Source organism: Lissotriton helveticus, chromosome 3_1, assembly GCF_964261635.1.
Source record: "Lissotriton helveticus chromosome 3_1, aLisHel1.1, whole genome shotgun sequence".
Taxonomy (NCBI): Eukaryota; Metazoa; Chordata; class Amphibia; order Caudata; family Salamandridae; genus Lissotriton; species Lissotriton helveticus.
The window spans coordinates 1,404,306,713-1,405,460,145 of NC_136061.1; the positions used below are offsets into that span (position 1 = coordinate 1,404,306,713).

General features: G+C 45.7%; 1 protein-coding gene across 1 annotated transcript; it reads right to left on the reverse strand.

Moving 5' to 3' along the window:
• Window positions 1-151,220: 151,220 nt before the first annotated feature.
• Window positions 151,221-926,151, reverse strand: MUC13 (mucin 13, cell surface associated). The gene is made up of 15 exons (XM_078682060.1): window positions 925,866-926,151; window positions 870,861-871,262; window positions 780,535-780,579; window positions 771,839-771,883; window positions 677,503-677,547; window positions 657,932-658,057; window positions 617,420-617,526; window positions 482,564-482,622; window positions 413,840-413,997; window positions 264,617-264,751; window positions 210,500-210,629; window positions 202,631-202,668; window positions 195,113-195,200; window positions 170,620-170,833; window positions 151,221-153,858 (listed from the first exon to the last, which is right to left on the reverse strand). The coding sequence occupies exons 1-15, from the start codon at window positions 925,921-925,923 to the stop codon at window positions 153,799-153,801; spliced, it is 1,710 nt and encodes a 569-aa protein (XP_078538186.1). The 5' UTR covers window positions 925,924-926,151; the 3' UTR covers window positions 151,221-153,798.
• Window positions 926,152-1,153,433: the final 227,282 nt, after the last annotated feature.

The following is a 1,153,433-nucleotide window of genomic DNA, read 5'->3' on the forward strand; positions in this document are numbered from 1 at the left end:
CATCCTTGCTTCATCATTGACCCAGCCATGCACCATACCATATTCTTTCCTTCCCAGCCACCTCGGGAGCCAAGCAAACACATATCGTTCTTCTTTGCCAGCCATCATACAATTTCGCGTCCCACTTACTTACACCCTTCTTTCGCTTTTCGTTCATCCCATCCATCACGTTCGTCTAAGAACTTATTGGGATTCTTCTCACCAAAAACTTCACAGCTAAGTCGAAGTACATTTCGAGGAGGCTACTACCCCGTTGATTTGTAATACACCCGTGCAGAAAGCACACTATGCAGTCTTCAATCTCAATAAGTAAGGAATATATAGCTTACCTGTTCCCGCCACCACCGTGCGAACCCCCACAGGACCGTCCGCCGGCTCTTGCACCGCCTCCTCCCCAGAGTCCTCCGAGTCCTCGCCCAACACCGCCACCTCCGCGCTGGCCCCGTCACCAGATGTTACACCTACAAAGTACATTTAAGAATGTTAGAATACACCACTCACTACTATATAATATTTGGTCTAGGAGAAATGTTAAAAAAACAGAATACAATGTAATAATTTGTGACTGTCTACTCTAAAGTAAAAATGTCCCTTTTTCCAGGGAAGGCTGTTGTCTTGCTGCACTTTTATGCACAACTGATGAATGCTTGCTTTTTATTTTTAACACGCACCACTTTTTCTCCTAACAGACAGAAGCTTGACTCCTAAGAACACGACCAGGATCAAGTTCAAACCAGGTGAGAGCTCGGCTCGACCACAAGAAATGTGTCCAATTAATCGTCAGCACTAAGCACTTTTCCGTTTTCAGTTAAATAGTTTTATGACAAAGTAGATTTTAATAAATGTGTTTACTTTTAATAAAGCTTTTAAACTTAAATAGACTCTGTGGTTTTTGGTCCTCCAGACTAGAGTGGATGAGCTAAAGGTTTTGGAATTTTTGCAAGCATGAGTGCCTCTGACACTTCTTGACTGTGCTGTGACTCCGTACTCTCTTGTCCTGCGTACGATAATCTAGAGATCATTGGGGATCAATCATCGGTGACTTCGGGACTCGGGAGCTGAATGACTCTGCCACACTATCTAGTCAGTAAGGAGACAGTGCATAGAGCTATTGCTGAATAGAATGGGAGTCCAATGGAATTGCCAAATGTCCAATCTTAGTTAGCTACACAGACAGACTAATAAGAATAATCTACTAATACCACAGGGAGTCATATTCGAGCCAGGATAAGAAGTTATATCCAGTCTACAAGAAGATCAAAGACGATTTAGAAAAAATCGAATGAGGAACGCTAGGAAAAAATAGGTACTCTTTATTACAATTAAAACTTACTGGGGCCAGCAAAGGAGCCCTCGCCTGCCCGATCCTGGCCTGCATCCTGAACAGCACCCTCCTCCTCCTGTGTCCTCTTGCCCTTGGGGGGAGCTGATGTACAACATGAAAGAAAGAAAGACCAGAAAACATGGATGAGATTTGTCAACCAAATCAACCATTTCAAAAGAACAATAACAACATTTTTTGGAGAAATAGCAAATAGATAGACAACTATTCCACGGGATCTATCTCATGTGGTATACTACGTTATTTGTATTGCCTGATTTGTGGACCGTTGACTTAGAAAGTTCCTATGTAACTCAATAAACAGACTACTAAAGAGGTTTGCCTAGGCCTGGCACTGCAGGCAGCAGTCCGCAGCACGCGAAGTGACAGACAAAGTCCATCCTGCTTGCAGATCAGTGAATACTCAAACTATCAATCCACCCACCACCACCACTATTTCTTCTTATAGCCATGTGTCTAAAGGAAGGACTGGACTTCAGTCTGTTGGGGCTGATTTAGAAGTCCCTTGCGGCTCATTTTCCTCCATTGTTGCGTGACTTTTGTGACGCAGCGGCAGAACAAAAGACTCGCCATGGTGTTGGTGCGGCGTATATATTAAAAAAAAATATATGGGCGATGCATCACGTTGTAAAGCCCTGCGCCATCAGGGGGCGTTCCGGCGCAAGGGAGGGCGTACCTGCGCAGGAACGAATCCTAAAAGTGGCTGAGGGAAATCTACAAGATGTCAATCAGTCACTTTTAAGACAATGATGCATGAGTCAAACCCTGCGAGCTTGAAGCCGACGTACGGCTTGATGCAGCATTGGGGAGATAGGGTACCCCAGAGCATTGCTGGAGCTGCGCCATCGTTGGCACGCAACTCCAGCAATGCGCCGCCTTTACGGCACAGATGCGTAAGGCTTCTGTGACATTTTGGGCCAATGGGTGGTGGTGGCATGGCACACAATTACTGCCGCATCCCTACTACTTTGCAGGGATGCGCCGGTAATTGAAAATATGACCCTTAGTGTCTAGCATTACGCAGTTCTTATCTTTACACTACACTCATACATAATTTCTCAGGCCAATGAAATGAACACAATTTACAAAACAAATAAGCATAGTAGCAAGCAAGGCTACTGAGAAGGAGAGCAGTGCACCTGAAATGCATAGAAGATTTTGAAATATAATTTACCTACAATGTAATCGGCAGCATTATTGCTCTTGGTAAAGAACAAAGATTTGCAAATAACAGAGCCGGATAAAACAGAGTAGTGATGAATAGCTACTACTACTCACCAAGCCCGGGGACCTCTACGCCGAGCGCATCCAGCAAGTCCCGTTCCCGGTCCATGACATCGGTCCAGCGGTGGGTGGCCTGGTTATATGTGCGCCGGACCCCAGAGAGCTTATACATGGCCCGGCACACCTTCTCCCACCGCTTCCGGCGCTCCCGGATGCCATAGCCAGTTGCGATCTTGCCGCCTCCCAGGATCGTCTTGGGGAGGCGGCGCTGGACGTGGAAGATGAGCGCGGCCACCTCCTCCGCGCTGAAGATCTCCCGTGGCACCACTTGCTCCCCCCTCAAACGCCCGCACGGGAGCCGGGCACGGGGTGCGGGACCCTTCCCCTTCTCAGGGTGCTTCCCGGCTCCCTTTACCTTGGTCTGGGCAGAAATAAACTTAAATGATAAAGAAGAAATAGAATAGTGAAGAAGAAAAGAAAAGAGTTTAAAAAAGTAGTTTAAAAGTAACTAAAAGTAGCAGAAAACACAAAAATATACAGCTAGAAAAATAGAGGGATAGATAATAAGTAAAATAGATTAAATAAACTTCAAACAAGCAAAGGATGGCAGAGATTCAGAGAGGATACAGAAAGCATGCCCAGAACCATAGCAATGAATGAGAAACAAGATGGCCGCGCCCGTTCACAACCGCGTGGGTAAGTTCGCGCGAGATTTTCCTCGCGAGCACGCGCGAAATTGTACTAGCGAGCAGCACAGTTTGCGAGATTACACATAGCGGCCGGAAACGGAATTACGTCACGCAAACAAGATGGCCGCGCCCGTGTACGACCGCTAGGGTAACTTGGCAAATGTATAGCTACAAGCGCCTCGCAAACACGCGCAAAAGCACGCGAACATACACGTCGCAAAAAAAAATTTGTGTATTCGCAAGCATTCGCGGCTTCCGAAATCGATCTCGCACGGATTCGCGCCCCAAAAACCGCGCGAAATTGCAGAAAAAACGATTTTTGCTAAACTGAAAGCAATGAGCAGGTGCAAAAGTTCAAACTTAACATTTGTAACATTCACTGTGTCGCTTCCTGAGGGGCCCCTCCAGAGTTTGCAACTATTCTATGACCCTGCTATGACCCAAACAGCAGGCTCATAGAATAGCTACAAGTAGACCATAAAGGTCCTGTGAAAAAAATTTGCACTGCAACAGAAAGCAATTTAGAGATAAGGAAGGAAGCAGGTGCCAGCCAGACTGGAACTTGCTAAATAACTGACACATTAATCAACCCCAAATTAATTCATGGCAGTTGAAGTAGGGGAGGTGTGCTTGCTTTTTTCACCCCCCATAAACTACAGTGATAAACAAACCTAATGGGTGGCAGTGAGGATGTACCAGAGGGTGGCATGGGTGTCCCAGAGGGTGGCAGTGGTGAAACAGAGGGTGCTGTGAACCTGTGAGATAAACCAGACGTAGAAACAACATAGTCGCGGCCGTTGCGTGCAGAAAAGTAAGTTCGCAATTGCGAAATTGTCCCAAAATCGGCGCGAACGCTCGCCAACACAAAAAACGGGAAAATCCGCAAATCCGCAAGAGTTCGCGTATCTTCGCGGATTGCGAATCCGTAAATCCGCAATTTCGCGTACGCGAGATCCGCTAGATCCGCCCATGCTTAATGCCTTATGTCTGCAAGTAAGAGGCCTGGTTCATCGTGGGATGCTTTCCTCCCACTATCTTTAAGGTTTACTAGGAACAACCACCTTGCACTTTTCAAAATATTACAGGAAATGTCCTTGCCAAGGAGTCAACAGACACTGTTGATGAAACTGTCCTTTGCCCATTTGTTAGGTTGGATTATTGTACCACAACTAAAAGACCAGACGGCATCTCATAAAATCTTATATCGCAAACTAACAGACTTTCTCCCTGCCTGAGGAATTGAATCAGTTATTTTATTGTATTGGGCGTTGTCAACAGTGATGGTTGGTGGCAGTGCAGGATGTCTGATATCATGTTAATTACGTCAGTGACCTCTAACATTGTCAAGCATGTGACCATGCTGGAATGTCTTGAACCGGTAGAAATTATAGGCAGGGGATGGGTAAAGTTTTAAGTTTTATCGTTTGGGTGGCATTGCCCAGCTTCAAGTAGTTTTCAAAGTTTACCAATTTTGCCTCAAGGAGAAATTTCTCACAAAAAAATCTCTTGCAGAGTTTTTCATCCCTAAACCTAGCTTTAACAGCAGTTATCTTGCACTTTATTTATAACCTCCTGTAATTATGGAGAAGCGTGGCACAGTGGTTAGAGGCGGCAGACCCGGAAGCTGAGATCGGCCGTGGACCAGGGTTCGATTCCCCGCCTCGGCGGGTCTCGGGCTCAAAAATTCCACGGACTCGACAATTCTCGCTCCGGTGCCTACTCGACTCACGGGGTCACACTCTGCGACTCTGGGCAATAGCTTGCTTAATCTCCACTACGGCCCCTGGCGGCGGGATGCCTGGCTTTCACCTTGTGGATACCCTGCCGGGGTATCTCACAGGGGAATACCAGGACGGGTTCCCTAAGCAAGCGCTTAGATACTGTGTGAAATCAGTGATTTGCGCTATATAAATACATGCACATTTACATTTACATTATAAAGAAAAAACGTTTCAACATCAAAACTTTTTTTCCACTCGGTCATGGTTTGTTTGAAAAGGCCATTACCAATCCCACGATAAAACAGTCTGTGGGCACTGATACACTAAACACTGCTCTTGTGTTCACTTATAATATCATATGTTGTACGTTAGAGTTATAGCTTTTAATTTTATGTTCATATGGCACGTGGATCCTTTGTGGGCTAAGCCAATATACAGACTTGAACCCAACCAACTTGGAAACGTGTCCACATGAGATCAGTTATCAGAACAACCTGAAGCTCGCTTGAGAACATTCTGAAGCATTAGTTAGAAGGACAAGGAAGACCTCTGGACATGGGAAAACTGGTCTACCCTGCCAGGTGGTTACCCAGATACAAGGTCGAACATCTGGCAACTATAATAAGTTCAAATCTTAGATACCACTGATTGAAGCAGTGAAAACGAGGCTATTTCACTGACAACTTCAAATAATTATTCAGTTCCTGGCCTATCTCCACAGGGTATCTGTACTTGAGTAACTGATAAAGTAATAGCATTTGATTAGCACAGTATCTCTACATGCTAAACTGCTAAGTTTCCTATTGCATGCTGGGCTGAAGCTGACCAAAGTTTGGGTTCAAATACAAAGTTTTGAGAAGGTTATAAACAATGTACATTGCAAAGGTTAAAGATGTATTCAATTTCTCTCAAAACTATGCCTGTAAGTGAAAATTCGTCAAAACATTCTTTTGGGAGGTAACAACGTTTCCCACAGCACCTTGTTTGCAAGAGACTTCTCAGATAAAAATTATGTTTCAACAGAATGTACCTGTGCATGACTTTTCCCGTGAGATTAGTGTTCTGGACTTTTTAAACTTGAAAGGTTTGGGGAAAAAATATTGCAAACTCAGCAGTGAAGAAACTTTGCATATTTGCAAACCTTTAGTGCTAGCCACAGGAAGAGGAAATATCGCTAAATTCATACACATCCTACCATAATTTAACTTAAATACAGCCAGATTCATCAATGTCCCGATTTGCGAGTCCTTAATAGCGATTATTAAGGAATCGCTATTAATGACTCGCAAAACGGGATTCATGTAGAAATCGCAATATTATTTGCGATTTCTACAGCTTCCTTATTTGCGATTAGCAAATTGCTAATCGCAAATAAGGAATGAATGGGGAGTCTTTCCTTATTTGCGATTAGCAATTTGCTAATCGCAAATAAGGATGCGAATTCAAGGGTGCCAGGGGTGTCCAAAGGACACCCTGTAGCACCCCTGAAATGTAAATGTAGACTGATGTTGCGCACACACATGTCCAAAGGACATGTGTGTGTGTAACATACAATTTTTCTAAGTTTTCGCTATTTACCACGAAGTCAGACTTCGCGGTAAATAGCGGCCAAAAATAGCGATTTCGCAATTCAAAAATGGTTCATGAATTGCATTTAAGGAATCTCAAATAGAGATTCCTTAAATGCAATTCCTCGCAATTTAGCGATTTCGCAATTTGCGATTTTTGCATTTGGGGTGATGAATCCCAAATGCAAAAATTGCGCTCGCAAAGGGCCAGATTCTCAGAATCTGGCCCTTTGCGAGCCGATTTTACAATGATGAATCTGGCTGAAAGTTCTTTAGGCAGCCACACTGCATGCTGAAGAGTGCGGGTCCTGTTTACAAAAGGAAAATTGCAACAACAGGTCAGAGAATCCAAAGTACTCTTGGCTAAAAGGCAGGATTTGGCATACGATGACGATCGTGAGACCTGACCAGTTGGCAGCTATCTATAAACGTAAAAGTTGCCAAAAATCGCTGAGCACTGACTGTTATTCCCACTTGGTGATGTGCACGACATATAACAGGTGGAAAGCTGTCATTACAATTTACTATTTCCCATTTGATGTTTATTTTGTACAAATTCACTTCCCTTTGAATGCGCGCTTCCATTCTTCCAACTAATTATGCTAAACTTCTTTCTTTCACTTACTTGTGAAATTGTCTTTGGTAGGTGGGTCCCAACTGTTTTTTACAGTAGCTATATTTTTGGGGTACGGCGAAGTTCCAAAAGCATAATAAATTCAACCAGCCAGAGTTGAGCAATCAGTAAAGTTTCTACTTTTAGGCGAAATAATTACTATATGATACAAATGAGTCTACAATAGGCAAAGAAAATCTGAATCTAATTGTCTTTTGATTAAAACGAGGCCGCAATCTCCCTGTCCAAACCTGTCAATTATTGTCTTCTTACAAGTGCATTCTCTTATTAGAATGTGCTTAGCATAATTAAAAATCTCACTAGTCACATTTATTAATTCATGACAAGTGAGCAGTGACACCATAGTGCCAGCCCACCTCCTGGTGCTGCGCAGCATTGGAAGAACACTTCACTCCGACAACCTCATTCCTCTCACCAGCTTCCAAGGTTGCATAGCAGAACCGAGAGGGTTGGGAAGAAGGCCCAGTTAGGCCTGTTAGCAGCTGCAACAAGACACCACTCATTTCTCTCCCCAGGCCTATAACCCTCGAACTCCCCCATACCGTGGGAAGTATTTACCCCAAGACATGTACCCCTGTCATCCCAATATACTTAGCCAACAAGGTCGTATTTGTTGTGGTGGTTGTTGGCCGCAGTTTTATTGGGATCATAAATCACATCTGGGTCATATACACGACAATACCATAGCCAATACATCATATCCGGGTCATAAACATGACATCCTCATAATCATAAATCATATCTGGGTCATAAATCATACATGCCATCGCCATCGCCATAGATCATATCTGGGTCATAAACATGTCATCATCATGTTCATAAATCATATCTGGGTCATACATCATGCATGTCCTAACCCTAGTCATAAATCATATCTGGGTCATAAACATGTCATCATCATCGTCATAAATCATATCTGGGTCATAAACATGTCATCATCATCGTCATAAATCATATCTGGGTCATAAAAATGTCAATCATCATATTGTGCAGATCATATCGTGGTACATTCAGTTCGTAGATGGCACGCCTACCAAAACAGTTCTTTTGTTATTCCTTGGTCGTCCTCTTTGTCGTGTTACCTCTGGGACCACAATTTGGGTGGTCACCCACGCCCTTTGCGTGTAGGGAGGGGTAGCTTCTCCAAGGAGTTAGGCCCAACTCGCTACCTTTTTGTGCCCTGCCGTCCGGCCGGGTCTGGGCCGCGAGCGTCGTCTCCGTTTGCTACTCCCATCCTTAGCCCGGCCACATCACCCTGCCGTGCGGCATCCCAAAATGAGTGGCCTACTTCTACACACCGCCCTGTTGGTGTGTCTCCTTAGCCATCCGTTGTAACAATTTCCGCCCATGCTTGTGTTGCTGTCCAGCACTGTGACAACTGCTGGTTCCTAGGTGTGGGTGGGTCAAAATTCAGGTGCGCCGCTTCCCCCGCTCCACGAAGTTAGGAGCTATCTGGGGGAGCGGCGGCTTATATCCCCCCTTTTGCTCGTCCACTACGCGTAGCTGCCCCCCCATTGGGGGGTTCGTACCAAGCGGTCCCCCCCTATTGGCTAGGGGGTTCCTTGGTGCCAACCGGATGTTCCCTTGGGAGGTGTTGATCCTTCCTGCCGCTTCTGGGCGCCCAGAACCGGTTCTTCCACTGGGGCTCGACGTGGGTTATGGCGCCGGCCCTTGAGCCTCCCCCCCCCTTCGGGGGGGGGGTGCGGCGGCCTCTGCAATAACCCTCGAACTCCCCCATACCGTGGGAAGTATTTACCCCAAGACATGTACCCCTGTCATCCCAATATACTTAGCCAACAAGGTCGTATTTGTTGTGGTGGTTGTTGGCCGCAGTTTTATTGGGATCATAAATCACATCTGGGTCATATACACGACAATACCATAGCCAATACATCATATCCGGGTCATAAACATGACAACCTCATAATCATAAATCATATCTGGGTCATAAATCATACATGCCATCGCCATCGTCATAGATCATATCTGGGTCATAAACATGTCATCATCACGTTCATAAATCATATCTGGGTCATAAATCATGCATGTCCTAACCCTAGTCATAAATCATATCTGGGTCATAAACATGTCATCATCATCATCATAAATCATATCTGGGTCATAAACATGTCATCATCATCGTCATAAATCATATCTGGGTCATAAACATGTCAATCATCATATTGTGCAGATCATATCGTGGTACATTCAGTTCGTAGATGGCACGCCTACCAAAACAGTTCTTTTGTTATTCCTTGGTCGTCCTCTTTGTCGTGTTACCTCTGGGACCACAATTTGGGTGGTCACCCACGCCCTTTGCGTGTAGGGAGGGGTAGCTTCTCCATGGAGTTAGGCCCAACTCGCTACCTTTTTGTGCCCTGCCGTCCGGCCGGGTCTGGGCCGCGAGCGCCGTCTCCGTTTGCTACTCCCATCCTTAGCCCGGCCACATCACCCTGCCGTGCGGCATCCCAAAATGAGTGGCCTACTTCTACACACCGCCCTGTTGGTGTGTCTCCTTAGCCATCCGTTGTAACAATTTCCGCCACGCCGCAGGGAGGCGCACGTCTTCCTGCGGCTCCCCCCAGCTCTCGTGATTATTGTGGCTTATATGCGCAATTGCGGCACGGGAAAGCACTTCACTGGCTCTCATCCTCCCTTCAGCCAGCTAAACTCGGTCGTGGCCGAATGGCTCTAGGCGACCAGGGCAAACCCAAGGTGAACACCGCCATACATATTCTGAGTCGGCCTTGTGCACTTGTGTGCGGCTGTTCTTTTTCCTTTTTTTTTTTTTTTTGTGAGGCCGGCCCCCGTACCCACACCGGGGTGGGCGCAGGATCTGCGCTCGGGGCCACTCGCCCCCATCGCAACAGTCATTCCCTTTGGCCCGGGAAACTAAGCGATTTGCCCAAAATCACCGGATGTTTGAGCCTCCTTGTCGAGGCTGGACTGTGGTTAATGGTATGCTCAACCTGCCCACTGTCTGGATTCCTTCCTCTGGCCTTATTAGGCCGCGCCATGTCGTATCCATTTCTATTTTTTTTTTTTTTTTTTTAAATTTGCCTTTTAATATTGCCGGCATTCTGAAAATAACCACTGAAGCGCATGTGGTGCCGTACGAAAGTGTGCTATCATTTTGGTGTTCTTTGCCATGGCCTAGGTTAACGGTGGTCTGTAGCGGTGACAGTGATTGAGTGGTTCTAACCCCACGGCGCTCCCTGTCCATTGGCCGCCTATTCGGCGCCACTGTGCATTCTCCTTCTATTGGCGAGGAGGCGCGAATCGCAGATCTCCCCTTGGTTTCTGGCCGCTTCAAAGCGCCCCGGAACAGTATCCCACTGGGGTGGGGGGGCACAGCGCGGGCTATGGCGCCGGCCCCTGAGGCTCACCCTCCTTCGGGGGGTGCGGCGGCCTTGAATTATTTCTAAGCGTTACTGCTTTGTAACCTCGCCACTTTGTCAGTAGTTAAATCGTGTCTAGCCTCTTTGTGCTTATCAGGTTGACATTGTTATCTACGATATTAGAATATTCAACTGTGCCTATCCTGGCTTACCTTAACAGTTTCTACAATGCAGGCTTTGCCCAAGTGATTGGAGCACTGTCTTGTTGCAAGAGTATGGATATCCTTCTAAATTATGCAGCAGCTCCGTCATCATCGGTCACGTCATTAGTCTATCCAACTTTATATCTGGTCGCACTCCCTAAGACACGCCTATTGCATCCCTCGCCAAGCTCAGCACCCTGCACTATATCGATCGGTGACACTTTTGTACGCCTTGTTTATATTCAGATTCAACGGTTTTAAATGTAACTCTTGACTTGCTTTATTTATGTTGTGGTGCTACCTATGATCGGCACTGCTCTTTCCATTTCCCTCTTCCGTTGCGGGTAACAGGTCGGCGTGTTGTTTTACTGCCCTTGTTCACTTCTGTTCTCTTAAAATGTAATTAATGCATCTTTTCACATCTTTATCGTGGTGACGGTTTTTGATCTAGCTCTTCATTGGCAATGTGATTCTAGTGGCACAATGCGGTCCTCGCATTCACAGCTTCATACTTTTGAATTTAAAAACAGTGCATTTTTTTTTCATTTTTTTTTAAAGAATGCTCTGTCTGGACCATAAGCTACACATCTTTCGGCTTTGCTTGGGACCCCACTCCCTCAGTTGTTCATGTTACCTGACGGAATTCCCCGCCTGCCGTGCATGCGCATCATCAGTTAGGCTTTTTCCTTGCATGTTTGCAACCAGTATTGGCACAACGCTACCCGGGGTACTTTCCTCAATGCATGTGCTGCCCGCGAACAGTCTTAAGCACAACGCTCTTTCCTCATTACATGTGCCGGTCTCCCCCGAGCCGTCCGGGGCACATTCTACATTCGCTACGCTGCTCGCAGCCAGTTTTTGCACCACTCTGCCTGGGGGGCACCTTCTTCGTTACATGTGTCACTCTCCCCAGCATTACCAGGGGCCCTTTCCTTCCTGTGCTGGTCGCAACAAGTTGTTTGCACCACTCCGCCCGGGGGGCACTTTCGCCCGTGCACCATTCACCCGATCTCCTTTTTATTCACCCAGCATTCGGCTTTTTCCATGCTGCTATGTGCTGTGCAAACACCGTTTGCTACCGGCCGGGCGCCTGGGGGGTGGAGCGGTTTATTTTAAATTCAACCTGCGCTGCTCGCCTGCTGCTTGAACCCCTTCGCGGTGGAGATCTCCTAATCTCCCCTTACGTGATGGGTCCTTTTATTTCGTTTATTCTGGGTGGGGTTGGGGGTCTAACACGGGGGGGGGGGGGGGGGGGGGGGGTGGCAGGAAGCTGTAACTGGCACTCCCGAAAATTCAAGCTGAGAGGTCAGCCCGGGACTATACTATGACATAACTATTTCGGCGCGCTGGTAGTTTAGGGGGTTCGGTGCCGGCACCTATTCATTAACACCGGCACTTTTCATAACACCGGTTATGGACACATTCATTTATGGGGCGATTCAGTGATTTCAGCCCACGTCGAGTCTCGAACCTGTTGCCCTATTCCAAAGTTGGGAGCTCTGGCCATTATGCCACTTCCACTCCGCCCTGTGCCACATCTGCTCCAAGCACTTGCGCTCGTGGCTTCGGAGGGGGGAAATTGCCTAGCAGGCAAGCGGGGCGTTCGTTAACGTCCATATTCCCACCTTGTTGCCGTGACTTCTCGCCCCCTCCGGGATTGATCTAAGAACGGGATTGATCTAAGAACCCTCCAATCTGTGGTGTTGGGCCCTAGGCCCGCATTACGGCGCTCATGGATACACGGACACAGGGTAGTGGGTTACTAAACTGGCCACGAGCACGTGCACCCGGGCCCTTTTATTAGCGGGGTCACGTGACTCGTCACACCCGTGATGGATGGGTGAGGGGGTGTAGTGTGCCCAGCCCTCGAGGGAGTGGCTGGCTTACAGGAAATGGAAAAACACTAGAACGTGTCCTGCAGGACACTACATTCCTCCCCAATTTTATTGAGGAACAAATACATTGCTAGTCCAAACCTGTGGGAATAAAGAGGAAACAGTGAACTAGTTACCACGGGGTCCATCAGTCTCTAGAGCAGAGGTCTTCAATCTGTGGGGCGCGACCCCCAGGGGGGTCGTGGAGGCCTGGGAAGGGGGTCGCAGATTCTGCCAGAGTGCAGTTCCTGGCGTCGGGCTGATCGAGGGTGCTCAAGGCGGAGGCCGCCTAATTCACACCGAGGTGTGAAAAACATCAAAGCCTCATTAACAAGTAAAGGTCTTTTAAAGACCTGTGATAGTACTCTGGTGTGCCTTTGTGTGTGTCCAAGCTGTTTCAGCCAGGCTGATATACAGGAGCTGGGGGGGGGGGGGAGGAGGCTGTAGCCCTTTGAGTTCAATGGACTTAGCTGTAGGTTTATTTTTACTTTTAACGTTTTATATAGCGCTAGTTTAACAGAGCGCTTTACAAATACACAGTAAACAGCAGAAGGACAGCAGAAGGACATTACAATCATATCATTGGTTCAAGTCCCACGAGCCCTCATACCTGGCGCCTGTGCAGGAGAAATGTGGCTGAGAGTCTGTTCTTCATGGTGAGATGTTTTCGCAGCCGGCTGCCACCCCCCCCCCCAAGCAAGGAGGCACAGAGATGCCCTCCCATGAGAGAGGAAGACGAAGCAGAGAGATACTGACCCCCCATGAGAGAGGCACAGACAAGGTGGGTGAATGAATGATGGGTGGATGGATGGATGAAGGGGTGGACGGATGAAGGATGTATGGATGGATGGATGAAATGGGGGATGGCTGTATGGCTGTATGGATGGACGGATGGAAGGATGAAAGGGTGGACGGATGTGTGAAAAGGTGGGTGGATGAATGATGAGTGGATGGATGTAAAGATGAAAGGGTGGATGGATGGATGAAGGATGGATGGATGTGTGAAAAGGTGGGTGGATGGAGGATGGATGGATGAAAGGGTGGATGGAAGGATGAAAGGGTAGATGGATGAGGGATGGATGTATGGATGGATAAAAGGTTGCATGGATGAATGATGGATGGATTTGTGAAAAGGAGGGTGGATGAGTGATGGGTGAATGGATGGATGTAAGGGTGGATGGATGAAGGATGGATGGATGGAAGGATGGAAGGATGAAAGTGTGGATGGATGAATTATGGATGTATGGATGGATAAAAGGTTGCATGGATGAATGATGGATGCATGGATGGATGTGTGAAAAGGTGGGGGATGAATGATGGATGAGTGGGTGGGTGGGTGGATGAAGGATGGATGTATAGATGAAAGGGTGGATGGATATATGGATGGAATAATGAAAGGGTGGATGGATGAAGGATGGATGGATGGATGTGTGAAAAGGTGGGGGATGAATGATGGATGGGTGGATGGATGGATGAAAGGGTGGGTGGATGAAGGATGGATGTATGGATGAAAGGGTGGATGGATATATGGATGGAATAATGAAAGGGTGGATGGATGAAGGATGGATGTATGGATGAAAGGGTGGATGGATGAAGGATGGATATATGGATGGATGGATGGATGGATAAAAGGTTGCATGGATGAATGCTGGATGGATGTGTGAAAAGGTGGGTGGAAGAATGATGGGTGGATGGATGGACGGGTGGATAGGTAAAGGATGGATGTATGGATGGGAGGATGAAAGGGTGGATGGATGATGGATGTATGGATGGATAAAAGGTTGCATGGATGAATGATGGATGGATGTGTGAAAAGGTGGGGGATGAATGATGGATGGGTGGATGAAAGGGTGGGTGGATGAAGGATGGATGTATGGATGAAAGGGTGGATGGATATATGGATGGAATAATGAAAGGGAGGATGGATGAAGGATGGATGTATGGATGGAAGGATGAAAGGGTGGATGGATGAAGGATGGATGTATGGGTGGATGGATAAAAGGTTGCATGGATGAATGATGGATGGATGGATGGATGTGTGAAAAGGTGGGTGTGTGGATGGACGGGTGGATAGGTAAAGGATGGATGTATGGATGGAAGGATGAAAGGGTGGATGGATGTGTGGAAGTGTGGGTGGATGAATGATGGATGTGATGAGGTCTAACAGGCGCATTTATGGTTGTCGATAGTTGTTTATGGTGAGGAGTACCAGTTTTTAGAATCTTTTGTCGGAAGGGGGTCCTTACGCCTAAAAAGGTTTTACAAGGGGGTCTCGGCATCAAAAAGTTTGAAGACCTCTGCTCTAGAGTCAGGTGGCAGGACAACAGCAGACCTGGATTGGTGACTTGGCTTGCGGAGGAACCTTCTTGGCGGGCACCCATAGTTTAACCTGAGGGCCTCAGGACACGACTGCTGGCTGGGAGATGTCCTCGGCATGCCGACAGATCGTTGATGGCGATATGTCTTGCTGCTTTGCCTGGTTTCCACTTTGCTGACATCCGTGATGGTTCGTGGTGGGTTCTAACAGTTAAGTATAGTGGGCTGCGTCACGAAAATGGATGGAGTCCTACAGGAGAGTTCACAGAGGTGTGGCAGAGCCGACGGTCCTTGTTGAACGGCTGGGCTGTGACCGGATACCTGTCGGTGGGGCAGAGTCTCTGCTCGCTCTCCCGCCTGGGGAGGCCCGTTGTCTGGGTTGCTGCGGGACTGTAGGAGGGCTGCGCTGAGGGCTGCTTGTGTGCCAGCTGGTGGCAGCTGCCGGGCCGCGGAGGAGCCGTTGCTTGGTCGACCGCCCAACACTCACGGGTGCATGAGTCGTGGAATAGACTTGCCTTTGCTGCTTCGGTTCCAGTGTATTCCAGGTTCACAGGGGGGCCTCTGGTTTCTTTTGTCTGCTGGTGTGGTGACGGTGCAGGACTCCTGTCCGCCGATCTTCTGGGAGTGGAAATGTTTGACGCAGGTGATGACGGCTGACGTGATGGCAGTTGCCAGCCATGTGGTGACTTGGGATGACAGGTGGTGGTGACTTGCTGGGAGTGTTGGATGTCCAGATGGACTTGGCAGCCATGTGCCTCCGCCTTGCTGAGATGGAGTGTCTGTGGCGGCTTGACACGTAGAGTGTGGGGATCCTCCTTTGCCTGGCTTGGGGCCACTGGCGACTCCCTCTTGAGGCGGTGGGAGGACGGACACTCTGTGCTGATCTTCACCCTTTGTACCTGAGGACAGGAGCATGGATGCTGGTTGACTCAGACTGCCGACGCTCGGGGATGGACGGTCGCCTGGGAAAGCGTTGGGATGAGACGTGGACTGCGCTTGCTGCGGCTTATGTTTGGTCTATCCGTGGCGCTGCATCCTGGGACGTCGGTCCGCTTTGGAGGCTGTCTGGCGTGTCAGGGTGTGCTCCTTGGCTGGCTGTGAGTCCTCGGTCTTCTCCCTTTGTGGTCTTGTTCAACCCACCTGTGCTGGTCCGGCCTTCGGGGTGACAGAGCTGTCACTCTTCTTCTTTTCTTCGAGGGCGTTGCGTTTGGACCTCGAGGCGGTGCTGTTGTGGCACCGGCTTCTGCCTTTGCTCTGGCGTGCTTGTATGGATTTGTCACTTGGTGACGTGTTTCCTGCTTGCTGGGCGACGTGACGTCCGGTCTTGTGTCGCTGTTTGTTGAAGCACATGGTGCTATGGCGGCCTGCCACGTGGGGTGTGCGACTCCCCTCTTGCCTGTCGTGGGTCACTGCCGACTCCATCTGGAGGCAGTGCGAGGGAGGCCACTGTTGGTGGTCTTTGGCCCGCCGTAGGGTTTCGCTGTGGCGGTGGAGATGTGTGCTCTCCCCACCTGCGTGCAGCAGTGCTTCTTTGTGGCGAGGTCTCCGGGTGTTTGCCCGTGTTGTCGGGTTTCCTGGTGCGGTCTTCTGCGTGCTTCAGACTACGTGCACACCGTCTCCTCCTTGGGCGATCTCTTCTGGCACTGGTGTGCCTGTGTTGTAGCTGGCGGTTGTGTCTGTCCAGCAGTGTTTCCGTGTGGAGAGATTTCCTGGGTGCTGACTGCGCAGTCAGGTTCACAGGCGCGACCTCCTGCGCGCTTCTGGCTTTGCGTGCTCAGTTTTCTCCTTGGATGCTTTCCTGGCACGTGGGGTGTCAGTGCTCCAGGACGAGCGGGTGACGCGATATCAGCGCTGTTGGTGGTGGCGTTGAGTGGCGACCGGTGGTGGTGTTCTTCACCAGTCTTTTCTTGCGCTGTCTCTGGGGTAGTTCCCTTGAGGAACTGCAGTCTTGGCTGGTTATCCACTCTTGCTTGTGGGGTTTTCCATGTGCATCTCTGAGTTTTCTGTGGCTCCTTGCGGGGTTTGTCAAACTCTCCCTGGGCCTTGCAGAGGTGGCAGGCGGTGCTTTTGTGGATGGCCGTTCACTGGTGATGGTGGGGCTTGTGTTGCAGTGTCTTTGTGGGAGGTATGGTCAGACAGCTACCGGCGTGGTGCGCTTGGCACCGGTTTCCTGTGTTTTCAAGGTGAGGTAGTTTTCCTCCTTCCGTCGGAGGGGCAGCTCGTTGGGGCTGTGTAGTGCAAACAGCAGTTTGTGGGGAGATTGCTGGAGCTACTTGGTTGCAGCCTAACTGGACAGTGTCAGTTTAAAGTTTCCGACTTCTCCGTGACTGTGTGTCAGAGTTGATACCTGTATTGATGGGTGTGGATGACTCTTGGCTTTCCTCACTGTAGGCTATGGGCAAGATGAGGCTGCCTGCTGGTGCCTGGGAGTGAGCACCTCGTGGCTCAGCAGGTGTCTGATCGTGTCATCTCTTTGGGGTGGCAGCGCGCTAGCGTGGCACCGGGCACTTGCTTGCAGGTGTGTGGCAGTGTTGCCAAAAGTGGACATCACACTGGGGTGGTGATGCAACTGGAAGGCGGGTGTAGGGTGCTGACACATCCCTGGTCTTTCTTGCTGTTCTTCTGGGTTATGTGTGTCTCCCCACACCTTACTGTAGTCCGTGGTGCAGCACGGAAACATCCCTGCAATTTATATCTCATTGCGTGCATCTCCTGGTAATGTGTTGTGTTGGTTTGGGTGCGGTATATCTGAAAACCACTAGATGGCAGTGCTGCGTCTCAGCTCACAGGTCTCAGCAGTCTGTCTGGGGAAACTGCGGGCCTGTGCCATAATGAAGAGGCAGGCATTAGGCTGTGTGGTGTTCTGCTATGCTGCCGGCTTGGTGTTGGAGTCCGGACACGCAGTGGGTCGCCCAGCGGGGTGGCGGCCCTTGCGTTTCGGCAGGTGAGCATTAACAATGAGGTTCCTGTGCATGGGGGGCTGTGTAGCGTACTTCTGGGCGGCGCTGGCCTCGCACTTGAGTTTGGGGGGCACGGGCACCAGAGTTCCAGACTCTGCGATTGGGCACCGCTGTGTGCATTGATGTCTGGCAGCTCTCACCACGCTGCAGGCTTATTCAGTCTGCCACCGCAGCAGCCTGTGTCACACGTTGTGCGGCGGGGGCAGGGGTTGCTGCTGGCAGGCCGTGGGTAGGCTCCGCTGGTCTTGTCTTCATCGGGGGTGTAGCAGCCGGCGCCCGTGACCTCTCGCGCTGTTGGGGGCAAAGCTCCTATTATCAGCGGGTAGGCTCCACTTCCTCGGCGGCACCACCCCATTTGCATTTCTTCGCCCTCCCTGCCTGCGTGCAACCTCACAAAATCCTCGCGCTGGCAGGGGGAGGGCTGGGGGTCATGCTTGTACGTGTGGAATAGGCACCCTCCTTACTGACTGTGTCGCGCTTCACTGCGGGTGGGCTCCGCTTCGATGTACGATCATTAGGGGGTCGCTTCAGGCTTGCGCGGCCCCCCAAGCATTTTCTAGCCCCCGGGCTCACCTCCGGCCTACGGGCCACCCATGACACGCGGGTGGGCTCCGCGAGGGCTTCGCCATGGTGGGGCTCAGTTGCGGCCGGCGCGGGTGCGCTCCGGTCGGTCCGCTGTTTCTCCTGCGCTGGGGTCTTGGGTGCAGGCTGGGCTCCTGCAGGGCCGCTCTGTCGTCCTGCTGTCGCGACCGATGCGGGTGGGCTCCGCTCGGCGCGCTCAGTCCCTCGGGGCACTTTACAGGGCAAGGCGGCACATGGCAGGCCCGAGAGGTGCGGAGTAGACTCACGGTCACCGTCTAGTCGGCAGGCAGGCCGGTGCCAGTCCCGGGGGTGCGTTCCAGAGAGGCAGCTCTCTCCCCCTTTTCTCGATGTCTGAGTTTGCTGTGGCACGCGTGGCACTGCTCCCGCCTCGTCGCCAATGTGGTGTTGGGCCCTAGGCCCGCATTACGGCGCTCATGGATACACGGACACAGGGTAGTGGGTTACTAAACTGGCCACGAGCACGTGCACCCGGGCCCTTTTATTAGCGGGGTCACGTGACTCGTCACACCCGTGATGGATGGGTGTAGAGTGCTGCTCAGCCTGTGCGCGTGTGTATGAATGTTGATTGCATGAATGTTCGAATGGTGTGTTGAATGTCAGTTGAAGTTCGGGCTGAGCAGATGTCATACCGCTCCTGGTGGGGTTCTCCAATTTATATTCTAAACTCGGGGTTCTCCAATTTATATTCTAAACTCGGGGTTCTCCAATTTATATTCTAAACTAAAATAAAGATCAACTTACAACTAATGACCTCGGCTTCCTGGATTATCTCTTCTTTACATTTGGCGACGCTTCAGAAACGGACCTCCGTGCAAATTTAAAAGACAATAAAAAAAAAAAAAAAAAAAGGAAACGGAACGAAAAGTGAAACCTTAAGAAAAGGATCCAAACTGAAAAGGAAACCTCCAACAAAGTACTGGCACCCAGAACCCCACCAGTGACCTCTCACCGGTCGCCCTAGAAGTAAGTGCCAGTTATTTTCATAGCAGCTTTTATCTGAACTTTAAAGCTGTAAAAGTTTGAAACAAAACTCTTATTGCCGATAAAGAGTTTCTCGAGGGCAGTGAAGTGTATTTTTGAAAGCGGCTAAAATTAAACTTTAAGGGGCGCACTACTAGTTTCTCGGCATACCAATTCCTTCGAGACCGATCACCTGCAACTATAAAGCGCCAGCTGCTTGTCAACACCGTCCTGCCACCTTGTGAGTGCTCTGGTGCAACAACCCTTTCACTGACCGGCATGATGACAAGAAAACTGAATGAACGAGTGACTCTGAACAGGAGTACAACTGTTTATTTTCTGCTTTCTCCTGACCTGCTCTTTTTAGTGAAGAAAAGAGTGTTCCTTTTACTTCAGCAGCAGGCGGAAGGGAGTTTTACATTTTCTTCAGCAGCAGTGTGTCAAGTGTTTAACGTGAGCATTTTCTTAATTATACTTTACTAATATGTTTAAAGTTAAGAGCACATAGATATTGCTCGCGCTCTTACCGTTGATGTTTGCCTCTTTCGAACTCAGCGCGAGGCATCTCCACGCATCAAACCTTACTTACACTGTGACGACTTCTCTTGCACGTCATCACGTAATCCTGTGCGTGCCTCCATCTTTCAGGAAGTGTTCAGGCATTGTTAAACTGTTGCCCAGCAACGCGCAATTTATGAACATGAAATACGATTAACTTTATCGCATACAGTTTGAAGTTCACGAGCTCAAGGAAATACTTGCTCTGCAAATGTCCTTCAGTTTTCAAAGTCTCCGAGAGCAATTAAGCTCAGCACTCCTGAACATAGATAACACCAGTGACACTTCATCAATCATTGGATTCTCTTCACGCTTGAGAACACTTCTTCAAGGAAATACACGAGCTGCAATTCATTCATTTTTATTAAACAGAACTTTAAGCCTCATACAATAAACAAAGTGCAGAATATATTCGAGACCATCAAACCTTCTTTTCACTTGGTTTCCGTCATTACTCTGACATTACTTTCTCCAGTCTTTCCACGGATTCCCGGCATGCTTTCTATCCATTGTTTTTCCACAAGTACTGGAGTCGTTTTCTCTGGAAACTCATCACCTCGATCTGCTGTTTATCAAAGTACAATACTTTTATTTGTCACAACACTGCCACCTAATGGTTATTTTCCATCGTTGCACTTTGATGATGATGTGTATTAGAGATTGATAATGCAGACGTCGAAAGTTCCGTAAAGTGTTATCTCTGTTTCCTTTAGCAAGAAGTTTTATTTTATGCAGATGATATCACCTTTCTCTTCTATATTTCTACAGTTACTTTATCCTTATAGTTACATTAATCTTAAGTATTTAATTATTTGAATTTTTGCAGTGATTTCGGAATGAGTATTTTAGTATAAGCGTTACATGATTTGTATTCGGGCATGTCTAAAAATGAAATGATTTTACAGTCATACTTAGTTTCATGCTTCATCAAATATGTTTGATGTTTTAAAGTAGGCTAATACACTCTACTGTTTTTTAAAAAAAAAAAGAGAGCTATGGTGCAAATGCAGTCTCTTTTGAGGAAGAATATATATTTTAAAAATTTTCTAATGTTTTGAAAGGAAGAATGCAAATGCATTCCACCACACCAACTTTTTAAGTTATTTATATAGGTCTTATTTAAAGACGTGTGGTTCCTTCTTCTGTACTCTGTAAACCACACTAAGCTTTTAAGCTATATGTATATGGGTCTTACTTTAAGACGTGTGGTCTCTTTAAAAATGCAAATGCATTCTTCAGTACTATTATCCACACTAAGCTTTTTAGCTATATATTTATTTGGGTCTTTTTATAAGACGTGTGGGTCTCTTTTTAAAAAAAACAAGCATTTACAATGCAATGGTTTTGCCTTTGTTAAAGTTAGAGCTATTGGCATTGCTCTTGACACTCTGAAGCTCCACTCTGAAGCTCCACTCTGCACTCTGAAGCTCCACTCTGCACTCTGAAGCTCCACTCTGCACTCTGAAGCTCCACTCTGCACTCTGAAGCTGCACTCTGAAGCTCCACTCTGCACTCTGAAGCTGCACTCTGAAGCTGCACTCTGAAGCTCCACTCTGAAGCTCCACTCTGAAGCTCCACTCTGAAGCTCCACTCTGAAGCTCCACTCTGAAGCTCCACTCTGAAGCTCCACTCTGAAGCTCCACTCTGAAGCTCCACTCTGAAGCTCCACTCTGCACTCTGAAGCTCCACTCTGCACTCTGAAGCTCCACTCTGCACTCTGAAGCTCCACTCTGCACTCTGAAGCTCCACTCTGCACTCTGAAGCTCCACTCTGCACTCTGAAGCTCCACTCTGAATCTGCACTCTGAAGCTCCACTCTGCACTCTGAAGCTCCACTCTGCACTCTGAAGCTCCACTCTGAATCTGCACTCTGAAGCTCCACTCTGCACTCTGAAGCTCCACTCTGAATCTGCACTCTGAAGCTCCACTCTGCACTCTGAAGCTCCACTCTGCACTCTGAAGCTCCACTCTGCACTCTGAAGCTCCACTCTGAAGCTCCACTCTGAAGCTCCACTCTGAAGCTCCACTCTGAAGCTCCACTCTGAAGCTCCACTCTGAAGCTCCACTCTGAAGCTCCACTCTGAAGCTCCACTCTGAAGCTCCACTCTGAAGCTCCACTCTGCACTCTGAAGCTCCACTCTGAAGCTCCACTCTGCACTCTGAAGCTCCACTCTGAAGCTCCACTCTGCACTCTGAAGCTCCACTCTGAAGCTCCACTCTGAAGCTGCACTCTGAAGCTCCACTCTGAAGCTCCACTCTGAAGCTCCACTCTGAAGCTCCACTCTGAAGCTCCACTCTGAAGCTCCACTCTGAAGCTCCACTCTGAAGCTCCACTCTGAAGCTCCACTCTGCACTCTGAAGCTCCACTCTGAAGCTCCACTCTGCACTCTGAAGCTCCACTCTGAAGCTCCACTCTGCACTCTGAAGCTCCACTCTGAAGCTCCACTCTGCACTCTGAAGCTCCACTCTGAATCTGCACTCTGAAGCTCCACTCTGCACTCTGAAGCTCCACTCTGAAGCTGCACTCTGAAGCTCCACTCTGAAGCTCCACTCTGAAGCTCCACTCTGAAGCTCCACTCTGAAGCTCCACTCTGAAGCTCCACTCTGAAGCTCCACTCTGAAGCTCCACTCTGAAGCTCCACTCTGCACTCTGAAGCTCCACTCTGAAGCTCCACTCTGCACTCTGAAGCTCCACTCTGAATCTGCACTCTGAAGCTCCACTCTGCACTCTGAAGCTCCACTCTGAAGCTCCACTCTGAAGCTCCACTCTGAAGCTCCACTCTGCACTCTGAAGCTCCACTCTGAAGCTCCACTCTGAAGCTCCACTCTGCACTCTGAAGCTCCACTCTGAAGCTCCACTCTGCACTCTGAAGCTCCACTCTGAAGCTCCACTCTGCACTCTGAAGCTCCACTCTGAAGCTCCACTCTGCACGCTGAAGCTCCACTCTGCACTCTGAAGCTCCACTCTGAAGCTCCACTCTGCACTCTGAAGCTCCACTCTGAATCTGCACTCTGAAGCTCCACTCTGCACTCTGCAGCTCCACTCTGAAGCTCCACTCTGCACTCTGCAGCTCCACTCTGAAGCTCCACTCTGAAGCTCCACTCTGAAGCTCCACTCTGAAGCTCCACTCTGAAGCTCCACTCTGCACTCTGAAGCTCCACTCTGCACTCTGAAGCTCCACTCTGCACTCTGAAGCTGCACTCTGAAGCTCCACTCTGCACTCTGAAGCTGCACTCTGAAGCTCCACTCTGAAGCTCCACTCTGAAGCTCCACTCTGAAGCTCCACTCTGAAGCTCCACTCTGAAGCTCCACTCTGAAGCTCCACTCTGAAGCTCCACTCTGAAGCTCCACTCTGAAGCTCCACTCTGCACTCTGAAGCTCCACTCTGCACTCTGAAGCTCCACTCTGCACTCTGAAGCTCCACTCTGCACTCTGAAGCTCCACTCTGCACTCTGAAGCTCCACTCTGCACTCTGAAGCTCCACTCTGAATCTGCACTCTGAAGCTCCACTCTGAATCTGCACTCTGAAGCTCCACTCTGCACTCTGAAGCTCCACTCTGCACTCTGAAGCTCCACTCTAAATCTGCACTCTGAAGCTCCACTCTGCACTCTGAAGCTCCACTCTGAATCTGCACTCTGAAGCTCCACTCTGCACTCTGAAGCTCCACTCTGCACTCTGAAGCTCCACTCTGCACTCTGAAGCTCCACTCTGAAGCTCCACTCTGAAGCTCCACTCTGAAGCTCCACTCTGAAGCTCCACTCTGAAGCTCCACTCTGAAGCTCCACTCTGAAGCTCCACTCTGAAGCTCCACTCTGAAGCTCCACTCTGATGCTCCACTCTGAAGCTCCACTCTGATGCTCCACTCTGAAGCTCCACTCTGAAGCTCCACTCTGAAGCTCCACTCTGAAGCTCCACTCTGAAGCTCCACTCTGAAGCTCCACTCTGAAGCTCCACTCTGAAGCTCCACTCTGAAGCTCCACTCTGAAGCTCCACTCTGAAGCTCCACTCTGCACTCTGAAGCTCCACTCTGAAGCTCCACTCTGCACTCTGAAGCTCCACTCTGAAGCTCCACTCTGAAGCTCCACTCTGAAGCTCCACTCTGAAGCTCCACTCTGAAGCTCCACTCTGAAGCTCCACTCTGAAGCTCCACTCTGAAGCTCCACTCTGAAGCTCCACTCTGCACTCTGAAGCTCCACTCTGAAGCTCCACTCTGCACTCTGAAGCTCCACTCTGAAGCTCCACTCTGCACTCTGAAGCTCCACTCTGAAGCTCCACTCTGCACTCTGAAGCTCCACTCTGAATCTGCACTCTGAAGCTCCACTCTGCACTCTGAAGCTCCACTCTGAAGCTGCACTCTGAAGCTCCACTCTGAAGCTCCACTCTGAAGCTCCACTCTGAAGCTCCACTCTGAAGCTCCACTCTGAAGCTCCACTCTGAAGCTCCACTCTGAAGCTCCACTCTGAAGCTCCACTCTGAAGCTCCACTCTGCACTCTGAAGCTCCACTCTGAATCTGCACTCTGAAGCTCCACTCTGCACTCTGAAGCTCCACTCTGCACTCTGAAGCTCCACTCTGAAGCTCCACTCTGAAGCTCCACTCTGAAGCTCCACTCTGAAGCTCCACTCTGCACTCTGAAGCTCCACTCTGAAGCTCCACTCTGAAGCTCCACTCTGAAGCTCCACTCTGAAGCTCCACTCTGAAGCTCCACTCTGAAGCTCCACTCTGAAGCTCCACTCTGAAGCTCCACTCTGAAGCTCCACTCTGCACTCTGAAGCTCCACTCTGAAGCTCCACTCTGCACTCTGAAGCTCCACTCTGAAGCTCCACTCTGCACTCTGAAGCTCCACTCTGAAGCTCCACTCTGCACTCTGAAGCTCCACTCTGAATCTGCACTCTGAAGCTCCACTCTGCACTCTGAAGCTCCACTCTGAATCTGCACTCTGAAGCTCCACTCTGCACTCTGAAGCTCCACTCTGAATCTGCACTCTGAAGCTCCACTCTGCACTCTGAAGCTCCACTCTGCACTCTGAAGCTCCACTCTGAAGCTCCACTCTGCACTCTGAAGCTCCACTCTGAAGCTGCACTCTGAAGCTCCACTCTGAAGCTCCACTCTGAAGCTCCACTCTGAAGCTCCACTCTGAAGCTCCACTCTGAAGCTCCACTCTGAAGCTCCACTCTGAAGCTCCACTCTGAAGCTCCACTCTGAAGCTCCACTCTGAAGCTCCACTCTGCACTCTGAAGCTCCACTCTGCACTCTGAAGCTCCACTCTGCACTCTGAAGCTCCACTCTGAAGCTCCACTCTGCACTCTGAAGCTCCACTCTGCACTCTGAAGCTCCACTCTGAAGCTCCACTCTGAAGCTCCACTCTGAAGCTCCACTCTGAAGCTCCACTCCGAAGCTCCACTCTGAAGCTCCACTCTGAAGCTCCACTCTGAAGCTCCACTCTGAAGCTCCACTCTGAAGCTCCACTCTGAAGCTCCACTCTGAAGCTCCACTCTGAAGCTCCACTCTGAAGCTCCACTCTGAAGCTCCACTCTGAATCTGCACTCTGAAGCTCCACTCTGAATCTGCACTCTGAATCTGCACTCTGAAGCTCCACTCTGAAGCTCCACTCTGCACTCTGAAGCTCCACTCTGAATCTGCACTCTGAAGCTCCACTCTGAAGCTCCACTCTGAAGCTCCACTCTGAAGCTCCACTCTGAAGCTCCACTCTGAAGCTCCACTCTGAAGCTCCACTCTGCACTCTGAATCTGCACTCTGAAGCTCCACTCTGCACTCTGAATCTGCACTCTGAAGCTCCACTCTGCACTCTGAAGCTCCACTCTGCACTCTGAAGCTCCACTCTGAATCTGCACTCTGAAGCTCCACTCTGCACTCTGAAGCTCCACTCTGCACTCTGAAGCTCCACTCTGAATCTGCACTCTGAAGCTCCACTCTGCACTCTGAAGCTCCACTCTGCACTCTGATGCTCCACTCTGAAGCTCCACTCTGAAGCTCCACTCTGAAGCTCCACTCTGAAGCTCCACTCTGAAGCTCCACTCTGAAGCTCCACTCTGAAGCTCCACTCTGAAGCTCCACTCTGATGCTCCACTCTGATGCTCCACTCTGAAGCTCCACTCTGAAGCTCCACTCTGAAGCTCCACTCTGAAGCTCCACTCTGCACTCTGAAGCTCCACTCTGCACTCTGAAGCTCCACTCTGCACTCTGAAGCTCCACTCTGAAGCTCCACTCTGCACTCTGAAGCTCCACTCTGCACTCTGAAGCTCCACTCTGAAGCTCCACTCTGCACTCTGAAGCTCCACTCTGAATCTGCACTCTGAAGCTCCACTCTGCACTCTGAAGCTCCACTCTGAATCTGCACTCTGAAGCTCCACTCTGCACTCTGAAGCTCCACTCTGAATCTGCACTCTGATGCTCCACTCTGAATCTGCACTCTGAAGCTCCACTCTGCACTCTGAATCTCCACTCTGAAGCTCCACTCTGAATCTGCAGCTCCACTCTGCACTCTGAAGCTCCACTCTGAAGCTCCACTCTGAAGCTCCACTCTGAAGCTCCACTCTGAAGCTCCACTCTGAAGCTCCACTCTGAAGCTCCACTCTGCACTCTGAAGCTCCACTCTGCACTCTGAAGCTCCACTCTGCACTCTGAATCTGCACTCTGAAGCTCCACTCTGAAGCTCCACTCTGAAGCTCCACTCTGAAGCTCCACTCTGAAGCTCCACTCTGAAGCTCCACTCTGAAGCTCCACTCTGCACTCTGAAGCTCCACTCTGAAGCTCCACTCTGCACTCTGAAGCTCCACTCTGAAGCTCCACTCTGCACTCTGAAGCTCCACTCTGAAGCTCCACTCTGCACTCTGAAGCTCCACTCTGAAGCTCCACTCTGCACTCTGAAGCTCCACTCTGAATCTGCACTCTGAAGCTCCACTCTGCACTCTGAAGCTCCACTCTGAAGCTGCACTCTGAAGCTCCACTCTGAAGCTCCACTCTGAAGCTCCACTCTGAAGCTCCACTCTGAAGCTCCACTCTGAATCTGCACTCTGAAGCTCCACTCTGCACTCTGAAGCTCCACTCTGCACTCTGAAGCTCCACTCTGAAGCTCCACTCTGAAGCTCCACTCTGAAGCTCCACTCTGAAGCTCCACTCTGAAGCTCCACTCTGAAGCTCCACTCTGAAGCTCCACTCTGCACTCTGAAGCTCCACTCTGAAGCTCCACTCTGCACTCTGAAGCTCCACTCTGAATCTGCACTCTGAAGCTCCACTCTGCACTCTGAAGCTCCACTCTGAAGCTCCACTCTGAAGCTCCACTCTGCACTCTGAAGCTCCACTCTGAAGCTCCACTCTGAAGCTCCACTCTGCACTCTGAAGCTCCACTCTGAAGCTCCACTCTGCACTCTGAAGCTCCACTCTGAAGCTCCACTCTGAAGCTCCACTCTGCACTCTGAAGCTCCACTCTGAAGCTCCACTCTGCACTCTGAAGCTCCACTCTGAAGCTCCACTCTGCACTCTGAAGCTCCACTCTGAAGCTCCACTCTGAAGCTCCACTCTGCACTCTGAAGCTCCACTCTGAAGCTCCACTCTGCACTCTGAAGCTCCACTCTGAATCTGCACTCTGAAGCTCCACTCTGCACTCTGCAGCTCCACTCTGAAGCTCCACTCTGAAGCTCCACTCTGCACTCTGCAGCTCCACTCTGAAGCTCCACTCTGAAGCTCCACTCTGAAGCTCCACTCTGAAGCTCCACTCTGAAGCTCCACTCTGCACTCTGAAGCTCCACTCTGAAGCTCCACTCTGCACTCTGAAGCTCCACTCTGAAGCTCCACTCTGAAGCTCCACTCTGAAGCTCCACTCTGAAGCTCCACTCTGAAGCTCCACTCTGCACTCTGAAGCTCCACTCTGAAGCTCCACTCTGCACTCTGAAGCTCCACTCTGAAGCTCCACTCTGCACTCTGAAGCTCCACTCTGAAGCTCCACTCTGCACTCTGAAGCTCCACTCTGAATCTGCACTCTGAAGCTCCACTCTGCACTCTGAAGCTCCACTCTGAATCTGCACTCTGAAGCTCCACTCTGAAGCTCCACTCTGAAGCTCCACTCTGAAGCTCCACTCTGAAGCTCCACTCTGAAGCTCCACTCTGCACTCTGAAGCTCCACTCTGAAGCTCCACTCTGAAGCTCCACTCTGAAGCTCCACTCTGAAGCTCCACTCTGAAGCTCCACTCTGAAGCTCCACTCTGCACTCTGAAGCTCCACTCTGAATCTGCACTCTGAAGCTCCACTCTGCACTCTGAAGCTCCACTCTGCACTCTGAAGCTCCACTCTGAAGCTCCACTCTGCACTCTGAAGCTCCACTCTGCACTCTGAAGCTCCACTCTGAAGCTCCACTCTGAAGCTCCACTCTGAAGCTCCACTCTGAAGCTCCACTCTGCACTCTGAAGCTCCACTCTGAATCTGCACTCTGAAGCTCCACTCTGCACTCTGAAGCTCCACTCTGCACTCTGAAGCTCCACTCTGAATCTGCACTCTGAAGCTCCACTCTGCACTCTGAAGCTCCACTCTGCACTCTGAAGCTCCACTCTGAAGCTCCACTCTGAAGCTCCACTCTGAAGCTCCACTCTGAAGCTCCACTCTGAAGCTCCACTCTGAAGCTCCACTCTGCACTCTGAAGCTCCACTCTGCACTCTGAAGCTCCACTCTGAAGCTCCACTCTGAAGCTCCACTCTGAAGCTCCACTCTGAAGCTCCACTCTGAAGCTCCACTCTGAAGCTCCACTCTGAAGCTCCACTCTGCACTCTGAAGCTCCACTCTGAAGCTCCACTCTGCACTCTGAAGCTCCACTCTGAAGCTCCACTCTCCACTCTGAAGCTCCACTCTGAAGCTCCACTCTGCACTCTGAAGCTCCACTCTGAATCTGCACTCTGAAGCTCCACTCTGCACTCTGAAGCTCCACTCTGAAGCTCCACTCTGAAGCTCCACTCTGAAGCTCCACTCTGAAGCTCCACTCTGAAGCTCCACTCTGAAGCTCCACTCTGCACTCTGAAGCTCCACTCTGCACTCTGAAGCTCCACTCTGCACTCTGAAGCTCCACTCTGAAGCTCCACTCTGCACTCTGAAGCTCCACTCTGCACTCTGAAGCTCCACTCTGAAGCTCCACTCTGAAGCTCCACTCTGAAGCTCCACTCTGAAGCTCCACTCTGAAGCTCCACTCTGAAGCTCCACTCTGAAGCTCCACTCTGAAGCTCCACTCTGAAGCTCCACTCTGAAGCTCCACTCTGAAGCTCCACTCTGAAGCTCCACTCTGCACTCTGAAGCTCCACTCTGAAGCTCCACTCTGCACTCTGAAGCTCCACTCTGAAGCTCCACTCTGCACTCTGAAGCTCCACTCTGCACTCTGAAGCTCCACTCTGAAGCTCCACTCTGCACTCTGAAGCTCCACTCTGAAGCTCCACTCTGCACTCTGAAGCTCCACTCTGAATCTGCACTCTGAAGCTCCACTCTGCACTCTGAAGCTCCACTCTGAATCTGCACTCTGAAGCTCCACTCTGAATCTGCACTCTGAAGCTCCACTCTGCACTCTGAAGCTCCACTCTGAATCTGCACTCTGAAGCTCCACTCTGCACTCTGAAGCTCCACTCTGCACTCTGAAGCTCCACTCTGAATCTGCACTCTGAAGCTCCACTCTGCACTCTGAAGCTCCACTCTGCACTCTGAAGCTCCACTCTGAAGCTCCACTCTGAAGCTCCACTCTGAAGCTCCACTCTGAAGCTCCACTCTGAAGCTCCACTCTGAAGCTCCACTCTGCACTCTGAAGCTCCACTCTGCACTCTGAAGCTCCACTCTGAAGCTCCACTCTGCACTCTGAAGCTCCACTCTGCACTCTGAAGCTCCACTCTGAAGCTCCACTCTGAAGCTCCACTCTGAAGCTCCACTCTGAAGCTCCACTCTGAAGCTCCACTCTGCACTCTGAAGCTCCACTCTGAAGCTCCACTCTGCACTCTGAAGCTCCACTCTGAAGCTCCACTCTGCACTTTGAAGCTCCACTCTGAAGCTCCACTCTGCACTCTGAAGCTCCACTCTGCACTCTGAAGCTCCACTCTGAAGCTCCACTCTGCACTCTGAAGCTCCACTCTGCACTCTGAAGCTCCACTCTGAAGCTCCACTCTGCACTCTGAAGCTCCACTCTGCACTCTGAAGCTCCACTCTGAAGCTCCACTCTGCACTCTGAAGCTCCACTCTGAATCTGCACTCTGAAGCTCCACTCTGCACTCTGAAGCTCCACTCTGAATCTGCACTCTGAAGCTCCACTCTGCACTCTGAAGCTCCACTCTGCACTCTGAAGCTCCACTCTGAATCTGCACTCTGAAGCTCCACTCTGCACTCTGAAGCTCCACTCTGCACTCTGAAGCTCCACTCTGAAGCTCCACTCTGAAGCTCCACTCTGAAGCTCCACTCTGAAGCTCCACTCTGAAGCTCCACTCTGAAGCTCCACTCTGAAGCTCCACTCTGCACTCTGAAGCTCCACTCTGAAGCTCCACTCTGCACTCTGAAGCTCCACTCTGCACTCTGAAGCTCCACTCTGAAGCTCCACTCTGAAGCTCCACTCTGAAGCTCCACTCTGAAGCTCCACTCTGAAGCTCCACTCTGAAGCTCCACTCTGCACTCTGAAGCTCCACTCTGAAGCTCCACTCTGCACTCTGAAGCTCCACTCTGAAGCTCCACTCTGCACTCTGAAGCTCCACTCTGAAGCTCCACTCTGCACTCTGAAGCTCCACTCTGCACTCTGAAGCTCCACTCTGAAGCTCCACTCTGCACTCTGAAGCTCCACTCTGCACTCTGAAGCTCCACTCTGCACTCTGAAGCTCCACTCTGAAGCTCCACTCTGCACTCTGAAGCTCCACTCTGAATCTGCACTCTGAAGCTCCACTCTGCACTCTGAAGCTCCACTCTGAATCTGCACTCTGAAGCTCCACTCTGCACTCTGAAGCTCCACTCTGAAGCTGCACTCTGAAGCTCCACTCTGAAGCTCCACTCTGAAGCTCCACTCTGAAGCTCCACTCTGAAGCTCCACTCTGAAGCTCCACTCTGAAGCTCCACTCTGCACTCTGAAGCTCCACTGAAGCTACACACCGCGCAGGGCAGCTCTGGATGCTGATGCGAGAGGCCAGCTGGGAGGCGCGCTGCTCGTCTTCCTGCTCGTGCTGACTCGGAGAGAAAACTTGTTTTCATTGGGAGAGCGGCCTTCAAAGACCCGGTCACTGCGCCTCTCCGAGTGTTTAGCTTGGGATAAAATGGGCGCAGTGTTGTGGTGATGACAGTAGAGCAAGGGAGGTGCCGGCAATGCCGGAACAGACTCGGGGGCGTTCCCGGCGTCGCGTGACGTCGGCAAAAGGGAAAGAATGTCAGGAACGCCCCCGTGTCTGGTCCGGCATTGACGGACAGGCCCCTCGTCCAATGGCAAGGCTCCGTTTACGGAGCCAGCCAATCAATGACGAGGGCCGACCCAAAGCACCCTACAGTTCTCAACAGGATTTCGCCTGCGCGAAAAGCTGCGCAGAGCGCAGCTTTCGCTAGGCAAAACCTAAAAAGGGGGTCAAGTTCCTTTTTAAGTGCGTCATTATCCACACTAAGCTTTCTCTAGCTATATATATATGGGTCTTATTTAAAGACGTGTGGAGACTTGATGCCTTTCTCTTCATGTTTTACTTTTACTTGTGTTTCTTCCACATTTTTTGGTGTATGTTTCACTTTACATTTTAACCACTCTACTAAGTCTTGTTTCCTCTATCCTGCACTTGTTTTTCTTTTTCAACATTCAAGCTTCCTTCGCTCTGGTCTGGCCAATCAGTGTGTCTTGGTGGTTCTTGCTGTGTTAACTTTTTCTCTGCTGTGTCTTTGTGCCTTCTTTGCTGCACACATTTTTCACTCTTCTTCTCATCTTTTTCTCTTCTAGTGATCTTTGCACCATTTGCTTTCATTTTTCTTCTCATTTCTTTGTATCTCTTCCTTCTGCGTACTCCCCTTTTAGCTCACTTATTGTCTCCTTAAAAGGGGGAAGAGGGGTTGTGTTGTTTCAACGTCCTTTTTGCATGTTCTGAAAATGGTTTTACCGTATTTTACAGTTTAAGGATTTCACTCCACCTCTTCACTTGATTTTAATTCTATTGAATATATAAATGTTATTAATTATATTTTTATATTTGCTTAATACTTTGTATAGTAACATCTTATAATTATATTGTGAAGAGTCATCTTTTCTTTGTTAACAAGGGAGAAGATGTAGAGTGCTGCTCAGCCTGTGCGCGTGTGTATGAATGTTGATTGCATGAATGTTCGAATGGTGTGTTGAATGTCAGTTGAAGTTCGGGCTGAGCAGATGTCATACCGCTCCTGGTGGGGTTCTCCAATTTATATTCTAAACTCGGGGTTCTCCAATTTATATTCTAAACTCGGGGTTCTCCAATTTATATTCTAAACTAAAATAAAGATCAACTTACAACTAATGTCCTCGGCTTCCTGGATTATCTCTTCTTTACAATGGGTGAGGGGGTGTAGTGTGCCCAGCCCTCGAGGGAGTGGCTGGCTTACAGGAAATGGAAAAACACTAGAACGTGTCCTGCAGGACACTACACAATCCTCCGTCTAACGTCTCGCCACTTGAGCTATTTAAGCCAAAGGAACTGGCGGCGCTGGCCCCTACAGCATGCCTCAGGAGAGACATGGGCCTCAAACCAGTATTTTTTTTTATTTTTTTTATTTTTTTTTTGACCGCCAGGCCACTTTCTTTTCGACATTGCCTCGTCTCCCATAATGTGGTATGGAGTCTGAAGTGATAACTACTCAGTTACTATTCTCCCCCATCCCGCTTCGAAGTGGTCCGATTGTATGGGGGCAAGTTATGATGGCGTTTGTCACCTATTGGACGATGCCTCTCACAGTGTAAAAAGACGCCAATACTTTTCAGTTTAAGGCGACCCTCCCAACGGGTATACCACCCATGTTAGAGACACACATTCGTTATGTTAGGCACGGGAGGCTTGAGGACAAAAGGTGCAGGTTTGAGTTACCTTTTGTTTAGCGTGCGCCGGCCGCCGCCGGTACCCTTCACCCCAAACGAAACCCCATATAATGCCTCTTTTGATCTCCCGTGTGCTCCTTTCTTTGATCCCTTACCTTGGCGGTCCGTGCCTTGTCTTGACCGGAGCTTCCTCTTCCCCTTTGCGTGGGGGGCTGGTATGGGGGTCTTTAAAAAATGCGTCCCTTGCTCCCGACCACTTTTTCACCTGCATTTCTCCGCTCCAGCGGCGGTGGGTTAGGCTAGCCGGTTCGCTGAGCCAGTTTGAGGCGTGGGGAAACGCGGGCATTCTGCGCCACTCCCGTGGGAAAACGCGGGCAGTCTGCGCCACACTCCGTTCTACTGCCCTACGCCCCCGCCCATAACCTGCTTTGCTGCGAGGTTCGAGGGTTCTTCCATTGTTGAAAGGCAGGAGGAGATTACGAAAGGCTCTGGCTGGAAAACCTTGAGCGGGCTGTAAGCGGGCGCACCTCCGTTGCTTCCGTCGTGTCCCCGGCAGCCAGGCTTCCACAAATTCGGGCTTGTCTTCGGTCGTCCCCCGCAGAGCTTCGCCTCATGATGATGATTTCACTGTCTTCAAAATTCAGGTGCGCCGCTTCCCCCGCTCCACGAAGTTAGGAGCTATCTGGGGGAGCGGCGGCTTATATCCCCCCTTTTGCTCGTCCACTACGCGTAGCTGCCCCCCCCATTGGGGGGTTCGTACCAAGCGGTCCCCCCCTATTGGCTAGGGGGTTCCTTGGTGCCAACCGGATGTTCCCTTGGGAGGTGTTGATCCTTCCTGCCGCTTCTGGGCGCCCAGAACCGGTTCTTCCACTGGGGCTCGACGTGGGTTATGGCGCCGGCCCTTGAGCCTCCCCCCCCCCCTTCGGGGGGGTGCGGCGGCCTCTGCAAGAATGCCATGGTACACTGAATGTGTGGGTCTATCAGCCCAGAAATCAGTCCTTTGTGTTTCCATCGATGAGCTGCTCAAGACTGAATGTGTGGGTCTATCAGCTCAGAAATCAGTCTTTTGTGTTTCCATCGATGAGCTGCTCAAGAAATTCCATTCATATTTCGTTATAGGTACCCGCTGGGAAAAAAGGCACATGTAATTAATAACTGGCATGCAAGAAGCTTTATGCCATGATTGGTGCATTTAAGCTGTCCAGGGGCAGTATTACATAAGTGCCCTGGGGGCACAACGGGCATTTGCGCCCAATTTATGCGTCCCTGTTGCTCTTTGGTAATACAGAAGGGGCTGCAGATGCTTGTGAGTCCTCTTCTGTAATACCGATAGCACTGGCGCACATAAAGTTCGAGCGCTATCTTCAGGAGGTATTCCCTCATTTGTATGAGGGCGTACCCCATGCAAATGAGGGAACCCCTTTGTCTCTGCGCCGGCACCTTAGTATTGACGCAGGCACAGAGGCAAAGAAGCCCTCAGTAAGCGCACTGACGGTACGCCATCTAAAAGGTGGCACACTGTCAGTGCGCACCCTAAAGGCAGCCCTCTGGACGGGGTCACATGGATCCCCCAAATATTCCCTTGCAGGCGGGTGCAGTCAATGACTGCACCCACCTGCAAGGGGATCTCTGATCCCTTTTTAAAAGAGCAGACGGTTTGCCGCCTGCACTGTGAAAACACCTGAGGGCAGCCCATACATTGTAATAGGGCGCATTGTCATTGTTTGTGCCCGGTGCACCTTTTAAAAGGTGTGCCCGGAGCAAACAATGACAATACCTAATGTGGCCCCAGGAGTCTAATCCAACATCTTTTCTGCTCTATGACTTGCAGTTTTAAAGTTTCCATTACCACCAGGAGTGTCCTACTCTGTGAATTCAAAGTTTTGTTCTCCAAATAGTCAAGACTGGTAGAACTTGTCACATAAAACAAAATAACTATTTTGTCAACCATGAATATCATGTATTCTAAGGAATAAAATACCTCCAAATGTACAATAACACGCATATTGCTAGTTATCTTAATGTATCATATTGTTATAACAGCACTTGACCTGTGGTCTTTTGCCTTTATGTGCTATAACTTTATCACATGGCCTTTATCCCATATAATTCAATCTAGCTTTAAAATCACTGTTCACCTGTAATATTAAAATTACATCACTCTACTACTGTAAAAATGTATCATAACGCGGATGTCACATCACAATGCCAACCACTAGTGTCAGTAGATACTGAAAAACAACTACATGATCAGAAGGTCAAACCGTCTCTTAAACAGGTAAAAGTAAGACTCGTTTTCATCCACTTTTCTATTTCCACAGCATTACAATCCATAATTATTTGAAATGTTTATTTATTGCACGCTGAGGTTCAGTGCAAGTTATCTAAGGGTACATGCATTGTACCATACATTTGGAACTACAGAACTAACCTAGGTGGTCACAAATACAATGCCTAAAAAGTCTTTGAATCAAATTTTAATTAGTTTTTTTATGTGTTTATTAGTAGTTTTTGTGACCATGGAAAGGATAACATCCTTCCGACATGTTGCTCTATCTGGTCCCAGAACGTGTCAATGACTTGCAATATGCCTATGACGCAAGGTTTGGGGTACTTTATTCCACATGTGCAATTACTTTGCTGCTTAAGAAGAATTTCAATCACCATGGACCACTTTGTGTGCTTGTTGTCACACAAGGTTTGACGATGTCTTCATGGCAAGAGGTTATCACCCCAACACAGTCACCACCACAGGTCTTTGCCCAAACCATTCCACCTCAAACCTCTTTGTAATGTTCCCTCCCCCCTTCTCTCCCATCGTGCCATTAGAACATGTGCGAAGCAAACATCACCATAATTCCCAAGGAGGGGAAAGACCCACAATATCCCCAGAACTACAGACCAATATCACTAATAAACGTCGACTGCAAGATCTACGCAAAGGTCTTAGCCAACAGACTAAACAGGGTCCTGCCAAACATCATCCACACCTCACAAGTGGGATACATAAAAAACAGACTATCGCAAGACAATACAAGACTATTGTGCCACCTGATCAACCACACAGCAAGCAGCAACGAACAGGCGGTCATGATAGCGCTGGATGCGGAGAAAGCTTTCGACAGAGTCTCATGGCCTTTCCTGAGGAACTGCATGGGAGCCTTTGGCCTAGGCGGGAAGTACACAGAAATGGTCATGGCCCTCTACAACAAACCGAAAGCAAAGATAGTCGTGAACGGGAGCGCATCCGAAACGCTCACGCTGGGAAGAGGCACCAGACAAGGATGCCCCCTCTCCCCCGGACTTTTCCTGCTCGCCCTAGAACCCCTGCTAGCCAGAATCAGGGACAACACAGAGATAACAGGCGTCAAGCTCAAGAAGAAGACCGTAAAACTAGCGGCATACGCCGACGACATCCTCATTACAACAACAAACCCCTCCACGTCAATAAAAGCACTGATGGCCACAATAGGTGAATACGCTGAAGCCTCAGGCTACAAACTCAATAAGGAGAAATCGGAGTGCAAGCCAATGAATGTCCACACCACAAGAGAGGTCCTGGGCGAATCCGGCCTGGCATGGCAGACGAAGCCACTGAAATATCTAGGGCTCCACTTTGGGAGAGACCTCACATCAACGCTACAACACAACGAGGATCTCACGCTGAAAAAGATAAAAGAGAGGCTGGAGTTATGGTCACCAAAGTACATCAGCTGGTGGGGGCGAATTGAAACCATCAAAATGATGATAACACCGGCAATAAACTACACACTAACAATGCTACCTCTCCCGATGACAGAGATGTTCCACAAAAAACTGGACCAACTTATAAACATCTTTCTATGGAAGAACAAAAAGCCAAGGATAAGCCTACAAAAACTAAGACTGTCAAGAGACCTCGGAGGCCTCAATCTGGCGAACTTCAAGACATACCAAACGGCATGTCTGGTGAGACAGGGTATCGCCTGGATAGATGCCACACAAACGTACGTACCAGTATGGCTAGAGGTCGAACAAGACATCCTGGGAGGGCTCAAGCCGATAGCACTCCTGACAGCGAACCGGCATCCACTAAAAGCCAACGCCATACTAAAACACACTAGAGAGGCCCTGCTGAAAGTGGACAGGCACATGGCGCAGAAGATGAAAGGCACAGCATGGGAATCGATCTGGTTCAACACTAAAGTGACCTACCAGGGCGCGACGTTGCAGAATGACATTTGGATCGGGGAAGGCATCAGCACCCCCAACCAAACAGAGACCAGGCAAAGACCACTGACGTTTCAGAACCTACAGCTGCTGCACGCCCTCCCGAACCGAGAGTTCTATAACTTCCTAAAGATCAGGACAGCAATAACAAAAGCCAACCTTTGCGGAGGAGAGCCGGGAATCATCAAATACCTGCAGCTCCTCAACTCAGCAGGTCACCAAACGGCGAAGATCTATAAACTCCTTAGCCCATCCAAGCTGGCGCAGAACAAAAAAGCCACTAATACATGGGAGACGCTCCTGGGCAGGCAACTGAGCGAAACAGAACGAGCAAAAATGTGGAGCTCAGCAACGAAAAATAAAATCACACCACAGCTAGCGCAAACAAAATTTTGGCTACTTCATAAGGCCTACTGGACGCCATCCAAACTCCACAAGGTCGGCATCGCAGACTCGGACAGATGCTGGAACTGCCTGAAAGAAGAAGGCACTCTCGAGCACCTCATCTTCACCTGCGTGAAAGTCAAGAGGTTCTGGGCACAAATCAATACTTTCTTGAACGACATGCTCAAAACAGATCTGAAAATCAGCTTCGTGAGCCTGGCGACTGAACACCTAACAGCTAATCTAAAAAATAGAGAAGAGAGAGAGCTCCTCGACCTACTCCTCACAGCAGCCCTTAAAATAATCCTAACGAACTGGAAAAACACAGCCAAAGCAAACTTCAAAACATGGGTCAACTGGGTCACCTTCCTGAGGGGTGCTGACAACATCACAGGCACCGTCTCAAAGGAACATAAAGCCAAGCTACACATGTGGGACCCGCTGGACGAGCTCCTGAGGAAGACCCAGTAAAAGACAACAACGAGCGTGCCCACTCACTCGACCCCCCCCCCCTCTTTCTTTTCTCTCCTCTCTCTTTCCTCTCCCAGTGGAGGGAGAACGAACTCACGAATGGACTGTTCATAGACAAGACCGCCATCATTGTACGCACATCTGTATATATATATTTTTGTACAGCCTTCTTTTGTATGTCAATAAAAAAAAAAAAATTCTAAATAAAAAAAAAGAACGATGCATCTGAAATGCTTAGAGCAGTAAAATTGGCGTAAAGGGGAAGGTAGGGCAAATGTTTAAAACAGGATTGGGTTGGAAGACTGGATTATTCTAATGAAGCAAAAGTAAGCATATTTGATCCAAATGTGTTATAATTATGGTTGTCAAGACAGCATCCTAATAATCCAGAAGAGGGCGACATTTTACATGTTTTGAAAGCCTCGTATATGCCACAATAAGAAAGTAGCCCACTTTAAATGTTTCAGCGTGAAGAATCGTTATGCTGACAGTAGCAGCTTGTTGCAAGTGACGAGAAAAGAGTCAAAATGGTGAGACTGTTTAATGTATTTTTCATACTAGTTTAAAAAAATGCGCAGTGTTGAAATATACCAAATTTCTGTTTTTAACGGCAAAATAAATACACCATGTGCAATATTTGCAGGCCATGCCAGTGCCCCCACACAAACTGCCACTAATTATTAGTACAGCGAGCAGATATATCTTCTGTGACCTCACTCACTGACACCACAAGTCTGGTGTACATTAAACCTAAAAGCGGTGTAAAAAGGGATGACAGACTAAAAACCACGCAGTCACGCCTGTTATTTCATACCTCGCAATATTTGCTTTTGGGAGTGCCCATGTGTACAGCATACGCGAGGGCGAGTCCCAGACTCTCCCCAGTCTATATCATTGAATTGGTTCAGCCCGCGCAGCGTGGGCCGGAGTTAATAAATAGTTGTGCGCATGTGTACGGCGTCAGAGCTGATACACACAAGCTCTACCAAACATCACACTATGTGTGTGCCTGATTCATTGCGGCCAGCGCCATGCGACATGCGCGTTCATTGTGGCATTGATAGCACGGCACGTTCAGCCATTTTGGTGCTGCCCCATTGGTGCAAGTCTTAGTGCCAAACACCCAAGGCACGGACATAACATTGGTGACGAGGGTGTTACCGTTACGCAGGACATTTGGCGAGGTGTGCGCGGTGCTTGTGCTACAAGTGAACGTTGTCCAGGCCACGTGCTGCCCATGGATGTAGAGTCATCTCAGACCGGCGCTGAGGTAACAGTGTTGGTGGGTTACCTGTTGTGAGGCTCCTGCTGCTGAGGTGGAGCCACGGAGAGGCCACATGTCCAGGTGCACTTGGCCATATGTGAGTAGCGCTAGAGTGGTGCACAATAAGCCACTGTAGTCCTGGGGAAAAAACAGCTCATCAAGCATCACTCCCTGTGCAAGGCTAATAAAACACTGCAAAACACACCATGGCACAGGTTCCTGCCATCCACCCATTTGTGCTGGAAGGGGCACAGTCTGCCAGGCTGCCCCTGACCACCGAAGGGGGCCACCAAAGAGGGCGGCCACCCTTGGTGCCACATGATGGCACAGCCCCCAGGAAGTGTTCTAGTGTCTGGGACCTGGAGGGTCCCCAGTGATGTCACTTCCGGCAGGGGAAGGGCGGGGCCGAGGGTATATGGGCTGGGGCTCGCGGGCCTGACGCCCTCTTTGATCCCTGGTCGGCCCCGTGGACAGATCCTCCCCCCTTGACCCCGATGAACGAGCGGTGCTGCACGGACGCTGTTTTTTGGTGAGTTGTTTTCCCTCCTGCCCCCCCCCCCCCCTTCCCCTCTCCCTGCTCCTGGGTTTCCCGTGGGTCCCTGTTGGTCGGGCGCGGCCTTTGCGGTGGGGGAAGGGGTGGGGTGCCTGGGCATGATTCTGTGGGGGGTGAGGGGTGCATGCGGGGTCTTGGCTTCGGTAGGGGCCGGGCTTTGCATTCCTGGAGGCCTGGTGTCTTGCTCGTACGCTATCTTGTGCTCACTTTGGCGTAGGTTCGTCAGCGCTGTGCCATGCTTTGTTGCGGGGGAACCTGGTGTACCGGCGGTCATTCTCGTGTGGAGGGACGTGAGTGTAGTGGCCAGCGCGGGCCATTCCTCACGTGGGGCATGAGGCGCGGCTGTGGTGGACTTTACTTTGGTTTACTGATCGCGGCGTGGTGTGACCGCGCGGCAGTCCCTGTGCCTGCGGGTCTGTTGGGGGGGGGGGGGAGAAGGGGAGTCACGATCTTGTGCGGCCCTGTTAATCCAGGTGCCTTTCCGTCCCCCTTGTGGTGCCGTGTCCCCCTGCCCCGCCTGCCCCCCCTCGCTTGCCTTGTTGTTCTGGGGCGGGTGCGCGCGCTGCTGCTCCTCTTGTCCGTGCCTTGCTGCCTGTGCCCCTTTTGCCGGTCTCCCAGGGCGCGCTTCCCTGGGCCCGTTGTGAGGGAAGGGGAGGGAGGGGGGGGTGCTCCTTGCCGGTGGGCTGGGGTCGCGGTGGGTGGGTCGGCGTGGCCTTCCTGCATGCGTCCCGGGGAGCCTCGACTCTTGCGGCTCTCTCCCGCGCCCCCGCCCGCGTTGAGTCTCAGGGGGCGGGGCGCGGACAGGCCTGCATGTTGGTGGGAGGTGGGTGGGGTGGGGGGACGGGCAGGCAAGTTATGTATTTATTTATTAATGCGTTTTTATATAGTGCAGACTTTGCCCGAAGGTTCGGAGCACTTCACTGTGGGAACGGAACTGATGCATGAGAACATGACAATTGAACGAATTACAAAGCTAGCGTTGCGTTACATGAGCCAATTGTGACAATCGTATGCCAGCAAAATACTAGAGGTGACAAGCGGTGCATTACAGGAGGCAAAAGTGACTTGTGTGCAGATTACAAAAGCGTACAATGGACATTAGAGGTAGAATACTGCAATAATCGAAGGACACTCAAACACAGGAACAAACATTACGTAGGCAATGATGGCTCGATTTATTTGTTAAATTTTACGCAATCTTATATAGCACGTACTTTACCCGTCGGGTCAGAGAGCTTCACGAGGGGAACAGAACTGATACATGAGAACTAGTACGGGCGAACATATGACACACACGGACGTGACATTGTTTGAGGCAGGGGTGACAATCGTGAGCATTACGGGGATGCAAGAGGTAGCAAGCGGTGCATTACAGGAGGAAGGGGTGACTTGTGTGAAGGTCACAAGGGAGTAGAGTGCAAGTAGAGGTATAGTACCAATTAATGAAGGACACTAACTCAAGAACAAACGTTGCAGCTGCTGGAGCGTAGGTCATTACTTATGAGTTTATTAGCGGGAACACCACTCGAAGTTGTCAGGGCGCTTTACATAGAATCAGGTGTTTCTTAGCTGGGGTTGCACTGGGGTCACATGTGTTCGTTAGAGTCGGTAAGGGTTAAAGTTAGATGAACAGTGGCAAGTGGAAGCGTTTCTATGTACACGTGCTAGGTTACTGCTGAGGTGGATGTCCATCACAAGAGCCAGTTATAGGCCTTCTTGCACACTTCGTGTAGGTTCGATGTTACATGGCAATGATACGGATGCGATGGCAGAAATAACGCAAAACCATGTGAATATGTTCAGTGCATTTTCTCCTAGCCCGTCCAGCCCCCCGGTGCCTGGTAGGGGGTGTTGGTTGGGCGGGGTGGGGCTATGTACGTCTTGCTTTATGTCCATGCAGGTTACCATTCGGGAAAGGATGCCGGGCCAAGCCTTGTTGAAAGTCACGGGTCTGACCATGGGTAAACAAGTCCAGATGTAACGTAAAACGGGTGTGGTTTGGGGCTAGCGTGTTTTTTCTGATTACAGATTGTCTGTTGGAAAAGAATTAAAGGACAAAGAGGACTTTGGGATTTGATCTGGAGCAAGTATGGTTGGACACACTTTCTAGTGTACCCTGGTTATGTGTGGCTTCTCTCTATAAAATCGGACACCATTGGAGCTGTCACTCTTGGGCCTTGGCGTATCTGCTGTGGTAGCATCAGGTTCGATGTCCGGCAACCGTCACGCATACATCCTGTGATTCGAGGGTAAGCCTGTTTTTCCAGTGTCATAAATCTGATGCCCCCTTGCAAAGCAACTGGTACTATCGTGTGGGGGCTGGTACTCGGACGTCCGAGTTACGGATTGCGTACCTGTCAGCGGCCTACATTTATGTTGCTTGTAAGCTGAGTCTTAGTTTACTGGGGCTAGGGCGTCAGGGGGTCTAGGACCCGCAGCCGGATTGTGCCAGGACTAGGAGGCTGGATGCTAGGGGATACACACAATGCGGTGCAGTTCCGGCACAGCTTTTGTGTGTGACTATGTACAGCACTGTTAAGTGGGAATGTGATGTGTGTGTATGACAGCCTCTGCGGTTGGTTGAGTGCTCCACTCAACCAACAGGGCTTCTAATGGATGTTTTTATGTCTCAAATGCAGGAACCGCGTTGGAGAACCACCCTACTCACATTGGGGTCCACCAGAACTGTAAACAGGTAGAAGGCACTTAGCACGCTGGGGGGCAGTGTGCTTGGGTCTGGGACACCCAGGTCCTCCCCAGGTGTCAGGACTGTCCCTGTTGTGGGGCACACAGGTTACACCCCAGGGAAGTATTACATTCGTAGTCATCTGGTGAATCTGAACTTAGCAGATTTTCCGGTACAATATGTGGAGGTTTTTCTCTTGTAAAACATCGAATGAACCTGGGCAATTTGTTGATTTAATGGGAAAGAATTGGGGTATTCTGTCGGTAAGCAGGGGGAGACTGTGGGCAAACCATGCATGCACTGTGGAAAAAATTGAAATACGTTGTCTTCGACACATGTGATGCGTCTGGGCATATCTGGCAGCCCATGTGCAATAATGGAATGTGTTCTTTTGTACTGCAACTGGTGAGCAAGCAAGGGGCTCTGATTCTGGCGATCGAGTTAGCAAACTAGTGCTCGTTTCCGACAAACAGGCTTGGCCTCAGTAGCATGGGGGGCACTGATGGCCCCTGTCCCTTTGCAGAGAATCCATTTGGTAGGTGAGGGGCATGGCTTCTAATGGATGTTTTTTGTTTCAAATGCAGGAGCCGCGCGGGTGAACCGCCCTACTCACTTGAGTGGCCACCTGAAATATCATCAGGTAGAAGGGTCATAGCACAATGGGGGCAGTGTGCCAGGGTCTGGGATTCCCAGGTTCTCCCCAGGTGTCATTACTGTCCCTGTTGTGGGGCGCGCAGGTTACAACCCATGGAAGTGAGCAATAGGCTTACCTGTCAATGCTGGTTAAGGGCTGTTTTAATGGATTTTTTATTTCTTCCAGAAACGCACGGGTTTCGTGCTATAATGGTCAAAACACGCCTAGCAAGCTGTCCTGCCAGGGCTCCGAGCAGGAACAGGGGAAGAACACACTGCGGCCAGTGTGTGGTGTTCTGGGTCAGCACATCCAGGATTGGAGTGTAACCTTTTTTCTATTTCCAGGACAATCGGATCAAGTACACAGGCACCACTTCTGAGAAGGACAGGTGGGAACGGAAGCAGGAATGGCCAAGGGTGCTCCGGTCTCGGAGCCTGCATGCTGTTCCTGGTTAAGTGCTCTTGGGGGGCAAGGTGACAACCTGGTTCTGACTTCTTGTAGGGAAGAGTAGAAGCAGTGTTAAGGGTAGAGGTTGTGCAATTATCATGCTCGCTTACACATCAGCCCCAGTTGTGCTCAAGTACCTATGCAACTGCTGGCCTCAGCTCATAGGTGACAGGAGGGGTAACCACAATGGGAGATTGGCAGAAGAATGGTATGGTTTTCATTAGGGGGGTGCCCAGGGATCTTCTCCAGAACGTACCTGCAGGTCAGTACTTGTGTCACACTATAGGGTTTGCACGCAGCAGGGGCGAGGGCCTGCCCAGGTGGTCAGGGACTACGGTACTGTCAAGTCTAGACTTCTGTAAGCGCAGCTAGGGCCCGTCAGGAGGCATCCTTTTAGCCTTAAGGGGGCCTAGTTCGCGTCTTTGACACACTGCTGTGGGTTACAATGGGTCAGTTCTGTGGGACGTATGCTCCGTTGGATAGAGCTCCTTAAAGTAAGGCGTGTGCAGCATGGACCTGGGGTAGCCAAATCAGGCTTGCTCCTGGGTTGTAAGTGATGTGATGGGCCAAGGGGTGCTGCACCAGGTGTAAATGATATGGCACAGCATCTAGTTTGCCAGTTCCGTATGGGACCATCACTGGCAACAGCAGCTGCTTATATGGAGACCAGTATAGCGTCTTTTAGTTCGCCCAGGTTTGGGGCAGGAAGGTCAGCAGCTTGGCAGCCGAAAACGGAGTAGAGAAAATCATATCCGGGACGGAGCAATGTGCACGGGGCAGTCAAGCAATCTATGTTTCAACAGAACCCTGATAAACTGTAGGGACTAAATACAAGGTTATGGGCTACACATAAATAGGCCTTTCTATGTGCAGGGGGGCGCGAGTGAGCCATTCCCAGGAGGGCGCGAGGGCCCTTGTCAGTGCTGATATGGAGGGGAAGGAGCACTAATACAGACATCTCCAGAGCACAGTTGCAGTGTTAGTTGAGAGGTTCAGGAACATTGCTGATACATTTCTCAGTCCGGAGGAGCGGCAGAACTGATAAGGGTTTTTGGTTGCTGGGCAGCACTGCTGTCCAGAGGAGGAGAGGACATGTCCTTGCTTGAGCCAAGGGAGGCCTCTGAATGAACATGGTTTAAGGTCACTAGGTCTATAGGGCCACTCATTCCGCTTTTGGAGCAGCTCTCTTTTCAGCAACTTTTGCGCTGGCCTTCTTTGGTGCATTCAGAATGGGAGCTAGTGGCGAGATCCAATTAGGACGCATCAGGAGTAGCCTTGTGCAGACGGGATGCTGTCCTGATAGGCGAGGTCCTGACTTTAAGGTTGAGGAGATCTAAAACGGACCAGGAAGGGGCAGGAAAAGTTATATTGTTGAACAGGTTGAAAGTTGCCAAGTACTGCCTGGTGCGCCTAGTTGCGAGATACCTGGCGCTGCGCCCCCCTGGCGAGGGTTACCTCCTGATGCTTGCTGGGGGGACCCCTTTTGACCAAATACCAACTGCAGCGCATAATGGAGGTGTGTTTGGATTTCTCAAGCAACAAAGTCCAGGGCAAGCGCTTTTGTAGCCACTCCTTTAGAATAGGGGCAGCAACGACGGCTTTACAGGCAGGCTTGCCAGTGGAACACATAAAACAAGTGGGGCATTGGGAGTCAAGTTGCTACTAGAAAGACATACGTTCTTAAGAGGCAGGTTTAGGCACTGACCTCGAATTTTGATGTGCCGTTGTTGTGTGACCTGGAGTCGGTGTAATCATGTTTGCAGTGTTTGAGGAACTTGGTTGGTCTACATAACAAACAATGTGTAAAACATCTGCGAATTGAGCAACTTGCTGGGGACCTGTGAGATATGGGGGTCTGAAATTACCCCGAGGCTATCTTTGCAGGGCGCAAGGTCAGGGGAGGCAATGGAGGCCTCGCGCAGGCGGGTGAAAGCGCAATGCGCAAAATTTACCGAGCAAAGAGGTTTTGGTTTTGTCAGGCATGAGTTGCTACATGTAAAATGCACAGGGTGCTTTGAAGAAGAGGGCATACACCGATCAAAAGTGAGGATGGACCTCTTCCTGCTAGATTTAGCGGAGACATTTGGTAGCGGCAGGTTGTAAGAAAAGAACTATCTAAGGTGGGGGGGCTCTGGGGTGGCGGGGGCCACACCCAGAGCCATGGCGGAGTTACAGGGTGAACCAATGCTGGAAGGTACAGAAGGGTACCCTCTACAGGAGCACAGTAAGGGTGCAAGAGCCAATTATCCCCAGGGAGACCCCCGGTGGGATCCTGGAGGAGTGACGACGCCCCGTTAGTCCTTCGGGTGGTTGTGGACCTGAGCAACCGGGGGTTGCCTGCAACGCTCCGCCCCCGTAGTGGGGAGGGGCGTGAGTAAGGGGTGGACTGGAGGTCTGCCGGGGGGAGGGGCTAGCCCTTCCCCCAAAATTGACAACACCCCCGCGGTTAACACCACAGGGGGTTTATGACTCATCAGGTGGGCAGGTGGCAAGGGGCGGCCTGAACCTGGATCGCCCGTAAGATAACCCAACATGTTGGCATAATGTTTATGCAAATAAAGCTGCAACAACTTTCTCCAACAAAACATTGTGTGGTGTCTGTTATTATGGGAAATTGTTGTGAGCGGGCTGGGGTATGGGCCAATGTTGGCACTATGCCAAGTTGTCCACTAGGGTGGAGAGAAAGGGTGGAGCAGGTGCTCCTTTTCATTGAAGCTACAAAAGTCGATGATGAACAAAGAAAGGGCCATGATGCTGCTATTTGGTGGGAAGGATGTGTACAAAATAACCAAGACCGTGGCGAAAGCGGCCCCTAAGACTCATCTCACACTCATCAGAGCGCTCAATGCTCACTTTGAGCCCATGGCAAACCGCAACTATGAACTTTTGTATTTAGACAGGCCAGGCAACAGCCTGAAGAGTCGCTAGATGTTTTTCATGCAAGGTTGAAGGAATTATCCATCACCTGTGGTTTTCATTACAAAACAGAGGAGATCTGAGGCCAAATTATTCAGGTGTGCGCATCTGCGAAACTGAGAGAGCGCATCCTCGAAGAATCAGGCAAATCGCTGGCAGAGATACTCACCATGGGGCGCACAAAGGAACTCTGTAAGTCGAGGGCGGCACACATGGAGGCGGTGCCACAGGCCATTATCAGAACCTGTGAACGCTGTAATTCAGAGTGCCATGCTGGTGCAAACAAGGTCACCACAAGGTCTGAGAACAAGATCATGCGGGTACTGTTGTGGACCTTCACACTGACCAGAATGTCCAGCGATGGGAAAGAGGTGCACCGTATGCCGAAAAATTAACCATTTCATGAAAGTATGGCGGACCAGCAAGGGGCGGCCACCGAAGGCTCAGATAAACATGGTCCTAGATTCACAGAGTCAAGGCAGTGATATGGATGATGATGATCTAGAAGAACATATGGTGTACTCAGTATTCACGGTAGGGTCAGCTTTGAGTACCTAGAGTCGGCTACCACAATGCCAGGTGCTGGTTGGAGGACGCCCATCAAAGGCGATCGTAGATACGGGGGCAACCATAAACATCATGTCCAAGGAAGCTTATCAAGGAATGACGCCTCCGCCACCACTGACCACCAGCCAAAACAAAGGTTTCTGCGTGTAGACAATACAAAACCTTGATTATCAAATGGAAGTTCCAAACCACTTTAGCATATCACAAATAGGGAGCAGAGGCATTAGTATATGTTTCCGAAGAGGGACATGGAATGTTGCACGGGTCTAAATTTGTGGAGGCCCTGGGTATAGTTACATTTGCTTCGGGAAACACAGAGAAGGAGTGAATCAAATATTAGACAAATTCCCAAACGTATTGAACAGCATTGGGTGCCTCCAAGACAAACAATTACACATGCATATTGATCCCTCAGTGCAGCCGGTTCCTATGGGACACCGGCAAGTGGCGTTCCACTTGTGGCCCCTGGTAAAAAAAGAACCACGCAAGTTGGAAGAAGCAGGGATTATTGAAAAAGTGAAAGGGCCGACCCCGGGGGTGTTCCCAATTGAAGTGGCAAGGAAGCCCAAGCAGCCAGGGGAAGTAAGGATATGCGTAGATATGAGAATGCCGAATGCTGCCTTCAAAAGAAAACGGCATCAGACTCCAGCCATCGATGACCTGATAGGGGAGCTAAGCGGAGCCTGTTTGTTCTCAAAACTTGACCTTCGGGCTGGATATCATCAACTAGTCCTGGATGAACAGTCCTGATACATCACAACGTTTTCGACGCATGTTAGATTACGACACTATAAAGAGGTTAAATTTTGGGATATCCAAGGCAGCAGAGATATATCAAAATACCATCAAAGAAGTTCTGGCTGACCTCCGTGACGATATCCTAGTGTATGCCAAGTCTGTACAAGAGCACAACAGCAGGCTACGACAGGTACTATGGAGAATCCAAGACTCTGGCCTCACGCTACACAGAGACAAGTGTGAGTTCCTCCAACAGAGACTGCAATTGTTTGGATATATATTCTTGGCAGATGGAGTGGCCCCTGACCCAGAAAAAGTGAGAGACATCAAAGAGGCCCCAGCACTCACCAATGTGACTGAAATGTGCAGCTTCCTGGGGATGGTCAATTATTGTGGTAGATTCATCAAAGATTTGTCCTCGTTGACTACTTCGTTGAGAGAGCTGACTAAGTCTGTTCCATGGGAAAGTGGTACAGAACAGGAAACAGCATTCCAAGCAACCAAAGATGCACAGTGAAGCACCACCACCTTCCAATACTTTAATCCGGCAGCAGACACAAGTAGCTGTTGACGCTGGGCCTAAGGGTCTGGGGGCTGTACTCTTGCAATGGTCAATGGCAGAAAACGAGTGGACACCAGTGGCCTTTGCGAGCAGGTCGCTGACTGATACCGAACCACGGTACTCCCACATTGAAAAGGTGGCAATAGCTGTGCATTGGGGATGCCGCCATTTTCATTTATACGTGTACTGAAAGCCATTCCTGGTCACTACTGATCACAAGCCTCTAGTTCCTCTCTTCACTGGAACGGCATCCAAACCTCCACCTCACATCAAGAAGTGGATGTTACAACTCCAGGAGTACAATTGCAAGATTGAGTACCATCCGGGGGCAAACAATCCGGCAGACTATATGTCTTGTCACCCCCGAAAAGCCACACCTCAGGAGGTGGAGGACACTGAAGAAACTGAAGAATATGTCAGGTATGTGCTAGACAGGTCGCGCCGACTACCCATATCACTAGGAGAACTGTGTCAAGCTACCGGTCAAGACGTCTGTTTACAAAAAGCGCTACAAGCAGTGAAGACCAACAAAGGGCTCGTCCTGAGAAGCCAAGGTGCAACCTTCACTCCTGTGGCCAGGAAAACAATAGAGAGCCTATATCAAGTGAGGCAAGTGCTGATCCCAAATCATGCCTCTTACGAGGTCACCAGCTGGTGATCCCATCAAAGCTTGTGGATCAAGTGGTTAGTTTAGCCCACGCTGGGCACCAAGGAATGGTGAAAACCAAAAATTGGCTCCGGATAAAAGTTTGGTTTCCTCTGATGGATGACAAAGGAGAAGAAGTGGTGAGGTCCTGTACATGTTGCCAAGTGACAGGCGAGCCCAATCCTCCAGCACCAATTGTGACGGAACGACGGCTGGTAGGCCACTGGCTGAGCGCCAGCATGGACTTTGGGAGTCTACCGGATGGGATACATTCCATGGTAGTAATAGACAATTACTCGAAATACCCAGAGGTACAAGTCCTGTCATCCCCGAGGAAGTAATTCCAAAACTGGAAAAGGTAATGGCCACCCACTGATCAAGGAGATCAAGACAAAAAATGGCCCACCATTTCAAGGGCAGGAATTCGCATCATACCTGTCGTCCTTGGGAATTGTGCACAGGAAGATAACTCCGAAGTGTCCTCAAGCAAATAGGGAGGCAGAACGTTTTATGAGAACATTAACCAAGATCCTACGCAAAGCAACGGCCAATGGTGACTCAGTGGAACAGTCAATCTATTACTTCCTTCGGGACTACTGGAAAATGCCTAACACCACCACTGGTCGTGCGTCAGGGCACCTATCTATGGAACGAGTGGTGAGTGATTCCATCCCACATCATCCCGATGGGTTCCAGCAGAAGTAGATGAGACCACTGTGAACACCAGGAGGAGGAAGGCTAACGATAACGTCAGCGTGCGACGCATGGCGAAGCATTCGTCACTGAAAGAAGGAGATCTTGTACTTATCCAAGACAGGCACCCGGGCAGAAAATTCGGACTACCGTTTGAGAAAGACCCTTGGTGCATTGTCAAAATCTGTGGCACACAAGTCACTGTTCAGAAAGGTACGGAAATGATCACTAGAAACGTATCAGAGGTCAAGAAATATCATGGACATTGTCCTAGAGTGAGCGATCATACCTGGATGACCGTTCATGCGATCAACTCTGGGAAGACTGGTCGGACAGTGATTCAGAGGGTGCTGACGTCTCTGCCTGAACTTCAGCAACCATGTCAGAATTACCAGAATCTCCAGTGGTGACTCAAGAAAATAGTGAAGGACGCAGCAGTCGTACTCAGTATAGGCTGAGAACCAACCCAGAACTATCAAGCAGATTAAGAGACTATCACTGCTGATCTACTTACCCTTCAGCTAGCATGCAGTGGACTGCTCTTATCCATGCTCCCTCCGGACGGTAGGACTGTTAATGTTTTCACTACTGTAATGGTTAAACTGTTTTGGTTTTTCTTAATTTTTGGGAGGAATGTTATATCGTATCTCGCGATATTTGCTTAAGGGAGTGCCATGTGTACAGCATACGCGGGGGCAAGTCCCGGACTCTCCCCGCCTACATAATTGAATTGGTTCAGCCCGCGCAGTGTGGGCCGGAGTTAATAAATGGTTGTGCGCGTGCGTACGGCCTTAGAGCTGCTACACATGAGCTCTATGAAACATCACGCTACGTGTGTGCCTGATTCATTGCGGCCTCCGCCACGCGGCCTGCGCCACGCGGCATGCACGTTCATTGTGAGATTGATAGCGCACCACGTTCAGCCATTCTGGTGCCACCCCATTGGTGCAAGTCTGAGTGCCATACACCCAAGGCACGGACATAACAACGCTGTGCGAAGGCCAAAAGTGCACTAGTCGAGTGATGGTTACATCTCTTAACATAACAAAACGTAGCATAGCCTAACATACCACAGCGGCGGTTTCTTTGTATGGGCGTGGGGGCTCCGCCCCCCTAGTTGTTGCCTCTGTATATACGTTTTGTAATAAAATGAATGCATCCTACCTGCTGCCCTAAATAGTGATCCTTCATCTAATCTTAAAGTTCTGACCCTCGCTCTGCGCGAGGGTCAGGCAGTCACAGCAGCACTGTCAGGCACATGCACTGCGCATGTGCGGTGTCGCAGAATGTTCAGGGCGTACTTGATTTCAGCCTTTGCTTTTGTGACGTGCTCGAGTGAAGGGCCACTCCTCCCTTGCGAAGTGCACCACCCTCACTGACTGTCTGCATTTGGGCGCTGAAGGCTGCAGCCTGAGCTTTCCAAAACAGCACGTCAATCAGCGAGGGTTTGCCTTTCCCAACTCTTCACAGAGTCGGGTGGATCAGCCAGCCTTCCCCCACCTCACTCTGAGTTGGTAACAGGAAGCCAGGATTGCAGGACGAAGGGTCACGACCTAGGGGCAACTCGTGGAGCACTTTGGATTGAGAGAACGAAATTTAAATAATCTCAAACACAGAGCCCAGGAGTTAAATTTTTGAATCTCTGCCTGTTCCCTGCGACGCGTTTGGTTCCACTTGTTTGTGCCACTTGAGCACTCTTCTGTAGTCGTCCTCGAGATCGGATTGGGTCAGTGTGGCCAGGTAATTCATTGGTAGCCAGGGACGGGGTAGGTGACCTGTTTCTATATTTCTGCTTTGAAAGTCATTTGTTCAAAGCAGCAGCACAACGTGGAATATAGAATTACTTCAGTGCGCTGGCATGTTACATTTTTCAAGTGCACCATGTCAGCCTTGCAGGTGCGTGCCTTGAAAAGTTCATTGCTTTTCAGTAAAGTCAACTTTGCTACTCACAGGAATAGTGAGTTGAGCAGAGTTTTCATAAAAAAAAAAAGAATTAAGGCATACCTGAGGGACCTTTATTTTTTCAAATGTGCTGTCGCAGTTGCCTAGAAAACACATTTAGTACTGGGTTTGTAATGGAATTTGCATTTAAATGTTGAAGGTTTTCCACTCCCCACAAAGGTTTATTTCAAATAATTGCAGTTTATCCACTTAAGTATTTTATTTCAGAAACATTGCTCTTCACATTTTTATGTTTTAATGCAGTAAATATAGTATCCACTTTGATGATTGGAAACAACATAAAAATTGTGTAAAGTGTGCAGTATGGTGTTGTACTATAGAAACATAACTGTAAGATAACTCATTGTATCCAAGGATGCTGTGCTTGCATACTGATGGAGTGTCACAACTAATTCGTAGAGGGGGTTGTCATTCTGCACTTGTATGGATCCAACTGAACTTGGTGCCTGTCTCTCCCACTTCTTCATCCATCACTTTGCTAAGTGATGTGTACCATAACAAGATAGCACCACGGCAGACCTCCAGCAAGACACGAAAACACTTCCCACATAGGAACAAAACAAAAGAAACAAACTTCAACTGCACACCTTACAAGATGCAGCGTGCTACCCATGTACGCAAGTGCTTCAAAGCACCACATAGGTAGTAAGTGCTACACAAATATTGCAATCCAATCCAATCAGTGTGAGGAAATTGAAGTAATACGTAGCAAAAGAAGAGAAGAGTGATGGAGATAAAGCAGGACAAGGAGAATAAAGGCGGAATCAAGTGATATGTATAAATGGGAACAGGTAGAGGAAATCCTATTAAGAATACAACCCTTACAGAAATTGAAATGGAATTGAATAAACTAGCTTGGTGTGGCAGGGCATAGAGAAAGGAACAGAGTAATGGATGGATAGAAGGGCATCTAGGGTACAAAAGAGGGGTATTTTATTTCTGAATGCCATCCACGAAATTATTGTGCTACAGAAGTAATCTAGGTAGACTATCAACTGCCAAAATATACCTCAGTTAAGTATGAATAGCTATATATAGATTTAATATCCTTAATTCAAAACCTATACACTTTGAGACACTCACCAATGAAGTCCCATGGTGACATTTGCACTCGCTAACTACACTTGCTCGTACACACTAATCCAGGAATAAGCCTTATGCCCCAAAATTCAGGATTAAGCTTTACGCCTCACCACTTTCAAATTCCACCAGCCGCCACTGACATACCATACAACCAATCTCACAAAGTGAGGCAGGGAAAGTTTTTTTTTTACCTACCAGTGTATAGGGTTTCCTTAGCTTTACTGAGCTTTGTGCTTGAGTCGAAAAGAGGTGAATGGATTAGCAGTGACTATGACTAGCCACAGCCTGCAAGCCAACTCTGACATCCTTAGTTCTATTCTAAGAACGGAATACAATGAGAACATCCTAAAAACATCCTGAAAATTTAAATATTTCCCTGTTGAAGCATACTTTAAATGGCCAGAGTTTTCCAAGAATAGTTCCCTTTAGCCTTCTGTTTACCTATCAATCGTTCCTTCACTATTGCACCCTTCACTCTCCCATCCATCCATCCATCCAACTATCCTATCAACCTTTCCATCCATCCTTTTTCCCTTTCATCTACCTTTTGACACTCCATTCAGTTCATCGTCTCACCCAATTATCCTTTTATCCTTTCTTCCATCCATCATTTATCCATCCAGCCTTTCACCCCTCATCAAATCATTCGTCTACTATTTCACCTTTTCACAGTCCCGCCTAACCTTTCACCATTCCTTCTCTCTTTTCACCCTTCATCTTACACCCTTCTTTTCACCTTTCATTTCACCCTTCCTTCCTTTCACCATAATCCCATCTCTTCTTCATTCATTCCTCTTATGTTTCCCTTCTTCCATTCTCCCTTCCTTTTTACCTTCCTTCCTTTTCTCCTTCCACACACTTACCATCAACCCATCTTTCTTTTTATTCGCTTTCTACTTTTTCCTTCTCACCCTCGCTTACTCTTGATCTATTCAATTGCATGCCATCGCTAATTCATAGTCTATACTTGACAGACTCGACATGTGCAAGACCTGAGCCACAAAACATTTTTCCAATACTCTGCTCCCTCTTCCTCATTCTCTTGCAAAGGTAAATGAGCCACATTGTTCGCCCTCACACTAGATGGAGCAAGGTTGCGTATGTAAAGCGACTTGCTCGGAATCAACCCTCTCTAATAACTCATAATGTACTAACTAACATGTTTTGTCATCATTAATATTGCATTACACGACATCTAGGTGAAGCTTGCATATGTGCTTTTACTAACGATAATCTGCTTGCATTAACATGGCCGCTGCTACGCGGGATTTCTTACTGCGAATGCGTCTGTCACACTCACGTGACATGACGTATCTTTTGCTTGGAAGGAATCTTTTGCTTCTGCGCACTAGAACTAAGATGGCTGTTCTGTGTTACCGCATGCATGAAGCTTGCACTGCTGCTTTTGCTAAGCTGTTCGTTCTGCCTAACCTGTAACGCAATAGTCTAAATAAAGTAATGGGAATAGAGTAGAGATAAGTGGTATACAGTACATTCATTTATTCTGTGTTCTAAAACTTTTTCTTTTCTATTTTTCATGTAACGATAAACTTGGGCCTGGGAGGTGCTATTACTCCATCATGAAAACCCATACAGCGCACGTCCAGCTCCAGAAGGAAACTGAAGTCATTCAACCTTGAAGCAATGCCAAGCTACTGCACTCTGGAAGATGCGTCTGGGAAGATGACCGCTGACCTTAGGCGGAAGAAAATTTGCCTACATTGTATTTCTATAAGAACATCCATTGTTGGGTGGAATGAAGATGCATGGGAAAATTAAATTTGATGGGCGGGAACGTTCTTAGAATATTCAGGGGCAAAAGTTTCATTTTGGTATGGTGTGATGACCTCTCCCCGTCTCTTGTCCAATCAAATTTGGGGATCCTTACACTTGCAACATTTGGGGGGTGATACATTGACCTGATAATAGTATAACTAGGGTAGGATTAGTTAGTTAATTTGTCCGACTTGTCCAAATAGCTGACCTGTCACTGACCCAAATTACTCAATAGGTGATCGAGAACAGAGGTACTGCGAAGCACTCTGTCAGAAGAGTCGTTAACCCATTCGGGGTTCTGGAGCAAGGGTGCTGGCGGAGTACTCTGCCGAAGAATTAGATAACCCAATCGGGGTTCTGGCTGTTAGCTGCAGAGAGGGTTGTAGTGCTGGCGTAGCAACTTTAACTGTGGGTGCCGGTCTTAGCCTGTGAAGGTCCTGTCCTGATCCAAATCTGGTTGCACCTGTCCCAATTTCCGGTCGGCACCTGTCGTCTATGCTGGCACTTGAAATTTGGGCTCTATCCTTTGACTAATCTGTGGCCAGGGTTAGTTCTTCACACCATTTCTAGGTAAATATTCTATGTGGGTATATCATTGTACTGTTTTCCTTCTCTCTTCCCACCCCAAATGTCAAATGATAAAAGTTTACGCATAATTTCATATGTTGTTTCCTTCCCTCTTCCCACCCTTATGTTTAATGCGTAAAGACTGCCTTATAAACCTTTGCATAATTTCATACTAATCGTTATCTTCCTGATTAAAATTTTCTATTGATCAATGTTTGGATTAAGACATTTAAAGAATTTTAGAAAAATAATTTAAACCTTCCCGAGTTTGTGGTTATTTTTTTAGAGTAAATGTTAGTATTCTACCTATTATGCTAACTCCTTTTGATCCCTTAGGACTTTAGGTACTGTTGATGAAGATTGGTAAGTCAAGGGTATAGGTCCTAAATGAAATTATAAATAACCGTTTAGAGTAAAAGCGCACAGGTTACCTGATTAAACTCACAATAAATTGTAGTTGTGTTTTATGGGACCAGGTGAGTATGGTAAATTTGGTCCGGTGACCTGCGCGCTCTGCTGAACATTTATTTCATCGAACATATACTTTCCTGACCCCTAGAGAACCTTTAGCACACACGAAAGAACTCTACCTGCACCTTGTTTGGTAATGAAATCGAAAATTGGTTTGTGCTTCAAATTTTGTATGAAACTGATTGAGACCACACCAACAAGTAGCAAATTCATATAAGTGCTGAATATGTTAATGTAATGACCTTCAACATTTATGAAGCAAGTGTTTTAGTTTTTTTACGACCAATGTTGGATTTTTACCACGGCACGCAGTTCACATCTAATTTAATTATTTACTATTATAGTTTGATCGTGTATTGTAGTCGTTCTGCACTCCCTCGTTAGTAATGACTTTATGGGCATAAAAACATCTTTGCACTCTTCACTCCAGACACGTGTGTTTCTTTTCTTCAAAAACTCCCCTCGTACTTGGATCTTGGTAACACAAATTTCAAGTAAAGTAGCACAATGCATCTTCTAACTTTAAGATTGAGTAGAGAGGGTACTTTGTAGTGTGACTTGCACATTTTACTATTACCCTACACTACATTATTTTTTTCCTTTCTTGTGTATGCAGTGGTCAAGACAAGGAACACTGCCCACTCCAATGAAGCGTTAGTCAATTTCAAGGATTGACTCATTCAAAACCCAGTGAAATGTGGTATTGTGCGCCTTCTTTCTCATCCCACAAATACATTTTATAAGTAAGTATTGTATTGTATTGCAGCATTTATATAGCACTTACTACTTCTCTGTAGGGTGTGGCATTTGCATTAAAGATACGATGGATGAACAAATGGAAGGAGTACATTAATATAGCACACACTACACTGTGGGGCATATTCTCAAGAACGTGTGATAACCAGTGCAAAAGTTACTTAACGCAACTTCCAACATCGCAGTCTATTGTGGTAAAATTATTCTGTGTTAACCAAGCATTCTCAACACGGCGGTACCATACGATAGTCACCAGATAACATGTCAAATGTCCGCGTTAAAATCAATGCCACTCTGCAAAAATGTGAAACCAGGACGCAAAAAATCTTGCGATGAGGCCAATCGTGGTACGAAAAGTATCCGAAAAACAGCGACCGGCCTGCAAATCCCACGCGTCTGGCGGGAAAAAGCACCATAAAAGCAGAGTAAAAAAATGGTGAAATTACAACGTGCTAGCACAACCCCACAGCTGTGACGCACAACAAAAGACCATTGTCCAAATCAGATATGCAATTCCCCACAAACCGCCACAATGTAAATCGACATACATTCAGTATGTAACATGAGCCAATACGGAAACAAATCTGGTACACACCATGAAACCGCATCCCCCCCTCACATTGCAGTGGGACAAATAACACCCCCTGCACACCGATGTGCCATGTCCATGATCAAACGAGAATGAAAGCACGGACTAATGTAGGGGCAGTGACTCCTCCTTATGTACATGTTGCCAATGTCGTGGGACTTGAGACACAGGGTGCATCCCTGCATCATGGCGGCACATATCAAGAGCAGAAAAGAATCCCTGTTGTCACTTGTAGAGTGAAGTGCCTGTACAGATGAGTGAAATGCACGCAGGGAATGTGTATCGGAATGCTTTTATTAGCACATGCAGTGCTTGTGGTCAGTCAACGTACTGTGCCATGACTGCTAAGGATCCACACAATGTGACATCAATCAGAGAAAAAAAATTACAATGATGTAGTCCCTACGGGCTATTCCTGCTGCAGCTGCAGTGGGGTGTGGTCCACCTGCCTCATCTTCATCATCATCTTCCGGTGTATCTGGCACTTGTATCCATGGGGCCTTGCTGCATACACATATGTTGTGCAACACACAACATGCAATGATCATCTTGCACACAAGGTCTGGGCTGTAAAGGAGCTTACCAGGGGCAAATAGCTTACCACCTGTGACAACCAGGCACCTGAAACGTGACTTAAACACGCCAAATATGCGCTCCACAATGCCCCTGGTGCGTTTGTGGGCCACATTTTTCTGCCTCTGGGCCTGTGTGTTCGGGGCTCGGAGGGGTGTCATCATCCAAGTGCAGAGTGCCTATCCTTGGTCACCTGTGACAGTGCAGAGAGATATGAATCACAACTACGTACTGCATGATGTGTTGTCAGGCTCATTGGTTCATTGGTGTGTGATATGTGTGACCTAGTGATTCCGGAAGGCCATGTACTGCGTGTTGCACATGAGCTACATCACTGTGTACTATGTAGCCTCACTGCTGCACCTCCCCTCCGAGCACATTCACTAGTGTGCGCAGCGTGATTACATCACATGCACCCCTACGGCACACCATTGACATGCCTGTCTGCGCATGTCTACAAGCCTGAGTACGACACAGTGATGATGGTGCGCAGAATGTGGCCATTGCAAGGACAGGGCTGACGCAGATGTAGAGCACCTGCCTGGCTGAACTCAACATGCAGTTGAGGGTACCTCTGTGGCTCATGCTGCGCTAATAGTGACACATACAACAGTTGGCATGTGTGATCCCTGACCATGAGCAGGCATTCCCTCCCCCATCTGCCCTTTCGACCAACCACGCACACCGGGGGCATGCCACATAGCAACATTGTCTATTGTGGGACATGTGGTGCAGACACTACAACAGAGACACACGCATCAGCCACATCCTTGGCAAGGCCCACGCTGAACCACACCCAGATCCACGTGTGGAGGAGCCACACCCCTACGCAGTACTGTTGTATGCCTGTCCGACCTGCTTACGCACACATGAAGATACGACACGGTTACATGTCCCAGGTCTACACCGCTGCCTGCGGTGACATGGTTGCACACGCTGTACACAGCACAATGTAATGTGGAAGGTCCCCGGTCCCACATGCATACATAATGACCACACGGACACACTGAGTGACTTTGTGGGACTGGCTATGGGCACGTGCGCCCGGCAACTTTTATTGCCACGGTCGCATCTCCAGTGACGCCTGTGCTGGATGGGTGTTGGGTAGTGTAAGCCACCACTCAGGCGTAGGGTGGTGCTGGCAACAACCACAACAGTAAGCAGACAATCAGCAGTACAAGGTATGGACATCATGTGTCCCTGACTTGAGCAGCACAGAGTTTGTGGCCTCGGATGCACAGCGGCCGGCACGGGACAGTGACTTGTGTTGCACTGAGGCAGGGCCATGTGAGCTGTGTGTGTACTCGTCAATGTCCAAGGGGAATATCGTGGAGGGTTGCGGAGGACAGTGGAAAGTGTCCCTCCAGGGCATGATGCAGAGGGCAGAAGCAAGCAGGAACAGGCAAATGGCGGAGTTGAATGCTACAGACTCCACGTTTCCACCATGTCAGTATCAGCTACATGTAGAGGATGACAACCTCCAGCCCATGGGCCCAGATGCCACCGACGTACAAACAGAGATCGACCATGATTTTCAGGGCAACTCTCGGGGGCACCAGAGCTGGAATGGGATGCAGTCTGGAAAGAGGCCTGTATGATGACATTGACTCTGTCATTTAGAGGGCAAGACTCTGTTCTAAATGTGTGACCTACCCCACCGCAGTGCGTGCCGGAACTAGCGGTCATCAGAGGCCCACAGCTACGTGTGGTAGGTATGCGCTGCACAGAGTCATTGGCATCACTGCAGTTACTGGTAGTGTTCCATCACCTCTGTAAAGGGGAGCCTTGTCTCCTCCGGACTGAAGCGCGTCTTCCTCTTACTCCTCTCCTTGCTTACTGTGACATGAACACTGTCATGAAGATATCAAGACTCAGTTCCAAAAATGCAACCTAGTTGGCCACAGTGTCGGACAGAGGCTGTGGTCAGCGTGGGTTAACCCCTATCCAGCTATCTCCTCCTGGATCTCTAACACACGACGTTGGAATGGCATTTGTATCAGATTTGTGGGTGACATGGGTAGTGGCACCAGAGCTGAGCATGTGTTTAGCCAGCGACGATGCCGCGTCCTGCTGGTGACGGACTGCTTTGGATTGGTGTGAGGCCTGCAGGACTGCAGTGTAGGACGAAGGCCACAGTCAGAAAGTGCCCACAGACACGTTTGGTGAGAGTCCTTTGCACAACCTTGGTGGCACCACATTGAAGAGAGTATAGTGACATAACTTCAGCCTTAAATAATGTACTCTGCCAAGGTGTAATCAAGACTCAGTTCCAAATGTGTTTCCTACTTGTCCGCTGTGTATGCCGGTGGAGTACGTCAATGAGAATGGAGTACTGCGGGCCTGTGTCGCGGAGGCCGTGATGGTCCGAGGAGGCTGCCAAGGTCATGGGACTCGGGCCTGGAGCTTGCACGGGCACGTGGTGGGCCCTCCCCGACACACGCCGGTGTTGCCAGTTGGGCATTGAGGCCTGGGTGCGCAGGGGCAGGCAAGACGGGTTCAGGGACCAGCGACCCGGGATGCAGCAGGCGCACAGGATTGTAGGCAATACTGCTCACGGCGACGGCTTCAGCCTCATGGCGGGGTGAGAGGCGCTGCCCTGACAGAGACATTGGGCATTCAGGAAGAGAACCACGCCCAGAGCTACATGCTTTTGATTCACACCCCTGTGCTGGTCGGGGCGTATGCCGGACCAGCCCACTCCGCACATGCTTACACGGGGTGACATAACAATCTACATTTCCGCAATCTTCCCCACTGGCTGGGGTGACATGGTTGCATCCACTTTCAACTACACTCCGAACACAAGCGTTGTGTGTCGACATGGATATGTGTGTGGTCTGCATACTGCAGTCTGTCCAGCACATCCACGCCCCACTTGGCATTGTGTACATTCTCATTCATTGGCCACTTACCCCCTTCGCACATGCCTGGTTCCCACCTATCCCCAAAATCTGCTATTGTATGGCAGAGGTGCCATGCCGTTGATGGCTTGTGTACATGGCTAGCCCAGGTTCCCACGGTAAGTTGTGCTGTCGTGTCTGGTGGGTGGGCATGTTGTTTGGCATGTTGTATGTGAGTTTGTAACAAGCACATTCCCAGAGTTGTGAGTTGCATAATTGTGGTGTTGAGGTGTGTGGTGTGTTCATTTGGTACTTACCAATGATCAATGCATTGTCGTAGGTGCCATCCTGGAAGCGCTGGGCGATGATGGACTGTCGGAAGATGAAGGAATCATGCACACTGCCTGGGTAGTTGGCGATGACATTGGTGAAGAGTCCCCAGTGGTCCACTATTGCCTGCACATTGATGGAATGTGTGTGCTTTCTGTTGCGGTAATTGTGTGCAGTGTTGGCAGGGGGCACAAGTAGGACATGTGTGCAGTCTATTGCCCCCAAAACATGCAGGAATCCAGCTGTGGCGTAGAAGCCTTGTTTGGTCTCCAGCTGTTCCTGCGTGGTCTAGGGGAAGTATATGTGCTGGGGTACCAAGCTGATGATGGTGTTGCAGGGATTCTGCTCATACACAGAACTGTGCACAGAGACCCAGGACCTCAGTGAATTGTGGTGGACCAAAAAACTCACCTCAGTACCTAGAACCCCTAACCGACTAGCATCAGTGTCACATTAGCTCTTCGTCCTCTAGCAAAGGAACCAATGATTAGACAACCCAGAACATGCAACTTAGGTTACTCTTGGGAATGGTGGGAATCTAGGCGTGTTCTAAGATGCAGTATTTTTGCCAACATAAGCAGACATATGATTAAAAATAATACAAGCAGCATTGTTACAGTTCCAAAAAACACAAAAGGGGAAATCATATTATAATGATAATGGAAAAAGGTCCTATAGTGCCTTGTATGCCACCCTCCCGGGCTAGGAACTATGGGCCAGATGTAGGAAGGCTATTACCGGTCGGTTACGGGCGTAATCAGCCGTTACCGACCGGTAATAGACTTTTCCTATGTAGGAGGCACATTTACCGATTCGGTAAATAACGAATCGGTATTTACCGATTCAGTATTTACCGAATCATCATTTACCGATTCGGTATTTACCGAATCGGTAAATGAAATGTAGGAAGCACTTCAAAGAGTGCTTCTGGGCTTTAAGGATTCGTTATTTACCACCAACTATTAGTTGGTGGTAAATAACAAATTCCTATGTAAATGCAAATCTGTGCATTTACACCTGTGCCATGTGACAGACATACATGTGTATGTGTGCCACATGTGCACACAAGCACTAATCAGGGCTGCAACAGGGTGTCAAAGTGACACCCTGCCACCCTTGACTTTTTCCCAATTTTACCGAATCGGTAATTACCGATTCGGTAATTGCCATTAATTCCTATGGGCCTGGAGGCCCATAGGAATTAATGGCAAATACCGAATCGGTAATTACCGATTCGGTAAATACCGAGTCTTAACGATTCAGTATTTTTTACCGATTTTTTACCTACATAGCATTTACCGATTCGAAAATACAGAATCGGTAAAATTAGGTATTTTCGAATCGGTATATTTAAATTACCTACATCTAGCCCTAAGTTTTATAAAATATAGAAGGTCTCTTAGGCTTGAATAGGGGAACCCATACCTCCAAGATCAGCAGAGGTGAATCATATCAGGATCTGCAAAAGCTCTCTCGCTCTCTGGAAACGGAATTTCTCCAAGTGCCAAAAATCATGCATGCAGTGCCATATTAAAGGCGCCAGAATTTCAGTTAGCTGCAGCTGCGTGTATGTTGTGTCTAAGCGTGAGCCGATCAGCCTGAAAAACAGCTAACATTGTTATGATAACCTTGGAGGCTTTTGCACTCACTGTGGTCCAAGGTCGCGGTGTAAGTCTAGGGATGTTGAAAACGGGCCATTTTCATGTGAAGATATTCACGCAGTCAAACTTACAACAACAGTTACATGTAGTGTTGTGTGCAAAAGTGGCAAAAGGGCAAAATGGCGTTTAAACTTCTAATAAGCTTATGCTAACTTAGCAATGTGCACAAGCCAGGGCCTGCATCCACTACAAATGCATCCAGGACAGGTTTGAGGAACTTTGATAGGGCTGGCTGTGAGACTCCTCCGACTCTGGCTGTTGTTGGTTGGAAGGTACCAGAGGCCAACAGATGCAGCACAGCCAGCAGTTTTGTCTGCGGAGGGATGTTGGTTGTCCGCTGTAGTGGTGCCGTCAGCCTGTGGGTAATAATGTTCAGGATGCGGAGGATGGTTATCCTTTTGAGCCTGTAGTGGGCAATGACATACTCTGGTGTCATGTCTTTGAGGCTGGTGCGTTTTCTGAAGGTCCACGGTCTTTGGCTGCGCTGCCTCAGTGGTGGTCCGGGGGGGTGGTGCAGGGGGGATCCGGGGATGGTGGCGGGCCTGAGGGTGGTGGTGGTGGGTGTTGTGGGTCTGTTGGGGCTCCGAGCTGCATGCTCAGAAGCTCCATGGCATCTGTTGTTCTTTAGGTGTGGATGTGGGCTGGGCTACTTTTTGCGGTGCAGGGTGCAAGTTCGGCTTTGCACCAGCTCAGAACAGCTGTTAATTTCCTGCTGCTAGCGCGCCTTATTGCATGTTTTGTGGTCGTATAGCCAATCTGGCTGGTCGTTGAGAATGCGGCGGAGTGGTGTTGTTGTGGCTTCTTGCACAGGAACGCCTACTCTGCATCTCATTAGTGATAGTTGCCGGGTTCGTCTGTGGCGATTTTTTTGGGCAGCTAATATCGCGGGTAAACTGGTGCAATGGACTGTTCGCACCAGCTTGTGAATGGGGTGATAACTTTATCGCGACTTTGGCTGCAATAATGTGCCGTTAACTCGGCGATAGCTCCTTGAGAATATGCCCCTGTGTCTCTTGGTACTTCAGGTAAATCAGCTATAGGAAGTTAAAAATTAACAGGTAGCAAGGCTAGATTTAAAGCCATACATTGAAATTTAAAGGTACATTTTTTTCAAAAGATGAGGCTAAGTTTAATGACTACTTCTGCCCACACTTCTCCAACATGGCTGACATATGAGGCATATTTTTCAATGGATTGCCATCACCCCATAAATTACCATTAAGATCTTTCAGATTCACAAACATGACCAAACCATTTAATTTATTTGCCAAAACAATAAGGCCAACCATTGTGAGCAGGCTAAATTAGCCTGCCATGCGCTTCCTTTAAAACAGTTCTCCAATTCAGTGCAATATTCTGCTTCAATTGCATCTAAGGAGCCTCACCTTTGAAGTTTCTCAACCCATCCCTGAATACACTCCGATCATTCCTTCTTGTCTTCTAGGTGATTCTGTTACATAAAGTTTGGACCTTTAGGTCAGGCTGCACTTCATTCATTCACCTCGTCACATGCCTGACCAGTTTCCTCCTGCGTTTGTGCCTTGTAGACCAAAAAGCTTACCCTAGTGTCTTGTTGCATGCCTGTTTCCTCAGGTTGTGCTCAGAAGAACAAGTAAGTTATCCTCCATCTTCATAAAAGCGATTCTTGTGTCCTCTCAACCTGCAAAGGCCTGGGCAAGCCATTAATAAAACAGCAGCTATCAAACACAACACCTGTATTGTTTGGCAAGTAAAATCTTAAGTTGAATCACAGTCTTTAACAAAAATAGACACTGGCTAGTAAATTAGGTGATCATGTCCCAGCAACAGAGAAACTGCTGAACCAGGTCGCACGGCTCAATTTTAGCACCCTCACTTTCCATTCTAGAGAGATCGCCATCATGAGACACTGTTTTGTCCAAATGCAGTAGTGGATGTGACGAACGTCCTCCTTCTCAACCCACAAAAGAACACATTCCTACACTTGATAATTTCTCTCAAAAGGAAACTCAAACCCTCCATTTGGAACTCAGTAAATCTGGGATATCCCCCTACTCCTTCACCTACTAGTATACACCTGGAATTTACTCAAGGCTCCACGATCAACTTCATCTTTAATTCTGGGAAAAAATGCATCACCTAATCAAACCAAATGATCTCAGAGCAGGGGTGAGTGGATTTCGCAAATGCCATACTTGCAGGTCCTGTACTCACAACCACAGCGTCACTCCGAGTGATATTATATTCCGCAGCAAAGCTCGATCTCTCTAAATACAAATTTGACTTAATCACTCCCAGATTGTGGGTCTACAGTAACTAACCATTGCAGCCTCGATCCAATTCATAATATGCTTTTCGGCTCACAAATGTGAGCTTCTACAAAACTGTGGTTCTGAGCAGATCTAATTACTATCTCTGGAGGTCTGGGCGGGCTCATTAGTACAGATTAATTATTTCCGGAAGTACTGAATTTCAAATCAACCATAGCTCAGAAACAATGATTTCATGAGCAGCTACCTGTGGTAGGAACTCCTTTGCCTCTTACGTAGGAACTCTTACCTGCCTCTTATATAAGGATTCATCAATTTCAGCAAACTCTTTGAAAGTCAATTTATTGAAAATAGTTCCTGAACTAAGCTAGCAGTACTTGACTGTGGGCATACCTATGCTATTCAATGTTTCACGCTCACAACTGTATGCTGCTGTTTAGAGTTTTCTGCTTTGTTCTGTTGTTTATCCATTATCCTAGATCAATGTATAGCATTCTTTGTTCAAATGCTTCAATGCCAAGCACCCTTGCACTTATTCTGGTCCAGGTGCACCGTAGAAATCTATAAAATAGAAAAATAAAAAATCAACCCAGATGTAGCATGTTGGCATCCTATGCCAGCAAAAACTATACCTTTTGTAACACTGTTTTACAATCTGTTTGAAGCAGAGATGTTCTGTTTTTTCAGTGATGGAGCTGATAATTAATAGTCTCCACAATGGATAGATATACTGTGACAGCACGTTGTCAGGCCACGGTCCCTAGTAAATACAAGAAATCTGAAGGTGTTTAAAGAGAGAGAAGAGCCTCACCCTGAGAGAGCTCACACTTGGGTCATTACAGCTCCAGGGATGCTTAGAAATTCAATAATTTTTTTAGGTTTGCAGGGGATTCCGGGTAGGAAAACGTTGGGTGATCCATGCAAGCCAGACCTCGCTGTACTCCCCCTGGTGTCTAGTTTTCAGAAATGTGTGGGGTTGGTAGTTTCTCAAGATGGCTGCCTGATCCCGGGGCCAAAAAACCCAGGTGACCCCCCCTGCAAAACCAGGTTGTTTTGTGATAGGTAATTTTGATGTTTCCTCGATGCATTTTGGGTCTTTGCCTGTCAAGAGCTCTTGGCCCACCCATGAGAGTGAGGTATGATTTTTATCAGGAGACTGGGGAGAATGCTGGGTGGTAGGAAATTTGTGTCAGCCTGCTGATCCCACAACTTTTCCACACAGACATTTGAGAAAAACCTGATTATTTCAGCTAAATTTGAGGTTTGCAGGGGATTCTGGGTAGAAAAATGTTGGGGGGTCCACGCAAGCCATACATCGCTGGACTCCCCCTGATGTCTAGTTTTGAGAAATGTGTGGGTGTGGTAGTTTTCCAAGATGGCTGCCGAGTCTGAGGCCAAAAATCCCAGGTGACACCCATTGCAAAAGCAGGTTGTTTTGTGATAGGTAATTTTGATGTCTCCACAATACGTTTTGGGTCCTTCCCTGTCGTGGGTACTTGGCCCAACCACACAAGTGAGGTACCATTGTTATCGGGAGACCTGGGGGATCGCTGGGTGGTAAGCAGTTTGTGTCAACCCCACAACTTTCCAACACAGAATTTTGAAAAAAATTTGATTTTGTCAACTAAATTTGAGGTTTGCAGTGGATTCTGGGTAGGAAAACAATGGGGGCTCCATGTAAGCCATACCTCCCTGGACTCCCCTGGGTGTCTAGTTTTGAGAAATGTGTGGGTTTGGTAGGTTTACCTAGATGCCCTCCGAACCCAGGGCCAAAAATCCAGCTGACCCCCCCCTTGCAAAACAAGGTCGGTCTGTGATAGGTAATTTTGATGTCTCCACAGTACGTTTTGGGGTGTTTCCTGTCGTGGACATTAGGCCTACCCACACAAGTGAGGTACTATTTTTATCGGGAAACTGGGGGGAACGCTGGGTGGTAGGAAATTTGTGGCAGTATTCTGATCCAATAAGAAAGGGACCCCCTGCGACTAGTAACAAGTTCCTAGGTCAGGGCACAATATTTATCAAAATAGTAATACCTTTTCATCAGAACCCCACGAAGCGTCGTAGATATCAGACAGGATACGGCAAATTGTACCTAAAGGGCCATCCATGCCCGAAGGCATTGATTCGAAGGAACCTATTTTGTCCGAATTTCAGTGTTAAATAACTAACCTACAGACGAAGTGCACCCGGCAGTACAAGTATTGTATCAAGTCATCGTGTGGATATTTTAACGTAGCACGTAGAAGGCAGTCTGTCCTTCAAAGTCCAAACAGTACTAGAGTCATCCTCCCCTGCTAGTCAGTCATAGCGCTGTGGAAATAACAGACAGGTTGCGGCACATGACTGCAGCACAGTTAGGCCACAAAAAGGCTGGCACAAGCCATCATTTATCGACGCAATATCAGTGATCTACTATTTGGCATAATTCTACATGCATTCTTAGAAATTACAAGTGGTCTCCCGAAGAAGGCGTGTGTAGCGCCGAAACGCGCGTAGAGATTCCTCATTTACCCACTTGGTTGTTGTTGTTTTTTTTTCTTTTTTAAATGCATCATTTTATTTGTGTAAACTGTTTTTAACTGTGATACATATGTTGAATTTTCATGTATTAGCCCTCGCATTGATTGTCCATGTATATGTTTTTTGTAAAACTTTTTTAAAAAGAACTATAGTAATTTCTTCATGACATTGGCTAAATAAATTAGATTTATATGACATTGTTTTATCAGTTCTTTTGTTCTGTACACTGCCCTACTGCACAACAAACTTGTGTTTCTATTATCATTGTGTGTATGTACCTGATAACCTAGCAGGACCCTTAAGTTGCCAAGGTATTACTATTTTGATAAGTATTCTGATCCTACAACTTTCCCACACAGAAAAGTGAGGAAAACATTATTTCTTTAGCTAAATTTGAGGTTTACAAGGGATGCTGAGTAGCAAAATGTTGGGAGATCCACTCAAGCTGCACTGCCCTGGACTCCTCTAGGTGTCTAGTTTTCAGAAATGTCTGGGTTTGGTAGGTCTCCCTACATGGCTGCTGAGCCCGGGACCAAAAACGCAGGTCACCCTTGAAAAACCAGGTCAGTTTGTGATATGTGGACACCTGTGTTTTTGGTTTCGGGCTTGCAGACATCTATGGAACCTAAATACCCAAGGGGCATATTCCCAAGGAGCTATCGCTGAGTTAACGGGCGCTTTAGCACAGCCAAAGTCATGATAAATTTATCGCCCCATTCACAAGCTGATGCTAACAGCACATAGCACCAGTTTACCAGCGATAGCAGCCGCAAAAAGCATTGCCACAGATGACCCCCGCAACTATCGCTTATGAGATGCTGAGTTGGCATTCCTGAGCAAAAAGCTGCGACAACACCACTCCACAACATTCTCAACGATCAGCCAGATTGGCGATACGACCACAAAACATGCGATAAGGTGCGTTAGCAGCAGGAAACTAACAAATGCTCTGACCTGGTGTGAAGTCGGACCACAGCCTGCACCAGAAATGGGAGCCCAGCCCAGAGCCACACCTGAAGGGCAACAGATGCCATGGAGTAAAAAATCATGCAGCTCGGAGCCCCAACAGGACAACAACACCCACTGCCACCACCTCCAGGGCCCCCCTCCCCAGGCCCTCCCTCACAGCCAAAGACATCCCACTTCAACTACACAAAATCATGTACCACATAATCCGCCTGATGTCGCACAATCAGATCTGGTTACATGCATGTGTCATCACAAAAATGTGTCTCGGACCCTTGTGGCGTTTGGATACAACACACGTGCTTACAGACTTATCAGTAACTACACTGTTCTAGTTCCACTTGGATGGACGATTGAATCTCCTTGGGATTAGACACTTTTTTGTATAAGAAGATCTAACGCTATTTTCGAGCCATTTTGACTACTAACGAACTACCACAATTGATTTGTGATCACATCGAGAGCCTGTGGGCACACTTGGTTCCGCATTTCCTATATAGATTTTTTATCGCTCATTTCAAATTGTTATTGTCCTGATGATGACCGCAACTTCAGACAGCGGTTGAAACGCCGTCTACGCTTTTGTGGCTGATGAATTTTAGAGGGCACATAATCATTGTATATGTTGTATCCCTTCTTTTTAGAAAACAAATTGTGTTTGCCACCTGTCTGGTTTTTTGTATATATGGTTTGCAATTTTATAAACCAGCAAATATCCATTGAGCGCATCATTTTATAATACATTTTGTGATATTTTTTCAAATTTGATGAATGATAGTTTCTTTAATTTTTTTATATATTTTTCTAAATAAATTCTTGCACTCCATCCCTATAACCCTTCACTCTCCTTCACTTTTTCTTCTTCTTTTTCCTTTTTTCTTATTTCTTATTAAGAAAAAGAAATGCACTGGTTCTTTCTAAATTTGTAATTTACTGTGTGCTTCCTGAACTACTGTTAGGAATAATTATTCATCACAAAAATGAGCATCACACATTCACCTTCGAAGCAACAAATGAAAATGTATTACAACAAACACAGAACAGAAATGAAGACACATGGCGCCTCCCCTTGCGACAATCCGTAGGTCACAGCCTGCAAGAAAAACATTATGATGAGAAGGTGTGTCCTGCGCACATCAAGGGACAGAGAGAGAGCGGAGGAGAGAGAGAGAAAGATATACTGACAGAGAGGGAGAGAGAAAGATAGACGGAGAGAGAGGGGGGAGAGAGATAGATGGACAAAGAGAGGGAGAGAGGTAGCCAGGCAGAGAGGGGGAGAGAGTGATAGCCAGACCGAGAGGGGGAGAGAGAGATAGAAGAACAGAGAGGGGGAGAGAGAGAGATCGACAGACAGAGAGGGGGGTGAGAGAGATAGACGGACAGAGTGGGGGAGAGAGAGATAGCCGGACAGTGAGGGGGGGAGAGAGACACAGAGAAAATAAGAGAGGGACAGGGTGAGAGAGAGTGCCAACCCTGCGTACCCAGGCCACACTGCTCACCTGCTGCCACATCCCAGTATGTAGTGCAGTTCACCAGGTCCCACATCTGAAACAGACTTGTCATCTGAAACAGAGTCCAGATACATGAATGGCACAGTACATAAATTGCATACGACATCATCGCCTGCCCGCCCCTGCACACCCAGGCTACTGCACCCCAGCCCCTCCCGCCACGCAGCGGTGCATGCCTGCCCCCGCGCACCCAGGCATCACTGCTCACCGTCCACCACCGGCGTGTAGAAAAGAGGGCCCACCAAGTGCCACTGCAAGCCACAAGTCCGGGGCCCACAGACATGGCCCCCTCCAGATCATGCAGCACCACTCTGCAGGCCACCAGTTCTCATTTTTGATGCTGGGTCTTGATTACACCATGGCCGAGGACATACCAGTGCACAGGGCATCATCACAGACTGCACACCCGCTCAGCCCTTGAGGTGCCACTAACTCTGTGACCCACAAGGCATCGCCACGTGGCAGTAGGCCTGTGATGCCCACTAGCTCTGGCCTACACTGCGTTCCAGCAGGGCACACAAAACCTGAGCAGTCCGGACCGCTGGGACGGGGCATCATCCCAGGCAGCACACCTGCTCAGCACTTAAGGTGCCCCTACCTCAGTGCACCGAAAGTCACCGTCCCGTGGCGGTGTGCCTGTGCCGGCTGCAGTGTATCTGGTGACACCAAGTCTGTGCCCCGCTAGTCATGGACCCTCTATGATTGGGTATCGTGGTGCGGATGCCATCATGTCACCTCTGGGCCGGCAGAATGTGATGTTCAAGGTACCTGGGCCCCCATGCCTACATGCACACCACACGGATACACCCCGAGAGAAGTTGGAAATGGCGTAGAGCACGTGAGCCCGGCCCTTTTTATTGGCAGGGTCACATGTGCTGTGACACGTGTGCTGGATGGGTGTGGTGTGTGTGTGTACACCAGCTGTGAGGGAGTGGCTGTGGCATGCTGACAACTAGACCTTTGAGCAGCAAATCACTGCAGGGAAAGTCCTGGCACATGTAGCGTTGTTGTCCCCCCTGTCCAGGGAGACACTCCTTTATATAGGTGTGTCTCATGCTGACAAGGGGACTCTTGGGTTTGTTGAGTCAGCGCACCCACTTGGAGACTTTCTTGTTAAAGGTCTTCTAGCGTGCAGGCTCCTCAATGTGAGGTCTCTGCCAAAGCATAGTATGGAAATTCAGATGTTGCTGGAAGCACACAAGCTCGATGTTCTGTTTATGAGAGAAACCTGGACTTGCCCTGACTGTGAGGTTGATCCTGGTTGGCCTTGCCCGCCAGGTTTTAAAATCCACCACCTACCCAGGTCAAATGGGAGGGGAAGTGGGGTCAGAGTAATTTACAAAGCTACCTGGAAGATAGGGACCATTGATATGGATGTGGTCAATGGACGGGAATTACTCGGTTTGACCATAAAGAATGATTCTGGGCTCATTTTTACAGGGATCATCTGTTATAGACCTCATGGGGCTTTTAGTGTTCAGCAGCAACAATCATTGTTAGATACCCTCACTAATATGGCAGCCACCAACCACAAATTAGTAATTTTGGGGGACTTTAATTTGTGGTTAAATGGTTCTCTTGACTCTGGTTTTTTCAACTTACCCCACTCATGCAAAGGTCTTGGCCTTTTCCAGCAGGTCTCTGAGGCCACTCATAAGGCTGGGCATCTCCTTGATTTACCTTTCTCTGAACCCCATCTTCTGCACATTGGTGAAATTCTGCCTATGGATTGGACGGATCATTCCTTGATTACATTTTTTGTTAAACTTAAGACCCGTCAGACTCAGGTTTCGCGTCCTACGACTGAATACCTATGCAGAGATTGGAAGGCTCTCACACGGCTGAGGAGTTCTGACTCTGTGTTCAAAGCCGGGGACTGTTTCTCTTTGGACAAGCAAGCTGAGGAGAATTATGCCTCACTGTGTCTAAAGATCACCTCGGCTTTGGATTCTTGTGCCCCCCTGAAAAAACATAGTTGTAAGGGCAGAACCTCTGCCCCTTGGTTTAACGATACACTAAAAGATCTGAAATTAGAATGTAAACAGGCTGAGAGGAGATGGAGGCGTGGCTACCAGGAGACAGATAGGCTGTTGTGGAAACTCAAAATTTTGGATTATAAGAATGAGATTAGAAGGTCTAAAGCCGTCTATTTCTCTTCCTTAATTTGTAATGCCCCTAACAGCTCTAGAAGCATTTTTAATATTCTGAATAGTCTCACCAGCCCTGACTGCTTTAAGGATGCAATATCTCCCTCTCAAGAACTCTGTGAGAACCTGGCTAGGTTCTTCCGAGAAAAGATCCAGCTGATTATTGATGACCTTGAGGGTGGCCAGCAAGCAGTTGGGAATACTGTCTTGAGGCTAGGAGTTTTCTTGCCCCTGTGGGGAGTACTTCGGAGGGTGTGGATAATAGCCCCATTTGTTAGATCGCTGAACAACTATCTGAGTTCCTGCCTTTAACGGCGGAGGACTTCAGCAGACTGGCACAGGGTATCTCCTCTGGCTCACCCCTGGACCTGGTTCCACACAAGATCTGGAAGGAGTATGAGGAAGAATTGTTCCCTACTCTTCGCCTGATCTGTAACCAGTTGTTAGTTAGTGGTAGAGTCCCCTCCCAATGGAAGCAAGACTTGGTGTCCCATCTCTTGAAGAAGCCATCCCTTGAAAAAACTATAGGCCTATTTCCTTTCTGCCCTTCCGAGCTAAAATTGTGGAACGTGCGGTTAGTATCACTCTTTCTACGCACCTGGAACAAACAATCTGCTGGAGGAGGTACAATTTGGATTTCGGCCGGCTCATGGGACCGAGACGGCCCTGGTGACCGTTATGGATGAGCTTCAGAGGCAGGCAGACAGGGGATAGGCAGCAGCACTGACTCTGCTCGACCTGTCTGCCGCCTTTGATACGGTCAATCATGAAATCCTGCTGAGAAGAATGAGCGAGACCGGGGTGAAAGGCTGTGCCGTACATTGGTTTCAATCTTTTCTGCAGGATAGACAGCAGGCGATGTCCCTCTCCCCCTTCCAATCTGCCTTCTCCAGCGTGCTGCATGGTGTTCCTCAGGGCTCGGCAATTAGCCCTATTTTATTTAACATTTACATAAAACCTCTGATTACGGTCATCAAAACACATAATATCAACATCATAAATTATGCAGATGACACACAGCTGATCCTCTCCTTTGAGGGAGAGGATTCGACACCAGTGGAGGTGTTTCATAACTGCTTGCGGGACACGGCCCGATGGTTGCAGAACAACTCCCTACAATTTAATGCAGGTAAGATCGAGGTGCTCTTCTGCGCCGCGAACAGGATCCCTCATCCCCTTCCCTGAAATTTCTGGCCCTCTGGAACTTCGACCACAGTTCGGCCGGTGAAAACTGTCCGTAATCTGGGCATCATGCTTGACAACAAGCTTACTATGGAAGCTCAGGTCACTAAAACGACAGTATGCTGTTTTGCGATCATTAGGTCCCTTCGGAAAATGCTTCCGTTATTACCTTCTCAGGCGCGTGCACAAGTGGCAAGGTGCACGATTCTCAGTAGGCTTAACTACTGTAACGCCCTTCTGCTTGACGCTCCTAAATTACTGCTGGACAGAATACACAGGATCCAGTCAGCAGCAGCCAAGTTAGTCTTAGAGCTGCCTAGAAGATCTTCCGCGTCTGCGGCTCTGGCAGAACTTCACTGGCTCCCTTTGAGACAGAGAGTGCAATTGAAATCTCTCTGCCTTGTTTTTAAAGCCCTTCATGGGATAGGGCCTGTGCTGATGCGGAAAAAATTTGACTGGTACACCCCAACAAGATTGCTCCGCTCCTCATTGGCGAGACTGGTGAAGGTACCAAGGTTTAGGAAAGCTAGGTCAGGGGGTAGATCTTTTGGGGTGGCAGCGGCCAAACTGTGGAACAGACTCCCCTGGGAGATTAGACAAATTAGGGAGCTACTTCCATTCAGAAAAAGTGTAAAAACCTGGCTGTTCCCCAAAACCTAGATGCCTGACCATGTCTTTGATACATCCTCCTGCCTTTTTGAGCCACCTAGCGCCAGGATACTGTGGTAAATAAATAATTAATTACCGGTACTATTTTTGAATACTTTAATGAAAACAGATAGCTCAATAAATAAGAGGCAGGATCCGTGGAATCTGAGTCTAACAGGCTTTAATCAGGCATAAGGGAAGGGACAGGATCGGAACAGCCTGAAATAGAATGGCATGGACTGGCAGCTGCAACGTCTCATTGACAGTACAAGGTATATATAGTAAAACATTATAATTGCATTACATACAGTAGGCGTAACAAGTGACAAACGTAAGATAAGAACACATGGGCGTAAAAAGAAGGCGTGCACAGGGCGTGCACGTAGACATGTGATGAGAACGTCACAGAAGTGTCATAAATGGGTGGATACATGGAGGGGGCTACCTGGGCAGCTGGAACCTTTAACCTAGTGGTGCGCGCAAACGGGCCATGACGTGTAACTGGGGAGGGCTGGGGGCTCTGACTTCTGTGCTAGAAGAGGAGACTAAAGTCTGCGATGTCAGGACGACATGTACCTATAGCATATCTGGTATCCGGTGTTTGGAGTACATGTTGATAGAATCTAAAAGTTATCAGAGCAAAGGCTACTGGACACTAAGACTGGTGTAGGCATATATTCTACATGTATTGCGTGTGCTATGAATCTTCTATGAATATTAATACAGTAATTCTCTTGCATGGAGACAGGAAGACTAGACTATAACTGGAGATGTGTATGCGGTTCGTTAGCTTAGGAATGTGAAGACGGAGAGCTGAACTGATAACTAGAGGCATAACATATTCTTGGCAGACAGGCAGGCAGAGCCAGGCCGGGCACCGCGCTGCGCGGCAGGAAGTAAGTGAAGGGTCAGGGATGCAGGTGGGGGCTGCATCGCTCCTCGGAGTGGGTTCAGGAGACTGGAGCTTGGAGCTTGAATCTGGTGTTCAGGCCCTTTTGAGGCCTGGTAACGGGGACAATTCGATGAATTAACGTGCATAATGTAAAACGTTGGCAACATAGGCCTAATACTCGTTGCTTTCACGAGAACTGGAAACTGGCATACTAACGTTGGACACAACTATAATTGCGTCTTTAATCGATCATAGGGGGATATATGCATATTGATCATGCACATATTACATAGGATGGGGAACACGTAGGCACACATGACAAGGCAAAATTCAATTTTCCTCATTCCCTCCTTGTGCCCTACGTTTCCATCAGGAAACATCAATATTCATGATACCATCTATCTGTTCATAGAGCATCATTTGCTCGTCTCGAATTGTCTTGGGACGGGACTTAGGACTAGGAATACAGGAGGTAGCGCACAAGCCGCAAATCGCAGGGCCACATTGTAAACAGAGACAGCAACTGAATATGATCATTACTGCTATACCTAGGAATGACAATACTTTCCATCCCCAGGCAGATATTATACTCCAGAGCCAACCGGACCATGTCCAGGTGCCTGGATTCTGGTGTAACTGATGGGCAATTTTATGAAGTCTGGTTATAGCTGAATAAACAGACGGTGCGTTATTAGGAATGAAAATGCAGCAACTAGATCCGATGACTCTACAAGCTCCGCCCCTATCGGCCAGTATGACGTCAAGGACGAGACGATTTTGGAGCACGACAAATCTCATAGCAGATTGTTCTTCTGTTAAGTTACCTAGAGCAGAAGTAGTCTCATTCACTACGGCTTCAAGGGTTCTGGTTAGCCTACGTATTAGCTTACTATTCTGGACAGGACCTATGAAGAAAAAGAAACCTTTATTGAAATCTTGATACTGTTCTAAGGCAGTTTCAGTCTGATCGACAATTGGGGACTCGATCTCCCTTCTATGTCTGACGTGTACTAGATGTGTATTTCTGTGATAATCGGATGGGGCTAGGAAAACTGGTGGCAGTAGGAAGGCAATGTAACATGTTCCATCCCAATCTAGGGGCAGACGTACATATGCGGTCTGACCACATACAAAATAAGAATGACGTGAGGCTTTGAAAGTAGATTTCCCACTGTCACTATACTCGACCACAGTAGTACAATCACTGTGTCCTACGTGTACTGTACCATTCTTTCGGACACATAATTCGCCTTTCACTGGTAGAACTGTAATAGCAGGCAAATCTGGAGTAGTTTCGGACTGAACATTCAAAACCATGAAATTCGAGGAATAATTACCTAGATCATATACTTCATTTTCTAGATCTAACCCTGTTCTATGGGAAAGACCTTCCTTGTCTGGGAAACATGTTCTATTCAGAAGGGACATATCGTTTGAGGATGACGTTAACGTGGACCATGCTCCACACGAACCATTGTGTGAAAACGGATAGGGAAAGAGTGGCAGAACTCCCTTTGGTGTCTGAAAAGGGGGGAGTCGACCACACACCCAACAATTTGTGGCATTGCTAGTCTGGTGTGAATAATGTAACATTCGGATAAAAGTATTATTGCGCATGGCAAGACGATAGGATAACTCGTGAGGAGGCAGTTCACTGAATGTGTGCTCTACTGTAACATTAGAAGACAAATGTACATGTGAATTAATAGGAAAACATAAATGTAAGGCATAACTTATGCAGGTAACCATAAGACTCAGAAATAACAAAAATAATAGAGTCACAATGCAGCGACTTCGAAGATTCTTACAATAACGTATTCTCTTAGAGTTTTGACTAACTCTCTCACTATGTTGGTCTATCTCATACATGTCAGGAACCTGTCTAACCGTTTCACCCGAGAGGGACTTAGACAATTAAACTGGCTGACTTACTAGACCTTAACTTTTCTTTATACTCCTGCTGCGGAGTTTTCTCTAACAGGGGAAGTTTAGAGTCAGTATCTGGGCAGTCCTTGAGAACGGGGCAGTCTTTGAAAACAGTTTTTGTACGGAGTCCATGAAATCGTTTCACATGACTGGAGTGCAACCACCCCTTGCGACCCTCGACCTTGATTGCAGTCCTTGTTGTTAGCAGAACGAGTCTTGGTTCTTTCCATCGGGGCTCCAGCGGACTTGAACGATCAAAGTTCCTAATCAATACGAGGTCGCCAGGTATGACCTTGTGCGGTTTCACTTGAGTGTTGTCTGGAAAAGCAGCGGCAACCTGTGAACGACAAGAGAGTAGTGCAGACATCAAGGAAGCCAGGTAATCTGTCAGCATATTACTGTCAACATCGGTAATTGTACGTGGTCTAGGTGTACCCCACATGTTTGGGGGACGACCGAAAACTACCTCGAAAGGTGACAGACCTGAACGGGAGTGAGCGACCATTCTCATGTAAAAAAGGGCGACTGGCAGTGCTACTATCCAATCTACTCCTTTCTCTGCGCATACCTTGGCAATGCGGATTTTCAGAGTCTGATTATGTCTCTCTACGAGACCAGCTGCTTCAGGATGTCGTACACAGTGGAACTTCCACTGGTACCCTAACAGAAGGGATACTTGTTTCATAAGTTCAGAGGAGAATGGCTGGCCGTTATCTGAATACACGACCCTGGGTAAACCATAGCGCGGGAAAAATTCACGAACCAACTGCCTGGCAGTGGTCGCGGCAGTGTAATCTGGGACTGGATATGCTTCTGTCCATCTGGACAAAGCGCATACAACTACGAGGACATACTTGAAACCTCGACATCGATCCATCTGAATATAATCCATCTGGAGGACTTCAAAAGGGTGGTCAGGAGGATGGAATCCACCTTGTTCCACCGGGACACCTTTACCTGGATTGAACTGACAACAAATCATGCAGGTACGCACTTTCTGCTTGGCTGCTGCTCGTAAATGCTTGTTAAACCAGAGGTTCTGAATACTGTCTAACATGGCCTTTTCTCCTAAGTGTGCTGGACTATGTGCGGTGTTAATAATGACTTGAACCATAGAGTCGGGGAGAAACCATGTGGCTTTTCCCTTCGTCAACCATCCTTGATCTGTCTGGACCCCTCCTTGTTCAGACCATTTCTTGATTTCGTCGGGAGTAGCATGTGACTGTATATCTAGTACGTCTTGTGTAGGGTCCTTAACTGTCATACAAGTCGTCTGAACGGGAATGTCTGTCTGTGTCGTGTTAACTGGAATGTCTGGAGTCTGAGCTGTAAGCTTGGCTGTTCGATCTGCCAGGTCGTTACCCTGGAAAATGATGTCAGTGACTTTCGTATGTGCTTTGCACTTCATAATGGCAATGGCTGTCGGTAAATGTATTGCATCTAACAGAGCTTGAATGAGGGGGCCATGCTGAATCTTGGTTCCATGAGAAGTCATGAAACCTCTTTCTTGCCAGAGCACTCCAAAGTCGTGTACGACTCCGAATGCATAACGTGAATCTGTGTATATGTTTACTTTCAGGTTCTTGGCTCGTATGCAGGCTTGGGTCAGAGCGACGAGCTCTGCTGCTTGAGCAGACAGGATGTCAATACGATGCGTTTCTATAACTTCGGTTTCAGTAGTCACTGCATACGCGGCTACTAGTTCTCCTGTACTTGTCCTCATACATGAACCATCCACATAAAATGTCAGGTCGGGATCAGGTAATGCAATGTCTGTCAAGTCTTGTCTTGGCTTTGTCATAGTGTTAACAACTTCCACACAGTCATGTGTGGCAGGATTTGAAGTAACTGAGGGTAACAGTGTAGCTGGATTTAAAATGTTGCAGCGTCTGATTTCTATGTGTGGCTGAAACAATGTCAGTTCATATCCTGTTAAACGTGCAATAGTCAAGTGCTGAGTCTGTGTTCGGTTTAAAAGAACTTCCACAGAGTGTGGAACTTGTACTGTCAGGGAGTGTCCTAACACTATGGAATCACTCTGTCTGATAGCTAGAGCTGTGGCTGCAACTGACTTGAGGCACGCAGGCAGAGCCTGGGCCACCGGATCTAATGTGCTAGAAAAATAAGCACAGGGCTTGTATTGTCCTGCTTGATCTTGTGTGAGAACAGATAATGCAGTACCATCACGTTCAGTAACAAAAAGTGTAAAAGGCTTACTGTAGTTTGGTGTCGCTAGAACAGGTGCTTGGCATAAAGCTTTCTTTAACTCATTGAAAACAAGTGTATGTTCTTGGGTCCAAGGGAGGACAGTCAATGTGGCTGCCTCCTGTGTCGTTAACTGTATCAGTGGTTTAGCTAGATATGCATACTGAGGAATCCATTGTCTGCAGTAAGAAGTGAGGCCGATAAAAGCTCGCACCTCCTTCTGAGTCTTGGGCTGTGGAAGATGTGCTATTAACTGGATACGGTCAGGTGTCAACTGCCTACCCCTCTTGGACAGTAAGTGTCCAAGGTAGACCACTTGCTGGACACAGAATTGCAGCTTCGAAGGGGACACCTTGTGCCCCATCTCGGCCAGGAAATACAAAACTGTAAGTGACGCACGTTCGCAGTCACGTTCAGAACGGGCTGTGATCAATAGATCATCGACATATTGGAGCAGAGCAGTGTCAGTTGGCATGTGAATATTGTCTAGTTGTCTTTTAAGTGCTTGACTGTAAATGCTAGGACTTTCTGTGAAACCTTGAGGAGCTCGTGTGAATTTATAGCTTCTTCCATTTAAACAGAAACCGAAAAGAAACTGGCTGTCCGGATGAATGGGGACACTAAAGAATGCGTTCTTGAGATCAATAACAGTAAAGAACGTAGCTTCGGAATCAATAGCTGTCAATAGGGAAGAAATATCTGGAACCACAGGGTACTGGGGTATGATACATTTATTAAGTTCTCGAAGGTCAATCACTAATCGATAAACTGGAGGTGCATTGGGATCTGTACGTTTTAGAATCGGGATGATAGGGGAATTACATACATTGGAGTCAGTTTCTACAACTACTCCTTGAGCAATGAGCTCGTCAATAATTTTCGATAAGGCTACTACGGCCTCAGGTGGCAATTTGTACTGTCGGATTCGTGGTAATACAACACCTTGCTTCAGAGTGACACGATAGGGTGTAATGTGCATACAACCTACATCAGTTGGACCTTGCGCCCATAAATGCTGAGGTACATTCAATAATCTTGGATCAAAATCACGTAATACATAATGACCTTTAAAATCTCACAAAAACAATCTCACTCCTTCTGGGGAACAGCATATAACTGCTCCTAATTCTTTCAGGGTCTTAATACCTAGTAAATTCTCTGGACATGATTTCGTGAGTAACAAGTCTGTAGTTCGGGACAATGGACCAACTTCTAGGGAAACTGGTTTCGATATTTCATTAACAATAGGCTTTCCTGAAAATCCAAGGGAAACATTTCTAGAGCCTGAGAGTGGAGCCCCTGGAACCTCGTCATGACTGATGGTAGTCCTACTTGCCCCTGTATCAATCAGAAACTTTCTGTCTTTCCCTAATACTTGACTGTGTACATAGGGACCCTCTTGATCTACAGGAATCTCGATGAGAGGCAAGCCAACCTCCCTCTCTAGGCTGTTTCATGAGTACTGCTGATAGTCTGGATATTCTGACTGTGCATACTGATACATCTGCTGTGTAACGTGTTGTGTGGCAGCTATAGGCTGCGGTACAGTAACTGTCTGTTGTGCATTCTGCGGTGGCTGAGAATTCTGCGGAACTTGTTCTTGTCTAGGAGGACGTGGTCTCTCTTTCGTTTTACCTGTAGCTATGTTGTGTTTCAGAACTGCACATTCGTTTATATAATGACCTGGCTGTTTACAGTAATTGCATGTCCCTTTAACGGGAGCTGCAGGATGACTAGCTTGATTCGTACCCCTCTTCTGACTGTCTGGTGGAACAGACTGTGCAACTAGTACTTTCATTTTCGTGTCTTTCATACGCCTCCTCTCATGTTCCTGCTCTTCCCTGATTCTGTTCTGGTGATACTGGAGCATCTGGAGCATTTGTGACGGAGTATTAGCTTGCCAGGTACTTTCGACTTTCAGTACTCGATTTTTAACTTGCGGTAAAGAATTCTCAACTAGTTTGGTAACAAAAAGATGTGGATACGATTCACTACTTGTTTTCAGACCACTATTTATAATGAAACATTTCTCAAATCTAGAATAAAAATCACTAGTGTCTTCGTCTTGTTTCTGTTTACAGGCTGAGATGGCATCCCAGTCTTCCTTTTTCGTGGCTAGTAATCTTGGCAAGACTTGTATTAACAATTCGGGCAATGCTTTAGCTTTTTCCCCAAGACCAGTACCTGGAACTCGTGTATTATCTTCAGTCTCTAATGCGGTCCAATCTATCTTTTTCTCTCCCACCTCCCATTCTTTTTCTTTGAGTTTTTCATATATGCCCGCAGGCAACAGGACCTTTAACATTTTGATGATATCAGGATACGTGTATTCTCCCATACGGAGCATGTCCTTTAATTCACGGTGGAACCCTGCTGGATCTTTATCGTGACAGGGTATTAACTTTTTCATTTCCAGAAGTTCTATTTTCGTGATAGGGGTGTAAACAAATACTCGTTCTAGATCACCCCCCTCTCCCTTAACTGGATGTACTTCTCGCAACGGATTCTGTCTGTCTATGTAGAATGACTTTCTTACTGGGGGTGGAACAGGAACAAAATGTGGATTCAGGAACGTTCTGTATTTGTGGCGCTGTTCTAGAATGACACTAATTAAATCGGTAACTAGACCTTTCCATCTGTTTAGGAGTAACTCGTTTAGTACATCATGTAAAGGACCTGGATCAGAATGCTGATCCCCATACAGTGTAATGAGGTGCTGGATCATATACATACCCACCAGACGCTGCTCGGCTGGGGGCAGTTTCAGAAACGTTTGGGCCACTATTTCATCTGGAAACGTGGTAGAATCACTAGTCCATCGGACTGCTGATCGGGCTAGTTCTTGTTCATGCATGGTACTAAGCTCACTATAACCTATTCGTAGTTTCAGAATTCTATCGGTGGCCTGGAATACTTGTTCTAGAGAACACTGTTCTGGTACGGGAGGAGGAAAAACTTTCTTGTAATCTAGGCGTGAATGTCTATCGGGAAGTCTAGTTCTACCTACATACGCTATTCTGGCGGGATTCTCGCTGTCTACCTCTTCACTTGAAGAGTCGTTCTCTTTCTCGGTTGCTCTTTTTGCTTCCTCCTTCTGGTGTATACTTATAATTTCCTTACGAATTTTCCTGTACATACTTTCTATACTACCTTGTGTCTTGTGTTTTCCCTCGGCTATATTGTCACTCCACCTAGTCAGGCCTTTCATCTCGTCTTTGTTTTTATCAGGATAATCTTGTTCTCTTATTAAACAGTTAATCAAGAACTGTAAAATCATATTTTGAATCTCGGCATTCCTGTGAGCCATAGCTTCGTGAATACTTCCTGGATTCTCTCCTGTACGGATAAAATGATATATTCTGTCTAGATGTTCCTTCATCTCGGGCAGGGTGGCCAAAAAGTTGGCAACCCGTCTTAAACGTACTGAATATAATATCATGTGATCTTCGCCTGGAACTGAATCATATATGCAGTCAGTAAGATGTCGCTTGAGGTCTGCGTATGTAGTCATTTTTGGCGTACGCTGTAACGCTGCTTCTCTCAGCGACATTTGTTTTACTTGAGGCGGGGTGATAGGAGCACCTCCCCCCGCTCCTCCTGAACTAGAATCGTCAGTTAATACTGTACGTGCTGGTAGAGTGACTGGCCAAACGGGCACACCTAATGTGGGCTGGTCCGGGGGTACTGGCACATTAACGTGGTCCCCGGGACCAGTGGCTGGAGGAACAGGAATTACATTATTAACAGGGTGCTGAGGGTGAGCAGGCGGAATAGGATTTGCATATGCTGGGACTGTGTCGTCCAAATAGGACGAAAGAAAAATTTCAGCTGCAGTCGGTTTATGACGTAGCTTAATCGGGACCAATGGTGGCGGTAAATTACAGGATGCTTCCGGGGTTGCCTTCGGCAAGCCCTCGGCAAGAAGAGGATACATACCTTTAATAAGGGCATTTCTCTGTCTATCGGACTGTTCTGCTCTAACTCGTTCACCTTCTTCGATTAATTCCCTTTCTTGGGCTTTTTCTGAGGATTCCCTACTTAACTCTGCTTTTCTGAATTCTTTTTCGGTTCTTTTATGAGATTCTTTGCGCCATAACTCGATGGCATCTTTCTGAGACTGTCTAGCTTTCTTTTTCCATAATGCTTCTTCTACTCGCATGATGCACTCGGCATCCCATGTACCTGATACAGGCCATCTATATTTCTCTTCAAGAGTCTTTGTATAATCCACCCATAAATCTAGATATAATATGGCATCTAAGCCATGCTTGTGATACATAAAATGTCCAGGACTGTCCCTAGGAGGGACAGGAACTGATTCTTCGAGTAACCCTTTTCTGGTTTTTATCTGACGTAACTTTGAAAACAGAGGCATGTCTGAATTTTACTTAGACTAAACACAATACACAATAATCACAGTAATGAAATGGCAAACAAATCACTCATACCACGACATAAAAAAACATTAATAACAGTTCGAACAGAATACTACCTGATACATTGAAAACATAATACTTGAATTTCTCGAGAACGGACTTACTAGAATTACTGGATGCACTGCTAAAACAGTACAGAACATACCGGTCTCGTAAAGAGACACGTCATACCGTATCCACCTGGATGAATACTTCGGACTGGATCTGTGTACCCAAACCCATCGGACCAGGGACAAACTAATGAACCTGTCTAGATACTTCCCCCGCAACGGTACTCACCGGGAAACAGAAACTGAAGGCCTCGGACTGGACTGGACTGCTACGACGTCTGGTTACTACGCATGCGCTTCGAACTTCGGTGCTTCGGTTACAGGTGGGCCTCCGGATACCTCGGACCTTGCTCTCTCGGCTTGGGCTCTGGTCGGGACGAACCGCATTCCTCACCGCCTCGTCTGGATGCCGGACCGCAGTCTCCGTCTCCTCCGTGGGCCTGAGGGAGACTTGATGAAGCAGAAATATCTGCACGTGCACGGTAGAGTTCCGTCACGGCTGTAGAAGGGTCAGGGGGCCTGCGTTACATCGCCGGCGCGTGGGGAAGGGGCTCGTCCCTGTTCGGGCGCCATTATGTGGTAAATAAATAATTAATTACCGGTACTATTTTTGAATACTTTAATGAAAACAGATAGCTCAATAAATAAGAGGCAGGATCCGTGGAATCTGAGTCTAACAGGCTTTAATCAGGTATAAGGGAAGGGACAGGATCAGAACAGCCTGAAATAGAATGGCATGGACTGGCAGCTGCAACGTCTCATTGACAGTACAAGGTATATATAGTAAAACATTATAATTGCATTACATACAGTAGGCGTAACAAGTGACAAACGTAAGATAAGAACACATGGGCGTAAAAAGAAGGCGTGCACAGGGCGTGCACGTAGACATGTGATGAGAACGTCACAGAAGTGTCATAAATGGGTGGATACATGGAGGGGGCTACCTGGGCAGCTGGAACCTTTAACCTAGTGGTGCGCGCAAACGGGCCATGACGTGTAACTGGGGAGGGCTGGGGGCTCTGACTTCTGTGCTAGAAGAGGAGACTAAAGTCTGCGATGTCAGGAAGACATGTACCTATAGCATATCTGGTATCCGGTGTTTGGAGTACATGTTGATAGAATCTAAAAGTTATCAGAGCAAAGGCTACTGGACACTAAGACTGGTGTAGGCATATATTCTACATGTATTGCGTGTGCTATGAATCTTCTATGAATATTAATACAGTAATTCTCTTGCATGGAGACAGGAAGACTAGACTATAACTGGAGATGTTTATGCGGTTCGTTAGCTTAGGAATGTGAAGACGGAGAGCTGAACTGATAACTAGAGGCATAACATATTCTTGGCAGACAGGCAGGCAGAGCCAGGCCGGGCACCGCGCTGCGCGGCAGGAAGTAAGTGAAGGGTCAGGGATGCAGGTGGGGGCTGCATCGCTCCTCGGAGTGGGTTCAGGAGACTGGAGCTTGGAGCTTGAATCTGGTGTTCAGGCCCTTTTGAGGCCTGGTAACGGGGACAATTCGATGAATTAACGTGCATAATGTAAAACGTTGGCAACATAGGCCTAATACTCGTTGCTTTCACGAGAACTGGAAACTGGCATACTAACGTTGGACACAACTATAATTGCGTCTTTAATCGATCATAGGGGGATATATGCATATTGATCATGCACATATTACATAGGATGGGGAACACGTAGGCACACATGACAAGGCAAAATTCAATTTTCCTCAATACCTGCAAGTTGATAGTGCGCTTTATAAGTTGAATAAATAAATAAATATAAATAAAGCGTAGTGGGCTGGCCTGGTGTATGCCAGTCCAGCGTAAGGGTTTGAACAATGACCCTGGGGCTCTGGGCGTTGTTCCGTACGGGGCTCGTCAAGGAAGTAACAAATGCGTGTGTCGCTGTTGTTGCGTCGGCACCACCCTGACAACTTTCAGCAATGTGTCCCCCTGTGACCCAAGTCCAACGACATGAGCCACATAGACGTAAGAGGAATTCCCTGACCCTACATTCATAAATACTACCACACTTGAAAGACCATACACACGACACATCTGTGTGATTCGTAATATTTAATGCACCTTCAGTGGAGAATTGCCTTCTGGAGCAGTACAGGGCTATGCAAACCCCAATTTACAATGTTGGCCCGTGGAGGGCCATCCGGAGTCCTTCAGGGAATGACAAGTTTAAAGGAAGAGAAATAATTCAGTTTGCAGTCTGTTTGCTGTGTCATTGGCGATCAAACAGAATATGGCAGTCCATTGCGAGGTCCAAGGTGAGTGTCGGAGAGTGTATCGGGGGACAGTGGAAGGTAACGATGCAGAGGGCAGAACCAAGCTGAAACCGGCCATATGGCAGAGATGAATGCTACTGTGTCCTTCTTACCACAAAGGCACTTTCATCCGCCTCTTTGTCTTCTGCTGTTCCATATGCCTCATGTGTGGGTGGTGCTGGCTTTTCTTCAGCAGTGTGTGGCAGTGACACCTCAGGGGCCGGAGGTGGAATGTCTGCCGCACTGTGTGGCACTGACACTCCAGGGGGCGGAGATGTGGATTTAGTGGTAGCAGCAGCATGCATCAGCATCAGGCCTTGTGGCAGCAATGCCACGAGGATGGTATTAAGGTCATTGAGGAACCCAGCTACCACTCTCTGGTGTGCAGCCGTGGCAGCTGCCTTTCCGCATTGGCTGAATCCATGGTCTCCATGAGCCTCCGCATGTTTCCCGCCTCTCGGGCGAGCTCGCTGGAGCCACTCTGACTAGATAGTCGTTCTTGTCTCTGAGGGAGGATTCTGGCGAGGTCAGTCATGGTTCTTTGGAGAGCATGGAGCAGACTGTGGGTGTCCGTTAGGGACTGTAAGTGGTCCCTGATGGGACTTGGACACCCACGTATGGCATCTAGTTTGTCTGCCATATGGTCGAAGCCCACCCCCTGTTCAGCCAGCTGCTCCTCGCATCCTAACAGATGGCGTTGGAAGGCCATGTGTTCTTCGTGGGGGTCCTGGGAGGCAGCCGTGGTAGTGGGTGCTACCTGCTGAGTGGTCTGTGCAGGGGGTGGATTGTGCTCATTGCAGCTTGGCTGCCCTGCTCCTGGAGGTGGGTTGCGGAGGCTGTCAATGAACTCTTGAAGGGCGTCTGACTCGAAGCTGTGGCGGTCCTCTTCATCATCAGAGAAGAGAGGGGGGCGTGGCTTGGAGGCCGATGCGGTTGGCAGCGTGAGCGCTGAGCTGGTCGGAAAACCTCCGAAGAAATCCTGGAAAAGAGTGTGAAACCGGACCCGAACCCCTCCGGACGGCGAGAGTGGACGAGGGGGCCAAGCTGGGACAGCAACCTGCTCCCGAGCTGGTAATACATTGCGGCTATCGGGCAGAGAATGGGAAGAAAGACGGAGGCCGTAGCGAAGAAGAAAATGGCGTCGCCTGTATGAGGGGGCTGACCGTGACGGACAACAGGCGCGCGAACACTGTTGGAGCGCGGGTCCGGCGGCGAGCAGCACGGAGCCGAACTTTCTCGGAAGGAGAGGAACAGCTGTGTGGTTACAAGGCGGACCTGCTTGGGTGACTGAGAGCAAGAGGGACACGGAGCGACGTGCCCTGGACGCAGCGGAGGAGATCCGGGAAAAGAGCGATCTGCACACTGGGCTGAACATGGTGCAGAGAGCTGGGGGAGATGAATAGACCCCCACCACACGGCAGGGGAGCATAAAAGGAGCAGGAAGGCAGGGAGCCGAGTAAGAGGACGTTCGTGGGGCAATTTGGAGACACGGGGGCACCATCTTGCTGTCATCAGGAACCACCTCAGTGTCGACCCGGGATGCAGGGCTTATGAGGCCCAAGGTGTGACGCATGGCAGGGATATACGGACTGTAGTCCTGGGATCTTGTACCGCAGCCTAAGGGTGATTTCTAAGCAGCGGTGAGCCTGCGGCCCCCCAAACGCAACACAGGAGTAGCCAAGCTTGAGGGCCGATCAATAAGGGGAAACCTGACGGGAAGAAGTTGGGCTGAACCAGTGCCCGACAGGAGAACGGACTGAGGAAGGCGCAAACAAGCAGGCCCTGGGAGCGAGGGTTCAAGGAGTTCTGTGGACCACCACGAAAGTGGGGAAAGAGAGTAGACCCTTGTTAAGGGTACTTACAAGCATGGACAAGCCAAGAGCATAAAAAGAGGAATGGCAGCAGCAATCTGATACTGAGCACCTCTCACAAAATGAACAGGAATTGCTGGAGACGCATCAGGATTCCGGCATACAATCACAGTTGGACAAAATCTTGGCGGCCATAGCGGATTTCCGAACAGCCCTACAACAGGATATAGCTCAAGTGGCGACGGGCCTGGGCCTCCTGCGAGCGGACCATGCAAAATTAAAAGACAGGGTGGAGACTGTGGAAAAGGCAATTCAGGAGGTGGCGCCGGCGCAGACCGCGCTCTAAGCGACTGTGGATAATGTGCTGGAGCGCATTGGAGTGCTGGACAAACGGGCCGAGGATGCAGAAAGTAGGAATAGAAGGAACATCATACGCATAGTGGGACTGCCGAAAAAAGCGGGAGGGTCAGATATGGTGCGCTATCTAGAGAACTGGCTGAAAACAGCGGTCGCTCCTGAGGGTTTGTCAACTTACTATACCCTGGAAAGAGCGCATAGGGTCCCGGCGAAACTGCCGCAACAGGGACGACCCCCCCGACCGGTGATAGCACGGTTGCTGCACTTCAGGGACAGGGACTTGTTGCTCCAGAGGGCCCGTACTGATGGCCCTTTTTATGTAGGCAATAGCAAAGTGACCTTGTTCCCGGACTATACCTATGAGATCCAACGCCGAAGAGCGTCCTTCCAGTCGATCATGAAGGAACTACGGGTGGAAGGCTTGCAGTATGCGTTGTTGTTTCTGGCTAAATTGAGGATATCGCTAGATGGAAGGACTCACTTCTTCTAAACACCTGAGGAAGCATGGGACTGGTTAGAGTCTTACAAAGCGGGGAAAGATGGCCCAGAACATCGAACGTCTGTCCACGTGGAAGACCAACAACTTCGTAAATGGCAGAGCATACGACACCGCCGGCGCGGACTGCAGAAGCCGACGATGTCACAAACTGAGGTGGAAAGGCAGGAGGTCCTGAAAGCAGTGACGGATATTTCCAGCGAACTGTTAGGAAACTCGTAGAAGGACACGGACGCTGAAAAGGAAGTAGAGCACTCGGACACACACTCGTCAGGAGCTGAAAGTGTACAAGCACCGAGGGTCACCCCGGGAACAGCGGATGAGCTGCTGGATGTGTGGAACTAGATACTGTTTGATAGCCTTGGGGTTGCAGGGAACAAGGGATGTGGGCCAGATAGAGATGTAGAATTAATGTTGACCCTATTGAACAAATGGCACAGTGGAATTTAAGGCCAGAGACCACATCGGCACACCAGGGCCAAGCGCGAGAGTCTGTGGAGGTCTGGCATAAAGTGTGGAGGGGGAGGTGGGGAAAGTGACTGTCATTTTTCTGGAGGGGGGTTGCAGCGGGGTTAGAACCGGGAAAGCAAAGGGCCACCGACCAGCACTAAGCACCCTCCGTTGCCCTTAAGGCAAGCCATCAGTGACGACTGGTGGACTAAGTGACGACTTAGTCGTTACAAAGGTTTGGATGGGGGCTAGCAATGATGTTCTAGGTCCTGTTCTTGGGAGGGGGAGGGGTTCGGGGAGTTGGGGAAGGGGAGGGCATGGGGGGTTCACCGGTGTGTCAGGTACAAGGAATGAGGTAATGAGGGCGGTAATGAGCTGCAATGGCGACAAATACCTGATTTAAGATGTCTTACCTGGAATGTGAGGGGCTAGCACACGATGACGAGAAGGCACAAGATACATGCCTATTTGGTTAGGAGGGGAATACACATAGCGCTGCTCCAAGAAACACACCTTACAAAGGCGGAGGGGAGAGCTCTGCAACGAAGATGGAGGGGGCAGGTATTCAGTACGGCATATTCAGCATTTGCTAGAGGAGTTCTGATATGGATAAGAGCGGGGGTGCGGTTTCAGGTCACGAAACAAACTATTGACCCTGAGGGCAGATTTGTGGCCGTGGAAGGGAGATTGCGAGGGAAGGAAGTGGCACTGTGCAGTATTTACGCCCCAAACACAGAACAGGGGGGATTTTTTGAAAAACTATCCAGCTCACTGGCGCATTACATCGCAGGGCCAGTGATGATGGGGGGAGATTTTAATTCCATTGTAGATGTATCCATGGATAGGTCGCACCCGCCTTTACTTGACTCTCCAGTGCGTAAAACTGCCAAGGGACGATCGAATTGGCAGACTAAATGGGGTTTGATAGATGTGTGGCGCACACAACACCCACAGGACAGAGAATATTCCTACTTCTCAGCAGTGCATGAGTTACATGTTAGATTGGACGCATTCTTGTGCTCACCACAGATAGCTCCCTCAGTAGCACACACAGAATATCTCACACAAACGTTATCGGACCATAATCCATTGTTATTTGACTTGCGATGGATGACGGTGCGGTCAGCTATTCCGACGTGGAGGCTACGGTCGGAAACGTTGGAGGATCCAGCTTTTCACAGCGTCATAGGAGAGGGAATCACACATTATTTTTCTGAAAATGCGCACACAGCCACCCCGAGGGCGATGGAGTGGGACGTGTTTAAAGTAGTGATACGGGGGATCTGCATCAGTAAACACATGGGGGTTAGGAAGATCTTGTTACAGGATGTGGGAAAGGCTCAGAGTAAGCTGAGGACAGCTGAGTTGGCTCGGCCTGGTCCCCCAGAAAGACAGAAGGAGCTGGTGGCAGCTAAGGAAGCAGTAGCAGAGGAGGTGGAAAGATTGAGGAGCTGTAAGCCTGTAACCAGGTGAGGTCGCCCCCACACACCCCTGCTACTGCCTCAGTTGCCTTGTTGCCTGCTGTGCCCTCGTTTTGCTGCCTCGTTTTTTATTCTGCTGTGCCCTCGTTTTGCTGACTCGTCTCCTTATTCTGTTGTGCCCTCGTTTCTCTGCCTCGTTTATTTATTCTGCTGTTTCTCTATTCTGTGGTGCCCTCGTTTTTCTGCCTCGTTTATTTATTCTGCTGTTTGTTTACTCTGCTGTGCCCTCGTTTCCCCTCTCTGCTGCCTTGTCCTTTTCGTTTTCATTTCCACAGGACAGGACGACCCAGCCGCCGCTGAGCCGCCCCCTGCCCTCCTTTCCCGCCGCTGCCTCCCTGCGGCCCCGCCCCCCTCCTGCCCATTCGCCGCCCCGCTCCCGCCACCCAGCAGCTCCTCCCTCCCGGCTCCTTCTTTTTTTTTTTTTTTTTTTAAACTGTTTTTATTAGTTTTGTGAGCACATCATACATTCCTGGGCCACATGCCCTTCCGTTCATAGCTACTACAACCATGATACTGCTTCACAGTCCCCAACATCAAACCCTAAACAAGTTAACCCGCCTCCCCCTCTACTCCCACCCCCCCCTTGTCAGTGTGCCCCTATGCCCTTGGTGTGATTATCGTATCTATCCTATAGGCAGCAGGTGTTACTCCCCTCCAGAGCACGTCCATGCAAAAAGTCCAGATATTGTCCAGTGTTGCAGGCTCTCCCCCACTTCGTCCCTGGGCTCAAGTGAGCCGTACAGTCCGTCCCCTCCCGTTACCCATGTTCATCATCTAACTCCCCTCCTCCACCGCATACACCTCCACCACCCTCTGCTCCGTGCCCCCTTCCGGGGCCGCCGGCTCGTCATCCTCCCCACCGTCACCAGCCTCCATAAGCGATTGTAGGTCCGTCGCAAGCGCGTTCCACGCCCTGGCATTATTTAGTGCCTTATCATTAGCCATACGCCTAGCTAATTGCAATCTCAGGACACCTTCGCACGCAGCCCATTGCTGGAAACACCTCCGCCACCTCACGTAGTTAGGACCCCCTCTAGACTTCCAGTGTAATGTAAGTTCCCGCTTGGCCATTATGAACCCCAAATCATAAAACTTGCTGGTGATTTTAGTGGCAGGAGTGTGGGGAAACCAAAGTAGCAGGCATGCTCCCGTGTCCGCCTCTACTTGACGACCCGTAACCGCATTCAGGCATGCGACAACATCAATCCAGTAAGTGCCAAGCCCCGTGCACGACCAGAACATATGCTTAAAGTCAGCGTCCTCCGCGGCACAGCGCAGGCATAACGATTGCGCCCCTCCAAAGATCCGTTGGATCCTGGCAGGAGTCCAGTACGCCCTATGGAGGACGTAATACTGGACCAGTTGAAAGCGAGCATTACGGCTGCCCTTCCAGGCCCTCCGTACAAGCTGAGACCATGTCGTCTCCAGTATCTGCCTACCCAGATCGGCCTCCCAGCGCTCCCGTAACCCGTCAAGCGGCGGGGGATCCGTCAGCGCCAGCCTCCTATAAAGGCATGTGATGAGCTCCCGGCTCCTTCTTAAGGGGACAGCACAGAGGTGCAGGGAGCGACCGCTGAGCCTGTAACCAGGCGAGGTCGCCCCCACACACCCCTGCTACTGCCTCACTTGCCTTGTTGCCTGCTGTGCCCTCGTTTTGCTGCCTCGTTTATTTATTCTGCTGTTTGTTTATTCTGCTGTTTGTTTTCTCTGCTGTGCCCTCGTTTCCCCTCTCTGCTGCCTTGTCCTTTTCGTTTTCATTTCCACAGGACGACCCAGCCGCCGCTGAGCCGCCCCCTGCCCTCCTTTCCCACCGCTGCCTCCCTGCGGCCCCGCCCTCCTCCTGCCCATTCGCCGCCCCGCTCCCGCCACCCAGCTGCTCCTCCCTCCTGGCTCCTTCTTATGATGCCCATGCATACGCGCAGCGCCGATGGTGCGCCGAAGGCGCGCCAAAGGCAAGCCCGTCTGCACCCGTCAGCGCCTGGCCCGCGCCCAGCGCCATGACCCCTGGCCCCCGCCGAGGCAAGACTACCCGACGGACCTATGACGCCGCCACCCTCTACGCACTCAACGCCGGCCGGAAACCTGCCTGCTACTGAGCCACCCCGAGACGCACCCACGGACCCTTCGCCTGCCAAGCCTGCCGATTCACCTGCCTCAGGACCTGCCCCACCCCCGCCAAGTCGAGCACCAGCAGCAACCACCTGAAGTGCATCCTGCTCAAAACCCCCTCCGTCCACAGGCATGCCGTAGAACTCTGGGACCTGCTCGACGCGACAGCACCGGACGTCGCCTTCCTCACCGAAACCTGGATGAACGCCTCCTCAGCGCCCGACATCGCCATAGCCATCCCGGACGGATACAAGATCACCCGGAAGGACCGCATCAACCAGACGGGAGGAGGCATCGGCATCGTACACAAGAACACCATCCACATCTCGACTAACGCCGACGAAACCTTCACCGCCGCAGAACACCTACACTTCCAGATACACACTGACCCCAAGACCACCCTCCGAGGCACCCTCATCTACAGACCACCGGGACCACGCACACAATTCAGCGAAGACATCGCAGACTTCATCAGCCTGCACGCCCTGCCCTCCGCCATCTACATCCTCCTAGGGGATCTCAACTTCCACCTGGAAAACAACAACGACAGAAACACCACCGCCCTGCTGGACAACCTCGCCAACCTCGGACTCAAGCAACTGGTGAACACTCCAACCCACTACGCCGGCCACACGCTTGACCCCGTCTTCTCATCCAGCAAGCGCATCTCCTTCAGCCACGCCACCGGACTCCACTGGACCGACCACAGCTGCGTCCACTTCAGCTTCAGGAAAACTGCGACCCACCACCACCCGCAACAGGTTCCCCGCCGGAGCTGGAGCAAGATCACCGCCGAGCAGCTCACCGCCTCCCTCAGCCAGAACACACCCACCAACACAGCGGACCCAAACGAAGCAGCCAGCAACCTCGCCAAGTGGCTGACCGCCTGCGCCGACGACCTGGCACCAATAAAGAACCCTCCCTGCAGAACCGGCAGCAAGAAAATCCCCTGGTTCACCAACTAACTCAAGGAATCCAAGAAGAACTGCTGCATCCTCGAGAAAGCCTGGCGGCTCGACCAGACCACAGACAACAGGACCGCCCTCAAGCACGCCACCCGCAAACACCACCAGCTGATCCGCGCCACCAAGAAATCGGCACTCAAAGAACGACTGGACAACAACGCCCACGACAGCAAGGAACTCTTCAGCGTCGTCAAAGAGTTCTCCAACCCCAGCGCCGAAAACAACGACATCACTCCCTCGCAAGACCTCTGCGACTCACTCGCCTCGTTCTTCCACAGCAAGATCGCAGACATACACAACAGCTTCAACGCACAGACCACGCACCCTACCGCCGAACCAACACCCGCCACCACCACCCTCTGCAACTGGACCCCGATCAACATGGAAGACACCACCCGCACGATGAACTCCATCCACTCCGGATCACCAACCGACCCCTGCCCACACCACGTCTTCAACAAAGCCGACGCCATCATCGCACCCCATCTCCGGGACATCATCAACTCCTCCTTCCACACTGCCACCTTCCCGGAGAGCTGGAAGCACGCCGAGCTTACCGCCCTCCTGAAGAAATCAACGGCGGACCCCACTGACCTCAAGAACTACCGTCCCATCTCGCTCCTTCCCTTTCCGGCCAAAGTAATTGAGAAGACCGTCAACAGACAGCTGGCCGCCTTCCTCGAGACATCAGAACCCTGATCGACAACGGGGAAACAGCGGCCCTCATCCTCTTGGACCTCTCTGCGGCGTTCGACACAGTCTGCCACCGCACCCTAGTGAAGCTTCTCAGCAACATCGGAATCCGAGGGAAAGCACTGGAGTGGATCATCTCGTTCCTCGCCGGAAGACCCCAGAGAGTCCGCCTCCCCCTGTTCAGATCCGAGGCCACCGAAGTCATCTGCGGCGTACCACAAGGATCTTCACTCAGCCCAACCCTCTTCAACGTCTACATGAGCCCCCTCGCAGCCATCGCACGCCAACATGACCTCAACATCATCTCCTATGCCGACAACACCCAGCTGATCCTCTCCCTCACCAACGACCCCACCACCGCCAGAGCCAACCTACACGAAGGGATGAAAGACGTCGCCAACTGGATGAGGAGCAGCCGCCTTAAACTGAACTCAGACAAGACGTAAGTCCTCATCCTGGGATCCTCACCCTCCGCCTGGGACAACTCCTGGTGGCCCCCGGCCCTGGGCACCGCTCCCAAGCCAACGGACCACGCACGCAACTTGGGCTTCATCCTGGACTCTTCCCTGTCGATGACCAGACAAGTCAACGCCGTCTCATCTTCGTGCTTCAACACCCTGCGCATGCTCCGCAAGATCTTCAGATGGATCCCCACCGAAGGAAGACCGTCACCCAGGCACTCGTCACCAGCCAACTGGACTACGGGAACACCCTCTACGCCGGAACCACAGCCAAACTTCAAAAAAGACTCCAGCGCATCCAGAACGCCTCCGCACGACTCATCCTGGACATCCCCTGACACAGCCACATCACCGGACACCTGAGAGACCTGCACTGGCTCCCCGTCAGCAAGAGAATCACATTCAGACTCCTGACCCACGCACACAAGGCTCTCCACGACCTGGGCCCCAAGTACCTCAACGACCGCATGACCTTCTACACGCCCACCCGCCAGCTACGGTCAACCAGCCACGCCCTCGCCACCGTACCACGCATCCGCAGAGCCACCGCCGGAGGAAGATCCTTCTCCTACCTGGCAGCCAAGACCTGGAACTCCCTCCCCACCCACCTTCGGCAAACCCTGGACCATCTCTCCTTCAGGAAACAGCTCAAGACCTGGCTGTTCGAGCAGTAACACACCCCCCCCAGCGCCTTGAGACCCTCCCGGGTGAGTAGCGCGCTTTACAAATGCCGTGATTGATTGTGACTACAAGGCCTATAGTGCGTGAACGTATGTTGAGGGGGATAAAGCAGGATCATTGCTGGTGTGGATAGCTAACCCGGTAGCACGGGGCTCTCCGATCTTGGCCTTAACGGACCGAGGAGGTGACACAGTCTTTACGCAGCGGGAAATTTTACACAGGTTCTTAGCTTATTATGAAAAGCTATACGAAAGTACACTGTTAGCGACGGACTCGGAGATAGAAGCCTTTTGGAGACTGTTCCCTTATCGCAGATAGAAAAGGAGCAAGCGAACTGTTTGGGTCATGACATCACATTGGAAGAGGTTCAGTGTGCCATTAAGCATATGGCTCGTCATAAGACGCCAGGTGCGGATGGGTTACCGATAAAATTTTATTTGCAGTTTATTGACCTTTTAACCCCCCGACTGCTGGAGGTTTATAATGAAGCGAGGGAATTGGGTTGTCTCCCTAGTACTATGAGAAAAGCGCTTATTATCCCGTTGTCAAAACCTGGGAAGGATAGCACAGATATTGCGGCTTATAGACCATTGTCCATGCTGACTACAGAGTATAAGGTTTTGAGCAGGATATTGGCGACCCGCCTGTTGCAGCACATGACGGGTCTGATCCATGATGACCAGGCAGGGTTTATTCCGACCAGGAATACAGCCAATAATATACGGAAGCTGATACGGATTATGGGAGAGGTAGATCAAGACGCTGTGAATACAATGGTGCTGTCGGTGGATGTAGAAAAAGCCTTTGACAGCTTAGAGTGGAGATACCTAAATGCGACCTTGGGACGTTTTGGGTTAGGAGAAGATTTCGTGACCTGGACGAGGTGCTATATAAGGATGCAGTGGCTAGAGTGAAAGTAGGGGGGCTGATATCACATCAATATGGAGTTTCACGAGGAACGAGGCAGGGATGGTCTCTCTCCCCGTTGTTATTTGCACTAGCGATGGAGCTCCTGGCAGCGAGAGCGAGACTGGGTAGACACTATGAAGGCCTTGTCTTCAGGGGTGACCAACAGTATATTTCATTATACGCGGATGATCTGCTGATGTTCTTAGGAGACGCTGATGCGGCGCTAGATGGAGCGGCAGCCTTGTTATCAGGGTTTGGAGATGTTTCAGGACTACATGTGAATTGGGCCAAGACCTGTCTGTTCCCGGTAAAGCACGATGGGTGCCCACCAGACTGGGAAAGCGTAGGGCGTTGGGAGCCGAGGTGCCTAATATATCTAGGTGTGAATATATATCATGGAGCGGCGGACATCTTGGAAGGGAATATAGGACGATGTGTGAGAGCCTTGAAGGGTAATATGACCTTTTGGTCCGCATTGCCATTGTCTGTGATGGGCCGCATTGCTTTATTGAAAATGGTAGCGTTACTGCGACTGCTATATTATTTTAGGACACTTCCCGTTTGGATACCGAACTCAGTTTTTAGGTCGTTGCGCTCTCTGATAATAGGCTTTCTATGGGGCGCGGGACGGAGAAGGGTGGCACTGAACACCTTGACACGTCCGAAAGCGGAAGGGGGCTTAGCGGTCCCAGATTTTGAATTATATTATCTGGCGGCGCAGCTACAGGTGCTAATACAGGAGATCGCGAGGGAGTTTAGGGGCCCAGATAATAAGAGAGGAAAAGGAATACCACGACATGTGCTATCCTATATAATCCTACAGCAGAAATTAGACCTGGCCGATCTTACACAGGAGGAGAGAACCCTACGGTTGTGCTGGAATCGTAGCCAACGGAAAGCCGGAGTGCTACATCCTTATGCGCCAGAAATACCATTGGGGATGCTTACGACGTTACCACATGCGAGTGACTGGACCCCATTGATGGAATGGGAGCATGCTGGGATACAGATGATCGGGGATTTGTATGAGGACGAGGAACTGTTGCCATACGGGGCCTTACAGGACAGGTATGACCTTCCCAGGGGAGGCTTCTTATTGCATGCGGCGGTGGTGCATGCCATACGACTGCAGTGGCGAGAAGGAGCGAAAGAACCCACAGTGACGAAGGCATGTCAATACGTGGTAATGGCGGCAGGGACGGTTAAGGCGGTCACGTGTTTATATTCAAGGATGTTACACGAAGAATTGGCGCCCCTAGAGGGTTTGAGGCCAAAATGGGAAGAGGGACTTGGGAAATCAATACCGGAAACGGCATGGGAACACATAGTGCGTAGAGCTTGGAAGGGCACGAAGAGCGCGCGATTCCAGTTAGTGCATTTCTTTATATTGCATAGAGCATACCTGACGCATGGAAAGATTAAGAAGTATTTTAATGTGGAAGATGCGGTGTGCCCCAGATGTAGGAGGGAAGGTGTGGAGTTAGAACACATGTGTGGGAGTGCCCAAAGATAGGAGATTATTGGACCGAAGTGGGAAACACGCTGAATGAGGTAACAGAAAGGGGTTTAACATACGACATGGCAACTTGCATATTACACTGTTTCCCCCACACACCCAAAACGAAGCTGACTAGTAAATTTGTGGGTCTGGGGCTGCTCCTAGCTAAAAGGGAAATAACGAGGCGCTGGCAGGCAAAAGAGGGCCCCTGTAGCAGACGGTGGAAGGCAGAGCTGCAGAAGTGGGCTAGCAGCGACAGCACTCTCAGATTTACACAAGCGAAGCGTACAAAAAAAGAAAAGGACTTAGAAACAGCAAGGGCCTGAGAAGTGATGGTGCAGGCACTAGCTGACACTCTCCAGGTAGAGGACTAGGGCAAGGTCACTAGTAATGGTATACACCGGCAGACATAAGATAGGATTAACTACGCTGTAGAATGATCGCAGTAAGGAGTTTAAAATGGATATTCATAGGCTGACACACCGGGGGGGGGAGGGGAGGGGGTGGAAGTTGGGGGGTTTCAAGTACGACGAGTAGTAGCTTACAGGATAATCCATTGAACTATGGTATGTACTAAGGATGGAAAGATCATGGGAGAGGAGGGGGGAGGTAACTGAAGGCGGATGCAATGGTATTTTGTAACTGATTGTCCAGAAAATAATAAAAATTGTTTAAAAAAAACAAAAAAAAGAGAAGAGAGGTCGGGCTACTCTGCAGGAGGTGTTGATTGTCCCTCTGCAATGTGAAGGGGAGATGCAGTTTAACAATGTGTTCACATGTGTGTTGTCGCATTGTACATGTTTACATACAGACTGCATGACTGTGTATATCGTGGCTGTTTGGTAGAAATTGCCTATTTGATGTGGGACAGTGGACATTTTGAAAACAGACGTGTGTGTGTGTACTTGTACATTATCATCTCACATTTCCCTGCAATGCCACTTGTGATTGGCCAGTGTCTACACCCAGTCAGCACCAGTCGTGTCCTGTCTTCTGTTGTGGACGTGTTGCGGGTTGTGCCACATTGTTGTCAGTGTTGATGTGCTCTGCATGTAATGTGTGTGTGCTGCATTTTGGGGGGGTGGCCCCTGCTGCTCTGTTTTGCTGCCCCTTATCCCTTTTCTGCGGTGTGCCTTTGACTTCTGTGCTTATACAGTGCTGAGATGTTGCATACTTGGGTAGATTAGTCTCTTGGTGGGTGTTGGGGTCTGGGGCATGGTTTTTCCGCAGATGTGCTCAGCTCAATTGTGCATGTGTGCCATTGTGGCCATCTCCCCCGGTACCCCCAGTCGCTGGTCGTTACTCACCCTGGTGCTATTTTGTCCAGTCATGTTGAGCAGTGTTTGGTCCCCCGACTCCAGACACCATCTCCCCACTGATGACTGTGGACACCACTTCCTCCATGTCGTCCAGCTCCTCCTTTGGCACAGGACTCCCACCTCCTATCTGCAATGCTGCCTTTCGGTTGTTGACGAGTTTCAGCTTGGCTTTGAGCTTGACGTCATTTTAGCGCCTCTTGACCTCTTCCATTGTCTTCTTCAGCACTCTGACTGCATTCACCGTGGCAACGATGGACTGCCATAGTTCATTTTTTGTTGCCAATGACACAGTGGAGGTGACGAACAGTTGTTAATGGTGTTCGACCACTTCTGTTATCAGGATCCTGTTTTCCTGCAGACGGAAGCGCTTCTTCCTACTCTACTTGGCCTTCCCTGACCACGAGGTCCCAGGAGGGTCCTCCGGTGGGCTTGTGGGGTTCTGGTTCTCCTCTGTACTTGCTCCTGCAACATCCATTGTGCTTCGCTGTTTGGAATTTGTTTGTCAGTTTTTTCTACTTTTATGGTGATTTTTCTTACCTGACGCATGTGAATTGCAGGACTGGTAGCTGGTTTTCGCTGATTTTTGTATCGCGATTGGCCTCATCACAGCTTTATCTGCATTTTATTTCGCATTTTTGTGGAGTAGCGTTGATTTTAACGCAGTCAGTTGACGCGTTATCTGGGGAATATCGCATGGTGCCGGCGTGTTGAGAATGCTTTGTTAACACAGCGTTATTTTCCCACGATACACTGCGATGGTGGAAGTTGCATTAAGTTATTTTTGCGATGGTTATCCTACGTTCTTGAGAATATGCCCCCCAGACATTTCTAAACACTAGACACCCGTGGGAGTCCAGGGAGGTATGGAATATATGTGTGGGAATGTTGGGGGATCACTGCACGGCACACATTTTATAACATTCAGCGTTCCTCTCAGTCTCACGATAAAAATGATAGTTTACTTGAGTGGATGGGCCTATGACATGAAAGGACCAAAAACGTTTAGAGATTGAGGGGGGGCCCAAAGCGGATCCAGAAGGGCCATTTTTTATATGTTTTTAGGCTGACACTACTTTGGGCATCCACAAAAGTCAGGTATCATTTTTCTCACCAGACCAAGGGGAACGCTGGGTGGTAGGAAATTTGTGTCTGCACTGTGATCCTACAACTTACCCACATAGAAATGTGAGGAAAATGTGACTTTGTAAGTAAATTGGAGGTTTGCAGGGGATTCTAGGTATGAAAACACTGCGGGATCCTTGCTAGGCACACCACCAGACAAGCGCCATCCACGCACACCACCAGCCAAGCGCCATCAATGCACACTGCTAGCCAAGAGCCATCCATGCACTCTGCCAGCCAAGCACCAGCCACACATTCTGCCACCCAAGGGCCATCCATGTACACCATCAGCCAAGTGCCACTCCACACACACAACCAGGCAAGTGCAAATCTACACAAAACGTCATCAAGCGTGAGTCCACACACACCATTAGCCAAGTGCAAGCCCAACCACACCGCCAGCAAAATGCCAGCCAAAGGTCAGTACACGCACACCGGAAGCTAAACTCCAGTTCACACACACACAAACTCTCCCTGGTTTCCAGTGGTTTTCGGGCCTCCGCTTGGGGGTAGGTGAGACTAAAAATAATATGGAAACAAGCAAAATGTGTGCCTAAAAAGAGGGGGAGTGATCTGTGCCTATGGGGCTTCTCCCTGACATGCCAGGAAACACATCCCTGGTTTCGAGTGGGCTTTCTGCTCCACCTGGAGATCTGCCTTTCCGGTGGGGGGCAGAAAGACTTTTTGGGAGTAGGGCATTAGCATGCCCATTCTTGGCAGCCCCCATCCCAAAGAATAAAAAAACAAACATAATCCCTGGTGCCTAGTGGGCTTACTGCCCCCCGGAGGGCAGATCAGGGGCTATTGCCCCTTTCTGCCTCCCAGGGGGGGGCAGAAAGATTGTGAAATTTGGGGGTGGGGAATGCCATGCCCATTTTAGGCAGGCCCCACCCCTACAGGAGTAAAAAGAACATTAAACCCCTAGTGCCTAGTGTGCTTTCTGCCCCCCAGAGGGCAGATTGTGGTCTATTGCCCCATCTGCCTCGGGCGGGGCAGAAAGACTGGAATTTGGAGAGGGGGTGGGTATTGGCATGCACATTTTGGGCAGCACCCACCCCTACAAGCGTAAAAAAACAATCCCTGGTGCCCAGTGTGCTTTCTGCCCCCCACGGGGGGCTGATTGAGGGCTATTGCCCCCATCTGCCTCCTGGGGGGCAGAAATACAGGAATTTGGAGAGGGGTGGGGCATTGGCATGCCCATTGTGGGCATCTCCCACCCCTACAGGTGCAAAAAAACAATCCCTGGGGCCTAGTGTGCTTTCTGCCCCCCGCCCCACCAGGAGCAGTTTGGGGGCTATTGTCCCCATCTGCCTTCCAGAAAGAGGGGGTAGAAAGACTGGGATTTGTTGAGTGGTGTGTTGGGGCATTGGCATACCTATTTTGGACAGCCCCCACCCCTACAAGCGTAAAAAAAATCCCTGGTGCCTTGTGTGCTTTCTGACCTCCGGGGGGCAGAAAGGCTGTTTGTGCCCAAAGCTCACTTTGGGGGGAGCATAAGCCTTTGCCCAAGGGGCCGCTCCCCCTCTCTGGTGACTAGTGGGTGGATCCCAGCTTGGGGATTGCCCTACTGATGTGATCCCCAAGCAGGAATCCACTAGCGATGGGTACCATTGGAAAGGGGAGATTCTCCTCTTTCCAATGATACCTCTCCCATCTGCCTTGCTGCGCAGGAGGCTGAGATAGCCCTCTGAGTACTGAGGTAGTGAAAATGAAACTGATTTTCAGTTTCTCTGAAATTACATCAGCGGGATATGTGCGCTGGCGGTCATTTTGAAGAAATAATCAAAACACCGTCGAGAACGAGGGAAGCTCTTCCCCAGCTCCCGAGGGAGTTTTGACCAAAAGGGAATCCCTCTGGGGCCCGCACCAGAGGAATTTCCTGTGCCATGTGCGTGGATGGCCGGGAGCCTTCTGACGCACATCAGCACTGGTGCATCAGTCGGCTCCCGGACGTCCGACGCACAGAAAGGGTTAATGATACCATAGAAGTGTGCACAGATATATTGCCACGGGTTTGATGTCCACCAGATGTCTGGGCTCTCCCACCTGAATACCTGTGTCATCATGAAGTGATGGCATGACTTGCTAACTGCATTTGTAATTTATGAGTATAATTAACGATACTCCTTTTTGTCAAAGCCCTGCGAAGGTAGGGACCGCACTGCAGTAATGTTGGACTTATGCATTACAGCAGTGCTATATGGACCACATTCAATTAATATAATACGTGTCTGTAACAATTAATTATGTAAGGGATGAAGTACTCCCTGCCATACATTATAACAATATTGCAAGTCACCGATGAGTTCCATAACTACAAAGAGGAACGAGGCTAAAGACTGAGTTCCTTTATAAGGCAATTGAGCGCTGAGGTGACATTCAATATTCTTTATCATGGAAGCCACGGGGTAATTTATCCCATATATTACATGATCACACCATCACTAATCCCACAAACCACTTAAACCTTAGTGCGGAGCTCTTTCACATGACAAAGAGATCATGTTTGCAAACATGATGAATAGATATAAAACATTTAGTGCAAAATAAAACGTATCACAATCCTGTTAGATATTTGTTGCAAACTGATGTTAGAAACACTTCAATACAAGTCAGTTTAAAAAAAAGCTGCAGTAGGAATGTTTAGAAACATGCAGAAAGATTCTAGCTTTTCCCTATCTAAGGGGTGCAAAAATAAATATATTCTGACGACTTTTCATTATAAGCTATTAAAACAGAGCAGAAGAAAGAAAAGCAGCGTTCCATTTCCCTTGCTTTAAACTGCTACTTCAGTTATGCTCCATGTCCTGAGCTGCCTTTCACCACGGCTGGTGGCTCATACTGCAGGCATTGTGACGTTAGAATTTTTTTGAAATAGCCCTTTTTGCAGGGTTATCCACAAACCTTTTGCTTCTTCCTCCTGTTTTTTCCTTGACCTGTTGTTGTTGGCTATAAGACTTTAGGCACTTTACCACTGCTGATCAGCGCTAAAGTGCACATGCTCTCTGTGTAAATTGTTATTGTGATTGGTTAACCATGATTGGCATATTTGTTTTACCAGTGTGTCCCTAGTAAAGTGCACTGAGTGTGCCAGGGCTGGTGAATCAAAATCCTACTAGTGGGCCTGCAGCACTGATTGTGCCATCAACATGAGTAGCCCTGAAAAGATGTCCCAGGCCTGCCACCACGGTGCCTGTGCGCAGTTTGTTAACTGCCATGTTGACTTGGCAAGTGACCTCACTTGACAGGCATTGACCTTCCCTTTTCCTACACATAGGACACCCCTATGGTAGACCCAGGGTACCCCCTTGGGCAGGGTGCAGTGTATGTGAAAGGTAGGACATGTACTGGTGTTTGTAACATGTCCTGATAGTGAAATACAGCCAATCTAGTTTTTTATTATTAAAAGGCCATCTTGCCCCATAGGACAGAATGGGGAAGGCTTTGTAACATTTTACAAGCATATCTTCCCATAGGGATAAGATGGCAAAATGGAGTTTAGTATCACTGAACTCAGGATTATTTTAACACATCTTTTAGTGAAGATGGTTTTTAAACTTTGTGTGTTTGAAAAATTCCCTTTTAAAAAGTAGCTATTTTCTTGTTCAACCATCCTGTGTACCTCTGCCTGTTTGTGGATTGACTGTCTGGCTTTGGAGTGACAGAGGCTGGGGAGGTGCATTGGCTCCAGGAGTCTGGATGAGTCTGCACTAGGCTGAATAGACCTGATCGGCATTTGGAGTGGTGGGAAGAGTAGCACCTTTACCTGAATAGGGCTGTGCCTGCCTTCCATAATGCTGGCTCCGCTCCCCTGTGGTGTGTCTGGAGCCAAGACTCTCACTGACAATGGATGTTGTTGTGCACGTGCAGAGTGCCCCCCAGAACTGGTTTGAACGTGGCTCAGAGCCCCTTGCGCAAAGAGAACAAACACATTTTGGGGTATAAGTATCAAACCCAAAACCCCAGACTTTAGATCATTCCTGGAAATCAAGAGGAATCTTTGCCAAGGAGAAGAGCTGGAGAGACTGAGGAGAAGTACTTCCCCTGCTGTGTGTCTGGGGTTAGCCTGCAAATGCTGTTTCTGCCAAGGAAAGGAGAAGAACTTTGCTGTGTGCTATGTCCCCTGCTTGAAGGAGATCTCCAAGGGCCTGAAGTGTGCTGGCCTCCTGTTTTGAAGTCTCAGAGACACAAAAGACTTCCTGCAAATCTGCTGGTGCTGCTGGACTCTGCCATCTGTGAGTTCTACCCTTGCCTGAGGTGCCTCCTTCCAGTTCCAGGACTTCAGAGGTGGGTTTTGCAGCTAATCTCTGCAAGAACTGGCGTGAAGCATCGCAAAGACGTGCAAAGTCTCTCTGAAGCGACACCGGACGACGCTAAGCCTTGCCATGTCTCTCTGTGCAGCCACCAGCACCGACGGCGCAAAGCCTTGCAGAGCGACGCATCACCTCCTGTGTGCCACGCATCATACCTGTGCACCAAGTTTTCCACGCATCACCTGCAGACCAGAATCGTCTTGGATTTCGACGCCTCACTTCCCCCTACAGTCCGGATTCGACGCATCACTGCTCCTGTGTGCAGCAGAACTGTCACCTCGCCTTCCCAAGGACTCAGGAACTGACGCATCTCTGTGTTTTCCAACGCTTCCTTTCTCTGCGGCTGTTTGGCCTTGTGAATTTTGACGCATCTTCAGGCACTTTGTGTAAAAGTCACATATCCATCGTTTTCTATGGTACAAGTTCTTAAAACCTTTTGAAAGTCATATTTTTAACTGTGTATGTTGGATTTTTATCGTTTTGGTCTTGTTACGTTTAGATAAAGATATTTTATTTTTCTAAACTGGTGCGGTGTCCATTTGTGGTGTTTTCCCTGTGTTACTGTAAGGGTTGGTACAAATATGTTACACATTGCCTTTGGGATAAGCCTGCGTGCTCGTGCCAAGCTACCAAGGGGGTGAGCAGGGGTTATCTAAAGTGTGTATCCCCCCTTACCCCGACTAGAAGCAAGGGGCCCTATTTGGACAAAGATACCTACCTCTGCCAACTAGAGACCCCCATTTCTAACAGAAATCTCCTGTAATAACTTATAAATTACGAGTTCTGAAGTCTTTTCTTTAAAATTGGCAACTGGGTGCCTCACAAGTTTCTTAATATAACAAAATTAGAGACAGGCAAATATACAGGAATTACAGAATTCCATGTATAATATAAGGGATAAAGTACCCCCTGGAGTACATTAAAAATATATTGCAAATCGTGAAAAAAAAACCCTACCGCGCCAGCCCATGTAGAGTGAATATCGCCTTCCTCTTGTACTTGACCTTAGCAAATTGCTGATTGGGTCTGAACGGCTTTGGGCCGTGAGTATAACTAAAAACTTTTTTTCTTCTTTTTAACACTAATATCCTCACGGCAGGGTGCATCTTAGGGCGTGCATACCACCGGAGGATCACACTAACTGGTCCTGAAGAAAGCTGAGCGACTCGGGCTCCCAAAAGCAGAAACATGTCGACCAAATTCGTTTAGTATTCACTGAGGACTAGGGGTCTCTAATAGATGAGACTAACCCTATGAGTCCATTCATATTTGTTTTTAATCAGTGCTGGTTGGACTATTAATAAAATAGTTGACAGTCACGACTTCGCACTTTTTATATTTAACACTTTTTCACTCACTTAGCACAATCTGGCTTTTCTATCACCTCAACACACACAGAAACCAGCTCCGCTGTCATCAGGCGTTGTAGCACACTGGAAGGACATTAGGTCCTTCCAGTGGGAACCCAGTGATGAAGCATGTCACCACTAGGTTGGTGAGTGAGGGTTCTTAAACATCTCTCTATTTGTGTTGTGTTTCCACCTTTCTTTCCCTTCTACTTAACCCTCACATATTTGTTTGAGGTTGTTCTTCTTCTTTTCACTCTCCTGTTGTTTAAAAATAATTTAGTAGGGGTAAGAGAGTGAATAGTCATACCCTTACTCTCCTGTTGATTGTTTGTGGAAATCATGAGGAGCTCCATAACTATATAGAGGAACAAGGCCAAAGTTCAAATTCCTTTATAAGGTTATGGAACTCTGAGGTGACTTGCAATATTTATTTATTTATTGAGTTTTATATAGCGCTGGCTGGACCCGAAGGTATCAGAGCACTTTACATTGTGAGAAACAGCAAGTTACAACAGTCCTCATTAATACATTAAACAAGCAAATTTCAAGGTGAAAGCAAAGATCATGGGCGGCAGAGGGGGAAGGGGAAATCACGGTAAGACTAGAAGGATAGAACGGAGGGGGGAGAGACCCAGAGGGGGGAGGGGTATAGGCAGAGAAGGCAGAAAGAGAAGGACATTACCTCAAAGGAAAAGGAAAACATAGCGACAAAAAGGGTGAGTTCAGGGTATATTAATTGGGAGCGGGATTAGCGTGGAATTAATAGGTATGGTGGATGAGAATTAAGACGGTGGGGAGAGAGGAAGAATGGGACAATAGTAATGATATGGAAGCGGGTGAGGGAATAGAAGGGAGTCAGGAGGGAGAGGATTGAGTAAAGGTAGACCAGGGGGAGGGGGATAAACTTTGAGGATCATCTTCTTCCATCCTTTTCATGTACGCCAAGGGGTACTTAATCCATATAATACATGTCTACAACATCACCTTTCCCACAAACCACTTAAAACCTTGGTAGCTCTTTCAGAAAAAACTTTTGCAAATATGAAGAATAAAAATAACACTTCTAGTGCAAAGGTAAACGCATCAAAAACCTGTTCGCTGTTTGTTAAAAACATATATTAGAAACGGTTCAATAGAAGTCAGTTTACAAAAGCAAAAAAAATCTGCTCCACCTCAAAATGTGTAGAAACATGCAGAAAGATTCTAGCTTTTCTCTAAATATCTAAGGAGTGCAACAAATAAACATGTTCTCTCTGCTTGACATTGTAAGCTAAAAAAATAGACCGTATGAAAGAAAAGCAATGTTCCATTTTCGTTGCTTTAAACAGCTGCTTCAATTGTTCTCTGTGACTTGATCTGCCTTTCATCTTGACTTCTGGCTCTAGCGGCAGGCATTGTGATGTCAGAATTTGACTGTATTAACTTTTAATAGTCAAGTTCTGACGTCTTTTCTTTATAATCAGCGACTAGGTGCCTCACGGGTCACTGATTATAAAGAAATTATATACTGGTGTTTAAACAGCGATTACAGAATCCCTTGTATTATATACGGAATTACATGGAAATGAGGGGTCCAATCAGAGGATTACAGGCATGCAGTTAAATAATCTTGTTGCTGCCTGCCTCTAAAAAGTCATATTTCTGTCATTGTTTTTTTTGTTGTAGACTTTGAATTTAAAAATAAAAAAGAATGTCAAATTATATTTGATTTTATGTTAGTTGCATTTATATAGTTCTTCATACCACTGCACAAATGCCAATGCACTTTCGTGTAGAGATGGTGGCCCCCGGCCGTGTTATGGATGCAACATTGTGTGTCTAGCATTATGCATTTGAACAGACGTATGGATGGTAGAGAGCGGGTGATCTCATTGTGGCATATGTGGGAAGTGGTTTTGAGTTGTTTGTACCGTGGAGAAAGTTCAAACCAAGTTGCCATAATTATAAGCCTGCACATAAGCAATGTTTAAGAAATGTGTGAGAATAGATGCAGTTATGTGAATCGTGTCTGTGTATATTTATTACAGAAAACTCCCTGCACACTCTTTCTTTCTGGCACAGTTAATTATCACAAGGATATGTCAAAAAAATTCATTAGCTTGTAAATTTTCTCCTGAAGTTGATTAGCTACTTTGCAGGATTTATATACCTATTGAGTAATTTACAAGATCTTTTATCAAAAAAACATATTTATTCATTAATTGTTGTGTACTAGGGATTGACACACGCATACAGATATATACCATCTTAGAGTGGCCTGTATCATATTGTTAAAGCCACGGGGGTGCCATTAGGTTATTTGCCAGAGGTACGCTTTGACAAAGTAAGTCTTCCTAACCCTTTTCCCCTTAAGTTCTTTTCCTAGGAACGAATGATTTTTAAATATCCCATTGTAGATCAATATGAGACACCGGCAGAATTCTCTTCAGTTTTTTTCCCTCGCTAATTCCAACTCTGTGTTCCCATTATTTTCTTAGGAGTTGACTACAAGCCCCTCTACTCCTGTAGATCATGAGGTAAAATTCTGCCTAAACTAAAGTATGTGTCACTAATATGCTGACAATTAAGTGTTATATGTTGTATGTCACGGGGTGTCTCTACATGAGTGCTTTTCGTTATGTATTGAACCACGTATTTATTACCAGGCGTCGCGAGTGTGAGTTCTTACCATGCTAGATGTTCACACTAATTATTAGTTTTAATTACACCCACCCACTATAGAGGAGTACATTGATTAAGTTAAGACGCTGCATGTGTCAAGGTCCTACCAGCCTGGCTGGGAGGCGGGCGCGTTTTTAATTCTTTCTTTGCTTTATTTCTTCAGATACTACGTGTCAGTGATTAACCGTATGTATTACGTGTTAGGTGCATACACAGTAGGTGTGCACCTCATTAATTCCTAATTATAGGTTTTCTTAGGAGTGGCACGCACGGGGCTGGTCCTCGTGTAGTCCTGAAGAAGAGCTTTGAGGGGATAGCTCGAAACATGTCGACCCAATTGTGGGGACTCTATACTCATTATAGTTAGACTTTCCCTATTATCAACCCCTGCTTTTGTCATACAAACTAGGGACAGGAATAAAATATTAGCTCACTAATTAGGTATTTTTAACTTTTTGTTTTTCCACTCCACTTTCACTGCACTACACATTTTCCACAACTTAAGGCTCCTACGTAGTTCCGCAAGTCGCAGCACGCCTCAATCCCCAGCGGATTGACTGGACCCCAATTATGAAGCATGCCACCTAGGGGAAACTCTGGTAGGTGAGGGGGCTCTAGAAAGGGATTTTTCTTCCTAGAAAGAGGATTTTCATACATGTTCAGTGAAAACCCTGTTCTTCCCTCACGGTTAGGTTCTTATTCTGGTATTCCAGATTTTGTGAAACTTTATTCAGTTAGGAGGGTGAACCTTACCTAAACCTCTATCTCCCCCCCATCTTTTGATTGAATTAAGAAGCCCTTGTACTAAATAGGAGGAGTCCACCCAGAAGTGCAGGCAGCAATTTCTAGGGATGGACATTTTGAATCCAAAAAAGAGTACGTACTCTGAAGGACACACTGTGTGGTTCTCTACCCCTGTAATACAATCCTGTAGCGATCGCCCAGTTGTGGTAGGCAGCCACCTACAAAAACAGGGATTATACAACCAGCTGTAGTACATGCTCTGAGGATCCACACAGAACGGCAAAGGAGCAATCTTTTGGAATGGGTGGTACTGACTATGGGTGACAGTGTGTTGTTGGCTGAATCTGTGAAAATGCACCTAGTTATAGAAATAACCTTAAAGGGATACTAGGAAGCTTAAAGATGAGACATGTGAGGATAATAGGTCTACTAGCCCTTTATGGCCCTAACAGGTCTAATCAAGGATTTTGCAATAGGAAGCTGCCCTTAATCTTTCTTTCGTTTTCTTGAACCGATCTGCTGGGCATCCTAAAAGGCTTGGTTAAGTATTTTGGGGAATGGGCAGGGTGGGCTGCCTTAGTCAGCCCAAAGTATGGGAAATAAAGTACTCCATGTAGTTTGGAGGGCTGGGAGAGTCAGAAAAATGGGATTAATCTTCCAAAGGACATCCTTGAAATTCCGTCATGCTCAGGCTGCCACTGTAAGTGCAATATTGACCTGACCTGGCTCAGAATAGAGTTGTGGAACCCCTGAAAAGGAAAGATCAGCGGCATGACAAACTGCACAAATATATCCACAGATAATGAGACTGGTCTTACTGTCAACAAATTCTGTATACTTTTCCTATTAAGTGAACAAAAATGAGCAACCGCAATTTAAAGCTAAATATTTGATTTATTCAAGCTCAGATGACAAGGTTTAATAGTTCTGTCTATATCAACCATACACAGCTTGGAATTCAAAACAATACCATCAGTGCTTAATTTGTAAAAGAATGAGTACCCAAAGAGCTACATCGGCAGTGCTATTAAAAATTGGCGCACCAAATACAAAGGCTGCTGAGTTTTGAATTCACATTAAGCCTCTTTAATCCATTACCAGACACTGCTTACCCTTTATCTCACTCTTATCAGTCCCTGAGTTCTCCTTTGACACAGGTGTTTCCGTCCCTCACTTCCTCCATTTTTCACTTTTTGTGTTTTTCCCTCTTAGGCTCACAGTCAATAACTGAGGAGGAAAAATAAGTTGTGGGCTCCCAAAAATGAGTGCCAGTGGGTCCCGTCGGCTCGAGTTAAGCACTGAATGAGAATGATGAAGAGTAGGGATAGAAATAGTAGGTGATTATTATGATGAGGGAATACTCTGCACCATGTTGGCCTTGATGGTGCAGGATGGTTTACTGCGGACACTGTTTCTGACATGTGCGGCGCTGAAGAGGGCGCAACCCCAGCTACAGGGACCGTACACTTTGGAACTGCACACACACAACTTCATTCTATCCCTCCTAACTTTTGGCTGGGGACATAAGTTAATTTTTAGATAAAAATAATAAATCTTCACAAGATAGTTGAAATCAATGTAGGTTTAATCCAGAGTACACCTCATCCACCGTCAGCTGGAAACAACTGACTCAAGATGGAACAACCAACAGACATAGAACATAATAACTCAACATTCTCAATTCCAATAATTAGCACGTCGTTCTATGCCTAGAACCACATGCAGGAGACCCCACACATCTCACTTCTTTTATATCTGAACAGATAATAATGTTTAGCCTAGACTTTAAAACAGGCAAGGGTGATAGCAGAAAACGAATCACTATCTTTTATAGATCACGTAGCGGCATCCTCCTAGGGAAACTCAATCTTGTTGTTCCCCCATTCCTATTCTGACCACCGAAGACTCCTCATCAGAACTTGTAGACACTCTATGTCCATTCCCATCACACATAACACTCGACTTCCCTTTACACCCAGAAAGCCTTTGTTCACTATTCAGGCTCACCTTTTCTCTCATTCCTTCACTCAAACCCATCAGTCTGTTTTTGTTCCCAATATTGCCATCCGATGTTTTCACTGCATTGCTAAATAACCCTTTCCTATCCTTTACTCTTCTGTGTCAAAACTGCTCCCAAACCTTTGGAGCTAGCATCCGTTATAATGTATGTTTCTTCTCCAGGAATATCTGCTTGAAGACACTGTGCTTTTTTAAACTCCTCCTCGATTGCTTTAAACTCTGCATCACAAAGCTCACTCCACACAAACATCTTTCCCTTTTTCAGCAAATCCTTAAAATGCATCGATTTGCCTGCTAAGTTCTTTCTATTTCTCCCTTAAGTCTCCACCATTCCAAAAAACTAACTCAGCTCCGCCTTCAATTGTGGCATTTCCAACTTGCTTATAGTGTCCACTAAATTCTGTTTGGGCTTCACACCTGCACCTGAAATCATATGCCCAAGGTAACCAACCCCGTTCAGCCATGCCAAACTGGCATTTCATTGTTTTAAGAGTTAGACCTGATTCTTTCAAATTTTCCAAAACCCTACAAACATGGTCATTGTATCCTATCACAGTGCTACCAAAAATCAAAACATCATCTTGGTAGCACTCAACTCCATACAACACCTTCAAAACCTTACTCATTATGCACTGAAACACTGACGCCACTGGCAGAAGACCAAACTGCATTCTTTTGAATTTATATGCACCCATGGGCGTTATGAATGCCATAAATTCTTGTGACCTACCATCCATCTCCAACTGATGGTATGCCGACGCCAATTCCAATGTGGTGAAAAACGTTGCACCCCCCAGCATCAAATTTATCTCCTCAATGTTGGGAAGCAGAAATTTTTCCACCACATCCTTCCTGTTTAGTGCTCTGAGGTCCACACACAATCCTATGTCCCCATTGCCTTTATTGGCCATGACAATGGGAGCCAGCCATTCAGTGGCCTCAATCTCCACTATTAGTCCTGCTGCCTCCAACCTCTTAAGTTCAACACTCACCTGAACCTGCGAAACCAGAGGTATTCTCCTTACCTTAGCACTGACCAGAACTGCCTCATCTTTCTATTTAATGCAATGCCTGTAGTTTTTCAAACAACCCAAAGACTTCTGGAAACTGCAACATGAAAACCTCATCACTCATGTGAACTTCACACACCTGAACTTGTGGCTCAGCATTGGGATTTAACACCACACATAACAACCTCTATTGAGGTCAACTCAACAAATTGTCATCTTTATTAGACACGTATATTTTACCCACAACATACCTTCCTCCTAACTCCAAACAGCCTTCAACATACCTGAGCATTCTGATTGGTTGCCCACCATAACCTCCTGGCTTCACATCTATAGAGTGCAGCTTGTTTCTACTCTCAACATTTTGTACATAACCCATTTTTGAAACAATAGTTGAATGCGAACACAAATCAAAACGCATCCGCACATTCACAACATCAATTATCACATTCTCACTGGGATGTTCATCCTTTTGCATCGTCTTATTTATTTGAAAGACCATCTCCTGTGAAACTTCTTTGACATCTCTCCTGAATGTAGACCTCCCTTTGTTACGACCACATTTAAGATAATGCCCTTTCTTCCCACAGCAGTTGCAATAAACACGCAAAGTTGGGCACAAACTCGAGTTTTCTCTGTGACCACTATTGCCACACCTGAAACAGTCTCCCCCACTGTAATGACGTGACATGTGCTGGGCACAAGGACCAGCACATGAGAGTAAGAGATGGGAGGAGAGCTGGGGAGGCGGAAGAGGAGGAGCGAGAAAAAGGGAAAGTAGAGCAGGAATAGTAAGGAGCTAGAAGCCCGTGAAATAAACTGCTCATACATTCAACTTAGTGTCTACGTCCTTTTGTGCCAGCGCAGCGACACTACAACTGGCGATGAAGGTGGTCGCAATCTGTGCATGCTGCCTACCTGCCTCCTGTCGTGCCTGCGCTCCGCTGCCTCGGAGCTGTGCTGTGTAGCAGACCGGGTACCCATTACGGCCGCGCTGTGCCTGCTGTGCTGCTGCTTTGCTGCTTCGGAGCTGGTGGGTCTGCGGTCAAGCCCTGTGAGTCCACCCCAGCCACGTGCATTCCTGTGTGGGAATTGCTGTGATCGCGCCTCGGGAGCCCACCCCGGTCGCGTGTGGTGTGAGGATTGCCGTGCTGTGATCGCGACCCAGGAGCCCACCCCGGTCGCGTGTGGTGTGAAAATTGCCGCGCTGTCATCGCGACCCTGGCGCCCACCCCGGCCGCGTGTGGTGTGAAGATTTCCGTGCTGTCATCGCGACCCGGGAGCCCACCCCGGTTGCTTGTGGTGAGGAGATTGCTGTGTCCAGTTTGCGACTCGGGAGCCCACCCCGGTCGCGTGCTTTGGGCGTGACCGAGTGCCACCTGCTGAGGAATGCGGGGGTCTGTTCCTGCTTTGCTGCTCCCACCGGCTGAATTCAGCCCGAAATCTCGTGAGGTGCGAGATCTCACCGGCGGCCATCTTGAAGTCAGGCGCCTAACCCAATCCCCTGCGAGGAGTCCCCGGGGGCCATTTTAAGGTCAGGCGACTCCTGCAAATATCATCAAGCATTGGGAAAAGAATGTGGGAGATGACTTTAGAAACTTTATACTACATTACAAGGTCATTTAAAAAGGTTTAAAGGGACTGCCTGCTCATCTAGTCGCCTGCCCTTGAAGTCCAGTACTACAAGTGGCCTTACAAACATTTTACAGTGGCTCGTGGACTGCTTTTTTCTTCATAAGTGCCTCGATATTGACCCTACACAATAGCGCAATTAAAGAGTGGCGCTTACAGTGACATTGTGAACTGTGTGGCAGGCGCCGAGAGGGGCTCTGTGCTTTGACTTCTCTTCACAAAGCATCTGCTTCACCATCTTCATACACAATGTCTGGATCGCCAACGTCGAGACAGAATCATGCCTCTGCCAGGGCTAACACCAGACCAGAATCACCTACGTCCACAGGGCAAATGGGCGGACACCGACTCAGCTTGATCGGAGTCCCCTTTCTATGCCCGCCAGAACCCTTGGTCCTCCTATCGGGGGAGGTATGGGCCTTCGCTGGCTGGAGTGGCTAGAAGACTTTGAAGACTTCATGAAAGGGTCTCAAGTGACCGAGCAGCAACTGATTGCACTACGCAATTTAATTGGGAATGATGTTGGTCAGATTATAAAGGAGCTTCCAGCTGACGCTGTTTCGTCCTATGCCAATGTGCGAAACGCACTAAACAGAAAATTTCTTTACAAAATGAATGTTGACTACGAAAGATAAGACTTAAGAGTTCCTTTGAGAAACAGACGACTGAGGATTCCCAGTTGTCTTCGAGTGACACTGGTTTTAGGCCCAAATCCACCTTTACCCCACCTCCCTATGCAGTTCCACCTGAGATAATAGCTGTTGAGCAAGCAGTCTTTAACGAAGTTGAAGCTTTGGAAGAACCATCTCCATACAAAAATAGTACACTGTGGGATCTCCTACCAGTCCAGGGTCACTTTCCTTGTGGGGGATGTGCAGTGTGCCCACAGACCAGTATTACCAAAGAGATCCAACTGACCGATTCATTCATCTGGCGGTTACACAGACACACTAATTGTAACAGCACCAAATGTATCTACCTTCTCACGTGCCCCTGTGATCAACACTACATAGGGTTGACAATGAGACAAGTAAAACTGCGCATCCAAGAACATAAAAGCAATATAAGATGCCTTAAGACACACACTAAACTTTACCAACATTACAACCAAAAAGGCCACACAGCTGATAGCATCCGCTGGTTGGTTCTTTAAAGTCACCCTGGCATCACCAATCAGGGCCTGTTCAGGATTGAACAGAGGTGGGTACATCGCTTAAGACTGGACATAGTGGGTCTTAACGATGCTGTACCCTGGGCCTCCTTTCATTACTAGACCACTGGAGTGACCGCCTGTTTACTGTCATGAACTCTTGCCCCCGTTTCTCCACTAAGAACCCCCCGAGCCTAATGCACAAACGAACTCGACGCTACCTTATGGGCTATTACCTTAGCCTTCACACTTACCTCCATTTACATAAACTTTGTCATCATACCACACGATGTGTTTAATAAATGAAATTTTGATCGTCTTAAAAACTAACCCATTTTAGCGCCGTGAAACTTTCACTAAAGCCCATCGTGTTTCTCCAGGCAAAACTTTCATGTCCAGGCAAATTTTTCACCTCCAACATGGCCGACGGCTAAACCCTTCCCTTGCCACCTGGAATAACAAACCGATACTAGCTCGTCCGGCCTACCACTGCGCATGCGCGGTTAGTAACTGCGTAACCCCACCCCCAGCCTGACCGGTGGGATTATGGCAGCACAGGGTACAAGAACACTCCGCTTCCCGCAATTTCTTCACCAGTCGCTCCAGGTCCGGATTACACGTGGGGGTAGGTTTGCAGGCGAGACCGCACACCGCATGGGTAAGTGTTATCAGATCTGCGTCGGCTCACTATGGTTTCTGTACCACGACATCAGTCGAGGCTAGCCATGCCTTGATACGATGGGGTCTCCTGTATTTACTGTTACCGCTTCACCTGGGGCATTACGGCGTAAACAGGATCCGGAGGTCATAGCAACAGTGCTTGTTGGTGAGATACACGCTGGCGAACATACATGGCTACGGTTTTTCCTCAGGTCCACGTACTTCCAGCCTTTGCTGACGGTGTGGGACACGAGGGTTTTGACGGTGCCCCATGCTTTGTCCTGTCAGTCGCTACCAGCACAGTAACGGCTGCCCCTCTCAAATCCACTCGGGCGGCCAGTTTTTGCCACAGCTGGTGGTCTATAGTGTGAACAGCGGATACCAGCAGTGTTATGGGCTGTACTATCCCGGGTGATAGTGGTCGTTACCAAGACCTGTTACCGGCTCACCTTTGAATATGCAAATTGTCCTCTCCTCCCTTCCCCCTCTTCTCTTAGGTCCCTGACTCTTCTGTGCAGGTCCCACAGAGCAGACTGCGAGGCATCCTAGGGATTCACTTAGGGTAAGCGTCCCTTGTCCTTCTTCATTCGAGTAGGCTCCTCCTGAGCCTTTTTAATGTTTCTTTGAGTGTGTGTATAAAGTTATATGTAGAAGTATGCACCTAGATTACATAGGAGGGCTATACTGATAAATGCTCCTGTTATATTCCTTTTTTTCTTCGGTTGCATTACACCAGGCAGGACAGTTGGCCTGTCTCACTACAGACCTTGAGATAAAAGGTTGTATAACTAAAAGTTTTTTTTCACTGTGTAGTACTAACACTAAGGTCCTGAGGAATTGCTAGATTAGCAAGAAACATGTCGACCTAAACTGAGGGTTGCAGATATCTTCACCGCATACACTCGTGGCGTCTATCTCCCCTCCCACCATTTTTAATCAAGGGAGTTAGCCACATCAATAAAGTTCCTTGTGGACTAACCCGCCTTTTTTAATTAACCACCACTTATCCACGACTACACATTCACCTACCCTCTCACACGCATGCACCATATGGCTGGAACAAAAGATCTCCGCTAAAGAGCCCCTTCGCGGGTGCCCGTCAGACATTGCAGCGCCAGTCTGACGAGGAGCAGGACCCATATGATGAAGCATGACACCTAGCTTGCTGGGTGTGTGAGGGTTCTAGTTCCCAAGAGGGAATCCCCCTCCCCCTTTCCCTCTTGGTTATTTCCCTTCTACACTACACACATGTCCCTTTCCACCCAGTCCTTCCGGGGAACTTTGTGTATCTTCTTTGTTGCTAGTGATTTGGACGCACACACTGGACCCTGTTAAAAATTGTCCACCCCTGATTCCATTCATTGTTAAAAATTATTGAGAGAATGTCAGGACCCACGCCCTGGGTCTCTCCAGTGGTCGTCGTGCCTAAGAAGGGCTCACCTGGCAAAGTGCGCCTCTGTGTCGATATGAGGGGACCCAACACCGCCATCGAAAGAGAAAGAGACCCAGGACCTCATATTAGCGACATGATAGCACCACTCAATGGTGCGCAAATATTTTCTAAACTAGACCTCAACAAGGGCTATCACCAATTGGAACTTCATGAAAAATCAAAATATATTACCACCTTCTCGACTCATCAAGGCCTGTTTAGATACAAAAGACTCTGCTTTGGGGTCTCATCTGCCGCTGAGATTTTTCAAGAGGCTATCAGAAAAGTAATCCATCACATTCCCAACACTCTAAACTACAGTGACGACATCTTGGTCTATGGAGCAACATTGCAAGAACATGATACAGCGCTGGATCGAGTCTGCCATGCTCTATTGGAGGCCAATCTCACTTTAAATAAAGACAAATGTGAATTTCACAAATCCACCTTGAAATTCTTTGGGCACATCTTCTCAGGCGCGGGAATGAAACCAGATCCAGAAAAGATTGCCACTCTGAATGACACCCCAGGCCGCGAGATGCGGGGGATGTACCCTCTTTCCTAGGCATGGCAAGCTACTCTGCACGCTATATCAAGGACTATGCCACTATTAGCTACACCCTGAGAAAGTTGACAAAACAAGGACACCCATTTCAATGGACCATGAGATGTGATCAAGCTTTTCATGAAATTAAAATTGCGGTTGAATCTGCCAACAATCTCGCATATTTCAATCCGAGAAGAAAGACTGAAATCACTGTGGATGCGAGTCCCGTAGGACTGGGAGCAATTCTAGCTCAATATGACAAAGAGAGTGATTAACTGTACATTGTAGCATATGCTAGTCGGAGCCTCACGGACACAGAGAGAGCTTACTCTCAGCCTGAAAAGGAAAGCCTGGCGGTAGTCTGGGCCTGCGTGCATTTTCACATTTTCATATACGGGAAACATTTCACACTTATCACGAATCACCAGGCTCTGATAACCATCTTTGGAAATCCCAGAGCCAAAATGCCACCCAGAATAGAGCGCTGGGGCATCCGTCTTCAGGAATACACGTATACTATCATCCAGAAGCCGGGAAAAGCTGCAAATCCTGCCGATTATATGTCACGACATCCCAAGGCAACGTCCAAATCCAAGCCATCACTAGCTGAGGAATACATCCATTTTGTAGTGGCTCACGCCAAACCACCCGCAGTTCCCTTAGAGGCCATCCTTGACGCTACTAATGAAGATGTCACACTTCAAAATGTAAAACATCGCTTTCGAACAAACAGTTGGAGGCACTTGGAAGAAGTCGGACAGAGTGAACAAATTGACAATCATGAACTGTCCTCTTTCAGACATGTGAAGGAGGAGCTGTCCATCACTGCAGATGGTCTTGTACTAAGGGACAAGTGGATCATCATCCCGAAACAGCTGCGCCAAGGAGTCATCAACCTAGCGCAAGAAGGGCACAGAGGTATTGTAGCCACGAAGAGAGCGCTGCAGGAACGGGTCTTGTTCCCTAAGCTGGATCAGATGGTGGAACTTACACTGAAATATTACCCACAGTGTCAGCTAGTAAGTCGAGAGGATCCCCCTGCGCCGCTTCAAATGTCTGAACTGCCGGATGGCGTCTGGCATCATGTTGCAGTGGACTTCTTTGGACTGCTACAATCTGGCAAATATGTCCTAGTCATAATGGATGAATACTCCTGTTTCCCTATTGCGCACCTCATTGCGTCAACCAAAGCCGCCACCACTATACCGGTACTTGATGAGGTGTTCGCAGCATGGGGCATACCGAAGGTAGTGAAAACAGATAACGGCCCACCATTCAATGGACAAGATTTTGCTGAATTTGCCAAGCACCTCAATTTCAGACACAGGAAGATCACTTCTTTGTGCCCCAGGTCAATGGTATTGTGGAAAGATTTATGGCCACTCTGAAGAAGACCATCCAGCATGCAGAACTCTCAAAGCGCGATGTGCAAGGGGCTCGAAATGAAGTATTACGCGCCTATCGAACCACACCGCATACCAAAATGTCCGCCAACTTTAATGTTGGGTCGCACTGTGCGCACCAGAATACCAACTTGGGAAGATGCAGCTAGTGATTTGTCTCAAGACTCTGAGCACGAAGAATTAGCCGTCACAGACAAACTGAACAAGGAAAAATTGAAAGCATACGCAGACCGACGGAGAAAAGCTGCACAGCCATCCATCCATGAAGGGGACTGGGTATTGGCGCAACAAGAACAACAGAGAAAAGCAGACTGTTGATACCAAGCATGCCTGCTGCTGGTGACAAAACAAAAAAGGACCATGATTACAGCCGAGTCAGAGAACAAGAGGGCCACCAGGAATGTGACGCATTTTCAGAAATGCACGCCCAAGGTCCGAGAAGCGTTGACTGCACCCCTCAGTGTGGCAACAGGAGATGCATCTGAGTCAATAAATGATCATCGACCTTCCATGGCTCCTGACGTAAGGGAACAGGCTGCTCGAGATGCCCCTCTCCGACCGCAACGAACCCTTCGAAGACCAGTTCGCCTGATTGAAGAACTGTAAATATATTGCTTGTATTATCGTTTAACCTGACATGCACGGACACATCTAAAAATAGTCAAAATTGTTTAAGAAGGGGGAAGATGTAATGAAGTGACATGTGCTGGGTGCTAGGACCAGCACATGAGAGTAAGAGATGGGAGGAGAGCTGGGGAGGTGGAAGAGGAGGAGCGAGAAAAAGGGAAAGTAGAGCAGGGTTAGTAAGGAGCTAGAGGCACGTGAAATAAACTGCTCATACATTCAACTTAGTGTCTGCGTCCTTTTGTGCCAGCGCAGTGACACTACATCCATGAACCTTGTGCACACATCCTTCTCTTGAACCACTTTATTTCTCTTTACTTCTTCCCTCTTTCATATCTCGCACATCATCTCCTATGCCTTCTCTGAACTTGACACACTTTTTACTCTTCCAGAACTTAACTCTGAGACACACTTTAATATGGGCTCCACTCTCTTACCCACCAAGATTACTTCTTACAAAGGTGGATTGTCCTTCAACCACAGCTCCTCCCTGATCTTGTCACTCACATGCTTCAGTACAAACTGATCACAAATCCTTTCCTCTAACGACACTCCAAATGTGCACGTAGCTGCCAACTTCCTTAGGGACATGATATACTCTTCTACTGTTTCATCTTTCTCTTGTTTGCTGTTTTTAAAGTAATATCTCTCCATAACCGTGCTCACTCAAGGAAGATAATGCTTGTCCATTTTTAATAAACATATCTCAAATTCATTTAAACCTTTTTCTTCCTCTGCACTCAATTCAGGAAGATTCTCCATAACCTCCTGTCTCTCACCCTCCAAACAATGCATTAAAATAGCATTCCTCCTTTCCACACTTAGAGGCTGATTACGATGTCATTCAGAAAGCCTCCAACAGCTATACAGATGCTTTCCGACCGCAGTTGGAGACTTTCCGACCCACCCGGTAGGTTTGCGGTCTGACTGATTACGATGTCGGCGGTCGGAGCGTAAACTGGCTGTCATTCCAAATCGGTTATAACCAGCTCTCGGTGTCTTCCTGTTGGTCGGAACCACACCTTAATCCCCTATGGACAGCATTTCCACTGTCGGGATTACAATGTCGGTTTCTCACAGCCTTTCCGGAAAGGCTGTTGGAAAGCGGCATTGGGGGCACGTGGTCTACGGTCAGTGGTCAAACCCTGCACTGTGTATCAGGCACCATAGGGTGCCTGCCACAGGGTGCAGGGCTTTACACCCCCCCATCATTTCTCTATAGGAGCCGGTGTTACGGCCAGTTTACGGCCATAACACAAGCTCCCATAGGGAACAGTGAGATTCCGACCTAACAGTGTTCAGTCGTATCGTAATCAGGCGGTTGAAACCACCGACCTCAGGTTGGGCGGTCCCGAGTCTGAGATGGTGTCGGTCGGAGGCAACTCCGACCGACATCATAATGAGGCCCTTAGCGCTGGCCCACACACCCTCGCAAAATGACCGAACATATTTTTGCACTTGCTCCTTTGAACATTCAGCTCAGCTGGGCTACTTAAAAAAAATAGGGGTGGTGTTACATCCTGCATGATGCAAACCTTCTCACTGTGTTAAACTAAAATGTCACACAATTACGTTATCTAACCCTTGTGAGAGAGAACAACCAAATCAACTTGAAAAACCTTGTGCCGACAGTGATACATGCACCTAAATATTTGCTGCACCCATCTTCAGCTGGAAACAACTGATTAAGGAGGGAACAACCAACAGACATAGAACATTATAACTCAACATTTTTAAGTCCACTAATTAGCATGAGGTTCGACGCCTAGAACCACATGCAGGAGACACCACATATAAGCTAAATACTTGGATTTACAAAATGTTTCTGCCCATGAATCGCACTGAACTGGTGTCCTTGTGCACTAGATGGGACAGATCGCTAGGCAGGGTATTCAGTGGTAAAGAATGGAGACAGACCCTAGGACATGTGCACAGGATATCTAGAAATACGCTATTCAAGTATACACAATTGTGTTACCTCCACACAACCTATCTCACTCCACAGAGGATCAATGTAATGATGCAAGTTGACACCATGCAATGCCTCGCTGCTCTCTATTGGATGTTGATTTCATACACATGGTATGGAGCTACCTTATGGTCAGTCAGTTCTAGGCCAAGGGGGTTGGGGATATGGAACACACACTTGGCAGGAGATACATGCTTACTGTGGAAACATTGTTTGTTTATGGCTAGAAAAGTAAGTGGGAAATAGGTTCTTCAACGTAGCTCTTGCAGTGGCCCGCAGAGACATATCACTGCATTGGCGATCGACAGATGGATCACTGCATTATAGATGGTAGAGAGCTGGTCTGAAGCAGAGGTGTGCTGCCTTAGGGCTGAGGAGCAGAGAGGGTGCAACAAAGACCAATTGCAGAGGTATGATCAGAAGTACTAACGGCATTTTGCAGAGGAAGGAGTAGCATGGACTGATTTATATTGTGATGATATAGGCCAGGCTGTTGGGGCCACTCGCAGTCCAATCTAGTACACTCTAGACAGTGAGAGAAAGGTGCAGGCTCTAATCCTAACTGTTCATGTGAAGGATGAATACTTCCAATGAATGCAGAGGGAGGTCTACCGACAAAGTAAACCTGCATGGCCGAGACCGCTGAAGTGGCTATGTGTGACTGCGGAGCTACACCAGTTTTAAGTTTGTAAGTTGTTAATTATAGTAATTTTGGAATCCCAGAAAACGTGGGATGAATGGGAGGGGCAAAAAAATCCTCTCATGCATGACGGGGGAGCAGATTTAATATGTACAATGAACAATAAGTAAAATTAACCTTGCCAATGTATAGAGTTTGTACCACTGCTACATGAAACATTCCAATAAAAACAGATTAAAAGAATTAAGCACTGAATACCATCTACAAGAAAAAAAGTGGTGGATAACATTTTTGAATTCATCGTAACTCCTGAGAATTGCTCAGACCACATTTTCATTGTTTTTGTTTGCTCATTGTGTCATTACAGACAGGGACCAACCATTTATCGATCAATTTTGGCCCACTCACAAGGTACACCCCAACCACAATTGCTTCCTCTATTCAGAACGAGAACACAATTATGTTTCAACCTTCTTGGGAGGGAAGGGGGCAAGCCACACTGACAACCATTTGTGTGTGGAAAAGGCTGCTTTATTAAAACAGGTGCATATCACAAATTTATTAACACTGGCACTTCGCCTTACAAAACTAAAACCTCTCTATACATCAAATTACCCGACCCCTAGTTTTTCCTCCCCCTACCCCTACGATCCCCACATCATAAACCTCCACCCTGCAACATACAATAAATAACTTTAATAACAATCATATTACACAATCTTATAATGTAGCATTTAAATCTCCTACCCTCCCATGACCTACAATCTTACCTGCCTTCCTGCAACTGTAACTAACGAACCTCTAATATAAACTTCCAGCCTGCTTAACCTTTCCCTGCTCCTGTTCACAAACTCCCCAAACTTAACCATAAACTACAAAACTCCAGCCAAACTTGGCCAACTTTCAAACAACCCCGCCACCCAGGAAAAGGCGGGAGGGTAGGCGAATACGCCTCCTCCACCTTTTTCTGCCCCCCGCCATCTAGCCCTAACTCCCTGCCCCCCAGGCACCCCTGCCTAACCTAACCTCCTCACAGACCCCCTGAAAAATGCCCTGTTCAGCCTCTGTGCAAGCCCAGCATCCAGGCCAGCACTTCCCTCAACTCCAACAAATACAAGTCCATACCGAGCCGTGAAAGATGTACCCCGGTTCCCCTGAAAAATTCTGGTGTGTCATAACGGATATCCTTATGCCTGATCCTGGAAAAGCCCAAATGGCGGCAAAACCTCCACATTCACCTTTCTCCTGGACTTGTCCACCGCACCGGGCTTCAACGCACCCCTCCACACCCAACGCGGGACGAACTCTGTCCACACCACTGCTACAAATGGCTGGGGGCGCTGCGCACATAACGCTGATAACAGTCAGATGACCACCTGCCCAATCTCATAATGTCCCCTCGCCCCCAACCCCAATTGTTTGCCTAAGACACCGCGCCAATTCGGAAAGAATGGGCCCCAACAATTCCGACACTCGGAAAGCCCCTACAAACATCCACAACATCAGGGTGGAAAACAGGCAAAGCTCCCAGTCGTCCCTGCATACCCGTGGCAAACTCTTGGTCTAGAAGATCCCACGTCAAGGGGTTCCTGACCCGATTCGTCGGCCCACACTCCCGGGCCCACCCTTCCAACATGCGCAAACCGAGTTCCCCAGCCGACGGCGCATAACCCCACAGGAGCTTAACCATGAAGGCGATCCTCACCACTTTACCCGCTATTGTGACACCCGTGAGCCCTTTCTCGATTTAGGACAGGATAAACCGAATTAAATCTTCCTGCCGCCTCACCGCCTAAACCCGCCGCCTCGCCCCTGAAGCCACAAACTCCCCTCATGCCGTCATGTGCACCAGGGACCCTAAAACCAGCTGCAACATCCTGTGTTGCCTACGTACCACACATGCGGCGGCATGCTGGTCGGGTTCTGGTCCGCGTTCTTGGCTAACCCACGGAATCTCCCCCACTGCGAACAAGAAAAAGCATCGGCCATGTCATTTTCCACCCCTGGCACATGCACTGCGCGAAAGGCAATATCATGTCGCAAGCAGCCCAGCACAAACACTCTCAGCAACTTCAGCACTTGCGCGTCCCTAGCAGACTGCCTATTCACCACTTCCACCACTGCCATGTTGTCTATCGTGAAAGTCACCCTCCTGCGGGCCAGCAAGTCCCCCCAAAGTGAGATCGCCACCACCAGTGGGAAAACTTCCAGGAACGCAATGCTCCGACCACCCCCCGCCCATTCGGGGGGCCACCTTTCCGCGCACCATTTGCTCTGCCAGTACAGTCCAAAACCCTCACTCCTAGCTGCAACCAAAAATATCTGTACATCCCAGACCATGTCGTCGCCCCGCATCAGTGGGACCCCATTGAAATCCCTAAAAGGAACTGCCACATCCTCAGGTCCTCCCGCAGTCCTGCTGACAGCCGCACGTGATGATGCGGTGGCTTTCGCCCCGCCAACGCCCTGTCCAGTCGCCTACAGAAAGTCCGTCCCACTCGCACCACTCTGCATGCAAAATTCAGGTGACCCAACAGCACCTGTATGTCCAACAGCGTGACTTTGTGTCGTGCCAACATATTTTCTAGCAGCTCCAATATCTGCTGCTGTTTATCCGCGGATAAACAAGCCTCCATTGCCACCGAGTCCAGTTTAATTCCTAATAATAACAGCGCCGTATTGCCTTCTCCTGTGCCAACGGCACTCGCAATTTGCCCATGATCGCTTGGAACCTGTCCAGCGCATCCTGGCAGTCCGTTGATCCTGGGGTGCCCACAAAGAAAAAGTCATCTAGGTAGTGCATTACACCTTAGTGACCCGTCCGTTCCGTGAACAACCATTGTAAGAACGTACTGAAACATTCGAACAGTGCGCAAGACATTGAGCAGCCCATTGGCAGTGCTTTGTCCACGTACCAGCGGCCGTTAAACTGGATCCCCAGTAAGCCCCAATCGTCAAGGTGGACTGGAAGCAGCCGGAAAGCTGACTTGATGTCGCACTTTGCTATCATTGCCGTTGCGCCCGCGGTCACCACAAGGGACATGGCTGCATCAACTGAGGAATATGACACTGTGGTCTCACACTCATCAATAAAATCATTTACAGAGCCGCCTTCGGGCCAGCACAAATGTTGTATGAGGTGAAACTGCCCCTTCTCCTTTTTTGGCACTACCCCAATGGGGGACACTATCGAATACACTAGAGGCCAATCCTCAAAGGGTCCAACCATGCGGCCATCACCGACTTCCTTGCCCAACTTTTCCTGCACCACCTCAGGGTGCTCCTTCGCCGACTTCAGATTGTCGGCCCACCTCCTCAACCTTGGTCCATCGTACCCTAGTCTAAACCCTTCCAGAAACCCCACCCGCAAACGGTCTGCAGCCCTTCTGTCTGGACTCTAACTGGTGTACGAGCCCTTCATCCCAGGCCCCTTGGCCCCTCTATCACCCTCCGCCTGCTGCTGATTCGCGGACCTAAACCCTCCTGCCTGTCCCTGCTTGCTCCCCTGCTGCCGACCCTGAGCCCCACAGCATTTAACAGGGCATGCCCACTCTTCCCACAGACCGAACACTCATGGTGGAACCTGCAATACTCTCAAATGCACGACCCTTTATTGTAATCCCAACAGGTCACTTTGAATCCTTACTGTCCCCTACCCACGGCCCCCACCACACCTCGGGTGGGGCGGCCCTGACAGGGCTGATAAACAATTGGCAGCCCGCTGGCCGTGAATATGGTCTTCCCCGACCCCGCTGGTCCCATCGTATGCTGCCACAAATCCGTGTCCAGCTCGACCCATTTTGCTTCGGGGTCCCATGCCATGCAGGCCCTGAACTCCTCAACCTATTTGGGCCCACGCATATCCCCCCCAGTAATCTGGGCCTTCCTAATAACATCCATATACTTAAACATGGCTACCGACCGCTCAGGGAACTTCTCGCAATACACACTGGCATAAATGAGGAAAGCCGCAGTCCAGTTTTCTATAGTGAGAGGCACCTTCGGCCTCTTCTAGAGCTCATACTCCTCCTCCTTTGACCCTTCCTTCGCCCTCACTTCCCTGTGCAGGAGTTTCAGTATCTCCACATACTCCCCTTTCCATATACGCTCCTTAGTAGTCACCATCAGATGCGCCCCCAACGGCTTTGTGACTCACATGTATGGTAACCGTTTTATCTTCAACTCCTTATTCTCTGATTTTACACCTGACTCCCTCGTCGTGTCACGTCCTGCTGTGTCACCCCCGGACCCTCTATTCTCTGCGTCCCCTGGCCCCTTATCCGGGCCTTCTCCCGCAGCCGTCTGCCTCTTACCTGGGCCATCCTTACCTCCGGACACCTTACCTGCGTCCCCCAGTGCCCCGTCATGTCGGTTCCTATCAATTTAGGAAAAGCCTGATGAATGGCTCCATCAAACATGATGGCCAGCAATCAAATTTTTCCAAAGTTTTTTGGTTTTCAAAAACAAACTCCTAAAATGGGAATCTGTTTTGGAAAAATAAAAAAGCAAATGACCCCCCACAACATGGAAGATAATTGCCGTGGTGTTGGGGGGATCGTTTTTTTTTTACTGTCCCTCGCTGCCACGCTATATCATGCAGTAATGGACACTTAAAAAAAAGACATCCGACCATCCACTCTTATTAGTGTAGGGAGCCATATGGCTTGCCTCCAATAGCCTTTACTACGTTGCGCCATGGGAGGAAGTTTTGCACCAAAGGAAACATTTTCCTCTGTCAATAAAAACTTGCAATCCACCTGACTCAAAATGAGGTGGACAGACCTTGAATTTGGCGGACTCTGTACTCTGTTGTCATAGTGACTGAGTTCCCTGTCTGCCAAACTCTAAATCGGCCCACCTATTGCAATTCAGTGCTGACTCTCCTCTTCATGGGAACAGTCTATTCCGAACCATGGCCATCTCACCCATTCATCTTGCGGCCCACGGCTTTTTAGTTTGGAAATTTGAGATTCACCCCCCCATTTTCACTAAGCTATGCCCCTGCCTTCTTGTTACATACAATCTCCAAATGGGTGGCCTTAGATGACCCTAATGCTGGGTTGAGGGTGTATTTCCTTTATCTTGTATTACACCAGTATACAATTGTGCTGCACGTGTCATCATAATCAAATACTTTATTCGGCTCAATTGAGCCATAAAAGTCAAAGCAAAAAAAAGAAAACCACGTACAGTATTAAGCTTCATAAAACTGAGATAGACAATTTCTAAAAACATGTACTAAAAGACAACTGTGGAATGAGAGAGTTATTCAATAATAAGATTGTATCTTTATAGCACTTAAAATGTAATTTAAAACAGCATGTATCACAGTTTCATTTCCTAAGCAGTGCAAATATGCAAAGACCACGTCATCAGATCTGATTTTTAATGCTCGTAGGATAGGCCGAAGGAAACGCACTCTTTGTGCAGTGTAAAATTTGCAAAAAAGCAAAAAGTGCAAAGTGCTTTGTTCTGCTGGAAATTCACAAGGACAGCAGGGGAAAGTCAAAAACCACATGCTTTTTACTAGAAAAGCTAGCAGAAAGTGTACAGTTTGGAGACAAAATAGTGTCAAAAGGAACTTGTGACTCTCATTTACAATGACCTGTAAATAAGGTGTGGGCATGTCGGAAAACCCTAAGGTTGTTTTCTAACTCTCCCCCTCTAATCTCTGCCAGGGATCTTTATGCTTTTTGATTAAAGAGTGCTTTAGTTTGAGTTAGGGGAATAGTCGACAAACTGTCCGGGTTAAGATAAAATTTCGGGGCACCAAGTCTTTCAAAACTCGTTTTAATATCCTTGAGCCATGGAATATCCAAGCAATTGTCCAGATTCAGACAATCTTGTAAAATTGTTCTGAATAAATGGACTTCTGGGTTTTTCCAGAGTCTGTGCCATAACAAAAGAGGTTGTAGCTTGATATAATCTTCTATATTATCAAGCCCAGCCTCTTCATGGTAAAAGGCTGTTGGGGTAGAATGTGCACCTGCCAGGAGTCTTCTTATAAACTTATTCTCCACAGTTTATAATGATTTCCCACTAATATACCCCCATAAGCCTGCCCCAAAGGTGGCGACAGACACACATTTACTTTTTAAAATACAAAGCATTTCTCTGGGTGGTTTGAGCCCCAGTCTTTTGCAGAATCTAAAAATAGCATCTCCTGCGAATTGTATGACTCTTACGTCCAAGAAGAATTTCCTATTAAAATCTATGTTGATCGGGATTCCCAAATACGTGGAATACTGAGTTTTCATAATTTCTTCCCCACCAAGTAAAAGCTTTTTAGTCTTGGCTAGTTTGGGACCACATTTTATTACAAAGGACTTGGTTCGACTTGTTTTTCGCCCTAGACTACTCATAAAATTATTAAAAGTGTCTAGTAAAACTGGGAGACCATTCGCAGTTCTTGCAATAAGAACGGCATTGTCTGCATAAAGCAGGGCTGGAATTTCTCTCTCAGTGATCATTGTAAAGTCCTTCCCAGCCGTTATCAGGCGGTCACCCAGAGAATTCATATAAATTAGAACGAGAAAAGGTGTCAGGACACAGCCCAGTATAACCCCGGTGATTGATGGGAAGTCTTCAGATAAATCTCTGTTCCTACTATACCGTACTCTGGCTGTAGCGTGTTCATGCAGCCCACTGAGTACGGAGACTTTTGCACTATCAATGCCTAATTGGAGCATTATGGACCACAGCTTTGGGCGGTCCAGCATGTCAAAGGCATGGTAGGTCCATGAATACAAGGTGGACACATCATTTTTTGGCCTTATTATACATTTGGACAATCAGAAAAAGATTTAAAGATTGTTTAAAATTGCCTAGCCCTGGACGAAAGCCAAACTGAAGATCTGAGAACCCACATAACTCTGTAGCCCAGCTTTCCAATTTGGCCAGTAGTCCCGTTCCTAGGATCTTTAACTAGTCTATCTAGGAAGGATATTGGGCGATAGCAGTGAGGCTGGCTCTTATTTCCTTTTTTAAAGATAGGGATGATGACAGCCTCCTATCAGGTATTAACCAGGGAGCCTGTAATTGCGCTTTTTATAATATTTGTAATTAAGGGTCCCTAGAATTTTGGGAGGGATTTAAAAAGGTCTGAGGGGGCTCTGTTGAGGCATGGGCCCAATAGCCATGTCTCTTGACTGCAGATTATTTGATGATGATCAACTACATTCAGCCAGTCTGGGGCCTCCTGTTTGGTGTGCAGGCCAGCCACATTCCATGAGATTAAACTCAAAAACTCTGCCCCCGTGGGTAGATCATTAATGCCATATTGGTTTGGGACTGCTGTTCTTAGGCATCGTGGTCGCTGTTGGAGATACCCCGTGTGGTAGTCAGTCCAGTTGCTCTAAGGGGGACAAAACATCAAACCTGTTAAATAAAACTAAGGGAGCGGGGTTAAAGTTGGATTGGTGGATTGCTAATTTGCTCCTTACATTGACTGCGTCAGGATTGTTATAGGTGTTACCAAGGGGCATTTGAGCCTCAGGGGGATAAAAGAAGCCCAGGGGAAGGACTCTGATGCCTTCTGAGGAGGCGGTGGTGTGGCTGAGAGAATGCAATAAAGCTGAGACTGCGTCTGGTCTTCTAAAATTGACTATCACACAATCACTTTCAAAGATTTGGGTAAAAGCCCAACCCATGAGACCCTTCTTGTTGTGATAACCTCATTGGAAAGCTCACAGGAACATCTGGAGTGCTTTCACATCCAGTGTGCCACTTTGTTCTTTAAGGAGGCATGTGATTCGGGCTGTGAGTGCTCAATTTTAGGAACTTGTCCAGGACATTAATATAAGGAGTGCACTCCAGCGGAATGTGGGGGCGAATATTATTTGACACACTTCTATGTTCCTAGGTTAAGGGCCTTATCTTGCATCCATGTGTACTTCGCCAAGAAGCAAGAAGCCCTCTTGGCTTTGTTTGGTTGGACCTCGGAGGGTTAGAGAATTTATTGCTACCAGGATTTGTAGACGCAGTATTAGTTTTGGGAGGTCCCAGAGTTTGGTGAGGCCTTGCATGGTTTCTCATGGTAGTGTTGGTACAAATGGGAGAAGGCCCTACTTGAGGGCACGATGTCCCCCTCCTGATATTTCTCTTGATGTTGCTCCTTTTTTAGACACTGGCATGGGGGAGGGAACCGACAGTGGTTGGGCGACAGTGCTGTTGTCCTTATTTGGCCCTTCTGGCATTATACATACTATAGTTGTGTACTGTTGCTTAAATAGTTGTTGAGGTAACACATTGTGACATTGTTTTTCCCCTCCTGTCACTTTGTAAGCAGTTGTGGCCGGTATAACGGTAGCTGGAAATCTATAGCATGTCCTAAAAGTTAGCTATGACCACTTTCCTTGAATTAGTAGGGCAAAGAATTGACAGTGTGTGGTGGATAGTGATCCTCACTAAGGCATCTAACTTTATTTCTCCTTTTTTGCACTATTTATTTGTATGTGCTGTATTATACATTAAAATGGTATTGTATCTTACGTAAATTTTCTTTCTATAACTGCCTTTCACAAAAGTCACATAATTCTTCTCACTCGTAAAATAGCAAAGTAATACAGTAGACAATCTGCACCTTGATCTAAACCCTCCACTTGCCTGAAATAAAGGCACATATTAAGGAAGAAGTTTGGGATGCGCTGATCCAAAATTGTTCTGGATATTTTTAAGGCTAACTGGTGATGCTGGATGATGCCATTTGTAATTTCATGTGTGAGCTCATGAGCAATGCTCTACAAACAAAAGGTTGAGTGCTTACTATGGCCTTTAACAAGGCTGCGCCTTGCACCAAGGCCCACGTTGTGTTGTCCTTCTTCTAAAATATGTTTTTAGAAATTAAGGATCACAATTTTCGAATGCCACCCTTGATTCCTCACCATGGCCTAATCAATGTGTTCCACAAGTTCAAGCCATATTGATAAAGCACAAGCATACAAAGTGCTGGTTTCTAGGGATTCTTTAACCCAGATACAGGACCGTAAAGTTCTCTGTGAAAATGTTGAACTTTTTGGAGGAAATACCTACTCATCTCAAACCCACCTGTATTCTCTCTGAGTTGACAATTGCACCCTCTTATGCCTCTACATTTGTTTCTGTAATGCAGGATCTACAGGAATTTGTGTGTTTCATCGCATTGCACAATGTAAGTGGAAACAAAACATTTTCAGTTGTGATCAGACAATTAGATTCTGAGAATCTGCAATTTCTTTGAGGATCTACAGATTCCGAATTGGACAAAGGGAAAAATGTTGCTTAATTCAATCAGATTACATTATTTTAACTTGGATCCTCCTCTGAGCAACAGCAACAGAAAAGCAGACGATAAATCGTTATTTTATATAATTAGTTAATATTTCAAAGTAATCTGACATACTTTTGTAATGTAAATATATCAGCAATATTGAGTGAATTCACCCAAAACTACAGAAGGATCTACTTTCAGTGAAGTTATAGCTTCATTACAAGTTTGGTTTGATTCATTTAAGCTGTAGCAAAAAGTATTAATGACTATGTGATATAAAATGGATGATGAGCAAACACGACGGGCAGCATGATAACCGGCAGCTCTACGCTGATTTTACACTGCAATCGAAACCATCCGCTACCTGTGTTTGGCTGTGGTTGTGCTACCTGTTTCAACTTCCAGAATTTGGAGGTATTATTTACACCTCAGGTTAATTATAGATTTAATTTCTGATGTACCATTTATGCACACCTCTCTGAGCATTACGCAGAAGTCAATACCAGGATATTTTGGATTCCTTATATTTGTTGTGCCAATATTCTCCAACCCAAGTGACTCTTAGCCCTGAAGAAGTTCCTTTTGGCAATATGGAACGAAACGCGTTTGGCTGTTTGCCATTTTTAAAGGGTTCAAGACTAAAGAACAACATTGGAATATATATGCTTGTTTTGATTTACTTTCGTCGAGTGCACCTTCCTTATCAGTGAACATTTTGAAGCGGGTTGTAATAGATTTGCCAAGAGAAAGCTGTGTCCATTGGACAGCTTCCCTTCTGGGTATTTTTTGACAGGCCTCTGGGGAGCAGTCAGTGTCTCAATGGAAGAAGCCTCCCCCCCAATCCATCCCTAAGTAGAAATTGTTTTTGTAAAGCAGCACCAGCTCCTTCATTAAAGAAAAACTGTTTTAAAAACAAAGTTTCCCATTTGGGACTGTGACACACAGGGATAAAGGTCTGCTGTTTCTTGCAGGCCACCATGTCTGTCAACAATCGTTGGTAATCTCAAATAGTGACCTGCCTAATTGGTATTAATTTGCCAGGTTGCTATGTGACCCCCCCCCCCCAACCCCCTGACTGCGCATATTGTGATGTGATTTATTGGAATACCAGTCACATTGCAAAATTATAGCCTGATTGCAAAAGCAGATGTGCAATTTAGATGGACTTTTTACTATCAAATACATACATCACTCTTTTTGTTCACCTGGCTCACACACAAGACCAGACATTGTTTTTTTTTAAAGTGTGATTAGTATGTGATACTGTATCTTATTTCTTGTTCCTTATCACCTCTTAGAAGTAGCCTTGAGGGCTTGCCATCAGTATACCCTTATACCCTTGGTAAGTCAAATGAGTGACTTACCAAGGATAAAAGGAAATTACTTTGTTGTTCAGTTTCAATTTAAATAGTTTTGGGACACCAATGCTAAACAACAGAATCCATGTGTATTGCTTCTGAGTACTCACCTACTTCGCCATCGGTGAGAGAAACGGACTCACAATCTCCTTCTGCTATTTTATTCCCTTATCTGAAAAACCTGAAAGTGCTCAGAAAAAAAGCTCTTTTTTTAGACAGTCTTTAAAAAAACTTGGTCAGGACCTGCAAGAAGACAAGTACATTTCTGAAGTGGGAGGGTGGACAGAGAACCATCACCCCATTCCCATCGCTAGATGCAGTGACGTGGGTAGGCTTTAGACATGGGTCTAGGAGACTTGACATCTAATCCCATATTTACCACTTTGTACAAATATGATGGTACTCAGCCTTGTATTAAAAATGTAGACAATTCCCCCCACAACAAATCTATTTCCCTAGGAGGGCAGTCCCAGAGCCTCACCACCAGAACCTCTCTCAGGAGATGCTGGGTGTGGTTCGAAGTTTTTAATTTTGAGACCTTATGAATACAATGAGAGGAGCAGTCTGGACGGGGGAGAGGGGGGATGTGGGAATAGCAATATTTAGTTCATTATGACAAAATGAAACATTGAAGGGCGGTCAAGGTTACAATGTCGTAAACAGAAATTAATGAACTTTGTCTCTGCCTGGTGAGGAGGAGCTGCCCGTTGGATTGCCGATAGCTGTGTCTTCCCCTGGGGCCGAGTACTGCTCGCCGGACCCGCTCAGCGGATCCCGCTTCGCAGCGTGAGGAGGGTGACTGTCTGTGCCTGGAGTGGAGCGGGAGGGGCGCGGATTGAACTGCAGCAGGGCTGCGAGCTGTGCAACAGGGACTCCATATCCCAGGAGTCCCTGCATCGACCAATTTGTTACACCTGGTCCGCTCCCCCTGCTTGCCACGCCCCCCGCCCTCGAGCGCTGAAAAGCAGTGATACCTGAAACCTTCGTGGGATACTTTTTGAGAACTTTGTCTCTGCCTGGTGAGGAGGAGCTGCCCGTTGGATTGCCGATAGCTGTGTCTTCCCCTGGGGCCGAGTACTGCTCGCCGGACCCGCTCCGCGGTTCCCGCTTCGCAGCGTGAGGAGGGTGACTGTCTGTGCCTGGAGTGGAGCGGAAGGGGCGCGGATTGAACTGCAGAAGGCCTGCGAGCTGTGTAACAGGGACTCCATATCCCAGGAGTCCCTGCATCGACCAATTTATTACACCTGGTCCGCTCTCCCTGCTTGCCACGCCCCCGCCCTCTCCCTACCCTTCTTAACAGGATCATCATACCGCTGCGCGGGAGCGTCCCGGGAGAAGCCCGGGACAAGGGCGGGCCGTCTGTGGCCGTCCGTGGTCGGGCGAGGTTGGGTTGGGCCACCCCCCCTTGATCTGTTGTACCAATTAGATATATTACTCTGTTATCGGTCCAATTATGCCTTTACGCTCTGGCAAGGTACGAACTGTTCAGCTGCAGACAACTAAGGGGGTGGTCTCCGGCCCCTTGGACGCCTTTATCTCCAGGGCTACAGGGATTTTGGAAAAAGAGATAGCTATGGCAGAAAAACGCCTCTCAATTGACCTTGTTAGTGGGAAACGTTCTTCGTTAGGCTCTATTGCCACAATACCTAGTCCCGAGGCACCGGCACCGAGTGCTAGTCATCCTCTGGTCGCAGCACCGGCGGACGTGCACCGTGAGGCGGAGGGGGAGGGCTTGTCACTGATCTCCTCTGATAGTGATATAAACTCTGGTATTTCACATGGTAGTAGGGCTGAGGGTAGTGTGCTTCTGGCTAGTCAATCTCAGCCGGACTCATCCTTCGATGAGGACCCCACGAGAAACCTATCGCGGAAGAGGAAAAGATTTAGGGGCCGCCAGAGGGGAGGCGCCACTAAGATCCTAAAAACAAATGGCTCACTCCAGCCAACCACTACCCCCGAAGTTATTTCTAATCTACCCCCTGCCATGGTTTTAAATGATCCCCTGCGTCCTCCCTACATCCCTTTCGGGTGCTCAGATCCTTATCCTACGTGTAATAATAGTGATGATGGTTTGTTGGGTAAAATGGAAGCTTTATTTAAAACTCTTCTACTGCCCGTTTTGGAAAGAACTAGATTGATGACCTCAAAACTGGATGCTCTTGAGAATTTTGTTAATATCAATACTGTTTTTTTTTTAAAACTAGCTAATTCTCAAAGTGCTATGGCGAATTCTAACCTCCCTAGTAATATTAAATCACAGGGAGCTGTGGCTACGGGTAAGTTGTCATCTATAGTATCCGCTAAGCCAGCTCCCATAAGGGCTGCTTTAAATAAACTTGAAGGGATGGGGGCAGGGGGCAGCATTGCGAATAATGACAACATACCCACATTGGCCATGACTTCCCAGGCCCCAAAGAAGGCTAGCTCCAAATCTAAACCTTTGTGTCAGCCAAGTATCCCCAAGCCCCTTGTGGCCACGTTGGCCCAAGCCCATGTGAGGGGTGATTCTAACACATCTACACAGCAAAAAATAAGTACTGGGGTTTTGGGGAGTAGAAGTATCAATCCCTCCATTCTCTCCTCGAAGGCCAAAAAACGGGGACCCCCCTGCACAGATCTGCCTGCCGAAGCCACCCCATACACGATTGTCCTAACAGGTGTCGCACCCATTAGGGAGGGCCAAACTGAATACTATGGGGACCTCAAAAATAAAGTTGTATTTTGGTTAAACAAACATCGTCCCCTCCCTCCCTCCTCTTCCACAGATATATTGAATGTGAGAAGAGTTGATTGGGTGGGCCACTGTACTAAGGACTTAGAAGGGGATTGTATCATTATATCTTTTAAGGACCCTTGGGTAGTGGACTTCAAACGCAGGGAAGCAAGGTTTGGTAGACTGGGTGATGTGCAGACACTGGGTCTTGGGTATTTTTATCCCAAATGATTCTGTGAGTTCCCCCCTACCCATATGATCCCAAGAAGACCTATTAGGAGATTCCAAGTGGAAAGAACTCCCGCCACCCCGCACTATCCCATATTGTTTAATCGCTTCGAATCCCTTTCTGGCCTGGAGGGTATCGATTGACTCAATCCTGTAACTGGGAGTGGGAGTGACTCCAGCTATTATGTTGGCGGGCTGATGTAGTCTGTACCACGGCATCGAGTCTGGGGGTGGCACCCTGGAGATAGAGAAGGGGACAGCCCCCACATATAATACGGCCGCTAATCTGGAGGTGGGTCCTCAACTTAACAAGTGTGAGAGTTTGGGAATGGCTCAATGTGCTCAGAATGTCACTGTATCCCCCAGTGAGGCTGTGCCGCTCAAATTAGCTTCATGGAATATAGAGGGGTTAAAGGGGCGCATGGGTTCAGAGGATTGGGTAGATTTTATCGACACTTTTGATATTTTATTGTTTCAAGAGAGCTGGGCTCCTGACCCAATCCACAGGGTAGGGTTTTTACATTTTTTTAAACCAGCAATGAAGGGTTTCAAAGGTAGAGCTTCAGGGGGCCTAGTTACCTGGGTCAAACAGTCTATTGGCTATAGGCCAGTGGCAATTGATGTGGATATCCCGGATCTCCTGGGAAATAAATTATGTAAGGAAAACTGCCAGGACGTTGTAGTCATTAATATCTATGCCCGTGGCCGACCCGGAGGGCGTTGTCCTGCTATATTGAATGTATTAGATTTTTACCTTGAAGGGATTGGAAGAGACATGTTACTTGTTTTAGCAGGCGACCTTAACTGTACCTTTGAACCCTTGCTGAGTGCGGGGGAGGACCTGGGGCTGGAGGATGACATCGTGTGGAATATCCCGGTGCTATCCTTGGATAACATTAAAAGGGCCACAGAGGCTGCCTTACATTGGGCGGGGTTGTGTCTGGATTGGGGTCTGCGTGCTGCTAATGGTCGTACGGCCTCTGACAAGGTCGGCAAACCCACTTTTGACAATGGGGTTAGCAAAAGCAGAATAGATTATATTCTGCTCAAAATGGAATATTGGTCTTTTCTGGACGATATGGAAGTCATGGTTCGCCCTGAAAGCGACCACAACCCTTTGTCTCTTAGTTTAAGACTCCCTGGTGCCCCCGGTAGGTCTACTACTCCTGATGCATATCTAACGGGAGATGCTATCCTGACTAATGACAGAAGAAGGCTCAAATGGTCAAGGGTTGTGGAGGATCCCTCATTATTAGACGGCATAACGGTGGTAGTCTCGTCGACTCTGAGCGACATTTTGCAATTACCCCCCAACGCTGCTGCCACTGACCAGATCTGTGACCTTCACGAACAGTGTTTTAACAAACTTAAAGCCCTTTTAACCCTCCCATCAAGACGAGGAAAGGCGAAGGCACAGGGTTGTCAGGAAAAATGGTACAACAAAAATTGTAGGGTTGCGCATAGCGGTTTAATTAAAGCAGTAAAATCTAGGATTACAGGTGATATAAAAGAGGCACGCTTAAGGTACAAAAAAGTACAGTGGGAGGCGAAAAAAGACTGGGATGAACGCCATTGGTCTGATCTTTGGGAGGCTTGCAGGTCCTCCAACCAGGTCAAATTTTGGGAAATAGTGAAGTGGGGTAGGAAGCCCGACTCACAAATCCCTGCTAATCATGTGTCTGTGGAAGAATGGGTCAAATTTTATTCTAGTCAGTTTATGGATCCTGATTTGGAATCACGTTCTGGCCAAGTCATATGTGACACCTCCCTCCTCACCCACAGCCAAGTGCTCATTTTTACTCCTTTAGAAACCGAGGCTGCACTCCGCTTGGTTCAGATTAGGAAAGCGCCAGGGATGGATTCCATCCCGGCTGATTTATTTAAAACTAATCTCCAAGTCTGGGTTCCCTACATAACTTAGGTAGCGAATGCCATTGCCAAGGGGGCACGGATCCCAGTGTCCTGGAAGGGGGCGGAAATACTTCCAATCTTTAAAAAATGGGACCGTTCGGTCCCGGGCAATTATCGCCCCATAAGCTTAATCGACTCCCTTCAAAAAATTATTGCCAGGATGGTCCTTGCCAGAGTCCAGGGTTGGATAGAGATGGAAAGTATTCTTTCTCCCTTACAGGCAGGCTTTAGATCAGGCACCAGCACCATCGACCAGGTCTTCAGATTCACCCTGATATACTGGAAGGTGGCGCTGTTGGGCGGCAGATCCATCTATGCCGCCTTTGTAGATCTAAAGTCTGCCTTCGATCTTGTGCCAAGGGTCAAACTTTGGGCCGTCCTGAAAAATTTGGGACTGCCGCCGGAACTGCTTGACCTGGTAGTAAGACTACACGAGGGCAACTTTGCTAGGGTGAGGTGGGGAGGCCAAGGGCAGGTGACGGACTCCTTTCCTGTAACCCGAGGCGTCCGTAAGGGTTGTGTATTGGCACCCACACTCTTTCTGTTGTTTATCGACCAGGTGGTGAAGTTCTTTGCTGACACCCCTACTGATGCTCCTTCACTGGGTGGGACTAAGTTCCCCATGTTCATCTTTGCCGATGACACTCTGCTCCTCTCAAAGACCCGTAGTGGCCTGCAAATTGCACTAAATAGATTTGAGGAGTTTTGCGAGGTTAATGATATGAAAATCAATGTGAGCAAGACCAAATTTATGGTTTTAACTAAAAGTCGCCCCATTAAAAGTTCAGTGAGCATGAATGGAGTAACAAGTTGAGGTCATGACCTATTTAGGCGTAACCTTGGATTACCGCCTTAGCTGGAAACCACAGGTTGACACACTGCACCTAAGATTTGCACGCCTTACTGGTTGTCTTCTGCAGGAGCAAAAAAGGTCTCTAACCAAACGGGTTAAACCCGCTCTTAGGATTTATGATACCAAGGTCAGCTCTGCAATTTTGTACGGGGCAGATCTTTGGGGGTATAAGGACCTTTCAACCCTCGTAAATGTTCAAAATAAATTTATGCGAAATCTGGTAGGACTTCCCCAATCCGCTCCGACTAAACCACTCTGTTTGGATATGGGATGTAAACCAATTAATGAGATGGCTCGATATCGGCTGGTAGCACTGTGGAGACGCATTTGGACGTCCCCAGAGTTAAGCCTCTTTGCCAGGGAACTAGAGGAAGTAAGATCAGTTTGGGGGTCCAGTAGTATACCCTGGCTGCGTGAAGTCAAATTAATCTTGGAAGACATGGGTTGTAACCAGCTGTGGGTTTCTCCGGGGTCCACCACCTTCCCCTCCAAGCAAGATTTCAAAGCATTATACTGGGCTTTTGTTCGACAAGAGTCTGTTATTAGTTCAGATGCTACTAGCTTAACAGGTAGATTCCTGTCCCACAAATTGGATCCCTCTTTTGAGAATTATTGGGACGTTATAACCAAGACATTAGATAAAAAATTGTACCATCAGTTCCGAGTCGGGTCTCTGCCTTTAAGGTCTTTTACTAAGAAGTGGTCCGCCCTTTCAACTGATTCTTGCCCTTTGTGTATTGTCCATAAGGAGAGTGTTGGTCATTTTTTATTTGCATGCCTGCCTATTACGCACCAAGAAACAAATGGATTAGGCACATTTGCCGCTATCTTAAAGTCCGAGGGAGTGCTGAGGCTTTGTGGGCGCTACGTACCATCACCTTTGAGGCGGTGGTCATAGGTGTCGCCAAATTCCTGGGGTGGGCATTGGTTATCAGAGCCAGACACTCGCAGGCATCATGATTCATAATTTTTAAATGGGTTTTATATTTGAGGTCTTTATTATACTGATTAATTCTCTTTTTAACGATGAAATGTTCTATGTAATTATGACGGTTTTAAACCTATTACCCTATGTATGTTTTATCTTTTTTTCTGTCACAAGCTGTCTTTTATGATGTAAAAATCGCAATAAAGACTTTAAACCTGAAACCTGGAATTACACACAAATTACAATCTAAAGGTTTTTCATTTTGTTGCTTCTGTCTCGACCTAATGAAGGATTTATAGGCTGAAAAAGATTGAAAAGAGCTATAGTTCCGGGATTAAAATTGAAGGCTTTTTGATTCAGAATCCAAAATGGCAAAATAATAGGGACTGGATGGGCAACTTTAAGAAGATTAAATACAGCTTTGATAGAGTACCTCTTCAATTATTTGCCCTCCATCTCTTCTCTGCAGTTTCAAATCACTATCTAAAGCTAATTATTTTCAAAAGTTTCTTTTTGTGCAGCCTTCAACAGCACATTCTATTGAATTTAGCAAGTCCCAGATTAAATTCCTTTTGAGGCCACTCTTCTTTCACCTATTTTGGCATTAATCGAGACAAGGACTAAAACCTGCAAATCTGCATGGTATTCTGGAACAAGAGGCTTATTGAAGTTTGTGATCATACAATTATCCTAGCTGGGTTTCAGTTCCCTCATTTTTACCTCTGCAATTCGAAGCAGTGCAGTTTTCCTTCCTAAATTCCGGTCCCATTCTGTGTCGGGAATGATAATCCCAAAAGATATGACACTGTAATTCTGGCGTCTCCATCTGGTGACACAGTGTGTGTTATTTCTTTCTTTTGCTGGTGATAGGATGAATCTCATCTGTCTGACTCGGGCTTTGCATTGGTCCTCTTTCACAAGAGCTTGTGGGCTACCAAGCTTCAGTTCAGTATGGCCACACAAGCACCTGACTTATTGTTAGAGATCGTTGACACTCTTGATTTTTCCTCATTCAATATGTGCTGGATGATGCACTTTTCAGTTCTCCCTTATCAAGGTTTTCAATCAATGTCTTCTCTGGGCTACCTCTATAGATGTAAATGTGTTCTTGGGGAAGCAGGGTGGCTGTTGATTCTTGGGTGCGGATAGTGCTATGAGCCCTGTTCTTGTAAGCTGATGCTGCTGTGAGACCTTTATCATTATTTCATTCACATTATTTCTTTCATCAGGGTAGAGAATATTCCTGGAATGTCAAGAAAGACGTCAGTCTGAGTTGATAATGGGAAGTTACTTGGCTGTGTACCTTTCCTTCTACATTTAAGTGACGTTCACTCTCCTGCCCACCACCACCCCACAATTTAAATATGAAGTAATGTTCATGCATGTTCCCTGCTGGGATTCCTTGCTCCTGCTTGAGAATCACAGAGTGCTGTGGATTTTGATGGCTCTTGGGTTGAAATTTCGTTCAGTGCTTGGCTATGACAATGGGACCAACATATCAGCAGTTTTGTAGCTGAGCTCTTTCAATACTGTAGCACACTGGTGCTACCAGGCTTGCCCCTGTGCATGTTGATTATGGTGTGGAAATGGTCACTCCCTCTCCCGTCTCTTCTTCATTGTTGTGAATTGTATTGAATTGCAATAAATTGTCCGGGACTACCAATACTGTGGGGGCTGCTTACAGTGTAAGCATTTAAGCAAAGGTACTAATATATAGAAAAAATGTTTGGGAATGTAATAATACTGTATTTTCACAGCTCCCGTTTGGGAGAAATAGGGGATTACTTTACCTAAAATGCCTGTGTGATCCAACTTTTTCCTAGACTCCCTTGCGAGGAGAGTGTCTCTGAGGGGCCAACATTTTTTCTCCTGGTGATTCGAAAGAGTGGTGCTGCAGCACAAATGTTATGAAAACTGCAGCTCTAGGGACCCCCTTTTTAGGCATGGATTTTGACAGTGCAGCTTTCAAACAGACCTTCTGATAATGGGCTTTGGTTTCATCCACTTCAAATAGTGGCTTTACTCAGCCTGTCTGTATCAGCGATTGGCATGGTTCTCGGTCAATCATGTCTTGGGTAACCCCAGGGAAGTATTCATCTCTCACCTAATGTTATTGGCTCTTTGAGTATATCCTTTCAACTCCACATGAGTTCTTACATTGAACTGCATGAATGACTACTTTGCAACTATAGCCCTCTCTGCCCGCTCCTGCTTACTGCCCCCGTGTGCCTTGTTCTAATGTGCCAATGCTTGCATGTTAGCACATTACACCCAGGCACATTGGCATTAAAAGTGGTTGTTTTGCCTAGACAGCATTAGCTGTATGTTGTCAAAGACGTGTTATCTGCAATATAATATAACATGGATTGGGCTCTCTGTCAGTGCCTTGATCATAATTGGATGACTTTCTTGTCTATCTCTGTTCCTCCCTATTACTTATTCAATGGCTTTCTTCATTTTTCTTGTGCTTAACCTCTCCTTGGAACATTTCTTCTTTACTATGTGTCCGATTAGCTGAGTTGGGGTCTTTCCTTTCTGACAGCAATGGACAACTTTTTCATTTGTGTTCCAGCACTCAGTTGGAGTGCATGTCTTTCCACACTCTCTGTCCCATCCACACATTGTCCCTCAGTTCCCCACCTTGCACTTACAGTTATCACTTTGATCGCCCCCTCCCCTGGTCTGATGCTGCCCCACAGCTCCCCTTCCCGCTCCCTTCTTCATTGCTTATTTTTTATTTATTTATTTTATTGTAAAACTTGTTTGCGAGGGCCTGACAACTGCACATTTCTAGTTGTAGGAAAGTAGGATCTACTTCTATGGTTACCGCTATGTTTTGCCTGGTGCTAAGCTGAATTTTGACTAGCCTTACTGGGATCCTGCTAATCAGGACCCCAGTCTATCTGCTTTCTCCCTAAATTGTTGTGTTGAGTACTTAGGTACACTCCAAATTGTATACTGCAGTACCCTTATCAGTCCCTAGTATATGGTACTAAGGGACCCAGAGCATAGGTACCCCAGAGGTCTCCCATGGGCTGAAGCATGCATTATGCCACCCATGGGAGACCATGCAAAATGGAACTACAGGCCTGCCACTGCAGCCTGTGTAAGTTGGTGCATACACCCCTTACTGAAGATATAGGTTTACTATATTTAAGGGTCACTGCACTTAAAACCTATAAGTCACTCCTATATCAGGCCTTTGCAATCCTAAAGGCAGGGTGCTTGGTTCTAAGTGAGATGGTACCCCTGCATAAGCAGGACACCCATGTAGCCTACGAAGTCCATTCTCCCAGGTTGTCAGGGAGGTAGCCATATACTATATAGAGGTGCATAGCGTAATTACGCGATGACCATCTTGAAAACGGCTGCAACAAATCCAATCATGTTTGCTATTAAACATGTTGGAATCATACCCCTAAGTATGATTCCAAGCACTGGAAGAGTCCTCTGTTAGGTTCTCCGTGTTCCCAGTACCAGTCTTCTAGACCCGGACAGCACAAAATGGTTGCTCCTGACCAGAGACACATTTCTGCCCTCCTGCTGCTGAACCAAGCTCGAGCAGAGGAAGGTGGAACAATAGGCATCCTGTCACAGGGAGGTGCGACCACCTCCCAGACAGGATTTAGTGTATTGGGAGGGGGTGGGTGTGCTTGCCAGTACCAGAAAGTCTGCATGAGGGGCACACTTGGTGTCCCTGTGCATAGTCCAGGTCAAATCAGTTCTGGGAGCCATTGGCTCCCACTCTGGTGCGAAACTGGACAAACGACTTGGGAGTAACCTCCCCTCTGACCAGACCCTCCCCAGGGAGGGTCCCCTGAATGTTCCCAACCCTTTCCCTACGGTACTTAAGGGCTTACCTAGGTGTAGGCCCCTAGATTCGTTGTGGGATAAGATTCAGATCAAACACCACTGTACTTCTACTCTGTGGGCAATCTGGACTTTGTTTGGACCTTACTTCATCGACCTTCCAGTCTGCTGCATTCTCTGTGCCTGAGCATCATAAAGGAACCTTCCAAGGCATGTGAAGCATCAAACACACCTGAAGTAATCTCCCTTGGAGTGAAGGAGTCACTCCCCTGCATTTGCAGACACCGCAACTAAGTTGACCGGTCTACAGATCCTGAGCTCCTTCGGACTCTGTGGTCTCTGCAACACAAGTGGTGGTTTTCCAAGGCTCCCAAGGCCTGCCCTGCTCTCTCACCTCAAGTTTGAGGCCGGTGTCCATCGTGGGGGCTGCAATAACTGAACCCCTGTGCACTGCATCCAACTTGCAGTTGCAAAAGCTTGTTGGCTTCTTTGTAAGAAGATCTTTGGGCTCCAAGTAGCCCCAACCTAGAGCACCTCCAGTGACCAGAATCTTCAGCCACACTGCATTGTCTGCATCGTGTCCTGCATCTTTTGGTGAGCTGTTTGAGGTCCTCTCTTGAGTTGACTCCAGTGCCTCCGGCCTGTGGGTACACTTGAGAGTCATACTTATTTCTTTTGGGCTCCCCTGACTAGTCAGGGCCTGACCTGACTCCCCTGCCTTTGGTGAGTCCCCTGTACCATACTGGCCCCTACGTTGCTCCTTCATTGATTCCTGCTTAGCTTGCCTTTGCTAAAGGTTGTTGGTGCTGCCGCATGACACTGACCCTTCAGCACTCAACATCCTTCGTGGGGCAACTCATGCACAGCTCCTGGTCCTCCCCAGAGCCGCCTGGTTTTCACAGCTGGTCATCGTTACCAATCCTGCAACACCCGACATAGGAGGGCATTTGTTTTCCAAGTCTCCTGGTCACCCGTGAGTGATATAGACTCTGTCCCCTCTGCTTGCAGGTACCTCTCATCAAGAATCCATCCTTGGATTCCACTGGACACTTTCTCCTTCTCCGCCAGCGGCCCTTTCCCAAAGTCCTCCATTGGGTTGGACGGCGGTTTCCGACACCACCTCACATGTATGCACCCGACTGCCCTGGTGTAGGTAACGTGTGTACTAGGGTATCCACGGGTGGGGTGGCTCTCCAACCTTCTGTCTTCCACGGCGTTTCTTCAGGGTCCACTGGGAAGGCTCCTTAATCCAACTGCGGCTTGCACATAGAGTTGCATGGAGCACACAGTCGTGTTTCCACAATGCACATGCTCTCCGTGGGGTATCTATCTACTCACCTTGGGTGGTTCCTTGGGGTCCCAGCACTTCTATGTCCTCTCGACACTGTCTTGACTCGAGTCATGGTTCTTTTACCACTTTCTTAGTATATGGTTTGGTCCCCCCCTGGGGCCACTGTGTATTTTATGCTATTTACTGTGTTTCTCTGCTAAAGTATTGTGTGCATTGTGTTTATCTCCGTGTAGGAGATATTGGAACGTACTAGAGAGCATCATATAATAAATACATATTTTTATAAATACTTGGTGTGGTTCTTTTTCACGTAGTCTATACTATAAGATGGCATTCCTGTAAAACAAGCTGCTTTACACTCCTTCTGGACTAAGCCTGAAGGCTGCTCTCCACAGCTACCACTTAGAAAGCTTTCTGTGGTTGTCTAAGACCTCTTTAATCACCATAAGGGTTGTCTGGACTGGTGCAAGGTGCCCACTTACACTTGTGGATATCATATACCAGGGCAGCTTCCCACACTAATGCATCAATCAATTCTTTAAATTTGTCAACCTGCACTAACTTTTTTTAAAATGTACTGTTTGAAAATCTCTGTCTGCCATCTTGCAATGGTAGCCCAACCTTTAAAAACACATACAAATGGCCATGAATGCATCACAACACAAGTGGATTCATGCACAGCACGGGCAGCTATCTGAGAAAGCATTTTCTTTGAAGAAAACCATTCCAGGGGGGTCACCTGCGCATGTAAGTATGTTGTTACGCACATCTTGACATGGTTTTAGAAAAAGTAAGAAATTTGAAGATGGTTAGCTGTGTGTGCATGCTTGCACATGCACCGGCAGTCATTTTTGATTTTTTTTTCTTTGTACAATACCATCACTTGTTTATTTACTTTTAGGGATTCTAACTATTTATTTATTTATTTGTATAGCACCAGAATCGACCCCCGAAGGGGTATCTCTGTGCTTGGACGGACGGCATGTGGAGGACTATCTGCTGAGAATCAGAAACAGAAGAGAGTAGTCTTGAGCTGCTTCCTAAACTGAAGATATTCCGAACATTGTCTGAGATGTAAAGGAAACTCGTTCCAATAGCGAGGGCCCAGATAAGACAGGGACTTCCCACCCAATCTGACCTTTCTGATTCTAGGAACCTCAAGAAAGAACTTGGGGGGGAGGAGCTAAGCTCGCGAGCATAATGGTCGCCTTTTAGCTCTGCTCCGTCAGCCCTCCGGCCTGACTCGTATATCCTGCTGCATATCCTGCCCAGAGACGACACATTTCCTAAGAAATAGGAACGCAACATTTCGCTCTAACTCACCGTTTGACCTGGAAGCCCCGCCGTGCCGCGGTTCCGAAGTTGTGCCCCCCGAAGGGACTGGGGCCTCCGTGGAGCTGGGAACGGGGCCTCGCCCATGGGATCCGGCCTGGTGCTGCTGTGACTGTCGGCCCCGGCCGAGAGAGTGAGCCACTGGTGAGAGCCGCTGTGCGAACATCCCGGTGATCCTGATCCGGGCCTGCCTTGGAGGCCGTGATGCTGGTGCGGGGTGCGCTGCTCCGGAGACCGATCATGTGAAGGGGTCCCCCCGCCGCTGCTCCGCCCGGCGACCCTGGACCCCCATGCTCGGACTCTACTCGTGTGGAGCGCCGGCGATAATACAGGCGGACCCCGCATTGGGCGGTTCTCCTTTCTGCACCGAGGCCGCCATTGCTGAGACCCCCCGGAGATCTGTAAAGTCCTGCATTTGTGAACTGTCCCGAGGGTCGCGGAGGTTGGTGAGGAGGCGGACTTTACAAAATGGCTGCCAACGATCTGGGATGTGACTCTCCTTGCGATGGCGGCCTTAGGTTACTGGACTGCACGGGGGCCTGGACTTGTGTGCGTGAGCCTACGATTGGAGATGTTCTTGATGCCTTGCGATCCTTGCACGCGTCCTTGACCCCCGGTGCCCCTGGAAACTCGTTGCGATCCGCCGCCATCTTGGGTGGATGCTTCTTCATGCTCCCCTCTTGTCCCAGTGATGCCGCCGCCTCGCCCCCCTCGGTTGCTACGAGGGTTGCTACCGCTGTTCATCGACTGGTTTGTAGGCCAGTGGCTTTGGTACCTCCTGCTCTTCGATGCTCGGAGTCTGGGGACTTGGATATCGTGTGGGGGCCTGGTCCTCCCCGGGTGCCTGAGAAAAATGGTGGACTGCTGCCTGTATCTGCATTGACGAGCTCCTATTTCTATTTTGCTGGGACACCCCCGCATTTCCAAACGGCGAGACTGAACTCCTGTCTTTTACTCCCCGTGTTGCTATTGCTGAGACATTTGAACTACCTACTTGGATTTTTGTTCCCTTGTAGATTGATTGACCTCCCTGGTCTACGACTTTATCGTAATTTCTTTCAATTGTGTGCTTGCCTCGCATCGTGTTGCTCACTTCACACTGTCACGTGGTGGGTGGGAATTGTGGTTAGGAAAGGATTGGGGTGAGATGCACGATTTCCGGTGGATTATTGGTGTGCGAATTCATGGCGCAGTTGATTATACTAATAGCGCTGTGGGAGACCCCCCCTGTAGGTTTTATGGCGCTCGGAATTGTGTCGTTCTGGTTCATACGTAATATGATTGTATGGTTGGGCGGAGGGCTGTGGCCGACCGTATTTGTTTCTGCCCTCTCGCTCCTCCCTCCCATTTATTTCCTTTGTTTTTTCATGTCCTTCTTTTTGTCTCATTATTCCCTTTCTCTCTTCTCTCTACTACATTTCGGGTTCTGGTTTAGGGCGACAGGCACGCTGTTTTGAGGGTAGGCCGTAGCCTTCTGCAGGGGTGCAGGGTGGGTTGGGTGGGTTGGGTCTTATTTGATGTTTTATTTTCCTCAGTTCTATGGCCCTTTTGTGTCTCTTTATTGGAGTGCCGCGTCTGTCCTTGCCTTCCGTGGTATGTTTGGGGTAGGGTTTGTAACGTCGCTGTTCTTTTTCTTATAGTTCTGCTGTTTTCCATCGCGACTCCCATACCCTCCTCGTTGCTAATACTCCTGCTCTCTCCTGTGCTCCTCGCTACGGGACGCCTGTTTCGGCGTGGCATTCGTCTCTTTTAGTCTGTGTTTTCCTTTCCCTCTCTTTTTCCCTCTTTCTTCTCTCCCCCCATCCCCCCCCTTCCTTTTCACCCAAGGTCCGTATGACGGGTTAGTCTTGGTGATGTCGCTAATCCGGCCCCTTCGTCCTGTTTCAGATGTGCTACTGGGTGGTGGGTATGCACAGTTGATAGTAATTGCATATTGATTTGCATTTGCCTTACCTGTTTTTATACCGATGTATACAGTGCTGCCACACCTGCATTGCAGCCCTCTACCCCCCTTTTTTGTTGCCAATGGTTTGTTTGGGGGATCCGGACTCTTCTATGTTGTCACTGAGCCTGTCATACTCCTTATCGCCATATTATAAAATTAACCTTCTCTGCTCCTGTTTGCTGGCCGTCTTGATCCTTTGTCCTCCCCCCCTTTTAGTATTGTGTTGCTCCTGCTCCTTAATGATTGATTCTGTACTGTTCACTCCGAATTTTTTGACTGCTTCTCGTATTGTGACCGGCCAGTTTGGTTGTAGGTCCAGACTTGTATATCCTTTTGTACGAATAAAGGTTTATAAAAAATAAAAAAATAAAAAAATAAAAAAGAAAGAACTTGGATCCCGAGCGAAGTGACCTTGAAGGTGTATATGGTATGAATTTGTCAGAAAGATAAGTGGGACCGAGATTGAGCAGAGCCTTATGCATGATACAGCAGATTTTAAACTTCACCCGTTCCCATATAGGGAGCCAGTGGAGCTGATAGAGCAGGGGACGTGAGGCTGTTCTGAAAGGGGCATTAAGGACCAAACTAGCCACCATATTCTGGACTACCTGCAATCTGCTAAGTGAAAACTCATTAGCAGAGATCAACAGGCCATTGCAGTAGTCCAGACGGCTTGAAATAAGTGCCCGGGTCAGTGTCTTCTGAGTTGAATCATGGAGCAGAGGGAAGACTCAGCGCAGCAAACCCAGCGTATGGAAACAGGAACCAGCTGTCTGAGCAGCGTGCTCCTCAAAGTAAGGGCATGTTGTAGGCGAAAGCCTAGATTCTTAACACAGGTTTTTGGAGCGGGGGGGGGTACCCAGATCAGCTGGCCACCATTTAGGGGTCCATTGCAATGGGGCCTCTCCAAAGAGCATAATATCTGTCTTCCCCACATTGCATTGGAGGAAGTTACTCCTCATCCACTGTGAGATAGCACTCATGCCTGAAGAGAAGGCCAACTGTTCAGATGGATTGAATTTATCAAAGGGAAAAAGCAGCAGTGTATCATCAGCGTAGGAGATGGGGATAAACCCATACATCCTAAGAAGGTTGGCCAAGGGAGCCACGTAGATATTAAACAAAGTTGGGCTCAGAGAAGAGCCCTGGGGCACTCCCTTGGTCAATTCTATAGGCGCTGAACGATACAGGCCAAGATTGACGGTCTGAGAGCGGGAAGATAGAAAGATTGTCATCCACTGAAGAGCCAAGTCTCTAAGTCCGATCTCCTTCAATCTCCTGATCAATATCTGTGTTGAACGCAGCGGATAGGTCCAACAGCACCAGAATCGTGGATTGGCCTCTGTCTAGTGTCATCCTGATGTCAACTGTGACCGCTAGTAGGGCTGATTCTGTGCTGTATTTGGGCCTAAAGCCTGACAGGGAAGGATCTAGACTACCAGTCAGCTCGACATGGTTGAAGAGATGTTTATTTATATGCTTCACCAGTAGCTTGCTCAGGAAAGGAAGGAGCGAGATGGGACAGAGATTAGAGAGTTCAGTCAGCGGGGCCTTGATGTTCTTACGGATAGGCATGACCTGTGCTGCTTTCCATTCTAATGGGACGTGGCCCTCTCTCAGAGAGTGATTAAGAAGACACTTGATAGAGGAGGACAGTTGACCAGCAAGAGTGGTGGTGACTCTGGCCGGGATGGTATCAAGGGGGGAATCTGATTTGACAGTACGAATCAGCGTTTCTGCCTCTGCCAGTGTCACCGGAGGGGAACTTTCAAGCAACTGGGAGGTTATCTGTGCTGGCTGAACAGGAGGTGTATTATCTGGAAATTGGCTCCCTGGCAAAACTATTTTACCGTAAATGAGCTCTATTTTCTGTGTGAAGTAATTTGCGATGTCATTGCAAAGTGTTTGTGTAGGAGCCACTAGATTCTCACAAGCCTTAGGGTTGGTAAAGCACTGGAGAATCCGATATAGAACTTTTGGGTCATTATGAGCCTGATCCAATTGTAGTGCAATGTGGGCTTTACGTGCCCCCTTGATTCTCCCATGATAATTAGACAGAGCAATCAAGAACCAGTCTCTGTCTTTCTTATCATGGGTGAGACGCCATCGCCTTTCGTGTTTCCCACAGAGTTGCTTCTGAGCTCGAAGATGAGGAGAATACCAGACAGTCTGAGTGCGCTTGGAAATATTAGGGAGTGATTTCAGTGGAGCCAGTTGGTCTTTGGCACTGGAGACCGCCAGATTGGATTTGGCCATAGCATCCTCTATAGTATCCAGTGCTATGGTCCAAGGCCCAACAAAGGAAGCTTGAAAGCCCTCCGGGGTGACTTTCTTCCATTGTCTGCAGGGGTGATGGAGGACAGGATTAGATTTATTTGTCTTCCTTGGGTCATGAATAGAGAATCTAATTGACGCATGGTCTGACCATGATAGTTGTTGCAGGGGCTCACATATAACATTGGAAGAATTGGAAAAAATGATGTCCAATGTGTGGCCTGCTGTATGTGTGGGGCCTTCATTGAGCTTGGATAATCCAAAGAGGGCTATGTCTGCCAAGAGTGTCACTGCATCAGCATTGGAAGTACATTTGCTGTGGATGTTAAAGTCACCCAGCAATAAGAAGTTACTGCTCGAGATCACATGAGGGGCAATTAATTCGGTGAATTGTAGTGGAAATTCGGCTAGGGGACCAGGGGGTCGATAGACTAAGGCCACCATCCAACTCAATTGGGATGAAAAATTTATTCGGAAGACCAGCACTTCCACGATAGCATTACATCGTTGTTCTAGTGCGGTAACCTTGATGTTATCTCTATATATTATGGTGATTCCACCCCCTACCTTTAATTGTCTGTCCATCTAAATAAGCCTATAACCCTTCGGCAAGGCTAGAGTAATGGAAGGGACGGAGTGGGGCTTTAGCCATGTTTCAATCAGGAACCCAAGCTCAGGCTGCACAGAGGAGAAAAGATCCCAAACCTCGGCAGAATGCTTGGGCAAAGATCTAATATTACATACCAGACTTCTCCATCCTGTCTGAGAGTTGTTAGGGGGTTTTCCTGTGTTATTGCTGCTGGATGTGACAGGTTTGAGGCAGGGGAATGGGTATTGAAAGAGGCGCAACAGGGAGCCTCATAAGTCGGCACCGTACCAGCAGGAATACCTTGGAACCGGCAAGTTAGACATGAGGAAGGGCCCTCAAGGGTCAGCCAATTGTCAGACCAACAAGCAGGAAAGGGATTTAATCTCAACTCTAACAACCCTTTGCTGGAATATACCAATATACCAAACCCGATGTGGGGTGTTGATTTGAGGCCAATTGAGCGTCTGCTGCGGTGGTGCATCCAGTTATGTAGAAATGAGAACCCTTGCAGCCTTCTGAATCAGCAGACAAGTGGCCTTGAAGCCTTTAATGCAGTCTGGCCTCTCTGACGTTGTAAATGACATTCTAAGTGAAGACAAACCATAGAAAGCAGCTTAGTCAACTAAGATTTGAAATACAGGAGAATGGTCCCATAGCTGTGTGAGGCATATAAATGAATGAGCAGAAATTGGTATTTTTTAGGTTTCTTAGAAATCTTTGTTAGCTGTAAAACAACAATAATCATTTGTTTTTATTTTAAATAATATTTATTTGTTTTAGCAATGAACCAGAGACCCCTATTGCTATATGTCATAATTATCATAAAGGCATCATACTAACAACCTTTTTAAAGCAAGATTTCCTTTAATTTAATTTTTTTTAATTGTGGTTCTGTACATTATCTGATTTTCCCTTAGAATTTGACAACAGCACTATTCTGGTAGACAGCAAATCATCATACAATTGACACACAAATGAGACATGCTTAATATTTTCAATTACAGTGCTACACAAGCAACATTCCCTTCAGTTCTATTGATTTTGTGTCAGCACCCCTAATTATCAAAAAAGATGGCTGCCCTATAAAAAACAAAACGAAAGTATGCTCAAGTTCAGGCGTAAACGTGTTGTAAAGATAAGGCCGGGACAATCCAAACTCTCCTGGAAGAGACTGCTAGGATAAGATATCCTAGTTTTAAATAGAAACTGTCACAATAACAACTTCATTCATTTAAATGTTTTGTAAGCATATGTTTTGGAGTTTCCTGTTTTTTTTTCAGTTGAAATCTAAGGGGCTGATTCACAAAGGGCCTCTGAACTCGTGGCAGAGTCATACAGTCGTAGCGGGGCCCCGCACTTGTGGCGGGTGCCCACACTCGTGGCGGGAACTCCACAATGGGTAACTGCAGTACGAAGGTCCTGCCACAAGTGTGCCCCCCCACCACCACCATGAGTGCGTGCCCCTCACGCCACACTGCGGGCCTCTACCACGGGTGCAGGCCCCTCCCGCCACACTGCGGGGCCTCCGCCACGAGTGCGGGCCCCTCCCGCCACACAGCAGGGCCTCTGCCACGAGTGCTGATCCTCAGATGATAGGGATGCATTTTTACTGAAACTTTAGTAGAATTCCCCTGGCAGTTATACGCAAATTGTACAACATATCATGATAGATTTTAAGGTTTCCGCCTCATGGAATCACAGTGCGCTGCCTTAATACACTTTTACACACGTGACCTTCTATTTCATCACACTCCATACTGGGCTCTGGCCATGAAATACAGACACCATATATTAGTTAGTCAACTTTTGAGACAAGATCACAATACAAGATAATTTGCAGAAAAAACAACAAAAGTCAAAATAACCGTGAGAACAATTTTAGTGAAGTTATGTTTTTGAAAAACAAAAAGTAAAAACAGATTTTAATGCAGATAGGGGGTGCTTTACTATGTTAGCAGTTGTACTATAAAAATTCATAGCATACATCTATATTTAAAAACCATACATTGTTTATTATATTCAACTTAGTTACATTTTGATTGTGTTTTCCTCAATTTTTGCAACTGCAAGGAAAATACATTAATCTTTCTAATCTTCATTTTGCACTTTGTAGGCATATTTTTTCATACTGCACAATCTATTTGAAGGTAGCTGATAATGGCCCTCATTCCGAGTGCACTTTTATTTCCAATTGGACTGGTAATGGTAGTTACTGGCCCATTTGTATTTGCCTGATTCATGGTATCTCTGCAGGTCTTGCCTAGTTCTCTAAGAAACTCAGGGCCTGATTTAAATCTTGGCAGATGGGTTACTCCATCTCAACGGTGACGGATATCCCATCTGCCAAAATATAGAAATATAAATCCCATTATATCTTATGAGATTTATATTTCGTCAGGCAGGATATCCCTCACCATTGTGACGGAGTGACCCATCTGCCAAGATCAAAATCAGACCCTCAGTCGGCTAAAACCAATAGGAGTCTCCCGGTAAAATAATGGGGAGAAATAAGAAATATCTACCGGAGTCGTGACCAGAATTACTGATTCCCACAGTAATTCCTCATTCTTGGAAATACCTCAGGGTTAGCAGGTAGCTCAGCTCCACGGAGTACTCAATGTCCCTGGTGTTGGGTATCGACAACTCCAATAATAACCTACTACAACTCGTGGGCATGTGTGATTCTAGTAGCCCCTTCTTAAGTCCTCACCTTTGATCTAATAAGAATTATCACAGACGGATTCTTATGTTTCACGTATCCCACCGGAGACTCAAGTGGCTATCCGCAGCTGCACTACTGAATCAATTCTATGAGGATGCCCCCCATCATCAACTGTGCATACTTCATTTGCAATACATTTTGTGAAAAGAAAAGCTTTCCTTGAAATATTTGGATGTAAACACTGCTTGATTCAAACAGCGGAGATTGTTATGCCTAACAAAGGAGATGAAGGAAGGCAATTGTTATGATTGAGAAAAAAGTGAAACAAGTTTTTTAACAATTATACATAGCTAACAAATTTCCATCTCCTTAGTTATATAGAATCTTAAAGAAAATAATCAACCTATGTCATGTGTATCTTGTTTAGGATTTTGCTTCATCAGTAGAAGGTTCTGTAAATTAAACTCAGAACCTGATAGAAAGTGCTATAGTAACTCTGTCCGGACTATGAGAGATTAAACGGTAAGCAGACGGAGGGTATTGTTATGGGTCGTCCTTGCACATAACATCACCTGGCCATCCATTTGTGTTTCCTTAAATTAGTTATTTTTACAAACATTTCCTTGTGATCTCTATGTACAGACAAGGATCCTTTTTTCCTTTGATTGGTATCCAATGTATGTGAAATCCCTTGAGGAGTGCCATCTTCTCTGTCTTCTGTCCAGTATGTGGCATTTAAGGACTGATCTTGCCCACATTCTTAGTATTTAGACTGATTTCCAAATCTGTTGTCCTTCTGAGACATTTCATACCAGGAATCCTGAAAGGGAGGATACAAACATGAATAAGAACACATTTTAGCATCTTGGCTTTCTTGGTTCAGTGTAAAAATATTGCCACTGTCCTTCCAAGAAATACCTACTTAGTTGTGAAATTCAAATGTATGAAAAAATTCTACCCTCACTGATGGTACCAGCAGATTATCTTCTGCCCATAGAAGTACCATGCAGTGCCAAAGGTCATAATCCTTATTAGGAAACTTCCCCCAAAATTGAATTTTTGCAGTGGATTCTGCATCTTTTCCAGTACCACAAGACCTCCACTGAAGTAGTGTTGTACTATAAGCACAGTCAGATCAAGTGGAGCCACCATTCATCATGTGATCTTCAAGTCTTCAATCTGATTGTTTCATGGGTCACATTTCAGTAAAGTCTATCATGAAGGTTGCTTTAGAACCTTCCATGTCAAACCTATTGTTAGGGAAAATAAATACAATGTGCTCTGCGAAAAGCTAACAGAAAGTAATGTTCTTTTTGTTCTGATTGGTCCATGTTGTGTGCATCACTCTACTTAAAAAGGTTTCCAGGAAAGGCTACCAGATGTCTCCATATTACCAGGACGTGATGTTTCAGTTTGACATTTTTTGTTTTAATATTAATTTTTTCAAGTGTCTTAGGTCATCTCATTGAATGATTAAGGTTGTTAAATAAACATCTGTTTGTCTTGGTGATATGGAGTCTTATGTTCACCATAATATGGTTGGTATGGGCATGCAATCTGAACTAGTGTCCAATATCCAATGTTATTTACAGTTTGGCAAATTTGGGAAATCTGCAAAAAAATAGTGCATTCCTGTCCACCCTATATGGAGTGTATAGCCATTTATTCACTCTAAATAGGACAGACACGACATCCAACAATTTTTGGCGGATGTCCTGCATCCATCAAACTCTATATAAGACTCTAATGGCCAGATGCACTAAATTCCAGTGCAATGCAGAGGACCGAGCAAAGTTGCTCTTGATCAAAAATCCTGTGATTCTGGGAAAACCACATAACTTTATTTTGTTGTATAAATCTTCACTATGTGAATTCTACTCTAATTACCTAAGTTACAAATGTGTCAAATATTAGTTGTTTATCACCCAGCATATACATCTCTGCATTGCTCCCCATCATCATGCCATGTAAACACCAGCACATACGTCAGGGTGAAATAAATGATGATGTCACCAAAGGTAACACCCGCCCCCAAGCCCAACAGCAGCATTGGAACAAGGCATACTGCTGAAACTCATTTTTCCAAAAATTCTAAAAAAGGAGAGGAAAATTTCTGAACCTGAGGCCTGTGTTTAGGATGCCATTGGTTTAAACGCAGTGTTAAAAATGTAGGCTGACAAGAAGGTACATGTGCTTGTTTCCTGGATGTGGTCATATCACCTATATTTAAACTACATTCCTTCTGGTTGTCTGGGTGGCTTTGCTGGTAGAACAAACATTCTTGCATTGATGTAACACTTCAATAAAAAAATTATCTGGTTGTTGAAATAAAGCACCAATTTATTCCCCATCCTTTCCTACGACATCAAGCATGTCTAAGGGACGCTGATTGAGGATTTGCCTCGGAGCAATTTGCCGGTACACCCCAGGTGGAATGAGGTGTTGGGGGCTCCTCTTTCTGCTAAGGAATGGGAGGGAGTCCATGAGGGGTGAAGGGGGCCTCTACAAATGCAAGGTGTAAGCTGCTCTAGTATAATGTAGTTCATCAGGTGTACCTCACCTCGAGGACACTGCATGCAATTTATCCTGGAGCGACCATCCTCCAGTCCCCACTGTGCCGGGCAGGGAGATGACTTTCTATATATGTTTTAGGGATGTCCCAGATTGGATATATTCTGAGGACAATTTTGGAGTCCCTGAATGTAGTAATTGGGTGGTCCCTTCCCCATGATTTTGGGCAGTGCCTGCTGGGACTGATTCTAGCTAAAAAAACAGAGGAAGCAGAGTAGAAGGTTTCTCCTCCAGGGCCTGGGTCTAGCCAAGCAAAGAATAACCATTAGATGGATGTCACCTGTTGCTTCAAAAGTAGCGGACTGGCTGAGAGACATGGCTGAATGGCCCATGGTGAAGAAAGCCATCTGCGAAAAACACACTGGGATAAGAAATTTTCAGACGACCCACAGGCTTATGCGGCTATGCTTGCTGAGCAATTGGAACCCTCTGATATCCTGCCCCATGAGCTGTGAGTTCTCTGTGAGGGGAGAGGATGAATTGTCTGATTGTGAGACAGGGATTGGAGAGAGTTGACTCTGTTTCTGGAACTATGAAGCTTTACCACCGAATAGCCTTTAATAATGTGACAGCTTCCCTGTGCAGTATATGGTACGGAGATGTGCCTAAAAGAGCCTAAACAGGGAGGGCTTTGGGGGTTGCTATGGGCTTTTTGTTGAATATATTACCATTTTATCTTCCTGTGATAAATTTGTCATGTTCTTTGTAAATGCCAATCAGAACTAATATGTAAATGAAATAGATTCACCAATATGCATGAATGTCTCCTCTACTTCAGATATTCCACGTCTCAAACACTGTGTAATACTCTAGGTTTGTTTTGCAATGTTTATTTATACCTTGTCTCTTTAAGTATGACTCCCGTGCATTCTTAGAACCCTGCTGTGCTCTTGTGGTGGATTCCACTAGGGAATTCATTCTTACCTTAGACTACAACTGAACTGGTTGGCTGTATTTTGTTTGCCATTAATTAAACCTATCTCGACCTACACTACTGCCTCCCTTGGATTATTACATAAATTTATTGGCGACGATGCGTGCTGTGTAATACCCTTGGGCCTGGCCATCAAGAGATAGAGCTTCGTTCCTGTCATCGCTGACCAACCGTCACTTTCAGGATCGAGTTGGCATCACTTATATCCACACGGAATCATCAGGCTGACCTTCTACAGTCACGGCGGTACTTTCCTACATTTTCGAAACTGTCTACGTCTGCGGAAATTTCAGAAAGGATTTCCGTGTACCACATACTTCGGTTGTCTGAATCTACCGACTTCGAACGAAGACCACGCAAAAACTGTAAGACTATTTATTTTTTTCTCCTCTCGTCTTTGTGTGGCATCGCTTGTGGTTACTCGGACCTCTATATTATTTTACTTTTCTGACATTTTACTCTGTTTTCATTTTGACCGTTGTCAATTCAAAAATTGTATCTCGTACCTCGTGCCATTCCTCGAGACCTCTTGGTTACTGGAACTTTGATTGCCTGCATTCTGTTTCCGTGTGCGGTCTCATGACGTCTGCCTCAGCCTCCATGTCAGCACGTTTGTGAGCAGTGTCGTGCAGAGCGTCTGACGTCCTCACCCTTCGTCCTTCATTGTTCATTTTCATTGGACAAATGTTTTAATCCTTGGGATTGGTCCTTCCGCTCACCTTTATTACGTACTGAACATTCTACTTGTTTTCACCGCTGATGCGCACAGCTCTCAGCTTCGTTTTCGCGCATTCACCGCTGATGCGCACAGCGTTCATTGCTTAGCAACCATTTGTTCGCTGATGCGCACAGCTCCTGTCGTCAAGTTATTTATGCGCACAGTTTCCATTTTCCACGTATTTATGTACACAGCTTTTCCTGGACACACGCTGATGTACACAGCTCCTTTGTTTATTGTACGCTGTTAATGTTTATTCCATTTGCTTAATTTACACTGGCACACACTATTTTACTGTATACAACTGTGTTTTATATTTCTCATCACTAATTTTGTCACTTAGCCATGTCTACCTTACAGTCAGTAAATCCACCTCCAGCTTTCCTGGAAACTCCTGGCGAACCTTCTATTAGGTGGGAAATCTGGCATGATGCCTTTGAAAATTATCTTGGAGCTATTGGAGCATCTAGATTTCGTCCTGAGAGAAAGAAATGTCTTCTTTTACACTCACTAGGCTTTGAGGGTAGATCTGTCTACAAACACCTTCCTGACCTACCTGTTACTGAGGGTGTTGTCTCTGATGAATATAGTGACACCATTCTTAAACTTAAAATACGTTTCGATAAACAACCCAATCTTATGGTTCGTAGACACACTTTCTTTAAAAGAAAACAAGCTGATTCCGAAGACATTGATACTTATATCTCTATATTACGCCGATTGGCATCTGAGTGTAAATTTGAGAACTTCAATGAACAACTTATAAGGGATCAGTTTGTGTGCCATTGCAAGGATAAAAACATTAGACAAAAGTTATTAGCATTGAGTGACCCGTCTCTTGATGACACCATTAAATTAGCTAAAAGTGTCGAAACATCTATGGTTTCTCTCAAAGAACTGGAAGACAAAGTTATTGAACCTATAAATGCTTTAAGTTTAAATTCTTCTTCAAAGTTTAACAAAAGAAAACCTATACTGAATACCTCTAAAGGTAAAGTTTGGAATAAAACTGTTTCCTCCCAAATGTGCATTAGATGTGGCAACCCCCAACATCTTAAAGGTTCTTCGTGTCCTGCTTCCAACGTGGTATGCAACTATTGTAAAAAGTTGGGGCATTTTGCTAAAGTTTGCTTAAAATTGAAAAATAAGAAAAGTTTTGATAAACCTGTTGTGGGTGTTGTGGATTCTGATTCGTCTTCAGATTCAGAGATAACTATTGGAGTTGTTTCCGATTTTCCTGATGAATCAATAATTGAAGGCGATCCTGATTCCTGTGTTGACCCCATCATTGAGGTGACTATTGGTGACAAAATTTTGAAACTCCTTGTAGATTCTGGTGCCAAAATCACCATGATTGACAAGGATTTATTTGATTTTACTTGGAGTAACTCTCGCCCTCTTCTTCCTCCTGACCGTGCTCCTGTGTCTTACGAAGGGAGGAAGATCAGTCTCCTTGGCTTCTTTGAAGACATCCTATGTTTTCAGGGAAGGAAAATTAGAGGGAAAATTTATGTTGCTATCAAAGGACTCAACATATTGGGTTGGTTCCATCAGGGTCTTTTTGGAATGACACTTAAACCTGGTGCGAGGGAACAAGTCTTTATTGCTACATGCTCTGATCATCTAGAAATGCTCAAATGCAAGTTTCCCTCCGTTTTTAGTTCAAAATTGGGCAAAATAAAAGGTTTTAAGCACAAGATCATTGTAAAAGAAGGATCAACACCTGTCAAACACAAACTTAGGGGTGTACCTTTCAGTGTCAGAGATGATTTGAAGAAAGAACTGGAAACGTTATGTGAGTGTGGTGTGATTGAACCTACTGAGTCCTCTCTATGGCTTTCGCCTTTGGTTGTAGCCCGTAAGAGGGATGGGAAACTTAGGGTCTGTGTTGACCTTCGCTCAGTTAACAAGGAGATTTGGGTAGATTCTCATCCCCTTCCCCGCATTAACGATCTCTTCGCAGCTACCAAAGGAGCAAAGTTCTTCACCAAACTCGATTTAGCCAGTGCATACCACCAGGTTGAGCTACATCCCGATTCCCGTCACATTACTGCCTTTATTTCCCCATTGGGTACGTTTCAGTATAAACGTATGCCTTTTGGTCTAGCGTCGGCCGCTTCGGTCTTTCAGAGAGTTATGGGTAATATTTTGCAAGGTGTCAAGTGTGTAACAGTCTTCCAAGATGATGTGTTAATCTTTGGCAAGGATGTCGGTTCTCATGATTGTGTTTTAGAAAATGTTCTCAGTTTATTTCAAAATCATGGTGTTGTTTTGAAACTTGAAAAATGCAAATTCTTGTGTACGGAAGTTGAGTATCTCGGTCACATTCTGACACAAGATGGAATTAAGCCTAGACCTGGACTTTTAGACGCAATTTCCAAAGCCCCTACTCCGTCCGATAAAACTGGAGTTAAATCTCTCCTGGGCATTTGTGAATACTACTCCAGGTTTATTCCCCACTATGCGACTATTGTACGCCCTATCAGTAATTTGTTGAGGAAAGGTGTCAAATTCGTTTGGTGCGAAGAATGTGTTCTAGCCTTTGAAAAAGTGAAAGCTTCCCTGATGTCTGATTCTGTACTTAAACCTTTTGATCCTGCCTTACCTTGTTGTCTTACTGTTGACGCAAGTTGCGTCGGTCTTGGTGCCACTTTAACACAAAATGAAGGTGGTGTGGAAAGAACCATCAGTTTTGCTTCAAGAGTGTTGAGATCGGCTGAGATTCAATACTCTGTGATAGAGAAGGAGCTTTTGGCCTGCACCTGGGCCATTGAAAAATTCAGACCGTTCATTTGGGGTACGCGTTTTTTGCTTCAAACTGACCATAAACCGTTAGTTAACATCTTAGGTGGTGGTCTCACCAAGTGTTGTACACCCAGGATTTTAAGAATGGTCACCAGGCTCCTACAATACAATTTTGATGTTGTGCATATTGCCGGAGGGAAAAACGTAAGGGCTGATTTCTTGTCTCGTTTTCCTCCTACTGTGTGTGACGACGATGTCGACATTCCCTTTTCTAATCTTATCGATGAAGATTGTGATGATTGCTTAGTCGCTTGCGTGGATATTCCTGAGTTACAAGTTTGTTCTGAAGTCGAGTGGAGGAAGGCTTTTGTTAAGGATAGTATTCTGCAGGATGTTTGCAATTTTGTCAAGGTGGGCTGGCCACGTGAGAAAGTGTTGTCTGCTTCTCTTCAACCCTTTTCTAAAGTTGGACATGAGATTTCCATTGAGGATGGTATTTTATTACGTAATGACAAAATCATCCCTCCTTCTGCCTTTAGAAAAGACATAATTGCCAAAGCTCATGAGGGTCATTTAGGTTCTTCCTTCACCAAACGTAGAATTCGAGAGATGTTCTGGTGGCCTGCCATGGATTCAGATATTGACTGCTTTGTCGCAGAATGTTGTATATGTAAATCTTCCGATAAAAGTCTCAAGACCTGGGTTCCTCCTCTTATGCCGGTTGAATGTCCAGATCGTCCCTGGGCAAAACTGGGCATTGACATAATGGGTCCCTACTCCGTGCTCAGTGGTTGTTTCAGGTTCATCTTGGTTTTAGTTGACTATGCTTCCAAATGGCCAGAGTTCAAACTTACCAAAGATGTTGATACCAAAAGTGTCATTGAGTTCCTTTGTGATGTATGGAGCAGGGAAGGGTTTCCTGAAGTGTTGGTTTCCGACAATGGGAAACAATTTGTGAGCCATGAGTTTGTTGAATTTCTCTCCAGGTCTGGTGTCAAGCATGTGAAGAGTTCCCTTTATCATCCTCAAGGGAACGGACTTGTCGAGAGGATGAACCGAGTTGTTGGCGACTGTGTGAAGTGGGCTAGATGTAGCAATGTTGAGGTCAGTAAAGCTTTGAAGAGCATGATTTGGTTTTATAGGACCACCCCTCACTCCTCCACCAAGATTTCTCCTTTCGAGTTAATGAGAGGGCGAAAGCCAAACACTTCATTTTGTCCTGGGTGGATGTCCAAATGGATTAAGTCAAGTTCAGATGTTTCTAGTCTCATGTCCATTGTTAAAAGTAATGTTTCAATCTCCCAGTCCAAACAAAAGGAATATTTTGATGTGAAGAAAGGAACAAAAGAGAGTATTTTGGAAGTTGGAGATTTTGTACGGATCAGGAAGTCTGGGCATGTTAACAAAGGGGAAAGCAAGTTTGGACCTCCTTCTAAAGTTGTTAAAGTCATAGGCAATGCCATACAAGTGGAAGGAGGTTTCTGGTGGAATCTCAACAGAGTTGCTAAAATTGTCCCTGACTCTGGAGTTCTTCCTAAAGCTAATTCCTCCTCACATGTTTCTGAAGGTCCCTCTAATACTTCTCTACTTAACAATACTTCCTCTTCTGACACAGGCACCAGGAAGAGCTCTCGTATTGTAAATAGACCTTCAAGATTTAGAGAATAAGTTTTCACATACATTTTGTAACTATACTGTTATTCATTGCCGCTTTTCTCATGTTCATTTATTCTGTTAAGAAGAGGAGATGATGTAATACTCTAGGTTTGTTTTGCAATGTTTATTTATACCTTGTCTCTTTAAGTATGACTCCCGTGCATTCTTAGAACCCTGCTGTGCTCTTGTGGTGGATTCCACTAGGGAATTCATTCTTACCTTAGACTACAACTGAACTGGTTGGCTGTATTTTGTTTGCCATTAATTAAACCTATCTCGACCTACACTACTGCCTCCCTTGGATTATTACACACTGCTTGCACATCATCCAGATCTGGATGTGCAGTGCTTAACTGAAGCTCAACCTAACCAAGACAGAATTTCTATTATTTGCCAAGAACAACAAACAAGATACAATACAAATATGGCTCAGTGACATGTACCTTGATGGTTTCGAACCCTAACACTCACCAAATGCTAAATCACTTGGATACACCCTAGACACCACTTGTAAAGAAAGTCAAACCATTTCTTCTAGAAAGCAACTTCAGAACTGCTATTCAAGCCCTTGTACTCATGTATCTGGAAGGTGTAAATGCCCTAAATTATGGCCTGCCAGACTCCGCACTGGCATTTTTTAGGGGCATCCTACATGCAGCAGCAACCATTGGCTCCACTTGCAGCCTTCACCATCCTCACAACTATCTGCATCATTTACAAAGCAGACAAGTTCACCGTCTCTGATGGTTCACGGTCCTCCAACCCCCAAACCCCCACCCACCCTTAGCCAGGTCACCATCAGACTGCAGACTAAGAAGTGTAACATAGTAAAAACAATACAACAGGTCTTATCCATCTATGCACCCAGGATCTGGAACAACATCCATGTATGAGAAAAAGCTTACGCAGGACAGGAAACTATAGAACTTGTTTGTTGCAGTTGTGCTTTATATTCAAATGTCTGAACTTCACTTTTACCAGTGATGGGAAAATTCTAGCTCTCTGCTAGTTTATAGTGAGAAAGGTAATAAAAAAACTCACCTGCTCTCTTCTGTAAATATTGTTTTAGTGCAAGAAATTGCACACATACTTCAATCATAAGCATTGGTAACCATTGTCGTGCTAGGGCACTGCTTGGTGCAACATTTGTGGCTCACAGGTACACTAACTGCAGTTTCATATGCAGTAAATCATTTCATTGTCACGAGGAGTGATGTACTAGATGCGTTTAACGAAGTTAGGTACTTTGTGACTCTTCTGTGTAAAAACATTTATGTTGCTTAATGTCAATACTTAATCAACTACATTCTTGTCATCATTTTACCCCATAATCCTCTTGACCTCACTTGCCTTTCCATTGTGCTTGTTTTAACTTGTGTTTTTTCCATTGCCCTCCTCTCCAGTTACATTCGGTTCTGCTTTAAAGACACTTGCAAAATTCACGACCCCCACCCCCGCCTATGTTTCTTCTGCCCTTGTAGGCTTTTTGAATAGGGGAAATGTAAACGATTTTATTTTTCACTGTTTTTGTTTTTTATGCTTTTCAAAGTTCGTTTTTGACACTTAGATAATACGTTTTTTTTTGTTGTGTTAGATTTCTATCTATTTTACCCGTTTTGGTACAAAGCTGTTGCCAGGATTTCCAAGATTGTTTCTCAACTTGGTTCTTGAAGGACATATATTTAAGAAGAGTAAAGCATTTTACCTCAAGGAATATGCTAAAATGTGGTAGATTGGGTTTAGATGAAGAGCTAATTTTGTAATTTGTCTACACTGAAACTGAAATCCCAATGTAGCAATATATCTCATAGTTTACTGAAATGCAGGGCCGGACTGGCCATAGCAGGCACCGGGCAATACCCGGTGCACCGCATGGGTGGGGGCCGGTTTTGGGCCCCTGGGGGGCGTTTTTGTTACAGGGCCGGTTTTGCAGCATAGATGCAAAATCGGCCCAGTACCAAAATCAGCCGAAAACCGGCCCGGCAAAGGGCTCGTCAGCAATAAATAAATTCCCCCCCCACCCCCGAGTGGGGAGGGGGGGGGGGGGGCGGACGGGCACTTTGCCTGGGCCGGTTGTGGGTCCCCGTCCGGCCCTGCTGAAATATGCCCCTGCTATCATTAACACAGTTCATATAGAGAAATATTCATATTTTGGATACAATGTCTCCAAAGGTTGCAATTGTATTGTAATTGCTTTTATATTGTGCTTACTGCCTCTGACAAGACGTTGAAGTGTTTTACATCAGGGAGACTGCTGCTCCGGAATCCAAAGTTAGTGGTTCACCCAATGTTATTGGTTATTGTCAGCTTTTGGAATTAGTCTTGTGCACTCAAGCAATCATTTCTGTCGTAGATTGAATTGAATGGAGTTAGGTGACAATTAGTGGGAGGGCATGTGAACTCATGCAGATGGTTGGTGGTATTAATTGATGAGCTATAGGAGATTAAGTATTAGGAGGTTGCAAGTTTATGACGTACAAAGAAATGAGAAATTGTGATCTTGTAAATGAGTTGTGTGCAATTTTCACAAACTCAAGAATAGAGCTTGAGGCAAACATGCATGTGACTTGGAGTATGTTGTGCTCAGAGTGAGGAGGCATACAGAGGGCAGAAGTGAAGGAGAAGACTGTTTGAAATAATAATAAGAGACAACAATCAAGAGTTTTAAGTAAAGGTCAATTTGTCATGCTATAGTTTAGGTATTTGGGACAGCATGAAATTTTAGGATGCAAGAATGTAGAAAGATTACGCTTCCTTAGGTACTTTTGATGGGCACTAGAATTAGATTCACAGTCTGTCTGCTGCTAGGATACCGATAGACCACCTCTTCAGCAAGGTCAGCTGATCAGCTCAGGGGTTGAAAGAGAAAAGTAATGCTGAACTCATATATAGGGAAAAATCAAGAGCTTTAGGCTGCACTCAAACAAGCAGTAAACTTAAGATCAGTGCAATGTGACAATATATATATATATATATATATATATATATATATATATATATATATATATATATATATGGGTAATTGATGAAAATATCAAAAATGAAATTCTGTAAATGCTGCTGGAGCAAATGTCTTCTGACATTCATCCTCAGGTAAGGTAAGGTAAGGTAAAGTTTATTATGCATAGTTAATAAAAACCAGTGCAAAACATGTTACAGAGGATCTTAAAATATCATACTTTAAAACTGTTAAAAATAAGCATACGATTAAAAAGTACAGTGTGGCTGACCAAGCGCCTTTTTTCAAGGATGCAACCGTGTGTTCCCTTGCTTCTTTCTGTCCGACTGCTTGTTAGCCTGTGTCTGTGTTGTTAATCTCCGGTTTAGGCGATCTTGGAATTCTTTGCTGGACCATCGCGAGAAATTTGACATATCTGCAGTTCAATTGAGTATTTGCAGGATTCAGGCAGGCGAGCACCGCTTGCCTTCTGGTACTAATCCCTTTTTGCTTCAACTGATCCTTAAGGAGCAGTTGGCGGGCTTGCTGTAGTTCTTCACATAGACAGGTGACATGGAGAATGTCGCCCTTCTTCGAGTTGCAGAGCGGGCAGGCCTCGTTGCCCTCTGTCCTGAGCCATGGTGGGAGGTGCTCTCATAATTATTACAAAGCAAAATGTGATCCATTATGGATGCTTCCGGTTTGCTATGACACAAGACAGAGGCTGCATTTTTGTCTCTGGAGATCCAGACAGAGGCATGAAGAGGATGGTGATAGCTCATTTTAGAAATTCATTTAAGACTCTCTTAGCAAGGGGCTGATGAATAACCTTCCTAAAGAACTTCCCTTTGGTAGATGGTGGAGGTGAGGAGATGAACTGAAGATTCTGTTGTGCAATGTGAGAGGGACTCCTTAGATGAGGTCCAGTCCTTTCTCTTCCTTGATCACTCTTTCAGTTTATGCTGATGACAGATAACTGCAGAAAGTTCACACCTCTTTGTGACTCTGTTGTGGGTGCTCCAGAGCAGAGACTGCCCTGTTGGGAGGGTTTCGCTACACAAGGAGCTTGGAAATATATGTCTATATGCACGGGGCTTGAAAAGTAATACTCCAAACAAATCTCAAAAAAGGATGTGTCTAAATCTGCATATTAAAATATCTACCACCGACCTGGCAATGATCAGTAGGTTCCTGGAGCCATCCCCGTCCCAGCGACCTGTCTTCACCAGGTGAATGGTACAGAAGTTGAAGTGAAGTCACAGAAAACTCAGTTCTGATGATTTCTAGTTGGCAATTACAGGGTGATGTACTGCAAGCCATCTGTGATGGCACTACCAAACCTTGTATTTAACATGATCCTGTACTGACTGCTGTCTACCACCAAGCGTAGGTGTTGGACAGCTCTAGGTAGCTGCCAGGGAGGCAGTGCCCCTGCATTCTGATTGAGAAAAATACCTCTAACAGTATATAAAATGTGAAAGTGAGACTCATTCTCCAAATAAGAGAGCTGTGATTTTATGTGTTTGTGGCTACTTCATCAGCTGGGGATGCATACTGTTCTGGTTGTTTGTGACCTTGTGCACCAGAGACACATGGTATAAATAAAGTTCATAGGATCACAGCCAACATGCTGAATTAAGGATCATTATTGGACTTGATTGTATGCCATAAAGGTCCAAGGTGAGGCACTAAGGAATGGAACCAGACAGGTAATGGGCTATTTCCCCACACACACAGTGCCATGGATGTGTGCTTTTTCTCCCTGGTCAAATAATGGCGAGCACCACAGTGGGTGTCAAAGTCATGGAAATCACGTCTTAACAGAGCAAATAGGGTTGCGTGCATTCTTAATGAAGCAAAATTAGGAGTAAAAACGTCTTTTGAACACAAAGGAGCTGACGTATCAAAGGGTTTTACCCATTCTGTGTCTATAGGGAAACGCGTTATTATAAGTAGAATGTGTATATAGAGCCAATTTTCTACCTTGGGAAAAAATAACTGATCATAGCTTATGAAAAATGGCTTTCCTATAACATTAACTAATATGGGATATATATACCAGCTCGTCACTTTGTCATTTCTAAATTGGTTACAGTGACTTTTACCAATGGGGTTAGGGGCTGGAATGTTTAGAAACAGCAAGCTTTTGAGGAAACCAGGTGAATATATTTCTCCCCATTCTATCCATTTAAAGAAAAGCTGTAAGCAACCTGCCCATAGCCTCAAACCCCCAAAACTGACTGAAGAGGACTTAAGTCAGCTAGCAAGATACATTTACAACTTTAGTAACAAATTCTAAACATTTTATCAACAGTGTAGAAATTTAGAAGTTTGACTGCTGCAGTGCATCTAGCGCATTAAATTCACCAATTTAAATTTTGGGCATTACAGCTTTGACAATGACATTCAAGATTTTTTATTATTCCATAAAAAGGACAAAAGTGACAAGTAAATCTTATGAAGGGGTTTGAGTGGTATGGGTAATGGAATATTAGAAATTATATGAAGTATGATAGGAACTAGCATCATTTTAATGGTATCAAGTCGACCCCACCAAGATAAATATAATGGATGCCATCTCGTAATGAGTGAGGATATTTTAATGAGGCATTTGTCCAGGTTTAGAGAAATTGAGGTTTTAATAGATTGGGTGAACCAAAGTCCGAGATAATGAATATGTTGGGACTATTTGAAAATTGATATTAAAAAGTCTTCCTTAAAAGTGTATTTAGTAAGAGGTAATATTTCAAATGTTTCATTATTTAGTTTGTATCCAGAGACTATTGAGTAAGAGTCAACTTCCTGTAGAAATACTGGGAGTGCAGATTTGGGTTGAGAGAGAAACAATAGAACGTCATCAGCATATGCAGCCAATTTAAATTGCTGGATGGTAGATATAAAACCATGAATATGTTGATTTTGCCTTATTCTGGATAAAAATAGTTCTAAGGCCAAATTGAAAAGAAAAGGGGATAAGGGGCAATCTTGATGGACACCTCTACGTAGAGTAAAATATGAAGAAGTGAGGCCATTTGCAAAAATGGCAGCCTTAGGATCCTTATACAATAGAGAAATAAGGGACTCATTTTGGACCCAAAGCCAAACTATTTAAGTGTGTGAAATATAAAAGGCCAATATACTCGATCAAATGCCTTTTCAGCATCTTAAGCAATTGCCGCAAGGGAATCGAGATAATACAACTATTTAAAATAAGCGCGTATTATCTGGGATATACCGCTCTTTGACAAAACCTGATTGTTCTTTGCCAAGTAATTGGGGAAGAAAAGATTCCAGACGCATAGCTAGGGTTTTTAGAAAAGATCATATAATCAACATTGACCAAGGAAATAGGCCTGTAGTTTTTTACTAAAGTGTAGATCTTTTCCATCCTTAGGAATAAGGCAAGTCAGAGCCTTTGAGAAGGAGGCAGTAGATCCATGTGAGTGTAGAAAAGAGGTTATGCGGTTTAGCAAATGTGGATTGAGCAAATGAACGAAGTGTAAATAAAATTCAACTGTGAATCCATCTGGACCCTGTGGTTTGTCTTTTTTAAGAGTTTGCAGAGCAGTTAATAGCTCCGCCTGTGATATATCTAATTCCAATGAGTTAAAATTCATCAAGGAGTCAGAAGACTGTTGAATAGAAGAGTGATAATGAGAGATGTCAGAAATCAAGGGTTCCGTTTCTGGAGTGTAAAGTGATTTATAGAACTGTACAAATTCTTCTCAAGTTTTGGAGTCTTTATATTTAGGAGCATCTATAATGGATTCAATATGGAGCCTATTTTGTTTACTCTTAAGGTACTTAGCTAATAATTTACCTGGCTTATTTTGGCCACTGGGCTTTAATAAATATAATGAGGCATTATCAGTAGATTCCTTATTAAACTGGATTTTAGTGCTAATAAGTTCTGATAAGCAATGCTTTGATTTAGAAGTATAACAGGAGTGTTCCAAGCTCTTTATTTTAGTTAAGAGCATATCCATAGACACACAAGATTTTTTCCGTTTGTTAGAGACATATCTAATAATGCGAGCAACTGCTTTAAACACTTCCCAAATGATGTGGAAGGGCATATCATCCATTTTAATTAAAATGAAAGTATTCATTAAAGAAAGAGGCAAAAGAGGAACTAAAAGTAGTGTCTAAAAGAATTGAATTATTAAAACGCAATCTCTTAGGCAATCTGGGTTGGGAGATTATGTCTAGTTGAATCAAAACAGGGGCAAGATCAGATATGAGTATAGGACCTATATCAGCTGAGCGTAAGTATTGTGAGATGTTGTGTGATATGAAAAATATGATCTATTCTAGATTGAGTCTGATGTGGAGGTGAAACATAAGTGTATTCCCGTGAGGAAGGGTTGCAAAGCCTCCAAGCATCAATTAGATTTCTCTGAGCTATTGTGTGTATAAAACATTTATGTGCTTTCTTAGGAGTGTACGATATTGTGGAATTGCGATCGAGAAAGGGATCTAGAGTCACCTACAAAAATAACATTATCTGCAGGGTAATTCATAAGTTGTTGAGTTATTCCAGACCAAAAGTGAGCACCACAATTCGTAGGGGTATATATATTAAACAAAGAAAGTGGAGTATTTCCAATCAATAATTTGGTAAACAACCATTTACCGTCCTCATCTGTTTCCTGGGAGATAAGCTTAGTACAAAGTGATTTATGAAATAAGGTTATAACACCATTTCTTTTGCCATCCCCTGGTGAAAAGAAAACCTCACCAACCCAGCGTCTCTTTAGTTTTAACGATTCAGATTCTGTTAGGTGTGACTCTTGTATTAAGGCTATACTAACATCCAATTTAGATAAGTACGACAATATGCGCTGTCTCTTTAGAGGAGAATTCAAGCCTCTGAGATTCCAGGATATGATTCCATTTACATTTTTGCAATTTCTGGTACATATAGTACATTCTATGCTTTTGTTACACCTTTCTTGGAGATAGAACACTCAGTTTACTTGTTTCTCCCAATGTGACTACTTGCAAATACTGTGCATGAATAGCACATAATATATTATAGAAATAAAAACAAGTACCATGGGTTTGTCTGGTCTCTCATCACTCTGATCCATAGTAGTTTTCAAGCTTTTTCACAATGTTTTGCTTTCTTAATCTGCAAAGTTCTAAATAGAAACATTACAATGCCAGGCAAACAGATTGCTGTAGGTGACAGGCACCAACCAAAAACGCCAGTGTATTCCGAGCTTGCAGCTATTTTATTGTGCTAAACCATGCACACACTACTAAAGAGAGGGCAACTGCCTACTTAGACTTCCCACACCACTTGGGTTTATAGAAAGATGAGTGTGGCATATTGAGGATTCACCGGCCTCAGAATAACAACATCCCCAGTACAGATAGCTCTGCTGGATTGCCATAAACCACAATGTTGGTATGCCAGGGTTTGAGATGACCACTTGATTGTCAAAAACCTTTCCAACATGCCTATCACTTTTATCTGTGTTTTTGGTATTTATATAGTATAAACCCAAGGGAGTAGCAGCCTCGGCCCGTGCAGGTAAGAGCGATGAGGCCGGATTGGGGGACGGGGGGTGATTCAACAGACGACCACAAGGGGAAATTAAATAAATAATTAATTTTCCCTTGTCGTTGTCTGTCGAAATCCTCCCCACCCGGTCCCGCCGCCCCACTGCTCATACCTGCACAGGCCGTGGCTGCTGGGTAGGATCCGAGTGGTGTATATTTTAGAGTGATGCTGGAAGATAATACAAATTGTGAACTTGCAATGGGGTTTAGACATTGGAGTTGGCCAATGGCATTCCATTTCACATATTTACTATTGCATAGCATTTCTGACATAAAATTTTGTAGGCACAAGTAAATAAGTGATTTTCCCATTATTGACTACATATCCCCCTGTACTGCTTACTTTATATCCCATAAACAAATATTGTTATGTGCCATGTATTATAAATACAAACAAGTTTTCAATGCAGCGATGCAGAAATTGCTTATCATTGCAGAACAATAGAAAACTTACATTGTCATCGTCATAATCTCGTGTGGGCACAGATCTCTGAAACGTCTCATCACTTGTATATGGATTCATTGTTGCCACATTCGCATTCACAGTAGGCTTGGCTCTCACTTTGGGAAACAGGCTACCATTTGTAGACGTGCCACTACCAAAGACTGGGTTCTCTTCATGGTCGATCAATCGCTCTCTGTCGGGAGTCTTGCTGTTTCTCTTAGATCTGGTGGAAAGTACAGAAATACACTTTTTAACATAACGAAAATAGCCAGGATTTTAAATAAGATGGAGCAATTATATGTTCATTTTATTAATTTATTGATAGAACTCAGTAGGAATAGCTACGTCTTTTTAGGTTATAGCAAAACACAGTACCATTCCCTAACGCTGAAGACTCTGAGACCCTCATTTCAACATTGAGTGGCCAACTATAATCCCCAACATTTCCTCAGAAGAAATTACCATCACAATAAATCCTATTAGTTTCGAGGGGGGGGGGGTAAAGGGGATTATGTATTTTTGGGGAGTAACATACAAGAAAAAACTTTACAGTTCTGATTTCAATACATTTTTCACAGTATTTCACCAAGAGACTTTACCAGCTTGCAACAAGGGAAATCTCCATCCGAAATGGCACTTATCAGCAGTGTTCCTGCTACATTTATCATTCTGATAGACCCGATAACTATCATTACTGTAACTGTAACTGATGGGCTGCTCCTAATGATGGACTATAGGTAAACCACAAAATGTAACCAGGAATAGTTACTTATAGGAAGGTCCCTACCAAAGATGTGTTACAAAATAACAATGCCATTAATTTTCTGGCAGGCAGCTCTCCAGCCATCCGTGGTGGTGGAGGGCCACCTGCTTAGTTGAAAGATAGCAGCATACCTGCCTGGGGAGCTATGTGCATTCAGTACATCCAGCAACTCAGGAGATGCATTAAAGGCAGAAAACTAGTCCAAGTGGGTGCCTTTTTTTGGGCCCACTAGTTTTTTGTTTTCTCAAACTCTGAAGCAGGAGTTTCTTTCCTAATAACAAAGAAAACAACAGCCCTCACATGCTGGGAGCTTACTCCCTTTGCGCCAGGGCATTGATTAATTTCAGCGCCTGTGACTGTCATGCCTTGCAAAATGTTGTCACGCAGGAAGGTCCAGTTGTGGTAGCCCCACACTAAGAACAGCAGCTCCAGCACCATGGGGATCCAATGTTCCTGTTGTGTAGGTAACGCTTTTCCACCAGTGAAGCTGGCTGAGGCTCCACCAGTAGAAACACAGAGATTCAACTCACTTTAAATGCAGTGGGAAATAGCAAGTTTGGTGGATAGGGCTCCTGACATTCAGAGCAAGTTCAACATTTAAAAGCCCATCATCTTGATTGTGCTTCCATACTTTTTCATCTGAATTTGGCTTGGCTTGGCTGACAAGACTGATATTGGAGCAAACACAAGGAGAATATAGACAGAGTGCTGAAACTTTGCAGACACTCACCCTCAGCCACAGATCTGCCACCATCATTCTTTAACTCACTTTGCCACCCCAGGTCATACCCAGTCATAGGCAAATCAGTCTTGTCCTTGTTCCTTATGGGAACAGTCCAGCCCAAACTACCAAGCCAAGTCTTCCCTGAACCAGAAACAAGCATCCTGGGACAAGTTTCAGGGTAACACCCCTCATCAGCCAGGCTAGCTTGAATCTGGTGGCAATGTCAGCAAGGGGCCAACATCTGGGCACACCCTGCCAACCTAGGGCGAACAGAACAAACACAAGGATATGATGGACGTAGCACTGAAACTTTTCAGACACTCACCTCCAGTCACAGCTCTTGGTTGAATCCATCATCATTCTTTAGATCACTTCGCCACCCAAGTTCAGACCCAGCCATAGGCAAATCAGTCTTGACCCAGTTCCTTATGGGAACAGTCCAGCCCGAACTGCCAAGCCAAGTCTTCCCTTGACCGGAAACAAGCATCCTGGGACCGGTTTTGGAGTAACACCCCTCATCAGGCTAGCTTGAATCTAGTGGCAAAGTGAGCAAGGGACCCACTTACCTGATATTGGTTCAGTTGAAGTTCCAGTGCAGAGTATAGTGAAGTGCTAACTTTGTTTCACAGGAAGCCATTGCTTTCAAAGCAGGTATGATGTGGGTTGTTTTCTTCTAGTTCAAGAAAGGTCTGGCTACTAGTATCAGTTCTTCTAGAGCACTAGTTTGACTTGTCGTGGACGTATCACTGTGAACTATGCTTCAGTAGTCTACCTTAGGATATTATCAATATTCTTTTACTCTGCTGTCAAAGATTAGTTTATGTTGGGGATATCTTGTGAAGTCACTGTATTCTTCTCACAAAAATCTAGATTGGATGATTGAAAGAGAGGTCCAAATCAAAACCAATGCCAACGTTTCCTTTCTACATGGGTGTTTCTTTGGGTGCCAGGTTTGGGGCAGTTGACAGACACAAAGTCAAGTGTGTTACCTCTCGTCAGTATTTCAGGTTTGGTCCTAATCAGGCACATGAAGTTCTGCTATGTCCTACCTATCAGCTGTACAATCAGGCAGACGAGCAACATGCACACCAACAAGGCATGTGTGTAACTATCCTATTTTATTTCCATTGCATTGTGCAGGGAAAAAAGGGCTGCCAATACACTGAATGGGTAAACATCGCTGTACCTTTGGTCCTTTTTAGGGCTTGCCTGGCATTGCAGCGCGAAGCGCTGCCGCTAGCGAGCCTTATTGTCGCTGTGTTGCCTCCCCAAGTGGTACAGACCGGTGCACGAGCAGACACCGGTCTGTGAACGCGCTTCTAAGACGCGTGAAACAGGCAAAGACTGCAGGCGCCGCCACTGGCACGAGCCGCAGGGAACGCCAACGTGCACGCTCGCGGCGTCACGCTCCTGCCCTCCCGCATCTCTTCTGTTCTGCGCTCCAGGCAGACTTGTTTTGTGTTGTTTCCAAGTATGTCCCGTCTACTTGAGACTTCTGACTTTTTAGTGTGTTTCATTTATTAATTTATGTATTTATGCTGTACACCGTTGACATTACCGGAAGGTGTTGCAGCGCTTCACATATTGAATTTGCATTATTGAATTGGTTGCGGTATGAGAGTGGTCGTTAACTCGTCTGCATTTTTGTAAATGCCTGTTGCATAGGATCAAGACAGAGTTGTGTAAAAGGAGGCAGGCCGGGTCATGCAAGCAGCAGCCCTGCTCGGAGATGTGAGTGTGATTGACTTGATGTGTGATGAGCATGTGGGCAGGTGTGAGAGGGTCATTGCCCCACCGCAGGACGGGTTACATTGAGTGAGGTTTTCTGTCATTCCAGCTGAGGATCAGCCAATAATGCCCCGTAAACTGTAATATTGGCCAGGACCACATGATAATGCCCGGATGAGCCATCAATATTAATACCCCAAATGTATGCGGTTATTAATGATTTCAAATAATCCAGTACTGTTTATTGGGCAGCTTGTATGCCAACAGGACAGTCAGCGCTTGCCCCAGACAGATGTATGAGGGTGGGGGAAGGGATTTTACCTATTTTAGTCACATAGTGACAGCTACATGTTGCCTCCACTGGTTTACCAGCCTGGACGATCATTATTTTAATCACCCTGTGTGTTTAATAGAGCTTCCAGGCTTCTATGTGCTAGACTCGAGCAATGCACAGGGACAAGTTGGACATGGCACTTTACCTACCCGGGTGCCTGTATGTGTCCTGTGCGGGGGCAACTAGTGCAAGGAGGCTGGCAGAACTGCTGACCCGGCACTATTCTCACCAGCATTATAACAGCCCCACCCCAATATAAACAAGGGGTGTTCCCCTCCTGCGAACAGACACCATTCACAGGAGTCATGTGCGGGGGCGCCGGTGCAGGAGAGTGGCAGGACTGCTGCCCCGGCTCTATCCTAACCCACACTGTAATATCATAGGGTGACCAGGTGTCCCGGATTTACCGGGGGAGTCCTGGTTTTCAAAAGCTATCCCGGCAGATTTCGGCATAATTGGCTCATGTCTCGGTTTTTAGAGAGGTTTCAACTGAAAACAGTGCAAGACACGTTTTGGGTGTTCCAAAGTAGGGCTAATAACAGCAATTCTAAGTAAACACTTTTACTGAGGGGTATGATGCTTGTTGATAAGGGCTGTTATTGGATGCTTTGCAGAATGTGTTTTCAGTGCTTGGGTGAGTGAGCGTTGGTGTTGTGTGGGAGTCAGGACGAAGCATGGTTTGAGTTACGTGTGATGTTTACACCGAGGAATGTATTTGGGAGCTGTATTGTACAGTTTGTTGATGCCCAGCTGTCGACAGTACATCATTTTTCGAATCCCTTTGCATCACCCTGGTGCCATTTCAACAGACACAGGAGGTATGCGAACAGGGAAGAAGGACAAGGGTGGTACAATATGTGGGAAATAAGACACATTAAATGGTTAACAAATGTATTGGTGTATGACAATACAATCTGAGTTGTGCTCAACTGCTTACGGCAGCTGTTCATCTACCCACCTTAGTGAGCTGTGGTGGTGTTCTCTTAATGTTGCATTCATTGTGATTGTTTTATCATTTAACTAATGTCCACTGCTATGTTATTGGTGTCAACATCTCTGTGACATTACTTCCCATGATGTCATCAAGCTTGCTAATTAGCTTTCACTCTTGCGAATTCTGAAAACTTGAGAGCTCTGTACACTGAATCACCCTGTGCCATTCTCACATAGAGACACATAAGCGAGGGAGCGTAGTGTCTCATCATTAGGTGCCCTGTAGGTACCAGGGATCAACTTGTGAAGCGCTATAACGACTTGCCATGGGCCGCAAACACTATATAAATCCAGTTGAAGTTGCAGTTCTATACAACACAATGTAGAGTAGAAGCAACACAACATGTTTACTTTTTGTTATTTTTATTAACGTCGATGTTTTAGGAGAAGTTCTTGTTTTTGGTTCTCTTAGTTGTTGCTCGGGTATCGGGAGGGGCTGGGTGGAGCGGAGGATGTGTAATGAGTTACACTACACATGCACTAGCCTTTTTTCGCATCATGTGATGCTTGTTTGCATGTGATTTTCATGACATTACAGGTTGGCTCTAGTGCAAGAAACAACCTGACACTGTGCGCTGATGGGAAGAATAAAATACAGATGAATAAAACGTAGTTGTTATAACCATCTCAGCGCTCAGAGAGATGGTAGCTCTGCACTGCAGCTGCTAAACGAGTTCCTGGGAGCCTCATCTGAGTGCCCAAGGACATGCCGGAAGTGCTTCTTGTTGCCCTCTGCACTGCAGGCTCAGACTGCCCTCCCACAGTTTTGCTGGGTCTTCTGTTGCACATGGCGGGGTGTTGCCAGCCTCACTGCGTTGGCAACAGTGGTACATACTGATGTACATTTTCACAAATTATGCACCCGGTGAGCACAGCTGATGGTCTCTGCCATCCTGGCACACTTTCCTCATCACACAGGGATGCCTTCTCAGTATCTGCCCATCGGTGCATACGTGCACACCAGTCTTTGCTGCCCAGCATGTGAATGGATTTCTGTCCCATCCAGTGCTTTAAACAGGATACAACATTTCAGCAAACCAACAAGCTCTTCCTGTGATTACAGGAGAACCAACTCTACTCCTGCCTGCGTTTATGGCCTTCATACCCCGTTCTGGAAGAAATGGCAGCCTGCCATAAAATTGCAGATACTTCTCAATGCAGTGCTATGTTAAAGAACAGTAGATGTGACAGCACCCAGATTTATGTGATGCATGGCTAAATAGTTTATAACGTCCCAAAGGCGGGACCGATTGCATTGCAAATGCTTGCTCTGTTTCTGTGACCTTTGTGGACATAGGAAAGGGACTGGTCTGCTGTCCTGCTGCTGTAAATTGAGGAAGCTGCAGACCTAGTCAGGCTCTGAGAAGGGGGAAATAGTTCAAGTCCCTTTGAAATAAATGCCTGCGTTGCTCACCATCATCCAACATCAAAGATTAAAAACTGCCAATGTTCCAGGTGGGTAAAAACTTTAGGCGCAGTTTGAGCATCTCATGTTTTCTGCATTTGTGAACAGATGTATCTGGGGAAATCCCTATTTAAAGAATACATGACACGTAATCTTCAGTAATTTAACGCAGAATTGTGATTTTCTTGAAAACTCCGTCTGAAGGCATCTGCTTCCTAGGTTTGAACTCCTGGAAGATAGAATGCTGCATTGTCGGGATCCCTGAAAATAATTCAGTTCCATAGACCGAATTCTGGTTTGAGTCCGAGAACCGGCCCGGTTTCGAGGTAACACCTCTCATCAGCCCGGCTAGCTTGAATCCAGTGGTGTGGAGTGCCTGGGATTCACGTCTGAGCATCCCCAGTACACTTAGAGCAGTAATTGCAAACACAACAGTGATGGACAGAATGTGGATCAATGTCACACATTCACCCCAGTCAAAAGATCTGGGCCCAAATCCATCGTTTTTCCACTCCACACCACCCTGGGTTAGACAATGGCGATATGCAAATCAGCGCTGACCCTGTGCCCCATGGGAACAGTCCAGTCCGAACTACAAAAGCCATGTCCTTCCCAGAACGGAAACAAGCATCCGAGGACCAGCCCGGTTTCGAGGTAACACCTCTCATCAGCCCGGCTAGCTTGAATCCAGTGGTGTGGAGTGCCTGGGACTCACGTCTGAGCATCCCCAGTGCACTTAGAGCGGTAATTGCAAACACAACAGTGATGGACAGAATGTGGATCAATGTCACACATTCACCCCAGTCAAAAGATCAGCGACACATGGGGACCCACGCGAAGGAAAAGCTTTTATCCCACAAGTTTGTCTCATTTTAGAATTACTATTAAATGCATCAACCGAAATGATAGTTGCAACAAGCGTGGGAACTTATCCACGCTAATGACCTCTTTCTTGGGGTGCTGATGTTCCGACACACCCTGGCCCCTGTTGGGAACTAGCCAGAGTCTTCTGCTTTGGTTTTCTGGGATATTTATGCAACATTATCTTTCTGAACGGGGTTTTGTTTAGACTTAAACCCGGTGTGCACTCGGGTGTGGACAGGGTATATCTCTCTGAGGAAGGTGAAACACATGTCAGGGGATGCTTGTGATCATGTCAGGTTGGCTGGGGTGGTATTTACCAGAAGCCAAAGTGGGGATCTAAAAAGGCTGGTGCCATTTTACAGCTGGGCACGGTTAGGGCCGTACTAATCCTTTGAGTGAAGACTTGGATGCGGCACTGGCAAACAGACCGTCCCTTGCCAACTTTTATCCATGCTCGAAGACGTGGGTGGAAAACCAGGAATAGGAGGTGATGTCCTGATCTGCAATAGAATTTTAATAACAACGAATGTGCTGTGGCACTGCACTTCACACTGTGTAGCGTCCTTAAGGAGTCATGAAGGCACTATTGTATTCACTGTGGACCCCATGCACTGTGTCAATGCACTTCACACTGGGTACTATACTTTAATGAAGGTCATTCTACGGGGCACCCTCTCCGTAACACTAATGCAAACACGTCACACAAACTGCGGCTATGCTAAACACTTACAGTTAGAGGTTTTAATGAGAATGCATCTGGCGCTAATCTCATCTGAAACTTAGCATGTGAGGGCAATGTAAGACAAGCACGTGTACTGCAGTTATCGCCGGGAAGCCAGAAACACTAACCGTTTGTGTTTGTCTTTTCCATTTATGTATGGCCGGGTCCATGGTGGATATCTGGGAAGCGCTCCACACCGCAACAACTGCAACAGGTGGACAGCCAAAGGGACGCGTACGTCAGGGAGAGGATGGCAAGCAACGACATCAGATCTGATGGGCGATCGATCAAGGACCACGGAGGTGCCATCACTGGATTGACGGTTTGGTGTGTTACCCTAGATTGGGCTGGCCGCAGTAATATAGCGGGATGTTGCTTCACACAAAATGGCAGTAGTTGCCTTATCAGGAAATTTTATTTCTACAGTAACGGTGCCTGTGCTCGCAGGGCCACCAGGGTCATCATGGCTTATTCATAGGTACCAATTGGTAGGGCCAACGATAGGGATGTGGCAGTGCACAAGGGTGTGCATTGCTAGCCTGGGCAAACCCAGGAGTAATAGGCCTATGCAACACCTCAGCACCACTGGTCGGGAAATGGGGGACTTCCATAGTAAAGAAGTAGACATACACTTAACATTTCCCAGAGCGGAGTGGGCAGGTGTGGGTGGTTAGCAGACTTCACAATACGCCAGTGGGGGCCTTCTGGGGGCCTGGGGTTACCGGGGTAGCATTTTCAGTTGTTCTGACAATGGGTGTCAGCGTCCAGGGCACCGCGTCTTATCGAACGCAGCAGCGTAGGCGCGTAGGTCAGGTATACACGTCTAAGTACCAGGATACCCCCGGTCACAGCAATTACAGGGACCCCAAAGATGGGGTCTGTCCGTCCTGAGTGGGGAAGGAGAGGTACTCGATAGGCACGCCCCACCACCTTCAGTCATTATCTGACATGCGGGTAGCAACGATTGGGTTTAATTGGGCAAGGGGGTCCTGGCGAAAGGGTTAATCACAGTAGCAAGCAGGCTAGCAAAATATAAAACCAGACTGCACCATAGGGGGTCTCAGTTGTTTCCTAGGCTGCAGGAAAAGGAGGGGTGGACTCTGTTAGTGCTCAGAATAACTCGGTGAAGAATCACTCGGTAAAGAGGATCAACACGTGGATTGAGAAATTATTTCAAACACCTCATTGCAGTATATTCCACAGGGGTGCATCCAGGAGGGACAATTTAGATTAGCAGGGGGGGTTCACTTGAAGGGGACCAGCAGTGAGCGGCTGACAAAAATGGTTGGCCATGGTTGGAGGGGTTGTCTCTACGTGCAGGATGGGGTCCATTTGACAGAGTCAAGTAATGCCCTATTGATAGGGAACAGACGAGCAGGGGTAGAGGGTTTTGATTAGGAAGATATGACCTTTCAGTGTAGGCGGTTGGGGGGGGGGCCAGATAGTCGGTCAACTATGCTGGCCTGTGGCGGTAAGGTCATAATCGGTGAGCAGCAATTTAAGGTCCTTAGGTGGGGGTGGCCCCATTCACGAAAGGGGTCGCCCAGGGGGAGGAGCCATTGGTCTCTCCCAGAACTTCAGGGGCAGGATATCCGCTTGCTTGGGTGCGGGGGAGGGAGTTCACGCTCTCCTCAGGCTGGTAGCCACCCCTCACATACACCATGACGTCATCAAGGTGCGCGAGTGTAAGGGCCCTCCTGTTATGGTTAAATGGAGTTCAGGGAGCGCACGCGGGTAAAACGGGCCCTGGTTGCGCATGCGCATCTCGTACGTGAGAGCGTAGCTGGAATAAGGATCTGACACCGGTTAGCGACCTTGCCGTAGGACCAAAAATTATTGGTATGCAAATTTAATATCAGGATGTTAGATTCGGTTAGGAACCACGCTGTATTAGATACTTGTTAAGGTTAGCCCATCATATCATGTCAAATATGGATGTAAATCTAATGTTCTGAAGTGTGCATTTAATAATTATGTAAATGTTAATTTTATTAAAATTTTCAATTTTGTTTCATATTTTAATAAATACGGCCGGGGGGTCTCGGGCTCGAGACCCCCTGCCTTCCAAAGAATTCTATTGTTGGTTTCTTAAGTGTGTAACTGTAGTCTGCGTGTTTAAGGCGGGGGTGGCCGGCAGTCCCATACCATGAGAAAAGGGGGGGCCAATCGGCCCCCACGCACACATGGCTGGGCCCGGCCACCCCCTTTTGCCGATCCCGTTGGGTTGCGTGTCCCGCCCTTGCCCCGGAAACAGTTTGGCGCTTCCGGGTCAAGGGGGCGGGACCACGGTCTAGGAGGGGGTTAAGATCCTGGGGAGCGCGGGAAGCGGCCTCTTTGTGCCCGCGCTTCCCAGGCTCGCTCCTCGCCCCGCTGTGGGGCCGTTTAATTTTCCCCACCCTCCATCCCCTGGTAGCAGTAGTCTGATAAGGACACTGGTAGGTATACGGTGTAAGGCTATGCAATATCATAGGCTAATGTTTTGCCTCCTTAGGCCTTTTTTCCACGTTTACAGGCAAGGTTAATATGGATATGTTACTAAGTATGTTTTACTGTTGCGCTAACTCTTTTTCCTTAGGCCTTTTTTCCTCTTAGTCTAGTAATGTCGTATTTATTATGTGTGTCTGGCGGTAAGGTCATAATCGGTGAGCAGCAATTTAAGGTCCTTAGGTGGGGGCGGCCCCATTCACAAAAGGGGTCGCCCAGGGGGAGGGGCCATTGGTCTCTCCCAGAACTTCAGGGGCAGGATATCCGCTTGCTTGGGTGCGGGGGAGGGAGTTCACGCTCTCCTCAGGCTGGTAGCCACCCCTCACATACACTATGACGTCATCAAGGTGTGCGAGTGTAAGGGCCCTCCTGTTATGGTTAAATGGAGTTCAGGGAGCGCACGCGGGTAAACCGGGCCCTGGTTGCGCATGCGCATCTCGGACGTGAGAGCGTAGCTGGAATAAGGATCTGACACCGGTTAGCGACCTTGCCGTAGGACCAAAAATCATTAGTATGCAAATTTAATATCAGGATGTTAGATTCGGTTAGGAACCACGCTGTATTAGATACTTTTTAAGGTTAACCCATCATATCATGTCAAATATGGATATAAATCTAATGTTCTGAAGTTTGCATTTAATAATTATGTAAATGTTAATTTTATTAAAATTTTCAATTTTGTTTCATATTTTAATAAATACGGCCGGGGGGTCTCGGGCTCGAGACCCCCTGCCTTCCAAAGAATTCTATTGTTGGTTTCTTAAGTGTGTAACTGTAGTCTGCGTGTTTAAGGCGGGGGGTGGCCGGCAGTCCCAGACCATGTAGAAAGAGTTACATTTGGACCTGCTTGCAGCACCATATTGGTTTGAAGCCCGAGACATCTGTGGCAAATGACCTCAACGACCAGGCTTGGAGGCCTAGTAGCCTTCATCTGCCCCATGCTCCTCCACCAACAAATGGAGTCTGTCTGATCCATCTATTAAAAAAGGATTGCGGTGGGCTTTGAAGAAGGTGATAAAGATAGATGATGGAGAAAGTAGCTACCCACTTTTTAAAACACATAAGGGTGAAGCAATTCATTAGATGCGTTTCCTGAAACTGAATAGTGAGGGCTTTGTAAGTGACAGCAGTTTATGAGTGACCAGGATGGATGCTCTGTCAAGGGGAGACCTTTAAGGACTGTTGATGTATGCAAACGACGGACTTTGTCGATTAAACAGTGTATTGAATTGGCTTGAACTGGCTCAGGTGGTAGGCTGAAATGTCTACTACCAGTCTCCACAGAGGCTGGCAGTATTTATACTGACTTACTACTAAGCGAGCAGATGAAGAGTTGAGCAGTGTGGTGGCCTGTCTCCTTACCAAAGTGATTAGCTGAGCTCAGAGGTGCAGATGAAATCAGGCACAAGAGAGAATGGGCAACATCTTGCACAATTTTGAGGGCATATTTATAGAAACAAAGTGGCAAGTGCGGGTCATTTGGCAGTATTTTGAGGGAGCTGATGCTCTGGGACTCCCTTACCTTTGCTTTATAGCTGACCATTCCCTATAGTCACCACTAACAGTGAGTGCTACTGTGTTGACAGTGAACCACTTAACACTGGCCCTTTAATGGACCACATATTACCTCCATTAAGCATCATTTCACTTACCCGCTATAATTGAACACTTTTCCCAGATACTTAAATATTGTTGGGCATTTTGTAGTTTGATCTAGGTGGCCACCTCTTCAGGTATATGTAGGTTCAAATACAGACAGCATGTCATGAGATCCTAATACTTTTGTGAGTATTATCATATATTTTAGGATTTCCCCCCCAAACAATGTAAAGCAAATGTCTGAGGGATTATGATATTGTTTGTGTCCATCATTGTAAATCTGGGAGCTGAAACAAAACCCATGGATAAAGGCACTAAGTAAGAATGTGCACAGAAAGATAAGGAGATGAGTCTTGAGGCCGGTTACATTCCAACTAACAAACTGTCTCTAAGGCAAGGGTTCAAGAACAGGTTGCAAAGAGACCGGAGGGTTTTGTTTCTGCTAATACCCAGAGAAAGGAAAATTTGAAGGAAAATCTTGTGATTGACTTTAAAGAGCTATTGATAGATCAGTTACATGGTTAAGAAGTACCTACAGGTTTAAATCATTTGAACTAGCATAGCTTGCAGTTTACACAAGATCAGTATTTAAGAATTTTACTTGTGGTATTAACCCCTTGCACGCTGATGACGAGCTGGGCTCGTCATGAGGTAGCCTCCTGCTACGCTGATGATGAGCCCAGCTCGTCACGTAACATGCGGTTTCGCAAAAGTCAGCGTACGAGCGGAATTCCGCCCGCACGCATGCGGTTAATACATTTTTGTCTTGTTTGCCAAGGAAGCAATACATGGAAGGATCCAACCCTTTGCAATGTCCAACTTGCTGCTGTCTTAAATGCAGCAGATGTATATATGTAGCTGGCTTTTGAACAAAATATTGACTTAAATTTCCAATTACAATGGACTTAATTTACATGTATGTCAAAGAAATAGAGGCTTGACACACAGGAGACCATACACTGTAGTTTAATCAGTACTGTACTGTATATCTTTATTTCGACAATAATGTCCTAAAAGAGCAGACAATTATTTACAAGCATTTCACAGTAAGTTCATTTCATTTTTAAAAACAAAAGTAAGACAAGGAATTAAAATCACCAGCTGTTCCAGTAGAAAGGGAATAGAAAGTCTGCGAGATGGAATACATTAGGATAAAATAGATCATTACTCAGCATTCGCAGTTCAGTTTAAAAAGTTGCATGTGCGCTCGATTAACATAGTCTATTTAGTTAAAAGTCCTGGCCCCCAACAACTAGGCGGATATCTCGTCCGTGATCTGTTTTAGTCCATCTTCGCTAGCTTCCTTCTGATGATCCACATGGCTCCTAGGTATTTCGAGACTGCAAGCACAATTGCCGGGGACAGATCCATCTTAAAAATTCTATGTGCTTGCATACACTGATTCATGCCCAAGTTCTTACAGATAGGAATGATCCACCTTTTCCTGGCTTTTACATAGGCAGAGCAGAAGAATAGAACATGCAGTTCGTTTTCTATAATTGCTTTGCAGCCAGGACAGTTCTTTGGAGATAGTGGGCACCACTTGCTTATAAATTCTCTGATCGGTAGTGACCCATACCTCCACTGCAGATAAAGTTTCCTAAGGGAAACTGGACTAACATCATTGAAAACAGTTTCGAATTTGTAGCAATCTTTAAACATTAAAAAAGTACTAGTTAGGCTACCTGTTTGGGTGTTCGATAGACGTGCATTTAAATTTTTCCCATGGTAGAACTTAGCCAGCATCTTACGGGGGACCTTGCTGCATGCCTCATCTGGATCAGACCACAGGGTCGCAAGATCAAGTCTCTCTAGTTCTTCCCTGATATATTTCAGCCAGGAAATACTTCGTGCATTAGGGAGCCTTAGGACATCGAGGAGCTCCGGGGTGACCCAAAGTCTCCTCCAAAAGGCTAGAGGCTTGAGACCCAGTTCTTCGTTAATGGGTCTTAGGTCTAAGTCCAGCCTGAGTGGGAACAGTGGTGTGCTTGGTGGAAGAGCTGTCAATTGCCTTAGAAATCTGTTCTCCACTGCCGTAATTGCAGGGGTACATTTGTGGCCCCACAGTTCGCCTCCATAAATTACAGCCCCCCGGGCTTGCAATTTATAAATCTCGAGGGGTGGGCCCAGTGGTTTCAATTGTGCCTTTCCTAGGAGCCTAAGGATACCCCCACGTTTTGTGTGAGCATAAGCTGCGATTTAACTTGGTGTTGTCCCCAGGACATGGTTTCATTTAATGTGATGCCCAAGTACTCGAAGGTCTGGACTCTTTCAAGATGTACACCTCCTATCACAGGACACGGGCGCGTGCTTTTTGGAGGGTTGAAGATCATAAATGTTGTCTTCATAGTATTGATTTCCAACCCTCGATCCTGACAAAAGGACACAAAGCCATCCAGAACTCGCTGGATACCCGTTGGTGACTTGGATAAAAGTAGGGTATCATCAGCGAACATAATCGCTGAGATACAAGAACCAGCGAGCTTTGGGGCATCGTTATTGGGAACTGCTTGCAGGTGAGAGATTACCCTGTTGACGTAGAGGCAGAACAGGGTGGGAGCCAAGACGCACCCCTGCCTCACCCCCCTGCCAACGGGGACTCTGGCTGACAAGGATCCATCCCTGCCACACCTGACCTGTGCATAGTTGTTTTCGTGCAAGCGTATTACCATTGTCAGGAGAGCCGGTGGCATGCCCAGTTCTTCCAGTACGTGCCACAGTTTCCCCCTCGGGACAAGGTCGAAGGCAGCACTGAGGTCAACAAACACAGTGTAAAGTGAACCTCCTTCGATCCTGACAGTTTTCCTGTAGAGCAACATCAAACGAAAGATCTGCTCCACCGTAGACACATTCTTTCTAAAACCAGCTTGGTAGGGACTTAGGATGTTACCATCTTCTATCCAGTCTAGGATACGATCTAGGATCAACTTTGTAAATAGTTTTTGTGGCACGTCAATGAGGCTGATGGGTCTGTAGTTGGCTGGGAGCATAGGTGAGCCCTTCTTGAAAATCGGGACTATCTCTGCGCTCAGCCAAGTACTAGGAACCGCCATACCTCTGCATATAGCATTGAAGATAGCCACAAGATAGGGAACCCAAACCCTCGGTTCATGCTTAAATAGGTCCCCGGGCACCTTGTCGAGCCCCGGTGCCTTGGCTGTGTGTAATCTAGAAATCGCGGCCCTCACTTCTCCCTCTGTGAATTCAAGTTCAAAGATCTCGTGGGTAGAGTTTTGCGGAGAGGAAGAGCACCCACGCACCCAGTGATCAGTTTCAGCATCCCCTTGGTACAGAATTTTAAAATGTTCCTCACACACATCCGCCGAGATGTTGGGAGTGACAGCCACACCTGGTTCATCATTAACCACTAACCAGAACTTCCGCGCGTCTCTTATTGCGAGTGCGCATACGAGTTTAGCCCAGTTCTCGTTTCCCCACTCTAGCTTGGCGTGATAGGTTAGTTTACGATATGCAAGCCTTTTTTGCTTGATACACGCCCTGGTTGAGTTTTGTTTCAGGGCCGCCAGAAGTTCAGTTTTTGCCCGTCTACAGGCCTTGTTGTACCACGTGGGTTTATTGCCAGCTCTACGGACACTTGGCCCTATAGGATTTAAAATATCTGCTAGGATGTCAGCTAGATTTCTGTTTAACTCTCCTAGCTTCAAAAATACTGGCAGAGATGAACTCTCCAAATCTAATGCAGCAACTGCTTCCAGTACTGGTATTATTGATCCATATAACTCTGCCACTTGCTCAGGCTGAGTGACTAGTCTATCCCATCTAACCCTACGTCTGTTAGGTGCTAAGAGCAGCCTATCGTCAGATCGACTCTCAGCACCAGACTTGTCTTTACAGACGCTGGGTGTTATGAGATCTAACCTCAGTGCATTGTGGTCGCTGTCTCCCCTGGATACCACCCTAAAGTCTCGTACCTTGTGCCACTCCCTGCACTCGACAAAGATATAATCCAGGCGTGATTCCTGTCCGTGTTTGTTGAACGTACATTTTGCAGGAATATCTGATTTTGTGCGGCCATTACATGCCCTGACTGAATAGCTCAGGGTCAGGGCAGTAATCTGTAAAGCCAGAGGCGCCCATGACCTTGGTGGAGGACCCATCACTTGAGGAATTTCCCAGTGGTCGTCCTCATGATCTCTTAGACCATCTAATATACCTTCAAGCGGCTCGGAGTGCGAGTTGAGATCTCCCCCTATCACGACGGCAGTACCCACAGGAATCTCATTTAAGAAATCTGACAGCTCATTTATGGTTTTGGACTCAGCAGTGATACTCACAGGTCTGGAGTAGATATTAACCAGTGCGAGTCTTGCACCGTTCTGCCATTCCAAGACCACGCACTGTATATCCTCGGAGTGCGTGGCCATTGCCCTAGCACTACACCCTGTATGGACTCCTACCCAAACTGCTAGCCCACCCAAGGGTCTGCCCTTACCCCCCACCTTGCGGGGACAGAAAAACAGGCAAAGCCAGCTCTAAATAGATCGTCCCTGGCCCATGTTTCCTGGAAGAGCCAGATTTCATTCGCATCTACAAAAGATCCCCAAACAGGGCATGCCAGCTTGTTACATAAGCCCGCAACATTCCAGGAAAGAATTCTTAATATAGTTGGATCCCGGTTGACTTCAACGCTGGGAATTAGTGGAGATCCAGTGATGGAATCAGCCGGTTCCATAGATTGTCTGTTAGGGACAGGGCTTAGTAGCATAGTCTCCACAGTTACTAGGGGGCTATTGTTTATCCTACCACCGTCTCGGGCAATATTATGTACTAGTATAGCAGGGGCCACCTTCCCCTCGCAACCCTCAGGTCTGCCATCACGGTGCAGTCAGTCTACCTGATCCAGGCAGCTGTACCTATTGGGGTGCGCATAATTTGTTGTCCGATTGTACTCGTAGTGGTTATGCCACTGCCCTCTAGTAAAGCCCTTGTTACCCATCCGTGTCCAGCCTTCCTCTGTGCCAAATTCTAGCTGATTGTTTGTTGGGGGGTAAAAGAATGCAAGTGGTAGGGTCTGAATTACAGTATTTGCGTCCCAAGCCGGCCAGTTGCAGACATGTGAAACGGTCCCTGGATTTCTAAAATTCACTAGGATACAGTCACCCTTGATGGTTTTGTTAGTATAACCTAGCCATGGGACTCTCCTAACCATTAAAATATCACTAGTAATGTGTGGGGGGAGGGGCCTAAACCTATTCAACCAGCTAGCAACTTTATTTTTTAATGCTGCATATGTTTCGGCTGCTGGATTTGTGAGCTCAGGGACACCAGAGAGAACCACTACATGCGGAGCAGCTTCGGGGGGGGGAGGTTAACTATTTTCTTTCCCCTGACTCTGTCTGCATCTCTAATGTTCAGCTCATCTATTTCAGCATTGCCCCTGGTGTGCCGAATGGCATTTACTGGTCCTGCTGTTTCTTTATGCGCTATGGGAATGGTTGGAATTATTTGTGTTTGTCTTTCGGCTGTTGTAGGGAGAATTGGTATCAAAGCACACCCATCCATGTCAACACAGTCCCTAGGTCTCAGCCCCATGGGCTTCAGGTGTGCTACAATAGCCTCTGTGGATGCCTCTAAAGTTTGCAACTTGGCGTCTATACGATCAAGTCTAATAACAAGGGGATCTAAAAGTGTTTTCATAATATTTGTTAATGCGCAAGTAGCCTGATCACAGCCAGCAGATGGCAGCTCCCCGAATCTAAATGCGGTAGAAGTACCAATAGGAGCTGGGTTGGGTGGGGGAATTATACTAGAACTAGTTACTTGATGAACCGTTCTATCCTCTTTTGGACCTGTCGCCTTCTTACTGACGGGGCCACTTTCTAATCTCGCCTTTTTACCACCCCTTCCCTGGGCCCCCCACTACCTTTTTGGGACTGCCCCCTCTCTGATTCCCTTCTGTTGAAGTACAGTAGAATCTACACTGTCTACTAATGAGACATTAGAATCAGTACTAGGGATCTGCAGTTATGTTATGTTATGTTATGTTAATATGTATTTGTTAAGCGCTCGTACGCCCAGGGGCTTCATGGCGCTATCGAAGGGAACACAACACAAAAATAAAATACAGCTCAACAGTAGGCCTGGATAAACAGCCAAGTTTTGAGAGAGTGTCTGAAACTGAGAAGATCTCCACTCGTTTTTAAATGCAATGGAAGCGAATTCCAGAAGGTGACCGCAAGATGGTCAAAGCAGCAGCCACCAAGACGTTTCTTTTTAAAGGATGGAACAACCAGTAAAGCTTTTTGAGCAGAGCGAAGATTTAGTGATGGATTATATCTGGAAACAAGGTCTTTTATAAACTTCGGGGCTGTATCTTGTAAGGTTTTAAAAATAATACACCCAGTTTTAAATCCGATTCGCTGTGCTACAGGCAACCAGTGCAGTTGTTTCAAACCAGGTCTAATGGATTGCCACTTTGTTAGTCCAAGAATAAGTCTTGCGGCTTGGTTCTGAACCAACTGGAGTCTTTTTTGAACGCCCGCTGGAAGTCCCAAGTAAAGACTATTTGAGAAATCCAGTCGGGACAGGACAAGGGCAATGATAGCCCACTTTCTTACGCAGGCCGCTCTTACTCAGGTTATTTTCCTTATTTTCTTAAGTTGAAAGAAGCTGGCAGACACTACAGTACCAACTTGTCTTTTCAAAGAAAGATCCTCACTAAGTGTAACTCCCAAGCTTTTAACCGAGGACGATCTCATAGGTGGAGCCCCCATGCTAGATGGCCAGAAGCATGGACTCCAACTTAATTCACTTTTCCCAGGCAAGATCAATTCTGTCTTGCCTGGGTTAAGTTTCAGGTGATTAAGACTCATCCATCTCTGTATGTGTGTCATGGTGTTATGAAATTCTACCACAGAGTCCTCGGTGTTAAGAGGAAAGATGAGTTGTAGATCGTCCGCGTAATTATAGATGGTAACTTTAGCATTCTTTAGGGAGTGTAGTAGTGGGCGAAGATACAAATTAAATAATAACGGTGACAGTGATGAGCCTTGAGGCACTCCACATGTGGTGGGGATAGTGGGGGCTGTGAAAGGGCCCAATCTTACTGATTGCGTGCGGCCTGTGATAAAGGAACTAATCCAGCTCAAAGCAAGGCCCCTAAGGCCGGCTTGTCCGACACGGTTGATAAGAATGGAATAATTTTATTTGTATTTTATTTTAGGAGATTTGTTAAGCGCACAAATACCCGAGGGTGTCTCGGCGTTGAGTATCCACTATACTTATCCATGAGTAGTTATTAATTGTGCAGCCAGGTTAAGTTGTTCAGGAGTGGTTATTGTTTGAACAACCAGGTCTTTATCTGTTTACGAAAAGAGAGAAGAGAAGTACAGGTTTTGATGTCACTTGGAAGACTATTCCATAGCTTAGTAGTGGTTACTATAAAGGACCTGTCTCCCCAAGAGACCTTCTTAGTCCTGGGAACCTGCATAAGACGGGCCGTAGAAGAACGAAGGGATCTAACCGGGTTGTAAGGGCAGAGTGCATCCTTTAAAAAAGCAGGGCCATGAGAGTGAATTGCCTTATAAGCAATGCAAAGTGCCTTGAATTTAGTTCTCTTCTTCACTGAAGCTGTTGAATAGTGCCAAAGATGGAGGCGTATTTAGGGGTGGCCGTAATCAGTCTGGCCGCAGCGTTCTGCACCAGCTGTAGCTTTTTTAAGACTCCTTCCTGAGCATTGACTAAAAGCGCATTACAATAGTCTATGCGAGACATAACTAGAGTGCTAACCAAAGTTCTAGCCATGTTCATGGGGAGATAGGGTAGAAGTTTTTTAATCATTCTCATGGTGTAAAAAGAGGATGATACTACTGCATTAACATGGTGCGTAAAAATGAGTTTAGTGTCCAACAAAACTCCCAGATTTCTTGCCTTGGTCACCGGGAGAGGGGGTGGTCCCAGTGCGGCAGGCCACCAAGTGGGTGACCAGGCTGGGGAGAGGTTGCCGAACACCATCACCTCCGTTTTATCGGAGTTTAACCTCAAGCAGTTTGTAGACATCCAGTCACTTATGGCTAACATTCCCTGATTAGAATTGGAGGCCACTTCATCTCCATTTTTGTTAATGGCTAAGACAATCTGGGTGTCATCAGCGTAGGATGTCACCGCCAGGTGATGGATTTTTATGATCCTCGCCAAGTCCGACACATAGATGTTAAATAGTGTTGGACTTAGCGAGGATCCCTGGGGGACACCACAGGGAAGAGTGAAAGGGGGTGAATTGAAATTGCCGAAGGCGACTGATTGCACACGATCAGTAAGGAAAGAAGAGATAAGATCTTTAGCACCACCTGTGATTCCTGCCGCTGCGACACGGTCGATCAAAATAGAATGATCGACCGTGTCAAAAGCAGCCGACAGGTCCAACAGGATCAGCACTGCTGTTCCTCCGCCATCAAGTGTCATCCTGATTTCATCTGTAGCTTTAATAAGCGCAGTTTCCGTTCCATGTCCCTTCCGGAAACCAAATTGTGAGTCATCTAGACAGTTGTTCTGATCTATGAAATCAGAGATTTGGATGTTCATAATCTTTTCCACCATTTTGGCAGGGAGAGGGAGGCAAGCTATAGGGCGTTAATTAGTGACTATAGAAGGGTCTAAGGAACTCTTCTTAATAAGAGGTTTAATAGTCGCTTTCTTCCAGATGGAAGGAAAGATGTTAGATGAAAACATGGCGTTAAAAATATCTGTGAGTTTAGGACCTACAATATCTGAGAAATTTTTAAGAATGGAAGGGGGACATGGATCCTCCGGTGAACCAGAGTTCGTGGTACAAATAAAGTGAGATACCAGTTCCAACGGGGGCTGAGTAAATTCCTGGAAGAAGTGGGGGGGGGACTAAATCAGGCGGGTTAAGGCGTGCCCGGGGAAGGAATTTATGATCATTGAGGGTGCAAGATGGATGCTCAGTAGTGGTTGTGTGATCCTTGAATTGGGTGAAGATATCAATCACCTTCTTTTGAAAGTGATTCGCCAAGGAGTCGCAGAGCTCTTGCGTGGCTATAATGGGAGTGGATGTTGTTTGTCCAGAAAGACGTGTTACAACCTGAAACAGTTGTTTAGTGGAGTCATGTGCAAGATTGATCTGGTCCCTGTAAAATTTACTTTTCTCCATAATGATAAGCTGCTTATAGTTGAGCATCATGACTTTATAGCAGGATTTTTGTTCTGGGTCATAGTCTCGTCTCCATCTACGTTCCTGACGTCTGCATTTTTGTTTTTCTTGTCTAAGGGTGTCGTTATACCAGGGTGAGGATATAGAAGCCCTGTTAGTAGACTGTTTCTTTAAAGGAACTGTCAAATTGACAGTGTTATGTATCCAATTGGTATAATTATTAGCTCCTAGTTCAGGATCAGTCACCGTGGGTGGAAAAGAAGTCAATAGTGCTGACTGAGAAGCGGAAATGTCAATGCTTTTCCATGCTTTAAATTGATTAGAGGACAAAGGAGTATTGGCCAAGGGGGGAGTGGTTTCTAGAAAAAAAGCAAAAAGAATGGCCGAGTGATCAGACCAAGTAAGGGGAAGGACATCGTTCATCGTGAGTGAAGTATTACTAGAGAAGAGACAGTCCAAAAGGTGGCCCGCAGTATGCGTAGGACTGGTGACTAGTTGAGGGAGTCCTATTGCATCCAATTCGGATAGAAGAGCTGCGGTATCAGAATTATCCAGCAGCTCGAGGTGAAAATTAAAATCACCCAGAATGGTATACTGATTTTCACCTGCCAATGGTTCTAATAGAATGGGTAAATTACCGAGAAAGGAACTACGAGGTCCTGGAGGGCGGTAAATAAGAGTGCCTTTAAAAGGGGGGGCATGGGGAATGGAAATTGTAAAAGAGAAGGCTTCACAACTTGTGATGGGAACGACCTCAGTTCGTACTGTTAGATTACTACGGTATATAATGGCTAGTCCACCTCCTTTTTTAGGGTGTGGTCTGTCCAGTCTAACATTCGAGAATCCTTCGGGGGTTGCAGTAACAAAGTCAGGTCCACAAGAGATATCACCCCAGGTTTCTGTAATAAAAAGGAGATCAAGTTTGTGATCCTCAATAAAGTTTGAGATCTCGTATTTGTGTTTGGGCAGGGAACGTGCGTTAATTAATGCTGCCACACATGGTTTAGGCAGTATCTTATTCCTGCCAGTAGTATTAGTTGGTGAACGATGGTAATTATTAGCAACAAAATAACAGCTGGGACAAGTATAAGGAAGAGAGTGAGGCTGATTAGCCAGTTCCAGGCGTTGGCAATGATGAGGTGAAGAAGTTACAGAATGTAAAAAATTAGAGTCGTACGTTAGAGTCATCTCTGGGACAATGTTGGAAAAAGTGACAGGGGCCGTGGCCCTAGGCCGTGGCCCAACCGTGTCGAACGCTGCCGAGAGATCGAGAAGTACCAGGGCCTGGTGGATACCTTTATCAGCATTCCGCCTTAAAGTATTTTGGACCGCCAAAATCACAGCTTCCGTTGAGTGACAAGGACGGAAGCCTGGCTGATTGGGTTCAAGATATTCAGATTTTTCTATGAATTTAGACACATTTGCGGAGACGTAGGCTTCCAATAATTTAGATGTATAAGGTAACAGAGATATTGGTCTGTAATTTATCGGATCAAGCGGATCTGCTCCTGCTTTCTTAATCAAAGGAATAAGCAAAGCCTTCTTAAGGCAGCTAGGCACTTTGCCCTGTAAAAGTGAACCATTTAGCAAAGGAAGGACGCCCTGTGGGATTGCTAACCCCACCTCTCTCAGAATGTGCGGAGGACAGATATCATCAGGTGATCCAGATTTAACCCTTACAAAAAGATCAGACAAAATCTTTTCATCAATAGGGGGAAAGGTTTCTAAAGTAAAAGGATTATAATAAACATCGTCCAGAGGAGGGGGAGGCAGGGAATTTAAGATGCTCTGTTTTATAGTGCTGATTTTATTGAAAAAGAAAGCATTCAGTGAGTTACAAAGATCCTGTGTAGGAGTGACCAGAGGAGTAGTTCTGTCACTACTACTAAGATCGTTCACAATGTTAAACAAGTCTTTCATCTTATTTTGTGAATTCAGAATTTTTGCTGAAAAATAGTCAGTTTTTTGTTTTAAAATAAGTTTTTGGTAGACTTTCCGGGCCTTACAATAATTTACTTTATCTTGTAATAAGTACCCGGTCCTCCACTTCCTCTCTTTTTGACGCACTTCCAATTTTAAGATCTTGAAATGTGGAGTGAACCACTTATGTGCATCGTTAGGGCGTGAGCGGGGGAAATTCATGCAAGGAGCGTAGACGTCAGCTGCCTGGCGTATCCAGCTTGAGAAAGCCTCTTCAGTGGCATCGATGCAGTGATGGGACCTCGGGGATAGTAGTGAGTGACAGTGGCTCTCGCTGTGTATCTGGACTACCCCTGAGGTCCTGTAATACCATTGAGATTGTTCTGTCTATGCTGTCCAATAAATCAGTAGGGGAACCCCCAGATTTATCAGGAGTTTTTGCATTAGCAAGTAGACCTAGAGAGGATCTTCTCACGTTTTCAATACCCTCCGACAGCCGTCTTTCAATAATAGTAAGTTCATTCGTCATTAGGGAATTTGCTCTCACAAGAAAATTGTCCAAAGTACCTGCCGCCTTGACGCTGGAGGCCGTAGCTCTACTCTTGGTTTCTCGAGTTGACATTCCCCACGAACCAGTGAGGATTTCCTCCTATAAGAACTTTCCAATTGTTAGATGGTCCACGCCGTATTTGGCCAAGGTGGATGGCCCAGTCCGGTCTTATTCGGGGTATAACGGGCTACAACGGGCCCGCCTTTGGCCCGGGCTTCGCCCCGTGCTCCGTCCCGCGCGTGTCCCGCGGGACGTGGAAGAGGGTGTGGTTTAATAGGGGGAACAGGGGGCGGGAAGAGACTCCAGCTGCGCTGGGTCGGCTGAGTGCTGAGAATGCTGGGTCTCGCAGTCCCGGCCCCTGCTAAAGATGGTAGTTTGTCGGCTTTCTATTCTCGCCCCCTCAAAATCCTCTGTGCAAATCCTTCAATGGCAGCAGCAGCAGCAATGTCCCAATGTCCGAGGAAAGCAAGGTTTCCACACACCAAACGGCTTGCGAGCGGCTACCGCGGAGCGGGGGCCGCGAGCCGTAAATAGCCTGCGGGAGAACAGGGGGCGGGAAGAGACTCCAGCTGCGCTGCGTTGGCTGAGCGCTGAGAATGCTGGGTCTCGCAGTCCCGGCCCCTGCTAAAGATAGTAGTTTGTCGGCTTTCTATTCTCGCCCCCTCAAAGTCCTCCGTGCAAATCCTTCAATGGCAGCAGCAGCAGTAATGTCCCAATGTCCGAGGGAAGCAAGGTTTCCACACACCAAACGGCTTGCGAGCGGCTCCCGCGGAGCGGGGGCCGCGAGCCGTAAATAGCCTGCGGCAGAACAGGAGGCGGGAAGAGACTCCAGCTGTGCTGCGTTGGCTGAGAATGCTGGGTCTCGCAGTCCCGGCCCTTGCTAAAGATGGTAGTTTGTCGGCTTTCTATTCTCGCCCCCTCAAAGTCCTCCGTGCAAATCCTTCAATGGCAGCAGCAGCAGCAATGTCCCAATGTCCGAGGGAAGCAAGGTTTCCACACACCAAACGGCTTGCGAGCGGCGGTAGTTTAATCTATTTAACCTGTAATTCAGTAGTTTTATAAATAAAGAAGACTTCTCCTTTTGAGACAGGTGTAGCTCTTAGAATCAACCACAACAAAATATACATTTCGGTACATCTCACTGAAAACTGTATATATAAAACATTTATGCATAGAGAGATTTAAAATATTTCTACCAGTTCATTCCATTTGCAAAATTCTCGCTGAACGAGAAGCACTGCAGTTTTGTACATTATAATTGACATTTGTGAGAATAAAACATACTTTACTGAAAGACCAATGACTGCTCCCAGTAATCCAAGGAGAAGAGCACCCAAAACCACACCGACTATGACCAGAATAAGCAGGAAATCTGGAAAAAAAAATGTAATTTGTATGCATGTAGTATTCTTTAAACATCTTTTGGATAATATGGTAGAGAAAGCAATTAAACATCTGAAATACTAGCAAATATCAACAAAATAACTAAAAGAAATAGGACTTGATTCACAAAGGTAAACTTACACTTATGTGTAAGTTTACGATTATTTGGTATCTACAAACTACAAGTTAGTCGTAAGTTTACTGCTGGGGAGGCCCCTCTGTGGGAAGGGATGGAGAACGCTGCACACAAAAATAGGTAAAACTAGTGTAATTTATTGCGTGCAACATTTTATTTCCCCATCTTATTTCTATTTGCTTTTGTTGACATTGGTTGACATTAGTCTCCCGTGCTCTCTTTTTTCATTAAACAATTCAATTATTAATATTATTTTTATAATTATTATAGATATTTGTAAAGCGCACGGATCATCCTCCAAGGAGACTCTCTGCGCTCCAGCAGCCCACACAGATCACGTTTGGTTGGAATTTACAGAATAAAAAGCCATGTTTAATGAGTATTTTAAGTGAGGCTGAATTGACACACAAGCGTAGATATAGTGGCGGCTTGTTTCAATGGTAAAGGGCCAAAGAAGTGAAAGAGCGCCCCCGTACCAGACCATACCAATACGCCGGAGGCGTAATAGCAGTTGCTCACAAGATCTTAAGGTTACGAGTAGGAATGTAAGGTTGCAACCTATTTTTTAGGTAGCGAGGCCCATTTCCATGAAGAGACCTATGGACCCAACATAAGAGCTTAAAAAAAGGATGCGCTTTCTTATAGGCAGCCAGTGCAGAGATCTCAATGTGGGTTCAGAAGGAGAGCGAGAGGGTATGTTGCAGACCAACCGCGTTGCTGTGTACTGTATCAACTGGAGCTTAGAAAAAAGATCCTCGTTCATTGCAACCATTAGAGTGTTTCCCTAGTCCAGGCACCTCACAACAACTGCCTGGGTATGGGATTTCCTGGTCTGCAACGGTAGCCACTGACAGGCTTTTCTGAGCATACGCATCCAGCAGAAGCATATTCCAGAGATTGAATTCACATTTTCTTTCATAGACAGATTTTCATCAATTAAAACACTAAGGTTTTTTTGCTGTTTTTTTTTGGGGTGTGAGTAGGCAGCAGTTCCCCAGGCCACCAATCGCTAGACCAAAAGAAATGGGTCAAAAAGGAATAATGTCAACCAAAGAGCACAAACAGAGGAAAACATGCCTGCACTTGTAATCTTGATTTGAGATTTATATCTTCAACTGACAAAGACACACAGAAAGTAACAATATTATGTTATTAGCTGAGCTGGTGTTTAGAACCACTGAGATATAGAGGTGAGCATTTCTTGAAGAAAATACACTCAGCTTCTGCTTATGCGCACAATGAATGGCTCTTAACCGGTGATTAAACTTTGCAGAAAGTAGGGAGTCGTGCTGATGATCTAGAACAAGGTGTGCACTATTCTAAAATGAATTCTATTTTTCTACCGTTTAGAAAGGTTGACTCACTCACAGTTAACCGGAGTTGGGGAGCCATTTTTAGGTCTTGCCTACGCAGCGCATGCGTTGCATAGGAAAAAGACCTTTAGTAATGGCTTGAGCTTTGCAGGCAAAAACGTGCACGCGTTGCATTGCTTTGAATGGCAACGCGTGCATGTTTGGCGATTCTCTTGCGGGAGCGAGCTTAGACACCATATTTTTGTACTTAACTTGTAAACATATGCTGCCCCTGCTTATTCCCGCAAGGGAAACGCAAGGGAAACAGGTGCAAGCCCCTTCCTTTCTCCCCTCCCCCTGCTGCCTCCTGTCAGCGGTAGCTGCATCTCCCATTACATGCGGTACATTGACGACATATTCCTTGTCTGGACAGGAGGAAATGAAGATTTGGGCCAATTCGTGTGTTGGCTGAATTCGAGAACGATTGACATTCAGTTCTCTGTTACAGCATCCAATGAATCGATCACCTTTTTGGATGTGAAAGTGGAACCTTTTGAGGGAGGCTTAAGTACAACCTTATTCCGGAAACCCTCAGATAGGAATAAAGCTTTGCATTTTAACAGTAATCATCCCCGCAGCTTGAAACAGAATTTACCATATGGGCAATTTTTAAGAACTCGCCGAAATTGTTCGAATAAAGAGGAATATTTCAAACATGCCGACCATTTGAAAAACCGACTGACTCAGAGAGGTTACCCTAAAAAATTATTAAAAAACTCCCTCAAACGAGCCTGGTGGACCCCACGAGAGACCTTACTGGAGAAAAAAATCAAACAAGATGTGAGAAGGATGGTGTGCGTCACCACCTTCTGTCCAGCTGCAAACCTACATAGGAAACTCATTACGTCCAATTGGCATTTACTAAAAAATCTGCACGAGGATTTCTCAGCACCGCCACTTTTTGCATACAAAAAGGACAAGAGCGTGGCTAACCATATTGTAAGGGCGGCATTACCAATTGTGAAGGCACCGACATTACAAAGTCTCTTTGGATTACCTCCGCCCAAAGGACATCATAAGTGTGGAACATGCACTTGCTGTAATGAAACCATTGAGGACTCAGTATTTACATTTGAGAATATCCATTGGAAGCACGACACTTTTACGAATTGTAAATCTAAAAACGTCGTATATGCCATCATCTGCCCATGCCCTCTAGTCTACATTGGGAAAACTACACAAGAAATCAGGAACAGGATAACGCAACATAAATCGCGTATCCGCAGAGGAGTGGAGAATGCCCCACTAGTCAACCATTGGACAAAATGTAAACATGAGAAAACTGATTTGCGTTGGACAGTGTTATCCAAAATTGAGAAAGATCCTAGGGGCGGCGACCTCGATGCCAAACTATCACAACGCGAAGCAATGCTTATAATGAAGTTCAATACCGCGATACGAGGATTAAATGAAATTTCAGAAATCTATAAGCCTAACGTCTAAGCCGCGCTAGCTAAATTGGGTCTGCCTAGTCCAGTCAACAATCCAGTCCACTATTTACATTCGCCATGTGACTTGGTTGCAGAACTACAAGTCCCAGGACCACCGGGTTTGTGCCCTTAACCAGGAAGTCCTTTTGGCAAGTTCCTAACTCGAGGGAACCATTCGTTTGAACCATTCGTTTCAACCGAGGAGAAGGACGGATGCCTTTTTCCTTAATCGGTGTGTAACCCCGCTGGATTGAGTTACACCGCCACCGCGCCTGAGACGCAGAGTTTTTTACATAATTTTCCTTCTCATTTCAGCAAAGGAGCGGCCGCTCCCGAGCAAACAAGGATAGAACAGCGAGCCACAAGCTGTTTACTAGCGGGTGAGTAGGATGCCCCCCTCCTCTCTGCTTACATGACCAGAATGAATGAGCTGGGATGTTTGATTAAACACTGAATGTCGTTTTTGTTTTTCCTAACACAGTCCCTGTGATCACTCCTTTGGGGAAATACAAATTAGACTCGACTTGGGGAATTCACCCGCCCATCACTGTTTGCGATTATTGACTATCAGATAAAGGTAGGGAGCCGCTTTGGTTCACTGGAGTACGTCCTTTTCAACTTTTTGAATAAGCTATCCTAAGCTAGCCATTTCTATTGTTTCAGAACCTATCCGGTCCTGAGGAGAACCCCACCAAGGCGAAGGGGTTTGAAACGCGTCGACCAGTCTTGTCCCGTATCTGGTTACCATTAGTGTTTTGGAACAGTCCTTTCATTAATGTGGTCACATGAGTGACTTTGGTAAAACTGTGACTAAAAACAGACTTTAAGAATTAGAAAATCACGAAAAGAATTATTTTCCATCAAATAATTTACCAATACGTGGACTCATTGTTTTCTCACTTCCAGTTGTTTGAATGGTTTGTGTATGACTGTATGGCCAAGTGTGTATGAAATTTGTATAATATTGTTTATAAATTCGTATGTATATATTGTATATATAAATTTCGTTGTATTTTGTATTTTTCATGCACGAAAAATAGTGTGCTCAAAAAAGAAAATAATCCTACTAAAAGAGAATAAATCCCGTATGGTGTTAACTCAAAAACAGGTTGTTTTTGTTTAATTCAAAGCAGCTAATTTTGAAGAATATTGTTTGGTGAATAGGGAGTCCCTGCATTGGCTTTTGTTTTGTTTGATGATATTGGTTGGACTCAGCCTTGCTGAGTAAGGAGTCAAGACCCTTTTTGATTCTTATCCTGTCAGCGGCCAGCGTTCACACTCCAGGAAGAGCGAACCATTGGTTTGTGTGTATCAACTTCTATTTGTATAACGCCGGGCGTGGAGTTCCGAATACACGCGTTAACTTGAAGCATTTTATTGCCTGTCACGCTGTAATAAAGATTCGTCGTTATACTGACTAAATGATGTGCCATTTTCATGTGTAAATGTGATGATGCGTGAAAGAGAAGTCTCACAGACAGATGTCATAAATCAGTGCACAGTGTGAAGTTGTATGTGGCATTGTGTTAAGGCAGAATGTGGACCCCCTTCTTCTGCACAATGATGCCTCCGGGTGCTGTCTTTGAAGAGCTGCAGCCCTTAGATTCAAAGAGCGGGGAGAGGATCGTTAAACATATCACTTCGCTGCCCCATCTCGAACCCTGAGGGGTCGGACTGACCTTTAACTCCATCTGGCTAATGCAGGTTAGGACCAGCCACCTTCTGGTTTAAAGATGCCCCTGCTGCTTTAGGAACAGTTCAAGGGGTATGTGAGGAGCACTCCTTATCCAAACCTATTCTCAATCTAATCTAATGGTGCTGCAACTATACAGGTTAGTCACGCCTGAGGTTGAAACACTAGTTGTGATGGGATAAACTCTCATCTAGTTGCGTACTGTTCACATGGTGTTGTCCTACACCTTAGTTAATTACACAATGTCAACTCTGTATACAGTTGTCAATCAGTTATTTAATATCATAATCTGATTCTCTTATGTCAATCAACTCATAATACATTTCATAATTTTCGTACACTTGTGATTAACTTCTTCTCACAATATTTACTTTTATACAAAATTCTCCATAATGACAATATATATGACAAATACCGGCATTTGGTTCAGAACGATTACGGCAGTAATACAGGGAGAGAACAGTGATTCCAAAGGTCGTTAGAACCAATCCAGATAAGAATACCGAGTCCCAGAAAGCATTTGGCTGACTGAGCACGCAAACAATATTGAAAGATCATCCCCTGATGAAGGCACTATTCAGTGCCGAAATGCATTGGGCAGGATTTGAAATTATGTGAAATGCTATAAATTTTGATTGGTTATATACATGTCATTATAGAGAATTTTGTATAAAAGTAAATATTGTGAGAAGAAGTTAATCACAAGTGTACGAAAATTATGAAATGTATTATGAGTTGATTGACATAAGAGAATCAGATTATGATATTAAATAACTGATTGACAACTGTATACAGAGTTGATATTGTGTAATTAACTAAGGTGTAGGACAACACCATGTGAACAGTGCGCAACTAGATGAGAGTTTATCCCATCACAACTAGTGTTTCATCCTGCTGCTTTAGGGCCGCTTCGCTGCAGAATTCCCTTAGCTTCTGTTTAACATTTCTATCAATACACGTGTGTGAGGCTGCGTGGCGTGTAGCACTGTCTGTGCTGCATGTCTGTCTCTGCCTTGTCTTCTAAGCAGTTACTATCCATTCACATGCACTTAAGCAAACCTCATCTTCACCATGTGCAGGGCTGCGGAATGGGCGTCCTGCTCAGGCTGATCCTACCTCCTCTGGTCCCCTGGTGCCACCTCAGCAGCACGGGAATTCTCGGGTTCCGAAGGCAGGATGAGGGAAGACCAAGGTCACGCGTGTGCCAACAGAGCGTTGTGTGATAGCCCACGAGTTGACTGTGGATGGAAATATTTCCAAACAACTGTGGCGCCAAACTGTGACCAGACGCTTTCGCCTCGAGTAAAGCATTCACTCCACTGGCCGCTGTCTTGAGAAGTGCATAGATGCCACTGTAGATACCACTCCTGGCTCTGCCCTGCCGGAAGCTGCTAACGGCTGTGCTCTGCCCGGCACAGGAGCCGTGTTTAATGACTGTGCCAATGAGTGCGGTCACACTCACTTGCAAAGAGCCACCGGTTTGGTGCCAGTCGCGTTTGTATGCTCTACATCGGTTCACGTGAACGAGTCTCGTCTCGCTGATCATGTCACGCTTCTTGCTGCTCGGATATAGTTTAAGCGCTTCACACAATTTAGCATGTACTGGACCTGGCCCTGAGAGACCAAGTTGTCCAAGACCACACAAGGTATCCAAACGAGGAGCCCGGGATTAGAACAATGGTGGGTTGGGCATAAAGTAAGCGATTTGGACAGTAGACCACTTGGAGCGACCTTGCCCATCGGGCTATGGGATGTGTGCTCCACCACATCTTGAGGCGTTGTCTCTGCGCCCTAGGGGAATGTTTTCAAAGCTGATATATTTTATGTGAAATGGACGGCTGACGAGAGGGACAGAGCTGTTACAGATGTCATGGATGCTTCGAATACAACCAGCTGTGATGTCAACGTGCCGCCAGCCTCATTGACACTTATTTAACCTGTGTGTGCCTCAGAATTTGGCGGAACTGTAGACCTGTCAGATGCTGTGTGAGGGGCCTTGGATGCTGCTGGACATCGGTTTGTTCAGGCATCTCTTCCGTGGTCAGTGGTGTGTTGCTGTTTGGCATCCATGGTGCTGGTGATGTCGCTTGTGGAAGAACGGACCGGCGGCCGAACCAATGCTCGTTGATGATGGTCAGTGTTTAACCCACGGACCAAAGATTTTCACACCCTTTCATACGCCCAACTCACAGCAGAAACACTCACTTTTCTACTGCTGGGGTGTCTGGGGGAGGGGAGAGGAGAAGGGGGGCTCAACTGAAAGCACACGACCCTGTGCTGTGACGCCATTGAAGACTTAAAAAACAAGCATTGGCATAGCCAATAGGTCTCGCCTTTGGGACCTTCTAAGTGTTTAGTTATCCAGCACAATATCCTTGGTGCAACAACATCAAGTGTTGCATGGTCAAACACTTAAAAGGTCCCATAGGTGAGACCTATTGGCTATGCCAATGCTTGTTCTTGCTTACTTAGGGCTCGTGATTCCTTTGCTTGGCCACTGTAGTCAAGCTGTCCGTAAGTATAGTATGACACCTATCATACTATACTTTTCAAAATGTAATTGATTCCCATGTTTCGTTTGTCAGATTCATTTTTAAAACTTATGGATCGGATCTGTATTCCCCTAAGTAGTTTTAAAGCATACGGCTAAAGCACAAGGCTGTGCCTATACATTCCTAAATATGCATGTAGCCTGAGAAACGTCAGGTAGACGCATAAGTGTTTTTTCACTCAAATTGCACATCAATGCAGACATTGGGAATGACCGTGCTTCTAGGCACATTATGGGATGAAATAAGCAGTACTTACCGTCTTTACAATCTTTTCCTGAATAGCCAAAATCACACCTAAGGAACAAAATGAGACAAAGAATGTCAATTCCAACTGCTCTTCATTTGCACATACAATAACAAATTATCAAATGACTGCTCATACGGCATTCCTTCTTCAATCTCATTCAGCTGCTCTTTGTTGTTTGGTCTGGCTGCAGACCTGCACTGTAATGGTCATTTCTTTTACGTTCAGAAACAGCCTACATTCCCATAGTTCTGTTCATCCTGAGTAAGATGCTGCATACCACTTGTGATTTTTAATGATCGTAGATCTTCTATGTGATTGATGAAGTCCTTGTTCAATGTTGCATTCCTGAAGAAGCTTGGACTATATAAGTAACTGTTTCTGATTGTGATCGAACTCCATCACTCTATTGCAGTTTCCTCTGCTGAGTAAAAGTCAAAAACAGTTGCGTATCTTCTATGCCTAAAGAGTCAAATATGGGTGCCTGGTATAATCAAGATTTTCAAGATATCTAAGCAAGATAAATTTACATACAATTAATCTAAATGTGAATAATTTACTTAGTCAGTTGTGCTGAAAATCTGACATGGATCTGGCTTGAAACTAACATTACCCCCAGGTCCCTCCTGTCCTCGTACCATTCATTACAAAGTGGGGATAACCATCTCCGGACAGAAAAAAAGACCAGAGGAATGCTGGGGACCCTAACCCCGCCCCTCTTACTGGGAGTATATAAACAGTACTTACCCAGCATTCCGCCTGTACTTTTTTTTGTCTGTCGACAGAATTGGGACGAAGTGCTGGTGTTGGTGCTGCTCTTGCTGGACTGGAGTGGCGTTTTCTTCTTCCACTCCCCGTCCGGCTGCCTGGCTGTGCAGGCGGGGAGTCTGCTCGTTCGCCTCCTGGACTGCCAGGCTTGCTGGGAGGCTGGGATGTTCCTGGCCATCTCTTGCATGCCGGCCGGCCCTTTCCGGGTGGTGCGCCAGCCTCCCGGTTCCTTCCAGGTAACTGGACATGTCTTCCGGTGGCCTGGTCGGTGGTAAGATGCACCGTGATTGCTGGTTCTCCTGCCTTCCTGCTTCTCCTGCCCTGACGTGGATGCTGGTTGGGTGCCTTGGGCTGGCTTGCGGAGGTGGGGGGGCTTGTTCCTGTGTTCCGGCCCCCACCCCCGGTGAGTTTCTTTCACTTTTTGGGGCTCCTTGCTGCTGTTGTGCTGCACGCCTGTGGCTGCTTCCCTCCTGCCCTGGTGTGGTTCCTAGGGGTGACCCTGGGCACACTGGGACCTTGTTCCTGTCACCCAGCCCCCCTCCAGGTGTGTACCATGTTGCAGTCTCTTCTAGTCAATGGGGTGGTGCAGTGTCTTCGGTGTGCAGCAGCAATTCTCTTTGGTGACCTGCGGGTCATGAGTTTAACTCTAGGCAATGTGGATTCAGTCAATGTTTTTCATTTGTTGGGTGCTGCCGATGTACTCTGTTGTTTCCTACTTTCACTATTCCTCTCTTTATTGCTCCATGCTGTGTTTTTCCCTCCCGCAGGTGGAGCTGCTTCCTCCTGCCCTGGCGTGACTCTCGATGGTGTGCCTTGAGTTGGCTTGGGGGCATTATTCCTGTCTTCCGGTCCCCGGTGTGTGCAGCGTCGCATGGTGGTGCCTGCTTTCTCCCATGAGCTGTCCATTGGCTGCAGCTCTGTGCTGGTGCTCCTCCCCCACATTCTGGTCCCTAGTGTGGGTGGTGGTGCAAAAATGGGCTCCATTTTGCCATGTTTTGTTTCTGTTTGTTGCTTGTTGGCCCCCCTCTTCCACTGGGTGTCTGTTCGTGGATGCCTGGGTGATTTGGGTCGATATATTGTCTTCCCTTCCCGCCATGGGACCTGGTGGTGCACCTTGGCCTGGCGGGCATGGGGGGGGGGGGTTGTTCCTTTTTTCCCGGCCCCCCTCCCTGCCAGCCCAGCCCGGCGTGTCGGTGGCTGTTTCCTCCTTTGGCTGGTTGGCTCCTTGTGCTAGTGCTGGCTGCAACACTGCCCTGTTACGCCTCTCCTGTTGCCTTGTGCTCCTTCTGCGTACTGTGGCCTATTTGTGGTTCTGGGGGGGCCTTGTTCTATGTCTGCGGGCACACCTCCTCCAGGTGCGTGCCATGTGGCAGTTTGAGGATGTCTTTTTCTTGCTGAGTGGCGTTGTCCTCTTGTGCTCATTGCTGGGATTACTTTTTTCTGGCTGTGTCATCCTGGTTCGGAGTCCTCCTGTGTCGGACGGGTGCTGAGGCTGTTGGCATCTTCTGTCTTTCCTTTGGAGCTGTCGATTCAGGTTCTTAGCTCATCCTCCTGTGTGTCCAGGTTGGTTCCTCGCCTGGTCTCTTCCCTTGCTGCTCCTGTGCCTCTTTCCTCTTGTTTGCACCCTTGGCCATGGTTTCGGTCTTTCCTCCTTGAGGGAACCCTCCGCTAGTTCTGGCCCAGAGGCTCCCTGGGTGGGTGTCTGCCTGGGTTTCTGGGGGTAGTGGGGTTGTGCCTTTGTGACCTGCTGGTGTCCTGCTCTTGGGGGTTGTGCTGGGTTTGGTCTGGTCCTTTCCTGTTTCCGTGTCTGCCTGGGATTGCCACAGGCTGTGGTATTTGTCCCTCCTGCGGTGGCGCCTTTCGGTGTGTTTTTTATTTCTCTTTGTTGTTCCCTCCCTGCCTCCGGCTGGGTTCCCTGCTGGGCCCTGGTCTGCTCTGGTCTTGGCCTTTATTTTTGGTGAGTCAGGGCTGGTTGGTGGCCTGCTTATGCCAGGCTGGGTGGTCCAGGGGCTCTGGGTTTCTGCTGCCGGCTGTCCTCCTCTGCCCTCTGGCATTTTGGCGGGGTCGGGCCTGGTTGTTTCCTGGTTGGGGATCTCCCATACCTGCGGCAGTGCCGCTCTCTTTGCTGTTTTTATGCTTTTGGCGCTGCTGTGGTCTCTGGCTGGCGTGGTCTCCGACTGGGGGTGGCTGTTCCCTCTGCAGTGGTGTCCTGGGTCTTGTGGATGTCGGGTAGTCCTGCCCCTGGTGGCCTCGGCCCCCTCTTTTTGGCTGCATGCCCCCCTCTTTTTGGGCTACTCTTGTTGGCGGTGTCTGTTGTTCTGTACCCTCCCTTTTATCTGTTGGGGGTACCGTCACTGGGTGTTTGTCTTGCCCCTTTGGGTGCCTGTTTGCATGGCTGCTGGTTTCCCAGCACTTGCTGCTGTGGTTTGGGGAGGGGGTGGTGGGGTCAGGGGCTTATGCCTCTAGCTAATTTTGCCCTCCCTGGCTTTTGCTTTTGCCTCTGCCCTGCTAGTGCCTTCAACATTTTGGGCCTCCCCCATGTGTGGGTTGGGCCGCTGGGTCCTTCTGTTCAGGCGGGTGCTTGGCTTCCACCATGGCTTCCTGTATCCTTGGCGCTCTGTTTGCCTTGGTTCTGCCCTGAGGGTTTCTCCCCTGCTCCTGACCTCCCTTGGTGCATGGTTTGCTGTGGAGTTTGTGGGCCTGGGCGGTTTGCTTTGCTTCTGCATTGGCTTCTATTGTGTCTCTGGCTTGCCTGGTTTGGAGGGTTCTTTTCCCCTCAGGGTCTGGGTTTCCAGGCTGTGGGCCCTGCCCTGCCCCTTTCAAGCCTCTGTCGGTGCTGTGTTGTTGACCCCCGGTCTTGCTGGCCTTTCTGTTGTTGGCCAGTGGTCTGCCTGTTTTTTGGGGGGGCACCTCTGACTGGCCTGTTCTTTCGTTCATTTCTGGTCTTGGCTTGTCTGCTGCCGCTGTTGGGGCTCGCTTGCTCTGGTCGTGGGTTCTCTGGGCCACTTGGCTGGCTGTCCCGTTGGGGGCCCATTGCCCCTCTTCTCCGTTGGTCGGTGTGTGCCTTATTTGGGATTGTGGCTTCCTGCTCCGGTCTCCCAGTGTTTGCAGTTGGGGTGTTCTGGGGCTGTGTTGTTTGGGGCTGGGTCTCCCTCTTCCCCTTTTTTCCTTGGTTTCCCCTGGTCTTGTTGTCCTTGGGGGTTGGCCTCTTGCTGCTCGGCTCTTGCTGCTCGGGTCTTTCCTGGCGGGCCCTGGTTCTGTTTTTGGCCCTTTTTCCATAGGCCGTGTTTGGGCCTGCTAGGGTTGTGGTCTCTGCCGGGCCTGCTCCCTTCTGGCTCTTGGGGCCTTGTGGGGTGGCATTCTGGGGTTGTGTTCACGTTTCCACGGTTTTGTTTGTGGGTGTCTTGACTTTCCCTCTTGGCCTGTCCCTGGGCTCTGTCTCACCTCCCAGGCTGGGTGCTTGGGGGTTGTCGTCTGTCGGCTCTGGTGGTCTTCCTTCCTTGGCCTGGTGTTCCTCTGTGGGGTTCCGGGGGCTTTGTCCTCTGGGCTCTCTGGGTCCAGGTTGTTCTGTTGGGGGGGGGGCTTGTGCCTGGTCACTACTTCGCCCCTTTCTGGTTTGGTCTGGGTGGTCTTGCCCATGTCTAATGTTTTGGGTTTGTGCCTTTGCCCTGTTGGCTGGCTGTGTCCTCTTTCTTTTTTGAATTGATCCTGAGTGCCTGCCTGGTGGTGCTCAGCTTCTCAGCCTTTTGTCCGGTGGGCGCCCTTGGCCGTGTCCTGTTGGGGCTTCTTTTTCCCTGGCCCGCTGCAGTCCGGGGTGTTGGTTGCTTTGGCGCCTTTCCCTTCTGGGATTTTGCCCTTGGGGTCTCTTTGGGGGTTCCTCCTTTCGGCTTCCTTTTTTTGTTTGGTCGCCTTTTTGGGCTTGCTCCCTTTCACCCTTTCACCTGGCAGTGTGGGTTTTTCCCTTTTGTTGGCCTGCGTTCTCTATTTCTCATTTTCTGTTCGGATGACTCCTTGCTACCACTGTTGCCTTTTGGTTTTTTCGGTTCTGGTTCCTGTCCTAGGTTGTGTCCGTGCTGGCTGGTTCAGAATTGTTTGCCCCTTGCAAAAACAACAGGTGATGGACAGAATGCAGAACAATGTCATACATTCACCACAGTACAGAGATCTGGGCCTAAATCCATCGTTATTTTGCTCACCATGCCATTCCAGTTTGAACCCAGCCATATGCAAATCAGTCTTGACCCTGTGCCCCATGGGAACAGTCCAGCCTGAACTGCCAAGCCAGGTCCTCTCTGGACTGGAAACAAGCATCCAAGGACCGGTTTCGGGCTTTCAGCCCTCATCAGCCTGGATAGCTTAATTCCAGTGGCATGGAGAGCACGGGACTCACGTCTGAGCATACCCGTCCCACTCAGGGTGACAAATGCAAAACCAACAGGTGATGGACAGAATGGAGAACAATGTCATACATTCACCCCAGTACAGAGATCTGGGCCTAAATCCATCGTTTTTTTGCTCACCATGCCATTCCAGTTTGAACCCAGTCATATGCAAATCAGTCTTGACCCTGTGCCCCATGGGAACAGTCCAGCCCGAACTGCCAAGCCAGGTCCTCTCTGGACTGGAAACAAGCATCAAAGGACCGGTTTCGGGCTTTCAGCCCTCATCAGCCTGGATAGCTTGATTCCAGTGGCATGGAGAGCACGGGACTCACGTCTGAGCATACCCGTCCCACTCAGGGTGACAAATGCAAAACCAACAGGTGATGGACAGAATGCAGAACAATGTCATACATTCACCCCAGTACAGAGATCTGGGCCTAAATCCATCGTTTTTTTGCTCACCATGCCATTCCAGTTTGAACCCAGCCATATGCAAATCAGTCTTGACCCTGTGCCCCATGGGAACAGTCCAGCCCAAACTGCCAAGCCAGGTCCTCTCTGTACTGGAAACAAGCATCCAAGGACCGGTTTCGGGCTTTCAGCCCTCATCAGCCTGGATAGCTTGATTCCAGTGGCATGGAGAGCACGGGACTCGCGTCTGAGCATACCCGTCCCACTCAGGGTGACAAATGCAAAAACAGCAGGTGATGGACAGAATGCAGAACAATGTCATACATTCACCCCAGTACAGTGATCTGGGCCTAAATCCATCGTTTTTTTGCTCACCATGCCATTCCAGTTTGAACCCAGCCATATGCAAATCAGTCTTGACCCTGTACCCCATGGGAACAGTCCAGCCAAAACTGCCAAGCCAGGTTCTCTCTGGATTGGTTCAGATGTTCCGTCCATCACCACCCCCTTTTGTACCGCTTTGTTTGCCCCTTGGGCCGCTGGGGTCTTCTTCTGTGGGTGGCCTTCTCACTGCCCATTGTTGTTGCCAGCCCCGATTGCCTTTTTTGTTATTGTGCTTGTTCTCCCCCTTCCTTGTCTGCAGGGGGGGGTGCTCCTGGTGTTTGCTGGTTGCCCTCTGTGGGTTGTCTGCCTCTTCGTCTTGCCCGTTGTTCTGATGTGTGTGTGCCTGCTTTCGTGGGGCGCCCTCCTGTCTGAGTGTTCTGCCTGGTGTTTCCGGCGGTTCTACTGTTTGCTTCCCTGTTCACCAGCAAAACTTTACAAATTGAAAGTTTGTCCCTTAAATTTCCACACTTTGGGGAATTATAAACTACTCAAGAATATGTTTTTAAATCATAGTAAAATGAAGTTTTCCAAATACATTCTTACTTCCCCCATAATGTAATCATGTGATTTATCAGGGGGAGAACGATTTGCAAGTTTAGGGAAAATGTGCTTTCGCCTTTCGCACAATTGCTACACCACACTCCCCCCGCGTGAACAAATGCTTTCCATGTGAAAAAAATCTTCCTCCTACACTCCCTGCAAATATGGGCGTACACATGAATAGGTGTTTTTAAAGGGCGAACCTAGGTAGGACCACATCTTTGTACAGGGTAAAGATCAGAAGCGTGATTGTAGAATCGCTCACAGGAGACAGAAGGGAAAAGAGGCGTCGAGATGTAAGAGGTGAAAACGATGGACTGGGATGCAGCCCGAGTAATTACCAGAGGCTGAGATTAATTTAACCTTTCTGCCCATCACATTTTGAATTCTTACCAAAGAGATGAGCCCCCAGTTCATCCCTGATTCGGAGGATGGTGGAGTATTCTGATCGTGGCAGGGAGTGTTTAGGGAACTATTGTTTTTGAAAACCAATTAGACAATGAATGCAAAAAAAAGATATCCACCTGACATTTTTTTGCATTTGTAAATTCTATCTGTGGCATAAATATCCGCATGAGCTGGTTCAACAAACAAGAAACTTCCCTTTGTAGTTGCATTTTACATTTTGAGTGATCAGGGTTGTCATGTTCAGTGGTTGCCAGAGTCCATTTGCTCCATGGTAAGGTTAGGGGGCTCATGGTGGCACTGTGGGCTAGCTGGTCTATAGGCCAACATATCCTCCGGGGGTGTCCGGAACCAGTCTAGACACCAAGCACTTAGTTTATGTTGTGCAAACAATATGCAGATCCTACGGATTAGAAGGAACTACACAACACTAATTCACCACTAATACTTTATGGGTTCCGGAGTACTTGCCAAAAAAGCGCTTCAACACCCCATCAGGGGTAGCAAGTGCTATATAAATTCAAACTTTTTCCCCTCTTCTGTCCTCCACTATCCTTCTCAATCCAAATAACTGACTTACATATCCACCACTCAAATTACTTTCATGTTTCACTATACTAATTCACCACTAATCCTTTGTCGGTTCCAGAGTAGAATGCTATTCGCCGAAAAACTACTTCAACGCCTTGTCAGGGGTAGTAAGTGCTACATAAATGCAATTACAATACAATACAATCTAAATGAAAATTGGGTTGTTGTATTCAGGCCCTAGTTGAATACGTGTGAATTGGTTTGTGACAAAGGCTGCACATGCAATCTACAGCATAATGACATGATTTCTGACATTCTCTTAATGTATTTGAGCCATCCCCATCCAAAATATATATATAATGTTTTAGGACTTCCAAAACAATTACGATTTTTAATCCCAGCACAATTATTATTGCAGAGCCAGCAGTAGAAAAGTAAAATATTTGAGTTTGATACTTACGGCACACAAGTCTTCTTTTCTTTGTTAAACTGGTAATCTGCAAGGCACTGACAGGATGGAAAAAGGCCACTTTCTCCATTGATCTGAACGCATTCCTTAAAGTTTGTCTTTGAACAATCTGGTGCACAATCTGAAAACAAGAGATCTTAAAAGCACCTTGAAGACTTCTATAGAAATAGTAACAAACACAACTTTGATAACATATGAGCAAAATTCACAGGGAAAGGAGAATTTGTAGAAGTCAACTTGATAAGTCGGTACTGAAAAGTCAATGTTAGCATGATATATTTTGCAACACTACACTGTAGCTAATATTCATTACCAGTTCCATTTAATTTCGTATCATGAGCGTGAACTAAGCTCATCTCTAAAAAGATTATGACTCCTGCTTCATGGGATCACTACTAGGGAGTGCCATTAATGGAAAGGCAGTGATTGGTCACCATTTGCAACAGGTGGCGAGTAACATCTCATCATCTTTTGGCATTGCCAATGTTATTATTGTTACTTAGTATTCAAAGGATGCCACTGGTATTAGTTTGCAACGTTTTGGGTAGTTTGGAGTTAACCTTCCAAACGGGCGGATCCAAGAATGGTGGTCAAATTCGATGTGTAGCGGTGTGTAGGCAGCAGTCAGCCAGGTCCCAGTGAGGTGCATGGGCATCTCAAACCCTCCCCATCCTGCTGCCTGTTGCCTTGTCATTTATGCATGTGTTGTGCAATTTCTCTCCCCAATGCATTTTTTCTTGTCCAATCATCCTCCTCCCACTGTCGCTTGCACCCTCTCGATCCCCTGTGGCTGCTTGGCTTGTGCTTCTCCTTCCCCAAGATTCTCATCGAATCTCAAGGTGACTGGTTATCACTGGAAACAGTCTCGAGGCCACCTCTTGAGCGTTTCTTTCAATCTCTGCTTTCCCCGGATTTCATTTACACAAGCTGACTTCCTTTCATCTTTTCATGTTTATGATGGCTATTTCATTTTAAATTACGCTATCTGCTGAAACCAAGCCTCTTCTAATCACAATATTTTCTTATTTCTCATGGCAGGGCTTGTGTGCGCTCTCAAAGAGCAGGATTTCGACTGAAAGCACTCTTGCAATCAGATAGCAGGAGCTCAATAGTGCACAGACCTCACACACAGGCCTCACTTGAACAAAGAGTGACCCGGGGTGCTGTCTGCTCACTTGCATTATGTATCATGCTGAAAAATATAAAACTACACCACATAATTCCACTCCACAACATACAATAACACTCCAAATAATTCCACTCCCTGACACACAATCCCACTCAACATAATTCCACTACACTCAATGCCACATCATTAACAACGCCTATAGCTCTCGTATTGCTGAGACCGATTGGCTTTGCCAATGCTTGTTGTAGATATGAAACTGCACTGTGTTTCCCATAAGCAATGCAGTGTATCCAATTTGGATGCTTAGCTGTGTTATGTAGATTGGGCTTTTACTGTCAAAACCATTATAAGTGCGAAATAGAAACTGATATTACTCGGAAGAAACTTTTAGAATCAAACAGCAGAAGAGAGAATACATTTAACAATTTCCTACAGAAAACAATTGTTTGATGTGCACCATTTTATAAAACAATAATGGAACATCTTAGATAATCATCACAAACTTAAAACGTTTTGTGAATAGATACATTTAATGCTATATATGAGAAAACTTAACTTTTTGGTTGAGACTTATTAAAGCAGATGCTCAAAAATGTATTACCCAATTGTTTTTTACAACAAAGGTCACGATTACCATGTCATACGGACCGCAACTGGCCGACTGTCAGTTGCGGTGCGCCCGACATCTGACATGGCGGTCCACCTGCCGCATTATCATGCGGCGGGTGGAGGCATCAGGCGGAGGGACCGTCCGTGGTGTTTCTTCGGTGCGTCAGAACACACAATAATCCCCTAATGACAGTGGAGACGGGCTCGGCTCCACCATCGAGATTATGATGACAGTTTCCCACAGTGCTTTCATGTCGGCCTTTCCAACATGGAAAGGCTATTAGAAAGTGTTTCTGGGGGGCCCTAGCAGGTCCCCTTCCCTCCATGGACCTCTGCAATTGGGAATGGGGAGCGCCAATGGTGCCCCCCTAAACATCCCTGCACCGTGTGGCAGGCCCAAGCCACACGGTGCAGGGATGTTTCCAAACATGTATTTTACAATGGAAGCTTGTGCTGCAGGGGCCTTTTCCACCCGCCGCATACGATTCCATTGTGAAATGCATGTTTGCGACCGCCCTATGGGCGATTGCATTGTAACATCCAGGTCGAAACCGCCAACCTAAGGCCGGGCAGTTTCCAGACCACTACTGCCTGTCCAACATCATAATCAGGGCCAAAATTGGGAATGTATCTTTCCCTGTTTATGATGCATCAATTGCAGCACCTGATTACAGGATGATATTTAACTGACAGGAACTAAAAATACATCTGAGAAAATGTTGCCAGTAGTGAGACATCGGATGGTATTTGCATTAATTAATGGTCATGTGAACTACAATACATAGGGCAGACCCTAAAGAAAATTAATATGAGGATAAAGGAGCATAAATTCCCAATAAGGACTGAATATCTACAATCAAATTTTAAAACTATTGTGTCGACCACAGACATAGGGGCCAATTAGGATGTCGATCAGAAAGGCCTCCGACCGTGAGGTGCCTGCCACGCAGAGCAGAGATTGACAGAAACTCCCAATTCTCTATGGGAGCTTGTGCTGTGGCCGGCTTCCGACCACAGCACAAGCTCCAATATAAAAATGGGAGTTTGCAACTGCACACGAAAAGGGGGTGCGGAACTGCTGACCTATGATCAGTAGGTTCTCACACGAGACGGTGTCCAGAGGACGCAGGTCTGCCCAACATCATAATAGGCACCATAATGTCTCAGCTTAAATTTCAGAACTGTGTAACAAATGCAATAGCACTTTGGAGATATAACAAATGACTTTTGCATACAGAATGTTGGTGGCTGGACCATCTAGATACTTTACAATGTCAGGCAGACAACGCCGTTTCGGTGAGGGAACCGCCCGACCATAGGTTGCAGGCGCAAACTTCCATTTTACAATGGGAGCTTGTGCGGCAGTCCGAAACCGGCCATAGCACAAGCCCCCTTTGTAAATTGGAAGTTTTTGCACATCCTTGTACCGTGTGGCAGGCACCTCATGGTATCAACAAAGAGGAGTACGCAGTTCCCTTGGAGGTGTACTCTAACAGAAAGACTAGAAAAGACCAGGTAACGACCTAAGAGAGGAGGACGAAAGGGGGGATGGGAATCCTCCCTTTCGGGACTAAAACCCTCACACACCCAGCAAGCTAGGTGTCATGCTTCATCATATGGGTTTTGCTCCTCGTCAAGCTGGCGGTGCAATGCCTGACGGGCACCCAAATGGGGCTCTTTATCGGAGATCTTTTGTCCCTGCCAGTTGGTGCATGCGGGTATGAGGGCCTAGTGGGAAGGGTGTAGATGTGTGGAGGTGATGGTGGTGAAAGATAAACAAGCATTGGAAATGCAATAGGTCTCGCATTAGGAAAGTTTGAGCGATTGGTATTGTAAATGACACTTTTTATTTATGTGTTGGTTTTGAAAATAGCAAAATTAATAGCTTTGTCAGTTACAATGCCAATAGTTTTAACTTTCGCAAATGTGACACCTACAACATTTGTAATGCAATGTGTGTTGTATTTACGTGACTTAGATGTATTGATATTACAAATAACAATGGCTTTTAATTTTGTAAATAATTAATACTTAAATAAAAGTTATTGTAATTTATAATGGCAATAGCTTAAACGTTTGTAAATAACTTTTGTGAAGATTATGTTCAGTGTATTTTATTGTGACGAAAATCCAAGAACATTGCATTTGCACCTACACACACATATGTGTTGTAGCACTGAGTGGTGTGAGGGTGAGGGGTGTGAGGGTGAGGGGTGTGAGGGTGAGGGGGTGTGAGGGTGAGTGAGTGTGTGAGGGTGAGTGAGGGGGTGTGAGGGTGAGGGTGTGAGGGTGAGGGTGTGAGGCTGAGTGAGGGGGAGAGGGTTGTGAGGGGGGTGAGGGTGTGAGGGTGAGGGGGTGAGGATGAGTGAGGGAGTAAGGGTGTGAGGGTGTGTGAGGGTGGGTGAGGGGGTGAGGGTAAGGGTGTGTGAGGGTGAGTGGGTGTGTGAGGGGGTGTGAAGGTGTGTGAGGGTAGGTGAGGGGTGTGAGGGTGTGAGGGTGAGGGGGTGAGGATGAGTGAGGGTGTAAGGGTGTGAGGGTGAGTGAGGGGTGTGAGGGTGAGGGGGTGAGGGTGGTGAGGGTGAGGGGGTGTGAGGGTGAGGGTGTGAGGGTGACAGGGTGTGTCAGGGTGAGGGGGTGAGGGTAAGGGTGGGTGAGGGTGAGGGAGAGGGGGGTGAGGGTGAGGGGGTGTGAGGGTGAGTGAGGGTGAGAGGGTTGTGATGGGGGTTGAAGGTGTGAGGGTGAGTGAGGGTGTGTAAGGATGAGTGGGTGAGGGGGTGAAATGGCCTTGGTACTGTGTGAAGCAACATCTAGGTCCCTTTAGGGTAAAATTCTATACTTTAACAACAAACATTTATGGTTTGAAATCATCACTCCGTCGTTTTAGAAGAACCAAATGGCTTTCGCAATACCTTTAAGGATCGGATATGATCCCCCCCCCCATCCTCCCCCCTCCGCTGAAAACCAACAGTACATTCGGCAACTGAGATTGAGTAATGTACACGAGACTCGTTAGGAGCAGAAAAGTGCGCTCTATCACTACTTTAAAATGGGTTCATATTGAACTGAAGAGGGTGAATATCTGCGATCACATTTGGATACACAATGACTTTTTACACGTGTATGAATTCTTCAATCCATATTTTTTTAAGCAATAATTTATGTAGCATGATGTACGTACTGTTATGCTTTTGTATTTTTCGATTCAAGAATCATATTTGAAATCTTTGCTATGTTGTACGGGCTGCACCAACTTCCTTAAAAGAAAATTAAAAGAATTTGAAAAAATACACGATTTAAAAGCCGTTTCTATAATATTTCGATTAAAAATAAAAGGCTTTAAAGGGCTCGGCAGGGCTGAAATGTGTGACCTTCGGGTTACGGACGGACATGTTGCTGGTGTAGAAATAACACGTTGAACCCATATCACGGAGTACGGGGTGTATGGAAAGACACTGCATTACACAGATGGAATTCTGTGAAATCTCACATCGGTAAACAGTTCTACTTTTACCCAATAGATGGCCACCTTGACTTCTTCAGGAAACCAGTGCTGGGAAAGCACATTTAGCTGTGAATATAACGAGAGCACAAGAAAATAAATAAATGGTTTACTTTTCGGATTTATTAGAGTGTGGTTATACTATACGGCGCACCGTACCAGCACGTGCTCAGCAAATGCCTCAGGGGCCTCACAAATTCTAGCGCTATTAAAAGCAGAGAAAGTTTCACAGACTTTTGGATGGTGTCCATGCCTTTGTTTCGTTTACGTCTGCAGGCCTGTGTGTGGAAAAGCAGCTTTTTATTCAAGATTCAAAGTCGACGATTTACCAATGATGTAACTGGATGAGTTTAAGAAGAACACGTTACAAACGTGATTGCCGTGACGATGCTAATGAAAAGAAGCAGAAACGTTCTGCATTTAAATCCATGGATTATAAATTAATGCTTGTTATTATTTGTTAAGCGTTAGTTGTCCACTGTCACTCTTCGTCCTCCATTAGCAATGTGCTAGCAATACAAAAGAGTTTTAAATTATTCAGATAAAACCGTTTCGCTTGTAGCTTCCTGCCAAAACAAGCAAAAATAAAAGGAGACACGGCCTGAAAGTAAATACATTTCGGTTATGTGGGGGAGGAGAAATGCAAAAACAAGGAGAAACACGAGAGACGGCCTGCGGCCGTCAAAGTGAAAGTGGGGGAGGAGAAATGCGACACGGCGGGAGGGGGCGGAGCGGGGAGAGCGGCATGAGGGTGTGAAGCAGCAGGGGCCTTTGAAGTGAAGCTAAGGTGTGGGAGGAGTGCTGCTGATGATTGACTGGCGATGTGATGATGTGCACGCGCATTTTATGTCAATGCGCTTGCGCATTGACCTAAAAGCGCACGGGCACAGCATCAAATCGCCAGTGGAATCGCCAGTTAGGTAAACTCTCGATAAGCCCCTATATATCGAGCTCCCGCTCAATGCGCATGCGCATTGAGATAGGTCGCTCGACCTAAAAAGGGTAGGTAATCCACAATGTGTTTTAATGGCGTGGTTATCTACCTTAGTAAAAGCAGTGTGGAGAGATATACTTCCTGGTGTGAGGATCCAGGGAAGTGTACTCTACCAAGTGGTCAGTTCGTGGTTGGTCAACATGTTTCATGCAGTTGTTCTGAAGGATACAGCGCAATTCATCAGGACCTAAAACTATATACACTATCTACACAATGTGGATGGCGAAGGAATTACCTACTCCACATGGAGTTGGAAGGTAGGCTGTGGGTCCTACCACTTCTTAGTGAAACCTGGGGAAGAAAAAGCAAAGGTACGTATGAACATAGAAGACTGGACCTGGAACAAGCCCAAGATTTAGCAGTTCACTCAAAGATACACATCTAAAGAAAGGAGTGACAAGTTCACTCTGTTAAAAATAGCATTGTAACTGGCTATGTAGAGCGATTAAAAACGTAGCATATGGGGAACAACAACAGAATGGACAAGCTGCATATTAATGCTGTAAGGAAAAGAATGGGGGGAACAACAAGTCTGAAAGTTCTCACCCATATGTGTGTTGTGTGCAACTTCAACGGTCTCCTCCAGTAGAAATAGACACTTCAATTAATGTGCCCTGGTGGGGGAAGCGGTAGACAAGCATATAAAGTAATAGTATAGGTTAGAGGCCGTCCAACGAGGCATGTGTGTGGATAGTGGCAAGCCTATTTTAAATGATCGGATCGCCAGCTCCAATGGTACCAAAACATGCGCTAATCCGCGCCAGTGTTAGCAAAGTTACGGTGCTGTTGGATCAGCTGGTTATGGTGCGAGGCGGGAGCAAATACTCGTCAGGTGTGCAATAGAGGAAGCCAAGCCACGACCAGCAGCAACGCGGCGGCCGCAACACCCAGCAGCACTGCGACGGCCGAAAAGGCATGGCCGTTAGTGCGTGTCCCCGGGTAAGGCGATTCGCCAACCCCGCTGCCAAACACATGGTGGCTTCCACCATGTCCCCCAGAAGATGGATTAATCAACCCAATCTCTAGCATAATAAAAGCAATACCTAGGCTTGCCCGTAAAAGTGCCCGACATGGTGGGGTAGTATCATGTGGTAATGACGGGGTGTCGGTCCGCCAAGAAAAAGAGCGTGTGCCAGAGTGACACCGAGGCGGCGGTTACACTTACCTAGTCCTGCCGCATGTTGCATCAGTCAACCTACCCGAGCGGACAACTGAGTGGAGGAGCCGGAGGACTGCAACCGCATTGATAGCCATCTTAAATAATGTTACAGACCGAGCCCGGGACCAAAACCACCGCGTCTGCGCCGGCACTGATTGACTGCGCATGCGTAGGCTAGTGGGAGAGGTGGGGCCAACGGGTCACGTGGAATGTAGATGTCAGAAGGGAATTATGACGGGCGCCATCTTGAAAGGTCTCGGAGCGTGATCAGAAGCTCTCGGACGTCATGGCTAGTAAAAATGAAAGGTTGCCAGTGTCAATGTCGGGCAATACCGGTGAATAAAAACCAGATTTACGAAAGGGGATGATATTAATAACACTGGCTAATAAGATCCTGTAGTTAGTGCGAGAAGGCATAAACAAGGACTTGGTGGAGAGTACCGGAGTACCGGAAGAGTTCTGGTACAGCAGCCTAACTCACAGCAGTGCCTTCTCCGTGAGATGTGTAAACAGGAGGTTGGTATACAGTAATTTTAATCAGTACAGGATAGTGGTCCTAACATAGCATCATGGGTTTTGTGTTAGTAGGTGTGCGGTGGGTCAGAACCCATCCTATGATATATTCTCTCTATATGATGCTAGAGTGGGGAAGTGGGGTATTTTGCGTTCAAGTTGCCACAGTGAGGCCACTTGAACTCTCATTCACGGGTTAGGAATACTCAAGGGGGGGGGAAGAGGAGCGAGAGAGACCACTGGGAGGAGAAAAATCAATTAGACAGTGACGCCCACGGGATAATGTCATTCAGTCCTGTGACATCAGTTCCTAGACGGTGCACCCATCTTTGTTCAATCCTAAAGAGGGCCTGTTGTGTTATATGGGGATGTGACTCTAAAACAAGCCAGGTGAAACTTTCCGCAGAGTGTTGCATGTCTTTGGAGTGACCATAGAATCTAGTGTGGGTTTTAGAGCATCTAATGTTACTCTTAGGTTCAGTTATGGGCAGTTTAACCTGTCTCATAGTCATGCCCACGTATCTTTTCTCACAGGGACATATGAGTAGGTAGATGCATCTTTGTGTTGCAATTTGAGTGTCTTTTAATCTGCCATGTGAAGGACTCAAGTAGCTTTATTTCCTTGTGTACACTGGTTTGCTTGCAGACTGCACAGCCCCCACAAGGGTAATGCCCAGTGACTTTGGGGGGATCCCATAGTGTTCTCTGAGTGTTAAGTTCTTTCTTTCTAGGTCTCGTATGTACTAGTTTGTCCTTCAGGTTTGCAGTACGCTTAAACGCGAACCTAGGGCGTGGGAGAGAGAGATCACCGGAGTTGACTATGCTCCAGTGTTTCATGATAGCTTGCTTATTCAGGCCTGAGTTTTTTGTAAATGTGGTGACACATGTAAGTGTATCAGTAGATTCCAATGTCTTAGGTTCTAACAATGCGTCTCTGGGGTTGTTCATGGCCCTCTTGTAAGAGTTGCGGATATGCTTAGTGGGATAGCCTCTATCCTGCAATTTGTGTTGTAATTGCTGTGCTTCTCTTTTGTAATCTGTGAGGTCAGAGCAGTTCCTTCGGATTCTGAGGAACTGCCCAAATGGCAGGTTGTCTCTCAAGGATTTAGGGTGGTGGCTTCCATAGAGGAGGAGGCTATTTCTGTCAGTTGTCTTGGTGTGCAGGTTAGTACTTAGGCCAGCCCCGTTTAGTCTTATCCTCAGGTCTAGGAAGGCAACCTCTGTGGTGGAAATGGTGCTTGTGAACCTAAGGAAGGGGCTTTGTTCATTCAGCCAAATGCAGAAGGCATTACAGGTCTCTGTGTCTCCTTTCCAGAGGATCAGGATATTGTCTATGTATCTACGCCACAACGTTAGGTTGTCCTTGAAGAGGTTGGTGGGTTTGTAGACAACTGTCTCTTCAAAATGTGCCATGTATATACAGGCCAGGCTGGGAGCAAATGTACTACCCACAGAGGTACCCTGTATTTGATGGAAAAGGTCAGTCTCATATTGGGAGAAATTCTCAGTAAGTGCGATAGTAGCACAAGCCATGATGAAAGAGATGGGTGTTGGTGAAGTCCATTCCTCCTTAAGTAGGCTGGCCTCGACCGCCTCTAGGGTGGCTCTCTAGGGGTTGTTTGTATACAAGGCCTCTACATCTAAGGTGACCAGTAGATCAACTCCCTCCCTACCGTCGATGGTGTCCAGAAGTCTCAGGACGTCGCTAGTGTCCTGGAGAAAGGATGGTATTTTCTTGACTATGGGCTGAAGAAAGTTGTCACAGAATTTTGACAAGGGCTCGAGTAGAGACCCTATGCCGGACACAATTGGTCTACCTGGAACAGGGGTGGTGCCTTTGTGTATTTTTGGCAGGGTATAGAAGTAAGGTGTTTTAGGGTTAGTGGTAACGAGGAAGTGGGCCTCATTCCTACTTAACCACTCGTTGGTTTCACCCTCCATAACTAGGGATGTAATCTCATTTTTAAGTCTGGGAGTGGGATCACTAGCCAACAAGGCATAGTATCGGGAATCAGAGAGCTGGCGTCTACACTCAACATTGTAATCATGGAGTGCTTGAATGACTATGGCGCCCCCTTTGTCTGCTTGTTTGATAACTATGGTTTGGTCTTGTGAAAGTGTCTCAATCGCTTCTCTCTCAGAGTTACTCAAATTATGGAAAGGTCGGGTACGTGGCATCCTCTCAACACTTTTCAAAACGGCCCCCTCGAAGCTCAAAATCTCTGGTGAAATCATGCTGTTGGCAGGAGTAAAAGTGGAGGGATTGCGTAGGCCTGTGTCATTTCTCTCAACTTCAGGTTCATCTTGAAAGAAAGCCTTAAGGCGTACTTTCCTAAAGAATTGTTTAACTTCACAGGTTTCATTAAACCTGTCAGGGGTGGGAGTGGGAACAAATCCAAGGCCTTTCGCCAGAACAGCCTGTTCTATTGGAGTGAGGGTCCTTGAGGATAGGTTTACGACTAGACTCTCCTGCCCCGCGTTGCGCTCCTGTTCTCTACCATCGTGGTTGGTCGATCCTGCCATTGTACACCCATCTGTCCTCCTCTTCTGCGCCCTCTTCCTTTGCCCCAACCTCTGCCTAAAAAAGGAGGGTTACTCAAGGGATAGTATTGGGGAGGACCCTGTGGGTAGAAAGGGTACTGCCATGGTGGTGGTGGATGGTGTGGGTGTGGAGGTCCTTGGTACAAGGGGCCGTTGTCAAAGCCCTGAAAAGGGTTGAAAGCTGGTTGGTTGCGATTATTCCAACTGCCCCCGCTAGAGTCACTGTTAGATGAACCCCTACGGCTGGATGTATCCGAACTCTCGTCACTAGAGTAACTACTCTTTGTGGTTGTGAAGTCTTCCTTTAGGTAAGGATAGACTTTCTCTTTATCAAAGCGAGCCACGTCCTTCTGGAGTTTAGTGATTTTCTGCTTCAATAAAAACTCCTTGTTTTCCGCGATTTCATTGTTGATTTCGGTTAGTTTAGTCGTGAAGGCAGTTTTAGGTATGGTCCCCTTTAGAGCTGCCTCAGCTGCTTGACTCTTAACCAAAATGGCGTTTGTACTATAAGAAATAGCAAATCTTTCGTACATTTCCAGGATATATTGCACCAGTCAATTTTGAATGGTCCGTCTTCCAAGAATATCCGCTGCAAGATATTGACTATCAAGCCATGGGGTGCTATCTTGGCCCTCAGATATTCAGTCATGAGGGCTCCATGCAGTGTTACGCGGAGCCAATCTTTTTTGAATTGTGTAATTGTCACCCATTCATCTGTTATTGAGTTGGAGACAACTGCACCCCCTGTGTCAAGTAGGGGTGGAGCCGTTCTAAGAGCATCTGCTATCGCATCCTCGTCGAAGCTTAGCCCTGGAGTATCTTCCATATCGTATGGAGGATCGATGCAACTGGTTTCAGAAGAATACCAGTGTTGCTACCAGAGTAGCACTGGGCAAGACAGTGGGGGTTGTACCGTTGGTAACCTATGTAGAGTCCCACGGGGGTTGCCCGTGCAAAGACAGTGTTATCAAAGGGAGGGACAAGACGGGCTATTTTTGAAAGGGTCCAGCGTACGTGCCCAGGAAAGTATCAACAAAGAGGAGTACGCAGTTCCCTTGGAGGTGTACTCTAAGCGCAGAGATACTCCTGTTGGAGTGGATTCAAGCGCTATATAAGCCAGTAAATAAATAAATAAATAAATAAGAGAAAGACGAGAAAAGACCAGGTAACAACCTAAGAGAGGAGGACGAAAGGGGGGATGGGAATCCTCCCTTTTGGGACTAAAACCCTCACACACCCAGCAAGCTAGGTGTCATGCTTCATCATATGGGTTTTGCTCCTCGTCAGGCTGGCGGTGCAATGCCTGACGGGCACCCAGATGGGGCTCTTTATCGGAGATCTTTTGTCCCTGCCAGTTGGTGCATGCGGGTATGAGGGCCTAGTGGGAACGGGTGTAGATGTGTGGAGGTGATGGTGGTGAAAGAAAAAAAAAAGGTTAGGTAATCCACAATGTGTTTTAATGGCGTGGTTATCTACCTTAGTAAAAGCAGTGTGGAGAGATATACTTCCTGGTGTGAGGATCCAGGGAAGTGTACTCTACCAAGTGGTCAGTTCGTGGTTGGTCAACATGTTTCATGCAGTTGTTCTGAAGGATACAGCGCAATTCATCAGGACCTAAAACTATATGCACTCTCTACACAATGTGGATGGCGAAGGCACCTCATGGTGCCTGCCACACGATGCAGGATGTGAAGAGGGAAACATAGATGCCCCCCAGGGCCTCAATCGGAGGGGAGGGAAAAGGGGGCCCAAAAGTCGCTCTCCGACATGTCCCATGTCAAAATGCCAACATGGGAAGGCTGTCGGAAACCGATTTAATAATCCAGATGTCTTTGCACAGGCAACCCCCGTGGGACTCTACATAGGTTACCAACGGTACAACCCCCACTGTCTTGCCCAGTGCTACTCTGGTAGCAACACTGGTATTCTTCTGAAACCAGTTGCATCGATCCTCCATACGATATGGAAGATACTCCAGGGCTAAGCTTCGACGAGGATGCGATAGCAGATGCTCTTAGAACGGCTCCACCCCTACTTGGCACAGGGGGTGCAGTTGTCTCCAGGGTCTATGTTTATGTGCGGTGCGGCTTCTGGCTGGCCGATGGGCACCTTGAGCCTGTCAGAACCCAGTCTGTTTCCCTGGCCGGTTAACACTCCGACCGCCGACATTATAATTTGTTTGTCAGGACTTAACCTTTCATGTCGGTCAGTAAGCCTCCGACGACTGCCGCTGTTTGTCTGATTTAGAGATAAGCACAACAGCAGCTGTTTATTTATTCACTATGCATTAAAAATTACTGTTACCTGCCGCCCAAGCTATTCTTTTACCTTTGGGGGCCCGTAATAGTCTGCATTGTTACAATTGCAGGTGTGTGTTGGCAGTCCTGGCATTGGATGGTGCAAGCCGAAGTGGCCTTCGGAGGAGGGACCCGGCACTTTTTATTTTACAAATTAAGTACTGGGAAGTACTATTAAAATTCTGTGCAATATGGCATCAATATTGCGGGCCGCCTGACATTGTGGTCCACCCGCCGCATTATGATGCGGTGGATGGAGGCATCGGGTGGAGGGATTGTCCGCTGTGCTTCCACCGGGCTCAAGTAGCCTGTCGGTGCGTTGAAACACACAAAAATCCCCTAATGACAGGGGAGATGGCTCGGCTTCATCGTCGAGATTATGATGGCAGTTTCCCACACCGCTTTCATATTGGCCTTTCCAACATGGGCTGTCGGAAAGTGTATCTACGGGCCCCAAGCAGGGCCCCTTCCCCTTGGCCCTCTGCAATGGAGGTTGGGGGCCACCTATGGTGCTTCCCTAAACAACCCTGCACTGTCTGGCAGGCACCTGAGGTACCTGCCACACGGTGCAGGGATGTTTCCAAAGATGCATTTTACAATGGAAGCTTGTGCTGCAGGCCTTTTCCGCCAGCCGCATAAGCTTCCATTGTAAAATGCATGTTTGCGACTGCCCTATGGGTGATCGCATTGTAACACCCAGGTCGGAACTGCCGACCTAAGGTAGGGCAGTTTCCAGACCGCTACCATCCGCTCAACATCATAATCAGGGCCAAAATTGGGAATGTATCTCTCCCTGTTTATGTAAGAGCAGAGAGGCGCACACAGTAAAGTCGATAGTATACAGAAGTCCAAAATGAGTTGTAGATCTTCGGTTCTTATTTGTAAAAGTTTTCTTTATTTTCATGTACAGCGGCACAGCCAACGCGTTTCATTCCCATTCGTGCCTTGGGAATTTCATCAGGGCATGCTTTAGACAATCTAGTCTGTGTGGTTATTCTCGATATCGCACTTCTTCAACAACAGTTTGAAGGGCAGTCACAGTGGCTCACAATGTGTGCCTGCAGAATGCTTAATGTTGAACTCCAAGTGGAGTGACGGTCCAAGTTTTTGGCGTCCAAAATTCCAGGAGGAGGAGCAGCGGAGAACGGGGACCATATCAAAGGCACCGTGGCGTTACTACGCTTCTGCGGACCCCTCTTGAAGCCGGAGACTTCGTTGGGCACTTAGACTCCCCTTCCCCTCTGGAGTCCCCCCGAGGGGCCCGGATTTGTCACTTTCATTGACCCATTATAGTGACAGCGACCTAATACTTCGTGAAAACTTGGACCGTCACTCCACTTGGAGTTCAACATTAAGCATTCTGCAGGCACACATTGTGAGCCACTGTGACTGCCCTTCAAACTGTTGTTGAAGAAGTGCGATATCGAGAATAACCACACAGACTAGATTGTCTAAAGCATGCCCTGATGAAATTCCCAAGGCACGAATGGGAATGAAACGCGTTGGCTGTGCCGCTGTACATGAAAATAAAGAAAACTTTTACAAATAAGAACCGAAGATCTACAACTCATTTTGGACTTCTGTATACTATCGACTTTACTGTGTGCGCCTCTCTGCTCTTACACAACCATTGGTCTGATATCCATCCTTGGCAGCGGATGGTGAGAGTAGCCGCACCGCCTAATAATTTTGAAACAAACGAAGTGAATGTGCGAAACCTTAGTCAGCTGCTGGGTGTTTCTGTTTTTTGTTTAGTCTCTCCCTGTTTATGATGCATCAATGAAAGCAACTGATTACAGGATGATATTTTAACTGACTCAGAAACAGGAACTAAAAAATACATCTGAGAAAATGTTGCCAGTAGTGAGACATCGGATGGTATTTGCATTAGTAAATGGTCATGGGAACTACTCTACATAGGGCAAACCTTAAAGAAAATTAATATCAGGATAAAGGAGCATACATTCCCAAAAAAGACTGAAAGTCTGCAATCAAATTTTACAAACTATTGTGCCGACCGCAGACATAAGGGCCAATTAGGATGTCGGTCGGAAAGCCTCCGACTGTGAGGTGCCTGCCAAGCGGTGCAGGGATTTACAGAAACTTGTATTTCTCTATGGGAGCTTGTGCTGCGGCCGGTTTCTGACAGCAGCACAAGCTCCCACATAGAAAGGGAGTTTGCGACCGCACCATGTGCGCTCTTATCATAATAGGGGTTGCAAAACACATAATGTCTCAGCTTAAATTTCAGAACTGTCAGGGCAAATTATCAAGAAACGGCGATAATGGGCTTGATAATATGACCTTGTGAATTCCCATAGAAGCCCATGTTCTGGTGAGAACATGGGCTTCTATGGGAATTATCAAGGGCATATTATCAAGCCCGTTGTCGCCGCTTTAGCGGCAGTTTCCTGCCGCTAAAGCAGCGATGATTTTAACGCCGTTCTGATAATATGCCCCTGTATTACAAATGCAATAGCACTTTGAGAAGATATAACAAATGACTTTTGCATATGGAATGTTGGTGGCTGGACAATCTAGATACTCTACAATAAAAATAGATTAAACAACCTGCAAGGGTATTGCAAGGGTAGCCATGTTTCTTTATTCAAAAAATTATACATCAGCAGAGCTATATTATTTTACTATAAGGTTACAGTATTTAGGCCCTCATTACGATGTCGGGCAGACAACTCCATTTCGGTGATGGAACCATAGGTTGCAGTCGTAAACTTCCATTTTACAAGGGGAGCTTGAGCGGTGGTCCAAAACCAGCCGCAGCACAAGCTCCCATTGTAAATTGAAAGATTTTGCACATCCCTGCACCGTGTAGCAGGCACCTCATGGGAACCCAGGGCCTCAATCGGAGGGCCAGAGGAGAAGGGGGCCCTGCTAGGGAACCCAGGGCCTCAATCGGAGGTCCAGAGGAGAAGGGGGCCCTGCTAGGGGCCCCTAAAGTCGCTCGCTCTACAACATGTCCCATGTCAAAAGGTCAACATGGGAAGGCTGTCGGCAACACCATCCTTAAGGGATTATGTGCCGCTTCCGACTGACCAACGGGCTCCTTGAGCCCGTCAGAACTCAGTCTGTTTCCTCAGCCGGTTTAAACTCCGACCACCGACATTATAATTCGGCGGTCGGAACGTAACCCTGCCATGTCGGTCAGTAAGCCACCGATGACCGGTCAGAGGCTTAACGGCCGACATCCTGATTAGGCCCTTAATATTGAAAAGGAAATGGTATTTCATGGTTCATTGACAAAATATCGAGGTAAAAAATATCGAACTAAAAAAATTATCGAGACATAAATATCTTCTACAAAAATATCAACAACCTATACTTAAAAAAGAAAGCACAAAGCAATTAGAAAAAATACATAGTTTACAATAATATTGTTGTATTAAATATCGATTTTAAAATATATCTAACTTAAAATATAAAAAATCTAATATAATAAATACTAACATGTATTTAATAAAAATGTATTATATTTAATGTATATTGTAACAAATATTACAAATAAACCTACTTTAAAAATGTTCAAACATACATATATGTATATGCACATATATATATTTAACATTTATCCAGTTAGAACATTACTATAAAACTACTCATTTTAAATTATATTATAATTTTAAAAATATTAAAAAATATAATAATATAACAAATATATATATACATATATATATATATATATATATTGCAGCTCCGACAACACCAGCCTGCCGCACTCGCAAGCGGGTGCCTGCTTGACGGGGGTGTACCCGTCACATACACTCGGCGGGCACACGGACTTGGTGAAGTTTGGTGAAATTTCGTGACTTCGATTCCCCTTGCATACCACACCCCACACGACTGTGGCATTCTGGGACTGGTAGGCGGTATTCAACTCGCCACTGTTAGACTCTTTACAGGGGCGGAGTCACCAATCACGGAACCAAATGCAGTGGACTATTTAAATCTACAATTTAACTGCACTGTTCGTTAACAACACCTCTGGCACTGAAGAAGGCGGGGATGACCGCCGAAATGCATTTGCCTACCTGTGAGCCTCGAGAATAAAATGCCTCCGTGTATCCCCGCTAGTGGTCTCTGTTTCTTCGTTTGGAGGAGCTGTTTTTGATATTGTCAGCGTGATGGCCAGCATCGCGCAGAGAGACCCCCGCATTGTCAAGTTGGGTGCGGTGCTGCTGGCTTCTGCTTTGGCGGACTGTTTCTTTTCCAGGGTACTGGATATTGGCCGCACCCCACCCCCATTCCAGGGAGAAGCTGGAGCAGTGTTGTCGCCATCGGGCGGCACGTTGGGTCTGGAGAATTTATCCCCAAACCCCCTACTTCAAAGATCCTGTTCGGGTTTTGGGGGTTTATGCGGAACAGGGGACCAGAGGAGACATGCAGTCTCGGAGGGCACACGGACTTGGTGAAATTTCGTGACTTCGATTCCCCTTGCATACCACACCCCACACGACTGTGGCATTCTGGGACTGGTAGGCGGTATTCAACTCGCCACTGTTAGACTCTTTACAGGGGCGGAGTCACCAATCACGGAACCGAATGCAGTGGACTATTTAAATCTACAATTTAACTGCACTGTTCGTTAACAACACCTCTGGCACTGAAGAAGGCGGGGATGACCGCCGAAATGCATTTGCCTACCTGTGAGCCTCGAGAATAAAATGCCTCCGTGTATCCCCGATACTGGTCTCTGTTTCTTCGTTTGGAGGAGCTGTTTTTGACATATATATATATATATATATATTTTGCTGCTCCGACAACACCAGCCTGCCGCACTCGCAAGCGGGTGCCTGCTTGACGGGGGTGTACCCGTCACATACACTCGGCTCCAATCATCCTCCAGGACTCCACCTGTACGGATACGCTGCACTCACGGGGATGGTTTTTCAAGAGTTTATTAAAAAACCTCTAGCACATCAAAGACGCGTTTCGGCGTTTAGCCTGACGCTTTCGGCGTTTAGCCTTTGTCAATTTGCTCAACCCAAATGAGCAAATTGACAAAGGCTAAACGCCGAAACGCGTCAGGCTAAACGCCGAAACGCGCCTTTGATGTGCTAGAGGTTTTTTAATAAACTCTTGAAAAACCATCCCCGTGAGTGCGGCGTATCTGTACAGGTGGAGTCCTGGAGGATGATTGGAGCCGAATATATATATATATATACAATAACATAAAATATTTAGATAGCAATACCACTTTAAGTAAAATTAAAAAGTAGACAACATAATATTTTTTACAATTTTATAAACATATTTTACAAATAAAAAAATAATCCATACCAAATCTTTATTTCGATCACATGATCATAAAAGATGTACAAAATTACCACATCAGTTAAAAATCCAGAATATCAGTATATCATTAGCATAAAATACATTAAAAATTGAAAAGAAACCAGTAAGTCGAGGGGTGAGAGTTTTTCAAGGATCTCCAACCATCTTTGTCAATCGGGTTCGGGCATACCACATTACAGTTAGAAATGTTGCCAAAGCAAACACAATTGGCGGGGATAAATCAGTCTTTAAAACTCTATATGCGGGTAAAAAAGTTCTAAATCCCAAGTTTTTGAGGAGGGGGACAAGCCAATATTTCCTTCTTTTCTGGTAGGCTCGACAGAAAAAAACCACGTGCACATCGTTCTCCTTTGTATGGGCACATGCAGGGCACGTCTCTGTGGGAGGCCGACAGGACCATAGTTTAGTAAAAGACCCTAGAGGAAGGGTCCCGTACCTCCACTGCAGGAATAGTTTTCTTGTTAGAGCAGGAGCCATGCCATCCAAAATGCTTTCAAGGTTATATGAAACTTTAGTTTTAATGAAGCTATGTGTCAAAGATCCCTCTCGGGCGCTATCCAGAGCTAGGAGGAGCATTTTTTCATAATATGCTCTGGACAGCGCTTTCCTCGGAGTCCTGTTACTTGTACTTTCTGGATCTGACCATAGATCTGGTAATCCAATGGTCTCACAGGTTCTCTTGATATAATTTAACCAAGGGGTCTTGGTGGCGTTAGGCAGGGATAGAAATTCCTGTAGCTCAGTTCTATAGATGGTAAGATCTTGACTGCTCCAAAGACGGCGCCAAAAGGTTAGTGGTTTAAGCCCTAGTTCCTCCGTAATGGGCCTCAGACCCAGGTCCAGTCTCAGGGGCAGGAGTGGAGTACTTGGGGGAAGAGCTGTCAGCTGCCTAAGGAATTTATTTTCTGTGGTCAGCAGATTGGACGATGAAGTGTGGCCCCACAACTCTCCCCCGTAGGTGACACCCCCCGCGCCTGGGCTTTATAAATTTGGATTGCAGGGCTGAGTGGGCGATAAGATGACTTACTCGCAATTCTCATAATACCACCCGCCTTCTAGGCGGGTGGTATTAAGCCCAGGGTGATTTAAGCAAAACCACTTTAAGTAAAATTAAAAAGTAGACAACATAATCTTTTTTACAATTTTATAAACATATTTTACAAATAAAAAAATAATCACAAATTTCTTTTTTCTAAACAAAAACATGATATAAATTAAAACTGTATAAAAAATTATTAAATATTGCAATTACTACATATAAAATTCCCACTACAATGTATATAAATATAAACAAATTCTTATACTAATGATATATCAAATGTACTACTCCCACCTCACACAACACAACAGAAATGAAATTATTACATCTCACAAAGGTGAAAGTTACTGCTCTCACTATAATAAATGCAAAATTAGATAAAATATTGTATTGAGCAGTACTAAAATATACTATTTCCACTACAATTAATACAACACTAGGAAAAATATTAGATTACAGAGAGTTAAAAATATACTAGTCCCACTCCAATAAGTGCAACAGTGGGAAATTGTTGTATTAACGGAGGGGTACAATTTACTATTCCCACTCCAATAGGTGCAACATAGGGAAAGTGTTGGATTGCAGAGGGGCAGACTTTACTTTTCCCACTCCACTGAGTGTAACAGTATTGAAAGTGTTGAATTGCGGCAGGATAAAACTTAATATTCCCACTCCAATGAGTGCAAAAATAGGGAAAGTGTTGGATTGCATAGGGGTAACATTTTATAATCTCACCCCAGTCAGTGCAACAGTGGGGAAAGTGTTTTATTGCGGAGGGATAACATCTAATATTCCCACTCCAGTCAGCGCAACGGTAGGGAAAGTGTTGAATTGTGGAGGGGTAAAATGTTCTATTATTCCACTTCATGGAGGATTTGTCTCTCCTCCATGGAACACAAATATAAGATGCTGGAACAGGTCAATACAAACTCAATGGCCATCAAAGAACTGCGGTCCTTTACACAAGATTTGTCAGAACAAACAATCTATTTTGGAATAGCTGTGAATTGCAGAGACCAGGCTGGAAGATGCAGTGATTCACTTCAGAATATTATCTGCATTATTGGCCTACCTATAGGGACAGAAGGAGATGACCTAACTAATTTTCTTGAGGACTGGCTAAAGACTGATATGACCCTAAAACTCGCTCTCACCCTATTTTGTGATTGAGCGCATCCACAGGGACCCAGCAAGATCCCCAGACTCATAGAACTCCAGATCCTGTACTACAGAGACAATGAAACCCATGTTAGTAGCAGGCAGGAACAAAGATTTTATTATGTGGGACAATGAGAAAATTATGTTGTTTACAGACTATACCTTGGTGGACCAACAACAACGTGCCTTATTCATTCAGTTCAAGAAGAGGCTCCTAGACCTGGGCTTTGAATATGCGCTAATGGTTGGTCTGACACCATGACACCTCTGGTGGTTACAGCGCAGTCCGTAGATGACATCCTTTGATGCTGCTGTCTTCTTGCACACTTTGTACTGTAGTCTGGGGTACTGTCCTTTCAGTGCAAAATCACCTTTGGGGTGATGGGGAGGCTGATTTTTCCTCGTGTTCTTTTTACATGACGTACAATCATCTAGCTTTCCTCAAGTGTCCCTTCTTGGATGTTGGACTTGGCTTTGCCAATGACATCCCCCCTCCTCCAAAACACCGGCACTCACTCAGAGTTGTCCCATTACAGGTCTGCTTGATCCTTGAACCCTATTTAACTATCAGCGGGTTCAGAGAGTTGCCTCTGCGAAGAACATGCCCTCCTTCTCTCGTTTCTCAAAACATGTTAGCTGAGGGAACTGAACGTCTAATGTTCTGTATTTCCCATTTCCCATACTCTGATGCTAACAGTTGCTTCACCCTAGCGTGGGACCTCTCTGATGGTAAATCAGTAAATCTTGGGGTGGCTTGGTTTATGATCCGCACATTGATCAATTATCTTTCTGGACCCGACCGTTGACATTTCAAGTGGACTGGACTAATGCCCCTTAGAATAATTTTAATTGTGTTTTAGGTGCCCATATTAATAGAGCTACCCTGTCGCTTCCACAATACTTTTGAATGCAACACAGCTCTGACAATGGTTGATACATTGGGACTTAGATGACATGTGGCACTTGCGACATCCACATTGCCACGAGTACTCTTATTCTCCTGTCCATAGGCTGCATTCCCATCTCAGTAGGTTTGTTCATTCCCACTCTATTCACACCCAAGTGACGTCAACCTCCTTGAACTGTGCTCAATCATAATCCCTTATGCATGGTGATAACCTGGGGCAGCACGCTAATCCCCAATACCCACAAGGAAATTGCAAGTACCCATGCTGGATGACCCGATATTCCGTCATACGATCTTGAACACATAGATATGTTCTTTCTTGATAACAACGGTATGGCCTCCTCTTCTTCCATAGAGTAGGGAACATTCAAAGTAATTGCCATGGGTCTATATATCAAGACTACAGTGGACTTCAAGCAAACACTTACTAGGGATCTCTTGCGACTCAAAGCTTCACAACACAAACTCGAATGCCAAACCCATTCATCGTTTGACCACCTTCATAATGTTCGCTTCACCAGCACTTCTTACTTTGATAATCTAGCAAGGCTTCACTGAAGTGATTTCTTGGTCTATCAGACTAGAATTCATAGTGAGGGGGATAAGCCTAGTCAGCTCTTGATGTAGCTAACCTACCCCACCTCTTTAACATCACACCCTTAGAGTTCACTTGCCATCAAGGTGGATTGCTTGCACTCAATCCAACATTTATAGTGCCTTTTGTATGTATTATTGGACATGATATTGTGCTCCTTTTCTAGACTCTTCTGTGGCTGCATGTGTCACACCTATTTGTATATGTCACCTCTCACCTGAGGCCAGTCTTATCCTTGACTCTTCCATATCAACACAGGAAATGTCGCCAATCATACAATACTTCTCGTACAGGAAGATTCCTTGCTCTGATGGCATTCTGGCTGATTTAATTTTATTTGCTTTTTGCCTCATCACCAGCGCTGAGATTACAGACCTTATCTGAGTCCATATTTACATTGGGCTCACCCCCATCACCCCCACACACTTTGAGCGAAGTCATTATTTCTACGATGCTGAAAGTACATAAAGATCCGAGTGATCTAGCTTCTTATCGACTGCTTTCTATCCTTAATACTGATTTTAAAATCTTTTTGAAAATTCTGGCTTGCCGACTGTTATCTGAGCTCCATTAATTGGTCCATGCGGATCAGTCTGGCCTCATCCTTGGGCGTAGTAGTGCCTTCAATTTTCGTAGACTGTGGCCTGTTAAATAAAAATTAACAGATTTGTTTTCTTCAGCCGCATGTACAGCACTCGATCTGGAGAAGGCTTTTGATTCCCTCCATTGGCAATATATGCATAAGGTGCTCCAACTGTTTGGAATGGGCCCTTACTGTTAGAAATGGCTGCACCTATTGAACTCTAAACCGACCACACATGTAAAAAACGAGACTTCCATCCCCACTGCCTGATCTGTGAGATGGGGTAACCGTCAAGGCTGTTCACTTTCTCCTTTATTGTATGCCTGGTGATGAAACCATTGGCATCCCGCCTGTGGCTTTACAGGCTACACTGGGGTTTTCAACTGATGGCATTCTCCATGCACTGTTGCTTTACGCAGACGACATCTTGTTTTACATATGGTATGCTAGCTCTAATTTGTCCCCGATTGCACATCCACTGGAGGACTTTGCGGAGATCTCAGGACTCCATATACATTGGGCCTAATCATGCATTTTCCTACTACATGTGGATTATGAGTTTCCCATCTGTTTCCAACTGGATTCTCCGTTAACAAAATGACTACCTTTAGATACCAAGGGTTCAACGTCTATCATCCTTCCTCGGATCTACAAGATAGGAACCCGGGCAGAGCAGTATGTGCCCAACGCTCGCAGATCACTTACTGGTCCTCTCTGCCATTGTCATTGATGGCTCGTGTCTCCCTAGTGAAAATTGTGGTGCTGCCGCAATTATTGTACTACTTTGTGACCCTTATCCTGCTCATCTATGCTCCTTCTGTTGGAGCTTTGACTCGGCCCTGGGTGAGGCAAATGCTGGGTAGCAGTCTCTACAGTAAAGCTGCCTGTGTTGGTGAGGGATGGCTTGGCCCTTCCGGACTCTGCATGCTACTACTTGGCTTCTCAGCTTTAATGGGTGGCTTGCTGGCTCTTGGGACAATCCCTGGCAGAAACAGGATTTACACTTAGGGATTTCAATGCGTGTTCCCTCCATTATGCATTACTTCCTGGTGCGACCCCATGCACTGAGTCCAACATGGCTGTTTCACATGCATTTACGTGCCGCACTGCTGCATGTAAGCTTACTTCCATGACGGCAGCCTATGCCCCCGCTTTTCCCTTACTAAGGCTCCCTACTCAAACAGGACGGATCTGGCTGGCACAGAACTGTGGCACAGATGGACAGCAGCAGGCCTGTCTTCATTGGGAGACTCACCCAACATTATATTGCTGGTCTTATAACCCCATCCTACCTCGGACAGAGCCATTATTAGGTTTCTTGATATAGCTCTTCTGCTAGCATAGAGGACTGCGACAGCTGAGCCTGAGTACTTGGCTCTCTGCCGTGAGCGTGTGTACCGGTTACTTTTTTATGTGTCTTGCATTTTGCACGTTCAGTCCCAGTGAGGAACTGCTCTTTTAGAATTTTTATTAGCGTGAATGAAAACGAATGAATTCACTGTGTTTTTAACTTAGTTTTAGCATTTGCAACGCATGGCCGCGGTGCCCGCCGGTTAGAGCACACCCGCCTCATATGGTCTGCGTTCTAGTTGTTTTTGCTTCGCTTCTACAAAGCACATTATGCAGCGTCTGCGCAGCCTGTGCCAGCTTCGCCTGAGTACTTGGCTCTCGGTCGTGAGCGTGTGTACAGGCTAATTTTTTATTTGTCTTGCATTTTGCATTTTCAGCCCCAATGAGGAACTGCTCTTTTAGAATGTTTCTTAGTGTGAATGAACACAAATGATTTCACTGTGGTTTTAACTTAGTTTTGGCATTTGCAATGCATGACCGCGGTGCCCACCTGTTAGAGCGGACCTGCCTCCTATGGTTAGCGTTCTAATTGTTTTTGCTTCGCTTCTACAAAGCACCGGATGCAGCGTCCGTGCAGCGGGCGCGTGTGCCGAAGGCGCGCCAAAGGCAAGCTGTCTGCGCCCGTCAGCGCCAGGCACAGGCCACTCTGTTGGTTTTACATGCCCCTTTGTGAAGACTCTATGTTAGAGCAGAGAGGCCCTAATGGATATTAGCAACACAATAGCTGCAGGTACGGTATTGTTCCACCTAAAGATGTTTTTATTCAGAGGTGTAACCACTGTAACTGGGTGGTTTCTAATGGTGGCTCAGAGAGTAACTTAGATACTAGTCCTCTTTATAATTCGACTGAGGGCACAAACAAACAAGATAATATCAGTGCCCTATTGCTAAATTGCCGTTTCTTGAATAAACACGACTTATACATTCATGACCTATTGCTAGAGAAAGAGCCATATTTGTTCTTTCTGACCGACAAGTGGCTTACTGAAAACTCCAACCCTACAATAGCCGTGGCCATTCCCCCGGGCTACTCTATTTTGAGGAAAGACCGTGTGGACAGCAAAGGGGGTGGAATTGCAATTATAAGCAAGACGGACCTCCCTATTTCCCCTATTTTTATGGAGGATATAGAAGGGGCAGAATGTCTCATTTTCCAATGCACACTCTCCCCATCAATGCTTAGCCGGAGTTCTAATTTACAGACCCCCAGGACATGCAGGGGCTTTTTTTAAAACTGTTGTGTATGTCCCGCGCTGCAAGCCTTAAGAAGAAGATATCTGCGGGCAATCTTTAACACACTGAAAATCCGCACATGCAGACAGGCGGTCATACGGTGGCTAAGTGGTGTCTCCCCCATACTCTCATGTCGGGGAATCAAATTCATGTCCACGGCTACAAAGCAGATACGAGAAAAGGAATAGACCTAACGAACATATAATGACTAAACTGAAACCAACGGACTTAACACGCTGTGTCCGAGGATCATGACAACTGTAAAGACTATTGACAGTCAATTTTCAGACTCCACGACATTCTTTAACTCGTATTTTAAATTTGTTGCTGTATTGTTTTTATTATCTGTAAACATTGTAAAGATTTTAATTAATCAAACAATAAAACCATGATGATGATGATGAAAACTGTTGGTGATACTATTGGATCACTGGCCCCTAGATTTAAAATCTTTTTTGTTCTTGGGGATTTTAATATCCACATGGACAATCAGGAGATGGGGATACGACTTCTTTATTTGAATCCATGGAAGCTCTGAATCTTTTACCGTATGTTCTATCTCATACACACAACAAAGGTCATACCCTTGATCAAATATTTGCAACTATTGCTATTCAAACTGATGCTCCCCAGCCTTTACCATGGTCTGACCATTTTTTAATTGGGTTTAAGGTTCAGAAATTACTTAAATTTCGGCAGACCCAGTTGAGGCAGGCACCGTTTTTATATAGGCCTTTGCATAGAATTACATCAGTAGCCTTTAAAGGTGAACTAGCCAGGCATCCAATCGTGATGTGTGGGAATATAGAGCGGGATGTAGAATCCCTTGATTACTGGGTTAAGCAAGGCACGTGGGCTCTTGCTCCTCTGATCCCGCTCCCATCCAAATCCGTTATGCGATCTGCTCCGTGGTTCAATGCCACTTTGATTCAGGATAGAAAGGACTGTAAACATCTGGAAAGAGCATGGAGGAAAGACTTCAGCATGAAAAATAAAGAAAAGTATAAAAAAAACTATAATAGCCTATCACTAGAGGATTCAGGAGGAAAATAAATCATCTTTTGCACGTAAAATTCAATCCACTGGGAATAAAAGTAGAGAACTTTTCAGTATTGTGAAAAGTTTCTCGTCACCTAATGCTGGGTCTAACCATCCTTTCTTCTCCGCAGATCGGATCAATCAGCTAGCTAATTGTTTCTATATGAAAATAACAGAGATCTAATCTTCTTTTAGAACACACGAGGGGCTTGAAATCAAGGACTCCCCGCTGCACGACTGTCAAATCAAGATAGGAAATACTTCCCTTTCTTGCTTTCCCCCTATTTCCTTAGAAACTTCATTAACAATAATGAAAGGCCTGAAGTCGGGCTCCCCCTCGGATCCTTGCTCCGCTAAATTTTTGGCCTCTATGGCAGAGATACTGAATCCTACAGTCAATAGTATCCTGAACCTGTCTCTATGCACTGGGCAGTTTCCTGAGAATTGGATAAGTACGAAAGTGATTCCTCTGTTGAAAAAACCCTCTGCAGACCAAACAATACTTTCCAACTATAGACCCATTTCTCTTCTCCCGTTTTTCGCAAAAACGATAGAAAAATATGTACACTCGGTGGTTTCCAACTTTGCTGAAGTAAATAACCTTCTCCATTCAAGCCAGTCAGGTTTCCGTTCCAATTTTAGTACAGAGACGGCCCTACTTGAGGTCTCTGAGACCATCAAAGAGACTCTCGATAAGGGAGGGAAAGCTGTACTGATTCTCTTGGACCTCTCGACAGCTTTCAGCACTGTGCCCCACAATCGCCTACTGCAGAGATTGCAGGGGTGTGGCTTAGGTGGCACGGTGTTGAAATGGTTTTCTTCCTTTTTGAAGGATAGAAAGCAAGAGGTCTCGTCTCCTCCCTTCGCAGCCAGGATTCCTCCTTTGAACGTGGGGGTCCCTCAAGGCTCCATTTTGAGCCCAGTATTATTTAATCTATACATGTCCCCCCCTGGCTAATTGGGCGGAAGCTGGTGAGGCAAAGATTATATCCTACGTGGACGGTATTCAGTTGTTTTTCACATGTAGGAAGGGGGAGGATTTCACCTTCCCACTGACATGTTTGGGCACTGTGGGTCCCACTTTCCTTGCTACGCTTTGGACATTGGGGGGGGAAGTGGAAGTTGGAAGGGGGAGATTTGGGGTTCGTTATAAAGTTACATATGATAGAATTTTTTCTCTGTTCATAAAAGAAAATGGCAGATGGTTTCCTAAACATATAAATTGTTTTAATCAAAATGGCATGCAATTACACTATATCATCTTATTGGATCAAAAGCGATACTACACTGTATTTACCATCTCCAACAATAAGAAAAAACCCAAATTAAAAGGACTCACTGTTATGATCCCAATTTGAGTAGAAACGACTTAGAAGCATTACTATCCTCATGCCTACTTCAAAACTATAAATATTTGTTTCCTTATGTTATCGAGTCTGAGATAACTGCCTCTGTGCATTGTTGAAAAGTATGATGTGTGTTTGAATCTATTTCACAACATATTTCCACTGCCATACTACACCCCTTTCTGACCCCAAGGATATATTTCAGGTCTTATACTTTTCCCTATCTGACTCTGCTAACCCTGCATTCAACGGAATCTTGGTCTATCGCCCCCCTGGCCCAAGAGCAGGATTTGGGCTGAAACTGATGCAGGTTCTGGAACCCTACTTTGGCCGACAAAATCTTACTATTCTAGGCGATTTTAATTTCCACCTAGAGCTATTGGAGGCGCACGACACTATCTCCTTGGTGGAAATAATGTCAGCCTGTGGACTCACCCAACTGGTGAATGGTCCCACCCACCGAGCGGGGCATACGCTCGATGGCATCTTTTCTAATGACCTAAGGCTGACAGTTACCAACCCTTTCCATCTTTCTTGGTCGGACCATCTGGCCGTCCCTTTCAATATGACCTATCTGACACGGGACTCTGTCAGAAGGGTCTCGAGCACTATGGAAGTGAGAAGGAACCTTAAAAAGATCAGGGAAGACTCTTTCCATCCATGGACATCTAGTCTGTCCATCCCTCGGGAGGTGGACACCTCCACAGCGGTTTCTATATACGAAAACATCATTTCGGAGGCCCTAGAGGAGTTGGCTCCAGCTAGGTCTTGTTATTCTGCTAGGAAAAGACCTTCAGCTCCCTGGTTCTCTGAACAACTACAGCTTCGTAGACAGGAATAAGGAGGCAGGAACGCCTATGGCACTCTAGCTGGGCCCCTAAGGATAGAGAAGCTCATAGGGTCCTGCTTAAAAACTACAAATTGGAAGTAATTAAGACCAAGCAGGAATATTTCACGGCACTCACTTCCTCACTTTCATCTCCTAGAGAACTTTTTAGGATTGTTGATTCCCTTACTTCCCTCCATACCCCGGATCCTGTGGTTGCCTCTCAGGACCTGTGCAACAAGATAGCTGCCTTCTTTCAGTCAAAGATCGCCGACATCTACACTGCTCTGGAGGCCCAAAAATCCTTGACCGCTGTACCCTTGCTGTCTGCTCTTTTTGAGCCTGGTGATGCCGAACCATCTCAACATCAGGATCTGGTATCCTTTCCTCCTCTCTCCTGTCAGGATCTTGAAATCCTGCTTGATAAAACCAAATCTGGCTCTCCGCTGGATGTCTGCCCGCTAAAGATCCTCAAGCAGTGCAGAGAATCTCTCCTTCCCCCTCTGGTTGACATCATGAACAGGGCGATGAAGGAAGGCATTTTTCCCCAGCAGTGGAAAAATGCTGTAGTAAAACCTTTGCTTAAAAAGCCTTCTCTGGATCCTGGGGTGTTAAAAAACTTTCGCCCCATCCCACTGCTCCCGGCTCCCGCAAAGATGCTAGAAGCCCATCTGAACAAACATCTGGCTGCATTCGTAGAGAGCTCGGGCTGTTTGGATCTTTCCCAGCATGGTTTCAGGAGGGAGCATAGCACCGAGTCTGCCCTCACCATAGTGCTGGATAATATCCGCACCAGGGTTGATGAGGGTCAGACCTCCCTCCTGATCCTTCTAGATCTCACAGCGGCCTTCGATACCCTATCTCCCGCGGTGTTAACATCTCGCCTGAGGGAGATTGGGGTCCGCGGGTCTGCTCTGGGACTCCTCTCCTCTTTTCTCGACCACAGAGAACAAAGGGTAATGCTGGGATCGTTTCTATCTCCATCCCTGTCTGTGCAATGTGGGGTCCCTCAAGGGTCAGCGCTTAGTCCTACCCTTTTTAATATCTATGTGACCCCCCTTGCCAGACTTATTAGATCTTTTGGGATGGAGGTAGTCTCTTACGCGGACGACACCCAGATCTTAGTCTCTCTCTCCCAGTCAGTTACGTCAACTGCCGCCAATTTTAGATCTTGTATGGAGGCAGTTGGCCAGTGGATGATTCACAACTCACTAAAACTGAATGGAGAGAAGACGGAGGTGATGGTTTTTGGAGGAAAGGAAACGATCTGGTCGGCTGAATGGTGGCCGAACTCGCTGGGCTTATGTCCTGAGCCCACCTCGTCAGCAAAAAATCTGGGAGTCATGATCGACCCCACCCTTAGTATGTGCCAACAGGTCAACAGGACTGTATCGACCTGCTGGGGGATTATCCACATTCTAAGGAAAATCAGGCACTATCTGTCACTCCAGGCAAGAAAGCAACTTGCTGTCGCACTTCTGGGCTCGCGACTGGATTATTGCAATGCGCTGTATGCAGGACTGAACAAGAGTCAGCTACAGCGCTTGCAGGTGGTCCAGAATGCGGCAGCGAGATTTGTTCTTGACCTACCTAAACGTGCCTCTGCCACCGAAGCCCGAAAGCAGCTTCACTGGCTCCCCGTTGAGGACTGTATCCTTTTTAAATCCATGTGTATGGTGTACAAAGCCCTAGCTAAATCCAGCCCTACAGGCATAGGATCGATTTTATCTCAGCATAACCCCGGCAGGAATCTTCGCTCTAGTTACAAACTTCTTCTCTCTGTACCTCGTGTTAGAAAAGCAAGATGGGGAGGTAAGGCCTTCTCTAACTTGGCACCTAAATGGTGGAATGCCCTCCCTTTGGAAGTAAGGTCCCGCCCCACTCTACAAGCCTTTAGATCTGCTCTAAAGACCCACCTTTTTACACGTGCATACCCTTAGTGGTGCTCTGCAAACTTTTTGATTGGTTTTATAGGCGCCTTGACACCTTCGGGTTTAGTTTGCGCGATACAAGTTGCTTAATAATAATGTCAGCACAATTCTTTTTCCGGCTTTCACATTCAAATGCATTTCTGTTGTCAAGAATTTCCTCACTACAATATGTGTATTTTGATGAAGTACAGGAATTATAACAAAAATATCAGATAACTTTTCAGTGGGCTTACAGAACTTTTAGTGAGTTCCCTAATTATCACAAGCACATGCAAGATCACACAAACAAAATGTTAAAAAGTTCACAAATAGGCAAAGCGCAGCTGATGATTCACGTTCCTTTGTTTGTTTGCAAAAAGCCTCTTTTGAAATCAATTCGTCAGTGACTTGTCTTCTATTTTCCTTAATAAGGGCTCAACTCCTCTCGTATAAATAGGCTACTCATAACCCCTTTTTCCATTTTTACGGTTCCAAATCAGGCCATGTCAGCAGCTACATCACCACTGTCCTCAGTTGGCTATGCAGGCATCACTTCCTTGCCCTTCTCTTCAGTTTCTAAGCCTGCCCCTGAAGCTGGATTGGCAATATTGACTGCCATCATGCCCACTTCATCTTCCCAGCAGTGCCATTTGCACCTAACACCAGCACCTCATCTCATCTGTCAAGGCCTTTTGCCAGATGAGCTACAGCATTAAGGCCATATGAGAAGATAGGGAATAATCATATTCCCTGGATTAAGTCCTCCTCAGGATGCTTGCGATAAGCAAGATATCCTGAATTGACTCAGCTCAATATCACTACAGAGAACAGGTAAAACATGGATATCCCCAATATGCAGGATTCGAGTAAAAATATTAGTATACCCTGTTGCTCCTGCAGTCAAGTTCAACCCCAACCTAGGCCAACATTGAAATTAAACGTGATAGGGGCATATTCTCAAGAACGTGTGATAATCATCGCAAAATTAGCTTAATGCAACTCTTCACATCGCAGTCTATCGCGGGAAACTAACGATGTGTTAACGTTGTATTCTCAACATAGCGGTATCATGCGATAGGCACACGATAACACGTCAAATGGCGCGTTAAAATCAACGTGACGGCGCAAAAATGCGAAACATGAACGCAAAAAATGTTGCGATGAGGCCAATCGCGATACAAAAATCTGCGATAACCAGCGACAGGCCTGCAGTTCTCACGCCTCATGCAGGAAAATGCACCATAAAAGGAGAACAAAAACAAAGGGAAAAAAAATAAACTGCGTAGCACCATGGATGCACCCGGACCGAGTACAAAGGCCAACGTGAACCCTACAAGCCCCACAGACCACCAGCAAGGAACTTTGGGGTCGGAGATGGCCAAGGAGAAGAGGAAGACAGGGTTCTGTCCGCATGAAAACCAGATCAGCGTCACGGAGTTGAGAGAACACTACCAACAAGTGTACGTCACCTCCACTGTGTCATTGGCAACACAAACTGAAATATGGTGGCCACAGTCATCAGTGCAGAGAGGGTGCAAGGAGTTGGGAGTCCGGACACAGCTCGATAGGACCTTACACAACATCAACAGGGTGAGTAACGACCAGGGACTGGGAGGACGGGGGGGATGGGCGCAATGGCACACATGCACAACTATGTGTAGCACACTGCACAACCACAATGACCCTGGATAATGTCCCTGATCCCCGTGGCTCACTGCAGCACACATACAAACACCAAGTAGCCCCCAGTCCACCATGTGCCCAAAGGGGTCCCACCCCACACATCAACAATCCCACAACCAACACATGCACACGTGCAAAAGTCTGCAAAGATGCACATTTGTGAGCCACACTGACAATGCATATGACACTACATGACTATCAGCATGGCTGCAGTACAATCATCATGAAATTGTTCACGCCACAAGAATGAGGTGGCAGAGTGTGGACCACATCCGGAAAGAAGCAGGTCACACTCTGACACATCCACGTGCACAAACTACCCATGACGTCAACAATACATCTGCAGATAAACAATACACAAGAGTGCAAAAAACGTTCAAGAACACAAATGACCCAGGTCTCCAACATCACAGCACCGTTAAAGCACAAAAGTCAAAGGCACGCCGCCTCAAAGGGATAAGGGGCAGCAAAATCACAGCTGCTGGGGCGAATCTCCCATAATGCAGCACACACACATAGCAAGAACAGCACATCCACATTGATGAAAATGTGATACAAAGTGCAACACTTACACTGCAGTACAGAAGACACAACTGGGTCCGCTTGTGCGTAGAAACTGGCCAATCACATCTGACATAGCAGGAAACTGTGAGATGGAAATGTACGTAGTACAACCTCACATCCGTCATGTAGTCCAAATGTCCACTGTATCAAATAGTCAGCTCCTCCCAAACAGTCACAATGTACATAGTCATACAGTCTGTATGTAAACCTGACCAATGCGCCAACAAACCTCCAGGCATAGGGCAGCCCAGCTGCATCGAGCTGACCCCACTCGCTGCACAGACCACACACCAGGAAGCATCTGCCACCACGGCTGGCTCCCAGCACCTAACCGAAGCACACATCGCATTCCAAGGCCAGGTGTTAGACTGCCAGAAGGAGGTGGCCGAACAGGTGCGGGTGGGGTTCAACCTCATGGAAGCCGAACTGGATCACATACGTGGGTGTCTAAGTACCATCAGGGACCACTTACACCCCCCAACGGAGACCCACACTGCGACAGAGACACATATCCAGAGCCCCAGGATAATCATTCACACATCCACGCTGGACTTGCGTACGCCAGGCCAGTCCACTCTTCTTACATATTGAGTGGGGAACGACAAAGCTACATGTTCAAGGTCTTACCCACTGCCTGCATTGACTTGTTTGCGTCCCTTGTACACAGCACAATGTAATGTTGTAGGGCCCGGGGACCTCATGTATACATTATGACCACTTGGACACACTCCGATAGTTTGTGGAACTGGCTACGGGCACCTGCGCCTGGCATCTTTATTGCCAGGGCCACATGTCCAGTGACGCATGTGCTGGATGTGTGTGGGATGAGTGTAAGCCAGCCCTCATGGAGTGGTTGGTGCTGGCAACAACTTGAACAGTGAGCACTATCAAAGCGGAAACAGAAAACACCAGCATTACAGAAACAACTGCGAGGCATCTTGGTGGTAGCCAGAGCAAGTAGAGAGGTCACCCAATATGCAATCAGACGCGTCCGTGAGGTGTAGTGCACCGAGTTTGGGGCACCAGAGCTGTGTGTCCCCATGTGATAATATTGTCTAGGATTGTGTCCCTTTGGGATATTCCTGCTGCAGCTGCAGTGTAGTGTGTTCCACCTGCATCATCTTCATCATCATCGTCCCAGGTCTGCCACACTGCCTGAAGTGACATTGCAGCGTCTGCTGTCCACAGCACAAAACTCCATCATAAATGGTCCATGAGTTGTGGTGCATTGAGTTAGTGGCACCTGAAGCGCTGAGCAGGGTATCAAGCAGAGGATGGCATCCACGACAGGTGTCAGCAACTCAGATAGTCTGGCAGTAAGACTCTTTTGACCCTGGCAGTTGTTGATTGGAGGTGATCCTGACGGTGGTGGCATGTGCATCCTGCGGTGATGCGACGCCCGGGTAGGTCAGGACTCAAATTGATGTGTGAACACTGGTGGACCGCAGTTGAGGCCGGTCGCAGCGGACAGTGCAGGGCCACAGGCACATGGTGTTGATGACCCCAAGGCCATCGACTCAGAGGCCATCTAATATTCGATCAGACAGGGTCTCTGACTTGAGCTGCACAGATTTAGTGGCCCCAGATGCACTGCGGCCGGCACAGGCACAACGCCACGGGACAGTGACTTGCGGTGCAGTGAGGTAGGACCACGCGAGCTGAGCGGGTTGATGTCGAAGGTGAATGTTGCTGAGGGTTGCGGGGGACAGTGGAAGGTGTCCTTACAGGGCATGATGCAGAGGGCAGAAGCTGAATGAAACAGGCAAATGGAGGAGTGGAATGCTACAGTCTCACTTTTTACCAGCTAGTCGTTATCACCTCCATGATGGTGAAGATGAGCCCAGGCCATGGACTCTGACACCACTAAAGTTCAACCAGAGTGTGTCCATGAATGTCGGGTCACAGACTTCGTGGCACCTGAGCTGAAAGGGGATGCAGTCTGCGATGAGGCCTTTACAATGGTATAAACTCTGCCATGAATAAATCAAGACTCAGTTCCAAATGTGTGACCTACTATGCAGCAGTGTGGGCCGGAGGCAGTGCTCTGCAGGGGCCCACGGCCACGTGTCGTTGGCTTGCCAAACACAGAGTCAGTGGCACCAGAGCAGTTGTTGGTAGTGTTTGATCATCTCCGTATCGACAATCCTTTTTCCCTCCGGAATAAACCGCATCTTCCTCTTCCTCCTCTCCTGGCGTGCAATGAAATGTACTCTGCCATTGAGAAATCAAGACTCAGTTCCAAATGTGTGACCTACTGGATTGCAGTGGAGGGTGAAGGCAGTAGTCAGCAAGGGACCACAGACATGTGTGGTTTTAATGCTATGCACAGAGTTGGTGGCACCACATCGAAGGGAGTATAGTGACATCAAACTTCCCATAAACACACGAACTCGGACATCAGGATATCAAGACTCAGTTGCAATGTGTAACCTACTTGACCGTAGTGTATGCCGGAGGCAGCGGTGGAGTACGTCAACGCGAAAGGAGTGCTGGGGGCCTGTGTCACGGAGGCCGTGATGGTCTGAAGAGGCTGCCACGGTCGCGGGCCTCGGGTTTGGAGCTTGCACCGGCACGTGGTGGGTCCTCTTTGACACACGCCGGTGTCGGCAGCTGAGCAGTGAGGCCTGGGTGCGCAGGAACGGACAAGATTGGTCCGGGGACCAGCGGCCCGGGGTGCAGCAGGCGCACAGGATCGCGGACAAAACACCGCTCACCGTGTTGGCCTCATGGTGGGGTGAGAGGCGCGGCCCTTACATATACGTTGGGCATCCCGGAAGAGAACTTGTAAATTGATACTTGTATACCCAGAACCACACCCAGAGCAACATGCTTTTTATTCACACCCCTACACTGGCCTGGCATACGCAGGGCCAGCCCACTCTGCTCACACTTACAGGGGGGGACATAACAAGCTACATTTCCATGACTTTCCCCACTGGTGAAGGTCACATGGTTGCGTCCACTGTCTGCTACACTCCAAACTCCTGCAGTGTATGTCGACATGGATATGTCTGTGGTCTGCAGACTGCAGTCTGCCCAGCACATACACGCCACACTTGGCATTGTGTACATTCTTATTCATGGGTCACTTGCCTCCTTCGCACATGCCTCGTTCCCGCGTCTCCCCATAGTCTGCTATTGTGTAGCTGAGATGCCATGCCGTTGATGGCTCATGTACATGGCTAGCGGTTACCACAGTAAGGTGTGCAGTTGTGTCTGGTACGTGGGCATGTTGTTTGGCATGTTGAATGGGAGTTTGTAACGTGTGCATTTCCAGAGTTGTGAGTTGCATGATTGTGGATTTGGGCTGTTTGGTGTGTTCATTTGATACTTACCAATGAGCAGTGCATTTCCATAGGTGCCATCCTGGAGGTGCCAGTTGGTGATGGACTGTCGGAAGATGTGGAAATCATGCACACAGCCTGGGAAGTTGGCGATGACATTGGTTCAGATTCCCCGGTGGTCCACTATTGTCTGCACATTGATGGAATGCGTGTGCTTTCCTTTGCAGTAATTATGTGCAGTGTCGGCAGGGGGCACAAGTAGGACATATGTGCAGTCAATTAACCCCAACACCTGCGGGAAGCCAGTTATGGCATAGAAGCCTTACTTGGTCTCCAGCTGCTCCTGCGCAATGTGGGGGTAGTGAAGGTGCTGGGGTACCAAGCTGATGATGGCATCCAAGAGAGTTGTGATGAACTTTGATGGCCTGGCTGTGTGACTCCTCCGACTCAGGCAGTTGTTGGTTGGAAGGTACCAGAGGCCAACAGATGCAGCATAGCCACCAGCATTGTCTGAGGTGGGACGTTAGTTGTCCGCTGTGTTGGTGCCATCAGCCTGTGGGCTATGATGTTCAGGATGCAGAGGACGATTGTCCTTTTAAGCCTGTGGTGGGTAATGACATCCTCTGGTGTTAGGTCTGTGAGGCTCGTGCGTTTTCTGAAGGTCTGCTGTATTTGTCTGAGCTGACTCTGTGATAGTCTGGGGGAGGCGGGGGCAGGATGGTTCCGGAGAGGGGCCATGTGTGTGGTGGCGGTGGGTGTTGTGGCCCTCTTGAGTGTCCGAGCTGCATGTTTGTTGGCTCCATGGCATCTGTTGGTCTTCTGGTGTGGCTCTGGGCTGGGTTCCCTTTTGTGGTGCAGGTTGTTGTCCGACTTTACAACAGGTCAGAGCAGGTGTTAAATTCCTGTTGCTAACGTGCCTTATTTTGGGATCTTATTGCAGATCTGGCTGGTTGTTGGGAATGTTGCGAAGTGGTGTGTTCACTGCTTTTTGCACCGGAACGCCCACTCTGCATCTCATTAGCGTTAGTTGCTGGGGTCATCTGTGGTGATGTATTTTGTGGCGGCTATCGCAGGTAAAGTGGTGATATGGGCTGTTAGCACTGGCTTCTGAATGGGGCGATACATTTATCACCACTTTGGCTGTGATAAAGTGCCAATAACGCAGCGATACGTCCTTGAGAATATGCCCCATAGTGTATCTAGCATTTGTATGCTGCACTTGGTTCCCTAAATTGAAGAAAATGCGTAGTAGGGAAGGGAACCTAATGACAATCTGGGTAACAATTTTCAAAAAGAATATAACCACAAAAGGTAATGTGGATCAATACTGTTCAATCAAAGAATAGCATAATCAGAAGTGTCAATGGTTGCAAACAATCCTCAGAGGATGCATATTCTCATACACCACAGAAAAAGCATTATCAAATGAAGCTAATATATAACTTGGATGAAACCAAAATATCTTTTTTTAAGGTGATTAAACCCCTGGCGAAAAATAAATATATATATAGTTGAGCTAACTATAACTCGCACGTCTGCAATGCACTGCTGATGACGTCACATATTACATCACTGATGACATCATCCAGTGAATGTGTGGTCCTGTAAAGTTTAAATATTTTTCATATATATCTATGCCAAGGTCTATTCAAGAATAAGTCAATGTAAAAGTGCCTGAATACATTATTTAGTAGATGCATGACTGACTCTGTAAGTCACTGATTGGATGTATGTTACTGAATGCATGGATTAGTGACTAGACTGTGTGAATGTCTCTCTTAGTCTCCCACTTGGTGTGTACGCAGGTGCATGGGTTGGTGAGTACACCAGTATGTATATGTGTTTTTCATTGATTGTATGAGTATCTGTATGGGGGTCTGAGTGTCTATGTGGGTGTGTGGGTGGTGTATGACTCTGTGCATACATGTCTCAATGGCTGATTCACTGGTTCAATAGATTCAAAAGTGCATCTCAGAAGCGCTGTATAGATAGCTGACTGTGTGAACAGGTGTGTTGATTAGTGAATTGATGTCTTAGCTGTATATATGTGAGTAACTATATATGTTTTTACACAGTATATGTGAGTGTTGGGGTGTATAATTGACTACGTGAAAGACAGTGATTGCAAGAATGCCTACACACACGAATGTGTACTTGTATTAGTGATTGTATAAGAGAGTAAGTATGTGATAGTATCTATATAAATAAGGAAAGTGATTATGTGTATAAATAAGGCAGGTGTTGTGTATATATCTGTATAGGTGAGTACATGGGTGTATGTAAGATTGATTTTTGGCATGACTGAATAGATGTGTGAGTAACTCTATGGATCAGTAGCACTGTGTAAATGTATATATAGGTGTATGAGTGGATATTATACTGATGTAATGATGAATGACACAATGTATGAGTGACTGTATAAGTGTGTATCTGGCTCACAATATATAGATAGGAATCCGTGGACGGATATCTAGTATCTGGTATTGGTGTGTCTATGCTTTTCAAAATGGTAGTCTATTTTAGAGCGTGTGTATCAAAGGTTATATTACAGTGTGAAGAGGTGTGTCAGACTTTCACGTGGATGATGTCATCAGTGATGTCATTTGAGATGTCATCAGTGATGTCATCAGTGATGTCACTGACCATGTCATGAGTGATATAATATGTGACGTCATCAACAGTGCATTGCAGGCGCGCAAGTTATAGTTAGCTCAACTAACTATAACAGGCGAATTTCTCTGGTTTTATATGAGTCAAATGTCCAACTAACTATAACGTCCCTGAAACCTATGGTTTTTTCAGTGAATTTCTAAGGTTTTTTAAATGCTAATTCCTAACTATAATGTCTGTAAAACCTATGGTTTTTTTCAGTGAATTTCGAAGGTTTTTTAAATGTTAATTTCATATTTTATATATTTATAAAACCTATATTTTTTCAAATTGTTTTTTAATATTTTGGAACTCTATCATCCTTTTTTTAAAGTTTACAAATTATGTAATCTCTTATATCTTCCCCACAAAATATGTGTATTTTTTTGGGGGAGAAAACTACAGTCCCGTACCGGTAGTCTACCAAGCTCGATGAACACGCGATTCCTATCCACCACATTTAAAACATGCGCATTTCGTATCCGACGGATTTGTGGCACTGCGTCCTGCATAACAACATATACGTATGAGGTGGCGCCAGCTGCTACTTTGGTATGCGACGGGTACGCACTACCAAGCCGCGCATTCCGTCATATACGTATGGGGTCGTGCCCGCTGCGTGTTGCGAATGCGATGAATGCTCGCTGCCACTCCCTGTGTTACGTCATAGACGTACGATGTCGCGCCGCATACGCCATTCCCTCATTTTTTTTCCACAAAACTATATCTAAAAAACTTTAAAGTGTATATGAGAGCAAGCAATAATTACAAATATTTTAAACAGTTATATACTTCTAACTCTGATAAACTTATATTGTAGTAAATATATTTTCTCAAAATCACATTGGGTGCGGTCTCATTGCACACTGGCTGCACGATTGCCATGTAACCATTAAAAAAAGCATTTAATTAATTCATAACATTTCCCATTGTAACAGTTCAAAAACGACACCCATTTTAGTCAATATCTCTACTGCATTTCATGAGACACACCTCTTCTGCTTAGAGAGCTTTGTTCAACACTTTTTGCAATATACACATATCTTACACTACACACAACATGCAACCATCATTTTCATCAATATTCATGCTCTGTAAAGTAGCCTTCCACCTATGATAGCATACACCTAAAAGTTACATTACCGAAATGTTCTCCAACACTACAGGCAACATGGTTGCATACGCTGTCCACAACACAACGTAATATAGTATGGCCCAGAGACAGTATCATGCATAGATAATGAACACACGGACACAGATAGATAGTGGAAGTGGATAGGGGCACGTACGTTCAACTCCTTTTTATTACCATGGTGACATATCCAGTGACGCCTGTGCTGGATGTGTGTGCGGTAAGTGTAAACCAGCCTTCAGGGAATGGTTGCTGCTAGCATCAACCACAACAGTAATCATTGGATCACACACAGATATTCAATATTAAAAGAATCAATAATTTATGCTGCAGTAAGGCAGGGACAGTAGATGTGAAATAATACAGAAATAATTCCATCGTAAAAGAACAACAACTTGTGGTATACTGACACACAATCAATAGATCTGAAATAATACACAATCAGTTCTAGTGCACTCACATAACCACATCAAAAGCATTCAGCATGTGCACAGCCACCAATAATGCGTGCTGTAGACAGGCCGTACTAGGAGCAATATCTGTTGCCATCAGCACTGCATCATCTGCAATAGATACTCAATCTGAATTATGAACATTGCTGTCTGCAGTGTAGGCCACAGAGAGTGGTCACAAAGGACCCACAGATACGTAAAGTGACTTCACCTACTCAGTTTGTCGTCAATGAAGCAACAAAAAAGAGTGGCCAAAGCCTGCAATGATACATATGCATATATATGTAAGCTCCCAAAATCCTTTCGAAACGCGGTAATGACATCCGCCAATAAAGAAGAAAGCACTCTCACGAGGGGGAGGTTTCCAGCATTTTATTGAAACCTTCGGGCACCAGCGTTTCGGCACTTAGCCTTTATCCATTGCACCACGTAACGCACTGCGGCCATTTTTAAATATTACTTCAGCTGTCAACATCATCAGTGTCATAGACATAGAAAAGGGACATAATATTCGGCACAGTCCCACCATCTTTGAACATGTAAATACAATCAATGTCTTTTCCTACAGGACTACCTCATCTACAATAGCAACTCAATCTCAATTGTGAACACTGCTGTCTGCAGTGTAGGCCAGAGTGAGTGGTCACAAAGGGCCCACAGCCACATGACATTCACTTGAGCTCTACAGTTTGCAATACGCAAACTAAACAAAAATGTGTGCAGAGCCTGCAATGATGCCAAGAAGTGGTCAGACAGTACACACTTGAGCAATATCTTTTCATACAGGACTATCTCATCTACAATAGCAACTCGATCTTAATTGTTAACACTCCTGTCTGCAATGTACGCCAGAGAGAGCGGTCAGCAAGAGCTTAGAGCCACGGGGCATTGAACTTGAGCTCTACAGTTTGCAATACGCAAAGCAAACAAAACGTGTGCAGAGCTGCACTGATGCGTATGAGTGGTGCAAACAAAGCGCACTGGAGCAATGTCTTTTTCTACAGGACTGCATCATCCACAATACCGACTCAATGTCAATTGTGAACACTGAAGTCTGCAGTACAGGCCAGAGAGAGCGTTCAGCAAAGGCCCACAGCCACGTGGCATTGACTTAAGCTCTACAGTTTGCAATACGCAAAGCAAACAAAACGTGTGCACAGCCTGCAATGATACATATGAGTGATGCAGACAGTACGCACTGGAGGAATGTCTTTTCCTACAGGACTACTTCATCTACAATAGCGACTCGATCTCAATTGTGAACACTGCTGTCTACAGTGTAGGCCAGAGAGAGCGGTTCACCAGAACCCACAGCCATGTGGCATTCACTTGAGCTCTACAGTTTGCAATACGCGAAGCAAAGAAAACATGTGCAGAGCCTGCAATGATGCATATGAGTGGTGCACCCAGATTGCACTGGAGCAATGTCTTTTCCTACAGGACAGCATCATCTACATTACAGACTCAAGGTCAAATGTAGACACAGAAGTCTGCAGTATAGGCCAGAGAGAGCGTTCAGCAAGGGCCCACAGCCACGTGGCATTGACTTGAGCTCTACAGTTTGCAATACACAATGCAAAAAAACTTGTACAGAGCCTACAATGATGCGTATGAGTGGTGCAGACAGAGCACACTGGAGCAATGTCTTTTCCTACAGAACTACCTAATCTACAATAGCGACTCAATCTCAATTGTGAACACTGCTGTCTGCAGTGTAGGCCAGGGAGAGCGGTCAGCCAGAGCCCACAGCCACGTGGCATTCACTTGAGCTCTACAGTTTGCAATACACAAAGCAAAGAAAACGTGTGCAGTGCCTGCCATGATGCGTATAAGTGGTGCAGACAGTGCACACTACAGCAATTTCTTCTCTTACAGGACTGCATCATCTACAATAGCAACTCGATCTGAATTGTGAACACTACAGTCTGCATTGTTAATTAAAAGCAGTACTCACACACACAACCATCAATACTTTTTCTCACTCCCTCTTTTCAAAATAAAACAACATAAATTACAGAGAACTCTACAATGAATAAATCAAAACAATTTGAAATGGGATTTCATCTCTCCACAGTCTACACTATTCACTGTTCCTTTGGACATGCAAGATGAATTTGGTCATTTCACTAAACCTATAACTGATATAAAAAAACTTCTTGAAGCAAGAACACTAAAACAATATTGTGTATGTTTCAATAGACATTCTAATTACTTATCTACTGGATTCTGTAACTAAACAATCACCACACAATCTAAATTGTGAACCCTGCGAACAGCAGTCTAGACCCAATCCAGTGGTCATTCACAACTCACAGCCACATACCGTTGGATTCGGAAGCACAGAGTTGGTTGCACCTGATCAGAGGGGATACACAGAAATCATCACAGACTTTAACTTATGACATCCTCAATCATAGAATCAAGACCCCATTTCACTGTTTGCACCTGCTGTACCACAGTATACTCCACCAACTACTGTCAACCAAGCCCAATAATCAAGTGCAGCAGTTACCTATAGAACCACAGACTGTGATGCACCTCAACACAAGAACTTCTGAGAAAAGCAAGCAGCAGTCAATATCGGACATCGTCCATTGTGTGATCAAGACACCGTTCCACTGTTGGGACCTTGAGTTTCTTACACCTACTCGAAGAGAGTACCTTCATCTCCACTCTCAGATCCACTTCTAACATCGTCCATTGAGGGATCAAGACACTATTCCACTGTTGGTACCTAGAGTTGGTTGCACCTCATCAGAAGCTATACACAAAAATCATCACACACTTTAACTTCTGACATCCTCAATCATAGAATTAAGACCTTGTTTCACTGTTCGAACATGCTGTACCGCTGTGTACTCCAGCAACTGCAATAAACCATGCCTAATAATCATGTGCAGCAGTTAACTACAGAAGCACAGAGTCTAATCCACCTCAATGGAAGGAGTTCTGTTAAAATCAAGCAAAATGTAATATCGGACATCTTCCATTGTGGAATCAAGACACTGTTAAACTGTTGGAACCTAGAGTTGGTTCCACATAGTCAGAGGGAGTACCTTCATCTCCACTCTCAGATGCTGTTCTGCCATCATCCATTATGGGACCAAGCCACCGTTCCACTATTGGGACCCAGAGTTGGTTGCAGCTGGTCAAAGGGAGTACCTCCATCTCCAGTCACAAATATAATTCTAACGTAGTCTACTGTGGGAACAATTCACCGTTCCACTGTTCGGACCTAGAGTTGGTTGCACCTGATCGGAGTGGGTACACCGAAATCATCACAGACTTTAACTTCTGACATCCTCAATCATAGATTCAAGACCCCATTTCATTGTTCGGACCTGCTGTACCGCGCTATAGTCCAGCAACTACAGTAAACAAAGCCCAATAATCCTGTACAGCAGTTGGCTACGGAAGCACAGAGTGTGATACACCTCAACTGAGGGAGTTCTGTGAAAAGCAACCAGCAGGTATTATTGGACATCATTCATTATGGGATCAAGACACCGTTCCACTGTTGGGACCCAGAGTTGGTTGCAGCTGGTCGAAGGGAGTACCTTCATCTCCACTCTCAGATGCACTTCTAACATCATCCATTGTGGGATCAAGACACCGTTCCACTGTTGGGACCCAGAGTTGGTAGCAGGTGGTCGAAGGGAGTACCTTCATCTCCACTCTCAGATACAGTTCTAGTATCGCCAACTATGGTATCAAAAACACTGTTCCACTGTTGGGACCTAGAGGTGGTTGCAGCTGGTCGAAGGGAGTACCTTCATCTCCACTTTCAGATGCAGTCCTAACATCGTCCATTGTGGGATCAAGACACCGTTCCATGGTTGGGACCCAGAGTTGTTTGCACCTGATTGAAAGGAGTACCTTCATCTCCACTCTCAGATACTGTTCTAGCATCGCCCACTATGGTATCAAAACACCGTTCTACTGTCGGTACTGTACAGTGCACTCCACACTCCGGAGCCTCAGGCTGGGCATTGTGTGCCTGTGTCGCGGTAGCCAGCATTAATCTCAGGAGCCTTCCGAGCTCGCAGACCTCGGCCCAGGAGCTTCCGCCGGCATATGGTGGGCCCTCTTTCACATACAGCGGTGTCAAAAGGTGAACTGTGGGGCATATATGCGTCACAGCGGCCATGACGGTTTCTGAGTACCAGCAGGCTGAGAGCATCATTCACACACCCACCTTCGCTCACAGCGTCAGCCTCGTGGCCGTGTAAGCTGCGCAGACCTGGCAGACACGTTCGCCAATCCAGAAGAAAACCACACCCAAAGAAACGTGCCTTTTATTCATACCCCTACGCTAGTTTTGGGTACGCTGAGCCAGCCTACTTCCCTAAACATTTGGGAGGGGGAGGGGCACGTACGCACTACCATTCCGTAATCTTCCCTACTGACTTTACTATCATGATTGCGTCCACTGCCCACTTCACTCAGTAGACCATCAGTGTATGTTGACATGTACATGTCTGTGCTCTGCATACTCAAGTCTGTCCGGCACATCCCCTCAAGACTTTACATTGTATACTTTTATAATCGAGAATTACTTGCCACCTTCACACATACTTTGCTCTCATCTCTTCCCGCATTCTGCATAGTGAGGCAGAGGTGCCATGCCATGTTTAGTTTGTATACATGGCTAGCCACGGTTCCCACAGTATGTAGTTTCATTGTGTCTGCTATGTGCACATGTTGTTTGTCATGTTGAATGTCATTATATAAGGTAGCACATTCATTCACAAGCAGTGGTTTATCCCATTTACATATCGCTGTCTTAAAGAGCATACAAAAGTTTTTCTCATAGGTGAATAGTGCGACCACAATGGCAGTCATTCATTACTATCCAAGAATGTTCAACTACACGGCGTTTCTAAGCTTACAGCCACCAATCTTGCGTCCTTTCTTAAAAGGACGCCACTCCCACAATCACACCAACATTCACACAGCTTTCTAACGACAGTTATCTGCTTCTAAATAACATACACTCCTATGGAATGTGAGCTGGCATACCGCATGTCCTTACTGTTTCAAACATAGTAACTTCCTGTGGCAATATCTATTCCCACCCACACAAACTAACTCCCAAACTTCAACTTGCTTCATTCCTAGTTTGAAAACACATTCAAGAAACAAACCAAACTAAAAGCACCTTTGTTCAGAACAGAAGTCTCCCTCACTTCTGCAAAAGAAATTTATCGACTGCAGATACCACGAACTTCAAATAAAATACACTCCATTTTAAATACGAACCGCCAATTACACTTTGTGAATTGTTCCACAATTTTCAACACATGTCACACTCAATGTCTGACACACGTTTTTAACACGGTCTCCTACAGCCTTCTTACACGCTTTCAAACTGTTCTTCTTTTAGTACCAGACTTATGGAGGTTTCCTGCATATAAGTGTAGCACTGTGGATGGCTCAGTACTTGACATTGAGCACGCTGGAGAATTATCCTTTGCATCCTCTTACCTTGTGGCAAACATATAGAGAGGTGCTGGCTATTGTGTACCACTGCCATCAAGTATTTTCTGGAACGCATTCAAACTGAATGAAGTCTGGTATTAAAAGAAGAACAGTTTGATTGCAAAACGTGCCCATTCGACTGGCGAATGGATGTATGCCTTTCCAACATCTCAACAATCACTCCCAATATCCAACAGGTAATGGAGTATCTTGAAAACCATGAATGTTATTGTTCTGGCAGCGGAGCAATGGCTAATGCAATGCAAAAAGGAATCGCAGCGGAATGGGATTTCTGCGTAGCTGCGAAAGATCTCCTGCAACGTGTGACCTTTCACAACATCGCAGCTTGCCTGCCCTTTCGAATTACCTCTCCAACATTCGAGGAACATTACTTTCCCTTCGAGGACATGAATTGAATCGCTTCGCTTTTCTCACACAATGGAAACAATAGCCTCTTGGAACATTAGGCATCTCAAGCCGCTGAAGAACTTCTGGACTGGAATCTCCAAGACTTGTAAGAAACTCACATTATTCTTGAATGGATTTTATTCCATCTTTTTTTACTTTTTCTTTTACATTTTTTATAATACACTTCAATCCTATTCTTTTGATATAATAACTTTCTAAGTATATTCACACATTTGAAATCTATCCTCATTATAGCCCCTTACGTCGCCAGTCTAACCAGGAATCGGTGATGTATGGCCTACGCAAATACGCTATTTACTTCCAAAATTAACCTAAACCCGACACCCATTTAGAAATCACGTCTATGCTTTGAGCACACACCTCTCACACACCTCTCTGCCTGCCTGTTATTCACAAAGCCCTTTCACACAATTTTACTCAAAGTCAGCCTCTGCTCAGAACCTCACGATAAAAATGTAAAAAGACGACTTTGTTTAGGAACTGGTTGGCACAGTGTGGTAATCGTAAACTACCTTTATTTTCATTACACAATTTATTTATTCATGTCTAATAGCTATTTTGTAGGTCACATAGAACAGTAACATTTAGGGGCCGATTAGGATGGCGGACGGACTTGCGTCCGTCCTCCATCCCAGAGGTGGAGGGACCGTCCGCATGGGCTGCGGCGGTCCCTCCGTGCAAATTAGGATGTGACCGCCACCCTGGCGGTCACATCCTGGATATTTAACATTGCGGCGGGTGCTGCTTCAAGCAGCACCCGCCGCAATGTTAAAAGTGCATGTGTAACATTTACATGCACAAAGCGGCAGGCACCGCGCGGTGCCTGCCGCTTTGTGCATGTAAATGCTGGGGGTACCATAGGTACCCCGCATGTGCACCCCCCATCCGCCCACACCCTGGGGGCCCGCAACGGGCCCCCAAAATCAAAAGTACACATGCTTTTCCACGGCGGAAAAACCGCAGCGGAAAAGCATGTTTACAAATGTTTCCTAATTTGGCTGGCGGTGTCTGATAGACACTGCCAGCCAAATGAGAGCTTTTCCGCCGCGGTTGTAATCCGACCGCGGCGGAAAAGCAGCGGACAGAAACCAAGACCCACCAGCCATCGTAATGCGGCGGTGGGACTTTGGTGACTGCGCAGAGGATTTTCCGCCTCCTCCGGGCCGGAGGTGGTTTCCGCCGGCCCGGAGGAGGCGGAAAATCCTCCATCCTAATGTGCAATTCACTGATGCAGGAGCTTCGATTTGACTAAAGCAGAAGCGGTTGGAGATTGTCTAAGCTCAATGCCTTAGATCTCTACACAAGAATGTTTTTTTGAAACGGCTGCAGACAATAATGTACGGTTTGACTACAAATGTACCAAATGTGCTTCTCAGAAGCAAAATGTTTGTATTCATCCTCAAAGTTCCAATGCGGCTATAACTAGTACCAATTCTGACAAGCACCACATTGAATCTACTGTACAACAGATTGCTAACTATTCTACTGTTGATAATTTTCTGTTACAAAAAAGCACTGCCAAGGTACATAAAAAGTTTGATGACTAGATTTTGCAATTTCTTTTTTATTTCTTTCTTTTCTTAAGTGATACATGTGGTAATCGTATCCTACCTTTATTTTCCTTATAGAATGTAGAGTCATTCAAGTGTAATAGCTATTGTTTATTTCACATGCAAGTGTAACATGTAATATACAATTCTCCGATGCTGGAGCTTATGTTTGAATACAGCAGAAGTGGTTCAAGTTTGCATCAGCTGGATACCCTAGCTCTTGCACCAGTGGGTCCAATTATGGCACTTAAATAAAGACTCTTTCTATATAATTTTCAAACTCCATCCCTTTATTACACACAACCACTTTCTTAGACACAACAAATTTTACCATTTTCCTTCTCTGGCATTGCAACATTCTGCATTATATTCTTCATGATTATTCCTGGTTCCTAAAACACTACATTCGACTCTTCAGACCAATAGGGATGAGTAGTTCGTTTTGCACTCCCTGTATAGAATAAACGTACACTAACACTACTTACACAGGTATGCTACAGCGGCCAGTATCCTACAGCGCCCACAGCACATCACTTCACAGCTATAAACTCACGACTTTCACTCACAGTTTCATCCCAGAGTCTTCATACCGGTACCACTAAGTACTTTGCTTCCCACTCCCGCTATACTCTAAACGCATACTAACACCACCTGCACAGATATGCTACAGTGCCCAGAGCACATCACTTTACAGCACTCAGCTCACAGTTTAGACGCACCGTTCCATCCCCGAGTTTAGCGGTACCTCACCTCTGCACCATCTCACTCTAGACAAACCAGCACTTTCACACCGGTAAGGGTGAATACTTCGCTTCTGCCAGTATACTACAGAGTACTCAACTCACAGCTTAGGCACACGCTTTCCTCCCCGAGTGTACCGGCACCTCGCCTCCGCACCATCTCACAGTGGGCAAAACAGCACTTTCACACCGGTAGGGGTAAATACTTCACTTCGGCCAGTATGCTACACCGCCCAGAGCACATCAGTTTACAGCATTCAGCTAACTGTTGAGGCGCACTGTTTCATCCTCGAGTTTAGCGGTACTTCACCTCTGCACCATCTCACTCTACACAAAACAACACTTTCACAGCAGTAAGGGTAAATACTTCGGTTCTGGCAGTATGCTACAGACCACTCAGCTCACAGTTTAAGCGCACGGTTTCATCCCAGAGTGTACCGGCACCTCACCTCAGCACCATCTCACAGTGGGCAAAACAGCACTTTCACACCAGTAGGGGTAAATAATTCGCCTTCACACTCCCTCTATAGCACACCATACCCAGCCTACAAACCTCACAGCGCTCCTACCCTTCTCTTTCCCACTTTTTTCTCCCTTTTTTCCCCTTACTCGCTTCAACAGAATCACAAAATGGCAGCCAACACTTCCTAGTTGCAACCGCTCGCATCGGTCGCAGCCAATCAGCAGCAAGCTCATGCTCGTAACGTCTCAGCCAATCAGATGGCAGAATTGCCAAATATCGATATCTGTAAATTTCGATATTTCTCAAAAGCGACTTAATGTATTTACACCAAATAAAGAAAAGCGTGCTTTCTAGACCAAGACCCTTCTCCCTGCCAAATGTGGGGTAATTCCGTTCACCCGTTCGACCTGTAGCCCTGTCTAAAGTTCCCTATAGAAATGAACATTGAAAAAACACGTTTTGGGACCCCCCTTTTTTCTCAGCCCCCATTGACGAATCACCCCTAAACTTTAAACTTAGGAGCTGATCTCAACAAAGAATTAGTTTTGAGATTTTCGCGATGATTCGTCAATCGGCACCAAAGTTAATGGGAATAGAATGTTGCAATTTTCCTATGGTAACTATGTCCTAACTATAACTACCTACTAGCGACCGCCAGTAGGTAATATATATATACATATATATGTAAGCTCCCAAAATCCTTTCGAAACGCGGTAATGACATCCGCCAATAAAGAAGAAAGCACTCTCGGGGAGGTTTCCAGCATTTTATTGAAACCTTCGGGCACCAGCAAGACGCGTTTCGGCACTTAGCCTTTATCCATTGCACCACGTAACGCACTGCAGCCATTTTTAAATATTACTTCAGCTGTCAACGTCATCAGTGTCATAGACATAGAAAAGGGACATAATATTCGGCACAGTCCCACCATCTTTGAACACGTAAATACAATCAACGTTCAAAAACCGAAATCAAACTAATGTGCTAAATCATATTCATTCAATTACATCACTCTATTTAAAGGATGAAAGAATTAATAATAATCAATAAATAATGTAGCCCTGAATGGGCTCAGTATTATCATTTTGCTAAAAGCAAAAGTACCACAATCTCGCCCAATAATGGGCACATCAAAACTCCAAATGACCATAAATGACAGCTTGTAAATCATTAAAAAGATTAATTACATATATACATTTGATCAGAAACAACACATCAAAATCGTTTGAGCAATTCATTCTAACAGATATCATCAGATATTAAAGAGCAAGGAGACAGTCTATATTAGCCCAAGTGTGATGCTAATTCTTCATGTGTATTCAAACCATATGGACTTTTACTTTGGAGATCAATAATATAACGAGACTCCAAGCGTCTCAACTTTTGTAAGCGATCTCCCCCCCCCTAGGATGTATGGGTATGCAGTCCAGACAAAAATAGGCCAATAGGTCCCTATTGTGTCCATGAACTTTATTAAAATGTCTGGCGACAGGGTACGCTTCATCGACATTACTGATCGCACGCATATGTTCTAATATGCAAAGTTTAACTGGATTGATAGTGCTGCCAATATATTGCAGCCCACAGGGACATATTAGACAATAAATCACATATGGTGCTGTGCAGGTTATAAATTTGTTGATTTTTCTAGGTTTCTGAATGCCTGGTATTTTATAACTTAAAGTACGTTTACTCATTTTACAGGCTTTACAACGGCAACAAGGATAAAAACCCTTTAATGATTGTAATGGTTTGGGTTTAATTCCTTCTGTGGCATGATGACTATGTACCAAATGATCTTTTAAAGCTCTGGCTTTGCGAAAAGTGATTTGCGGATTAGTCGGCAAATCTTCTTTGATACTGTTGTCAGTTAATAGGATACTCCAATGTTTTCTTAGTATCCTTTTCAAATTGCCTGCATGGTCAGAGAACGTAATTATGAGTCTAAAACTCGTATTCTCTGAAGTGTTTTAGGTTTAACTTTCAACAGATCCTCTCGATTCAAGTCATTTACTCTATTTAAGGCTTGTTTCAACACCCCTTCACTGTAACCATGAGTCCTGAAACGATCCAGACTACATTTGGCTGACTTGTGAAACTCTTTAGTGTCAGAGTTGATTTATTGTCTAATATGTCCCAGTGGGCTGCAATATATTGGCAGCACTATCAATCCAGTTAAACTTTGCATATTAGAACATATGCGTGCGATCAGTAATGTCGATGAAGCATACCCTGTCGCCAGACATTTTAATAAAGTTCATAGGCACAATAGGGACCTGTTTTTGTCTGGACTGCATACCCATACATCCTAGGGGGGGAGATCGCTTACAAAAGTTGAGACGCTTGGAGTCTCGTTATATTATTGATCTCCAAAGTAAAAGTCCATATGGTTTGAATACACATGAAGAATTAGCATCACACTTGGGCTAATATAGACTGTCTCCTTGCTCTTTAATATCTGATATCTGTTAGAATGAATTGCTCAAACGATTTGGATGTGTTGTTTCTGATCAAATATATATATGTAATTAATCTTTTTAATGATTTACGAGCTGTCATTTATGGTCATTTGGAGTTTTGATGTGCCCATCCATGGGCGAGATTGTGGTACTTTTGCTTTTAGCAAAATGATAATACTGAGCCCATTCAGGGCTACATTATTTATTGATTATTATTAATTCTTTCATCCTTTAAATAGAGTGATGTAATTGAATGAATATTGAATTTGGAACATTTGTTCGATTTCGGTTTTTGAACGTTGATTCTATTTACATGTTCAAAGATGGCGGGACTGTGCCGATTATTATGTCCCTTTTCTATGTCTATGACACTGATGACGTTGACAGCTGAAGTAATATTTAAAAATGGCCGCAGTGCATTACGTGGTGCAATGGATAAAGGCTAAGTGCCGAAACGCGTCTTGCTGGTGCCCGAAGGTTTCAATAAAATGCTGGAAACCTCCCCCTCGTGAGTGTGCTTTCTTCTTTCTTGGCGGATGTCATTACCGCGTTTCAAAAGGATTTTGGGAGCTTACATTGTGTAGCGGGTACACCCCCGCATTGATAGTACCCGCTCGTGAGTGCAACTGTCTGGTGGTTTTGGAGCGGATGATATCTATCTATCTATATATATATGTATATATATATATATATATATATATATATATATATATATATATATATATATATATTAGTGTTAACTCTAGTGTGTTAACTCCAGTTGTACTAGATCTTTATTTCCTGTTACTTTTAGATCTTTTAGATTAATGGAAGGCCTATTAAGGGTCCATAACTAGTCAAATTGTGTTGATCCATACATGGCTTTTTCAAATAAGAGTGAGATTAACAATTATTGAGTTTTTCCTTTGCCTGGAGGGTTTGTACATATAGGCCTAATTTCTGCTGATTCCAACATTGTTTATGCTTTACCCAAACTATTTTACTTGAGGAGGTAGAAAGGGTATCTTAGTAAAATCGTTTCTTTGTGCTTCCATGCAAGAAAAACTAATTTTGGTAAATTACATTTTGACTTGGAGAAATGGTATTAGTGTAGGGTTCCTGAATATCACTAATGGTATCTCCAAATCCAGTGAACTTTCATGTTCATTACCAATAGCAGAAATGAAAATTTTTGAATTTCTTGTTTCGTCGGATGTTAAATTAATTATGGCCACCATGCATGGTGGTTTCGAGTTACTTTCACCAGAAAAGTTGCTAACCTTTCACCATATAAACATTATAAGCTATTTTCAACTCATCAATTATTTTGGAAGCTTTCTTTAAATAAAATGTCATATTTCACATGTTTTCTCTATTGCTACTGGATGTATGGCTCATAATATACACTTGCGCCTTATATGCAGTTTGGAGGGACTTGAAAGTACTCCAGTTTCTGAAGTAAACTCCAACTATGGGTTAGAATTCGCATGCTGAATTTACACCCCAATTTTAACTCTAAGGAGTAGCATAGTTAGCCTGATGATTCTACTCCAAATTGAGCGTTTCCATTGGAAATGAGAGAATTTCCAATGTCCTCCAAATGAGACCTTTACTTTCTTTCTCAATATGTAATTTATGTAGCACATTTTACTTTCTATTTAATTTAATTTTTCCTTGATCCAACCAGTTATTGGTGTATGTAGAGATATATTATGACTAAGGTAGTTTATATATTTGTTCATTGTATTTTGACATTATCAACATATTCAAATTTCAATAAAGTATCTGAACATAAAAAAAGATTGCAATGTAATTTCCTATAATTGGGATACATTTTTACCGATGTCTCTTTAAAAGTCAGAGAAACATATTTACGAAAGAAGTGACGGAGCGCGGTGTTAGCCTTCGTGGCTGAACGCCACCCTCAACCACTTCTGAAACACAGGGCTGCACCACTATTTACAACAATATGGTGCAGCCCTGCGTTTCCCCCTGCGCTGGTGCTAAATTTAGGTGCCTAGTGCCAAAGCAGGGTGTCTGCAATGCAGGGGAAGATTGTTAATGTACACAGATTTTTGGGGGATCAAAGCATAAATGTCCGCACAAGTCCTAACATCCCTGTTTGTCAGATACAAAAGGTGCAAGAGGGGCTTGAGGCACAATCCCCTATACCTCCAAAAGTTGGGGAGCCAGTCGTCACCAACCGGCTTTCCCAAAACCCACAATAAGAAAAATAAAGGATGAAATTTAACACGACCATATAATATCGACTCTTCATTGGAATATATTTGCATCTTGAAAACTGTTTCATCCGTATTATTTGACTTTTAAAGTGTGCTGGGCTAACTTTGCTTATTGAAGATTGTTAATTTGCAGGAAGGTGTCCCTTTTTGGACATAAAAAATCTTTAAATGGGGTTTGGTAACTTTTATGTGTGCAAACATAGAAGTGGCAAAACGTCATTTCTTTTAATGATTGTTTTAGTGCAGGAATGGACTCCTTCCTGCACATAAACAATCAATGGTGTTTTGCTGTTTCCATGTGTGCTGCACATTGCAGCACACAAAAACAGCAAAAATGAGGAGAAATTAAACAATTCTCCTGGTTGCGCCAGGGTAAGACCAGGTTTTTCCTGGTCCTAATTTTGGCACTGCCCCATATTTACGCCACCCTTGTAAATATGCGGCAGCATCAAAATCAATGGGTGTTGCGGTGGAACGCCCAACGCAACACCCATTGGACTCCCCTTTCTCGCTATGAATATCGTGAGGTGCCTTATTTACAAGGCAGAGTTAAGCCACGATAATGTTGTCTTGTAAATAGGGTGAAGCCCCTATTGCCACCACAACGTTGTGAAAAGTGTCGTTGTGGTGGCGATAGGCACTTGTAAATATGCCCCAAAGTAGCTAGATAATAATGCTACTAGGTGCGCTGCATAATTTGTCTTCCCTTGGTCTCATAATTTAGTGAACCATGCTGCATTATTTCATACACCCCAGCAACATAATTGGCCCTCAACTGCAGCATAAGTCCAATCCACCTCAAGAAATGTTTTCTAACCGTTATGTGTAAGTGAATTGGCTGCAATATCTGTACTACATTATTAGATAAGTGTCATAACACTTTACAAAACACAATAATAAATACATAGTACGTACAATTTTAGCCACACATTGTGAAAAAGAGCATTGCAGAGAAAGTCTGAATTACCTTTGCACGTTGTCAATTCTGGAGTCTTTTTATAAAATCCATTTTTGCATGTGCAATTTACAATTGTACCACTTTGTAGTAGCTCGCAGTGTGTTGTTGCTTCATCACAATAAGAAGAGTTGCATGGATTGGATACTAAAATATAAAAGCACTTTTTTTATTATTTTTTGCAGAATAGAACATATGTCCTTAGATGTAAAAAATAGAACAATGGGGTTAGTCAAACGTTTCAGACTTCGGACCTTTTCCACACATTTTCACTCTTACCAATTATTGAATCTTCGTTTTTGGTAAAATCTGTAAGCGATTTATAGAGATCATACTGCTCGTAATTCAAAGGATATAGTGTTGCACATAAAAAAGCAAATACTTCCTATTGTATGCCATTGATGTCTGTATGCAGCAAGATGTGGTAACCAGAGATCCTTATATTTATAATGTTTACTTCTTCCTCATGGCCTTTTTCTAATTCATATTCATACCTCTCAGCCTCTCCCATCACTAGAAGAATGACGCAAGAAGTTTGTGGTAGGCGATCCAAATGAACTTAACAGAGGAAAACAATGGGGCATATTTAAAAGGGCATATCGCCACCAGAGCATCACTTTTAGCGACGTTCTGGTGGCGATATTCCCTTCTGGGTATTTACAAAGCGGCGTAAAGGCCCCTTTTCACGCTTCACTTAGCGTGGAAGGGGCATGCAATGGGTGTTGCAGTGGGCGTTCCGCCACAACACCCATTTAGAAATCAATGATGGCCTGGCAGGGATCTCTGAGCCTTTGGTGCAAACTCCAAAAGACAGAAAGGAATGTTGTATGGCACTGCTTGTTTCTCCAAGACGACATACATTTTGTTTCATATTGTAAGAAAGCTCCAAAGCAAGCGCTTTTTTAGTAAATAAAAAAAATCCCTAGTGAAGTGTGCGTAGGGTCTGTTGTTTGTTTTCCCTGTACTGGTATGTAATGAATCACAGGGCAGACCCAAATGGGAAAATCATTGAGGATCACCCCATTCTAAATAGGATGAGGAGACCGGGACTGTGGGCTCGAGGGCCAGTGCTTGACTGACTGCTGGGTCCCTGCATTCGCTCTTGGTTGCCAGCTAAGGCTGTGCCATCAGAAACTCTTTGGTTCCCCGACTCTTTCTTTTTTTTTAGTGTCAAAGTATGTTTATTGAGTTTTGTAACAGAAGAAACAGGCATGGCATGGCAATAGACAATCAGCAGGCAAGGAAGGCAAGCGAGACAGACAAACACGTCTTCTCTTAGAAGCATTAAGTAAGCAGGGTGAACATGCCCAGATGGCGAGGCGCTGCCCGGGGATCGAGAAGAGCCCCTAAGTGGAGCAGTAATCAAAAAGGCCAGCCTTAAAAAACACAAAAACCCCGCCCCCCCCCCCAACATCCAACTCAAACACCCTCCCCCCGCCCCTACCAGTACACCAGTCTTCCGTAGTGATCATATGCGTGATAATCAGTCCAAGTGTATCAGGGTGCCTGCGGTCGCTCGCGGTCCACCATGCACTCCGTGAGGCGTAGAATGCGAAGGTACTTTGGGCAAGTGATTTCATGGAATTCCCTGGAGAGTAACGCCAGGAGCGGTTGCCAAGTGGTTCGGAATGAGTCAGGCGTGTGCGTGAGCGTGGCCTGAATCCGTTCCATGCCTAACGTGAACCACAACTTATGCAGCCAGCCTGTGTGGGTGGGAGAGGTGGTGGAACCCCAGAGCGACAGGATGTGTTGGGACGCCGCCTGCATAGCGATGCCCATTTGTCTGCCGCGGGCTGATCTCAAGGGGAACATAAGCGCATTGGGGAGCCCTAGGATTGTGTAAGCAGGGAAGCGTGGGATTTCAGTGTCGAATGTGGAATCAATGTCGTCCAGGACGACCTTCCAATATTCCTGCAGGGCGGGACATTCCCACAGGAGGTGAGTCAGCGTGCCCCGGCCGCCACAGCCCCTCCAACACAGCGCGCTTCGGGTAGGGTTACCCTGGTTGAGTCTCGCTGGGGTTAAGTGCCAATAGATCACCAGTTTTATCGCCGATTCCCTAGCTTTGGTATTGCGGGTGGTGTGGGCGGCTCTGTAGTGTATGTGGTTCCATTCTAATGAGGAAAGAGTTCTCCCGAGTTCGGTTTCCCATCGTCGCTGGCCAGCAGTTTTAGCAGGGTCGGCAGCAGGGGTGAGCATCCGATAAAGGTCTGAGATAAGATGTTTATCTGAGTCTTTGGACACAAGCCATCGTTCGAACGGTGTCATTTGCCGGCCGACCAAGGGGGCAACTTCTGGGTGCAAGAGCCAGTGGCGAATTTGGAAATATTGGAACATGCGTGGCTTATCCACCCCATAGGCTTGCGAAACGTCAGCGAGAGAGAGAAACCCCTCCAGGTCAAAGAGGTGGCCGGCCGATCGGCAAGGCGTATCGCGCCATTGCAGGAAAGCTCGAGCGTCCGTGCCAGGTGGGAATGCGGGATTATCAAAGAGAGGGGTAAGTGGAGACGGGAAGGTCGTGAGGCCCCGTTTGACCGCCACCATGTCCCAGGTTGCCATAGTGGTCCGAGTAATAGGGGAGCGGAGGAGATGGCGCGGTCTGTGCTGGCGAGCAAGAAATGGTACCTTCCACAAAGAGGTCTGAGCCATTGCCCTATCCTGAAAAAGCCATCTCTTCTCTGACTCGGGTCGATACCATTCTACCAGGTATCGAATTTGCGAGGCCTGGAAATATTGCAAGAGATTCGGGATCCCAAGGCCACCCTCGTCCACGGTCCTGTGCGCAACTCGTCTATGTAGTCTGGCGCGCTTCTTCTCCCACACAAACTGGTGAATGTCGTGCTGGAGGTCAGCTAGCATTCCCGGAGGCGGGGATATTGGGAGGGTCTGAAAGATGTACAATATCTTGGGCAGGACCGACATCTTCACTGCCGCGATCCTGCCAAGCAGGGAGAGGGGTTGCTTCGACCAGCGCGCGAAGTCGGCCCGGATCTGGGATGTTAAAGAAGAATAGTTATGATTGACCGTCGAGGTCGTGGAAGAGGTCAGGGTGATCCCCAGGTACGGAAGCCGAGCAGTGGACCGTAATTTGCAGCCGAAGGTAGGTGGCGGGCTGTTGGGAAGGGCATGGCGTCCTAGGGGTAGGATCAAGGATTTCCCCTGGTTAACTTTGAAACCGGACACCGCGCCGAATTGCTTCAGCTCCGCCAGGAACGCCGGTATGGAGCTGGACGGACGGTCCAATGCGGCGATTATGTCGTCCGCGTACAGTCCCACCACGTGGGGTTCGTTGCCGAAAGACATCCCTGCAATGTGAGGGTTGTCCCGAATTTTTTGCGCCAAGGGTTCCGCGTACAGGGCGAATAGTAGGGGCGAGAGAGGGCATCCTTGGCGGGTACCCCTCTGTATCTCGAAGGGTTCTGATTTGAGGCCACCCAACCGGACACGGGCCAAGGGACGGTGATAGCAGCTCGCGATCCAGGCCTGAAACCGGTCGCCCAGGCGGTAGCGTCGCAGCACAGCCCGCAGGTAGGTCCAGTCGACGCGGTCGAAGGCCTTCTCTGCATCGATTGCTAGTAGGGCAGAATCCGATACCTGAAAGTGAGCCTTGTCCACGAGATGCAGGAACCTTTTTGTGTTGTCGCTGCACTGGCGATTCGGGACAAAGCCCGATTGGTCCGGTTCGAGGATGCCCGGGAGGCATGGACCTAAACGAGCCGCGAGCACCCCTGTAAACAGCTTCAGATCCAGATTGAGCAGGGACATGGGGCGGAACGCGGAGCAATGCGTCGGGGGTTTACCCGGCTTAGGCAGGACCACGATATCGGCTGCCAGCATATCGGGTGGGATGGAACTCGGGCCTTCAAAGGAGTTAAACAGCCTGGCGAGGACAGGCGCCAGGACCTGGCCGAAGGACTTATAAAAGCCTGCCGAGAAGCCGTCGGGGCCCGGGGATTTAAGCGGGTGCAGGCGCGCAATAGCAGCGAGGATCTCGTCGGCACGGATAGGGGCATCTAGGGCTTCCGTGCTTGCCGGGCATAGCGGCGTGATATCAGCAGATTGCAGATATGTATCTATGTCTGCCGGTGATGTCCTGTCCGCGCTGTACAGAGAGGCGTAGAAGGACCGAAAGGTTGAAGCAATCTGTACGTCCTCCGTAACGGCGTCGCCGGCGTCGTCCAGTAGTGTCGTGATTTTGGAGCGTTGAAGCTTGGCTTTCAAGGCGCTGGCCAGAAGCCGGCCGGTACGGTTGCCCCCCACATAATATGTGTGGCGAAGGCGGAGAGCGGCAAATTCCGCTCGGTCGGTGTCGAGGCTGGCTAGTTGAGCCCGGGCGGCATTAAGCTGGCGCCAGATTCGTGGGGCGCCTGTGCGGCTGTGCGCTCTCTCCAGCTCCGCGACCTTATCGGAGAGGTCACCTCTCTTCTCTCTGCGAAGTTTAGCGTCCGCGGCCGATATGGCTATCAACTCCCCTCGGACGATAGCTTCCAAGGCCCCCCACAAAGACGACACCGATACATCAGGGGTGTCGTTGGTGGCTAAGTAATCTGATATGCATTTATGAAGCTGGTGGGCTACCGCCGGCTTCTGCAGGAGGGTTTCATTAAGCCTCCACGACCCCGGGGTGCGTGGCGACCTGGGCACGTCGAGTGACAATTCCAATGCCGCATGGTCGGAGAGGGCTGCCGGGACAATTGACGCTGCGGCGATGTGAGGAATGAGGCCTGATGATCCTAGGAAGTGGTCTATGCGCGCGTAGGTGTGGTGTACGTGTGAATAAAATGTGTACTGCGTTGTGAGGGGGTGCGTATGCCTCCAAAGGTCTGAGATGTCTCTATCATGCAGCCAGGTGACGCCTTTTTGCGAAAGTGCCCCGGTGTCCCCGTATCGGCGCCCCGATCTATCTCTGTCAGTATCCATGACGAGGTTGATGTCCCCCCCGAGTAGCATATGGGTGTGAGGAGCTTGAAGCACTTCAGAGATCGCGGAGATTAAGAAGGGCTCTTGACCTGTGTTGGGGGAATAGATGGATCCTATTGTGTATGCAGCGTCGCCTATTAGGAAGGTGTGGGCTAGGAGGCGTCCTTTGATTTCCCCTACCTTGGCCCCCACCTTGCCCTTGAAGCGCCGAGATATGAGGACAGCCACCCCGGCTTTCTTAGATGGGAGAGAGGAGAAAAATTGTTGCGGGAAGGCGCGGGAGCGCAACCGATGCCAATCTTTAGCTAAGAGGTGGGTTTCCTGTAGTAAGCAGATGTCGGCTTCAGAGTTCTCCAAGTAAGAGATGATAGCTCTACGCTTTATCGGATTGTTAAGGCCCTTGACGTTAAGAGATAGGATTTTAATCGTATCAGGCATCACCACGGCATAAGGGAGCAAGCTGGATTATGAGTGCAAGGCGCCGCGCAGCGACGGAAAACATAGGGAGCCCGTGGTGTGTGTAAAGGCCCCATGGCGTACTGGATCCCTCCCATAACTCCCTCCCTCCCTCAGCCACCCTAACCCCAACAGAGTGGACCCTCCCAACCCCCTCCAAGTATGGAACCCTTGTCCCCCAAACCCCCCTCCCCCTCCCAGAACAACCCCCCCAACAACAACTGGTAGAAGTCTCGGGCCTAGTCGTGCAGGGCACAGGTCCGCAGAAAGTCAAAGAAAGGGGTACCATGGCTGCAGCCCAATTGGCGGCTCCCCGGCCCAACCCCCAGTTAAGCTACGTGCGAGTGAAAGCGCACCCCCGACAAGGTCAAAGTTCTACTGATCGGGTGCTGTGTTATCCGCCACCTCCTGTACTGCAGCTTCACGTTCTAGGGCGACCGTGATTGGGTCCGGCTTTGGGATGGGTCTCGGCGTCCTCCTCCTGCGGACTGTCTGCCAGCCGTCTCTCGCAGGGCGAGATGGGTCCTCCTGTGACCGGGACGGAGAGGCGTCTCTGGAGTTGGAACCTTCCGGCATGTCTATCCCTAGGAGGGAGCAGGCGTCACGCAGTGATCTGAGTTGATGAAGGGAGCCGTCCCATTTGAAGATCAGGCGGAACGGGTGACCCCAAGAGTAGGGTATCTCGGCATCTCGCAGGAAGGTCGTCACGGGCCGGAAGGACTTACGCTTTTGTAAGGTGATGTTGGAAAGGTCCTGAAAGAGGGCTACAGGGTCGTCTCGAAATCTAATGGGCTGTGCTTTCCTGGCTTCTCTAAGGATGCGTTCCTTCAGAGGAAAGTCCGGGAGGAACGCCAGGATGTCCGGAGGTGGTGCAGGTGCTCTGCGTGCCATGCCTACCCTGTGAGCCCGGTCGATTCGGATTTCAAAGTCGCTCGGCTCACCCAGGATGTCCCTGAATAGGTCTTGGAGATAGCTGGTCACATTGTCTTTTTCAGCCTTCAACGGAACACCCCTGACCCGTATGTTATTCCGCCTGGAGCGGTTCTCCAAATCTTCAGAGTGCGACTGCAAATCCACCTGCTGTTCCTGAAGTCGCAGGATTTCCTGCTGGAGTCTCTCCACCTCCCCGCTGCGGGACCGATCAGCGTCCTCCAGAGAGGCAACCCGCTCACCCAGACCATCAATGTCACGACGGAGTTCGCGCTGTTCCCCGGCAATGTCCTGTTTCAAAGTCTGGAAGTCCTCTCGCAATGTGTTGAAAAGGGAGGCCAGGAATGCCTTCGTGATGGGAGCGGAGTCCTCGTCCGGTGTCTGAGGGCTCGTAGGGGGCTTCGGGGACGACTGTGGCTGGGTCTTATCTCCCTTCGCCGCTGCCTTATGCATGAGGTCCACAACATTCCGGCCACCTTTGCGAGTAGATTGTGTCATGATGTCCCAAGCGGGGTGAGGGGCTCGGCCAGCGGGCTTCGTCGGAGCCGCCGAGTGATCGCCCAGCCACCGAGGCGAGGCCAACCGTGAGGGTCAGCAGGTGATGCGAAGCCGGCCCTAGGTTATGCGAGAGGTCAAGCGCAGAGATTCAGCAGGGGGGTCCGCGGGCTGGTCCGGGGACCGCTGTCCGTCGCGAGGGAGTCGCAGGGGCGGCGCTCAGAGTGCGTAGTAGCCAGAAAGAGATTGATGGTAGGAGTAACTAGAGTGTCCGGGTTAGGGCAATGCACCAAGCGGGGTTATATGTGGCCGGTGGAGGAGCAGTGCGGGCCCAGGAGGAGCGTCTGGGCATCAGGCAGGAGAACTGAGCCCCGGCATTAGCAAGAAGAGAGTCTCGTGAGGCTCGTGAATTGGATGTCGCAGAGGGATCCACGGACTGCGCGGGGGTCCCGGTGGATGGTGGGCAGCAGGCAGCCGGTAAGCAGCTGGAGCCAACGGCCCCTCCCAACAAGTCCGCGATGTCGACCACAGCAGCCGAGGGCCACTACACAGGAACGCAGGGTCCGGGGGAGGGGAAGGCTGGTAGTCCAGGTCGCAGTGCGCAGCTCACCGTATATCTCCCGTCCAGAGGGTCACTGCAGCTGGGTGGTGTCTCACGCCGTCGGAGTGCTCCTCCACCGGCAGGCCAGGGGGCGGGGAGGCCGCAGGGCGCAGGCGGCGGGCCGATGTCTCCTCGTGTGATGACCGCAGCAGATGGCGCGGTGGATGGTGGGCCCTCTGGCCGTCCAGCAGGCCCACGCCTGGCAGCTAGTGGAAGGGCCCTGCGTCACCGCCCGGTAGGCCCACGCCAGGACCTAAAGTGTTCTGAAGGCTGGTGCTGCCTCGTTGAGTGACCGCCGTGCGTGGCGCAATGGACTGCGACACTTCCGGTCGCCCAGCAGGCCCACACCGGGGCGAGGGAGGCCAGATTCCTCGTAGGTTTCGGAGAGGCCAGGGGGGAGGGGTAGGCCGCGGCACAGGCGGGTCCCCCCCGCCGGAGGTCAGAGGTGCGAGGGGGGTCCGGAGGTCCGTGGAGGGCAAGCGACCAAAGTTCCGCCCGGTTTGTAGCTCTGGGGGGGCGGCGGGGTTGAGCCTGTGTCACCGCCCTGTAGGCCCACGCCGGGGCCTAAATTTGTAGAGGCCGTTCAAGGCCCCGAGAGGGTGCAGCCGCCGGCGCAATGGACTGCGACTCTTCCGGACGCCCAGCAGGCCCACACCGGGGCGAGGGAGGTCAGATTCCTCGTGGGTTTCGGAGAGGCCAGGAGGGAGGGGTAGGCCGCAGCGCGGGTGGGTCCCCCCCGCCGGAGGTCAGAGGTGCGAGGGGGGTCCGGAGATCCTTGGAGGGCAGGCGGCCAAAGTTCCGCCCGGTTTGTAGCTCTGGGGGGCGGCGGGGTTGAGCCTGCGTCGCCGCCCTGTAGGCCCACGCCGGGGCCTAAATTTGCAGAGGGCCGTTCAAGGCCCCGAGAGGGTGCAGCCGCCGGAGCTGGAGCGGCCCCTCCGGAGGCAGCCGATGAGGTGGGGGGGGGCTGGTGAAGGCGCGCTGGGCCGGCAGCCCGTCTTCCGTGCAGGGCAAGTCCCCACAGGCCCTACAAGAAAAGGCGCGGGTGGTCACCTGCAGGCCCGCGCCGGGGCCTGGAGTCGGCGGCTGGCTGGCGGCTGGGCACAGGCCGTCCGGGGGTGGCCGGGATTACCAGTTGATCGGGCTCTCCGCCGTAGGTCGCTCAGGTCGCCTCTCTGTGCTCCGCCGTCCGCGGATGTGGAGCTTCGGTCAGCGACCGCAGCCGCCGATGCGTGGGTGTGCGGCGGAAGGGCTCTAACCTTCGTCGCCGGCGCACCGGGTTGGACAGCAACGGGAAAAGCGGGGTTTCAGCGGTCGCCGGCTCATGAAACTCGGCCAGTGGTCCCACAGGGGGGTGAGGTCGGCGTGAGCCGAATTTGGGCAGGGGCACAAGGGGGTGGCAGCCAGGAAATCGTGCGTGAGGGACACCGGGCCGGGGAGCCTCGCAATTCGCGTCCTTTCAAGCCGCCATCTTGGCCACGCCCCCCTCTTTCTTTTTTTTAAAATTGTTTTCATTGAGTTTCAAAGAGCAAGAGCAACATTCACATACTGGATGACAGCGAACATCCCCTGCCCCGCCCACCCTCTCCTTGTGATTAGGCACTCCACTGCTTTATTCCACCACTTATTAACCATGTGTCAGTGTACAAAGCTGTCAAACACCCTGCACCTCTACTGATACGTTTACATGATACACTTGTGTACTAATCGACTATTTGACTGTCATCCCGAGTCCTCGCTATCACTACTCATAGTGGTCCCATGTTGTTCGGATTGTTCTAAGTTAATTGCTACCAAGTCCCATTCGGGCCCCCTTGATAGTCCATTCTGCCTTGGAGTCTCCAGCGAACTCCACACTCTTCTGTGATCTATTTCAGCATCTCTTTCTCCCATTGTTTCATTGTCGGGGTGCCGCCCACCTCCACACTTTTTTTCTATGGTTAATCCCAGTATTCGTATTTTATCATATTGTTTATTGTTTTGTTTTAGTGAGCAATCCTAACAAGCACGTGTGCATATCACATCTTACAAGTATGTTTGTGAGACCCCCCCAGTTTTGTGGTTACGTCTCCCCAGAAACACTGTAAAATGGCACATTATATGTGCCAGTTGCCGTTCTACGTCTGGGGCATGTATGGCGTCATCTGGGTTCATTCTGTGCAGCAGCACTGGCTTGGCATTTGATCTATGTATATGCTTGCAATACATACATTTTTATTTCGTGTGGGCAACTTACAGTAATCAAAAACTGTGCACTAATGTGGGGCATATGTACAAAGAGTTAACACCGATTTAGCACACTTTTTTTACGTTATTGCAGCGATTTTTTTATCACCATATGTACATGCTGTCGCTAACCTCAGTTAGCGGCAGTTTTCCGGAGAAAACGTCCATAGAAAATATTGGCACTTCTGTTAGCTATAATAACATGCAAGGGAGGCGTTCCCGTGCAAAAACGGCCGCTAACCCCACTTTGCAATATTTACACAGGATTCCTTGAAGTTTGGAAGACCAAAAAAACTGCCTCTAACTGCAGTTAGAGGCAGTTTTTGAAGACCAGAAAATAGCTGGTCTTAAAAATGGAGATAACACTTGGGGCCTCAATTGAGCAGGTTTTGGTGCTGGAAGCAATGTTGCTGCGCTGCCCTGCGACAAAACTACAGGACAGGTATGCCCATTCCTGGGTCTCAGTCATAAAAAGTGTTGCAGCGATGCGACAAGACAGCGGTGCAACACTTTTCACTACGCCCTTCTTGCGACACCATGGATGTGCTGTATTCACTGGACAGCGCTCCATGTTCCAAGAAATGACAAGTAATAGAGACTTCTCAGCTGCACTGGTGTGCCCCTTTAAATTGCTTCGCTCCCGCTAAGAGGTAAGCTCAAACAGAGCATGGATCTCCAAGGTACTAGTAGAGGTAAATACATTAATTTGTGACTCTTGGTCGATCTGTTCCATATCATAACCAGCATCTGAATGTTCATTGGTTTGATTTATAGCACTTTCTTGGACATGTATGGGGTAGAAAACAGATGCCTAGGTGTCAACAATATGTCTAAGGTATAACACACTGGGTTCCTCCATCATGCAGGGCACTAAATATTTTAATTGCTAAAAGTTAAGAGCAGCATTCCCCCTTTCTCCCATGGGAGTTTACGTATCTCCAGTGCTATTTTCACCCTACTATATTCCCCAGTACAACAATCTCAGTAGGTCATCTAGCTTACAGAAGCACTTCCCTGTGATGAGCATGGTGATATGGGCCTTCACATAAACCACCCTCATGGGTTAGCATAGCGCTAAGCAAGATGATAATCTGACTCCATATGTTAAATCTATGAACACCCTCATTTAGTAGCCTTAAATGCTTCCCACAACACTCCTGCCGATGCTACAGAGCCTTTATTGACCTGAAAATAATCCCTTATCACAGCCCTGAATTCTTCTCTGTAAGGGGTATCCTGCAGTGCCACCACCGGGAATCGCCAGTGAGGTATATGCTGGGTGAACATCTCACCTGTAAATTCTATTAACATTGGTGCGTGATCGGACATGGTGCGATCCAAATGTTCAGCACAGCCAATGTCAGATGCATGGTCCCAGTGTACCAATGCAAAATCAACACAAGAGATGTGTTGTGTGGTGTGTCCTGTACCTCTCTTTAGAGCACCATACCTCAGTCAGGTCAAACAACTGTATTGCTTTGTTTAGGGCTAAGGATAATCTGCTCAGCTGTCTCAGTTAGATTGGTGGTGTGTCTAGATGAGTATTCAGAGAATCTACTCTTTGGAGGGTCAAACCTGACTTGGGATTCCTCATGGTGGCCAAGCTCATTGGGAGCCGCACCACACCCCAAGAGGGTAATGAAAAATCTGGAAGTTCTTAGTGATAACTCCTTATCTATGCAAGATCAAGTTAAGGCCACCTGTGGCAAATGTTTTGCCAATTTAAAACTATTAAGGAGACTTTTTAAATGGATCCCAGTCAATTGGAGGAAAACAATATTCTAGGCCTGCATAACAATTAGGTTGGATAATGGGTATGCCCTGTAGTGAGCATGGCAGATTATGTGTTTGCTCGACTTCAAGTAACGTAAAATGCAGCAGCTAAACTGACATGTAACAAAGACAGATACAGTTCTGCATTCGCTTCTCTAGCGGGGCTACATTAGTTGCCCATGCGCCACAGAGCAAATTTCAAATTACTTTGCCATGCTCAAAGAGCGCTGTATAAAATAGGCCCAGTAATTCTACAAACCAGATTGGAATTCTACATTCCCACTCGCGATCTGAGATCTCCCAATCTTGCACTGGCTAAATCAACATGGATAAAAAGAGTTAGACCCAGAGGCCACACCTTTTCTCATCTAGCGGCTTTTCAGTGGTGTAAGATATGTTTGGATCTGTGTCTTAAGGAAGAACATTTCAGATTAAAGAAGACATTTAAAAAATGGCTGTCTACAACATAGACATGAGGTTTCTGTTCCATCTAATGCCTTTACAAATGATAGCTTGTTGTATAAGCACCTTGATATCCTCCATATGGATGTTTAATGCACTTTACAAAAAACCCTAAAATAAATAAATAAAATAAACTCAATTTACAATTGAAGTCCCCCATCTGTAGTATTCTGCAGTTAGCAAAAGGGGCTGTTACAGTCATACTCTCTTTGAAAAAGTCAGGGAAATCTATTTTAGGAACCATAGGTGTTTAAGCGCAACAGTGATTCCCTGTTGAGATCCCCTACCACGCTCATAAACCTCCCGTTTGGGATCAATGAGGGTTTTGAAAGTACTACATTGGACCAAGGCTGCCATCCATATCTGTACACCTTGCGCTGATGCCAAGAAGCTAGAAGACCATGAGTGCTCAATTTGGAGTGCTTACTTGCAGTCAAATAGGTTTATTGTAACATGACTATTTGGGCCTGTTGGAGCTTTACGTAGGACCAAAATATTTTTCTTGTTATGGGGTTTTAATGACATTTAAATTCTACAATAGTACCTTTACCCCAGCCTGGATAATGGTGTGTTATATTCAGATGCCTGGTAATTTCCGGTGCGTTACCTCCTGTCTGCTTTGGTTGTGAGTGCCCTATCCTTCATGTTCCCAACATAACCGGTGTGAAACCCTCCCCAACTCGGTCTAGACACTCAGTACCTATTGTACCTACCCCACCTCGTACAACCCCTGTCAAATGCAAATTACCAGATTTGGACGATGTGTCCTGGTTCCATGTGGGGTCTCTAGGGCTTACCACTACCATTTGCCCCTAATCAATGCATCCAAACCTCTAATGTTGTCCTTTAATTAGGTTTCTTGTCTATCTCATGCTATCTGTGGTATGGTCAGGTATATATGTGTTTGCAGTCTGGTTAGGCCAGCGCAAATCTACAAATCAAATCTCAACCGCCCATCTACTCGCATTGACCCACCCTGAGCATGCATTCAGTACTTGGCTACATTCAGTTGCCCAATGTATTACATTGCTTCCTCAGGTCTTTCAAAAATAATGTGTTTGCCCTATACATAGATACGAAGTCTACAGGTGGGAGTACTGCATATGGCAAGTTCATGTCAATGAGTTTAGGTTTCACCTCCTCAAATGTGCGTTACTTTTTTTGCGTCACCGGTACATAATCAGTGTAGAAGGAGGGCTGATTCCCATTGTATTTGACAGTTCCTTGTTACCGTGTCTAAATAAGGATACACACCTTGTTGTGGTATTGTTGTATTCTGACAAAAATCATCCTTGGCAATGCTTCAAGGGGGCTTACTACCTCGGGTCGGCTTCTTACCCAAGGTCATTTGCACCTGGTCCACCTCAGTCACCACCCGGTCCCTCAACGCGGGCAAGAGCAAAGATTCTAGATATACCTCCTTAGGCTGAGATTCTGTCTCCTGCTGAACACCCAGGATGCAGATGTTATTCCATTGAGATCTGTTTTCCAGATCCGTCAGTTTGTCCTCCTGAGATTTAAATTGCAGTTCCATCTCTCGCAGGCGCTTGAGTGACCATCCCCCACTGGCCCTATAGCGGTCTCAGTATCTTCAACTACTGTTGTCTGCTTTCTGAGCTTGTCCAAATCCTGACTCAATTGTACCACCTATATCGCCACCCCATCAGTTCTTTCTATTATGGCCCTATTTTTGTTGAGTATCAGTTGTTTTAAGTCCACCATGGAGGGTGAAGAGGAGTCAGCCGATTTACAACCGTCCGGCACCTATGTGTGTTTGTTCTGGACCATTTTTGCAAGTCTGTTCTCAATGGGGCTTTTGGTGCGTTGCAGTGCCCTTACCATGCTGGGGCATATGTGCTCCATTGCCCTCAGTAGTGCCCCCCTTTGTCCATTGTGTAACAGGCCCAAATCTCTTGATTCTGAGGCCACTGGTTTGGGGAGGGGGTGCACCACACCAAGGTGGGTCCCAGCACTCTTCCAGAACACTCCAGGCCCCCCAGCAGTGTCCCTAGGAAAGCCCACCTTGTGCCCAGCTCACCAAGCCATAGTGTGAGGCGCAGTCCATGAGTTCCGGTAAGGCCAACAGTTGCAGGGCACAAAGACGACTTAGGGAAGGACGCCCTTATGTCAGGACTGGTGCACCAACCTTGCTATTCCAGTTGCCGTCTGGTGATCCTCTAGCCCCAGTCGTCTCCAGGGCTGTCTCCAAGCAAAGCCGGAACCAGCACAGTTTCCCTTACAGGCTCCACTGGGGCCCATGGCCCTCAGCCTGCCCTCTCAAGGCCAGTGCCTCTTGACTGAAGTGGCGTGTGCTACCTGTACCTCTCTTCCTTTGCCCATCGAGCAGAATCTGGGCCAGGGCCAAGGTTGCACTGTGGCAGGCCGCATCCGGAGGGACCGCACTCCACTCCACTCCACTGTGGTTGCTCAATAATCAGTGACGCTATCTTTGTCATCTCAATACACAGCTCAGTGGATTCCCTCCAGTGCCCCTGCGATCTCCGGCGTACCCCACATTATAATTCACGGGCCACAGCCAAGGGGGAAAGCTGTGGCGACAACTCTGCCGGGAGTGACGCAGAACTGTGTCCATTCAAGCAGCCACCTTGTCTCCTCCCCACTCGGTTACCCTGACTCTTAATGAGACATGGCAACCTCAAGTTTGGTGGGACTCGATCAAAACCTGAATATGACAGTGCTCTTGTTCGTTTTTTCAATACTATTGCTGATAAGTCATAGAGTCATCCACTAATGAGTGTAAAAAGTCACAAAGTCACATGCACCACTGTGTTGCATGTACAGGCACTGGAGTACAAATGGAATAATTACTTCTGGAATGCATCTACAATTTATAAGATCTCAATGTGGAGATAAATATTTTCCCAACTTCCTGTGTCAGTGGTACACACACCATGATTACAAGTGGGTCTGGATCCCTTTTCCAAACTCCCATGTATGGATGACTCCATTCTCCAGAATCTTGTTTGATTGATATATTTCACCAGGATGTACTAAGATGTGGTCTCCTTCTGTGGAACTGATTGAGACCTTTTTAGCGTTCCACTCACAGCATTGGCATTTGTGGCAGCTCTCCTAACAATCAACATATTAACTCATTTACTGCAAGACTACCTAGTGCTACTTGTGACCTTCAAAACATTCCACTGTGAGGCTGGTTAGTTTTTACGTTTCTCTGTGTCTACCCTTCCCACATAGCTTTGCTGCATATGTTTCCCATGTCCATTATCCTGACAGTTGCACTTTTCCTTTTCCAGGATCTCTTCACTTGTCTGCTACATGTATAGGGTCATATTCCTTCTTTGAGCACTCCTCTCTTTGTAGTTTTACCCTCCCCTAGCCTCCATTCATGCTTGCTTTCCTCCTATGCCCCCATGTTCAGTCATAATTCCCAACTATCCGCAGTGTGAAGGATTCACCTCGGGTTCCCCTATGATGCTGGGTCCAATACATGGCTCCACTGTGTGGCCATCTTTCCAAGCCCCTCAGTGTCCCAAAAAACATTTAGGCTTCCTCCACCGCCAAATGCAACGTGTGGCTACCCTGCTAGTGTTTCCTGTATGGCTGGTTGTCTACCTCAGTAAGACACTTTTTCTCCCCAGGTGCCTTTAATTGGTTCTCTACTCCTTTACCCCGTTCCTTTGCCAGCATGTATTGTGTTGTGTATTTCCCTATGTTGCTTTTTGTTGCTGCCTTAACTTGCTCCTAAGAGTGTGTTACGCATCCAGTCTCTATTCTATCCATGTAATTGGGCTCACTCTTAAAACTTCCATCTTTCAGGTAGAGTTTCGTGTTATTTTCCATCTCTTTCCCACTTACTACTATTATCAATTCAAGACATGACACAAATGAAGGTTTGAATAGCCTTCCCTGGTAATTTGATAAACTTTAACAATGCAACATAGCTTTTCAACACAACCCAAATACTACTTTAGAGGTCCCCTTTTAAAATATTTCAGCGAGCTGATGTGACAGTAACACAGGTAAAAGCAGAGAGCACAATTAGGCATTATCTGCTTTCACTTTTATCGGTGCTTGAGGGCAAAGCTCTGCTGTGTAAGCATCGCTCTGTGTGGGAGAGGTGTTGTTAGAAAGGAGACAATGCCTCCTTATCAGCGGCATCGCTCCATAGTGGATCCACGCTCGGCGATCATCCCAGGTTTTAGGATTTTGCAGGAACAGTATCACCTACACTACTTCCAGGGATACAGGACCTGGGTTGGCACCACTTGCAGAAGACAGGACTCCAGCAAAGGACAGGTGCAGGGACCAAGGCCTCAGGAGCTTGATTCACAGGAGACCAACTAACTAGCCTTTGTAGACTCTTCTGGTGGCCCTCGGTTCCAGGAAATAGTTCAGCTCTCCTTCAAGAAGCATGGCAGTCTTTCAATCAGCAGAGCAGTTCTCTGGTAGCAGCAGGGCAGCACTATGATGGCAGTGCAGTCCTTCTCCATTCTTCCACCGGTCCAGGAGGTACTGAAGAGTTGTTCTGCAGGTCTAATATTTATACCTGTTGCCAGTCCTAGTGGTGGGGGAACAACCTGTCCTACTCCAACATCTGGTTCTAGAAAGTACTTCCCTTCCCCTGCCATAACTACAAGAAGTCTGAAGTGACAAAAGCCTAGTATTAGGTTCCTTTGTATTTGCTGGACGAAAGCCCTTTGAAGTGTAAGTGGGCCAGGAAACAATTTTCCCCCAGCCATCATGGAGGATGGCCCATCATCCCACACTTAGTCCTCTTTGTGTCACGATCTGGGAGGAATACACAAACCCCATCAGTAGAGCCAGTCTCAGTCATGTGGCAGAAGCAACAAATTGCTCTGACAAGAAAATGGAAACATTCTAAAAGTCAATAGAACTACACTGGGTTCAGCTCATAATCAGTAAGGCTAGGTCCTAATAATCAGGGGAACAACACAAATGCCAATAAGGATATCTTTTCATATGATCACTCACTCCTGAGATCACGCACACATGTTATGATCAACAGCAATTTATTGCTTTTTTATATTTCTTATTCTTTAATCTACACTTTTTTTTCAGGAAAATCATTTCAAAACACAATTTCCAAGCAAAATTTTAACAAACTTATCAATACACAAGGAAGACATCAACAACATATAAAAAAGTTAGAAAAGAAACAAATAAATCACTTTTTTTTAAAAAGTCACAATTATACGAGAAACATTATTGAAACAGCCTAGGTTCTGTTGTTTCGTGTAATTTTTTACATTGCCAACAAAACTTCTTTGATTGCTAAAATCATACTAATTTCTTAGCGGGGTTATGGACATTGATTAGATTTAATGGTGTGCTGTAATAGCTTATTTCGTGTTTTCTAATTGTTGCACACTTGTTTGTGCTATTCAACACATTTAGTTAGTAGATGTTGGAGGCTGATTTAGCACCCGCTTGCTTGATAAGCAATGTGTTTTTGACTTTTCAGGCTAAAAATTATTGGTATGGTATAATATATCTAGTGAATGTGCGTAAATTTCCCCTGGAGGGAACACTACTACCTGCTTTGTTCTGTAAAAGAATCACGCTATGTAAAGTAGCCACCAGTGGTCTGTAACCAGATTCTGTCATAGACACTTACATCTGTCCTGAAAGTGCTGTTGGCAATGTAAAACATAACTTGAAACAACAGAACCCAGGCTGTTTCAACAGTGTTTCTCAAATAATTGTAACTTTTGTGAAAAAAAGTGATTTCTTTTTTTTCTAACTTTTATATATATTGTTAATGTCTTCCTTGTGTATTGATAAGTTTGTTCAAAATATGCTTGGAAATTGAGTTTTGCAAAACAACAGTTGATGGACAGAATGCAGAACAATGTCATACATTCACCCCAGTACAGAGATCTGGGCCTAAATCCATTGTTTGTTTGCACTCCACACCACCCCAGTTCAGACATGGCCATATGCAAATCAGCCTTGACCCTGTGCCTCATAGGAAAAGTCCAGCCCGAACTGCCAAGCCATGTCTTTCCTGGACCGGAATAAAGTATCCTAGGACCGGTTTCTGGCTATCAGCCGTCTTCAGCCAGGATAGCTTGACTCCAGTGGTGTGGAGAGCATGAGACTCACGTCTGAGCATACCCATCCCACTCGGGGTGACAAATGCAAAACAACAGTTGATGGACAGAATGCAGAACAATGTCATACATTCACCCAGTACAGAGATCTGGGCCTAAATCCATTGTTGTTTTGCACTCCACACCACCCCAGTTCAGACATGGCCATATGCAAATCAGCCTTGACCCTGTGCCTCATAGGAAAAGTCCAGCCCGAACTGCCAAGCCATGTCTTTCCTGGACCGGAATAAAGTATCCTAGGACCGGTTTCTGGCTATCAGCCGTCTTCAGCCAGGATAGCTTGACTCCAGTGGTGTGGAGAGCATGAGACTCACGTCTGAGCATACCCATCCCACTCGGGGTGACAAATGCAAAACAACAGTTGATGGACAGAATGCAGAACAATGTCATACATTCACCCAGTACAGAGATCTGGGCCTAAATCCATTGTTGTTTTGCACTCCACACCACCCCAGTTCAGACATGGCCATATGCAAATCAGCCTTGACCCTGTGCCTCATGGGAACAGTCCAGCCCGAACTGGTGAGCCATGTCTTTACTGGACCGGAATCCAGCTTCCTAGGACCGGTTTCTGGCTCTCAGCCGTCTTCAGCCAGGATAGCTTGATTCCAGTGGTGTGGAGAGCATGGGACTCACGTCTGAGCATACCCATCCCACTCGGGGTGACAAATGCAAAACAACAGTTGATGGACAGAATGCAGAACAATGTCATACATTCACCCCAGTACAGAGATCTGGGCCTAAATCCATCGTTTTTTTGCACTCCACACCCCCCCAGTTCAGACATGGCCATATGCAAATCAGCCTTGACCCTGTGCCTCATGGGAAATTGAGTTTTGAAATGATTTTCCTGAAAAAAGTGTAGATTAATAGAAAAAGAAATATAAAAAAAGTAATACATTGCTGTTGATCATAAATTGTGTGTGTGTGATCTCAGGGGTAAACGATCATATGAAAAGATATCAGTATTGGAATCTGTGTTGTTCCACTGAACATTCTAAAAGTAGCATTTTCAGAATTCTGATTTAAAATCCAACTCTACCATTACAGAGGATTTTAAATTATAATTCATATGAGTTTAAACATGACAGCTCTACCTGCTCCCAATCGAAGGTTAGCACACATTAAATGTAATAATGGATCCCAGTGTTAGTCAATGGGACAGATAGACATCAGAGAAGTGAAAAACAACTTTAGGAGTTTTTCACTACCAGGACATGGAAAACTTAACCCTTTAAGTTCTACTTTTTAAAATGCCCCCTGCCCTGTTGGATTTAGGGCCTACCCTATGGGTGACTTATATGTATTAACAAATAAGGTTTAGGCCTCACAAGAAGTTTGGTTGAAATGGCAGTATAAAACTGTACTAGAGGCTGCAATGGCAGGCCTGAGATATGTTTTTAAGTGCTACTTTAGTGGTTGGCACAAGGAGTGCTGTGGGCTCAATAGTAGCACTGACTTAAAAGGCTCAGAATGCATGTAGTAGGAATTTTTAAGGACTTAAAAGCAAATTAAATGTACTAATCAGGTTTAGGCCAATAGTACCATGGTTTATGGAGATAGCACAAGAACTTTAGCATTGGTTAGCAGTGCTAAAGTACACAGAGTCCTAATGAAACAAAAACAAATTCAGAGATCAGGGGAGGTGAAGGCAAAAGATTTGGAGAATACCACACCAATTACATATGGTCTAACAACGAGGCTTGTAATAACTTAACTTACTTATTTTTCTTTATTTAGGTGGAACAGAGAAGAGTTTAATTAGTGTTCATTGAATTAGAAAGGGTTTTCAATTGTTTTTCTCATGTACAGAGAAGTCTCGCTGTGATTGGTTAATCAGCCAGAGTGCCACAATGGCATTGGTGAGATGGTTGGTTATTGTCAGAGTTGCACTGTGATATGTTTGCCTTTGACAGAGCTACACTAGGATTGTTTTTTGTTCGCTAAGTTGTTTTGTGTGGTTTTTGGATTGTTTTCAAACAAATCTTCTACTAATGGTCAGAAATTACCCACCAAGAAAATGCCTGCTTAAGAAATGGTGACAGACATTGGATTATATATATGTACATGATTTTCTAAATGGCATGATTATACCTCTTCTGATTAAACTTTGCAGTTTTCTTTGGAGGGTACTTTAAAAAATAGAATGCTAGATTTCTTGAGACAGACAATGAGTGAGAGGATGCCGATGCTTAGACTTATACAGTTTGGGGCAATGAATACATTGGATTGAATGGCTAAAAAGATGCAGAGAAAGACAATGACAAAGCAGCTTAAGAGTCCTATTAGACAATGGTTAGAGTGCACATTGGATTGAAAGGAGAAGATCTGGATGGAGGATAACATGGAAGGCATGAGAGTTTTTCCTACAATAATTAATGAAACTGATGAAAAGAAGAAGCCCAAAGAGAACAAGCATTTACAATGCAATGGTCTCGGCATTATTAAAGGTAGAGCTATTGGCATTGCTCCTGACATTTAATTTTTTTTTTTTTTAAACATAAATAAATGGTATTGTTATTTACAATGGCAATAGGTGAGCATTAGAGTAGTAGAGAGTATTCGCGGACACAGAGCCACACACACACACACACACAAAATCGACCAAGAAAACTGTTTGAACTAGTCAAAACTCAAACCAAGGAACAACCTGTACAATCTAATAGCACAACAAGTAATATACCACCCTGTGAAGACTTTTCTGCTTTCTTCAAGCAAAAAACTGATAATATAAAAAGCGAACTCCTCAATGATGTAAACCGATACTCCAGCCCCATCAGCAGAACTACCACTCAACCTAAAAATAACGCGGCATGGTCGTCCTTCGACACCTACTCAGAAGAATCAATTAACAAACTGCTCGGCACCTTGAAACCCTCTAATCACCTCACAGACCCCTTACCTGCTAATGCTGTAAAAGACTTCACCCCCCTGCTCCTTCCACTCTGGACTAAAATCGTTAACAGTTCCCTACAACAAGGACTCATCCCCGACTCCCTCAAGGTAGGACAAGTCTCGCCTATACTCAAGAAACCTACAGCTGATCCGGTCGACCTAAACAATTACCGCCCTATCACCAATATCCCCACCTTGGCCAAACTGCTGGAAAAATACGTACAACTCCAACTGACGAAACACATTGATCAGTTTGACCTCCTCAATCCTCATCAATCAGGCTTCCGAGCAAGACATAGTACGGAAACGGCTATGACGCACATAATTGATGACGCCCTCCAAATCCTTGATCACAATGACTCCTGCCTTCTCATCCTACTTGATCTCTCCTCGGCATTTGACACCGTCAAACACGAGAATCTACTTGAACTGTTAAACACCAGAATGGGTCTATCTGGGACTGTTCTCAAATGGTTCACTTCCTTCTTACATAACCGGTCTCAGAAGTTCAAGATCAACAACGTGTTGTCCTCATCTGTACCCGTAACATTAGGCGTCCCACAAGGATCCTCCCTATCCCCCACTTTGTTCAATCTAATCATGGAACCACTCACCACCTTGCTCCAAGCATCGAACGTGCACTTTCACATGTACGCTGATGACACTCAACTCTACCTCAAACTAGAATCCCCGGAAGACATCAAACTTCTGAACTCCACGCTCAGAAACACCCAATCTTGGTTGGCCGATAATCACCTCAAACTTAATGCGCAGAAAACTGAGTTCCTTCTTATCTCACCTCCTGCGAAAATCTCCACCACCCAATCTTGGCTCAAGCACCTAACAGCACTCAATATCCAACCCACCATCGTGGACTCAGCGAAATCCTTAGGTATCACACTTTACGCCAATCTAAACATGCAGCAGCATATCAGTAAAGCAACTAAGGGAGCTAATTTCCAAATCAACACTTTGAGGAAACTTAAACCCTTCTTCCCAGCTAAGGACTTCCAAACCGCAGTACAAGCCCTAGTCATCCCACGCATAGACTACGGAATTGTGGCTCTCAGCGGACTCCCCCTATCTACAACCGCACCACTAAGAGCCTCCCTGAACGCTGAAGCGAGACTGATCACTGGATCAAGAAAACATTTGCATATCTCCCCTGACCTCAGATCCCTGAACTGGCTGCCTTTTGAAGCCAGAATACAGTTGAAAATTGCCTGCATGACACACATGGCTGTACACCACAAGTCACCCAACTACCTCACCCAAAAGCTGACTGTATCAGGAGGCTCGAGAACCAACAGAAGCTCAAAAAATCTCCTCCTGAAACCTCGAAGATTCCGGAAGGAGAAAACATACAAACGCTCCTTCTCAGGAATGGCACCCAGGATCTGGAATGCACTCCCTCCCGAAACGAGGCTGATCTCCTCCACTGCATTTTTTAAGAAAGAAGTAAAAGCCATCCTAATGGCTAAATTCACATGAACTCTATTTTGTTCCGATCTAAGACTTTACATCAACTCTTTATTAGCTGTTTATTTTATTATCTACTTGTATTATGCTTTTATATGACTGCGATCTTATTGTGTTACTCACGCACTAACTATTACTACTATTGTAACAAAAATCTGCTCAATCACCCTCTTGTTCCCCTTACCCCTTCCTTCTGTAAAGCGCTCTGATATCTGCAAAGATCTTGTTCGCGCTATATAAAACTTTGAAAATAAATACAATAAAAAACACACACACACACAGATAGAGCCGTGGAACATGCAACAATTTCATTTTGCATTTTCACTGTTAGGGCTACGTCCGGTTCTATGAAAAAAAGCTTAAGTACAGTGATGTGCTCATTCTGTATCTTTGGTTTGGAATAAGCTACAGAAAAAGCCCAATCACTGTCCTTATAATTACTAAAAATCCAGTACAATGGTGAAGGTGGATTTTCGCTAAAATATACAGAAAGTTATTCTTTTCCTGCCTGAAGTCCCTGTAAGACTACTTCACATTAGCCTGCCTGCAGCTAGCCTCTCTCTGTCTCACTGATGAGGTGTTAAATACTGCACTCAGAGAAGTGACAATGGCTTGGGACTGGCAGGGTGGATGGGGGGGGGTTATGAAATGTGACCCAGCTTCACCCAAGCTGGGCAGTTTGAGTACCCAGTAACATTACTACCTTAAAAGAGACCGGGTTGAGACTTGTTCTTTTATAGTTTAGTATTAAGGGAAGTTGGATAAGAGTCATCTTTTGATCCCAAAACAAAATATTGCCTCATAGCTTTAGTATCAGTGGAGGAGGGAGTTGGCCACAGAACCAGTGTGAGGTGAATGAGTAGGGGGGCTGCTCTTTACCTTAACCACACACTAGGTGTGCAACCCACAGGTGCAGAAAGTTTTAACCATGTTGGACGTTACTGAGAATGGTGCACAGTGGGCTCGTTTGCAGTAAGGAAAACCTGATGTGCTGCAAAAGTGGGAAGCGTTGCCTTTGGGACAGTTTGCCTGTTGGTCAGGAAGTGTCTAGGAGCCACTCATACCCACTAGCTAGTGAAAAAATTAATCTTGTGGTAACCCACTTTATGCAGTGCAAAACAATGTAATAATTCATTGTGTTAACTGGGTGTCGATGCAGTGTCATACACCTGCACATACATTGGTAACATAGTGTTACCTTTTGATATGAAAGGCTGGCCAGACACGTGTTAAAGGGGCGAATCAGACTTTCACCATTCCGAGGGCTATCAATGTAAGTACCACCGACCCAGGTAGCATTTTGCCTAAAGTGGAGGAAAACACATTAGAAATCCTATTGAATAAATATCTAACTACCACAAGAAGAGTTCTCTTTCATTGCAGGCTTGTTATCCTTGATTTAATAGTGTACCTGCTGAGTTTAACATGTTCATAGTATATAAATTGCAGGATTTCGTCAGTCAAAGGCGTCAATAGGAAAGCTAGACGGAAGGCTAGTTAATAAGAAGCAAAATGCCAGTTTAAAAGATATCACCCTGCGAGACCGTATGATTGAATTCATTGATATGGTTCAATGCATTTGAAGGTAATTACAACACCTTTCGGGAAGTTGTCTACTGGTGCTTCAGAATGATTTTAATCACGTTAGTATTGTTTTCCTCTGAACCGGATGTGGGGTCACTTCTCTCCATGGGTGGCAGGCTAGCTTGACAGGTAGGCGTGGCTTCCGGGGTTGATTGACGTCTTCTCCTTTGCACGTGCTAATGGCGCTGGGGGTCCAGCCTCCACTGAGCTCGAATACAGTGGTCAGCCAAACAGAATCGAAAAAAGGTAATCGTCCTAACGGAATCGTAGTGACTCACACACTGATTCCAATGCTCAACGGAAAACCGGAAATACCATTTAGGTCTCACAGGGAAAAGAAAGCTATTGTGAGAGGGCATTAGGAATTTCTTGCCGCTGTCCCAATAACATAGAAACGAATAATGCATTGAGGAATTCTTTCACGCCAACGCCTACTGACCTTCGCAGGGGTGGGCAGAGCCATCCACACAGGCACGAGCACAATAGGGTTGTACCAATTCACAACACATGGTACATGTCCAAGTAGATGCTTCAAAAGCGGTGCTTCAAAAGCAGTGCGTCTCTCATCTGAGTTGTGACAGCAGGTACAGCCCAATCACATCCTTCCTCAGCCCAGTGGAGTACTCAATGAATGCTCAGTGGGCGTGTCCTGCAGCCTCCTGAAGCGTTTGCAGTGAACTACACGAGGGACTACTTTAGCTCTCTCTGTCCCCTCCTGTTGGTTCCATTTAAGCACCGAAAAGCGTTAGTCAATCACCCGCTGTTAGTAATATCCGATTATTCATCATCCATATCAGGGGCGGCTGGTGACATTTGAAAGTGGTGAGGCGTAAACTAATTTGCATATTGCACCGCAGCGATCGAGCGCAGCGAGCGAGCCCGAACCACCTTGCATCCATCCATACATCATTCATGCATCCACCCATCTATCCACCCACCCATCCTGCATCCATACATCATTCATTCATGCACCCACCCATCCATCCATCCACCCATCCATCCATCCACCCATCCATCCATCATGCATCCACCCATCATGCATGCATCCATGAATGCATCCATCCATACATCATTCATGCATCCATCCACCCATCCATCCATCATGCATCCACCCATCATGCATGCATCCATGAATGCATCCATCCATACATCATTCATGCATCCATCCACCCATCCATCCATCATGCATCCACCCATCATGCATGCATCCATGCATCCATCCATACATCCATACATCATTCATGCATCCACCCATCCATCCACCCACCCTGCATCCATACATCATTCATTCATGCATCCACCCATCCATCCATCATGCATCCACCCATCATGCATGCATCCATCCATACATCATTCATGCATCCACCCCTCCATCCATCCACCCAACCATCCTGCATCCATATATCATTCATTCATGCACCCACCATATGCCGTCTCTGGGGTAATTAATCAGTGAATTTGTTTTCAGATGACCTTGTAGCACGTTATGCCCCCAACAGCCTATTGGGGGGCATACCGTTTTACAAACATAACACTGTTTGCAACTGCAAAAAGAGAGAATTCCACTCTCGGAATGCCGGCGATTAAGACAACACATCAGCAATACTCTTTACAGGACCCTCTGCCGAGCCTACCGAGCAAAAAATGCATTTCTCAAGTCTGCGGAACTCCCGGAGGAGTCCTAAAATTTGCTCAAAAACAGCCCAGCTGCGCAAAATGAGCTTCAGTGATAAACAGCATCAAGAACCAGAAAACCGTGTGACGTGAAAAGAAGAACACACATTACGTCTGAGCAGCGCAGACAGTGTTAGTCTAAATTATGGCACAGTAGCAAACTCTTTAATTACCAGTACACTATTTAATCTCACCAATGTTTAGAGAAACCACAATGAATAACAAGCATTGGAAATGCAATAGGTCTCGCAGCATTAGAGTTAGTGCTTTTAGAATTGTTTATGGGTTTTTTTTGTAAATCTTTAGCATTTTTGTTTCCTGTAGCCAATGCTAAAGAATTACAAATAAAAAAAGCCATAAACAATTCTAAAAGCTCTAACTCAAATGCTCCGAGACCTATTGCACTGTGTGAGGGTGAGGGGTTGAGGGTGAGTGAGGGTGAGGGTGGGTGAGGGTGAGTGAGGGTGAGTGAGGGTGAGTGAGGGGTTGAGGGTGAGTGAGGGGTTGAGGGTGAGTGAGGGGTTGAGGGTGAGTGAGGGGTTGAGGGTGAGTGAGAGTGAGGGTGAGTGAGGGTGAGGGTGAGTGAGGGTGAGTGTGAGTTAGGGTGAGGGGTTGAGGGTGGGTGAGGGTGAGGGTGAGGGGTTGAGGGTGAGTGAGGATGAGTGAGGGTGAGTGAGGGGTTGAGGGTGAGTGAGGGTGAGTGAGGGTGAGTGAGGGTGAGTGAGGGTGAGTGAGAGTGAGTGAGAGTGAGGGTGAGTGAGGGTGAGTGAGGGGTTGAGGGTGAGGGGTTGAGGGTGAGGGGTTGAGGGTGAGGGGTTGAGGGTGAGGGGGTGAGGGGTTGAGGGTGAGGGGTTGAGGGTGAGTGAGTGAGGGTGAGGGGTTGAGGGTGAGTGAGTTGAGGGTGAGTGAGGGTGAGGGGTTGAGGGTGAGGGGTTGAGGGTGAGGGGGTGAGGGTGAGGGTGAGGGGGTGAGGGTGAGGGGTTGAGGGTGAGGGGCTGAGGGGTTGAGGGGGTGAGGGTGAGGGGTTGACGGTGAGTGAGTGAGGGTGAGTGAGGGTGAGGGTGGTGGCCCGATGGGAGAGAGCAGCCAGGATGGGAGAGAGTGTGAGAGAAATGGCAGGATGAGAGAGAGATGGCAGGATGGGAGAGAGAGATGTCAGGAAGGGAGAGAGATGGCAGGATGGGAGAGAGAGATGGCCGGATGGGAGAGAGTGTGAGAGAAATGTCAGGATGTGAGAGAGATGTCAGGATGTGAGAGAGATGGCAGGATAGGAGGATAGGCGAGAGGGCGTCAGGCAGACAGAGAGAGAGAGTGGGAGGAGCAGTGACTCTGTTACAGACAGATCGAGGGAAGTAGGGAGAGAGGTGAGGGGAGGGAGAAACGGCGGCCGCGATTACTGACACTTCAGGAGAGAGGGCGCGTGAGGAGAGCTGAGAGTGACAATGTCAACAAAGGACGGGAGGGCATGAAGAAAGGAGACCCCCTTGCAGAGGTGACGGGCAGAGAAGAAGAGACAGCGACTGGTGAAGGGTCATAGACAGAGGGCAATGGGAGAGAAAGGAGTTACTGGCACTGTCCGCGTGTGTCTCGCTGGGTTCTGCTCACCACGTAATGGGCTAGTCTCGCTCAAAGAAGGCTAGTTGAGGACGTAATCGAACACTGAAGCTGTTCCCAATTAGCCAGATAAATATGTTAAATTTAAGATTATGTGCAAGAGTAAGTAGTCTGCAGTAAGTGGGGTGCCAGGCACTGTGTGCCACCTTTGATGGTTTATATGAACCGGGCAAGGAGCACTGCTCAAGTGAGTAGCGCACAGACAACCCACGCCTACACCACCCATGAACAGCGCTTTCCCGACATTTCTTCATAGCAAAGGGGCTTAAACCTGGTTGGTCACTTGTCGTAATAGCCGTGATTCTCAGTAATTGCTGCATTCGCTCAGAGGATTGCTAATAATATCAGACATAATCTGATAGGATAACATGTGTGTGGTTGTGTGCGTGTGTGGTGAGCATCAGAGATTCCCCTCAGACATTCCCCTCACACTTGGCACCAATTCTGATTAGGGATGTGCCCACCTTTGTTTACCACAGAGTAAGGTCGTTTGACCCTAGATATCAAGTTGGTCAGCGTCAAAAAGCTGTTCAGTATATGGGAGTTGTTTGTTACGCCCGTTTCCGAGATTCAGGCCTGACCTTTAAATGAGTGGCGACTTCGTGTAAGGCGAAGTGACCATTAATTATTCGTAATGCAGTAGCTGCGGTCTTCCCCCCTCCTTACATGTATAGAAAACGGCTGGATGCCCTGCGAACAAAGACACCGTGTGGTGGCCCATAGGCGGGTGAAGTTAAAGCCGAAAAGCAACCAATCACATGATGTTTTGTGGCAGCGTCACACTGGTAGTCGTTTTTGGCGCATTAAAGAAGGCGGCTTCGGTTCCACAGCTCCCCGCGCAGCCCTGCAGTGCACGGCACACCAGAGCGCGGGACGCCTGGTTTCTGCTGTCAGCTTTTGTCGCAGTATTGTATAGCTGCGCTGCCACGAAGGGGGAAAAACACGAATCTCTTCAGAGTGGCGTGTGTGCGCGCCGGCGCCGCAGGTCCCCAGGCCTTCTCCGTGTGACTGCTTAACCGTAAAACATGTAGTGTCAGAGGCCAAGTGCTCGGAGCATGTAAAGGTTTAACAAGCTGTGATGTGGGTCACCGAGCTTGCAGTGACGCCCTGCAGGCCTGTCTTCCACACAGCTGACAATCCCTGTCCCTTCTGTAGCTGAACAACCCTGGCCCTGTCTGCAGTCCTCTACCTGCAGACTCAACCTGTGCATGCCGAGTGCTCTTCAACCAGCGGTGTCCAACCTAGGTGCAGAGGCTGCATCCATGCCAGAGCCAGAGCGGGTAAAATAAACAAGACGGAGGGAAGAGAGGGGAGGGGGGAGGAGAAATGCGACACGGCGGGAAGGGGCAGGCAGGATGACTCAGGGGAGGGGGCGGAGCGGGGCAGAGCGGCATGTGGGTGTGAAGAAGCCGGGCCTTTGAAGTGAAGCTAAGCTTCACTTCAAAGGTGTCGGAGGAATGCGGGCGGCTGTGCACGCGCTTTTAAGCTCAATGCACATGCGCATTGAGCTTAAAAGTCACGGGCACTGCAAGGAATCGCCACGATTCCTTGCAAGTTAGATAAAGAGTCGATGAGCCCCTATAGTCTCGCTTGCTCGATGCGCATGCGCATCGACAGGCGAGACCTAAAAATGACAGTGTGTTTACCCGAGTGTGAACGAAACGGGTCTCCCTGGCCGAGCGGGCGCCAGGATTGGCTGGGGGGCACCATGACTGCTCGCCCAGTCGCCCTGTGCAACCCCGGGGGCTGCGGCCCGCCCCCTGGTCCTCTCTCTAAGGGGAAAATCACAGGGAAACCATCTGCGCATGCGCGGGCTAGTTTGTGCCCAGAAATCTACTTGCGCAGCAGGCCAATCCTTCCCCCCACCCCCCGCCCCCCCTCCGCACTCCGGAAAAGTCGGCCGGCGGGTAGCGCGATTGTTTTAATATTTTTATCTGTATTTTATTGACGACGCGGTGGGTCCATGGGGCTTAGTGGGGCTACGCTGGCAATCCTTTTTGATAGTTTTGCAATAAATCTGGCAAAGCCAGTGAGACTACTTGTAATGCCATTCATTGCATTTGTGCATGCAAAGCATGTAAAAAGCACTTGTGAATGCATCTGCTTGCATGCATGGGCACCTGCGGCTTACAACCAGATCTTTTGGCCTTGCCAGTGCTTGTTTAATCTCAGATTTGGCTGAAAGAATGCGTTTCGTAGAAAGATACATTGAGCAATGTAATAAAATTCGAGAAAGCGACGAGGCGGCATGTTCTCGTTCAGCCTGCCTCAAACTACCGCCCATGTTTTTGGAAAACATATTTTGCATGAGTGCTCCTCGCATGGGCTTTGAGCTGTGAAAACGTGGCGCGGTCGCGATCTCCGCCTGAGACCGCGCTGGGGCTCAAAAACGACGTGGAAAACCCCTATGCAAGGAGGTGCCCACCTCAAGGCAATACACAGGGGACGTGGAAAAACCCTATGCAAGGAGGTGCCCACCCCAAGGCAATACACAGGAGAAGTGGAAAACCCCTATGCAAGGAAGAACCCACCCCAAGGCACTACACAGGAGACGTGGAAAAACCCTATGCAAGGAGGTGCCCACCCCAAGGCAATACACAGGGGACGTGGAACAACCCTATGCAAGCAGGTGCCCACCCCATGGCAATGCATAGGGGCTGCAGGTAGCGAAGCCAGTGTCCGAGCACCATAAGGCCCCGTCTCCCGACCTAACACCAAGGTGCAGCTGTCTCTGCAGACAGAAGTCTAAGCGTCATCTTGAAAGTGGCCATGGGTCCAGTTAAAGGTGGCCGCTAATATCGGTAATGCGCCTCTATTACCAGACCCGCTATTACCGTGTGTGGAACGAGCCAGGGAAACGGGGACTCTGAAAACTGCAGAGATGGGGTGGAAGATCATTGGATGCCCTTGTGTTCTTTATGCTTAGCTCAGCTGATGGCCTCAGACCCCAAGAGGCCACGGAGCCCAGTACCCCAGCTCCAGACGCTAAACGCTTCAGCAAGTACCGGAACCTCAGACACATGCAGCACGTGATTAAAAGAGGGGGGTTGAACACTACAACCACCTCATCATGTTCAGTTCGCACATAGGAGACCGCATGCCAAGACTACATGTCACTAGCTGGCTGCAGTCTCTTGTTATACGGCTCTGCCTCTGCAGCAGACCCCAGACCTACAGATAGTCAACTTGTGATTATCCGAACATAGCGCTCCTGTCCTTAAAACGCTGTTTTAAGAACTACATATTTAATCCCCAGGTAGCCCCCCCCTTCCCCCCCCCCCCACACACACACACATCATTTAGAAGTTACTCGGTCTCATTACAGTGGGGTCTGCAGCAGACCCCAGGAGCCCAGACACTGGCAGCGTGTGATTAACTGAAGGGAGGGTCCCTTGAAGCAGCGCTTTGAAGTCCCAGAGGCGGTTATCCAGGGCAGGCAGGGAGATAAACACCCAGGCTATTACTGGGGGCTTTCCGAGTGAGGACAGGTTCTGCTCCTCTCCGCTCACCCTGCCCCTGTATGCTGCAGGGGGTGGTCCTTGCCCACTTTATATTAGTCACATAGTTCAAAGTGTGCCCTCGTGTGTCCTAGTACTGAAATGTAGGGACATGCATATGAAAGACTAGTCACTTACAAGGCAGAACTCGCGTGTGATTGTTCAACATCTTTGAGATTGGGTTATTGTGGCAGGAAAAGGTGCTTTCAGACATGCTCAGGCAGCTCACTCCAGAGGAACGCGTGCACCCATCACCTCTGCGCGCGCCTAGACACAGGGTGAAAAAGATGTGCTACGATACGATTTGGGCATACAACGCGCAGTTTTTTGTTGAGCTTTAATGGAATCGAGCTCACTCTAGGGAGCATTGCATTTATTCCGGTCTTGCAGAGGAGGAGGAGTTGTTGTGCAGTTTTCTTTATGCAATGACATTTTTTTGCCTTCGAATGAACAGGGTTGTTATGCAATAGGATGTTCCCATATTACACATCCTATGTTTGGTTAGGGTCTTCCTGCAGGGCTGACATCACTGGATTCATATCCTAAAATGTGGCTGGTGCTCTATTACACATGATACACATGTGGGATAAAAGTGATCATAGTGTGTATCAAATATACAAGCACTGCCCGATATTATACGATAAAAAAATGTTTTTAAGGGTCCGTTCCACAGTCGTGTCAAAGTATCGATACCGTCAGTGATATGAGATCACCATAAGGACTCTGAATTGTGAGGCCCGAGGTAGCGCAGATGTCAGGGTTTCGGTTGAGCTTAGGTTTAATTGATGTCATGAACAATAGTCGAGTTTTTATTACCGAGTCAGAAAAAAAGTCTCGTAATAATGCCAGTGTATGCAAAATGTATCCTGGAACTGTGTGCTTTTTGGTGGTGTCAGTAAAGATACAGTGTGCAGCTTTCGAGGAGCGCATGGTCGAAAAACTGGGCGCGGTTACCAGAATAGGTTCAAGTACGTGGCCATATGCTGGCATGTCGAGAGCGGTCATCTATCTAGTGCAAGATCCATCCTCTCCCATTGATCAGACCGTGAACTTGGAGATTAAGAACTAGACAGCAGCCTGTCAGTGCCCACATAAGGCCACGTACAGAACTTGTGGTAACCACTTCCAGCTTACCACCTATGCAGGCCTTGAATGGTGCATGCTATAAATGCATACGGAGCACACACATCCCGGGTGTATTTTGCTCATGGTGGGAGGCGAGCGGAGCAGGGAGGTCACAACATAATTTTAAGGAGGCGGGAGCGAGGGGTGGGGGCCGGGGAGCGGCAGAGCACGACGGAGGAGAGCTGCAGCAGAGGGAGGGGGGGAGGCGAGAGCGCGACGGAGGAGGGCAGAGGGAAGGGGGGGGCGAGCGGAGCCAAGCAACTCCTAAAGCAGAAGGGAAGGGAGGCGAGCAGCTCCGAAAACACCACCACGTTTCTCCGAGGCAAGGAAAAAATGCCTCGGAGAAACGCACGGCCATTTTCGGATTCGGGGACGTGTTTTGCTGTTTTGAGTGACAGACAACGTCACTGTCTAAAGAACAGCAAAACTTACGCCCCCAAATCCGAAAAAGACGGAGCTTCTTCAAAGGGACGGCTCTCTCCTCCAATGGCTGGCCTCTGTTTAGGAAGCCAGCCAATGGAGGGAGAGCCAGCCAAAAAGAGGGAGGGATAAAGCAGCCCTCTTACTGGCAATAAATCTCGGACTTCCGGTCTGCCTTCGGCAGCCGGATATTACCGAGACCTAAAAAGGAACACAATAAGGATAGTAATGATGAAGTTAATTTCATTAATGATCTTTTGATATCCAGTGCTTCTCCATCCACAGACAGAGTATGGAGACGTGGAATTGGTACTGGTTCTAGTGGGATAGTTGACATAGGTGCATCAGGAGATAGTGGAGCAATGAATATGCAGACTTCACCTACAGTCGTGGTGGGTAGTGCCCCACCTGAGATTGCAATGACAGCCGTACTGAGTTGTAGCAGAGATACACTTGGTGCATGAGACTCCCAAAGAGAGAACTATTAATGTTGGTCTTGTTTTTGTTTCCTACCCCTCTAGAGTTTGACTACAGGGGTCTTCCATCTCTCTTCCTCCCATGGGCATGTAGGCTCTTGTCCTAGGGTAAGACATGTGAGATAAACCTCTCACATATACCGTTTTCATACTCAAGTGTGTGCACAGATGCGTGTCACATGTCACGTGTCCCACATATAGCTACTCACTTGTGCATGTGGTTGAATGACCTTTATAAAGTGACCCAGGGTATTCTCATTGTACTTTTGTATATATTTTGTTTTTCAGGCTTAACGTGAGCCATTCTACGGTGGTCTGTGACACAGGTCACCCCACAAAGTGGTACCTTCTCACCACAAGGTTGGTAAGAACATATCCCCCTTATTTTAGGTCCCGATGAATGCCACAGACCCAACTGGACCAAACAGCAGAAACATGTTGACCATATTCACCACGGTGAGGGGACAATAAATCCCCCATTATACTGTTCACTTGTTTTTAATACCATATAGCTGCCGGTCACATTAACATTTTAATTTGGTAAATCTAATGGTTTTTAAATCACACTCACTTTTCACGGGCCTCCACTTAGTTTTAAAGTGCATCCCTGTCGTCAGGTGTATGCCCGCCCTCTACCAAACCGAGTTTCTAGAGGGCGAGGACTGCCGATGATGAAGCATGACACCTGGTGGTGTGTGAGGCCAGTCCTTCATTTTTACTGAGATATCCACACTCACAATTTAATCCTTGAGCACCTCGGTCACTATACTGGGAGGGGCCTATTTTGTGTTGAACACCCCACCTGTGATTGCAATGACAGCCGTACTGAGTTGTAGCAGAGATACACTTGGTGCATGAGACTCCCAAAGAGAGAACTATTAATGTTGGTCTTCTGAAAATCGAATTTGGAAAATTTTACAGGAGACAAATGATTTAATAGACTATTGTCAAATAAGGTTAATGAAATTAGATATTTGATTAAGGAAACAGCCAGAAGTGCAAATTAAGCTGACAATAAATTAGAGGATTTAGCTGATGAGTCTGAGGCTGACATTAGTAAAATGAAGAATGTGAGGAAAATTTTAAAAATGGATTTGACACACAATAAAATAAAGGAAATGGTGTTGATGACTCTGAATGCTCGGGCTAAAGATTCAATTAAGAAAACAAGAGAATGAAGTGATTTGAATAAGTATAGAAAAAGGTGGATGATAGGAAAGGCAAGTAAAAAGCAAGAAAGGGAATCAGAGAAGAGACTAGGGGGATTGACTAGTGATTCGGAGATGAGGCCAAGAATGGTTTTGGAGTTTACCCTGAGGGAAGTTCATAGAGGAAACTTAGTGCATTTGGCTTGGACAATAGCTAATTTATTGCTTTTACTACAGATTTTCCAAAGCTGAGGGAACAGCCTACCAGTGGTAAAAGTAGGTTCATAGGCTTACAACGATTTCACAAATGCTGTGGACTGACAAACTCATTATTTAAAATTGTGACCCCTAGTGATTTGTAATCTGATTATGTACTCTGCTGTTGCTTGGGCAACTGAGGAACCAGCTAGAGTTGCTCCAAATAATGCTCCTTTTGATGAGGTAACAAATAGGTATAGAGAGGTGATTGAGCATTAGAAAAATAAGGTGCCCGAGAAAGATGTCAAGTGGGCAAATATTAAAGAACCTCACTTGAACCAGACACATCAGTGCATGCTTATTATGAGAGGCTCATGCTGATTTTTAATAGGCATAGCAGAGTCGATGAGCAGAGTCGATGATCCTGAGGAAGATGGTGTTAGTGGATTTGTTTCTGCTTTTGTTATGGGTTTGCAACCTGCGTTTTGTATTATTTAAAATAAAGTGAGCTGTGTTAGCTGAGAAAGAGTATAGATGAGATGTTGAAGCTGTGAAAATACAGTATACTGGTTTGATGCGATGCCGAAAAGAATCAAGTTGAAACTGATGATTGCTCAGACAAAACAATTTCAGAGAAGAGTCCCAAATCAGTTGAGGGGTTCAGATATGGTTTGTGTTCAATCTGGAAGTGCTGGGATGAATGGAATGACTCAGATGTAAGGTGTAAGAATGGGGAATGGACTAATGGAAGTTCAAGGTGGTGGAAGAGGAATGAGCAACATTTCTGGAATGAATGCAATGTTGAAATGATGAAAATGAACACTGCTTGCCATTTTTGTGGAACAATTGGGCATTGGAAACGGGAATGCAGACAGAATCCAGATAAAATCCTTATTGAATTTGTTCCTCAGAAGCAGAGAAATACACTGCCAAAGAGGCTGACACAGTCCATTGCTGTGCAGGGTGTGCCTGAACAGAAACAGTTTCGTATGATGATGATGCCTTCAGCCCCAGTGTTGCAGCAAAATGGTAAAAATAAAATGCTGTGTAGTCCAGGGTATCAACAGAATCCATTGATTCTTCACATTTTTCTTCATGGAATAATTCACAATCACAGTGTCTGAGGGAGGATGCTTGCTTACTTGGAGCAGTCCTAGAGGTAGATCAAAGTGGCCCATACGTTGATAGTGAAGTCAAGGGCCATCCTATTTCATTTTTAATTGATACAGGAGCTACCTGTTTTACAGTAAATTTTGTGGCAATCCCAAACCTACCCTTCTCGGAGAGAGAAGTTCAAGTAATAAACCCATTTTTAATCAGGTGACAGAAGATGTCCCAGTTAAAAGAGGGTGAATTGAGAACAAACATTAGTTCGTTTGTGTCATTCAAGTCCCTTGAATTTATTATTCAGAGACTAGCTTTGCAAAGTGAATTGTGCGATTTATTGCACACCGGATGATGTTGCGATTGAAACTCAGGATGAGGATTCAGTTTTTTAAATCAAAACAGGATTCAAGGGTTACAAGCAGTATGTTTCATTTCTGAAATATTTGAAGCTTCCTATCTGCCGAATGTAACTTCAGCTCAAGTGGCAGAGTTGGTTGCATACATGAAACCATGCTACCTTACGGAAAACGTAAGCGTGACAATTTATGGATATAGCCAGTCTGGTGTTGGCGTGCTAACTGAGGTGAATTCCTCCCAGACAGTCAGACAATAAAGGGATTATGTGCGACTGAATCGGGCATCTGCTGGCAGGATGCGGGCGGAGCTGAGCACAGCCCCACTTCCAACTGAATAGGTTGTGCTCTGCCTTCACACAGAGGACATATCACATCCACTGTGTCACTGCAGCCACCTTAGAGCCAGAGCAGGGGAGTCAGGAAATTCCACGCACTTCAAAGAATAAACCTTAAGAAACTTCTCCCAACTTCAAAGACAGAACTGGGTATAAAAATAGGGCCCTCAGACCCACTCTTCAGCTCCTGGACCTGAGGAGGAACTCTTAAAGGACTTCCTTCTGCTGTGACCTTCTTTGCACTCTAAAAATACAGCTTTTCTGTGCCTGGAAGGACTGGTTTGCTGCCTGAAGCCTGCCTTGAACACTCAGAGGCCAGCCCTGCTGAGTGACCCTGTATCTTCACCTGCATCCATGACTACCAGAGTGATTCCAAGGGCTAGTTTGATGGCCTCCTGTTCAGAGCCACAGGGACACAAAAGGCTCCCACCATCTTGAATCCACACTTGGACCCAGCCTGAGTGAGTCCTGAACCCTCCAAGTTGCATTCCTCCAGACCTGGACCCTTGCTTGTGGTGCTAAAGGGCCCAGATAGCTAAAATCGAAAACTGAGGAATTAGACATTTTTGGGCTACAAACTGCTCTGAGAACCGAGGGGGGACCAGGACTAAACTGCTTGCTTATTCGCCCAAGGTGCATTGCTGGTCAGCCTGACTTCATGGCTGATCCTGCTACGTTCTTCTGCTCAACAGCAAATCCTGCTCAGCGGTCTTACGCCAAAGCGGTATTCGACCTTTTAGAACTCTTATGGCTACAGCCTCCCGCCTCATTTGCTGGAGATTTTCAATTTCCAAAAAAGAGATTAAGTCAGAATGTAGAAATCTTCACCACAGCTTCACACTAAAGGCTCCCCAATTATGCCACTCCCTCCTCGATCACTGCCTGCAGCCTTGCCCCACTGAACATTTTCCTACTTGGAACATTTTTCTTGAAAGTCTGACGGTAAATGATGACTGGGCTCAATCCCCTTCTTTTATCCGACCCGCGCTCCATCGCGGTCAGCCATATTGTTCGACTTTGACCTAGTCTCACACGACTAGATGTCCGCAGTTGGCGGTTTGATCTTTTAGACTCTTGTTTCTACTAAAAACTTAAAAAAATCATAACTCCAGTTCTACTGATTGGAATTTTGTCATTTTGTGGTCTTATAATTTTTTACAATTCACTTTATTTTTCTAAATTTGTTTCGATTTATCTTGTGTTGTGGTGTAACTGTATTACTGTTAGCGACAATGTGTAAAGTATTTATGAAGCACACAAAGTTAAGCCTGACTGACTTTTGTGACAAGCTGCCCAGCGTTAAGCAAAGGTTAATTTAGTGACTTTTTGTGGAACAACCTGAAAATCATTGTGGCTGTTGATTGACCAGGACTCACACTCCAGTCAACTAACACCCCAATTTCTTACAGTTATTATTGGAAATAACTGTGCTGATCAAGTAGCCAAATATTGTGCACTTGGGAATGAGACAGTGATACATGAAAATGATGAATCAAGGATAAACACATATCATAATGCATAAAATGTGGATTGTCTCTTTTTTTAAATTCAATTCAGACTTCTTTAGTTGAGTTGAGAGACCTTCAGGAAGAGGTTATAGAAGATAAGAAAAGAAAATGGGTGAAATTGAGTTACAAGAACAATTATCAAGATTTGGATTTGAGTTCAGAAAATAAGTATGTCCTATGTGATGTTATTTTGTATCCCATTGGTCGGTATTATCATGGTCAGTCACACTCAGGAAGGGATGCAATGATTTGAACGCTCAGAAAATATTGTGAAAATTGCATTTTTAAAATATTGCTGAGAAACTATGCTCCAGATCGCTTGTGTGCAAAAAGGAATATTCAGGGGAAAAGAACATCGACTGTGATGAATCACATTGGCAAATCAGAAGGCCCATTTACAAGACTCCAAGCACATTTTGTCGAAATGACTGTTTGTAAGGGCTTGAAATATATCTTGGTCATTGTCTGCTTGTTTGCAAAATTGGTGGAGGCCAACCCTACCCAGAGATCAGATAGCCTTTTCAGTGGCTAAGCATTTGTTGTGAGAGTTGATTCCAATATTTGGTCTCCCAGCTTCTATTGTGACTGCTCATGGCTCACACTTTATAAATGAAGTTTTGCAAATAATTTGTACGGCCTTTCAAGTAAACTAGAGGTTCCATTGCAGTTATTGTCCTCAGTCTTCCAGAGTGATTGGAAGGATGAATGGAACTCTCAAAAACAAATTGACCAAACTCTGTGCTTCAACTGGTTTAAAGTAGTCGGACACACTCCCTTTTGGTTTGATGAGCATCAGACATACTCCTGATAAAAAGACCGGTTTATCACCCTATGAAGTGATAATGAGTAGAGCAATACAACAGCTACATTGTACCCAAGAAGTGTTGACATTCTTCTAGATAACTGCAACGGTATGACTAATATGGAGAAATATGTCTCTAATCACATGAATGTGACAACTTAAGCAATGAAAGACACCGTCCGTCATGAACTCAATCCAGGTGATTGGATACTGATCCGAAATCAGGTCAGGAAAAATTGCCTGGAGGAATGCTGCTGTAGTGCATTCCTAGTGATACTGACAATGAACACTGCAGTAAAGTGTGCTGGAATTTGCAGTGGATCCACGCTGCTCAAGCAAAAAGAGCGAAGCTGGCAGATGAACAAGTGGTGGAAACAACTACAGATTCACAGGGTTCAAGCCCACGTTTGTGGCATGGGTCAAGAGAGGGGAGAATTTGAGACTGGAAAATGTTAAAACTGCTGAAGTTGATGAAGTCATAAAAGCACAGATATGTAGAAGTTATATTTGTGGTGACACAGTCCTATTTCAAAGCAGGGATCAGAGTGAAGAGCTGTTGCATTGTCAAAGGCAAGAGCAGCAGCAAGAAGAAGTAGTCTCTTATTCAAACATTAAAAGACTGCAGTTGAAAATTTGAGTCATAAAAAGCCCCACAGGAAGAATGCAGTTCACAGTGAATCATGCAATTGAAAATTCAAGCTCAGGTACAAGTTTCTCAGTAAGTGGAAAAGAGAGGATAAAGAAAAACAAGTAATTGAAAACAATTTGCAAAGGAAAACACTGTCAATCAGACATACATGAGAGAATAAAGTTAGCCAAAGAAAGTTCTCAAGTAATTGAAGTAGACACTGAAAATAGTGGGAGTGAATCGCCTGTTGCTAAAAGACTGGTTAGAAAGAGAACAGCAAATAGAATCTATGCATCACCTGAATCGGTATATCTAGCTACAGCATCAGAAGAAGAAGATTCAGAATCAGAGTCCTACAGTCCAAGTAATAGTTCCCAATATAGTTTTGAAAGTGATTTGGAAGGTGCATCTGAGGAAGAAGAACCACCTCGAAAAGTTTAAAAGACTATGAAGATAATTTGTTTTTAGTTGGAGTAAATGAAAAGAATTTGCAAAAAGAATAAACGGAAAGAACTGAAAGAACTTTTAGAAAAAATGTTTTTGATTATTATTTTAATGAAATAAGAAGAAAATCAATTTAGTTAATTAAACATTTTGAGCCTTAGAGTTAAAATTGAAAATGGAGTACAGTAAATGCTGCTAAATTATTGGTTCTGTTATATACTAACAAGAGTAATGGTCCTAGTTAGTCTGTTGTTGTGCTTACTGTCACCGGTGGAATATGCTTCCACGAAAGTTGGAATAACTATAGTATATAATGAGGTGAATCATAAAACACTAATGCTTAGAGAGAGTTTAACTAGTGAATAAGTATACTAGAATGGAAAGGGATAATGAAGAGTCAAAAGAGTAATTAATTATGCACATTCCTACCTTCTTCTGCGAGTGAAAGGATTACTTATTCTCAACTTCCTATTTCTTTAGGTATGTCATGTGCAGTGTTTATTAGCATATTTAATATTGATGAACGTTTAATTCCTTACTTGTCGGACTTCAACATGTTGCTGGAGAACTTATATATCTCGGAGAATGGAGGTTCCAATAATATTAAGTATGATAAATGTCTAAAGATAATTGCATAAATTAGGCATGAAACAAAACTATTAACTGGGGATATGTGTGTATTTTGTGTGTGAAAGAACATGAATTTAATAATGAGTATAATGAATGAGAGTGAACATGGAGAGGGTTTGTATATAAGAAGAGGCTATAAATGAACAAATTAAGGAAGAGGCAGAATTTAGATTTCCAAATCTAAATCCTAGATTGAGAATGGAGCGAGAATGAGGGGGTCAAATGTGCCTAGTGTGTCCTGAACCTTTAAAAGAAGGTAAAGCTGAATTTATGGGAAGAGAGTAAGTGAGAAAGAAGTTATTTTGTGAGTGGTAATTATTTGATTGGTGGAGAGCTGCATTTAAGAGGAATCAATTATGTGTGTAGTAAAAATGTATATTTCAATTTACAATGAAATTGGGTTGAATCTTGCTAACTTGCTTTAGTTTCTCCTACAGTTTATCACATGAATGAAATAAATGATGAAGTTGGTTTGAAGAGGGTGAAACAAGGATTTATACTGGTAGTTCTATATATATATATCAGGTGCTATTGTTCCTTTTATAGGTGTATCAATACTCTGGAATATAAACTTGCGGTAAGTACAATGGGAGCACTAACTCAGCTAAATTCTGAACTCATAGATACAGACACGCCTAACATTAGATATTATCCTTGCAAAGGAAGGTGGTGTTTGTTTAGTACTAAAAGTTAAGAGTTGCTGTATACCTGATATTAGTCCTATCATTAATTCCCATCTCTCAAATCTGACTAACATTTCTCATTAGCTTCAATCTTTTAAAGAGCATGGCATATGGGGAGGTGTACATTCTTGGATTAGTGAGATAGGAAAGGGTTTTGTTGAGGTTAGTGAATGAATAGGTTCTTTGAATTGGGGGAAATTGCATATCATACTGACACCAATAAAATTATAATGATTTGTGCAATTATTTTGTTTCTATTACTTAAATTCTCTGGGATTTTTGATTAAAAACTGTGGATTCAAGATAGAAAAGACAACAAAAAGAAGATGTTCAGAAGACTATGAGATGGAGAATATCAAGGATTGGGTTTATTATCAATTACAATTTGTGGAGGAAAATTCCAGAAAGAAGCTGAGCGTGATTTGAACTGAATAGATTATCTTGATTAATAACGTCTTATTAATTCTTTTAGTGGTTATAAAATAATCGGGGGTTGTTTAAGTGTGTTTTTTTAATTTTTGTGCATTCAAATATTGACTAATGTTTTTATTACTTAGGAATTTACTATCTAGACTGTAAGAATATGGTTATAATAAAAACAAATTCTCTATGATGTGTAGGAATGGATTTATTTATGTATTTTAGTTATGCCACATTTCCATGTGAAGCGCTATTTTGAGCAAGATAGATGCTGTCTCTGTCACTCAATACTGCCCCCACCCCACACATGCATCTTCTCCCTACAGGCTTCACAGAGCACTAGAAAGTTAACTTGTAATAGTTTATTTCTACTGTTATGATTACACTGCTTTCGATGGACTCTTCCTGATCCCTGAAACTTGTAATATTTCCAGGGCCTTCCCCCTTTGATTTCACTAGTCCAAAATGTTTCATGTTTGTTAGAACATCTCTGAATGACATTAGCATAAAGAGTGTTGAATAGTAATATGTAGAATTTGGATACTGCTTGTGTGTTAAGTTAATGACGTTGATTTTAGTATTTTTCCAATTTGCTAAAAAAAGAATTCTTTCAATCACACCTTCATGATTTTGCAGTTTCTCTAATTCTGTATGCAAGAATTGGGTATAAGAATCCCTTGATTGTGTGCGTGAGCCAGAGATTTTTGAACTTTCCTTGATGCTGCTAGGGATGCTGTCTAAACTGTTTCTGGTTTTGCTGCTCTTTTGGGACTTTTTAGGATTTTGCAATCTCTATTACTTTGCATATGAGAGCCTTCATGGCTTAACTCTGCACTGCCTAGTCTTGAATTTTGTAATATAATCCTTTAACTTTTCATTGATCTAGTAAACAACTTTTGATTTGGCCCCATTATATTTTGAACTGTCTTACAATGCGTATTAATGTCTGAAAGGGTGCCTTGGCATGCAAGATCTATATGTGGGAGAACCATATGAGGCACTTTTTTGGGGTGTCTAGATTTAGGGGGAAAGTTTGCTCCCACAAAGGCTTAGCCTCATAGAAATGTTAGAAAAATTGTGTGATATTAGCTAACATTTGAGTTTTGCAGGGCATGCTCGGTAAGAAAATGTCATAGGATCTACACAAGTCGCACCACTCTAGACTCTCATAGGTGTCTAGTTTTCAGATATGGCTAGGTTTAGTAGGTTTCTCTTAGAGGCAGCAGAGGATGGGCCCAAATGCCAGTTCTATCCACATTGTCAAAATGGTTACATTTTCATGGCGAAAATTAAATTTGATATCTCCACGTAGTGGTTTGGGTCTTATCGCGTGATAGGGCCATCCACACAAGTGGGGTACTGCTTTTATTGGTTGGTTGAAAGCTTTACTCGATATGCAAAAGATATCTTACAAGCATAACATACATTAAAAACAACATTTTTTAAGAGAAAATACACGTATGTCATACATTTCTTAAAATATATAAAAATTTTAGGGTGCTCCCCAGGATAAATTAGCTAAAAAAGAATTAAACCGATATAGTCAATCTATTGCAACGAATCAACCAGGAACGTTTTAAAAATTTAGAGACACCACAGACTATAGGTGGAGAGGTATCAGTCAATAAAATTCGAAGAACCACCGAATGTATACGTGTTCCCAAGCGTTTGAAAAGGGGTTTCAACCAGTATCTTCTGGGATGGATGTAGTCTGGGCACTCGAAGAGTACATGAGCCACCGTCTCAGGCCTGGTTGGACAACAAGCACAAAAGGGGGATAAATGGGCATAGGACTTCCACTTCGATATAGTTGCTTTTAGTGGAAGGGTACCAACTCTAAACTTGAAGTAAAGGGCCCTATCCACTGGCATAGTAATTAGGTCCATGTAGGGTTCGTATAATACCACATCCTTTATTTTGAGAAATGCTGCCGTCGAATTGCAATGATGTGGATTCCCAATTAGTTGACACGAGACCCAATCCCAATATAATTTTTTTAGGACTGCCTTAGGAGGGGCAGGTCTTGAGGTCCAGCAATCTCCTAAGCCCAGTTCCCCCAAAAGCATTTTTGTGTCCCGCAGCCACTTAATCTTGTTCCAACCCCCCATGTTCAGTATTTCCAATAGGCCGTCGGCATAGGATTTTAATTCAGGGACCCTCCATATGCGGGACCACAGGAGCAGTGGACGAAGGCGGGCCTGGTCTTTAATACTTTTGCAGCCCAAGTCCAAGAGCACTGGAACTGTTGGGGTGCTCAGGGGGAGAGCTAGGAGGTCCTTCAGGAACTTGTTTTCAGTCTTGGATAAGGGTTCCAAATTGCAGTGACCCCATAACTCCGCACCATACAGGGCAGATGTGACCCCCCTTGCCTTATAAATCTCAATTGCAGGCGCCACTGCGGATCTGGGAGATGCATGATATTCCTTGAGTAAAGCACCTCCTACCCTTTTGTGGCAGAGGACCATCTTGTCAATGTGTGAAGGCCAACTCATTTTATCATTCAGGCGTAAACCCAAATAGTCAAATTCGGTCACCTTCTCCAAGGTTATTGGTAGAAGTGTGGGAACTCTGGATGGTACAAATTTTGTGGACCCTCACAGATTCTGAAACTTTTTTCGTAGAAATGTGAAGAAAATGGATGACTTTTAGCGCTGGTTTGAGGCTCTATGGGAAAGAAAACATCATGGGACCCACACAAGTCAAACCACCCTGGATTCCCCCAGGTGTATAGTTTTCAGAAATGTGTAAGTTGCATAGGTTTCCCTGGTTGACAGGAAAGCCCAGGTCCTTATAATGCTGCAAGGAGTGTGTACTATGTATTGCATAATAACATTGAACGGAATACCCCATAGGAGTTCCTGAGTAAAGGCAATGTATTCAATGGGTTCTGTGAATGGAAGTGGATGAGCCAAGACCTTGAAGGAGCATGTAACTGTATGTCTGAAAAGAAGAACATATAGGATAGTCAGGGGTAGAATGCCTTTTCTGAACCAAATTTCGCTTAATGGTCGAGGGCTATGGATATGAGAGCAACACTGTCAGTACAAGAAAAGGCATCAGATTTAAAATCAAATTTGTTATCAGGTTGATTGAGAAGCCTTGAGCTGAAGCCAAGAAAGTAGGAAGTAGGGTCGAAGTCAGATGCCGGGTGGAACCTAATGCTGACCAATGTAGGAATATGCTCAGTTGGAAATGAGACTGAATAAAATACCTGAATTATGACTAGTGTATGGGAAGAAAGTAGGTGTAGATAAAAATGTCAGAACTCTTTAAAGGAAAATAGTTAAACTGATAAAATCTCTGTACAACTAATAGGCACAAGGAGTAGTTGTGTTCTATTAATCAAGGTAATATAAGTTAACATAACATGTGTATTTGTAAAGTGAACGTTCACCACTACAGGTATCTTTACGATGAATAACAGATGTTTGTTGTTACCTAACTCAATGGTACTCATTTTATCGACCTCAGATGGATGAAAGGCTGAGTGGACCCGACGGGATTTGAACCTGTGACCATGAGGTTGAACACAGGCCCCTGCAGTAGACGCATTATTCCACTGAGCCCCAGACCCGATAAGAAGGGACTTCTTAGTACATTCAGAAATGTAAATATTTTATCAAAATAAATTGAAGCCAGGCTGGGCAACCAATTCTGTGGCAGAAAGCTAAAGACCATGCTCAGTGAAAGTTGTCTGCTGGGGGAATGCTGGGTGCAAGGCATAGAGTCTGGCATGGCCAGAGTTCAACCCTCGCTGTGCACGGCCACAGTCCATGCGCTGCAGATGTTGGATCCCCATGATAAGCTGAGTGCAATGGGTGGCCAGAGGCCAGGCCTAGCAGCCATCCTGGTGCACCCGGCACAAGTGAAACGTAATGATTTGAATGGCTGCTTTGTGAGTTATGGATTGTGATCCTAACCATAGCTTGCAATTTTCAGTAGCTTTTTCATTTTAATTTGTAACCATAACTACACTTTAACTATGATTCTTTTTAGGCAGATTAATAGCTATCCATCTAGCTTCCTTCCTATCTACTTATCTATCTATCTATCTATGGACGGCGATGGGCACCTGCTTTGCCCCAGCTATGCGAACCTGTTCGTTGGCTGGTGGGAGGAGCAGGTGCCCAGGAGCTGTAAGGTGGGTCAGGATAGTGGGAAGGTTGTATGCTGGTACCGCTATATAGACGACCTATTCATTGTGTGGCAAGGGGCAGTGAATACGGAAGAGGAATATATCGAGATCCTGAATAAGAATGACTGCAATTTACATTTCTCAGGATCCATTAGTCCAGTGGCAGTGGACTACTTGGACCTGAGGGTGTTTATTGATAGTGGCCACATACAGACTGCACTCTTTAGAAAAGAAACTGCAGGCAATTCTATTCTGTTTGCCAGCAGTAGTCATCCACCCCAGTTGGTCAGAAGCATCGAGAGATCAGGATTTCGAGGCGGCTGTCTTGGAATGTCTTACACGGTTCAGCCTTAGAGGGTATGATGAAAAATTGCTACAAAGCACTCTTAAAAAAGTGAGACGAATCCCAAGGAAAGAACTTCTGAGTAAGAAATCTCCTAAGAGTGACTGTCCTAAGAATGAAGGGAAATTCAGGATGGTAACCCCATTTTCTTCTGGGGCAAACCAGTTGAGAGCTATGTTGAAGAAAAACTGGCACATTCTCCTGACGGATATTGTGCTGAAGGACGACCTACCACCACCTCCCTTGGTGACCTTTAGCAAAGCTAGGTCATTGAGGGATATGTTGGTGAGAAGCCATCTAGAGAAACCTACTCCCAGAACCAATACCTTACGGGAAATGAAGGGATTTTACCCCTGTGGCCGCTGCAAGGCCTGTGCGGCTAGCAGAAGGGTCCTCACATATGATATATATGACACAGGGAAAACCATGAAGATACAGAAATTCATCACCTGCAGTACCTCCTATGTAGTTTATTGCTTGGTTTGCCCATGTGGCTTACGCTACATTGGGAGTACAATCAACCAATTAAAAATGAGAGTACTCGAACATCTCCGAGCTATCGATAAGGCAGATCCGGCATATCCGGTAGCTCGTCACTTTTTGGAACTACATGGAGGGGATAGGAGCAAGCTGCAGTACTTCGGATTGGACTCTGTGCCATTGAATGTAAGGGGAGGGGACCGGCTGAGAAGACTGCGCAGGCTAGAGTCGAGATATATTATAGATCTGTCGACCAAACATCCTAGAGGTCTGAATAGTGGTGAGGAGATGGCAGTTCACCTAGGAAAGTAAAAAGGGAATGAAGATAAATGTATGACATATTGTCTGATATGTTGCGAATATGATTTTCATATGAGATAGAGTGAATCCCATATGTACTGTTTATGCATTATTGTATGAATTTAGGTATGGGGATATAAATGATGAATTAGATGTAGGAACTAATGAATTGTTTGAGGAAATTTGAAGGTTAGCTGCAAACTGTTGATTCTAATGAAAAGATAGGAAGTATAATCATGAATTTCAGTTTTTTGTGATGATTGATAAAGTTTACAACAAAGTGGATAATTTGATGAGGGATATCAGCCGATCCACGGCTAGATAGTATGGAATGTTCCATTCGTTAATATGTTTATACCCTCTGTTTTTACACAAAAACCGATGCACGGCTATATTATATTTGCGTATATGTAAAAGGAGAATATACACTCCAATATGGCACTGGTGTTTTCTCAGAGGGGTGAGTCCCCTATCTATTTCCACTATGATTTGACTAACGCACAAGTTACTACTTGTGTAACGATATATCTGTAAGAGACATTAGTTAGTATTAGATTCCTTACCTTAGAATATCCCCATGCGTCAGACTGGATCCGAAAACTTTTGCGTAGCAGTACCCTTGCGCGTCGGTAGACGTCGTCTGCTGCTCCGCGTCCGTCGTCGGCGCCGTGATGACGTCGTCGGAGTACTTAGACGCCGCTTCCGCGTGCTGACGTCAGTTCTTAGACACAGCTTTTCCGCGCCAGAAACGCAGAGCCATGTTAAAAACCAACACTGGTGCCATTGAAACTAGGGCCCTGAAAGGGGGGTACCCTAACCCTAGATATCGGTTCGCAGAACGGGGAGGATGGGTGGGTCGGTAAGGAATCTAATACTAACTAATGTCTCTTACAGATATATCGTTACACAAGTAGTAACTTGTGCATCTGAAAGAGACACGTTAGTAATAGATTCCTTACCTTAGAATAGATACCCCAGCAATACCAACCCCGGTGGTGGGTATGCAAACCAATAATCACACCAGAAAGTCCTGTAGGACAGAACGGCCATAGAAGCCATCCCTCCGGACTTGGCTGTCCAGGCAGTAGTGCCTTGCAAACGTGTGCAGTGATGCCCACGTAGCCGCCTGACAGATGTCCTGTAAGGGCACACCCCGGCCCAGGGCAGTTGTAGTCGCCGTGGCTCGGGTGGAATGAGCCCGTAATCCGACAGGGAGCTCCTTTCTAGCCAAGGAGTAGCATGCCTGGATACACAAGATGATCCACCGGGAGATGGTCCTCTTGTGCCCCGCTTTCCCCTTCTTAGCGCCCACGTAACCAACAAAGAGTTGGTCATCCACCCGGAACTGGCGTGTGCGATCCAAGTAAAATGAGAGCGCACGTTTTGGGTCCAGACGGTGGAGCCGCTCTTCCTCTTTAGAGGGATGAGGTGGCGGGAAGAAGGTTGGCAAGGTGATAGACTGCCCGATGTGGAAGGCCGTGACAACCTTGGGCAGGGAAGATGGCTTAGTACGCAACACCACTTTGTCCGGATGGACAGAAAGGAAAGGTGGAGTACAAGAAAGGGCCTGGAGCTCACTCACTCTCCTGGCAGAGATGATGGCAACCAGGAAAGCAGTCTTCAGAGTAAGAAGGCAGAGAGGACAGTTGTGAAGTGGCTCAAAAGGAGCGCACATCAGAAACGTAAGAACCAGGTTCAAGTCCCACTGAGGCATCACAAACGGAACAGGAGGGAATGTGTGTGTGATGCCTTTTAGAAATCTATTCACAATAGGGGACTTGAACAAAGAAGGTTGGTCAGGCAGCCTTAGGAAGGCTGAAAGGGCAGAAAGGTATCCCTTGATAGTGCCCAGAGCAGAGCCCTGCTGGGCAAGAGAAAGAAGGAAGAGAAGAACCTCAGAGAGAGGGGCAGCAAGAGGATCCACAGCCTTTGCTGTGCACCATGCCACAAATCTGTGCCACCTGCAGGCGTATACTGACTTTGTGGAGGGACGCCTGGCTGCCAGAATGACGTTACAGACTTCAGGAGGCAAGTCAAATGGCCTCAACTGTCGCCGTTCAATCTCCAAGCATGGAGGTGGAGACTGGACAGGCTCGGGTGGAGGACCGTCCCCTGCTGCTGCGACAGAAGGTCCTCCTGAAGAGTCAGACGAACCTGGGTATCGACTGACATACTGAGTAGCTCTGGATACCAGTACCTTCGTGCCCAGTCCGGAGCCACACGGATGACTTGGGCCCGGTCGCGCTTGACCTTCTTCAGCACTCTGGGCAGAAGTAGTATAGGCGGAAAGGCGTACAATAGACCGCAACTCCACTCGTGACGAAAAGCGTCTCCGAGCGAGTGCCGCCTTGGAAATTCCAACACGCAGAACTGATGACATTGCGCGTTCTCTTCGGTGGCAAATAGGTCTAACCAAGGCTCTCCCCATCGCTGAAAGAGGCCTTGCGCCACGTCCGAGTTCAGACGCCATTCGTGATCCGTCATGCACCGACGGCTGAGCTCGTCCGCCCTGGCGTTCAGAGAACCTGCTAGGTGTTGAGCCACCAGGGTCACGCCCTGGCGTTCCAGCCATTGCCAGAGGCGCAGAGCCTCCTGGCAAAGGGTCCACGACCCCACCCCGCCCTGTTTGTTGCAGTACCACATGGCGGTGGTGTTGTCCGTGAACACCTGCACTACACTCACCCGGACAGAGGGGAGGAATGCCTTCAGTGCTAGACGAATCGCCCGTAACTCCAACAGGTTGATGTGGAGCCGGGCCTCCGCCGGAGACCAGAGGCCTCTGATCTCCGCCTCTCCCATGTGGCCACCCCAGCCCTGGAGGGACGCGTCCGTCACAAGTATGTGCTCCGGTTGGGGAAGGGAGAGGGATCTGCCGTTGACCCAATCGCAGTCAATGAGCCACCACTGCAGCTGTCTCGCAGTGCCCTCCGAGATCAGGACGTGGTCGGACAGGTTGCCCTGATGCTGGGCCCACTGAAACTTCAGGTCCCACTGCAGAGCCCACATCCGCCACCTGGCGTGATGCACCAATAGGATGCAGGAAGTCATCAGCCCCAGAAGCCGCAGCGTCAACCTGACCGAGACCCGGGATAAAGGGCGAAAGATGGGAATCAGAGCCTGAATATCCCGGACCCGCTGCTCGGGTGGATAAACCCGAAACCGCGCCGAGTCGAAAACCGCTCCGATGAAAAGGAGCTCCTGAGAGGGGCACAGGTGTGACTTTGGCACATTGATGGAGAACCCCAGCCGGTGCAGGAGATCTGCCGTAGTCTGGAGGTGGCTGACGACTGTCTGGGGCGAGCCCGCATTCAACAACCAGTCGTCGAGGTAGGGGAAGACTGAAACCCCTAACCTGCGCAGATGAGCTGCGACCACCGCCATCACCTTTGTGAACACCCGTGGGGCGCTGGTAAGGCCAAAGGGGAGCACGGTATACTGAAAGTGCTCGTGGCCAATCGTGAACCGCAGGTAGCGCCGGTGGGCCGGCAGGACGGGGATGTGGAAATAAGCGTCCTGCAAGTCCAACGCTACCATCCAGTCTCTTGGGTCCAGGGCAGCTAGGACCTGAGCCAGTGTCAGCATTTTGAACTTCTCCTTCCGGAGGAAGCCGTTGACGTTCCTTAGGTCCAAGATAGGGCGTAGGCCCCCTTTGCCCTGCTTGGGTACCAGAAAGTAGTGGGAGTAGCAACCACACCCTACTTCTGGCCCAGGAACGCGCTCGATGGCCCCCTTGGCCAAGAGGGCCGTAACTTCCTCCTGCAGAAGTCGCAAATGATCCCCCGATACACGGTGGTTCTGCAGTGGCATGGCTGGAGGAGTCGCATCGAAGGAGAGGGAGTAGCCCCTTTGGACGATTTGCAGCACCCACCTGTCTGAAGTGACAGTGCGCCAGTGGAGGTGGTGATGGCGAACCCTGCCCCCCAATGGCGTCACATGGGCCTGAAAGCACGGACTTGGAGGATTTTGAGGCGGATGCTGCGGGGGAAGGTGTGGACTGACCTCGCCGTTGACCCCGACCACCGGGACGGCGGTTCCCACGGCCGCCACCGCGTTGGGTATTACCTTGCGGAGCGTGGCTGGCAGCATGTGTGGGTACACCCCTTCCATGGCCACGAAAGGAGTGAAAGGCAGCCGATTGCTGGCGCGGGGCCGAGAGGCCCAAGGACTTGGCCGTAGCCCTGGAGTCCTTAAAGCGCTCAAGCGCATGGTCTGCCTTGTCGCCAAAGAGGCGACGGCCATCAAACGGCATGTCCATCAGTGTGTTCTGGACATCGGCCGAAAAGTTGGCGGACCTCAACCAGGCGTGGCGTCTGACCGCCACCGTCTCTGCCATCGCTCTACCTAGTGAGTCGGTGGTATCCAGCCCACACCGGATAGAATATTTGGCTGCATCCCGGCCCTCCACAAGGGCTTTGCCGAGTTTGGCCCGTACCTCCAACGGACACTCTGGCAGCACTTCCGCAACCGTATCCCACAGAGAGTGGGTTTAGCGGCCCAAGAGGCATGCGGTATTGGAAGACCGCAGTCCCAGACTAAGGGACGAGAAGATCTTTTTACCGTACTGCTCGTACCTCTTAGATTCCCTGTCCGGCGGCGCCGGCGGGAATGCGGTCTGGGAATTGGAGGCCTGGATGACCAGGCTCTCGGGGTGGGATGGGTGGACAGAAAACATGGGTCGCCCGGGGCTGGGCGGTGGCGTCTGGCCACGTTCCTATCTACGGGTGAACCCGTAGCGGGCTTGGACCAAGTGCCCAGAAGAACGTCAGTCAAGGCTTCATTAAAGGGCAGCAGAGGCTCGGCCGAGCTTGACTGCGGTTTAAGGACCTCAGTGAGGAGTTAAGTCCTCACGGCCGCGACGGGGAGCTCAAGGCCCAAGGCCTTGGCAGCCCTCATCAACACCACACTGTAGGTTGCCCCCTCCTCCGAAGCCAAGGTAGGAGGGGAGACAAAACCAGTGTCTGGAGAGGTGTCCAGGCCACTGGCCTCCCCAAGGTCTCCTGCCCAGTCCTCATGAGACTGACACTCTCGGGTCACAGGGTCCTCAGACCCCTCCCAATCCCCTTCATCACCCATCTCCTGATACTCAGGGTTCTCAACCAATGGGGCCTGTTCATAGAAGTGAAACTCCCCAAACGACGTCTGGAGCGGCGCCCATCGGGGCCGTCCCGACGTCGGAACAGGAACGAAGGAGGAATCGGGGACGGCGCCGCCCGAGGCAACACCTGATGGTCCGACGCCGGGGAGGTCGTAAGGTCCACCGGCGACGACCCAGATCCCGAAGAAGGTCTAGCGGGGTCCCGCGGCGCCGGGCCCGCTGGACCCTGCGGCGCCGGGCCCGCTGGACCCTGCGGCGCCGGGCCCAAAGGCACCGGCGGTGGCGGGATTGTGGGGCCCGACGGCATCGGGGCCGAAGCCCCCGACCCGCTAGAGGCCCCAGACGGGTCCGCTGGGCCCGAAGGCGCCGCGGAGCCCGTCGGAGGAGAGAGTTTCCTCATGGCCATGAGGAAGCGCTCGATCTCCTCCGGCGTCGCGTCTAGCCCAGGGACCGGAGGGTGTGGAGCTGGAGGCGGCGCCCGCGACTCCGACGGAGCCGCGTGGGTGGTGTCACCCGAACCCCCGGCCGCATCGCGCGAGCGTCGGGGGGAGTCCGAAGAGCGATGACGCCTCTTGGACTTCTTGTGCTTCTTACCTGACGATGACTTTGACCCGGAGGAGTGCGGCCTACTCTCGGAACTGTGGTGGCTCCGAGCCCGCGACCTGTCCCTCGACCTCCCGTGGGACCGAGACCTCTCGCGGCGCGGGACCGACTGCCGGAGTTCGAGTCGCCTGCGGGACCGCTCCCGCCTGGCTTTTGAAGAGAGGGCCCGGCAGTCGGAGCAGGCCTTGTCGTCGTGGTCGACACCTAGACAAGTTAGACACAGGTGGTGAGGATCCGTGACCGACATCGTGCGGTCGCAATCCTCGCATTGCTTAAAGCCAGGCATCCCTACGGCACCGATCGGAGTCGTAGACTTCAAGAAATGATCAAAAATGATACAAAAAGTTAGTCAAAAATTGACTAAGGGTTACTGCTTTTTCCAGATCTGCGCTTGCTGGCGCAGAAAAAAGAAGAACTGACGTCAGCACGCGGAGGCGGCGTCTAAGTACTCCGACGAAGTCATCAAGGCGCCGACGACGCCGACGACGGACGCGGAGCCGCAGACGACGCCTACCGACGCGCAAGGGTACTGCTACGCAAAAGTTTCCGGATCCAGTCTGACGCCTGGGGATATTCTAAGGTAAGGAATCTAATACTAACGTGTCTCTTTCAGATTTTATTAACAGCTCATGAATATAGTGTCATCGACACTGAGGAAGGCTAAACGCCGAAACGCGTTTGTTGTGTGGTTCCTAAATAAAGAAAACTGTTGGACCTGATCCTCCGGAGTGCTGTAATTTTTGCTGAAGGCGAAAATTTTGAGCGTGATATATATATATATATATTACCTACTGGCGGTCGCCAGTAGGTAGTTATAGTTAGGATTGTTTTCCATAGGGAAATCGCAACATTCTATTGGGAATAACTTTGGCGCCAATTGAGGAATCTGCCTGAAATTTTCCTCAAATTTGCCTCGCGGCTCTCCGCTCCTTCCCTGAAAGTTTGGGGGGGATTCATCAAGCGGGGGCCGAGATAAAAGGGGGGTCCCAAAACGTGTTTTCCCAATGTTAATTTCCATAGGGCGGTTGGACTCACTTTTAGCCCGAACGGCTGAATGGATTTCCACCAAACTTCGCAAAATTGTAGGGACTGGTAGCCCGATGTGCCTTTGCTATGTCTCAAGATATGCGCTCCAGTGGATTTTGAGTAATTTAGGTTAAAAAAAATATATATCTATAAGCGCGCCCCGGTACGCGCACCGGGGTGCGCAATAGCGCGTACCGCGAATACGCGAGCGGAAAGCTGATTGGCTATCGGGTGTTTGTAAACATTCCAAACAGACTGGAGCGGCCGCCATCTTGTGTCTTGGCAGGATAGAGACACAAGAGGGGCCAAAAACAAAGGGGGAAATAACCAAAAGGGGGCAGGGTAGACCCCCCTGACCCCCTAGGTTTGATGTGGGGGACATAAAAGGGCCCCGGCGCAGAAAACGAAAAAAAAAAACGATTTTCGCGGGGGGAGCGACCGGTACGTGCCCCGGTACGCGTACCGGGGCGCGTACCGTGGAGAAAAAAGCATGACAGAGTTTCACAAAAAAGTTGCTTTTTTTTATACATTAGAGGTAGTTCTAAAAAGAACTGTTGGTTTTATTCTTTTTGGTTTTTTATATTTTTTTATTGTTTTTTTGAACATTTTTTACTTTTTGTGACTTTTCTGAACAGTTTTATATTTTTTTTGTATTTTTTAAGGGGAGAAACAAAAAACAGAGAATTCTAAAGGGCTCAACAGGAGCAAAAAAAAAAAGCGGAAAAAATTTATGTTTCCTTGGGCACTTGTGGTTATCCCAAGCATGGTTAATAAGTGTGATGCTTTTCTCTCCATAGCATATTGTTTGTCCACAAAAAATACAAACCATTTTAAAATTGGAAAACTTGGTTTGTATGGTGGAGCACATCTCCCTAACTTCCGGTCCCGATGGGGTGGGAACATTAGTTTGGGAGGTGCTGGCAGAAGATTGGACAGTGTTTTTGGCCAGTTCCCTGACCTCTGCCCTAGCATAGTTATTTGGATGCTTCCGTTGCATATGTCTGATCATGGTATGGTTGCCAAAGGAGTATTTTTGTTGGGATTCCCCCTTGACAGCTCCTGATGACATATTAAGCAGGTTGCCTTAGGCGCATTTACTTTTTTCTTGTCCATGGGGATTGAAAAAAACTGCCAGATGATGTGCTCTTTAGGTTTGTAGGTAATATTGTCCTCTCTGACGAATCTCCTCTCCTCCTCCTCCTCCTCCTCTTCTTGATCTCCACCACTGTGAAGTTGTGGTGGTCCTTGTGGTGTTGGTGGTGGTGGTGGTCCAGAAGCTCCAGCAGCTCCAGCTAATGTAGCCATTTTCTACTGAAATAACTGCAGGTCTACCTCTCTCAAAGCACAAAGGTAGAATGAGGAAAAAAGGTGGGGTCTTTCATCATTTGGAAAAGAAAAGTGAAATGAACCAATAAAAAGTTTTATTTTCATGTCACATGACCCGACGCGCTTACGCTACGCGCCCCGGGGCGCGCAACGGGGACGTGTACGCCGCGGGCATCATACGCACCGCGCGGTTACGCGAAACGTCACGATGTTGTTTTCGTTCGCGAGAATAGCGCTAACGGGACGTTCACCGGTACGCGCCCCGGGGCGCGCCGTAACATTACGCTTACCCGTGCGTTCACCGGTACGCGCCCCGGGCCAAAAATTAAAAAAAAAAAATTACAGAATTATACAATATAAAATTTGTTATACATTTTTTTACTTTTTATACCTATAGAGATTTGCTATTAAAAAACCATTGAAATTCACTGAAAAAACCATAGGTTTCACACCAGTTATAGTTAGGAATTAGCATTTAAAAAACCTATTAAATTCACTGAAAAAACCATAGGTTTCACACCAGTTATAGTTAGCTGGAAATTTTACTTGCATAAAACCATTGACATTCCCACGTTATAGTTAGTTGGACTCACTATAACTTGCGCGTGCAATGCACTGCTGATGACGTCACATATTACATCACTCATGACATGGTCAGTGACATCACTCATGACATCACTGATGACACCATCCTTCTGACAGAGTTACAGACCTCCTTTCACTGTAATGTAACTCTTGAAACACATATTCAAAAATAGAAACTAAAATTTTCAAAAAATGGACATACCCATACCAGTTACAACAACCAATTCAATTATTCCACCATCTATATACACATCCACTCATTCACCAACAGTTCTATATAGTCACTCATACATATACTCACTCATGATATGAACAATAGTTACTTACCTGTAATCTGTGGTTCTCCAGTATTGGTGTCTTTCAGAGATTCACATGCCTGAATCATTCCCCGTCGTCGGAGTGGGAGTCCCACGGTACATACAAAAGCAATAATATGCCTTAAATATGTAGTAATACTAATAGAAAATGAACCAGGAAGTAAAGCAGCCAATGCTACAGTAGGCAAAAAAACTTCCACATCTATGACTCTCCTAGTCATTATGTATAGTCCAAACTACAGCCAATCAGGCGCCAGCACCCACCAGAATGTTCTCCCCAGAGGCTCAGACTCTCAGATTTTCTCACACAGGAGTGAAACCCCATAATAGCCTAAAAAGCCTCTGAGGGGAGGTGGGCGGGTTGCATGTGAATCTATGAAAGACACCAATACTGGAGAACCACAGATTACAGGTAAGTAACCATTGTTCTTCTCCAGTATTATGGGTGTCTTTCATAGATTCACATGCCTGAATCAGAGTAGCTAGCAGTACATATCTTTGCTGAACCGACGCCCATAACGCCAAGCTTGTCAGTTAGTAATGCAAATAACAATGCAAAGTGAAAATACATATATCGTATAAAGCATAACATAATGCAATCATGGAAATATGTGAAAACATAACATAAGAAGCGTCTGACAGCAGAAAACAAGGAGGTGGGAAACAGAGGCTCACCTTAATGAAACAGATTCCTTAGAACAGCTCGACCCACAGAAGTATCAGCCTCGCTGATTGACTCTAGACAGTAATGTCTGGTAAAGGTATGGCGACTCGCCCAAGTAGCCGCTTTGCAGATCTGCTGAAGAGGGACTCCAGCGAATAAGGCCGTAGATGAGGAGACCGCTCTTGTAGAGTGCGCTCGGGGCGCAGATGGTAAAGGTCTCCCAGCCAGTGCATGGCAAAAGGCAGTGGCAGCAGATATCCATCTTGCAATAGTCTGTTTTGAAACTGCCTGCCCTTTACGAATCGCACCGTAGGTAATGAACAACTGGTCAGAAGTGCGTACAGTAGACGTTCTTTGTAGATAAAATTTAAGACATCTTTTAATGTCAAGCGAGTGTAAAGCTTTTTCCGCAGGTGTTTGCGGGTCTGGAAAGAACGACTTTAGAACAACAGGTTCGTTCAGATGGAAATCCGAAGGTACTTTCGGAATGTATTTAGGATTTGTGCGAAGTATGACAGAATCGCTTGTGAATTGCAGGAAAGGATGATGCACAGTGAAAGCTTGGATATCACTAACCCTCCTGGCGGATGTTAAGGCTAAGAGCAGTGATACTTTCCACGAAAGATACTTCAAGTCGGCTTTATGGATGGGCTCGAATGGGTGACGCATGAGTTGACCTAGGACCACATTCAGATGCCACGAAGGAGGCGGACGGCGTACAGGAGGGAACATTCTAAAGAGGCCTTTAAAGAACTGTTGGATAATTCTTGCTGAGTACAGAGAATTGGACCCATCCTGTCGATATCTGGATATTGCAGCCAGAAACACCTTTAAAGTAGCATGAGACAAACCTGTTCGTGCCAACTGCAAGAAAAAAGGAAGAATTTCCTCAGGTTTTGCTAAAAAAGGGTGAACCCCTGCTGAACTGCACCAAATACAGAAGCGTTTCCATTTCAGACTGTATGTCTTGATGGTAGCGGGCGCTCTAGCCTTGGCCAACACCTCTTTACAGTCTTCCGGGATGTTCAGGTGTGCGAACTCACGGTGTTCAGGAGCCAGGCCGCTAATCTCAGCGATGCTGGGTCCGGATGGAAGACTTGACCTTCCTGAATACTGAGCAAGTTCGGGATTGGATGTAACTGAATTGGCTTGCTCTCTGACAGTAGGAGGAGCTCTGTAAACCAATACTGGCGCGGCCATCTGGGCGCAATCAGGATGAGTCGGCAAGGTTCCTTCTTCATCTTCCGCAGAACCTTGGGGACTAGTGGAATCGGTGGGAAAGCGTACGCAAACGTCAGAGACCAATTGATGGAGAACGCATTCCCCAGAGAATTCTTGTGGGGGTGCCAGCTTGCGAAGCTCTGGCATTTGCTGTTGGTACTTGTCGCAAATAGATCTAGGTCTGGCCAACCCCACTGGTGAAATATGTGTTCCACTGTCTCCTGGTGAAGCTCCCATTCGTGGGTGGTGATCGTTGTTCTGCTGAGTGCGTCCGCTAGGACGTTTTCCGTCCCTGGAACATGCACTGCTTGCAAATGTACATTGTGGTGAAGAGCCCATGTCCATAAATCCTGCGCCTCTTGAGACAGGAGAAGAGATCGAGTTCCCCCTGCTTGTTGACGTAGTGCATGCTTGTTGTGTTGTCTGTTCGTATCAACACATTGGTGTCCTGAATGATGGCACAAAACGCCTTGAGTGCAAGAAAAATGGCTCTCAGTTCCAAACGGTTGATATGCCACAGTTTCTGTTGCGCAGTCCATTTGCCGCTGATCGTGAGGCCTTGGAGATGAGCCCCCCAGCCCTCGAGGGAAGCATCTGTAGTGATGGTCAGACTTGGTGCTTCTTGAAGGAACGCACAACCCTGACTCAGATGACACCTCTGTGTCCACCAAAGAAGAGACTTCTTCATGAGTGGCGTGATTTGAATGAGGTCCTCGAAAGTGCCCGAAACCTGCTGCCACTGCAAGGTTAGTTCCTCCTGAAGCGGCCTCATTCGAAGTCGGCAATTTGGAAGTAATGGAATACAAGCCGATGCCATCCCTAGAAAAGATTTGTATAGTCGGACTGAAACTGACTTTCTTTGCATGAGATCTTGTGCTAGCCGACTTATTTTCATTTGTCTCTCCTTGGAGACGAAAGCTCTGAGTTGTTGAGTGTCCAAAATCGCTCCTAAGAATGCTCTTCTTTGAGACGATTGCATTTGGGATTTGCTGAAATTGATTGTCAGGCCTAGAGATTGAAACAGGTGCAGACACTGTTGAAGGTGACATTGAACGGTTTCGTGAGAACTGGCCTTTATAAGGCAGTCGTCCAGATATGGGAACATTTGTATTCCCTCCAGCCGGAGGTGCGCAGCCACTGGAGCTAACACTTTTGTAAATACTCTTGGAGCTGACCGCAGTCCAAAAGGAAGGACCTTGAACTGGTAGTCCCTGCCAGCCACCCTGAAGCGAAGGAATTTTCTGTGGCGAGGTAGGATGGGGATGTGGAAATATGCATCCTGGAGATCTAAAGTGACCATGCAATCTCCTGCTGCTAGAAGATGCAATATTTCCTGAAGAGATAGCATCCGGAATGTCAATTTCCTTAGATATTTGTTTAAAGTGCGAAGATCGAGTATTGGGCGCCACTCCCCGTTCTTCTTCCTTATCAGGAAGAACCTGGAGTAAAATCCTAATCCTCTCATCCTCTGAGGAACGCTCTTGATCACTCCTTTTTGTATCATCATTTTGATTTGGGTAAGCAGCTCCTTCAGGTGAGCTGGAGGCGGTCCTTTTGGCGGTACATTTGGAGGGAATTTCTCGAATTCTAGGGCATGGCCCCTGGCCACAATATCCAGGACCCATTTGTCTGTCGTTATAGACTGCCAGTTGGAGTAAAATTTCGATATTCTTCCGCCAAGTCTTTTGTGAGGGTGGAAAGACGGTGGTGGCAGGTGAAAAGTTTCATTGTCGCTTGTCTTTGCCGCGGTAATTAGTCTTACCCCTGTTTGGGGTGTATTGAGATCTTTTCTGCCCATAAGACTGGTAGCGCTGTGTCTGATAGCGCTGATTACCTTGTCGGTATGTGGATTGTTGTTGGTATCCACCTCTATTGAAGGACGTTCCTCGTCCTCTCGCTCCTCGAAAGGGCGGCTTGTGGAATTGTAGAGTGCCCAAGGATCTGGCTGTTTCAGTATCCTTTTTAATCGTTTGTAAAGCTTCCTCCACCTTGGGGCCGAATAAATATTCGCCATCAAATGGCATGTCTAAAACTCTGTTTTGGACCTCTTGCCTGAAAGAAGTGGAACGTAACCATCCCTGTCTACGCAGAACAGCAGCTCCTGCTAATTGACGAAATCCCGTAGATGAGACATCAACAGCTAAATCGATAATCTCTTCAGAGATCCTTTGACCTTCTTGAAGAATTTGAAGTGCTTCAGCCTTGCATTGCTCAGGGAGGAGATCGATAAATGGTGCGATATCAGACCACATTTGGCGGTCGTACCGACCTAAGATGGCCAATGCATTGGCAGCACGAACAGTTGTTGCAGCCATGGTGGAAACGCGTTTTCCAATTGAATCTAGGCGTCTGCCATCCCTATCCGGCGGCGCCGTAACTGCAGAGGACGGATTTCTGGCTCTCTTCTGAGCAGCCTGGACAATTACTGAGTCAAGTTTTGCCTGTCCAATTAGACATGCAGGCGTCTTTTCGGGAGCTTTATACTTCTTATCAATTCGTGGCAAAACCGGAGGAATGGAAGCCAGCGTTGACATCACCTTAACACCTTCCTTCCAGATGAAATCCACGATGGGTATTGTTCTTATTTGTCATCTGGGCTGATCCTTGAAATCGTATAAGAAACATTCTTGTTGCGTATGTTCCATCTTTATATGAAAGCGTTCGGTTGCACGCTCCATCAATAAGTGAAATTTCGCTACATCCACCGGAGGGGAGGCCGACGCAGTCTGAGGAGATGTTGAAGGAGATTGTACCTGATAGTCATCCCTCTCCGATAAATCATCCACTTCTCCCTCTTCCCGTTGGTCTTCATCTTCCGAAGATTGCGGATCTCCTTCGTGAGTAGGTTGTGGGTGTGAAGGCGGACACACCGGTGGGAGCACGGTTGGAGGTGTTTCCGAAGTTGGAGTTGCCGGTCCAGAACCTGCTGATTCTGATGGTGGGAACCTCCGATAGTAATCGTCCAGCATAAATTGTAAGTTGGATATTAAAGCCAAAGGCACTTGAGCAACAGGGTTACTCACTGGTATCGATACATTAACAGGAGATTGAGGATCATCACATTCCTCCTCTTGAAGTTTAATTTGCAACTCCGATGGACTAGTAGCTTGTCCAAAAGTATTCTGGACCATCTCATCCTCACTTTCAGAGTCCAAAAGTTGGTCTGGCACTTCAGAGGACACCTTTTGAGGTGAAATACAAAGGGGTGAAAGCTGCATTGCTGTTTCGCGCATTTGCCCCGATGCTTGTCGTGGTGTTAAAAACACCGTCGACGGAGACCACACTTGTAGCGCCGTGCATGATGACAACTGCGGCGTCGTCGGATTCCCTTCCAATGGTTTTGTCGTCGACGGTACACCTCTCGTCGACGGGACACTTTTCGTCAACGAAACACTCATCGTCGACGGGACACTCTTCGTCGACGGGACACTCTTCATCGACGGGACACTCTTCGTCGACGGGACACTCTTCGTCGACGAGTCACTCTTCGTCGACGGTGTTATTTTCGCCGACGGCGAGCTCGTCGACGGAGTCTTTTTTGTCGGCGGTAAAGCCTTTAGAGGTGTCGACGACGAGGCGTCGACGACGGATGTCGACGATACAGGCCTCACAGAAACAAATACCATAGTTGCAGACGCCGTCGACGATGACATAACCATACCAGGTTTAGGAGAGGAAAATGTTACCGTCGATGTCACTGTAGTCGTCGTTCTCGTCGACGAGGAAGCTGAAGAGGACATCACAGTAGGTGGAGATGAGGTCTGTGGTAAAATCCTCTCAGAAGATAGGGGAAACTTGAGGTTTGTCCCTTTTTTGGAAACAGAAGTGCTTTCCGTGCCCTTGGTTGTGGGGACAGTCTTAGACGTTGAAGGCTTATCCAGTCCCTTAGCAGGTGGTTGTTTTTTAGTCAGCTTAGCCTTAGGAGATGACATTCCTTCAGGCGCAGGCCTCTTCATGGAGGCCGAAGTAGACCCAGAGGTAACGCTTCCTACCTCAGAAACAGGATTAGAAGAATCCTTTAGCCTTTTCAACCACAGAAGTAAACGACCCTCTCTATCCCTGAGAGTCTTTTGAGGCATGGTTCTGCAGATCTTACAGTCAGAGGAGGCCTGGTGATCTGGGTAGAGACAATAGATACACTTTTTATGTGGATCTTTTTCAAACAGCCGAAGCTTACCACAGCAATCACAGGCTCTAAAGAGAGATTTCTTAGAAGACATCCTTAAAAGTAGAAACAAATGAAGTTAGAAGTAAGAAACTGAGCAGAGCTCAGGGAGACTCCCTTTCACATGACGTGCGGTAGAAAATCTGAGAGCCTGAGCCTCTGGGGAGAACATTCTGGTGGGTGCTGGCGCCTGATTAGCTGTAGTTTGGACTATACATAATGACTAGGAGAGTCATAGATGTGGAAGTTTTTTGCCTGCTGTAGCATTGGCTGCTTTACTTCCTGGTTCATTTTCTATTAGTATTAATACATATTTATGGCATATTATTGCTTTTTTATGTACCGTGGGACTCCCACTCCGACGACGGGGAATGATTCAGGCATGTGAATCTATGAAAGACACCCCTAATACTGGAGAAGTAGTGATACACCTATACATCCTGTTACACACCGACAGTCATCTAAAAAATACTGTGACACATACTCACACATGCAAATAAACTATTAAACATCCATTTATTTGCATATACAGCTGTACACACACTAGCAATGTACTTCTAAAGAAACTTACACATACTTACTCTCTTAAACAATCACTTATAGAAACACGTACTAATTTAAACAGGAACTCTTACAATCTCTTACTCTCACATATACTCACTTATATACATCAATATTCACATATACTATATTAAAACATATGTAGTTACTGATAAAGACACTAGTGAGACAGTCATTCACTCACTAACACACACATATACACACTCATCCACCCAATACAGTCCTACACATATGCTGTCTTTAAAACACATACAAAGAGAGAGTCAGTCATTCATGCATCTATGTGCTAGGTAATACCCCCACCAAACCATACAAACACTCATACTGATACTAAGAAAAACATCTAATAACCCATATACATACACATGTAGCTACTCACCAACCCATGCAGTCACTTATACACAAAGTGAAACACTAATACATATATTTAAATATTTAAACATTAATCACTAATATATGTATTCACTAAGATACACTTAATAGGCCAATTAACCAATCAATTAAAAAAAAATCCATGTAAACACTTATTTATTCATTTATTCTTCCATCAACTTTTACATATACATATAGAACATATATTTATTTTTTCAGAAAGACACACATTCACTGGATGGTGTCATCAGTGATGTCATGAGTGATGTCACTGACCATGTCATGAGTGATGTAATATGTGACGTCATCAGCAGTGCATTGCACGCCCAAGTTATAGTGAGTCCAACTAACTATAACGTGGGAATTTCAATGGTTTTATGCAAGTAAAATTTCCAGCTAACAATAACTGGTGTGAAACCTATGGTTTTTTCAGTGAATATATATATATATATATATATATATATATATATATATATATATATATATATATATATATATATATTCACTGAAAAAACCATAGGTTATAGACCATATATAGTTAGGAATTAGCATTTAGAAAACCTTATTTTACTCACACAAAACCATTGAAATTCCATATATAGTTAGTTGCACTAACTATATATCGCGCATCCGCAATCCACTGCTGATGATGTCACATATTACATCATTCATGACATGGTCAGTGACATCACTGATGACATCACTGATGACATCTCAAATGACATCACTGATGACAACATCCAGTGACTGTATGTTTCTGTAAAGTTAAAATATGTTTTACATATTGAAGAATGAGTAGATGTATAAGTGTCTGAATGAAGGTTTTAGTAGGTGCGTGGTTGACTGTATGAGTGAGTGATTAAATGCGTCCTACTGAATGCATAGGTTAGTGACTAAACTGTGTGAAAGTTTGCATCAGTATGTCTGTTGTTGTGCAAGCTGCTGCATGTGTTGATCAGTAGCTATATGAGTGGCTATATGGGTTATTGATTGGTTGGCCAAGTATTTGTATGGGAGACTGAGTGTGTGTGTGGCTGGTTGGGAGGTGTGTGACTCTGTGCAGATCAATGTGTACTTGTATCAATGATTGTATAAGAGAGTAAGTATGTGTTAGTATATGTTTGAAAATGTAAGGTGCTCTATGTTTAACTGTCTAGATTAGAAAATGGAGGTGTGATTGATTCTTTGCATGACTGACTAGGTGTGTGAGTAACTCCATGGATGAGCAACAGAGTGTAAATGTCTGTATAGGTGTATGAGTGCATATGATAGTGTTGTAAAGATGAGTGATTGTATGTATGAATGATTGTATGGATGAATGAGTGAATGTGTGTGTAGACGTAGGAATCAGTGAGTGCGTATGTAGTAACTAGTATTGGTGTGTCAATGGTTTCAAAAATTATACTCTGTATTTAACACTGGTTGTAACAGAGGTTATATTAAAATGTGAGGAGATGCATTGTATTGTCACATGAATGATATCATCAGTGATGTGGTCATTGATGTCAAATGAGATGTCATCAGTGATGTCATTTGAGATGTCATCAGTGATGTCATCAGTGATGTCACTGACCATGTCATGAATGATGTAATATGTGACATCATCAGCAGTGGATTGCGGATGCGCGATATATAGTTAGTGCAACTAACTATATATGGAATTTCAATGGTTTTGTGTGAGTAAAATAAGGTTTTCTAAATGCTAATTCCTAACTATATATGGTCTATAACCTATGGTTTTTTCAGTGAATTTTCAAGGTTTTGTAAATGCTAATTCCTAACTATATATGGTCTATAACCTATGGTTTTTTCAGTGAATTTCATTGTTTTTTTAACAGCTAATATCTGTAGCTGTAAAATGTATTCTTCTTTAAATCCAAAAATATATTTTATATGTTTATGAATATTTTTTTTTTTTTATATTTTTTTTTCTTCGTTCCCGCTTCGCGAATCGGGAAGCTTCCCGTTAGCTGACCTTGATGCCGCGAAATAGACCGCGAGCCGGTAAACGTTTCTTTACCGCAAGTGCCGCGTTAGAAAACAACATCGTGACGCCTCCCGTCCGCATGACGTTTCACGTTGTCGCGTGATACGTCATATGACGTGCTACGTTAGCGAACTGGTACGCGAAGCGAGTCGCAAAGCGCAGGTTTCTGGAAGCAAACCGGGAGGCCCTGCAAAGCGCTTAACGTAAACACAGCAGGTCATGTGACTTGGTAATAACACTTTTCATTGGTTCATTTCACTTTTGGTTTCCTAATGATGTAAGACTAGGTCATATAATCTAAAATGAACACTTTTCATTGGTTGAGAACTCTTGTTTTTCCCAAATGATGAAAATCCCTCCTTCTTTCCTCACTCTGACTTTCATCATTGTGAGAGAAAGACCCTTTGTGATCACTGAGCAATGGCTTCTTTAGTAGCTTCAGCTGGTGCTTCCCCACCACCTCCACCACCTCCAAGGAAGAGTGGACCACCTGCTCAAGTTATAATTCAACAAGAAGAGGAAGAAGAGGAACAGAACGACGAGCACGAAGAGAGGCAGTTTTTGCCTGAGGAGCCCAGGACGTCTCACCGGAAAGAAAACTTCATTTGGCAATTTTTTTAAATTCCCAAAGGTCAGAAAAAAGTAAATGCAAGATACGTAACTTGCCTTATATGTCAAGGTAGACTGTCCAGAGGAACCGAGAAAAAATACAGTTTCTGAAACTACACAATGCATCGCCATATGACTAGGTGGCATCCTAACAACTACAGTGCTGCACAGTTTCGGAACGACCTAGATAATCTCCCTATTATGGCCAGAAGATCTGTTGTACCGGAAGTAACGGGACCAGAGGGCAGGGAGATGGTGCCAAATATACAAATGAGATTTGGTGAAGTAAAACACATCTGCGTATTTTGCGATGGATTCATTTGCTACGGAGAAAGAAGCATCACTCTGATCAACAGAGCTATTGACTATCATATGCAAGTTTGTACGAAACGCCCAAAATAATAAATACTTTTTTTTGTTTTGTTGCTCCTGTTGAGCCCTTTACAATGAATCGTTTTCATTGCCCCCTCCAAGAAAAACCCCCAAAAATATAAAACTGTTCAGAAAAATTCAAAAAAAGTAAAAAAATGTTCAGAAAAATAAAAAAAAAAGTTCTTTTCAGAACTACCTCCCCGTTATTAAAAAATTGGTACAATATTTGGAACTGTGCCAACCTCTATTTCTCTTAGTTCGCTTCCCAGTTCGCTCGCCGGTACGCGAACCGGAAGCGAACCAAAAACAGTAAGTATAAGGGAAGGAAACAGACACTTATGTTAAAAGAAAGACAGCTATAGGGGAGTAAACTAGAGATACTATTACCCGTAATCCACTGCTGATGATGTCACATATTACATCATTCATGACATGCTCAGTGACATCATCAGCAGAGGATTGCGGGTTTTTTGGCAACGTGCCTTATCCACGGTTTAATAACGCTGCCTTTTGCTTTATATAAGTTTTCAAATTGTATGAAATATATACCAATAGGTCGTTATGAACCTTTAGGTAGTGCTTTTCTTCATGAGGTCTGGTCGCTTCCATACACATACAGATGTTTCAAAGATGATCAAGAAGTTTATCTGAATGGAGAGGAATGCACTGAGACGCCAGATCATTCACTAATGTGTAGGCACATACAGTTACACGGTTCATGCAACAAACACCGACCAAATATGGCTTGCGTGTTGCAAGGCACGCCAGTTCCTGCTATCATCCCCACGTTCAAGTTGTTGGAAAATGGTAGTTATTTGATGCTCAATAATGAAGATTGTTCTGAGTTAATTAAAAGTATTCCTTTTATCGTAACAGTAAGTGAACGGGTTATTTGCTGCAGAAATGTTCTATTTCCTCCCACACATGAACATAGGGAGTTTTCAATTTGGCCACAAATACCAACCTTGGGAGAGATTTCAACGGCATGGCAAGAATAAGAGCTCTTTTGTCTCAGAGAGAGGTGGCCTTGAGTTCGGCCCGTGAAACTTTCGTGCTTCACATAGCGAACACCCGTACAGAGGTGCAGACCCTTTTCAATTCACATTTGCCTTTCAATTTCAGCAAGATGGTTCGGACTATCTTTAACGCATCCTCCACAAAGGCCCTGGCGCACTTTTTTAAAGTTGTTACCAGTGGTCTCGTGACTTCATTTGAGAAAATCTTTGGAGTCATCCCTGCTTTCTTTCATTGTATTTTCTCCACTCTGCTTCGTGGATTGGCATTTTTACTTGCATTACCAGCGGACGCTCTTGTGCTTTTTTACATTTTTAAATATGGATGTCCCTCCTATGCAACCTCCCACCCTGCAGCTGCTGACACTGTTCCGCAATCGCATGCTAGAATATTATGGCACAATGCCGTTGGCGATATTAAGCACGGCATATGGATTATCTTTTCGATTCTCCTACTTCACCTGTGTCCAGCCTGTATTTCACTGCCTGACCTGTGATTTCGATTGGGCCATTGATTTGTGTCTCTGCGGACTGGTTTCTCCTGACGTCGACTTTAATCAGCTGATGACTCCTATCATTACTCACGAGTTGGTTTGTCCTGGCGAAAGGATTATGGCTGTGGCATTGATGCATGGACTATTTGGTCCCTGGAATTTACTGGCGGCAGCACAGTCTTTCTTGGAACAGAGCTTTCTTGAAAACCCACCGAGCTGTCCTCTGATGGTGATAGAGGATCCGGTGCTGGGAGAGCACGTATGTTCTTTTCCGCTTTTAAATTGGATGGCTGAACTGTTTTCGGATGAAGACGGTGACTTCCTATTGGAGGCTGTTGCAGCTTATTTTGCATACACAGTTATGTCATAGACCTTTTTCATGTTTGATATGCTGAGTACTAGCATTTCATTGACAATTCATTGACTTATTTTTCAAGTTTTTATTATTTACCTTGCCTATTGGCTTAAGACTCGATAAAGTACTTGGCTGTTTTATTTTTCTTTAGCATTAAATTTTCCTAGTTTTTAATGCTTTACCTTGCGGACCGTCCACATATAAACTTGCAATCTGCTCTCATGAGATGGCACTTCTATTATCTTATTCAGTTCGTTTCCGGATCATGGGGAGGTGTCATCTAGGTCCTGGATATCTTTACACCGTGTTAAGTTAGCATGGGCTCATTACCGGTTTAAACGCCATTTTTCCTTTTTTGCAACTTCTGCACACGACACTTAGTTGTTGCTTTAGCTTTCCACCTAGTAGTTCATCGTGGTTTACATGAGAATAATATGTTATTGCTCTACTATCTGCTTTGCTTGTTAAACTATATCTGTACAGCGAGTGCTAAAGTTTCAAGAACAACACGATACAGAATTGTTATGAGGTCTGATCTCCACGACTTCATACTCATAACATAAGTGCAACTTCTGCCAATTCTGGGCATGAGGCGGGTTTTATATTGCTTTGCCGAACACACATAAACAACAGTTGATGCGGTTCACATGAAGAGAGAGCTGGTGTATGCTGATGTGATTCCTTCAAATCTAAGACACTAAAGTATGGGCACGCCCTAAACCAACACAAAGAGACCTTCTTAGCAAATAATATAATATGTGTATTAGGGAGGGTGAGATATAAGCAGCCGCGGGCCGTGGAGGGAGTTACGGTGAGGCAGGGAGGCGGGGAGGGGGAGAAGCAGGGTGGAGCCCTCTCTACCCTGCCCCTCCCCCTCCCCGCCTCCCTGCCCCACCGTAACTCCCTCCACGGCCCGCGGCTGCTTATAAGTGTTGCTAACTCTTATTCATTTACAGCATGTTAACATACTGTCACCATTCGCTTTTTATGTACTAGTAACTATGCTGGTAATTTTGCTACTGATAATATGTGTACTTGTATTCTCCACCCTGCCCCTCCCCCTCCCCGCCTCCCTGCCCCACCGTAACTCCCTCCACGGCTCGCGGCTGCTTATAAGTGTTGCTAACTCTTATTCATTTACAGCATGTTAACATACTGTCACCATTCGCTTTTTATGTACTAGTAACTATGCTGGTAATTTTGCTACTGATAATATGTGTACTTGTATTATCTAAGGTCCTACGCCTGAGAAGACGGCATTAGTAAATAAACATTTCAAATACACATGTGTTCTTCTTAACTCCATGTTCTGGTTTCTAAGAAATATATAACGACCGACTGTTCATGAGTTCCACGTATCCTGAGGTACTATAAGTTCATATTCTGGATTGTCTAAACATTGAGAGTTTGTTATATCCAATGTGACACTGTACCTAGCTTGCTAAGGAGTTTTTGATTACTAACGTGAGTTTTGGGACACCCTAATTCGCCGAGGTTCCAATCCTCTGTCCACAGTTCTGTGTGAGAACAGAAACCCTGCGACAGGGGCACCCCCGACCCTTGCTGGAGCTTCATCACACTTGCGATACAACTCCAGCAATGCGCCACCTTTACGGCACAGATACATCACGCATCTGTGCTGTTTTTGCCCCATGATGCGCCGCATTGTAAATGCAGCACACCATAGGTGACGGAACAGCGGCACAGAATGACTAACACATCCCTGGTGATGCGCCAGTCATCATAAATGTATCCCTATGCTTCTTATCTTGTTAGAGATGAACCGGCATATGTATCATCAAAGTTTTTTGCATTTCCTAAATAGCGAACTTTAAGGAATAAATAGCGATTCTTTACCATTCCTAGTTTGCGATTAGCTATTTGCTAATTACAAATTACCCATTCATTTCCTTCATTTCCATAGGGCGGTTGGACTCACTTTTAGCTCGAACGGCTGAATGGATTTCCACGAAACTTGGCAAAATTGTAGGGACTGGTAGCCCGATGTGCCTTTGCTATGTCTCAAGATATATGCTCCAGTGGTTTTTACGAAAATTAACTTTGAAAAATATATATTGGGCTACATTGGCCTATATATATGTTGGAGCCCAAATGTAGCCCAATGTAGCCCAATGAAGCCCAATGTAGCCCAATGTAGCCCAAAGATGGCCGCCAGACACACAAAAAAAGAAATGTAGCCCAAATATCAGCCAGATGTAGCCCAACTATAGCCCAGTGACAGAATGACCAATCAGCTTCGCAAACCTCCGTTACGCGAAGCGGAGCGCTGTTACAGATATATATCTTTTTTTGAACGTTAATTTCTCAAAATCCACTGGAGCACATATATTGAGACCTAGCAAAGGCACATCGGGCTACCAGTCCCTAATATTTTACCAAGTTTCGTGCAAATCCATTCAGCCGTTCGATTATTATTATTATTTTTTTTTTTTGCCCCGCGGGGCCCTTTTAAAACCTCCACATCAAACCTAGGGGGTCAGCGAGGATCTACTATTCCCCCTTATGGTCATTTGCCCCTTCGCTTTCGCCTCCTCTTGTCTCTCGATCCTACCGAGAGACAAGATGGCGGCCGCTACGGACTGTTTGGAATGTTGACAGACGCCGGAGAACCAATCAGCTTCGCTTCACAAAGCTCCGTTGCGCGAAAAGTACGCGTCCTGGGACGCTGCCTGGTCCGCTGTTACAGATATATATCTTTTTTTAAACGTTAATTTCTCAAAATCCACTGGAGCACATATATTGAGACCTACAAAAGGCACATCGGGCTACCAGTCCCTACAATTTTGCCAAGTTTCGTGCAAATCCATTCAGCCGTTCGGGCTAAAAGTGAGGCCAACCGCCCTATGGAAAACTCAATGTTAAAAACACGTTTTGGGACCCCCCTTTTTTCTCGGCCCCCCCTTGACGAACCCCCCCCAAATTTTCAAGGGCTGCTCAGAAACGAAATGTGCCATTTTCCTGAAAATTTCAGCCAATTCCGTCCACAAACGCCAAAGTTATTAGACATAGAATTTTCAAAAATCCCATAGAGAAAAAATCCTAACTATATATACCTACTGGCGACCGCCAGTAGGTAATATATATATATATATATATATATATGCAAAAAAGAAGGAGAGAACTCTGGGTAGGTCTCAGTTTAGGTGGAAAGCAGCTCCTGTAAGAGCACTCTCAACACCAGCGACACTCTAGATCTGCTCACCTCAAATGTCTGTTTTTCTATCAAAGTTTTTAAGCATAGGATTAGACAGTGCTATCCATGCCGAGATAGAAAATGACAAAGTCTTTCGCCATTTAAACAGCAAAGTCTTTAAGCATAGGACTAGTACAGTGCAGTCCTTGCCGAGCTGTCAAATAACAAAAGCCATTTATCACTCCAGGCACAATATTACAGCTTTGAATTAGTAAAATACCAACTCAAGCCAACCTGAAATGATTAAAAGCAACCCCTTATGTATATATATATATATATATATATATATATATATATATATATATATATATATATATATATATATATATTACCTACTGGCGGTCGCCAGTAGGTAGTTATAGTTAGGATCGATTTCCATAGGGAAATCGCAACATTCTATTTGGAATAACTTTGGCGCTGGTTGAGGAATCAGCCTGAATTTTTCGGCAACTTTGCCTCGCGGCTCTCTGCTCCTTCCCTGAAAGTTTGGGGGGGATTCGTCAAGCAGGGGCCGAGATAAAAGGGGGGTCCCAAAACGTGTTTTCCCCATGTTAATTTCCATAGGGCGATCTGTCGCACTTTTAGCTCGAACGGCTGAATGGATTTTCACCAAACTTGGCAAAATTGTAGGGACTGGTAGCCCGATGTGCCTTGCTATGTCTCAAGATATGTGCTCCAGAGGATTTTGAGTAATTTAGGTTCAAATAAATTTATATATCTATAGCCGCGCCCCGGTACGCGCACCGGGGAGCGCTCCGGGCGCGCCACGCGACTTGCGCACGGCAAGCTGATTGGCTCTCCGGTGTCTGTAAACATTCGGAACAGTCCGGAGCGGCCATCTTGTGTCTCGGTAGGATTGAGACACAAGAGGTGGCAAAAATCAAAGAGGGAAATGAGCAAAAGGGGGCAGGGTACACCCCCCGACCCCCTAGGTTTGATGTGGGGGCCGTAAAAGGGTCCCGTGGGACAAAAACATTTTTTTATTTTTTTTTCGATTTTCGCGGGGGGAGCGCCCGGTACGCGCACCGGGGAGTGTACCGGGGAGCGTACTTTGGTGAAAAATAGTGAAAATAATAGTGTAAAATAATCATTTTGAGTGATTACAGGTAGGGTAGCTCTGAAAAGAGCTTTTGGGTTCTGTGGCTGTTTTAGGTACCTACAAGTACGTCCCACACACACCCACACGCACACAACCCCACACCCCCACACCCACACACTCCCCACACACACCTCACACACGCACACCTCCACCCACACCCAAACACCCCACACCAACACCTTACACATCCACACCCACACCCACATCCCACACACCCTCACTCAAACACACACCTCACCCCCCCTCCAACACACACACACCCCACACACACCTCACACACCCACACTCCCACCTACACCCAAACACCCCACACACCCACACACACACCTTACACACCCACATCCCCACTCACAGCCACATACCCCACACAACTATACACCTCATCCCCCAGACACACACACACACACACATACACACCTCACAGACACCCCCCGCACATCCCCCACACACACCTCCCCCACGCCCACACATGGGGAAAACTCAGTGAAACACTAAAATAATAATTTAAAGTGCTTAGAGGTAGGGTATCTCTGAATAGAGTTGTTGTGTTGTTTGGGTGTTTTAAGTACCAACATGTAGGTACCAATGCTGAGTCTTAAATTCAATGTACACCGTAATTTGCATGTTGTTACAGAAGTTATTGTGGTATATGGAATCCATACCATAGTCTGTCAGGAAAGCAGAAACAGATCCTTTAAGTACTCTCTGAGAAGACCTACGGGATCATGGGTAGTCTACCCTGCTCCCTTATGATGTTTTAAAATTGCACAGTATATTGTAAGTTTCACTTTATACTATAATATAAACATAATTATTTTGGTAGTACTTCAGGAATTAGATATAAAAATGAATAATGTCTCAAACAATTTGTAATTATTAAATAAAAATGTATTGGTCAGAATTTTCATAGTTCAATAAAACTTCCAGCATTACATCATCTGGAATCTCCTCAAACATGCATGTTTCTATGTTTTGTAAACATTCAATAAAATGTTCATCCAAAGACTGATCCATAAAATCTTCATCCAAAAAAATCTTCATTTAGAATGTCCTCAGATGTAATCTCGAAGGAAATATTGATATTTTCTTGCTCCCCTTCCATTTTTTTGCTGTAAATTGTATAAAAAATAACTATATCAGTAGATTTAGGGCACTGTTGTGTTTAAGTTGAGACAGGTAGTTCTGTTTTTTTAACAGTTAAGTTAACTTTGGGTAGTGTATGGTAACAGGCAGGAAGTAGAAATATAAAAAAAGTGCCTGTGAAGAAGCGTAAGTAAATTTATAATTATAGCAGAGAAGACTAAGTCAATCAATAAATATAACAGAGGAGCCTATCTTTATCTATAACTATAGCAGAGGGACAGTAAATAATTATCAGAAAACGTTTTTACAAATTAACTTAAAGTGCCCCGTACAAATTATCAACTTACTTTACAGAGAGGTGAAGAAGCTAAAATGCGAAAATCCTTTCAAGATGTACTTCAGGTAGTTGTAGTCAAAATGGCCGTGTTTCCCTCTTATTTTTCATTTATATTCATGTACATAACCAATGAAATGTCAGGAAAAAAAAGTAGAAAATGAAAGTAACATTTTAATTGGTTGTCAATTCTAACACTTCAGATGTGTTTTTGTGAATTAATTTACCTCAGGGTATTTAGAGAGGTCTACAGGCTAAATGGCTCAATGGAATTCCATCGAATTTGGGAAAATGGTAGGGATTGGTATGTAGTATGAGCTATTCTATATTTGGTGAAAGTGTCTCCAGTGGTTTTTATGTAAATTAACTTTTAACATTTTTTAGAGCGCTTCCCGGTGCGCGCCCTGGTACGCGTACCGGCTGTGCTACGGCAGTCCTCCATTTGGTTTTCGGTAGATTTAAGACAGAAAATGGAGGACAAACAACATTGGGAATGGGTATAAGGGGGCATCGTAGGTACTCCTTGACCCTCTAGGTTTTGTGAGGGGGTCTTAGGAGGCTCAAATAGGCAAACAAAAAAAATGTTTTTATTTTTCGCGGGGGAGCGCCCGGTACGCGCACCGGGGAGCGTACCGGGGAGCGTACTATGGTGAAAAATAGTGAAAAAAGTGAGAAAAAGATAATCATTTGGAGTGATCAGAGATAGGGTAGCCCTGAAAAGGGCTTTTGGGTTCTGTGGCTGATTTAGGTACCTACAAGTAGGTACCAATGCACAGTCTTAAATTCAGGAGGAATATTCTATTCCCCTCATCTGAGAAGTGCACACCATCTCCCCTGTAGACGCAAGTTGTTGTTGTATATTGAACCCATTCCGTAGTCTCCCATGTAAGCAGAAACAGATTTATTCACATGTTTCCGTGCTTTCTCAAATTGTGGACAAAATTGATTGGACCACTTCCATTTCTGTCTTTGGCATATATTGGAATATACTACAGGCAGTTTGTGGAAAAAGTGCCATCAAATGATCACAGGTGTCCTTTAAAAGCATTTCCAGACCTACCCCAGTCAAAGTGCCCAAGTCATTTCCTCCACAGTGCACAATTAACAGGTCAGGGTGTGGCAAATGCAAAAAGGTTTTCACCAATGGAATCAATTGGTGACATTTTAATCCTCTCTGGCCAATCCATTTGATGTTCACGTTTGATAAATCAAGGTTGTGAAAATTTCTGGTACTAGCATACCTTTGAGCCCAGTGGATATAGCTATGTCCAATAATCCAGACAGAATACATGGTGAGAGGAGATTCTGATGCAGTCAGATGAAGTGTGGAAAAGAAATGGCAGTTGGAACAATAGGAGTTTGCAAAAAAAACCTGTGGAGTTTCAGTGCTCTTGAATCACAAGCAATGATTGGTAGAATGAGATAGGTGAAAACTGAAAGTTAGGGTGCATGGTTGTGTTCTGTGTAAGAAGTAATTTGAATGGTTAAAAAAAGTCATTTAAAGAAACCTTACACCAGATAAGCTGGTGTATTTGCAGGTCAAACATCCTTGCAGAGGTGATTTGCAACATTGTAGAATAAACTTTTAACCCTGGCAGCTTAGTGAGGAGGGAGTTGCTATGGTAACAGGAAGAAAGGGCTGAGGGGGGGAAGGGTGTTGGTTTGAAAATACAGAGGGAAGAGTTTTGATTGGTTACCATGAGCAATATGTGTGTAGAATTAGAGGTTTTCTGTGCCTTTATGGTTTGCAGTGCCTGGAGAACATACCTTTTGCTCTGCTAAAGAAATATTGGTGTGTGTATCTGACACTGTTCTGAATCTCCTAAAGCATTTGTAAAGGTAAGTTATGATTCATTTAATATACATAGAGACTTGTATACTCTATGGAGAAGATTTGGAAGCAAATTGTGGTTTTTTAATGTTGCTTTGTGTCATGCTTTTTGATAATGCTTGGTAAAAAGTTTTTACTGCATAAAGGAATTGTATTTGTAAAATTGTGAAGTTTTAGTAGTGATATGGAATGCTTTTATTTGAGACCTGTGCTGTGTTTTTTAAATGTGATGTCAAAAACGATTTGGGGAAAAATGAATGGTTTTTAAATTTTTTAAAAGGAATAAAGAATGTGTGCATGTTTAATAGAAATACATTTGACTCTTTACAATGATGTTACCTGCGTTAACTCAGTGTAGGAAGCATATTGAGTTTGTTTGCATAGAGGAATTGTATTTTGTAAAATTGTGAAGCTCCATGTGAAAGCTTTTGCCTCAGTCTTATCCCTGTTGTGAGGCAGATGTTTGTAAATAGGATCTGTGCTATTTTGGGGAAAATGAATGGTTTTTACATTTTTGAGTATAATGTGGCGCAAAGGTTTAAAAAGTGACGCATCTACCTACATGCGTCACTTTTTAAATATGGGGAAAAAAGGTACATGTTTGGGCTTTCCTGGGGAGCCTAGGTGGTGAGGCTTGTATCTAAGAGTGCAGTGGACTAGGCTTCATGAAGTATATACCTGTCTGCATTCTTAGAAGCAGGTGTCAATTTGACTCTTTACAATGATGTTACCTGTGTTTTAACTCAGTGTAGGAAGCATATTGAGTTTGTTTGCATAGAGGAATTGTATTTTGTAAAATTGTGACTCTCCATGTGAAAGCGTTTGCCTCAGTCTTATTCCTGTTGTGAGGCAGGTGCAAGATTTTGCCTCAGTCTTATCCCTGCTGTGAGGCAGATGATTGTAAATATGATCTGTGCTGTGTTTCCTAAATGTGATGTCAAAAACGATTTTGGGGAAAATAAATGGTTTTTACATTTTTGAGTATAATGTGGCGCAAAGGTTTAAAAAATGACGCATAGATGCGTCACTTTTTAAATAGGGGGAAAAAAGGTACATGTTTGGGCTTTCCTGGGGAGCCTAGGTGGTGAGGCTTGTATCTAAGTGTGCAGTGGACTAGGATTCATGAGGCATATCCCTGTCTGCATTCTTAGACATAGGTGTCAATTTGACTCTTTACAATGATGTTAGCTGTGTTTTAAATCAGTGTAGGAAGCATATTGAGTTTGTTTGCATAGAGGAATTGTATTTTGTAAAATTGTGAAGCTCCATGTGAAAGCGTTTGCCTCAGTCTTATTCCTGTTGTGAGGCAGGTGCAAGATTTTGCCTCAGTCTTATCCCTGCTGTGAGGCAGATGATTGTAAATATGATCTGTGCTGTGTTTCCTAAATGTGATGTCAAAAACGATTTTGGGGAAAATAAATGGTTTTTACATTTTTGAGTATAATGTGGCGCAAAGGTTTAAAAAATGACGCATAGATGCGTCACTTTTTAAATATGGGGAAAAAAGGTACATGTTTGGGCTTTCCTGGGGAGCCTAGGTGGTGAGGCTTGTATCTAAGTGTGCAGTGGACTAGGCTTCATGAAGCATATCCCTGTCTGCATTCTTAGACACAGGTGTCAATTTGACTCTTTACAATGATGTTAGCTGTGTTTTAAATCAGTGTAGGAAGCATATTGAGTTTGTTTGCATAGAGGAATTGTATTTTGTAAAATTGTGAAGCTCCATGTGAAAGCATTTGCCTCAGTCTTATTCCTGTTGTGAGGCAGGTGCAAGATTTTGCCTCAGTGTTATCCCTGCTGTGAGGCAGATGATTGTAAATAGGATCTGTGCTGTGTTTCCTAAATGTGATTTCAAAAACGATTTTGGGGAAAATAAATGGTTTTTACATTTTTTTGTATAATGTGGCGCAGAGGTTTAAAAAGTGACGCATCTACCTACATGCGTCAATTTTTAAATATGGGGCAAAAAGGTACTTGTTTGGGCTTTCCTGGGGAGCGTAGGTGGTGAGGCTTGTATCTAAGAGTGCAGTGGACTAGGCTTCATGAAGCATATACCTGTCTGCATTCTTAGACGCAGGTGTCAATTTGACTCTTTACAATGATGTTACCTGTGTTTTAAATCAGTGTAGGAAGCATATTGAGTTTGTTTGCATAGAGGAATTATATTTTGTAAAATTGTGAAGCTCCATGTGAAAGCGTTTGCCTCAGTCTTATTCCTGTTGTGAGGCCGGTGCAAGATTTTGCCTCAGTGTTATCCCTGCTGTGAGGTAGATGATTGTAAATAGGATCTGTGCTGTGTTTCCTAAATGTGATGTCAAAAACGATTTTGGGGAAAATAAATGGTTTTTACATTTTTGAGTATAATGTGGCGCAGAGGTTTAAAAAGTGACGCATCTACCTACATGCGTCAATTTGTAAATATGGGGCAAAAAGGTACTTGTTTGGGCTTTCCTGGGGAGAGTAGGTGGTGAGGCTTGTGTCTAAGAGTGCAGTGGACTAGGCTTCATGAAGCCTATCTCTGCTGCATTCTTAGACACAGGTGTTTTGAGGCAAAATCTTGCACCTGTCTCACAACAGGAATAAGACTGAAGCAAACGCTTTCACATGGAGCTTCACAATTTTACAAAATACAATTCCTATATGCAAACAAACTCAATATGCTTCCTACACTGAGTTAAAATACAGGTAACATCATTGTAAAGAGTCAAATTGTCACCTGTGTCTAAGAATGCAGCAGAGATAGGCTTCATGGAGCCTAGTCCACTGCACTCTTAGACACAAGCCTCACCACCTACGCTCCCCAGGAAAACCCAAACATGTACCTTTTTGCCCCATATTTAAAAATTGACACATGTAGGTAGATGCATCACTTTTTAAACCTCTGCGCCACATTATACTCAAAAATGTAAAAACCATTCATTTTCACCAAAATAGTTTTTGACATCACATTTAGGAAACACAGCACAGATTGTATGTACAATCATCTGCCTCACAGCAGGGATAAGACTGAGACAAAATCTTGCACCTGCCTCACAACAGGGATAAGACTGAGGCAAACGCTTTTACATGGAGCTTCACAATTTTACAAAATACAATTCCTCTATGCAAACAAACTCAATATGCTTCCTACACTGAGTTAAAACACAGGTAACATCATTGTAAAGAGTCAAATTGACACCTGTGTCTAAGAATGCAGCAGAGATAGGCTTCATGAAGCCTAGTCCACTGCACTCTTAGACACAAGCCTCACCACCTACGCTCCCCAGGAAAGCCCAAACAAGTACCTTTTTGCCCCATATTTAAAAATTGATGCATTTGGATAGATACGTCACTTTTTAAACCTCTGCGCCACATTATACTCAAAAATGTAAAAACCATTTATTTTCCCCCAAATCGTTTTTGACATCACATTTAGGAAACACAGCACAGATCCTATTTACAATCATCTGCCTCACAGCAGGGATAAGACTGAGGCAAAATCTTGCACCTGCCTCACAACAGGAATAAGACTGAGGCAAACGCTTTCACATGGAGCTTCACTATTTTACAAAATACAATTCCTCTATGCAAACAAACTCAATATGCTTCCTACACTGATTTAAAACACAGGTAACATCATTGTAAAGAGTCAAATTGACACCTGTGTCTAAGAATGCAGACAGGGATATGCTTCAGGAAGCCTAGTCCACTGCACTCTTAGATACAAGCCTCACCACCTAGGCTCCCCAGGAAAGCCCAAACATGTACCTTTTTCCCCCATATTTAAAAAGTGACGCATGTAGGTAGATGCATAATTTTTTAAACCTTTGCGCCACATTATACTCAAAAATGTAAAAACCATTTATTTTCCCCAAAATCGTTTTTGACATCACATTTAGGAAACACAGCACAGATCCTATTTACAATCATCTGCCTCACAGCAGAGATAAGACTGAGGCAAAATCTTGCACCTGCCTCACAACAGGAATAAGACTGAGGCAAACGCTTTCACATGGAGCTTCACAATTTTACAAAATACAATTCCTCTATGCAAACAAACTCAATATGCTTCCTACACTGATTTAAAACACAGGTAACATCATGGTAAAGAGTCAAATTGACACCTGCGTCTAAGCATGCAGACAGGTATATGCTTCATGCAGCCTAGTCCACTGCACTCTTAGATACAAGCCTCACCAACTACGCTCCCCAGGAAAGCCCAAACAAGTACCTTTTTGCCCCATATTTAAAAATTGACGCATGTAGGTAGATGCGTCACTTTTTAAACGTCTGCGCCACATTATACTCAAAAATGTAAAAACCATTTATTTTCCCCAAAATAGTTTTTGACATTACATTTAGGAAACACAGCACAGATCCTATTTACAATCATCTGCCTCACAGCAGGGATAAGACTGAGGCAAAATCTTGCACCTGTCTCACAACAGGAATAAGACTGAGGCAAACGCTTTCACATGGAGCTTCACAATTTTATAAAATACAATTCTATATAACTATATAACTCAATACTTTCTCGGGAAGCATAGGTGGTGAAGCCTGTGTATAAGAGTGCAGTGGACTTAGACATAGGTTTCATCTTCTTTGTACTTGTGGACAGAGCTGTCTTCCACTATACTCTTCAATACAGGCCTCACCTTTTGTGCACCCCTGGAGAATCCTCACCTGATCTGTAACCCTGTATAGATTGTTTGCTTTTTGTCATTGCTTTGTTGTTTGGTAATAGTGGTCTATAATGTGCTACTTTTTTCTTTAACACAGATTGAAATCGTTATTTGAAGAGTAAGCAAAGATGCCCACAAGGGAAAGGACAAGGAAACAACGTAACCGGGAAAAATCAAAAACAGCAACGGAATTACAGCACTCTTCCACAAAAAATACTTCAAAAAACAGGAACCAAGCTCCTGGTAAGACAACTAAGTCTTTTTTACGTAACATATGTACATCCCAAAAAAATGATGGACAGCATGTAGAAAAAGAAAATGAGAGAGTAAAATTGAAAAGGAAGGAGAGAACTTCAAAGAATCCTAAAACTGGAGCAGGAGAGAATAATATGTATAGGAATAGAAGGCAGAATCAGTTTAGAGACATTCGTAGACGAATGTTTCGCAATAGAGTGGTTTTAAATTTGTTAAAAAACATTAGGAAAGGTAAACAGAGAGCTGCTTTTTATAAGAAAAAGAAAAGTGTAGAGAAGATTGTTGATCAGGCTTTTGAAGTTAAGAAAAAATTATTTATTTTAATAATCAATAGAATTAGGACACTTAACAAGACAATTGATGTTTTCAAATCAAACAGTAGATGGAAAAGAGTAATTAATCGGACTAATTTTTGTAAAGTTTTTTCTGGAGAATGGATGCACAGTTCAAGTTGTGAGCCATTTTTTAATGAGGAGAGTTACTTCCAGGAGAATGATTTAGTGCATGCAGTTAACACCAGTGGTCGAGCGTATGAAGTGAAAGACGGTTGTCCGATTGAAAAAGAGAAACTTGTGCCTAGAGAACCAGAAGAGGTGTTATCTGATGGAGTTTTAGGGAGACGTACTAAGGGTCCAGTGTACACTTGGAAGTGTAGTAGTATTTGTAGTGTGCGACAGGAATCAATTGATTAGTTTTGTAATTTCTTACGTACATAAAGTAAGAAAAGTATAAAGCAGAAAGGGAAGTTGTTGCAAGACTTAGATGTTATGTTATGTTATGTTATTTATTCTTTTGTATAGCGCAACGGTTACTCAAAAAGAGTGTCCCGGCGCTTTAGGTAAGGAGAACTAATTCAGAGTAACATAACACAGTTAAAAAGAGTAGAAAACAAACAGACAAAAAGAGAGGAACTGCTGGGAAACCTACTGGGTAAACAGCCACGTTTTGAGACCTCTTCTAAAATCAAGGAGAGTAGTAGCCCCCCGAAGTGGGAGCGGAAGCGAATTCCACATCTGTGGAGCCAGCAGACTGAAAGAGCGGCCGCCCAGGCGGGCTCTCTTAACACGAGGGACAACCGCCAAAAGTAGAGATTCCGACCTCAGCGCACGAGCCGGGTGGTAAAAGGCCAATCTCTTTTGGAGATGCTTTGCTCCCACGGCATGGAGCGCCTTGTAGGCCAAAGTCATAGCCTTAAAGGCAATCCGTTTGCGAATAGGTAGCCAGTGCAGCGTCACCAGTAACCCGGAGACGCTGGTGCGTCTGTTTAGACCAAAAATGGCCCTGGCCGCCGCATTCTGCGCAACTTGAAGGCGCTGCAACAGATACTCTGGTAGGCCCAGATCCTTGCAGAGTGGGAGGAATCACAGGTTTGCAAGGCCATTCACTTGCTTGTCTTTCTAGAAAAGTCTGTCAGAGTGTTTTTCATCATTTTAGGATGTTAGCAGTGCATCATACCAAAATGAGGAAATTAGTGAGAATGTTGTATTATGCAAAAAGTCCCGCACTTAAGCTTAAACAATTAAACAGTGCTCTTTTGCATGGAACTGAATTAGATGTGAAGAAGATTTGTGAAGAAATTGAGATTTGTTATTTTCGTGAAAAAGAGGACAGTGTAGAAATTGAGACAGCAATTCAAGGTAATGTGGAAGACAATGTACAGATTTTAAATACAGAAAAGTTTGAGAAGGAAATTACCAGTTTTAAGGTGAAATCAAGTGAAAGGCCGAATTTTACTTGTGTGTGTTGTCGACGGACTCATTATAAGATTCAGACTAGGTTAGTTGATTTATATGCAAAAAGTGAAAAGATGGATAATTATGAGTGGAAAGATTTAGCAACTTATTTGTGGGTGGAGAATTGTTTTGATTTGAGTTCTGATCAGCGTATTTGTAAATATTGTTATGATAAATTAAATCAAAACAGAATGCCTGCTAGAGCTGTTCATAATAATCTGGAGTTGGTAGCCATTCCCCGTGAATTGATGGATTTAAATACATATGAGTCTATTTTGATTCAATGTGTCCATCCTTTTCAGGCAATTGTTCGCATGGAGCCTAAGATAGGGAAATTGCCTCCTACAGATTTGCAGAGAGGATTAAAGGGAAGAGTTGTTTATTTGCCCCTAGATTTCCAAAAAAATATTGATACCATTGGTATAGAAAAAGTAGAAGAGGAACCTTTAGTTATTCTAGTTAATGGGGTTCCAACAAAGAGTAAAAAAATTGGGCAAGATTTAGTGGATGTTAGGAAAGTCAAAAAGGCAACGTTGTATTTAGTCAAAAACAATGAGTACTACAAAGATGTATGTGTTGCAGCAGAGGAAAAAGCTGCAGATGAAGACAGTGATTGTTCAGGCGGCCAAATTGAAAAAGTTGATGTGTCTAGAAGTGAAGAAATATATGAACATTATACTGTTCATCCTTTGCATTCCAAAGAAGTAATGGGGAATGCAATTGAATTGTTTCAAATGAAAACAGCAAAAGGAAGTCCCATTAGTGTATGGGAAGAAAGTTTGGAAGCTCGTTGTTTTCCACAGCTATTTCCAACAGGTCGAGGTGGACGATATGACGATCGAACACTTCAAATTCCTGCATCTGAATATCGAACTGTAAGATTATATGCTGAAGATGCAAGGTTTTGTCAATGCATTCCCTATTTGTTTCATCTACTGTATGAAAGTGACTTGTCTGGGCTTTCTTATGCAGTATACCATATTCTGAAAAGTGGAGCACATCTGCAAAATGTTTCGGCGAGGGACTTTATGGAGAAAGTGAATCTGCAAGATAATATTTTAGAATCTCATCTAATTAATCTCATGGCATGTCAGCGTGGTACAAATGAGTATTGGTACCGTCGCCATGGGGAATTGAAATGTATGCTAAGAAACTTAGGAACTCCTACATGGTTCCTCACTCTTAGCTGTGCCGAGTATGCATGGGAGGACTTACTTCAATTTCTACGAGAGGCCAATGCTAATATACAAAATATAGAATTCAAAACACCTGGAGAACTGTGTTCTTTGGATCCAGTGAATGTATTCAGATATTTCAATCATAGATTTGAAGCTATGATGTCTTTTATTACCAACAAAAAAAATCCTCCCCTTAGAGAGGTTTTGGATTTCTTTTGGAGAAAGGAGTATCAAGCGAGAGGTGCTCCTCACATACATATGTTGTTGTGGATTAAAGATGCACCCAAATTTGGAACAGATTCGGATGAAACAGTGATGAGTTTCATTGAAGAGTATTCAACATGTGCTGTTCCGAAAACTACAGAGGAAAACAGTTTAAGGCAACAAGTTTTACGCTTTCAATCCCATCGTTGTGGAAAGTACTGTCGTCGAAAATTCAGAAACAAGGACAAGTTCTACACAAAATGTCGTTTCGCTTTTCCACGACCAGTGATTTCTAAAGGAAGAGTAAATAATTTAATAGTTTAATGTCTTCTCTGCGACATACTGTGACGAGAAAATCACCAAAAAATACATACAATTTAAAAAGAAACGAAGAGTCCAAGTACATCAATGACTACAACCCAGTGATTTTGTCCATGTGGAATGCTAACATGGATATTCAATTCGTTGCTGACAACTCTATTGCTGTAGCTCGATATGTGACGTCTTACATCACAAAAAAAGAAAAGACAGAACTGAAGGAAATGTGGGAGGACATTTCACATGAAAAGAGCCTAAGCAAGAAATTGTACAGTTACAGTCTGAAGATGTTGTCGCATCGAGAAATTGGAGCATATGAATGTTCTGATCGATTGTCGTCAGCAAGTCTCTATGCCAAATCTAGAACCATCATTTGGGTGAGTCTAGGTCTTGCTGCAACACGAAATCGAGTTTTGAAATCTGTACAAGAGATAGAGTATTTGGCGGAGAAAGTACAGATATTTTGAAGACAAACATGTTGGATACATACTATCCAAATAGAAGTCCTCACCTTGAGAACGTTTGTCTCTATGAAGTTCTGCAAAGATATATTTATAAAAGAAACATCAGAGAAGATATCAATAATGGAATATATGGAATCATTGGATGTGAAGGATGTCTAGTGAAACAGAAAAAAGGTCATTTGATTAATCATCGAAAATTGAGTTGTGAAAATCCAGACAAAAGAGAATTTTACTATTTGGCTCTTTTGCAACTCTTTAAACCATGGCGAGAAGAAGAGGAACTACTTGGAGATTTTCTCTGTTATGAAGACTCTTTTAATGCTACGAAGGATACAATAGAATGTCCTGTTTTTCCAAATTATCTGCAAATGTTGAATGAAGAAATAGAGCAAGAATCAACAATTGCTGTAGAGATTGCGAGAGATAGTTCTCAAGGCAGTCAGAGTTCTGCTTCATTGAGTCAGGATCCACTAGGAGGACCAATTATCCAAAATGAAGCTGCCACTGCCATGGATGAAGTGGAAAGAGCTATGGAGCAAGCTCAAGAGGATGTAATTCATTTAGAAGATTTGGTGAAACAATTAAACCTTGAGCAGAAACTGATATATGACGAAGTCACAGAACAGGTTGAACATGGATTGAGTCGTGAGAAGAAAGAGTGCTCATGTACATCATTTAAGCCTGTCCAACTGTACGTGAGTGGAGAAGCGGGAACTGGAAAAAGTTTTCTGATTAAAGCAATTGCATCTTATCTGCAGAAAAGGACTGAATCACCGCTGTCTTGTGTTGTTACCGCTCCAACTGGGCTGGCAGCACATAATATTAAAGGGATTACTTTACATCGTTTACTGATGTTGCCAGTGGAGCATGATAACAAATTGCAATATCACAAGCTATCTGGAGATGCGTGTTCCGAAGTTTCGAGAGTCCTGAAGAAAATTAAACTTCTTATCATTGATGAAGTAAGCATGGTGTCAAATATAATGCTTGCTTTTGTGCATTTGAGAATGCAAGAAATTCTTAGAACAGACTATGATGTTTTATTTGGAGGAAAACATATTATTGTTTTTGGAGATCTTCTGCAGTTGACTCCAGTGAAAGGACAACCTGTGTTCAAAATGCTCACACATGAAGATACCAGGAAGTGCCTAGGAAGCATTGGAAACGTTAATATATGGTTAAACTTCAAATATGCAGAACTGCTTCAAAATATGCGGCAGGCAAAGGATGAAGATTATAAAAATATTTTACAAGATGTAAGAGTAGGAAAAATAAGTCAACAAGGGAAAGAAGCTTTACATGGACGGTTAATTTCTAATTTGTACCCAAATGAAAACATTCTTCCAGAGAATATTTTTAAGAAAATTAACGAGAAGAAATCTGCCATATGTTTGATGCCTACTCTGAAAGAATGTTCCATGTTCAACAACAAAATGCTTAAGTTAGAAAATGAAGAGATAGTGAAACTGGAAGCTATAGATAAAATAGAGCATATGGGAGCAACAATTATTTTGTCAGAAAATTTGAAATCAAAATTGGATTCATTGGAGAAGACTATATCTAAAACTGCTGGTTTTGAAAAGACTCTGAATGTGTGTTTAAATTGTCGTATTATTTTGAGAAGGAATTTAAATGTTGAAAGAGGTCTGGTAAATGGAGCAATGGGTCATGTTGTTGGTTTTGTGAATTACAAAAATAGAGATGGAATTGAAATTTAATTAAATTTGATGGCATTGACGAAATAGAACAAATTTGTCGTTGTTCAGCTAGATTTTTGCTTGTGAAAGACTTATATGTTCGCCGAAAACAGTTTCCTGTTTGTTTGGCATATGCAGTGACAATTCATAAATCTCAAGGTTTAAGTGTAGATAGTGCTTTGGTGAACATTGGAAGTTCTGTGTTTAAAGAGGGTATGGCATATGTGGCATTATCACGAGTGAGAACTTTATCAGGATTGTACTTGATTGAGTGTGATGAAACAAAGATTTGTGCTGATCTAGATTGTGTTAAAGAATACAATAGGTTAAGAAGAGAGTATGCTCCACATTTGCCTCAATATCCTCTGATTGAAAAACGTGTGGTAGGCCGAAAAAGAAGAAATGAGAGTAATTGCAGTGAGGTAGTAGCAAAAAGACAAAAAATAGATGAAACTGTAATTGTAAGCAGAAAGAAAAATGATTCTGTTGAAGATGTTGTTGGATTTCAGTTTGAAAACAGTTCTGGTGTCAACTGCTATGCTAATGTAGTAGTTAATGTTGTTTTTTTTCTTCAAAATTTACAAAAACAGATTGTTGAAAATCGGGAACAAACATTGTGCTGTTTATTGAATTCTGTGTTAGAGAAATGTAGTAGTGATAGAGGAAAAATAGAAAGTGTTTCAGAAATTAGGAATCTTGTAGACATATGTTCAGGTCAAAATCAATTTTCACAGATAATTCAGCAGGATTGTCAGGAATTTTTAATGTATATGTTTGATGTATTGGAAGATGAAGGAGTAGATATAAAAAATCTTTTTAATCTTTCTTATCAATGGCAACATGACTGTGATAACTGTGCTTCATCAAGTACTACTAGAATAGACAGTGAAAGATGTATATATTTGACTTTACCAGACTGCAAATGAGTGCCTTTTAATAATCTAGTTAAAGCAGCTGATCACAATATGGTGTGTACCCAATGTAAGTCTACAATGCTGTCCACATTATTTCTACAAAATTATGGTCACTATGTCATTTTAATGTTCCAACGATGTAGACCGGATGGAACTAAATTGACAACTTCTATTAAAAATTTTGTGGCTTCTCAGTTATCGATATCAGGAAGAACCTTTGCAACTGTAGCTATTATTTTTCATGATGGTTCTTCTACAACATCAGGGGATTACACATGCTATTTAAAAACTTCTAAAGGTTGGACCCAATGTAACGACACTCATTTGACTTTCAAACAACGTTTGCCTTTTGGCTTTATAAATTCATACCTAGTGTTTTTACAGCCAAAATTTAGGTAAAAGTAATTGGCATATGAAGACGGGAGTAGTTTATAAAGGTTATTTTGCTGTTAAAAATATATTCTGAGTAAAAGTGTTCCAGGCAATATAAAAAATTGACTTGTCATATAGGTACTGTAATTGGATCTCATAATAAGTGAGGTTAGTATTATACAAAATGATGAACATGAGTGAGTCAGAGATGGTTTTACAAATATTTAAATGTCGTGAAAATGTTGTAGAGCCTTTTTTTCAGAACGTCGGGAAAAAGATCATTTCAGAGTGCCTTAGAATTAATTTGAACAAATACTCATACATCTGACACTATTTGGCCAAATGGAAAGGTGCAGGAATGAGTAAAGAGTCATGACTGAAAAAAGGAGTATATGAAAATATTGAAAATATTTCAGATGTTCTTGGAGCTTTTCTTCTAGAAAGTCGATGAAATGGATTTTTAAGTGAACAGCAAAGTACTTTCCAACGCGAAAAGGACCACCATGATACAGTATTTGGCCTCAAGGAAAAGTAAGTCAATCTAAGATTAGCGTAGATTTGTGATTTGTCAGTATCTAAGGTTTTTTTTAAAACACAATCTTTTAGATTGTGTTTTTTTTCCCCGCTGTCATATGATGAGTAATTTGAACTCACTCTTTTAAGTGAAATTCAATATATTCTGAGAACAGCAAAAATAAACTTTGTAACATGTTGTACAAGTTATTTTATACTTTGGATTATGTAAATTAAATTGTATTCCATTCCCTGACATTTACTTTCCTTTTTCCATCCTCTTTCACCTCTTTTTACTCACTTATAATGTCTTTCTCTCACTCTCTGTAACCCCCGTTCCCTTACTCCACTTCTTTGACAATCCCTCATTTTCATTTCAACTGTGTGTATCCCGTCTCTCCCTTGCATAACTTTTCAGCTTTCAGTCTTTCTGCTTTTCTTTTCTTTTCCGTATTTTCCTCCTTTGCTCTTTTAGTAATTCCTGTTTACTCACTCAGCAGTATTATTGCACTCTATCACTATAAATCACCCACTCTCCTTAGCTTATCTTTGTTTGCTCCTTACTTTTGACCTCTTCTCTCTGTTTTTCGTTCACTACTTCTATGTCCTCAGTGCCTCACTCTACTTGTGTTATGTTCACTTGTGTTTATATACCTTCTATCACTTCTTTTACAGCAACTTCACTGCTCCTTTCTCATCGTTCTTCATCCCATTTCTTTTACTCTGGTTCCATTACTATCCTTCATTTCCTTTCTTTCAATGTCCTTTTTACTTTCATCACCAAATTATTTTTTCTCAGTACCACTGTTTTAGTCGTCTTCTCCTCTCTTTCCTTCTTTTTCCTCACTTACTCATTTCCTTTTCTCACTCATTGTACTCCACCTCACTTAGTTTTTCTCTTAGTGTGTCTACCTTATAACTTCCTCAGTCCATTTCCTTCAATCGTTGTATATTATCCTGTCTCCCTTCATCCTTTCACTCTATGACTGTTCTTCACTTACTCTCAGTTATCTTCTATTCCTCATTCTTCTAAATGCATCCTTAATTAGACTGTTTTCTGTCTCAGTCATTATCTTTTTACTTACTTCTGATTCCTGATTTAGTTTTGCTAACTCACATTGTTTTAGTATCTTTCTTACCTTCAGTTCATTGCTCTGTTCTTCTCTCTCTTTTTCTCACTGAATCTATATGCCTTACTCTTTGTAATTTGCTCTCCTCTATTTCTTTTTCCCTCTTTTTGTCCTTCTACCTTAGTTTATTTCCCTTTCTGTGTTCTTCACTCTAACTTTATTTCTAAATAGAGTGTTATGATTTTTAACCTCTTCATTTGTATCTTTTAATTTAAAATACATATTTTACTAATTATAACTTATTTTTCTTCTCTCTTTCACAGATACCAACTGTAGTAAAAAAAATTAAAGTTACATTTATTATATGGTAAGTATGACTAAATAAATGTAGTTTGTTATCACCCTTTGCTTTAAGGTCACTAACATTTTCTCAATCTACCTCACTACTGTGTTTTTACTCTGCTTCTCTCACTTATTCTTATTCTCTATGTGTACTCCCCTTTCCCTATTTACCCTCTCATATTCAACTTCTTTTGATCCCTATTCTTTACTTCACTTACCCTCTGTTCCCTTCCTTTGCTTCTTCACTCATTCTCTTTTTCTTAATTATTTACCTTACTCCTACACATATACCTCATCCCCCTCCCAACACATACACACACCTGTAACATACACCCCACACACACCACACACACACCTCATACACACAAAAAATCCTCCCACACACACTCCTCAAACACACACACACATTCCATACACACACATACATCGAACACATATATACCCCACACTCATACACTTCTCACACATATTTCACACACCCTCATCTCTACCCACACCAAAACACTCCACACAACCACACCCACAGACACACCTTACACACCCACACTCCGACCTACACCCACTGACTCCCTGTAAGTCACACTCACTGCATTACTTACCTTTTTTTGCTGTTTTACTCAAGCCCATTCAGGTACTGTTTCATTTACTCTCTTTGTCCTCTCTCTTTGTCACTCCCCATGTGTTATCCTAATTCAATATTTCTCCCTCTTTCACCCCCCTTTACTTATACTATGGGTAGCGCACCGGGGAGCGTAACAAGGGGAAAACCAAGAGAAACAGTAAAATTATATTTTAGAGTGCTTTGAGGTAGGGTAGCTGTTGTGTTGTGTGGGTGATTTACTTACTGCACTCCTTCCACTCCTTTTCTCAGTCCCTCTGTTCTCACAGTTCCTCACTCCTGTTCACTCAGTCCGTCTCTCTTACTGTAATTGTCTCTGTCTCTTCACTCTTTCACTAATTGTTCATTATGCTTTCTCCCTGAAGTTCAATCACACTACGTTATTTACATTTCTTTACTGCTTCAATTATTCCCTTTCTGTTACTTCTTCTTTTCTTCTTTCAGTTTTTTCTCTCTGTCAATCCACATGTTTTAACTTTAGTCGATTTTATCCATCTTATTTCATCCCTCTTTAGTTATGCACACTACTTTTTTCTCTCTCTCCCTCACCAGTGTTATTTAAATCTGGTTCCGTTATTACCTTTTATTTGTACATCATTTTTTCTCTTTCCTTTTACTCTTTACAGCCACTCACATTCTTCATGTGCCTCTGCTTTAGTATTCTTCTTCTCTCTTTCTTTGTTTCACAGCGTTATATTTTTTTCATTTTCTCTCTTACACTTTCTTATATCTTTTACACTGTTTTACTATGTATTACACAGTACCTCTGTTTTGCTCCCTCTTGCTGTCTGTCTCTTAACATTACTCTCTCTTTCTCTTTCTTTTATGCTCTCCTTCTCTTGTTTTTTTTTTCTTGTTTTTGTTTGATTGCGCTAACGGGGCGCTCACCGGTGCGCGCACCGGGAAGCGAACCCATGAGAAAAATGAAGTCAAGAGTGCTAATTATTTTAGTAATTTTTTAAAAATGGGAGGTAGTTCTGAAAAGAACTTTTTTAATGTTTTTGTTGTTTTATATTTTTTTAATTATTTTTCAGAAAAATTTTTGTTTTTGTTTTTTTGAACACTTTTATAAATTTTTTTGGTGTTTTTTTGGGGGAACAACAAAAAAAGGAATTACAAATGGCTCAACAGGAGCAAAAAAAAAAGATTTATTGCTTCTTCTTTTGGTTACATTGATGGTTTTCCACCGCATTGCTTATTAAGATCACGCTTAGTTCCCCATAGCACAGTGTCTTGCCACAGAAGACACATACAAATTTGAGACTGCCAAAATTGTTTTGAACATTGGGCACCATTTGCCGTCCTTCAGGTGCTGCATGTGATACTTTGGCAGAGGAGGTGCTGGGCTGTGGATTCTTCTGATTTTGCGCCATGGCACGAACCTCTGCTTGAGCAAGATTATTAGGATGCAACCTTTGCATGTGGCGCAACATAGTATAACTGCCGAATGAATATTTCTTCTTGGAATTGCCCCTGGAAAGAATATCTCCGCAAATAAGGCACTTAACCTTAGGGGCATTCACTTTCTTCTGCCCAGGAGGGTGGGAGAAGAAGTCCCAAATAAAATGCACTTTATTGTGACTCTGTCTTGGGTCTTCAGGCAAAAATTGCCTGGGTTGTTCCTCCTCCTCCTGTTCTTCCTCCTCATCCTCTTCTTGTTCAGGGACAAGGAACTGGGATGGTGGTCCTTCCTTTCTAGGTGGTTGTGGTGGTGGAGGGGGTCCACCAGCTGCAGCTACTAATTATGCCATTGTCAGAATCAGATACAGGTCTTCCTCTCTCAAAGTAGAAAGTCAGAGTGAGGAAAAAGGTGGGGACTTTCATCATTTGAAAAAAAAAGTGTTCTGGACCAATGAAAAGTGGTCACATGATCCAAGCTTTCATCATTTGGAAACCAAAACTGATCTGCACCAATGAAAAGTGTTATTTTCAGATCACATGACCCGACGCGCTTACGCTACGCGCCCCGGGGCGCGTCGTGTAAGCGCATCAAGACGTTGCGCGATCGTATGTGATCGCGTGATTCCGGGTGCGCTTACGCGGTGCGTCATATGACGCATCACGCGACTACGCGAAACGTCATGATGTTGTTTTCGTTCGCGGGAATAGCGCTCTCGGGACGCTCCCCGGTACGCGCCGCGGGGCACGCCGTAACATTGCGCGCCCCGGGGCGCGTCGTGTAAGCGCGTCATGACGTTGCGCGATCGTATGCGATCGCGTGATTCCGGGTGCGCTTACGCAGTGCGTCATATCACGCGACTACTCGGAACGTCATGATGTTGTTTTCGTTCGCGGGAATAGCGCTCTCGGGATGCTCCCCGGTACCAGCCCCGGGGCGCGCCGTAACATTGCGCTTACCCGTGCGTTCACCGGTACGCGCCCCGGGAGCTCCCCTGGGCGCGTACCAGGGCAAACAATATAAGAAATAAAAAAAAATATTTACACTATTTAAAATTTATTATAAAAATTATTACTTTCTTACCTATAGATATTTGCTATTAAAAAACATTTGAAATTCACTGAAAAAAACATAGGTTTCACCCCAGTTATAGTTAGCTGGAAATTTTACTCGCATAAAACCATTGAAATTCCCACGTTATAGTTAGTTGGACTCACTATAACTTGCGCGTGCAATGCACTGCTGATGACGTCACATATTACATCACTCATGACATGGTCAGTGACATCACTCATGGCATCACTGATGACACCATCCTTGTGACAGAGTGACAGACCTCCTTTCACTGTAATGTAACCCTTGAAACACATATTCAAAAATAGAAACTAAAATTTTCAAAAAAATGGAGATACCCATACCACTTACAACAACCAATTCAATAATTCCACCATCTATATATACATCCACTCATTCACCAACAGTTCTATATAGCCACTCATACATATACTCACTCATCATATGTAGTGATACACCTATACATCCTGTTACACACTGACAGGCATCCAAAAGTTACTCACACACATAGTCACACATGCAAATAAACTATTGAACATCCATTCATTAGCATATACTGCTATACACACACTACCACTTTACTTCTAAGGAAACTTACACATACTTACTCTCTTAAACAATCACTTATAGAAACACATACTAATTTAAACAGGAACTCTTAGAAACCCTCACTCTCACATATACTCACTTATATACATCCATATTCACATATACTAGATTAAAACCTATGTAGTTACTGATAAAGACACTATTGAGGCAGTCATTCACTCACTAACACACACATATACACACTCATCCACCCATACAGTCCTGCACATATGCTGTCTTCAAAACACATACAAAGAGAGAGTCAGTCATTCATGCATCTATGTGCTAAGTAACACCCCCACCAAACATATAGACACTCATATTGATATTAAAAAAAATCTAATAACCATATACCTACACATGTAGCTACTCACCAACCCATGCAGCCACTTATACACAAAGTGTTACATTAATACATATATTTAAATATTTAAACATTACTCACTATTATTTGTTTTTCAGAAAGACACACATTCAGTGGATGGTGTCATCAGTGATGTCATGAGTGATGTCACTGACCATGTCATGAGTGATGTAATATGTGACGTCATCAGCAGTGCATTGCACGCGCAAGTTATAGTGAGTCCAACTAACTATAACGTGGGAATTTCAATGGTTTTATGCGAGTAAAATTTCCAGCTAACTATAACTGGTGTAAAACCTATGGTTTTTTTCAGTGAATATATATATATATATATATATATATATATATATATATATATATATATATATATATATATATATATATATATATATATATATTAATTACCTACTGACGGTCGCCAGTAGGTATATACAGTTAGGATTTTTTCTCTATGGGATTTTTGAAAATTCTATGTCTAATAACTTTGGCGTTTGTGGATGGAATTGGCTGAAATTTTCAGGAAAATGGAACATTTTGTTTCTGAGCAGCCCCTGGAAATTTGGGGGGGGGGTTCGTCAAGGGGGGGCCGAGAAAAAAGGGGGGTCCCAAAACGCGTTTTTCCCATGTTAATTTCCATAGGGCGGTTGGCCTCACTTTTAGCCCGAACGGCTGAATGGATTTGCACGAAACTTGGCAAAATTGTAGGGACTGTTAGCCCGATGTGCCTTTGCTAGGTCTCAATATATGTGCTCCAGTGAGTTTTGAGAAATTAACGTTCAAAAAAATATATACATCTGTAAGCGCCCTCCGGGCAGCGCCCCGGTTCGCGTACCTGACGCGTAACGGAACTTCGCGAAGCGAAGCTGATTGGCTCTCCGGTGTCTGTCAACATTCTAAACAGTCCGGAGCGGCCGCCATCTTGTCTCTCGGTAGGATCGAGAGACAAGAGGAGGCCAAAACAAAGGGGGAAATGACCATAAGGGGGCATAGTAGATCCTCCCTGACCTCCTAGGTTTGATGTGGAGGCTTTAAAAGGGCCCAGCGGGGCAAAAAAATAAATAATTTGTTTTTGGTTTTTTTGCGTGGGGAGCGCCCGGTACGCGCACCGGGAAGCGGTCTGGGGAGCGTACTATAAGGAAAAAAGAATGCTAGACTATGATATTTTGAAATATTGTATGTTTATTGATTGTTCTTTTTGTTGTTTTTTTTTGTTTTTTTTTTTATTTAAGTAGCAGTATTTATGATTATTAAATATAAATTTATTTTTGGGATTGTGCACAGTATACTATAAGTCTGACTTTACATTATAATCAATTTGGTACTAGTTTATGAATTACATATAAAAATGATTAAAGACTCAAACAATTTTTTAATATTAAATATAATTTTATTTTTCTGATTCTTTTTCAAAATTTAATAGAACGTCTAACATTTGACTGTCCGATATGTCTTCTTTTTGACTGAACATAACTTCCCACATTTGACCGTCCTCATATTGAAGTAAGAAATCCACAGATTCTTCACATTGTAGAAGTTCATGGTCTCGTGATTCATCCATGAATTCCAAGTCAATGGGTTCAATGATTTCCTCATTGTTCATGTCTAGGATAATTTCAAAGTAAACGTTCTGTTCTCCTTCCATTTTTGTGCTGAAATTTGCATAAAAAATTAATATATCAGTAGAGATAGGGCACTGTTGGGTTTAAGTTCAGACGGGTACTTTTTTCTGGCGTGAAGTAGTACTATTAAAAAGTGCCTGTGAAAAAGCCTAAGTAAATTCATAATTATACCACAGAAACCTAAATCAATCCATAATTATAATAAAGAAGCCTTTCTCAATGTCTAACTCTTACAGAGGGATAGAATATAACTATCTGAAAATGTTTTCAAATTTATAAAATAACATCTTACCTTTTAAAAACAAGTTTAAGTTGTGAGTGAAAATTATCTTGCAATGTAGTTCAGGAAGTAGTAGTCAAAATGGCTGTGTTTCTCTCTCTTTTTTATATATATTCAGGTACATAACCAATCAAATGTCAGGTAAAAAAAGTAGAAAATGAAAGTAACATTTTAATTGGTTGTCAATTCCAACACTTCAGATGTGTTTTGTGAAGTAATTTACCTCAGGGTATTTAGAGAGGTCTACAGGCTAAATGGCTAAATGGAATTTCAATCAAATTTGTGAAAATGGTAGGGATTGGTATGTAGTATGAGCTAATCTATATTTGGTGAAAGTGTCTCCAGTCGTTTTTCTGTAAATTACTTTCCCACCTTTTTTAATGGAGCGCTTCCCAGTGAGCGCCCCGGTACGCGAACCGGCAGCGTTACGGGAGTCCTCCATTTTGTATTACGGTAGAATTGAGATACAAGATGGAGGGCAAAAAATGTTCAGAATGGGTAGAAGGGGGCACGGTAGACGTATCCTGACCCCCTAGGTTTTCTGAGGGTGGCTGAGGAGGTCCATATGTGCGAAAAAAAACATTTTTTAAAAAAAATTTGCGCGGTTAGCGTCCGGTGCGTGTACCGGGTAGCGCTCCAGGAAGCGTAAATTGTGAAAATTAGTAAAAAAAATTTACATTTAAAATTTGTTTATGGTGATCATAGTTAGGGTAGCTCTGAGAAGAGCTTTTGGGTTTATGGTAGATTTAGGTACTTATAAGTAGGTACCAATGCACAGTCTTAAATTCAGAATGAAAACTCTGTTCCCCTCATCTGAGAAGTGAACTCCATCTCCTCTGTAGATATCTTGCATGTAGTAACGCAAGTTATTGTTGTAGATGCAGCCCATTCCATGGTCTCTCATGTAAGCTGAAACAGACTTATTTACATGCTTCTTCGATTTCTCAATTTGTGGACAAAATTGGTTTGACCACCTCCATTTCTGTCTTTGGCATATATTTGAATATACCAAGGCAGTTTGAGGAAAAAGTGCCATCAATTGCTCAAAGGTGTCCTTTAAAAGCATTTTCAGACCTACCCCAGTCAAAGTGCCCAAGTCATTACCTCCACAGTGCACAATTAACAGGTCAGGTTTTGGCAAATGCAAAAAGGTTTTCACCAATGGTATCAATTGGTGACATTTTAATCCTCTGTGGCCAATCCACTTAATTTCCACATTTTGTAAATTGAGGTTAGGTAAAATTTTGTTATCAGCATACCTTTGAGCCCAGTAGATGTAACTATGTCCAACAATCCAGACAGAAAACATGGTAAGAGAAGGTTCTGCTGCAGTCAGATGAAGTCTGGCAATGAAATGGCAGTTGAAAAAATAAGAGTTTAAAATGAAAAAAACAGTGGAGTTTCTGTGTTAATGAAGCAGTAGCAGTGATTGGTGGATTTTGATTGCTGAAAACAGAAAGTTAGGGTGCATGGATGAGTTCTTTGAAAGATGTAATTTGAATGGTCAAGAAAAAATCATTTAATGAAACATTGCACTGGATATGCAGGTGTACTGAGAGTTCAGAGTTCAATTGAAACATTGTTGTGTGAACTTGCAAACATCAGAGGTCTTTCAGGAGGTGGTTGCTATGCAAAAAAGGCAGAAAGGGCAGAGGGGGGAAGGGTGTTGATTTGAAAAAAGTGAGGGAAGAGTTTTGATTGGGTGACATGAGAGATATGTGTGATGAATTACAGCATTTCTGTGCTTTTTATGGCTGCAGCCTCTGGAGTGCATACCTTTTGCTCTGCTAAAGACAAATTGGTGTGTGTTTGAGACTGTTTTGAAAATCATAAAGTAATTGCTAAGGTGAGAAAAGATTCATTTAATTTAGATAGAGAATAGTATGCTTTAGGGAGAAAATTATGAAGAAAGTTGTGTATTTAAAATGTTGCTTTTAGTCAAGTGTTTTACAAATAGATTTTGTTTCTTTGAGTTACATAGCCATGTTAAAAGTGATGCAAAAATAGTGCAAGGGTCTTACAAAAATACTTTCATGTGTCTTAGGGCATTTTAACTCAGTTCCCTATGAATGTAGGAATATAATTGCTTTACAAGATGTGTTTAAAAACGTTTTTTGAAATCAATTAGGTTTCTTGATATGTACTGCTAGAGTTTCATAGGTTGCTTGGGGCATATTTACAAGGCTTTTGAGTTCTTTTGATGTAAATTATTCTCATTTTATTTTAAGACATTTCCTTGTGGTGCAAGGTCCTTGTAAATACGTCCCCATGTGTGCTTGGCAAATTTAGATTTTGATTCTTTGAGTTACATAGCCATGTTAAAAGTAACGCAAAAATGGTGCAAGGGCCTTAAAAAAACGCTTTCATGTGTCATAGGGCATTTTAAGTCATTTCCCGATGAATGTAGGTATATAATTGATTTAGATGATGTGTTTAAAAACGTTTTTTGAAATCAATTAGGTTTCTGGATATGTAGTGCTAGAGTTTCATAGGTTGCTTGGGGCATATTTATAAGGCCTTTGAGTGTCTCTGATGTTATTTTTCCCATTTAAATTTAAGACCTTTCCCCGTGGTGCAAGGTCCTTGTAAATACGCCCCCATCTGTGCTTCGCAAATTTAGATTTTGATTCTTTGAGTTACATAGCCATGTTAAAAGTGACCCAAAATGGTGCAAGGGCCTTAAAAAAACGCTTTCATGTGTCTTAGGGCATTTTAAGTCATTTCCACTTGAATGTAGGTATATAATTGATTTAAATGATGTGTTTAAAAACGTTTTTTGAAATCAATTAGGTTTCTTGATATGTAGTGCTAGAGTTTCATAGGTTGCTTGGGGTATATTTAAAAAGCATTTGAGTCCCTTTGATGTTATTTTTCCCATTTTAATTTAAGACATTTCCTCGTGGTGGAAGGTCCTTGTAAATACACCCCCATGTGTGCTTGGCAAATTTAGATTTTGATTCTTTGAGTTATATAGCCATGTTCCATACAGTGCTCACCTTCTGCGTAGTCTTTGATATGCTAGACTCCATCTGCACAATGAGATACCTAAGCAAAGGAAACACAGGTGATGTGATTGTGAAATGAGGAAAAGAAATTCCACATTTTTCAATTACATCACCTGTGTTTCCTAACTTTACGAATAACATTGTGCAGATGAGGTTTAGGCCTGTACACAGACACAGAAGAGGTCTGGCCTTTGTTCAAGAGTGAAGTGGACATGACTTGCTTCAATGGTAGGCCTGCACATGTATTATCTCCTCTGTACTCTTCAACAAGCTTAAATTTCATCTGCAACCCTGAGTAGGCCTCACCTCAAACAAACCTCTGAATAGGCCACACCTTATCGTCATCCTGAATCAATCATTTAAAATATTAGGGACAGATTTATGATAGCCGTGTGCCTCTTTTGCGCCACTGTGCGTCACTTTTGTGACGCAGTGACGGTGCAAAAGATTTGCTATGTGGCGACATATTTACAACTTGATGCATCTAGGCAGATGTGTCATGCTGTAAAAAAACGCTTTCATGTGTCTTAGGGCATTTTAAGTCATTTCCCCTTGAATGTAGGTATATGATTGATTTAAATGATGTGTTTAAAAACGTTTTTTGAAATCAATTAGGTTTCTTGATATGTAGTGCTAGAGTTTCATAGGTTGCTTGGGGTATATTTAAAAAGCATTTGAGTCCCTTTGATGTTATTTTTCCCATTTTAATTTAAGACATTTCCCCGTGGTGGAAGGTCCTTGTAAATACACCCCCATGTGTGCTTGGCAAATTTAGATTTTGATTCTTTGAGTTATATAGCCATGTTCCATACAGTGCTCACCTTCTGCATAGTCTTTGATATGCTAGACTCCATCTGCACAATGAGATACCTAAGCAAAGGAAACACAGGTGATGTGATTGTGAAATGAGGAAAAGAAATTCCACATTTTTCAATTACATCACCTGTGTTTCCTAACTTTACGAATAACATTGTGCAGATGAGGTATAGGCCTGTACACAGACACAGAAGAGGTCTGGACTTTGTTCAAGAGTGAAGTGGACATGACTTGCTTCAATGGTAGGCCTGCACATGTATTATCTCCTCTGTACTCTTCAACAAGCTTAAATTTCATCTGCAACCCTGAGTAGGCCTCACCTCAAACAAACCTCTGAATAGGCCACACCTTATCGTCATCCTGAATCAATCATTTAAAATGTTAGAGACAGATTAATGATAGCCGCGTGCCTCTTTTGCGCCACTGTGCGTCACTTTTGTGACGCAGCGGCGGTGCAAAAGATTTGCTATGTGGCGACATATTTACAACTTGATGCATCTAGGCAGATGTGTCATGCTGTAAAAAAACGCTTTCATGTGTCTTAGGGCATTTTAAGTCATTTCCCCTTGAATGTAGGTATATGATTGATTTAAATGATGTGTTTAAAAACGTTTTTTGAAATCAATTAGGTTTCTTGATATGTAGTGCTAGAGTTTCATAGGTTGCTTGGGGTATATTTAAAAAGCATTTGAGTCCCTTTGATGTTATTTTTCCCATTTTAATTTAAGACATTTCCCCGTGGTGGAAGGTCCTTGTAAATACACCCCCATGTGTGCTTGGCAAATTTAGATTTTGATTCTTTGAGTTATATAGCCATGTTCCATACAGTGCTCACCTTCTGCGTAGTCTTTGATATGATAGACTCCATCTGCACAATGAGATACCTAAGCAAAGGAAACACAGGTGATGTGATTGTGAAATGAGGAAAAGAAATTCCACATTTTTTAATTACATCACCTGTGTTTCCTAACTTTACGAATAACATTGTGCAGATGAGGTTTAGGCCTGTACACAGACACAGAAGAGGTCTGGCCTTTGTTCAAGAGTGAAGTGGACATGACTTGCTTCAATGGTAGGCCTGCACATGTATTATCTCCTCTGTACTCTTCAACGAGCTTAAATTTCATCTGCAACCCTGAGTAGGCCTCACCTCAAACAAACCTCTGAATAGGCCACACCTTATCGTCATCCTGAATCAATCATTTAAAATGTTAGGGACAGATTTATGATAGCCGTGTGCCTCTTTTGCGCCACTGTGCGTCACTTTTGTGACGCAGCGGCGGTGCAAAAGATTTGCTATGTGGCAACATATTTACAACTTGATGCATCTAGGCAGATGTGTCATGCTGTAAAAAAATGCTTTCATGTGTCTTAGGGCATTTTAAGTCATTTCCCCTTGAATGTAGGTATATGATTGATTTAAATGATGTGTTTAAAAACGTTTTTTGAAATCAATTAGGTTTCTTGATATGTAGTGCTAGAGTTTCATAGGTTGCTTGGGGTATATTTAAAAAGCATTTGAGTCCCTTTGATGTTATTTTTCCCACTTTAATTTAAGACAGTTCCCCGTGGTGGAAGGTCCTTGTAAATACACCCCCATGTGTGCTTGGCAAATTTAGATTTTGATTCTTTGAGTTATATAGCCATGTTCCAAACAGTGCTCACCTTCTGTACTCTTCAACGAGCTTAAATTTCATCTGCAACCCTGAGTAGGCCTCACCTCAAACCAACCTCTGAATAGGCCACACCTTATCGTCATCCTGAATCAATCATTTAAAATGTTAGGGACAGATTTATGATAGCCGTGTGCCTCTTTTGCGCCACTGTGCGTCACTTTTGTGACGCAGCGGCGGTGCAAAAGATTTGCTATGTGGCGACATATTTACAACTTGATGCATCTAGGCAGATGTGTCATGCTGTAAAGTCCTGTGCCACATGAAACCGATGCAGCAGTGATGCAAAAGATGCACCATGTTGCAAGGCAGGCCTCACTTCAACTCCAACAAGATACCATCAGTTTAAACTGTAAACATTTAGGACTGTGTAGGGGGCATGGAGAAGCTGAATCTTCTGTAAATGTCAAAATTGTTGTATACAGTGCTCAACTTCTGTGTACTCTTTGATATGCTAGACTCCATCAGCACAATGAGATAACTAAGCAAAGGAAACACAGGTGATGTGATTGTGAAATGAGGAAAAGAAATTCCACATTTTTCAATTACATCACCTGTGTTTCCTAACTTTACGAATCACATTGTGCAGATGAGGTTTAGGCCTGTTCACGGACACAGAAGAGGTCTGACCTTTGTTCAAGAGTGCAGTGGACATGACTCACTTCATTGGTGGGCCTGCACATGTATTATCTCCTCTGTACTCTTCAACAAGCCTAAATTTCATCTTTAACCCTGAGTAGGCCTCACCTCAAACAAACCTCTGGATAGGCCACACCTTATTCCATCCTGAATCAATCATTTAAAATGTTAGGGACAGATTTATGATAGCCGTGTGCCTCTTTTGCGCCGCTGTGAGTCACTTTTGTGACGTAGCGGCGGCGCAAAAGATGCGCTATGTTGCGACATATTTACAACTTGATGCATCTAGGCAGATGTGTAATGCTGTAAAGTCCTGTGCCACATGAAACCTGCGTCAGGTTTCATATAGGCGTTTTGTTGCAGGGTGGGCATTCATTGGCATGAAAGCCCTGTAAAACTAACACAGTGAAATTTAGAAGATTTCACTGAGTCAGCTTTATGGCATTGCTGAATCAAATCCTTACGCCTGTTTGAAACAGGCATAAGGAGTGATGCACCATGCAATGTGTGGCTTGCTCCTGTGCATTGCAGTAGACATGTCGCGCTTATGACGTGATTCCTGCAATGTGCTGCTTTTGCGGCACAGATGCGTGACGCATCTGTGCTGTTTTTACTCAATGGTGCTCCACATTGTAAATGCGGCACACCATGGGTGGCAGAGCAGCGGTGCACATTAACTGGTGCATCCCTGGGGATGCGCCAGTTAACATAAATCTGCCCCTTTACATTTAAGTATGAGCAGGGGACACAGAGTCGGTGAGGCTTATCCAAGGTTAAGAAAAGATGAGTCCTGTTCACTGAAAAATTGGACATAGGCCTCACCTCCTCAGCATCGCAGGATATGGCTAAATAATAGCTGCAAAATGTTACTCTTGTTAAACAATTTTACTATTATAGTCTCTGAGATTTGTCTCTTACTCTGCAACATCTCATTGTTTTTCTCTTTCTTTAAAGATAACGACAACATCAACCATGAGTGATAATGAGCAATCCGTTGATCTCGATCTTATCGTTGAACTTGTCATTGAAACGTCAGTGGAAGTAGATCCCTTAGATGATTTAAATCCTGAGGATGATGAAGAACATGATGAGGATGCCGATTTGTCAGAATTGTATGACATAGGGTGGGAAGCTGACCTGCTTGAGCCTATGGAACTATAAACATTTATTTTTAAAATTTACTGGAATTAAAAAGTAAAAATGTAAACCGTTTCATTTAAAATTAAACACAACTTCAAAAACAGGTTATGTGTAGTGTCTTTAATAAAATAGTCTAATATGCTCATAAAATTAGATCAGATTCACATATAAAACAGCACAGGTAAAATGTAGAAGCATTCCATTTCTTTCCTACTATTTGTGAATACTAAATTTGCCAATGCACTAAAAATTATTCTATGTAAAAATGACAAGTAGTGTGTTAAATTTTTGACGACTGTTATTGATTTACTGTTTGGTAATAGTGGTTAATAACATTTTTTATTATATTTTACCACAGATTCAACTGCAGATCATTTCGAAATTAGAGAATGCCGTCTAAGGATAGAATCCGAAAGGCTACAAAACGTCAAAGACAGCAGCTTCATAAATTGTTGCAGCAGTCCTCTACAAAAAAAACTTGTCAAGTCACCAAGAAAGCTCCGGGTAAGACAACGAAATCATTCATAAGAAACATTTGTAGAAGAAAAAGTAGTACTACAGAAAATGTTTTAGTCCAGAAAAAGAGAAGCAATTTAAACGGAAAGGAAAGGCCAATCAAAAATGTTACTGCTAGAGCAGGAGATAACTCTGTGCATGATAGTAGAAGGAAACAACAGTTTAGGGACATTCGTAGACGAATGTTCCGCAACAGGATAATTGGAAATTTGTTAAAAAATATTAAGAAAGGTCAACAGAAAGTGGTTTTTTATAAGAGAAAAAAAAGTTGAGAAAGTTATTGATCAGGCATTTGAAATTAAGCAAAAGTTATTTATTTTGATAATCAATAGAATTAGGAAGCTAAACAAGGCAATTTATGATTTCAAAAGAAATAGTAGATGGAAGAGAATAGTTAATCGTAGTAATTTTTGTGAAGTTTTTTCAGGAGAATGGATGCATAGTTCAAGTTGTGAGGCATTTTTTAATGAGGAGAGTTATTTCCAGGATAATGATTTGGTGCATGCAGTTGACACCAGTGGTCGAGCTTATGAGGTGAAAGATGGTTGTCCAGTTGAAAAAGAAAAACTTGTGACAACAGAGGCAGAAGAGGTGTTAGGTAATGAGGTTTTAGGAAGACGTCCTAAGGGACCTGTGTACACCTGGAAGTGTAGTAGTATTTGCAGTGTGCGACAGGATTCCATCAATTTGCTTTGTGATTTTGTACGGACATTTAATAAGAAAAGTTTGAAGCAGAAAATGATGTTGTTGCAAGAATTAGATCCTTGCAGAGTGAGAGAAGTGACAGGTTTGCATGGTCATTCACTGGCTTGTCTTTCCAGGAGAGTATACCAGAGTGTTTTTCATCATTTCAGGATGCTAGCAGTGCATCATAATAAAGTGAGGAAATTAGTTAGAATGTTGTATTATGCTAAGAGTCCAGCAATTATGCTTAAACAATTATGCACTGCTCTTTTGCATGGTTCTGAAATAGATGTGAAGAATATTTGTGAAGAAATTGAGTTTTGTTACTTTGGAAGTAAAGAGGAGAATGTTGAAATTGACCCAGAAGAAGAGGGTAATGTGGAAGATAGTGTACAGGTTTCCAGTACAGATAATTTTCAGAAGGAAATTGCCACGTTTCAGGTGAAATCAAGTGAGAGGCCTAATTTCACTTGTGTGTGTTGTCGACGCACTTATTATAAGAATCAGACTAAGTTAGTGGATTTATATGCAAAAAGGGAAAGGGAAAATAATAGTGAATGGAAGGATTTCGCAACATACTTGATGGTAGAAAATTGTTTTGATTTGGGATCGGATCAACGTGTGTGTTCTTATTGTTGTAACAAATTAAATCAAAACCAGATGCCTGCTAGAGCGGTTCATAATAATCTGGAATTGGTTGAGATTCCTTTTGAATTGAAGGATTTAAATACTTAAGAATCTATTTTGATTCAAAGTATCCATCCCTTTCAGGCTATTGTAAGAATGGAGCCAAAGACAGGGAAATTGCCTCCATCAGATTTACAGAGAGGATTAAAGGGAAGAGTTGTTTATTTGCCTCTAGATTTGAAGAAAAACATTAATACAATTGGAGTAGAAAAAGTGGAAGAGGAACCTCTGGTTATCTTAGTTAATGGGGTTCCGACAAAGAGTAAGAAAATATGGCAAGATTTAGTGGATGTTAGGAAAGTCAAAAAGGCAACATTGTATTTAAAAAAAAATAATAAGTACTATAAGAATGTATATGTTGCAGAAGAGGAAGTAAGTGAAGAAGAGGATAGCGATTTGTGTGCTGGTCAAATTGAGAAAGTAGAACCCTCTAAAAGTGAAGAAATATATGAACATTATAGTGTTCATCCTTTGCATTCCAAGGAAGTCATGGGGAATGCTATTGAGTTGTTTCAAATGAAACAAGCCAAAGGGAGTCCCATTAGGGTTTGGGAGGAAAGTTTGGAAGCTCGGTGTTTCCCACAGCTATTTCCAACAGGTCAAGGAGGAAGATATGATGAGCGACCTCATCAAATTCCTGCTTCTGAATACCGGACTTTACGATTGTATGCAGAAGATCCTAGGTTTCGACAATGCATTCCCTATTTGTTTCATCTCCTGTTTGAAAGCGATCTGTCTGGACTGTCATATGCAGTGAACCACATCTTGAAAAGTGGTATACAGATGCAAAACATCTCGGCAAGTGACTTTATGGATAAAGTCAATGTGCAAGACAGTATTTTGGATTCTCACCTGATTAATCTCATGGCGTGTCAGCGTGGTACTAATGAGTACTGGTACCATCGTCATGGTGATTTAAAATGTATGCTGAGGAACTTAGGAACTCCCACATGGTTCCTCACTCTCAGCTGTGCCGAGTATGGCTGGGAAGACTTACTTGAATTTCTACGAGAGGCAAATGGAAACATTGAAAATATCGAATTCAAGACACCCGGAGAACTGTGCTCTTTGGATCCAGTGAATGTATGCAGGTACTTCAATCATAGATTTGAAGCTATGATGTCTTTCATCATGAATAAGAAGAATCCACCTCTTGGAGAGGTGTTGGATTTCTTCTGGAGAAAGGAGTACCAAGCAAGAGGCGCTCCTCATATACATATGCTGCTGTGGATCAAGGATGCACCTAAATTTGGAACAGATCCAGAAGACTTAGTGATGAGTTTCATAGAACAGTATTCTACATGTGCTGTTCCAAACGCAAAGGAGAACAAAAGCCTAAGAGAACAAGTTCTACGCTTCCAAAGCCATCGTTGTGGAAAGTACTGTCGTCGTAAATTCAGAAACAAGGACAAGTTCTACACCAAATGTCGTTTCGCCTTTCCACGACCGGTGATTTCTAAAGGAAGAGTAAACAGTTTGATGTCTTCGCTGCGACATAATGTGATGAAGAAATCACCTAAAAACACATACAATTTGAAAAGGAACGAAGAGTCCAAGTACATCAACGACTACAACCCAGTGATTTTGTCCATGTGGAATGCTAACATGGATATACAGTTTGTGGCTGATAACTGTATGGCTGTGGCTCGGTATGTGACATCTTACATCACCAAAAAAGAAAAGACAGAATTGAAGGATATGTGGGAGGACATTTCCCATGAAAAGAGCCTCAGTAAGAAGTTGTACAGTTTCAGTCTGAAGATGTTGTCACATCGAGAAATCGGAGCTTACGAATGTTCTGACCGGTTGTCTTCAGCAAGTCTCTATGCCAAATCCAGGAGTATCGTTTGGGCGAGTCTTGGTCTTGCTGCAACGCGTAATCGAGTTCTGAAACCTGTGCGGGAAATTGAGTATTTGGCGGAAAAGGAGCCAAACAGTACCGATATTTTGAAGACCAACATGTTGGATACATATTATCCAAATAGAAGCAGTCACCTCGAGAATGTTTGTCTGTATGAGGTTCTACAAAATTACATATTCAAGAGGAACATCAAAGAAGATATTGATAAAGGAGTGTATGCTGTAATTGGAAGTGAGGGATGTCTGGTCAAGCAAAGAAAATGCCACTTGGTAAACCATCGAAAATTGAGTGGCGAATCTCCTGAAAAAAAGGAGTTTTTCTATTTAGCACTTTTGCAACTTTTCAAGCCTTGGCGTGCAGAAGAGGAACTGCTTGGAGATTTCCTCTGTTACGAAGACTCTTTCACTGCCGCCAAGGAGACCATAGAATGTCCTGTTTTTCCCAAATATCTAGAAATGTTGAATGCGGAAATCGGGCAGGAAGCAACGATTGCAGCCGAGATTGGTAGAGACAGTTCTCAGGACAGTCAGAGTTCTGTTTCATTGAGTCAGGATCCACTAGGAGGACCAGTTATCGAAAATGAAGCTGCCACTGCCATGAATGAAGTGGAAAGAGCCATGGCACATGCTCAGGAGGATGCGGTTAACTTAGAAGACTTGGAAAGACAACTCAACGTTGAGCAGAGGAAAATATATGACGAAGTTACCAACCAAATTGATCATGGATTAAGTCATGAGAAGAAAGAGTGCTCATGTAGGTCGTTGAAGCCTGTCCGACTGTACGTGAGTGGAGAAGCGGGAACTGGAAAAAGTTTCCTCATTAAAGCAATTTCATGTTATTTGCAGGAAAGGACTGAGTCATCGCTGTCTTGTGTTGTCACCGCTCCAACTGGACTGGCAGCACATAACATTAAAGGTATTACTTTGCATCGTCTACTGATGCTGCCAGTGGAGCATGATAACAAATTACAATACCACAAGTTATCTGGAGATGCTTGTTGTGAAGTTTCAAGAGTCTTGAAGAAAATGAAACTTCTTATCATTGACGAAGTAAGCATGGTTTCCAATCTCATGCTTGCCTTTGTGCATTTGAGAATGCAAGAAGTTCTCAAAACAGAGTATGATGTGTTATTTGGTGGCAAACACATCATTGTTTTCGGTGATCTTCTGCAGCTGACACCAGTAAAAGGACAACCTGTGTTCAAAATGCTCACGCATGAAGATACCAGGAAGTGCCTAGGGAGCATTGGCAACGTTAATATATGGTTAAACTTCAATTATGCTGAACTGCGTGAAAATATGCGTCAGGCGAAGGATGAAGATTACAAGAATATTCTACAAGATGTTAGAATCGGAAAAGTCACCGAGCATGGGAAAGAAGCTTTACATGCACGATTACTGTCAAATTTGTATCCAGAACAAGACGTTGTGCCTGAGAATATTTTTCAGAAAATTACTGAGAAGAAATCTGGAATATGTTTGATGCCAACTCTTGCAGAATGTGCCATCTTCAACAACAAAATGTTGCATTTAGAAAACCAAGACATTGTGAAACTGGAAGCTATTGACAGAGTAGAGCATATGGGATCAACAATTATTTTGTCTGAGAATTTGAAATCAAAATTGGATTCATTAGAGAAGACTATATCTAAAACTGCAGGTTTTGAAAAGACTCTGAATGTGTGCTTAAATTGCCGTATAATTTTAAGAAGGAATTTACATGTTGAAAGAGGTCTGGTAAATGGATCAATGGGTAATGTTGTTGATTTTGTCAAATACAGAAATAGAGATGGAATTGAATTTTTAAAAATTAAATTTGATGGCATTGAGGAAGTACAGCTAATTGGTCGTTGTTCTGCTAGGTTTTTGCTTGTAAAAGACTTATATGTTCGCCGTAAGCAGTTTCCTGTTTGCTTGGCATATGCGGTGACAATCCATAAATCGCAAGGTTTAAGTGTAGACAGTGCATTGGTGAATATTGGCAGTTCTGTGTTCAAGGAGGGTATGGCATATGTGGCATTGTCACGAGTTAGAACTTTATCGGGATTGTACTTGATTGAGTGTGATGTCACAAACATTTGTGCGGATCTAGATTGTGTTAAGGAATACAATAGGTTAAGAAGAGAGTATGCGCCACATTTGCCTCAATATCCTTTGTTTGAGAAATGTGTGGTAGGCCGGAAACGAAGAAATGTGACCAATAGTAGGGAGGTTGTAGCAAAAAGACGAAAAGTCGATGAACCTGAAATTATAAACAGAAAGAAAAAGGATTCTGTTGAAGATGTTGTTGGTTTTCAATTTGAAAACAGTTCTGGTGTCAACTGCTATGCTAATGTAGTGGTTAATGTTTTGTTTTCTCTAGAAAATGTAAAAGAAGAGATTGTGGTCAATTCGGATCAAAGATTTTGCAGTTTGTTAAATTCTGTGTTAGAGAAATGTAGCACTGATAGAACAAAAATAGAAAGTGTGTCTGAAATTCGAAATCTGTTAGACAGATGTTCAGGTCAAACACAATTCTCTCAAAATATTCAGCAAGATTGTCAGGAGTTTTTAATGTATATGCTTGATGTATTGCATGCTGAAGGTGTAGATGTAGATCACCTGTTTGGGCTTTCTTATCAATGGCAGCATGACTGCGAGAACTGTAGGGTATCAAGTACTACTTGTGTAGACTCAGAAAGATTTATATATTTAACTTTGCCAGACAGTAAATCAGTGTCCTTTAATAAGCTAGTAAAAGCAGCTGATCACAACATTGAGTGTAGCCAATGTAAATCTGAAATGTTGTCAACATTATTTATACGAACATATGGCCAGTATGTCATTTTAATGTTCCAACGATGTAGGCCTGATGGAACAAAATGGACAACTTTAATTAAAAATGTTGTGGCTTCGCAGTTGTCAATATCAGGAAGGACTTTTGTAACTGCAGCAATTATATATCATGACGGTCCTTCAATACCATCAGGACATTACACAGCTTATTTAAAGTCTAGAAATGGCTGGTCATTCTGCAATGATTCTGTTTTAACTTTCAAAAAAAAATTGCCTTTTGACCTTAAAAATTCTTACCTGGTGTTTTTAAAACCAAAATTTTAGGGAAGGAATCTCGGGATTTGCTCTGAGGAATTTCAAGAGGTTCTAATGGCTCCTACATAATTTGGCCTTGAGGATAAGTGTAGTACAGAGTCAAAAGTTATTTTTGAGTTTTAAATAGTTCCTGGAAAAAAAGAAGGTTTTCTTACAGAAAGTGGTGGGCACGGATTAGTTAAAGGACAACAGAGTATTTCCCAAAGCAAACGGTGTTCTTACCATAACACTTGACGTCATGGAAAAATAACTGCACTTTGAATGAGTTCAGAAAAACTGTTTCTTTTAATAAGCAAGCAGCCAATCAAAACATGGAGTAGAGGTAATGTAAGTCTGCAATGCTGTCTAGATTATTTGTCCAAACTTTTGGTTATAATGTCATTTTAAAATTCCAACTATATAAACCTGATGAAAGTAAGTCTTCAACTTTAATTACAAATGTTGTGGCTACACAGTCGTTGATTTTAGGAAGAACATTTGTAACTGCAGCTATTATATGACATGATGGTCCTTTGACAAGATCCGCTTATTACACAGCTTATTGAAAATGTAAAAAAAGCTGCTGTTTCGGAAATGATTCCCATTTGACTACGATACAATGTTGCCTTTTTACTTAAAAATATTCTTACTTTCTGTTTTCAGAAAAGAGAATTTAGGGTAGGTAACTGGCCTATAATGATTCTAGGGGTTGATATAATTTTATCTACTGTTTTAAATTGCTTTGTGATTAAAAGTGATGTAGAGAATTAAATAATTGTAGTAGTCTTAGAGGTAGTGTAAATCTGCTTCATAGTAAGCAGTATCAGTGTCATAGGAAATGTAGAACATGAGTCAGCAAGAAGGGTAAGATATTACTAGTACATGATTGTGAAAGTGATCTTGAACGTTTTCTTTCTGAAAGTTGCGGAAATACAAAATGACGGGATTTGCTTAGAAGAATTCCAAGAGTTATAAATGGCTCTTACACGATTTGGCCTTGTGGAAAAGTGCGGTAGAGAGCGAGAAGTAATTTATTGTATGTAACATATTTGTCAAAACGATGGAGCTTTTCTTTCAGAAAGTGGCGGGCTGAAAATAATAACAGCACAACAGAGTGTAAGCTGTTCATAGGATATCCTTCGACGTCATGGAAAGTAAGTTACTTTTGAGGAGTTCTGATTTCTGATTGGTTATGTTATATGGGTTTTTTAAACACAATCATTTTGATTGTGGTTTTTTTCCCCCGCTGTTATATGATGAATACCTTCAAGTCACTGTTTTTAGTGAAATTTGATAAATTCTGAGAACAGCAAAAATAAACCATTTAACATGTATAATTAATTCTGTACTTTTTGTATTTATGATATACATTTAGAACTGTGTAGTAGGCATGGAGAAGCTGAGGCTTCTGTAAGTGTCAAAGTTGTTGCATACAGTGCTCACATTCTACGTAGTCTTTCATATGATAGACTACATCTGCACAATGAGATACCTAAGCAAAGGAAACACAGGTGATGTGATTGTGGAATGAGCTAAAAAAATTGCACGTTTTTCAATTGCATTACCTGTGTTTCCTAACATTACACATCACATTGTGTAGATAAGGTTTAGGCCTGTTCCAGGAGACAGAAGAGGTCTGACATTTGTTCAAGAGTGCAGTGCACATGACTCACTTCGTTGGTAGGCCTGCACATGTATTATCTCCTCTGTAGTCTTCAACAAGCCTAAATTTCATCTGCAACCCTGAGTAAGCCTCACCTCAAACAAACCTCTGGATAGGACACACCTTATTGGCATCCTGAAACAATCATTTAAAATGTTAGGGACAGTTTTATGATGGCTGTGCACCTCTTTTGCGCTGCCATTGCGTCACTTTTGTGAGACAGGAGCAGTGCAAAAGATGCACCATGTTGCAAGATAGGCCTCACTTCATCTCCAGCAAGATACTGTCAGTTTAAAATGTATATAATTAGGACTGTGTAGGGGGCATGCAGAAGCTGAGGCTTCAGTAAGTGTCAAAGTTGTTGCATGCAGTGCTGCACTTCTGCGTACTCTTTCATATGGTGGACTACATCTGCACAATTAGATACCTAACCAAAGGAAACACAAGTTATGTGATTGTGAAATGAGCAAAAGAAATTGCACGTTTTTCAAATACATTACCTGTGTTTCCTAACATTACGAATCACATTGTGCAGATGAAGTTTAGGCCTGTCCAGGGAAACAGAGGAGGTCTGAACTTTGTTGAAGAGTGAAGTGGACATGACTCACTTCATTGGTAGGCATAGACATGTATTATCTCCTCTGTAGTCTTCAACAAGCCTTAAATTTCATCTGCAACCCTGAGTAGGCCTCATCTGAAACAAACCTCTGGATATGACACACCTTATTGGCATCCTGAAACAATCATTTAAAATGTTAGGGACAGTTTTATGATGGCTGTGCACCTCTTTTGCGCTGCCATTGCGTCACTTTTGTGAGACAGCAGCAGTGCAAAAGATGCACCATGTTGCAAGATAGGCCTCACTTCATCTCCAGCAAGATACTGTCAGTTTAAAATGTATATAATTAGGACTGTGTAGGGGGCATGCAGAAGCTGAGGCTTCAGTAAGTGTCAAAGTTGTTGCATGCAGTGCTGCACTTCTGCGTACTCTTTCATATGGTGGACTACATCTGCACAATGAGATACCTAACCAAAGGAAACACAAGTGATGTGATTGTGAAATGAGCAAAAGAAATTGCATGTTTTTCAAATACATTACCTGTGTTTCCTAACATTACGAATCACATTGTGCAGATGAAGGTTAGGCCTGTTCCAGGAGACAGAAGAGGTCTGACATTTGTTCAAGAGTGCAGTGCACATGACTCACTTCGTTGGTAGGCCTGCACATGTATTATCTCCTCTGTAGTCTTCAACAAGCCTAAATTTCATCTGCAACCGTGAGTAAGCCTCGCCTCAAACAAACCTCTGGATAGGACACACCTTATTGGCATCCTGAAACAATCATTTAAAATGTTAGGGACAGTTTTATGATGGCTGTGCACCTCTTTTGCGCTGCCATTGCGTCACTTTTGTGAGACAACAGTAGTGCAAAAGATGCACCATGTTCCAAGATAGGCCTCACTTCATCTGCATCAAGATACTGTTAGTTTAAAATGTATATTTTTAGGACTGTGTAGGGGGCCTGGAGAAGCAGAGGCTTCTGTAAGTGTCAAAGTTGTTGAAAAACTGTTTGTCCTTCAATCTTTTCCCTTGTCTTTTCTAATTTTTAAATACATGTTTTAATATTTTTCAAATGTTTGTTCTCTCTTTCACAGATTGAAAGTATAAAAATAACAAGTGACTAAGTTAACGACAATTATAAGGTAAATGTTTTGTACTCTTTTCGTTACATTTCTATCACATTTAACTTCTATTAGTTCCACTGCTTCATTTCTTTAACCCTCACTTTCCTGCCTTTGCTACTTCCCTCATTCCTTTCTCTATTACTTACTTACTCTACTGCTTCCACTCTTTTTCTCAGTCCCTCTCTTCTCATAGTTCCTCACTCTTGTTCACTCACTCCGTCTCTATTACTCTCACTGTCTCTGACTGATCACTCTTTCACTACTTGTTCATTATGCTTTCTCTGTGTAGTTGAAGCACACTAAGGGGCATATTATCAACACAGCCAATAAAATTATCGCTGCTTTTATCAGCAGAAAACTGCTGCAAAAGCGGCTTTAGCGGCACATTTCTGCCGATAAAAGCTGCAAAACTTGTATCGCCTATGTTGATAATATGCCCCTATGTTATTTACATTTCTTTGCTGTTTCAATTATTCCTTTTCTGTTACTTCTTCTTTTCTGCTTTCTGTTTTTTCTCTGTGTTATTCCACATGTTTTAATCTTATTTTGAACATTCACTCACATTCTCTAAGAAACTCTTCTTTGTTATTCTTCTACTCTCCTTTTTTTCTTTCACTTCCTTATCTATTTTGTTTTTCACAATTATACCCTCTTCCATCTTTTCTTCGGTAAATAGATCTATTAAACAGTATCTCTGGTTTAGTCCCTATAGCTGTCTTTCTTTTAACATTACTCTCTGTTTACTTCCCTTATACTTACTCTTCTTTTTTTTTTTTTAAAATGTTTGGTTCGCTCCCGGTTCGCGTACCAGCGAGCGAACCGGGAAGCGAACCAAAAGAAATAGAGGTTGCCAGAGTGCTAAACATTCTAGCATTTTTTTTTATAAAGGGGAGGTAGTTCTGAAAAGAACTTTTTTAAAATTATTTTTGTTGTTTTATATTTTTTTAATTATTTTTCTGAACAATTTTTTACTTTTTTTGTATTTTTTGAACGGTTTTATATTTTTTTTGTTTTTTTTGAGGGGGAACAACGAAAAACAGGCATTAGAAAGGGCTCAACAGGAGCAATTTTTTTTTTAATTTTTTGGGGCGTTTTGAGCACTTGTGGTTTTCAAATGCTCTGTTTATCAAATTGATACTCATATTTGCACATGAGAGTAGGTTACCACAATAAAGGCACACTATCTTCATGTGCACAAAATTCTGTTGAATGTTTGGCACTGTTTCCCGTGCCTCTGGCCCCGACAGAGTTACCTGTGCCGATGTACTGGCCACAGGAGTTGGTGGTTGTCTTGGAGGTGACGCATCTCTGCAACGCTGTAATTCAGTGGATGCCACCTCTGCATATGACGGTGCATAGTATAGTTGCCGTAACTATACTTTTTATCTGTGCCTCTAGATAAAACATCTTTACATATGAGGCATGTCACGAGGCGAGCATTCACTTTTTTTTGGCCTTGAGGAAAAGAAAAAAACTGCCAAATAAAACTATCTTTGCGGTGAGATTTCCGGGGCTCCTCACGTAAAAACTGTCTTGGCTGTACTTCCTCTTCCTCTTCTTCGTCCTCTTCCTCCTCTGGGTTGGGAAGGAACTGTGGAGGTGGTCCTTCCTTCCTAGGTGGTTGTGGTGGTGGTGGGGGTCCACCAGCTGCAGCTACTACTGAAGCCATTTTTTAGTAAGCAAAATAGGTCTTCCTCTCACAAAGTTGAAAGTCAGAGTGAGAAAAAAGGTGGGGGCTTTCATCATTTTGGAAAAAAAATAGTTCTAAACCAATGAAAAGTGTTATTTTTAGGTCACATGACCTAGCCTTACATCATTAGGAAACCAAAAGTGAAATGAACCAATGAAAAGTTTTATTAACAAGTCACATGACCTGTTACGCTTACGTTACGCGCTGCGCGCCGCGCCCCGGATCGCTTCCGGGGAGCTGCGCTTCGCGCCTCGGTACGCGCTCCAGAGCACTTCCGGGTGCGCTAACGCGGCGCGTCATAAGACGCATTACGCGGCAACGCGATACGTCGCGCTTACGCGACGCGCCCCGGATCGCTTCCGGGGAGCTGCGCTTCGCGCCTCAGTTCACGCTCCGGAACACTTCCGGGTGCGCTAACGCGGCGCGTCATAAGACGCATTACGCGGCAACGCGATACGTCGCGCTGACGCGACGCGTCACGATGTTGTTTTCTAACGCGGCAGTTGCGCTAACGGAATGTTTACCGGTTCGCGGACCGGGTCGCGGCACCAAACTGAGCTAACGGGAAGCTGCCCGGTTCGCGGACCGGGAGCGAATCAAAAAAAATTATAAAAAAATACATACAAAAATTTTATTAAAAACATATAAAATATATTTTTCGATTTAAAGAAGAATACATTTTAAAGCTTTTGATATTTGCTATTAAAAAACCATTGAAATTCACTGAAAAACCATAGGTTATAGACCATATATAGTTAGGAATTAGCATTTACAAAACCTTGAAAATTCACTGAAAAAACCATAGGTTATACACCATATATAGTTAGGAATTAGCATTTACAAAACCTTATTTTACTCACACAAAACCATTGAAATTCCATTTATAGTTAGTTGCACTAACTATATATCGCGCACCCGCAATCCACTGCTGATGATGTCACATATTACATCATTCATGACATGGTCAGTGACATCACTGATGACATCACTGATGACATCTCGAATGACATCACTGATGACATCACTGATGACAACAACCAGTGACTGTGTGTTTCTGTAAAGTTAAAATATGTCTTACATATTGAAGAATGAGTGGATGTATAAGTGTCTGGACGAAGGATTTAGTAGGTGCGTGACTGAATGTATGAGTGAGTGATTAAATGTGTCTCACTGAGTGCATGGGTTAGTGACTAAACTGTCTTAATTTGTGCATCATTATGTCTGTTGTTCTGTAAACTGCTGCATGTGTTGATCAGTAGCTATATGAGTAACTATATGGGTTATTGATTGATTGCCCAAGTATTTGTATGGGAGACTGAGTGTGTGTGTGGCTGGCTGGGATGTGTGTGACTCTGTGCAGATCAATGTGTACTTGTATCAATGATTGTATAAGAGAGTAAGTATGTGTTAGTATATGTTTGAAAATGTAAGGTGCTCTATGTTTAACTGTATAGATTAGAAAATGGAAGTGTGATTGATTCTTTACATGACTGACTAGGTGTGTGAGTAACTCCATGGATGAGTGGCAGAGTGTGAGTGTCTGTATAGGTGTATGAGTGCATATGATAGTGTTGTAAAGATGAGTGATTGTATGTATGAATGATTGTATGGGTGAATGAGTGAATGTGTGTGTAGACGTAGGAATCAGTGAGTGCGTATGTAGTAACTAGTATTGGTGTATCCATGGTGTAAAAAATTATATTCTGTATTTAACACTGGGTGTAACAGAGTTTATATTAAAGTGTGAGGAGATGCATTGTATTGTCACATGAATGATATCATCAGTGATGTGACCATTGATGTCAAATGAGACACGTGTGATCAAGACAAACATTTGTCGAAACGCGTAGCGTGTTGCTGGATAATAAATCCGCTTTTCTGCAATTTCCTGAGTGCGTCTTGTATGCTTTTCATAGCAACCTGTGGATCTAATTTGATTTTCGGCTTGTGGTTCGCCGAACTTGGACGCCACCTGACTTGGGAGCAAGGATCCTGGTAGAACCCTTTGTGCCTATATTATATAAATACATATAAATAAATAAATACATAATTGCTTTAAAAAATATATATATAATACCCATATAATAGCATGTATCAAAATCTTTTTTTTTATTTAACCAAGGTAATAAATCCAAAGTTAAAAACCACGTATAAATACTGATGTAAAAGCATAGTAATAGTCCATTAATATTTGTGCAAAGCAATGCAATGTTATCATAGTGTTTTGATAAAATTATCATGTTATTCACTATCTTACTATATTCAAGTACTAATGAGCAGACCCAATTAATACTTCAGACTAATAAGGTTTCAATCATGCCAAAGTTGAAAATTCTGCAATGATATGGTATTATTTTTAACAAAGTGCAAGTGCTACCTAAAATACTTAATTCTATACTGTTAAAAACAATCTATAATTTAGTGCATTCGTGATAATGTGCATAGATAATTTTCTAAAGTGCTTTGAAGCGTATTAAATAACTCTTTTCTCTGCATACATGCTTAAAAATGTAGTTGACTGCAAGGTATTCATTATCTGTATATTCTTGGAAGCATATTTGAACAAATGTGATTGTTTCAAAAATTCTATGTTCATACCATATTCTGAAGGGAGAAAGATACTGACTTATAGGAAATAGTGAAGATCCTCCGTATTATTAAGACCATTTGGAGTTTTGCTGTCTAATTCAAAAATCGTGGTGGATTCAAGTTTGCGTAACTTTTTTTGTCTATCTCCACCTCTTCGCATTTTAGGGACAGCTTTAATAACAAAATACTTTAGACAGTTGAAATCGTTATTATGTACTGCCTTAAAGTGTCTTGCTACTGGATACGTGGGGTCATTATTAACTATGGCGCGTAGATGTTGTAAGATTCTGACATGCACCTGTAGCTTTGTACTTCCCACATATCTTAAGCCACATGTGCATGTCAGAACATACACAGCATATTCTGTTCTACAGCCAAAGTTGCCCTTAATCTTGGTGGCAGTGGGACTGAACGGGGTAGTATACTCAGATGTGTTGACCCCAAATTTGCACACCCGGCAAGAGGTGCATTTAAAAAATCCTTGTCTCTTTGTCAACCACCTGCTTTGGGATTTTAATTCTGGGCTGTTTTTCACTAACTGTGTGCACATAGAAGGCCCCTTTCTGAACGAAATGGTCGGTTGGTCAGGAAGTCTGGGGGCTAGTACACCATCTGTTAATATTATCGGCCTGTTACACCTCATAATTGACCTGATCTTCCTCTCTTGTCTGTTATATGTGGTGATAAGCCTTGGTATCTCTACCTCCCCATCTGTTGTTTCCTCAGTGAAGTTGGGAAGAAGCGATTCTCTCGATTTTTTCTGCACTTTTTTAACAGCTTCCTGCAACCTCTTTTCTTCATATCCCCTCCTTCTAAACCTCTCCAAGGCCTCTTCACAACCTGTATCATAGTCATCTTTGTTTGTACAGATTTGTTTGAGTCTAAGTAATTCCCCATAGGGAATACTATCTATTAGGTGTTTGGGATATGCACTGCTGGCACGTAGGGTCGCATTTTCGGCAGTGCTTTTCCTATGTAATGTTGTAGCAATCTGTCCTTCTTTCACAAACACCCTAACATCCAGAAATTCTATGCTTGCATCATTTATCTGGGAGGTGAACTTAAGATTCATTGTGTTGACATTGATTTTATCAATAAAATCTGAAGCACTTTTTGTATCTCCTTTCCAGATAATAAAAACATCGTCTATAAAGCTAAACCAGTGTTGTACATGGTTGTCATACTCTATGGAGTGTATGCGTTTGAGGACCTGCTCCTCCCATCAGCCCACGCGGAGACACGCGTAGCTGGGAGAGAAGCAGGCCCCCATCGCAACTCCCCTCTTTTGTACATACATGTCATTATTGAAGACAAAGAAGTTGTTGGTCAGACAGCAATTGATCAGTTCCATCAATAATTTGTTGTGATTGTAACATTCCGCCGGTCTTGTTTCTTGAAATCCTTTCACAGCTCTGAGACCATCTATATGTTGGATGCTAGTATATAGCAATTCTATATCCAACGCTATAAATAGGAAGTCCTCTGCCCATTTCACTTTCTGTAGTCTGGTCAAAAAATCACCGGTATACTTCACATATGTTGGGAGTTTCTTGACTAAACTTGGCAGAAAATAATCAACATATTCAGTCACATGTTCCCCCATACTCCCAATTGCCAATATGATAGGTCTACCTGGTACTGGAGTGCATTTTTTGTGGATTTTTGGAATAAAATATATTCTTGGAACTATAGGAAAATCCACCTTTAGGTATTTGTACTCTTCATTTGAAATCATACCCTCCATCTTCCAGTGGGCAAGGAGTTTCTTTAGATTTTCCTGGGCTTGTCTGTATTTTGAATAGCTGGTTTTGGCATAGCATTGCAAATCATTTAGATGTCTATATGTATTTACCAGAGCCCACCTGCTAGCCTGGGAAGAGATGGGGCGGTGTTGAGGCCACTGGGCTTCACATCGGGCATGGTATGATTTTTCATCCCTGCCACCGCCTAATGGATCCCCGTGGTATGCAGGTTGAAACAGTTGGGGACTGGAGGAGACAGCACATTCTGGGAGCATCGGATTTGGGGGGTTCCCTATCCACGAAGTGCTAGTCCGCCCCACGCAGCATCCACCGGACAAGACCACAAACATTGCATGCTGGGACTGGTAGTCGCAGTTCTAGGAGCGACCTGCTAGGGATGCTTGCGATTGGCATTCACCTTTTGGGGGCGGAGTAATGCACGACCAATCAGGAGAGGGCTAGATACTTTATCTGGGATACACACCCATCTCCTGATTCATTCGCACCCCTGGCGCTGATGAAGTCTACAGAATATGCCGAAATGCATTCGCCGATTGTGGGTGATGCGGGACTACTTCTTACCTGTGTGAAGGAATAAAGGTGTTTCCACTTGTTCCCCTGCTGTGGCCTCTTCACTTTGTCCTCGGAGAAGGTGTTGTTTCTGGACTTATTACAGCGCGGGTTCCAGTATCGTGCACAGAGGCCCCCGTTTCGTTAAGTAGGCTCTGGTTCACTGGCTTCTACTTCGGTGGACTTTTTGGATCCGGGTGACCGGAATTACCAGAGCCCACCTGCTAGCCTGGGAAGAGATGGGGCGGTGTTGAGGCCACTGGACTTCACATCGGGAGTGGTATGATTTTTCATCCCTGCCCGCGCCTAATGGATCCCCGTGAGATGTCATCAGTGATAGCATGAGTGATGTCACTGACCATGTCGTGAGTGATGTAATATGTGATGTCATCAGCAGTGCATTGAGGGCGCGCGAGTTATAGTTCACTATAACGGGGGAATTTCAATGGTTTTGTATGAGTGAAATGTCCAGCTAACTATAACATGTGTGAAACCTATGGTTTTTCAGTGAATTTCTAAGGTTTTTTAAATGCTAATTTTTAACTATAACGTGTGTGAAACCTATGGTTTTTTCAGTGAATTTCTAAGGTTTTTTAAATGCTAATTTTTAAATATAACGCGGGTGAAACCTATGTTTTTTCTGTGAATTTCTAAGGTTTTTCAAATGCTAATTTTTAACTATAACGTGGCTGAAACCTATGGTTTTTTCAGTGAATTTCAAAGGTTTTGTAAAAGATAATTTTTAAATGTATTATTTGTTATATTTTTTATACTGATTTACTACATTATTTCAAACAATTAATTTTTAGAGATTTTATTTTTTAAATTACATTACATATTTTTTATATAAATTGAAAAATAAATCTTTTTAAAAATATTGAAATTGTAATATATCTTTTTATTATATTTTTTTATATATATTTTATATAGCAGTCAATGATATCCTATGGAAGAAAATTCAAGTTACTGGTAAGTACAGTTAAATTTACTTTTCAGGAACAGTAGTGAGCTAAATGATGCAGCACTGAGGTCTCTCCTGAAAACAGGTGAGCAAATCAGAATTCGTAGTTCGGCTGATTTTTTCAGCAATTTTTTAAGTTCCAAAACTCCACACTTCGAAAAATTTTCAAGTGAAACATGTCAATGTTCCCCTATGGAAGGGAATTCAAGTTACTGTAACTATGATTAGAATTACTTTTCAGGATCAGTAGTCGGCTAAAAGATGCAGCAATGAGGTCTCTCCTGATAACAGGTGAGTAAATCGGAATTCGTACTTCGGCTCATTTTTGAGAAATTTTTTAAACTTCCAAAACTCCACACTTAGAAGAATTTCCAAGTGAAACCAGTCAATGTTAGCCTATGGAAGGAAATTCAAGTTACTGTAAGTAGGGTTACAATTACTTTTCAGGATCAATAGTGGGCTGAAAGATGCAGCACTGAGGTCTCTCCTGATAACAGGTGAGTAAATCGGAATTCGTAGTTCGGCTGATTTTTGAGGAATTTTTTAAAGTTCCAAAACTCCACACTTAGAAAAATTTCCAAGTGAAACCAGTCAATGTTAGCCTATGGAAGGAAATTCAAGTTACTGTAAGTATGGTTAGAATTACTTTTCAGGATCAGAAGTGCGCTCAAAGATGCAGTACTGACGTCTCTTGTGATAACAGGTGAGTAAATCGGAATTCATAGTTCGGCTGATTTTACAGGAATATTTTGCTCAATAGTGAAGGAAGGGGGTGGGGCCTGAGGTAACATGTGTGCAAACACACCTGTGGCGCGTTTTAGGTTGGGGAATTAATTCCCCAACTTAAAACCATCCCCCAGGGCCTGCCCCCAATTATTATTTTTTTTTAGATCGGGAAGGGGGCCGCGTGGCCCACATCCTTTGCCCCCTTAAGGCCCCGGGGACCCCATCCCCCGGGGACGGCCTTTTATTTATTTATATATTTGTTTGGGGAGGGGGGCCGCGTGGCCTGGCATGCCTCGTTGAAGGCCGTGGGGGGGTCCCCAAGCCCCCCCACGGTTCCTGCCGGCTCCCTGCATCCTGCGGGAGCCGGCATTGCTTTTCTGCATGGGGAGCAGCTAACATGCTGCTCCCCATACAGAAAAGTAATCGGCTTTGATTTTTGAAAGAGAGAGCAGGTTTGCTGCTCTCTCTTTCAAAAATCAAAGCAGTTTGCTGTGGTAGGGTGGGAGCCGTTTTGGGACCCCCCTTTTTACTCGGCCCCCGCTTCACGAATCCCCCCAAACTTTCAGGGAAGGAGCGGAGCATAGCAGGCCATTTTCTTGGAGATATTTGCGAAGATTCGTCCACCGGCGCCAAAGTTATTCTAAATAGAATGTGGCGGATTTCCTATGGAAACTAGGTTTTAACTATAACTACCTACTGGCGACCGCCAGTAGGTAATATATATTACACAATCAGTAATAGAATGTGTTATGAGGATAGCAATTTAAACTATCAAATCCAATTGTCAAAATGGAAACAAGAGGGTCTCCTGTCTGAAGATGAATTTAAGTTCCTCAAATGCGATCATCCTAAATTGGCAGCGTTATACTTACTCCCAAAGTTACACAAAAACGCCCAGAATCCCCCGGGTAGGCCGATTGTGTCCTCCATGGGGAGTACGTATGAAAGTACCTCTAAGTACATTGACCACTTTTTACGTCCGTATGTACAAAAGTTACCATCGTACTTACAGGATACCCGAGATTTTCTGAATGTCATTGATCCAGTTGTGTGGGAGGACGATATGTGGCTGATGACACTTGATGTCAACAGCCTGTACACGTGCATACCCCATGATCTGGGATTAGCCGCGAATGAACACTTTTTGAAGCAACGTGATGTAAAGTATCTATTGCATACGAAAATGCTCGTAGACATGATGTATAGATGCCTAACGAACAATTATTTTTTGTTCAATCATGTGGTCTATTGCCAGGCCCGGGGGACCGCGATGGGAACCTGCTTCGCCCCCAGCTACGCAGGATTGTTCCTGGGCTGGTGGGAGGAGCAGGTGGCCAAGAACAACTCGGCATTTTCCCACAATGTGGTTCTGTGGGCCAGGTATATAGACGACGTGTTTTGCCTCTGGAAAGGTACGAAAGAGGCGGCACTACAGTTTGTTGATGATCTGAATGCAAACAGTTGTAATTTGAAATTTACCTGCTTGATCGACCAACAGTCGGTAGAGTTTTTGGATGTAGTGGTATTTGTTGACAAGGACAAACTTAGAAGCAGGCTGTATCGTAAACCAACTGCAGGGAACAGCTTGCTCCATGCTTCCAGCTGCCACCCCAAAAACTTGATCAGCAGTATACCCTTTGGCGAACTATTGAGGGCAAAACGAAACTGTGGTACCCCTATAGATTTCGCCAGAGAGATGACATGCATGAAACAACGATTCATTGAGAGAGGTTATTCAACCAAAACTATAGAGCAGGCGTGTGCTAAAATTAAGACTGTAGCCAGAAGTGACCTCTTGAACCCCATACCTTTCAAAGACCCTGAGCAAGAGAATGGCCCAATCAGATATATTACTTCATACTCTGATCAATCCTGGCAGGTGAGACGTAGTCTCAAAAAATATTGGCACGTCCTTAATCTCGACCCAGTACTTAAGAAAGCGGTCGGAAGTCAACCACAGATCACTTTCAGAAAATGTACTGCATTGAAAGATGTTTTATGCAGTAGTACTGTAAGAGACAAGAAAGAAAAAACCGGTGTCAGAGGCTTTTTCACCTGCAACACATGCAAAGCTTGCAAGAATAGTGTTAATAGGAAAGAAATTGTTCTTTCAGAACACTATCAAGCTTTTAAAATACAAAAGCATCTGTCGTGCAAATCTGACTACTGTGTTTATGCACTACGTTGCCCGTGCCCCCTAGTATATATTGGGAGCACAATAAATGAAGTGAAGAAAAGAGTGTTGGAGCATACAAGGGCCATCACTAATGAGGATAAGAACTATCCAATTGCCAAGCACTTCAAAGATTTTCACAACAAAAATGTCAGATTGCTGCAGTTTTGTGCATTAGACAGGATTCCCAAATCAGAAAGGGGCGGCAACAGATTGAAACAGTTGCGCCAACTTGAATCACGTATGATCATAAGATATCAAACGGTCCAACCTTGGGGTCTTAATAAGGATGAAGAACTCTCTGTCCATCTAGGTTAAATCCTGGATACATGTCTGCACATCCCAATCAATATTGCCCTCAAACTAAATAAACCAACATGAAAACTAAATTTAAATAATCAGGGCTCCAATATATTTGCCGAAACACTGTTGAGAAAAGATACTGTAATTAATTGAAGCTTTTTTAATCAGTTTTTATTCACTTTTAGTGATTATGGTTTTTTCTTTCTATTTGTAGGAGACTGCTCTATAAACAGATGAGAACAAGCTTGGGGGTTGCCTTAGGAATTGGAGTCTATCAAGTTTCAACTACAAAGCAGATGATAAACCTTTTTTGTGATGTAACAAAATGGATAAAATGTAGTGCAATGTTGCCCGTATGACTATGTAATCTCAACTGGATGTTAGCTGGCATTAGTAGCACATGCCCACTTGGGCGGAACTTTACTGATTTTTGTAATCAGTTTGGACAATTTAGTGTGTTCCATGCCTTATGAATTCATGCCCACTTGGGCAAAACACACATTTTTTACACATTTTTTACACCTTTTGGATTGTGTATTAATAGCATGGATATCCATGTTTTCAATTATGAAATACAAATTGTATTATTTGTTTAAATATCAACATTGACACTTTATAATCTTTACATGTATATTATAACATCTCAAATGTGGGGTATCACCAAATTGAGTATATATTAGTTTAAACTTGAAGCCTGGTGTTAATATTCAACTATGGCCGCCTTCATTGTTCAACAAACCTGAAGTTATGAGGAAGTAGTCCTACTTTTATGTTGTGCACTTAATTTGCCTTTTTTTCACTTTATAAAATTTAGAATGTCATGACTGAATTCACCCGTGACCAAGGTGCGGCTGCACCGAAACGCGTCGGGCGTTTGAACCATTTTGCAGAAATAAACATTCACGCTCATGGAGATTGTGGCTCGAGTTTCCTTCTTTTCTACCCTGAAAGTTGGTTTGACATATATATATATATATATACTGACTTCCGGGTCAAAGGAGGCAATCACTTGTGTGCGCGCCAAACTCCCAGCCACTTGCATAAATACAGGATGCAGCAGCAGACGCACAAATACGAGCGGTAGGTCTGCACTGCACGTTTATGCCTTAAATGCATGCTGCCATTAACTTGAACTAAATGCACCAAGCATTTTTAGCAACGACCAAGACTTCTTTAGAATACTTTTAAATTGCTGTGAAATTAGTTATTTTTAACTGTTTTATTGAAGACGCTAGCGCGAATTGAATTTACCTGCCTTCTTCCGTGTTCTGTACCCTATTCCACCGTGGCTGGTGTCTTTTGTAGTGGAGGGCAGAGTGAACTGGAAATTCCTGGCTGACTTTCGGGTCAAAGGAGCCAGTTTCTTGAGTGCGCGCCAAACTCCCTGCCACTTGCATAAATACAGGATGCAGCAGCGCGCGTGCGCAGCGGACGCACCACTGGCGCGCCAAAGGGGCGCCTAAGGAAAGCCCATCTGTGCCCGTCCGCGCCTGGACCGGGCCCAGGACCACGACCCCTGTCCGCCACACTCCAAAAGCTGGCATAAGACTGACGTACTCTAACATCACTCTCATGAACCTTAATAAAAGAGATCTTGAACCCAACTGCCTTCAGCTTGACCTTTCCAATGAGCTTAAGACATGCCCCCCCTGTAACGCAAAGTTTCTCTTCACTAAAACTAAGGCATGTCCCACAGAAAAACATATCCCATATAAACAGTCACCTGTCCCAAGACAGTGACAGGCCTGCTCATTAATACCCGCTTCCTAATAAAACACAACATAGAATTTGCAGAACTATTGACCTCACACAAAGTTGATATGGCCTTTGTGACCGAAACCTGGGCAAATAGTACTTCTGACTGCGACTTGGCCTTAACTATACCCCAAGGATTCTCTATTATCAAAAATGATAGACAAGATATACAGGGAGATGGGCTAGCGATCATAATCAATAACTCCCTGGAATTTAAACGATCCGCGGCAGGAAGTAGCCCTGACTGCGAACTACTTTCCTTCAGAATCACTCTGAGTGCTAACTACACCTTCAACGGCACACTACTGTACAGGCGCCCCAACTCGAAAAGAAAAAGCAAATTCGAGTAAATTATTAGCTAAGTAATAGAATCAAGCACCAACTCAGAGGACTATTGTATATTAGGTGATTTTTATTACCATCTTGAAAATTTAGATGACCATAACTCAGCATCACTAATAGAGATGATGTCTAATGCTTCACTGGGACAGAAAGTATCGCACCCCACACATGAAGCTGGTCACACTCTAGATGGACTTTTCACATCCAATCCATACCTCAAAATTCAAGAAATCCTGCCAATTCCATGGTCAGACCAAAGAGCCATCCTGTTCACGATAACTACCACACATAACATCTCCAGCACGCACATACTCTATAAGACAATCAGAGGTTGCAACTGGAGGAATATTGGCCCCCAACAGATGCAACACACTCTAGCATCCTCTAAACCTGACCTAAAACATGAAGCAAATCAAGCACCAGGTAATTTCACCAACTGGATCAAATCAGCAGTGAACTTACTGGCACCAGAAAAAAAGCATCACTAGCAAGCGCATAAAGAAATCGGAGCCCTGGTTCTGTGATGACATGCGCAAACAGAAACAACTTTGTAGAAAGGCAGAGAGGTGCTGGAGAAGCAACTACTCAATAACCGAAAACATTTTATATTCTCAATCTCTGAGCATCTATAAAAAGATGTTACTGCAAAAAAAAAGCAGCTACTTTTCTAATAAAATCCAACAAGCAGGTAATTCCAGCAAAGCACCATTCTCAACATTGAGGAAGCTAGTCAAGCTTCCTGAACCACAAAAAAAAGACATCAATGTAGCTTTCTGCAATCAACTAGCGGGGTATTTTAAGGACAAAGTACAAACCATCTTCGAATCCCTCTCAGACTGGGACGACAGCATGGTAGCCACTCCCGCCTCAATCTCCCCATCCCCCACCAATGACTTAGATTTGTTCGAACCACCTAACATAGAGCAGGTACAGGAGGCAATTAAATCAGTAAAATCCAGAGCACCATCAGACCCCTGTCCTCCCAACATATTCCATATGGCACCCAACACAATCAGTGAACAACTCAGCATTCTCTTTAACACCTTCAATGCTACAGCAATTCTCCCTTGGTGCTGTAGTCCCTTAAATCCCATTGTTCATGACGAGCTCAGCTCGTCATGAGCACACGAGCAGTGTACTGCATGACGAGCTGAGCTCGTCATGAGCATGGAAGGGGATAAAGAAATAATCAGCTCCGGTATCCTTCCAAATGCATGGAAAACAATATCCATTCTTCCACTCTTGAAAAAACCCAATCTAGATCCCAATGACAACAGTAGCTACAGACCAATAGCAAGGATCTCCTCCCTAGAGAAAATTCTGAACTTCCAACTAACGACCTTTATCTCGTAGGCAGACATACTGGATTCCTCTCAGTATGGTTTCTGAAACGGACATGGCTCCGAAACTGCCCTAATCATGGCAGCTGAAGAGATCCGGGCAATACTGGACACAGGTGCCAAGGCCACCTTGATCCTGTTGGATGTAGGCGGCCTTTGACACCGTGAACCATGACATTTTAATCAGGAGGCTAGAAGAGTTGGGAGTCAAGAACTATGCCCATACATTGCTCAAATCCTTTCTGAACAACAGATACCGTTCAGATAAGGGACTCCTGCTCAGAACAGTTTACTTTGCCTTGCGGGGTGCCACAGGGCTCCTCATTCAGCCCCACCCTGTTTAACCTTGATGTGACCCCTCTAGCCAAGGTCATCAGGCAATTCGGCTTTACACTTTTATCCTACGCCGATGGCACCCAAATAGTGGTGTCCATCTGAAGCATTACAGAGGAAACAGCTGAGTGTTTTAATCAATGCATGTCCCACATAAACCAATGGATGGGGACACACTGTCTAAAGCTCAACGGAACAAAAACTGAGCTACTCATATTAGGCTCTGACACATCCTTTTGGTCACAAAACTGGTGGCCTTCTAGCATGGGCGCTGTCCAAACCCCCGTCCATAAGGTGAGGAACCTGGGTGACATTTTTGATGACAGACTGACCTTCCAACAACAGGTCAATAAAGTTGGCTCATCAGTGTTTCTCACTTTAAAATCAATCCTTAAAGTGCGCTCCTTCATTCCCCCTGAAGCAGTAAAAACGCTAGTGAAGGTCCTGGCCTTGGCTAAACTGGTCTATGGAAATGCACTATACTTAGGCCTTCAGAAACAACATATGACTAAACTTCAGTGGGCACAGAACACTGCCGCCAGATTGCTGCTAGACGTTCCCAAATTCCCAATCTATCTCCGTAGGTTTGAAAAAACTCCACTGGCTTCCTATCAAGAAAAGGATAGACTTCAAAGCCCTATGTCTAGCACACAAAGCTGTCCACAGAAATGGACCAACATTCTTAAAGCAACACTTCACCTTATGGTATTGGTGGTGGTGATGGTATTGGCGGTGGTGGTGGTATTGGTGGTGGTATTGTTGGTGGGGGTATTAGTGGTGTTGGTATTGGTGGTGGCGGTATTGGTGGTGGTGTTGGTATTGGTGGTGGTATTGGTATTGGCTGTGGTATTGGCATTGGTGGTGGTGGTATTGGTGGTGGTATTGATATAGGTGCTGGTGCTATTGGTGGGTGTGGAAGTATTTGTGGTGGTGGTATTGGTGCTGGTGATGGTATTGGTAGTAGTTGTATTGATGGTGGTGATGGTATTGGTGGTGGTGATGGCATTGAAGGTGGTGGTATTGGTGGTATTTGTGATAGTATTGGTGGTTGTGGTGGTATCGGTGGCGGTGATGGTATTTGTGGTGGTGGTATTGGTGGTGGTGGTATTTGTGATGGTATTGGTGGTGGTGGTGGCATTGGTGGTGGTGGTATTGGTATAAGTGGTGGTATTGGTGGTGGTGGTACTGGTGGTGGTATTGTTATTAGCTGTCGTTTTGGTATTGGTGGTGGTGGTATTGGTGGTGGTATTGATATAGGTGGTGGTGGTATTGGTGATATTGGTATTGGCTGTGGTATTGGTATTGGTGGAGGGGGTATTGGTGAGTGTGGAGGTATTTGTGGTGGTGGTATTGGTGCTGGTGGTGGTATTGGTGCTGGTATCAGTGGTGATATTAGTGGTGGTGATGGTATTGGTGTTGGTGGTATTGATGGTGGTGATGGTATTAGTGGTGGTGAAATTGGTGGTGGTGATGGCATTGAAAGTGGTGGTATTTGTGATGGTATTCGTGGTGGTATTAGTGGTGGTGATGGTATTGGTGGTGGTATTGATGGTGTGATGGTTTTGAAGGTGGCGATATTCGTGGTGGTGATATTTGTGATGGTATTGGTGGTGGTGGTGTTATTGGCGGTGGTGGTATTGGTGGTGGTATTGGTGGTTGTGGTGGTGGTGGTGATATTGGTGGTATTGGTGGTGGTGGTGGTATTGGTGGTGGTGGTATTGATGGTGGTGGTATTGGTATTGGTGGTGGTATTGGTGGTGGTGGTATTGGTGGTGGTGGTATTGGTGGTGGGGTATTGGTGCTGGTATTAGTGGTATTGGTGGTGGTGGTATTGGTGGTATTAGTGGTGGTGAGATTGGTGGTGGTAATATTGGTGGTGGTGGTATTAGTGGTGGTATTGGTATTGGTGGTATTGGTGGTGGTGGTATTGGTATTGGTGGTTTTGGTGGGTGTGTTGGTATTGGTGGTGGTGGTATTAGTGGTGGTATTGGTAGTGGGGATGTGTTGGTGGTGGTGGTAGTGGTGGTATTCGTGGTGGTGGTGGTATTGGTGGTGGTAGCATTGTGGTGGTGGTGGTATTGGTGGTTGGTAGTATTTGTGGTATTGGTTGTATTGATGGTGGTATTGAAGGTGGTGATGGTATTGGTAGTATTGGTGGTGGTGGTATTGTTGGTGATGTTATTGGTGGTATTTTTGATGGTATTGGTGGTGGCGGCATTGGTGGTGGTATGTGGTATTGGTGGCGGTGGTATTGGTATTGGTGTTATTGGGGGTAGTGGTATTGGTGGTGGTATTGGTGGGGGTATTGGTGGTGGTATTGTTGGTGGTGGTATTGGCGGTGGTGGTATTGGTGGTGGTGGTATTGATGGTGGTGGTGGTATTGGTATTATCACTGGCATTGGTATTGGTGGTTGTATTGGTGGTGGTATTTGTGGTTGTGGTATTGGTGGTGGTGGTATTGGTGGTGGTGATATTGGTGGTATTGCTGGTGGTGGTGGTATTGCTGGTGGTGGTGGTATTGCTGGTGGTGGTGGTATTGGTGGTGGTGGTATTGGTGGTGGTATTGGTGGTGGTCTTGGTGGTGGTGGTATTGGTGGTGGTAATGGTGGTAATGTTATGTTACTAGGAATGTGTAGAGCGCAAGGCTACTCAATTGAGTGTCCCAGCGCTTAAACAACCTGAGCGTGACAAACTGTAGGCTCTTAACTCACTAAGTAGTGAGCTATGGCTGGAATTACCAGGTTTTCAGTGACTTCCTAAAGGTGAGGAGGTCCTCTGTCAGTCTGAGAGCCACAGGGAGACTATTCCAAAGTTGCGCTGCTTGCGCCTGGAAGGAGCGACCACCAATTCGTGCACGGAGAAATTTTGGGGTCCGTCCTAGCTGGAGAGCAGCGGATCTCACAGCACGACGCGGGTGGTAGAATTGAACTCTTTTTCTGAGGTACAGGTCCCAGTTCCGTGGAGTGATTTATAGGCTAAAACCATCACTTTAAAAATTATCCTCTTGGGGATCAGGAGCCAGTGCATGGATTTAAGATGGGGGACATCCGTGTTCTGGTGCCAAGCATAAGTATTGCCCTGGCCGCTACGTTCTGGACGACCTGTAGGCGTGTCAGCAGGTATTCTGGGATTCCCAAATAAAGAACGCTAACGTAGTCCAGCCTAGATGTAATTAACGCCTGGACCACAAATTGTCTATGTGCTACCGACAGAAGGGTTAAGAACTGCTTGAGCATCTTGAGCACTCCAAAACAGGAGCCCTCTACAGCTTGTATTTGGGAGTTCATGGATAAATTATCTTCCAATCTGACTCCTAGGTTTTTAACTGTCTTGACCGAGGAGGTGGGGGTAGACATGTCCTGTGGCCACCAGTTATGCCACACAATGTCAGCGGGAAGAACAAAAAGAATAACCTCAGATTTATCGAAGTTACACTTAAGTTGGTGCAATTGGAGCCAGGAGAACACCTCTGAAAGACAGGCGTTGTTCGCTTCTCCTTTAAAATCTGCCTCCTTCTCACAGGTGAAGAGCAGTTGTGTATCGTCAGCGTAAGATACAATTTTGGCTCCATGGGCTTTGGCCAAATACGCAGGTGGGGTCATATAAAGAGTAGGGCTCTGAGTATTGAGCCATGCGGGACACCCACATTTAAAGCGGGGATGGGAGTTGCATAAGGAGGAGACCAATCCGTTTGTTGGCAGTCTTTCAAAAAGGAGGAGAACCACCAGAGTACCATGCCCCCACAGCCACACTCCTGAAGTCTCAGAAGGAGCTGATCATTGGGCACGGTATCAAAAGCCGCTGATAGATCCAATAATATCAGCACAGCCTTCCCGCCTTTATCTAAGAACTCCTTGATGGCCTCCAAGACTTCTAGAAGCGTGGACATCTGCTGCTCATTACTCCAAATACTTATGCAATGAAAGCTTCAGAATAATCTCTCCTGTGTGCTTCCTCTGCGACACAGAGAATGTTCATATGTAGCGACGAGTTTCCTTTTCTGGAGGACTTCCTGGATTCTGTGAGGATTTGTTCAATTAAGAGGCCAGATATTGTGCATAAACAATAGGTGTTTGCTTTAAGAAGACTACCACGGTATTGATCCCAACACATAGGTATCTGTTGGAGATGTGGATATCGTGTTAAGGGCCAAGTGTTGCAGCATCATTCATTGAGGAGCTGACATTAACACCTGAATGTGCAGCTCCCAGTGCGGCCGGCCACCATGAGTCGTCCCAGGCGGAGGGGGTGGATCCGATGATGAGGACCTCCGTCTTGTCTGAATTCAGTTAGAGGCGGCTGTTCATCATCCAATCCGTGATGGCCTTCATTCCTTCATGGAGGTTGGATTTGGCGGTGGTGCGGGCCTTGGTGAGGTAGAGGATCATCTGGGTGTCGTCTGCGTATGAGATGATGTTGTGAGACGCATAGAGTGAGACCGCATGTGTGCCGTCCCCCAAGGGGATTCCCCACTCATCTTGAGTGCTGCGTATCGCCTCCGCCCGTGGCTCAACAGCCACTGTGTGACCTCTATGCACTATTTTTTGATCTACATAGGGCCCGGCAAACCATTTTTAGTGTTTAGGCAAGAGTTTTCTCACAACATTTCCGTATGCATGCTGACTGGGGTGGTGCTTTTATAATTCCTGATAAAGGAAGCAAGAGCTTGTAAGCGATCGATAGCAATAATAAATATAATCCAGTCTTGTGTCCACCAGCTAGTGTCACATCCAGACTCGTGTACATCTCCAACAAAAAAGACTCTGAATCAAAGAAACTCTTCCACACCAGCAGCCATGCTCACATCATCACACTCAGCTAATGGAAACCAGGCATTGTGTCCCACATTGCTAAAACATTACCCTTCCCACTTCCTGGAAAGAACTCCCCTTCTTGCCCTTGATGGCGCCATTGTTAACCTCACTCTGGAAGATAAAAACAACTCTGGACACCCGAGGCCCTGCTTATTACCTTCTGCGCACTCCAGTTCATCTACAAACAATAAACACAGTATTCTTCAAGCAATTGCAAGCTTTCTAGAGGTGGTCTTCTGGGAGACACACCCTAAAATAGGAAAGAAAACAGCTCTGCAGGCCGTGCTCAGCGAACAAAGACCACACAAGTCATTTACAGGGTTCAACATGTGTGCTTCTCTGCCATGGTGCTCTCTGTCGTTGTGGCCAAACTAGAGGGCAAATAATGACCACATTGCATCATCCAAGATGCTGTAATAGTTTCAGAAGACAGAAACATGGTCCACTGCACAGAAAAAACACGCTAGGTGAAAGAATCACTTATATCAAATGTATAGTAAACAAATTAACATTCTCTCTCTCTTCGGAGATGTGAAAGCACCTACTAGACCTGTCCACGGGGCACCTTTGTCACTGGAGAAACATGTCAAGACACAACAGTAGAATCTAGCACCGGGGGGGCGTGGCAAGCAGCCAAGCATGGCGGTCATCTTCTAGACGAGCTCCGGACATGGGCCGCAGTATCCTGAAATAAACCTAATGTACACTGCAGGACGGAGGCTATGGGTGCAGGGACGATTGGCTGAAGTGGGCACGAAGACTCTGTGCCAATTACCTGCAGCGGATTGCAGGTGACTGCGGAGAAATCGCCCGCAGAGCCTGACTGCGTGGACGAGGGCGGTGAGGCGCTGTAGGTCCGGTGCGAGGAGGCCCGGATGTTATGCATGCATGATGTCGGGCCGGATCCTCTGTGTGCTGGTGTGGCATGCGAACAGCGCTGAGGCTTGGCGGTGAAATCAGAGCGGGAGGCGCTTTGAGAACCGTGGATGAAGCCCTGCCGAGAAGATGAGCCTGCGGACCTGCGACCGGTGCAGAGCGAACATGCGAGCCCGGGGATGTGAAGCGGCCTACCCCCCCTGGACGTGATTGTTGGAAGTGGTGAAGCCAGGCAGGGGCGGCCCACCCTAGATAGAGCTGGCGGAAGGAGGTAGTGAAACACCGGGACTCTGTATGCATAGCGGCGGTGGGTGGTGCTGGACACGAAGCGGTTGCGGCGCGCCCTGGGACGACCAACAGTCAGGCAGGCCCCCGACTGCTACCGCTTTTCCTATTTGCACCAATTGCCGCTGTGGAGTCAAGTGAGAGCAGTAAGGAGCGGTGCCAGGTGCATTTCACGCTGTAGTTAACGGCATCATAGCCTCTGTGCTGGTGATGCGGACAACCTGTGATCTCCCGCCCCGCTGCTGTGCTGCTCTACCAAAATAGAGGCCTGGCCCGGTGAGGCGGTGGTGGAGCCGTAGTGCGCAGGGGCTTATGCCAGATTGATTTTTAAAGTGTACTGTCTGACTGCCGTGAGGCGTTGCTGAAGGAGGGCAGTGGTGGTTGCTGAGCCACTGCGCCAGTTGGCCACTGCCGGGACACTGGTTGACCATTATCAGTTCTGTTCACTTTGGATATCTCTGTCCCGACCTGTACGATGGGGCAAAACAGGGAGAAGCACCAGGATCAGGGAGGCCCTGACTCCATCCCGGATATAGCGGAAAACACAGATATCATGCTCACGTCTGGGTGTGTCCCACCTACTGCTGTACCTGCACCAGTTACCATGCTAGATCTCATACTGCAGGAGGTGAGGGAATCCAGGAGGGCGATGGAACTACAGATTGGGACCCTGACTAATGGACTTACTTTGCTTTGGACGGACCATGCGAAACTCGCGGACAAGGTGAATGACAATACCGCGTTGCTAGAAGGAATAGTCCCACTCAAGGCACAGAGTGAAACCCATGTCAAACAACTACAGGATCAGGTCGCCACCCTGCTAGACCGTGTGGAGGACGCGGAGGGCAGGGCTAGACGGAACAACATTCGCGTCATTGGCCTGCCGGAAAGGAGCGAGGGGAACAATGCCACACGCTATATGGAACAATGGTTCAAGGACTACGTCACAGCGGAGGGCTTTCCACGCAATACGGTATTGAACGAGCGCACAGAATACCTACCCGACGGCCAAAACCGGGGGCTCCCCCACGACCTCTCATAGTGAAGTTGTTGAACTTTCGTGATAGAGACATCATTCTGCAAAGAGCTCGTGAATTGCCTCAGATACATTTTGAGAATGCCAAAGTTTTGTTGTATCCAGATTACATAGTTCTGGTACAGGGACAGCGCTCTTCCTTCCTAGCGGTTAAGAAGAAACTTAGGGCCATATGTAGGTGGCCGAATACCGGTCGGTAACACCGAAAAAGGCCAGTTTTCGTTGTTACCGACCGGTAATTAGCCATGTGAGATGTACGTAATACCGAATGGAATCGTTAATAACGAATCGGTAATAAATTACCGATTCGTTATTAACGATTAAAATTTACCGAAACAAATATTACCTAATCGGAAATAACGAATCGGAACAATCCCCAAAAATGCTATGTAGCAAACCTCTGTATTACCGAAATTGACCGGATTCGGTAATAACGATTCGGTATTTACCACTTTTCAGGAGCATGTGGTAATCAGGTGGAGTGCATAAAAACAGGCCCAAAATGCATCAGGGGAACACAATGGCGGGACTTTACCTCATTGCAAGGCGGCTACGCTTGAGAGCAGCAGGACTAAGGATCTGGAGACGGGAGGAGCAGGTGTACAGATTGCGTATCACATTGTTCCAATTGACAGAAGCAGAAATACATGAAAGATACAGACTGCACCCTGATACCATCCTGGAGCTAATACGGGACCTAAAACCCTATCTGGAGCATCAGACACCAAGGGCCCACGCTGTCCCCACCCATGTCCAGGTACTCTGCTGCCTGCACCTCCTTGCATCAGGAAGTTTCCAGGGTATGATAGCTGCAGTGGGTGGAGTGTCACAGAGCTGTCTGTCCCGTTTTTTCAACACTTTCCTAGATGCCATGATGGACAGAATGGAACACTACATTTCCTTCCCCAGTACACAGGCGGAGCTGCAGAGGACCAAGCTGGAGTTCTACCAAATGGCACACTTTCCACACGTTATCGGCTGCATAGATGGGACCCATATACCCATCTGCCCACCTGCAGCTAGTGAATACATTTACAGGAACCGCAAATCCACCCACTCCATTAATGTACAGGTGATATGTGATGCCAAGTTCGTAATTACTGACATCGTGGCCAAATTCCTCGGGAGTAGCCACGACGCGTACATCTTCCGGAACAGTGGCATCCATACCCGTCTGCTTGCAGGTGAATTTGGAGACGGATACATACTAGGTAAGTAAATGTGACACACTCAGATGTACACCCTGGCTAAAGCTATTGATCACACAACATAATGCCATTTACATCTGTACATAGGTGAAAGCGCATATGCCCTCCGGCCGTATCTACTCACACCATATCTCAACCCAACCACCCCGAGGGAGAGGCGATACAATGTGGCACATAGGAGCACACGCAACGTGGTGGAGCGCACGTTTGGATTGCTCAAAAGCAGATTCCGTTGCCTCCACAAAACTGGAGGTGCACGTCTCTACAGCCCCATCAAATGTTGCAAGATTATTGCTACATGTGCAATGCTACACAATCTGGCCATCAAAAAAGGAACGGTAATTGCAAACACAACAGTGATGGACAGAATGTGGATCAATGTCACACATTCACCCCAGTCCAAAGATCTGGGCCCAAATCCATCGTTTTTCCACTCCACACCACCCTGGGTTAGAAAATGGCGATATGCAAATCAGCGCTGACCCTGTGCCCCATGGGAACAGTCCAGTCCGAACTACAAAAGCCATGTCCTTCCCAGAACGGAAACAAGCATCCGAGGACCGGCCCGGTTTCGAGGTAACACCTCTCATCAGCCCGGCTAGCTTGACTCCAGTGGTGTGGAGTGCCTGGGACTCACGTCTGAGCATCACCAGTACACTTAGAGCGGTAATTGCAAACACAACAGTGATGGACAGAATGTGGATCAATGTCACACATTTACCCCAGTCCAAAGATCTGGGCCCAAATCCATCGTTTTTCCACTCCACACCACCCTGGGTTAGACAATGGCGATATGCAAATCAGCGCTGACCCTGTGTCCCATGGGAACAGTCCAGTCCGAACTACAAAAGCCATGTCCTTCCCAGAACGGAAACAAGCATCCGAGGACCGGCCCGGTTTCGAGGTAACACCTCTCATCAGCCCGGCTAGCTTGACTCCAGTGGTGTGGAGTGCCTGGGACTCACGTCTGAGCATCCCCAGTACACTTAGAGCGGTAATTGCAAACACAACAGTGATGGACAGAATGTGGATCAATGTCACACATTCACCCCAGTCCAAAGATCTGGGCCCAAATCCATCGTTTTTCCACTCCACACCACCCTGGGTTAGACAATGGCGATATGCAAATCAGCGCTGACCCTGTGCCCCATGGGAACAGTCCAGTCCGAACTACAAAAGCCATGTCCTTCCCAGAACGGAAACAAGCATCCGAGGACCGGCCCGGTTTCGAGGTAACACCTCTCATCAGCCCGGCTAGCTTGACTCCAGTGGTGTGGAGTGCCTGGGACTCACGTCTGAGCATCCCCAGTACACTTATAGCGGTAATTGCAAACACAACAGTGATGGACAGAATGTGGATCAATGTCACACATTCACCCCAGTCCAAAGATCTGGGCCCAAATCCATCGTTTTTCCACTCCACACCACCCTGGGTTAGACAATGGCGATATGCAAATCAGCGCTGACCCTGTGCCCCATGGGAACAGTCCAGTCCGAACTACAAAAGCCATGTCCTTCCCAGAACGGAAACAAGCATCCGAGGATCGGCCCGGTTTCGAGGTAACACCTCTCATCAGCCCGGCTAGCTTGACTCCAGTGGTGTGGAGTGCCTGGGACTCACGTCTGAGCATCCCCAGTACACTTAGAGCGGTAATTGCAAACACAACAGTGATGGACAGAATGTGGATCAATGTCACACATTCACCCCAGTCCAAAGATCTGGGCCCAAATCCATAGTTTTTCCACTCCACACCACCCTGGGTTAGACAATGGCGATATGCAAATCAGCGCTGACCCTGTGCCCCATGGGAACAGTCCAGTCCGAACTACAAAAGCCATGTCCTTCCCAGAACGGAAACAAGCATCCGAGGACCGGCCCGGTTTCGAGGTAACACCTCTCATCAGCCCGGCTAGCTTGACTCCAGTGGTGTGGAGTGCCTGGGACTCACGTCTGAGCATCCCCAGTACACTTAGAGCAGTAATTTCAAACACAACAGTGATGGACAGAATGTGGATCAATGTCACACATTCACCCCAGTCCAAAGATCTGGGCCCAAATCCATCGTTTTTCCACTCCACAACACCCTGGGTTAGACAATGGCGATATGCAAATCAGCGCTGACCCTGTGCCCCATGGGAACAGTCCAGTCCGAACTACAAAAGCCATGTCCTTCCCAGAACGGAATCAAGCATCTGAGGACCGGCCCGGTTTCGAGGTAACACCTCTCATCAGCCCGGCTAGCTTGACTCCAGTGGTGTGGAGTGCCTGGGACTCACGTCTGAGCATCCCCAGTACACTTAGACTGCTCTAAGTGTACTGGGGATGCTCAGACGTGAGTCCCAGGCACTCCACACCACTGGAGTCAAGCTAGCCGGGCTGATGAGAGGTGTTACCTCGAAACCGGGCCGGTCCTCGGATGCTTGTTTCCGTTCTGGGAAGGACATGGCTTTTGTAGTTCGGACTGGACTGTTCCCATGGGGCACAGGGTCAGCGCTGATTTGCATATCGCCATTGTCTAACCCAGGGTGTTGTGGAGTGGAAAAACGATGGATTTGGGCCCAGATCTTTGGACTAGGGTGAATGTGTGACATTGATCCACATTCTGTCCATCACTGTTGTGTTTGCAATTACCGCTCTAAGTGTACTGGGGATGCTCAGACGTGAGTCCCAGGCACTCCACACCACTGGAGTCAAGCTAGCCGGGCTGATGAGAGGTGTTACCTCGAAACCGGGCCGGTCCTCGGATGCTTGATTCCGTTCTGGGAAGGACATGGCTTTTGTAGTTCGGACTGGACTGTTCCCATGGGGCACAGGGTCAGCGCTGATTTGCATATCGCCATTGTCTAACCCAGGGTGGTGTGGAGTGGAAAAACGATGGATTTGGGCCCAGATCTTTGGACTGGGGTGAATGTGTGACATTGATCCACATTCTGTCCATCACTGTTGTGTTTGCAATTACTGCTCTAAGTGTACTGGGGATGCTAAGACGTGAGTCCCAGGCACTCCACACCACTGGAGTCAAGCTAGCCGGGCTGATGAGAGGTGTTACCTCGAAACCGGGCCGGTCCTCGGATGCTTGATTCCGTTATGGGAAGGACATGGCTTTTGTAGTTCGGACTCGACTGTTCCCATGGGGCACAGGGTCAGCGCTGATTTGCATATCGCCATTGTCTAACCCAGGGTGGTGTGGAGTGGAAAAACAATGGATTTGGGCCCAGATCTTTGGACTGGGGTGAATGTGTGACATTGATCCACATTCTGTCCATCACTGTTGTGTTTGCATCAAAAAAGGAACAGCAGTGGAACTGACTGACTCAGATGACGAGGACGAGGACAACCCTCAGCCAGAGCCCAGCGCAGCAGGTGTTGCTATTGAACATGATGGGAGACAGAGACGGGCAGAGATAACGGCAAACTACTTCTGAGTGAGTAACGACACAGAGCCAGTTCCAGTTACATTTCAAGGTGTTTATTAGGCACACCCCCAGTAATGTGAGCTATGTCCAATTGGACATGGGTTACATCACCCAGCTCATGCTTGGCAACAGCCATAGGTCCTTACTTCTTGCGGCCACGGGCTGCCCGTGACCGTTCCCTATCAACACTGTCCGGTGTGTCGGACTGTTCATGTGAGGGCACGTTACGTTCACTACGCCTTCTGAACTCGGTGGGTGAGGGCGTGATGCTACCACGGCTGGTGGCCTCCTCACTGCCCCCCCCCCTTCCATTGTGGTGGCCTTAGCATTCTGCATTTGCTCTAGCACTGAGGTCAAGGACACCATCCCCCTGGCCACATCCCTGCTGCAATGCGCCATCTCCTCCTGCATGGCGATGGACCTGCGACACATCAGTGATGTTGAAGTGGCGAGCCGGTTCACCGACTTGGTATAGGCCTGGAGCCTCTGTCTCTCCCTGCGCCTGGCTAGACGGTCCTGCTCAAGCTGGCTGCAGAGGTTGTCCACCGAAGTAGCCACTCTTTCCATTCCTGCACTCATGTTCTCCCCCATAGCACTGATGCCCTTCTCCATCCTGTGCATATGCTTGTTCATGTGTGCCACTTCAGTTCTTTCCATTGCAGGCGCTGGACCTTCAGCATGTTGCCTTCCAGTCCAGCGAACACACTGTCACCCAGCTCGGCTGCCTCTGGACTGTCCGGCCTTGCCCTGCGGCGTCTGGATGAGATGTGGGCACCCTCGGATGCAGACCTACACCTCTCCCTGTTGGATCTTTCCCCTATGGGACTTTGTTCGCCCCCTCTGCCCTCCTCATCTGACTCCTCCATCTGCTGGAGGGTGGCCACGGCATGCCTCCTGCCTGACTGTGGGGGTGGGGGTGTTGGTGATCTTCGCAGTGGGGACTGTGTGAGAGGGGATTGTGGACTTCCCTGGCGCTGTGGTGATGGCTGTGGTGGTGGAATAGATGGCCGTGATGACGCAGAGCTTGTGGTCCCTGCAGGCCTGCTGGCGTCTTCATTTTGCCTCCCCTCCGGCCTGGCTGACTTATCTCGGCTGCTCTCTGCTGCACTGCGAGATGACTCGCCTGTAATGACACAAATGTACATATACTCACTGCTCTGTCTGCCATGTGATTTCATTAAACAACATGCCTACAGAGCACAGTGGTTGTCCTGACATTGCCTATTACTTTACCATGCTATTGTGTTTGCTAGCCTGACTGTCCTATTCATATGTTCCCTCTGACTACATCACCCATAATGCATTGCAGATATCCAGTAAGACATGGGGTGGAGTGGGAGCCCCTTTGCCACTATGGGGATTGGGGTTGGGGAGGGGGTAGCACAGCATGCTGGGCATGCTTCTTACCTTGTTTTCTAGCTGCTCTGGCGGAGCTGTCGGCGTCTCCCACGCCAATTACACTCTCCTGCTGGATGGTGGATTCAACCATCTGTTCAAGTGGTGTTGGTACTGGGGCTCTGTTTTTCCCTCCTCCTGTTTTTCCAGCCTGCCTCAGTCTCTCTGCCATCCTCAGTTTGGCTGTCTTCCTGAGGTCGTACCACCTCTTCCTGATGTCCTCTATGGTGCGTTGGGTCACACCTATGGCATTGATCTTGTCCCTGATGCCACTCCAGATTTGCCTCTGCAGTGACTCTGGCACTTGGTGGGACTGGGCTCCAAAGAGCTTGTGGTGCTCTTGACTGACATCCTGGATCAGGACCTCCAGCTCCTTGTCACTAAACTTGAGTTTTCTCTTTCTGTCACCTCCCTCCTTCTCCCTGTCTTGGCTTGCCATTTCAATGCTTGTTGTTGTTTTGCAGTCCTGCTTGTGGCTGTGTGGCTGTGTTGCTGCTGGATCCTCAGCTCACCAGGCTGTCTGCCTGCCTGCCTGCCTCACTGTGAGCTCCAGGTCCTGTGCACCTGGCTGGGTGTGGCCACTTCCTGTTTGGGAGGTAATTGGGTGAATCAGGATTGGCTGATTCAACAAATAACGAATTTTTGAATTACCGAATCGGTATTTCCGATTCAGTAATGGATTCTGTAAAACCGATTCGGTATTTCATTCTTATTTTTTACCCATTTGTCAGAAATCGGTATTTAATACCGATTCATAACGAATCGGTAAACTTTAACGAAATTTTATCTACATCGCGTATACCGAATCCTTAATACCGATTCGGTAAAATTCGGTATTAAGGATTCGGTATTCTCAATTTACCTACATATGGCCCTTAGAGACTTAAACCTGAAATATGTGCTTCTTTTCCAGGCCCGGTTAAAAATTGCGCACGACCAGATGGCATATTTTTTTGAGAGCCCGGTAGATGTAGACGACTGGCTGGAGGTGATGGAGCTGACCAACGCTGCGTCATCTGTCTCCCAGCTCACTGCAAAGAGTCGAAACAGCTCTGATGTACCCAATGGACGTGGCAGCAGACGATCGCGCCGGACTCCTGCAAGGAAGTATATCACGTCGCAGCAGATACAACGGAAAAAATCACAGGCGATTATTGCAGCAGCCACCTTTACACATGCCACACGACCGGAGGTCAAGACCTCCTCTGAGGAAGAAGCAATGCATGACTCGGACTCTGAGGGCAGTGTGGCCCTTTTTTCCTCTGCAACCCCGCAGTTAATCACTGATTTGTATGGTTAAATGAGCCCCTGCACATATTATTATTATTCTTCCGACTGCAGTCTGATTTTGTAAAATGATGCTCATAGTATATGTATGATTGTTTAGAGTAATAACATGCTGATATGGCACATGTGGAGCGCTAGCGATGTCCCCCACATGGCGAAAGTGCTTTATATAACCATTAAGTTCTTGTGGGTTCAGTTGAGTTACATGGTCCGGTATAGTTAGTTGACCAGACCGAGTATTGGGGTTTTTTGGGGGAGGGGTGGTCCCATTGTCATTATTGTCCTAGGTAGGACAGCTTGGGAACTACACTAGTTTTTAAGCGAATACAGACTACACCACAATGCATACACTTGGTAGACACACCATATTAACATGGAATATTTGGGGTATGGGCTCAGTGCAGAAACGCCACAGGGTGCAGGCAAACTGCAGCGCCGCAAGGCACAGATTGTATACTTGCAAGAGTCTCACAAGGTGGACAGTAAAGTGGTGAAACTACGCAAGAAATGGAGGGGGACACATTTTTTCCACCTAGTACTCCAGCTGTGCGAGAGGTACCACAATTTGGGTGAGACATGGAGTGCCATTTTTAGCTCAGGATCAGAGAGTGGACAAGCAAGGGAGGTACATATTTGTAAAAGCAACGCTGGATGGTCAACCTGCAGTACTAGGCACTGTATATGCCCCAAATTGTGACCAAGATAAGTATTGGGATATGCTAAACATTGCACTGGCAGGGTGGGGCTCACATCCATGTATTATAGGAGGTGATTGCAATGTGGTAATGGATGTGTCTTTGGACAGATCGCACCCACCCCTACACAGAGCAGGGGTGTTCAAACAAACTGAGCGCTGGGCAGGTGGGCAGATGGATGGGAGCTATGCGATGTTTGGAGGATGCGACACACAATACACAGGGAATATTCTTTCTACTCCCGTCCAAGTACTCCTTACGAGGATAGATAGAGTATATTGCTCCAACAGGATTGCAATGCAAGTACCCCAAGCCACATACTTGCCGAAGACTTTTTCAGACCATAACCCATTGGAGATTGTCCTCACCTGGGACAGGGTGCCCACCCCGGTTCCCACGTGGAGTATGTGGCCGCAGTTATTAGAGGTCTCAGTATTCCGCACCAATCTACTAGAAACCATTGAGCATTATTTCGCAGAAAATAGCAATACGGCGACGTATAGATTGATTGAATGGGATGCTTTCAGAGTCGTGGTTCGGGGAGGGCAATCAGTAGGACTGTGGGAGCCAGACAGGAAATCCATAAGTCCCTAGTGGAGGTGGTACATACTATGGGCAGGCTGGAACAAGACGCAATAACTGATGAAGACAAAAAGGGCCTACCACAGGAGGCCAGAATCAAGCACGCAGAGCTCCTAGAATCTCTACTGGACATTGATTATCAGGCATACTCACAGCGAAATCACAATGAAGCGCATAAATCTGGGACTTTCCCAGATTGATCCGTGATACCCCCCCTGCGATGGTTATGAATGAGGTAAAACCTTGGAAGGTGTTAATGTCATTACTCAGGTAGATATCAATGCTGCCTTCCGACAATACTACGCCACATTATACAGTGCATCGGATTGCAGTATGGAAGCCCAGATGGAGGCTTTCTTATACACCCTCACATACCCACAACTCACGATGACAGCTCAGAAAGGATTAACAGGGCACATTACCCAGTCTGAGATCAGAGCCGCCATGAAGGGACTCCCGCGTAACAAAACCCCTGGTCTGGACGGGCTTCCAATTGAATTTTACACTACATATGTTGATTCCCTATCGCCCCAGCTAGAACTATTATATAACACAGCATTGGAGAAGGGCTCTTTACCACTCACCACAGCACAAGCACTGGTTATATCACTCCCAAAGGCAGGAAGGAACCCCACAGATATGGCCAGCTACCGTACGTTGTCCTTATTAACTACGGAGTATAAAATATTAAGTACGGTAATGGCCAACAGGCTGTTGCCCTCTCTGTCCAAACTCGTTTATATAGACCAAACTGGTTTTTTACCAGCACGCAGCACATCGCTAAATACTATAAAACTTCACTACCTAATGACAGAAGCCCCGAAACGGTATCCTCATGGGGGTTGCATTTCTCTGGATCTGAGGCAAGCACTTGATTCTAACAAATGGGAGTATATGTTTCAGGCGCTGGAGAAATTTGGGATTCCAGAGGGATATATTGCCTGGCTGCGCCACTCATATAAGGCCCCCACAGCACGTGCCCGCACTGGTAGTCATATCTCAGCGGAATATTCAATGCACAAAGGGACTAGACAGGGTTGCCCCCTATCGCCTCCTATCTTCATACTGGCCCTAGAACCACTGGCAATACAAGTACGTAAGGATCTCCTTGACAGGGGTGTACCGATAGGGCATACAACGCATCTTTTTTCAGCGTGCGCTGATGATAATATTCTGTACTTTCATGATCTCCGTCTGCCCTTAGACCTGATCTACGAGACATTTCCCCATTTTGAAACCATATCAGGCCTGGCCATTAATGTTGCGGAATCGCATGCTTTTTTCTCCACAGACCACACAGAGATTACAGACATAGAATTTGGGGATACCAGACTCCAGGTGGCTCCACATACTTTCAAATACCTAGGTATCCAGGTATATCGGACACATTCAGACATGTCAGATGGTAATCTGCATCGAGCGCTTAGAGCCTTGCATTCCAGTATCACTTTCTGGACTGCGCTGCCATTGTCTGTCATGAGTAGGGCGGCCTTGGCAAAAATGGTGGTCCTACCGCGACTATTTTATTATTTCACTAACTTACCACTTATAGTGCCACATACTACGTTTAGACTGATGAACACTTTGCCTGTTGACCTTATCTGGCGTACTGGTAGACGACATATTAGTCTGAAGAAACTACAAGTGGATTGTATTACTAGGCATGCCAATTACAATGGCTGTCATATTGGACGGCGGGGCGTAACTTACAAGAGATAGGATATACAGAGGCAGACATAGACTGTGGTATCTTACATGACTTGTTACTGCCTGGTGGTAGAGTCCCGCGGGAACTCCCTCCACTACTATGCACGGCGCTCCAGTGCTGGAAAGCAGTACTGCAATATTCACATGCACCCCCTGCATACGCGGGTAACATTCCGCTGTCGGAATTCCACTGACGGACGGTAGGCTCACTAAGCGCAAGTTAACACCGTGGCTGGATGCAGGGATTAGTACAGTGGCGGATTTATTTGGGGATGGGACACTGCAGGATCATGATACCTTTGTTAATGAATAGGGAGCCCCGGCACACTTATATTTATTACATGCTGCACTGTTCCAATATATAAAAACGCATTGGGTCCCACAGAGACAGGAACCCCCCTCTCATGATCTGGTCAAGATGCTTTACTATATGGGCAGAGGCAGGCACCTTATTAGGTGGCTCTACGCTGGTCTGCGCTCACATACAATGGTTGCTCTAGATGCATTACGGGATGCATGGAATGGGGACATGGACAGGGTCTTGACAGATAAGGAATGGGAGAATGTTCTTGAACATCCTAAAAAAACGTCTAGAATAGCAAAGTTTAAATTTATTCAGACTATGGTGCTACACCGGGCTTACCTCACTCCAAATAAATTGGATAAAATGTTCCCACAGATGCAACATTACTGCCCGAGATGTCTGCTGGAAGGGGCAGACCTGCTTCATATGCTATGGACTGGCCCGAAAGTGCGGGGATACTGGGACAATGTTAGGCACATAACTGGAGGAGCTGCACACCATGAAATACTAAACACTGTAGAGGAATGCATATTAGGCCTGCACAAACAAGTGTCTAAACATAAAGTACAATATCGCGTTATAGACCTGGAGCTTATTTTAGCAATATGGGCCATCACTATGCGATGGAAGTCGCGGAAATCCCCAGCTATATCCACCTGGCACAGTGAGCTGCTGCGTTGGGGCAGTGCTGAGAGTGCAGCCTTGTGTAGAGAGGAACTTAGAGGTTTACGCAAGACTTCATTAGCGTTGGAATGGAATGTTATGCTTGAGGCCATGAAATCAGTTGACATTAATCAGGAACCTTTGGACTCACACAGTTGAATGCACATTAGGACACCCATTCCCTGAATAATATGTCACATGCAGTGGTTTTTATCTACTAATGTATAATTTTGATGTGAGCCTACCACAATTAGTATAAGATGTCTATGATTTTATGAATGCACATGGGACCGGGGGATTAGGGGAGGGGGGAGTTGGGGGCACGTTTGTTGGAATATTATTAATGAGCATAGCCATTGAATTGAGATTTGGTACAGCACCAGGATGATAATGGCCATATGTGATATTGCAGGCATCATTGACTATACCAGTGCCATGGACTTTAGAAGATGGCCCTATGTATTTGATTACTATACGAGATAATGGCCCTAGGGCTCTGATGTGCTGGCAACATAAATAATGATATATAATACCCTGGAAACGAGAATTGGCTATAGATGATGTGTAACATAGAAATGTGATGTATATGTTATACAAAAATCATTAAAATTATGTTTTTAAAAAACAGTAGAATCTAGCACCTGAATGCTCTCTACACTTGTACAGACATGAATATGTATATCCTTCGGAAAACTATATCAACAAAAGCTGACAGCAAACTCCAACTGTCAAACACAGCTCCCCTGTTCAGAGGTTCAAAATAACAAAATAAAAAAACAGCTTCATTCACTCTCTAACAAGATACACAAATCAGGGACTGGCCTGATCTGACCTCCAGTGGCCTCAGACACACACAGAATCACCAGGCATGCAAGGGCCAGGCAGGTGCACATTCTCTCTAACCAGTCAGTACATGGATGGCGTCACATCCTTACATCCTCCCTGAGAGACAGTAAGCAAGCACAGTCAGCAGCAGCAGCCACCAAGTGGTCCTACGGACTGTCTCATCTGTACCCACTTTACTGTCTAGGTCTCCTCTCACCTGCTTTATGAATGTTAGCAATACACTTCCACCACCTGGGAAAACAACCGCAACCCCACTGTTTGCACATGAACAGACCTGGGGCTTCTAAAATGGAATACACAGAGCTCCCTTACTTTGCTTCATTATCACAGATAATGCATGTATCACACACGGTCAGTGGCGGCTGGTTACATTTGAAAGTGGTAAGGTGTAAAAGTTGCAGGCAGCGCACTGTGGCGAGCTAGTGTAGCGAGCGACCCCGAATGTATCAAGAGAGATTCGGGGGGGTTCCCTCCCGGAGAACATTTTGAAAAAAGAGCGGCAGAATGGTGCATTTTCAAGTACATTCCGGGTCTTTAGAGTGTGAAGAGAGGTGTAGAGAAGAATGAACAATGTGTGCTTTGGGAAGAGAAGGTGGCAGAGTGAGAGAGAGCATGCGAGAATAAAGGAATGTGATAATAGTGGGACAGTCAGAGAGAAGGTGAAGAAAATTAAGAAAGATGTGGTATACTAGAACACGATGCGAAAAGGATGAAGGAATGGAGATGACGCAGATATGTTAAGTAGTGGAATAAAAAGAAAGATGAGCCATAATGACTCGAGCGGGTGGTTAAAGGGAGAGAGGAAGACATAGGAAGAGGACAAAAAGATGGAGAGGAAAAGGAGAGAGGGATGGGGGAGTCGAGCGAGTGAGAGGGGGGAGCAGATGGGGTGCCCATTGTTAGATACCCGGAGAGACTGTTTCCCTCACCATGTTTGCACTAAATGTCAGCGCGTAGTAAAGAAAAAACTTCAAGTCTGCAAATATCTCCCCGGATCTCAATTCTAATATTTTCCCACACTAGAACTAATATTATTGCAAGGCCCAGAGTGAAGAAATTGGAGCAGGCAGGGAGGGGATCAGGCAAAGGTCACGCGGTGACGGCTCTGCACTTCCCTCCATAGCTGGGAGTTTGGGGGTGCACCGAAAATGTGAACAAAAAGCCTCCTCTGAGGGAAGCTAGCTGGTCTCGAAAGGCAATCAGTCAATGAGAGGTGCGAGCGGGGCTGATTTTACTGTCTGCCTGATTTAAGTCTAGACAGACGTGTCAAGTTGAATTGATAAAGGGGTGATTGATGCTGCATCACACCAGAAAGGCGACGGAAGGGGGGAGGCCCTTGCACCAGGTCCGACAGGAGCGACACCCCATACTCCCAATTCATTGCTCACGTTCATACATTCTAAAATATACAGCAAACGGAAGGGCCTGTTATCATTAAAATTTAACCCTGCAGTAGTTTAAAATAAGTCACGCTATTGGTCAACATAGTTTAGAGCAAAGCCATTTCTAACATCGAAATGTATATTATTATTACACGATTCTCCCCTTACATACATTGCATTGAAGGCATTGACAAAAATTCAGTTAGTGGGCGTCTGTTAATGGTTTTTTTCATTTGGACTGCATGACAGTTGTTTTGGTAACATGCACATGATGTGTCCTAGTTCATGCTGATAATTTTACCAACAGTGCACAGCGCTTATGCAAATGACTCCCTAAGGTTGCAGGATGTGCTTTGCAAAATGACACATTTGAATTGCACATTATTTCTGTAAAACGATTGAATAGTGTGACGTTCTCCTTTCGCCAACAATCACCATTACAGTAGATTATAAAGTGCCAGAGAATGACCCGTTAGGACATGTGGAGCATTAGTCTAGTCAGGGGCTCCGAGTGGACAAGGACGGAGCCCGGTTGTATGTTTCCCAGTCACACTTCCATCTGTGGTTGTGATCCTCACCTTGAGTGCCGGAATGTGTACCTAACATTAGAGAAAGGGAGCGAGCGCTCACGGGCTCCTTGTGAGAGTAGCATAGAGAAACTCACTGTGCCACGTCAGCTCTGCCTGACTCCCGCAGTCCTGCATTTTCCTGCTGCTCTCGGCTCTCCTCAGGAAAGCCACCCACTGGCAGCCTCCCTACCCTCCGCCAATCACAACGCTGCAATGTGTTGTGATTGGTGCGGTGCAGGCGCACAGAGCCACAGCCGGGCGCCTAACGGGAGGCCCTTTTCTCTATGTAGGCTGAATGCAGCCTAAATAGAGAAAAGGGAGAGTGCGCATTACTGCTTTGGTCGGCCCCAGGCCGACCAAAGCTGCCAGGGCCCACAATAGTGGGCAAGCCACTCCCCCCTGCCCTCGAGCAGGACCGTCCATCCACCCACCCACAACCAGGCACTTTTGGTTTCTCGCAGTGCGAGAAGCAGAAACATAAAATGGTAGTTTTACCATTTTATGGTTCTGCCTCTCGCACTGCAGGAAAGCAGTGGGGCGATGACCCCACGCCCCTATGGAGGAGCCGCCACTGCACAGGGTCATACATAAACACACACAACATATACATGGATGTTAGCACTAGGTACCTTTCGTACCTGTGGTTGCCCTGCTGTACCAAAGAAACAATATAGAATGGGATTAGGTTACAAACAAGGTACAAATTAGAACATGCATTTCGAGATGCTCTCAGCCAGTGTCAAATAACTCCTTTTTAGTGAGTTAGTGAAACAATCTTTAATACACAATAGTGAGTAAGGATCATTAAATTAAACTTTCTTTTCCTACATCACTTTCCCTATGCAGCATACAGACCCAGTACCAAAGTTAGGATACTCTATTTTATGTTTGAAAAATCTGTCTAACCTTGGCATACCGCACGCTTGAGTTCCTAATGTTTAAAGGATCTGAACACTTGGTCTCTCATGCTCAAGCTCGGGACATGGAACACTATAAATTGCTTTGTTTTTTTGTCCAGCTTAGATCTCCAGATTGCTGGCTTTCCCAGAAAGGCTTGTCCCAGCATACTTGTAAAACTCTGCAGGAAAAATTGATTTTGACTTACTTCCAATGAATCTACTCCTTTCTTTCTTCAGAGTAACCTCCCCCTGTCTGCCTTTACTTGTCATATCGCAATTCTGCAAATGGCTCACACATCATTTCATAGATCACGACCACTCCTTAACCTGTTTGCTGCTTAGAACGTTCTGCGCCAGAGCGGAAAGTTCTATTAAGCGGGCGGGGACGCGTCGGCCAAAGGATGTGCGCAGCACTACCGAGGTAGTGCTCGGGACAGCCGTTGGCCGACGGCAGCAGCAAATGGGTTAAAAAACCCTATCACTGAAAACTAACAATATCTAAGCTCCACCAGTTTACCTATTTCACCAACCATAGTTCCCATTAATGACCACATCTAACTGGTATTCATTTGAATCTATCACAAAGACACTGCACTGCATGTATGTGTTTTCTCTCTTGAGAACACATGCCTAATCCCAATAACCAACAATGTCACTGGTTTAATCACTAACCTTGGGTTCCTGGAGTATCGTGCTACTCGCCATAAAGCGGTTCAATGCCTCGTCAGTCTTAGTAAGCACTAAATAAATACAATTATGATTACAACTACATTTTAACCACGTGCACATTAAACCAAAAGTGCTTATTCTGTTGTACTCTTTTTTTACAACCGTTTTACTCAAGATTAGTCCTAACCCACAGGTCAGCATTTTGAACTGGTAGCATGATAACATTTGGAAATATGAAGGACATTTTGTTTATTTTAGATTTTTCCCTGAAATACATCAATATAATCAAACAATTTCTCATGAAATACAAGGAAGGACGATGGGATTAAATAGCAAAAACATTTATTTCAATTCCGCATGATTGCATAAATATGTTAATATAAACTTTTTTCTTACTTGTATAATTGGAAACTAAGGGATCTGCCATTAGAGATGTTTGTATAGCTTTATCCACGTTATCCTCTGTAATGGTGGTATTTATCAGGAATATATTATTTACTTCTATCACAGTATCAGATGCAGCTTTCCGGAAACGTTTGCTGTTGGAAGATCGTCTGAAATACAGTTCACAACTATTAAAAATGGAAGCATGGATCCAATCATACTCAAAGTATTAAAACTTCTTTTCTACATGTATGCTTTGGACCCATACATAATTATTTAGAATAACACAGAACACCATCTGCAACTATAAAATGCAGCTGTGTAAGGTAGCATATGAAAACATATAAAACACTTATGTAACATTTACTTGAAATATAAATTGCTAACATTTCTACTTTAAATATATATGTCCCTACACAAGTGCTCCTAAACGCACTTCCTAGCCCCTCATCCAAATATATAACAAATTGATTCAATAACATTTTTTGCAGGCAAGAGCTTCCTTGTGCGGTAAAAAAAGAATTGTTTCCCTATCAAGTTGAAAGATGCAAGCAATAAAATAAAGAAAGTACTTTTAATTCAACAAACACAGCACAAGAAAGCCCGCTCTGGAGGAAGACGTTTCGCGGTCCACACTGCACGTCTCTGGAACCTGCTTCCCCATGACCTGCGACTAGAACCGCAATATCTCCGTTTTAGGAAGCTGCTTAAAACTTATCTTTTTCCCCAATGAGTCACTCTTGCCACATTCCTGACTATTCTGCCCCTTTTTATCTCCCCCCCCCCCTTTTCTTATCTCCCCCCCCCGGCCTTTCGCACTTAGGAGACAGGGTCTACCAGCGCTGGGATACCTCTTGGTGACTACGCGCTCTACAAAAATAAATAATAATAATAATAATAATAATAATAATTACTAATTAGAAGTTGTTCCACTGCTACACATTGAATAAAATACTGTGTAATTTCATGTGCAAGCAGTTGAATAAAATTACCCATATCATGAATATACAATAAACAGTGCACTATAACCATGAGACTTGATGCTCTGCATATATACAAACACACACGCTTATATACAAACATATATATTCCACACATACATCACCAGTAGCGTAGCAAGGGGAGCGGGGGGGCGGTCCGACAAGGGCAGCACGAGTTTTGGGGGCGCTGACCTCCTCCCACTCACACCACCTGCCGTCTCGGGGCGGCAATTGCACCCTCCCTCCCCCCTCTCTATAATGGGGCCGCCGCAAGGTGGCAAAAAAGGGACCACCACAGGCGGCCACAAGACTAGCTATGCCACTGTATATCACCCAGTTGCAGTTGCCTCTGGATAGATATAGTTAGGATGACGTTTCAATGGGAAAAGCATTTTTTGATTTGCTAATAACTCTGCGACTGATGAATCTTCACAGAACATTTCAAAAAACGTTTTCCACCTCAACTGATTTCTGGAAAGGTTTAGTGTGATCCGTCATAGCGGGTCATAGGAAAATTAGAAACAGCTACAGCCAAAATAACTGACATAAATTAAACCAAATTTGTCAAAAAGCAAGATCTTGAGTCAAAAAGCTTTTTTTTGTGATTTGACGTAATTCTGTTTAGTAGCTTGTGAGAGCACAGGAAGGGGAGTCTTATGTCTTCCTACCTGACGGGCCCAGAAAGCTGCTCCTGCTTGGTGGGAGGAAATACGTTTCTCCCTGGCCACGCTTCTGCAGCCAGGGAAACACAGAATTGCTCCCGTCAAGCAGGAGCAGGAAGATAAGAGGGCCATGATGGGTGGGAGAAATGCAGCACCCGCTGCACCCAGTATGGGTTCCGGCAGGGCTGAAGGGCTTTGGGCTTACCCTGTACTCCTCAACATAAAAAATGATGTGATGCATCCCGGGTGGGCACAGGGGCACAGCAGCCCCCCTAGCAACATTAACAAGCATTGGAAATGCAATAGGTCTCGCATTTGTTCAAATTAGAGCTATTGCCATTGTAAATGGTAATGTTTTTGACGTAAGTGTTATGGAGTGTATGTATGTGGTATCTTGTGGAATTATGTGAGTTGTAATGGATTAGTTAGTTTTGGAATTGCATGGCGTGGAATTGTGTGGTGTGGATTTGTGGGGTGGAATTGAGTGGCATGGTGCACTGTGAAATTATGTGGTATTGAGTGTATTGGAATTATGTGGAGTGGGATTGTGTGTTATGGTGTGTAATTATATGGAATGGTATTTTGTGTTGTGGAGAGGTATGTAGTGTAGTTTAATTATGAGGTGTGCTATTAAATTTTGTAGCATGATGTGGAAGTGTGTGGTGTGTTGTGTAATTGTGTTGTTGAGTATTATGTTTGGTGTCGAATTTTGTGGTGTGGATTGGAAATGTGTGGAGTTGAATTGTGTGGAATGGAACTGTGTGGACAGCTTTTCCTTTTGCTGATGAAAAAAACAGAGGTAGGAGCTAAGCTCCAGATCTGTGTGTTTGGGTGTTAAAAAAAGGAAAGTTAGAGTTATAAGTGTTGTAAATGTAATTTTTTCCTAGTTATGTGTTCTGGAGTTATGTGATGTGTATTGGAATTATGTGGTTTGGATTGGATAGTTAGTTAAAGTCAGTGCTTAAAATGGAAAAAAATAAGGGCAGGTACTCACCAAAAGGCACAGTGGGCGGAGTTCTGGGAGGGGCTAAGGTGGAACAAGGGGCGGAGTTAGCTTTTTGACTTTGCCATGGTTGTAGGCACAAAATCTGCATGCATTGTTAGAATATCAGATATATCTGTCCATTAGTTACCTCACTAATAACTATATATATGGCACTTACTAATAAGTGTTTATTACTACACATAGTAGCCTTTTTTAGCATCCTTAAAATAAGAAAAGATTGAGGAAAAACAGCAAGGTTTTAAATATATGCCTTCTTGTTTGCAGGCAGGGCTTTGCTGCAGGGTCATAACTCACTGAGCTACATTACAAGGATGTTAACTTTTGACCTGCAGGTAAACAAGGCTCTATGGAACAAAAACAGTAATCAACTAAGCTATCTACATAAAAAAACGAATCTGTGACTTACATGTTGCATGCTGTGCTTTCCAGCAGGCACATTGATCCTCTATGCACTTTTATGGTAAGTTAAACCCTTGGTTAGAATGTACACAGATCTTTCTAGCAAGTGAATTAACCTCCAGAGTTATCCACTATATTGTTACCTATGATGCCTTAGCTTTCTGGTTCTTACGAATGGTGAATAAGCACCTGCAAAAAGCTTGGAATTAACCTGGAACTATTTTCATTCTCGCTACTAGTGGGTGTTTCTTTCAAACCTGGAAACCAGAGTTGCTTTCGAAAAGACATACTGTGTATAACTTTAGTGAGCAGCATATTCTCTCTCTCTCCCCTTGCTACTGGATGAGAAATGCTGACACACAGACAGACACTAGCTTTATTGCTGCTGGTGGCTCACCTTTCAACATTCCATTTTATGTGATTGAAAAGGAGTGGTGGAAGGAGTAAACATGCTACAGACAGGATATCAGAAAGAATGAAGTATCTACTGGACTGATCTGGCTGCCCTGTTTGTAATAAAAATACACACCATGATCCCAGGTGTGTTAATTCAGCTAATAATTGATATTATATGCCTCATATACTTACTATACTAAATGCCAAATGCATTCTTGCATTTGTGGATGAAATACATATTAAAAAGAAAAGAACAGGCTTTCAAATCACATTATACATGGCAAGATGGTCTTTCTGAATCAAAACATGGCCAATGACGGGAAGTCCTGGTTAGGAGATGGGGTGTATTACAAATTAAATGTTTTCTGTGCTTGTACCACGTAACTTGTACAAAAATTTATGTTTTCCTGCTTTTGGCTTTTGATTACAGTGTGCAATAAATTGCAACCAATGAGTGTGCAGAACACGCACATACCTGGCCATGCAACACATTTATTGGCTTCTGATAAAAATGCCGCCATGTACATCCATGTGGCATGTAGGTACAGGTAGTTTAACACTGGCTGCAAACATTCCTGTTTAAAGAGCATTTCACATTTTTCACCGGACTGACAAGGTCGATAAAATAAGGATCAGCGAGTTTGGTAACAAGATCCTTTTTATTTACACATGCAAGTATTGTATTGTATTGTAATTGCATTTATGTGGCGCATACTACCCCTGATGAGGCGACAAATCACTTTTTCAGTGAGTAGCACCCTACTCCGTAACCCATAATGGATTAGTGTTAAATTAGTATATTGAAATATGAAAATAATGTGAGTGGTAGATATATGTTAGTCAGTTATTTGGATTGAGAAGGATAGCGGAGGGATAGACGAGGGAAAAAGGTTTGTATTTATATCGTGCTTGTTACCCCTGATGGGGTATTGAAGCGCTTTCTTGGCGAGTAGCACGCTACTCTGGAACCTATAATAGATTTGTTTAGTGAAATATGACTGGGCATGTTAGTCTATTACTTGGATCGAAAAGAATAGTGGAGGGATAGAAGAGGGAAGGATGTAGACTTTTTTTGGAGGTCATAGCAGTAGGAGGAGGCTTGGGATGAGCAAAAGGGATGTGGAGGGGACGAGTCAGAGGGAAGGGTTTATAAAGGCTTGTGAACCACAGTGTCCTTAAAAGTGAGGCTCGGGCACCGCATTATTTTCACACTGTGCTTGTGAGGAGAGGGGAGAAGCAGCAGCTGTGCCATCAGAAATTGCTGATCAAGGGCCACTGTTCAAATGAAGCCAACAGACTGGCTGCACTGCGACGTGACTCTGGACTTTTAAAATGTCCTAGACATTGCCGTAGGGGCCAAGCTGCTGGCATTACTGCTGCAATCGAGGATCAAATTACAAAACCACGGGGCAACTAAAACAAGTTCTTTTTGATGATACGATTAAAGTGAATATTGGGTCTGTCTGTGGCATCGTCTTTCACATTTTACCTTCAAAAAGGGAATACACACTTTTTTGGGGGGAATGTCACATGATAAAAGAGGGGAAACTGTTCAAGCATTTAAGGGTTTGGCTTTATATTGACGCGCAGAAGAGCCATGTATGTACCCTCCCTAAGCTATCTCCTCGAGTCAAATAGTTTGTTGAAAGGATGCGCTCTGCAGAAAACATGCCAACGTGAACGCAGTGCTCCAAATAGCATTCATTCTGCACCCCTCAAATATGCTTTAAACCCACACTATATCGACGTTAAGTGCAACTCTCTCCATTTAGTAACCACCCCTCAGGACAACAGAATGAATTTCATTTTTTTAGTTTATCACTGCAAGCACAACACGGGAAAAATATGCAACATATTTGGGAATCTTTAAAATCTGCCTGCTTCTTGAAATGGCTGCTGTGGAAAAAAACTCGAGATGAATGCCTATTTAAGACTCTTCTATGCTGCTCTTCCATCAGTGCTCTCACCCCACCCACTCCATTCATGAGGTTGTGAAGAGCGTCACTTTGTCCACATAGAAAGCGACAGTTACCTCTTTTAACGTGAGCACACCAGGTAGTGAACTCGGTGTGCGGTGCTTTAACATGTGGGTCCTTTGGAGCATAAACATAAACCCACTTTTAAATGAGACACTGCTGGTCAGTGATAACTAATATTTTCAACAACAGAAAAACAAGGAAAGTAGCAGCAGGCAAGTAGGCAATTCGCATGCGTGGTAGGCAATTCAGATGTGTGGAGATAGTGAAAGCATTAGCAAACGCTCTTTTGTTCTGTCCTGTCCACGATTCTATCTAGAACAGTGAGGCCCATCGCCACCCATTTGATTGTACCCCCCTCTCAGCCCCGTGAAAGATCAATGGAAAAGATAACCACTTTGCAGACACACACCCGCCCTGATGAATTTCAAAGCAGCTCACGCTGGGTGACAAGTGCTCCCCTGATTAATTCCCTACAGTGCTCGTTAAAGGTTGAGGGATGAAATGAGCGCTGCCTATGTAGAAGTCAGGTTCCATGAGTACCGGTACTCTCTTCCCTTTTAGGAAAAGTGCCGGTACTCAAGGGGTGAAAAGGAAAAAGTGCCGGTACTCAGTACCGGTGAGTGCCGGCCCATTTAAAGCACTGGTTAAGGTATTTGTGTGGCACGTAATTGCGTGGTGTGGAGTAGATTTGTGTAGTGGAATTGTGTGGCACGGTGTGCAGTGGTATTATGTGGATAGTAAGTATGTGTTTTTGAGTATATTGGAATTATGTGGAGTGGGAGTGTGTGTCATGCAGTGTAATTATTTGGAATGGTATTTTGTGTTGTGGAGTGTTTTCTATTGAAGTTTAATTATGTGGTGTGCTGTTGAATTTTGTGGTACGATGTTTAATTATGTGTTGTGAATTGGATATATTTGATGTGTATTGGATTTCTGTTTTGGAATTATGTGGTTTAGTGTAGAAATTATGTAGAGTTGAATAATGCGGCATGGAACAGTGTGTTGATGAATGGCATGTTGAGTGGAATGATGCGGCATGGGGTGGAGTATATTTATGTGAATTGGTGTTATGTGGTATAGAGTGCGTTTATATGGGGTGTATTTATGTGGTAGTGAGTAGCGTGTAAATAGGTGTAGTTGAATTATGTACTGTTGAGTGGTATGATTTATGTGAAGTGTAATTATGTTGCATGATGTGGAACTGTATGGTGCTGAAATGTGTGTTGTTGAATTGTGTGGCACTGTGTTGAATTATGGGGAGTTGAATGCTTGTTGTCTGAGGTGTTGAATTATGGGGAGTTGAATGCTTGTTGTCTGAGGTGGGCAGATGACACCAGGACAGAACCCATTTGGTGGCAGCCCAGACAGCATAACAGACGGATTAACACTGTATCAACCAGTTTCAGGGTGGTAGGGGACAGAAAAACCTCCCATAAATGCTGCTCCCTTAGAACTGCTATAGATAATTAGACACAAAAGTAACCCTTCAGCAGGTGCTTTTAAACCTATAGGGGCATATTACCAAGCAATAGCGATAATTATCGCTATTGCTTGGTTAGAGACAAAAATTTACCGCTGAGCTGCGGCGATTTTTATCGCAAATAAACCTTGGTATTACCAAGGTTTATCGCAAATGCGATAAAAATCGGCCGCAATCATGAATATCGCTGAAAAGTCAGCGATATTCATGCATTACCGAGCGAATGCTCTTAGCCATGTTATCCACCTCCTATTGGATAACATGGCTAAGAACTGCTCAGCGATACAAAAGGGGATGATGGACGGAGCATTTGAACAAATCAAACACTCACCCCCAGTCAACTGATCTGGGTTTAATCCATCACCATTCTTTAGTTCACTCAGCCACGCCAGTTCAGACATGGCTATATGCAAATCAGTCTGACCCTGTGCCTTGTGGGAACAGTCCAGCCCGAACTGCCAAGCCATGTTTTCCCTGGACCGGAAACAAGCATCCTGGGACCGGTTTCAGATTCATAATCCTCATCAGCCAGGCTATCTTGAATCCAGTGGCCAAGTGAACAAGGGACTCGCGTCTGAGCATACCCTGCCACACTTAGGGCGAACAAAGCGATACAAAAGGGGATGATGGACGGAGCGTTTGAACAAATCAAACACTCACCCCCAGTCAACTGATCTGGGTTTAATCCATCACCATTCTTTATGCAAATCAGTCTGACCCTGTGCCTTGTGGGAACAGTCCAGCCCGAACTGCCAAGCCATGTTTTACTGCTCAGGGCAGGGCTTAGCTTTTGGAGATATTTGCGCTTAGCGCGAATATCTCCATAAGTTGGTAATAGGAGATAGTGATGTTAGCGACTATTTCCAGTCGTTAACATCTTGGCACGCCCACTTTGCATGTCATTAGTGATAAATATCACTGACATGCAAAGTGGGGCCCAAGATGGTCGCTATCCCCTACTAGCTGTCGCTAACTGGTGTTAGCGACAGCTAGGTAACAGGGAGATAATTTTATCTCCGCTTTCTTGGCTAAAAAGCTGAGATAACACCCTTGATAATATGCCCTATAGATTGTTGCCCAACATAACGCCCACCCCAGCAACGGCCTCCCCCTGGCTGAGCGCAAGGTGCGGCTGCTCTGGTGGCACCACCATAAAGCCGACCCTGATTGTCACAGGGGTCGGCGTGCATTAGTGTGTGTTAAGTTAGGTGGCATGTAGCAATAAGAAGTAATATGTATAGCGCCGATATCTAGTGAGAGCGTTTAGTGGCTGCAAATCAAAGAATCAGTAACAGGAAACCAGAGCGTAAAATTCTGGGGAAGAGGTCGAACAAGAAATATGTGCAAGTTATAAAGGAGGAAGCGAGGGCAGTGTCAGCAGATTTTGCCTGATCTAGCAGACCGTATGTACATGGGTGGGTAACAAGAAATATGTGCAAGTTATAAAGGAGGAAGCGAGGGCAGTGTCAGCAGATTTTGCCTGATCTAGCAGACCGTATGTACATGGGTGGGTTTAACAGCTTTTGCAAAGCTGGCTGCATTTCAGGCAGTCAGTGGGTTTAGACTTTGCTAAACGCAGGCGCAGCGTTAGTATGAAAGTCTGACAAGCACAAGTGTAGTTGCCAAGTGGTATCTACAGGGTGTAACACCTTCAACCAGTTCTGAATTTCTAAACCGAGTGCAAGGTGTGGGCTGAGATTTGGAGTTTCGCCTGTAGCAAACAAAAATTAAAGACTACAATTGGCTGAAAAGCCAATCCACTTGGAAGGTACACTGGGGCACCCACCTAAAACCGTATCGCAACTGTGCCGTAATTGCTAAATTGTAAATGTACTTTCTTAACCTAAAATGTCAGCATTCCTGATTCTGTGAATGCCATTGACATTTTAGGTATGTAAAGTAATTAGTTTGCACACCTACGTTGAGCCTGAGTTCACAAACGCGTTGTGAAATTGGTCATGTGAGTGTTTCGACTCACAGCAAAGGATCCCATGGGCAGAATTAGATGAACTTTGCGCCTGCCCGAGGCCACCCGGTGGCCATCAGGAGGGCGGGCCCTTAGTCACGGAGGGCTGCCCCCCGCCCCCCCCCAGCGGGTATGGTGGCCAACCCTCCTCAGGGCAGGCTTGCCCGGTGGAGGTGGGCGGTCCTGTGACGCACGTCCGGGGCACTGGCTGGGAGAGGGTATATCTCACCCACTGGCCATTTTGCGGCCTCTTTGTCGCTCCGGACGTTGCGGCGGACACAGAGAGGTGCAACACAGTACTTCAGCGGGCACATAGGGGTGCCAGAGCCTAACCTAGAACCTCATGGGAGGTCTAGGAATCCGAGTCGGCGCCCCAGTGGTCCTTCGGGCGGTTGTGGGCCTGTGCAACCGGGGGTTTGCCTAGATACGCCCCGCAAGGGGCGTGAGTAGTGTATTACCATAATGGTTCAGCAGCTGGGTGGTTCGCCACTGTGCTGATTGGTTCATCAGGCGGGCAGGTGGCGAGAATGCGGCCTGCCCTTGGATTGCCCGTAAGATAACCCAACGTGATTACATAATGTTGTATGTAACAATAAACCTGCAGCAAATTTTCCCAATCTTAACACTTGTGTCTGTGTGTTATTTACGGGATGTTGGTTATGTTGGGGCGGGGGGTTCCTGTGGCCCTGAAGTGACTATACACTAGGGCAGAAATGCGTCACATCCTCCCTTGCACCATTTTCACTGACTGGCTGGTGAGGAATAGAGCAAACAGGGTTTGCTGCTCTTGTATGCATAAATATGTTTGTACGAGGGAAACTGTCACAAACAAGCTCCTCTGTTTTTGATGTCGAAAACTGACATATGGGACAAATAAAACTTCTAAAACGTGAAAGATGAAAGTGAAACAGAGATTCAGGTAATCACCTCTTTCTGCTCCATATTGCTGTGCTGCAAGAGCACAGAGAGTACTGCCAGGCGTTGCTCTCCATCTTCCCACAGATATGCCCCCCTCACAAAACGTGTGCTACCGACCGGAAGTGTTTCCCAGATATTGGGCCTCCTGCTCCATCGATCTCTATGATGTATCCCCGACAGTGTGCTGCAAAAACGCAGAAAGTAATACCCTGGATGCGGTTTCTCTTCTTGCATATCGATGCACCCCGAAGCTCCAGGGTGGTATGCTGCAATGCTACAGAAATATTACCCAGATGCTGGGCCTCTGTCTCCGAAGCGACCCGCCTCCCTATAAGGCGAGCATAAATGACGTAGACACAGTGTCTCCCTCTGTAGAGTTATGCATCCTCAAGCCCATGGACACTGATGGGCATATCCACAGAAATGATTCACTACACTGTCTTCCTTTCTCTCCATGGATCTGCAATTCAATTCAATTCAAAAAGTGCTTTATTCGAGTGTTACTCATAAAAGCAGACATACAAACATGTAATAAAAAACGATTAAATTTACATAGTCAATTAGACATACGCACATAGGTGATATTTAAAAAACAATACACATATAAAATGGCAGGTGCAAGTTCATTATAAATAAAAGTGCCAGAGTGATAATCACAAGTGGCAAATTATAAAAGAATTCATATCATAAAATTTCGTACCGATGATACGTTAAATAAGTATGTTACATTAAAAGAATAGAATAGACACTAGTCTAGCAGTCTCTGACCAACTAATCGACGTTTACAGAGAATAAACAAAAGTCTAGCAGTCTCTGGATTACAATGAATTGTTACAGAGAATAGACATGTATCTAACAATTACTGTCAACCAAACAATAAGTAGTTATCCTACCAACAATCTCTGCCTTATAATCCAGGCCCACCCCAGGTACTTTGCAGTAGCAATTATAATCCAATTGACAGAAGTAGATTTTACAATCCGCAGTGCTACCATACTGCTTTTTGTGCCTAGGTTCCTGCACATGGGGGCCAACCAAGCTCGCCTTGGTGCAGAATACATTGGACAAGAGAACAAAAAGTGACCAAGAGTCTCATTTCCTACCCCACAGACTGGACAGATTGATACACCCCCTACTTTCCATTTAGATGTTAGATTACAGAGGGGGAGGGAACCTACCCTCAATTGGAAAAGCAGTTTCCTGTCCATGGGGTTTGATATGTAGTCCCAATACATTTCGTAAATTGGGTACAGCTTGATCTCTAAATAGCTAGTGGCATAGACCCACTATTTGTGCTAAGCGTGCTCTTATTAACAACATATTCCCAGTAAATGTTTTTTAGAGTGGACTTGGAAGGAAATAAAGCCCCAGCTGGATCAATCCATAGAGCATTAAGTCCTAATTCGAACAAAGCAATCTTTAATGATTTAAACCATTTGATTTTATTATAGCAGTCGGCTTTGACAACATCTTTAAACCCATTCGCGTAGTGAGAGAGCTCCGGCGTGGTCCAAAGCCTGCGCCAGTATAAGATCGGGCGCAGTTTGGCCTTATCAGAGATCGCTCTCCTACCTAATTCGTATCTTAGGGGCAATAGCGGGCTGCTCTGGGGGGCACCTATCAGTGTCCTATAAAATTTGTTTTCTGAGGTTTGGAGTTCCTGAAGGTTTTCGTGCCCCCATAACTCCGCGCCATACAAGGCAGACCCTATTGCTTTTGCCTCATAGATTATCAATGGTGGTTTAATGGGCTTAGTAAGCGATTTCCTTTGCTCCTTAATGATTGTGCCAGCTAATTGCTTGTGCCTTAAAGTAGCAATATTAAGATGTAGCTGCCACCTATTGTCATTTGAGATATGGATCCCTAGGTAAGTAAAGGATTTTTCAACCTCCAGGGTACGACCACTCAGGGAAATTTTGGATTTAAAATTTCTGTGGGGGTTGAAAGCCATGAGTTTTGTCTTAGACCCATTCACCTCCAATCCATGATCTACACAGAAATCGTCAAAAATTGCCAATGCTTTTTGCAACCCAGCTGGTGTTTTAGATAAAATTAAGGTATCATCGGCGAACATTAAAATTGGAACTTTTTCACCTGCAAGAGAGGGAGCATCCACTGCCTGAGATTGCATGCAAGAAACCACACCGTTAATAAAAAGGGTGAACAAAGTAGGGGCCATTGTACAACCCTGCCGAACCCCACGCTCGACTGGAAATTCGGCGGTGTCGTTTCCGTACCCACCCCAGCGAATTTTAGCGTAATTGCCCTCGTGCAATCGCATGATTAAGGACAACAGTTCCCCAGGGACCCCAAGAGTCACAAGGACTTCCCACAATTTTGCCCTTGGTACCAGGTCGAAGGCAGCCCGCAAATCAACAAATGCTGCGTACAGGCTGCCTCCACCTAACACCACGGTCCTCCACTGAATCAGTTGGAGACGGAAGACTTGGTCCACAGTGCTGGTTGCCCTACGAAAACCAGCCTGAAAGGGGGATAAAATGTTGTTATCCTCAGCCCAATCAAGCAACCTGTTAACGATTACTCGCCCCACTATTTTTTGGATAGTGTCGATCAAACTAATTGGGCGGTAATTACTAGGCTGAGCGCGGTCTCCTTTCTTATATACCGGGATGATAACAGCACCCTGCCATGTTACTGGAATATCTGCACCTCTGGCAATGTGATTTATTAACAGGTGAATGTATTTGCACCATCTTGCAGTGTCGTTTAAAAAAACGTCTGCTGGAACCCCATCAATGCCAGGGGCACGACCACTATGAACAGTTTTAAGTGCAGTCAATATTTCACATTGCGTAAAAATGTCGTCTTCTGCCAAAGAAGAGGGTGGGCATACACTATCAACAGACTGGTCGCTAGAGGCGTATTGTACGCTAATGAATTTTACCCAGGCATCCTGGGGGACATTGTTTGCAATGGCATCTTCAAGCCTGTCATGACCCCATTTGACTATATGCCAAAATAACCTGGAATGATTTTGGTCACTAGCACTCTTTAGCATATCCCAATGGGCTTCGTCCCAGTCTTTTTTAGCTTTAGCTATGGAACGTTTATATTGATTCCTAGCTATCCTTGTAGCCTCCATATTTTTGTTCTTGATTGCGGCACCCAAGCGGGCCCTAGCCCCCTTACAGTCCTGATTGTACCATTTAGCGGGCCTATAGGTCCCAGGCTTCTTTTTATTTGCCGGTTTTAAGAAGTGGCGTTTTATTTCTTTGAAAAGGTCATCGTGGACCTTGGTAACATTGTTTTGAATAGGAGAATGCCCAGCCTCTCCCTCAAGGGCCAGTATAGCCTTATCAGTTGCCATACTTATTTTTTCAAGAACCAACGGGTCTGTTCTAACACTTGTCCACCTCAGCCTGCGCAAATCATTGGTGGGTACAGTCAACGGTGGAATAGATTCAACGCAGATACTTGAGACAACATCAGACAGCCACCATTTATGGAGAACACATAAAGGGTTATGGTCACTCTCGAGCCTTTCCAAAACAACCATATCAGTGACGGTTGGCCATAGGGGCATGCTGCATATGACGTAGTCAATACGGCTCTTATTTCTCCCATTATTAAATGTCATAGCTGGTACTCTGTCAGACTTTGTCCGACCATTCAAGGCCCTTACCCCATGTTCGAGGCACATAGCATTTAGACCAAGAATATCCTCAGTCCAGCGTGTTATTGGGGTTGTATTAAGAGCGGGGATATCCCATAACATATCTTCCTCCGTGCCCAAGTGTGCGTCGCCAATGTCTAGTGGTTCAAAAGTGCGATTTAGGTCGCCAGCTATTAGTATGTTTTTCCCAGATGAGTGAGTTTCTAACAATTTATACAAAGACAAAAGGACCTCAGATTTTCCTACACTACCCCCTCTAGCATATACATTATAAATGTCAATGGAGGTAGATGGGTTACCCTTTAGTCGAATGAGCTGGATGTCTTTTTGGTGGAGCTCGATGTTTCTCACATCAATCATAAGAGACTGGCGGACCCATATAGTGAGTCCCCCCATCGGTCGCCCTTTTGCGCCCTTGGTGGCCGGAAGATAAAAGTTCAAATAACCCAATGCAAATACGGGATCACAGGCCCAGGTCTCTTGAAAAATACAGACATCATACAGGCTGACAAACCCAAACCATTCTCCACAATCCATTTTGGAACAAAGCCCAGCAATGTTCCAAGACAATAAATTCCCGGTAGCATTTACCATTATTGGATAATTGCTGTGAGCTAACCCAGTTAGCATTGAATCGACAATACCAATGTCATTTATATTTGCTGCAGTTAATCCAGCTCTAGTTACAATGTTGTGTGTCACATTTTGCAAAACTGTTGAACAACCAGACACCTCTATTGGACGTGCAGCCGTAGGAATTTGCGCCAAGGTGATAGGGTTGGATGGTAGTCAATCACATGAATCTAGGTTGGAAAAAATAGAAAATCTATTTTCCATACCTAGACCCCACTCAGCAAAATCTGGGTTCTTACTGCCCCTCTTAGTTACAACGTTCCATTTTGTTCTTAGTGTACTGCAATTAGGGCCTCTGCCTTTCCTAGGATAGAAGAAATCTAGGGTCAAAGGGACAATTGGGGTAGATCTTTTCTGTGGTGGATGAAGATTGGGCAAGATATTTGGCAAAACCTCGGGGTCAGAGAAGTTAAGCACAACACAGTCCCCCTTGAATTTTTTTACCCTATTACCGATCCACTCAACCCTTCTTGCATTCACCAGCTCTTCGGATAGTTGCTGTTTGCCCCAGGAAGTTATGGCCATGTTGTTGGTTAGCCATGATAATGATTTGTTTAACAATGATGAAGTTGATTCGACATCGCCTGGGGCTAATGGGGGTACATTTGCAAGAACAAGGACTAATGGTGAAGCTTCCACAACAAGCTCAGATGATCCTTTCGAGGAGTTAGGTTCCCCATAAAGTGGAGCAGTTGGTGCATCTCCGGAAGGCCTATCGGATAAGTTTGTCAGTAAAGTCGTCGGGGGGTTTGGTGCAACAGCGGGAGTCGGTCCGTTAAGTTTGCCAGATTGGATTTCACTCATCAATGGCTGGACACTTGTTGTAATAACTTCTGGAAGTTTTCTCACTTCCCCCAGAGTTTTTCCTATTAGACCTTCCAGTTTGCTTACCTCAGCAGTTAATTTATCTATTTTACTGATCAGGGGTTTTACCATCCCTTTGATTTTTGTGTCCATCAGACAACAAAGTTTCTGAAGTAGATCATCGGAAAGAGTCACGTAAGTTTCCCCAGTCAGATCTTCCTCGTCTTCGTCGGTTGTTTTCCTTGGTGGCGTAGCAGCTTTGTTTTTGGCTGATCTTAGGCCTCCTCGCTTTTGAATGACTTTTCTTTTACCCCCTGAAACCCTCGGTGCGGGAATAGGGGGAGCAGTGGAGATAATAGACTCACTATTTGTGGAGAGCAGAGTCAGGGCGTCAATGTCACTGTTGTCTTCAGTGCTGGCTACTATGCCACTGGGCTGAATGCTATTTATATCCTGGAGGGAGTCGTGTGCCTCACCCAAGAGGCTGTTGTTTAGCAGAGCGAATGAATCCTCAATCTCATTATCTACCAGTGGTGATTGTATAGGGGATTCTAAACCCAAAGAGGTCCTTCTATCAGTGTTAATTTTCGTCACAACTTGAACAAGATAGTTCTCCATTGTGTTTGAGACAGAGGTTAACTTTTTAGCAGGCATTTGCTCGAACAAAAGTACACTTGAAACAAAATGTTATAGTTCAACAAAAGGAATGTGATGTATGTTTACCTGATGATCAGCGGGCCTGGTGTACTTTGGCCAATGAAGAGCGTTTGGTAGAAAGGGCAGAATCCCTGGCCCAACCCAACCTTGTCCGACCTCGGACGGCCTCAGACGGCCCGCCCTTTGCCCGGGCTTAGCCCGGCGTCCCGCTCGCGTCCCGCGAGACGGGGGTGACTGGTGATTTATGCGCCTCCTGGCGCGCAATTGACGCGGGTAGCGTCGCAAAGGCTCTTGGGAGTTGTGGTTTGTGGCCACACCGCACTCCACTCGGCGGCCTCACCCCAGGATGGAACGAGGGTCGGGCGGCGGGAGGCGGGTGGACAGGAAACGCAGCAGGTAATGGCAGCAGATGCAGGCAACAAATACAAGCTTTCTAATCAGCCACAGGGTCCAGGCAGCAGCAGAACGCCTCGCAAGAAGTCCCCCTCTCGACCGGGGTGACCGGTGATTTATGCGCCTCCTGGCGCGCAATTGACGCGGGTAGCGTCGCAAAGGCTCTTGGGAGTTGTGGTTTGTGGCCACACCGCACTCCACTCGGCGGCCTCACCCCAGGATGGAACGAGGGTCGGGCGGTGGGAGGCGGGTGGACAGGAAACGCAGCAGGTAATGGCAGCAGATGCAGGCAACAAATACAAGCTTTCTAATCAGCCACAGGGTCCAGGCAGCAGCAGAACGCCTCGCAAGAAGTCCCCCTCTCGACCGGGGTGACCGGTGATTTATGCGCCTCCTGGCGCGTAATTGACGCGGGTAGCGTCGCAAAGGCTCTTGGGAGTTGTGGTTTGTGGCCACACCGCACTCCACTCGGCGGCCTCACCCCAGGATGGAACGAGGGTCGGGCGGCGGGAGGCGGGTGGACAGGAAACGCAGCAGGTAATGGCAGCAGATGCAGGCAACAAATACAAGCTTTCTAATCAGCCACAGGGTCCAGGCAGCAGCAGAACGCCTCGCAAGAAGTCCCCCTCTCGACCGGGGGACCCTGAGCGCTGCACGGCGGTGCTACAGAAAGCGCCCTAGCGACCCCATAACAGGCATAAGGTGAACACTGACTATACCAGAACACTGCTCCATCTTCACAGGCGGAGCGTCCCCTCACCCCGACACAGTGTCTTCACCTGCACTCCTACAGGCAGAACCATGAGGTACACTCTGATCTGTTCCCTTTATATCCCTTTGCCACTGCACTTCTCGCCCCCACACAAGACGCTCCAAAGCAACCCCAGCTGATAAAAGCATGGAACAAAAACACTCATTAAAGATAAAATACAGGTTTCTGCAATTTCCAGAATTATTACAACCACTCCTGGCCACTCGCTGGGTTTCTGAGGTGAATGACAGATCGCCCTTTATTTTTTTTATTTTATTTTTTTATTTTTTTTATTTCAGTAGATTTTTATTGAAAATTATATTTACATCACCCTTTAATCGCTACTAATCACTTTTGAGATAGAGAGCTGTTTTCCAGTCTCTTGGGATGAATTAAAGCTCGTTCTTACCGCTTACACCCCGTAACTTACTGGTTGACAAATGTGAGTGAATTTGTAAATGCTTCCTAGGCATCAAGCAGAAGCAAGGAGCATTGTTTGTCAGTTACCAGGTCCAGCCGACAGGCAATGTCCAGAGACCAGAGCCAATGGTCAAATGACTGTGTAAAAGACTGCTTAAGTAACGAAGGGCCTGATGTAAATCAGGTTTGCCCATTCTGTGTCTATGGACACATGCGCTGTACATAAGGGCCGACATGTTGAGCCCAAGAGTGCAGAACACAAACCTGGAGCTGGCTCACTACACATTGACCTAGAAAGCAGAAGACACTAGTGGAATTACCTCCATTTTCTCTCTCCCCATACACCGCCCTCCGATCTCATTCTTACCACGGTGTAATTATCTAGTCTGCGTGCCCAATCACCACACTCGCACTGCAGAGTCGACGTGCCTGGGAAGTTTGGTAACAACAGAAACAAGTCGGCCTGGAGTGGAGAACAGCCTGAGAGAAGCGGGAGAGCATGAGCGTGACGCCGTGAGCGTGCACGTTGGTGCTCCCTGCGGCTCGTGCCAATGGCGGCGCCTGTAAAGCCCGTCTTAAAAGCTGTCCTTGGGAGGCGCGTTCCCATTTTAGAACCGGCTTGTGGAAGCGCGTCCACAGAGCCGATTCTGCTCGTGCACTTGTCTGTCTCCTCCGCCCTTCACGCTGGTCCTACTTTTCTTTCACACCTGGGTTGTGTTGAGTTTAGATAAATTAATATTAACATCTACAGATAAGGGGAACTTATAATGTTATTGTGAGGCTTAGAGAATTTAGGAGCATATTATCAAGGGGGTTTATCTCCGCTTTTTTGGCTTTAAAAGCCAAGAAAGAGGAGATAAAATTATCTCCCTATTACCTAGCTGTCGCTAACACCAGTTAGCGACCGCTAGTAGGAGATAGCGACCATCTTGGGCCCCACTTTGCATGTCAGTGATATTTATCACTAATGACATGCAAAGTGGGCGTGCCAAGATGTTAGCGACTGGAAACAGTCGCTAACATCGCTATCTCCTATTACCAACTTTTGGAGATATTCGCGCAAAGCGCGAATATCTCCAAAAACTAACATCTGCCCTGAGCAGTTCTTAGCCATGTTATCCAATGGGAGGTGGATAACATGGCTAAGAGCATTAGCTCGGTAATGCATGAATATCGCTGACTTTTCAGCGATATTCATGCATTGCGGCCGTTTTTTATCGCATTTGCGATAAACCTTGATAATAGCAAGGTTTATCTGCGATAATTTCTGACGATGCTTAGCGGTAAAAAATTCGTTGCTAAGCATTGTTAGCGATAAATATCGCTTAACGTTGGTAATATGCCCCTTAATTTTTATTAAATAATAGCTGGCATCCATATTTACTAAAATAATAATGGGGAGAGCACCGGAAGCCGACGATCTTATCACGCGAGAACTGTTGGCAATCAGCTTCTGCGCAGGAAGGCAAAGGTTGGACGGAAGTTTGGCGCCACCATCTCCCTGGCACTGCAGTGCGTGAGGGTCGGGAGAGAATCTGTGTCCGTGCTGCGTGCTATCAGTGCACAACCAGAGGTAGGCAAAGCGCCGGGTCCAGCATTTCAAGTTATGTTGGCCTAAACTTTGTCCAATTAATGGAGGCCTCTTTTGACCGGCTTTTTTTTTGAGTTTGTGACCCATCCCCCCCACTCCCTTTGGCGCCCTTTCTGTCTCCCACCCCTTTTACACTTTTTTGCGCCCTGCCACCCCCCCCCTACCCCAAGCCCAAACCCAGTCCTAGGCCTAGTTCTGCAATATCTCTTCGTAATTCATTCCCCTTTGCATAGACCCCACCACCTTTTGTCCCCTCCCGAGACCTCCCTCCGAAACAGAGCCCCCAACCCTCACACGCCCCCCGGCAGACCGATGCGCACCTCTCCTGCAAACCTGCCCCCCTCCGTGTCCAGCATGCCCAACTTACCAACTTAACTTCACCACCTGGCTCGCGTCCCCCCCACCCCCTGTTGTCAGCCGTCCTTTGCTTCTTAGTTGATGGTGTGGCAGCATGGAGTGAAAGGGAGACAGCCAAGCAAAAAAAAATGGGGGGGGGCAATGGGGTGATACCATTCTTGCAGCCCTGGGGCCATGCTTCTTACGCTTCTCTAGCAGTAAACCGAGCTCCACCGCGACCTCCCCTGAACGGCCCCCACTACCCCCCACCCCCACCCCGCCTCAGTTGGACGAAGCGTAGGTCGCACGACTAGGAGCCAGCACCCCGTCCAATCCTCACCTCCAACATGCTGCACAACGACAGCCCATTTGCATCCAGCATCTTACACCCAGGACCTTACACCCAGGTGTCATGTTGTAAATAGGTTAGGTAGGCCAAGTAAGAATATACATGTCACAAGCCTCCCCACCCCGACCTAGATGGTTCCTATTTCATCAGGACCAAACATGATATGCATATGGCTTGGCTTGTCTCTGGAGTGGTGCAGGTGTGTGTGTGTATGCCTGCGTGTGTGTGTGTGCGCGCGTGTGTGTGTGCTTCCGTGAGTGTGGCTGTGTGCGCGCGTGAACGGGAGAGGCTGACGCTGTGAATGTGCAACAAGAGATGTGCTGAGGTAAGGGGGAGGAGGGGTGTGTGTGTGTGTGTGTGTGCCAGCGTGTGTGCGCGCGCGTGTGAATGTGGAATGTGGAGCAAAAGATGTGCACGGCTCCGGGGGGGCTGGGCATGCGCGTCCACGATGTGCAATCGGCGCTCGTGCCCAGGTCTATGTCCCTTGAGACCCAACTCGGCAGCAATAGGTCTCGAGCGAGACCTAAAAACCAGCACGTTTCCTGGGATATTAAAAGCATGATTCCAAGAGAGCTTACCATATTTTTTGAAGCACTCCTAGATGGAACTGTATGCTCCACCTGGAGTTTAGTGTCATCCTGTGGTTGTTTTTATGGCTGCATTTTGCGGGCTGAAGAATGTTAAAAATAAGACTCAAAAATACAGCAAACATGCAAAGAGCAATTAGCCTTAAAAGATAGCTTTTGTGCAGCACAAAAACTATCCTGTTCACAATGCAAATACCTTGCAGTATGGCACAATGCATTGACGCTAGGCAACCAACCCCTGTGATTCTGGGCAAATCACTTAATCTCCCCGTGCCTAAAATGAAAGTGTGTCCTCATGTAACGTAACTGGTGCTATGTAAAGCGCTCTGATAACTGATTCGGTTCGGTTCTAGTTCGCGCTATATAAAACTCTGCAAAAAAAAAAATCTGCCAAAGAATTGAGAGTGAATAACTGCACAATTTCAAGATTTGGCGCAGTTCTGGTTTTGCCAGGTGATGCAAAGCAGCACAGCAACCTTTCTTGCTGTGCTGCGTTTCTTCTTTGTAAATATGCCTCTTAATACACAGGCAGATGTGCAATGTGTAATATGCTATTTGTTCCCATTGTTGAGTGTGGGGAGGGTTCATGATCCACATTAGGCCACTTACAGTTCTGTAGGCCTCAAATGTTATTATTATTATTATTATTATGATAATTAAATTTGTAGAGCAACAGAAAATTAAGATTACTGGTTAAATAGCCAGGTCTTAAGGCTGTTGCCGAAACTTATATGATTGGATTCGTGACAAAGAGAGATAGGGAGAGTGTTCCACAACACGGGTGCCAGGTAAGAAAAAGAACGCCCCCCCATGCAAACAGATTTGAATCTTGGGACTGAGTATTTGGCCTGGGAGGAATATATCTAAGCAGGCGCGTCGGGTGATAGGTCTGAACTAAAGAACATAAATAATGGAGAGCTATACCAAGTTTAATTTTATGCATAAAGCACAAAGCTTTAAATTTAGTCCGGTCCTCAATTCTTAGCCAATGGGGGTCCTGAAGGGTGCCTGAAATTGATGATGTTTTCGGAACACGACAGAGCAGCCTCGCCACAGAGTTCTGTATAACCTGTAATCTACAAATTACCTCTTTGTTGGCTCCTAGATAGAGGATGTTGCCATAGTCCAATCTAGACACTATCAATGCTTAGATTGCTGTTCTTTGGGTAGAACTTGGCAGCATCCATAATATCTTTCGGAGCCACCTCAAGATGGTAAAACAAATAAAAATAGTTTTAGTAGCTTGCTGCTTCATGAAAAGTTGATTGTCGATCATTACACCCAAATTACGGGCGGATTGAACTGGCTGGGGAAATGGACCCATTTCTGGGGACCAATGGCATGGACCCCAAATGTCTTTGTATTTTCCTATGATCAGGCCCTCTGTTTTTTTCCCCATTTAATCCTAGCCAGTTGTTGTGCATCCAGCTGGCTATTATAAGTAGCCCTGTCTGTCGAGAGGAAACTTTAGAGGTCTTATTAGCATATAGAGGGAAAAGAAGCTGGGTGTTGTCAGCGTACGAGAAGATGGACAACCCAGCTTCCTCCGCTATGGTAGCCAGCGGGCTAACATAGAGATTGAATAACACAGGGCTCAAAATCGAGTCCTGCAGTACTCCATAAGGAGATTTATAGATCTTTGAACTAGCTAAAGTGGAAAAAACCTGGAAGGTTCTTCCAGTAAGGAAGTCTTTGATCCACTCCAGCACTGGGCCCGCCATACCTCGCGATTGTAGAACTTTAAGGAGAGTGCGGTGTGACACTGTATCAAAGGCGGCACTTAAGTCTAACAAAATAAGTGCAGCCGTTTCCCCTTTGTCAAGTAGTTGGCGAATAGTTTCAGTAACCCCCAGAAGAGTAGTTTCCGTAGAGTACTTGGCTCTGAAACCCGATAGGGATCTGTGCAGGATCTCATTAGTTTCCACAAATTGAACAAGCTGTTGGTTCACATGTTTTTCTAATATCTTAGAAAAAACGGGAAGAAGAGAGATCGGCCAAAAATTAGACTGTTCTGCTGGATCAGCATTAGATTTTTTCAGCAGGGGAACTGCCATTGCATGTTTCCACTCTGCAGGCAGAACAGCCTCTTTCAACGAGGCATTAAGTAGTTCCATGATAGTCTGTAGAGTACTGGGCTTAATTTTTTGAAGGATCTGAACTGGTAGCAGGTCTTTAGGTGAACCTGATTTAAGACCATTCAAAATATCATTAAAATACATCAGGTCAAGTGGTTGCCAGTTCATAATTTTATGAGAGGGAACAAAATCAGAGGTCTCTTCTAATTTATTATCATCAAAGTTAGAGGATAGGATATTCTTTTGTTGTTCCCCCTTTGTCGTTGCCAATTCCGTATAAATGTTTTCAACCTTCTCAGTAAAAATTGTAGCCACCATTTCACACTGAGTTTCATTAAGTGCCAGGGGTGTCTGCTGACAAGAGGCTCCCGAAAGCTCACCAACTAGTTTAAACAATACTTTGGCATTGCTCTGAGCAGATAGTATGGTGTTGTTAACATACTGTGCACGTGCGCTTTTGCATAGAGAGTTGTAATTTATTTTGGCAGCTTTATAAATAAACTTGGATTCAGAGGCGTAATCCTTATGCCAGTGTCTTTCCAGGGCTTTGCACTTCGTTTTTTCAGACTTTAGATTTTCCGTGAACCATGGGGCAGGAGGGCGATGGTTATTCAGTTTCTTAGAAGATAAAGGAAGACATATATTTACAGAATCCATGATCCAGGTTTGAATGGTATTAGCATCCGATATTCTCAAAGAAGGAATATCAGGCGCATTCAATGCCAGCTGGTGATTGAAAGAATCAATGTTCAACTTCTTCCAGTTTCTGCATTTCTGATTGGGAAAAGGGTTAGAGAAATTATTTAATCTGGCGTCAACTGTTATCTTAAACTCTACCAGAAAGTGGTCAGACCAGGTTAATTGAAGAGCTGTCTGGCATAGGATGTTGGGTAGGTTAGAAAGGACAGGATCGAGCAGATAGCCAGCCCTGTGAGTGGGGCCGGAATTACAGAGACGCATATTGACGGCTTCTAAGCCGATTTTACATGCAGCATCATTGAAGTGGACATTGAGATCACCTACAATAGTGAAATTTGCAGCTTTAAGCAGAAAAGGAGTAATGACTTCCGGAAAACTAGTTGCCCAATGGCCCACTGGGCCAGGAGGGCGATACACTAGAAGGCCTGTGAGCGTAAATTGTGGTGTAAGAAGGAGCTTAAAAAGACCAGCTTCGCAGCCTTCAAGATCACCGTCTTCCCATTTGCAGGAGTATTCATTATTAAAAATTATTGCAATGCCACCCCCGGGTTTATCTACTCTATCTTTCCTAACGATAGAATAGTTAGATGTATGGGCCAATGGTCAGGCCCTGAACTTTCATGTAACCAGGTCTCTGTAAGAAATATAGCATCTGGTTGATATTGAGAATTGTACAACAGGTCAAAAATATCATCTTTGTGTTTTGCTAAGGATCTACAATTTAAGTTAAAAAAAGTAAACTCTGTGCAATGGGCTTTCACTCGTTTACCCCAGTTGATAGCAAAGTATTAGGGTTTGGATTACCGACATTATTAGGTGACTGTTTCCTGTTTAAAAGAGAAGAACAGGTAAAAATTGCAGCAGTGGCAAGGAAAGATGGAGCTGCCTGGTTTGAAAATAGTGCAATCAGCATTAGGTCTCTTTTGCATACTCAATATGAATTTAGATGAATATTTCCTAATATTTCCGCAAAAAGGAGCAGGGGTTGTGGCCCCTGGGCCCGGTCGGGCGCGGACGGGCGCAGACGGGCTTGCCTTTGGCGCCAAGGTTTCAGGTATGTTATAGTTAGTTGGACATTTCACTCATACAAAACCCGAGAAGTTCGGCCTGTATAGTTACTTGAGCTAACTATAACTCGCACACCCCGCAATGCACTGCTGATGACGTCACATATTACATCATTCAAGACATGGTCAGTGACATCACTGATGACATCTCAAATGACATCACTGATGACATCACTGATGACATCATCCAGTGACTGTGTGTTTCTGTAAAGTTTAAATATGTTTTATATATAAATAGGCCAAGGTGTATTGAAGAATGAGTGGGTGTATAAGTATCTGAATGGATGATTTAGTAGGTGCGTGACTGACTGTATAAGTGAGTGATTAAACGTGTCTTACTGAATGCATGGGTTTGTGACTAAACTGTTTGAATGTCCGTATCAGTCTGTCATTTGGTGTGTAAGCGGCTGCATGAGTTGGTGAGTAGCTACATGAGTGTCTATATGGGTCATTGATTGGTTGTCTGTATGGGTGCCTGAGTGTCTGTGTGGGTGGGGGTGTGTGACTGTGCATAGATATGTGAGTGGGTGATTCACTGGGTGTATGGGTTCAAGAGTGCATCTGTGAAGGGCTGTATGGGTGGATGAGTGTGTGTATGGGTGTGTTGGTTAGTGGATGGATGTATCAATGGTATGTGTGTGAGTAACTACACATGTGAAAAGCAGTATATGTGAGTGTTTGAGTATATAAATGACTATATGTGAGAGTGAGTGATTGTGAGAGTGCCTGTATGGATGAGTGTGTGCTTGTATGAGTGATTGTATACCATAGTAAGTATGTGTTAGTATATGTATGAATAAGTGAGGTGGTGTGTGTATAACTGTATAGATGAGTAAATGGGAGTGTGATTGATTCTTTGCATGACTGACTAGGTGTATGAGTAACTCTATGGATGAGTGGAGGTGTCTGAGGGCCTGTATAGGTGTATGAGTGCATATGACAGTGCTGTATTGATAAGTGACTGCATGTTTGAGTGGCTGTATGGGTGAATGAGTGGATGTGTGTGTAGACCTAGGAATCAGTGAGTGGGTATGTAGTAACTGGTATTGGTGTGTCTATGGTTTTGAAAATGGTAGTCTGTATTTTAGAGTGGGTGTATCAAAGGTCTTATTAGGGTGTGAGGAGGTGCAACAGATTACCACGTGGCTGATGTCATCAGTGATGTTATTTGAGATGTCATCAGTGATGTCACTGACCATGTCATGAATGATGTAATATGTGACGTCATCAGCAGCACATTGCGGGGATGCGAGTTATAGTTAGCTCAACTAACTATAACGGCCGAATTTCTCTGGTTTTGTATGACTGAAATGCCCAACTAACTATAACATCCCTGAAACCTGTGTTTTTTTCAGTGAATTTTTTATGTTTTTTTCAATGCTAATTTCTAACTATAACATCCCTGAAACCTATGGTTTTTCAGTGAATTTCAAAGTTTTTTAAAATGCTAATTTCTAACTATAATGTTCCTAAAACCTATGTTTTTTTCTGAGAATTTGAAAGGTTTTTTAAATGCTAATTTCTAACTATGCCTACAGAGGTAAGACATGTACAGAAAGAGAAAGAAAGGCACAGAAAGAAGCAATAGAAATGCAGAAAGAACCAACAGAGGTGCAGAAAGAGGCCTTGTTGCAAAGTCATCCTGTGCCCTAGGCACCTCGCAACTTTTTGCTTACTGGTACTGGTGGTAACTGACTCTGACTGACCCTGGGCTCTGCCTAACCAGGCCCGGGGCCAGTGCTATGCTGAAAGACACTTAGAATACAGTGAAAACACCTACATACACTAGGGTACATTATGGGTTCGGGTACCCCCTGTGATTGACATGACCTCCCCTGTAAGGCCCAAGTACATAACAGGGCAGGGGGATTAAAACTACCTCTAAGTCCCTAGCATATAATAGGGCATGGCAGTTTAGAGGCCAGCAGCCCTTTTCTGTAATTATATGCGTGCACTGCTGAGCCTGAGGTCAGTTTAAAAGTAGCCCTCTGTGTGCAGAAAGAGGCAAACGAGGTGCAGAAAGAAGGAAGAAGTGTGCGGAAAGAGGCTAGAGAAGTACAGAAAGAAGCAGGAGAGGTGTAGAAAGAGGCAAGATAAGTGAAGAAAGAAGCAACAGAGGTGCAGAAAGAGACAAAATAAGTCCAGAAAGAGGCAGCAGAGGTGCAGAAATAGTCAGAAGAGGTGCAGAAAGTGGGAACAGGGGACAGAAAGAGATAAGAGGGGTTCCAAAAGAGGCAAGAGGGGTGAAGAAATTTGCAAGAGAGGTGCAGAAAGAAGCAAGAGCAGTGCAGTAAGAAACAACAGAGGTGCAGAAGGAGGCATGAGGAGTACAGAAAGAGGCAAAAGAAGAGCAGAAACAAGCAAAAGAGATGCAGAAAGAGGCTAGAGGGGTGCAGAAGGAGGCAAGAGAGTTGCAGAAAGAGGCAAGACAGGTGCACAAAGAGGGAAGAAGGGTTCATAAAGAGGCAAGTGGGATACTGAAAGAAGCAAGAGAGGTGTAGAAAGAAGCAAGAGAAGCACAGAAAGAAACAACAGAGGTACAGAAAGAAGCAGGAGTAGTGCAAGAAGAGCCAACAGAGGTGCAGAAAGAAGCAAGAGGGTGCAGAAAGAGGCAAGAGAAGGGCAGAAAGAAGCAAATGAGATGCAGAAAGAGGCAAGAGGGGTACAGGAAGAGGCAAGAGGGGTGCAGAAAGGGTTAGGGGAGGGGCAGAAAGAGGCAAGAGAGGTACAGAAAGAGGCAAGAGATGTACAGAAAAAGGGAAGAAGGGTGCAGAAAGAAGCAAGAAAAGTACACAAAAAGGCAAGTGAGGTGCGGGAGGCAAGAGAACTTCAGAAAGAGGCAAGAGAGTTGCAGACACATGTAAAAGGGGTGCAGAAAGAGGGAACAGGTGTGCAGACTGAGGCAAGAGAGGTTCAAAAAGAGGGAAGAAGGTTACAGAAAGAGGCAAGTGGGCTCCAGAGAAAAAAAAGAGAGGTGTAGAAAAAAGCAAGAGAAGTACAGGAAGAAACAACAGGGGTGCAGAAAGAAGCAAGAGCAGTGCAGGAAGAGCCAACAGAGGTACAGAAATAGGCAAGGGGGTGCAGAAGGACGCACGAGAAGTAAAGAAAGACACAAAAGAGGTACAGAAAGAGGCACGGGGGTGCAGAAAGAGGATAAAGGGGTACAGAAAGGGTTAGGAGAGGCGCAGAAAGAGGCAAGAGAAGTGCAGAAAAAGGGAAGAAGGGTGCAGAAAGAAGCAAGAGAAGTGTACAAAATGGCAAGTGAGGTACAGAAGGGGGCAAGAGACTTGCAGAAAGAGGCAAGGGAGTTGCAGACACATGCAAAGGGGTACGGAAAGAGGGAACAGGTGTGCATACAGAGGCAAGAGAGGTGCAGAAAAAGGGATGAGGGGTACAGAAAGAGGCAAGCGGAATGCAGAAAGAAGCAAGAGCAGTATGGAAAGAACCAACAGAAGTGCAGAAAGAGTCAAGAAGCGTAGAGAAAGAGGCAAGAAAAGTGCAGAAAGAAGCACAAGAGGTGCAGAAAGAGGCAAGAGAACTGCTGAAAAAGGCAAGAGAGGTGCAGAATGAGGCAAGAGAGGTGCATAAAATGGCAAAAGAAGAGCAGAAACAAGCAAAAGAGATGCAGAAAGAGGCTAGATGGGTGCAGAAGGAGGCAAGAGAGTTGCAGAAAAAGGCAAGACAGGTACACAAAGAGGGAAGAAGGGTGCATAAAGAGGCAAGTGGGATACTGAAAGAAGCAAGAGAGGTGTAGAAAGAAGCAAGTGAAGTACAGAAAGAAACAACAGAGGTACAGAAAGAAGCAGGAGCAGTGCAAGAAGAGCCAACAGAGGTGCAGAAAGAAGCAAGAGCGGTGCAGAAAGAGGCAAGAGAAGGGCAGAAAGAAGCAAACGAGGTGCAGAAAGAGGCAAGAGGGGTACAGGAAGAGGCAAGAGGGGGGCAGAAAGGGTTAGGGTAGGGGCAGAAAGAGGCAAGAGAGGTACAGAAAGCGGCAAGAGATGTGCAGAAAAAGGGAAGAAGGGTGCAGAAAGAAGCAAGAAAAGTACACAAAAAGGCAACTGAGGTGCGGGAGGCAAGAGAACTGCAGAAAGAGGCAAGAGAGTTGCAGACACATGTAAAAGGGGTGCAGAAAGAAGGAACAGGTGTGCAGACTGAGGCAAGAGAGGTGCAAAAAGAGGGAAGAAGGTTGCAGAAAGAGGCAAGTGGGGTCCAGAGAAAAGCAAGAGAGGTGTAGAAAAAAGCAAGAGAAGTACAGAAAGAAACAACAGGGGTGCAGAAAGAAGCAAGAGCAGTGCAGGAAGAGTCAACAGAGGTACAGAAATAGGCAAGGGGGTGCAGAAGGAAGCAAGAGAAGTACAGAAAGACACAAAAGAGGTACAGAAAGAGGCACGGGATGCAGAAAGAGGATAAAGGGGTACAGAAAGGGTTAGGAGAGGTGCAGAAAGAGGCAAGAGAAGTGCAGAAAAAGGGAAGAAGGGTGCAGAAAGAAGCAAGAGAAGTGTACAAAATGGCAAGTGAGGTACAGAATGGGGCAAGAGAATTGCAGAAAGAGGCAAGGGAGTTGCAGACACATGCCAAAGGGTGCAGAAAGAGGGAACAGGTGTGCAGACAGAGGCAAGAGAGGAACAGAAAGAGGGATGAGGGGTACAGAAAGAGGCAAGAGGGATGCAGAAAGAAGCAAGAGCAGTATGGAAAGAACCAACAGAAGTGCAGAAAGAGTCAAGAAGGGTAGAGAAAGAGGCAAGAAAAGTGCAGAAAGAAGCACAAAAGGTGCAGAAAGAGGCAAGAGAACTGCAGAAAAAGGCAAGAGAGGTGCAGAATGAGGCAAGAGAGGTACAGAAAATGGCAAGAGAACTGCAGAACGAGGCAAGATGGATGCACAAAATGGAAGAAGGGTGCAGAAAGAAGCAAGAGAGTTGTAAAAAGAAGCAAGAGAAGTGCAGAAAGAAGCAAGAGAGGTGCCGAAAGAGGGAAGACAAGTGCAGAAAGAGACAACATGGGAGCAGAAAGAAGCAAGAGAGGTATAGAAAGAGGCAAAAGAAGTGCAGAAAGAAGCAACAGGGGTACAGAAGGTGGCAAGAGAACTGCAGAAAAAGGCAAGAGAGGTGCAGAATGAGGCAAGAGAGATGCAGAAAATGGCAAGAGAACTGCAGAACGAGGCAAGATGGATGCACAAAATGGAAGAAGGGTGCAGAAAGAAGCAAGAGAGTTGTAAAAAGAAGCAAGAGAAGTGTAGAAAGAAGCAAGAGAGGTGCCGAAAGAGGGAATACAAGAACAGAAAGAGACAACATAGGAGCAGAAAGAAGCAAGAGAGGTGTAGAAAGAGGCAAAAGAAGTGCAGAAAGAAGCAACAGGGGTGCAGAAGGTGGGAAGAAAACTGCAGAAAGAGGCAAGAAAGTTGCAGAAACAGGCAAAGAGGTGCAGTAAGAGAGAACAGGGCTGCAGACAGAGAAAGGAGAGGGGCAGAAAGAGGCAAGAGAGGTACAGAAAGCGGCAAGAGATGTGCAGAAAAAGGGAAGAAGGGTGCAGAAAGAAGCAAGAAAAGTACACAAAAAGGCAACTGAGGTGCGGGAGGCAAGAGAACTGCAGAAAGAGGCAAGAGAGTTGCAGACACATGTAAAAGGGGTGCAGAAAGAAGGAACAGGTGTGCAGACTGAGGCAAGAGAGGTGCAAAAAGAGGGAAGAAGGTTGCAGAAAGAGGCAAGTGGGGTCCAGAGAAAAGCAAGAGAGGTGTAGAAAAAAGCAAGAGAAGTACAGAAAGAAACAACAGGGGTGCAGAAAGAAGCAAGAGCAGTGCAGGAAGAGTCAACAGAGGTACAGAAATAGGCAAGGGGGTGCAGAAGGAAGCAAGAGAAGTACAGAAAGACACAAAAGAGGTACAGAAAGAGGCACGGGATGCAGAAAGAGGATAAAGGGGTACAGAAAGGGTTAGGAGAGGTGCAGAAAGAGGCAAGAGAAGTGCAGAAAAAGGGAAGAAGGGTGCAGAAAGAAGCAAGAGAAGTGTACAAAATGGCAAGTGAGGTACAGAATGGGGCAAGAGAATTGCAGAAAGAGGCAAGGGAGTTGCAGACACATGCCAAAGGGTGCAGAAAGAGGGAACAGGTGTGCAGACAGAGGCAAGAGAGGAACAGAAAGAGGGATGAGGGGTACAGAAAGAGGCAAGAGGGATGCAGAAAGAAGCAAGAGCAGTATGGAAAGAACCAACAGAAGTGCAGAAAGAGTCAAGAAGGGTAGAGAAAGAGGCAAGAAAAGTGCAGAAAGAAGCACAAAAGGTGCAGAAAGAGGCAAGAGAACTGCAGAAAAAGGCAAGAGAGGTGCAGAATGAGGCAAGAGAGGTACAGAAAATGGCAAGAGAACTGCAGAACGAGGCAAGATGGATGCACAAAATGGAAGAAGGGTGCAGAAAGAAGCAAGAGAGTTGTAAAAAGAAGCAAGAGAAGTGCAGAAAGAAGCAAGAGAGGTGCCGAAAGAGGGAAGACAAGTGCAGAAAGAGACAACATGGGAGCAGAAAGAAGCAAGAGAGGTATAGAAAGAGGCAAAAGAAGTGCAGAAAGAAGCAACAGGGGTACAGAAGGTGGCAAGAGAACTGCAGAAAAAGGCAAGAGAGGTGCAGAATGAGGCAAGAGAGATGCAGAAAATGGCAAGAGAACTGCAGAACGAGGCAAGATGGATGCACAAAATGGAAGAAGGGTGCAGAAAGAAGCAAGAGAGTTGTAAAAAGAAGCAAGAGAAGTGTAGAAAGAAGCAAGAGAGGTGCCGAAAGAGGGAATACAAGAACAGAAAGAGACAACATAGGAGCAGAAAGAAGCAAGAGAGGTGTAGAAAGAGGCAAAAGAAGTGCAGAAAGAAGCAACAGGGGTGCAGAAGGTGGGAAGAAAACTGCAGAAAGAGGCAAGAAAGTTGCAGAAACAGGCAAAGAGGTGCAGTAAGAGAGAACAGGGCTGCAGACAGAGAAAGGAGAGGTGCAGAAAGTGGGAAGAGGGGTGCAGAAATAAGCCAGAGAAGTACAGAAAGAAGGAACAGGGGTACACAAAGAGGCAAGAGGGGTGTAGAAAGAGGGAAGAGAGGTGTGGAAAGAGGCAAGGGAGTTGCAAAAAGAGGGAAGAAGAGTGCAGAAAGAGGCAAGAGGGGTGCAGAAGGAAGCAACAAAGGTGGAGAAAGAAGCAAGAAAAGTATAGAAAGAAGCAACAGAGGTGCAGAAAGAGGCAAGAGAAGTGCAGAAAGAGGCAAGAGAGGTACAAAAACAGGCAGGAGAGGTACGGAATGAGGGAACAGGGATACAGAAAGAGGCAAAAAAGGTGCAGAAAGAGGGAAGAAGGGTGCAGATAGAGGCAAGAGGGGTACAGAAATAAGCAAAGCGAGGTGCAGGAAGAGGCAACAGAGGTGCAGAAAGAGGCAAGAGAGGTGCAGAAAGTGGAAGAGATGAGCATAACAAGGAAAATGAAGTGCAGAAAAAGAAGAAACGGTGCAGAAAGAAGCAACAGAAAGAGGCAAGAGAGAAGCAGAAAGAAGCAAGAGTGGTTTGCGCACCATTAGTGTCAATTTAACACCCACATTTAGCAATGAGTAACAGGTGACCATTCCAGGTTTGCAAAGGGCCTTCCACCATGCTGTAACAATTGTCGCTGCATATTTGGTAACATATGATCCGTTTGAGCTAGAAACAAGGGTGTTTTTGTTTAAATCCGCAGAGGATGGATTATGTGGCAAATGTGGAAAATGTATAATTGTGCAAAAGTTTGTGCAGCCAAACAGTTGCATAATTCCAGTGGCCCTGCTCATACCTCTGACTAGGTCCAGAAGTGTACCTCAGTGGTTCCTTCTTTTTTTTGTCTCATTGAGTTTATAGTTTAGCTTCTCTGGAAACGAGGAAGACTAAACCTGAGGTTATCACTCCACAACACAGACTATCATACCACACAATTGCTCTCCATAACACACAAACCCATTCTACATAAGTCCTATACACTAAATACCACATATTTTCTAGCTACATCATTTCACTGCACAACATACCACATAATTACACTACACACAACCTACATCCACTCTACTCCAAGAAACATTGATAAAACACTTTTAGATTTACAACGCTAATAGATCTCACTCTTGCAAATGCGAGACCTATTACATTACACATGCAGAGTGGGGGAGAAAGGGGGCTGGGCTTCCAACCAGCGCTCAGGAATTCCGCTACGTAGGACTTTGCAGGAGAAACCAGGAGGGCTACTTGGCCGCCAAAGTCCCTCAGGAGTAAAGTGGATGTCATCCCCCAACCAGTACTGTGCTAGGAGGCGCGTTTGCAGAGTTGTGGAGAAAGCTGAGCGTGGCCTCCGAAGACCTCTTAGCAATGCCACAGCGTGGGATTTACTGGAGGTAACAGGCGGGGTAGTTAGGCCCTAAGGTCAACCTTGGGGGCCACCTACCCCTCCTATTACCTCCAATAAGTCCCACACAGCAGGATTGCTAAGTTCTCATAGCAGACCAGGCCCCCTTTCCCCACCACTCTGCAGACGCACTTCCTGGCTTGCTCTTGGATGGGGATTAAAGTCCCCTTCTCTGCTGGGGGTCCTTAGGGGCCAAATACCCTACCTGATACCTCTAGTATGCCTCAGATGGTGGGATAGCTGACAGATGGACACAGGCAATGCCCCCTTTCTCCACCACTCTGCAAACGCGCTGTTAGACCTGGGGGTCGCTAGCTGGCTGAGGTAGGTACCTTAGGCCAAATAGGGACCCTTGCTTCCACATCAGGGAAAGGAAGGACAACTTCTCAGATAGCCCTTGCTCACCCCCTCGGTAGCTTGGCACGAGCAGCCAGTCTTATCTTCAAGACAAGTGTGTAAAGTATTTGCAACCACGCTCTCAGTAACCCAATGATGACACCACAAATGAACTGCACACGAGTTTCATAAAACAAGTATAAATTTATATAAAAAGATATACGATGAGACCACACAATATAAATCCAACATATGCATATTCGTAATATTTCTCCTGGTAGGTTGTTAGACCAGCCAGCCCTTGTAAGTTCTGGCGATATTAATGAGCAATTCTAAATGATCCACTGCAGTCCTAATGCAATGCTATGCAGTTTGTAATACAAGAATCAGGCCCTTTGCAATGTATAAATAATGGAGTTCGTTATGCAACCTAACGCATTGCGTAATGCAACAATCAGGTAGTTTGTAATGCAAAAATAAAGCAATGCGTAATGCAGCAATCAGACGTTTCCTAATGCAGAAATAATACAATGCTTAATGCAACAATCAGGTAGTTCGTAATGCAGAAATAATGCAATGCATAATACACTAACCAGGTAGTTCGTAATGCAGAAATAATGCAATGCGTCATACACTCCAGCACCGATCACGGTGCCTTAGGCGGTCTCTCCGCCACTCGTACTGACTTGCGGTCAGCTTCCGTCAACAGATGGCCCTACACGGGTATGGTGTAAACCAAAGTGCAGCTTCGCACTCCGGCCCGGTACTGCCACTCCTCGGCAAGTACAGGCCACGATACGAGCCAAAGCAAAGGATCGCGCTGCAGGACTGGGAGAGGCCGAGAGAGTCTCTCTCCGAGCCCGCGTGTGGGGGGGGCGACCTCACTCTCCTCTCCCGCGAATAGGGCCTCCAATGCAACTTGCACGATAACAGTGCAATCCTCACGAAGGTCTCAGGCTGCAAAAAGCACACGCACACAGCGTCGCTGAGACTCGCTTGGACTCCAGGTGCCCACGATCACAGGGCAATCCATACGAGGGGCTCAGGCTGCAAAAAGCACATGCACACAGCGTCGCTGAGACTATCCTGGAAACTTTTGTGTTCCTGAGTTTCCTCAACAGGAATTCAGCTCATCTCGGGCTCTTGGGGATATGTTACTTCCGGACACAGCACACAGTAAAGTCCTTTCAAGCAGGGGGAAACAGCACACAGCAAAGTCCCTTTAGCCTCTCCTTGGTTAAAGCAGCAAACTGCAGGCCAGCCCCAGAACACACAACAAGGGTCAGCCCTTTCCTTCAGTCTCTTCAGCTGTTTCTTCCTTGGCAGAGGTTGCTCTTGACCACGAAGTAGGTTCAATCCTTTTCAGTCTTGATCAATCCATTTCTCCAAAGTTCAGGGGCTTCAGCTCTCATAGTTATACTCTTAAATGTCTTTGAAGTCTTTGTGTTCAGGGGGGCACTGACCTCTGTTCAAACCAGTTCTGGGTGCTTCCCTGCCAGTGACACCTTCTTCCTTTGATTAGTGGGGGTCTGGATTCTCAATCACTCAGCAGGAGATGGGACCATTGTTTTATGGCAGCAATCCAGGCCTCTTCACCTCTAAGGACTACTCCTCCCCCTACACTCCAGATTCAGGTCAGCCTGTTGCTGTCTCACCTCATCCCCTGGGTCACGATATTCCCCAGATCCTATTGCTTTCAAATCCAGACAGTCAATCAACAACCAGGCAGAGACACACAGAGCACAAAAACCCAGCCACTTCTAAAAGAGTGGTTTCTAAACACACAATGCAAAAACCACCTTCATAAAAAGATGTGTTGTTACATTGTGAGTTCAGGCACACTAAACTTCACTTCTCCATCTTAAGCCTTTGGGAAGATAGGCTGGAAAACATATTACACAGCCTCCCCTTTCTGTCCTATGGGCAAGATGGCCTTTCCACAGTGAAAAACGAAATGGAGAGTATTTCACTGTCAGGACATGGTACACACCTCAGTACATATCCTACCTTTCACATGCACTGCACCCTGCCCAGGGGGTACCGTGGACCTACCACAGGGGTGTCTGATGTGCATAGGAAGGGAAAGGTAAGGCCTGGCAAGTGGGTGCACTTGTCAGGACAACATGGCAGTTTAACAAACTGCGCCCAGGCACTGCAGTGGCAGGCCTGAGTTCTCTCTTTAAGGCTACTTGTGTGGGTGGCACAATTACTGCTGCAGGTCCACTAGTAGCATTTGCATTACCAGCCCTGGCACACATAGTGCACTTTGCTAGGGACTTTACTAGTAAGGCAAACATACCAAACATGGACAACCAATTACCATTACACTTTATACAGGGAGCACTTGCACTTTGACACTGATCAGCAGTGGCAAAGTGCCCAAAGTATCCAAGTTGGCAACACCATGTCAGAAAAAAAGTCTAGGGGGAAAGCAAAAAGTTTAGGGAACGTTAGCCAAAAAGGGCCAAGTCCAACACGTGCCTACTGGCGCGTTCTGGATTGAGGAATTATGCCCCCTTGAATCCTGAGGGTCCCTGGGGACCAACTAGCCCACCAGGTACCTACAGGTCATGCCCCTTTTTTACACCACTCTGCAAATGTGCCTCCTGGTGCCTGACCTCGTTTTTATAATTTGTATTTTTTATTTTTCCTGGGAGGGGGGTGTGTGGCCCCCTCCCCTGGGCAACTTCTGGCCCCGGGGACCCATCCCCCTGGGTCTGGACAGCCTTTTTTGGGGGGGGCTGCATGGCCCCCCTCCTGAGGCCAATTATGGCCCCGGGGACCCCATCCCCTGGGGCCTGGCCTTATTTAAAAAAAAAATACAACAAAAGGGATGGGGCCGAGTGGCACCACTCCCGGGCCACTTCTGGCTCCGGGGACCCCATCCTCCCGGGCCATCCTTGTCGTTGGGGACCACAGGGGGAGCACCAAAAGCCTTGCGGTCCCAGCCAGCTCCTCACCTCCTACGGGAGCCGGCCTTGCTTTTTAGGCAAGGGGAGCTGCTAACATGCAGCTCCCCTTGTTCAAAAGCAATTCTGCTTTGCTTCTTGGAATCAAGAGTAGGTTTCCTGTTCTTGCTTCCAAGAAGCAAAGCAATGTTTGGCACGACAGGTCGGGAGCCCTGCTCCTGCCCTGCCATAGCAAACCACAATGTCCTGGGGGTGGGCACCTCTGGATATTGCAGGAGCTGGTCCTGGGGGTGGCGGTCCCCAGGGCCATCTAGGGCTCCAACTGATTAAAGTCCCAGGGAGGTGGTGGTTCACGGGGCCGGGGGTCCGCAAACCCCTCGCATTTTAATCAACAGTGCCCCGGGGAGGTGCTGGTCCCTGGGGCAGTGTGGGGGGGGGGGCTCAAGTCCCCCACACGTTGTTTTTGGAAGTCGCCCCAGGTAGGTGGCAGTCCCCAGGGCTGCGGGGGCCCCGTGGCCCAACGCTTTTCAATCATGTAGCCCAGAGGAGGTGGTAGTCCCCGGGGTTTGGGGGGCCTGCGAGGTCCCCCACCTAAATAAATTATAGCCCCGGGGAGGTGGCGGTCCCTGGGTCTTGGGGGTCCCACGAGGCCCTCCGCCCTAAAATAACATTGCCCCAGGGAGGCGGTGGTCCCCGGAGTGGCATTGGGGGATCGGGAGCCCCCACGCATTTTTGTTAAAAAGCCCCGAGGAGGTGGCAGTCCCCAGGGCTGCGGGGGCCCCCGCTACATAATTAGGTTTTGACCCTGGGACCTGGCCCACCAGGAGACTTATAGAAAAAGAAAAGCGAGAGCCTGCGCTTGGTTTAAAAAAAAAAATGTCGGCTGGATTTGCACACCCAGAACGAATTCCTCCGATCAAAAAAAAAATTCCTTTATGGGACCCCCTGAGCAGGTCTAGGGGGTCAGGGTGTTTCTACCCTGTCCTCTTTTCTTGTTTTTTATGCTTTTTTAACTGATTTCTTGTGACTCGGTTTTGATATATTAGGACTTCCTCTGCGCAGTCCTGGAACAGCCTCTCCCTCGCCCACCTTCGGCCCTCACCCTCTCTTCAGGAATTCAGAAAGAGACTCCAGACCCGGTTGTTCAACTGATCCCACCCGAGCAGCTTAGCTCTCTGGATGCCCCGATACCCTTATCCTCTGGGTTCTGTGGAGTGGTGTGGCTCACTGGTTAGAGGCGGCAGACCTGTAAGCAGAGAACGGCCCGGGACCAGGGTTCAATTCCCGACGCGGCAGGATCTTGGACCAGGGTCAACGGACTCGATAATTCTCGCCTCAGTGCCTACTCTAACCAGAGAACACACTCGGCAACTCTGGGCATTAAGCTTCCCTCATCTCTACAACGGCCCCCCACAGGCGCCGGGGATGCCTGGTATCACCCTGGAGATACCCAGAAAGGGACCATCTCACAGGGAAAACCAGGACGGGTTCCCCAGCGGTCTGCAGTGCCAGGACACTCGGTTAGAGTAACAGTGCGCTTTACAAGTATCCCACATTTACATTTTACATTTTTCTAGGTACCCTAGATGGCCTACATTGTGATCGCTGAATGTGTCAGGTCTTCATCGATGGCCTCACAGGTGCATCTAAGAACGTGACCACAATGACTCAGTTCCGGACATTGAAACCTCGCCCTGAGCTCATTTTCACAGATGCTAAGATAATTGCCTATGGAGGCATTTCACCCATCCCATGGACGGCATGTTCCAGTATTTTGTAACTCTCTCATTGTGAGTCAATGTGTGCTACCAGGTTCTCCGTTACCTCCAAGGGCACCGAGACACTCCTCAGCTGTGACACTGCAGAAAAACTCCACCTAATCAAGGACGTCACAGCTGTCGATGATTGTGGCATTGGTCCATGCTGGAAGAGTTCCCCCAACTCTTCCAGAGACTTGGAAACATTGTGGGCCCGGTGTTTCTTCTTATAGATCCATTGGTGAGGACAGTAGCCATGCGCACCAGGCATGTACTGTTTCAAATATCCCTTTCAGTCAAAGCGAAACATCAGAAGCAGGAAGACGCTGGAGTAATTGAAAGAGAATCTCACCCAACCCTGTTGGTATTACCGATGGAGTGGTGTACAAGTTGAATCTGCTTGGTGGTATCCACATATGTATCGACATGGGACTACCCAATAAAGCCATTAAGCAGGAACGCCACATCACCCTAACCATTGATGACCTCGTCGCAGAGTTGAAGGGCTCCAGCTGGTTCTCCAAATTGGACCTAGACTCAGACTACCACCAGCTTGAATGGGAAGACTGCTGGTACATTACCACATTCTTGACCTTCATCGGTCTTTGCTGCTATCAGCGTCAACTTTGGGATGTCTTCAGCGGGAGGGGTCTTTCAGAATACCAGATGTGAGGTTCTTTCTGGACTATAAGGCATCATAAGTATCAGTGATGACATCCTCATTCACGCCCCCACCACTGACAGCCACCGAAACTGACTCAGAGGGTGTATGATGGAACCACACATGTGATTTCCACGCATGCCTGTACAACGCAGCCATTACCATGCATATGCCTTAACCATGCATGCCTTTAGCACAAATATATGTCTTTACCACGAATGCCTTTACAATTAATTTGTTGTAAAGGTATAAATGGTAGCTTGGGTTGAGTGGTAATGGCTTCTGGTAACGGCTACAACAGCATTGTAATGGCTGTCTGTCAGGCAAGCCTGTGCTCGATTGGCACAGAATTGCAAATTGTTTAGGACAGGATTAGGGGGAGTGCAGTGCAAGTTAAACAACCCCCTGCATCCAAAATGTAACAAATGGGCGGATTTATCTGTGGATGCGAGCTGCCGGTACCAATATAGTTCTCTCACATTGATATTAGACAAGAGCTATGAATACCCAGTCGGGGTCAACAGCAAAGCCGGTATTTCCTCTCTCATTCCAATCCTCTGTGAATCTCCTGTCTCCTCCTCGGCTTTCTCACCCTATGCAGCATGTTTTTAAAAGAGGGGGAAATTGTAGTCATTTGTGAGACCCCTCACAATTTAAGCCAGGCACATCATCTCTCCAGCTATATTCTACAACACCAGCAGGCAAAGCCCATGTCATTTATAACCACAGGCAACATTTTAGGAGATTTGCAAAATGACAAACCTAGGTCATATGAGCTGCATTTACCTTCTCACCGTGTTTCTCCCCTTCATTGGAAATGACTCATCACATTGCGTATGGGCCAGCTTACACCTTTACATCTTCTCTCAAAACGAGTTGCGTCAAAGATATTTTGACCAATGGCAGCCACACTTCCTTCCTCCTACGCTCAGCCTCCGGAATTGTCACAGTTACAATATATTTTCTTGAAATGAGGAGCATCTCAAATATTTTGACCAATGGCAGATTACTGAGTTTCACTTCTTTCCTCCTTCGCTCACACACGTCGGACATCTGTGTAGTGCGCAGTCTCAGAGTCATACACTGTATGAGTAAGAGTACACAGCAACGCCCATTCCAAATGTGCTCTTAAAATTTTACCATGCATATGCCTTTCTTTTTAAAACTTTTACCATGCTAATGCTTTTATCATACATGCCGTTAGAACGGAGTTAGTTGTAAGGGCATGCGTAGTGAAAGCATGTTTGTAGTAAAGGCATGCTTGGTAATGTATTTTTGCAAACGGTCTAGCGTGCTTATGACCGCATTGTGATGGCTGTTTCTCAACACAGCGCAGCCCACAAATGGGTCAGTGACCCGGGCCTAACCCTTAATCAGCAAAAGTGTCTGTTCCTTCTCAAGAAGTTGAATTCTTTGGGTACATTTTCTCAAGCAGAGGCAGCAAGCTCCATCTAGAAAAGTGTGTGGACATCAGGGAGGCAGCAATCCCACTGTCCCTCTCGGAAGTCCAAAGACTCCTAAGTCTAGTGACATATTGCACAAGGTACATCTCAAATGTAGCTACTCTGGCAGGCCCACTGAGAAACCTGACAGAATCATCTGTCTCATGGTTCTGGGGGCAAGAGGAGACCAAGCCTTCCAAGTCATCAATCACACACTCCTAAAGTACTGTGTAATGGCCTGCTTTGACTTAGCCGAGGAGTCTGATCTTCTGGTGGATGCCAGGCCGATATGCTTAGGAGCAGTTCTAATGCAAAAGGCCACAGATGAGCAGTGGACACCTATCGTGTTTGCCAGCAGGGCCCTCACCAAGACAGAAAAGAGGTATGCCACATTGAACAGATTCACTGGCAATCAAATGGGGGTGCAGTCACTTCCACCTGTACATATATGTCCACCATTTTGAGTAATAGCAAATTACAAGCTGGTCATACCGCTATTTGGAGGGAAAGCCCCACACCCTACTCTGAGTATTGAGAGATGGGCCCTCCAAATACAGAAGTACAGGATGACCATGGGTTACAAGCAGGGGTGCACCCACCCGGTCCATTACCTCTTGCAGGATACAAGGCCATCAGGGAATAACCCGCAGAGTCTCACAACGGGACGGATGTCCAGTGGATAGCAGAGGTTGATTGCCCTTGTGCAGTCTGTTTGAACGGCATCGCCAAAGCAACAGCATCTAATCTATGCCGCTAACAGACAATCCAGGGGACCCTACTGAACAAATTGGGGGACCTCATCAGGAAGGTCTGGGGGCACAATGACATCTAACAGTGGGACCTGACAGAGCCTTGGAACATCTAGACTGAGCTCAGTGTCACTGACCAAGGAGTCCTGTTGCAGGGTCATCCGATCATCATTTCCCACCTAATGAGATGCCAAATGCTGAGCCTGGCCCACACATGACACCAGGGAGCAACAAAAACAAAAGCACATCTAAGACCCAAGGTCTGGTTCTCGGCTATGGAAGCCAACGAGATTGTGGCCCGGTGTCACTGGTGTCAGGCATTGAAAGCCCACAGCCAGACCATCCCCTGCCATCACTGAGACTCAGTGGTGAGCCATGGCATGGCATCAGCATAGAAGTAGATCCTTGCCCAATGGGAATAACATGTAGATCGTGTTGTATGCCTTTTCCAAGATCCCAGCGTTGGTACTCCTTATGAACACAAACTTTGAGCAAACACGACTCTGCATGGGCAAAACAATTGCAATATATGGGTCCCCTCCAAATTTACCAGGGACAATTACCCTCCATTCGAAATCGAGGACTTCCGAGAATATATGGAGGCGCTTGCTATCAAACACAGAAAAGTGATGCCTCGCTGACCACAAGCCAGTGGAGAAGTAAAAAGGATAATAAAAATGCTCAACAAGGCCATAAGGATTGATATTATACAACATGAGAACGTGGAAGATGTTCTCCACAGGACCCTAGGAGCATATAGATGTACCCCACACAACATCACCCACAGAGCACCAGCCAACATCCTGTTTGAGTGAGCCATCACAGATGTCATGCCCAATGCAAACTTGAGGTAGCCACTCAGTGCCGGCGACAAAAAACATAACATGAAAGCCAGCATGACTTGAAAAGCGAAGAAGCCTGACGTCCAAGTAGGTGATTAGATCCTACTACTTAGCTACCAGCAAACTCGGGAAAAAACGTCTCCCCTTTGAAAGCCATCTCCTCCCCTTTACCGAGAAGAATGGCACGATAATGACAGCAGCAAGAAGACTTGACCAAGTAACACTAAGGGGCTTATTTACAAGCCCCTTTTGTCACTGGTGCGTCACCGTTTCCCATATTAAGGGTAACGCGCCAGCAGCACAAGGGACTTGTAAAAAAGACCTTAAATGTGTACACCTTCTAGAAATGGTTCTACAAACGGCAAGGACAGACAGGAGAGCAACACCAGGACTTGCCAGGAAGTGATCAAGAAAGTGACCTTGACTACCAGGAGCCATCTAAAATCCGCATCAGGAGACGCCCCCAATGTGTAGTGTCTTGTGAGTTAGAAAGGATGTAATCCTTTTGTCTCCCGATGGACTCGTAGAACTGTGACATAAGTGTTAGAACAGAATGCAATGAAGGATGGTTTAGAATGTTGAGTTTGCAGTTACACGCAGACGAATAAAGACGTGGAATAATAAGCTCTGTGTGTGGTGCAGTCATCTGCGGATACCCAGGCTGGGTAGTACGCTTCAACTGGTGACGAGTTAAGGGATAAGTAACCCGAAGATCGCCAGTGCCCTCCCAGATAGTTTGCCGCGGTCCAAGCAAATTGCTTGTGTGTGTCACGTGTGTTGAAGTTGGAGTACCGAACCAACACTTAAGGCACGTGGAGTCAAAACGCAACTCCGGTCACTCTAAAGACGTTGAAAACAACAAAAGCATTGCAAAGAAATTTACATATAGGTGACAGATAACCTGTTGGTCAGACCGTACATAAAGGTACTGCGCTATTACGTAATATCCAGTCATACGTAATATGAATAATTAATGCTAAAAGCAGATACAACCAGGTTTTCAAACAGCAGCTATTGATAATCACAAATTGCAAGATAACCTTACAATTAGAAAGTGGGGAAGACAAGGAGCAGGCAAAGTGACACCAAAGAAAAAAACAGTCATTTACTCACTAGAACCTGAGGAAAATTAGCTGGTACGAGTCAGCGCCTGGTGCCACAATCCAGGCAAAGTACAGGGGATGTGCTTACCAAGCTGGTGACAGTCTGAAGAGACCGAAGATATCTTGGAAAGTGTGGTAGGCTGAGAGAATGGAGGCAGAGACTGAGGCCATCATTACCAAAGTTATCAAGGATGATCCAGAGGCCACCACATTTCAAGGCCTTCGAGATGGTTCACACAAACAGGTTCAAGATGAACAGCCGAGGGAGCCAGAGAGAGCTTCACCCTCAATGTCACAGAAATGGCTACAATGCTGTTGCTTTCTTGAAACCGCCAACACTATTCAATACCGACAAGAGGCAAAATATTGGCAATAGATGGACTTGTTGGAAAGAGACATTTGATGTTTTCATTGATGCATTTGAAGAGACTGATAACAAAAAGATTATCAAGTATCTCAAAAATCTTGCTGGTTAAAGGATAAAATAAGTCATAAAGTAAATGCTGCAAACTGACGAAGAAGTCACATAATATCAGATTAAAGAAGTGTTGAATCTCAAGTTTAATCCATTGGAAAATGTTGATTACGAATCAACCAAGAAAGCCAGAAAGTTGGTGAAATCATTGAATTTGTGGAGAGACTTGACACACTCATCAGACATTGTAACTTTAATTAATTTAATGATGAACAAGCTATGCGTCAGAGAGTTATTGACAGATGCTTGTCAGATTCATTCAGAAGACGAATGTTTAGAGAAACTCTTAGTCTGGAGCAAGTGTTAATTGCTTCCAGAGCTAAAGAGCTTTCTGATAGACAAGCTGCTGACATGGAGGCGAGAGGTGCCCAGAATGAATCTGTCATAAGTGTGAAATGTAATCCAAAACAACAGACTGAAGGACACAAAGTGATGTCTACACGTAAAAAGAAGTTGTGTTTTAGAAGTGGATTTTTGTTTCCACATGCAGGGAAATGGCCCGCTCTTTGACAGGTATGCAAAAGCTGTATGAGGCAGAACCATTTAGTGACTGTTTTCAAAGTGAAGGAAGACAAAATGGCCACCCGAATATTACAGATGCAACGTTGGTGCACACCCACAAGGCCAAGCGACAACATCAGTTAAGACAAATCTGCATTAAAAAAAGTTGATCGTCATTTAAATCATCGTCAAAATGTTCTTCTGCATTAGTATCAAGTGAAAGTGAAGAGAATGATTGTGCCTTGTGGATGTTTACCTCAGAAAAGCATGCACATGTTGGTTTGGCCGCCTGTGAAGAAAAATGCCAGTCAAAGAAAGATCGGCATTCCTAAACACCAAAGACATTCAAACATTGTCTGAAGATTACACCGAAAGTAAATGGTTGTTCGATACCTTTAATTATGGACGGTGGTGCATCGATAAACATTATACAGCAGGAGAAATACAATGAACTATTGCCAATGCAGCAACTTGCGCCATAGGAAACAAAAGAGAATACCAGGGCTGCATCAATGCCTTTCAAAAGTCAAGGTTAATTTGTAGCTACAATGAAACACATGAAAACGAAAGTGCAAGCACCCATCCATGTGCTTCAAGGCATGGCGTCAAGTGCCTGTCTAATCATTTTCAGCACAGCCGCTAATATGGGACTGCTGTCCATGAATTACAACCTGAATTCTCACCACAAATAGTAAATCAGTTCAGTTTGTTGTTTCATGGTTTGGGAAAGCTTAAGGCTATGAAAGTAAAGTTACATATTAACACCTTGGCTGCTAGGGAGATTCCCCTCCTGTGCTGAAGACCATTATTTACCATTGTTCATGACGAGCTCAGCTCGTCATGAGCACACGATCAGTGTACTGCATGACGAGCTGAACTCGTCATGAGCATCGAAGGGGTTAATGATGACGTCCGTCCTGCTGCTCACAAACAGAAAAATTGCTTTTCATTTGCAATAAGCTGTGGAGAAAGAATTTGAATCATTACTTAAGCATGGTCCGGCGCCGTGGGTTTCTCCCATAGTAGTAGTGCCTAAAAAGGACAGTGAAGGAGCTGTATGCATATGCATATGTGTCAGGCAAACAAGGCAATTTAACAAGAACAACATCCAGGTGCACACATTGCTGACTTGATAACGCAATTCAGTGGTGGAAAGGTCTTATCTCGCCTTGAATTAAATGAAGCCTACCATTAGTTGGAACTCGAAGAAGATTGCAGTTATATTACAACCTCTACTGCACATGCTGGTCTGTTTCAATACAAAAGACTATGTTTTGCTGTATCATTTTTATTTTTATTTTTTAAGGAGTTTTATATAGCGCTAGCCAGACCCGAAGGTACCGGAGGGCTATACAACACCTTGTAATGAAGAAATCACACAGTTAGGTAATAGTACACACAATGATTAGTGGAGCCTTGGAAGTCTTCATGTCATGTAGAACATTAGAAGCAAGGTAATCACCATATTCTCGTAGTAGTGTGCACAGTAGCTCCTGTCGCACCTCCTTCCCGTTGGGGGGGGGGGGTGTGTAGGGAGGAGTCAGGATAGGAGTGAGGCAGAGGTCTCGGTGACAGAGTGTCTGTGTGCAACAGTTTGCAAGCTTGTGAGTTTGGGCAGCAGTTATCCCTTAGTGAGAGAACGGTTGAGGAAGAGGTCTTTGAGCTGCCTTTTGAAATCTAGAAAGGAGGGGGTGGTTCCGATATGGACTGGGATGAAATTCCAAATTTTGGGTGCATTTCCAGTGAAGGAACGGGTTGCGAATTTTAGTTTACGGGTTTTCAACTGGATGAGGAGTAGAGTGTTGGAACTCCTGAGGCTTCTTGTCTGACCGGTCTTCTTGAGTTTAGAGGCCAGGTAGGCGGGTTTTCCTGCGTGGAGGGCTTTGTGCGTGAGCCAGGCAGTTCTGAAATTGGCACTCATTTCAACTGGGAGGCATTTTAGCTCTCTGAGTGCGGGTGAGATGTGTTCATATATTTTTTTACTCCTGTGACTATTCTTGCAGCTGCATTAAGAGTTGATCTGAGGGGCGCTAAGTGTGAATTTGCTGTACCTGTGAGGGTTGCATTTCCATAGTCTAGTCTAGATAGTATAAGGGAATGAGCAACTTGTTTGAGGTCTTTGCGTGGGATGAAGGGTTTTATTTTGCTGGGTAATTTCAGGTTGAGGAAGGCGCTCTTTGCAGTGTTCTTGATGTGTTTGTCCATGTCTAGTTTTGAATGCAGGGTGATTCCCAGCAATTTAACAGAGTCTGCCAAGGTGAGATTTCCGTTGAGAGCCTCGATTACTTTTAGCCATTCTGTGACTTGGGGGTTCTCCTTTTTGTTGGAAATGAGGAGGATTTCCATTTTGTCTTGATTGAGTTTCAGGTGGTTTAGTGAGAGCCAGTGTTGGACTTCTCTTAGAGGGTCATTAAGTCTCTGAATGTCATCAATGGAGGAGGTTTCGAGATAGATCTGGGTGTCATCCGCATAAAGGTAGGAGAGTATGTCAGATTTTTTGAGTATGGTTGTGAGGGGTTCCATGTAGATGGGGCAAAGTTCTGGGGAGAGAACTGACCCTTGGGGGACACCTCTGCTGACTTGGTGTAGGTCAGACGAGAAGTTTTTGATTTTGATTCTTTGGTTCTGTAGAAAGAAGGCGAAGTAGTGTAGGGTCACCTCTTCTGCACCTAACCTTTCTTGGAGTACCTTGATGAGCACTTTATAGTCCACAGGCTACCAATAGGTCCAGGAGTATTGGTCTGCATCGAGAGACTTGTGTATATCATCTATGACATTCAGGATCGCTGTCTCAGTGCTACAGTCTTTTACGAAACCTGATTGGTGGGGGTCCAGAAGGTTGATGCTGTCCATGTGTTGAGTCAGTTGAAGAAGAACGCACCTTTCCAGGGTTTTAGCAAGGAGAGGGAGATTGGAGACGGGTCTGTCGTTGTTCAAATTGTTGGTGTCCTGGCCTGGTTTTTAATGGTGTGACTTGGCCAACTTTGAGTAAGTCAGGTATGACTCCAGTTTTCAGGGAGCTGTTTATGATCTTGTTCCAGAGCGGTGCTAGGGAGAGTTTTAGCTTTTTGGCCAGTTGGGCAGGTATAGGATCCAAGGCGTGTGATGAAGGTTTAGATGTGGAGATGAGTTTGACTGTCTCGGCTTCGGAGATGGAGTTGAAGGATTTCCAATGGTTGGAGGGGTGTTTGGGTGTTGTATCCTCTGAGCCTGAACCGAGCTACTGAACAGGAGGCTGCGATTGATGTCCAGGGAGAGTGATTTTTTGTTTAAGAAATTGGCAAAGTTCTCACACAGGGCTTTAGAAGCCTGCCTGGAGGATGAAGGGGGTTTGGAGGTTTGTTGCCTGATGAGGGTGAAGAGTTCTTTGGGCCTGTTTTTTTGCGTTTTCGAGCGCATTGGAAAAGAAGTACGTTTTTTCACACTTGATGTGATTTTTGTACTTCCTGCGTACTGATTTGAGTTGGTCAATGAGGACTGTGGATGGATTGTTTTGCCAGAGTCTTTCTGCAGCTCTGAGTTTTTTCTTTTGGCGTTTAAGTCTGTGTTAAACCAGGATCTCAAAGGAGTGTTCCTGACTCTTTTTAGTTTTAAGGGGGCAGTTTGGTCTAGAATGGCAGTCAAAGTGATGTTGTAATGAGTGGTGAGTTCTGTTGTGGAGAGCTCATCTGAGGAGATAGGGAGGAGAACTCTTATTCTTTCCTTCAGCTCCCCTGGGGGAATCTGTGTTAGATTATTCACCCAGTAAGGGGGGTCCTGCTTAGGGGGGTGGCTTGTGGTCGTTTGGTTGATGTGGAATAGGATGATGTGGTGGTCGGACCAGTCGACGGGCAGGGTGCAATTGATCGTGACTGTATCAGGTTGGGCAATAATGGCATTCAGGATTGATCCCCTGTTGTGAGTTTCCTCTGAGCAGTGTTGGGTAAGGTTGTTGTTGCGTAGGAGTTCGTTCAGGGTTTGGATCAGCAGGTTGTTTTCCTCGTTCCAGTGTAGGTTGAGGTCACCTAGAATTAGATTGCTGGAGTCCCGGAGTTCGCAATGAGTTATCAGATATGATAGGTGTTCTCCGAATGAGGTGGTGTTTCCTGGCGGATGGTAGAGGAGATGGCAGAATATTGGGCTGTTGTTGTTGGGCTTGAAGATGGCGGTTAGACATTCAAAAGTGTTGTAATTGAGGGCTTTGGTTTCCGACATGGAGATGGTGTTTTTGTGGATGATTGCTATGTAATCCTCCTCGTTGTTTTTTTCTGTCTTTGTTGATGATTACAAAGCCTGGGTGCACAAGAATGTCCATGATTGGGGAGGAGAGGAACATTTAGCCATGTTTCAGTGATGAACGTGATGTCTATGTCGTGGGTAAGGATGGTTTCGGCCAGCTCTGCGGCATGTTTGATAGCTGATCTGCAGTTAATGAGCATGCATGCATTTGGTGGTGGTCTCTCCGTAATTGGGTTTCTTCGTTTGGGGGGCCCTGGGAATGTTTGTGAGGCAGGCTGGGGGTCTTGAAGACCTGGGTGGGGAGCGCTCTCTTCTAAATCTGTTACAGAACTGTTTCAAGACATCATTCGACGTATCTTACAGCCTGTCAAGAATGCTTTCAACTTCAGTGATGGTTTTCGGAGCTACACAAAAAGAGCACAATAAAGCGCTTACACAAGTATGTCATATACTTTCCAAAGCAGGTTTGACTTTGAATGCAGAAAAGTGTGAGTTCCATAAGACAAAGCTAAAATTCATTCGCCATATCTTCCGATGGGGGTATGACACCAGATCCTGCTAAAGGACAAGCACTGTCAATTGCTGATCCCTCAAAAGATGTTTCTTTTTTTCTTTTAAGCATATTTTTATTGCCATTTAGTATAAACAACAGTCCGGTAAATACATGTACATTCTGCATACCAGTCACTTTCACCAACAAAACACTCCACAGATATGACATATGTCAACAAACTCCGGGCGTATGTCCATGCAGGTCCATTGCAGGATTATCAGATTGATATCGCAATTACAGTACACAATAGAACTACACAACAATCTATCTTTGGGTGTACCATAGCATTGAGCATCACTGTTATATATCAATTAGCCAAAACAGTCCCACATTTAGGGGGCACCGCCACATTTGATCAGGAAGTCTGTGGTGATACCTACATCACAAGTTTCAATTAGTTTAACTCACAAAAAAGAAAACTTTATTGACTAACTATTTCAGGGTGGCCACGGTAAACAGCTAATCTACAAACAAGCAAGTTGGAGATAGTATATGGGGAACCAGAGGGCCTGTCTATATGTATATGTGTCTTACAACTGCTCAACGCTAATCATAGTCATGCAGGAACCCGGGGGTGAGCATTCCCCGCTTTGTGTCCCTTTGATAAGGCCCGTCGGAGACCTCCATTAAAGCCCGTTGCAGCCTCGCAATTATGAACCAGCTCCCTCCCAGCCACCAGGTACCTCTATGTTGTAGTGTAGTCCCAAAAGTACCCTGGCATGTAGGACCTACGACGTTTACCGATAACATATACCGTGGGTCTGGTGGCAGATTGACTCCGTACACCCCGCCGCATATGTTAGCCTATGGTTTGTATTAACTAGCTCACAGTGCCACTAGACTCTCCTATTATCAGAAAGATTAGTTTTTGGCAACCTCAGAACACAATAACCTCAAACTCGTGGAAACAATATATTACTATTCACCCAGTCACTCTTGCTTGCTTGTTTTGCTCTCAGAGAGATACAGAGAAGAAACAGTTGAACGTGTTTACAATAAGAATTTATTGTACAGTAGTTCTTCTCATGTTGAATAAGTGCGCTGTTACGACTGTAACACAGTAGCAGAGATAAAGAACCAGCAGTACAGTGAATAAGAAGGAATAGTATTGTTCTACCATTTTCCATCAGTCATGAACATATACATGAATATAAAATGCATTTATAAAATAAAGTGCTTACTCCTAAGATGCCTGCTTAGATGTACCTAAGTGTACCTAGCATGTGAGTAGGTGCTATAGAGCCTACGTCTAAGAGCCCGTAAGCCTAAGAGCCAAGAATCCCACTAGGCTTTAGTCAAACCCCCATACCTGAATAGTGAGAGTGTGGGGCTTCGTCCTGGACTTCAGCTGGATACCCCGCAAGGGATCGTTAGACCACTGTCAGCTGGAGCGATGGTATGCCGGAGATGCAGCGTCTCTGGTCTGTGTGTCAGCCTTGAAGTCGCGGTTCCCTCCTGCCTTCTGATAGCTGTATTTATACAGTCTATGTACGTGTGTTACCCATTGTTCAGTATGAGGATGACGTTGGGGATTAAACCTTGTGCATCAATGGGAGAGGTGAAGTATACCCCCGGAAGAGTGTACTCATCAATTATTCATATGTGCTAAGGATGACATCTTAGCAATATTGATTGGGAAAAGCCCACCCTCGGCATGGAACTAGGTGAAAGGTTTAGTCCATAAAAGGTTGCAGTCCTTATAAGGCGTGATGTCCGTATAAGGCATTGTGTCCTTATTTGGAGTTATATCCTTATAAGGCTCGTTCATATGAAATAACGGGAGCTGATGTAGGGAAAGTGTACGATGGTCCCCGGACCTATATTAGGGTACCAATATGGAATATAACACCCACTCCACCTTATACATAACAATAATAATACACAATCTCGAAACACATAGTTATAGCAGTGTCAGTGCATAAAATTATCAAGTAGTCATTTAAAAAGTTTCAAAAAAATGTTAGAGTCCTTTAAAAACAGTTTAAAAACGAGGAAAAAAGTTCTTTGGTAATGTTTGACATTGTCGTAAAGTACCGCAAATCGCAGTTCTAAATGAGTTTGATCACACAAGTTGAACTAATGCAGGCATACTTAGAAGGCCATGCTTTGAGATGGAAAGTGTGAATTTGCAAAAGTTATTTTGAGAATATATAGGTAAAGAAAAAGTTCCATATTCGTTCCCAGCACACAGCGAGCCATATTTAGATTAAATATTCTGGCTGGGAGACATAACATTATCGCTGCCTGCTACAGAAGGGGACAAACATTGCAGTACCTCGCATAGCACGCCAAGTGTGCATAGATGTAACTCCTTGTTGCCAACAGCTGGTGTGTAGGCTTTCACGGCTGAATTCGAAACCTTGGTGTCAATGCTGGAGCTGAAATTTAATTCAGTCAAGAAAGGCACCTGAAGTGCCTCAAGGAAGGCATGCGTCAAGATAGGAATACAACAGAGTAGTGCATGGGACCTCAAGGGTTCCAGCCTGGAGTCTAAGTCTGCTGGCATCTCCGTCAGAGGTGTCAGACAGATGCCCAACTCGCATTCGCTTCTGCAGAACAGGCATCAGAAGGCAGGTATAATGCAGTCCTCAAAGACTGGTCTGAATGATAAGAACCAAGAAGCACTTATTTCTAGTAGGCGAGGTGCACCGAAATGCTGTATCATGCGCTCATGGTAATGTCTTTCCAGGAGAACTCTTGCAATCTCGCTAGAGGATGGTCCGTCCATTGCGCAGCAGATACACGATAATCAGGATTCCAGCTACAGTGAGCAGTGTCAGAGGTAGACCCCCGAAACTGCTTCCAAGCACGGAGTGTATGAAGTTACGAATAACTCAGAGGATTGTCTGGAATGTCTTAAGAAATCTGGACTCTATGGTCTTATTTAGGTGAATAATGCCACTCGTATCAGACATGTTAAAGATACGACTCACCATTTCTATTAAGTGTAGGGGGCAATTTTTTCGAATTAGCGCCTGTATCTCTGTCCAGGTCCGTGCAACCTGAAGTTCAAAGGCTTCTCGAGCGGAGGTCAGTGGCACGGTTTGCTGTAAAAGCATGGCTTTCATTCGGCTCAAAATTTCAAACTGTATCAACGAAACATTCAGTGAAGGCCATACTAGCGCCTCCCTGACTGTATTTGTCAGAGGAAACAATACTTGCATACAGCAAGTAACCCTGGTGTTTACGGTGACCAGATATGCAATGCCTGGAAGCATGCCACAACAACCTTGATTGTTCAGCCTAAAGTAACTCCCATTCGAAAGTAACTCGAACACTGGCGACATCACGGCAGCTAGTGTTTCTTTCATGTGAAAAGACAGATTTGAAACTGAACCATTACAGGTTCCGTGCAAAACGATATCTTGGCATATGAGAGAACTGCTTAAAGCGTTCTTGCAGTTGGTACCACTAAGAAACACTTCTCGATCCCCACTCCGGCATCTAAATTTGTATGGTAAATCCCAGGATTCCTTAATGTATTCTTTACCTAATTTTTCATATGTGCTTGCCTGCCGTTGCTCAAGGCAATAGTGAAACTGAAATGTAGTGACCGGGAGAGTGATTTGGCCGTGGATTAGCCACTCAGTTGATGGTAATTCAGCCACTGTAAATGGTAGCCTGTCCAGTTTTTCAATTTGCAGCATTGTATATTTAGCTCCTCTTTGTGCCATTTCTATCTGTGTATCAGTTAGATTGTATTCTGAAAACAGAGAGGTACTGTTTATAAAACGACAAGGCACAAGGCCTGCACGCAAGCATTGTAGCGTCCAGCACAATAACATAATAGAACGTAACTGAGACTGGCTGTGTAATATGGCTAAATTCTGTTCCAATATGTCTATAGCAGAAGATACAATCTTGCCCAATGAATATACTCTGGAGGTCAAAGTTGTTAACACATTATCCGCCACAGCAAAAGCTTTTCTAAGTTAATACGGTCTATTTCCCGTATTCTCTCTGCAGCTTCTTGTTGGGAAATCTTCCAGATTTCATTATAGGCAGCATAAATGCCTGCATATATGAAATGTTTCTGACGTTGTTTCCTTGGTCCTAGTAAAAAGTCCCTAAGATCCATATCTTGTGAGAGTAAAGATAAGTGTTGTTTCACTTCTGCAAGTGTTGAGGTTTCTAGCCATTCTAGGCACAACTTCCCAACAGTATAGGATGTCACTACCCCGGATGTTCTCTCTGTATATAGCGTGAGTCTGACCTGTGCATACTGAGTCCCTGAGTGATGTGCAGGAACCGTTTATGACATGTGTTCATGTCTAAGGGCCAAACCACTCACTCCTTCCAATTGAGGTCTGTTCTATTGTACTTCAGTATGTCATCACCTGTTGCCCCTTCCTTCGAAGAAGAATTCTGCCACCCCTGTGATGGTGTTGGAGGCTTTGGAGTGTTCAGGTCCTTTATCTTGGCTATTCCAAGACGTCTGTTGCACCGTATCATTTAAAAAGATCATCTGCAGTAGAATGAGGCATGCCCTAAATAGTGCCTCTTTACCCTGGACATGCCAAATCGATATTGTGTCAATTTCGTCTTTCCATAGGTTGAAACCCTGTTCAGACAATTGGGCCAAAAAGGAAGCAGCGTAAATCTGTTTAGTATTTGTTAACATAATTTTCAGTGATGATGATGGTGCAACCTTATAATAAAATGAGGCTGAATCTGTGGTGTTAAACCCTGAAAAGTATGCACATTTTTGTGCAAATTTTTGTGAACTACTTTTTGGTGGTGTTGGTCAATGTTCCCACTGATTGTATTCAAAAACCTTCCTAGTCGAAATGGATTTGTGTAGGAAATTATGACCAAAATGTTAGTAACAGTACAATTTGTCATAATCTGATGAACCATCTAACATTTCATTATTAGACAATGCAGCAGCTTTCTCCAAATCAGATAGCATGTTATTAGCTGTTTCAGTGTCCCAATCATCAGAAAATGTACTGGAGGTAATGAAATCACATAATGAGATTTTAAATACATGATTAATTTTTAAAAGTTTGTTTGGTCCGAATATGTTGAAATCAACCTTGTCCCATACAGGAACAGCTGTGATGTTCACTGAAGACAAGTCTCTTTGTACATGATGTGACGATGTATGTGGTTTCAGTAGGATGTTGACCTTTTGGGCTGTGGAATCTTGTTGAAGATAATGTCCATTAAAAAGCATACTAAAAGTCAATACTAAACCTAGCCATAAAAGAAACAACATTATCCCAGAAATTACGCAGAGTTCAATCCAAGGTGATACCAGGTATGTCTTTTGAAGGAAGATAAGAAAGTTCTTTAATTTTTGTTTGAATGAAGTTTGGCTGGCGTCGTTTCCGGCTCGCTTGGAGCCAGTGAAAATGTATCAAAGTTAATGAAATAGCCAGAAGCAGTTCAATCAATTGTTGGAATTGCATCGGGGTTGGTTGAAATGTTATTTTCCTCTCGTTGAGGCATGTTGATGTATACGTCTGTATTAGGTCTAATTGCAACTTGTGAATTATTCTGATTCTCATTTTGAGTTTGAATGTTTGGTTTAAGTGGAACAAGTTCCATAGCATTGTTGCTTAGTCCTTCATTCCTTACAGGTGGCTCTTCAAACATGATGAGTCTTTCTGTTTGAACTTCTTTGATTGTAGCTAGAGGAGGACGTCTGCTACATCAGAGTCCACTAGGCCTACTATTTAGAATCGACCGCAGAGTGTGGTTTGATTAAGTCAAATCTTTTTTCCTTTTTTCAGGCAACAGGCCGAAGCAGCACAGTTCTTGTTGCGTGTACTGCAAGGACTGGTACAGGTCTTCTGTAAGAAGGTCCAAATTCCTTTTTGTCCGCAATTTTCTCTCTGACCAGATCCCCGACTTTTGGGATCCAGACAGGTCTTGCCGTGACTACCTTGACTTCTTCAGTGGTGGTCTGTTTTAGATGGACGTTTTGTCCTGGATTCTTTTTGATCCTGTAAAACAGCCAAACGATTATGGATATCAAATGGTTTTCATCTGCCACTGTGCCTTCACAATCAAGATCAGGTACCCACATTTGTGTCGCAAAGAGGACCTCATATGGAGTGACTCGTCCTGGAGAGCTTCTTGGCTGGTTATTTAATGCCCGCTGAGCCCCTTACAGGTGTGTGACCCAACTACCTCCCTTGTCTAATGACCTAGCTGTTAAAGATTGCTTTAAGTCCTGTTTTTTTCTCTCCATAACAGAATTTCCCTCAGGATGAAACAGAGATAAGAACCGCAATGCTACGCCCATTCCTTCCATGGCTTCTTTGTAAGCTTGAGAGCTAAAAGCAGGGCCGCGGTCAGAGTGTAACGTGGTAACCGCATATGTACCGATGAAGACTCGCAAATCTTTTATACCAGTTCAAGCGTCAGCAGAACGCTGAGGCCAAACCCATAGGAATCTTGAGCATGAATCCACTGCTACCATGATATACCTGTAAGCCCCGCCCATTTGTAAGGGGCCGCAGTGGTCCAAGTATACACGTGCGAGAGGTTTGTCTGATCAGTAATGGCGTCCGTGCCGGGCGTGCAACGGTGGAGCCTTTCATCTGCTGGTAGATGTCGCATTTCAAGACATAGTCTTTAGTTTGCTTAGTTAACCCTGGCCACCAATAGCGCTGTTTCAGTAAGGAAATAGTCGCTGTAACGCCTGTGTGCGCAGAGCCCAAACCCTCGTGTGCAGCTAGTATTAAACCTTGCCTACGATCCATATTTGGTATTACTCTATCCCCCACTCCAGGAATCTGAGCATATGGAATGTTTTATGCATTTAACTTGTAGGAGTATTTGAGTGGAATTGTTTTAGGTACTGCTGTGCTGCCTTTGCGTGAAGCGATGACAGCTACCATTATATCTCCGTCCATTCTTGTTTTTTAATGAGTCAGTGCAGATACGGAAGCTGTGCGTACAGCCCGTTTCGCTGTTTCATCAGCCAATGAATTCCCTTCAACGTGCACACCATCACATTGATGACTCAGTGTATGGATCACGTGAGTCCTCGGTAGCACAGATTTCAATTCCGCTACCTTTTCCCTTAGCATTTTGGGCTTTATTGTGCCACCTTTTGCAACTTTACGTTTGTTTGTTCCCAATGCTGTAAATACTTAAGTACTCATTGTACGATTGTACACAGTAAAAAGAATCACACAGGATTGGTGTGGGGAATTTGTGATCCGTATTTACAAGTGCCAGTACCAGTGCTTTTAATTCTGCCAACTGAGCCATGCAGTCTCCTAGAGATTGTGTTTTTGTTCAACTAGGGTGGAAGTTGCCATCATGCATGCAACCTTTAACAATAGCACACACTGAAAAATTATTGCTGCTTACTTCCTATGGCCGGTTGCGCAGATCCGTCAGTGGATATAATATATCCATACTGTTCAAGAGGCAATATTTCATTTGGTAGAGGATATTCTTGTGCATATTGCAGGAATGCCTGAGTTTTTAAACTGGGATCAAATCTGTATTCAACGTCTGTTGCAGTAAGTGAATTAGCCCATTGTATCCACCTGGGATGTAACGCTTTCGCATTTGTGTACAGGTGTGATTTGTAAGCGATAGGTACAGTTTCTCCCTCATTAAAGGTCAAATAAGTGTACCCCCATTGACCTGCTATTATTTGGATCACTAAATGGTGTACGTTAACTCGTGTCTGTAAGTGGTTGGAAGCAATCATGTCTTCCTGGAGTAAACGAAGAATATTAGTATGTTCTTGTGTCCAATCTCTGGCTAAAAAGTCAGGTTTTATTAATTCATAGAAAGTTTTTACCCTTTGTGCGTAATCTAAAATGTATGTCCTGCCGAAGTATTGATTTTAAAACAATTATGATTTTGGAGCCTGGAGCAGCGCACACTTTTCTAAAAAGTTTGCTGCCAGAATTTTTCCTTCACTTGACAGCTCATATCCCAAGAATAGGACATTGAGGTGGGCGATTTTCGACTTTTCAAAGTTGAACTTGTAGCCCTCTGCGGCAAATCCCATAATAATGGTGCTTACCCCAGTCAAGTGTCTCATCAAGTAGTCGTCTGTCAGATATATCATCCACATAGGACAACGCTTCTTCATCACAGTTTTGAAGTAACTCTGTTACTCTTGCTGAAAATACACCTGGGCAGTTTTTATACCCTTGTGCTAGATGACAAAACTGTCGCTGGGACCCTAACGCGCTGAAGGCGGTCATATACCTCCTTTCAGGAGCTATATTTTGGCAGAATAATCAATTTGAGATATCAAGTGTGGTTTTGTATTTTTTGTGCGCAATGTTATTCATTAATGCGGCACTATGTGCATTTTGGACAGCAAATGTCTTTGTGCATGAGTTTAAATGTCTTTAATCTAAAACTAGATGATAAGTATTGTCGGGTTTAGAGACGAGAAACAAAGGATTGTTCATTGGAGAAGTACATTTTTCAATGACCCCCTGGTATTCAAGTTGATCTAAGATCTCCCTGACCTGTTTTTTAGCTTCTTGCTTTATAGGATACTAGCACCCCGCCCCAGCGTTGCCCGGGGCAGAAGGGGGCTGGGGGCAGCATTTCAGGCTTGCCCGTCCCTCCGCCGTCCCTTGGCCCGTTTCTCCGTCCGTCCCTTGGCCCGTTTCTCCGCCCGTCCCTCGGCCCATCCCTCGGCCCGTCCCTCCAGGTTCACTTACCTTACTCTCCGCTCCTGCTCCACTGCTCCTCCGCTTCTCGCTGGTCACGTCCCTCCAGGTTCACATACCTTACTCGCCGCTCCTTCTCGCGCTGCTTCTCGCTGGTCATTACCGCTTGTCCGCCGCTCCTCCCCGCCTGTCCGCAGCTCCTCCCCGCAATCATGTCCTCCGCAGCTCTTCCTGTTTTCCTGAACGCCACTCCTCCCCGCACTCTCGATGTCATGACGCAGACGTCGCGGCCGGCGCTTCTTTCAGGGTACTACTTTGTTTTTAAAGTTAATTTTTTGTAATTTACGTTTTATTTTTATTTTATGTAGCCTATGTCCATCTACACACCCTGACAATTTCAAGGATGTATCGGGTGTGTGGATTGGCGCTGTGGTTCCCGAGTTTACCTTGCCAAAAGGGTTGAGTTCTCTCTTTATAATAGTAGTATAGATTGCCTCTGAGCAATAGGAGAAACCTTTAACGGGATCACGTGGTAGCTTGAGTTCTCATCCCACCCTGCTTGATTTTTGTACAGTGCTGGAGCGTGGACTACTGCCCACTCCTGTGCATATGCATGTTTTAAGTGTATGGGAATGAGGTCTGAAAATGCAGGAAAAATCATACTTTCCCCCCTTGGGCACTCCATAACGAATGCAGGCAGCCAGTCTTGTTCTGCTAACAGGATGTCATAACCAGATGATAAGTTCTTCCAAAAAGGAGCTTTTATTTTCCTGGGCTTGTCCCCCTCCAACCGGAGTGTTATTTCATATAACTTATATGGGACGCTCACCCTGGTGTCTGGTGTTTCCACTGTGATGTAATCATTCAACTCCGCTGTCACCAGAAATTCCTTCAGGTTCAGGCGAGCTATTGTTACTTCTGCAGCGCTGTCTAACATTGTCAGAGCCCATTCCTCATTCAGAAGTTGTGTCCTCAGAATTCTGGGCATGTCTGATTTTCAGACTAGCAACTTTCTTTTTCTTAAATTGAGGTTTTGGATGTTGTTTCTCTTCTTTTTTAGAAGTAAAGACTTGAGCGCGCTGCTTGTCTTTGGACTGTGTACGCTCCTCTCTGTGTTCTGACCGTCCTTCTCTTTCGGAGCCTTTCTTCGAGCCCTGAAAGGAATGTGTATCAGTATCCTGATACCTGTCAGGTTTTCTAATATTGTCCCTATTCCTAAGGTTGTACCTCTTTTCAGAGGGCTCCCGTTGAGGAGACCTACCTCGGGATTGAGATCTCTTGTCTTCAGAGTTTTATTTTTTGTAATCCCACTTCTTTTTTGAAGAAGTATTTGTCTGTTTAAAACTGTCCTTTTCAGGACAGTCCCGTAGTTGAGGTTGTACAGCTCTTCCTCCCAAACTATCTCTGCCTAATTCTGCATATGCAGTTTCAATTATTTTGGGTAGTTCATTCTCCTGTTCTAATGGAGAGAACTCCCGTAGGCGTTGGCGGATTGCCACTGATGCTGCTTTCCCTTTAATATTAGCTAGTATTATGGCTGAAACCTGGTCATAGTTATTTAATAACTTCCTCCCTAAGTTTAGGGCAGATTCTGCTCCATAGTCATGTTTTTATTTGTCTTAATACATCTGGTACTACTGCTAATGAAGGAATACCATGAGTTATGGTATATATGGCAGCAAAGACTGTACCCCAAGAGGTGCAATCCTCTAACTGTGGTGTTATCCCTATAGGTAAACAGATTGTTAACATTCTGTGTTTTTCAAATTGTGTTGTATTTGGGAATACTGCTTCTAACTGGGTTATTTTTTGAGCTACCCAGAAAGGAATTTGTTCACTTTTTGTGGGCACTTTGCCCATTACCGCATGTAATGTTTGTGGAGTAATTTTAGTACATGAGCTCTGTGTAGATGCTGCAGTAGTTGTAATTACTGTTGGTTGGACTGCAAGTGTCCTCAAGACAAAGTGTGTCATGTTCCTGTAGAGTTTTATCAACTCTTTGTGTTGAACAAGTAGTTCGTCCTGTGGCATTGTGTCAATGCCTGGATGTGGCGTATAGGTCGCTAATATCGGCCATGTTGCTCCTGGTCTTCCTAAAGAACCAAGTCTTGCTCTTGTTCTTATGTGGGGTTGGGCACCATTAAACCAGAAAATATGTTCCTGGAAAGTAAGCGGAACCTCAGTCTCCTCAAAAGGAGTGTAGATCGCTGGAACTTCATAATGTATGTAATAATGAAAGGGTTTTGTTACAGCATCTGCTGCTGGGAATATAACCCATGAGTAGAATACCTCTGTTCTGAAATCTTCGTGTGCCTCTATCACGAATACTATTACACCTCCTCTGGGTGGTAAACCATGTTTGAGTAGTTTAACTGTTAAAGTTTGTCTTACTTCGGCTGCAATTTGTATTGCATTTGCATCCTCTTCACCAGACTGATTAAGTCCTAGGGCTAAATCTCTCTCCTCGTCAGACATCGTGTTTAGGACACAGATTTATTGTCCAAGGAAAGGATAAAAAAAGGTTTTATGCACAATTTTGGGAAATTTGTCCTTCAAACTTGATTAACTAACAGCGAATACATAGGATATCTCGCCTACTCAGCTGTGGCGGAGTTTTTCTCCCACCTACTCCAGACGTCTCTGGATTTTGTAAGAAGGGCCTCTGAGAATAAGCATGACTGAGCTACTCAGATTCTACTGTTGAGTTAGTGCGCCTTTAATATACCACGTTGGGCATTATTAGACCACGTTGGGCATTATTAGACCACGTTGGGCGCCATGTAGTGTAGTCCCAAAAGTACCCTGTCATGTAGGACCTACGATGTTTACGGATAACATATACCGTGGGTCCGGTGGCACTCCGTACACCCCGCCCCATATGTTAGCCTATGGTTTGCATTAACTAGCCCGCAGTGCCACTAGACTCTCCTATTATCAGAAAGATTCGTTTTTGGCAACCTCAGAACAAAATAACCTCAGACTCGTGGAAACAATATATTACTTTTCACCCAGTCTCTCGTGCTTGCTTGTTTTGCTCTCAGAGAGATATAGAGACGAAACAGTTGAACGTATTTACAATAAGAATTTATTGTACATTAGTTCTTCTCATGTTGAATAAGTGCGCTGTTACGACTGTAACACAGTAGCAGAGATAAAGAACCAGCAGTACAGTGAATAAGAAGGAATAGTATTGTTCTACCATTTTGCAACAGTCATGAACATATACATGAATATAAAATGCATTTATAAAATAAAGTGTGTACTCCTAAGATGCCTGCCTAGATGTACCTAAGTGTACCTAGCATGTGAGTAGGTGCTATAGAGTCTAAGAGCCCATAAGCCTAAGAGCCAAGAATCTCATTAGGCTTTAGTCAAACCCCCATACCTGAATAGTGAGAGTGTGGTATTCGTCCTGGACTTAAGCTGGATACAACGCAAGGGATCGTTAGACCACTGTCAGCTGGAGCGATGGCATGCCGGAGCTGCAGCGTCTCTGGTCAGTGTGTCGGCCTTGAAGTCACGATTCCTTCCTGCCTTCTGATAGCAAGAGGTGCTGTATTTATACAGTCTATGTACACGTGTTACCCATTGTTCAGTATGAGGATGACGTTGGGGATTAAACTTTGTACGTCAATGGGAGAGGTGAAGTATACCCCCTGGAGAGTGTACTCATCAATTATTCATATGTGCTAAAGATGATATCTTAGCAATGTTGATGGGGAAAACCCACCCTCAGCATGGAACTAGGTGAAAGGTTTAGGCCATAAAAGGTTGCAGTTCTTATAAGGCGTAATGTCCGTATAAGGCATTCTGTCCTTATTTGGAGTTATATCCTTATAAGGCTCGTTCATATGAAATATCAGGAGCTGATGTAGGGAAAGTGTACGATGTTCCCTGGACCTCTATTAGGGTACCGATGTGAAATATAACAATGTGTGAGTGCCTTCATCTGTCTGCATCGCATCACTGTCCCCCACGCCCTCAGTCAGGTCATGTTCAGGGTGTTCCCAAGTATCAAGGACTTCCCTCCACTTCTCCACTGTGGGGTGCCTTCACAGTCCCCATGCCTCTTCTCTGAGGAGAACTGTCCCTTATGCCTCAGCCCCCTGAGAAACATTTTGCACTCAGGTACCCACCACAGGCCCTCTAGTAGATTTACAGGTCATTTCTATTCTCCTCCTTGCTAATGCCAGGTCAAGGAACCTATTTCTGACTTTCAATTTTGGAGATCGTGGGAAGAGTCCCATCAGGCAAACCTCAACAGTTTAATCAAGCACACGTACTACTCTATTATTTAGTGTTGTCAATACCGCTTCCCAGAACTGTCACAGTATGGCAGATTTCCAGATCATGTGTATAAAATCTGCATTAATATGAGCACATTTTGGGCAGGGGCGCTGTTCACCACCATATACTGCTTAAGTCTATGGGGTGTCATATAAGTCATATGCAGGTAGTTAAACTGCATATATTTCAGTCCTGTGTTGGAGACCTTCTTAGGATTCGCCAGGACCTATTCTAGTTGGAGTCCGGAATTTCCCGAGTTAAAACTGCCTCCACGCTCAAGGCATGTCAGCATGTTCCACCGTTGAAGGCATAGATCCCAACCTGTAGGTTTAAAGTCACTCCTAAGCAGCTTTAGGATCATTGCAGAAGTGCGTAGCATGTTCCAGTATTATCCGAATTCAGGCAGGGAAGATTAGTGAATACTGCAGGCCTTCCTCAGGCAGAGTTTTTTTAACTCCTAGAAATTAAGCTTGTTTCACTTGGACTTCAATAGTGTAGTTCAGAAAGATTGAGAACCTGCTGTTATCCACTAGGCACGGGCCTGCAGTTTGCGCTCTTTGGAGCAGTGTATTCCTGTCTTTATAGTGGAGTAGTTTGGCGCACTGGTACTCGATGTGCTCGTTCCAGAGTGTAGAAGGCGAACAAGTTCTCAGGCGCGACCACTGTCTTGAGCCAAGGCTCAAGATATGTAATCATGTCCTTATCCTCCATGCCCTCAGGGAGGCCCACCACCCTACTAATGTTTCTCCTGTTGCGGCACTCAGCGTCTTCCGCCTTGCATTCAAGTATGCAGACCCTATCAGCCTCAACCTAGTGCATCAGTGTTTGCTGCTCAGGCCGGCGGTCAGTAATTGAGGATTCCACCATTTTGACTCTCTCCGCTAATTTGTGGTGTTTATTTCGCTGCAGCATTAGCCCCACTGACACAGTACTAATGTCCTGGTGCAGCGTAGCCTTAGTGTCAACAATAGCCTTGAGTAACTTTGTGAGCTGCAACTGGATTGGGTCTTCCAGGGGCCCAGGCCACGGGCCCTCTCACAGCTGCTCCTGAACAGGGTCATCAATTTCATGGGGGACCCTCGTGTCTCTCGCTCGTGTCTTGCCCATCACTGCAAAGAGCCATGGAATTGAATGCAGTGGGCAGGCGGGGTCCACCCTCAACACTAGTCACCTACCACCAGGGTCCCAGTGATGATCAGCAACATACCAGGAGGTCAATGCCCCAACATCAGGGGCAGCATGCAACCACTCCCGGCTCAGCTGATAGCCGCAAGCATCTGCCCTCAGTCCGCAATCTTCTCGGTGTACTGATTGGGCCTGTTCCTTCTCAGCTTCTCACGGCCCTTGCAAGCCGGCACTCCCTCAGGCCTCGAGAGTCACTGCAGCTGCCAACAGTTGCAAGGAGGCCCCCTCGCACTCCTCAGCATACACAGCACAGCCGACGGGGCCACCCCCCCACACCTTCTTCAGTAACTCGGTCCTCTAGTCTCTCACCGGTGTCGGCTGCCTCCGAAACTCTGTTCTAGGCCGCACCCAATCACAAAGTGCCTATGCAGTCCGGACCGCCATGATGAAAATCTATGCCTGGGCCGCAGCACAGACCGGACCAACAGTACCCCACCCCTCAGCACTCTGCTTGCGGTCCCTCACAGCACCGAGCGCCCTGCAGTTCTGGGCACGTACCGCTGAGCCAAGTAGCAGCTATGGGCATCAATAATTAAAGGATAGAAGAAGGGCCAGCGCAGAGGAACAGACTCACGCATGTGCCATCATCGGACTTCAAGCCACCCCCCTTACCCCCCACAAGATGTTTCTATGGCGCGTTTATTTCTTGGCATGGCTAGTTAATGTTAATGTTCCAGTTACATACAAGACTTCGCCACTGTAAATGCTCCGTTGAGAGTCTTTCCAAAAAAGAATGTTTAATTTTATTTGTCTTATGAATGTGATAAAATGTTTAAAAGAATCAAACATGTAATTGAAAATGTTACTGAAATGGCATACTTCAATCGGAAGCTTCATACAGAAGTTGTTGTTGATACTAGTCTAGTCAGGTTAGGCACTATCCTTGCACAGCATAGAGAACTCCCAAATGCCAGAAGGCATTTTGTGGCATATGCAAGTAGAAGTTTGTCCTAAACAGAATGAGCTTACTCACAACCAGAAAATGAAAGTTGAGCCATGATATGGGTTTGTGAACATTGACATGAACTCCTGTATGGAAATCCTTTTACGATGGAAACTGATCATCAAGCATTACTGACTATATTTGCCAACCCAAAGGCCAAAGTTCCTCCTCGCATTGAACAATGGGGACTACAGTTACAAGAGTATAATTATACCATTGTGGATCATCAAGGGAAGGATCAGAACTCTGCTGACTACTTTTACAGAGTGTCTATGCAAAGTCACGGTACCCTATTCAAGACGGATGAAGCCTATATTAACTTAATTTGTAAAATAAGGCACACCAGTTGCATTTCATTAACCCAGATTATCACTACCAAGAGCCATGATAGTGACATGCGAAAGCAGAAGGACATAATTACACATCAGTCATGGAAACAACACCCTTGACCGCTCACCAGTGATGGTGAATATCAAAAATAAAAAAAAGTCGGAGGAGGAGCTTCGCGGGCATCCAAGATGGTCGTGTGAGCACAGAGCTCCCGAGACCCGCGTCGCCCTTCGCAAATATCCTGACTACATCCTGATTTTGAAGATGGGCTTTTGAAGGCAAACTCTGGCTGATCCCAACATTCTTTGAAGAATCGAATTCGGACGTTGAGATCCACTTTTACATCGTCTTAAACTTTTGCGGCCCGCCCCGGGACGAGACCGGGGGCTCCGTTGCTTTGCTGGCCGAGGAGTAGTTGAACAACAACGGCCGGGGTTTTTTTCCCCCAGACCGCCTCAGCCTAACTTTCAGTTTCGCTTTCCTACTCATGGCTCTGATCGACTGAAACGCTGCTCGGATCTACCCTTGATCCTGCCTGGTGTCACCACACTGCTGTGTGCCATCCTATCTGATTGCCTTGTTTTCAGCATTATCGGCATTCACGCTAATATGGTCCAGTTTCGTTGTTTTTTGGCCACACCACGACCGGCCATTTTCACCATGCCTCGGTCTGTGATAGAGACGAGGAAGTCTCCCGGTTGTTGCTGCGGGACATTGCGTTACCCTGCCTTTCCGACGATGATAGAGACCTCATGGAGGCAATCCCTTACGGTGGACGAAGTCGCGGTGGCCATACGTTCCCTCCGTTCTGGCAAGGCAATGGGCCCCAATGGTTTACCCATTGAACTGTATAAACTGCGACCCGACAAAATGGCGCCCTACTTAAGGGGGATGTTCCTTGAGGCTTTGGACTCCGGTTCCCTTCCCACTGATCAGCGACTCACCACCATCATAGTAATCCATAAGGAGGGTAAGCCACGTGACCGTTGTGCCTCGTACAGACCTATTTCACTACTTAATGCCGAACCCAAAATTCTAGCTAAATTGTTAGCTAATCGCTTGATTAAGGTGATCGGGGACTTGATCCATCCGGATCAGTCAGGTTTTATCCCACATCGAAACACCGCCCTTAATCTTTGGAGACTCCACGGAGTTCTCGCGGGGGCTGAGACTCTCACTGAGTCGGCCATTTTGGCTTCCCTTGACGCTACCATGGCTTTCGACACCATTGAATGGCCTTACCTTTAGGCGACCCTCTCAAAATTTGGATTTGGCCCGGTGTTCATTGCCTGGGTGAAACTTCTTTATGAGAAGCCCCTGGTTCAGGTGGTGGTTAACGGGAAGGTGTCCGGTGTTTTTACACTTGGGCGAGGCACTCGGCAGGGCTGCCCGCTGTCTCCGTTGCTCTTTGCCCTCGCTTTAGAACCGTTGGCGGAATGGCTCCGTTGGGAGCCTTCTATAAAGGGCATTCGGTGGACTCCCGATTTCGAGGATCGTATCTCGCTATGCGCAGATGACATCCTCCTATATCTTACCTCCCCTCAGAAATCCCTGAATGTGCTCTTCGATGTTCTGACCTCCTTCAGAAAGAACTCGGGTCTCATTATTAATTGGACTAAATCCTGTGTCTACGTTTTGGCAGGAGGTCTCCCTCCATTGCCTCGTAGATTTCCAATTCAAGTAACTGAGACTGGCTTTAAATACCTAGGGATCTATGTCTCTTTGGATTCCACTGTTCGCTATGAGCGTAACTTGCTACCCCCTCTCCAATGGCTGAAGCTTGATGTTACACGCTGGCGTCAGTTGCCACTGTCACCGCTCGGTCGTGCGTCTCTTTTTAAAATGATGTCGCTGCCTAGATTTTTGTACGCGCTTCAGAACTCCTTTGACCCCGTTCCTTCGGGTTATTTTCGAGAAGTGGAGAGCCTACAGAGGCGACTAGTTTGGGACGGGCGTGCGCGCATTGCTCTGTCCAAACTTACGCTTCCGTGGTACGACGGAGGCATTGCCCTCCCGGACATCAGGCGCTACTACTGGGCTTCTCAATTAAGTGCGGTCAATCATGCAACCTATGCTCCCGGCCCTGCCCTGGCCTTTGCAATGGATAAATACCTTCTGCCGGGGGGGAACTTTAAAAGGGCGCTATATTCCAAGAGGCTCTATAAAACACTGGCCGGACCACTAAAATCGCTGTACGGGTGTGGCATGACGCGAAAGCGGCTTTGGGGGGGTGTGATAGACTTACCCGCGCAATCCCTTTGTATGAGTCTGAAGATTTGGAGAACGAAAGGCTTTGATAAATAGGATATGATTGGTATAAGCAAGGTGGGTGATCTCTGGTCTAAAGGCAACGTTAAGACCTTCGAGGTGCTAAAGGCGGAATACGAACTCGGGGACAGAGAATTCTTCAGGTATGCCAGGTCCGTCATGCCCTATTGTCAGTTTTTGCTGAGGGTACAGATATTCCTGAGTCCTCACCTCTTGAGGATCGTATCCTGGATGGACATGTGCCCGATAGCACAATTTCACTGATCTATAAGAAGCTGATTAATAATAGGGCTGATTTGCTTGTGCGCCTAAGGGCTTCGTGGACTGCCAACAGATTAGAATTGGATGATGAGGACTGGCAATCCGCTCTGTCCTTGCCCAAGGAGGTTGCCATATCCGCTCGCCTTAGATTTGTTCAACTTAAGATCCTCCATCGTGTGTATGTTACTGGTCCGAGTCAGGTTTGCATGGGTTACTCTCTGGATGGGTTGTGTAAGCGTGGCTGCGGCATGACTGGCACCTTCCTCCACATGCTATGGGAATGTCCGGAGGTGGTTGAGTTTTGGTCCCGTGTGCATGTTGTAATGGAAAGGGTCACTGGTGTGTCGCTGCTGCCCGAAGCCAGGCGTTGTCTCCTGAATGTCTGGGAACCCAATGATTATAATACGGCACAGATCAACTAGGCGACCCTTGGTAATATGCTTGCAAAAAGGGATGTTGCACAGCTCTGGGGTTCCCATAGGCCGCCCACTGTATCATTATGGAAGGAGAACATGGACTGGTGCATGTTTAGGGAGAAAACTGTATATATGTCACGGGGCAGGCCCAAGAAATGGAGTAGAATTTGGTCACAGTGGAACGCATACCGTGGAAATATATGCACTCCCCCACACGCTTTGCTCCCCGATGTTGCCTTATCCCCATAAATGACATTCCAAGTATTAACTTTGACTGTATTACTGATTGTTTCCTCGCTACCCCCTCCCCCATCATGGATATTGAATGTACTGTACATGTTGTATCGCTGGAGCGCCGCCTGCATGGACCCGTGATCATGTTTCTACGGTATTTATGCCTTGTGTATTTTGGTATTTTGTCTGTTAATAATTTCAATAAAAATAAAAAAATAAAAAAATGTCAAGGTTGAACTTTCCATGACCCATGAAGGAGTTATAGAATGAGGGTTGTGATTCTTGCTTATGGAGAGTCTGCAACAGAAAATAATTGAAGTGGCCCATGACGGACATCGTGGAATCGTGGCCGCAATAAAGGTCTCCAAGACCAAGTCTGGTTTTCTTTTCTTGATGACAGAGTTGAAAAGGAATTAAAGGCCTGTCATCTATGCAACTACCTTTTTACAAAAACTACTCACCACACCTTGAACCTGTCAGATCTCCTGGAGTATGCCTGAGAGAGAGTATCTGTTGCCTTCTTCAGTCCACTCGACAACGAACATCACATTTTGGTGATTGTAGATGAATACTCATGATTTCCATTAATTGAAGATCTTTCATCTACCACTCAAGAACAATTAATTTAAAGACTAGACTGGCATCTTTGTGACATGGGGTATTCCAGCCACAGTGAAATTAATTGAATGGCTCGCCTTTCAATAGTCGAGAGTTCAAAGATTTCTTGGAGCATTTGAATATAAAACATCAGAAAAGTACACCTCTGTGGCCGCAGGCCAACAGACTTGCTGAGCATTTTATGAGTATGCTAAAGAAAGCAGTGGTGCGTGATACACTTGAGAAGCTTGATTTGAAAACTGTTTTCATTCAACACCTCACTCGACCACACGTAAAAGTCCTGCACCAAGTTACCTCAATGGCCCAATCACAGCAAGAAAGATGAGAAAGCATCTCATAAGAAGGACTTGGTTAACAAACAAAAGATAAAACCATATGCTGACCAAGGAGGACATGAAAAAAACATCATCTTTAAGAAAGGAGATTGAGTGCTCGCACAACAGATGTGGAGAAGAAATTCTGATGCTCCATTTGATGCAGAACCTTTTCAAGTGGTGGCTACCAAAGAACACATGGTGACTGCCCGGCGCTCTGGGAAAGACTCTTCACATTTTAGGCACTTAAATAATCGTTCATGAAATCTAACTGTTGAAAGAGAAAATGGGTTGGAAACATCAGTGACTGCTGTTGCCTCTACAGCGTTGACCCAGATCCCGGACATTGGTGATGACAGTTTCCAAGAACAAGATCAGGTCAAACAATTAAAGCACCAAAAAGATTGACTGAAGAGATGTAATTGCATATGTCTATCTGTGTGTATATTTTGTAAACAAATTGAAATCATTTATTTAACAGCAGGGAGATGTAGTGTCTTGTGAGTTAGAAATGATGGAACCCTTTTGGACCCTTTGGATTCTACGCAGAACAGTGACGCAAGTGTTAGTGCAGAATGTGATGAAGGCTGGTTTAGAATGTTGAGTTTGCAGTTATACACAAATAAAAAAAGACATGTAATGCTAAGCTCTTTGTGTGGCGTAGTTATTGGCGGGTACCAAGTCTGGGGAGGATGCTACACAATAGACTGAGGGGTAGAATGTCAGGGAGATTGCTAAGGACCCACAGTCCACCAGCCAGCAAGAAGAATGCATCGATACCAGCTGAGGCTCTCAGCCATGGAGAGGGTCGACTGAACACAGAAGGAAACAAGTTTTTATGTGTTCCACTGCAGGATTAGTTACTACACTATATAGAAATCAATTTAATCAACACAAATGATACTCTGCCTAGAAATTGCATTTAATTAATGCCACTTAGTGCCTCGTTTTCTTTATTTGCTGTGTTGTTGAGTGCTGTGTTTTACTTTATTTTGTGCATCTCGCTGGATGTTAAATTGTAGTCCTACTTCTATGTTTGTGCAATGAGGCAGTATTTTTGGTTTTCAAAATGTGGTCACACGAGTATTGCAAAGTAATGTAGGGGGGACCTGAATCTCTAGCACCTAGTCCAAACTACTGGAAGGAAATACCAATAGGAGTCTTGGAGGGCTCTCTAAGATGTTGTGGGGCAATCTTCATCTTGAGTTTGAAGTGAAATTTACTATTCAAGGTCTGGTCGTAGAATATTGGGTGAAAGTGGGATTTTGTCCAGAATACTACAGGTGGCTTAGGGACCATTCTAACTAAACTCTTGGAATACTTTGGGTAAAATATACATTTCACAAGTATTGTAAGAAATGGTTGGAAAGTAGTCATTTTGCATTGCCCTGAGGGCTCCACTCAAGACAAAAAACTAAGAATACCGTTATTTGTCCACTTCAATCAGTCATTTCCTGTGTTCCCCGCAAACAGACTGTGCAATGAAGAGCGGTGCAAGATAAAGCAGCTTGACAACAAAGTGAAATATATTTCTCAGGTCATAAATCAATTTTAAAACAACTTACGATATTTTAGTTATGATCGTCTGTTCATAGTCAGTCTGGTTTTCGAAGCACTTGACAAACTGGAAATAAGAAGTGAACACTGAGTACTGATTGCATGTCAAGGGCACTTTTGAAGTTTAATCACTGTCTTACAAATAATGATAATTTAAACGACTGTACAGTTTGAGACAGTTTTGCTCATTGGTCGAATATAACCAACTCTGGGAGACCAAAACATTATCTGATCAGAACAGATAGACCTGTCGTCCTTCCAACAACACGGCTCCAATGTAACTCTTGTGACTGGGGACGAACACAGCAATCATGATCAATGACCCCTACTGAGCCACAGAATTTTCCGGATGTGGTTAACAACAATCTCATGGTCAATAAAACACCACTGTTTCATTGACTTCAGCTTCCCCAATTCCATCATTTATCGTAACAGCTTGGCTTGAGATCTTACTATACCAGGATGCCCAAGTCGTACGCCGCACTAAGCCAGCAGGAATTTTACAGGAGCCTTTTCTCCCTACGAGGTTTATTTACAGTCAATTTACATTGTCATGTAGCACTTTAAACTTTCTTGAATTCTGTTGCGCCTAGGGACATTGGAAGTCTTTGAAATAAGTGTAGGCGTTTTTGCCAATTTTGGTAAAAGTCATTTTCACTGCTGCCATCCTTCCAAACAATGATAGCATTCAAGTGTTCGCCTCTTTCCGGAAGTCCCCTATAGAGTAGTTCACAATTCACCGTTAGCATTCCCAATAGTGAAGGGGTAATCCAGACCCAGAGGAATGAGATTGCTTTAACACAATAAAAGAGGGAGAAGCCACCTTGAGATATTGCACTTTCTCTGGCAGATTGAGATATTAAAGGCTTGCTGTTTTTGGAAGTTCACCCTCAACCTAGATAGAACTGTCTCATACTCCTTCTAATATCTAAATAGCCAGACAAGCAGCCATTGACTCCCACCTTGTGTTTTGGAGTCTTGCACTTCACAGGGCACCAGCAGTTAACCTTTTAAGTGTGGCCATTGGACAATGGCCGACGGTTACACTACCTCCCCAGTGCAGATGTTGACCATTGGCTTACACTGGAAGGTAAATAAAGGCTTTACTTTGCTTAGAGGAAGCCCTTTATTGTATTTTAACCTATGGCTGCTCTGGAAGAGCATCCCAAGGAGCCTGAGTATTTTCTTTAGTGATGATGACAGCAGGCTGGGCACGCTGATGTCATTACAGAAAAGTGGAAGCTAAACGAGCCGATGGGCTCGTTTTACTCTCACTGCATCCGTGCTCGGGGGCATATCTCAGCCCCCAAGCACTAATTGCTTTGCGACAGGTGTCACTGGAAAGGGGAGAATCTCCCCCTTCAAATGGTATATCTACTCTGTGGATCACTGCTCGGGGTTTGCCACAGGAGAGTGAATCCCAAGCAGGGTTTCACCCTCTAGGCCCTAGGGATATGAGGGAGGGATCTCTTAAACAAGGGCTTGTTCTCTCCCCACCACAATAAAATCTTCAGTCTTTTGTGATTACCCCATCCGCGACCTGGGGGCAGAAAACCCCCTTTATATCTCAGAGATACAAAAAAATAGAATTTAAGGGCATGGTCCTGCTCCCACTCCTCAATAAAGCCTCAGTTGAGATTACCCCCAATCTGCCCTCCTACCAGGGGGGCATAAAGCCCACTAGACACCAGGGGGATTTCATAAATGGCCATGCCCCCACTCCTAATAGGGTGGCACCAGTCAATCGCCCCCAGGGGGCAAGATTGGGGTGGCTACCTACAATATCCCTCCCCCCAGAGGGGCAGAATCCCCCACTAGAACACCAGGGAAACTTTGGTGCCGCATTTGTTTTGTGGGGGGTAGGGGCATTACTATGCCCATAGTTGGCAGCCCCCGAATCCTGTGTATTTTTTTACAGTCTTTCTGCTCCCCTAGCGGGCATAAGGGGTAATTATCTGCCAGGGAAAATTCTTTAAAAAAAGAAAATGTACAGGTGGGGGCTGTCCACCATGGGCATGGCCATGCCCCCACCCCATACAATATGTCATCAGTCCTTCTGCCCCCCTTGCAGGTGGAAGGGGATGATTACTCCCATCTGCACCGAGGGTCAGAGAGCCCACTAGACTCAGGGAAATCTTGAAAAAAAATGTACAGGTGTTGGGCTGCCCATACTGGGCATGACAGTGCCCCTACCCCAAAAGGGCCCAGACAATCTTTATGCCCCCCTTGAGGGCGGATAGGGGGCTATTAGACCCAATGTGTCCCTCCTGGAGGCAGAAAGCTCATGAGACATCAGGGACTGCAATTATGCCTTGTATTTATGGGCGGGAGCAGCCCCCTTGGGCATGGGTCTGTCCTCTCCATTGCCCAATAGACCGGCTGCCCTCCCGAGGGGTAGATAGCAATAATAACCCCAATGTGCTCCCAGCAGGGGTAGAAAGCCCACTAAACACCAGGAATTTCAAAACAGATGATAAACAAATAAAAGGAGGGGGCGGCCTAACCTAGGCATTGAGCCATACCCTGCCCCAGAAAGGGCAATAGTGTCGTTCTAACACCCTCCCCGGCACAGATAGGACGTTTGTCACAATTGGGGAGAATACTCCAAATCAACCCCCTGTGGGGGTAGAAAGTCCAACTGACAATGAGGATTATGCTTTCAGGGCAAAAGTAAGTGATGTGGGTGTTGCACTCTGGCATTGGCCACACCCCCACCCCACCCCAAAAGGGCTCTAACTAGTTTTGTTTGACAGGAGGGTTGCCCTCAATTTTTCCCCGGGGAGCAGAAAGCCCACTGAATGGCAGGAATACAAATTTTTTCAAATAATGGTGTGGGTCTTGCACATCGTAACATCAGGCCCACCCTTATCCTTAGAGCCTCAATAGTCTCTCTGCTCCCCTGCAGACTAAAAAATCCCATCCCAATAACAATGTAGAGGACATTTGATTCTTTTGGGAGTTGTTTTTACATATGGGCCAGGAAAGTGTAGCTTACTCCCAATATCGTCCCACTTGCAATGGTGAATGGCTGCACATTTTGGGCTTGGATAGGTTGCCACTTGGGAAAACCTACTAGAACCAGACAGTTCTGAAAACTAGTTACTTGGGGAGTCAAGCGTGGTCTGCTTCAAGTGGATACCACAACAGTTTCTTACCCACAATGCACTGCAAACCTCAAACTTTGTCTAAAACATGACATTTTCCTCACTGCAGATTCCAGAACTCTCATCACAGAAATGTGAGGCAAATACGATTTTTAGGCAAAGTTTGAGTTTTGCAAAGGATTTTGGGTAAAACAGCCTGGTTAGAGCAATACAAGTCACCCCACCCAGTATTTCCCCAGGTGTCTAGTTTTTAAAAATGTGCAGGTGTGCTAGGTTTCTCTAGGTACCCCCTGAGTTAGGGCTCAAAATCCACAGCTACACACTTTCAAAAAATGGGTCAGTTTTGAAGGGAAAAAAGTGATGTATCCACATTGGGCTGTGGGCTGTTTCTTGTAATGAGCATAAGGTCTACCCACAAAAGTGAAGTAGCATTTTTATTGGAAGACTTAGGGGAATGCTGGGTGGAAGGAAGTTTGTGATCCCAGTATGCTTGTTTCGGTCCAGGGAGGACCTGGCTTGGCAGTTCGGACTGAACTGTTCCCATGAGGCACTGGGTCAAGACTAATTTGCATATGGCTGGGTCTAAACAGGTGTGGCATGGTGAGCAAAAGAACGATGGAATTAACCCAGATCTCTTGACTGGGGTGAATGTTTGATTTGTTCTTCATTCCATCCATCATCTGTGTGTCTTTTGTTTTCTCGCTCTAAGTGCGCCGGGTATGCCCAGACGTGGGTCCCGGGCTCACTGTGCCACTGGATTCAAGCTATCCTGGCTGATATGGGGTAATGCCCGAAACCGGTCCCAGGATGCTTGTTTTCGGTACAGGGAGGACATGGCTTGGCAGTTCGGGCTGGACTGTTCCCATGAGGCACTGGGTCAGGACTAATTTGCATATGGCTGGGTCTAAACTGGGGTGGCATCGTGATCAAAAGAAAAATGGGTATAACCCAGATCTCTTGAATGAGGGGAGGAATGTTTGATTTCCTCTGCATGCCGTCCATTATCTGTGTGTATTTTGCTTTTACGCCCTAAGTGCGTCTGGTATGCCCAAATGTAGGCCCAGGGCTCACTGTGCCACTGGATTCAAACTAGCCTGGCTGATGAGGGGTGATGTCCCGAAACCGGACCCAGGATGCTTGTTTAAAGTCCAGGGAGGTCCTGGCTTGGCAGTTTGGCCTGGACTCTTCCATGAGGCAAAGGGTCAAGACTGATTTGCATATAGATGGGTCTAAACTGAGGTGGAATGGTGAGCAAAAGAACGATTGATTTAACCCAGACCTCTTGACTGAGGGTGAATGTTTGATTTGCTCTGCATTCTGTCCATCATCTGTGTTTCTTATGTGTTCCCTGCAGATCCCAGAAATTTCCATCACAGAAATGTTACGAAAATGTTTTTTTTGAGTCAGTCAATCAATCAACTTTATTTCGGCTCAATGAGCCATAAAAGTGCACAGTGCAAAACAAAATAAATACTTAAAAACGTAAAAAATACAAATCTCATCTCATGACAATATGTAAAACAGTCATACAACATTAGTTGTCAGAAAAGCTATCACAGTGCTCAGACAAAATCCAGAGTAACAAAAACCTTGAAAAACGTCCTTAGGAGTGGACAGGTTAAGGGTCTGCAATGTCACCCAGGTTATCTGAGTTAAATATTAATTAATTAGAAAACAATCAATACATAAATAAAAAGCACAACAATCAATACACAAAGTCCATTAAATATCAGCCTATGATCCATTAAACATCAAATAATAACAATAGACCTCTGCTTAATGGTGCGTTCTATATATATATGGCAGCAGAAATGTAGATCTTCAACGTGGGCAGGGTTAGCAGGTTTTGCAATAATTAATATTGGCCGCCCTGAGGATGGGCAGCAAATAGCATTTCCTCAGCAACTAATAAAATATGCAGAATAACAGAAAATGTAGGGTTAGTTTGAGGTGGCTGGTCGTCACAAGGACACAATGGAAGGTGTGAAAAACCCGGGCCTTGTGACATAAAAGCAGCAAGAAAGTGCACAGTGCATAACTTAAGTCTAGTCAATACGAATTTATGGTGCATATTTCCCACCCATACTAATTATGGCGTAGGACTAACAATCGGACAGATCCCCATACAGGTCTGGACCGTTGGTTTATCTACGGCACTCTGCATTTTATCCATCCGTCTAAGAATGCATTCTTTAGAGTCCTAATGGAGCGGGCTGATGCATTGCTAGGAGCGATAAACAAGTCCTCCCGTCCCATACTACAACAAGTATTCTGAATATACTTCAGTCAGAAAATACTCAAACACTGGTCGAGTTTTTAACAGTCTGCAAGCACAGCTGTATTAAAGAAAGTCTGTTTTTTGGTTCAGATTCTGAGCCACAAAAGGAGGGGTTGCATTTTGATGAGATAGCTTATGTAGCCAATCCCTGCCTTTGTGTGGAAGATGAAAGAGCTAATGCTTTGGGGGCAGCTAACAGTTTGTTAATGAACACCATTCTCGATTTTTTCAAGCATCTTTTGATCTCCAATGCCCCACACCCCTGTCCCATAGTAGGCAATATCACAGCATGTGGCTTTGTAGACCATCAAGAGTTCTTTTACGGATTTCTGATCAAGTGTGTGGGCAAAATTGAAAACAGCCTCCACTAATCTGGAGAAGGCAACAGCGTTACAGGTCTTCAAGGTTCCCTGTGAGAGACATTTATTAAATAGAATGCCAAGATAGGAGAAAGTAGGAACAGAGCCAACTTTCTTGCTGTTCACTACAAAAGAAACATTATCCTATTTCCTTCCCCCAAAAATCATTATGCAAGTCTTGTTTTGCTTTACCATAAAATCTAGACTGACCATAAACTCCCAAAAACAATCCAGCAGTCGTTGTAAGCTATTTGCAGGACTTGCAATTAGGAAAGTGTTGTCTGCATAAAGTAGTGTGGGAATACTAAGGGCACCTACATGAGGAAAATCTGCCCTGAGGTTTACCAGTTTATCCTTAAGGCTATTTATATAAATGAAAAATAGAAAAGGAGGCAAGACACAGCCCTGGTGTATGCCCCTTGCCAGGCTGAAAACAGGTGTAGTTCCCTTTCTGTGCTGTATCTTATGCTTGCAGTCACATCATTGTGGAGATCTCTAAGGAAATTATCAATGTAAATATTAACCCACATATCAGTCATGATACCCCACAATTTGAACCTACTGACAGAGTCAAAGGCAGAAATCAAATCCATAAAAGCTAAATACAACTTAACCCACTTGGCCACAGTATATTTGACAATTAATATATATAGATTTAAGTACTGCTTGACTGTGCCTAGGCAAGAGTGGAAATAGAGTTGGAGATCCGAGAGTATGTTACACTTCTCGGCCCATAGCTGCAAGCGGTCCAACAGAATTCGTCCCATAATCTATGCAGTGGAATTAATCAGTGAGATGGGGCGATAACACTGGGGGTCATTTTTGTAACCTTATTTCAAAATAGGACCAAAAGTTGCATGTGACCAGTTCTGGAGTGGGGCCAGCAACTAAGGCGGCATTGAGGACATTTGGCAATAAAGGAGCCCACAGTGGAATGTTAGTTTTTAACATATCAGCAGAAAGATGGTCTGGACCAGCTGCACGCCCAACCGGACAACCAGCCACAGCCCAAATAACCTCTTCCAATTCAATAACTGGACCCACAGAAGACTTAATGGGAGGCTGGGACATAATTAAAATGCCAGTCGAAGGCAAGAAAGAAAATAAATGGATATGTTTGGGGATATCTGGTTCCCTAAGCAAGGGTCAGCATAGAGCTTGGCAAAATGGGCGACATAGATGTTAGAGGGAATAATATTGTCAACACCGGGATCTTTTTTGGCCTAAAAAAAACTGTGGTGTAGTGTCGCCCAAATAGGCGTGCAGTCCCTAATTTCACTTTCTTGAACCAGTGATGAAGAAACTACCTCTCTGATTGTGTACTTCCTGATTATAAGGGCGTCTCGATACAGGGTTCTACATCCCTGCTCTGTATCCTGTTTTCCAGGAGCATTTCTAAGTGCAGCGAGTAACTGGTTATGCGCCTGTGTGCAAGAAGCATCAAACCACTTTACAGGTGGCTTATGTCACCCATTGTACGGGACCAAAAGGAGGTCAAATGCTTCTCTGCAGATCTTATCAAAGCAATTGAGAAGCGCGGGACCCCACCCCTGTGTGTAATCGTCTGATAAACAGATAAAAAAAATCGGAGCATGTGGAAATCACTAACTGCATGAAGAACATGACTTTTATTACCCCACGATTCCCAGAGGATAGTAAGCATGTAGGATAAACCACTATGGAGATTCTAGAGATCAGTGAGCCATGTAGAGAGAGAGAGAAAAACCTGTGGTTACTAAGGGGGGAATCAGCAAGATTGTAATCCAAACCCCAATCTCTTAGTGATTTAGAAAAAAGAATAAAATCATTATGGCACAAAGTACCTCACCCCAGAAAGGTGTGTGTAGTGTTTGGTGTCAAGCTTAGAGCATCGAAGGAGAAATGGAGGTGGAATTTAGCCAACAACAGGTTGAATTCATCACAAAGAGGACAATGTACAAAATGGATAAAAGGAACCCCAGCCTCATTCTCCAACCCACAAATATTCTCCTGAGAGAACTGACAAACATTTAAGTTAAAATCCCCCAACAGTACCAAAATGCAGTCACTGTGAATATTACTGATGCATTTCTCAATGTCCTTGAGTAAAGTGCACGCTAGGTCCACCTTGACATGGTCAAAAACTTTATTATATAGATTAATCAGCAGGGGTCTTGTTGCAGAACACTGGAACAAAATAATGTGGTAATATACTGATTCACACTTTGTCCATAATACCGTCAGTGGGAAGGAAAGGGAAGCAAACATGCTCAAACCACCCTTGACCCTTCCCACATTACTAGCAACTACTGGTGTGTGATAGGTAGCATACCCATCCACATAAATAGGGCCAATAAGGCACATCACTTGTAAGCATATAATAGCATGGCATTCAATAAACATAATCTAAGCTATCCCATTTGCTGGCTAAGCCAGCAACATTCTATGAGGCTATATATAATGGTTGCGTGGTATGGCTTTCAATGGCCCTAGTGGGAGTAGGACTGCACCTATCAGGCAAATTGGGCCTTAATTCAAAGTAAATCCCAAGTTGCACAGGCTCAGCTAGTCGATCAAGTGATCCAGAGCGAGTAGCAATGTCAGAAAGTCAGGGGAGAGGAGTTGGCCTAAGGGCTAGGGCGCTCGACCTCGGACCTGGGGATCTGGGTTCGAGTCTCGGTAATGACGCCAAACATCCTGTGATTCTGGGAAAATCACGTAATCTCCCCGTGCCTAACAAAAATGAATGTGTGTCCTCATGTAACATAACTGGTGCTATGTAAAGCGCTCTGATACCCGATTCGGGTCAAGTTTGCGCTATATAAAACTCTAAAAAAAAAAATAATAATAATTCCTCTAACTCCAATTGTGAAAAAGGAGTAAACCTATTAAAGGTTGGCAAAGTAGGCCCAGATGATAAGAGAGTGGACAGACTCCCCTGGGGTCTATACAAAAAGCCCAGTGGAAGAGCCTCAATAGCAATTGACGCAAGGTGTATGGAACTTTACTTAGGCAAGAGGTTATTTGCCACTCACCTATCTTTAACCACATCAATGCTGATGGTATTCCCCTCCTGTGCTGAGATTTGATGATTCCCATGTTTCATGACGAGCTGGGCTCGTCATGAGCGTGCGAGGAGGCTACCTCATGACGAGCCCAGCTCGTCATCAGCGTCGAAGGGGTTAAGATTAATAATGATACAGTTGTTACCATCTGGTTTTGGAGTATTGCCCACACAGGGAACTCTGCTCACAAGGTTTAACTGTTTATGACCTAGCTGGTAACCACCCAGTCAAGTGTTAACCCAATGTACGACCTGATTGGCCAATTGCTCATGATCTTCATGAGAGCTCTTGCTTAATGGGTGAACATTTCTTAAGATCCCGACAAAAGGAGTGGCCTGAGAGGGCAATTGCAACGTATGACTCCTGGAGGGACCAGAGCGCTGAATAGAACCAACGGACATGCTTCCAGAGCCACCCAATCTAGCTTGCTGAGCATGTCCCAACTAGTACCTTCAAGAGAATTTCATGGGCATGTCCCTGATACATGAATAGGTCTAGCTAGACTAGAGCTACAGGCGGTACCCCTAGTAGCCCAAGAAGAATCAGTCACACCACCAGAAACCGAGGGGTATGGTGAGAGATATGTTGAAAGGGCCTTATCAGTGGCGCAGCCTAAGGGGCCGGGTAAAGAAGGACTTATTGAATGTTGCATCAACAAAGAATCGCTGAGCATAGCCAAGGCTTCCTCAACCGTGCCTAGTCTATTAATGATGGGGACCGGGAATGCATTCAGTGAAGATATTACATTTCTACACATATCACCGACCAACACCGCCAAGAAGTCTTGCATAATACTCATTAGTCTGGAGCTGATTTCACAGTTTGAGGCTTGGACTCGGCTGGGGTAGATAACACAATTGGTGGTACTGGATTGCGGTCTTTTCGCTTTGGTGTTCTGGTCCAGTCTCTTCCTCTTGCCCCCTCTGCTATTGGTGGCCTCAGAGTTAGTTAGGTTAGTTGGGCACACAAGTGGCTGGTCTTGCACCACAATATCATCAAGCCCCTCAGTTGTAGCAACAAACAAAGTAATAGTGCTGATGAGAGTGGCCATCTGGGCAAAACCCGAGGTATTTTTATTTATTTATAAAGTTTTATAAAGAGCTAACATTACCCACAGGGGTATCGGAGCACTTTACAGTACACTGTTATAACACATTATACATACAATCGGAAATCGCACACAATAGAAAAGAGGTAGATATTGGTGTTTGGATATAATCGGTGGCAAATAGTCATCAGAGAGTTAAAGTTTTAGGATGTTAATTTGTTCATTAGAAACATTTTCGCTTCTTTTTTGAACGAGGTAAAGGAGGAGATTCTGCGTACATCTGGGGGAAGGATGTTCCAAATCTTGGGTGTGATACCTGAGAAAGCTCTGCACCCAGTTCTCTGAGAAAGCTCTGCACCCAGTTCTCTTTTTGTGGAAGGATTGAGGTTTTAATAGTAGTGAGCTCGAACGTCGCAAATGTCTGCATCCTCCCGACCGCTTTAGCTTTTGTGCTAAATAGCTGGGGGTGTTCCTATGTAGGGCTTTATGTGTCATGTAGGCGATCTTTAGTTGTATTCTCGCCTCGTAGGGTAGCCAGTTCAGAGCCTTCAAGGCCGGGGTTATGTGGTTATTTCTTTTTATTACGGAGACCAGCCTTGCCGCAGTGTTAAGCAATGCCCTAGGCGGTGCTAGTTGTATTTTGGAAGACCGCAAAGAGTGGTGCTTCCATAGTCCAGTCTTGGTAACACTAGAGCTTGTACTGCCATTTTTAGATCAGTCTGTGGGAGGAAGGGTTTAAGTTTCCTTAGGATACTCAACTGATGGTTGGCTCCCTTAGTGGCATTGTAGATTTGCGCCTGCATATTTAAATGTTTGTCCAGGGTGACTCCCAGGGATTTTGCGGAGTCAATGATGTATGGGGCGCAAACAAAGGAAGTTAGATGCTTCAGCCATAAGTCTATCTTGGGTGTGTGATTGGGAGGGAAGATGAGGAGGAATTTGGTTTTCTTGGTGTTGAGCATGAGGTGGTTGCCATTTAGTCAACTTTGGATTTTATGAAGAATGGTGTTGAGAGAGATGAAGTCATCTGGTGAGGAGATTTTCATATATAGTTGTGTGTCGTCCACGTATAGGTGATATAGAATGTTTGCAGAATTCAGCACATTAGCAAGGGGTTCCATGAGTAGATTAAAAAGGATTGGTGATAGTGCTGATCCCTGTGTAACTCCAAGGGTGACCATGGATGGTTGAGAGAATAGAATAATTGCTTCATCTTGAATCTTTGGGTTCTGTTGCTTAAGAATGAGCTGAACCATGGTAACCCTGGAACGGTTAGGCCCATCCTTCGTTCAAGTAGGGACAGTAGATTGTCATGTTTAACCGTGTTGAAAGCAGAAGATAGGTCAAGAAGTATCAATAGGCACAATTCGTTATGATCGAACATTTTTAGAATGTCATCCATTATGTGGGTGAGTGCTGATTCGGTACTGTGGCCTTGACGGATGCTGGATTGGTGTTTGTCTAGGAGGTTGAAGTTCTCGATGTGGTTGCAAAGTTGAATTTGTACACATTTTTCCAATAAGTTTCGCCAGAGTGGGGATGTTGGATATAGGGCGATAGTTGTTGAGGTCTGTGGGGAAAGAATTGGCTTTCTTTAGTATAGGTGTGACCTGTCCTATTTTAAGGCAGTCAGGTATGGAGCCTTGCCTTAGAGAGGCATTAACAATTTTTGCCCATAGGGGTAGAATAGAGGTCTTTATCATTTTGAATACAGATGGGGGTAGGGGATCAGGGAAATGATTAGCAGGGTTGATCACTAGCAGGGTGCTATAGATTTCGTGTTCCGGGATGGGTGAGAAGGAGTGCCAGTTGGCATTGTTTTTTGGAGCTTCTTCAGAGAGCTCAAAAGGTCCTTGAGCTGTGTGTAAAGAACAGACTTATGGTCAGTAGTTTGTTGGAGGTCTTTATTGGATTGAATGTCATTTTCAATGGTTCTACTATTTTCTAGGAAGAATTTGGCAAGCTCGTCGCTGTTAGGGGTAGCAGGGTTGCTTAGCTCCACCACGTTTGGAAAAGCCATCTAAAGTAGGTTTACCAGGGGCAGGAGCAGGCTTCGGATTCCCCATGGACACTCAATGAAGAGCTCAAAATGCAAGCCGGGGTCAATAGTAGAGGGTGCCAACAAAGAGCAGTACTACAAACAACAGCAAGTAAAACAATACCTTTTTTGGCGGCAGATGTAAAGTGAACAATTTATGCGGGCACAAGAATAATAAGTCGTGGCCAGGAGTGGAGTCCTTGCCCCTCCTGGCAGCCTTCTCCAAAATTATGCGGCCCGCGCTGCAGTACTCCCGGGAATCATTTATGCACCTCCGGGCACAGGAATAGCGTGTCGGGCAGCTTCAAAGCAGACTGGGGTCTGGAGTCCTCGCCCCTCCTGGCAGCCTTCTCCATAGTTACGCGTAAGAACTTTCCTTCTCAGAAATGTGAGGAAAATGATTTTTTTCATTCAAAGTTTGAGGTTTGCAAAGGATCCTGGTAAAAAACAACCTGGTGAGAGCCATGCAAGCACCCCATTCTGTTTTTCCCCTAGGTGTCTAGTTTAAAAAAATTTACAGGTGTGCTACATTTACCTAGGTGCCAGCTTAGAAAAGGGGGTGGTGATGAACAGAGTGTCTGAATTAAGCAGACCACTCTTACCCAGTCCAAAGATCAGGGCTTGATCCATCACCGTTATTTAGCTCACTGCCCCATCCCAGCTCAGAACCTGGCTATATGCAAATTAGTCTGTCCCTGGCCCAGTGCATCATGGGAACAGGGCAGACCAAACTACCAAGCCAATTCTTCACCAGAAAGGAGACAAGCTTCCGGGGACCGGTTTCTGCCATTTCAGGCGTCGTCGGCCCGGCTTGCTTGAATCCTGATGGAGCAGTGAGCAAGGGACTCATGTCTGAGTATACCCTGCCACACCTATAGTGGCCAAAAACGATTCAGAAAAGGGGGTGGTGATGAACAGAGTGTCTGAATTAAGCAGACCACTCTTACCCAGTCCAAAGATCAGGGCTTGATCCATCACCGTTATTTAGCTCACTGCCCCATCCCAGCTCAGAACCTGGCTATATGCAAATTAGTCTGTCCCTGGCCCAGTGCATCATGGGAACAGGGCAGACCAAACTACCAAGCCAATTCTTCACCAGAAAGGAGACAAGCTTCCGGGGACCGGTTTCTGCCATTTCAGGCGTCGTCGGCCCGGCTTGCTTGAATCCTGATGGTGCAATGAGCAAGGGACTCACATCTGAGTATACCCTTCCACGCTTATGGTGGACAAAAATGAATTTCTGAATCGTTTTTGGCCACTATAGGTGTGGCAGGGTATACTCAGACATGAGTCCCTTGCTCACTGCTCCATCAGGATTCAAGCAAGCCGGGCCGACGACTGCTAAAATGTGATATATCCATGTTGCATTTTGGGCCATTTCAAGGTCCCGGGCTCTAGGCCTACCGACACAAGTAAGGTACCATTTTTATTGGAAGACCAAAGGGAATGCTGTGTGGAAGGACGTTTGTAGCTCCCTGCAGATTACAGAACTCTCCATCACAGAAATGTGAGGGAAATTTGTTTTTTCAGTCACAGTTTGAGGTTTGCAAGGAATTCTGGGTAAAGCAATCTGGTTAGAGACATGCAAGTACCCCATCTTGGTTGCCCCTAGATATCTAGTTTTCAAAAATGTATAGGTTTGCTAAGTTTACCTTGGTGCCGGCTCATCAGTTCCTGGGGAATGGGTACGGAGACTCCCGCCTCTGTGTAGCCTCAGGTGATTGTTGCTCCCCCCACGGCAATGGAGACTATTGGAGAACGCGAACTGTTGCTGCTGTGGCACTGAAAACGCCAAAAACCGAAACGCTGAACTAGGAAAACAGAATGGGGCAGAAATCAGAAGGCTGCATCAAGTTCACCAAAAAATATTTCTGAACTGGTCACAGGCTCCATAGAGCTTCGCTGGCACTTTAAACCCGGAGCAGCAAGAGCACGATTGAACGGCTCTGAAGTGCTTCTGTGCACAGCAGGACGGCAACGGTGTGTCAACAGAGAGAAAGTAGTTGGAAAGAATAGAAGAGCCCGTAAAGGTGATCCCGGTTGAGGTCCATGGAAGCTGGTAGGAACTTAATGGGAGCAGCGAGGAGAGGCAAGGCGGCAATGGGGTGCTGGATACTGGGAGATTGAGTACCGGGCTAAAAGCTTAGCTAAACTACAGAACTGGCATAAGAACTCTGACACTGGCAGTGAGACCAATTGCAAGCCGGGAGTTAGGGACTAAGTGTCAATAGTTGCACAAATACGCTACAACTAATTTTAAAGCCCTTAGTAGTGGAGAATTCGGGCCAGCTTGGGTAAATCTTATATGTTGGTCACTACGGGGAGCTAAGACTTTGGATACCAGGTACGTTGGGTGAATATTGAAAGAACCTAGTTTAAGATGGGGAGGCACTCCAAACAAGTGAATGCAATAGCCAAAATTGATGCTGCAACCGGGCTGAAAGCAAAAAAGAGCTTGATGCAAGTAAAAGGGATATCAGCATCTTCCAAAGTGGTGTGTTCAGCAAGCCAGTTAGGCATGAGCTCAAGTTTTGGGAGCTCTGCGCAAGATCTGGCAGAATCACAGTGCAAGCTACCGCAAGAGGGAGAGGACCCCGCAGGTTCAATCCTAATGGAGGGACATAATGCTGGAGAAAAGGTACAGATCAACAAAACGAGTGAGGCTGCATGATGGATGAAAAAAGCTGAGTGGAAGAACTCTATAGATTTTCCTCTATTTATAAAAAAAAACACTCAGCCTACAGCTGCTCCAGTACCATCACTCTTAGATATGGCCTTGACAGCAGCGTCAGAAGAAGCGGCAAATTAATTCCTTACAGATGATACATTTATCTCGACCTTCTCGGGTCTCAGCTTCGGCACCCCCGACCCCTTCAACATCTTCGGCTACAACTTGGACTTTGCTAGAGGAAGGACAACCGGTGCATGGACAAGCAGGTCCTGTGGCTCCATCAGCTCAGCCTTTGCCCCCTGCTCAATCCTCCTCTGTCGTAAATGTCCTAAAGCAACAGCTGGAGAGCTAGTCTCAATCCCAACTGCAGGAATCATCTCGAACCCCAATGAAGAGCGGCCTAGAACTGACAGGTCCAACAGCCAGTGAGAAAAGCAAAGTTCAACAAATTGAGTCCAAAATTCTAACTGGCAAAACCAATACACAACAACTGGAAATTAAAACCTTACATAATCTTATACTGGACGAGGTCCGAGACATGAAAAAATCTCAAGAGAACGAGATAGCCGCACTTCATCTTCGACTTAGAAAAATCGAAGAGGCAGTGGCAGGTATCCCTGCATGATTTCAAGAAGCCAAATTAAGGATTGCTCAGCTGGAGGATGAGATGAGCTCAATACTTCAGAAAGTTAACTCAGTGACGAAAGACAAAATTGTCCTTGAGAACAAACTTGAAGAATGGGAGAATCACTCATGCCGATTCAATCTTTGAATTGTCGGAGTTCCTGAGGGGTGCGAGGGAGCAAATAATCTCTTATGGGTTGAATCCTTCATTAAGCAAAAAGTGCTCCCCAGAGTTCACTGGGGATGTAACGTTAACCAGGGCACATCGAGTTCCTGCTCATCCCATTCCCAACGCTAAATTCCCTCATACAATTCTGACCAACTTTGCTAACTATCGAGTGAAAGAGAACATTCTGTCTAAAGCGATCCAACAGAGACAGTTTTCCATTAACGAAGAGGCTAAATATCGGATCTTTGAAGATATGTCTGTGGCGGCGGTGCGTAGGTATAAAGAGTTTGTGAAACTCTTGTATTTATTTAAAGCTCAGGGGGCCAAGGCGTCTATTGCGCAACAATCCAAGATCAGGGTGGTGGCTAGAGGAAAATTTCATATGTCTGCATGCATTGAGGAAGCCCAAGATTTTTTAAAAGAGATCTCTATGGTAAAATGAAGTTGAGGTACTCCTAAATGTCAGAATATGGGATTCTATATTGAAAGGCTTTCATTGCCGAGTGTGGGGGGGTAGATCACCTAGGGTGCAGGTTCATGGCACCCAATAGTGTAGAAGGGGGGGGGCGATATGTGGAGGGTGGGGTGTGTGGGACTGTGGTAGCAAAAAGAGTAAAATGAGCAGATGCAGACAGGAATTGAGCAAACAACAAGCTTATTTAAGAAATAGAGATCGCTAGTAAATGTAGGATTTTGTCAATTAATGCCAATGGCATGCCCAACAAACAAAAATATGGTGGGTTTATTAGGTGGCTCACCACCTTTAATCCCCATGTTTTGTTTTTTCAAGAGACACATTTAAAATCTGAATCGCCTAAGCTTTATTTACCGAGGATATTTTCGGACGCTTTTTTCGCATAAGCAGGCCTAGCTATGAGGGGTTGCTCTTTACTTCTCTAAAAATTTGCCATGGCAGTTTGAACAAAGTCGTAGGGATCCACAAGGGAGATGGCTATGGGTAGCAGCGAAATTGAAGGAGAAGATTTAGAATTTTGTGAACTATTATGGTTTGGTTACGGATGACGCCTCAGGTCTGGTTAAAATCAATTAACTCTTGAGGAGGGCACCCGGACAGATTATTATCGGGGGAGACTTAAATTAAATACAGGATCTAAAGAACAATACGTCAAATAAAAACAAAAAACAAATGAAACCAATTACTAAAAGAATTTTTGAGGTTATCAGGCAGGATTACCAACTAATAGATCCTTGGCGGAAAGCCAAATGGATAAAGACAGCTACACTTGTCACTTGTGTAGATACCAGACAGCATCCCGAACCGATTTATTTCTAACCTGAAGATCCTTTCTTGTTCTAAAGGCAGGTTTTGGGATCAACCCCTACTCTGACCATTCTTATGTTGGGCTGGAATTAGAGATTGGCAAAGTAAGAAGGTAGCTACCCAGGTGGCAGCTGGATCGCCTCCTTTTCCAAGATCAAAAATGGGTCGACAGTTTTAGAGAATGGATCTCAGAATATTTTAAGATCAACAAGGAGACGGCTGGACCCTTTGCGGTTTGGGGGGGGTGGGTTTATGGCCGCAGCCTGAGGTCAGATTATTTCGTTCTCGGCCGCTTGGTCAAGAGCTCGGCGGTCCAAAATAGCTGAACTCCAGGGGGCGGAGGAAAGGGCACAGGTTCAGAGGACTATGTCACGTCCCCATCAACTGGATAGTGCTAGAAAGGCACTGAGAAACTGTTTAGTTTCAGAGGAGATTAGCAACTCCCGATCCTACCAACAAAAGGTATATGAAGTTAGTCAGATGGTAGGCAAACTGCTAGCTAGCTCTACCAAAACTAAACAAGAAGCGGCTTTAGTTTTGAAGGTGATCAACCCCAAGACCAGAATACATGCAACAAACAGTGACGAGATGTCACAGATCTTTTTGGAACATTTCCAGCAGCTCTACACAACGGAATATCCGGTGGGGGAAGACACTGTATGGGAGTATTTCGATAATGTAAATCTTCCTAGACTATCTGTTGTTCTCATAGACCATCTAAAATCAGATTTAGAAAGTACAGAGATTTTGGCTGCCATAAAATCAACAGCTGGAGCCAAAGCATGTGGGGAGGATGGGTTTCTGATAGAATTTTATAAACCTTTCCCAGAAGAATTGATCCCACCTTTGAAAAATCTTTTTAACTATATCAAAAACGGCGGTCAGGTTCCCTCGTTTTTTAAGGAGGCAATTGTTGTTTGCTTTGTAAAAAAGGACAAGAACCCAAAGGATGTTAATTCTCATAGGCCCATTAGCCTCCTCAATTCAGATTACAAGATTTTTTTTTTTTTTGAAACTTTTTATTGATTTTATAACATGAACACAAACATCTTGCAAGGAAAGGAGAAAAACAGACAGTAATATACACAGCGTCGCAGTACATGGTGTGTGGGCGGGAAGGACAACCAGTGAGCGTTTATACCATCAAAAAGAGTCTCGTAGGGGGGGGGTAGAGGGAACAAAATGTAGACGTTACACAGTAATAAGTGGAGGAACCATCGGGTTATGGGGACGTGGGTGCAACATCTGGGTCAGGGAGAGGGGGGGTACATATATCGCCACGGTAAGTGTTCCACTGAGTCCATATTTTCCCCCATTTGCGGGGGGTCCCCCGAGAAATATATACAGTTTTTTCCCTGAACATGCACCAGTCCATATTTTGTTTCCATTTCCGAAGTCCGGGTGGACCCTGGGCGCCCCACAGTTGCGCAATGTCTCGTTTAGTGATCATATTGCCCAAGGTCACCCATCGGAGCTGCGATACAGAGTAATCGTTCGGTTCCCATACATTAAGTGTGCATCTCCTAGCCTCTGGCATCGATCGCACCCCCGTAACCTCACTCATCACCTCGTGCACACGGGTCCAGAATCGCACTATCTCAGGGCACTCCCAGATGATATGCAAAAAGGTGCCCAGGAGACCGCATCCACGCCGACACAAACCATCCACAGAGAAACCCATGTGGACCAAGCGGGGACCAGTCACATACACTCTATGCAGGATTTTAAGCTGCACAAATCTAAGACGCGCCTGGATAGCCACCTCCCTAGGGGACGAGATCGCCGCCTGCCAATCCTCATCGTCCAGCTCCAGCCCATCACCAATCCAAACCTATCTAAGGCGAAACAGGAGATCAGACCTGGAGTTGATCAATTTTTTATAAATAAGGGAAATCGTACTGTCAGGAACATGACCGTCCAGTATCCTGTCCTCAAGTGGGGACGACTCCGGAATTTCCACACCCGAAGGGAAGACCGAGAGCACCGCGTGGCGGACCTGCGCATAGCGAAAAAATTCGCGATCGCTCAAAGCGTACTCGGTCTTCAATTCCACAAACGTCTTCATCCTTCCCTTAGTCCAAACATCACCAATCCTGCTAATACCTATCAAGTCCCACCTATCAAATCCCTTCAAAGATTACAAGATTTTAATGAAGGTGTTGACGCAGTGTTTTTTATCGGCCGCACAGGAAATAATCCACAAAGATCAGGCCGGCTTTATAGCAGGAAGATCTATGGCTGTAAACACCAAATTTCTAATACAGGCTTTGGATTATTGTAATATCAATTCTATCATGTTCTGTATTATGATGGTCGACGTGGAAAAAGCGGTTGACCTAGTGAACTGCAATACTCTGTTTTTTGCCCTTGGTAGATTCCGTAGCCCTCCCCAGGTCATTCTAATGTTGCGGAACATTTATCAAGGGGCAAAGGCTCAAGTGGTAATGAATGCAAAACATGGCTGGTACAGTAAAAATTAATTGGAGGACAAGACAGGGATGTCCGCTCTCCCCACTGCTTTTTACCTTTTTTATAGAACCTTTAGCCATCAGAATGCGAGACAATTTGGCTATTAAGGCCCCAATTTTGGGTATGGCCAAATTGAAGCTTTTTGTGGACGATATCATTTTATATTTGAAGCCTAATAATGATAATTTGGAAATGGTGATGAGGGAATTTAGTAATTTCGAATTAATTGGGGGCTATAAAATAAATCAAAATAAAACTGAAGTTCTTGTTCTGAATACAGATTTGAACTTTTTCCCAGCCAACCTTAAGACACAAGCCGTAAAACCTGATCCAATTAGATACCTGGGAATTTACGTTACCAATCAGTACCAACAGTTATATAATTGGAACTATGTAAGAATGCAAGGCAAAATCAAGAAATTGTTATAGTGGCTTTTACTCCCTCTGACCCTGGTGGGACAAGTATCGCTCATCAAGATGCCATACTACTGGTACTCATTTTTCTTTTTATTAATGTACCCATTAAAGTTAATATGTTTTTTTTAAAAGAGATGGAAACATTGATCCAGCAGTTTGTCTGGGGGAAGATGGTACCAAGGGTAAAGCTCCCCTCATTACAATTAACAACTGAACAGAGAGGGCTGGCTCTACCGCATATCCATACTTATTATGATGCTCCTTTTCTAGATTTATTAGCTGGTTTACTAGTCCCGAATGGGCTAAAAGATAATTTGTTTGTGGACAAAATGGGTCAGGAAGCTGGTTACCAGATTCCAATATTTCTAAAAACCTCCAAACTTCAGAAAAAAACAAGATACAAGACGTTGAAGGACTATTCTACCAGACTTCAATCTTTTTTTAAGTGGACAGGCCCCTCTGGGTTGCATTATGTAAAATTGAGGGAATGTAAGAATCTTGACCTTCAAATTCAATCATGCCAGTTGACAAGTTGGGAGGGTTGTGGGCTAGGAGAGCTAAGATACTTTTTAATTCAGAGTAGGGTAATTACTTGGCAAGAAGTATTGATGAGGAGTAGCGGTCCGAGGAAACCAGCTTTTTTTTAAATATTTACAAATCATCAATTTCTTTAAAAAGTTGAATTTTGTTTTTGATACACCAAATAAACTTGTGATAGCCCTCTTCGGGGCAAAATTAAGTGGAGTTGGGATATGGCATCGACTGCTACGAGATCAGGGTCAACTTCCATTGATAGAGAGTCATCTGGAAAGGGTGACCCGCGAAATACAATTTACCTTGTCCAATAATGATTGGGAAGCTATATGTTGGAGTGGGTGTAAGGCTTTGAGAGCAGCCAATTTTAAAAGAATGGCCTTCTTGTCTCGATGGCTGGCACACTTCACTCCGAAAACACTCAAAAAAAGGTACCCGGAAGTCGAAGACAGATGCTTTCGATGCCAAGCGGAAAGTGAAGGAGGCTGGCTTCATATCTTTTTTACATGTCCGAGATTGGGGCCTTTTTGGGGGAAGATTTTCTCGGCACTAAATAGGGCATTGGAAAAAATGGCATTGCAGGAAGCCGAGATGGCCCTGTTTGGAATTTGCAAAGATAAGACGAATTTAAGGAAAGCTGAAGAAACTTTTCTCTTTATTGCCTCTTTGGTAGCCCGCTCCTAAAATCTCCAGAATTGGAGATCTAGGGAATTTCCCACCTATGAAAAATGGTTTAATTAAATTAAACTGACGCAGGCTTTTGAAGAAGCCTATGCGAATCGGGTGGGAGCCTCAAAGAAGTTTAATAAGAACTGGAAGTTTTTTTAATAATCTGGAAAATCAGATAGAGGGGTAGTACTACCTGGGGATAAAAAAGAAAAAGAGGAGATGTCAAAGTCTAGTACTACCATTTCTTAAAGGTTTAGTGGAATAAGGAATATCTTTTTCTAGCACTTTAGTCCAGTAGTTTTGCACTTTTGCACTTGCATTGTAGCATGGTGGCACTTTAAAATCTTTTTTATTCAGCTGATAACTTTGTCTTTAGCGTCTTCTCAGTTGCTATTTTGCCAATGGTTGTTGGTTGCAAAGATGAATGAATTGTTTTTACTTAATATTTAAACTTATTGTCGATTCATGCTAATGTTTGTTCTCATGTTATTTCAATGTTTTCGATGCTCTGCTCAATAAAAAATAAAAATACCTTGGTGCCAGCTCACCTAAGTACCAAAATCCATAGCTTCCCACTTTGTAAAAAATGGATTGGTTTTCAGTGGAAAAATGTCATGTATCAATGTTGTGTTTTGGGCTGTTTCCTGTTGCGGGCATTAGGCCTACCCATACAAGTAAGTTACCATTTTTATTGGAAGATTTAGCAGAATGCTGGGTAGAAGGAAGTTTGTGACTCCCCACAGATCCCATAACTTTTTATCACTGAATTGTGAGGAAAATTGTGTTTTTCTTTACTCAAAGTTTGAGGTTTGCAAGTGATTCTGGGTAAAACAACCTGGTGAGAGCCACACATGTCACCCCACCCTAGATTTCCCCATGTGTCTAGTTTTAAAAATGTGCAGGTGGTCTAGATCCCTAGGATGCCGGCTGAGCTAGGCCCTAAAATCCACAGATACCCACTTTGCAAAAAATGGGTCAGTTTCAAGTGGAAAAAACGTGATATATCCATGTTGCATTTTGGGCCGTTTCCTGACGCGGGTGCTAGGCCTACCGCCACAAGTGAGGTACCATTTTTATCTAAAGCCTTAGGGGAACTCTGGGTGTAAGGAAGTGTGTGGTTCCCTGCAGAGTCCAGAACTTTCCATCACAGAAAAGTGAGGAAAATGTGTTTTTAAGTCAGATTTTGAGGTTTGCAAGGTATTCTGGGTAAAACAACCTAGTGAGAGCCACACCAGTCACCCCACCCTGGATTTACCCAGGGGTCTAGTTTTTAATACTGTGCAGTCTTGCTAGGTTTTCCTAGGTGCCTCCTGAATAAGGGCTCAAATTCCACAGCTATGCGCTTTGCAAAAACACAGGTACGTTTTGAGTGGAAAAAATGTGATGTATCCTTGTGTTTTTTGTCTGTTTGCTGTTGCAAACTCTAGGCCTACCCACCTCGTATGGTGCCATTTTTATCTGAGACTTAGGGGAATGATGATTGGAAGAAAATGTGTGGTTCTCACAGATTCCAGAATTTTTGATTGCCGAAATGTGAGGAAAATATGTTTTTTAGTCAAAGTTTGCAATGGATTCTGGGTAAAACAACCTGGTGAGAGACATGAAAATACCCCATCCTGGTTTTCCCTAGATGTTTAGTTTATACAAATGTATAGGTTTGCTAGGTTCCCCTAGGTGCCGGCTGATCTAGGGCCCAAAAACCACAGCTACCTACTTTGCAAAAAACGGGTCAGTTTTGAGTGGCAAAACGTGATGTATCCATGTTGAGTTTTGGTCCGCTTCCTGTCGCAGGCACTATATCTACCGAGACAAATGAGGTACATTTTTATCAGAAGGCATGTGGGAGCATAGAATGGTAGGATATGTGGTATTACCAAATGGATTTGACTGCATTTGTGCCTACCAAATGTAAGACAGTGTGTAAGAAAAAAGACCTTTTTAAAAATACCCTCTAAATTATATGCTCATACGAGTACCCACAAAAGCAGAGATGTACAAATAACCACTGCTCCTAAATTCCATATCTTTTGCCAATTTTAGAAATACATAGGTTACCTTGAAACCTATTTTACTCTCTACTTATTTCACCCTATGAATTGGTCTATACTCAATGAAAAAACCATTCTACAGTGCAGCTCAGTGGTTGGCACCGAGTACCTCGGGTTCTTGAAGAGCCTACAAACCCTATATAACCCCACAACCGAAAGTGTCTAGCAAACGCAATGGTACATTGTTTTTGTAAAGCGGCTAACATGACAAAAGTCACAGATGAAAACATTGCCACAAATGGCTGTCTTCTACTCGTTTTTAATCTTTCTTTCAATGGTTATTTATTTTTTAGGAAATCCTTGAGGTAACTGTACGTATGACTCCTGGCTGAATTTGGAATCCTGTCTACTTTACAGAAAAATATAGCTTACCTGGAACCCCCCATGAGTTTTACACAGGATTCCGCCACAAACTGGAAGTAGGGGAAAAAACAAAACACAGACAAAATGGGCTACATCTTTGAAAAATGCAAAAACTGAAGATTTTTCGATCCGCTCTGCATAGTCCTGAAAGCTGGGAGGATGTTGATTTTATAACAGCAAACCATTTGTTGAAGCCATTTTTATGAGAAAAACTCAAAATGTAGCTTCATTTTGGCGATTCTCTCGGTTTGCTCCAGGGAAATCCACAAATCCTGGGTACCTTTAGAATCCCCTAGGATGCTGTTCAAAAAGGATGCAAATTTGGCATGAATATCTTATGTGGACAAAACTGAATGTAGGCCTAGGCATGAGCTACCCCAAATAGACAAAATAAGGGCTCAGCATTGTGAAGGGGGAATGCGAAGCAGTTAAGAGGTTGTGCTGGTCTTCCAGCTCCCGACCGGAGCTCAGCAAGAGTGAAACGTCTTCCTCAGCGTCCCCCAACATCCTCAGCGGTCAATCAGGGGCAAACCTCAATGTAAGCGGCTCGACCAGCTGGTCGTAGTTCACCCTTGCCCTGAGCAAGGGCCTGAACTTCTTTGGCACTTTATTACCGGCAGCTCTTCCAGTGATACAGTGTTGTTGCAGTACATCTGGACACAATGCAGACTACTCCAGTGCAGTCGCTCACCCCACGGCAGCCCCTCGCGACATACGGGGTTGCAGCTAAGGGCTCATGAGTCCTGCTGTGCTGCGCTGATCACACAAAGCTTTCAAAGGTGGCCCCATTTGGCATAAGGGGTCACCGCATCCAGGCCGAACGGGCTTGGCGCTTCCCATACAGTGCTCAATGTGTGGCTGATGCCACAGTGGGCCTCTCCTGGCATACGGGGAACAGCAAACACAATCCTGAACACTGGTAATAGCCCAATCGGTGCAAAGCCGAATCATCACACTTCACACAGGGAGTCTTCTTGATATGGTTCCCTGCTGGGCCTTGCTCCCTACAACATTCTCCTCTTCCTCACAGGACACTGACCTTGACAAGCAGGCAGATGCTGGTGCTATAGGCTCATGGGCAGGTTTCCCTGGGTGTTGTCCTATCTCCCAGCAGGGAGACTAGCAGGTCTTGGCGCCCAGTCCTGGTCACAAGCAGACGTTTAGCAGAACTTCCCCTTCTCACACACCCCGTCTGGCTGCTTGGCAGATGATACATTTTGGGGTCTCAACCGCCTCTTCTTATAGTCCATTTCGAGACACCAAATATGATTTAGGGTCTGAGTCATTAAAATTTTATGTTGGGGTTCTACTTCTTTTGAAGTCTACACTTTTCCTTCTCCTATTCCCGCTTAAAGGCTTTCTGTCACAGCAGGAAAGACTCTGAAGTTGTTAGACCCATAGCACAGTTAATGTGAGTGACCATGGTTCACACTTTGATGTCAGCCACAGTGATATGTGCATCAAAAGGTTAATCCTCTGCTCCTACCCCTCCTCTCTCTGATTCTCTTATCGCCCCATCTCCTTCCTGAGATGTGACCAAGCCCCTTCCTTGCAATCTATTACTGAATCAAATAGCAACTTTTTGAAGAGTAAATGGGGAGTCTCTTCATCCCTTCCTCAAGAATAACCCACCCAGCTCACAAGAACGTATCAATACACAAATATGTGTGGGAGGGATCCCTCTACTCCTCATTTCTTCACCAGGCAGGCTTGGGATTCCCAAAATGGAATCCAGGGTCCTCCATATAATGTACCACTGCAGATACACTTGCACTCAGTGCACATTGATAGCACGCATACTGTCCAGCACTGTTACCTCCATCCATTGTGACACAACAGACACACATACATTCAGCACACAGATTCAATTTGTGCCCACTGTTCAGTACTTTAGCCTCTCTGTATTGTATAAGGGTGTGCTATTTGCAAAAGCACACACTGCCAACACTCAACATGTGTGTGCTGCCCAACACTTCACCCTTCAGGTATTGTACTTTTCGCAAGCACAAATACACCCAGCACATGCATTTCATTGAGCACGTACTGTCCAGCACTGCATCTCTCATGTAATATATTATTCACAGGCTTAAATACATTCAGTACATGTACTAATCCCACATATACTACACATGCTTTACCCCTGTGCTGTACTCTTCCCAAGCACACATACATCCAGTACAGCACTCTATAGCTACCTGATGTAGACCAAGAGTGAGTTATGCACACAGCAGACAAACCTTCAAAAGAGAAAGAGCCTGTAGGCCTCACTCCAATGACACAGTGTTAAAATGACCTGTAGACTCCTACTGACCACTACACGGTATGCTGCCACCACTGTGCTTGTGCCTCTTGGTGACGGTCTTAGCCTTCCACCACTATGTGGGTAGAACATTAGGCACCCCTCCCAGGCCAAGAAGACCGCAATATGCGAGACAGACATACGACATGGCAAACACAAATAATCGGTGTTTGCCTATGGCAGTACAAATCGGCAGAAGTTATCCAGACAATAGTACAGTTGGGCACTCAGGGCAGGGGAGCTTATATTTTACCAAGCAGGGGACTTTTCCTTCACAACACAAGGCTAAAGCGTACAGCGCGTGCTTGACTAAAAAGCATTCTGGCAACTCACAGGATGATTTCTGGTAAATCTACTTAACTTGTTAATGAAGGTCATGTTTCAAATTTAATGTTTAATTTATGCTATCAGAGTCAAGCAAACATATCATATTATACTATATTTAAAATCACATTTTCTATGTCCTACATTTCACTTTAGTACCATTAATAAATAAAATCAGTTATAAAACCTTTCCAAATATCATCTTAAAACCATCATCAACAATATTATTTTTTAAAAAGTCCAATAACTATAGCTAACCTTAAATCAATTTTTATAACATTTCTAGACATTTCATTTATTTTCCTAATCACACTGCAAAAAAATTCCACATTTGATGAATTGAGTAATGTTCTCATAATTAAATATTTAATCTATCATAGGGGAGAAATGACAAATGTACAGTTTTCTTATAACCAGAATTAAATATTTCCATCTTTCAATGTGCTAAGGAGTTAAAAAATATATATAAAGGGCTGTAATGTTAATAGGTTTTGCCGGCAGCATGCACTTTGTGTCAATGGAAGATTGTATTATGTTTACAATGACATATTTGCTGTGTTATTTGGCCCATTCTCATTCTTAGCATCCCTATATTTGTTTACTAGGAGTTCAAATTTTGAAAATACATACAAGATCACCTTTCCCTTCAGGTCTTGTCATATGGTAATTTCTAGTATTGTTCATACATTGTATTAAATCATGATTTGAGAGATTTGCTAAGCTATCCATTTCAGGGATTCATTCCATACATTTCTTCACTTCAACCATTCCAAACGTATATCTAAAACATTGAAATTTAGTTGTATATTAGACATCTGTTGATTCCAATTTAGGTCTGATATTATCTCTGCATGTTTATATATAAGCCACTAGACCAGTTGTGTGGAAGCAGTCACCACTGCAGATCGTGAACCGTCTCAACTCATGATGTGGATGACATCTGTCAGATGTATTTGATGCTGAGCCCATTGGAACTTCAAGATTCCATAGCAGAGCCTATCTGTGCTGCCTGGAGTAGCTGACAAAGTGGACAAAGGAGGCTAAAGGCCAAGAAGCCTCAGGCCTGCTCTCACCAAGATCCAGGACGGGGCATGAAAAATCCAGCTCCAATTAATGGAAGCCTCTGTGAATGAGTCAGGAGCAATTCCAGCTTGTTGATAATGAGCCCAAACATCTCACAACATTCACTGTGGTCTGGAGGTGGTCTATGACTGACTGTGGGCAGCCCATTTTCAACAGCCAGTTATCAAGGATGGGGAGCTACTGGTGGCTTATTAGGATTCGTAAAGGAAGTTCCAGCCATTCCATGCTAGTTTACAACAGATGATAGCTGCTGGCCAAAAGATGAGCAGCAATGTCCTGGGGCAGGGAGCATTCCCAAAGTAGAATACTGATTTGGAAGTAATATTGGCAGGCCAAAAAGAAAGGGCAGGGCATAGCCAAGTTACATGATTTGTGAGACCCATCTGTCAAATGTGATGGATCACTACCCTGGAAGAAAGTGATGGATCCTGCCCCCTCTGGAAGAGCATGCGCCTATAAGCATAAACTAAAGTGGTTTGGTGGCTGTTGCTGCAGGAGCAGAGGAATGGGAGGACTGATGCCCCTGCTGGACAATGCACTTCCTGTCAGACCCAAGTCCATGGCATTGAAAGGACCGGGGTGACTGCTGTACTCGTTTGGGAGACTGTCTTCCTATAGGCCTACCCACTGGATTAGCCTATTAACTTTTAGAATTGATGTGGAAAATGGTTGACATGGGTCAACAGATCCACGGAATTTGCTGTGGCCATACTTTCCTTAAAGGGCTCAAAATACAATTTCTGGCTTCTGACCAAAAAGGCATGACCCATCAAAGGGCATATCCATGAAGGTGGCCAGTACATAGCTGAAAAATCATATGGAGCCCATCCACACTTGTCAAAAAAGTAAAACGCTGGTGCTAACTGCCCTCCCCACACAATCAGTAGTACCCAGACCAGTGTGAATAACAAATTTGGCCCTGTCTTGTCCATCATGAATTACCTAAGACAAAGAGGCCCTAAAGTCTCAAAGGACTGCAGACAAAGGGGCACCAACGTTTCAATGAAGGCCTCATTAAAAGGGAACAAGGGGTCCGAAATAGCTGGGCCATGCTGAAAAATTTCTGTTAGGATGCGTGTTTTGGTCCCGGCAGAAGGCATCTCTAAATCCAGAACCTTAGCTGCTCTTCAGTCCACCACTGCAAAGAAAACGCTTTCTTCCATTGGTAGTCCAAGTGGTGAGTCCAACCATGCCTCTGGAGAAGTGTCAAGTTCACTGGCATCTTGCAAGACCTTGTAGAAGGCTTCATCTGGTAAGTGATGGTGGAGACAGCCATCCCCATCACCGCCATCATTGGTGGAGACAACCATCCCCATCACCACCATCATTGTCTACATCTTGGTGTGTCCCATGTTCTGAATCGGAGACAAAAATACAATGGAGCCTCTGTTGATGTATACACCCTAGTGGAGGTACCGGGTCAGAGTCAGAGTGTATGGTGACCTGTTTTGCTTCTAAAACTTAGTGGCACAATTGAGCTGAATTGAGTTCGGGGTGAGACATCGGGATCAGTAACAGATCCTCTTCTACAGTTGGCGTTGGTAACGGCATCAACTTGGAAGAGACCGACGGAGGTCTTGGGGGGAGAATGGAAGCCTGTACCAGAGTCGGTATTGTAGTGATATTAGGAACAATATATTGACCATTGAATCCCTTTTGTATAACTGACTCAATTTTCTGTGCTGACTCCATTTTGTGGAACCAACTCCATTTTTTGTGATCACATGCAGTTGGGAGGTGGGGAGGGATGTTGTTCACTCTTCACTTGTTTTCACTCCTCATCGAACAGAGTAAACTGGAATGTTGTGTGGGATACGTGCTTGGTACCTTTCAAGGCAGAGATTGTTGTTGCCAGAGGAATGTGTGGAATGTACAGCTCTGTCTCGGAGTCATAATACAGGGGCCTGGCCAGATTCTGTCTTGACCTTGACACAGATCAGTACGGTCAGCTTGGTTTTTCATAACAGAAGAAAGGGGGGGAGGTTTCTAGGAACCTTCTCCTCAGGTTGAGTAAAGGTATTAAACGCGGGAAATCTTGCCACCCGGACAGGATCTTGCTTGCGGAGCAGATGTGTTGCCACAATGAACTTTTAAGGGTCCCGATCGAGACTTCTGCCTGGGCTAACAAAGGCTCCTCCAGTCAAGTTGGCAGATTGATGAACAGTTGCTCAGTGATGTATTGTACTTACTTCATGTATATTATCTCTAAGTTGCTCTGCTCCATGCATAAATACCATATGTTATTTCGATTTTGTGCCTAAGTTACTTGATATTTGGGAGTCTGAATCAATCGATGTATTTTGCCTTCCTTCAAAAGGTATTTGATTAATAAATATGTGTGTGTCACTTTTAATGCACGTGAATCTGTTTTCTTGCCTCGCCGTAAGAGAGCGCTGGGTCTTGTTTTATTGCCTCGTCTTTTAGAAGTGCTGATTTACATGTGTTATTGAAAGGTGCAGCAGTACATTTGCCTCCTCTCGGGAGTGCTAGTTTGATGTGTATCCTATTGCTTCAAATCAGAAGAAATACAGGTGGTGGGCCCGACGCGTGCCTAAGGGGTCAGACAGTGCAAAGGAAAAATATTCAGTCAGGTGAATAACTAGGGGCTCTTGCGAAGCCTTAGAGCCCAAAGATACACCCAAAGGACTTAGAACCAAACCAAATGTCTGCAGTACGGCCTCCTTAAGTACTTAAATCTGCTGTACCATCACCAATGACCTGCGGAACACAGGGTGCACCAGCATCAATTGAGGAATTAGCTCTGTGACCAAAGACCTTGAGGGGGAACGACTCACATTAAGATGCCCTTGCACCTTCTTTTTAGCCAGCCTCGCGTTTTGATGGTTGCACTTGGGCTTTGATTTTGACTTACCGGAGGACTCTGAGCTTGAAGTTGACAGCTTGGGGTAACGGCCTTGGCAGAGGTACCGGGTCCGCTCCCATTTATACAAAGGCAGTGACTTCTTCTTGTGTTGGGCAGTGCTTATCTTCATCTTGTGTTCCCACGTCTCCCTTGAGTGCATGAGGGCACATTTATCCCACAAACTTGAAGGATGGCTTCAGCCCAGACACCCGAGACCCACCTCATGGAGTTCTGTCACCAAAATCTGTTTTCACCAGTCATGGCATGGTTTGAAATCTGTAGTTTGGGATGGTAACATATTCACTGGCACACTGTATATTGCTTTTAGAAGTTGTCGGTAGGCTGACAAAATTGGGAGCGACACTCCATATTTCCATTAGAAGATATAGTAAGAGAGAAACTGACATTAGCGAGCAGAGATTGCACTTTTATGTGGCTCTGTCATTTCTGCGGTGGTACGGAGCCAATGCGGAGCCACACAGCACCACCGAGTTGAGTGTGGAAGTACTGCTGAAGAAAGCTTTCCAGATACAGTCCGTCGCCTGCGGTTAGAAATATCCATCAGAACATTTATGCCACAACAAATACACCTTAATTACAGTGGTTTATTATGTGAAAGAAATATGTAGAGGATCCAAGCAAAGTTTGATAGATGAAAATGACATAAAGATAGCTAATACCACACCAATAGAATATTCCCTCATGGTATGCAAAAGAGTGATAAGAACATAGGGAGAGCAGGATCTAGGCTCATTACTTCTAAGTTTTCATGGTACAGTTTCATATATCAGACAGGCAAACGTGATTAGGTATGCAAGCTGAGGAGATGGAGGATTAAGAGTGATGGACGATATCAAGACTCCAAGGATAAGTCAACTGACATAGTTGAGGAACCCTTGGAAGATCTACAAAGGTTACAATCTGACATTCTAAGCTCTGAAAACTGATGACAGTGTGGTGGGGACAGGACTTCAACGTACCAGGAACTAATCATCTACTTTGTTACATATTTGCAGCTTCTGGAGTCTGAAAGCATCACACCAATGAATAGGACACGTTACAACGCAAATATTTACAACGCATTACTTTACAACACGTTTTTTACATCACAACATCCATTACAACGCATAATTTTACAACGTATGCCATCACAACGCATTTTTAGAAACTACATTTACAACAACACATTTCATTACAACGCATACTATTACAATGCATAATACTTTTAGGGCAACAGTAGGGTAAGTGTTGGATAGTGTAGGGATACAATGTACTATTCCCACTCCAGTAAGTGCAACAGTAGGTTAATGTTGAATAGTGTAGGGGTAAAAATTACTATTCATGAGAATCAAAGGAGAGGGAGGAAAGGTACTGGAGCCAGTTCACTTCCCCTGGAATATATGTTTTATCAAAAAGAACTAGCTCTGGATTGGATGCTCCTAGCTTATGTTTGTTTTGGAAAAGGAACACATTATGTTTATAATAAGGCTCTCACTCACCAACCTAGTTGGTGACATGCTTCATCATCGGGCCCCACCCAAGCGAACGAATGCACCTTGGGTGTGCTACGACGCCTGGATACAGCAGAGCTGGTATTGTGCCATGAGAGTGCAGTGAAAGGAAGTGAGTGAATGTTAAAAAAGCTGTCCTAAGGGTCCCTGGGATAAAAAATGACTATTTTAATTAGTGGGCCCTTGGCAGTTAATAAAAACGAGAGTCGGATATTTAAGGTGCTCTTAAGGTAACTCCAATATCCTAGTCGGTCAACATGTTTCAGCCCTGCTCTCTTAGTGGTATGGCTTTCTTCAGGAGCTATGTATAGCGCAAAGTGAGTGGTCTAAAAATGTGTTATCGAAAGACTATATATGTGACACACACGCTAAGGTGTGATATGTGGTAGAGGAGAATTTCCTCTAGTGGCGCTTTCTAAGACAATATAGGGAAAGTGCCTCATGAGATCCATGTGGGGGCCCGACCTGTAGTAACACTTTCATCAAGATCTATGACCCTTATCGGTACCTGTTTCAGCCGCCACGGAGCTCCGTGGCAGCACACCCTGTTGTGGGCCACTGTGCTTGTTCCAGAACAGGAATTACCAGGTAAGTGAGAGGAGGAGGGGGGTAATGGAGACCTTCCAGCCTTTGGTTCGTTTTTTAGATCGAGCCTAGGCAGCGCGCATGCGCTGTCTGGAAGACCTGGTGTACTTGAAACAGGACTTAGCTCCCGCCTGACGGCCTCCCATTGGCACTCTGGAGTGTTGGTCTTTTTTGCTGTGGCCTAAATGGCTCATACAGCGTAACATCATTACCGCGTTCTGGCTCAACAGCACTGCTCAACTAAAGCTCCCTTCCGTTTAAATTGATTTTGTGGCATTTCAGAGAGCTCTTTCTGGTTTTTTTATTGTAGCGTTGGCATGCCCAGCTGTATCTTAAACTATGGAGACTGCACCTTTGTTTGTTTAGAACGGCGTGGCTTGTAGATGTCCATTTCTCCTCCAGCTCAGCATCGAGCTTAAATTGTTTTTGTGGCATTTCAGAGAACTCTTTCTGTTTTTTTTAATTGTAGCGTTGGCATGCCCAGCTGTATCTTAAACTATGGAGGCTCCGCCTTTGTTTGTTTAGCACGGCGTGGTTCGTAGATGTCCATTTCTCCTCCAGCTCAGCGTCGAGCTTAAATTGTTTTTGTGGCATTTTGGCAAACTGTTTCTGTTTTTCTTTCATTACAGCGCAGGCATACCAGCTGTATCTTAAAGTATTGGGGCCGCGCCTTTGTGTGTTTAGCATGGCGCAGTGCGTAGATGTCCATTCCAGCTCAGCGTCGCTGCTCCTCAAAGCCCTGGTGAAGAGGGTGAAGAGGATGTTAAGTTTGCACAGACGTCAGGGACGGGAATCTGACTCAGCTACTTGCACCGCCCTCCCTGTTGCTGCATCCGTTGTGCCCAAAAGAAGTGTGTGGAGGAGGACGATAGTGACACCGATGACAGCTTGATAGAAAGACTATTATCAGAGAGACCACCGCCATACAATCTAGATTCAGTAGAGGGAAAGGCAGCAACAACAGAGGGAAATGGAGGGTCACAGACTCAACCTAGTGCGACAGTGGTTGGGAGAATTTCAACAGGTACAGAAGGGATGGGAACACAGACCCCTGCAAGATCAGAGACTCATGGAGTTACAGGTGTTACGAGGTTACCGGATGCTCTTACAGTGCCGGTTACCATTGGCCCTATAGTGTCAGTGTATGATCCAGATCAGGTGACAAATAGGAGTATAGCACAGTCAGTAGCAGGAGAAGGAAATGGCTCAGGAGGTAATTGTACAGTAATTGGAATAGCTTACCTACCGAGGCCCATAGAATTGAGTACCCCATTGCCAGCCACTGGGACTCCTCAAGGGGACAAGTGGATGGAAGGACAGTGAGGCCAAGGTCTCTTGCTGACTCAAGATCTGATCTAAGGATGTGGGAACCACCTGTGAGGAATCAGAATGACAGGGTGACAGGAGGTTGGGATCACGGAAATGCAGGGAACAGACCAGCTCTTAGGGGCAATACGGAAGGGAACCGATGTGGGGATCAGAGTAATGACAACGAAGAAGTAAGGGGAGAAGCTAGTCGGGGAGCTCTGTAGGTTGCCACAAGATTAAAGATGTTGAATGTGGTGAGGTCGAGACTGAGGTAGATGAGATCATACATGGGAACTTGCCTTTGGAGAGGGTGGATCTTTATGAACCTGGTGAGTTATTGTTTGTGGCGAAAGATGTGACGTGCAAGGCAAAGTCAACACATGAGAAGTTAACTGATTTGGCAAAAAGATACGAGGTAAATCTGTCCAAAACTAAGATGTTGCAGGAAAGTCATAGATTGCAGTACAGTGACCAGGAATTAGAAGAGAAAAGAGTTATAGGGCTGAAGACTCACATTCGGGAGTTGATCATAGGGATACGTGCATGGAGTATGCTTGACAAGTGGGAAGAAAGATGGTCTAAAAAGAAGAGCACCAAAAAGAGCGTAGGAGAGACACCGCCTCCAGGGGAAGGAATGGTAGGAGTGGAGAATTACCCTTTGGGAGAGGTATCCAATGGAGGGTATGTACATGTGCCTTGGAGTAGAGGTGACCTAGCAGCTTTTACAAATGAGTTTCCTCGGCTGAAGGAGAAACCTGTTGAATGGTACATGCAGGTTGATTGGTTTGTTAAGATCTCGAAGGTGTTGTGGGTTGACTTGAACATATTGTTTAACATTGTAGTACCAGGCAACTTGGGGGCACCTTGTAAGGTTGCAGTTGATTGGCCGACTTCTGAACCAGATAGGGATCCTGTTACGAATGGTCCTTCACCTATTGTCATGAAAAAGTTTGAACAAGTAATCACATTGTTAAAATCCAAGATATCGCCACAGGAGATTGATTGGGTCAAGATAGATCGAACCATTCAAGAACCAAAGGAAACCATGCATGAGTATTATGAGAGGCTCTTACTGGCCTTTAAGCAGTACAGTGGCCTAGACACCAAAGACCCCAAGGATATGGGACAGTTTGTTTCCAAGTTCGTTTTAGGCTTGAGACCAGAAAATAGCTTCATGATTTAGCATCATCTGATTTGCTGCCAGAATAGGTTGGCGGATGACATATTGCGATATGCCAGGTATTGCAGCGATGAGGTGGACTTGAAGCATAGAAAGCTTAAAGATAAGCTGATGCTAGTCCAAATGCACACAGCCGATAGGGAATTCCAGGTACAACCAAGTGGAGGAACGCTAGGAAGAAGACAGGGAAACAATCAGGGAGGATCTCAGAATGCCCAGGGCTAAGGAAAGGGAAAGCCTGTAGATCCCAAGACAGGGGTGGATGTGGCGACACTGAAAAAGACTACTGCGTGTCATCTCTGTCACAAAATTGGGAATTGGAAACGCAAGTGTAGATTGAATCCAGCAAATCAGGTCCAGCAGGAGGAAAAGGAGGTGGTGCAGGTATCTGAGGTTGTGAATACCGTGACAAGACCCAGGTCCATGCAAGAGGGGACACTGGCATCACAGGTGCAAGTTCCGCAACCTCCGAGGATTCCACAGGGAACTAGGACGTATAGACAGATGCCCCTGTTTGAAGATTTCGATGGGTACAGTTCAGTTCTGTTACAATGACGGTACCTGAGGGGTGAGGAAGATTGCACTCTTGGGCAGTTTTAGAGGTAGACCATAGGGGACCGTTTGTAGAGGCGGATGTTGGCGGTCATCCTACCACCTTTTTGGTTGATACTGATGCTACCCGTTCGACTGTTAGATCTGCCATTGTTCCCAACCTAGCCCTCTCTGGACAATCCAACCAAGTTGTAGGAGTAGCTAACAAGAAAATGACTAACCCACTGACTGAACCGATTCCCGTAAGGATAGGGACTTTCCAAGATCGACACCAGTTTGTGGTGTGCTATTCAAGGCCTGTCTGTCTGTTAGGACGAGACCTCTTGTGCAAGCTAAATAGTACCATCTATTGCACCCCTAAGGGAGTTGAGTTGCAGACCAATGATGATGATGCCACCTTTAAGGTTGCAAATCAACACTTGTGTATAGAGATGTACCCCGCGTTGACAGTGGATTAGCTTCCACTGGATTTGAGAAAGACGGTCTCACAGGATTTGTGGGATTTCACAGGAGAAGAGATTGAACTGATCAAGGGTGCTGAATCAGTTAAGATAAAGGTCAAGCAAAATGTTGAGTTCCCAAGAACGCCTCAGTATAATTTGTCACCAGAGAAACTTGCAGGGATTAAACATGTAAACGAGCCCATGATCAAGCAAGGAATTCTGAAGGAGATAATGGGCAGCCCATGCAATTCGCCCATTATGGGATTACAGAAGCCGAGTGGGAAGCTCAGGATCGTGCAAGACCTTTGAAAGGTCAACACGATTGTTGTTCCATGTTGTCCAGTGGTACCGAATCCATTAGTTATACTATTTTATATTCCATGTGAGGCCAAGTGGTTTAAGATAATTGACTTGTGTCAAGCCTTCTTTTCGATACCCCTGCATGAGGAAAGCCAATTTTTATTCGCTTTCCAGCTAGAAGATTGTGTGTTAACATGGTGTCGTATCCCTTAAGGGTATACAGAGAGTCCATTGATCTTCAATCAGATCTTGAAGAAGAACCTTGAGAGTCTTGTGTTGCCACAGAACTCTGTTCTCGTGCAATACATTGACAGAGGATGCTTGCAGGATTGACACGATTGCCTTATTGAATCACTTAGCAGAGAATGGACACAAGGTGTCCCCGAATAACTTGCAGTACTGTTTCATTGAGGTACAATACTTGGGACATCAAATCGAGAAGGGCAAGAGAAAGGTATCACCAGATCGCATTGAAGCAATCACAAGTATGGCTGTGCCCACCACTCAAAAGGAGGTAAGAATGTTCCTAGGGATGGTCGGCTACTGTCGCCAATGGATTCACAATTTCTCCTTGAAGGCGAAGCCTTTGAATAGGCTGACACACAAGGACGTGAACGATCCGGTGCCATGGGACAACGATTGTTTGAGGGCTTTCTTAGACCTGAGAGAGAGCTTGTGTCGTGCTCCGGCTCTGGGAATGCCTGATTACAACATGCCTTTTTCACTGATCTGTTGTTAGAGGGAAGGTTGCGCAGTGTCAGTCCTGACTCAGAATCATGGAGGTGTCCGTAGACCAATTGCCTACTTCTCAGCTACTTTAGATCCAGTATCTTCAGCGTTGCCCGGATGTCTCAAATCTGTTGCTGCAACCGGTGTCAGCATTGAGAGATGTGAAAGTATTGTTATGGGTCATCCTTTGATTGTGCATGTTCTGCATTCTGTTGAACTGTTGATGACGAGGACTAAGACATAACACTTGACCAATAACAGACTCACATGATACAAGCAGGTCATACTTGCTGTTGAGAATGTGACTCTGAGAAGGTGTTCTGTCTTGAATCCCGCTACATTGATGCCTTTGACAAATGCAGATGATGAAGATTTTGAAGACCATGACTGTGTCGATGTGACTGAACTCTCCACCAAACCGAGACCTGACATTGTTGATGAACCTCTACCTGACACAGATGAAATCTTCTTTGTTGATGGTTCGTGCCTAAGAGACAATGTTGGTCAGTTAAGAGCAGCGTTTGCTGTATGTACCATCACAGGAGTGGTTGAAGCTGCTTGTCTAGAAGGAGTATACTCTGCACAGGTGGCTGAAATCATTGCCTTGACTAGCGCCTGCCTGGCAGCTGATCAGATCCGAATCACTATCTACACCGACAGCCAGTATGGGTTCGGTGTGGTTCATGATTTCGGACAGCTACGGTCTCAAAGAGGTTATATGACTTCATCTGGTTCTCCTATCAGGAATGGGGAATATGTTAGACAACTGTTAGAGGCTTTGCAGCGTCCTAAGGAAATAGCGGTTGTGAAATGTACGGCACATGGGAGAGGAACAGATTTTGTTTCTCTCAGCAATTAGTATGCTGATGAGGTTGCACGTTTTTTTGCTGAACAAGGGTGTATATTCACTGGAGATTACACAGGAGAGAGCCAAGAAAGAACCGAGCTCAACATGATGTTAGCCATGGTAGACACTTGGGATGAACTCAAGTGCCTGCAGGACGAGGTCTCAGAGCAGGAAAGGAATGTATGGATCAAGTTTGGATGTGAGAAAGGGGATGTTGACATTTGGGTTTCAAATGATGGACGAGCAGTGTTACGAGATGACCTTTTGAGTCCGATAGTAAGACATATTCATGGTGCGGTGCACCTTGGAAGAGGTACAATGGTACGGGTGTTCAGACAGACATGGTACAATCTATGATTTTGTGCGGTTGCTGAAGCTGTGTGTCAGAGATGTGTACTAGTCAACAAATGAATGCTGGCAAAAAGACTGTGGTCACTTTGAGTCACATTGGGAGGTCGGGAGGACCCTTTAATAGAATACAGTTGGATTTTATTGAAATGTCGAAGTGTAACGGGTTGAGGTGCATATTAGTGGTAGTGTGTGTGTTTTCAAGGTAGGTGGAGGCTTACCCAACACGAAGATGTGACACCCTCACCGTAGCAAAACTGTTATTGAGAGAGCTGATTCCTAGATTCGGGTTTCCAACCTCTTTGGAGCCGGGCACAGGAGTACACTTCCACAGCGAGATCATGAAGTTGCTTTGCACTGCTTTGAGCGTTGATCAGAGACTTCATTGTAGCTATCGACCAGAGGCTTCTGGGATAGTGGAGCAGATCAATGGAAATTTGAAAGCACCGATGGCAAAAGTGTGTTCGTCTACGTCCCTGAAGTGGCCTGATGCATTGCCTTTAGTGCTTATGAGGGTTCGCTGTTTACCAGATAGGAGGACTGGTCATTTCCCACACAAGATCATAATGGGGCGGGCGATGTGGTTGCCAGCGGTGCCAGCCACAGCTTTGATAAACATCACTGATGCTTTGATCCTTGATTACTGCAAAGGACTAGCTGATGTCGCCCCTTCTGTGTCTCAGCAGGTGCAGGCTGCCACTGTTCCAGTTTCAAGCGACCTTTGATATGACCTGTGTCCAGGGGATGGGGTGCTTGTCCGTAAGCACGTGAGGAAGAGTTGCTTGCACGCTCAGTGGCGAGGCCCTTACCAGGTGATATTGGTAACGAACACAGCAGTGAAGTGTGGGGGGTTGCCAAACAGGGTACACACTTCTCATACCCACAGGGTTTCAGCACCCTTGGAAGAAACAGCACCTCTCCCGAATGTGAATCCAGCTGTGGTGGCAGAGCCACGAGAGAGGTCAAGCCAAGCTGTGAGGGTTGCTGACAAAGCCAGTTGTTCAGTAGGCCGAGCTGAGAAGGATTACGCTGTTCAGAACCTGGACATTGACTCTGAGGAAGAAAGCCATTCTGGGAGTGGTCCAGAGTCAGACTCAGCAGAAGGAAGTGGGGCGCAGAGTGACCGAGAGGAAAGCAGAAGGGCTAAAAGCACAGAAGAAGAGAAGCCTAGGATGCAGAGAAAGTTGAATCTGCAACTGGCTCCCGAGAGAGATCTTGCTCCTGTGTCCAAGGTCTCTGAATCGGAGGAGAGCGATGAAGAGCAGGATCAAGGCCTGAGGAGGTCCAAGAGGACGAGGGTGCCTTGCCAGAGATACGCTGCCCTGGAGTGGACTTACTTAGTAACTGATGCCGGGAGTAGTGAGTTCCGGGAGGCTGAGGTCCGTGAGTGTGGTCAGCAGGAATCCGCTACTGAAGATCAAAGTGATTCTGCTGGTGCCCGGCCTTGAGATCACAGGGGCACTGATGAGCACGGTTCCGAATCCTCCGGTCCTGAGTAAGGTGCGACTCCTGACCTTACACAGATTCGTTTTTCCGTCCTTTGGATTTGAAACATCAACTCATGAACTGTTAACTGTCCAACTTGAAATATTGCAACATGTTCTAGCTGCAATAGGATCTGAACTCGTACATTGTCAATGAACTGTGTTTTGTAAATAAGAGTTCAAAAGAAGATAACCTAGTCCCGAGTGGAAGAAGAATAAAATTAAGGACTTTCTGTTGGAGAAGAAAGAGGGTTAAGGAAGACTTTTGTGGATTGTGTAAATAAGGAACCAAAACTGTTGAATATTTTTTTGGGGGGGGATTTCCAGCTCATCGAGAAGCGGCGTTTGGACTGGTTAAGCCGCAACTTGTGATGAAACAGGCTTTCAGAATCTACAGCGAAAATCGAGGCTGGAAACCTGAACCGTAAGTCTAAATGTATGATAGTCACACTCAAAGTAGGAGTGATAGTTTCAATAGTCGTAGTTGTCATAGTGTCAGTTGCTGTTTCACATGAGGTAGAAATTGAAGAGGTCGAGGGAACACCTACTCCTAGCACTTCAACCAAGAAAGAGGGCATCATAGGAGCTGAAAAGGCTTTGCTAGATCAAAATAGTCGTAGGTTGCAAGTAGATTTGTCCAAAGGGGATTTTAAGCTTAACGCATATGCCAAGCTGCTTTATGAATATGTAGAGGCGATGGATGCAAAAGATTGTTATGTGTGTATGCAGTTGCCTGCCTCAGTGGACAAGGGTATTAAGTATCACCATCTTCCAGTATATTCTATGGGAGAGGTCATTATGAGTATTTCTTTTCGAATTATGATGCAGTACTTTCAGAGGAACCAGCTTATAAGCACCTGAATAAGTATGATTATTACAAGCAAGAAGACAGGATTGGGAAGTACTTCAAACCAGATACAACGCTAGATACCTCTTATGCCCATAGACATAATCTGACTTGTTCACTAACGGGTGTGGAAAAGAAGTTTGTAGATCAAATAAAAGATAGGTATAGGCAATTAACACAAACACATCATACAGGAGATAGTCCAGTAGATTGGAAAGATGAGGAGAGAGCTCATAGAGCGAAGAGAAGCTATGGTCCTATAGCACTGGATTTACCGCAGACGGGGAACTTGTGTTTGAAACATGTGCAGACTTATTATGATAAGATCTATGTAGGACAGAGGTTGTGTGATCATGTGTTCACTATGGAAACATCTCCAAAGTATTTTTTGCAAGGTTCAGTGCAAGTGGTGCCAATAGTATATTATGTGTGTGGAAGTAATACTTATGTACGACTGCCTGCTAATTGGTATGGTACATGTTATTTGGCTATGATTTTTTCTAAGATCTACCACGCGGATGATTTGGAGCTGTTGGAAGGTGAAAAGCATTCGAGAGCAAGGAGGGATGCAAGTGTAGGAGATATTTTTTGAGCGGTGATACCATGATTGGGAATGATTTTGAATGACGTGAAAATAAGAAAGTTGACGACTGTTTGTGGATCAACTGTCGACAAATACATAAGTCATTGATACTCGTTGATGGAGAGATGTTGTCGAAAAGGACGATGGTGACGCAGAACCGTCTTGCGTCATATGTCCTGTGGGCAAAAGAGGGCGGAGTCTGTAAAATGTTGAAGGTTCAAGAGTGCTGCACTTACATACCAGATAACAGTAAAGATCTGGAGAAATAAATATATGTAACATCACTGTGATCCATCATGAGATTGACTGAAGAAGGTGTTTGGGAAAAAGGTGGAAAAGGGTTTGAAAAGGTGGGAAGCTGGTTTGCAAGTTTGGGAAAAGGTATCATTGGATATATTTTGAAGCCTATCATTATCATTGTGGTTTGTGGGATTTGCCTGTGGGCATTTGCCAGAGCTTACCAGTGGTACAGGGTGATTCAAGTCGAGAGATCTCTTAGAGAGCAAGAGATAAGAAGGGCTAGACTGCAGGACAGTCATGATCCGAATATTAAGAATCTAGAGAAGTTTCGACAGGGAAGAGTGGCTACAAGTTCTGTTTAGATACGTTCTTTCTCCAAGGAATTCTGATTTTGGTGATGACAATAGACATCAAAGGGGGGAACTTATAGAGCGTCATGTTATCCTAAAAGTTGTAGGGGTGCATCATAATCACCGTTAGTCCGCACCCATTTATATATTCTGGGTTGAACTAAGCATTTAATCATTAGGAAATGTGGATGTAATAACGAACAATGTATGTGTATGGAGTAATGAGGTTGGACGAGGGTTTTCTAACACAGTGCACTCTATTGATGTTTTTTTTGTTTAAATGGCCTGACAATGGCCTGTTTCCATTTGGTGGGGACCACCCCCTGCTGGAAGGAGCAGGAGATAAGCTCTGAGATATATGGCCTAATCAAATTTGCTCCCTCCATTATTATTTCTGGTTGTGCTGGGTCTCGAGGTGAGCCAGATTTTATGCTATTGGCTGTGGCTTTCAGTTCTGCTAGTTCTTGGATGTGGAATTCATCAAGGGTTACGCCTACATCGTTTGTTTGATCTGTATATGTTAGGCTAGTCCCTTGCCTCGCTTCTGCTGGAAAGGTGTCATATATTTTTTTCACCTTCTCTGAGAAGAAAGCTGCTATCTTGTTACAGCTCTCCATGGAGGCGTTTGTGTCATCATCTTTTCTAGGTGTTTTTAGAGATTTCAGAATGGTGAACATTTCTCTAGGGCGTTACTGGCTTTATTTATGCCTTCCGTATAGAAAGTACATCTGGACTGTTTAATTAGTAGGTGATATAAATTTAATTCATTTCTAAAGTTTTGTTTTGCCTTGCCACAATATTCCTTTCTCCATAGTTGTTCAAGCTTTTTACACTTTGTTTTCGCTTTTTTCAGTTCATCACTAAACCAAGGTGCAGTTGCCCGTTGCCTCTTAGGCATCCTAGTGCTCCATGGGGCTATCTCATCTAGTGCCTCTGTAATCCATGATTCCCATTCACTGTTTGCTCTATTAACCTCTTCAGTTAATGTGAGTTTTTTCTTCATCAGAGCCTGTTGGAAGGAGGTGGAATTACATTTATTCCATTTCCTAGTGGTAATTTCCTTTATTGGTTGATGTAACTTTTTACTAGAAAGTGGTATTTTAAAGGGAACTAGGTGGTGGTCTGACCAGGGGATTGGCAATGGTGTTCCCACCTCTATTTGTATGATATTAGAAAAAATTGGGTCCAGGATGTGGCCCTTTTGATGCATTTGGGTTCCTACTTTTTGTACCAATTTTAATGTCAGTAGGTCATTACATAGTGCATCAATATCTTTATTCAGCCTGTTGTCAAAATGTATATTCAGGTCTCTTACTACCAGGAAATATTTGTGACTAAGAGCCGGTTGTACTTCTTTCTCTTCAAGACTCGCCATGAATTGTGTTGCTGGACCTAGTGGTCTATATATTAAAAAACCCGCTATGGAGGTATCTTCAGTTGCCCTTAGCATAAAAAAGAAATCCTCACAGTGTTCTATGTCTGCTTGTTTTATTTCACATTTTATTGTGGATTCATGAATTATGGGGATGTCACTCCCTAGTTGGCCTTCCCTATCCTGTCTTACTAGCCTGTACTCACTTGGAACTGCATCCAAGATATCTGGAGTGGAGCTCTCTTTGATCCAGGTTTCGGTCAGGAACAGGACATCCAATAATCTCTATCTTAGTAGATCGTGGATCTCATGTTTGTGTCTCGCCAGTGATTTGCAGTTTAGGAGTGCAAATTGCAGATTGCTTTTATTAGCGTTTTGGGTTGCTGTTCTTAATATCACATTGCAATGTTCACATATAAGTCATTCACTCTCGACATTCATCTTATGTTTACATGCTTCCTCCATAGGTTTTGATAGTCTGCTTAACTCTTCACCTGAGTATTTAATTCTGTCTTTTTAGTTCCAAATGATCACAGTCCTGGCCTCTGGTCTCGTTCGGGCACGGACTGGCGCAGACGGCTTGCCTTTGGCGCGCAGAGAAGCGCACATTGGTTGTTTATAGGGATCGGGGGAGAGTCTCCTCCTCTGCCACCCCCACTGGAAGTGATGCGTTGAGGCCCTGCCCTATGCCTGCCTAAGACACGCCCTCCACACAAATGGCACACAACCAAGGAGACCTGTTACAAAGTAGCAGTGGGATTTGATAATTGGAAGCTTGCTGGAGAAGCCTGGGACCCAAGGACAACTCAACCGTTCTTGCACAAAGCACAAGTTGTGGAAAATCACCTGCTGAAGATGTGCATCCAGAGGAGGTGTGTTAGGCGTGTTTTAGGAGTTGTTCATGTTTGTATTAGGGACAGTGCCCCGAGGGAAGACAGACAGACGAGGCAGAGAGGTCTAATGAGAGCAGAGAGCCATTAGGAGGGTAAGAGAAGGGATCAATTCTAGGATGAAGACTTAGATAGTTACTGACTCTCTACAATGTGAATGTACTTCTTAGGAAGTCTGCACAAGCTGACACCTTTTCTCGACTTTGTTTCAAGGATATTATGTAGGGATGTTACCTTAGTGTTAGAGTAGGGACATAATTAACCAATTAATTTGTCTTTTTCTGTAATCTGATGAAGACTAATTTGGATATTGGAGCAGTTGTGGCTTGTCTAATCTATTTAGAAATGCTTATCCTTTTTACGCTGCACCGAATTAAGTTAATCCGTAGAATGAATTTTCTACAGGTGCCCCTGTATGTTTTTTAACCTCGTTATGAGGCGCTTGTATGTTCAGCTATTTTTATTTTCATTTAAATTCCACCAACTAAGATCAACGAGCAAGGAGGAGCGAGAAAGCAAAGTGAGAATATGTTAAAAAAAAAGTCCAAATGAGATATTGAAGGATGGTCCCTTCAACGTCCTGTTTGGGCTTTTTTGCCAATTATTGGGATCGAGGTAAAAATGGCAGATCATGGCCTCTGTCTCCCCCACATGATTTGGCCAGAAATCAGTCACGAGCAAGCATTTCCACTTCAAATGAAAAAGCCTACACATGCACAAGTGCAATTAGAGCATTTGGATCAAAATATGGGTGTATTTGAGGGCTCATACTTGGGGTTTTGTAGCTTCTAGTGAGAAAGTTGTGGGGATTATCTAGAACCTTACATTAAGTGATACCTTTCTAGTTATCTCAGTTTATCTCATAAGAGTGTCCTCAAAATGCTGATCTACATCATTCTCCGATCTACTCTTATCTGTTATCGGGGAGCTTGTGAATATTCCATTGCATTATGCAGATATTGGTGTCGGGAAACAACCAATACAACACAGTCATTACAACGCACTACATTTACAATGCAGTCATTACAATGCAACTGCCTTTACATCGCATGGCATTACAACGCATGTCACTACAACGCATGCCATTACAACTCATGCCATTACAATGCTTTATAAGGTAAGTAATGGGGAATAGCCAGTTTTAACCCTACACTATCCAACACTTATCCTACAATTGCACTCAATGGAGTGGGAATATTAATTTTTACCCCTACACTATCCAACACTTACACTACTGTTGCACTCACTGGAGTGGAAATAGTAAGTTTTACCCCTACACTATCCAACAATGACCCTACTGTTGCTCTAAAAGTATTAAGCTTTTTAATGGCATACGTTGTAATGGGATGCGTTGTAAATGTAGTTTCAAAAAATCCGTTGTGGTGGCATGCATTATAATGCATGTCACTACAACGAATGCCATTACAACCATGCCATTACGACGCGTTATACGGTAAGTAATGGGGAATAGTAATTTTTAACCCTACACTATCCAACACTTAACCTACTGTTGCACTCAATGGAGTGGGAATAGTAATTTTTATGTTTTATCAAAGAGAACTAGCTCTGGAGTGGGTGCACCTAGCGTATGTTTGTTTTGGAAAAGAAACACTTTATGTTTATAATAAAGCTCTCACTCACCAACCTAGTTGGTGACATGCTTCTTCATCGGGCCCCACCCAAGCACTTAGTGCACTTTGGATGTGCTACAAGGCCTGGATACAGCAGAGCTGGTATTGTGCTGTGAGAGTGCAGTGAAAGGTAGTGAGTGAATGTTAAAAAAGCTGTCCTATGGGTCCCTGGGATAGAAAATTACTATTGTAATGAGTGGGCCCTTGGCAGTTAATAAAAACGAGAGTTGGATATTTAAGGTGATCCTAAGGTAACTCCAATATCCTAGTCGGTCAACATGTTTCAGCCATGCTGTCTTAGTGGTATGGCTTTCTTCAGGACCTATGTATAGTGCAAAGTGAGTGTTCTAAAAATGTGTCACTCCAGGAGAGGAGGCTTAGAGTGAAAAGCATGCCCTCTCAGCCTCCAATGCAATTAGCATGCTAGAAATAGAACCTCTGCGTGTGGTAAAGAATGCACAGTGTATCTGTTTACAACATGCATGTGGCTTGAGGTCACAGAGTCCCATGACTCTGTGACAGCAAGTCCCATGCCTGCAATCCTTCACAGGCTGCAAGCAACACCCTTTCCAAACACGTCACAGGTGACGAGTTGGGAATGGATGCTGCTTGCCGCCTGTTAAAGTGATTGACAGACAGTCCCAGGAATTACAGGGCTTATGCCCTAGACACCCTGGGCTACTTGTAAATATGGCACTGCTGCGCGTCATGAATGGACGGTCTCTTTAGACACCCAAAAAGTGCAAGCCAGGGCCGGCACTAGGACAGGCCTTAGACTGCATAGGGAGTTTTATTTTTAAAGGAAAGTGCTGAGGGACACATGCTCACTAGAGCATGTGTCCCAATTAAAAGTAAAAACAACAATTGATGGACAGAATGCAGAACAATGTCATACATTCACCCCAGTACAGAGATCTGGGCCTAAATCCATCGTTTTTTTGCACTCCACACCACCCCAGGTCAGACATGGCCATATGCAAATCAGCCTTGACCCTGTGCCTCATGGGAACAGTCCAGCCCGAACTGCCAAGCCATGTCTTTCCTGGACCGGAATCAAGCATCCAAGGACCGGTTTCTGGCTATCAGCCTTCATCAGCCTGGATAGCTTGACTCCAGTGGTGTGGGGAGCATGGGACTCACGTCTGAGCATACCCATCCCACTCGGGTGACAAATCAAAAACAACAATTGATGGACAGAATGCGGAGTTTAGCTATCCAGGCTGATGAAGGCTGATAGCCAGAAACCGGTCCTTGGATGCTTGATTCCGGTCCAGGAAAGACATCGCTTGGCAGTTCGGGTTGGACTGTTCCCATGAGGCACAGGGTCAAGGCTGATTTGCATATGGCCATGTCTGACCTGGGGGGGGTGTGGAGTGCAAAAAACGATGGATTTAGGCCCAGATCTCTGTACTGGGGTGAATGTCTGACATTGTTCTGCATTCTGTCCATCAATTGTTGTTTTTGCATTTGTCACCCCAAGTAGGATGGGTATGCTCAGACGTGAGTCCCATGCTCTCCACACCACTGGAGTTAAGCTATCCAGGCTGATGAAGGTTGATAGCCAGAAACCGGTCCTTGGATGCTTGATTCCGGTCCAGGAAAGACATCGCTTGGCAGTTCGGGTTGGACTGTTCCCATGAGGCACAGGGTCAAGGCTGATTTGCATATGGCCATGTCTGACCTGGGGGGGTGTGGAGTGCAAAAAAACGATGGATTTAGGCCCAGATCTCTGTACTGGGGTGAATGTCTGACATTGTTCTGCATTCTGTCCATCAATTGTTGTTTTTGCATTTGTCACCCCGAGTGGGATGGGTATGCTCAGACGTGAGTCCCATGCTCTCCACACCACTGGAGTTAAGCTATCCAGGCTGATGAAGGCTGATAGCCAGAAACCGGTCCTTGGATGCTTGATTCCGGTCCAGAAAAGTCATGGCTTGGCAGTTCGGGCTGGACTGTTCCCATGAGGCACAGGGTCAAGGCTGATTTGCATATGGCCATGTCTGACCCGGGGTGGTGTGGAGTGCAAAACAACAATGGATTTAGGCCCAGATCTCTGTACTGGGGTGAATGTATGACATTGTTCTGCATTCTGTCCATCAATTGTTGTTTTTGCATTTTCCCAATTAAAAGTGCCTGGCTGCCTGACTCTCATCACAGCAAGTGTGAGAGGCAGCTGGGCTCTGAAGCAGCACACGGCATGCACTTAAGGTCCTTATTAATTTTATTTTGTTAACTAACTTATGCCGATGGTAATTCCCTTAGCAATTGCTATACACATAACTTGAAAAACAAGGTGGGCGGTGACTTAGCACTCTCTAATGGCAGCCGCTGCAGGCCACAGGTGACGTGTTGGGAAAGCTTGTTGCTTGCAGACTGTAAAAGTGATTAACCGGGAGTCCGGGGAATACAGGGCTTATACCCTAGACACTCGGGACTGCTTGTAAATATGACGCTGCTGTGCGCCGTGAATGGGTCTCAATACAGCTAAGTCATTGATACTCGTTGATGGAGAGATGTTGTCGATAAGGACGATGGTGATGCAGAACCTTCTTGCGTTAGATGTCCTATTGGCAAAAGAGGGGGTGCCGCTCGAGCTTGGAATCCTTGGTGAACTTAATCCCTGGCTGAACACTTGGCTTGCTATCACAAGGCTGACATTGCGGGAAGATATCTTTGAACACCTTTGCCGGTTTTGGGCTGGACTGGAGGTAGCATCTGTCTGCGGGACTGCGAGAACCAGCCTGCCTTGTGGCTTCTAACCTGCCGCAGCTGGTCCTCTTCCCGCCCCCTCCTCCTCCTCACATATTAGCGCACGTACATCCGCGTTCGCGGGACGCGTGCGGGCAAAGCCCGGGCCAAGGGCGGGCCTTTTAAGCCCGTTAAAGACCAAAAAAGACCAGACCGGGCCCCCCCTCTAACGCCGCTCATTGACGGTATGTATAAATTGTAAAGGTTGGTGATTGCTGTATAAGTAGTAAGGATGATGTCCACACGTGAAACTAGAAGTAAAACTGCATTAGGTGGGTCGCAGCTGATAGGAACCTTGGATGATTTTATTATACGTACTAACTCTTTGATTGACCAAAGAATTGTACTAATGGAACAAAGGGTGTCCCAGGATTTAGCATTAGCTTGAAGGTCGTCTATGAGACATATTGCATCTGCACGTACGCCCGATAGTATTAAAAGTAGGCCTAACCTTGTGCAAGCGCAAGTTGAGGTGCATAATATCCCCAGTAGAAATAAAGCGGTGGGAGGGTCACTAGGAGTTGTTTACCGACCCCGACATCTCAAAACCCCAATAAATACCTGAAATACAAAAAGAGATGTCTGGTCAAAGAAACTGATGTGTGTCATATTGAAACTAAAGACATAGAGGGACCATGTAGCCACAACAAGAAATAACACTAGGCTGAAAAATTCCCATCAGCCCACCCTTACGGCGGAATATCAACACGTGGGATACGGATGGTGGATCCAAATCTCGCCCAACGCATCTGATGATGATGCAGAGATGGATTACCGAGATATACTTCTAGCCATAGTGTATTTCAAATGGTGCTGATGGTGTGCAGTGCTAGTGAAGGTGAAAGTTAGGTGAATGAAAAGATAAAATTGGCTACCAGGACAAAAAATGTGTTTAATAAGTATTGTCCTAGTGTCAAAATTAAAATAAACTCCTGATAGTTTAGAAATATAACTACAAAATGGCGCTGTGCAGTGGGGTCAACATGTTTCAGCTATATGGAACAAACTGTCCAGCTTTCTTCAGGACCAGGTAGTAATAGCGACTGCAAAATTTTTTTGGGGTGAAAACAATGTAGATAATTTTGCTCGTGCTGTGCAAAACACAGAAAAAAAATTAATCCTACCAGGTACTTGGATCCCCAATGTATACTGGTGGAAATTAGATTATTTGTCCTTTCCTGCAAAAGAAAGAGACAATGCACAGAACATATAATAAACTAGTGTACAATGATCCCTCAGTGACAAAGAAACCAATAAGACAACACAAACACGGCGAAGAATAGTCTCTACGCCTCACAGAAGGCTCATAGTCCTCCTGGTTGCTATGATTTAATTGAAAAAAACATTATCAAAATATAGTACTTACCCAGCTTTATGTGGGAAGTAACCTCACCTTGCCCGGCACCCGCTCGGGAAAAATGAGGCCCCGCTCTGTTAAGATGGAAATGGAAATTTGAAAAAAGGAAGAACAACCTCAAACAACCATTTCGAGGTGTATCGCTACTTTGCTCCCTCATTTCCATAGTATATTAACATTTGCCAGTTGTTTTACATAAAGAGACAAACCCTCAACAAACATGATGGCTGCAACTAAGCGTGTAACGGCAGTGATTGATCAGAAAACCAATTCTAAAAAAATGCTCAAATGTAAAAAGCCAGGCTGGAGTCTGGATATAGGTTTGACTACACAGAGCTACACAACAAATTAAATTAGGCTCAAAATGTAGAAAGCAGAAGAAAGTGTTCACTTGCTGAATAGTGAACACTGCATCACAGAGGGTCTACAGGAGCCTACCTATCCGTCGGTGCCTCACACCAGCGTCCGAGTGGGAGTGAAGGTGACGAGGTCTCGTATCGCGTGTCTTTTTATACTGTGTGGTAATTGGCTAAGTGGATAATTGTTTCCACCGGCGTTAAGGTAAATTGGCTGAATGACCGCTACTGACGCGTATTGCGATCTAGCAATGATTGAAACGCTAGTCAAAGCAGCGCATGCGCAGATAACCTCTTTTTCTGCGCATGCGTGACAAGTTAGTGAGCATTCAACGGCGCATGTGCAGAAACAGTTAAGTGCAGTCGCGTAATGCGATAGAATGCGCCTTCATTAATGAACTAACAATAGAAAATAAATCTTATTGCCAATTGATGGAAACCAGAATTCCTCTGTTAGATGATACTGTTAGACAATTTTGCCGGCATAACACCAAACACATCAAGTCAATTAGGGAGATGGATCGTTTAGATTTATACCCGGAAATGGATAAATAATCCAGGAATATCTGTAAGGTGTAGTGTAAATCTGTAGCGATTCATAGCCACTATATTGTAAGGCCATAACAATGTCACTTGTTATTCAGATGGGTATGAATCGGTGTGATTGAACAGGTATCTACATATAGAAAACTTGATAAGTTGATTACAGTGATGTCCAGGGTATATCATCGTTTAGACCCTTACTGTCACTCTTAAGTTGAAAAATCCATTTTTGTTCTTTGATGAACAAAAACCTGGACACATCACTGATGTGAGGGGGAATAAAAGGATGTTCTAAAATAACCGTCTCATGTCTTCTGCTGTGTGTTTGAAGGTCAGAAAATGATTAGTCAATCTCGTTGATTGTTTATGGCACCGAATGGTGCTTTTATGTTCACCAATCCTCAATTTTATTTTGCGGGTGGTATATCCAATGTATCTTAAGGAACAGGGACAAGTTATCATATAAATGACTTTCTCAGTATTGCAATTTGTATGCTTTTTGAGGAGCCACATTCTGCCTGTTCCCAAGTCCACCTTGTCGGTTTTGTATGTCTGGGGGCAGGAACTGCATGAACCACAAGGATAGTGGCCCTGAACAGGTGGAAGATTCCATAGTGTCGTTGGCCTGTCCACAAATTGTATTCTTGGTCTCGTATGGACCAGTGTGTCGCGCAAACTGCGTGGCTGTTAAATTGCAGGAACGCCAATACCCTAAACATCTTGTCAAAAAAGCATGGAAACGTGCCTCGAATAACAACCGACAGGCACTTGTGGAGAGGCGACCCCCAAAATTACCATTAGACAGGCTTACATTTGTGAGTACATTTAGTACACTGTCCAACAAAATACAAAAAACAATACGTAAGCACTGGGGTATTTTGAACATCACTGATACAGACATTCCATTTCCACTGTTCTCATTCAAGAGAGCACCCAGTTTGCGCGACACACTGGTCCACCGATTCATACCCATCTGAATAACAAGTGACATTATTATGGCCTTACAATATAGTGGCTATGAATCGCTACAGATTTACACTACACCTTACAGATATTCCTGGATTATTTATCCATTTCCGGGTATAAATCTAAACGATCCATCTCCCTAATTGACTAGCTGTGTTTGGTGTTATGCCGGCAAAATTGTCTAACAGTATCATCTAACAGAGGAATTCTAGTTTCCATCAATTGGCAATAAGAGTTATTTTCTATTGTTAGTTCATTAATGAAGGCGCATTCTATCGCATTACGCGACTGCACTTAACTGTTTCTGCACATGCGCCGTTGAATGCTCACTAACTTGTCACGCATGCGCAGAAAGAGAGGTTATCTGCGCATGCGCTGCTTTGACTAGTGTTTCAATCATTGCTCAATCGCAATACCCGTCAGTAGCGGTCATTCAGCCAATTTACCTTAACGCCGGTGGAAACAATTATCCACTTAGCCAATTACCACACAGTATAAAAAGACACGCGATACGAGACCTCGTCACCTTCACTCCCACTCGTACGCTGGTGTGAGGCACCGACGGATAGGTAGGCTCCTGTAGACCCTCTGTGATGCAGTGTTCACTATTCAGCAAGTGAACACTTTCTTCTGCTTTCTACATTTTGAGCCTAATTTAATTTGTTGTGTAGCTCTGTGTAGTCAAACCTATATCCAGACTCCAGCCTGGCTTTTTACATTTGAGCATTTTTTTAGAATTGGTTTTCTGATCAATCACTGCCGTTACACGCTTAGTTGCAGCCATCATGTTTGTTGAGGGTTTGTCTCTTTATGTAAAACAACTGGCAAATGTTAATATACTATGGAAATGAGGGAGCAACGTAGCGATACACCTCGAAAAGGTTTTTTGAGGTTGTTCTTTCTTTTTTCAAATTTCCATTTCCATCTTAACAGAGCGGGCCTCATTTTTACCGAGCGGGTGCCGGGCGAGGTGAGGTTACTTCCCACATAAAGCTGGGTAAGTACTATATTTTGATAATGTTTTTTTCAATTAAATCATAGCAACCAGGAGGACTATGAGCCTTCTGTGAGGCGTAGAGACTATTCTTCGCCGTGTTTGTGTTGTCTTATAGGTTTCTTTGTCACTGAGGGATCTTTGTACACTAGTTTATTATATGTTCTGTGCATTGCCTCTTTCTTTTGCAGGAAAGGACAAATAATCTAATTTCCACCAGTATACATTGGGGATCCAAGTACCTGGTAGGATTAATTTTTTGTGTTTTGCACAGCACGAGCAAAATTATCTACATTGTTTTCACCCCCAAAAATGTTTGCAGTCGCTATTATTACCTGGTCCTGAAGAAAGCTGGACAGTTTGTTCCATATAGCTGAAACATGTTGACCCCACTGCACAGCGCCATTTTGTAGTTATATTTCCAAACTATCAGGCGTTTATTTTAATTTTGACACTAGGACAATACTTATTAAACACATTTTTTGTCCTGGTAGCCAATTTTATCTTTTCATTCACCTAACTTTCACCTTCACTAGCACTGCACACCATCAGCACCATTTGAAATACACTATGGCTAGAAGTATATCTCGGTAATCCATCTCTGCATCATCATCAGATGCGTTGGGCGAGATTTGGATCCACCATCCGTATCCCACGTGATGATATTCCGCCATAAGGGTGGGCTGATGGGAATTTTTCAGCCTAGTGTTATTTCTTGTTGTGGCTACATAGTCCCTCTATGTCTTTAGTTTCAATACGACACACATCAGTTTCTTTGACCAGACATCTCTTTTTGTATTTCTAATATCCCCAGTACCCAATTAGATACCCAAGTTGTGAGTATCACTGACTCCCAGACTCCAACTCCCCCGGGAACTAATCCGAAAACTACATTAGTAGATATCCAAGAAGGGAATAGCAGTAGTCAACTGCGAGGGAGAAGGGAGGGTGCAATTCCCAAACGTAAGAGAGTCAATAACAATGCCCCAGGATCAAGAAAAGCTAAATTAATAAAAGCAGGGCATACTAATGATACTAGCATTAAAGAGGTGGGGGAGGAAACCCATGGGCAAGTGACAGGGCAGGAAGAATTATTGCATGAAACTTCTGCTTTGAGAATTCTAGATGATACCATCTTAGATGATACCATAGCTGAATCTATAGATGATAGTACTACAGCAGATAGCACGGGTTCAAGAGATGAAATGGTGGGCTTGTTAACAGACACTCTGAGGAAGCTACTTAAAACCTTCCTCACTCCCCTGGAAGCAAGGCTTCAGGTATAGAAAACCAGCTCCACAAACTAAAGGATATAAAATCTCTGAATAGTGATCAAGTGAAAAAGTCTGCCTCAGTAGTCCTATCGGCTAGTTTACCACAGGTACCGAATAAACGTCCAGCAGTGCCAAAAAAGCAACTCCTGGGATCCTAACCCCAAACCCTCTAAATATTGAAGGTAATAAATCATGTGTCAAACCCACGGCAACCGGCGAATATAATAAACAAAAACCGGTTGGCCCCAATGCTCCTATTCCAAATTCTGATAAAGCTCCTATAGAGATGGCACCAAAGAGTAGAAGCATTAATCTACCCCCGGAAGTTTCCCCCTATGTGGTGGTTTTGACAGGGGTTCCAGAATTGGCTCCATCAAATACGGAATCCTTTTGGTCATTGAAAAATAAGGTATCCCATTGGTTAAATGTTAATTACCCGTTACCACCAAACACAACGAGCAACATCCTAATGGTACGGAGAGTCCCACTATCTTACTTTTATATCCCAGAGGAACAAATAGACAATGGATGGAGTTGGACCAGGGTTACCAATCATGCAAAGGGTGGGATGGGACATGGGGGCCATAGGCCATTGTATACAAGCAATTGGGGAGGAATTGATGCATTCAATAGATTTCGCTGCCTAGAGGCAATAGATTGACTGCCCCAGTGTGAGAAGGGTAAAACTGGTATTCAAAATAGTTTATGCCCCAAAAACTCTATGAGTACCAATAGTACCAGATTGTGTGTAATCAAATAGATCATCTCTGGTCATTGTACTCCTAATCCTCCAGATCCCCTGGAAGATAACCAACTTTTAATTATTGATTCTGGCAGGATTAAGTATAATGACAATTATTGCCAAAGAGATGACGAATTTATTGGTAGTTTTGAGGAGGGTATATGTAGAGAAACTCCAGATACTTCTCATACAATAGCTGTATGCGCTATCAATATAGGTGTGCCCAAAGATGTTACAACTGGCGAGGATTTATCTGTCAATACTAATATAGAAGCTAGACCTATGACGGATGTCGTAAAACCGCAGGGCCACCAACCAAATCATAGTATCCAGGGACATAATCTTAAAATCATATCCTGGAATATAGCTGGGTTGGGGAAAAACTTGAGTGACCCTGAGTGGTCTAATTATATAAGACAAGTGTGTGTTGCTTTTTCCAAGAAACCTGGTCACTTAATAGTCCCCATAGAGTAGGATACAAGACTTTTAGTATTAATGCATTGCCTTCTGTAAGAGGAAGACCTTCGGGGGGCCTCATCATTTGGGTTAGTGTCACTTTGAAAATAAAAATTGAAGTAATAGATACTAACTCCATGGATATTTTGGCTCTCAAAGTTAATACATATGATGGGAAGGTAATATACTTAATTAATGTTTACAATCGCCCATCTGCACTATCAAAGGAGTCAGCGACCTTGGGGGAACTAGACTCCCTTCTTAACAGAATGGTAAAAAAACAACCTGTAATACTGGCGGTGGATCTAAATTGTAACTATGAGCCGATCTTGGGCCTGGAGGATATATTTGAAGAGGAGGACAGTGCAAATAATATACCCATGTTGGACACTGTAGCTCCTGTCTATTGCTCTATTTTGGCCGTCCAAATGATGAGGCTGTCGGTAGAGCATGGTCTAAGGGCTTGTAATGGACGCCTCCCTGCTGATTTGGGGAAAAAAACAACTTTTGTCAGGAATAAATCTAAAAGCAATCTTGATTTTATAATAGTCTCCTTGGATATCTGGCCATACATGGCTGATATGGAGGTTGTGAACAGGTGTGAGTGACCACTACCCATTGGAATTGTTATTTGATTTTAGCTTGCTCGACAGGGTAGTCCCAGGTAATGATATAGCTGATGTAATGGGAAGTGGTGAGGAAATCCTAATAAGCAACAATAGGCGTGCGCTAAAATGGGCCAATATATTGGAGCATGGCGATATTTTGTCAAATATTTATCACCTTTTTGCTAATACATTTTCTGTGTATGAAATGGTTCCATTAGAGGCGGTGAACCCGGTTAAATTCATGAATACCCATAATGAATTCTTCATTCAATTAAAAGCACTAGTAACAAAAATGCCGAAAAAAGTTCATCAAACTTTGAGCAATCTCTCCCATAGCAAACCATGGTATGGTAAAACATGTAGGCAAGCAAAAACTAGATTATTAGAGGCAATAAAAACAAAGACCCCAGTAGAAATTAGGGGGGGCCAGGAAAACCTACAAGCAAATACAAAATGCTGAAAAAATTGCTTGCGAAGAATCCAGTTGGGCTGATCTTTTGGTGGCTGCCAAGTCAAAGGATAATATCAGTTTCTGGAGACTTGTGGCAAATGGAAACCATATAGGGAAGGTAACAAAAGATGTTTTCTTGGACGAACTCACTTGGGTTACTCATTTCACAAATTTATTCAAAAAGCCTAGCTTACCAATTCCTCTAAGTGAGGATGCCCCGTGGTCTATTGCCTCAGATATTAAACTAGAATTTAGCCTAGAGGAGACTGAGAAAGCTATTAATGCCGTGAAGGGTGGTAAAGCACCGGGTCTTGATAAGATCCCCGGTGATCTCTATAAACACGAGCTGGTAGTATGGGCACCGTATATTAACTATCTATGTAATGTTTTGGCAAGTGGGGCTAATTTTCCCGATAGTTGGAGGGGAGCTGAGATTGTTTTAATTTTTAAAAAGGGGGATAGGTTGGATCCGTCCAACTATCGTCCAATCAGCTTAATGGACATACTGCAAAAAATTTACTCTAGATATATTTTGGTTAGAGTAAATATATGGATGGAGGACAACTTGATACTTACCAAGTTCCAATCAGGGTTCAGAAGTAGCATAAGTACCGTGGATCAGGTCTTTAGATTTTGCTGTCTCTATTGGAAATACGTGCACATAAGGAAAGGTAATCTCTATGTTGCGTTCGTAGACCTTAGAGCAGCGTTTGACCTGGTTCCACGTGATTTTCTGTGGGGTTCTTTGCATGCTCAAGGGTTGCCATCATGCCTGTTAGGACAGATAATAAAACTGCATGCAAATAATTTTGCAAAGGTACGCTGGGGGACAAATGGGGAACTATCACAAAACATACCAATTGAGCGTGGGGTCCGGCAAGGCTGTGTGCTGGCCCCAACGCTATTTTCATTATATGTGAATGATATTCCTTCACATTTGTTAAATTGTATTAATGATTCCCCTAAATTGAATGGTGAAAAGGTTCCTGCGTTACTCTTCGCAGATGACACCATACTGATCTCCCAAACTCCCAGAGGACTTCAGGCGCTTCTGAACTCGTTTAAGCTGTATTGTGACAAAAAGGGGTTGGAAATAAATGTAAAAAAACCAAAATACATGGCACTGAATCCGCACAAATCACAAACGATGAACTTGACATTGAATGGACAGAAATTAGAAGCTGTACAGAGCTTTATCTATTTGGGAGTTTCTATTGACTCCAAATTCACATGGAAAACCCAAATAGAAAAGAGCAAACTGATGCTGTCCCAGAATACAATTCCAATTATAAAAAAACATGGTGGGAGTACGAGTAAATCAGTAACACCCGCCTTGGAATTATTTAAATTTAAAGCACAGTCTGCTGCTCTATATGGGGCAGAAATTTGGGGGCCTATGTCAAAAAATGCATTCTCAACCATCGAGAATAAATTCCTGACAAAGTTAGTGAAGATGCCGCAAGGTACCCCCTTAATTCCATTGATGTTGGATTTGAATGTCAAGTGAACAGACCATCATGCCATATTATGGCCTTTAGCTTATTGGGTAAGGTTATGGTGTACCTCAGAACTTGAAGATTACAGGAACAATTTAAAAGAAATAATGATTTTGGATGTGACAAATGCTAATCCTTGGCTCAAGCACGTTTGTCATTGGTTAAAAAAAATTGGCCTGTCACAGTTCTGGGAGAAACCGGAGAAAATGCCCAAGAATGCTAAAAAAATACTTAAGTCTACGTTTTGGGGCTATTTTGCGAATAGCCTGGTAAACGAGGATATTGGTGGGTCTTTATCTAAAAAAAATTTGTCTCTTAAGGATAGCCCCCTGTTTGAGATTTTTCTTGATGAGATTGAACCACCGTTAGCCAAGACTTTATTCATGAATTTCAGGTACGGCAATCTCCTGTATAATACTACACTGACTAGATGGGCTATGAAGGGCAATACAGAACGAAGTGCCCTTATGTCAAGTGACTTCTGTACTTTGTGCGATTGGAGTGTTAAGGAAGATGACCAGCATGTCTTTTTTCTGTCCTTTCTCTGCGCAAGCCAGGAGGTAATGGATAAAACCCCTCTGTAACCTCCTTGGTGTAAGAACCTGCTGGGAGGCCATGAGAATAATTAAGTCTGATACTAGTAGAACCATTGTGTTTAGTATCAGTAGATTCCTTCTTACCATTTATATTATCTGCGAAAAGAATTGCTGTAAACTGTAACTGTATTTTAGGAATACATTATGTAAATTGTACTAATGTCTTTTACTAATTTTATGAAGCTTATATCCCTCCTTGAATGTATTTATTCTGTGGTTACAGTGTAAATTGTAATGAACTAATGGGGATTACCCTTTTTTTTAAGATCGTACTGTTATATTCATGTATCTTTTATGGCTCTAAAGTGCCGAAATAAAGATGAATTGAACAAAAGAGGGCGGAGTTTGTAAAATGTTGAAGGTTCAAGAGTGCTGCACTTATATACCAGATAACAGTAAGATCTGGAGAAATATATAAGTAACATCACTGTGATTCATCATGAGATTAAGGATCTGACTGAAGAAGGTGTTTGGGAAAAGTTAGAAAAGGGTTTGGAAAGGAGGGAAGCTGGTTTGCAAATTTGGGAAAAGGTATCATTGGATATATTTAGAAGCCTATCATTATCATTGTGGTTTGTGGGATTTGCCTGTGGGGATTTGCCAGAGCTTACCAGTGGTACAGGGGGAATCAAGTCGAGAGATCTCTTAGAGAGCAAGAGATAAGAATGGTTAGACTGCAGGACAGTCATGATCCGAATATTAAGAATCTAGAGAAGTTTCGACAGGGAAGAGTGGCTACAAGTTCTGTTTAGATACATTCTTTCTCCAAGGAATTCTGATTTTGGTGATGACAATAGACATCAAAGGGGGGAACTTATAGAGCGTCATGTTATCCTAAAAGTTGTAGGGGTGCATCATAATCACCGTTAGTCCACACCCATTTATATATTCTGGGTTGAACTAAGCATTTAATCATTAGGAAATGTGGATGTAATAACGAACAATGTATGTGTATGTTAGAAAATAAGTTTGTGACCGACACTTAAAATGTAACTGTCTATTGCTAGTGCTTCATAAATCAGTTGTTTGTAATGCAATGCATTAGAATTAAACGTGCACTATAAGAATCTGCACGTGTAGGGATGACAAAATGTGCCTTAAAGTAAAGAAATGTAATGCTTAGAAATGCAATGGTATTAATTTTGTGTAGGTTTGGATGTTTAAAGGCCTGAATTAAATGAATATTCACGTTTTGTCATGGAAGGCCTGTTCATGGTTTCCTATGTTAGAAGAGTCGAGAAGGCCTGAAATGTATTTTTCCTTGGGAAGTGTGAGAAGTTGGCCTGGTATATGATGTCCACAGTTCTGTGGGCACCTTGTATCAGTCCAAACAATCCCTTATGGGGGTGGTTGTAAGTCAACCTTATAGACAAGCTATCCTAGGGGTAGCATGGACTAATCAGCCTTAAAGGCTTAACTCAAGAGGGCATGTGAAGCCAGCTGTTTTACCATATGCAATCCTGTAATATCAAATGAAAGGACACCACACAAGTTATATATTATAAAAATATATGTATTTATTCTCAGAATAATCCCCACTACTCTTTATGAGCAATGAAGCACAAGCGTTTAAACAAAAGCACAATATAACATATGAAAGTTGCACAATTATGGATGAGGCCGGTGCCCACTCAAACCATATATCAAAAAAGTGGTATAACAATCACTATTCGATCAGTGGTAAGGCCTAGGGCCTTGGGAATCGCTTGGACTACAGTGGACTAACAATAGTTAGGACGGGAGTAGCCCGCAGGATTCGGGTGCAGTGCCTAAAGCACACGCATGCACCAATGCAAAGTCAATGGTGCGTAAAAGTTATCGAGTTACAGTTTTAAGAGTCTTCGGACTGGACTAGAAGGACAAAACTTTAGTTAGACACTAGAGGTGTAAACCACCACAGGAGCACCGGCGTTCAAGAGTTACCTCACCCACAGGAAGCGGGTGCACAGGTGCAAAGATGTGTCGGGTTTCGTCACGCAGTTCTATGGTGCCTGGAGATGAAGATGCTGCAGGCGTCCAGAAGAGAAGTGTCCGGTGCAATCCAAGGGTGGATCGAAGTTGAAGAGTACCTGAAAGCAGAGAGGACAGAGTCTGGATCACTAGCCAGTGACCAGGAAGGAACCAGGAAGGAACCAGGCAATGTTGGGCGCAATCAGGTGATGTTGTGAAGCTTGTCTCCGCTGCCACGTGGACTCTGGGGCACCGAGGATGTCCTGGAGTGGATCACAAACTGTCCCACAAAGGCTCTCGCTGTCGGCGGTGTCAGCTTCCGGATCGGAGTCAACAAACCTTGGCAAAGGCAACCCACGCAGGATTCAAAGATCGCTTAACACTCAGGCCAGCGAGGTCAGAGCGTGTGCTCCTTTTCAGGGGATCGAGGGCCAGGCTGGAGCAACCAGACCAGCTGTGTAAATTCTTAGGTTCATCGGTTCTGGGGCCACTAGCCAACGGGCAAGCGACCGGACCAACGCGTTGAGCAGGAAAATGCAAAAGGGCCCCACGCAGTACTCGGTGAGTGTGGCGGGGTGAGCTTTGGTGCAAAAGCTGCTCGGGGCTGGAGCTTCTCAAACTCCAATGCACAGCTTCGAGGGAGCCTTGGATACTGCACGGTCAGCGCTTCGTGGTTTTTCCAAGATGGCCGCTCCCACGCTTCAGGTCGCCTCCACGGGTCTCAGCTCTGCATAGACTGTGGACCGGGCTGTTGGAAGGCAGGATCGCTGGTTCTTGTTGATCTCTGTTGCTCGAGGTCTGGCGGGAACTGCAACAAAGCAAACGTCGGGGGAGGAGCTTGGCGGGCATCCGTGATGGCCGCGTGAGCACAGCGCTCTCCGGACCCCCGCCACTCCCGGCATGATATCCTGAACATATCCTGATTCTTCACGAGGATTTATGTAGAGGACGCTGGGCTGATCTTCCTGTGATTTTTGGAATTTGATTTGGACCCGGGGCGCCGAAGATACGGCGATTCGATCTTTCGGGGTCCGCCCTTGGGGTGTGCCTGGGACTGGGTGAGGCTCTCTGGCCGTCTCGGAGTTGAACAACAACGGCAGGGGGATTGGACTTGTGGGTCCCCCTCTTAAGTTTCGGTTTCGATTCTGCCTCAGACTGAGACATCTGGCAGGGGAGTCTGGCCTGGGCTGGGTCCGGCACACGGTACGGCTGTCGGGCCTTTGGCTGGCTTATTCTCCTTTCAGGCTGGTCCTCTCCTAGTGGTACCCTTGCAGCGGCCTTTTGGTCCCGACGCCCTACTTTCCTGTGGCCATTTTCATCGGGTCGAGTGAGTCTCCTGGTGGCGCGGTTTCCGACATGGCGGGCGGAGGGGACCGAGAGACACGAAAGACCAAGACGCCCCTGCGTGGGGGCCCGGTCCAGTCTAACGTTATGGACCGTTACACCCATGCGAAGGGTCACCCGGAGCCGCCCTGCCTGGCCCAAGTGCGGTTGACCACATCGTGGACGCATCACCGGAACCGTCCTTGCAGGACATCATGGGCGCCATTTCTGGCATGAAGGAAATGATAGGTCAACAATATGAAGCTTTGGCCCACAAAATCGACACCGTGGCCATTGATGTGCACTTGATTTGGGCCGACCTATCTAAAACCAATGAGAAGGTGAAGTCATTGGATCTCAAGTCATCCAGCCTCACGGTGGACGTCTCGGAGATACAGACAGAGATTGGCAATCTCCGTAGGGTGAACGATTTCATGACCCGGCGCTTGGAGGACTTTGAGAACAGGGCACGTCGCTGTAATGTGCGTGTGGTTGGCGTTCCGGAGAATCCAGAACCGCACTCTGTTGATCTCCTGGTTGAGGACCTGATCCAGAACTACCTCTCTCCGTCTGGGCTGAGTAAGTTCTTCGCAGTGGAGCGTGCCCATCGTGTTCCGGGAGGCCAGGGTAAGCCTGGCGCCCCGCCGAGGCCTATTGTCGCGAAACTCTTCCACTATAGGGATCGGGACGCTATCCTGCAGGCATCACGTGTGAAGGGCCCGGTGGCCTTTGAGAATGCCACGGTGAACTTTTATCCGGACTTTTCTCAACAGGTGCAGAAACAGCGTATGGGCTTCCGTGGAGTCAAGAAGCGTCTCTGGGACATGGGACTGCGCTACGCTATGCTTTTTCCGACCAGGCTGCGAGTTGAGTACAATGAACGAACCTTTTTCTTTGATCGGCCTGACTCTGTGAATGACTGGCTGGACTCCCTGCCGGACCGACCTCCTGCGGCTGAATCCGCCGCCCACCCGGGTGGTGCTGAGGGTGGTGTAGAGGGCTGAACTGTTTGTTTATGCCAGGGTCCTCGTGTAAAGTAACTTCTTCTGGGATTCTATGCCTAAGTGCCTCTGCTGTCTGAGTGTTTTCTTTGTTATTTTTCTTGTTGGGGTGGCGGGTGGGTCAGAGCCTTTCCTCCTCCGGGGTCTTTTTGTAGAATGGGGGTTCTTGGGCGACAGGCACACTGCATGTTGGGGTGGCTTTTTAGATTCTTGCAGGGGTGCAGGGTGGGGGGTGTTTCCTCGATTGTTGGGGGGTGGGTGGATGGGAAGTTTGATGTTTGTGTGTTGTGTTCTCAAGGCGATTCTATCTTGCTAATGATGTTTTTGATGTCATGCTCATTGGAGGGGGGTTGCGGCGTTGCTGTATGGGATGGGGGTAGCGGGTTGAGGTTTATTTCGTGGAATGTTAATGGTCTGGGGGATCGTATTAAGCGGGGTGTGGTGTTGCGATGTATACGACGTTTGTCTCCAGATATTGTTTTTCTACAGGAGACTCATTTGTTAGGCAATACATGTCGTGCAATGAATAGGTGGGGCTATCGCCTCGCCGCACATTCGGGGTTTACCACAGGTTCCAGGGGGGTGGGTATCCTTGTTCGGGCTTCCCTCCCCCTAGCTATTGATGATGTGATCCTTGATGATCGGGGGCGTTATGCCGTCCTCGTGGGTCGCTATGAGGGTCGAACCCTTTCCTTGTTTGCCGTTTATGTGCCCCCCGGTCTACAGACCTCTACCTTTTCCGATTTGGGCCGTGTGTTGTTGAACCTCCCTGATAGTACTCTCTTCATAGCAGGTGACTTTAATTCTGTGCTCTCCGGTCTACATGATCGTCACCCCCCTAGGGACACCCCTTTGGCCCAACAGTGGCTGGGTGGGTTTCTGGATACGTTCGGCTTGGTGGATTGCTGGAGACTTATGCATCCTACTCTGCTTCAATACACTTTCCACTCTGGGGCCCATGGGAGTCTGTCTAGACTGGATTATTTCCTGATGCCTGCGGCGCAGTCGCCAGCGGTTCGTGAGATTAGGCACCTCCCCCGGGGCATCTCTGATCATTCCCCGCTCTGGCTTTGTTTTGAGGTGGGGGTGGAGGCGGCGGGCCGGGTGGCTCCTATCAACCCATGGTACCTCACCTCCCCCGAGACCCGCAATCTCTTGATTAAGTCTTTGGACAATTATTTTTTAGACAACGAGGGTTCCGTCTCCTCTGCTGTATCCCTGTGGGAGGCCTTTAAGACAGTGATTGGCGGGCAGGCCCTTTCCCTTATTGCCGAATCCAAAAAGGCGAGGAATCGGGAGGTGGTAGACCTTGAGAGGGAGATTGCTGAGATAGAGGCTGACCTAGAATCGAACGTTACATCTGATAACCTCCACGCCCTGGGTCTGAAACAATTTGCTTATAAGTCTTTGGTCACAGATGCGGCTAAGCTGATGTTTCGGGAGCAACAGGGTCGTTTGTATGATGTGGGGGACAAAGCGGGTAAATTACTGGCATAGTTGGATAAGACGGAGAGGGCGAATCGTGTGGTGCCTGTGATTCAGACTTCGAGTGGCGTGGGAGTGACAGACCCGGTTGGAATAGTTGAGTGTTTTGCGGATTATTTTCGTGCGGTTTATACCCCTGTGTCTGAACGGGATGTTGCTGACTCTCGCCTTTTGTTGCGTGATATAGCTCTGCCCAGTGTTTCCGATTTAGACCGAGTCTCTTTGGAGTCCCCTTTTACTACGGACGAGATAGCGACGGCCATTCGCTCACTCCGTTCGGGCAAAGCTTTGGGCCCGAATGGATTGCCAATTTAATTGTACAAGCTACGTCCTGACAGGGTGGCGCCCTATCTTCGTACCATGTTTTTGGAATCCCGCGAACGGGGTATTCTCCCATATGATCAGCGTTTGGCTACGATAGTTGTTATTCCCAAAGAAGGTAAACCTCGGGACCTTTGTTCGTCTTACAGGCCCATTTCCCTGTTGAATGTTGAACCCAAGGTCCTGGCTAAGCTCCTGGCAACCCGCCTCTTGACGGTCATTAGTGGCTTGGTTCATCCGGATCAATCCGGATTTATCCCGCATCGCAACACGGCTCTTAACCTACGCCGTCTCCACGGAGCTGTTGCGAGGGCGGGGCTTCTGACGGAGCCGGCCATTTGGCTTCGCTAGACGCCTCGATGGCCTTTGACTCGCTAGAGTGGCCCTATCTTTGGGCAGCTCTTGAGAAATTCGGTTTTGGACCTGAGTTTATTGGTTGGGTGAAGTTGTTATACGCCGAACCCTTGGCACAGGTAGTGGTAAACGGTCGACTTTCTGTCCCCTTCTGTCTTGGTAGGGGGACCCGTCAGGGGTGCCCCCTGTCTCCGTTGCTTTTCGCGCTTGCTCTGGAACCGTTGGCTGCGTGGCTTCGATGGGAACCTTCACTCAAAGGGATCCGTTGGTCACCGGATTTTGAAGACCGCGTCTCGCTTTACGCGGATGACATTCTTCTGTATCTTACTTCCCCGCGTAAATCTTTAAATGTCCTATTCGACGTTCTTACTTCGTTTGGTGCTAACTCGGGTCTGGTTATTAATTGGGCTAAGTCCTGTGTATATGTTCTCTCGGGTGTTTTGCCCCCATTACCGGACAGGTTTCCTATCCAGGTTGTCCAATCTGGCTTCAAGTATTTGGGGATTTTTATTAGGCTGGACTCCTCACTCCGGTTGCTACCCCTGTCTCCTCTGGGTAGGGCTGCCCTTTTTAAAATGATGTCTTTACCGTGATTCCTATACGCGCTTCAAAATTCTTATGACGACATTCCCGCTGCCTATTTCCGGGAGATCGAGAATCTTCAAAGGCAACTGATCTGGGACGGGCGTCCACGTATCACCCTTGCGAAACTTACTATCCCTTGGTATGACGGGGGCATGGCGCTCCCCGATCTCAAGAGATATTATTGGGCTGCCCAGCTGTCCGCCATTAACCACGCAATGTATTCCCCGGGTCGAGATCCGGCCTTTGAGATGGATAGACTCCAGCTGCCGGGAGGGGATTTTAATAGAGCGCTTTATTCCAGATCGGCCGGGCGCCATCTTGTGGGCCCGTCCAGGATCGCAGTCAATGTGTGGCGCGCCGCGAATGTGAGAGTGGGATGGGAGAATCGACTGACAATGGCGACCCCGCTTTATGCTTCTGAACGTTTGGGGTGTCTCTGGTCTACTAAGGGCTTTGACCGCTGGGATATGATTGGGATATGTAAAGTGGGTGACGTCTGTGTGAAGGGTAGAGTGAAGTCTTTCCAGGCCCTTAAGGCAGAATATGACTTGAGTGATAGAGAGTTTTTTCGGTATTTACAGGTCCGGCATGCCCTGACCTCAGTTCTGACTCCTGATGTGACCCTGCCCGAGTCCTCCCCCCTTGAGGATCGTATACTGGATGGACACCTGCCCGATAGCACTATCTCCCTTATCTACAAGAAACTGATTAATAATCGCGCTGACTTATTGGTCCGACTTAGGGAGGTTTGGGTCGGTGACGGATTAGACTTGGATGACGAGGATTGGCAGTCGGCACTCTCTTCTCCGAAAGAGGTCGCCATCCCCGCCCGTCTCCGTTTGGTTCAACTTAAGATCCTCCACCGGGTGTATGTAACTGGTCCGCGTCTGGTTGTGATGGGTTTTTCCCCCGGATGGTTTATGCAAGCGTGGTTGTGGGATGAGTGCTACATTTCTGCATATTCTTTGGGAGTGCCCGGTGGTAGCAGCCTACTGGATTGATGTGCTTGCGGTGATGACTGTTGTGACTGGTATTACCCTGCGGCCTGAGGCCCGACGATGCCTGTTGAACGTGTGGGAACCCACCGACTATTCTGTGGCCCAGACCAGATGGGCGACCTTGGGATACATGGTCGCGAAGCGGGACATTGCGCAACTTTGGGGCGCATCCAGACCTCCCGAAGTTTCGGTGTGGGAGGATAACATGGACTGGTCCATGTTCCGAGAGAAGACCGTCTATGTGGCTAGGGGCAGACCCAGGGCGTGGACGAAGATTTGGGGTCAATGGAATGCATATCGTGGAGATATTTGTGCCCCTCCCTTGGTTGACACGCCCGATGTTACCCTATCTCCCTAGGCTGACGTTCCCGAAAATTTTTCATATGGTTTTAGGATTTTCCTGCCCTCCCCGCTGGCCCCCCCCCCCCCGGCCATGCCGAGCTTCATTGCTTTGCTTTTGTCTTCCTGATTAGTTGCTTTCCCCTCCGCCTTCTGGGCTGACTTGATTACTGTGCATTCGCCTTGTTTAGAGTTTGTTGTTTTTATGATTAATATAAAAATTGTTATGTCCTGTCCTATGCTTCGAGCAATAATTGGTACATTCTTTGTGCCCGGCCACGGGAATGATCGTTCGCTATTTATGTTGTGCGTTGCTATTAGCGGCCAGCCCGTGTGGTTGTAGGCCCATTTCTGTAACTCTTATTTTATTGCTCAATAAAAGTTTTTAACACAAAAAAAAAAAAAAAAAAAAAAAAAACAAAGCAAACGTCGAGGTGCTGGATGGTGCCTGTTTGCACAGGGTGGTCACTCCTTGACCACAAGGGAGATTCTTCAGTCGTCCACGTCGAGTAGGATGTCGAAGGGTCCAGAGTTTCGTTTCATAAGTTTCAGTCAGGATAATCTGATGTGCATTGGCACTGCTCCCACCTATATTCCAAATCTGGGGGCTGGATTACCTGCTAGGTCCCTCCTATGGGTGGGACCCAGGAAGGGGGTGGTTACACCCCTTTCCCTTTGTCCAGCTTCACGCCAAGACTGGGGCTGGAGTGCCCCATAACCGGTTTGGCTGGCATTTGCTTGGGGACACCTTGTGCGCCCCAGGCAGTGTCTAGTTTCTTTCAACCCTCCCTGCTACAATCCACTATCTCCTGTCTGGGGTGGTGTGACACCTCCTTGTAACAGGAAACCCTTTGATCAAGCGTCCTCTGCCAAGTTTCGGTCAGCAGCAGGAGGCCAGACTCGTGTCTGTGGCAGCAGCATCCATTTTGTGATACTGGGGCTCTGGTTAGGATTAATCGCGTTTTCAGCAAAGTAACATGTCTTCTCCCTCTAGAAGGGTGGAATGCTACCCCCGTCCCCAGAACTGGCGAGGGGGTAGTATTCCAAAGTGTATGACACCAAACACGACATGTTTTGATAAAGCCAAACCAAAGTTAGCATTAACCACGAGGATTATAATGCACTTAAGAGTATATGGTATGGCAGTATCACTAGAACAGCAGTACGGAAATGGTTCCGACCACTGCAGACAGGCTCAGCTCATGCTAGAGCACCATCTCACATAAAACCAAGCACTCTGCCTCCAGGATTGTTAAGGCCTGCTATAGGAGTGACTTATAGGTATATATGTGTCCAGATATAGGTTTAGATATAGGTATACTACATCTAAGCAAGGGGTGAGTACCCCACATTGCCCCAGCTGAGGGATCAGCCAGTTGTGTCGATTTAAGTACCAGCCAGGGGTGGCAAAAGATATGCTGCAGCCCCTGGTAGGCCTTGGATGCATCTATGCCCTGGGCACCTATAGTGCACTGTACAGGGGCTGACAAGGTGTCCAATACCAAATTGGTGATGTACCTATAGTACATGTATGTGAATTTAGAGAGAGAACAGCAGGCTGTGGGTCTGATTAGCAGGCCCACAGCCACATTAAGTCGAAAACCAGTGAAGCAAAAAGCAAAAATTTGTGGTGACCATAGGATAGCAGACCCTACTCTCCTACACAACCCCCCCCAAACGCAGGGACATTAAACTTAACCTTGACCAGATAAGTCTTCATGTTCTAAGTGGAAATACCTGGAGAGACCATCTGCATTGCCATGGTCAGTCCCTGGTCTGTGATCCACTGTAAAGTCCATCCCCTGTAGGGAAATGGACCACCTGAGCAGTTTGGGATTTTCACCCTTCATCTGGTTAAGCCACAAGAGGGGCTTATGGTCTGTCTGAATTAGGAAGTGAGTGCCAAACAAGTATGGTCTCAACTTCTTCAGGGCCCAAACCACAGCAAAGGCCTCCCTCTCAATGGCTGACCAACGTTTCTCTCTAGGGGTCAGCCTTCTGCTAATAAAAGCAATGGGCTGGTCTTGACCATAATAATAATAATCCACATTTGTAAAGCGCACAATCACCCGTAAGGGTCTCTAGGCGCTGGGGGCCGTCGGGAAGATTAAGCGAGCTATTGCCCAGAGTCACATGGTGCTGGGCTAACCTGCCGCCGGAGCCGGGGATCGAACCGTGATCCCCAGATTCCAGCGTCAGTCGCCCTGGCCGCGGCGCCACACCTCTCCCCATCTACATTAATTTGTGAAAGCACAGCTCCCACTCCCAACTCAGAAGCATCTGTTTGGACAATAAACTCTTTGGAGTAGTCAGGACTCTTCGGGATAGGTGCAGAGCACATGGCCTTCTTCAGGTCGTCAAATGCCTTTTGACAGCTAACTGTCCACTGAACCTTTTTGGGCATCTTCTTGGATGTCATATCATTTAATGGTGTCACAATGGACCCATAGTTCTTTACAAACTTCCTGCAATACCCAGTCAGGCCCAAGAAGGCTCTGACTTGTGTCTGGGTAGTTGGAAGAGCCCAGTCCTGTATGGCCTGGATTTTGCTCTCCAATGGTTGAACCTGACCCCCATCTACTAGGTTGCCCAGGTACACAACCTTGCTCTGCCCTATCTGACACTTAGTAGCCTTGATAATCAGGCCTGCCTTTTGCAGGGCCTTCAGAACCTTCTTCAGGTGGATCAGGTGATCCTCCCAGGTAGAGCTAAAGACAGCAATATCATCTAGATATGCTGCACAAAAGCCATCCAACCCAGAAAGGACTTGATTCACCAACCTTTGGAAGGTGGCAGGTGCATTCTTCAAACCAAAGGGCATCACCACAAACTGATAATGCCCACTGGGGGTAGAGAATGCTGTCTTGGCTTTAGACTCTTCAGCTAACCTGATTTGCCAATAGCCAGCTGTCAAATCAAATGTGCTCAGAAATTTGGCAGAAGCCAACTTATCAATGAGCTCATCTGCCCTTGGAATGGGATGAGCATCTGTCCTAGTGACAGCATTGAGACCTCTATAGTCCACACAAAACCTCATTTCTCTCTTTCCATCTTGGGTATGGGGTTTTGGCACAAGGACTACTGGGCTGGCCCAGGGGCTCTCTGATGGCTCAATCACTCAAAGGTCTAACATTTTCTGCACCTCAGCCTTTATACAATCCCTGACATGGTCAGGTTGCCTGTAGATCTTATTCTTCACAGGCAGACTGTCACCAGTGTCCACCTCATGGGTACACCAGTTAGTTTGACTGGGTGTAAGTGAAAGCATGTGTCTATGGGCTTGCAAAACCTGTCTGCAGTCCATCTGTTGCTGGTCAGTGAGGCTGCCTGCCAAGGCTACTCCATCAACTGAGCCATCATCAGGCTTTTGAGAAAGCAGGTCTGGGAGAGGGTCACTCTCTTCCTACTGATCCCCATCTGTAGCCATGAGCAAGCCCATGTCTTCCCTGTCAACACATGCTTTCAACCTGTTTACATGGAGCACCCTGTGGGGGCTCCTAGGGGTGCCAAGGTCCACCAAGTAGGTGACCTCTCCCTTCTTTTCAAGTATGGTGTGGGGTCCAGACCATTTGTCTTGGAGAGCTGCTGGGGCCACTGGCTCCAGCACCCACACCTTCTGCCCTGGCTGGTATTCAGTCAGAACAGCCTTTGGGTCATGCCAAGCTTTCTGTAATTCTTGGCTGGCCTCCAGGTTTTTGGATGCTCTCTCCATGTACTCAGCCATCCTGGAGCAGAGACCAAGTACATAGTCCACAATGTCAAGCTTAGGCTTTTTGAGAGGTAACTCCCATCCTTCCTTCACCAGACACAATGGACCCCTCACAGGGTGGCCAAACAAAAGTTCAAAAGGGCTGTAGCCAACCCCCTTCTGTGGGACCTCTTTGTAAGCAAAGAGCAAGCAGGGTAAAAGGATGTCCCATCTTCGCCTAAGCTTTTCTGGTAAACCTTTTATCATTCCCTTCAGGGTCTTGTTGAATCTCTCCACAAGCCCATTGCACTGTGGGTGATAGGGTGTGGTGAACTTGTAGTCCACTCCACACTCCTTCCACATTGCCTTTAAGTATCCAGACATAAAGTTAGTACCTCTGTCTGACAGTACCTCCTTTGGAAAGCCCACTCTGGAGAAAACTCCAAGTAGGGCCCTTGCCACAACAGGAGCTGTTGTGGTCCTCAGGGGAATTGCCTCTGGGTACCTGGTGGCATGATCCACTATCACCAGGATAAATCTGTGCCCAGATGCTGTTTGGGGATCCATTGGTCCAACAATGTCAATCCCAACTCTCTCAAAGGGCACCCCCACCACAGGTAGAGGTATAAGGGGGGCCTTTGTGGTGCCACCTGATTTGCCACTGGCTTGGCAGGTGACACAGGAGCGACAAAACTCCTTGGCATCTTCTGACATATGAGGCCAGTGAAAGTGAGGGACAAGCCTGTCCCAAGTCTTGTTCTGGCCTAAGTGTCCTGCAAGGGGAATATCATGGGCCAAGGTTAGAAGGAAGCCCCTAAATTGCAGAGGTATGACAACCTCCTGGTTGCACCAGGCTTGGGGTCTCTAGCCTCTGAATAAAGATAAAGGAGCCCATCATCCCAATATACTTTATGGGTACCTTGAGCATTCCCAGCAGCCTCAGCAGCAGCTTGCTGTCTGAGGGGTTCAAGTGAAGGGCAAGTCAACTGAGCCTGTCCCAGGTCTGCCCTTGAGGGTCCCCCTGTCCCCAGAAACTCAACCTGATCAGGTTCAAGCTCTTCAAGGACAGTCTCCTCTTGGATCTCAGAATCACCCTCCTGTGAGGTCTGATCCTCCACCTGGGACAAGTGGGAAGGCTCTCCCTTACCCCTCTTGCTCCTTCTCTTGGGTTGTGGATGGTCTATTATTCCACGAACCACCACAGGTTCAGGTAGGCACTTCTTGGCCTGGGACCTGGTTACAGCAAGGACATGGGCTGATATCCCTAGCATTTCTGCATGAGTCCTGTACTCCACTTCTGACCATAATTATTCTTCTAGGTCATTGCCCAAAAGACAGTCTACTGGGAGGTCTGCCCTAACAACAACTTTCTTGAGGTCAGTTACCCCTCCCCAGGAGAATTTAACAACAGCCACACTATGTGTAGTAGTGGCATTGCTAGCATTGGTCACTAGGTAGTTCTCACCTAGTATGATTTGTCCAGGGTCCACAAAGTTTGGTGTCACCATAGTGAAACTGGCACAAGTGTCCCTGTAGGCCTCAGACAGTTTCTCATTAATAAAAGGTGTCTGTCTATATTTGCCCAAAGTATTGGGACTCATAGGTGTGGACACAGATATGTCCACATCATATAGCAGAACTGCCTGAGTAGGGATTCTGACTAGGCCAGACTCCATCTCAGTACCCAGGGTTAACCCCACTATAGCCTTGGGTTGTGTACCACCACTGCTGACTGTACTAGGGGAGCAGTTGCCTTAGGGGCTGCAGTCGTAGGGACTGGATTTTTCTTAGTGCATTCACTCCCCCAATGGGAAGTGGACTTACAAAAGTTGCACCAAGGTTTCTTTGGGCCATCATTCTTCTTTTTCTTGTTACCATTTTTGGAATCACCCTCCTTATTACTATTTTGGGGGCCTGTAGAAGACTTCTGGTCTTTTTCTTTCTTATCTCCACCCTTCTGGTCTGTTTTCTTCTGCTCACCTCCTTGGTTCTGGGGTTTCTGCTTAATCCCTTGTTCTGACCCATTTGTCTGCCTTCTTTCCCAATTCTTGGGGAGAGGTCAGATCTGAGTCAATAAGGTGTTGATGCAATAGCTGGTTCTGACAGTTATTAAGGATCTGCTCTCTCATTATAAGATTGTACAATCCTGTATAGTCTGAAACTTTACTTCCCTGCAACCAACCCTCCAGAGCCTTAGTGGCACAATCAACAAAATCAGTCCAGTCTTGAGTCTGTGCTTTCTGGGTGTCTCTGAACAACAACCTGTATTGCTCAGTGGTTAGGCCAAACCCTTCAATAAGAGCACTCTTCAAGACAGAGTAGTTTTTAGCATCCTCAGGTAAATGTAAGGAGCTTATCTCTCCCTTTCTCAGAAAAGGAGAGCCACAAGATTGCTGCCCACTGATCTTGAGGGACCTGCTGTACCATGCAGGCCCTCTCCAGAGCAGTTATCCATTTGTGGATGTCATCCCCATCTCTGTAGGGGGGCACAATCTTACTCAGGTTTCTATTATCATAGGACCTGTCTTTATCCTTAGGGATATTGCTGCCACCAGTGGGTATCTCACCGCTTAACTTCTGCTCTCTTGCCAAAGCAAGTGTAGCTTGGGCCAGGGCTACTTCCTCCCTCTCTATTTGGAGTTTAACAGCTCTCATCCTGGCCTCATGCTCTATTTTCTGGGAAGAATTCATTCCACTTTGAGATTCTCTTGAGGCACTAGAAATGTGAGAATCTCTTGAAAGAGATCTCTCCCTTCTATTGCCTGGGAGAACTCTGCTATGTACTCTGGGAAGGGGTTGGCCCTCTCCATTTCCATGTAGGTCCAAGTTGGCCCAGCTAAGCCTTCCAACTGATATCTGGCTAACCCTTTGTTCAGTTTCTGAATCTTCACCATTTGAATCTGGGTTCACCTCCTCATCTACTATCTCTGGGGAGGTATCTTCAGTATCTGGGGGGTTCACTCCTGCTCCTGACCCTGAGGGAACTATTCTAGCTTTCTCAAGATCATCCTTCTGTAGGATGGCTATCAGGATGGGAATTGTAGGGTTGTGACCCTTTCTCAGCCCCCTTGCAGTGCATATAGCACCCAAGTCCTTGTGGCTGAATTTGTCATAGCTGGAGGTTGCCTGTGGAGGGTCAACCACCACAGGTAGAGAGCTTGGAGCTTCACCTGTGCCAGACATGACTCTAGTGAGGTGTAAGTGATGCACTTACCTACACTAAGTGTTTTCCTACTGTACCTTGCTAGTGAGTTGTAGTCAGGGTGTGCTAAGCCCTTTTATCTACAACTACTAAGTTCGGTAGAACTTAAATATGCTAAGCTTTGTTTATATGTACCTAGGTACTTAATGTGATCTTTCAATTTGATAAAAAGATTGCAATGGTAAAACAACAGCAAGCTCAAATCCGCACCGCTGCCCACCAATGTGAGAAGTTGGCCTGGTATATGATGTCCACAGTTCTGTGGGCACCTTGTATCAGTCCAAACAATCCCTTATGGGGGTGGTTGTAAGTCAACCTTATAGACAAGCTATCCTAGGGGTAGCATGGACTAATCAGCCTTAAAGGCCTAACTCAAGAGGGCATGTGAAGCCAGCTGTTTTACCATATGCAATCCTGTAATATCAAATGAAAGGACACCACACAAGTTATATATCTTATAAAAATATATGTATTTATTCTCAGAATAATCCCCACTACTCTTTATGAGCAATGAAGCACAAGCGTTTAAACAAAAGCACAATATAACATATGAAAGTTGCACAATTATGGATGAGGCCGGTGCCCACTCAAACCATATATCAAAAAAGTGGTATAACAATCACTATTCGATCAGTGGTAAGGCCTAGGGCCTTGGATCGCTTGGACTACAGTGGACTAACAATAGTTAGGACGGGAGTAGCCCGCGGGATTTGGGTGCAGTGCCTAAAGCACACGCATGCACCAATGCAAAGTCAATGGTGCGTAAAAGTTATCGAGTTACAGTTTTAAGAGTCTTCCGACTGGACTAGAAGGACAAAACTTTAGTTAGACACTAGAGGTGTAAACCACCACAGGAGCACCGGCGTTCAAGAGTTACCTCACCCACAGGAAGCGGGTGCACAGGTGCAAAGATGTGTCGGGTTTCGTCACGCAGTTCTATGGTGCCTGGAGATGAAGATGCTGCAGGCGTCCAGAAGAGAAGTGTCCGGTGCAATCCAAGGGTGGATCGAAGTTGAAGAGTACCTGAAAGCAGAGGGGACAGAGTCTGGGTCACTAGCCAGTGACCAGGAAGGAACCAGGCAATGTCGGGCGCAATCAGGTTGATGTTGTGAAGCTTGTCTCCGCTGCCACGTGGACTCTGGGGCACCGAGGATGTCCTGGAGTGGATCACGAGCTGTCCCACAAAGGTTCTCGCTGTCGGCGGTGTCGGCTTCTGGATCGGAGTCAACAAACCTTGGCAAAGGCAACCCACGCAGGATTCAAAGATCGCTTAACACTCAGGCCAGCAAGGTCAGAGCGTGTGCTCCTTTTCAGGGAAGCGAGGGCCAGGCTGGAGCAACCAGACCAGCTGTGTAAATTCTTAGGTTCGTCGGTTCTGGGGCCCCTAGCCAACGGGCAAGCGACCGGACCAACGCGTTGAGCAGGAAAATGCAAAAGGGCCCCACGCAGTACTCGGTGAGTGCGGCGGGGTGAGCTTTGGTGCAAAAGCTGCTCGGGGCTGGAGCTTCTCAAACTCCAATGCACAGCTTCGAGGGAGCCTTGGGTACTGCACGGTCAGCGCTTCGTGGTTTTTCCAAGATGGCCGCTCCCACGCTTCAGGTCGCCTCCACGGGTCTCAGCTCTGCATAGACTGTGGATCGGGCTGTTGGAAGGCAGGATCGCTGGCTCTTGTTGATCTCTGTTGCTTGAGTTCTGGCAGGAACTGCAACAAAGCAAACGTCGAAGTGCTGGATGGTGCCTGTTTGCAAAGGGTGGTCACTCCTTGACCACAAGAGAGATTCTTCAGTCTTCCACGTCGAGTGGGATGTCGAAGGGTCCAGAGTTTCATTTCATAAGTTTCAGTCAGGATAATCTGATGTGCATTGGCTCTGCTCCCACCTATATTCCAAATCTGGGGGCTGGATTACCTGCTAGGTCCCTCCTATGGGTGGGACCCAGGAATGTGGTGGTTACACCCCTTTCCCTTTGTTCAGCTTCGCGCCAAGACTGGGGCTGGAGTGCCCCAGAACCGGTTTGGCTGGCATTTGCTTGGGGACACCTTGTGCGCCCCAGGCAGTGTCTAGTTTCTTTCAACCCTCCCTGCTACAATCCACTATCTCCTGTCTGGGGTGGTGTGACACCTCCCTGTGACAGGAAACCCTTTGATCAAGCATCTTCTGCCAAGTTTCGGTCAGCAGCAGGAGGCCAGACTCGTGTCTGTGGCAGCAGCATCCATTTTGTGATGCTGGGGCTCTGGTTAGGATTAACCGCGTTTTCACAAAGTAACATGTCTTCTCCCTCTAGAAGGGTGGAATTCTACCCCCGTCACCAGAACTGGCGAGGGGGTAGTATTCCAAAGTGTATGACACCAAAAACGACATGTTTTGATAAAGCCAAACCAAAGTTAGCATTAACCGCGAGGATTATAATGCACTTAAGAGTATATGGTATGGCAGTATCACTAGAACAGCAGTACAGAAATGGTTCCGACCACTGCAGACAGACTCAGCTCATGCTAGAGCACCCTCTCACATAAAACCAAGCACTCTGCCTCCAGGATTGTTAAGGCCTGCCATAGGAGTGACTTATAGGTATATATGTGTCCAGATATAGGTTTAGATATAGGTATACTACATCTAAGCAAGGGGTGAGTACCCCACCTTGCCCCAGCTGAGGGATCAGCCAGTTGTGTCGATTTAAGTACCAGCCAGGGGTGGCAAAAGATATGCTGCAGCCCCTGGTAGGCCTTGGATGCATCTATGCCCTGGGCACCTATAGTGCACTGTACAGGGGCTGACAAGGTTTCCAATACCATATTGGTGATGTACCTATAAGTACATGTATGTGAATTTAGGGAGAGAACAGCAGGCTGTGGGTCTGATTAGCAGGCCCACAGCCACATTAAGTCGAAAACCAGTGAAGCAAAAAGCAAAAATTTGGGGTGACCATAGGATAGCAGACCCATCTCTCCTACAGGAAGGTTCTCATTTGAATGTAGTCAGCAGATTTGTACGTGCAAGGTTGATTTGTTCACATGCTTTCTGTTGCAGGTGCAAGGACATTTTCCTCGTTGGCTAGACTGATGCTCTTTCTTTTAGGAGTTAGGTATAGATTATTATTAATATTTCCATTTTTAGAGTGCATGGTTACACCTACGGTGTGTCCGCAGGCTGAGACATCTGATCATGGTTATGAGGGGGGATATCATCAGCTTGCTTATCTACAATGGAATGTTTAACTACCTGCAGTTGCAGTTAGACTATTTTGGCAAATAGCCACGTCTTTAATTGCTTGTGGAATCTGCTTTCACATGGCTCTGTACTTGGCACCATTGGTAAGGTGTTCCATGTCTTAGCTGCCAGGTATCTGAAGGAGCGGTCCCCCATTCTAGCTCTGTGTACCCTTGGTACCATCACCAGAGCTTTCCCCATTGATCTTAGGTTCCATCCTGGGGTATATTGGGTTAGCAGTGGTTGGAGGTATCCTGGGCTGTTTTGTGTAAGAATGCGATGGCAGTGGCACATTGCCTTGAACATGACTCTTTTTTCTAGTGGCAGCCAGTGTAGTTCTACCAATGCTTTCTTCATGTTGGCTCTTTACGGTCGATTAAGTACCAACCGAGCCGCCGCGTTTTGAACTCTTTGTACTTTGGAAAATCCTTTCCCAGTGCCTCGAAGGTATAATACATTCCCATAGTGCAATTGTGAGGTGATTGCCACGTGTACTATTGTTTTCCTTGCTATGGGAGGGAGAAGATCAAGGATCTTTCTCAGGGTTTTCATGGCCCCATAGCATTTGCCGGCTACTTTCCAAATCTGATTGTCGAATGTCATCTTATCATCACACCACATTCCAAGGTTTTTTATTTCTGGTTTTGGGGTGGGTAGTTGGCCTAAAGATTCTGGCCACCACGCCGACGACCAGAATGTTGGTGCCTTACCCACAATCATTACCTCTTTTTCACTCCCGTTTAGTTTGAGGCAGTGGTTAGACATCCATTCTGCCACCTTTACTAGGCATTCGGAGAACAGAATTGCGGCTTCGTCCTTATCTTGAGACAACAACACAATCAGTTGTGTGTCGTCTGCATAGGACACGATCGACACATTGTGTTGCTCCACTTGTTCTGCCCGTGGTCCCACATAAAGATTGAATAAAGTGGGGCTCAAATTTGAGCCCTGTGGGACTCGCAGGGATAAGGCAAAGCTCTTTGATAAATGTGTCTGTTGTGATACTTGAAAGCTCCTTCCGAAGAGGAACGATGTCAGCCATTTCAGTGCACTTCTTCTGATGCCACAAGCTTCAAGTCTTTGTAGGAGTAATTTGTGTGATACGGTGTCAAACGCCGCACTGAGGTCCAGCAGGATCAGTACGGCCGTTTGTCCCTCTTCTGCATGCTTTCTCAATTCTTCCGTAGCTAGAAGTAGTGCTGATTCCGTAGAATGGGCCCTTCTGAAATCTGACTGAGAGGGGTGTAGCAGGTTGTTTGTGTTAATATGATGTTAGTTGTTTATTCGTTATTTTTTCAGCGATTTTAACTGCAAATGGGAGTAATGAGGTTGGACGTAGGTTTTCTAACACAATGCACTCTATTGATGTTGTTTCTTTTAAGTGGCCAGACAATGGTCTGTTTCCATTTGGTGGGGACCACCCCCTTCAGGAGATAAGCTCTGAGATATATGGCATAATCAAATTTGCTCCCTCCATTATTATTTCTGGTCGTGCTGGGTCTCGAAGTGAGCCAGATTTTTTGCTATTGCCAGTTTTGCTAGTACTTGGATGTGGAATTCATCAAGGGTTATGCCTACAGCGTTTGTTTGATCTGTATATGTTAGGCTAGTCCCTTGCCTCGCTTCTGCTGAAAAAGGTGTCATATATTTTTTTCACCTTCTCTGAGAAGAAAGCTGCTATCTTGTTACAGCTCTCCACAGAGGCGTTTGTGTCATCAACTTTTCTAGGTGGTTTTAGAGATTTCAGAATGGTGAACATTTCTCTAGGGGCGTTACTGGCTTTATTTATGCTTTCCGTATAGAAAGTACATCTGGACTGTTTTATTAGTAGGTGATATCATTTTAATTCATTTCTATAGTTTTGTTTTGCCTTGCCACAACATTCTTTTCTCCATAGTCGTTCAAGCTTTTTCCACTTTGTTTTAACTTTTTTCAGTTCATCACTAAACCAAGGTGCCGTTGCCTGAGGCCTCTTAGGCATCCTAGTGCTCCATGGGGCTATCTGATCTAGTGCCTCTGTAATCCATGATTCCCATTCGCTGTTTGCTCTATTAACCTCTTCATTTATTGTAGGTTTTTTCTTCATCAGAGCCTTCTGGAAGTAGGTGGAATTACATTTATTCAATTTCCTAGTGGTAATTTCTTGTGTTGGTTGATGTAACTTTTTACTAGAAAGTGGTATTTTAAAGGGAACTAGGTGGTGGTCTGACCAGGGGATTGGCCATGGTGTTCCCACCTCTATTTGTATGGCATTAGAAAAAATAGGGTCCAGGATGTGACCCTTTTGATGCATTTGGGTTTCTACTTTTGTACCAATTTGAATGTCAGTAGGTCATTACATAGTGCGTCAATATCTTTATTCAGCCTGTTGTCAAAATGTATATTCAGGTCTCCTAGTACCAGGAAATGTTTGTGACTAAGAGCCGGTTGTACTACTTTCTCTTCAAGACTCGCCATGAATTGCGTTTCTGGACCTAGTGGTCTATATATTTTTTTAAAACGGTATGGCGGTATCTTCAGTTGCCCTTAGCGTAAAAAAGAAAGCCACACAGTGTTCTATGTCTGCTTGTTTTATATTCATTTTATTGTGATTCATGAATTATGGGGATTTCACTCCCTAGTTGGCCTTCCCTATCCTGTCTTACTAGCCTGTACTCACTTGGAATTGCATCCAAGATATCTGGAGTGGAGCTCTCTTTGACCCAAGTTTCGGTCAGGAACAAGACATCCAACGATCTCTCTCTTAGTAGATCGTGGATCTCATGTTTGTGTCTCGTCAGTGATTTGCAGTTTAGGATTGCAAATTGCAGATTGCTTTTATTAGCGTTTTGGGTTGCTGCTGTCATTATCACATTGCAATGTTCACATATAAGTCTTTCACTCTCGACATTCATCTTATGTTTACATGCTTCCTCCATAGGTTTTGATAGTCTGCTTAACTCTTCACCTGAGTATTTAATCCTGTCTTGCGGTTCCAAATGATCACCATCCTGGCCTCTGGTCTCATTCGGGCGCTGACGGGCACAGACAGGCTTGCCTTTGGCGTGCCGAGCGGCGCTTCCGCTGCGCGGTCGCCTGCACATTGGTTGTTTATAGGGATCGGGCGAGAGTCTCCTCCTCTGCCACCCCCACCGGAAGTGATGCGTTGATGCCCTGCCCTATGCCTGCTTATGCCACGCCCTCCACACAAATGGTACACAGCCGAGGAGACCTGTTACAAAGTAGCAGTGGAATTTGATAATTGGCAGCTCGCTGGAGAAGCCTGGGAACCAAGGACAACTCAACCGTTCTTGGACGAAGCACAAGTTGTGGAAAAACACCTGCTGAAGATGTGCATCTAGAGGAGGTGTGTTGGGCGTGTTTTAGGAGTTGTTTATGTTTGTATTAGGGACAGTGCCCCGGGGGAAGACAGACAGATGAGGCAGAGAGGGCTTATGAGAGCAGAGAGCCATTAGGAGGGTAAGAGAAGGGATCGATTCTAGGATGAAGACTTAGATAGTTACTGATTCTCTTCAATGTGAATGTACTTCTTAGGAAGTCTTCACAAGCTGACACCTTTTCTCGACTTTGCTTGAAGGATGTTATGTAGGGATGTCACCTTAGTGTTAGAGTAGGGACAGAATTAACTAATTAATTTTTCTTTTTCTGTAATCTGATGAAGATTAATTTGGATATTAGAGCAGTTGTGGCTTGTCTAATCTTTTTGGAAATGCTTATCCTTTTTACGTTGCACCGAATTAGGTTAATCCGTAGAATGAATTTTCTACAGGTGCCCCGGTATTTTTTTAACCTCGTTATGAGGTGCTTGTATGTTCAGGTATTTTTGACTTTGTAATAAACCTATTAAATTGTACGTTGGAGTTGAGTGATCTTTCCCGAGTCTAAATTGGCAAGTCTTATTGATGAAGGCAATTGTATTGGTTTTCTCCCCTTTACACTTCTCAGAAGATAAAAAGGGCCAGTCGACTGAAGATCCTTATAAATGGTAAGATCTGGAAAAATTGAGATAGGATCTGGCGTAATCACTGGCTCTTAGCCAGTGGGGCGTTGCTCCTCTGTAATTGTGGAGTAGCTGTCTCTGTACAAGAGACGGCTCACCCCTTTCAAATTCCACTAGCTGCCACTGAGATCATACCACCTGTATCAATGCTTACCGGACACCAATAGTACAATACAGCAGCATATGTGTTATGTGTGTCCATGTCGTTCTAGAGTGAAGCAAAGCACCCCGTCCTTTCTCAGGACTTGTCCTTTACCCCTCTTCTTTAAAGACATCACTATCTTAGACACGCCTTCTGCCTTCTAAACATAATATTTTCCCGATAAAATGTTCCTACATTGTTTCTGGGGTGCCAGCTTCCAGTAGCATTCCTCTGTCTCATTGCACATGAGATTCTGCAGCCATGCTTTATGACAAGGCTCCTGCTGCCTCATCCCTCAGAATGCAACCCTTCTTTGACTACAGCCACTGGTAGCATCAGGAAAATAGTTTATTTGACAAGTTTGGGCGGTATTTCTCAACCTCTAGTTGGGCATGGAGCACCAGAGGAGTTGGGTCTTGGGGAAGGAGGGTGGGAGGGGGGCATTTAAATTCCACCAACTAAGATCAACGAGCAAGGAGGGACGAGGAAGCATAGTGAGAATATGTTTAAAAAAAGCCCAAATGGGATATTGAAGGATGGTCCCTTCAACGTCCTGTTTGGGCTTTTTTGCCAATTATTGGGATTGAGGTAAAAATGGACGATCATGGCCTCTGTCTCCCCACATGATTTGTCCAGAAATCAGCCATGAGCAAGCACTTCCACTTCAAATGAAAAAACCTACACATGTACAAGTGCAATTGGATCAAAATATGGGTGTATTTGAGGGCTCATACTTGGTGTTTTGTAGCTTCTAGTGAGAACGTTGTGGGGACTATCTAGAACCTTACATTAAGTGATACCTTTCTAGTTATCTCAGTTTAACTCAGAAGAGTGTCCTCAAAATGCTGATCTACATCCTTCTCCGATCTACAATTATCTGTTATCGGGGAGCTTGTGAACTATTCGCATTGCATTATGCAGATATTGGTGTCGGGAAACAACCATTACAACGCAGTCATTACAACGCACTACATTTACAATGCAGTCATTACAATGCAACTGCCTTTACATCGCATGTCATTACAACGCATGTCACTACAACGCATGCCATTACAACGCATGCCATTACTATGCATTATAAGGTAAGTAATGGGGAAAAGTCAATTTTAACCCTACACTACCCAACACTTACCCTACAGTTGCACTCAATGGAGTGGTGTGGTTCTGAAAATCTGGACCCTGTTGTTATCCCGATATCGAGGTCCTTTTCGGTGTCACAAAACATCCACCTACCATGACGAATTTGGTATCGACGAACCGATAATGACTAGGACATCATTCCTGTGCATTTGCATCATAATCGAAGTTTGCCAACACCCCTAAATCGTAGTTTCCGTTCCGACCCCTTAGACTCCATTTTGTAAACGGCATCCATCTTACGTCTTGCCCTCATGATAAGTCAATTAAAGGTCGAGCTTGATCCAAATAGACACGTCCACCTTCCTTGACTTCCCCCTGACCTGTCCCAACTGACTCCACTGCTTTCGGCCAGACCTGTTTGGGCGGCTCCTCGCCCAGTGGCCGAATACGATAACATCAGTGCATAACATTCCACAAACCATTCACTACATACAGACCATGCTTTCTGCAAACACGCACCTGTCCACATTCATTGTTTATGGCCGGTTTTATGACTAGGAGGTACCCTTCTTTATTGAGGTTTCATCGATATCTGATGGGAGTTCCAGGCCTAACCGGGTAATCTATCAACGAACTGGACATCTAAAATATGGGCTTGCTTACATGACTTCGCTCTTTGTATTATTGTAGAAATATGTGTATAGCCATATCATAAACTCAAGAATTCTTGCTTGGAGCTATATATTTTGTATATATGGAGACGGCTGGTTCTGTAAAAACGAACAGTCTCCCGAGAACCTACTCTCCGTGTGGTGTACTTCTGGGACACGTGTTACTTGGTAGCTACCAATAAAACTTGATCTTTGACTGCGACTAGAAGACTCCGTGTTTCTGTGGTCCGGAACAAGGGAGAACTCAGAGGTCTTCGGGTGTAATCCCCTGGCACCCCGGGTTCCTAAAAACCCGGTACCTCAGTTGGCGCCCAACGTGGGGCGATATCAAGCGACGACGGTCCAAGCCAGATGTTCGTGAGGAGCTTCGTGTGAAAATTCCGGAGGACGGCCAGCCACTTCAGCGACCCCTGTATGTCGACGTGGTTCCGAAGGTCTTTGCTGCGAGGTTCCCCACGTCCCGACGGCTACGAAGGACTGCTGCCCTGACTATCGCCCTGTTTTGGACCCAGTGATCCTTGGTAGAGCGAAACGATAGACGAGTCTTCTAGCGACGTCACAGATCTTCAAATACTTCAGTTAAGTATAAGTGGAGCGTCTCCCAGTCCTTAGTTTGTCCTTAGTTTTTGGTATCCTTGAGATACGCTTTGATTTGGTACTTGCAAGCCCCAAAGCCGAAGGACTCGTGTATTCACGAGAAATATCGCAATAGATAATCCTTTGAAGTTTGAAGCTAGACTAGTGAGCGAAGATGCCTGGTTTTAGCAGATTTGGAAACTTGTTTTGTCTTGGTTGTAGTAAGGACTCCCGATTAGAGGATTCTTGTCCGGTTCCTCCGATTGGAACTCCTATGTATGAACTCTACGTAAAACACGGCGTAGGTCCTATCGCATATAACGAAGTATGGATAAAATACACCCACAAGGATGGGATTTTAAAATGGCCCCAATATGGTAGTTTCGACTCAGAAATATTAGATAACTTGGAGGTCAAATTGTTCAAGAAAAAAGCCCGGCCGGCGATGTTTGACTCTTTCCGCCTATGGCGCAAAGAAGCCAAACAGAAAGAAATAAAATTAGCAAAAAGGAATAAAAGAGGTATGTCGATGGTGCAAGCTGCCTTTGCATACAGAGATAACGAGGAAGAGCAGGAAAGAGAACAAATGCTTAGGAGCAAGAAACTAGCAGTAGATAAATGTTACCCGATGTTACCAAATAAGGGACAGGGTCAAGAGAAAGGATCCGAGAAAGATCCATTAATGTCCCATTTATTAAATTCGCCACCACCCTACGCACAAAATGCCACAGCACCTCCGCAACCTTTAGTTGCACCTTTGGTAGCTGTTATACAGGCTCCTTTACAGCACTCACCAGCTGCTCTTCAGCTGGCTCCTGTTTCTCTAGTGCAGCCTCATCAAGGCTCACCGATCACATCTACTTCTCCTACTGTTCCTTCTAAAGTTTCGCCTAGCGCACCTTCTAGTCTCTCTGATATTCGTTCTACGAATGTTTCTGTTTCTGCTCTGCGTGACTCTGTTCTACCACCAGTTATTCCTCCACTTTCACCTTCCGTCTGGCATAAAATGGCCAGCATTGTTACTAACTTTCCTTCACCACTTTTTCGGTCGCCTAAAACGACCCCTAATAAGGAACGAAGACAATTACGAAGCCAAATGCCCGATTATCAGGAAAGGGAATCATTGAATAAGCTAGCACGGAATTGGGCTATTGACAGAGCAAGATATGATGTAGAGGCTGTCATGAACGTTTTCCGTCAATGGGATGAACCAACGCAAAGATACGTGTTTGAACAGATGTGTGTTTTTCTGTGTGAGGATTTGGAAGATAATGGTCAGAAGAGCAACCAGCAAGAGTTGTGTAGTGTACGATTTAGATTTGGGGAGGGTATGATTGTGGGTCCCGACGTTGAAAAAGCAGTTGAGATATTATTATCACATCGAAGTACGGGCGGTAATTCTGGGTCATCCTCTGAAAGTGGTACATCTAGTAGGAAAAGAGCGAGACAGTAACCCATGAGAGAGGTTCCTCCGGTTTGGAGGGAAGGTGACGCAACTGCAGTTCCACCGGTTCTGCCTCATTTCCAGCGCGTATGGGTACATGTCCCCTGGAAGAGATCCGAAGTTTTAGCACTCAAGCAGACACTACCCGATCCCCGTAAAAACCCGACTGGGTATTATAAGGAGTTGTCCTAAACTGCAAGCTCATGTATAATGAATTTAGCGGATATAGACATGTTGTTTGGGAACGTTGTTCCACATCCTTTATGGAGTAAAATTCGTCATACGGATCATGACCAAGAATTAGGTGACTCGTGGGCGAACATTGCGACTACAGATGCTAGACAAGTCGTTGGTTTCAAGCCTGAGCCGTTAATAGCTGAACTTCCCGGTAGAATTATAGCGTACATGAAGACAATTATGCCTGAAGTACGCGTAAACTGGGACAAGCCATCTGCATGCAAGCAGAAGAAAGACGAGAATGTGTCTGACTTTTTCACGAGATTCGAGGAAACTTTCACCGATCATAGTGGTCAGGATATGGCTACCGAGGGTGGCCAAAGATTGTTCGTAGACAAATTTGTACATAATTTACTTCCTGAACTGTGTACTAAACTAAAAGACTCTGAGAGTGCTTGGGCTGTCTCTACGTCAGCGCAGATTTTAGCAACAGCTCAGTACTACGAAAACAGGCGCAAAGACGAGCTCGATAAGGCCGACAAAAAGACGAAAGATTTAAAAACTAAAGTTCTTCTCCAGCAGGCCTATCCGCCTCGTATGGCTAGTCAGCCCAATTATCAGCAACAACCGCAGTATTCAAGAAACGCGCAAGGTAACGAGTTTTCCCATCAGCGTCCTACATATGGCCCGAATCAATGTGCGTATTGCAAGGAAGAGGGTCATTTTAAAGGTAATTGTCCGGCCCTTGCGCGACGTTTGAACGGTGCTCAAGGTGTAAGGGGAAGAGGTGTTCAACATGCCCCCAGAGGTAGGGGCCGTGGAAATTTTGCCCAAAACACAGCTTCTTTCCCGCCTTAGAATTCCATGAATAGCTTTGACCAACAAAATAATGCATCGTCCAGGTCAGCTCAGTACTATGCTGACGACTATTACACCGAACACGACAATAAGGGCAACGATTGCTAGGACAGCCATGGACAAAGAGAGGGAGTTGTTTCAGTTCCAGTATATCAGGATGGACCTTATGTCGAGGTAATTGCCTCAGGAGTGTCAGAGCCATTTCTGCTGGATACTGGTGCTACAAAAAGTTCTATTATGCACTCGAAACTTCCTGGCGCACCTTTGTCTGGTGAAATGAACGTCTCAGTAGGCTTCTCTGGCGCCCCTGTTAAGAACCCGATCTCTAGTCCTATATCCCTTTCTGTTGGCCCCTGTGAATTAGAAGCACCGCTCATTCTTACAACGGGTTGCGGTGAAAATCTGTTAGGATTGGATTTACTGAAGAGGTTGTATGCGACTTTGTACTGTTCTCCCTCGGGAGTACAACTTACTTTAGGGAAAAAAGTCATTTCTCCAATGTATTTGTCAAAAGAAGATATTCCAACTGAATTGTCATCACTTCCTGATATACTGTGGGCTAATGGTTCTAATGATGTAGGTCGTTTGGAGATAGCACCGTACGTTATAACTTTGAAAGCCAACGTTAGGTTGCCACGTATTCCCCAATACAAAATATCCAGCCAATGCGAAAGAGCGTTGTTGACGATTGTTTATGATCTGATTGACAAAGATGTCATCGAAGAAACAACAGGAAATGTTTGTAACAGTCCGGTTTTACCAGTCTTAAAGCGTACTGATCCTTCACAGCCCCCTGTGTACAGGTTTGTGATCGACCTTAGGGAAGTGAACAAGGTAGTTATACCACAGTTTCCAGTTGTCCCCGACATTACTGCTTTATTGACAATGGTTCCAGCTTCAGCAGCTTGGTTCTCGGTGATTGACCTGAAAAACGCTTTCTTCAGCATCCCAATTGCTGAAGAGAGTAGAGATATTTTAGGCTTCAATTTAGGAGGACGAAGTTTCCGCTTCAAATGCGCTCCTCAAGGCTACTGCGAAAGCCCATCAATATTCAGTCAGGCTCTGAAAACACAACTAGACACAATTGTGCTGCCAGATGGGTCAACTTTGATTCAGTACGTAGACGATCTGCTGATCGCTGCGGACACTGAAGAGATTTGCAAAGAAGCCACGTTGTCACTATTGCATCACTTATGTGACATGAAGCACAAAGTCTCCCTTTCCAAACTACAATTTTGTCGACAAGAAGTAACCTACTTAGGTCACATCTTGTCGAAGGAGGGAAGGAGACTGACACCAGAAAGAATACAGGCAATTGCAGAACTAAGTGCCCCAAGGACACAGAGAGAGGTTCGAGCCTTCTTGGGCATTACATCGTACTGTAGACAGTGGATACCGAATTTTTTACTACTAGCCAAACCTTTGCTGGCACTACTCCGCAAAGACACGCCTAATCCTATGCCTTGGTCTGAAGATTGTCAGACGAGTTTCCGCGAGTAGCGTGATGCATTATGTTCGGCACCTGTGTTGGGAAACCCCAACTACAGTAAGCCTTTTACATTATATGTCCACGAAAAAGAAGGTTGTGCATTATCAGTCTTAACGCAATACTTTGGGGACAAACAGCGCCCATGCACGTATTTTTCGGCAACTCTAGATCCTGTGGCTAAAGCCCTACCAAGTTGTCTGAGAGCAACCGCCGCAGCAGCTGTCTGCATTCGACAATCTGCTGGATTAGTCATGAATAACACTCTGATCGTTATGGTTCCGCATGCAGTAGACATTTTGTTAAATAGGACAAAAACACAGCATCTTACTAGCGCTCGACTATCCAGTTACGAACTTACACTGCTAGCAAGTCACATCCACATAAAGAGGTGTGATACACTCAACCCCGCTACGCTACTTCCCATCCCAACAGAAACAGACACAGACAAGATTGATAACCATGACTGCTGTTTTAGGTCAGAAGAAGAGACAAAAGGGAGAGTAGACCTACAGGACACTCCCCTTCCCGAATGCAATGACACTTTATGGGTTGATGGTTCATGTTTCAAGTTGCCGAATGGTGATACGACCACAGCATATGCCGTAACGACATTACACACCATTATGGAGACTGCGCGTATTTCCCACGATTCTGCACAAGCCGCAGAACTTATAGCGCTTACCAGAGCATGTGTGTTGGCGAAAGGAAAGCGAGTGAACGTGTACACTGACAGCCAATATGCCTTTGGTGTGGCTCACAGTTTTGGGAGATTGTGGCGTGAACGTGGGTTCCTTACGTCCCATGGTGCAAAGATACAACGTGGTCAGCTAGTTAATGAGCTCCTTGAGTCACTTACCTTGCCACTACAAGTCGCCATCATAAAATGCAGTGCACACAAAAAGATTCAGGATGATATTGGCCGCGGGAATGCATTTGCAGACGAGGTTGCGAAAGAAACTGCAAGGAACACAACGAGTCGGATGTATGTTATGGGTCCCGCTAGATGGATTGCTGATGTGGGAATGTGTGAGGACACCATTGAAAGCGTGAAATTGATACAAGCCGAGGCCACTGAGAACGAGGTGAATGAATGGAGAGAAAGCACAGGTAGATTAGATGCGAATGGTTGTTGGGTCGAACTATCAGAACACCAGCGATGGCTATTACCTAATGCATACGTACTTGCAGTAGTAACGATGGCTCACGGAATTGCGCACATCAGTTTGAAAGGAATATGTAAACTATTGGCCCCAGTATGGCAGAATAGCAATATCCCAAAATATGCAGAGAATGTGGTCAAAAACTGTATGGTGTGTTTGAAGTACAACCCCGGTAGGGGAACCCCAACTCCAGCTGGTCATTTTGCGCCTCCAACGTACCCGTTCGAGGTCTTGCAGCTCGATTTCATCCACATGGAGAGGTGCAACAACCTAAAGTATGTGCTCGTTGTTGTTTGCGCCTTTTCAAGGTGGGTGGAAGCGTACCCCCTTAAGGACAACACCGCCTTATCGACTGCCAAAGCCCTTGTCAAAGAGTTCTTCCCGAGGTTCGGTATGCCTAGAATTGTCTGGAGTGATAACGGAAGTGAATTCGTAGGATGCGTGATGAAGAGAGTGTGTGAGTGTCTGGGCATCCACCAAAAATTCCACGCTGCAAATCACCCCCAATCAGCTGTTTTAGTAGAGTGCTACAATGGCACTCTAAAACTCAAACTAGCCAAGATCCAAGCCAGTACGGGTCTTAAATGGCCCGACGCCTTGCCCCTAGCACTCTTGTCAACCAGAGTGACTGCCCATTCCAGATTAGGACTTAGCCCCCATGAGATAGTGTTTGGCCGCCCAGCCAACGTCTGGGGCGTGCCAAGACCAAGGAAACTCAGTGAGATAGAACACCCCGTGCTGCTTGACTATTTGTGCGAATTGACAACTAAATTGTGTGTTTTACACCAACAGGTTCACAGTTCCTCTCCGCCAGCCTCTGACGATCCAGGTCACCTCATCGAACCCGGCTCGTGGGTTTTGGTGCGGAATTTCCAGCGCACCAGCAACGGACAGCCGAGGTGGACCGGACCGCACCTGGTGCTGCTTTCAACAAGATCAGCAGTTCGGGTGGAAGGCAAGAAGAACTGGGTACATGGGACCCACTGTAAACGGGTCCCTCTACCCCTTCCATACGACCGATGGGTCAATAAAGGACTTGCCGACTCCGAGACCGAATCCGTACCCCGCTTCATCCCTTTCAGTGATGCACGTTTGAAAGAGACGGGTACCGAGAAGGAGAGTGATCATATTCTACAAGGACTTGTTTCACCATCTATGCAATTGGACACTACCGAACCTGAGAAATTGTTTGAAGACCACACCGTACCTGGGAAACGACGGTACAACCTACGGTCTAGACAAAGAGACTAATAAAGCTTTTATCTAATGTGATTTCCCTTTTCCCCAAGAACTATTTTTGATTTTTCAGCTCTCTCGTCTCAGGGAACTTGCTCATTTTTGATTTTCGAACCGCCATCCGGTTCTGCTGCTAGGGTCGCGGTTGAAGTCTGGGGAGTGCAACTGGGAAGTTTTAGGTCCACGGTTCTGGTTGGTCCACGGGAGTTACCCCGGACTGAACAGAGTGCACCCCCTGGGAGAATCAATCAACCACCGCGGGCAGCAACTAGAGGATGGAGTTTCCTAGGGTAGAGAGACCTATCAGACTTACGAACTTTGAAAAAGAGTTATGCACGATACTGTCCAAAAGAAGATTCCTGATAATATGTGTTTTAATGTTATGTAGCATAGTCGTGTTTTTTACTGGTTATACACTATTCGTATTTAAAGTTACATTCTCGAATAACACCCAGCCACCACCTCCTCCCACTATTTCTCCACACTACTTTCACCCTCTACCTGAACACGAGTCTGCCCGAAGACTCGAATTTGTAAATAACTCTTTCATTCAGCTTCTACACCAACACCAGTCCATAATGAACACATCAAACTGTTGGATATGCGGACTCATGCCACACACAACCGATAAGGGAGTACCATACTTCATTTTGCCATTCAGTTACTATGGTTCTCTGTGGGCTTTCCAGACCATGTTCCTCTTCGCCCTAGAACCATACCCGACCCGCTCCACTGAGAGCGATTCCAGTAACAAGGCACTAATTGCAGGGATAAGAAATATGAGTAGGGATATCGACACATACCTGACAATGCCCAAGGATGAACTCAGTCCTTACACCCGTTGGAACGTGACTAAACATGGGGTTTACCTGGTCAAGAGCCAGGCAGCAAAGAAATCCCGCCCAGTTTGGATAGTGCCCCACCGAGGTCACTTATGTTTACAGGGTATTGGTAGGGACCCCACAGCACAGTTAGGAAAGAGCATTTGCACAGAAACATATGTATTCGCCTCCCGAACTTCCCCTATACTCTTAGCAGCCAAAGGCACGTATTTCGTCTGCCACGACCAAGCCTACACCTGGTTGCCCCCTAACTTCGCAGGTACATGTTTCATCTCATTTCTGCTATCTCCCACCTACACGGCCAGAGCAGATTACCATCGGACAAGGACAGCTAGAGGTGTCGTGAGTAAAGACGACACCGCGGGTCAGGAATTCGCTGACTTCGCAAAGGGTTTTCTGCCGTTTTGGGGGCCTATGGTGAACAGCAGGAATATTCGTCAGTTAGCAAGGATAGTTGAATCCGCCGTGATTACGACGGCCGGAGCCCTTGGCAATTTGACAACCGAGCTTCAGTCGGATAGACTCATGACCCTTCAGAACCGAATTGCCCTAGATATCATACTCGCCGATCGTGGTGGTGTGTGTAGAGTCATCCAATCTAGTTGTTGCATTTTCATCCCTGATAATGCGCCGACGGTATACCAGGCCATCTCTAAGCTACATGAAATATCTGGTTCCCTTCACGTTGAGAAAGGGGATTGGTCCTTGCTGGGGTGGTTCTGGGAGCTGATCACCGCCTGGGGATGGAAGACCTTGATCTTCATTGGGATGATCTTAGCACTCCTGTTCATGTTTTGCCTATGTATACAGTGCGCTCCTGCACTATGTGGCCTCTGTGCTACTTCGTGTGTACGGAAGCCTGTGTCAAGGGACAAACTGAGTAACAGAATGATGCTACAGCAACATCTCCGCGAATTTCTCCATACCGATTTGGACTCAGATTAACATGAGTTATTGCCTTACATAAGGGCAAAAGGAGGGTCTGTGGTTCTGAAAATCTGGACCCTGTTGTTATCCCGATATCGAGGTCCTTTTCGGTGTCACAAAACATCCACCTACCATGACGAATTCGGTATCGACGAACCGATAATGACTAGGACATCATTCCTGTGCATTTGCATCATAATCGAAGTTTGCCAACACCCCTAAATCGTAGTTTCCGTTCCGACCCCTTAGACTCCATTTTGTAAACGGCATCCATCTTACGTCTTGCCCTCATGATAAGTCAATTAACGGTCGAGCTTGATCCAAATAGACACGTCCACCTTCCTTGACTTCCCCCTGACCTGTCCCAACTGACTCCACTGCTTTCGGCCAGACCTGTTTCGGCGGCTCCTCGCCCAGTGGCCGAATACGATAACATCAGTGCATAACATTCCACAAACCATTCACTACATACAGACCAAGCTTTCTGCAAACACGCACCTGTCCACATTCATTGTTTATGGCCGGTTTTATGACTAGGAGGTACCCTTCTTTATTGAGGTTTCATCGATATCTGATGGGAGTTCCAGGCCTAACCGGGTAATCTATCAACGAACTGGACATCTAAAATATGGGCTTGCTTACATGACTTCGCTCTTTGTATTATTGTAGAAATATGTGTATAGCCATATCATAAACTCAAGAATTCTTGCTTGGAGCTATATATTTTGTATATAAGGAGACGACTGGTTCTGTAAAAACGAACAGTCTCCCGAGAACCTACTCTCCGTGTGGTGTACTTCTGGGACACGTGTTACTTGGTAGCTACCAATAAAACTTGATCTTTGACTGCGACTAGAAGACTCCGTGTTTCTGTGGTCCGGAACAAGGGAGAACTCAGAGGTCTTCGGGTGTTATCCCCTGGCACCCCGGGTTCCTAAAACCCCGGTACCTCAGTGGGAATATGAATTTTAACCCCTACACTACCCAACAATTACCCTACTGTTGCTCTAAATGTATTATGCGTTGTAATGGCATGCATTGTAATGTAATGCATTTTAAATGTAGTTTCTAAAAATGCGTTGTGATGGCATGCATTGCAACGCATGTCACTACAACGCATGCCATTACAACGCAAGCAATTACAACTCATGCCATTACAACGCATTATAAGGTAAGTAATAGGGAATAGTAATTTTTAACCCTACACTATCCAACACTTACTCTACTGTTGCACTCAATGGAGTGAGAATAGTAATTTTTATGTTTTATCAAAGAGAACTAGCTCTGGAGTGGGTGCACCTAGCGTATGTTTGTTTTGGAAAAGAAACACTTTATGTTTATAATAAGGCCCTCACTCACCAACCTAGTTGGTGACATGCTTCATTATCGGGCCCCACCCAAGGCACTGAGTGCACTTTGGGTGTGCTACGATGCCTGGATACAGCAGAGCTGGTATTGTGCTGTGAGAGTTCAGTGAAAGGTAGTGAGTGAATGTTATAAAAGTTGTTCTCTGGGTCCCTGGGATACAAAATTACTATTTTAACGAGTGGGCCTTTGGCAGTTAATAAAAACGAGAGTTGGACATTTAAGGTGATCTTAAGGTAACTTCAATATTCTAGTCGTCAACATGTTTCAGCCATGCTGTCTTAGTGGTATGGCTTTCTTCAGGACCTATCTATAGAGCAAAGTGAGTGGTCTAAAAACGTGTCACTCCAGGAGAGGAGGTTTTAGAGTGAAAAGCATGCCCTCTCAGCCTCCAATGCAATTAGCATGCTAGAAACAGAACCTCTGTGTGTGGTAAAGCATGCACAGTGTGTCATGATTTGAGATTGGAAGCATTGGAAGCAATAACGCTACTTTAACAGTGACAGGAAAAAACTACAGCTACCAGAAGGCCTAAGTGATAGGAAGAGTTATCGTCTATATAGATCTCTGCCAGAGAGGGTGCTGTGTACGTGATTTTGGTTCCTTGGATTTTGGTGTTTTGAATCGGTGATTTCCCGCGTTTGGTTGTGCTGCCAAGCGGAGTTCCCTTACGAAGAAGAGCGGCGTGAGGCTTCCGCCGTGTAATTATTTGGTCTTTCTTGATCCCCCTTCGCTCTCCGTCCCGGCTGGGGCTGGAGTCAGCGTTTTCAGAGATCATCATTTCTGGAGTCGGGGGACGCGGCTGTGTTCCAGGCGGCTGCCTGGAAAGGCCCCTGTTCTCTCGGCTGAGGGGATACATCAGCAGGGAGCGAAGGCTTCCTGGTTAGGCGTGCAGCAGCTGTTGCACGCGGTTCATTCACCGGCTGGTGTGTGCACGTTTTGGATCCATGTGAGTAATAGCGTCTGTTTGAAGGCGCGTCCAAGTACATTAGTTGCTGGCAATTGACTTTCGGAGAACATTGTTTGTTTTGGCGTCATTCTTGGAATCCGGATTTTTTGAGCCTTGCAAGACTGTGTTCTTAATTTTGTTTTGATTTTTGGAAACTTTCTGGATATAATCCTCTGATGGTTAAGAGGAAAATCTCTAAGGATATTTTGTTTACAGTTAATCCCAGGAAGGCTGGAAGGTACGCATGAAGGGTGAATAATTGGAGGAGTGCAAGAGGGGTGTGGAGCCGCCTTATGTAATGCTGATTTTTGTCTTCTGTGTTACAGATTTGATATTGTAGGAGGAAGTAGTTCCGTTCGCTACCTACCAAGAGGGAGAAGAAGTTAATACAGTTACAAGAGTGGTAGGTGGTGTCTTAGTGAGAATTACCAAGAGTAGTCAGCATTGTGTACAGATTAACAATTGTGTGTTCTTTTGTTTTCTCTCGTTTCAGCCTCCCTTCCCGTTCCAGTCCCTTCCTGACCTTTCCCTCGCCTGATTTCCTTAGGCTCTGTGGTATTTAATATTCAGAGCTTAGGGCAGTCTGGAGGTGGACCCCTTACAGCATCACCCTGACCCCGAGGATATGCGGTTGTGACACAGTGTATCTGTTTCAGCATGCATGTGGCTTGAGGTCACAGAGTCCCATGACTCTGTGACAGCAAGTCCCATGCCTGCAATCCTTCACAGGCTGCAAGCAACACCCTTTCCCAACACGTCACAGGTGACGAGTTGGGAATGGATGCTGCTTGCCGCCTGTTAAAGTGATTGACAGACAGTCCCAGGAATTACAGGGCTTATGACCTAGACACCCTGGCCTGCTTGTAATATGGCACTGCTGCGCTTCATGAATGGACGGTCTCTTTAGACACCCAAAAAGTGCAAGCCAGGGCTGGCACTAGGACAGCCCTTAGACTGCATAGGGAGTTTTTTTAAAGGAAAAGGAGCACTAGAGCATGCGTCCCAATGAAAAGTGCCTGGCTGCCTGACTCTCATCACAGCAAGTGTGAGAGGCAGCTGCGCTCTGAAGCAGCACACGGCATGCACTTAAGGTCCTTATTAATTTTGTTTTGTTAACTAACTTATGCCGATGGTAATTCCCTTAGCAATTGCTATACACATAACTTGAAAAACAAGGTGGGCGGTGACTTAGCACTCTCTAATGGCAGCCGCTGCAGGCCACAGGTGACGTGTTGGGAAAGCTTGTTGCTTGCAGACTGTAAAAGTGATTAACCGGGAGTCCGGGGAATACAGGGCTTATACCCTAGACACTCGGGACTGCTTGTAAATATGACGCTGCTGTGCGCCGTGAATGGGTCTCAATACAGCTAATGTGTGTGAATATCAACTCAAAGTAATTACAAAACTATAGGTTACAATAAACAACTATAGGTCAACAGGGAAAGGTACATACAAAGGAAACCAGCACAAGAGTGAGTTATTTAAAAAATAAGTTTGGTTCATTTAATAACAATCATATTAAAAAGTAGACATCAACTGTCATACTAACATAAACATACATTTAATAATTAAAAGTAAGAAGCAAATTACACAACATACTATACTTCAATACAAATAAGTTGACAAAAATTAAAAATGATAATCAGTGGCAATGATTATTGTTCGACGCGCGTTTCGGCGTTGTAGACAACGCCTTCTTCAGGAGCCACAATTTCTCATCTAAAGAAATACAAAATATGCACATAATCAACATGACATTTATCAAAAAAAACAAATTTTAACAATTTTTTTAAAAAACCAGGAATCATCCACTTCCTATACAATATTTTTACAATCTAAAACAACTGTGCTAGTGCAGAACCTTGAAAACACTTTCCCTATGTTGCGAGTACAGTCCTAATAGTACTAGACATAATACAGAATGATATATCCATTTATTCATATATTTGAGCAGTTGACGTTCAATTTATACCAGGCCTACTGAACCACAGTCTCCAATGAACCCAGAACACACACAACTGAACCGTTATCCAAATTCATAGATCACTATTTAAGACCGTGTATACCGATGATCAAGTCATATGTGAAAGATACAAGCCATATGATCAATATAGTGGAAAATCTTGAATTTGTACCTAACAGAGACATAATGGTGACAATGGATATTGCATCTTTGTATAGTAACATCCCACTTGATGATGCCATTAGGGCCACAGATTGGTTTATCGACAAACATGGAATAGCTTGCCCCAAGAAGTTCCTGATTGACTGTTTGTTTATCGTGTTGACTGAGAACATCTTTGAATTTGGTGACTCTTTATATCGCCAGCTAAAGGGAGTCAGCATGGGGGCATCTGTTGCCCCTTCGGTCGCAAATATCTACATGTCTTTCTTTGAAGACAAATTCATTGAGAATGAAATAGCTCCTTTTTTCGAATCCATTTCCCATTGGTCCAGATATATTGACGATATATTTTTTATCTGGACCAATGGGAAAGAGTCCCTTCTGGAATTCCTGGAATGGATTAATCTTACGGACGATAATCTGAGATTCACCGCTCAATACAGCACTGATCAGGTTGAGTTTTTGGATTTGTTGATAAGGGAGAACAACAACAAGTTAGAGGTAGACTTATTTGTGAAACCCACGGCCCGAAACACATTATTACATTTCAGTAGCTTCCATCCGAAATGTCAGCGGGAGAGTATCCCGTTCTCCCAATTCCTCAGAGTTCGTAGGAACTGTACAAACTTGGCAGATTTTGATAGACAGGCGTCCCTTATGAGGAAAAAATTCCTCGAACGTGGATACCCACATAGGCTCATAAGGAACTCTTACAAAAGAGCGCGTTTTTTTGATCGTGACGCCCTACTTAGTCCAAAAGAACAAAAAGCGACAGACCAACTGGTCTGCGTAACAACGCATTCTACTATGAATGAACGTGTTAGGCAAATCATTAACGCTAACTGGCACATTCTTAATTGTAATCCTACCTCTAATGTGTCATTAGTGAAACCACTTTTCGCATATAGAAGAAATAGAAATCTAAAAGATAGGATTGTGCACTCAAGATTTGGTAATAACCAGTCTGGCTCATGTTTAAAACAGAGATCCTTATTGGGCAACTGTCCGGTATATGGAACAGTTCCATGCTCCTCTTGTAAATCGTGTAAGAATATTCTTGGTGGCGCGGAGCTGGTCCACAATGGTTTTGTGGCCAAAGCAAACGAGCTATGGAACTGTAAAACCACTAATGTGGTTTACTTCCTTCAGTGCCCATGTGGCCTGGGCTATGTCGGTGAAACCTGTAGAACAATCCAGGTACGTTTGACCGAACATAGGTCCGCAATAAGAACCAGTAAACTGACAGCGCCTTTGGTCAAGCATTTTATAGAACTAAACCATAAACCCGATGATTTCAGCTGGAGAATTTTAGAGAGAATTAGGACGCCCGACAGTAAGGGCGGACAGGCCATTAGAAAGAAAAGAGAAGTGTTTTGGGTGTTTGTTCTGAACACTTTTAAAAAAGGTTTGAACAACGAAATCCCGTGGGAGAATGCTATTGTATAAATCTCCTTTTATTATATCTGCAGCTAATACTTTACTGACTTTACTGTTCCTGACCATATGTAAATAGTTGCGCATAACGTACACAGGTCTAGAAAGCGGTTTAGTCTGAAAACGCGAAATAATATTACCTAGATGTGGTCATAGAATCTGCATTAAAAATTTGGATTATCTATTCAATAAAGGTTTTTTTACTGAATTGTATGGTCCACATCTTGATTATTGAAATATTCCAGCATTGGGAAGATTGTCGCTAAATCTGGAATCAATAGAAAATCGGGCTATTGCTCATAAGGGTGGGAAAAGTTTTCTTTTCCTGCGCTTTTAAATCTAGAAGCTGATTTCCCTTTAAGAACCAAGGGAACATGCAATACGAGCGGGAAAATGCCACACCCTTCATGCATATATAGGCGTTTCCCTCCTTGTAACAAGCGATAACATTTTTGGCCGTCGGCGGGTTGCGAGCAGTTATCCCTTGCTGCACCCGGACGTATCTCTGTACCATCCGAGTTTCAAAACGGTAACTATTGCACTCCTAATTAGTGAGTAGTTATAGGAAAGGGAAGCAGTTTTCGTTTAAAACGCTAACAAATTGTGCGTGTATTTTTCATTCTACACAGATTGTACTTGGAGGAGTATATCTGTTTGCTTGCACGCCAAGACAAGGTGCACGGTAAATATTGCATTGCTAATGAGCGAGCGGTGATGGGAAGGGAAGCGGATTCATTTTAAAACGTTAGTAATTAGTGCACGGGTTTTACATTCTATAAAGACTATATCTGTTTGCTTTCACGCAAAGAAAGGGTGCACGGTAAATATTGCATTCCTAATGAGCGAGCGGTGATAGGAAAGGGAAGCGGATCTATTTTAAAACGTTAGTAATAAGTAAAACGTTAGTAATTAGTGCACGCGTTTTTCATTCTATACAGATTGTACCTGGAGCAGTACATCTGCCCGTCTCAACACTTAGAAAAGGGGCATCATTTACATAACGGCACGGTAAATATTGTATTCCTTATGAGTTAGCGCTGCTAGGAAAAGAGAATTAGCTTCCTTTTAATAATGTTAGTGAATTAAGCACGCGTTTGTTTCCCATGCAGACTTTGCTTGAAGCGGTTTAGCTGTCCGCTTTCACGCTGAGAAAAGGTGCAGTGTATTGCCTACAGTTAGTAGACTTTAAAGAATCACCAGAGCGGACAAGCCTAACATTCTTTAAGAGGTAAGAGCAGCTGAAGAAACTTGTGTTAGCACTTGCCTTGCCCTTACGTTAATTGTTAGTAATTCAGATAAGGCTTATCGTCGGGAACTGATGCAAGCCGATGTAAGTCGCTATTTGTTAGTTGATGTGACTCTCCCGTATGTTACACAGAAAGTATGCGTGTTAACATAGCATTGAAAAAATTTAAAGTTAAGCGTCAGCGTCTAAATGTACTGGGCCTGAGAACAGGGAGGCGCTTGTCATCGAGCTTCGATTTCAAACAGACAGGAACTAGTAAGTCGGCTTGAAAAGGCATGCCGTTTTTCAGGGAATAAACGTGTAATTCGAGGGGGTTGTTTGAAATAAGAATTCAACTAAATTAATGAAGACTGTATATCGACATTTGCTGTGAGTGCTATAGGCTAAAGTATAAAATACAAATTTATTATGTTTATAGCAGACAGTGTATCATTATCCTGAATATACAGACAAGCTCACATCAGGAGCAGTCGATGTCAATTCAAATAACTGCAACACACAGCTACCTCCTAGTGGATCGTTCATTTATTACAGAGGCAGTACTACCACATATTCTAGGTAAGGATAGTGCGGTGGAAACTATATTCTCTCCTTTCTTTAAATAATTGAAGAACCGTTAGTACACTTACATGTATGTTTTCTCCACATGTGTTATTATATATTTTTTTTCTATAGACTTAGAAATTGTTCGTGGGGAGAAACTCTTCGCAAAAGGTGGCTAGATCTTGGCCATTATTATAGTAGAAGCTGGTATAAGTGATCAACAGAATAGCTTTCTGGTAAGAGCAATACCCCACTGTTGAGATCCAATAACCAATCTATAAGTAAGGCCTTCTGGTGTAAGAGCAATGTGGACCTGATCCCATTTGGTATCCGACTTTGTATTACATGTGTAGGATAACTAATATTGGATATCCTATAGTACAGGCTAAATAAGCAATGACCAGTTCATGTTGAAAATAGGCCCCATGTATAAATATATAGTTTGATGCCAAACCTAGACTTGTAAGTAATTTGTGGATAAATAGGTTCCTATTTTAAAATAATAAGCACAATGAAAATCGATTCCTCGTAATTTTGAAAACTCTGTTCTGGGTTCATTGGAGACTGTGGTTCAGTAGGCCTGGTATAAATTGAACGTCAACTGCTCAAATATATGAATAAATGGATATATCATTCTGTATTATGTCTAGTACTATTAGGACTGTACTCGCAACATAGGGAAAGTGTTTTCAAGGTTCTGCACTAGCACAGTTGTTTTAGATTGTAAAAATATTGTATAGGAAGTGGATGATTCCTGGTTTTTTAAAAAAATTGTTAAAATTTGTTTTTTTTGATAAATGTCATGTTGATTATGTGCATATTTTGTATTTCTTTAGATGAGAAATTGTGGCTCCTGAAGAAGGCGTTGTCTACAACGCCGAAACGCGCGTCGAACAATAATCATTGCCACTGATTATTATTTTTAATTTTTGTCAACTTATTTGTATTGAAGTATAGTATGTTGTGTAATTTGCTTCTTACTTTTAATTATTAAATGTATGTTTATGTTAGTATGACAGTTGATGTCTACTTTTTAATATGATTGTTATTAAATGAACCAAACTTATTTTTTAAATAACTCACTCTTGTGCTGGTTTCCTTTGAATGTACCTTTCCCTGTTGACCTATAGTTGTTTATTGTAACCTATAGTTTTGTAATTACTTTGAGTTGATATTCACACACATTTTTTGTCCCTGCCCTAAGAACTATCTATTCTATTAGCAGGGGACCCTTGATATTCACAGTGTGTCTCAATACAGCTAAGTCATTGATACTCGTTGATGGAGAGATGTTGTCGATAAGGACGATGGTGATGCAGAACCGTCTTGCGTTAGGTGTCCTATTGGCAAAAGAGGGGGTGCCGCTTTTGCATTTGTCACCCCGAGTGGGATGGGTATACTCAGACGTGAGTCCCATGCTCTCCACACCACTGGAGTTAAGCTATCCAGGCTGATGAAGGCTGATAGCCAGAAACCGGTCCTTGGATGCTTGATTCCGGTCCAGAAAAGTCATGGCTTGGCAGTTCGGGCTGGACTGTTCCCATGAGGCACAGGGTCAAGGCTGATTTGCATATGGCCATGTCTGACCCGGGGTGGTGTGGAGTGCAAAAAAACAATGGATTTAGGCCCAGATCTCTGTACTGGGGTGAATGTATGACATTGTTCTGCATTCTGTCCATCAATTGTTGTTTTTGCATTTGTCACCCCGAGTGGGATGGGTATGCTCAGACGTGAGTCCCATGCTCTCCACACCACTGGAGTTAAGCTATCCAGGCTGATGAAGGCTGATAGCCAGAAACCGGTCCTTGGATGCTTGATTCCGGTCCAGAAAAGTCATGGCTTGGCAGTTCGGGCTGGACTGTTCCCATGAGGCACAGGGTCAAGGCTGATTTGCATATGGCCATGTCTGACCCGGGGTGGTGTGGAGTGCAAAAAAACAATGGATTTAGGCCCAGATCTCTGTACTGGGGTGAATGTATGACATTGTTCTGCATTCTGTCCATCAATTGTTGTTTTTGCATTTTCCCAATTAAAAGTGCCTGGCTGCCTGACTCTCATCACTCTCATCACAGCAAGTGTGAGAGGCAGCTGGGCTCTGAAGCAGCACACGGCATGCACTTAAGGTCCTTATTAATTTTATTTTGTTAACTAACTTATGCAGATGGTAATTCTCTTAGCAATTATTATACACATAACTTGAAAAACGAGGTGGGCGGTGACCTGGCACTCTCTAGTGGCAGCCGCTGCAGGCCACAGGTGACAATTTGGGAAAGCTTGTTGCTTGCAGACTGTAAAAGTGATTGACCGGGAGTCCCGGCAATACATGGCTTATACCCTCCTAGACACTCAGGACTGCTTGTAAATATGACGCTGCTGTGCGCCATGAATGGGCCTCTTCAGACCCCCATAAAAGCGCAAGCGAGGGATGGAGCTGGGTCAGCCCTTAGACTGCATAGGGATTCTTTTTTTTTTTTAAAGAAAAAGGCTGAGAGAAACATGTTCAATAGGTCCCACTTGAAATTGCCTGGCTGCTTGACTCATCACAGCGAATGAGAGAGGCTGCCAGGCACTGAGGCAGCACCCGGCACAGGGTTAAAATCTCTTTTTTTCTTCTGTTTTTTTTTTTTTATCGTATATGGATGGTATTTGCTCTTGGCATTTACCATCCACATAACTTGAAAAACAAGATGGGCTGGCGCCGTCTGCTGGCAGTCGCTGTTACATGATATAATGTTGGTTGATAAGGGAAACTGAACCAAGAATAATGTCTCAAAAAACACTTGCATGGCTACATCCCGTCTACTCACTCTCCTTCATTAGTCGTAAATGATGCTGCTGCTGGCTAGCTGCATCTATTGGTGGTTTGTCTTGGAAAATGTTTGGAGGGCGAGTGTCAAGTAATAAAGTACACCAAGAATTGATATAACGATGTGGAAAGCGGTTTGCTCACACAGTAACATTTGACCGTTTTGTAGAGATACCTACAGGCTTGCTTGCTTGCTTAATAAACCGAGTAGAAGAACCTTTGCATCAATAGCACTTTCTGCTTCTGTAGCTAGTCTAAGGATATTTTTCCCTTTGCTTTAACTGCTTTATCAAATACCATGCAAGTAATTTATTTATTTAAACACCTACGAGGGTCCCTATATATCCAACATTTTGAGCATGCTACAAGTAAATGTATTGTACTTATGTGGATTTTAAATGCATTTCTGTGTATTTTTATATTAAAAAAATGCAACATCTGGAATATTCTTCGACTCTACTATGGTGAGACACGCTGAGATTACTGCTTTGACAGGGCAGTAGTGCTATATAATAACACAATGCCATGAACACTGCAGGTAATAAGAATAATATCATCTTGTGGCCTGTATCCGATGGGCCCTCTACATGTGCAATTTTAATTAAATCTGTATATTACTACAGTCTGCGTTTTTAATTATTTACAACGCTTCAAAAGGTGTTTGAAATAAAATGCGAAATAAGTTGTCATAAAGTTGCTAGTTTCGCAACTGGTGTGTCCTCTGCTTATGGTCATTTTGATAGGTGTTTTCAAATAGTTTTCTAATGTTATTCAATGTTTATACTTGTTCTACTTGAAAAGCAATTTGAAAAATACAAAAGTAGCCTATATATTTCCAATTTAAGTAAAACAAATAAAACTTTAAAAATCATAAACACAAATTATATTTATAAACAGCATATGCGTTTAGTGTTTGATTTGTGTTTGTATGCAGTGCATGCACTGTGTATGGTACATTTACAATTGCTCTATCCAAATGTGGTTTGTTTACGTGCTAAGTACATGATATGTTTCCATACCTCCATATTTAATTACCTCCTTAACCTTTCCTCGACCCGGTTCTCACGTTAAATGAGGTCATACCACCTCCCCAAAGTCACCACCTAACCTAGTTATAACAAAAATCCCTCTCCTGCCTCACTTCCTCCTTGGCTCCTCCTCGCCAAGACTGGCTACTTGTGGGAGGCACACCCACATCCAAACCTAGGTTTGACATCTATGGCGTGTGCACTATTCGTGGTGAGCACAATATTCCCCATACTTTTTTAAGGAGCTCTGGGTCAGCCTCATTTAGTCATTAGCTTCTTTTGCTTTCTGCTATGGGCTTGAGACATTGACAATCACATCTTGGAACAGCCCATAGGTGTACTGTAGTCTCACAATTGTTAGGTCTCGCCTACGCAGCGTGCATGCGCTGCTTAGGAAAAAGACCTTTAGCAATCGATTCACTTTTGCAGGCAAAAACATGCCCGCGTTTCATTTCTTTGAATGGCAACGCGTGCACGTTTGGGGATTCCCTTGCAGGAGCGAGCTTGGAAACCATCTGTTTGTAATTAACAGACGGTTTCAAAGCTCGCTCCTGCAAGGGAATCCGGCGCAGGACCCTCCTCTCTCCCCTTCTCTGCTGCCTCCTCCTCTTTCAGGGCGAGGCGCGCACTCTTGTTTAGAGTTTACTGTGGCTCACCCAGCCCGCCCCCCTGGTTTCACATGTGAGAAAGAGCAAGACCTGACATGCATGTAGTATCAATACAGATCTTTTTATGTAGCGCTGCATACCGTTGCTCTAGGCACTCTACATAACCGATGTGGCCCTTGCTTCATTTATAGTACCACATTTGCTCCCATCGGAAATACCAAAACGTTAACTTGCCGCAGCTGAACTTGAACTTTTGACTTTGAGGTTCCTGCATTTGTCACAGGCGGTATGTTTAAATCTCAAATTATGCAACCTCTGCTTTAATGATTGGAATAGGGAGTTTGAAATGTCTTGAGTCTACTCACAAGGGCTTTGCCAGTTCGGCCCCAAGACTCTTGATTTCGTCGAATTCAGTGACTTTGCCATTGCAATATTTGTTTTTTCACACTCCATATGGATTTCTGCTATTCCTAAGCGCGGTCAGTACCCCCCTGCTATCGAGGTCGTAAGGCTGAAATGCTGAATTCACTGTGCTAGGATATAAACCAGTGACCTCCAGAACCTGGGCAAATCAGCAAAATGGGTTTAACTCCGAGCCATCTTACTGTGGGTTGCAGCAAAGAGTCCTTGCGGGAGCCTTGGACATTAGACTGGCCAGGAAACCACTACTGGTCCCAGAGCTGGAGTGTGAAGGGATCATAATATACAAGATGGCTAAAACATGTGGCTGCTGCATTCTGCGCAACTGGAGCTTCTGCGCTGAACAGTACCCAGAAGGTAAATGACAGGGAGTTGTGAAAGGGCCTGTGTCCAAACCAGGAGGGTTTCAAGTTGGGCAGGTGGAAGTGAATGCAGTCACTAGCACTGTTTAAGTGGCAAGTTCGTATTTAATAAAGAATGGAGCATTTCTAAAAACACTCTGTACTTAGCATTCCAAAGGAACTGGATTGGAAATATAGCAATGTGAAGTCATTGTAAATTGTATTTACTATATCTATTGAGGCAGTGAAGCGGTTTAGACGGATGAATATTCGCATAAAACAATAACTGTCCATTAAGCAGAGACGAAGTGCCTACATTACTAGATGGACAACTGGCCGTGCTCTGCAGATACCACGGCCATAGTCTCGAATGTACCCCAACAACACAGCGCTGTATCTTATCCATCATTGCTGCATTGTTTCAGAGCTCATTTGATCATTTTGACAAATGTTCTTCCACGCTGCGCCGGCCTGTCTTTAGCGTGAGTCATATGCATCTCGATGAGCACATGCCCGCACTGGCGTTGTGCAGCCTAGCTTTACTTCATCCGTGCCACCTGAGCTATAAAAATGCACATTGCACTCCCTGTTAGAAGTGAATGGTTTCCGTTCCTATCTTTAGCTGCGCGTGCAGCTTTCTGCTCACGCTCATGTTGGAAAGTATGAGGAAGTGTAGTACTGAGCTGCTCAAACCAGCGTTGTCCCAGCAGGGGCGCTGCCAAGGCCACCTCGTCTTTGTTCGCGCTGATGGCTTTCTAGATGCTCCCTGTGTGTCAGACCATATATGGCTATTACAAAGTAGACCTTTTTAAAAAAAAAATTCTAATCCAAGTTAGGGAGCATTTTCTTTTATGTTGCTGGCATTTAAACCGTTCTAAATTTTGGGATTTTAGTTTGTATTCTTTAAATGATCACATCTGGAATTAAATATTCATTCATAAGCTAACAGTGTTATGAATGAATTGGGTAGATTTTGTACCGCTTGTTATAAGTGCAATCTTCTAGTAATATAACACAAAGCTAGCAAAATATTTTTTGTGAGGCGATGCTCGTGAAAACGGTGGTACAAACTTAATTTTCAGAAGGCAGTCGCTACGATTTGTAGCTTGCCTCTTATATGCATCGCTTTTACAGGATTCTGCATTAGTCTGACTGCTTTTATAACTAACCTCATACTGCCATGGTTAATAGTTTCAGATCTACTGATGCTCACGTAAAGGATCCGGGGAATTATGGAAGTGTGACCAGAAATCTTGCATGGTGAAGTAAAATGGCAGATGCAACCTGCCAGACAGCGTTAGAGAAGAGGTGACGTGAACAATATTTTTCTTGTTGCCCAGATCAATGGACACATTTTATCCAGCTCAGGAAGAGGAAAGGCCAGGAGAACTGCTGCAGTTCAGTCTGTGCCCATGACGTTAAGGGCCGTTCCTGCATTAGGTGCTGGATTCCACTGAGCCACCATACTTCTAAGTTACATGTTGGCCACGGCTCTTAGTATGCCGGAGGCAAAGAATTATAATTGTGTTTCTGTTGTAGGTTTGGTAATTGAACGCAAAATAGCGCTGGAACCTGCAGCGAAATGTGCTTCCATTATCCACAGGTATTCTTGGATAACAAGCATTGGCATAGCCAATAGGTCTCGCCTTTGGGACGTTATACGTTTTTAGCCATGCAACAGTTGATGTTGTTGAACCAAGGATATAGTACTTCATAACTAAATACTTATAAGGTCCCAAAGGCGAGACCTATTGGCTATGCCAATGCTTGTTAGTTCTTGCCTACACACAGCCCTAGCTGCCTGTATTTGAAGACATATTGGCTGCAATACATTTAAAATATACATATAGTGGGCTTTGGGTCAGCCTTTTACTCTTCTTTGGATTACTTTCTTGTCTATACCACTTTCCTGCTTCATAGTCAATGGCTTTCCTCTGGAGAATTTTTTTTATCTTCTGACTAAAAGACTTATGTCCCCCCACTGCCTTACATTCAGGGAACTATTTTCTTCTTCTTCTTTTAGCACTATATTGGACTGCATGTGTTTTCTAGCTCCTTCTCTCTCCTGCCTGTGTGTGGCTTACCTCTTCACATCCCGCACAGGACACTCTCTTTGTTGCTCTGCCACCCCCCAGATTGTCCATCCTTCAACATCCCATTTAATTCTTTTTATTACAACACACTCATTTTGCTCTCTCGCTTCACATTGTTTATTGCTCTTAGTCGGTGGTATTTAAATGCTCCCCAAATGCCCCATTCCTTTGTTGCTGTATGTCAAACTCAAGGTTGGGAAAGAACCTCCAGTTCCACTATGCCTAGTAGTGACAGCAGGAACTTTGATGGGCCTAGTTGCAATTCAGAACCTAGAAAGAAATAATTAATTTCCATCGTTGTCGTCTGGCAAAACTTCCCCTTACCCGGCCTCACCGCTCTCACCTGCACGGGCCGCATCTGAATATAAATCGACTAATGGAGAGGTGAAAGAGACACTGACATGTACATTGCAAGCTAAGCTTGAAAGCTACAAGCAAACTAAAACCCTTTAGAAAGAGAATATCAAATGAAGAAAGAATATTAGAACTACTAAAGAAAGAACAAAGCGAGCATGCAGACTACAAAGGTGAGATTCATAAAAACGAGTGTTGCCCACAAGAGCAACGAAAAACCCTTCCTATGAGTGGTTATCTAAAAGTAACGATTTAAAAAAGGATAAGAATATAAACAAAAGAGTAATCTGATCCAAAGGCAGATGCCACAATGCAAAAACAAGAGACATTCTAAGGGCTCCATTACAAGTTTTCCCTCTACCAGGGGAAATAGCAGCCACGGCCCGCGCAGGTAAGAATGGTGGGGCAGTGGGGCCAGGTGGGGTAGATTTCGACAGATAACAAGGGAACATTTGAATTTTTAATTTGAATTTGAATGGGTATTTATAGAGCGCCACTGTCACGCTGAAATGAGCATCCTGGCGCTATGTGGGAGAAAGTCAGGGTAGACAAGACAAACTACTATATCACTGATGAGCAGAGTGCATCTGAGAACCCAAAAATCCAAGTTTTCAAGGTCTTTGTGAACTGGATTTCAGTTTTCATCAGCCCTTGGTGCATAGGGATGAGATTCCAAGCTCTGGTTCCCAGTATGGCTACAGATTTTCCTCCTTTGGTTTTACACCTGAAGCAGGAGGGCTTGAGAAGATTTGCAGATGAGAATCCGAGTGTTCTAGCAGTAGTGTAGGGGTGAACCTGGCCAAAAGATGTGTAGGCCCTAGGTTCGTGGGTGCTCTAAAAGGTGATTAAGAGTAACTTGAATAGGATTCTCTTATGCAATGGTAGCCAATGAAAGTTTTTGAGAGCAGCTGAGGCGGAAGATCTGTGTGGTAGTTTTAGCACTAGATGAGCAGCAGCATGCTGTAACGCTTGTAATCTGTCAAGAACCTGTTTATTTACACCCACAAACAGCTGTTGCAGTAGTCCAGTTGTGACAAGATAAGTGCCACTGCAACTGTCTTCCTTGCTGGAAGTACAATAAAGTCAAAGAATTTTTTGAGGGTTTTTATTATGTTGAAGTATGTCCATGCCAGCATCATGGAGTGTGGGCAAAATGAGAGTGAAGTATCGAATTTCACTCCTAAGTTTTTGCTACTTCAACTGTGTTTGAGGGTTCTGGTGCGTCTTCCTGTAACCACATACTCGGCTTGAAGGGATTGTTCTTTCCTATCAGTAGTATCTCAGTTTTTTCTGTGTTGCATTTGAGGTGGTTAAGCTTCATCCAATGGATGACCTCTGCCAGACATAATTTAAATTAAGTTCTGTCCTGGTAGAATCTTTGTCCAGGGATAAGATCAATTGCGTGTCATCAGCGTATGATGTTACTTCGATACCAAAAGCGGATTTCAAAAAGAGAGGTGCCATGTATATGTTGAACAACAGAGGGCTAAGAGAGGAGCCCTATGGGACTCCGGATGTAATGGGACGTTTGGAAGAAAGGAACGTTCCTAGGGCCACTGATTGCCTGCGGTTGGTAAGGAAGGATCTGATCCAAGCTAATGTTGTGTTCGAAATGCCACTATTTTTTAGCCGTCTGAAGAGGATGTCATGGTGTCATGGTGTCAAATGCGGCTGACAGATCAAGTAAAATCAGCACAGCCTTCCTGCCTTTGTCCAGGGTGGATTTTAATGCCGCGGCTGGGAAATAGCAGAGCTAAATCCTGCTTGTGGCAGGTGGTAAAGGCAGCAAGGGATTTTTTATTTGCCCATGGGAGTGGGGGAGGCAAAGGAGGGCGAGGGCCACATGAGGTTTAGGGCCAGATGTAGGTAAATCATATTTACCGACTCTTAAATACCGAATTTTACCGATTCGGTATTTAAGAGTCGGTAAATATGAAGTACCGAGATGTAGGTAAATCCAGATGTGGATTTACCGATTCTTTAAAAGTCGGTATTTACCGATTCGGTAAATACCGACCGGTAAAGCTCCATTCATTCCTATGGGCTTTGAAGCCCATGGGAATGAATGGGGCATTACCGGTCGGTATTTACCGATCGGTAAATACCGATTTTTGGCAAGGGTGCAGGGGGTGTCACTTTGACACCCTCTAGCACCCCCAAAAAAGGTTCGGGGGCCATATGGCAGGCAGACCTGCCCTAAGGGCAGGTCTGCCTGTCATATGGCACAGGTGTGCATGCACACATGTGCATGCACACCTGAATCGGTATTTCACCATCAAATTGAATTTGATGGTAAAATACCGATTTCTTAGGCCTTGTGGGACTCATAAGAGTCCCACCTACATATCGATTTTACAGATTCTGTAAAAATACCGGTCGGTAAATTTACCGACCGGTATATTTACAGATTCGGTAAAATTACCGATCGGTAAATTTACCGAACGGTAAATTTACCGATTCTGCCCCCTACATCTCAGATTCCTTTTACCAGTCGGTAACGGCCGAATTCGGCCGTTACCGACCGGTAAAACCCTACCTACATCTGGCCCTAAGTTCTGTGTAATTCCAACTGGGAGTTCCTTCTGCTTCGCCAGAGTGGAGGATGGAGGTGGGAGGGCACCAGAAGTCACATCTGCCCACAGGGAAAACCTGGGCCCAGTATGTCCGGGCCCCGAATTATGGCATCTGGAGTTTGCCTGCCTGTTAATTGCAGACCTAGGCACACCAAGAAAGGTGTAATTGCCCAGAGCACTATTCCTTCATCCCATACTACTGCTGTAGGCAATTCATGACGTGGGCCTGTTGGACTGGAATCTTTTTGCAGGGTCATCCCAGGACTTTTTGCCTTCCTCCTGTATTTTTATCACCTTTTGTTGGTGTTTTTATGACTCTGCACACTTTACCACTGCTGATCAATGCTAAAGTGCATATGCTCTCCCTGTAAATTGTTGTTATGGATTGGTGTTTCCATAATTGGCTATTTCATTTACTAGTCAGGCCCTAGTACAGTGCACCATGTGTGCCCAGGGCCTGTAAATAAAATGCTGCTAGCGGACTTGCAGCACTTATTGTGCCACCCACAGAAGCAGCATGTAAAATGTGGCTCAGGCCTGCCATTGCAGAGCCTGTGTGCAGTCTGGGACTGCCATGTCGACTTGGCAATTGCACACACTTGCCAGTCCCTAAACCTTCCCTTTTCTATATATCAGTCACCCCTAAGGTAGGCCCAATGTACCCCTGTGCGCAGGGTGCATTGTATGTGAAAAGTACGACATGCCCTGATATGTGTGGCATGTCCTGATCGGGAAATACTGCCAATTTCGTTTTTCACTACAGCAAAGCTCTGTTACCGTAGGACAGAATGGGGAGTTTGTTGATGACATCTTATAAACATAACTAATCCTAGGAACAAGATAGAAAAGTAAAGTTTAGTATGCCTGAACTCAGAATGTTAAAGTGCATCTTCTAGTGAGGGTGATTTTTACATTCTGTGTTTGAAAATACCACTTTTAGAAAGTAGGTATTTTCTTGCCCAACCATCCAGTGTGCCTCTGCTAGGTTTGTGTATTGCATGTCTGGCTTTTGGATGGCAGGGTCTAGAGAGGGGCAGTGGCTCCAGAAGTCTGATGAGTCAGGGCTGAGCTGAATAGGCCTGCTCTGCATTTGGAGTGGTGGGAGGAGTAGCACCTTCACCTGAATAGGGCTGGGCCTGCCTTCCACAATGACAGCTCCGCTCTGCTGTGGTGTGTCTGGAGCCAGGGCTCATACTGACAATGGAGGCTGTTGTGCACTTGCAAAGTGCACCACAGAATTGGTTTTGGCTGGGTACAGACACTCTCTGCCTTCAGAGAACAAAGGACTTTTGAGTATAAAAAGAGGGGCCCAGACTTTTAGATCACTTCTGGGAAATCAAGAGGAACCTTTCCAAGGAGAAGAGCCAGATATGCTGAGGAGGAATACAGCCCCTGTGCTGTTTGCTGTCTCGGATTGGCCTGCAGTGGCTGCTTCCTGCAAAGGAAAAGAGAAAAAGGACTTTGCTGTTTGCTTTGTCGCCTGCTTGAAGAAAAGATCCCCAAGGACTTGAAACTGAGCTTGCCTCCTGTTCTGAAGTCTCAGGGACACAAAGAATTCACCACCAACTCCCCTAAATTTCCTTGCTGGGAATTCCAACCTGCCTAGAGGTGCCCGCTGTTGTTTAGGAACTCTAGAGACTGTTTGTCGCTGGGAGCTGGAAAATTGATGCAACATCAAAGAAGCGATCCGCATTCGGACCTGTTTTCCAACGCATTGCTTAAGAAACCGTCAGCTCCTGCCGTGGCTCGAGAAATCGCCGATAATGCATCGGGTGCAACGACCTCCGAAGTCCAAGATCACAGCATCGATCCCGACGCAAGTCTACTGTGCGGCTGCACGAAACCACGCATCGTACCAGATCAACGCATCGCATTGAGGCGCCAAGACTGTCACATTGTTGGGGGCTGCAGTAAGAAACAGATGCATCAACTCCCCACACAGTAAGAAAATAACATAGCACCTCCTCTTCGATAAGGAACTGACGCATCAACTCCCCTGCGCTGCAGTAAAGAACTGACGCATCATCTTCCCCTGAGCAAGGAATTGACGCATCACCTTCCCTGAGTGTAAGGAACCGACGCATCACCTTCCCTGCGGCCATTTTGTTTGTTTTGCGTGACGCATCAAAGATACTTTAGAGAAAAGTGTTGCATTTACAACTTGCATTAAACTGAACTATTTCTACCATTTAAAAGCCTTTTTTTAATAATGTATTGTGGATTCCTGCCGTTTGGTCTTGTTCTGGTTTAGATAAAAGTTACTTATTTTTCTAAACTGTTGTGGTTTCCATTTCTAGTGTTTTCACTGTATTACTGTATGTATTCACAAATGCTTTACTCAGTGCCTCTGAGATAAGCCTGCCTGTTCGTGCCAAGCTACCAAGGGGGTAAGCAGGGGTTATTTTAGGTGTGTATCCCCTTTACTCTGACTCAATCAATCAATCAGCAATTTGTATTGCGCGCTACTCACCCCGTAGGGTCTCAAGGCGCTGGGGGGAGGGGTCCGTTACTGCTCGAAAAGCCAGGTCTTGAGTTGTTTCCTGAAGGAGAGGTGGTCCTGGGTCAGCCGTAAGTGGATGGGGAGGGAGTTCCATGTCTTGGCCGCCAGGTAGGAGAAGGATCTTCCTCCAGCGGTGGCTCTGCGAATGCGAGGTACGGTGGCGAGGGCGAGGCTGGCCGATCGTAGCTGGCGGGTGGGTGTGTAGAAAGTGAGGCCGCTGTTGAGGTACTTTGGGCCCATGTCGTGGAGAGCCTTGTGTGCGTGGGTGAGGAGTCTGAACGTGATCCTCTTTTTGACGGGGAGCCAGTGCAGGTCTCTCAGGTGGGTCGAGATGTGTCTGTGGCGAGGGATGTCCAGGATGAGTCGTGCGGAGGCGTTCTGTATGCGCTGGAGTCTTTTCTGTAGTTTGGCAGTGGTTCCCGCATAGAGGGTGTTCCTGTAGTCCAGAAGGCTGGTGACGAGTGCCTGGGTGGCTGTCTTCCTGGTTTCGGTGGGGATCCATCGGAAGATCTTACGGAGCATGCACAGGGTGTTGAAGCACGATGACGTTACGGCGTTGACTTGTCTGATCATCGAGAGGGAGGAGTCCAGGATGAAGCCCAGGTTTCGTGCGTTGTCCGTTGGCTTGGGAGTGGTGCCCAGGGCAGGGGGCCACCAGGAGTCATCCCAAGCGGAGGGCGATGATCCCAGGATGAGGACTTCCGTCTTGTCTGAGTTCAGTTTCAGCCGGCTGTTCTTTATCCACTCGGCGACGTCTTTCATCCCTTCGTGTAGGCTGGCTCTGGCGGTGGCGGGGTCGTTGGTGAGGGATAGGATCAGCTGGGTGTCGTCGGTGTAGGAGATGATGTTGAGGTTGTGTTGGCGTGCGATGGCTGTGAGGGGGCTCATGTAGATGTTGAAGAGGGTGGGGCTTAGTGAGGATCCTTGTGGTACGCCGCAGATGACTTCGGTGGCCTTGGATCTGAACGGGGGAGGTGGACTCTCTGGGTTCTTCCGGAGAGGAACGAGATGATCCACTCCAGAGCCTTCCCTTGGATTCCGATGTTGTTGAGGCGTTGTACTAGGGTGCGGTGGCAGACAGTGTCGAACGCCGCAGATAGGTCCAGGAGGATGAGGGCCGCTGTTTCCCCATTGTCGAGCAGGGATCTGATGTCGTCGGTGGCTGCGATGAGGGCGGTCTCGGTGCTGTGGTTGGACTAGAAGCAAGGGTCCCTAGAGAAGGAGAGAAGTCAAACAAATCCCTAGGTAGACTAGACTCAGCATAAATGTCGAACACTGCGTGTCAAGGAAGACAAATAAAGATGAACGAAGGAAAGGAGAGCAGCAAAGTTAGTTTAGTGCCTACTGATGGTGAGTGCATTAATCCTCCAGTCACAAGTTTGAAACTCAGCTAAGGGTGACTTGGTTGTTTATTCTTCCAACATTGATGAACTGAGTTCATTTGCTCTGAGTACCTGTGGCAAACTACTGCCTAAAGCACGAAACAGACTAAAAATCAGTTTTAGAGGGACTGCTACTTCATTTGCCCCAGGACAGAACTGAAAAATAAAATGGAAATAAAGTTTATTTATTACTATTTTATTTTTCAGCAACCCACCCATCCCAAACTGAGTGTCAGGACGGGGCGGGGCCATTGCTGCTGAGTGGCAGTAGGGAGCTATGCGCTTTAGTTTAAAATGTGCATGTCTCTTTGGCAGGCTGTCTTGCGATGGCCAGCCAGACATGCACATTTTAAGGCTTTCTTACTCAGCTGTCCAAGACAGCTGGGTTAGAGAAAGCGCAGGTCTTCAGTGCTCTTAATAGCACTGAGAGAGCCCCCTCCCACCAATCCTGGCGCTTCTCATATGCTGATTACCAGCAAGAGAGCAGTACCAGGATTGGTTAGGGGAGTTGGCGGAGTCCCACACTGGAGCCTGCCTCGAAGAGAGAAGACCGGTCAAAGAGGACGTCGTGATGCGCAGGAAGGTAAGCGCATTTTTTTTCTGTGCCACCCATTTCACCACCCTCGGTACATGCCAGCCGCCACTGACCTTAACGTGTCACACCCTCACCCATTCTTTCTGCAAACCATTTAAGTACAAGAAGAATTAATTTGAGACAATTACAAAACCAAACACTATCTGTACTGACTCAGCCGTTCATTTTCTCAAAACTAGTAGATGGAATGCCGTTAAAACAACAGAAAAAAAGACAAATAATCTGAAGTTCCCAGTCTGGAAAACCGGGAAAAAGCAACAGAATCACAAAGAAAAGCACAAGCACTAATCCAAGAAGTAAAACAGTACATACGAGTCCCAACTTGACAGAATTAATACAACAGCTATGCATGAGTGGCGTAAAACAGAAAAACAACAGAGAAACGAGCATTGGCAATGCCAATAGGTCTTGCCTATGCAAGAGCTATTTGATTTGTCAATGTGCTTTAGCCATGTTGAACACCAGCATGGATGCTCTTCAGCATGGCTAATAGTTAGTGGAGTAGAGAGATGTGGAGTGGCATAGAGAAGAGTGGAGGGTTGTGGAGTGGCGTAGAGTAGAGTGGAGTTTCGCAGAATGAAGTGTAGCGTAGGAGTATCATGGAGTACAGTGGGGTGTTGTGGAGCAGAGTAGAGTGAAGTTTCATGGAGTGTCATGGAGTAGAGTACAGTAGAGCATTGTGGAGTGGAGTAGAGTGGGGTAGAATGGGGTGTTATGTTGTAGAGTGGTGTAGAGTGGTGTAGATTGGTGTAAAGTGGTGTAGAGTGGAGTGACGTGGAGTGGTATAGAGTGCAGGGGACTAGAGTGAAGGAGCTTAAAGTGGATTAAAGTGTCGTAAACTGGAGTTAAGTGTCATACAGTGTAGTAGAGTAGAGGTTGGGTAAGTGGAGTGGCGTAGAGTGGACTACAATGGCATAGGTTGTGGTTGAGTGAAGTGTTGTAGAGTGGAGTATCATATAGTGGACAGAGCGGTGTGGAGTGGCATATTGTGAAGTAGTGTAGAGTGGAGTTGCATAGAGTGGGGGGGCCTAGAGCTGAGGGGCATAGAGTGGATTAAAGCGTCGTCGAGTGGAGTAAAGTGGCATAGAGTGTTGTAGAGTGGAGTGTCACAGAGTGGAGTAGAGATGTAGAGTGGATTGGCATAGTGTGGAGTGGTCTACAGTTAAGTGGCTAGACCCTGATATCCCCTTGACCCACATGATCTTAAAAGACTGCTTGTCACTGGACAATTCGATCGCAGTACCGTGGTTGAACTATATCAGGAAAGGCCTTGTAGGTCTAGGGCGGGGGGAGTTATTTGATAACCCTGAATGTATCAATAAGGGGGATGTGGAGGCAATAAAAACGGCCTCCCTCCTAGAAGGGAAACTGACAAGGGAAGCTAAAGAGGTACAGAAACCTAGCGTTCGGACATATATTATGTTAAAAACAACACCAAATATTGAGCCTTATCTCTTGGGTACCTTGTCCACGCACGAGAAATTTTTACTAACTAGGTTTCGTATGAACTTGTTTCACCATATGCTTGTAAGGCCAAAATGTTTTATTTATAATAAAGCGGCAGCTCCCTGCGGCTGCGACGGAAAGTCTCCTATGCTGCATTTTATATTTTTATGTAAATTATATGAATTCCCACGCAAACGCTATATGGTCCGTCTTTAAAAAAAACTTAACTTTGGCCAGGTTCAGCCAGCCATGATGTACCTACAATTACTGAATGGAGATTGCATACTTTTTATACTAGAATTCCTAAAATCAGTTGTTAAGTCTAGGAAGTTTATGGGCTTGTAATGAATTCTTTCTAAAATGTTAATTAATTATTTATTAACTGTATGCTGCTATGGAGGTCACTTTAATAATGCACTTTTCATTGCTGTTTCAATGTATTGTAACAATCTTCTATCTAGTGTTTTAAATTAATTACTGATTGGTTATTGCTGCTGATAGTATCTTACATAATGAATTTTAGCCTGATGTATTTGTCTGTGTAACTTTTATGGTTTGCAATTTAAACCGAATAAAGTTTCTTGAAATTGAAAATTGAAATAGTTAAGTGGTGTAGAGCTGTGTAGTGTGTCATAGAGTTGTATAGAGTGGAGTATTGTGTCACAAAGTAGCATGGCTTAGATTGAAATAGAGTGGAGTGGAGTAGAGTCTCATAGAGTGTAGTGTTGTAAAATAGCATAGCTTAGAGTGGAGTAAAGTGTCATAGAGTTGAGTGCGGTAGACTGGAGTGGAGTAGAATGAAGAAATGTGGTGTTGTGTTGCGCAGAGCAGACTAAAGTGTTGGAGTGTAGTGGCGCAGCGTAGAATGGAGAATCATAGAGTGGAGAAAAGTGACGTGGAGTGTAGTAAAGTGGAGTGGCATAGAGTGGCATAGAGTGGAGTGGTGTGGAGCACAATGGAGTGTCATAAATGGAGTGTGGTAGAGTGTTGTGGAGTGGCAAAGAGAGGAGTAGAGTAGCCTAGAGTGAAGTGGTGTTGAGTGCCATAGAGTGGAGGGGCGTAGAGTAGAGCGGCATAAAGTGGATTAGAGTGTTGCAGAGTGGAGTGGCAGAGTGTCATAGTTGGAATACATTAAAGTGAAGTGTCAGAGAGTGGTGTGTCATAGAGTAGAGTGGCGTAAAATGGAGGTGGGTAGAGTGAAGTGGCATAGAGTGAAGTGGCGAAGAGTATCATAGAGTGTCATGGAGTTGAGTACAGTGGTGTGGGATAGAGTGGCGTGTCAGAGAGGGCAGTAGCGTAGAGTGCAGTGGCATAGAGAGGAGTGGCTTAGAGTGGCATAGAGTTGAGTAGAGCGGCATAGAGGGCAGAGGGTTAGAGTGGTGAAGAATGGCACAGAGTGGAATGGACTAGAATGGAGTGGCGTGGATTAGTGTAGAGTGGAGAGGAGTAGAGTGGCATAGAGTGGAGTATGCATAGTGTGGTAGTCCACTGCCATTCCAGATAGCACATTTTCAATTGAATGTAATGATAAAACTATAAAGTGAATAAATGTCGTGTGGAAATTGAATCGCTTAGTGTATTGATTTGTTTTGATCGTATGAAAATATTTTTTCCACCAAACTTCAGAATTACATTTTGTTTACTTCTTTAGTGCTTTCCTAAGTCTGATATATTCTGAAATATTTGCACAGTTAATTTACAGATATTTACATTTTATTGAGTGAGTGACTAAAAAAGGCTTTCCTTTCATACCACCAGATTGTCACACAAATCCTCCCACTTTGAAGGGTGAGAAAGAAAAGCACCAACTGCCCTCAGAAGACAGAACATGACATTTGACCTCTGTCTTTGCATGCACAGCAAATGTGACAAGATAAGAACAAAATGTAAAGGACTGTTTACAGAAAGTGAGCACTTGTTAAACAATACAGTAAACGGGCTATGCACCACAGGCGGGAAAAAGACATGCCGGACAGCTCAAAACAAATAAAGCCAGAAAATAGAAAGCAAGCAAATATGAGTTACAAACCACAAAACCAATGGTAAGTAATGAGTGAAATGCATTTCCAGGAAAGCTTTCAGAACGTCCCCAAGAAGTCTTTAGCAACCAGACGGCTCCTCAGTCCAGTAGGCTTTGACCTAAAAAGGTCAAAGTCTGAAAGAGATTTCCAGCAATGATATCACTAGAAAAGCACACTAAGGAGATACTTCATTGAACAACGCAAGTAGCAACATATTATCAAATTACATCATTGGGCAGGAGGAAACAAAAATATATAAAGATTGCCTCTCAAACTCAAAGTGCTAACCCAGTTATAGAAGCTAATACAAAGACATTTGGGCCAAGCCATACGAGGTGGCTGGATGCATTCTCTGGATGTCTTTCATGATAAAGCAAGAGCAAGACCACTGACTCACTGTCAGTAAGACTGCTCTCCCACCCACGCCACTCAACTACTAAGTGAGGCCCTCTGTGAGCCCCTGCACTCCCGCAGTGCTAGTGTTCAAGGCCCTCCTCCACCCCCAGGTTACACCTGCACCTCATCCCTGGTGGTCCAGTTGACCCCTGACTCCTTCTCTCACTCTGCTTTCTGCCCCCTTCTACCACTCCTTTTCTGCTCCGTTTCACCGCTTAGCCCCTTGACCCTTCACTCTTTTCTTTTCTTTTTCTATGCCTTCTGCTCCATTTCACCCTTTATTCTTTTTTCACTTTTTCACTGTATTTCACTTTTTTCTCACTCTTTTGGCCTCCTTTCCCCCTGTTTTCCCGCTGCTGCTGCCTCGCAGCCCTTCCCCCAGTGTGACTAGCCAGTTCCAGTTCCCCTCTGTGAGAAGTTGGCCTGATGTGCAGTGCTCACTATTCTAGTGATCACTATATATCAGTCCAAACGACCCTTATTGATGATTGGTTGTAAGTCAACCTTATAGACCAGCTATCCTAGTAGCATGGATACGAGCAGTCTAAGGCTAAGACTCTAGAGGGCGTGTTAAGCCAGCTGTTTTACCATCACATTACCCCTTGAACACCCAGTGAAAGGACACCACACAAGTGTTATGAAAATAAACAATGTATTTATTAGAATCACAACAACCCTGTACTCTTTATGAGGACAGGGTGCTAAGCACACAACAAAACTCTTACGAAAATACTTTTAAGTTAGCACGTTACACAAATGCCCGAGGGGCACGAAAAACCATATACGCTAAAAGTGGAATGCGAATTACTAGCAGGTAAGTAACAGTTCTAATAGGCTTTGGAATCGCTAGGACTGGACTAGGGAATCGTTAGATTACTACTAGGAGGCCCAGGGGACTCGGGTGCAGAGTGTGCACTCTCACGCGGGATGCGGGACAAAGTCTATGGAAGCTAGAATTCACAAAGTTAGTGTTCACGGGCGAACCCGACCTGGTAGGAAGAAAACGACAGTGGATCCTGACCCTTGGATAGTGAGGCTATGCTGGGACACCGGAGTGCCGAAGTTACCTAGCCCAGGGGCTGCAGCTGCATAGGTCTGAAAAGACGTCGGGGATCTCGTTGCCGGACCAGGAGCCTGGAAGGAAGAAGTTGCTGGCAGGCGACCAGTGAAGAAAAGTTCGATGGATCCAAGCCTGGATCAAGGAAGAAGAAAACCTGAAAGCAGAGGGGACCAAGTTCTTGAATCACTAGCCAGTGATTAAGTGGGCACCAGGATGGCACCGGGCGAAGTCACCGCAGTCAGGTGAGTGGGCGCTGCTGGGCTCTGCAGTCTCTCGGACCAGGAGGCGTTGTCGGCGACCAGGATGGAGGTGCGAGCTGTCCCACGAAGGATGAAGTCGTTGGCGTCGAAGTTACCCAGGATTGGGCAACAAGCCTTGGCTAATTCAAGCCCACGCGGTGGACTCAAAATGGCGTCTTGAGTGGACCAGGAGGGTCCAGGGTGCTCCTCTTCTGGGAGGGAGCAAGGGCCAGTCTGGAGCAACCAGACCAGCAGCAGAAATGTCGTCGGGCGTCGTCAGGAAGGCCACAAGCCAACGGGCTAGTAGCCAAACAACGCGGTGAGCAGCGGAAAGCAGAAGGGCCCCACGCAGATCGTGGAGATGCTGGGGGGCTGCACTTCGGAGCTGGAGCTGCTCAGAGTCGGGGCTTCTCGGACCCCAAAGCACTCACCAGTAGATTACTCGGCGGGCTTGCTGGAAAGAAGTCGTGCAGTCTTGCAGATGGCCGGTCCCTTGAGGTCTCGTCGCACCCACGGTTCTCAGCTGGGCTGTAGAGGTGGGTAGAGGTCAGAGGTGCCAGGGAAGCCGGTTCTCGTCGAGCTGGGCAGTCGGATTCCGGAGGAAGGACTTACAGCAGACCGCAGTGTTCTTAGATGGTGCCTGCGGATGCAGGGTGACTACTCCTTAGTCACAAGGGAGAAATCTTAGGAAGAAGTCTTGAGTTCCTTTCGCAGAAAGTAGTTTCAGGATTCAAAGATGATCTGATTTGGAAGGGGGCCAGGCTCTACCTTTATCCTGTAAAAAGGGGCTGGCACGCGACTAAGTCCTGCCCTATGGGTGGGACTAGGAGGGGGGTGGTTACACCCACTTCCTTGGCGGGCTTTTCCCCAGCACAGGGTCTGGAGTGACCCTGGAACTGGTTCCAGCCGGCCTATGCACAGTGAGCACCGGGGTGCTACTTGCAGTCACCTTCCTCTAAAGCCCTGCCTACCTACAATACACAAAACCCTGTCTGGGACGGTGCTGGCACCGCCCCTGGCAGGAAACCCTTTGTCCTTATCTCCTGCTCTGGGAGGACTCCCAGCAGCAGGAGGGCAGACTTGTGTCTCGGTGGCAGCATCCATTTTGTGAAATGCTAAGGCTCTGTCTGACTTTTACCCGGGTTATAGGTTACAGGCATGTCGTGTCCCTCTAGAAGGGTGGAATGCTAACCCCGTCGCCAGAATTGGCGAGGGGTTAGTATTCCAATTCGTATGACACCTTACTCGACATGTTTTGATAAAGCGATACCAGAGTTGGCACATAACCGCGAGGATTCTAATGCACTTAAGAGTATATGGTATGCGATATCATGGAAACGGCTAAGGGATGGATCCCGAACGCCGCAGACAGGCTCAGCTCATGCTAGAGCACCATCTCACACGATTCCAAGCACTCTGCCTTCAGGATTGTTAAGGCCTGCTATAGGAGTGACTGATAGGAGATCTGTGTGTCCATTTTAGGGTTAGATATAGGTATACTATATCTAAAGCAAAGGGTGAGTACACCACCTTGCCCCAGCTGTCGTGCAGCCAGTTGTGTCAGTTTTAGTTAGTCAATCCAGGGGCGGCACAATACATGCTTCAGCCCCTGGGAGACTTCTGGGTGCACCTCAGCCCTGGGTACAGGGACTTGGAGAGGGCCCAGTGCCAATTCAGTACCTAAGTACAATTTGGATAGAGAGAACAGCTAGGCTGTGGGTCTGATTAGCAGGCCCACAGCCAGGGAAAGTCGTAAACCAGTGCAGCAAAAAGCAAAAATCTGGGTGATCATAGGATTGCAGACCCTACTCTCCTACATGACCCCCCCCAAACTTTGGGACAATAAACTAACCTTGACCAGGTGAGTCTTCTTGCTCTAAGTGGAAATACCTGGAGAGCCCATCAGCATTGCTGTGATCAGTCCCAGGTCTATGCTCCACTGTAAAATCCATCCCCTGTAGGGAAATGGACCACCTAAGCAGTTTGGGGTTTTCACCCTTCATCTGATTTAGCCACAAGAGGGGCTTATGGTCTGTCTGAATGGTGAAGTGAGTGCCAAACAAGTAGGCCCTCAGCTTCTTCAGGGCCCAGACCACAGCAAAGGCCTCCCTCTCAATAGCTGACCAATTTTTCTCTCTGGGTGTCAACCTCCTGCTAATGAAAGCAATAGGCTGATCATTACCATCAAAATTCAGTTGAGACAGAACAGCTCCCACACCCAACTCAGAAGCATCTGTTTGGACAATGAATGGCTTGGAGTAATCTGGACTCTTGAGGATAGGTGCTGTGCACATGGCCTGCTTTAGGTCATTGAATGCTTTCTGACAGCTTGCTGTCCACTGAACTTTCTTTGGCATCTTCTTGCTTGTCAGGTCATTAAGGGGGGTCACGATGGACCCATAATTTCTGACAAACTTCCTATAGTACCCAGTCAGGCCCAAGAAAGCTCGAACCTGAGTCTGGGTGATTGGAGGAGTCCAGTCCTTGATGGCCTGTATCTTACTCTCCAGTGGCTGAACCTGGCCTCCACCTACAAGGTGGCCCAGGTATACAACCTGTGACTGCCCTATCTGGCACTTTGTGGCCTTGATAGTGAGGCCTGCCTTTTGCAGGGCCTCTAACACTTTCCTCAGGTGGACCAGGTGATCCTCCCAGGTGGAGCTAAAGACAGCAATATCGTCAAGATAAGCTGCACAGAAGTCATCCAGCCCAGTGAGGACTTGATTCACCAACCTTTGGAAGGTGGCAGGTGCATTTTTCAGTCCAAAGGGCATTACCACAAATTGATAATGCCCTCCAGGGGTAGAAAATGCTGTCTTAGGTTTGGCTTCCTCAGCTAACCTGATTTGCCAATACCCAGCTGTCAAATCAAATGTGCTTAAGAAGTTGGCAGAAGCCAATCTATCTATAAGCTCATCTGCTCTTGGTATTGGGTGGGCATCAGTCTTAGTGACTGCATTGAGGCCTCTGTAGTCTACGCAAAACCTCATCTCTCTCTTACCACCCTGGGTGTGAGGCTTTGGCACTAGAACTACTGGGCTAGCCCAAGGGCTATCTGAGGGCTCAATGACTCCCAGTTCCAACATTTTCTGCACTTCAGTTTTTATGCAGTCTCTAACATGATCAGGCTGTCTGTAGATTTTACTCTTGACAGGCAGACTGTCTCCAGTGTCAACATCATGGGTACACCAATCAGTTTGGCTGGGTGTCAGAGAGAACATATGTCGAAAGGATTGCAGAACTTGCCTGCAATCCTGTTGCTGATGTTCAGTGAGGCTGCCACAAAAGACAACACCATCAACTGACCCATCATCAGGATTCTGAGTGAGCAGGTCTGGGAGAGGGTCACTCTCTTCCTCCTGTCCCTCATCTGTGGCCATGAGCAAGCTCATGTCCTTCCTGTCAACATATGCTTTGAGCCTGTTAACATGGAGCACTCTGAGAGGGCTCCTGGGAGTTCCAAGGTCCACCAAGTAGGTAACCTCTCCCTTTTGCTCAATGATGGTGTGGGGCCCAGACCATTTGTCTTTCAGAGCTGCTGGGGCCACTGGCTCCAGCACCCACACCTTCTGTCCTGGCTGGTACACAGTCAGTACAGCCTTTTGGTCGTGCCAAGCTTTTTGAAGTTCCTGGCTGGCCTCAAGGTTTTTAGATGCCTTTTCCATATACTCAGCCATCCTGGAGCGGAGACCAAGTACATAGTCCACTATGTTGGTTGCAGGCTTTTTGAGAGGTCTCTCCCATCCTTCCTTCACCAAACACAGGGGTCCTCTTACAGGATGCCCATACAGAAGCTCAAAAGGGCTGTAGCCAACCCCCTTCTGTGGGACCTCTCTGTAAGCAAACAAGAGGCAGGGGATCAGGACATCCCATCTTCTCCTAAGAGGTTCAGGTAGTCCATGAATCATCCCTTTCAGGGTCCTGTTGAATCTCTCAACAAGCCCATTGCATTGTGGATGATAGGGTGTGGTGAACTTGTAGTTCACACCACACTCTTTCCACATGGCAGTCAGATATCCTGACATGAAGTTTGTACCTCTGTCAGAAACGACCTCCTTAGGGAAACCCACTCTGGAGAACACTCCAACTAGGGCTCTTGCCACTACAGGGGCTGTAGTGGTCCTAAGGGGAATAGCCTCAGGATACCTGGTGGCATGGTCCACCACCACCAGTATAAACTTGTGTCCTGATGCTGTCTGGGGTTCCATTGGACCAACAATGTCAATCCCCACTCTTTCAAAGGGAACCCCCACCACAGGTAGTGGTATAAGGGGGGCCTTTGTTGTGCCACCTGACTTACCACTGGCTTGGCAAGTGACACATGAGCGACAAAACTCCTTGGTATTCTCATTCATATGGGGCCAGTGAAAGTGTGAGACAAGCCTGTCCCAAGTCTTTGTCTGACCTAAATGACCTGCAAGGGGAATCTCATGGGCCAAGGTGAGAAGGAAACCTCTCAGAGACAAGGGGATGACCAGCCTCCTGGTTGCACCAGGCTTGGGGTCTCTTGACTCAGAGTACAGGAGTCCATCTTCCCAGTATACCCTGTGGGCACCTGTGGCATTCCCTGCAGCCTCAGCAGCAGCCTGCTGTCTGAGGGGTTCAAGGGAAGGGCAGCTCAACTGTTCCTTCCCCAGGTCTGCTCTGGAGGGTCCCCCTGAGCCCAGAAACTCAACTTGATCAAGTTCAAGCTCTTTAGGCTCAGTTTCCCTCAGCTCTTCTAGATCAGCCTCCTCAGAGACTTGATCCTCAACCTGGGGCAAGGGGGAAGGCAAAGCCTTACCCTTACTGCTCTTCTTCTTGGGAGGTGTCTGGTCCATAATTTCAGGATCCAGCACCTGTTCAGTGGGGCATCTTCTGGCCTGTGACCTAGTCACAGCAAGCACATGTGCTGGCAAGCCTAACATCTCCATGTGAGTCCTCTGCTCCACTTCTGACCATTGTGATGACTCCAAATCATTGCCCAACAAACAATCAACTGGGAGGTCTGAACTGACTACAACTTTCTTTTGTCCCTTCACTCCACCCCAGGAGAAAGCTACAATTGCCACACTATGACTAGTAGTGACATTGCTGGCATTGGTCACCAGGAAATCAGTACCTGGCATGATCTGTCCAGGGTCCACAAAGTTAGGTGTCACCATGGTGACACTGGCACAAGTGTCCCTATAGGCCTGAGCCATTTTGCCATTAATCAAAGGTGTCTGCCTGTATTTGCCCAAAGTATTGGGACTTATTTCAGGGGACATATCCATATCCCCTGTACAGACAAGGACAGCCTGAGTGAGTGTGCCAACTAAGTTGTCAGACCCCTCAGTACCCAAGGTTAACCCAACTAATGCCTTGGGAGTGACACTACCACTACTGACTGTACTAGGGGGTGCAGTTGCTTTAGGAGCTGTAGTGGCAGGAGTTTGTCCTCCTCCTCTTTTGGTGCACTCACTAAACCAGTGAGATTTACTTTTGCAGTACTGGCACCACCTTTTTGACTGGCCTTCTTGAGTCTTCTTTTTCTGGGAAGCCTGACCCCCACCCTCTTTGGTTTGTTGGGGACCTGGTGAAGACTTCTGGTCATTTTGCTCATTCTTAACATTACCCTTCTGGTCTGCTTTCTTCTGACCACCCTGGTTCTGGTTCTGGTTCTGCTTGATCCTTGTCCTGACCCATTTGTCTGCCTTCTTTCCCAATTCTTGGGGAGAGGTCAGATCTGAATCAACAAGGTGCTGGTGCAGCAACTGGTTCTGACAATTGTTTAAAATTTGTTCTCTCATCATTAGATTATACAATCCTGTGTAATCTGTAACCTTGCTACCCAGCAACCAGCCCTCCAAAGCCTTAGTGGCACAATCCACAAAATCAGACCAGTCCTGAGACTGAGTTTTCTGGGTGTCTCTGAACAGCAACCTGTACTGCTCAGTGGTTAAACCAAACCCATCAACCAGTGTATTCTTCAGGACCTGGTAATTGTTAGCATCCTCCACTCTTGTAGTGAGGAGCTTATCTCTACCTTTACCATCAAAGGAGAGCCACAGTATAGCTGCCCACTGACTCTGGGGAATGTTCTGCACAGTGCAGGCCCTCTCCAGAGCAGCCATCCATTTCTGGATGTCATCCCCTTGCTTAAAGGGGGGCACTATTTTAGTCAGGTGTTTAGTATCTAAACCCTTCTCTCTATCTCTTGGGAGATTGCTGCCACCAGTGGGAGCTAGCCCACTCATCTGCTGCTCTCTTGCCAGGGCAAGCTTCTCTTTGGCCAGGGCAATTTCTTCCCTTTCAATCCTCAGTTCAGCTTGTCTCATCCTAGCCTCATGCTCCCTTCTCTGAGGGGAAGTAAATCTCCTCTGTGGAGGATTCCTTCTCCCCTGAGAAGAGGCATTAGAGTGCAGAGATCTATTGGAGTCCCTAGAAAGAGATCTATCTCTCCTAACTCCAAGGTTAGGCCCACTCCGGGTTAGTACTGGGGGGCCCCCAGATCCTAGCCCAAGTAAGTCTAAGTTGGTCCTAGTTAGCCTTCTGACTACCTCAAGACCCTTGTCTACCTCATCCCCAGAGAGTACCTCCTCATCCTCCTCCTCAACTGCTGAATCAGTGTTGGGGAGGTCTGGATCCCCAGAGGTTCCCTCTAAGGCTGGCATGCTCTCATGTAACTGAGAGAGCTTTCTGGCATCATATGTCTCTAAGAGACCTATCAGAAAGGGAAGGGTGGGGTTAGACCCCTGCTTCAGTTTCCTGGAGACACAGAGTTGTCTCATCTCCTGAAAATTGAGAGCTGCATATCTTGAAGTGACCTGTGGAGGGTCAACACTGACCAGGGGAGTCTCAGTAGAGTCCCCCTGAGTCGACATGCTTTTCTAGTGAGGTGTAAGTGGTGCACTTACCTACACTATATGTTTGCCTACTGATCCCTTGCTAGAGTTGTAGTTTAGGGTGTGCTAGGCCCTAGGAGCTACAACAGCTGGTTCAGTAGAACTCAGAGTATTCTAAGCTAAGTTATATGTACCTTTAGTACTTATGTGATCTTTCACAAGATATTCTTAGGGCATGTGTGGTAAAACAACAGCAAGCTCAAATCCCACCGCTGCCACCAATGTGAGAAGTTGGCCTGATGTGCAGTGCTCACTATTCTAGTGATCACTATATATCAGTCCAAACGACCCTTATTGATGATTGGTTGTAAGTCAACCTTATAGACCAGCTATCCTAGTAGCATGGATACGAGCAGTCTAAGGCTAAGACTCTAGAGGGCGTGTTAAGCCAGCTGTTTTACCATCACATTACCCCTTGAACACCCAGTGAAAGGACACCACACAAGTGTTATGAAAATAAACAATGTATTTATTAGAATCACAACAACCCTGTACTCTTTATGAGGACAGGGTGCTAAGCACACAACAAAACTCTTACGAAAATACTTTTAAGTTAGCACGTTACACAAATGCCCGAGGGGCACGAAAAACCATATACGCTAAAAGTGGAATGCGAATTACTAGCAGGTAAGTAACAGTTCTAATAGGCTTTGGAATCGCTAGGACTGGACTAGGGAATCGTTAGATTACTACTAGGAGGCCCAGGGGACTCGGGTGCAGAGTGTGCACTCTCACGCGGGATGCGGGACAAAGTCTATGGAAGCTAGAATTCACAAAGTTAGTGTTCACGGGCGAACCCGACCTGGTAGGAAGAAAACGACAGTGGATCCTGACCCTTGGATAGTGAGGCTATGCTGGGACACCGGAGTGCCGAAGTTACCTAGCCCAGGGGCTGCAGCTGCATAGGTCTGAAAAGACGTCGGGGATCTCGTTGCCGGACCAGGAGCCTGGAAGGAAGAAGTTGCTGGCAGGCGACCAGTGAAGAAAAGTTCGATGGATCCAAGCCTGGATCAAGGAAGAAGAAAACCTGAAAGCAGAGGGGACCAAGTTCTTGAATCACTAGCCAGTGATTAAGTGGGCACCAGGATGGCACCGGGCGAAGTCACCGCAGTCAGGTGAGTGGGCGCTGCTGGGCTCTGCAGTCTCTCGGACCAGGAGGCGTTGTCGGCGACCAGGATGGAGGTGCGAGCTGTCCCACGAAGGATGAAGTCGTTGGCGTCGAAGTTACCCAGGATTGGGCAACAAGCCTTGGCTAATTCAAGCCCACGCGGTGGACTCAAAATGGCGTCTTGAGTGGACCAGGAGGGTCCAGGGTGCTCCTCTTCTGGGAGGGAGCAAGGGCCAGTCTGGAGCAACCAGACCAGCAGCAGAAATGTCGTCGGGCGTCGTCAGGAAGGCCACAAGCCAACGGGCTAGTAGCCAAACAACGCGGTGAGCAGCGGAAAGCAGAAGGGCCCCACGCAGATCGTGGAGATGCTGGGGGGCTGCACTTCGGAGCTGGAGCTGCTCAGAGTCGGGGCTTCTCGGACCCCAAAGCACTCACCAGTAGATTACTCGGCGGGCTTGCTGGAAAGAAGTCGTGCAGTCTTGCAGATGGCCGGTCCCTTGAGGTCTCGTCGCACCCACGGTTCTCAGCTGGGCTGTAGAGGTGGGTAGAGGTCAGAGGTGCCAGGGAAGCCGGTTCTCGTCGAGCTGGGCAGTCGGATTCCGGAGGAAGGACTTACAGCAGACCGCAGTGTTCTTAGATGGTGCCTGCGGATGCAGGGTGACTACTCCTTAGTCACAAGGGAGAAATCTTAGGAAGAAGTCTTGAGTTCCTTTCGCAGAAAGTAGTTTCAGGATTCAAAGATGATCTGATTTGGAAGGGGGCCAGGCTCTACCTTTATCCTGTAAAAAGGGGCTGGCACGCGACTAAGTCCTGCCCTATGGGTGGGACTAGGAGGGGGGTGGTTACACCCACTTCCTTGGCGGGCTTTTCCCCAGCACAGGGTCTGGAGTGACCCTGGAACTGGTTCCAGCCGGCCTATGCACAGTGAGCACCGGGGTGCTACTTGCAGTCACCTTCCTCTAAAGCCCTGCCTACCTACAATACACAAAACCCTGTCTGGGACGGTGCTGGCACCGCCCCTGGCAGGAAACCCTTTGTCCTTATCTCCTGCTCTGGGAGGACTCCCAGCAGCAGGAGGGCAGACTTGTGTCTCGGTGGCAGCATCCATTTTGTGAAATGCTAAGGCTCTGTCTGACTTTTACCCGGGTTATAGGTTACAGGCATGTCGTGTCCCTCTAGAAGGGTGGAATGCTAACCCCGTCGCCAGAATTGGCGAGGGGTTAGTATTCCAATTCGTATGACACCTTACTCGACATGTTTTGATAAAGCGATACCAGAGTTGGCACATAACCGCGAGGATTCTAATGCACTTAAGAGTATATGGTATGCGATATCATGGAAACGGCTAAGGGATGGATCCCGAACGCCGCAGACAGGCTCAGCTCATGCTAGAGCACCATCTCACACGATTCCAAGCACTCTGCCTTCAGGATTGTTAAGGCCTGCTATAGGAGTGACTGATAGGAGATCTGTGTGTCCATTTTAGGGTTAGATATAGGTATACTATATCTAAAGCAAAGGGTGAGTACACCACCTTGCCCCAGCTGTCGTGCAGCCAGTTGTGTCAGTTTTAGTTAGTCAATCCAGGGGCGGCACAATACATGCTTCAGCCCCTGGGAGACTTCTGGGTGCACCTCAGCCCTGGGTACAGGGACTTGGAGAGGGCCCAGTGCCAATTCAGTACCTAAGTACAATTTGGATAGAGAGAACAGCTAGGCTGTGGGTCTGATTAGCAGGCCCACAGCCAGGGAAAGTCGTAAACCAGTGCAGCAAAAAGCAAAAATCTGGGTGATCATAGGATTGCAGACCCTACTCTCCTACACCCTCCCCTCCCCGTTCCTGCCTTGCAGCTGACCAGCCCTCCCCTACCCCTACTTAATGGCGGCTGCACCGCTGGCGCGTCTCAGGCAAGCCTGTCTGCACCCATCCCTGACCCGTCCGCGACCAGCGCCAGGAACCCTGGACCTCCGCACCTCCAACACTACGACCCAGCGGCACTCCACGAACTCAACCCAGGCCACAGCAACAACTGCAAGCTAACATCACCAGCCGACACCCACGGACCCTTCAGCTGTCACCACTGCAGACACACCTACAGCACCGCCAGGAACACTGACACATGTGAGTCATTGTGCTCACTATTCACAAACCCGTCACTTCGTGTCATTAACTGCTCACATTCACGGACCTGTCACAATGCAACAATGATCACACAAATCTAAGGATTCCCGCCATCCGGCATTGCCCGTTTACTCCATTTTTAAGGTTCTCTGCTTCCCCGCCAGGACCCAGCTGCATTTTCCCCGGGCATCGGACCAAGGAACTTGGCCACGCTTGGAGTCGGCTTCTCCCACCCCTTCCATGGACTACTGTGTCCCTACTTCATATGCTTGAGTATGGTTTTGGTTCTGTATAAAGTGTTATCTCAGGCTTACAGTATCACTGTCCTGATGATGATCTCAGTTACCCCTTGAATGGGATCGAAACGTCGTCGACCATAAAAAACAGCTTACCATGCTTGTCTCATCATGTATAATTAAGAACAAGCAATCTCTCTGTTTCGTCTGACTGTTGTGAATTTAGTTTTTTATGATTTTCTGTTAAAGCTGTCACCTTGCCACACCTGTTTTGTGTATTGCTTTGCTTTGGATACAGGATTGTATCCTACTGGATACTGCAACTGTCCCTTGACAGAAAATTTATTTATTTGTATTACATTTTCTATCCGGCTGGGTAGATCATATAGAATCGACTCTGTTCTATATTTACCGGTTGTTCTGATTTCTTTGCGTTTAACAAGGACCACTGTTCTATGAAATTAAGGAACACTGACACAGCACAACCAGCCCGCAAGAACACACCCAAACCAAAGACCCTGCAATGCATCCTCCTCAACGTCCGATCACTCCACAAACACGCCACTGAAATCTGGGACCTCCTCGACAGCACCACCCCAGACGTAGCGTTCTTCCCCGAAACCTGGACCAACACCACCTCGGACTGGACATCGCGATCGCCATTCCCGAAGGAAACAAGTTCTCCAGGAACACCACCCCATCCGCCCGGGATGAGGAATCGCCATTGTCCACAAATCCATCCTCCGCCTGAGCACACTCCCCGATGAGTCCACAGACCTGATGGAACACCTTCACTTCAAGATACTGGCCAGCCCTACCGCCACCCTCCGAGGAACCCTCATCTACCAACCCCCTGGACCCCGCAGACCTTTTGCCAACTCCATTACAGACATCATCTCTCCACAGGCCATCGCATCCACCAACTACACCCTGCTAGGAGACTTCAACTTCCACCTTGACAACCAACTGGGCCCCAACATCACATTCCTCTGGACAACCACTACAACATTGGACTCCACCAGATCGTGACCAAGCCCACGCACTGAGCAGGACACACCCTCGGCCCCCTCTTCACTACAGGAAACTCCATCACCATCAGCCACACCACCGAACTCCCATGGAAAGACCATCGATGTGTCCACTTCACCTTCGGAACACCTACCATCCACAAACACCAGCACCTGCTCCCACGAAGAAACTGGACCAAAATCACCGACGACCAGCTCACCTCCTCACTCAGCACCTCCACCCCAACCATTGTGGAAAACGATGACCCCAACACTGCAGCCCGAACCCTGCACAGATGGATCTCCGACATCACCAACACCATAGCCCCACTCAAGAAAAACAACAACACCCACACCAAAAAAGCCAGATGGTTTACCACCGAACTTCGAGAGTCCGGATGCACTCGTCGCCACCTCAATAAGGCCTGGAGGAACACCAACTCCACAGAATCCCACAACAACTTCAGAGCCGCCACAAACGCCCACCACCAACTCATCAGAGAAACGAGGAAAATAGGGATTGAAGACAGAATCTCCACACACGCACACAACAGCAAAGAACTCTTCAACATCATCAAGGAGTTCGCCCAACCCACCAGCGAATCTACGGACATCCCTCCCTCACAAGACCTGTACAACAAACTCAGCACCTTTTCCCATCACAAAATCAAGAGCATCTGAGACAACTTTAACGAAGACAACAAACATACTGATCCCTCACCAACCACCCCCGACACCCTGAAGCCAACTATTTACAACTGGACAGCCCCCACCACCGAAGACACACTGATGACAATGAAGTCAATCCACTCCGGGGCCCTCAAGGACCCCTGCCCCAACCACATCTTCAACAGAGCCGCCAACCCCATCGCACCCATGCTCCGCCACACCATCAACCGCTCTCTGGTTTCCACCTTGTTGCCCGACGACTGGAAACACGCCGAGGTCAACCCCATCTTGAAGAACCTATCTCCCTGCTCCCGTTCCCAGCAAAAGTCATCAACAGCCAACTCGCCACATTCATCGAAGAGCACAACATCCTCGACTCCTCCCAATCCGGCTTTAGAAAAAAACACAGTACAGAAACCGTCCTCCTCGCCACAACAGACGACATCCGCACCCTACTGGACAAAGGGGAAACAGTAGCCCTCATCCTCCTCGACATCTCAGCGGTATTCGACACAGTCTCTCATCGCACCCTAATATGCAGACTCTGCGATGCAGGGATCAGGGACAAGGTCTTCGACTGGATCCACTCCTTCCCCTCCAGCAGAACACAGCGGGTCAGACTCCCCCCTTTCCTCTCGGGCCCTACACCTACCACCTGAGAAGTCCCCCAGGGTTCCTCCCTCAGACCGATGCTCTTCAACGCCTACATGGCTCCACTCGCCCCCATCATCAGAACTTACGGACTCAACATTGTGTCATACGTAGATGACACCCAACTCATCCTCTCCCTATCCAACGAACCCAACACCGCCAGACACAACTTTCGAGAGGCAGGGAAGCCGTCACCAAATGGATGAAAAACAGCTGCCTACAACTAAACACCAACAGTACAGAAGTACTCATCATCGGCCCAAACCCTGATGAGTGGAACAACACCTGGTGCCCCCCACCCCCACGGACCACGCACACAACCTGGGAATCATTCTGGACTCCGAGCTCAAAATGGACCGTCAGATCGACTCCGTCTCGTCCTCCTGCTTCCACACCCTCCACCTCCTACGTAAGCCCTTCCAATAAACCCCCCTCGGACACAGAAAGACAGTCATGCACGCCCTTGTCACCAGCAGACTCGACTACGGCAACGCACTCTACGCCAGAATAAACAAAAACCTCACCGCAAGCTACAGAACATCCAGAACGCCACCGCAATACTGGTCCTCAACCTGCCAAGACACCGCCACATCTCCCACCACCTGGGCATACTCCACTGGCTCCCCATCGAGGCTTGAGTCACCTTCAAGTTGCTCACCCACGCTCACAAGGCCCTCCATGACACCGGACCAGCATACCTGAACAGCCGACTCAAATTCCACCCACCCCAAAGGACCCTTCGATCAGCCCAGCTCTCCTACGCCGTGGTCCCCCGCATCAGAAAGACCAGATCGGGAGGCCACTCCTCCTTCCTCGCGGCCAGAGCCTGGAATGCCCTTACGCTGCACCTCAGACAGACAACATCGCTCCCCACCTTCACAAGCAACCTCAAAACCTGGCTCTTTGACAGACCGCCTCCTTGATGGACTGGAACGTGCACCCCCTGCCACCCCCAGCGCCTTGAGACCCTTACAGGTGAGTAGTCGCACTTAACAAACGCCTGATTGATTGAATTGGCGCTTCTGATTGATCTAGTAGGGCATGATTGCAAGCATTCAGAGCATTCTAAAAGATGGAGATATAAAAAAGCAAAGCAAAGAAGCAATGTGTGCAAACTTCAACCCTGAAAGGAATGTCATTCAAGAACATCACATTTTGAACCTGGCATGCCAGGAACGGGGTGAATCCTATGGAGCTTTTGCTGCAAGGCTACAAGCCCTGGTACAACATTGCTCTTTTAAAATATTCTCAAATTAAGATGTGAATCAGTTAGTGTTATCTTATGGATTTTGGGGCCCTGGGCAGAGAATATCTTAGGGCCCCCTATATGAAACAAATTACAATTCTATTACCAATTTCCTAATAATTTGTGACTACATAATGACAAACGGTGTTGAATTTAATGTTTATCTTTTACACAAAAACAGATGAAAGTCTTACATGGACTCCTAAATTCCTAAATGTAAGACTGGGTAGAGAAAATCATAGGTGGAGATGGACAGAGAGAGATGCTGATACATAAAGGGGAGAAAGATCACTTTAGCAGGGGGGCATTGGAAAGTGGGGCCCCTGGCAATTGCCCCCTTTGCCAATGCCTTAAAACGTCTCTGCAATACGCTTTGAATCATTTATGGCTGCCTGTCATCAACCATGCAATTCAAACTGCTAGAAAAACAACAACCATTAAGGGGGCAATAATTATGCACTAGCCAAATATGAAGAATAACACCTCAAATAAATAATTAAGAAAAAGAGAGGGGGTGTCTAGCAAGCCATCAAGGAAGACACATGAGACTGAGAGAGAGAACAAAGGAGAGTGAGGAAAAAGAAAAATCTTGGTCAGCCCACAAATTTCACAACCAAAGATGTAGCACGCAATTTTAGTGGCAAATGACTACAACTGAAGATGTGAGTGAGGCAGGATACTGGTCATCTAGAGACAGACTAAGGTTCAGAAACATCACATCAAGCAAGTGAGTGGATAAGGGGCATCAAACCTCACAAACCCAAGTGAGAAGGTGTTCAGCAGTGGTATCTTCCATAATAGTGGGACAGACAATAGAAGGCCGAAGAGAAAAGAAGAGGCCACAAGCCACCGAAGATTTGTCAATGTAACCGCACCTTGGAACTCAGAACACAAATGCATCTGAGAAAGACAACACAAAGGAGGGAGAACTGGGAAGCAGTGATCAGTGAAAACAAGGGAGCAACAGAGACAATATCCACCTGATCCAAAGCGACAAAGAAACAAATTCTCATCAACGTTGTCAGCAGCACTCATCAAACTAGGATAAGAAAGAATTGAATTTGTCAGATATGAGTAAGATTCTCTAGTTCCAAGCAGTGCTTCGTGTGGATGAGAAATCTGAGAACAGGTAATGGCTAGGGAACCATCTCTAAACTCAAGGAGCATCTCATCACAGGTAATTGAAGCAAAAAGATCTCCAACTTCACACTAGTGAAGTGAAATTTCTGTAAGAAATTGCTTGTCGATTTTGCAATCTCAGAGAGCACGCTGTCACAATCTCTTAGTTCAACAAAATCAAGAGTCACAGCAATCTCAAGAAAATGTTCTCACAAACAACCACCAAAATAAACATCAGAGTTAGAGGATCTTCCTTACTCTGAACGCAGTGGACCATATGCCGATGATTCAGGGCAATCATCAGTCACACAACCCACGTCATGCCAGCTACTGCCACACAAAAACATGAGCATTACAAAGTCCTCAGCATTGGGAGTAGCTTGACTCACTCAACAAACTCCAATTTGATAAGATTAAATGCATCTAGAAAAAACTGGGATTTTCTGCTATAGTGGGTGACGGGGACAGCATGGGTGGATTCATGCTCCCCCTGTAAAAAAGAACAAAAGTAATAGAAAGGGCAGTTCAATAAAGGATTGATTCGCATCAGATTCAGTGTCCATACAGTCTTTTTCCTTGGCACACAGGCACCTACACGTGTATCTAGGGCTAAAATAAAATCTTGCTTAGGTGCAGGTCACGCAAAATTATAGGGTAAGACTGATTATGAATCCAAAAAAAGGCGCTCTTGTGTCTACAGTCTGAATCAAACTTCACTGCCCCAATGCAGAGGGTAAGATTGCTTTCAAGTGCCTGTAAATGGAGGGCATGGCCCTCTCCAATACTGCCGCGGACAATTAACATGAGACACATCTATTATCCAATCTTTCCGCCTGCATAGATGTCCAAGCCCATCCAACCTTCCTGCACAAAACTTGCATGGATGGGAGGGAGTACCGTCCCCTCCTTGATCCTAAATTATCAAACAATCTTCCCACTTCACTAAGGACAGAACCCTCCTTCCTACCAGAGGTTTTGGCTTATGACTAAGATGCTTCCATTCTCATAAGTATTTCAAGCCATCTTGCACCGAGTGCTTAGAAATGCTCTAGCGTATAATGTGCTATATACATTTACCATTTACGTATGTACTTACCATATCCTAGTTTTTTTATATTTAACAAGTAGAAAATATTTGCTTGCAGCAGATGTTTTCTGGTCTCACCATTTGTTTAACTGAAAAAAACCCACAGCTACTATTTCAACAGCTCGATATAGGAGAGAGCACACTTAAGTTCACTGCGAAACATTTGACAACTGAGCGCTAAACAATTCCTTTGAAATACTCAAACAATGGAGTGTACTTTACATATTTAACAAAGGGACTAAGAATAAATAACGCAAGAACGATAAAAAAGTACAATTGCATTAATACACAAAACTGTATAAAAAGTCTGATATTGACAACAGATGGTCTGCTTTAGAGCTTGGCGAATGAGTACTGCTCACAAACGTTACGTCCACAGTTTTACAAGTGCCATAGGATATAATGCACTAGTAGTGAAGCGGGTGGGCTATCCGTTGGGTCTATAACAGAGTAAAGCCTCCACCAAACTCTTAATCTGACTCACAGTGCCTTCTCTGCACATGCGAAACAGAAAGGGGTCGAGACCCAAGAACAGGCGGTCAGGTACTGCAATAGTAACTTGGGTGGGGTGTTCCTGGATCCCACCAGTCAAACGCCCCACGCCTGCAAAATGCATAGAACTCTAATGCTACTGAATGTAATAAATCAAGCATTTTCAAAACTGGTATGATTGAAGTTAACAAAACATGCAATAACTTACAAAGTCTTGGACTTCCTGATATAACTCTTTATATTCTGCAGATCCTGGTTCCACAACGGCCATTGAATATGTTTTGTTTAGATTTACTGTTCCAAAGAACTGTTTTCCTAAGAAAGCCATTATAGTAAAGTGTTTAGCAACAGTACACATAAATGAGCAAAACGTGCATTTTTAATTCAAGCATAAATCTTTCATTTTTAGTCAATGCATTTCCATAGCCTCACTATCAGTATCTCATCATAGCAAGAGGATCATATTAGGAAAGTTATATAGAAAGCCAAACCAAGCCAAGTAATCCGATTTCTGTATATCAAGTAAATTTAAATACAACACTAATTGTGTAGAGAAACATATGATAATCATAAGAACACACCATAAGTTAATAACTATCTGTTCACAATATAAAAGCTCACTTCGATCAGCTATTATTCGATTTTTAGATTAATAAATGCAAAAGACACAATAACTGGATGAATCTTGTCTTAAATACTACTATCGTTTCCAATTTGTCAAAGGCCTTTTTATTTTAAAATAGTTATTATGGAAATATAGAAAGCAACCAGAAAAAATAGTCTACCTTACCAGGTGAAGACAGGTTATAATTCAGTTTAAATTAAATTGCCATCTCCAAACTTCACTCGCTGATGGACACCCCAAAAAAATGACAAATTGCTTAATTTAGAAAAAAATTACCTATGTCTACCAATCAGTGCTTTTGGCCAAAGAATGAGGTTCCATCCATTTTAATGTAGGGACAGTCATGTTGTAGTGTAGTTCCTATATTCCCAATAGGCTCTGCGCAGTGGAATAATATATCCTATAGATTTGACGTAGGACTCATGTCGACTAGGTCTCTATCAAATATACTAAACTTAATTGTGAGTGCCAGCCAGCTCAGAGGTCACTAGAAACTTTCTCGAATTCACAAGAAGGGATTAGTTTCTGACAACCGCATAAACATGACAACTTTGTTTCCCCAAGAATAAACGTATCTTCAGAGTCATGGAAACAATAGATAAATATTTTACTCAGACAATCGTGCATGCTTCGTTTCATCAGAGGTGCAGAGAAATAGAGAGACAGGCATTTTCAATAAAAGGATTTATTGAACAGTCTTCTTTCTCATGCAAGTAAAGTGAACTGCTACAATCGTAATGCAGGCTGCAAAGTATCATGCGTACAGCGAGAATAGAATTATAACATAATACTGTAAAAGCATTGCATGGTTTCTAAACCATATATAAATACATACATAAATAACAAAGGCTAAAAGTACTCAACTGGTGCCTCTAAAATACGCCTACCCCAATGTACATAACCTAAGTCCAGTACGAGGGAAGAAGTAAGTGTGGTGTAGCATAGGTTTAGTTTTCTTTGCCAAGAATCTATCCAAGATTTCTCTTAGGGTCTAATCAGCTACATACCTTAGTTTAGAATAGAGGAGGTCTGCTATCTCTGTCTCGGGACTCGATTTCCCAACACCCCGCAAGGGGAGCTTGGAAACACTGGAGCTGGATTCTCAGCAAGAGAAAGGACAGCTTCTCGATCAGTGCGTCAGCTGGAGGGTCAGCTTCCTTCGGCATTTGCTGTAGCGAGCTGCGTCGGGCAAGTAGATAGTCGAACTGCTCCGAACCACCGTGTCTTGCTAGAGCAAGTGAAGGCATATTTATACCTTGAAGTTGCCTAGTTTGACGTAAATTCGGGCATAATAGCGTCAGTAAAGAACCCCAAGGGAATGGTATTTCTCTGTAAACTCCGTGAGTTCTTGTACAAATCAATATTCAAGCAAGGGGAGGTCCCCGAGTGCTTAAGCCGATTTTCCAAGAAATAGTTGTGACGTTTTGGTACGGGTGGAAGTTGCCATGCCTGTATTTGGACTGCATGGGCTATATCTAAATATGGGTATGATTTCAATGCCTATATTAGGGCAATGTGAATTGTACCTATATAAGGGCATGAATCGCTAAATTTCACTCGGATCGTAAAACGCCATACAACAATGTGGGGGTTTTAAATTTGCTAATTGAAAAAAACCTGAGATGTCTCTACCAAAAATGCATTCTCTTGCACAAAGTGTATTTCTAAAAGTCAGCCAGCTTCACAAACCCATAAATTGCAATGGATGATAACTTCAGGCCACTTAAAAGGCAATTCACAAAAATAAAAAAAAGAAGTTTACAGTTTTGATCAACACTTACTAGTAGTAGGAGCCAGAAAAGAAAGCCCAAATGCTTTCCTGTCCTTTATTTAAAATAAATGTAATGGATGGGATGCTTAAATTAATTTCAGTCCGTGGTAAATAGTTACTCGGGCTGCATGCCGCTACAGACAGAGGACAGCTATGTGCAAATCAGACTTAGTACGGCTCTACTAGGAACAGTCTGGAGCAAGACTCGTTTTCATCAGAGCCAGACTGGCCCTTTTCTTTCATAGGTCATTTACCATGTGGGCTGGAACAATTGGAGGCTGCTTTTGAAAGCCCAGGACCACTGCAGGTGCTTCTGTCTAATTTCCGAGCTCCCAAAGGTTAACTGCAACAGTCACATGAGGAGAGAGAGAAACCGAGGTAGGGAGAGACAGCGCGAGGACTGGAGAGAGTGAGCGAGAGTGCATGCATGGGAAGCGAGAGAGAGAGAGCGCGAAGACGGGAAAGAGTGAGAGAGAGTTAATGCATGGGAAGCGAGAGAGAGAGCACTGGGACTGGAAAGAGTGAGAGAGAATGCATGCATGGGAAGCGAGGCAGAGAGCGACCGATGACTGGAGAGAGTGAGAGAGAGTGCATGCATGGGAAGTGAGGGAGAAAGCGTGCAAGGGCTGGAGAGAGTGCATGCATGGGAAGCGAGGGAGAGAGTGCAAGGACTGAAGAGAGCGAGAGCGAGAGAGAGTGCAGGCATGAGAAGCGAGAGAGAAAGCGCGTGAGGACAGGAGTGAGTGAGAGAGAGTGCATGCATGGGAAGCGAAGGAGAAAGAGAAGGCTGGAAAGAGTGAGAGAGAGTGCATGCATGGGAAGCAAGGGAGAGAGAGCGCGAGGACTGGAGAGAGTGAGAGAGAGTGCATGCATGGGAAGCGAGGGAGAAAGAGAGGGCTGGAAAGAGTGAGAGAGCGTGCATGCATGGGAAGCAAGGGAGAGAGAGCGCGAGGACTGGAGAGAGTGAGAGAGAGTGCATGCATGGGAAGTGAGAGAGAACGCGCATGAGGACAGGAGTGAGTGAGTGAGAGTGCATGCATGGGAAGCGAGAGCGTGAGGAATGAAAAGAGTGAGAGCGAGTGAATGCATGGGAAGCAAGAGAGAGAGAGCGCGAGGACTTGAGAGAGTGAGAGAGAATGCATGCATGGGAAGCGAGAGCGAACGTGCATGAGGACAGGAGTGAGTGAGTGAGAGTGCATGCATGGGAAGTGAGAGCATGAGGAATGGAAAGAGTGAGAGCAAGTGGATGCATGGGAAGCAAGGGAGAGAGCGCCTGAGGACTGGAGAGAGTGAGAGAGAGTGCATGCAAGGGGAGCGAGGGAGAGAGCGCAAGGACTGGAGAGAGTGAGAAAGTGCATGCATTGGAAGCGAGAGAGAGCGCAAGGACTGGAAAAAGTGAGAGTGCGTGCATTCATGGGAAGCGAGGTAGCGAGCACGCGAGGACTGGAGAAAGTGAGAGAGAGTGCATGCATGGGAAGCGAGGGAGAAAGAGAGGGCTGGAAAGAGTGAGAGAGAGTGCATGCATGGGAAGCGAGGGAGAGAGTGCCCGAGGACTGGAGAGAGTGAGGGAGAGTGCATGCATGGGAAGCGAAGGAGAAAGAGAAGGCTGGAAAGAGTGAGAGAGAGTGCATGCATGGGAAGCAAGGGAGAGAGAGCGCGAGGACTGGCGAGAGTGAGAGAGAGTGCATGCATGGGAAGCGAGGGAGAAAGAGAGGGCTGGAAAAAGTGAGAGAGAGAGCATGCATGGGAAGCAAGGGAGAGAGCGCGCGAGGACTGGAGAGAGTGAGAGAGAGTGCATGCATGGGAAGCAAGAGAGAACGCGCGTGAGGACAGGAGTGAGTGAGTGAGAGTGCATGCATGGGAAGCGAGAGTGTGAGGAATGAAAAGAGTGAGAGCGAGTGAATGCATGGGAAGCAAGAGAGAGAGAGCGCGAGGACTTGAGAGAGTGAGAGAGAATGCATGCATGGGTGCTGTGAAAGAGAACGCGCATGAGGACAGGAGTGAGTGAGTGAGAGTGCATGCATGGGAAACGAGAGCATGAGGAATGGAAAGAGTGAGAGCGAGTGGATGCATGGGAAGCAAGGGAGAGAGTGCCTGAGGACTGGAGAGAGTGAGAGAGAGTGCATGCAAGAGAAGCGAGGGAGAGAGCGCGAGGACTGGAGAGAGTGAGAAAGTGCATGCATTGGAAGCGAGAGAGAGCGCAAGGGCTGGAAAAAGTGAGAGTGCGTGCATTCATGGGAAGCGAGGGAGCAAGCACGCGAGGACTGGAGAGAGTGAGAGAGAGTGCATGCATGGGAAGCGAGGGAGAAAGAGAGGGCTGGAAAGAGTGAGAGAGAGTGCATGCATGGGAAGCAAGGGAGAGAGAGCGCGAGGACTGTAGAGAGTGAGAGTGCATGCATTCATGGGAAGCGAGGGAGCGAGTACGCGAGGACTGGAGAGAGTGAGAGAGAGTGCATGCATGGGAAGCGAGGGAGAGAGTGCGCGAGGACTGGAGAGAGTGAGAGAGAGTGCATGCATGGGAATCGAGGGAGTGAGCGCGTGAGGACTGGAGAGATTGAGAGAGTGCATGCATGGGAAGCAAGGGAGAGAGCATGAGGACTGGATAGAGTGAGAGAGAGTACATGTATGGGAAGCGGGAGAGAGCGCAAGGACTGAAAAGAGTGAGTGAGAGTTCGTGCATGGGAAGTGAGAGAGAGAGGGTGCGCAGACTGGAGAGTATGAGAGAGAGTGCATGCATGGGAAGCGAGGGAGAGAGAGCGCGAGGAGATGAAGGGAGGGTGGCTAAGGAAGAGGATCGTTTGAGCATTTTTGTCAGAGCTGCTTTAGTTCCCCGGTGCGGCCATGATTTTCATGCGGTTGTTCCTTGACTCGAACAATTTACCAGTGGGTGAGACTTTTGAAAACATTCCACTCAACATCTTTTGGTGCCGCTTTAGAAACCAGTATTTCAAACCGTTTGATCTCTTGACTTTACTTTGGGGGGCCCATAATTGAGATGACATTACAAACAGGGCCGGCCTGGCCATAGCAGGCACCGAGCATTTCCCCGGTGGGCCTCCAAGGTGGGGGCCGGTTTAGGACTCCGGGGTTCCGTTTTTAGGTCGAGCATTCGAGACCTCTTGTATATACTTAAGTATATACTTTACTATATATACTTATACATATATGTACTTTTTGGTGCTCTGGAGATCAGCCCTAGACTTGTCTGCTTCCGCTTAGGGACTTTTTTTTCTGTTCAACTGCCTCTATTTAACTGTCTTGACAGAAAACGACCAACAGAGGTCAGTAAAATACCAGAATTACTTTTTGCTGAGGGACTTTCTTTTTTATTAATTTTCTGCCAACTGCCTCTATTTAACTTTTTTGACCAGCAGAGGTCAGTAAAATACCAGAATCACTTTAGCATTCTCTAGATTCCAGTCCATAGAAATTGTCTTCCACGACCACCCGTAGACAACAATATTTTTTTTTAGATCTTGTATTTTCAGTGATATGACCACCGAAGGCCCTGGTTTTATATTAAAAACAGAGCTTTGGACTATACCATTTCCCGCTGAAAGGCAATATTTCGCTTCATGTGGTCCCATACCTGGCATGTCACTAAGTTTGGTGCTTACTTTCACTCCATGTTAAAGAACAGTAGATGTTTCAGCACCCAGGCTAATGTGCTGCATAGCTACATACATATAGGGTCCCAAAGGCGAGACTGATTGCATTACAAATGCTTATTGTTACTGGGGGCCTGCCAAACCGAAATCAGCCCCAGCAAAGAACTAGCACCGCCCTCCCACCCAAGGGCCGGCCGAGCTCTTTGCCAGGGCCAATTTCGGTTTCCAGTATGGCTGTGACTTAACTATATTGCCTAGTGCGTTGTGGGTTATTGATGTAATAAAATGTATTGTTGACATAGGGGTAAGTCAAAAGCTGTCATTCTAGCAATTAAATATTTTAAAAACAATGGCCTAAGTAATTAAATTTAAACCAATTCTGTTTTATTCAGAGGACTACGACGGCCACGATTTGAAGGCTAGTGTGGCACCCATAACATATAGCAGCTGAAGCCCGTCTTAAGAAGACAAAAACTTGAGTTTATCTGAGACAAAATCCTAACTTTGCGACTTTTGGTATTCACAAAATGGAAGTACTAAAGTTAGGAATCCTAACTTGAGTACTCCGAAATGCCCTTTGTGAATACCGAAAGCCGTAAAGTTAGGATTTTGTCCCAGTTAAACTTAAGGTTTGGTCTTCTTAAGACAGGATGTTGAGCCGATGCCGAGATTCGAACCTGGTTAACCAGCTCCGAAGCTAACAGCTCTGGCCATAAGGCCACATCCTCTCTGCACTTTCATGGTTAGTATTTGGTTCGGGTTCAGGATTACCCCTTTCTTGTATTTGTTTTTATACCCTTTTCCTCACTTGCTACAGGTAGCAGAGTGAACCTAGTGAACTTCAGAAAGCATGATGATAACACGTAGAACCTTTTTCTCTTAGAAAAGGGTATAGAGATGCCCTCAGACATTACCTCATACTTGGCACCATGTTTTCTAATGAATCAATGAGAATTTGCTCCACATGAACGCAGTTATGACTAAGATCATAGTAATTGCCGATTCAGAGCCTGGCCCTCAAACCGTTGGCAGAACCGCACGCCTAGGAACTCCCACCCCTCCTAATCAAAAGTAGGAAATCTGTGGATTCTCTTTGTCTCTGAACTCACATCTGTTCCCTGACTCAATGTGGCGACAAATGGTGTAAATATTCATCTCTCCCTTCTGAAAACCCTCCCTCTCCTCCACATAGACCTGAGACAAGTGCTCGTGAACCCTTGTCCTAGTGCATGCCTCCCCAACTCTAACATCATCTGCCCTTTTTTCCATAAGACTCTTATTGTCATGTGCCAAAGACTTCGGATGCAGAGTAGTCAAATGTTGCCTTAGCTTCAGAAAGCAGGACCATATCATCCATCCCTCAAAGCACCATAGTGGCTTCCAGTGAATGCCAGGATTAACTTCAAGATCAAATGCACCACACATAAAGCACACTGGCGCAAACGTCTTAGATACTTGCAGACACTGACATCTGACTTTCCGCTATATGTATCAACAAACCATTTTGCATTTCCTAAATAGCGAATTTTAAGGAATCGCTATTTAGGAAATGCAAAACGGTATGTATGTACAAAATCGCTTTCCAATAGCGATTCCTTAGCATTCCTAATTTGAGATTAGCAAATTGTCATTCGCAAATTACCCCTTCATTTCCATGGGCCAGGAGGCCCATAGGAATGAAAGTGCAATTTGCAATTAGCAATTTGCTGATCGCAAATTAGGGATTTTTCCAAGGGTGCAGGGGTGTCTCAAGAACACCCTGCTGCACCCCTGAAAAAGACTTTTGGGGGCATATGGCGCACATACATGCCCTAAGGGCATGTATGGGCGTCATATGGCACCTTTGGTTTTTTTCAAAGAAGCTTTTTGATAAGAATTCACAAATTACCACCAACTAGAAATTGGTGGTAATTTGCTAATCCTTAATGGCATTTTTTCCATAATATTTGTTTGATACATTGCATTTAAGGAATCGCAAATTTTGCAATTCCTTAAGTGCAATCGCAAAATAAGGATTAGCAAATTTTGCTAATCCTTATTTTGCATCAAACTTGTTTGATACATTCCATTTGTCTATTTAGCATTCGCAAAGGCCGAAATTCGCAGAATTTCGGCCTTTGCGAATGCTAAATAGCTTGATACATATAGCGGTTTGTTCTATTCAGAGGCTTTTGCTCAAAGTCCACCCATTTCATTAACTATTCTGTAAGTAGATGAAAAATTAGGCAGATTGTAATGTGGCAAAGGGCCAAGACTTTGACACCCTTAACCTAAATCCGATATCTGAATCCAGCTACAAGTATTGTTAATAAAAAAGTTTTACAAATTAAACATTCAAGCTTCAACTGAACAGGGGTTGTGATCGAACAATGTAATCCACAGTTCATTACGTTTGCACCAACACGAGTCTAATTTACCCTTTAAGCCACTAATCTTTTTTTTTGCACATGGCACTCAAAAGTAATCAAAAGGCAAAACGCAGTGCTAACTCAATCAAAAAATAAATATATTAAGTAAATGAAGCAGGTTATGAACTACAAAAGTGTATAGGCAAAAAGAGAAACATGCAATAAGAAAAATAAAACAAATTACATTTTTTTTTTAAATAAGGCATTAAAGAATAGTGAGTGGTTCTACCATCACATTTAGGGCAAGAAGATATGTGGGAAAGGCCAGAGACATTATTTGATTGAGGGTTCCATAATCTTTGATTACCTGAGGTGGGCCAATTTCTGAGCACTGTTGATTTGGTGGTAATAGATCCACGTGGGACAAGGGGGGAAAGGGAAGCCTGCAAGCAAGCAAATGCAACAATATAGAATATAAGAATTCAGATGCTGTCACATTTTGGGGTCATGCAAGGTGCATGGTTAGGACTATATCCACCGAGGGTGGCACAACGGTGGTTTGGATTGGTCTTGTGGGTTTCCTCAGAGAATACCTTGTGTGAGGAAAGTAATGTCCTATTACTTACCGGTAATCTTCATTACTCCTGGTCCCGTTGACCTTGTCCCATTCCTTAAAATATGGAGATAACCATCTCCATGACAGAAAAAAAGAAAAGGAGCATGCTGGGATACCCTACCTGCTCACTCCCACTGGGAGTACATAAGCAGCACCAGCCCAGCATGCAGCCTGAAAACACCAAGCCAACAACAGGAAGGCCGGCCGCAAGGGAGGGAGGGAGGGAAGTAAGGAATGGGACGAGGTCAACGGGACCAGGAGTAATGAAGATTACCGGTAAGTAATAGGACATTACCCCCAGGTCCCTCCTGACCTTGTCTCATACCTTAAAATATGGAGAATACCAAAGCAGAGAACCCGGCCTTCCGGAACCCCACCAACAACAAGGGCACCAGACCAAAAAACAGAACCCCAGAGGCCCGAACAAAGACCCCAAAGGCCAGAAGGGGACCGCCACGCAGAAGGGAGGCACAGAAGCAGAGCCAAGCCCCCAAGGGAGCAAGCAGAGGGTCAAAAAACCCAAGGCCCTCCCACGACCAAAGGAAGCCCAGGAGAAGCGATCACGCCTCAACAGAGAACGGAGCCAGGAAAGGGCAAACAACCAGCGAGAAACCACCAAGGGCGAAGCCCCCTAACCCAGGCCGCCAAACAACCAGGGGCCAAAAGGCCAACCCAGCCCAAAGGACAAGGGCAGAAAGAACAGCCCGCACAGGGCGGACGAGCCGAAGGAACAGGAAGGACAAAGCAGACGGACGACCCCAACACAGCAGGGGAAGCCCCCAGCAGAACCGAAAAGAGGGCAGCAACAGGGAACCACAGAGGAACCAGGCCACAGGGCAGGACCAAACAAAGGCCAACCCCGCAGAGACCCCGTAGCAGCAGCACCAAAAAAGCCAATCAACCGGGAGAAGAACCCGGCGCCCCACAAAACGACCAAGAACGGGGCAAAATGAGGGCGAAGCCAAGAAAGACAACAAAGGCCCACACGGAACCAGGGAAACCAAAACCCCAGACCCGGAAAAGAAGGAACCGACCCCCAGGAGGAAAAAAGGGAGCCACCACGGAACCACCGAAGGCGAAACCCCAAAGGCAGAAGGCCAACAACAAGGCCCACGCCCAACCCCACGAAACCAGCCGCGGAAGAGGCAGGCCAGCCAGCCGGGAGGCACACAACACCGCACCACCAGGACCCCGAAGGAGAGGAAAAATGGAACCCCCAACCAGGAGGGGGCACAGGAAAGGCACAACAGCCAACCACAGCCAGACCTCCCCGAGAAAGGAGAACCAGAGGGAGGAAGCCCAGAGCCCACACAACGGACCCAGCACCACAGCCAACCGAAGGGAGCGGACCCAGAAAGGACCGAAGACCAATCCAGGACCGCGACAAAGCCCAATAGAAGGAGCAGCCATTAAAGGACCCCAGCAGGGACCAAAAAAAGGACCCGAAGCAAAGAAGGGCCCCACAGCAAAAAGCCCAACACAAGCAAGCCAAGAGGCGCACCAGCGACCCAAACGCAAAGCAAACGGGAAGCCAAAACAGGGACCGGAAAGGCAAAACCAACATAGGCAGAGCCACGGTCCCCAGAGCACACGGGAAAAAATCCCGGCACCCAAAGCTAAGGAGAGGAGCTCGAAGAAGCCCAAGGCGCACCACTCAACAAGGGAGTGGGAAGGAACACCCCAGCGCCAACGAGAGAGCAAAGGGCACAGGCCAAAAACAGCCCGCGCGGGAGCACAGGGCCAACGCCAGACCCCCAAAGCCCCAGACCCGAAGCAAAGCCAACCGCAACCCAAGGCAGAGCGAGAGGGGCAGGAAGCAGAAACCTGGCCACACATCAGGGGAGGCAGACACCCAAACCCCACAAGGAGGGAAAAGGCACGGCCAACAGGGCAGGGCACAAGAGCCGAACAACCAAAGAACAAGAGGCCACCAAAAGCAAAAGCCAAGGAAGACCAAGAAATCCCAGCCACCACAGGAGGGAAAGAGGGCGGCAGACGAGAATAAACCTGAGCCAACACCACCAAAAAGACCAAGGCTCACCAGCAAGGAGGAAGGGCACAACAACCCCCCCCCCCCCCCCCGGAAACCAGGGGGAGACACCACCAGAAGGAAGACACTCCAAGCACGGAACAAGCAAAAGCACCCGACGGGAGCAAGAAGCGCCCAACAGCGAAAACCGCAGGCAGGCAGGCCGGCACCCAGACAGGCATCCACCCCTCACAAACCAACAGAAGGGCAGGAACCAAGGGGCGAAAGGAAGGCGTAGAGAGGCCACACACCCGGGGAGACCGACACCCAAAACCCACCAGCAGGGAAAGTGCACAGCTCCAGAGAAACAAGAGGGGAGAAGGAAACCACAACAGGAAACCAAACCCCACCAGGCAGAAGGCAAGAAGGAGGAGCACAACCAGCCCGGCCCGGAGCCAACAGCCCAACAAGGACAAGGCGCCACCAGGACAGAGGAAGGGCCCAACAGCCCCCCCAACAAGAAAACAAGGGGAGGACCCAGGAACCCGCCGAAAACCAGAAGCCCCGAGCACGGCCCAAGCAAAGCACCCGAGAGGAAGCAAGAAGCGACCAGCAGCGGACACCGCAGGAACCCGACAGTCACGCACCAGGACCGAACCCACAGGAACGCCAGGAACCAAAGGGCAGAAGGCCGCAGAAAGCGAGCCAAGGCCCAGCAGGAAGACACCCCACCAGGGACGGCCAGGCAGCAGGAGGACCAGAAGCCACAGCCACAGCTCAACACAGCCGCAGAGCACAGCACAAGCGGCAAAAACGTCCCACCCCAAGCGGCAAGCACCAAAGGGAGAGGCCGGACGGAAACAGAAAAGAAAGCCAGCAAGAACCCCGGAACCAGAAAGCACAGGGAGCCGCCGGAGACGGACAGAACAGGAGCCCGTCAAGGCCCAACCGGAACCCCCAAACAGGACACAGGCCAGGGGAACAGGAAGAAAAAGCCCAAACCAAGGCACAAGGGCAAGCCCACCAAAGAGACACGCCCAAGGCACACAGGGGAAAACAGAAGCATCCCCACAACACAAAAAAGAAACACAGGGAACCAGGGCGTAGGCAGGAAGCGAGAGGGAACGAACACCCTCCCAAGTGCACGAGCGCACCCACCAGGGGCGCAACAAGGGCAGAGCAGGGGGGCCCGAGCAACAGGGGACCCCCCGCAGCAAAAAAGCCGGGCAGGAGAACGCCTGAGAGAGCCAAAAGGAGGGGGCCAACACACACGAAGAAGGAGGCCCCAACCACAGGAGAAACACCCCAGAACCCCTCCAAAGACTAAACCCAAGAGGAGGAGAAAAGGACTCCAAGGTGGCAGGAAAAACGCACCACCAGCTCACCTCCCCGAGCAACAGAACACAAGCAGCCTGAGAGAGCCAAAAGGAGGGGGCCAACACACACGAAGAAGGAGGCCCCAACCACAGGAGAAACACCCCAGAACCCCTCCAAAGACTAAACCCAAGAGGAGGAGAAAAGGACTCCAAGGTGGCAGGAAAAACGCACCACCAGCTCACCTCCCCGAGCAACAGAACACAAGCAGCCGAGGAGGCATGGGGAAGGCAAACCAAGGCAGCAACAGAAGAGCCAAGGCAGCACAGGAGACCAAGCGACATGTGACACGAGCTGAGGAAAATGAAATTTTGCATGACCAATATGTCCCCTGCGTGTACCCTGCGTTTAGTGTATATGCATGCCACCCATGCATTTTCCCGTAGTAGCCTGAATTACAAGGCCTCTGCAATTACGTCCTGCATTAGGATGCCAGTCATCAAGTCTCCCATGTAAGAAACGTTAGGTTAGCGTTAAGGCCCATGTGTATTGCATTCTGCACTTTTAATATCGAGATGAACCCATTTTGTGGCTCAGTCTGAACCAGTCTTTGAATTACGGTTTTCATGGCTCAGACACTCTGAGAGCTGCAGTTACGTATCCCTGACCTCGCATACTTCTGGCTCAGCTGAGAGAAGCCCAGCAAGGGGTGCCAAGACAGTGTTTTGCATTACAGTTATCTGCTTGCTCTACAGAATCACATTCCTGCCTGGTGAAGAAGGTAAACAGAACCCGTCTGCAGAGATAGGGCCCAGCCTTTCTGTCTCCATTTAAGTGAATTACAGAACTCGCATCCATAGAAAGCCCACGGCCTCCACGCAATGAACGAAGAAATATATGCCCTCTCTGGCTCTTAGTGATGAGCGACCTTTGCTTCAGACAATACATTCCCTGACTTAAGATATCAGATAATACCAGACGTGCCGGTCGCCTTGACACCGAAGGCCTCCCTACTAGACTGAAAGTCAGCTCTTCCCCCAGTTACACGTCAATTGCACGTCATGATCAAGTTGCGCACACAAGTAGGGCAAAGTTCCAGCTGGCCATGCAACCCCCTCCATGTATCCACCCACCTATGACTCACCTATGACTCCTCAAATGCACGCCCACATGCTCTTATCTCTCTTTCTCTTGCTCTGCCTGGAGCGCTCCTCCCTATGTACAAGATTGAAGTATAAATGTTGTATTCTGAAAATAAAGTTTAGAAGACCCTTCCTGAACCTCAGTGGTGATGGAACAGATTCTCCCTTAACTCGAGTTATTGGAATAAAGCCCTTTAATTCGGACATCACGGACTCTGCCTCTCATTTAATGCATGATGCTTTGTTTATGTCTAGAAATTCTGACAGGGTAATATTTTATTTACCACATTAATGGCGCCCGAATAGGGACTTATCCCTTTCCCCACTCGCCGGAGATGTAGGTCCAGCCTTTGCCCCCTGCTACAGCCGTGACGGACTCCAAAGTGTACACGCCATCGGGATTTCCCGCTTACTCCCTCAGGCCCACGGAGGAGGACGGACTGCGACCAGGCATCCATACGAGGCGGTGAGTATCGCGGATCATCCCATCTAGAGCCTAGTCTGTGAGAGAGCAAGGTCCGAAGTTTCCAGAGGTCCACCTGTTTCCAAGGCACATGCGTAGTATCAAGTTTCCGAGGCCTTCAAGTTCTGCTTCCCGGTGAGTAGCACTATGGGGAACGCATAAAGTTTTCAAGACGGATTCATTTTATATGAACACGGTAAAGACAGGTTCATTTTATATGAACACGGTAAAGACGGGTTCATTTTATATGAACACGGTAAAGACGGGTTCACGTTATACGTGAGCATGGTAAAGACGTGTCTCATTTATGAGACCGGTATGGTTGTACTGTATTCCAGTGCATAACGTTAATTGTTTTCAAGTACATGTGTAACTCTCTGTATCAGTTTAGACTGTATCTGTTTTAGTGGTTGAGTGTTTTAATGTGAATGATTGTTTAGTCAGTCTATTTTTGTGTATATTGTGTTTTCATTGTGGTGGTTTCAACATGCCACTGTTTTCGAAATTGCGTCAGATAGGGACCAGGAAAGGTATACTAGAAGAGTCAGTTAACATCCCGCCTAGAGATACACCTGGTCATTATATGTATAATAAACACGGGCTAGATGCCATTTTGTTTTTAGACTTATGGGTAGATTACACGAAGGATTTAGAGGAGAAGTATAGATGGCCTGTCTCGGGAACATGGGATTCAGAATGCATTATGAGAGTAGAGGAAGCGCTATGAAAAAAGAAGGCAAGACCCTCTCAGAAAGATGCCATTGAGTTATGGCGCAAAGAGTCACATAGGAGAACAGAGAAAGAATTCAATAAAGTAGAGAGAACTAAACAAGCAGCGGAAAAAGCCAAAGAAAAAGAACTGCGGGAGGAGGGGGAACGGGTCAAAACAGAACAGACTGATAGAGAAAGAAATGCCGTCGTTACTGGTATTTATCCCGTCCTCTCAGAAGAACTAGCTAAAGTGACCACCTCAGAAAGACCCAGTAGGTCGCGAACGCCACCACCTGTACCATATAGAGTATGTAGAATAAAGCCGACAGCATCAGAGGCTTTTATTTCCTCCTATCTAGAAGAGCCCGCACCGGACTACGTAAACGCAGATTTCCCTCCGCCCCCATCGGCCATATAAGTTTACTGTGGAGTTCCTTGTAAATAGCTCCTTGTAAATATGGTTTATGAAGAGCATGTCATTATTATAACTTGTTGAGTTTCTTGTGAATATGGCTTGTGAATAGCGCCATGTGGTTATGGTTTGTGCAGAGCATGTTATCATTACGTTAGGCAGGAGAGAGCTGGATCTCTTTCAAGTGCTTGGAGAAAACGTTTTGTAGATGTGCGTACGTGTTATGTGATAACGTGGAGAGATGAGTTCATGACTTTCCCATGTACTGCAGTCATTGGGGAATGATTGTGCTTCAGCTGCCAAAGGGTTAATATCTTGTATTGAGAAGGCAGTATTTGTTTTAACATGCTGTTTAACATGCATGGTTATGTGAGCTGACACTAAAAGTCAGTGAGTGTTTAGATAAATGATGGTTTGATTTAACTTTTTCATTGGTTGCTGGGTCTGCCTATGTGCTTTGTCAGCTTGCTGACTGAATGGTAACATCTTGCATGGAGAGTAAAGAAGTGTTCATTTAACATTCTATTTCAAATGCGTCCGCGTATTTGTGTGGGTTTGCCTTGGAACACTTGATTTAATGTGTTTGACTCAGAGGTCGGTAAGTTGTAAATAAACCAGTCGGATTGAGATAAGGGTTTGCACGGAGGGTGCTTTAATGTTTTCACGGTTGAGAAGAAAATATAAAACAGACCCATCATAGAATGTGCTTTTAATTTGTGTAATGCAACCGTGTGTTTTTTAAAAATAAAAATGTGTTCTACAAAATATACATTATTATTTTTCCCAATGCAAGCTGCCCTTTAGAATAGCGTGTGACAGTTAATCCACTCAATTAGAAAACATGGCTTTTTGAAAAATGATGAATCTAGCCCTTTTAATAGGTAGAATAGAAGAGCTTGCACACTTAATTATGAAAATCTTGGTTAGGCAATGCAAAATTATGGTGTTTCACATGTTATTTTCAAAAAGTAAAATGTGATGTGTTTCCATGCCATGTTGTTCTGTTTCTTTTTCCTTTGCAGCTAGTAACAATATTTTATGATATAATTATTTTAAAATGCTAGCATGTGTCTAAGTTACGAAATAAAAAAAAAATATGTCCTTATTAATTACTGATTTTAGGATGCTTTTTATCATGTTTTAAATTTGCTTCAGTTAAGTTAGAGAATGTTGGTTAGCTCTCTGGCCTGGGTACAGATATGTTTTGAATTACAAAGAATGTGTTTTTCGACCTTGAGGTGGCCTGGCTCCCAGGGAAAGATATTTTGTGAAGGGAGGGCTACAATCCTCCAACTGACTCAGGCTTCCTTCGCATGCAGATAAAGAATGCTTGCAATTTGACCAAGCTCTCTCTTCAGTAACTTGGCAGCTGTTCTTAGCTCTCAGAGTTTTGAAAGGGTGGAGGAACCGCCCTGTGGGTGACATCACAATGATGGGGAAGGCAGTGTAGGAAAAAAAAACGTGATGAGCCGCGGAGAAATGTTTATATAAGGAGGGGGTCAAGTTGCTCTTCCTTACAGTCAGCACTGAAAGCTTCATTGACTTCAGATAAGGCATGCTTGCAAATGAATAGTTTTTCCCTCGTAGTGTAAACAGAATAATTGGCAGGAGTTTCGCTCTTGCAATGAGTCCTAGCATTTACAGTCAAGCATTGAAGAAACAGCTGGACTGTATTTACATGCCTTCCAACACAGCACTGATACAGTACGTAGACGACATCCTGATTACAGCACGATCAGAAACAGACTGCGAAAATGCATCACTGACAGTTTTACACTTTCTGGCTGACAAGGGGCACAAAGTGTCCCCTTCTAAGTTACAGTTCTGTGAACAGCAAGTGGTGTACCTTGGACACTTGCTGTCCAAGGAGGGGAGACAGCTAACACAAGAACGTATTCAGTTAATTTCTAACCTTTCACAGCCCAAAACACAGAAGGAAGTACGTGCATTCATTGGCCTCACTTCATACTGTAGGCAATGGATTCCCCAGTATGCCTATCTAGCCAAACCACTCATACGGTTAACTACACAGGAGGCAGCCACTTCGACTGTCCTCCCTTGGACACAAGAACACACCTTGGCATTTGAGGAATTAAAAAGAGCCTTCTGTCAAGCGCCAGTTTTAGCGACTCCATGTTACAGCAAACCTTTTATGCTTTTCGTAACTGAACGGGACGGAACAGCATTATCTGTCCTCACACAAGATCAAGCAGGAAAACACAAGCCTTGTGCTTATTTTTCTAGTACACTAGACCCAGTGGCCCAGGCTCTGCCTGCGTGCCTGAAATCGGTTGCCGCAACAGCCCTAGCCATACGACAAAGTGACTCAATAGTGCTGGGACACCCCCTGACAGTACAGGTACCGCATGCAGTAGAAGTTCTCTTGAACAGGACACAGACACAACATTTGACTGTAGCGAGACTGACAGGATATGAACTGACATTATTTCAACCACACATAGAGATCAGACGATGTAACATTCTGAACCCTGCTACACTTTTGCCCTCAAGTATAGACACCGCACCACCACATGACTGTGTGGAAATAATGAATATAGTGACAAAACCAAGACAAGACCTGACAGATATTGCACTTCCAGACCCTGACCTAACACTCTATGTAGATGGATCATGCATGAGAACGAGTGCAGGAGTATTAGTGGCAGCATATGCTGTGACCACTGCTACTGAAGTTATAGAGACACAAAGAATTGACACACTATCAAGCACAAGCAGCAGAGCTCATCGCTCTGACACAAGCCTGCATAAGAGCTAAGCACTTGAAAGTGAACATATATACAGACTCACAATATGCTTTTGGCGTAGTTCATGATTTCGGGGTACTATGGAGAGAGAGAGGTTTCTTGACCTCTCATGGTGCCAAGATTCAGCATGGTCCGCTTATTCAAGCCCTGTTGGAAGCAATACATTTACCTACAGCCATAGCTATCCTGAAATGCAAAGCACACACCAAAGTTACAGACATCATTTCCCAGGGTAATGACCTGGCAGACCGAACTGCTAAACTTACGGCCCAGACACCAACAGACACGACAAGGACAGAGGTACCATTACTGACAAAAAGCATGACAGTCAGGGATCCTTCTCAAGATGTACTCGACATACAGACGCATGCCACTTCAGATGAAATAAAGAACTGGACTGAACAAGGAGGGGTCCAGACTGACCAAGGTTGGATGACTAAGGGAAAAGCCACATGGTTTCTTCCAGATTCCATGGTACAAGTGATCATAAACACAACACATAGTCCAGCACACTTGGGGGAGAAGGCAATGCTAGACAGCTTACAGCATATCTGGTTTAACAAGCACCTACGTGCAGCTGCGAAACAAAAAGTAAAAACATGTATGATCTGTTGCCAGTTCAATCCAGGTAAAGGCATTTCGGTGGAAAGAGGCGGATTTCATCCTCCTGACCACCCTTTTGAGGTCCTCCAGATAGATTACATCCAAATGGACAGATGTAGAGGTTACAAGTATGTTCTGGTAGTTGTGTGTGCACTATCTAGATGGACAGAAGCGTATCCAGTACCAGATTATACTGCTGTGACAACAGCCAGGCAATTAGTGCGCGGGTTCTTCCCCAGGTATGGATTGCCTCGTGTCGTGTACTCAGATAACGGTCAGCCATTCTCCTCTGAATTAATGAAACAAGTGTCTCTTCTGTTAGGATATAATTGGAAGTTCCATTGTGTACGACACCCTGAAGCAGCAGGCCTTGTAGAAAGACATAATCAGACAATCAAGACGAAACTAGCAAAGGTCTGTGCAGAAAAAGGCGTGGATTGGATGGTAGCCTTGCCGGTTGCCCTCTTTTACATGCGTATGGTAGCTCATTCCAGATCAGGCCTATCTCCGTATGAAGTAGTTTTCGGTAGACTGCCAAATATGTGGGGTACGCCTATGCCTAAGAAAATAACTGATGTTGACAGTAACATGCTGACAGATTACCTGACTTCCTTGATGTCTGCACTACTCTCTTGTCGTTCACAGGTTGCTGCCGCCTTCCCTGACAACACCCAGGTCAAGGAGCACGCCATAGTCCCTGGGGATTTCGTCTTCGTGCAGAACTTTGATCGATCAAGCCCACTTGAACCGCGTTGGAAGGCGCCGAAGTTAGTGTTACTGACCACGAGGACAGCTATCAAGGTTGAAGGAAGAAAAGGATGGCTTCATGCCCATCATTGTAAACGGTACTTTGGACAATCTGGAACTTTGGTAAAGGATAAAGACATTAAAGACATTACAGACTTTGCGCCGCCTTTGCTAGAAAAGACTCCACAGCAAGAGTATAGGTCCAAATTACGATCTAGAAAGTCAGACGAGGTTTAATTGTTTAAGTCCACTAGGTGGTGAATCGGTTAGACTAGATTTCTGACATGTATAAGATCGCATATGAGAATAGTAAAAAGAGCAAAATGAGAGAGAAATACTGCAAGATATTACGTAGTAGATGTATAGTTACTTTGGTTATTCTTTTTTGTCTGTGCATCGTTATAATCTGTGTCAGTTTAATACTACATGTTTTCTTTCCTCCTATTTCCTCACATATACATCCTTCCATTAACAACACCGTAGAGCATACATTTAGTGAACTACCACCCCATGAACTGTCATATCGACTAGCACTGCGTAACAATACTTTCATTCGGATGTTACACCATTCTCATCAGACCAGCAACGCGACTGATTGCTGGGTATGTGGCCAGTTACCTCCTTACCAAAAGACGAAGGGAATCCTGCCCTTCTTTCCTCTACCGTTCTCCCACAATGGTTCGTGCGGAGCATGGTTTGCCTTAATGACCTCACTGGATAGAACGACCATAGTTAACCAGGGTGGCTGGATATATGGAAACTTGAATAAAGTAATGAATGAGGTATGTTTTCCAGACAAAGACGGATTTCCCCAAAGGAAAGGAACAGATCTAGAAAATGAAGAGTACGAGCAAGGAAACGCATCTCTCAGTTATATGATGCTGAATGCTCCACATGATTGCTCATGTTATACATCAAGACCCAGGCACATGGACTTGGTCCAGTTGGCTCTGGGGTGTGATATCGGCTTGGGGATGGAAAGTGTTGTCGTTCCTGGGAATGATACTGCTTATGATATTCAGCTGCTGCCTCTGTCTGCAGTGTGGCCCGGCCATTTGCGGCCTGTGTGCGACTGCCTGTGTTCCACATCCACACATGCAAAGGGTTAAAGATGAACAAATGATTCTGTATGATCAACTATACGGTCTCATGAATATAGATGTGTCCTGAAGGGTAAAAGTAGGGGACAAGGAGGGAATGAGGAAAATGAAATTTTGCATGACCAATATGTCCCCTGCGTGTACCCTGCGTTTAGTGTATATGCATGCCACCCATGCATTTTCCCGTAGTGGCCTGAATTACAAGGCCTCTGCAATTACGTCCTGCATTAGGATGCCAGTCATCAAGTCTCCCATGTAAGAAACGTTAGGTTAGCATTAAGGCCCATGTGTATTGCATTGTGCACTTTTAATATCGAGATGAACCCATTTTGTGGCTCAGTCTGAACCAGTCTTTGAATTAGGGTTTTCATGGCTCAGACACTCTGAGAGCTGCAGTTACGTATCCCTGACCTCGCATACTTCTGGCTCAGCTGAGAGAAGCCCAGCAAGGGGTGCCAAGACAGTGTTTTGCATTACAGTTATCTGCTTGCTCTACAGAATCACATTCCTGCCTGGTGAAGAAGGTAAACAGAACCCGTCTGCAGAGATAGGGCCCAGCCTTTCTGTCTCCATTTAAGTGAATTACAGAACTCGCATCCATAGAAAGCCCACGGCCTCCACGCAATGAACGAAGAAATATATGCCCTCTCTGGCTCTTAGTGATGAGGGACCTTTGCTTCAGACAATACATTCCCTGACTTAAGATATCAGATGATACCAGACGTGCCGGTCGCCTTGACACCGAAGGCCTCCCTACTAGACTGAAAGTCAGCTCTTCCCCCAGTTACACGTCAATTGCACGTCATGATCAAGTTGCGCACACAAGTAGGGCAAAGTTCCAGCTGGCCATGCAACCCCCTCCATGTATCCACCCACCTATGACTCACCTATGACTCCTCAAATGCACGCCCACATGCTCTTATCTCTCTTTCTCTTGCTCTGCCTGGAGCGCTCCTCCCTATGTACAAGATTGAAGTATAAATGTTGTATTCTGAAAATAAAGTTTAGAAGACCCTTCCTGAACCTCAGTGGTGATGGAACAGATTCTCCCTTAACTCGAGTTATTGGAATAAAGCCCTTTAATTCGGACATCACAGACTCTGCCTCTCATTTAATGCATGGTGCTTTGTTTATGTCTAGAAATTCTGACAGGGTAATATTTTATTTACCACAGAGCGGAGGAAACAGTGCAAGAAAACAGCACACACCCCACTCAACCGGCAGGGAGACGCCCAGAGGACGACACCCACCAGCAACAGTCATGAACAGCAGCATGTAAAAGACGGAATACGTCCAGCAAGGCCAACCCGCCCAGACACATCCCAACCGCCACACAGCGCACAAGGACAGTGAACAGGAAAGAAACAGGGAATGCCGATACCCGGCACTTACCAGGGAGGCAGGAAGAGGGCCACAACAGCACCACCCCACCCCCAACAGACAGGCCAGGCGCCTACCAGAACACCAGCGCCGGGCAGAGAAGTCCGCCCCGCCGAGGCCAAGGCAAGATCCACACCGGCCACTGGCAGGGAGCCAAGGACCAGGCCCAGGAGGAACCTGCATAAGAAAAACAGCAGGAAAGCCGGACAACAAAAAAGAAAGAAACAGAGACCGTCACGCGGTACTCACCCGGAGGGCAGGAGGAGCGCCCAACAGCTCACCGCCCCCCAAGAAACTGCCCAGTCGCCTTCCAGGACAGCAGAGCCAGGTAGAGCAGACCACACCACCGTGACATCAGGGGAAGACACCAGGGGAAGACATGCGGCAGCCAGGCAAACACACCCATCGCAAGCGGGGCACAGTGGCCTACATAGAGGAGGACACAGAAGGCCAAACGGAAAGCACTGGCCCAACAAGGAGCAGAGCGAGGCCCAATCACACGGCGCCATGGAATGAGGCCGGCAACGAGAACCCCACATGCAGACAGGCACACTAGGGAACCGAACCCAAGCTGCCCGCAACAAACGAGGAAGTGCCAGAACCCACAGCCTTGAGCAAGGCACAGCCCCCAACGCACAGAAAGGCACGAAAACCCGCATGTGGGTCGAACATCCGCACTGCACACATAACAAAGCAGACAACCTCAGCAAATGCCCAATGCGTCTATAAGGGCGAGTGAGGGCAGCGGTGAAGCAGAAGAAAGGCACAGAGCAAACACCGCAAAGCAGGACTCACCCGCAGAGGGGGCCGCTGCATCACGAAACCAGGCCCCCACACGCCCAGCCGGCACCAGAATCCATCCAGCGCCTCGCTTGTAATCCACAGGAGCAGCGCGTCTCCCACCCGGCCAAGCTCGGGGAGACGCGCCCAGGCGACCCGGAAGAACAGCGGGATGACGGCGCACCAGCCGCAAAGGGCCGTCAATCCGGAAAGCAGCCAGGAAGAAGCCCCGCGACCCAGCAAGCCAGGCAGGCCGGGAGGCAGACACACCAGGAAGCAGCACCCCTGCCCGCGAAGCCAGGCAGCCGGGCAGGGGAAGCAGAGAAGGACCAGCACGCCACCCCAGCCCAGCAGGAGCGGGCGCAGGCAGTAAGTAGAACACATCACAGCACACTCGAACATCCATTCTGTCGGAGACAGAAAAAAAGAACAGGCTGCATTCTGGGCTGGTGCTGCTTATGTACTCCCAGTGGGAGGGAGCAGGTAGGGTATCCCAGCATGCTCCTTTTCTTTTTTTCTGTCATGGAGATGGTTATCTCCATATTTTAAGGAATGGGACGAGGTCAGGAGGGACCTGGGGGTAATGTGTTTAATGGACATGGTTGTTCAGCTATATAACAACGAGGCACCTTGGCTAAGTAAATGCTCCTGCCTTCACCCTTGTGCTGATGTCTGTAAGTAAAGGATGTTAGGGAATGTTTTAGACATAAAGAAGTTGCAGAGAAAAAACCTGGGCTGGTTGTGTCTAGGCTTTCAGACCTTAGAATTCCTATTACTAATGGAACCAGTTTAGGGATCTTTCAACAGCAGATGCAGATTTGAAATGGTCTCCCCTGCAGCATACCAGTTAACTTCAACCTTGTGAACTGGTCATCAGTATCTTCTGCCCTGACCTGCACATCGAGCCTGTACCCTATCCACGCAAGTTGCCCAAACATGCAGGCAGCTGCCCCCAACAGCATTGGTTTACATGTCCTTGTTGACCACGTCAGGGAAGTTACCTCCTAGTTTGTAAAATCAGGTCCTGGGGGAAACAAATAAGACACAAATAGATTGGGAACACAGGTTGGGATAGAGTCTTCTTGCACAGTAGACAGAAATGTATTTCTTATTCTTCTTTTAGATTTCCTATGGGAATCATGCCATTGGTAGGTGATGCTAACCCAATTCATAAAAAGCTCCAAAACTGTGCATTTGTACATTTATTAGGAACTGAGGTAGTTTCAGAGGCTTATTTACGAGCCCTGTACGCCACGAGAGGGTCACTTATTTAGACGCTCCGGCAGAACACACATTGCAGACCCATGTCTACAAGGCCACAAAAAACCACCCTGCATTGCTTTTCATGGCCTTGTAGCTATGGTGTTAGGCTCGCTGCGCTGCCTCACACTGCATAGGAGAGGCATGCCATGGTTGTTGCAACAGGTGTTCCCACGCAACACCCATAGGTTTTGACATTCCCAAATGTACAAGATTGCGTAAACCTGGGAATGTATGAAAACCGTGTGCTTCCCCAGTGGTGGCGTAAGAGGAGAAATAACATTTCTCCTCCTATTTTCCTCTTTCTATGGATCCTGCATTCTGCAGTACACATAGAAAGAAGACAACACCTCCAATAATTGTTTTTTGTTCAGAAAGGTGTCCTTCCTGCACAAAAACAATCATGCCAACAACACAAACACCTTTTCATTAACAAATTGTATGCCAAGGACATTTTCTCAACTCAATTCCTGCTACCATGCATGTTTCCTTATTCATTCTGAAAGACATCCTAAAGTTACAGATAATAATACTCCATTAATTCAGGTAAATTGGTGCAAGCGTACAAGGTTTAATTTTCAGAACAGTAAAGAGAACTAAAATTGATAACTAAAATGATACTATATTTTCATGTCAAATACATAGTGTTAACATTTTATATTGATTGCCAGCACTTTATTAAATACCAAAATGAATAATAAATTAATATTTAATTCTTATAAAACATAACTTGATTTGGCAATGATGTCCTGGGCCAGAGCAGCTTTAAGCTCTGCCTGACATTTACTTCAGTTGTAGAGATAGATATCATCCACAGTTCTAGATCTAACTCATATGCAATAGGGAAGGGGGCATTCACTTTGAATGTTGACTTGCATTGTCCTCCAGCATCAGCCTGAGACCATGACAGGGCAGTGGCGTAATGAAACGTGAGGCCCCCCTATGCAAAGTACATAGAGGGGCCCCATCCGGACTAACTCGGGCCAAGGTACTGATCTGAGGGGGCCTCCGGAAGCTCGCCCCCCCCCCCGCCCCTCCCCCCGCACGGGTAGCAGGGGCCTTTGTTACGCCACTGTGACAGTGGTCGTGAAGGGGAGTACGGCGAGAGGTGTAAAGTCTCATCGCTTAAGCAGACCTTGTGTTGCTGAGGCAAGTTTAACCAGTTGTCCTCAGCCCACAGAAGATGAGAAAATTCCAGGGATTCAAAAATAAATAAACAGTGGGGAAACCACTAAATCAATGGAAATCGTTTTTCGTGTGCATGTGATACAAAACAAGATAGACCCGTTTCTGACACCACTGACAATATCAACGGTGGTTCAGAAAGACTGATTAAACTGGTGTTCGCCCCAAAGTACATCACCTGGAAATATCACATATAAAAGGCTCTTATATTGAAAATGGCTTGACATGTTTTCAGGCAGCAGGGCAAACTACCACTTAAATACTTGAAATTTAAGGGTCAAGTTCCAATCACAAATTCAAAATTAGATAAAACTGGAACATAAGGGTGAAAAGCAAAATTTAAAAAGTTCCAGAATCAGAGCTACTGGCCCCAGACAATGGGACACTACCCGACGGAATGTGATGAAGAAGGCTATTCTCAGTATCACCCTGGTTCAGGAAAGGGGCAGATGCAGTGTTCCACAAAGTTATGAGTGGTCCTGAGGTGGTCAGGAATGCTGCAGTGCCCATTGACTTGCAGGTCTGAAATGCTTTCTGTAGGCCATCAGCTCTCTTCATATTCTAAATATTCCTGGCTAATTGTAAGAATATTGATAACAAAAATGTGTTATTCTCAATGTACATTTTCAATTATTAACCTCAATGGGGTGTCAGGATCAGGAGTAATGAGAAATACAAGAACAACACCGTCAATGGACATACACAGCAGAGAATGAAAGGGGAGAAGAGGGTTTGGGGCTTTGGAGGGCTGGTCAGTGGTGAACTGTTACTGATAGTTGCCATTTGCCTGTAAACTTTTCAGTTGTATGGCTCTCCCATTTATAATTTCCCCACAGTTTGCTCCTCGCCTACACCTTTGTGGTTTTACCCTCTTCCCTTCTACAATTTCTCCCCCTTGCAGTTTCACCTACCTTGGTGGTCTACACATCTACATATTCCTAAGGTTCTATATATTCAGCATACCACATCTCACTTTGATTCTACCTGCCAGGTGTCTTCAACTTTTCCCGCCAGCCTCATATTCCAGAAACTGCATAACATGTTCCCCTTGCCATATCTTCAGTCCCAGTCGTCAGGCTGTCTGATAGCTGTACAATTACTGGTATTACTGGGCCCGTTACCAGAGGTCTTGTCCTGATAACCTGGTGGAGCAGCATAATTTGGCCTCTACCCTTACACACCACCTATTTACGTTGATTCATGCAGATTGGCACTCATTTTATTTTGTGTGTCTAACATTCTAATAAACAAGTGGGATTTCGAATGTTTTTCTTAAATGTTCCAAGATAAGTCATGTGCACTTTTAACTGTTGTGCTAACTTAACATAATTTCCGGCCTCAAATTCCTGAGTTTCGATGTTTAACTTTCACGTGAGAATTGTTATCGCTTGCACATTCTCTCCTCTGCAGGTGCATATACAAGGCTTTGTTAGTCAGTGAAAGGCATTGTTTATCTGTTGCGATAGTAAGATACGGAAGGGGCTATTTGGCAAGTAGCAGACTTGTTAACAAAGTGGGAGATGAGTTCTCATGGTGGAGAGAGATGTTCAAGGTTGGCTGACTGTACCCAACTCAAGGTCTGAACATTGTTGCTTGGGTGTCATCCATACCTAGGATATACACCCTGACCATCACTACTTACTTAATTAGAGGATCAAGAAGTACCCTTATTAGTCCAAGCACATTTAAGTTTTCTTTAGTCCCAATATGATATTAAGGTGTTCACAATGGCAGGGAATTGATTGTTTTTTGTTACAAAGGAGGATGTAATAGTAAAGTGTATTCCTCATGTAAAAGCTGATGAACGTGTTACATTAAAAATCACTCAGTACACATTTGCTTTCAAATCACTGAAGATTTTTGTCAACATAAAAAAAAGAAATTACGTTAGATATTCTCTTGCATATATATTGGAGATTCCATTTATGTTTTAACTCTAGGAAGTCTCAGAGCTTTACCTTCCTACAGAGAGTCAGAAATACAGAGATTATTATAAGGTATATCTTATGTCATATTAGAGGTAGTGCAATGGGCATTAACATGTGAAATACTAGAATAGGTATTTCTCGTTTTAGATACCAATGCTTCTGTCAAGCAGGTCGTAGCCAGTTGCCTGAAGAGGCAGGGTGAAGATATCCGGTGTCTGTGTTTCTCTTCCTCTCGTCCAAAACCCCCAGGTCGACTGATGACCAACAGTCGCGCATAATTATCAGTTGGTTTGAGGAAGGAAGTAAGGTGATTGTCATTTCTCCTGTCAGATTTGGATTGGAAGATTAGTGCAAAACTGTCATGAAACAGTTTTATCACAGTTTAAGACTTAAGGACATAGCCTCCTGAAACATATATTCGCATGAAATCACTAACTGTACTTCCTATCACAGGAACGTTTCATGCTATATACCTAAAAGAAAATGCATATTTGTAATCGTTTAGTTAAGAATACAACTGTAAGTCCTCGAGCTTTAGTGTTTCCAGCTCCCTGAGTTTACATCCTACAGATTCTGCAAAGATTATAACTTCTCCAAATGAATGATATGACTGCACCCCAAAACCTGCTGAAAACAGACCATAAGAAAAAGAGGAAGATATTGTCAAACAGAAAATATCACCTAGGAAGGATAGTCATTTTAATAAAGTCTGTCATTTTTCGTCATGCCTATCACTCGAAATGGAAAGAGTGTAATGTCATGTAAAGCTGTTGTGATCCTGATGAATAATGATGGTAACAACCGATAAAGATGATTTGCAATACCTCGGTGAAGAATTTGGAGTTGATGTCTAATAAATCGATCCTTCTCTTGTTCTAAAATAACTTAAATGCACATTTACCACTATTACAAGGGAGTTCTATCATTGACTTTGATCAAAACTGTATTCTTTTGTCCAAAATCATAGGAGTTAAAGCGCACACAGCTCCTTATTGAGCTCACAGGATTCCCCACAAAGCTTAATTTAGCAATGATATTGACAGCTATGTTTACTTCCTGTCTTTAGATTGGAATGCCTACTTCTTGTCCAGATATACACTCTGCCTGTTGTTCTTTATGAATAGTTCCTATAATGGACAATGCTATTGAATTCAAAATCCCAGTGATCTGTTCCTGAGTGTGTGAAAGATCACCTTATACACCCTCAATTAAGGCTATCAAAGTTTCCAAGATCATCTTTTGTTCCTCAAATGGCTTCCTCTGATGGTTAGCCTTAATAATAATTCTCTATCAAGGCGGTTCTGCTCGTAGGCCCTAATACATAAAAACACATTGGAAATCCCACAGCTGGAATTATCAATGCCGCAGAGTTCAGTAATTTCAGGATAAATATTTACTACACTTTTAACGTTTCTCCCCTAGAAATGGGACATTACTGCAAACATGAGTGCTCCCAAGCTGATTCAGCAAGCTTTCCCAAAAGTCAGAGTAGTTTTTCACAGATGTATTCTGTTAGGACTAATGTATGTGGTAAAATGTCTCCAGAGAAATCTCCAAGGATATGGCATTTCCAGACTTTTTGTAATACTAATTATTGCGGAAATTGTGATATCTGCCTGACTAAATATTACAATTAAACTTATGGAAGCCTTGTGAGCAGGCTCATAATGTCTCAATTGCCATGTGAATTCCAGAAAAAGCATGCTTCTGTAATATATGTAAGATTCTGCTTTCATTATTTATAGTCTACGGATAATTGCTTTATACTGCATGTGAGTGCTCATTGATGCGCCCAGATGCAAGATTTCCCTTAATTCACACTGGTCCCTTTCAGGTATAATCTAAACATGTGATATTTGATATTTTTATATTTTGTAAAGCGGGACGTATGCCCGAGGGTGTGTTGTCGCTGACGTCTGCAAAATTATGTACTGCTAAAGGCCAAAACCAGAAACTATAGAGGGAGCGAGAAGGGCCATATTTTAAAATGTTTTCTAAAAATCAGCAGACCCTCTCAGTACAGCTTTAAACATATCCCAGAGATCACAATGGTTCACTAAGTCCTCATTACTGGGATTTTTTTTTTTTCATGTGGAATGCCCTAAATGGAGAGCTGCCCAGAAGAACTCTTCTAAAGGCCCACCATGACTGTCTAACACCCTGGGAGGACCCTGAAAGAAAAGAAAACAAGTAACTCATGGGAAATGTGCCTGCTACTGTGCCAGAATTTTAGACCTTGACCTTTTAGGCTTGCTCCTATGCCTCCACCTCATCTCAACTATTAAAGTTAAGAAGCCAGTGTGAAGATAATTGTTGACACTCCATGTACTTATTGAATGGCGACTCCCGATGTACTCAGTGCTGCTTCCGGCTGCACTCCGCACTGAAGATGTTGCCAAACCCACAGTCACCTTATACTTATAAAATGTTTTTATTCAACTGTGGATCATTACCAAAACACTCAGCTGAACTTAACATCTTTTTAGAGGATGAACAACCAGATGTGCTATTTCTAACAGAAACCTGGCTCCATAAGGAGTCTGAACCTGACCTGATCTAAACCCTCCTCCCCAGGCTATAATATTCAGAGGAAAGACCGTGAAACGAGGAAAGGTGGAGGTATTGCCATCATTTTTAAAAACTCCTTCAAATGTCGTATCGAGCCTAATCTTGTCCTGGGTTGTGAAAATCTATTTTTCTCTATTCTACTCTCCACCACCCAGACTTTCTCAGGAATTCTAATTTCTCGCTGTGCAGGTGTCTGTGGACAATTTCTTAACTCTTTCCCTGAAATATCGGCTACTCTAGTAAACTCTTCCCCTAATATCACTCTTCTGGGGGATCTACACTTTGATGATTCAAATAATACAGAGGCCTCAAATCTTTCCCTAGACCTATCAGCCGCTCAGCTCTCACACAAAGTGAATGGCCATACACACAAGGAAGGCCACACCTTAGACCCTGTTTTCTCCAACAATGATGAACTGTCAGTGGGCGATCCTATTCCTGTGCTTTGGTCTGATCATTTTTTAATTCCCATTTCACTGAAGTCGCTATCTCAACTTACCACCACTGATCCCATTAAAAGGAGAAACCGTCCATGGTCAAAGCTTTCTGTAGATTCCTGGATCACTGCTCTTGAAAACTCTAAGCCTAAATTAGGCCCTATTGTAGCCTTGAAAAACTTTACTCACTGGATAGAGTCCTCACTCGACACAGTCATCCCTGTTAATATTAGCTACAAAAAAGTGGGAAAGAGAATGTCACCATGGTACTTATCTTAACTCTGATTACTAAAACAAATCTGCAATAGAGACTGTAGAGGAAATGGAGGATAGTTTACAATGAATCACATAAACTAAAATATAGAGAATCTATAAAACCCTACCAACTGGAAATAAAGAAATGACAAGCACTTTATGAAGGAAAAATTAACTCAGCAGCCAACACTCCCGGGGAAATCTTCGGCTTTGCAAAGAACCTCCTAGAGCTTTCACCCTCAGACTCACAGAAAATTGTCTCATCTGCCCGCTGGAATGAACTTGCTGACTTTTTCTGCGGAAAAATTCAAGACATCTATAATGCAATTCCTGGCTCCACATGCCTCACTGACCCTTTAGCAATTGAGAAGTCCCCTCCCTTCACTAGTATAGGAAACAATGGTCCTAGATTTCTTTAAAGCTACAATTTAGTTATGAAAAACATTCATTAGTCAAAGGGCATCCTGCACATATAGAATTAGCATTGTATCATTAATGTCCCACCATTTTCTTTACAATGCAAACAAGTATATCATCAAAAGATACAAAGGCACTCCAATAGTAACTGCTATTATTTAGTTACTTTTATAACAGATCACCATATTCAATGCTCCAAATAGATAAAGAGGTTGCTCCAAGGGGAGTGTGAAAAAGGAAAGTGCTCGTGAGGTAGGACAGATATAAAGGAGGGGAATCCAAAAGGCAGTTTCAAAAACCAATCAATTACACTTTCTGGGATCCTTAGTAAAACTGGTTGTGGTTCATAGTGGCACCAGTTTCACAGATAGGCCTGTCCCTTATGGATATACAAATATTCATTTCATGATTTTCTGATGACGCACAGAGAACATTCATCAGTGAAAAGGCAGGGCTGGGATGATATCAGGTACAGGTCCACTGGGGAAGAGTGTTGATGTTTCGACCCTGGTGCAATGAGAGTAATTTATATCCTCTGCAGGTGGGTCTTCCTCAGGTCGGGGGGGGAGGGGAGGCAACCTAGGGTGAGGTACAGTCATGTTACAGACCCTCATATGACAGTCCGCAATGGATTTGGGGCATGGTAGAGGTTACTTCCCTGCACTGAACAGGCACTGGAGGAATTTCCCGCCATGAATTTGGATTCTCAATTGGCAATTTTTCACAAATAAAATCTGGCTCACCTCTCGGCCCAGCATCCCAACACTTCCTACGCAAAGTCAAAGTAGTGCTTCCAGTTATGTTAGAGGTGATAAACCTATCTATTTCTTCTGGCTTAGTGCCACCCCCTGGAAGCATGCTATAGTGAAAGCTCTACTTAAAAAGCTTAGCCTAATCCCTGATGTCTTGGGTAACTACCGCCCTATGTCCTTGCTCCCTGGGATCTGTAAGATCCTAGAGAAATACATCAACACAATCCTCTCCAATTTCCTAGAATCTCACAAACTCCTACACTACTCACAGATGGGGTTCCATCCTCAACATGGAACAGAAACAGCTCTGCTGCCTGTGGTTGAAGAATCCAAGAGAACTCTTGATCGGGGAGGAGCAGTAGCCATCCTCCTCCTCAATCTGAGCTATGCATTCAACACAGTCAATTCAGACATTCTCTTAAACAGACGTAGCAAGTTCGGAGTTTCTGTTCGTGCTATTACCTGGCTCAGGTCCTACTTATATGGTAGATCATTCCAGGTATTTGCAGGAGATTCTGTATCTAAGAGCCTATCGCTCAGCTGTGGAGTGCCTCAGGGCTCATCCCTGAGCCCTCCACTATTCAATGTATAAAGGAAACCCTTCGCAGACATTATTTTGCCATACAGGATCACAATTTTGACATATGCCGGCGATACACAGTTGGTGGTTGCTCTCAACCACCACCAATGCACTCCATCTGACCTGGAAACTTGCTTAGAGAAAGTGGCATCATGGATGGACCACTCCTGTCTTAAACTTAACGGAGGAAAAACAGAGCTAATGCTCGTGGCCAACTCTTCAAGTATGGATCCTAAACTAGCTTGGGCAACCTGCCTTTGCCCTGCTCCCTCTCCCAATACTAACATCAAAAGCCTAGGTGTTTGGCTGGATAAATCCTTTAAATTCGACCACCACGAAGGGATGCTGGCAGGGGCCTGCTATGGCATTCTCACACTCCTGCAAAAACTCCATCCCCTCCTTTCCATTGGAGCAAGAAGAATCATGGTCCAGGCCTTGGTTCTCTCTCGATTGGACTATGGGAACTCCCTTTATTTGGGAGCTCCTAACTCAACGATAATGAAACTTCAAGTCGTTCAGAACTATGACGTTCAGCTTCTACTTGGTACGCCCAAAACTTTGTCAGCTAAGCCAGCCTTGAAGACCTTACATTGGCATCCAATCTCAGATCGAATAAAGTTCAAATCTCTGTGCATAGCCCACAACACCTTATGGGGGAATGGCCAATCCATCAATGAGCCTCTCATCGCCTTCTATTACCCCATGAAATGTCTATGCGTGGCTAATTTAAATTTGGCACAAATCCCCAAAGTTAAAAGGGTGAGATGTGGAGGAAAGTCCTTCATATACAACGTAGCCAGACTCTGGAATACTCTTCCTGTACATCTTCGGTCAGAGTCTCGTCATCTCCCTTTTAGAAAGCTCCTCAAAACATTGCTGTTCTCAAATGCTACTCTCTAAACCACTTAGCTCCTCTCTGTCTTGCTGCTAGCGCTGGGATGCCTTCGGGTAGCTATGCGCTCAATAAATGTTGTTTAATAATAATAATTATATTAAGAAGTGGGAACATAAATAATTATCAAGCCTTCACAGATATGTCTGCTTGAAAAAAATGGTTTTGCCTTTTTACAAGGGTATTTCTAACACCATAACTAGCCAGTCTCAAAATACCAATCCTGTGAACTTCTAAATGATCTCATACTAGATTGTTTTATATGGTTATGTTTACAATATTTGGTCATGGATGGATTCAGCAGGAAATTGTAATCCTCTGCAAAGAATAATGGATCTGGGCACTTAGGTAAACGTGCATTAACTTATAACATAAATTAGGCTTGTTTAATTTGGTCAAATAGTCAATACTAAGATACGTCGGTCCGTTCATAGCCTTTACCACTACCAACCTGGCCTTGCTGTAATAAAAGATGTTATGGCCTTAAAATTGTCAGCAGGACATACTCCTCTAAAACTATATATTCATGTAAGGTGACCATGTACAGGGGAGGGATTAATTACTGTTGGAGGAGTCAGGCTACCATAAAACCCATAATGAAATGTGTTTTTTTGGGGGAGATCTCTGTCCTTAAACATCATCTTCACGAAGAGGAAACCAGAGGTGATGCACTCTACAGACACCCAAAGCAAGAGTCATATATGGATAGACTGGAGTGGCCTTTTTTAGGTCTCGTCTAAGCCATCCTGTTAGGGATGCTTGGCGAGATTAAAGTAAGGGCTCTTAAAAATGCACCCAAAGGCGGATTGCCTACAGTGCACGTAAGCCGGGGCGGGTGCACATCGCACACCATTTGGCAGCCTGTGAGCCTCAGCATCAGACTTCAAAAGAATCCGCTCCCTCGCCCCCGCCCCCGCCATGCAATGCCGAGAGCTTTTTCCGTTTTACTCCCTCTCTGCTACTCGTACTACCTGCTTTCCCCGGTTCTCTTCCCTCTGTATAGCATCTCTCTCTATTCCCCTCTACCATCCTCTCCCTTCTTTTGCTTTCTGTCCCTCTCTTAAACCCCTTCTCTCCCTAACCCACCTTTTCTTCTGTTTTCTACATGCGTCCGTCCCCGTTATCTCAACTTCTGGATCTCCTCCAGCCCCTCGCTCTTTATTGCGCTGTTTTTTTATTCCACCCCCTGTTTGTTATCTTTCCATGCTCGTTTGTTTTTCCTCTTCTGGCCTTCGTCCCTAACAAACCCCATTTATCTTCTCTTTTGCGCCATTTTTTCTTTTTTCACGTCACTTTTCCTCCCTGATTCTCTTTTCTTCCTTTCTTTTGCCCACCCCCTGATCGTTTTTTCTTCCCACTATATCCCTTTCTGCCCGTGTCTCTGGCCCTCGTGTGCCCTGAGGCAGGCTCTCGACTCATTAAGGTACTGGAATGCGCCGGTCACCGAACGGAACATTAAGAGGCTCTTAAAATATAATGAACTATTAACTTCTAATACACACCATTTAAAGGGCAGAACAATGCCCCGTGACCCATGAGCAGGCGGTGTGTGCACAGTCACTCTGGCATGGGCTCTGTGGCACACCTAGGGCTGGTCTCTGGGGATCTCGCTTCTCAAAGTAGGGGAACATTTGCAATCCGAGTCGCTGCCTCTCAGCTATGCATAGGAGTCTAGTTCACCTCGGTTTGTACCTGTGATCTTCATGGTGCACAGTGCACACCTGTGTGCCTGGAAGCAGGCTCCTTGCAGCTTTCTTCCAGTGTTGGGGCCTAGCTTCCATTTGGCGCAGCAGGTGCACTAGCGAGTTGACCCGAGGACCTACTGAATCCTAATTATTTCCCCAGTTCACTCATTTCCTTCCATGCGCACAGATCACCTCGGCTGTGTGCCCGCTGCACGGAAATCGAAGCTGTGAGTAAGCGCACACCGTCACCACCATGACCACAACCACCACATCAACCACGTCTACCACTGTGGGTAAGCGCACACCATCACCACCATGGACACAACCACCACGTCCACCACCACCACACCCACCACCACCACGTCCACCACCACATCCACCACCACCACATCCACCACCACCACCACCACATCCACCACCACTACGTCCAGCAACACCATGTCCACCACCACCATGTCCACCACCACCATGTCCACCACCACCACACACCCACCTCCACCACGTCCACCACCACTACCACCGCCACCACATCCACCACCACCATCACGTCCTCCACCACCACCAAGTCCATCACCACCATGTCCACAACTACCACGTCCACCACCACCACATTCATCACCACCACGTCCAACACCACCACCACGTCCACCACCACCACCACGTCTACCACTACCACGTCCACCACTACCACATCCACCACCACCACGTCCAACACCACCACCATGTCCACCAACACTACATCCACCACCACCATGACCACAACCAACATGTCCACCACCAACACCACCACATCCACCACTATCATGTTCACCACTACCACATCCACCACTACCACGTCCACCACTACCACGTCCACCACCACCACCATGTCCACCACCACTGCGTCCACCACCACCACATCCACCACCACATCCACCACGTCCACCCCACCACGTCCACCACGTCCACAGCCACTTCCTCCTCCACCACCACATCCACCACCACCACGTCCACCACCAGTACGTCCACCACCAGTACATATACCACCACTATGTCCACCACCACTACGTCCACCACCACCATGTCCACCACAACCACATCCACCACCACCGCACCCACCTCCACCACCACCACCACGTCCACCACCACTACCACCACCACCTTGTCCACCACCACCATGTCCACCACATCCACCACCACGTCCACCACCACCATGTCCACCACGGCAACCACCACATCCACCATGAGGCCACTACTAGGTCCACCACCATGTCTACCTCCACCACCACCACATCCACTACCACCACCACCACCACGCCCACCACCACGTCCACAACCAAGTCCACCACCAAGTCCACCACTACATCTCCCACCACCACGTCCACCACCACCACCACTTCCACCACCACCACAACATCCACCACCACCACGTCCACCACCATCACGTCCACCACTACCACGTCCACCGTGTCCACCACCACCATGTCCACAACATCCACCACCACCGCATCCACCACCACAACCATATCCACCACCAACACCACCACATCCACCACCACACCCACCACCACCTCCTCAACCACCTCCTTCACCACCATGTCCCACACCACCACATCCACCATCACTACGTCCCGCACCACCATGTCCACCACGTCCTCCACCACCACCACGTCCACCACACCCACCACCACGTCCACCACCACCACGCCCACCACCACCCCCTACACCACCACCATGTCCACCATCACCATGTCCACCACCACCACCACGTCCACCACTACCACCCTAGCCACCACCACGTCCACCACGAGGCCAACTCACTCTATCTATTGCCCTCACTCTATCTGTCACACTCACTCTATCTATCTGTCGCCCTCACTCTATCTATCGCCCTCCCTCTATTTATCTATCCATCTATCTCCCTCACTCTATCTATCTACCTATCTATCGCCCTCACTCTATCTATATATCAATCGCCCTTACTCTATCTATTGCCCTCACTCTATCTATCGATCTATCTATCTATCTATCTATCTATCTATCTATCTATCTATCTATCTATCTATCTATCTATCTATCTATCTATCTATCTATCTATCTATCTATCTATCTATCACCCTCATTCTATCTATCTATCTATCGTCCTCACTCTATCTATCTATCTATCTATCTATCTATCTATCTATCTATCTATCTATCTATCTATCTATCTATCTATCTATCTATCTATCTATCTATCTATCGCCCTCACTCTATCTGTCACACTCACTCTATCTATCTGTCGCCCTCACTCTATCGCCCTGCCCTTCCTCTATTTATCTATCTATCCATCTCCCTCACTCTATCTATCTACCTATCTATCTATCACCCTCACTCTATCTATCCCTCACTCACTCTATCTATCTATCTATCTATCTATCTATCTATCTATCTATCTATCTATCTATCTATCTATCTATCTATCTATCGCCCTCACTCTATCTATCTATAGCCCTCACTCTATCTAGCGCCCTCTCATCTATCTATCTATCTATCTATCTATCTATCTATCTATCTATCTATCTATCTATCTATCTATCTATCTATCTATCTATCTATCTTATCTATCTATCTATCTATCTATCTATCTATCTATCTATCTATCTATCTATCTATCTATCTATCTATCGCCCTCATTCTATCTATCTATCTATCGTCCTCACTCTATCTATCTATCTATCTATCTATCTATCTATCTATCTATCTATCTATCTATCTATCTATCTATCTATCTATCTATCTATCTATCGCCCTCACTCTATCTGTCACACTCACTCTATCTATCTGTCGCCCTCACTCTATCGCCCTTCCTCTATTTATCTATCTATCCATCTCCCTCACTCTATCTATCTACCTATCTATCTATCACCCTCACTCTATCTATCCCCCTCACTTTATCTATCTATCTATCTATCTATCTATCTATCTATCTATCTATCTATCTATCTATCTATCTATCTATCTATCTATCTATCTATCTATCTATCTATCTATCGCCCTCACTCTATCTGTCACACTCACTCTATCTATCTGTCGCCCTCACTCTATCGCCCTTCCTCTATTTATCTATCTATCCATCTCCCTCACTCTATCTATCTACCTATCTATCTATCGCCCTCACTCTATCTATCCCCCTCACTCTATCTATCTATCTATCTATCTATCTATCTATCTATCTATCTATCTATCTATCTATCTATCTATCTATCTATCTATCTATCTATCTATCTATCTATCTATCTATCTATCTATCTATCTATCTATCTATCTATCTATCTATCTATCACCTCATTCTATCTATCTATCACCCTCACTCTATCTATCTATCTATCTATCTATCTATCTATCTATCTATCTATCTATCTATCTATCTATCTATCTATCTATCTATCTATCTATCTATCTATCTATCTATCTATCTATCTATCTATCTATCGCCCTTACTCTATCTATCTATAGCCCTCACTCTATCTAGCGCCCTCACTCTATCTATCTATCTATCTATCTATCTATCTATCTATCTATCTATCTATCTATCTATCTATCTATCTATCTATCTATCTATCTATCTATCTATCTATCGCCCTCATTCTATCTATCTATCGCCCTCACTCTATCTATCTATCTATCTATCTATCTATCTATCTATCTATCTATCTATCTATCTATCTATCTATCTATCTATCTATCTATCTATTGCCCTCACTCTATCTATCTATCGCCCTCACTCTATCTATCTATCGCCCTCACTCTATCTAGCGCCCTCTATCTATCTATCTATCTATCTATCTATCTATCTATCTATCTATCTATCTATCTATTGCCCTCACTCTATCTATCTATCGCCCTACTCTATCTATCGCCCTCACTCTATCTATCTATCGTCCTCACTCTATCTATCTATCGCCCTCGCTCTATCTATCTATCACCCTCACTCTATCTATCGCCCTCACTCTATCTATCTATCGCCCTCACTCTATCTATCACCCTCACTCTATCTATCACCCTCACTCTATCTATCGCCTTCACTCTATCTATCTATCGCACTGACTCTATCTATCTATCGCCCTCACTCTATCTATCTATCGCCCCACTCTATCTATCGCCCTCACTCTATCTATCTATCGTCCTCACTCTATCTATCTATCGCCCTCACTCTATCTCTCTATCGCCCTCACTCTATCTATCGCTCTCACTCAATCTATCGCCCTCACTCTATCTATCACTCTCACTCTATCTATCTATCGCCCTCACTCTATCTATCTATCGCCCTCACTCTATCTATCTATCGCCCTCCCTCTATCTATCTATCGGACTCACTCTATCTATCTATCGTATCACCACAGCATCACTCAGCACCACCAGAGCATCACTCAGGGGCACCACAACATCACTATGCGTTACCACAGCATCACTGAACGCCAAAGCATCACTCGTCGCCACCACAACATCACTCAGCGCCACCACAGCATCAATCTCTGCAACCATTCAACAACAACTTGTTCAAATATGTTTTCTCAATGTTTCAATCTTTAGTACAAATTGCACAAAAAGATGTTAATATTTCACTTCTGTTCTTGCATTTTCGTCACAATAAAATACACTGAACATAATCTTCACAAAAGTTATTTAAAAAAGTTTAAGCTATTGCCATTATAAATTACAATAGCTTTTATTTAAGTTTTAATTATTTAAAAAAAATAAAAGCCATTGTTTTTTGTAATATCAATACATCTAAGTCACGTAAATACAACACATATTACATTACAAATGCTATAGGTGTCACATTTGTGAAAGTTAAAACTATTGGCATTGTAAATGACAAAGCTATTAATTTCATTATTTTCAAAACCAGCACATAAATAAAAAATGTGTCATTTACAATACCAGTAGCTCAAACTTTCCTAATGCGAGACCTATTGCAAGTGCAAAATAATGTTAGATGTTTTTTGATTTTAATGCAATGGATTAAAGTAAAATTGAATGATCCTACAGCCTTTGACTTTAAGAATCAATAAGGCATTCCTGTGACTTTTTGGATTCAATTCAAAGTTCTGATGGTGCAGGAACAACTTTGCATTATTTGTGGGGATACACTGTGCGCTTTCACAACGCAGCATTGGCCAGTTATCTATTGGTAGCATAGGGCCCCTCTGTGGTCTTAATGTTATTGAAACCAATTTGAGAAATTTGGTAAGCCAGAAGAGTTAAAGAAGAGGCAGGAATGCACAGTTGTCTGTACAGTGTGAATGTTTTTGTTCCTATGTTAGGCATCAACAACACTGATGATTTTCATTGATGGGTTGATGGGTTCTGAGTGACCATGGAAAATAAAAGCTTGAATTGTCTATGTCTATTGCAATTATGAGATGGAAAAGATTCAGAGATGGATTTTTTTCCATGTACAGTTTTCTCTTGTAAATGGCCACAATGTACCCTTTTCACCAACATAAGCTGAACTAAAGGATACGACATTTTAGAAGTAAAACAGGTGTATGCCAGCCATAAATGATGTCAAACATTCATGCTGGAAAGCCAAAGTGCTTCCCACACTTTGGTTGTGATCTGCTGTATTTTTCGGAGTTGTAACGTAGTCGTTGATGTAAACTGTTTGCAAGATTTACTATACCCAATGATAAAAAGTGAAAAATCGATGCACTAAAATGCTCATACAGAAGATAGTCCCCAGAGAGTAATTCAATTTCCTTACAAAAAGTATGTAAAAATAAAGTTGGCATTACATTATTTACTGAACCGTGAATATGCTGAGGTTAATCAGGTTGGATTCACATTAAAAGCAGGGAAATATATAAAATGATTTTACAGTAATATTGTACATTAAAATATTTAAAATGGTTGTAAAATATTAGTAAACTTAAATTATTTTCCCTATACTTTCCACAGGGAGATCGCTGCCATATTGGTGGAGGTTTCTGCCAATATGTGAAAGTTTACGAGCAGTAACGTTACACTCTTAAATCCAAGTGTGTAAGAGGTTCCATCAGGGTCTGGAGATATGTCTGCCTGCTCCTAGGAGTAAGTGTACACTTGGAAATGGTGAATAGCAATGAAGTGTTACTACTAGGTGCAGTGGTAGATTTACCCATGAGTAAATTTACACCTGTATATTTACCTTTGTGAACAGACACATACTTCTACAGCATGCATGGGCCTAGTTATCCTGTTTGCTTGTAGCCATATTTTATATTCTAACTTGATTCAAATTAAGAGAGTACCTAGGAGTAAAAAATCATTTATTACAATATTTTGCCATTAAATATTTAGTTATTTTATCACATACTTTTTTACACACAAAGCATTTTCTTTGTATCTGTATCAAGTGTGCGAGTGTGTGTGTTACAATGCTTGATGTACTGGTACTGTCTTACCTTGAGAACACATTTTCGTATCAGAGTTATAATAATAGCCAAACGGACATCGACAGACACGCCCTCTTTTTATGTTTATGCAGGTAGCTGCGTCCGTTACACAGGGTCCAATGCTACAGAAATCACCTGGTTTGGGAAGAAATATGTTTTATTACAACTTGGAAGTGCAACTCAAGGCTGTGTTTATGTCTGAATACAGGATATTTGATGAGCCGCAACTGATAAATTTGTTTTGTATAAAAACGATTTCATTATTTTTTTTATAAGAGTGCAAAACAGAAATCAAGGTAACTCCATTCAAGCGTCATGTGGTGTTATCTATGACATTAATTCTACATAACTAATATATGTCCAATTGCTTACGTGGACCTAATTCAAACACAAAAGGATATGACCCTGGCATGCTCTCAAAGTCATGTGCAGGAAAATCGTTAGTGATTTACAAAAAATGGAAAATCTTAAAACACAAGAGCGTTTAGCAGATAGTTGACAGAAACTCAAACAATGCATGGAAGAATGCAGAATTTGCATATTTTTTGAAAGATCTTTTCAGCTGCAAATAATGAGTAGCACATTATTATTATTTAAATAACAGAAGGAATCCTTTTAACATGGCGAAAGTTATTTAGAATATGTTCGGACGTCCCGAAGGTGACAGAGTCATATTTCCCTGAATTCGCATTCCCTGCTTCAGTCAAATTATTTTGGTTGAAGCTATCCTTGTGTCCATTTCAATAGGTAGGAACAAATGCAAACATACTTACATTGGTCTCTGGGGTTAACAAGCAATTATTTTGTTATGGGTGTTATTAGCTCTAATGCATTTGTTTTGTTTAGCAGGCGCACATTTTGGATGAAAAAATACTCATTGCAATTACTATGCTAACCCATGTTTGGAAAGGAACATAACCTAGTTTTGGTAATTTTGTGGATTGTCACCCAGAAGTCCCAGTGTTCTCCGTTTGGCTTGACATCCCTGTCCTACATTTTATCCAGGCTGGAAGAGCTATGTTTAGTAATCTGCATATTTGTAATACTGCCTGGCTTGGTCTCATTCAGTGTTCCAGTGCTCTGAAGCATTCTTGTAAGAGTAATAGAACCAGAGTTTAAATACAGTTCCATTCAACATTAGACTTAGGGAAAACCGGGATGTCCTCCCTATCACCCGGGGAGTCAGCTATTTTCACCTGATAGTCAACTACTTCTGGCCAAAGTGGCCAACTTGGGTTAGTGGTTCCTGGGCATTTCTTGAATTAGGTGACACATTTTTTTTTACAGAGTTTTATATAGCGCAAACTTGACCCGAAGGTATCGGGTATCAGAGCACTTTACATAGCACCAGTTGCGTTACATGAGGACACATTCATTTTTAAGTCTCGCCTAAGTCATCTCGTTAGGGATGCTTGGCGAGATTAAAGTAAGAGCTCTGAAAAATGCACCCAAAGGCGGATTGCCTACAGTGCATGTGAGCCGGGCGCGTGCACATCACACACCATTTGGCAGCCTGTGAGCCTCAGCATCAGACTTCAAAGGAATCCGCTCCCCCGCCATGCAATGCCGAGAGCTTGTTTAACAATGCATGAGACACGTCTAGTTACTTGCCACATAGTAACAATGTCACAGTTTCCTCTTTCACTCACTCTGTGCGCGTGGCTCTTCGCTCCTGAATGAAATGAACTGCCATATGGATTTAACTGCCATTCAATGAACGTTCATCCAATATTGTTTATTTAGTAGAAGCCTGCATCCGAACACAAACTTTAGTTTTTTGACCGATTTTCTGTTTTGGACGTTCCTCATTTTTCATCCGAACACTTATTTGAATTTTTTGTTTTGGAAGTATCTAATTTTTTTCTGTATACTCCACAAAAGTATGTTCTTCAAAATGGCACATGCCTTCCCCTTTCATCCAACACCATGGGTTCCATTGCTGAGGCCTTGAGCAGCTTGTCGCCATTAATTGTTATAATTTCTGCTCAGACGCTCTTCTAAGTTAGGCTTTGTATTGTATGTAAAGCCCCAGCTGAACACTCTCCAGTGCCGTACACATGTATAATGTCCACATTTTAACATGACATCATAATACTATTTGGCTTGTGCAGCATGGTACAGTTAAGAAAAAGCACAAGGGACAATAAGTAAATAATAGCACATGCTATAATCAACACCACGCAGCGCGTGCAGCTCTACCCCCGCCCCCACCTGTTTTTTTGTTGTGCTAAAGTGCACCACTGTTTTAAATATTTTGGTGATCCACCCCATACAGAGCCCATGACAGACGTTGTGAAACCACATGCCTTGCCTGTGCATCCCCAATTCCTCTCCCAAGCAGCTGTTTAAACTCATTTGCATTTAAGTACAAGGCGCTGGGAACATTCCTCCCCCTTCTAAACCCTTTAAGCAGCTTTCCCACGCACTAGCATTTATGCAGCATTACTAAAATCAGCATATATAGCTTTTATTTTGTCAGCACATTAATTGTTGCATTTCCAAAATCCTAAAAAACCAGTATAAGAGCGAGCGAGTTAAGTTCAGGTATTTGGCAGTTGACACTTCTATGATTCAGTTCCCATTCCCAATGTAAAAACTTGGGTCTTATTTATAGACTATGAAACCTATGGTCCTTCTCTTCTTTTTTTGATTCTCTACTGATCCGCTCTTCAAAAAGTATATATTGTTAGGCATTTCCAAACAGATTTTAGTCTCCTCCCTGCATCGGTAATTGTCTTCTTTGAGCATGCACTATAATTGCTTTTTTATGTTTTTTGCAATGTTCGTTTTATTACTTTTTGTACACTGCTCATGCGTGGCTGTTTATACGTATGACCTGAATTAAAAAAAAACACAGTGTATTTTATTATATGATTTCACTGGCACGCTTATCTCAATAAATTCCTGTAAACTATTTTCAGTATTAGCTGCCAATCTTTACAGCCCGGAAATGGATGAGACACCATAACAGATGTATGCTATCAAAATGCGCCTTAGAAGTCCATCTCCATTGTGGGTTCCTAATTTGCTTGCTTTCTTTTTCTTGCACAGTTCCTTCTCACCACCAGTCTACCAGCCATTGCACGGTTGAAAACCTTGTAGTAAATGGGCTATGACGTAATGATAGTGGTCTAGACCTGCGTGTGGCGAAAGATCCTTGCACTGGGTCTCTATCCAGGTTTTAAAATGACAGTATCCTTTTTAAAAAAACGAATTCTGGACCTCTCCTAACTAGTTGTGAAGGTGCTTTTCCTGCCATTACACCGCAGCAATAGAGGTGAAAGGGGATGTGAGATCTATCTACCATACTAGTTTCTTCCACATACCAACATTGGAAATATATTGGGAGTTGCAATACTGTTTTATTTATAAGTTTTCTGATTGAAGAATACTTATTAGAGTTGTCCAGATTAGGAACGTTTCATGCCATAGTTCCAGTGCTTTAAATGGGCCAGTACTGTCCGGTACGGAGTAACTGCACTTTTTTATTTTGAGAGGGAGAGTACCGGCACTTCTCAGAAACAAGCAGGTACTCTGCCACAGAGTACCTGCACTTCTATCTTTCCATTTCAAGCACTGCATAGTTCCAACTATGATTTCATTGACTACTATCCCTATTATAATTCATCAGAGTTTCTCAGATACAGATTTAGCATAGCATAACAAAACACAACAACACATTGCAGAAAAACATAGCATAGCATAGCATAACAAAACATAGCATAACATAACAAAACAGCATAACATAACAAAACAAAGCATAGCATAACAAAACATAGCATAACAAAACATAGTAAAACACAACAAAACATAGCATAGCATAACAAAACACAACAAAACATAGCATAACAAAACATAGCATAGCAAACCATAGTATAACAAAACATATCATAGCATAGCAAAACATAGCATAGCATAACAAAACACAACAGAACATAGCATAGCATAACAAAACATAGCATTGCATAACAAAGCATAGCATAGCAAAACACAACAATACACAGCATAGCATAACAAAGCATAGCATAACAAAACACAACAAAACATAGTATAGCATAACAAAACAAAGCATAGGATAGCAAAACTAAACATAGCATAGCATAACAAAACAAAACAAAGTATAGGATAGTAAAACAAAACATAGCATAGCATAACAAACATTGCATAACATAACAAAACATAGCATAACAAAACACAACAACACATAGCATACCAAAACATAGCAAACACACCAAAACATAGCATAGCTTAACAAAACACAACAAAACATAGCCTAGCAAAACAAAACATATCATAGCATAGCAAAACATAGCATAGCATACCAAAGACAACAAAACATAGCATAGCATAGCATAACAAAACATGACATAACAAAACATAGCATAGCAAAACAAAGCATAGCATAATAAAACACAACACGACAAAACATAGCATAGCATAACAAAACATAGCATAGCATAGCAAAGCATAGCATAACACAACATTGCATAGCATAGCATAACAAAACACAGCATAGCATAGCATAACAAAACATAGCATAGCATACAGCATCACTCAGCACCACCACAGCATCACTTAGGGGCACCACAGCATCACTATGCGCTACCACAGCATCACTGAACGCCACAGCATCACTTGTTCGCCACCACAACATCACTCAGCGCCACCACAGCATCAATTTGTGTAACCATTCCACAACTGGTTCAAATATGTTCTCTCAATGTTTCAAGCTTTATTACAAATGTCACAAAAAGATGTTAATATTTCACTTCTGTTCTTGGATTTTCGTCACAATAAAATACACTGAACATAATCTTCACAAAAGTTATTTACAAAAGTTTAAGCTATTGCCATTATAAATTACAATAACTTTTATTTAACAAATTAATTATTAAAAAAAATTAAAAGCCATTGTTATTTGTAATATCAATACATGTAAGTCACGTAAATACAACACATATTGCATTACAAATGCTATAGGTGTCACATTTGCGAAAGTTATAACTATTGGCATTGTAAATGACAAAGCTATTAATTTTGCTATTTTTAAAACCAACAGATAAATAAAAAAAATTGTCATTTACAATATCAATAGCTCAAACTTTCCTAATGCGAGACCTATTGCATTGCAAATGCTTGTTTTTGTTAGGCACGGGGAGATTAAGTGGTTTGCCCAGAATAACAGGATGTTCAGCGTCATTGCCGCGACTCGAACCCAGTTCCCCAGATATGCGGTCGACTGCCCTAGCCGTTAGACCAGCTCCTCTCCTCAAATTGATTGACTGACGATTGATTTTCTGTTTAACTTTCACTCTGCAGGTCTTAATGTCTTTTCAACTGTCAGGGGCTGTATTACACAACATGCCCCTGGGGCACTTTGGTATTACAGAAGGGTCTTCAGAGACTTCTGAAATATCGATAGCGCTGGCGCACATACAGCACCAGTGCTATCTTCAAAAGGGTGTTCACTCATTTGCATGGGGGTGTGCCCCATGCAAATTAGGGAATCCCACTGCCTCTGCCCGTCTTGAAAGCAGCCCTCTGCAAGGAGTCCTATGGACCCCCCAGACATCCCCTTGCAGGCGGGGGCAGATCACCCAACTGTAAGGGAATCTCTAACCCCTCATAAAGTGCAGGTTTTCACATGAATGCGCAGCCCTTAGGGCAGACTGAGTTCGCAACTGCCTTGGGGGCAGTGCATTCATTGGAATACAGCGCAATTTCCTTCATTGTGATAGGTGCACCTTTAAAAAGGTGTGCCCATCAAAATGAAGGGATATGCACCGCATCTATAACTCAGCCCCAGATGTGTATTTCTTCTTTCAATGAGCTGCCAGGCGTCGAGCCCTAAGATATTTAAGCTTGCAATGAGCTCACTAACTCTGGGATGCTAGCTTGAGACTCAGTATTGCTTGTTAAATATCATATTCCTATCTCCTGGCAAGTGACATAAATATTGCAGACTCTGCCTCTAAAGCATGTGCAATGAATGTCTTCCGCTGCATCCCAAGTCATCATGGCACATCTCCATATAGCCCGATATGTATCTTAGCAATGCCCGCAGATCTCAATGATTTACTGAGTTAAAAACAAGAAAATGTGTCATTCAGTATGCATCGAGTTTTAATAGTGAATATAAGGTACTCCTCAAATGGGAAAGCCAGTATCCCAGACTCACACCCACCCGTCACACACCCCATAACGGTCTGATATATTCCTACTGTTACAATCTAGTAGTAGTAGTAGTTACTTTATTCGGTTGTAACAACCATCAAGGTTTGCAGCAAAACAGAATAAAACATTAAAATAACACAGAACATAAATTGTATTATTGCCTAGCACGCCGCAACCATTATGGGCAAGAAACAGCAGTACCTCTAGTACATAGTGAATACACCTTGAATCAAATACCACTATAAATATAAATTATACAATACAAATAAAATACTAAACAACAAAAAACAAAACATAAATATAGCTAGTATCCATATACAATGATAGCAGCATACTTAATAACAGCCCTCATCAAGGTCGTTCCTCTGGTTTAAAGTGCCAAGTGCTTCTGAAATGATATAACTGCTGATACCACAATAGTATTACAAAATCAATAAGATAACACCATAAACAGGGTCAATACAGACTAGAAACACATTAAATATATATCAATAAAATTCAGTAAAACACCATAAGTTCAGTACATAAAAAGACAGTTCATTGTAGCAAATGAAGAGTAAAGTAGAGCCAATAATCAATACGCTGTTTGATTTTTAAAAATTGCATTACGTTTGTGCCAAACTGCTTCTAGGAATTTACTGACAGCTAAAACAAATCTGAAGGATAGGTCAGTCTTTAGTATCCTTAACGCTACTTGATAACGCGTAACACCCAGTTGACCGAAATATGGGCATGATCTATTTACTATGGGGGGACGAATACTCTAGGCAGAAAAAGAGTAGGCGAAATTCGTTTTCGTCACCCTGATTGCACATAGGACAGCAGGTCACTGTTGCCTGTGCTTTATTCCATTTGTGGGTATATGATCTTACTGGGAGTGCCCCCAAACGAAAACGTATAAAAAGGCTTCTAGGAAAGGCTGAAGGTATAAAGTATAAATATTCCTCAAAAAGGGGTAGAAATTTAAAATCTAAAAATGTGTTAGTCAAATATCCTACAAAACGTCTACTTGTTATCCCTTCATCAATGCAAGATACAATCTAGTACCTGAAAGGGGTTTTCATTTTAGTGGGAAGTTTTCCATTAGAGCAACATTACAATGTCACAAAATTATATTCTAAACTTCTTTCAGAAGTGGGGGGGCGTGACCAAGCCGAGAGCCAAGATGGCCGCACCGCACTAGAGCTCTCCCGGCCGTAGTGGCGCTTCCGACCCTTTCCCAGATTCCAGCGCGGCCCACAGCTATGTACAGAGCAGAGCGAAATGCGGAGGCGTGTAGGAGTTGGCGGTGCCCATTTGGAGTAACTGGGGGCAGCGGATGGGATGGAGGATGGGATGGAATTGCCTGAACGCTCGGCCGGAGCGAGAACCAAGATGGCGGCACACAGACTCCGGGAGCTGCGGTGATGAGGACGAGCTGAGTTGAGCCCCGGGCACAACGGATGCGGTGAGTGGCGGTCGTGTTTTCAGGCGCTGGGCAGCTACATGGTAGGCGAGTCGGCGCTTTGCCAGCGGGGGTTCCATTAGGCCTCTCGCTCGCTGAGTGTTGTGATTGCCCTCTGACGCGAACACCAGAACTAGCGGGGACAGGGCCCGCTCGCACCTTACAGTATAGGCCACGGCCGCATACACAGTGGCCTGACCGGTGCTCCTGGGGACACAGTGACTGCCTTGAGCCAGCGCCTGGATGCGTCCCCACCATTCCCCTTCCTCTACCTGGTGTCGGCCTGGCTGGGGCCCCCTACCTGGGAAATCTTGGCGGGGAGTGCGTAAACCGGACCAGCCCATGATTTTCAATCTGCCACTGCCGAGACTGCCCCGCAAAACCATCGCTGGAACCCGCTGCCCCAGCAGATAATTGTACCATAACTGCACAGCTTGCACAGATGCAGCTTCAGCCTCTTCACCTGCGGACCCGCACAACCACAAGGACCCTTCCCGGACACTGCGCTAACCACACACTGGGCGACTGACAGCGTGTTCCTTGGGTGAACCGCCGCTCTATTAAACTGTCAAGTGGCACTCCATTTTATCACATTAACCCCACGGTTGAAGGCCTAGACTCAGGGGGCCTGTTTTTTTATCTCTCGGTACAACTGCGGCATGGGCCACAAGGACCCCAAACAACGCCTGCTCCCTTTTGAAAAGGTCACAGAGGCCACTCAAGATCAACACAGCGACATGGCAGAGGGTAGTCAGACAGCTCCAATGTCCGAGTACAGCGCTGGCCAGTTGAGTTCACCCCTGCAGGAGATGAGGGTGGGGTTTAAAGTATTGGACGTGCGATTTGATACACTGGGTAAACACATAGCAGAGCTGGGGACTAAGGTCCAAGCACACGACAGGCGCCTCGATGTGGTAGAGTTCCGCACCTCGGACCTGGAAGATGGCATGGCGCAGTCGTTAAAGAATTTGGAACGCATGGAATGTATCCTTAAAGACGTTGCAATAAAGAATGAAGATTTGGAAGCGCGCAGTCGCCGAAACAACATTCGCATTTTGCATTTTGGGAGTTCCCGAATCTACAGCTGCTGGACGCATGGACACTTTGGTGGAGACGATACTGATAGATGTGTTTGGGAGAGACTCTTTCACTCGGGGCTTTGTGATAGAACACGCCTCTAGGTCACTGGGTTCCAGACCCAATCCACGATTCCCACCTCGGCCCATCATTGCCCGCGTTATGAACTTCAGAGACCGAGACACTGCTCTACGACTATCACGCGAAAAGGGAGAGATCCTGTGACAAGGCTCTAAATTGACATTATACCCTGACTTTACCATTATGGTCCAGGAAGCCCGGTGGAAATATCTGGGAGTCAAGGCAACACTATGAAATCTTGGACTGAAGTACGGAATGCTACACCCTGCCCGGATGCGGGTAGAGGTAAATGGACGGGCACGTATCTTTGACACTCATACAAAGGGGTAGGAGTTCTGCCACACATTCCAAATCAACAATAAACGTCCTGCTGAAGATAGTAACAAACTCTAGCCCTTCGCAATGTGGTTCAGATGCAAGTATGGAACTGTTCTCTGGGTCAGGTCCCGACTGACCAGCGGTATTTTCAGTCCCTTAGGCCTTACTGTTTGTTATGTAGTTCATTGTTAATGCTGGGAATCGGTACACTGTTTTAATTATCCTGTGTATGCCACACGGCTGAGAGAGCATTGCTGCCCCCCCCCCCTTTTGGTGTTCACTTAATTTGTTTTAAAGGTTGGTGTAACCAGAAGGTACCTACTTTGGTTGGTTTTCACTATGTTGAGGATCCCATTGGTACTATGCTATGTTTGGACAGAACTGGTGTTACCTCTCCGGATGGGTGGGGAGGCTAGGTGGGGGGGTGGCGGGAGGGGATTGGGATTCATAGCATTGCACTGACACAATTTTACGTTTGCAATTAAACCTATATCCATGCCACTACTTAAGTGTCGCTCACTTCCTAAACACTCTATTAAAATTCACTTACCTCTGGAAGAGAGGAGCCCAGATGCCCTTTTCCTGACGGAATCTTGGACCAGCAAGGATTCTGACGCTGATGTAGTTCAAGCCTTTCCCTCTAGTTATAGCATTTTTAGGCAAGATCCGGCCAGTGGCCGTGGCGGTGGGATCGCTATTATATACAAAAATATTTATATTTTATATTTATACCATAAAAAGGTCGACATGTTTCAGCCTTTTATATGCCCAGGAGGGGTCAGATGGCGTCAATCTATATATGTTTGTTTGTCTTGTCTTCCTCTTTATTTACAGATACTACCAGGCCTTATAAGAGTCAGGCTGATATACTTAGACTCACCCAGACCCTTCAAATATAGGGCTTCATCACTTTTTGACCAATTTTTTCTAGGTCCTGAAGAAAGCCGGCCTAACTCCTCCTGGGCATATAAAAGGCTGAAAGTTGTCGACCTTTTCATGGACAAAGAATAGTGCGGAAGACTCTTAAACTCCCCTTCCTGCGCACCCCTACGTTTTTAAATGAGCCTAACCCAGACTTAATAAAATTTTCTCTTCGGTCTGGCCACTCAAGCTGTTTTATAACAACACCTTTTCACTCACACTGTTACCAACCATCACTGATCACTACTGTACCAACCAGTGGTTCACCTCCGGGTGGAGGAAGCATAAAAACTAACCCAATGATGATGCTGCCACGTACCTAAAAAAGACGGAGAACCAAGATATACCGCCACCCGAGCCTTTGCATGTGATTGAGGGTTTTTTATTGGTACCACAAAATGAAAAACTAATAAACCCTGGTGACCCAGGACAAGTGATCCTTTCCTCCTTTGATTTTTCGATGATTAGAAACATGGAAGCTGAATGGATCACAACCCCTTCCTTCTCCCTCCTCTTGATTTAATATGGAAAATAACTGCCTCCATCCCACCGAGACTGGCTTTAGGCGCCATCAGGGCATGGAGACTGCCCTTCTTGCCGTGGTCGAAGAGTCTAGGTTAATCTTGGATAACGGAGGTTGCACTGCCATTATTTTGTTAGATCTCAGCGCAGCCTTTGATACTGGAAATCATCAAATTATGATCCAAAGACTCAGGGAGGTGGGGGTAGCAGGCACTACCCTGAAATGTTTGCAGTCCTTCCTTGCAGATAGATCATTTGCGGTCTTTGAAGAAGATGCTCTCTCGAAGCAGATTCCTTTACAGTATGGAGTTCCCCAGGGATCCTCTTTGAGTCCCACCATGTTTAACATCTACATGAGGTCCCTTGCGGATGTGGTACTTTCTTGGGGGATCCATACTGTCACCTATGCTGACGACACCCAGTTGGTGGTGTCTCTTAGTCAGCAAGAGAAAGCCGATTACGGTCTAACTACCTGCCTTGTGAAGCTCTCTAAGTGGATGGATTTGTCCTTTCTTAAATTAAATGGCTCCAAGACAGAAATTATGATACTGGGCCATGCGGCCCCCATGAATTTAGATGCTATGTGGCCTAGTTGTCTTGGCCCCCTTCCTACACCGAAAAAACAGATTAAGAGTCTGGGCGTCTGATTTGATTGCAACCTGAACTTTACAGTTCAAGCACGTAAAGTTGCTGTTAGCTGCTATGGTCTTCTTAGGTTGATAAGGAAGATTATTCCTCTTCTTCGGTTTAATCCAGGCGTATGTTGGTCCAGGCTCTTATTCTATCCCGGTTGGACTACGCGAATGCAGTCTACTCGGGTGCACCACAAGGAACTACAAAGATCATTTAGATTGTCCAGAATTGCGCGGCCCTTCTCCTAATGAAGGTCCCAAAACGTAATTCTGCCAAGTTGGCACTTAGTCGGCTGCACTGGCTTCCTGCCCACGAAAGAATCAGGTTTAAGGCAATGTGCATCGTCCACAAGTCCATTGCTGGTAATGGTCCCCCATTGATTCAGCCCATGGTGAAATTATATCGCACCAATAGGACTCTTAGATCTAATAATAAACAACTACATGTAGTTCCTAGGATCAAACGGTCACAGACGGGAGGCCGACAGTTTCCATACAATGCAGCCAAGTTCTGGAACCAGCTGCCTGACTATCTTAGGTTCAGGAAGCAGTTGAAGACTTTTCTCTTTCCATGATCAGGGGTGAATGATAAGGTGTCACAGGAAGCGCTGGGATGCCCTTGGGCAGCCATGCTCTATACAAGTGCGTATTCATTCATTCATTCATATAGGCACAACCTTCAAGTACACACAATTTTTATTTTTTCAGTTCCAATTTATGTCGCTAACATGGCCCATATAGGTCTCAACTTTGGCCCTTCGGAGGTGACTTTCGCCACATGGAATGTCCGTGGTCTAAATGGCACTCGAAAGAAGAGACAAATAGTTCAATACTTACACAGACACTGGGTCGACATAGCTTTCTTACAGGAAACTCACTTGCCCAAAAGTGACCAGACTCGTTTTGCCACAAACTGGGGACCGCATAGGTATTTTGCCAACTTGAGTAACTATGCTAGAGGCACGGCCATTCTAATCCACAAAAGGATTCCATTTAGTTGCCACTCTGTAACATGAGATGATGAGGGCAGGTATGTATTTGTTGTAGGTGCGCTAATGAGCCAAAAAGTGGCGATGGTATGTGTATATGGCCCCAATACCGACTCACCAGATTTCTATTATTCATCACTCTCCAAATTGATTCAGCTTGGCCCCGTGCCCCTCCTCTTGGGTGGCAACTTCAATATTGCCCTCAGCCGAACACTTGACAGCACCTCGACTGCACCAGACCCCAAGTCCAGGGCGCGTAAGGCCTTTATGCACTGAAGGAACAGCTTGCTTTAATGGATGTGAGTCACACACTTGCTCCACAACACACCTACTACATGCACTACACTAGCTCTCATGACATGTGGACTAGATTAGATTATTGGCTGACCACCCCAGAGATATCATGTTGGTTCCATAAGATCCAGACACCCCCAGAACCTACTCGGACCACTCCCCAGTGCTACTGACGCTGAAAGTTCCTAGACCCGAAGGCTTTGAGAGACAGTGGAGATTCCCCAGTCGCGCTCTGGATGACGAGGTATTCAGACAGGAACTGCGGGAGGCAATTGAGGATTATTTTACCGTAAACACGGGATCGGTTGACTCTGCAGCAATGTTGTGGGAGGGCTTTAAAGCTTACATGAGAGGTGGATGTATTTCCAAGAGCACCAGAGTGTTGCAGGATTTATGCGGCACTCTAGCCCGCTTGGAAAAAGATCTGGGCTCCCTGGACTCTAGACAACAGCTGGCGAATGACCCTCAATCGGACAAACAACGCGCGGCCCTACTCCTGGAATATAGGGATACTGCAGAGAGGGAGATCCTTTTTATGGGAAAATATCACAACGCCAAGACTTACAGAAAAGGCGACCGTCCGGGTAGGGTATTGGCTCAAATGATCAGACCCCCTCACAGTAAGGCATATAGCCCCGAATTACACACCTCATCGGGGCAGCGAATCAATGGCCCACTAGATCTCCAGATGGAATTCCTGTCGTAGTTTAAAACATTGTATACTGCTAAATTAGGACAGAATCCAACTGAGCTGGAAAACTACTCAGAGGTCGCTTTGGTATACCTCGAGAAGTATATGCAGGAGTTCTTGGCGGTGCCTATCTCTGCGGACAGTATAGACAAAGCCATCACTTCCCTTAAGCTCTCCACAGCCCCTGGCCTCGACGGTTTGACGGGTAAATTTTACAAGGCATTTAAGGATCTAATGATCCCACACCTCTTGGAGGTGTATGCCGAAGCCCTGGAGAGGCAAGTTTTTCCTCCTACCTTGCGCGAGGCAGTCATAATTCTCCTCCCTAAGCCGGGAAAGGATCCATTATTATGCGGCTCCTACCGGCCGCTCTCACTACTAAACCTCGATTACAAAATACTGGCCAAAGCTCTCGCAAGTCGTCTCTCCCTCCTGATGGAATCTATAATCTCCCAGGCCCAATCAGGTTTCATCCCTCATCGCTCCACAGCTTTCAATCTTCGCACTTTATTTAATACCCTGCACAGAATAAACCTTGAAGTCCCTGCAGCGGCAATCCTTTTAGACACAGAAAAAGCCATTGACTCCCTGGAATGGCCCTTTATTTTATCCATCATGCAGCGAATGGGGATGCCAGGTGGATTCAATGCCACTGTAGCCTTATTATACAGTAAACCTACTGCCAGGCTTTGATTGAATGGCACGTTGTCGGCACCCTTCTCCCTCACGAGAAGCAGGAGGCAGGGTTGCCCTTTATCGCCGTTACTATTTATTCTAGCTATGGACCCACTGATAAGACATTTTCAGGAGAAACATCTACACAGAGGTTTGCAGCTCAACACAGGCCCGCTATTAGTATCGCTATATGCTAATGCCACCATATTACACTTTTGCAACCCCCAGGTAAATTTGGATCCCCTTCTGCAGGAAATACTCCGCCTCAGAACATTTTCTGGTCTGGGCATCAATTGGCACAAATCAGTGATTTTCCCCCTTACAGCGAGCACAGTCAAATGGGACCTAGAGTTCCCATTGGAATGGTGCACAGAGTCGGTGAAATATCTGGGTATACATATACACTTAAAGATGGAACAGATCATCAGACATAACTATGGGACAGCAATTTCCAAACTAGAGACGCAAATTGGCAAATGGCTTAAACTCCCACTCTCCATGGCCGGACGGGTGGCCCTCATCAAGATGATTGTGTTGCCCAAATTTCTGTACTTGTTCCAGAACATTCCGATCCCCCTCAACAGTTTTTCTCCACACTTCACTCCCACTTAATTAGATTGGTTTGGGGCAATAAAAGTGCGAGGGTACGCTGGCAGGCCATGACGCTTCCCTGCGATAGAGGAGGTTACGGGGTCCCAGATCTACAATTGTATTATTTAGCTGCTCAGGGCAGTTTGCACAGGAATGGTACCACCCGGACGCTAGGATCCCCTTTTTACGCCCGGAATCTGATCTGGTTCTCCCAGACACCCTGGCGACTGTGCTCCCACAGGGATTCCCCAAAGACCTCAGGGACATTCAGCCAGCTTCAACCACAAGTTGGGCATGGGTTAAACTGAGGCGCATTACGAACACTCCTCTCCTTTATTCTTCTTCCCTTCCACTGCCAAACGCCAGGTGGATACCTATCACATGCGAAAAACTTGTACAGAGGACATGTGCTAAATTTAACATTGTTAAGCTGGGCGATCTATATTCGAATGGCCATATCTTCGACCCTGATAATGTATCCCTCTTTCCTGACACTACATTTATGGATAGATTTGTGCTTATTGGACTTCGTTCAGCGTTGCATGCCATGATCCCAGACTATCCGTTAGAACCTGCATCCTTCCACCCGCTCACATTAGTGATTAACAGTGAGACAGGGGTTCACCTTATATATAAGCTTTACAAAGCATTTGCTGACATCATCCCATGCAGCAATCTGAAGGTGCGCAGCAATTGGGAATCGGACTTGGGTAACCCCATAACGGACAAACAGTGGGCGTCTTGCTGCGCGGTAACAAAGTCTCCCTCAATAGTCACCATAAACTGATACATTTTAAGTTTCTGCACAGGATCTATGTCACCCCAGCAAGAGCGCATAGGATTGATCCCTCCAGGTCACACCATTGTCCGAGGTGCAATGCCCCGCAAGCTGACTTCGCTCACCTTGCCTGGACGTGCATACGCAGACAGGCTTTCTGGGTGGAAATCCATAAAACAATAAGTGGAATGCTGTGGGTGCCCATGGTTCCACTTCAGGAGATCACCCTTTTAGGATATAGGGTACAATTCCCCAAAATGTTCGTAGGTTTGTGTCAATTTGTTTACTAATAGCTAAGCTAAAAGTTGCCAACCATTGAGGCGCTAAGTCAGTGCCCTCAGTAAAGGGATGGTTACAGAGCCTGGCATCTTGCTCCATGAGAAGTGAATTATACGCCAACACGATTCCGCACTCCTCTAGACCCAAAGATATATGGGGTCCATTTAGATCCTTCCTGTCCGCACAGCAACAAGACCCCCCTACTCAGCAAGAGCAGGGGATATCCCAACAGGGGTGGGGTAGGTCGATGCTAATACTGCACTAATTGTTAATCCACATGTCACAAAAAGTATGCATAGATATGATCTCAAACTGTTTATGTATATGTCATTGCAATATGGGCTTTGTGTGTATTGATGTCTGTGGACTGTGGGGTAAAAACTGAGAAGGGTGTTATTGGACCTAGTCACACAATAAGCACATTGTCACGTTCCTGCCTAAACCTGCTAAAACTCGTGTTAGCTCTAATTTTTGTAGATGTACTTGAAAAGGAATTTGATGCTACTCAGTGCCTTGCATTGCTTTCCATTAAAATGCTAATTAAAGTTTTAAAAAAACTTCTTTCAGAAGTAAAACATTAATTTGAATCTATTTGTATAAAAAACAAATAAGACGACATTACAACCATTCAGTTATTTTCTTCAAAAGAATTAATTAATTGCCTTGTTGGTCTTCTAAAAGAGTATAGGGGAAATTGTATATCAGCTGTTATGTTCAGAATGAAATACTCTGTATGGGATATAGTCTTCTTGAACTAATTCTATCAACTCATAAATCTAACCTTCTTTTGGACTATGTTATATAGAAACTGACGGTCAATACTAGTGGGCAATATAGCATGTGTATTAGTGGAGTTACATCGTACTGTTTTATTTTAATACAGAAAGATTTGATGATGCAGCCAGGCAATGTGTGACTATACCTATTATTATCTTTGGTAGTCTTACCATGCCCTTCAATGCCAGTATTATGCCCTCTGCCACAGACTAACTGCTAGGCTCAAAGGTTCAAATTAGAAACATACATATATAGACCAAGCAATCATTTACAATAACAGAACTAGGGCCTAGCAACATGGTGAAATACATTTTATGCTAAATTTCATAACATTTTCTGAAAAGTATGCAAGATATGTGTATTATACAAATGTACTTCCCTTGTAACTTGCATAAAAACTGAACAGGAGGGCATAGCTTGTGTACCAAAGTGATTTGTGATACCGAAAGGAGACTGGTTTGAGGATAAATCTAGCGGCGGATCACACAGGTAAACACTGTGGGTGGTGAGGCAGGGTGGGATGGGGTAGTGGAATCCGAATGAATGAATGAATGTTTGCCTTATAGAGAGCAAACTTTGCCCAAAGGCGTCAAGGCACTACAGAACCAGCGGACGTAGGAACCACAAAAAGGAGTATAGATGTTAAAGTATGAAGGGCCATATTTTCAAGGCCATACGAAACAGAAGGTGAGAGTCTTGACAAGAGATCGATAGAGGGAGAGAGTTCCAGAGCTTAGAGGCAGCAATAGAAAATGCTCTCCCCCCCACCTGGGCCTCCTGAACCTGGGAACTACCAATCAGTTTTTGCTGGTTTCGAGGGAACATACCGTTGGAAGAGTCTTTTAACCCCTTCAGCGCTCATGACAAGGTCAGCTCGTCATGGGCGTTACCTGCGCTACGCGTATGACGAGCTGACCTTGTCACGTAACGCGGGATTTTCAAAATCGCAGCGCGCAGCGGGAAAACCACTAGCACGCATGCGGTTAATACCTTTGGAACCCGAATTATGAAGAGCCTTATGGACAAGGCAGAGGGCCTTGAACAGATGTTTCTTTTCTAGAGGATGCAGCTTGCTAATAGATGCCGAAACTGGGTGGACTTGAGGAAGATTCATCACTAGTCTTGCCACTGCATTCTGTACAAGCTACAGTTTATGGATGGAAACACTTATTCATGTCCAAGTAAAGAGCATTACAATAATCCAATATGTACAGAACCAGAGCAACAGCTGCCTGCTTTCAAGAGGAGAGGGAAAGACATGGAAAGATCTTCCTCAGGATCCTGATAATACCAAAATAGGTGAAAACCGTTCTGTTGATCTGGGGGTCAAAAGAGAGAGAACTATGACACCAAGATTATTTGCTGATACAGCTGGACAGGGGCATGGGCCTAGCATTTCAGGCCGCCAAGAGTGGGACCATGTGGATTGTTCACTACCAAAAATCAAGACTTCTGTCTTGTCTCCATTGAGTTGTAGGTAATTGTCTACCATCCAAGCGGTGACAGCCGACATACGACGGGGGTGTGAAAACTAACTAACTAATTAAATAAAGCCTTGCAAGAGCCGCATCGCCGAAGGCTGCTAAGCGGCGAGCACAAGGTAAGTGGTTTTATTTATTTAGTTAATTTTCACATTCCCGTCCAATGTCAGCTTCCACTACCCCCCACCCTGCCCTGTCCTGCCCCGCCTTACTGCCCCACAGCCTCTACCTGTGTGAGCCGCCAATAGATAAATCTTCTTTTGGCGCCAGTTTTATTGTTCCTGCAAGACATTTTCTAACTGAACCACTCACCTGCAGAAACTTTGTGAAACTTGTGGGACTACGTAATCACTTTTTGCTTGGGGCTAAATGGAACTTACAGTCTAGGAAGAAGACACCCTACTGCTCAAGGACAAGTAGTATCAGACGGCATCGCGGCCCGTGCATAGCTGATTATGAGAACAACCTTCAGCCCTGGATAGAGACTGCAGACAACTTGAGAAAATCAAGTGCATCTTGCTGGGTCTGTTGGTACACCTCGTCTGTACTCTTTTACTATAGTGCAGCTAGCAGGGTCGGATTGGGAAGGTGGGCATTGAACGATGGGCCGGTGCTTCAGGGGTACCTGTGGGCCGTTTTGTTTGCCCAAGAGACTTACTGTCTACCCGGGTCCTGTTAGGCCTCTGTAATGCGGCACCAGCATCACAAGCACTCTCCTGACCTGCTGTCAATTGAGTTTGGGGCCTGTTGTTCGTCTGGCCATAAGGGCATTCTCACTGCTGCCCTCTGCCTGTGTGGCCTCCCAGGCCAGAATGAGTGTCACCCCTTGCCGGGCCATGATCTTCAGGTTATGGGGAGGGTGTGAATATGCAGGGGCCTCCGTGGGGGCCGAGGGAGGAGGTGATTTTGTGGCTATAGTGCCATTCTCACCTCAGGCTATGGTTGGCTGGGAGGGGGTAAGAGAAGCGGCCAGGGGTTGTCACCTCAGCCCTACTGTCTTTTAGGCCTTGTTGGGAGTGTGGGGCTTAAATAATTGGATATGACATTAAGGTCCATCCTGATGCACTGCACAAAACTGTGCCCACAAAAGTACAGAGAGCACTGGGTGGAACATTGTCAGTGCTGTAAATGAGCAACAAGACTTAAATAAACAGTACAGTACAGAAAGATGTCAGCGAGACCAAAAGTAAGTGCACTCATGTGGCAAACCCATATGGGCCCCTGATTGGAGGTCACTGAGTAACGTTGAATTAAGTAGAATATTATATCATGAACTGAAAGCCACCTGTAAATCGTGCGCAAACTTCGTTGATCTAATTATCAGAGGCTCCTATGCTATCAGACAGAAAAGATGTTATGCAGCCATAGAAAGTGGTTCCTGAACCAGTGTGCCTCTAGAAGCTTTAAAATATTTACGTTAGCAAACATTTCTAAAAAAAAAAAGTAGTCTAAAGAGACGAACCAGATGGTGATCCATGAAAGGGACTGGAAATGTGAGCCACTTTTCTGGTAAGTGCCAGGCCGAATTGTGATCCCAATCGGACCCTGGCAGCTACCATAGTAATGCTTCACTGGACAATTGATATCATGGGGCCTGGATTGAAGGGGAGAATTTTGAAGGTAGAGGGAGCCAGGAACATTAGGCACCTCAGAGACAGATACAAAGAAAGAGTAAGAGTGATAAAGTAAAATAGGTATACAGAAAGGGAGCAAAGAGGTTCATATCACAGAGAAAGGGGTAGGAGCTTCAAGGCTAGAGTGGTCCAAACTGAAACGACACTGGTTTGAAAGCAGACAGCGTGAGTGAAAGCATTTCTAAGCATATTCTTATCATTCTGTAAGCCATGTGAACCTACCTGTGGTCGGAGGTACTGTACTGTATACTGTCACAGTTGAAGTCCCTGTTGAATGAAAAAGACCATTACATGTTTTGTACTATACATTTAAGGTAACTCCTAGGCTGCCCACAAAAAAATCCAACTAACAAAATAAACGTCATAAGTCTCTGTATAGGTTTCATAAAACTTATTGCAACACCACAAAGTAGGCAAATATTACATATGTTTATTGAAATGATATTTAGGCCTTCATAAAATAATTTAAACCAACTCGCTATATTTTAACCCCTTGCATGCTGATGACGGAACCGCTCCATCATCAGCTGCGGGTGCGCTGTGCTGATGACGGAGCGGTTCCGTCATGGCCCGCCCCGCTCGATAGAACGCTCATGCGCGGCGCGAATTCCGCGCCTGCGCTGAGGGTTCTATTGAGCGGGGCGGGCCATGACGGAACCGCTCCGTCATGAGCACAGCTCAACCGACGCTGATGACGGAGCGGTTCCGTCACCAGCATGCGGCCGCCGCGCGGCCGCCCCGCCCCCTTAGCACTGCGGCGGAATAGCCGCCACAGTGAAGGGGTTAAACCAACTGTCAACACACCACAGATTAACAACAACCGTGAAAGATATCACTAGAAAAAAATCTTACATACTAACATATGCAGGGTTAGAAAAACGAATAACAATTGCATTTATTGTTTTTTCTAAAGTATAATGTGGAGATGTGAAATTGCAGAAAACAATTATTTAAAAAATTCAGGATTCATTAGAAACAACTTGAAAATGCTATAAATATGTCCCTTTACCCTAACTAAAAAAGAATTGCCACAGCAATGTATTTATTTTTCTTTATTTACCGAGTTTTGTGTAGCCCGAACTTGACCCGAAGGTATGAGAGCGCTTGACGGAATTTGCATGGCAGCAATTACATGAGTTACATTTGGAGTAAATATTAATAGATAGTGACCATATGTAAACGAAGTCTATGAAAGACATTAGGATAAGCTCAAAATACAGATTTGAGGTACATATGGTGAATGTGTAGATATATATCTTTATTACCTACTGGCGGTCGCCAGTAGGTAGTTATAGTGCGGACCTAGTTACCATAGGAACATCGCAACATTCTATTCCCAATAACTTTGGCACCAATCAACGAATCTTCGTGAAATTTGCAAAACTCGTGAGGCGCTCCGGTTCGCTCCTATCCTAAACGTTTCGGGGTGATTCGTCAAGCGGGGGCCGAGAAAAAAGGGGGGGTCCCAAAACGTGTTTTCCCTATGCAATTTTCCATAGGAAACTTTAGTCGCGGCTACAGCCCGAACTGCTGAACGGAATTACACCAAATTTGTCAAAAAGGTTGTCCTTGGTCCAGAAAGAATTCTTTTTGTTAAATGGTGTAAATCTGTTCAGTAGTTGCTGAGAAAATAAAATAAAAAAAATTGTGATATCTGTGGCTGCTCAGGATCCACGCACCCTCCCGATCATGAGCTTTATGCGAATTGGCTGTCAACACTCCAAACCAGGAAGTGTTGGCAGCCATCTTGTGCCTCGGTAGAACCGAGGCACAAGAAAAGAGAAAAACAAATGCGCAAAACACAAATAGGGGGCAGGGTAGAAACACCCTGACTCCCTAGGCCTGATCCGGCAGCGAAAAAAAAACGAAGCGCAGGCTCACAGCCCCCTCCAGCCCCGGGGACCGCCACCCCCAACTTTTGAATAAAATGGGTGGGGGGACTCAAAGGCCCCCCCCAAACCCCGAGGACCGCCACCCCCAGGGCTTATCTAAAATATTTGCGGGGGACCCTCAGGATTGAAGAGGAATGAATTCCCCAACTTAAAATGCGCCACAGGGCGTGTTTACAGACATGTCATCTCAGGTCCCGCCCCTTCCTTCACCATTGTGCAAATGCACCCCCTGGCGAGTTGTAAGTTGGGGAAGTAATTCCCCTTCAATACTAAGGGTCCCTGAGGGCCAAAAAGCCCACCAGGTACCTCCAGTATGCGCCAGGGAGCTGCGTTGCAGAGAGGTGTTCAGAGGCCACGCCTCTTTTTACACCTCTCTGCAACGCAGCTCTGTGGCACTTACTGGAGGCACCTAGTGGGCTAGTGTGACCCTAGGGACCCTCAGGTTTCAAGGGGGCTTAATTTCCCCTATTAAAACGGCCACAGGGCACGTTTACACAGTGGTGAAGGGAGGAGAAGGGGCCTGAGGTGACGTGTGCAAACACGCCCTGTGGTGTGTTTTAAGTTGGGGAAATAATTCCCCTTCAATCCTGAGGGCCCCTGGGGGCCAACTAGCCCACCAGGTGCTTCCAGTAAGCGCCACTGAACTGCGTTGCAGAGAGGTGGTCCAGGCCGTGCCACTTTTTACACCTCTATGCAACAGCGCTTACTGGAGGTACCTAGTGGGCAGGTTTGACCTTAGGGACTCTCAGGATTCAAGGGGACTTTATCTCTCAACTTAAAACGGCCACAGGGCGTGTTTACACAGTGGGGAAGGGAGGGGATAGGGCCTGAGGTGACGTGTGCAAACACGCACTGTGGCGCATTTTAAGTTGGGGAAATAATTCCCCTTCAATCCTGAGGGCCCCTGGGGGCCAACTAGCCCACCAGGTGCTTCCAGTAAGCGCCACTGCACTGCGTTGCAGAGAGGTGGTCCAGGCCGTGCCCCTTTTTACACCTCTCTGCAACATCGCTTACTGGAGGTACCTAGTAGGCTAGTTTGACCCTAGGGACTTTCAGGATTCAAGGGGACTTTATCACCCAAGTTAAAACGACCACAGGGTGTGTTGGTACACATTTCACCTCAGCCCCCCCTCCCTTCACCAGTGTGCAAACGCGCCCTGTGGTGCGTTTTAAGAGGTAGTTTTAATCCCCCTGCCCTATTATGCACTAGGGTCTTACAGAGGAGGCCATGGTAATAACAGGGGTACTGCAACGCATAGTGTTCCCTAGTGTATGTAGGTGTTTTCACTGTATTCTAAGTGTATTTTAACATAGCAATGGCTCTAGGACTGGTTAGTCAGACTCAGTTACCACCATTACCCATCTGAAAAATTTGAGGGGACAGGATGATTTTGCAACAAGGCTTCTTTCTGCTCCCCTGTTTGTTCTTTCTGCACGTCTTCCTTCTTCCTGCACTTTTCTTCGTCTTTGAGGACTTCTGTTGCTTCCTTTGCATTTCTTTTTTTCTTTCTGTGCGTTTTTTCTTCTTTCTTCACATGTCCTACCTCTGTAGGCATAGTTAGAAACTAGCATTTACAAAACCTTTGAAATTCACTTAACAAAACCATAGGTTTCTGTCACGTTAAAGTTAGAAATTAGCATTTAAAAAACCTTTGAAATTCACTGAAATAACCATAGGTTTCAGGCACATTGTAGTTAGGAATTAGCATTTAAAAAACCTTAGAAATTCACTGAAAGAACCATAAGTTTCAGGGGCGTTATAGTTAGCTGGACATTTCACTTGTACAAAACCCTAGAAATTCCCCCGTTATAGTTAGTTCAGCTAACTATAACTTGCGCGCCCGCAATGCACTGCTGATGACGTCACATATTACATCACTGATGACATGGTCAGTGACATCACTCATGACATCTCAAATGACATCACTGATGACATCATCCTTGTGATAACGTGACAGACCTCCTCTCACCCTAATATAACCTTTGATACACACACTCAAAAATAGAAACTAACATTTTCAAAACAATGGACATACCAATACCACTTACTGTAGTGTAGTTCCTATTTTCCCAATAGGCTCTGCGCATTGGAATAATACCTACAGCAGTAAAGGCCTAGGCCAGACGTTAACTAGGTCTACTACTGTCGATACTAGACTTAAGTTTTGGGTTTGCCAGCGTAGCTCAGAGTTCGCTAGAAACTTTCTCGAATGTTCAAGGAGGAATTAACTTACCTGATTAGACAAGAAGGGATTTAGTTTCTGACAACCATAGAACATGACAACTTTGCTCTCCCCTAATCAAGAGTCAATCTCGAGAGTCGTGTGAGCACAAGGCAATTATTTTACTCAGTCAGTACGTGCATTCTTAGTCTCATCAGATTGTAGAGAAAAGGAAGAGACGGGCGTGTTCAATAAAAAGGTGTTATTTATTGATCAGTCTCTTTTCTCGTACAAGAGAAATGGATCGATATTATTGCAATACTTATAGTTAAGTAAAGTGCATACATTAAAAGCAATAGTATAAAATAATACTGTAAAAACATTGATATGGTTTCTGAGCCATATGATGTTTAAAATGATTAAAATATATTTACATACACATATACATTTGACTAAACGTACTCAACTGGTGTTTCTAAATACGCCTACCCCGTGTACCTGACCTAAGTCTAATGCGTGGGCGGGAATAGAAAGTTACAGTTTAAGTTAAGTTTGTTTTTGCCAAGTGAATAACTAAAGAATTCTCTGTGAGGGGTTATTCAGTTCTGTACCTGGAATTTAGGATGAATGAGGAATGGTATCTCTTTCTCTGCTCTCGATATTCCAGGCTGCCTGCGAGGGCTGCCCAGAAGCGCCGGTGCTGGGTCTCTCGGCTTGAGATAGCAGCGCGTCTCTCATCGCGTCAGGAAGGCGGGGCTGCTGCCAGCGGGGTCTGCTCCTGCTCTCGGCTTCGGCAAGTGTGGCTGCTCCGTCTCGTCACCACGCGTGTGTTTGCATAGGGCAAGATCGGCAATATTTATACCTTAAAGGTGCCGAGATTGACGTAAGGATGGACATAGATACGTCAATAAAGATGTCATACGACTTGCTCGTTAGCACATTCTTTACTAAAGTTCTCTGTGAAATCAAAACAATGGCCGCACGGATTTTCCAGGTTGTCATAGGTTTGATTTGTTATGAGAACGTCGTATGCCTTATCAGGGGCTGGAGGAATGTCGCTTGTCTAATTAGATCTCAAGCGTTATGACCTAATCAGATAACACGTTCCTGTGCCGTAGTGTGACTGCGTCAGATAACGGTATCTGCATCATGGGTGCTTTTCTTGCCTCATGGGCTGACTGTTAGTTAACTTGATAGTTAGTTTAACCAGAATAGGGTCAGGAATAGGGGGATTGATTCAGAACCTATAGGAATACATGACACCCACTCCACGCTAACTATGGTCATATTTACTAATCTATGCATAGTATAACATAGTACAACATACTATAGAGTATAGTGTATACCTTACCACCCCAAAATACATAAATGCATTTTGAAATTTTCAAATATACTGAAAAATTGCAGTCATATATATTGTATGCACTTAAGCCATGCTACGCATTTGTAGACATTATTGCTTATTTGGTATATGAGAAATACACATGAAATGGCTGGTTATATGGCTATACAGAAAGAAAGTTCGAGACCATTTCATCACATAATAAAATATTTGTGAACATCCCAGCGGGCAACTAAAGTTCATAAAGTATCTAAAAATAGAAATCTTAGTTCTCTAGGAATAGTTTCTTACTTTAAGCAGAAGATAAGTGTCCCGAAAAATTTGTGAAAAATAATTTGGGGCTGCTGAAAAATTGTTGTCCGTGAACTGGTGGGAAGAATTGTTCATGTGACTTTATTTTTAAAGTTGAAGGCCGAATTCAGGGAACGCCGTGTGCGAGCTTGCTCAAAAGTCTCTATTTCTGTTCCGGAGAGAACATCATATCATTAAGGCTTTCGAAAAAACTGTCAACAGCTTCATGGGAAAGTTCCACTAAGTCGGAAATAGGGGTAACCATGCATTCGTGCGCATGATTGTCTGCATTGACATTCTGTATCGCATTGCTGACAGAAGGTCGTACCTGTTCAATGCTGCTTTCATCTTGAACTTCACTACTCTTCAATCGTAGTGGTGAAGATTCCAGGAATGCCGTCATCAGGATTGGCAGCCTTTGAGGGCAGCACAAAGCGTGAACCTTGGTAGGAACCAACAATGTATCCGCATCCACTGGCGCATCCGATTGTAGCGTCAGACAGGTGTCTAACACGCATTCTTCTCCGCATAGCAGACATCTCAATACAGGTAAAACACATCTTTGCCACATTGGTCGAAATGATAGAAACCAAGTCATGTTCAGGTCTCTAAGCCGGGATAGTCCCAGGATTTTTGATATCCGGTCCCGGTATCCAATGGCTAGGATCGTTTCTTCCATTGTCGCGAGAGTTTGATCTGTGACATGGGTTGCCATAACGAAAAATAAGGACTAAGAATAGGATTCCTGCAATTAGTCCCAGGATCAGGGGAAGTCCGCCAAAAATCGAATGGACGAAATCTGGAAAAATACCCAGTATGGCTTTGAATGGTGTTAATGCCATCGAAAATACTGTCTTAAATACCTTTGAGACCCCAGTGGTATCAGAAATATTTAAGATTTCGCTCAGGATTTCCGCGAAATGTACGGGGGAATTAGTTGATAATAATGTATGTATCTCTGCAGTCGTCCTTGCGACTTGTAGATCATACGTTTCTTTTGATGACGTGAGCCTTGTCGGCGTCTGAAGAAGCACTGTTTTCATTCTGCTTAAAGTATCTATTCGAATAGAAGTAATTTTCAAACTGGGCCATGCCCTTGCCTCCCTGTCTGGAAAGGAGCTGGGGAATAAAGAACGTCCACAGCACTTGACCTTCGCCGTCGTAGTGACTAGATAAGGAGTCCCGGGCATAAGACTACAACATCTGCGGTCTACAATAAGAATGTAACTCCCATTATAGAGTCTTTGAAAGAATGGTTCTATTTCAGTTGCAGGTGCGCCTTGCTGGTGACATGAAAGGTTGTATGAATTCCCTTCACAGGCTCCATGCAAACTAATTCCGTTACACAGAAGCGTGCCGCTTAGTGACATAGCACAATTGTTGCCACTAAGAAACACTTTCTGTCCTTTATTACTGACACATGCATGTGAATAGGGCAGGTTCCAAGTTGTTTTAAGGTACCCCTTTCCCAATTTCTCGTACATGCCAGCCTGTATATATTTTTGGCAGTATTGAAACCTGAAGGTTGAGATTGGAATATTTATGATTCCGTGGATTATCCATTCACTGACAGGTCGTTCTGACATTGTCATTGGTAATCTTTCTAGTTTTTCAATGCTCAAGATTGTATAATCAGCACCCTTTTGCGCCATACCGATTTGTCTATCAGTAAGGTTAAAGATTTGGAATAGTGACGTTGTGTTGATTAAACGCCAAGGCACATAGCCTGAACGCAGATTTTGCAACGTCCAGCCAAGCTGTACAATAGAACGCAATTGTGACTGACCATGTTGTAATAACAGTAAGTCTTGCGATAATATATCGATTGCTGACGACACAATGCTGTCCAAAGAAAAAATTCTGGAGGACAGAGTCATTAACCCATTGTCCACTACAGAAAGTGATTTTTCCAAATTAATACGGTCAATTTCCCGTATTCTCTCTGCTGTTTCAATTTGAGTAACCTTCCAGGCCTTATTGTATGCTGCATATACAGAGGCTGCTATGAAACGCTTTTGACGCTGTTTGCGTGGTCCCATTATGAAATCACGCAAGTCAGCACCATCAGTAAGTAAAGTTAGGTGTTGCTTAATTTCGGGCAGTGTGGAAGTTTGTAGCCATTGAAGGCATAATTTGCCCACACTGTAGGTTGTTATTATCCCTGGGTGATGTCTTTGGGGATATCTAGGGTCTGGCCTGGTCATTTTGAAACCCTGTGTTTTATTCAGGAATCTATCTTGACAGTTATTTGTATCTGTGGGCCAGATCAACCATTGTTTCCAATCAGGATGTGTTCTGTTTTGGTTTAATATATGGTTTACGTCTATCTCTTCCTCTGTATCAGAGTTATTGCTAAACATTATTGGCTTTGGAATAGACGGTTTATTTAAATCTTTGATTTTGGCTAAGCCAAGACAGGTGGTTTGTTGAACAGTGTCATTTAAAAATATCATTTGTTCTGGGATCATGCAGGCTCTAAACAAAGCTTCTATACCCTGTACTTGCCAATCTTTTGTACCCCAAACACTTTTCAAATCAACATTTTTGTCCCAATAATCAAATCCAAAAGTATTCATTTTTTCGAAGAATGAATCTGAATATATCAACTTTGTGTTGGTTATCATGGTTTTCATCCCTGTCTTGTTTGACATTTTATAATAAAATGTTTCAGCATTACTTGTGTTAAAACCTGAAAAATATGAATATTTGTCGTAAACGGTTCTTGAGCTCCCTTTTGGAGGTGTTGCACAATGTTCCCATTGATTATAGTTTAAAACATTTCTAGGCTGTGCAGATTTATGTAAAAAATGGTTACCATAGTGGTTATAGCAATACATACTATCATAATTTGTAGAACCTTGCAAATAATCATGTTTTGTAAATTTAGCAGACATTACTAGATCAGACATCATGTTGTTAATACTTTCGAAGTCCCAATCATCAGCAAATGAGTTTGGTTTTGCAAAGTCATTCAAGGAGATCTTGATTTGGTGTGGATATTTCAGGATCTCGACCGGACCATAAATTTCATAGTCAGTGTTGTCCCAGGCTACCCCACCAGGTATAGGATTGGCTGTGAAGTTGGCTGAAGAAAGTTCTCTTTTCTCGACGTGTGAAGATGTGTGTGGTTTGAGGACCAAGTTGATGTTCTGGCTTGCTGTGTCCATTTTAGCATATTTTCCCTCAATGAAGCGTCCCAAAGTAAATACCATGATGAGCCAAAGTATGAGGATAAATGCACCAAAACCCACCCAAAATTCAATCCATGGAGAAATCAGATATGTTTCTTTCAGTTGGTTCAAAAGTTCCTTAGCTTTGTCTTTAAAGGATTTTGATGATGGCTGTGTCTTTGATTCACTGAAGCCTTCAGAGGAATCATCGAAGTTGATGAAGTACCCGGATGCAGTTCTGTCAATTGTTCCAATTGCTTCAGGATTTTTGTTTCTTGCATTGTCATTTGGTACTTCATTGTAGATTGGTGTGTCTCTGCTAAATGTTTTTATTTGGGTTGTCAGAGGTCTGAGTTCTATTGCATTGTTGCATAGTCCTTCTTGTTCTTCTGTAGGCGTGTCGAATGTGATGAGCCTCTTTGTTAGGACCTCTGTACTGGTAGCAAACCTTGGTGTTCTGCTACTTATTGGGAGTCCACTTGGCCTACTGTTTGTTATCGGCCACATGTTGTGGTTTTACCAGGTCGATGGATACAACTCTGTTCTCCTTTTTACCAGCAAGTGGCGGTAGTACAACTGATCTTGTCCCGTTGACAGACAAGACAGGAACTGCTTTTCTGTAAGAAGGCCCAAATTCCTTCTTTACCGCGATCTTCTCCCTGACTAGATCCCCGACTTTTGGAATCCAGACAGGTCTTGCTGGGACAGGTGGTGGTTCTTCAGTGGTTGTTGGCTGTTGTTTCAACTGTATGTTGCTCAGGTCTTTTCTTGTTTTGTTTAAGTCCTGCAAAATAGCCAAACGGTCTTTGACATCAAAGCTTTTTTCTTTAACCACTGAAGTCTGACTATCAAGGTCAGAGATTATCATTCTAGTTCCAAATAATAATTCGTACGGACTGAATCCCTTCAGAGAATTTCTTGGCAAGTTATTTAGACTATGTTGGACACTTATTAGATGTTTGACCCACCCAGCTCCCGAACCTAATACCTTTGCCGTTATAGATTGCTTTATGTCACGGTTTTTTCTTTCACCATCCCGTACCCTCAGGAAGGAAGTGAGAAGATTCCCGCTGGGCTGTGCTCATTTGGCCATGTTTCCCCCCCGGCCGGAGGGCTTGAGTGAAAACAATGGTCAAACGTAACATGCTCTTAGCGTATATGCCATTTAGACTCGCAAATCTTTGTATAACAGTCCGGACGTCAGCCGAGTGCTGAGGATCGACATTATAAGTGGAAACTAGCCTGTATATGTTAATCGCAAGCCCTGATTTTTACTGGTGATATTATCTGCCTTGATACGACGAGGTATTAAACTGTTTCTCTCCCCACTGCGATCTCTGTTGCAGTTTGGGCAGTTTTTTACAAACATGGTGTAATGCAGGCTCATGCCTGGCCACCAGTACCGTGATTGTAATTCTTCCAGAGAATCTTTCAGTTTGAGGTGTCTGAGACCCTCGCCCATATGTGCGTCTGCGATTAACAAGCTTCTCCTGTCCATGTTTGGAATCACTCTATCCCCCACTCCAGGGATTCGAGCAAAAGGGACGGAGTTTGCATCGATTATGTATGTATAATTGAGTGGATAGTTGATCGGTAACGCTGAGCAGTCGCCTTTTGATGACGTTTTCACTGCCAGCATTGTTTCACCGTCAATGTATTATAATGTACGCTTTTTTCGATCTACGGGAGCCGGTATAGTGGCTGCCGCTGCGGCTGTTTCAGCCAATGAATTCCCTACAACGTGAACGCCATCACGCTGATGACTCAGTGAGTGAGTCACGTGAGTCTTTGGTAGTTCTTTTTGTAAAAGAGCTATTTGTTCCCAGAGCAGTTTCTGCTTTATTGGTGCATCTGTGTCATCTTTGTAACCGTTCTGAATCCATGTCTGCAAATCCTTGTTATATGCTTTGACGCAGTAATATGAATCTGACACTATAAGTGTCGGGAATTCGCGATCCGCATTATCTAGCGCCATTTTCAAAGCTATTATTTCAGTTTGTAGTTCTGAATTAGTTTCTACTGAGTGTGATTTTGTTAATAGGGGTCTTAGTTTACCTCCCCGCCACACTTCTTTTGTAATCTCACATGTGGGGTTGTATGCATGTTCTCCCCAAACGGAGGGTTGAGCATGTCCGTCTGTATAGATTACACAGGCGTAATGTCGTAGAGGCAGAATGTCGATTGGCAGAGGATACGTTTTTTCATATTTTAGATTTTTTAATTCTTCTAGTTCTTAGAAAATTGTCAACCATGCTATACTTGATAATTCATATCCTACGTACAAGACTGTCAGATGGGCAATTCTGGATTTTTTAAAGTTGAATTTGTAACCCTCTGCTGCGAACCCAAGTATTATGGTGTTCACTCTTTTCAAGTGAGTATCCAAGTCATCATCTGTTAAGTAAATGTCATCGACATAAGATAACACTTCATTATCATATAATTGTAGTAATTCTGTTACTCTCGCTGAGAATACCCCCGGGCTGTTCTTGTACCCCTGGGCTAACCGACAGAATTGCTTTTGAGTGCCATTTACTGAGAATGCAGTTAAATATCTGCTCTCTGGTGCTCTGTTTTGACAAAAAAATCCATTGGAGATGTCCAAGGTTGTTTTGTATTTTTTGCGCACTATGTTATTCATTAGTGCAGCACTGTGTGAGTTTTGCACTGCAAAGGTTTTGCAACATGTGTTAAGGTGTCGGTAATCCAAAACTAGACGATATGAATTGTCTGGTTTGGAGACCGGAAACAAAGGGTTGTTCATTTGTGAGGTGCAAGTTTCAATCACCCCCTGGTATTCTAGCTGATCTAGTATTTCATTTACTTGTTTTTTAGCTTCTTGCTTAATTGGGTACTGCCTTTGTGCAGTAGGTTGTGATTTTAACTGGATTTTGTGAGGAGGAGAATCCTCATCCCATCCTACATGATTTTTATATAAAGCAGGTGCTAAGGCCACTGCCCACTTTCTAGCAAGTGTGTATTTTTTATGAATCGGTATTTGATTCGAGAAGGCAGGCATAATTACTTCTTCGCCATGAGGGCACTCCCTGACAAACTCTGGTGGCCAGTCTTTTTCAGCTAGAAGGATATCATAGCCCTTGGAGAGGTTATCCCAAAATAGTCCCCTTATTTTCCTAGTCTTATCTCCCTCTATACGTAATGTTATCTCGTATATCTTGTGGGGCTTGCTAACTCTGGTGTCTGCAGTTTCCACTTGAAGGTATTCATTCGTGTCCACTGTCTCCAGATGATTCATAAGGACTTTGCGAGCTATGCTCACCTCTGCTGCGCTGTCTAGCATTGTCTGAGCCCATTCTCCGTTTTTCAGTTGTGTCCTCAGTATTCTCGGCATTTTTAACTACCTTGATACTGGCTACCTTCTTTTTTGGAAATTGTAATTTCTTTTTTAGTTGAGCAGGTTCCTTGTCTTTGGACTTGGCGTGCTCTTCTCTTTGTTCTGATCGTCCTCTTCTTTCCGATTTCTGCGAGGAATTCTGAAAAGATTGAGAGGGACGTGTATCAATGTCTTGATATCTATCAGGTTTTTTAATATTATCCCTATTTCTAAGGTTATATCTATTCCCAGAGGGGTCACTCTGCGGTGACCTCTGTCTTCGGTTTGGAGATTTCTCCCTTCGCCTAGGAGACCTTCCTCGGGACTGGAATTTCTTTTCTTTTGGATTGGATTGTTTGTTTCCATCCCAGTTCTTTTTTGGTGAATTATTATTAAAAAATATTTTTTCTGGACTTTCAGTCAGTTGCGGTTTTACTGGTATTCCACCTAAACTATCTCTACCTAGTTCCTCATAGGATTTTTCTATGATTCTGGCAATTTCAGCTGGTTGGTCTGCTATATCTGTCTCTTTTAACCTCTGGCGGATTGCCACGTTTGCTGCTTCACCTTTTATGTTGGCTAATAATATAGCCGAGACCTGCTTGAAGTCTTTCAGTAATTTCATACCAAAAGTTAAAGCTGGTTCTGGACCGTATTCATCTTGAATTTGTTTTAGCACATCTGGTATCACCGAAATGGATGGAACACCGTGCGTTTTTGTGTAGATGGAAGCAAAGACTGTACCCCAAGTGTCACAGTCCTCTATGTGTGGTGCGATTCCCATTGGGAGACATATAGTCAGAATCCTGTGTTTTTCTATCGAGGTGGTGTTAGGAAACACCGCCTCTATTTGGGTGATTTTCTGTGCCAACCAGAATGGTATCTGTTCCCGTTTAGCCGGAACTTTACCTAGGCAGGATTGGATGTTCTGTGGCGTGATTTTATTTGTGTTCCCCTGGTGAGGGGTCAGCTGTGGAAGTTTAATCGCTGGCTGAATTGTTGAAGTCCGCATTACATACTGAACTAATTGTCTATGAATTTTTAGTAATTGTTTTAGCTGTATTAACAGCTCTCCTGTAGACATTCCTTCGATGTCTGGGTGTGGTGTGTATCCGGCCAAGACCGGCCACGTTGCTCCTGGTCTACCTAAAGGACCGAGCCTTGTAATGTGATTGTTATGTTTTAGGGCGCCATCAAATAAGAGCAAATGCTCTTGGAATTTGAGTGGTACTTCCACCTCCTCGAAAGGAGTGTACTCGTTAGGAGGTTCCTCTATTTTGTAATAGTGGAAGTACTTTGTTACAGCATTTGCTGCTGGAAAATGTATCCATGAATAGTATACCTCTGTCTGCCGATATTCGTGTGCCTCAATTACGAATATGACTGTGCCACCTCTAGGTGTCAGTCCATTTTCTATAAGTTTTAGAGTTATAGATTTTCTTTTGATGACCGGAATGAGTATTATATCCGCGTCTGCTGCTTGCATGGTAGCATCAGCATCTGCGATTTCAGTTGCTAATCTAACTGCCTCTCTTTCTTCATCACTTTCTGACATTTTACTGTTAGAAAGGTTATTTTGTTTATTTGCAGATCAGGTTTCTCAATGGAATAAAGATTAGATGCACAATATTTTGGAACAGTGTATCCTTCAACGTTGACTAAACCAAGAACCTTACATAGGAGTTCCCTCCTGCGAGGTTTTGGAGGATATTACCTTTCACCCACTCCAGACGTCTTTGGAGAATTTGGGAAAAGGGGTCTGAGTGAGAAAGCACGACTGAGTTACTCTAAATGTCTTACATTAGTTTTATCGCCCTTTCCAAACGCATTGGGCGCCATGTAGTGTAGTTCCTATTTTCCCAATAGGCTCTGCGCATTGGAATAATACCTACAGCAGTAAAGGCCTAGGCCAGACGTTAACTAGGTCTACTACTGTCGATACTAGACTTAAGTTTTGGGTTTGCCAGCGTAGCTCAGAGTTCGCTAGAAACTTTCTCGAATGTTCAAGGAGGAATTAACTTCCCTGATTAGACAAGAAGGGATTTAGTTTCTGACAACCATAGAACATGACAACTTTGCTCTCCCCTAATCAAGAGTCAATCTCAAGAGTCGTGTGAGCACAAGGCAATTATTTTACTCAGTCAGTACGTGCATTCTTAGTCTCATCAGATTGTAGAGAAAAGGAAGAGACGGGCGTGTTCAATAAAAAGGTGTTATTTATTGATCAGTCTCTTTTCTCGTACAAGAGAAATGGATCGATATTATTGCAATACTTATAGTTAAGTAAAGTGCATACATTAAAAGCAATAGTATAAAATAATACTGTAAAAACATTGATATGGTTTCTGAGCCATATGATGTTTAAAATGATTAAAATATATTTACATACACATATACATTTGACTAAACGTACTCAACTGGTGTTTCTAAATACGCCTACCCCGTGTACCTGACCTAAGTCTAATGCGTGGGCGGGAATAGAAAGTTACAGTTTAAGTTAAGTTTGTTTTTGCCAAGTGAATAACTAAAGAATTCTCTGTGAGGGGTTATTCAGTTCTGTACCTGGAATTTAGGATGAATGAGGAATGGTATCTCTTTCTCTGCTCTCGATATTCCAGGCTGCCTGCGAGGGCTGCCCAGAAGCGCCGGTGCTGGGTCTCTCGGCTTGAGATAGCAGCGCGTCTCTCAGCGCGTTAGGAAGGCGGGGCTGCTGCCAGCGGGGTCTGCTCCTGCTCTCGGCTTCGGCAAGTGTGGCTGCTCCGTCTCGTCACCACGCGTGTGTTTGCATAGGGCAAGATCGGCAATATTTATACCTTAAAGGTGCCGAGATTGACGTAAGGATGGACATAGATACGTCAATAAAGATGTCATACGACTTGCTCGTTAGCACATTCTTTACTAAAGTTCTCTGTGAAATCAAAACAATGGCCGCACGGATTTTCCAGGTTGTCATAGGTTTGATTTGTTATGAGAACGTCGTATGCCTTATCAGGGGCTGGAGGAATGTCGCTTGTCTAATTAGATCTCAAGCGTTATGACCTAATCAGATAACACGTTCCTGTGCCGTAGTGTGACTGCGTCAGATAACGGTATCTGCATCATGGGTGCTTTTCTTGCCTCATGGGCTGACTGTTAGTTAACTTGATAGTTAGTTTAACCAGAATAGGGTCAGGAATAGGGGGATTGATTCAGAACCTATAGGAATACATGACATTACAACACACCTATTCAATAATTCCAAGATCTACACACACATGCACTCATTCACCAACAGTCCTATACAGTCAGTCATACATGTACTCACTCATCAAATGTACTCTTACACCTATACATCCTGTTACACACCAACACTCATCCATAGAGTTACTCACACACATAGTCACACATGCAAAGTATCAAACATCCATTTACTTGCATATACAGTTAGAAACACACAGCCGGGAAGCAACCTTTACAACGCAACTTTTACAACGCACTACCATTACAACGAAACTTTTACAACGCAACAACCATTACAACGCATGCAAATACAATGCAACCATTACAACGCATGACACTACAACGCACACCACTACAACGTATGTCATTACAACTCAGTCATTACAACGCATACCATTACAACGCATAACATTACCATCCAACACTTACCCTACTGTTGCACCCCCTGGAGTTAGAATAGTAATTTTACCCCTACACTATCCAACACTTACCCTACTGTTGCACCCCCTGGAGTTAGAATAGTAATTTTACCCCTACACTATCCAATACTTACCAAAACATGCAATGTAATTTTATGCGTTGTAATGGTATGCGTTGTAAAGGTATTATGCGTTGTAATGGAATGCGTTGTAAATGTAGTTTTTGAAATTTCGTTGTAATGGCATGCGTTGTAATGGAATGCGTTGTAATGGATGTTGCCTTGTAAAAAATGCGTTGTAAAGGTATGCGTTGTAAAAGTGTGCGTTGTAACGTCATACATCCCACACAGCCACACTTACTTCAACAGAAACTTACAGATACTTACTCTCTTAAACCAACACTTATAAAAAAGCATACTTATTTATACGGGAACTCTTCCAATCCCTCACTCTCTCATGTACTCACTTATATACACAAATACAAACATATACTATTTTACAACATATGTAGTTACTCATAAAGACACTGTTAAGACAGTCATTCACTCACTAACACACTCATACACACACATCCACTCATACAGTCCTGCACACATGCTGTCTTCAACACATACAAGCAATATCCCCCACCGAACCATACAGACACTCATACTGATACTCAAAAAAACAACTAATAACCCATATAGACACTCATGTAGCTACTCACCAACCCATGCCGCCACTTATACACAAAGTGAGAGACTGATACAGATATGTAAATATTTAAACATTACTTACAAACCCATGTATTCACTAACATACACTTAATCAGTCAGTTATACAATCAATTTTACAAAAATAATCATCCATTTAGACACTTACATACCCATTTATTTTGCCATCGACCTTCAGATATACATATTTAAAACATATTACATTTATTAGAAAAACACACATTCACTGGATGATGTCATCAGTGATGTCATGAGTGATGTCATTTGAGATGTCATCAGTGATGCCATGAGTGATGTCACTGACCATGTCATGAGTGATGTAATATGTGACGTCATCAGCAGTGCATTGCGGGCGCGCAAGTTATAGTTAGCTGAACTAACTATAACGGGGGAATTTCTAGGGTTTTGTACGAGTGAAATGTCCAGCTAACTGCATCGCCCCTGAAACCTATGGTTTTTTCAGTGAATATATATATATGCATTTATGCAGTTGTAATATCGTTACTATACAGTTGAAAACATATTTTCATTGAAAGTTTACATTGTTAGAAATTTGCACACTTAGCATACTTAGCATATTTTTGCACATACTCTGCACAATAGCAGTTTGCGCTTTAATATTGAATTTGAGTATTTATTATGCAAGGTCAATGCCGATAATGTTTTTATGGGATTTTATAAAACATGATATGAATTAATATTTTTATAGAAATTGATATATAACATTTATTGGATATTCTTTATATAAGCATTGCACTTGTCACTTTACTCAAGCATTGAGGCTGGAATATTAAGGGCGTCATTAGGATGGCGGGCGGACTTTGCCCGCCCGCCATCCTGACGGGGATTGGGTCCATAAGGGCGGGGGTCCCATGGGGGGCATTAGGATGTGCCTGCCACCGTCCGCCACAATGCTAGAAATGCATTTCAGCATTTGCATAAACAAAGCGGCAGGCACCGCGCGGTGCCTGCCGCTTTGTTTATGCAAATGTGGGGGGTACCACAGGTACCCCCCCATGTGCAGCCCCCACCCCTCCTTCACTCTGGGGGCCCGCAGGGGGCCCCCAGAGTGAAGACCGCATGCCTTAATGCCGCCACGGAAAGGCATTGTAAAATGTCCATTGTAATATGGCTGGCGGTGTCTGATAGACACTGCCACCATATTATTCCTTTTCTGCCCCGGCCGCAAGGCGACCGGGGCAGAAAAGAGGCGGACGGTCTTTCCGTCCGCCGAGGTACCCCCCGCCATACTAATATGGCGGGGGGGAAAACGAGTGAGGTGTCGGGCCCGATATCCTAATGACCGCCTAAGTGTGTTTGTAGCTAAAATGTTGCTAAATTCTATGTTTCTAAATGTTGAAACATACAAACTGTGTATACCTGAGGGTCAAAGTGAAACCCACGCCAAGTGTTTTTCTATGTTTATACAAGCGATCATGTGACCCACAAGGGGGGTGTAACACTAGGCAATTATAAAAAAGTATGGCTGACGCGTTTTCCGCTGTGTGAGCAAGGGCACTTGGTGCTCGAAACGCGTAACAGAGGAAAGATTCAATAAACATCTACCTGCCAAATCCGCTGGGTCCGCTGATTTCATTTCGCCCACCTGGGAAGTGATGGGATCGTGAATTTCTGATATTCATAACGGAAGCTGGCTGTCTCCGACGACGGTATCCCCTCCCTCGAAGTGGCCTCCGCCCACAACTAAATCTCGACAAAATTCCGAAGAGGAATAGTTGGCGGCGGCCCCCTGCAGCAGTGAAATAGTCTGCAGAAGCCGATTGGGAAACAAAGGAAACTGGATCGGAGGATCAGTTGACAACGTGGACCATCGGTGAGTGGTAAAAGTGCACAACGCCCAGGTGGGGAGGTTTCGGATTAGTGGCAGGCTAAGGAGAACGGCGGACGCCGACTCTGCCAAATAGAATTCTTTTCCATAAGGAAGAAACAATGTCAGTAAGTTTGGAGCGCGAGCGAGAGGCTGCAGCAGAGGAGCTGTTCGGCAATTTGCCGAAAGCCAGTGCAAGTACAAACAAAGCAGCTGGCGAAGCAAACAACACCAATCAGGACACAAGACACCTCCGCAAAACACTCGAAAAGAAAATGAAAGGAGAAATTACAAAATGGTGGGAGCATAAGTCTCTCATCAAATATGAGGAGGACGAGTCCCTAGGGGGCTTAGAATTTTATTAACTCACAGTTTTGAGGAACCGAACCCCGCAATGCTTAAAGAGTGGGGGGAGAGCAATTTGATGGCATCGATGAACTTAGTTAAGATACTAATTAAATATGCAGCAATAGATCGACAAACCCTGCTGGAAGAGATCACTAAAATAAATGATGAATTGGACAAAATGACTGGGGCAGAACAAAAAGAATTAATACTTAAAACAAGCAAGGAAATCAGCGAAAATTAACGCAACCATAAGGACAGAATAAAACTCCGTAAGGCACACAAATTTGCCCGTGATCAAAGAGATTATGAACTAGGGCAAATTTACACGTTTTCCCGCAAGTTTGAACAAGCAAAGAAATTGAAATTCAGTAATAAAGGTAACCTTGGAACGCAGTCCCAGCCACAGAAAAGCCGCAATGAAGTAACCTCTGACACAGAAGGGGACACAGTGTCTCTGACAAGCACCTCAGGTTCAGAGTTTGGCAGAACTGAGGGGCAAAGCGGCAACATGGTAATGAATATAAGCGAGGAAATTTATTTTTTAGTGGAGGACAGGATGCGGATACTCCGACCCAGGACGCGGATCAAGAGAACAGAAAAAGGCGGAATGAGAGGAGAAGAGCAAGAAGAAGAAAACAAAAAAAGCAAACTGCAAAAGAAAAAAACATGGTACAGGAAAAAACGGTAAAGGATTTGACCATTACCAATTTATCTGATGTAACCTTAACGGCAGCGGAAGAGCAACTCCTTTCATTAGGCCTTAATTACTACCCAGAAAGTACGTTCAACTACACCAGCACAAGGGTTGACATTTTCAGCTTTATTAGAAAGCTTAAATTAAAGAAGTTTTTTACTATAAAAGCAGGAAACCCCAACAGAGAAGAGACTGCAAATCAACTACAGGGGATGACAATCCAACACTAACAGTAAAAGCAGCGGATGCTAGATTGTTTGTAACCCTCAATGAATTAGGATCAAATCCAGTGTTGTTCCCAGAAACAAATATGAGAGATGACACCAGCACACAGAACAATCTGGCACAATTTCATATATCCCAAAAGGGAGTAGGGGAGAGTCCTTTCAAAGCTAAAAGTCCTTTTGTCCCCATGATGCCAAAAGACGCTTTGGACATTTTCCAGGAATGCGTAGTAGAGGATTTTAAAAAACTCAATCGGAAAATAAAGAATCAAAGAAGAAAGAAGTCGTACAATGAAATACAATATGCAAACCTAATGAAGAAGCTCAGTGAAAACCATGAAGTAATAATCAATAAATCCGATAAGGGAGCTAATATTGTTTTATGGTGAAAAAAAGATTACACTACAGAAGCAAAGAAACAATTGGAGAATGTTGATTGCTATAAGAAATCAAATGGGATGGAATAAAAGAAAGCTAAAGAAGATGTAAAAAAGCTATTATCCAATTACAAGAGGGAGGGTTTGATATCATCAATGGAATTTTCCTTCCTATATGCGGAACATCCAGTTATCCCAATCTTATATCTAATCCCAAAAGTACATAAGATGACGACGCCGGTCCCGGGGAGACCCATCATTTCGTCGATCAACAGTATGAGTGAGCATATCTCCCAGTATATTGATTATTTTTTACAAGATTTGGTAAAAAACCTTCCTAGTTACATTAAGGATACTGGTGACTTTTTAAATAAGTTGAATAATGTACAGTGGCAGGAAGGGTGGTGTTTAATAACATTGGACATCGAATCACTGTACACTAGTATCGACCACAAAACTGGGATAAATGCCATTCAGTATTTTCTAGGTAGAAAATCTTGTGAATATTACAGTCACAATCGAATGTTATGTGACCTGGTGAGCTGGTGCCTCACTAACAATTTCTTTATGTTTGGAAAGGATATTTGGAGACAAAAGAGAGGTGTGGCTATGGCATTCTGTTTCTCCCCCAGCTACGCATGTTTACATGTAGGCTGGTGGGAGGAACAGGTCCTGAAAGCAGCTCCAAATTTCAATCTTGTACGTCATTGGTTAAGATTTATGGTCCCGTGATTCATCCATGAAATCTGAGTCATCATTGTCCTCAATATCTTTTTCTGTGTTGTTCTCCAAAGGTGCAGGGGTGTCTCAAGAACACCCTGCTGCACCCCTGAAAAAGAAATTTGGGGGCATATGGCGCACATAAATTTTAACAACATTCCTTTACATCAAAAACGATTTTCAAGTCATAATTTGAAAACACTGCACCCGGGGGGAAATGACTTAAAATGTCCTTAAGACACATGAAAGTGTTTTTTTAAAGTTTTTGGGTCACTTTTAACATGGCTATGTAACTCAAACAGTCAAAATCTAAATTTACCATGCACAGGTGGGAGCATATTTACAAGGAATGTGCTCCACGGGAAAAGGTCTTTTAATGTAATATGGGAAAAATGACATCAGAGACACTGAAATGCCTTATAAAGAAGCATACACCATTATGTCCTTGTCATAAATTTACAAATCATTCCTTTTCCCTAAAAACGATTTTCAAATCATAATTTGAAAACACTGTACATGGGGAAATGACTTAAAATGTCCTTAATTCAAAATTTGCTATTCCTTATTTTGCGATTGCATTGAAGGATTTGCAAATTTTGCGATTCCTTAAATGCAATGTATCAAACAAAAAATATGCAAAAAATGCCATTAAGGATTTGCAAATTACCACCAACTTCTAGTTGGTGGTAATTTGCGAATTCTTTTCAAAAAGCTTTTTTTCCAAAAAACAAAAGGTGACATATGACGCCCATACATGCCCTTAGGGCATGTATGTGCGCCATATGCCCCCAAATTTCTTTTTGAGGGGTGCAGCAGGGTGTTCTTGAGACACCCCTGCACCCTTGGAAAAATTCCTAATTTGCGATGAGCTAATTGCTAATCGCAAATTGCACCTTCATTCCTATGGACCTCCTGGCCCATGGAAATGAATGGGTAATTTGCAATTAGCAATTTGCTCATTGCAAATTAGGAATGGTAAAGAATCGCTATTTATACCTTAAAATTCGCTATTTAGGAAATGCAAAATAGTTTGATGATACATATGGCGGTTCATCTGTAACAAGATAAGAAGCTTAGGGATACATTTATGATGACTGGTGCAATAAAGTGGACATTACTTACTTCATTGGTAGGCCTTTACATGTATTATCTCCTCTGTATTCTATATCAAGTGTAACTTTAATCTGCAATCCTGAGTAGGCCTCACCTTAAACAAACCTCTGGATAGGCCACACCTTATCGTCATCCTGAATTAATCATTTTATAATGCTAGGGACAGATTTATGATAGGTGTATGCCTCTTTTGCGCCACTGTGCGTCACTTTTGTGATGCAGCGGTGGTGCAAAAGATTTGCTATGAGGCGACAAAATTACAAATTGATGCATTTAGGCAGATGTGTCATGGTGTAAAAAAAACGTGCCACATGAAACCGATGCAGCAGTGATGCAAAAGATGCACCATGTTGCAAGACAGGCCTCACTTGGGGCCATATGTATCAAGCTAATTACCATTCGCAAAGGTCAAAATTCTGCGAATTTCGGCCTTTGCGAATGCTAATTAGACAAATGGTATGTATCAAACAAGTTTGATGCAAAATAAGGAATAGCAAAATTTGCTATTCCTTATTTTGCGATTGCACTGAAGGATTTGCAAATTTTGCGATTCCTTAAATGCAATGTATCAAACAAAAAATATGCAAAAAATGCCATTAAGGATTTGCAAACTACCACCAACTTCTAGTTGGTGGTAATTTGCGAATTCTTTTCAAAAAGCTTTTTTTCCAAAAAACAAAAGGTGCCATATGACGCCCATACATGCCCTTAGGGCATGTATGTGCACCATATGCCCCCAAATTTCTTTTTCAGGGGTGCAGCAGGGTGTTCTTGAGACACCCCTGCACCTTTGGAAAAATTCCTAATTTGTGATGAGCTAATTGCTAATCGCAAATTGCACCTTCATTCCTATGGGCCTCCTGGCCCATGGAAATGAATGGGTAATTTGCAATTAGCAATTTGCTCATCGCAAATTAGGAATGGTAAAGAATCGCTATTTATCCCTTAAAATTCGCTATTTAGGAAATGCAAAATAGTTTGATGATACATATGGCGGTTCATCTCTAACAAGATAAGAAGCTTAGGGATAGATTTATGATGACTGGCGCATCACCAGGGATGTGCCAGTTTTCCTGCGCCGCTGTTCCGCCACCCATGGTGTGCTGCATTTACAATGCGGCGCAGCATGGGGCAAAAATGGCACAGATGCGTGACGCATCTGTGCCGTAAAGGTGGCGCATTGCTGGAGTTGTATCGCAAGTGCGATGCAGCTCCAGCAAGGCTCAGGGGTGCCCCATCTCCACAATGTTGCATCAAGACCTATGCCTGCTTAAAGCAGGCGCAGGGTTTTGACGCAGCTTTTTCCTATCTGATTGTAAATGCGGCACACCATGGGTGGCAGAGCAGTGGTGCACGTTAACTGGTGCATGCCTGGGGATGTGCCATTTAACATAAATCTGCCCCTTTACATTTAAGTATGTGCAGGGGACACAGAGTCGGTGAGGCTTATCCAAGGTTAAGAAGAGATGAGTCCTGTTCACTGAAAAATTAGATATAGGCTTCACCTGCTCAGCATCGCTGGACATGGCTAAATAATAGCTGCAAAATGTTACTCTTGTTAAACAATTTTACTATTATAATCTCTGAGATTTGTCTCTTACTCTGCAACATCTCATTGTTGTTATCTTTCTTTAAAGATAAAGACAACATCAACATGAGCGACAATCAGCAATCAGTTGATTCTGACCTCATCATTGAACTCGTAATTGAAACATCAGTGGATGTTGATCCCTTGGATGATTTAAATCCTGAGGATGAAGAAGAACGTGATGAGGATGCAGATTTGTCCGAATTATATGACATAGGGTGGGAAGCTGACCTGCTTGAGCCTATGGAACTATAAACATTTATTTTTAAAATTTATAATAAATAAAAAGTAAAAATGTAAACCGTTTAATTTAAAAATAAAGACACCTTCAAAAACAGGTTATGTGTAGTGTCTTCAATAAAATATTAAAATATGCTCATAAAATTAGATCAGATTCACATATAAAATAGCACATGTAACATGAATATAAATTCCATTTCTTTTCTGCTATTTTTGTATTCTAAATTTGCCAAGCACTAAAAAATCTTCTATGTAAAAATGTCAAGTAGTGTTTTAAGTTTTTGATTACTGTTATTGATGTACTGTTGGGTAATAGTGGTTAATAACATTTTTTAATATATTTTACCACAGATTCAACTGCAGATCATTTCAACATTTCACCATGCCAACGAAAGAAAGACTGAGAAAGGCTGCAAAACGTCAAAGACAGCAGGTGAATGAAAAAAAGCAGCAGTCCTCTAACAAAAAGATTTGTAAAGTCACCAAGAAAGCACCGGGTAAGAGTACAAAAACATTCATAAGAAATATTTGTAGTAAAAAAGTCCAGAAAAAGAGAAGCAATTCAAACGGAAAGGAAAGGCCAATCAAAAATGTTACTGCTAGAGCAAGAGATAACTCTGTGCATGATAGTAGAAGGAAACAACAGTTTAGGGACATTCGTAAACGAATGTTCCGCAACAGGATAATTGGCAATTTGTTAAAAAATATCAAGAAAGGTCAACAGAAAGTGCTTTTTTATAAGAGAAAAAAAAAAGTTGAGAAAGTTATTGATCAGGCATTTGAAATTAAACGTAAGTTATTTATTTTGATAATCAATAGAATTAGGAAGCTAAACAAGGCAATTTATGATTTCAAAAGAAATAGTAGATGGAAGAGAATAGTTAATCGTAGTAATTTTTGTGAAGTTTTTTCTGGAGAATGGATGCATAGTTCAAGCTGTGAGGCATTTTTTAATGAGGAGAGTTATTTCCAGGATAATGATTTGGTGCATGCAGTTGACACCAGTGGTCGTGCTTATGAAGTGAAAGATGGTTGTCCAGTTGAAAAAGAAAAACTTGTGACAACAGAGGCAGAAGAGGTGTTAGGTAATGAGGTTTTAGGAAGACGTGCTAAGGGTCCTGTGTACACCTGGAAGTGTAGTAGTATTTGCAGTGTGCGACAGGATTCCATCAATTTGCTTTGTGATTTTGTACGGTCATTTAATAAGAAAGGTTTGAAGCAGAAAATGAGGTTGTTGCAAGAATTAGATCCTTGCAGAGTGAGAGAAGTGACAGGTTTGCATGGTCATTCACTGGCTTGTCTTTCCAGGAGAGTATGCCAGAGTGTTTTTCATCATTTCAGGATGCTAGCAGTGCATCATAATAAAGTGAGGAAATTAGTTAGAATGTTGTATTATGCTAAGAGTCCAGCAATTATGCTTAAACAATTATGCGCTGCTCTTTTGCATGGTTCTGAAATAGATGTGAAGAATATATGTGAAGAAATTGAGTTTTGTTACTTTGGAAGTAAAGAGGAGAATGTTGAAATTGACCAAGAAGAAGCGGGTAATGTGGAAGATAGTGTACAGGTTTCCAGTACAGATAATTTCCAGAGGGAAATTGCGACGTTTCAGGTCAAATCAAGTGAGAGGCCAAATTTCACTTGTGTGTGTTGTCGACGCACTTATTATAAGAATCAGACTAAGTTAGTGGATTTATATGCAAAAAGTGAAAGGGAAAATAATAGTGAATGGAAGGATTTCGCAACATACTTGATGGCAGAAAATTGGTTTGATTTGGGATTGGATCAACGTGTGTGTACTTATTGTTGTTGCAAATTAAATCAAAACCAGATGCCTGCTAGAGCAGTTCATAATAATCTGGAATTGGTTGAGATTCCTTCTGAATTGAAGGATTTAAATACTTATGAATCTATTTTGATTCAAAGTATCCATCCCTTTCAGGCTATTGTAAGAATGGAGCCAAAGACAGGGAAATTGCCTCCATCAGATTTACAGAGAGGATTAAAGGGAAGAGTTGTTTATTTGCCTCTAGATTTGAAGAAAAACATTAACACAATTGGAGTAGAAAAAGTGGAAGAGGAACCTCTGGTTATCTTAGTTAATGGGGTTCCGACAAAGAATAAGAAAATATGGCAAGATTTAGTGGATGTTAGGAAAGTTAAAAAGGCAACATTGTATTTGAAAAAAAATAATAAATACTATAAGAATGTATATGTTGCAGAAGAGGAAGTAAGTGAGGAAGAGGATAGCGATTTGTGTGCTGGTCAAATTGAGAAAGTAGAACCCTCTACTAGTGAAGAAATATATGAACATTTTACTGTTCATCCTTTGCATTCCAAGGAAGTCATGGGGAATGCTATTGAGTTGTTTCAAATGAAACAAGCCAAAGGGAGTCCCATTAGTGTTTGGGAGGAAAGTTTGGAAGCTCGGTGTTTCCCACAGCTTTTTCCAACAGGTCAGGGAGGAAGATATGATGAGCGACCTCATCAAATTCCTGCTTCTGAATACCGGACTTTGCGATTGTATGCAGGAGATGCTAGGTTTCGACAATGCATTCCCTATTTGTTTCATCTCCTGTTTGAAAGCGATCTGTCTGGACTGTCATATGCAGTGAACCACATCTTGAAAAGTGGTATACACATGCAAAACATCTCGGCAAGTGACTTTATGGATAAAGTCAATGTCCAAGACAGTATTTTGGATTCTCACCTGATTAATCTCATGGCGTGTCAGCGTGGTACTAATGAGTACTGGTACCGTCGTCATGGTGATTTAAAATGTATGCTGAGGAACTTAGGAACTCCCACATGGTTCCTCACTCTGAGCTGTGCCGAGTATGGCTGGGAAGACTTACTTGAATTTCTACGAGAGGCAAATGCTAACGTAGAAAACATCGAATTCAAGACACCCGGAGAACTGTGCTCTTTGGATCCAGTAAATGTATGTAGGTACTTCAATCATAGATTTGAAGCTATGATGTCTTTCATCATGAATAAGAAGAATCCACCTCTTGGAGAGGTGTTGGATTTCTTCTGGAGAAAAGAGTACCAAGCAAGAGGTGCTCCTCATATACATATGTTGCTGTGGATCAAGGATGCACCTAAATTTGGAACGGATCCAGAAGACTCAGTGATGAGTTTTATACAACAGTATTCTACGTGTGCTGTTCCAAACGCAAAGGAGAAGAAAAGCCTAAGAGAAAAAGTTCTGCGTTTCCAAAGCCATCGATGTGGAAAGTACTGTCGTCGTAAATTCCGAAACAAGGACAAGTTCTACACCAAATGTCGTTTCGGCTTTCCACGACCGGTGATTTCTAAAGGAAGAGTAAACAGTTTGATGTCTTCGCTGCGACATAATGTGATGAAGAAATCACCTAAAAACACATACAATTTGAAGAGGAACGAAGAGTCCAAGTACATCAACGACTACAACCCGGTGATTTTGTCCATGTGGAATGCTAACATGGATATACAGTTTGTGGCTGATAACTGTATGGCTGTGGCTCGGTATGTGACGTCTTACATCACCAAAAAAGAGAAGACAGAATTGAAGGATATGTGGGAGGACATTTCCCATGAAAAGAGCCTCAGCAAGAAGTTGTACAGTTTCAGTCTGAAGATGTTGTCGCATCGAGAAATTGGAGCGTACGAATGTTCTGACCGGTTGTCTTCAGCAAGTCTCTATGCCAAGTCCAGGAGTATCGTTTGGGCGAGTCTTGGTCTTGCTGCAACGCGTAATCGAGTTCTCAAACCTGTGCGGGAAATTGAGTATTTGGCGGAAAAGGAGCCAAACAGTACCGACATTTTGAAGACCAACATGTTGGATACATATTATCCAAATCGAAGCATTCACCTCGAGAATGTTTGTTTATATGAGGTTCTTCAAAATTACATATTCAAGAGGAACATCAAAGAAGATACTGAGAAAGGAGTGTATGCTGTAATAGGAAGTGAGGGATGTCTGGTCAAGCAAAGAAAATGCCACTTGGTAAACCATCGAAAATTGAGTGGCGAATCTCCTGAAAAAAAGGAGTTTTTCTATTTAGCACTTTTGCAACTTTTCAAGCCTTGGCGTGCAGAAGAGGAACTGCTTGGAGATTTTCTCTGTTACGAAGACTCTTTCAATGCCGCCAAGGAGACCATAGAATTTCCTGCTTTTCCCAAATATGTAGAAATGTTGAATGTGGAAATTGAGCAGGAAGCAATGATTGCAGCCGAGATTGCCAGAGACAGTTCTCAGGACAGTCAGAGTTCTGCTTCATTGAGTCAGGATCCACTAGGAGGACCTGTTATCGAAAATGAAGCTGCCACTGCTATGAATGAAGTGGAAAGAGCCATGGCACATGCTCAGGAGGATGCGGTTAACTTAGAAGAGTTGGAAAGACAACTCAACGTTGAGCAGAGGAAAATATATGACGAAGGTACCATGCAAATTGATCATGGATTAAGTCATGACAAGAAAGAGTGCTCATGTACGTCGTTGAAGCCTGTCCGACTGTACGTGAGTGGAGAAGCGGGAACTGGAAAAAGTTTCCTTATTAAAGCAATTTCATGTTATTTGCAGGAAAGGACAGAGTCATCGCTGTCTTGTGTTGTCACCGCTCCAACTGGACTGGCAGCACATAACATTAAAGGGATTACTTTACATCGTTTACTGATGCTGCCAGTGGAGCATGACAACAAATTACAATATCACAAGCTATCTGGAGATCATTGTTTTGAAGTTTCAAGAATCTTGAGGAAAATGAAACTTCTTATCATTGACGAAGTAAGCATGGTTTCCAATGTCATGCTTGCCTTTGTGCATTTGAGAATGCAAGAAGTTCTCAAAACAGAGTATGATGTGTTATTTGGTGGCAAACACATCATTGTTTTCGGAGATCTTCTGCAGCTGACACCAGTTAAAGGGCAACCTGTGTTCAAAATGCTCACGCATGAAGATACCAGGAAGTGCCTAGGCAGCATTGGCAACGTCAATATATGGTTAAACTTAAATTATGCTGAACTGCATGAAAATATGCGTCAGGCGAAGGATGAAGTTTACAAGACTATTCTACAAGATGTTAGAATTGGAAAAGTGACCGAGCATGGGAAAGAAGCTTTACATGCACGATTACTGTCAAATTTATATCCAGAACAAGATGTTGTGCCTGAGAATATTTTTCAGAAAATTACTGAGAAGAAATCTGGAATATGTTTGATGTCAACTCTTGCAGAATGTGCCAAATTCAACAACAAAATGTTGCATTTAGAAAAGCAAGAGATTGTGAAACTGGAAGCTATTGACAGAGTAGAGCATATGGGATCAACAATTATTTTGTCTGAGAATCTGAAAACAAAATTGGATTCATTAGAGAAGAGTATATCTAAAACTGCAGGTTTTGAAAAGACTCTGAATGTGTGCTTGAACTGCCGTATAATTTTAAGAAGGAATTTACATGTTGAAAGAGGTCTGGTAAATGGATCAATGGGTAATGTTGTTGATTTTGTAAAATACAGAAATAGAGATAGAATTGAATTTTTAAAAATTAAATTTGATGGCATTGAGGAAGTACAGCTAATTGGTCGTTGTTCTGCTAGATTTTTGCTTGTAAAAGACTTATATGTTCGCCGTAAGCAGTTTCCTGTTTGCTTAGCATATGCGGTGACAATCCATAAATCGCAAGGTTTAAGTGTAGACAGTGCATTGGTGAATATTGGCAGTTCTGTGTTCAAGGAGGGTATGGCATATGTGGCATTGTCACGAGTTAGAACTTTATCGGGATTGTACTTGATTGAGTGTGATGTCACAAACATTTGTGCGGATCTAGATTGTGTTAAGGAATACAATAGGTTAAGAAGAGAGTATGCGCCACATTTGCCTCAATATCCTTTGTTTGAGAAACGTGTGGTAGGCCGGAAACGAAGAAATGTGACCAATACTAGGGAGGTTGTAGCAAAAAGACGAAAAGTCGATGAACCTGAAATTATAAGCAGAAACAAAAAGGATTCTGTTGAAGATGTTGTTGGTTTTCAATTTGAAAACAGTTCTGGTGTCAACTGCTATGCTAATGTAGTGGTTAATGTTTTGTTCTCTCTAGAAAATGTAAAAGAAGAGATTGTGGTCAATTCTGATCAAAGATTTTGCAGTTTGTTAAATTCTGTCTTAGAAAAATGTAGCACTGATAGAACAAACATAGAAAGTGTGTCTGAAATTCGAAATCTGTTAGACAGATGTTCAGGCCAAACACAATTCTCTCAAAATATTCAGCAAGATTGTCAAGAGTTTTTAATGTATATGCTTGATGTATTGCATGCTGAAGGTGTAGATGTAGATCAGCTGTTTGGGCTTTCTTATCAATGGCAGCATGACTGCGAGAACTGTATGGTATCAAGTACTACTAGTGTAGACTCAGAAAGATTTATATATTTAACTTTGCCAGACAGTAAATCAGTCTCCTTTAATAAGCTAGTAAAAGCAGCTGATCACAACATGGAGTGTAGCCAATGTAAATCTGAAATGATGTCCACATTATTTATACGAACATATGGCCAGTATGTCATTTTAATGTTCCAACGATGTAGGCCTGATGGAACAAAATTGACAACTTTAATTAAAAATGTTGTGGCTTCGCAGTTGTCAATATCAGGAAGGACTTTTGTAACTGCAGCAATTATATATCATGACGGTCCTTCAATAACATCAGGACATTACACAGCTTATTTAAAGTCTAGAAATGGCTGGTCATTCTGCAATGATTCTGTTTTAATTTTCAAAAAAAAATTGCCATATGACCTTAAAAACTCTTACCTGGTGTTTTTAAAACCAAAATTTTAGGGAAAGAATCTCGGGATGTGCTCTGAGGAATTTCAAGAAGTTCTAATGGCTCCTACACGATTTGGCCTTGAGGATAAGTGTAGTTCAGAGACATAACTTCTAACCATAAGACTGGACGTCATGGAGAAATAAGTGCACTTTGAATGAGTTCAGAAAAACTATTTCTTTTTATAAGCTAATTGAAGCAGCCAATCAAAACATAGAGTAGAGGGAATGTAAGTCTGCAATGCTGTCTACTGTTTTACATTGCTTTGTGATTAAAAGTGATGTAGAGAATTAAATAATTGTAGTAGTCATAGAGGTAGTGTAAGTCTGCTTCATAGTAAGCAGTATCAGTGTCATAGGAAATGTAGAACATGACTGAGGAAGAAGGGGAAGATATTACTAGTCCAGGATTGTGAAAATGATCTTCAACATTTTAATTCTGAAAGTTGCGGAAATGCCAAATGACGGGATTGGCTTACAAGAAATCCAAGAGTTATAAATGGCTCTGACAAGATTTGGCCTTGTGGAAACTTCTGGTAGAGAGCAAGAAGTCATTTATTGTATGTAACATGTTTTTCAAAACGATGGAGGTTTTCTTTCAGAAAGTGGCGGGCTGAAAGTAATAACAGCACAACAGAGTGTAAGCTGTTCATAGGACATCCTTTGACGTCATGGAAAGTAAGTTAACTTTAAGGAGTTCTGAATTCTGATTTGTTATGTTGTATGGGTTTTTTAAACACAATCATTTTGATTGTGGTTTTTTTTCCCCGCTGTTATATGATGAATACCTTCAAGTCACTGTTTTTAGTGAAATTTGATACATTCTGAGAACAGCAAAAATAAACCATTTAACATGTATAATTAATTCTGTACTGTTTCCATTTATGATGTACATTTAGAACTGTGTAGGAGGCATGGAGAAGGAGAGGCTTCTGTAAGTGTCAAAGTTCTTGCATACAGTGCTCATATTCTACGTAGTCTTTCATATGATAGACTACATTTCCACAATGAGATACCTAAGCAAAGGAAACACATGTCATATGATTGTGGAATGAGCAAAAAAATGTGCATGTTTTTCAATTATATTACCTGTGTTTCCTAACATTACACACCACATTGTGTAGATGAGGTTTAGGCCTGTTCCTGGAGACAGAGGAGGTCTGACATTTGTTCAAGAGTGCAGTGGACATTAATCACTTCGTTGGTAGGCCTCCACATGTATTATGTCCTCTGTTCTCTTCAAACAACTGGAAATTTCATTTGGAACCCTGAGTAGGTCTCACCTCAAACAAACCTCTGGATAGGACACATCTTATTGGCATCCTGAAGCAATCATTTAAAATGTTAGTGTCTTGCGACACTTTTCTGAGACAACAGCAGTGCAAAAGATGCACCATGTTTTAAGATAGGCCTCACTTCATCTGCATCAAGATACTGTTAGTTTAAAATGTATATCTTTAGGACTGTGTAGGGGGCCTGGAGAAGCAGAAGCTTCTGTCAGTGTCAAAGTTGTTGAAAAACTGTTTGTCCTTCAATCTTTCCCCTTGTCTTTTGTAATTTTTAAATACATGTTTTAATATTTTTCAAATGTCTGTTCTCTCTTTCACAGATTGAAAGTATAAAAACAAAAAGTGAGTAATTTAACGACAATTATAAGGTAAATGTTTTGTATTCTTTTCGTTACATTTCTATCACATTCACCTACTATTAGTTCCACAGCTTTATTTCTTTAACCCTCAGTTTCCTGCCTTTGCTACTTTCCTCATTCCTTTCTCTTTTACCTACTTACTCAACTCCTTCCACTCTTTTTCTCAGTCCCTCTCTTCTCATAGTTCCTCACTCTTGTTCACTCACTCCGTCTCTATTACTCTTAGTGTCTTTGACTGATCACTTTTTCACTACTTGTTCATAATGCTTTCTCTGTGTAGTTGAAGCACACTAAGGGGCATATTATGAACACAGCCAATAAAATTATTGCTGTTTTTATTGGCAGAAAACTGGTGCAAAAGTGGTTTTAGCTGCAGTTTTCTGCCGCAAAAGCGGCTTTGGTGACATATTTCTGCCGATAAAAGCTGCAAAACTTTTATTGCCTATGTTGATGATATGGCTCTATGTTATTTACATTTCTTTGCTGTTTCAATTAATCTTTTTCTGTTATTTTTTGTTTTCTGTTTTCTATTTTTTCTCTCTGTTATTCCCCATGTTTTAATCTTATTTTGAACATTCACTCACATTCTCCAAGAAACTCTTCTTTGTTATTGTTCTACTCTCTTTTTTTTCTTTCACTTCCTTATCTATTTTGTTTTCCACAATTATACCCTCTTCCGTCTTTTCTTCGGTAAATATATCTATTAAACAGTATCTCTGGTTTACTCCCTATAGCTGTCTTTCTTTTAACATCACTCTCTGTTTACTTTCCTTATACTTACTCTTCTTTTTTTTTTTTTACATTTTTTTGGTTCGCTCCCGGTTCGCGAACCGGGAAGCGAACTGGGAGCGAACTAAAAGAAATAGAGCTTGCTAGAGTGCTAAACATTCTAGCAATTTTTTTTGAAAGGGGAGGTAGTTCTGAAAAGAACTTTTTTTTAATGTTTTTGTTGTTTTATATTTTTTTTGTATTTTTTGAACATTTTTTGTTTTTTTTGTATTTTTTGAACAATTTTATATTTTTGTTGGTTTTTTTGGGGGGGGGAACAACAAAAAACAGGCATTGAAAAGGGCTCAACAGGAGCAAAAAAAAAATTACTGTGTGGGGCGGTTAGGGCAATTATGATTGTTGTAAGCTAGGTTTATTGAATTGATACTCATGTTGCCACATGATATCAATGCACCGCAGTGCAGACAAGTAAACTTCATATGCCCAAAATTATCCTGGATGTTTGGCACGGTTTCCCGTGCCTCTGCTGCTGTCAAAGAAATCAACGAAGTTGACCTGGCCACAGGAGTTGCTGTTGGGTTCTGTTCCATGTCTCGTATTTCCGCCCGGCTGTAATTGAGTGGATGCCACCTGCTCATGTGCCTATGCATGGTATAGTTCCCATAGCTATACTTTTTATCAGTCCCTCTTGATAATTTTTCTTTGCAAATGAGGCAGGTGACATACCTCGCATTCACTTTCTTCTGGCCTGGAGGGATAGAAAAAAACTGCCAAATGAAACTGGCTTTCCTATGGGAAACCCGGGGCACCTCTTCCAAGAACTGTGGTCCTTCTCTCTCCTCTTCCTCTATTTCTTCCTCTTCCTCCTCTGTGTTGGTGATGACCTGGGGAGGTGGTCCTCTCTTCCCATGAGGAGGTGGTGGTGGTGGTGGGGGTCCACCAGCTGAAGCTACCATTGAAGCCATTGCTCAAGTATGAAATAAGGTCTTCCTCTCACAAAGATGAAAGTCAGAGTGAGGAAAGAAGGAGGGGTTTTCATCATTTGGGAAAAACAATAGTTCTAAACCAATGAAAAGTGTTATTTTTAGGTCACCTGACCTAGCCTTACATGATTATGAAACCAAAAGTTAAATGAACCAATGAAAAGTTTTATTAACAAGTCACATGACCGCTCACGCTTATGTTACGCGCTGCGGAACGCGCCCCGGATCGCTTCCGGGTCGCTGCGCTTCGCGCCTCGGTTCGCGTACCGGAGCACTTCCGGGTGCACTAACGCAGCGCGTCATAAGACGCATTACGCGACAACGTGATACGTCGCGCTTCCGCGACGCGTCACGATGTTGATTTCTAACGCGGCAGTTGCGCTAACGGAACGTTTACCGGTTCGCGGACTGGGTCGCGGCATCAAATTGAGCTAACGGGAAGCTTCCCGGTTCGCGAACCGGGAGCGAACAAAAAAAAATATTTTAAAAAAAATTATTAATAAACATATAAAATATATTTTTGGATTTAAAGAAGAATACATTTTACAGCTATAGATATTAGCTTTTAAAAAACCAATGAAATTCACTGAAAAAACCATAGGTTATAGACCATATATAGTTAGGAATTAGCATTTACAAAACCTTGAAAATTCACTGAAAAAACCATAGGTTATTGACCATATATAGTTAGGAATTAGCATTTAACCCCATGGATGCTCAGCATATTCCCCTGCTATGCTGAGAATCCGTAAAGTGCATGTTACATGACGAGCTGGGCTCGTCATGAGCGTGCGAGGAGGCTACTTCATGACGAGCCCAGCTCGTCATGAGTGTGGAAGGGGTTAAAAAACCTTATTTTACTCACACAAAACCATTGAAATTCCATATATAGTTAGTTGTACTAACTATATATCGTGCACCCGCAATCCACTGCTGATCATGTCACATATTACATCTTTCATGACATGGTCAGTGACATCACTGATGACATCACTGATGACATCTCAAATGACATCACTGATGACATCACTGATGACATCTCAAATGACATCACTGATGACATCACTGATGACATCTCAAATTACATCACTGATGACATCACTGATGACATCTCATTTGACATTACTGATCACATCACTAATGACATCATTCATGTGATAATACGATGAACCTCTTCAGACTCTAATATAACCTTAGATACACTCAGTGTAAACACAGACTCACAGATTGTCATTCATCCATGAAGTTACACACACACACACCTAGTCAGTCATGCAAACAATCAATCACACCTCCATTTTCCCAACTATACAGTTATACACACCTTACTTATTCAAACATATACTAAAACATATTTACTCACTTATACAATCCTGGATACAAGTTCACAATGATCCATACAGCCACTCACACATTCACTGGCTCTTATGCACAGTTATTTATATATGTCAAGTCTCACATGTACTGTGTTTTACATATGTACTTACTTTGACATGTAGCACTGAGATATCCATTCACTCACCAATACACTGATGCACACAGTCAACCGCCCATACAGCTGTTTCCACATGCACTTTTGAACCCATACATCTAGTGAATCAACTGCTCACACATCTATGCACAGAGTCATACACCTCCCAGCCACCCACACATACACTCAGTCTCCCATACAAATACTTGGGCAACCAATCAATAACCCATATAGTTAATCATATAGCTACTGATCAACACATGCAGCAGTTTACAGAACAACAGACATAATGATGCACAAATTAAGACAGTTTAGTCACTAACCCATGCACTCAGTGAGACACATTTAATCAGTCACTCATACAGTCAGTCATGCCCCTACTAAATCCTTCATCCAGACACTTATACATCCACTCAAGACATATTTTAACTTTACAGAAAAATACAGTCACTGGATGTTGTCATCAGTGATGTCATCAGTGATGTCATTTGAGATGTCATCAGTGATGTCATCAGTGATGTCATTTGAGATGTCATCAGTGATGTCATCAGTGATGTCATTTGAGATGTCATCAGTGATGTCATCAGTGATGTCACTGACCATGTCATGAATGATGTAATATGTGACATGATCAGCAGTGGATTGCGGGTGCGCGATATATAGTTAGTACAACTAACTATATATGGAATTTCAATGGTTTTGTGTGAGTAAAATAAGGTTTTTTAAATGCTAATTCCTAACTATATATGGTCTATAACCTATGGTTTTTTCAGTGAATTTTCAAGGTTTTGTAAATGCTAATTCCTAACTATATATGGTCTATAACCTATGGTTTTTTCAGTGAATTTTCAAGGTTTTGTAAATGCTAATTCCTAACTATATATGGTCTATAACCTATGGTTTTTTCAGTGAATTTCATTGGTTTTTTAAAAGCTAATATCTATAGCTGTAAAATGTATTCTTCTTTAAATCCAAAAATATATTTTATATGTTTATTAATAATTTTTTTTAAATATTTTTTTAGTTTCGCTCCCGGTTCGTGAACCGGGAAGCTTCCCGTTAGCTCATCTTGATGCCGCGACCCAGTCCGCGAACCGGTAAACGTTCCGTTTGCGCAACTGCCGCGTTAGAAATCAACATCGTGACGCGTCGCGGAAGCGCGACGTATCACGTTGTCGCGTAATGCGTCTTATGACGCGCTGCGTTAGCGCACCCGGAAGTGCTCCGGTACGCGAACCGAGGCGCGAAGCGCAGCGACCCGGAAGCGATCCGGGGCGCGTTCCGCAGCGCGTAACATAAGCGTGAGAGGTCATGTGACTTGTTAATAAAACTTTTCATTGGTTCATTTAACTTTTGGTTTCATAATCATGTAAGGCTAGGTCAGGTGACCTAAAAATAACACTTTTCATTGGTTTAGAACTATTGTTTTTCCCAAATGATGAAAACCCCTCCTTCTTTCCTCACTCTGACTTTCATCTTTGTGAGAGGAAGACCTTATTTCATACTAGAGCAATGGCTTCAATGGTAGCTTCAGCTGGTGGACCCCCACCACCACCACCACCTCCTCATGGGAAGAGAGGACCACCTCCCCAGGTCATCACCAACACAGAGGAGGAAGAGGAAGAAATAGAGGAAGAGGAGAGAGAAGGACCACAGTTCTTGGAAGAGGTGCCCCGGGTTTCCCATAGGAAAGCCAGTTTCATTTGGCAGTTTTTTTCAATGCCTCCAGGCCAGAAGAAAGTGAATGCGAGGTATGTCACCTGCCTCATTTGCAAAGAAAAATTATCAAGAGGGACTGATAAAAAGTATAGTTATGGGAACTATACTATGCATAGGCACATGAGCAGGTGGCATCCACTCAATTACAGCCGGGCGGAAATACGAGACATGGAACAGAACCCAACAGCAACTCCTGTGGCCAGGTCAACTTCGTTGATTTCTTTGACAGCAGCAGAGGCACGGGAAACCGTGCCAAACATCCAGGATAATTTTGGGCATATGAAGTTTACTTGTCTGCACTGCTGTGCATTGATATCATGTGGCAACATGAGTATCAATTCAATAAACCTAGCTTACACCAATCATAATTGCCCTAACCGCCCCACACAGTAATTTTTTTTTTGCTCCTGTTGAGCCCTTTTCAATGCCTGTTTTTTGTTGTTTCCCCCCCCAAAAAAACCAAAAAAAATATAAAATTGTTCAAAAAATACAAAAAAAACAAAAAATAAAAAAAAATATAGAACAACAAAAACATTAAAAAAAAGTTCTTTTCAGAACTACCTCCCCTTTCAAAAAAAATTGCTAGAATGTTTAGCACTCTAGCAAGCTCTATTTCTTTTAGTTCGCTCCCAGTTTGCTTCCCGGTTCGCGAACCGGGAGCGAACCAAAAAAAAAAAAAAAAAAAAAAAAAGAGTAAGTATAAGGAAAGTAAACAGAGAGTGATGTTAAAAGAAAGACAGCTATAGGGAGTAAACCAGAGATACTGTTTAATAGATATATTTACCGAAGAAAAGACGGAAGAGGGTATAATTGTGGAAAACAAAATAGATAAGGAAGTGAAAGAAAAAAAAGAGAGTAGAACAATAACAAAGAAGAGTTTCTTGGAGAATGTGAGTGAATGTTCAAAATAAGATTAAAACATGGGGAATAACAGAGAGAAAAAATAGAAAACAGAAAACAAAAAATAACAGAAAAAGATTAATTGAAACAGCAAAGAAATGTAAATAACATAGAGCCATATCATCAACATAGGCAATAAAAGTTTTGTAGCTTTTATCGGCAGAACTATGTCACCAAAGCCGCTTTTGCGGCAGAAAACTGCCGCTAAAACCACTTTTGCACCAGTTTTCTGCCAATAAAAACAGCAATAATTTTATTGGCTGTGTTCACAATATGCCCCTTAGTGTGCTTCAACTACACAGAGAAAGCATTATGAACAAGTAGTGAAAAAGTGATCAGTCAAAGACACTAAGAGTAATAGAGACGGAGTGAGTGAACAAGAGTGAGGAACTATGAGAAGAGAGGGACTGAGAAAAGGAGTGGAAGGAGTTGAGTAAGTAGGTAAAAGAGAAAAGAATGAGGAAAGTAGCAAAGGCAGGAAACTGAGGGTTAAAGAAATAAAGCTGTGGAACTAATAGTAGGTGAATGTGATAGAAATTTAACGAAAAGAATACAAAACATTTACCTTATAATTGTCGTTAAATTACTCACTTTTTGTTTTTATACTTTCAATCTGTGAAAGAGAGAACAGACATTTGAAAAATATTAAAACATGTATTTAAAAATTACAAAAGACAAGGGGAAAGATTGAAGGACAAACAGTTTTTCAACAACTTTGACACTGACAGAAGCTTCTGCTTCTCCAGGCCCCCTACACAGTCCTAAAGATATACATTTTAATCTAACAGTATCTTGATGCAGACGAAGTGAGGCCTATCTTAAAACATGGTGCATCTTTTGCACTGCTGTTGTCTCAGAAAAGTGTCGCAAGACACTAACATTTTAAATGATTGCTTCAGGATGCCAATAGGATGTGTCCTATCCAGAGGTTTGTTTGAGGTGAGACCTACTCAGGGTTCCAAATGAAATTTCCAGTTGTTTGAAGAGAACAGAGGACATAATACATGTGGAGGCCTACCAACGAAGTGATTAATGTCCACTGCACTCTTGAACAAATGTCAGACCTCCTCTGTCTCCAGGAACAGGCCTAAACCTCATCTACACAATGTGGTGTGTAATGTTAGGAAACACAGGTAATATAATTGAAAAACATGGACATTTTTTTGCTCATTCCACAATCATATGACCTGTGTTTCCTTTGCTTAGGTATCTCATTGTGGAAATGTAGTCTATCATATGAAAGACTACGTAGAATATGAGCACTGTATGCAAGAACTTTGACACTTACAGAAGCCTCTCCTTCTCCATCCCTCCTACACAGTTCTAAATGTACATCATAAATGGAAACAGTACAGAATTAATTATACATGTTAAATGGTTTATTTTTGCTGTTCTCAGAATGTATCAAATTTCACTAAAAACAGTGACTTGAAGGTATTCATCATATAACAGCGGGGAAAAAAAAACACAATCAAAATGATTGTGTTTAAAAAACCCATACAACATAACAAATCAGAATTCAGAACTCCTTAAAGTTGACTTACTTTCCATGACGTCAAAGGATGTCCTATGAACAGCTTACACTCTGTTGTGCTGTTATTACTTTCAGCCCGCCACTTTCTGAAAGAAAACCTCCATCGTTTTGAAAAACATGTTACATACAATAAATGACTTCTTGCTCTCTACCACAAGTTTCCACAAGGCCAAATCTTGTCAGAGCCATTTATAACTCTTGGATTTCTTGTAAGCCAATCCCGTCATTTGGCATTTCCGCAACTTTCAGAATTAAAATGTTGAAGATCATTTTCACAATCCTGGACTAGTAATATCTTCCCCTTCTTCCTCAGTCATGTTCTACATTTCCTATGACACTGATACTGCTTACTATGAAGCAGACTTACACTACCTCTATGACTACTACAATTATTTAATTCTCTACATCACTTTTAATCACAAAGCAATGTAAAACAGTAGACAGCATTGCAGACTTACATTCCCTCTACTCTATGTTTTGATTGGCTGCTTCAATTAGCTTATAAAAAGAAATAGTTTTTCTGAACTCATTCAAAGTGCACTTATTTCTCCATGACGTCCAGTCTTATGGTTAGAAGTTATGTCTCTGAACTACACTTATCCTCAAGGCCAAATCGTGTAGGAGCCATTAGAACTTCTTGAAATTCCTCAGAGCACATCCCGAGATTCTTTCCCTAAAATTTTGGTTTTAAAAACACCAGGTAAGAGTTTTTAAGGTCATACGGCAATTTTTTTTTGAAAATTAAAACAGAATCATTGCAGAATGACCAGCCATTTCTAGACTTTAAATAAGCTGTGTAATGTCCTGATGTTATTGAAGGACCGTCATGATATATAATTGCTGCCGTTACAAAAGTCCTTCCTGATATTGACAACTGCGAAGCCACAAAATTTTTAATTAAAGTTGTCAATTTTGTTCCATCAGGCCTACATCGTTGGAACATTAAAATGACATACTGGCCATATGTTTGTATAAATAATGTGGACATCATTTCAGATTTACAATGGCTACACTCCATGTTGTGATCAGCTGCTTTTACTAGCTTATTAAAGGAGACTGATTTACTGTCTGGCAAAGTTAAATATATAAATCTTTCTGAGTCTACACTAGTAGTACTTGATACCATACAGTTCTCGCAGTCATGCTGCCATTGATAAGAAAGCCCAAACAGCTGATCTACATCTACACCTTCAGCATGCAATACATCAAGGATATACATTAAAAACTCCTGACAATCTTGCTGAATATTTTGAGAGAATTGTGTTTGGCCTGAACATCTGTCTAACAGATTTCGAATTTCAGACACACTTTCTATGTTTGTTCTATCAGTGCTACATTTTTCTAAGACAGAATTTAACAAACTGCAAAATCTTTGATCAGAATTGACCACAATCTCTTCTTTTACATTTTCTAGAGAGAACAAAACATTAACCACTACATTAGCATAGCAGTTGACACCAGAACTGTTTTCAAATTGAAAACCAACAACATCTTCAACAGAATCCTTTTTGTTTCTGCTTATAATTTCAGGTTCATCGACTTTTCGTCTTTTTGCTACAACCTCCCTAGTATTGGTCACATTTCTTCGTTTCCGGCCTACCACACGTTTCTCAAACAAAGGATATTGAGGCAAATGTGGCGCATACTCTCTTCTTAACCTATTGTATTCCTTAACACAATCTAGATCCGCACAAATGTTTGTGACATCACACTCAATCAAGTACAATCCCGATAAAGTTCTAACTCGTGACAATGCCACATATGCCATACCCTCCTTGAACACAGAACTGCCAATATTCACCAATGCACTGTCTACACTTAAACCTTGCGATTTATGGATTGTCACCGCATATGCCAAGCAAACAGGAAACTGCTTACGGCGAACATATAAGTCTTTTACAAGCAAAAATCTAGCAGAACAACGACCAATTCGCTGTATTTCCTCAATGCCATCAAATTTAATTTTTAAAAATTCAATTCCATCTCTATTTCTGTATTTCACAAAATCAACAACATTACCCATTGATCCATTTACCAGACCTCTTTCAACATGTAAATTCCTTCTTAAAATTATACGGCAGTTCAAGCACACATTCAGAGTCTTTTCAAAACCTGCAGTTTTAGATATACTCTTCTCTAATGAATCCAATTTTGTTTTCAGATTCTCAGACAAAATAATTGTTGATCCCATATGCTCTACTCTGTCAATAGCTTCCAGTTTCACAATCTCTTGCTTTTCTAAATGCAACATTTTGTTGTTGAATTTGGCACATTCTGCAAGAGTTGGCATCAAACATATTCCAGATTTCTTCTCAGTAATTTTCTGAAAAATATTCTCAGGCACAACATCTTGTTCTGGATATAAATTTGACAGTAATCGTGCATGTAAAGCTTCTTTCCCATGCTCGGTCACTTTTCCAATTCTAACATCTTGTAGAATAGTCTTGTAAACTTCATCCTTCGCCTGACGCATATTTTCATGCAGTTCAGCATAATTGAAGTTTAACCATATATTGACGTTGCCAATGCTGCCTAGGCACTTCCTGGTATCTTCATGCGTGAGCATTTTGAACACAGGTTGCCCTTTCACTGGTGTCAGCTGCAGAAGATCTCCGAAAACAATGATGTGTTTGCCACCAAATAACACATCATACTCTGTTTTGAGAACTTCTTGCATTCTCAAATGCACAAAGGCAAGCATGACATTGGAAACCATGCTTACTTCGTCAATGATAAGAAGTTTCATTTTCCTCAAGATTCTTGAAACTTCAAAACAAGCATCTCCAGATAGCTTGTGATATTGTAATTTGTTGTCATGCTCCACTGGCAGCATCAGTAAACGATGTAAAGTAATCCCTTTAATGTTATGTGCTGCCAGTCCAGTTGGAGCGGTGACAACACAAGACAGCGATGACTCTGTCCTTTCCTGCAAATAACATGAAATTACTTTAATAAGGAAACTTTTTCCAGTTCCCGCTTCTCCACTCACGTACAGTCGGACAGGCTTCAACGACGTACATGAGCACTCTTTCTTGTCATGACTTAATCCATGATCAATTTGCATGGTAACTTCGTCATATATTTTCCTCTGCTCAACGTTGAGTTGTCTTTCCAACTCTTCTAAGTTAACCGCATCCTCCTGAGCATGTGCCATGGCTCTTTCCACTTCATTCATAGCAGTGGCAGCTTCATTTTCGATAACAGGTCCTCCTAGTGGATCCTGACTCAATGAAGCAGAACTCTGACTGTCCTGAGAACTGTCTCTGGCAATTTCGGCTGCAATCATTGCTTCCTGCTCAATTTCCGCATTCAACATTTCTAGATATTTGGGAAAAGCAGGACATTCTATGGTCTCCTTGGCGGCATTGAAAGAGTCTTCGTAACAGAGAAAATCTCCAAGCAGTTCCTCTTCTGCACGCCAAGGCTTGAAAAGTTGCAAAAGTGCTAAATAGAAAAACTCCTTTTTTTCAGGAGATTCGCCACTCAATTTTCGATGGTTTACCAAGTGGCATTTTCTTTGCTTGACCAGACATCCCTCACTTCCTATTACAGCATACACTCCTTTCTCAGTATCTTCTTTGATGTTCCTCTTGAATATGTAATTTTGAAGAACCTCATATAAACAAACATTCTCGAGGTGAATGCTTCGATTTGGATAATATGTATCCAACATGTTGGTCTTCAAAATGTCGGTACTGTTTGGCTCCTTTTCCGCCAAATACTCAATTTCCCGCACAGGTTTGAGAACTCGATTACGCGTTGCAGCAAGACCAAGACTCGCCCAAATGATACTCCTGGACTTGGCATAGAGACTTGCTGAAGACAACCGGTCAGAACATTCGTACGCTCCAATTTCTCGATGCGACAACATCTTCAGACTGAAACTGTACAACTTCTTGCTGAGGCTCTTTTCATGGGAAATGTCCTCCCACATATCCTTCAATTCTGTCTTCTCTTTTTTGGTGATGTAAGACGTAACATACCGAGCCACAGCCATACAGTTATCAGCCACAAACTGTATATCCATGTTAGCATTCCACATGGACAAAATCACCGGGTTGTAGTCGTTGATGTACTTGGACTCTTCGTTCCTCTTCAAATTGTATGTGTTTTTAGGTGATTTCTTCATCACATTATGTCGCAGCAAAGACATCAAACTGTTTACTCTTCCTTTAGAAATCACCGGTCGTGGAAAGCCGAAACGACATTTGGTGTAGAACTTGTCCTTGTTTCGGAATTTACAACGACAGTACTTTCCACATCGATGGCTTTGGAAACGCAGAACTTTTTCTCTTAGGCTTTTCTTCTCCTTTGCGTTTGGAACAGCACACGTAGAATACTCTTGTATAAAACTCATCACTGAGTCTTCTGGATCCGTTCCAAATTTAGGTGCATCCTTGATCCACAGCAACATATGTATGTGAGGAGCACCTCTTGCTTGGTACTCCTTTCTCCAGAAGAAATCCAACACCTCTCCAAGAGGTGGATTCTTCTTATTCATGATGAAAGACATCATAGCTTCAAATCTATGATTGAAGTACCTACATACATTGACTGGATCCAAAGAGCACAGTTCTCCGGGTGTCTTGAATTCGATGTTTTCTACGTTAGCATTTGCCTCTCGTAGAAATTCAAGTAAGTCTTCCCAGCCATACTCGGCACAGCTCAGAGTGAGGAACCATGTGGGAGTTCCTAAGTTCCTCAGCATACATTTTAAATCACCATGACGACGGTACCAGTACTCATTAGTACCACGCTGACACGCCATGAGATTAATCAGGTGAGAATCCAAAATACTGTCTTGGACATTGACTTTATCCATAAAGTCACTTGCCGAGATGTTTTGCATGTGTATACCACTTTTCAAGATGTGGTTCACTGCATATGACAGTCCAGACAGATCGCTTTCAAACAGGAGATGAAACAAATAGGGAATGCATTGTCGAAACCTAGCATCTCCTGCATACAATCGCAAAGTCCGGTATTCAGAAGCAGGAATTTGATGAGGTCGCTCATCATATCTTCCTCCCTGACCTGTTGGAAAAAGCTGTGGGAAACACCGAGCTTCCAAACTTTCCTCCCAAACACTAATGGGACTCCCTTTGGCTTGTTTCATTTGAAACAACTCAATAGCATTCCCCATGACTTCCTTGGAATGCAAAGGATGAACACTATAATGTTCATATATTTCTTCACTAGTAGAGGGTTCTACTTTCTCAATTTGACCAGCACACAAATCGCTATCCTCTTCCTCACTTACTTCCTCTTCTGCAACATATACATTCTTATAGTATTTATTATTTTTTTTCAAATACAATGTTGCCTTTTTAACTTTCCTAACATCCACTAAATCTTGCCATATTTTCTTATTCTTTGTCGGAACCCCATTAACTAAGATAACCAGAGGTTCCTCTTCCACTTTTTCTACTCCAATTGTGTTAATGTTTTTCTTCAAATCTAGAGGCAAATAAACAACTCTTCCCTTTAATCCTCTCTGTAAATCTGATGGAGGCAATTTCCCTGTCTTTGGCTCCATTCTTACAATAGCCTGAAAGGGATGGATACTTTGAATCAAAATAGATTCATAAGTATTTAAATCCTTCAATTCAGAAGGAATCTCAACCAATTCCAGATTATTATGAACTGCTCTAGCAGGCATCTGGTTTTGATTTAATTTGCAACAACAATAAGTACACACACGTTGATCCAATCCCAAATCAAAACAATTTTCTGCCATCAAGTATGTTGCGAAATCCTTCCATTCACTATTATTTTCCCTTTCACTTTTTGCATATAAATCCACTAACTTAGTCTGATTCTTATAATAAGTGCGTCGACAACACACACAAGTGAAATTTGGCCTCTCACTTGATTTGACCTGAAACGTCGCAATTTCCCTCTGGAAATTATCTGTACTGGAAACCTGTACACTATCTTCCACATTACCCGCTTCTTCTTGGTCAATTTCAACATTCTCCTCTTTACTTCCAAAGTAACAAAACTCAATTTCTTCACATATATTCTTCACATCTATTTCAGAACCATGCAAAAGAGCAGCGCATAATTGTTTAAGCATAATTGCTGGACTCTTAGCATAATACAACATTCTAACTAATTTCCTCACTTTATTATGATGCACTGCTAGCATCCTGAAATGATGAAAAACACTCTGGCATACTCTCCTGGAAAGACAAGCCAGTGAATGACCATGCAAACCTGTCACTTCTCTCACTCTGCAAGGATCTAATTCTTGCAACAACCTCATTTTCTGCTTCAAACTTTTCTTATTAAATGACCGTACAAAATCACAAAGCAAATTGATGGAATCCTGTCGCACACTGCAAATACTACTACACTTCCAGGTGTACACAGGACCCTTAGCACGTCTTCCTAAAACCTCATTACCTAACACCTCTTCTGCCTCTGTTGTCACAAGTTTTTCTTTTTCAACTGGACAACCATCTTTCACTTCATAAGCACGACCACTGGTGTCAACTGCATGCACCAAATCATTATCCTGGAAATAACTCTCCTCATTAAAAAATGCCTCACAGCTTGAACTATGCATCCATTCTCCAGAAAAAACTTCACAAAAATTACTACGATTAACTATTCTCTTCCATCTACTATTTCTTTTGAAATCATAAATTGCCTTTTTTAGCTTCCTAATTCTATTGATTATCAAAATAAATAACTTACGTTTAATTTCAAATGCCTGATCAATAACTTTCTCAACTTTTTTTTTCTCTTATAAAAAAGCACTTTCTGTTGACCTTTCTTAATATTTTTTAACAAATTGCCAATTATCCTGTTGCGGAACATTCGTTTACGAATGTCCCTAAACTGTTGTTTCCTTCTACTATCATGCACAGAGTTATCTCTTGCTCTAGCAGTAACATTTTTGATTGGCCTTTCCTTTCCGTTTGAATTGCTTCTCTTTTTCTGGACTGAAACATTTTCTGTAGTAATATTTTTTTTACTACAAATATTTCTTATGAATGTTTTTGTACTCTTACCCGGTGCTTTCTTGGTGACTTGACGATTTTTTTTTGTAGAGGACTGCTGCTGTAAATGATGGACCTGCTGTCTTTGACGTTTTGTAGCCTTTCTCATTCTCTCCTTAGTTGGCATTCTCAAAATTTGAAATTATCTGCAGTTGAATCTGTGGTAAAATATAATAAAAAATGTTATTAACCACTATTACCAAACAGTAAATCAATAACAGTCAACAAAAACTTAACACACTACTTAACATTTTTACATATAATATTTTTTAGTGCTTTGGCAAATTTAGAATACAGAAATAGCAGAAAAGAAATGGAATTCTTCTTCATTTACCTGTCCTGTTTTATATGTGAATCTGATCTAATTTTATGAGCATATTTTAATATTTTATTGAAGACACTACACATAACCTGTTTTTGAAGGTGTGTTTAATTTAAAATTAAACAGTTTACATTTTTACTTTTCATTTATTGTAAATTTTAAAAATAAATGTTTATAGTTCCATAGGCTCAAGCAGGTCAGCTTCCCACCCCATGTCATATAATTCGGACAAATCTGCATCCTCATCACGTTCTTCTTCATCCTCAGGATTTAAATCATCCAAGGGATCAACATCCACTGATGTTTCAATTACGAGTTCAATGATGAGGTCGAAATCAACTGATTGCTGATTGTCGCTCATGTTGATGTTGTCTTTATCTTTAAAGAAAGATAACAACAATGAGATGTTGCAGAGTAAGAGACAAATCTCAGAGATTATAATAGTAAAATTGTTTAACAAGAGTAACATTTTGCAGCTATTATTTAGCCATGTCCAGCGATGCTGAGCAGGTGAAGCCTATGTCTAATTTTTCAGTGAACAGGACTCATCTCTTCTTAACCTTGGATAAGCCTCACCGACTCTGTGTCCCCTGCACATACTTAAATGTAAAGGGGCAGATTTATGTTAAATGGCACATCCCCAGGCATGCACCAGTTAACGTGCACCACTGCTCTGCCACCCATGGTGTGCCGCATTTACAATCAGATAGGAAAAAGCTGCGTCAAAACCCTGCGCCTGCTTTAAGCAGGCATAGGTCTTGACACAACATTGTGGAGATGGGGCACCCCTGAGCCTTGCTGGAGCTGCATCGCACTTGCGATACAACTCCAGCAATGCGCCACCTTTACGGCACAGATGCGTCACGCATCTGTGCCATTTTTGCCCCATGCTGCGCCGCATTGTAAATGCAGCACACCATGGGTGGCGGAACAGTGGCGCAGGATGACTGGCACATCCCTGGTGATGCGCCAGTCATCATAAATCTATCCCTAAGCTTCTTATCTTGTTAGAGATGAACCGCCATATGTATCATCAAACTATTTTGCATTTCCTAAATAGCGAATTTTAAGGGATAAATAGCGATTCTTTACCATTCCTAATTTGCGATGAGCAAATTGCTAATTGCAAATTACCCATTCATTTCCATGGGCCAGGAGGCCCATAGGAATGAAGGTGCAATTTGCGATTAGCAATTAGCTCATCACAAATTAGGAATTTTTCCAAAGGTGCAGGGGTGTCTCAAGAACACCCTGCTGCACCCCTGAAAAAGAAATTTGGGGGCATATGGCGCACATACATGCCCTAAGGGCATGTATGGGCGTCATATGGCACCTTTTGTTTTTTGGAAAAAAAGCTTTTTGAAAAGAATTCGCAAATTACCACCAACTAGAAGTTGGTGATAGTTTGCAAATCCTTAATGGCATTTTTTGCATATTTTTTGTTTGATACATTGCATTTAAGGAATCGCAAAATTTGCAAATCCTTCAGTGCATTCGCAAAATAAGTAATAGCAAATTTTGCTATTCCTTATTTTGCATCAAACTTGTTTGATACATACCATTTGTCTAATTAGCATTCGCAAAGGCCGAAATTCGCAGAATTTTGACCTTTCCGAATGGTAATTAGCTTGATACATATGGCCCCAAGTGAGGCCTGTCTTGCAACATGGTGCATCTTTTGCATCACTGCTGCATCGGTTTCATGTGGCACGTTTTTTTTACACCATGACACATCTGCCTAAATGCATCAATTTGTAATTTTGTCGCCTCATAGCAAATCTTTTGCACCACCGCTGCATCACAAAAGTGACGCACAGTGGCGCAAAAGAGGCATACACCTATCATAAATCTGTCCCTAGCATTTTAAATGATTAATTCAGGATGACGATAAGGTGTGGCCTATCCAGAGGTTTGTTTAAGGTGAGGCCTACTCAGGATTGCAGATTAAAGTTACGCTTGATGAAGAATACAGAGGAGATAATACATGTAAAGGCCTACCAATGAAGTAAGTAATGTCCACTTCATTGCGCCAGTCATCATAAATGTATCCCTAAGCTTCTTATCTTTTTACAGATGAACCGCCATATGTATCATCAAACTATTTTGCATTTCCTAAATAGCGAATTTTAAGGAATAAATAGCGATTCTTTACCATTCCTAATTTGCAATGAGCAAATTGCTAATTGCAAATTACCCATTCATTTGCATGGGCCAGGAGGCCCATAGGAATGAAGGTGCAATTTGCGATTAGCAATTAGCTCATTGCAAATTAGGAATTTTTCCAAGGGTGCAGGGGTGTCTCAAGAACACCCTGCTGCACCCCTGAAAAAGAAATTTGGGGGCATATGGCGCACATACATGCCCTAAGGGCATGTATGGGCGTCATATGTCACCTTTTGTTTTTTGGAAAAAAAGCTTTTTGAAAAGAATTCGCAAATTACCACCAACTAGAAGTTGGTGGTAATTTGCAAATCCTTAATGGCATTTTTTGCATATTTTTTGTTTGATACATTGCATTTAAGGAATCGCAAAATTTGCAAATCCTTCAATGCAATCGCAAAATAAGGAATAGCAAATTTTGAATTAATGACATTTTAAGTCATTTCCCCATGTACAGTGTTTTCAAATTATGATTTGAAAATCGTTTTTAGGGAAAAGGAATGGTTTGTAAATTTATGACAAGGACATAATGGTGTATGCTTCTTTATAAGGCATTTCAGTGTCTCTGATGTCATTTTTCCCATATTACATTAAAAGACCTTTCCCCGTGGAGCACATTCCTTGTAAATATGCTCCCACCTGTGATTGGTAAATTTAGATTTTGACTGTTTGAGTTACATAGCCATGTTAAAAGTGACCCAAAAAAGTTGCAAAGGCTTAAAAAAAACACTTTCATGTGTCTTAAGGACATTTTAAGTCATTTCCCCGTGGGCAGTGTTTTGTAAGTGGCGCAAAAGAGGCATACACCTATCATAAATCTGTCCCTAGCATTTTAAATGATTAATTCAGGATGACGATAAGGTGTGGCCTATCCAGAGGTTTGTTTAAGGTGAGGCCTACTCAGGATTGCAGATTAAAGTTACGCTTGATGAAGAATACAGAGGAGATAATACATGTAAAGGCCTACCAATGAAGTAAGTAATGTCCACTTCATTGCGCCAGTCATCATAAATGTATCCCTAAGCTTCTTATCTTGTTACAGATGAACCGCCATATGTATCATCAAACTATTTTGCATTTCCTAAATAGCGAATTTTAAGGAATAAATAGCGATTCTTTACCATTCCTAATTTGCAATGAGCAAATTGCTAATTGCAAATTACCCATTCATTTCCATGGGCCAGGAGGCCCATAGGAATGAAGGTGCAATTTGCGATTAGCAATTAGCTCATCGCAAATTAGGAATTTTTCCAAGGGTGCAGGGGTGTCTCAAGAACACCCTGCTGCACCCCTCAAAAAGAAATTTGGGGGCATATGGCGCACATACATGCCCTAAGGGCATGTATGGGCGTCATATGGCACCTTTTGTTTTTTGGAAAAAAAGCTTTTTGAAAAGAATTCGCAAATTACCACCAACTAGAAGTTGGTGGTAATTTGCAAATCCTTAATGGCATTTTTTGCATATTTTTTGTTTGATACATTGCATTTAAGAAATCACAAAATTTGCAAATCCTTCAGTGCAATCGCAAAATAAAGAATAGCAAATTTTGCTATTCCTTATTTTGCATCAAACTTGTTTGATACATACCATTTGTCTAATTAGCATTCGCAAAGGCCAAAATTCACAGAACTTCGACCTTTGCAAATGCTAATTAGCTTCATACATATGGCCCCAAGTGAGGCCTGTCTTGCAACATGGTGAATCTTTTGCATCACTGCTGCATCAGTTTCATGTGGCACGGTGTTTTTTACACCATGACACATCTGCCTAAATGCATCAATTTGTAATTTTGTCGCCTCATAGCAAATCTTTTGCACCGCCGCTGCATCACAAAAGTGACGCACAGTGGCGCAAAAGAGGCATACACCTGTCATAAATCTGTCCCTTGCATTTTAAATGATTAATTCAGGATGACGATAAGGTGTGCCCTATCCAGAGGTTTTTTTAAGGTGAGGCCTACTCAGGATTGCAGATGAAAGTTACGCTTGAAGAAGAATACAGAGGAGATAATACATGTAAAGCTCTACCAATGAAGTAAGTGATGTCCACTTCATTGCGCCAGTCATCATAAATGTATCCCTAAGCTTCTTATCTTGTTAGAGATGAACCGCCATATGTATCATCAAACTATTTTGCATTTCCAAAATAGCGAATTTTAAGGAATAAATAGCGATTCTTTACCATTCGTAATTTGCAATGAGCAAATTGCTAATTGCAAATTACCCATTCATTTCCATGGGCCAGGAGGCCCATAGGAATGAAGGTGCAATTTGCGATTAGCAATTAGCTCATCGCAAATTAGGAATTTTTCCAAAGGTGCAGGGGTGTCTCAAGAATACCCTGCTGCACCCCTGAAAAAGAAATTTGGGGGCATATGGCGCACATAAATTTTAACAACATTCCTTTACGTCAAAAACGATTTTCAAGTCATAATTTGAAAACACTGCACCCGGGGGGAAATGACTTAAAATGTCCTTAAGACACATGAAAGTGTTTTTTTAAAGCCTTTGCAAGTTTTTGGGTCACTTTTAACATGGCTATGTAACTCAAACAGTCAAAATCTAAATTTACCATGCACAGGTGGGACCATATTTACAAGGAATGTGCCCCACGGGGAAAAGTCTTTTAATGTAATATGGGAAAAATGACATCAGAGACACTGAAATGCCTTATAAAGAAGCATACACCATTATATCCTTGTCATAAATTTACAAACCATTCCTTTTCCCCAAAAACGATTTTCAAATCATAATTTGAAAACACTGCACATAGGGAAATGACTTAAAATGTCCTTAAGACACATGAAAGCGTTTTTTGATTGCCTTTCCAGCATGGTTAGGTCACTTTTAACATAGCTATGTAACACAAACATTCAAAATCTAAATTTGCCATGCACAGGTGGGAGCATATTTACAAGGAATGTGCCCCACGGGGAAAGGTCTTTTAATGTAATATGGGAAAAATGACATCAGAGACACTGAAATGCCTTATAAAGAAGCATACACCATTATATCCTTGTCAAAAATTTACAAACCATTCCTTTTCCCCAAAAACGATTTTCAAATCATAATTTGAAAACACTGCACATAGGGAAATGACTTAAAATGTCCTTAAGACACATAAAAGCGTTTTTTGATTGCCTTTGCAGCATGGTTGGGTCACTTTTAACATAGCTATGTAACACAATCATTCAAAATCTAAATTTGCCATGCACAGGTGGGAGCATATTTACAAGCAATATGCTCCACAGAGAAAGGTCTTACATTAAAATGGGAAAAATAACATCAGAGACACTCAATTGCCTTATAATGAAGCATACACCATTATGTCCTTGTCATAAATATTATAACCATTCATTTTCCTCAAAAACGATTTTCAAATCATAATTTGAAAAGACTCCACAGCTCCTATGCACAATAACACCCTGTCAGTACTAATACTTCACATTTTCTCCAATTACATTTTCTCAAAGAAACAAAATCTATTTGTAAAACACTTGAGACAAAGCAACATTTGAAGAACACAACTTTCTTCATAATTTTCTCCTTAAAGCACACTATTCTCTATCTAAATTAAAGAAATCTTTTCTCACCTTAGCAAATACTTTGAGTTTCAAAACAGTCTCAGAAACACACCAATTTGTCTTCAGCAGAGCAAAAGGTATGCACTCCAGAGTCTGCAGCTATCAAAAGCAAAGAAATGCTGTAATTCTTCACACATATCTCTCATGTCACCCAATCAAAACTCTTCCCTCACTTTTTTTCAAATGAAAACCCTTCCCCCCTCTGCCATTTCATGCCTTTTCTGCATGGCAACCACCTCTTGGAAGACTTCTGGTGTTTGCAAGTTCACACAACAATGTTGCAATTGAACTCTGAACTCTCAGTGCACCTCATATCCAGTGCATTCTTTCATTTAATGATTTTTTCTTGACCACTCAAAATACATCTTTCAAACAACTCACCCATGCACCCTAACTTTCTGTTTTCAGCAATCAAAATCCACCAATCACTGTTACTGCTTCATTAACACAGAAACTCCACAGTTTTTTTCATTTTAAACTCTTATTTTTTCAACTGCCATTTCATTGCCACACTTCATCTGACTGCAGGAGAACCTTCTCTCACCATGTTTTCTGTCTGGATTGTTGGACATAGTTACATCTATTGGGCTCAGAGGTATGCTGAGAACAGGAATTTACCTAACCTCAATTTACAAGATGTGGAAATTAAGTGGTTTGGCCACAGAGGATTAAAATGTCACCAATTGATACCATTGGTGAAAACCTTTATGCATTTGCCAAAACCTGACCTGTTAATTGTGCACTGTGGAGGTAATGATTTGGGCACTTTGACTGGGGTAGGTCTGGAAATGCTTTTAAAGGACACCTTTGAGCAATTGATGGCACTTTTTCCTCAGACTGCCTTGGTATATTCAAATATATGCCAAAGACAGAAATGGAGGTGGTCAAACCAATTTTGTCCACAAATTGAGAAGTCGAGGAAGCATGTAAACAAATCTGTTTCAGCTTACATGAGAGACCATGGAATGGGCTCCCTGTACAACAATAACTTGCGTTACTACATGCAAGATATCTACAGAGGAGATGGAGTTCACTTCTCAGATGAGGGCAACAGAATTTTCATTCTGAATTTAAGACTGTGCATTGGTACCTACTTATAAGTACCTAAATGTACCATAAACCCAAAAGCTCTTCTCAGAGCTACCCTACATCTGATCACTCACAATTATTATTTTACTCTAACTTTTTTCACTAATTTTCAACAAAGTACGCTCCCTGGGGCGCTTCCCGGTACGCGAACCGGGAGCTAACCTCGCTAAATTTAAAAAAAAAAAAAAAAATTTTCTCGCACATATGGGCCTCCTCAGCCACCCTCAGAAAACCTAGGGGGTCAAGATAAGTCTACCGTGCCCCCTTCTACCCATTCTGAACATTATTTGCCCTCCATCTGGTATCTTAATTCGACCGAAACACAAAATGGTGGACTCCCGTAACGCTTAAGGTTCGCGAACCGGGGCGCTCACCAGTTCGCGTACCGGGTCGCTCCCTGGGAAGCGCACCATCAAAAAAGGTGGGAAAGTAGTTTACAGAAAAGCGACTGGAGACAATTTCACCAAATATAGATTAGCTCATACTACATACCAATGCCTACCATTTTCACAAATGTGATTGAAATTCCATTTAACCATTTAGCCTGTTGACCTCTCTAAATACCCTGAGGTAAATTACTTCACAAAACACATCTGAAGTGTTGGAATTGACAACCAATTAAAAAAGTTACTTTCATTTTCTACTTTTTTTACCTGACATTTGATTGGCTATGTACCTGAATATATATAAAGGAAGAGAGAGAAACACAGTCATTTTGACTTCTACTTCCTGAACTACATTGCAAGATCATTTTCACTCACAACTTAAACTTCTTTTTAGAAGGTGAGATATTATTTTATAAATTTGAAAACATTTTCAGATAGTTATATACTATCCCTCTGTAAGAGTTAGACATTGAGAAAGGCTTCTTTATTATAATTATGGATTGATTTAGGTTTCTGTGGTATAATTATGAATTTACTTAGGCTTCTTCACAGGCACTTTTTAATAGTACTACTTCACGCCTGAAACCATACAGTGCCCATAGATTACTTCTCTGTTATAAACTCACAAGTACCTGTCTGAACTTAAACCCAACAGTGCCCTATCTCTACTGATATATTTATTTTTTATGCAAATTACAGCAATAAAATGGAAGGTGAGCAGAATGTTTCCTTCGAAATTGTTCTGGAGAACAACACAGAAAAAGATATTGAGGACAATGATGACTCAGATTTCATGGATGAATCACGGGACCATGAATTAGTTCAATGTGTAGAATCTGTGGATCATTTACTTCATTATGATGACGGTCAAATGTGGGAACTTATGTTCACTCAACAAGAGGACATATCGGACAGTCAAATGCTAGACGTTCTATTAAATTTTGAAAAACAATCCGAAAAATAAAATTGTATGTAATATTAAAAAATTGTTTGAGTCTTTAATCATTTTTATATGTAATTCATAAACTAGTTAAATGTTAGAAATGTTATTAAATTTTGAAACACAATCACAATAATAAATAATTGCTTAAAAAATAAAAAAATTAAAAAATAATCAACAAAACCAACAATCAATTAACATACAGTATTTGAAAAGTCTATCATTCTTTTTTCCTTATAGTACGCTGCCCAGAACGCTTCCCGGTTCGCGAACCGGGCGCTACCCACGCAAAAAAAACAAAAAATTTTTTTCTTTTTTTTTGCCCCGCGGGGCCCTTTTAAAGCCTCCACATTAAACCTAGGGGGTCAGGGAGGATCTACTATGCCCCCTTATGGTCATTTCCCCCTTTGTTTTGGCCTCCTCTTGTCTCTCGATCCTACCGAGAGACAAGATGGCGGCCGCTCCGGACTGTTTAGAATGTTGACAGACACCGGAGAGCCAATCAGCTTCGCTTCGCGAAGTTCCGTTACGCGTAAAGTCCGCGAACCGGAGCGCTGCCCAGAGCGCGCTTACAGATATATATCTTTTTTTAAACGTTAATTTCTCAAAATCCACTGAAGCACATATATTGAGACCTAGCAAAGGCACATCGGGCTACCAGTCCCTACAATGTTGCCAAGTTTCGTGGAAATCCATTCAGCCGTTCGGGCTAAAAGTGAGGCCAACCGCCCTATGGAAAATTGCATGGGAAAAACACGTTTTGGGACCCCCCTTTTTTCTCGGCCCCCCCTTGACGAACCCCCCCCAAATTTCCAGGGGCTGCTCAGAAACAAAATGTTCCATTTTCCAGAAAATTTCAGCCAATTCCGTCCACAAACGCCAAAGTTATTAGACATAGAATTTTCAAAAATCCCATAGAGAAAAAATCCTAACTATATATACCTACTGGCGACCGCCAGTAGGTAATATATATATATATATATCACAGCTCCAAAGTCCTGATAATACCCAGCCGGGTCACAGGAATATTAAGCACTCTCGAGCACGGCAGTGTTCTTTAGCAGGGCTAATATATATATATTACCTACTGGCGGTCGCCAGTAGGTAGATATAGTTAGGACCTAGTTTCCATAGGAAATCCGCAACATTCTATTGGGAATAACTTTGGCGCTGGTTGATGAATCTTTGCGAATTTCTCAAAGAAGATGGCCTGCTCCGCTCTGCTCCTTTCCTGAAAGTTTTGGGGGGATTTGTGAAGTGGGGGCTGACAAAAATGGGGGGTCCCAAAACGTGTTTTCCCCATGTTATTTTCCATAGGACGATTAGAAACGGCTACAACCCGAACGGCTGAACGGAATTACAAGAAATTTAGCAAAATGGTAAAGTCTGGTTTGCAGATCACCCTTTTGTTTAAATGGTGTAAATCCCTCCAGTACTTTTTGAGAAAATCGAATTCGAAAAAATGTATATATCGAGGCACAAGATGACTGCCAACATTTTCTGTTTTGGAGTGTTGACAGACAGTGGCAGCCAATCAGCACGAGCTGCATGCTTATTGGCTTTCAACACTTCAAACCAGGAAGTGTTGGCAGCCATCTTGTGCTCGGTAGACCGAGGCACAAGAAATCAGAAAAACAAACGTGTAGAACACAAAAAGGGGGCAGGGTAGAAACACCCTGAACCCCTAGGCCTGCCCAGGTGGTCCCACAAGGACCCCCAAGGCCCAAAAAATGTTTTTTAAAAACCCGGTCTGTTTTTTTTCAAATTACCTTCCGGGGGGACCAAATCGCAGGGGCATAGTGATAAAGAAGTGTGGGGGGGCCCAATCCCCCCCACATGCCGTCCCCCGGGGCAAAGCAAGGCAGCCCCCTGGCACATACTGGAGTCTCCTGGTGGGCTAGTTGGCCCCCAGGGTCCCCCAGTATGCAAGGGGAATTAGTTCCCCCTCTGCAAACGCGCCAGGGGGCTGCGTTGCAGAGAGGTGTAAAAAGGAGCATAGCCTCATTACACCTCTCTGCAATGCAGCCCCCTGGCGAATACTGGAGGTTCCAGGTGGGCTAGTTGCCCCCCAGGGACCCCCAGTATGCAAGGGGAATTAGTTCCCCCTCTGCAAACGCGTCAGGGGGCTGCGTTGCAGAGAGATGTAAAACATTTTTTTTCAATTTATATTAAAAATATGTAATGTAATTTAAAAAATTAAATATCTTAAAATAAATACTTTAAAATAATGTAGTAAATCAGTATAAAAAATATAACAATTAATACATTTAAAGATTATCATTTACAAAACCATTGAAATTCACTGAAAAAACCATAGGTTTCAGCCAGGTTATAGTTAGAAATTACCATTTAAAAAACCTCTGAAATTCCCCCGTTATAGTTAGTTGTACTCACTATAACTCGCGCGCCCGCAATCCACTGCTGATGATGTCACATATTACATCATTCATGACATGGTCAGTGACATCACTGATGACATCACTGATGACATCTCAAATGACATCACTGATGACATCATCCTTGTGAATGAGTGGCAGACCTCCTCTCAGCGTAATATAACCCTTGATACACACATTCAAAAATAGAAACTAAAATTTTCAAAAAAATGGAGATAACAAATCCAGTTAGAATAACCTATTCAGTAATTCCAAAATCTACATACACATCAGTCATTCACTAACAGTTCTATATAGGCACTCATACATATACTCACTCATCATATGTACTCATACACCTATACATCTTATTACACACGGACACTCATCTATAGAGTTACTCACACACAAACTCAGAAGAATCCTGTGGCTGCTGTTCTGCCATTTTGATATGAAAAAAGCTGGAACAAAGCAGAGATCCTTCTCTCAGGAAACCAAAAGAGATAGTGAGGGAAGTGGGGGGGTTTCAAGATTCTGGAAAAGAAACTACTATAAACCAATCAAAAGTGTTGATTTCATGTCACATGACTTTACGTGCACGCAACGTGTGCGCACTCATGCGTGCACATTGCGCGACCGTCGCATATAAATGACGTTTTACCCAATTTTCGTAAAAGCTTTTAAAAACGTGAAAAGGAGGCAGGGAAGAGACTCCCAGACCCCCTAGGCCTTCTCATGGGGTCCCTCAAGGACCCCGAAGGGCAAAAAAAAACATTTTTTATTTTTTTAAATCGCACCCTCGAGGCAGAACTGAGTCAAAAACAATAGTGGAGAACGTGAAAAGGGGGCAGGGTAGGGACTCCCTGACCCCCAAGGCCTTCTGAGGAGGTCTCTGAAGGACCCCGAAGGGCAAAAAAAACATTTACAAAAAACAAATCACGAGGTGCGCGCACGTTGCGCGCACGTTGGAAAATAACATTTAATTGACAAATTTGACTGTTTATATTTTGATTGAAGATGCAGACTATACTGTTTAACTTTATCCAAATCATAAAAACTAGCTGTGCCGTTGCATATTACAGGACACAGTCAATGTATTACAATATACCAAGGCAGTTTGTTGGAAAATAAATATATAAAAAATATAAAAATTGATACAGAAATTAGCATTTTAAAAACCTTGGAAATTCACTGAAAAAACCATAGGTTTCACACACGTTATATTTTGGAATTAGCACTTAAAAAACGTTGTAAAATCACTGAAAAAAACATAGATTTCACACACGTTATAGTTAGGAATTAGCATTGAAAAAACCTTAGAAATTCACAGAAAAACCATAGGTTTCACACACATCATAATTAGGAATTAGCATTTAAAAAACCTTGCAAATTCACTGAAAAACCATAGGTTTCAGGCCTGATATAGTTAGGAATTAGCATTTAAAAAACCTTTGAAATTCACTGAAAAAACCGTAGGTTTCAGGCCTGATATAGTTAGAAATTAGCATTTAAAAAACCTTCGAAATTCACTGAAAAAACGGTAGATTTTAGGGGTGTTATAGTTAGCTGGACATTTCACTCATACAAAACCATTGAAATTCCTCCGATATAGTTAGTTGTACTAACTATATCTCGCGCGCCCGCAATCCACTGCTGATGATGTCACATATTACATAATTCATGACATGGTCAGTGACATCACTGATGACATCTCAAATGACATCACTGATGACATCATCCACGTGACGATACACCTCATCATACACTAGTATAACCTTTCGGCACTCACTGTACCATATTTAAATCCATTGACACACTGATACAAGTTTCTAAAAAACCACTCAGGGATTCCTAGATCTATGCACAGATCTAATCACTTACCTACAGATTCACTCATACATACAGTCAATGATCAATAGAACACTATCAAATATACTTATACACTTATATCGACATTACACACCAGCACACATCCTATTCACGTATAAAGTCATCCGATTCACTTATGCAAACAATGGATCATACTTACATTTACTTAGCTATACACTTATACAAACACCACTTTATCTATTCATATAGATAGTAAATTATACTTAGTGTGTTATAAAATCACTATTACAAGTATACAGTCACGCATACAATCAGAGAGTCTTACCTATACTTATTTATAAACAACTGACACATACATTGCCTTTTATTTTTCTACTTTGTTGGACATGTACCATTAAGAGAGATATTTGCTCATCACCACACCCATAAAGATATTCACTCACCCAAACAACTGTTATAACATGTAGTCTTAACGTCATATACCTACTAAATCAACAATTCACACATCTTTGGGCAGTCACACACCTCCCACCGAACCACACACACATTCACTCTCCCATACAAATACTTAGTTAACTAATCAATAACTAATATAGACTTTCAAATAGCTAGTAACCAACTGGAGAAGTAGTTTTTACAACAACTGACAAAGTGATACAGATGTTCACACAGTTTAGTCACTATCCAATATATTTAGAGAGACACTTTAAATTAGTCAAGTAAACAGTCAATCACACTGCTACTAAATCCTCCATCCAGATATTTATATTTATATATCCACTCATTCTTCAATGCAAATCGCTATATATATAATACATATTTAAATAACAAAGAAAACCACATTCACTGGATTATGTCATCAGTGATGTCATTTGAGATGTCATCAGTGAAGTCACTGACCATGTCATGAATGATGTAATATGTGACATCATTAGCAGTGGATTGCGGGCGCGCGAGATATAGTTAGTACAACTAACTATATCGGAGGAATATATATATATATATATATATATATCAGACAACACTCCTGACCGCTTTCGAAGCGGTAACGCAGCAGGCGCAGACCTCTTCTCAATAACGTAGATTAGGCTCAGAAGTAAAACGCCATCACACCATCGAATATACGCAGTGGAAGATTTATTGCAAAGAATGCAGAGCAAATGCTCTCCTTGACGCGTTTCGCTCCATATAAATGAAGCCATCACACACAGAGGGGTGTCAGCACAACAGGAACAGAGGGGGCCTGAGCCTCAGGTATATATTGGCAGCACTTCAGCGTACCTACAGCGCTTTACCTACTAAGGAACAATTGTTTTATTTCACTTGTGCTTGGAACTTGAGCGGTAACATGCAAATACCCACTGGGGTTTCAACGGGACTGGGAGCCTTGCTTTTATTAAATGGAATACTTCAACCATAAAGCACTTGTGACGCCTATGTGGGCGGGGCTCAGATACGTAATAAAACATGGTCCCTAAAAATTTTTGCAGTGTCCGCGCACTTGTGAAACGTGAATTGCCAGTGACCAAGGGTACGAGGTACTTGAAACGCGTTTGGCTGTAACACGAAGAATGGAAGGCACAATGAGTCTGCAGCCGCCTGGGGCATTTGTGCTGGCACCCCTCTGTGTGTGATGGCTTCATTTTGGGCAACTATGTTTTCTGTGATATATATATATATATATATATATATATATATATATATATATATATATATATATATATATATATATATATATTCACTGAAAAAACCATAGGTTATACACCATATATAGTTAGGAATTAGCATTTAAAAAACCTTATTTTACTCACACAAAACCATTGAAATTCCATATATAGTTAGTTGCACTAACTATATATCGCGCACCCGCAATCCACTGCTGATCATGTCACATATTACATCATTCATGACATGGTCAGTGACATCACTGATGACATCACTGATGACATCTCAAATGACATCACTGATGAGATCACTGATGACATCTCATTTGACATCAATGACCACATCACTGATGATATCATTCATGTGACAATACAATGCATCTCCTCACGTTTTAATATAACCTCTGTTTCACCCAGTGTTAAATACAGAGTATCATTTTTGAAACCATTGACACACCAATACTAGTTACTACATACGTACTCACTGATTCCTACGTCTACACACACATTCACTCATTCACCCATACAATCATTCATACATACAATCACTCATCTTTACAACACTATCATATGCACTCATGCACCTATACAGACACTTACACTCTGCCACTCATCCATGGAGTTACTCACACACCTAGTCAGTCCTGTAAAGAATCAATCACACTTCCATTTTCTTGTCTATACAGTTAAACATAGAGCACCTTACATTTTCAAACATATACTAACACATACTTACTTTCTTATACAATCATTGATACAAGTACACATTGATCTGCACAGAGTCACACACCTCCCAGCCAGCCACACACACACTCAGTCTCCTATACAAATACTTGGACAATCAATCAATAACCCATATAGTTAATCATATAGCTACTGATCAACACATGCAGCAGTTTACAGAACAACAGACATAATGATGCACAAATTAAGACAGTTTAGTCACTAACCCATGCACTCAGTGAGACACATTTAATCACTCACTCATACATTCAGTCATGCACCTACTAAATCCTTCGTCCAGACACTTATACATCTACTCATTCTTCAATATGTAAAACATATTTAAACTTTACAGAAACACACAGTCACTGGATGATGTCATCAGTGATCTCATCAGTGATGTCATTTGAGATGTCATCAGTGATGTCATCAGTGATGTCACTGACCATGTCATGAATGATGTAATATGTGACATGATCAGCAGTGGATTGCGGGTGCGCGATATATAGTTAGTGCAACTAACTATATATGGAATTTCAATGGTTTTGTGTGAGTAAAATAAGGTTTTTTAAATGCTAATTCCTAACTATATATGGTGTATAACCTATGGTTTTTTCAGTGAATTTTCAAGGTTTTGTAAATGCTAATTCCTAACTATATATGGTCTATAACCTATGGTTTTTTCAGTGAATTTCAATGGTTTTTTAATAGCAAATATCATAAGCTGTCGAATGTCAAGTACGTGGTAAGTAAAAACATTTTCGTGTTTATGCACACTGATCTGCTTTGAATGCTGCCCCCCACCCCTCATTTCTATTAGGAGTACTCTCTCTTTGCAGATAGTGAAGGGTAGTAAACGCAGCCCTTTGCCCCCTTTGTAATCCGTCGTGCCTGCTTCTCTCTCCATTTGATTGATTGTTCTCTTTGGTTCATTCTCTATTTACAAACAAGCACAGAGTCGCAATACTCTGTTTAGTCTTTGCAGATAGCGAAAAATCGTGTAAAAAAACAAAAGGAATCGAGCAAAATCAGTAGGCCACTAATGGGATCTCTTTTTGACCTCGCTAAAATAGAAACATTAGGAACAACCTGTTGAAAATAGCAATGCGTATGTACATAAGCGGCGTTCATTTGTGTTCACAGTACCCCTTGTTGATTGTTTCAATCGAGCATTGAATTGTTCGAAGTTAATTCTCTTAAGGATCTTCTCTACCTGCAAACGAGGAAGAATAGGAATATTCTCTCTCCCTTTGCAGATAGTGAAGGGTAGGTAACGCAAGCCTTTAACACGTCGTACCTATTTCATTCCTCATTGATTGATTGATTGTCCGAACATTGACTGTTTGGGAATTAGTTGTTTTTGGAGGTATTCCCTGTTTGCAAATAAACGTAGGAAAATCTTTGCAAGTAGTGAAAGGGTACGTAATGCGGACCTTTCTCCCCCGTTGTAATCTGTCATGCCTATCTACTCCCCACTGATTGATGCACCTTTTTCACCCGGACCATTTACTAGAGATACGTCATCTGGCCCGACCAGAGAGCACCCCTAGTGAAAAGGACATATGCAATAATAACGAAGTGATCACTGTATCCTGTTAACAGAAACTTTACCATGAAACAACCTGGAAAGAAAAAAATAGGAAAACGAAAATCAGTAGGCCACTGATGAACATGAACTTTTATTAAACAACGAACAAAGAAACGATAACATAACGTAATGATAAAACCTATTAATGTCCTAGAAACAAGAAAACGTTAAAATATGCCAGTGGTGAGAGACCAGAAAAACAGTAAGAGAAACCAAATCACCCCTCGCTGTCCCACCGCCTGCCACGCCAAAAAAATCGATAGACTAGGGAAAATGCAAGTCAGTAGAACATCCGCTCCCACTCTGGAAACTTCCAAGGTGGGGCAGGGTTCCGGCTACGCCCAGCCGGGAGCAGCCCATATAAGGCAGGTCCTGCTGCCACGCCTCGGCCAGGAGATCCTAACGTAGGGTGTAGCCGGAGGAGAGGCCGAGGCCAGCGGGACCCAGCCAGGGGATTGCCTTTACAACGCTGAACAGTTGCAGGGGGGGGGAATGTCTCCTCGACCCTCCCCTCTCTCTCCCAGTCCGGCCGCGGTGGCCCTTGAGAGTTGCAGGTAGTCCCGCCACATGCTCTTCTGGTCCGGCCACCAACGGTCGGGGGGCCGAGGCCGACGGGATCCGGCTGCAGCCGATAAACCAAGAAACCCGTTCATGGGGCCAGAGCCAGGGGCGTCCGGCCGACATCCACCGGAAGCCCGGCCCGAAGACGGACGGGACACTTCTTTCTTTTATAATGGCTGTGACAACACTGGGGGGGGATGTCTTGCACATGCCTCCGACCCCCCCCCCCTCGTCCTCATCGCCTGGTCCGGCCATAACAAATCTCAAGCGAGACGCCGTGGGGTGCACTGGGAGGGAGAGACGGTGCGAACAGGCCTCTCCCGCCTCCCCAGGTGGAGGCTTCCCAGCTGCACCCTCAGCGCTCCAGGCGCCCGGAAAAGGGTTCTTCCACTGTGGCCATGCTGCAACGTCTCGCCCGGCAGGGTGGAGCCCGTCCGCTCATGTGACCCCGCGATCGCCGGTAGCTGCCGAACTCTCAAAATGGCGGTCGACCTGGCAAGAGCGGGCCCAGCATAAAGAAATGGCCCGGTCACTGGTTGACTCCACCACCGTAGTCCTCCACGACCTTGAAGATTCTAGAGGAGCCGCGGGAGTCTCCGACCCCCAATGGGGAATGACTGCCATGATCGCCCGTGGAGTGACGAAACTGTATCCGCGGGACGTCGGCGCTCCCATGCTGGCGCCAGCCTCACTTTGAATTACTAGAATCCTGCAGACCTCACTTCCGGTGAAAGCACAGTGTGACCCGGTAGGAAAAATTATTGCACCCCCTCCCCTTTTTGACTGATAGTTCAAACCACCGATCCTTTCCTTTGCCCTTTTAACGGAACTTTGGAATGCCTCCCCCTCTTTTACATTTTCTAGAGAAAACAAAACATTAACCACTACATTAGCATAGCAGTTGACACCAGAACTGTTTTCAAATTGAAAACCAACAACATCTTCAACAGAATCCTTTTTATTTCTGCTGTGACCCTGCTACAGCACAGGCATTGTCCCCAGCAGTAATTCTGCAATGCCGGTAAGAATAGCTGTGGTGCCTACTGGACTCACTCACCCCCGCGGCGCCCCACGCCGTTTTTTGCTGGGCGGCAACTTACTAGACATCACTTTCGTGCCATCTAGATTTCAGCGCGTTCTGCTGCCTTGGAACTATTCGCACAACAGACCGCTACTGACAAGAATATTTCATTATTGGTGCTGTCAATTTCAATAAATCTATTGGATAATTCAAAAGAAATTGCCACGGTCTCTTCGTTGTTTAAATGTTTTTACTGTTTTTGTTTTCTTGTATATATTTATATGTTATTAAAGTTTTATATTCCTACTACTTTGTTGGAGTGCTATATATTTTTAATGTGACACATAATTGTAAAAACTTTGATGTACAAAGAGTCATTCCTGGAATCTTCCGCTTCAGGCTCGGTCCCCTCCCCAATCACAATACAGGATGGTTTTCAGATAGTAGGAACACGTGTGGTGTGACGGATCTCATCGGGTGTGGGCCTTGATCTACTATAACTCCTTTGAAGAGGGGTGATTCTTTACAGCTGGGGCCATAAACTACATCTGCAGGGCTAGCTGATAGCCTGGACAATCGGACACAGAGAAAGAGGAGTGTCAGAGGGTGCGGTAGTGAATAGGGCGAAAGGGAGGTGTCGGGCGGGCACAGAGTGTGATTCTCAGGGAAGAGCAGCGCAGATGGGGGGAGGTTTATTGCCCATGCATAAGACAGAGAGCGGTGGTGACCAGTGCCTAGGGAAGATGCTTGCGTGGGTGAGGAGCCATGCTACGAATCGACAGCGTGCAGAGAGTGGGTCTGGTCAAGACATCTAAAATGGCTGCCGTGCACGACAAAAGTGTGGCATTTCAAAAAAGGCAAGATGGCGCAGACAATGTTTTTCAACACTTCCTCATTTCCTTCGAATCGAACGTTAACAGACGTTGGGGCATATTACCAAAGTTAAGCGATATTTATCGCTAACGATGCTTACCAACCAATTTTTTACCACTAAGCATCGTCAGAAATTATCGAAGATAAACCTTGCTATTATCAAGGTTTATCGCAAATGCGATAATAAACGGCCGCAATGCATGAATATCGCTAAAAACTCAGCGATATTCATGCATTACCGAGCTAATGCTCTTAGCCATGTTATCCACCTCCCATTGGATAACATGGCTAAGAACTGCTCAGGGCAGGTGTTACTTTTTGGAGATATTCGCGCTTAGCGGGAATATCTCCAAAAGTTGGTAATAGGAAATAGATATCTTGCATGTTGTAATGCAAGTTATTGTGGTATATGGAACTCATACCATAATCTCTCAGGAAAGCAGAAACTGATCCTTTTGGGACCGCCTAAAAAGGCCTAGGGGGTGAGGAGTACTCTACTTTGCCCCCTTTTCACGTTCCGAACTATTTTATTTTACTCTCTTCTGTAATTACACAAAATAGCAGCGATAAGATGCATCGGAGACACACAGTGAGAGAAAGGAGGCCGGAGATGAAGAAGAGATGTCAAATACACATTGGAGATAATATAGTGGCAGAAGGGAAGTAAATATGAGTAAACTTACCATGTAACATAAAAATGTTGCACTCTATACTATAAGTCTCATTTTATACTACAATCACTTCGCTACAACCTCATAAATTAAAAATAAAAATGAATAATGTCTCAAACAATTTTTGATTTCTAAATATAAATTTATTCTTCAGAATGTTCTAAATTTGAAAGAACTAGTAACATGTCCTCATCAGCAATGTCCTCATTAAAAGTCTCCAATGATGATTCTTGTAACTCTATGGTCTCCAAACACTCGATAAATTCGCCATCAAGAGATTGATCAAAAAAATCATTCAAGTCATCTCCTCCTTGTGACAATATTTCATTATTGGTGCTGTCAATTTCAATCAATGTAGTGGAATCATTCAAGTCATCTCCTCGTGACAATATTTCATTATTGGTGCTCTCAATTTCAATCAATGTAGTGGAATCATTCAAGTCATCTCCTCCTTGTGACAATATTTCATTATTGGTGCTGTCCATTTCAATCAATCTAATGGAATCATACAAGTCATCTCCTCCTTGTGACAATATTTCATTATTGGTGCTCTCAATTTCAATCAATGTAGTGGAATCATTCAAGTCATCTCCTTGTGACAATATTTCATTCTTGGTGCTGTCCATTTCAATCAATCTAATGGAATCATACAAGACATGTCCTCCTTGTGACAATATTTCATTATTGGTGCTCTCAATTTCAATCAATGTAGTGGACAATTCAAAAGAAATTGCCACGGTCTCTTCATTGTGAGCCATTTTATTTTGAAATTGCTTGCTGTAAATTGCAGAAAAAAATAATCACTTTCATTTATCGTTTTTAGTAATACATAATATAAAACTAACTTTATCAAGTATTTAGTATAACAGAAGGACTGCAAATAAATAACAGAAAACATTTTTCAAATTATCTTCAAGTGTACAACATAGTTCCCCTTACAAATTAACAACTCACCTTTTTAAAAGTAGCAGAAGTGTTAGTACTGTGTAAATCAAACACCAGAAATTCACCACCAAAAATTCCTCACAAATGTACCTCAGACAGTAGTATCACAAAATGGCTGTGGTTTCCTCTCATTTGACATATATACATAACCAATTAACTTTCATCACACACAAATACAAAACCAAAGTAACATTTTAATTGGTTCTAAATTTCAACACTTTCAAATGTGTTTTCCCCATGCAATTTTCCATAGGACATTTAGATACGTCTACAGCCTGAATGGCTGAACGGAATTACACCAAACTTGACAAAATGGTACATCAAACCTAAGAGGTCAGGAAGGATCTACTATGCCCCCTTATGGTCATTTCCCCCTTCGCTTTGGCCTCCTCTTGTCTCTCAATCCTACCGAGAGACAAGATGGCGGCCGCTACGGACTGTTTGGAATGTTGACAGACGCCGGAGAACCAATCAGCTTCGCAAAGCTCCGTAACGCGAAAAGTACGCGAAGCGGAGCGCTGTTACAGATATATATCTTTTTTTGAACGTTAATTTCTCAAAATCCACTGGAGCACATATATTGAGACCTAGCAAAGGCACATCGGGCTACCAGTCCCTAATATTTTGCCAAGTTTCGTGCAAATCCATTCAGCCATTCGATTATTATTATTTTGTTTTTTTTTTGCCCCGCGGAGCCCTTTTAAAACCTCCACATCAAACGTAGGGGGTCAGCGAGGATCTACTATTCCCCCTTATGGTCATTTGCCCCTTCGCTTTGGCCTCCTCTTGTCTCTCGATCCTACCGAGAGACAAGATGGCGGCCGCTACGGACTGTTTGGAATGTTGACAGACGCCGGAGAACCAATCAGCTTCGCTTCACAAAGCTCCGTTGCGCGAAAAGTACGCGTCCTGGAGCGCTGCCCGGTCCGCTGTTACAGATATATATCTTTTTTTAAACGTTAATTTCTCAAAATCCACTGGAGCACATATATCGAGACCTACAAAAGGCACATCGGGCTACCAGTCCCTACAATTTTGCCAAGTTTCGTGCAAATCCATTCAGCCGTTCGGGCTAAAAGTGAGGCCAACCGCCCTATGGAAAACTCAATGTTAAAAACACGTTTTGGGACCCCCCTTTTTTCTCGGCCCCCCCTTGACGAACCCCCCCAAATTTTCAGGGGCTGCTCAGAAACAAAATGTTCCATTTTCCTGAAAATTTCAGCCAATTCCGTCCACAAACGCCAAAGTTATTAGACATAGAATTTTCAAAAATCCCATAGAGAAAAAATCCTAACTATATATACCTACTGGCGACCGCCAGTAGGTAATATATATATATATATATATATATATATATATATATATATATATATATATTACCTAGTCGCCAGTAGGTAGTTATAGTTAGGACCTAGTTTCCATAGGAAATCCGCAACATTCTATTGGGAATAACTTTGGCGCCGGTTGAGGAATTTGCGTGTAATTTTCCAAAATTTAGGCCAGCTCCGCTCCGCTCCTTCCCTGGAAGTTTCGGGGGGATTCGTCATGTGGGGGCCGAGAAAAAAGGGGGGTCCCAAAACGTGTTTTCCCCATGTTAATTTCCATAGGACGTTCAGACACGGCTATAGCCCGAACGGCTGAATGGAATTACACCAAACTTTGCAAAATTGTAGGGACTGGTACGCAGAAGTGCCTTTTCTATATTTGGTGAAAATTGCTCCAGTGGTTTGTACGAAAATTAACTTTAAAAAAATGTATATATCTATATGCGCGCTCTGAGCGCTTTGGGGTACGCGTACCTGTAAGCGCACCCGGCGCGCCACGGAAGTGCGCGAGCGGAAAGCTGATTGGCTCTCGGGTGTCTGTCAACATTCTAAACAGTCCGGAGAGTCCGCCATCTTGTGTCTCGGTAGAATCGAGACACAAGAGGTGAAAATAAAAGGGGGAAATGATTAAAAGGGGGCAGGGTAGAGACTCCCTGACCCCCTAGGTTTTCTGAGGGGGGCCTAGAAGGACCCTGAAGGGCAAAAAAACTAATATTTTTTGGGGGAAATTTTTGCGGGGTAAGCGCTGGGTGCGTTCCCATGTACGCTTCCAGGTACGCGTACCCTGAGCGCACCACGGGGAAAAAAAGTGAAAAAAATTAGAGCAAAATAAGAATTTAGAGTGTTTAGAGGTAGGGTAGCTCTGAAAAGAGCTGTTGTGTTATGTGGGTGTTTTTGTACCTACAAGTAGGTACCGATGCAGAGTCTAAAGTTCAAGAGGAAAACTCTATTCCCCTCATCTGTAAAATGTACACCATCTCTCCTATAGATGCCTTGCATGTTGTAACGCAAGTTGTTTGGTATATAGAACCCATACCATAGTCTCTGAGGAAGGCAGAAACAGATTTATTCACATGTTTCCTTGCTTTCTCAATCTGTGGACAAAATTGGTTGGACCAGTTCCATTTTTGCCTTTGGCATATATTAGAATATACTAAGGCAGTTTTTGGAAAAAGTGACATCAATTGCCCAAAGATGTCCTTTAAAAGCATTTCCAGACCTACCCCAGTCAAAGTGCCCAGGTCATTTCCACCACAGTGCACAATTATGAGGTCAGGGTGTGGTGGATGCATAAAGGATTTTACCAATGGTATCAATTGGTGACATCTCAATCCTCTCTGGCCAATCCACATAATATCCACATTTGGTAAATCAAGGTTGGGAATACCTCTGTTTGCTGCATATTTTTCACTCCAGTGAACAAAGCTATGACCCACAATCCAGACTTTAGGCATATTGAAGGTAGATGTGGTTGTATTCAGATGAGTTGTGGAAATGAAATGGCAGTTTGAAAGTAGGAGTTATGAAAGAAAATGGTTGAGATTCAGTGCACTTGAAAAACAAGAAATGATTGGTGGTTTCTTAAAATTCTCCACTGAAAATTAGGGTGCATGCTTGTGTTTTTTGAAAGAAGTAATTCTAATGTTTGAGAAAAAGTCATTGAAAGAAACATTGCACATGATTAGCTAGTATATTGAGAGGTCGAACACCCTTGCTGAGTTCATTTGCAACATAGTATGATGACCTTTTCACCTGTATGCTGAGTTAGGTGGGAGTTACCATGGTAACAGGCTGAATAAGCACTGGGGGTTGGGTGAATATTATGTGAGTTTGAAAGTGTTGAAATGTAGAACCAATTAAAATGTCAGTTTGGTTTTGAAATAGTGTGGGAAGAATTTTGATTGGTTAAGTCCAGGGATATGTGTGAAGAATTACAGGGAATCAGGGCCATTTGTGGTTGCAGTGTCTGAGGTGCATTTCAGAGATTCTGCTTAAGAAAATCTGGTGTGTGTGACTGACACTGTTCTAAATCTTCAAATGCATTTTTAAAGGTGAGTTATGATTCATTTAATATAGATAGAGTGCTGTATGCACTATGGGGAAGATTAAGAAGCATATTGGGCTTATTTATTCTTGCATTGTGTGTCATGTTTTTTTGTAATGCTGGTAAAAAATTTAATGGTGCATATTGGAAATGTATTTTGGAAATGAGTCAGATTTCTGCCTTGTAATGTAGTGTTCATTGATATGGGCTGTGCTCTGTGTCTAAAAAGATTTACTATGCTACATGTTTTATGGTAAAATGTATGGCTTTAGCTTTTTTGACAAGGATCACACTGAGTGTCTGTGTGAAATAAGGAATTATGGGCCAGATGTAGGTAGGCTTTTACCGGTCGGTAACGGCCGAATTCGGCCGTTACCGACCGGTAAAAGGCATTTGAGATGTAGGGGGCAAATTATTACAGAATCGGTAAATTTACCGATCGGTAAATTTACCGATTCTGTAAATTACCGAATCGGTATTTTTACCGATTCGGTAATTTTGAGATGTAGGTGGGACTCTACTGAGTCCCACAAGCCTTACAGAATCGGTATTTTACCATCAAATTCAATTTGATGGTAAAATACCGATTCCGGTGTGCATGCACATGTGTGCATGCACACCTATGCCATATGACAGGCAGACCTGCCCTTAGGGCAGGTATGCCTGCCACATGGCACCCGAGCCTCTTTTGGGGGTGCTAGAGGGTGTCAAAGTAACACCCCCTGCACCCTTGTGAAATTCGTTATTTACCGTTCCGGTAAATACCGAATCGGTAATGCCCATTCATTCCTATGGGCTTCAAAGCCCATAGGAATTAATGGGCATTACCGGTCGGTATTTACCGAATCGGTAAATACCGACTTTTACCGATTTGGTAAATAAACATCTGGATTTCCCTACATCTCCCCCCTTCATATTTACCGACTCTTAAATACCGAATCGGTAAAATTCGGTATTTAAGGGTCGGTAAATATGCTTTACCTACATCTAGCCCTATATTGTCAAATTTTTCAATAATGTCACCTGTGTCTGCTCACAGTTTGCATCTCTTAGCTTAAAGGGTACTCTGTGCCTGTGTCTCATCTCACTCTGTGCCTGTGTCTCATCTCACTCTGTGCCTGTGTCTTATCTCACTCTGTGCCTGTGTCTCATCTTACTCTGTGTCTGCCCCATCTCTCTCTTTGTGTGTGTCATTTCTCTCTTTGCGTGTCTCATCTCACTATATGCCTGTCTCTCATCTCACTCTGTGCCTGTGTCTCATCTCACTCTGTGTCTGTGTCTCATCTCACTCATTTTTGACAAGGATCACACTGAGTGTCTGTGTGAAATTAGGAATTATATTTTCACATTTTTCAATAATGTCACCTGTGTCTGCTCACAGTTTGCATCGTGTTAGACCTGGCATCTTTGGCGTGGTTTCCCCAATCTTTTGCCTCTACCTCCTGTATTTTTGATGCTGTGCTGGATTTCGTTTTTGCTGGTTTAGATGCTTTGGACACTCTGCCACTGCTGATCAGTGCCAGAGTGTAAGTGCTCCCTATGTAAAGTGTTATTCTGATTGGATATACATGTTTGGCATATTTGTATCACCATGAAGTCCCTAGTAAAGTGCACTGGGTGCGCCAGGGCTGGTGATGACAAATGCTACTAGTGGGCCTGCAGCACTGATTGTGCCACCCACAGGAGTAGCCCCAAAATGATGTCTCAGGCCTGACACTGCAGTGCCTGTGTGCAGTTTAGAACTGTCATGTCCTCCTGGTCAGTGTCCCCACTGACCAGGCCTAACCCTTCCCTTTTTGTGCACATCAGCCACCCATATGGAAGGCCCGAGGTACCCCCCTGGGCAGGGTGCAGTGTATGTAAAAGGTAGAGCATGTACTAGTGCAGGTAACATGCTCTGATAGTGAATGGCAGCCATTTTCGTTTTCACTATTGTAAGGCTATCTTGCTCCATGGATTAACATGGTGGATGCTGGCTACAGTGGTTAACAGCATTTCTTCCCATAGAAACAAGATAGGACATAAGTATCTAGTATCCCTGAACTCAGAATTTAATAACACATCTTTTAGGAAAGGTTGTTTTTAAATCCTGTGTTTAAGAACAGCACTTTTAGAAAGTTGCTGTTCTCTTGTCTGACCCTTCTGTGTGCCTGGGCCTGTTTGTGTATTGACTGTCTGGTTTGAGAGTGACAGGGGCTGGGGAATTCCCCAGGAGGATGGATGAGTCCGCACTAGGCTGAATGACTGCAATTGCAACTGGGGTGGTGGGAGGAGTTAGCACCTGGGCCTGAATAGGGCTGTGCCTGCCTTCCACAATGTTGGCTCCACCTCCTGCTGGGCGGCTGAGGACCCTGCCCCTCACTCTGAAAGGAAAGATGCAGCCAGCAAAACAAAGTACTCAGGAACCACCCAGAACTGGTTCAGACCAGGCTCAGGGCCTACATGCACCAAGAGAACAAAGACTTTAGGGGTATACGTACAGGACCCCTGACAACAGAAAATTAGATCATCCTGGAATCAAGAAGGAACCTCTGCCAAGGAGAAAGCTGACTCTGAAGAAGGAAGACTGTCCTGCTGTTGCTCTGCTGGACTGACCTGCTGTTGCTTTGCTGCCAAGGAGAGGGGAAGGACTTTGCTTTGTGCTGTGTCCCCTTGCTTGAAGGAATCTCCAAGGGCCTGAGAAGAGCTGGCTCCCTTTTTTGAAGTCCCAGGAACAAAAGGACTTCACCCCCAGCTTCCCTGAACTCTGCTGAGAGAGTTCTGTCCTTCCTAGAGTGCTTGATCCAGTTGTGGGGCCTCTGGAAGTTGTACCTGAGCTGGGAAGCTTGAAACTAAGCTTGAGAGACTTCTGAAACTGAAAAGTGTTGCATAGCTCGCTTGCGGAGCACATCCCCGACAGTGCGAGAAGTTTCCCGCCGCTACGGAGGTCAAGATCATCGCAGCGCCTGACGCCGCCGCCAGAGACGTCGCATCCTTCGTTTGCGGGACGCACCAGACCGGTGCGGGAGAAGCGAACATCGCTGCGAGTATCGTCGCAGAGCCTGTAGTCGCTGGGTGAGATCGCCGCACCGCTTGCTTGCGGACCGCATCACGTTGCTGCGAGCATCGTCGCAGAACCATCGCATCGAGGAGCTGCGAGAGAGAGGATCACCGCTGGACCGCGCATCGCCGCCCCGGAGATCGTCGCAGCCCCTTCGAGATCGTCGCATCGTGCCTTTGCAAGAACAGACTTCCTACGGAACCTACGCACCGGAATCCATACAAGTGGCCTTCCTCCCCATACAGACCGGATTCGTCGCAACACGCCCGCTGCTGCAGCGGGGCTGTCGCAAACGCCTCCCCAGGGTCTCAGGAGCAACGCATCGCTTGTTTTCCACCGCACCAGCTTCTGCTTTTGGAACTTTGTTGCAACTAAAAGGTACTGTGAGTAAACGTGACGCAACTGTGAACTTTTCACGCATCTGTAGAGAATTCTATCGCAACGTAGAGAATTCTGTCGCAACCTAAAGAATTTTAACGTAACCTTAAGAACTCTTTTTGAAACCATATTCTTGAACTGTGTATGTTGGATTTTTGTCGTTTGGTCTTGTGTAGTTTAGATTAAATAACTTTATTTTTCTAAAACTGTTGTGGAGTCAGTTTGTGGTGTTTTCACTGTGTTACTGTGAGTGTTGGTACAAATACTTTACGCATTGCCTCTGGTTAGCCTAGACTGCTCGTGCCAAGCTACCTAGAGGGTGAGCAGGGGTTATCTCAGAGGGTTATCTCCTTGCCCTGACTAGAAGCAAGGGTCCCTATTTGGACAGTGGTACCTACCTCTGCCAACTAGAGACCCCCAGTTCTAACACATCTCTTAGCTTAAAGGGTACTCTGTGCCTGTGTCTCATCTCACTCTATGCCTGTGTCTCATCTCACTCTGTGCCTGTGTCTTATCTCACTCTGTGCCTGTGTCTCATCTTAATCTGTGCCTGCCCCATCCCTCTATTTGTGTGTGTCATTTCTGTCTTTGAATGTCTCATCTCACTCTGTGCCTGTCTCTCATCTCACTCTGTGCCTGTGTCTCATCTCACCCTGTGACTGTGTCTCATCTCACTCTGCGCCTGTGTATCATCTCACTCATTTTTGACAAGGATCACACTGAGTGTCTGTGTGAAATAAGGAATTATATTTTCACATTCTTCAATAATGACACATGTGTCTGCTCACAGTTTGCATCTCTAAGCTTAAAGGGTACTCTGTGCCTGTGTCTCATCTCACTCTGTGCCTATGTCTCATCTCACTCTGTGCCTGTGTCTCATCTCACTCTGTGCCTGCCCCATCTCTTTCTTTGTGTGTGTCATTTCTCTCTTTGAATGTCTCATCTCACTCTGTGCCTGTCTCTCATCTCACTCTGTGCCTGTGTCTCATCTCACTCTGTGCCTGTGTCTCATCTCACTCTGTGCCTGTGTCTCATCTCACTCATTTTTGACAAGGATCACACTGAGTGCCTGTGTGAAATAAGGAATTATATTTTCACATTTTTCAATAATGTCACCTGTGTCTGCTCACAGTTTGCATCTCTTAGCTTAAAGGGTAGTCTGTGCCTGTGTCTCATCTCACTCTGTGCCTGTGTCTCATCTCACTCTGTGCCTGCCCCATCTCTCTCTTTGTGTGTGTCATTTCTCTCTTTGTGTGCATTATTATTTACTTTAAATACATAATTATATTTTTTTCCGCGCGCGGGAATAGTGCTCTCGCTACGTGTACGAGTGCGTTTACGGGTGCGCGTACCCTGAGCGCTCCAGTGTAAAGAGATAAAAAACACAGGAAAAATACATAGAAAAAATAATGTTAGAAAAATATACATTATTTAAATAATTTTATAAAAATTATAATAATTAATAGCTATAAAAAAATAGCTATTAAAAAAACGTAATAATTTACTTTAAAAACCATAGGTTACAAACTCGTTATAGTTAGAAATTAGCTTTTAAAAAACCTTTGAAATTCATTGAAAAAACCATAGGTTTAACACTCGTTATAGTTAGGAATTAGCATTTAAAAAACCTTTGAAATTCACTGGAAAAACCATAGGTCTCACACCAGTTATAGTTAGCTGAACATTTTACTCATACAAAACCATTGAAATTCCCACGTTATAGTTAGTTGGACTCACTATAACTCGCGCGCCCGCAATCCACTGCTGATGATGTCACATATTACATCGTTCATGACATGGTCAGTGACATCACTGATGACATGACTGATGACATCTCAAATGACATCACTGATGACATCACTGATGGCATCTCAAATGACATAACATCATCAGTCGCCATTGGAACATTCTTAAAACAGACAGTGTAGTTGGCAAACAATTATCATCCCATCCTAAAATTACCTACAGGAGAAACAGATCCTTAAAAGACACTCTAATACATAGTCACTTTGACGCCATCCCGAGATCACCACAACTGGGAAACCTGACTGGGTTTTTCCCTTGCCAAAATTGTAAGGCCTGTCAGTCAAGTGGAAAAACTACCTCATATGAAATCCCTGATACTGGATTAGTGAGGAAAATTACTAAATTTCTCACTTGTACAAGCCCGTACTGTGTATATCGACTTGAATGCCCCTGCAAATTATATTACATTGGGAGCTCAATTCATCCAGTCAAAAAGCGAATCTTAGAACACGCTAGGGCAATTGAACACAACGACCCAAACTACCCTGTAGCAAGACACTTTGCACTTAAACACAAGAGTGACCGTAATCTCCTCAAATTTCATTGTCTGGATCAAATCCCCCCCAAAGACCGTGGAGGGAACAGAGAGGCACAAATGAGAAAACTTGAGTCCAGGTTCATCATAGACCTTCGAACTAAGTTTCCATTTGGATTAAATACAGGGGAAGAATTGGCCAGCCATCTTGGCTAATTTTAATGTAGAACTGTAACCAGAATTCCCCCTTTGTGTTTTCCTTGTTGCTGATTATTAATTATCCTAACAGGATTACCATTGATTAATCATGTACATATTTCTTGTTTAATTTGCTTTGCCAGCCCATTCAGGGCTTAATAACGTCTGTTTGCACAACATGGTCACTAATGTTGGTTTTATATTGACCACTACAAAATGGCTGCCATGTTGATTAGATATTTGTAGTCTCTCTTTTGTGTTCATGTAACAACTGATTGACGTCAACAAAACAACTTTATTTAAATCTCAATGAACTGTGTTTGAGTAACAGCAGACGAAGGCGTGATGCCGAAACGCGTCCTGTTTAATTTGATTGTGAAATAAATCCTTGAATCCTGGATATTGAGTTGTGGAGTGCCGTCCATTCTTTTGCCGCAGTAAAGGAATTTGGAGCGTTGATATATATATATGTGTATATATATATATATATATATATATATATATATATATATATATATATATATATATATATATATATATATATATATATATATATATATATATATATATATATTCGGAATTACCACATCAACAACAGGTAGATGTCAAAGATTTCCTGGACACGGACCACTTAGGTGCTCAAACTTTTATTTAAAGCAGAGTATGCTGCATGACGTTTCGGCTCCTTGCATATATATATTAATCAAACGCTTGGCTTGCTTTCCACCAAAAACTGAGCCAACTTCAAATGCGATCTCAATACTTCACTTTATTTTCCTACACGTCAGCCATGACGCGTTTCAGCCGTCAAAGCGACCTTGTTCACACAGTTTTACAGCATCACTCATCAGTAGCCTTTAAGTATCATGTGCTCGAGTTCCAACGAGAACAGACTCACTCTGCCTGTCTCGCTGCCTGTTATTTCATGAGTAATTACTAAGGGTTGGCGGAATTTGCGTAGTCGCGCTACGCAAAGTTCCGCAAAACGGTAAAAACTCTCTGCGAACACGCAGAAAGTCTGCGAACACGCGGACTTGCTTGTTCACAATGCTTTTTTCCTGTTCGCGATGGCTGTTTGCGTGCTCGGGGAGAAACATCTCGCGAACACGTATTTTGAGAGCGCAAACAAGCAAAAAATTCCACGAAGCCGCGGAATGCAGAATTGTTGCCAGTTCTGCGTTCTCCGCGGAACGCGAAATAACGCAAATTCCGTGAGCGGAACGGAATTTACTACCCAGGCCTAGTAATTATATTTTTAAGCTTTTAGTATCCTAACAAGATAAAAAAAACACTAAGAAAGGTTACAATTTAGATTAGCACACTTTGAATACTTTGTGCTATTCATAATTGTAAATCTTCAATATTTTCTACATTTTCAGAACACTTAAGCATCGTGCTGCTCATGTTGTATGTGACAAGTGCAATTGATGTTCACATGGTGTAGTTACCCTAGCATTGCAAAGCTTCAACATTAATTGCGCAAATTATAATGCCAAGTTTCTTTTGGAAAAGTGTCATATGGCTTAAGTTGTTCCTAAACAATAACGCAACAGTAACTCACAGTTCTTACCCAACCGGCAAGTGCCTACATCCACTAAGTTATGCAAACCTTTCAATCTAAATAACATTTTGGGCAAGGGCTACATTATGTTTGAGTACTAGCTCAAAATGGAATCTTGTTAGTTGTGCAGTGTAATTACTTCTCTCCGCTACGAGTTTTTCACTTATTAGCTATTGCATAATTATAAGCCTGAGTGAAATTCTTCGTCATGGTTGAGCCCATGGGGCGTCTTACTGTTGAGTAAAAGGATATAACTTGTCTCAAGTTCACGTAGCGCCCTAACTCTATTACCCCCTCTTTTGTTTGGTGCAATAGTATCAATTACAATGTCGGTGATTAGCATGGGATCCTTCTGTTGTACAATTTCACAATGTCGGGCTACCGGATATGATTTATCCACACTCAATATAGCCCGCATGTGTTGCAGGATTCTTTTATGCACTTAGAGCGTAGTGCCAGCTACATACAGCATATTGCAGGTGCAGGTTAAAACATAAACTACAAATTCAGTCTTGCAATTATATGCACCTTCAATCTTCATCTCCCTGCTACAAAAGGGGGTCGAGTATGTTGTTGTGTTTGCTGCACTTTTGGAAACCAGGAGGAGGTCTTAGCCAGCCAAGGTCCCTGTCGTTCTCTGGGCTTGATTCAACAATCACATCTCTCAGTGATGGTGCTCTCCGATATGTAAGAGGCGGATACTTAGGGAACAACTGGCCAATCACTGGATCTGACTTTAGGATATGCCAGTTTTTGTTAAGCAGGTCCCTGAATACTTTGTTTTGGCGGCTAAATGTAGTTATGAAACGCATCTGGGCCTCACTTCTCTCTTGTTTATTGATACTTTTAAGAAAAAGAAGGTCCTCATGTTTCTATTTATTCGCCGTCTCTTTTGCTGATTCAATGGTTGTTTTACTATAGCCTCTATCCTGAAACCTTTTGATCATTTCTAGTTGGCATTTAGTTAGCTCCTTGGATGTGCTGCAGTTTCTCTTGGCTCGTAGCATTTCACTATAAGGGATACTTTGCTTTGTGTGGGTTGGGTGAAAACTAGAGGCGTACAGAGATGTGTTCCCTGCTGTTGATTTCCTAAACAGTCTGGTTTCGAGTTTACCTGCCTCTATAAATACCTCAATATACCGGAATGTTAATTGGTGTGTGCTCACTGCGTGTGTGAATTTTAGGTTTAAACTGTTACAGTTTAGACAATTAATAAACATTTCTGCAGATTCAATGGTCCCTTTCCAGATTACAAATAAATCGCCTATAAACCAGGTCCAATTGTTTATCCCAAACATGTACAAATTCTTTTCAGAGCACTTGCTCCTCCCACCAGCTTACGTGCAAACACGCAAAGCGGGGGGCAAAGCAAGTGCCCATTGCAGTCCCTCTCTTCTGTTGGTATAAAGTTCCATCAAACAGAAAGAAATTATCCTCCAAGCATCTCATGGCCATGCTTAGTAACATCTGTGTATGTCTCCTCATGCTCACTGGTCTGTTGCTCAGGTTGAATTCCATGGTTCGCACACCGTCTTGGTGAGAGATGCTTGTGTAGAGGGTGGCAATGTCTAGTGTGATTAGAACATAATCCTGCTCCATTGGTATATCATATACCATCTTAAGGAAGTCACTGCTGTCTCTTACGTATGATAGAAGTTTCTCAAGATAGGGCTTAAGAAAATAATTTGTGTATTTTGAACAATTCTCCATCATGCTGAGATGATTGGACGACCAGGTGGGCAGGATACGTTTTATGCACTTCCGGGAATTCTTGGATTGTCATTCCGCAAGAATTTATATTCATCATGAGAGAGTAAATTATCGCCAAACCATTGATCTAAGTTCATATTGAAGTCCACATGTGATTTCGTCATAGTTTCTTGCTTGCATTTTCTATAACAATCTTTTTGAATAAGATGATTGTGGGCTTGCTGCAGGTACATTTTAAAGGGCCAAAGCACCACTTTGCCACCTTTGTCTGAATTATGTGCTACCACTTGCTTATTCTTTCTAAGAGTGTCCACTAGATCAAGATACTTCCATTCTCTGGCAGAGCGTTTCATTCCTTTCAAGTTAGTTTCCTTGTGGATTGCCTTCAGACCATCAACAATTAGTTCATGAAAGGTATCAATATTGTCCTGGATAGTGGTTGGAGTAGCTCTTGATCGTGGTTTAAATGGTGTGACCACTGGACCCTCTGCTTGCAGGTTTTGTTCTGTAATGATGTCCTCTACGGATATCGTCACATCCTGAGTTTCATTCTCTAGTTCAAGTTCCCTCGTAGTTCGAAGGACTGATAAGTCTGCAATAGTTATACCGGTGGTGGTGCCGCTGGTGGTGGCTAATGGTCAACATAATTGTGCTCTGGTATTTTCTGGTAAATTCTTGGAGACATCTATTTTTTGTAAATTTAGTATCCTTATGTACTTGAATGTATCAATTCATGCTTGTATGTAATTCATAACTTGTTGTGGACAGAACGACAAGCCCAGCAATAAGATGTCTTTATCTGCTTTAGTTAGCGTCAATTCTGTGAGATTGATAATCGATTTTTCATGATCTTCACTGCTGTCATTTATTTGCATTTCCATGTTCGTTTTGAATTGGTATTTCTGTTCCTGTTTTGTTTTCTGGTCTCTTTTGCGTCATATTCTCCGGTGTTCCCTCCTCCAATGGGCTTTGGGTTCTTTGGATTTTGGGGTCTTAGTGTTGCTCTGCGGTCTAGGCGTAAAAAATCCATCTCATCAGAGATGGTGATTTTTCTTTTTGCCACTGCAGAGGTTCCTTGTCCTGTTCCTCTGCTTTTGTCCTTGTTACTTGTTCCTACTTATGAACTCAATTCAGTTTCAGAGTCACTCACCATGCTTGGGCCATTGGTTTTAATTTCCTGCTGTTGCCTCTATTGTCTGATTCGTTCAAAACATTTCACAACTGTAAAAATTTGACCTGACTCGTAGTCGATCTTATCGCATGTGAACTTTGTTACTTTTCTTCATTTGATTATATCTTCCTGTTTTTTGAGTCATGTTTCATCTCCATTTTAAATTTGGAGATTACCTCACTCTCAAGGGTTGTTACCAAAGTAGGATCCAGTGTTTCAATTTCCTGGAGAATCTTCGTTCTGTCCTTATCTACATATTTTATCAGAATGCGGACTAAACGGGCCGAGGCCTCTAAATTACTAGTGGCCCATTCTTCAAGCATATCCGGGTCTGGGTTCTCAAAACGGAACGCAATGAGAATCCGCAGTCCCCGGGGTATGCGGTCCACAAGCAAGTACTTGGAAAACGATTTGACTTCCCAACATTTAGTCATTTCCTTGCGGTGTAATTTTTCCAAAGCTCTTAATAAATGCTGAATATTCATTTCCTGGGGGACACCTCTTTCTGTTGTGTGCCCCGTTTAGCTCCATGTATGCTTAATTCGCTGAACATTTGTTCAGCTTCCTCCTCACGTTCGTGCATTGTTGCGGCTGACATCATTGACTTCTTTAGTTTCCACCAGCTGTCACATACAATTTAACTTTATGGCAGCTTGTGATCGCCCGCACACCCGTGCTTAGCTTCTCACCTAGGGTCTTCACTATATGTAGTTGGTCATCCGACTTACACCGCATTCGGAACCTCCATGATTCCACGCTTACTTTTCATGCACGGGCCAGCAGTAGCTTTTTTCTGCTTCCTTTCGACTGCAGCGAGGGTGCGTGGCAAGTCCTTTTTTTTGGCTTGACTGATGGTCCTGCAGTGGGTGGTTGGCTCGTGGGAACAGCCGTCTCACATATATTAATCAAACGTTTGGCTTGTTTGGTTATACATATCTGTCGCCAGTAGGTAGTTATAGTTAGGACCTAGTTTTTATCGGAAAAGCATTTTTGACTTGCCTATAACTTTCGCGTTGTTTGACCAATCTTCGTGAAATTTTCCTAAAAAGTGTCAAAGTAGGTTTTGTCTGTCATGGAAAGTCTGCGGGTGATCTGTGCAGTGGGGACCAAGAAATAGAGGAGTGAAAAAAGGGTGCATTTGTAATGTTAATTCCCATAGCAACGCGTTGTCGAACCTACAGCCCGAACCGCTGGCCGGTATTACACCACACTTGGCAGAAAGGTAGAGGTAGATGTTGTTACACAGATTGTGCTTTTTGTTATTTGGCAAAAAGCCGTTCAGTAGTTTTTCAGAAATTTAAAAAGAAAAAGATAGATATATCTCTGGTCGCAAAGCCTTCGTGAAAAATTACTAGCTTGTGCAGGGAAATGCACCACTCTGATTGACTGCCAACACTTCATCCAAGAAGTGTTGGAAGCCATGTTGGGGCTTAGCTTCACTAAGTCCCCCAAACAAAACTGAAAATAAAGAAAAGGGGGCAGGCCATGCCAAGCCATGGTTTTGGGGTCCCCCTTGAACCCGAACACATACATTTTTTTTTTAATTGCTGCAAAATTGGGATGTTTGCGAATGCGAGGCAATTTCTTTTTTTAAGCAAGGCCAGGCTCCTGCTCTTGCTTTCAAATAAATTTAGGATGGGACGCACGGGCCCCCTACTAGGGCTTATCAGGGCACTGTACCCGCCCACAGACCCGGTGACCACTACCTCCGCAGGTCTACTGTGTCTTATGTGGGGACCTCGCAGACCCCCCTGCCTATGGGACCGTCACTTCTCCGGGCTAATTTAAACAATATAAGGGGGCCTCACGGACTCCCTCATCCCAGGGACAGCCACTTACCCGGGACTAATTTCAATAATATAGAGGGGCCTTGCGGACCCCCACTCCCTGGGACACATTCATATTTTTTAAAAAGCAGGGGAGGCCTTACAGCCTATTACCTACCTTGAGCCTGAAATCATCAGCTTCTTGTTAAGAACATTCCTGTCCCTATATTAGAGCAAGATTGTTACAGTTCGATACATGCCACTCATGCAATGTTCCATATGTGGCCAAAATAATGAATTTCTCATTTATTCATTTTGGATCCGGCCATCTCTAAAGGGTCACCCCCAAATATTTTGCCTTTACCCCTCCTACTTTGCTTAGTTTGTTTTTTTTACTTTAAGAGAGCTGTGCACTTAGCTGGTGAGTGCTAAAGTGCTAGTGTTCTCCCCCTAATAGTTTGTTAAATTGGTCTGCACCCCATTGACACATTTAATTTACCTATATGTTCCTAGTATATAGTACTGCATGTACCCAGGGCCTGTAAAATCCTACTAGTTGGTCTGCAGCACTCACTGAGTCGCCAACTAACTTGGTACTTCATAACTTTTCTCAGGCTTGCCACTGCAGCGTGCTGTGCAGTTTTAAACTCCGCTTTCGACCTTGCAAAATAGATCTTTTGCCAGGCCTAAGCCTTCCTTTTAAATACACATATGTCACTCCTAAAGTAGGCCTGAAGGCTCATAGGGCAGGGAGCCCTATAATTAAAATGTAGGCCATGTTGGTTGAACCTTTTCATATCCTTGTGGTGAAAAACTCCTGAATTCATTTTTCACTACTGTAAGAACACCTCTCCTGTTGACTTATATTGGGTTGCTGTGTTACATTTTATAAGTGCTAACTTTGATTGAGAGCAGATAGAAATGTGATGTTTACACCAAAATGAATTTGAATTTAAAATTATCTTCAATGGTAAAGTTGGATTCCAAGCCACAATTCTGATGATATGTCACTTTTAAAAAGTTTGCATTTTCTTGCCCTAACCACTTGTACCTTCGGCCAGTGTCCTGACTCACATGATTGTGAATGGTTCTGCTGTTAGGATTTGTGTATTCCTTCCAGACAGTGACCCAACTGGTACTAGATGTGAGCAGGATGGGCCATTCTGCCAGGGTTGCTGGGGCAGAGCTGTTCACTTCCCTTCTGGCACTTTAAAGGGACCTTCCTTCAGCATACACAAAATAACCTGACACTAATATTTTGTCATCACAGACTTCTTGAAACCTTGACAGGGGAAGGAAAGAATATTTAATACCAGAGGTAGGGGTATTAAATGGAAGCCCCCCCTCACTTCAAAGGCTGATGCCAGGTATAAATATTAGAACCTCAGAACACGTCTTCAGTACCCTCTTGGACCTGTGGACATTACAGAAGGACTGCCTTGTTCCCCAGAGGACTGCCCTGCTGCTCAAGGTCTGCCTTGTACCCCAGTGGACTGCCCTGCTGCTACCAGAAGACTATCCTGCTACTTGAGGCCTGACTTGCCCTCCAGTGGTCTACCATGCTGCTTAAGGCTTGCCCTGCTCTCTGAGAAGGAAGACCGTACCTGCTCCCTTAGTTGTATGCTTACCCGAGTGACTCCTGTTCTGAGCTAAAGAGACAAAACAGCTCCAGTGGCCTAGCTGCAGCTGCCCAGCTGAACAGCTGCACCTTACTTGCCTGGACCTCTAAGTGGACCTGCCTCAACACTGTCTGCTACAGTAAGTGCCTGATCTCCAAGAGGTGCCTTCCCAAGTTGTGTACCCATGGCTGGCAGCAGACTTCTATCCTCTTCATGAAAAGGGGAAATCCAAAAGTGTTGGGCTCTAGGCGATCGCAATCTGGCCCGTTCGTGCCGAACATCTGATGCCCGGGACAACCACCAATGTGAAGCTCCAGTAAACTTGACTCTTCGTGCTACACCAATAACAGCCCCTGATGACTGCCAACGGAAGGTCCAGCAATGACCGTCCACGACACCCGATCGGAACTTCTCGCAACAGCGATGACCATCCTCGGTGCCAGTTATGCTCTTCATGCTATATGGATGACCAACTGCAATGCTTTCCCTGCTCCTCCTGGCCTCCTCCACTGCAAACAGATCTATTTGTGCCAGACTTTGAGAAGGTCATTTTTTTCAGTAAGACTATCCTGGTCCCTGTATCCGGCCCATGCTCCATTGCAGTCAGCCTGAACTTGTGACTTTGCATTGGTCTAGCACGACTAGATGACCCTGATTGGCACTTGTGTCTTTAGGCACTATAACTACCTAAATCCTTGAAATGTAATAGCTCTGGTTCTTGTGATAGGACTTTTGTAGTTCTGGTATTATAGCCGTCAACGAACCTTGTCTCCTGTTGCTGCTGGGGAGATGAAGCCGTGTCTGCCACTGCCACACCGCTGGGGACTACGAGTCCCATGATCCTCCTGGCCCCTGAACATGCTTAATACCGTGACGCAGCCCCAATGCCAGTGTAGCCTCCAACGAGCTTTGTCTCCTGTTGCTGCTGGGGAAGAGGGAACCGTGCCTGCAACTGCCGTACCGCTGGGGACTATGAGGCCCGTGATCCTCCTGGCCCCTGAACACGCTTAATAGAGCGACACAGGCCCCCGGCACAGGATGCATGTGAGACGCACTCAGACCAAGCGTGTGCAATGGGCGGGCCCATCCACGCCTGTCGAAGCCTTGAAAAGACTGGGATGGCCCCCTCCTCTAACGTTTTAAGAACAGCAATCTGACCAAGAATGGGCAAGAAAAAGATAACCCAAGTATTTGCAGAAGAGGTAAAATGTACTTCTTTAGATTCATTTCTTGCCAAGGCAACTACAGTTATAGATAGAAAGATTCCTTTTACTAAAAAAATAATTTCAATGGGCCCAGTGGAGGATGATAGGGGGCTATTACCACATGTGAGTCCCAATGTGCATTCTCTGATAATCTAAGATGTAATCTCTAGTGTTATTTCACCTGTTTCTTTAATACCGCCTAATTTGACATCCGGGCATTTACCAAACTCTGTTCCCGCACTGGATATTGCACATAAAAATGAAAAGAGGTCCCGCTAAACCTTCTCCCACCAACATTGCCAAAAGACCCAGACAGGCAAAGACAATCTTGTTAGCATCAGTTACTCTACCCTGGACAAATGATATACCACCAAAGACCCCAAATTGGGACGAGCTTTTTGATAAAATCTCATCACTACTACTCCCAATTTTCCAACGTCTAGAGTCTATCAAAATGGCAATAAAAAAAGAGTTAGAAGTCAAAACCCCCCACTATCTCTAAGGCGAATGAGATGTAGATACTATCCCCCAAGGTGCAACCAAAAGCTTGCACATAGCCACCTAGAGCAAATTTTCTTACAGGCCAAAATGGCTGTAACGGGTCGAGCTACCTCTCTCCCACTGGCCACGAAGTCCAAATTACACCATCACTGATTCCGTTGACTGATGACACTCAATCTTATCCCGCTACTGCTATTATGCTCCCTGCAGAGACAGTGTTCGATACAACAAGACAGAGCCCCAAACGGGACCAGTGGCTGCCTAATGTATCCACAAGTTGGGATGGTATCTCTACCAATAGGCAGGAAGATTTTACTGGGTCGAGTCTGGACCTACCGCCAGCAGCTTGCCCTAAGTAAAAATTCTGGCTCATACCCCTGAGTTAAAAAGTACCCAAAAAGAAACAACTGATCAGCTGATCCTTAAAGCACGCCATTGGATCAATAAGCATACAGATGACCGAGTGGATGGACAAACTAAAATCCTAATGACGAGAAAGGTGGCTTGGGTGGGAAAATCTGTCAAATTAATCAGGGAGGACTGTGTTGTTTTAACTCTTAAATCACATTCTATGGCTCAGAACCTTCTAAAATTATTCCCCAAAACTCCAACTCAGTATCCCAGATGTTTGTCCTGCCGTTAGGTTTTTTCTATCAACCAGTAAACCAACCGCTCAGGCAAAGGGGATTCAGGGACTCAGCCAGAGTTCCTTATTCAATGGATAATCAATTCCACATGACACATGGTAAATGTAAATGTAAATGTAAATGTATTTATATAGCGCAAATCACCGAGCGGTTTCTAAGCGCTTGCTTAGGGAACCCGTCCTGGTATTCCCATGTGAGATAACCCCGGCAGGGTATCCGCAAGGTGAAAGCCAGGCATCCCGCCGCGAGGGGCCGTTGTGGAGATTAAGCAAGCTATTGCCCAGAGTCGCAGAGTGTGAACCCGTGAATCGAGTAGGCACCGGAGCGAGAATTGTCGAGTCCATGGACATTTTAGGACTCAAGACCCCGCCGAGCCGGGGATTGAACCCTGGTCCCGGGCTGACCTCTGTTTCCAGGTCTGCCTCCTCTAACCAGTGAGCCACACTTCTCCACATGGTGTCAGCCCCATACTCAACAGCAATCGTTTCACTGTACTCACAGATGTAGACGCTTGCGATTAACATACAACTCAGGAGGTGACTCGTAATGCAGTAACCAGAGACCCTATGGAGGGGATAGAGTCTCAAATTCAATCTTCGGAGAGTAAAGATGATTCCAAATAATTATTTGGAATATTGCAGACCTTGGCCAAAAATTGTTAGACCATGAGTGGAACAAGTATATATTTACCGTTGACCAAATCTGTCTTCAAGAGACCTGGAAAACAGGTCCCATCTATTTAAACGGTTACTGAACATTCAACACCCTTGCCATTGCGTCAAATTCAGGGCGGCATCTTGACACTTCTAAAAAAATACCCTGAGATTCGAAGTTTTATCTTCCCACAATGATTCCCCATATTACAATATAATATATTTTAAAGACCCAGGTGGTAATTCTGTATTTGTTATAAACTATTATGATATCAATTTTGGAGGAGATTTGTTCAAGACTGCAGATCTACTTGAACGGAATATTAAGGCATCATTTAATAAGTGCAAGAATATGCCTAGTGTTCTATGGATGGGTGATTTTAACGTCCATAGCTGTCTTTTTTCTTCGAATACGATATGGGATCCAAAATATAAGGATGGTCTAGACACTCCCCATTTTATGCATAACTTGTATGGTGATACACTTAATAGAATTATTATTGCAAGAGATCTAGAGATAATAAATCCTTTCTCTGAGACCACAGGCCAGCGCCATAAAACCTTTGGCTCTAGTACCAATGGCTCCACTATTGATTTTTGAATAGCGTCAGCCTCTAATAAAAGGTCCCTCAGAGACATTCAAATTAACTTTTCTTGTTTTAGTGATCATGCGGACATATCCTGCTATCTATTCTGGAAAGGGAATCATGCCAGCCAAACCACACACATGACAACTTTTGTATCAAGAAAAAACGTGATCGCACTGAAGTGGGGGAAAATCGATAAAGAAGAACATATCCCCTGGGTCGTAGCAAGCAGGTACAACAAAATTATGATTTGCCTTGACACAAACTGTGAACCCCTAGTGTTATGACTGCCTTTGAGCTAATTCTGTAGGATGTAAAAAACAATCTTAACAAAAACTGGCACAGCCCGAAATAAAAGGACCAGGGGTGGTTTGATCAACATTGTACCAAAACGTTATCAAACCTTCCCCTAGCCCTTAAGAGGGATTCGAGAGATGTGGCCCAGGTCAATCTTGTCTGTCAACAATATAAAATTGCAAGGAAGACTAGATTAAATATACTAAAGGAGGAAGCATGGGAACAAGTTTATCCGCCTACACCTCTAATAATTCCAGGGACTTTTGGGCAGTAATGAATGCCCCCTTTCTAAAGTCATCCCTAGACCCTAATTTAGACAATCATGTGGACGAGGATTCATGGGTGGCTCACTTTACAAAAATATTCAAAGGTAATAGCGGGGAATCTCGTTTTCCCCCGAAAGACAATATGTTAACCTCCAACCCTGCTCTTACCTTTAATCTCTCTGAGATCAGAGAATCCCTTTCCCAGTGCACTAGCAACAAGGCACTGGGCCTGGATGGGACCCTTATAGATTTATTTTTTCGAATGTCCAGATCTGTGGGGCCCAGTCCTCACCAATGTTTTTAATGTGATACCCATTGTGGGCCCACCGGAGTCATGACAGAAATCTATTTTAATACCTATTTTTAAAAAGTCCAATAAATTGGATCCAAAAAACTATAGGCCCATTTTGCTTTTGTACAGTACTGTGAAACTTATGGGCAGAGTCTTATTGAAAAGATTAGAGGATTGGGCGCCCACCAACAAGGTCTTGCTCCCGGTACAATATAGTTTTAAGAAGGACAAAGGCACCCAGGACCAGTGCCTACATTTGAGCTTGCTCTACCTGGCTTTCATGGACTTATCTGCAGCTATTGATTGCGTTGCCCATTGTCATCTATGGGGGATCATGAAGGAGACGGGTGTCGATGAAGCGATTATCTCCTTCATTAGACAGCTATATACGAGGGCTGTGGCTTGCGTCCATTATGGGAAGATGGGAGAGTGCACTAGATGGATCTCCATCAACAGGGGGTTCGGCAGGAGGGTGTTCTCACCCATTTTTTGTTCTCACTCTATACCAATGGAGGACAGACCCCCTCCTTCCATCGACATTGGATTTCCCTTCCATGAATAAGGTGCACATTCAAATATTACTCTAAGCTGACGTCGCAGTTTTATTTGCACGCACAGGAAGAGTCCTGCAAAAGTTATTAGAAACATATGTGAATTGTATGAAAAAACTGGACCTCCAAACGAACGAGGCAAAATCCTTCATCTTAGTGACAGGGTACAAAGCTAAGAAAGCCCCAACCCTTTATATTGCATATTGCAGGCTGGAAAATGGCTCAGACTGAGATGTTCTCCTACTAGGGGGTGACATTTGATAGGATGGCCACGTGGTCCCACATGGTGACTAATAGAGGGTTAATGCTGGAAAAAAGCATTAACGCTATATTCTCTTTTATTAAAAAACTGGGATCGAAACAGCTAAATATTGTTAAGAAAGTATATCTGGCAAAATCCCCTTCAGTGGCTTCTTATGGAGCTGGAGTATGGGGTCACATTAACCCAGTGGCAATCCAATCAATGGAAGACATTTTTTGGAAACAATTGGTGGGTCTTCCTAATGGATGCTCTAATTTTAATTTCCTTTTTGAGCTGGATGTCCCCTACATATCGGACCAGATAACCTTGGCACCAATTCTTTTATGGCACTCCTTATGGAGAAGAGAATCTGTTAATTTGATTGCCACGCATTAGAACAGATGCAGAGGATCCCGTGGATCATGTACGTAAAGAAAATTCTAATTGCCTTGGGATTGGGAACTATCTTTGAAACTCCTAACAAATGCTTGAGTATATAAAAAAAACAATAAAAACCTGTTTCCTATCCCTCATGTTTGAGATTAGGCTTAAAAACAATAGTGGTAAATACATGGCCTGAGCCTATCTTGATGGCCTGATCTTCAGTGAGGGACTACCTACATACCTGTCGATGGTGACAAACGAATATCATAGATTTATTTTAACTAGATTTCGTCTAAACCTTATTCCCTGCATATTGGGTTTTCCATCAGATACCTTCTCCATTCAAGCCTTACCGTGTTGTCCGTGGGATGGTGTTTCTTCCCAATCTGATTTGCACATTATTTTCTTTTGTAAATTTTATTCTGAACATCGTAAAAGATTTTTACTCCAGATTATGTGTAAACACAGATTTAAACAATGGCGCCCGGGACTGCTCTTTTTACGAATATTGACAGATCATTTAGTGTATTACTGTGTCGCGTCCTTTTTATATCTTTCTTTTAAGACTTGGAAATTGAACATTGGCTTGTAATGAATTATTAAGTCTTTTTAATGGCTTTAACGATTATTTAACCAAATATTTTTTCTTTTATGAAACTAATTATGTATGTTTGAACTTTTATGATTGGTATGAAACTGAACGAATAAAGTGATTTCTGATCTGATCTGACCGTGATTGGCACTTGTGCCTTTAGTCACTATTACTACCTAAATCCTTGGAATGTAATAGCTCTGGTTGTTCTGATAGGATTTTTGTAGTTCCAGTATAATTTTGTTCATTAAAATGTACTCTGTTCTTCTAAATTACTTTGAAATTTTTGCTTGTGTTTTCTTTTCACTTTGTTACTGTTTGTGTACTTTGCACATTGCCTCTAAGGTAAGCCTGACTGCTTTCGTGCTAAGCCATCAGAGAGGAGCCAGCTGTCTCAGGCCTTCAAGAGGTGGACACGTCTTTTGACCCTGGCTCATGTGCACTCTGGAGTGCCCTCCTGCTCCCTGAAGTTCCACCATGTCACAAACTATGTCAGAGAAGCAGTCTCCTCTTAAGGCACTTTTCTCTACCCTAGGTCTGGGGGCACAGTAGGAAGTGGCCTTGCCAGACTTTCTGCCCTTCCTCTTGCTACTAGAACCTTGAGCCATGGTGCCAGGCTCCAAGGTCCCTTGGCAATTCCTTAGCGACTCATGTGCTCTTGCTGGGACATAGGCTCTCTCAGTGAGACCCAGCATTGCTGCATGAGTCGTTCTCACCATCTCTGCCCAGGTACATGTTTTGAGGTCACTGCCCAGCAGACAGCCTACTGGGATGAGAGGGGACAGAGCTACTTGAGATGGGATCGTAACCCCTCCCTATTCAAAGTCTACCATTACTATGGGTGTTATTTCATAACCTTGTCAGAGTTTACGATCTGGTGCACCTCATCTGGTATGATATGTCAGTCATGGGGAAGCAAGCTTAGCCATCACCAAGGTGATGCTGGCACCTGTATTCCTCATGGCCTGGACATCAATCCAATTGATTCCTGCACACTGCCTGTATTTCTCCATGCTTTCAGGCCAGTGGGCCAAGGGCTAATTTTTCACCTCACATATGGAGACTAGGTGGCCTCGGTGTACCCCTTACAATTTCCAGGGACAGCCTCCAACCCCATCTTTTCACTTTCAGTGCCTTTGGGAGGGTCACCGGTGGGTAACGTTTTGGTGCACATAGTATCTCTCTTCTTGTGCCCCGACTATTTAAAACTGTAGCACACCACTAATCTTTCTAGCGTCAAACTTCTTTTCCAGGTACCCCTCCCCTTTGAATGGGATGTGACTCTTTGGGAGTTTGTGACTATTTATTTTTGACCCCTTCTTTACCCTGAAGGGGAGGCTGCCCTCCTTTCTTGGGATCACCACCTTGGGACTTTTTGGGCACTCTAGTGCGCACCCAATTAACAGCTATTTTCCCTAGTTCTTTAGGACTAAATAATCTAGAATCCATCTGATACTGGAGTAACTTCTCTGAGGTACAATTTGTAAGTATGTGTTTTTTTATAACTAACGTGTAGAGCAACTCATAGGTATCTGCCTAGACTTCCAGTGACTTCACAGAAGCATTCACAAAGTCCATTCATATCTGAGTTGAACCTTTCTGTGAATTTCTAAACTTCTGTCTGTACCAAACAGCTCAGTGAGTGCCTTCATATGTGAATATGACTCTGACAAATAATCTTCCAGTGTCAGCAGCTTAACCCTCCCCTCTAATGGAACTAGTTCCCACAATAAGGATCCCCAGTGGTGGCCACCTACCATTATCATCCTGAGATCCCTCTCATAATATGCTACCATTTGTGCATATCATTCGCCTCTACGAACTTTAGAACAGTAACCTTGGGTGACCTGGGATCATAGGTACTCCCTACCTTCTATGTTAGACTGCCTTCTGAGGACTGGGTCTGGCCCTTAGGTGGTTTAGTTTTTAGGCAATAGAGAACAGGAAGGATGGGTACCTTTTTTGCTTTAGTTCCACCCCTAGCCTTACTTTGTTCAATATCTATCTTATTCCTCTCGCCTCTTTGATCGAGAGGAATACCCAAATTATCTTCTCCTTTGAGGCTTGTGAAACTCTTCTCTTTGATTCATTCAATACTTGCTAACTGCTGAGCTTGACTGGATGCATCAGAAACAGCTGATGTATGACACTGATAGGACGGAAATACTCTTTTTGGCACCCCGGTTCCTACCAACAGGTTGGCATGCTGGCAAGATGAAGCCCCTCCGCCAGCTTCATGTACAGAGGCGGCCAAGAAGTTAGGAGTTAAGTTTGCTGATCGATTAACTTTTCAATCTCAAATCAGCTCGGTGGTTGGAATGTGTTTTGGGCTCCTATGGACATTTTAAAACGTTTCTCTTTTTTCTGTTTTCCTTGCCAGGGAAACTGTTATCCAGGCTTTCATTACCTCCTGCCTAGATTATGACAGCGCGTTATATCTTGGACTTCCCAACCACGTCATTCGTAAGCTTCAAATAGTACAGAATACTGCGGCACGACTTCTATTGAATATTCCAGGGAAAGACAGGATTTCTAAGCACTTTTATTCTTTGCACTGGCTCCCTGTAAGGAAGAATCCTGTTAAAACATTGCTGCTGACTTTTCATGCTCTACAGAACACTAGTCCAAGTTACTTGGCTTGTTGAGTCCATTTCTACAGCCGCCAGGAATCTACAGTCCTTAAATCAGGCCTTGGCAAGTGTGCCAAGAATGAAGAGATGGGCGCTCTTTCTCTTTCTGGGTCCATCTGAATGGAATAAATCCCCCCCTGCACTTGAGTCAAGAGAGTTCGGAACTTACTTTCTTACAAAAGAGTAACGGGGAAATTATATATCTGGATAAAATACTCTGTATAGGATATAGTCTTCTTCAACTATTTCTCTCAACTCATGAATCTAACCTTCTTTGAGAATATGCTATATGGAAACTGACGGTCAATACTACTGGGCAATATAGCAAGGGTAAAAGTGGAAATGTATCGTACAGCTTTATTTTAATACAGAAAGATATGATGATGCAGCCAGGCCCTGAGTGACTATACCGATTATGTTGTTTTGTAGTCTTTCCATGCCCTTCATCACCAGTATTATGCCCTCTGTCACAGACTTACTGTTGGGCTTAAGGATGCAAATAAGAAACATACAGATACAGACCAAGCAATAATTTACAATAGCAGAACTAGGGCCTAGCAAACGTGTGCAATAGATTTTTTTGCTAAATTTCAGGCCATTTTCTGAAAAGTTTGCAAAATATGTGTATTGCACAAAATGCACTTCCCTGGTAACTTGCATGAATACTGAACAGGAGGACATAGCTCCTGTACGAAAGTGAAGCATGATGCCAGAAGGAGACTGATCTGTGAAAAACCATCTTTTGGCCCCAGTTTTATAGTTCCTGTAAAACATTTTCTGCCTAAACCACTCACCTGCAGAAACTTTGTGAAATTCGTGAGTTCTCGCTTTTCGTAATAAATGTTCGCTTGGGGATAAATTGAACTACTTCACCATCACACTCTAGGAATAAGACACCCTACTGCTCAAGGACAAGTAGTATCAGCGGCATGTAGAGTAAGCCAAGCATCGCTGCCCATGCACAGCTGATTATGAGAACAACCTTCAGCCCTGGATAGAGACTGCAGAGGACTTGAGAAAATCAAGTGCCTCTTGCTGGGTCTGTTGGTAAACCTGCTCTGTATTCTCTTGCTGCAGTGCAGCTACCATAGTAATGCTTCACTGGACAATTGATATAATGGGACCTGGAATGAAGGGGAGACTTTTGAAGGTAGAGGGAGCCAGGAACATAGAGGCACCTCAGAGAGAGATATAAAGAAAGAGTAAGAGTGATAAAGTAAAACATGTATACAGAAAGGGAGCAAAGAGTTTCATATCACAGAGAAAGGGGTAGGAGCCCCAAGGCTAGAGTGGTCCACACATGGAGGTGAAAACAAGCACATTGGAAAGATCACTGGTTTGAAAGCAGACAGCCTGAGTGAACGTATTTCTAAGCATATTCTTGTCATTATTGTGAACCATGCAAGTAGTTCTTATGCCTTACCTGTGGTCAGGGGCTCTGTACTTGTTACTGCCGAATTTGAATTCCCTGTAGAATGAAAAAGACCATTAAATGCTTTGTAATATACAATTAAGGTAACTCCAAGGCTGCCCACTAAACAATCCAGATAACAAAATATATGTTATAAATATCTGATTAGTTTTCATAAAACCTATTGCAAAACCACAAAGTAGGCAAACATCATATATGTTTATTGACATGATAAATAGGCCTTCATAAAATAATTTAAACCAACTCACAACACACTACAAGATTAACAACAACCGTGAAAGGTTATCAATGAGAAAAACATCTTACATAATAACATATGCAGGGTTAGAAAAACGAATAGCAATTTAATTTATTGTTTTTTCTAAAGTATAATGTGGAGATGTGAAATTGCACACACAACTATTAAAATTCAAGATTCATTAGAAACAACTTGAAAATGCTATAAGTATGTCCCTTACCTCTAATTAAAAAGAATCGCCACAGCAATGTATTTATTTTTCTTTATTTACCGAGTTTTGTATAGCCTGAACTTGACCCGAAGGTGTGAGAGCACTTGACGGAATTTGCATGGCAGCACTTACATGGGTTACATTTGGAGTAAATATAAATACATAGTGACCGTATGTAAACGAAGTCTACAAAAGACATTAGGATAAGTTGATGATACAGATTTGAGGTAGATACGGTGCATGTGTGTGTATATGCATATATATATATATATATATATATAAATATATATATATATGCTCCCTGTCCCACTGAAGGTCAAGGCACTCGCGGGTGGGTGCGGTATGCGGTAGTGGGGGCCCGCAACAACACGGCGCTCAGCTCCAGAGAATCCCCCTCAGAAGAACCGCACACGTGAAACCAAAAGTTTTCGGTGCTCACACCATCATCGTTTATTTACAGAGCTAACAGACGCGTTTCAGCATCAAGCCTTCGTCAGTGTTAGTTACGCTTTGCATGTTATGCTGGGTATTAATGCAGTCAAATTTTTATATATATATATATATATATATATATATATATATATATATATATATATGTATATATATTACCTACTGGCGATAGCCAGTAGGTATATATAGTTAGGATTGTTTTCCATAGGGAAAGCGCAACATTCTATTGGGAATAACTTTGGCGCCGGTTGAGGAATCTTCCTGAAATTTTCCTTAACTTTGCCTCGCGGCGCTCCGGTCCTTCCCTGAAAGTTTGGAGGGGATTCGTCAAGCGGGGGCCGAGATAAAAGGGGGGTCCCAAAACGTGTTTTCCCCATGTTAATTTCCATAGGGCGGTTGGACTCACTTTTAGCCCGAACGGCTGAATGGTTTTCTACCAAACTTGGCAAAATTGTAGGGACTGGTAGCCCGATGTGCCTTTGCTATGTCTCAAGATATGTGCTCCAGTGGTTTTTACGAAAATTAACTTTGAAAAAATATATATTGGGATACATTGGGCTATATATATGTTAGAGCCCAAATGTAGCCCAATGTAGCCCAATGTAGCCCAATGTAGCCCAAAGATGACCACCAGAGACAAAAAAAAACAAATTTAGCCCAAATATCAGCCAGATGTAGCCCAACTATAGCCCAATGACAGAATGTCCCAGAGTGTTCTAAAGAACAACTAGAGCGCTAACAGTCTTACTTATGACAAAAGTATGGCACACCTGAAGTCATCTTGATTGGAATAAAGTGTTAACACTTAAAACATTTAATTTGCAAAGGAACAAAATGAGGGGGTTCATTTTGCCATAGAAATTATGATCAGTGCTGAAGAAAGAAAAATTAGGGCACATTTTGAGTGACTTCTCAAATCCTCTTATATTTCATTAAAAAAATTCTGATATGCAGTCTCCCAAGATGGCCACCAGAGACAAAAGAGCCTGTGCTTAAAAACTCTGTTAGCAAAGCAGGCATTTGAGATTTTAAAAATAGTTAGGATTGTTTTCCATAGGGAAATCGCAACATTCTATTGGGAATAACTTTGGCGCAGGTTGAGGAATCTTCCTGAAATTTTCCTTAACTTTGCCTCGCGGTGCTGCGGTCCTTCCCTGAAAGTTTGGGGGGGATTCATCAAGCGGGGGCCGAGATAAAAGGGGGGTCCCAAAACGTGTTTTCCCCATGTTAATTTCCATGGGGCGGTTGGACTCACTTTTAGCCCGAACGGCTGAATGGTTTTCCACCAAACTTGGCAAAATTGTAGGGACTGGTAGCCCGATGTGCCTTTGCTATGTCTCAAGATATGTGCTCCAGAGGATTTTGAGTAATTTAGGTTCAAAAAAATATATATATCTATAGGCGCGCCCCGGTACGCCCACCGGGGCGCGCACCTGGCGCGCTACGCGAGAAAGCGAGCGGAAAGCTGATTGGCTCTCAGGTGTCTGTCAACATTCCAAACAGTCCTGAGCGGCTGCCATCTTGTGTCTCGGTAGGATCGAGACACAAGAGGTGGCAAAAACAAAGGGGGAAATGACCATAACGGGGCAGGGTAGACCCCCCCTGACCCTCTAGGTTTGATGTGGGGGCTATAAAAGGGCCCCGCGGGGAAATGTTTTTTTTTTTTTTTTTTCGCGGGGGGAGCGCCCGGTACGCGCACCTGGGAGCGTACCGGGGAGCGTACCAATGGTTTGCATGATTAAATACATATATTTGAACCTTTCACAATCATGTCACCTGTGTTACCTCAGATTAGGAAGCAGATTGTGCTTCTTTCTTGTTGGTTTGTGTCATGTTTTTGATAATGCTTGGTATCAACATTTGCAAGATAGAGGAATTGTATTTTGTGAAATAGTAAGGTTTCTGTAGTGAAATTGAATCCTTGTACATAGGACCTGCGGCCTGCTTCTAAAATGTTATTTAAAAAATGATTTTAGGGCAAATGAATGGCTTTTACATTTTTGAGAAGGAATAAATAGTGTCTGCATGATTAAATAAATATATTTCAACCTTTCACAATCACGTCACCTGTGTTACCTCAGATTAGGAATCAGATTGAGCTTCTTTCTTGTTGGTTTGTGTCATGTTTTTTGATAAAGCTTGGTATCAACATTTGCAAGATAGAGGAATTGTATTTTGTAAAATAGTAATGTTTCACTAGTGAAATTGAATGCTTGTATATAGGATCTGCGCACTGTTTATTAAATGTTATTTAATAAACGATTTTGGGGCAAATGAATGGCTTTTCCATTTTTGAGAAGGAATAAATAGTGTCTGCAAGATTAAATAAATATATTTGAACCTTTTACAATCATGTCACCTGTGTTTCCTCTGATTAGGAAGTAGATTGTGCAGATGAGGTGAGGTATGTCCAGGGGTGCAAAGGAGGTGAGGCCTGTGTCCATGAGTGCAGTGGAGAGGACTCACCTCCTCTGACCCTTGGACAAGACTCACCTCCTCTGTGCCCCCTGGACAGGCCTCAATGTATTGGGTATAATTGATGGTAACAGGGTGCAGATGAGGTGAGGTCAGACACTCACCTTCTTTCAGTCCCCCTACTTCACTTCCCTTCTCCTCTCGTCCCTTTCTGTGCTTTCTCACTCATTTTCTTCTCGTTTATCAATGCACTCCACTTCACTTACTCTTTTTCATTTTTTTAGGAACACAGCTCTTTGATGAGAATTGGAGGTAGTTCTGAAAAATAACTTTTTTTTTCTTCTTTTTTTCTTTTTTTAGAACAAAAACAAAAACAGGGAATGGGAAACTGCTCAACAGGAGCAAAAAAACAAAACAAAATTAGGGCTGGTAACGGCAGCGATGGTTATCCAATGCTCGAACCATGAGCAGAACACTTTGTTCCCCATAGCAAAGTAGCTTATCGCAATTATCTGCATTTAATAACGCCTTTATTAAAAGCAGGCTGGATGTTGGGAATCTGCTCTTGTGATTGCTTCCTCCCTGATGCAGTTTGTCGTCCGGTTGAAGTAGAGGCCCCATCACTGCGAGCCTCTTGTGCCAGAGCCCTGACAATTTCCCGGGCAAAATTCTGGGGGTGCCTTCTCTCGACATGTCCAATCATTGTGGAGTTTCCAAATGAATATTTCTTTGTGGGGTCACCCCGTGACAGGACAGTGTGACAAATCCTGCACTCCACCTTTGGAGCATTTACTTTTTTCTGATCAGTTGGAATGGAAAAAACTTCCATATGAAGTGTTCTTTTATCTTCGGCTGAGGAACTTCTTCATCAAGAAATCCCTCTGTGTCATCTTCACTGCTGGATGCTCTGGCAGCCATGGTAATCCAAGATAGTAATCCAACAAAGACCCGAGAGCAAAAAGAGAGGTCTTGCAGTCACAAAAGTGAAAGAAGAAGTGAAGGAAATGGGTGGGGATTTAATTCTTTGTAAAAAAAAACTGTTAGGAACCAATGAAAAGAGTTATTTTAAGGTCACATGACTTGACGCGCTTACGCTACGCGCACCGGAGCGCTTCCGAGGGGCGCTCACGTGGCGCGAACGTAGGCGCTTCCGGGGGCGCTCACGCGGCGCATACGTAGGCGCTTCCGGGTCGCTTACGCTGTGCGTCATAAGACGCATCTCGCGGCTACGCGATACGTCACGATGATGTTTTCGTTCGCGGCAATAGCGCTAACGGGACGCTTACCAGTACGTGCACCAGGGCGCGCCGCAAGACTGCGCTTACCGGTGAGCGCTCCGGTATGCGCACCGGGAGCGCTCCAGGGCAAAAAAAAAAAAATATATATATATATATGTTATGTTATGTTATGTTATGTTACGGGTTTGTTGAGCGCGAAAGCTGCCCCAGCAACGGGGCGTCCCGGCGCTGAGAAACCATAGCATATCCAACTGGGAGGTGGTAGGGGGAGCGGAGGCTTACAGTAATGGGAACAGGTGAGTTTTTATTGCTTTGCGAAAAGTGGCCAAGTTGTCAAGGCGGCGGATATTCAGGGGAAGGGAGTTCCAGAGTTTAGCTCCCAATAGCCGGAAAGAGCGACCCCCGACACGGCAGAGTTTCGTGCGGGGGACCACTACTAAGTGTTGACCCAAGGAGCGAAGATTGCGCTGGGGGATGTAGGGTGTTAGAGGCGGACGGAGGAGTTCAGGGCCATCGGTTTTGAGGATTTTAAAGGCAGTGGTAAGAAATAGTATTACATAAATATACAATATAGGATTCATTATAAAATAGAAATTAGCTATTAAAAAACCTATGAAATTCACTGAAACAACCATAGGTTTCACACCAGTTATAGTTAGGAATTAGCATTTAGAAAACCTAATAAATTCACTGAAAAAACCATAGGTTTCACACCAGTTATAGTTAGCTGGAAATTTTACTCGCATAAAACCATTGAAATTCCCACGTTATAGTTAGTTGGACTGACTATAACTTGTGCGTGCAATGCACTGCTGATGACATCACATATTACATCACTCATGACATGGTCCCCTTGGCACCTTTTGGGGATTCCTTGGGAGTTTCTGATTTTTTAATTTTGACCCCTTCTTTCCCCTGAAAGGGGGGGCTGCCCTCCTTTCTTGTGATCACCACCTTGGGACTTTTTGGGCATCATTGTGCGTACCCAATTAACACATATTTTTACTAGATCTCTAAGACTTCATCATTAATAACCCATTAGATACTTGAGTAACTTCTCAGAGGTACAATTTGTAAGTATGTGTTTTTTTTATGACTAAAGTGTAGAGCGCCTTTTAGGTATCTGCCTGACTACCTTTCATCCAGCCTTCCTGTAACTTCACAGAAGCAGATACAAAGTCCACTCATATCTGAATTGAACTCTTGTGTGTATTTCTACAATTCTGTCTGTACTCTTCAGGGATTCGACCAAACAGCTCAATGAGTGCCTCCTTCATATGTGAATATGACTGCCAAATCATCTTCCAGTCTCAGCAGCTTAACCCACCCCACTAATGGAACTAGTTCCCACAATAAGGACCCCCTCTGGCGGCCACCCACCTCATCATCCCTCTCATAATACAATACCATTTGGGCATATCCTCTCCCTCTACATACTTTGGAATAGTAACCTAGGGTGACCTGGGATCATAGGTACCCCCTACCTTCTTTGTTGGACCGCCTTCTGAGAAATGGAGTAAAGGGGCTGGCCCTTAAGTGATTTACCTTTTAGGCAATAGAGAACAGGAAGGATGGTTAACTCCTTTTACTTTTTCTCCACCCTTAGCCTTACTTTGTCCAATATCTATCTTACCCCTCTCACCTCTTTGGATGAGTGATGTTGCTCCAAGATCATATCATATGCAGATGATACCCAAATTATCTGCTCCTTTGCAGCTTGTGAAAATCTTGTGAATCATTCAATTCTTGCCTAACTACTGAGCTTGACTGGATGCAAGAGAAACAGCTGATGTATAACACTAATAGGACAGAAATACTATTTCTTGGCACCCGGTTCCAACCAACAGGTTGGCATGCTGGCCAAATGCAGCCCTTCCGCCAGCTTCTTGTACAGAGGTGGCCAAGAACTTAGGAGTTAAGTATGATAATCGATTCACTTTTCAACTCAAATCAGCTCGGGGGTTGGAATGTGTTTTGGGCTTCTATGGGCATTTAACACCTTGGCTGCGCGGCCGATTTTGCGGAAGTACGGCATTTCCGCAAAACGGGCGGGGGTCGCGTCGGCCATTGGCCGACGGCAGCACCAGTGAGGTAGCGTAGCCGTTGGCCAATGGCCAACGGCAGCATGGAAGAGGTTAAAAAGTTTACATTTTTCTGTCACTTCCTGCAGGAAAACTGTTATTCTGGCTCTCATTACCTCCCGCTTAGATTATGAAAATGCATTATGTCTTGGGCTTATGGACTACACCATTCATAAGCTTCAGGTGGTACAGAATACAGCACGACTTTTATTGAATATTCCTGGGAAAGCCAGGGTTTCTAAGCACTTTCATTCTTTGCACTGGCTCCCTGTAAGGAAGAAAAACCTGTTCAAAATACTGCGTCTGACTTTTCATGCTCTACAGAACACTAGTCCAAGTTGCTTGGCTTGTCGAGTCCCTTTCTACAGTCCTGCCAGGAATCAACTGTCCTCAAATCAGGTCTTGGCGAATGAAGACAGTAATGACTGATGGGTGCTCTTTCTCCATTCTAGGTCCATCTGAACGGAATAAACTCCCCCTGCACTTGAAGCAAGAGAGTTCAGAGCTTACTTTCTTCTAAAAGAGTAACTGGGAAATTGTATATCAGCAGTGATTTTCAGAATGAAATACTCTGTATGAGATATAGGGCCACATGCATCAAGCTAAAAACCGGTCGCAATCGGGCCGATTAGCAGAATTTGCCCCTTTGCTACCTGTATTTTTGCATATTTTTGCATCTGGGATGCATCATCCCAAATGCAAAAATCCCTATTTAAGGAATCGTAAAAATTCCGATTTTTTTAAATTGCAATTGCATTTAAGGAATCGCAAATTACGATTCCTTAAATGCAATGCATTAAAAATTTGCGATATCGTAGATAGGAATCGCAAATAATTGCCAATCTCAAGTTGATGGTAATTTGCGTTTTTTTTTTAAATGCACCAAAGTGCATTTTTCAAAGTCCCATGTTACACACACACGCCCTTGGGGCATGTGTGTGCACAACTTCTGGTAAAATGGAAATTCCAGGGGTGCAACAGGGTGTCCTTTTGGCAACCTTGCACCCTTGAATTTGCATGCGCAATTTGCTAGTATCTATTGGGTACTCACAAATTGCGCATGCAATTCTCATTCATTCCTTAATTGCGATTCACAATTTGCGACTCGAAATTAAGGAACTTGTAGGACTCGCAATTGTTTTGTGATTGCTACATGCATAGGCAATTGAGTTTCTATAATTGCGATTCCTTAAAAATCTCAATTATAGAATCAAAATGGCCTATTTTGATAACATTTTCTGAAAAGTTTGCAAAATATGTGTATTGCACGAAATGTACATCAATACTGAACAGGAGGGCATACCTTGTGTACCAAAGTGAAGCATGATGCCAAAGGGAAACTGCTTTGAGGATAAACCATGTAGTGGCCCCAGTGTTATAGTTCCTGTATGACATTTTCTGCCTGAACCACTCACCTGCAGAAACTTTGTGAAATGTGTGAGAGATTTCGTTTTCGTAATACATTTTTGCTTGGGGCTAAATAGAACTACTTTACCATCGAAATCTAGGAAGAAGATGGCAGGCACACCCTACTGCTCAAGCACAAGTAGTATCAGCGGCATGTAGCGTAAGCCAAGCATCGCTGCCCATGCACTGCTGATTATGAGAACAACCTTCAGCCCTGGATAGAGACTGCAGAGGACTTGAGAAAATCAAGTGCCTCTTGCTAGGTCTGTTGGTAAACCTGGTCTGTACTCTCTTGCTGCAGTGCAGCTACCATAGTAATGCTTCACTGGACAATTGATATAATGGGACCTGGAATGAAGGGGAGACTTTTGAAGGTAGAGGGAGCCAGGAACATAGAGGCACCTCAGAGAGAGATATAAAGAAAGAGTAAGAGTGATAAAGTAAAATATGTATACAGAAAGGGAGCAAAGAGGTTCATATCACAGAGAAAGGGGTAGGAGCTTCAAGGCTAGAGTGGTCCACACATGGAGGTGAAAACAAGCACATTGGAAAGGTCACTTTTTTGAAAGCAGACAGCCTGAGTGAACGTATTTCTAAGCATATTCTTGTCATTATTGTGAACCATGCAAGTAGTTCTTATGCCTTACCTGTGGTCAGGGGCTCTGTACTTGTTACTGCCGAATTTGAATTCCCTGTAGAATGAAAAAGACCATTAAATGCTTTGTAATATACAATTAAGGTAACTCCAAGGCTGCCCACTAAACAATCCAGATAACAAAATAAACGTCATAAATATCTGATTAGTTTTCATAAAACCTATTGCAAAACCACAAAGTAGGCAAACATCATATATGTTTATTGACATGATAATTAGGCCTTCATCAAATAATTTAAACCAACTCACAACACACTACAAGATTAACAACAACAGTGAAAGGTATCAATGAGAAAAAAATCTTACATAATAACATATGCAGGGTTAGAAAAACGAATAGCAATTTAATTTATTGTTTTTTCTAAAGTATAATGTGGAGATGTGAAATTGCACACACAACTATTAAAATTCAGGATTCATTAGAAACAACTTGAAAATGCTATAAGTATGTCCCTTAACTCTAATTAAAAAGAATCGCGACAGCAATGTATTTATTTTTCTTTATTTACCGAGTTTTGTATAGCCTGAACTTGACCCGAAGGTGTGAGAGCACTTGACGGAATTTGCATGGCAGCACTTACATGGGTTACAATTCGAGTAAATATAAATACATAGTGACCGTATGTAAACGAGGTCTACAAAAGACATTAGGATAAGTTGACGATACAGATTTGAGGTAGATACAGTGTATGTGTGTTGTGGGGACCGAGAAATAGAGGAGTGAAAAAAGGGTGCGTTTGTAATGTTAATTCCCATACGAACGCGTTGTCGAACCTACAGCCCGAACCGCTGGATGGAATTACACCAAATTTGGCAGAAAGGTAGAGGTAGATGTTGTTACACAGATTGTGCTTTTTGTTATTTGGCATAAAGCCGTTCAGTAGTTTTTCACAAATGTAAAAAGAAAAAGATAGATACATCTCTGGTCGCAAAGCCTTTGCGAAAAATAACGAGCTAGTGCAGGGATATGCACCACTCTGATTGACTGCCAACACTTCAGCCAGGAAGTGCTGGCAGCCATCTTGGGGCTCAACTTCACCAAGTCCCCCAAACAAAACTAAAAATAAAGAAAAGGGGGCAGTGTAGGCATACCCAGACCCCCAGGCCATGGTTGTGGGGTCCCCCTGGGGCCCCAACACAGCATAAATATATATATATATATATATTTTAAAATGCTGCGAAATTGGGATATTTGCAAATGCGAGGCACATTTTTTTTTTTAAAGCAAGCCCAGGCTCCCGCTCTTGCTTTAAAATAGGGGGGCCAGGTCCCGTAGGCATAAGATAAAGTTAGGAGGGGGCACACTGGGCCCCCTACTAGGGCTTATCAGAACACTGGACCCACTCACAGTCCCTGGGACCATCACCTACCGAGGGCTATTATCTCTTCGGGGGGGCTTCCCAGACCCCTGCCCATGGGACCGTCACCTCCCCAACGCAAATGTAAACAATATACGGGGGCCTCTTGGACCACCTAAACCCGGGGAGACCACTTTGGCGGGACTAATTTCAACAGTAAGAAGAGCCCTTGCAGCCCCCCTCCCCCGGGCACATTCATATTAAAAAAAAAAAAGCAGGGGAGGCCTTACAGCCTATCACCTACCTTGAGCCTGAGATCATCAGCTTCCTTGTTAAGACCATTCCTGTCCCTACATTAGAGCAAGATTGTCTCAGTTTACTACATACCACTCATGCAATGTTCCATATTTGGCCACTGAGACAAAATTATTAATTTCTAATTTACTTCATGCTTGATCTGGCTATCTCTAAATGGTCACCCCCAAACATTTTGCCTTTATACCTCCCAGTAGCAGCTTGTGGAGGGAGTGCCGTGGGGCAGTGAGGCGGGGCAGGAGAGGGGCAGAGTGGGGGTAGTAAACTCCGGCTCACGACCGACCGGAGTAATGTAAGTAAATAAATAAATAAAAACAAATTTAATTGCGCGCGCTGAAACGACAAATGGGTTTCACCCCATTGACACATTTAATTTACTTGTACTTCCCTAGTATTTAGTACAGCATGTACCCAGGGCGGTTGTATGACGTTACAACGCATGCTTTTACTCCGCATGCCAATACCTCACATTTTTACACCACAACAACATTTACAACACAGGGCTTTACAACTCAATCCGTTACAACGCATTTGCCATTCCAACACAATTACTATTCTAAATCCACAGGGGCATTACTTTGGGGAATGCGTTGCAACAGTTCGCTGTGTAAAGCCCTGCGTTGTAATGGCATTCGGAGTAATGCATGCATTGGAACAGTTGTTTTCCACCCAGTGCCTGTAAAATCCTACTAGTGGGCCTGAAGCACTCACTGAGCCGTCAACTAACTTGGTTCTTCAAAACATGTCTTAGGCTTAAAACTTACCCCTAAAGAAGGCCTGAAGGCTCATAGGGCCGGGTGCCCTGTGATTAAAACATAGGACTTCTTGGTTTACCTGTTTCATGTCCTTGTGGTGGCAAACTCCTGAATTTGTTTTCCACTACTGTAAGACCACCCCTCCTATTGACTTACCTTGGGTTGCTTTATTACATTTTATAAGTGCTGACTTTGATTGGGAGTATATACAAATGTCATGTTTAGACCAAAATGAATTTTAATTTAAAATTATCTTCAATGGTAAAGTTGGATTTCAAGCCACAATTCTGAAAATGTCACTTTTAGAAAGTTTGCATTTTCTTACCCTAACCACTTGTGTCTTCGGCCAGTGTCCTGGCTCACATGATTGTGAATGGTTCTGCTGTTAGGCTTTGTGTATTCCTTACTGACAGTGACACAACTGGTACTAGATGTGAGCAGGATGGGCCATTCTGCCTGTGTGGCTGGGGCAGAGCTGTTCACTGCCCTTCTTGCACTTTAAAGGGACCTGCCTTCACCATACACAAGATGACCTGACACTAATCTTTTGTCACCACAGACGTCTTGAAGCCTTGACAGAGGAAGGAAAGAATATTCAATAGCAGATGTGAGAGTAGTAAATGGAAGCCCCCCCACTTCAAAGGCTGACCTCTGGTATAAATACATCTTCAGAACCTTCTTGGACATTGCAGAAGAAGGACTGCCTTGTTCCCCAGAGGACTGCCCTGCTGCTTGAGGCCTGCCTTGTACCCCAGAGGACTGTCCACTGCTAACAGAAGACTACTCTGCTGCTTGAGGCCTGCCTTGTTCCCAAGTGGACTGCCCTGCTGCTTGAGGCCTGCCCTGCTCTCTGAGAAGGAAGACCGTACCTGCTCCATTAATTGTAAGCTTAATTGAGTTACTCCGGTTCTGAGCTGAAGGGGCAAAACAAGCACCAGAGCCCTAGCTGCAGCTACCCAGCTGACCTGCTGCACTTTACCTGTCTGGACCTCCAAGTGGACCTGCCTGAACACTGATGGTCTCTGCTAGTGAGTGGCCGATCTCCAAGAGGTGCTTTACCAAGTTCTGTACCCATGGCTGGCAGCAGACTTCCCTCCTTTTCAAGAAAATTAGAAATCCTAAATTGTTGGGCTCTTGGCGATCGCAATCTGGCATGTTCGTGTGAGATTCTGGTGTCCTGGACAACCACAAATGTGAAGCTCCAGTGAACTCAACTCTTCGTGCTACACCAATAACAGCCCATGATAACTACTAATGGCAAAGTCCAGCTAATGACCGGCTGCGACACCCAATCCGATCATCACACAACAGTGATGACCATCCACGATGCCAGGCCTACTTTTTGCGCTATATGGATGACCAACTGCAACGCTTTTCCTGCTCCTCATGGCCTTCTCCACCACAAACAGAACAATTAGAGCCAGACTTTGAGAAGGTAATTTTTTCGGGGGACTATCCTGGTCCCTGTTTTTTGGCCCATGCTCCATTGCAGTCAGCCTGAGCTTGTGACTTTCCACCGGTCTAGCACGGCTAGATGACTGTGATTTGCACTTGTGCCTCTATGCACGATAACTACCTAAATCCTTGAAATGTAATATTTCTGGGTCTCCGGCTAGGATGTTTGTAGTTCTGGTATAATTTTGTTCATTAAAATGTACTCTATTTTTCTAAATTAGTTTGAGAATTTTTCTTGTGTTTTGCTTTCACTTTGTTACTGTTTGTGTACTTTGTACATTGCCTCTGACTTAAGCCTGACTGCTTTAGTGCTAAGCTATCAGAGGGAAACCAGCTGTCTCAGGCATTCAAGAGGTGGACATGTCTTTTTTCCCTGGCTGATGTCCGCTCTGAAGCGCCCTCCTGCTCTCTGAAGGCACTATTCCTTTCCACTAGGTCTGAGTATACTGGGAACTGGCCTTGCCAGACTTTCTGCCCTTTCTCTAGCTGCTAGAGCCTTGAGCCATGGTTCCAGGCTCCAAGGTCCCTTGGCGTTATCTTAAGGACTTATGTCCTCTTGCTGGGACACAACCCATTTAGTGAGACCAAGCATTGTTGCATGAATCCTTCTCTCAATCTCTGCCCAGGTAGATGTTTTGAGGTCACTGCCCAGCAGACACTCTACTGGGATGAGATGGGACACAGCTACTTTCTATGGACTTGAAACCCCTCCCCATTCAAAGTCCACCATTACTATTGGTGTGATTGTATTACATTGTCAGAGTTTACTATCCTGGTGCACCTCATCTGGTATGGTCTGTCAGAGGGAAGCAAGCTTACCCCTAACCATGGTGATGCTGGCAACTGTATTCCTCAGGAGCTGGACTTTAATCCCATTGATTCCTGGCCACTGCCTATATTTCTCCATACTGTCAGGCCAGCGGCCCAAGGGTTCACTTTTCATCTCACATATGGAGACTAAGGAGGCCTAGGTGTACCCCTTACAGTTTCCGGGGACAGCCTCCAACCCAACCTGTACGTGCAGTGCCTATGGGAGGGTCACCAGTGGGTGACGTTTTGGTGCACACAGATTCTCTCTTCTTATGCCCTGACTATTTACAGTGGTAGACCACTACTAGCCTTTGTAACATCAAAATTCTTTCTCAGGTACCCTCTACCCTTAGAATGGGATGTGGATCTGGGCTTCCCCTCGGCATCTTTAGGGGATTCCTTGGGAGTTTCTGATTTTTTACCTTTGACCCCTTCTTTCCCCTGAAAGGGGGGGCTGCCCTCCTTTCTTGTGAACACCACTTTGGGACATTTTGGGCATCCTAGTGCGTACCCAATTAACATATATTTTCACTAGCTCTCTAGGATTTCATTATTAATAACCCATTAGATACTTGAGTAACTTCTCTGAGGTACAATTTGTAAGTATGTGTTTTTTTGTAACTAAAGTGTAGAGCGCCTTTTAGGTATCTGCCTGACTACCTTTCATCCAGCCTTCCTGTAACTTCACAGAAGCAGATACGAAGTCCACTCATATCTGAATTGAACCCTTGTGTGTATTTCAACAATTCTGTCTGCACTCTTCAGGGATTCGACCAAACAGCTCAATGAGTGCCTCCTTCATATGTGAATATGACTGCCAAATCATCTTCCAGTCTCATCAGCTTAACCCACCCCACTAATGGAACTAGTTCCCACAATAAGGAACCCCTCTGGCGGCCACCCCCCTTCTCATCCTGTGATCCCTCTCATAATACAACACTATTTGGGCATATCCTCTCCCTCTACATACTTTGGAATAGTAACCTAGGGTGACCTGGGATCATAGGTACCCCCTACCTTCTTTGCTGCACCGCCTTCTGAGAAATGGTGTAAAGGGGCTGGTCCTTAAGTGATTTACCTTTTAGGCAATAGAGAACAGGAAGGATGGTTAACTCCTTTTACTTTTGCTCCACCCTTAGCCTTACTTTGTCCAATATCTATCTTACCCCTTTCACCTCTATGGATGAATGATGTTGCGCCAAGATCATATCATATGCAGATGATACCCAAATTATCTGCTCCTTTGCAGCTTGTGAAAATCTTGTGAATCATTCAATTCTTGCCTAACTACTGAGCTTGACTGGATGCAAGAGAAACAGCTGATGTATAACACAGAACATAAATACGATTTTTGTCACCCGGTTCCTACCAACAGGTTGGCATGCTGGCCAAATACAGCCCCTCCGCCAGCTTCTTGTACAGAGGTGGCCAAGAACTTAGGAGTTAAGTTTGATAATCGATTCACTTTTCAATCTCAAATCAGCTCGGTGGTTGGAATGTGTTTTGGGCTTCTATGGGCATTTAAAAAGTTTCCATTTTTCTGTCACTTCCTGCCAGGAAAACTGTTATTCAGGCTCTCATTACCTCCCGCTTAGATTATGAAAATGCATTATATCTTGGGCTTATGGACTACGCCATTCATAAGCTTCAGGTGGTACAGAATACGGCACAACTTTTATTGAATATTCCTGGGGAAGCCAGGATTTCTAAGCACTTTCATTCTTTGCACTGGCTCCCTGTAAGGAAGAAAATCCTGTTCAAAATACTGCGTCTGACTTTTCATGCTCTACAGAACACTAGTCCAAGTTACTTGGCTTGTCGAGTCCCTTTCTACAGTCCTGCCAGGAATCAACTGTCCTCAAATCAGGTCTTGGCGAATGAAGACGGTAATGACTGACGGGTGCTCTTTCTCCATTCTAGGTCCATCTGAACGGAATAAGCTCAGTTCAGAGCTTACTTTCTTCTAAAAGAGTAACGGGGAAATTGTATATCAGCTGTGATTTTCAGAATGAAATTCTCTGTGTGAGATATAGGGCCACATGCACCAACCTAAAAACCGGTCGCATTCGGGCAGATTAGCAGAATTTGCCCCTTTGCTACTGGTATTTTGCATATTTAAGGAATTGCAATTTGCGATTCCTTAAATGCAATGCATTAAAAATTTGTGATATCGTAGATAGGAATCGCAAATAATTGTCAATCTCAAGTTGATGGTAATTTGCGATTTCTTTGAAAATGCACAAAAGTGCATTTTTCAAATCCCATGTTACACACACACGCCCTTGGGGCATGTGTGTGCGCAACTTATGGTAAAATGGAAATTCCAGGGGTGCAATAGGGTGTCCTTTTTGCAACCTTGCACCCTTGAAATTGCATGCGCAATTTGCTAGTACCTATTGGGTACTCGCAAATTGCACATGCAATTCCCATTCATTCCTTAATTGCGATTCGCAATTTGCGACTCGCAATTAAGGAACTTGTAGGACTCGCAATTTTTTTGTGATTGCTACATGCATAGGCAATTGAGATTCTATAATTGCTATTCCTTAAAAATCTCAATTATAGAATCAAAATGGCCTATTTTGATAACATTTTCTGAAAAGTTTGCAAAATATGTGTATTGCACGAAATGTACTTCCCTGGAAACTTGCATCAATACTGAACAGGAGGGCATACCTTGTGTACCAAAGTGAAGCATGAAGCCAAAGGGAAACTGCTTTGAGGATAAACTATCTAGTGGCCCCAGTGTTATAGTTCCTGTATGACATTTTCTGCCTGAACCACTCACCTGCAGAAACTTTGTGAAATGTGTGAAAGATTTCGTTTTCGTAATACATTTTTGCTTGGGGCTAAATAGAACTACTTTACCATCGAAATCTAGGAAGAAGATGACAGGCACACCTTACTGCTCATGGACAAGTAGTATCAGCGGCATGTAGAGTAAGCCAAGCATCGCTGCCCATGCACAGCTGATTATGAGAACAACCTTCAGCCCTGGATAGAGACTGCAGAGGACTTGAGAAAATCAAGTGCCTCTTGCTGGGTCTGTTGGTAAACCTGGTCTGTACTCTCTTGCGGCAATGCAGCTACCATAGTAATGCTTCACTGCACAATTGATATAATGGGACCTGGAATGAAGGGAAGACTTTTGAAGGTAGAGGGAGCCAGGAACATAGAGGCACCTCAGAGAGAGATATAAAGAAAGAGTAAGAGTGATAAAGTAAAATATGTATACAGAAAGGGAGCAAAGAGGTTCATATCACAGAGAAAGGGGTAGGAGCCCCAAGGCTAGAGTGGTCCACACATGGAGGTGAAAACAAGCACATTGGAAAGATCACTGGTTTGAAAGCAGACAGCCTGAGTGAACGTATTTCTAAGCATATTCTTGTCATTATTGTGAACCATGCAAGTAGTTCTTATGCCTTAACTGTGGTCAGGGGTTCTGTACTTGATACTGCCGAAGTTGAACTCCCTGTAGAATGAAAAAGACCATTAAATGCTTTCTACCATACATTTATGGTAACTCCTAGGCTGCCCACAAAACAATCCAACTAACAAAATAAAAATCATAAATCTCTGATTATGGTTCATAAAACTTATTGCAAACCCACAAAGTAGGCAAATATAAAATATGTTTATTAAAATCACATTTAGGACTTCATAAAATAATTTAAACCAACTCATTATATTTTTAGCCAACTCACAACACACCACAAGTGTTAAAAAAATTAATACCAATTTAATGTATTGGTTGTTCTACAGTATAATGTGGAGATATGAAATTGCACAGAACAATTATTAAAATTCAGGGTTCATTGGAAAGAACTTGAAAACGTTATAAATATGTCCCTTAACTCTAATTAAAAAAGAATCGCCACAGCAATTTATTTATTTTGATATATTTATCGAGTTTTGTATAGCCTGCTCTTGTCCCGAAGTTATCAGTGATGTATATATATTACCTACTGGCAGTCACTTTGGTGCCACTTGATGAATCTTCGCGAAATTTTCCAAACTATTGGCCAGCTCTGGTCCTCTTCTATCCTGAAAGTTTCGGGGTGATTCATCAAGCGGGGCCAAGAAAAAAGGGGGTCCCAAAACGTGTTTTTCCCATGCAATTTCCCATAGGACCTTTAGCCACAGCTACAGCCCGAACGGCTAAACGGAATTATGCCAAATTTGGCATAGAGGTAGTCCTAAATTCAGACTTGTGCCTTTTGCTTAAATGGTGTCAATCTGTTCAGTAGTTCCTGAGAAAATGACAGTTTAAGTCATTTATATATCTATGGGCGCGGTGGATCCGCGGCGTCTGCGTATATTGTCATCGTACCATAAGCGCACCCTTCCGATCATTCACTGAATGCTAATTGGCTGTCAAGTGGCTGTCAACATTCGAAAGCAGGTACTGTTGGTACCCATTTTGTGCTTCGGTAGAGTCAGTGGAATATGTGTGCAAAACGTAGAAAGGGGGCAGGATAGAAATAATTTTACCCTCTGGACCTGCTTAGGGGGTCCCAGAAGGACCCCCAGGGCCCACAATTTAAAAAAAAAAAAGACCGGCAGGTGCGTGTAGGGTGCGCGGACTCTGCCGTAAAATAAATAAAATAAAACTGAGCTTTTTTATTAAATGTTATTAGGGGCCCAGAGGGGCCACCCAGCCCCGGGGATCGTCACCCCCCCGGGCCTAAAAAAAATGGTGGGAGGAGGGGTCCAAGGTCCACAAGGCCGCGGGGACTACCTCCCCCCGGGGCTTTATGTATTGTGGGAGGGGGGCTGCGTGGCCCCCCTCCTGAAGCACTCGAGTGCCTCGTTATCCCCTGGGGCTACAAAAAAAAAATGGTTGGGGGGCTGCAAGGTCTCCAAAGCCCCGGGGACCACCAGTCCCTGGGGGTTTATGTATTGTGGGAGGGCCGGCTCCTGCAGTGTCCCGGGATGTCCGTCAGGCCCTCCCATAGCAAGGAAATCGGTTATCTCTTTCAATGCCTGGTCGCGGATTTGCCCCACCGCGGTTGCAGCGGGTCCGGAGTGCTCATACTTTATGGTAGTCCGTTGAAATGCCTAATGACATGAAAAGGTTTATGTACTGGTGTGTGCGGCATGTCCTGGTAGTGAATTACAGTGCATTTTGTGTTTTTCTCTATGGAAAGGCTACCTGTCCCATAGGATGGAATGTGAGTTTTATTTATAACATCTTATAAGCATAACTTCCCATTGGGACAAGATAGGGAAATAGAGTTTAGTACGCCTGGACTCAGAATGTAAAAAAACATCTTTTAGTAAAGATTATTATAATTTTTGGGTAAAACTTTTTATTAACATACATCAGCTTATTAATTTCAATACAGACAAAGTAATAAATCTGGCATCATGGGGACAATAGATAAAATCAATCATCGCAGTATATCGCCGGAAGATCTAGGTGGAAGGGGGGATCATCATAACTGACAGCACGGGGCGCTTGACATATATCACCACAATAGGAATTCCACAAACCCCATATTCGGGTTCTCTTTTTAGGGCAACCCCGAGCCACACATACTGTCTTCTCTCTATACATGGACCAATCTAGGTCTTTCTTCCATTTATCCGCTGTAGGAGGATGTGATGCTCCCCATAACTGTGCGATGTTTCTCTTAGCTAGCATAAGCCCCAGAGTGACCCACTGTGTAAGATAAATGTTCAAATCTGTAGGTTCCCAAATATTCAATAGGCATCTACAGGCCTCAGGACCAAGCTAGGTGGTTAGTTAGCACTGTGTTGATGGTGTCATGTATCCTACGCCAGTAGGGTTGAATGAAGTCGCATTCCCAAATAATGTGCATAAATGTACCCTTTTGGCCACATCCCCGTCTACATTCCTCCCATTCACTTTTCCCATCCGCACCAGCTGGAGTCCTATTACATATGAAATGAAATGAAATGAAATGAAATGAATGAAATTAAATGAAATTTGATTTATAAAGCGCATGGCTGCCCTAGAGCGTCCCAGCGCTAACTAACTAATAACAGAAGACTCTGAGGACATTGGGTATTATGAGATTTTAGGGAAAAGAAAAGTTTTAAGAGATTTTCTGAATTTAAGATAAGAGGATTCCATCTGGATATCCCTGGGGAGAGCGTTCCCGTTTTTTGCCGCGTTCATAGAGAAACGGCGACCTCCAGTGCAAGCCTTCCTCACTCTAGCGACAGTAGCAAGATTGTCCCCATCAGACCGTAGGGCCCGAGCCGGTCTATAGGGACAAATCAGGTTTCTCAAGGCCGGTGGGCCTTTACCTTGCAGTGTCTTGTGAGTGATACAGAGTGATTTAAAAGCGATTCGTTCCTGAATTGGAAGCCAGTGGAGGGCTCTCAGCAATGGTTTGGCTGAGGCTCTTCTTGGCGCCCCCATAAGCAGCCTGGCCGCAGCGTTCTGCACCCGCTGCAAGATGTTAATTGTGGCCTTTGGTGCTGCCAAGAGAAGAGCATTGCCGTAATCCAGTCTGGATAAAATTAGGCCCTGGATTAGTAGCTTCCTGGATTGAAAAGGCAGGAGGGGGAGAACTTTCCGTACTGCACGAAGCAGGCCAAAGCATCCTCCTGCAACTTTCTGTGCATGGGTCCTGAAAGTTAATTGGGGTTCGAACCAAACCCCAAGGCTTTTAATTTTCTCCTTTGGTAGGGGCAATTCACCCATGCAAGGCGGCCAGTACTCTGTGGGCAAGGATGTAAATTGATGTCCCAAAACCATAATCTCGGTTTTAGCCCCATTCAATTTGAGCTTTGAGCCGGTCATCCAGGAGAAGGTTGCGGTTAGGCAGCTCGAGAGGTTGTCTGAGCATCTCCCCTGTTGTGTCAGCGAGACGACTAGTTGTGTGTCGTCTGCGTAGCTGATGGATTTGATCCCAAAAGGGGCCACTACCTCCTCCAGCGGGGCCATATAAACATTAAACAACGTGGGGCTCAGGGAGGATCCCTGAGGGACCCCACACTGGAGGGGTGTAGACTTTGACATGACACCATTTTCCCAAATCCTAAAGGATCGTTTGTTCAGGAAGGATTCCAGCCATCTAAGGGCTGACCCTACGATGCCTAGTTTAGCAAGACGGTGGACCAATGTTACATGGTCCACAGTATCAAATGCAGCACTCAGATCCAGGAGGATCAGGGCCACTGATCCCCCTGAATCTAAGATGCATCTTGTCTCCTCCGTCACTACTATGAGGGCTGTGTCAGTGCCCTGTCCTGGGCGGAAACCCGTTTGGGAGTCACTCAGTAGGCCATTACTCTCCAAGAATCCTGAGAGCTGATGATTCACTAGCTTTTCAGCGATTTTGCCCAATCCAGGTAGCAGAGAGATCGGGCGAAAATTAGCCAGATCGGTGGTGTCTAGTCCCGGTTTCTTTAGGAGCGTTTTAATTCTGGCCTGTTTCCAGCTCGGGGGGACTACGCCATTGGTGAATGAGGAATTTAACAAATCTGTGGCGAGGGGGGCAATAGTGCTCGCAATTTGTTTGAGGATGTGCATAGGCGCTGGGTCAGAGGGAGAGCCACTATTCACGGTGGAAAGAGTCTTACAAAAGTCCTCCCTGGTAATGCATCTAAACACATCAAGCCGGGGACCGGTTGTTGGGAGGGGGAGGGTCTCAGTGGCTAATGTTGTGGCAGTTTGTTGTAAACTATCAATAATTCTCTGTATTTTTCCATCAAAGAACTCTGCTAGCTGGTTGCACCTTGACTTGGTATCCTCTTGTGAGGTTGTTGAGACCGGGATTTTAAGAAGTTGATTGACGATCTTAAACGTTTCCTTAGAGGAGTTAGCCGAAAGTTTAATTTTCTCCTCAAAGAAAGAAGCCTTGGTTTTCTGCCGTGCAGCTTTATAGAGTCTCAAGGCAGCCTGGTAGGTGGTTTTGCTGTTGACTGCCCAATCTCTCCTCCAGATGCGTTCAGACTTTTTGCAGGCTTTTCTGAGATCTCTTAGTTCTGTGGTGTACCATGGAGATTTAAAGGTGCTGCTCTTTTTTGTCACCATTTTGAGAGGCAGAACCGTATTCAGGGAGCTATTAAGCCAATTCTGGAAATTTATGTCTGCTAGCAAGACATCTGATTCTGCAACAGGAGCCAAATGTTCTAGAGCTCGTTTCAAATCTTCCACCAATAGCTTTGGCCAAGCTCTCTGTAATATGCGAGGGGCACTTCTCTCTTACGATCGAATTTCGCAAGAAAAAGGAACTACAAAATGGTCAGACCATGGTAGGGGCAATGGGGGTTTGACTAGGAGCTGGTTATTGTTTGAAAAAAACGGGTCCAACAGATGTCCCCTGTTATGGGTGGCTTCCTTATTTAATAGTTCTAATTCAAAAGCTTTAAGATTTAGGATGAGATCTGCAGCTGCTTTATCGTTAGGATCATAAAAATGCAGGTTCAGATCTCCAAGAACCAAAAAGTTGGATGCCCGGGCTGCTGCTGCTAAGGTAGCTTCTAGCAGAGAATCTGTAAAATGTTTTATGCAGCCCGGCGGGCGGTAAATAAGGAATCCTGAGAGGGAGTAGGTGGGGGTTAGCTGGATGCTAAAGCAGGCACTTTCTGTATCTAAAATGCCACCGTCCTCAAATCTACAAATCAAGGAGTCTTTGTGGATTACGGCAAGGCCACCTCCTTTCCCTTTGTCCCTATGCTGACTCTGAATAAGAAATCCACTTGGGAGGGCGGAGATAATGTCAAACTCTGCATTGGGAGATAACCATGTCTCCGTTAAGAAGAGCAGGTCAAGGTTGCATTCTTCGATCAACAAGTTGATCTCTACCGCGTGCTTTGGTAGTGATCTGCAATTTAGTAACGCCATCCTCAGATCCCTACCGGCCTCCTTACCGTTAGTCCCCATAGGGATAGAGTCTGGACAAAATTGACACCGACAGAGGTGTTTGTCAGTCCAATCAAGCTGGTGGCACCACTGACCACTCTTGTCTTGTAGCGCCAGGAGTTCTTCCCTTGAGTATCCTATCTGTTCTGTAGGGTCCACGGGCATAGTTACAGGCCCTAGGCCCGGTCTGGCCCGGACGGGCCCAGACGGGCTTGCCTCTGGCGCGCATCCGGTGCGCCATCGGCGCGCCCGCTGCGCGGACGGGAAATGGACTTCATTTTATAGCGCCCGGGCCGTGATTCGCCCGACCGCTAGTGCTCCAACCGTGCCTTTCCCCTAAGATGGCGGCCAAAGTCGTAGCCCTCCGGGTAGGCTGTCTGTGTCCGAGTGGAGCCCTGACTCGGCCCTCGGTATGCTCAGCACGGGTACAATTGCGCGCCCCAACTGTCCCTGGCAGGTAAGTAACACAGTGCAAAATATTACGATTCAACAATTTTTAAAATCAATTTTTAGTGCAAATAAGCATAGATAAAAGCAAATTATCTGGTGCCTAACTCCCGGCTTCCGCCTCAGGAGTATTCTGTTACGAGTGAGAAAGATTTTGCAGTTGTCCTAGCGCTTGCCAATTTATAGCGCCCGGGCCGTGATTCGCCCGACCGCTAGTGCGCCAACCGTGCCTTTCCCCTAAGATGGCGGCCAAAGTAGTCGCCCTCCGGGTAGGCTGTCTGTGTCCGAGTGGAGCCCTGACTTGGCCCTCGGTATGCTCAGCACGGGTACAATTGCGCGCCCCAACTGTCCCAGGAAGGTAAGTAACACAGTGCAAAATATTACGATTCAACAATTTTTAAAATCAATTTTTAGTGCAAATAAGCATAGATAAAAGCAAATGATCTGGTACCCTGTGGAGGTTTTTAAGTTGCACTAATCGGAGTCACGCTGGTATACCCACGACTCTAGGCGAGGAAACGGCCTCTTGCCATTCTTCATCATCCATCTCAATTCCATTCCCTGACCATTTTTCCCGGAGTGAATGAAGAAGGTCTGGCATATTATTTATCAGTTTTTTATATATCAAAGAAATCGTTTTATCAGGGAGGTGTCCATCCTATACCCTATCCTCCAACGGAGAAGACTCAGGAAGGGAGGCACCTCGCGGCAAAAGGGAGCGCAAAGCGTGTCTATTCTGCCTGTAACGAAAGTATTCTGTGTCAGCCAGGTCGAATGCTTCTTGCAAGGCGGGAAATGGTTTAATATCTGACTTTTCCCATAGATCACCTAAGCGTGAGATTCCAATACGGTCCCACTTGTCAAACCCCTTGAATCTCCACAGGCTACCCAGCTGCTGTGAATCCCACAACCGAGTCGCAAGTGTAGGTCTGTGATCCCAGACAAGTTTTCTGGTGGCAGTGTGCCAGACATGTACCGAATATTTAGTGGGGTCCATTAGTTTGTAGTGTTGATGTTTGGAATTAAGGGCTCTGTTATAATTCCCTCGGGAGAGAAGCCATCTGTCCATGACATAGCCTGGATCTCCCAGTCGAGCATAAGTGCCATGGTTGATGGCAGCTAGATGGGCCGCCAAGGAATATTTTTTAATATCAGGGAAGCTAATGCCTCCATTGTACCAGTTCAGAGTGAGCTTATTGAGAGCAACACAAGGCATTCCTTAAGACGACGGAACAGGATCCAGGGAATTATGCAGGGCGTACAAAAACCGGGGCAAGGACATCATTTTAAAAAGGGCCGCTCTAACCAGCAGGGAAAGGCGGAGAGACTTCCAAATATTTATATCTTTCCTCTGCCTGGCCAGAGGTGAGAGCAGGTTCCGAGTGTACCCGAGTGATGGATCTATGGAGAGAAAGATCCCAAGATACTTAAAGCCCTCAGTATGTATTTGTATAGGGCATCCCCTTGGAGTAACAGGCGGTTCTTCCGCTAGGTCAAACATCAGGGACTTACTCCAATTAATAGAATATCCCAAAAATCTACCGAAGATGGCCAGGATATACAGGACAACAATCAGGGACCGTCTCGGGGAGGACAGATAAAGGAGGATATAATCCGCATAGAGTGAGATGCGGTCTTCCTACTCCGGGGAACAACGCAGACCCGTATCATCAGGTCTCTACGTATCCATGCTGCCAATGGCTCCAAAGCCGGGTCAAACAGGAGGGGGGACAGCGGACATCCCTGCCTTGTCCCCAGGCTAAGTTCAAAAGTGGCCGACTTCTTATTGTTAACCACCACTTGTGCCAGAGGTCTAGCGTATAGGAGCTGCACCCATTGAATATATTTCGGGCCAAACCCCATTTTTCCCAAACTGCCCAGAGATATGGCCATTCAATGGTGTCAAAGGCCATGAGTAAAGATTATTTTTATGTTCTGTACTTAAAAATACCACTTTTAGAAAGTAGGTATTTTCTTGCTTAGCCATCCTGTGTGCCTCTGCTGGATTTGTGGATCGACTGTCTGGCTTTGGAGTGGCAGGGGCTGGAGATGTGCATTCTCTTGAGATAGCCACTGGGGGGTCGATGTGTGCCCTGCTTTTCCTGGATGAGTCAGGGCTGGACTAAATAGACCTGGGCTGCATTTAGAGCAGTGGGAGGAGATTTCCTTGCACCTGAATTGTTCTTGTCTGCCTTGAACAATGCTGTCTCCACCTCCTGCCAGGAAGCTAGGGCAGAGATGACAGAACTGGGTTGGACTAGGCACAGACACTCTCTGCCTGAGAGAACAAAGGAATTTCATGTATAAATATTGGGTCCCAGACCTCAGAACTTTAGAACACGCCAGAATCAAGGAACCTGCCATGAAGAAGAGCTGGAAGAGCTGCCAGGATAAGTACTGCCCCTTTGCTGTGTTGTTGCTTTGTTGGGTTGGCCTGCAGTTGCTGCTTCTGCCTTGGCCAGTGAAAGGACTGGACTGAACGTTCTTTACCTGTTCTGAGTATCTCCAATGGCTTGAAATAGAGCTTGCCTCCGATTCTGAAGTCTCAGGGACTGAAAAGACTTCACCAACCTCTGGGTTCTTCTTCTGGGACCACTCTTTCAGTTGCCACAGGGAAGGGGAAAGCAACCGACTCCGTCTCTGGCTCCGTGTCCTGAAGGCACCGCCACATCTCGCACTGCAATCCTGATCTCCCCTACGACGACCGACACCACTGCCACGAGCCGCTGCATATATATATATATATATATATATATATATATATATATATATATATACTGAAAAAAACCCTAGGTTTCAAGGGTGTCATTGTTAGCTGGACATTTCACTCATACAAAATCATTGAAATTCCTCCGTATGGTTAGTTGTACTAAGTATAACTCTTGCGCCCTTAATCCACTGCTGATGATGTCACATATTACATCATTCATGACATGGTCAGTGACATCCCTGATGACATCACTAATGACATCTCAAATTACATCACTGATGACATCACTGATGACATCACCCAGCGAATGTGCTTTGGTTTGTTATTTATATAATTAATTTATATATAGGAATCTGCATTGAAGACTGAGTGGATGTAAAAGTGTCTGGATGGAGGATTTACTACTACTGTGATGGACTGTGTAAGTGAGTAATTTAAAGTGTCTCACTAAATATATGGCATAGTGATTTAACTGTGTGAACATTTGTTTCACTATGTGTCTTGTTGTGTAAACTACTACATAAGTAGGTTACTAGGTATATGAAACTCTATATTAGTTGTTAATTAGTTAAGAGAGTATTTGTATGAGAGAGTGAATGTGTGTGTAGTTGGACGGAAGTTGTGTAACTGTCTAAAGATGTGTAAATAGTTGATTAAGTACATATATAAGGTTAACACTGTATGTGACAACAGTTGTTTTGGGTGAGTGAATCTCTTAATGGGTGTGTTGATGAGTAAATATAATTTTCTATGATATATGTGCAACAAAGTAGAAATATAAAAGGCAATGTATGTGACAGTTGTATGTAATTAAGTATACATAAGACTCAGTGATTGTATGAGTGACTGTATCGAAAACTGTATACTTGTAACAGTGATTTTATAACACACTTTGGGATCCATTAGGATGGTGGGCGGTGGCACCACCGCGGTGCTGGCAGTGCGGAAAAATGCCTTTTTCCGCCCGTGAGCAGCAGTCCTCGTATCCGCCATATTAGTATAGAAAAACATAGGTCAGTTCCCGTCCGCCGCGGTGCGCCGCACACCGCCATCAAAGTGCGCCCGAGGGTCCAATGGAGAGCTGACACCTTCAAATACCTGGGGATTCAGATCTACCGCCAACCAACTGACCTGTTTGATGGGAACCTGGGGCGGGCGGTGACAGCGCTCAAGTCCCAGATAAGCTTTTGGTCCACACTCCCGCTGACAAACTCGGGTAGAGTGGCGCTGACCAAAATGATCATGCTTCCTCGGTTTCTCTACTACTTTGTTAACTTGCCTCTGTTCGTCCCGGCCTCTTTCTTTTCTAAACTCAACATGGTCCTTCGTGATTTCATCTGGGGCACGTCTAGGCATCGGTTGGGGCTGCCGAAGCTGTTCTTACCGACAGACAGAGGAGGGCTAGCTGTCCCCTGCTTTGAGCACTACTACCTGGCTGCGCAGCTACAATGGATTGCCCGCTGGCTGGCAGACAGGGGTTGGGAAGGCACTGCCTCGACTGAACCACCATACTCTTTGAGCCGCATCGTTGCTCTCTTTCACCCACTGGCGCCGCCCGAGAAACCCAAACCGCCGTTACTGGCGGTAGCCTACAAATGCTTCCGCAGAACCCTATTCCTCACCCGACAGGTGTCCCCATATGCACCTGCTATACCTTTAGAAGGCTCCCCCGGGAGCGGGGGGGGGGGGTGAACGCACACCCTTTGCTGGAACAGTGGGGAGAGGCCGATGTTCGGATGCTGGGGGACCTGCATAGGGACGGAACGTTGGTGGCTTACGACACGTTGATAGCTGAAGACGGATTGCCGCCTGGGGGGTTTCTGATGCACCGCTCGCTAGTGGCAAAGATGGGGAGATATGGCGGCGGAGCACATCTTACAATGCAATACCTACACGTTATGGGGAAAGGTAGGCACTTGGTACGCTGGTTCGCTGCATCGCTGCAGGCACACACGGAGGTTAGCCTAGCCCCACTCAGAGGCAAGTGGGAGCGAGACATGGGCAGGGTGCTTACCGATATGGAGTGGGAGTGGCTCCTTAGGAGCCCGGTACGTATCCCCCGAAACATGCGCATGCGTCAGATACAGCCTACCTTACGCCTAAGCTAATCAATAGGTATTTTCACCGCTCTGACGCGTCTTGCCCTAGGTGCAATGAGCTAGATGCGGGGCAGGTTCACCTTCTGTGGAGCTGCCCCAGACTGGTCATCTACTGGCGTGAGATAGGCGAGGCGCTCGGCGCATGCACGGGCCGCGTCATTCCCTTCAACTGGCCTGAGTACCTTCTGCACCAATTCAAGAGGAGGCCGCAAGATAAGGCTTCGTCCCGTTTTCTAGATCTGGGTCTGGTGGTGGCTAAGCGACTGCTAACGAGGCGATGGAAAGCGCGCGAGCCGCCTGCTGTGCAAGCGTGGGTAGCCTCCCTTAAGGCATAGGCACGGGCGGAATGGATAGCCATAAGACGGGAGGAGACAATCGGGCTTCGGAAAGAACCCATGGCGGAAAGGTGGGAGCGCATGCTTAGCGCCTTGCGGCCGCCAGAGGAGGCGGACACACAGGATACTAGAGCGGCATAATCAGCTGCCCCGGATGGTCACGCATGCCGCGGGCTCCTCTACTATCAGGGTGTGTTGCTGCACTGGGCCTGTCCGCGTCTGGACGCACAAGACTGAGATGCGTACATGCTCACACACAATGACACCCATGGGGTGAGACGTCGGGGGGTGGGGGGGCGGGGGCGAAAGGGGATGAATAACGTGATGTGGTTGTGCCGCAATAGTTTGAAAGTTTGAATGTTTGCATTAACGGTTAGATTACTGTCATCTCTATGTGTAAGTATACAGTAGTGGGATTCACCTCATGATTATGTGATTATGTTATTGTGCACAATTGGACTGGCAGGAAGCCGTGCAACACTCCAGAGGACTCCGGGGCACAACCATGCGTGTATTTACCGAGCCACAGCACACACACTGTCCGAATGTGTTAGTGTAAACACGGCCACAGGACTGTACAACAAGCCGATCTGTGAAATGTTAACAATGCACTGGTGCGCCTGGATTGTCCTGTTATAATATCTGAATATTGCACTGCCTTTCGAATACTATAAAATGCTAATAAAATAGATTTGACAACAAAAAAAAATCAAAGTGCACCCGCCACCGCGGCGTTGGGAGCCAATGGAGACTCACCGCCGTGCGGAATGACGTCCGCCCCGCTCCACAAATTATGATGACCCAAACAGGCAGACGCACCGCAGCAGAGACACCGCCCAACCAGAGACGGCGGAAACTCGACAACGGAGCGCGATAGCAGAGACCCGGTCCACACCACTCGGTCACGACCGCCATGGACCCAGCTCTACATGTGTTTCCGGTGCTGTACCTGCTACACCACTATCATCTAATGGGCCACCGCGGACGCCACCACAGGTACGCAAATACACAAATACAACAGGAAACAACCTTTACAACGCAACTTTTACAATGCACTACCATTACAACGAAACTTTTACAACGCAAAATCCATTACATCGCATGCCATTACAACGCAACCATTACAACGCATGACACTACAACGCATACCACTACAACGCATGTCATTACAATGCATACCATTACAACGCATACCATTTCAACGCATAGTACCCTTACAGTATCCAACACTTACCCTACTGTTGCACCCCCTGGAGTTAGAATAGTAATTTTTACCCCTACACTATCCAACACTTACCCTACTGTTGCACCCCCCTGCAGTTAGAATATGCGTATGCGTTGTAAAGGTAGTATGCGTTGTAATGGAATGCGTTGTAAAGGTAGTTTTTAAAAATTTGTTGTAATGGCATGCGTTGTAATGGAATGCGTTGTAATGGATGTTGCGTTGTAAAAAATGTGTTGTAAAGGTATGCGTTGTAAAAGTATGCGTTGTAACGTCATACATCCAATACAACACACAACACACAGGCTGATACAGGGTCGAAAACCATAACAGACACCCTGCTGGGGGCAACAACACATACACAAGGGCACCCACACATGACCCACCTGTCACCATGTCACCCCACTGCATCCTGGACACACATCGACCGTGAACATGCAGCAACATCCCGGTCCCGGTCACGTCACCGCAGCGGTCAACACATGCGCACAATGCAGAAGGCAGGGCCAGTCCAAGGCATGGGCAGGGCACAAAGACCACAGGGACACACCTCCCCCAACCACACATCAACACACCCCATCAAGTCACATGCAAGGTGCCCATCCTGTGCACCCCCATGCACAGCAACAAGCAACACGCACAGAAACAAGCAAGCACAATGCACACCCTGCACCACACAACAAACAACCAGGGAGACAGTCACTGCAGGAGTGTCTGACAAGGAACACACAACACCAGTGCCTCACACACTGAAGGCTGCCAATACTTGCCAGCACATACTAACAAAACAAACACTCACCCTGGGTGTAGCCATAAACAGAACACACACACAGGGATGCCTGAACAGATGCCTGCCCAAAAACCACACACAAACACTATAGGAACACAAACAGAACCACATCAGAAACAGACATACCCTGTCAGCCAAACTGTGGAAAGGCAATGGGAGTACAGATACAACAGGAGAGCACAACCTCATCAAACAGGAACAAAACACACGCAACATACCACAAATCACACAAGAAGAGCGCCAGCACAGAACTACACTGTCACATGAAACCAACCACAGATGCACATGAAATCAAAAATGAACAAACACCACAGGGCATCAGGGGATGTTCATCAGGCAATGCCAAGGCCACATACACACAGCACTGTATGCACAACACGCAGTGTGTGCACAACAAGCAGAACAGTCACACACAGACATGACTGACACAACTAACTCAACACACACAACACTAATCAGCACAGCACAAACACAACAGCACACCCAGGAAGTGAAGCAATACCACAGCCAACACACATACATCCAACACAACAACAACAGATGCACCACGCTGGGACACAAGAGCAGAACCATCTTGACCAGAGCACTGGGCAGCACACACAACTGAAGTGCACATGAGCAATCCTCACTGATCAATAGCACAAGAACACCACACATAAACCATTGGGGCAATGTGCAGAGTTGAACATTTGCCCTGGCCCAAGAACTGCACCACAAAGCACAGTGTCACAAATCAAGTGATGGGGAGGCACACACACATGTAAACCAAGGGGATAGCTGACAACAAAGTGAACTCACTTGCTTGTCAGTAGTAGACATGGAAGGGGTGTACCATACACAAAAAGAGGGAGTGCAGACCCACAATGTGTAGCCATGAGCGGCACACATAGGGGATGGCATCACACCACACACACCATGCCACACAGGAAGAGAAAAGGCACCATGTGCATGCAATGCATGAGAAACACAACCACAATGGCAGTGTGGAGCAGCAGGGCCACACAGTCCACACAAACACACTCAAGACAGATTGATGATCAAACAAACACAACACTAATGTGCAAGTCACACACTTTGCACACTCATAAGTGACCAAAACAACAAGGAGGAGTTACACAGAACAGCACGGACACACCAACACACTGCACAGTGCACAACAGACAACTCACACATGTCCATGCAACCATATCCACAGGGCACAACAATACAAACAACAGGCACATAACTCCTGGGTGACACATGTGTGTCTTTCACAATCCAGGGACAAACACACATCCATACCCACTACAAAGTCACACCCTTCACACTGCACACCTCTTGACTACCCAAGAGCACACATCTCATGTAGGCCATGGGACCAGGACTAAGGGCCAACACAGGATGACCATACACATACACAGCTGGGCACACATAAAGGAATAACACACATACATCATGACAGTGCCCAGCCTGCATGCAAACCTGTGCACAGCATCACACCCTGTGCTGGCAGTGTACACCCAACCTGGCATGTGAACAATGTACCCAACAATAGCAAACCACTAAAAAGAGAACTGCATGACAGGTAAAAGAGCCATCACAGATAACACAAGTATCATTGTCTGAATGGCCTGAATACCCTGTCACCCCTGTATAAAAATTTGAGGCGGTAAGGGGGACGGTGGCAGCTTCTCCTCACCCCGCTTGGCGCCATTCTCAGAGCATTCTGCTCTCAATTGTTTTATTTGTGTTGAAACTGTTAAAATAGTTCTTTTAAAATTCCACTCGCTAATCAGGAATAGCGTTTTAATAAGGGGTCAGAATTGTTACTGTGTTGTGACTGATTTTTCTAGTTGCACTCTGTAAAAACAATCGCATACCCACACGCACTTGAGGGACCTGCTCCTGTGTTGTCTGATCTGTGCCTGCCCGCCCAGTCCGACCCTCCAGCCAATCACGGGTGCGGAAGGCGGGGCAGAGCCTAGGAACATCCGGGGAGGCGAGCGCTTCGCGCTCTAGCTCTCCCAGGCTCAAGGGCTATAAAGTAACTCGTCGGCATCAACGCGCAGTGTTGACGCGCAGTGTGGCGCCTCCTCCTGCGCCGAAGACGAGCCAAAGACCAGCCCGTCTGCGACAGGACGGGGCTAGGGGCAGGGGACTATGGCGGATTCTATACACGCCCTCGAGCCGCGTCCTCGGCATGGTCCCACCTACACCAGTCAATCCCTACTTGCCTTAAACAGGTACGCTACTACATTGTGCTCACATAAGGTATTAGGTACTTTGGAGGGACCGTTTTCTTGCATGATCTGTCATATTCAATTCACTAGTAATGCTGTAATCACTCCTTGCCAGCTAAAATCTACTAATTGTCAGCAAATTTCGCTTCACAGTTCTAATGACTTAACCCTGTCCTGCAAGAACCTACTGTGTAATGTTCGCTCATTAGCTGCTCACTCCACCCAGGTCTGGGATTTGATAACATCAGAAAAGCCACATCTATGCTTTTTAACAGAGACGTGGCTGAAGCCCCATTCTGTTCCGGCTATTACTATGGGGGTACCACAAGGATATAAATTAGTAAGGATGGATAGGCCTATTAAAACTGGAGGGGGATTAGCTATTGTTTTTAAACAAGAAATTGAGGTAGTGGTCACTGAGACCGTATGTAATCCGCAAATGGAGCTCCTCATCTTTACTGTAAACCCTAATTCTAAAAAAACAAGGAAGGGAGCATTAGCCTATCGACCCCCAGGTCCACTCGGGAATTTTTCTCTCCAACTTGTCGAAACACTGGCCCCACACATACAGATAGATTCTGAATTTATCCTGGTAGGGGACTTTAATGTCCACAGTGAACTTTCCTCCTGTGTGGAGGCACAAACACTCTTGGCAGATCTAACTACCTTAGGTCTGCACCAAGTTAATCAGGGACCCACGCACTTAGCCGGTCACACTTTGGACCTTGTGCTATACAATTCCGCTTCCATAAAGTGTCTACCTCCCTGCCAAGTGGATTGGACTGACCACTCTATTATTGAGTTCTATACTCGACTTATTCATGCGCCTAAGGGAGCACAGAAAATATTGGCTGATGTTAGAAGACCCTGGAATAAACTAACGCCTGAGAGCTTCAGGGAGAACTTTATCGAACCTAATTGGGCTGAATATGGCGATAATGTTAATGCGGCACTAACTGCCCTCAATGAAGCAGTAGCTATCTCCATTAATCATGCTGTTCCTTTTAGAACATATAAACCCCGTCCTGCCCCAAGACAAGAAGTCTGGTATACAGATGATCTCAGGCAACTAAAAATTACGGCACGGAAATCGGAAAAACTATGGAGAGCCACTCATAAGGCTGAGGATAAAGACATTTATAGGACTGCCCAGAAAAATTACCATAAAGCTATTCGATCTGCTCGCAAACATCATATAGCAGACCAAATAACAGCTGCAGGTAATAATGTGAAAGTCCTTTATCAGATCTTACAGACCTTTGTCAAGCCTGCAGCCTGTGAAACTGAGGGCATTGAGTCCCAAGTACTCTGCAATAACATCTCGCAGTTTTTTGTAAGGAAAATAGAAGGCATTTATGCAAAGATCTTAGCCTCGAATTCCTCCTCTAACATCTTGAGAACTGTGGATAGTATGGCTCCACTTCACCCCTGCACAACAGAAGTCAATGCTAATAAACTTGTTGAATTCCCCCCTATATCTATCGAGGAAATTGGCACTCTAATCAATCAAACTAAGAGTGGTTGCCCGTCAGATATTGTTCCAGCTCGGATCATGTCTCTATTAAGGGATGATCTAGGAGTAGGGATTCAACAGGTGCTTAATCTATCTTTAGCATCAGGTGATGTTCCCCTCAATTGGAAGCGTGCTTTGGTGAGGCCTCTACGTAAGAACAACTCCATCCCATGGACTGACCTCACTAACCTGAGACCCATCTCACTTCTCCCTTTTTTAGGGAAGCTTGCCGAGAAGTTTGTTAACCGGCACCTATCCAACTACATTGAGAGTGTAGGGGGACTAGATCCCTCTCAATCGGGTTTCAGGCCTAGGCACAGCACCGAGACCGCCTTGCTGTCCGTCACTGACAATCTTCGCATGCTTCAGGATAAGGGGTACTCCGTTATCCTGGTGCTATTAGATTTGTCAGCGGCGTTTGACACGGTGTCACACGAGATCATGACCTCCAGACTAGTTAACATCGGTCTGGTGGCAAGGCGCTGGCTTGGCTGAGGAGCTTTTTCAGCAAACGCACTCAGAGAGTTATACTGGGCCCCTACCAGTCAGAGGAGGTGGAGATCTCAAAGGGGGTGCCACAGGGCTCCTGTTTGAGCCCAACGTTATTTAATATCTACGTGGCACCCCTAGCTAACATCGTCAGATCCCACGGGTTTATCCCTGTATCGTATGCAGACGACACACAACTCCTCTTTCCCTTTAAAATCTTGACTCCTGAAGTGCGCCACTCCTTTGCCCAAGGGATGAAAGAAGTGGCACACTGGATGGCAGTAAATCTCCTTCAGTGCAACGTCTCCAAGACGGAAGTGATGCTCTTTGGGGAAGCAAAACGACTGTGGACTCCGGACTGGTGGCCCTGTGACCTTGGCCCAGTCCCAGAGCCAAAAATGGTAGTGAAAGATCTGGGAGTCAAACTGGATCAGGAGCTTACCTTAAAACATCACGCTACTCATGTAGTAGGCTCCTGTTTTCATGTTATTGGCCTTCTCCGAAGGGTGTTCCCCATGCTACCTGATTCCACCAGAAAAACTTTAGTTCAGTCACTCGTGTTGAGTAGACTGGACTACTGCAACGGTCTGCTGCTAGCCGCCAATGAAGGGGTCATCGCTAGACTTCAAGTTGTGCAGAACACGGCTGCCCGCCTTGTTCTTAATGCCCCGGCCAGGACTCCTTCTAAACCGCTTCTTAAAAAACTCCACTGGCTCACCATAAAACAGAGAGTGCTGTTTAAAACTTGTTGTACTATCCACAAGTGCCTGTCCGGTAGTGGCCCGGAGGTTTTAACTAAGAAATGTATCCCATATATTCCCGCAAGAACTCTGAGATCTGGAGACCATGAATTATTATGTGTCCCCAGATTCTGGAAAACACGACAAGGTGGAAGAGCTCTGTCAGTGGCAGGCCCGAAACTTTGGAATGAACTTCCATTGGAAATCAGAGCTTGCAGGGAACTTTTTCCCTTCAGGAAAAAGTTAAAAACTTTCTTATTTAACTATTGATACTGTGGAACATTAATAACTCATGACAGGGCTATTTGCTTTCTGATGTTGCCAATGGCGCGGAGATACTCCACAGGGAGTCGATTCCCAGCGCGGTATAAGCTTGCAAATAAATAAAGATGTGGGCAAAGATCTTGGCAATGTGGAAGTGACACATAGAGCATGGGGCACAGGCAACCAAATGCACACACCACAATAACTTTAATCAGCAAGGACACTGACAAAACAGACAACAGGAGTAACTGTCTTTATTCACATATTGCACAGATGATGTGACAGTAGAACAACCGTAGACAAGAGCAAGGCACACAATGCTGATCATATGCAAGATAATCTGCTCAGGCAAACTCCAAACATGAAGGCCAGTGTCTAGGGCAGGTGGCACAGCAAGTACATGAGAGGCTGCACAGGTGAAAGTCCAACACAGCAGAGCAACAGGGCCAGTGTCCATGGCACAGGTGATAGTACAACACAGCAGAGCAACAGGGCCAGAGTCCATGGCACTGGTGAGAGTACAAATATTTGGCTAATGCACTCCCTTCCTGTTTTTGAAAGGTTTAAATAACAACATTTTAAATTTTAGTTTACAGTTTTTGTTCTTTTAGTGGTAGCTCCTAGGGGTGACGATTCCGACCATGTGATTCGCCCCTTAAACAATGAATAATTAGTGCTTCTAAGCTAGCTTAGTCGAATCCCCCTTAGGGCACTCCAATGGTGGTATCTAAAAAGATTACCAACAAAAGTAAATCAATCCGGAGAGTTTTATCTGTTCAAAAAGAAGTTTGTTTTATTTGTTTTTCTTCGGTTTCACTTTTTTGTTTACTCCATTCTTGCATCAATTAACATCAAAGATGCTTTCATTTGAATTGTAATCCTCCAATGCATTTCGAGCACTGACTGCTCTTCATCAGGGCGATCAATCTAGGATTTTAGTGCATAGAAATACCGTTATAATACAAAAACCATATATATGATAATATGCATTGTTAACTAACATCATTCTACAAAACAAATATACTCATTAAAGTATTAACCTGGTAAACTATAACCTAAAAAGTGCCAATCAGGTGAAGGTTCTGACATGTCTCGTTGAAAAATAACTCTCAAGTCACTGTTTGTGCGTATTGTGAATAACTGAAACAATCGTGCCCGTAATAAGAAAGAAGTGCTGGTGTGATACCGTGAGGGGTAGGGTTATGATTAAATGTGCCTGTGGGCCCATGAAGTTTACCTGAAACTCAACTTTCGCGTGGAGATGCTGAAAGTAAAATTAAACGAGTGGTCAGCACCTAATGTCTCGTGCAAAACATTAATTAGTCAATACTCCATATTTCTACAATGCGCTCGAACCGAGCGCTTCAATGATCATGGACTTACTTTCGTGAGACCGTCTTTCTGTGAGAATTCCGGTTTGGATTTCGTGTATAAGTTCTTCCGACCAGAGTACGTGGCTGCTACAAGATGTTCGGTTCTATTCAAGCCATGATAAGCGTGTGTGTCGCGTATTACGGCATAGACATTAATAACGGACTAGGTTCCGTTTTAGAAACGGCGGACATATTGTAATGTGCAAAATGCTGAGATCAAGTGCAAAGAAAGGGTCATGTTTGGTGACTGATAGCCTGAAAACTGATAAACTTAAAAATAATGTAATGTAATATGTTACACATTTACAACGTAAGATGATGCAAAGGACAATAAGGGTACGTGTATATTAGATAATGAATGTTAGTCAAACAGTAGTCATAACTATTTACAATGGTCAAAGGTGCATGGTTCCACAAAATGCTTCAAAAGTTCTGCAACAGTTCAAATCCAGCTTGCAAAACCAGAAGTTCCTCATACCCATTGGTAGCAGGAGTATTCAATTCTTTCATTGAGCCCATTAGGTTTCTGGTTCTGTAATTTATTGATCCAGTATTTTTTTCTTCTCAATAGATGTTTGTTGTTGTCTCTTCCTTCTTTTTTCTGTATTGTCTCTAAAATAAGAAATCTTAGTTGGGCAATGCTATGTTTTTGTTCCAAGAAATGTGTAGCAATTGATGATTTCATACTGCCAGTCCTGATATTGGATTTATGTTCGTTCATCCTTAGTCGCATCTTCCTTTCTGTTTTGCCCACATATATTTTTCCACACGGGCACTTAAGTAGATAAATAACATTTGATGTTTCACATGTGGCTCTCACACGAAGTTTTATGTTTAAGCCTTTCATTAGGTGTGTGATTGTGGTACCACGAATAATGTTATTACAATTTTGACAGTTGAGGCATGGTCTGGTTCCGCTATAGTTGGTGGGTGTTGGATTTTTATGTTTAATTATTTCACCCAAGTTATGATCCCTTGTATATGCAAAAATTGGGACTTCAGAAAACGCTTGATTGAAATGAGGCTCATTTGATAACATTGGCCAATGTTTTATGATAATTTTTTTGAATTGTTGGCTTGATGTCGAGAATCTGGATACCACCACTGTCCTGGTGTTTTCCTTAGTCTTAGCAGGATTTAGGGATTTTTGTCTTGTAACCGTTTGACATTTTTAAATAGCATTTTGAATGAGAGATGGTGGGTATCCTCTATTTGCAAATCTTTGAGCCATTTCATTAATCCTCAAATCCACCTTTTCAGTGTTTGATACTATTCTTTTTATCCGCATCATTTGAGATGCTGGTAAATGTGATTTTAGTGAAATTTGGTGGTGGCTTGAATAATGTAGTGTGTTGTTTCTTTCCGTCGGCTTACGGTAAATATCAGTTTCCAAACCTTCCTTAGTTTTTTGAATCAGTACGTCAAGAAATTTAATTTCTGTATCTGATGTTTCACATGTAAACTGAATGTTCGTATTGAACGTATTCCATGTGTCAAAAACAGATGTTACTTCTTGTCTTGTGCCTTTCCATAGCATAAAAATATCGTCAATATACCTTAAGTATAAGATAATGTGGTCTTGCCATTCTTGATTGGACAAAATGTAATCTTCTTCGAAGTGTGCCATAACCAGGTTGGCATACGAGGGCGCCATACAATTGCCCATGGATGTACCATGCAATTGGAGGAACCATTCTTCCTTCCATTGAAAGTAGCTATGGTAAAGTGTAAAGTAAATTAATTCCATAAGGAATATTTGCATAGTGGTATCCAATCCTGAGTGTAGTAGAGTATACTCCATAGCTTCTAACCCCATGTTGTGGGGGATCGATGTGTATAGGGCTTTTACGTCAGCTGTACATAGTACTATGTTTTCTTCTTCTTGCCAGCATATATTTTGGATCCTTTTAAAAAAATCAGTCGTATCTTAACATATGATTTCATGGTTTTAACGCTCGGTTGAAGATATCTGTCTATAAATTGACCGACTGGTTCATGTATGCTTCCACAAGTTGACACAATTGGTCTAAAGGGCGGGTCCCTGGCATCTTTATGGATCTTTGGTGTCATATATAGTGTTGGACTTTCTGGGTTAGATTTCAGGAGAAAATGTTTTGTTTTGTCTTTTATAGTTCCCATTTCAACCGCTGTGTCTACTAAGATCTTTAATTGTACCGCAAATTCCTTAGTGGGATTGTTGTCTAGTTTCATGTACAAATTTGAATCCATTATGTGTTCCCTCACACGTTGTTCGTAGTGTTCAGTATTCATTAGTATTAAAGCACCACCTTTGTCTGCTTTTTGAAATGTTATATCCGGGTTGTTAGCCAATCTTTTGATAATGCTTCTATCCTTTTGCGTGATGTTTCCAGACTTCCCTTTCAGGAAGTTAATTTTGGCAAGATCTTGTTTGACCAAGGTTTCATATAGATCTAAAGTTTTATGGCTTGTGGGAGCCATGTAAGTACTTCTACTCTTTAATCCTAGAAGTTCGTCTTGATCTAAATTGGACCGTTGGTCCTGTAACACATTATCAAAAAAATTCCGAAGCCGAAGCTTTCTCATTAGTTTAAATAAGTTGACTTCACATTCCAGGATGTTGCTATCAGTCGTGGGGACGAAGGAAGTTCCTTTCTGTAGTATTCTCAATTCCTGTAGGGTCAATTGGTAATTGGATATGTTAATCACTAAGGGCCAGATGTAGGTAATTCTGATTTACCTACTCTTAAATACCGAATCATACCGATTCGGTATTTAAGAGTAGGTAAATTGGAAGTAGGCAGATGTAGGTAATTTATATTTTACAATTACCGATTCTGTAAGATTCGGTATTTACCGATTCAGTAAATACCGAATCGGTATTCCCCATTGATTCCTATGGGCCTTGAAGCCCATAGGAATCAATGGGAAATACCGAATCGGTATTTACCGATTCGGTAAATACCGAATCCTGGCAGGGGGAACGGGGTGTCACTTTGACACCCTGTAGCACCCCAATTGCAGGTTTGTGTGCCATGTGGCACACATAAATGCCCTAAGGACATGTCTGTGTGTCACATGGCATAGGTGTACATGCACAGATGTGCATGTACACTGGAATTCGGTATTTTACCACCCAATAGGATTGGGTGGTAAATTAAGAATTCCTAAGGGCCTGTGGCACTGCAAACTGTGCCACCTACATATGGATTTACAGAATCGGTATATTTACCGATTCGGAAAAATACCGAAGCGGTAAATTTACCAAATCGGTAAATATACCGATTCTGTAAATTCAGAGCCACCTACATGTCAAAAGCCAAATACCGGTCGGTAACGGCCAAAATCGGCCGTTTCCGACCGGTATTTGGACACCTACATCTGGCCCTAAGTTTCCTTTACTATTTTCTTCCTGTCCTTCTTTAGCTGCATGGTGCTTCAGGTGTTCGGATGTTGTTTTCCCTTTTCCCCTCCTGGGTCATCTGTTTCGCCTTGGCCTGATTCTAAAAAAGGCTGTGCTGATGTAGATTGCTGAGTTTCATCTTGAATTTGCTGTGATGGTGCTGTTTGACCCATTGTTCTTGTTTGGGGTGTTCTCCGCGGTAGTCTTTCTGTGTTTTCACTCCCTGATGATGATGTATCAGTGTTTGAAGTATAGGGGCGATTTCTTCTTTTTTGGGCATATACCTCAGCCCATGTGTAGACTTCTCCCAGCTTGTAGTCCAAGGTGTCTCTTTTGTATTTACGTATTTTACGGTCATTAATTTCCTGTGAATGTTTGTACATTTGGGTGTTGATGTCCTCTAAGATTTTAAAAGTGCACAACTTCTACGCGTTTGGGAGCCGGCATTGCTTTTCCAGATGGGGAACTACTAACATGCAGATCCCCATCTGGAAAAGCAATTTGATTTAGATTTTGAAAGAGATACAGTCAGCCAGTGAACAAGAGCTTACAGAGCTCGAAACGCGTATGGCACAGTAACAAAGGCTTGGGGGCATGCTGTTAATTTTCCGCCTGTGGCTACGAGTGCGGTAACTTCTGCTTGAGCGGCGAATCTTCAAGGGCAAACTTGTGGATGAAATAGTAAGCGGCCATGCCAGGTCGCGGATTCGCCCCACCGCGGTTGCAGCGAGTCCGGAGTGCTCATACTTTATGGGCATCTTCAGGAAAGCAGTGGGCCTGAACTACAGTGAAAATTGGGGAAGTTTATGGTGATGCTGCTGTTGCCTTTACCCAACCGGGTCGAGACAGTGCACTTGCATCTAAGAACCTTTTCATGTCATTAGGCATTTCAACGGACTACCATACCCAGAATGCCCGGGAGAAACACCCACTGGGGCGGGACACTAAATTAAATGAATTAATGGTTCCAAACTTACCTGTTCTCGTCATACAGTCAGCCAGTGAACAAGAGCTTACACAGCTCGAAACGCGTATGGCACAGTAACAAAGGCTTGGGGGCATGCTGTTACTTTTCCGCCTGTGGCTACGAGTGCGGTAACTTCTGCTTGAGCGGCGAATCTTCAAGGGCAAACTTGTGGATGAAATATATATATATATATATATATTTCAATCCACGATAATTATACAGAATTTTAAAATGGCAATATTTTGAATGGATTATTACTATTTTTATATTGTATTCTGTGTATATATATTAAATGTTTACATAAAGAATGATAGACAAACTTGTGGATGAAATATATATATATATATATATATTTCAATCCACGATAATTTTACAGAATTTTAAAATGGCAATATTTTGAATGGATTATTACTATTTTTATATTGTATTCTGTGTATATATATTAAATGTTTACATAAAGAATGATAGACATATATTTAAAGATATTTTTGTACTGCATATTTTATCAGTGTATATATTTATTTATTTATTTATATCCATTGGAAAGTATATGTTTTAAAAGGCCAACTTAAAAATTCAAACATTTATGTCAACAAAGTTAAGATAATTGGTATAAAATGTGCACCATGCTATACCTTTATATTTTTACATCTTTGCATTTATGCTGTAATGTTGTGCAAATTAAGTACAAATTGAGTGAAGGAGGTTTGTACAAACTACAAGTCCCAGCATGCTTACTTATCAAGTGTTTCCTTCATTTTTATTTAATTTAATGTGAAAGTAAAGAAGGACTGACTGTCTAAAATTATGCCGTGATCAAGAACGCTCTAGTTCGAAACGCGTAGGCGATCTCAATTGTTATCATTAAATAACTTGAAAAGCAATCTCTGAGTGGAGTGCCATCAATACTTTGAAACTTTTGTGTTGGATATATATATATATATATATATATATAAACAAATCCTGCCCGTCCCCGTCCGGGAACAGCAGCAAACAGCTTGCAGGCACGGACCTCTTGCTTCCAGGCAAATGAATAACGACCTACACACAGTTTGTAGATTCAAAGCAGGAAAGACAGTTTATTGTGGCATACAATGTCACAGGCATATATGTATATATATACACACATATAACAAAAACATAAAATCTATTAAAAGGAAATTATATTATAAATTAAAATATTAAACTATTTAAAAATCTTTAAATTTAAATAAGATTAATATTCCAACTCAAATGAGTGCAACAGTAGGGAAAGTGTTGAATAACGGAGGGGTAAAAATTACTGTTCCCACTCCAGTAAGTGCAACAGTAGGGAAAGTGTTGGATAGCGGAGAGATAACATTTACTATTCCCACTCCAACCAGTGTAACAGTAGGGAAACTGTTGGATTGTGTAGGGGTAAAAATTACTATTCCCATTCCAATAAGTGCAACAGTAGGGAAAGTGTTGGGTAGCTGAGGAGGAAAAATTACTATTCCCACTCCAGTCAGTGCAATAGTAGGGAAAGTATTGGATAGCAGATACATAAAATGTACTACTCCTACTTCAGTCAGTGCAACATTAGGGAAAGTGTTGGATAGCGGAGGGATAAAAATTACTATTCCCACTCCAATGAGTGCATCAGTAAGGAAAGTTTTTGATAGCGGAGGAGTAAACATTACTATTCCACGCCAATGAGTACCTCAGTAGGGAAAGTGTTAGATAGCAGAGGAGTAAAAATTACTATTCCCACTCTAGTAAGTGCAACAGTCGGGAAAGTGTTGGATAGAGGAGTGATACAATTTACATTTCCACTACAGTCAGTTAAAAAAAACAAAAAAAATGTCAACAAAAAAATATTTTAAAAACGAAATAAATAAAAAAATATAAATATGTTAAAAATTAAAATACAAATATATTTATTTTTAGAAATAAAAATAACAATATATTATATTGTTAAATATATATCACAAATACCTACAAATATTATATTAAATACAATTCTAAAAATAATTGTAAAACAAATATATATTTTTATTTAGAAATTATTTATGAACAAAAACATTAATTATTACAAACATTTAGTTTATTTAGTTCCTACCCTATACCACCACACAATCTAAATTAAAAACAAAATGTACTTATATAATTAATATAATTAATTATCAATTAAAGAAATATCATTCATTAAAAAACAAATTAAAAACATAAAAATGGGGGGCGTGGCCAAGGTAGCCAACATGGCGGACGCAGTTTAGAAGAGCTCCGTCCCGCCGCTTCAAAATCCGCACAATTATCCTGCCTCTCCCTCACCTGCCTGTGTACCGACGAGGTGTCCTGCAGCGGAAGGTGGCAGGAGGGCCCCGAGTAAATTTGGGCAGCATCGGAGGTCCGGAGGGCCGGTTACCGAGTCTCGAGGTGGAGTGGCCTGGGCAGAGATAAGGCGCCGGGGACCTCGAGTTTCGCGGGCCCCGGCGGTAACGGCTGACCACCGGAGGTGCCGTGGGCGAATTGGTGCAGGTGGTCACGCGCTGACTGCGTAGTCTGCACATCGCCAGTGAGAGCCGTCAAAGTGCGCCTGGCTGCGGCGAGTGAGGGGCTGCCCCAGGACACGACGGAGTGGAGGCCTGGGAGACACGGGGCAGCCGGGACCTGGATTTTGGCGATCCCCGAGGCAATCTTCCTGCGGCGCCGCTGGGGCACGGAAGGGCCCGACGGAAGGTGAGCTGCGCTGCGGGACAGTGTGTGGAGGCCCCGTGGAGCGAAGGGAGTGGCAGGGCGGCCGGCAGGACCCCGGCGGTCATTTCGGACCGCGGCGGAGGCGGGAGACGGTGGCGGCATAGCCCTTCCCTGCTGTGGGCGCTGATTGTCGCGCGCCGGCCTCTCTTTTCCCCCTGATCTCGTGGGGGCGTGTGGAACTGCGCAAGACAAGCTGTGGGCCGGAACGGGGGACCCCAAGTTCAATCACGGGGGTTGCCGAGCCACGTCGGACCGTAGCATAGGCTTGGGAGGGCGCCCTGCCCACAGAGGACAGGGCCTTCACCGGGCATTTGGTTGCTGGACGGGGCTTTGACGGACGAGCAGCAGCGGCGGTGAGGCCAGTGGGCCTTGTATTGCCAATTTGGGAGCCCAGCTTTGGCGCCACACGGACGAGGTGAGCGGAGGAGGTGCCGGTGAGGTCGCTGCACTAAGACCTGTTGTATGTGGCTGAGGCCTCACGGACCATTACGCGACCCCTGGCGAAAGTCCTGAGTTGGAGACCGGCTTACATGAGACGTTGGGAGAGGAGCTGGGGTGCTCTGCGGAGAACTCCGGCGGACGACTGACGTGCCGCGCAGTGGCAGTGGGACACAAGGTGGGGTACAGAAAGCTGGCAGGGGCCCCCAAGGCCTTGGAGTGTGGGCGAGGACGTTGGTGCGTGGCTTCCATCCGGGGATACAGCAACGCGAATGAGGGGACATATAGCGGGTCCGGGAGTAGCGCCCTCGGCGACCATCGATCATGACCAGGGGCGGGAGTGGCAGTGGAACCTCGAAGCAGGGGACTATTGACAAATTCACGGGACCGAGTGGAGGAGCCGGGGCCTCAGGGGGCCACCCGGCGCCAGAGCCGGACAATGCAGCTCTCATGGCGGCCATTACACAGTCCAGAGACATGTTAGATGCAAAGATTGGCGCGGTGGGGGCGGACGTCACTCTCCTACGCCAGGACCTGAGAAATGCCGTTGCACGCATCAATGAAGCCAAGACCAGACTCACGAGCGTGGAAGACGATGTAGCAACCTTAAAGAAAAAGGTGGCCAGTATGGAGGGAATTCAGAAAGGCCTGGTGCTCCGGGCGGAAGACGCGGAAGGGCGGGCTAGACGCAACAATCTACGGTTCGTTGGCCTTCCGGAAGACTGCGAAAAAGGAGATATGGAGGCCTTCCTGACTCAGTGGCTGGAGGGATGGCTCCCGCCGGAGTCCCTATCACGCTGCTTCATTATAGAAGGGGCACACAGGGCACTTACCAAGAAGCCGCCCGTTGGCGCTCGCCCCCAGCCGGTGATAGCCAGGCTCCTCAACTATCACGACAGAGACACTATCCTGAGTCAAGCACGAGTGCAGGAGCCCCTCATGTAGGATAATCAGAGGATTTTGATATTCCAGGACTATACCAAACTGGTACAGCAACAACGATAATCATTTACAGCAGCCAATGCGCGCCTGAGGGACCTCAAGATCCCATACGCTTTGCTATACCCGGCCCGCCTGCGGGTGGTGTTCCAGTCCCGCACACAGTTTTTCAATACGCCAGAGGAAGTATTCACCTGGACGGATGAGACAGTTCGCATTAGAGTGCACACTCCGCCGGCTCGAGACTCCGACTCATCCTCCACGACGGCGCAGTCACGGACCCCAAGACGTTCGCGCAGTAGGAGCAACTGGAGAGCCCGACCTAAGAGACGCTCTCCCTCCAAAGAGGCCGAAGCGGAGGCGACCGAAGCCTCGGACAATCAGAAATCAGATCCGTGAGGGCTTGAGGATTGCAGATTGAAGTACTGTCGTACGGATCGGCGCGGGCGGCTTGAGAGGCCAGGGACTCTCCGGCTGAACCTGGTGGCTGCCCTGGGAACCACCGCTGGAGAGATGTAAATGACAATTGTTCAGCAGATATGGGGTGTGGGTAAAGGGTGGGGGGTGCGCGAACTGTGAGGCGGATGCAATCCCCGAGTTTAGAGGAGTTCAGTCTTAGGGGGGGTTGGAGGGGGTTAGGTGGGTAGTTCATGGGGATCCATTGGGATAGATGGTCTCCAGCCTCCCGTTGGGGGCTGGCGATATCCTGTCCCGCGACAGGTACTTTAGTGTTTTTGAGGTATGGGGAGGGGGGAAGTTGGGGTGTTGAGGGGGAGCTGTGGTTGGGAGGGAGAGGGGGATAGGGGTGGGATGGGGGTTGTGGGAGGATGGGGGGAGGATTGCACTGCACAATGTTGCTTCGATTGCTGTTCTTGGTTCTTCATGCCCACCTCGCCCGCTGCTGTGTCTTGTGATGTGCCTGCGATTGGATGGCGGTTGAGAATCTTGGACAGGGAACGCCCAGGGCTTCCATGAGAGTGTTGAGCTGGAATGTGCGAGGGATGCTTGATAAAATCAAGAGAGGTGCAGTCCTGAGGTTGGGGAAACGGGAGCGGGCCGATATTCTTTTGCTGCAAGAGACGCATTTGGCGGGCAATAAGATACTCAGCCTGAAGAGATACGGCTACGACCAGGTTTATCATGCTGGGTTTGTAAGGGGGTCTCGGGGAGTAGCAATCTTGGTCCACCGTAGACTGTCTTATGTCCACCTGCAACAATGGATTGACCCACAGGGCCGGTATGTGTTTATAAGAGGGATGATTGGTGTGGAGGCGCTGGTAATTGGGAGTGTGTATGCCCCGCCCCCGTTGCAGTGGTCTTTGATTGAGAAGTTGTACACGGTGTGGGCGGAGATCCCTGAAGACATGGCAGTGATAGGGGGTGACTGGAACGACGTTATGCAAAGCCGGCTGGACCGCTGTAGACCGGGAGATGGGCAGGTTGCAGACACACCCACCAGACTAAGAAACATGGTGCAGGGAATGGGATGGGTGGACACGTGGCGCTATCTCCACGCACAAAGCCGGGAGTATACATACGTTTCAGCGGTCCATAAGTCCTTTTCCAGGCTCGATTACATCTTTGTCCCCCATGCCACTGTCGGGAGGGTAGAAGCGGCCTCTATCTTGCCACGAGGGCTGTCAGACCATTCTCCGGTTACAGTGGACGTCACATTAGAGAGGGGGAGGCAGCCATTTCGGTGGCGCCTCTCAGCATGGAATCTACAGCAGGAAGACTATCAGCATCATATGGGAGAGGCTATAGCCCACTATTGGATAGATAATATAGGCACGGTGACTGATGTGGGGACGCTCTGGGAAACTCTAAAGCCCACGCTGCGTGGGGTAGATATCGCCTGGTGCGCGGCGGCTCGTCGGAAACGGAAGGAGGAGTTAGTGAAGGCCGCGGCGGCGGTGGAATTGCTGGAGACTCGGTGCGGTAGTGTGCGGGATGGACGGGAAGTGGGACAGTTACTTCTGGTGCAGCAAACTTATGCGTCCCTGCTGCTCGATGAGGCTCGGCAAATATGGCTGGCGACTCGGAGCAGGATCTATCAATGGGGGGACAAATCGAGAACCATGCTCCATAGGCTCTGCCAAAATACGTTTCGAGCGCAGACCCTGCCGGGCCTCAGAGATGACGCTGGGGCCCCGAAGGCGCTGGCGGACAGTTTCGCCCAGTACTACGCGGCCCAATATGCTCCGCAGGAGTGTCTCACAGCACTGGATATCGATAGGTTTGTTGCGGACCTCCCACCGCGTGCTCTCCCAGAGGACGTGCGAGAACGCCTAGAGATTCCGTTGTCGGCCGAGGAATTGGGCACAGCCCTGGGGGAGCTTAACACTGGTAAGGCCCCAGGGCCCAATGGGTTCCCGAGTGAGTTTTTTAAGAAATATCATTTGCAACTAGGGTTACACTACAAGGCAGCTCTTCAGGCAGCGAGAGAAAATGGATGCCTGCCGGCGGACTGGCGACACGCTGAAATTGTTGTCTTCGTAAGCCTGGGCGACCCCCAGATAAGCACGAGTCTTATCGGCCGATCTCCCTTCTAAACGTCGAGGCCAAGATACTGGCCAAGGCGCTTGCGAACCGGCTTCTCCCTTAAATTACGGAACTGGTCCACCCGGATCAAGCCGAGTTTATGCCCGGTAGAGCGACGAGACAAAACATCAGACGCGCACATATAGCAGTCGAGGCGATTGGGAAAACTGGGGCCCAGGCGGCGCTGTTACTAACGGACATAGATAGGGCCTTTGACTCCCTAAGTTGGGTCTACCTCTTTGTACTACTCCCGCGTCTCAACTTTGGGCCGCATTTTATGTCCTATCTGAAGTTGCTGTATACTGATTTGACGGCTTCGGTAAGGTTGGCTGGTGCTACTTCTGGGGCCTTCCCCATTGGGCGAGGCACCCGGCAGGAGGGCCCCCTCTCGCCATACCTGTTCGCTCTGGCTATGGAGCCATTGGCGGCGTGGGTCAGGATTGACGCACAACTGCGGGGCTTCGAGTGGGAGGCGGGCCCGTCGGACAGAATCGCATTGTATGCCGATGACGTCCTGTTCTTCCTTACGGAGGTGAATAAAACGGGGCCAAGAGTCCTGGAAATTATGAGGATATTCGGTGAAGTGTCGGGATTGTATCTGAACCCCCGTAAGTCCACCCTCTGGGTGCTAGGCGACCATGGTGGAATAGGACCATGGGCGTCAACGCTGCAGGTAGCGACAGGAGGCCTTAAGTACTTGGGGGTGTTTTTGACAGTTACACCCGCTATAGCTTGGGAACGCAATATAGTGCCGGTCTGGGACCGAGTTCAGACGGAAATGAAGTCCTGGTCCCGCATGCCCCTCAACCTCTATGGCAGATCGGCTATCTTCAAGATGGTGGCCCTTCTGCGCCTGCTGTACCAGCTACAGAATTATCCCTATTCGATTTCGCCATCAAGGTTTCGGCAAATCAACTCGGCACTGGGCCGGTTCCTGAGGGGGGGGGGGGCGGTGCGAGTGGCCTTGCGCACCTGCTTTTTGTCTACGTACTGTGGGGGGCTAGCGGCGTCAGATGTTTTGTCCTACTACCAGGCATCCCATCTTCTTGTCTTGAATGAATGGTGGTATGGAGATAGGGGTGACCCAGCATATGCCCCCGAGAGATACTTGATGGACCCGGATACGATACATACGATTTTATACTCGGCGCGGCTACGGAAGGGGTTGCCCAGGGCTACCCAGGTGGTTTTCCAAGTTTGGAGACAAGCGCTGCGTCGTATGGGCTGGTGGGGTAGTCTGACGGAGGAGACCCCGCTCTGGCATAATGGGCGGCTGCCGGCGCTGGCGTCACTGCCGGGTTTCCGAGGCTGGGATTCTATTGGAATCTCCACACTTGGACATGTCCTGAAGGGCACGACGCTTAAATCCTTTCAGGAGCTCAGTGAGGAGTATTGTATGCCCCGAACGCAGTTCTTTAAATACTTGCAGTTCCGCCATGCCCTGGCAACCACGCTGGAGGGACTGGACTCCTTGCCCGAGTTCAGCCCGATTGAGGCAAAGGTGTTCATGGGAGATTTGGCAGAGAAAAAGATTTCCGCATCTACCAAACGCTTGTCAAGAATTGCTCCTCCTCTTTACAGTCTCTGCGGGACTCTTGGGGGAGGGATGTCGGGGACCTAGAGGAGGAAGATTGGCGAGAACCTCTTGAGGCCCCTAGGGGAGCAGCTATAGCCATGTGCTTGCGTTTTATCCAGTTTAAGTACCTACATAGGGCGTATTACACCAGGGAGAGACTGTGGCGAGCGGGTCTGATTAAATCCCCTGCATGTCTGAGATGTGGTCATGAGGTGGGTACTTTCTTCCATACACTATGGAGCTGTGGTGGCTTGGCTGGATTTTGGACTGGGGTGTGGGACTGCTTGTCCGAAGTGCTGGGCTGGGATCTGCCTCGTTCCCCTAAACGTGGGCTCCTTCACGTCCTGGAAGGCGTGGGAGGCAATGTATATAAGAGGCACCTACTCTTACTGGGTCTTACAGGATGCAAGAACACTACACAGTTGCAAAGAGGGATGTGGCACAGGCTTGGAAGGACCCCCGGGCCCCCAAGGTAGTAGTATGGAAGAAGGGCCTTGATTTTTGTATGGGGCTAGAGAGGCCGTTTTTCGAAGCCAGGGGCCGCCCTAGGAAACACTACAAAATATGGAAAAGATGGGCAGACTACAGGGGAATATGGCTGGAACCGCCAGCACAAATAAGAGACACAGAGGGACTGGGTTGAAGCTGGTGAGGGGGCAATATCATACACACCGTTATATGCATGCAAACCTTTCTACTGGACTACAGAGACATTGTGCCGGGGGGGGGGATTCTGGGTTGGGGGGGGTGTGGGCCACAAAGGGGGGTTGGTGAGTGGGGAGTTCGGGGTTTCGTCATAAAATGTTATTTGGATCGCTGACTATGCTATGTTATATCTACTGTGGTTCCTCCGGGGTACGGAGTGCTGCGTTTGTGTGCGGTCAACCAATAAAAAGAGTTGTTAAAAAAAAACATAAAAATGTATTAACTCCCCACCTAAAATTAAACCATAAAAAAGAATGGCACTATTAAAATAAATTTAATTTACCCCCCACCCTTTACCCCATAAACCAAAAGCCACACACAAAAAAATTAAACAACTACCCTAATTAATTATCAAATAATTCATTCATATTAATTACCAACTAATTATTTATTATTTAAAACGAAATTACTTCCCACCCTTTACTCCTATAAACCCCACAACCCGCACCTAAAATTGATTACACAATTTCCATATTTAATTTTCAATTAATTGATTATTATTAACAACAAATTATTAATTCATTAAAAATAAATAACTTCCCACCTTTTATCTTTATATATCTATAACGCAAACAGAAAAAAATATATAATTAAACAATTAACAAAATGAATTATCAATTATTTATTATTAATTATCAACTAATTGTTACTAATTTAAAAATAGATTACCTACCACCCTTAACCCCTAAAAACCCCACAACCCGCACCAAAAACAAATACACAATAACCATAATGAATTACTTATTAATCAATTAATATTAATCAATTAATAATTAATTGAAAATAAAATATTTCCCACCTTGTACCACTCTAATCCCCACAAACCACACATAAAATTAACAAAAAAATGAAAACATAATTAATACTGTGAAATCTCAATCAAATAAATATTAATAAATAAAAAATAATCATTAATTTATTATAACTTACGTCCCACCTTATTTCCCTATAAAACCACAACCCGCTACGTAACTGAAAACTGCGGAATTTAACTAAAATAAAATTGATAACTACTAAAAGTTTAACACATATAATAAAAACATAAACAATACTTATACAAAAAATACATCACATACATTTGATATATATAGTAAAATACATAGCACTTACTAAAAAAACTATATTTTAAACAATTTTATTTTTGCAAACAATATTAATGACTGCTATATTTATTTAAACAATATTTATTACCTTAAATTCGATATTCTTGACTACGATATTCTTGCGGTCGATATTTCTGTGTCACGATATTTACAACTCGATATTTGTGTACGTCGACATTTACAACTCGATATTTGGTCTAAATACCCCTTCTGCCAGTGTCCTGGCTTACATGACAGTGAATGGTTCTGCTGTTACTCTGTGTATATTCCTTCCAGACAGTGACACAACAGGAACTAGATGTGAGCAGTATGGGCCATTCTGCCAGGGTGGCTGGGGCACAGCTGTTCACTGCCCTTCTTGCACTTTAATGTGACTTGCATTCAGCATACACATAATAACCTGACACTAATCTTTTGTCACCACAGACTTCTTGAAGCCTTGACAGTGGAAGGAAAGACTATTCATTACCAGATGTGTGAGTAGTAAAGGGAAGTCTTCCGTCATTTCAAAAGCTGATGCAGGTGTACTTATTAGACCCTCAAAACACGTATTCAGTACCCTCAAGGACCTGTAGACATTACAGAAGAAGGACTGCCTTGTTCCCCAGAGGACTGTCCTGCTGCTTGAGGACTGCCTTATAGCCCAGAGGACTTCCCTCCTGCTACCAGAACACTGCCCTGTCAGGCCAGTGGGCCAAGAGTTCACTTTTCACCCCACAAATAGAGCCTAAGGTGGCCTCAGTGTACCCCTTACAATTCCCTGGGACAGCTTCCAATTTCATCTCTACACTTGCAGTGCCTTTGGGAGGGTCGCCGGTGGGTGACGTTTTGGTGCACATAGTTTCTCTCTTCTTGTGCCCTGACTATTTACAGTTGTAGCACACCACTAGCCTTTGTAAGGTCAAACGTATTTCCCAGGTACCCCCTCGCCTTTGATTAGGATGTGGCTCTAGGCTTCCCCATTGGCATCTTTAGAGAACTCTTTGGGAGTTTCTGACTTTTTGATTTTTTACCCCTTCTTTCTTCTAAAGGGGGAGCTGTCCTCCTTTCTTGTGATCACCACTTTGGGACTCATTGGGCACCCTAGTGCGCACCAAATTAACATCTATTTTCCCTAGCTCTCTAGGACTAAATAATTTAGAATCCATCAGATACTGGAGTAATTTCTCTAAGGTACAATTTGTAAGTATGTAGTTTTTTTTACAACTAAAGTGTAGGGCACCTCATAGGTATCTACCTGGCTACCTTTCATCCAGCCTTTCAGTGACTTCACAGAAGCAGCTACAATGTCCACTCCTATCTTAATTGAACCCTTGTGTGTATTTTTAAACTTCTGTCTGTACTCTTCAGGGATTAGACTAAACAGCTCAATGAATGCCTCATTCATATATGAATATGACTTTGACAAATAATCTTTGTGTTAGAAGTTCCAACCCACCCGTGTCATCCTGAGATCCCTCTCATAATATGCTAGCAATTTGTGCATATCATCCCTCTCTACATACTTTGGAATAGTAACCTTGGGCGACATGGGATCATAGGTACCTCCTGCCTTCTTTGTTGGACCGCCTTCTGAGGATCGGAGTAAAGGGGCTAGCACTTAGGAGGTTGTCTTTTTAGGCAATAGAGAACAGGAAGGATGGTTAACTCCTTTTGCTCCGCCCTTAGCCTTACTTTGTTCAATATCTATCTTACCCCTCTTGCCTCTTTGGTCAAGTCATTTGGCGCCAAGATCATATAATATGCAGATAATACCCAAATTATCTTCTCCTTTGAGACTTGCGAAAATCTGTCTTTGAATCATTCAAACCGTGCCTAACTGCTGTATTTGACTGGATGCATCAGAAACAGCTGATGTGTAACACCCCGGTTCCAACCAACATGTTGACATGCTGGCCAGGTGGAGCCCCTCCACGAGCTTCTTGTAAGGAGGTGGCCAATAACTTAAGGAGTTAAGGGCCATATGTAGGTAAATTGCCAATACCGAATCCTTAATACCGATTCATACCGAATCGGTATTAAGAATGAGGTAAACGTGATGTAGGTAAAAATTCGTTAAACATTACCGATTCGTTGCAAATCGGTATTAAATACCGATTGTGAACTGATCGGTAATAAAAATACATACCGAAAGGCTATTACCGAATCGGTGTTACCGAATCCACACCCAAAATCGGAATTACCGATTCGGTAATTCAAAAAATAGCGTTTTGGTGAATCAGCCAATCCTGATACACCCATTTACTTCCCAAACAGGAAGTTGCCACACCCAGCCAGGTGCACAGGGCCTGGAGCTCACTGTGAGGCAGGCAGGCAGGCAGGAGAGCTGAGGAGCCAGCAGCAACACAGCCAAGAAAATAAAAAGAAAAACCACTGAACAAGCATTTAAATGGCAAGCCAGGACAAGGAGAAGGAGGCAGGTGAAAGAAAAAGAAAACTCAAGTTCAGCGACAAGGAGCTTGAGATCCTGATCGAGGATGTCACCCAAGAGTACCACAAGCTGTTTGGAGCCCAGTCCCAACAAGTGCCAGACGCACAGAAGAGGCAAATATGGAGTGGCATTCAGGACAAGATCAATGCCATAGGTGTGACCCTGCGCACCATAGAGGACATCAGAAAGAGGTGGTACGACCTCAGAAAAACAGCAAAACAGAGGATGGCAGAGAGACATAGGCTGGCAGGGAAAACTGGAGGAGGAAAAAATCGAGCCCCAGTACCAACACCACTGGAACAGATGGTAGAGTCCACCATCCAGCGGGAGAGTGTGAGTGGCATAGGAGACGCAGACAGCTCCGCCAGAGCAGCTAGAAAACAAGGTAAGAAGCATGCCCAGCATGCTGCCCTACCCCCTCCCCAACCCCAACCCCCATAGTGGTAAATGTGCTCCCACTCCACACCATGTCTTACTGCTTACCTGCAAAGCATTCTGGGTGATGTAGTCAGTGTGAAATCATGATCAGGACTGTCAGGGCAGCTAACACAATAGCATGGTAATAGAATTGGATAGGTCAGGATAACCATTGTGCACTGTTGGCATGTACTTTAATGCAATGGCATTGCAGACAGAGCATTGAGAATATTTACATTTGTGTCATTTCAGGCGAGTCATCTCGCAGTGCAGCTGAGGGCAGCAGAGGCAGGTCAGCCAGGCCAGAGGGGAGTGAACAGGATGAAGACAGCATGCCTGCAGGGAACACCAGCTCTGCGCCATCGCAGCCAGCCAATCCTCCACCACAGCCATCACCACAGCGCCAGGGAGGTCCACAATCCCCTCTCACTCAGTCACCACTGCGACGTTCACCAACACCACCACCACCACCACCACCACCACCACCACCACTACCACAGTCAGGCAGGAGGCATGCCGTGAACACCCTCCAGCAGATGGAGGCGTCGGAGGAGGAGGGCAGCCAGCGCGCACAAAGTCCTATCGTAGAGAGATCCAACAGGGAGCGGGCTGGTTCTGCATCCGAGGGTGCGAACATCTCATCACGACGCCGCAGGGCAAGGCCAGACAGTCCAGTGGCATTTGAGCAGGGTGACAGTGTGTTTGCTGGACTGGAAGGCAACATGCTGAAGGTCCAGAGCCTGCAATGGAGGGAGATGAAGTCATTACACAGGGAGGTGGCAAACATTAACAGACATATGCACAAGATGGAGAAGGGTATCAGTGCCATGGGGGAGAATATGTCTGCAGGGATGGAGAGGGTAGCAACCTCGGTGGACAACCTCTGCAGCCAGCTGGAGCAGGACCGTGTTGGCATGCGCCGGGAGAGGCAGAGACTCCAGGACTATACCAAGTTGGTGAACCGGCTGGCCACTACGACATCACTGATGTGTTGCCGGTCCATCGCCATGCAGGAGGAGATGGCGCATTGCAGCAGGGATGTGGCCAGGGGGATGGTGTCCATGACCTCAGTGCTAGAGCTCATGCAGAATGCTAAGGCCTCAAATATGGAAGGGGGGGGGGACAGTGAGGAGGCTACCAGCCGTGGTAGCATTACACCCTCACCCACCGAGTGCAGGAGGCGTAGTGGACGTAATGTCCCAGCACAGGAACGGTCCAACTCACAAGTCTGTGTCGATGGGGAACATGCACGTGCAGCACGGGGAGGCAAGAAGTGAAGGACACTGGCTGTCCACATGCATGTGATGGGTGATGTAACCCATGTCCAATTGGACAATGCTCACAATGCTGGAGGTGTGCCAAATAAACACCTCTACATGTAATTTGAAATGGCTCAGTGTCGTTACTCACTCAGAAATAGTGTGATGTAATCTCTGCCCGTCTATGTCTCCCATCATGTTCAATAGCAGCACCAGCCGCGCTGGGCTCTGGCTGAGGGTTGTCCTCGTCCTCGTCCTCTGACTCAGTTAGTTCCACTGCTGTTCCTTTTTTAGTGGCCAGATTGTGTAGCATTGCACACGTAGCAATGATCTTGCAACATTTGATGGGGCTCTACAGACGCGCACCTCCTGTTTTGTGGAGGCAACGGAATCTGCTTTTGAGCAAACCAAAAGTGCGCTCCACCACGTTGCGTGTGCTCCTATGTGCCACATTGTATCTCCTCTCCCTTCGGGTGGTTGGGTTCAGATATGGTGTGAGGATATACGGCCGGAGGGCATATGCGCTGTCACCTATGATGAGAAGTAAGTGGCATTGATTGGTGTGACCAACAGCTTGTGCCAGGGTGTACATCAGGGTGTGTGACATTTACTTACCAAGTATGTATCCGTCGGCAAATTCACCAGCAAGCAGACGTGTATGTATGCCACTGTTCCTGAAGATGTAAGCATCGTGGGTACTCCTGGGGTATTTTGCCACGATGTCTGTTATTATGTGTTTGGCATTGCAGATCACCTGCACATTGATTGAGTGGGTGGATTTGCGGTTCCTGTAAATGTATTCACTTGCTGCAGGTGGGCAGATGGGAATGTGGGTCCCATCGATGCAGCCGATCACGTGGGGGAAGTGGGCAAGTTGATAGAACTCCAGCTTGGTTCTCTGCAGCTCCGCCTGCGTACTGGGGAAGGATATGTAATGTTCCATTCTGTCCATCATGGCGTCTAGGAAGGTGTTGAAGAACCGGGATAGGCAGCTCTGTGATACTCCACCCACTGCTGCTATCACACCCTGGAAACTTCCTGATGCAAGGAGGTGCAGGCAGCAGAGTACCTGGACATGGGTGGGGATTGCGTGGGCCCTTGGCGTCTGATGCTCCAGATAGGGTCTTAGGTCCCGTATTAGCTCCAGGATGGTTTGTGGGTGCAATCTGTATCTCTCGTGTATTTCTGCGTCTGTCAACTGGAACAGAGTGATGCGTACTCTGTACACCTGCTCCTCACGTCTCCAGATCCTCATTCCTGCTGCTCTCAGGCGTAGCCGCCTTGCTATGAGATAGAGGCCTGCCATTGTGTTCACACTGATGCATTTTGGGTCTGTTTATATAGACTCCTCCTGATTACCACATGCTCCTGAAACGTGGTAATTAACGATTCGTTATTACCGATTTTGGCCAAAATCGGTATTACCGGGGTTTGCTACATAGCATATTTGGGGTTTTTACCGATTCGTTTATACCGATTTGGTATTCATTGTTTCGGTAATTCCAAGTCGGTAACTTATGGTTTTTACCGATTCGTTATTATCGAATCTATTCGGTATTACCTACATCTCACATGGCTAAATTTTTGTCGGTAACACCGAAAATGACCCTTTTTCGGTGTTACCGATCGGTATTTGGCCACCTACATATGGCCCTAAGTTTGATAATCGATTAACTTTTCAACCTTAGATCAGCACGGTAGTTGGAATGTGTGTTGGGCTCCTATGGGCATTTAAAAAGTTTCAATTTTTTCTGTCTTTTCCTGCCAGGAAAACTGTTATCTTGGCTCTCATTGCCTGTCGCTTGGATTATGACAACTTGCTATATCTTGGACTTCCGGTCCACGCCATTCATAAGCTTCAGGTGATACAGGATGCTGCTGCACGACTTTTATTGAATATTCCTGGGAAAGCCAGGATTTCTATGTACCTTCATTCTTTGCTCTGGCTACCTGTAAAGAAGAGAATCCTGTTCAAAATACTGCTACGACTTTTCACGCTCTACAGAACACTAGTCCAAGTCTCTTTCTACAGCCTGCCAGGAATCTCCGGCCTCAAATCAGGCCTTGGGAAGCGTGCCAAGAGTGAAAAGGGTAAGGACTGATGCAATGTCTTTCTCCATTCTAGATCCACATGACTGGAATAAACTCCCCCTGTACTTGAGGCAGGAGAGTTCGTAGCCTACTTTTGAAAAGAAGCTAAAAACACGGCTTTTCACTCTGTAATATTTACCTTGCCACTAGACTAGTGCCAGGACACTCCTAGGAGCATCTTTGTGCTCTATAAATCTTTTTCATCATCAGTTGCCTCCGTGACTTTGTTGCTGCCACCATATCCTTGGGACTTCAGTCCCACCTTGACCCTTTTTTGATTTCAGGGCCAGAGTTCTTTTTTCTTGGACCAGTCTCCTCTCTTGGAACTTGAGTAGACTAAGTTGGGCCTCTAGGTCCTTGGGCTTCTTCAATGAAGTAGACCTCTTCTTACTCCCAGATGTGTAGGAATGCCTTGAGTGAACTATGGGGGCACACTCATGTTGTCCCCTTCACGCTCTTCATTGAGGAGGTCTCTGCCTACCTACTCATCCCCACTCTCAGGGATAATCGCCCTTAAAGTTGAGCTTAGGGCTCTCATGACTTTCTGACAGACTCTGAGGGACTTCTCCAGGTCCTCCTTAAGTGACACCCAAGTTGTTTTTCTGTCCCCGCACAGCTACCTCAGGTCATTGGTTTTGAGTGTGGGAAGGGTAGTCAAGTCGATTTCCAAGTTTGCCATCCTTTGGAGACTTAGCAAAAAACCTTTTACAACTCTTTTGCAAAGCTTTTCAAACTATTGTGAACGTCTCTGAAAGTTGGTAAACTTCCTGGAGAACAGTGCCTTGGATATTCATAACTTGGCAAAATATTTTAAACCTTCCTTCAGTGTAGACTAATGGACTTACAGTGGTTTCCAACTTATTAATTAACTGGTAGAGCTAGATAAAAGTTCTGGATCCTACCGCAAGACACTAATGTAAGGATTGTAGTTTGTTATATGTGTGGTTGTGGTTGTGCGACCTCACCATGTAATACACTCAAAAAACGAGTGTGGATCCAGCAAGTCTTGTTTATAAAACCTCTAGCCCAAAACTGGGTAGCTGTGGCTTTGAGCAGCAAGGCTTAAACAAACAAACTAGTGTAAAGCATTTAGGCACTCCGAACAACAGAATAACAAAATCATATAGCATGAAAGAAATCCCACACCAACTCATAAAAAGAGATCCTATTTTTATGAATTTTGAACACCAAAATGAGCAAAATCTACAGAGGGGTTACGTAGAGATAGATTTTGTAAGTAAAATGTAAATCTCTGCTTTTTAGTTCAATACGCAAACAAGCATTGGTAACAATGAATTTTGGAAACTTTAAAACATTTGGAAGAGTTGTGCTTTCCTACTCCGGCCCAGACTGGGTGACAAATTCTGACTGGGAGAAGGCCAGGAGGCTAGTAAGGTGTAAGTTACCTGGTCAGCAAAGCAGTCTAGAGTCCAGTTCCAAACATTACATCAAAATCACAATGTCTTCAATTGAGTGGTCCTGATGCAGAGGATACAGGATGATGAGGATGATCAAAGATGCTCTGGGTGCTCTGCAATGGACAGGGTCTTCCTGGGGTTGTGTCTTGGACGATGATAAAGGTGGGTCGACTTGGGCCACAAGAGACGATGTCCCATGAAGTTCTCTTTGAGCCAGTCGATATCCAGTTACGACTGGGCTACTGGTCTATGGTCTCAGCAAATCCAGTGGTTTCCTTTGGTGAGGGACAGTGTCTGTCTTTGGTGAAAAATCTGCTCTCTGATGACTCTCGCAGGTCAGACAGACTTTGAGTCCAGAGGAGCGGTCTTCTTGGCTGCACGTTGGTGCTCAGTGGGGATGTGGCAGAAGTGGTTACTGGCTAGTCCGGATGTGCTGTGTCTACTTTTTTAGCCCTGGTGCTGAAATAGGGAGCCAGTCGACTGACTCTTTGATTTCACCTTTACTGTCTGGGGCTCAGGAGCATTTTTTTCTCATGCAAGGCAGCACAGGCACAGTCCGCACTTTGCTAGCTCAAGGAGCAGCAGGTGTTGTCAAGTGTTTGGGGCAGCTATTTTTTACTAGCTCCAGGGGTAAGCAGGGGAGTCCTTATTCTGACCTTTGTCCAGTCCAGAGGTGATCTGAGATCCATGGTGCCTGGGGTGCCCTATGCATGCACACAAAGTGCCATGGGGAGAAGCGGTCAGTAGCCACCAGGTTCCCTCATGCCTGATGATGACTTTCAGATATGTGTGGCATCTTAGCTATCCCAGAGAGCTCTATTCAGCTCATTCTCAAGAGTTCTGAGCCCCTCGAACAGTAGCCTACTCTAGAGGTGTGGCTACTTGTGGGCTACACATCCACGGAAAAAAAACAGTGTGACAACTATTTACCCCTCTCTGTTCCCACCACCAGCCCACCTACCTGAACAAAGGGACAGCCCCTCTCGAGTGTGGTCTCCTTTGAAGTTCGCCTTTTGGGCCAACACCCTGTATGACTTCCTGCTGGAGGCAGGTAATGCATCCCCCTGCAATAGGTTGCTATTGTCTTAAGGCTAGGGAGTCGTTCAGGCTACTCCCAGGGCCGGACTAGGAACCACAACCGGCCATGGCAAAGTGCTCGGCCGGCCCCCCTCCCCACTCAGGGGGGTTGGAGGTGCCGCCGAGCTCTTTGCCGGGGCCGGTTTTCGGGCGATTTTGGTACAGGGACGATTTTGCAGCTATGCTACAAAATCGGCCCTGTAACAAAAATGGCCCCATGGGGCCCAAAACCGGCCCCCACCCGTGCAGCGCAACAGGGGATTGCCCGGTGCCCTCTATGGCCAGTCCGGCCCTGGCTACTCCCCAGGAAGGCAGAAGGCTGCCTGATGGCCAGCAACTGCAATTGCAAAACAACAATTGATGGACAGAATTCAGCACAATGTCATACATTCACCCCAGTACAGAGATCTGGGCCTAAATCCATCGTTTTTTTGCACTCCACACCACCCCAGGTCAGACATGGCCATATGCAAATCAGCCTTGACCCTGTGCCTCATGGGAACAGTCCAGCCCGAACTGCCAAGCCATGTCTTTCCTGGACCGGAAACAAGCATCCAAGGACCGGTTTCTGGCTATCAGCCTTCATCAGCCTGGATAGCTTGACTCCAGTGGTGTGGCGAGCATGGGACTCACGTCTGAGCATACCCATCCGACTCGGGGTGACAAATGCAAAAACAACAATTGATGGACAGAATGCAGAACAATGTCATACATTCATCCCAGTACAGAGATCTGGGCCTAAATCCATCGTTTTTTTGCACTCCACACCACCCCAGGTCAGACATGGCCATATGCAAATCAGCCTTGACCCTGTGCCTCATGGGGACAGTCCAGCCCAAACTGCCAAGCCATGTCTTTCCTGGACCGGAATCAAGCATCCAAGGACCGGTTTCTGGCTATCAGCCGTCATCAGCCTGGATAGCTTGACTCCAGTGGTGTGGAGAGCATGGGACTCACGTCTGAGCATACCCATCCCACTCGGGGTGACAAATACAAAAACAACAATTGATGGACAGAATGCAGAACAATTTCATACATTCACCCCAGTACAGAGATCTGGGCCTAAATCCATCGTTTTTTTGCACTCCACACCACCCCAGGTCAGACATGGCCATATGCAAATCAGCCTTGACCCTGTGCCTCATGGGAACAGTCCAGCCCGAACTGCTAAGCCATGTCTTTCCTGGACCGGAATCAAGCATCCAAGGACCGGTTTCTGGCTATTAGCTGTCATCAGCCTGGATAGCTTGACTCCTGTGGTGTGGAGAGCATGGGACTCACGTCTGAGCATACCCATCCCACTCGGGGTGACAAATGCAAAAACAACAATTGATGGACAGAATGCAGAACAATGTCATACATTCAACCCAGTACAGAGATCTGGGCCTAAATCCATCGTTTTTTTGCACTCCACACCACCCCAGGTCAGACATGGCCATATGCAAATCAGCCTTGACCCTGTGCCTCATGGGAACAGTCCAGCCCGAACTGCCAAGCCATGTCTTTCCTGGATCGGATTCAAGCATCCAAGGACCGGTTTCTGGCTATCAGCCGTCATCAGCCTGGATAGCTTGACTCCAGTGGTGTGGCGAGCATGGGACTCACGTCTGAGCATACCCATCCCACTCGGGGTGACAAATGCAAAAACAACAATTGATGGACAGAATGCAGAACAATGTCATACATTCATCCCAGTACAGAGATCTGGTCCTAAATCCATCGTTTTTTTGCACTCCACCCCACCCGAGGTCAGACATGGCCATATGCAAATCAGCCTTCACCCTGCGCCTCATGGGAACAGTCCAGCTCGAACTGCCAAGCCATGTCTTTCCTGGACCGGAATCAAGCATCCATGGATCGGTTTCTGGCTATCAGCCGTCATCAGCCTGGATAGCTTGACTCCAGTGGTGTGGAGAGCATGGGACTCACGTCTGAGCATGCCCATCCCACTCGGGGTGACAAATGCAAAAACAACAATTGATGGACAGAATGCAGAGCAATGTCATACATTCACCCCAGTACAGAGATCTGGGCCTAAATCCATAGTTTTTTTGCACTCCACACCACCCCAGGTCAGACATGGCCATATGCAAATCAGTCTTGACCCTGTGCCTCATGGGAACAGTCCAGCCCGAACTGCCAAGCCATGTCTTTCCTGGACCGGAATCAAGCATCCAAGGACCGGTTTCTGGCTATCAGCCATCATCAGCCTGGATAGCTTGACTCCAGTGGTGTGGAGAGCATGGGACTCACGTCTGAGCATACCCATCCCACTCGGGGTGCAAAATGCAAAAACAACAATTGATGGACAGAATGCAGAACAATGTCATACATTCACCCCAGTACAGACATCTGGGCCTAAATCCATCGTTTTTTTGCACTCCACACCACCCCAGGTCAGACATGGCCATATGCAAATCAGCCTTGACCCTGTGCCTCATGGGAACAGTCCAGCCCGAACTGCCAAGCGGAGTGAGCTAAAGAACGGTGATGGATTAAACCCAGATCAGTTGACTGGGGTGAGTGTTTGTATTGTCAACGCTCCGTCCACCATCACCTTTGGTTTTTCTCAGCAACTGCAATTGGCCACCAGAAAGACTGGGCAGCAGAGTGGCAACTTTATAAAAGTGTTTTTTTCCTTAAAAGTGACATTAAATTAGACTTAAGCATCAAGTTCTGTTGAATGCCAAGATTAATTTGATAACTTGCATTACCTATTTTAGTAGAACTGTTCAGATGTTAGCAGGGCTGAGATGTCAGCCTTCAACTCTGTACTTGAAATTGGGGCTACTAGCCTTTTCACAGTGACAACAATTTGGGGGTTTTACTGTTTGGACATAACAAAATATATGTCCCACTTAATAATATTCGGATCACTGACCAAATATTGGAAACAAAAATATTGTGCGGGCTAAATATTGTGTAGAAAATATTGAGGACCAAAATATTGAGAAGGTAAGTTTAAATGGGTAAGTATAGATGTACAATTCTTAATTTCACAACTACCTACCTTGAAGGTATACATATCGTCAAGTTACATGTATGTGGCGTTTTATATGGTAACACTTTGGAGTTTTATATGGTAAAAGGTTGAGCTGACCTGTGGTGTTCCCCAGGGTTCCTCATTGTCCCCTCTCCTTTTTAATTTGTATTTAGCCCCTTTACTCCGTGCCCTTCGTGGGATGAGCGTCACCGCGTTCAACTACGCGGACGACATCCAGTTGATTTTCACCATCGACTCTTCCGAGGACTCTATTTCCATTTTTCAAAATACACTTTGTTTCATCAGCAACTGGATGAGCTCAAACCACCTGAAGCTTAACCCCGACAAGACTGAACTGATTCTTGTTGGGGGAGCCTCCAATCCTTGGCAGCCTTCCATCTGGCCTGCCAGCCTTGGAAGCCCTCCCTCTCCAGTTAACTCTGCTAAAAGTCTGGGTGTCGTCATTAGCAATGACCTCTCTATGACTCCCCAGATCAGCGCAGTGGTGTCCGCCAGCCATTTCTAACTCAGGAAAATCCGAAAAATCTCCCGCCTACTTACCACCGAAGCGCTCACGTTAGCGCTACTTGCGTTAGTGATCAGCCGACTTGATTACGCTAACGCATTGTATGTTGGCATTCCTGAGTACCAACTGAAAAGACTCCAGCTGATCCAAAATCAAGCTGCTCGCTTGATCTACCACCAGCCGAGAGATCAGCACGTTCGTCCACTTCTAAAGAGTCTTCATTGGCTCCCGGTATCCGCCCGCTGTAAATTCAAGTTAGGCTGTATTATTTCCAAGTCCCTTTCTGGCCAGGGTCCCTCCTTTATTTCTTCTCTTCTCCATCTCTATACCCCGTCCCGCAATCTACGTTCATCTCAAATGGCCCTTTTATCTGTTCCCAGGTTCAAGAGGAAAAAATACGGGGGCCTTAGGTTTTCTCTTCTGGCCCCATCCCTCTGGAACTCCCTCCCACTTTCTCTCAGGCTTGCACCCTCATATCCTGGTTTCAGATCACTTCTTAAAACTTTCATTTTTACCACCTCATACCTTTAGATTCCGTCTCACAGTCTTTTCACCGCTCCCCCAGCACAGAGCCAAGAAACCTAATGGTGTTAGCCGCGCTTTAGAAATTTATTTAACATAACATAACATAACATATAGAAACTTACCTTCACAATATTTATTTTGTCCACATGATATTTGTTCTCCGATATTTAGTCTAAACACCATAATATACAGCTTCCTGGCTTAGGGATCTATATGCCTTCCTTATTGCAGACTAATGTATATTGTTCAGGGAAGTGGTGCTTTTGCTTGGTTTAAATGGAGAAGTCAAACTAGCAGTTCCAAACTGCTCTTCCAGGCTGCTTTTTCAGGCTGTGTCTTTTATTTTACAAAATACTTTGAGAGCTCTTCCCTCTAGACATTTTGGCATATAAATAGTTCATTTGCATTTGACTTCAGTGGGAAATGTGTAAAGGGTAATTTGAGCCCAAGGATTATATAAAAGGAGAAAAGTATTTTCTGCGAGCAAAATGTATTAGAGGCAATAAATAACAGTATGATGTATAAAGATTAGTGAAAAACATGCTTTTAACCATGAACAGTAAGCCTCAAACCAGGAACAGTTAAGCATACGGTATGTATGTTTTGATTGCCCATTTGAACTTTGGTGTTATAAACTCTATTTGAACAGTACCAAGTTGCGCACAGTTATTTTATTATTGTTCTTCAATGATATTAAGTGCTTAACTTAAAGGATACAACTAATCCTTGGCAGTGGATATTCCAGACTTCTTATTAGAGAAAGAGATATGTAGTATCCTGGGTTGCTATCATTTATGCTGTACCTGTGGAACCCTGCCTGGGTGATGTAAGATGGAATGTTGGGAGTGGGAATTCACAGTTGGAGAAGGACTGAGCGCCTGGTTGGGTGCTCCTGGTGTGGCTAATTTCTACAGTACTACTATGCTGTACCCAACCTGAATAAATCCTCATGAAATACTACTACCAGCGTGGACTTGGTTACTACATTATTACGGGAGCCATTTGAATTTCATAATAATGTAGTAACTACATTTTTATGGCTACGAGGTAAAGAAAGAACCTGCGTTTACCAACTTCAAGTGGAAGTGTCTGGGAACCTCAAGCTATCTGCACTGCCACTCCAGCCCCACCAGTGACCTCCACACTGGTCGCCCTCATCAGCCTTCAAGTTGGTTCCAGTGCTGTGCCCTCAGTGAGGGTAAGCAAGACACTCTACAACCCCTGTCATCTGCTGTGGTTTCTGTGAGGGTTATAATCTACTCCTCATGTATTGTATCTTCAAGAGATCGTCATACCTATGTTCCTGTTTTGCTCTACCTTCACTACAAACGTCTTCTCTGCTTCTTAATCTCAGTAAACCTGTGTCTGACTGAAATTTCTACTGCACTACTATGCTGTAACCAACCAGAATAAATCCTCATGAAATACTACTACCAGCGTGGACTTGGTTACTACATTATTATGGCGACGATTTAAAGAAAGAACCTGCGATTTCTACCTCTCAAGTTCTAGCGGAAGTGTCTGGGAACCTCAAGCTTTCTACACTGCTGTCAACCAACTGTCAAGTAAGCCCTACCAGTGACCTCTGCACCGGTCGCCCTCATCAAACTTCAAGTTTGTTCCCGTGCTGTGCCCTCAGCGAGGGTAAGCAAGACACTCTACAACCCTTGGCTTCGGCTGTGGTTTCTGTGAGGGTAAAAAGCCACTCCTCAACAACGTTGCTCATGTGCTGAATCTTCAAGACAGGGTGAGCCTACCTACATTTCTGTTTCCTGTTCTTGTTCCAGCTTCTTCAGTGAGGGTAAGCCTGCCAACTTCTGCGTTTTGTGTGGTCAGTCTGTCATCACACTGTCTGGTGAAGGAGTGTCTTCTCAATCTTATGTCAGTTACACTCTCCTTGCACCTCAACTCTTTGCCTGCTGTTCCTACAGCGTGTGAAAAAGACTATCTTTTCAATGCAAGCAGGACCTCAAGCATCACATGATCTAGTTTGTGTGCCTCCACAGCGTCACTTACAAGGAACAAGGAGTTACAAGTCTCTGTCTATGCCAATGTGCCATTTCTTCATACTACATCAGCTACCAGTTCCTACTGTGCTTTACAGTTACAGCCTAGTGCAATTGTCGCTTCTTCAGCTGTGGTAAATTGAGACTGCCCCTATCCTAGTTGCTACACAGAGTGAAACGTTTATTGTGCCTCAATATATTTTCATGAATCCAGGTAACCAGCTTTTGCCTTGAGTCTGAAGTGCAATTTTGTGTCTGTCATTAAGGCTCCTTCGTGACTTGTTTGTGCAAGATTTTGCCTTTCTGAGGGACTGGATGCTTTAATACTTCACTTCAAGCCTTACAGCGCTGCACCAATTTGTACTATACTCAGCAAAGCATTTTCTTAATTTTGTTTTGTCAATGGTTGTGTTTCTACTATGAGGCCAGTAATAAATACAGTTGTGCTTTCATTTGAAATTCAAATGGCTTGCGCACTCTACCTTGTCTTCTGTGCCGCGTGGATCTGCTTCAATGTCTTTCATGACGTTTCCCTGCTGAGGAGAGCCCTTTGTGATGTACGTCTTCAAAGCTACCTCTGGATATTTCAGTAGGAGCGTGCTGGGAGCCACTCGGCATACACTTTCCCAGCGTGCCGCCATCTTACATTTACTGTGTTCGCAGCTGCAGATCGAAATGCATTCTACAGTTTGCTCTGTGATTTGCTAACCTCGATTCTGTGCTCTCACAGCCACGTTACTCTACCAGCAATAACATTTTTTAGGGCTCGGCCTACGTCACCACTTCGTCAGAAGTGGGGCGGAGCTTCGAGCCGTATTGTTATGGGGCTCAGAATAGTGAAGTAAAAATTCCTCACTGCGCGTGATTTTTCCGTAGTTTATTTTGGCATCTGCATGCTAATTGGTCCTCGCAGTGCTGTGTTTCTAGTAGCCTTCACGCAATAGGCCATATGGATTTTAGTTTCTGCACTTCCTGCATATTCTGTGCGGTTATGCGCAGGGGAGTGCAATAAATTGTCAATTATGAGCTGTCAGGGTGCCGCGGTAATTGAACCCAGATGTTCCGGGCGCGTTCACCAGTCTGCAGTGAGTTTGGTGGGCGCGCGTTCGTCTGCATCCTTTCGTGTGTAAGTGTTGGCCTTTGAAGAGCTGTTTTTTTTTTAAGTGAATTGTGAAAGCGATCGCTTCTTATGAAATTTTCAAAACAACGTGGTATAGGTCTGCATTTCCCTTTTTGTCATCTGTGTTGACACAGAGGGGCGCTGGGCTGGGGCAGGGTCAGTCTGCTTGTAGGAGATGTTAAACCTATTCACGTTGCATGGTACAGATAGGCGCTGGGCTGGGGCACGGTCAGTGTGCTCGCAAGGCTTGGTACAGAGGGGCGCTGGGCTGGGGCAGTGTCAGTGTGCTTGCAGAGCATGGTTCTGGCGTCAGAGACATATGCTGTTCGCTCGTGCACCACTCTCCAGTTTCTTTATTTTGTAGGTCCCTGTCAGCGTCAATTGCGCTTTTTGGCATTTGTGTTCACACAGAGGGTCGCTGGGCTGGAGAAGGGTCAGTGTGCTTGCAGAGCATAGTTCCTGAGTCACAGAGGGGCGCTGGGCTGTGGCAGGGTCAGTATGCTCCTAACCACATTTTCGGTATTAAAAACGCTTCTTTTCTTAATGTTTGTTGTTAGTGCGGAAACAGAGGGGGCAGTGTCAGTGTGCTCGCAAGGCTTGGTACAGAGGGGCACTGGGCTGGGGCAGTGTCAGTGTGCTTGCAGAGCATGGTTCTGGCGTCACAGACATATGCTGTTCGCTCATGCACCACTCTCCAGTTTCTTTATTTTGTAGGTCCCTGTCAGCCCCAATTGCGCTTTTCGGCATTTGTGTTCACACAGAGGGGCACTGGGCTGGGGCAGTGTCAGTGTGCTTGCAGAGCATAGTTCCTGCGTCACAGAGGGGCGCTGGGCTGTGGCAGGGTCAGTCTGCTCCTAACCACATTTTCGGTATTAAAAACGCTTCTTTTCTTAATGTTTGTTGTTAGTGCGGAAACAGAGGGGGCAGTGTCAGTGTGCTCGCAAGGCTTGGTACAGAGGGGAGCTGGGCTGGGGCAGTGTCAGTGTGCTTGCAGAGCATGGTTCATGCATCACAGAGGGGCGCTGGGCTGGGGCAGGGTCATTCTGCTTCTAGGAGTTGTTAAACCAGGAATAGTCACGTCCCACTTGGCAACTTCTCTGCAGCATCAAAGTGTGTAATAAGTAATAAATAAATACAATGCCACATTTTCGGTATTAAAAACACTTCTTTCCTTAATCTTTGTTGTTAGTGCGGAACAACAGCTCTCTCCCACCTCGCCTGTGCATTTAAAAAAAAAAAAACATTTAGCTAGGGAAGAAATGAGAGGCCACAGTGAAAGGGTCAAAAGATTGGGGGACAGGAAGTGAGAACAAAAACAGATGGCTAATGTTTTCAAGAGGTGCATACAAGGGTCCCTTCTATATGTGAATTGTGTATCTTTTATTTCCATTTTAGTTTGCAGTTTAAAACTCTATTAAGTAGAGATTTCGAAAATAATAAATAAATAAAATGCAACATTTTCGGTATTAAAAACACTTCTTTTCTTAATGTTTGTTGTTAATGCGGAAACAGAGGGGCGCTGGGCTGGGGCAGTGTCAGTGTGCTCGCAAGGCTTGATACAGAGGGGCGCTGGGCTGGGGCAGTGTCAGTGTGCTTGCAGAGCATGGTTCATGCGTCACAGAGGGGCGCTGGGCTGGGGCAGGGTCATTCTGCTTCTAGGAGTTGTTAAACTAGGAATAGTCACGTCCGACTTGGCAACTTCTCAGGGTGAACATTGCGTGAGTGTGTTGGGTGAGCAGTATGTGTGAGTGTGTAGGGTGAGCAGTGTGTAAGTGTGTATGATTAGCAGTGTGTGAGTGTATAGGGTTAGTAGTGTGTGAGTGTGCAGGGTTAGCAGTGTCTGAATGTGCAGGGCTAACAGTGTGAGAGTGTACAGGGCTAGCAGTGTGAATGTATATGGTGTGTAGTGTGGGAATGTGCACAGTGAGCAATGTGTGTGTGTGACCAGGGTGAGCAGTGTGTGAGTGTGCAGGGTGAGCAGTGTGTGACTGTGCAGGGTGAGCAGTGTGTGACTGTGTAGGGTGAGCAGTGTGTGAGTGTGCAGGGTGAGCAGTGTGTGAGTATGCATGGTGAGCAGTGTGCAAGTGTGCAGGGTGAGCTGTGTGCGAGTGTGCAGAATGAGCAGTGTGTGAGTGTGCAGGGTGATCAATATGTGGGTGTCCAGGGCCAGCAGTGTGTGAGTGTGCAAGGTCAGTAGATTAGAGCTGCGAACAGAGATGAACAGATCATCGCCAGTGGGGATCCCTTATGGCATTTATAGCAGGTATTTACTGGATCCATTACTTGCCTGCATCCTCATTGGAATATCTGTCTGCAACTTTCATTCTCTACTGAGATTTCAGTTTTGAAAACTCCCTGCTGACCTCTGAGTACCTTTATTTTTGTCCTCAAATGCCCTGGTGTGAGTGAGTGTAGAGTGAGTGTAGAGTGAGTGCAGAATGAGTGCAGAGTGAGAGTGAGTGCTGCAGAGTGTGAGTGAGTGTTGCAGAGTTTGAGTGAGTGCAGTGTGTGTGCAGAGTGAAAGTGAGTGCTGCAGAATGAGAGTGAGTGCTGCAGAGTGAAAGTGCGTGCTGCAGAGTGAGAGTGAGTGCGGCAGAGTGTGAGTGAGGGCAGAGTGGGAGTGAGTGCAGAGTGAGTGCGGAGTGTGAGTGAGTACAGAGTGTGAGTGAGTGCTGCAGAGTTTGAGTGAGTGCAGAGTGTGTGCAGAGTGAAAGTGAGTGCTGCAGAGTGAGAGTGAGTGCTGCAGAGTGAGAGTGAGTGCTGCAGAGTGTGAGTGAGAGGAGTGAGAGTGAGTGCATAGTGAGTGCAGAGTGAGAGAGAATGCAGAGTGTGAGTGAGTGCAGAATGAGTGCAGAATAAGTGCAGAGTGAGAGTGTGCAGAATGAGTGCAGAATAACTGCAGAGTGAGTGCAGACTGGGTGCATAATGACTGCAGAGTAAGAGTGAGTGCGCAGAATAAGACCACACACATAAGACCACACACATAAGACCACACACATAAGACTACACACTTAAGACCACATACATAAAACCACACACATAAGACTACACACATAAGACCACACACACACCACTCTCACTACCACACATACCACCACACACTCACCACCACACACTCACTACCACACACTCACCACCACATACGCAACCACACACACAACCACACACACACACACACCACCAGCCGTCATTGCACACTTTCACCGGGCACAAATACCACCAGCGATCAGTGCACGTTTTCACGGGGCACAAACACCATCAGCTGTCAGTGCAAGCTTCCACCAAGCACACACACCACCAGCCATCAGTGCACAATTTTGTACAGGCACACACACCACCGGCCATCAGTGCACACATCAATTGTTAACGCATCCACAATTAACTATTGTAGCAATCGCAGTATGGTGCACTTTATTTTTAAACATATTCATTTAAAGCACAGCATGCCACCATTGCTACAATTCCAATCCAACCCACATAATTTCAGTACACACCACATGCATACACTCCATAACACATGGCTAAAAGACATTGCCATTTACAATTCCATTAGCTCTAACTCAAATAAATCCGAGACCTATTGCATTTCTAATGCTTGTTTTTTAGTGTCTCCAACATGAAGCAACGAGAATCTCGGGTTGAAAGAATTATTTGCCTCCAACATGTCACCGGGTGATATACAGGTATTTTTCTTTGTCATTATTGACGCTATGCAGCATTTAATTCTACACCCTCCAACTTGAAGACTGACAGAACGATAGTTTAGAGGTTTGCTGGAGCGTTTGATAATTAACACCATGTGTTGTGACTTTTTCATTGGTCTACGTTGCCATCTAGTGTCAAGCTGTAAATTGTCTCGAATTCAAGTGTAATCTGTTGTTACAATCTCCGTTTTCTTTGCCTCACTGTTCTGTATGTTTTTGGCAACTTTAACATGTTTTTTTAGGAACATTTTCCTCCTAGGTGGTATTAGAGCTTTCTGTTGACATTGTTCACATATACGTTTTGTTTTCCTCACTTTAGGGATAACTTTTAAACGTTTTTTTTCTATACCTGAGTCTTATCTATAATTACTCAGTAAATGGTGCATATTAATTTTTGTGTAATTTTTCTCTTCGTTCATATGTTGCCAAGGGTGAATCCCGCATTTCTATGCTCAATTTTTTTTGACCTCTCCATGAGGTGTCTTTGTTGTGTTTCTCCAGCGGACTTTCACACGGTGCAACATTTAGTTTTCCCAAGTACACTAGGTATTGTGTGGACTGTAGTCCCGCTCACACATGCACGACTTTTGACCTCTCCGCGAGGTATGTTTTGAGGTTATTTCCCAATGTTGTGAGGAATGTAGTCCCACTCACACATGCACAACTCTTGACCTCTCCGTGAGGTATGCTTTGGTTTTTTTTCCTGCTTTCATGTGCATTCAGTTGACCTCCAGTTGAGGTGCGTCGCGCGGACAGGTGTCCCGCATTTTCTAGGCACAATTTATTGACTTCTCCGGAGGTGTGTCATGGGGTTCTTCCCCATCTCCCTGTGCATAGCATTTTACGTCATCTAGAGGTACGTCCGTACATGGACATCACATTACATGTTTTATGCCCTCACTATAGTGCACGTTTTACCTTTCTTTAGGTGTTTAGTGTGGGTCTAGTTTTGTTTTGTAACAGTGCACATATCTTTACCTCCACTCGAGGTTGCCCATGCATAAGCAAAGTTTTACCCATAGCAGGTGTATGGTCTCAGTCGCCGTAATGCATGGGTTATGTTACTCTGGGCGTTTTTCTTTTTAGTACTAGTTTTGTTTTCAACACTGTAGCCCAGTTGTATTTTCTATTTGTATTTCATTCTTCAATTATTTGATGGAGAAGTATGAGTATTTGCATTCCTCTTCTTCTCTGTCGTCTTGTTTCCTCCTGATGTGAGCTGTCTTCGTGCATGCTTACCTGGCCAGTGGGTGTGCAGAGGGCAGTCATTGATGGTTTCTTTGTCTATTCATTGCTTTTTTGTGTTCCTGTCCTGTTGCCATCTTTGGAGGGGAAGATGAGTTTGGTTTATGTTATTCTCATCTCCCTTCATTATGTTGTACCTCTACTTTCTCTGGTACTCTCCGCTATTCTAATTCTCTTAGCCTGCGTCATGGATGGTTTGTCTTTCTATTCTTTGTCCTTTCTGTTTTCGTTTCTTTCTTGCTTTAGAAGAGATGATGTGTGTTGTTCTATTTTCTTATTTCCTCTCCCTGTTTTTTTTTCCTCCTCTTGCGTTCTTGTTCTGGACACACCTTCACTTGAGTTCTGCTCTTCTTCTCTGGTCTTTCAGCTTTCTTTGTTCCTCTAGGCTGCGTCCACTTCTTCTATTTTGAACACTGTGTTGTTCCTAATATGGGCGATCCTTTTTGTTTTCTTTTTGGCACGAAGGAGGATATGTAGTATCCTGGATTGCTATCATTTATGCTGTACCTGTGGAACCGTGCCTGGGTGATGTAAGATGGAATGTTGGGAGTGGGAATTCACAGTTGGAGAAGGACTGAGCGCCTGGTTGGGTGCTCCTGGTGTGGCTAATTTCTACTGTACTACTATGCTGTAACCAACCTGAATAAATCCTCATGAAATACTACTACCGGCGTGGACTTGGTTACTACATTATATTTAGGGACTTTCAATGAATTTGAGACTGCTAATCACTATTACAGAACATATGGTATTTTCCTTTACAGGTAATTATGAGAACTGTGTTTATTGAACATAATATGCATGTATAGTTTATATTTTTGGAGACAAGTAAAAGATTACCAACTCAATTGTTCCAGATCTCCCTCCCCGCAGTAACCTCCCCAATTCCCTTCCCCCCCTCTGGCCATCTTGAAAATCTGGTGTAATTAAGTGCAGAGTCAAGGCTGCCTGAAGGTGGGCTTCTTAAGGGTACTGCTCCAGAGGAACCTGGTCTGAAAGAATAATCTTCCCACGAAATGTGTTACTCCCGAGCAGTATCGCCAAGATGGCCACATTAGACGATATTTGTAAAATGTTAGGGAACATGCAGAAAGAATCAACAGCCGCAAAACTAGAGACAGCTACTTTGGGTAGTCGAGTATCACAGATACAGAGTCAGCTTCCTACTAGTGTTACTACAACTTCTACAACCGGAATGGCAATATCTGCAGGTCCTACTCCAACGGTTTCAGTAACCGTTCCATCTACTGTGCCCCTAGCGTCTCGTGAAAGGTTTGCAAAAGTCCCGAGTAAATTTCAAACCTTCCTGATGCAAATTCAATTACACTTCATGGTTAAACCGGCGTCCACCCCAGACACACAATCCCGGATAGCATTCCTCATTTCATACTTGAGTGGTGATGCAGCCATGTGGGATGCACCCTTGGTGAATCCAAACGATCCTTTACTATATAACTGGTCAGCCTTTAAAACCGAGTATGAGAAAGTTTTTGATAAGCGCACGTTTAATGGCTCAGCCGACCGTGAGCTCCTTGAACTCACACAGAGAAATAAAGACTTCATTAGCAACTTGACCCAATTTAATCAACTTATTGCTGAGACCAATTGGCCCGGAGAAAAGAGATCAGCGCTCTTTTACCAAGGTCTAAAGGATGACCTCAAAGAATTAGTTGCCCCGATAGATCCTCAACCTCAGGATTGTGCGGAACTCATTTCCCTAACTCTGCATTTGGATCATCGTTTAGTGGAAAGAAAAGGTGATAGACGAAAACTAGATTTTAAAAATTCAATATGCCCTAGAGAGAGAGTTACTCCACCTGTTTCTGACCACGGTGAACTAATGGAAATCGGAGGCTTAAGAAAACCGCTATCTCAAGAAGAAAAGGATGCAAGACGCAAGTCAGGTTTGTGTCTATACTGTGGAAAAAAGGGACATTTTGTTAAAGAATTCCCAATAAAACCAAAGGGAGGTAAGTTAATAACAACATCTGTTTCGAAACAGGAAAACTAGGAGGCTCGAGGAACTAACAGGGGACTTCCTCGAGTAGGTCTCATGATTCCTCAGATCAATTAATAGCTAATACTCTTCAAAGAGCTGCCCCACATCTGATACTGAATGTCTCTTTTGTCATACCTGGTATTCTTGAGATTGATGCAATGGTAATGGTAGACTCTGGAGCCACTGGGAATTTTATTGATGTCACTTTCTGTTCAAAGCTACAAATACCCACCATCAAGACAGATAAAGCAGAATCTGTACTTGCAGTAGATGGTTCACTAATTACCTCTGGGTTAATCACTCATACCACAGTAATTCTAACCATGATCATTCTCTCTCCCAAACATAACCATACAGAGGATCTCTGTTTTGATTTATTTGACGCACCACAGTTCTGAGTTATTCTTGGAATGCCCTGGTTAACCCAACATAAACCCACCATAGATTGGGCCAAAAGAAGTCTTACCTTTAATTCAGATTGGTGTAATCAGGAATGAATTTCATCCTCGACAAGTCCAAAAAAGGAAATTCAAACCAAAAAGAAAATACAACTGGGGCACATTTTATAGCCACTGCCGCAGAACAAGATATAGAACTACCTCCTCAATACTCCTCTTTTGGTGGTCTTCAGTGAAAAAAGCTCAGAACTTTTACCACCACATCGTGATTATGACTGTGAAATAGAACTGATTCCTGAGGCTAAAATACCTTGCAGTAGGATATATGCTCTTACTGAAGTGGAAAATCAGCACCTGCGGGAGTATATAGAAAAGTTCCTGAAAAATGGATTTATCAGACGTTCAAGATCGCCTGCTGCTTCCCCTCTTTTCTTCGTACCGAAAGCGAGCTTCGTACATGCACAGATTATAGAGCACTGAACAACATCAAGGTGAAAACAGATACCCCTGCCGCTCATTCCGGTACTCCTAGATCAAGTACGAACTGCACAAATATATACCAAATTAGACTTAAGAGGGGCTTACCATCTAGTCAGAGTTTGTCCAGGAGACGAATGGAAAATGGCCTTTCGTACGAGAAATGGTCTTTTTGAATATTGTGTAATGCCATTCGGGTTATGCAATGCCCCCGCGGCTTTTCAATTCTTTTTAAATGATGTCTTAAGAGAATATATGGATAGGTTCATGATCGTCTACATCGACACCATTCTTATTTACTCCAACTCACATAGAGAACATGATCCATGTAAAAACCTTCTTAACCACCCTTTGGAAACATGGGTTTTATTGTAAACTCCCTAAGTGTGAGTTCCACGTTACCAAAGTAGAATTCCTAGGTTTTATCATCTCCCCTCAAGGAATCACCATAGCTGACCAAAAGATACAAGCCATTCAGGATTGGCCCGAACCAAAGTCCATCAAGGATATACAAAGATTTTTGGGTTTTGCCAAATTTTTTTAGCGGTTTATTCAAGGTTTTTCCACCAGGGCAACCCCATTAACAAAGTTATTGCAAAAAGGGCTTGCTTTTCAATGGACCTTTGAAGCAAATGAGGCTTTGCAAGATTTAATGAATGCCTTCATGACAGCCCCAGTCTTGAAACACCCAGATTTGTCAAAACCCTTCATTGTGGAAGCTGCTGCTTCTAATTCTGCCATTGGAGCTATACTGTCTCAACGGGAAGAAGAAACCAATCATTTCCATCCGGTAGCCTTCTTATCAAAAAAATACTTACCAGCAGAGAGAAACTATACAATTGCAGAAAAAAATTATTGGCCATACGATTGTCATTTAAAAAATGGCGACATTATTTGTTAGGAGCACACCATCCTATTAGAGTATATACAGATCACTGGAATTTACAGTTTTTACGCTGCGCAAAAGCCCTAACCCCTCAGCAATTAAGATGGACTCTTTTTTTGCTTAGTTCGGTTTTACCATAACATTCAGACCTGGTAGTGCCAATAAAAAAGCGGATTCCCTTTCTCGCTATGATGAAACGATTCAACCTGATCAACAGCAGGAGGTGAGGTCCATAATACCCAGTGATCATATAATTGGAATAACATTGTCCGGATACTTTTTGAATGAGATGAGAAATGTTATGCCAATTCACAAAATAGTGACCTGGAAAGAATTGGATAAACAAAGGTCAATGATGGGCTTCCATTTTAAGGTCATTTGCTTTATGTCCCCAAAACAATTTCAGAAACAAGTGCTACTCTGGTGCCACACTCATCCATTAGCAGGTCACTCTGAATGCACTAAAACCTTGGATCTGATAAGAAGAAATTTATGGTGGCCCAGTTGGAAAAAAGATGTCCTTACTCATTCAAAAACTGTGAGGCCTGCATGAGAGCAAAAACAAATCATTCACCCAAGAAAGGTCTTTTATTACCCCTACCAACACCAACTCATGAATGGGAAGACATTTCTTTAGACTTCATTACCAATTTGCCAAAGGATCATGAAAAAACAGTTATTTAAGTCGTGGTTGATCGTTTATCAAAAATGGTGCATTTTATAGCATGTGAAATATTACCATAAGCAACAACTCTAGTGGAATTTTTATTATATCACATAGTGAGACTTCAATGATTACCACGATCCATAACAACCGATTGTGATTCTCAATTCACTTCCAAACTATGGAAATAATGGTGTAGTGCCTTGCAAATTCAACGCAATCTATCCACGAGTTTCCACCCTGAATCAGACGGGCAAACCAAACGAGTTATTCAAAAACTTAAACAATATCTTCGGTGTTATTTAGCTCATTCACAAGCCTCTTGGGTGGACTTGTTATGGGAAGCGGAATTTGCTTATAATAATCTGATGCATACTTCAACTAAAATTTCACCATTCTTTGCGACAAGTGAATGGAATCTAAGATTTTTGCCTTTACTAAATCAAACTACTACACCAATTCCTCATGTAACATCCAAACTACAACAAATGAAAAAACTGAAGTTATCACTTCTACAGAATTTAAATAAGGCCAAATTAACGTACAAACAATTTGCTGACAAGAAACGACGACCTGGTCCCATATACCATCCAGGAGACAAAGTATGGTTGTCTACTAAAAATCTGCAATTTAAACAAAAGTATCCTTTCCACCCACGATTTATAGGACCATTTAAAATTCTTAAATGTATAAATCCAGTGTCTTTCAAATTACAACTCCCTCGTTCAATGAGAATTCCTCCAGTGTATGTATATGTATGTATAGGCATTTATATAGCGCACTACTTACCCGTAGGGTCCCAAGGCGCTTCGACCGCTGCGAAACCCTTCCTGGCTTCCCTGAGAGATGGTCCCTTAATGGGTATCTCCAGGGTGAGACCAGGCATCCCCAGCGGTCTGGTGGGGCCGTTAGTGAAGATGAGGCAAGCTAATGCCCAGAGTTGCCGAGTGTGATCGCTGATCAGAGTGGGCATGAGGCAAGCTAATGCCCAGAGTTGCCGAGTGTGATCGCTGATCAGAGTGGGCACCGAGGCGAGAGAATTATCGAGTCCGCTGACCCTGGTCCAGAAACCTGCCGCACCGGGAATCGAACCCTGGTCCCGGGCCGTCCTCTGCTCTCGGGTCTGCTGCCTCTAACCAGTGAGCCACACTACTTCACACCTTATTGCTAAAACCAGCCACAACTATGTTTCGCTCGAACCCCCCTCCAGTTATAGTTGGAGATCAATTAGAGTACAAAGTACAACGAATTAAAGACAGTAAATAAAAAAATGGCAAACTATGGTATTTGATCTCCTGGAAAGGGTACGGTCCTGAAGAAGACTCATGGGAACCCAAGGAAGCAATTCATGCTCCAAGACTACTGCGTCTCTTTCACAAAAAACATCCGGAGACACCTCATTCTTGAGTTGTGTGCCCATTTTCCATGCGGAGGACTGTCATAACACCTCGCTGCCCCGGAATCCAGCTGGTGCATTGGATATAGCCTACAGGAGTGGTGCTTTTGCCTGGGCTTTATATGGACACCCTTGAATCTGGAGCCTTGTGCCTTGGTTATGGTGTCTGCTGTGTGATACTGACACCAAAAGGGTCGTTTGGTGAACTCCTGTAGATGTTGCCCTTTGCGTATGTACTTATTTAATATTTTCCTTTGAGCAATTTTTTTATTTTCACAACCGGAGTCCTCCAATTAAGAAACCGATCACATAATCTCTAATTATGCTCCTTCGGCGGCCGCCGTAACTGTTCTGGGTTATTTAAAGGAACCACGCCCTGCCGCTCCTTGCAGATTAGTCCAGCAGCTTCCAGGACGAGTTATCTGTTTGCGCCTTCACCGGTAAAGGATTTTCCTGTCCGGTAAGGTTTCCAGTTCCGATTCTCATTTCAGGTAGGAGACTTTGTTTTCATTAGCGCTCCACTTTATTCCAAGAATTGCATGAGCTTGAGCATTTATATTTTCACAGAGTGCTTGCATCTGCTTAAAGTCATCCAATGAATCTCTTGACAGGTTTTCTTTTTCAAAATCACTTTTATTTCACAAAAGACTTTGAGAGCTCTTGCTTTAGACATTTTGGCATATAAATATTTCATTTGCATTTGACTTCAGTGGGAAATGAGTAAAGGGTCATTTGAGCCCAAGGATTATATAAAAGGAGAAAATTATCTTCTGCAAGCAAAACTTATTAAAGGCAATAAATAACAGTATGATGTATAAAGATTAGTGAAAAACATGCTTCTAACAATGAACAGTAAGCCTCATACCAGGAACAGTTAAGCATTTGGTATGTATGTTTTGGTTGCCCATTTGAACTTTGGTGTTACAAACTCTTATATGAACAGTACCAAGTTGTGCACAGTTATTTTATCAGTGTTCTTCAATGATATTAAATGCTTAACTTAAAGGTTACAACTAATCCTTGGCAGTGGATATTCCGGACTTCCTATCAGAGAAAGAGATATTTTTGGGACTTTTCAAGCAATTTGAGACTGCTAATCACTATTACAGAACATATGGTATTTTCCTTTACAGGTAATTATGAGAACGGTGTTTGTTGAACATATTATGCATGTATAGCTTATATTTTTTGAGACAAGTAAAAGATTACCAACTCAACTGTACATTACGTCTGTTCCAGATCTCCCTGCCCGCAGTACCCTCCCTAATTCCCTTCCCCATCTTGAAACTCTAGTGTTATTAAGAGCAGAGTCAAGGTTGCCTGAAGGTGGGCTTCTTGAGGGTATTTCTCCTGAGGAACCTGGTCTGACAGGCTGCGAGTCTTGTTCTACTTTGTCACACTCAGGGTGGCACAATCAGTGCTGCAGCCCAGGGTGGACACTTCAACTTACAGGCTCTGGTTACCAAATACTAGGGACTTATAAGTTAGTTAAATTATGCCAATTGGGGATAGCCAATTCAACATACAATTTGTAGAGGGTTAGAACACTGGCACTGAGGTCTGGTTAGCAGGCCGAAGTGAACTCTCAGAGTCAAACAACCAGCAGCATCTATCTAAAACTTTGGAGGTGATCATGCAAAAAGAGTATTCTCCTTACATTGCCCATCCTGACAAAAGGTGATAAGCAACTAACCTTCATCCTGACGGTTCTCATCATCTAAGTGGAAGAACACGGAAAGGCCATCTGTGTTGGCATGGGCAGTCCCAGGTCTGTGCTCCACTGTAGAGTCCATACCCTGAAGGGAAATGCCATCTTCAACAGTTTGGGTTTCTCTTCTCTCGTCTGCACCAGCCACCTGAGAAGCCAGTGGTCAGTGTGAACTCTGAAGTGAGTCCCGAACAGATAGAGTCCCAGCTTCTTCAGGGACAAAACCACAGCAATGGCTTCCCTCTCTATGGCATGCCAACGCTGATGTCTGGGGAGGAGTCACCTACTGATAAAGGCAACTGGTTGATTCTGACTCTCATAATTTAGCTGTGACAATACTGTCCCAATCCCTTGTTCAGAAGCATGAGTCTGGACAACTAACTCTTTAATGAAATTGGGTGCCTTTAGAACAGGTACTGGACACAAAGCTTCCTTTAGGGATCTTTCAAAGGTGTCACTATAGTACCATAACATTTGACAAATCTCTGTAATATCCAGTCAAGCCAAGGAAGGCTCTGACTTGGCTTTGGGTCTCAGGAGCTTCCCAGACCAGAATTGTCTGGATATTGGCCTAGAGAGGTTGTACATGGCCTCCACCTACTTGGAGTCCCAGGTACACAACAGAACCATGCCCAATAGGGCACATACTTGCCTTGATAATTAACCCTGCTTGTTGCAGATCTTAAAGCACTTCCTTGAGGTGGACCATGTGATCCTCCAAGATGGAACTAAGCACAACAATATCGTACAGGTGTGCTGCACTAACCTTTTCCAAACCTGAAAGTACAATGTTCACAAGCCTCTGGAAGGTGGCAGGTGCATTTTTCAGCCCAAAAGGCATCATTGTAAACTGAAAGTGGTCTTCGAGGCTAAAAAAAAGCAAACCTCCTATTGGCTCCTGATGTGAGGGCTATCTACCAATAACTTGAAGTCAGGTCAAAGGTGCTCAGATATTTTGCACCGCAGCTTGCCAATGAGCTCATCAGCTCTTGGTATGGGGTGGGCATCAGTCGTGGTGCCTACATTTAGGCCTCTGTAGTATATACAAAACTTCATCTCAGGTTTTCCTCCTTTTGGGATTAGTTTGGGTACCAATAACACTGGGCTCTATTACCCTAGGCTTTAGCATCTTGGCAACCTCAGCTTAGATGCAAGGTTTGACCTGATCTTACAGTCTGTAGATGTTGCTTTAGACAGGCAAGCTGTCACCCGTGTCCACATCATGGGTACACCAGCTTGTCCGACCTGAGATCAAAGAAAGTAGCACAGAAAACTGCCTCAGGAATCTGTACCAGTCTTTCTCCTGTTGGTTTGTGGAAGTGGAGAAGAGGACTACCCCTTCCACTTAGCCATCTTTGACGTTGATGGACAGGAGATCAGAGAGAGGCTGACTTTCCTCTTGTTCCCTTCAATCTGTCACCATGAGCACTGTAATATAAGCTCAGCCATGGTGGAACTTGAGGCTGTTCAGATGGGCCACCCTGTGAGGTGACTTGCAGTCCCTAAGTACACTAGCTAGGTGACTACACCACACTTTTCTAAGATAGGGTAGAGTCCAGTCCATTTGTCTCGAAGCTCCCTCGGTACCACAGGCTTAAACACCCACACCAGCTGTCCTGGTTGGTACTTAACCATGGAGAACTTCTAGGTCATACCAGTGCTTCACAATCACTTACAGATTCCTGTTTGTTTTCTATATATATATATATAGCCGACGTTCTCTGGTGAAATCCTGGTACATAGCTCTCTATATCTTGTTTGGGTTCTTATAGAGTTTTCTCCCACCATTCTCTTGCCAAGCCCAAGGGACCGTTTGCAGGGTGTTCAAAAAGCCATTCAAAGAGACCCTTTTGAGGAACCTCCCCGTATGAAAACAGTAGGCATTGGGTTGGGTTGAGGTTTAATATGTTGGTTTTGGAGGATTGTCTGCTTTTATGTGACCATTCAAGGGTCTAAGCAATGTGTCAACTAATATGTTACATATATACTTCCCCTTTATCGTTGGCTTACAAGGTAACTGAACTGATGGGGTAGGCCCCATCTGTTATCTTCATCTAACACATATTGTTCTAGCAAGAGCGGCTGCTGGCTGGTATTGAAGCCTCCACCTGGTATTAAAGCCTCCACAAATCATGATGTCTCCGTTAGAGAATGCCCTTTGTTTTAAAGGTTTCCTTGGGTTTGAGAGATTTTCTGTTTCTATTTGGATGTTTGTCAATGCTGCTTTAAAACTTATAAGAGCAAGGAGAATCTATTTTTGTCCCCTGGGGGGCACATAGACGCTCTGAAAAGCTGGAGAGGTCTAATTTCCAGTTTTGTTTTCTCAACTTTAAAAGCTGGAGGTTGTTATTTAGGTTTTTATAGGTAGATTGTGCTTAACCTAGGAATTTGGTTCCAACCCACATTTATAGCCCAGCATTGGCCTACCTCTGGGCTATCTCTCAGCAGGTAATGCAAATGTTGTGTAACTCTCTAGATCAATATTGTCCAAGGCCCACATCTCCTGAAAACAACAGTTATCATATTTCTTTATTCATGCTACCCAGACTTTGATTTCCAACTTTTTTCCTAGGCCTGTTATGTTCCTACTTTCTTGTGATCACCACTTTGTGACGTTTTGGGCACCCTCTCCATACCCATTCATCAGCTATCTTCCCCATCTCTATAGAGCTAAATAACTTAGAATCCATCCGATGCTGGTGTAACGTCTCTGAGGTATACTTTGTAACTATGTGTTCTTTTACAACTAAACTGTAGTGCCCCCATAGGTATCTGCCTAGCTACCTTTTATCCAGCCTTCCAGTAACTAAACAGAAGCATCTGCAAAGTCCACCCTTATCTGAGTTGAGCCATTGTGTGTATTCCTTAACTGCTATCTGTACTCTCCAGGGATTACAACAAACAGCTCATTGAGTACCCCTTTAATAAAAGCATTTGACTCTGCCAAATCAGCTCCCAGTAGCCCTCGCATAAGATGCTAGCCATTTGTGTATATCACCCACTCTACATTCTTTGGAACAATACCCTTTGACAAACTGGGATCATAGCCACCCACCCCCTGCAGTTACCTCTGTGTCTTTGTTGCTGCCACCATGTCCTTGGGACTTCAGTCCCAGCTGGACCCTTTTTTCCGCCATGGCTGGTCTTCTTTCCTCTAGGGTCAGTCTCCTCATTTGGAGCTCTAGGAGACCCAGTTGGGCCAGCAGGTTCTTGGGCTTCTTTGAACGAGCTGTAGGGGCTACACTCTTGTTGTCCACCTACTGAGGAGATGTCTGGCATCCTCCTCATTCCGAGTGTCGGAGTGTATTATTTTATTTATTTATTTGCAAAAGTTAATTAAAACCATTGCATTACAATAAAACATTTTTTTTAAAGGAGATCACAGTTCATGGAGGTTAAAAAATCTGGAAAGGTGCACTGGCCAAGTGCCTGCATTTGACTAGGGGGTTGACCAAGTGCTCAGATTTACTCTGATATATTGGAAGACTGTGATTTTAGGTGGGGGCACCATCTATGCAGCGTTCGTGGACCTCAAATCCGCGTTCGATCTGGTCCCTAGAGAGAAGATGTGGGCTGCTTTGAGCAAAATGGGAATGCCTCCAGAACTCCTGGAGTTAACTGTAAGGCTCCACAACAATAATTTTGCCAGAGTAAGATGGGGTAGACAGGGCCAGGTGACTGAGTCTTTCCCTGTGACTCGTGGTGTAAGGCAGGGTTGTGTTTTGGCACCAACCTTGTTTTTATTATTTATAAACCAAGTAGTGCAGTTTTTAGTAGATATCCCGACAGATGCGCCAGTTTTGGGTGGGACAAAGTTTCCCCTTCTAATTTTTGCCGATGACACGTTGATCGTGGCAAAAACCCAAGTGGGGTTGCAGACCGCTATAAATAAATTTGTGGAGTTCTGCAAAACTAATGATCTTGAGATTAATGTATCAAAAATTAAATTTATGGTCCTAACAAAGAATAAACCATTACGGAGTCAAGTCAGTATGAATGGCACCATTTTAGAACAGGTAGGGGTTATGACCTACTTAGGGGTGGTTGTTGACTACAGGCTACGATGGAAGGAGCAGATTGAGGCCCTTTGTCTAAAATGTGCACGCTTAACAGGGAGTTTAGTAAAGGAACAACGATGCTCCCAAACTAAAAGGATTTTGCCGGCATTAAAAATTTATAATGCCAAAATAAGCTCGGGTATCCTTTATGGAGCCGATCTATGGAGTACTGTGGATCGTACCTTTGGTTAAAATTCAAAATAAGTTTTTACGCAGCTTGGTTGGTCTCCCGCAATCCACCCCTACCCTTCCCCTTTTGTTAGACATGGGATGTCATTCCATCAGAGACTTAGCACGATTTAGGATGGTAGCTCTATGGAGACGCGTCTGGTCCACCCCAGAACTGTCTTTGTTTGCCAATGAAATCTTGGATGTGAGATCGATCATGGGGTCAGGAAACCTACCTTGGTTTAGAGAAGTGCAGTCTATTTGACGAAATATGGGCTTGAACTTACAGTGGTCAGATCCGGGAAACCATGCGTTCCCGTCGAAAAAATAATTCAAACTTTTATATTGGGCTAATGTAAAAGAAGAACATGTCTCATTATCACAGTCTACTAACCTGACAGGTCTCTTCTTGCTCCACAAAGTTGATTTCCATACAGAGCTTTATTGGGATAACATCAACAAAAGCTTAGACAGAAAACTCTACCACCAGTTCAGAGTTGGTGCGCTACCTGTAAGGGAGTTTACGAACAAATGGCGGAGCCAATCAACTGAGTCCTGCCCCTGGTGTAGTGGACAAAGGGAATCCATTGGTCATCTTTTCTTTGTCTGCTCAGCCTATTCCGTCCCTCGTCGCAGTTGGCTTAAGCCCATTTGCAGGAGGAATAATTTACGGACATGTATGGAAGCCCTCTGGGTTTTAAGATCTAATACCTCAGAGTGTGTCTCCATAGGCGTGGCCAAATTCTTAGGGTGGGCATGGATTATTAGAGCCAGGCACCTACTTGGTAATTAACTAGATGAAGGGGTTTACTCATTCATTTCAATTTTTACTTCGAATGAATTCTTATTATTGAATGAATTCCTGAACGTCTTTTCGAACTTATTTAATCTAGTTTTATTGATTCGTTGATGCATTAGAGGTTATTAAGGAAAATTCTTAATATTTAAAACTATTCAATGTTTAAAACTACTCATGTTACGAATTGTATTTTTAATGATTAATTATGTATGTATTTTATATGTTGCCTTTTATGATGAAATATTCGAAATAAAGACGTATGAAACTGAAACTGACTATCTTATCATGTTTAAAGTTAGAGCTCTTTGACCACTCCCATAGGAGAGTGTCACCCTACTACCTCCTTCAAATCACGAGGACTACTTTGGTTTCCATTCTTTTCGCTGGTACTCTTTTTTTTGTAAAGTGCTTGTGCTTTGTAACTATGTAGGAGAATCCTCTTTCGAAGATCTTTGTTTAAAAGAATCCAGTGTCAGCGTTTGGACAGTTCAAAGGCTAGGTAAGGGAGGCAGTGCCAGGGTACATAGCACCCCTGATAATTTGTACAAATCTTTCGCAGCGTGCCAGGATATAAGGTGCTTTTTGTATGAAGCATACTGCAAAGGCCTTCTGGCAGGTGGTTACTTTTTCTCTCAAGCATAGTTTTGTAAGAAGGATCCTCCTTTCAGTTGATAAGGTCGGGCAGCAGCACAGGAGGTGTAGCCATGATTCTCGTTGGTATTCACACAGATGGCATGCTCCTCCTCCATTTTGGTTTGCCCAAGCCCGGCTAAAGTCCATGATTGGAAGTGCCAGCAGTGCATGTACATAATCTCTATTCTGGCTTTAGGGGTAAGCGGGCGGAAAGGTAGGGCTGAGGTTTATTTACTAAATATGAGTCATTCAGTGGTATCAGGAAGGGTAGTGTTTTTAATGTTGCCTGGTCTTGCTGGAACAAGACTTGTTGGACTTGTTTTTGATACGTGTTTTCCAGGTAATGTATGAAATGCAAGGCAGAGCGAGTGCTGGTTTCTTTATTTCAATGGAGACCATTGCTCGCATAAGCTACTTATTCCATGGCAATCAAGTTTTTCCCAATTTGTCTCTCTGGCAGCTTTTTAATGATTCCCCAGAGAGTTAAAGATTCAAATGTAATATTTTAAGAAGCCGGCCTCAAGGGTTAGTGATTGTTTGACTGACCCGATCGCCAACCTACGTCTCGCTCTGGAGAGGTGTTTTGGGAGTTTGAAGATTCTTTTGTAGACCACACATTGAGCACGCTCTAGGGTTTCAAGCGCCCGGAAATACTTCATGCCCACACGAAAGTGCTGGAAGAAGAGAGGCTTGGGTGACCATTCTAATGGCTTCTGCTGAAGGACTTTTTAACTTGTTCAATTGTGTTAAACCATACGTAATGGCCATCAATCTATTTGTCAGATCCTTTTTATGGGCAGTGGATCTTGCTGTTTCTGTGAACCAGATCCCCAAGTACTTATATTTCTGCACTGAGTTAATTGTCCTGGAGCCTATGGTGCATGTGATACGTTTTTTGTGTTTTTGCCAGCCTATTACTATAATCTTGGTCTTACCTGAATTGATGGTAAGATAATTGGATGTGCTGTATTCATGTAAACTGGTCAAAGTTCATTGGAGGCCCACTTTAGTGTAATCCATGATGACTATGTCATCTGCATACTGAAGAATGCGTAGAGGTCGGTTGCTTAGTCGGGGAGAGGCCAGACAGCTGTTGACGAGAGCTTTTCCCAGATCTGCGGTATAAAGGTTGAAAAGGAGGGGAGCAAGCATAAAACCTTGTTTCAAATCACCGGTCATTCAGATTTTTGCTGAGAGAGACGTGGGACCTGTTTTCACCTCTTCCCAGGTTTCAGAGTAGAGGGACATTATGGCTGTTAGGAGTGGAGATGGGATGCCCCAATTCGCTTGTTTCTTCCACAGCAATTGTCTGTCAACCTTATTGAAGGCTGTGGTTAGATCGACAAAGCAGCAAAAGAGTGGAGGTTGGTGCGACTGGGTGGCATGGTGACAAAGGGCAGATAAAGCGATTATGTTGTCTGTTGTTGCGGCTCCAGCTCAGAAGCCTGGTTGGAAGAAAGGGTGCAGCTCATTTTCTTTCTCAGTGTCGGAGTGTAATATCCTCTTCAAGTTGAACTCGGGCTCTACTGGCTTCCTCCCAGGCTCTGAGGGCCTTCTTCCGGTCCTCCTTCATGCCAGTTACACTCAAGCTGATCATTTTGTTCCTAAACAGAACCCTCAGGCCATTGATCTTGAGTGTGGGAAGGGCAGTTTCAAATTTTTGTGAACTTCACTAATAATTGGTAAAACTCCTGAAAAATGGTGCCTTAAATATTCAGAACTTGCTGCAGACTCTGATCAGAAATCGGATTATCATTGGAAGCAAGATAGCGGGTGTTAGATATTGCAGGAAGAAAGAGGAAATGCTTTTGCTTGTGGATTGTTGTATATGCTGTGATTGGTAGACTGCTTTTCAATGTTGGGACTCATGGGATATGTAGTCCCAGAAATTCTCTTTAAGGTTTATTGTTATTTGATGGACTGAGCTTATACAGAAGAAATATAAATACATTATCCTGGCCTCCTTGTCCTAGAATTTATACTTTTGCTCATAATAGCTAGGAAGTTTAACATTCACCTGGTAATTGCCCCCCCAGTTGTTATCTTGCCACACACTGCCAGCAAAACCACTTCAGACAAGAACTCTTAACATGTGTGCCCAAGTCGCCACACAAAAAATACAATGTGCAGTGGCACATACACCATCAGAGAAAGTAAGATTCATAGAACCTTTCTGGAAATTCTCTGCAAACCAGGCGTGCACCTGCTTGACCTTGATAGCAAGTCTATATTGTATGCCTGGTTCCAGTGACACAGTGAGCAGAGGACCCACATCTGAGCATGCCTGTTCTGCAGAACTTGCCCTTGCTTGCATGTGTTCTGTTTGAGGGAGGACCTGGCTTGGCAGTTCAGGATGGGCTGTTTACATAGAGCAGGGTCATGACTGACTTGCCTATAGCTGGGTCCAAACTGAGTTGGCAATGTGTGCAAAATAACGATGCACTGGGATGAGGCCTAGAGAATTACTAGTGCATGAGATTAATTGAAGCATTCCATCCATCACTTTTTGTATAATTTAGCGTGTCAACTAAGCGGGTATGCACGCTGTCACTGGAGCCAAGCTATTCCAGGCTGATAAGCCCATAACAAAGAACAAAGCAGTTCTGGGTTGCTTGTGTTCTGGTTCAGGGAGAAACTAGCTTGAAAGTTCAGGATGGACTGTGCCCATTGAAGCAGGGTCAAGACTGATTTGTATTTAGCTGTGTCCAAAATGAGGTGGTACAGTGTGAACAATAACAATGGATTGGGATGCTGCCAGTGGCTGAGATTAATTTGAGCATACCATCATTCACTTTTTGTATACTTTAGTGTGTCACCATAAGTGGGACGGTGTGCCCAGATGTGTGTCTCATGCACACTGTGTCACTGGAATCAAGCTGTGCCCAGCTGATGAGCCCAAAACAAGGGTGAAAACAGTCTTGAGTTGCTTGTGTGCTGGTTCAGGGAGGATATGGCTTGGCAGTTCAGGCTGGACTGTTCCCATTGGAGCAGGGTCAAGACTGATTTGCATTTTGCTGGGTCCAAACTGAGGTGGCATGGTGTGCAAAATAACGATGGATTTGGATGGGGATCCGAGTAATCACCAGTGACTGAGATTAAGTAAACCATTCCATCCATCACTTTTGAATACTTTAGTGTCTCACCCTAAGTGGGACGGGTATGGCCAGACATAGGTCCCATGCACACTGTGTATCTGAAACCAAGTTATACCCAGCTGATGAGCCCATAACAAGCGTGAAACCAGTTCTGGATTGCTTGTGTTCTAGTTTAGTGAGGAGGTGGCTTAGCAGTTCAGGTTAGACTGTTATCGTTGGAGCAGGTTCAATACTGATTTTAAATAGCTGGGATCAACCTGATGTGGCATGGTGTGCAAAATAACTATAGATTGGGATGTGGCCCCAGTAGCTGATATTAATTCAAACGTCCCATCCATCATTTTTGTATACTTTACAAATCTTATTGAGGCATCTGAAAACATTGTGCAGAGTTCTACATTACGTGTTGCTGTACTCAACTCTGTGGTTGTGCTGCTCATCACTATTGGAACTCAGCATCTCTCCACAGCTTTACTGTCTTAATATGGAATACAGTTGTGGTCTGCCTCTCATATTACTTTGATCCACTGTCCTCTTCAGAACCCTGCTTCTCCAATGCCTATTAGTAGGGATGGAAACCCACATTATTTCATTTTAACCACTACCCATGTTACTGAGCCACATATTGAATGGATTGCCGTACTATTTAACAACTGTGAATTAACTTGTTTTGTCAATGATCATGTCTTAGAAATTCTGAAGGTGTATTAGTTAGCGGTTATGCTGTTTACATTGTATACCAAATTGTCGAAAGCTGCAACTCGCCCACTGTGAAATCACCCACAGTTGCACAGCTCATTGCTCTCACTTGGGCTTGCATACTAGCCAAAGAAAAGACAGTTATTGTGTACACGGACTGAAAGTGTGTGTTTGGGGTTGACGCATGACTTTGGGCTCCTTTGAATGCAAAGAGGTTTCTTGACCTCAGCAGTACCCTACAAAATGGACAGTATATTCTCAATCTTTTATATGCCTTACAGTTGCTGGAAAGGTTGGCAGTGGTGAAGTGTGCTGCTCACCAGCACCCTCGAACGATGTTTCTAGGGATAATACCCGAGCGAATTCAGCTGCTATAAGTGCTGCGCTTTCTAAAAACGCCTATGTTGGTAAGTATGTTGTAAGAACTGATTTATTTATTGGCCCACTTTAAAGGATTTGTCTCAATTGTAGGAGCACACCTCCAAAAGTGAAAAACGATCCTTGCTCATGCACCAATGTTAAATATATTTGCCACTGCAACCCATTCTTCTGCACCTCTCTTCTCTTCAAAAGACCAACGCTATTTCCAATAGTTTGTCACCTGCTAGACAAGGTATTAAGGTCTTCCCTTCTGCTCAACCTTCCCTTTGGGCTCCTTCGTGCATGTACAGGTAAACTTTATTCAACTGCCCAAATGCTCAAAATATTCCTATGCCCTAGTAATGGTGTGTATATTTTCAGGCTTGATGTAGCGTATTCATGTGCCCTTGCTGATGCTAACACAGCAGCTAAGTGGTTACTCAGAGACATCATTCTTAGGTTTGGGACACTGAGCCAGATCAGTAGTGATCGAGGGACCCACTTCGGTTCAGCAGTAGAGTAGGCAGTTTTCTGCAGATCAGATCGCAATCTCCAGTGTGCCTATTACCACAGGTCAGTGGGCAAAGCAGGCAAGAATAATGGGACACTGAAGAATTAGATAGCTAAGACATGTTCCAAAACACAGCTAAATTGCCCTGTCATTAGCTGTGTGGCCTTTGAGAGTGATCTTTTCCCATAAGACAAAATAGAGCTCATATGAAATAGTCATCGGCTGATCTGTGATGCTCTCATCAAATCTCTGCCTCGTCTACCAAGGTAGATTTACAGTTAAATGATGGTGCTATTCTACCGTATTTTATGAAGCTTATACAATGTGCTTCCAGTTTTCGTTCTCAGGGGCAAGCTACCTTATCTGAGTGTCCCACCAAGGTCTGCCATTCTCTACAGCCTGGTGAATGGATCAATGTTTGTGTATTCCAGAGGGGAAGACCACGCTACAACCCCACATACCTGATATGTACCAGATATTGCTCATCACCAACACAGCTGTCCAATACCTTTGTTTGGTGACTTGGATCCACACATCTCACTGCAAATTAGCTGTTCAGCCTAGAGACAAGGTTGCTTCTGCCGCTGCTTTAAGGCTATGCCTGGCCCTGCACCATCTGCTGAGACTGTTTCTGATGTGGCCCCATCATCTATCGGTGTGTGTTGGAAAATGGCCCTCTCTACAGGGTCACTCCCACATTTTTTTGCCTCCCTCCTCCAATTTTTGTGACCCCATTTTTGTTAGCCTTAGGACTTTCCTCATTTTACCACTAGTAACCAACGCTAATGTACATGTACTTTCTCCCTAAGACATGGCAACATTTGTTCATACCCAATTGGCATATTTAATTTACTTATGTCCTTTGTAAAGTGCCCTACATATGCCCGGGCCTGTGAATTAAATGCTACTAGTGGGCTTGCAGCACTGATTGTACTAACCACTTAAGTAGCCCCTTAACCATGTCCCAGGCATTCCGTTGCAGACCCTGTGTGTGCAGTTTAAACTGTTATGTTTACCTGGCAAGATAAACCTCTGGCCAGGCCAAAAACATCCCTTGTTATACATTTATTTCACCCCTAAAGTAGGCCCTACCAGAGACCAGGGTGCAATGTATTTAAAAGCCAGGACATGAACCCAGAACCCTAAAGGGACTTAAATAGCTAGTCTGCTGGCCTCCTGATCTGAGCCTCAGGGGAGCAAAAGGCTCCCCACACTTCCTGTACCCGTCTTCAATGAGCTCCTCACCCCCAAGAGGTGCCTTTCAGATCATGGGCTGTTGGAAATATTTCTTATGATCTTAAAGTCAAACTTTTGGGCTCTTCACAAACAGGCCAGTTTGACCCAGAACTACCTCTCTCGCACAGAGAATCAGCGCAAGCCACCGCAAGTTAATCTTTTTTCACAGCAAGCATCATCTGCCGGCATGGATCGTCACCACGATGCCCCAGCCTGCCTGGCCACGATGCCCGGCTGGCTCTTTGCGCCACGCTACTACCGGTGAACTCTTACCTAGCGAACGGGACTCTTGGCACAAAACTTGAGAAAGTAAAACTTCAGATGGGCTAACCCGAGACTGTATCCAATCCACGCTCCATGGCGGTCAGCTTGAACTTTTGACTTTGAACTGGTCCAGTGCGACCAGATATCCTTGCTGGCATTTTATGCTGTTAAGTGCTATTTTACAGTTTATTCTTTAAAAATTCATAACTCTGGTTATATGATTGGATTTTTGCTGCTTTAGTCTTGTTTTATTTATTACAGTAAGCTCTATTTTTCTCACCTAGTGTTATTTTTTGTGGGGTGTTTTCACTATTTTACTGCTTGAAGTGTTGCACAAATACTTTCCACATTGCCTCTAAAGTTTAGCCTGACTGCTCAGTGCCGAGCTATCAGAGCGTGAGCACAGGTTAATTTAGAGTTTGCCTGCTTCTTAACCTGTCTAGGATTGTGGTTGCTGCTTGATTTGGGCTCATACCCTAGTCGACCAAGAACCCAATTTTTAACAGTGGGTCAAATACTTTATGCTCCTCTCCATGCCTGTTCCACTACCACCATTTGTTGCTGCCTTAACAGCTTCTCATCACTCCTGCGCCCTTCCAAGGTAAGTCACCTCCTCCTCCTGGATCTCAGATCTCTGTGTATGTGTGGCCTTGAGCATCTGTCTGCTGATGGGTACATTCTTGCGGCAGAATGGGGAATTTTCTGAGACCGAACTTTACTGCACCTTCCATTGCACTGAGTTACCTCTTTTCTGCCGGAAAAGTAGACACTGAACAATACCTCTCCCCCCTTTTGGATATGCACACACTTATCTGAGGATGTGAGAGATAGCATTCCTTTGATCGGAGTGCCCATGAGTTTTAATTACATATGCCTTCAGGTTTCCATCTCAGGCATTGACTTCTTCTTCCACTCTTTCCTCCCAGGCCTTGAAAAGTTTAATAAACATTTCAATTGTAATATGCCATATGCAACATGTCTTGCAACGACTGAGCAAGGGCTTACTTTTGAGCACAGCGGAGCAAATGTCTCTAGTATTTTTGTTGGACACAGAAAATATGATTTAACAGTGGAGACCATTTATTTGAGTCACCTCCTTTTGAACAGTACCTTCCCCTCAGACTGTTGTTTCTCAAACATCACCCACAAAGAGGTCATGAAGACCAGACTGGGACTTGTTATGCAAATGTACAGCGTTCCAGACGTAAGACACTTTGATGATCATCCCTTAGAGAAAAGAGGAGCAGGCAGCTATTTCAACTACCTTCTGATTCTTCTCCACTTTAATTCCCATGTATGGAATGACTGTCACTTTAGATGAGATGAGAAGAGAAGAAATGCAGACATTTCGGAATAAATAGCAAATTACACCTCAGTAGCTTTGTGATACGTGACAGAACAGTTAGATGCCACTGCCAAGATGCAGATTCAAAACAAAATAGCTTTAGATTGTCTCTTTATTTATTTATTTATTTATTTCAAAAGTTTTATATAGCGCTGGCTAGACCCGGAGGTATCAGAGCGCTTTACATGAGCATCAGATCATAGTTACAGGTTACATCATTACAAAGGTTACATAGTTCGTACCGCATGGCCACATAGTAACTTGTAAGGTCGAGATAAACAATAAGCACAAATACGAAAGGGGAAAAGCAGGCTAGGTGAGAGATTCAGGGGAGGGGGGGTTGGAGCTGGGGAAGTAGACAGATAATGAAGGCGGGAAAGAGGAGGGTAGTGTGAGAGACACAGCATGGGAAGAGGAGGGGAAGGGTGACGGGGACACAAACCGTTAGACGAGTCAAGGCAAAACGTCCAAAGTCCAGTAAGCTGTGATCCCAGGGGAAGTGCCTTCACTTCCCAAACTCTGTTGCGAGAGGCTCCCTTTACGCAGTGGACTCTCTCAGAGTGGTGTCTGAGACTCCAAGGCCTTCATACTGGATCCTTCCCCAGAAAGGGGAGAGGGAGTGCTTTGGCAAGGGGTGCCATACCAAACCTCAAGTGTGAGTGGCTCCCTTGGCGCAGTGGACTCATTCAGCGGGTTCGCTGAGACTCCAGAGAGTAAATATTGGATCTTTCCCCAACAAGGGGAGAAGGAGTGCTTAGTCAAAGGGCACAAAGGACAGGGGGGTAGGCAGAGTAGCAGGCAAGGGGAGAGATTCGGGGGAGAGGGGATAGTAGCTAGGGACGAGACAATAAGGAGAGACGAAAAGAAGTCTGTCTAAAGACCGACTGGGTAGGTGACGACCAAGGAGGGAGTCCACGGCCCATCTCCCCTATAGCTAAACCAAGTAGCTCCATCGGGCATCAGACAAAATAGTTCAGTCTCAATACATTGAGAGAGGAGGGAAGGATAGACATAAATAGAGGGCGGATGCGGTAGGAGACTGCAGGAGAGACGAAAGGAAGTGCAACAATGTGGTTCAACAATATATCAGGAAAAGATCAAACAAGTAAACATTATATAAACAGTCAGTAATACATTAGGGGAGGAGAGAGAGGAGTGAAAAAGTAGGGGGGTGGGGGAGGAGGGAAAGTGAGGATAAGGGGAGAGACAACCGTAAAGACGAAAGCAAGTCTGTCTAAAGACCGACTAGGTAGGTGACGACCAAGGAGGGAATCCACGGCACATCTCCCCTATAGCTAAACCAAGTAGCTCCATCGGGCATCAGACACATTATTTTAGTCTCAGGTGGCGAGGGAAGAGGTTCACAGAAAAAAAAACAGGGTGGGGGACAAAGGGCAAGGGCATGTGAGGGCAGAGGACAAAAGCTGGAAAGAGTAGGAGCGGAGAGGGGGCAGTGTTGGGGGAAGGTAGAGGAGGAAGGTAAGGTCGGGAGAGACACGGGACCGTTAGCCCGAAGTCCGGCTGTGTAGTTGAATAGTCTAAGGAGGGAGCCCAAAGTCAATCTCCCCCATAGCTAGCGAGGTATCTCCACCGGGCATCATACAGAAGTAGCTGGGTCTCAGCTTTTCTCCCCGGGCTGTCAAAGTCGCCATCATGGGATGTTTCAGCCTAGATGAGTTTGCAGCATTGGATCTCCCAGCAGGGGTGGTGTACGCGCAGGGGCACATCAAAGCTGAAATGCGTAGGAGGGTCTCAGGAAATCATCAGTATGCTAATCTGCCCTCGTAGTACTCTGTTGCTTCGCCTAACCTTGGCTAATCGGCGGCGTCTGCCAACAGCCCACAACTCTCCACTTGTGCCGCCCACTCGCTCATGTGGTGTTCGCCAGGGATTACCTGGTACTACGTCGCGTTCTTAACTTTCGTGGGGGAGGGTTTGCGTGACTTCTTTGCCTGTGCTGGTAGTCCGCTGCTCACTATTCTGCCCCTGATGTAATGTGTTGTCTCACAGAGCCTTGGCTACTTGGCGATGGCTGCAAACATCTTGTGACGCTCACTCGCACTCGTGGTGTTGACCCTGGGGGGAGGAGCTTGTGCTTGTGGCCTCCGCTTTATACATCGCTCATTTCCGTCTTAGCTCGCTTCATTGTTGCGAAAACTTCCCACACAAAAATGGCGGCTGCCCGGTTTTAGGTTTCAGTTCCTTTTTTTTTTCTTTTTTTTTTCGGGGGGTGTCTAGGCTCTGGATTTCCCCGCTACTGCCCCCTTACTGAACCCACCGGGGGTTTCATCAGGGCAGAAGGAGGTGGTGGGGCATAAGAGTCGCCTCACTGACCTTGAAGTGGATTCTTGATGTTCTTAGCGCAGTGACGGGTCGCTACCCGGTTCTTCGGCTTCCTCGTCCTTTCCGATTTCAGAATCTACATTTAATTCCTACTTATGTTAGGCGAATGGTTCATTAAAATGCCGCCATCTTAGGGTCAGGCATGGTGTGCGTAACTGCCAGTTACACAGTCGTCGTGTTTACAGATAGTCCGTTGGGTGTATATTCTACAGAGCCAGCTGCTGTGTACCATTGAGGCATCTTCGCCAGTTCTGCCGTATCTGCATTGCATTTCACTGGCCGTTCGTTCTGAAGCCTCCCGCCATTTTGCCCTGTGGTCCGATGAACTTCATCGTTGTAGCGCATCTCCTCACTCCAATATCGCCTGCGCTACTATGCCACACTTCGCTAATTCTGTAAACATGTATGTATGCCAGGCACTGTGCATCTGTACCTGTATACGTTGCTGTCGTTATTCCCTCATCGCGCTGGGTCCGATGCTTTTACACCGCAGGGCGCCGCCATCTTAGCCCGCACGGAGCTTTTCACATCCCCAGGTCTCGTTTACGAATTGCGACCCTTCGCTCCGGTTTTTCTGTCTATTTCTGTTGTTTCCACGCTCCGGACACCTTCCGATTCACAGCGCTGGTGTTTTTGGTCAATAATTCGTCCGCTTGACGCCGGAAATTTCCATATCTTGTCCCCGACCGGCGGAGGTCGCTTCCAGCCCTGCAGCGGGCGGCCGGAAGGTTTGGCCATTAGCGGCCAAAGGAGAGGTCTGTGCTATTGTAGGGACCGAAAGCTGCACTCATCTTCCCAACACTTCACTTAGCATACATGAAAAATAGATAATATTAAGGAGAATGTAAAGATATTACATTGAACTATAAAGTGACCAAGCCCTAACAGCATCTGATGTGGTTGGGGGTGTTTCGGCTCTTGGGGTATGAAGATGTATGAATCCATTATTGGTATTGTTCTGCAAGGTTGCTATATTTATAGCTGTTAGGCTAATATTGTGCATCATCCAACCACTTGCACAAATAATAGCACTGACACATGTTTCTGCTGGCTAACACTCATGATGGTTAGAAAAGTGGGAATAATGAGATTAATAAAGAAATTATGAGATTACACTTAATGTGACTACTGTAAGAAAAATAGTTTCCTTTTGGAAAAAAAGGGGGGCTGTGAAAACAAACTTTAAATATTGCCTGTATTATGCTAATTTACTCTCATATAATGTTGTGTAACTAAATGCACATATAGCCCTCAACGTATTAACAATTTTGAATCCAATATTAATGTAATTTTATAGTAGTTTGAAGCTTTCTGTAACACTAAACATGTTTCCTAATTTTCATAACTCTAGTGGGCTCAAAAGCCTTGCACATTTCCTAACAATGTAACCTTGTTTCAAAGGTTTTGTGAGAATAGTGAGACAAATATTGTGAACATGAATGATATCTTCCCATCAACACCATTCAGCACCTCCTAGGGGAGGTTTTCGCTGAGAGCAACAAGTTTCTGTCATGCAATGAAGTTTCATTGACTTCTAAGAAAAAAACTTATATAATGTTGATTTTCTATAAATGTTAAGCTCCAGCTGACTTTTTCTTGGATATTTTGTTGCTCTGCTTGCTATTTTGAATTAAACACTAGCTGCACTATAGCCTTCTCGACTTGTTGTGTTTTATTTTTACCAATTTCCTTCTTGCTAGAGTTGCATTGTTGAGTTTTGACCTTTATACAGAAAATTGCCATGAATTTTGAAGAGTTGTGTTATAGTATTTTATGACTTTTTCTAATAAAAAGGATTCAAACTAAAAAAAGAGAGATTTTGCTCTATTCAGCTCTACAGACGTTCTTTACAGCTATTCGCAATCTGCTACTTAAACAATCATGTGAAGTGGAGTATCCAAAAGCACAGGCAGTAGCTAACTGTGAGAGTTACATAGTCAGTGTATCACGGGCCACAGAGCATCAAGCATTGGCATAGCCAATAGGTCTCGCCTTTGGGACCTTATGCAACACTTAATGTTGTTGCACCAAGGATATTGTGCTGGATAACTAAACACTTATAAGGTCCCAAAGGCGAGACCTATTGGCTATGCCAATGCTTGTTTTTTTTTTAGCTTTCTGCTTTTGTGAAATAAGACACTACATCATAAGTATTAGTTTTCAAAACATGTTGTTTGTTATCTCTACACAGAAAGCAGTCTAGGTATGCAAGGGTTTGAAGTCAAGTGATTTTTTTTTTCTTTGCACCTTTCCTCGACCAATCCTGTCCTTTCTGGCACTTGTATAATGACAGGGTTTTCGAAGCTTCATTAACATACAGAGCAGGGACATATGACGGTCATTAGCAGTGCAAGCTTTATTTGCAAACAGACCTGTTAAAGTAAAGTGCGCCGCAGCCCAGCTGTCTCCGCAGCCCCAGTAAGTGGACATTTACAGCATAAAGGATGACTGGCGAAGGGAACCTGGAATACGAGTATGAGAACTAGAGAAAAGAGAAGAATGGAGGAGAGTGGGTATGAGGGCAGGGGAGGGAGTGGGGTGAAATTGGGGGGGATTGGGAGTGAGGCCTAGAGAGCAGGAGAAAGGGATGCACAGGGGGTGAGCAGGTAGTAAAAGGAGGTCTGGCAGGAAGTGCAGTGAAAGTGAATAATACTAGAATGAGAGTGTGAGGGAGAGGAAGGGAAGGGAAGGGGCGAGACGGATAAGGAAGGAGGAAGAGAGTTGGATAGAGAACAGTGAGACTGAGAGGTAGAAGGCGAGGAAGGTGAATGAAGTAAAAGAGGGAGGCAAAGAAGGTTTGCAAAGGAGAGAGAGAGCAGAGGAGAAAGTGGATTGACAGAACAGAGATGGAGAGCGGGGAGTAGAATGGGGATGAGAAAGGCTTAGTGTAGGTGAGACAAGAGAAGGGAATGAGTTGGAGTAGAATAAAAAGTGTATGTGTGTTCGTCTGTCTGCTGAAATCCAGTATTGGGAAAGACATAAATACAAAGATGACCAGAATTGAAATGTTGAGGTAGACATGGCGGCCAATCACGTATTAATGGAAGGGGACCCCTGTATCCTGACAAACTTCAGAGAGGGTCCCCACGTAATACATAAAGAGTTTGGGTGCCAAAATGGAACCTCACAGGACACCACATATAAATGGAGTAGACTTGGAGAGATTTATATCCATATTTACTGTTAAAGAGCGGTTAGCGAGAACAAATTCAAACCATTTTAGGACAGATCATTTAACTTCAAAACGTTGATTAAGCAGGGAGAGAGCATCGATTTATGATCGATTGTATTAAAGGCCATTGTGGGGTAAAGTAGGTATGTGTTACATCCCTCCAATGCAGAGGTCTTCAAACTTTTTGATACTTTTTTTGAGACACGGTCTGTGGTGGGGAGGGGCATTGAAGCAAGGTGCGCGTGACTGCAAAAGGAAACCAGTGAAAAGACGCGCTCAGTGATGAGGGAGGGGGAAGGAGTTTTGCGGAAGGAAAATTGAGAGGCAGAAAGATGGCGGCTGCGCGCGTGCACGTTTGCGTGCACACAAGCTTTAGGCCACCAAAAGCCTGTGGCAGCACATTGTAAACCCACACACTAAATGTCTCGTGGAGCAGCACATGCGCTGACTCAGCGAGACTTAAAAAGGAAATGGCCCCTGCAGGGACGTAACATAGGGCCCTGCATATCTTGCGGTGCAGTGGGGGGCGCCAAGCCTTCAGCCCCCAACCATTCATGACGCCCCATTCAGCCGAAGTCGAGTGAACATCTGTGCGATATGGGTGCCTCTCCTTCAACCCCTACACACATTTGAATAATAAAATACAGCAATAATCAGGGTTCAGTCAGGCCCTCGGGACCCTGTGCCAGCAGTGCCACTGCACCTGCTGCATCAATGGAAACTACGCCCCTTAACAGTGAATAAATGCTGGGTGTGTGAGACATGCCTTGCAAAACGCACTGACCACAAGGGACAAAATACACATCGTAGATTAATCAGGGAGTTGTGCCCCACATGGAGTGTACTTTCCAACAATCAGCCCGAGTGTTATTTAGGGGTCCATTTCAAGATGGACTCCTACATAAACGGGATTTGGATATTGAGCTAATAACTCTGCTATTACCCGCAGCTCCCTGGTCCTAGCTGAATCCGAGCGTAGCCTTTCACAGCAAAGGATCCATCTTGGACGAGCAGCTCAAAGGCTCATCCTAACAAGACACACCTTCTTGAGCGGCTTGATGCTACAAATAGTGTCCGCGGCTGTTACGATTCATCTTCACGCAAAACATATGCAATATCGCACTCTTAATTGCATAATGGGAATCTGCAGACAGAGCAGCAACCGTTTGCAGAAGACGAAAAAGACACGAGCCACATAGTTGTTTACTGTCGTCAGGTAGTCCTGCGCCTAAGCATCGATTATATATGGGTTTAAAACATTACCTGCGCTAGGCGTTTCTGATGATGCGGAAGTAGTGTTAGTCGGCGTAGCTGTGGACTTGTCAGCAGCTGTGTCATTGGTTTTGGTTGTATCTGTTTCCGTGGGACCCGCAGTGGTAGGAGTAGGTTGGGTCGCACCTTGCCCGGCCGTTACACTGGTGGGTGAGGATGGGGTTGTGACTAGTTCTGTGGTTGTTGCAGGACTGGGAGATGTAGCTGCAGGAGTTGGTTTTATTGTTGTTGGAGTAGTCACGTCGATAGTAGATGTCGCAGGGGTGGCGGTAGAAGACTCCTCTGTACTCGTTGCATCGGAGGTGACGGTTGTGGATGCATCCGGTGTAGTCGTCACAGTGGTGGTGGTATCAGTTGAGGTTGCTGGCGGTGATGGTGACGCTGCGAAAGTGCCTGCATTGGGATCATAGATGTATATTTAAGAACAGAAAGAATAATTCAAAATGTCGCAGTCAATCTGAGAGCCAACATTATTTTGATACATGCGTCAGCCCAGCCACACAATGTCACTTTGTCGTAAGAATATTGTTCTTTTTTTATGCGCCCACTTTGTCTAAAATATGTTTCCCTTATTGTCATACCGAATAATTTCTATGTTAAATTAAGAGCACGTTTGCTCTTAAATTATGTGACGGTTTTTTAAATTTTGCCAGAAGAAGCTCATCATCTTTGATGAATAATTACTTCATGATTTAACATAAGAAAATAAAACCATTATATGCGTGTGCCTCGTGAAGGTAAATAGTCTGATGGATTTTCCGTGGCCGTTTGCAAAACACAGAAAAGGTTAATTAACGATTGCATATTTCTAGCGCCTTTTATTGTTTGATGCCGCGCTAAGTAGCGCTTTACAATCTCCAGCACAACTTCAAAGATCTTTCTGATGTGTGTTGCACGAAAGAGAAACGAGTTCTAATGAAGACTATAGTTAGGGTGACCAACTGGTATTGGTGCAAATTCAGGACGGTGAGTGTAAAAATGTAGGGCAAAGGGTCACAATTCAGGACACAAATTCAGGACAGGAGGTCAAAATTCAGGACAAAACTTCAGGACAATTGGATACGTTTTACAGACACATCAGAGGTCATGCAATAGTATATAAGTAAGCCCAGCCATATTCAAACATATACAACCATTTGCAAACCGATCCATCACGTATCCCTCTATCTATCATTTCACTCATTCATCCTTTCACTCGTATTCAAAAAACTTTATTCGATTCATAAAATGGATCATAAAAGTACTGAACATACAATATTTCATACACCATTACAAAAAAGTTTTGTTTAAATACACATTTTTTCTAAATTTAAAAAGGCATAATAATAAAAACAGATATATAATACATGATTTTCACCAGGATATTATGTACAATGTGATGCTAACCATAGACCTTCCTGATCTTTAGTGAAACTCTGATAAAATTTAGCATGGCACAGCAGATTTCTACGGAGGATAAAGCTGACAAATAATCGTACCCTTCCTTGTAAGTGCAGGGTTGCCTCCCTTTCAAGATTGGTTTAAGAAACCGAAGTCTTGGATCTTGGTATAAGGAACAAAAAAGGACCACATGTATAGTGCTTTGACTATCCCTGTTGTTACATGGACATGGGGGCAGCCTCTCACACCAACCCCCTTGTTTCGGGAAGGCAAGCAAAAAATGCAAGAGGTCCAGTCTGAACCTTGTTAGTAGGAATCGCCATTGCACATTAAGGGTGAATGTTAGGTAAAACTGAGGTTGGGGCTTACGAGCATGAACATTAACATTGTCCGTGGGTAGTGGATTCAGTGATTTCCAATACATTGCCTTTATGTCCACCTTAGGATTTCCCTCTATTTTTTCGGGGTTGTCATAATAGGAACCTAATCCAATTTTATTAAACATGTTACAAACATAAGACAACCAGGGGATCTGTTTTGAGTTTTCTAGAGCCATGCAATCAATGATAATATCTTTGGTAAGTTGCAGGTTTTCTGATTTCCATATTTTGCCCCATAACAATAAAGGGGCCAGTCGAATCGTATCTGAAACACTGACCATTCCAATTTCCTTGTGGGAGAAGATGTTTGAGCAGCTTTTGGGAACTGACAAAACCCTTTTTATGAAATTATTTTCCACCACCTGTATCACAGATGGTGTTTCAGTTCCCCACACCCCTGCCCCATAGGTGGCCACCGATATACATTTTGATGTATAGAGGGTTTTAAGGTGCGTAACATGTTTTTGCCCCAGTTTGCTACAGAAGCGAAAAATACCCTCTATAGCCCGAGTCGCACTCTGGGCTCGAACCTTCATAACTGGTATCCAACTTAATTTGCTATTAAACAAATTACCAAGGTAGTTAAAGTTTTCCACTTTTCCAATTATGCGATTATTGACCAAAAACTTCCCAATGTTTGACCCTTTAGGGCCACAAGACATTACAAATGATTTATCAAAATTCACTTTTAAGTCAAGATCAAGCATGAAAGTATTAAAGGCATCTAGACATACTTGCATGCTGTTTCCAGTTAATGTCATTAGGACAGTATCGTCTGCATAAGAAAGCATGGGAATACTTTTACCTTTAATTTTTGGAAAGTCACAACCCTGGTTTAGTAGGTACTTTTCTAGCCCATTTGTATAAACCAGAAAAAGAAAAGGTGCCAAAATGCATCCTTGACGCACACCTTCAGTGGAGGCAATTGGTTTTGTCATCTCACCCCCAGGGCCAAATCTAACTGACACAGTTGTTACTGCATGTAACCGACGAAGCAATGTGACCAAAGGTTCCTCAAAACCCATGTCGTCCATCATTCGCCACAACCTATGTCTACAAACTGTGTCGAATGCACTTGTCAAATCCATGAAGGCAAGATGTAATGAGGATTTTTTTGCCTTCGTGTATTTGCCCAGAATTAGCGCCAGGTTGAGACACTGCTCATTAGTCCCCATTCCACGCCTAAAACCATATTGGGAGTCAACTATAAATCCTGTAGAATCTGCCCAGCTTTCTAATCTCGCAAGGATTACCCTACCCAGAATCTTGCATGACGCATCTATTAAAGAAATCGGGCGATAGCAACGTGGGTCGCCCCTATCACCCTTCTTAAAAATCGGCACTACAATTGCCTCCTCCCATGTACCTGGGATGCGCCCGACCACAACAGCCTTAAAAACATTCAGTAGTATGGGTGCCCACAAACTAACATTAGATTTAAAAAGGTCCAGAGGGACAGCATCTGGGCCCGGGGCTTTTAGTGATAATCCCTTCCCTAAGGCTTCCTCAATCTCTATCAGTGTAAGTGAAGAGCTGAGGGTCAAAGCCGAGGGAGGTGCCACCCATTCCCCTGTCCTTTCCATACTTGCCATTATTAGAATAGAATTGGGATTAAAAATCTTGGTAAAGTGTTGAACCTATTGTTCAGCGGTGACCTGCATAACTATAGACTCTTTATTATCGCTCTTGAAAAGAGGGCGATTTAAAACCTCCCAAAAGAGTCTGCTATCTTTTAATTCTGCTGCCTTTTCAAGGTCTTCCCAGGCAATGTTTTTTAAATCCTGCTTTCTTTTTACAATTGCCTCCCTATAAGCCTTTCTGCTAGTTCTTACAAGCTCTTTGTTTCTTGGTTTTTGACGCAGGGCTAGTTTTAGCGATCGGTGTATAACAGAACACACGGAATCAAACCATCTATGCGCCCTGTGACCACCCTTCCCCTTGGGTTTCCTAAGGTGCTTTGCTGCATGGCCACACAGTTTCTCAAAACTGTCGATAACCACATGGGGGTCAGATACAGGAACTAAACAGGATTCTATTTCCATTTTACAATTAACAACAATATCTTCCTCCAGTTTTGTTGCGTTTACCTTCCCCCATTTCATGGTAACGCCTTGATTCTTGCTGTACTTAATTGATTGTTCCCAGATCTTTGGTGATTCTTGTGCTGGCACGCACAATGACAATATTAGGGGGTTATGGTCACTTGCAGGATTAGCCACCACCTACAATTTCTCAACATATTTGAGGAAGCTGCTGGATACCAGAACAAAATCAATTGTACTCATCTCCCCCCTTGTACCCTGAAAAGTTGGTATATGCGGTGTGTCGGGGGCAGACCCAGGATCTACCACACACAAGTCATTCATGATGATAATATTATTCAGAGCATCCCCCTGAGGTGTGTGTTTGAAGTGGGTCAGGGGCTGAGCATTTACGTCCTCCAGACCACACACGTTCGAGCCTCCAAAACTGCACAACGTGCAGTTGAAATCGCCAACCCAGATGACAGACGATAGAGGATGTCTGCTACGTACTTTACCCACCGCCTCCTCCAAACTTTGAATTATCGATATGTCATATCCATTGAAGATGTTATAATACCAATTGATTAACAACACAGGTTCTGGGAAAAGATGTTCTAATAACAGCAGTTGATACCAATTTGTGTCCATCAGTTTTGAAGTTTTCAACTTCTGTAATTTTATAGACAATGCTGTCGTTATACCACCCTTTGCCCTCCCAGAATTTGAGGGAGCGGCCAAGACAGCAAATGATTGAAAACCCTCAATGTCACAGGTATTCCTAGTCCAAGTCTCTTGTAAGCACAGGATTCCATGGGCTCCCACAAAGTCCAGCCATGCCTCATCTTCCAATCTGGCTGTTAGACCGGCAATGTTCCAAGACATTAGGGATATTAAAGACGATCCCTGTATCCCGTGGTTGTCTCCCAAAACATCTCCAGTACCTGAAGGATCTTGTTCCGGTAGTAATATATGTTTCTCGCAACCCAAAGGGATATTTCCCCCAGAAGTGGCGATATTCTCTTCATTCGGGGGGCCAATGCTCACGATATCGCGATCAACATTCACCAACACTAAGTCATCATTGAAAGGTATCCCTAAATCTTCCCTCTTTCCTGAAGCTAGGACGATAGACGCATTGCCCTCAAACCCAGTTGGTGGTCAGTCTACCCCGTCCAAACCCATTAATGGATCAAAACGATTCATCAATGGGATATTATTGTTAATTGAGGTCCATCCTGGGTATTCCGCACCCTGAAACCTTGGTCTTCGTGGGTTGAACGGGACTTGAGTAAAAGGACCCATACTTGGTGGTCCCATAAAGGGGCCATTTATCTCTTGCCAAGGGGCATAATGGTTTTGGGGGCCTTGATTCATGTTCAAATTATTTGCCCAGCCTGCGTGATTTTTACCATTTGTTCTTCGGCCGTAGTGGTTAAGGTTTGGGGCAGTATGATAGAGTCTGGGATAAAAATATTCCAGACCCACACACTGGATATCCCCCATCCTACCAAACCTCGCTTTACTACAGATTATATCTTTTACCCAGATGTCTCTAAAGTTAATCAGAATGCAATCTCCCTCCAGATCTTTTTTGCTTGGACCAACCCAGGGAACCCTCCGCACACTTAGTATTCTTGTGGCAGTACTTTCGGTTAGGGGCCTGTTATTATTTAACCAAAATTTTGTTTTATTTAAAAGGTCCTCCATTTTCTCATATTTGTTCTCTGCGATTAATGGAACACCTATCAAAATTGCCATAAACGGGGCAGACTCAGGGGGTATATTTACATAGATCTGTTTACCCTGTAGGGGAGTTTTGCTAGGGACTAGGGGTTTACAAACTGGAGTTTCTTTCCCTTCAGTATTGGACAAGGTTGGCGCAGCTGTGTTTGTTGGTGTAGCCACCACCATAGAGTTATTTGGGTTGTATCCTGCGGTAGTCACCGGCTTAGATTTAGACAAGATAGTTGGTGCTGTACAGGAGATAACACCACTAGAATTTACGGACGCTGCAGTTTTAAATTGCTGTGCTTGTGTCTGATTATTCTTAGCACACTGTTTAGGTAAACTCGTATTACTAGTCTTATTACCCCCAGCAGCAACAGGTTGTTTGCTATTCCCCACAATACTCTCCAATAAGGCGGTGTTTTTAGATGTTAAAAACTCCAATTGGTCTAATTTTAGATTAACAATTTGGGTTTTTTCCATCAAAGGGTTCAGCAGGCTTTTTATCAACTTCTCAAGGCTGGCCATAAGGTCCTTATCTTGACTATGGGTTGGTTTTTTATTTAAGTTTGAAATACTATTTTCCATGTCCAAGAGCTGGGATCCTATCTGTGAGAGTCTCTCCTCAAAGGGATTTAGGAGCTTTTTAAGCGTTTCCCATACCATAGTCAGAAAATCTACGTCTTTCCCTTTTATGACGCAGTATGGCACCCCATTAGTTTCATTCTCGATAACGAGATTCTTATTTTCATGAGTTACCACCAGCAAATCTGTATCGATCTCTGGTGCTAAATCAGGTGGCTGTATGTTCATTGGGGGCAATTGTTGGGGTAGCGGAAATAGAGCCTTCGTAGGTAACTGCGCCTTTGCAATCTTGGCTTTTTTTTTTGCGTATGCTGTCAAGTGATTACGCTTCCTTTTATTTTGTGGCCCTCGTTGTTTAAAACAAGAATTTCCCGTGCCCAGTTCCATGGGTTTAGGGCTTAGTGCCATTTCCAGGGGACCACCCTCACCTTCCTTCTCTTCCCCGTCTATCCCGACCATGGAAGAAGTTAGGGAATTAGTGGATAATACTAATGTTGGTGAGCCCCCCTGTGATGTAGATGTGAATGTGGTCGGTGCTAATGGCTGATGAATATCTGCCTTAGTTTCAATCACAATGAGAGGTGCTCCAGTGAGACGGTCAGGAGTTTTGGCGAAGGCTATTGACCCCAATGAAGATATTTTGGCTGCTACTAACTCCTGTGTTAATCTCTTTGCGGCATCTAATTCAATAGAAACTCGGTGCTGCATTTTGGCAATCTCTGTATCAATGGCTGTGTGGGTCCTGGTGATGAAATCATCTAGGGTGCCATTTTTTAGTCTGGACTTGGCTGCCCTCTCTTTATACTCACGGGATGACATAATGGATAAAGCAAGTGAACCGAAAGGTTAAGGCCAAGGAGAGTGGCCCAGTCCAGTCTCTCCCAGCCTCTAACGGCCTCAAACGGCCCGCTCTTAGCCCGGTCTTCGCCCCGAGCTGCGTCCCGCGCTGCGGGAGTGCTGTACCTAGATATAGGGACCGTGATGGGCGGTGGGCGGGCCAACGGGGAGAGCGGACCGGAAGGTCTCTCAGGGTCACGCAGGGACTCCTGGGCAATGGAGTCTCTGCTCACGCTCGCAGCCCCGCTGTGCCTCTCACCCAAGCCCGAGTCCTCAGCAGCGCCAGGTACCAGAGTCCAGCCCCCAGCAAGGAAGGCGAAGCGGCACCCACGGAGCGGGTGCGGCGAGCTTCAGGCAGCAGGCAGTACCGAAATCCCAAACACACGCCAGGTACAGGCGCGAATCAAAATTAATGGCGTCCCAGGGAAAAGTCTGAAGCAGGAGATAAAATACCCTCCTGTGGGCGGTGGGCGGGCTAACGGGGAGAGCGGACCGGAAGGTCTCTCAGGATCACGCAGGGACTCCTGGGCAATGGAGTCCCTGCTCACGCTCGCAGCCCCGCTGTGCCTCTCACCCAAGCCCGAGTCCTCAGCAGCGCCAGGTACCAGAGTCCAGCCCCCAGCAAGGAAGGCGAAGCGGCACCCGCGGAGCGGGTGCGGCAAGCTTTAGGCAGCAGGCAGTACCGAAATCCCAAACACACGCCAGGTACAGGCGCGAATCAAAATTAATGGCGTCCCCTTTCACTCATTCATCCATTATCCATCCACCCTTTCACCCTATCCATCTGTACACTCATCCATCCACTCTTCGACCCATCCATCCACTCATCCTTCCTTTCTCTCATCCATTTATCCTTTCACTCCTTCACTCATCTATTCATCCTTTTGTCCATCTACCCCCGTTTCACTCACTCATCCATCCTTACATCCACCCTTTCACTCATCCGTTCATGCATTCACCCTTGCACTTATCAGTTCATCAATCCATCCACCATTTCACTCATCCATCCACCCACTCACTCATCATCCACCTTTTCGCTCAACCATCCTTTCACACATCCATCCACCCAGCTACCCTTCTACCCATACATCCAGCTATTTACCTTTTCTCTCTTCCATCCTTCCACTCACTCATCAATCCATCCATCCTCTCCCCTTATCCATCTATTCAATCTTACATTTATCCATTCACCCTTTCACTAATTCATCCAGCCATCCACCCATCCCTTCACTTACTCACTCGCCCACCTTTTCACATTAATTTTGAGCTGAGCCTTTTTGAGAAGAGGCCCGTCAAGAAAAAAATCAGTTCCTGGATATTCCTCGCTGCGGGAGCCATTCCAGGACTGGGACAGAAGCCACCCAGGGCAGAGACAGGATCCACCACAGGGGGGGACAGGAGCCATCACTGGGGGGTGGAGGGGCAGGAGCCATCACAGGAGGGGGAACTGGATACACCAGGGTGGGCACAGGGGTGGGCATGCAGTATTCTATTATCATCTTGGTCTCTTCCAGGATGGGGTAGGGCTCCTCACCCCCTCCTGGACAAGACGAGAAGACAGTCTCTCTCTCCAAAATGTTAGTTTTGCCATCCCCCACTGTGATGTACAGTACGTAAAGGAGATACTCCAAGAGAACTGATTTAACTGATTGTCCTCCATACTTTGTTAATCAGTGTGGGTGCGATTGTGCCATTTCTTAATTTTATTACATTATAGACTGCATGTTTGAAGAACTGAGGTTTGTTTACAATTTAGTGACAGTAATTAAGCTCTGTGAAGAGAACCACGTGCTGCCTCAGTGTAATCAGGGCCGGTACTAGGATGTTTGGTGCCCTGAGAAGAGGTGCTGACCCCTCACTGGAACCCTGAGAAGAGGCACAGAGCCCCCCGTTGGTCTCCTGAGATGATGCGTTGACCTCCCGCTGGTACCCTGAGAAGAGGTGCTGACCCCCGCTGGTGCCCTGAGCAGAGGCTGACCCCCCGCTGGTACCCTAAGAAGAGGCACAGAGCCCCCCGTTGGTCTCCTGAGATGATGCGTTGACCTCCCGCTGGTACCCTGAGAAGAGGTGCTGACCCCCGCTGGTGCCCTGAGAAGAGGCGCTGACCTCCTGCTGGTGCCCTGAGAAGAGGTGCTGCACCCCGGCTGGTGCCCTGAGAAGAGGCACTGAACCCTTCCCCCCCACCGATGGTGCCCTGAGAAGAGGCGCTGACCCCCGCTGGTGCCCTGAGAAGAGGCACTGAACCCCCTCTGGTGCCCTGAGAGGAGGCACTGAACCCCCTCTGGTGCCCTGAAAAGTGTCACTGAACACCCCTATGGTGCCCTGAGAAGAGGCATTGAACCCCCTCTGGTGTCCTGAGAAGAGGCGCTGAACCCCCTCTGGTGCCCTGAGAACAGGTGCTGAACCCCCTCTGGTGCCCTGAGAAGAGGTGCTGACCCCCTCTGGTGCCCTTTGAAGAGGCGCTGACCCTGGCTGGTGCCCTGAGAAGAGGCGCTGACTCCCTCCCGCTAGTGCCCTGAGAAGAGGCGCTGACCCCCCCGCTGGTGCCCTGAGAAGAGGTGCTGACCCCCCGCTGGTACCCTGAGAAAAGGGTGCTGACCTCCCGCTGGGGCCCATGAGTAGAGGCACTGAACCCCCCTCTGATGCCCTGAGAAGAGGCGCTGACCCCCGCTGGTGCCCTGAGAAGAGGCGCTGACCTCCCGCCGGTGCCCTGAAAAGAGGCACTGAACCCCCTCTGGTGTCCTGAGAAGAGGCACTGAACCCACTCTGGTGCCCTGAGAAGAGGTGCTGACCCCCGCTGGTGCCCTGAGAAGAGGTGCTGACCCCCGCTGGTGCCCTGAGAAGAGGCGCTGAACCCCCTCTGGTGCCCTGAAAAGAGGCACTGAACCTCTCTGGTGCCCTGAGAAGAGGTGCTGAACCACCGCTGGTGCCCTGAGAAGAGGCGCTGACCCCGGCTGGTGCCCTGAGAAGAGGTGCTGAACCCCCTCTGGTGCCCTGAGAAGAGGCGCTGACCCCGGCTGGTGCCCTGAGAAGAGGCGCTGACCCCCTCCCGCTGTTGCCCTGAGAAGAGGCGCTGACCCCCGCTGGTGCCCTGAGAAGAGGTGCTGACCCCCGCCCCCCCCCCCCCGCTGGTGCCCTGAGAAGAAGCGCTGACCTCCCACTGGTGCCCTGAGAAGAGGCACTGAACCCCCCTCTGATGCCCTGAGAGGAGGCGCTGACCCCCGCAGGTGCCCTTAGAAGAGACGCTGACCCCCGCTGGTGACCTGAGAAGAGGCGCTGAACCCCCCTCTGATGCCCTGAGAAGAGGTGCTGACCCCCGCTGGTGCCCTGAGTAGAGGCGCTGACCCCCGCCGGTGCCTTGAGAAGAGGCACTGACCTCCCGCTGATGCCCTAAGAAGAGGAACTGAACCCCCTCTGGTACCCTGAGAGGAGGCACTGAACCCCCTCTGGTGCCCTGAGAAGAGCTGCTGAACCACCGCTGGTGCCCTGAGAAGAGGCGCTGACCTCGGCTGGTGCCCTGAGAAGAGGTGCTGACCCCGCTGGTGCCCTGAGAAGAGGCGCTGACCCCCGCTGGTGCCCTGAGAAGAGGCGCTGACCTCCCGCTGGTGCCCTGAGAAAAGGCACTGAACCCCCTCTGGTGCCCTGAGAAGAGGCACTGAACCCCCTCTGGTGCCCTGAGAAGAGGTGCTGAACCACCGCTGGTGCCCTGTGAAGAGGCGCTGACCCCCTCCCGCTGGTGCCCTGAGAAGAGGCGCTGACCCCCGCTGGTGCCCTGAGAAGAGGCGCTGACCCCCGCTGGTGCCATGAGAAGAGGCGCTGACCCCCGCTGGTGCCCTGAGAAGAGGTGCTGTGCTCCTGCACAGATGAGATCGGAGAGCTATGAACTCTGAGCCCCGTCTGATCTGCAGAGGGAAAAGTTTGACTTTGATGTTTCTCTCTGTGATTCTTGTTTTTGTGTACATCTGTACAGCTCAGATCATTGAACAAAAAGAAACAAGAATTGGCAGGTCTGGCCATTTTTGTCTCACACAAACTGCAGAGACATGACGCATTCAGGTCTGTTTGCATCTGAATAGATGCCCCTTCTCCTGAAGCTGCAGCCCCTCCCTCTCAGTCACCTTCAAGCACCGCTTAACAGCTCATCAAGGGCTGAAGGTGTGAAGGTTGCCATCCCGCTGTGCCTCTCCAATGCTGCGGGGTATCTGAGCTTAGGAACAGCATCAGAGTCAAGAAGGGCGGTGGGTGAAAGCTGTGCGGGCTTTAGGGTGGTGCGAACGGTGCCCGGTACCCCCTCTGGTGCCCTGAGAAGAGCTGCTGAACCACCGCTGGTGCCCTGAGAAGAGGCGCTGACCTCGGCTGGTGCCCTGAGAAGAGGTGCTGACCCCGCTGGTGCCCTGAGAAGAGGCGCTGACCCCCGCTGGTGCCCTGAGAAGAGGCGCTGACCTCCCGCTGGTGCCCTGAGAAAAGGCACTGACCCCCCTCTGGTGCCCTGAGAAGAGGCACTGAACCCCCTCTGGTGCCCTGAGAAGAGGTGCTGAACCACCGCTGGTGCCCTGTGAAGAGGCGCTGACCCCCTCCCGCTGGTGCCCTGAGAAGAGGCGCTGACCCCCGCTGGTGCCCTGAGAAGAGGCGCTGACCCCCGCTGGTGCCCTGAGAAGAGGCGCTGACCCCCGCTGGTGCCCTGAGAAGAGGTGCTGTGCTCCTGCACAGATGAGATCGGAGAGCTATGAACTCTGAGCCCCGTCTGATCTGCAGAGGGAAAAGTTTGACTTTGATGTTTCTCTCTGTGATTCTTGTTTTTGTGTACATCTGTACAGCTCAGATCATTGAACAAAAAGAAACAAGCATTGGCAGGTCTGGCCATTTTTGTCTCACACAAATTGCAGAGACATGACGCATTCAGGTCTGTTTGCATCTGAATAGATGCCCCTTCTCCTGAAGCTGCAGCCCCTCCCTCTCAGTCACCTTCAAGCACCGCTTAACAGCTCATCAAGGGCTGAAGGTGTGAAGGTTGCCATCCCGCTGTGCCTCTCCAATGCTGCGGGGTATCTGAGCTTAGGAACAGCATCAGAGTCAAGAAGGGCGGTGGGTGAAAGCTGTGCGGGCTTTAGGGTGGTGCGAACGGTGCCCGGTTAAAATTACGGGCAAATGGCGTCCGTTAAAGAATCCTTCACGGACGACGGACAGACAAACGAAATTACAGACTGTCCGTGAAATTTACGGACGGTTGGTCACCCTAACTATAGTCCTCATTGCAATTGTATTTGTACCATAATTCGCAGCCTGGCCTTTCAAGGGAATTATTGGCAGCATCGGGGATTACAAGTGATGCGGTATTATAGCATCCGGTTTTCCAGGTGCGGGAATTTCGCTTTTTTTACGAGAGACCCATCATGCAAGTCATACGTGGAGTACTTTGTCCTCAGATACAATCTCAAAGGTAGGAGTTCACATGTGGAAACCTGTGATCTGTATTAATATCCGCTTGTTATTCCCCATTACGTTGGCGTCTCTTGGTGACCAAATCATTATGACCTGAGGTGGTACCGGGAATCTGGTATCACAGATGGTATCAGTAGTTTATGGGGGGGTGGGTAGGGGGGAGGTATTTTCGAACGGTAAAGTTCTAGACACATAATGAGGTCGATTGCAGGGAAAACAGGATCCCCCTAGGCCTAGGGCGATTCTGGTGGGCGACAATAATCTTTACTGTGTGATGATTATACGTAATGTTATTATTTTTAGAGTTCCGTAAATCACTAATGCCCACAATTGGTTTAGAGGGCCGCATCTAAGGTACCACTTTAGAATTTCCACAAAGGATACATTTACATCCATGCATATTTAGGGGCAGATTTACAAGCCCCTTGTAGCCTGGGTTTCACCCTCCCCCACACAAAGCGCTCAATCTTTCTTTGAAGCGATACAAAATGGGATGATGGATGGAGTGTTTGAACAAATCAAACACTCACCCCCAGTCAACTGATCTGGGTTTAATCCATCACCATTCTTTAGTTCACTCAGCCACCCCAGTTCAGACATGGCTATATGCAAATCAGTCTGACCCTGTGCCTTGTGGGCACAGTCCAGCACCAAACTGCCAAGCCATGTCTTCCCTGGACCCGAAACAAGCATCCGGTCCAGGGAAGACATGGCTTGGCAGTTCGGGCTGGACTGTTCCCATGAGGCACAGGGTCAGACTGATTTGCATATAGCCATGTCTGAACTGGGGTGGCAGAGTGGGCTAAAGAACGGTGATGGATTAAACCCAGATCTTTTGACTGGGTGTGAGTGTTTGATTGATTCAGATGCTCCCTCCATCACCACCCTCTTTTGTACCGTTTTTGGCCGCCATAAGTGTGGCAGGGTATGCTCAGATGTGAGTCCCTTGCTCACTTTGCCACTGGATTCAAGCAAGCCGGGCTGAAGACGGCTGGAATGCCAAAAACCGGTCCTCGGAAGCTTGTTTCCGGTCCTGGGAAGTCATGACTTGGCAGTTCGGGCTGGACTGTTCCCATGAGGCACAGGGTCAGACTGATTTGCATATAGCCATGTCTGAACTGGGGTGGCAGAGTGGGCTAAAGAACGGTGATGGATTAAACCCAGATCTTTTGACTGGGTGTGAGTGTTTGATTGATTCAGATGCTCCGTCCATCACCACCCCCCTTTTGTACCGTTTTTGGCCGCCATAAGTGTGGCAGGGTATGCTCAGACGTGAGTCCCTTGCTCACTTTGCCACTGGATTCAAGCAAGCTGGGCTGAAGACGGCTGGAATGCCAGAAACCGGTCCTCGGAAGCTTGTTTCCGGTCCAGGGAAGACATGGCTTGGCAGTTCGGGCTGGACTGTTCCCATGAGGCACAGGGTCAGACTGATTTGCATATAGCCATGTCTGAACTGGGGTGGCAGAGTGGGCTAAAGAACGGTGATGGATTAAACCCAGATCTTTTGACTGGGTGTGAGTGTTTGATTGATTCGGATGCTCCGTCCATCACCACCCCCTTTTGTACCGTTTTTGGCCGCCATAAGTGTGGCAGGGTATGCTCAGACGTGAGTCACTTGCTCACTTTGCCACTGGATTCAAGCAAGCCGGGTGAAGACGGCTGGAATGCCAGAAACCGGTCCTCTGAAGCTTGTTTCCGGTCCAGGGAAGACATGGCTTGGCAGTTCGGGCTGGACTGTTCCCATGAGGCACAGGGTCAGACTGATTTGCATATAGCCATGTCTGAACTGGGGTGGCAGAGTGGGCTAAAGAACGGTGATGGATTAAACCCAGATCTTTTGACAGGGTGTGAGTGTTTGATTGATTCAGATGCTCCGTCCATCACCACCCCCTTTTGTACCGTTTTTGGCCGCCATAAGTGTGGCAGGGTATGCTCAGACGTGAGTCCCTTGCTCACTTTGCCACTGGATTCAAGCAAGCCGGGGTGAAGACGGCTGGAATGCCAGAAACTGGTCCTCGGAATCTTGTTTCCGGTCCAGGGAAGATATGGCTTGGCAGTTCGGGCTGGACTGTTCCCATGAGGCACAGGGTCAGACTGATTTGCATATAGCCATGTCTGAACTGGGGTGGCAGAGTGGGCTAAAGAACGGTGATGGATTAAACCCAGATCTTTTGACTGGGTGTGAGTGTTTGATTGATTCAGATGCTCCGTCCATCACCACCCCCTTTTGTACCGTTTTTGGCCGCCATAAGTGTGGCAGGGTATGCTCAGATGTGAGTCCCTTGCTCACTTTGCCACTGGATTCAAGCAAGCCGGGGTGAAGACGGCTGGAATGCCAGAAACCGGTCCTCGGAAGCTTGTTTCCGGTCCAGGGAAGACATCGCTTGGCAGTTCGGGCTGGACTGTTCCCATGAGGCACAGGGTCAGACTGATTTGCATATAGCCATGTCTGAACTGGGGTGGCAGAGTGGGCTAAAGAACGGTGATGGATTAAACCCAGATCTTTTGACTGGGTGTGAGTGTTTGATTGATTCAGATGCTCCGTCCATCACCACCCCCTTTTGTACCGTTTTTGGCCGCCATAAGTGTGGCAGGGTATGCTCAGACGTGAGTCCCTTGCTCACTTTGCCACTGGATTCAAGCAAGCCGGGCTGAAGACGGCTGGAATGCCAGAAACCGGTCCTCGGTAGCTTGTTTCCGGTCCAGGGAAGACATGGCTTGGCAGTTCGGGCTGGACAGTTCCCATGAGGCACAGGGTCAGACTGATTTGCATATAGCCATGTCTGAACTGGGGTGGCAGAGTGGGCTAAAGAACGGTGATGGATTAAACGCAGATCTTTTGACTGGGTGTGAGTGTTTGATTGATTCAGATGCTCCGTCCATCACCACCCCCTTTTGTACCGTTTTTGGCCGCCATAAGTGTGGCAGGGTATGCTCAGACGTGAGTCCCTTGCTCACTTTGCCACTGGATTCAAGCAAGCCGGGCTGAAGACGGCTGGAATGCCAGAAACCGGTCCTCGGAAGCTTGTTTCCGGTCCAGGGAAGACATGGCTTGGCAGTTCGGGCTGGACTGTTCCCATGAGGCACAGGGTCAGACTGATTTGCATATAGCCATGTCTGAACTGGGGTGGCAGAGTGGGCTAAAGAACGGTGATGGATTAAACCCAGATCTTTTGACTGGGTGTGGGTGTTTGATTGATTCAGATGCTCCGTCCATCACCACCCCCTTTTGTACCGTTTTTGGCCGCCATAAGTGTGGCAGGGTATGCTCAGACGTGAGTCCCTTGCTCACTTTGCCACTGGATTCAAGCAAGCCGGGGTGAAGACGTCTGGAATGCCAGAAACCGGTCCTCGGAAGCTTGTTTCCGGTCCAGGGAAGACATGGCTTGGCAGTTCGGGCTGAACTGTTCCCATGAGGCACAGGGTCAGACTGATTTGCATATAGCCATGTCTGAACTGGGGTGGCAGAGTGGGCTAAAGAACGGTGATGGATTAAACCCAGATCTTTTGACTGGGTGTGAGTGTTTGATTGATTCAGATGCTCCGTCCATCACCACCCCCTTTTGTACCGTTTTTGGCCGCCATAAGTGTGGCAGGGTATGCTCAGACGTGAGTCCCTTGCTCACTTTGCCACTGGATTCAAGCAAGCCGGGCTGAAGACGGCTGGAATGCCAGAAACCGGTCCTCTGAAGCTTGTTTCCGGTCCGTGGAAGACATGGCTTGGCAGTTCGGGCTGGACTGTTCCCATGAGGCACAGGGTCAGACTGATTTGCATATAGCCATGTCTGAACTGGGGTGGCGGAGTGGGCTAAAGAACGGTGATGGATTAAACCCAGATCTTTTGACTGGGTGTGAGTGTTTGATTGATTCAGATGCTCCGTCCATCACCACCCCCTTTTGTACCGTTTTAGGCCGCCATAAGTGTGGCAGGGTATGCTCAGACGTGAGTCCCTTGCTCACTTTGCCACTGGATTCAAGCAAGCCGGGCTGAAGACGGCTGGAATGCCAGAAACCGGTCCTCGGAAGCTTGTTTCCGGTCCAGGGAAGACATGGCTTGGCAGTTCGGGCTGGACTGTTCCCATGAGGCACAGGGTCAGACTGATTTGCATATAGCCATGTCTGAACTGGGGTGGCAGAGTGGGATAAAGAACGGTGATGGATTAAACCCAGATCTTTTGACTGGGTGTGAGTGTTTGATTGATTCAGATGCTCCATCCATCACCACCCCCTTTTGTACCGTTTTTGGCCGCCATAAGTGTGGCAGGGTATGCTCAGACGTGAGTCCCTTGCTCACTTTGCCACTGGATTCAAGCAAGCCGGGCTGAAGACGGCTGGAATGCCAGAAACCGGTCCTCGGAAGCTTGTTTCCGGTCCAGGGAAGACATGGCTTGGCAGTTCGGGCTGGACTGTTCCCATGAGGCACAGGGTCAGACTGATTTGCATATAGCCATGTCTGAACTGGGGTGGCAGAGTGGGCTAAAGAACGGTGATGGATTAAACCCAGATCTTTTGACTGGGTGTGAGTGTTTGATTAATTCAGATGCTCCGTCCATCACCACCCCCTTTTGTACCGTTTTTGGCCGCCATAAGTGTGGCAGGGTATGCTCAGACGTGAGTCCTTTGCTCACTTTGCCACTGGATTCAAGCAAGCCGGGCTGAAGACGGCTGGAATGCCAGAAACCGGTCCTCGGAAGCTTGTTTCTGGTCCAGGGAAGACATGGCTTGGCAGTTCGGGCTGGACTGTTCCCATGAGGCACAGGGTCAGGCTGATTTGCATATAGCCATGTCTGAACTGGGGTGGCAGAGTGGGCTAAAGAACGGTGATGGATTAAACCCAGATCTTTTGACTGGGTGTGAGTGTTTGATTGATTCAGATGCTCCGTCCATCACCACCCCCTTTTGTACCGCAATCTCCCTTTGAAGCGTGATGAGCAGACCTGGGGGAGGCAGCAGCCACAGACTCTGAAAAATGTACAGGACTCTGGGAAGGAAGTTTATTTTTACCAAGTAAAGTCTACCAAACCACGAGAGTGGGAGCCGCTGACACCAGCCGCGGTCGGTGGTGGGAGTACCTACCGGGTGGTGACGTGGGGAGGGGGAGGGGCAGGATGGGCAGTAGTAAACTATGGATTACGGAGGTTTACAGGTAAGTAAACATATAAATAAATAAAATGAAGTTAGTTGCGTGCACTGCATCACATTTGGGGATGCAGTGCACGCAACGAAATTCGTTTTATTTATTTAAATGTCTACATGCCTGTAAACCTCCGTAATCCATAGTTTACTACCCCCCACACTGCCCCTGCCCACGTCATCGCCTGGCAGGTATTCCCACTGCCGACCGCTGCTGGCTGCCACTGTGTCAAATCCTTGCAGATTAGAGCTAGAAGCTTAGAATAGTTAGTTTCCGTGGTCTTGGACAGACTTTTGCTTAGGTCCATGCCTAAATATGGAAAGCCCTCAGCGATCCTCGTGAAATTGCATACGCAGTTGGTACACTCTCCGAAGTACACTACATGAGTGTTCTTCCGTCTATTTTATTCTGCACATCACCTGGATGCCACCAGCTTACTGCGTATCTGGGCTGGCCTGCAGACTCTCCTCACTGCTGGCCATACGCAGGGTGCTTTGCTTCTGCCGGCTAGCTCGCTAATCGGAATCCTTAATGTCTTTTGTTTCACCCCCCAGGGGCCGTGTTAAGGCTACTCCCGGTTTTGCCTCTTCTTCCGCAGGAACATCAGTTAGCTTTGCAGGCTGCGGAGCCTGGTATCTCTTCCGCTCGATTGTTCTTTCTGTTGTTGAGGGTGGTGGAGCAGGGGAGAGACAAACATTTTTGTGTACCCCTTGTAAAGTTAATCTCTCATAACCATAATAGTACTAACCCCTTGTAAAGTTAATCTCTCATAACCATAATAGTACTAACCCCTTGTAAAGTTAATCTCTCATAACCATAATAGTACTAACAGAATGAAGCATGAAAACTGATCAACAAAAATACACAAAGATTTTACATTACATGTGGGAAATTAATTGCTGTTTGCAAAAATAATATACTAATAAAAGTGAACAAGTCATACTAATATAGAGCTGTAATAATATAAATAAGTGTGTAATTGTGCTTGATACAAAGGTTTTGTGGCAAGAGAAAAATATAATTGGTAAGTAAAATCACACTATATGTTTGCTTTTGCTAGGTAACAACTAACTGGGAAAATTAGAATGGAGAGAGGTAAACAGAAGGGCTATAATTCTCAATCAAATTTCTGTTGTGTTTATTTTCGCATTAGTTCCCATTGAGGCCTGCGTGGCCTGGTCGGGGAAAATGGCTGTTTACTGAATCATTAGCGGCATTTCGGGAAAAGATGGCCTCCGTGCATGCACTTTGAGCAGAACGTGTGAATAGAATGGCCTGTGCACGGAGTGAGAGATGTCAAGGTCAGCTTGGCCTAGGACAGAGATATGTGCCAAAGGATGCCTGCATCTAAGACCGTGAGAAAGGAAATGTAATGAAAAATAATAACAAAAAGTGTTACAAAAGAATGACAAGCATAGATCTGAGATGAATGCCATGAGAAAGAATTAAAGGATGACATTGCTAAAATGCAAACTGGTTTGAACAAGGAGTGCATGAGGTGATCACCACCCCTCTAATGGACCAATCAGAAAGAACTATGGACTCTAAAAGTTTCAATTTTAAGTTATATAGTTAGAGAAAAAGGGTATAAAAGGGCTTGCGTGAAAGGGAGAAAAAAGTTGGCTCCACAGATTTTATTTTGCACCATGGCATGCTGTCGGTTTGGACAATTTTATGGTGCTAGAGACTTTGAAATATTTTTTTGACTTTGACTTTAACTTTGATGGAGCAGAGAAGATGATCAATTGCAGAGTTTTTATTTTGGAAGGGAGGCACTGAGGAGAATAAAGAGACAGTTTTGGGAACCTGTGCGACTCTGTCATTTGCTTATGACAGATGCTTTTCTAATTTTCATTTCTTTAACATGTACTAAATAAAATGCTTACATTTTGCTTGTCTAAATAAATTGCTAAATTTCCTTTCTTAAATGAAGTAGATAAACTATTTTACATTTTAAACTCGAGTCTGTTTAATTTATTTGAGATAAATGTCATGACCGAATAAAATGTTAAAAGTTATAGGATTACTGTGATTGAGCTGGTCTTAATCGCCAGCAACTGACTTCCACTGGTTGGTCCATCGACCAAATAGCGGAGTTCCTTGATGTATTGTTTTCCTATAAACAGGTTAGCATGATATCGACATTTTGAAATGTATATAATGTATTAAGTATAGAATTTAGGTACCCCGCTAACCAGCAGCTTGCTTTCTGTTTCACTGATTCCGGAGTAGAGTGGTGTGTGTTTGTGTGACTCGCGGTGCTATGGGCCCGACCGATGAGTAGAAATAAGTTGCTCCTGGATTAAGTGGATGAGTATTGAGGGTTGATGGAGAGCTCCGTTGGATCAAGGGTTTGTTTCATTTCCTGTATTGGGGATGTGCACCCTCTGGTGGTGGAAGCTACTGCTCTTGCTATGCACTGTTCTCAATCAGAGCAGTCAGTCAAGAGTCATTCCTCCTCGTGCAGAGGGCCAACCTATTCAGGCAGTTTGTCTGTCCCCTCTGCTGCCCCAGGTGCTTCTCTTTCCTTCTTTTGCTGGGGCTAGGAACCAGGGCGGTGCTGTGGGGCTGCCATCAGGGATCCGAACACCCCCTCTTCTCCTCGCGTGGTGGTGGAAAATGGCCATTATGGGGTGCTCAGCACTCCTCTCACATGCAACAGGAGGCAGAAACCTGCTTCCACTGGTTCTCCAACCCTGTCTAGGGGAGCGAGGCCAGCTCCCCTCCTTCCTGCTGGAGGGTGTTGGCTTGTGAGTAGCTGAGCTGGTACGGGTAGTAATGGGTCCGCCTCGTGGTGGAATCATACAGCCACTAGGGGGCACACAGTGCTCTCTGCGCTGACTGGCTTCTCTCCTCGTCACTGCTTTGGTCGCTGTTGCAGGGAATATGAAGTGTTCCTGCTACTGCCTGGACACGGGTGAGTTGTGTGGGGGAGCAGATCTGGGCATTTTGGTATGTTCTTTTTGGGCCTTTCTGCCTTCTGTTCTTGTCTCTCTGGCCAGTGCCTGCTGGATGTCCTCGTTTTGTTGGTCCACCCGAGGCTGCCCCCACAGACTGATGGGCTTTGCCAGTTGAGCGAGCACTGTGTCCTCCGCCCACTGCTGCAGCTATGTCCTCTCCAGCGGCGCTTGCTGTTACCAAATACTGTCTCAGGGCTGCCCCGGGACCACAAAGGGGGCACTTCTAAGAGGGCAGCCCCCCTTAGTGCCACACAATGGCACACAAATCAGCTGCCCAGTGTTTTGGGACCCTCAAGGGTCCACATTCAAGCATCACTTCTGGGCAGGAGGGGGGCGGGGGAGAAGTACTTATACCTCTCCCACCCACTGGTCGCCCTCTTTGTTCTGCTGCCCTGACGCCGTTTCCCTCCCCACCGCTTACCCAGCGTACAGGCAGGGTGGGTGTGTTTATCTAACTTATTATATTGTGTCGCAGGTGGAGTTAGGGGTGATCCAGAGTCTGTAAGGTACAGAGGGTACCCTCTGCACGAGCACCACAAGAGTGCAAAGGCCAAATATCCCCAGAGAGGTCCTCGTGTTGGACCCTGGAGGAGCGACGCCGCCCCATTAGTCCTACGGGCAGTTGTGGACCTGAGCAACCGGGGGTTGCCAGCAACGCTCTGCCCCCTTTCTGGGGGGGCGTGAGTAAGGGGGTGGACTTGCGGTCCACAGGAGGGAGGGGCTATCCCCTCCCCCAAATCTGGCAAACTCTGGTTGGCTAGGGCCACGGTGTAATTCGGCTCATCAGGTGGGGAGGCGGCGAGGGGCTGCCTGCCCTGGGATCGCTAGTAAGATTACCCACCATGTTGGCATATTTGTTATGCAAATAAACCTGCAGCAATTTTCTCCACAAAGAAGGTGTCTTGTTTATTTCTCCAGGATATTGCTGTGGGAGGGATGGGGAGTATTGCCGATATTGGCACTATGTTCCCTGCAGATCCCTTCCGTTTGGAGGCCTCCACGCTGAGGCATGGTGAGAATCCCTTTTCACGGTGTGGGACAATGCAGGACAGCAGTGCCGGTGTCACAGCAGCTTACCCCAGGTGGGAGTAGATCTAGTGCAGGCTGTGGGTTGCACACCGAGTATGTGCGGCGCATGCAGAATCTTTCAGGCTCGGTGTCACATGCTGTCGTTTTTCTGCCCTCAACATGGGAGCAAGCCTTGTCTGCCTCTACTATGGGTGAGCTGTACTGCCGGCAGGTCAGGTTACAGGCTGAGGCAGCATCTGGTGGCTTGTTGGGTTGAACCGCCTCATTGCCATTGTAGAGAAGTGGACCCTGGGCCCACATGCTAAGTAAAGTAATAACACGAACACAGGCATGGTGGATGCATAGCTGGCCACAAGCATGTGTATGAAAGGGTTGCACCAACACAGAATGTGTGGGTGTCTCCTGGGGCACTGAAGGGTGCTGTTCTACCGCAATCAATGGTTTTTCAAAGTTCAAATATAGAACGCTGCCATATATCTTCAAAGTATTTTATTCATACTTCATACTTTTCTTTTTGATATCATATATTGCTTTTCAATTCCATTTATCGACAAACATGTGTTTGACAAACATTATTCCATGGTGATTATTATTCCAATGCATTTCGGCAAAAATGCCTTCATCAGGGAAATCTAAAAAAAGACATAAGAAAATAAACGTACTAATATTCTACCTCTTGTTTTCTAACATACACCAATACATTTGCTTGATATTGTCAGTTCATACTATGTAGTGATATCACTGGTACACATAAAACTATGTTCTAAATTGTTCGGCTGATCCAATGCATATAATATTGCCTCTTTCAATGTAAAATAAAACATCAAATGAACATTTCGCTCGCTGTCCTGTGTGGCTATATGCCCCCAATCTGCTTGCTAGCTCGAGGTTTATCCGTCGTAAACATACTGCCGCGTTGTAAACATGTATACAAATAGAGTGCAATCCTTCTAAACGAAAGGTAAATGTTACAGATATCGCCTGGCGTTTATCCATCTTAACTAACGCTTAAGGCTCGCGCTTACCACTATGTGAATGCTCTATCCTTTAAAGCCTGGATCCAAACAAAGTTACCGGCACTGCTTGCCTCTTGAGAGTGCACGTGTGCCCAGACCCTATTAATGACAAGGTCACCTGACCGGTGACAACTGTGTTGGGGGTGTGGTGTGGGTGGTAGGACTGCCCTTAGGGAGGTGCTTCTGCATGACGTGTCCAGCAGGATACTACAATGCCATATAGGCCCATATTTTCGATAATGCTTTATGTCTCAAGTTTATAATTTTAAGTATTGTTATTAACAACTTTTATATATGGAGCACAAAAGGTCAGAAGATCTGCAGAAAGTGCTTTGTAGAACATTTTGATGAAAGGAAAGTAGTCATTTATTGCAGGTTTATACCGCGCTGGCTTCGACTCCCGAGGGAGTATCTCCGCGCCTTTGGCTTCTACCACAAAGGTTTAGGGGAAGAGCTAGTCTAGCAGCTATTGGAACAAGAAAGTCTTCAGCATTTTTCTAAAAGGAAAGTGTTCTGCACATAGCCTGAGAGATTTTGGGAGACTATTCCAGAGGGAGGGCCCTGCCACTGAAAGTGCCTTACTTCCGTGTCTTGCCTTCTTTGCTCTAGGTACACAAAGAAGGCCTTGTTCGCTTGACCTGAGTGACCGAGAGGGCATATAGGGGACAAATTTGGTGGACAGGTGTGCTGGGCCCATGCCGTTGAGGCTTTTATGTATGGTGCAGCATACCTTGAACTTGGCCCTCTGTTTGACAGATAACCAATGTAGTTTTGTCAATTGGATATATTGATGATTTCAGCATGATTTTGAAACCATTTTGAGGCAATGGGGAGTAGCAGCAGCTACTGTCTGTGTGAAGTTTGCCTATGAAATGTGTGAAAAGTTTAGCCCAGTCTTTACAGGGCCTTTGTGAGGCTGTCATCTAAAAAGGCCTACTCCTGCTTCTAAGCATCTGAGATGAAAAAAATAACTAAACTGAGTTGCTTAATTTAAAAAGAAAAAAAACATTTATTGACATTGCTTACAATGGCGGCAGAGAGGCCTGAAGTGCCATGTAAATCGTAGTTGGCGGGGTGAGGTGAATCAGGGGCTACAATAGCAAGTTTGAGAAGATGGAGCAGATGATGACCAGGCCGGCCTCCTGGTCTTGCTGGATCTCTCGGCCGCCTTTGATACTATCAACGATGACATCCTCCTAAACACGTTCCCACGGCGCGCAAGCATCACTGGAACTGTCCTCCAGTGGTTAGCCTCTTTCCTAAACAGCTAATCAAAATCAACAACTGAACCTCCAAAACAGCGCCAGTCTCACACAGAGTCTCTCAAGAGTCAATCCTTTCTCCTTTCCTTTTCAACCTCTATTTGGAACCCCTGGCAGTGATCCAGAATAAAGCAAACATGTGCTATCATCTCTATGCAGATGACAGCCAACTCTACATGAAAATCTCATCAGTCAAATATACCTTCCACCCAAACAGCACCCTCACCATGGTCCAAGCCTGGCTGACTAGCAACAATCTCAAGCTCAACCCCAACAAAACCGAACTTCTCTTCATCCAACCTAAGGAAAAATCCTTTCCCATAAACACATGGCTTGACAAACTCACTGCATTAAACTGCAAATTGGCCATCTCCAACTCTGTTAAATCTCTGGGGATTACACTTGACAGTCACTTGAGCATGACAGAACATATTAATGGCTCTGTAAAAAGCGTCCTCTACACACTGAAACACCTTAAAAAAGTCAAACCCGTCATCCCCATCAAAGACCTAAAGACTGTGGTACCATTTTTAGTACTCCCCAAGATGGATTACGGTAACGCAGGGATTACGGCGCTCCATAAACACACCTAGCCTCTTTAAAAGCTTGGACCACATCAATCCCACTCTCAAGCAGCTCAACTGGCTTTCAATCAAAGCAAGAGCTATATTCAAAACAGCTTGCATAACTCATAAAGTTCTCTACACAGAAAAGTCAGTCTACCTCACAAAGAAATTATCAAAAGCAGGTCAAAAGAGACTCTTCACAGCTCCAAAAGACTATTCCTGATTCTACCAAAATGTTAAAACAGAAATCTTGCATTTGCGCCTTCTCTGTGAATGCTCCTAGAAGACCAACAGGAAAATCACTTATTTCTTCACTTCAAAAACAAGCTGAAACTTCTTCTTGCCAACCAGTATCTGAATGCTCCCTCCTAATCCATCAGAGTGGTCTGTTTTGCTCCCACCCCGCTCTCTCTGAGTAAATCTGAGCTTCACTACCTCTGGGGGAAAAAAAACAGTGCCTTGCCCCTCCACCATCTCGAACACCCTACCCTACCTACCCAACACTTTAGTGTTCATCTATATTACTATCTGCTGCAATTTTTCCTTTATAATTCGTTTACGCATTGTCACCTTATATTTCTATCTACTAAAAATGTATCGCATATAATGGCCGTTATGTAAACTATGTGAAACGTTCTTATACCCTCGGGTCAAGTTTGCCGTATATATAAACTCTACAAAATAAAATGTACAAAAATATATTTCAGAGAGTGCTTCGTGTCTCACTTATGCTGCCATTCCACGCACTGTAATTTACAGCTGTTATTTACAGTGCTTAGAAGTGTGGCATGACACGCTACATCTGTTGATGGGTAGCAGGTGGCCAGGGTTTCCTCTGGTGATTCAGGGTTGCTGGAGACGAGGTTCACAGGGACTCCGCAGGTTGCGGTTTGGCTACTGGTAAATGGATTCGCCTTTAAAATGATTCCAATGTGTGTAGGGGATGTAGTCCAGTCGTTGGAAGGTGCTCAGTCTTGGGGATTTCAGTCTTGCAAATGTTTAAATGCTTCCGATGTCAGCGACCAACACAGTGTTACATTATTTACAAAAGGACAGCTGTTATACATACCGCTCAAAAAGCAACAAGTGCGGCATGAAACGCTATGTAGTATATCAGTTGCCAGATGGGAGAAAAATGTCCAAGTGGTTGGGCTGTAGAGTTGGGCTGCTTGGTTGCAGGCCACAAGGAGCAGCTGCATGAGAAGATAGTATACATGTTGCAGATACCTGGTGGGTGCAGTGTCACTCCAGTGCCGCAACTGGAGTGTCTGGTTTACCTTATTGTGCCCCTGTGGCGAAGGGGGTTTTCCTGTACATTCCCCTGCGGGCCGATGACCTTTTGGTTTCCTCAACATTACGTGGGGCTTGTTAAATAAATGTTGCTGCTGCCGGGCGCGGCCTCAATGTGCAGAAACCCCGCCCGATGCAGCGTGTGCACCCATTAACCCTGCCTCCATGTGTGATTATTTCAAGGTCTAAAGTTCATCGATCGTGTGCAACCTACCACGGCATCGGGGCGAGGTATATAACACGAGCCCTGACCACAGACATTACACTGGCGAGGAGTGGGTGTTTTCCCGTCACTCCCGGTGCTTCGTGGAGGCTGCACCTACATGTCAAGAGGGTGCGCGGTGCTCGTACCACGTGACCTGGACCTTTGTAGCTGAACTTGGTTGTGCGCGTGTGCCCTGCTGCAGTGTGAGGCCACCCGTTGTGTTGCACCCCTCCCAGCAGCTGGTTCGAAGCGGGTAGAAAGTTGAACGTGACTCTGTCCTGCTGTGGTGAGGAGAGACAGAAGACAGCCCCCTCCTGCTTTCTGTACTACTTGAGTTGAGCAAGCCTGCCCGTGTGAGTGGTTGAAGCATACAAAATATGAAATAATAAAGGAATCCATAGAGGAAGGACATAAGACTGTTGGGGGGGCTCAAAAGCACACATTCTTTTTTTTACAAAGGGTGAAAACACCGTGGAAACTTGCATACCGGTTGAATGAGGCTGGGTAAAAGAACAAAAGGTGGATACAAGTAAAGAATATAGCATGTTTAATTTAATCATCTACATAATGGCAAACATACCAGCAGTGTAACCATTCATAGTGGAAGGTGCACCATCCAACTTCCTTTTGCTTGCGATCTTAACTTACATCTTGACTCGGCTGAGTCGTCAGACGCCACCGCGTTCAGGGATAATCTCCAGCTAGCTATGCTCTCACAATGGGTGACTGACCCAACCCATAAGGGGGGCCACATTCTCGATCCCATTTGTTCCAATTTCCCGGTGCAAGTCAAAAAACCTCTCCCCAATCACCTGGTCAGATCACTTCCCAGTATTCTTTTCGTGGCCTGCTCATCGCGAACGCCTACTGCCGTCTTGCCACCGTGCCCCCTTGGCCAGGAAGATTGATGCTGCTCTTCTAAGGGCTCAGCTGGAGGCATCGCGCCGACCTTAGTAAGTGCCCTTCACGACAATGTCACCACATTTTCGAGTTGGATTAGTGGTGCTGTCTCTACCCTATCGGCCCCTGTAAGTTGGAGAGAGAAACCCCCTCGAAGCCTTGGTTTACTTCGGAGTTGAGGGACCTCAAACACTCCTGCAAGGTTTTGGAAAGAGCATGGAGGGCCAGTGGCTACTGTCCTATGGCCAAACTGGCGTTTAGAGCCAAACAGAAATCGTATTACCTAGCCATCTCCTCGGCTAAAAGCTTGCATTTTGCCGCTCGCATTGATAGGGCGAATAACAATGCGAAGGAAATCTTTGCCATTGTGCAGAGTTTTGTGGCGCCCAGAGCGCAGGAGGTAGCTGTTACCCCCTCAGCCATTTGGGCAAACACTCTGTCTAATCATTTTAGGGAGAAGATCAGGGATATTCAAGTTTCCTTCCCTAAAAATCCGATGCCGTCCTTGCCCATGCGAGGGTCTAGGCTAGAGAAGGACTCGGATCACTCCTTCTTGGCCTTTAGCTCTATCGATCTTCTGGCCTCCTGCAGAATCCTTGGGGGACTGAAATCTGGCTCCCCCAACGACCCCTGCGCGGCTCGGCTGCTGGCTGAATTAGCCGACACGGTCAATCCGGAGGTTAATCTTTTGATTAACCAGTCGCTTCGCGAGGCGTATGTCCCGCATGCTTGGAAGCAGGCACTCCTACTCCCCTTGCTCAAGAAGCCCACCCTGGATCCATCGGTCCCCGCTAATTACAGACCCATTTCTTTGCTGCCTAGTTTGGCCAAGGTCTGCGAAAAGGCGGTCACCTCGCAGCTTACTAACTTTGTGGCGAAGGCGGGCGTGCTGCATCCTGCGCAATCAGGGTTCCGAGCCGCTCATAGCACGGAGTTGGCACTGTTAGAGGTAGTGGAGGCTATCAGGGACTGTTTGGATGCCGGCGGGAGAGCAGCTCTAGTGATGCTGGATCTCTCTGCGGCATTCGATACGGTCCCCCACGCTCTCCTCCTCGAGCGGCTGGATGCTATCGGTATTGCGGGCTCAGCCTGGAGCTGGCTTCGATCCTTTCTTGAGAATAGATCTCAGCAGGTCTGGCTGACGCCATTTGCCTCGTCTCCATCCCCTCTCTCCACTGGTGTCCCGCAGGGCTCTTCGCTTAGCCCCCTTTTGTTTAACATCTATGTGACTCCCCTGGTCTACCTGGCGGAGTCACTGGGGGCTAAGGTGATGGCCTATGCGGATGACACGCAGCTATTGTTCACCTGGAGAAGGGGCGAGGATTTGGTCAGTTCGGCTCAGTGTTGTCTCTCTTCTGTGTTTCGTTGGTTGGCCAACGCGCAGCTCAAGTGTAACGAGGAGAAATCGGAGGTGCTCCTGTTTGGAGCGTTTCCTGCGGATTTCAGAGCCACACTGTGGCCTCCGGACTTTCCGCCCCCTCAATCTGACAAAGGTCTTGCAAAAAATTTGGGGGTCTGGTTTGAGGAAAATTTGAATTTTGCGATGCATGTCAAAAAACTTACTGGGACTTGTTTTGGCATACTGAGAACGCTGCACAAATTTCTCCCCCTCCTGCCTGCAGAGGCTAAAGAAACGGTAGTCCGGGCGCTGATTCTTTCCAGGCTAGACTATTCCAACGCGCTTCTAGTGGGTTGTCCGGGCTATCTGATAAAAAAAACTGCAGGCTGTCCAAAACGCGGCAGAGAGGCTCCTGCTGGGTTTTTCGTCCAGGCAGAGTGTGCGGGTTCATCTCCGGCACCTTCACTGGCTCCCAGTAGAGGCTTGCCTGAAATTTAAAATGCTGGCTGTTGTCCAACGGGCTTTGTATGGACAGGGCCCACTCTATCTTCAGAAGCGCTTTGCTTTCTATATTCCATCTAGGCATTTGCGGTCATCGGACCAACTCCTCATACAGAATCCGCGGTTTCGGCGTCACAAGCTGGGGGGTTGCTCTTTTACTCGCAAAGCTGGCCTTGCCTGGAATGAGCTTCCCCTTGCTCTCAGGAGGGTTCCGGACCCGGTAGTCTTTAAGAAGAAATTGAAAACACTTTTGTTCTGAGCCCTTTCCTGTGATGCTTTCTTCTTAGGCGGGCGGTGGGGGATTCAGTGTAGCAGCGCCGGGACACTTTGAGTAGCTGTGCGCATTAGAAATACAGTATACCATAACATAACATAACATAACATCGGCACAAGCACCTAAGTGGAAGGAGTGGGTTGAGAATCCCTGGAAGACGTCAAGTTAATGAATGGAGCACTGAAAATGACATTAAGCTGGCTGACAAGTAATCACCTGAAGCTCAATGCACAAAAAACTGAATTCCTTTTAATTGCATCCGCAAAGAAGTATCTAGAGGCAAAAGAATGGACCAGTCTGATCACAGCCCTTAACTGCACCCCAACGTTAGTGGATTCAGCGAAATCGTTAGGGATCACATTAGACAAGAACCTAGACATGAAAGCTCACATCAACTCAATGGCAAAGAACGCTCGCTTTCACTTAAACTACCTAAAGAGAGTGAAACCATTCATCGCATCGGCAGACCTCAAACTAGCAATACAATCGTTAGTAATCTCAAGGATTGAATACGGTTGCACATCCCTAGCAGGCCTACCAAAAATCTCTACAGCCCCGCTGAAAGCATGCTTTCAATGCGGCAGCTAGACTCATTACCAGATTGAAGAAATTTGACCACATCTCCCCGCATCTAAAAGCATTAAACTGGCTACCATACGAAGCCAGAATCCATTTCAAAATGGCATGTGTCACCCACAAAGCTTTTCACCACAAAACACCTAAATACCTGGCCCAGAAGATTGAGCTGTCAGGAGGAGACAGACCAGTAAGGAGCGCTAATCTGCTGATGCTGAAACCACCTATCTTCAGGAAAAAGAAAACGTATGACAGAGCGTTCACAGGGGCAGCCCCCAGAATATGGAATTCGCTCCCTCCAAGTATCAGAAAAATTACGGACACGACAAGGTTCAAAACGGAAACTAAGATCTTCCTAATGAGCAAGTTCCTGACATAAGAAAGTTCTGACCTAGTCGTCACCAAGAAACTGGAGGAGTTTCAGTCCCCTGAGCCGGGAAGAAGAGTACACTAATAAAGAGCGATGTTGAACACGCTGTACAGGAATACTGACTATCCCATACAAATCTTTATTCATATGCCAGGAGTTTCTATTGACTTATGCCGATACTACCTCACCTCAACGAGAAATGTTTCTATTTAGCTCGACATTCATTTACAGTAGTTGTATTCGTAACTTCTTGTTATACGACATTTATATACCTCTTCCAATATATCATTGACAATGTTATGTTATTCTAGTATTTGACACCCTAGACTTATCTACCTCACTCAATTTAGTAGCTGTAATGGTGTTCTATGTGAATTGTATATATACAGAATGTATAACTATATGTGAAGCGCTCTGATACCCACGGGTCACGTTCGCGCTATATAAAACTCTCTAAATAAATAAATAAATAAACAGTAACATAACATCGGCACAAGCACCTAAGTGGAAGGAGTGGGTTGAGAGCGTACTACTTTTCTTTGACGCCACGAAAGTGGATAATCCTAAAAAACTGGCTTAGATTCTCCATTTGGGGGGTAGAGACATCTATAAGATATCCAAGTCCATCAATGAAGCTGCTTCGAAGAAGCACCTCACCCTTATAGCAGCTCTCACTGTGAACTTAAAACCTATGGCGAACCAGGACTATGAAAGTTTCATATTTATTTCCCCAGGCAAGGAAGCAGGCTGAGGAATCCAGTGATGTTTTTATGTGTGTTGGAAGGAACCGGCCAGCACTTGTGCCTTCAATGACAAGAATTAGGAAATAAGTGAGCAAATCATTTAAGGGTGCGTGTTAGACCTGGCACTGTTGCCGTGGGTCTCCCTTCCATTTTTTGCTGTTCCCTCATGTGTTTTTGCTGGTTATAGATGCTTTGGGCACTGTGCCACTGCTATTCAGTGCCACAGTGCAAGTGCTCCCTATGGTAAATTGATGTATGGATTAGTGATTCCATGATTGGTTGGTTTGGTTTACTTGTCAGACCCTAGTACAGTGCACTAAGTGTGCCCAGGGCTTGTAAACCAAATTCTGCTGGTGGGCTTGCAGCACTGGTTGTGCCACCCACAGAAGCAGCCTGTAAAAGTGTGTCTCAGGTCTGCCATTGCAGAGCCTGTGTGCAGTCTGGTACTGCCCTGCTGACTGGGCAGGTGCACCCACTTGCCCATCCCTAAACCTTACCTTTGATACATATTAGTCACCCCTATGGTAGGCCCAAGGTCAGGGTGCATTGCAGGTAAAAGGTAGGACATGCCCTGATGAGTGTGGCATGTCCTAATAGTGAATGACAGCCATTTTCGTTTTTGGGCAGTTTAATTGTTACATCTTATACTCCTAACTGACTCTGGGAACTAGGTAGAAATCCGAGTTCAGTATGCCTGAACTCAGAATGATAAAATACATCTTTTAGTGAAGTTGGTTTTAACATTCTGTGTTTAAAAATACCACTTTTAGAAAGTAGGTATTTTATTGCCTAACTATCCAAGCCTGCCTCTGCTAGGTTGTGTATTCCTTGTCTGGAGTTAGAGTGACAGGGGCTGGGGGATTCCAGGAGACAGGGTGAGTCAGCACAGGGCTAAATAGAGATATCTGCATGTACATGGGTGGGAGGAGTTGTACCTGGGACCTGAATAGGGCTGTGCCTTCCCTCCACAATGCTGTCTCCACCTCCTGTGGTGCGTCTGATGTCCCTGGCCTACACTGTGAAAGGAAAGAAGGAGTCTTGTCAACAAAGTGCTCCAGGACTGACCAGAACTGGTTTGGACTAGCAAAGGCCTCTCTGCCTTCAGAGAACAAAGGGAAAATGAGTATAAAAGAGGGGACCCATCACTTTGGGAAACAAGAAGAACCTTTGCTGAGGAGAAGAACCAGAGGAACTGAGGAGGAGACTATCCCTAAGCTGAGTGCTGTTTGGAGGATTGGCCTGCAATGGTTGCCTGACTGCCAAAGAAAGGAGAAAGGACTTTGTGTTACCTTCACATCAACTTGTAAAGGATCTCCAAAGGCTTGAGATAGAGCTTTCCTCCTGCTGAAGTCTCAAGGACAACAGACTTCACCCACCAGCTCCCCAAGAGATCTTTTGAAGTGCCTGCTGTTGTGTTGGGCCTTCTGAGGAACTGCGTGTCGCAAGGAGCTGGAAGTGCGACTCACGAAGAAGAAGGGTGTCGCCACCACAGCGGCTGTCGTCGCATCACTGAAGAAGGGTGTCGCCGCTGTCTCTTCGCATCACTGAAGCACCTCGCATTGCCGGAGAAGAGTGTTGCCGTCGCATCATTAGAGAAGCGTGTCGCCCCCGCAGCTGCTGTCGTCGCATCACTGAAGAAGCGTGTCCCTGATGCAGCTGTTGCATCGCATCGCCGAAGCGCCTCGCATCACTGGAGAAGAGTGTCGCCGTTGCATCAGACGCCTTCGATTCACCGGAGAAGCGTGTCGCAGGGCCTGTCGCGGCTCAGAAGAATCGTTGAGTCGCTGCATGGCCGTCGGGCGTGCACGCATCGTGTCGCATCAAGGAGAAGATGCCACTTTTGTTTGATTGCACCGGATCTTCATCACATCACGGCGCTGCTGGGAGCAACGCCACGGAAGCGCAGTAAGAAACCGACGCATCACCTTCCCATGCCGAGAAGAACCGACGCATCCCCTATGCAGCAGTAGGGAACCGATGCATCACCATTCTTGCGTGTAAGGAACCAACGCATCACCTTCCCTGAAACTCTTTCGTTGCATAGCGTTACACACCCAAAGGTACATTGAGTATAAAGTGTCACATTTACCATCTAAAGAGAACTAAGCTATTGCTATCATTTTTAAAGTACAGTATTGTGGATTGTTGTCGTTTGTTCTCTTGTGTTAAGTCCATATAAAAATACTTATTTTTATACTACAACTTGTGTGGTGTCCATCTGTAGTGTTGTCACTGGGTTACTGTATGTGTTCACAAATGCTTTACACACTGCCTCTGAGATAAGCCTGTCTGCTTGTGCCAAGCTACCAAGGGGGTGAGCAGGGGTTATTTTAGGAGTGTACCCCCTTACCCTGACTAGACGCAAGGGTCCCAGTTTGGTCAAAGGTACCTACCTCTGCCAACTAGAGACCCCAAATCGAACAGTGTACCTCAGCCAAACTTCATGAGAGAATACTGGAAGAGTCAGGTAAATCTCTAGCTGATATCCTAATGCTGGGTGGGACCAAAGAACTCTCCAGAGCTCGAGCTGCTCACAAGGAAGCAGCCGTAAAAAACCCGGTAAAGACAGAACCAGTCAACATTATTACCCAGCACCTGCTGTGAAACAGGACAGGAGAGAGGGCACAAATACCCTAACCTGTGGCTACTGCAGGGGACCTACCCATCACCCCTCCGAGTGTCCTGTGAGAGGCAAGAAGTGCGCAGGTTGTGGAAAACTCAATCTCTTCATGAAGGTCTGCCGCTCAGGAAAAGGGCGAGTACAGCACACCACCGTAAACGCTATACCAGAGGTACAAGAGAGAATCAACAACATGGATGATGATGAAGGTGAAGAACACAACATCCAATCTGTTTTCACTGCTGGCACAGCCCCACAAACCACACAGCGCCTGCCACAGTGCCAAATACAAGTTGGGGATCACCCATCCACTGTGGTAGTAGACACAGGGACGACGATCAACATAATGTCTGCAGAGACTTATGGTGCCATGCGATCACCAACAAAAACACTACGGTAGGGGGGGACCTAGGGGAAGTTTACAGACCTCGCTCTGGGTACAATCCCCAACAGGCATATAAACAACAAAAGGTACCAGAGGGTCTCGAGGGGTGTGCCCACAAGGAACAGAGAGCCAACCTATCCCTGCAAACCGAAGTGATACAACACAGAAGATTCTCAACAAGATGAGGAAAATACCCATCAGTCACCATGCGATCACCCCCACCGTTACACCCAGCGGAAATTAAAGTGTTCACCTACGGCCAGGATAGACCCCAAGTGATGCGAGGAAAGTCCACGACAACCATAACCTATGGTTCATAATCTGTGGACTCACAAGTGTATGTCATAAAGGAAGGCCATTGAATGCTCCTGGGCTGCAGAGCAGAAGAGGCTCTTGGCATTGTTACTTTTGCATTTGGAATATATCAGGAAGCCATCATTCACCTTCTCGACGAATTTCGAAAAAATTTTGACGGCATTGGGTACCTATAGGACAGAAGATCCACTTACATATTGACCAGTTAGTGCGGCTGGTAGCTTTCCAACACCGGCGCATTTCATTCCATCAAAAACCTCTTGTGGAGAAAGAACTAGACAAACTTGAGGTTGCAGGCATCATTGAAAAGGTAAAGGAGCCAACCCCATGGGTATCGCCAATTGTGGTTTCAAGAAAATCCAAACAGCGTGGTGAGGTGCTAATATGCATAGATATGCGCCTGCCAATCATTGCAATAAAGAGGGAACAGCACCTGACCCCAACAATTGGTTATCTGATTGGCGAGCTCAGTGCAGCCAGATGGTTTTCCAAGTTGGACTTGCGCACAGGATGTCACTAGCTCGTCCTTGCTGAGGAGTCCCGTTACATTACAACTGTTTCTACACATGTGGACGTGCGGCACTACAAATGCTTGAGTTTTGGCATCTCCAGTGCTGCTGAAGTGTTTCAAAACACGATATAAGAGCTTCTTGCGGACCTCCAAGGCGTTGTTAATGTCAGCGATGATATTTTAATTCATGTAAAGACTGTGCACGAACACAACACCAGGTTATGAAGGGTGTTACAACAAATTCAGGACTCTGGCCTCACTCTACATTGCAACAAGAGCGAATTCTTGCAACAGAAATTACATTTCTTTGGATAATTAGTCTCGTCGGAGGAAGAAGCCTCAGACCCTGATAAGGTACGTGCCTTCAAGGAAGCACCTGCTCCAGCCACGGTAAAAGAGGTGCGCAGTTTTTTTGGCATGGTTAATTATTGTAGCCGCTTCATCAAGAATCTCACAACCCCTTTAAGAGCTAACAAAAGTATCCATCCAGTGTTCCTGAGGACCGAAGCAATAAGTTCCCTTTCAAGCCACAAAAGCTGCATTGTCATCTGACACTACGTTGGGCTATTTTGATCCAGGGTAGCCTTGGATGCAGGCCCTAGAGGATTGGGGACCGTCCTGATGTACAGATCCACTGATGAGGATGACTTGGCCCCCGTAGGTTTAGAAACTCGATCCCTTACCAGTAACCCTGGGGCCAAGCACAATGCTACGCTCGCGTAGTTTGCGAAGTTTGTGCTACTTCGCACTACGCAAATTGCACGTAGCACAGTGCAAAATTACATCCCGGTGAGACTTTTTCCTCGTTCGCGATCAGCAACATTAAGTTGCCGATCACGAGCGTGGAAAATAAACCTCCCGGCGAGATTCTCAACGCGGGAGGTCAGGTTTCTCATTGCGAGTAGTCGCAAATGCTCGCGGTCGCTCGCGATGAGAAACTACCAGTCCGTGTTGAGAAAGCTGCCGATCGAGCGGTTGACAACGACCGCTTGCACTGTGCAAGATGCAGTTTGCACTGATTGCACAGTGCGGACAAGCACCCAGCACTGTGCAATCAGTGCGAACAGCATTTTGCACAGTGCACTACGCAGTTTGCGGAGCCCGCGTAGTGCAAAGTAGCTATGCGTAGCGCTACTTCACTACTTCGTGAACTACGCCCAGGGTTACTTACCAGCACGTAGCAGAGATATTCTCAAATTGAGAAGGAGGCAATCGCCATTCATTGGGGATCTCGCCATTTCCATCTATACATTTATGGTAAGCCCTTCACGGTCACAACTGATCATAATCCGTTAATTCCACTCTTTAATGGTACCACATGCAAACTACCTCTGAGAATAGAAAAGTGGATACTCCATACAGGAGTACAACTGCCACATGGATTATCGCCGGACTATTTGTCTCGGCAGCCTCGTGCAGCTACTTCTGATGAAGAAGATGACACTGATGAAACCGTAGAATATGTGTGGTATGTGACTGATTGGTCTCGTCCGATTCCCCTTTCCGTGGACGCACTTTGTCACACCATGAACCAGGATGAATGTCTCCAGTGAACTCTGGAAACTGTCAAGACCAATTGGTGGCACAGTTTCAAGAGCCAATGGGCTCTGCTTACCCCAGAGGCAAGGAGAATCATGGAAAGTCTATATCACTTTCACCAGGCGTGAAGTGCTGACCCCAATGGGTGCCTCCTGTGAGGACATCATTTGGTCATTCCTACCACCCTCACTGATAGAGTGATTCAACTGGCCCACGCTGGACACCAGGGCATGGTTAAGACCATGAACAGACTCCAAACAAAATTATGTTTTCCCTTGATGGATGAGAAGGTGGAGGAAGTGGTCATATCCTGCCCGTGGTGTCAAGTTTCTGTGGATACCAGTCTGCCACCGATGGAACTGGGCAAAAAAGGACAGAGTCATCCATGGGTTTGTGCCAGTTTCGACTTCGGGAGTCTCCCAGATGGAAGGCATACCCTGGTGATGATAGACGACTGTTCAAAACATCCGGAAGTAGAGATCTTATCTTCTCTGAGTGCCACTGAAGACATGCCCAAATGGAGAAAATTATAGCTACCCATGGGTTAATCAAAGAACCAAGAAAAGATACTGGTCTGCTTTTCCAGGGGCAAGAGATAGCCTCATAGCTAACATCCTTGGGAATCTCTCACAAGAAAATCACTCCAAGTTGGCCCCAAGCCAATGGGGGGGCCGAAACATTTATGAGGACTTTAAATAAAGTCATCCAGATTGCATCAGCGAGCCAACAGTCTCCTGAATTGGCCATTTATTCTTTCCTTCGTGACTATCAACAGACTCCCCACTCGACCACAGAGCGAGCACCTGGTCACCTGTCAATTGGGTGGGAAGTCCTGGACTCCATCCCTCATCATCCCGAAAGGGCCCCGGGTCCTGTTGATGATCACATGGTTCAAGATCGAAGGAAGAAATCCAAAGCACGGGCTAGCAATCGCTGGAGAGCAAAGGTGTCAGATCCGAAATACTATGATTTGGTGCTGGTACAAGATCGATGCCCCAGTTGCACAATCAGACTGCCTTTTGAGCGTAATCCTTGGAACATAGTTGCTATGCATGGAACCCAAGTCACTGTGCATTCAAAAGGTTTCATCTACACAGAATAGCTCTTTGGACACCCGGAACGATGCTTCTGGGATGAATGGGCAGGACGTGTAGTCTGAAGCTAAGCCACTAGATTGTGGATCCTCGGAATCTATTAACCAAGGACTCAGACGTCCTGTTGTGGCAGCGCAACCTATAGGGAGTCCCCATGTGAGTTCATCTAATCTCCCACCTGATTGCCGTACTCACACCAGAAATGAATTCCAGTGCAATCCTATGCCTTCAACCAGACTGAAAGATTATTTGGTGTGAGGAGCTGTATTTTTCAGGGTGTCAGGTAAATTCCTGTTATTAGGTATGTCACCTTTTTATATGTATCTGTCCTTACAGTGTGAGGCCTTGTATTTTCTGCTCAGAATTCAGTTGTGGTCATAATGTGGTGTCTATGTACTCCCATGTTGTGTTTAGTTTGTATTTTGAACAGAAATGTATTGTCGCTCCAGTGACACAACTGGAGTGCCCCTGTGACGAAGGGGGTTTTCCTGTACATGCCTTCCCGGCCGATGACCTTTTGGTTTCTCCCACATCACGTGGGGCTTGTTAAATAAATGTTGTTGCTGCTGCCGGGCGTGGCCTTAGTGTGCAGAGACCCAGACTGATGCAGCGTGTGCACCCGTTCACCCTGCCTCCAAGTGTGATTATTTCAAGGCTTAACATTCTTCGATTGTGTGCAACCTACCCACGGCATTGGGGAAAGTTATAACAAGAGCCCTCACCACAGACATAACAGTGGGGAAGGACCGTTATTTTCAGCACTTAGAGCAGCAGGTGTGGCACGAAGCACTATGTAAAACATAATTTGCCAGAGAAAGATAGATGACGAATGATCGTGTTGATAGGCTGTATTGATAGGATACTTACAGATATGATAGATAGTGCTTCATGCCCTCACTTCTTCCACTATAAGCACTGTAGGTTACAGTTATATGCATAGCTTAGAAGTGCACAAGTGTTATATGACACCCTATGTCGAATACACGTTGATGGAAGGGAGTGGTCAAGGGACTGTGTAGGTGATTCAAGACATACGACAGTTCCAGCATGAGCAAATTTTTATGAGGCCGTGGGGGGAGGAGGGTTGTGCCGAGGGGGAGGAGTCTGTTGTAGTGTGATGGCGGCCAGGCACAGGGCTTGCAAGAAAGACCATGCACGCCGGTGTTAAGGTGGTGGTCTCAACACTGACCACACCCGGGTCCCCAGGCTATTTATGATCTCTTCTGGCCCCTATGCAGACTCTACCACCTTACTGAGGCGTCCTGGGGTCTACCAGATTTCCCCCTTGTGCAGCGCATGACCTAGTGATGCCCAACTTCCTGCTACACTGCATCTGTTATCAGCGTGGCTTGTGAGTGTTGTTCCAGTGTGTTGAGTACAGTTTAGACCAGCATTTGTGATGCACCTTCAGTGGGACGGGGAAGAAAGCTTTTAACCACCCTCAAGAGATTGACACCCATTTCCATGCTTTTACTGCTGCCTGTGATATGTGCTATTTTAGTCTGGTATAAAGTTTTCACAATACAAACGCTGATACTTGTTTATCTTGAATGTCTGGAACAGTAGAAAGTGCACGAGGAATAAGGTACCCACTGATTTTATTTTTTGAAGCAGATTTATATAGAGTGAACTCGACCCAAAGGTATTGGAGCACTTTATTGAGCACCAGTTACATTACACAAGGACACATTAATTTCTTGATAGGCACGGGGAGATTCACTGATTCGCCCAGAATCACAGGGTATTGAGCTGATGCAAGACTTGAACATGGTTCCCCAGCTTCACCGTCCAGGCAGGCACTAGCAGCCATCACCGTATTCTCATCGTCCAAATGCATTACTGAAGCTGCTAACATAACCACCGGTACAGAAAAACTTCAGGGAGCCCATATATACGAGTGAGGTGAGCTCTCCTTGTTGGACGTAGAGTTAGGTGATGCTTCAATCAACCAATCAATCATTTGTAAAGCGCACTACATACCCGCGAGGGTCTCAAGGCGCTGGGGGGGGGGGATACTGGTCAAACAGCCAGGTCTTGAGTATCCTCCTGAAGTTCAGCAGGTCTTGGGTCTGTCATAGGCTCAGTGGGAGGGTGTTCCATGTCTTGACGGCGAGGTGGGAGAAGGATCTCCCACCGGTGGTTGTTCTTCGGATGCACGGGACGGTGGCGAGTGAGAGGTCGGCGGAGCGTAGCTGGCGGTTAGGGATGTAGAAGGAGAGCAGTCTGTTGAGGAAGGCTGGGCAGGTCTTGTGGAGTGCCTTGTGTGCATGGGTGAGGAGCTTGAAGGATATCCTCTTGTTGACGGGGAGCCAGTGCAGGTTTCTCAGGTGGGGGTAATGTGGCAGTGGCACTGTACATCGAGGATCAGTCGTGCCGAAGAGTTTTGGATGCGTTGTAGTCGTTTGATGAGCTAGGTCGAAGCTCCCGCATAGAGGGCTTTTCCGTAGTCGAGTCTGCTGCTGACGAGGGCCTGGGTGACTGTCTTTCTTGTATCTGTCAGGATCCATCTGTAGATCTTGCGGAGAATGCGGAGGGTGTTGAAGCAGGAGGAGGAGACGGCGTTGACGTGCTTGGTCATTGAGAGCGTTGAGTCGAGGATGATTCCCAGGTTGCATGCGTGGTCCGTGGGTGTCGGGGCTGCCCCCAGTGCTGTCGGCCACCAGGAGTCGTCACAGGCTGAAGGCTTGGAGCCAAGGATGAGGACCTCCGTCTTGTCCGAGTTCAGCTTCAGACGGTTGGTCTTCATCCAGTCAGCGACGGCATTCATTCCTTCGTGGAGGTTGACTTTGCTGGTGATGGGGTCCTTGGTGAGGGAGCGGATCAGCCGAGTGTCATCGGCGTAGGAAATTATGTTGAGGTCGTGTTGTCGGGCTACATGTGCGAGCGGGGCCATGTAAATGTTGAACAGCGTCGGGCTGAGGGAGGATCCCTTGGGTACGCCGCAGATGATCTCGGAGGCTTTGGGATGGAATGGGGGAGGCGGATGCTCTGGGTTTTGCCGGAGAGGAAGAAGGTGGTCCAATCTAGAGCCTTGTCTCGGATCCCTGCGGCATGGAGGCGTGCGCGTAGTGTGCGGTGGCAGATGGTGTCAAAGGCGGCAGAGAAGTCTAGGAGGATGAGTGCTGGGGTCTCGCCGTTGTCCAGCAGGGTCCTGATGTCATCGGCGGTGGCGATGAGGGCAGTCTCGGTGCTGTGGTTGCTGCGGAACCCTGACTGGAAAGGGTCCAGAATTCTTTTTTCTTTGAGGTATCGGGTTAGCTGCCTGTTGACGATTTTCTCGATGACCTTCGCCGAGAAGGGGAGCAGAGAGATGGGCCGGCAGTTCTTGAGGTCTCTTGGATCTGCCTTAGGTTTTTTGAGTAGGGCGTTGATCTCAGCGTGTTCCCAGATCTCTGGGAAGGTCGCAGTCTCAAGGGAGGGATTGATGATGTTGCGCAGGTGGGGTGCGATGGAGCTGCTTGCTCTGTTAAAGACGTGGTGTGGGACTGGGTCTGACTGAGAGCCGGAGTGGATTGTGCACATGGTCTTGATGGTGTCATCGATGCTCAGGCTGGCCCAGGCTAGCAGAGGGTCGTGGTCGATGGTGTGCAGAGGGTCTGTTGTATTGTTGGGGCTGTCTGGGTGTTGAAGCTGTTGTGGATGTCTGCTATTTTGCGGTGGAAGAAGGTGGAGAGGGGGTCGCGCAGGGCTTGTGATGGCGGGATGTCGTTGGTGATGGAGCTGGGGTTGGAGAGTTCCTTCACGATGTTGAAGAGCTCCTTGCTATTGTGTGCATTGTTGTCGAGGCGGTCTTTGAAGGAGGTCCTCTTGGCCGCCCTGATGAGGTGGTGGTGGTTGCGGATGGTGTCCTTGCGTGGCTGTCCGGAGTTTGTTCACTATGCCATTTCTTCTCTAGTTTCCGGCAGGCTTGCTTGGAGGATAGGAGTTCTAGCGTGAACCAGCTGGCCCTCTTGCTGGTGTCTCTGTGGGGGGGTTTCTTCAGCAGGGCCAGGGGGTTGGTGCAGGCCTCAATCCAGCGTCTGAGGCTGTGGGCAGCATTGTCTGTGTTGGAGAGTTTGGTGGATGGGCCGAGAGCGAGGTTTGCGTGTAGTTGGTCCTCGGTGATTTTGCTCCAGCAGCAGCGGGGGATCTGTTGGGTGCGGTGGTGTGTGGTGGGCTTCTGGAAGAAGACGGGGTAGAGCGTGTGGCCGGCTGAGTGGGTGGGCGTTGTGACGAGTTGCTTCAGTCCGAGGTTGGCGAGGTTATCGATCAGGGTTGTTGACGTTGTTCTCAAGGTGAAAGTTCATGTCTCCGAGGAGGATGTAGTCAGTGGAGGTCAGGGCGCGCGTGCTGATCAAGTCGGCGATTGAGTCGCTGAGCTGGGGGCAGGTTCCGGGGGGTCGGTAGACGAGGGTGCCTCTGAGGGTGGAGTTAGGGTCTGTGTATATCTGGATATGCATGTGTTCGGCGGTGCTGAGCGCGTTGTCGGTGCTAGTCGAGACCCTGATGCTGTTCTTGTGGATGATGGTGATTCCTCCTCCGACTCCGTTGGTGCGGTCTCTGCGGGTGATCTTGTAGCCGTATGGGATGGCTATGGCGATGTCGGGTGCGGAGGAGTCGTTAAACCAGGTCTCTGTCAGGAAGGCGACGTCTGGGGATGTTGTGTCGAGCAGGTCCCAGAGCTCGATGGCATGCTTGCGTGCGGAGCGGGTGTTCAGTAGTATGCATCAGATATGTTTGCGGTCATTCTTGGTGGGTGGTTCGTCGGCTCTGAGGCTGGCGTAGCTGCAGTTCCGGCAGGTGAAGGGGCCGTGTGTTAGTTTCAGGGCGACCTTGAAGCAGGTGTGGCTCCGTCCAGAGATGAGAGCGTGCAGAGTGCTGGTGTCGTAGTAGTGGCGGGTGTGAGGGCCAGGGATTCTGGTACTGGGGGCGGTCCAGGCGCGGACAGGTGCAGACAGGCTTGCCTTAGGCACGCCTTCGGCGCGCCAGCGGCGCAGCCGCGCAGCGACCGGCATATATGGGGAAGTGGGAGGGAGGAGCAGCTGGGAGGTGGGGGCAGCGAATGGGCAGTGGGCCCGAAGGGGGGCGGGGCCGAAGGGGACGCAGCGGCAAGGGCGGTGAGGGACAACGAAGGTAACAGAAGGAAAAAGGGGCACAAAATCGAGGGGAACACGAGTGGCACAGAAGGCAAAAGGGCACAAAAGCGAGTGGAAAAGACGGCAGAAGGTCACTAAAAAACAAGTGGAAGAGAAGGCAAAAGGCGCACAAAAACAAGGGAAAAACGAGTGGCACAGAGGGCAGAAGGGCACAAAAAATTAGTGGAACAGAGGGCAGAAGGGCACAAAAAACAAGTGGAACAGAAGGCAAAAGGGGCACAAAAACAAGGGGAAAACGAGTGGCACAGAAGGCAGAAGGGCACAAAAAACGTGTGGAACAGAGGGCAGAAGGGCGCAAAAAATGAGTGGAACAGAAGGCAAAGGGGCACAAAAACGAGTGCCACAGAAGGCAGACGGGCACAAAAAACTAGTGGAACAAAAGGCAAAAGGGGCACATAAACAAGGGAAAAACAAGTGGCACAGAAGGCAAAAGGGCACAGAAATACAGGAAAAACGAGTGGCACAGAGGCAAAATACAGAATACAGAAATACAGGGGCAGCTAAGAACAGATGGCAGAACGGGCAGAGAGGCACAGGGGCAGCGAGGGGAATAGAAGGAAAAACCGGGCAGAGACTCGGGGGCAGTGAGGGGAACAGAAGGGAAAACCGGGCAGAGAACAGGGGCAGCGAGGGGTACAGAAGGAAAGACCAGGCAGAGAGAGCACGGGGACAGCGAGGGGAACAGAGGGAAGAAAAAGGGGCATGGACCACATACAGGCAGCGGGGGAAGACAGACAACAGCAGTCACAGACACAACAATGAAAATACAGGCAATACAACAAAAGCAATAAAGCGAGGATGAACAAACCTACCTACGCATGGGCGTCCGCAGGGGAGGGCAAGAGGGGGCACTTGCACCCCCCTGGAACACCGGTCCGTCACTATTGACAGCCCCCACAGACAGTGGTGTTTGTCTGCAGGGCAGTCAATTTTAAAAGCGTGAGAAAACGCTTGCAATGACGGTCCTGCTTGATGAGCGGTAAAACTGCTGCTGAGGGGCAAGAGAGAAGGTCGGGGCCTGGCTGCTCCCACAGCTTGAAGCAGAGGCGCACCTAGAGTCAAATTTCGGGGGGGGGGTACATTTTTCAAGCTAAGGAAGAGTGGAACTGCAGGGGCCCTAGGAAGGGGTAAAAACCATCAGTAGCAACCACTGTGATGCTGCAAATTGTAAGCTTTATGACCACAACATCCTTTTGTATATAAGGGGTCTAGTTATTTAGATAAAGCAGGATGTGCAGTGAAAGGAATGACGTTACAAATGAGTAGAGCCTTTAATGCTCTGGAAATGCTAGGTTCTCCAATCTACCTCTCAACCTCTCTCTCTCTACCTCTTTCTCTACCTCTCTCTCTCTCTCTCTCTACCTCTACCTCTCTCTCTACCTCTCTACCTCTCTCTACCTCTCTACCTCTCTTACTTCTCTACCTCTCTCTTTACGTCTCTCTACCTCTCTCTCTACGTGGCTCTACCTCTCTCTACCTCTCTCTCTACCTCTCTCTCTTTACCTCTCTATCTCTACCTACCTCTCTACACCATTCTCTCTACACCTCTCTCTCTACCTCTCTCTCTCTACCTCTCTCTCTCTACCTCTCTCTCTTTACCTCTCTCTCTCTCTACCTCTCTCTCTCTACCTCTCTACCTCTACCTGTCTCTCTACCTCTCTCTCTCTACCTCTCTCTCTCTACCTCTCTACCTCTCCCTCTCTACCTCTCTCTATCTCTCTCTCTCTACCTCTCGCTCTACCTCTCTCTCTCCACCTCTCTCTCTCCACCTCTCTCTCTCCACCTCTCTCTCTCCACCTCTCTCTCTCTACCTCTCTCTCTACCTCTCTCTCTCTCTCTCTACCTCTCTCTACCTCTCTACAGCTCTCTACCTCTACCTCTCTCTCTCTACCTCTCTCTCTACCTCTCTCTCCCTACCTCTCTCTCTCTACCTCTCTCTCTCTACCTCCCTCTCTCTCTGCCGCTCTCTCTCTCTCTCTACCTCTCTCTCTCTCTACCTCTCTCTCTCTCTACCTCTCTCTCTACCTCCCTCTCTACCTCTCTCTCTACCTCTCTCTCTACCTCTCTCTCTCTACCTCTCTCTCTCTACCTCTCTCTCTACCTCTCTACACCTCTCTACCTCTACCTCTACCTCTTTCTCTCTACCTCTCTCTACCTCTCTCTCTACCTCTCTCTCTCTCTTCCTCTCTCTCTCTCTACCGCTCTCTCTCTCTCTACCTCTCTCTCTACCTCTCTCTATACCCCTCTCTACCTCTCTCTCTACCCCTCTCTCTCTACCTCTCTACCTCTACCTGTCTCTCTACCTCTCTCTCTCTCTCTCTACCTCTCCCTCTCTACCTCTCTCTCTCTATCTCTCTCGCTCTACCTCCCGCTCTCTACCTCTCTCTCCACCTCTCTCTCCTCACCTCTCTCTACCTCTCTCTACCTCTCTCTCTACCTCTCTCTCTCTACCTCTCTCTACCTCTCTCTACCTCTACCTCTATCTCTACCTCTCTCTCTCTACCTCTCTCTCTCCCTACCTCTCTCTCTCTACCTCCCTCTCTCTCTAGCGCTCTCTCTCTCTCTCTACCTCTCTCTCTACCTCTCTCTCTCTACCTCTCTACATCTCTCTACCTCTCTACATCTCTCTACCTCTACCTCTCTCTCTCTACCTCTCTCTCTACCTCTCTCTCTACCTCTCTCTCTCCCTACCTCTCTCTCTCCCTCTCTCTCTCTCTCTACCGCTCTCTCGCTCTCTCTCTCTACCTCTCTCTCTACCTCTCTCCCTACCCCCCTCTACCCCTCTCTCTACCACTCTTTCTACCTCTCTCTTCCTCTCTCTCTCTGCCTCTCTCTCTACCTCTTTACCTCTCTCTCCCTCTCTACCTCTCCCTCTACCACTCTCTCTCTACCTTTACATCTCTACCTCTACCTCCCTCTACCTCTCTCTCTACCTCTCTCTCTCTACCTCTCTCTCTCTCTCTCTACCTCTCTCTATACCTCTCTACCCCTCTCTACCTCTCTCTCTACCTCTCTCTCTTCCTCTCTCTCTCTCTACCTCTCTCTCTTCCTCTCTCTCTCTACCTCTCTCTCTCCACCTCTCTCTCTCTCTACCCCTCTCTCTCTCTACCTCTCTCTCTCTACCTCTCTCTCTCTCTCCCTACCTCTACCTCTACCTCTACCTCTCTCTCTCTACCTCTCTCGTTACTTCTTTCTCTACCTCTCTCCCTACCTCTCTCTACACCTCTCTTCCTCTCTCTCTACCTCTCTCTCTTCCTCCCTCTCTCTCTACCTCTCTCTCTACCTCTCTCTACCTCTTTACCTCTCTCTCCCTCTCTACCTCTCCCTCTACCACTCTCTACCTCTCTACCTCTCTCTCCCTACCTCTACCTCTCTGTCTACATCTCTCTCTACCACTCTCTCTCTCTACCTCTCTCTCTACCTCTCTCTCTCTCTACCTCTCCCTCTCTCTACCTCTCTCTCTCTCTACCTCTCTCTCGCTACCTCTCTCTCTCTACCTCTCTCTCTCTCTCTCTCTCTCTCTCTCTCTCTCTCCACCTCTCTACCCCTACCTCTCTCTCTACCTCTCTCTCTCTACCTCTCTCTCTCTCTACCTCTACCTCTCTCTACCTCTCTCTCTACCCCTCTCTACCTCTCTCTCTACCTTTCTCTCTTCCTCTCTCCCTTCCTCTCCGTCTCTACCTCTCTCTCTCTACCTCTCTCTCTCTACCTCTCTCTCTCTACCTCTTTACCCCTCTCTACCTCTACCTCTCCCTCTACCACTCTCTCTCTACCTCTACCTCTCAACCTCTTTCTCTACCTCTCCTCCTTTACCTCTCTCTCTCTCTCTACCTCTAACTCTACCTCTATCTACCTACCTCTACCTCTCTACCTCTCTCTCTCTACCTCTCCCTCTACCTCTCTCTACCTCTGTCTCTCTACCTCTCTACACCTCTCTCTCTCTACCTCTCTACACCTGTCCACCTCTCAACCAGTTGAATTCCGGGAAGCCCAAACCATCAGTATTTCAAATCTGTGCATGAAACGTGGGTAGGATGAGCTGTGTAGCTCAGAATGGGATGCTCTTTTTACATAATTTATATTTAATAGAATTGGGAAGCAGGAGAGCAGTCTCACAGTTGAGATAGGGATTAACATACACTGGTGACAGCTTTTAAATTAGCTTTAAAACCATTCAAAGATGGCTGCAGCATCTACGTGGGATGTGGTGGACTAAGTGGCAGCCGGAGCCCTATAGCACTGCTTGTCATTAAAAAAAAAACAGCATTGACATAGCCAATAGGTCTCCCCTTTGGGACCTTATAAGTGTTTAGTTGTCCAGTACAATATCCTTGGTGCAACAACATCAAGTGTTGCATGGCTAAACACTTATAAGGTCCCAAAGGCGAGACCTATTGGCTATGCCATTGCTTGTTTATTTTTTCCTCTGTTTCATTGTGGTTGCCAGGTAATCTGCTGTGAAGCCTTACATGATATTTCTCCCACCCCATGGGTTTCTTTTGTTATTTAAGCTCTTTTGTTTTATTAGATTTTTTATTTGTTTATTTAATACTTGTGCTCAATTATGTCGGAGGATGGTGATGAAGTAAAAATGTTGCCCCCCCCCCCTGGAAATATTTCTGCGGACGCCCATGTACCTACGGCCTACCACTGGCAACCAGGGATGAGGCGCAGGTGGCAGCCTGCGGGTCGTGGAGGGCCTCAAACTTCCTCAGGAGCGGCAGATGGGGCAGGGAGATACAGGTGGTGCTTTGCAGAGGGGGAGCGACCTACCTGGTGGGGTCAAGGGTCGCTCTCCTCACCGTGCAGCGGCCGGCCTATATGGGGAGGTGGGAGGGAGGAGCAGCTAGGAGGCGGGAGGCAGGGGCAGCGAATGGGCAGTCAGGGGGGCGGGGACGCAGAGGCGAGGGCGGTGAGGGACAACGAAGGTAAAAGAAGGAAAAAAGGGGAACAAAATTGAGGGAAAAGCGAGTGGTACAGAAGGCAAAAGGGCACAAAAACGAGTGGAACAGAAGGCAAAAGGGGCACAGAAAATAGGGAAAATGAGTGGCACAGAGGGCAGAAGAGAACAAAAAACGAGTGGAACAGAGGGCAGAAGGGCACAAAAAACGAGTGGAACAGAAGGCAAAGGGGGCACAAAAACAAGGGAAAAACAAGTGGCACAGAAGGCAGAAGGGCACAAAAAACGAGTGGAACAGAAGGCAAAAGGGGCACAAAAACGAGTGGCACAGAAGGCAGACGGGCACCAAAAACGAGTGGAACAGACGGCAAAAGGGGCACAAAAATTAGGTAAAAATGAGTGGCACAGAAGGCAAAAGGGCACAGAAATACGGGAAAAACGAGTGGCACAGAGGCAAAATACAGAACACAGAAATACAGGGGCTGCTAAGAACAGAAGGCAGAATGGGCAGAGAGGGGAAAAAAATAACAGGATAGTCGAGGCAGAGCCAAGCCTTGGAAATAGTTGTCATCTAAACCATGCTGTAGTGTCCTGCTGGACACGTTCCAGGGTTTCAGTAGGCACTGAGTTTTCCACCCACTCCCTCGAGTGCTGGACACACATGCACTTGACACCCATCCATCAAAGGCATCACGAGTGACATGACCCTGTTAATAAAAGGGCCCGGGAGTACATGCTTGCGGGCAGTTAACTCAGTATACACCCAGTGTCCATATCGTGATTTTAGTAGCATGTGGGCCCAGGGCCCACAACACTACACATGCAACAAACAGCATGTGAAAATAATTTCAAAAAAATGTGTTTCTTTAACATGCAGAAGTATTTCCCCTTAATACATTAGATTATTGTTGTACAGTGCATGCCTTGAACTCCTGCATTGGAAGGTACTCTCATATATGCTAACGAGGAAAAAGGAGGCTCTGTAAGTAAATTATTTGTTGAGGACAACACACTTTGGTAGAATGGGAAAGCCTGTATTGGTCTGTTTCACATTATGCAATTCACCCACTAGATGGCCATCTCTTTCTTTCCTTTCTAACACCAAAGGCTTTTGCTTTGTTTTCAATTCTTGGTGCATGCTGGGTGGCAGGCAGAAGCTGCATTAAAGTTGGGCTCATTTTGACCTCAAGGGCCAGGGAGGACTCGAGCTGAGCCACAGCCAGGCATCTAGTTCAAGCCTGCCTCGAGCTTTAAGTGGACCGTATTTCTCTAGTTGGACATGACTGGGATAGGAAAGGTACAGGACACAGGAGCGGCGACCCGCCAGCACTAGCAGCCCTGGGTCACCCACAGTCAGGACCTCTGGGGGCAGTGGGGTATTGGACTCCTAGTAAAGTCACGCATTGAGACTAAGTGTCATTTTTTTCGGGGCCCAGGGCAATCAATATTTTTGGCCCCCCTGTTGGAAACAAGTTAGAATAATATTACCTATTTCCTGCTAATTTGTGCCAACATTATGACAAACAATGTTGAATTATATTTTAACTTTTACACAAAAAACAACTGAAAGTCTTTCCTGGGACCCAAAAATTCAAAAATGTAAGTCTGTGTAGAGAAAGTCATAGATGGAGCTAGGCAGAGAGAGAGCAGTTCAGGTAAACAGAGTGGGAGAGAGATCACTTTATTAGGGGGGGCATAGGAAAGTGGCGTGGGGGGAGGAGGCTGGGCAACTGCCAACTTTGCTTATGCCTTAAAACGTCTATTTTGAGACTGCCGAACACATTTGAGAGTAGTCGCGGCCCGTGCAGGTAAACACGGTAGGCGGGGCAGGAGGGAGTCAACAGATGACAACAAGGGAAAATAAAAGAAAAAGAAAACCACTTACCTTGCGTTCCCTGCATTGCCAACTTGGCGATGTGGCGAGCGCAAGGTAAATGGTTTTCTTATTTCATTTTCCCTCGTCATCATCTGTTGACCCCCCACCGCTCTTACCTACACCTGCCACCACTGTTTGAGAGCACGCTGAGAAGTTGCACAGCTCAAATGAGGCGCCTGAACTGTCAGACAGATTGGAGGCCCTCCAAAAAGAGAGAGGGCAACACAGAAGGGGCAGGGGAGAAGCATACCAGGAAGACAGTAACACAGGGAGTGGGTGGTGAAGTACACAAGAGAGACAGCTGGAAAACACATGCACTCAAATCAAGTGTTTAAGTAGGAAGAAAAAAGTAGTCCCTTAAAAGAGAGCAGTAGCAAGGCACGAGCTGGAGATGTGGAACAAAAACAAGATGCACAAGGCAAGACTTCAAATAAGAAGCAAACATATGAGAGTGGCGTAAGTTTCATTAGTTTAAATTTGTTACAACCAAGTATTGAGTGAATAAATGGCCACAAAAAGCATTAAATACGTTTTTTGGGAGCTTACACTGGCATTATTGCTATTGCTGCTTGGCTCTAAAGCAGCCATTATTATTAATTGTTTTAATGGGCAATATTAAAATGTAATCGCAGTTTGTTCTTGTGAAATATTTAGACACTGCTCTAATTCAGCAGCATGAAGTGTTGTTTACACACTAAATACTCAGATAATGTTTGAATAGTATTTTGTCCGGCAGGGTGACTCATCCCTCCCGCTGAAATATAATCATTTTCTCAGGTTGCATTTTGTCACATGCTGGCAGTACATTTTTACGTCAGGTAGTATTTCTCACATAGACCATGTTTTCATTGGACTTTTTTAACTATGTACTGTAATTTTATGATGTACTTTTTATGATTCTGCTAAGTGCCAATCGAATAAAAGTTTTGATACGATACGACAACATTGGACTTTGATCCTACCTTTCAATATATCTTTGGGATACCACTGCAATAGCGGTATTGTAGTAGAGTAATAATGTTACATGTGCAATAGATAACCATCATTAATTGCTATGTAATAAAACTTACTTCTATTATATAGACAGCCATCCAATGGAAGAGCTTCAGGTACAATACCAACAGTTTTCAATTCTAGCTGTTGTGGCAATTGGTGTGCAGACTAAACTAAGGTTGAGGAACACAGTCAGTACTGATTTGAGTAAAGCAGGCCATTATCTAGAGTGGCACAGTCAGTGAAAAATGATGGGTTGGAATGCTACCCCGAGTGATTGTCAGTGGTTAGACGTTTTTTCAAACATCCCTCTCATCGCCTTTTGTGTGACTAAACTAAAGTTATGTCTGCCATGTAAGTACAGCGCTTTACTTGCAGAGTTACCAATTCCCAGGGTAATGCCTAATTTCTTAAAGAACCCTCAAAGTACACTTCTAAAAGACTCGGTATATATTGTCAGGAAGTACTGATACTCGGGTAACTCGGATGGGGAAGAATACTAGACAAGAGCCGGGGTACTAAAATGAGGTCCTTAAGGTCAATCCTTTATATAGTCAGTGGTACAGCTGCTTCATAAAATGGACACTTCCTGGGGCATATTACCAAGCAATAGCGATAATTATCGCTATTGCTTGGTTAGAGACAAAAATTTACCGCAGAGCTGCGGCGATTTTTATCGCAGATAAACCTTGGTATTACCAAGGTTTATCGCAAATGCGCTCAAAAACGGCCGGAATGCATGAATATCGCTGAAAAGTCAGCGATATTCATGCATTACCGAGCTAATGCTCTTAGCCATGTTATCCACCTCCCATTGGATAACATGGCTAAGAACTGCTCAGTGCAGGTGTTAGCTTTTGGAGATATTCGCGCTTAGCGCGAATATCTCCAAAAGTTGGTAATAGGAGATAGCGATGTTAGCGACTGTTTCCAGTCGCTAACATCTTGGCACGCCCACTTTGCATGTCATTAGTGATAAATATCACTCACATGCAAAGTGGGGCCCAAGATGGTCGCTATCTGCTACTAGCTGTCGCTAACTGGTGTTAGCGACAGCTAGGTAATAGGGAGATAATTTTATCTCCGCTTTCTTGGCTTTTTAAGCCAAAAAAGCGGAGATTAACTCCCTTGATAATATGCCCCCCTATTTCTTAATCAGTTAAAAATCGTTTTGTTCTGACACACATAAGTACATTTTTTTCCGCAATAGTTTTTTTTGGTTGCAATATTTTGCTAACACTTTTATAGCCACAACCCTTCATTGTTTTCCGAACTCTATCCGTGAAGTCATAACTGTAAAGAACAACACAATTATTTGTCATGGTTACCATCCGCTCCTCTGCACAGCCTTTGCTCCTTAGTTTATTGGTATATCGGGCTAGATTAGACTTTGGAGTGTCCACCTCCGCTGCCAGAATGCCTCTAACATTCTACACCAAGTTGCAAAATGCCGATAAAATCAAGCAAAGCAGGGATACCAGGTTGTCAATAAGCAGTATCTGTTGTACAGATATAGAGTAAACTTTGTTAATAGAAATTTGAGTAAAAGATTATAGGCAAAGATGTATGGGTTTCACTAAAACAAAATGTATTTTGTGGTATACATTTGTTTTAGCAGAAACAATTCTGCATTCTAGGCCACGTTTATGCGACGTGCATAAAACTCCTTGTTTGTGCAGGGCTCACAATTTCACGTGGTTTGACAAACTTTGCATCCTATGGATTTTTCCCCATTAAATTTCAACAGGTCAAATTTGTTCAAATTGAGGACCTCATTACAAGTGACCCAATCATTCGCAGTATATCCATTAACTCCTGTTACTGCCAGAGGTCAAAGTAGGCAGGATCGGTGGGGCACAATGTGCCCAAACTTTTTTTTAAGTGATAAAAAACCCTTCCCCAATTTTTGTGAAAATACTTTTTTTATAGATTATTATAGCGCCAACTAGAACCGAGAAATCGGGTATCAGAGCGCTTTACATGAGCACCAGTTTCGTTACAAATGGACATATTCATTTTTGTTAGTCACAGGGAGATTAAGTGATTTGCCCAGAATCACAGGATGTTGAGCATCGTTGCAGAGACTCGAATTGCGTCAACTGAAGATTCATTCAGGGCAGTGCTTGAAATGGAAAAATAGAGGTGCAGACACTCTTTGCCAGAGTACCTGCTTGTTTCCAAGAGGTGCTGGTACTCTCCAATGAAAAGTATTACATCACTCTTGAGAAGTGCAGGTACTCTCCTTCTCAAAATTAAAAAGTGCAGCTGCTCAATACCGGACAGTACCGGCCCATTTAAAGCAGCAATTCAGGGAATCTCCTGTGCTGTGAAATTGAAGGCGGGCAGACAGCTAAACAATAAACAAGCCTTCTTGCCAGGGTGCCTACTTGCCTGAAAGAAATACAAATGTGCGCAACTGGTTAATCTGTAAATGTAAAGGGCGCTTATTGGCTTTAATTGATGGAATCACTTGAAGTTTTGTTTTGACAAAGAGTTGGGGCCTAATTATGAGTCTGGTGGTCCACAGGGCCGCCAAACTAATGGTGGAGGTGCGGTGGCAGTCGGTGGACCACGGTACCCGCAGTCCGACTGCCGTATTAGAAGTACGGTGGTCTGACCGCCATGGGGCTGCTGCAACCGCTAGGGATCCGCGATCCCTGACGTTGGCATGGTGGTCTTGAGGCCGCAATATGCTTGGTGGTGCCGCTGAGGCACCGCCAAGCATATTACGAGTTTTCTCTCGGCCAGCAGTCTGATGGTGGTTCTCACGCCATGAAACTGCTGGCAGTGAAGAAGCAAAGGACGCCCTACAGGGCCCCCTCTTGCCCCTGTGCATGGGGAGGCATGTAAGGGGGCACATGTTGTGCCCCCTGTCCCCTTGTGTGTATGCATCCCTGTTCCTGCACAACATGGACTACACAGTACATGCTGTGCAGGAACATGCATTAGCGGTCCTGCGGTGGTGTAGTTCTATGGCTCACATAGGAGTCTTTGTACTGCACTGCCACGGGATCGCCACGCCATCAGTACAAGAAATAACTCGTAATCTGGCAGGCGCCGGGCGACTTTGACGTTCTCGGAGCGGGCTCCAAGTCCGCCAAATTCAAAATTTGGCCTAATTCTTTTTGGATGGTAGTGGAAGTGAGTTACCATCCGAGCTGGGAAGTGAGTGCTTTTATGGCAGTTATATCAAAAAATGCATCATGTACACTCTGGGTTTAACTAAAATCTATATTCTAGAATCACCATTTCATCTTAAAACTTTTAGTGCATTTTGGAACAGCATATCTTATACTGTGTATAATGCAAGTTCAAAATAATGACTTAAATATTCACAGTGCTTTCTGTTACTGGCTGGAACCTGGTAGTACTAAAAATACTCAAGTCTCTATTCTCCTCTGCACCCACCAAGATTTAATTCAGTGACTCTCTGGTTACACATTGACCTCTGCAGTGCATTAGCTAGTAGAGGTTTCATAATGTAGTATAGTGCATTTCCCACTAATTAACCTAACTTTTTAAAATGTATTTCTCATTTAAGCTGCACGTTATTTTAATTATAGCTACCTGAAGCTGAAAGATCAAAAAATCGTACAATATTTTGTTTTAACAGTCACAATGTTGAGCCCCGCCCCGCATTCATAGGCCCCGCTCCCATGCAGCATCACAGTTCCCATACTTTTGTAATGCTCTTCGACCGCTGGTTATTGCATATACCGGAATTATGAATCCTGATGTTTATAATCGCACCCCAGATATATATACAATGTGCAACAAAAAATACACCCCACATTAAATTTTCGGTAGGTCAAATCTGTCAGAATTTGAAGTGAGAAAAAGGCCTGAAAAATTCCTAGGCATGCTGATTACCACATATTCTGCCACACTTGATGGGCAACATTTGTAATAGCGGATAATTAGCTCACCAAAATTATTTCACACTCTTTAGTGTTGGATTTTATCAGATGTTCTTATTATTGCACATAAAATCAGACAACGTACACAGATCGCCTTAGTGGGGAAAAAAGTTCTGTATGCACCGGCACATGCAGATTTGTGCCAGTTATACCCTGTCTTTAGAGACAGACTCATAATTGCTGCTATTTATTGCATCCGAGCAGAAGGGCATCTAATTGTACCCAATGCAAAAAACAGCCGCAAATCCACGGTGGCACTTGTAATGCAGGTCTTAGTATCCACACAAGTTTTTGACTATTGATGTGAGGGAAGGCATGCTGGCATACCACTGAAATGTTGCTGGTGGAATGGACTGCTGGTTTTCTTTAGTTTAAGGTTACCAAATGACTATATATCATTAGGGACACCTTATTCCATCCATAGGGTTGTATTACACACAGTGCCCCGGGGGTGCAATAGGCGTGTGTGCCTGCTTTCTGAGCTCCCTGGGCACTGTAGTTTTACAGGAGGAGACATAGACACTTTTGCGGTCCCTTCTGTAATACAGATGCCTTAAGAGGTGCCTTAAGGGGTCTCTCTCATTTGCATGGGGACACACCAAATGAGAGAACTACTGCCTTTGCGCTCATGCCATATTATGGACACAGGCGCACAGGCAAAGAGGCCTTCAGACGTGGCATACTCCCAGTGCGCCCATATGAGGCAGCCCTGTGGAGGTGGAAAAGGGAGTTCCATGGACACCCCCAGACATCCCCTGCAATCGGTGCTGTCACTCACTGCATGCACTTCAAGGGATCTCTACCTCCCACCCCCCTTTGAAGTGCAGGCGGGTGCCACCTGCACAGTGAAGGCAGAAGCTCAGCAGCCCTGTCTTTCACTAAGGTTACTCCGTTATTTATTTCACTCACAGTCACCAAGAGGCGTCCTGGCGCTCGGAACAAAAGCAGCAAAACAGCATTATCATGATTTTGTCATCACTGGGTTTGAAGGCCCAATTTCAATTAGGACTGTATTACAGAACTTAGACCAGTCATACTTTACCTTCAAAAGGAGACATGACAAGATAATAATTTACAGTGGGTTGCCTTTCTTTCTAACTGATTTAACCAAGAATCTACCCTTGGCTGACAGAATTGCCTTCTTTGTTTTTAGAAAAAAAAGTACATTCTTACCTTGTCCATTCAAAAGGTAGAGTCCGAATAAAAGTGGCAAGAAGATACGCCCCTCCATGTTGGATTGCGCCGAGTCTTATTCCCGAGTTACACTGATCTGATCTCTCTCAGGTGTAACTTGCTTAAACCACATCATAAAAAGTACGAAGTTCACTGTTCTGCTAACGTCAGAGGCTGAGCACCAATGGCAATTACAGTTCACAACTTCCTTCTCTGCGTCTAATTGCCCACCGCTCCTCCCCACCTGTAAGGCGTCCGCCTGCCTCTCTGACGTTATCGTTTCTCTGGATGCTTCACGGTAGTACGTCAAAAACAGTGCAGGCCGTAGGCGCGCGCACAGCGCTCACTGGCCACTACAAATTGTCTACTCCATATTTTAGGTGTGGGAAATGTATGCCAGCCGAATCGCCAATAACAGTTCTTCTCTCACCGTATGTAATCCAGTTGTTATGTTTAGCTGTCATTGAATACTGCTAGTGTGAATACCAGATCCGAAATCTCGTTATTCACTGACTATGACGTAGGAAAAAAGTTGTTTCCCACTGTTGCTGCGTCCAGTCTGCCCTGACAGGGTTCACAGCCTGTCAGTGCAGTGCTGGACAGCAGACAGCGCAGCTTCTGGGGAAGGTGTGGGAGCCGCAGAGGCTGGCGCTGTGGGGTTGCTGTAGGGCAGGTATTTTTTTTAAAACTTTTGGGGCAGGGAGGCGAGGCCATGTTATGGTTGGCTCCCCGTCACACCTCTGACCCTTTGTAAGCAGGTAAAAGCGAGGAATGATGATTTTGGGGACCACACGAAACACAGAATTATAGATGGGTAAAAAGCGAATAAAAGGAATGTTTTTTTACCTCAAAATTCTGAGTGACATCATGAACATTTTGAGCTTCACCTATATGATGTCACTTGGAACTCCTTCCTGAAAAACACCCCAATCTATAATTGAATACATCACCAATTAAAGATAATCTTTTAGGCATCAGTTAAACAAAAAAAAGGCTGCTCCTTTTGAGTAGCATGACATAGACATGCTCGTAAATACCATGCAATACTGTGCTGCTCCGTGGATTTATGTTCCCTCTGTGTGGACGTATTATACATTGCTGCTTGAGTAATTAGAGATACATTCAGGTTTATTTTTTATAAGTGTATCAGTGGTGTTGCAAGGCCAGCTAGTGCAAGCAAATAAAGTGGTATTGATTAGTAAAATACAACAATAATCCGGATTCAATTAGCGCCCTCGGCCGGATCACTGACAGAATATCAGAAACAAAAATTTTGTGTGGACAGTCAAATATACTTTTATTTGGTTTCATTAAAAAAAAAAACATAAAAGGTGGGGAAAACCACCATTAGTAAGGACTACTTAAAATGTGTATTTTAAAAACTTATGAAATATAGAGAAGCTCGAGAAAATCAATCAGCAAGCAAGTGGCGGTGGTTTGAGTCAAAAGTGTTAAAATGTACAGGCATTACAATAGAGAAGTATCGATGCTGATTGTTCTAAAATGTCTTGGCTAAGTAGTCCGTTTCTTTTGTGTCCAGTTCTGTGGGCGTGACTTTCAAGAAGTTTATGGCACTGCAAGACAGTTGGATTAATGGACCTCCGAGACATTGGATAACTGCTGCTCTGCAAGTTCCTATTTGTTCCTTCCTAAAGGCTTCCCGATTCCCTAAGGACCGCTTTTCTGGTTTCTGCTAGGAAGGAGCAGATACATATTAAATGCAGTAAAGACTCGTCCCCTGCTGCACAAAGGTGGCATTCCTTTGATTGCCAAAAATGTTTCCATTTCGGAGTCAGGTCTTTTGATGGGAATGACGCAAGTCTCAGCAACGTAAAAAAGCGATTTTTCTGGTGCGGAAAGTGATCTAGCAAGTAAGGTTGAGGTTGCAGCCTCTGATATGCTTATATCACTGCCCAGCCATGATGTTTTTTTGCCATGGCTGTTTTGTCTTTTAGTAAGGAAGTCCGTTTAATTGCTTTGTTGACCACAGATTTAAAGCCTGAGTAGGTTGGGACTGTGAGCCAGGCCTCCTCTAGCTGCAATGCCGAGAGGGAATCATTCAAAACTTTGAAGATTGAGTTGTTTAGCCTGGCTTGGTTTTCAATCTCTACCCAGCAGTGGTGTGGAAGAGTATTATCCTCTGCGTCCCTCTTCCTCCAATAGTACTTGACTAGGGCACGTTGTCTGTCCGGGATCTGATTTCTTTATCCATATTCTAGTCGAATTTGGGCTTGTTGAATATGTCAGGGGATTGCAAACAGGTTCATGAAGAAAATTGATTGGGCTAGATTTAAAACTGTAGCGTCTTTGATGTTCAAGATTTCTGTATGGTATGAGATGGAGGGAAGGAATTTTGCTGAGATAACTTTTAACAAATGTCAAGTTGAGCAGCCTGTAAGCTTGTTTTTTAAGATTTTGAAAGCAAACTGAAGATGTTTTGCTTTTGTGCGACCTTGATACAGGTGTATCTTGAATTTGAGTTTATGATCTATTTGAAAGCCTAGTTATTTGTATGAGACCACCTGGGTCAGGGGTTGCTTGTCCAGTGTCCAGATGTATTTGCGGTCTTTAACTGCTTTAGTTTGTTTGGCAAAGCACATCACCTTCGTTTTTTTGTGGCTGATGGTTAATTGAGCCAAGGTGATGTAAACTCCTAATTTGGTAATTAGTCGTTGCAAGCCCACTGGTGTTTGCACTAATAGAACAATGTTGTCCGCATATTAGAGGCTAGGTATAGGTATTTTGCCAAGTTTTGGAGGGTCGGGTTAAATTGACTGAAGGTGCTTGTCCAGGTCGGCAATGTAGATGTTAAAAAGGCAGGGCGCCAGCACACACCCTTGTTTTAGCCCGTTAAGAGTTTGGATCTTGTTGGTTAAACTGTGCCCGTCTCCTTTCCTGATCTCGACCCACGTCTGAGTGAGGAACCAGAATTTAGTTTAGGCCTAGGAAAGCAAGTAGACATTATTAGTAATTAGCGTGATGTACCTATTTAGCCAATATAGGGACCTAGAACACTAATATGCACGCACTATGTAATAACATAGGGATTAGTATACGCCTTGTTACATTCATTAGCATCTGATCATATCTTACGCTGCTTGGCTTTACTACCGCCATTTTGTGGTCTAGTCTGCTCACAGCACTGGTGAAACCCTACCATTACATTTAGCTGATGTAGTTCCCCTGAGAAACAGTATAATTGTAGCTAACTGCTGCTTCTGCACGTTAGGCCTGTCAAGGTTGTAGGTGGGGGTAGGCTGGATAAGCACATTCCAGGAGGTGCTGTGCGGACTCTCTCGGAGTTAGCAGAAGGGAGAGTCTAAAAGGTTGGCCTGGGCTATGAATGGACCATTGATTCTAACTTGGGAAACTCAAGGTTACATCTGCCTTTCGTGTGGGATGAACACATTCTTGCAGACTCTCGTGCCTGAGAACGAAAAGGGAGTCACCCTTCCTGAGCTGCCCAGTAAGCTTTGAACTAATCATGTGTGCCATATATGGCTCCTTCCTGGAGCGAAGGGGCCAGAGGAGGTGTTTCCCTTTTACAGTAATAATATGTGTTGAACTGAAAGTATATAATGACTTGTTTGAATATGAACAGTAGTCTTCTTGTCGCACTGACTGGGTGTGGATGTGGAGGCTCCTCTGCGCAGAGTCCATTTAGAATAAATGATTGAAACTTCTTCATTGCAACTGACTGATTATTGGTAATTGGTATTGGAGCTATTAGTAAGTATGGCTCTATTGGGATTATTATTTTTCGGTACTTCAGTTGGGGGCTCGTCCGGGATTCCGCGTTTAGGGTCACCCCCTCCCATAAGCGGGAGAAGAGGGATAGGGGGGAGTTCTGGTCAAAGGGATGGATAAGAAAATAAGGATCCTAATTGCAGAGCCAGTTTTTGGTGAGATTCCACTCTTGTGCCCAGAGATCTCCCCAGCTGCTATTGACCCTTCGCCGGAATCCTATAAGGTGTAACCCAGGAGCTGACCGTGTTGGTCTTCAGAGCACTTTGTCAGGAACTGGCAGTGAAGAATTTGCAATCGGCCTGAAGTGCACCAGGTGAGTGAGTTGCTCTGTTCTTTGAAACTGGCACTAAAGAACAGTGCTTTTGAAATGGCTAGCTGTACTTTGCATCTTTTGAATTGTCCTTTGAAACTGGCACTAAAGAGTAGTGCTTTTGGTAACATTTAACTGTATTTGGAATTTGGTGGTCGTAGGCCACGGAGATCTCGGTATTTTGGAAGGAGGTCTGACGGGGCAGTAGTAAGACTGCATGGGCGGACGCCCCTATTTTTGTATTTGATAGAGATATGACTACGATGCCTAAGTGTGACTTGTGAAGAGCTCACACCTGGCCGGATCGCCCTCTGAAATGCTGATGGTCATACTTGGGTAGCACTCGGACAGATCTGGAGCGGTGCTTGAAAAAGCGGGCTAAGCCAGCATAGTCCGGGAGGTGAACCAAGAAGGCCATTGGATGGTCGGTAGGTCGGTCTGTGGTCTTGAAAAACCTGCGTGGCTATCTCTAAGCAGCCCTTATGGTGAGGCTGTTTTGATCTTTGGTTCTTTGACTTTGGAATATACCGGTTCTCCACAGACAGCAGTCGACGGGCTCTGTTGGTTTTGAAGACATGTCGCTTTGGTATTTGGAATTGACACCTATTTTGCATTTTGTTTTGGTTAAAAGCGCCGGCTGTTTTCTTGCTTTCAATGACTTTTTGAAAAATATGTGTGAGTGGTGAATATATGACTGCAGTATAAAGTATGGGAGTATATGTAACATGTACTGTAAGTGGTGGGACGTGCACAGCCTAAGTTTTAACTGATTTATTCCGTGCTCCAGGATATCTCCCTCCTCCTAGGGAGTGTCGAACTAATCCAAATGTAGTAGGACTATTAAGCCATAATCCTATCACCCCGGCCACAAGAGGGGGATGAAAATTCAGCACATGTTCAATCACAAAAGATGAGACATAGTTTTCTGTGTGTCCGCTTTCTTTTTGAGTTTTATTGCATTATTTCAACAAATGTTCCAAAAAATGTTTTTTCATAATGTTTTCATGAGTTCATATAGTAACTTTTTCCACCAGACTTAACGTTCATTTCCAATGCATTTCGGTGCCACTTGCACCTTCATCAGGGAAATCTATAAATCATACAAACAAAGCATCATTGATACTATTCAGTACATAATAATCAATCATAAAACAATCTTGAAACACTGAGCGTGCTTAACAAAAACAAATGCGTTAATACTAATTTGAAACGCTACTTTCATGACAAGTTTAGTCGTCAACAGAGGTTGTTACCAGCAGATATCTCTACTCTCTTACTATTGGGCTCTTAAAACGTGTCGATTGGTGCATATACCTATTTCTCTAAAAAAGGGATAGTCAACGTGTTTAACTGCGTGTACAAAAAACATAACGTGCTACTGGCTGCCCAATATCTTTCAAAGCCGCTAGTTCGCTTGCTACCTACTGGCGTCTAAAAATAATCCTTCGCGCATAAAACTGCTGTTAGATTGCAAATAGTCGGCTTCTTACCTCCGGTTAAGTTATCCTTCGCCTACGCGTTTTCGCGGGTGGTTGAGTACGGAAGCCTAGACGGGCCAAAAATAAACGGAATGCCTATTTGGCGCATGCGCGATCCCTCAACTTATCTGCGCATGCGTGTTAACTCCACATAGCGTTTTTTTCAAAATGTATTGAGAAACTTTATAAGCACAGAGTTCACGATGTACTTAGGATAAACAAATCATGAGTATGATCAAATAGTGGTATGCGTGGTATCTACCACAAGTTAGGGCGCCAGTATCATGATAACTATTCATAAAACTTAGTGCATGTAATAGTCCAAAATATGGCTTAGTCATTATACAGTTCGAGCTCAAGAAAGTTTAAAGATAACACAGGAATTCAGTCCTATCATTTAGCCCGTGAGGTTTTAAACTGTTTAGATGAAAAATCCAATAGTTCTCTCGTTTCAATAAATTCTTTTTGTTGATAGGACCCTCTTTGTGAATCACTGTCTCAAGTATACATGCACGCAATTGACTTATGTGATGATGTTTCTCTTTGAAATGGGTAGCCACAGATGATTTGACACTTTCCAACCTGATATTGCTCTTATGCTCTGTTAATCGTGTTTTCAACTTCCTTTCAGTGTGGCCCACGTATACTGACCCACACGGGCATTTTAACAAATATATCACATTCATTGTGTCGCATGTTCCATTAACTCTTAATGGGATGGTGTGCCCTTTCATAGGATGGGTAATGGAATTCCCCTTCATTATATTATGGCAGCTACTGCAATTCATGCACGGTACTGTACCTCGATACCTTGTCCTGAGTTCACTTTCAATGGGGTGTGTCAACATTTCTCCTAAGTTTTTGCCTCTGGTAAAGGCAAACAAAGGTTCATGTGTGAAAATACCCTTGAAATCCTCTTCCAATTTGAGCATCTGCCAATGGCGTCTTATAGTTGCTTTGAATTGGTGACTCACAGTTGAGAACTTACTAACACATGTGATCCTTTCCGTGGTTCTTCTGTCTTTGATACTTAGTAGATCTGCTCGTGTGTGCTTCTGAGCTCTGTTTAACGCTGAGTCAATGATGTGTGTGGGGTATCCTCTGTCACTAAATCTTTGAGCCATATCTTCTAACTGTTCTTGACATTTTTGCGAATCAGAGACCACTCTCTTCACCCTTAAGAATAGTGTGTAAGGCAGATGTGTTTTTAATGATTGGGGGTGGTGGCTGTCATATTTCAAAAGGTTATTTCTATCCGTGGTTTTCCGGTATAGGCTTGTGCTGATTTGATTGTTGATTCGCTGGATTTCAACGTCTAGGAATTGAATTAAATCCATACTACTTTATTCGTTCATTCCTAGTGTTTAATAGTTCCAGCTCTTTGATCAATGATTGTTTGTCATTTCTCCAAACTAAAAAAATGTCATCGATGAATCGTACATACATCAAAAGTTGTGTTGCCCATTCTTGTCGATCAAAAATATGAAGTTGTTCAAATGAAGACATGAATAGGTTCGCATACGCCGGAGCGGCGCAGTTGCCCATAGACATCCCATTCAGTTGCATAAACCAACGATTTCCATGTTCAAAATAGCTATTCAACAATGTAAATTCCATCAGTTCCATAATGAAAATTTGTAGTTCCTGTTCATATGTGCTGTTTAATAACGCCACTTCAATGGCTTCAAGCCCTTCCTTGTGAGGGATAGATGTATATAGTGACTTAACATCAATGGTAGCCATAATGATGTTTTCCTGTGTAACCAGGTCCTCCAATTTCAATAGAAAGTCAGTGGTGTCTCTAATGTATGATTTGGTTTTCAATACCAAGGGCTGTAAATACCGGTCAATGAATTTTCCTACTGGCTCATGGAGACTACCTTTGGTGGATACGATGGGGCGGCACGGTGGCTTATGCTGGTCCTTATGCACTTTGGGTACCATATATATGGTTGGACTTTTAGGACTGTCTTGGGTAAGGTATTTTCTCGTTTTCTCAGTGATGGTTCCTTTTTCTTCCGCTCTTTTTAGAATGATGTTTAATGTCCTGCGAATTTCTTCAATGGGATTCACCTCCATTTCCATATACAATAGCGAGTCTTCTATATGTGACTTGATTTCTGTTTCGTAATATGACTTGTTCAAAATCACCAACGCCCCTCCTTTGTCAGCCTTCTGGCAGACTACTTTTCCATTCTTGGCAACTGCTTTTATTATGCCGAATTCTTTGTTGGTCATATTTTTCTTACGACTCTTTTTGTTTGTATTGATTTTTGCTATATCTTGTTTGCATAAACTTTCAAATAGATCAATGGTTTTGTGACTCACTGGAGGCATGAATGTACTGGTGGTCTTTAAGCCTTTTAACTGATCTGTAGATTGTTGTGCGGGTTCTGTTATAACATTATCAAAAAAATGACGCAGTCTGATTTTCCGAGTGAGTTTGAACAAACTTATTTCCAACTCTAGATTGTTGGTTCGTGTGGTAGGTACAAACGACATACCTTGCTGGAGTGTTTCCATTTGGATGTTATTGAATTTTTCATCAGAAATGTTAATAACCAAGTTTTTCAAGTCTGTTGTTGTTGCTTCTTGGGTTTGTCCTTCTTGGCTGTCATGTTTCTTGTCTGAGGTTGATTTGTCTCTTTTATTCTTTCTGAGTCCCCTCCGGGGTCTACCGTTTCTGTGGGGCCTCTTTCTAAAAAAGGGCCCGCTGTAGATGGTCCAGCTTGACTTTTTTGTACTGATGGCCTTCTTCTTGTGTCTTCTTGAGTGGTACGTCTATCATCATCAGTTGATGATGAATCAGTTTGAGAAGTGTAAGTTTTGGTTTGACGTCTCCTGGCATATACTTCTGCCCAGGTGTACACTTCGTGCAATTTATAGTCAAGCGTTTCCCTTTTATACTTTCTTAATTTGCGTTCATTGACCTCTTGAGTATGCCTGATGAGTTGGTTATTAATATCCTCAAGAATCTTTTTTAGTTCATCTTCTGATATTGACTTACTTAACTCTTCAGTGGTTTTATCTATGTCGGCTTTCAGTTCCACTAGTATCTTAGATAGCTCTTCAATGATGAGGAGAATTAGATCCAAGCTGCATTTGTTCAGGATTGCATACCAACGATCAGTGAATGTTTTTGAATTCTTGCATAGGGACGGCCGCAGGGAGATTCAAAGGCCTCTGGGGATTCGTTGTGCTTTATGGTACTTTACCATGGTACTGGCGTGTAATCGCTGGTTAATCTGTTTCCTAGTTAGATACAATAGATGCTTTATTTGTTGCTCTTTGTTTTTTACGAACGTTTGTTCTGTCGTTTCTATTCCAATGAGTGAATAAATCCTTTCACTTGCTTCTGTGGTATACGCAAATGTTTCCGCTCTAATGTCAGTAGAGAGTGTGACATCATCATACTGCATGGTGATTGTTGGGCGTGCTCCTTCCCGTTGGGGGATTCAAGAAATTAACTGTAAGTGGTGGGACGTGCACAGCCTAAGTTTTAACTGATTTAATCCGTGCTCCAGGATATCTCCCTCCTCCTAGGGAGTGTCGAACTAATCCAAATGTAGTAGGACTATTAAGCCATAATCCTATCACCCCGGGCACAAGAGGGGGCTGAAAATTCAGCACATGTTCAATCACAAAAGATGAGACATAGTTTTCTGTGTGTCCGCTTTCTTTTTGAGTTTTATTGCATTATTTCAACAAATGTTCCAAAAAATGTTTTTTCATAATGTTTTCATGAGTTCATATAGTAACTTTTTCCACCAGATTTAACGTTCATTTCCAATGCATTTCGGTGCCACTTGCACCTTCATCAGGGAAATCTATAAATCATACAAACAAAGCATCATTGATACTATTCAGTACATAATAATCAATCATAAAACAATCTTGAAACACTGAGCGTGCTTAACAAAAACAAATGCGTTAATACTAATTTGAAACGCTACTTTCATTACAAGTTTAGTCGTCAACAGCGGTTGTTACCAGCAGATATCTCTACTCTCTTACTATTGGGCTCTTAAAACGTGTCGATTGGTGCATATACCTATTTCTCTAAAAAAGGGATAGTCAACGTGTTTAACTGCGTGTACAAAAAACATAACGTGCTACTGGCTGCCCAATATCTTTCAAAGCCGCTAGTTTGCTTGCTACCTACTGGCGTCTAAAAATAATCCTTCGCGCATAAAACTGCTGTTAGATTGCAAATAGTCGGCTTCTTACCTCCGGTTAAGTTATCCTTCGCCTACGCGTTTTCGCGGGTGGTTGAGTACGGAAGCCTAGACGGGCCAAAAATAAACGGAATGCCTATTTGGCGCATGCGCGATCCCTCAACTTATCTGCGCATGCGTGTTAACTCCACATAGCGTTTTTTTCAAAATGTATTGAGAAACTTTATAAGCACAGAGTTCACGATGTACTTAGGATAAACAAATCATGAGTATGATCAAATAGTGGTATGCGTGGTATCTACCACAAGTTAGGGCGCCAGTATCATGATAACTATTCATAAAACTTAGTGCATGTAATAGTCCAAAATATGGCTTAGTCATTATACAGTTCGAGCTCAAGAAAGTTTACAGATAACACAGGAATTCAGTCCTATCATTTAGCCCGTGAGGTTTTAAACTGTTTAGATGAAAAATCCAATAGTTCTCTCGTTTCAATAAATTCTTTTTGTTGATAGGACCCTCTTTGTGAATCACTGTCTCAAGTATACATGCACGCAATTGACTTATGTGATGATGTTTCTCTTTGAAATGGGTAGCCACAGATGATTTGACACTTTCCAACCTGATATTGCTCTTATGCTCTGTTAATCGTGTTTTCAACTTCCTTTCAGTGTGGCCCACGTATACTGACCCACACGGTCATTTTAACAAATATATCACATTCATTGTGTCGCTTGTTCCATTAACTCTTAATGGGATGGTGTGCCCTTTCATAGGATGGGTAATGGAATTCCCCTTCATTATATTATGGCAGCTACTGCAATTCATGCACGGTACTGTACCTCGATACCTTGTCCTGGGTTCACTTTCAATGGGGTGTGTCAACATTTCTCCTAAGTTTTTGCCTCTGGTAAAGGCAAACAAAGGTTCATGTGTGAGAATACCCTTGAAATCCTCTTCCAATTTGAGCATCTGCCAATGGCGTCTTATAGTTGCTTTGAATTGGTGACTCACAGTTGAGAACTTCCTAACACATGTGATCCTTTCCGTGGTTCTTCTGTCTTTGATACTTAGTAGATCTGCTCGTGTGTGCTTCTGAGCTCTGTTTAACGCTGAGTTAATGATGTGTGTGGGGTATCCTCTGTCACTAAATCTTTGAGCCATATCTTCTAACTGTTCTTGACATTTTTGCGAATCAGAGACCACTCTCTTCACCCTTAAGAATTGTGTGTAAGGCAGATGTGTTTTTAATGATTGGGGGTGGTGGCTGTCATATTTCAAAAGGTTATTTCTATCCGTGGTTTTCCGGTATAGGCTTGTGCTGAATTGATTGTTGATTCGGTGGATTTCAACGTCTAGGAATTGAATTAAATCCATACTGATTTGCCAAGTAAACTTTATTCGTTCATTCCTAGTGTTTAATAGTTCCAGCTCTTTGATCAATGATTGTTTGTCATTTCTCCAAACTAAAAAAATGTCATCAATGAATCGTACATACATCAAAAGTTGTGTTGCCCATTCTTGTCGATCAAAAATATGAAGTTGTTCAAATGAAGACATGAATAGGTTTGCATACACCGGAGCGGCGCAGTTGCCCATAGACATTCCATTCAGTTGCATAAACCAACGATTTCCATGTTCAAAATAGCTATTCAATAATGTAAATTCCATCAGTTCCATAATGAAAATTTGTAGTTCCTGTTCATATGTGCTGTTTAATAACGCCACTTCAATGGCTTCAAGCCCTTCCTTGTGAGGGATAGATGTATATATTGACTTAACATCAATGGTAGCCATAATGATGTTTTCCTGTGTAACCAGGTCCTCCAATTTCAATAGAAAGTCAGTGGTGTCTCTAATGTATGATTTGGTTTTCAATACCAAGAGCTGTAAATACCGGTCAATGAATTTTCCTACTGGCTCATGGAGACTACCTTTGGTGGATACGATGGGGCGGCACGGTGGCTTATGCTGGTCCTTATGCACTTTGGGTACCATATATATGGTTGGACTTTTAGGACTGTCTTGGGTAAGGTATTTTCTCGTTTTCTCAGTGATGGTTCCTTTTCCTTCCGCTCTTTTTAGAATGATGTTTAATGTCCTGCGAATTTCTTCAGTGGAATTCACCTCCATTTCCATATACAATAGCGAGTCTTCTATATGTGACTTGATTTCTGTTTCGTAATATGACTTGTTCAAAATCACCAACGCCCCTCCTTTGTCAGCCTTCTGGCAGACTACTTTTCCATTCTTGGCAACTGCTTTTATTATGCCGAATTCTTTGTTGGTCATATTTTTCTTACGACTCTTTTTGTTTGTATTGATTTTTGCTATATCTTGTTTGCATAAACTTTCAAATAGATCAATGGTTTTGTGACTCACTGGAGGCATGAATGTACTGGTGGTCTTTAAGCCTTTTAACTGATCTGTAGATTGTTGTGCGGGTTCTGTTATAACATTATCAAAAAAATGACGCAGTCTGATTTTCCGAGTGAGTTTGAACAAACTTATTTCCAACTCTAGATTGTTGGTTCGTGTGGTAGGTACAAACGACATACCTTTCTGAAGTGTTTCCATTTGGATGTTATTGAATTTTTCATCAGAAATGTTAATAACCAAGTTTTTCAAGTCTGTTGTTGTTGCTTCTTGGGTTTGTCCTTCTTGGCTGTCATGTTTCTTGTCTGAGGTTGATTTGTCTCTTTTATTCTTTCTGAGTCCCCTCCGGGGTCTACCGTTTCTGTGGGGCCTCTTTCTAAAAAAGGGCCCGCTGTAGATGGTCCAGCTTGACTTTTTTGTACTGATGGCCTTCTTCTTGTGTCTTCTTGAGTGGTACGTCTATCATCATCAGTTGATGATGAATCAGTTTGAGAAGTGTAAGTTTTGGTTTGACGTCTCCTGGCATATACTTCTGCCCAGGTGTACACTTCGTGCAATTTATAGTCAAGCGTATCCCTTTTATACTCTCTTAATTTGCGTTCATTGACCTCTTTGAGTATGCCTGATGAGTTGGTTATTAATATCCTCAAGAATCTTTTTTAGTTCATCTTCTGATATTGACTTACTTAACTCTTCAGTTGTTTTATCTATGTCGGCTTTCAGTTCCACTAGTATCTTAGATAGCTCTTCAATGATGAGGAGAATTAGATCCAAGCTGCATTTGTTCAGGATTGCATGCCAACGATCAGTGAATGGTTTTGAATTCTTGCATAGGGACGGCCGCAGGGAGATTTGAAGGCCTCTGGGGATTCGTTGTGCTTTATGGTACTTTACCATGGTACTGGCGTGTAATCGCTGGTTAATCTCTTTCCTAGTTAGATACAATAGATGCTTTATTTGTTGCTCTTTGTTTTTTACGAACGTTTGTTCTGTCGTTTCTATTCCAATGAGTGAATAAATCCTTTCACTTGCTTCTGTGGTATACGCAAATGTTTCCGCTCTAATGTCAGTAGAGAGTGTGACATCATCATACTGCATGGTGATTGTTGGGCGTGCTCCTTCCCGTTGGGGGATTCAAGAAATTAACTGTAAGTGGTGGGACGTGCACAGCCTAAGTTTTAACTGATTTAATCCGTGCTCCAGGATATCTCCCTCCTCCTAGGGAGTGTTGAACTAATCCAAATGTAGTAGGACTATTAAGCCATAATCCTATCACCCCGGGCACAAGAGGGGGCTGAAAATTCAGCACATGTTCAATCACAAAAGATGAGACATAGTTTTCTGTGTGTCCGCTTTCTTTTTGAGTTTTATTGCATTATTTCAACAAATGTTCCAAAAAATGTTTTTTCATAATGTTTTCATGAGTTCATATAGTAACTTTTTCCACCAGATTTAACGTTCATTTCCAATGCATTTCGGTGCCACTTGCACCTTCATCAGGGAAATCTATAAATCATACAAACAAAGCATCATTGATACTATTCAGTACATAATAATCAATCATAAAACAATCTTGAAACACTGAGCGTGCTTAACAAAAACAAATGCGTTAATACTAATTTGAAACGCTACTTTCATTACAAGTTTAGTCGTCAACAGCGGTTGTTACCAGCAGATATCTCTACTCTCTTACTATTGGGCTCTTAAAACGTGTCGATTGGTGCATATACCTATTTCTCTAAAAAAGGGATAGTCAACGTGTTTAACTGCGTGTACAAAAAACATGACGTTCTACTGGCTGCCCAATATCTTTCAAAGCCGCTAGTTCGCTTGCTACCTACTGGCGTCTAAAAATAATCCTTCGCGCATAAAACTGCTGTTAGATTGCAAATAGTCGGCTTCTTACCTCCGGTTAAGTTATCCTTCGCCTACGCGTTTTCGCGGGTGGTTGAGTACGGAAGCCTAGACGGGCCAAAAATAAACGGAATGCCTATTTGGCGCATGCGCGATCCCTCAACTTATCTGCGCATGCGTGTTAACTCCACATAGCGTTTTTTTCAAAATGTATTGAGAAACTTTATAAGCACAGAGTTCACGATGTACTTAGGATAAACAAATCATGAGTATGATCAAATAGTGGTATGCGTGGTATCTACCACAAGTTAGGGCGCCAGTATCATGATAACTATTCATAAAACTTAGTGCATGTAATAGTCCAAAATATGGCTTAGTCATTATACAGTTCGAGCTCAAGAAAGTTTAAAGATAACACAGGAATTCAGTCCTATCATTTAGCCCGTGAGGTTTTAAACTGTTCAGATGAAAAATCCAATAGTTCTCTCGTTTCAATAAATTATTTTTGTTGATAGGACCCTCTTTGTGAATCACTGTCTCAAGTATACATGCACGCAATTGACTTATGTGATGATGTTTCTCTTTGAAATGGGTAGCCACAGATGATTTGACACTTTCCAACCTGATATTGCTCTTATGCTCTGTTAATCGTGTTTTCAACTTCCTTTCAGTGTGGCCCACCTATACTGACCCACACGGGCATTTTAACAAATATATCACATTCATTGTGTCGCATGTTCCATTAACTCTTAATGGGATGGTGTGCCCTTTCATAGGATGGGGCACACCATCCCATTAAGAGTTAATGGAACATGCGACACAATGAATGTGATATATTTGTTAAAATGCCCGTGTGGGTCAGTATAGGTGGGCCACACTGAAAGGAAGTTGAAAACACGATTAACAGAGCATAAGAGCAATATCAGGTTGGAAAGTGTCAAATCATCTGTGGCTACCCATTTCAAAGAGAAACATCATCACATAAGTCAATTGCGTGCATGTATACTTGAGACAGTGATTCACAAAGAGGGTCCTATCAACAAAAAGAATTTATTGAAACGAGAGAACTATTGGATTTTTCATCTGAACAGTTTAAAACCTCACGGGCTAAATGATAGGACTGAATTCCTGTGTTATTTTTAAACTTTCTTGAGCTCGAACTGTATAATGACTAAGCCATATTTTGGACTATTACATGCACTAAGTTTTATGAATAGTTATCATGATACTGGCGCCCTAACTTGTGGTAGATACCACGCATACCACTATTTGATCATACTCATGATTTGTTTATCCTAAGTACATCGTGAACTCTGTGCTTATAAAGTTTCTCAATACATTTTGAAAAAAACGCTATGTGGAGTTAACACGCATGCGCAGATAAGTTGAGGGATCGCGCATGCGCCAAATAGGCATTCCGTTTATTTTTGGCCCGTCTAGGCTTCCGTACTCAACCACCCGCGAAAACGCGTAGGCGAAGGATAACTTAACCGGAGGTAAGAAGCCGACTATTTGCAATCTAACAGCAGTTTTATGCGCGAAGGATTATTTTTAGACGCCAGTAGGTAGCAAGCGAACTAGCGGCTTTGAAAGATATTAGGCAGCCAGTAGCACGTTATGTTTTTGTACACGCAGTTAAACACGTTGACTATCCCTTTTTTAGAGAAATAGGTATATGCACCAATCGACACGTTTTAAGAGCCCAATAGTAAGAGAGTAGAGATATCTGCTGGTAACAACCGCTGTTGACGACTAAACTTGTAATGAAAGTAGCGTTTCAAATTAGTATTAACGCATTTGTTTTTGTTAAGCACGCTCAGTGTTTCAAGATTGTTTTATGATTGATTATTATGTACTGAATAGTATCAATGATGCTTTGTTTGTATGATTTATAGATTTCCCTGATGAAGGTGCAAGTGGCACCGAAATGCATTGGAAATGAACGTTAAGTCTGGTGGAAAAAGTTACTATATGAACTCATGAAAACATTATAAAAAAACATTTTTTGGAACATTTGTTGAAATAATGCAATAAAACTCAAAAAGAAAGCGGACACACAGAAAACTATGTCTCATCTTTTGTGATTGAACATGTGCTGAATTTTCAGCCCCCTCTTGTGCCCGGGGTGATAGGATTATGGCTTAATAGTCCTACTACATTTAGTATATGTAACATGGCCATGAAAATATGAGATTGTATGTTTGTAAGATTGCTCATTTGAATGGCAGTAAGCTATTAGTAAATAAGAATGTTGTGTTGTGGTAAACTGTGTTTTGGATGTTGCTGGTGCCGGAAAAAGCGTGTGATTAGATGACTGTGAATATGTAAGAGAATTCTGAGAAGTGAAAATTTATTAATTTGGTTTAATTAAATGCATCGCAAAAGGGAATTGAAAAGGGGTGTAGCTAGAAACAGAGCAACCCCAGTGATTTGATGGCACCCTAATGCATGAAAAATACTAATGAAAAGTAAATAGGGACAGATTAAAAGTTTTGTTTGAGAAAAATTGTGTGTATTTCAAATTTGTAAAATTGTTCCCTTGTGGGTTTGTGTTCTTGATAGCTCAGTGAGCCAATATGCTTGGCATAGAGGTTTGTGTTTAATATCAGAGAGGAAGGTTCTAACTTTAGCGGGGCCTTCATGAGTCTGCCCCATTGTTTTTGAAAATAGGGTGAATTATTGTAGTTTAGAAAGAATAAGGAAGGCTTTTTGGCTTTGGCAGCTGCAGTTTAAGGAGACCGTGAGCAGGGCTGTGCGCGAGGCAGATTTTAACATTGAGGTCTGTGAGGTGGGGGCCAGGAGTGCTGGAGAACAGTTGGCTACCAGCCCAGCCTCAAGCCGTGCTGAGGGCTATATTTAGCTTCTCTGATAGGACAGGGCAGCTGAGAAACGAAACTCAAGGAGCCTTCGTTGTTTCTATATTGTGCAAGACAAGGTTCAGTGAAGAAAATGTTGCCTTCGTGTTTCTGCCTCGGAAAAATAAATGTTCATGTAGTTGTCTTTATTTTTTTTAAACTGTTGCTTTAGTCCTAGCCAAAAAGTAAAATATAGCACTTTCTTGGAATTTAGTGGGCTACATGCCTAGGTGAAAACGATTTTCAAATTAAGAATTATTTTTCACAGAAAAAATTGTGTCACAAGGCCACCATAGGGTTACATGGAGTATCAGTAAAACAATTTCACTTTTAGTAAATTTAAATTAAGGTGGCTTACTGTTGCAAGCTGACTGATAGGAGTATTACAGTTAAGTACATTTTTTAAAATTTTTTGTGGTTGGTTCATGTATATTATGTCATGCCACTTGATTAACAGTTACAGTTGATATTTTATGTATTATGAGAAGTGTCTCTGTTTGTTTGTTGTGTATTTCTCGTTTTCGCCCACAGCACAGATTATTCCTGGATTATTACTGACAAGACACGTGAGTTGGATTGGCAAACAAAAATAACATGTCATTTTTTTACATTTTGCCCTTTTTATAGACTGTTCTAGGAGTGAGGCAGTACGTTTACCTGACACCTGTTCATCATAAAGATGAACAGATATCAGATGGGGGGTAAGAAAGGCAAAGAAATCAGTTATTGATTTAATTTTGAGCTGCAGATTCAGTGTTGTGCGTCACTGCACGTTTATATATGCTAGTGTAATTTGATTATGCTTTCTGTGCTTGGTATATTGATCACTTGGCATATGTATTCTTATTTTTATATATGATTTTGTCTTTGTGTCGTATTGACAATTTTATTTCTTTAATACTAGTACAAGTTCCCCTGCGATGTAAGGAGACGGCCGTGACAACGTCCATCTCTGCACATTTGGCTGGAATTTGTTCAAAATTACTAAATTCCACAGATATGATATTATTATTATGCTGTAAATATGACCGACAACACTTTAGCAGTGTATGTCTAATTGGTATTGAAGACAAATAAAAAAAATGTATTCAAGTCTAAAATATGTGTCACCTGCAGTAGCCATGACTGCCTGATCCCTTATGGCAGGCAGCTGCCCTTGATCAGATGTTTCTTGATTGGACATTAAAGAATTAATTATAATTTGCGGCTCTTGCAAAAAGGTGACCTGAACTTTTCCGGTGCTACAGAATTTTCCCTAGTTATATTGTATTAGACATCAACAAGCAAACACATCAGATGAATACATTGGATATTGCTGTATTGCACACGCATTTTCAAACTTGAAATGTCTGTTTGAACTAATGTCACTGAAACCATGCTCCTGCTGCAACACTGAGAAGAGCTCTTACTGCCGATGAGCAAAACAGCTGTTGTTTTTATAGCCCACAAATAGACAGGAATGTTTATATATCCAAGGCTTCCTCAGTTAGACACAAGTGAAAAATCTGCATTTTACAATGCTGTAAAGGGGTTCCACAAATGAGGTTCAAAATTTTGGATGACAAAATACTATTTAACAGGATCTCTTTTTCTTAAAAGTTTTCTTTTTTATAAGCTCATTCTTGTAAATAGTGGCAAAGAAAGTTGTCATGTTTTCAGGTTAGGCTACTGTGCTTAGGCTTATGAAGGTAGGCATCTAAATATGATAGGCAAAGGATGCCGCTTGTTTTAATAGGTGGAATTATTAAATAACGATTGGTTTTATGAAAAATCAAATTAATAATAATGAAAATTATGAAAATTAATAAGTGCTTTTAAATTCGTTTTTCAATATTTATGAAGCTTAATGCTCATATTATGACCTCCTAGCATTCACATTTATTATAGGTGGTGTAGTATCACATAATGATTACATTTTGCATATGGAAATTTCACTCAGCGCTGGCGTACAAAAGTCATTTTTCTAAGAATTTACATGGGATATATCTCATTCCAATCTCTGCAGTTAGTAGAAAACATTCTAAAGATGTTTAATATGTAAAAAGTATTTGGGATATTTATTTTTAAGTACCCCAAATAACAAAGTCGAAATTAGGCAGCCAAATACACACCAATTAGTGCATCCAGAGCAGTTTTAGTCTGCCTTAGGTTTCAGTAAAATGCATACATTTAGGTATAATATAGAAGGCTGACTTCTATGTTATGACCTAGGTATATTGCCCGCTGTTTATAATTGTATATGTGAACTTTGATTGGCAGATCAGCTTTGCCATATTTATACAGCTCTCATGCTTATACATTAGGGCAACGTGATTTGCTACAGGGATTTTCCAGCCTTTTCGAAATTTCTCTGTAACTTTGTTTATGCCCAGTCGCTACACACCGGGATTGATAGTGTTGACAGATGTGAGAATTGTTTCAGACTTACTACTGTCAAACTGGTGGGAGGAGCACATAGAGGTAGTATTTCAAGAGATGTTTGCCCCATTAATACAATGCTATTGTGTGTGAGGACATACATGCAGAATTCCTATGTAGCTATCTACCCTTAGATAACAAGAAAATAATAGAAAGTACACAATTGAAAAGACTAGAGGCACTGTTTTTGCCTACTGCTTTTGTCTCTGCATCCTATAAAGAATAGCAGTGCATTTTAGATTATAGTAGTCCCATGGCGTATGGACACTCCCACAAAGATTGTAGGCCACCTGCTTGCAGTCACCTTGTTAAATACTAGGAATTGATTTTCTTTACTTGGAAGAGAACTAACATCTGTGTCCCATTTCCTATATCACTAGGTTCTACGGGATCTTCCAGAGTCAAAGGAAGAATGATACCCTGCAGAACGGTGATCAATGCGAATCCTAACTCCCATCAATGATAGCGGGCGTTTTGGCCTGAATCAGTCCCAACACCCAGAAAGTGCTTTTTCAACTGCATCGTGCTTGCTTCATCAGACAGCGTCGGACATCAGAGAAGAAGGAGGCTTGCGTTCGACACGGTCTGCCACCGCACCCTAGTCCAGCGCCTCAGCAACATCGGTATCCAAGAGAAGGCACTGGAGTGGATCACCTCATTCCTCGCCGGAAGAACACAAAGAGTCCACCTCCCCCCGTTTCGCTCCGAGGCCACCGAAGTCATCTGCGGCGTCCCGCAAGGATCTTCACTCAGCCCCACCCTCTTCAACATCTACATGAAACCTCTCGCAGCCATCGCACGCCAGCACAACCTCAACATCATCTCTTACGCCGACGACACCCAGCTGATCCTCTCCCTCACCAGAGACCCTGACACCGCCAGAACCTGCCTACACGAAGGGATGATAGACGTCGCCGAGTGGATGAAGGACAGCCGCCTGAAACTGAACTCGGACAAGACGGAAGTCCTCATCCTGGGATCTTCGCCCTCCGCCTGGGACGACTCCTGGTGGCCCCCAGCCCTGGGCACCGCACCCAAGCCAACCGACCACGCACGCAACCTGGGCTTCATCCTGGACCCCTCCCTCTCGATGACCAGACAAGTCAACGCCGTCTCCTCATCGTGCTTCAACACCCTGCGTATGCTTCGCAAGATCTTCCGCTGGATCCCGACGAGACCAGGAAGACTGTCACCCAGGCACTCGTCACCAGCCGACTGGACTACGGAAACGCCCTCTACGCCGGAACCACAGCCAAGCTACAGAAAAGACTCCAGCGCATCCAGAACGCCTCCGCCCGACTCATCCTGGATGTCCCCCGACGCAGCCACATCTCCAGCCACCTGAGGAACCTGCACTGGCTCCCCGTCGACAAGAGGACCACGTTCTGGCTCCTCACCCACGCACACAAGTCTCTCCACGACCTGGGCCCCAAGTACCTCAACGACCGCCTGACCTTCTACACGCCCACCCGCCAGCTACGGTCCACCAGCCTCGCCCTCGCAGCCGTACCACGCATCCGAAGAGCCACCGCCGGAGGAAGATCCTTCTCTTACCTGGCTGCCAAGACTTGGAACTCCCTCCCCATCCACCTTCGGCTGACCCAGGACCATCTAGCCTTCAGGAAACAACTCAAGACCTGGCTGTTCGAGCAGTAGCATACCCCTCCCCCCAAGCGCCTTGAGACCCTCCCGGGTGAGTAGTGCGCTATACAAATGGTATGATTGATTGATTGATTGATTGATTGTTTGCCACAGAATTTCAGTGCAAAAGAGCGAAAGAGAAGGAACCCTGCTATTGATGGCAGGGTTGATTCAGTTTTCTATCTGTCATGTGCTAGATACCTCTGACAGCGCGCGCTCCCCTGACCCCCTTGGCCTGAGTTTTGGCCACACCCCTTTTCCTTTGCTCCAACGGAATGGCAGTGCACCGGAAGGTCTAAGATTGGAAGAAGGTACTACATTTGTGGTATCCATGAAACAGCAGCCAGAGCGTCCTCTGACACTGAATAATGAGTGTTGGAGCCTGAAAGTGTTGCTGAGCATGAAAGTCTGTTGCTCTTCCCCGATTAACAGTACCAGGGTCTGCACGATGTGATCTGCGCCCATGACCACCGAAGAGCATGGTATTTGTAGTGCCTGCCGCAGAAAAAAAAATATTGGTGCACTGCCTCGAGACATTGAGACTTTCAAATGAACTTAGAGTGTTTGCCAGGAGGGCACTCCAACGGATACTAAGAAGAACTACTTACATGGAAGGCCTGAATCAAGAGGCCCCTGTGACGACGGAAGCAGTTTGATGAACAATAGAAGTTTGCCAGAGAGACTTCGAACGGACTCTGGGCATAGTTGTATTTGCAAGCGATTTCAGCACGATTTCATAATGGGAGACTGAGTCTTACTGTTATGTTGGCACTGTTTTAGAATAGTATTCTGTTTAGTGGAAGCAGCATCAAGTCCATCCTATGATGAAAAACATCCCCTTTTCACTTGAAAGCAGTAATAAGGAATGCCACTGTCTCATTTGAGTATGTCTATGACCTGTTTGACCCCACACAAAGACTGGCACAGATGGAGTAATGATAGTATTTATTAGCTGTAGGGTCCATGGATTGCTTCCCACTCTGACTAGTAACAGATGATTTGATTTTGTTCCTATTCTTGTTATAGGTGAAGTACAGTGTATTGCATTAGAGATAGTTCCTGAGAGAACAGCAAAAAGGTATCATTCATCTAAATGCCTGCCCAAATGTAATGAGAGAAGCATGAACTTTTTCTTGCCAGATAAGAAAATGACGTATAGAGCTCCAATGGTTCAAACTCACTGAGTACGCTAGTTCTTTCCCTTGAGCAGAAATGTTTCCCTTGAACAAGTCAGTGATTTTGTGTAAAAACATGTGTATTCAGTTGAATCAATCAGACATATATAATGTGAAGATGTCATTATTAGAATATGCATCCAAATATCTGTATATAATCACGCCGAACATATCATTTCGTATATGTCATCCAATAGTATAAGTGACGTAGGCTTTAGGCCTCAATTTGAATTTCTCATGCCATCCCTCTGGCTTTTTAGTGAACTGATTAATCAAATGAATAATGGTTTTGTGCACGGTAGTGGTAATCCTACCTTCTACAGGCATTCTCTTCACCTGTTGCCTTTGTATGCAATGTGGTCCAGCTTGTTGCTTTTATTGTGCTACCAAAAATGACAGCTATGATTGTCCCATCTCATACCCCTTCTAAGTTTCAGATGCTCCAACAGAAGATCCGTGAGTTAATGACTATTAATAAGTATGACTTCCAGAATTAGTCCCTGATTAGTTAGCTACATCACTCTAAAAGGAGGGTTTGAGGAACCAAAATTTAGTTTAGGCCTAGGAAAGCAAGTAGACATTATTAGTAATTAGCGTGATGTACCTATTTAGCCAATATAGGGACCTAGAACACTAATATGCACGCACTATGTAATAACATAGGGATTTGTATACGCCTTATTACATTCATTAGCATCTGATCATATCTTACGCTGCTTGGCTTTACTACCGCCATTTTGTGTTCTAGTCTGCTCACAGCACTGGTGAAACCCTACCATTACATTTAGCTGATGTAGTTCCCCTGAGAAACAGTATAATTGTAGCTAACTGCTGCTTCTGCACGTTAGGCCTGTCAAGGTTGTAGGTGGGGGTAGGCTGGATAAGCACATTCCAGGAGGTGCTGTGCGGACTCTCTCGGAGTTAGCAGAAGGGAGAGTCTAAAAGGTTGGCCTGGGCTATGAATGGACCATTGAGTCTAACTTGGGAAACTCAAGGTTACATCTGCCTTTCGTGTGGGATGAAAACATTCTTGCAGACTCTCGTGCCTGAGAACGAAAAGGGAGTCACCCTTCCTGAGCTGCCCAGTAAGCTTTGAACTAATCATGTGTGCCATATATGGCTCCTTCCTGGAGCGAAGGGGCCAGAGGAGGTGTTTCCCTTTTACAGTAATAATATGTGTTGAACTGAAAGTATATAATGACTTGTTTGAATATGAACAGTAGTCTTCTTGTCGCACTGACTGGGTGTGGATGAGGAGGCTCCTCTGCGCAGAGTCCATTGAGAATAAATGATTGAAACTTCTTCATTGCCAACTGACTGATTATTGGTAATTGGTATTGGAGCTATTAGTAAGTATGGCTCTATTGGGATTATTATTTTTCGGTACTTCATGAGAATACAGATTCCGTATGGCATCCAGAAGTTTGTCTGGGACCCCCAATTTTGCATTTTGCCCACAGCGTGGCTCTCGAGACTTTGTCAAAGGCTACTTTTAGGTTGATAAAGCATGCGTACAGGGGCCTTGATTTAGCGAGGGGTTGGTTGGCTAGGAGGGTTATCGCAGAGACGTTCGTAAGAGTGCCTCCACGTCAATTAGCGCAATCAACCTGTAGTTTGAGGGGTCAGAACGAGCACCCGACAAATATTGGGGTTAGGATACTTCCCGTCCAGGAGTCGGGGATCGAGTTGGAGGCTAAAATGTGGGAGAAGAATGGAGTCAGAAGGCTGGACCAGAATGGAGGATCATGTCAGAACAAGGCATTTGGAAAACCGTTGGGCCCTGGGGGCGCCATCGGACCTTCCATTTTTTATTGTTTTTAAAACTTGCTCATGAAGGATCCGCGAGAGAATTCAAGTGATTCAGAGGTGGGGGCGTCTTTTACTAACCCTCCGGCAATGACACCATTCCTTAGTGGAAAGCCGAGGTTAGTGGTGACTGGAGTTGGAATTTTGTTATAAAGGGATTCAATATGAGCTCTCCAAGTATCCTCCATTATATCCGGGTTGTGATGTCGGTTCCTGCCATTGGTTAACTGCTTGATGATTTCCCAAAAACGCCTGAGTCTCTTTGTTTACAGGTGTAATGAAGTTTCGCCCAGAGATGTTCGTGAAATGCTTTTTTAACCGCCTTTATGTCTCTTTTTCGTTTTTTTCTGGCTTTTGAAATTAAAAGCAGGAGATCTTGGGAGGAAGCGGAGCCCCGGGTTTGTAATTGTCATTAGTATTTGTTCAAGTGTTGTTTTTGAATCCTAAGGCTTTTAGTAAACCAAGCTGCCCCTGAAGGACTTCCTGCTTTACTGCCTGTGGCCTGCTTTGAACATTTGTCGTTTAGTTCTCTAATGAAGAACTCCCAGGCCTGAATGCTTAATGGTTCTGTTTTGAATTTCTCCAAAAGACTGGAGCATGTGCCCATGATGTGCCCATGATGTCGCCTATGTTGTTCTATTTACATATGAGACATTGAAGGTTGTAGCAATGCACTTGTTGGGACGTCGCATTGGCCAGAACTGGGTTTGCGATGTTTCTTAACAGCATGAAGGATTGCGGTTGATGGTTGCTCTCTGCTCTGTCGATGATTTGAAAATTCATGATATAGGGAACAAGGTCGTGATCCGTGAGTGTATAGTCAATGATTGAAGCTGACTTTCGGGTGGTCCTTGTGTATGCTGCAGGGCAGTCTGCTGGGCTTTGAGCGTTAATCACGCTCATTGAAAGATCGTAGAGGCGAGCTGCGCATCTCTTTCCGAGAGTGTCGCGTCGAGATGGGGCCTGAGTGCGCCCTTTAGTGCCTTTTTTATCTTGCAATAAGGTCATTTTAAAGTCCCCTAACAGAATGGTGTTGGCGCCCGGATAGGCGACTTTTAATGTGGCACTGAGGAGGAGGAGGAGTCTGTTGTTGCCACGGTCTGCAGTCAGGAGCCGGAGCCGGAGCAGCAAGGCTGCATTCAGGGTGCGGCCGTATCTGGAACTTGTGTTTGGGTTTTGTGGCCCACAGGAAACGCTACCGGAGCCGCGATCAGAGCTGGGCCGAATCGGACCGTTTGAGAGAGGTGAGCGGAGCAGCGCCCTTCCTTGCTCCCTCCTTTCCTCCTTCCTCGCGCTGCAGCCAAGGAGGGTTCCATCTGTGGACAGGAGCTGGGCCGATTGAGAGAGGTGAGCGGAGCGGCGTCCCCCCTTGCTCCCTCCTTTACTCCTTCCTCGCGCTGCAGCAAAGGAGGGCTCCATCTGTGGAATAGGTGCGGTCCAGATTCTCTAGAGAACCCATTCGCCTGCCCGCCAACCTGAAGCCAGTTATTGAGGCTGTTAAGGGTGTAGGCGACTTTCTCTCCCGCTCTTATCCCTTGCCGATTTCAGCACGGCAAGGGTGTGGGAGGAGTGCGGGGAGTTTACAGGGCCGTAGAGGTGTGTTAAATTGCGTCTCCAAAGCTGAGGAGGCGTATGTGACTCTTCTGCTGATGCTTTTACTTACCGGGAGCACTGCCCTTTGTGTCACTGTGAGGAGGCGCTGAGAACCAGGACGACTGCCTGTCTTCCCGCGGTTGTTGCTGTGCTGTCACGGACCCGGTCCTACTCCCAACGATCTAGCGGTACTACATCACCCAGAAGTCTTGGAGGCGACGCCCTACATCATCTATGAGCGCCAGGAGGCGCTCCAAACTGCGGGCGGCCCTCAAAGACTTGGTCAGTAACCCTGGACTCTTATTATTCCCTTTTATGGTGAACTTGAATTATAACTGCCAGATATATGGTATATTCATATGCTTGCAGTCAGCAATCACATCCTGAGGGGGATAATTGAAAGTTTGTTGGTTGATTTATACCCTGGATGGTTATTTCTAGTTCAAGTTAAGCAAGAGGATACTAGTTCTAAGTCCCAAAATGGGGAAACGTAAGACCCAGACAAATCAGGGTGAGGTTTTAGGTCACGCAAAATCAACCGTGACTACTATGGACGCCTCTTTGACTAGAGCAGCAACGGTGATAGAGAGATTGAGTTGGTAAACAGACACCTTTCCAGATCACCAATTGCCAGCTCAGCAGTGCCTATGAAGGGTGACATAACTCAATTAACTAATAATACAGATAAAATTACGAGTATCCCCCATACGCAGGGGTTGGAAAATGGTCTCCTTGATTCGGGTATGTTTCCCCCAGTTTCGGAGATTTTGGAGGTCGAGCAGGCCATTACAGCGACTCCCTTATCTCCGGTTGTCACCGTGATTAATAAGCAGAGGGTTGACCACACACTCCAACTAAATTCATATGGAACAGATGTGGGAAAAAGTCAGACTGCTACAACACGTAGTAATACTAAAGGTGTCAGTAAGCCTACCCCACTGCAACATTTGGGGGTGGCCCGCTGCCCTATTGGGAGCACCAAGAGAAAGGGAAAAGAAATGGGTAGTCAAGCGAAAAAGGTTAAACCTATAGTTTCAACGACACCAGCTCCTTTAAGTGGGACAGTCCCGCCTGCACTTGATCTCCCACTAATAGAGGTGTTTAAATCTACCTTATGCAGTATTTTGGTGGATAAACTGCGTCCAATCATGATCAAACTGCATAGTATTGAGCAAAGTCTAGCTGACAAGCACAGTATTATGCAATCTCTTCAAAGTCAGGGCTGCAGAGCAGCAACGGTTTCCGTCATTACAGACTCTGAATTAACGAAGGCGGATGCCAAGGGGAAGGGTGGTGCTACCTGTCAGTCAAGCAACTGTACCCCAAAGGTTACCGACTTGATTATAAGTAATGCAGGGGGGTGGAATTATAAGATTCTGGTTTGCTTGCCTAGAAATGGAAACCATGTAGCTGAGAAATCTGTTGAAGCAGCCAATGTGGTGGGAAAGAATGGGGGGAAGTCTGTAGACAATACAAACATGGTCCCACATAATTTACCAGTCATTGACCTACCCCCACAATTGACCCCGCTGGTGTTAATTTTGAGCAACGTACCATCTCTCCCAGATGGAACAAAGGAGGATTATGGTCAACTCAAAAACAAGGTAACCCATTGGCTGTCCCGCAATACTGGTGAAGGCCTAACCACTATGCATAATGTCATTATGGTCCGTCGTGTTGCCTGGTTGGGAAGATCCAGGAAATCAAGAAGGGGGGATTGCATTGTGGTAAATTTTAATACCCCAATGCCCGTAGAGAGAATATTCAAGGAGGTCAACTCTGGTCAGGCACACAGGGGTCAAGGTATTGAGATACTGCCTTTAGGCTTCTTCTCTAGGGTGGAGAACCCCTGGCAGAAAAATTTGAATCTCGAGCATTACGCCTGGCCTCATAAGCCCATGGAAAAATGTAGGACTGGTATCTTTAACCAACGGATAGAAAGGGCTAATACATGGGATGATTACCACCTTTCTTGCTTTCCCCAGGGCCAAAATAGATTCGCAGTTCTCTCGGGACTGAATGATTGTGATTGACTAAGTGTAAATACAGCTTGCTCAGATGATTTAGCCTACACGCCTGTATCCATTTATATTGTTTTTTAAGGACGTAGGACTTCCTCCCGAAACACCGACAGTACTGCCAAATCTAGAAGTACTAGATACCAACATAGGAGCAGGGCCAGGGGAACATGACTCATCAGGAATTTTAACTGCTGATCAACCGTGGCATTTAAACACTGTCTCCCCTGAGAACCATGTTAAGACCCAGGAATATCACGTATTGTCGTGGAATATTGCGGGGTTGGTTGGGAAGGTTACAGACCCAATATGGGTGCAATCTGTTAGCCATTTTTCCGTAATATGCCTCCAAGAGACATGGCTGGTTAATTGTAATCTCTCTCTGGAGGGGTATAAAGCCTTTTTTGTTCCTGCAATTCCAGTATCTAGTGGCAGAGCTAGGGGTGGCCTGGCCATTTTTACTTCTTTGTCCCTGAAATGCAAAATTAAGGTAATTTCCACTGACCACAGTGATTTTCAGGCAATCGTTCTGGGGCGAGGAAATGGCAGTCTTTGTTTGATTAATTTTTATAATGCAGTACACAAACATGAGGGATGTAAGATAGCCAAGTTGAAAAACTTTGTTGAGCAGTGTTGTGGCCCATTCAGAAATAATCTTATGATTGTAGGTGATTTTAATGTTCACCCGTGTGGTGATCCTGAACTCACCGACATGGGTATTCTGGGGTGTCCATTGATTCAGGGACTTCACTTTGAGCATTCCGTAAAGGGAGATGTTCTTGATGATATGCTCAACGAATATGATTTGTTCTCAGCCATGACCTTTGCACCACCGTTCAGTAAATAAAAGGAACCGACCTTTAAAGGTCGTAGTGGTGGATCATTCATAGATCACATTTTGATTTCCACAATTGCTCAACCTTTCCTACAGGGCTTTGCAATTTTAGCGAGTGCCCATAGTGATCATAACCCCGTGTGTGTATACTTGGGAGGGAGTATACTGGAAAAAAAGGATATAGTGATAGGTTCAGGCTTTTTGAAGCCAACTGATGGTGGGCGCCATTTGAAATGGACCCAAGTAATCCCGTCCCTCTTTCATGAAAAGCTCCAAGAAGTTTGTGCGGTAGAATTCTCATATTGTATGAATCCTGATTCAACTGCTACGGGTACTCTCAATGCTTGCGATGGGATTGTTTCCAAAGTAGGGACCTTAATATCTATCCGGGGCAAAATAGGACTACCGGTGATCCCAAATGGTTTAGTCCATCATGCTCCAAAGCCGCTAGAGATCTAAAGGCTGCATTGAAAGTAAATCCTAGGGATAAATCGCTGATCCGCACTCTTAGTATTAACTATAAAAAAGAGTTGGCCACCCGAAAAATGGAACTGAAGGAGACCACATGGCGGGAGCTTCTAGATCCTTTGACTCTATCCAGTGGAATTACATAGGGCGAATATCAGATATGCTCAGGACCTCAAGGTAACCAGGAATTTTAACACTGAAAGGGGGGTACGCCAGGGGTGTATTTTAGCCCCTTTCCTTTTCAACCTCTACATCAACGACTTAGATAAGACGTTGCTGGAAACTGGGGTTGATTTCCCGTATGTGGGACGCAGGGGACTTCCCGTCTTGCTATATGCAGACGACGCAGTCCTCCTGGCACGTACCCCCAAAAGTCTACAAACCCTGCTTGATGCCTTTCGTGGGTTTATGGCTGACCGAGATGTGGCCATAAATAATTCTAAATCCTACGCAATGCAGGTAGGGCTACGCTCCAAAAAGCAGTTCTCCTTTAAGGTGAATGGAGAAAGAGTGCCAATATCCCGACCTTCTCCTATTTGGGCGTCGTACTGGAAGATCGCCTGAATTGGGGCGCACTCCTAAAAAAGAAAAGGGTAGAGGTGATCAGGTCCAATGCACCGATATGTAACTTTTTTTTGTTTTTTTTAAACTCTTTTTATTGTTTTTCTGAAAACAACCACAAACGTGGTACACATGTTGTCATACACATACAGACATCTTAATGTCCCATAATCATACAAGCAATGGTCGTCTTGCGAAACAAATTATTCCAGTTTACAGAGTGCATTGTTATTATACCAGGGCAAACAATTCAGACAAAGTGCACCCCAATACAGAGAAACTAAAAAACAATGGAAGCCCAGGCAAGGGCACAGGTCATATAAAGGAAGGCATGGGTGGGTAAGAAGGCATCCCCACAACCACCCAGCAAGGCAAAAAATCAGTGAGGCAGCCAGCGCTCAAACTTTTCCTCCGGTCTAGTCTGTATAATTGAACTCCTTCCGGTGTGACCAAATCCTGATGAACCACGTTTGCATGTAATAGCCCCTGCTCTCCAATAGGTTCACTCCTCCAAGGGAGGACTGTTCCGTGAGTGTGACAATAAATAACATTGTAGTGGTGCCCAAATATCACGGGCCTGGATGCAGGTGGTAGCATTTCCGCATAGATCGCCAGCTTTTCCTGACAATATATTAAATCATTAAGCCACATCTTAAACTTGGGTGCTCTCCCTCTACCTCAGCGACATGCCACTCTCCTCTTAGCTAGAAGCATTCCACTTACCCCAACAAAGCCATCAGCGGTGACATGTCAATCTGGGCATTAATCATAGCGGACAGGCCCTGAAAAATCTGTTCTCAATACTCATACACCTCCGGACAACTCCATGCCAGGTGCAGGAAGTCAGCTCCTTCAGCATGACACCTATCACATGAGTCAGTATCTCTTAATTTGCATCTATACATTTTGGCTGGGGTATAATACAGTCTATGTAGGAATTTATAATGAATAATTCTAAGCCTACTGCTGGCGGAAATGTGCTCAGTCTGTAGCAAACAGAATTCCCACTGTTTATCCGTCAGGGTTATACCCAGTTCGTGGTCCCACTGTGCCCTTGCCCTTGCAGGCTGCTCAACCTTTTGCGTGTCTACTGCTTTACATAGTGTTGACACCAGTCATTTGGCCTTCTCGTTCTGAAGTGTCAGCTGTAGCGGTGCAAAGGTCAGTGGCTCTGAAGGGAAATCAGGAGTAATAGAGCGAATTCCCTGCCGCAGGCCAGTGTACAGGAAGGTATCGAGCGGTGTCTGTGTTATTTCTGGAATATGAGCGCCACCGTGCGGAATGACCCCTCGTGATACATGTCCCCCCAAGTGTGTATCTTAGTTCGGTCTTTAAACTTGTGGAATAGCGTCTCTTGAAGAAGAGGCATGGCGGGATGATACACCAGCGCTAACAGTGGTGAATAAAGCATCGGTGCATCCAACATCTTACTCACATGTGCCCAGGCCGCCACCGTGCAGCTCACCGTGGTCGGTGTCGTATCTCGCGTGGGGATCGGAGTGTACACCGCCCCTTCGATGGGGACGGGAAGAGCGAGCCAATGCTCCGCCGCCACCTGAGGCATATAACGTGGCTGATGCACCCAAAAATGCGCATAGTGCGCCTGTGCGCTGTAATAATACAATTCAAAATTAGGTACACCAAACCCTCCCTGAGAATAAGGTCTCGTCAATACATTCCACTGTAGTCTCGTGGTTTTGCCCCCCCACACTAATCGCGTCAGTTCCGATCGCAGCGGTTTAAAAAAGAATGACCCCGGGTGAAAGGGTATGTTAAGAAACAAATACAATAGTTGAGGTAATATAACCATCTTAATCAGAGACACATGCCCCGCCATGGAGGGAGGAAGGGCGATCTATTTTGATATATTATCCGCAATACGAACCATAGTGGTCCCGTAATTAAGACGCATCAATTCGTCTCTATCTCTCGTCACACGGATTCCTAAATATTTCAGTTTGTCCTCGCAACATGCCATCGGATTGTCCAAGGGAAAGCGACTCATTGCATCAGTAAGGGGAAAGATACTGGTGTAGGTACCTTGTTTGATACCAAACATGACATATTTAGAGGGTACCATTATAGAGCTGCCAACCTTGGATTTGTCCAGGTGCCAACCCTTGTTATCCAAAGGATCGTCTATCACTTATAGTGTTTCTTAATGGGAAAGGGCACCATAGAGTCATATAAGCTTGTGCTTATATTTCCACACCTTTAATATACTGCACCCTGCCTCCTGGACTTTAGGAGGCTTTCTTTAAGGGTGGCTGACATATATCAAACATAGTGCATTGACTTTGGCACACACAGTGAGGGCACAGTCGAGTCCGAGCAGTTTGCACTGCTCCTGCAGTATTCACTGGCAGGCCTGCTGTCAGTATTTTACTTGGGGCACTCAGGGTGGCACAAACAGTGCTGCATGCCATGGGCCCCTTTACCAGCCATGCCCTGGGTCGCATTGTACCATATACCAGAGACTTATAAGGAGGTAAAGTCCTTGCCAATTGGTGATACCAATTCAAATATAACATTTTTGGGGATATAGGACTGGCACTGGGGCCACGTTAGCAGGCTCCAGTACACTGTCAGAGTAAAAAACCAGCATCTAGTAATCCAACTGGGGGCAAAAAGTGGGGGCCATGTGCAGAGTGCAGGTTTTCTTGCACAATATTTCTCCCCAACCCCCACCCCCAGCCAGCACGTCCCAGAGATTCAGCCCAACTCTGGTAGAGTCTATCTGAGCGAGGAAGAATGTAAGAAAAAGGACTGAGCTGTTGCAGAGCCTACTCTGCCTCACACCCTCCATTCATGGACACTCCCACGGGTCAGTTGACCCATCTCAACAGTAACAGGACCCAATCTAAATTGGACTATAACTGCAGCAGTGTATTTACCTTCTTCCCCTTTTAGTTTGGGTAGTGAGGTGCCGACCTTTTCTAACTCTATCTTTGCAAGAGAAACACCTAACTTACCGAAAGAGGTTACTCAACACTTGAGCAACCCCACCATGACCAGCAGGGTCAGGGAGTCTAACTTGCTTTTGGCCATGGGATCTGCCTCCCATTACAAATACAGTGCTTCCATGAAGGCCAGCATCCATCAGAGGCTACTGACAGCTGTCAGTATCCAAAAACCACACCCTGAGTTCTTCACTGACAGGTGAAGGTGCTACCTTAGGGGCAACTGTGGGTTCTTAGAAAATCTTCTGCTGTTTACACAGGGCCCTAGAATTCCAATGTACCAAAAAAAAAAGTCAATTTAACGGATTTCTTGTACAAACAAAATCACTTATGACCAAGTGGTACTGCGAAACACAGGTTCAGGATCCCCACCACTGTAACACCAATGTAGAATGGTAGAGCATTATGTGGTGTGGGGGTTAGGCCTCACCATGTAATACTGTCCCGATTCCCCAAAGATGGTCCTTGGATTCCCATGAATAAATCCTTAGCTCAGTCCTGGTAGTGTGACAAAAAGCAGTCACGCTTTACTAGAGGAACATGTGTAAAGCATTTCAGAGTACCAATGGGATGATAAGTAATTGACACGACTCGAAAGAAATCCAACACCAATTTGTAAAAATAATCTCCATATCTTAATTTACACACCAAGACAAACAGATGCCATACATATAACAAAAGTTATACAATTTTGAAGCAATATAAAATCTGTGCAAAATAATACAGTGAAACGTTATCTTCATGGTCAATGGGAAAAACCACAATCGGTCACTTGCAGGTACAGTTGCTTTCAACCCTTGCATGGTAAAGGTGATGCGGGCCCCAGGACCAAGCCACCACAGTCATTTCAATTTTACCAGGCCTATGGAGCCCGGAAGCAGAGTTGTCCTGTCTGTCCCTGGTGCTGAACGGGAGCCACAAGAGAGCTATTTTGCCTCTTAAAACTATGCGGCAGGGGTAAAAGATGCAAAAACACTACAACGGGCCGCTGCTGATGTCAGATGAACATCGGATGGAGTCCCCTCTAGGTGCAGTGTGGAATGAGGGGGTCAGTTGCCGGACTGGCAACCAACATGTTTTGGCAGCAGTAAGTTGAGCAGAAAGTAACTTTGATGTCCAGTGTTCTTGGGAAATGCGGTAGCTGCCTGTAACTTTGGGAAAGACAGCACTACAGTTCCCACAATGCACTATAACATCAGGATTTGGGCGATGCCTTCCTTGGAGGGCCCAATGGCGCAGTGATTATTAGGATCCAGAGCATTCTTTTACCTGCAGTTTGCAGGGGCCGTGTGCCACTAGTCGAGGGGAGTCTGACGGGGCTGCAGGTTTCTACAGGTTTCTGTCTGGGGGAACCAAGAGATAGCCTAGAACAAGTCTCAATCAGGCAGCTCTAGGAGTTTCCACAGGGACAGAGTATCCCTCTTTTGCCTTGTTGCAAGTCCTGGTGTCGCTGACACAGATCCCTTCTTTGTCCTCTTCGATGCAGGACATTGAGAACTGTGGTTCTGGTGTCAGAGGTGTCCCTGAAAGCAAGTAGCCCATGGGCTGCTAGTCCCTGGAGATAATCCACCCCTGAGTTGACCACACTCGGGGTGTATGTTATTTGTTCTATCCAGAATCCACTATTTCTACCACTTTTAAAAATGGCAAATGTTTTCCATAGGTGTATATACCAGGTAGCTCAGCCTAGAGGCGCGAGATGTACAATGTAGGGGTTTTCAATGGACAAGGACGCCAAGTACGAGGAAGGAGAGCAGCCATGGTGAGGAGGAGGCAGCCACAGCAGGTACGCACCTTTTAAAAATATATATATAATTAATTAGGGAGGGGGGAGTGATGGGAGCAGAACCCCACTGAGGTTTTTTCCAATTCCCTGAATCTCCGCGTAGAGGCACTATGCCAGCTCCGTCCGGGGTTAGTTTATAGGCCTGCGTATATGCACTGTTTCAGCACCATGGTAGAACTGTATCTACTATTTAATCTTTTGGTGCTTGTAATCACTTTCATCTGCTTCTATCTACTGATTATCACAGCACATGTATTGTATACAAGAATAATGTTGGTTCAATAAACATATTGAAAACGTCCCAGTGTGTGTTCTCTGTAAATTTCTCTGAGCACAAGTAAGTATGAGCAACTGAACGAAAAGTTCTGATCTGTTTCCATGATCTCTGAGGGGTCAGAGATGTCATGTTCAGTTGTTGCCATAAACCATTTGCTCCCTGGTAAGGTTAGGGGGCTTACGGTGGCACTGTGAGCTAGCTGGTCTCTAGGCTGGCATATCCTGTGGGGGTGCCCTAAATCAGTCTATGCTCCTCATTTAAAGTTTATGCTGTTCAATAAATGCGCAGGTCCTACAGATTAGTGGGAACTACACAACATGGCGCCGCCAACGTTGGATGGGTTCTTATTTAACAGTCTGAGTAGCTCAGTTGTGTTTTCTCAGAGATCTCTCCTCACCTCCAAACCAGAGACATCTGTGGTGGGAAAAGAAAATCCATCTCAGCTGAGTAGGTATACCATATGTAATGGCAGTAGTTTATAGGATAAAACGTTCCCAAATTGTGTAAACCCAATCTCCATAAATCAATTTAATTAACTCCTTTTCCTTTTTAACAATTTTGGAACAAAATGAAGACACTGAAGAACAATCAGTTAGACTGAATATTACAGAAAATTGCAGATATGCATTTACTATGAAATTAATACATTACGTCCTCCTGGCAACAGGTGGTAATTTACTAATTTTACATTCGTGGTTGAGGCAAATGAAGCATGCAGAACAGAGGTATTCTACTCTCTGGTTACATTCCTAGCTACGAATGCTCGCACAAAATTGTTTCACACTTATATTTAAGATGAAACACCAGAGGAGTTCTTTCCATATGTCAATTAAACTACTATGAACACAGAAATTGGTATAAAGGCGCCCTCACCCATACAGTAAGAAATGAGAGACTCGGTCCGCTAAGTAAAGAAGGAGCAACTTGGCGCGTCATAGCTGCCTACATACCACATCCCGATATTCATGATTTTGATGCAGCGGAAATAACAACAATATACAAAGATTTAGTAAAACTTTTTTTTTTATTTAACAAAGTTTTATTGAGCATATAGTAGTCAGACAGAATGCAAGTGTCCACATGTGTTGCAATACAACAGAAATATGCTCTGTAAAGTTCAACCTAAAAGAAGGAATGAAATCATACGAACAATCCCAAAGATCATATCACATCTTGTCGTTGGAGTATACTCTTATGCAGAAAAAAAAACACCAATGCCAGGATTTTCCCAACATTCCCCCCTGATGGGAAACCCCCGCTCAAATATAACATTGCTACAGCACTACCCATGGTCAGAGGACCATCGCGCATCGAGATGTAATGTATTGGGCATCATTAGTCCGAATCCAACTCAGTCTGAGACAGTAGATATTCCCTTAGAGGAGCCCATATGTCTCTGGGTCGCGAGGACAGCGGCAGTTCTTCAGCATAGGTCTTCAGCTGGTCCCGGAAATAGACCATGTCCTTGAGCCATTTGTCCACTTTCGGACACAGTCTGCTGTCCCATGTGAACAAAGTACGCCTCTTTGCCAACACCAACGCAACTTGATCAAATTTACCAATATCTCCCTGCATGTCTGGGCCGTGGCCCAGAAAGCATAGTGCTGGAGTGTTCGTCAAGGGCATTCCCGTCATTGCTGTAATAAGAGTGAGTACTCTTTCCCAGTATTGAAAGACCCGCTGGCATTGCCATTCTATGTGTATAAAACCGGCATCCCCCATTTCGCACCTCTTGCAGTTAGCAGTTGCCCTCAGCCCTACCCTCCACAGCCGAAGGGGAGTATGATACATTTGATGCGGGAATTTTAGGTGTATTATGCGTAAATTACTGTTGGACGTCAAATGTCCCGTTATCGAGCAGACCGTCAGCCATTCCTCCTCTGTGATGTCAGCTACAGCATTCCATCTTGCCAGGCATGATGGGAGCTGTGTGGTGTGTCTTTCTGCACTGTTCTGTACAATTTAGTGACCAGCTTGTGTTTCGTGGGCGTGGTAAGTATCAGTTGTAGTGCAGAGAGAGTCTCGGGTTCCTCTGGGAAACTCGCGTAATGATCATTTATGGCGCGCCGCAGTCTGTAGCATGTGAACTGGAACAGTAATGTAGGGTTGTGTATGTAGGCTAGGTCATCCCCAGTCATGTACATTCCCTCTGGGAATATATCACTCATCAGTGTAATGCCCGCTTCCCTGAGCGATTTACCAGCCGTCTGATCGCTAGCAACTGATTTATTAATTTATTTTATTTTTTTAAAGACCTTTATTGTACAGTTTGTAAATGACACAGCATATAGCCTACAACCTCTTTGGGCCGGCTGCGTTGAGTATGGTGTCTGTATAGCGGTATCGGGATAACACAGCCATTTAGCCGACAACCCTGGGGTCCGGCGGCGGGATAGAGTAAAACTTGTACACATCATGCATTGCATATCACATAAAATATACAGGTCTATGGCGTTTATGTTTTTATGTGTTGATGTTTCGTAGGTATCGCATAAATGTTATCAGCAGTCCTTAATCGTAGACATCTATGGGTAGTAACCATGGCAACAATAAACAGCAAAAACGGGAAAATGAAAATCATACATCAGTCGTATTCGACATATTGTTATAGCGAATAATTAGGTTAATGGTGAGTTGCACCAAGACAAAGGAGTAGGTGCGTGTATTAATGTTACCAGGAAGCGACCGTTATAGCCACAGCTGGTGTGCCTGGTGTCTCGGCATGTGCATCACCCTCCCGTGTTGATGATGTTACTAGGGAGGTCAGGATTAGTAGTTGCAACTTAGGACTGCCTGCGTGCCCCAGGATAACGCTTTCCTCCGTCATACCCCACTGTCAACGTGTAACGTGCCGTGCGACATGCGGGCTCAAAGGAAACAGTAAGTGTCGGTGGAGGTGCGAATACCCATATCACACATGCGGAGTGTATTGTGTCTTACCAACGACAAACAATGTCCTGGTTTTGAAACATAACCAGCGTATAAACAAGAACGTAAACTGTACCAGGGAGAGGTGGGAGGAAAGGAACTAATAAGGGGCTGAGGCGTCCGGTTGCGTGGAAATAGGGGTGGGGAGTTGCAATAAGAGGTAGGGTCTGATAATATGAGATCGAGACAAGGCTAGAGCTCATGGGAGGCGCAAGGGGGGCCAATGCAAGAGCGCATGTGCGGTGTCACTAGAGTGTGGCAATTACGCCAGCTGCATGTAGGGCACGGGACGGGGTTCCCGTCTTGGGGGAGGCGAGAGAGGGGAGAGGCTGCACAACTGTGTCAGGTGGGCAATGAGACGCTAGTAGGCTCGAGTATGAGGGGCGACAGGTGTGGCATGATACGCGTGTATGTGTCGCGGCTGCAAGGCAGTTACATAAGTCATAGCACGGGCTCTGTCACAGAAGGGGGAAGGAGACGATGGATACACAAAGTCACCGCTGTGCCCTGTGTCAGTAGGATGGTTCGAGTGGAGGCCACCTCAGGTGATTCCCTGTTCCAGACTCGCCTGCTGAAAGGACTTCAGGATGTCATCCCAGAGCTGCGCAATTTCCTGAGTCCCGCCGTTTCCTCTCGGTGCAATACTGTGCTTTCCGCCCGCGCCCAGTTAGTAAAGGATGCGTACCAATGCTTAATATAGGGGGGTTCACTGGCCTTCCAGCGTTTGGTGAGTAGGCGTTTAGCCATAATTAGTCCCAGGTCCCAAAATCTAGTCGGTGGTTTGTTTAGTTTAGTTCGTTTATAGAGCCCCAAGATGCAGGCTTCCCACGCATGTGGTACGGTTTCGTTAGTGCACTGCGTTAGCAGCGCTGTGATCGCGTCCCAGTATGACTGGATGTTGGGGCAGAGCCAGAGCATATGTAAGAAGTCAGCTCCAACTAGGGAACAGCGTTGACAGACAGTGTAGGTGACTGAGAAATATCTGTTGATTTTATCGGGTGACAGATAAGCACGGTGCAATATGTAAAATTGTATGACCTTGAAACGGGGGTTGCGCGGGACATTAGTTGGGCCAGCCAGCACCATTGCCCGTTCTTTGTCGGACCAATCCCTTCCTCTATCCGTCGTCCACTTGTCTCTCAGTTGTACGGTGGAGTGTTGCGTATGGGTCAGAAGGGCCTGCGCCAACCAGTGCACTATGTGGGCGCCATTGCCCATGACATGCAAGTATTGCATGAAGTGGTGCATTGGCAGCTCCTCGGACATGTCTCCCCAGGCAGCCATCAGCATGCGTATCAGGGACTGATCGCTAGCAACTGATAAAGCTGCGTGTCTATCTATTGGCATTGCGGGCGCATATAATGGTAGCTTCTGCGTTCGTCTGCCAACCGCCTGCCATGCTGCCACTGTGGTGTCGATTGTGTTGATCTCCGCTCTGGGGGTATGTCGGTGGGTGGGTGAGATAATACTGCGTAGTGGGATAGGGTGCGCATCCCCCTCCTCAACCGCTACGTGAGGCAGGAAGTCATGGGGTTTGTACCAATAGTATGCATAGTGTGCCTGACAGCACAGGTAATACACATAAAAATCCGGCGCGTTAAATCCCCCTCTATCGTACATTAGTGTCAAGGTCTTCCAGCTTATCCTCGCCTGTTTAGTGCCCCAGACCAGCCGCAATAGCTGAGACTGAAATGTTTTACAAAAATGCTGAATGAGCGGTATCGGTATATTGCAAAAGAGGTATAAAAATGTAGGCAGCACTACCATTTTTATAACGGAGATGCGGTCAGCCGGGGACAGGGAGAGGCACTGCCATCTATATATTTGTGCAACTAATGTCCGATATGCAGCACCATAGTTTTCTGTTATAACCACTTGGGGGTCCCTATGTATCAACACCCCTAGATATTTTACAGGATCTGCCGACCAGACCAATGGGTATTCAACTGGCGGAGGGGTAGTTATCTCCGTCAGAGGGATAATGACAGACTTATCCCAGTTGATATGTAGGCCCGAGAATAAGCCAAATTTGACGTATTCGCGCAGAACAGTGGACAAGTGTATATGTGGTTCTCTGACGTATAGGACCGCGTCGTCCGCGTAGAGTGAGATTCCCACTGGCCTGTTATTAAAGTTCAGGGCCGCCCCTCTATGTATCTGCGGGATTTTACAAGCCAGTGGCTCTAGCACTATGGCAAATATGAGCGGACGCCTCTACCCACCTCAAATTGATCCAACGTGTCTCCACCAACACGGACTCTCGCAGACGGTTCCGTATATAATATCTGTATCCGTTGGAGAAATGCCGAAGGGAAGCCCATTCTGCGCAGTATGTGCAAAAGATTTAGTAAAACTTTACAGAAACCTCACGCAATATGTTATGCAAACACTGATAGTTAATAATGCAGGGACGGCTCAGTCTGCACAACCACAATTGGCTACTACAGGCATCAGCCCTCAAACGCTGAATGCTGCTATGGGAAAGGTTCCCACCAGTCGGGAGCAAATTCCGTTATGGATAGCACAGAAAACAAGCTAGCTTTAAGCGTTTTTTCCCCATACTGGACCACAGGACTAACACAGAATATTAACACTATGCTTGCCAATGGGGATGGCTCTCTCGGTGGAAGATTGTGCCACTTGGGGTTCAGTCTTTACTGCAGTTTACACCAGAACTCATGGTAGCCCTCAATAGCCGTCTTACCTGAGGTACTGAAGCAAGTTGTCAGGCCTCCCCAGCTGCAAATAGGGTCATTAACGCAAGAAAGGCTCAGGTACGCGACTTGGACAGATTTAACTCGAAAATGGCGTCTGAGAAGGCCGCCAGAATCGAGTAGCCAGTAGCGTTCTTGTCTCTGCAGAGAACGCTGGCGAATCCTGGTGAGGAGCGCGCGCTGCTGGAGAACTGCGCACTTCACCGAGGATTTGACCATGAACGGAAGCGTTATAGAAGTGTCCGTAATTTTAGTCAGAGAGTTAGCGTTGTTAATTGTTTAAATACTTAGTCTGAGAGGAAAGGATTTCGCAGCACCTCAACCTTCCTGAACCCGAGTGCTATTTTGAAGAAAGCTCGAGTAGCGTGATTTCGAAGAGGAGATGTCGAGTCACAAGTGTTTCCCTCAGCAGTCTTGAGAAAAGGTTGACGAAGACAAAAACCAGAGCTAAGTGATTAATGGCTATCTCGTCTTAGAATCTTAAGCACCTTGAATTTCTAAGAAAGCGTAAATGAACAGAAAATGAACAAATACTCGATTCGAAGCAGTGGCATCAGTATGCAGTTTAGTCAATTCTAATGTAAACAGAGGAAACTCGAGAAATGGTTAAATATATATTAGAGTAAAAGAGTCATTGTGTTCAAATCAACAAGGTTATTAAAACAAGACACTCACCCAAGGCAAGAAGTAATTCTTTTCCAGTAAGCTTCACGAGCAAAAACGACCAAATACTGAAAGAGAAAATACAAGAAATGCAGAAGGATTATTACTAATAAGAAAAGCCTCAAAGAAAAGCACAGTAAGTTAGTAGTTAGTAAGAACATAAACAACAACAAAAGTAATAAGAGGGTTAGGTGACTAATAAGTATTAATACATTACAGGTGTGCCAGAAAAGAACAAAACCAGATAAGGCAGAGAGCAAGAGATAAAGAAAGGAAAGATACAAGGAGAAATAGATAAATAAGTAAGTAAGGCTCTATAGGAAAATAAGAGGCAGTATAGGAATAAAAGGTTATCTAATAGGTGTATCTTATAATTGCAGACAGAAATCTCCTGCCATTAGAAAACAACACGCATTAAGAACGCACACACACAACTAGAAGAGGAGCAGAGTTCTGGAAGTTAGAGGGTAAGGTTGCGAGAGATAAGAGGTTAAGAAGCCATAGAAGTAGTAGAAGTATACTGATGTAATTCTTGGTTACAGGTCTTCAGCAAGGCGGTCTGCAGGGCGGACTACTGAAGAAACTCACCAGAAACGTCTCTTCTCTCTTTCTCTTTTGTTATTTTATCCAATATCCCCCTTCCCCCATAATAGCCTCTGTGGAGACTTGTTGTATCAAGCTCCAAGTTGCTGTTGGGGTGGATTTGGGAATTAGCATCTCTGTTCCTGTGTAAAAATACAATCGAGAGTCTGACAGAGTGAAGTGCCCAAGTTGCATTTTGCACGCGAACAGAGATGGCAGAGGGTATAGATTTGCAGGGATTAGGAACCATATTAGATACCATACAAAAAGAGTTGAGCGCAGTCCGGGAGGAAAACCAGAACCTCAGAATGGAGATAGTAAACTCAAGAAAAGAAACTGCAGAACTAGCACAAAGAGTTAGACAGCCTTTTGGTTCTGGGTCAGACACTCACGTTCCATTAGTAGAAGGGACAACTAGAACGACCACTCAGGTAATTCATTCCCTATCTCCTGTCATACCTTTAGCGGCACCAGAGCGTTTTAGTGGGGATCCACAAAAGGCCCAGATATTTATCACTCAATGTTCGCTGCATTTCCTGTGCCGTCCTTCCATTTTCCCAGATGCGCAGTCTCGAGTTGCCTTTGTACTATCGTATTTAAGTGGGGATGCAGCCTCTTGGTCTTTGCCTCTAATAACAAAGAATGATCCAATATTGAGGAATTATGAGAATTTCAAGGAAGAGTTTCTCCGTATCTTCGACAGAAGACGGATATCTCAGGCTGTAGACAACGAGTTGCTTGATTTGAAACAGGGGAATCGTGATGTGGTCTCTTATTTGGCTCAGTTCAACAAGCTTGTGGTAGAAACTAACTGGCCAGAGAGTAAAAGGGCAGCAGTATTTTATCGTGGTTTGAAGGACGAATTGAAGGATGTGTTAGCTGGAATACCAAACAGACCCACAGAAATCTCTGCATTAGTCGACTTGGTGTTGGAAATCGATTTCCGTCAAGGGGAAAGAAAAGGAGAAAGGAAGAAAAATTTCAGAGCGGTAGTTCCCAGATTTGATCGAGTCAGGTCGGAAGGAGGACGGAGTTACGAAGGGGCACAAGGCGTCGAACCTATGCAGATAGGAACCATACGGGGTCCACTTACTAAAGAAGAAAAGGAGAAAAGAAGAACCAGCAATCTTTGCATGTATTGTGGATCCGGAGGGCATTTTGTGCGTAACTGCCCAAAGAAACCCAAAGTGAACTTCAAGCCGAAGGAAAACTAGCAGCACCATCTGTTGGAGGAGTTGAACAGGTGGATGCGATCTCAGACCAAACTCCAAAAGAACACCGAGTGGCAAATACCCTGCAATCAGCGGCTCCACATTTAACCTTATCTATGGAGATCAGATTTAGACACGTGACGCTAATGGAAGTCTCCGTGATGGTGGATTCAGGAGCCACCGGAAATTTTTGTGATCTAAAATTTGCGAGAAAAGTGGGTATCAAGGCCATCAAGAAGTTAAGAAGTGAACCAGTCCGAGCAGTAGATGGCACCAACTTATCTTCGGGTCCAATAGTCAGTCACACTGAGTTAATACATCTGATCTCTAATGATGGACATGAAGAAACAATCCAGTTTAACTTAATAGATGCTCCCCAATTCCAGTTAATTCTTGGACTTCCCTGGCTCACAGAGCATAACCCCAACATAAATTGGAGTACAAGAACAGTTAAAATGGAATCGAGCTACTGTTTGGAAAACTGTTTTAGAGATCAACAACCAGAAAGTGAAGTAAATCCCGCACACATGTTATGTCAAACCGGGGAGTCCATTTGTGTAATCCATGTACAAGAAATACCTGAAGAATACCAGGATTTCAAAGATGTCTTCAATGAGGTGGAGGCTGAGCAACTACCACCACACAGACCTTACGACTGTAAGATAGAATTGGAACCAGGTTCGAACTTGCCTTGTAGTCGAGTATATGCCCTTACGGAGAAGGAAAATCACCATTTAAGGGAATATTTGGACAAATATTTGGCAAATGGGTTCATCAGGCCATCGCAGTCCCCAGTCCCCTCGCCTCTGTTTTTTGTGCCAAAGAGGGAAGGAGATTTGAGGACTTGCATCGACTACAGAGCGATCAATAAAATCACCAAAAAGAATCGTTACCCATTGCCCTTGATATCGGTGTTACTAGACCAAGTAAAGGGGGCAAAAATCTACACTAAACTAGACTTGAGGGGGGCATACCATCTCGTGAGAATGAAAGAGGGAGATGAATGGAAAACAGCCTTCAGAACAAGATTCGGCCTATTTGAATATCAGGTAATGCCCTATGGTCTATGCAACGCACCTGCGGCCTTTCAGCACTTCATCAACGATGTATTGAAGGAATTCATTGATCAGTGTGCCATCGTATACATCGACGACATCTTGATATATTCCATGGATGAAGAAAAGCATCAAGATCAAGTCCGAGGGGTTTTGCAGAAGCTAAGAGAAAACAAGCTGTTTGTAAAGCTAGAAAAATGTGCCTTTGGGGTGGTACAGGTCGAATTTTTAGGTTTTGTAATCTCGCCCACTGGCATATTAATGGACCAAAAGAAAATCGAAGCTGTGACTAATTGGAAGTCTCCAGAGAGCGTCAAGGAAGTGCAAAGTTTTATTGGCTTCGCCAATTTTTACCGGAGATTCATTAATGAGTTTTCACACAAGATTCTGCCACTCACTAGACTGTTAAAGAAAGGGACAAAATTCGAATGGACGACTGATGCAGAAGAAGCTTTCAAAACCCTAAAGAAAAGTTTTACTACAGCCCCAATCCTACAACACGCAGATCCAACAGAGCCTTTCTTTGTGGAGACAGACGCCTCCGATCAAGCCGTGGGAGGAGTCTTATCTCAACTAAACAAGTTAACGGGGCAACTACATCCAGTTGCTTATAGATCAAGGAAGTTAACCCCAGCAGAAGTTAACTATACCATAACTGAGAAAGAGTTGTTGGCCATAAAGGATGCATTCAAGGATTGGAGACACCACCTGATGGGAGCACAGCATCAAGTCACCGTGTACACAGATCATAGAAATTTAAAATTTTTGAAAACAGCGAGAACCTTGACCCAAGACAATTACGATGGTCACTGTATTTAGCTGATTATGACTTCATCATTACTTATCGACCAGGAGCCCAAAATGGAAAGGCAGACGCTCTCTCCCGAATTGATACCGAAAATCAAAAGACGCCAATAAGAGATCAGTCAATTATCCCCAGTGAAAAAATTATTGGAGCAATCTCTTCAGTTGATTTAGAGCAAGGAATCTCAGAAGCAATGGATGGGAAGGCAATGGAAGATTGGGCAAGGAAAGAAGGAGGAGAGATTCGTGCTCAGTTACCATACTACCAAGGAGCCTTATATATTCCCACCAAAGAATTGCAGCAACAAATAATGAAAGAAAGTCATGATGCAAAATTGGCTGGACACAAAGGGGAGACAAAGACCAAGGAACTGGTCCAGCGACACTATTGGTGGCCTGGAATGTCTCGAGATATAGAGCAGTATGTTAAAACTTGCGAGATTTGCGCTCAGGGAAAATCTGAAAGACAGGCCCCAAAAGGGTTGCTCCTACCCCTGCCCACTCCACCGTATCCTTGGCACACTGTTACACTGGACCTCATCACAGATTGACCACTTAGTCAGGGGTATAACACCATTTTAGTAGTGGTAGATTCTTTTTCTAAGATGGCTCACTTTTCCGCCCTGAAAGGAGTGCCGACAGCTAAACAGTTGGCGGCTCATTTCAGCGCTCAGATAGTGAGAATCCATGGAATCTTGAAAATAGTGATAACGGACAGAGGTCCCCAGTTTATTTCCCACTTTTGGAAATCATTCATGGAAGGATTGGGTACAGAAGTCCGGTTTTCTACTAGTTATCATCCAGAAACGGACGGTCAAACCGAGAGAGTGAACCAAGAACTTGAACAGTATCTGAGATTGTTTCTTTTGAAACAAGGAGGTAACTGGTCAGACTATCTTTGGGCTGCAGAGTTTGCTCATAACAATGCAGGAAATGTTTCCACAGGGTTTTCCCCTTTCTTCATGAACTATGGTAGGCACCCAAATTCGACTCTCAGACAGGTGGAAATCTCAGTTCCAGCAGTAGAGGAGGTAGTGACACAATTAGAGCAAGTGCATCAGAGTGCAATCGAAAATCTAAGAAAAGCTAAGGAAAAATACAAGATCTATGCAGACAGGAAGAGGCGTGCAGGACCTCAGTTAGAAGTAGGAGACAAGGTATGGTTAAGTACAAAAAATCTAAGACTAAAAGGGAACCGAAAATTTCAACCGAGGTTTATAGGTCCATATCAGGTAGAAGAAAAGGTAAACTCGGTGACCTATCGAATTCAATTACCATCCAAGTTGAAAATCCATCCAGTTTTCCACATATCCTTACTAAAAAAGGCACCAGAGAACTTGCGAAAAAACTTACCTCCGAGGCCCTTGCAGCTAGAGACTGGTACCGAGTTTGAAGTCAAAGAGATCCTTGACTCGAAAGAATTAAGGGGAGAGTTGTATTATCTTGTAGACTGGAAAGGCTATGGGCCTGAGGAAAGATCTTGGGAACGAGAAGATGATGTTCATGCTCCAAGATTAGTGAGGGCCTTTCATCGACAATTTCCAACCAAACCCCGGAGGGGAGAATCTACCTTGTTGGAGGGTACTGTCAGGCCTCCCCAGCTGCAAATAGGGTCATTAACGCAAGAAAGGCTCAGGTACGCGACTTGGACAGATTTAACTCGAAAATGGCGTCTGAGAAGGCCGCCAGAATCGAGTAGCCAGTAGCGTTCTAGTCTCTGCAGAGAACGCTGGCGAATCCTGGTGAGGAGCGCGCGCTGCTGGAGAACTGCGCACTTCACCGAGGATTTGACCGTGAACGGAAGCGTTATAGAAGTGTCCGTAATTTTAGTCAGAGAGTTAACGTTGTTAATTGTTTAAATACTTAGTCTGAGAGGAAAGGATTTTGCAGCACCTCAACCTTCCTGAACCCGAGTGCTATTTTGAAGAAAGCTCGAGTAGCGTGATTTCGAAGAGGAGATGTCGAGTCACAAGTGTTTCCCTCAGCAGTCTTGAGAAAAGGTTGACGAAGATAAAAACCAGAGCTAAGTGATCAATGGCTATCTCGTCTTAGAATCTTAAGCACCTTGAATTTCTAAGAAAGCGTAAATGAACAGAAAATGAACAAATACTCGATTCGAAGCAGTGGCATCAGTATGCAGTTTAGTCAATTCTAATGTAAACAGAGCAAACTCGAGAAATGGTTAAATATATATTAGAGTAAAAGAGTCATTGTGTTCAAATCAACAAGGTTATTAAAACAAGACAGATACTCACCCAAAGCAAGAAGTAATTCTTTTCCAGTAAGCTTCACGAGCAAAAAGGACCAAATACTGAAAGAGAAAATACAAGAAATGCAGAAGGATTATTACTAATAAGAAAAGCCTCAAAGAAAAGCACAGTAAGTTAGTAGTTAGTAAGAACATAAACAACAACAAAAGTAATAAGAGGGTTAGGTGACTAATAAGTATTAATACATTACAGGTGTGCCAGAAAACAACAAAACCAGATAAGGCAGAGAGCAAGAGATAAAGAAAGGAAAGATACAAGGAGAAATAGATAAATAAGTAAGTAAGGCTCTATAGGAAAATAAGAGGCAGTATAGGAATAAAAGGTTATCTAATAGGTGTATCTTATAATTGCAGACAGAAATCTCCTGCCATTAGAAAACAACACGCATTAAGAACGCACACACACAACTAGAAGAGGAGCAGAGTTCTGGAAGTTAGAGGGTAAGGTTGCGAGAGATAAGAGTTTAAGAAGCCATAGAAGTAGTAGAAGTATACTGATGTAATTCTTGGTTACAGGTCTTCAGCAAGGCGGTCTGCAGGGCAGACTACTGAAGAAACTCACCAGAAACGTCTCTTCTCTCTTTCTCTTTTGTTATTTTATCCAATATCCCCCTTCCCCCATAATAGCCTCTGTGGAGACTTGTTGTATCAAGCTCCAAGTTGCTGTTGGGGTGGATTTGGGAATTAGCATCTCTGTTCCTGTGTAAAAATACAATCGAGAGTCTGACAGAGTGAAGTGCCCAAGTTGCATTTTGCACGCGAACAGAGATGGCAGAGGGTATAGATTTGCAGGGATTAGGAACCATATTAGATACCATACAAAAAGAGTTGAGCGCAGTCCGGGAGGAAAACCAGAACCTCAGAATGGAGATAGTAAACTCAAGAAAAGAAACTGCAGAACTAGCACAAAGAGTTAGACAGCCTTTTGGTTCTGGGTCAGACACTCACGTTCCATTAGTAGAAGGGACAACTAGAACGACCACTCAGGTAATTCATTCCCTATCTCCTGTCATACCTTTAGCGGCACCAGAGCGTTTTAGTGGGGATCCACAAAAGGCCCAGATATTTATCACTCAATGTTCGCTGCATTTCCTGTGCCGTCCTTCCATTTTCCCAGATGCGCAGTCTCGAGTTGCCTTTGTACTATCGTATTTAAGTGGGGATGCAGCCTCTTGGTCTTTGCCTCTAATAACAAAGAATGATCCAATATTGAGGAATTATGAGAATTTCAAGGAAGAGTTTCTCCGTATCTTCGACAGAAGACGGATATCTCAGGCTGTAGACAACGAGTTGCTTGATTTGAAACAGGGGAATCGTGATGTGGTCTCTTATTTGGCTCAGTTCAACAAGCTTGTGGTAGAAACTAACTGGCCAGAGAGTAAAAGGGCAGCAGTATTTTATCGTGGTTTGAAGGACGAATTGAAGGATGTGTTAGCTGGAATACCAAACAGACCCACAGAAATCTCTGCATTAGTCGACTTGGTGTTGGAAATCGATTTCCGTCAAGGGGAAAGAAAAGGAGAAAGGAAGAAAAATTTCAGAGCGGTAGTTCCCAGATTTGATCGAGTCAGGTCGGAAGGAGGACGGAGTTACGAAGGGGCACAAGGCGTCGAACCTATGCAGATAGGAACCATACGGGGTCCACTTACTAAAGAAGAAAAGGAGAAAAGAAGAACCAGCAATCTTTGCATGTATTGTGGATCCGGAGGGCATTTTGTGCGTAACTGCCCAAAGAAACCCAAAGTGAACTTCAAGCCGAAGGAAAACTAGCAGCACCATCTGTTGGAGGAGTTGAACAGGTGGATGCGATCTCAGACCAAACTCCAAAAGAACACCGAGTGGCAAATACCCTGCAATCAGCGGCTCCACATTTAACCTTATCTATGGAGATCAGATTTAGACACGTGACGCTAATGGAAGTCTCCGTGATGGTGGATTCAGGAGCCACCGGAAATTTTTGTGATCTAAAATTTGCGAGAAAAGTGGGTATCAAGGCCATCAAGAAGTTAAGAAGTGAACCAGTCCGAGCAGTAGATGGCACCAACTTATCTTCGGGTCCAATAGTCAGTCACACTGAGTTAATACATCTGATCTCTAATGATGGACATGAAGAAACAATCCAGTTTAACTTAATAGATGCTCCCCAATTCCAGTTAATTCTTGGACTTCCCTGGCTCACAGAGCATAACCCCAACATAAATTGGAGTACAAGAACAGTTAAAATGGAATCGAGCTACTGTTTGGAAAACTGTTTTAGAGATCAACAACCAGAAAGTGAAGTAAATCCCGCACACATGTTATGTCAAACCGGGGAGTCCATTTGTGTAATCCATGTACAAGAAATACCTGAAGAATACCAGGATTTCAAAGATGTCTTCAATGAGGTGGAGGCTGAGCAACTACCACCACACAGACCTTACGACTGTAAGATAGAATTGGAACCAGGTTCGAACTTGCCTTGTAGTCGAGTATATGCCCTTACGGAGAAGGAAAATCACCATTTAAGGGAATATTTGGACAAATATTTGGCAAATGGGTTCATCAGGCCATCGCAGTCCCCAGTCCCCTCGCCTCTGTTTTTTGTGCCAAAGAGGGAAGGAGATTTGAGGACTTGCATCGACTACAGAGCGATCAATAAAATCACCAAAAAGAATCGTTACCCATTGCCCTTGATATCGGTGTTACTAGACCAAGTAAAGGGGGCAAAAATCTACACTAAACTAGACTTGAGGGGGGCATACCATCTCGTGAGAATGAAAGAGGGAGATGAATGGAAAACAGCCTTCAGAACAAGATTCGGCCTATTTGAATATCAGGTAATGCCCTATGGTCTATGCAACGCACCTGCGGCCTTTCAGCACTTCATCAACGATGTATTGAAGGAATTCATTGATCAGTGTGCCATCGTATACATCGACGACATCTTGATATATTCCATGGATGAAGAAAAGCATCAAGATCAAGTCCGAGGGGTTTTGCAGAAGCTAAGAGAAAACAAGCTGTTTGTAAAGCTAGAAAAATGTGCCTTTGGGGTGGTACAGGTCGAATTTTTTGGTTTTGTAATCTCGCCCACTGGCATATTAATGGACCAAAAGAAAATCGAAGCTGTGACTAATTGGAAGTCTCCAGAGAGCGTCAAGGAAGTGCAAAGTTTTATTGGCTTCGCCAATTTTTACCGGAGATTCATTAATGAGTTTTCACACAAGATTCTGCCACTCACTAGACTGTTAAAGAAAGGGACAAAATTCGAATGGACGACTGATGCAGAAGAAGCTTTCAAAACCCTAAAGAAAAGTTTTACTACAGCCCCAATCCTACAACACGCAGATCCAACAGAGCCTTTCTTTGTGGAGACAGACGCCTCCGATCAAGCCGTGGGAGGAGTCTTATCTCAACTAAACAAGTTAACGGGGCAACTACATCCAGTTGCTTATAGATCAAGGAAGTTAACCCCAGCAGAAGTTAACTATACCATAACTGAGAAAGAGTTGTTGGCCATAAAGGATGCATTCAAGGATTGGAGACACCACCTGATGGGAGCACAGCATCAAGTCACCGTGTACACAGATCATAGAAATTTAAAATTTTTGAAAACAGCGAGAACCTTGACCCAAGACAATTACGATGGTCACTGTATTTAGCTGATTATGACTTCATCATTACTTATCGACCAGGAGCCCAAAATGGAAAGGCAGACGCTCTCTCCCGAATTGATACCGAAAATCAAAAGACGCCAATAAGAGATCAGTCAATTATCCCCAGTGAAAAAATTATTGGAGCAATCTCTTCAGTTGATTTAGAGCAAGGAATCTCAGAAGCAATGGATGGGAAGGCAATGGAAGATTGGGCAAGGAAAGAAGGAGGAGAGATTTGTGCTCAGTTACCATACTACCAAGGAGCCTTATATATTCCCACCAAAGAATTGCAGCAACAAATAATGAAAGAAAGTCATGATGCAAAATTGGCTGGACACAAAGGGGAGACAAAGACCAAGGAACTGGTCCAGCGACACTATTGGTGGCCTGGAATGTCTCGAGATATAGAGCAGTATGTTAAAACTTGCGAGATTTGCGCTCAGGGAAAATCTGAAAGACAGGCCCCAAAAGGGTTGCTCCTACCCCTGCCCACTCCACCGTATCCTTGGCACACTGTTACACTGGACCTCATCACAGATTGACCACTTAGTCAGGGGTATAACACCATTTTAGTAGTGGTAGATTCTTTTTCTAAGATGGCTCACTTTTCCGCCCTGAAAGGAGTGCCGACAGCTAAACAGTTGGCGGCTCATTTCAGCGCTCAGATAGTGAGAATCCATGGAATCTTGAAAATAGTGATAACGGACAGAGGTCCCCAGTTTATTTCCCACTTTTGGAAATCATTCATGGAAGGATTGGGTACAGAAGTCCGGTTTTCCACTAGTTATCATCCAGAAACGGACGGTCAAACCGAGAGAGTGAACCAAGAACTTGAACAGTATCTGAGATTGTTTCTTTTGAAACAAGGAGGTAACTGGTCAGACTATCTTTGGGCTGCAGAGTTTGCTCATAACAATGCAGGAAATGTTTCCACAGGGTTTTCCCCTTTCTTCATGAACTATGGTAGGCACCCAAATTCGACTCTCAGACAGGTGGAAATCTCAGTTCCAGCAGTAGAGGAGGTAGTGACACAATTAGAGCAAGTGCATCAGAGTGCAATCGAAAATCTAAGAAAAGCTAAGGAAAAATACAAGATCTATGCAGACAGGAAGAGGCGTGCAGGACCTCAGTTAGAAGTAGGAGACAAGGTATGGTTAAGTACAAAAAATCTAAGACTAAAAGGGAACCGAAAATTTCAACCGAGGTTTATAGGTCCATATCAGGTAGAAGAAAAGGTAAACTCGGTGACCTATCGAATTCAATTACCATCCAAGTTGAAAATCCATCCAGTTTTCCACATATCCTTACTAAAAAAGGCACCAGAGAACTTGCGAAAAAACTTACCTCCGAGGCCCTTGCAGCTAGAGACTGGTACCGAGTTTGAAGTCAAAGAGATCCTTGACTCGAAAGAATTAAGGGGAGAGTTGTATTATCTTGTAGACTGGAAAGGCTATGGGCCTGAGGAAAGATCTTGGGAACGAGAAGATGATGTTCATGCTCCAAGATTAGTGAGGGCCTTTCATCGACAATTTCCAACCAAACCCCGGAGGGGAGAATCTACCTTGTTGGAGGGTACTGTCAGGCCTCCCCAGCTGCAAATAGGGTCATTAACGCAAGAAAGGCTCAGGTACGCGACTTGGACAGATTTAACTCGAAAATGGCGTCTGAGAAGGCCGCCAGAATCGAGTAGCCAGTAGCGTTCTAGTCTCTGCAGAGAACGCTGGCGAATCCTGGTGAGGAGCGCGCGCTGCTGGAGAACTGCGCACTTCACCGAGGATTTGACCGTGAACGGAAGCGTTATAGAAGTGTCCGTAATTTTAGTCAGAGAGTTAACGTTGTTAATTGTTTAAATACTTAGTCTGAGAGGAAAGGATTTTGCAGCACCTCAACCTTCCTGAACCCGAGTGCTATTTTGAAGAAAGCTCGAGTAGCGTGATTTCGAAGAGGAGATGTCGAGTCACAAGTGTTTCCCTCAGCAGTCTTGAGAAAAGGTTGACGAAGATAAAAACCAGAGCTAAGTGATTAATGGCTATCTCGTCTTAGAATCTTAAGCACCTTGAATTTCTAAGAAAGCGTAAATGAACAGAAAATGAACAAATACTCGATTCGAAGCAGTGGCATCAGTATGCAGTTTAGTCAATTCTAATGTAAACAGAGCAAACTCGAGAAATGGTTAAATATATATTAGAGTAAAAGAGTCATTGTGTTCAAATCAACAAGGTTATTAAAACAAGACAGATACTCACCCAAAGCAAGAAGTAATTCTTTTCCAGTAAGCTTCACGAGCAAAAAGGACCAAATACTGAAAGAGAAAATACAAGAAATGCAGAAGGATTATTACTAATAAGAAAAGCCTCAAAGAAAAGCACAGTAAGTTAGTAGTTAGTAAGAACATAAACAACAACAAAAGTAATAAGAGGGTTAGGTGACTAATAAGTATTAATACATTACAGGTGTGCCAGAAAACAACAAAACCAGATAAGGCAGAGAGCAAGAGATAAAGAAAGGAAAGATACAAGGAGAAATAGATAAATAAGTAAGTAAGGCTCTATAGGAAAATAAGAGGCAGTATAGGAATAAAAGGTTATCTAATAGGTGTATCTTATAATTGCAGACAGAAATCTCCTGCCATTAGAAAACAACACGCATTAAGAACGCACACACACAACTAGAAGAGGAGCAGAGTTCTGGAAGTTAGAGGGTAAGGTTGCGAGAGATAAGAGTTTAAGAAGCCATAGAAGTAGTAGAAGTATACTGATGTAATTCTTGGTTACAGGTCTTCAGCAAGGCGGTCTGCAGGGCAGACTACTGAAGAAACTCACCAGAAACGTCTCTTCTCTCTTTCTCTTTTGTTATTTTATCCAATATCCCCCTCCCCCATAATAGCCTCTGTGGAGACTTGTTGTATCAAGCTCCAAGTTGCTGTTGGGGTGGATTTGGGAATTAGCATCTCTGTTCCTGTGTAAAAATACAATCGAGAGTCTGACACAAGTACAGAATGAGTACGGGGCAGGACTTGCCCTAGACTTGGGGATGAAGCTGATGGGCAATTTTGCAGCTGTATCAACCATTATGTTAAGTGACATGAAAGGGGAAGCAGCAGCATTGGCTGTACACCAATGCCTGAGGGAGTTCACTCCTGCACAGCAGGAGTGGTAATTGCTTCAATTATCGAAGAAACTTGTGCTGCGCTAGGTAGAATAATTTGGGAGCCTGACCTGGGAAACCAAAGATTAAGAGTAATTCTGGAAAGGAAAACTCGAAGCAATTACCCCATTCTTCTAAGAAGAAATGGGACAATAAACAAAATTAAAAAAAATCATGAGGTGGGTCTCCTCAACAGGACAGGAAACCCCTGAGAAAAAATACAATTTGAAAAACCGTGATATTATTAGAAAGCCTGACAGGTATCAGGATACTGATACATGTTCCTCTTGTTCCTTCCAGGAATCATCTGGTACACGTTCAAAGAGAGGTGGATGGTCAGAAGGAAGATTAGAAGTGTATGTAAAGCCAAAAAGGGAAACACATCGTACTTCAGACTACATCCTTAAAGAGGACAAACAAAATACTCCTTAACCTCAACTTAAAAAGAATAGGGGGGGAATAAAACAAGACATGCCCAAGCTACTAAGGACTCTACTTCTGAACGGGGTGCAGAGACAGAGTATTGAGTAAAAAAAATGTAATTGCACAAATATCGAGTCAAAAATATTGTGGGTCAGGAATATCACCAGACAAATTCTCGTGGTCAAGAATATCGATTTTAGGTAAGTAATATTGATTTAAAAAACATCAAAGTGTTTAATATTGTTTGCAAAAATATAGCTGTTGTATATGTTAGTATATATTTTATATGTGTGTGATGTTTGTTTTTTGTACAAGAATAGTTTGTATTTTTATTATATGTGTTAAAACTTTAGTAGTTATTCCTTTTTCTTTTTATTTGAATTTTGCGTTTTTATTTCCATAGCAGATTGTGGGTTTATAGACGAATAGGGTGGGAAGTAATTTCATTATATAAAATGTATAGATTATTTTTAGTAGTTATTATTTTTTTATTTGAAATTTGCGTTTTTATTTCCGTAGCGTGTTGTCGGTTTATAGGGGAATAGGGTGGGAAGTAATTTATATATATAAAAATCTATTGATTTTCTTTAATAGTTATTATTTTTTTATTTGAAATGTGCGTTTTCAGTTCCGTTGCGGGTTGTGGGTTTATAGGGGAACAATGTGGGAAGTAATTTAATTAAATTACATTCATTGAATAATTTTATTTATTAATATTTGTTTAATTGAGATGTTATAGTTTTAAATTTGTAATTAATGTATTATTAACTATTTATTAATTAGTTGTTAATTAATTTAATTAATTATTAAGTAATTAATTATGGTAATTGTGTAATTATTTTTAGGTGTTTTGTGGTGTTTATAGGTGTAAATGGAGGTAAGAAATTTACTTTTTATTGATGAATTATTCATTAATTGTTAATTAATTTAAATTAATAAATTAGTAATTAATTAGGGTAATTGTGTAATTAATTTTAGGCGTGTGTTGTGGTGTTTATAGGTGTAAATGGTGGCAAAGATGGGAATTAATTTCTTTTTAATCAATGAATTATGAATTAATTGATAATTAATTTAAATTAATTAGGTAGTAATTAATTATGGTAATTGTGTAATTAATTTAGGTGTGTGTTGTGGATATTATAGTGTTAAAGAATGTGTATTCAAAGAATATTTATTCTCTTTTTTATTAATAATATTTTTAATTAATTATTAATTATATTAATTATGTAAATAAATGTAAATACAAATATTGAAGTCTTTTCTTATTGGTGTGCTGTTATAGGGTGGGAAATACAATAATTACATTTAAGTTTTAAATACTTTATTTGTTAATATTTGCTCATTTTAAATAAATATTGTTTAAAAATGTATTTATTTAATTTATTTGATAGAAAATGTGTACCTTTTTGTTATATGTAATTACAACTATGATATGTGTTCTTTTTATATGTTTAATATGTTTAATTGTATTTGTTCAAAATATTGTTTATTTCTTTTTAAGATTAATTGTTTTCGATTGTTTTAAATTTTATTAGTAATTTTAGTTTCTCTGCTAACCACTTTCCCTACTGTTGCACTCACTGGGTTGTGAATAGTAATTTTTACCCCTCCGCTATCCAGCACTTTCCCTACTGTTGCACTCATTGGAGTGGAAATTGTAATTTTTACCCCTCCGTTATCAAGAACTTTCCCTACTGTTGCACTCACTGGAGTGGGAATAGTAATGTTTACCCCTCCGCTATCCAGCACTTTCCCTACTGTTGCACTCACTGGAGTGGGAATAGTAATTTTTACCCCTCCAATATCCAACACTTTCCCTCCTGTTGCTCTCTTTGTAGTGGGAATAGTGATTTGTATCCCTTCGCTATCTAGCATTTTCTCTACTGTTGCAATCACTGGAGTGTGAACAGTATTTTTTACCACTCCGCTATCCAGAACTTTCCCTAATGTTGCACTCACTGGAGTCGAAATAGTAATTTTTACCCCTCCGCATTCCAGCACTTTCCCTACTGTTGCACTCACTGGAGTGGGAGTAGTAATTTTACCCCTCTGCTATCCAGCACTTTCCCTACTGCTGTACTCACTGGAGTGGGAATAGTAATGCTTATCCCTCCGCTATCCAACACTTTCCCTAGTGTTGCACTCTTTGTAGTGGGAATAGTTTTTTTTACCCCTTCGCTATCCAGCACTTCCCCTATTGTTGCAATCACAGGAGTGGGAATAATAATTTTTACCCCCCTGCTATCTAACACTTTCCCTACTGTTGCACTCTTTGGAGTGGGAATAGTAATTTCTGCCCCTCCGCTATCCAACCCATTGCCTACCTTTCCACTCACTGGAGTGAGAATATTAATTTTTACCCCTCAGCTATCCAACATTTTCCCTACTGCTGCACTCACTGGAGTTGGAATAGTAAATTTAATTCTTCCGCTATCCAACATTTACCCTACTTTTGCACTCACTGGAGTGAAAATAGTAAATTTTACCCCGCCGCTATGCAACACTTTCCCTACTGTTGCACTCTTTGGAGTGGATATAGTCATTTTTACCCCTACGCTATCCAACGCTTTCCCTACTGTTGCCCTTATTGGAATTGGAATAGTAAATTTTATTTTTTTCTATCCAACATTTTCCCTACTGTTGTATTTAATGTATTGCGAAATGTACGTTTTAATTCTTTTTAATAATTTAATGGTTTAATAAATTATAGAATGTTTTTTTAATTTTAAATTATTAATATATGTGTATATTTTATTTTTATATAATCTAAAAGTTTAAAAACTACATAAAGAGGTATCATGGCGTGCGGTTCCGCACACTGGCTTCACCACATTGCTGCCCGTTGGCATCTTGGGTATTGAACACAAATGGCACACCAAGCACAAGTAGCACCCACTGAGGACGCCCCTGTAACGACACTGGTGCCCCCACTGAAGCTACTTACATGGAACGTTCGGGGGCTGGGAGACAAAATTAAACGTGGTTTGGTACTGCAAACCATTAAGCGCCATAAATCTGAACTGGTGCTACTTCAGGAAACTCATCTAGCGGGGACCACCTGCAAATCGCTGAACAGGCGTGGCTATACCATGGCAGTCCACTCCGAATTCACCACAGGCTCCAGGGGTACCGGGATACTCCTTAAGAATAACTCATCCTTTCTGGTCACTAGCCACAAGACAGACGATCAGGGGCGTTTTGCGGCACTCTCTGGCCAGTGGGAGGGGAGGGCCTTGAATGTGGTATCTGTGTACGTCCCCCCAGCGCTTCATTCTACAGCGCTGCCGGCTCTTGGGCAGTTTCTCATCGATCTCCCGGAAGGTGATATGATTCTGGGGGGAGACTTTAATGCTATCACAGACCCCCTACTGGACACATTTCCCATACGGAATCGCCAGAGGGGGAATACCACGCTTCCTGGATTTCTGACTGCCATGGGTCTCACGGACGTGTGGCGTCACTTGCACCCCACAGAGAAGCAATACACGCACTACTCAGCCCCCCACGATAGCCTTTCACGTATTGACTACTTTTTCTTTCTAGGGGTGGGATTAGGCTCCATAGAAGGGCTAGACATCCTACCGAGGGGCATCTCTGACCACTCCCCAATCTCACTTCACCTTTCTACCAAAGAACGGAAACGTGCTAGGATGTACCCAATATATCCCAACTATCTGCAAGTTCCTGGGATTAGGAAAAAACTTAAATTGACTACAACACATTACTTTAGTGAGAACACGGGCTCGGTCTCTTCACCCTCGGTGCTGTGGGAGGCGTATAAAACGGTCCTCCGAGGGGCATCCATATCGGCCATTACAGGGCATAAACGGGACTCTAGAGCTGAACTGGCTAATTTAGAGCTGGCACTGCACACGGCGAATAATGCTCACATGGCCGACCCCACCCCTGCCACCGCACACGAGTTGCAACTACGACAGCAGCAGCACCTGGCACATCTCACTACAATCACTAAAGGGCACCTCGCGAACACCGCACACCGCATATATGATGTGGGAGATAAGGCAGGGAAACTGTTAGCATGGCTGGACAAATGGGGCGGCAGCAACAGGGGGATACAACGATTATATGATGCTAGGGGCCAGCTGCAGACCCACCCGGAGCGGATAGTACAAGCCCTAGCGCACCACTTCAGGGTGATATACACGCCGACACGAACGGTCACAGAACAAGAGGCCTTGGCGTCACTCAACCACATTTCTGTCCCTGTGCTTGCTCCTGAAGCGCGGGAAGAGCTTGATACAGATTTGACGGAGGGGGAGATCCAGTTAGCAATACAGGCGTTGCAATCCGGTAAGGCTTTGGGCCCCAACGGTATTCCTGTGGAGTGGTATAAGGCGGTGGACTCGATACTGGCCAAGCCTCTCTTGGACATGTACATGGAAAGCGTGGAGGCGGCACTGCTTCCGCTCGATCAACGCACAGCCACTATTGTGGCCATTCCCAAACCCACCAAACCACCAACGGATTGCGCCTCGTACCGTCCCATTTCCTTGCTCAATACGGAAGCAAAAATCCTGGCGAAACTTCTGGCCGTTCGTCTGACCAAGCATTTGAGTGCCCTGATCCACCCCGACCAATCAGGCTTCATGCCTCACAGGAGCACAGCACTGAACTTACGAAGGGTACATGGGGTGTTGGCGAGGGCACATCTTCTCACGGACCAGGCGGTGATACTTTCCCTAGACGCAAAAATGGCGTTTGACCTGGTGGAGTGGGAGTACCTCTTTGCTGTTCTGACCCGAATGGGGTTTGGCCCCAAGTATCTTGCATGGGTCCGATTACTCTACGCCTTGCCGATGGCGCAGGTAGCTGCAAACGGTCACATATCGTCGACCTTTCCACTGGGGCGGGGAACCAGACAAGGGTGCCCGCTATCGCCCCTTCTGTTTGCATTGGTACTGGAACCGTTGGCAATCCTGCTTAGAGCAACGCCGCTGTTCCGGGGAATCGCTTGGGAGGAGGGGTGGGAGGACAAAGTCTCCCTATATGCGGACGACATGCTGATCTACATGACCGGACCTAATGAAGGGGTCCCTGCCCTGTTGACTCTTTGCGATGACCACGGTAAGGCATCGGGCTATACCCTGAACTGGTCTAAGTCCGTGCTCTATGTACTCAAGGGCCCGGATCCAGTGCTGCCGGCAACCTGTCCCCTTAGGATAACCACCACCTCATTTAAATACCTGGGTATTTTTGTGTCTGCCGATGCTGCGCGGTTCTACACCGAAAATTTGCAGCCGCCTTTGCAACGCCTGCGAGCAGATGTCCGATACTGGGCTGCATTGCCGTTGACCCTCATAGGCCGAGCGGCACTGTATAAAATGATGGCTCTCCCAAGGTTTCTGTATGTGCTCGAGAACTCCCCTTATGTGGTAAACCCACGTTACTTCCGGCAGGTCGCGGCATTAGTTTCCAATTTGCTGTGGAGTGGTGGCCCGGCACGGATAGCACAGAGTAAATTGGTAAGGAGCTGGTACGAGGGGGGAATCGCGCTGCCTGATCTACAATTGTATTACTGGGCGTCCCAGCTTAAGGTTATTAATTATTGGATACACGTCTCGCGGGAAGACCCCGCGTATAAGGCGGACTGGTCGCAACTGGGGACTGAAGGTATGCTTTCAGTGCTGTATAACTACCCGCAAGTGAAGGCCCTGCTTGGCCCAACGCTTCACACGGCGACAATATGGCATGCGGCGCAGTCACGTCTGGGGTGGAAGGGTACAATCACCAGGTTAACTCCGTTATGGGACACTAAAACACTGGGCGCCCTGCGGACATGTAAAGGGTTCGAGAGATGGGATGCCATAGGGATCTCGGTGGTGGGGGACCTCTGGGACAAAGGCACGGTGGTTCCTTTCCCACAGCTACAACAGATGTACGGCATGGGTCCCTCTGAGACGTATCGCTATGTGCAGATCAGGCATGCTCTCTTGCAAGCAATCCCACCAGACACCACACTCCCAGAATCTTCACCACTGGAGGACAGGCTACTGACCGAATTTATGGAACAGAAAGCGACCTCACTCACGTACAAAAAACTGATTAATAACCTGCCAGATCCCACACAGAGACTTAAAGAAAAGTGGATGGATGAATTGGGTGAATTGGATGAAACGGAGTGGAACGAGGCGCTTGCCTCGCCGCGAGAGGTGGGCATTTCGGCCAGATTCCGCCTGGTGCAACTCAAAATTTTACATCGCACCTACTATACCCGAACTCTACTACATAGAATACAAAGGGCACCACACCCATACTGCCTCAGGGGATGCGGGGAGGAGGGAACTCTCCTCCACACGATATGGGAATGTCCACAAATAAGGGAACTTTGGAGACAGGTTATGCGCACAGTCTCACAGGCCATCAATGTATCTGTCCTACCGGAACCCCGTAAGTGCCTGCTGAATGTCTGGGACCCTTCGGACCTAAATAGGTATGGACGACTGTGGGTCACACTGGCGGTGACAGTGGCCAAGAGGGACATTGCGCAGAGATGGGGGGCCCCAGAGTTGCCGACGGTAGCGGGATGGATACAAAACATGGACCTCCTCATGGTGAAGGAAAGAGCAGTATATGTGTTGAGGGCATGCCCTCGCAAATGGAATGGGGTGTGGATGCCATGGAACAAATACAGGGGGGAACCATGCGAGGCCCTGCCAGAGGGTGAGGACTCGGAATCTGAGGAGGACGAGGACTAGTGGCAAAGGGTGTGCCAACATGATACTGGGGGGGGCCGGGAGGAGGCGAGAACGCAGCGCTGCCTTGGGCGAAATGCTGAGTAACTGAACCTGTGAACAACTGTATGTGGCTAATCGCAATATTGTGCTCCATGATGACCTTAGTTGGATTTTTAAGTTTTAAAGTTTTATGGTTTATTTACAGTTACGTATTGTTGAACTCAAAAGGATATGTCAGCAGTGCGTTTTCAGGGAGTTACTTATGGTAAGATGCAACCTTGGGCCATGCTTTCAGTATGTTTGTCTTTCCTACATGTTCCAGTGCATGGCGATTTTAGTACATGTTAGGTGCTGACACTCGATCTGTTAAGTTCCTTTCTTTAGTTGACAATTGCTAAGGATGTACAATTGTGCTTAACGAATGAAAATGTCAATGTCTCCTTTTGTTTTCGTGCAAAATAAAGTTTAAAAAAAAACAAAAAACTACATAAAGATATTAGTTAATAAATTATTTTAAAGGAAATATATGTAAATGTATAAATTATTATATTTTTGTTTTCATATTTCTTTAAAATGTATATTTAGGGGCCGATTCCGATCTGGGTCGGAAATCACTCTGACCGAGCCAGATCCAGGGTGTTTTCCGACCGATCCGGACTCCTGCAGTCCGACCGAGCGAGTACGATGCGGCCGTATGCTGTCGGACTCGGTTCGGTCAGACTCCCGTAGAAGTCAATGAGAGCCGGTCGTACGGCGCGTACATGGGCTCCCATTGACTGAATAGGTACTTTGCGGACAAGTGGGTATGCACCGGTGCCATCCACACCGTACATGCCTGTGTTGGGGAGACCCATGGGTCTCCCCCTCTGTCCGAGTCGTAAGGCTGCGGGTAACAGGGGGTCCGATGCGGACCCCCAAAGTCCACTCCGGGAGCTATTGATCGATCAGGCTGTCCGAATCGAGCATCGTACTAGCTCGGTCGTGAAACGTTTCCATTGCACGCCACGGTTAGCTTACGGCCGAGTCATACGGAGCGGTTCGGACCCGGAAACGATTCGGACGGAGATTTTGCGCTTGTTTGCATCGTGCTTTGACATCCGGACCCATGTACGAACTGGACGGAAATTCAGCCTCCGAATCGGGTCTGCTAATGCCAAACCCAATTCGGTGCCCTTCCGACCGGGATCGGAATCGGCCCCTAAATGTAATTTGTTTTGTTAAAGATAACATTAATATTTTACATATTTAATATATGATCATTTTTTCAATTATATTTTTAATTCGATATTTTTTACATCTTTATTTTTTACTTCTATTTTTTTAAATATTTTTTACATCAATGTTTTTAGCATCGATATTCTATCATTGAACCTCTGAACAGGGAGTGGGCAGTGATGATGCTGGACAGCGCGGCAGAAGTCACAATAACTTACCGGTACCTGATGGATTATCTGGTGATAGTGGTGCTGAATGAGCTTATCATGGTGGAATCACCTTATACAAGGGCAAGTGTCCCACTTCGTTTATACAAAATGAAGTTCAAATGGAGTGGGACATACCGAGGAACATCATGGCTTTCTTGTGGGAGAACCTAACATATGTGTCAGGGACTGTCCGGGACTATGTGGGGAACACAGTCAGGGACTTGGACAAGGACTGGGAACTGGGTAGAAGACGAACACAGAAAGGAGGAGTACAGTGCTGCCCAGGATCATACAGGGAGTCAGAGGAGAAAAAGGGATCCAAAGGGGAAGTCTGTACAAGTGAACCAGATGGGTAAGACTCAGAAAGGAAGGGCACTCACAAGGCAATTTAGCATTCAGACTAACTACACCCAGGACGGACGAGCAAGACATACATATAATACAACATTAACAATAAAGGGGGTGTGGTGTAAAGCACTCAGGAGCTCCACATGGTAAGACTGAAGCTCAGTAAGTTTCTTAACGGCAATTGCTGTTACAGATACTGACTGCATATGCCCACATGTAGGATATGCGTGCAAAGGCAGGGTCTGTGGAGCTTATACCTATAGTGATGTTATAAATGTAACTCAAAGACAAAACTCACAGTGAACAAGAAACACCACCTAGGTAGTCAGCTGAGCCCACGGATCCTGGCGATCAAACAGGAATGCGCAAGGCAGTAACAGCAAAGGGGTAGAACTAAACACAAGCACAATAGACAAGGAGCTAGCAAGGAGGAGTGCTTAACAGGAAAGGAAGGAAATGACAGGGCACACTTGGCAGAAAGCAGGTAACAAACATACAAGGTAACAGAATTAAGACAGCAGAATAGAAAGGCAGCAAACTAGAACTGGAACCAAGGAAATGGGAAGCAAGGCAGGGACTGGAAACGGATATACAGAAGGGAAGGCTACAAGGGTATACTAGAATAGTGCAGGTTAAGGAATCAAGAAAACAAAATAGCATAGAAGGCAGAGCTGGGGCAGGAACAAGAAGTGAGCTAAGGCTCAGGAGTCAAGGCAGCACTGCAGACAGTGCTGGTTCAGGAACAGGGAACTACCAAAGCTTCAGGAGTCAAGGTAGCACTGCAGGCAGTGCTAGTTCAGGAACAGGGAAATTACTAGAGCTCAGGAGTCAAGGTAGCACTGCAGGCAATACTGGTTCAAGGAAACAGGACATAGATACAGCTCAGGAAACAAGGAGTCAAGAGAGCACTGCAAGCAGTGCAAATCAGGAACAAGAAATAGCTAAGCCCAAGAACAAAGAATAACTATAGCTCAGGAACTCAGGAAACAAGGTAGCACTGCAGGCAGTGCTAATTCAGGTACAGGGAATAGCTATAGCTCAGGAACTCAGGAAACAAGGTAGCACTGCAAGCAGCGCTAATTCAGGAGAAGGGAAACTGCTGCAGTTCAGGAACAAGGAATACTAAGGCTCTGGGGTCAGGGTAGCACTGCAGGCAGTGCTAATTCAGGAACAGGGAAAACAGCAGCAGGTCAGGAACAAGGCATAGTTAAAGCTCAGGAAACACTGAAAACAAGAATAGCAAAAGCTCAGGGAACTCTGGAAACAAGGATTGGTCTCACCGGTAAACAGCTACAATGACCAACCTTTGCCTGAAGGGAGCTGGGGCTTAAAAGAGCTCACAGTAATCACATGCAGCTGGTGTGAGCAGGCTAGCAGCAGCCAGCCACAGGTGAGCTGAATTCCTCTATCCATCCTTGGCCTGCAGGGGTGGAGACAAAGCAGTCAGCAGGGAATTCTGGGTAATGGAGTTTCAGGCATGAGTAGGCTGGCTTCAAGTACAAGCAGGCTGGCTTTCAAAAAACCCGGCATGGATTGGGAATGAATGTCAATTCCTAAATGATGTCCAAATGCCTGGAAGTCAGGATATGCATACAGGGGAGTGTCTGGAGGCATATTAGAACACTGGAAAACCCCACAATTCAGCCCCCTGGTGGTGGGCACGAGAGCACAGGGAGCGAATCGTGACAATATGGTTACCACATTCTTCTGGCTGAAAAGGATTGGCCGCCTGAGTTCGTCATGGAATACCTACTGGGAGAAAGGGTAATTTTACCTGCTTTCTCTGACCTCGTTCCGGAGTCAGTTAAACATTAATACGTGCAGGAGTGGGTGTTAGCGCTAGCAATTTACCGCAGTCATGTTAGGTGGGATGATGATCCACCTCACCACAAGATCCCATTAAAATCAACTCCCAAACCCCAGAGACAGCTCCTGATAAAACATGAACATAAAAAACAAGTTAGGGTGTAATAGGAAATTGCACCTCACCAATGTATAATCCCTGGTTTCCCGTAATGAAACCGGACAATTAATATTGTTTAGTTTTAGACTACAGATATTTGAACACTTCCACTCACACATTTGCAGTACAAAATGCACATAGTGCCACACTAATGAATAACATTGTGCGGAAAAAAATACAAAATGATATTAGAAATCGCAAATGGATTTTTCGGACAGAATATAGCACCTGAAAGCAGATATTTGATAGCGTTTAGAGCACTCGGTTCACAGCGGCAATTTTGCTGTTTACCTCAAGGGTATAAGAACAGCCCTGGGCTGTTTACAACCAGGGTCGCATAGTTACTTCAAAATTTTGATCAGGAGGCATTGTCCTATGTAGATGATATTTATCTGACGGAACACTTGGCTAGAGTGGCCCACATAGTTATTGGGTTTGCTCACCTGGGTTACAAATGTAATTTAAAAAAATCCAAAATTCCCTACCTTAAAGTCCTGTTTCTAGGATACGAATTGTCAAGTGAAGGCAAAAGCCTTGCAAATTTTTTTGGGGAAAAATGAGCATTGCTCCAACCTCCAACGAATCTGCAGAGACTACAATCCACTTTAGGATTTAAGAATTTTGGCAGAATTTACATTTTGGATTATGCAGAATGAGTAAAACTGTTCTATGATTTAATTACACATTACACCACATTTACTATTGGACACAGGAGCATGCAAACATTTTACATTCCGTACAAGCTGATAAGATAGCTTCCAAACATTTGCATACAGGTGTAAACACAACTGATCTGGTGATCCTCGTAGTCGCTGGACCAACCGGGTACACCTATATCACCATCAATGAAGCCGATAGGGTACCTATTGCATACAAATCACATTTGTATACAGACGCTGAAATGCATTTTGCACCCACTGAGAAAATTCTCATAGCAGTACAAATTGCAGTAGTGAGAAAGAGAGAGCACTGGCTCAGGGTAAGTGAATAATTGTCATTACCCCTGTACCGACCTTAGAGGCAGTTACACAAGCAAGCGTTCCAAATACCAAAGCATTACATCCACGATGGATTCAATGGGCTAACTCTCTCACTGCAACAGATGTAGATTACAAATTTGATTCTACAGTACAAACATAAATGGTCCCGCAGTACGAACAAGAATATCCTCTGCAATGCCTCTAGATCAATATGAAGACATCATTTATACTGATGGATCTGCTCAGCCTGCTGTAGGGACACAACATCAAAATTCCGCAACATGCACAATTGTAAAGGGGCGCATGCATGACTGAAAGTTCTGTCTTGGAAAACAACCACACTCAATCCCTAGGGGACTGTACAGCGCATCTGGCAGAACTCAAAGCTCTAACTATGGCATTATAAAGTACAGATCACGGATTCCCCACTCTGATTGTGTGTGATTCATACTACTGTGTCCAGTTCTATAATAAATATCTTCACTATTGGGGCCAAAATGTATTTAGAGATTTCAAGGGTTGCACAATTAAGCACAAGCTGCTTTGGGAACAAGTGGCAAAGCTGAAAGAATGCTTGCAACAGGCTCGTGTTATCCACAAATTGAGTTTTGAAGGGAATTCCAGGGCTGATGAAGCCACTAAGGCAACTGTCCACACTGCTGCCATTGCTGCAATCACTCATTCAAGTACGAGATTAGACAGCAAAATCACGGTGGCTGTCAATACTGCTCGCAACGACACCCATCTGCCACAGGGCTTTCCACTCAAGTACTCCTACAAATTAGTTGCACAAAACATTATGTAAGCTCAGATTGTCAGGTTCTAGCATACCGCGCCTACCTGGCCCCAGAAACTACAACTCCCATGATGCTATGGGCCGGGAGTCCGTCATATAATCCTGTTAGACGCACACCATGTCGTGCGTAATTTTAGAAGTTTCCAGTTTGTTCGTTCTCGGCTGAGTTCGAGCAGGTTTACAGCACCGGCGCGCTTGGGCTCAAGCTCGCCTTCCCAGTAGATGCCATCTGGGTCTACTCATCGTTGTCCAGAGAAGATTACTTAGTAAGTGGAGCAGCGCTGTCCTAACGGAAGTGAATTTTCGAGACTGTTTTGTTGTTGAGAGATTTGCAGTGGCTTCTGCAAAAGCAGGGATTAGGTGGCGGAGTACTGTGGTGTTTCCACGTACTGCCGTCACAAAGTCTTGAAATACGGCTCGTGTGTGTGGCGGAATACGGTGGTATTGATTGGCCACGTATCATCGTCACGAACAATTACGATAAAGAAATATGTTTAAAGGTGAGCGGAATGCAGTGGTAGTGACCACGCATTACCGCTACGAAGAAGGAAAGAGTTATTTCCTTTGAGTGTAATTTTCACCTTACTCCTGTCAGTGGATTACAAGTGCCAAAGCAGAAAGCGGTGGCAACGGCTACACTTTGCCGTTTTTGGAGAACACAGTAACACGCAGTGCAGGCAATGATCATATGGGGGATTGTTGGTATAGGTGAAGCAACCTTACTCCCCCTCAGTGACATTTGCAACTTATATAAGAAGGAAAAAAGGGACGTTGGTTTTGGAAACACTATCCTAGTGTGTTGTTTCTTTTCTTTTGGAGTTCTTTTCACGTACAGTGAGGAAGCAGTGATCCATTGCTAGAGGTACCAGAGAGGGGGAAGGTTTACGTTTAAATACTGTGGTATTCCAGAAGTGCATCATATTGATTCTTGTACCTTTGTTGTAGGATGACTGAGCACGAAGATTCTAGATGATTTCTCAAGGTGCTTATCATATATTAGCGAGATCATATGAGTGTAGCATTCCTATGTGTATGGATATTAATGTATGTCTTGTCCTTTCAGGACCCTTTTCCCTGCTGTTCCCTTCCTATCCTTCCCTCGCCTGATCACTAAAATACTCTGTATATATATATCATCAGAGTGTTGGTGATGTCGGGAGGTGGACCATTTTTGCTGCATCCTGATTCTGCGGAGTGTGAACCCTGACACAGATTACAGAAGTGGGGGATAGAGCAATGTCAAACACTGATTGCAGATTGGGATTAATACAAGCTGCACATAAGGGTCTGGGGTCAGCACACACAGGGTCACTGCTACAGTTTCATTACTGAAGCATCTCTATTTGTGGCCTGGTTTTACAAAACAGACTAAAGACTTTGTCCTCAAATGTGACATTTGCCAGCAGATGAAGAGTTCCACCAAGCAGTTCCTCCACACCCAACTCTATTGATTTCAGACAAGTCTCTAGTGGTTGCTTATTTGGATCCCTGTGGCCCCTTTCACTCAGATTGGGCTTACAAGTACATCTTGGTGGCAGTGAATGAATGCCCCAGATTCCTGTGGGTTTGGCCGCAGTGCTTGGCTGACGCTCAAACTTTTAGAAAGCATTTGCGAGTCTTCATCGGGACATATCTAATTGGCATACTACATCCCGACCAGGGCCCAGGCTTTAGCTCTTGCGCTTACAAAGAAGCCACGGGAAGCTTGGGTGTGGCCTTGCGATACTCCTCCCTCTACCCCCCGAGGGAAATTTGGTAGTTGAGAGGAAAAACTGTGACTTAAAGCAGTCCTTAACAGCAAGGGTATTAGGCTCCAGTGGCAGTTGGGTCAATCACCTATATGGGGTCCAGAGGGCATTCAATAAAATGGCAAGAAAATCCCTGTTTGGTGTGCGAATGTGGATACCAGGCCTCGAAAATGTCATCACAGTGGCGGCAGAAACACCATTTGACGTCAATGAACGTTTGACTGTTTTACAGGAACTCAATAAATTCCTGGTTAGAGCAAAGATTGAGGACAAAAAATAATTTGGGCCATCTTACAGAGTGCCTGTATCTGTCCTGGCTGTTGAAGGTCCCAGAACTATACTTCTTCTGCCCCATGCCTGTCGCAGAGACAAAAGGTGTGTCTCCATTGATCTGATCAAACCAGATTATGTGGCCACCACACTCCTTTGCTACCATTCAGGAATATCAGATGGAAGCTTCAATAACTACAGACGATTCCACTTTCCAAAGAGAAGCTGTAAAAAAAATGAATTATTACTCCTTCCTGTTGAAACAACAGCCACTGTACAATCCACTAGTACAGAAACTCAAATTTCAATTAAAAAAATTAACGACGTCTATGTGAATATGCCACAGATCGAGCCAACTCCCAATTCTATAAATCCTGCTGAGCTGCCAAAAATAGAACGGACAGCAGCTGGCTATTTTGTGCATTATGATGACTTCTCATCGGATTCAAGTGAACCTAAGCTGTCAGCACGCATCTCCCTTTCAATCTACGAGTACACGCTCTCTATCTTTGGCTGAAAAAGACATACTTTGTTGCTACTTGGATACATCTCTAGATTACAATTGGATTGGTTGGTGACTGTCTTTTTCCTACTTCTGACTGGACACTATCTTCCAGAATGCTCTGCAGTCCAACTTGTGAACTTGGGTCTGAAACCACATGCATCATCGCACCGTGAACTAAGGAACCTGCCCTTGGTAAACATTACTTATATAGAAAAACAATGGTTCCTATGGCATATTATTTTTGTACAACTGAATATTCATAACAAGCTCAATGGCAATATAAACATTAGAGGGAGGGTGGCAGAAAAAAGAAGACACACAACTGTACCTTAAAGGATATTACCTTATATTTTAGATTTGATAATGAAAAATGCATATAATTCAATTGCGACATACAAATATTATACAAAGTGCAGTGTATCCCAAGTGAATAGTGAGCGAAACAAAAAAGTGTATAACCAGGTGAACTATACAGGTTTCAGCTGTGAATATTTACAAAAACAGGAAACTAGACTCTGAACAAGTTATTCCAACTAATGATTAACCAGCTACTATAGAATTATAGGAACTGTGTTGGTCTGGTTCGTTTCCTAGTGCGTCGACGGCGTTTCGACCATTAGAATACAGGTCTCGTCAGGACTGGGCAGTGAGGGACATCTATTAAAATAAAATATAAAATAAAGGATTTTTTGTAACTATTTGAAGTCGCCATGAATAATTAGTATTCATGATGTAAGTCAAGGGGGTTTACCTTGCACCAGGGTGTAGATAGCCCATACGTGAGAATGTAAATTAAATTTACTTACAGTGGACCCAGCCGGGCACTGTCGGAAATTGGGAGAAAACATGAATGAATAAAATGCATGCGAATGACCAAGGCATAAACAGCGGGGCTGAAGTGTCCATGCAACTTACCACTGTATACACAGCTGGTAGCGTGTCTTATTTTTAAGGTTCACGGTCAATGCCGTTCCCACGCCAAATTTCACAGATTATCTAAAATGTAAAAAACGCTGTTGTAATGCGAACATGTTTCGCTGCATTCCATGGCTGTTTTAAAGCTTTTCAAAGCTTTTTCCTACCTTAGCGTTTTAACTCGTGCTGCTCAATGGCTGGCTCCGATCATTCGTCTGATACGAGGTTGTGTCACGCAATGCGACGTCATCACTAATATAACGTGATGGACGGCGTGTATAGACATAGAAAGAGGACTAAGGGATTTTTTTACAAGAGTGTAAGTCCTCGTAGTGTTCATTAGTGACAACTATAACTCGAAACTTACTTCAACCAAGGACATCGTTACAATGCCTATTTGTGCTTGTTATTGTCTGCTGTTTTGACATAATGCTCCCAGGTCAGAATATATAAACAGCAATTTAAACATCACTGAAGACCAAGTACATTGTATAGATATCTAGACACAGTAAATTACAATGAAGATGTACAGTTGCACATATACCAACCACGATAGAAACATAATTTGTTTCTGTCTATTTACAAGCCTTCATCAACATATATACATTTTTAAAAAAAACAGTTATCACACAATGCTGACAGATGGTATTTTCAATACAGTGCATGATATAGCCATTATAGTAGTCACAGAATCGGGCCAACATATTCAATATTTACAGATGTCTAACATATGTTCTAAGTCATATTGGATACAAAGCCTCTCCATTCATCAGCGGTGTTAAGACCTTCATTTATTGAATTGATTTTATCAATCCAATGACACTCACGACGCTGAAGTATTTGGGCAATATCGCCACCCCTTTCTGGTAGTGTTGCAATATCTACCACTTGCCACCTCATTTCGTCTGCAGAATGGTTCAATTCTTTAAAATGGGCAACGAGAGGTGCAGTCAAAACAGATTTCCTTATGCGACTACGATGCTGTCCTATTCTGGCCTTTACCAGTTGTTGCGTTTGTCCAATATAGGGTAAGCCGCAAGGACACCAAATGCAATACACGACATTCCGTGTGTTGCAATTTGAAAAGAAATCAAGTTTATAATCAAAATTGCCATGTTTAAAATTTGATGTCTTGCATGTTAATGGGCAAATCACGCAATTTCCACACGGGTGATGCCCAAGATTGGGAGGCAGATTCCAAGTAGATTCTAACGTACCACTTCTCTGGGCAGTTATTTCAGTAGACGATCTGACTAAATGATCTTTTAGATTTTTAGCTTTCTTATATGCAAAAAGGGTACCTCAATTTCTGGGTCGATACTCCTAATAATAAGGGGTGGCGATATTGCCCAAATACTTCAGCGTCGTGAGTGTCATTGGATTGATAAAATCAATTCAATAAATGAAGGTCTTAACACCGCTGATGAATGGAGAGGCTTTGTATCCAATATGACTTAGAACATATGTTAGACATCTGTAAATATTGAATATGTTGGCCCGATTCTGTGACTACTATAATGGCTATATCATGCACTGTATTGAAAATACCATCTGTCAGCATTGTGTGATAACTGTTTTTTAAAAAAATGTATATATGTTGATGAAGGCTTGTAAATAGACAGAAACAAATTATGTTTCTATCGTGGTTGGTATATGTGCAACTGTACATCTTCATTGTAATTTACTGTGTCTAGATATCTATACAATGTACTTGGTCTTCAGTGATGTTTAAATTGCTGTTTATATATTCTGACCTGGGAGCATTATGTCAAAACAGCAGACAATAACAAGCACAAATAGGCATTGTAACGATGTCCTTGGTTGAAGTAAGTTTCGAGTTATAGTTGTCACTAATGAACACTACGAGGACTTACACTCTTGTAAAAAAATCCCTTAGTCCTCTTTCTATGTCTATACACGCCGTCCATCACGTTATATTAGTGATGACGTCGCATTGCGCGACACAACCTCGTATCAGACGAATGATCGGAGCCAGCCATTGAGCAGCACGAGTTAAAACGCTAAGGTAGGAAAAAGCTTTGAAAAGCTTTAAAACAGCCATGGAATGCAGCGAAACATGTTCGCATTACAACAGCGTTTTTTACATTTTAGATAATCTGTGAAATTTGGCGTGGGAACGGCATTGACCGTGAACCTTAAAAATAAGACACGCTACCAGCTGTGTATACAGTGGTAAGTTGCATGGACACTTCAGCCCCGCTGTTTATGCCTTGGTCATTCGCATGCATTTTATTCATTCATGTTTTCTCCCAATTTCCGACAGTGCCCGGCTGGGTCCACTGTAAGTAAATTTAATTTACATTCTCACGTATGGGCTATCTACACCCTGGTGCAAGGTAAACCCCCTTGACTTACATCATGAATACTAATTATTCATGGCGACTTCAAATAGTTACAAAAAATCCTTTATTTTATATTTTATTTTAATAGATGTCCCTCACTGCCCAGGCCTGACGAGACCTGTATTCTAATGGTCGAAACGCCGTTGACGCACTAGGAAACGAACCAGACCAACACAGTTCCTATAATTCTATAGTAGCTGGTTAATCATTAGTTGGAATAACTTGTTCAGAGTCTAGTTTCCTGTTTTTGTAAATATTCACAGCTGAAACCTGTATAGTTCACCTGGTTATACACTTTTTTGTTTCGCTCACTATTCACTTGGGATACACTGCACTTTGTATAATATTTGTATGTCGCAATTGAATTATATGCATTTTTCATTATCAAATCTAAAATATAAGGTAATATCCTTTAAGGTACAGTTGTGTGTCTTCTTTTTTCTGCCACCCTCCCTCTAATGTTTATATTGCCATTGAGCTTGTTATGAATATTCAGTTGTACAAAAATAATATGCCATAGGAACCATTGTTTTTCTATATAAGCGCACTGCCCTGGTTCCGCTGTGAGTAGGGTTTCCCTTGTTTTTCCTTTTCGCTTGGTAAACATTACAGCAGCTTCAGTTCTGGAAGGAATGGTTTGGGGCATGTTATCATATGTTGTGTATGGTGCTACTGAACTTTTGCAAATACCATATTTGTTTACGATTTCATTAAATGATATCATCACCTCTAGGACCTTCTCTAATGATTGGGACATTGAAACTGTGCATAATTTGCTTTCAGGTCTAGAGCAAACAACATTTTTCTAATGATGAATAGTATGATGGTACATTTAATTTTGGCGACGTGTTTTGTTATCAATATTATGGTCACCATGTTTTACACAAAGCTAGTATCCTATGTGCTGTTTATAATTACTCAATGGGAACATGCCCAACACTGCCAAAAGGTAGTTCAAAAACATTGCACAAACGTTTTCATACTTTTCTGGTTTCAACACATTAGGCCCAGCCTCTAATTATTATAGGCTTGCACCACCTAGAAAGAAAAATATGCTTAAAAACACCAAGCTGATATAATATGGTTCCTTTATTTCACATCTGTCTATGCAGGGTTTCGACTATTGGAAAGACACCATAGGCACAAAATCCGCCTGGGGGACACAAGATTGGGAGGTCCAGGGAACTGAGGCTTTATTTACAGCATGCCTCATACAATATCAAATCATTTTCCTGCATAAAACAGTGCAACAGACTTCCTGTCTTGGAAAAGCCAGGATGAAGGATTGGAACACACCTCACATTCCCACATTCTCAAGATTTGAGACCTGGAAGCATATAATACACTTCATTGAGTATACACTAGATACCATGATACGAAATGGTTCTTTTAATTCATCAGACCCCAATTGGAAGGGATGGTTGGTTTGGCCTGTGCACACAAATTGTGTCAATCTAGATTCCTGGGCAATACCGAAGGTTTTAGGATCAATAGGCCTGATCAGCGGTATGTACAGTCAGAACACTCAGGGTGGTGACATCATATAGTGTTGGGAAGTTGTGCCTTGATTGGCTAAAAACCTCAACACTGTCAGGTGAAGAAACACTTGTCCCTTCTTTCTGATGACATGCACACCATCCACAGACTGGTTAATCCTTGGTTACATCACCCTACTGGTCACGACTTTCCAATTTCAATATTGTCAACAATACCAGAAGTTAGGCAGATATGAAGCGCTAGGGAAAGGTTATGTGCATGAGTGCTGGTAATTACCATTCAGGTTTAGATGCAGGAATGGGGACACAGACATTTTCTTTAGTGGTTACGACTGTGAGGATGCCTTAAGCTGGTCCTTAGTCTGCAAGGACATTTCTCTTCACAGAACAAGCGATGCTTCAGATGCAAACTTGTTCTGTTATCTGAAGGGCAGCCACGGCCGGTAGTGGGAGTACCGGCAGGGCGGTGATGTGGGGAGGGGGAGGGGCCGGGTGGGGGGTAGTAATGTATGGATTACGGACTTTAAAAGGTAAGTAAACATAAAAGTAAATAAAACGAATTTCGTTGCACACATTGCATCACCAAATGCGATGCAGTGTGTGCAACGAAATTCGTTTTATTTATTTTTATGTTTACTTACCTTTTAAAGTCCGTAATCCATACATAACTGCCCCCCAACCTGCCCCTCCCCCTCCCAATGTCACCACCTGGACGGTACTCCCACTACCGGCCGCGGCTGCTGAAGGGTTCCCCGGCTGCTGTAATTCATCTAGTGTTCAAGTTGCTCTCGAACAGAAGAGCTGAATGATCATGATTGCTGGGAAATGGAACCAAGCGATACAAAAGGGGATGATGGACGGAGCGTTTGAGCACATCAAACACTCACCCCCAGTCAACTGATCTGGGTTTAATCCATCACCATTCTTTAGCCCACTCAGCCACCCCATTTCAGACATGGCTATATGCAAATCAGTCTGACCCTGTGCCTTATGGGAACAGTCCAGCCCGAACTGCCAAGCCAAGACATGGCTTGGCAGTTCGGGCTGCACTGTTCCCATGAGGCACAGGGTCAGACTGATTTGCATATAGCCATGTCTGACCTGGGGTGGCTGAGTGAACTAAATAATGGTGATGGATTAAACCCAGATCAGTTGACTGGGGGTGAGTGTTTGATTTGTTCAAACGCTCCGTCCATCATCCCCTTTTGTATCGCTTTGTTCGCCCTAAGTGTGGCAGGGTATGCTCAGACGTGAGTCCCTTGTTCACTTGGCCACTGGATTCAAGATAGCCTGGCTGATGAGGATTATGAATCCCAAACCGGTCCCAGGATGCTTGTTTCCGGTCCAGGGAAGACATGGCTTGGCAGTTCGGGCTGCACTGTTCCCATGAGGCACAGGGTCGGACTGATTTGCATATAGCCATGTCTGAACTGGGGTGGCTGAGTGAACTAAAGAATGGTGATGGATTAAACCCAGATCAGTTGACTGGGGGTGAGTGTTTGATTTGTTCAAACGCTCCGTCCATCATCCCCTTTTGTATTGCTTTGTTCGCCCTAAGTGTGGCAGGGTATGCTCAGACGTGAGACCCTTGTTCACTTGGCCACTGGATTCAAGATAGCCTGGCTGATGAGGATTATGAATCCGAAACCGGTCCCAGGAGGCTTGTTTCCGGTCCAGGGAAGACATGGCTTGGCAGTTCGGGCTGCACTGTTCCCATGAGGCACAGGGTCAGACTGATTTGCATATAGCCATGTCTGAACTGGGGTGGCTGAGTGAACTAAAGAATGGTGATGGATTAAACCCAGATCAGTTGACTGGGGGTGAGTGTTTGATTTGTTCAAACGCTCCGTCCATCATCCCCTTTTGTATCGCTTTGTCCGCCCTAAGTGTGGCAGGGTATGCTCAGACGTGAGTCCCTTGTTCACTTGGCCACTGGATTCAAGATAGCCTGGCTGATGAGGATTATGAATCCGAAACCGGTCCCAGGATGCTTGTTTCCGGTCCAGGGAAGACATGGCTTGGCAGTTCGGGCTGCACTGTTCCCATGAGGCACAGGGTCAGACTGATTTGCATATAGCCATGTCTGACCTGGGGTGGCTGAGTGAACTAAAGAATGGTGATGGATTAAACCCAGATCAGTTGACAGGGGGTGAGTGTTTGATTTGTTCAAACGCTCCGTCCATCATCCCCTTTTGTATCGCTTTGTTCGCCCTAAGTGTAGCAGGGTATGCTCAGACGTGAGTCCCTTGTTCACCTGGCCACTGGATTCAAGATAGCCTGGCTGATGAGGATTATGAATCCGAAACCGGTCTCAGGATGCTTGTTTCCGGTCCAGGGAAGACATGGCTTGGCAGTTCGGGCTGCACTGTTCCCATGAGGCACAGGGTCAGACTGATTTGCATATAGCCATGTCTGAACTGGGGTGGCTGAGTGAACTAAAGAATGGTGATGGATTAAACCCAGATCAGTTTACTGGGGGTGAGTGTTTGATTTGTTCAAACGCTCCGTCCATCATCCCCTTTTGTATTGCTTTGTTCGCCCTAAGTGTGGCAGGGTATGCTCAGACGTGAGACCCTTGTTCACTTGGCCACTGGATTCAAGATAGCCTGGCTGATGAGGATTATGAATCCGAAACCGGTCCCAGGAGGCTTGTTTCCGGTCCAGGGAAGACATGGCTTGGCAGTTCGGGCTGCACTGTTCCCATGAGGCACAGGGTCAGACTGATTTGCATATAGCCATGTCTGAACTGGGGTGGCTGAGTGAACTAAAGAATGGTGATGGATTAAACCCAGATCAGTTGACTGGGGGTGAGTGTTTGATTTGTTCAAACGCTCCGTCCATCATCCCCTTTTGTATCGCTTTGTCCGCCCTAAGTGTGGCAGGGTATGCTCAGACGTGAGTCCCTTGTTCACTTGGCCACTGGATTCAAGATAGCCTGGCTGATGAGGATTATGAATCCGAAACCGGTCCCAGGATGCTTGTTTCCGGTCCAGGGAAGACATGGCTTGGCAGTTCGGGCTGCACTGTTCCCATGAGGCACAGGGTCAGACTGATTTGCATATAGCCATGTCTGACCTGGGGTGGCTGAGTGAACTAAAGAATGGTGATGGATTAAACCCAGATCAGTTGACTGGGGGTGAGTGTTTGATTTGTTCAAACGCTCCATCCATCATCCCCTTTTGTATCGCTTTGTTCGCCCTAAGTGTGGCAGGGTATGCTCAGACGTGAGTCCCTTGTTCACTTGCCACTGGATTCAAGATAGCCTGGCTAATGAGGATTATGAATCCGAAACCGGTCCCAGGATGCTTGTTTCCGGTCCAGGGAAGACATGGCTTGGCAGTTCTGGTTGCACTGTTCCCATGAGGCACAGGGTAAGACTGATTTGCATATAGCCATGTCTGAACTGGACTGGCTGAGTGAACTAAAGAATGGTGATGGATTAAACCCAGATCAGTTGACTGGGGGTGAGTGTTTGATTTGTTCAAACGTTCCGTCCATCATCCCCTTCTGTATCGCTTTGTTCGCCCTAAGTGTGGCAGGGTATGCTCAGACGTGAGTCCCTTGTTCACTTGGCCACTGGATTAAAGATAGCCTGGCTGATGAGGATTATGAATCCGAAACCGGTCCCAGGAGGCTTGTTTCCGGTCCAGGGAAGACATGGCTTGGCAGTTCGGGCTGCACTGTTCCCATAAGGCACAGGGTCAGACTGATTTGCATATAGCCATGTCTATACTGGATGTATGACGTTACAACGCATACTTTTACAACGCCTACCTTTACATCGCAACTTTTACAACGCATACCATTACAACGCATAATGCTTTTAGGCGCTGGATAGTGAATAGTTTAATTTACTATTCCAACTCCAGTCCCCGTGGATAGTAGGGAAGGTTATTGGATAGTACATTAACCTATTCCCTATCCTAGAGCGCCCCCCAGAGCAATGCGTTGTAATAGTTTGCATTGTCAAAGTTGCGTTGTAATGGTAGTTCGTTGTAAAAGTTTCGTTGTAAAGGTTGTTTCCCCTGAACTGGGGTGGCTGAGTGAACTAAAGAATGGTGATGGATTAAACCCAGATCAGTTGACTGGGGGTGAGTGTTTGATTTGTTCAAATGCTCCGTCCATCATCCCCTTTTGTATCGCTTTGTTCGCCCTAAGTGTGGCAGGGTATGCTCAGACGTGAGTCCCTTGTTCACTTGGCCACTGGATTCAAGATAGCCTGGCTGATGAGGATTATGAATCTGAAACCGGTCCCAGGAGGCTTGTTTCCGGTCCAGGGAAGACATGGCTTGGCAGTTCGGGCTGCACTGTTCCCATGAGGCACAGGGTCAGACTGATTTGCATATAGCCATGTCTGAACTGGGGTGGCTGAGTGAACTAAAGAATGGTGATGGATTAAACCCAGATCAGTTGAATGGGGGTGAGTGTTTGATTTGTTCAAACGCTCCGTCCATCATCCCCTTTTGTATCGCTTTGTTCGCCCTAAGTGTGGCAGGGTATGCTCAGACATGAGTCCCTTGTTCACTTGGCCACTGGATTCAAGATTGCCTGGCTGATGAGGATTATGAATCCGAAACCGGTCCCAGGATGCTTGTTTCCGGTCCAGGGAAGACATGGCTTGGCAGTTCGGGCTGCACTGTTCCCATGAGGCACAGGGTCAGACTGATTTGCATATAGCCATGTCTGAACTGGGGTGGCTGAGTGAACTAAAGTATGGTGATGGGTTAAACCCAGATCAGTTGACTGGGGGTGAGTGTTTGATTTGTTCAAACGCTCCGTCCATCATCCCCTTTTGTATCGCTTTGTTCGCCCTAAGTGTGGCAGGGTATGCTCAGACGTGAGTCCCTTGTTCACTTGGCCACTGGATTCAAGATAGCCTGGCTGATGAGGATTATGAATCCGAAACCGGTCCCTGGATGCTTGTTTCCGGTCCAGGGAAGACTTGGCTTGGCAGGTCGGGCTGCACTGTTCCCATGAGGCACAGGGTCAGACTGATTTGCATATAGCAATGTCTGACCTGGGGTAGCTGAGTGAACTAAATAATGGTGATGGATTAAACCCAGATCAGTTGACTGGGGGTGAGTGTTTGATTTGTTCAAACGCTCCGTCCATCATCCCCTTTTGTATCGCTTTGTTCGCCCTAAGTGTGGCAGGGTATGCTCAGACGTGAGTCCCTTGTTCACTTGGCCACTGGATTCAAGATAGCCTGGCTGATGAGGATTATGAATCCCAAACCGGTCCCAGGATGCTTGTTTCCGGTCCAGGGAAGACATGGCTTGGCAGTTCGGGCTGCACTGTTCCCATGAGGCACAGGGTCAGACTGATTTGCATATAGCCATGTCTGAACTGGGGTGGCTGAGTGAACTAAAGAATGGTGATGGATTAAACCCAGATCAGTTGACTGGGGGTGAGTGTTTGATTTGTTCAAACGCTCCGTCCATCATCCCCTTTTGTATTGCTTTGTTCGCCCTAAGTGTGGCAGGGTATGCTCAGACGTGAGTCCCTTGTTCACTTGGCCACTGGATTCAAGATAGCCTGGCTGATGAGGATTATGAATCCGAAACCGGTCCCAGGAGGCTTGTTTCTGGTCCAGGGAAGAAATGGCTTGGCAGTTCGGGCTGCACTGTTCCCATGAGGCACAGGGTCAGACTGATTTGCATATAGCCATGTCTGAACTGGGGTGGCTGAGTGAACTAAAGAATGGTGATGGATTAAACCCAGATCAGTTGACTGGGGGTGAGTGTTTGATTTGTTCAAACGCTCCGTCCATCATCCCCTTTTGTATCGCTTTGTCCGCCCTAAGTGTGGCAGGGTATGCTCAGACGTGAGTCCCTTGTTCACTTGGCCACTGGATTTAAGATAGCCTGGCTGATGAGGATTATGAATCCGAAACCGGTCCCAGGATGCTTGTTTCCGGTCCAGGGAAGACATGGCTTGGCAGTTCGGGCTGCACTGTTCCCATGAGGCACAGGGTCAGACTGATTAGCATATAGCCATGTCTAAACTGGGGTGGCTGAGTGAACTAAAGAATGGTGATGGATTAAACCCAGATCAGTTGCCTGGGGGTGAGTGTTTGATTTGTTCAAACGCTCCGTCCATCATCCCCTTTTGTATCGCTTTGTCCGCCCTAAGTGTGGCAGGGTATGCTCAGACGTGAGTCCCTTGTTCACTTGGCCACTGGATTCAAGATAGCCTGGCTGATGAGGATTATGAATCCGAAACCGGTCCCAGGATGCTTGTTTCCGGTCCAGGGAAAACATGGCTTGGCAGTTCGGGCTCCACTGTTCCCATGAGGCACAGGGTCAGACTGATTTGCATATAGCTATGTCTGAACTGGGGTGGCTGAGTGAACTAAAGAATGGTGATGGATTAAACCCAGATCAGTTGACTGGGGGTGAGTGTTTGATTTGTTCAAACACTACGTCCATCATCCCCTTTTGTATCGCTTTGTTCGCCCTAAGTGTGGCAGGGTATGCTCAGACGTGAGTCCCTTGTTCACTTGGCCACTGGATTTAAGATAGCCTGGCTGATGAGGATTATGAATCCGAAACCGGTCCCAGGATGCTTGCTTCCGGTCCAGGGAAGACATGGCTTGGCAGTTCGGGCTGCACTGTTCCCATGAGGCACACGGTCAGACTGATTTGCATATATCCATGTCTGAACTGGGGTGGCTGAGTGAACTAGAGAATGGTGATGGATTAAACCCAGATCAGTTGACTGGGGGTGAGTGTTTGATTTGTTCAAACGCTCCGTCTATCATCCCCTTTTGTATCGCTTTGTTCGCCCTAAGTGTGGCAGGGTATGCTCAGACGTGAGTCCCTTGTTCACTTGGCCACTGGATTCAAGATAGCCTGGCTGATGAGGATTATGAATCCGAAACCGGTCCCAGGATGCTTGTTTCCGGTCCAGGGAAGACATGGCTTGGCAGTTCGGGCTGCACTGTTCCCTTGAGGCACAGGGTCAGACTGATTTGCATATAGCCATGTCTGAACTGGGGTGGCTGAGTGAACTAAAGAATGGTGATGGATTAAACCCAGATCAGTTGACTGGGGGTGAGTGTTTGATTTGTTCAAACGCTCCGTCCATCATCCCCTTTTGTATCGCTTTGTTCGCCCTAAGTGTGGCAGGGTATGCTCAGACGTGAGTCCCTTGTTCACTTGGCCACTGGATTCAAGATAGCCTGGCTAATGAGGATTATGAATCCGAAACCGGTCCCAGGATGCTTGTTTCCGGTCCAGGGAAGACATGGCTTGGCAGTTCGGGCTGCACTGGTCCCATGAGGCACAGGGTCAGACTGATTTGCATATAGCCATGTCTGAACTGGGGTGGCTGAGTGAACTAAAGAATGGTGATGGATTAAACCCAGATCAGTTGACTGGGGGTGAGTGTTTGATTTGTTCAAACGCTCCGTCCATCCTCCCCTTTTGTATCGCTTTGTTCGCCCTAAGTGTGGCAGGGTATGCTCAGACGTGAGTCCCTTGTTCACTTGGCCACTGGATTCAAGATAGCCTGGCTGATGAGGATTATGAATCCAAAACCGGTCCCAGGATGCTTGTTTCCGGTCCAGGGAAGACATGGCTTGGCAGTTCGGGCTGCACTGTTCCCATGAGGCACAGGATCAGACTGACTTGCATATAGCCATGTCTGAACTGGGGTGGCTGAGTGAACTAAAGAATGGTGATGGATTAAGCCCACATCAGTTGACTGGGGGTGAGTGTTTGATTTGTTCAAACGCTGCGTCGATCATCCCCTTTTGTATCGCTTTGTTCGCCCTAAGTGTGGCAGGGTATGCTCAGACGTGAGTCCCTTGTTCACTTGGCCACTGGATTCAAGATAGCCTGGCTGATGAGGATTATGAATCCGAACCCGGTCCCAGGATGCTTGTTTCCGGTCCAGGGAAGACATGGCTTGGCAGTTCCGGCTGCACTGTTCCCATGAGGCACAGGGTCAGACTGATTTGCATATAGCCATGTCTGAACTGGGGTGGCTGAGTGAACTAAAAAATGGTGATGGATTAAACCCAGATTAGTTGACTGGGGTGAGTGTTTGATTTGTTCAAACGCTCCGTCCATCATCCCCTTTTGTATCGCTTTGTTCGCCCTAAGTGTGGCAGGGTATGCTCAGACGTGAGTCCCTTGTTCACTTGGCCACTGGATTCAAGATAGCCTGGCTAATGAGGATTATGAATCCGAAACCGGTCCCAGGATGCTTGTTTCCGGTCCAGGGAAGACATGGCTTGGCAGTTCGGGCTGCACTGTTCCCATGAGGCACAGGGTAAGACTGATTTGCATATAGCCATGTCTGAACTGGGGTGGCTGAGTGAACTAAAGAATGGTGATGGATTAAACCCAGATCAGTTGACTGGGGGTGAGTCTTTGATTTGTTCAAACGTTCCGTCCATCATCCCCTTTTGTATCGCTTTGTTCGCCCTAAGTGTGGCAGGGTATGCTCAGACGTGAGTCCCTTGTTCACTTGGCCACTGGATTAAAGATAGCCTGGCTGATGAGGATTATGAATCCGAAACCGGTCCCAGGAGGCTTGTTTCCAGTCCAGGGAAGACATGGCTTGGCAGTTCGGGCTGCACTGTTCCCATGAGGCTCAGGGTCAGACTGATTTGCATATAGCCATGTCTGAACTGGGGTGGCTGAGTGAACTAAAGAATGGTGATGGATTAAACCCAGATCAGTTGACTGGGGGTGAGTGTTTGATTTGTTCAAACGCTCCGTCCATCATCCCCTTTTGTATCACTTTGTTCGCCCTAATTGTGGCAGGGTATGCTCAGACGTGAGTCCCTTGTTCACTTGGCCACTGGATTCAAGATAGCCTGGCTGATGAGGATTATGAATCCGAAACCGGTCCCAGGATGCTTGTTTCCGGTCCAGGGAAGACATGGCTTGGCAGTTCGGGCTGCACTGTTCCCATGAGGCACAGGGTCAGACTGATTTGCATATAGCCATGTCTGAACTGGGGTGGCTGAGTGAACTAAAGAATGGTGATGGATTAAACCCAGATCAGTTGACTGGGGGTGAGTGTTTGATTTGTTCAAACGCTCCGTCCATCATCCCCTTTTATATCGCTTTGTTCGCCCTAAGTGTGGCAGGGTATGCTCAGACGTGAGTCCCTTGTACACTTGGCCACTGGATTCAAGATAGCCTGGCTGATGAGGATTATGAATCCGAAACCGGTCCCAGGATGCTTGTTTCCGGTCCAGGGAAGACATGGCTTGGCAGTTCGGTTGGACTGTTCCCATGAGGCACAGGGTCAGACTGACTTGCATATAGCCATGTCTGAACTGGGGTGGCTGAGTGAACTAAAGAATGGTGATGGATTAAACCCAGATCAGTTGACTGGGGGTGAGTGTTTGATTTATTCAAACGCTCCGCCCATCATCCCCTTTTGTATCGCTTTATTCGCCCTAAGTGTGGCAGGGTATGCTCAGACGTGAGTCCCTTGTTCACTTGGCCACTGGATTCAAGATAGCCTGGCTGATGAGGATTATGAATCCCAAACCGGTCCCAGGATGCTTGTTTCCGGTCCAGGGAAGACATGGCTCGGCAGTTCGGGCTGCACTGTTCCCATGAGGCACAGGGTCAGACTGACTTGCATATAGCCATGTCTGAACTGGGGTGGCTGAGTGAACTAAATAATGGTGATGGATTAAACCCAGATCAGTTGACTGGGGGTGAGTGTTTGATTTGTTCAAACTCTCCGTCCATCATCCCCTTTTGTATCGCTTTGTTCGCCCTAAGTGTAGCAGGGTATGCTCAGACGTGAGTACCTTGTTCACTTGGCCACTGGATTCAAGATAGCCTGGCTGATGAGGATTATGAATCCCAAACCGGTCCCAGGATGCTTGTTTCCGGTCCAGGGAAGACATGGCTCGGCAGTTCGGGCTGCACTGTTCCCATGAGGCACAGGGTCAGACTGATTTGCATATAGCCATGTCTGAACTGGGGTGGCTGAGTGAACTAAAGAATGGTGATGGATTAAACCCAGATCAGTTGACTGGGGGTGAGTGTTTGATTTGTTCAAAAGCTCCGTCCATCATCCCCTTTTGTATCGCTTTGTTCGCCCTAAGTGTGGCAGGGTATGCTCAGACGTGAGTCCCTTGTTCACTTGGCGACTGGATTCAAGATAGCCTGGCTGATGAGCATTATGAATCCGAAACTGGTCCCAGGATGCTTGTTTCTGGTCCAGGGAAGACATGGCTTGGCAGTTCGGGCTGCACTATTCCCATGAGGCACAGGGTCAGACTGATTTGCATATAGCCATGTCTGAACTGGGGTGGCTGAGTGAACTAAAGAATGGTGATGGATTAAACCCAGATCAGTTGACTGGGGGTGAGTGTTTGATTTGTTCAAACGCTCCGTCCATCATCCCCTTTTGTATCGCTTTGTTCGCCCTAAGTATGGCAGGGTAAGCTCAGACGTGAGTCCCTTGTTCACTTGGACACTGGATTCAAGATAGCCTGGCTGATGAGGATTATGAATCCGAAACCGGTCCCAGGATGCTTGTTTCCGGTCCAGGGAAGACATGGCTTGGCAGTTCGGGCTGCACTGTTCCCATGAGGCACAGGGTCAGACTGATTTGCGGATAGCCATGTCTGAACTGGGGTGGCTGAGTGAACTAAAGAATGGTGATGGATTAAACCCAGATCAGTTGACTGGGGGAGAGTGTTTGATTTGTTCAAACGCTCCGTCCATCATCCCCTTTTGTATTGCTTTGTTCACCCTAAGTGTGGCAGGGTATGCTCAGACGTGAGTCCGTTGTTCACTTGGCCACTGGATTCAAGATAGCCTGGCTGATGAGGATTACGAATCCGAAACTGGTCCCAGGATGCTTGTTTCCGGTCCAGGGAAGACATGGCTTGGCAGTTCGGGCTGCACTGTTCCCATGAGGCACAGGGTCGGACTGATTTGCATATAGCCATGTCTGAACTGGGGTGGCTGAGTGAACTAAAGAATGGTGATGGATTAAACCCAGATCAGTTGACTGGGGGTGAGTGTTTGATTTATTCAAACGCTCCGTCCATCATCCCCTTTTGTATCGCTTTATTCGCCCTAAGTGTGGCAGGGTATGCTCAGACGTGAGTCCCTTGTTCACTTGGCCACTGGATTCAAGATAGCCTGGCTGATGAGGATTATGAATCCCAAACCGGTCCCAGGATGCTTGTTTCCGGTCCAGGGAAGACATGGCTCGGCAGTTCGGGCTGCACTGTTCCCATGAGGCACAGGGTCAGACTGACTTGCATATAGCCATGTCTGAACTGGGGTGGCTGAGTGAACTAAATAATGGTGATGGATTAAACCCAGATCAGTTGACTGGGGGTGAGTGTTTGATTTGTTCAAACTCTCCGTCCATCATCCCCTTTTGTATCGCTTTGTTCGCCCTAAGTGTAGCAGGGTATGCTCAGACGTGAGTACCTTGTTCACTTGGCCACTGGATTCAAGATAGCCTGGCTGATGAGGATTATGAATCCCAAACCGGTCCCAGGATGCTTGTTTCCGGTCCAGGGAAGACATGGCTCGGCAGTTCGGGCTGCACTGTTCCCATGAGGCACAGGGTCAGACTGATTTGCATATAGCCATGTCTGAACTGGGGTGGCTGAGTGAACTAAAGAATGGTGATGGATTAAACCCAGATCAGTTGACTGGGGGTGAGTGTTTGATTTGTTCAAAAGCTCCGTCCATCATCCCCTTTTGTATCGCTTTGTTCGCCCTAAGTGTGGCAGGGTATGCTCAGACGTGAGTCCCTTGTTCACTTGGCGACTGGATTCAAGATAGCCTGGCTGATGAGCATTATGAATCCGAAACTGGTCCCAGGATGCTTGTTTCTGGTCCAGGGAAGACATGGCTTGGCAGTTCGGGCTGCACTGTTCCCATGAGGCACAGGGTCAGACTGATTTGCATATAGCCATGTCTGAACTGGGGTGGCTGAGTGAACTAAAGAATGGTGATGGATTAAACCCAGATCAGTTGACTGGGGGTGAGTGTTTGATTTGTTCAAACGCTCCGTCCATCATCCCCTTTTGTATCGCTTTGTTCGCCCTAAGTATGGCAGGGTAAGCTCAGACGTGAGTCCCTTGTTCACTTGGACACTGGATTCAAGATAGCCTGGCTGATGAGGATTATGAATCCGAAACCGGTCCCAGGATGCTTGTTTCCGGTCCAGGGAAGCCATGGCTTGGCAGTTCGGGCTGCACTGTTCCCATGAGGCACAGGGTCAGACTGATTTGCGGATAGCCATGTCTGAACTGGGGTGGCTGAGTGAACTAAAGAATGGTGATGGATTAAACCCAGATCAGTTGACTGGGGGAGAGTGTTTGATTTGTTCAAACGCTCCGTCCATCATCCCCTTTTGTATTGCTTTGTTCACCCTAAGTGTGGCAGGGTATGCTCAGACGTGAGTCCGTTGTTCACTTGGCCACTGGATTCAAGATAGCCTGGCTGATGAGGATTACGAATCCGAAACTGGTCCCAGGATGCTTGTTTCCGGTCCAGGGAAGACATGGCTTGGCAGTTCGGGCTGCACTGTTCCCATGAGGCACAGGGTCGGACTGATTTGCATATAGCCATGTCTGAACTGGGGTGGCTGAGTGAACTAAAGAATGGTGATGGATTAAACCCAGATCAGTTGACTGGGGGTGAGTGTTTGATTTGTTCAAACGCTCCGTCCATCATCCCCTTTTGTATCGCTTTGTTCGCCCTAAGTGTGGCAGGGTATGCTCAGACGTGAGTCCCTTGTTCACTTGGCCACTGGATTCAAGATAGCCTGGCTGATGAGGATTATGAATCCGAAACCGGTCCCAGGATGCTTGTTTCCGGTCCAGGGAAGACATGGCTTGGCAGTTCGGGCTGCACTGGTCCCATGAGGCACGGGTCAGACTGATTTGCATATAGCCATGTCTGAACTGGGGTGGCTGAGTGAACTAAAGAATGGTGATGGATTAAACCCAGATCAGTTGACTGGGGGTGAGTGTTTGATTTGTTCAAACGCTCCGTCCATCATCACCTTTTGAATCACTTTGTTCGCCCTAAGTGTGGCAGGGTATGCTCAGACGTGAGTCCCTTGTTCACTTGGCCACTGGATTCAAGATAGCCTGGCTGATGAGGATTATGAATCTGAAACCGGTCCCAGGATGCTTGTTTCCGGTCCAGGGAAGACATGGCTTGGCAGTTCGGGCTGCACTGTTCCCATGAGGCACAGGGTCAGACTGATTTGCATATAGCCATGTCTGAACTGGGGTGGCTGAGTGAACTAAAGAATGGTGATGGATTAAACCCAGATCAGTTGACTGGGGGTGAGTGTTTGATTTGTTCAAACGCTCCGTCCATCATCCCCTTTTGTATCGCTTTGTTCGCCCTAAGTGTGGCAGGGTATGCTCAGACGTGAGTCCCTTGTTCACTTGGCCACTGGATTCAAGATAGCCTGGCTGATGAGGATTATGAATCCGAAACCGGTCCCAGGATGCTTGTTTCCGGTCCAGGGAAGACATGGCTTGGCAGTTCGGGCTGCACTGGTCCCATGAGGCACAGGGTCAGACTGATTTGCATATAGCCATGTCTGAACTGGGGTGGCTGAGTGAACTAGAGAATGGTGATGGATTAAACCCAGATCAGTTGACTGGGGGTGAGTGTTTGATTTGTTCAAACGCTCCGTCCATCCTCCCCTTTTGTATCGCTTTGTTCGCCCTAAGTGTGGCAGGGTATGCTCAGACGTGAGTCCCTTGTTCACTTGGCCACTGGATTCAAGATAGCCTGGCTGATGAGGATTATGAATCCAAAACCGGTCCCAGGATGCTTGTTTCCGGTCCAGGGAAGACATGGCTTGGCAGTTTGGGCTGCACTGTTCCCATGAGGCACAGGATCAGACTGACTTGCATATAGCCATGTCTGAACTGGGGTGGCTGAGTGAACTAAAGAATGGTGATGGATTAAACCCACATCAGTTGACTGGGGGTGAGTGTTTGATTTGTTCAAACGCTGCGTCGATCATCCCCTTTTGTATCGCTTTGTTCGCCCTAAGTGTGGCAGGGTATGCTCAGACGTGAGTCCCTTGTTCACTTGGCCACTGGATTCAAGATAGCCTGGCTGATGAGGATTATGAATCCGAACCCGGTCCCAGGATGCTTGTTTCCGGTCCAGGGAAGACATGGCTTGGCAGTTCCGGCTGCACTGTTCCCATGAGGCACAGGGTCAGACTGATTTGCATATAGCCATGTCTGAACTGGGGTGGCTGAGTGAACTAAAAAATGGTGATGGATTAAACCCAGATTAGTTGACTGGGGGTGAGTGTTTGATTTGTTCAAACGCTCCGTCCATCATCCCCTTTTGTATCGCTTTGTTCGCCCTAAGTGTGGCAGGGTATGCTCAGACGTGAGTCCCTTGTTCACTTGGCCACTGGATTCAAGATAGCCTGGCTAATGAGGATTATGAATCCGAAACCGGTCCCAGGATGCTTGTTTCCGGTCCAGGGAAGACATGGCTTGGCAGTTCGGGCTGCACTGTTCCCATGAGGCACAGGGTAAGACTGATTCGCATATAGCCATGTCTGAACTGGGGTGGCTGAGTGAACTAAAGAATGGTGATGGATTAAACCCAGATCAGTTGACTGGGGGTGAGTCTTCGATTTGTTCAAACGTTCCGTCCATCATCCCCTTTTGTATCGCTTTGTTCGCCCTAAGTGTGGCAGGGTATGCTCAGACGTGAGTCCCTTGTTCACTTGGCCACTGGATTAAAGATAGCCTGGCTGATGAGGATTATGAATCCGAAACCGGTCCCAGGAGGCTTGTTTCCAGTCCAGGGAAGACATGGCTTGGCAGTTCGGGCTGCACTGTTCCCATGAGGCTCAGGGTCAGACTGATTTGCATATAGCCATGTCTGAACTGGGGTGGCTGAGTGAACTAAAGAATGGTGATGGATTAAACCCAGATCAGTTGACTGGGGGTGAGTGTTTGATTTGTTCAAACGCTCCGTCCATCATCCCCTTTTGTATCACTTTGTTCGCCCTAATTGTGGCAGGGTATGCTCAGACGTGAGTCCCTTGTTCACTTGGCCACTGGATTCAAGATAGCCTGGCTGATGAGGATTATGAATCCGAAACCGGTCCCAGGATGCTTGTTTCCGGTCCAGGGAAGACATGGCTTGGCAGTTCGGGCTGCACTGTTCCCATGAGGCACAGGGTCAGACTGATTTGCATATAGCCATGTCTGAACTGGGGTGGCTGAGTGAACTAAAGAATGGTGATGGATTAAACCCAGATCAGTTGACTGGGGGTGAGTGTTTGATTTGTTCAAACGCTCCGTCCATCATCCCCTTTTATATCGCTTTGTTCGCCCTAAGTGTGGCAGGGTATGCTCAGACGTGAGTCCCTTGTACACTTGGCCACTGGATTCAAGATAGCCTGGCTGATGAGGATTACGAATCCGAAACTGGTCCCAGGATGCTTGTTTCCGGTCCAGGGAAGACATGGCTTGGCAGTTCGGGCTGCACTGTTCCCATGAGGCACAGGGTCGGACTGATTTGCATATAGCCAAGTCTGAACTAGGGTGGCTGAGTGAACTAAAGAATGGTGATGGATTAAACCCAGATCAGTTGACTGGGGGTGAGTGTTTGATTTATTCAAACGCTCCGTCCATCATCCCCTTTTGTATCGCTTTTTTCGCCCTAAGTGTGGCAGGGTATGCTCAGACGTGAGTCCCTTGTTCACTTGGCCACTGGATTCAAGATAGCCTGGCTGATGAGGATTATGAATACGAAACCGGTCCCAGGATGCTTGTTTCCGGTCCAGGGAAGACATGGCTTGGCAGTTCGGGCTGCACTGGTCCCATGAGGCACAGGGTCAGACTGATTTGCATATAGCCATGTCTGAACTGGGGTGGCTGAGTGAACTAAAGAATGGTGATGGATTAAACCCAGATCAGTTGACTGGGGGTGAGTGTTTGATTTGTTCAAACGCTCCGTCCATCATCCCCTTTTGTATCGCTTTGTTCGCCCTAAGTGTGGCAGGGTATGCTCAGACGTGAGTCCCTTGTTCACTTGGCCACTGGATTCAAGATAGCCTGGCTGATGAGGATTATGAATCCGAAACCGGTCCCAGGATGCTTGTTTCCGGTCCAGGGAAGACATGGCTTGGCAGTTCGGTTGGACTGTTCCCATGAGGCACAGGGTCAGACTGACTTGCATATAGCCATGTCTGAACTGGGGTGGCTGAGTGAACTAAAGAATGGTGATGGATTAAACCCAGATCAGTTGACTGGGGGTGAGTGTTTGATTTATTCAAACGCTCCGTCCATCATCCCCTTTTGTATCGCTTTATTCGCCCTAAGTGTGGCAGGGTATGCTCAGACGTGAGTCCCTTGTTCACTTGGCCACTGGATTCAAGATAGCCTGGCTGATGAGGATTATGAATCCCAAACCGGTCCCAGGATGCTTGTTTCCGGTCCAGGGAAGACATGGCTCGGCAGTTCGGGCTGCACTGTTCCCATGAGGCACAGGGTCAGACTGACTTGCATATAGCCATGTCTGAACTGGGGTGGCTGAGTGAACTAAATAATGGTGATGGATTAAACCCAGATCAGTTGACTGGGGGTGAGTGTTTGATTTGTTCAAACTCTCCGTCCATCATCCCCTTTTGTATCGCTTTGTTCGCCCTAAGTGTAGCAGGGTATGCTCAGACGTGAGTACCTTGTTCACTTGGCCACTGGATTCAAGATAGCCTGGCTGATGAGGATTATGAATCCCAAACCGGTCCCAAGATGCTTGTTTCCGGTCCAGGGAAGACATGGCTCGGCAGTTCGGGCTGCACTGTTCCCATGAGGCACAGGGTCAGACTGATTTGCATATAGCCATGTCTGAACTGGGGTGGCTGAGTGAACTAAAGAATGGTGATGGATTAAACCCAGATCAGTTGACTGGGGGTGAGTGTTTGATTTGTTCAAAAGCTCCGTCCATCATCCCCTTTTGTATCGCTTTGTTCGCCCTAAGTGTGGCAGGGTATGCTCAGACGTGAGTCCCTTGTTCACTTGGCGACTGGATTCAAGATAGCCTGGCTGATGAGCATTATGAATCCGAAACTGGTCCCAGGATGCTTGTTTCTGGTCCAGGGAAGACATGGCTTGGCAATTCGGGCTGCACTGTTCCCATGAGGCACAGGGTCAGACTGATTTGCATATAGCCATGTCTGAACTGGGGTGGCTGAGTGAACTAAAGAATGGTGATGGATTAAACCCAGATCAGTTGACTGGGGGTGAGTGTTTGATTTGTTCAAACGCTCCGTCCATCATCCCCTTTTGTATCGCTTTGTTCGCCCTAAGTATGGCAGGGTAAGCTCAGACGTGAGTCCCTTGTTCACTTGGACACTGGATTCAAGATAGCCTGGCTGATGAGGATTATGAATCCGAAACCGGTCCCAGGATGCTTGTTTCCGGTCCAGGGAAGACATGGCTTGGCAGTTCGGGCTGCACTGTTCCCATGAGGCACAGGGTCAGACTGATTTGCGGATAGCCATGTCTGAACTGGGGTGGCTGAGTGAACTAAAGAATGGTGATGGATTAAACCCAGATCAGTTGACTGGGGGTGAGTGTTTGATTTGTTCAAACGCTCCGTCCATCATCCCCTTTTGTATTGCTTTGTTCACCCTAAGTGTGGCAGGGTATGCTCAGACGTGAGTCCGTTGTTCACTTGGCCACTGGATTCAAGATAGCCTGGCTGATGAGGATTACGAATCCGAAACTGGTCCCAAGATGCTTGTTTCCGGTCCAGGGAAGACATGGCTTGGCAGTTCGGGCTGCACTGTTCCCATGAGGCACAAGGTCGGACTGATTTGCATATAGCCGTGTCTGAACTGGGGTGGCTGAGTGAACTAAAGAATGGTGATGGATTAAACCCAGATCAGTTGACTGGGGGTGAGTGTTTGATTTGTTCAAACGCTCCGTCCATCATCACCTTTTGAATCACTTTGTTCACCCTAAGTGTGGCAGGGTATGCTCAGACGTGAGTCCCTTGTTCACTTGGCCACTGGATTCAAGATAGCCTGGCTGATGAGGATTATGAATCTGAAACCGGTCCCAGGATGCTTGTTTCCGGTCCAGGGAAGACATGGCTTGGCAGTTCGGGCTGCACTGTTCCCATGAGGCACAGGGTCAGACTGATTTGCATATAGCCATGTCTGAACTGGGGTGGCTGAGTGAACTAAAGAATGGTGATGGATTAAACCCAGATCAGTTGACTGGGGGTGAGTGTTTGATTTGTTCAAACGCTCCGTCCATCATCCCCTTTTGTATCGCTTTGTTCGCCCTAAGTGTGGCAGGGTATGCTCAGACGTGAGTCCCTTGTTCACTTGGCCACTGGATTCAAGATAGCCTGGCTGATGAGGATTATGAATCCGAAACCGGTCCCAGGATGCTTGTTACCGGTCCAGGGAAGACATGGCTTGGCAGTTCGGGCTGCACTGGTCCCATGAGGCACAGGGTCAGACTGATTTGCATATAGCCATGTCTGAACTGGGGTGGCTGAGTGAACTAGAGAATGGTGATGGATTAAACCCAGATCAGTTGACTGGGGGTGAGTGTTTGATTTGTTCAAACGCTCCGTCTATCATCCCCTTTTGTATCGCTTTGTTCGCCCTAAGTGTGGCAGGGTATGCTCAGACGTGAGTCCCTTGTTCACTTGGCCACTGGATTCAAGATAGCCTGGCTGATGAGGATTATGAATCCGAAACCGGTCCCAGGATGCTTGTTTCCGGTCCAGGGAAGACATGGCTTGGCAGTTCGGGCTGCACTGTTCCCTTGAGGCACAGGGTCAGACTGATTTGCATATAGCCATGTCTGAACTGGGGTGGCTGAGTGAACTAAAGAATGGTGATGGATTAAACCCAGATCAGTTGACTGGGGGTGAGTGTTTGATTTGTTCAAACGCTCCGTCCATCATCCCCTTTTGTATCGCTTTGTTCGCCCTAAGTGTGGCAGGGTATGCTCAGACGTGAGTCCCTTGTTCACTTGGCCACTGGATTCAAGATAGCCTGGCTGATGAGGATTATGAATCCGAAACCGGTCCCAGGATGCTTGTTTCCGGTCCAGGGAAGACATGGCTTGGCAGTTCGGTTGGACTGTTCCCATGAGGCACAGGGTCAGACTGACTTGCATATAGCCATGTCTGAACTGGGGTGGCTGAGTGAACTAAAGAATGGTGATGGATTAAACCCAGATCAATTGACTGGGGGTGAGTGTTTGATTTATTCAAACGCTCCGTCCATCATCCCCTTTTGTATCGCTTTATTCGCCCTAAGTGTGGCAGGGTATGCTCAGACGTGAGTCCCTTGTTCACTTGGCCACTGGATTCAAGATAGCCTGGCTGATGAGGATTATGAATCCCAAACCGGTCCCAGGATGCTTGTTTCCGGTCCAGGGAAGACATGGCTCGGCAGTTTGGGCTGCACTGTTCCCATGAGGCACAGGGTCAGACTGACTTGCATATAGCCATGTCTGAACTGGGGTGGCTGAGTGAACTAAAGAATGGTGATGGATTAAACCCAGATCAGTTGACTGGGGGTGAGTGTTTGATTTGTTCAAACTCTCCGTCCATCATCCCCTTTTGTATCGCTTTGTTCGCCCTAAGTGTAGCAGGGTATGCTCAGACGTGAGTACCTTGTTCACTTGGCCACTGGATTCAAGATAGCCTGGCTGATGAGGATTATGAATCCCAAACCGGTCCCAAGATGCTTGTTTCCGGTCCAGGGAAGACATGGCTCGGCAGTTCGGGCTGCACTGTTCCCATGAGGCACAGGGTCAGACTGATTTGCATATAGCCATGTCTGAACTGGGGTGGCTGAGTGAACTAAAGAATGGTGATGGATTAAACCCAGATCAGTTGACTGGGGGTGAGTGTTTGATTTGTTCAAAAGCTCCGTCCATCATCCCCTTTTGTATCGCTTTGTTCGCCCTAAGTGTGGCAGGGTATGCTCAGACGTGAGTCCCTTGTTCACTTGGCGACTGGATTCAAGATAGCCTGGCTGATGAGCATTATGAATCCGAAACTGGTCCCAGGATGCTTGTTTCTGGTCCAGGGAAGACATGGCTTGGCAGTTCGGGCTGCACTGTTTCCATGAGGCACAGGGTCAGACTGATTTGCATATAGCCATGTCTGAACTGGGGTGGCTGAGTGAACTAAAGAATGGTGATGGATTAAACCCAGATCAGTTGACTGGGGGTGAGTGTTTGATTTGTTCAAACACTCCGTCCATCATCCCCTTTTGTATCGCTTTGTTCGCCCTAAGTATGGCAGGGTAAGCTCAGACGTGAGTCCCTTGTTCACTTGGACACTGGATTCAAGATAGCCTGGCTGATGAGGATTATGAATCCGAAACCGGTCCCAGGATGCTTGTTTCCGGTCCAGGGAAGACATGGCTTGGCAGTTCGGGCTGCACTGTTCCCATGAGGCACAGGGTCAGACTGATTTGCGGATAGCCATGTCTGAACTGGGGTGGCTGAGTGAACTAAAGAATGGTGATGGATTAAACCCAGATCAGTTGACTGGGGGTGAGTGTTTGATTTGTTCAAACGCTCCGTCCATCATCCCCTTTTGTATTGCTTTGTTCACCCTAAGTGTGGCAGGGTATGCTCAGACGTGAGTCCGTTGTTCACTTGGCCACTGGATTCAAGATAGCCTGGCTGATGAGGATTACGAATCCGAAACTGGTCCCAGGATGCTTGTTTCCGGTCCAGGGAAGACATGGCTTGGCAGTTCGGGCTGCACTGTTCCCATGAGGCACAGGGTCGGACTGATTTGCATATAGCCATGTCTGAACTGGGGTGGCTGAGTGAACTAAAGAATGGTGATGGATTAAACCCAGATCAGTTGACTGGGGGTGAGTGTTTGATTTGTTCAAACGCTCCGTCCATCATCCCCTTTTGTATCGCTTTGTTCGCCCTAAGTGTGGCAGGGTATGCTCAGACGTGAGTCCCTTGTTCACTTGGCCACTGGATTCAAGATAGCCTGGCTGATGAGGATTATGAATCAGAAACCGGTCCCAGGATGCTTGTTTCCGGTCCAGGGAAGACATGGCTTGGCAGTTCGGGCTGCACTGGTCCCATGAGGCACAGGGTCAGACTGATTTGCATATAGCCATGTCTGAACTGGGGTGGCTGAGTGAACTAAAGAATGGTGATGGATTAAACCCAGATCAGTTGACTGGGGGTGAGTGTTTGATTTGTTCAAACGCTCCGTCCATCATCACCTTTTGAATCACTTTGTTCGCCCTAAGTGTGGCAGGGTATGCTCAGACGTGAGTCCCTTGTTCACTTGGCCACTGGATTCAAGATAGCCTGGCTGATGAGGATTATGAATCTGAAACCGGTCCCAGGATGCTTGTTTCCGGTCCAGGGAAGACATGGCTTGGCAGTTCGGGCTGCACTGTTCCCATGAGGCACAGGGTCAGACTGATTTGCATATAGCCATGTCTGAACTGGGGTGGCTGAGTGAACTAAAGAATGGTGATGGATTAAACCCAGATCAGTTGACTGGGGGTGAGTGTTTGATTTGTTCAAACGCTCCGTCCATCATCCCCTTTTGTATCGCTTTGTTCGCCCTAAGTGTGGCAGGGTATGCTCAGACGTGAGTCCCTTGTTCACTTGGCCACTGGATTCAAGATAGCCTGGCTGATGAGGATTATGAATCCGAAACCGGTCCCAGGATGCTTGTTTCCGGTCCAGGGAAGACATGGCTTGGCAGTTCGGGCTGCACTGGTCCCATGAGGCACAGGGTCAGACTGATTTGCATATAGCCATGTCTGAACTGGGGTGGCTGAGTGAACTAAAGAATGGTGATGGATTAAACCCAGATCAGTTGACTGGGGGTGAGTGTTTGATTTGTTCAAACGCTCCGTCCATCATCACCTTTTGAATCACTTTGTTCGCCCTAAGTGTGGCAGGGTATGCTCAGACGTGAGTCCCTTGTTCACTTGGCCACTGGATTCAAGATAGCCTGGCTGATGAGGATTATGAATCTGAAACCGGTCCCAGGATGCTTGTTTCCGGTCCAGGGAAGACATGGCTTGGCAGTTCGGGCTGCACTGTTCCCATGAGGCACAGGGTCAGACTGATTTGCATATAGCCATGTCTGAACTGGGGTGGCTGAGTGAACTAAAGAATGGTGATGGATTAAACCCAGATCAGTTGACTGGGGGTGAGTGTTTGATTTGTTCAAACGCTCCGTCCATCATCCCCTTTTGTATCGCTTTGTTCGCCCTAAGTGTGGCAGGGTATGCTCAGACGTGAGTCCCTTGTTCACTTGGCCACTGGATTCAAGATAGCCTGGCTGATGAGGATTATGAATCCGAAACCGGTCCCAGGATGCTTGTTTCCGGTCCAGGGAAGACATGGCTTGGCAGTTCGGGCTGCACTGGTCCCATGAGGCACAGGGTCAGACTGATTTGCATATAGCCATGTCTGAACTGGGGTGGCTGAGTGAACTAGAGAATGGTGATGGATTAAACCCAGATCAGTTGACTGGGGGTGAGTGTTTGATTTGTTCAAACGCTCCGTCCATCCTCCCCTTTTGTATCGCTTTGTTCGCCCTAAGTGTGGCAGGGTATGCTCAGACGTGAGTCCCTTGTTCACTTGGCCACTGGATTCAAGATAGCCTGGCTGATGAGGATTATGAATCCAAAACCGGTCCCAGGATGCTTGTTTCCGGTCCAGGGAAGACATGGCTTGGCAGTTTGGGCTGCACTGTTCCCATGAGGCACAGGATCAGACTGACTTGCATATAGCCATGTCTGAACTGGGGTGGCTGAGTGAACTAAAGAATGGTGATGGATTAAACCCACATCAGTTGACTGGGGGTGAGTGTTTGATTTGTTCAAACGCTGCGTCGATCATCCCCTTTTGTATCGCTTTGTTCGCCCTAAGTGTGGCAGGGTATGCTCAGACGTGAGTCCCTTGTTCACTTGGCCACTGGATTCAAGATAGCCTGGCTGATGAGGATTATGAATCCGAACCCGGTCCCAGGATGCTTGTTTCCGGTCCAGGGAAGACATGGCTTGGCAGTTCCGGCTGCACTGTTCCCATGAGGCACAGGGTCAGACTGATTTGCATATAGCCATGTCTGAACTGGGGTGGCTGAGTGAACTAAAAAATGGTGATGGATTAAACCCAGATTAGTTGACTGGGGGTGAGTGTTTGATTTGTTCAAACGCTCCGTCCATCATCCCCTTTTGTATCGCTTTGTTCGCCCTAAGTGTGGCAGGGTATGCTCAGACGTGAGTCCCTTGTTCACTTGGCCACTGGATTCAAGATAGCCTGGCTAATGAGGATTATGAATCCGAAACCGGTCCCAGGATGCTTGTTTCCGGTCCAGGGAAGACATGGCTTGGCAGTTCGGGCTGCACTGTTCCCATGAGGCACAGGGTAAGACTGATTCGCATATAGCCATGTCTGAACTGGGGTGGCTGAGTGAACTAAAGAATGGTGATGGATTAAACCCAGATCAGTTGACTGGGGGTGAGTCTTCGATTTGTTCAAACGTTCCGTCCATCATCCCCTTTTGTATCGCTTTGTTCGCCCTAAGTGTGGCAGGGTATGCTCAGACGTGAGTCCCTTGTTCACTTGGCCACTGGATTAAAGATAGCCTGGCTGATGAGGATTATGAATCCGAAACCGGTCCCAGGAGGCTTGTTTCCAGTCCAGGGAAGACATGGCTTGGCAGTTCGGGCTGCACTGTTCCCATGAGGCTCAGGGTCAGACTGATTTGCATATAGCCATGTCTGAACTGGGGTGGCTGAGTGAACTAAAGAATGGTGATGGATTAAACCCAGATCAGTTGACTGGGGGTGAGTGTTTGATTTGTTCAAACGCTCCGTCCATCATCCCCTTTTGTATCACTTTGTTCGCCCTAATTGTGGCAGGGTATGCTCAGACGTGAGTCCCTTGTTCACTTGGCCACTGGATTCAAGATAGCCTGGCTGATGAGGATTATGAATCCGAAACCGGTCCCAGGATGCTTGTTTCCGGTCCAGGGAAGACATGGCTTGGCAGTTCGGGCTGCACTGTTCCCATGAGGCACAGGGTCAGACTGATTTGCATATAGCCATGTCTGAACTGGGGTGGCTGAGTGAACTAAAGAATGGTGATGGATTAAACCCAGATCAGTTGACTGGGGGTGAGTGTTTGATTTGTTCAAACGCTCCGTCCATCATCCCCTTTTATATCGCTTTGTTCGCCCTAAGTGTGGCAGGGTATGCTCAGACGTGAGTCCCTTGTACACTTGGCCACTGGATTCAAGATAGCCTGGCTGATGAGGATTACGAATCCGAAACTGGTCCCAGGATGCTTGTTTCCGGTCCAGGGAAGACATGGCTTAGCAGTTCGGGCTGCACTGTTCCCATGAGGCACAGGGTCGGACTGATTTGCATATAGCCAAGTCTGAACTAGGGTGGCTGAGTGAACTAAAGAATGGTGATGGATTAAACCCAGATCAGTTGACTGGGGGTGAGTGTTTGATTTATTCAAACGCTCCGTCCATCATCCCCTTTTGTATCGCTTTTTTCGCCCTAAGTGTGGCAGGGTATGCTCAGACGTGAGTCCCTTGTTCACTTGGCCACTGGATTCAAGATAGCCTGGCTGATGAGGATTATGAATACGAAACCGGTCCCAGGATGCTTGTTTCCGGTCCAGGGAAGACATGGCTTGGCAGTTCGGGCTGCACTGGTCCCATGAGGCACAGGGTCAGACTGATTTGCATATAGCCATGTCTGAACTGGGGTGGCTGAGTGAACTAAAGAATGGTGATGGATTAAACCCAGATCAGTTGACTGGGGGTGAGTGTTTGATTTGTTCAAACGCTCCGTCCATCATCCCCTTTTGTATCGCTTTGTTCGCCCTAAGTGTGGCAGGGTATGCTCAGACGTGAGTCCCTTGTTCACTTGGCCACTGGATTCAAGATAGCCTGGCTGATGAGGATTATGAATCCGAAACCGGTCCCAGGATGCTTGTTTCCGGTCCAGGGAAGACATGGCTTGGCAGTTCGGTTGGACTGTTCCCATGAGGCACAGGGTCAGACTGACTTGCATATAGCCATGTCTGAACTGGGGTGGCTGAGTGAACTAAAGAATGGTGATGGATTAAACCCAGATCAGTTGACTGGGGGTGAGTGTTTGATTTATTCAAACGCTCCGTCCATCATCCCCTTTTGTATCGCTTTATTCGCCCTAAGTGTGGCAGGGTATGCTCAGACGTGAGTCCCTTGTTCACTTGGCCACTGGATTCAAGATAGCCTGGCTGATGAGGATTATGAATCCCAAACCGGTCCCAGGATGCTTGTTTCCGGTCCAGGGAAGACATGGCTCGGCAGTTCGGGCTGCACTGTTCCCATGAGGCACAGGGTCAGACTGACTTGCATATAGCCATGTCTGAACTGGGGTGGCTGAGTGAACTAAATAATGGTGATGGATTAAACCCAGATCAGTTGACTGGGGGTGAGTGTTTGATTTGTTCAAACTCTCCGTCCATCATCCCCTTTTGTATCGCTTTGTTCGCCCTAAGTGTAGCAGGGTATGCTCAGACGTGAGTACCTTGTTCACTTGGCCACTGGATTCAAGATAGCCTGGCTGATGAGGATTATGAATCCCAAACCGGTCCCAAGATGCTTGTTTCCGGTCCAGGGAAGACATGGCTCGGCAGTTCGGGCTGCACTGTTCCCATGAGGCACAGGGTCAGACTGATTTGCATATAGCCATGTCTGAACTGGGGTGGCTGAGTGAACTAAAGAATGGTGATGGATTAAACCCAGATCAGTTGACTGGGGGTGAGTGTTTGATTTGTTCAAAAGCTCCGTCCATCATCCCCTTTTGTATCGCTTTGTTCGCCCTAAGTGTGGCAGGGTATGCTCAGACGTGAGTCCCTTGTTCACTTGGCGACTGGATTCAAGATAGCCTGGCTGATGAGCATTATGAATCCGAAACTGGTCCCAGGATGCTTGTTTCTGGTCCAGGGAAGACATGGCTTGGCAATTCGGGCTGCACTGTTCCCATGAGGCACAGGGTCAGACTGATTTGCATATAGCCATGTCTGAACTGGGGTGGCTGAGTGAACTAAAGAATGGTGATGGATTAAACCCAGATCAGTTGACTGGGGGTGAGTGTTTGATTTGTTCAAACGCTCCGTCCATCATCCCCTTTTGTATCGCTTTGTTCGCCCTAAGTATGGCAGGGTAAGCTCAGACGTGAGTCCCTTGTTCACTTGGACACTGGATTCAAGATAGCCTGGCTGATGAGGATTATGAATCCGAAACCGGTCCCAGGATGCTTGTTTCCGGTCCAGGGAAGACATGGCTTGGCAGTTCGGGCTGCACTGTTCCCATGAGGCACAGGGTCAGACTGATTTGCGGATAGCCATGTCTGAACTGGGGTGGCTGAGTGAACTAAAGAATGGTGATGGATTAAACCCAGATCAGTTGACTGGGGGTGAGTGTTTGATTTGTTCAAACGCTCCGTCCATCATCCCCTTTTGTATTGCTTTGTTCACCCTAAGTGTGGCAGGGTATGCTCAGACGTGAGTCCGTTGTTCACTTGGCCACTGGATTCAAGATAGCCTGGCTGATGAGGATTACGAATCCGAAACTGGTCCCAAGATGCTTGTTTCCGGTCCAGGGAAGACATGGCTTGGCAGTTCGGGCTGCACTGTTCCCATGAGGCACAAGGTCGGACTGATTTGCATATAGCCGTGTCTGAACTGGGGTGGCTGAGTGAACTAAAGAATGGTGATGGATTAAACCCAGATCAGTTGACTGGGGGTGAGTGTTTGATTTGTTCAAACGCTCCGTCCATCATCACCTTTTGAATCACTTTGTTCACCCTAAGTGTGGCAGGGTATGCTCAGACGTGAGTCCCTTGTTCACTTGGCCACTGGATTCAAGATAGCCTGGCTGATGAGGATTATGAATCTGAAACCGGTCCCAGGATGCTTGTTTCCGGTCCAGGGAAGACATGGCTTGGCAGTTCGGGCTGCACTGTTCCCATGAGGCACAGGGTCAGACTGATTTGCATATAGCCATGTCTGAACTGGGGTGGCTGAGTGAACTAAAGAATGGTGATGGATTAAACCCAGATCAGTTGACTGGGGGTGAGTGTTTGATTTGTTCAAACGCTCCGTCCATCATCCCCTTTTGTATCGCTTTGTTCGCCCTAAGTGTGGCAGGGTATGCTCAGACGTGAGTCCCTTGTTCACTTGGCCACTGGATTCAAGATAGCCTGGCTGATGAGGATTATGAATCCGAAACCGGTCCCAGGATGCTTGTTACCGGTCCAGGGAAGACATGGCTTGGCAGTTCGGGCTGCACTGGTCCCATGAGGCACAGGGTCAGACTGATTTGCATATAGCCATGTCTGAACTGGGGTGGCTGAGTGAACTAGAGAATGGTGATGGATTAAACCCAGATCAGTTGACTGGGGGTGAGTGTTTGATTTGTTCAAACGCTCCGTCTATCATCCCCTTTTGTATCGCTTTGTTCGCCCTAAGTGTGGCAGGGTATGCTCAGACGTGAGTCCCTTGTTCACTTGGCCACTGGATTCAAGATAGCCTGGCTGATGAGGATTATGAATCCGAAACCGGTCCCAGGATGCTTGTTTCCGGTCCAGGGAAGACATGGCTTGGCAGTTCGGGCTGCACTGTTCCCTTGAGGCACAGGGTCAGACTGATTTGCATATAGCCATGTCTGAACTGGGGTGGCTGAGTGAACTAAAGAATGGTGATGGATTAAACCCAGATCAGTTGACTGGGGGTGAGTGTTTGATTTGTTCAAACGCTCCGTCCATCATCCCCTTTTGTATCGCTTTGTTCGCCCTAAGTGTGGCAGGGTATGCTCAGACGTGAGTCCCTTGTTCACTTGGCCACTGGATTCAAGATAGCCTGGCTGATGAGGATTATGAATCCGAAACCGGTCCCAGGATGCTTGTTTCCGGTCCAGGGAAGACATGGCTTGGCAGTTCGGTTGGACTGTTCCCATGAGGCACAGGGTCAGACTGACTTGCATATAGCCATGTCTGAACTGGGGTGGCTGAGTGAACTAAAGAATGGTGATGGATTAAACCCAGATCAATTGACTGGGGGTGAGTGTTTGATTTATTCAAACGCTCCGTCCATCATCCCCTTTTGTATCGCTTTATTCGCCCTAAGTGTGGCAGGGTATGCTCAGACGTGAGTCCCTTGTTCACTTGGCCACTGGATTCAAGATAGCCTGGCTGATGAGGATTATGAATCCCAAACTGGTCCCAGGATGCTTGTTTCCGGTCCAGGGAAGACATGGCTCGGCAGTTTGGGCTGCACTGTTCCCATGAGGCACAGGGTCAGACTGACTTGCATATAGCCATGTCTGAACTGGGGTGGCTGAGTGAACTAAAGAATGGTGATGGATTAAACCCAGATCAGTTGACTGGGGGTGAGTGTTTGATTTGTTCAAACTCTCCGTCCATCATCCCCTTTTGTATCGCTTTGTTCGCCCTAAGTGTAGCAGGGTATGCTCAGACGTGAGTACCTTGTTCACTTGGCCACTGGATTCAAGATAGCCTGGCTGATGAGGATTATGAATCCCAAACCGGTCCCAGGATGCTTGTTTCTGGTCCAGGGAAGACATGGCTTGGCAGTTCGGGCTGCACTGTTTCCATGAGGCACAGGGTCAGACTGATTTGCATATAGCCATGTCTGAACTGGGGTGGCTGAGTGAACTAAAGAATGGTGATGGATTAAACCCAGATCAGTTGACTGGGGGTGAGTGTTTGATTTGTTCAAACGCTCCGTCCATCATCCCCTTTTGTATCGCTTTGTTCGCCCTAAGTATGGCAGGGTAAGCTCAGACGTGAGTCCCTTGTTCACTTGGACACTGGATTCAAGATAGCCTGGCTGATGAGGATTATGAATCCGAAACCGGTCCCAGGATGCTTGTTTCCGGTCCAGGGAAGACATGGCTTGGCAGTTCGGGCTGCACTGTTCCCATGAGGCACAGGGTCAGACTGATTTGCGGATAGCCATGTCTGAACTGGGGTGGCTGAGTGAACTAAAGAATGGTGATGGATTAAACCCAGATCAGTTGACTGGGGGTGAGTGTTTGATTTGTTCAAACGCTCCGTCCATCATCCCCTTTTGTATTGCTTTGTTCACCCTAAGTGTGGCAGGGTATGCTCAGACGTGAGTCCGTTGTTCACTTGGCCACTGGATTCAAGATAGCCTGGCTGATGAGGATTACGAATCCGAAACTGGTCCCAGGATGCTTGTTTCCGGTCCAGGGAAGACATGGCTTGGCAGTTCGGGCTGCACTGTTCCCATGAGGCACAGGGTCGGACTGATTTGCATATAGCCATGTCTGAACTGGGGTGGCTGAGTGAACTAAAGAATGGTGATGGATTAAACCCAGATCAGTTGACTGGGGGTGAGTGTTTGATTTGTTCAAACGCTCCGTCCATCATCCCCTTTTGTATCGCTTTGTTCGCCCTAAGTGTGGCAGGGTATGCTCAGACGTGAGTCCCTTGTTCACTTGGCCACTGGATTCAAGATAGCCTGGCTGATGAGGATTATGAATCAGAAACCGGTCCCAGGATGCTTGTTTCCGGTCCAGGGAAGACATGGCTTGGCAGTTCGGGCTGCACTGGTCCCATGAGGCACAGGGTCAGACTGATTTGCATATAGCCATGTCTGAACTGGGGTGGCTGAGTGAACTAAAGAATGGTGATGGATTAAACCCAGATCAGTTGACTGGGGGTGAGTGTTTGATTTGTTCAAACGCTCCGTCCATCATCACCTTTTGAATCACTTTGTTCGCCCTAAGTGTGGCAGGGTATGCTCAGACGTGAGTCCCTTGTTCACTTGGCCACTGGATTCAAGATAGCCTGGCTGATGAGGATTATGAATCTGAAACCGGTCCCAGGATGCTTGTTTCCGGTCCAGGGAAGACATGGCTTGGCAGTTCGGGCTGCACTGTTCCCATGAGGCACAGGGTCAGACTGATTTGCATATAGCCATGTCTGAACTGGGGTGGCTGAGTGAACTAAAGAATGGTGATGGATTAAACCCAGATCAGTTGACTGGGGGTGAGTGTTTGATTTGTTCAAACGCTCCGTCCATCATCCCCTTTTGTATCGCTTTGTTCGCCCTAAGTGTGGCAGGGTATGCTCAGACGTGAGTCCCTTGTTCACTTGGCCACTGGATTCAAGATAGCCTGGCTGATGAGGATTATGAATCCGAAACCGGTCCCAGGATGCTTGTTTCCGGTCCAGGGAAGACATGGCTTGGCAGTTCGGGCTGCACTGGTCCCATGAGGCACAGGGTCAGACTGATTTGCATATAGCCATGTCTGAACTGGGGTGGCTGAGTGAACTAAAGAATGGTGATGGATTAAACCCAGATCAGTTGACTGGGGGTGAGTGTTTGATTTGTTCAAACGCTCCGTCCATCATCCCCTTTTGTATCGCTTTGTTCGCCCTAAGTGTGGCAGGGTATGCTCAGACGTGAGTCCCTTGTTCACTTGGCCACTGGATTCAAGATAGCCTGGCTGATGAGTATTATGAATCCGAAACCGGTCCCAGGATGCTTGTTTCCGGTCCAGGGAAGACATGGCTTGGCAGTTCGGGCTGCACTGTTCCCATGAGGCACAGGGTCAGACTGATTTGCATATATCCATGTCTGAACTGGGGTGGCTGAGTGAACTAGAGAATGGTGATGGATTAAACCCAGATCAGTTGACTGGGGGTGAGTGTTTGATTTGTTCAAACGCTCCGTCTATCATCCCCTTTTGTATCGCTTTGTTCGCCCTAAGTGTGGCAGGGTATGCTCAGACGTGAGTCCCTTGTTCACTTGGCCACTGGATTCAAGATAGCCTGGCTGATGAGGATTATGAATCCGAAACCGGTCCCAGGATGCTTGTTTCCGGTCCAGGGAAGACATGGCTTGGCAGTTCGGGCTGCACTGTTCCCTTGAGGCACAGGGTCAGACTGATTTGCATATAGCCATGTCTGAACTGGGGTGGCTGAGTGAACTTAAGAATGGTGATGGATTAAACCCAGATCAGTTGACTGGGGGTGAGTGTTTGATTTGTTCAAACGCTCCGTCCATCATCCCCTTTTGTATCGCTTTGTTCGCCCTAAGTGTGGCAGGGTATGCTCAGACGTGAGTCCCTTGTTCACTTGGCCACTGGATTCAAGATAGCCTGGCTGATGAGGATTATGAATCCGAAACCGGTCCCAGGATGCTTGTTTCCGGTCCAGGGAAGACATGGCTTGGCAGTTCGGTTGGACTGTTCCCATGAGGCACAGGGTCAGACTGACTTGCATATAGCCATGTCTGAACTGGGGTGGCTGAGTGAACTAAAGAATGGTGATGGATTAAACCCAGATCAGTTGACTGGGGGTGAGTGTTTGATTTATTCAAACGCTCCGTCCATCATCCCCTTTTGTATCGCTTTATTCGCCCTAAGTGTGGCAGGGTATGCTCAGACGTGAGTCCCTTGTTCACTTGGCCACTGGATTCAAGATAGCCTGGCTGATGAGGATTATGAATCCCAAACCGGTCCCAGGATGCTTGTTTCCGGTCCAGGGAAGACATGGCTCGGCAGTTCGGGCTGCACTGTTCCCATGAGGCACAGGGTCAGACTGACTTGCATATAGCCATGTCTGAACTGGGGTGGCTGAGTGAACTAAAGAATGGTGATGGATTAAACCCAGATCAGTTGACTGGGGGTGAGTGTTTGATTTGTTCAAACTCTCCGTCCATCATCCCCTTTTGTATCGCTTTGTTCGCCCTAAGTGTAGCAGGGTATGCTCAGACGTGAGTACCTTGTTCACTTGGCCACTGGATTCAAGATAGCCTGGCTGATGAGGATTATGAATCCCAAACCGGTCCCAAGATGCTTGTTTCCGGTCCAGGGAAGACATGGCTCGGCAGTTCGGGCTGCACTGTTCCCATGAGGCACAGGGTCAGACTGATTTGCATATAGCCATGTCTGAACTGGGGTGGCTGAGTGAACTAAAGAATGGTGATGGATTAAACCCAGATCAGTTGACTGGGGGTGAGTGTTTGATTTGTTCAAAAGCTCCGTCCATCATCCCCTTTTGTATCTTTTTGTTCGCCCTAAGTGTGGCAGGGTATGCTCAGACGTGAGTCCCTTGTTCACTTGGCGACTGGATTCAAGATAGCCTGGCTGATGAGCATTATGAATCCGAAACTGGTCCCAGGATGCTTGTTTCTGGTCCAGGGAAGACATGGCTTGGCAGTTCGGGCTGCACTGTTCCCATGAGGCACAGGGTCAGACTGATTTGCATATAGCCATGCCTGAACTGGGGTGGCTGAGTGAACTAAAGAATGGTGATGGATTAAACCCAGATCAGTTGACTGGGGGTGAGTGTTTGATTTGTTCAAACGCTCCGTCCATCATCCCCTTTTGTATCGCTTTGTTCGCCCTAAGTATGGCAGGGTAAGCTCAGACGTGAGTCCCTTGTTCACTTGGACACTGGATTCAAGATAGCCTGGCTGATGAGGATTATGAATCCGAAACCGGTCCCAGGATGCTTGTTTCCGGTCCAGGGAAGACATGGCTTGGCAGTTCGGGCTGCACTGTTCCCATGAGGCACAGGGTCAGACTGATTTGCGGATAGCCATGTCTGAACTGGGGTGGCTGAGTGAACTAAAGAATGGTGATGGATTAAACCCAGATCAGTTGACTGGGGGTGAGTGTTTGATTTGTTCAAACGCTCCGTCCATCATCCCCTTTTGTATTGCTTTGTTCACCCTAAGTGTGGCAGGGTATGCTCAGACATGAGTCCGTTGTTCACTTGGCCACTGGATTCAAGATAGCCTGGCTGATGAGGATTACGAATCCGAAACTGGTCCCAGGATGCTTGTTTCCGGTCCAGGGAAGACATGGCTTGGCAGTTCGGGCTGCACTGTTCCCATGAGGCACAGGGTCGGACTGATTTGCATATAGCCATGTCTGAACTGGGGTGGCTGAGTGAACTAAAGAATGGTGATGGATTAAACCCAGATCAGTTGACTGGGGGTGAGTGTTTGATTTGTTCAAACGCTCCGTCCATCATCCCCTTTTGTATCGCTTTGTTCGCCCTAAGTGTGGCAGGGTATGCTCAGACGTGAGTCCCTTGTTCACTTGGCCACTGGATTCAAGATAGCCTGGCTGATGAGGATTATGAATCCGAAACCGGTCCCAGGATGCTTGTTTCCGGTCCAGGGAAGACATGGCTTGGCAGTTCGGGCTGCACTGGTCCCATGAGGCACAGGGTCAGACTGATTTGCATATAGCCATGTCTGAACTGGGGTGGCTGAGTGAACTAAAGAATGGTGATGGATTAAACCCAGATCAGTTGACTGGGGGTGAGTGTTTGATTTGTTCAAACGCTCCGTCCATCATCACCTTTTGAATCACTTTGTTCCCCCTAAGTGTGGCAGGGTATGCTCAGACGTGAGTCCCTTGTTCACTTGGCCACTGGATTCAAGATAGCCTGGCTGATGAGGATTATGAATCTGAAACCGGTCCCAGGATGCTTGTTTCCGGCCCAGGGAAGACATGGCTTGGCAGTTCGGGCTGCACTGTTCCCATGAGGCACAGGGTCAGACTGATTTGCATATAGCCATGTCTGAACTGGGGTGGCTGAGTGAACTAAAGAATGGTGATGGATTAAACCCAGATCAGTTGACTGGGGGTGAGTGTTTGATTTGTTCAAACGCTCCGTCCATCATCCCCTTTTGTATCGCTTTGTTCGCCCTAAGTGTGGCAGGGTATGCTCAGACGTGAGTCCCTTGTTCACTTGGCCACTGGATTCAAGATAGCCTGGCTGATGAGGATTATGAATCCGAAACCGGTCCCAGGATGCTTGTTTCCGGTCCAGGGAAGACATGGCTTGGCAGTTTGGGCTGCACTGGTCCCATGAGGCACAGGGTCAGACTGATTTGCATATAGCCATGTCTGAACTGGGGTGGCTGAGTGAACTAAAGAATGGTGATGGATTAAACCCAGATCAGTTGACTGGGGGTGAGTGTTTGATTTGTTCAAACGCTCCGTCCATCATCCCCTTTTGTATCGCTTTGTTCGCCCTAAGTGTGGCAGGGTATGCTCAGACGTGAGTCCCTTGTTCACTTGGCCACTGGATTCAAGATAGCCTGGCTGATGAGGATTATGAATCCGAAACCGGTCCCAGGATGCTTGTTTCCGGTCCAGGGAAGACATGGCTTGGCAGTTCGGGCTGCACTGTTCCCTTGAGGCACAGGGTCAGACTGATTTGCATATAGCCATGTCTGAACTGGGGTGGCTGAGTGAACTAAAGAATGGTGATGGATTAAACCCAGATCAGTTGACTGGGGGTGAGTGTTTGATTTGTTCAAACGCTCCGTCCATCATCCCCTTTTGTATCGCTTTGTTCGCCCTAAGTGTGGCAGGGTATGCTCAGACGTGAGTCCCTTGTTCACTTGGCCACTGGATTCAAGATAGCCTGGCTGATGAGGATTATGAATCCGAAACCGGTCCCAGGATGCTTGTTTCCGGTCCAGGGAAGACATGGCTTGGCAGTTCGGTTGGACTGTTCCCATGAGGCACAGGGTCAGACTGACTTGCATATAGCCATGTCTGAACTGGGGTGGCTGAGTGAACTAAAGAATGGTGATGGATTAAACCCAGATCAGTTGACTGGGGGTGAGTGTTTGATTTATTCAAACGCTCCGTCCATCATCCCCTTTTGTATCGCTTTATTCGCCCTAAGTGTGGCAGGGTATGCTCAGACGTGAGTCCCTTGTTCACTTGGCCACTGGATTCAAGATAGCCTGGCTGATGAGGATTATGAATCCCAAACCGGTCCCGGGATGCTTGTTTCCGGTCCAGGGAAGACATGGCTCGGCAGTTCGGGCTGCACTGTTCCCATGAGGCACAGGGTCAGACTGACTTGCATATAGCCATGTCTGAACTGGGGTGGCTGAGTGAACTAAAGAATGGTGATGGATTAAACCCAGATCAGTTGACTGGGGGTGAGTGTTTGATTTGTTCAAACTCTCCGTCCATCATCCCCTTTTGTATCGCTTTGTTCGCCCTAAGTGTAGCAGGGTATGCTCAGACGTGAGTACCTTGTTCACTTGGCCACTGGATTCAAGATAGCCTGGCTGATGAGGATTATGAATCCCAAACCGGTCCCAAGATGCTTGTTTCCGGTCCAGGGAAGACATGGCTCGGCAGTTCGGGCTGCACTGTTCCCATGAGGCACAGGGTCAGACTGATTTGCATATAGCCATGTCTGAACTGGGGTGGCTGAGTGAACTAAAGAATGGTGATGGATTAAACCCAGATCAGTTGACTGGGGGTGAGTGTTTGATTTGTTCAAAAGCTCCGTGCATCATCCCCTTTTGTATCGCTTTGTTCGCCCTAAGTGTGGCAGGGTATGCTCAGACGTGAGTCCCTTGTTCACTTGGCGACTGGATTCAAGATAGCCTGGCTGATGAGCATTATGAATCCGAAACTGGTCCCAGGATGCTTGTTTCTGGTCCAGGGAAGACATGGCTTGGCAGTTCGGGCTGCACTGTTCCCATGAGGCACAGGGTCAGACTGATTTGCATATAGCCATGTCTGAACTGGGGTGGCTGAGTGAACTAAAGAATGGTGATGGATTAAACCCAGATCAGTTGACTGGGGGTGAGTGTTTGATTTGTTCAAACGCTCCGTCCATCATCCCCTTTTGTATCGCTTTGTTCGCCCTAAGTATGGCAGGGTAAGCTCAGACGTGAGTCCCTTGTTCACTTGGCCACTGGATTCAAGATAGCCTGGCTGATGAGGATTATGAATCCGAAACCGGTCCCAGGATGCTTGTTTCCGGTCCAGGGAAGACATGGCTCGGCAGTTCGGGCTGCACTGTTCCCATGAGGCACAGGGTCAGACTGATTTGCATATAGCCATGTCTGAACTGGGGTGGCTGAGTGAACTAAAGAATGGTGATGGATTAAACCCAGATCAGTTGACTGGGGGTGAGTGTTTGATTTGTTCAAAAGCTCCGTCCATCATCCCCTTTTGTATCGCTTTGTTCGCCCTAAGTGTGGCAGGGTATGCTCAGACGTGAGTCCCTTGTTCACTTGGCGACTGGATTCAAGATAGCCTGGCTGATGAGCATTATGAATCCGAAACTGGTCCCAGGATGCTTGTTTCTGGTCCAGGGAAGACATGGCTTGGCAGTTCGGGCTGCACTGTTCCCATGAGGCACAGGGTCAGACTGATTTGCATATAGCCATGTCTGAACTGGGGTGGCTGAGTGAACTAAAGAATGGTGATGGATTAAACCCAGATCAGTTGACTGGGGGTGAGTGTTTGATTTGTTCAAACGCTCCGTCCATCATCCCCTTTTGTATCGCTTTGTTCGCCCTAAGTATGGCAGGGTAAGCTCAGACGTGAGTCCCTTGTTCACTTGGACACTGGATTCAAGATAGCCTGGCTGATGAGGATTATGAATCCGAAACCGGTCCCAGGATGCTTGTTTCCGGTCCAGGGAAGACATGGCTTGGCAGTTCGGGCTGCACTGTTCCCATGAGGCACAGGGTCAGACTGATTTGCGGATAGCCATGTCTGAACTCGGGTGGCTGAGTGAACTAAAGAATGGTGATGGATTAAACCCAGATCAGTTGACTGGGGGTGAGTGTTTGATTTGTTCAAACGCTCCGTCCATCATCCCCTTTTGTATTGCTTTGTTCACCCTAAGTGTGGCAGGGTATGCTCAGACGTGAGTCCGTTGTTCACTTGGCCACTGGATTCAAGATAGCCTGGCTGATGAGGATTACGAATCCGAAACTGGTCCCAGGATGCTTGTTTCCGGTCCAGGGAAGACATGGATTGGCAGTTCGGGCTGCACTGTTCCCATGAGGCACAGGGTCGGACTGTTTTGCATATAGCCATGTCTGAACTGGGGTGGCTGAGTGAACTAAAGAATGGTGATGGATTAAACCCAGATCAGTTGACTGGGGGTGAGTGTTTGATTTGTTCAAACGCTCCGTCCATCATCCCCTTTTGTATCGCTTTGTTCGCCCTAAGTGTGGCAGGGTATGCTCAGACGTGAGTCCCTTGTTCACTTGGCCACTGGATTCAAGATAGCCTGGCTGATGAGGATAATGAATCCGAAACCGGTCCCAGGATGCTTGTTTCCGGTCCAGGGAAGACATGGCTTGGCAGTTCGGGCTGCACTGGTCCCATGAGGCACAGGGTCAGACTGATTTGCATATAGCCATGTCTGAACTGGGGTGGCTGAGTGAACTAAAGAATGGTGATGGATTAAACCCAGATCAGTTGACTGGGGGTGAGTGTTTGATTTGTTCAAACGCTCCGTCCATCATCACCTTTTGAATCACTTTGTTCGCCCTAAGTGTGGCAGGGTATGCTCAGACGTGAGTCCCTTGTTCACTTGGCCACTGGATTCAAGATAGCCTGGCTGATGAGGATTATGAATCTGAAACCGGTCCCAGGATGCTTGTTTCCGGTCCAGGGAAGACATGGCTTGGCAGTTCGGGCTGCACTGTTCCCATGAGGCACAGGGTCAGACTGATTTGCATATAGCCATGTCTGAACTGGGGTGGCTGAGTGAACTAAAGAATGGTGATGGATTAAACCCAGATCAGTTGACTGGGGGTGAGTGTTTGATTTGTTCAAACGCTCCGTCCATCATCCCCTTTTGTATCGCTTTGTTCGCCCTAAGTGTGGCAGGGTATGCTCAGACGTGAGTCCCTTGTTCACTTGGCCACTGGATTCAAGATAGCCTGGCTGATGAGGATTATGAATCCGAAACCGGTCCCAGGATGCTTGTTTCCGGTCCAGGGAAGACATGGCTTGGCAGTTCGGGCTGCACTGGTCCCATGAGGCACAGGGTCAGACTGATTTGCATATAGCCATGTCTGAACTGGGGTGGCTGAGTGAACTAAAGAATGGTGATGGATTAAACCCAGATCAGTTGACTGGGGGTGAGTGTTTGATTTGTTCAAACGCTCCGTCCATCATCACCTTTTGTATCGCTTTGTTCGCCCTAAGTGTGGCAGGGTATGCTCAGACGTGAGTCCCTTGTTCACTTGGCCACTGGATTCAAGATAGCCTGGCTGATGAGGATTATGAATCCGAAACCGATCCCAGGATGCTTGTTTCCGGTCCAGGGAAGACATGGCTTGGCAGTTCGGGCTGCACTGTTCCCATGAGGCACAGGGTCAGACTGATTTGCATATAGCCATGTCTGAACTGGGGTGGCTGAGTGAACTAAAGAATGGTGATGGATTAAACCCAGATCAGTTGACTGGGGGTGAGTGTTTGATTTGTTCAAACACTACGTCCATCATCCCCTTTTGTATCGCTTTGTTCGCCCTAAGTGTGGCAGGGTATGCTCAGACGTGAGTCCCTTGTTCACTTGGCCACTGGATTCAAGATAGCCTGGCTGATGAGGATTATGAATCCGAAACCGGTCCCAGGATGCTTGTTTCCGGTCCAGGGAAGACATGGCTTGGCAGTTCGGGCTGCACTGTTCCCATGAGGCACAGGGTCAGACTGATTTGCATATATCCATGTCTGAACTGGGGTGGCTGAGTGAACTAGAGAATGGTGATGGATTAAACCCAGATCAGTTGACTGGGGGTGAGTGTTTGATTTGTTCAAACGCTCCGTCTATCATCCCCTTTTGTATCGCTTTGTTCGCCCTAAGTGTGGCAGGGTATGCTCAGACGTGAGTCCCTTGTTCACTTGGCCACTGGATTCAAGATAGCCTGGCTGATGAGGATTATGAATCCGAAACCGGTCCCAGGATGCTTGTTTCCGGTCCAGGGAAGACATGGCTTGGCAGTTCGGGCTGCACTGTTCCCTTGAGGCACAGGGTCAGACTGATTTGCATATAGCCATGTCTGAACTGGGGTGGCTGAGTGAACTAAAGAATGGTGATGGATTAAACCCAGATCAGTTGACTGGGGGTGAGTGTTTGATTTGTTCAAACGCTCCGTCCATCATCCCCTTTTGTATCGCTTTGTTCGCCCTAAGTGTGGCAGGGTATGCTCAGACGTGAGTCCCTTGTTCACTTGGCCACTGGATTCAAGATAGCCTGGCTGATGAGGATTATGAATCCGAAACCGGTCCCAGGATGCTTGTTTCCGGTCCAGGGAAGACATGGCTTGGCAGTTCTGGCTGCACTGGTCCCATGAGGCACAGGGTCAGACTGATTTGCATATAGCCATGTCTGAACTGGGGTGGCTGAGTGAACTAAAGAATGGTGATGGATTAAACCCAGATCAGTTGACTGGGGGTGAGTGTTTGATTTGTTCAAACGCTCCGTCCATCCTCCCCTTTTGTATCGCTTTGTTCGCCCTAAGTGTGGCAGGGTATGCTCAGATGTGAGTCCCTTGTTCACTTGGCCACTGGATTCAAGATAGCCTGGCTGATGAGGATTATGAATCCAAAACCGGTCCCAGGATGCTTGTTTCCGGTCCAGGGAAGACATGGCTTGGCAGTTCGGGCTGCACTGTTCCCATGAGGCACAGGATCAGACTGACTTGCATATAGCCATGTCTGAACTGGGGTGGCTGAGTGAACTAAAGAATGGTGATGGATTAAACCCACATCAGTTGACTGGGGGTGAGTGTTTGATTTGTTCAAACGCTGCGTCGATCATCCCCTTTTGTATCGCTTTGTTCGCCCTAAGTGTGGCAGGGTATGCTCAGACGTGAGTCCCTTGTTCACTTGGCCACTGGATTCAAGATAGCCTGGCTGATGAGGATTATGAATCCGAACCCGGTCCCAGGATGCTTGTTTCCGGTCCAGGGAAGACATGGCTTGGCAGTTCCGGCTGCACTGTTCCCATGAGGCACAGGGTCAGACTGATTTGCATATAGCCATGTCTGAACTGGGGTGGCTGAGTGAACTAAAAAATGGTGATGGATTAAACCCAGATTAGTTGACTGGGGGTGAGTGTTTGATTTGTTCAAACGCTCCGTCCATCATCCCCTTTTGTATCGCTTTGTTCGCCCTAAGTGTGGCAGGGTATGCTCAGACGTGAGTCCCTTGTTCACTTGGCCACTGGATTCAAGATAGCCTGGCTAATGAGGATTATGAATCCGAAACCGGTCCCAGGATGCTTGTTTCCGGTCCAGGGAAGACATGGCTTGGCAGTTCGGGCTGCACTGTTCCCATGAGGCACAGGGTAAGACTGATTCGCATATAGCCATGTCTGAACTGGGGTGGCTGAGTGAACTAAAGAATGGTGATGGATTAAACCCAGATCAGTTGACTGGGGGTGAGTCTTTGATTTGTTCAAACGTTCCGTCCATCATCCCCTTTTGTATCGCTTTGTTCGCCCTAAGTATGGCAGGGTAAGCTCAGACGTGAGTCCCTTGTTCACTTGGCCACTGGATTCAAGATAGCCTGGCTGATGAGGATTATGAATCCGAAACCGGTCCCAGGATGCTTGTTTCCGGTCCAGGGAAGACATGGCTCGGCAGTTCGGGCTGCACTGTTCCCATGAGGCACAGGGTCAGACTGATTTGCATATAGCCATGTCTGAACTGGGGTGGCTGAGTGAACTAAAGAATGGTGATGGATTAAACCCAGATCAGTTGACTGGGGGTGAGTGTTTGATTTGTTCAAAAGCTCCGTCCATCATCCCCTTTTGTATCGCTTTGTTCGCCCTAAGTGTGGCAGGGTATGCTCAGACGTGAGTCCCTTGTTCACTTGGCGACTGGATTCAAGATAGCCTGGCTGATGAGCATTATGAATCCGAAACTGGTCCCAGGATGCTTGTTTCTGGTCCAGGGAAGACATGGCTTGGCAGTTCGGGCTGCACTGTTCCCATGAGGCACAGGGTCAGACTGATTTGCATATAGCCATGTCTGAACTGGGGTGGCTGAGTGAACTAAAGAATGGTGATGGATTAAACCCAGATCAGTTGACTGGGGGTGAGTGTTTGATTTGTTCAAACGCTCCGTCCATCATCCCCTTTTGTATCGCTTTGTTCGCCCTAAGTATGGCAGGGTAAGCTCAGACGTGAGTCCCTTGTTCACTTGGACACTGGATTCAAGATAGCCTGGCTGATGAGGATTATGAATCCGAAACCGGTCCCAGGATGCTTGTTTCCGGTCCAGGGAAGACATGGCTTGGCAGTTCGGGCTGCACTGTTCCCATGAGGCACAGGGTCAGACTGATTTGCGGATAGCCATGTCTGAACTCGGGTGGCTGAGTGAACTAAAGAATGGTGATGGATTAAACCCAGATCAGTTGACTGGGGGTGAGTGTTTGATTTGTTCAAACGCTCCGTCCATCATCCCCTTTTGTATTGCTTTGTTCACCCTAAGTGTGGCAGGGTATGCTCAGACGTGAGTCCGTTGTTCACTTGGCCACTGGATTCAAGATAGCCTGGCTGATGAGGATTACGAATCCGAAACTGGTCCCAGGATGCTTGTTTCCGGTCCAGGGAAGACATGGATTGGCAGTTCGGGCTGCACTGTTCCCATGAGGCACAGGGTCGGACTGTTTTGCATATAGCCATGTCTGAACTGGGGTGGCTGAGTGAACTAAAGAATGGTGATGGATTAAACCCAGATCAGTTGACTGGGGGTGAGTGTTTGATTTGTTCAAACGCTCCGTCCATCATCCCCTTTTGTATCGCTTTGTTCGCCCTAAGTGTGGCAGGGTATGCTCAGACGTGAGTCCCTTGTTCACTTGGCCACTGGATTCAAGATAGCCTGGCTGATGAGGATTATGAATCCGAAACCGGTCCCAGGATGCTTGTTTCCGGTCCAGGGAAGACATGGCTTGGCAGTTCGGGCTGCACTGGTCCCATGAGGCACAGGGTCAGACTGATTTGCATATAGCCATGTCTGAACTGGGGTGGCTGAGTGAACTAAAGAATGGTGATGGATTAAACCCAGATCAGTTGACTGGGGGTGAGTGTTTGATTTGTTCAAACGCTCCGTCCATCATCACCTTTTGAATCACTTTGTTCGCCCTAAGTGTGGCAGGGTATGCTCAGACGTGAGTCCCTTGTTCACTTGGCCACTGGATTCAAGATAGCCTGGCTGATGAGGATTATGAATCTGAAACCGGTCCCAGGATGCTTGTTTCCGGTCCAGGGAAGACATGGCTTGGCAGTTCGGGCTGCACTGTTCCCATGAGGCACAGGGTCAGACTGATTTGCATATAGCCATGTCTGAACTGGGGTGGCTGAGTGAACTAAAGAATGGTGATGGATTAAACCCAGATCAGTTGACTGGGGGTGAGTGTTTGATTTGTTCAAACGCTCCGTCCATCATCCCCTTTTGTATCGCTTTGTTCGCCCTAAGTGTGGCAGGGTATGCTCAGACGTGAGTCCCTTGTTCACTTGGCCACTGGATTCAAGATAGCCTGGCTGATGAGGATTATGAATCCGAAACCGGTCCCAGGATGCTTGTTTCCGGTCCAGGGAAGACATGGCTTGGCAGTTCGGGCTGCACTGGTCCCATGAGGCACAGGGTCAGACTGATTTGCATATAGCCATGTCTGAACTGGGGTGGCTGAGTGAACTAAAGAATGGTGATGGATTAAACCCAGATCAGTTGACTGGGGGTGAGTGTTTGATTTGTTCAAACGCTCCGTCCATCATCACCTTTTGTATCGCTTTGTTCGCCCTAAGTGTGGCAGGGTATGCTCAGACGTGAGTCCCTTGTTCACTTGGCCACTGGATTCAAGACAGCCTGGCTGATGAGGATTATGAATCCGAAACCGATCCCAGGATGCTTGTTTCCGGTCCAGGGAAGACATGGCTTGGCAGTTCGGGCTGCACTGTTCCCATGAGGCACAGGGTCAGACTGATTTGCATATAGCCATGTCTGAACTGGGGTGGCTGAGTGAACTAAAGAATGGTGATGGATTAAAACCAGATCAGTTGACTGGGGGTGAGTGTTTGATTTGTTCAAACACTACGTCCATCATCCCCTTTTGTATCGCTTTGTTCGCCCTAAGTGTGGCAGGGTATGCTCAGACGTGAGTCCCTTGTTCACTTGGCCACTGGATTCAAGATAGCCTGGCTGATGAGGATTATGAATCCGAAACCGGTCCCAGGATGCTTGTTTCCGGTCCAGGGAAGACATGGCTTGGCAGTTCGGGCTGCACTGTTCCCATGAGGCACAGGGTCAGACTGATTTGCATATATCCATGTCTGAACTGGGGTGGCTGAGTGAACTAGAGAATGGTGATGGATTAAACCCAGATCAGTTGACTGGGGGTGAGTGTTTGATTTGTTCAAACGCTCCGTCTATCATCCCCTTTTGTATCGCTTTGTTCGCCCTAAGTGTGGCAGGGTATGCTCAGACGTGAGTCCCTTGTTCACTTGGCCACTGGATTCAAGATAGCCTGGCTGATGAGGATTATGAATCCGAAACCGGTCCCAGGATGCTTGTTTCCGGTCCAGGGAAGACATGGCTTGGCAGTTCGGGCTGCACTGTTCCCTTGAGGCACAGGGTCAGACTGATTTGCATATAGCCATGTCTGAACTGGGGTGGCTGAGTGAACTAAAGAATGGTGATGGATTAAACCCAGATCAGTTGACTGGGGGTGAGTGTTTGATTTGTTCAAACGCTCCGTCCATCATCCCCTTTTGTATCGCTTTGTTCGCCCTAAGTGTGGCAGGGTATGCTCAGACGTGAGTCCCTTGTTCACTTGGCCACTGGATTCAAGATAGCCTGGCTGATGAGGATTATGAATCCGAAACCGGTCCCAGGATGCTTGTTTCCGGTCCAGGGAAGACATGGCTTGGCAGTTCGGGCTGCACTGGTCCCATGAGGCACAGGGTCAGACTGATTTGCATATAGCCATGTCTGAACTGGGGTGGCTGAGTGAACTAAAGAATGGTGATGGATTAAACCCAGATCAGTTGACTGGGGGTGAGTGTTTGATTTGTTCAAACGCTCCGTCCATCCTCCCCTTTTGTATCGCTTTGTTCGCCCTAAGTGTGGCAGGGTATGCTCAGATGTGAGTCCCTTGTTCACTTGGCCACTGGATTCAAGATAGCCTGGCTGATGAGGATTATGAATCCAAAACCGGTCCCAGGATGCTTGTTTCCGGTCCAGGGAAGACATGGCTTGGCAGTTCGGGCTGCACTGTTCCCATGAGGCACAGGATCAGACTGACTTGCATATAGCCATGTCTGAACTGGGGTGGCTGAGTGAACTAAAGAATGGTGATGGATTAAACCCACATCAGTTGACTGGGGGTGAGTGTTTGATTTGTTCAAACGCTGCGTCGATCATCCCCTTTTGTATCGCTTTGTTCGCCCTAAGTGTGGCAGGGTATGCTCAGACGTGAGTCCCTTGTTCACTTGGCCACTGGATTCAAGATAGCCTGGCTGATGAGGATTATGAATCCGAACCCGGTCCCAGGATGCTTGTTTCCGGTCCAGGGAAGACATGGCTTGGCAGTTCCGGCTGCACTGTTCCCATGAGGCACAGGGTCAGACTGATTTGCATATAGCCATGTCTGAACTGGGGTGGCTGAGTGAACTAAAAAATGGTGATGGATTAAACCCAGATTAGTTGACTGGGGGTGAGTGTTTGATTTGTTCAAACGCTCCGTCCATCATCCCCTTTTGTATCGCTTTGTTCGCCCTAAGTGTGGCAGGGTATGCTCAGACGTGAGTCCCTTGTTCACTTGGCCACTGGATTCAAGATAGCCTGGCTAATGAGGATTATGAATCCGAAACCGGTCCCAGGATGCTTGTTTCCGGTCCAGGGAAGACATGGCTTGGCAGTTCGGGCTGCACTGTTCCCATGAGGCACAGGGTAAGACTGATTCGCATATAGCCATGTCTGAACTGGGGTGGCTGAGTGAACTAAAGAATGGTGATGGATTAAACCCAGATCAGTTGACTGGGGGTGAGTCTTTGATTTGTTCAAACGTTCCGTCCATCATCCCCTTTTGTATCGCTTTGTTCGCCCTAAGTGTGGCAGGGTATGCTCAGACGTGAGTCCCTTGTTCACTTGGCCACTGGATTAAAGATAGCCTGGCTGATGAGGATTATGAATCCGAAACCGGTCCCAGGAAGCTTGTTTCCAGTCCAGGGAAGACATGGCTTGGCAGTTCGGGCTGCACTGTTCCCATGAGGCTCAGGGTCAGACTGATTTGCATATAGCCATGTCTGAACTGGGGTGGCTGAGTGAACTAAAGAATGGTGATGGATTAAACCCAGATCAGTTGACTGGGGTGAGTGTTTGATTTGTTCAAACGCTCCGTCCATCATCCCCTTTTGTATCACTTTGTTCGCCCTAATTGTGGCAGGGTATGCTCAGATGTGAGTCCCTTGTTCACTTGGCCACTGGATTCAAGATAGCCTGGCTGATGAGGATTATGAATCCGAAACCGGTCCCAGGATGCTTGTTTCCGGTCCAGGGAAGACATGGCTTGGCAGTTCGGGCTGCACTGTTCCCATGAGGCACAGGGTCAGACTGATTTGCATATAGCCATGTCTGAACTGGGGTGGCTGAGTGAACTAAAGAATGGTGATGGATTAAACCCAGATCAGTTGACTGAGGGTGAGTGTTTGATTTGTTCAAAAGCTCCGTCCATCATCCCCTTTTGTATCGCTTTTTTCGCCCTAAGTGTGGCAGGGTATGCTCAGACGTGAGTCCCTTGTTCACTTGGCCACTGGATTCAAGATAGCCTGGCTAATGAGGATTATGAACCCGAAACCGGTCCCAGGATGCTTGTTTCCGGTCCAGGGAAGACATGGCTTGGCAGTTCGGGCTGCACTGTTCCCATGAGGCACAGGGTAAGACTGATTCGCATATAGCCATGTCTGAACTGGGGTGGCTGAGTGAACTAAAGAATGGTGATGGATTAAACCCAGATCAGTTGACTGGGGGTGAGTCTTTGATTTGTTCAAACGTTCCGTCCATCATCCCCTTTTGTATCGCTTTGTTCGCCCTAAGTGTGGCAGGGTATGCTCAGACGTGAGTCCCTTGTTCACTTGGCCACTGGATTAAAGATAGCCTGGCTGATGAGGATTATGAATCCGAAACCGGTCCCAGGAGGCTTGTTTCCAGTCCAGGGAAGACATGGCTTGGCAGTTCGGGCTGCACTGTTCCCATGAGGCTCAGGGTCAGACTGATTTGCATATAGCCATGTCTGAACTGGGGTGGCTGAGTGAACTAAAGAATGGTGATGGATTAAACCCAGATCAGTTGACTGGGGGTGAGTGTTTGATTTGTTCAAACGCTCCGTCCATCATCCCCTTTTGTATCACTTTGTTCGCCCTAATTGTGGCAGGGTATGCTCAGACGTGAGTCCCTTGTTCACTTGGCCACTGGATTCAAGATAGCCTGGCTGATGAGGATTATGAATCCGAAACCGGTCCCAGGATGCTTGTTTCCGGTCCAGGGAAGACATGGCTTGGCAGTTCGGGCTGCACTGTTCCCATGAGGCACAGGGTCAGACTGATTTGCATATAGCCATGTCTGAACTGGGGTGGCTGAGTGAACTAAAGAATGGTGATGGATTAAACCCAGATCAGTTGACTGGGGGTGAGTGTTTGATTTGTTCAAACGCTCCGTCCATCATCCCCTTTTATATCGCTTTGTTCGCCCTAAGTGTGGCAGGGTATGCTCAGACGTGAGTCCCTTGTTCACTTGGCCACTGGATTCAAGATAGCCTGGCTGATGAGGATTACGAATCCGAAACTGGTCCCAGGATGCTTGTTTCCGGTCCAGGGAAGACATGGCTTGGCAGTTCGGGCTGCACTGTTCCCATGAGGCACAGGGTCAGACTGATTTGCATATAGCCATGTCTGAACTGGGGTGGCTGAGTGAACTAAAGAATGGTGATGGATTAAACCCAGATCAGTTGACTGGGGGTGAGTGTTTGATTTGTTCAAACGCTCCGTCCATCATCCCCTTTTGTATCGCTTTGTTCGCCCTAAGTGTGGCAGGGTATGCTCAGACGTGAGTCCCTTGTTCACTTGGCCACTGGATTCAAGATAGCCTGGCTGATGAGGATTATGAATCCGAAACCGGTCCCAGGATGCTTGTTTCCGGTCCAGGGAAGACATGGCTTGGCAGTTCGGGCTGCACTGGTCCCATGAGGCACAGGGTCAGACTGATTTGCATATAGCCATGTCTGAACTGGGGTGGCTGAGTGAACTAAAGAATGGTGATGGATTAAACCCAGATCAGTTGACTGGGGGTGAGTGTTTGATTTGTTCAAACGCTCCGTCCATCATCACCTTTTGTATCGCTTTGTTCGCCCTAAGTGTGGCAGGGTATGCTCAGACGTGAGTCCCTTGTTCACTTGGCCACTGGATTCAAGATAGCCTGGCTGATGAGGATTATGAATCCGAAACCGGTCCCAGGATGCTTGTTTCCGGTCCAGGGAAGACATGGCTTGGCAGTTCGGGCTGCACTGTTCCCATGAGGCACAGGGTCAGACTGATTTGCATATAGCCATGTCTGAACTGGGGTGGCTGAGTGAACTAAAGAATGGTGATGGATTAAACCCAGATCAGTTGACTGGGGGTGAGTGTTTGATTTGTTCATACACTACGTCCATCATCCCCTTTTGTATCGCTTTGTTCGCCCTAAGTGTGGCAGGGTATTCTCAGACGTGAGTCCCTTGTTCACTTGGCCACTGGATTCAAGATAGCCTGGCTGATGAGGATTATGAATCCCAAACCGGTCCCAGGATGCTTGTTTCCGGTCCAGGGAAGACATGGCTCGGCAGTTCGGGCTGCACTGTTCCCATGAGGCACAGGGTCAGACTGACTTGCATATAGCCATGTCTGAACTGGGGTGGCTGAGTGAACTAAATAATGGTGATGGATTAAACCCAGATCAGTTGACTGGGGGTGAGTGTTTGATTTGTTCAAACTCTCCGTCCATCATCCCCTTTTGTATCGCTTTGTTCGCCCTAAGTGTAGCAGGGTATGCTCAGACGTGAGTACCTTGTTCACTTGGCCACTGGATTCAAGATAGCCTGGCTGATGAGGATTATGAATCCCAAACCGGTCCCAAGATGCTTGTTTCCGGTCCAGGGAAGACATGGCTCGGCAGTTCGGGCTGCACTGTTCCCATGAGGCACAGGGTCAGACTGATTTGCATATAGCCATGTCTGAACTGGGGTGGCTGAGTGAACTAAAGAATGGTGATGGATTAAACCCAGACCAGTTGACTGGGGGTGAGTGTTTGATTTGTTCAAAAGCTCCGTCCATCATCCCCTTTTGTATCGCTTTGTTCGCCCTAAGTGTGGCAGGGTATGCTCAGACGTGAGTCCCTTGTTCACTTGGCGACTGGATTCAAGATAGCCTGGCTGATGAGCATTATGAATCCGAAACTGGTCCCAGGATGCTTGTTTCTGGTCCAGGGAAGACATGGCTTGGCAGTTCGGGCTGCACTGTTCCCATGAGGCACAGGGTCAGACTGATTTGCATATAGCCATGTCTGAACTGGGGTGGCTGAGTGAACTAAAGAATGGTGATGGATTAAACCCAGATCAGTTGACTGGGGGTGAGTGTTTGATTTGTTCAAACGCTCCGTCCATCATCCCCTTTTGTATCGCTTTGTTCGCCCTAAGTATGGCAGGGTAAGCTCAGACGTGAGTCCCTTGTTCACTTGGACACTGGATTCAAGATAGCCTGGCTGATGAGGATTATGAATCCGAAACCGGTCCCAGGATGCTTGTTTCCGGTCCAGGGAAGACATGGCCTGGCAGTTCGGGCTGCACTGTTCCCATGAGGCACAGGGTCAGACTGATTTGCGGATAGCCATGTCTGAACTGGGGTGGCTGAGTGAACTAAAGAATGGTGATGGATTAAACCCAGATCAGTTGACTGGGGGTGAGTGTTTGATTTGTTCAAACGCTCCGTCCATCATCCCCTTTTGTATTGCTTTGTTCACCCTAAGTGTGGCAGGGTATGCTCAGACGTGAGTCCGTTGTTCACTTGGCCACTGGATTCAAGATAGCCTGGCTGATGAGGATTACGAATCCGAAACTGGTCCCAGGATGCTTGTTTCCGGTCCAGGGAAGACATGGCTTGGCAGTTCGGGCTGCACTGTTCCCATGAGGCACAGGGTCGGACTGATTTGCATATAGCCATGTCTGAACTGGGGTGGCTGAGTGAACTAAAGAATGGTGATGGATTAAACCCAGATCAGTTGACTGGGGGTGAGTGTTTGATTTGTTCAAACGCTCCGTCCATCATCACCTTTTGAATCACTTTGTTCGCCCTAAGTGTGGCAGGGTATGCTCAGACGTGAGTCCCTTGTTCACTTGGCCACTGGATTCAAGATAGCCTGGCTGATGAGGATTATGAATCTGAAACCGGTCCCAGGATGCTTGTTTCCGGTCCAGGGAAGACATGGCTTGGCAGTTCGGGCTGCACTGTTCCCATGAGGCACAGGGTCAGACTGATTTGCATATAGCCATGTCTGAACTGGGGTGGCTGAGTGAACTAAAGAATGGTGATGGATTAAACCCAGATCAGTTGACTGGGGGTGAGTGTTTGATTTGTTCAAACGCTCCGTCCATCATCCCCTTTTGTATCGCTTTGTTCGCCCTAAGTGTGGCAGGGTATGCTCAGACGTGAGTCCCTTGTTCACTTGGCCACTGGATTCAAGATAGCCTGGCTGATGAGGATTATGAATCCGAAACCGGTCCCAGGATGCTTGTTTCCGGTCCAGGGAAGACATGGCTTGGCAGTTCGGGCTGCACTGGTCCCATGAGGCACAGGGTCAGACTGATTTGCATATAGCCATGTCTGAACTGGGGTGGCTGAGTGAACTAGAGAATGGTGATGGATTAAACCCAGATCAGTTGACTGGGGGTGAGTGTTTGATTTGTTCAAACGCTCCGTCTATCATCCCCTTTTGTATCGCTTTGTTCGCCCTAAGTGTGGCAGGGTATGCTCAGACGTGAGTCCCTTGTTCACTTGGCCACTGGATTCAAGATAGCCTGGCTGATGAGGATTATGAATCCGAAACCGGTCCCAGGATGCTTGTTTCCGGTCCAGGGAAGACATGGCTTGGCAGTTCGGGCTGCACTGTTCCCTTGAGGCACAGGGTCAGACTGATTTGCATATAGCCATGTCTGAACTGGGGTGGCTGAGTGAACTAAAGAATGGTGATGGATTAAACCCAGATCAGTTGACTGGGGGTGAGTGTTTGATTTGTTCAAACGCTCCGTCCATCATCCCCTTTTGTATCGCTTTGTTCGCCCTAAGTGTGGCAGGGTATGCTCAGACGTGAGTCCCTTGTTCACTTGGCCACTGGATTCAAGATAGCCTGGCTGATGAGGATTATGAATCCGAAACCGGTCCCAGGATGCTTGTTTCCGGTCCAGGGAAGACATGGCTTGGCAGTTCGGTTGGACTGTTCCCATGAGGCACAGGGTCAGACTGACTTGCATATAGCCATGTCTGAACTGGGGTGGCTGAGTGAACTAGAGAATGGTGATGGATTAAACCCAGATCAGTTGACTGGGGGTGAGTGTTTGATTTGTTCAAACGCTCCGTCTATCATCCCCTTTTGTATCGCTTTGTTCGCCCTAAGTGTGGCAGGGTATGCTCAGACGTGAGTCCCTTGTTCACTTGGCCACTGGATTCAAGATAGCCTGGCTGATGAGGATTATGAATCCGAAACCGGTCCCAGGATGCTTGTTTCCGGTCCAGGGAAGACATGGCTTGGCAGTTCGGTTGGACTGTTCCCATGAGGCACAGGGTCAGACTGATTTGCATATAGCCATGTCTGAACTGGGGTGGCTGAGTGAACTAGAGAATGGTGATGGATTAAACCCAGATCAGTTGACTGGGGGTGAGTGTTTGATTTGTTCAAACGCTCCGTCTATCATCCCCTTTTGTATCGCTTTGTTCGCCCTAAGTGTGGCAGGGTATGCTCAGACGTGAGTCCCTTGTTCACTTGGCCACTGGATTCAAGATAGCCTGGCTGATGAGGATTATGAATCCGAAACCGGTCCCAGGATGCTTGTTTCCGGTCCAGGGAAGACATGGCTTGGCAGTTCGGGCTGCACTGTTCCCTTGAGGCACAGGGTCAGACTGATTTGCATATAGCCATGTCTGAACTGGGGTGGCTGAGTGAACTAAAGAATGGTGATGGATTAAACCCAGATCAGTTGACTGGGGGTGAGTGTTTGATTTGTTCAAACGCTCCGTCCATCATCCCCTTTTGTATCGCTTTGTTCGCCCTAAGTGTGGCAGGGTATGCTCAGACGTGAGTCCCTTGTTCACTTGGCCACTGGATTCAAGATAGCCTGGCTGATGAGGATTATGAATCCGAAACCGGTCCCAGGATGCTTGTTTCCGGTCCAGGGAAGACATGGCTTGGCAGTTCGGTTGGACTGTTCCCATGAGGCACAGGGTCAGACTGACTTGCATATAGCCATGTCTGAACTGGGGTGGCTGAGTGAACTAAAGAATGGTGATGGATTAAACCCAGATCAGTTGACTGGGGGTGAGTGTTTGATTTATTCAAACGCTCCGTCCATCATCCCCTTTTGTATCGCTTTATTCGCCCTAAGTGTGGCAGGGTATGCTCAGACGTGAGTCCCTTGTTCACTTGGCCACTGGATTCAAGATAGCCTGGCTGATAAGGATTATGAATCCCAAACCGGTCCCAGGATGCTTGTTTCCGGTCCAGGGAAGACATGGCTCGGCAGTTCGGGCTGCACTGTTCCCATGAGGCACAGGGTCAGACTGACTTGCATATAGCCATGTCTGAACTGGGGTGGCTGAGTGAACTAAAGAATGGTGATGGATTAAACCCAGATCAGTTGACTGGGGGTGAGTGTTTGATTTGTTCAAACTCTCCGTCCATCATCCCCTTTTGTATCGCTTTGTTCGCCCTAAGTGTAGCAGGGTATGCTCAGACGTGAGTCCCTTGTTCACTTGGCCACTGGATTCAAGATAGCCTGGCTGATGAGGATTATGAATCCGAAACCGGTCCCAGGATGCTTGTTTCCGGTCCAGGGAAGACATGGCTTGGCAGTTCGGGCTGCACTGGTCCCATGAGGCACAGGGTCAGACTGATTTGCATATAGCCATGTCTGAACTGGGGTGGCTGAGTGAACTAAAGAATGGTGATGGATTAAACCCAGATCAGTTGACTGGGGGTGAGTGTTTGATTTGTTCAAACGCTCCGTCCATCATCACCTTTTGAATCACTTTGTTCGCCCTAAGTGTGGCAGGGTATGCTCAGACGTGAGTCCCTTGTTCACTTGGCCACTGGATTCAAGATAGCCTGGCTGATGAGGATTATGAATCTGAAACCGGTCCCAGGATGCTTGTTTCCGGTCCAGGGAAGACATGGCTTGGCAGTTCGGGCTGCACTGTTCCCATGAGGCACAGGGTCAGACTGATTTGCATATAGCCATGTCTGAACTGGGGTGGCTGAGTGAACTAAAGAATGGTGATGGATTAAACCCAGATCAGTTGACTGGGGGTGAGTGTTTGATTTGTTCAAATGCTCCGTCCATCATCCCCTTTTGTATCGCTTTGTTCGCCCTAAGTGTGGCAGGGTATGCTCAGACGTGAGTCCCTTGTTCACTTGGCCACTGGATTCAAGATAGCCTGGCTGATGAGGATTATGAATCCGAAACCGGTCCCAGGATGCTTGTTTCCGGTCCAGGGAAGACATGGCTTGGCAGTTCGGGCTGCACTGGTCCCATGAGGCACAGGGTCAGACTGATTTGCATATAGCCATGTCTGAACTGGGGTGGCTGAGTGAACTAAAGAATGGTGATGGATTAAACCCAGATCAGTTGACTGGGGGTGAGTGTTTGATTTGTTCAAACGCTCCGTCCATCATCCCCTTTTGTATCGCTTTGTTCGCCCTAAGTGTGGCAGGGTATGCTCAGACGTGAGTCCCTTGTTCACTTGGCCACTGGATTCAAGATAGCCTGGCTGATGAGGATTATGAATCCGAAACCGGTCCCAGGATGCTTGTTTCCGGTCCAGGGAAGACATGGCTTGGCAGTTCGGGCTGCACTGTTCCCATGAGGCACAGGGTCAGACTGATTTGCATATATCCATGTCTGAACTGGGGTGGCTGAGTGAACTAGAGAATGGTGATGGATTAAACCCAGATCAGTTGAGTGGGGGTGAGTGTTTGATTTGTTCAAACGCTCCGTCTATCATCCCCTTTTGTATCGCTTTGTTCGCCCTAAGTGTGGCAGGGTATGCTCAGACGTGAGTCCCTTGTTCACTTGGCCACTGGATTCAAGATAGCCTGGCTGATGAGGATTATGAATCCGAAACCGGTCCCAGGATGCTTGTTTCCGGTCCAGGGAAGACATGGCTTGGCAGTTCGGGCTGCACTGTTCCCTTGAGGCACAGGGTCAGACTGATTTGCATATAGCCATGTCTGAACTGGGGTGGCTGAGTGAACTAAAGAATGGTGATGGATTAAACCCAGATCAGTTGACTGGGGGTGAGTGTTTGATTTGTTCAAACGCTCCGTCCATCATCCCCTTTTGTATCGCTTTGTTCGCCCTAAGTGTGGCAGGGTATGCTCAGACGTGAGTCCCTTGTTCACTTGGCCACTGGATTCAAGATAGCCTGGCTGATGAGGATTATGAATCCGAAATCGGTCCCAGGATGCTTGTTTCCGGTCCAGGGAAGACATGGCTTGGCAGTTCGGTTGGACTGTTCCCATGAGGCACAGGGTCAGACTGACTTGCATAAAGCCATGTCTGAACTGGGGTGGCTGAGTGAACTAAAGAATGGTGATGGATTAAACCCAGATCAGTTGACTGGGGGTGAGTGTTTGATTTATTCAAACGCTCCGTCCATCATCCCCTTTTGTATCGCTTTATTCGCCCTAAGTGTGGCAGGGTATGCTCAGACGTGAGTCCCTTGTTCACTTGGCCACTGGATTCAAGATAGCCTGGCTGATGAGGATTATGAATCCCAAACCGGTCCCAGGATGCTTGTTTCCGGTCCAGGGAAGACATGGCTCGGCAGTTCGGGCTGCACTGTTCCCATGAGGCACAGGGTCAGACTGACTTGCATATAGCCATGTCTGAACTGGGGTGGCTGAGTGAACTAAAGAATGGTGATGGATTAAACCCAGATCAGTTGACTGGGGGTGAGTGTTTGATTTGTTCAAACTCTCCGTCCATCATCCCCTTTTGTATCGCTTTGTTCGCCCTAAGTGTAGCAGGGTATGCTCAGACGTGAGTACCTTGTTCACTTGGCCACTGGATTCAAGATAGCCTGGCTGATGAGGATTATGAATCCCAAACCGGTCCCAAGATGCTTGTTTCCGGTCCAGGGAAGACATGGCTCGGCAGTTCGGGCTGCACTGTTCCCATGAGGCACAGGGTCAGACTGATTTGCATATAGCCATGTCTGAACTGGGGTGGCTGAGTGAACTAAAGAATGGTGATGGATTAAACCCAGATCAGTTGACTGGGGGTGAGTGTTTGATTTGTTCAAAAGCTCCGTCCATCATCCCCTTTTGTATCGCTTTGTTCGCCCTAAGTGTGGCAGGGTATGCTCAGACGTGAGTCCCTTGTTCACTTGGCGACTGGATTCAAGATAGCCTGGCTGATGAGCATTATGAATCCGAAACTGGTCCCAGGATGCTTGTTTCTGGTCCAGGGAAGACATGGCTTGGCAGTTCGGGCTGCACTGTTCCCATGAGGCACAGGGTCAGACTGATTTGCATATAGCCATGTCTGAACTGGGGTGGCTGAGTGAACTAAAGAATGGTGATGGATTAAACCCAGATCAGTTGACTGGGGGTGAGTGTTTGATTTGTTCAAACGCTCCGTCCATCATCCCCTTTTGTATCGCTTTGTTCGCCCTAAGTATGGCAGGGTAAGCTCAGACGTGAGTCCCTTGTTCACTTGGACACTGGATTCAAGATAGCCTGGCTGATGAGGATTATGAATCCGAAACCGGTCCCAGGATGCTTGTTTCCGGTCCAGGGAAGACATGGCTTGGCAGTTCGGGCTGCACTGTTCCCATGAGGCACAGGGTCAGACTGATTTGCGGATAGCCATGTCTGAACTCGGGTGGCTGAGTGAACTAAAGAATGGTGATGGATTAAACCCAGATCAGTTGACTGGGGGTGAGTGTTTGATTTGTTCAAACGCTCCGTCCATCATCCCCTTTTGTATTGCTTTGTTCACCCTAAGTGTGGCAGGGTATGCTCAGACGTGAGTCCGTTGTTCACTTGGCCACTGGATTCAAGATAGCCTGGCTGATGAGGATTACGAATCCGAAACTGGTCCCAGGATGCTTGTTTCCGGTCCAGGGAAGACATGGCTTGGCAGTTCGGGCTGCACTGTTCCCATGAGGCACAGGGTCGGACTGATTTGCATATAGCCATGTCTGAACTGGGGTGGCTGAGTGAACTAAAGAATGGTGATGGATTAAACCCAGATCAGTTGACTGGGGGTGAGTGTTTGATTTGTTCAAACGCTCCGTCCATCATCCCCTTTTGTATCGCTTTGTTCGCCCTAAGTGTGGCAGGGTATGCTCAGACGTGAGTCCCTTGTTCACTTGGCCACTGGATTCAAGATAGCCTGGCTGATGAGGATTATGAATCCGAAACCGGTCCCAGGATGCTTGTTTCCGGTCCAGGGAAGACATGGCTTGGCAGTTCGGGCTGCACTGGTCCCATGAGGCACAGGGTCAGACTGATTTGCATATAGCCATGTCTGAACTGGGGTGGCTGAGTGAACTAAAGAATGGTGATGGATTAAACCCAGATCAGTTGACTGGGGGTGAGTGTTTGATTTGTTCAAACGCTCCGTCCATCATCACCTTTTGAATCACTTTGTTCGCCCTAAGTGTGGCAGGGTATGCTCAGACGTGAGTCCCTTGTTCACTTGGCCACTGGATTCAAGATAGCCTGGCTGATGAGGATTATGAATCTGAAACCGGTCCCAGGATGCTTGTTTCCGGTCCAGGGAAGACATGGCTTGGCAGTTCGGGCTGCACTGTTCCCATGAGGCACAGGGTCAGACTGATTTGCATATAGCCATGTCTGAACTGGGGTGGCTGAGTGAACTAAAGAATGGTGATGGATTAAACCCAGATCAGTTGACTGGGGGTGAGTGTTTGATTTGTTCAAACGCTCCGTCCATCATCCCCTTTTGTATCGCTTTGTTCGCCCTAAGTGTGGCAGGGTATGCTCAGACGTGAGTCCCTTGTTCACTTGGCCACTGGATTCAAGATAGCCTGGCTGATGAGGATTATGAATCCGAAACCGGTCCCAGGATGCTTGTTTCCGGTCCAGGGAAGACATGGCTTGGCAGTTCGGGCTGCACTGGTCCCATGAGGCACAGGGTCAGACTGATTTGCATATAGCCATGTCTGAACTGGGGTGGCTGAGTGAACTAAAGAATGGTGATGGATTAAACCCAGATCAGTTGACTGGGGGTGAGTGTTTGATTTGTTCAAACGCTCCGTCCATCATCACCTTTTGTATCGCTTTGTTCGCCCTAAGTGTGGCAGGGTATGCTCAGACGTGAGTCCCTTGTTCACTTGGCCACTGGATTCAAGATAGCCTGGCTGATGAGGATTATGAATCCGAAACCGGTCCCAGGATGCTTGTTTCCGGTCCAGGGAAGACATGGCTTGGCAGTTCGGGCTGCACTGTTCCCATGAGGCACAGGGTCAGACTGATTTGCATATAGCCATGTCTGAACTGGGGTGGCTGAGTGAACTAAAGAATGGTGATGGATTAAACCCAGATCAGTTGACTGGGGGTGAGTGTTTGATTTGTTCATACACTACGTCCATCATCCCCTTTTGTATCGCTTTGTTCGCCCTAAGTGTGGCAGGGTATGCTCAGACGTGAGTCCCTTGTTCACTTGGCCACTGGATTCAAGATAGCCTGGCTGATGAGGATTATGAATCCCAAACCGATCCCAGGATGCTTGTTTCCGGTCCAGGGAAGACATGGCTCGGCAGTTCGGGCTGCACTGTTCCCATGAGGCACAGGGTCAGACTGACTTGCATATAGCCATGTCTGAACTGGGGTGGCTGAGTGAACTAAATAATGGTGATGGATTAAACCCAGATCAGTTGACTGGGGGTGAGTGTTTGATTTGTTCAAACTCTCCGTCCATCATCCCCTTTTGTATCGCTTTGTTCGCCCTAAGTGTAGCAGGGTATGCTCAGACGTGAGTACCTTGTTCACTTGGCCACTGGATTCAAGATAGCCTGGCTGATGAGGATTATGAATCCCAAACCGGTCCCAAGATGCTTGTTTCCGGTCCAGGGAAGACATGGCTCGGCAGTTCGGGCTGCACTGTTCCCATGAGGCACAGGGTCAGACTGATTTGCATATAGCCATGTCTGAACTGGGGTGGCTGAGTGAACTAAAGAATGGTGATGGATTAAACCCAGACCAGTTGACTGGGGGTGAGTGTTTGATTTGTTCAAAAGCTCCGTCCATCATCCCCTTTTGTATCGCTTTGTTCGCCCTAAGTGTGGCAGGGTATGCTCAGACGTGAGTCCCTTGTTCACTTGGCGACTGGATTCAAGATAGCCTGGCTGATGAGCATTATGAATCCGAAACTGGTCCCAGGATGCTTGTTTCTGGTCCAGGGAAGACATGGCTTGGCAGTTCGGGCTGCACTGTTCCCATGAGGCACAGGGTCAGACTGATTTGCATATAGCCATGTCTGAACTGGGGTGGCTGAGTGAACTAAAGAATGGTGATGGATTAAACCCAGATCAGTTGACTGGGGGTGAGTGTTTGATTTGTTCAAACGCTCCGTCCATCATCCCCTTTTGTATCGCTTTGTTCGCCCTAAGTATGGCAGGGTAAGCTCAGACGTGAGTCCCTTGTTCACTTGGACACTGGATTCAAGATAGCCTGGCTGATGAGGATTATGAATCCGAAACCGGTCCCAGGATGCTTGTTTCCGGTCCAGGGAAGACATGGCTTGGCAGTTCGGGCTGCACTGTTCCCATGAGGCACAGGGTCAGACTGATTTGCGGATAGCCATGTCTGAACTGGGGTGGCTGAGTGAACTAAAGAATGGTGATGGATTAAACCCAGATCAGTTGACTGGGGGTGAGTGTTTGATTTGTTCAAACGCTCCGTCCATCATCCCCTTTTGTATTGCTTTGTTCACCCTAAGTGTGGCAGGGTATGCTCAGACGTGAGTCCGTTGTTCACTTGGCCACTGGATTCAAGATAGCCTGGCTGATGAGGATTACGAATCCGAAACTGGTCCCAGGATGCTTGTTTCCGGTCCAGGGAAGACATGGCTTGGCAGTTCGGGCTGCACTGTTCCCATGAGGCACAGGGTCGGACTGATTTGCATATAGCCATGTCTGAACTGGGGTGGCTGAGTGAACTAAAGAATGGTGATGGATTAAACCCAGATCAGTTGACTGGGGGTGAGTGTTTGATTTGTTCAAACGCTCCGTCCATCATCACCTTTTGAATCACTTTGTTCGCCCTAAGTGTGGCAGGGTATGCTCAGACGTGAGTCCCTTGTTCACTTGGCCACTGGATTCAAGATAGCCTGGCTGATGAGGATTATGAATCTGAAACCGGTCCCAGGATGCTTGTTTCCGGTCCAGGGAAGACATGGCTTGGCAGTTCGGGCTGCACTGTTCCCATGAGGCACAGGGTCAGACTGATTTGCATATAGCCATGTCTGAACTGGGGTGGCTGAGTGAACTAAAGAATGGTGATGGATTAAACCCAGATCAGTTGACTGGGGGTGAGTGTTTGATTTGTTCAAACGCTCCGTCCATCATCCCCTTTTGTATCGCTTTGTTCGCCCTAAGTGTGGCAGGGTATGCTCAGACGTGAGTCCCTTGTTCACTTGGCCACTGGATTCAAGATAGCCTGGCTGATGAGGATTATGAATCCGAAACCGGTCCCAGGATGCTTGTTTCCGGTCCAGGGAAGACATGGCTTGGCAGTTCGGGCTGCACTGGTCCCATGAGGCACAGGGTCAGACTGATTTGCATATAGCCATGTCTGAACTGGGGTGGCTGAGTGAACTAGAGAATGGTGATGGATTAAACCCAGATCAGTTGACTGGGGGTGAGTGTTTGATTTGTTCAAACGCTCCGTCTATCATCCCCTTTTGTATCGCTTTGTTCGCCCTAAGTGTGGCAGGGTATGCTCAGACGTGAGTCCCTTGTTCACTTGGCCACTGGATTCAAGATAGCCTGGCTGATGAGGATTATGAATCCGAAACCGGTCCCAGGATGCTTGTTTCCGGTCCAGGGAAGACATGGCTTGGCAGTTCGGGCTGCACTGTTCCCTTGAGGCACAGGGTCAGACTGATTTGCATATAGCCATGTCTGAACTGGGGTGGCTGAGTGAACTAAAGAATGGTGATGGATTAAACCCAGATCAGTTGACTGGGGGTGAGTGTTTGATTTGTTCAAACGCTCCGTCCATCATCCCCTTTTGTATCGCTTTGTTCGCCCTAAGTGTGGCAGGGTATGCTCAGACGTGAGTCCCTTGTTCACTTGGCCACTGGATTCAAGATAGCCTGGCTGATGAGGATTATGAATCCGAAACCGGTCCCAGGATGCTTGTTTCCGGTCCAGGGAAGACATGGCTTGGCAGTTCGGTTGGACTGTTCCCATGAGGCACAGGGTCAGACTGACTTGCATATAGCCATGTCTGAACTGGGGTGGCTGAGTGAACTAGAGAATGGTGATGGATTAAACCCAGATCAGTTGACTGGGGGTGAGTGTTTGATTTGTTCAAACGCTCCGTCTATCATCCCCTTTTGTATCGCTTTGTTCGCCCTAAGTGTGGCAGGGTATGCTCAGACGTGAGTCCCTTGTTCACTTGGCCACTGGATTCAAGATAGCCTGGCTGATGAGGATTATGAATCCGAAACCGGTCCCAGGATGCTTGTTTCCGGTCCAGGGAAGACATGGCTTGGCAGTTCGGTTGGACTGTTCCCATGAGGCACAGGGTCAGACTGATTTGCATATAGCCATGTCTGAACTGGGGTGGCTGAGTGAACTAGAGAATGGTGATGGATTAAACCCAGATCAGTTGACTGGGGGTGAGTGTTTGATTTGTTCAAACGCTCCGTCTATCATCCCCTTTTGTATCGCTTTGTTCGCCCTAAGTGTGGCAGGGTATGCTCAGACGTGAGTCCCTTGTTCACTTGGCCACTGGATTCAAGATAGCCTGGCTGATGAGGATTATGAATCCGAAACCGGTCCCAGGATGCTTGTTTCCGGTCCAGGGAAGACATGGCTTGGCAGTTCGGGCTGCACTGTTCCCTTGAGGCACAGGGTCAGACTGATTTGCATATAGCCATGTCTGAACTGGGGTGGCTGAGTGAACTAAAGAATGGTGATGGATTAAACCCAGATCAGTTGACTGGGGGTGAGTGTTTGATTTGTTCAAACGCTCCGTCCATCATCCCCTTTTGTATCGCTTTGTTCGCCCTAAGTGTGGCAGGGTATGCTCAGACGTGAGTCCCTTGTTCACTTGGCCACTGGATTCAAGATAGCCTGGCTGATGAGGATTATGAATCCGAAACCGGTCCCAGGATGCTTGTTTCCGGTCCAGGGAAGACATGGCTTGGCAGTTCGGTTGGACTGTTCCCATGAGGCACAGGGTCAGACTGACTTGCATATAGCCATGTCTGAACTGGGGTGGCTGAGTGAACTAAAGAATGGTGATGGATTAAACCCAGATCAGTTGACTGGGGGTGAGTGTTTGATTTATTCAAACGCTCCGTCCATCATCCCCTTTTGTATCGCTTTATTCGCCCTAAGTGTGGCAGGGTATGCTCAGACGTGAGTCCCTTGTTCACTTGGCCACTGGATTCAAGATAGCCTGGCTGATGAGGATTATGAATCCCAAACCGGTCCCAGGATGCTTGTTTCCGGTCCAGGGAAGACATGGCTCGGCAGTTCGGGCTGCACTGTTCCCATGAGGCACAGGGTCAGACTGACTTGCATATAGCCATGTCTGAACTGGGGTGGCTGAGTGAACTAAAGAATGGTGATGGATTAAACCCAGATCAGTTGACTGGGGGTGAGTGTTTGATTTGTTCAAACTCTCCGTCCATCATCCCCTTTTGTATCGCTTTGTTCGCCCTAAGTGTAGCAGGGTATGCTCAGACGTGAGTACCTTGTTCACTTGGCCACTGGATTCAAGATAGCCTGGCTGATGAGGATTATGAATCCCAAACCGGTCCCAAGATGCTTGTTTCCGGTCCAGGGAAGACATGGCTCGGCAGTTCGGGCTGCACTGTTCCCATGAGGCACAGGGTCAGACTGATTTGCATATAGCCATGTCTGAACTGGGGTGGCTGAGTGAACTAAAGAATGGTGATGGATTAAACCCAGATCAGTTGACTGGGGGTGAGTGTTTGATTTGTTCAAACGCTCCGTCCATCATCCCCTTTTGTATCGCTTTGTTCGCCCTAAGTGTGGCAGGGTATGCTCAGACGTGAGTCCCTTGTTCACTTGGCCACTGGATTCAAGATAGCCTGGCTGATGAGGATTATGAATCCGAAACCGGTCCCAGGATGCTTGTTTCCGGTCCAGGGAAGACATGGCTTGGCAGTTCGGGCTGCACTGGTCCCATGAGGCACAGGGTCAGACTGATTTGCATATAGCCATGTCTGAACTGGGGTGGCTGAGTGAACTAAAGAATGGTGATGGATTAAACCCAGATCAGTTGACTGGGGGTGAGTGTTTGATTTGTTCAAACGCTCCGTCCATCATCACCTTTTGAATCACTTTGTTCGCCCTAAGTGTGGCAGGGTATGCTCAGACGTGAGTCCCTTGTTCACTTGGCCACTGGATTCAAGATAGCCTGGCTGATGAGGATTATGAATCTGAAACCGGTCCCAGGATGCTTGTTTCCGGTCCAGGGAAGACATGGCTTGGCAGTTCGGGCTGCACTGTTCCCATGAGGCACAGGGTCAGACTGATTTGCATATAGCCATGTCTGAACTGGGGTGGCTGAGTGAACTAAAGAATGGTGATGGATTAAACCCAGATCAGTTGACTGGGGGTGAGTGTTTGATTTGTTCAAATGCTCCGTCCATCATCCCCTTTTGTATCGCTTTGTTCGCCCTAAGTGTGGCAGGGTATGCTCAGACGTGAGTCCCTTGTTCACTTGGCCACTGGATTCAAGATAGCCTGGCTGATGAGGATTATGAATCCGAAACCGGTCCCAGGATGCTTGTTTCCGGTCCAGGGAAGACATGGCTTGGCAGTTCGGGCTGCACTGGTCCCATGAGGCACAGGGTCAGACTGATTTGCATATAGCCATGTCTGAACTGGGGTGGCTGAGTGAACTAAAGAATGGTGATGGATTAAACCCAGATCAGTTGACTGGGGGTGAGTGTTTGATTTGTTCAAACGCTCCGTCCATCATCCCCTTTTGTATCGCTTTGTTCGCCCTAAGTGTGGCAGGGTATGCTCAGACGTGAGTCCCTTGTTCACTTGGCCACTGGATTCAAGATAGCCTGGCTGATGAGGATTATGAATCCGAAACCGGTCCCAGGATGCTTGTTTCCGGTCCAGGGAAGACATGGCTTGGCAGTTCGGGCTGCACTGTTCCCATGAGGCACAGGGTCAGACTGATTTGCATATATCCATGTCTGAACTGGGGTGGCTGAGTGAACTAGAGAATGGTGATGGATTAAACCCAGATCAGTTGAGTGGGGGTGAGTGTTTGATTTGTTCAAACGCTCCGTCTATCATCCCCTTTTGTATCGCTTTGTTCGCCCTAAGTGTGGCAGGGTATGCTCAGACGTGAGTCCCTTGTTCACTTGGCCACTGGATTCAAGATAGCCTGGCTGATGAGGATTATGAATCCGAAACCGGTCCCAGGATGCTTGTTTCCGGTCCAGGGAAGACATGGCTTGGCAGTTCGGGCTGCACTGTTCCCTTGAGGCACAGGGTCAGACTGATTTGCATATAGCCATGTCTGAACTGGGGTGGCTGAGTGAACTAAAGAATGGTGATGGATTAAACCCAGATCAGTTGACTGGGGGTGAGTGTTTGATTTGTTCAAACGCTCCGTCCATCATCCCCTTTTGTATCGCTTTGTTCGCCCTAAGTGTGGCAGGGTATGCTCAGACGTGAGTCCCTTGTTCACTTGGCCACTGGATTCAAGATAGCCTGGCTGATGAGGATTATGAATCCGAAATCGGTCCCACGATGCTTGTTTCCGGTCCAGGGAAGACATGGCTTGGCAGTTCGGTTGGACTGTTCCCATGAGGCACAGGGTCAGACTGACTTGCATAAAGCCATGTCTGAACTGGGGTGGCTGAGTGAACTAAAGAATGGTGATGGATTAAACCCAGATCAGTTGACTGGGGGTGAGTGTTTGATTTATTCAAACGCTCCGTCCATCATCCCCTTTTGTATCGCTTTATTCGCCCTAAGTGTGGCAGGGTATGCTCAGACGTGAGTCCCTTGTTCACTTGGCCACTGGATTCAAGATAGCCTGGCTGATGAGGATTATGAATCCCAAACCGGTCCCAGGATGCTTGTTTCCGGTCCAGGGAAGACATGGCTCGGCAGTTCGGGCTGCACTGTTCCCATGAGGCACAGGGTCAGACTGACTTGCATATAGCCATGTCTGAACTGGGGTGGCTGAGTGAACTAAAGAATGGTGATGGATTAAACCCAGATCAGTTGACTGGGGGTGAGTGTTTGATTTGTTCAAACTCTCCGTCCATCATCCCCTTTTGTATCGCTTTGTTCGCCCTAAGTGTAGCAGGGTATGCTCAGACGTGAGTACCTTGTTCACTTGGCCACTGGATTCAAGATAGCCTGGCTGATGAGGATTATGAATCCCAAACCGGTCCCAAGATGCTTGTTTCCGGTCCAGGGAAGACATGGCTCGGCAGTTCGGGCTGCACTGTTCCCATGAGGCACAGGGTCAGACTGATTTGCATATAGCCATGTCTGAACTGGGGTGGCTGAGTGAACTAAAGAATGGTGATGGATTAAACCCAGATCAGTTGACTGGGGGTGAGTGTTTGATTTGTTCAAAAGCTCCGTCCATCATCCCCTTTTGTATCGCTTTGTTCGCCCTAAGTGTGGCAGGGTATGCTCAGACGTGAGTCCCTTGTTCACTTGGCGACTGGATTCAAGATAGCCTGGCTGATGAGCATTATGAATCCGAAACTGGTCCCAGGATGCTTGTTTCTGGTCCAGGGAAGACATGGCTTGGCAGTTCGGGCTGCACTGTTCCCATGAGGCACAGGGTCAGACTGATTTGCATATAGCCATGTCTGAACTGGGGTGGCTGAGTGAACTAAAGAATGGTGATGGATTAAACCCAGATCAGTTGACTGGGGGTGAGTGTTTGATTTGTTCAAACGCTCCGTCCATCATCCCCTTTTGTATCGCTTTGTTCGCCCTAAGTATGGCAGGGTAAGCTCAGACGTGAGTCCCTTGTTCACTTGGACACTGGATTCAAGATAGCCTGGCTGATGAGGATTATGAATCCGAAACCGGTCCCAGGATGCTTGTTTCCGGTCCAGGGAAGACATGGCTTGGCAGTTCGGGCTGCACTGTTCCCATGAGGCACAGGGTCAGACTGATTTGCGGATAGCCATGTCTGAACTCGGGTGGCTGAGTGAACTAAAGAATGGTGATGGATTAAACCCAGATCAGTTGACTGGGGGTGAGTGTTTGATTTGTTCAAACGCTCCGTCCATCATCCCCTTTTGTATTGCTTTGTTCACCCTAAGTGTGGCAGGGTATGCTCAGACGTGAGTCCGTTGTTCACTTGGCCACTGGATTCAAGATAGCCTGGCTGATGAGGATTACGAATCCGAAACTGGTCCCAGGATGCTTGTTTCCGGTCCAGGGAAGACATGGCTTGGCAGTTCGGGCTGCACTGTTCCCATGAGGCACAGGGTCGGACTGATTTGCATATAGCCATGTCTGAACTGGGGTGGCTGAGTGAACTAAAGAATGGTGATGGATTAAACCCAGATCAGTTGACTGGGGGTGAGTGTTTGATTTGTTCAAACGCTCCGTCCATCATCCCCTTTTGTATCGCTTTGTTCGCCCTAAGTGTGGCAGGGTATGCTCAGACGTGAGTCCCTTGTTCACTTGGCCACTGGATTCAAGATAGCCTGGCTGATGAGGATTATGAATCCGAAACCGGTCCCAGGATGCTTGTTTCCGGTCCAGGGAAGACATGGCTTGGCAGTTCGGGCTGCACTGGTCCCATGAGGCACAGGGTCAGACTGATTTGCATATAGCCATGTCTGAACTGGGGTGGCTGAGTGAACTAAAGAATGGTGATGGATTAAACCCAGATCAGTTGACTGGGGGTGAGTGTTTGATTTGTTCAAACGCTCCGTCCATCATCACCTTTTGAATCACTTTGTTCGCCCTAAGTGTGGCAGGGTATGCTCAGACGTGAGTCCCTTGTTCACTTGGCCACTGGATTCAAGATAGCCTGGCTGATGAGGATTATGAATCTGAAACCGGTCCCAGGATGCTTGTTTCCGGTCCAGGGAAGACATGGCTTGGCAGTTCGGGCTGCACTGTTCCCATGAGGCACAGGGTCAGACTGATTTGCATATAGCCATGTCTGAACTGGGGTGGCTGAGTGAACTAAAGAATGGTGATGGATTAAACCCAGATCAGTTGACTGGGGGTGAGTGTTTGATTTGTTCAAACGCTCCGTCCATCATCCCCTTTTGTATCGCTTTGTTCGCCCTAAGTGTGGCAGGGTATGCTCAGACGTGAGTCCCTTGTTCACTTGGCCACTGGATTCAAGATAGCCTGGCTGATAAGGATTATGAATCCGAAACCGGTCCCAGGATGCTTGTTTCCGGTCCAGGGAAGACATGGCTTGGCAGTTCGGGCTGCACTGGTCCCATGAGGCACAGGGTCAGACTGATTTGCATATAGCCATGTCTGAACTGGGGTGGCTGAGTGAACTAAAGAATGGTGATGGATTAAACCCAGATCAGTTGACTGGGGGTGAGTGTTTGATTTGTTCAAACGCTCCGTCCATCATCACCTTTTGTATCGCTTTGTTCGCCCTAAGTGTGGCAGGGTATGCTCAGACGTGAGTCCCTTGTTCACTTGGCCACTGGATTCAAGATAGCCTGGCTGATGAGGATTATGAATCCGAAACCGGTCCCAGGATGCTTGTTTCCGGTCCAGGGAAGACATGGCTTGGCAGTTCGGGCTGCACTGTTCCCATGAGGCACAGGGTCAGACTGATTTGCATATAGCCATGTCTGAACTGGGGTGGCTGAGTGAACTAAAGAATGGTGATGGATTAAACCCAGATCAGTTGACTGGGGGTGAGTGTTTGATTTGTTCAAACACTACGTCCATCATCCCCTTTTGTATCGCTTTGTTCGCCCTAAGTGTGGCAGGGTATGCTCAGACGTGAGTCCCTTGTTCACTTGGCCACTGGATTCAAGATAGCCTGGCTGATGAGGATTATGAATCCGAAACCGGTCCCAGGATGCTTGTTTCCGGTCCAGGGAAGACATGGCTTGGCAGTTCGGGCTGCACTGTTCCCATGAGGCACAGGGTCAGACTGATTTGCATATATCCATGTCTGAACTGGGGTGGCTGAGTGAACTAGAGAATGGTGATGGATTAAACCCAGATCAGTTGACTGGGGGTGAGTGTTTGATTTGTTCAAACGCTCCGTCTATCATCCCCTTTTGTATCGCTTTGTTCGCCCTAAGTGTGGCAGGGTATGCTCAGACGTGAGTCCCTTGTTCACTTGGCCACTGGATTCAAGATAGCCTGGCTGATGAGGATTATGAATCCGAAACCGGTCCCAGGATGCTTGTTTCCGGTCCAGGGAAGACATGGCTTGGCAGTTCGGGCTGCACTGTTCCCTTGAGGCACAGGGTCAGCCTGATTTGCATATAGCCATGTCTGAACTGGGGTGGCTGAGTGAACTAAAGAATGGTGATGGATTAAACCCAGATCAGTTGACTGGGGGTGAGTGTTTGATTTGTTCAAACGCTCCGTCCATCATCCCCTTTTGTATCGCTTTGTTCGCCCTAAGTGTGGCAGGGTATGCTCAGACGTGAGTCCCTTGTTCACTTGGCCACTGGATTCAAGATAGCCTGGCTGATGAGGATTATGAATCCGAAACCGGTCCCAGGATGCTTGTTTCCGGTCCAGGGAAGACATGGCTTGGCAGTTCGGGCTGCACTGGTCCCATGAGGCACAGGGTCAGACTGATTTGCATATAGCCATGTCTGAACTGGGGTGGCTGAGTGAACTAAAGAATGGTGATGGATTAAACCCAGATCAGTTGACTGGGGGTGAGTGTTTGATTTGTTCAAACGCTCCGTCCATCCTCCCCTTTTGTATCGCTTTGTTCGCCCTAAGTGTGGCAGGGTATGCTCAGATGTGAGTCCCTTGTTCACTTGGCCACTGGATTCAAGATAGCCTGGCTGATGAGGATTATGAATCCGAAACCGGTCCCAGGATGCTTGTTTCCGGTCCAGGGAAGACATGGCTTGGCAGTTCGGGCTGCACTGTTCCCATGAGGCACAGGGTCAGACTGATTTGCATATAGCCATGTCTGAACTGGGGTGGCTGAGTGAACTAAAGAATGGTGATGGATTAAACCCAGATCAGTTGACTGGGGGTGAGTGTTTGATTTGTTCAAACGCTCCGTCCATCATCCCCTTTTGTATCGCTTTGTTCGCCCTAAGTGTGGCAGGGTATGCTCAGACGTGAGTCCCTTGTTCACTTGGCCACTGGATTCAAGATAGCCTGGCTGATGAGGATTATGAATCCGAAACCGGTCCCAGGATGCTTGTTTCCGGTCCAGGGAAGACATGGCTTGGCAGTTCGGGCTGCACTGGTCCCATGAGGCACAGGGTCAGACTGATTTGCATATAGCCATGTCTGAACTGGGGTGGCTGAGTGAACTAAAGAATGGTGATGGATTAAACCCAGATCAGTTGACTGGGGGTGAGTGTTTGATTTGTTCAAACGCTCCGTCCATCATCACCTTTTGTATCGCTTTGTTCGCCCTAAGTGTGGCAGGGTATGCTCAGACGTGAGTCCCTTGTTCACTTGGCCACTGGATTCAAGATAGCCTGGCTGATGAGGATTATGAATCCGAAACCGGTCCCAGGATGCTTGTTTCCGGTCCAGGGAAGACATGGCTTGGCAGTTCGGGCTGCACTGTTCCCATGAGGCACAGGGTCAGACTGATTTGCATATAGCCATGTCTGAACTGGGGTGGCTGAGTGAACTAAAGAATGGTGATGGATTAAACCCAGATCAGTTGACTGGGGGTGAGTGTTTGATTTGTTCAAACACTACGTCCATCATCCCCTTTTGTATCGCTTTGTTCGCCCTAAGTGTGGCAGGGTATGCTCAGACGTGAGTCCCTTGTTCACTTGGCCACTGGATTCAAGATAGCCTGGCTGATGAGGATTATGAATCCGAAACCGGTCCCAGGATGCTTGTTTCCGGTCCAGGGAAGACATGGCTTGGCAGTTCGGGCTGCACTGTTCCCATGAGGCACAGGGTCAGACTGATTTGCATATAGCCATGTCTGAACTGGGGTGGCTGAGTGAACTAAAGAATGGTGATGGATTAAACCCAGATCAGTTGACTGGGGGTGAGTGTTTGATTTGTTCAAACGCTCCGTCCATCATCCCCTTTTGTATCGCTTTGTTCGCCCTAAGTATGGCAGGGTAAGCTCAGACGTGAGTCCCTTGTTCACTTGGACACTGGATTCAAGATAGCCTGGCTGATGAGGATTATGAATCCGAAACCGGTCCCAGGATGCTTGTTTCCGGTCCAGGGAAGACATGGCTTGGCAGTTCGGGCTGCACTGTTCCCATGAGGCACAGGGTCAGACTGATTTGCGGATAGCCATGTCTGAACTCGGGTGGCTGAGTGAACTAAAGAATGGTGATGGATTAAACCCAGATCAGTTGACTGGGGGTGAGTGTTTGATTTGTTCAAACGCTCCGTCCATCATCCCCTTTTGTATTGCTTTGTTCGCCCTAAGTGTGGCAGGGTATGCTCAGACGTGAGTCCGTTGTTCACTTGGCCACTGGATTCAAGATAGCCTGGCTGATGAGGATTACGAATCCGAAACTGGTCCCAGGATGCTTGTTTCCGGTCCAGGGAAGACATGGCTTGGCAGTTCGGGCTGCACTGTTCCCATGAGGCACAGGGTCGGACTGATTTGCATATAGCCATGTCTGAACTGGGGTGGCTGAGTGAACTAAAGAATGGTGATGGATTAAACCCAGATCAGTTGACTGGGGGTGAGTGTTTGATTTGTTCAAACGCTCCGTCCATCATCACCTTTTGAATCACTTTGTTCGCCCTAAGTGTGGCAGGGTATGCTCAGACGTGAGTCCCTTGTTCACTTGGCCACTGGATTCAAGATAGCCTGGCTGATGAGGATTATGAATCTGAAACCGGTCCCAGGATGCTTGTTTCCGGTCCAGGGAAGACATGGCTTGGCAGTTCGGGCTGCACTGTTCCCATGAGGCACAGGATCAGACTGACTTGCATATAGCCATGTCTGAACTGGGGTGGCTGAGTGAACTAAAGAATGGTGATGGATTAAACCCACATCAGTTGACTGGGGGTGAGTGTTTGATTTGTTCAAACGCTGCGTCGATCATCCCCTTTTGTATCGCTTTGTTCGCCCTAAGTGTGGCAGGGTATGCTCAGACGTGAGTCCCTTGTTCACTTGGCCACTGGATTCAAGATAGCCTGGCTGATGAGGATTATGAATCCGAACCCGGTCCCAGGATGCTTGTTTCCGGTCCAGGGAAGACATGGCTTGGCAGTTCCGGCTGCACTGTTCCCATGAGGCACAGGGTCAGACTGATTTGCATATAGCCATGTCTGAACTGGGGTGGCTGAGTGAACTAAAAAATGGTGATGGATTAAACCCAGATTAGTTGACTGGGGGTGAGTGTTTGATTTGTTCAAACGCTCCGTCCATCATCCCCTTTTGTATCGCTTTGTTCGCCCTAAGTGTGGCAGGGTATGCTCAGACGTGAGTCCCTTGTTCACTTGGCCACTGGATTAAAGATAGCCTGGCTGATGAGGATTATGAATCCGAAACCGGTCCCAGGAGGCTTGTTTCCAGTCCAGGGAAGACATGGCTTGGCAGTTCGGGCTGCACTGTTCCCATGAGGCTCAGGGTCAGACTGATTTGCATATAGCCATGTCTGAACTGGGGTGGCTGAGTGAACTAAAGAATGGTGATGGATTAAACCCAGATCAGTTGACTGGGGTGAGTGTTTGATTTGTTCAAACGCTCCGTCCATCATCCCCTTTTGTATCACTTTGTTCGCCCTAATTGTGGCAGGGTATGCTCAGACGTGAGTCCCTTGTTCACTTGGCCACTGGATTCAAGATAGCCTGGCTGATGAGGATTATGAATCCGAAACCGGTCCCAGGATGCTTGTTTCCGGTCCAGGGAAGACATGGCTTGGCAGTTCGGGCTGCACTGTTCCCATGAGGCACAGGGTCAGACTGATTTGCATATAGCCATGTCTGAACTGGGGTGGCTGAGTGAACTAAAGAATGGTGATGGATTAAACCCAGATCAGTTGACTGAGGGTGAGTGTTTGATTTGTTCAAAAGCTCCGTCCATCATCCCCTTTTGTATCGCTTTTTTCGCCCTAAGTGTGGCAGGGTATGCTCAGACGTGAGTCCCTTGTTCACTTGGCCACTGGATTCAAGATAGCCTGGCTAATGAGGATTATGAACCCGAAACCGGTCCCAGGATGCTTGTTTCCGGTCCAGGGAAGACATGGCTTGGCAGTTCGGGCTGCACTGTTCCCATGAGGCACAGGGTAAGACTGATTCGCATATAGCCATGTCTGAACTGGGGTGGCTGAGTGAACTAAAGAATGGTGATGGATTAAACCCAGATCAGTTGACTGGGGGTGAGTCTTTGATTTGTTCAAACGTTCCGTCCATCATCCCCTTTTGTATCGCTTTGTTCGCCCTAAGTGTGGCAGGGTATGCTCAGACGTGAGTCCCTTGTTCACTTGGCCACTGGATTAAAGATAGCCTGGCTGATGAGGATTATGAATCCGAAACCGGTCCCAGGAGGCTTGTTTCCAGTCCAGGGAAGACATGGCTTGGCAGTTCGGGCTGCACTGTTCCCATGAGGCTCAGGGTCAGACTGATTTGCATATAGCCATGTCTGAACTGGGGTGGCTGAGTGAACTAAAGAATGGTGATGGATTAAACCCAGATCAGTTGACTGGGGGTGAGTGTTTGATTTGTTCAAACGCTCCGTCCATCATCCCCTTTTGTATCACTTTGTTCGCCCTAATTGTGGCAGGGTATGCTCAGACGTGAGTCCCTTGTTCACTTGGCCACTGGATTCAAGATAGCCTGGCTGATGAGGATTATGAATCCGAAACCGGTCCCAGGATGCTTGTTTCCGGTCCAGGGAAGACATGGCTTGGCAGTTCGGGCTGCACTGTTCCCATGAGGCACAGGGTCAGACTGATTTGCATATAGCCATGTCTGAACTGGGGTGGCTGAGTGAACTAAAGAATGGTGATGGATTAAACCCAGATCAGTTGACTGGGGGTGAGTGTTTGATTTGTTCAAACGCTCCGTCCATCATCCCCTTTTATATCGCTTTGTTCGCCCTAAGTGTGGCAGGGTATGCTCAGACGTGAGTCCCTTGTTCACTTGGCCACTGGATTCAAGATAGCCTGGCTGATGAGGATTATGAATCCGAAACTGGTCCCAGGATGCTTGTTTCCGGTCCAGGGAAGACATGGCTTGGCAGTTCGGGCTGCACTGTTCCCATGAGGCACAGGGTCAGACTGATTTGCATATAGCCATGTCTGAACTGGGGTGGCTGAGTGAACTAAAGAATGGTGATGGATTAAACCCAGATCAGTTGACTGGGGGTGAGTGTTTGATTTGTTCAAACGCTCCGTCCATCATCCCCTTTTGTATCGCTTTGTTCGCCCTAAGTGTGGCAGGGTATGCTCAGACGTGAGTCCCTTGTTCACTTGGCCACTGGATTCAAGATAGCCTGGCTGATGAGGATTATGAATCCGAAACCGGTCCCAGGATGCTTGTTTCCGGTCCAGGGAAGACATGGCTTGGCAGTTCGGGCTGCACTGGTCCCATGAGGCACAGGGTCAGACTGATTTGCATATAGCCATGTCTGAACTGGGGTGGCTGAGTGAACTAAAGAATGGTGATGGATTAAACCCAGATCAGTTGACTGGGGGTGAGTGTTTGATTTGTTCAAACGCTCCGTCCATCATCACCTTTTGTATCGCTTTGTTCGCCCTAAGTGTGGCAGGGTATGCTCAGACGTGAGTCCCTTGTTCACTTGGCCACTGGATTCAAGATAGCCTGGCTGATGAGGATTATGAATCCGAAACCGGTCCCAGGATGCTTGTTTCCGGTCCAGGGAAGACATGGCTTGGCAGTTCGGGCTGCACTGTTCCCATGAGGCACAGGGTCAGACTGATTTGCATATAGCCATGTCTGAACTGGGGTGGCTGAGTGAACTAAAGAATGGTGATGGATTAAACCCAGATCAGTTGACTGGGGGTGAGTGTTTGATTTGTTCAAACACTACGTCCATCATCCCCTTTTGTATCGCTTTGTTCGCCCTAAGTGTGGCAGGGTATGCTCAGACGTGAGTCCCTTGTTCACTTGGCCACTGGATTCAAGATAGCCTGGCTGATGAGGATTATGAATCCGAAAACGGTCCCAGGATGCTTGTTTCCGGTCCAGGGAAGACATGGCTTGGCAGTTCGGGCTGCACTGTTCCCATGAGGCACAGGGTCAGACTGACTTGCATATAGCCATGTCTGAACTGGGGTGGCTGAGTGAACTAAAGAATGGTGATGGATTAAACCCAGATCAGTGGACTGGGGGTGAGTGTTTGATTTGTTCAAACTCTCCGTCCATCATCCCCTTTTGTATCGCTTTGTTCGCCCTAAGTGTAGCAGGGTATGCTCAGACGCGAGTACCTTGTTCACTTGGCCACTGGATTCAAGATAGCCTGGCTGATGAGGATTATGAATCCCAAACCGGTCCCAGGATGCTTGTTTCCGGTCCAGGGAAGACATGGCTCGGCAGTTCGGGCTGCACTGTTCCCATGAGGCACAGGGTCAGACTGATTTGCATATAGCCATGTCTGAACTGGGGTGGCTGAGTGAACTAAAGAATGGTGATGGATTAAACCCAGATCAGTTGACTGGGGGTGAGTGTTTGATTTGTTCAAAAGCTCCGTCCATCATCCCCTTTTGTATCGCTTTGTTCGCCCTAAGTGTGGCAGGGTATGCTCAGACGTGAGTCCCTTGTTCACTTGGCGACTGGATTCAAGATAGCCTGGCTGATGAGCATTATGAATCCGAAACTGGTCCCAGGATGCTTGTTTCTGGTCCAGGGAAGACATGGCTTGGCAGTTCGGGCTGCACTGTTCCCATGAGGCACAGGGTCAGACTGATTTGCATATAGCCATGTCTGAACTGGGGTGGCTGAGTGAACTAAAGAATGGTGATGGATTAAACCCAGATCAGTTGACTGGGGGTGAGTGTTTGATTTGTTCAAACGCTCCGTCCATCATCCCCTTTTGTATCGCTTTGTTCGCCCTAAGTATGGCAGGGTAAGCTCAGACGTGAGTCCCTTGTTCACTTGGACACTGGATTCAAGATAGCCTGGCTGATGAGGATTATGAATCCGAAACCGGTCCCAGGATGCTTGTTTCCGGTCCAGGGAAGACATGGCTTGGCAGTTCGGGCTGCACTGTTCCCATGAGGCACAGGGTCAGACTGATTTGCGGATAGCCATGTCTGAACTGGGGTGGCTGAGTGAACTAAAGAATGGTGATGGATTAAACCCAGATCAGTTGACTGGGGGTGAGTGTTTGATTTGTTCAAACGCTCCGTCCATCATCCCCTTTTGTATTGCTTTGTTCGCCCTAAGTGTGGCAGGGTATGCTCAGACGTGAGTCCGTTGTTCACTTGGCCACTGGATTCAAGATAGCCTGGCTGATGAGGATTACGAATCCGAAACTGGTCCCAGGATGCTTGTTTCCGGTCCAGGGAAGACATGGCTTGGCAGTTCGGGCTGCACTGTTCCCATGAGGCACAGGGTCGGACTGATTTGCATATAGCCATGTCTGAACTGGGGTGGCTGAGTGAACTAAAGAATGGTGATGGATTAAACCCAGATCAGTTGACTGGGGGTGAGTGTTTGATTTGTTCAAACGCTCCGTCCATCATCCCCTTTTGTATCGCTTTGTTCGCCCTAAGTGTGGCAGGGTATGCTCAGACGTGAGTCCCTTGTTCACTTGGCCACTGGATTCAAGATAGCCTGGCTGATGAGGATTATGAATCCGAAACCGGTCCCAGGATGCTTGTTTCCGGTCCAGGGAAGACATGGCTTGGCAGTTCGGGCTGCACTGGTCCCATGAGGCACAGGGTCAGACTGATTTGCATATAGCCATGTCTGAACTGGGGTGGCTGAGTGAACTAAAGAATGGTGATGGATTAAACCCAGATCAGTTGACTGGGGGTGAGTGTTTGATTTGTTCAAACGCTCCGTCCATCATCACCTTTTGAATCACTTTGTTCGCCCTAAGTGTGGCAGTGTATGCTCAGACGTGAGTCCCTTGTTCACTTGGCCACTGGATTCAAGATAGCCTGGCTGATGAGGATTATGAATCTGAAACCGGTCCCAGGATGCTTGTTTCCGGTCCAGGGAAGACATGGCTTGGCAGTTCGGGCTGCACTGTTCCCATGAGGCACAGGGTCAGACTGATTTGCATATAGCCATGTCTGAACTGGGGTGGCTGAGTGAACTAAAGAATGGTGATGGATTAAACCCAGATCAGTTGACTGGGGGTGAGTGTTTGATTTGTTCAAACGCTCCGTCCATCATCCCCTTTTGTATCGCTTTGTTCGCCCTAAGTGTGGCAGGGTATGCTCAGACGTGAGTCCCTTGTTCACTTGGCCACTGGATTCAAGATAGCCTGGCTGATGAAGATTATGAATCCGAAACCGGTCCCAGGATGCTTGTTTCCGGTCCAGGGAAGACATGGCTTGGCAGTTCGGGCTGCACTGGTCCCATGAGGCACAGGGTCAGACTGATTTGCAAATAGCCATGTCTGAACTGGGGTGGCTGAGTGAACTAAAGAATGGTGATGGATTAAACCCAGATCAGTTGACTGGGGGTGAGTGTTTGATTTGTTCAAACGCTCCGTCCATCATCACCTTTTGTATCGCTTTGTTCGCCCTAAGTGTGGCAGGGTATGCTCAGACGTGAGTCCCTTGTTCACTTGGCCACTGGATTCAAGATAGCCTGGCTGATGAGGATTATGAATCCGAAACCGGTCCCAGGATGCTTGTTTCCGGTCCAGGGAAGACATGGCTTGGCAGTTCGGGCTGCACTGTTCCCATGAGGCACAGGGTCAGACTGATTTGCATATAGCCATGTCTGAACTGGGGTGGCTGAGTGAACTAAAGAATGGTGATGGATTAAACCCAGATCAGTTGACTGGGGGTGAGTGTTTGATTTGTTCAAACACTACGTCCATCATCCCCTTTTGTATCGCTTTGTTCGCCCTAAGTGTGGCAGGGTATGCTCAGACGTGAGTCCCTTGTTCACTTGGCCACTGGATTCAAGATAGCCTGGCTGATGAGGATTATGAATCCGAAACCGGTCCCAGGATGCTTGTTTCCGGTCCAGGGAAGACATGGCTTGGCAGTTCGGGCTGCACTGTTCCCATGAGGCACAGGGTCAGACTGATTTGCATATAGCCATGTCTGAACTGGGGTGGCTGAGTGAACTAAAGAATGGTGATGGATTAAACCCAGATCAGTTGACTGGGGGTGAGTGTTTGATTTGTTCAAACGCTCCGTCCATCATCCCCTTTTGTATCGCTTTGTTCGCCCTAAGTGTGGCAGGGTATGCTCAGACGTGAGTCCCTTGTTCACTTGGCCACTGGATTCAAGATAGCCTGGCTGATGAGGATTATGAATCCGAAACCGGTCCCAGGATGCTTGTTTCCGGTCCAGGGAAGACATGGCTTGGCAGTTCGGGCTGCACTGGTCCCATGAGGCACAGGGTCAGACTGATTTGCAAATAGCCATGTCTGAACTGGGGTGGCTGAGTGAACTAAAGAATGGTGATGGATTAAACCCAGATCAGTTGACTGGGGGTGAGTGTTTGATTTGTTCAAACGCTCCGTCCATCATCACCTTTTGTATCGCTTTGTTCGCCCTAAGTGTGGCAGGGTATGCTCAGACGTGAGTCCCTTGTTCACTTGGCCACTGGATTCAAGATAGCCTGGCTGATGAGGATTATGAATCCGAAACCGGTCCCAGGATGCTTGTTTCCGGTCCAGGGAAGACATGGCTTGGCAGTTCGGGCTGCACTGTTCCCATGAGGCACAGGGTCAGACTGATTTGCATATAGCCATGTCTGAACTGGGGTGGCTGAGTGAACTAAAGAATGGTGATGGATTAAACCCAGATCAGTTGACTGGGGGTGAGTGTTTGATTTGTTCAAACACTACGTCCATCATCCCCTTTTGTATCGCTTTGTTCGCCCTAAGTGTGGCAGGGTATGCTCAGACGTGAGTCCCTTGTTCACTTGGCCACTGGATTCAAGATAGCCTGGCTGATGAGGATTATGAATCCGAAACCGGTCCCAGGATGCTTGTTTCCGGTCCAGGGAAGACATGGCTTGGCAGTTCGGGCTGCACTGTTCCCTTGAGGCACAGGGTCACACTGATTTGCATATAGCCATGTCTGAACTGGGGTGGCTGAGTGAACTAAAGAATGGTGATGGATTAAACCCAGATCAGTTGACTGGGGGTGAGTGTTTGATTTGTTCAAACGCTCCGTCCATCATCCCCTTTTGTATCGCTTTGTTCGCCCTAAGTGTGGCAGGGTATGCTCAGACGTGAGTCCCTTGTTCACTTGGCCACTGGATTCAAGATAGCCTGGCTGATGAGGATTATGAATCCGAAACCGGTCCCAGGATGCTTGTTTCCGGTCCAGGGAAGACATGGCTTGGCAGTTCGGGCTGCACTGGTCCCATGAGGCACAGGGTCAGACTGATTTGCATATAGCCATGTCTGAACTGGGGTGGCTGAGTGAACTAAAGAATGGTGATGGATTAAACCCAGATCAGTTGACTGGGGGTGAGTGTTTGATTTGTTCAAACGCTCCGTCCATCCTCCCCTTTTGTATCGCTTTGTTCGCCCTAAGTGTGGCAGGGTATGCTCAGATGTGAGTCCCTTGTTCACTTGGCCACTGGATTCAAGATAGCCTTGCTGATGAGGATTATGAATCCAAAACCGGTCCCAGGATGCTTGTTTCCGGTCCAGGGAAGACATGGCTTGGCAGTTCGGGCTGCACTGTTCCCATGAGGCACAGGATCAGACTGACTTGCATATAGCCATGTCTGAACTGGGGTGGCTGAGTGAACTAAAGAATGGTGATGGATTAAACCCACATCAGTTGACTGGGGGTGAGTGTTTGATTTGTTCAAACGCTCCGTCCATCATCCCCTTTTGTATCGCTTTGTTCGCCCTAAGTGTGGCAGGGTATGCTCAGACGTGAGTCCCTTGTTCACTTGGCCACTGGATTCAAGATAGCCTGGCTGATGAGGATTATGAATCCGAAACCGGTCCCAGGATGCTTGTTTCCGGTCCAGGGAAGACATGGCTTGGCAGTTCGGGCTGCACTGGTCCCATGAGGCACAGGGTCAGACTGATTTGCATATAGCCATGTCTGAACTGGGGTGGCTGAGTGAACTAAAGAATGGTGATGGATTAAACCCAGATCAGTTGACTGGGGGTGAGTGTTTGATTTGTTCAAACGCTCCGTCCATCATCACCTTTTGTATCGCTTTGTTCGCCCTAAGTGTGGCAGGGTATGCTCAGACGTGAGTCCCTTGTTCACTTGGCCACTGGATTCAAGATAGCCTGGCTGATGAGGATTATGAATCCGAAACCGGTCCCAGGATGCTTGTTTCCGGTCCAGGGAAGACATGGCTTGGCAGTTCGGGCTGCACTGTTCCCATGAGGCACAGGGTCAGACTGATTTGCATATAGCCATGTCTGAACTGGGGTGGCTGAGTGAACTAAAGAATGGTGATGGATTAAACCCAGATCAGTTGACTGGGGGTGAGTGTTTGATTTGTTCAAACACTACGTCCATCATCCCCTTTTGTATCGCTTTGTTCGCCCTAAGTGTGGCAGGGTATGCTCAGACGTGAGTCCCTTGTTCACTTGGCCACTGGATTCAAGATAGCCTGGCTGATGAGGATTATGAATCCGAAACCGGTCCCAGGATGCTTGTTTCCGGTCCAGGGAAGACATGGCTTGGCAGTTCGGGCTGCACTGTTCCCATGAGGCACAGGGTCAGACTGATTTGCATATATCCATGTCTGAACTGGGGTGGCTGAGTGAACTAGAGAATGGTGATGGATTAAACCCAGATCAGTTGACTGGGGGTGAGTGTTTGATTTGTTCAAACGCTCCGTCTATCATCCCCTTTTGTATCGCTTTGTTCGCCCTAAGTGTGGCAGGGTATGCTCAGACGTGAGTCCCTTGTTCACTTGGCCACTGGATTCAAGATAGCCTGGCTGATGAGGATTATGAATCTGAAACCGGTCCCAGGATGCTTGTTTCCGGTCCAGGGAAGACATGGCTTGGCAGTTCGGGCTGCACTGTTCCCTTGAGGCACAGGGTCAGCCTGATTTGCATATAGCCATGTCTGAACTGGGGTGGCTGAGTGAACTAAAGAATGGTGATGGATTAAACCCAGATCAGTTGACTGGGGGTGAGTGTTTGATTTGTTCAAACGCTCCGTCCATCATCCCCTTTTGTATCGCTTTGTTCGCCCTAAGTGTGGCAGGGTATGCTCAGACGTGAGTCCCTTGTTCACTTGGCCACTGGATTCAAGATAGCCTGGCTGATGAGGATTATGAATCCGAAACCGGTCCCAGGATGCTTGTTTCCGGTCCAGGGAAGACATGGCTTGGCAGTTCGGGCTGCACTGGTCCCATGAGGCACAGGGTCAGACTGATTTGCATATAGCCATGTCTGAACTGGGGTGGCTGAGTGAACTAAAGAATGGTGATGGATTAAACCCAGATCAGTTGACTGGGGGTGAGTGTTTGATTTGTTCAAACGCTCCGTCCATCCTCCCCTTTTGTATCGCTTTGTTCGCCCTAAGTGTGGCAGGGTATGCTCAGATGTGAGTCCCTTGTTCACTTGGCCACTGGATTCAAGATAGCCTGGCTGATGAGGATTATGAATCCGAAACCGGTCCCAGGATGCTTGTTTCCGGTCCAGGGAAGACATGGCTTGGCAGTTCGGGCTGCACTGTTCCCATGAGGCACAGGGTCAGACTGATTTGCATATAGCCATGTCTGAACTGGGGTGGCTGAGTGAACTAAAGAATGGTGATGGATTAAACCCAGATCAGTTGACTGGGGGTGAGTGTTTGATTTGTTCAAACGCTCCGTCCATCATCCCCTTTTGTATCGCTTTGTTCGCCCTAAGTGTGGCAGGGTATGCTCAGACGTGAGTCCCTTGTTCACTTGGCCACTGGATTCAAGATAGCCTGGCTGATGAGGATTATGAATCCGAAACCGGTCCCAGGATGCTTGTTTCCGGTCCAGGGAAGACATGGCTTGGCAGTTCGGGCTGCACTGGTCCCATGAGGCACAGGGTCAGACTGATTTGCATATAGCCATGTCTGAACTGGGGTGGCTGAGTGAACTAAAGAATGGTGATGGATTAAACCCAGATCAGTTGACTGGGGGTGAGTGTTTGATTTGTTCAAACGCTCCGTCCATCATCACCTTTTGTATCGCTTTGTTCGCCCTAAGTGTGGCAGGGTATGCTCAGACGTGAGTCCCTTGTTCACTTGGCCACTGGATTCAAGATAGCCTGGCTGATGAGGATTATGAATCCGAAACCGGTCCCAGGATGCTTGTTTCCGGTCCAGGGAAGACATGGCTTGGCATTTCGGGCTGCACTGTTCCCATGAGGCACAGGGTCAGACTGATTTGCATATAGCCATGTCTGAACTGGGGTGGCTGAGTGAACTAAAGAATGGTGATGGATTAAACCCAGATCAGTTGACTGGGGGTGAGTGTTTGATTTGTTCAAACACTACGTCCATCATCCCCTTTTGTATCGCTTTGTTCGCCCTAAGTGTGGCAGGGTATGCTCAGACGTGAGTCCCTTGTTCACTTGGCCACTGGATTCAAGATAGCCTGGCTGATGAGGATTATGAATCCGAAACCGGTCCCAGGATGCTTGTTTCCGGTCCAGGGAAGACATGGCTTGGCAGTTCGGGCTGCACTGTTCCCATGAGGCACAGGGTCAGACTGATTTGCATATAGCCATGTCTGAACTGGGGTGGCTGAGTGAACTAAAGAATGGTGATGGATTAAACCCAGATCAGTTGACTGGGGGTGAGTGTTTGATTTGTTCAAACGCTCCGTCCATCATCCCCTTTTGTATCGCTTTGTTCGCCCTAAGTATGGCAGGGTAAGCTCAGACGTGAGTCCCTTGTTCACTTGGACACTGGATTCAAGATAGCCTGGCTGATGAGGATTATGAATCCGAAACCGGTCCCAGGATGCTTGTTTCCGGTCCAGGGAAGACATGGCTTGGCATTTCGGGCTGCACTGTTCCCATGAGGCACAGGGTCAGACTGATTTGCGGATAGCCATGTCTGAACTCGGGTGGCTGAGTGAACTAAAGAATGGTGATGGATTAAACCCAGATCAGTTGACTGGGGGTGAGTGTTTGATTTGTTCAAACGCTCCGTCCATCATCCCCTTTTGTATTGCTTTGTTCGCCCTAAGTGTGGCAGGGTATGCTCAGACGTGAGTCCGTTGTTCACTTGGCCACTGGATTCAAGATAGCCTGGCTGATGAGGATTACGAATCCGAAACTGGTCCCAGGATGCTTGTTTCCGGTCCAGGGAAGACATGGCTTGGCAGTTCGGGCTGCACTGTTCCCATGAGGCACAGGGTCGGACTGATTTGCATATAGCCATGTCTGAACTGGGGTGGCTGAGTGAACTAAAGAATGGTGATGGATTAAACCCAGATCAGTTGACTGGGGGTGAGTGTTTGATTTGTTCAAACGCTCCGTCCATCATCCCCTTTTGTATCGCTTTGTTCGCCCTAAGTGTGGCAGGGTATGCTCAGACGTGAGTCCCTTGTTCACTTGGCCACTGGATTCAAGATAGCCTGGCTGATGAAGATTATGAATCCGAAACCGGTCCCAGGATGCTTGTTTCCGGTCCAGGGAAGACATGGCTTGGCAGTTCGGGCTGCACTGGTCCCATGAGGCACAGGGTCAGACTGATTTGCAAATAGCCATGTCTGAACTGGGGTGGCTGAGTGAACTAAAGAATGGTGATGGATTAAACCCAGATCAGTTGACTGGGGGTGAGTGTTTGATTTGTTCAAACGCTCCGTCCATCATCACCTTTTGTATCGCTTTGTTCGCCCTAAGTGTGGCAGGGTATGCTCAGACGTGAGTCCCTTGTTCACTTGGCCACTGGATTCAAGATAGCCTGGCTGATGAGGATTATGAATCCGAAACCGGTCCCAGGATGCTTGTTTCCGGTCCAGGGAAGACATGGCTTGGCAGTTCGGGCTGCACTGTTCCCATGAGGCACAGGGTCAGACTGATTTGCATATAGCCATGTCTGAACTGGGGTGGCTGAGTGAACTAAAGAATGGTGATGGATTAAACCCAGATCAGTTGACTGGGGGTGAGTGTTTGATTTGTTCAAACACTACGTCCATCATCCCCTTTTGTATCGCTTTGTTCGCCCTAAGTGTGGCAGGGTATGCTCAGACGTGAGTCCCTTGTTCACTTGGCCACTGGATTCAAGATAGCCTGGCTGATGAGGATTATGAATCCGAAACCGGTCCCAGGATGCTTGTTTCCGGTCCAGGGAAGACATGGCTTGGCAGTTCGGGCTGCACTGTTCCCATGAGGCACAGGGTCAGACTGATTTGCATATAGCCATGTCTGAACTGGGGTGGCTGAGTGAACTAAAGAATGGTGATGGATTAAACCCAGATCAGTTGACTGGGGGTGAGTGTTTGATTTGTTCAAACGCTCCGTCCATCATCCCCTTTTGTATCGCTTTGTTCGCCCTAAGTGTGGCAGGGTATGCTCAGACGTGAGTCCCTTGTTCACTTGGCCACTGGATTCAAGATAGCCTGGCTGATGAGGATTATGAATCCGAAACCGGTCCCAGGATGCTTGTTTCCGGTCCAGGGAAGACATGGCTTGGCAGTTCGGGCTGCACTGGTCCCATGAGGCACAGGGTCAGACTGATTTGCAAATAGCCATGTCTGAACTGGGGTGGCTGAGTGAACTAAAGAATGGTGATGGATTAAACCCAGATCAGTTGACTGGGGGTGAGTGTTTGATTTGTTCAAACGCTCCGTCCATCATCACCTTTTGTATCGCTTTGTTCGCCCTAAGTGTGGCAGGGTATGCTCAGACGTGAGTCCCTTGTTCACTTGGCCACTGGATTCAAGATAGCCTGGCTGATGAGGATTATGAATCCGAAACCGGTCCCAGGATGCTTGTTTCCGGTCCAGGGAAGACATGGCTTGGCAGTTCGGGCTGCACTGTTCCCATGAGGCACAGGGTCAGACTGATTTGCATATAGCCATGTCTGAACTGGGGTGGCTGAGTGAACTAAAGAATGGTGATGGATTAAACCCAGATCAGTTGACTGGGGGTGAGTGTTTGATTTGTTCAAACACTACGTCCATCATCCCCTTTTGTATCGCTTTGTTCGCCCTAAGTGTGGCAGGGTATGCTCAGACGTGAGTCCCTTGTTCACTTGGCCACTGGATTCAAGATAGCCTGGCTGATGAGGATTATGAATCCGAAACCGGTCCCAGGATGCTTGTTTCCGGTCCAGGGAAGACATGGCTTGGCAGTTCGGGCTGCACTGTTCCCTTGAGGCACAGGGTCACACTGATTTGCATATAGCCATGTCTGAACTGGGGTGGCTGAGTGAACTAAAGAATGGTGATGGATTAAACCCAGATCAGTTGACTGGGGGTGAGTGTTTGATTTGTTCAAACGCTCCGTCCATCATCCCCTTTTGTATCGCTTTGTTCGCCCTAAGTGTGGCAGGGTATGCTCAGACGTGAGTCCCTTGTTCACTTGGCCACTGGATTCAAGATAGCCTGGCTGATGAGGATTATGAATCCGAAACCGGTCCCAGGATGCTTGTTTCCGGTCCAGGGAAGACATGGCTTGGCAGTTCGGGCTGCACTGGTCCCATGAGGCACAGGGTCAGACTGATTTGCATATAGCCATGTCTGAACTGGGGTGGCTGAGTGAACTAAAGAATGGTGATGGATTAAACCCAGATCAGTTGACTGGGGGTGAGTGTTTGATTTGTTCAAACGCTCCGTCCATCCTCCCCTTTTGTATCGCTTTGTTCGCCCTAAGTGTGGCAGGGTATGCTCAGATGTGAGTCCCTTGTTCACTTGGCCACTGGATTCAAGATAGCCTTGCTGATGAGGATTATGAATCCAAAACCGGTCCCAGGATGCTTGTTTCCGGTCCAGGGAAGACATGGCTTGGCAGTTCGGGCTGCACTGTTCCCATGAGGCACAGGATCAGACTGACTTGCATATAGCCATGTCTGAACTGGGGTGGCTGAGTGAACTAAAGAATGGTGATGGATTAAACCCACATCAGTTGACTGGGGGTGAGTGTTTGATTTGTTCAAACGCTCCGTCCATCATCCCCTTTTGTATCGCTTTGTTCGCCCTAAGTGTGGCAGGGTATGCTCAGACGTGAGTCCCTTGTTCACTTGGCCACTGGATTCAAGATAGCCTGGCTGATGAGGATTATGAATCCGAAACCGGTCCCAGGATGCTTGTTTCCGGTCCAGGGAAGACATGGCTTGGCAGTTCGGGCTGCACTGGTCCCATGAGGCACAGGGTCAGACTGATTTGCATATAGCCATGTCTGAACTGGGGTGGCTGAGTGAACTAAAGAATGGTGATGGATTAAACCCAGATCAGTTGACTGGGGGTGAGTGTTTGATTTGTTCAAACGCTCCGTCCATCATCACCTTTTGTATCGCTTTGTTCGCCGTAAGTGTGGCAGGGTATGCTCAGACGTGAGTCCCTTGTTCACTTGGCCACTGGATTCAAGATAGCCTGGCTGATGAGGATTATGAATCCGAAACCGGTCCCAGGATGCTTGTTTCCGGTCCAGGGAAGACATGGCTTGGCAGTTCGGGCTGCACTGTTCCCATGAGGCACAGGGTCAGACTGATTTGCATATAGCCATGTCTGAACTGGGGTGGCTGAGTGAACTAAAGAATGGTGATGGATTAAACCCAGATCAGTTGACTGGGGGTGAGTGTTTGATTTGTTCAAACACTACGTCCATCATCCCCTTTTGTATCGCTTTGTTCGCCCTAAGTGTGGCAGGGTATGCTCAGACGTGAGTCCCTTGTTCACTTGGCCACTGGATTCAAGATAGCCTGGCTGATGAGGATTATGAATCCGAAACCGGTCCCAGGATGCTTGTTTCCGGTCCAGGGAAGACATGGCTTGGCAGTTCGGGCTGCACTGTTCCCATGAGGCACAGGGTCAGACTGATTTGCATATATCCATGTCTGAACTGGGGTGGCTGAGTGAACTAGAGAATGGTGATGGATTAAACCCAGATCAGTTGACTGGGGGTGAGTGTTTGATTTGTTCAAACGCTCCGTCTATCATCCCCTTTTGTATCGCTTTGTTCGCCCTAAGTGTGGCAGGGTATGCTCAGACGTGAGTCCCTTGTTCACTTGGCCACTGGATTCAAGATAGCCTGGCTGATGAGGATTATGAATCTGAAACCGGTCCCAGGATGCTTGTTTCCGGTCCAGGGAAGACATGGCTTGGCAGTTCGGGCTGCACTGTTCCCTTGAGGCACAGGGTCAGCCTGATTTGCATATAGCCATGTCTGAACTGGGGTGGCTGAGTGAACTAAAGAATGGTGATGGATTAAACCCAGATCAGTTGACTGGGGGTGAGTGTTTGATTTGTTCAAACGCTCCGTCCATCATCCCCTTTTGTATCGCTTTGTTCGCCCTAAGTGTGGCAGGGTATGCTCAGACGTGAGTCCCTTGTTCACTTGGCCACTGGATTCAAGATAGCCTGGCTGATGAGGATTATGAATCCGAAACCGGTCCCAGGATGCTTGTTTCCGGTCCAGGGAAGACATGGCTTGGCAGTTCGGGCTGCACTGGTCCCATGAGGCACAGGGTCAGACTGATTTGCATATAGCCATGTCTGAACTGGGGTGGCTGAGTGAACTAAAGAATGGTGATGGATTAAACCCAGATCAGTTGACTGGGGGTGAGTGTTTGATTTGTTCAAACGCTCCGTCCATCCTCCCCTTTTGTATCGCTTTGTTCGCCCTAAGTGTGGCAGGGTATGCTCAGATGTGAGTCCCTTGTTCACTTGGCCACTGGATTCAAGATAGCCTGGCTGATGAGGATTATGAATCCGAAACCGGTCCCAGGATGCTTGTTTCCGGTCCAGGGAAGACATGGCTTGGCAGTTCGGGCTGCACTGTTCCCATGAGGCACAGGGTCAGACTGATTTGCATATAGCCATGTCTGAACTGGGGTGGCTGAGTGAACTAAAGAATGGTGATGGATTAAACCCAGATCAGTTGACTGGGGGTGAGTGTTTGATTTGTTCAAACGCTCCGTCCATCATCCCCTTTTGTATCGCTTTGTTCGCCCTAAGTGTGGCAGGGTATGCTCAGACGTGAGTCCCTTGTTCACTTGGCCACTGGATTCAAGATAGCCTGGCTGATGAGGATTATGAATCCGAAACCGGTCCCAGGATGCTTGTTTCCGGTCCAGGGAAGACATGGCTTGGCAGTTCGGGCTGCACTGGTCCCATGAGGCACAGGGTCAGACTGATTTGCATATAGCCATGTCTGAACTGGGGTGGCTGAGTGAACTAAAGAATGGTGATGGATTAAACCCAGATCAGTTGACTGGGGGTGAGTGTTTGATTTGTTCAAACGCTCCGTCCATCATCACCTTTTGTATCGCTTTGTTCGCCCTAAGTGTGGCAGGGTATGCTCAGACGTGAGTCCCTTGTTCACTTGGCCACTGGATTCAAGATAGCCTGGCTGATGAGGATTATGAATCCGAAACCGGTCCCAGGATGCTTGTTTCCGGTCCAGGGAAGACATGGCTTGGCATTTCGGGCTGCACTGTTCCCATGAGGCACAGGGTCAGACTGATTTGCATATAGCCATGTCTGAACTGGGGTGGCTGAGTGAACTAAAGAATGGTGATGGATTAAACCCAGATCAGTTGACTGGGGGTGAGTGTTTGATTTGTTCAAACACTACGTCCATCATCCCCTTTTGTATCGCTTTGTTCGCCCTAAGTGTGGCAGGGTATGCTCAGACGTGAGTCCCTTGTTCACTTGGCCACTGGATTCAAGATAGCCTGGCTGATGAGGATTATGAATCCGAAACCGGTCCCAGGATGCTTGTTTCCGGTCCAGGGAAGACATGGCTTGGCAGTTCGGGCTGCACTGTTCCCATGAGGCACAGGGTCAGACTGATTTGCATATAGCCATGTCTGAACTGGGGTGGCTGAGTGAACTAAAGAATGGTGATGGATTAAACCCAGATCAGTTGACTGGGGGTGAGTGTTTGATTTGTTCAAACGCTCCGTCCATCATCCCCTTTTGTATCGCTTTGTTCGCCCTAAGTATGGCAGGGTAAGCTCAGACGTGAGTCCCTTGTTCACTTGGACACTGGATTCAAGATAGCCTGGCTGATGAGGATTATGAATCCGAAACCGGTCCCAGGATGCTTGTTTCCGGTCCAGGGAAGACATGGCTTGGCATTTCGGGCTGCACTGTTCCCATGAGGCACAGGGTCAGACTGATTTGCGGATAGCCATGTCTGAACTCGGGTGGCTGAGTGAACTAAAGAATGGTGATGGATTAAACCCAGATCAGTTGACTGGGGGTGAGTGTTTGATTTGTTCAAACGCTCCGTCCATCATCCCCTTTTGTATTGCTTTGTTCGCCCTAAGTGTGGCAGGGTATGCTCAGACGTGAGTCCGTTGTTCACTTGGCCACTGGATTCAAGATAGCCTGGCTGATGAGGATTACGAATCCGAAACTGGTCCCAGGATGCTTGTTTCCGGTCCAGGGAAGACATGGCTTGGCAGTTCGGGCTGCACTGTTCCCATGAGTCACAGGGTCGGACTGATTTGCATATAGCCATGTCTGAACTGGGGTGGCTGAGTGAACTAAAGAATGGTGATGGATTAAACCCAGATCAGTTGACTGGGGGTGAGTGTTTGATTTGTTCAAACGCTCCGTCCATCATCACCTTTTGAATCACTTTGTTCGCCCTAAGTGTGGCAGGGTATGCTCAGACGTGAGTCCCTTGTTCACTTGGCCACTGGATTCAAGATAGCCTGGCTGATGAGGATTATGAATCTGAAACCGGTCCCAGGATGCTTGTTTCCGGTCCAGGGAAGACATGGCTTGGCAGTTCGGGCTGCACTGTTCCCATGAGGCACAGGGTCGGACTGACTTGCATATAGCCATGTCTGAACTGGGGTGGCTGAGTGAACTAAAGAATGGTGATGGATTAAACCCACATCAGTTGACTGGGGGTGAGTGTTTGATTTGTTCAAACGCTGCGTCGATCATCCCCTTTTGTATCGCTTTGTTCGCCCTAAGTGTGGCAGGGTATGCTCAGACGTGAGTCCCTTGTTCACTTGGCCACTGGATTCAAGATAGCCTGGCTGATGAGGATTATGAATCCGAACCCGGTCCCAGGATGCTTGTTTCCGGTCCAGGGAAGACATGGCTTGGCAGTTCCGGCTGCACTGTTCCCATGAGGCACAGGGTCAGACTGATTTGCATATAGCCATGTCTGAACTGGGGTGGCTGAGTGAACTAAAAAATGGTGATGGATTAAACCCAGATTAGTTGACTGGGGGTGAGTGTTTGATTTGTTCAAACGCTCCGTCCATCATCCCCTTTTGTATCGCTTTGTTCGCCCTAAGTGTGGCAGGGTATGCTCAGACGTGAGTCCCTTATTCACTTGGCCACTGGATTCAAGATAGCCAGGCTAATGAGGATTATGAATCCGAAACCGGTCCCAGGATGCTTGTTTCCGGTCCAGGGAAGACATGGCTTGGCAGTTCGGGCTGCACTGTTCCCATGAGGCACAGGGTAAGACTGATTCGCATATAGCCATGTCTGAACTGGGGTGGCTGAGTGAACTAAAGAATGGTGATGGATTAAACCCAGATCAGTTGACTGGGGGTGAGTCTTTGATTTGTTCAAACGTTCCGTCCATCATCCCCTTTTGTATCGCTTTGTTCGCCCTAAGTGTGGCAGGGTATGCTCAGACGTGAGTCCCTTGTTCACTTGGCCACTGGATTAAAGATAGCCTGGCTGATGAGGATTATGAATCCGAAACCGGTCCCAGGAGGCTTGTTTCCAGTCCAGGGAAGACATGGCTTGGCAGTTCGGGCTGCACTGTTCCCATGAGGCTCAGGGTCAGACTGATTTGCATATAGCCATGTCTGAACTGGGGTGGCTGAGTGAACTAAAGAATGGTGATGGATTAAACCCAGATCAGTTGACTGGGGTGAGTGTTTGATTTGTTCAAACGCTCCGTCCATCATCCCCTTTTGTATCACTTTGTTCGCCCTAATTGTGGCAGGGTATGCTCAGACGTGAGTCCCTTGTTCACTTGGCCACTGGATTCAAGATAGCCTGGCTGATGAGGATTATGAATCCGAAACCGGTCCCAGGATGCTTGTTTCCGGTCCAGGGAAGACATGGCTTGGCAGTTCGGGCTGCACTGTTCCCATGAGGCACAGGGTCAGACTGATTTGCATATAGCCATGTCTGAACTGGGGTGGCTGAGTGAACTAAAGAATGGTGATGGATTAAACCCAGATCAGTTGACTGAGGGTGAGTGTTTGATTTGTTCAAAAGCTCCGTCCATCATCCCCTTTTGTATCGCTTTTTTCGCCCTAAGTGTGGCAGGGTATGCTCAGACGTGAGTCCCTTGTTCACTTGGCCACTGGATTCAAGATAGCCTGGCTAATGAGGATTATGAACCCGAAACCGGTCCCAGGATGCTTGTTTCCGGTCCAGGGAAGACATGGCTTGGCAGTTCGGGCTGCACTGTTCCCATGAGGCACAGGGTAAGACTGATTCGCATATAGCCATGTCTGAACTGGGGTGGCTGAGTGAACTAAAGAATGGTGATGGATTAAACCCAGATCAGTTGACTGGGGGTGAGTCTTTGATTTGTTCAAACGTTCCGTCCATCATCCCCTTTTGTATCGCTTTGTTCGCCCTAAGTGTGGCAGGGTATGCTCAGACGTGAGTCCCTTGTTCACTTGGCCACTGGATTAAAGATAGCCTGGCTGATGAGGATTATGAATCCGAAACCGGTCCCAGGAGGCTTGTTTCCAGTCCAGGGAAGACATGGCTTGGCAGTTCGGGCTGCACTGTTCCCATGAGGCTCAGGGTCAGACTGATTTGCATATAGCCATGTCTGAACTGGGGTGGCTGAGTGAACTAAAGAATGGTGATGGATTAAACCCAGATCAGTTGACTGGGGGTGAGTGTTTGATTTGTTCAAACGCTCCGTCCATCATCCCCTTTTGTATCACTTTGTTCGCCCTAATTGTGGCAGGGTATGCTCAGACGTGAGTCCCTTGTTCACTTGGCCACTGGATTCAAGATAGCCTGGCTGATGAGGATTATGAATCCGAAACCGGTCCCAGGATGCTTGTTTCCGGTCCAGGGAAGACATGGCTTGGCAGTTCGGGCTGCACTGTTCCCATGAGGCACAGGGTCAGACTGATTTGCATATAGCCATGTCTGAACTGGGGTGGCTGAGTGAACTAAAGAATGGTGATGGATTAAACCCAGATCAGTTGACTGGGGGTGAGTGTTTGATTTGTTCAAACGCTCCGTCCATCATCCCCTTTTATATCGCTTTGTTCGCCCTAAGTGTGGCAGGGTATGCTCAGACGTGAGTCCCTTGTTCACTTGGCCACTGGATTCAAGATAGCCTGGCTGATGAGGATTACGAATCCGAAACTGGTCCCAGGATGCTTGTTTCCGGTCCAGGGAAGACATGGCTTGGCAGTTCGGGCTGCACTGTTCCCATGAGGCACAGGGTCAGACTGATTTGCATATAGCCATGTCTGAACTGGGGTGGCTGAGTGAACTAAAGAATGGTGATGGATTAAACCCAGATCAGTTGACTGGGGGTGAGTGTTTGATTTGTTCAAACGCTCCGTCCATCATCACCTTTTGTATCGCTTTGTTCGCCCTAAGTGTGGCAGGGTATGCTCAGACGTGAGTCCCTTGTTCACTTGGCCACTGGATTCAAGATAGCCTGGCTGATGAGGATTATGAATCCGAAACCGGTCCCAGGATGCTTGTTTCCGGTCCAGGGAAGACATGGCTTGGCAGTTCGGGCTGCACTGTTCCCATGAGGCACAGGGTCAGACTGATTTGCATATAGCCATGTCTGAACTGGGGTGGCTGAGTGAACTAAAGAATGGTGATGGATTAAACCCAGATCAGTTGACTGGGGGTGAGTGTTTGATTTGTTCAAACACTACGTCCATCATCCCCTTTTGTATCGCTTTGTTCGCCCTAAGTGTGGCAGGGTATGCTCAGACGTGAGTCCCTTGTTCACTTGGCCACTGGATTCAAGATAGCCTGGCTGATGAGGATTATGAATCCGAAAACGGTCCCAGGATGCTTGTTTCCGGTCCAGGGAAGACATGGCTTGGCAGTTCGGGCTGCACTGTTCCCATGAGGCACAGGGTCAGACTGACTTGCATATAGCCATGTCTGAACTGGGGTGGCTGAGTGAACTAAAGAATGGTGATGGATTAAACCCAGATCAGTGGACTGGGGGTGAGTGTTTGATTTGTTCAAACTCTCCGTCCATCATCCCCTTTTGTATCGCTTTGTTCGCCCTAAGTGTAGCAGGGTATGCTCAGACGCGAGTACCTTGTTCACTTGGCCACTGGATTCAAGATAGCCTGGCTGATGAGGATTATGAATCCCAAACCGGTCCCAGGATGCTTGTTTCCGGTCCAGGGAAGACATGGCTCGGCAGTTCGGGCTGCACTGTTCCCATGAGGCACAGGGTCAGACTGATTTGCATATAGCCATGTCTGAACTGGGGTGGCTGAGTGAACTAAAGAATGGTGATGGATTAAACCCAGATCAGTTGACTGGGGGTGAGTGTTTGATTTGTTCAAAAGCTCCGTCCATCATCCCCTTTTGTATCGCTTTGTTCGCCCTAAGTGTGGCAGGGTATGCTCAGACGTGAGTCCCTTGTTCACTTGGCGACTGGATTCAAGATAGCCTGGCTGATGAGCATTATGAATCCGAAACTGGTCCCAGGATGCTTGTTTCTGGTCCAGGGAAGACATGGCTTGGCAGTTCGGGCTGCACTGTTCCCATGAGGCACAGGGTCAGACTGATTTGCATATAGCCATGTCTGAACTGGGGTGGCTGAGTGAACTAAAGAATGGTGATGGATTAAACCCAGATCAGTTGACTGGGGGTGAGTGTTTGATTTGTTCAAACGCTCCGTCCATCATCCCCTTTTGTATCGCTTTGTTCGCCCTAAGTATGGCAGGGTAAGCTCAGACGTGAGTCCCTTGTTCACTTGGACACTGGATTCAAGATAGCCTGGCTGATGAGGATTATGAATCCGAAACCGGTCCCAGGATGCTTGTTTCCGGTCCAGGGAAGACATGGCTTGGCAGTTCGGGCTGCACTGTTCCCATGAGGCACAGGGTCAGACTGATTTGCGGATAGCCATGTCTGAACTGGGGTGGCTGAGTGAACTAAAGAATGGTGATGGATTAAACCCAGATCAGTTGACTGGGGGTGAGTGTTTGATTTGTTCAAACGCTCCGTCCATCATCCCCTTTTGTATTGCTTTGTTCGCCCTAAGTGTGGCAGGGTATGCTCAGACGTGAGTCCGTTGTTCACTTGGCCACTGGATTCAAGATAGCCTGGCTGATGAGGATTACGAATCCGAAACTGGTCCCAGGATGCTTGTTTCCGGTCCAGGGAAGACATGGCTTGGCAGTTCGGGCTGCACTGTTCCCATGAGGCACAGGGTCGGACTGATTTGCATATAGCCATGTCTGAACTGGGGTGGCTGAGTGAACTAAAGAATGGTGATGGATTAAACCCAGATCAGTTGACTGGGGGTGAGTGTTTGATTTGTTCAAACGCTCCGTCCATCATCCCCTTTTGTATCGCTTTGTTCGCCCTAAGTGTGGCAGGGTATGCTCAGACGTGAGTCCCTTGTTCACTTGGCCACTGGATTCAAGATAGCCTGGCTGATGAGGATTATGAATCCGAAACCGGTCCCAGGATGCTTGTTTCCGGTCCAGGGAAGACATGGCTTGGCAGTTCGGGCTGCACTGGTCCCATGAGGCACAGGGTCAGACTGGTTTGCATATAGCCATGTCTGAACTGGGGTGGCTGAGTGAACTAAAGAATGGTGATGGATTAAACCCAGATCAGTTGACTGGGGGTGAGTGTTTGATTTGTTCAAACGCTCCGTCCATCATCACCTTTTGAATCACTTTGTTCGCCCTAAGTGTGGCAGTGTATGCTCAGACGTGAGTCCCTTGTTCACTTGGCCACTGGATTCAAGATAGCCTGGCTGATGAGGATTATGAATCTGAAACCAGTCCCAGGATGCTTGTTTCCGGTCCAGGGAAGACATGGCTTGGCAGTTCGGGCTGCACTGTTCCCATGAGGCACAGGGTCAGACTGATTTGCATATAGCCATGTCTGAACTGGGGTGGCTGAGTGAACTAAAGAATGGTGATGGATTAAACCCAGATCAGTTGACTGGGGGTGAGTGTTTGATTTGTTCAAACGCTCCGTCCATCATCCCCTTTTGTATCGCTTTGTTCGCCCTAAGTGTGGCAGGGTATGCTCAGACGTGAGTCCCTTGTTCACTTGGCCACTGGATTCAAGATAGCCTGGCTGATGAAGATTATGAATCCGAAACCGGTCCCAGGATGCTTGTTTCCGGTCCAGGGAAGACATGGCTTGGCAGTTCGGGCTGCACTGGTCCCATGAGGCACAGGGTCAGACTGATTTGCAAATAGCCATGTCTGAACTGGGGTGGCTGAGTGAACTAAAGAATGGTGATGGATTAAACCCAGATCAGTTGACTGGGGGTGAGTGTTTGATTTGTTCAAACGCTCCGTCCATCATCACCTTTTGTATCGCTTTGTTCGCCCTAAGTGTGGCAGGGTATGCTCAGACGTGAGTCCCTTGTTCACTTGGCCACTGGATTCAAGATAGCCTGGCTGATGAGGATTATGAATCCGAAACCGGTCCCAGGATGCTTGTTTCCGGTCCAGGGAAGACATGGCTTGGCAGTTCGGGCTGCACTGTTCCCATGAGGCACAGGGTCAGACTGATTTGCATATAGCCATGTCTGAACTGGGGTGGCTGAGTGAACTAAAGAATGGTGATGGATTAAACCCAGATCAGTTGACTGGGGGTGAGTGTTTGATTTGTTCAAACACTACGTCCATCATCCCCTTTTGTATCGCTTTGTTCGCCCTAAGTGTGGCAGGGTATGCTCAGACGTGAGTCCCTTGTTCACTTGGCCACTGGATTCAAGATAGCCTGGCTGATGAGGATTATGAATCCGAAACCGGTCCCAGGATGCTTGTTTCCGGTCCAGGGAAGACATGGCTTGGCAGTTCGGGCTGCACTGTTCCCATGAGGCACAGGGTCAGACTGATTTGCATATAGCCATGTCTGAACTGGGGTGGCTGAGTGAACTAAAGAATGGTGATGGATTAAACCCAGATCAGTTGACTGGGGGTGAGTGTTTGATTTGTTCAAACGCTCCGTCCATCATCCCCTTTTGTATCGCTTTGTTCGCCCTAAGTGTGGCAGGGTATGCTCAGACGTGAGTCCCTTGTTCACTTGGCCACTGAATTCAAGATAGCCTGGCTGATGAGGATTATGAATCCGAAACCGGTCCCAGGATGCTTGTTTCCGGTCCAGGGAAGACATGGCTTGGCAGTTCGGGCTGCACTGGTCCCATGAGGCACAGGGTCAGACTGATTTGCAAATAGCCATGTCTGAACTGGGGTGGCTGAGTGAACTAAAGAATGGTGATGGATTAAACCCAGATCAGTTGACTGGGGGTGAGTGTTTGATTTGTTCAAACGCTCCGTCCATCATCACCTTTTGTATCGCTTTGTTCGCCCTAAGTGTGGCAGGGTATGCTCAGACGTGAGTCCCTTGTTCACTTGGCCACTGGATTCAAGATAGCCTGGCTGATGAGGATTATGAATCCGAAACCGGTCCCAGGATGCTTGTTTCCGGTCCAGGGAAGACATGGCTTGGCAGTTCGGGCTGCACTGTTCCCATGAGGCACAGGGTCAGACTGATTTGCATATAGCCATGTCTGAACTGGGGTGGCTGAGTGAACTAAAGAATGGTGATGGATTAAACCCAGATCAGTTGACTGGGGGTGAGTGTTTGATTTGTTCAAACACTACGTCCATCATCCCCTTTTGTATCGCTTTGTTCGCCCTAAGTGTGGCAGGGTATGCTCAGACGTGAGTCCCTTGTTCACTTGGCCACTGGATTCAAGATAGCCTGGCTGATGAGGATTATGAATCCGAAACCGGTCCCAGGATGCTTGTTTCCGGTCCAGGGAAGACATGGCTTGGCAGTTCGGGCTGCACTGTTCCCTTGAGGCACAGGGTCAGACTGATTTGCATATAGCCATGTCTGAACTGGGGTGGCTGAGTGAACTAAAGAATGGTGATGGATTAAACCCAGATCAGTTGACTGGGGGTGAGTGTTTGATTTGTTCAAACGCTCCGTCCATCATCCCCTTTTGTATCGCTTTGTTCGCCCTAAGTGTGGCAGGGTATGCTCAGACGTGAGTCCCTTGTTCACTTGGCCACTGGATTCAAGATAGCCTGGCTGATGAGGATTATGAATCCGAAACCGGTCCCAGGATGCTTGTTTCCGGTCCAGGGAAGACATGGCTTGGCAGTTCGGGCTGCACTGGTCCCATGAGGCACAGGGTCAGACTGATTTGCATATAGCCATGTCTGAACTGGGGTGGCTGAGTGAACTAAAGAATGGTGATGGATTAAACCCAGATCAGTTGACTGGGGGTGAGTGTTTGATTTGTTCAAACGCTCCGTCCATCCTCCCCTTTTGTATCGCTTTGTTCGCCCTAAGTGTGGCAGGGTATGCTCAGATGAGAGTCCCTTGTTCACTTGGCCACTGGATTCAAGATAGCCTTGCTGATGAGGATTATGAATCCAAAACCGGTCCCAGGATGCTTGTTTCCGGTCCAGGGAAGACATGGCTTGGCAGTTCGGGCTGCACTGTTCCCATGAGGCACAGGATCAGACTGACTTGCATATAGCCATGTCTGAACTGGGGTGGCTGAGTGAACTAAAGAATGGTGATGGATTAAACCCACATCAGTTGACTGGGGGTGAGTGTTTGATTTGTTCAAACGCTCCGTCCATCATCCCCTTTTGTATCGCTTTGTTCGCCCTAAGTGTGGCAGGGTATGCTCAGACGTGAGTCCCTTGTTCACTTGGCCACTGGATTCAAGATAGCCTGGCTGATGAGGATTATGAATCCGAAACCGGTCCCAGGATGCTTGTTTCCGGTCCAGGGAAGACATGGCTTGGCAGTTCGGGCTGCACTGTTCCCATGAGGCACAGGGTCAGACTGATTTGCATATAGCCATGTCTGAACTGGGGTGGCTGAGTGAACTAAAGAATGGTGATGGATTAAACCCAGATCAGTTGACTGGGGGTGAGTGTTTGATTTGTTCAAACACTACGTCCATCATCCCCTTTTGTATCGCTTTGTTCGCCCTAAGTGTGGCAGGGTATGCTCAGACGTGAGTCCCTTGTTCACTTGGCCACTGGATTCAAGATAGCCTGGCTGATGAGGATTATGAATCCGAAACCGGTCCCAGGATGCTTGTTTCCGGTCCAGGGAAGACATGGCTTGGCAGTTCGGGCTGCACTGTTCCCATGAGGCACAGGGTCAGACTGATTTGCATATATCCATGTCTGAACTGGGGTGGCTGAGTGAACTAGAGAATGGTGATGGATTAAACCCAGATCAGTTGACTGGGGGTGAGTGTTTGATTTGTTCAAACGCTCCGTCTATCATCCCCTTTTGTATCGCTTTGTTCGCCCTAAGTGTGGCAGGGTATGCTCAGACGTGAGTCCCTTGTTCACTTGGCCACTGGATTCAAGATAGCCTGGCTGATGAGGATTATGAATCCGAAACCGGTCCCAGGATGCTTGTTTCCGGTCCAGGGAAGACATGGCTTGGCAGTTCGGGCTGCACTGTTCCCTTGAGGCACAGGGTCAGCCTGATTTGCATATAGCCATGTCTGAACTGGGGTGGCTGAGTGAACTAAAGAATGGTGATGGATTAAACCCAGATCAGTTGACTGGGGGTGAGTGTTTGATTTGTTCAAACGCTCCGTCCATCATCCCCTTTTGTATCGCTTTGTTCGCCCTAAGTGTGGCAGGGTATGCTCAGACGTGAGTCCCTTGTTCACTTGGCCACTGGATTCAAGATAGCCTGGCTGATGAGGATTATGAATCCGAAACCGGTCCCAGGATGCTTGTTTCCGGTCCAGGGAAGACATGGCTTGGCAGTTCGGGCTGCACTGGTCCCATGAGGCACAGGGTCAGACTGATTTGCATATAGCCATGTCTGAACTGGGGTGGCTGAGTGAACTAAAGAATGGTGATGGATTAAACCCAGATCAGTTGACTGGGGGTGAGTGTTTGATTTGTTCAAACGCTCCGTCCATCCTCCCCTTTTGTATCGCTTTGTTCGCCCTAAGTGTGGCAGGGTATGCTCAGATGTGAGTCCCTTGTTCACTTGGCCACTGGATTCAAGATAGCCTGGCTGATGAGGATTATGAATCCGAAACCGGTCCCAGGATGCTTGTTTCCGGTCCAGGGAAGACATGGCTTGGCAGTTCGGGCTGCACTGTTCCCATGAGGCACAGGGTCAGACTGATTTGCATATAGCCATGTCTGAACTGGGGTGGCTGAGTGAACTAAAGAATGGTGATGGATTAAACCCAGATCAGTTGACTGGGGGTGAGTGTTTGATTTGTTCAAACGCTCCGTCCATCATCCCCTTTTGTATCGCTTTGTTCGCCCTAAGTGTGGCAGGGTATGCTCAGACGTGAGTCCCTTGTTCACTTGGCCACTGGATTCAAGATAGCCTGGCTGATGAGGATTATGAATCCGAAACCGGTCCCAGGATGCTTGTTTCCGGTCCAGGGAAGACATGGCTTGGCAGTTCGGGCTGCACTGGTCCCATGAGGCACAGGGTCAGACTGATTTGCATATAGCCATGTCTGAACTGGGGTGGCTGAGTGAACTAAAGAATGGTGATGGATTAAACCCAGATCAGTTGACTGGGGGTGAGTGTTTGATTTGTTCAAACGCTCCGTCCATCATCACCTTTTGTATCGCTTTGTTCGCCCTAAGTGTGGCAGGGTATGCTCAGACGTGAGTCCCTTGTTCACTTGGCCACTGGATTCAAGATAGCCTGGCTGATGAGGATTATGAATCCGAAACCGGTCCCAGGATGCTTGTTTCCGGTCCAGGGAAGACATGGCTTGGCAGTTCGGGCTGCACTGTTCCCATGAGGCACAGGGTCAGACTGATTTGCATATAGCCATGTCTGAACTGGGGTGGCTGAGTGAACTAAAGAATGGTGATGGATTAAACCCAGATCAGTTGACTGGGGGTGAGTGTTTGATTTGTTCAAACGCTCCGTCCATCATCCCCTTTTGTATCGCTTTGTTCGCCCTAAGTATGGCAGGGTAAGCTCAGACGTGAGTCCCTTGTTCACTTGGACACTGGATTCAAGATAGCCTGGCTGATGAGGATTATGAATCCGAAACCGGTCCCAGGATGCTTGTTTCCGGTCCAGGGAAGACATGGCTTGGCAGTTCGGGCTGCACTGTTCCCATGAGGCACAGGGTCAGACTGATTTGCGGATAGCCATGTCTGAACTCGGGTGGCTGAGTGAACTAAAGAATGGTGATGGATTAAACCCAGATCAGTTGACTGGGGGTGAGTGTTTGATTTGTTCAAACGCTCCGTCCATCATCCCCTTTTGTATTGCTTTGTTCGCCCTAAGTGTGGCAGGGTATGCTCAGACGTGAGTCCGTTGTTCACTTGGCCACTGGATTCAAGATAGCCTGGCTGATGAGGATTACGAATCCGAAACTGGTCCCAGGATGCTTGTTTCCGGTCCAGGGAAGACATGGCTTGGCAGTTCGGGCTGCACTGTTCCCATGAGGCACAGGGTCGGACTGATTTGCATATAGCCATGTCTGAACTGGGGTGGCTGAGTGAACTAAAGAATGGTGATGGATTAAACCCAGATCAGTTGACTGGGGGTGAGTGTTTGATTTGTTCAAACGCTCCGTCCATCATCACCTTTTGAATCACTTTGTTCGCCCTAAGTGTGGCAGGGTATGCTCAGACGTGAGTCCCTTGTTCACTTGGCCACTGGATTCAAGATAGCCTGGCTGATGAGGATTATGAATCTGAAACCGGTCCCAGGATGCTTGTTTCCGGTCCAGGGAAGACATGGCTTGGCAGTTCGGGCTGCACTGTTCCCATGAGGCACAGGGTCGGACTGACTTGCATATAGCCATGTCTGAACTGGGGTGGCTGAGTGAACTAAAGAATGGTGATGGATTAAACCCACATCAGTTGACTGGGGGTGAGTGTTTGATTTGTTCAAACGCTGCGTCGATCATCCCCTTTTGTATCGCTTTGTTCGCCCTAAGTGTGGCAGGGTATGCTCAGACGTGAGTCCCTTGTTCACTTGGCCACTGGATTCAAGATAGCCTGGCTGATGAGGATTATGAATCCGAACCCGGTCCCAGGATGCTTGTTTCCGGTCCAGGGAAGACATGGCTTGGCAGTTCCGGCTGCACTGTTCCCATGAGGCACAGGGTCAGACTGATTTGCATATAGCCATGTCTGAACTGGGGTGGCTGAGTGAACTAAAAAATGGTGATGGATTAAACCCAGATTAGTTGACTGGGGGTGAGTGTTTGATTTGTTCAAACGCTCCGTCCATCATCCCCTTTTTTATCGCTTTGTTCGCCCTAAGTGTGGCAGGGTATGCTCAGACGTGAGTCCCTTATTCACTTGGCCACTGGATTCAAGATAGCCAGGCTAATGAGGATTATGAATCCGAAACCGGTCCCAGGATGCTTGTTTCCGGTCCAGGGAAGACATGGCTTGGCAGTTCGGGCTGCACTGTTCCCATGAGGCACAGGGTAAGACTGATTCGCATATAGCCATGTCTGAACTGGGGTGGCTGAGTGAACTAAAGAATGGTGATGGATTAAACCCAGATCAGTTGACTGGGGGTGAGTCTTTGATTTGTTCAAACGTTCCGTCCATCATCCCCTTTTGTATCGCTTTGTTCGCCCTAAGTGTGGCAGGGTATGCTCAGACGTGAGTCCCTTGTTCACTTGGCCACTGGATTAAAGATAGCCTGGCTGATGAGGATTATGAATCCGAAACCGGTCCCAGGAGGCTTGTTTCCAGTCCAGGGAAGACATGGCTTGGCAGTTCGGGCTGCACTGTTCCCATGAGGCTCAGGGTCAGACTGATTTGCATATAGCCATGTCTGAACTGGGGTGGCTGAGTGAACTAAAGAATGGTGATGGATTAAACCCAGATCAGTTGACTGGGGTGAGTGTTTGATTTGTTCAAACGCTCCGTCCATCATCCCCTTTTGTATCACTTTGTTCGCCCTAATTGTGGCAGGGTATGCTCAGACGTGAGTCCCTTGTTCACTTGGCCACTGGATTCAAGATAGCCTGGCTGATGAGGATTATGAATCCGAAACCGGTCCCAGGATGCTTGTTTCCGGTCCAGGGAAGACATGGCTTGGCAGTTCGGGCTGCACTGTTCCCATGAGGCACAGGGTCAGACTGATTTGCATATAGCCATGTCTGAACTGGGGTGGCTGAGTGAACTAAAGAATGGTGATGGATTAAACCCAGATCAGTTGACTGAGGGTGAGTGTTTGATTTGTTCAAAAGCTCCGTCCATCATCCCCTTTTGTATCGCTTTTTTCGCCCTAAGTGTGGCAGGGTATGCTCAGACGTGAGTCCCTTGTTCACTTGGCCACTGGATTCAAGATAGCCTGGCTAATGAGGATTATGAACCCGAAACCGGTCCCAGGATGCTTGTTTCCGGTCCAGGGAAGACATGGCTTGGCAGTTCGGGCTGCACTGTTCCCATGAGGCACAGGGTAAGACTGATTCGCATATAGCCATGTCTGAACTGGGGTGGCTGAGTGAACTAAAGAATGGTGATGGATTAAACCCAGATCAGTTGACTGGGGGTGAGTCTTTGATTTGTTCAAACGTTCCGTCCATCATCCCCTTTTGTATCGCTTTGTTCGCCCTAAGTGTGGCAGGGTATGCTCAGACGTGAGTCCCTTGTTCACTTGGCCACTGGATTAAAGATAGCCTGGCTGATGAGGATTATGAATCCGAAACCGGTCCCAGGAGGCTTGTTTCCAGTCCAGGGAAGACATGGCTTGGCAGTTCGGGCTGCACTGTTCCCATGAGGCTCAGGGTCAGACTGATTTGCATATAGCCATGTCTGAACTGGGGTGGCTGAGTGAACTAAAGAATGGTGATGGATTAAACCCAGATCAGTTGACTGGGGGTGAGTGTTTGATTTGTTCAAACGCTCCGTCCATCATCCCCTTTTGTATCACTTTGTTCGCCCTAATTGTGGCAGGGTATGCTCAGACGTGAGTCCCTTGTTCACTTGGCCACTGGATTCAAGATAGCCTGGCTGATGAGGATTATGAATCCGAAACCGGTCCCAGGATGCTTGTTTCCGGTCCAGGGAAGACATGGCTTGGCAGTTCGGGCTGCACTGTTCCCATGAGGCACAGGGTCAGACTGATTTGCATATAGCCATGTCTGAACTGGGGTGGCTGAGTGAACTAAAGAATGGTGATGGATTAAACCCAGATCAGTTGACTGGGGGTGAGTGTTTGATTTGTTCAAACGCTCCGTCCATCATCCCCTTTTATATCGCTTTGTTCGCCCTAAGTGTGGCAGGGTATGCTCAGACGTGAGTCCCTTGTTCACTTGGCCACTGGATTCAAGATAGCCTGGCTGATGAGGATTACGAATCCGAAACTGGTCCCAGGATGCTTGTTTCCGGTCCAGGGAAGACATGGCTTGGCAGTTCGGGCTGCACTGTTCCCATGAGGCACAGGGTCAGACTGATTTGCATATAGCCATGTCTGAACTGGGGTGGCTGAGTGAACTAAAGAATGGTGATGGATTAAACCCAGATCAGTTGACTGGGGGTGAGTGTTTGATTTGTTCAAACGCTCCGTCCATCATCCCCTTTTGTATCGCTTTGTTCGCCCTAAGTGTGGCAGGGTATGCTCAGACGTGAGTCCCTTGTTCACTTGGCCACTGGATTCAAGATAGCCTGGCTGATGAGGATTATGAATCCGAAACCGGTCCCAGGATGCTTGTTTCCGGTCCAGGGAAGACATGGCTTGGCAGTTCGGGCTGCACTGGTCCCATGAGGCACAGGGTCAGACTGATTTGCATATAGCCATGTCTGAACTGGGGTGGCTGAGTGAACTAAAGAATGGTGATGGATTAAACCCAGATCAGTTGACTGGGGGTGAGTGTTTGATTTGTTCAAACGCTCCGTCCATCATCACCTTTTGTATCGCTTTGTTCGCCCTAAGTGTGGCAGGGTATGCTCAGACGTGAGTCCCTTGTTCACTTGGCCACTGGATTCAAGATAGCCTGGCTGATGAGGATTATGAATCCGAAACCGGTCCCAGGATGCTTGTTTCCGGTCCAGGGAAGACATGGCTTGGCAGTTCGGGCTGCACTGTTCCCATGAGGCACAGGGTCAGACTGATTTGCATATAGCCATGTCTGAACTGGGGTGGCTGAGTGAACTAAAGAATGGTGATGGATTAAACCCAGATCAGTTGACTGGGGGTGAGTGTTTGATTTGTTCAAACACTACGTCCATCATCCCCTTTTGTATCGCTTTGTTCGCCCTAAGTGTGGCAGGGTATGCTCAGACGTGAGTCCCTTGTTCACTTGGCCACTGGATTCAAGATAGCCTGGCTGATGAGGATTATGAATCCGAAAACGGTCCCAGGATGCTTGTTTCCGGTCCAGGGAAGACATGGCTTGGCAGTTCGGGCTGCACTGTTCCCATGAGGCACAGGGTCAGACTGACTTGCATATAGCCATGTCTGAACTGGGGTGGCTGAGTGAACTAAAGAATGGTGATGGATTAAACCCAGATCAGTGGACTGGGGGTGAGTGTTTGATTTGTTCAAACTCTCCGTCCATCATCCCCTTTTGTATCGCTTTGTTCGCCCTAAGTGTAGCAGGGTATGCTCAGACGCGAGTACCTTGTTCACTTGGCCACTGGATTCAAGATAGCCTGGCTGATGAGGATTATGAATCCCAAACCGGTCCCAGGATGCTTGTTTCCGGTCCAGGGAAGACATGGCTCGGCAGTTCGGGCTGCACTGTTCCCATGAGGCACAGGGTCAGACTGATTTGCATATAGCCATGTCTGAACTGGGGTGGCTGAGTGAACTAAAGAATGGTGATGGATTAAACCCAGATCAGTTGACTGGGGGTGAGTGTTTGATTTGTTCAAAAGCTCCGTCCATCATCCCCTTTTGTATCGCTTTGTTCGCCCTAAGTGTGGCAGGGTATGCTCAGACGTGAGTCCCTTGTTCACTTGGCGACTGGATTCAAGATAGCCTGGCTGATGAGCATTATGAATCCGAAACTGGTCCCAGGATGCTTGTTTCTGGTCCAGGGAAGACATGGCTTGGCAGTTCGGGCTGCACTGTTCCCATGAGGCACAGGGTCAGACTGATTTGCATATAGCCATGTCTGAACTGGGGTGGCTGAGTGAACTAAAGAATGGTGATGGATTAAACCCAGATCAGTTGACTGGGGGTGAGTGTTTGATTTGTTCAAACGCTCCGTCCATCATCCCCTTTTGTATCGCTTTGTTCGCCCTAAGTATGGCAGGGTAAGCTCAGACGTGAGTCCCTTGTTCACTTGGACACTGGATTCAAGATAGCCTGGCTGATGAGGATTATGAATCCGAAACCGGTCCCAGGATGCTTGTTTCCGGTCCAGGGAAGACATGGCTTGGCAGTTCGGGCTGCACTGTTCCCATGAGGCACAGGGTCAGACTGATTTGCGGATAGCCATGTCTGAACTGGGGTGGCTGAGTGAACTAAAGAATGGTGATGGATTAAACCCAGATCAGTTGACTGGGGGTGAGTGTTTGATTTGTTCAAACGCTCCGTCCATCATCCCCTTTTGTATTGCTTTGTTCGCCCTAAGTGTGGCAGGGTATGCTCAGACGTGAGTCCGTTGTTCACTTGGCCACTGGATTCAAGATAGCCTGGCTGATGAGGATTACGAATCCGAAACTGGTCCCAGGATGCTTGTTTCCGGTCCAGGGAAGACATGGCTTGGCAGTTCGGGCTGCACTGTTCCCATGAGGCACAGGGTCGGACTGATTTGCATATAGCCATGTCTGAACTGGGGTGGCTGAGTGAACTAAAGAATGGTGATGGATTAAACCCAGATCAGTTGACTGGGGGTGAGTGTTTGATTTGTTCAAACGCTCCGTCCATCATCCCCTTTTGTATCGCTTTGTTCGCCCTAAGTGTGGCAGGGTATGCTCAGACGTGAGTCCCTTGTTCACTTGGCCACTGGATTCAAGATAGCCTGGCTGATGAGGATTATGAATCCGAAACCGGTCCCAGGATGCTTGTTTCCGGTCCAGGGAAGACATGGCTTGGCAGTTCGGGCTGCACTGGTCCCATGAGGCACAGGGTCATACTGATTTGCATATAGCCATGTCTGAACTGGGGTGGCTGAGTGAACTAAAGAATGGTGATGGATTAAACCCAGATCAGTTGACTGGGGGTGAGTGTTTGATTTGTTCAAACGCTCCGTCCATCATCACCTTTTGAATCACTTTGTTCGCCCTAAGTGTGGCAGTGTATGCTCAGACGTGAGTCCCTTGTTCACTTGGCCACTGGATTCAAGATAGCCTGGCTGATGAGGATTATGAATCTGAAACCGGTCCCAGGATGCTTGTTTCCGGTCCAGGGAAGACATGGCTTGGCAGTTCGGGCTGCACTGTTCCCATGAGGCACAGGGTCAGACTGATTTGCATATAGCCATGTCTGAACTGGGGTGGCTGAGTGAACTAAAGAATGGTGATGGATTAAACCCAGATCAGTTGACTGGGGGTGAGTGTTTGATTTGTTCAAACGCTCCGTCCATCATCCCCTTTTGTATCGCTTTGTTCGCCCTAAGTGTGGCAGGGTATGCTCAGACGTGAGTCCCTTGTTCACTTGGCCACTGGATTCAAGATAGCCTGGCTGATGAAGATTATGAATCCGAAACCGGTCCCAGGATGCTTGTTTCCGGTCCAGGGAAGACATGGCTTGGCAGTTCGGGCTGCACTGGTCCCATGAGGCACAGGGTCAGACTGATTTGCAAATAGCCATGTCTGAACTGGGGTGGCTGAGTGAACTAAAGAATGATGATGGATTAAACCTAGATCAGTTGACTGGGGGTGAGTGTTTGATTTGTTCAAACGCTCCGTCCATCATCACCTTTTGTATCGCTTTGTTCGCCCTAAGTGTGGCAGGGTATGCTCAGACGTGAGTCCCTTGTTCACTTGGCCACTGGATTCAAGATAGCCTGGCTGATGAGGATTATGAATCCGAAACCGGTCCCAGGATGCTTGTTTCCGGTCCAGGGAAGACATGGCTTGGCAGTTCGGGCTGCACTGTTCCCATGAGGCACAGGGTCAGACTGATTTGCATATAGCCATGTCTGAACTGGGGTGGCTGAGTGAACTAAAGAATGGTGATGGATTAAACCCAGATCAGTTGACTGGGGGTGAGTGTTTGATTTGTTCAAACGTTCCGTCCATCATCCCCTTTTGTATCGCTTTGTTCGCCCTAAGTGTGGCAGGGTATGCTCAGACGTGAGTCCCTTGTTCACTTGGCCACTGGATTAAAGATAGCCTGGCTGATGAGGATTATGAATCCGAAACCGGTCCCAGGAGGCTTGTTTCCAGTCCAGGGAAGACATGGCTTGGCAGTTCGGGCTGCACTGTTCCCATGAGGCTCAGGGTCAGACTGATTTGCATATAGCCATGTCTGAACTGGGGTGGCTGAGTGAACTAAAGAATGGTGATGGATTAAACCCAGATCAGTTGACTGGGGGTGAGTGTTTGATTTGTTCAAACGCTCCGTCCATCATCCCCTTTTGTATCACTTTGTTCGCCCTAATTGTGGCAGGGTATGCTCAGACGTGAGTCCCTTGTTCACTTGGCCACTGGATTCAAGATAGCCTGGCTGATGAGGATTATGAATCCGAAACCGGTCCCAGGATGCTTGTTTCCGGTCCAGGGAAGACATGGCTTGGCAGTTCGGGCTGCACTGTTCCCATGAGGCACAGGGTCAGACTGATTTGCATATAGCCATGTCTGAACTGGGGTGGCTGAGTGAACTAAAGAATGGTGATGGATTAAACCCAGATCAGTTGACTGGGGGTGAGTGTTTGATTTGTTCAAACGCTCCGTCCATCATCCCCTTTTATATCGCTTTGTTCGCCCTAAGTGTGGCAGGGTATGCTCAGACGTGAGTCCCTTGTTCACTTGGCCACTGGATTCAAGATAGCCTGGCTGATGAGGATTACGAATCCGAAACTGGTCCCAGGATGCTTGTTTCCGGTCCAGGGAAGACATGGCTTGGCAGTTCGGGCTGCACTGTTCCCATGAGGCACAGGGTCAGACTGATTTGCATATAGCCATGTCTGAACTGGGGTGGCTGAGTGAACTAAAGAATGGTGATGGATTAAACCCAGATCAGTTGACTGGGGGTGAGTGTTTGATTTGTTCAAACGCTCCGTCCATCATCCCCTTTTGTATCGCTTTGTTCGCCCTAAGTGTGGCAGGGTATGCTCAGACGTGAGTCCCTTGTTCACTTGGCCACTGGATTCAAGATAGCCTGGCTGATGAGGATTATGAATCCGAAACCGGTCCCAGGATGCTTGTTTCCGGTCCAGGGAAGACATGGCTTGGCAGTTCGGGCTGCACTGGTCCCATGAGGCACAGGGTCAGACTGATTTGCATATAGCCATGTCTGAACTGGGGTGGCTGAGTGAACTAAAGAATGGTGATGGATTAAACCCAGATCAGTTGACTGGGGGTGAGTGTTTGATTTGTTCAAACGCTCCGTCCATCATCACCTTTTGTATCGCTTTGTTCGCCCTAAGTGTGGCAGGGTATGCTCAGACGTGAGTCCCTTGTTCACTTGGCCACTGGATTCAAGATAGCCTGGCTGATGAGGATTATGAATCCGAAACCGGTCCCAGGATGCTTGTTTCCGGTCCAGGGAAGACATGGCTTGGCAGTTCGGGCTGCACTGTTCCCATGAGGCACAGGGTCAGACTGATTTGCATATAGCCATGTCTGAACTGGGGTGGCTGAGTGAACTAAAGAATGGTGATGGATTAAACCCAGATCAGTTGACTGGGGGTGAGTGTTTGATTTGTTCAAACACTACGTCCATCATCCCCTTTTGTATCGCTTTGTTCGCCCTAAGTGTGGCAGGGTATGCTCAGACGTGAGTCCCTTGTTCACTTGGCCACTGGATTCAAGATAGCCTGGCTGATGAGGATTATGAATCCGAAACCGGTCCCAGGATGCTTGTTTCCGGTCCAGGGAAGACATGGCTTGGCAGTTCGGGCTGCACTGTTCCCATGAGGCACAGGGTCAGACTGACTTGCATATAGCCATGTCTGAACTGGGGTGGCTGAGTGAACTAAAGAATGGTGATGGATTAAACCCAGATCAGTGGACTGGGGGTGAGTGTTTGATTTGTTCAAACTCTCCGTCCATCATCCCCTTTTGTATCGCTTTGTTCGCCCTAAGTGTAGCAGGGTATGCTCAGACGCGAGTACCTTGTTCACTTGGCCACTGGATTCAAGATAGCCTGGCTGATGAGGATTATGAATCCCAAACCGGTCCCAGGATGCTTGTTTCCGGTCCAGGGAAGACATGGCTCGGCAGTTCGGGCTGCACTGTTCCCATGAGGCACAGGGTCAGACTGATTTGCATATAGCCATGTCTGAACTGGGGTGGCTGAGTGAACTAAAGAATGGTGATGGATTAAACCCAGATCAGTTGACTGGGGGTGAGTGTTTGATTTGTTCAAAAGCTCCGTCCATCATCCCCTTTTGTATCGCTTTGTTCGCCCTAAGTGTGGCAGGGTATGCTCAGACGTGAGTCCCTTGTTCACTTGGCGACTGGATTCAAGATAGCCTGGCTGATGAGCATTATGAATCCGAAACTGGTCCCAGGATGCTTGTTTCTGGTCCAGGGAAGACATGGCTTGGCAGTTCGGGCTGCACTGTTCCCATGAGGCACAGGGTCAGACTGATTTGCATATAGCCATGTCTGAACTGGGGTGGCTGAGTGAACTAAAGAATGGTGATGGATTAAACCCAGATCAGTTGACTGGGGGTGAGTGTTTGATTTGTTCAAACGCTCCGTCCATCATCCCCTTTTGTATCGCTTTGTTCGCCCTAAGTATGGCAGGGTAAGCTCAGACGTGAGTCCCTTGTTCACTTGGACACTGGATTCAAGATAGCCTGGCTGATGAGGATTATGAATCCGAAACCGGTCCCAGGATGCTTGTTTCCGGTCCAGGGAAGACATGGCTTGGCAGTTCGGGCTGCACTGTTCCCATGAGGCACAGGGTCAGACTGATTTGCGGATAGCCATGTCTGAACTGGGGTGGCTGAGTGAACTAAAGAATGGTGATGGATTAAACCCAGATCAGTTGACTGGGGGTGAGTGTTTGATTTGTTCAAACGCTCCGTCCATCATCCCCTTTTGTATTGCTTTGTTCGCCCTAAGTGTGGCAGGGTATGCTCAGACGTGAGTCCGTTGTTCACTTGGCCACTGGATTCAAGATAGCCTGGCTGATGAGGATTACGAATCCGAAACTGGTCCCAGGATGCTTGTTTCCGGTCCAGGGAAGACATGGCTTGGCAGTTCGGGCTGCACTGTTCCCATGAGGCACAGGGTCGGACTGATTTGCATATAGCCATGTCTGAACTGGGGTGGCTGAGTGAACTAAAGAATGGTGATGGATTAAACCCAGATCAGTTGACTGGGGGTGAGTGTTTGATTTGTTCAAACGCTCCGTCCATCATCCCCTTTTGTATCGCTTTGTTCGCCCTAAGTGTGGCAGGGTATGCTCAGACGTGAGTCCCTTGTTCACTTGGCCACTGGATTCAAGATAGCCTGGCTGATGAGGATTATGAATCCGAAACCGGTCCCAGGATGCTTGTTTCCGGTCCAGGGAAGACATGGCTTGGCAGTTCGGGCTGCACTGGTCCCATGAGGCACAGGGTCATACTGATTTGCATATAGCCATGTCTGAACTGGGGTGGCTGAGTGAACTAAAGAATGGTGATGGATTAAACCCAGATCAGTTGACTGGGGGTGAGTGTTTGATTTGTTCAAACGCTCCGTCCATCATCACCTTTTGAATCACTTTGTTCGCCCTAAGTGTGGCAGTGTATGCTCAGACGTGAGTCCCTTGTTCACTTGGCCACTGGATTCAAGATAGCCTGGCTGATGAGGATTATGAATCTGAAACCGGTCCCAGGATGCTTGTTTCCGGTCCAGGGAAGACATGGCTTGGCAGTTCGGGCTGCACTGTTCCCATGAGGCACAGGGTCAGACTGATTTGCATATAGCCATGTCTGAACTGGGGTGGCTGAGTGAACTAAAGAATGGTGATGGATTAAACCCAGATCAGTTGACTGGGGGTGAGTGTTTGATTTGTTCAAACGCTCCGTCCATCATCCCCTTTTGTATCGCTTTGTTCGCCCTAAGTGTGGCAGGGTATGCTCAGACGTGAGTCCCTTGTTCACTTGGCCACTGGATTCAAGATAGCCTGGCTGATGAAGATTATGAATCCGAAACCGGTCCCAGGATGCTTGTTTCCGGTCCAGGGAAGACATGGCTTGGCAGTTCGGGCTGCACTGGTCCCATGAGGCACAGGGTCAGACTGATTTGCAAATAGCCATGTCTGAACTGGGGTGGCTGAGTGAACTAAAGAATGATGATGGATTAAACCTAGATCAGTTGACTGGGGGTGAGTGTTTGATTTGTTCAAACGCTCCGTCCATCATCACCTTTTGTATCGCTTTGTTCGCCCTAAGTGTGGCAGGGTATGCTCAGACGTGAGTCCCTTGTTCACTTGGCCACTGGATTCAAGATAGCCTGGCTGATGAGGATTATGAATCCGAAACCGGTCCCAGGATGCTTGTTTCCGGTCCAGGGAAGACATGGCTTGGCAGTTCGGGCTGCACTGTTCCCATGAGGCACAGGGTCAGACTGATTTGCATATAGCCATGTCTGAACTGGGGTGGCTGAGTGAACTAAAGAATGGTGATGGATTAAACCCAGATCAGTTGACTGGGGGTGAGTGTTTGATTTGTTCAAACACTACGTCCATCATCCCCTTTTGTATCGCTTTGTTCGCCCTAAGTGTGGCAGGGTATGCTCAGACGTGAGTCCCTTGTTCACTTGGCCACTGGATTCAAGATAGCCTGGCTGATGAGGATTATGAATCCGAAACCGGTCCCAGGATGCTTGTTTCCGGTCCAGGGAAGACATGGTTTGGCAGTTCGGGCTGCACTGTTCCCATGAGGCACAGGGTCAGACTGATTTGCATATAGCCATGTCTGAACTGGGGTGGCTGAGTGAACTAAAGAATGGTGATGGATTAAACCCAGATCAGTTGACTGGGGGTGAGTGTTTGATTTGTTCAAACGCTCCGTCCATCATCCCCTTTTGTATCGCTTTGTTCGCCCTAAGTGTGGCAGGGTATGCTCAGACGTGAGTCCCTTGTTCACTTGGCCACTGGATTCAAGATAGCCTGGCTGATGAGGATTATGAATCCGAAACCGGTCCCAGGATGCTTGTTTCCGGTCCAGGGAAGACATGGCTTGGCAGTTCGGGCTGCACTGGTCCCATGAGGCACAGGGTCAGACTGATTTGCAAATAGCCATGTCTGAACTGGGGTGGCTGAGTGAACTAAAGAATGGTGATGGATTAAACCCAGATCAGTTGACTGGGGGTGAGTGTTTGATTTGTTCAAACGCTCCGTCCATCATCACCTTTTGTATCGCTTTGTTCGCCCTAAGTGTGGCAGGGTATGCTCAGACGTGAGTCCCTTGTTCACTTGGCCACTGGATTCAAGATAGCCTGGCTGATGAGGATTATGAATCCGAAACCGGTCCCAGGATGCTTGTTTCCGGTCCAGGGAAGACATGGCTTGGCAGTTCGGGCTGCACTGTTCCCATGAGGCACAGGGTCAGACTGATTTGCATATAGCCATGTCTGAACTGGGGTGGCTGAGTGAACTAAAGAATGGTGATGGATTAAACCCAGATCAGTTGACTGGGGGTGAGTGTTTGATTTGTTCAAACACTACGTCCATCATCCCCTTTTGTATCGCTTTGTTCGCCCTAAGTGTGGCAGGGTATGCTCAGACGTGAGTCCCTTGTTCACTTGGCCACTGGATTCAAGATAGCCTGGCTGATGAGGATTATGAATCCGAAACCGGTCCCAGGATGCTTGTTTCCGGTCCAGGGAAGACATGGCTTGGCAGTTCGGGCTGCACTGTTCCCTTGAGGCACAGGGTCAGACTGATTTGCATATAGCCATGTCTGAACTGGGGTGGCTGAGTGAACTAAAGAATGGTGATGGATTAAACCCAGATCAGTTGACTGGGGGTGAGTGTTTGATTTGTTCAAACGCTCCGTCCATCATCCCCTTTTGTATCGCTTTGTTCGCCCTAAGTGTGGCAGGGTATGCTCAGACGTGAGTCCCTTGTTCACTTGGCCACTGGATCGCAAGATAGCCTGGCTGATGAGGATTATGAATCCGAAACCGGTCCCAGGATGCTTGTTTCCGGTCCAGGGAAGACATGGCTTGGCAGTTCGGGCTGCACTGGTCCCATGAGGCACAGGGTCAGACTGATTTGCATATAGCCATGTCTGAACTGGGGTGGCTGAGTGAACTAAAGAATGGTGATGGATTAAACCCAGATCAGTTGACTGGGGGTGAGTGTTTGATTTGTTCAAACGCTCCGTCCATCCTCCCCTTTTGTATCGCTTTGTTCGCCCTAAGTGTGGCAGGGTATGCTCAGATGTGAGTCCCTTGTTCACTTGGCCACTGGATTCAAGATAGCCTTGCTGATGAGGATTATGAATCCAAAACCGGTCCCAGGATGCTTGTTTCCGGTCCAGGGAAGACATGGCTTGGCAGTTCGGGCTGCACTGTTCCCATGAGGCACAGGATCAGACTGACTTGCATATAGCCATGTCTGAACTGGGGTGGCTGAGTGAACTAAAGAATGGTGATGGATTAAACCCACATCAGTTGACTGGGGGTGAGTGTTTGATTTGTTCAAACGCTGCGTCGATCATCCCCTTTTGTATCGCTTTGTTCGCCCTAAGTGTGGCAGGGTATGCTCAGACGTGAGTCCCTTGTTCACTTGGCCACTGGATTCAAGATAGCCTGGCTGATGAGGATTATGAATCCGAACCCGGTCCCAGGATGCTTGTTTCCGGTCCAGGGAAGACATGGCTTGGCAGTTCCGGCTGCACTGTTCCCATGAGGCACAGGGTCAGACTGATTTGCATATAGCCATGTCTGAACTGGGGTGGCTGAGTGAACTAAAAAATGGTGATGGATTAAACCCAGATTAGTTGACTGGGGGTGAGTGTTTGATTTGTTCAAACGCTCCGTCCATCATCCCCTTTTGTATCGCTTTGTTCGCCCTAAGTGTGGCAGGGTATGCTCAGACGTGAGTCCCTTGTTCACTTGGCCACTGGATTCAAGATAGCCTGGCTAATGAGGATTATGAATCCGAAACCGGTCCCAGGATGCTTGTTTCCGGTCCAGGGAAGACATGGCTTGGCAGTTCGGGCTGCACTGTTCCCATGAGGCACAGGGTAAGACTGATTCGCATATAGCCATGTCTGAACTGGGGTGGCTGAGTGAACTAAAGAATGGTGATGGATTAAACCCAGATCAGTTGACTGGGGTGAGTGTTTGATTTGTTCAAACGCTCCGTCCATCATCCCCTTTTGTATCACTTTGTTCGCCCTAATTGTGGCAGGGTATGCTCAGACGTGAGTCCCTTGTTCACTTGGCCACTGGATTCAAGATAGCCTGGCTGATGAGGATTATGAATCCGAAACCGGTCCCAGGAGGCTTGTTTCCAGTCCAGGGAAGACATGGCTTGGCATTTCGGGCTGCACTGTTCCCATGAGGCTCAGGGTCAGACTGATTTGCATATAGCCATGTCTGAACTGGGGTGGCTGAGTGAACTAAAGAATGGTGATGGATTAAACCCAGATCAGTTGACTGGGGGTGAGTGTTTGATTTGTTCAAACGCTCCGTCCATCATCCCCTTTTGTATCACTTTGTTCGCCCTAATTGTGGCAGGGTATGCTCAGACGTGAGTCCCTTGTTCACTTGGCCACTGGATTCAAGATAGCCTGGCTGATGAGGATTACGAATCCGAAACTGGTCCCAGGATGCTTGTTTCCGGTCCAGGGAAGACATGGCTTGGCAGTTCGGGCTGCACTGTTCCCATGAGGCACAGGGTCAGACTGATTTGCATATAGCCATGTCTGAACTGGGGTGGCTGAGTGAACTAAAGAATGGTGATGGATTAAACCCAGATCAGTTGACTGGGGGTGAGTGTTTGATTTGTTCAAACGCTCCGTCCATCATCCCCTTTTGTATCGCTTTGTTCGCCCTAAGTGTGGCAGGGTATGCTCAGACGTGAGTCCCTTGTTCACTTGGCCACTGGATTCAAGATAGCCTGGCTGATGAGGATTATGAATCCGAAACCGGTCCCAGGATGCTTGTTTCCGGTCCAGGGAAGACATGGCTTGGCAGTTCGGGCTGCACTGGTCCCATGAGGCACAGGGTCAGACTGATTTGCATATAGCCATGTCTGAACTGGGGTGGCTGAGTGAACTAAAGAATGGTGATGGATTAAACCCAGATCAGTTGACTGGGGGTGAGTGTTTGATTTGTTCAAACGCTCCGTCCATCATCACCTTTTGTATCGCTTTGTTCGCCCTAAGTGTGGCAGGGTATGCTCAGACGTGAGTCCCTTGTTCACTTGGCCACTGGATTCAAGATAGCCTGGCTGATGAGGATTATGAATCCGAAACCGGTCCCAGGATGCTTGTTTCCGGTCCAGGGAAGACATGGCTTGGCAGTTCGGGCTGCACTGTTCCCATGAGGCACAGGGTCAGACTGATTTGCATATAGCCATGTCTGAACTGGGGTGGCTGAGTGAACTAAAGAATGGTGATGGATTAAACCCAGATCAGTTGACTGGGGGTGAGTGTTTGATTTGTTCAAACACTACGTCCATCATCCCCTTTTGTATCGCTTTGTTCGCCCTAAGTGTGGCAGGGTATGCTCAGACGTGAGTCCCTTGTTCACTTGGCCACTGGATTCAAGATAGCCTGGCTGATGAGGATTATGAATCCGAAAACGGTCCCAGGATGCTTGTTTCCGGTCCAGGGAAGACATGGCTTGGCAGTTCGGGCTGCACTGTTCCCATGAGGCACAGGGTCAGACTGACTTGCATATAGCCATGTCTGAACTGGGGTGGCTGAGTGAACTAAAGAATGGTGATGGATTAAACCCAGATCAGTGGACTGGGGGTGAGTGTTTGATTTGTTCAAACTCTCCGTCCATCATCCCCTTTTGTATCGCTTTGTTCGCCCTAAGTGTAGCAGGGTATGCTCAGACGCGAGTACCTTGTTCACTTGGCCACTGGATTCAAGATAGCCTGGCTGATGAGGATTATGAATCCCAAACCGGTCCCAGGATGCTTGTTTCCGGTCCAGGGAAGACATGGCTCGGCAGTTCGGGCTGCACTGTTCCCATGAGGCACAGGGTCAGACTGATTTGCATATAGCCATGTCTGAACTGGGGTGGCTGAGTGAACTAAAGAATGGTGATGGATTAAACCCAGATCAGTTGACTGGGGGTGAGTGTTTGATTTGTTCAAAAGCTCCGTCCATCATCCCCTTTTGTATCGCTTTGTTCGCCCTAAGTGTGGCAGGGTATGCTCAGACGTGAGTCCCTTGTTCACTTGGCGACTGGATTCAAGATAGCCGGGCTGATGAGCATTATGAATCCGAAACTGGTCCCAGGATGCTTGTTTCTGGTCCAGGGAAGACATGGCTTGGCAGTTCGGGCTGCACTGTTCCCATGTGGCACAGGGTCAGACTGATTTGCATATAGCCATGTCTGAACTGGGGTGGCTGAGTGAACTAAAGAATGGTGATGGATTAAACCCAGATCAGTTGACTGGGGGTGAGTGTTTGATTTGTTCAAACGCTCCGTCCATCATCCCCTTTTGTATCGCTTTGTTCGCCCTAAGTATGGCAGGGTAAGCTCAGACGTGAGTCCCTTGTTCACTTGGACACTGGATTCAAGATAGCCTGGCTGATGAGGATTATGAATCCGAAACCGGTCCCAGGATGCTTGTTTCCGGTCCAGGGAAGACATGGCTTGGCAGTTCGGGCTGCACTGTTCCCATGAGGCACAGGGTCAGACTGATTTGCGGATAGCCATGTCTGAACTGGGGTGGCTGAGTGAACTAAAGAATGGTGATGGATTAAACCCAGATCAGTTGACTGGGGGTGAGTGTTTGATTTGTTCAAACGCTCCGTCCATCATCCCCTTTTGTATTGCTTTGTTCGCCCTAAGTGTGGCAGGGTATGCTCAGACGTGAGTCCGTTGTTCACTTGGCCACTGGATTCAAGATAGCCTGGCTGATGAGGATTACGAATCCGAAACTGGTCCCAGGATGCTTGTTTCCGGTCCAGGGAAGACATGGCTTGGCAGTTCGGGCTGCACTGTTCCCATGAGGCACAGGGTCGGACTGATTTGCATATAGCCATGTCTGAACTGGGGTGGCTGAGTGAACTAAAGAATGGTGATGGATTAAACCCAGATCAGTTGACTGGGGGTGAGTGTTTGATTTGTTCAAACGCTCCGTCCATCATCCCCTTTTGTATTGCTTTGTTCGCCCTAAGTGTGGCAGGGTATGCTCAGACGTGAGTCCCTTGTTCACTTGGCCACTGGATTCAAGATAGCCTGGCTGATGAGGATTATGAATCCGAAACCGGTCCCAGGATGCTTGTTTCCGGTCCAGGGAAGACATGGCTTGGCAGTTCGGGCTGCACTGGTCCCATGAGGCACAGGGTCATACTGATTTGCATATAGCCATGTCTGAACTGGGGTGGCTGAGTGAACTAAAGAATGGTGATGGATTAAACCCAGATCAGTTGACTGGGGGTGAGTGTTTGATTTGTTCAAACGCTCCGTCCATCATCACCTTTTGAATCACTTTGTTCGCCCTAAGTGTGGCAGTGTATGCTCAGACGTGAGTCCCTTGTTCACTTGGCCACTGGATTCAAGATAGCCTGGCTGATGAGGATTATGAATCTGAAACCGGTCCCAGGATGCTTGTTTCCGGTCCAGGGAAGACATGGCTTGGCAGTTCGGGCTGCACTGTTCCCATGAGGCACAGGGTCAGACTGATTTGCATATAGCCATGTCTGAACTGGGGTGGCTGAGTGAACTAAAGAATGGTGATGGATTAAACCCAGATCAGTTGACTGGGGGTGAGTGTTTGATTTGTTCAAACGCTCCGTCCATCATCCCCTTTTGTATCGCTTTGTTCGCCCTAAGTGTGGCAGGGTATGCTCAGACGTGAGTCCCTTGTTCACTTGGCCACTGGATTCAAGATAGCCTGGCTGATGAAGATTATGAATCCGAAACCGGTCCCAGGATGCTTGTTTCCGGTCCAGGGAAGACATGGCTTGGCAGTTCGGGCTGCACTGGTCCCATGAGGCACAGGGTCAGACTGATTTGCAAATAGCCATGTCTGAACTGGGGTGGCTGAGTGAACTAAAGAATGATGATGGATTAAACCTAGATCAGTTGACTGGGGGTGAGTGTTTGATTTGTTCAAACGCTCCGTCCATCATCACCTTTTGTATCGCTTTGTTCGCCCTAAGTGTGGCAGGGTATGCTCAGACGTGAGTCCCTTGTTCACTTGGCCACTGGATTCAAGATAGCCTGGCTGATGAGGATTATGAATCCGAAACCGGTCCCAGGATGCTTGTTTCCGGTCCAGGGAAGACATGGCTTGGCAGTTCGGGCTGCACTGTTCCCATGAGGCACAGGGTCAGACTGATTTGCATATAGCCATGTCTGAACTGGGGTGGCTGAGTGAACTAAAGAATGGTGATGGATTAAACCCAGATCAGTTGACTGGGGGTGAGTGTTTGATTTGTTCAAACACTACGTCCATCATCCCCTTTTGTATCGCTTTGTTCGCCCTAAGTGTGGCAGGGTATGCTCAGACGTGAGTCCCTTGTTCACTTGGCCACTGGATTCAAGATAGCCTGGCTGATGAGGATTATGAATCCGAAACCGGTCCCAGGATGCTTGTTTCCGGTCCAGGGAAGACATGGTTTGGCAGTTCGGGCTGCACTGTTCCCATGAGGCACAGGGTCAGACTGATTTGCATATAGCCATGTCTGAACTGGGGTGGCTGAGTGAACTAAAGAATGGTGATGGATTAAACCCAGATCAGTTGACTGGGGGTGAGTGTTTGATTTGTTCAAACGCTCCGTCCATCATCCCCTTTTGTATCGCTTTGTTCGCCCTAAGTGTGGCAGGGTATGCTCAGACGTGAGTCCCTTGTTCACTTGGCCACTGGATTCAAGATAGCCTGGCTGATGAGGATTATGAATCCGAAACCGGTCCCAGGATGCTTGTTTCCGGTCCAGGGAAGACATGGCTTGGCAGTTCGGGCTGCACTGGTCCCATGAGGCACAGGGTCAGACTGATTTGCAAATAGCCATGTCTGAACTGGGGTGGCTGAGTGAACTAAAGAATGGTGATGGATTAAACCCAGATCAGTTGACTGGGGGTGAGTGTTTGATTTGTTCAAACGCTCCGTCCATCATCACCTTTTGTATCGCTTTGTTCGCCCTAAGTGTGGCAGGGTATGCTCAGACGTGAGTCCCTTGTTCACTTGGCCACTGGATTCAAGATAGCCTGGCTGATGAGGATTATGAATCCGAAACCGGTCCCAGGATGCTTGTTTCCGGTCCAGGGAAGACATGGCTTGGCAGTTCGGGCTGCACTGTTCCCATGAGGCACAGGGTCAGACTGATTTGCATATAGCCATGTCTGAACTGGGGTGGCTGAGTGAACTAAAGAATGGTGATGGATTAAACCCAGATCAGTTGACTGGGGGTGAGTGTTTGATTTGTTCAAACACTACGTCCATCATCCCCTTTTGTATCGCTTTGTTCGCCCTAAGTGTGGCAGGGTATGCTCAGACGTGAGTCCCTTGTTCACTTGGCCACTGGATTCAAGATAGCCTGGCTGATGAGGATTATGAATCCGAAACCGGTCCCAGGATGCTTGTTTCCGGTCCAGGGAAGACATGGCTTGGCAGTTCGGGCTGCACTGTTCCCTTGAGGCACAGGGTCAGACTGATTTGCATATAGCCATGTCTGAACTGGGGTGGCTGAGTGAACTAAAGAATGGTGATGGATTAAACCCAGATCAGTTGACTGGGGGTGAGTGTTTGATTTGTTCAAACGCTCCGTCCATCATCCCCTTTTGTATCGCTTTGTTCGCCCTAAGTGTGGCAGGGTATGCTCAGACGTGAGTCCCTTGTTCACTTGGCCACTGGATTCAAGATAGCCTGGCTGATGAGGATTATGAATCCGAAACCGGTCCCAGGATGCTTGTTTCCGGTCCAGGGAAGACATGGCTTGGCAGTTCGGGCTGCACTGGTCCCATGAGGCACAGGGTCAGACTGATTTGCATATAGCCATGTCTGAACTGGGGTGGCTGAGTGAACTAAAGAATGGTGATGGATTAAACCCAGATCAGTTGACTGGGGGTGAGTGTTTGATTTGTTCAAACGCTCCGTCCATCCTCCCCTTTTGTATCGCTTTGTTCGCCCTAAGTGTGGCAGGGTATGCTCAGATGTGAGTCCCTTGTTCACTTGGCCACTGGATTCAAGATAGCCTTGCTGATGAGGATTATGAATCCAAAACCGGTCCCAGGATGCTTGTTTCCGGTCCAGGGAAGACATGGCTTGGCAGTTCGGGCTGCACTGTTCCCATGAGGCACAGGATCAGACTGACTTGCATATAGCCATGTCTGAACTGGGGTGGCTGAGTGAACTAAAGAATGGTGATGGATTAAACCCACATCAGTTGACTGGGGGTGAGTGTTTGATTTGTTCAAACGCTGCGTCGATCATCCCCTTTTGTATCGCTTTGTTCGCCCTAAGTGTGGCAGGGTATGCTCAGACGTGAGTCCCTTGTTCACTTGGCCACTGGATTCAAGATAGCCTGGCTGATGAGGATTATGAATCCGAACCCGGTCCCAGGATGCTTGTTTCCGGTCCAGGGAAGACATGGCTTGGCAGTTCCGGCTGCACTGTTCCCATGAGGCACAGGGTCAGACTGATTTGCATATAGCCATGTCTGAACTGGGGTGGCTGAGTGAACTAAAAAATGGTGATGGATTAAACCCAGATTAGTTGACTGGGGGTGAGTGTTTGATTTGTTCAAACGCTCCGTCCATCATCCCCTTTTGTATCGCTTTGTTCGCCCTAAGTGTGGCAGGGTATGCTCAGACGTGAGTCCCTTGTTCACTTGGCCACTGGATTCAAGATAGCCTGGCTAATGAGGATTATGAATCCGAAACCGGTCCCAGGATGCTTGTTTCCGGTCCAGGGAAGACATGGCTTGGCAGTTCGGGCTGCACTGTTCCCATGAGGCACAGGGTAAGACTGATTCGCATATAGCCATGTCTGAACTGGGGTGGCTGAGTGAACTAAAGAATGGTGATGGATTAAACCCAGATCAGTTGACTGGGGTGAGTGTTTGATTTGTTCAAACGCTCCGTCCATCATCCCCTTTTGTATCACTTTGTTCGCCCTAATTGTGGCAGGGTATGCTCAGACGTGAGTCCCTTGTTCACTTGGCCACTGGATTCAAGATAGCCTGGCTGATGAGGATTATGAATCCGAAACCGGTCCCAGGAGGCTTGTTTCCAGTCCAGGGAAGACATGGCTTGGCATTTCGGGCTGCACTGTTCCCATGAGGCTCAGGGTCAGACTGATTTGCATATAGCCATGTCTGAACTGGGGTGGCTGAGTGAACTAAAGAATGGTGATGGATTAAACCCAGATCAGTTGACTGGGGGTGAGTGTTTGATTTGTTCAAACGCTCCGTCCATCATCCCCTTTTGTATCACTTTGTTCGCCCTAATTGTGGCAGGGTATGCTCAGACGTGAGTCCCTTGTTCACTTGGCCACTGGATTCAAGATAGCCTGGCTGATGAGGATTATGAATCCGAAACCGGTCCCAGGATGCTTGTTTCCGGTCCAGGGAAGACATGGCTTGGCAGTTCGGGCTGCACTGTTCCCATGAGGCACAGGGTCAGACTGATTTGCATATAGCCATGTCTGAACTGGGGTGGCTGAGTGAACTAAAGAATGGTGATGGATTAAACCCAGATCAGTTGACTGGGGGTGAGTGTTTGATTTGTTCAAACGCTCCGTCCATCATCCCCTTTTATATCGCTTTGTTCGCCCTAAGTGTGGCAGGGTATGCTCAGACGTGAGTCCCTTGTTCACTTGGCCACTGGATTCAAGATAGCCTGGCTGATGAGGATTACGAATCCGAAACTGGTCCCAGGATGCTTGTTTCCGGTCCAGGGAAGACATGGCTTGGCAGTTCGGGCTGCACTGTTCCCATGAGGCACAGGGTCAGACTGATTTGCATATAGCCATGTCTGAACTGGGGTGGCTGAGTGAACTAGAGAATGGTGATGGATTAAACCCAGATCAGTTGACAGGGGGTGAGTGTTTGATTTGTTCAAACGCTCCGTCTATCATCCCCTTTTGTATCGCTTTGTTCGCTCTAAGTGTGGCAGGGTATGCTCAGACGTGAGTCCCTTGTTCACTTGGCCACTGGATTCAAGATAGCCTGGCTGATGAGGATTATGAATCCGAAACCGGTCCCAGGATGCTTGTTTCCGGTCCAGGGAAGACATGGCTTGGCAGTTCGGGCTGCACTGTTCCCTTGAGGCACAGGGTCAGACTGATTTGCATATAGCCATGTCTGAACTGGGGTGGCTGAGTGAACTAAAGAATGGTGATGGATTAAACCCAGATCAGTTGACTGGGGGTGAGTGTTTGATTTGTTCAAACGCTCCGTCCATCATCCCCTTTTGTATCGCTTTGTTCGCCCTAAGTGTGGCAGGGTATGCTCAGACGTGAGTCCCTTGTTCACTTGGCCACTGGATTCAAGATAGCCTGGCTGATGAGGATTATGAATCCGAAACCGGTCCCAGGATGCTTGTTTCCGGTCCAGGGAAGACATGGCTTGGCAGTTCGGGCTGCACTGGTCCCATGAGGCACAGGGTCAGACTGATTTGCATATAGCCATGTCTGAACTGGGGTGGCTGAGTGAACTAAAGAATGGTGATGGATTAAACCCAGATCAGTTGACTGGGGGTGAGTGTTTGATTTGTTCAAACGCTCCGTCCGTCCTCCCCTTTTGTATCGCTTTGTTCGCCCTAAGTGTGGCAGGGTATGCTCAGACGTGAGTCCCTTGTTCACTTGGCCACTGGATTCAAGATAGCCTGGCTGATGAGGATTATGAATCCGAACCCGGTCCCAGGATGCTTGTTTCCGGTCCAGGGAAGACATGGCTTGGCAGTTCCGGCTGCACTGTTCCCATGAGGCACAGGGTCAGACTGATTTGCATATAGCCATGTCTGAACTGGGGTGGCTGAGTGAACTAAAAAATGGTGATGGATTAAACCCAGATTAGTTGACTGGGGGTGAGTGTTTGATTTGTTCAAACGCTCCGTCCATCATCCCCTTTTGTATCGCTTTGTTCGCCCTAAGTGTGGCAGGGTATGCTCAGACGTGAGTCCCTTGTTCACTTGGCCACTGGATTCAAGATAGCCTGGCTAATGAGGATTATGAATCCGAAACCGGTCCCAGGATGCTTGTTTCCGGTCCAGGGAAGACATGGCTTGGCAGTTCGGGCTGCACTGTTCCCATGAGGCACAGGGTAAGACTGATTCGCATATAGCCATGTCTGAACTGGGGTGGCTGAGTGAACTAAAGAATGGTGATGGATTAAACCCAGATCAGTTGACTGGGGGTGAGTCTTTGATTTGTTCAAACATTCCGTCCATCATCCCCTTTTGTATCGCTTTGTTCGCCCTAAGTGTGGCAGGGTATGCTCAGACATGAGTCTCTTGTTCACTTGGCCACTGGATTAAAGATAGCCTGGCTGATGAGGATTATGAATCCGAAACCGGTCCCAGGAGGCTTGTTTCCAGTCCAGGGAAGACATGGCTTGGCAGTTCGGGCTGCACTGTTCCCATGAGGCTCAGGGTCAGACTGATTTGCATATAGCCATGTCTGAACTGGGGTGGCTGAGTGAACTAAAGAATGGTGATGGATTAAACCCAGATCAGTTGACTGGGGGTGAGTGTTTGATTTGTTCAAACGCTCCGTCCATCATCCCCTTTTGTATCACTTTGTTCGCCCTAATTGTGGCAGGGTATGCTCAGACGTGAGTCCCTTGTTCACTTGGCCACTGGATTCAAGATAGCCTGGCTGATGAGGATTATGAATCCGAAACCGGTCCCAGGATGCTTGTTTCCGGTCCAGGGAAGACATGGCTTGGCAGTTCGGGCTGCACTGTTCCCATGAGGCACAGGGTCAGACTGATTTGCATATAGCCATGTCTGAACTGGGGTGGCTGAGTGAACTAAAGAATGGTGATGGATTAAACCCAGATCAGTTGACTGGGGGTGAGTGTTTGATTTGTTCAAACGCTCCGTCCATCATCCCCTTTTATATCGCTTTGTTCGCCCTAAGTGTGGCAGGGTATGCTCAGACGTGAGTCCCTTGTTCACTTGGCCACTGGATTCAAGATAGCCTGGCTGATGAGGATTACGAATCCGAAACTGGTCCCAGGATGCTTGTTTCCGGTCCAGGGAAGACATGGCTTGGCAGTTCGGGCTGCACTGTTCCCATGAGGCACAGGGTCGGACTGATTTGCATATAGCCATGTCTGAACTGGGGTGGCTGAGTGAACTAAAGAATGGTGATGGATTAAACCCAGATCAGTTGACTGGGGGTGAGTGTTTGATTTATTCAAACGCTCCGTCCATCATCCCCTTTTGTATCGCTTTGTTCGCCCTAAGTGTGGCAGGGTATGCTCAGACGTGAGTCCCTTGTTCACTTGGCCACTGGATTCAAGATAGCCTGGCTGATGAGGATTATGAATACGAAACCGGTCCCAGGATGCTTGTTTCCGGTCCAGGGTAGACATGGCTTGGCAGTTCGGGCTGCACTGGTCCCATGAGGCACAGGGTCAGACTGATTTGCATATAGCCATGTCTGAACTGGGGTGGCTGAGTGAACTAAAGAATGGTGATGGATTAAACCCAGATCAGTTGACTGGGGGTGAGTGTTTGATTTGTTCAAACGCTCCGTCCATCATCCCCTTTTGTATCGCTTTGTTCGCCCTAAGTGTGGCAGGGTATGCTCAGACGTGAGTCCCTTGTTCACTTGGCCACTGGATTCAAGATAGCCTGGCTGATGAGGATTATGAATCCGAAACCGGTCCCAGGATGCTTGTTTCCGGTCCAGGGAAGACATGGCTTGGCAGTTCGGGCTGCACTGGTCCCATGAGGCACAGGGTCAGACTGATTTGCATATAGCCATGTCTGAACTGGGGTGGCTGAGTGAACTAAAGAATGGTGATGTATTAAACCCAGATCAGTTGACTGGGGGTGAGTGTTTGATTTGTTCAAACGCTCCGTCCATCATCACCTTTTGTATCGCTTTGTTCGCCCTAAGTGTGGCAGGGTATGCTCAGACGTGAGTCCCTTGTTCACTTGGCCACTGGATTCAAGATAGCCTGGCTGATGAGGATTATGAATCCGAAACCGGTCCCAGGATGCTTGCTTCCGGTCCAGGGAAGACATGGCTTGGCAGTTCGGGCTGCACTGTTCCCATGAGGCACAGGGTCAGACTGATTTGCATATAGCCATGTCTGAACTGGGGTGGCTGAGTGAACTAAAGAATGGTGATGGATTAAACCCAGATCAGTTGACTGGGGGTGAGTGTTTGATTTGTTCAAACACTACATCCATCATCCCCTTTTGTATCGCTTTGTTCGCCCTAAGTGTGGCAGGGTATGCTCAGACGTGAGTCCCTTGTTCACTTGGCCACTGGATTCAAGATAGCCTGGCTGATGAGGATTATGAATCCGAAACCGGTCCCAGGATGCTTGTTTCCGGTCCAGGGAAGACATGGCTTGGCAGTTCAGGCTGCACTGTTCCCTTGAGGCACAGGGTCAGACTGATTTGCATATAGCCATGTCTGAACTGGGTTGGCTGAGTGAACTAAAGAATGGTGATGGATTAAACCCAGATCAGTTGACTGGGGGTGAGTGTTTGATTTGTTCAAACGCTCCGTCCATCATCCCCTTTTGTATCGCTTTGTTCGCCCTAAGTGTGGCAGGGTATGCTCAGACGTGAGTCCCTTGTTCACTTGGCCACTGGATTCAAGATAGCCTGGCTGATGAGGATTATGAATCCGAAACCGGTCCCAGGATGCTTGTTTCCGGTCCAGGGAAGACATGGCTTGGCAGTTCGGGCTGCACTGGTCCCATGAGGCACAGGGTCAGACTGATTTGCATATAGCCATGTCTGAACTGGGGTGGCTGAGTGAACTAAAGAATGGTGATGGATTAAACCCAGATCAGTTGACTGGGGGTGAGTGTTTGATTTGTTCAAACGCTCCGTCCATCCTCCCCTTTTGTATCGCTTTGTTCGCCCTAAGTGTGGCAGGGTATGCTCAGACGTGAGTCCCTTGTTCACTTGGCCACTGGATTCAAGATAGCCTGGCTGATGAGGATTATGAATCCAAAACCGGTCCCAGGATGCTTGTTTCCGGTCCAGGGAAGACATGGCTTGGCAGTTTGGGCTGCACTGTTCCCATGAGGCACAGGATCAGACTGACTTGCATATAGCCATGTCTGAACTGGGGTGGCTGAGTGAACTAAAGAATGGTGATGGATTAAACCCACATCAGTTGACTGGGGGTGAGTGTTTGATTTGTTCAAACGCTGCGTCGATCATCCCCTTTTGTATCGCTTTGTTCGCCCTAAGTGTGGCAGGGTATGCTCAGACGTGAGTCCCTTGTTCACTTGGCCACTGGATTCAAGATAGCCTGGCTGATGAGGATTATGAATCCGAACCCGGTCCCAGGATGCTTGTTTCCGGTCCAGGGAAGACATGGCTTGGCAGTTCCGGCTGCACTGTTCCCATGAGGCACAGGGTCAGACTGATTTGCATATAGCCATGTCTGAACTGGGGTGGCTGAGTGAACTAAAAAATGGTGATGGATTAAACCCAGATTAGTTGACTGGGGGTGAGTGTTTGATTTGTTCAAACGCTCCGTCCATCATCCCCTTTTGTATCGCTTTGTTCGCCCTAAGTGTGGCAGGGTATGCTCAGACGTGAGTCCCTTGTTCACTTGGCCACTGGATTCAATATAGCCTGGCTAATGAGGAATATGAATCCGAAACCGGTCCCAGGATGCTTGTTTCCGGTCCAGGGAAGACATGGCTTGGCAGTTCGGGCTGCACTGTTCCCATGAGGCACAGGGTAAGACTGATTCGCATATAGCCATGTCTGAACTGGGGTGGCTGAGTGAACTAAAGAATGGTGATGGATTAAACCCAGATCAGTTGACTGGGGGTGAGTCTTTGATTTGTTCAAACGTTCCGTCCATCATCCCCTTTTGTATCGCTTTGTTCGCCCTAAGTGTGGCAGGGTATGCTCAGACGTGAGTCCCTTGTTCACTTGGCCACTGGATTAAAGATAGCCTGGCTGATGAGGATTATGAATCCGAAACCGGTCCCAGGAGGCTTGTTTCCAGTCCAGGGAAGACATGGCTTGGCAGTTCGGGCTGCACTGTTCCCATGAGGCTCAGGGTCAGACTGATTTGCATATAGCCATGTCTGAACTGGGGTGGCTGAGTGAACTAAAGAATGGTGATGGATTAAACCCAGATCAGTTGACTGGGGGTGAGTGTTTGATTTGTTCAAACGTTCCGTCCATCATCCCCTTTTGTATCGCTTTGTTCGCCCTAAGTGTGGCAGGGTATGCTCAGACGTGAGTCCCTTGTTCACTTGGCCACTGGATTCAAGATAGCCTGGCTGATGAGGATTATGAATCCGAAACCGGTCCCAGGATGCTTGTTTCCGGTCCAGGGTAGACATGGCTTGGCAGTTCAGGCTGCACTGTTCCCATGAGGCACAGGGTCAGACTGATTTGCATATAGCCATGTCTGAACTGGGGTGGCTGAGTGAACTAAAGAATGGTGATGGATTAAACCCAGATCAGTTGACTGGGGGTGAGTGTTTGATTTGTTCAAACGCTCCGTCCATCATCCCCTTTTATATCGCTTTGTTCGCCCTAAGTGTGGCAGGGTATGCTCAGACGTGAGTCCCTTGTTCACTTGGCCACTGGATTCAAGATAGCCTGGCTGATGAGGATTACAAATCCGAAACTGGTCCCAGGATGCTTGTTTCCGGTCCAGGGAAGACATGGCTTGGCAGTTCGGGCTGCACTGTTCCCATGAGGCACAGGGTCGGACTGATTTGCATATAGCCATGTCTGAACTGGGGTGGCTGAGTGAACTAAAGAATGGTGATGGATTAAACCCAGATCAGTTGACTGGGCGTGAGTGTTTGATTTATTCAAACGCTCCGTCCATCATCCCCTTTTGTATCGCTTTGTTCGCCCTAAGTGTGGCAGGGTATGCTCAGACGTGAGTCCCTTGTTCACTTGGCCACTGGATTCAAGATAGCCTGGCTGATGAGGATTATGAATACGAAACCGGTCCCAGGATGCTTGTTTCCGGTCCAGGGTAGACATGGCTTGGCAGTTCGGGCTGCACTGGTCCCATGAGGCACAGGGTCAGACTGATTTGCATATAGCCATGTCTGAACTGGGGTGGCTGAGTGAACTAAAGAATGGTGATGGATTAAACCCAGATCAGTTGACTGGGGGTGACTGTTTGATTTGTTCAAACGCTCCGTCCATCATCCACTTTTGTATCGCTTTGTTTGCCCTAAGTGTGGCAGGGTATGCTCAGACGTGAGTCCCTTGTTCACTTGGCCACTGGATTCAAGATAGCCTGGCTGATGAGGATTATGAATCCGAAACCGGTCCCAGGATGCTTGTTTCCGGTCCAGGGAAGACATTGCTTGGCAGTTCGGGCTGCACTGTTCCCATGAGGCACAGGGTCAGACTGACTTGCATATAGCCATGTCTGAACTGGGGTGGCTGAGTGAACTAAAGAATGGTGATGGATTAAACCCAGATCAGTTGACTGGGAGTGAGTGTTTGATTTGTTCAAACGCTCCGTCCATCATCACCTTTTGTATCGCTTTGTTCGCCCTAAGTGTGGCAGGGTATGCTCAGACGTGAGTCCCTTGTTCACTTGGCCACTGGATTCAAGATAGCCTGGCTGATGAAGATTATGAATCCGAAACCGGTCCCAGGATGCTTGCTTCCGGTCCAGGGAAGACATGGCTTGGCAGTTCGGGCTGCACTGTTCCCATGAGGCACAGGGTCAGACTGATTTGCATATAGCCATGTCTGAACTGGGGTGGCTGAGTGAACTAAAGAATGGTGATGGATTAAACCCAGATCAGTTGACTGGGGGTGAGTGTTTGATTTGTTCAAACACTACATCCATCATACCCTTTTGTATCGCTTTGTTCGCCCTAAGTGTGGCAGGGTATGCTCAGACGTGAGTCCCTTGTTCACTTGGCCACTGGATTCAAGATAGCCTGGCTGATGAGGATTATGAATCCGAAACCGGTCCCAGGATGCTTGTTTCCGGTCCAGGGAAGACATGGCTTGGCAGTTCGGGCTGCACTGTTCCCTTGAGGCACAGGGTCAGACTGATTTGCATATAGCCATGTCTGAACTGGGGTGGCTGAGTGAACTAAAGAATGGTGATGGATTAAACCCAGATCAGTTGACTGGGGGTGAGTGTTTGATTTGTTCAAACGCTCCGTCCATCATCCCCTTTTGTATCGCTTTGTTCGCCCTAAGTGTGGCAGGGTATGCTCAGACGTGAGTCCCTTGTTCACTTGGCCACTGGATTCAAGATAGCCTGGCTGATGAGGATTATGAATCCGAAACCGGTCCCAGGATGCTTGTTTCCGGTCCAGGGAAGACATGGCTTGGCAGTTCGGGCTGCACTGGTCCCATGAGGCACAGGGTCAGACTGATTTGCATATAGCCATGTCTGAACTGGGGTGGCTGAGTGAACTAAAGAATGGTGATGGATTAAACCCAGATCAGTTGACTGGGGGTGAGTGTTTGATTTGTTCAAACGCTCCGTCCATCCTCCCCTTTTGTATCGCTTTGTTCGCCCTAAGTGTGGCAGGGTATGCTCAGACGTGAGTCCCTTGTTCACTTGGCCACTGGATTCAAGATAGCCTGGCTGATGAGGATTATGAATCCGAACCCGGTCCCAGGATGCTTGTTTCCGGTCCAGGGAATACATGGCTTGGCAGTTCCGGCTGCACTGTTCCCATGAGGCACAGGGTCAGACTGATTTGCATATAGCCATGTCTGAACTGGGGTGGCTGAGTGAACTAAAAAATGGTGATGGATTAAACCCAGATTAGTTGACTGGGGGTGAGTGTTTGATTTGTTCAAACGCTGCGTCGATCATCCCCTTTTGTATCGCTTTGTTCGCCCTAAGTGTGGCAGGGTATGCTCAGACGTGAGTCCCTTGTTCACTTGGCCACTGGATTCAAGATAGCCTGGCTGATGAGGATTATGAATCCGAACCCGGTCCCAGGATGCTTGTTTCCGGTCCAGGGAATACATGGCTTGGCAGTTCCGGCTGCACTGTTCCTATGAGGCACAGGGTCAGACTGATTTGCATATAGCCATGTCTGAACTGGGGTGGCTGAGTGAACTAAAAAATGGTGATGGATTAAACCCAGATTAGTTGACTGGGGGTGAGTGTTTGATTTGTTCAAACGCTCCGTCCATCATCCCCTTTTGTATCGCTTTGTTCGCCCTAAGTGTGGCAGGGTATGCTCAGACGTGAGTCCCTTGTTCACTTGGCCACTGAATTCAAGATAGCCTGGCTAATGAGGATTATGAATCCGAAACCGGTCCCAGGATGCTTGTTTCCGGTCCAGGGAAGACATGGCTTGGCAGTTCGGGCTGCACTGTTCCCATGAGGCACAGGGTAAGACTGATTTGCATATAGCCATGTCTGAACTGGGGTGGCTGAGTGAACTAAAGAATGGTGATGGATTAAACCCAGATCAGTTGACTGGGGGTGAGTGTTTGATTTGTTCAAACGCTCCGTCCATCATCCCCTTTTATATCGCTTTGTTCGCCCTAAGTGTGGCAGGGTATGCTCAGACGTGAGTCCCTTGTTCACTTGGCCACTGGATTCAAGATAGCCTGGCTGATGAGGATTACGAATCCGAAACTGGTCCCAGGATGCTTGTTTCCGGTCCAGGGAAGACATGGCTTGGCAGTTCGGGCTGCACTGTTCCCATGAGGCACATGGTCGGACTGATTTGCATATAGCCATGTCTGAACTGGGGTGGCTGAGTGAACTAAAGAATGGTGATGGATTAAACCCAGATCAGTTGACTGGGGGTGAGTGTTTGATTTATTCAAACGCTCCGTCCATCATCCCCTTTTGTATCGCTTTGTTCGCCCTAAGAGTGGCAGGGTATGCTCAGACGTGAGTCCCTTGTTCACTTGGCCACTGGATTCAAGATAGCCTGGCTGATGAGGATTATGAATACGAAACCGGTCCCAGGATGCTTGTTTCCGGTCCAGGGTAGACATGGCTTGGCAGTTCGGGCTGCACTGGTCCCATGAGGCACAGGGTCAGACTGATTTGCATATAGCCATGTCTGAACTGGGGTGGCTGAGTGAACTAAAGAATGGTGATGGATTAAACCCAGATCAGTTGACTGGGGGTGAGTGTTTGATTTGTTCAAACGCTCCGTCCATCATCCCCTTTTGTAGCGCTTTGTTCGCCCTAAGTGTGGCAGGGTATGCTCAGACGTGAGTCCCTTGTTCACTTGGCCACTGGATTCAAGATAGCCTGGCTGATGAGGATTATGAATCCGAAACCGGTCCCAGGAGGCTTGTTTCCAGTCCAGGGAAGACATGGCTTGGCAGTTCGGGCTGCACTGTTCCCATGAGGCTCAGGGTCAGACTGATTTGCATATAGCCATGTCTGAACTGGGGTGGCTGAGTGAACTAAAGAATGGTGATGGATTAAACCCAGATCAGTTGACTGGGGGTGAGTGTTTGATTTGTTCAAACGCTCCGTCCATCATCCCCTTTTGTATCACTTTGTTCGCCCTAATTGTGGCAGGGTATGCTCAGACGTGAGTCCCTTGTTCACTTGGCCACTGGATTCAAGATAGCCTGGCTGATGAGGATTATGAATCCGAAACCGGTCCCAGGATGCTTGTTTCCGGTCCAGGGAAGACATGGCTTGGCAGTTCGGGCTGCACTGTTCCCATGAGGCACAGGGTCAGACTGATTTGCATATAGCCATGTCTGAACTGGGGTGGCTGAGTGAACTAAAGAATGGTGATGGATTAAACCCAGATCAGTTGACTGGGGGTGAGTGTTTGATTTGTTCAAACGCTCCGTCCATCATCCCCTTTTATATCGCTTTGTTCGCCCTAAGTGTGGCAGGGTATGCTCAGACGTGAGTCCCTTGTTCACTTGGCCACTGGATTCAAGATAGCCTGGCTGATGAGGATTACGAATCCGAAACTGGTCCCAGGATGCTTGTTTCCGGTCCAGGGAAGACATGGCTTGGCAGTTCGGGCTGCACTGTTCCCATGAGGCACAGGGTCAGACTGATTTGCATATAGCCATGTCTGAACTGGGGTGGCTGAGTGAACTAGAGAATGGTGATGGATTAAACCCAGATCAGTTGACAGGGGGTGAGTGTTTGATTTGTTCAAACGCTCCGTCCATCATCCCCTTTTGTATCGCTTTGTTCGCTCTAAGTGTGGCAGGGTATGCTCAGACGTGAGTCCCTTGTTCACTTGGCCACTGGATTCAAGATAGCCTGGCTGATGAGGATTATGAATCCGAAACCGGTCCCAGGATGCTTGTTTCCGGTCCAGGGAAGACATGGCTTGGCAGTTCGGGCTGCACTGTTCCCTTGAGGCACAGGGTCAGACTGATTTGCATATAGCCATGTCTGAACTGGGGTGGCTGAGTGAACTAAAGAATGGTGATGGATTAAACCCAGATCAGTTGACTGGGGGTGAGTGTTTGATTTGTTCAAACGCTCCGTCCATCATCCCCTTTTGTATCGCTTTGTTCGCCCTAAGTGTGGCAGGGTATGCTCAGACGTGAGTCCCTTGTTCACTTGGCCACTGGATTCAAGATAGCCTGGCTGATGAGGATTATGAATCCGAAACCGGTCCCAGGATGCTTGTTTCCGGTCCAGGGAAGACATGGCTTGGCAGTTCGGGCTGCACTGGTCCCATGAGGCACAGGGTCAGACTGATTTGCATATAGCCATGTCTGAACTGGGGTGGCTGAGTGAACTAAAGAATGGTGATGGATTAAACCCAGATCAGTTGACTGGGGGTGAGTGTTTGATTTGTTCAAACGCTCCGTCCGTCCTCCCCTTTTGTATCGCTTTGTTCGCCCTAAGTGTGGCAGGGTATGCTCAGACGTGAGTCCCTTGTTCACTTGGCCACTGGATTCAAGATAGCCTGGCTGATGAGGATTATGAATCCGAACCCGGTCCCAGGATGCTTGTTTCCGGTCCAGGGAAGACATGGCTTGGCAGTTCCGGCTGCACTGTTCCCATGAGGCACAGGGTCAGACTGATTTGCATATAGCCATGTCTGAACTGGGGTGGCTGAGTGAACTAAAAAATGGTGATGGATTAAACCCAGATTAGTTGACTGGGGGTGAGTGTTTGATTTGTTCAAACGCTCCGTCCATCATCCCCTTTTGTATCGCTTTGTTCGCCCTAAGTGTGGCAGGGTATGCTCAGACGTGAGTCCCTTGTTCACTTGGCCACTGGATTCAAGATAGCCTGGCTAATGAGGATTATGAATCCGAAACCGGTCCCAGGATGCTTGTTTCCGGTCCAGGGAAGACATGGCTTGGCAGTTCGGGCTGCACTGTTCCCATGAGGCACAGGGTAAGACTGATTCGCATATAGCCATGTCTGAACTGGGGTGGCTGAGTGAACTAAAGAATGGTGATGGATTAAACCCAGATCAGTTGACTGGGGGTGAGTCTTTGATTTGTTCAAACATTCCGTCCATCATCCCCTTTTGTATCGCTTTGTTCGCCCTAAGTGTGGCAGGGTATGCTCAGACATGAGTCTCTTGTTCACTTGGCCACTGGATTAAAGATAGCCTGGCTGATGAGGATTATGAATCCGAAACCGGTCCCAGGAGGCTTGTTTCCAGTCCAGGGAAGACATGGCTTGGCAGTTCGGGCTGCACTGTTCCCATGAGGCTCAGGGTCAGACTGATTTGCATATAGCCATGTCTGAACTGGGGTGGCTGAGTGAACTAAAGAATGGTGATGGATTAAACCCAGATCAGTTGACTGGGGGTGAGTGTTTGATTTGTTCAAACGCTCCGTCCATCATCCCCTTTTGTATCACTTTGTTCGCCCTAATTGTGGCAGGGTATGCTCAGACGTGAGTCCCTTGTTCACTTGGCCACTGGATTCAAGATAGCCTGGCTGATGAGGATTATGAATCCGAAACCGGTCCCAGGATGCTTGTTTCCGGTCCAGGGAAGACATGGCTTGGCAGTTCGGGCTGCACTGTTCCCATGAGGCACAGGGTCAGACTGATTTGCATATAGCCATGTCTGAACTGGGGTGGCTGAGTGAACTAAAGAATGGTGATGGATTAAACCCAGATCAGTTGACTGGGGGTGAGTGTTTGATTTGTTCAAACGCTCCGTCCATCATCCCCTTTTATATCGCTTTGTTCGCCCTAAGTGTGGCAGGGTATGCTCAGACGTGAGTCCCTTGTTCACTTGGCCACTGGATTCAAGATAGCCTGGCTGATGAGGATTACGAATCCGAAACTGGTCCCAGGATGCTTGTTTCCGGTCCAGGGAAGACATGGCTTGGCAGTTCGGGCTGCACTGTTCCCATGAGGCACAGGGTCAGACTGATTTGCATATAGCCATGTCTGAACTGGGGTGGCTGAGTGAACTAGAGAATGGTGATGGATTAAACCCAGATCAGTTGACAGGGGGTGAGTGTTTGATTTGTTCAAACGCTCCGTCTATCATCCCCTTTTGTATCGCTTTGTTCGCTCTAAGTGTGGCAGGGTATGCTCAGACGTGAGTCCCTTGTTCACTTGGCCACTGGATTCAAGATAGCCTGGCTGATGAGGATTATGAATCCGAAACCGGTCCCAGGATGCTTGTTTCCGGTCCAGGGAAGACATGGCTTGGCAGTTCGGGCTGCACTGTTCCCTTTAGGCACAGGGTCAGACTGATTTGCATATAGCCATGTCTGAACTGGGGTGGCTGAGTGAACTAAAGAATGGTGATGGATTAAACCCAGATCAGTTGACTGGGGGTGAGTGTTTGATTTGTTCAAACGCTCCGTCCATCATCCCCTTTTGTATCGCTTTGTTCGCCCTAAGTGTGGCAGGGTATGCTCAGACGTGAGTCCCTTGTTCACTTGGCCACTGGATTCAAGATAGCCTGGCTAATGAGGATTATGAATCCGAAACCGGTCCCAGGATGCTTGTTTCCGGTCCAGGGTAGACATGGCTTGGCAGTTCGGGCTGCACTGGTCCCATGAGGCACAGGGTCAGACTGATTTGCATATAGCCATGTCTGAACTGGGGTGGCTGAGTGAACTAAAGAATGGTGATGGATTAAACCCAGATCAGTTGACTGGGGGTGAGTGTTTGATTTGTTCAAACGCTCCGTCCATCATCCCCTTTTGTATCGCTTTGTTCGCCCTAAGTGTGGCAGGGTATGCTCAGACGTGAGTCCCTTGTTCACTTGGCCACTGGATTCAAGATAGCCTGGCTGATGAGGATTATGAATCCGAAACCGGTCCCAGGATGCTTGTTTCCGGTCCAGGGAAGACATGGCTTGGCAGTTCGGGCTGCACTGGTCCCATGAGGCACAGGGTCAGACTGATTTGCATATAGCCATGTCTGAACTGGGGTGGCTGAGTGAACTAAAGAATGGTGATGTATTAAACCCAGATCAGTTGACTGGGGGTGAGTGTTTGATTTGTTCAAACGCTCCGTCCATCATCACCTTTTGTATCGCTTTGTTCGCCCTAAGTGTGGCAGGGTATGCTCAGACGTGAGTCCCTTGTTCACTTGGCCACTGGATTCAAGATAGCCTGGCTGATGAGGATTATGAATCCGAAACCGGTCCCAGGATGCTTGCTTCCGGTCCAGGGAAGACATGGCTTGGCAGTTCGGGCTGCACTGTTCCCATGAGGCACAGGGTCAGACTGATTTGCATATAGCCATGTCTGAACTGGGGTGGCTGAGTGAACTAAAGAATGGTGATGGATTAAACCCAGATCAGTTGACTGGGGGTGAGTGTTTGATTTGTTCAAACACTACATCCATCATCCCCTTTTGTATCGCTTTGTTCGCCCTAAGTGTGGCAGGGTATGCTCAGACGTGAGTCCCTTGTTCACTTGGCCACTGGATTCAAGATAGCCTGGCTGATGAGGATTATGAATCCGAAACCGGTCCCAGGATGCTTGTTTCCGGTCCAGGGAAGACATGGCTTGGCAGTTCGGGCTGCACTGTTCCCTTGAGGCACAGGGTCAGACTGATTTGCATATAGCTATGTCTGAACTGGGGTGGCTGAGTGAACTAAAGAATGGTGATGGATTAAACCCAGATCAGTTGACTGGGGGTGAGTGTTTGATTTGTTCAAACGCTCCGTCCATCATCCCCTTTTGTATCGCTTTGTTCGCCCTAAGTGTGGCAGGGTATGCTCAGACGTGAGTCCCTTGTTCACTTGGCCACTGGATTCAAGATAGCCTGGCTGATGAGGATTATGAATCCGAAACCGGTCCCAGGATGCTTGTTTCCGGTCCAGGGAAGACATGGCTTGGCAGTTCGGGCTGCACTGGTCCCATGAGGCACAGGGTCAGACTGATTTGCATATAGCCATGTCTGAACTGGGGTGGCTGAGTGAACTAAAGAATGGTGATGGATTAAACCCAGATCAGTTGACTGGGGGTGAGTGTTTGATTTGTTCAAACGCTCCGTCCATCCTCCCCTTTTGTATCGCTTTGTTCGCCCTAAGTGTGGCAGGGTATGCTCAGACGTGAGTCCCTTGTTCACTTGGCCACTGGATTCAAGATAGCCTGGCTGATGAGGATTATGAATCCAAAACCGGTCCCAGGATGCTTGTTTCCGGTCCAGGGAAGACATGGCTTGGCAGTTTGGGCTGCACTGTTCCCATGAGGCACAGGATCAGACTGACTTGCATATAGCCATGTCTGAACTGGGGTGGCTGAGTGAACTAAAGAATGGTGATGGATTAAACCCACATCAGTTGACTGGGGGTGAGTGTTTGATTTGTTCAAACGCTGCGTCGATCATCCCCTTTTGTATCGCTTTGTTCGCCCTAAGTGTGGCAGGGTATGCTCAGACGTGAGTCCCTTGTTCACTTGGCCACTGGATTCAAGATAGCCTGGCTGATGAGGATTATGAATCCGAACCCGGTCCCAGGATGCTTGTTTCCGGTCCAGGGAAGACATGGCTTGGCAGTTCCGGCTGCACTGTTCCCATGAGGCACAGGGTCAGACTGATTTGCATATAGCCATGTCTGAACTGGGGTGGCTGAGTGAACTAAAAAATGGTGATGGATTAAACCCAGATTAGTTGACTGGGGGTGAGTGTTTGATTTGTTCAAACGCTCCGTCCATCATCCCCTTTTGTATCGCTTTGTTCGCCCTAAGTGTGGCAGGGTATGCTCAGACGTGAGTCCCTTGTTCACTTGGCCACTGGATTCAATATAGCCTGGCTAATGAGGAATATGAATCCGAAACCGGTCCCAGGATGCTTGTTTCCGGTCCAGGGAAGACATGGCTTGGCAGTTCGGGCTGCACTGTTCCCATGAGGCACAGGGTAAGACTGATTCGCATATAGCCATGTCTGAACTGGGGTGGCTGAGTGAACTAAAGAATGGTGATGGATTAAACCCAGATCAGTTGACTGGGGGTGAGTCTTTGATTTGTTCAAACGTTCCGTCCATCATCCCCTTTTGTATCGCTTTGTTCGTCCTAAGTGTGGCAGGGTATGCTCAGACGTGAGTCCCTTGTTCACTTGGCCACTGGATTAAAGATAGCCTGGCTGATGAGGATTATGAATCCGAAACCGGTCCCAGGAGGCTTGTTTCCAGTCCAGGGAAGACATGGCTTGGCAGTTCGGGCTGCACTGTTCCCATGAGGCTCAGGGTCAGACTGATTTGCATATAGCCATGTCTGAACTGGGGTGGCTGAGTGAACTAAAGAATGGTGATGGATTAAACCCAGATCAGTTGACTGGGGGTGAGTGTTTGATTTGTTCAAACGTTCCGTCCATCATCCCCTTTTGTATCGCTTTGTTCGCCCTAAGTGTGGCAGGGTATGCTCAGACGTGAGTCCCTTGTTCACTTGGCCACTGGATTCAAGATAGCCTGGCTGATGAGGATTATGAATCCGAAACCGGTCCCAGGATGCTTGTTTCCGGTCCAGGGTAGACATGGCTTGGCAGTTCAGGCTGCACTGTTCCCATGAGGCACAGGGTCAGACTGATTTGCATATAGCCATGTCTGAACTGGGGTGGCTGAGTGAACTAAAGAATGGTGATGGATTAAACCCAGATCAGTTGACTGGGGGTGAGTGTTTGATTTGTTCAAACGCTCCGTCCATCATCCCCTTTTATATCGCTTTGTTCGCCCTAAGTGTGGCAGGGTATGCTCAGACGTGAGTCCCTTGTTCACTTGGCCACTGGATTCAAGATAGCCTGGCTGATGAGGATTACGAATCCGAAACTGGTCCCAGGATGCTTGTTTCCGGTCCAGGGAAGACATGGCTTGGCAGTTCGGGCTGCACTGTTCCCATGAGGCACAGGGTCGGACTGATTTGCATATAGCCATGTCTGAACTGGGGTGGCTGAGTGAACTAAAGAATGGTGATGGATTAAACCCAGATCAGTTGACTGGGCGTGAGTGTTTGATTTATTCAAACGCTCCGTCCATCATCCCCTTTTGTATCGCTTTGTTCGCCCTAAGTGTGGCAGGGTATGCTCAGACGTGAGTCCCTTGTTCACTTGGCCACTGGATTCAAGATAGCCTGGCTGATGAGGATTATGAATACGAAACCGGTCCCAGGATGCTTGTTTCCGGTCCAGGGTAGACATGGCTTGGCAGTTCGGGCTGCACTGGTCCCATGAGGCACAGGGTCAGACTGATTTGCATATAGCCATGTCTGAACTGGGGTGGCTGAGTGAGCTAAAGAATGGTGATGGATTAAACCCAGATCAGTTGACTGGGGGTGAGTGTTTGATTTATTCAAACGCTCCGTCCATCATCCCCTTTTGTATCGCTTTGTTCGCCCTAAGTGTGGCAGGGTATGCTCAGACGTGAGTCCCTTGTTCACTTGGCCACTGGATTCAAGATAGCCTGGCTGATGAGGATTATGAATCCGAAACCGGTCCCAGGATGCTTGTTTCCGGTCCAGGGAAGACATTGCTTGGCAGTTCGGGCTGCACTGTTCCCATGAGGCACAGGGTCAGACTGACTTGCATATAGCCATGTCTGAACTGGGGTGGCTGAGTGAACTAAAGAATGGTGATGGATTAAACCCAGATCAGTTGACTGGGAGTGAGTGTTTGATTTGTTCAAACGCTCCGTCCATCATCACCTTTTGTATCGCTTTGTTCGCCCTAAGTGTGGCAGGGTATGCTCAGACGTGAGTCCCTTGTTCACTTGGCCACTGGATTCAAGATAGCCTGGCTGATGAAGATTATGAATCCGAAACCGGTCCCAGGATGCTTGCTTCCGGTCCAGGGAAGACATGGCTTGGCAGTTCGGGCTGCACTGTTCCCATGAGGCACAGGGTCAGACTGATTTGCATATAGCCATGTCTGAACTGGGGTGGCTGAGTGAACTAAAGAATGGTGATGGATTAAACCCAGATCAGTTGACTGGGGGTGAGTGTTTGATTTGTTCAAACACTACATCCATCATCCCCTTTTGTATCGCTTTGTTCGCCCTAAGTGTGGCAGGGTATGCTCAGACGTGAGTCCCTTGTTCACTTGGCCACTGGATTCAAGATAGCCTGGCTGATGAGGATTATGAATCCGAAACCGGTCCCAGGATGCTTGTTTCCGGTCCAGGGAAGACATGGCTTGGCAGTTCGGGCTGCACTGTTCCCTTGAGGCACAGGGTCAGACTGATTTGCATATAGCCATGTCTGAACTGGGGTGGCTGAGTGAACTAAAGAATGGTGATGGATTAAACCCAGATCAGTTGACTGGGGGTGAGTGTTTGATTTGTTCAAACGCTCCGTCCATCATCCCCTTTTGTATCGCTTTGTTCGCCCTAAGTGTGGCAGGGTATGCTCAGACGTGAGTCCCTTGTTCACTTGGCCACTGGATTCAAGATAGCCTGGCTGATGAGGATTATGAATCCGAAACCGGTCCCAGGATGCTTGTTTCCGGTCCAGGGAAGACATGGCTTGGCAGTTCGGGCTGCACTGGTCCCATGAGGCACAGGGTCAGACTGATTTGCATATAGCCATGTCTGAACTGGGGTGGCTGAGTGAACTAAAGAATGGTGATGGATTAAACCCAGATCAGTTGACTGGGGGTGAGTGTTTGATTTGTTCAAACGCTCCGTCCATCCTCCCCTTTTGTATCGCTTTGTTCGCCCTAAGTGTGGCAGGGTATGCTCAGACGTGAGTCCCTTGTTCACTTGGCCACTGGATTCAAGATAGCCTGGCTGATGAGGATTATGAATCCGAACCCGGTCCCAGGATGCTTGTTTCCGGTCCAGGGAATACATGGCTTGGCAGTTCCGGCTGCACTGTTCCCATGAGGCACAGGGTCAGACTGATTTGCATATAGCCATGTCTGAACTGGGGTGGCTGAGTGAACTAAAAAATGGTGATGGATTAAACCCAGATTAGTTGACTGGGGGTGAGTGTTTGATTTGTTCAAACGCTGCGTCGATCATCCCCTTTTGTATCGCTTTGTTCGCCCTAAGTGTGGCAGGGTATGCTCAGACGTGAGTCCCTTGTTCACTTGGCCACTGGATTCAAGATAGCCTGGCTGATGAGGATTATGAATCCGAACCCGGTCCCAGGATGCTTGTTTCCGGTCCAGGGAATACATGGCTTGGCAGTTCCGGCTGCACTGTTCCTATGAGGCACAGGGTCAGACTGATTTGCATATAGCCATGTCTGAACTGGGGTGGCTGAGTGAACTAAAAAATGGTGATGGATTAAACCCAGATTAGTTGACTGGGGGTGAGTGTTTGATTTGTTCAAACGCTCCGTCCATCATCCCCTTTTGTATCGCTTTGTTCGCCCTAAGTGTGGCAGGGTATGCTCAGACGTGAGTCCCTTGTTCACTTGGCCACTGGATTCAAGATAGCCTGGCTAATGAGGATTATGAATCCGAAACCGGTCCCAGGATGCTTGTTTCCGGTCCAGGGAAGACATGGCTTGGCAGTTCGGGCTGCACTGTTCCCATGAGGCACAGGGTAAGACTGATTCGCATATAGCCATGTCTGAACTGGGGTGGCTGAGTGAACTAAAGAATGGTGATGGATTAAACCCAGATCAGTTGACTGGGGGTGAGTCTTTGATTTGTTCAAACGTTCCGTCCATCATCCCCTTTTGTATCGCTTTGTTCGCCCTAAGTGTGGCAGGGTATGCTCAGACGTGAGTCCCTTGTTCACTTGGCCACTGGATTAAAGATAGCCTGGCTGATGAGGATTATGAATCCGAAACCGGTCTCAGGAGGCTTGTTTCCAGTCCAGGGAAGACATGGCTTGGCAGTTCGGGCTGCACTGTTCCCATGAGGCTCAGGGTCAGACTGATTTGCATATAGCCATGTCTGAACTGGGGTGGCTGAGTGAACTAAAGAATGGTGATGGATTAAACCCAGATCAGTTGACTGGGGGTGAGTGTTTGATTTGTTCAAACGCTCCGTCCATCATCCCCTTTTGTATCACTTTGTTCGCCCTAATTGTGGCAGGGTATGCTCAGACGTGAGTCCCTTGTTCACTTGGCCACTGGATTCAAGATAGCCTGGCTGATGAGGATTATGAATCCGAAACCGGTCCCAGGATGCTTGTTTCCGGTCCAAGGAAGACATGGCTTGGCAGTTCAGGTTGCACTGTTCCCATGAGGCACAGGGTCAGACTGATTTGCATATAGCCATGTCTGAACTGGGGTGGCTGAGTGAACTAAAGAATGGTGATGGATTAAACCCAGATCAGTTGACTGGGGGTGAGTGTTTGATTTGTTCAAACGCTCCGTCCATCATCCCCTTTTGTATCACTTTGTTCGCCCTAATTGTGGCAGGGTATGCTCAGACGTGAGTCCCTTGTTCACTTGGCCACTGGATTCAAGATAGCCTGGCTGATGAGGATTATGAATCCGAAACCGGTCCCAGGATGCTTGTTTCCGGTCCAGGGAAGACATGGCTTGGCAGTTCGGGCTGCACTGTTCCCATGAGGCACAGGGTCAGACTGATTTGCATATAGCCATGTCTGAACTGGGGTGGCTGAGTGAACTAAAGAATGGTGATGGATTAAACCCAGATCAGTTGACTGGGGGTGAGTGTTTGATTTGTTCAAACGCTCCGTCCATCATCCCCTTTTATATCGCTTTGTTCGCCCTAAGTGTGGCAGGGTATGCTCAGACGTGAGTCCCTTGTTCACTTGGCCACTGGATTCAAGATAGCCTGGCTGATGAGGATTACGAATCCGAAACTGGTCCCAGGATGCTTGTTTCTGGTCCAGGGAAGACATGGCTTGGCAGTTCGGGCTGCACTGTTCCCATGAGGCACAGGGTCGGACTGATTTGCATATAGCCATGTCTGAACTGGGGTGGCTGAGTGAACTAAAGAATGGTGATGGATTAAACCCAGATCAGTTGACTGGGGGTGAGTGTTTGATTTATTCAAACGCTCCGTCCATCATCCCCTTTTGTATCGCTTTGTTCGCCCTAAGTGTGGCAGGGTATGCTCAGACGTGAGTCCCTTGTTCACTTGGCCACTGGATTCAAGATAGCCTGGCTGATGAGGATTATGAATACGAAACCGGTCCCAGGATGCTTGTTTCCGGTCCAGGGTAGACATGGCTTGGCAGTTCGGGCTGCACTGGTCCCATGAGGCACAGGGTCAGACTGATTTGCATATAGCCATGTCTGAACTGGGGTGGCTGAGTGAACTAAAGAATGGTGATGGATTAAACCCAGATCAGTTGACTGGGGGTGAGTGTTTGATTTGTTCAAACGCTCCGTCCATCATCCCCTTTTGTATCGCTTTGTTCGCCCTAAGTGTGGCAGGGTATGCTCAGACGTGAGTCCCTTGTTCACTTGGCCACTGGATTCAAGATAGCCTGGCTGATGAGGATTATGAATCCGAAACCAGTCCCAGGATGCTTGTTTCCGGTCCAGGGAAGACATGGCTTGGCAGTTCGGGCTGCACTGGTCCCATGAGGCACAGGGTCAGACTGATTTGCATATAGCCATGTCTGAACTGGGGTGGCTGAGTGAACTAAAGAATGGTGATGGATTAAACCCAGATCAGTTGACTGGGGGTGAGTGTTTGATTTGTTCAAACGCTCCGTCCATCCTCCCCTTTTGTATCGCTTTGTTCGCCCTAAGTGTGGCAGGGTATGCTCAGACGTGAGTCCCTTGTTCACTTGGCCACTGGATTCAAGATAGCCTGGCTGATGAGGATTATGAATCCGAACCCGGTCCCAGGATGCTTGTTTCCGGTCCAGGGAATACATGGCTTGGCAGTTCCGGCTGCACTGTTCCCATGAGGCACAGGGTCAGACTGATTTGCATATAGCCATGTCTGAACTGGGGTGGCTGAGTGAACTAAAAAATGGTGATGGATTAAACCCAGATTAGTTGACTGGGGGTGAGTGTTTGATTTGTTCAAACGCTGCGTCGATCATCCCCTTTTGTATCGCTTTGTTCGCCCTAAGTGTGGCAGGGTATGCTCAGACGTGAGTCCCTTGTTCACTTGGCCACTGGATTCAAGATAGCCTGGCTGATGAGGATTATGAATCCGAACCCGGTCCCAGGATGCTTGTTTCCGGTCCAGGGAATACATGGCTTGGCAGTTCCGGCTGCACTGTTCCCATGAGGCACAGGGTCAGACTGATTTGCATATAGCCATGTCTGAACTGGGGTGGCTGAGTGAACTAAAAAATGGTGATGGATTAAACCCAGATTAGTTGACTGGGGGTGAGTGTTTGATTTGTTCAAACGCTCCGTCCATCATCCCCTTTTGTATCGCTTTGTTCGCCCTAAGTGTGGCAGGGTATGCTCAGACGTGAGTCCCTTGTTCACTTGGCCACTGGATTAAAGATAGCCTGGCTGATGAGGATTATGAATACGAAACCGGTCCCAGGATGCTTGTTTCCGGTCCAGGGTAGACATGGCTTGGCAGTTCGGGCTGCACTGGTCCCATGAGGCACAGGGTCAGACTGATTTGCATATAGCCATGTCTGAACTGGGGTGGCTGAGTGAACTAAAGAATGGTGATGGATTAAACCCAGATCAGTTGACTGGGGGTGAGTGTTTGATTTGTTCAAACGCTCCGTCCATCATCCCCTTTTGTATCGCTTTGTTCGCCCTAAGTGTGGCAGGGTATGCTCAGACGTGAGTCCCTTGTTCACTTGGCCACTGGATTAAAGATAGCCTGGCTGATGAGGATTATGAATCCGAAACCGGTCCCAGGAGGCTTGTTTCCAGTCCAGGGAAGACATGGCTTGGCAGTTCGGGCTGCACTGTTCCCATGAGGCTCAGGGTCAGACTGATTTGCATATAGCCATGTCTGAACTGGGGTGGCTGAGTGAACTAAAGAATGGTGATGGATTAAACCCAGATCAGTTGACTGGGGGTGAGTGTTTGATTTGTTCAAACGCTCCGTCCATCATCCCCTTTTGTATCACTTTGTTCGCCCTAATTGTGGCAGGGTATGCTCAGACGTGAGTCCCTTGTTCACTTGGCCACTGGATTCAAGATAGCCTGGCTGATGAGGATTATGAATCCGAAACCGGTCCCAGGATGCTTGTTTCCGGTCCAGGGAAGACATGGCTTGGCAGTTCGGGCTGCACTGTTCCCATGAGGCACAGGGTCAGACTGATTTGCATATAGCCATGTCTGAACTGGGGTGGCTGAGTGAACTAAAGAATGGTGATGGATTAAACCCAGATCAGTTGACTGGGGGTGAGTGTTTGATTTGTTCAAACGCTCCGTCCATCATCCCCTTTTATATCGCTTTGTTCGCCCTAAGTGTGGCAGGGTATGCTCAGACGTGAGTCCCTTGTTCACTTGGCCACTGGATTCAAGATAGCCTGGCTGATGAGGATTACGAATCCGAAACTGGTCCCAGGATGCTTGTTTCCGGTCCAGGGAAGACATGGCTTGGCAGTTCGGGCTGCACTGTTCCCATGAGGCACAGGGTCGGACTGATTTGCATATAGCCATGTCTGAACTGGGGTGGCTGAGTGAACTAAAGAATGGTGATGGATTAAACCCAGATCAGTTGACTGGGGGTGAGTGTTTGATTTATTCAAACGCTCCGTCCATCATCCCCTTTTGTATCGCTTTGTTCGCCCTAAGTGTGGCAGGGTATGCTCAGACGTGAGTCCCTTGTTCACTTGGCCACTGGATTCAAGATAGCCTGGCTGATGAGGATTATGAATACGAAACCGGTCCCAGGATGCTTGTTTCCGGTCCAGGGTAGACATGGCTTGGCAGTTCGGGCTGCACTGGTCCCATGAGGCACAGGGTCAGACTGATTTGCATATAGCCATGTCTGAACTGGGGTGGCTGAGTGAACTAAAGAATGGTGATGGATTAAACCCAGATCAGTTGACTGGGGGTGAGTGTTTGATTTGTTCAAACGCTCCGTCCATCATCCCCTTTTGTATCGCTTTGTTCGCCCTAAGTGTGGCAGGGTATGCTCAGACGTGAGTCCCTTGTTCACTTGGCCACTGGATTCAAGATAGCCTGGCTGATGAGGATTATGAATCCGAAACCGGTCCCAGGATGCTTGTTTCCGGTCCAGGGAAGACATGGCTTGGCAGTTCGGGCTGCACTGGTCCCATGAGGCACAGGGTCAGACTGATTTGCATATAGCCATGTCTGAACTGGGGTGGCTGAGTGAACTAAAGAATGGTGATGTATTAAACCCAGATCAGTTGACTGGGGGTGAGTGTTTGATTTGTTCAAACGCTCCGTCCATCATCACCTTTTGTATCGCTTTGTTCGCCCTAAGTGTGGCAGGGTATGCTCAGACGTGAGTCCCTTGTTCACTTGGCCACTGGATTCAAGATAGCCTGGCTGATGAGGATTATGAATCCGAAACCGGTCCCAGGATGCTTGCTTCCGGTCCAGGGAAGACATGGCTTGGCAGTTCGGGCTGCACTGTTCCCATGAGGCACAGGGTCAGACTGATTTGCATATAGCCATGTCTGAACTGGGGTGGCTGAGTGAACTAAAGAATGGTGATGGATTAAACCCAGATCAGTTGACTGGGGGTGAGTGTTTGATTTGTTCAAACACTACATCCATCATCCCCTTTTGTATCGCTTTGTTCGCCCTAAGTGTGGCAGGGTATGCTCAGACGTGAGTCCCTTGTTCACTTGGCCACTGGATTCAAGATAGCCTGGCTGATGAGGATTATGAATCCGAAACCGGTCCCAGGATGCTTGTTTCCGGTCCAGGGAAGACATGGCTTGGCAATTCGGGCTGCACTGTTCCCTTGAGGCACAGGGTCAGACTGATTTGCATATAGCCATGTCTGAACTGGGGTGGCTGAGTGAACTAAAGAATGGTGATGGATTAAACCCAGATCAGTTGACTGGGGGTGAGTGTTTGATTTGTTCAAACGCTCCGTCCATCATCCCCTTTTGTATCGCTTTGTTCGCCCTAAGTGTGGCAGGGTATGCTCAGACGTGAGTCCCTTGTTTACTTGGCCACTGGATTCAAGATAGCCTGGCTGATGAGGATTATGAATCCGAAACCGGTCCCAGGATGCTTGTTTCCGGTCCAGGGAAGACATGGCTTGGCAGTTCGGGCTGCACTGGTCCCATGAGGCACAGGGTCAGACTGATTTGCATATAGCCATGTCTGAACTGGGGTGGCTGAGTGAACTAAAGAATGGTGATGGATTAAACCCAGATCAGTTGACTGGGGGTGAGTGTTTGATTTGTTCAAACGCTCCGTCCATCCTCCCCTTTTGTATCGCTTTGTTCGCCCTAAGTGTGGCAGGGTATGCTCAGACGTGAGTCCCTTGTTCACTTGGCCACTGGATTCAAGATAGCCTGGCTGATGAGGATTATGAATCCAAAACCGGTCCCAGGATGCTTGTTTCCGGTCCAGGGAAGACATGGCTTGGCAGTTTGGGCTGCACTGTTCCCATGAGGCACAGGATCAGACTGACTTGCATATAGCCATGTCTGAACTGGGGTGGCTGAGTGAACTAAAGAATGGTGATGGATTAAACCCACATCAGTTGACTGGGGGTGAGTGTTTGATTTGTTCAAACGCTGCGTCGATCATCCCCTTTTGTATCGCTTTGTTCGCCCTAAGTGTGGCAGGGTATGCTCAGACGTGAGTCCCTTGTTCACTTGGCCACTGGATTCAAGATAGCCTGGCTGATGAGGATTATGAATCCGAACCCGGTCCCAGGATGCTTGTTTCCGGTCCAGGGAAGACATGGCTTGGCAGTTCCGGCTGCACTGTTCCCATGAGGCACAGGGTCAGACTGATTTGCATATAGCCATGTCTGAACTGGGGTGGCTGAGTGAACTAAAAAATGGTGATGGATTAAACCCAGATTAGTTGACTGGGGGTGAGTGTTTGATTTGTTCAAACGCTCCGTCCATCATCCCCTTTTGTATCGCTTTGTTCGCCCTAAGTGTGGCAGGGTATGCTCAGACGTGAGTCCCTTGTTCACTTGGCCACTGGATTCAAGATAGCCTGGCTAATGAGGATTATGAATCCGAAACCGGTCCCAGGATGCTTGTTTCCGGTCCAGGGAAGACATGGCTTGGCAGTTCGGGCTGCACTGTTCCCATGAGGCACAGGGTAAGACTGATTTGCATATAGCCATGTCTGAACTGGGGTGGCTGAGTGAACTAAAAAATGGTGATGGATTAAACCCAGATTAGTTGACTGGGGGTGAGTGTTTGATTTGTTCAAACGCTCCGTCCATCATCCCCTTTTGTATCGCTTTGTTCGCCCTAAGTGTGGCAGGGTATGCTCAGACGTGAGTCCCTTGTTCACTTGGCCACTGGATTAAAGATAGCCTGGCTGATGAGGATTATGAATCCGAAACCGGTCCCAGGAGGCTTGTTTCCAGTCCAGGGAAGACATGGCTTGGCAGTTCGGGCTGCACTGTTCCCATGAGGCTCAGGGTCAGACTGATTTGCATATAGCCATGTCTGAACTGGGGTGGCTGAGTGAACTAAAGAATGGTGATGGATTAAACCCAGATCAGTTGACTGGGGGTGAGTGTTTGATTTGTTCAAACGCTCCGTCCATCATCCCCTTTTGTATCACTTTGTTCGCCCTAATTGTGGCAGGGTATGCTCAGACGTGAGTCCCTTGTTCACTTGGCCACTGGATTCAAGATAGCCTGGCTGATGAGGATTATGAATCCGAAACCGGTCCCAGGATGCTTGTTTCCGGTCCAGGGTAGACATGGCTTGGAAGTTCAGGCTGCACTGTTCCCATGAGGCACAGGGTCAGACTGATTTGCATATAGCCATGTCTGAACTGGGGTGGCTGAGTGAACTAAAGAATGGTGATGGATTAAACCCAGATCAGTTGACTGGGGGTGAGTGTTTGATTTGTTCAAACGCTCCGTCCATCATCTCCTTTTATATCGCTTTGTTCGCCCTAAGTGTGGCAGGGTATGCTCAGACGTGAGTCCCTTGTTCACTTGGCCACTGGATTCAAGATAGCCTGGCTGATGAGGATTACGAATCCGAAACTGGTCCCAGGATGCTTGTTTCCGGTCCAGGGAAGACATGGCTTGGCAGTTCGGGCTGCACTGTTCCCATGAGGCACAGGGTCGGACTGATTTGCATATAGCCATGTCTGAACTGGGGTGCCTGAGTGAACTAAAGAATGGTGATGGATTAAACCCAGATCAGTTGACTGGGCGTGAGTGTTTGATTTATTCAAACGCTCCGTCCATCATCCCCTTTTGTATCGCTTTCTTCGCCCTAAGTGTGGCAGGGTATGCTCAGACGTGAGTCCCTTGTTCACTTGGCCACTGGATTCAAGATAGCCTGGCTCATGAGGATTATGAATACGAAACCGGTCCCAGGATGCTTGTTTCCGGTCCAGGGTAGACATGGCTTGGCAGTTCGGGCTGCACTGGTCCCATGAGGCACAGGGTCAGACTGATTTGCATATAGCCATGTCTGAACTGGGGTGGCTGAGTGAACTAAAGAATGGTGATGGATTAAACCCAGATCAGTTGACTGGGGGTGAGTGTTTGATTTGTTCAAACGCTCCGTCCATCATCCCCTTTTGTATCGCTTTGTTTGCCCTAAGTGTGGCAGGGTATGCTCAGACGTGAGTCCCTTGTTCACTTGGCCACTGGATTCAAGATAGCCTGGCTGATGAGGATTATGAATCCGAAACCGGTCCCAGGATGCTTGTTTCCGGTCCAGGGAAGACATTGCTTGGCAGTTCGGGCTGCACTGTTCCCATGAGGCACAGGGTCAGACTGACTTGCATATAGCCATGTCTGAACTGGGGTGGCTGAGTGAACTAAAGAATGGTGATGGATTAAACCCAGATCAGTTGACTGGGAGTGAGTGTTTGATTTGTTCAAACGCTCCGTCCATCATCACCTTTTGTATCGCTTTGTTCGCCCTAAGTGTGGCAGGGTATGCTCAGACGTGAGTCCCTTGTTCACTTGGCCACTGGATTCAAGATAGCCTGGCTGATGAAGATTATGAATCCGAAACCGGTCCCAGGATGCTTGCTTCCGGTCCAGGGAAGACATGGCTTGGCAGTTCGGGCTGCACTGTTCCCATGAGGCACAGGGTCAGACTGATTTGCATATAGCCATGTCTGAACTGGGGTGGCTGAGTGAACTAAAGAATGGTGATGGATTAAACCCAGATCAGTTGACTGGGAGTGAGTGTTTGATTTGTTCAAACGCTCCGTCCATCATCACCTTTTGTATCGCTTTGTTCGCCCTAAGTGTGGCAGGGTATGCTCAGACGTGAGTCCCTTGTTCACTTGGCCACTGGATTCAAGATAGCCTGGCTGATGAGGATTATGAATCCGAAACCGGTCCCAGGATGCTTGTTTCCGGTCCAGGGAAGACATGGCTTGGCAGTTCGGGCTGCACTGGTCCCATGAGGCACAGGGTCAGACTGATTTGCATATAGCCATGTCTGAACTGGGGTGGCTGAGTGAACTAAAGAATGGTGATGGATTAAACCCAGATCAGTTGACTGGGGGTGAGTGTTTGATTTGTTCAAACGCTCCGTCCATCCTCCCCTTTTGTATCGCTTTGTTCGCCCTAAGTGTGGCAGGGTATGCTCAGACATGAGTCCCTTGTTCACTTGGCCACTGGATTCAAGATAGCCTGGCTGATGAGGATTATGAATCCGAACCCGGTCCCAGGATGCTTGTTTCCGGTCCAGGGAATACATGGCTTGGCAGTTCCGGCTGCACTGTTCCCATGAGGCACAGGGTCAGACTGATTTGCATATAGCCATGTCTGAACTGGGGTGGCTGAGTGAACTAAAAAATGGTGATGGATTAAACCCAGATTAGTTGACTGGGGGTGAGTGTTTGATTTGTTCAAACGCTGCGTCGATCATCCCCTTTTGTATCGCTTTGTTCGCCCTAAGTGTGGCAGGGTATGCTCAGACGTGAGTCCCTTGTTCACTTGGCCACTGGATTCAAGATAGCCTGGCTGATGAGGATTATGAATCCGAACCCGGTCCCAGGATGCTTGTTTCCGGTCCAGGGAATACATGGCTTGGCAGTTCCGGCTGCACTGTTCCCATGAGGCACAGGGTCAGACTGATTTGCATATAGCCATGTCTGAACTGGGGTGGCTGAGTGAACTAAAAAATGGTGATGGATTAAACCCAGATTAGTTGACTGGGGGTGAGTGTTTGATTTGTTCAAACGCTCCGTCCATCATCCCCTTTTGTATCGCTTTGTTCGCCCTAAGTGTGGCAGGGTATGCTCAGACGTGAGTCCCTTGTTCACTTGGCCACTGGATTCAAGATAGCCTGGCTAATGAGGATTATGAATCCGAAACCGGTCCCAGGATGCTTGTTTCCGGTCCAGGGAAGACATGGCTTGGCAGTTCGGGCTGCACTGTTCCCATGAGGCACAGGGTAAGACTGATTCGCATATAGCCATGTCTGAACTGGGGTGGCTGAGTGAACTAAAGAATGGTGATGGATTAAACCCAGATCAGTTGACTGGGGGTGAGTCTTTGATTTGTTCAAACGTTCCGTCCATCATCCCCTTTTGTATCGCTTTGTTCGCCCTAAGTGTGGCAGGGTATGCTCAGACGTGAGTCCCTTGTTCACTTGGCCACTGGATTAAAGATAGCCTGGCTGATGAGGATTATGAATCCGAAACCGGTCTCAGGAGGCTTGTTTCCAGTCCAGGGAAGACATGGCTTGGCAGTTCGGGCTGCACTGTTCCCATGAGGCACAGGGTCAGACTGATTTGTATATAGCCATATCTGAACTGGGGTGGCTGAGTGAACTAAAGAATGGTGATGGATTAAACCCAGATCAGTTGACTGGGGGTGAGTGTTTGATTTGTTCAAACGCTCCGTCTATCATCCCCTTTTGTATCGGGAAATGGAACCAGGCATCACTTATCTGGTAACAGTTAATTCAATTCAATTCAAATAATCTTTATTTCGACCGTAAAAGATCATAAAAGATATACAAATCATTTTGTCATTAAAAACTTATAAAAGTATGCTATAAAGGACTCATAGTTAAAATCTGATTAATAGAAAGTACATTATGGTATAGAAAAAGGAGGAGAGGGTGGTGTTCATGTAGCTTTAGTGTCTCTGATGATTAATGCACGTGATCGCCACATTGCCGTCAGGAATTTTGCCATTACGAACACAGTTGGAGCCGATAAGTCTGTCTTAAGGACTCTGTAGGCCAGAGCAAAAGTTCGGAAGCCCAAGGGGCATATTACCAAGGGCCATTATCGCCGCCTTAGTGGGACTTTTTCCCGCTAAAGCGGCGATAATATTATCGCCCTATTACCTAGCTGTTGCTAACACCAGTTAGCGACAGCTAGTAGGAGATAGCGATCATCTTGGGGCCCACTTTGCATGTCAGCGATATTTATCGCTAATGACATGCAAAGTGGGCGTGCCAAGATGTTAGCGACTGGAAACAGTCGCTAATATCGCTATCTCCAATTATCAACAAAGCCTTACTTTTGGAAATATTCGCGCTAAACGCGAATATCTCCAAAAGCTAACGACTGCCCAGAACAGTTCTTAGCCATGTTATCCAATGGAAGGTGGATAACATGGCTAAGAGCATTGTCACGATAATGCATGAATATCGCTGATTTTTCAGCGATATTCATGCATTTCGCAGGATTTTTACCGCTTTTGAGATAAACCTTGATAATATCAAGGTATCTCAGCGGTAAAAATCGTCGGAGCGCGGCGATATAATTTTAGCCGCTAGCCATGCTTAGCGATAATTATCGCTATTGCTTGGTAATATGCTCCCAAGTTCCTTAGGTGAGGGACCAACCAATAACTCCTAATTCTGCTATAGGCTCTGCAAAACAGGACCACGTGAAGATCACTTTCCAGTTTATAGTTACATGCTGGGCATGCCCCTGAGTCCAAATTACCTTCCCAAGATTTAGTAAGGGACCTCAGGGGAAGAGAGCCGTACCGCCATTGCATGTAGATCTTCCGTACAGACACGGGTGTCATAGCGTCCAGTACATGCTCAGGACTGTAAGAATCTTTTATCTTAATGAATGTGTCGGTTAAAGATCCTTCCCGGAGAGAATTCATAGCTTTCTGAAGCATAGCGCTGTAAAATAGATTTGAGAGTTCTTTTCTAGAGAGCCTTACGGACACTACTTCCGGGTTGGACCATAACTCTGGAACTCCGAGGTAGATACACATGTCCCTAATGTACTTTATCCACGGGATTTTGGTGACATGGGTTAATCTAAGGAGTTCCTGCAGTTCAGTTCTGTAGTGTACCAGGTCCTCACTGCTCCACAAACGCCTCCAATAGGCCAGAGGTTTAAAACCCAATTCCTCCGTGATTGGTCGTAGAGCCAAGTCCATTCTTAGGGGGAGAAGTGGAGTGCTCGGGGGGAGAGCAGCCAGTTGTCTTATGAAGTTGTTTTCTGCGACCTGTACCGTGTGTAAGGGTATATGTCCCCATAACTCACCTCCATAGATAATGCCCCCCCTGGCTTGGGTTTTGTAAATATGGATGGCGGGTGTCAATGGGCGTAGAGGGGATTTTTGGGCGATTCTTGTAATGGCACCTGCCCTCTGGACCAGTTTTGTCGTTGCTTTTATTTTATGTGGCAGCCAAGTCAAGTTCTGGTTGAGGGTTATGCCAAGATATTCTATTACTTGGACTCTTTCTAGGGTTGTAAGTCCCAGGCGAGGATTTGGGCAGCTTTTGGGTTTGGGGCTGAGAATCATAAATGTGGTCTTAGTTGGATTTATTTCTAGACCTCTTTCGTTGCAAAACCCCAAGAACCCGTTCAGGACCCTCTGAAGCCCCATTGGTGTTTTTGACAGCAGCAGGGTGTCATCCGCAAACATGATTGCTGGCACCCTGCTGCCGTTCAGTTTTGGAGCATCGGTGTTAATGATCCTGTTCAAGTACTCTATCACCCCGTTCACGAATAGGCAAAACAGGGTCGGGCCAATACACAGCCCTGCCTCACCCCTCTGCGGACGAGGAATCTATCAGTCAGCCTGCCGCCCTTTCCATATCTGACTCGGGCGTAGTTGTTGGAGTGCAGCCTGATTAAGATATGGAGGCTGTCTCCCGGGACGCCCAGATCAGCCAGCACCGCCCACAATCTAGCCCGGGGAACTAAATCGAAGGCGGCGCGGAGGTCCACAAATACCGCATACAGTGTCCCACCTTCTAAGAGCACCGTCTTCCAATATATAATATTCAATCTAAGTATTTGGTCGACTGTTGAAACTCCTTTTCTAAATCCCGCCTGGAGAGGGCTTAAAATGTCAGTCTCCTCCATCCAGCTTAACAACCTGTTAAGAATTAATCTGCCAAACAACTTTTGGGACACATCAATGAGGCTGATTGGGCGATAGTTGGCTGGGAGCAGGGGCGACCCCTTTTTAAATATCGGGACCACCTCCGCTCCCAGCCAAGTATCTGGTATTTTCATTCCCCCCAGCACTGCATTGAATAGAATCATGAGGTAGGGTGCCCAGATTCCCGGTTCGTGCTTGAAGAGGTCGCCTGGCAGCCCATCCAAGCCCGGTGCCTTCCCAGAGGATAGCCCAACTATCGCCATCCTAATATCTTTTATAGTGAAGGGTTCGGCGGTCTGTGCCTGGGGGTAATAGGCAGTGCTGGTTCTGTCCCCTCATTCTCTAGGGAGTATAACTGCTCGAAGTGTTTTTGCCAGACATTTGCAGCAATGTTAGGTTCAATAGCCGTGGGAAGATCCTCGCTTCCGTGGTTAATTATTCTCCAGAATCTACGGGAGTCTCTTATTGCTAGGGACTCCGATAGGTTCTCCCAGTGCTGTATGTCCCACTCTATCTTAGCATTAGCTATAAGTGTTATGTAGGCCCTCCTTCTAGAGGAGATCTCTTCCCTTGGGCCACCTGCTTTTATGGTAGATAGGAGGTCACGTTTTGCAGCTCGGCAAGCACTGTTGAACCAAGTGCCTTTATTCAGTCCCTGAATTCTAAATGGTCTGGTGCTGAAAAGGTCGGCTTCAAGCTTCCTAATTAGATGTTCATGTACCTGCGCGAGGTCCTCACTGGTTTCCTTAGGGGAATCTAAGTTCCATAGATGGAAGGCCTCCTCTAGGGTTGGAATAATTCCGGCATATAGGGAGGCTAACTTATCTTCGCTGGATACAAGATATTCCCATCTTATCCTCCTCTTGTTGTTTTCCAAGAGGTGTCCCCCTCTGGGCTCTTGCTCACTTAACGCACTCTCCTCCAAACCGGGAATGGCAAACTCTAGTATTAATGCGTTGTGATCACTGTCCTGTCTCGGCGTTACTCTGAAATCCATCACCCTTTTCCAAGCGTGTAACTGTACCAGAAAGTAATCTAATCTGGATTCCCTCCCTGCTTTGTTAAACGTACATTTGCTCGGGATATCAGACCTAGTGCGGCCGTTACAAGCTCTCAAACCATAGGTGAGATTTAGTGTGTTTATTTGAACGGCCAGCGGTGTCCATGCTCTAGGAGGTGGGGCCTCTGTGGAGGGAACCTGCTAACTTGAATCCTCCTCTAGGGAGGGTCCATCAAGTAGTCCAGGTAACGGTTCAAAATGTGAATTAAAATCCCCTCCTATTAGGTATGGTATATCCTCTGAGATGGTTTCTAGGAGGCGGGACAGTGCCTCAATGGTTTTGGAGGAGGCAGCTATTGGGACTGGCCTAGAGTAAATATTTATTACAAGTAATTTGTAAAGTCCTGGCCATTCAAGTAGAACAGCTGATATGTCCTCCGAGTCTACGGTATATCGTGAAGCTGAGCAGCCTAGGTCAGTAGTCACCCAGGTTGCCAGCCCTCCTGATGGTCGACCTCTCCCTCCCCAGCTAGCTTGTATCGAAAATGTCTGGAAGCCCCTGTACGTGGTCTCCTCCCTTGCCCAGGTCTCTTGAAAGAGACAGATACTTTGTGAATCTATTAGTTCAGCCCATGAGTCTGAGTCTATTTTGTTGGCCAGGCCTGCCAGATTCCATGAAAGCAGTTTAATTATTTGAGGGGCGCGGTGCCCAATCTGCATCGTGGTTTGATTTGGCGTTTGTATTGTACGGTCTGGTTGGGATAGCCTTTGTGTTTGCACTTGACCCCTATATGATCCCTCCAGAGTGATTCCCCTTTCATCTCTCTGGTGGGAAGTACCAACATTTCTAACAGGAGTGTTCACCCCCCCCTCGATGGAGTTGTGGGTATTTAGAATGCCTTCATCCTGCCCTGATGTTTGCCTATATACCCTTTCTTTAGGGGCCATTTGTCAGTCCACCATTTCAAGACAATTGTATCGGTTTGAAAGCGATACAAACGGTGGCTGATAATGTCTGGGCGGCCAGGTTACTTCTCTGTCAGATCCACCCAATCCCATTCCTCTTCTATTTACCGTCTCCCACCCCTGGAGATCATCATAAGTCGTCGGATAATCAAGAGGTGTTCGCATTTGATTGTGATGGGTCCTCCTCCCTCCCTGGTTACCCCCCTGATTCTCTCGTGGGTTCTGATGGTACCCTCGTCTGTAGTCATTGGTTATGTGAGTGTTTATTGGGTAAAAAAACGAAAGAGGGAGTGGATGGATGTTATTCCCCTCATCCTCTAAAAAGGAACCACAAATATATAAGACTGTTCCTGGT

Coding starts and splice junctions, on each gene's coding strand:
- MUC13 (XM_078682060.1), bottom strand. CDS start 925,923: ATGGAGGGGCGTATCTTCTTGCCACTTTTATTCGGACTCTACCTTTTG. Junction 871,263..925,865: donor CTACCTTTTGAATGGACAAG/GTAAGAATGTAC, acceptor ATCCCAATGCAG/GCACTTTCGCAGCGTCACCA. Junction 771,884..780,534: donor TACAGAGCCCCTGACCACAG/GTAAGGCATAAG, acceptor TTCATTCTACAG/GGAATTCAAATTCGGCAGTA.